Source organism: Moschus berezovskii, chromosome X, assembly GCF_049115385.1.
Source record: "Moschus berezovskii isolate FMDL1 chromosome X, NW_MosBer_1.0, whole genome shotgun sequence".
NCBI classification, from domain to species: Eukaryota; Metazoa; Chordata; class Mammalia; order Artiodactyla; family Moschidae; genus Moschus; species Moschus berezovskii.
Window position 1 is genome coordinate 128,559,331 of NC_142488.1, and position 1,153,433 is coordinate 129,712,763.

The window sequence follows — 1,153,433 nt, forward strand, 5'->3', positions numbered from 1 at the left end:
GATAGAGTGCCTGATGAACTCTTGACGGAGGTTCGTGACATTGTACAGGAGACAGGGACCAAGACCATCCCCATGGAAAAGAAATGCAAAAAAGAAAATGGCTGTCTGAGGAGGCCTTACAAATAGCTGTGGAAAGAAGAGAAGTAAAAAGCAAAGGAGAAAAGGAAAGATACAAGCATCTGAATGCAGAGTTTCCAAGAATAGCTAGGAGAGATAAGAAAGGATTCCTCAGCTTTCAATGCAAAGAAACAGAGGAAAACAACAGAATAGGAAAAACAAGAGATATTTTCAAGAAAATTAGAGATATAAGGGAACATTTCATGCAAAGATGGGCTCAATAAAGGATAGAAATGGTATGGACCTAACAGAAGCAGAAGATATTAAGAAGAGGTGGCAAGAATACACAGAAGAACTGTACAAAAAAGATCTTCACGAACAAGATAATCACGATGGCGTGATCACTCACCTGGAACCAGACATCTTGGAATGTGAAGTCAAGTGGGCCTTAGAGAGCATCACGACGAACAAAGTTAGTGGAGGTAATGGAATTCCAATTGAGCTATTTCAGATCGTGAAAGATGATGCTGTGAAAGTGCTGCACTCAATATGCCAGCAAATTTGGAAAACTCAGCAGTGGCCACAGGACTGGAAAAGGTCAGTCTTCATTCCAATCCCAAAGAAAGGCAATGCCAAAGAATGCTCAAACTACCGCACAATTGCACTCATCTCACACGCTAGGAAAGTCATGCTCAAAATTCTCCAAGCCAGGCTTCAGCAATATGTGAACCGTGAACTTCCAGAACTTTTATAAAAGGCAGAGGAACCAGAGATCAAATTGCCAACATCCGTTGGATCATGGAGAAAGCAAGAGAGTTCCAGAAAAACATCTATTTCTGCTTCATTGACTATGCCAAAGCCTTTGACTGTGTGGATCACAATAAACTGTGGAACATTCTGAAAGAGATGGGAATACAGGACCACCTGACCTGCTTGTTGAGAAACCTGTATGCAGGTCAGGAATCAACAGTTAGAACTGGACATGGAACAACAGACTGGTTCTAAATAGGAAAAGGAGTTCTTCAAGGTTGTATATTGTCACCCTGCTCATTTAATTTATATGCAGAATACATCATGAAGAACGCTGGGCTGGAGGAAGCACAAGTTGGAATCAAGATTGCCGGGAGAAATATCAATAACCTCAGATATGCAGATGACACCACCCTTATGGCAGAAAGTGAAGAGGAACTCAAAGGCCTCTTGATGAAAGTGAAAGAGGAGAGTGAAAAGGTTGGCTTGAAGCTCAGCATTCAGAAAACAAAGATCATGGCATCTGGTCCCGTCACTACATGGGAAATAGATGGGGAAACAGTGGAAACAGTATCAGACTTTATTTTTGGGGGCTCCAAAATCATTGAGAATGCTGATTGCAGCCAGGAAATTAAAAGACGCTTACTCCTTGGAAGGAAAGTTATGAGCAACTTAGATAGCATATTAAAAAGCAGAGACATTACTTTGCCAACCAAGGTCCGTCTAGTCAAGGCAATGGTTTTTCCCGTGGTCATGTATGGATGTGAGAGTTGGACTGTGAAGGAAGCTGATCACCGAAGTATTGATGCTTTTGAACTGTGGTGCTGGAGAAGACTCTTGAGAGTCCCTTGGACTGCAAGGAGATCCAACCAGTCCATTCTAAAGGAGATCAATCCTGGGTGTTCATTTGAAGGACTGATGCTAAAGCTGAAACTCCAATACTTTGGCCACCTCATGCGACGACTTGACTCACTGGAAAAGTGTCTGATGCTGGGAGGGATTGGGGGCAGGAGGAGAAGGGGACGACAGAGAATGAGATGGCTAGATGGCATCACCGAGTCGATGGACATGAGTTTGAGTGAACTCTGGGAGTTGGTGATGGACAGGGAGGCCTGGTGTGCTGTGATTCATGGGGTCGCAAAGAGTCGGACACGACTGAGCGACTGATCTGAACTGAAGATCAAGCTATTCTTAGCACTTTCACCCTGCATTATTCAACTAACAGAATTCAAGTTCTCTCTCAGCATGGAGTTATAGGACCAGAGAACAACTTTAGTTATTCTGGGCTAGATATGCTCTGTACACCAGTAAGGATAACAAGAACAAAGTGAAAAAATGCATCCCATCACATCCATATCACTCCCTGCCACAAACTGATTTTTATAATTTGGTGAGTCTAATGAACTCTAGATATATGATAGTTAAATTACAGACAAGTACCATATAGGTATAATCATCTCACATCTAGATGCCAGTTTAAAGTTAAAAGACCTGCTTTTACACATTACTTCATTTGATTTTCCTTGGACTCTTATGATGGTACCTGGACATGGTAGTCATTAGCCCTGATCACAGATGTTTAGGTTTCCTCTCCTTGGCACATAGAAAGATTGCACTGCCCTGACCCCTTGAAGGTGTGTGTCATGATATAACTTGTTTTGGTCAATGAAATGTGAGCAGAGATGTGTCATTTCCAGGTGGAATTTTTTACAGCTGGTCTATGCTTTGACACACCCTCTTTTCCCGCCATCAGTGCAACCAATCTCTATCTCCATTTTTATCTCTGTTTCTATCTCTGTCTCCATCTCTATCTCATTCATTCTCTTGCTCTTACTGTCTCTCTCTTAGTCACGCACATACACACATCACATGTGCTTCTCTCTACACCCCTGCTTCATTCTTTATTGCTTACTGATCCATTTGCATATGGCCCAGCACGCCTGCCTCCAGCAAGTGGCAGCCCTGGACCCCAAGTCGACATGATCAAATTTCTAGAAAAGAGAATCTGATTGCCCGAGCTTGAGATAGGTTTTCATCCCTGGATCATGTAACTAGGGGTACAGGGTCATATAGGAAGTAGCTGCTCACTTTATGCTAAAGGCAAGGCAGATTCTCTAAGAAAAGGGAATAGGCATGGTGAAATGCTGGGCATTTAAAGCACATGAGTAAAAGCTTGTAGGCGTCAGACCAAGAAAGAGACCTCAGGTGTTCTGACTTATAGTTGAAGAACATTTTCTATCACACCCTCTGTGGCAACCTCAAGCTATTGTACAATATTTGGGAGAAATGATTGGGCCTAAACTTTATCTAAACCCATGCAATAATATTTTTATAACAGGACATTACTATACTTTTTAAAAAATAGGCATAATAGCAACACAAAAATAAACTGGTATCTGAGAGAAGACATTTATTTTTCACTGAACAAAAATCATAACTTCCTTGCATTTTCAGCTGTAGAATATTTAAAGACTTTTCCCCCTTTTCTTTTCCCAGATTCTTTTCCCAGGATCTTTTTGTCCTAAATTCATCTAAAAAAACTTGTCTTTGATTCGCTTCTCCAACTTTCATAGTTCTATATATTTTACATCCAGATAGTTTTGGCTCAACTTATATCCTCCTAAGTTTACAAGGTGTTACCTAATGAATTTATAACAGCTTGAAGATGAGCTTAGTAGCTTTTGTTTCCCTCAAATGAATAAATGTTATCTTTATGACGCCTCTGATGTTACTGTGACCATACTCATAGTGTTTACAGGTTCAACATGCAAAATTCAATTTCCTCTGAAGGACTTTTGTGTAATTTGGGTAAGCTACCATACAAGTGATCCACACAGTCAAAGGCTTTGGCATAGTCAATGAAACAGAAATAGATGTTTTTCTGGAACTCTCTTGCTTTCCCCATGATCCAGCGGATGTTGGCAATTTGATCTCTGGTTCCTCTGCCTTTTCTGAAACCAGCTTGAACATCTGGAAGTTCATGGTTCACGTATTGTTGAAGCCTGCTTGGAGAATTTTGAGCATGACTTTACTAGCGTGTGAGATGAGTGCAGTTGTGCAGTAGTTAGAGCATTCTTTGGCATTGTCTTTCTTTGGGATTAGAATGAAAACTGACCTTTTCCAGTCCTGTGGACACTGCTGAGTTTTCCAAATTTGCTGGCATATTGAGCGCAGCACTTTCACAGCATCATCATTCAGGGTTTGAAATAGCTCAGCTGGAATTCCATCACCTCCACTAGTTTTGTTCATAGTGATGCTTTCTAAGGCCCACTTGACTATGTATATGGGAAAGATGAAAGTGAGTGATGCCCATGATCACATTTATATGAGGCAACTAAAGAAAATAACTCTGCTTTTCCATTTAAGATCCTATTTTTATTGAGGGCAAATTAGATTCTTTATTTCTAATTACAAGCAAAAAATTAATCGCTACAATAAACATCTTTTGAGCACCTGCTGTTTGCCAGCAACTGTGTTAAATAATATGGTACAAGTAGAGAAGAATAAGCCACTATTAATAACTTTCGGAAGCTTGCTGTCTAATGAGAGAGAGGATATCAAATTATAATACAAAATAAAAAATATTGTGTTGAGGAATAAGTAGGCTACTTTGTATATTTTTTATTTTTATTATTTAATTTATTTATTTTAATTGGAGGCTAATTACTTTACATTATTGTATTGGTTTTGCCATACACTGACATGAATCCGCCCCGGGTGTACATTTGTTCCCCATCCTGAACCCACCTCCCTCCCCATATCATCCCTCTGGGTCATCCCAGTGCACCAGCCCCGAGCATCCTGTATCATGCATCGAACCTGGCCTGGCGATACGTTTCACACATGATAATATATATGTTTCAATGCCATTCTCCCAAATCATCCCACCCTCGACGTCTCCCGCAGAGTCCATAAGACTATTCTATACATCTCTGTCTCTTTTGCTGTCTCACATACAAGATTATAGTTACCATCTTTCTAAATTCCAAATATATGCATTAGTATACTGTATGAGTGTTTTATTTTCTCGCTTACTTTACTCTGTTTAATAGACTCCAGTTTCATCCACCTCATTAGAACTGACTCAAATGTATTCTTTTTAATGGCTGAGTAATACTCCACTGTATATGTATCACAGCTTGCTTATCCATTAGTCTGCAGATGGACATCTAGGTTGCTTCCATGTCCTGGCTATTATAAACAGTGCTGCAATGAACATTGGAGTACATGTGTCTCTTTCAATTCTGGTTTCCTTGGTGTGTATGCCCAGCAGTGGGATTGCTGGGTAGTACGGCAATTCTATTTCCAGTTTTTTAAGGAATCTCCACACTGTTCTCCATAGTGGCTGTACGAGTTTGCATTCCCACCAACAGTGTAAGAGGGTTCCCTTTTCTCCACACCCTCTCCAGCATTTATTGCTTGTAGACGTTTGGATAGAAGCCATTCTGACTGGCATGAAATGGTACCTCATTGTGGTTTTGATTTGCATTTCTCTGATTTTGAGTGATGTTGAGCATCATCTCATGAATTTGTTGGCCATCTGTATGTCTTCTTTGGAGAAATGTCTGTTTAGTTCTTTGGCCCATTTTTTGATTGGGTCATTTATTTTTCTGGAATTGAGCTACAGGTGTTGCTTGTATATTTTTGAGATTAATTCTTTGTCAGTTGCTTCATTTGTTATTATTTTCTCCCATTCTGAGGGTGTCTTTTCACCTTGCTTATAATTTCCTTTGTTGTGCAGAAGCTTTTAATTTTAATTAGGTCCCATTTGTTTATTTTTGCGTTTATTTCCAATATTCTTGGAGGTGGGTCATGGAGGATCCTGCTGTGATTTATGTCGGAGAGTGTTTTGCCTATGTTCTCCTCTAGGAGTTTTATAGTTTCTGGTCTTACATTTAGATCTTTAGTCCATTTTGAGTTTATTTTTGTGTATGGTGTTAGAAAGTGTTCTAGTTTCATTCTTTTACAAGTGGCTGACCAGTTTTCCCAGCACCACTTGTTAAAGAGATTGTCTCTTCTCTATTGAATATTCTTGCCTCCTTTGTCAAAGATAAGGTGTCCATAGGTGCGTGGATTTATCACTGGGCATTCTATTTTGCTCCATTGATCCATATTTCTGTCTTTGTGCCAGTACCATGCTGTCTTGATGACTGTGGCTTTGTAGTAGAGCCTCCAGTCAGGCAGGTTGGTTCCTCCAGTTCCATTCTTCTTTCTCAAGATTGCTTTGGCTATTCGAGTTTTTTGTATTTCCATACAAATTGTGAAATTATTTGGTCTAGTTCTGTGAAAAATACTGTTGGTAGCTTGATAGGGATTGCATTGAATCTATAGATTACTTTGGGTAGTATACTCATTTTCACTATATTGATTCTTACGATCCATAAACATGGTATATTTTTCCATCTATTAGTGTCCTCTTTGACTTCTTTCACCAGTGTTTTATAATTTTCTATATATAGGTCTTTTATTTTTAGGTAGATATATTCCTAAGTATTTTATTCTTTTCGTTGCAATGGTGAATGGAATTGTTTCCATAATTTCTCTTTCTATTTTCTCATTATTAGTGTATAGGAATGCAAGGGATTTCTGTGTGTTGACTTTATATCCTGCAACTTTACTGTATTCATTGATTAGCTCTAGTAGTTTTCTGGTAGAGTCTTTAGGGTTTTCTGTGTAGAGGATCATGTCATCAGGGAACAGTGAAAGTTTTACTTCTTCTTTTCCAATTTTTATTCCTTTTATGTCTTTTCCTGCTCTGATTGCTGTAGCCAAAACTTCCAGAACAATACTGAATAGTAATGGTGAGAGTGGGCACCCTTGTCTTATTCCTGACTTTAGGAGAAATGCTTTCAGTTTTTCACCGTTGAGGATAATGTTTTCTGTGGGTTTGTCATATATAGCTTTTATTATGTTGAGATATGTCCCTTCTATTTCCACTTTCTGGAGGGTTTTTATATAAATGGATGTTGAATTTTGTCGAAGGCTTTCTCTTCATCTCTTGAGATAATCATATGATTTTTATTTTTCACTTTGTTAATGTGGTGTATTACATTGATTGATTTGCGGATATTGAAGAATCCTTGCATTCCTGGGATAAAGCCCACTTGGTCATGATGTATGATCTTTTTAATGTGTTGTTGGATTCCGATTGCTAGAATTTTGTTAAGGATTTTTACATCTATGTTCATCAGTGATATTGGCCTGCAGTTTTCTTTTTTTGTGGGATCTTTACCAGGTTTTGGGATTAGGGTGATTTTGGCCTCATAGAATGAGTTTGGAAGTTTTCCTTCCTCAGCAATTTTCTGGAAGAGTTTGAGTAGAATAAGTGTTAGCTCTTCTCTAAATTTTTGGTAGAATTCAGCTGTGAAGCCGTCTGGACCTGGGCTTTTTTTGCTAGAAGATTTCTGATTACAGCCTCTAGTTCCATGCTTGTGATGGGTCTGTTCAGATTTTCTATTACTTCCTGGTTCAGTTTTGGGAAGGTGTACTTTTCTAGGAATTTTTCCATTTCTTCCAGGTTATCACTACTAACAAAGCTAGTGGAGGTGATGGAATTCCAGTTGAGCTATTTCAAGTCTTGAAAGATGATGCTGTGAAAGTGCTGCGCTCAATATGCCAGCAGATTTGGAAAACTCAGTGCTGGCCACAGGACTGGAAGAGGTCAGTCTTCATTCCAATCCCAAAGAAAGGCAATGCCAAAGAATGCTCAAACTACCGCACAATCGCACTCATCTCCCACTCAAGTAAAGTCATGCTCAAAATTCTCTAAGCCAGGCTTCAGCAGTATGTAAACCGTGAACTCCCAGATGTTCAAGCAGGTTTTAGAAAAGGCAGAGGCACCAGAGATCAAATTGCCAACATCCGCTGGATCATGGAGAAAGCAAGAGAGTTCCAGAAAAACATCTATTTCTGCTTCATTGACTATGCCAAAGCCTTTGACTGTGTCGATAACAATAAACTGTGGAACATTCTAAAAGAGATGGGAATCCCAGACCACCTGACCTGCCTCTTGAGAAACCTGTATGCAGGTCAGGAAGCAACAGTTAGAACTGGACATGGAACAACAGACTGGTTCCAAATAGGAAAAGGTGTACGTCAAGGTTGTATATTGTCACCCTGCTTATTTAACTTATATGCAGAGTACCTCATGAGGAACGCTGGGCTGGAAGAAGTACAAGCTGGAATCAAGATTGCAGGGAGAAATATCAATAACCTCAGATATGCAGATGACATTACCCTTATGGCAGAAATTGAAGAGGAACTCAAAGGCCTCTTGATGAAAGTGAAAGAGGAGAGTGAAAAGGTTGGCTTGAAGCTCAACATTCAGAAAACAAAGATCATGGCATCTGGTCCCATCACTTCATGGGAAATAGATGGAAAAACAGTGGAAACAGTGTCAGACTTTATTTTTTTGGGCTCCAAAATCACTGCAGATGCTGATTGCAGCCATGAAATTAAAAGACGCTTGCTCCTTGGAAGGAAAGTTATGACCAACCTTGATAGTATATTAAAAAGCAGAGACATTACTTTGCCAACCAAGGTCCGTCTCGTCAAGGCAATGGTTTTTCCCGTGGTCATGTATGGATGTGAGAGTTGGACTGTGAAGAAAGCTGATCGCCGAAGAATCAATGCTTTTGAACTGTGGTGTTGGAGAAGACTCTTGAGAGTCCCTTATACTGCAAGGAGATCCAACCAGTCCATTCTAAAGGAGATCAATCCTGGGTGTTCATTGGAAGGACTGATGCTAAAGCTGAAACTGCAATACTTTGGCCACCTCATGCGACGAGTTGACTCACTGGAAAAGACTCTGATGCTGGGAAAGTTTGGGGGCGGGAGGAGAAGGGGACGACGGAGAATGAGATGGCTGGATGGCATCACCGACTCTGTGGACATGAGTTTGAGTACTCCGGGAGTTGGTGATGGACAGGGAGGCCTGGCGTGCTGTGATTCATGGGGTCGCAGAGAGTCGGACACGACTGAACGACTGAACTGAACTGACTGATTCATTTTATTGCCATATAATTGCTGATAGTATTCTCTAATAATCCTTTGTATTTCTGTGTTGTCGGTTGTGATCTCTCCATTTTCATTTCTAATTTTATTGATTTGGTTCTTCTCCCTTTGTTTCTTGATGAGTCTGGCTAGTGGTTTGTCAATTTTATTTACCTTCTCAAAGAACCAGCTGTTGGCTTTGTTGATTTTTGCTATGGTCTCTTTTGTTTCTTTTGCATTTATCTCTGCCCTAATTTTTACGATTTCTTACCTTCTCCTGACCCTGGGGTTCTTCATTTCTTCCTTTTCTAGTTGCTTTAGATGTAGGGTTAGGTTATTTAGTTGACTTTTTTCTTGTTTCTTGAGGTGTGCCTGTATTGCCATGAACTTCCCCATTAGCACTGCTTTTACAGTGTCCCAGAGGTTTTGGGTTGTCGTGTTTTCATTATTATTCATTTCTATGCATATTTTGATTTCTCTTTGATTTCTGCTATGATTTGTTCGTTATCTAGCAGCGTGTTGTTCAGCCTCCATATGTCGGCATTTTTAATGGTTTTTCTCCCGTAACTGAGATCTAATCTTACTGCATTGTGGTCAGAAAAGATGCTTGGAATGATTTCAATTTTTTTTGAATGTACCAAGGCTAGATTTATGGCCCAGGATGTGATCTCTCCTGGAAAAGGTCCCGTGTGCACTTGAGAAAAAGGTGGAATTCATTGTTTTGGGGTGAAATGTCCTATAGCTATCTATTAGGTCTAACTGGTCTATTGCATCATTTAAAGTTTGTGTTTCCTTGTTAATTTTCTGTTTAGTTGATCTATCCATAGATGTAAGTGGGGTATTAAAATCTCCCACTATTATTGCATTTTTGTTAATTTCCCCTTTCATACTTGTTAGTAATTAGTAATTGTCTTACATATTGCGGTGCTCCTATGTTGGGTGCATAAATATTTATAATTGTTATATCTTCTTCTTGGATTGATCCTTTGATCATTATGTAGTTTCCTTCTTTGTCTCTTTTCACTGCCTTTATTTTAAAGTCTATTTTATCTGATATGAGTATTGCTATTCCTGCTTTCTTTTGGTCTCTATTTGCATGGAATATCTTTTTCCAGCCCTTCACTTTCAGTCTGTATGTGTCCCTCGTTTTGAGGTGGGTCTCTTGTAGACAACGTATATGGGGTTCTTGTTTTTGTATCCATTCAGTCAGCCTTTGTCTTTTGTTTGGGGCATTCAACCCATTTATATTTAAGGTAATTATTGATAAGTATGAACCCATTGCCATTTGCTTTATTGTTTTGGGTTCGAGTTTATGCACCCTTTCTGTGTTTCATGTCTAGACAAGGTCCTTTAGCATTTGTTGGAGAGCTGGTTTGTTTATGCTGAATTCTCTCAGCTTTTGATTTTCTGTAAAGCTTTTGATTTCTCCTTCATATTTGAATGAGATCTTAGCTGGGTACAGTAATCTGGGCTGTAGGTTATTTTCTTTCATCACTTTAAATATGCCCTGCCATTCCCTCCTGGCCTGAAGAGTTTCTATTGAAAGATCAGCTGTTATCCTTATTGGAACCCACTTGTGTTTTGTTAGTTTTTTTCCCTTGCTGCTTTTAATATTTGTTCTTTGTGTTTGATCTTTGTTAATTTGAGTAATATGTGTCTGTGATGTTTCACCTTGGGTTTATCCTGTTTGGGACTCTCTGGGTGTCTTGGACTTGAGTGGTTATTTCCCTCCCAATTTTAGGGAAGTTTTCAACTATTATCTCCTCAAGTATTTCCTCATGGTCTTTCTTTTTGTCTTCTTCTTCTGGGACTCCTATGATTCGCATGTTGGGGTGTTTATCATTGTCCCAGAGGTCTGTGAGATTTTCCTCATTTCTTTTAGTTCGTTTTTCTTTTTTCCTCTCTGTTTCATTTATTTCTACCATTCTATCTTCTACCTCACTTATCCTATCTTCTGCCTCCATTATTCTACTGTTGGTTCCTTCCAGAGTGTTTTTGATCTCATTTACTGCATTAATTATTTATTGACTCTTTTTTATTTCCTCTAGGTCTTTTTTAAACCATTTTTGCATCTTCTCAGTCCTTGTCTCCTGGCTATTTATCTGTAATTCCATTTTGTTTTTAAGATTTTGGATCATTTTCACTATAAATATTAGGAATTCTTTATCAGATAGGTTCCCTGTCTCTTCCTCTTTTATTTGGTTTGGTGGACATTTTTCCTATTCCTTAACTTTCTGGTTATTTCTCTGCCATTTCTTCTTGTTTAGATTGCTGTGTTTGGGGTGGTCTTTCCGTATTCTAGCATTTTGTGGAGTTCTCTTTATTGTGGAGTTTCCTCTCTATGGGTGGGGTTGGATGGGTAGCTTGTGAAGGTTTCTTGATTAGGGAAGCTTGGTGTTCTGGTGGGTGGAGCTGAATTTCTTCTCTCTGGAATTCAATGAAGTGTCCAGTAATGAATTATGAGAGGTCAATAGGTTTGGCGTGACTTTGGGCTGCCAGCATATTGAAGCTCAGGGCTATGTCCCTTAGATGCTGGAGAATTTGTGTGGTATGTCTTGCCCTGGAACTTGTTGGCCCTTGGATGGTGCTTGGTTTCAGCGTAGGTATGGAGGTGTTTGATGAGCTCCTATCCATTAATGTTCCCTGGAGTCAAAAGTTCTCTGGTGGTCTCAGGATTTGGACTTAAGCCTCCTGCCTCTGGTTTTTAGTCTTATTTTTACAGTAGCGTCAAGAGTTCTACATCTATACAGTTCAATGATAAAACATCTGGGTTAATGATGAAAAGTTTCTGCATAGTGATGGTCACCCAGAGAGGTTCACAGAGTTACATGGAGAAGAGAAGAGGGAGGAGGGAGACAGAGGTGACGAGGAAGAGAAGAGGAGGTGAGAGCAAGCTAGCCAGTAATCACTTCCTTATGTGCTCTCCACAGTCTGCATGCCTCAGAGATGTTCATGGAGTTTTACAGAGAAGTGAAGAGGGAGGAAGGAGACTGAGGGGGCCAAAAGGATAAAAAGGGGGAACCGAAAGGAGAGAGACAGATCCAGCCAGTAATCAGTTCCCTAAGTGTTCTCCACAGTCCAGAACACACAAAGTGATTCACAGAGTTGGGTCGAGAAGAGAAGGGGGAGGGAGGAGATAGAGGCGACCTGGTGGAGAAAAAGCAGAGTCAAAAGGGGAAGAGAGAAATCAAGTAGTAATCTCACTCCCAAATAAAAATGGGTAGTGAAGATTGGGTTCTTAAAGGTACAAAGTTGATAACAAATACCAAAAAGCATATATTAAAAATCTAGAGTAGAGTTTGGATTCTCAAAAACACAATATTAAAGAAAAAACAAAGTCACAGATATTATAAAATATATATATATGAAATTTGCTTTAAAAAATAAGGTCTGTTTTTTTTTTTTCAAAATAATAGTAGGTTATAAAAATGGAAATAAAGGAGTAATAGAGGACTTAATTTTTTTTTAATTTTAAAAATTATAATAGTAAAAATATATCTAGGACTTTCTCTGGTGCTGTTGTGGACAGTGTTGGGTAAGTTTATTTTCAGATAGTTCCTTGATCCGGCTTATACTTCTCAAGATGTATAGGCCCCTTCCTATGTAGTTGATGCTAAATACAGGGTTTTAATTTATTGCACCTTCATTTCCAAGGCATTTCCCTCTGTTTGTTTTAGCTTCTGTTTGCTGGTCTCTTCAGTGTCTAATTTCCGCCCTGACACAAGGGGGCAGTGGTGGACACATTTTTAGGCTCACTTGTTCAGTCCTGCTGTGGGGAGGGAGGAACACTGCAAACAAATAACACTGGCATGTGCTCGCAGTGTCTCGGCCACACTGGGTTTGCCCCCACTCACTGCTTGTGTGCTTTCCTTGTCTATACTGCTTAGGCTCCAGGTTGCTCTGCCGGGAACTGTCTGAGGCCCGCCCTAGGTTATATGCACTTCCTAGGTCTAAGCCACTCAGGTTCAGGTACTCGGGTACTCCACAAAGGCACAGACTCGGTTGGGCCTGCGTTTTGTGCCCTTCCCAGGTCCAAGCAGCTCAGGTAACCAGGTGCTTGGCGAGTGCATTCGCTGCAACTTATCGTCTTCCCCGTCCCTGCTGCTCGGTGTTCTGAGTGTACAATGGACGTGCCTTCTCAGGTGTGCCGTGTGTCTCTTCTGGGGAGCTGATCTCTGGCTGCAACCCTCCCAGTGGATGTCAACCTTCCAGAATCCCAAGAAGTCTTGGTTAGCAACTAAGCCTGCTTGCAGTTTGGTAGATGATGCCTCTCTGGGGCCGCGATTGCCCCCTTCAGGCTCTGGCTGCCATCGCCTGCCTGTGTCTGGCAGAGTATGGTCCTTCTGCAGCTGCCTAGCTCTGCTCAGTCCTTTGTTCTGTGAGTGGGCCTGGCAGTGTCTTAGGTTAGGGCTTTTCGCGGGATAGCTATCCCACAGTCTGGTTTGCTGTCTCAAGTTAGTTCCCTCAGATTGCCCGCGCGGTATACAGGCCCGTCCTTACTCTAAGCAATGCAGCCTGTACCTCCCTGCCCAGGCCTTGTTTGCTAGTGGCGGATGTAGGTGTCTGCCACTGCTTCTCCTCTGGGAGTTACTGTTGGGCACGTAATCTGTGGGTTTAAATTATTTATTTATTTTTCCTCCCGGTTATGTTGTCCTCTGAGGTTCCAAGGCTCGCCACAGACTTGCCAGTGAGAGGGTTTCCTTTTGTTTGGAAACTTCTTTTTTAAGACTCCTTTCCCTGGAAGGATCTCCATCCCTACCTCTTTTGTCTCTCTTTTTATCTTTTATAATTTTTCCTACCTCCTTTCAAAGACAATGGGCTGCTTTTCTGGGTGCCTGCTGTCCTCTGCCAGCATTCAGAAGTTGTTTTGTGGAATTTACTCAGGGTTCAAATGTTCTTTTGATGAATTTGTGGGGGAGAAAGTGGTCTCTCTGTCCTATTCCTAAGCCGTCTTAGCATAAACAGGCTTCTATGAGATATCAGGAAAGACTTTCTGGACAACGAGTTTTCAGAGAGGTGGGGACAAAGTTGGAAGAGCGATCCTAAGAGAGGAAACGGAGTATGCAAAGTTTACCAGTGAGATTAGGCATCATGTATTTGAAGAAGTGCAAATAGTTCAGTGTGGCTAGAAGATAGAGTTAACTGAGAAAGTGAGAAGATTTGCTTAGCAAGAGACCAGGCTGTCTTTTTAAAAAATGAAATAATGCTATTTGCAGCAATATGGATGGAACTAAAGATGGTCATATTGAGAGAAGTAAGGCAAACAAAGCAAAATATCATATGATATCACTTATAGGCAGAATCTAAAAAGAAATGATATAAATGAACTTATTTATAAAACAGAAATAAGCTCACAGATTTAGAGAACAAATGAACTTATGATTATCAGGTGGAAAGGGTGAGGAGAAAGGATGGTTAGGGCGTGTGAGATGGACATGTATGCACTGCTATAGTTAAAATGGATAATCAACAAGGACCTGCTGTTGGTCACTATTTTCTAACACCTAAATGGGGAAGGAACTTGAAAAAAAATAGATTTATGTATTCAGTTCAGTCGCTCAGTCGTGTCCGACTCTTTGCGACCCCATGAATCACGGCACCCCAGGCCTCCCTGTCCATCACCAACTCCCGGAGTTCACTCAAACTCAGGTCCATCGAGTCGGTGATGCCATCCAGCCATCTCATTCTCTGTCGTCCCCTTCTCCTCCAGCCCCCAATCCTTCCCAGCATCAGAGTCTTTTCCAGTGAGTCAACTCGATGCATGAGGTGGCCAAAGTATTGCAGTTTCAGCTTTAGCATCAGTCCTTCCAATGAACACCCAGGATTGATCTCCTCTAGAATGGACTGGTTGGATCTCCTTGCAGTCCAAGGGACTCTCAAGAGTCTTCTCCAGCACCACAGTTCAAAAACATCAATTCTTCAGCGATCAGCTTTCTTCACAGTCCAACTCTCACATCCATACATGACCACGGGAAAAACCATAGCCTTGACTAGACGGACCTTGGTTGGCAAAGTAATGTCTGTTTTTTAATATACTATCTAGGCTGGTCATAACTTTCCTTCCAAGGAGTAATCGTCTTTTAATTTCATGGCTGCAATCAGCATCTGCAGTGATTTTGGAGCCCAAAAAAACAAAGTCTGACACTGTTTCCACTGTTTCCCCATCTATTTCCCATGAAGTGATGGGACCAGATGCCATGATCTTCGTTTTCTGAATGTTGAGCTTCAAGCCAACTTTTTCTCTCTCCTCCTTCACTTTCATCAAGATGCTTTTTAGTTCCTCTTTACTTTCTGCCATAAGGGTGGTGTCATCTTCATATCTGAGGTTATTGATATTTCTCCCAGCAATCTTGATTCTAGCTTGTGCTTCTTCCAGCCCAGCGTTCCTCATGATGTACTCTACATATAAGTTAAATAAGCAAGGTGACAATATGCAGCCTTGATGTACTCCTTTTCCTATTTGGAACCAGTCTGTTGTTCCATGTACAGTTCTGACTGTTGCTTCCTGACCTGCATACAGGTTTCTCAAGAGGCAGGTCAGGTGGTCTGGTATTCCCATCTCTTTCAGAATTTTCCACAGCTAATTGTGATCCACACGGTCAAAGGCTTTGACATAGTCAATGAAGCAGAAATAGACATTTTTCTGGAACTCCGGCGGCGCAGACGTGAGAGACGCCGGCTCCGGCGGCGCAGACGCGAGAGACACCGGCTCGGCACAACCGACCACACACAGAAGAGCGGCCGAGAGGAGCTACCCCATGCCTGAGGCCAGGGCGGTGGCCGAGAGGAGCTGTCCCACATCCAAGAGGCGGTGGCTGCACAGGCACAGGAGGGCCGAGAGGAGCTACTCCACATTCAAGGCCAGGAGGGGCGGCCTTGAGGAGATACCCCTCGTCCAAGGTAAGGTACAGCGGCTGCACTTTGGTGGAGCAGCTGTGAAGAGATACTCCACGACCAAGGTAAGTGAAACCCAAATAAGACGGTAGGTATTGGGAGGGGCATTAGAGGGCAGACACACGGAAATCGAAAAGAATTCTAGAATGTAGATTATTTTCTCTTAGGATGTTGAAGGTGTCACATCATTGCATCTTCTAGCATCTAGTTGTTGCTCTCTCTAACTTTCCAATGTCTTTTTGAAACTCCAGGTAATCAAACAGTGAAACTCAGTGGAATTAATTCTCAAAGTCTCTCATTTCTCTAACAGATTTGTTTCTTTGTCTACTTGTTATACATTGTGTGAAATCTTTACAATTCTTTTATTATTTTCTAAGAGCTCTTTTTAGGTTTTTGATTGGTTTTGCTTCTCCTCACTCTTCTTTTCATGTTGCTGACTGTCCTCAACTAGTTATTCTTTGCCCTGCATAGTTTAAGATGTAGCAATATAAAAGGTGACTAGAGACTTTGCACAAGCAAGACGCTTGTTCACTCACACATTTTGCTTTAAAGAGAGAAGACTATTGCACAAAGTGACTCACTGAATCCACAGCATTTTGGAGGTGCTCATTACTACACTAACTGCTCTAGTGCCCTCAATTCAGTTCAGTCATGTCCGACTCTTTGCGACCCCATGGACTGCAACACGCCAGGCTTCCCTGTCCATCACCAACTCCTGGAGCTTGCTCAGATTCATGCTCATTGAGTTAGTGATGCTATCTAACCATCTCATCCTTTGTCACCCCCTTCTCCTCCCACCTTCAATCTTTCCCAGCATCAGGGTGTTTTCAATTGAGTCAGTTCTTAGCATCAGGTGGCCAAAGTATTGGAGTTTCAGCTTCAGCATAAGTCCTTCCAATGAACACCCAGGACTGATTTCCTTTAGGATGGACTGGTTGGATCTCCTTGCAGTCCAAGAGACTTTCAAGAGTCTTCTCCAGCACCACAGGTCAAAACACAGCATTTCCTTAAGAAAGACCCTCCTCACTTTGTTTCCTTGTTTGCTCCCATGGGTGAGAAATTTCTGGCAATTTTTGGTGGAGATTTCATAAGCTTCAGTTTTTTGAGGTCACATTTCTCTTTACTCACTTGTTAGTATTAAAAAGGTCATTCAATGATTCTGAAATTTCCTCCACAGCTGTGGACTACAACTTTCTCTGTCTCATTCATCAGTCACTCTTTTCCCAGTCACTCTAGAATATCTTCTAGACAGTTGTTGAAATCTCTCTTTGCTAGTGGTCTTCTTTTGTGGTCTTTATGGTTCTGGATTAAATGGGACCTCAGGAGAAAGGGATTAAAAAGTGTGTGTTCTTCACAAAGCTTAATAGCAAAGAACCCAAACAGATACAGAAATGAAAAAACCTAAGCAATCTGATTAAAAATTATGCAAACTTGAATAGGTTGTTAAGAGATACATGTATGTGTGTGTGTGTGTGTGTGTGTCTGTCTGTTAACTGCTCAATAATATTCAACTATTTGCAATCCCATGGACTGTAGCCCACCAGGCTCCTCTGTCCATGGAATTCTCCAGGCAAGAATACTGGAGTGGATTGGAAGATAATTTCTTTACAATATTGTGGTGGTTATTGCTGTACACAGACTTGAATCACCCATGGGTACGCATGTGTCTCCCTGTCCTGGACCCCTGCTCCCACCTCCCTCTCACCCCATCCTTCTGAGTCATCCCAGAGCACCGGGCTTTGAGTGCCCTGCTTCATGTGTCAAACTTGCACTGGTCATCTGTTTTACATATGGTAATATACATGCAGCTATTGACTTTTAGATTGCATTCTTAAAGGCTGTATCTTTAAAAGAGCTTAAGAAATTCTCATGAGAGTCTGTAACATTGAATTATAGGAAAAAAATGTTGATCTAGTAAATTCTGTTCTGAAATACGTGCTAAATAAAATGTGATTTCTTGCGGAAAAAAAAAAAAAAGAATACTGGAGTGGGTTGCCATTCCCTTTTCCAGGGGATCTTTTCCACCCAGGCATGGAACTCAGGCCTTCTGCTTTGCAGGCAGATTCTTTACCACTGAGCCACCAAGGAAGCCCCAAGAGATATATACATAAGTGATAAACCCTAAGAAACACAAGAGACTGTTTTTTTTTTAATTCATAAAGGCAAATCTGAGAAGATAAAGGTGGACACCAGGGAGAAGGAGTACACTGTTGACATCTAAAGTGTTGGTAATTTTCTTAGTAATCTTTCAACTGTTTCTACCAGTATATCAGCTCTGTGTGTAAATGATGTAGTTCATAGTTTTAAAATGTAAAGGAATAAATTTTTACTTTGGCAGATATTTAGTAAGTGCCAGTCATGTGCTAAGTGCTAGGAATATGGTAGTGAACAAAAGGACAAAAATCCCTGTTCTTATCGTAATGACAGTCTAGCGGAGGAAAGCAAACAATGCATAAGATTACAGAAATCAGTAACATCATTTGTATTTTAGAGAGTGATGGGTGCTAAGGATAAAACATAAATCAGGGAAGGAGTTATGAAATGTTGTGGAGGACGAGTGACAAGGAAACCCTCACCCAAGAGTGAGGGGATAGAAGAGGTCTGAGAAGTGGTGGGGAGTCAAATGAGATAAGGCCTGATGGTGAGGACTTTACCCTTGACTCTACATAAGAAGGGAAGCCATTGGAGGGTGTTGAGCAGAAGAGTCAATATGATCTGACTTATATTTCAACAGAATCATGGTTAAATAATGCCACATAAATAGCATAACATAAAACAGGTCTCATAATTGTTCCCCTGCAGTGTTACCATGAGGATTAGAAATAAACTACTAAATACAACAAGGCCAAAAACCCTAAAACGTGGTAAATATGGTTACTTTTTAAAGGTTTCAAGCACAATGGTTAAAAAAAAATGAGCAAAAATATTTAAGACATATTGGTATGGAGGTTAAAGTCAAGGGAACCAGTTTGGTAGCTGTTATAACAGTCCCGGTACAAGACGGGGCTGACCCTGTGATCAGTGGCACAGCACGGCTTTGGGGCATTTGCTGTTCGAGTCCATCTTCATGTTTGCATCAGATTTCTCACTCAGCCTTTCCTGGAAAACTTTCCTTTTCACCTCCAAATACTTCCAAAAAGAAACGACTGTCAAGATCCCAGGTAGGAGCTACATATTGTCATGTACAGATCATAGTTTCTGAAGTGACATTACCTGACAAACCACACAACTACTCATTCCTCAGACCCTGAGAATTCTTTCTGTAGCTGAAACACTAAAAAAAGAACATACCTGAAATGTATGAACCAAACAAAGATGTCCTTGCAGAGAAGTTTGAAGAATAACTGCAAGAAAAATGGTACCATTGTCCGCTCATATTTCAGTCATCCTGTCTGAGCACTTTCCCAGGCCCATGGAAGGAAAAAAACCCACAAAAAGATGCTGAGATTTATAGACTAAACTACTTGTTTACTTCCACTTTAGAGAATATGAATATGTGAAATTTTATATGTGAGAAATTTGGGAAAAATAAAAATGAAAATATTTACAGTATGAATTCACAAAACACAATAATTCATATTAACAAGCCTATGTTTCGCTATACATAGCTGTCCTAACAATCGACTCTGTTTATTTTTCTTTAGAAAGTTTTATGAATTATATCAGGACTTCTCTGGTGGCTCAGACAGTAAAGAGTCTGTCTGCAGTACAGGAAACCCAGGTTTGATCCCTGGGTCAGGAAGATCCCTTGGAGAAGGAAATGGCAACCCACTGCAGTATCCTTGCCTGGAGAATCCCATGGACAGAGAGGAACCTAGTGGGCTACAGTCCATCGGATCACAAATATCAATAGACATAAACAAGACAAGGATTTAGCATTTTCAAAATCAAGTATGATTCTGATAAATGATAAGATTCGATTAAATGACACATGGAAAATATCAAATATGTGGAGGGAAATTCAAGGAGCAATTTTCATTGATTTGTTTTCTGCATATCTAAACTCAGATACCAGATTCAGAAAGCAGGGGAATTGACACACTGAGACTTTAGGGCTGCACAAGGATGACACGCAAATTTGTGAAGCATTCCATATTTTTCTGGATGGCATCACCGATTCTATGGACGTGAGTTTGAGTGAACTCCGGGAGTTGGTGATGGATGGGGAGGCCTGGCGAGCTGTGATTCATGGGGTCGCAAAGAGTCGGACACGACTGAGCGATTGAACTGAACTGACTGAACTGAAAGATAAATTATTAGAAGTCAATGGCAAGACACTCCAGTACTCTTGCCTAGAAAATCCCATGGACGGAGGAGCCTGGTAGGCTGCAGTCCGTGGGGTCGCTACAAGTCAGATGACTGAGCAACTTCACTTTCACTTCTCACTTTCACATTGGAGAAGGAAATGGCAACCCACTCCAGTGTTCTTGCCTGGAGAATCCCAGGGAAGGGGGAGCCTGGTGGGCTGCCGTCTATGGGGTCGCACAGAGTCGGACATGACTGAAGAGACCTAGCAGCGACAGCAAAGATAAATTAGACATCTGTTCATTCCCTAGGAAATTGCTGCCTACATAAAGGGGCTTTTGTCTCTGGATCTTGGTTAAAATCAAGCTGGTGCTTGTCACTGCTGCTCCTAGGACTCTGGCCACACTTCCTCTTTGTACAAGAATTTGAATGCACTTAATATCATTTAGAATACGTGAGCCAGAATCTGGGCTGTGTTGTCTTGTTACACAGAAGTTTATATTGTGTGTGTGTGTCTGGAGGGGGTGGCGTATGAAAAAATAAAATCTGAGTGTTCTATTTTTTAACTTGTGGTATGGATTAATTAGGTTGAATATGTTTCAATATAGACTCACTCTAAAAAAAAAAAAAAAAGAATAATTCACTCACCAGTGAGTCAGTCAGAAGCACTGTATGACAGACAGCCCTTCAGTACACAGAAGTTGCAGGAGAGCAAGGAAAAACCAATATCAGATCTATACAAGGGCCAGTCCTCCTCCTTAAGGGAGGCTTCTCCCAGAGGCCAGAAGCCATGGGTCTTGCAGTGTTAAGAAAGAGTCAGGGGAAAGCCAGTAAAAGGAGGTTCTGAGTAACGGAGTGAGCGATGAAATAAAGTAAGCTGGACACTGAATGCTACAGAGACTTAAGCATGCTAAAATTGACCAAGAATTGGTTGAAGGAGGAGGTCAAGACCACCTACATCAAATAAGTTTAAAAAGAAATTACTATTCCTTTTTTGTGTTTATTTTTGTTCTTTAGTTGGCTACTTTATTACATTAAAGTAGCACATATAGCACTGTGTTTAGCATTTTGTTTGTCCATTCTATAAATATTTGTTGAATAACTATTAGGTGGTGGATACTTTACTCTGTGCAGGTATAAAGTGATGGACAAAATAGATACGGCCCTGTCTTCACCAACTTAACAATCTAGTAAAACAGGCAAATATTTTACTAAGCCAATAGGCTAATTAATCCAGAAATACATGAATAACTGTATACATACAAACTGAGATAAGTGCTCTAAAGGAAAATAATGCCACAAGTGATGCCATTTACAGTCAAATAACTGTAAGTGAAAGGTGTTAGTTATTACCTCTATTTTACAAACAAGAAAAGAGATTTGTAGTGAATAAGGTAACTCAGCTGATAATTGGAAGAAATGGATTCAAGCCAGGTCTGCCTGATACTACCTTTCATGCTCAAAACTCCTAGTCTAGATTGAGCACCAGGTTGAGAAACAGGTATCTCTGAGTTTCTCTGAGCTGCTTGTTCAGGTTCACATATGTTGTCAGCAACAGTGCTGTCCATGCCACCTACTTAACCACTAGCACCGCTTTCCCTTCTGATGGTGAGCAGGTCACATAGTGTGGTCCCAAGTAACAAAGAGACAGCAGACCTAACCATAAAATTGCTCAAGGATTTGCAGTAGGATGCCCTGTAATAGCATTTGATTGCTGTGAGATAGTCACTCTATATTTGAGGTTAAACTTTTTTTTCCCTACATAAATGTGTTTTCAAAGCTGTAGAGCTATGAAACTCTCTCCACTTTTTCCAGAAAGTTGGTTAAAAATAGTGTCAAGCTAGGGGCTTCCCAGGTGGCAGTAGTGGTAAAGAACCTGACTGCCAATGCAAGAGACATAAGAGACATGGGTTCAATCCCTGAGTTGGGAAGATCCCCTGGAGAAGGAAATTGCAACTAAGGAAATGTAAACCCACTCCAGTATTCTTGGCTGGAGAATCCCAAGGACAGAGGAGCCTGGTGGGCTACAGTCCATAGGGTCACAGAGTCAGACACAACTGAAACAACTTAGCACGCATGGATGTAGGCAACTTATAGAACTGTTTTTGTTAATAAGGCACCTAGCTGTATACCGATCAAGCATTTGATCCAAATAGTAAAGAGAACGTCTGAGGAAAATCGAATAGCAGAGAAGAAATTAATAGAAGGACCAGAGAATAAATGAATAAACTAATGCCAAAATCATAGAGAATATTAGCAAAAACTGATTCCTTGTAGGGGAAAAAAATAGACAAACAGGTAGCAAGAGCCAGTATCATGCCCAGGAAAGTTTTCTTTATACTCTTCATTGTCAAATATACCATCTTAACTAATTTCATTTCTCTCACCATAAGCAAAAGGTAGCTGCACCGTTAATTCACACAATGGCTTTTCTGTTTGTATTGAAACAATATATGTTTTCTTTCCTCTGCAGTTTCCTAACACAAGGTATATAGCACTGGTTACATTTTCTTTCCTCTGCAGTTTCCTAACACAAGGTATATAGCACTGGTTACATCACTACTCTGGACCCCAAGTCTGTGGCTGAGAACCCAATTTGGCCAGGTGAAATGGTGGGACCATACACGAGCTGAGACTCCACTGTGCCATCTGAATTCACTTACAAGACACAATGTCAAAGGCAAAATTATTAAGAATTTCAAAAAGAGTAGATATATGTGTATGTATGGCTGATTCATTTTGCTGTGCAGCAGAAACTAAGACTATATTATAAATCAATTATATGCCAATAAAAGTTAATTAAAAGAATAATTTCTAGACTGCAACCAAAGAACTTCAATCCCCAAGTGCAAGGTCCCTTTGAGCACAGGGTCATGTATGACAGGCTGATAACATGCTCACGAAGCCAGCTCTGGTGGATCACATGATTGTTCATTATATTGAGACTTTTGCAGTTAAGCTCTTATTGCTTTAATAAGTAGACAGACAGAGCTAATTCCACCAGATGGTACATTCTCAAGACTGTACCAGTAAATAACTTTTTCAACTAAAGGTTACTAACTTCATTTTTTTTTAAATGGAGCCATTGAGCAATCCAATCACCAAATACTTGAGCTCCCACTGTGCTATGGAGGAAATCAGTGAAGGTAGAGACAAGTTTCTTGTATTCCAAGAGCTCACAATCTAACTGGAAAGGCAGAAACAAAAGATGACTAACAGATGCATCTCTAACTTATTTTTCTTAATAGCTACATATTTTTTCATAATATGCCACAGCTTATTCAAGTGTTCCCCTACTGGTTGGTTCATCCTGTTGCCAGTTACACATTAGCTTTAAAAAAAATAAGCATCCATTAGCTCTTGCTGTGTTACTAACCACTCTCTCAAGTTTAGTGGCTTAAAGAGCAATCATTTACTAATTTCTATGATTCCATCGATTGATTGGCAAGTTTTTCTCATCTGAGTCCAGCTCATCTCATCTCTGCTGGACTCATTGTCATCTCTATGAAGTACTGGCATGTTACAGAAGGTTGGATGTTCAGGCTGGCCTCAGTCATATCACTGACAATTGGCAAGTTGTTGGCCACAGTGACAGGACTGACAAGTGCACATGTCTTTTGTCACCAGCGTTCTGGCTAGGTTAATTCACATGGCAATCTTAAGCTTCCAAGAAAGCAATTAAGTTTCAATGCACAGGCACTTTTGAAGCTTATTTTATCACACTGGCTAATGATTCATGGGGTCGCAAAGAGTCGGACACAACTGAGCAACTGGACTGAACTGAACTGAGTGTCTTATTGGCCAAACAAGTTGTATGGTCAATCCAAATTAAAGAAATACAGAAATAGAATCTATCTCTTAATGGAAGAAGGATTTGATCACTTTTACAATAAATCACGTCAGCTTTTTGACCCTAAATAATATGCTACTATAAATATATCTATATAATTATGGCGGCTTTATTTCTATGAGATAGAGTTCCTGAAATGGAATCATCCAGCCACCATTGGCATGTGAATTTTTAACTTCAATAGCTATTACAAAACTGTTTCTAGGAAGACTAGTAATTTATAGTTGAACAGCAATCAGTGTTCTTTATCCTGTCTCCTCACCAGGAAAAGATGCTTTCACTATATTTTTTGACAATCAAATGAGTGAAAAACAGTATCTCCCTGTTGTTTAATTTATGTTATCCTGACTGCTAATGTGTAGTAACCTTCAGAGCACAGTTATATCTGCTGAAAGGTGATATGTTAAGGTGACTGAAGACAAAGAAGGAGGAATGCTCAGGTGATTTACACACCATGCTTGTTGGTAGTTTAGTTGTTGAGGTAAGTCATGCATAGAAGTCCAACAGTTGGACTTCCTATGAAACACCATAACAGAAGTACAGACAGAGTACATGTAATAGAAGCATTGAGGGAGTGTTTTCTGACTGGGGAGATCAGGGAGGTTCTTGAATGAGGTGATAGACGAAGTGTCATTTCTCGAATCATGGGCACATTTTATCACATGTTTTGCATATCCATCTTATCTCCATCGTTCTATTTTGGTCTAGCTATAAGAGTCAGGAATGAGAGAATATAATAAATACCAAAGGTGGTTGAAGTGAAAGTCACTCAGTCGTGTCCTACTCTTTGCGATCCCATGGACTGTAGCCCACCAGCCTCCTCTGTCCATGGAATTCTCCAGACAAGAATACTGGAGTGAGTTGCCATTTCCTTCTCCAGGGGATCTTCTGAACCCAGGGATTGAACCCATATCTCCTGTGTCTCCTGCATTGCAGGGAGATTCTTTGCCTGCTGAGCTACCAGGGGGTAGTTTGACAAAGCTAAACATAATGAAAATTTTACCAGAATAAAAGTACACATAGATGACCAAGATGATTAAGTGTTTCAGTAGTATGGGAATTAGTATTTAGATAATTGATCCTAGAATAATTAATTCTGTCATTTATTTTTTACACAAAATACAGGTTCTTTCTGGCATAGGTGATGGGGTAGCCATTTGTTGATGAGTTTCCTCTCATCTTCAACCTTGTGGTTGAGTTGTTGATGCTGTTTTAAAGGCAGGTATCAGAGAATTCAGAGCACACATGATCAGTCATATCCCCCACGGACTGTAGCCTGCCAGGCTCTCTCTGTGCATGGAATTTTCCAGACAAGAATGCTGAAGTGGGTTGCCATGTCCTCCTCCAGGGGATCTTCCCAACCCAGGGATGGAACCAGGGTCTCCCACACTGCAGACAGATTCTTTACCATCTGAACCACATTATATATTTAGCAGTTTGGGGCTCATCCCTGGAGGATTCTGAGAGCTGGCCAGAAGAGAAAAACACAAGCCAGCTTCAGGAAGTATGGAAGGAGAGAGAGAGAATACTCCTAGGCCTGGAGAGAGCTGAAGTAGTACTCCTAGGCTCTGGGATACCAGCAAGGGGAGTGTGTACCCTCACAGGTGCCCAGAGGCGTTGCTCCAGGGCATGGGGTGACATGGTATTGCTCACACACTGACTCAGACCTGACTGCTGCCAGATGGCCCCTCCCACCAGTCACTGGACCTATGTACTACATCCTGGAGGTGGAAGCATTCTGGAGAAGTCCACTTAGGCATCTTACCAACCCACGGCAGACAAGTGACTTTCAAAGATCTTTAAACCTCTACATTGGGCTGTATGTGGTACTTGGGTTGGAGGTAAGTAGGTGAGTGGCTTCCTCCACCCAAGATGCAGCCCTAGGCTGTCCACCCAGTAGACAGGCCCTTGTGCTGTCAGCCTGGGATGGAGATAGCTACATCCCGAGATGTCTTGAGGCATGCACAGCCAACTCCCACTCTCCCCGCCCCTGCACACAGGTTCCTGCTCAGAGAAGAGGGAAGTAGGGCCCAGGCAGAGAAGACATAACTAGCAGGGCCTAGGGTGCCAGAGGGTGGGAGAGCAGGTTGCCAAGAACCAGTCCTAGGGACATGGCAGGATGTGAGATGTCATGCAAGTCAAGACTCCAAGCCTTGGGTGCAGGCTCCAATGTCCCAACTGACTTGCAAAATACGTTTTTAAAGACAAAATTACTTTTTAAATTTAAGACAGCAACTGCAGAGCACTTCTTAACATGGAGCCCCTCTGCCACTGCACTGATCACATGATTCTGAAGCTGGTCCTTGTGTCAGGAATATAAAAAGTTGATGCAAAGGATGGGTGGATTTTAAAAATGGGTACAGTTGGGGACTTCCCTGATGTCCAGTGCTGAAGCTGAAGCTCCAATACTTTAGCCACCTGATGCAAAGAACAGACTCAATGGAAAAGACCCTGATGCTGGGAAAGATTGAAGGTGGGAGGAGAAGGAGACGACAGAGGATGAGATGGTTGGATGGCATCACCGACTCGATGGACATGAGTTTAAGCAAGCTCCGGGAGATAGTGAAGGACAGGGAAGCCTGGAGTGCTGCTGTCCATGGGGTCGCAAAGAGTCGGACATGACTGAGCAACTGAACAACAACAACAACAAAGATAAATCTAGAGTCAGCCACAGCATAGTTCTTAGTCTTAAGGCACAGACTTTCTGGTGTCTCACCTCAGGATGTTATTGAATTTTTTTTTTTTTTTGGACCATGCTGTGTGGTTTGTGGGATCTTAGTTCCTCAACCAGGGATCAAACCCAGGCCCTTGACAGTGAAAGCACCAAGTCTTAACCACTGGACTCCCAGGGAATTTCTTTTTCTTTTTTTTAAAGGATATTATTGAATTTTTAATGAGGACTTTATACAAGCATGCCTCATTCTGTTGCACTTCACAGATACCGTTTGTTTGTTTGATTTTTAACAAATTGAAGATTTGTGGTAACTGCACTGTCAGATGATGGTTAGCACTTTTACCAATAAAGTATCTTTAAGGTATGTACATTATCTTATAGACATAATACTATTGCACACTTAATAGCCTGTAGTATAAGCATAACTTTTATGTGAACTGTGAAACCCAAATATTCATCTAACTTGCTTTACTGTGATATCCATTTTATCGTGGTGGTCTGGAACTGAATATGTAGTGTCTCCTAGGTCTGCCTCTACTCTGGCTAGATCAGACTTCCAGTGTTCCCCAGTGCCAACCAACCTCTAATATCTCTGTTCTCTTCTCAACTTCATAGCAGCTGCTCTCTGGTAAGCACTCTGTACACTCAATCAGTACTTGCTCAGGTCAGTCTAGAACTCATGGACTACTGTTGACTTAGACTCCTGGGCACCTTCTCTCTCTGCAAAAGTCTGAAAACTGTTGCTTTTTGTATTTTATCCTGTTTTATTGTTGCTTATGGTGGGGAGGCTTATCTGGCACCTGTTACTCCCTCCTGTTTGGAAGCCATATTGAACTGACTTCCTAACTAGTGTTTGTTTGCAATCACCATGCCTTTGGGCAGAGACATGAGGTGTAATTCTGGGGTCTGCTTCTAATATACTTCTAATCTCTTTATATAATTACAAGGACTGAATTAGTGGAGTGATGGTAAGGAATCAGTGTTATACTAAATACAGCATCATGAAAGGGCCATCATTTGTGCTGCTATTTAATACTTCATCAACTAGCAGGTATTTGCAAGATTGGCTACTTGTTTTTCATTATGTCTCCCATTTCCCTTCACATTAATGAGCTTTCTAGTTTTTAATACAAGTAATATTTATTGAACCTTTATTATGTGATACACACACACACTATACTGTGTACTATGGATATAGAGATTAAAATGCACTCCTTAGAGAAAATTACTGTCTAGTGAGGAAGACAGACAAGTAAACAGATTATTAACATAGTGCCTAAGTTGTTGCAACATGTAGTGTAATATCTGGAAAATGACAAATAGGGAAATGTTGATATCTTTCTCACTGTTCTGCTTTAAATGATCCATTCATTTCATTATTCCTTTAATTTAGCATCTACAAAATTAGTCCCCTTGCTTTTTACTATATTGAGTAACACAGTAGAAATGTTTTCAGATATCTTATTTTAGAGACAATTATAAATTGAGTTTTAAATATGAAATTACATTAGTAGGAAAAATGAAATACAATTTTATTGCTCCTTTTTCTATGTTGGAAAAATGATAAAACCAAAATCAATATATTGTACATTTCATGATTAACCCACAATAGAGGATACTATACTTGGCTTCTTCAAATGTATGGTGACACAGAAGGAATTGAGAGGAAGCACTTGAAATACCTATCCCCTCTTTATTAAAAGGCAAAGGGCTGGAATAGTTCTTTTTGATGGGTTAAGTACTGACCTACAAAAGTGGAGAAAATAGGCCAGAGAAGAAGGGGTAAGCCTGGTGGAAAGAAGTTGAAGTGTGGTTGCTATAGAGTTATAAAACTCCTAGACCTGATCAAAGAGAGGAAAGCCAAAGGGGTTCTTTCATGTGCTAGAATAGGCCGTCTCAGAACATTCTTATGAAAAATAACCAATGATCTTGCTTAACTGCTAACTGGGCTTCCTGGAGACTTTTCCTGTCCTTTTATTCCAACATCAGCAGTCTAATCAGGTTTATGAAGAGAGAGAAGAGCTCGTTAAAACTCCTTATTTGACTTTTCTTTTTTCCCCTCTCCCCTGAACACTGTTCAAAATCAACCAATAAGTGAAAAACCTACATAGTAATATCTCAGTTCGTTAATGTGAAGGAAAATGTGAGGCATATTGAATAACAAATAAGCAACCAATCTTAAAAATAACTGATAATTGACGAAGTGCAAATGGTGGCCCTTTCATAATGCTATATTTAGTATAAATGAGATTCATCCATAAAAACTTCATTTTAGAGGAGACAGGAAATTTAAGTTTTAGAAGAGCAAACCGTTGGTTTTCAAAAATGAAAAGGAAATGAATGCAAAATATCCAGATGTTTAGGAAGATGGTAAGACTATATTTTCAGCAATAATCTACTAGTTTCTCATTTCCCTGAATTTTTATATTAGAGTGTCCAGGTTCTTAATATTTTGAACATAAAAGCTGCATTATATCAGTAGCAAACATTCAGCATCAAGGAAAATAAAAATTACTGATCACTTCTTGGTTCCTATCACTCCGGATCCTCTCTGGAGAAGAAAGAAGAAAATGACTGTCTTCTCTATTTTGATTGCTAAATTTCAATACAAACAACAAGATTAGTACATATGTTTATGGACAGAAATATGCAAACATTTTTAGACATACCATAAGTGACTGCTTAATCACAAGGTTAAAGTAGACTTTTTAGATACAGGTTTCTATATGGTCTTACAAGATTGTGTGAAAATTTATCTGTGGAGACAAACTATTTGGGTTCACCTCACTTCTCTCCTATTTATTAATTTAATCTCTCCATGCTTAAGTTTACTTGTTTTTTAGCGGGCAGGGAATGCTATCTACTCTTTAATGTTGTAAAGACTTAATGAAGTTATGTATATAAAGTGTCTAAGATAAATTTTGGCATACAAATGGATTGTAAATAAGGGGAAGTTACGTTATTCACCAAAATTGAAACTCCATGATGGTATAAACTGTGCATTATTTATGATTGTATCTCCAATGCTTTTATATGTGCCAAGCACACAATAAACACAATAAGTAAATTTTTAAATGAATGAACCCCAGCCCCCCAGTGCATAAAATCAAATATAAATTGGGTCATATCAATGAGAGCATTGGCTGCTATTAGTGATTTCTCATTGACCACAATCGGTGTAGTCAACAACAGAGTACCCTATAGGGAAAGATTATTCTCGCTCTGCTCCTATGTAGTGCAGGTGCTTGAATTGAAATACAGGACCACCAGAGGGCAGAGAGGTGGCTCTCTGACAGAGTGTGAGTAAAGTAAGGACATATAGTTTGGGTCTTAATCTTTGGGCATTTCTTCTTTAAATTATTTCATCTTGTTGATACTTAATAATGTCTCCAATAGGTAGTATGTTTCTGGAAATACTCTTCCTGGATACCACAATTTAGACTATGTTGATTTAAGACTACTGGATATAACAGAAATATTCATTAAAGGCATTCAATTTATTCTTTTTCTTTCATTGAAGTGTTAAGCATGTTCATTTGATCATTGATTTTATTAGTATATCCTCATATATTTTATTAATATACTCATACATATATTGATACTGTTCTATGTCCTTGCACATTCTAATCCTTTTTTTAGTTGAAACAATTTCTCTTAAAGAGTACAAACATGAATGAATATTTCATAACTTATCAATAGTCAAAGAAACAACAAGTGAAAGGAGAAAAGACAAGTATAAGCTGATAATGTAAATCCTAATTGCACAAGACTATAGTGAAGACCAGGCTTCCCAGGTGATGCTAGTGGTAAAGAACCCACCTGCAAATTCAAGAAACATAAGAGACAAATTCAGGAGACATAAGAGACCTGAGTTCAATCCCTGGGTCTGTAAGATCACCTGGAGGAGGGCATGGCAACCCACTCCACTGTTCTTGCCTGGAAAAATCCCATGGACAGAGGAGCCTGGCAGGCTACAGTCCACAGGGTCACAAAGAGTCAGACACGACTGAAGCGACTTAGCATTCACGCACGCATAGTAAAGCTCTCATTTGAACAGAAGCAGAGATAATCAGCAACCCTCCAACATGTACACATCATACAGGTAAGTGAACTCTGGTTTATATGATAAGAAAAGTAAACCAATTCAGAGCCTTTGAAGATTACCATAGTGATAACATTTGGATTTTATCTCAAATTCATGACATTCTTGCTAGAGTTAGGAAACTATTTCAATTTTCAGTATGCGTTCAAATCCAGTGACAAATAAATGTTTTAGTCTTTCCATTAAATAGAGATATCTACAACTTATTAATAAAAATATGTAGTTAGTTTTCTGATTATGAAATTAACTTCACTTAGTTGGGAAGCTATTTACTACAATAGATTAAAAGACAGCTGTTGGAGTCAGGAAGACCTAGAATCAGAACCCATAGTTGTCATATATGACCCTCAACAAATCCCTTTGTGTTTATGTGCTTCAATTTCTTCATCTGTAAAATAGGAAGAAATAATACCCAGATAATACAAGTTTAAAGTGTTATCTTTAGGATTTTCCATGTATAGTGTCATGTCATCTGCAAACAGTGACAGTTTTACTTCTTCTTTTCCAATTTGGATTCCTTTTATTTCTTTTTCTTCTCTGACTGCTGTGGCTAGGACTTCTAAAACTATGTTGAATAAAAGTGGTGAGAGTGGGTATCTGTCCTGTTCCTCATCTTAGAGGAAATGCTTTCAACTTTTCACTAAGTTGAGTATGATGTTAGCTGTAGGTTTGTCATATATGGCTTTTATTATGTTGAGGTATGTTCCTCTATGCCCAATTTCTGGAAAGTTTTTATCATAAATTAATTTTATCAAAAGCTTTTTTTACATCTATTGACATGATCATATGGCTTTTACTCATCAATTTGTTGATATGTTTGTAGCACATTGATTGCTTTGTGAATATTGAAAAATACTTGCATCCCTGGGAAAAATTCCACTTGATCATGGTGCATGATTGTTTTAATGTATTGTTGGATTTTGTTTCCTAGTGTTTTTTGAGGATTTCTGCATTTATGTTCATCAGTGATATTTGCCTGTAATTTATTTGTGTGATATCTTTTTCTGGTTTTGGTATTAGGGTGATGCTGGCCTCATATAATGAGATATCACCTCACACCTGTCAGAATGACCATCATCATAAAGAACACAAATAACAAATGTTGGCAAGGTTATAGAGAAACAGGAGTCCATGTACACTGTTGGCTGGAATGTAAATTGGTACAGCCACTGTGGAAAACAGTATGGAGATTCCTCAAAAAAACAAAAATAGATCATATGACCCAGGAATTCCACTCCTAGGTATATATAAAAAACAAAACACCAAATGAAAAGACAAAAACAATACTTTGAAAAGATGCATGTACCTCAATGTTTCATAACAATGTATTTACAATAGCCAAGATACGGAAGCAACCTAAGTGTTTGTTAACAAATGTAATAGATATTCACAATGAAATACTACTCAGCCATAAAAAGAATGCAATTTTGCTATTTATCACAATATGGATAGACTTAGCAGTTCAGTTCAGTTCAGTCGCTCAGTCGTGTCCGACTCTTTGTGACCCCATGAATCAGAGCACACCAGGCTACCCTGTTCATCACCAACTCCCGGAGTTCACTCAAACTCATGTCCATCGAGTTGGTAATGCCATCCAGCCATCTCATACTCTGTCGTCCCTGTCTCCTCCCACCCCCAATCCCTCCTAGCATCAGACTCTTTTCCAGTGAGTCAACTCGTCGCATGAGGTGGCCAAAGTATTGGAGTTTCACCTTTAGCATCGTCCTTCCAATGAACACCCAGGATTGATCTCCTTTAGAATGGACTGGTTGGATCTCCTTGCAGTCCAAGGGACTGTCAAGAGTCTTCTCCAGCACCAAAGTTCAAAACATCAATTCTTCGGCGATCAGCTTTCTTCACAACTCTCACATCCATACATGACCACGGGAAAAACCATAGCCTTGACTAGACGGACCTTGGTTGGCAAAGTAATGTCTCTGCTTTTTAATATGCTATCTAGGTTGGTCATAACTTTCCTTCCAAGGAGTAAGCGTCTTTAAATTTCCTGGCTGCAATCAGCATCTGCAGTGATTTTTGAGCCCCCCAAAATAAAGTCTGACACTGTTTCCACTGTTTCCCCATCTATTTCCCATGAAGTGATGGGACCAGATGCCATGATCTTCGTTTTCTGAATGTTGAGCTTCAAGCCAAATTTTTCACTCTCCTCTTTCACTTTCATCAAGAGGCCTTTGAGTTCCTCTTCACTTTCTGCCATAAGGGTGGTGTCATCTGCATATCTGAGGTTATTGATATTTCTCCCGGCAATCTTTGGTAAGTGAAATAAGTCAGACAGAGAAAGGCAAATGCTATATGATATCATTTATAAGTGAAATCTAAAAAATACAACAAAATAGTAAATATAGCACAAAGAAAAAGCTGACTCACAGATATAGGGAACAAACTGGTGGTTACCAGTTGAGGGGGAGATAGGGGCAATATATAGGTGGGGGAGTGGGAGGTACAAACAACTGGGAGTAAGATAGGCTACAAGGATGTATTGTACAGCATGGAGAGAATAGCCAAAACTTCATAAAACTGTAAATAGAGTGTAACTTTCAAAATTATGTAAAAAACTTAAAAATTGTGTTAAGTCAAATCTTTTCTTTTATCCATTTTAAACCTATTATATAAAGGTAAGAGACAAAGAGGTGCAGCTTACACATATTTTTGTGTTTTACATATGCAAATTTTTACATTCCTTTGATGGTTGCTAGTCAGTATAATTACAACCTTGATGTACTTCTTTTCCTATTTGGAACCAGTCTGTTGTTCCATGACTAGTTCTAACTGTTGCTTCCTGACCTGCATACAGGTTTCTCAAGAGGCAGGTCAGGTGGTCTGGTATTCCCATGTCTTTCAGAATTTTCCACAGTTTATTGTGATCCACACAGTCAAAAGCTTTGGCATAGTCAATGAAGCAGAAATAGATGTTTTTCTGGAACTCTCTTGCTTTCTCCATGATCCAGCGGATGTTGGCAACTTGATCTCTGGTGCCTCTGCCTTTTCTAAAACCTCCTTGAACATCTGGGAGTTCACGGTTCACATACTGCTGAAGCCTGGCTTGGAGAATTTTGAGCATGACTTTACTAGCGTGTGAGATGAGTGCAATTGTGTGGTAGTTTGAGCATTCTTTGGCATTGCCTTTCTTTGGGATTGGAATGAAGACTGACCTTTTCCAGTCCTGTGGCCACTGCTGAGTTTTCCAAATTTCCTGGCATATTTAGTGCAAGACTTTCACAGCATCATCTTTCAGGATTTGAAATAGCTCAATTGGAATTCCATCACCTCCACTAGCTTTGTTCGTAGTGATGCTCTCTAAGGCCCACTTGACTTCACATTCCAGGATGTCTGGCTCCAGGTGAGTGTTCACGCCATCGTGATTATCTTGGTCGTGAAGATCTTTTTTGTACAGTTCTTCTGTGTATTCTTGCCGCCTCTTCTTAATATCTTCTGCTTCTGTTAGGTCCATACCACTTCTGTCCTTTATCGAGCCCATCTTTGCATGAAATGTTCCCTTGGTATCTCTAATTTTCTTGAAGAGATCTGTAGTCTTTCCTATTCTGTTGTTTTCCTCTATTACTTTGCATTGATCACTAAGGAAGTCTTTCTTATCTCTCCTTGCTATTCTTTGGAACTTTGCCTTCAGATGCTTATATCTTTCCTTTTCTCCTTTGCTTTTCGCTTCTCTTCTTTTCACAGCTATTTGTAAGGCCTCCTCAGACAGCCATTTTGCTTTTTTGCATTTCTTTACCATGGGGATTGTCTTGGTCCCTGTCACCTGTACAATGTCACGAACTTCCGTCCAGAGTTCATCAGGCACTCTATCTATCAGATCTAGTCCCTTAAATCTATTTCTCACTTCCACTGTATAATCATAAGGGATTTAATTTAGGTCATATCTGAATGGTCTAGTGGTTTTCCCTACTTTCTTCAATTTAAGTCTGAATTTAGCAATAAGGAGTTCATGATCTGAGCCCCAGTCAACTCCTGGTCTTGTTTTTGCTAACTGTATAGATCTTCTCCATCTTTGGCTGCAAAGAGTATAATCAATCTGATTTCAGTGTTGACCATCTGGTGATATCAATGTGTAGAGTCTTTTCTTGTGTTATTGGAAGAGAGTGTTTGCTATGACCAGTGCGTTCTCTTGGCAAAAGTCTATTAGCCTTTGCCCTGCTTCATTCCGTGCTCCAAGGCCAAATTTGCCTGTTACTCCAGGTGTTTCTTGACTTCCTAGTTTTACATTCCAGTCCCCTATAATGAAAAGGACAAATAGGTTCCAAATAGGAAAAGGAGTACGTCAGGGTTGTATATTGTCACCCTGCTTATTTAACTTATATGCAGAGTACATCATGAGGAACGCTGGACTGGAAGAAGAACTAGCTGGAATCAAGATTGCCGGGAGAAATATCAATAATCTCAGATATGCAGATGACACCACCCTTATGGCAGAAAGTGAAGAGGAACTAAAAAGCCTCTTGATGAAAGTGAAAGAGGAGAGTGAAAAGGTTGGCTTGAAGCTCAACATTCAGAAAACGAAGATCATGGCATCTGGTCCCATCACTTCATAGGAAATAGATGGGGAAACAGTGTCAGACTTTATTTTGGGGGGCTCAAAAATCACTGCGGATGCTGATTGCAGCCATGAAATTAAAAGACGCTTACTCCTTGGAAGGAAAGTTATGACCAACCTAGATAGCATATTAAAAAGCAGAGACATTGCTTTGCCAACAAAGGTCCATCTAGTCAAGGCTATGGTTTTTCCCGTGGTCATGTATGGATGTTTGAATTGCACTGTGAAGAAAGCTGATCACCGAAGAACTAATGCTTTTGAACTGTGGTTTTGGAGAAGACTCTTGAGAGTCCCTTGGACTGCAAGGTGATCTAACCAGTCCATTCTAAAGGAGATCAATCCTGGGTGTTCATTGGAAGGACTGATGCTAAAGCTGAAACTCCAATACTTTGGCCACCTCATGCGACGAGTTGACTCACTGGAAAAAGAGTCTGATGCTAGGAGGGATTGGGGGTGGGAGGAGACAGGGATGACAGAGTATGAGATGGCTGGATGGCATCACCAACTCGATGGACATGAGTTTGAGTGAACTCTGGGAGTTAGTGATGGACAGGGAGGCCTGGAATGCTGTGATTCATGGGGTTGCAAAGAGTCGGACACGACTGAGCTACTGAACTGAACTGAACTGAACTGATGTCAGTATAATTAATACATCTCGCTGGAGAAGGAAATGGCAACCCACTCCAGTGTTCTTGCCTGGAGAATCCCAGGGACGGGGGAGCCTGGTGGGCTTCCGTCTATGGGGTCATGCAGAGTTGGACACGACTGAAGTGACTTAGCAGCAGCAGCATACATGGGACTTTTCCAAAATAGTAGAGAAGCTACTGAGCATTGTCATTGAATTTCAGGAGAAAAATAACACATTAACTACAAAAAATTTTTTGCCAAAATGATGAAATGTTCTTTCTGATTGAAATATAAGTAATATACTCAAGTAACTTTCAGTGAGTAGAAAAATATAGCTGTGTCACTTGGTTTAAAGAATTCTAGCTATTCTTTTTGAAATTAGAAGTGTGTTAGCTAGGACTTTATCCTGCCTTTCAAAACTATGCCATCTATGTATAAGGGAAGTGGGAATGACTAAGCTTATTTAGATAGGCACACAGATGTCGTTGATCTGTGACCCAAGTCTTCCCTCAGAACCAGTGAAAATGGAGAAATTGACTTCTTTTCGTTTTAGGCTACATTAAGAACCATAAACAGATATAAAACTATAAAATGTACAAATGAGATTGGGCCAAATTGGGGGTAGGGCAAAAACTGAAAGGTTAAAAAAACTAGAAAATTGCTATCCCCTTATAGAAGACCAATGCAAATAACTTAATTTTTAACAGTCTTATTGGAGTATGATTCATGTTATAAGATTCAGTAGTATAACACAGAGAATTCAGTGGGTTTTAGTATATTCATAGTGCTGTGCAAACATCAGCATCATCCAGTTTTAGAACTTTTTATCACCCCTAAAGCTGTCAGTCCCTGTTCTCCTCTTCTACTCTCAGACCCTGGAAACCACTAATCTGTTTCTATACATTTGCTTTTTCTAAACATCTCATAAAAGTGGCACCATACAATATATGGCCTTCTGTATCTGCTTATTTAATTTAGCATAATGGTTTTAAAGTTTATCTATGTTGAAGCATGTATCAGTACATATTCCATTTTATTGGTTCATAATTTTTAATTGTATAGATATATCAAGTTGTATTTAATATTAATGTTGTGAACATTTAGATTATTCCCACGTTTAGGCTTTTATGAATTATGCTGCTATAAGTACTCAAATACAAATTTTTGCATGGATGTATATTTTCATTACACTTGGATATGTATGTGCTTACTCGCTCAGTCATGTCTGACTCTTTGCAACCCTGTGAACTATAGCTTGTCAGGCTCCTCTCTGTCCATGGGATTTTTCAGGGGAGACTACTGGAGTGGGCTGCCATTTCCTCCTCCAGGGGATCTTTCTGACCCAAGGATCGAATCCAGGGATCTCCTGTGTCTCCTGCATTGCAGGTGGATTCTTTAGCTGCTGAGCCACTTATGAGTAAAATCCCTGGGTCACATAATTCCCATATGTTTAACCTTTTGAAGAATTGCCAGGCTGTTTTCCAAAGCAGCTATACCATTTTACATCCCCCTGATTCATGGGGTCGCGGAGAGTCGGACACGACTGAGCGACTGAACTGAACTGAACTGAACTGAGCAGTGTTTGAGGTTTTCAATTTCTCCACAGCCTTGCCAACACTTACTATTATTTGTCTTTTTGATTATAGATATCCCCATGGGTATGATGGAGAAGGAAATGGCAACCCACTCCAGTATTTTTGCCTGGAGAATCCCATGGACAGAGGAACCTTGCGGGCTACAGTCCATGGGGTTGCAAGAGTCGGACATGACTGAGTGACTTTCACTTCACATTGGTATGAAGTGGTATCTCATTATGGCTTTGATTTGCATTTCCTGGTTGAATAATGATATTTATCATCTTTCTGTGTGATTATTGGGCATATGTGTATTTTTTAAAACGAAAAATGTTTAAGACTCAATTTTTTAAATTTGTCATTTTATGAGTTCTTATATTCTGAAAATAAGTCTTTTATGGGACATAATTTGCAAACATTTTATCCCATTCTATGGGTTACTTTTCACTTTCTTGAAGATATCTATTGACACACAAGTTTAAAATTTTTTGGTCAAATCCAGCTTATCTGTTTTTTTCCTTTAGTTGCCTGTGCTCATGTTGTATCTAAGATATGCTTATGTTGTATCTAAGAAACTGTTGTTGTTGCCTTATCCAAGATCATATGATTTATTCCTATGTTTTCTTCTAAAGGTTATATGGTTTTAGCTGTTACATTTAGGTCATTGATCCGTTTTGAGTTCATTTTTTTATATAGTGCAAGGTATATGTCCAATTACAGTCTCTTGTATGTGGATATCCAGTTGTCCCAACACCATCTGTCGAAAAGACTATTATTTTCCCATTAGATGATCTTGGCACCATTGTCAAAAATCAATTGCTCATAATCAGCTTTCTTTATTACCCAATAACCTTTAAAATTTATTTTTTTACTAGAATCTTGATTTGTTTAGGCAGTTATGTCCATTACAAATAGATATTATTTTTCCCGAATATTTATAATAATTATTTTATTATTATTATTTTAATAGACCATAATTTCCAGAACAAGATTTAGGATTAGTGATGATAACAAGCATCTAGTTATTTTCCCCAACTTAATGGAAATCACTTAGTGAAATGTTTGCTCCATGTTTGAAATAAACACACATTGTATGGTTCACTTGTTTCCTTCAGTCCCTGTTTAGTTTTTCTTTTATTAAAAATGCCTACTGGATATTGTCAGATCCCTCTTGTCACATTGATATATTTTTCTTCCTGAATTTATTAATGTGATAAGGTGAATTTTTGTCATTAAGACAGACTGATACCGATGCAAAACAAACAGGCAGACCAGTAGAACAAAATAAAGAGCTCTGAAATAGAAAAAGTCAATTGCTCATAGATGTATGGGTTTATTTATAGATTCTTAATTCTATTACATTGATTTATATGTCTACCTTTAGTCCAGTAGTACAGTATATTTATTGCTGGAGCAGTGTAGTAAGTCTTTCACAGATTGTTTTGCCTATTCTGGGTCCCTTTCTGTATGAAATTGAAGATCAACTTGTTAATCTTTGGGAAAAAAATGCAAGCTGAATTTTGATAGGCATTGCATTGAACCTGTAGATCAATTTGAGGATTGTTGGCATCTTAACAATATTAAGTCTTCCAATGAACATGAGACATCATTCCATTTACTTAGCTTTTCTTTAATTTATTTCAATCTAATAATTTTGTAGAAGGAACTTTTCTTGGGGTGGTCTTTGGCAATCATCCATCTCCTATCACACTGTGATGCCTCTTTATGGCATTCATGGTATTTTTCTTGCAAAATATAATAGAGCTGATATTCAAATGGACGTGGGTTTAATGCAATCTCTGTCACTTAAGAACTGTGGGATCATAGGAAAATTAAATCACTTTCTGTTCCCCAATATCATCTTCTTTAAAATGGAGAAATTGCCTGCTTCAGGATTCCTGTAGGGAATCAATAAGTATTGGAAAGTGTCTACATCCTTCTGGCACATGGTGTTTATTTAATAAATGCTATTCTCATTCAGACTTCTGGCTGATAAACAGAAGAAATCTTTCCTTAAGATGAGTGCTAATGGATAATGGGAAAAGGAATCGTTGATACTGTGTTACCCTTGGAGACAGTAGATACAACTTTCTTAAAATTATAGTCACATCAAGAATAATTTGGGGGAGATTTTAGGACATATGCTTTTCCAATCACACACTATAGACTACATCCACACAATTGTATGAATCGTTTACTACACACATAATTTAGTTAAGAATTACAGACATGTGAAATCTCTTTACCTAAAGATTGTGCCATCTGACGTGAGGAGGCAAGAAATAAAAAGTAAGTAATTTATAGCTATCATGAAGGTCATACCTGTTAGTATCTTTTCAAGGCAATTACCCCCAAATAGATGACATGAGACTTTAGAGGAAGAGATGATCGAATATGGACTGGGCTGACCTACAAGGCTTCAAGTAAGTAAGACGAACTTCGCCTTGGCGTTGGGTAGCCTTAGATAGGAAGAGTAACTGGGGAGGAAAGAAAGGCACTGAGGAAAAGAGTTTGTGTGAGTTTTCAGGTCCAACCATAGGCAGTTACAAAGCTTTCCCTGGCTTCATGAGGTAAAGCTTCCCTCCCCACGCTAGACTCAGGGCTTGGTCACAACACCACAGCCTCTGAGGGGAGCAGCACTGAATGACAGATCCCTCTGGCCAGTCACCCACTTCACGTATTTGCATTTCTAACCCTGTGCCTTCATTCCTAGGTCCCTTTATCTCAAGCCTTGGACAGAAGTCCTTTTTAGGAGCTCTTGCCCAGGCCTCCTTATCAGGAGAGGAGGGGAAAATATTAAAGACACTTACCCACTCTGACTTAGTACCCAAGACTTCTCCACTCTGAGCTCTTCTCCATACTTCTCCCCTGCATCACCTCAGGGTCTGTAAAAATGTCAGAGCCCTTTTGTTCCAGACTCCCTCCACAGTAAGATGACCCTCGTATGCGCACTGATCACCTGACCCTCTGTGGGTGAATAGTTCCATGGGGAAAAATGGAATGGGGGCATCAGCACTTGCTTCGATTTATAGCCTCTTGCTCATACTATCACAGAGAGTGATGAAAGGCTGAACGCTTTCATCTGGGGGCTCATGGCTTTAATGGGCTACTCCAGCATCTAGCAGCTCAGCCGTCTCTCCAAGCTCAGCTGAACTCTTGATAATAAGAGCAACTTGTCTTGACAAAATGTTTAAAAGAGAACATTTCTTAGAAGGATGTGAGATAGCCTAGAAAATTTAAGGAAACACTGTGGAACCAAACTTCCAAAAGGGAATAAGGGAATAAGATCTAATTAACAGTATCTCAGGGATCACTTTCTGGATGAATCAGGCCCACTCTTTGTGTTTAGTACTTATAGAACTTTATTTTGAGTGAAAATTCCAGACAAAAAGGGTTTGGGCCAAGTAGAGCCACATTCCCACTTTGAGTACCTTGTCTGATGGTCTACCAAGCTTCTATTCAATAGGGGTTGGATTGTTCCCCAGAAAAACATTGGCTACTGGAAGAGGAATGGGCTTCCCAGGTAGCATTAGTGGTAAAGAACTAGCCTGCCAATACAGGAGATATAAGAGACTCTGACTCAATCCCTGGGTCAGGAAGATCCCCTGGAGGAGGACATGGCAACCCATTCCAGCATTCTTGCCTGGAGAATCCCATGGACAGAGGAGCCTGACTGGCTACAGTCCGTGGGGTGACAAAGAGTCAGACAAAACTGAAATGACTTAGCACACACACACCAGAAGAGGATGACTGGATCCTAGTAGCAAAAAAGACCTGTGTATTGTAGGGAGGCATTTGGAGGAATAGTAAAGGATTCCAGTTTTCCAGGGCCAATGGGATTCGTGTAGAACAGTAGGGAAAATACTAGGAGTATCAAAGACATATTGTGGGGTATCTTACAAGTTAGACTAAGGACTTTAATGTGTATCGCACAGCCCCAGGGAGCCCATTTAAAATACTTTGTCAGTGAAGCAACATGATAAAAGTAATGATTTGGGAACATTTCCCTGGTAACATGAGGATAAACTGGGGAGGAAAGGGAAGCAAACAAGGAGGTTACTAGACGAGAACAGGCACGAAGTATTGTTAGTTCCTGAAAGAGGATGAATGGAAAGAAATAGCTAGCCATTGTGAAGGTAGGTTTTGGCAATTAACTGGTTGGAAGAGAGAGTCAAAATGAAACCTGACCAAGAGATATATTGGGAAGTGAGAAAGAAAACCTTGTTTTAGTTGAGAAGAAAACCTCAGCTTCTCCATCCATCAAATAGAGTGAGGACTAGATCTTTCAGGTGACTTCTCACTCTCAATTTTTCTGATTGTTTTAGACACATCTGTAGATATATTAGGCTTGTGCATGCAGTATTTAAACACATAGGCTTGTTCTCTGAGGGTTAGGACTGACTCTATGATGCAGTCATTCATTTTGCTTTCTGTCCCTTGACAGTTCTTGGTCAGGAAATGGTTATGCTGTTCCCTGCTATCCCAAAGCAAGAGGGGCATGGTTCCTTACATTTGTGTATCTCTTTGCAGATGGAATACTCTTCATATTCATAATGTATGATGCATTTCACTGTGTGATAAGCAGGATGGTAATATAACCATTTTATTGATGGCGAAACTGAGACCTTATTAGATGAAATGACTTGTGCAAAGTCACACAGTCAGCAGGTGGAGTTAGGACTAAGATTCAGTTATTCTGCTTTAGCCCAGGACTGTTGCACTATACCAACTATGAAAGAGTCATGGCCTTTGAAGAAATTAAGACTTTTTGAAGAATTTTAATTTGAAGAATTTAAATTTGAAGAAATAAAGGATGAGCTGGCAGAATGCTATAGCAAATGAAACTATTATAAGCATTTGTGCCCTTGAAAATCAGATCTGCCTGCTTTCTTTTCAAAAGTCAGAATGTGTATTAAACAGAAGAGGGAGGTATGTGCATTATAGAATAATTTCTGTGAGCTAGCTTCAATAATTTACGTTCTATTTCACTTCTCCCTAACACAACTGTGTAGTTCAATGAAATTAAGCACCCTTCAAAATTGGGCATTTAAAAAGAAGCTTATGTTGAAAGGACTGGTGAAGATGGAAAGATATAAGAAATGAGACAAACTAGTCAATATTTCCATCTCTCATTCATTATCCTTTGGCTGAAGTATGGAACACTCTTATAGTTTGGGCACATGCCCCCACACAGGTGAATTTTGCTCCTGGTGGACAATGTCAATGGCTCATATTAAACCATGGCTCAACTGCGTTAGTACCTGGTAGCCCCCGTTCCTCATTTTTTTGTCTATTCCAGGGAGCACTAGTGTGTAGTAAAGTTGATGCTCAGGGCATTGATGTTTGTAATACCTTTTACAATTTCTGCCTATCGCAGTAGAGCCAGCTTCCCACTGGTCTTTCTCCCCCAAGCCTGGAACTCTCTAGAAGTGGAGAAAAGCACTTATGACTCATTGATGTATTGCCTCCTAAAATACAGACAAAGGAGAGTGAGGGTTCAGCTACATTGTCTTCTTTAAGGAGAAAGTCTGTTAAAAAACTCAAAACGTTCCTCACTGGGTCATGCTGACCTGTACAAAGTTATCGTTTGAACCCTAAGGTATTTTGAAAGGACATTTCAAAAAACATACTAATAAAAATCTAAGCATCAGTTTTTCCTTTATTTGTTACAAAAGAGGGAAACTCATGTACAGAATCTCAAATATGTTTCCCATTCTTTATAATAAACCCTTAAAATCAAATAATCACAAACAGAACTTTCAGAATCATCCGCTACTGTCCATCATTCCATCAGTCCATCTGTCTCATAAAGGCAGAGGCAGAGCAATCGTCCTCTTGAGCCACTGCTTTTATCTTCAAATCTCACAAATTCTGGCTAAGAAAAAGGCCAACAGAACAAACTAAGTGTCACAGAATGCTGATTATACGTGTGTTTACCCTTAAGTTGTCTGTCTTTGTGTATGGTAGTGGTGGAGGCAGGGAGTGAGTCAATAGATATAATATTTTCTATTCTAATTATTTCTTCCCATAAATTTTTTTTTAAAAACCTCTGGTACTTGTTACAATATGTCTGCTAGTGAGTACTCATAGATAACAAAAAAGCAAAAGTGGAAAACAGGTACTAACTGAAAAAACGCTAACAAAACCTTATCCACAACAACTCAAATGACTGCAGCTTTGAAGAATTTGGTAAAATTTTCCAAGTTCCTTTTTCAGGCAAGTTTTTCCTCAACATATGCATTTTATGATTACTCTTAGCTTGAGACACTTTTGAGAACTTTCATCAAAGTCAGTGTTTTATCTTCTACTAAAGCTCTAGCCTAAAAGAAAAGAGTGAGTATTTTGTCCCAAATATTAGCAGTCTGAGTCTGATGAACTAATTTGAGGAGTAGAAATGATACTTCACTTAAACTAGGCTTCTGCATTTCTTTATTAATTTATTTAAACCTATCCCCAGAACTTGAGTTCCAATGAACTGAGCCCACATGAAGTGCCAGGCTGGTTGTTGGAAATATAATAGAACCCCAGATAGGGCATGGCCCCTATGTTCAAGACCCTCAGTCTACTGGGAAATACAGAAACAAAAGCAAGTAATTCTAATGCAGTGAAAATGATACCTCTGAGAACATAGATATGTTCCAAGCACTATATATACCAAACAGAAAAGGTACAAATCTACTTAGATGGGAGTAAGGAAGAGCTTTCCTGAAGAGGGGATATTTACTTAGGGTGTTGAAATATGATTAGGAGCTTTTCAAACAAAGTAAATTGAGTAAAGACAATGTGAAAAGAGTAAAAACTGATACGAAGTTAAGAGCCAAATATATGGGGCAAAATTAAAAATTCAAAAATGCCCACTGATTTACAGCTTAATCATATGAGCACAATGAATATTTAGAGACTGTATGATATAAAAAGAACAATCAGAATAAGCTATTATGTCTTCCTGAATCTCATTTAAAACCTAATTAGATCTGGTGGGAAGCTGGCAGAGTCCTGTCTGAGTGGAAGGAGATAGATCTGTCAGTATTAAAAAATAATAATAACGAAAAGTCAGCTTCTTTCTTTACATGCCTAGCGTTTATCTTTAAACTCCATTTTGCAATGCTAGGAGAGTGGTTAAAGCGTCTGCCTCCAATGCGGGAGACCCGGGTTCGATCCCTGGGTCGGGAAGATCCCCTGGAGAAGGAGATGGTAACCCACTCCAGTATTCTTGCTTGGAGAATCCCATGAATGGAGAAGCCTGGTAGGCTACAGTCCACGGGGTCGCAAAGAGTCGGACATGACTGAGCGACGGAACAGAACAGAATAGAACAGGAGAGTAGAAACTTGTGTTAGAAGAGACATTCTGGCTCATACATTTTTTTGTGTTTTTTCATCTGATCCATACAACTACTCTTTGGGGTATGGGCAAATAGAACAAGTATTCTTATCCATTTTACTCATATATTGAGTTGGTTCTTCTGTAAGATATTATGGAAAAACCTGAATGAACTTTTTTGGATAACCCAATATAAACTAAGCTCAGAGAAGCAAAATCCTTATCAGACATCACAGAGCATGTCAGTTTGCAGAGTCAGAACCAAAGCTCATATCTACTGATACTATGCCACATACTTTATTTATCAAAATCTGCAACTAATGCACAGAGCAAATTATGCCATAAAATTGTTCAGTTCAGTTCAGTTCAGTCTCTCAGTCGTGTCCGACTCTTCGCGACCCCATGAATCACAGCACGCCAGGCCTCCCTGTCCATCACCAACCCCCGGAGTACACTCAAATTCATGTCCACAGAGTCGGTGATGCCATCCAGCCATCTCCTTCTCCGTCGTCCCCTTCTCCTCCTGCCCCCAACCTTTCCCAGCATCAGAGTCTTTTCCAGTGAGTCAACTCGTCGCATGAGGTGGCCAAAGTATTGCAGTTTCAGCTTTAGCATCAGTCCCTCCAATGAACATCCAGGGTTGATCTCCTTTAGAATGGACTGGTTGGATCTCCTTGCAGTATAAGGGACTCTCAAGAGTCTTCTCCAACACCACAGTTCAAAAGCATCGATTCTTCGGCGATCAGCCTTCTTCACAGTCCAACTCTCACATCCATACATGACCACGGGAAAAACCATTGCCTTGACTAGACGGACCTTGGTTGGCAAAGTAATGTCTCTGCTTTTTAATATACTATCAAGGTTGGTCATAAGCCATAAAATTGTAATTGTACTTATATTGTTCTTCAACTACATCAATTAATTAAAAATAAGTTAGTTCATTTCTTCACAGTAAACCTATTTATAATCATATCCACCTTGAGAGACATGCAGGTATGAAGTAACTTTTTTCCCACGAAACCATATAGTGGAAAATTTAGTATTCTTTTTCTGTCTTCCTTATTACCCTGGGGGACTGACTTGTGTAGACTTACATCAATAAACTCCCTTGCCTTCAAATTCTTGTTGGGTTTGGCCAATGGGAGACAATGACGGGTAGGAGAAAAGATGAAAGTGAGATTGGAGTGTATTCCCCTGCTTTCCTCACTACTGGCCAACAGTGGGATGACAATGTCCCTCTATGAAAGGCCACAGCTCCTGCCCCATGACCCTCTCCATATTACTACAGGCACACCTCATTTTATCATGCTTCACTTTATTGTGCTTTGCAGATACTTCATTTTTTACAAAGTGAAGGTGTAAGGCAACCCTGCATCCAGCAAGTCACCATTTTTCCAACAGCATTTACTCACTTTGTGTCTCAGGTTCACATTTTGGTAATTGTCACAATTTATCAAACTTTTTATTATTATTATATTTGTTATGGTGATCTGTGATCAGTGATCTTTGATGTTGCTTTTGTCATTGTTTTGAATACACTAACTATGCTCATATAAACTTGTGAACTTGAGTTACATGTCTCTCACTTTAGATCAAAAACCTAGAAATGATTAAGCTTAGCGAGAAGGGCACATCAAAAGCCAAGAGGCTGAAAGTTTGGTGTCTGTGCCAAATAGTTAGCCCCGTTGTGAATGCAAAGAAGTTCTTGAAGGAAATTAAAAGTGCTACTGCAGTAAACACACAAAGGATAAGAATATGAAGCAGCCTTATTGCTGATGTGGAGAAGGTTTTACTGATCTAGATAGAAGATCAAAGCAGCCACAATATTCCCTTAAGCCAAAGCCTGATTCAAAACAAGGTCTTAACTCTCTCCAATTCTATGAAGGCTGAGAGAGGTGAGGAAGCTATAGAAGAAAAGTTCAAATCCAACTGAGGTTGGTTTATGAGGTTTAAGGAAAGACGCTTTCTCCATAACATAAAAGTACAAGGTGAAGCAGCAAGTGCTGATGTAGAAGCTGCAGCAAGCTATCCAGAAAATCTAGTTAAGATAACTAATGAAGGTGGCTACAATAAACAACACATTTTCAATGAAACGAAACAGACTTCTATTGGAAGAAGATGTCATGTAAGACTTTCATAGCTAGAGTTGCTGTTGTTCAGTTGATAAGTCATGTTCGACTCTTTGTGGTCCCATAGACTGCAGCACACCAGGCTTCCCCATCCTTTGCTATCTCCCGGAGTTTGCTCAAACTCATGTCCATCAATTTGATGACATCATCCAACCATCTCATCCTATGTTTCCCCCTTCTCCTCCTGCCCACATGAGTTTGAAGTTGATTCCAACCCACATGGATGACTCTGTGGAGTTCAAGACTTCAGTGGAGGCAGTCATGCAGATGTGGTGGAAATAGCAAGAGAACTATCAGAAGTAGAACCTGAAGTTGTGACTGAATTGCTGCAATCTCATGATAAAACTTTAAAGGATGAGAGGTTGCTTCTTAAGAATGAGCAAAGAAAGGGGTTTCTTAAGGTCATAACTACTCCTGATAAAGTTTGTTGAAATGACAACAAAGGATTTCAAATATTACATAAACTTAGTTGATAAAGCAGCAGCAGGTTTTGAGAGGATTGACTCTGATTTTCAAAGACGTTCTACTGTGGGTAAAATGCCATCAAACAGTGTTGCACACTACAGAGAAATCTTTTGTGAAAGGAATAATCAATACAGGAAACCTCACTGTTGTCCTATTTTAAGAAATTGCCACAGCCACCCCAAACTTCTGCAATCACCACTCTGATTGGTCAGCAGCCATCAATATCAAAGCAAGAACCTCTTCCAGTAAAAAGATTACAACCTTCTGAAGACTCAGATGATGGTTAGCATTTTTTTTAAGCAAGAAAGTATTTTTAATTCAGGTGTTAGCAGATACAGAGAGGGTCGAAGGGGACCCTCCCATGTGGGCCTTGGCTCTTGGTAAGGCCTTACCTGAGGCAAAACAAGCTTATTAAGGAAAGAACAGAAAGAACACCTCAAAGGAAAGTGGGCCAGACCAAAAGAGACACTGGTACCAGAATGATGAGGTACAGGGGTTTTCAAGACAAGGCTTTTACATATTCATCTAGGTGGGCGTGGACTGGCAGTTTTTATCGACAGTTGCAAGTTACATAACAACAGGCCCTATTGCACATGTCTTTCCCAGAATTCAGTCTGTTATGATCAGACATATATACGTCTAGAGTATTTATGAACCCTTTGAGGACAAGCTGTGCATCAAGAGCACATGTGAGAGAGTTGAAGAAGCCCCTATGGTTAGTTTGTATCCACTGTGTGCCTAGGGCGCATGCGCTGGAGTTGGAAACGTGGAACAGTCTCTGTGGTTATTTTGTAGCATATCTGTGAGCTTTCCTGGGCCACACTGGGGCGTGTCTGAAGTGGGTTTTAGAAACCAGCTTGAATCTTTTTCAGCTAAGCTACCTCTTATTGCTCACACCTGACTTCCTACCTAACACAGGTATGTACTTTTTATTTTTTTAGACGTAAAGACGTAATGCTATCGCTACAATATGGCATTAACCAAACTTTTACATGCACTGGGAAACCAAAAAAATTCACGACTCACATTATGGCGGTATTTGCTTTATTGCAATGGTCTCGATTCAAACCCACAATATGTCTGAGCTATTTCTGTATGCTTTCTTGGTACCAATAATCATTCTCTCTTTTACCCCTTCAAACCTAAGGTTGGTAACAGCTCCTGTTGTTATCCCTGGGGTATTTCACAATTCTATGTTGCTCTTCCTAAACCCTCCCACATTTTTGTAAATAGTCCCTATGCTAATTCTTTCTCACATTATCCAAGAAGAGTGTGCTATCTGCTTCCTGCTTGGACCCTGGCTGATAAAGCCCCTAACTTTTCTTGTTTCTTCATATCCGTGTTTTCATACAAGCTCCTGGTTTTCTAATAATCATCCTGTATTCACTGAGGCATTCGCCTCCTCACTGTCGCCCCGGATCCCCATGTTCCAGTCAGTTCTAGCTCTTAGTTATGGAAGAATTCATATGAATATTTCTGTCAGATGTGTTTAGTGTTTAAGGGAGTAACCCTTGAGTCCATAAAGAGCTATGGAGTTGTTGGTGCTTAAAATGTAATTGCACTAGAGTCGTGGCAAGGCTCACGACACATTTCACAAATATGACATATTTGTGATAGACATATCTATCTCAGCTGGACGTAGGTTTGTTAACAATTTTCAGCTCTAAGTGGTTGATAGTGCACTAGTAAGTCCAAGCTGTACTATTTAATTATGATGACCATGCATCTTAGAAACTGATTTTGTCACTTGGACACAGTGCCTTTCTCAACACAGGTTATTTTCTTGAAAGAAAGAGAAAACCAACAGTGGATTCTTATGCAAAAAATATTCACAGATGAGAAGAGAGCTGTTATTATAAGTGTTAATATTGCCAGGGACCGCAGCATAAACTGATTTCTCTGTGGCTACATTTCCCCCCTACATTTAAAACTAGAACCCTTTGAGTATGGGTTACTGTGTTGCAAGTTAGCACCTGCTGCTCCAGCAAAAGAATCTCTACAACAATCAGAGAGCTAGTGGGAACAATTATCTATATAGTAGAGTAAAGCCTGTATATGCACTTGCCCATAGAAGAGCTCAAATGAGCATGAACTTTTGAACAATGAGATTTTGCTGTCTTAACCCTGAATGGTATTTTTTTAAATTGAAGTATAGTTGATTTGCAATGTTGTGTTAGCTTCTGATGTACCTTAAAGTGATTCAATTACACATATATATTCATTTTCATATTCTTTTCCATTATAGGTTATTATATTAAATATAGTTCCCTGGGCTATAGAGTAGGACCTCGTTGTTTATCTATTTTCTATATAGTAGTGTGTATATGTTAATCCCAAATTCCTAATTTATTCTTCCCCCTCCCTTTCCCTTCTGGTTACTATAAATTTGTTTTCTATGTCTGTGGGTCTATTTCTGTTTTGTACATAAGTTCACTTGTATCGTATTTTACATTCCACATGTAAGTGATATCATACGGTATTTGTCTGACCTATTTCATTTAGTATGAAAATCTCTAGGTCCATCTGCGTAGCTACAAATGGCATTATTTCATTTTTTTAAGGCTAAGTAGTGTATATATATATTGGAGAAGGAAATGGCAAGCCACTCCAGTGTTCTTGCCTGGAGAATCCCAGGGACAGGGGAGCCTGGTGGGCTTCCGTCTATGGGGTCACACGGAGTCAGACACGACTGAAGTGACTTAGCAGTAGCAGTGTATATATACCACATATTGTGTATCCGTTTATCCCTCAGTGAACACTTAAGTTGCTACCATGTCTTAGCTAATGTAAATAGTGCTTCTATGAATTTTGGGATGTGTTTATTTTTTCGAACTAGAGTTTTCTCCAGATATATGCCCAGAAGTGGAATCATTGGATCATATGGTAACTCTGTTTATAGTTTTGAAAGGAACCTCCATACTGTTTTCAACAGTGGCTGCAGCAACTTACATTCCCACCAACAGTGTAAGAGAGTTCCCTTTTCTCTACATCCTCTCCAGCATTTATTATTTGTAGGCTTTTTTAGTGATGGATATTTTTTTAAATTTTATTAATTTTAATTGGAGGCTAATTACTTTACAATATTGTATTGATTTTGCCATACATTGACATGAATACGCCCCAGGTGTACATGTGTTCCCCATCTTGAACCTCCCTCCCACATTCCTCCCCATATCATCCCTCTGGGTCATCCCAGGGCACCAGCCCTGAGCATCCTGTATCATGCATTGAACCTGGACTGGCGATTCATTTCACATATGATAATATACATGTTTCAATGCCATTCTCCCAAATCATCCCACCCTCGACCTCTCCCACAGAGTCCAAAAGACTGTTCTTTTTTTTTTAGTCAACTTTTTATTTTATGTTTTTAAACAATTTTAGGAGTCTTTACTTAAAAACAACCTTATCTTAAAATGGAGTAACTTTGGTTTTACGAGCAGCAAGCAAAGTACAGAAGCAAAATGCATTACAGGAGCGTTAAGTTCTACATTAGGTCACAGTGTCTAATCTGAAATCACACCCATAATATCATTTTTCAGGATATCTGGGAAATAGTTATTTCCCAGGATGTCTGAACCATAGCTACTCTATTTTGACTTTTAATTGTAAAAAAAAAAAAAAATTTTAATAGCCAAAGCAGATTTCACCATTAATGACGTCAGTGTTTTTCTAGGTATGAGAAGATGCAAGAATTGGAACTCATAAAACCTTTTTCTGAAAAGATCTAACTATCTGAAGGTCTGTCCTCCCAGTTTTTTTTTTTTTTTCCAGAGCACAGAGTGCCTCATTCCTGATTTTCACCCTGAACTTCTTTCAGGGGGTGTTGAAGGTCTGAAGCTTGCAATGGTCATGCTGTAATCAAAAGACTGTTCTATACACCTGTGTCTCTTTTGCTGTCTCGCATACGGGGTTATCATTACCATCTTTCTAAATTCCATATATATGCGTTAGGATACTGTATTGGTGTTTTTATTTCAGGCTTACTTCACTCTGTATAATAGGCTCCAGTTTCATCCACCTCATTAGAACTGATTCAAATGTATTCTTTTTAGTGGCTGAGTAATACTCCATTGTGTATATGTACCAAAGCTTGCTTATCCATTCATCTGCAGATGGACATCTAGGTTGCTTCCATGTCCTGGCTGTTACAAACAGTGCTGTGATGAACACTGAGGTACACGTGTCTCTTTCAATTCTGGTTTCCTCAGTGTGTATGCCCAGCAGTGGGATTGCTGGATCATATGGCAGTTCTATTTCCAGTTTTTTAAGGAATCTCCACACTGTTCTCCATAGTGGCTGTACTAGTTTGCATTCCCACCAACAGTGTAAGAGGGTTCCCTTTTCTCCACACCCTCTCCAGCATTTATTGCTTGGAGACTTTTGGAGAGCAGCCATTCTGACTGGCATGAAATGGTACCTCATTGTGGTTTTGATTTGCATTTCTCTGATTATGAGTGATATTGAGCATCTTTTCATGCGTTTGTTAGCCATCTGTATGTCTTCTTTGGAGAAATGTCTGTTTAGTTCTTTGGCCCATTTTTTGATTGGGTCGTTTATTTTTCTGGAATTGAGCTGAAAGAGCTGCTTGTATATTTTTGAGATTAATTCTTTGTCAGTTGCTTCATTTGCTAGTATTTTCTCCCATTCTGAAGGCTGTCTTTTCACCTTTTTTATAGTTTCCTTTGCTGTGCAGAAGCTTTTAATTTTAATTAGTTCCCATTTGTTTATTTTTGCTTTTATTTCCAATATTCTTGGAGGTGGATCCTGATGTGATTTATGTCAGAGAGTGTTTTGCCTATGTTCTCCTCTAGGAGTTTCATAGTTTCTGGTCTTATGTTTAGATCTTTAATCCATTTTGAGTTTATTTTTGTGTATGATGTTAGAAAGTGTTCCAGTTTCATTCTTTTACAAGTGGTTCACCAGTTTTCCCAGCACCACTTGTTAAAGAGATTGTCTTTTCTCCATCGAATATTCTTGCCTCCTTTGTCAAAGATAAGGTGTCCATAGGTGCATGGATCTATCTCTGGGCTTTCTATTTTGTTCCATTGATCTATATTTCTGTCTTTGTGCCAGTACCATACTGTCTTGATGACTGTGGCAGGTTGTAGTCAGGAAGGTTGATTCCCCCAGTTCCATTCTTCTTTCTCAAGATTGCTTTGGCTATTCGAGGTTTCTTTTATTTCCATACAAATTGTGAAATTATTTGTTCTAGCTCTGTGAAAAATACAGTTGGTAGCTTGATAGGGATTGCATTGAACCTATAAATTACTTTGGGTAGTATACTCATTTTCACTCTATTGATTCTTCCAATCCATGAACATGGTATATTTCTCCATCTATTAGTGTCCTCTTTGATTTCTTTCACCAGTGTTTTATAGTTTTCTATATATAGGGCTTTTGTTTTTTTAGGTAGATATATTCCTAAGTATTTTATTCTTTACGTTGCAATCATGAATGGAATTGTTCCCTTAATTTCTCTTTCTATTTTATCATTATTAGTGTATAGGAATGCAAGGGATTTCTGTGTGTTGATTTTATATCCTGCAACATTACTATATTCATTGAGTAGCTCTAGTTATTTTCTGGTGGAGTCTTTAGGGTTTTCTGTGTAGAGGATCATATCATCTGCAAACAGTGAGAGTGTTACTTCTTCTTTTCCAGTTTGTATTCTTTTTATGTCCTTTTCTACACTGATTGCTGTGGCCAAAACTTCCAAAACTTTGTTGAATAGTTGTGGTGAGAGTGGGCACCCTTGTCTTGTTCCTGACTTTAGGGGAAATGCTTTCAATTTTTCACCATTAAGGATAATGTTTGCTGTGGGTTTGTCATATATAGCTTTTATTATGTTGAGGTATGATCCTTCTATTCCCACCTTCTGGAGGGTTTTTAATCATAAATGGATGTTGAATTTTGTCAAAGGCTTTCTCTGCATCTATTGAGATAATCATATGGTTTTTATTTTTCATTTTGTTAATGTGGTGTGTTACATTGATTGATTTGCAGATATTGAAGAATCCTTGCATTCCTGGGATAAAGCCCACTTGGTCATGATGTATGATCTTTTTAATGTGTTGTTGGATTCTGATTGCTAGAATTTTGTTACGGATTTTTGCATAATGATGGACATTCTGACTGGTGTGAGATGATGCCTCATTGTAGTTTTGATTTGCATCTCCGATAGCTAGCAGTGTTGAGCATATTTTTGTGTGCCTATTGGCCATCTATGGAGAAGGGAATAGCAACTCATTCCAGTATTCCTGCCTGAAGAATCCCATGGACAGAGGAGCCTAGTGGGCTACAGTCCATGGGGTCGCACAGAGTTGGACACAACTTAGTGACTGTCACTGGCAATCTATATGTCTTACGGAGTAGTGTTTCTGAAATCTTACCTCAGAATACAGAGAAAGTTAGAGCAAGTATGTCAAAACCAAACATACTTGTTTAGTATTAAAAAACATCAGTTCTTTTTTTAAATTAATTTTTTATTGGCCTCTGCTTGATTCACAATGTAGTATTAGTTTCTGCTGTACAGAAAAGTGAATCAAATATATATATATCTATGTATACATATATATCAATATATTTAATATATATTATATATGATAGATGTATCTCCCCTCTTTTTTAGAGTTTTTTCCCATATAGGTCATTACAGAATATTGAGTAGAGTTCCTTGTGCTATACAGCAGGTTCTTATTAGTTGCATCAGTTTTTTTTGTTGGATTTACCAATCAGCTCTGTGAAACAACTTCTCAGCTGATTCAAATAACTCTTAGGTTTTGCTGTTATTGCCTACTACATTGACCATTTATCCAAATTACTAGTTGTGGAGGTTTTCTGTAGAAGAGGTTCAGTTCTGTCAATCTTTAGTGGGTGGAGGAAAGCAATGTCATTAGCTTTGTAATGAACACTGACAAACGATCACCAGAAACATAGTGTCAAGTATGGGATGGTAAAGAAATTCTTAAACCATTGTCACAAACTGTCTCTTGAAAAATAGCATAACATGCAAACAATTTGGTCATAACTTCTAAAACTGTTCTTGAAATAGGGCAACTTTCACGCACAGAAATAAGAAAATTTGTTTTCGGGATGTTTCTAGTGTCTGTGGATTTAAAAAATAAGTCTCAGTTTTAGTCTCAATCAAGAACATCTCATTATCATCATCAAAAGGAATATTTGGTTCTGATGTCTTACATATTTACTGTCTTTAAAATATAGCCAGGGGATTAAAGTTCCTGACGTTTACATTTATCTAATTTATTGTCCACAGGCTTTGAATTGCTTATTTAATTTAAATTAATGGGCCATGTTCAAATCAAAGACAGCTAAACTAATTAAGGCAAAATAGTCTAATCTGGCACTTTAAACTCTAAGATTTACTACAGACGTTCAAGATTTGAACTTGATTGCATTTATTGAATCAAGCCAGGAAGGTATTTGACTGTAATGTTTGCACTAGGTTAATCTATAATGAAGTCAAACCTAGGATTAGAGGTGGGAGTTCAATTCAGTTCAACGTCTGAGCATATAGGTAGTGGGTACAGGGGAGAGAGGGAGGTCAGGGCTTTATACCCTACTATCAAAGAGCCCATGTATATTGAGAAGAATCAAAGGGGAGGGATAATATCACAAAGGATGAATTCTTCCATCTTCTCTCAATTTGAAGCCCACCATTTTGAAGACTTCCAGAGATCCATTCAGTTCAAAAATGTTTTCCTAAGCATCTACTACTCTGTGTCATAAACTGGTACCAGTGCTAGCAACTGCGAGCGTATAGATGATTTTTATAAATTTGTATTTGAGATGTACATGGAAAAAACAGAGAAAAGAGATAAATATTTACAATAGAGTAGGACTAGGAAGATACATTGGAGAAGGCAATGGCAAGCCACTCCAGTACTCTTGCCTAGAAAACCCCATGGATGGAGGAGTCTGGTAGGCTGCAGTCTGTGAGGTCGCTAAGCGTTGGACACGACTGAGCAACTTCACTTTCACTTTTCACTTTCACACATTTGGGAAGGAAATGGCAGCCCAGTCCAGTGTTCTTGCCTGAAGAATCCCAGGGACGGGGGAGCCTGGTGGGCTTGCGTCTATGGGGTCACACAGAGTCGGACACGACTGAAGTGACTTAGCAGCAGCAGCAACAGGAAGATACATGGACCCTGTGAGTAGTAGTAGTAGTAGTAAAGTCGCTCAGTGGTGTCCGACTCTTTGTGACCCCGTGGACAGTAGCCTACCAGGCTTCTCCATCCATGGGATTCTCCAGGCAAGAATACTGGAGTGAGTTACCATTTCCTTCTCCAGGGGATCTTCCCGACCCAGGGATCGAACCCGGGTCTCCCGCATTGGAGGCAGACACTTTAACCTCTGAGCCACCAGGGACCCTGTGAAGAGAACCACAATTTGTTCTGAAAGAATTAAGGGTTATGAGATGTTGCCAGCTGATACATTCAATACATTTAATAAGTGCCCACTATGTGTCAGATTATGAGGGTAAAAAGATGAATAAGAAATATTTCTTTCCCTGGAGGAGCTCACCATATTGTGAAGTTCTAAAAATGTCAGCATCAGATGGATTATTATACCAACAACAAACAATATAGAATCCTTAACCTTCTGAAAGATATATAACTGACTTAACATAAAAAATAGAAGAATACTGTGGACAAAATAATGAACAATGTACATTAAAAGACTCATAAATATCTATTAGGTGAAGGTTAACAGTTTATTTTACTGAGTTTTATTGTGTATAAAAAAGTATAAAGCTGAAGTTCCAGAATGATTCACAATGAAATTATGATTTCCGTAAGTTAAATTACATTAAGTTGCCTCAAATATTTCCCTTGGATTAAATTCCAATTTATGACACTAGCCTGTTTATAAAAGCTTAAAATCACTGGTCAAAAAATGTAAGACTTGGTTAACTAGCTTTTATCTACTTTATACTAAATGATTTAAATGTAACAACAATAATTTTCAATAAATAAACAATGTTCAAACACTGATTCACAAAATTTTGCCTTAGTATATTTCTGTACAAGCAAAAATTGTTGAATCAATTGGGTACAGAACTTTTTGCAGTTACATAAAGCAGTTTGTTTGCATTTATAAAGGACATATACTTTTTAAGTTTTCAAAATTCACAAATATTTAGATCACAGACAATTTGCCCCCTAAAACGCCTGTTTTATGTCTAAGAATAATAAATTTTGGAGAAATTTTCTACATGTGTCACCAACAGTTGACTTTCTTGTGGGGGCTATTTTTACCCACACAAGTTTTTATCACTTAGAATTATGTGAGGTTGACTAGGGAACAATCATGCCACTTGCAGAGGAAGTGGTTGCCAACCCACCAGCTCTACCTGCCAGCTAAGTGACTCCTGATGGTTGCTAACAGGGTGGGAGAGAGACAAATCATTATATCAGCCTAAAGGGTCACTTGAAATTATTTTGAACTTTCAATATGAAGTCTATGAATGCTGTATTGTATATAAAAAGTCTTATCCTTATATTTTTAACATACATGCCTGGCATTATTCCTCTTTCCAAGCAATACAAAGATGATAGAATAACTCCAATATCACCTCTCCTATCTTCCATGTTTTTGTTTTCTAGTATTATAGTCCAATCCTCTTTTTAATCACATCACCCTAAAATTCATCATTAATATAACTGTTTGTACCAAAATCAGTCATTAACAATTAGTCATTGATTTGATGTTAGCAAGCGTGTCCTGTAAAGATGAGATAGTAAATATTTTCAGTCCTTGTCACAACAACTTAGTTCTGCTATAGTATGAAAGTGGCCATAGAGAGTAGGTAGAAATATGAGAGTAGCTGTGGTTCTATGCATTGAAACATGTATATTATCATATGTGAAACGAATTGCCAGTCCAGGTTCGATGCATGATACAGGATGCTTGGGGCTGGTGCACTGGGATGAACCAGAGGGATGGTATGGGGAAGGAGATGGGAGGGGAGTTCAAGATGGGGAACACATGTACACCTGGGGCGGATTCATGTCAATGTATGGCAAAACCAATACAATATTGTAAAGTAATTAGCCTCCAATTAAAATAAATAAATTTAAAAAGAAAAAAAAAAACTATAGGTACAAAAGTAGGCAGTGGGCTGCTTTTGGCCGAAGGCCATAGTTTCCCAAGTTCTGGTTTGTACAATCTGAGCTTTGTTGAATTTTAATTTCCCAGTCCCTCCTTCCTTTTTTTACCTTTCACATCCCACTGTTTGTAGGTTCAATTTCTTTCTTTCTGAAATGAATCCTCTCCTAGGTCTCTAAAGCATAACCACTCTTTGACAGTGAGAAATTTTTGAAGCCCTTCAGTCTAGAGCTCTTAATCGAATTTGACTTTCAAGGATTTTAGGCTTTGTGTAAAAAAAATTTCCTAGTTCTGTTAATTTTCTTTGAAAAATCCTGCTCTAATACAAAATTCAATCTACCTTATATTTAAAACTATTTAATCATGATATGAAAAAGGAAATGGCAACCCACTCCAGTGTTCTTGCCTGGAGAATCACAGGGATGGGGGAGCCTGGTGGGCTTCCGTCTATGGGGTCGCACAGAGTCGGACACGACTGAAGTGACTTAGCAGCTTAGCAATCATGATATGAATATGGATAAAGACTGAAATGGAACATGAGAAAATAAAAACAGTGGATTTGATAGAAGGGGAGGGTTGATAGATGATTCTTTTTATTTCTAGTTATATGTGTGAGGTGGAGGATGTGTTAGTCGCTCAGTTGTGTCTGACTCTTTGCGACCCCCAGGGACTGTAGCCCACCAGGCAAGAATACTGGAGCAGGTTGCCATTTCTTCCTCCAGGGGATCTTCGCAACCCAGGGACTGACCGGAGTCTCCTGCATTGGCAGGCAGATTCTTTACCCACTGTGCCACCTGGGGTGGAATGGAAGTCTTGGTTTCACTATTATCAAGCATTTTAAGCATTCTCATTTTGTTTGCCACCTTCCTTGTCCTCTTCATTGTTCTTGAATTTCTATCATCTACTTTCTTGGTTTTTGGTTTGGATGCCATTCTTATCCAAACTTACACAAATTTATAGTTACTGAAAGTTTTCTCTCACTGAGCAAGGCATGCATGCATGCTAAGTCGATTCTGTTGTGTCCAAGTCTTGTGACCCCATGGACTGTAGCCTGCCAGGATCCTCTGTCCATGGAATTCTCCAGGCAAGAATACTGGAGTGAGTTGCCTTTCCCTTCTCCAGGGGATTTCTAGTTATGTTTGTTCAATAAATAATATAATATATATATATATCAATTATATATATAATATCAATTTCTAAATAGAATGGCATTGATTCCCCTTTGTAAGTTCCCAGTTTCTCAAATGATACCTTAGGGAAAACTTTTGACAACTCCCTGTAGTTGTATTGTCCCGATGACAGAAATGCTTTGAACACTGATTCCCGGAAGTGTTTGCTGGTTCCTTCCCAAGAGGCCTATGTGCCAACCTCATGTGCTGGCAGTTGGCATCCACTGGGCATGGGAGTTGTACTGCATAGTGACAGCCCAGCTTCTACCAGTAGCATCTGAGTTGCTGCTTTAATCTCAAATGTATGTTGCTTTTAATGCCTTTGGCAAAGACTATGTGAAACCTGTTATTAACATTACAACTAGAACCACTTTAATCTTATGTGTCTGTTAGTCACTCAGAGTTGTGTCCAACTCTTTGTGACCCCATGCACTGTAGCTTGCCAGGCTCCTCTGTCCATTGAATTCTCCAGGCAAGAACACTGGAGTGGGTTGCCATTTCCTTCTCCAGGGATCCTCCCATCCCAGGGATTTAACTTGAGTCTCGTGTATTGCAGGCAGATTCTTTACTGTCTGAGCCACCAGGGAAGCCCTTTTAATCTTATACTCACAGCCTCTAATGGTTACTGTTATAGTGTAATATAATGTAATATTCTGTATCAGTTATCAATCACTACATAATAAACTACCTCAAAACTTAATGGTTTAAATACATAACTATTTCTCATCTTTCAAGATTCTGTTAGTCTTCAAGGATATTTTTCTGATCTTGGCTGGTTTGCTTTATCTCTGCTGGGCTCATTGATGTGTCTGTGGTCAGGTAGTGGGTTGAGTGTAACCTGGATGACCTAGGATGGCATCCTAGGCATCCTCTGTAGTGAATACTATGTCATGCAACCCAGATCCCCCTCTGTAAGGCCAAGACATTTTTCCCACAGTGACTAGAAGTGTTGTCTGCTGACAACTTGCTGGTGAACCTCTACCTCCATAATGTCAAAAGCAGCTCCCTAGCCCTAGATCACACTCCCTCCTTGAGGGCAGCCCTCATCGATGACTGGTTGATGCAGACATCAAAGTGCCCAGCCCCTTTGCCTTAACGTGAATCAACTTTGAAGAGCCATCTTGGCTTCAGAGCTCCCTAAGGTATCAGCTGAGACCTCTGTTCCACCTGCGCTGCAGCCCAACTTTCCCCATGATCAGTCCTACATGTATTCCTACCTCACAGTTGTTGCTAATAGCACTCCCCAGTAAACTTTCTGTTCAAAATCTCCATCCCAGAATCTGTCTTCTGGGAAACATGGCTGAAGACATCCTCCATGTGACCTCTCATGGTCCAGCAAGCAAACTTGTGCTCACTCATGAAGGTTGTTACAGGATTCCCAAGACCATAAAAGTAAATTGCAAATTCTTTGAAGAAAATGGGTTCAGAACTTGCACAATTTATTTTCTGTCATGTGATTTTGGTCAAGCAAATCAGTTATTAAAATAAGTGTGAATGGGCTGTGTGTGTCTGTGTGCTCAGTTGTGTCCAACTCTTTGTGACCCCATAGACTGTAGCCCACCAGGCTCCTCTGTCCATGGGATTATCCAGGCAAGAATACTGGGGTGAGTTGCTATTCCCTTCTCCAGGGGATCTTCCTGATTCAGGGATCAAACCTCGGTCTTCTGCATCTCCTGTATTGGCAGGCAGATTCTTTACCACTGAGCAACCCAGGAAGCCTTATTAAATAATATTAATAGCAATGGTGATGATAATGCCTTTTCAATGCTTACTTCATGCTAGGCACTGTTTTAAGCATTACGTGTATAATAACTTCTTTAATACCATAACTTTGTGAGGTAAGTGCTGTTGTTATCCTTTTTTTTTTTTTTACAGCTGAACAAAGAGCAGTTTAATCAACTATTTCCCCAAACAAGCTAATCTGCTACATTAAACCTGTGAAAGACCTCTGATCCTAAAATGAGGATGGGTGACACATTGTGTGATGTACAGAAATCATTCCAATTAGCTGATTTCACTCTGGGGCTTTAATCATTGAGCAATACTGATGCTAGTGAGAAGTTTCATAAATTTCAGAATTTTATCAAATGAACAAGACTTGGGTGAAGCAGGGACACTCTGAACATTTTTGGACTCTTCATATGTTGTGACCTTCAGTTCAGTTGTGCTCATGGACCTTTACTGTATTTTATTCACTAAGGGATTCCTGTGCCAAAAGAAGTTCAGTTGAAGGTTTAGTCTGGTGTAGTCAAACCCCCTGCCGTGCATCAGAGTAGACATTTTAAGCATCAGTCCAGCGCATATTTGAGAAGAGGTAGATTTAGTGACTGATCCCATGTATTTATGCTGTCTGCCTTTTATTTTAATGACTGCTTTTCTCCAACATCCCTTGATAATCAGAAGCTCTTTCTTTATGGCTCCCCAAAAGCTACAGAGGCAGAAGGATTTAGCCTAGAACTTTTTACAGCTAAGAGCTAACTAACCATCCCCTCATTCCTCTAACTTAACCATTTCTAAGGGAATGTGAGAGCACTGTTGTTACACCATTGTAACCCCACGGATGACTGGATGGATGTTTGGTCTACCTGGCTGGATGTAGATTCACTTTCTCCCTTACTACTTGGCACAGACATAATAAAGAGGCTGATCTGGTCATAGGAATGCAAGTTGCTACCCTCCCATACTAGAATTTCCAAACAAGCACCTATGTCCATGGGATTTCCCAGGCAAGAATACTGGAGTAGTTAGCCATTTCCTTCTCCAGGGGATCTTCCCGACCCAGGGATCAAACTCAAGTCTGCTACATTGACAGGCAGATTTTTTACCACTGAACCACCTGGGAAACACCTAAAGTGTAGACATTGACTTTAAAAAATCATAACCATGCCCCTGGGGTACTTAGTAAAATCATTAATGAAAGGTGACAGCACCAATCAAGTTTGAAAGGTTCTCCAATGAATAGCTGCTAACTGAATCAGAATATTAATTTTTGTTTTATTATAATATATCACTTGTTAAGTATATTAAATAAGCAGCTCAGTGTTAGGCTTCTTGACCTCAGTATTATTGATATTACTTGAAGAAGTAAGATTTTTACCCAGGGAAATTATTTTGACTAACTTTTCTGTGTTCTAAGGAAAGGTTCTATCTCATTTCTGACTCATAAAGTTACTATTTTGTTTACTTCAACTGGTGACGGAAAAGAGAATTCTCTGAAATTACCAGGCCACTCATGTCCTATTTTGTATCATACTTGGAGTTATCTACTTCCAGAAGTAGGAGAGGACTATAACCTTGACCACAGAGTTCCCAGAGTTCCAGACTACTCTCCACAGGCCGTAGGGCATTGTGTGCAGCTGACTCAGGGCAAGTCCCACCTCACTAAGTATTAGGGCCAAAATTCTCAAAATGAGAGAACACTAGCATTTTCATTCATACACTAATGTGCTAAAAAACACTTTTAGCAAATGATTTGGTAACTGAGTTTAAAATGTCTACAACTTCGTGTTTTTTTCAGCTGAGTCTCTTTGTTTTTGCCTAATATGACAGAGATGTCAAATAAGAGGTATGGAAGTGATATTTTTATTTGCCTCAAATAAGAACAACTAAGGTCTTATCGAAGTTTGTTTTCTTAGGTCTTCCCAACTCCACCAAGACATCCTGTTTCAAGAGAATTAAAATCTAATCAACGGTTAATTGTATCTGCTGCTACTGCTGCTGCTAAGTCACTTCAGTCATGTCCAACTCTGTGTGACCCCATAGACGAAAGCCCACCAGGCTCCCCCGTCCCTGGGATTCTCCAGGCAAGAACACTGGAGTGGGTTGCCATTTCCTTCTCCATACACAGATATTTTCTTCAATGTGCAAATCCCTTTGAAATTGTCTTCCCTTTAGCTCTTAATTTCTTATTAAGTGTGTTTCCAGTACAAGCCTGAAATCATCATTAAATTGCTACAGATGGCTCTGCCTTGATCGTATTTTTCCTCAGTCATTCCCTTGATGTAGCTAAGGAGCTAGTTTTCTGCTTTGATTTTCCTGAGATCTTGAAAACTAGAAATGCAAATGTCATTTTACACCATAAACTGGACTAAGTTTCTTTTCCTCCTCATAATTCCTTGGAGGATCCTTCTAATATTGGTTTAAGTTGTGTTGCCATTTCTAACCATGTAGCATGTGGGTTATTTCCCTGAAATTGGTTTGATCTGATTTTGTCTTCATGATCAACTGAAAACATTTATCAAAATCATTCAAATAAACCCACTTTTCATTCATTAATCTATATAGATGTCATAGACAGATGTATTTAAGATCAACATTTCAAACCACTTTGCCTAGCTTTTCACTTTCCTATCCCACTGTAAACCCAAGTGCCAATAGTCCTTAGCAGTAGTCAAATGTCAAAAACAAAAAGAGGATTTGCAGATGCCAATGCTGGTGTCTGTAACCAGTTTTCCCATGTCCATGTGCAAAATTATGTTTTATGTGCTGGTTAGATAGTAGAATTCTCCTCCAAATATTTGTAGACAAAGAGCCACCTTTTAATTCAAACTGTGAGTTCTTTAAGGATGGAGACCTCATTAACCTTGATTATGGACTTTCAAGAGCCAGTCCAGTGCTGTGGGCTCTGTGAAGATTCTTGGTGAATTACAGACTGATTACCTGAAAATCACAGGCTGTGAAGAGACTGTTAATTAGGAATTAAATTGTAGGATTGATTAAATAGTATTTTATACATTCTATGAAATTTAATTGAATCTAAAGGATATACTAGAATGCCATAAAAAGGATCAACACTATAGAAACCATAATTGAAGGTAAACATGAATGCAAACAGTTCAGAAAAATCAGTTCAAGCAGCATCAAGCATTGTTACTTAAACTGCCCCTATACACACACATACCTAACATATATCCCTCCTTTCTTTGCCCTTTCAAATTCTGGAGAAGAGTTAAACAAAGGGCAATCACGTGGAGGTGATATTGTGCTTATCTTCCTTGTTCCCTTCAGTTCAGTTCAGTTCAGTTCATTTCAGTCGCTCAGTCGTGTCCAACTCTCCGCGACCCCATGAATCACAGCACACCAGGCCTCCCTGTCCATCACCAACTCCCGGAGTTCACTCAAACTCATGTCCACAGAGTCAGTGATGCCATCCAGCCATCTCATTCTCTGTCGTCCCCTTCTCCTCCCTCCCCCAACCTTTCCCAGCATCAGAGTCTTTTCCAGTGAGTCAACTCGTCGCATGAGGTGGCCAAAGTATTGGAGTTTCAGCTTCAGCATCAGTCCTTCCAATGAACACCCAGGATTGATCTCCTTTAGAATGGACTGGTTGGATCTCCTTGGAGTCCAAGGGACTCTCAAGAGTCTTCTCCAGCACCAAAGTTCAAAAGCATCAATTCTTCAGCAATCAGCTTTCTTCACAGTCCAACTCTCACATCCATACATGACCACGGGAAAAACCATAGCCTTGACTAGACGGACCTTGGTTGGCAAAGTAATGTCTCTGCTTTTTAATATGTTATCTAGACTGGTCATAACTTTCCTTCCAAGGAGTAAGCGTCTTTTAATTTCATGGCTGCAATCAGCATCTGCAGTGATTTTGGAGCCCAAAAAAATAAAGTCTGACACTGTTTCCACTGTTTCCCCATCTATTTCCCATGAAGTGATGGGACCAGATGCCATGATCTTCATTTTCTGAATGTTGAGCTTCAAGCCAACCTTTTCACTCTCCTCTTTCACTTTCATCAAGAGGCCTTTGAGTTCCTCTTCACTTTCTGCCATAAGGGTGGTGTCATCTGCATATCTGAGGTTATTGATATTTCTCCCAGCAATCTTAATTCCAGCTTGTGCTTCTTCCAGCCCAGCGTTCCTCATGATGTACTCTTGTTCCCTTAATGTGCTTATTATTCTTATTCACTTCTGGTTTACCTTATTCCTTTTAAGTATTTGTGTGTGTGGGAAGTAAATAGTAGAAACAACATAGAACTCAATTATAGCTTAAAATAACTAAATCTCCATCACTGTGACCCTCAAACCGTTGCAGAAAATGGGTGGGTCTGGTTAATGTTCAACTTGAATCTCCTCCTGAATATCCAAGTGTTGATGATGTTAAAATAAAGGAGATAGTTTATAGTAGTTAACTTGAATTTCCTCATCTCTTTATCAACCCATGTGAAACAAGAAGTGGTGTCCAAGGACAATGTCATGTTTTGTCCCCTCTTTCTCTACAAGTCACCTCCAAGTCAGGGTTGGCAAAAACTGCCTTTAGTGGCTTCCCACAGTCTAGTGCCCCAAATGTATGTGTTCCTTTGTGCCCTTCTGTTAAATCCCTAGTCAAATATTTAGTGTATTTTGTAGAAATACTATAGAATATTAGCAATCAACCCTTTTCATTTTACAAGTGAGGAAACCAAGGCTTAGGGAGTTAAAGTAACATGTCTGATATAACCCAACTAGTTGGTTACACTCAACACAAATACAATTATGCCATAACCCAGGACCTGGAAAGACTGTTATGCATCACTTTTAAATACAGTTATATTCCTCCACAAAAAAACATTTGTAACGGAAGTATTGATGAAATGAGAATTTTGTTAAGATGAAGGATGGAAGCAAACCCATGAAATATGGAGTTGATAGCTTTCTTCAGTGTTTGTGTGTGTGTGTGTGATAGGCCTGTATGGAATGACACAGTAAGTATCATAAAGACAAAGGATACTTAGGTTATAACTTCAGCACTGTGTGAAAGTAAAAATAATCATGCTTCCAACTATCACAATTTCCCTTATTTACCTTTGTCCTTTTCTGTTATTGTAAAATTTACATATAGTAAATGCACATATTTTAAGTATATCGTTGGATTAAATTAGATAGTTACAAATACCTGTGTAATTATTACATAATGAAGAACATAGACTATACCCATCACCTCAGAAAGTACCCATGTTCCCCTTTCCAGTCAATTCCTGTGCTGTGTTTAGTTGCTCAGTGGTGTCTGGCTGTTTGCAACCCCATGGACTGTAACCCGCCAGGCTCCTCTGTCCACGGGGATTCTCCAGGCAAGAATACTGGAGTGGGTTACCATGCCCTCCTCCAGGGGATCTTTCCAGCCCAGGGATCAAACCCAGGTCTCCTGTATTGCAGGCGGATTCTTTACTGTCTGAGCCACCAATACAACCATGTTTGGATTTTTATTACCATGGATATATTTTTCCTATTTTTGTACATAATATAGATGGAATCATATAAATGGTTTACTTTTTTATTTTTCTGACTTCTTTAACTCAGTGAAAATCAACTAAATTGTTGCATATAACTGTTCATTTTTAAAAATCCCTATCTAGCATTCCACTGTATGACTCCCACTTTATCAACACACCCCACCAGAGTGGTACATTTGTTACAACTGATGAACCTACTTTGACACATCAGTATCATCTGGAGTCTAAAGTTTACATTTAGTTTCACTCTTGATGTTGTATATTATATGAGCTTGGACAAATTTATAATGACATACATCTACCATTTTGGGCTTCCCAGGTGTCATTAGTCATAAAGAACCCACCTGCAAGAGGTATGAGTTTGATCCCTGGGTCTGGAAGATCCCCGGGAGGAGGACATGGCAGCCCATTCCAGTATTCTTGCCTGGGAAACCCCATGGAAAGAGGAGCCTAGTGAGCTACAGCCCATGGAGTCGCAAAGTCACACATGACTGAAGCTACTTAGCACATGCACACACACACACACACATCCACCATTTTAACATTATACAGAATAGTTTCACTGCCTTAAAATCCTTAATGCTCTGCCTGTTCATCCTCCTTCCCCGCTCCAACCCTTGATAACTGTTGTCTCAGTTTTGCCTTTTCCAGAATGTCATATAGTTGGAGTCAAACAGTAGGTACCTTTCCAGTTTGGCTTCTTTCACTTACTAATATGCATCTTCCCTCATAGCTCAGTCGGTAAAGATTCTGCCTGCAATACAGGAGACCTGGGTTCAATTCCTGGGTTGGGAAGGTTCCCTGGAGAAGGAAATGACAACCCATTCCAGTATTCTTGCTTGGAGAATCCCATGGACAGAGGAGCCTAGCAGGCTACAGTCCATGGGGTCACAAGAAACAGATATGACTTAGTAACTATACTACCTCAAGGTTCCTTGATGTTTTTTGTGACATAATAGTTCATTTCTTTTTTAGCACTAAGTACAGGGAGGCCTGGCGTGCTGTGATTCATGGGGTCGCGGAGAGTCGGACACGACTGAGCGACTGAACTGAACTGAATATTCTATTGTCCAGACATACCATAGTTTATTTATCCATTGTTTATTTAACTATTTATTTAAAGAGCAGAATATTTAATTTTTAATGCATCACATTATTTTTTCTGTGTTTAGTTAGTGATTTTTGTGTCTGGTTTAATAAACTTTCACTTACCCCAAAGGTTGCAAATATATTCTCTTAAGTGTTTTTCTAGAAAATGTATAAATTTTACATTTAGATCTACGATCACTGTCACTAGAACTGGTGAGAATCAATATGCTTGCCTTGGTCTTAGGAGAAAAGAATTCTATATTTCACTAGTCCAGTGTTCTTGCCTGGAGATTCCCAGGGATGGGGGAGCCTGGTGGGCTGCCGACTATGGGGTCGCACAGAGTCAGACACAACTGAAGCGACTTAGCAGCAGCAGCAGTGTGATGTTATCTATTACTGTTTAGCAATCTAACACAAAACTTAGTGGCTAAAAACCATACTGATTTATTGTTACTCACAAATCTGTGTTCAGCTGGGGGCTTCCTTTGCTAGTTTTTCCTGGGATAACTCATGTGGATGCTTTCACCATAACATACAGTTCAAGATTTGGCTCAGCTGGGGTGCTAGAGCAGTCAGGCCTTTCTTCATTAAACCTCAGGGCCTTTCTCTGCACATTTTCTCCTTCCTTTCAGTAAGTCGGCAAGACTTTCTTACAGGTCAATAAGAGCATTTCAAGCAAGCCAAAACAGAAGCTGTAAGGCCTCTTAAAGTCTGGCCCAGAAGACATACAGGAACACTTATAATACCAAATGTATTGGTCAACAGAAGCCACAGTGCCGGCTTAAATTTAAGGAGAGAAAATAGGCCCCACCCCTTTTGTGAGGAGTAATATGCGTTTAAATAAATGTGAGAATTGTAGCTGGTCAACTTTGCAGAAAAAAATACCACATTACCTGTAGATTTTTAGATAGATATCATTTCTCTTACAGGGAAATTCCCTTGGATTCCTAGTTGGCTGAAAATTTTTTATGATGAGAGAGGATTGAGTTTAATCAAATGATTTTGTTATATCTATTGAAATAATCATATAGCTTCCCTCATTTATTCTGTTAATGTCCTGATTTATATTTATTGATTTTCAATGCTAAAGTGGCTTTAATAGCTGCTATTTGTTAGGGACCTACTAGGTGTCAAGAATTTTATATGGATTATTAACTCATATTTATCCTGAAAAGTAGGCATTATCTTCCCAATCATATAGATAAAAAAACTGAGTTTCAGTGTTGAAGTTACTTGCCCAGGGTTACTGAGCCGGTGAGTGGAAAATCCAGGACTCAAATATAGGTCAGCTGACTCTAAAATCAATGTCTTTTCTTCTATATTCTGGTAGTAGAGTACTTAAAAAGAAGGTGGAAAATTTCTGGAGGCCAATTCCTCTAGGTTCAATACATATTTGTATGTATGTCTAATCTTTGAACTTCTTTTGTTTCTCTTTCTTTTTCATGTTTTAAATTATGAAAGCATAATAAGGTATTTAGGGCTTCCCTGGTAGCTCGGAGGTTAAAGCTATTCTTATTTCCTGAATAAACTCTGTCATGAAATCTTACACAGGGCAGCTGTTTTCCTCTTGTTTATTCTGAAAGAGATGGGAATACCAGACCACCTGACCTGCCTCTTGAGAAACCTATATGCAGGTCAGGAAGCAACAGTTAGAACTGGACATGGAACAACAGACTGGTTCCAAATAGGAAAAGGAGTCCATCAAGGTTGTATATTGTCACCCTGCTTATTTAACTTATATGCAGAATACATCATGAGGAACGCTGGGCTGGAAGAAGCACAAGCTGGAATCAAGATTGCCGGGAGAAATATCAATAACCTCAGATATGCAGATGACACCACCCTTGTGGCAGAAAGTGAAGAGGAACTCAAAAGCCTCTTGATGAAAGTGAAAGAGGAGAGTGAAAATGTTGGCTTGAAGCTCAACATTCAGAAAACGAAGATCATGGCATCTGGTCCCATCACTTCATGGGAAATAGATGGGGAAACAGTGGAAACAGTGTCAGATTTTATTTTTTTGGGCTCCAAAATCTCTGCAGATGCTGACTGCAGCCATGAAATTAAAAGACGCTTACTCCTTGGAAGGAAAGTTATGACCAACCTAGATAGCAGATTAAAAAGCAGAGACATTACTTTGCCAGCTAAGGTCCATCTAGTCAAGGCTATGATTTTTCCAGTAGTCATGTATGGATGTGACAGTTGTTCTATAAAGAAAGCTGAGCACTGAAGAATTGATGTTTTTAAACTGTGGTGTTGGATAAGACTCTTGAGAGTCCCTTGGACAGCAAGGAGATCAAACCAGTCCATCCTAAAGGAAATCAGTCCTGAATATTCATTGGAAGAACTGATGTTGAAGCTGAAACTCCAATACTTTGGCCACCTGATGCGAAGAACCTCCTCATTAGAAAAGACTCTGATGCTGGAAAAGATTGAAGGTGGGAAGAGAAGGGGATGACAGAGGATGAGATGGTTGGATGGCATCACCAACTCGATGGACGTGAGTTTGAGCAAGCTCCGGAAGTTGGTGATGGACAGGGAAGCCTGGTGTGCTGCAGTGCATGGGGTCACAAAGAGTCGGACATGACTGAGCGACTGAACCGAACTAATCAAGATCTGATTTAAATTTAAAAAGGTTTTAGCTGGCTGCTTTGTGGAGAAAGAATTTCATAGAATTAAAAGCAGAGACCAAAAGGCCAGTTAGAGTATTTCAGTGGTTCACAGGAGAGATGAGGGTGAGGTGCAGAGTGGTGGCAAGAGAGATGGTGAGAGGTAAATGGATTGGGGGTCATGTTGTGAGCTCACAGACAGTGAGGAGAAAACCTCGATGAAAATTTAAATTGTCCTGACTCTAAATTTATGCACATATTATCTTCCCCTATAAAGCAAATTTCAATTCTAGTAGCAGGAAGGAAAGATGTTCATTGTGGGAACCAGGGAAGATGAGGGAAACGTGAAGGGTGAGTGAGGTGGGCTGCCACAGTTACGGGCTTTAGGCAGTCAAAGGTCTCTCTCTAGATTTGGGAGAGCAAATATTTCAGACTATATCATAGTAGAAGATCCCATTTAGCCTGCTCATTACAGAATGAGGCCAGAGAGACTTTTTCCTCTCAAGGGACATACATCCCTCAAATTGACAAGCTTCATAGAATTCAATCAGCTGAATTAAAATTTTCATTTGCTTCTTTAATAGTGATTTAGCAGAGTTCTGCCATTTTCCTTTCAAATAAGGCTGTGTATAAGCAAAGTGTTTGTCTCCTGAGCGTCCCAGCCAGTCTAGTGTGTTGTGAAAGCCTGATAAATGTTCCATCACTCTAATGGCCTAAGACTTCTTCCTGGATGTCCTTAGGCTTTTCTCTGGGGTGTAAAGACTACATTATTCTGGGAAGCAGTAACTGTAATGGTTTGGTCAATTAGTATAAGTATTGGTTGTGACTAGGTCCAAATGATGAAATTGTAGTTTTAAGCATTTTGGATGTAAAGCACAATATATCTAAAACCTCTTTCATAGATTAAATCAGGTTACAGCCAATATTTTATCCAACTCCATTTAACAAAGCATGCCAAGACTTGGAGGATCACTCTTTGTCAACCTTGTTTCTCCTTCGCTTCCCTTCTCTTGTCAAAACTTGTTCTAAAGAATTATAGATTTGAGAGTCATTTGCAGAAATATAAATGCCTAGTAAGACTTCAGGTATTTGTTCCTCCAGGGAAGTTCTCATTTTCACAGGAAAACAAGAAATCTTGAGCCAAAAGAGTGAATTTGGCCAGCAATGAAATGAGTGGAGCAAATAAATTAAATGCCTAATGTATTCCCTAGGGTACTCCAGAGAACCAGTAAGATGTTTGTGTGTGTGTATATACACACAAAAAGAGATTGATTTTAAAGGATTGCTTGCATGGTTATAGAGGCATGCAAGTCTAAATCTGCAGTGTGGGCCAGCAGTCTTGAGACCTAGGAGAGCTGATGTTGCAGTTCCAGTCCAAAGGCACTCTGTGGGAATATTCCCTCCTGCTCAAGAAGGCTGGTCTTTTTGTACTACTCACACCTTGAAATGACTGGATGAGGCCCACCGACATTATGAAGGCCAATTGGCTTTACCCAAAATTCACTGATTTAAATGTTAATCTCATCCAAAATCATCCTCCAAGATGACACATAAATTTAGCCATCACACACCGGCCTTTAATAGAACTGTTAAATATATAGGTCTACAGACAGTCCCTGGTTTACAATGGTTCAACATTATGATGATTCATGGGGTCACGGAGAGTCGGACACGACTGAGCGACTGAACTGAACTGAACTGAATGATGGTGAGAAAGTAAAACACGTTTAGAAGAAATTGTACTTTGAATTTTGATCTTTTCCCAGGCTAGCACTGTATGGTCCCATACTCTTTCATGATGCTGGGCAGAGGCCCCCACTGCTGCTCCTGGTCAGCCACGTGATCTCAACTCATATACTTGTAGTCATTCTGTACCCACACCACTCTGTTGTTCACTTTCAGTACAGTATTCAATAAATTGCATGAGATATATAATACTTCATTATAAAATAGACTTTGTGTTAGATGGTTTGCCCAAATGCAGGCCAATGTAAGTGTTCTGAGCATGTTTAAAGTAGGCTATGCTAAGTTATAGTGTTCAGTAGCTTCAGTTCAGTTCAGTCGCTCAGTCGTGTCTGACTCTTTGCGACCCCATGACTCACAGCACGCCAGGCCTCCCTGTCCATCACCAACTCCCGGAGTTCACTCAAACTCATGGTTAGGTGTATTAAATACATTTTCAATTTATGATATTTTCAATTTACAATGGGTTATCAGGACATAATTCCATCATGAGATAAGGAAGATCTGTATTTGTTTACTTCTTTTATGATTTATATCCCCTATTATATTTGATACTCTTTGGTTTGCTGTTCTGTTCAAACCACAGATAGTCACATACATACCTTCATATTTGAAATGCTGGTTTATCTCCTATTCGTATATAGGTATGATAAAGAACTTATCAAGAGTTGTTGACCACGTCCAATTTGGCATATATTGACACTGTATTAGATGGTACAAATCATAGGAGAAATCAAAAGTAAGTAAGGCATAGTTATTATTGTCATATGGAAGGCAGGATATTAATGCTCTTATCTTAAAAAATGATAAGCACAATGCAGCGGGACTCAGAGAAGGGGAACATGACATCCCAATGAGAGAACATATCCATTTTTCCCTTCTTTCCTTCAGCAAAAATTTATGAAGCTCTACTACAGGTCAACCACTATTTTACATTCTGAGATAGAGTAGTAAAAAATAAATGAATTCCCTAGCTTATTGGAATTTACTTTCTAATGAGGGAGACAGACACCAAACATGAAAACAAGTAAGTAGGGTGGTTTTAGGTCCTGATAGTAGTTTAGATAACAGCAAGTAAGATTTAAAAATTGAATGGAGTAGCAGGAGAGACTACCACTGCTGTTGCCGCACATGTGCTTAGTTGTGTCTGACTCTTGTGACCCCATGAACTGTAACCCACCAGGATTTTCTTTCCATGGGATTTCCCAGGCAAGAATACTGGAGTGGGTTTCCATTTCCTCCTCCAGGGGATCTTCCCAACCCAGAGATAGAACCTGCATCTGCCTGCGTCTCCTGCATTGCAGGTGGATTCTTCATCCATTAGGGTTGCTATTTAAGTCAGAGTGGAGAGGCCTTTCTTGCTACAGAATGGCACTGAGCTGACACCTGAATGAAGAGGAGTTATCCAGACTGTGTCTTATGGGAAAGCATTCCAGTCAGACGGAACAGGAAATATAAAGATTTTGAGGATGAAATGAGTTTGCAGTGTTTAAAAATATCATGAGATATGGCATTTATGAAAGCCCAAAGAGGAGGTGAGATTTTTACAAATAACGACTGGAGAGAGGTAAAGAAACACAAAGGACCGGAAGGAGGCAAAGGACCACAGCCTTGACTAACTCAATGAAACTAAGCCATGCCATGTGGGGCCACCCAAGATGGATGGGTCATGGTGGAAAGGTCTGACAGAATGTGGTCCACTGGAGAAGGGAATGGCAAACCATTCAGTATTCTAACCTTGAGAACCCCATGAACAGTATGAAAAGGCAAAAAGATAGGACACTAAAAGATGAACTCCGCAGGTCAGTAGGTACCCAATATGCTACTGGAGCTCAGTGGAGAAATAACTCCAGAAAGAATGAAGGGATGGAGCCAAAGCAAAAACAATACCAAGTTGTGGATGTGACTGGTGATAGAAGCAAGGTCCAGTGCTGTAAAGAGCAATACTGCATAGGAATCTGGAATGTTAGGTCCATGAATCAAGGCAAACTGGAAGTGGTCAAACAGGAAATGGCAAGAGTGAATGTCGACACTTTATGAATCAGTGAACTAAAATGGACTGGAATGAGTGAATTTAACTCAGATGACCATTATATCTACTACTGTGGGCAGGAATCCCTTAGAATAAATGGAGTAGCCATCATGGTCAACAAAAGAGTCCGAAATGCAGTACTTGGATGAAGTCTCAAAAACAACAGAATGATCTCTGCTCATTTCCAAGGTAAACCATTCAGTATCATGGTAATCCATGTCTATGCCCCAACCAGTAACGCTGAGGAAGCTGAAGTTTAATGGTTCTATGAAGACCTACAAGACCTTTCAGAACTAACACCCAAAAGAGATGTCCTTTTCTTTATAGGGGAGGGAATGCAAATGTAAGAAGTCAAGAACACCTGGAGTGACAGGCAAATATAGCCTTGGGGTACAGAATGAAGCAGGGCAAAGGCTAATAGAGTTTTGCCAAGAGAATGCATTGGTCTTAGCAAACACCTTCTTCCAACAACACAAGAGAAGACTCTACACATGGACATCACCAGATGGTCAACACTGAAATCAGATTGATTATATTCTTTGCAGCCAAAGATGGAGAAGCTTTATACAGTCAGCAAAAACAAGACCAGGAGCTGACTGTGATTAGATCATGAACTCCTTATTGCCAAATTCAGACCTAAGTTGAAGAAAACGGGGAAAACCACTAAGCCATTCAGGTGTAACCTAAATCAAATCCCTTAAAGTTATACAATGGAAGTGAGAAATAGATTTAAAGGACTAGATCTGATACACAGAGTGCTTGGTGAACTATGGATGGAGGTTCATGACATTGTATAGGACACAGGGATCAAGACCATCCCCAACAAAAAGAAATGCAAAAAAGCAAAATGGCTGAGGAGGCCTTACAAATAGCTGTGAAAAGAAGAGAAGTGAAAAGCAAAGGAGAAAAGGAAAGATTAAGCATCTGAATGCAGAGTTCCAAAGAATAGCAAGGAGAGATAAGAAAGCCTTCCTCAGAGATCAATGCAAAGAAATAGAAGAAAACAACAGAATAGGAAAGAATAGAGATCTCTTCAAGAAAATTAGATATAACAAGAGAACATTTCATACAAAGATGGGCTCAATAAAGGACAGAAATGGTATGGACCTAAAAGAAGCAGAAGATAAGAAGAAATGTACAAAAAAGATCTTCACGACCCAGATAATCATGATGGTGTGATCACTCACCTAGAGCCAGACATCCTGGAATGTGAGGTCAAGTGAGCCTTAGGAAGCATCACTATGAACAAAGCTAGTGGAGGTGATGGAATTCCAGCTGAGCTATTTCAAATCCTAAAAGATGATGCTATGAAAGTGCTGCACTCATTATGTCACAAATTTGGAAAACTCAGCAGTGGCCACAGGACTCAAAAAGGTCAGTTTTCATTCAACTCCCAAAGAAAGGCAATGCCAAAGAATGTTCAAACTGCTGCACAATTGCACTCATCTCACATGCTAGTAAAGTCATGCTCAAAATTCTCCAAGCCAGGCTTCAACAATATGTGAGCCGTGAAGTTCCAGATGTTCAAGCTGGTTTTAGAAAAGGCAGAGGAATCAGAGATCAAATTGCCAACATCCACTGGATCATGGAACAAACAAGAGAGTTCCAGAAAAATATCTCTTTCTGCTTTATTGACTATGCCAAAGCCTTTGACTGTGTGGATCACAATACACTGTGGAACATTCTGAAAGAGATGGGAATACCAGACCACCTGACCTGCCCCTTGAGAAACCTACATGCAAGTCAGGAAGCAACAGTTAGAACTGGACATGGAACAACAGACTGGTTCCAAGTAGGGAATGGAGTACGTCAAGGCTGTATATTGTCACCCTGCTTATTTAACTTATACGCAGAGTATATCATGAGAAACGCTGGGCTGAAGGAAGCACAAGCTGGAACCAAGACTGCCGGAAGAAATATCAATAACCTCAGATATGCAGATGACACCACCCTTATGGCAGAAAGTGAAGAGCTAAAGAGCCTCTTGATGAAAGTGAAAGAGGAGAGTGAAAAAGTTGACTTAAAGCTCAACATACAGAAAACTAAGATCATGGCATCTGGTCCCATCACTTCATGGGAAATAGATGGGGAAACAGTGGAAACAGTGGCTGACTTTATATTTTGGGGCTCCAAAATCACTGCAGATGGTGATTGCAGCCATGAAATTAAAAGACATTTACTCCTTGGAAGAAAAACTATGACCAACCTAGACAGCATATTAAAAAGCAGAGACATTACTTTGTCAGCAAAGGTCTGTCTAGTCAAGGCTATGGTTTTTCCAGTAGTCATGTATGGATGTGAGAGTTGGACTACAAAGAAAGCTGATCACTGAAGAATTGATGCTTTTGAACTGTGGTTTTGGAGAAGACTCTTGAGAGTCCGTTGGACTGCAGGGAGATCCAACCAGTCCATTCTAAAGGAGATCAGTCCTGGGTGTTCATTGGAAGGACTGATGTTGAAGCTGAAACTCCAATACTTTGGCCACCTGATGTGAAGGGCTGACTCATTTGAAATGACCCTGATGCTGGGAAAGATTGAGGGCAGGAAGAGAAAGAGACAACAGAGGATAAGATGGTTGGATGGCATCACTGATTCAATGGACATGAGTTTGGGTGTACTCCAGGAGTTGGTGATGGACAGGGACGCCTGGCATGCTGCGGTTCATGGAGTTGCAAAGATTTGGACATGACTGAGCGACTGAACGGAATTGAAAGAAACGCACAATCGATTTCAATGGAGAGCATCAGTTATTTATTAATATGGCCTTGAATGATTGATTCAAGTCAGATGAGTCCCAATATATAGTAATATTTTATGCCCTAAGTGCTTTTATTTCCTTTCTATTTGGCACAAGTATTGAGTAATTAAATATTGGGTTGGCCAAAAAATTTGTTAGGTTTTTCCCTAAGAAAGTACAGAAAAACCTGAATGAATTTTTTGACAAGCTAATACATTATGAATATCTGTCTGAGTGTTAGACTCATGTACTTGAAACCATGAAGAAATGAAGTAAGGTGGTCAGGGGACTGTCCAGAGTTTATACAAAGTAATGGAAAGTACTCTTCCTCAAACATTTTTGCTGTCTAATTTCACAATGGGATTAACATGAATTAAATAGCCCTTTTATATAACTCAGCAGAGGTTAAAGTCTGTGTGCCATTCACATCAAAGTGAGAATACTTTTGATCAGATAATTGAATACTTTCTTTGTATGCCAATACAATCTCAGGTCATCAGGAGACTTCCAAGTTGTCTCCTCTAAGCAAATCTTGATGCTTTTGTCCCCACCAAGTGACTGCTCCATCATAATTGAGCACAACTAATGACCTTTCTGAAGCATCTTCATTCCATCTTGGTCAGGTTTGATGAAATCATTATTCTCAAAGCACCGATCCATTGGTCTGATATGCCTCTATCAGTCAGAGTTCTTACTCTCATAGATAATAGAATCCACTCTAGCTAGCTTAAGCAAGAAAGGCTTTTTGTTACAGTTTGCTAGATAACTTACAGAATGTCTTAGAAGTGCAAGAAACTCAACCTTGGATACTGCACAGCCAAGTTGAAGGCCCAACCCCACCGTGGGGCTGTTCCAGCAAAAGTTCTATGAATACCGCAACCTATCACTCAACACCTATGATTTTGGACAACAAAGAGTAGAACCTCTGCCATAGTTTCCCTTGAAGAGTCTACTTCTTTATTCACAGTCAGCACCTCTCTCTCAAATTTAAGAGGCAAGTACGTCTGATTGGTGAAGCAAAGATCACACACAGAAACTTTGATTCAGGAGAATCTAGGAAATGTGATTTTGTGATTACAAGACTCTTAGTATGGGAAACTATGGTAGAGGGGGATTAGAAGAGGTATTGAGTGAGCCAATTTGCAGTATTTTTCATATTTCCTCTCTGAACTTTCCTGAAACTAAAGATCTCTTGATGCTTTAAATGCTGGAGGACATTGAGGTTTTGACGGTTCACCATCCTGGTACTTCCTCTCTGAACACATCCCAGCATAGGGTCTTTAAAGTGTCAAAGCAAGAACAGGGTCAATTTTTCAGGTCCTTTTGACCTGTGCAAAATGGAGCAAGCCTATTGCCTAGTCTATATTGAACATCTATTAATGCAGCCTCATAATACTATTGATTCATGGAACCTACTGATGAAGTCAATAAGTCTTTTTGACTTGTTCCTCACTTTTTAAAGATTTCACCCCAAAATGCTCTACTGTACTTCTCAGTTCAGTTCAGTTCAGTTGCTCATTCGTGTCTGACTCTTTGCAACCCCATGAATCACAGCACGCCAGGCCTCCCTGTCCATCACCAACTCCCGGAGTTCACTCAAACTCATGTCCATCGAGCTGGTGATGCCGTCCAGCCATCTCATTCTCTGTCGTCCTCGTCTCCTCCCACCTCCAATCCCTCCCAGCATCAGAGTCTTTTCCAGTGAGTCAACTCGTCGCTATTAGAGATGTGTTAATATTGATCTATTAATTAGGACTGCTGCTGCTGCTAAGTCACTTCAGTCGTGTCCGACTCTGTGTGACCCCATAGACCGAAGCCCACCAGGCTCCCCCCTCCCTGGGATTCTCCAGGCAAAGGGCACAAATAACTTAATCCAATATGTATCAATACAATTGTCTGGTCCCTTTTTATCCCTCTTATGCATAGGATAAGAATAAAGGCTTTGTCAAATGCCACATAGAAGTCCATCTGCACCGTTTTTATAGAATACCTTTGATATGTCAGTTGACAAAATTCAGCATAACCTATCTTATCACATTACTCCATGACAAATCTACTTCTTCATTTTCCTCTTTCTGACCAAGAGGCTCTTTCTCCTTTAGGTCACCCAGGCTTAAAAGTTGAATCATTTCTGATAACCTCCACTTTCTTCTCCTCAGGATCAATTAATCACTAAACCGGTTGTTTGCTCTTCGTTATAGTGTTCTGGAACTCTTATGTCTCCATTTCCCACTTTTCCCACCCTAATCCAGGCCTTTATCATGTCAGACATGGGCCACTGCAAAAGCTGAACTGACTTCCCTCATTCTATGTAGTGACAGTGAGTGTGAAGAATGGCTCCTTTTTATTCCTGTCACTCCCATTTAAATTCATTCACCCATTTCTTGTATACACATTTATTAGACTTTGGGGCAGAGAGGAGTGTTTCTTGTCTCTTCCAACCTCTTTGTGAGCAACTTGAAGGCAAAGATTATAATATCAACTTCCCCATCATGGTCCACACAAATATCACACAAATACCGTTTAATTGCTTTATAGTATACAAATACGTAAATAGCTGTTAAAAGTGAAAGTAAGTCACTCAGTCATTTCCGACTCTTTGTGATCCCATGGACTGTAGCCCGCCAGGCTCCTCTGTCCATGGAATTCTCCAGACTAGAATACTGCAGTGGGGTACCATTCCCTTCGCCAGGGGATCTTCCAAACCCAGGGATAGAACCTAGGGCTCCCACATTGCAGGCAGATTCTTTACCATCTGAGCCACCAGGGAAACCCAGGAATACTGGAGTGGGTAGCCTATCCCTTCCCCAGGGGATCCTCCCAACCCAGGAATTGAACTGGGGTCTCCTGCATGGCAGGCAGATTCTTTACAGGCTGAGCTACGAGGGAAGCCCTTAAATAGCTGTTAACTAGAGATCAAAATCATTGAGTCAATTCACTTATTTCACTTATTCTCTTATTTCATTCTCATTAAATGTAGGTATGGAATATTTTTGTAGCACCATAGTTATGTGAAGATAATTATATGCAACTTATTTGAACCAAGACCAGCACATTGAATTTATCTGGGTGGTCTTGTGGTAAAGTATTAGAAATTTGTCATTTGAGAATCTTCCAAATGTATAGGATGCTACTCGAAGCAGAAATCTATTGGCAGACAAAATACCCTGAGTTCAATGCTTCACTTGCAGTGTTAGGCTGAATGGTATTTGGCAGCAAAAATCCATCCAGAGACCTCCAGAGACTCATTAAAACTAGATTAACGCTGAAGCATAGCAAAATGGTTTCCATTTGGACCATAGTGCCAACTTAATAGATGCATGAAAAATAAAATGATTAAGTAGTTCCTTGTAAAGACATTCATCTAACTAGGCAGTTCCTAAAAACAGTCAATGTGTATACACTTATTAGGTCAATGTAGTTAACATAATTTCTTTGAAACATAGGACCTAAACTCAAGTGACAGGAGAGATGACCTAAAACCAGGCCACATATGTGCAAGAAGAGTAAAAATAAATTATATAACTTTAAAGTTGAAGTACTAGTACATAAATATGCCTCATTTGTATGACATCATGGAGAAGGAAATGGCAACCCACTCCAGTATTCTTACCTGGAGAATCCTGTGGACAGCAGAGTCTGGTGGGCTGCTGTCCATAGGTTTGCACAGAGTCAGACACAACTAAAGCAACTTAGCATGCATGTGTCATTGGAGAAGGAAATTGCAACCCACTCCAGTATTCTTGCCTGGAGAATCCCAGGGATGGAGGAGCCTAGTGGGCTGCAGTCTATGTGGTTGCACAGAGTCGGACACAACTGAAGCGCCTTAGCAGCAGCAGCAGCAGTATGACATAAAAAATGAGAATAGTCACTCTATGGAAGAACCACTTACTGACGGACACATAGCTCAGTGGCTCCCAATCCTGTATATGATATGCATTTATGTCAAAACTCAAAGCAAGTACTAATCTTTTTCTAATCACTAGAGTAACTCATTGTCATTGTAGAGCATTTGGAAAATATATAAGCACAAAAGGAAGATGAAATTTACCTGGAATCCTACTACTCAGTTATGACTCCTATTAACATTTGGTAAAACTATGTAATTGTAATATATTTTATAAATAGGGATCTTATTGTGCATATGGGCAAAAGACATATTTTCTACAATCAAAAACACATTTCATTTTCTTATGTCACTGATGCTGCCTAATTATTATCCATACATCTGCTCTTATAAATTTTAATTATTTTGTTGATTTTTATTAGTACTTTAACAGGGAAAGTCAAGAGCATATGTGTTGTCAAGATAATGGTCTGATGTTTGTTTTGGCAATTTACCAGCTATTATGAAGCCTCTCTTTAAAAGACCTCACTGAAGCCATAGTGACATCTTATGAAATAGGAAGCATGTTGGTAGTTGCCAACAGGAGTCAAGTAGGCCCCTTGCAGGGAAGATTACAGGTCTTCTTGGAGCCTGTTTGGCAAGGAACATTGGAACATGAAGAATTGCTTGCCTGGGAATTAGGAGATCTGAGTTCTAATTTTGACTCTGCCACTAAATCACCACTAACCTCATTTTCTTACCTAGATATAGGATTAAGGGGTTGGGTATTAGGAGAGAAAAGATATTTGAAATGATCTGAAAATTCATCAAAAGCCTATTGTGATCTAGACAGAAAGTACAGGTGCTCAATGTATTGCATATTGGATATTGAATGATTGAATGGCATATTCAGGTCAAAAAGTTGATGATGAAGCATTTATAGCTACTGCATTAAATTAACTGGAAATGTGGGAAAAGAAAAAAATTGTGTCAACCCTTTTAAAAATACCCTTCAGTGAAAAACATAACATAAAGGTCTCTTTTGCAACTGTAAATATTTGTGAATAGTTTTCAGATAACTCCAGGTCACTGATTTGCTGAGGCTGGAGTCTTGACCTCCTATTGGCCCCTTCATGTCATAGCATTCCTTTTACTTTGATTATTTTTTATTCTTTCTAATCTCATAGCAATAGATCAACATGGGCCAAGGGGAGTCTCAATTAGGGTGTTTCATTATATTAAGGCTTTAAATGATAATATCTTGTGTCCAGTTCATATTATTAAAGTTATGGTTAATCTTTCTGAACTACATCTGCTGTACTTCCATTCCTTTCAGAAGGGACTAGGAAAACAATTGTTTTGTGCGTGAATATAGTTTACTAGTGAGACCTTTTGGTTTTGGGGACTCAATTTTATTGACTCAAAGTTGGAGAATGACATTAGCTATTTAATTTTTCAAGGCTCCTCAGCTGACAGTTATTGTTGTTGTTTAGTCACTAAGTCATGTCCAACTCTTTACAACCCGGTGGACTGTAGCCCACCAGGCTACTCTGTCCATGGGATTTCCCAGGCAAGAATACTGGAGTGGATTGCCATTTCCTTCTCCAGGGGATCTTCCTGACCCAGGGATTGAACCCACATCTCCTGCATTGGCAGGCAAGTTCTTTTGCCACTGAGCCATCAGGGAGGCCCACAGTTGACAGATTAGATTGCAAATGATACAAGGGACAGAGCTCTGACAAGGCCTCACAGTGATAAAGTGTTGGGACCAGAGACAGGCAAAAAAGAAATAGGAATCTCAAATCCCTGTCACAGGGATCTCTCAGTTTTCAACACTAATCACATCCATACTCCCAGAATAAGAGAGAAAGTCTCCATTTTCCTACCCATCTACTCTTTCCCCTGCACTGCTCCTGTGTTCAGCTTCTTTAGACCTGGTTTCTCTTCCTTTGATTCATATTATTTCTTGGTTTGCTTTGACCACTTAGAACACAGAGTCAGCAAGAAGTCTTTGGGGGTGAGGAGAGACTATACCAGTCTGGGAGAATCAGAGCTTTTGCCTGTGAAGTGCATTGCCCTGCTGTTCCCTGTTACTAGCCATAGGAAATTAAGAAAACAGAATCTGGTGTCAGATGAAGAAAAGAGTGAAAGAGAGGAAGCATCAAATGTCTTTTTTATCTCTCAGGGATCTATGGAGCTCTCTCTCTCTCTCTGAAAGACATGGCAAAGTATGAGGGCAAATGACAAAGCCCTGTCACATGTAATTTCAAGTTTGGCAGCAGGAGAACAGATTGAATGAAATGTAAACCTTCCTCACTGAGACTTGGAGTCACATATCACTTGTTCCAAGAAACACAATCATAAACACCAGCTCAGGACTTTATAGAAAAGAATAACAATTTACATGGAAGTTGTGGCCAGTGAATAGCATTTCCAGGGGATAATGCAGTGTGATAAGGGCAAGAGACACATAGAGAATCAGCCAAAAGCTCCATCTTCTTTCCTTAAGTGTTCTGCCCACACCCATGAAAGTTTCCCCAAGACAGCTTTTGGCAGAGCCTTGAAAGAAATGAAAATTCAAGTTCCTGCCTAATGATGGAAAACAAAGAGTTAACTAGATGTCTGCTAAAGCCTGTCTTCAGTCTCTCCTGGTCATACATCTCACTTGGTCATTCATCCTAGGAGTAATATAATAACAGCTTCCAACAGGGCTGACATCCCACTATTACATTCCTGTATGGTCCTACCTATTGTTTGCATCTGTTCTAATTGTCCAGTGCCCATTTAGGTTATCATACATCAGCAGGCAATTTTTGAAACAGAGTTCCTTCTCATGATTTTGCTTGAGATATGCTGCTCATAGACAGGACAGCCTCTTCCAGAGACTCACTGGAGAGGTCTAGGGAACACACATAAAGGAAACTGCCCTATTTCACATTTGACAGCCCAATGCTGCCAGCTTCTCAAGGGCTGACAAAGTTAATAAGCCACAGAAGACTTGGGGAATGTGTACTTGTAAGTGAAAAGGACTAATAGATCCCAGCAGGTTTAGGACCATCAGGAGGCATGTATGCAGCCTCCCTCATCACCTCTGTCTTCTCCTCTGGCTGAGTGGCATTCTCATGACTGCTCATCTCCACCCAAAGTAGGAGACCCCCAGATGAGACCCACATACTACTTGGTTCCTTGAGATTTGGAAGCATTTCGTGTCTCTGGCCACGTGACTATGACTAGTCTGCTGCTGCCTTTGCAGTCCAGCTCATGGTTGTGTTAGGAGAGTAGCAGCAGAGAATGAAGCCAACCCCAATCATTCACTTGTTCAATCTGAGGAGTGAGTATGAGAAAAGTAGCATGACAATGTAAGCATTCTCATTCTAAAATAGAAGATTATATCCATTCCTATAAGCGAATATAGGAGGGTCTTGGAGGTTCATGATTCTTGCATGTCCCCTCATTGTATAGGTGCAGCCCTTCCAAGAGGCAGAGAGCTGGGCTGTAATAACCAAACATCTTTTTAGTTTGATATACTGTTGTCTAGCCACAAAGACCTGGTTCAAAATGTTCCTGAAACTCAGAGAGATGGGTGCTTTACAAAGTGGGCTATCTCACAGTTTGATGAAAATTTCAGATTTTAGAGCCCAGTTCAGATCCCAGATCTGCCACTGAATGTGTATTGTGTGACTTCAATAAATGTGGTCTCAGTTTTCTCGTTTGTCAAATGGGACCAGTAATAGCACCTATTTACTAAGACCGAATGGGGCTTAACTAGAATACTATATATAAAGTCCCTTACACAAGGATCTAGCACATAATAGGTGCTCAGTAAATGGTATTCACTCCCCCTCCACTTTGCCCTCATTTTTTCTTGGCTTCTTGGAGTACAAGGGTTTAAAGCATAGATACACACATGAGCCTGAGAAGGCCAGAAAATGAAGGGTAATTAAGCATGACACGTCTTTTCTCCAGACTATAGGTAAAGATAAACCACTGCTGCCTTGTGGGCTCTGAAAGGTTCTTCTATATTAATTGGGGCACATAGAAGGGAGGTTAAAATAAATAATTTTTAAACCAGAACATTTAATATGCCAGAACAAGAAACAGGAGGGAAAGCATCATGACTTCCCAAGTTTCCTTGGTCTTCTCTGTGCATCTTTGCTCTGAAGACTTCAGCCAGGTGGGCTGGAGAGCGTATTCCCTTGTCAGGGTTAGGATATGCTGTGGGAAGCTCAGTGGTCCCCCAGCTTCACCCCCAAATGCCTAATAAAGATCTCCATTCATGAAGATCTCATAAAGACTGATCAGAAAAGTCTAAGCATTGAAGAGCTTAACTAAAAGTCTACAGGCAGACATTTTGGGAATAAAGAAGAAGAAAACCAAGAAAGAAAGATACTAGCAGCAGTGTTGCCAAGTAGGCTGCCCTACTTACCTTGCTTAGGATCAGTACTAAGTTGTCAGAAAAACCTAATGAAACAGTGATGTAAAGCCCAGTCATGACAAAGAATTTAGTTCACAGATTAGCTGAAAGTTAAAATGCTTGTCAAAGAGTTAAGTTGCTTCCCTAGCTCAACTCCACAAGTGCTTTCAGGAATGCCTAGAGAAAGCAAACATGTTACAACCATGCTATATTTTAGATGTAAAATTGGAGTTTTTCTTGAAGATAAATTAGAAATGATTTATTTATAAAAATATTCACATCAGGATTTCTTTCAATGGTGTGTTTTAGAAGGGCTTTTCTCCATGTACAACTCCCCATGAACATAACTATTGGGGAAAGTTAGGAAGTCCTGTACAAAGAGAGAAAGACATGGTGTTTTATGAAGAGCCAAGGAGAGCAAGCATGAACTGGACACAATTCTTTCCATTTGTTCCAGTGCCTTCTGGGTGGTTTTCCAAAGCTACCAACCAATCACAAAGAGAAAGAGTTATCCAATGGGCTGAAAATAAAAGTATGTCTCCTGAACTGTCTGTTTAGAATCAAGCATTGCCATAACATTGCTATGTGCACCAGGATCTCTGGTACATTCTGTAGCTATATATTATTATTAAACTTATTAAATAATGATTCTAGGGATCCAAGCTGTTCACATATAGCAGCTATAGCTTTTTGCTGATAGAGGAGAGATTAGAAAGGCAAGAAGGAAATAAAATTAATTTAAATTAAAATTAAAGGAAAGCATTAGCTGACTTCATTAAGACAAGTCAGAGTCATTAGGAAATCAAATTGCATGTCTAAGATCACAAAGCAATAGAGCAATAAGTACGAAATCTATTTCTCTTCTAAATTTATCCAATATTACCTCAAAACCCTGCCAGAAACATAATTCATATCCTCATGCCTCTTTCCTAGTTAGAGTTTTAAAACTTTATATAAAAGACTTAAAACTCAACATTAAAAAAAACTAAAATCATGACATCCGGTCCCAAAACTTCAAGGCAGATCGAAGGGGAAAGCGGAAACAGTGACAGATTTTCTTTTCTTGGGCTCCAAAATCACTGCAGATAGTGTGACTGAAATTAAAAGACTCTTGTTCCTTGGAAAGAAAGCGATGACAAACCTAGTCAGTATGTTCAGTCACTCAGTCATGTCCAACTCTTTGCGATCCCTTGGACTGCAGTACGCAGGCTTCCCTGTCGAAGACCAACTCTCATAGCATGCTTAAATTCATGTCCAAAGAGCCAGTGATGCCAACCAACCATCTCATCCTCTGTCATCCCCTTCTCCTCCTGCCTTCAATCTTTCTCAGCTTCAGGGTCTTTCCGAATGATTCAGTTCTTTGCATCGGGTGGCCAAAGTATTGGAGCTTCAGCATCAGTCCTTCCAATGAATATTCAGGATTGATTTCTTTTAGGATTGACTGGTTTGATCTCCTTGCTGTCCAAGCGACTCTCAAGAGTCTACAACACTACATTTCAAAAGCATCAATTCTTTGGCATTCAGCCTTCTTTACAGTCCTACTCTTACATCTATACATGATGCCAAAGCCTTTGACTGTATGGATCACAATAAACTGTGGAACATTCTGAAAGAGATGGGAATACCAGACCACCTGACCTGCCTCTTGAGAAACCTATATGCAGGTCAGGAAGCAACAGTTAGAACTGGACATGGAACAACAGACTGGTTTCAAATAGGAAAAGGAGTACATCAAGGCTGTATATTGTCACTCTGCTTATTTAACTTACATGCAGAGTACATCATGAGGAGCGCTGGGCTGGAAGAAGCACAAGCTGGAATCCAGATTGCCGGGAGAAATGTCAATAACCTCAGATATGCAGATGACACCACCCTTATGGCAGAAAGTGAAGAGGAACTCAAAAGCCTCTTGATGAAAGTGAAAGAGGAGAGTGAAAAAGTTGGCTTAAAGCTCACATTCAGAAAACTAAGATCATGGCATCTGGTCCCATCACTTCATGGGAAATAAATGGAGAAACAGTGAAAACAGTGTCAGACTTTATTTTTGGGGGCTCCAAAATCACTGCAGATGGTGACTGCATCCATGAAATTAAAAGACGCTTACTCCTTGGAAGGAAAGTTATGACCAACCTAGATAGCAGATTAAAAAGCAGAGACATTACTTTGCCAACCAAGGTCTGTCTAGTCAAGGTCATGGTTTTTCCAGTGGTCATGTATGGATGTGAGAGTTGGGCTGTGAAGAAAGCTGATCGCCAAAGAATTGATGCTTTTGAACTGTGGTGCTGGAGAAGACTCTTGAGAGTCCCTTGGACTGCAAGAAGATCCAACCAGTCCATTCTAAAGGAGATCAATCCTGGGTGTTCATTGGAAGGACTGATGCTGAAGCTGAAACTGCAATACTTTGGCCACCTCATGCGAAGAGTTGACTCACTGAAAAAGACTCTGATGCTGGGAGGGATTGGGGGCAGGAGGAGAAGGGGACGACAGAGAATGAGATGGCTGGATGGCTTCACCGACTCTATGGACAGGAGTTTGAGTGACCTCTGGGAGTTGGTGATGGACAGCAAGGCCTGGCGTGCTGTGATTCATGGGGTCTCCAAGAGTTGGACACGACTGAGCTACTGAACTGAACTGAAAGCAGGGTAAGAGAGACCAGCAAAAATGGTAAAGTGCCCGGATACTGAGAACAGAGGGAATCCATTACTACTCAGGATTGAAGGAGCCACAGGAGGGAAGTAGTGTTACTAGAACTGAGCGAGAGCTGTAGTGATGGGAGAAGGGCACCTCAGTGGGAACTGTGGCTCTTGTAAAAGACTCTGTGCATGCGTGCTAAGTCGCTCAGTCATGTCCAGCTCTTTGAAACCCCATAGACTCTACCCCCCCAGGCTCCTCTATCCATGGGATTTCCTAGGCATGAATACTGGAGAGGGTTGCCATGCCCTCCTCCAGGGGATCTTCCCAACTCAGGGATCGAACCACCATCTCCTGCATTTATAGGGAAGCCTGTAAAGGACTGCAGCCACTGCCAAAAACCTAGCCAGTCTGTATATGGGGTGAGGAATCAAAACCCTACCCAACTTCTTTCTCTTTGCACCCTTTGACCTTATGCTAGTGCCTCTCTCTGACTGAATCTGACTCTAGCCCCAGCCACAGACCCAGGAGATGTACCAGGAGCCTCCAGGAGTACAAAGCAGAGCAGAAAAAGGTTAAGAATGACCCTGCAAGAACAAACAGAAAATAACCAGCAAAAATGTGTACAGGAATTTATAAACCACATCAACACATCCTTGAAGTGTCATTAAGGTGTTCCACTTCTTTTTCATCCATTTCCTTCATAAATCACAGCTCTTCTTTCCAGAAACCCTAAAAAGCCCTCCGTCTCTCTGCTCTACGTGATTCTTGTTAATGTCTTATGCTCCTGCTCTTTACCCTTGATTTATTCTATGTTGCAAAACTCCAAGAGTAAATTTGATCAGGCAGAACCATCTTTCCAAGATGCAGGAAAAGAAGAAACTGATACATACCACACTAGAAGTCTCTTTAGCAAACAGGAGAGAAACACTAGAGGACTTAATATATTAATCACTTTTGTCCTTTTATAATAAGATTTTCTACAATTCTAACCTCACCACCTATTCCTTACCATTATAATTAGCACACCTGCAAAGTGTCCTTATTCTTTTATCTTTTTGTCTTTAAAACACATGCATACACTCAAAACATATAAAATGCTGTACAACTCCATTGAGATCTCAAGTTCATTGATGACAATGATACCTCTGATGGAAGCCAAGATTGCTTTCCACTAAGACTTTCACACTGAGTGTTACCATCTCTATCTTCAGCCCAAATGGCTTTTCAAGTTGCTGATGGGAGTTTCTCCTGGTCATTGAAGAGAAATGCCAGGCTTATGATAAACACTGCCTGGAGACAAGAGCTAACAATATATTAAACCAAATTCTGAGAATCAATTAAAATATTTTATTGAATCAATGAGTCAAACTTTCATCAAGCATTCTAAGTCCCTGAAGCACAGCCATCCTTTCCTTGGGTACCCATTTATCTCAGTGTTTTCTCTCTTTTTGAATTATCCCATATTTCTGCCCATTTCCTATTTTTACAAAAAGTGCCTGGTATGTTTATTTAATAGGCCAGGCAAGTGGTTGTTAGCATAAGACCACGAAATAAAATTTATCGTGATGAAAAGAACCATATGGTGAAGTTGGGAGAAGGAAGAAATAAAATACCTAAGGACTTCATTATTCTAAGAATAAATTATCAAGAAATATTTAATATATGCTAAAACAAGACAAAACTTGTTTAAGGAAACAAAATTGCACAAAAACAAAAGAAGTTATGTTACTGAATATGAAGACTAAATATTACACAAATGTTCATTTTTTCCAAAATTCCTGTCTACATTGAATACAATTTTAAAAGCAGTGAAACTTACTCTGGAACTTAAAATTAATCTTTAAGGAAAAATAAACTCATCAGGAAAAATAAACAAGTGTGATCCATCAACAAAATTGTGAAAAAAATTAGAGTGTAATAATTGTTGCTGTTCAGTCACTCAGTCATGTCCAACTCTTTGCAACCCCATGGACTACAGCATGCCAGCCTTCCCTGTCCCTCACTATTTCCTGGAGTTTGCTCAAACTCATGCCCATTGAGTCAGTGATGCCATCCAACCATCTCATCCACTGTCATCCCCTTCTCCTCCTGCCTTCAGTCTTTCCCAGCATCAGGGTCTTTTCTAATGCATCTGCTCTTTACATCAGAAGGCCAAAGTATTGGAGCTTCAGCTTCAGCACCAGTCCTTCCAATGAATATTCAGGATTGATTTCCTTTAGGATTTACTGGTTTGATCTCCTTATAGTCCAAGGAACTCTCAAGAGTCTTCTCCAACACCACAGTTCAAAAAAATCAGTTCTTTGGCACTCAGTCTTCTTTATGGTCCAACACTCACATCCACATATGACTACTGGAAAAACCGTAGCTTTGACTAGATGGACCATTGTTTGCAAAGTAATGTCTCTGCTTTTTAATATGCTGTCTAGGTTTGTCATAGCTTTTCTTCCAAGAAACAAGTGTCTTTTAATTTCATGGCTGCAGTCACTATCCACAGTGATTTTGGAGCAAAAGGAAAAAAAAAATCTGTCACTGTTTCCATTGTTTCCCCATCTATTGGCCGTGAAGTGGTGGAACCAGATGCCATGATCTTTGTTTTTTGAATGTTGAGTTTTAAGCCAGCTTTCACTCTCCTTTTTCACTTTGGGGCAGATTCATGTCAATGTACTGCAAAACCAATACAATAATGTAAAGTAATTAGCCTCCAATTAAAATAAATAAATTTTTAAAAAATAAAAAAATAATAATAATAAAATAAAAAGTCACTTAAATTTTTAAGCACACAAAAAAGAGGCTCTTTAGTTCCTTCTTTGCTTTCTGCCATAAGGGTGATATCATCTGCATATCTGAGGTTATTGATATTTCTCCCTGAAAACTTGATTCCAACCTGTGCTTCATCCAGCCCAACTTTTCACATGATGTACTCTACATGTAAGTTAAATAAGCAGGATGATAATATACATCCTTGATGTACTCCTTTCCCAATTTGGAACCAATCCATTGTTCCATGTCTGGTTCTGTTGCTTCCTGACCTGTATACAGGTCTCCCAAGAGGCAGGTAAGGTGGTCTGTTTTTCTCATCTCTTGAAGAATTTTCCAGTTTGTTGTGATCCACACAGTCAAAGGTTTTAGCATAGTCAATGAAGCATAAGTAGATGCTTTTCTGGAATTCTCTTGCTTTTTCTATGATCCAGCAGATGTTGGCAATTTGATCTCTGGTTCCTCTGCCTTTTTGAAAACCAGCTTGAACATCTGAAAGTTCATGGTTCATGTACCACTGAAGCCTACCTTGGAGAATTTTCTGCATTACTTTTCTAGCATGTGAGCTGAGTGCAATTGTGCGGTAGTTTGAACATTCTTTGGCATTGCCTTTCTTAGGGATTGGAATGAAAACTGACATTTTCCAGTCCTGTGGCCACTGCTGAATTTTTCAAATTTGCTGGCATATTGAGTGTAGCACTTTCACAGCATTATTTTTTAGGATTTGAAATAGCTCAGCTGGAATTCCATCACCTCCACTAGCATTGTTTGCAGTGATGCTTCCTAAGGCCCACTTGGTTTCACACTCCAGGATGCCTGACTCTAGGTGAGTGATCACACCTTCATAGTAATCTAGGTCATTAAGAGGGTATTCATATTGCAAAATAATTTTAAAAGCATAATATTACTATAGAAAGAGTCAGCTGAATGAAACATTACTTTTGAGAGTTATTGAATACATCAGATACAAATATATGATTGAAATGTCATGTCAATAAGAAAAGGAAAAGTATCACATATGATGCTTCAAAAAATCAATAAAACCTTACGTAAGGAATATCTGTGAAGAAAACTGAAGTCAAATGACAAATAAAAAAAAAAGGCTTACTTTGTAAACCATTATTACAAATCAAAAAGAAGGGGTTAAACTTTTCCCCCAAATTGGTAATTATATGAATTCAGAAAAGAAATACAGAAGGCAAAAAAACATGAAGACACGATAAAACATGAAAAAGTTCAGTCTCACAAATAATAAAATGATGTAAATAGAGACACAATTTTCAGTTAAACTCATGGAACTTTGAAAAATTATAATGACTAATGTTGGCAATGGAATGGGGAATGGGAATATTGACAGGCTGAAATTGGTAGAGTAATCTGGTAAGTCTCTGGAGAATGTACCCAAACAACCTTAAAAATATATATCACCCTGGACCCAACAATTCTCCTTCTTGGAATTTGTCTGAAGAAAATAATCAGGTTAACTCATGTTATACCAAAAATGATTCCTTTTGTTTTCTTTCTGATCTCCTCTTTCCTTACATTTCTGTAATGAACAGTTACTTTTGTTATAGGAGAAAAATAACTTATTTATGAGCAGAGCTAAATAAACAAGGGAGTCATAATGATTTAATGGAAAGAACACTGAGCTAGTCACCAGAGATTATGGATCTCAAAACTAGATGTGCCTCAGAATCACCTGAATAACTCTTTAGAAGATCATCTTTATTGGAGAATGTCTCAGTTATGGCTTCTAGCCTCTATTACTTGATTACTCGTCATTCCCATGACTGTTAACAAATCAAGCTTGGAGACAACATCTTCTACCATTATCCCTGGCCTGCAGAACAGAGCCACCTTTCAACTCCTTCGTGATACTAGGGCCCGTCTAGCCATCACATTTCTGAGATCCTTGGTGAATGGTGAGTGCTTTGGGTTCCCCTGGGGATAATTCTCTGATGGGTTTTATGGCCCCATATAATATATCTCTTATAGTATGCCCACATTCCTGAGCTTTTAAAATTCTTTCCTCTACCATCTGCCAGGGCAACTCTGGCATTTCCACTTCCTGTGACATGAGATGTATCTTTCTCCAGGTTTCTGCGACATACTAAGTGAATTTTTACTGCTGATAGGAGTCCTTACAGGTGTTAAATCCTGTGCCCTAAATCAATTAATTCTTCGTAACTCAATCTTAGATTCCAGCTGTTTTGTAGAAACATCTTCATAATCCAATCCCAGGGAATACTATGGCTTTTATAGGACATGCTACCATATTCTTACAGGCATCCAGGTGTAATCTCTTTCCTCCTATCAGACCCACCACATCCTGAGCTAGATTGCTGCTGCTGCTGCTAAGTCACTTCAGTTGTGTCCGACTCTATGCGACCCCATAGACGGCAGCCCACCAGGCTCCGCCATCCATGGAATTCTCCAGGCAAGAACACTGGAGTGGGTTTCCATTTCCTTTTCCAATGCAAGAAAGTGAAAAGTGAAAGTGAAGTCATTCAATTGTGTTCGGCTCTTCGCGACCCCACGGACTGCAGCCTACCAGGCTCCTCCACCCATGAGATTTTCCAGGCAAGAGTACTGGAGTGGGGTGCCATTTCCTTCTCCTGAGCTAGATTACCCTGGGATTTAACCCTGGTTATTGTCTTGGCATCCAGGAGAGGAAGTAAGGCACCTCTGAGGGCTGAGGAGTACCTGTTGCCTTGCATCAGAGAAAACTGCAGTTTCTTCCCTCATGGACCAGGTGCCAGCTCTTATTCCAGAATGGTGGGTCATCTTTTGCAAGCTGTCTGGGGTTTCAGGGAATCTACAGAGCCAAAATCCTGAAGAGCGTTTTCTCAGATGTCCGCATCTCATGTTTCAGGGACCCTCCCAACAATAGACTTGACTTTGGCTGACAATTCAAAAGTCTATGGAGCTCTAGGATCCTAACTGTAAAACCCTGAATTTATTCCTCAGCTTCACCTCTTCTCCCACAGGAGATACAGGCCCCCTTGTAAGCTACCAAGGTGACTCTCTGGCTCTCACACTTGGCCTTTATTTGTTAACCACTCTTAGTTGCTTATTATCCCTCAGGGCATCAGTACACTTAGTAGCAATCAACAACTCTTACTGGACTACATCAAAATTTGAAACTCTAGCTCTTCAAAAGGCATTGTTAAGAAAAGTACACAAGTGCCATTCACAAAGATAAAACATATTCTGGGATATAAAGCAAAGCTTAACAAATTTAAAATAGTCCATACTATACAAAACATATTCTCTGACTGTAACAGTTAAAGTAGATATCTGGAAAAATAAATATTCTGTAAAATCTCCCGAGGTCAAAGTGGGAATCATAAGAGAAATGAGAAAGTATTCTCAGCTGAAGTATAACAAAATCACAACACACCAGAATTCACAAGACAGCTAAAGCAGTGCTGAGAGGAAATTTTTAAACATTTAAGGTTTATGCTATAAAAGAACAAAAATTTATCAATGACCTAAGATTTCACCAAAAAACAAACAAACAAAAAACCTAGGTAAAGAAAAATGAATTTAAGAAAAAGAAAGGAGAATGAAAAATATAAATGTGAAAGCAGCCAAAATGAGAAACAAACAAACAATAGTAGAGAGACTCAGTGAGATGAAAAGTAGTTCCTTGAAAAAGTCAATAAATTTGATAAACTAGCTGAACTGACCCAAAAATGACGCTAATTACAAATATAAGAAATGAGAGAGAGGAAATCACAGTGCAAGTATTAAGATGATAATAAAGGATACCACAAACAACATATGCCAATAAATACATTTTACGACTAAGATGAAATGTAATCCTCAAAAGATACAAGCTTCTATAGGTCACTGAAGTTAACAGTGATAACTTGAATAATGCTGTTATTCAAATAAATTGAATTTGTAATTTTATTACTTTTAACAAAGAAAAATCCTAGTCTAGATGGCTTCTCACACAAATCTTAAAACATATTTGAGGAAAGAATAATATTTCCACACAAATTCCTCCAAAATCTGTAACAAAAGTAAACCCTTTCTAACTCAGTTTATGAGGCCAGAATTACACTGATAAGGAAACCAGACAAAACATTCCAACAGAAGAAAACTACACAATAATAACCCTCACATAAAAACAAAAATACTCAACAGAACACAAATTAGACACAAAACACAGAAAATATAATCCAACAGTATATAAAAAGGCTAATAATGCATTATGACATAGTGGGGTTTATCTCAGGCATACAAGGCTAGTTCAATATTCAAATCCTAATCAGAAGAATTTACCATATTAACTGGCAAAGGAAGAAAGCCATATCAGCATCTCAATAAAGAAAATTCATTTAGCAAAATTTTATATCTATTCATGATAAAAAAAAAAGAAAACCCCAGAAATCTGACAGCATAAAGGAACTTCCTCAGTCTCATAAAGGTTATATAAATTTACATTTCTCCAATTGATGTTCTAATTTCATTATTTCTTTAGTCATAGAAAAAATTTGTTTTTCAGTTTATACTGAATTGTGACTTTTATTCACATCCTAAAAATCCACCATAAGCTTTTTGAGATACTGGATTAATGGGAAATATTCTAAACTGACTAATGATTAAACATCACACCAGACAGTCTAGAACCTCTTTGAAAGTGAAGTGAAAGTGTTAGTGGCTTAGTCATGTCTGAATCTTTGAGACACCATGGACTGTAGCCTGCCAGGCTTCTCTGTCCATGGAATTCTTCAGGCAAGAATACCGGAGTGGATTGCCATTCCCTTCTCCAGGGGATCTTCCCAACCCAGGGTTCAAACCTGGGTCTCTTGCATTACAGGGAGATTCTTACTTCAGCATGTATAATTTCTCCAGAAATTAAATATCATGTCAATGTTTGGGACAGACATAGGGCTACACAAATTAGTATAGGAGACTAGGAAGTCTAACAGCATTTTTTTTTTTTTAGATTTTTAACCTGTCTTTTCATATCACCTCAACTTTACCCATGCTTAAATTTGACAAAGAAAGATTTGTTCAGGTCTCGTTGTTATTCCCCTCTGTAGCTACTTAGGCTTCAGTTCTTTTATGTTCTAAACCCTTTACCAATCTTCTATCTACTGTAGATCTTTCAGATTTTTGTTTATTTCTCCTGCTGAGTCTTCCCTCCTGTTCTTTGTGGCTATGATTTATATGTGTCTTATTTCTTCATTGTTGTTTTAATGGGATTCGGGGTAGCAGCATAGATGTTTTCATCTGCCACTTTTTATAGCCTTAGTGTGGTATAATTTATATAACATAAACTTTACCCACTCTAAGTATAGATTTCAATGATTTTAGTAAAATCAGAGTTGTTCAACTCTGATTTAACAAAATTGTTCAGTCAGAACAATTGTTCAAAATTATAGTTGTTCAAGTCTCCCTGTAGTGTAGTTTTACAACACTCCAAAAAGTTCCTTCATGTTCATGTGTAGTCTAAACCCACTCCCAGACCCATCCCTAGACAACCAGTGAACTGTTCTGGCTCTGAAGATTTATATTCTCTGGAAATTACATTTAAAATGAATCATTCAATATATAATCTTTTGTGTTTGTCTGTTCTCACTTAGCATTATGTTTTTGAGATTAGTGCTTGTTGCAGAACATATCAGTAGCTTATTTCTTTTTATTGATGAATAATTTTGCAGTAAAACCACATTTTGTTTATCCTTTCACTAATTGATAAATATTTGGGATGCTTCCAGTCTGTAGATTCTGTGAAAAATTCAAGTCTTTGTGGAAACACATTTTTGAATCTCTCATAGATATCTAGGCATAGAATTGCTTTGTTGTGTGGTATGTTTATCACTAACTATCTAAGAGACTGTCAAATTGTTTTTGAAAGTGTCTGCAACATTTTATTTTTATTCTCACCAGTGAGGTATGACCATTCTAGGGGTTGCATTTTAGTGGTATACCAATCTGATTTTAATTTGCATTTTTTTAATGAGTAACAATGTTGAGGCTTTTATTTCCATGTATTTATTCACCCATCTCTGTATCATTTTTGTTGAAATATCTGAATCTTTGGACTATTTCTTAATTGGATTGCCTTCTTATTATTTAGTTATAAGAGTATTCTTCATACCAGTTCTTTAGCAAATATAGAAGTTGCAAATATTTTTTGCGTGCTATCTAATTGTCCCAGGACCACCTGTTGAAAAAAATTCCCTATCAAATTAACTTCTCAATTCTGTCAAACATTAATACCATAAATGTGAAGGTAATTTGAGAATTTCAGTCCTGGGCCATTAATTGATATGCCTATCTGTGCCCCACTCCCATATTGTCTTTACCAATGTAGTAACTTTTGATTTGGGAAGTATGAGCCCTCCAACTTTGTTCTTTTTTAATATCGTTTTGGTTATTCTGGGTCCCTTGCATTTCCGTGTGGTTTTGGGGATACCTTGCCAATTTCTGCAAAAATGCCAGTTGAGAATTTGATTGCAATGAATCCATAAATCAGTTTGCCACATAATGTTAAAACTTAACAATCTATGAACATGGAAGTTCTCTCCTTTATTTAAATCTTTAATTTCTCTCAGCAATGTTTTATAGTTTTCACTTAAAAGAGCTGAACTTCTTCTGTCAAATTTTTCCTAAGCATTTGTTTTCTTTTTGATGAGGTTATGAGTGAAATTTTCTTAATTCTATCATTGGTTTATCCATTGCCTTACATGAAACACTCTTTGATGGTCATTCCCAGCCCCTTTATGTAAAAATATTTACTGCATGTTAGTGTGTGAGCATATATATAAATACAGTTTCCAGGATCATTTCCAGTAACTCCATACACCCTTTCCCTGAAATATCCAAGGCCCAATAGTTAAGAATTACTTTCATATAAACAATTAGGGCTTCCCTGGTGGCTCAGTGGTAAAGAACCTGCTTGCCAATGCAGCAGACGTGGCTTCGATCCCTGGGTTGGGAAAATCCCCTGGAGAAGGAAATGGCAACCCGCTCCAGTAATCTTGCCTGGGAAATCCCATGGACAGAGGAGCCTGGTGGGCTACAGTGCATAGGGTCGCAAAAGAGTTGAACACGACTTAGCAACTAAACAACAACAAACTACTAGGTACATTAAAATGTGATTTAAAAAAAGAGCAAATATTGCTCTCTGCATTTAGATGCATGTTTTCTGGATTATCTTAGTTGATTTTATTTCTGATCATCAAGTTTTGGTAAAGAATATACTTATAGTTGAAATTATAATAAGTAGACAGGCTGAGAGGTGGAAATAAAATCATTCTGAATGGATACATTTGTGGCTTCCCAGGTGACTCAGTGGTAGAGATTCCGCCTGCCAATACAGGAGAGACAAGAGATGCAGGTTCAACTGCTGCATTGGGAAGATCCCTTGGAAGAGGAACTGGCAACCCACTCCAGTATTCTTGCCTGGATGATCCCAGGGACAGAGGAGCCTGGCACGCTATAGTACATGGGGTCTCAAAAGAGTCAGACACGACTGAGTGACTAACATACACACACATGTAATAACATATAAGTGTGTTTGGTCTTTACTCATGATAAGAGTTCTTCTTATGAAACCTTTTGTTAACAAAAACTTTTACATGTTGGTATACAACCTATCAGCTAAGGATGGCCACAGGAACACACAAACAACTACAGTATCTCAGTGGTATAAATCGTATTTTTTAAGCTCACAACACTGGGTCAACTAATCTAGGCTGGACTATGCTGGACAAATCTGCTAATCTCAAGTTTTGCTTGCTTATATGTCTAGGGGTTGGTTTATCTGTGTTGAGCTCAGCTGAGCAGCCCTTTTGATCTCAGATATGTTTGCTCACATATCCAGTGGTTGTTTGATCTAGTCTGGGATACAGTAGGCAGCTCTGGTAACCTCAGATATGCTTGTTCACACAAGTTGGCTGGGAGTTGGCTGATGCAGGCCAGGCTTTGCTGTGGTAGAAACTCTGCTTCACTTTTCTCTCATCCTTCTTTGCGGTCCAGTGGGCTATCCTGAGCTCACCACATTCTTCCAGAAACAGCAGAAGCACAAGAACAAGTGGAAAAATGCAAACCTTTTGAGGGCTAGCTTTGGAACTGGCTCCCTGTTACTTCCAGCTTATTCTAAAGTCCAAGGCAAATCATACAGTCCTACTGAAATTTGAGTGTGGGACGATGCTACTGCAACACAGACATGGAAGGATGAGGAATTTGAAGCAAATAACACAATCTACAACGAAACTTTAGAAATAACTGACTATTGAAATTCCAAAATCAATATGACATGATCATGATTATGCAAACTCATACTTGGGAATCTCACCCTTAGGCCCTCTCAAAATGACCTCCAAAAATGCTAACTCATGAGAATCAGATACTACTGAAGGTCTTAGTATTTGTGCCTTTGTTCTGCTTTCTGAAATTTAAGTAAATACATACATTTCTAATATAGGGCTATACAAGTGTGTTGATCTATACAATATGCCTGAAACAGCGGATAGTTATCTAAATGATGCTTTGAAATATAAAAACTAATATATTTAATTTGATTAAAAAAATCAAATGGCTTTATGCTTTCAAAATTGTGCTCGAAGCATTCTGATTACTATCTGCCTCTAATGGATGTATGTTTCAATGCTACCTAAGCCTTTGGTGTTAAGGAGACTATTAGTAGGATGTTCCTAGTTGGCAAGATTTAAAATAATCAACTAAATGGTAGAAAAATTTCTCAGTGTGTCACAGAAAGAGAAAAAAATATTTGACATGTAATTAGATTGTACTCACTGAGTAAATTATATTGGGAGCAAAGGGAAATTGCATTTTGAATAAATATATCAAGAAGCTAGTATTTTACTCTAATTTGTCATTTGACTGTGGGTTTCTAATCAACTGTGACTAGGAAATTATTTCACTTAGTGAACTCTAAATAAAGGAACAAATGAAAAACAAGAGTGAGTTTATGTAAATTTGAAATTTCTTACAAATATTCTTCTGTTATTTAAAAAACCTAGCAGTATTTCATAATCTGAAATGTTATAAGAAGTCATGTGATACTCAATACCATGTCTATAGAATGCTGTGAAACCTAAGAGAATAAGTTTACTTATATTCAGATATATGTTTGGATAAGAACAAACAGTTCACTCAGTACAAATCCTAATCTATTCACAAATCTGTTGATTCACTAAGGAACTGGCCATAGCTCCTTTTGAATAATTCATTTTAACAGCTGGTTACGTATATCATTAAGTATATCACCTATGATAAGTGTTGTGTTCATCATCCAGACATGGCTTTGGAAGACTCAAGTCCAAAAAGGGAGGGAGACATTTAGAAAAATACTAACGAAAGAACCAACATATATTGAGTGCTTACTTTGTGCCAGGCACTGTGTTATGATAATTATATCATATAATCCTCATCACCCTCCTATGACAAAGGTATTATCATTATTTCCATTTTACAAATAAGAGAACAGAGGCTTAAAATGGTTAATTAATTGGTGCATGGTTTCACAGCTAGGATAAAAGGCAGAGCTTCAATTTGAACACAATTCTTTTGGACTCAGTATTAATCATCATTGTCCAATAGGTGATAAGTGCTCCTCAAAGAAAAGTGATGCATTAAATGGTAAGGAAAGGGGTCAGAAAGGGGTGGGGTGTAGTAAGGAAGGGAATTCTAGGCAGAGGGATATACGAGCAAAGCTAAAGTTCTACAGAAGATATTCAGACAATGCAAGGAATTCTGGCATTGCTGCTACCTTCAGGGTGTGAAGGGGAGGACAAATGCATGGAAAGGAGCCTGGGAATAGAAGTTTGGGGGGTGAATTTGTCCCAGATTTTGAATGTTTTTCATAGGAAATTGGACTTTGTTTTTAAAAGCAATGGACTGCCTTAGAAAGTGATTTAGAAAGAGGATGATGAGTTTTAAATTATGAGATCTCTGCACTTACATAAGGGGTGCCGCCATGTGGTATTATTCAGAAAGCCGCAAGTTCCCATTACTAAGGCATGGTGGCAAGGGGATCCCCATGGTGGATAGGGAAGAGAGTCAGCTTGAAAAGCCCAGGCTTGGGCCAATTTCAGTAATAAATATTAATATATAGTGAAAATATTGAATCAGTGCTATATTGATTTCCATATATAGATATTTATAAAAGCTGGGCCATTTGAAAGTTGTTTCTCAAATGGATAAAATTGATAGTAAATATTCACTTTTGGGAATTAGGTTTCCCAGGTGTTGTTGTTCAGTTGCTCAGTTGTATCCAACTTTTGGTGACCCCAGGACTGCAACACACCAGGCTTCCCTTGTTCACCAACTCCCAGAGTTTGCTCAAACTCATGTCCATTGATGCAACCAACCATCTCATCCTCTGCTGTCCCCTTCTCCTCCTGCCTTCAATCTTGCCCAGCATCAGGGTCTTTTCTAATGAGTCTGCTCTTCGCATCAGGTAGTCAAAGTATTGGAGCTTCAGATTCAGCATCAGTCCTTCCAATGAATATTCAGGATTGATTTCCTTTAGGATGGACTGGTTTGATTTCCTTGCAGTCCAACACCACAATTCAAAAGCATCAATCCTTCTGTGCTCAGCCTTCTTTATGGTCCAACTCTTACATCCACACATGACTACTGGAAAAACCATAGCTTTGACTATATGGACCTCTGTTGGCAAAGTAATGTCTCTGCTTTTTAATATGCTGTCTAGGTTGGCCACAGCTTTTCTTCCAAGGAGCAGGTGTCTTTTAATTTCATGGCTGCAATCACCATATGCAGTGATTTTTGGAGCACAAGAAAATAGTCTGTCATGGTTTCCATCATTTCCCCATCTGTTTGACATGAAGTGATGGGACCAAATGCCATGATCTTTGTTTTGTGAATTTGAGTTTTAAGGCACCTTTTTCAGTCTCCTCTTTTACCTTCTTCAAGAGGCTCTTTAGTTTGTCTTTGCTTTTTGCCATAAGGGTGGTGTCATCTCCATATCTGAGGTTATTAATATTCCTTCCAGCAATCTTGATCCCAGCTTGTGCTTCATCCAGTCCGGCATTTTGCATGATGTATTCTGTATATAAGTTAAATAAGCAGGGTGAGAATATACAGCCTTGATGTACTCCTTTCCCAATTTGGAACCAGTCTGTTGTTCCATGTCTGGTTCTAACTGTTGCTTCTTGACCTGCATACAGGTTTCACAGGAGGTAGGTAAGGTAGAGTAGTATTCCCATCTCTTTAAGAATTTTCCACAGTTCGTTGTGATCCACACAGTAAAAGGCTTTAGCGTTGTCAGTGAGGCAGAAGTAGAAGTCCTTCTGGAATTCTCTTGCTTTTTCTGTGATCCAATGGATGTTTCATTTCCCAGGTGGCTCAGTGGTAAAAAATCTGTCTGCAGTTCAGGAGACTTAGGAGACATAGGTTCAATCCCTGGAGTCAGGAAGTTCCCCTGGAGGAGGAAATGGCAACCCACTCCAGTACTCTTGCCTGGAACATTCCATGGACACAGAATCCTGGTGGGCTGTAGTCTATGGGGTCGTAAAGAGTCAGACACAACTGGGCACCCATACACATGAGTTACAAAGTGAAAGACATATACCATCTATATAGAAGTGACTTCCAACATGAATTGTTTAATGAGATGATGAGATATCACATTAGGAATAAAAATAAACTTTTCTATTCCACTGACCAGAGGATGTGATGGTTGGATGGCATCACTGATTCAGTGGACATGAACTTGGGCAAACTCCGGGAGATGATGAGGGATAGGGAAGCCTGGCATGCTGCAGTCCACAGGGTCATGACGAGTCAGACACAACTTGGAACTGAACAACAACAATTCCACTGAAGTTCTTTTATAAAAAAATAATTTTTAATGGAGTATGGTTACTTCACAGTGTTATGTTAGTTTTTACTGTACAGCAAGGTGAATCAGCTCTACATATACATATGTCCACTCTTTTTTGGATTTCCTCCCCATTTAGGTCACCACAGAGCACTGAGTAGAGTTCCCTGTGCTCTATAGTAGGTTTTTGTTAGTTATCTATTTTATATATAGTACTGTATATATGTCAATCCCAGTTGAAGTTCTTGTTTGTTTTGTTACTTCCACAATTCTCATCACGACTCTGTCTTAGTCTTTGCTCAGTGTTTTGTATGTACTGATTCCTCTGCCTGAAAAGTATTTTCCCTCTCTTTTCTTGATTTCAACGTTAATGGTCATGCAACACTTGGGTTGGTCATCATCACCTCCACCAGGAAGCTACCCTAGCATATTTTCCCTACTCCATTCTTAATTTGGTGTTCATTTTGTGGGCAACCAAAGCCTCTTGTTCTCACTTCCAGCTTCTTTCATAATCCCTCTTATACTGGGTTGCAGTATTCTCTTTACTTTTCCATGTCCCAATGACTGTGAGCTCCAAGAACGAAAAGACAGGTCTCCAATTTTTGTATTATTTTCCAATGTAACTACATATGCAATAAAAGTATGTTGAAAGTGACTTCAAATTTTATTACAAAGTGATCATAATAAAAACGGTATGGTACCAGCATAAAAACAGATATATAGACCAATGGAACAGAATAAAGAACCCAGAAATAAACCCATGTATTTATAGTGAATTGATAATCACCACAGAAGATTAGAATTGAGTTATTTATATATATATATATGCTTTAAATATATATATAAGCCTTGTTATATGCAACATGATGAATAAAGAAATGAAAAGCCCTTTCCTACCAACAAAACAAGAGGAAATGAGAGATTATATTTTCATATGCTGTATTGAGTTGATTTACTTTAGTAATATTTTTAAAGTTTTTTGCATTAGCTATCTCTTTAAAAAGACATTATCAACATAGCTTTCTCTCATATTGTATTAGTGCTCTCTTAAAATCCAAGCATTTCTTTTTAAGGCATCCTCAAGGATGAACATGGTTTAATTACAAGGAGAGAAACCAACAGAAATGCTTTTGGCACAGAAAGTTTGTACTCTGCCAGAATATAATTTATTCCTGGAGTCACATACTTGAGTATATATATATATATATATTTTCTCCTGTCAGATCACATTGTTTACTATATCCCCATAAAGATGAAGAGAAGAAAGGTTAAATAACACACAAAGCCCATGATTTTCACATTTTGCAGAAAATTTAAGATGAGCGTTCATCCATTCATTCGTTTGACTAACCTTTTGACTACAAATGCCACAATGGTAGGTTGGATTCCCTAGGAAGCCAGTTCTGAGATAGATATCATTGTACAAGCTATTTACTAAGGAGTGCCTTTGAGATAAACACCTATTGAAGGGAGAAGAAAGGAAGTAGGAGTGGGCTGTGGAAGAGGTCAAGTTATGATGTAGCCCAATGACAGCCTTGTCTAACCCCACAGGGATATCTGAAGCTATTGCTCTCCTTCAGAGTTGCCATCCTGCTAGGCCTATATACTTCTAAATTAATTAATCATTGTATCTCAGCTACCTTGGAAAAGGATGTGACCTTGAGCAAGGCAGTTCTATGTAGCTGAGGTGATTCCTGAAGGAGCTGACAACTGAAGGCTGTTTGTCAACAGTCCTCCCAATAAAAGGGGAATAAATCCTTCACTGAAGGGGGATGTGGGTGGCACGTCATCTTGTCCACCATAACTATGCACTATACCAGGGCTTGGAAACGTGAAAATAGGCACAACTCTTACCCTTGGAAAAATCAAAGTCTAAAGGATAGATTGTCTTGGAAGCACACAAACAAAAATGTTTTGTTTTGTGGTTATGGTATTTAATACGTTGTTACAAGCATTTCATATGTATTATCTCTTTTATTGCCTACCAGGGCCCAATGTGGGTGGTACTGTTAATATCCCCATTTAACAGAACAGGGAAAAGAATCAGTGGTAAAATGACTTGCCCAAGGTCTAATAATAACTGGCGATGGACCCAGGATTCAAACTTTTTCAGTTTGACTCAAGTCTGATAAGTGGGAAAACATTAGGGACTGTAGAAACACACACAGAAAAACAGGATCAACTTTGTCCACAGAGCTCTGTTTCAAAGAGTAGAATCAGGGCTTCCTTGGTGGTCCAGTGACCAAGAATCTGCCTGCCAATGCAGGGGACACAAGTTCGATCCCTGGTCCAGGAAGACCCTACATGCCACAGAGCAACTAAACCCATGTGCCATAACTACTGAACCCAAGCTCTAGAGCCTGCAAGCTGCAACTACTGAACCCACGCAGCCTAGATTCCATGCTCTGCAACAAGAGAAGCCCCCACAATCAGAAGCCCACACATCGCAACTACAGAGTAGCTCCCAATTGCCACAACTAGAGAAAGTCCACGCTCAGCAACCAAGACCCAGCACAGGCAAAAATAAATAAATAAATGAAATTTTATATTTATGTTAAAAGAGCAGAATCATTTCTAAAATGATATGAAGTTGGGATTAATATACACACTACTATATATATTTATATTGAGTTGGCCAAAAAGTTCATTCATATTTTTCTGTAACATCTTGTTGGTCAATCATATATATATACAACAGAATCACTCTGCTGTACAGTTGAAATTAACACAACACTGTAAATTAATTATACTTCAGTTCAAACTTTAAAAAATAGAATGAGATGCAGATGATGTTAGTTCTTCATCTGACAAGGCCACGCTCCTCAGCGTGGGCTTTTCCAGTGCACTTTATGACCTAATCGTTCTAGCTCTTCACCCTTATCTCTTATTCATTGCTTATGGCCTCTCTCATCTCTCGCCCCCTCATTCACCCACACTGTCAGGTTGAAAAATTTGAAGTTTCAGTACCCAAATACGGTCATGCTCTCTTAAACTTATGAGCCTTTGCACACACAGCTCCTTCCAGGAATGATTTTACCAGGATGATCTGTGATCATCCAACCAACTCCTATATATTCTTGAAGACTGGGTTCAAGTGCTACTGCCTCTCTGAAGCCTTCCTCAAGTTTTCCAGGTAGAGTAAGCCACTTCCTCCTATTCCTGCCCCACTGTAGCTTGTACATAATTTTACAATAGCCCATCATATTCTTTTATAATTATTTGTATTCATTTCTACTTCTTTCACCTTAAAACAAGGATTATGTTTAATTATCTTCAGATTTCTAGGTTCTAAGCCATTTCTGGAACAAAGTAGAACATTAATGGGCTTCCCAGGTGGCATTAATAGTAAAGAACCCACCTACCAATGCAGGAGACAGAAGAGACACGGGTTCAATCCCTGGGTTGGGAAGATCTCTGGAGAAGGGCACAGCAACCCACTCCAGTATTCTTGCCTAGAGAATCCCATGGACAGGGGAGCCTGGTGGGATGCAGTCCATAGGGTCACAGAGAGTCAGACACAACTGAAACACTCTAGCAGAGCATAGCACAGAACATTAATATATTTTTGGAATGAATGGATGAATAAGTCTTTCTGGACTCATAACTCCACTTTGTCCCCCACACCCAACTGGCCACCAAGTCTTGTGGCATCTGCCTCTTAAAAAAAAATTCTGAATCTCTAATATTCCCTTCATTTCCGCAGGTAGTGCCTAGTTCAGTGCTTCATCATTTCAGACCTAGACTATGTCAGCAGCATCCTAAGTAGTTTCCTTGCATTTAATCATGCTCCCTCCTCTCTCTGCTCAGGCTATCTTCTGCATGACTAGCAGAGTGATTTGTCTGAAACATAAATGGGATTACACCAATCTTTTAACTAAATCCTTTCTGTGGATCCCAATGACACATAAGATAAATTTTATATTTTATGTTGCTTATATGGTCTACTAGTTATTGTCCCCTGCTGATCTCTGAAGCCTCATCTCTTATTATTTCCCTATATTCAGAGCCAGAATGATAACAAGTGGTACTCCCTGGATGGCTACTAATTTGGCACCCCATCAAGTTGATATTCTTTAAATACATACTTCCTCAGCCATATTTTAAAATGAGGGTGGAAAGATATGAATTTTCTAATAATAAAATTTTTATGCTTCTTTACATTTAAGCTAAAGGATTTATGACATTAATTTATTCCATACAATTTCCAAATTCTGACAACCTCTTGGGAGGCATAGTGAGCCATTTAACATGTAGCTACTAGATGAAATTTCTTATTCCAAATAAATAGTCCTATTCTTAGCTGCTGAATTTAGGTGACTGTCCTCTGACTGGTCTTGGGTTTAGTTGTGCCATCTGCTTGTAGTTGGAACCTGTAACTTGCATGTGTGTGTTGCAAAAACTGTTCAACCATGACAAGTTAGCACCACCAGGAATATTTTTATATCTACTTGAGGTACTGAATATTTCAGTCAAGGGGATCTGATTTCCATTTTGCAGTTATGTAAAGAACTGTAGATAGAAGCATGAATGAACTGGTGTCATTTGCTATTTAATATTTAACACTTTAGTGTTTTAGCACCCAGAATAGACACCCTGTGCAGCCTGTCTGCCCTCCTCCTAAATCTGATTCTGCCCCTCACCAGCTTGCTTAAGCATACCATATATGAGCAAGGACCCGTGACTGCCTAGAAAACTCCTATTCATCTTTTTATTCTCAATCTGAGGACCATCATCTCTATGAAACCTACCCAAATTCCCCAGAAGACTTAAGTTTCCATTGTCTGTTATATATATTGCTATTTGGTTTAGTCAATCACTTATCACACAGTATTCTTACTGCTGGTTTACATTTGTCTTTTCTCTTAGGGAAAAAATATCTTTATAAAATATGGGTACAAACAACACACTCATTCTTCTTAAGGTATATTTATTGTAAGTAGGTTTGATGAAAAAGGACATGAATATCTGAAATTTGGCTGATACAAGGTGACTGTACCTACATTCCAAATAATCTCACATGGGAGAGAAGTATGATCAAGTTGTAGGGTAGGTTAGACAGGCTAAATTAATTTGGTAATTAAATTCTTTTTAAAAAAAACACCCATTGCCATCACTCATGACACTAGTATCAGATCAGTTTGGGAAGTGCTACACTTCACTATGATAGCAAATGTCACCTATGTATTTAGAAATCATAACTGTGTTTACAGAGGAAATGTATGCAAACAAAACTTGCAAGACTTTTACCCACTCATTGTCACTCATCAGTTTTACAAATAAATGGATAGTATGGCTCAGAGCTCCTATAAGCCAGTTCACATTGTTAGTTGTTGACTTACTATTTCATTACAGAGGTATCTGCTACTGCTAAGTCACTTCAGTCGTGTCTGACTCTGTGTGACCCCATAGACAGAAGCCCACCAGGCTCCCCCATCCCTGGGATTCTCCAGGCAAGAACACTGGAGTGGGTTGCCACAGATGGCCCTATATCATACCAAGGGCACTGGCATTTCACTTCTGACTGGCTCTGACTGGGAAAGTGTTTCTATCTGGCTTAGAAATACTACTCAAATATAATTATACATGAACAAAAAGACCTGCCAGTGATCTCACACCAGTTTTGGAAACATCAGTGTGAGTCTTCTTACTTAAACTAATCAGACTTTGTATGTAAAAGTCCTGATTACAAACTCTTTGGGGAAAAACACTACTCACTATTACATATGGCTAAGCCATCATTCCTTGATCATTGTTCTACTTTAAATGACCATTTGGTATTTCACTGCTCATCTTATTGGAGAATCCAGCCCACGTTGTCTGCATGTGATTATAAAGGCAGAGAAGATGGAGACATTAACTCGTTAGTGTAGACCTCTTTTTATATTTCCATATAGGTATAATTTAAGATGGTTTGCATTTCTCTCACAACCTCAAAATAAATGTAACCCACACTAGCTGTTATTTTATTATAGGCAAGTGACATTACAGTTCCATCTGCTATTTAATGTATTAATGTATTAGAATAGAATTTTAATTCAGTCTGGTGTAATAGTTATAAGGATGGGCTATAGAACCTCATCATGTGGACCCTATCCCTTACTAGCCACGTGACATGGAACAAGTCACATATTCTCCCTGTGCCTTAGGTTCCTCAACAACAGAATAAAGGTAATACCAGTCCCTGCCTCACAGAATTTTAGGTGGATTTAATTAACTAACACATATAAAGAACTTAGAATAGTAACTTAAACATAGTAATATTATATAACTGGTAGCAGATGTATTAGCTGCAAGCCTTCACCATACTTTTTTTTTTTTTGCTACACCACACCACATGCAGGAATTCCCTGATCAGAGTTCCACCTCCTGCCCCCTGAAGTGTCTTAACCACTGAACCACCAGGAAGTCTGCCTTTAACATGGCTATGTTCCTTGTGAATCTATAGGCATCTAACTATTAAAAAATGGACTGGAATCCTATCTATTCAACATTGCACTAGAGTTCCTAGCACTGTAAAAAAACAACAACAAAGAAACAAGTTATTAGATTTGGAAAGGAAGAAAACAGGACTAATATTAATCAAGACAAGTTTACCTACATAGAAAACCAAGACAACAGAGTCAAAAAATTTTGGAATTAATAAGGGGGTTCAGATACACTGCTGAAAGTGGTGTTGATGTAAAAAAAAATTATTGATATTTCTACACACCAGCAACAAAGATTTATAAATGCAGTCAAAATGTTTAAGTATCATTTATACTAGCAATAAAAATCTTAGATACCTAGAAATAGTCCAATGAGAGTTGTGCAAGACCATTACATATAAAATTATAAAAATTTTAATTGAAAGTTACCTTAAAAATCTAAATAAATGGAGAACATGAATAAGTGGTCATGGGAAGACTGAAAAGAGTAAGGATATTGGCGTCCCCTGGTGGTGCAGTGGATAAGAATCCAGCTGCCAATGCAGGGGACACAGGTTCGATCCCTGGTCCGGGAAGATTCCACATACCATGGGGTAACTAAGACGCTGCACCACAACTACTGAAGCCAGCGCACCCTAGAACCTGTGTTCCACAAAAGAAGCTGTTGCAATGAGAAGCACCACAACTAAAGAGTAGTCCCCACTCACCACAACTAGAGAAAGGCCACGCACAGCAACAGAGACCCAGGAAAGCCACAAATAAACAGAGTAAGGATACCAATTCTTGCCAAATTAACCTACAAATTCAATGTAATTCTAATTATGAGAGTAAGTTGTGGGTCAAACTCCCAGGGCTCAAATTCTAATGCAGCCACTTACTATATGACCTTGGGCAGGTTACTTCACCATTCTGTATTTTAGTTATGTTGTCAGATGAATAGAGATAATGTATGGCCTTCCCTTTTGGGTTTTTGTGAAGAATAAATAAAATAATAAATATATAAAGTGCTTAAAGTATTCCTGGCACCTAGTCAGGTGCTCTAAAGATGTTACCTATCATTGTTGATGTTATATTAAGAATTACAGGTCCACAAAGATAAGAAACAAACACTTTAAAGAATAAGAAATAAAACTGTCCAGTGTGCATTTAAAACAATCTTTACTAATAATTGTAAAGGGCAAATTAAAACTCTAAGTTATTTCTCCAGTCATATTGGTAAAAATTAAAATGTGTTGGTAAGAATGTAAGGGAAATTGTTTTTGAACACTGTGAGAATATAAATTGACAGCATTTTATAGGAAAATATGAAAGTAACTAACAAATTGTAAAGTGTATATACATTTCAAAATTTATTGTGTACATACTTTTTTGGTTTTTTAATTAATTAATTTATAAATTCGTTTTCGTGGCTGCAAGCAGGCTTTCTCTAGTTGCAGAGAATGGGGGCTATTCTTCATCATGGTGCACAGGCTTCTTATTGCGGTGGCTTCTCTTGTTGCAGAGCACAGGCTCCACAGCAAGCAGGCTCAGTAGTTGTGGCACAGAGGCTTAGTTGCCCCATGGCAGGTGGAATCTTCCAGGACCAGGACTCAAACCTGTGTCCCCTGAACTGGCAGGCAGATTCTTAACCACTGGGCCACCAGGGAAGTCGGTGCATAAGTTTTTGATTGAGCAATTCCATTTATGGCAACTTATCCTACAAAAACCATTATGTAAGTGCACTAAGATGGAAGGGTATTTATTGTCATATTATCTGTAATATAAGAAACTGAAAAAATCATAAAGATCCATATTATTCAGTCAATGAAAATAAAGTGATGGTGCAAATTAAAACATGGAAAAATGTTCAAGCTAAATTCTCTGGATGAATATACAGAAATCGTTCACAGTGGTAAACTTGGAGGGTGTGAATAGAAAGATTTTGCATGTTTATGTATGTTTAGAGTTTTATTTTCTATTTGAAGCATGTCTGAATTTCATAAAAACATCACAAGGTGAGAGCATCATTTTTATGGTAAATTATTTTAAGCTTTATTTAATTAACATGGTTCCCACTGTTAAGCATGTTTTTCAACTTGATATAACTATGTTAAGCTATCTTATTTGAAGAAGTACTAGAGACTTTCCCAATTCAGTAAGATAGAATGTTTAGATTTTAAACTTATGAAAACTTTGGAATGGTGATTCGTGAAAGTTTCAGTTCTGCCTTTTCAGGTGCATGCTAAAACTGATTATATATTTCACCAGAGCCAAATGGCAAAGGTTTCAGTTCTCTGAATGCTTGAACACTTTTTGTTATTTCCCTATATATCCCTCCCCAAGACAATGAAGAACCATACTCTTAGGCTTTCTTTAGTCAGCAAGGAATTTCCCCAGCAGTGATAACTCTGAGTTGGCTTCAACATTAAAAAGCACCACTCTTAATACCTCAGTGTGGGAGTGTAAGGGGACCCTGTAAGACAAAACGCTCTAAGTGCAGAAAGGGAACATTTATTTTTAGCACTTCTAAAGAGCCTTCCCAAAATGAACTTTCACTTTTCCTCATCTTCCCACGATCAGTTCTGACAGTCGACATGCCTGAAAGAGTGTCTCCTCCAAGCCTTTCATCACAGCCACTCCACTCAGTGGCTCATTCTGTTCTTTCTCTCCCACCCTTCACCATGCATGACCTATTATTTTGGATGTCTTATCTAAAATCCCTCCAATGTAATGTGACTACATTTAACATATAAGTCTCAGCAGATATGTTAATTGTCTCACTTTCTCCCTACAAATTTCCCTTACATGCAACTTTTCCATTCTTCCTCATTTTCACATGTCCATGCAGTTTTTCTCAGTCCTCTCTTTCTAGCCTGAAATCACTGCCTTCATTCTCTCAAGGCTTTTGTGAATTAAATTTGCCTTACTAAGTATCCTACTCTTGTTTTAAATCTAGGGGGTTATGTTCAATTCAAAACATGTTACCTCAGTTCAGTTCAGTTCAGTTTAGTCGCTCAGTAATGTCCGACTCTCTGCAACCCCATGAATCACAGCACGCCAGGCCTCCCTGTCCATCACCAACTCCCGGAGTTCACTCAAACTCATGTCCACAGAGTCGGTGATGCCATCCAGCCATCTCATTCTCTGTCGTCCCCTTCTCCTCCCGCCCCCAACCTTTCCTAGCATCAGAGTCTTTTCCAGTGAGTCAACTCTTCGCATGAGGTGGCCAAAGTATTGCAGTTTCAGCTTTAGCATCAGTCCTTCCAATGAACACCCAGGATTGATCTCCTTTAAAATGGACTGGTTGGATCTCCTTGCGGTACATGGGACTCTCAAGAGTCTTCTCCAACACCACAGTTCAAAAGCATCAATTCTTCAGCAATCAGCTTTCTTCACAGTCCAACTCTCACATCCATACATGACCACCTAGGCTTAGGTTTTTTCAGTGCAGGTGGTGAGGTGGCAAATATTCACATGCTGAAATTTGTTCTTGGCTGTTTGCATTCGGGAACTACTATCTAAAACTGATGTGCTCACCCAGAGCAGGGAAGCACTGTTCAACTTCATACTGAAGGTTCAATCCAGCACAACACGAGGGTGGGGGGGAAAGGCCTCCAGATCAGAAAGAGAGATGTAAAAATTATTCAGACTCCAAGACAGTGTATATAGAACACTTTATCAATCTTTTTTTTTTAAAAAGTCTTCAAAAACCAGTATTTGAATTTAGTATGTTGCAGTATACAAAGTCTATATACAAAAATAAATTTTGTTTTCACATACTAGTGATGAATAATTACAAACTTAAATGAAAAATAGTGATTTTAAAATAGTTATCAGAAAATATGAAATACATAGGGATAAATCTGACAAAAGGTGTAGAAAAACTATATACCAAAAACTAAATATCATTGTGGATATAAACTAATGAAGATCTAAATAACTGATAATGAGGGGTAAAACAACTTATCTATAGAGAAAGAGGTTTTGGTAGATTGAACTGTGGTTCCACAAAAGATGTCACTCCTAACCCCTAGTAACTGTGAATGTGAATTTATTTGGATAAAACATTCTTTGCAAATGTAATTAAGTGAAGAATCTCAAGATGAGATCATCCTGGGTTATCTGGATGGACCCTAAACCAAATGACAAATGTCTTTGTAAAAATAAGAAAAGATACAGAATACACAAAGGAGATAACTAAAAGAAAAGGTCAGGAGAAAATAGAGGCAGAGATTGGAGTCATGCAGCCCCAAGACAAAGGTTAGAGTCACCAGAAGACAAAAAAAGCAAGGAGGCATTCTGCCCCAGAGCCTTGGGGAAAAGAGCAGTCCTGCCAATACCTTGGTTTCAGACTTCTGGCCTCCAGGACAGTGGAAAAATAAATTTGTTCTAAGGCACCCAGTTTGTGGTAATTTGGCAACTCTAGGAAACTAATACACAGATACAAGAATTACAGTGAACATCTCATCAGAACCTATGTAGAAAAGAATGTGAAGTGAAATATTTAATGTATCGAAAAAAAAAAATTCACCAAGCTAGAATTCTATATCCAGCAAAACTGTTCTTCAACAGTGAAGAGAAGGTAAACTTTCTCACACAAACAAAAAACTGAGGGAATTCATTGCCCATACATGCATTTTGCAAAAAAAAAAAAAATAATGTTAAAAGTTCCTTGGATAGAAGGGAAAATATACAGATCAAAACCTTAGATCTACATAAAGGAAGAGCATGAGAAAAGGCAAAAGAAATAAAATGATTTATTTTTCCTCTTCTTAAATGCCCTGATAACTGCCTAGTAACAATGTACTGGGTGATTATAGCATAGACATAAAATATGAATATAATAGCAATGTCAGAAGGAATGAGTGGAAGGAATGGGAATGCTCTTTAATAAAATACATACACTATATGTAAAGCAGTTTCGTGTTATTTGAAGGTAAATGTAAATGAATGAAAAATATTTAATATTATAAACTAGGGAAACTGTTAATTAAAAAAAAAACATTTGATAAGTTTCATAGAGAAAAAGAAATAATATATGATCTCACTTACATGTAGAATCTGAAAAAAAATGAACTCAAAGAAACAGAGTACAGATTGATGGTTGCTGAGGTAGGGTGGGGAAGAGGGATGTGGAAATGGGTGAAGGTGGACTGAACTGAACTGAACAGAATATAGCTCACAAACTGCTCTATCATGGTCAAAGAATACAAACTTTCAATTATAAGAGGAACAAGTTCTGGTACATAGTATAATACACAGTATGGTAACTAGGTTAACAGTACTGTATTATGTATTTGAAAGTTGCTAAGAGTACATTTTAAAAGTTCCTACCACCACCAAAAAAAAAAATTATAACCATATGAGGTGACAGATGTGTTAAAATAACTTTATTGTGGTAATCACTTTGCAACATATACATACACCATGGGCTTCCCTGGTGGCTCAGATGGTTAAAAATCTGCCTGCAATATAAGAAATGTGGATTCAGTCCCTAGGCTGGGAAGATTCCCTGGAGAAGGGAATGTGTACTCACTCCAGTATTCTTTCCTGGAGAATTCTATGAACAGAGTCTGGTGGGCTATAGTTCATGGGGTCACAAAAAGTTGGACACGACTGAGTGACTAACACACACACAATATATATATATATATATATATATATATATATATATGTATATAACAGCACTTCCTAGGTGGTGCAGGGTGCAGCAGTAAAGAATCCATCTGCCAATGCAGAAAATGCGAGTTCAGAGACCCCATGGAGAAGGGCATGGCAATCCAATCCAGTATTCTTGCCTGGAGAATCTCATGGACAGAGGAGCCTGGTGGGCTACAGTCCATAGGTTGCAGAGTCAGACATGACTGAAGTAACTTAGCATGCACACATAACAAATTATTATATTGTATACTTAACCTTACATGATATTATATGTCTTATACATCTCAATAAACCTAAGGTGAAGTATATTTGATATATATAAGATTGTTGTTGTTCAGTTGCTCAGTCATATCCGACTCCTGGCGACCCCATTGATGGCAGCATGCCAGGCTTCCTTGTCCTTCACCATCTTACAGAGCTTGCTCAAACTCATGTCCGTTGAGTCAGTGATGCCATCCAACCATTTTGTTCTCTGTCGTCCCCTTCTCCTCCTGGCTTCAGTCTTACCCAGAACTAGGGTCTTTTCTAAAGAGTCTGCTCTTCAGATCCAGTGGAAAAAGTACTGGAGCTTCAACTTCAGCATCAGTCCTTCTAATGAATATTCAGGATTGATTTCCTTTAGGATGGACTGGTTTGATCTCCTTGCAGTCCAAGGGACTCTCAAGAGTATTCTCCAACACCACAGTTCAAAAGCACCAATTCTTTGGGATTCAGCCTTCTTTATGGTCCAACACTCACATCCGTGCATGACTACTGGAAAAAAACAATGCTTTGATTAGATGGACCTTTTGTCGGCAATGTCTCTTCTTTTTAAAATGCTGTCTAGGTTTGGCATAGCTTTTCTTCCAAGGAGCAGGTGTCTTTTAATTTAATGGCTGCAGTCACCAATGCAATGATTTTAGACCCAAGGAAATAAAGTCTGTCACTGTTTACATTGTTTCCCCTTCTATTTGCCATGAAGTGATGGGACTGGATGCCATGATCTTTATTTATTGAATATTGAATTATTTAAATTAATTATTTTATTTTAATTGGAAGCTAATTACTTTACAATTTTGTAGTGGTTTTTGCCATACATTGACATGAAAAAGCCATGGGTGTACATGTGTTCCCCATCATGAACCCCCCTCTCACCTCCCTCCCCATCCCATCCCTCATGGTCATCCCAGCACACCAGTCCTAAACATTCTGTCTCATACATCGAACCTGGACGGGTGATCGATTTCATGTATGATAATATACATGTTTCAATGCTATTCCTTCAAATCATCCCACCTTCACCTTCTCCCACAGAGTCCAAAAGTCTGTTCTTTACATCTTTGTCTCGTTTGCTGTCTCTCCTATAGGGTCATCATTACCATCTTTCTAAATTTCATATATATGCATTAATATATTATATTGGTGTTTTTCTTTCTGACTTACTTCACTCTATATAGTAGACTACAGTTTCATCCACCTCATTAGAAATGATTAAAATGTATTCTTTTTAATAGCTGATAACATTCGGAAAACTAAGGTCATGGCATCTACATCGATCACTTTATGGGAAATAGATGGGGAAACAGTGGAAACAGTGTCAAACTTTATTTTTGGGGGTTCCAAAATCACTGCAGATGCTGATTGCAGCCATGAAATTAAAAGATGCTTACTCCTTGGAAGGAAAATTATGACAAACCTAGACAGCATATTAAAAAGCAGAGACATTACTTTGCTAAGAAAGGTCAGTCTAGTCAAGGCTATGGTTTTTCCAGTGGTCATGTATGGATGTGAGAGTTGGACTGTGAAGAAAGCTGATCGCCAAAGTATTGGTGCTTTTGAACTGTGGTGTTGGAGAAGACTCTTGAGAGTCCCTTGGACTGCAAGGAGCTCCAACCAGTCCATCCTAAAGATCAGTCCAGAGTGTTCATTGGAAGGACTGATGCTAAAGCTGAAACTCCAATACTTTGGTCACCTCATGCGAAGATTTGACTCATTGGAAAAGACTCTGATGCTGGGAGGGATTGGGGGCAGGAGGAGAAGGGGACGACAGAGGATGAGATGGCTGGATGGCATCACCAACTCGATGCATATGAGTTTGGGTGAACTCCGGGAGTTGGTGATGGACAGGAAGGCCTGGCGTGTTGCGATTCATGGGGTTGCAAAGAGTTGGACATGACTGAGCGGCTGAACTGAACTGAACTGAATATTCCATTGTGTATATGTACCACAACTTTCAAATTTATTCATCTGCTTATGGAAATCTAGGTTGCTTCCATGTCCTGGCTATTGTAAATAGTGTTGCGATGAACATTGGGGTACACCTGTCTCTTTCAATTCTCGTTTCCTTGATGTGTATGCCCAGCACTGGGATTGCTGGGTCATATGGCAGTTCTATTTCCAGTTTTTAAAGGAATCTCCACACTGTTCTCCATAGTGGCTGTACTAGTTTGCATTCCCAACACTCTGACTAGAATGAAATGGTACCTCATTGTGGTTTTGATTTGTATTTCTCTGATAATGAGTGATGTTGAACATCTTTTCATGTGTTTGTTAGTCATTTCTATGTCTTCTTTGGAGAAATGTCTGTTTAGTTCTTTGGCCCATTTTTTGATTGGGTCGTTTATTTTTCTGGAATTGAGCTACAAGAGTTGCTTGTATATTTTTGAGATTAATTTTTTGTCAATTGCTTAGTTTGCTATTATTTTCTCCCATTCTGAAGGCTGTCTTTTCACCTTGCTTATAGTTTCCTTCATTGTGCAAACACTTTTAAGTTTAATTAGGTCCCATTTGTTTATTTTTGCTTTTACTTTCATTACTCTGAGAGGTGGGTCATAGAGGATACTGCTTTGATTTATGTCAGAGAGTGTTTTGCCTATGTTTTCCTCTAGGAGTTTTATAGTTTCTGGTCTTACATTTAGATCGTTAATCCATTTTGAGTTTATTTTTGTGAGTGGTGTTAAAAAGTGTTCTAGTTTCATTCTTTTACAGGTGTTGACCAGTTTTCCCAGCACCACTTGTTAAAGAGACCGTCTTTCTTCCATTGTATAATCTTCCCTCCTTTGTCAAAGATATGGTGTCCATAGGTGCGTGGATTTATCTCTGGGCTTTCTATTTTGTTCCATTGATCTATATTTCTGTCTTTGTGCCGCTACCATACTGTTTTAATGACTGTAGCTTTGTAGTATAGTCTGAAGTCAGGCAGGTTGATCCCGCCAGTTCCATTTTTCTTTCTCAAGATTGCTTTGGCTATTCGAGGTTTTTTGTATTTCCATCCAAACTGTGAAATTATTTGTTCTAGTTCTCTGAAAAATACCATTGGTAGCTTGATAGGGATTGCATTGAATCTATAGATTGCTTTGGGTAATATACTCATTTTTACTACGTTGATTCTTCCAATCCTTGAACACGGTGTATTTCTCCATCTATTTGTGTCATCTTTGATTTCTTTCATCAATGTTTTACAGTTTTCTACATATAGATCTTTTGTTTCTTTAGGTAGATTTATTCCTAAGTACTTTGTTCTTTCTGTTGTAATGGTGAATGGAATTGTTTCCTTAATTTCTCTTTCTGTTTTTTCATTGTTATTGTATAGGAATGCAAGGGATTTCTGTGTGTTAATTTTATATCCTGCAACTTTACATTGATTATCTCTAGTAATTTTCTGGTGGTTTCTTTATGGTTTTCTATGTAGAAGATCATGTCAGCTGCAAACAGTGAGAGTTTTACTTCTTCTTTGCCAATCTGGATCCCTTTTATGTCTTTTTCTTTTCTGATTGCTGTGGCTAAAACTTCCAAAACTCTGTTGAATAGTAGTGGTGAGAGTGGGCACCGTTGTGTTTTTCCTGACTTTAGGGGAAATGCTTTCAATGTTTCACCACTGAGGATAATATTTGCTGTGGGTTTATCATATATGGCTTTTATTATGTTGAGGCATGTTCCTTCTATGCCTACTGTCTGGAGGGTTTTTATCATAAATGAATGTTGAATTTTGTCAAAGGCTTTCTCTGCATGTATTGAGATAATCATATGATTTTCATTTTTCAATTTGTTAATGTGGTGTATTACATTGATTGATTTGTGGATATTGAAGAATCCTTGCATCCTTGGGATAAAGCCCATTTGGTCATGATGTATGATCTTCTTAATGTGTTGTTGGATTCTGATTGCTAGAATTTTGTTAAGGATTTTTGCATCTATGTTCATCAGTGATATTGGCCTGTAGTTTTCTTTTTTTGTGGCATCTTTGTCTGGTTTTGCTGTTAGGGTGATGGTGGCCTTATAGAATGAGTTTGGAAGTTTACCTTCCTCTGGAATTTTCTGGAAGAATTTGAGTAAGATAGATGTTAGCTTTTCCGTAAATTTTTGGTAGAATTCAGCTGTGAAGCTATCTGGGCCTTGGCTTTTGTTTGTTGGAAGATTTCTGATTACATTTTTTATTTCTGTGTTCATGATGGTTCTGTAAAGATTTTCTATTTCTTCCTGGTTCAGTTTTGGAAAGTTATAATTTTCTAAAAATTTGTCCATTTCTTCCAAGTTGTCCATTTTATTGGCATATAGTTGCTGATAGTAGTCTCTTATAATGCTTTGTATTTCTGTGTTGTCAGTTGTGATCTCTCCATTTTCATTTCTAATTTTGTTGATTTGATTCTTCTCCCTTTGATTCCTGATGAATCTGGCTAATGGTTTGTCTGTTTTATTTATCTTCTCGAAGAACCAGCTGTTAGTTTTGTTGATTTTTGCTATGGTCTCCTTTGTTTCTTTTTCGATTATTTCTGCCCTAAATTTTATGATTTCTTTTCTTCTACTACTAACCCTGGGGTTCTTCATTTCTTCTTTTTCTAGTTGCTTTAGGTATAGTGTTAGGTAATTTGTTTGATTTTTCTCTTGTTTCTTGAGGTAAGTTCTTATTGCTGTGAATGAACCTTCCCATTAGCACTGATTTTACTGAATCCCGTGGGTTTTAGGTTGGTATGTTTTCATTTTCATTTGTTTCTATGCATATTTTGATTATTTTTTATTTCTTCTATGGTTTGTTGGTTATTCAGAAGCATGTTATTTAGCCTCCATATGTTTGTATTTTTAATATTTTTTCCTGTAGTTGACATCTAGTCTTACCTCATTGTGATCAGAAAAGATGCTTGGAATGATTTCAGTTTTTTTTTAATTTACCAAGCTAGATTTATGGCCCAGGATGTGATGTATCCTGGAGAAGGTTCCGTGTGCACTTGAGAAAAAGGTGAAATTCATTGTTTTGTGGTGAAATGTCCTGCAGATATCAGCTCGGTCTAACTGGTCCGTTGTATCAAAAAAAAAAAGAATAAAAAAAAAATAAAGTTTGTGTTTCCTTGCTAATCTTCTGTTTAGTTGATCTATCCATAGGTGTGAGTGGGGTATTAAAGTCTCCCACTATTATTGTGTTACTGTTAATTTCCCCTTTGTTAGCATTTGCCTTACATATTGTGGTGCTCCTATGTTGGGTGCATATATATTTATAATTGTTATATCTTCTTCTTGGATTGATTCTTTGATCATGGTGTAGTGTCCTTCTTTGTCTCTTTTCACGGCCTTTATTTCAAAGTCTATTTTATCTGATATGAGTATTTCTACTACTCCTTTCTTTTGGTCCCCATCTGTGTGAAATATCATTTTCCAGCCCTTCACTTTCGCTCTTTATGTGTCCCTTGTTTTGAGATGAGTCTCTTGTAGACAGCATATATAGGGGTCCTATTTTTTTATCCATTCAGCTAGTATTTGTCTTTTGGTTGGGGCATTCAACCCATTTACATTTAAGGTAATTATTGATAAGTATGATCACGTTGCCATTTACTTTGTTGTTTTGGGTTCGAGTTTATAAACCTTTTCTGTGTTTCCTCTCTAGAGAAGATCCTTTAGCATTTGTTGAAGAGCTGGTTTGGTGGTGCTGAATTCTCTGAACTTTTGCTTGTCTGTAAAGCTTTTGATTTCTCCTTCATATTTGAATGGGATCCTTGATGGGTACAGAAATCTGGGTTGTAGGTTTTTCTCTTTCATTGCGTTAAGTATGTCCTGCCATTCCCTTTGACCTGAAGAGTTTGTATTGAAAGATCAGCTGTTATCCTTGTGGGATTCCCCTTGTGTATTATTTGTTGCCTTTCCCTTGCCGTTTTTAATATTTGTTCTTTGTGTTTGATCTTCGTTAATTTGATTAATATGTGTCTTTGGGTGTTTTGCCTTGAACTTGTCCTGTTTGGGACTCCCTGGGTTTCTTGGAGTTGGGTGGCTATTTCCTTCCCCATTTTAGGGGAATTTTCAACTATTATCTCCTCAAGTATTTATTCATGGCCTTTCTTTTTGTCTTTTTCTTCTGGGACTCCTATGATTCGAATGTTGGGACATTTAACATTGTCCCAGAGGTCTCTGAGGTTGTCCTCATTTCTTTTAATTCTTTTTTCTTTTTTCCTCTCTGCTTCATTTATTTCCACCATTCTATCTTCCACCTCACTTATCCTATCTTCTGCCTTCATTATCCAAATGCTGGTTCCCTCCAGAGTGCTTTTGATCTCAGTTATTGTATTATTCATTATTGATTGATTCCTTTTTATTTCTTCTAGGTCCTTGTTAAACATTTCTTCCATCTCAATCTTGTCTCCACACTATTTATCTGTAACTCCATTTTGTTTTCAACATTTTGGATCATTTTTACTATCATTATTCTGAATTCTTTTTCAGATAGACTCACTATCTCCTCCTCTTTTGTTTGGCTTGTTGGGCATTTATCATGTTCCTTTACCTGCTGAATATTTCTCTGCCTTTTCTTCTTGTTTAGGTTGCTGTGTTTGGGGTGGCCTTTCTTTATGCTGGAAGTTTGTGGTTCCTCTTTATTGTGGAGGTTCCTCCTTGTGGGTGGGGTTGAATGAGTGGCTTGTCAAGGTTTCCTGGTTAGGAAAGCTTGTGTCTGTGTTTTGGTGGGAGGAGCTGTATCTCGTCTCTCTGGAGTTCAGTGAAGTGTCTAGTAGTGAGTTTTGATGTATCTTTGGGCTTGGTGTGACTTTTGGCTGCCTCTATTTTAATTGTGGTGTTGGAGAAGACTCTTGAGAGTCCTTTGTACTGCAAAGAGATCCAACCAGTCCATTCTAAAGGAGATCAATCCTGGGTGTTCATTGGAAGGACTGATGCTAAAGCTGAAACTGCAATACTTTGGCCACCTCATGCGACGAGTTGACTCACTGGAAAAGACTCTGATGCTGGGAAAGGTTGGGGGCGGGAGGAGAAGGGGACGACAGAGAATGAGATGGCTGGATGGCATCACCGACTCTGTGGACATGAGTTTGAGTGAACTCCGGGAGTTGGTGATGGACAGGGAGGCCTGGCGTGCTGTGATTCATGGGGTCATGGAGAGTCAGACACGACTGAGCGACTGAACTGAACTGAACTGAATTTTAATGCTCAAAGTTATGTTCCTGTGTTGTTGGAGAATTAGCTTGGTATATCTTGCTCTGAAACTTGTTGGTTCTTGGGTGGATTTTGGTTTTTGTGTATGTATGAAGGCTTTTGGATGAGCTCTTGTCAATTAATGTTCCCTGAAGTCAGGAGTTTTCTGGTGTTCTCAAGTTTTGGGTTTAAGCCTCCTGCCTCTGGCTTTCAGTCTTATGCTTACAGTAGCCTCTAGACTTCTCCATCCATACAGCACTGATGACAAAACATCTAGGTTAATTTTGAAAAGATTCTCCACAGTGAGGGACACCCAGAGAGGTTCACAGAGTTACATGGAGAAGAGAAGAGGGAGGAGGGAGATAGAAGTGACCAGGAAGAGAAGAGGGGGAATCAAAAGGGGAGAGAGCAATCTAGCCATTAATCAATTTCCTATGTGCCCTCCACAGTCTGGAACACTCAGAGAGCTTCATGGAGTTACATAGAGAAGAGAAAAGGGAGGAAGGAGATAGAGGTGACCAGGAGGAGAAGAAGGGGAGTCATAAGGAGAGAGACAGATCTAGCCAGTAGTCAGTTCCCTAAATGTTCTCCACAGCCCGGAACACACAAAGAGATTCATAGGGTTGGGTAGAGAAGAGAAGGGGGAGGGAGGAGATAGAGGTGACATGGGGGAGAAAAAAGAGACATAAGAGGAATGAGAGCAATCAAGCCAGTAATCACACTCCTAAGTGAAAAGGGGTAACAAAGATTGGATTCTTAAATGTATAGAATTGATAACAAATACCAAAAAGCATTGAGATGGCTGGATGGTATCACTGACTCTGTGGACATGAGTTTGAGTGAACTCCGGGAGTTGGTGATGGACAGGGAGGCCTGGCATGCTATGATTCATGGGGTTGCAGAGAGTCGGACACGACTGAGCGACTGAACTGAACTGAACTGAACCAAAAAGCAAAGATTAAAAATCTAGAGTAGAAGTTAGACTATCAAAAATACAATATTAAAAAACAAAACAAAATCACAAAAATTATAAAATATGTATATATGAAATATGCTTTAAAAATATTGTCTTTTTTGCAAGGTCATAGTAGGTTATAAAAATGAAAATTAAAGGAGTAATAAAGAACTTTAAAATTTAAAAAAATTAAAAATTAAGAAATGATAATAGTAAAATATATCTAGGAATTTCTCTGGAGCTGTTGAGGACAGTGTGGTGTCACTTTAGTTTCAGATGGTTCCCTGTTCCAGCTTATACTTCTTCTCAAGGTCTATAAGCCCCTTCCAATGTAGTCAGTGCCAACTACAGGATTTTAATCTGCTGCACCTGTCACTTCCAAAGTGGTTCCCTCTTCTTTGTTTAATTTAGCTTCTTCTGTTTGCAAGTCTCTTCAGTGTCTAATTTCCACCCTGACACAAGGGGGCAAAGGTGGTCACTTATTTAGGCTCACTTGTCCAGTTGTGCTGTGGGGAGGGAGGAACACTGTGTGTGTGGAGAGCTCGTAGTGTATGGACCACACTCGGTTTGCCCCAGCTCATGGCATGTGAGCTTTCCCGGACTACACTGCTCAGGCTCCAGGTTGCTCTGCAGGGGAACTGTCTAAAGTGGGCCCTGTGTTGAGTGCACTTCCCAGGTCTAAGCCACTCAGGTTCAGGTTTTCAGGTACTCCACAAAGGCACAGACTTGGTTGAGCCTGTTTTGTGCCCTTCCCAGGTCTGAGCAGCTCAGGGGACCAGGTGCTTGGTGAGTGCACTCTCCCAGGTGGGCTGTGCATCTTATCACCTCCCCAGTCCCAACCCCTCGGTTTCCTGGGTGCACAGTGAGAGCGCTGTCCCAGGTGTGCCATGGGGAGCTGATCTCTGACTGTGACCCTCCTGGCAGATGTCAACCATCTAGGATCCCAGGAAGACTTGGTTAGCAACTGGGAGCCTGCTCACAGTTTGGTGGAGGATGATGTCTCTGGGGCCGAGATTGCCCCTCACCTTCTGGCTCTGGCTGTCGCCCACCTGCCTCCTCATCTCCAGTGGGGGAGGGACTGGTCTGCAGTTGGCTAACTCTCCTCTGGTGTTCGCTCAATCCTTTGTTCTGTGAGCGGGCCAGGCTGTGTCTTAGAGCTATTCGCAGGAAAGTTCTCTCTCTCTCTCTTTATCTCTCTCTCTGGCTATCCGACAGTTTGGGTTGCTATCTCACATTAGCTCCCTCAGATTGTCCTCAGGGCAATCAGGTCTGGTCCTTACCCTAAGCATGCAGCCAGGCCTCCCTGTTCAGCCCCTGCTCGCTGCTGGCAGACACGAGCATCTGGGCTACTTCTTCTCTGGGAGGTGCAGTTAGGCACCTAATCTGTGGGGTATTTTTCTTTTTTTCCTCCCGGTTATGTTGTCCTCTGGGATTCCAAAACTCCCCCACAGGCCCGCCGGTGAGAGGGTTTCCTGGTGTTTGGAAACTTCTTCTCCTTCATTACTCCCTCCCCAGGATGGGTCTCCATCCCTAACTCTTTTGTCTCTCTTTTTATCTTTTATATTCTGTCCTACCTCTTTTCAATGAGAATGGGCTGCCTTTCTGGGTGCCTGGTGTCCTCTGCCAGTTCAGAAGTTGTTTTGTGGAATTTGCTCAGTGTTCAAATGATCTTCTGATGAATTTGTGGGGGAGAAAATGGTCTCCTGGTCCTATCCTCCACCATCTTAGGACCATCCTGAATGTTGAATTTTAAGCCAGCTTTTTCACTCTTCTATTTCACCTTCATCAAGAGGCTCTTTAGTTCTTCTTCACTTTCTGCCATAAAGATGGTGTCATCTGCATATCTGAGGTTATTAATATTTTTCCCAGCAATCTTGATTCCAGCTTGTGCTTCATCCAGCCCGGCTTTTCACATGATGTACTCTGCATATAAGCTAAATAAGCAGGGTGCCAATATACAGCCTTGATGTACTCCTTCCCAATTAGAAACCAGTCCATTGTTCCATGCCCAGTTCTGTCTGTTGCTCCTTGACCTGCAAACAGGTTTCACAGGAGGCAAGTAAGGTGGTCTGGTATTCCCATCTCTTTAAGAATTTTCCAGTTTGTTGTGATCCACACAGTCAAAGGCTTTACCATAGTCACTGAAGCAGAAGTAAGATATAGATCAATTAAAAGAGGGGATGAAGTGGAATCATATTAAGTTCTCAAATAAAAGCAAAGAAGCAGAAAAATTGGATAAAAATGTAGAATAATTGAAACAAATAGAAAACAGTTACAAATATGTTGATAGTAAATATTAATCCAACTATATCAACAATCACTTTAAATGTGAATGATCTATATATACAAGTTAAAAGACACAGATAGTAAAAGTGATATAAAACAATATCCAATCTCATTTCGTCTACAAGAAATTCATTTTAAAGATAAAGATTCAGGTAGGATAAAAGTAAAAATATGGAATAATTTTTTGTTTGTTTTTTGTTTTTGACTCTAGGACAAGGAAATCATTAGGGATACAGAGAGGCATAACATAGTGAAAAATAAGTCAATTATCCAAGAAAATATAGAAATGTTAAATGCACATGCAACTAAAAAGAAAGTGTCAGAATATGTGAAGCAAAATCTGATAGAGATGAAAGGGGAAATAGGCAAATCTACTATTATATTTGGAGACTTCACTACCACTCTGGAAGTAATTGATAGATCAAAAAGGCAGAAAATCAGTACAAAAACAGGTGACCTGAAGAGCACTATCAATCAACTTGATCTACTTGACATTTATAAAATACTCCATCCAACAACAACAGAATACATATTACTCTCAAGTGACATAAAACATTTATCAAGATAGAACAAATTCAGAACCATTAAACATACCTAAAAGAATAGAAATTATGCTAAGTTTGTTCACAAACCACAATGGAATTAAAGTGAAAATCAGTAACAAGAAGGTAGAGTAGCTCTGAAATATTTAGAAATGAAATAACATACTTCTAAATAATTCATATGTTAAACAAAAAAGCCCAAAGAGATTTAAAATATATATTTTAACCTAAATAAAAATGGAAGTACAACTTAACAAAACTGTAAAGAAAGCAGAGAAAAAAATAGAATAAAAAAATCAATGAAATTGAAAACAGGAAAACAATAGAGAACATCAAGGAAACACAAAATTGGTTTTTTGGAAAGATCAATAAAATTAATAAACTTCTAGTTGGGCTAGCCAAGAGAAAAGAAGACAGAATTACAAATATCAGAAATGAAATAGGAAGCATCACTTCTGATTCCATGGACATTAAAAGGAAGATAATGAAATACATTCACATGTATTCTACACCTGGCAAAGCTCTCTTTCAGAAATGAAGAAGCAATATAGACTTTCTCAGACCAAAAAAGGTGAGGGAGCTCATCACCACTAGACCTGCCTTACAAGAAATAGTAAAGGCAGTTCTTCAAGTTGAAATGATATAAACATATACACAGAAAACTGTAAAACCTCAGCAGCAACAACAACAAAACTGTTAGAAATAATGAACAAATTCAGTAAAGTTGTTCCAGGATGAGGGGCTTGGGCGGCTGTCTTCCACAGTTGATTTGATGTGGACAAACTCTGGCCCACAGAGAGAGAAGGCTAACTTAGTGCCAGGAGTCAAGGTAATGATCCTGAGAGAGGACTAAAAACTCCCACCACAGAAGAAACTGGTCCCCAGGCCCATCCTACCCCAGCTGTTAGCCTTGGGAGACCTTGGGAGATAGTCAGATGTGGCAGACTCTCGACTTCCACCAGCAAAAGAGATACATTTACACGGAGGTGAGGGCTTTGATCTGAGGAAAGCACTCAGGTCAACCAAGGAAGGACTCCCAGACCCTGCCAGGCATGAAAGTGAGGACCCTTATGGAGGGCTGAATTATCTGCCCATCCCAAATAAAGGGTTACCACAGAAACATACCCAAGACCCCAAGCAGGAATGTCAGGAACAGGTGCCACCACCCTACCCATTTCATTTCTGCAGTGGGCATCTCAGATGAGAAGGGCCTTCTGAAGGCAGGGAATGCAGGCCTAGGGGAAGATGAGGGTGACCCCAACCCAGAACACACAGGGAGCCATGCAGAGCCCCCTGACCCTGCAATCAGCTCTGATGGACCCTACACAAGCCTGTCAGGTGGAGGCTCCCCTTTCCTCCCTTCTTGGGGAAGGAAGGCTCCTTATCTGAAGGGTGAGGCATCAGGTGGACCCAGGTAGGGCGCTCAGAGTGCCGCGGTCAAGGTGAAACCTGTGGGGTTTTCCCATCAAGGTGCCTCTGAGGGGAAGCAGAGGAAGGAGTCCAGACCCTGCCAGTGGTTGGTTGGTTTCAAAGTGAGTATTCAGAGGAAGGAGAGCAGACCCACTCAGCCCCTGGCTCTGGCATGCTCTGCCCCTGCCTTCGTCCCTGGGAGACCTCAGGCAAGGGTTCTGGATGTGTCTCAACTTCTACCCCAGGGAACTGAAGCACAGTGGCATTGTCGGTGGGGGACTCAGGGTGGGAGACGTGGAGTTGAGGATGCGGACTGTGAGGCCGAGGGGAACTCCCTGGGGACTCAGGGGCCCATGATGCCCGCCCCTCCTGTTGTCAGCCCTGAGGTGACCTGATCGGGGCTAGGGGGCTCTGTGCCCCTCTTTGTCTTCTGACTTCTGTCTCTGGCACCTCAGGGCGATGGTGGTTGCAAGATGAGGGAACGGTGGGCTCCAGGTGAGCTGAGAGGTCGAGGAGACCCGCAGAGGCCTGCTCTTTACCATCAGAGGCCCAGGGAGGAGCTTCCATCCTCCCGACACCCCACCCCCTCCACCGCCGGTGGCTCAGACAGGGTAGCCTTCGCCCCGCAGAAGCCCTCTCTACTCCAAGGAAAGGAGTGTTTCTACCCGACAGGAACCCCGACACAGACAGAGTTGTGCAGACATCGCCCTGCCCCTGCCGCTGGCCCCAGAGACCCCGCAGGCTTGTCTGGCAGATTCCTGGCCTCTGCCCTTCTCAGTAGTCCCTGTGAGGTGGCCGCCGTGGTCTGAGGGGTTCACCCTCGGGTCAGCAGAAGGAGGAGCCCCAGTCCTAGCAGGAGTGGAGATGAGGACTCCGAAGGTAGGAGAGGGAAGCCCTTCAGCTGTGGAGAGATGGATCTCCGGCCTCGTCCCACTCCTGCCGTCAGCTACAATAGACTCCCAAGTAGGGTTGCTCCAGTGCCCTGTGCTGCCCGTCCCCCTACCCCAGCCCCGTTCCCTTGTCTGGTCTCTGAGAGGCAGACCCTGGGCCTCAAAGGTGCAGCTTTAGGTCAGCTGAAGGGGAAGAATGCACCCCCCCATCTGCTGGTCTCGTGAGGCTCAATGCAGCAGAGGGATGAGTCTCTGGCTCTGCCAGGGGTTTACTGGAAGATAGAGCACGGAGTGGACCCACTACTGAAGAACAGATGGGGCCCACGCCTTCCTGCCCCTTCTCTCAGCCATCAGGGATCCAGGGTGTGTGGTTGGGTGTGGTGCCCCTTCAATTTCTCCTCTGCTATCTCAGGAAGGTGAGACCTTAGTTTCAGGAGGGTTACCTCAGGTCAGCAGAGGGAGGAGTTACAAGCCTCAACATATGAACTCCCGTGAACCCCCCATTCCAGGACAGTTGGCTCCCCAGAGTTAATCCAGCTCTTATGTCACCCCAGGGAGGCCCTGGGCAGGTGTGGCCAAATGTGGTGCCCCCTCACTTCCTCCTCGTGGTCTGAGGAATGTGAACTCTTGTTCTAAGAGTTTTGTCTCAGAGCAGCAGAGGGGTGGGTGCAGGCCTGCCTGGACAGGAGAAAGATGAGGCCCCACAGTGGGCATCCACCTTGGACCAGTAAGGACATCACAAAGTCTGGCCTTCCCCCTCCTGTCGGCGCTCTGAGTTGGGGGCAGGACTGTGATTGCAGCTGCAGTCTGAGGTGCCCCTTAGTTCCTCTTATAGGGATTCACGTCATCCTGGGGGTGAGGGCCATGGTCTGAGATATGTGTCCTAAGGTAAGCTGAGCCTAAGAAGCCCAGGCAGGGCCAGGAGTCAGTCAACATGATGTCCCTGAATGTCTGCCACACCAGAACAGAGGAGACACCACAGTGGCCCAACATTGCACACTCTGCTGTCTTACCTGGAATCTGCAGGCTAAGCCGGCTGGTTACACCCTGAGGAGCTTTCTTGGGAATCTTAGGGCACAGATCAGTCAGGAAGACAGGAGACCACATCCCCACCTCAAGCACTATCTAAGGGAAAATCTGTTAAGATAGCCTTGCTGTGGAGAAGCTTTTAATTTTAACTAGGTCCCATTTATTTATTTTTGCTTTTATTTCCAATATTCTGGGAGGTGGGTCGTGGAGGATCCTGCTGTGATTTATGTCGGAGAGTGTTTTGCCTATGTTCTCCTCTAGGAGTTTTATAGTTTCTGGTCTTACATTTAGATCTTTAATCCATTTTGAGTTTATTTTTGTGTATGGTGTTAGAAAGTGTTCTAGTTTCATTCTTTTACAAGTGGCTGGCTAGTTTTCCCAGCACCACTTGTTAAAGAGACTGTCTTTTCTCCATTTTATATTCTTGCCTCCTTTGTCAAAGATAAGGTGTCCATAGGTGCGTGGATTTCTCTCTGGGCTTTCTATTTTGTTCCATTGATCTATATTTCTGTCTTTGTGCCAGTACCATACTGTCTTGATGACTGTGGCTTTGTAGTAGAACCTGAAATCCAGCAGGTTGATTCCCCCAGTTCCATTCTTCTTCCTCAAGATTGCTTTGGCTATTCGAGGTTTTTGTATTCTCATACAAATTGTGAGTTTATCTGTTCTAGCTCTGTGAAAAATATCTTTGGTAGCTTGATTGGGATTGCATTGAATGTATAAATCAATGGGACCTTATTAAAATTAAAAGCTTCTGCACAGCAAAGGAAAGTATAAGCAAGGTGAAAAGACAGCCTTCAGAATGGGAGAAAATAATAGAAAATGAAACAACTGATAAAGGATTAATCTCCAAAATATACAAGCAACTCCTTCAGCTCAATTCCAGAAAAATAAACGACCCAATCAAAAAATGGGCCAAAGAACTAAACAGACATTTCTCCAAAGAAGACATACAGATGGCTAACAAACGCATGAAAAGATGCTCAACATCACTCATAATCAGAGAAATGCAAATCAAAACCACAATGAGATACCATTTCACACCAGTCAGAATGGCTGCTATCCAAAAGTCTACATGCAATAAATGCTGGAGAGGGTGTGGAGAAAAGGGAACCCTCTTACACTGTTGGTGGGAATGCAAACTAGTACAGCCACTATGGAGAACCGTGTGGAGATTCCTTTAAAAACTGGAAATAGAACTGCCATATGATCCAGCAATCGCACTGCTGGGCATACACACTGAGGAAACCAGAATTGAAAGAGACACATGTACCCCAGTGTTCATCACAGCACTGTTTATAATAGCCAGGACATGGGAGCAACCTAGATGTCCATCTGCAGGTGAATGGATAAGAAAGCTTTGGTACATAGACACAATGGAGTATTACTCAGCCATTAAAAATAATACATTTGAATCAGTTCTAAGGAGGTGGATGAAATTGGAGCCTATTATACAGAGTGAAGTAAGCCAGAAGGAAAAACACCAATACAGTATACTAACGCATATATATGAAATTTAGAAAGATGGTAATGATAACCCTGTATATAAGACAGCAAAAGAGACACAGGTGTATACAACAGTCTTTTGGACTCTGTGGGAGAGGGTGAGGGTGGGATGATTTGGGAAAATGGCATTGAAACATGTATATTATCATATGTGAAATGAATCACCAGTCCAGTTTTGACGCATGATACAGGATGCTCAGGGCTGGTGCACGGGGATGACCCAGAGGGAGGATAAGGGGAGGAGGGAGTTTGGAGGGGGGTTCAAGAAGGGGAACACATGTACACCTTGGGTGGATTCATGTCAATATATGGCAAAACCAACCAATATAATATTGCAAAGTAATTAGCATCCAATAAAAAAAAAATTGCCTTGGTCAGAGCTGACAAGGTTGAGTTTTTCACACTCTTCCTCTCTTCCTCAGATCAATTAGCTCTAATCACCACCTCCTGCCTACGCCTCTGCCTGCCACCCTCAACAGCATCACCATGCCTCACAGTCAAAAGAGTCAGAGCCACAAGCTTGAGGTAGGGCTTCAGGCTGAAAAAGAGGCTCAGGGCCTGGTGTGTTCACAGGTTCCTGTAGCTGAGGAGAAGAAAACCACTGGCTCCTTGCTGTCTTCTTTGATCCAAGGCACCCCAGAGGTTATGTCTACTGCTGGGGCACAGAGTGTTCCCCAGAGTTCTCAGGGGGCCTGCTCTTCCTCTACTACCACTGAAGCCATTCCACTGAGCAAATCAAATGAGGGCAGCAGCCAAGAAGAGAGTCCAAGCAGCTTCCAGGCTCCCACGTTCTTGCTCGGTAATGTGCTAAACAAGAAGGTGGCTGAATTGGTACAGTTGATGAGTGTCAAATATGTAACAAAGGAGCCCATCACAAAGGCAGAAATACTGGAGAATGTCATCAAAGAGCACGAGGATCACTTCCCTGTGATCTTCAGTAAAGCCTGTGAATGCATGGAGATTGTCTTTGGCATTGAAGCAAAGGAAGTGGACCCAACCAGCAAGTCCTATGTGCTCCAGAAGACACTAGGTCTCACCTACGATGGGATGCTGAATGATGGCCCGAGCATGCCCAAGACCGGCCTCCTGATATATATCCTGGGTGTGATCTTCATGGAGGGTAACCGTGCTACTGAGGAGAGAATCTGGAAAGTGCTAAATATGATTGGGGTGTGTGCTGGGCAGAAGGATTTCATCTACGGGGAGCCCAGGAAGCTCATCACCAAAGATTTGGTGGAGGAAAGGTATCTGGAGTACCAGCAGGTGCCCAACAGTGATCCTCCATGCTATGAATTCTTGTGGGGTCCAAGGGCCCATGCTGAAACCAGCAAGATGAAAATCCTGAAGTTTTTTTCCAAGGTCAATGGGGTTGACCCCGCTTCCTTCCCATCCTGGTATGAGGAAGCTTTGAGAGATGAGAAAGAGAAAGCCCAGGTGAGAGCTGCCGCTGGGGATGCTACTTCTGCCATGGCCAGCATCTAGGTTCATAAATGATGTTGGTCACATACTTATTGCTGTCTGTCAGATTTTAGAATAAGTATTTTTTTATTCTGCTAAACCTGGCATTGGAATAGGAATTTCCTTAGAAACCTGCAAGAGCCTAACAATAAAATAGATGGGATCAAGAAACAGAAGAAAAAAATGTACACTTGATCTTAGCCAAAAGGCTGAGAAGCGATAAGAAACAGAATAAAAAAATGTAAAAGGTGGTTATCCTAAGAATCCTATATCTCTTTTCATCTGCTGTTTTGTAAAGTTAAAGATATACACTTAGATTTGCTTGGCTAATTAAACAATGTATGAGAAGTTAAATTCTAATAAATGAGAGTCCTTGCTCACTGGCTTATTTATGCTTATAGGAGGGTCTTAGAGATGAGGGAAAAGCCTAGAATGGAAAACTGCCCCTGGCAGTTCCTCTGGGATCACGGTGAAACAGAGCCCACTCTCCAACTGGAGCAGGTATGGAAAATGTCCTGTCCTCTGTTGCCACACCACTAAATACAGTGTACAAACTTGGTGTTCTGTACACATCTCCTAAAAGGATTTCCTGAGAAAAGGCTGATATTTCTTTGAAGCAGTGCCCATAGGCTGGCACTTTTTCCCTTCTGGGAGAACCAGAGCCCATGGCACTGAAAGGTCATTTAATCATTAATAAGTTATCATCAGTGTAATTTGGCCAACCCTAAGCAAGGGCTAGATCTTTGGTAGGGGTGAAACGAATGAAAATAGTCATTTAGATGGAAAACCAGTTGGGAGGAAGGAAAGGGTTAGTCTTTGACTCAAATTCTGGGAGTTTTGAGTTGCATTCATCTGGGGAAGACCTCCCAATATCCAAATTAAAGATTGTACCTACTAGCAAGGAAAATTTACTGAGTTTTGTTTACAAAGCAACATTTGAGGCTCACTTGTTTTACGTCGTAGAGTGCTGTATATTCTCTGAGATGCCATGGAGCACACGTGCACACACACACACATACACACACACACAATCCCAGGAGAATGATAGAGTCTAGGGTCAAAATCATATTAGAATTACTGTTATTATTAAAGGTCCATTAAATGCTTGACAGTCCCACAAGTCAGGGCTTGTTAAACCCACTTCACAAATGAAGACCCTAAGGCTCATATCGGCCTCTTGGCCATGGACCCAGTATCACATAACCAGTAAGTGACAAAGCTGGGACTGGATCCCCTGGTCTGAATTCACTGAGATCCAGGCTGTCCCCACTCCTCCTAGCCTGAGGCAGACCTTTTGTCTCTTAGTTCATTTCTCTTCCCAGTACTGCATCATGGCAACAGAAAGAAGGGCCCTGTGGCCAAGGTACTGAAAGCAGGACTAAAGAAAAAAGGTGACAATGAGAATTAAACTGGATTTCTGGATTGTGTGTGGCCTTAATTTACCTCTGACCTTTGTGCCTGAGCCCCAAGGCTCCTTGAAAGCTGACTGTGCCCAGGTGCTGACACTTTTGCCTGGGGTATGGCACTTTCTTGAATTACACACCCTTCCAGTGGTCTTCCTTCATGTGTGCTTCTGTCCAACTCTGGAATGTGGCCTGCTAATCAGCTTATCACTTCCTCTTCTCTGAAGACTGTGCCCTGCTCCCAGTGGAACAGCCCCAAATACATCAACATTATTTTAATTTGTGTCTCCCCCTTTCTCATTAGGGTAAGCAGAAAATTAATTTAATTCCTCACCCATATAAAGACGGATTTAAACAATGAAGTCCTGAGTAAAGGGATTCCTCAGGGCAGGATTTAATGTCAGCAGGACCTTTCCCCTTTGTTTCAAGAAGCAAGCACTGAGCCAGAATGACCAGGAGCCAGGGATAAAGATCAGACAGGACACAATCAGTCAGTGAGGATCGTTGAGAGCATCCTGGCAAAAGCAATTGCCAGAGTCCAGAAAAGAGACCACCTACAAAACCAAGTCAGAAGAGGCCCAGGCAGGCTGGTGGGGTTCTCTGAGTCCAGAGTTCAGGGGCCAGAAGAAGAGATGGTGGGGAACCTGGGTGGGTGGTACTGAATGCCTTATAAGAATAGGCTGGGCACTGTTTACAATAGCCAGGAAATGGAAGCAACCTAGATGTCCATCGACAGATGAATGGATAAGAAAGCTGTGCTACATATATGCAATGGAATATTACTCAGCTATTAAAAAGAATGCATTTGAATCAGTTCTCATGAGGTAGATGACACTGGAGCCTATTACACATAGTGAAGTAAGTCAGAAAGGAAAACACCAATACAGTATATTAATGCATATATATGGAATTTAGAAAGATGGTTATGATGACCCTATATGCAAGACAGCAAAAGAGACACAGATGTAAAGAACAGACTTTTGGACTCTGTGGGAGAAGGCGAGGGTGGGATGATTTGAGAGAATAGCATTGAAACATGCATATTATCATATGTGAAATAGATCACCAGTTCAGGTTTGATGCATGAGACAGGGTGCTCAGGGCTGGTGCACAGGGATGACCCTGAGGGATGGTATGGGGAGGGAAGTGGGAGGGAGATCAGGATGTTGTATACATGTACACCCATGGCTGATTCATGTCAATGTATGGCAAAACCCACTACAATATTGTAAAATAATTAGCCTCCAATTAAAATAATTTTAAAAAAAGAAAAGGCTGGGGAATCGGCATTTGTGACCAGCTGGAAGTCTCAGTGTGGTCTGAGTGGGTAAGTCAATTGGAGGAGTGGGCCAGCCATGTACCATACACCACCTGTTCACTTCCCCACCACCCACTGTGTCCTGTTGGAAAGAGCACAGCTGCTACCCTCCATCATTTGGATGAGCTACGTTTCTTGACACCTCAAGGGGTGCAGGGCACCCTTGACAGTGTCCCTGGGCTGGAAGCTGTCTTGATGCCTGCTGGAGGCTGGGTTGTTGCCCTGTGTAGAGTGAACCCCTCCATAGAAGCTAGGGCTATGTGAGTGAGTGGGGTTGGGGACCGATGTCTACCAGTTGAGACAGGCCAGGGGCACCTGTGAAGAGTGGAAGGTAATGCACAGCCACAAGGAGAGGGCAACTAGAGGCAATCCTTGGGACTAATCACCTCAGAGACTCTATGGCTAAAGGGCTAGGCATGGGCAGGCACTGAAAAATGATCCAGGTGTTGTCCCTGGCTCAGGCTGCCTCCCTTGGTTTCTGAGATGTTGGGACACTAGAAGGTGGGTGTCCTGTGGCTTTAACTGCTGGTCTTCATTGCCACCAGGTTGTCCAGGACAGAGGATTGGCCTGCATTATCTACCCAGGTGTAAACTGGGGCACTGTAAGACTTAATTCATTTGCTTTCCATCTCTTAGAGATCAGTGTCCTTCATGACCTGATGTCCAATCGGTTGAAAGCTTTTTCATAGCTGGATTTTTAGGTATATCAGGTATGAGTTCCATTCCTCTCACTCCACTGTGGCCAGAAGCAGAAGTTCTATAATCCAAATTTAAAATCTAAATTATCAGGGCATGACAAATGTCCTCAAATTTCAATCTCATTCACATTATAACTAGTATTAAAAGGCTATGGGACACATTTATGTTAATATAGACATACGTACAACTAGGAGAATATACAGCAAAATGTCAACATTATATTTCTCTACTGTTGTTGTTCAGTTGCTCAGTCGTGTCTGGCTCTTTGAAACCCCATGGACTGCAGCACACCAGGCTTCCCTGTCCTTCAGTATCTCCCAGAGTTTCCTCAAACTCATGTCCATTGAGTCAGTGATGCCATCCAACCATCTTAACTTCCTTCATCCCCTTCTCTTCCTGCCCTCAATCTTTCCCAGCATCAGAGAGTTTTCTAATGAGTCGGCTGTTTGCATCAAGTGGCCAAAGTATTGGAGCTTCAGCTTTAGCATCAGTCCTTCCAATGAATATTCAGGGTTGATTTCCTTTAGGATTGACTGGTTTGATCTCCTTGTAGACCAAGGGACTCTCAAGCCTTCTCCAACTCCACAGTTCAAAAGCATCAATTCTTTGGTGCTCAGCCTTCTTTGTGGTGCAACTCTCACATCCACACATGACTACTGGAAAGACCGCAGCTTTGACTATGTGGACATTTGTCAGCCAAGTTGATGTCTCTGCTTTTGAATACCCTGTCTAGTTTTGTCATAGCTTTCCTTCCAGGAGCAAGTGTCTTTTAATTTCATGGCTTCAGTCACTGTCTGCAGTGATTTTGGAGCCCAAGAAAATAAAATCTGTCACTGCTTCCACTTTTCCCCTTCTATTTGCCATGAAGTGATGGGACCGAATGCCATTATCTTAGTGTTTTGAATATTGAGTTTTAAACCGGCTTTTTCACTCTCCTCTTTAACCCTCAGCAAGAGGCTCTTTAGTTTCTCTACTAGTGGAAATTTAAATGATTTCTTTATTTTCTTATTCATGGTTTTAAAATTTTCCAACATTTTGGAAATATATGTGAATTACCTTTATAACTATAAATATTTTAAATGTGATTATGACTGCCAAAAATAAATACATATCCTCTAGATGGTTTGTTTGCAAAAAATTTGATCAACCTCTTGTTGAATTCTACCCAGCCTCTGGCTTGCCTACTGCTTGTTTGACTAGAAAGAAAAAGAAATGCAATCCAATTAGTAAGCTGTGTGTAGCCATCCAACTTCCCTCACATTTTCAAAGACAGTGCTGCACAGATAAGAATCCATCTCCTTTTTAAAGCCTTCTCTCCAGAAAAAGTATTAACTTGTATTTCAAAAAGTGAAATTACATTTACATCTAAATCATATTCTCCATGATATGATTGGATCCAATATTTATACAAAGGAGAGTATATGGGCAATTTGAGGAGAAGGAATTATAATTATCACATTTATTACTATGTGTTTATGTGTCTCTTGTCAGAACTCATAATAAATAAATCATGCTATTTTAAAATTATATTCAGTCATTACTGCATTAATTCCAATTTGTGCCTGAAAATATACTTTTATTTTCTTATGACTGATGCAACATTTTCATTAGAACACTTATCATTTTCTTTCATTGACTATTATCAACACACAGTTTCCCAACTCATGATTATCTTTCACAAAGTAAATGTCATGTAAAAAGTGTTGTAATTGATAATTTTGATAATTTTCTCTACTGCAGGTTTTTCTTAATTCATTTATTTTAATTGGAGGCTAATTACTTTTCATTATTGTATTGGTTTTGCCATACATTGACATGAATCTGCCCCGGGTGTACATGTGTTCCCCATCTTGAAACCCCCTCCCACCTCCCTCCCCATCCCTTTATGCTCTGTTGTTGGCTACATTTCACATACTCATTTTCTGCACTCAACTATTTCACTATTTTCATGGTTTCATTCACACACTGACCTAACAAAGCCATTAATGATTATTGATATGATTCAAAATTATTTGTGTGCCTTGTGCTGTGCTGTGCTTAGTCGCTCAGTCATGTCCAACTCTTTGCAACCCCATGGACTCTAGCCCACCAGGTTCCTTAGTCCGTGGGGATTCTCCAGCTAAGAATATTGGAGTGGCTTGCCATGCTGTCCTCCAGGGCTCTTCCTGATCCAGGGATCGAACCCGGGTCTCCCACATTGTGGGTGGATTCTTTACCTTCTGAGCCACCTGGGAAGCCCAAGAATACTGGAGTGGGTGGCCTATCCTTTCCCCCGTGGATCTTCCCGACCCAGGAATCAAACCTGGATCTCCTGCATTGCAAGCAGATTCTTTACCACTTGAGCTACCAGGGAAGCCCATTTGTGTGGCTTAGGATTTTCTAACCATTGTGTTGCTTGTTCCTTGTTCTTTACTCTTCTTTCTCTCTTCCCTTTGTTCCTTCCTTTTGTTCCTTTTTTTTTTTTTTAAGTACAACTATATAGCCTCTTTCCTTATGTGAACATTTTCTCTTTATTGGACCATAGCCTACTTTCTGAAATTAATCAGCCCCTGAATTTTACCAAATCATTTTGATCCAAATGTGTTTCTATGCTTTTTTTAGCTGTAAAATATATACATATAATTTATTTCTTTGCAATGGGATATTTTGTAATACTTTCATTTTTTATTTTTAAAATGTGGGTTTCACATTCTCCAAAAAAAAGGAAGCATGTGAAAATATACTTGAATTTAAAGAAAAATAAAGGTGCAAGTGAATTAATAAGCACCAGTGACTTTTCCAATACCATTTTCTTTACCAATGTCATTTAATAAGTTAGCTAGCATTTTCCTCTTGGAAAATTAAAACTGTTCCTAATTTTCCCACGTCATCACCTTGTTTCCTTTATGTACATTTGCTCTAGATCTAAATCATTTAATCACTATTCTACACTTTTAAACATAACAAATTACTACTGTAAGACATTCTTCTTACAGTAGTAAGAAGAATATGATTTCATATAACCTGTATATAATTTTAAGTAACCTGTAATTTTTGCCCTTTCTGCAAACTCCTGTATTCTATGTCATTTCCTCTATATGTACAGTTTCATATAATTTAAACTATGTCTGCCATGGACTGAATATTTATGTCTTCTCCAAATGCTTATATGTTTGGAGGTGAAGTCTCTGGGAGGTAATTAGGTCATGAAGGTGGAGCCCTAATGAATGGGTGCCTTTAGAAGAGGCCAGAGAGTTAGCTAGTTCTCTTTCTTTCATGTAAGGATCAGTTTATTCACTCAGTCAAGTCTGACTCTTTGTGACTCCATGGACTGCACCACACCAGGCCTCCCTGTCCATCACCAATTCCCAGAGCCTACTCAAACTCATGTCCTTCGCGTCGGTGATGCCATCCAACCATCTCATCCTCTGTCGTCCCCATCTCCTCCTGCCTTCAATCTTTCCCAGCATCAGGGTCTTTTCCAGTGAGTCGGTTCTTTGCATCAGGTGGCCAAAGTATTGGAGTTTCAGCTTCAGCATCCGTCCTTCCAATGAATATTCAGGACTGATTTCCTTTAAGATGGACTGGTTGGATCTCCTTGCAGCCGAAGGGACTCTCAAGAGTCTTCTCCAACACCACAGTTCAAATAAGGATACTGAGAAGCTAACAGTCTGAAACCTGGAAGAGGGCTTTCATCAGAACCCAAATGCTGACACCATGATCTCATCCTTCTAGCCTTCAGAACTAATAGACATAAAGTTCTGTTGTTGATAAGTCACTCAGTTTATGGTATCTTATTATAGGGCCTAAGGACGGAGAAGCCTGATAGGCTACAGTCCATGGGGTCGCAAAGAGTCGGACACGACTGAGCTACGGAACGGAATGGGAGCTGATGAAGACAGTGTTCAAAGCCTTTGTTTTATAACAGTCTTTTTAAAAATGTTCTTAGATATTTCAGCTCCCTTGTTTTGTTCCATTGACACTACTTATTGCTTTTCTAATTTCAATTTCATTGATTTCTGCTTGTATCTATATTATTAGTGATACTATCATTCTTCTTGCTTTGGTTTTAATTTACTTTTATAATTTCTCATGTTAGGAGCAGATATTATCAAATTGAGTCTTTTCTTCCTTTCCAATACAAGCATTTAATGACATAAACTTCCCACTTAGCACTTCTTTAGCTAAGTCCCCAAAATTGTGATATGGTGTATTTACATTTTCATTCAGTTCAAAATATTTTCCAGTTACCTTCAAAAATTTCTTTTGCTCCATGGTTTACTAATTGTATTGTTTAATTTCCAAATATCTGGGGATCTTGATGATATAAAAGAAAATAAATGTTGAGGTCTTAAATGCTACAGTGAGGAGTTTCTACCTAAAGTGTTGACCAGTGGGAAGCCACTAATGATTTTTGAGAAGTGTGCTGACATGATCAGAGTTATGCTTGAGGAAAGACAATCTTGAAGGATAGAATGGATTCGAAGCAGGAAGTTAGGAGGAAGCTAAGGGTCTGCTACTCATTCTCACTAACTATGCCATATCATGCTGTTACATGTATTGAATTTCTCTCTGCTCCTGAAAGATCATTTCTCTAAGTATTCAAGTCACTTGGAATTTAAATGCCAATTTAAATGCACTAACAAATTCACTAGTTAGTCATCTAATTAGCACATACTTTAACTATCTACATTAATGACTGATTTAACCATTACCATGGCCAAGTCAGTTAAATTGCTCAGTTTGGGCTAAAATTGTTGTTAGTGGAGTAGATATTTGCATTTAATATATGCATTTCAAACCATAAGTAATTGCTACTTGAACCTAAAATGTAATTATCGTGAGACATAATTAGTATTAAATCAGAATCTTATAAATCTCTGCCTAATTATCCTGAATCATATATCTAGATGTCTGGTTGCTATATATTTTTATAAGGTCTCATGTTCTTTTAAACCAAAGCATTTATTTTAACAAATCTCTTGGAACTTATCAATTCTGTAAAAGTGGAACAATTGTCACCCAGCATGTGTGACTTACAAGGTAAACAAGATGAAGTTGGGATGAGCTCATAAAACAGCATGTGTATCCCTGACCTGGGGAGAGTGGCACCTGGTTGGTGGTGCCTGTCTCATACTAACCAGGAACAAAACAACTCCTTGTTTATCCCAACTTGGCTTTTTGCTTGTGCCCATGCTTGGCTCATGCCCTGAACACATGGAAAAAGAAAGGATTTCATTCTATTCAGTGAAAGTGAAGCCGTTCAGTCGTGTCTGACTCTTTGCGACCTCGTGGACTGTAGCCTGCCAGGCTCCTCTGTCCATGGGATTCTCCAGGCAAGAATACTGGAGTGGGTTGTCATTTCCTTCTCCAGGGGATCTTCCCAACCCAGGGATCAAACCCTGGTCTCTTGCATTGCAGGCACACGCTTTATCCTCTGAGCCACCAGGGAATGCAGATTTTTATTTTTTCAATACAGTAAAATGCTACAATATCCATATTATGAAGTCAGGAAATTGGAATAATTTCTTGAAGATATATAAGGAAATAGGAATAATTGCTTGCCATGAATGGGAGAAGGACAAAGCACTTGAAGTCATGCCTTGAACTTAAGAGTCACTTTCTCCTACTTGGCTCTTCACAGTCAGTGGTAGAGAGGCTGTTGAGTCATGAATCAGAAACATAACATTCGTCCTGAAGTCATAGTCACTTTCAAAGAACGCTACAGAATTTTTGTGACCAAGACCCTTTGTGTCCTTCCCTTCAACATGGTTTTCATTGTCACTGTGGCTCTTAATGTTTCGGGGTATGGATCCTTTTCAGAATCTGATGAAAGTAAGGGAAGTGGGAAATTTTGCCAAGAAAATTCTCTCCTAAGTGCACAAAATTTTGTCTATAATTTTTGTCTAAAATTATAAACAAAATCATAATTTTATCTATAATTTCAGAACATTGATAGATTCCTCCCTGTATGGGGTTTGTGTCCCACAGAGGATATGTGATGTCCTAACCGCCAGAAACTGTGACCTTATTTGGAGAAAGTGTCTTTCCATATGTAACCAAGTCATTAGGGTGGACCCTAAACCAATATGCTTGGTGTCCTCACAAGAGAGGGAAAACAATGTGAAGACATAGACACACGAAGAGAATGCCATGTAAAGACAAAAAGAGATTCAAGTGATGTACCTATGACCCATGGAACACTGAAGTTTGCAAGTGTCACCAGAAGCTAGAGCAGAGCATGAAACAGATTCTCCCTAGAACACTCCGAAGCAGCCCAACAGTGCTGACATCTTGATTTCAGACTTCTGACCTCCAGAATTATGACACAATACATTTCTGTTGTTTTTAGCTATGCAGTTTGTAGTACTTTGTTTCGGCAGCCCTAGGAAACTAATACAGATTTTGGTTGCTACTGTAACAAATATCTAAAATATAGAAGCAGATTTGGAATTGGATAGTGGGTAGAGACTAGAAGAATTCTTAAGTGTTGATCAAAAAATGCTTGGATTACCATTAAGAGAAGATGGTAAAAATATGAATATTACAGGCATATTAATATTATCGGGGGCTTCCCTGGTGGTCCAGTAGTTAAGAACCCACCTTGCAATGCAGGAGACACTGGTTCGATCCCTGGTCCAAGAAGATCCCACTTGCCATGGAGCAGCTGGGCCCAAGTACGACAATTGCTCAGCCCATGTGCCTAGAGCCTGTGCTCCACAATAAGAGAAGCCATCACAAAGAGAAACCTGTGCACCACAGATAGAGGGTAGACCCCGATCACTACAACTAGAGAAGGCCCACGTGCAGCAATGAAGACTTTGCACAGCCACAAATATATAAATAAAAATATATTAAAAAATTAAAAGCACTTCTGGTGAGGCCTTAGAAAGAAATAAATGCATTATTGAGCATTGAAGGAAAAGCAATCCACATTATAGAGTGGCAGAAAATTTGTTTGAATTGTGTTTTGCTGTTGGGCGAAATGTAAAACTTGAAAGCCATAAACTTGGATATTTAGCTGAGAAGTTTTACAAAGTGTGGAAGATACAACTTGTTTTCTTTGTACTGCTTTTATTAAAAGGTGAGAGTAAAGATATAAATTAAGAAATAAATTATTAAGCAAAAAGCAACCAACACTTAATGATTTGGAAAATTCTCAGTCTATGTAGATAGACTGGAAATAAGGTCAAAGGTGTGGCTGAACAACTATTGGCTGCATCGCTTAGGTGTGTGCCTTATGGATCATCTCAGCAAAACTCAGCAACAGGAATGTGGTGATCTCAGAAGATTCTGGGGGAAACCCCATGTCAAAGGGTGTGCATTCCCTTGACATTCATGGAAGACAGGTTTTTGAGAAGTATACCAATGTGGCATCGTTAGCCTAGATTGGAAGAGACAGAGGTGGGACAAACTGAAGGAAGCATGACTCTAAGGGCAGAGCCATGGATGCAAAGGCTAGAGAGAGCACAGGCCAAGGGGGCAGAATTGCCTCTTTGTTTTCAGAAGGTAAGGCTGCTGCCAAGGGCTAAGAGGGAAGAGCATCAAGTCACAGAGATTTATTCCTAGGCCCTGGAACCTAGTGAAATCTGTCCTATTGTGAACTTACTTTAGACTGACACCTTTATTTTCTTCCAATTTCTCCCTTTTAAAATAGGATGTCTAACTTTTATTTATTTATTTTTTTTTTTTTTTACTTTTTTCTCTTTTATTTTTTTTTCAGTTTATTTTTTTTTTATTTCTAAAAAAGAATTTTATTAAAAAAGCACAAATGCAAAGAAATGAACAGAGGAAAATTTATGCGTCGAACCTGGACTGGTCACTTATGATAATATACATGCTACAATTCCATTCTCTCCAATAAATTATTTATTTATTTGGCATGCATGATCCTAGTTCCCCAACCAGGAGCAGAACTCATGCCCCCTGTGATGGAAGTGTAGTGTCCCAACCACTGGACTGCCAAGAAGTCCCTAGCATATCTATCTGAAGCCTGTTCTATAATTACACATTTGAAGCAAATTTCTTTTCCAGGTTTCACAGGTATATAGATGAAGAATAATTTTGCCCCAAGATGGACCATATTCACCTATAACTTATTTAAATGATGTATTGGATAAGATTTAGGACTTCCGTTGACTATACTTAGATGATATTTTGGACTTAAAGTTGCTGCTGGAATGGGTTAAGACTTTAGGGGATGTTGAGATGGGGTTAGTGTATTTTGTACATGAGAAGTACATGAACTGGGGGGTGTGCAAAAGAAGATTGTCGTGGGTTGAACTGTGTCCCCCCTCAAAAAAATAAAAAACACATGTTGAGGGCTTCCCAAGTGGCATTAGAGGTAAAGAATTTGCCTGCCAATGGAGGAGATGTAGGAGACGCAAGTTCGATCCCTGGGTCAGGAAGATACCCTAAAGAAGGGAGTGGCTAGTCACTCGAATATTCTTGCCTGGGAAATCCTATGAGCAGAGGAGCCTGGTGGGCAATAGTCCATGGGATCGCAAAGAGTAGGGCATGACTAAGCATGCATGCACAAGCATGCACAATGTGTTAAGTTCAAATTCTCAGTATCTGTGAAATTGACTTTATTTGAAAATAAGTTTTTTGAAGATGTAATCAAGTCATTATTGTGGGCTCGAATCCAATATACTTGGTGTCCTTACAGAAAAAGGAAATGATGTGCAGACACAGACACAGGACAAACACCGCATAGAGGTGGAGGCAGACATTGCAATAAGGTATCTACAAGCCAGGGTGTGCAAAGGATTGCTGGCCGCCACCAGAAGCTAGGAAAGGAGCACGGAACAGAAACTCCCTGAGAACCCTTCGAAGGAACCAACCCTGCTGATGCCATGATTTCAGATTTCTAGCCTCCAGAACTGAGAGACAACCAATATCTATGGTTTCAAAAAACCCAGTTTAACCAGTTTGTGGTACTTTGTTTCACCATCCCCAGCACACTAACCCTCCCACCCTAAAGTCTCATCCATATGTTTGTAAGCAACCCGTGAAACCCAAGATCCTTCCATTTTCAGGTATTTGTTCAGCAGCCAGCCTTAGCAGCAAGATGTCTTGGGTACAGTAAAAAGCAAATTTTGATGTAATTTCTATGACTAAACCCAGAGAATATTATACCACTTAAGAATCGTTGTAGAATTTAATGAACTACATAAGGGGAGGAGGGAGGTGGGAGGGGGATTCAGGAAGGGGAACTTATGTACACCCGGGGCGGATTCATGTCAATGTATGGCAAAACCAACCAATATAATATTGTAAAATAATTAGCCTCCAATTAAAAAATAATAAAAAAGAAAAAAAAAAGATAAAAAAAAGAATTTAATGAACTACAAAAGAGTATGCTTTGAAAACAAGGTAGACTGGGAGAAGAAATTTCATCCTAGAGTTCAGAATCTCGCTATGACTAACCTTTGCTTACTCATTGATTAATGTGTTTACCTGTCTTCTCCACAAGCATAGAGTTGAACATCAAATTTGCAGCTGACTCACTTTTTGATGGATACTCAAGCACACTCTTTTTCAAGTGCTAAGTAAAAGCTTATCCTTTGTGAAGTAAAATGCAGGCAATAGGCAAATGAACTTGTCCTGAATACCTTACTAAAGTGTTAGTGTGAGTCCCTTCTTGGGTTTTTAGCTGGGATTACGTCTATCAGCTTCCAGTAACCGTAGATCTTGGAAATATGGAAAAATACATGCATGTTAAAAGGTATATGGGAACATAAGTAAAAAATCAAATGATATGAGCCACTATATCATATAATTTTGAGGTCAAAAAAGCTGCTGAAAATTCATGAAATAGAATAGGTTTCAAAATGTTTTTTTTTTTTTTAAAGAAAAATTTGTCTCTATTATATTTAACTTTTCAATCTCTAAGGGAAAATATATTGTTCTATCAACTTTGAATTTGGGGCTCTAATTTAGAAAGGGTTTTCTTTTTTAATTTAAATGTATTTATTTTTAATTGTAGGATAATTGTTTTACATTATTGTATTGATTTCTGCCCTATATCAACATCAATCAGCCATAGGCATATATATGTCCCCTCCTTCTTTAACCTCCCTCCAACCTCCCACCTCCCATCCCATTCCACTCTGGGTTTTCTTCTTATTTTCTTTTGTGCAGTGGTAAAAATATTCTTTCCATTGGGTGTAAAGAGAAAATCCAACCATTAGTATCAGGAGAATCATTTATTCGTCAAATATTTACTAAGTATCTGCTGCTGCTGCTAAGTCACTTCAGTCGTGTCCGACTCTGTGTGACCCCATAGACAGAAGCCCACCAGGCTCCCCTGTCCCTGGGATTCTCTAGGCAAGAACACTGGAGTGGGTTGCCATTTCCTTCTCTAGTGTGTGAAAGTGAAAAGTGAAAGTGAAGTCGCTCAGTCGTGTCCGACCCTTAGCGACCCCATGGACTGCAGCCCACCAGACTCCTCCATCCATGGGATTTTCTAGGCAAGAGTACTGGAGTGGCTGTATTTATCATCAAACTGGGCAATGACAATACAGAGACACATAAGATATTGTCCCTGTCCTCAAGGATTCACACTGATAGAGGAAGACTCAGAAAATTACAATTATAGTATGTGCTGATAAAAGAGATATCTGATTCATTCAGGATTGGTGGAAGGGAGTGTGGAGGACAGATGCACTCCAAAAGGTAGTAATTGAGTTGAACCTTAAAATTGGCAAGTGCATTAAAGGGAGATGTGATAGCATGGACTAAGGAAAAGATAAGCAACAGCACATTACATGGGATACACTCATACTAAAAAAGCACTCATTGTGTTTATATGAAACTCAAATTTAATTAAGTGTCCTATGTTTTTATTTTCTAAACTTGGCAACTCTACATGAATTGAATGCATTTCTGTGTCACTGGAAGGTCAAGTGCAAGTCAGAGGTTGTGAAAGACAGAGCTGGAAAGATAGATGTCAGATCATCAAAAACCAGGTTTGCCAAGTCAGACAACTTCTACTTAGTTTTGAGAACAGTAGTGAGCTATTGAAAAGTTTTTAGCAGAAGAGTCATATAGTCAAGCTCCTCTTTTAGACGGGTTCTTCTGGCAACATATGGAGCATTCATTGAAGCACATAAGGGTAGGGACAGGGAAATTATTAAATAGACTAATGTAAGATTGATCCCATAGAGATGATGAGCTTAAACTAGTGCAGTGGTTGGGGGAGATAGAGATTAGGTGCTGGAAGAAACTTCTAGGAGTAAAGTCCAGAAGTTTGGGTAGTTGACCAAAGTGGGTGAGAAAAGAGAAGGGGAGTCTAGACTGACTTCACAGATCCTGTTCTAGTGACAGGATGTATGATATGGAAAATGTAGGAGAAAGGGCAGGACTTTTAAGGAAGATGACAAGTTATATTTTGGGCATGTTTATTTAGCTGGTTGGACTTCTCTGGTGGCTCAGATGGTAAAGCATCTGCCTATAATGCAGGAGACCCAGGTTCAATCCCTGGGTCAGGAAGAGCTCCTGGAGAAGGAAATGGCAACCCACTACAGTACTCTTGCCTGGAAAATCCCATGGACAGAAGAACCTGGTAGGCTACAGTCCATGGGGTCGCAAAGAGTCAGACACAACTGAACGACTTCACTTTCTTTCTTTCTTTTTCTGTTTAGCTGGTTGGCTAAATTCCAACCAAATGGAAATGAGCAGCAGGTATCAGAGGAGTGTTCTGTTTTGGCAACATAGACTTGGGAATTGTTAGCATAGAGCTAAAACTATAAAAAACAAAACAGAGAACCAATTAAGAGCATCATTCTTGCAGTTGGTAGAATTGAAAATCTTCTTGAAGGACAATTGCCACTCTGTATAGTTCTTTCTAAACCTGGCTCACCCATGTGCCATAAAAAGATTCAGCACAATGAATATACAATCATGGCAGGACACTGTATTAATACTGCAAACCATGTGGTGGAGTTCCTGTTTATCTTGTTTGTGGAATTATCTCATATTTAATATACCTCAGTGTAACATGAGCTAGAAATAAGCCAACTAGTAGAAAAAGATAACAGTCAATATTTTTGTGGAATACATATATTATTCCCATCACAAGATATGACCAAACATCAACAGCAAGATGACTTATCTGAGCCAATGTCAGCATTTATAAAAAGGAATTTCTGGCCTTTCATCCAGTTTAAAACTTCTGCTCTGTAACAACATTGGTTGTAGCTTTAGGTAGCAAAAGAGCTTGTTCAATTAAATGGCAGTGTATAGAATAAGGAGAGGGTGAAAAATTAAGTTCATATGAAGAACACTTTAACTTGGAAAGAACATTTATATGCTAAATAGTCTTTCATTGCCTAACAAGGCTCTAAGATATATATACCAATAATAAGCATATAGGTGGATTATTGAGACCCTAATATATCAGACACAGAATTAAACAATTTACATGTTATTTCATATAATTTTCACATAAATCCTATAAACTAGATATATGGTCATTCTCATTTTATCATTGAGGAAACTGAAACTCAGAGAAGTTGCTTAACATTTTACAGAGAGACAATTTTCAAAGTCTGTATTTAAGAATTTATATATATATATATATATAAACCCACCTGCCAAGCACAAGACACAGGAGACAAGTTCAGTCACTAGGTTGGGAAAATCCCCTAGTGAAGAGAATGGCAACCCACTCCAGTATTCTTGCCTGAGAAATCCCATGGACAGAGGAGCCTAGTGGGCTTACAGTCCATGGGGTCACAAAGAGTCAGACATGACTTAACAACTAAACAATAACAACAATATATATATTTCAGATACACACATATATACATACATACATACACATACACACAAACATATCTGTATATATGTACATTAAAACACATTTATTTATGAAAATATATAGCCTAGTTACTTTTTATCACTGTCTAATTAACCATCTATAATTTCACTGCCTGGTTCACAGTTCACATCATAAAATCTTCTTTAAAGGGAATGGTGTAACATGAATTCCTCCCTCTCTGAGCAGTTATGAAATTAAATAATCAACATATTGCTTTGCCTCATGTCAATTTACCTTCCTAGATTTAAGCCATAGAATCTTTGTTGAATACTATTTTTAAAGTTTATTAAGTCCTACATCCTTTTCTGTGTAGGAATCCCTCTTTGAGATTCTTAACATATGTTTTTTTCATTTTCATTCAAATGTTTGCAGTGACTAGGAGGGAAAAAAAGTGTGTTAGTTGCTCAGTCATGTCCGACTCTTTGTGACAAAATTCATGGACTGTAGCCCACCACACTCCTCTGTCCATGGGAATTTCCAGGCAAGAATACTGGGGTAGGTTGCCATTCCCTTCTCCAGGGGATCTTCCCAACCCAGGGATCGAGCCCAGGTCTCCCATACTGCAGGCAGATTCTTTACTATCTGAACCAACAGGGAAGCCCAGAGAGAAAGTCTGTTTCCACCTGGTTTCAAACTGGGAACCTTTTGCATGTGAGGTGAACGTGATAATCGCTACACTACAGAAATGAGGAAAGGTCACCAATTCTAATGTTGGGGAGCTGTGGTAGGTCCTAAATCTATCCTCTAAAGATTATAGGTCTATCCTTGCTGTCATAAATAATGGCAAGATTTCATTCTTTTAATGGCTGAATAATATTTCATTGTATATGTACCACAACTTCATTATTCATTCATCCATTGCTAGACACTTAGGTTATTTACATATCTTGGCATTTGTAAATAACCTGCAATCAACATTGGGTGGCATATATGTTTTCAGATTAGTATTTTCATTTTCTTCATATTTAATACTTTCAGATGACAGTTCTATTTTTAGCATTTTGAGGAACCGCCAGAGTTTTCCGCAGTAGCTGCACTAATTTACATTCCCACGAATAGTTCATTATTTTCTTTTCCCCACATCCTTACTAACACTTTTTATTTCTTGTTTTTGTTTTCTTTTTTAAAATAATAGCCACTCTAACCAATGTGAGGCGATCAGTTCATTTCAGTTCAGTCGCTCAGTAGTGTCCGACTCTCCGCGACCCCATGAATCACAGCACCCCAGGCCTCCCTGTCTATTACCAACTCCTGGAGTTCACTCAAACCCACCTCCATCGAGTCGATGATGCCATCCAGCCATGTCATTCTCTGTCATCCCCTTCTCCTCCTGACCCCAATCCCTTCAAGTCTTTTCCAGTGAGTCAACTCTTCACATGAGGTGGCCAAAGTATTGGAGTTTCAGCTTTAGCATCAGTGCTTCCAATGAACACCCAGGACTGATCTCCTTTAGAATGGACTGGTTGGATCTCCTTGCAGTCCAAGGGACTCTCAGGAGTCTTTTCCATAACCATAATTCAAAAGCATCAATTCTTCAGTGCTCAGCTTTCTTTATGGTCCAACTCTTACATCCATACATGACTACTGGAAAAGCCATAGCTTTGACTAGATGGACCTTTGTTGGCAAAGTAATGTCTCTGCTTTTTAATATGCTGTCTAGGTTTGCCATAGCTTTTCTTCCAAGGAGCACGCGTCCTTTAATTTCATGGCTGCAGTCACCATTTGCAGTGATTTTGGAGCCCAAGAAAATAAAGTCTGCCACTGTTTCCATTGTTTCCCCACCCATTTGCCATGAAGTGATGGGACCAGATGCCATGATCTTAGTTTTCTGAATGTTGAGTTTTAAGCCAGCTTTTTCACTCTCCTCTTTCACTTTCATCAAGAGGCTCTTTAGTTCTTCTTCACTTTCTGCCATAAGGGTGGTGTCATCTGCATATCTGAAGTTATTGATATTTCTCCCAGCAATCTTGATTCCAGCTTGTGCTTCATCCAGCACGGCATTTCTCATGATGTACTCTGCATATAAGTTAAATAAGCAGGGTGACAATATACAGCCTTGATGTACTCCTTTCCCAATTTGGAACTAGTCCATTGTTCCATGTCCAGTTCTAACTTTTGCTTCTTGACCTGCATACAGATTTCTCAGAAGGCAGGTAAAGTGGCCTGGTATTCCCATCTCTTTTAGAATTTCTCAGATTGTTGTGATCCACCCAATCAAAGGCTTTGGTGTAGTCAGTAAAACATAAGTAGATGTTTTCCTGGAACTCTCTTGATTTTTCTATGATCCAATGGATGTTGGCCATTTGATCTCTGGTTCCTCTGCCTTTTCTAAAACCAGCTTGAACATCTGGAGGTTCTTGATTCACATACTGTTGAAGCCTAGCTTGGAGAATTTTCTGCATTATTTTCCTAGCATGTGAGATGAGTGCAATTGTAGGGTAGTGTGAACATTCTTTGGCATTGCCTTTCTTTGGGATTGGAGTGAAAACTGACCTTTTCCAGTCCCGTGGCCACTGCCAAGCTTTCCAAATTTGCTGGCATATTGAGTGTAGCACTTTCACAGTATCATCTTTTAGGATTTGAAATAGCTCAGCTGGAATTCTATCACCTCCACTAGCTTTGTTCATAGTAATACTTCTTGGGCCCACTTGACTTCTCACTCCAGGATGTCTGGCTCTAGATGGGTGATCACACCATCATGATTACCTGGGTCCTGAAGATCTTTTTTGTATAGTTCTTCTGTGTATTCTTGCCATCGCTTCTTAATATCTTCTGCTTCTGTTAGGTTCGTATCATTTCTGTCCTTTATTGTGCTCATCTTCACATGAAATATTCCCTTGGTATCTAGTTTTCTTGAAGAGATCTCTAGTCCTTCCCATTCTATTGTCTTCCACTATTTCTTTGCCTTGATCACTGAGGAAGGCTTTCTTATCTCTCCTTGCTATTCTTTGGAACTCTGAATTCAAATGGGTATATCTTTCCTTTTCTCCTTTGCCTTTTGCTTCTCTTCTTTTCTCAGCTATTTGAAAGGCCTCCTCAGACAACCTTTTTTCCTTTTTGCATTTCTTTTTCTTCAAAATGGTTTTGATTACCACCTCCTGTACAATGTCACGAACCTCTGTGCATAGTTCTTCAGGCACTCTATCAGATCTAATTCCTTGAATTTATTTGTCACTTTCACTGTATAATCATAAAGGATTTGATTTAGGTCATACCTGAATGGTCTAGTGATTTTCCCTACTTTCTTCAATTTAAGTCAGAATTTTGCAATAAAGAGTTCATGATTTGAACAACAGTCAGTTCCTGGTCTTGCCTTTGTTGACTGTATTGAGTTTCTCCATCTTTGGCTGCAAAGAATATAATCAATCTGACCTAGTTTATAGAAGGTCTTGTAGGTCTATGACAAGACCTTCTAGAACTAACACCAAAAAAGATGTTATTTTCATCATAAGGGACTGGAATGCAAAAGTAGGACGTCAAGAGATATCTGGAGTAACAAGCAAGTTTGGCCTTGGAGTACAAAATGAAGCAGGGCAAAGGCTAACAGAGTTTTGCCAAGAGAATGCACTGGTGATAGTAAACACCCTCTTCCAACAACACAAGAGAAGACTCTACACATGGATATCACCAAATGGTCAGTGTCTTCAGAGAAACTGATGAAAGACCCAAGACCAAGCACAAACCATGTGAAGGCATTCTCTAGCCACATAAACAGTGCTCCATTCATATTTGTGTACATTTTCACCAAGTATGATGCCTCTTACCTATCTTATCATCTAGTCCATGTTTTTCCCTCTTGTTTCTAAATTTATAGTTAAACTCTTTGCCTAATTTAATGAGTATCAGTATTAGTTACTATGGCTGCTGTAACAAATTGCTATAAACTTAGAGGCTTAAAGCATCAAGAATTTATTATCTTAAAATTCTGAAAAGCAGAAGTCTGAAGTGGGCGTGACTCAGCTAAAAAGGTATTGGCAGGGCTCTGTTCCTTTTAGAGACTCCAGGGGAGACAAAAACTCCTTGCCTTCTCCAGGTTTCAGAGAAGATTGGCATCCCTTGCCTCAAAGTCCCTTCTTCAACCTTCAGAGCATCATTGCAACCTCTGCCTCCACCATCATGGCCTCCCTTTCTCTGTCCCTAATTGTACCTTCCTTTTATAAGACTGATTACCTTGAGCCCACCTAGATATTTCACCTTAATCTCTCCATTGCATTTCTTTAATTTAATCAAACCTGAAAAGTCCCTTTTGCTATGTAAATTAACATCTTCCCAGATTCTAGAGTTTAGAATGTGAACATATTCGATTCCACCTATCACAGTATTTTTTTTTCTCCTGAATTTCAGACATACTTGTTCAACAGCATTCCCTTGATTTACCAGCCTAGTTAGGCTTTCAAGGCTCATCAACTGAATCTATTAATTTAACTGCAATGCATTGAATGAATTGAGTAGAAAGTACCACAATAAACTGGACATGCCAATTATCCTGCATGTGTCTGGAAACACACAAAATGATTTCTCAAGAGTCATAACTTTTATTAAACACAAGCTTTGCTTTACTGCTTTCCACACTCTGCCTGTTTGGGAGCAATGCTTGAGATATTTTTCAGACTCAATATGCATTAACGGTTCTTTCCACATCTTTCCACCAAGATACTATTTTAATGACATGTGTTATTGATTTGCTTTTTCCCACATTAGAATCACAGTAATAATTTGTAGTGGTAAATAAAACAAAGAGATGCTTAAATATTCACTTGAGCTATATTCTGATCAGTTCTTTCAGACACACAAGATAATAGAGATAATATCAATAATATCATAGAAACTAAGCAATTCTCCCCACACTAAAATGTGAAGGCATGCACAAATGGTAACATTTTCCCCTAATCCATACCATACTGGGTCTTCAAAGGTTGGTTTCTCACTACCAAACTAAAATTCATTTTCAACTTACAAAATCACTTGGGGACTAAACCACTTTTGGGACTTCTCTGGAGGTCCAGTGGTTAAGACTCCGCTCTTCCACTGCAGGGGATGTGGGTTCGATCCCTGGTCAGAGGGTTAAGATCCCACATGCTGCAAGGTAGGGCCAAAAACTAGAAAACAAAACACAAAAACTAAATCGCTTTTAAATCATTCAGACTGCTTAGAAAGTTCCATTATTATCTGTGACAATTACTAGCTGTAAATGCAAAAAATATACAAAATCCCAGCATACATTCTGGGCCAGTTGGCACCAATGAGCGTGTTCAGACATTTATTTCCTCAGTCTGAAATTCCAAAGAAATGTTATGCAGTCCTCTGGACTAAAATCCAACTCCTAGATTTGTGGCATTGCCGCTTTAATAAACATGGCTCCTTGAATAAGTTGGCTTAATAGAACCAAAGACAGAGACCAAGGCAGGAAGTTTCCTTTAGGACATTCTTAAGCTTTGTTTGCTTTTTTATTTTTTTTGCATTTGTTTTCCATGGGGATGGTCTTGATCCCTGTATCCTGTACAATGTCACAACCCTCCCACCATAGTTCATCAGACACTGTACCTATCAGATCTAGTCCCTTAAACCCACTTCTCACTTCCACTGTGTAATCATAAGGGATTTGATTTAGGTCATATCTGAATGGTCTAGTGGTTTTCCCTACTTTCTTCAATTTAAGTCTGAATTTGGCAATAAGGAGTTCATGATCTGAGCCACAGTCAGCTCCTTGGCTTGTTTTGGCTAACTGTATAGAGCTTCTCCATCTTTGGCTGCAAAGAATATAATCAATCTGATTTTGGTGTTGACCATGTGGTGATGTCCATGTGTAGAGTCTTCTCTTGTGTTGTTGGAAGAGGGTGTTTGCTATGACCAGTGCGTTCTCTTGGCAAAATTCTATTAGCCTTTGCCCTGCTTCATTCCGTACTCCAAGGACAGATTTGCCTGTTACTCCAGGTTTTTCTTGACTTCCTACTTTTGCATTCCAGTCCCCTATAATGAAAAGGACATCTTTTGGGGGTGTTAGTTCTAAAAGGTCTTGTAGGTCTTCATAGAACTGTTCAACTTCGGCTTCTTCAGCGTTACTGGTTGGGGCATGGGCTTGGATTACTGTGATATTGAATGGTTTGCCTTGGAAACGAACAGAGATCATTCTGTCGTTTTTGAGATTGCATCCAAGTACTGCATTTTGGACTCTTGTTGACCATGATGGCTATTCCATTTCTTCTAAGGGATTCCTGCCCACAGTAGTAGATATAATGGTCATCTGAGCTAAATTCACCCATTCCAGTCCATTTTAGTTCACTGATTCCTAGAATGTCTACGTTCACTCTTGCCATCTCCTGTTTGACCACTTCCAATTTGCCTTGATTCATGGACCTAACTTTCCAGGTTCCTATGCAATATTGCTCTTTATAGCATTGGACATTGCTTCTATCACTAGTCACATCCACAACTGTTTTATGCATTTCTTTTCCCCATGGGAAATAAATGCAAGAAAGCAAAATGGCTGTCTGAGGAGGCCTTACAAATAGCTGTGAAAAGAAGGGAAGCGAAAAGCAAAGGCGAAAGGGAAAGATATAAGCATCTGAATGCAGAGTTCCAAAGAATAGCAAGGAGAGATAAGAAAGCCTTCCTCAGTGATCAATGCAAAGAAATAGAGGAAAACAACAGAATAGGAAAGACTAGAGATCTCTTCAAGAAAATTAGAGATACCACGGGAACATTTCATGCAAAGATGGGCTCGATAAAGGACAGAAATGGTATGGACTTACCAGAAGCAGAAGATATTAAGAAGAGGTGGCAAGAATACACAGAAGAACTGTACAAAAAAGATCTTCACGACCCAGATAATCACGATGGTGTGAACACTCACCTAGAGCCAGACATCTTGGAATGTGAAGTCAAGTGGGCCTTAGAAAGCATCACTATGAACAAAGCTAGTGGAGGTGATGGAATTCCAGTTGAGCTATTTCAAATCCTGAAAGATGATGCGGTGAAAGTGCTGCACTCAATATGCCAGCAAATTTGGAAAACTCAGCAGTGGCCACAGGACTGGAAGAGGTCAGTCTTCATTCCAATCCCAAAGAAAGGCAATGCCAAAGAATGCTCAAACTACTGCACAATTGCACTCATCTCACACGCTAGTAAAGTCATGCTCAAAATTCTCTAAGCCAGGCTTCAGCAATATGTGAACTGTGAACTTCCAGATGTTCAAGGTGGTTTTGGAAAAGGCAGAGGAAGCAGATTCAAATTGCCAACATCTGCTGGATCATCACAAAAGCAAGAGAGTTCCAGAAAAACATCTATTTCTTCCTTATTGACTATGCCAAACCTTGGACTGTGTGGATCACAATAAACTGTGGAAAATTCTGAAAGAGATGGGAATCCCAGACCACCTGACCTGCCTCTTAAGAAATCTATTTGCAGGTCAAGAAGCAACAGTTAGAACTGGACATGGAACAACAGACTGGTTCCAAATAGTAAAAGGAGTACGTCAAGGCTGTATATTGTCACCCTGCTTATTTAACTTATATGCAGAGTACATCATGAAGAACGCTGGGCTGGAAGAAGCACAAGCTGGAATCCAGATTGTCGGGAGAAATATCAATAACTTCAAAGGTGTACATCAAGGTTGTATATTGTCACCTTGCTTATTTAACTTATATGCAGAGTACATCATGAGGAACGCTGGGCTGGAAGAAGCACAAGCTGGAATCCAGATTGTCGGGAGAAATATCAATAACTTCAAAGGTGTACATCAAGGTTGTATATTGTCACCTTGCTTATTTAACTTATATGCAGAGTACATCATGAGGAACGCTGGGCTGGAAGAAGCACAAGCTGGAATCAAGATTGCCAGGAGAAATATCAATCACCTCAGATATGCAGATGACACTACCCTTATGGCAGAAAGTGAAGAGGAACTCAAAAGCCTCTTGATGAAAGTGAAAGAGGAGAGTGAAAAGGTTGGCTTAAAGCTCAACATTCAGAAAACAAAGATCATGGCATCTGGTCCCATCAATTTATGGGAAATAGATGGAAAAACAGTGGAAACAGTGTCAGACTTTATTTTTTTGGGCTCCAAAATGCTGATTGCAGCCATGAAATTAAAGACGCTTGCTCCTTGGAAGGAAAGTTATGACCAACCTTGATAGTATATTAAAAAGCAGAGACATTACTTTGCCAACCAAGGTCCGTCTCGTCAAGGCAATGGTTTTTCCCGTGGTCATGTATGGATGTGAGAGTTGGACTGTGAAGAAAGCTGATCGCTGAAGAATTGATGCTTTTGAACTGTGGTGTTGGAGAAGACTCTTGAGAGTCCCTTGGACTGCAAGGAGATCCAACCAGTCCATTCTAAAGGAGATCAGTCCTGGGTGTTCTTTGGAAGGACTGATGCTAAAGCTGAAACTCCAATTATTTGGACACCTCATCTGAAGAGTTGACTCATTGGAAAAGACCCTGATGCTGGGAGGGATTGGGGGCAGGAGGAGAAGGGGACGACAGAGAATGAGATGGCTGGATGGCATCACCGACTCGATGGACATGAGTTTGAGTGAACTCCGGGAGTTGGCGATGGACAGGGAGGCCTGGCGGGCTGCGATTCATAGGGTCGCAGAGTCGGACGCGACTGAGCAACTGAACTGAACTAAACTGAAGCTTTGTTTGGCCACTTCCTAAGACTACTTTGCGGTTTTCTACTCTGGTTTTCTACTCTGCGGTTTTCTAATCTGGTTTTCTACTCTGGTTTTCTACTCTGCCCTCCCCCTTCTCTCTCTGCCTTCCCCCTCCATGCTAACTGCTTTGCTGATCATGCTGTTTGCTTGTGTTTTCCTGTGTATCTAGTTGGACTCTTTTGGTATAAGGGAGTCACTGAGGATCTCTCTTTCAGCTTCAATTTTACTCTTTGTCACTTAGTCCAAAGGGTAGAAAGCCCCTTTTACAGGCCATGGACAGTGAATGCTTCTGGGATATCTTTTCTTGTCCGTAGCAACTGGGGATTAGCATTACTTTTTCTTTTGCCTATATGTTAAGACACATAATTTACTTACTTTTAAAATGAAATAGTATATATTGATGTTTCTTTGTTTTTCTTTGTTTCCATTTGTCTCTCTAAGCTGTGAGCTGAGAGGTTTGAGAGCCAGACTTTGAAATGAGTCAGCTGTTTAGAGCTCAGACACTGAAAGAGGTTTCCGTAGCAACGGGAGATGTGTGGGAAAGCCTTATGCACACTATAGCTTAGGAAGCAGGATTTACTGGCTGAATCGCAAAGCTTCCCCTCCGTCCAGGAGGTATTTTCTTAGTACGGGGATACTTGATCTGTGTTAGTTTTAGCTAACATTCAGTTTCTTCCCAGGGTGAACTTTGCATTTTGTGGAAATAAATACTGATATTAAACACATACTGTTTCAAAAAAATAATCACAGAATCAATAAAGCAGTATTAACTAAAGGAACTAAGCTTTAGTCAATGGTAAATAGCAAAAGTATCTTATTGGTCTCATCACATATTCACTACTATAATGAATTCAATGTGGCAGATGTCGTGCCTGCATTCCTGTCTATAAAGTGGTCATTAAATAAATATATAGAAAACATCTGACACCTAGCAGGTTTCCTAGAAGAGATTTCATGTTTCAGACAGCCAATCCTTATTTGACCTATGGTCAGCTAACTTGATTGATTAGAAACTGACTAAGCAAACCAAGTCTCTGGTCTGATTCAATAGCCACTTAATCCTAGGTCATTGCATTGTGAGGCAGGCATCGGGCAGAAGTGAAGCAATCAGTGTATTTCCATGTCCACCATTAGAGAAACAACTCCAAGGGCATTTCCTAGGAAATTCATTCCACATATACTGCCTGGAGTTTTGAAAATGAATTACAAAAGGACTTGCGATCTAAGAACGTTGCAGTTGGACTATGAGGATAACTGTAAACAAAGTCGGCCCTATGAAAAATTTTACAAAATACTATATCTCAACCTAGAGCTAAACATGGTAATTTGCTAGGCCAGGGTTCTCTTCCCATAATCTTTAGGGCTATTGTGGCTTATTAATAATCAGCTTTTCTCTTTATTTCTGTTGATGGCCTCCACACTCTTGTTACCATTCTGCTGGAAGTAAGCCTTATCTCTCTGATAGAATCATTTTGATTTCTAAAATGACCTCAGAATTTTAGCTAAAAGCTACCTCAAATTAGTGATCATGATAATTCAAATATTAATGGTCTTTTAAAAGTGGCTATTACCAAAAGCTATGTGGGAATCCATACAAACTAGCAGCAATGCTTTGTAATTTTGAAATATTCTATGATTGTAGATTTGGATCCATATTTATAGAAAGTCAGAACAAGAATTGCTTTTGTGATCAAGTCTGCAAGGAGATCCAACCAGTCCATTCTGGGGGAGATCAATCCTGGGTGTTCATTGGAAGGACTGATGCTAAAGCTGAAACTCCAATACTTTGGCCACCTCATGCAACGAGTTGACTCAATGGAAAAGAGTCTGATGCTAGGAGGGATTGGGGGTGGGAGGAGACGGGGACAACAGAGAATGAGATGGCTGGATGGCATCACCGACTCGATGGATATGAGTTTGAGTGAACTCCGGGAGTTGGTGATGGACAGGGAGGCCTGGCATGCTGTGTTTCATGGGGTCGCAAAGAGTCGGACATGACTGAGCAACTGAACTGAACTGAGTCCAACTTAATTTTATGGATAACAAGGCTTTTGTTGACAGAAGAGCCTTTGTCCTTCAATTACATTAAATTAAGTGAGATTTGGGGCTTCCCAGGTGGCACTAAGTGGTAAAGAACCTACATGCCAATGCAGGAGATACTTGGTTCAGGAAGATCCTCTGAAGGAGGAAATGGCAACCCACTCCAGTATACTTGCCTGGGAAATCCCATGGACAGAGGAACCTAGCAGGCTATGGTCCATAGTGTCAAAAAGAGCTGGACACGAGTGAAGTGACTATGCATGCACACAAGTGAGATTTGGAGATGGTTTCATTTGAAATATATTTTCAATTCCTTGCTAATATATATTTGAATGTCAAATTATATTTGGTTTACATATCTGTAGTTCTTTAAAAGAACTTGCATATCTGTAACATATTTAATGGAATTGGAAATAAAACTTAACCATCTGTGTCTAGGTTCTGTGACTTTTCATTGACAAGTGATGGTTTCCCCTCTTCTTTAGGATAAATGTTGAAAATGCTAGTATCAGTCAGACTTCTCTGTAATGGTAAACACTGAATATGTAAGTGGCACACTAACTCTTATTTCTGCATGAATATAACAGTATTAAACCTATAGATATAGACTCAACAAGCTACGTCATTCAAGACAAAGAGTATCTTATGGTTCAAATGAAAAAATTTTCGTATTAGTTGCCTTTTATCAGGTAGGCTATAAATAGAAAGCATGCCTATAAAACAACTTTTCAAATATGTACTCATTTGACTATTGGACCTGCTTTCCATATTGGAAGCACTGAAATAGTTAAATTAACCCAAATCTTAATTACCTGTCTGTTGAGTAATTAATGTTTTAACAAATATATGTGACACATGGTTTGAGGTTAGTAACGCTTATTAAGTGAGCGAATGAGGGAATGAACATCCTCAGATGGTTTTGACCAGTCTCTCTAATGAACCCCTCATCCTCTATCCCATCCTCCCGAGTTGGGAGTACTAAAGAATGCATCACACACCATATACATTTCCAATGTGATTTTTTTCTTTGAATCTCAAGGCTAAGAGCTCTGCCCAGATACTAGACATGTCTTCCTGAACTGTGAGCTCTTCCCTCCCAAACCAAGTGAACACTAGTCCCCTCTTCCAATCACAGTCAATTTTATTCCAAATAACTTTGACCTTGGTAGTAACACTTTTATTCTCTCAACCTACTCAGGCTTAAAACCTTGTATCATCTTTGGCAGTTTCTACTCTCAGAACTCTCATTTCAGTTAGTCATAGACCCTATCCATTTTCTTTCCAAATGACTGTCATTTTCTTCCAAATGCATGCATTTCATCCAAACGCATCCTTCTCTATGCGTGCCTGCATGCTAAGCTGTTTCAGTTGTATCTGACTCTTTGTGACCTTATGGACCATAGCCCACCAGGCTCATCTGTCCATGGGATTCCCCTGGCAAGAATACTGGAGTGTGTTGCCATGCTCTCCTCCAGGGGATCTTCTTGACCCAGGGATCAAACCTGTGTCTCTTAAGTCTCCTGCATTGCTAGGCATGCTTTTTACTACTAATGCCACCTGGGAAGGCCCTTCTCTTCCCTTTGCCGATTTTCAAAGATTAATCTGCTCACTCTTGGATTATGGCAACAGCCTCCTATCCCAGCCCTCACTTTCTGAGTTCTCTCTCACCCCAAGTGACCTCCATTGTTCTCCCTCTCTGCTATCTGCTACAGCGTTTCCAATTTGTGTCTCTCAGTTTAGCACTGAATTCCATAATTTTGCACTGCTTTTCATTGCTGTGTGGAAAGCTCATTTCCCCAATGTGTTATAAACCCCTTAAAGGCAAGCATATCTTAAACTGCTTTGTATGTCTTACAGCCCTGAGCACATAGTGGGCATTCCCTCCCTCTTAAAATAAGAAAAGCTCATGAGTAAAAAATAAATAGAGGGCAGAATAATAGGAAGCAGACAAGGAGAAAATAATCAGAGGAAATGAAAGGGGGTTTTCCTGTGCAAAAATACCCTTACAAAGTGAGATCTCCCTATCCTATCCCACTTTACCTATGTTGGACTCGCCCTAGTGGAGCAGTTACCAGGCTTCTATTCTCTTTACCTAGTTGTCATTCTTTTGGTTGGTCTGAATAATCTAAAAGGAAGGAAGAAATGGCAGGGGTGAGCTCTCAGCCTTAGCATCAAAATAGGACCCATGGCAGCACTGGTATCTTGGCTACAATACTGAATTTTGAGATGGTTTGGAAAGACAATGGGAAATGAAGGGTCATTGCTAAAGAAACAATAAAGCCTCTCATTTCTCTTGCAGGAACTACCATCAAAAGCTGTTGAGAGTTGCACATCTCTAGTTTCCCACAGACTTCCACAGAAAATCTCACATCATCATGCCTTAGGTTTGTGACACTGTTCACCAAAAGAGGCTTAGATAATGTTTCAACCACACATAGCCCCCAAATCACAGAGACTAAAGACACAAACATTTCTCACTAATGCAACATCAATTGGGGAGCATTTGGGAGGTGGGGTTTTCCACCATTTAGTGACTCGGAGACTGAGGCTCCTCCTGTCCTCAGAACATATAATCTCCATGGTTACTAAAGAAGGGGAATAGAGAGCTTGGAGATGGCCTATGAACTCTTAATGCTTTGACTTAGCAGTTACATGTCATACCCACTCAGTCCATTAGCAGAGTTTTCACATTGTTCCAACATAACTAAAAGGATACTGGGTTGTTTATGGGATCACATGGAAAACTGGGAAAGGACTGGTGTCTTCCACAAGCACCATTATGTTATCCAAGGAGTTTTGCATCGACTTATCACTTGATTCCCACAACAGTTCTGTGAGGTGTCTGGGACAGATAGCAACTCCTTTGTCAAAAAGTAGCAACCAAGACCCAGAGTGCAAAAGCAACTTTTCTAGGTTACACATTTAACTAGTGGCAGAGGTAGAATTAGAAACCAGGGGGCCTCTTTTCACTACTGAGTTCTTTGTGCTTTAAATTATTTCCTGCTGGAAAGAAAAAAAATCAATGGCTAAGTGCAAGCCAAGAAGATAAAGATGGTTGACTCACTTCATACTCAGTCACTTTAAGCCACATCCAAATTCAATGAAAATATCTCTCTTCAGATTGTAATCATACTAAATGAAATTATCTAGAAAGTTTTTAAAGAAATTATCAGATATTTGACTATTTTTAACTGGACCCATGGACTTTCTTCAGTAGCAAAAAAAAGAAAAAAAAAATCTCTATTGACCTATAAGTAGTTACCACCACAACGTGGATTGAAAGAAATAGTAGAGAAATCTTGTTTAGCAGATGAAAGAGATGCTGAAAGGAAATTCAATCAAAGGAAGCTTAATATTAAACATGTAGTCTGTCAGTCATGTGACTGGCATGAATATACCCATGAATATATTATGCCATACAGATAATTGGTCAACTACACTTCAAAATAATGTATGTGTCCCATTCATTACCAGTCTTCTCCTTATACTCACCTCTTCTGCACTAATATACCTCTGATTTAATACCTGTCACATTGTGTTGCAAACGCTGATGTGCTTGTTCTTCCCTTTCCTGCAACCTTTGAAGACAAAGATCATATGTTATTGGTTGTTACGGACACAACTCATAGTGGAGTGGTCCTTCCTCTCTTGTTCCCCCTTCGATGGCTCCCTCGGCTTTAGTTGATCACTTTCATATTCCTCAGTCCTCTGTCCTAGGTCCAATACTCTTCCCAATCTATACTAACCTCTTGGGAGGTTTCATTTATTCCCATGGATTTAAGTACCATCAATATTGTGGTGATGCCTAATCTCTGACTCTGATTGACCTTTAGACCCACCAGTCATTCTCTGCAGAACCTGTCCATTGGTCCTGAAACTCAATACATTGCCAGCTGACCCAATTCTCTTCCCTTACCACCCCCAAACTACTTCTGTTCCTATGTTCCTTGACTCTTTGAATGGCACCATTATCCAACTGATGACACAAGCCAGATATTTGGTAGTCATTCTCCTGCTCCCTATTCATTCCCCACCACAATCAACCAATCATCAAATCCTGACATATTTCCTAAAACATTGCTCAAATCCATAAAATTTCTCCCCATCTCCACATCTACCACATTAATCACAACAGTATTACCTCCCAACTAGAATACTCCAATCTTTCCTCTTCTATCCCATTTTCTATACATCAAAGAGAATGATCTTTCTAAAATACCAGTATGATCTTGTCAGTGTCATATGTAGAAGTAATCAATTATCTATTGTTACCAGGTGTTTTGAGTACACAAAGATAAAAATCTAGATGAGGGTGGTGTTATGAATTGAATGCTTGTGCCCCCCAAGTTCATGTGTTGAAACACCAATCCCAATGTGATGTTTATTAGATGGAGTCTTTGGAAAGTAATTGGAGTTGCACTAGGTTTAGATGCAGTCATGAGGGTGGAGCTCTCATGAAGGGGATTAGTGCCCATATAGGAAGAGGCCATAGATCTAGCTAGCTTCCTTTCCAACACTGTGAATATACAAGGAGAAGTCAGCAATCTATAGCCTGGAAGAGAGTCCTTCTCAGAACCTGACCATACTGACACCATGACATGGGATTTTCAGTATCCAGAAAAGTGAAGTGAAAGTGTTAGTTGCTCAGTCATATCCAACTCTGTGACCCCACGGACTATAGCCCACCAGGTTCCTCTGCCCATGGAATTCTCCAAGCTAGAATACTGGATTGAGTTGCCATTTCCTCCTCCAGGGGATCTTGACTCAGGGATAGAACCTGGATCTCCTGCATTGCCCGCAGATTATACACTGTATGAGGCACCAGGAAAGTCACTCTCCAGAAATGTGAGAAATAAATTTCTGTTGTGTTTGTAAACTACCCAGTCTATGGTACTTTGTTTATAGAAGCCGGAACTAACTAAGATTAAGGTTGAAAGAAAAGATAGTCTAAAATTGGTTAGGATTTTTAGAAACAAATAACAAAAACTAACTGGCTAACTTAAGGGGAGAAGTTTATTGAAAGGATATTGCGTAGTTCACAGAATCAACAGGATATCTGTCAAAGTAGGATTTAAAAAATACAAATATATGGAGGCTAAACATCACACTTCTGAATAACCAACAAATCACAGAAGAAATCAAAAAAGAAATCAAAATATGCATAGAAACAAATGAAAATGAAAACACAACAACCCAAAACCTATGGGATTCAGTAAAAGCTGTGCCAAGGGGAAGGGTCCTAGCAATACAAGCTTACCTCAAGAAACAAGAGAACAATCAAATAAATTACCTAACTCTACACCTGAAGCAACTGAAAAAGAAGAAATGAAGAACCTCAGGGTTAGTAGAAGAAAATAAATCATAAAAATTAAGGCAGAAATAAAAAGAAACAAAGGACACTATAGCAAAAATCAACAAAACTAACAGCTGGTTCTTTGAGAATATAAATAAAACAGACAAACCATTAGCCAGACTCATGAAGAAAAAAAGGGAGAAGAATCAAATCAACAAAATTAGAAATGAAAATGGAGAAATCACAACAGACAACACAGAAATACAAAGGTTTATAAGAGACTAATATCAGCAACTATATGCCAATAAAATGGACAGCTTGGAAGAAATGGATGAATTCTTAGAAAAGTATAACTTTCTAAAACTGAACCTGAAGAAATAGAAATCTTAACAGACCCATCACAAGCATGGAAATAGAAACTGTAATCAAAAACCTTCCAACAAACAAAAGCCCAGGCCCAGACGGCTTCACAGCTGAATTCTATCAAAAATTTAGGGAAGAGCTAACACCTATCCTACTCAAACTCTTCCAGAAAATTGCAGAGGAAGGTACACTTCCAAACTCATTCAATGAAGTCACCATCACCCTAACACCAAAACCAGACAAAGATGCCACAAAAAAAGAAACTTACAGGCCAATATCACTGATGAACATAGATGCAAAAATCCTTAACAGAATTATAACAAACAGAATCCAACAACATATTAAAAAGATCATACATCACGACCAAGTAGGCTTTATCCCAGGGATGCAAGGATTCTTCAATATTCGCAAATCAATCAATGTCATACACCAAATAAACAAATTGAAAGATAAAAACCATATGATTATCTCAATAGATGCAGAGAGAGCCTTTGACAAAATACAACATCCATTTATCATAAAAATCCTCCAGAAAGCAGGCATAGAAGGAACATACCTCAAAATAATAAAAACCATATATGATAAATCCACAGCAAACATTATCCTCAATGATAAAAAATTGAAAGCATCTCCCCTAAGGTCAGGAACAAGAGAGGGGTGCCCACTCTCACCACTACTATTCAACAGCTTTGGAAGTTTTAGCCACAGCAATCAGAAAAGAAAAAGAAATAAAAGGAATCCAGATTGGAAAAGAAGACGTAAAACTCTCACTGTTTGCAACTGACATGATCTTCTACATAGAAAACCGTAAAGACACCACCAGAAAATTACTAGAGGTAATCAGTGTAAAGTTGCAGGATATAATATTAACACAGAGAAATCTCTTGCATTCTTATACACTAACAATGAGAAAACAGAAAGAGAAATTAAGGAAACAATTTCATTCACCATTGCAACAAAAAGAATAAAGTACTTAGGAATAAATCTACCTAAAGAAACAAAAGATCTATACATAGAAAACTATAAAACACTGATGAAAGAAATCAAAGATGACACAAATAGATGGAGAAATATACCACGTTCATGGATTGGAAGAATCAACATAGTGAAAATGAGTATACTACCCAAAGCAATCTGTAGATTCAATGCAATCCCTATCAAGCTACCAATGGTATTTTTCAGACAACTAGAACAAATAATTTCACAATTTGTATAGAATTACAGAAAACCTCGAATAGACCAATCAATATTGAGAAAGAAGAATGGAACTGGAGGAATCAGCCTGTCTGACTTCAAACTATACTATAAAGCTACAGTCACTAAGACAGTATGGTACTGGCACAAAGACCAATATATAGATAAGTGGAACAAAATAGCCCAGAGATAAATCCACACACCTATGGGCACCTTATATTTGACAAAGGAGGCAAGAATATAAAATGGAGAAAAGACAATCTCTTTAACAAGTGGTGCTGGGAAAACTGGTCAACCACCTGTAAAAGAATGAAACTAGAACACTTTTTAACACCATACACAAAAATAAACACAAAATGGATTAGCGATCTAAATGTAAGACCAGAAACTATAAAACTCCTAGAGGAGAACATAAATCACAGCAGGATCCTCTATGACCCACCTCCCAGAGTAATGAAAGTAAAATCAAAAATAAACAAATGGGACCTAATTAAACTTAAAAGTTTTTACACAACGAAGGAAACTATAAGCAAAGTGAAAAGACAGCCTTCAGAATGGGGGAAAATAATAGCAAACTAAGAAACTGACAAAGAATTAATCTCAAAAATATACAAGCAGATCATGCAGCTTAATTCCAGAAAAATAAATGACCCAATCAAAAAATGGACCAAATAACTAAAAAGACATTTCTCCAAAGAAGACATACAGATGGCTAACAATCACATGAAAAGATGCTCAACATCACTCATAATCAGAGAAATGCAAATCAAAACCACAATGACGTACCATCTCATGCCGGTCAGAATGGCTGCTATCAAAAATTCTCCAAGCAATAAATGCTGGAGAGGGTGTGGAGAAAAGGGAACCCTCTTACACTGTTGGTGGGAATGCAAACTAGTATAGTCTCTATGGAGAACAGTGTAGAGATTCCTTGAAAAACTGGAAATAGAATCCCCATACGATCCAGCAATCCCACTGCTGGCATACACACTGAGGAAACTGGAATTGAAAGATACACAAGTATCCCAGTGTTCATCGCAGCACTGTTTACAATAGCCAGGACATGGAGGCAATCTAGATGTCCATTGGCAGACAAATGGATAAGAAAGCTGTGGTACATATACACAATGGAATATTACTCAGCTATTAAAAATAATGCATTTGAATCAGTTCTAATGAGGTGGATGAAACTAGAACCTATTACACAGAGTGAAGTAAGTCAGAAAGAAAAACACCAATATAGTATATTAATGTGTATATATGGAATAGAAAGATTTCTGACCAACTGACTATAAAGTGGGGCTTCCCAACAACCTCCACCTTGGGTTTCAGACACCAGCCTCAAGTCAAGGTATTTACCTGTACTTCTGACCGACTGGCTATAAATCAGAGGTTCCACAACCTCCTCCTTGGGTTTGATTAATTTGATAGAGCAGCTCCAGAAACATTTTACTATCTAGACCACCTGTTTATTATAGAAAGGTATAACTCAGGTACAGCCAGATGGAGGAGATGCATAGGGCATGATATGAGGAAAGGGTGCAGAACTTCCATGCCCTCTCCAGGAGCACCACTCTACCCAAAACTCCACGAATTCACCAAACTGTTGAAATCACCCATATTCACCCAAACCCTATCTTTTGGGCTTTTTATGGAGGCTTCTTTTACATAGGCATGATTGACTAACCCTGTGGTCACAGGTGATTGAACTCAACCTCCTTCCCCTCTCCCATCCTTGGAGCTGTAGGGGTGGGACTGAAATTTCCAACCCTCCATTCAGGAGGTTGACTCCTCTGGCAACCAGCCCCCATCCTTACGAAGTTTACAAAAGTCATCTCATTAATATAACAAAAGTGAAAGTGAAAGTCGCTCAGTCGTGTCTGACTCTTTGTGGCCCCATGGACTATACAGTTCATGGAATTCTCCAGGCCAGAATACTGGAGTGGGTATCCTTCCCCTTGTCCAGGGGATCTTCCCAACCCAGGGATTGAACCCAGGTCTCCCACATTGCTGGTGTATTCTTTACCAACTGAGTTATGAGGAAATATAACAAAAGACACTTTTAAAGTCTTATCACTTAGGAAATTTCTAGGGTTTGTGGAGCTGTAAGCCAGGAAATATGGGCAATGACCAAATATGTATGATAAATATATTTTGGTCATCAGTTCAGTTCAGTTCAATCGCTCAGTCATGTCCAACTCTTTGCGACCCCATGAATCACAGCACGCCAGGCCTCCCTGTCCATCACCAACTCCCAGAGTTCACTCAAACTCATGTCCATCGAGTCAGTGATGCCATCCACCCATCTCATTCTCTGTCGTCCCCGTCTCCTCCCACCCCCATTCCCTCCGAGCATCAGACTCTTTTCCATTGAGTCAACTCGTCGCATGAGGTGGCCAAAGTATTGGAGTTTCAGCTTTAGCATCAGTCCTTCCAATGAACACCTAGGATTGATCTCCTTTAGAATTTTGGTAATATGAATGACCAAATATAGATTTTCAATAAATTGCAATATTGCAAATACATTAAAAGTTTATAGAAACAATGTCAGTAAACTATTAACACTTTTCTGACACCAAAGGGTTAATCTTCACCTATCTAGAAAAAGTGTTTATTCAAACAACTACTTCTTCAAAGATTTCAAATTTATAAAGCTTAATCAACCACTGTAAAGTTGTAGGGATATTACACAACCATTGTGGCATATTCAAAATGCACATACCTAACTGCTTCAGATTTAATTTTGTGTATTTCTACATCTGGTTTTATGCAAAGTAAACAAATATCTTCCCTGTCCTCACTGATCTAATATACCATGGCATTCTAATATCTGAGTGTTTCCACTATATCAGTGATTAATTCAACAAATATTTATTGAGAATCTACCTATTATGCGTCAGGCACTATTCTCAGCACAGGAAGAAAGTGCAATGAAAGAAAGATCAGAAGGAAAAAATAAAGAAAGATCAGAGTCCTGCTTGTGTGGAGTTTGCATTCTCATTTCCATAGTGTTAACTCCAGTGAAGAAAATAAAAGAGAATGACAAGAGAATGATTTAGGATGGTGGCAGGGCATCTTTCTCTTGAGGGACCTGGAAAAGCCCCTGGAACAAAAGTAAGCTAGATATGGATTCGTGGAAAGCCACATCCAAGGGAAGGAACAGCAAGCAAATAGGACTTGTTCTTAAATATTCATGTTGGTGAAAATCTCTAAGAGGACTGATTTAAATGACAGTTTCCGAGCTCCATTTCCACTCTTCGAGTTTGGTAGATCTGAGCTGAGCTCCCAGATCTGTGACTGAACAAGCTTCATGCCCACCCTAAGGCCTTGCTGATTCTGGTGGTCTATGAAGCACATTTGGAGAAACACAAATCTCAGACCTGCTTCTTGGTGTAGGGGGATAAATTTTCATACTGAAGCCCAAGATAGGTTGGGGAATCCGGAGCTTTGGGCTAAGAGGAAGAATCCCTAGGGTCTTGGGACCCTAGAGGCACAAACAATGAAATAGGCAGGCCAGGTGAAAGCTGGTAGGTTTGTTATTCAAGACTGGAGAGGCCATGGGGGTAAGGAGATGAACTAAGGTGGGGAGATCAACACTGATGGGTTTAGTCCATGTTCCAACTATCAGAAATCAGTATATCATTGAGACCTACAAGAGTGGAAGCCTCTTCCTAAGACAGGCTGCTCTCTGCCTTGTTTCATACTTCCTGCTGTGTGGGGGTGGCCCTGAGCTCATAGGTACTAATGGAAGACAGAAGGACCTTAGAAACCTGCAGATGTACTCCATCTCTCAGGGCGAAAAGGGTTGAGATGCTCCGTTTTACCTCTCTCCTGGTTTTATCTCACCAGCGGAAATATTGCAATGTTGACTGAAAGCAACTTGAGTAGGGAGGAGATGCAATCTACTTTTTATTTCCAACCCAGATGATGATAATGAGCTTCACCACATTCTAATTACTGATTTCTGCCTGGAGGAACATCTTGGCTTTTCCAATTAACAATAATTTAATATGTTATTGCTTATCCTTTGTTCTTTTTCTTTGAGCTCATCCAATTACTGCATACTGCTTTGGTTTTCTTAGTCCTAAACACTAGCTTTATTATTTTTTCTTATGAGACTTTTTTTAGATCTTGTCCTAATTATAAAATATTTCCAGTTGTATTTAAAATCATGGTTAAATGCTTCATGGGGGGGTACATGTATGGGGGGTACATGTAATAAACGAGTAGATGAGTAGATGAAGTCTCATCTGTTTGTTACTTGGGAAATAATACAAGTTACAAAATACTGTTTTGAAATTTTTAAACAAACCATTTTTATCAATTTAAATTTTCTCAGCTCAAGGTATATGCAGTTTAGTTTAAACTGCATTTTCTTTGCAAATCAGTGGCTTCAGAAGCAACCCCCTTGGTTTATTGACTAATCAGTCCAGGAGTCATTCTGCACTTTGCCACCTTTCACATAGTGTAGGGCTCAAACCATCTCAGGAACACAGTGGTTTCACAATATGCCTAAAATATTTTAGGAAAAAAGCAACCACGAGGAAAAAATTTCTCCAGATGCTATTCTATCAAGTTTTGTTGAGTACTAACTATCTGCTAGGTATTGCAATGACTGTCTTCCAAACAGTGCTTGCAGTCTATATCTCATAACTGTGTCAAAATGTTTTACTGTTTCCAAATGCAACTGTAAATTTCTTGAAGGAAGAAGATACGTCATACCTTCGATTGTCCCCATAATATCAAGAGGAAAAAAAAGTCAGGTCAGAAGGGGTTTCCAAAAGTAAACATTGATATGTTTCAGTGCCAGTTCTAATTCAATGCACTAACTGTATTTGGGCTATATGAATCTCTCCGAGTATAAAATCCAATAAGTTAATCTTTTTAACCCAATTGATCATCTGCAACTGCACTGAGATCGCCTTTTGTCCCTTCTGTGGACTCTTACATAGGCTTACTGACTTGCTGCTGGGAGAAAAATAGAAGTGTAAATTAGACACATTTCTAACTGTTTTTCCAGTCTCTGTTAAAAAACTCTATAGCCTAGTGGCCAAAGGACAATTTTCATGACCACTTTATTAACAGAACACTTCAGCTTTATTTCACTGATTTCATTTATAGAATTTCTAGTCTCATAGAAGAAATGTAACATTGGAACCATTTATTACTAGAAGAATACACTTTTAATCAGATTGTGTACTTTGAAAAACATTATACATAGGAAGCCCTATTGGAATATCCCAATTACTTACTGTTCCCAAGGGATTGGGCAGTTTGCTCCACTGCAATAAATCATTGCCTTGTACAAATAAATTATTAGCAATGTGTCTGTGAGCACACTCATCCCATTCAAATTTGCTGAAAAGCTCTTCGATAGATTTGTGTTTATGTAAGAGAAGGTGTTCCAAATGTTGATCTAACTACAGCTGTGAGAATGTGAAACAGGCAGAGGGTAGTTGAATAAATTTTGAACTTAAAATTTTGAAAGAATAAGTTCTAGGCCTGTCCCCATCACTCATTGGTAACCATGGGCAAGTCATTGTACCTCTCTCAGGCTTTGACTTGTCCCAGTAAAATGGGGGTAAAGCTGCCTGCCCTTCCACCTCTCAAGACTGTGAGGATTTATAGGCTTTGTAAGCAGCAGAGCACAATACAAATTTAAGGGAAGACAGCCATAGCATAACAAATTCCTTTACCTTGAGCAGTTCTTTGTGAACTGAGCATAAATTTTCCTGGGAGAAATTGTAGTTTCTAAATGAATAAAACTTACAGTCCTACTGACTAAAATGCATTCTTTTTTTTTCTTTTCTTTTTTTAAGTATAGTTGATTTGCAGTGTTGTGTTAGTTTCAGGGGTTGAACTTTATGCATGACAGCCAAGAGTTCCCTTGTCTTTGAATTCTATTTGTTTTTCACATGGAGAGCATTAGAAGGAAATTGAGTGGATGGTAGGATTTTCATTCCTTCAGTCCCCTCTCTGGAGTTATCACATCATGAGCTAGACTAATGTCTTCATAATTTCTCTTGAAGTGACATTTTCCTTACTGATTTGTAGGATTTCTTTACATATTCTGGGTGCTAATCTTGTTTTCAGTTATGTACATTGCAAATATTTTCTCCTAATGTATGGTATATCTTTTCACTTAAAAAAATAATTTTGTGCCAATTTTTTCACAGGGGTTCTATGTGTCAGGTTATTCCTTGTGCATGTTTTCTTTGTCTTCTTATAAAAACTATTTCTCTACTCTAAAGTCATTAAGATCTTTTCCTGAATTTTCTTGTAGAAGACCAGTAAAATTTTGGCTCTTCACATTAGACTTTTAAGCCACATAGAATTGATTTTTGTATGAAATAGAAACCTACATTTGCTCAGTTTTCATGTGAGTAGCCAATTTTTCTGAACAAAGGATTGAATGGTTATTCTTTCCCTACTGTGAAATATTTCATGTTTTTGTTTCATGCTACCGTTCCCTTTATAACCCAGGCTTAATATATGTGCTGACAAAGTGAGCATTCCCATTTCACTTTATTCTCTGGTTATGTGACTATCTCCTTGTAATAATTTTCTATTTCTGCTCTAACAAATTATCACAAACTTAAAGGCTTAAAAAAACATGGATGTATTCTCTGAACTGGACTTTCTGGAGGCCGGAAGTCTAAAATCAATTTCAGTAGGCTGAAACCTCTGGAGGCTCTAGGGGACAATATGTTTCCTCTCCTTTTTCAGTTTCTAGAGACATTCTGAATTTCTCAAATTCATTGGCTCATGACCCCTTCCTTCATGTTTCAATGCCCAACAACTTCAAATATTTCTCTCTCTGCTGAGGTTGTCACATCGTCTTTTCTCTTCTGCAGTAGAATCTGCCTCTGCCTCCTCCCTCTTGTAAGGACATTTGTAATTATATTCAGGGTCCATCTGGATAAACCAGGATAATCTCCCCATCTCAAGATTCTTAACTTAATCACATCTGCAAAGCCCTTGTTACTATATAAGGTAACATTTGCAGGTTTCAGGGATTAAGACCTGGATGTCTTTGGGGGCCATTATTCAGCCAATCGCTTTCTCCATTAATTAATTCTATGAGCTTCTTGAGAGCCTGTGCTCTTACTAACCTTTAAACTCCTAGTGCATCAAAAGTAGCAAATGTTCAGCAGACATTTTCCAAATAAATTTAATTTTGTTTCATCTTTACTATGATTGTAAATTCCTTCGAGGAAAACTTTGCATCTTTAGCTTCTTTCATGCCTTCCAATGAGTCTATGATAGCCTAGATCCCAAGTAAATTCAATATTCTTGAGGCAATATGGTAGAGTAAAAAATAGATCTACGATCCAATTCTGGTTGTATCACTTATTAACAATTAATTTTAGGGCAAATTCATTTTTACTTATCTGGAATTATCTTTCTTCATTGATAAAATAAGAGGAGGAAAGAGTAAGCCTAGCTGGTGAGGGCCCAACCCGCGTATTCTAGACTCATTAAGAGCATTTCTGCTCTTATCTGTTTTATATGATTACTGAACTGTTTTATACAAAATTTTGTTTGAAAAAATAAAAGGTTCTCCTCCTTAAAAACTTTTGAAAATTACTGTTCTCATCTAAGACTACCATGGGAAGTACTGTACTCTTTGCCTTCTAAATTCCTTTTCCAATGACCATTGCCTTGAAATTATTTTGTTGAAACCACTGCCTTGAACAGAGGAGGAGATGGCTGGATGCCATCACCAGCTCAATGGACACGAGTTTGAGCAACCTCTGGGAGTTGGTGATGGACAGGGAAGCCTGGCACGCTGCAGTCCATGGGGTCACAAAGAGTTGGACATGACTGAATGACTGAACTGAACTGACTGCCTTGAAACCAGTGTGTTAGAAGAGTCCACAAGGACCTCTTGTGCCCTCTTCTTGGCAGTTGCTTGTGTCCTCTCTTGTCTTAACACACAAAAGTCAAATGCATAAGCTCTAAGATACCAAATGAATATGTGATTTGAGGCATACTTCCTATAGGCAAACCAGGATCCAAACCTGCCACAAAGACAAGTCCTATTGCAAACCACAGCAGTCATTTGGGGAGAAGGGATAGAGGAGCACCATGTCAATTAATAAGCCAGGAAATTCACTGTATTCAGTATGGAGGGGAATACAAAATGCTCCTTGAGAACAAGAATGGTGTCTTCTTCAGATTCATATGTACACATTTATACTGAATAGATGACACAGCATCTCCCCCAAAGGACTTATATCTTAGTATATTACATTCATAAGTACAGCTTTAATGTATCTCCATCAGTAAGATAGCCATCCTGATTAGATGGACTGTAGGCCAATATTTGCAGCTCCTCAGATATGACTTACATTATGTCTCCCTGAATTTCATCACAGAACTCCTAGAGTTCACTGCTATATATCCCAGCGATGATCAATAAAATCACTGATAAGGAAGATCTGAGCTTTTTTTCATGTATTTCCATAGCTTTTCTGAAAAATAAAATCCCAGCCTCATTTTGCTATATGAGAAAGAATCGTGTTTATATATTCTGATCATTTACTGTCTGTGTGACCTTAAGCAGTCCCTTTCTACACCTGTGCATCATTTATTCCCATCTGTGAAATGAGAAGATTCAGACTAAATGATCTCTGAATTCCTCTTCAGACTCAAGCCTTTACAATCTATTATTACTGGAGTAAATGTATCATTTTAATCCACTGAATTGGTTTTCTTAGCTGTCTGCTCCATTCAATAACTATTTATTTAATACTTACTGGATGCAAAAATTTCACTCAGAAAGAAAAAAGAGCAGCAGGAAGCTATTGATTCTGTCAGTGACTGATAAAATTATTCATTGGCACAAATTGTGATTTCTGTATTTTTTTAAATTGACCAAGAGTAACCATGGCAACATGAGTAGACTTGCCCTATGGCGAAGTGTTAAAGTCTTAACAAATTCCTCCTCTGTAGCAATGATAGGGAAGTAAGAAACATGCCACTCTTTCCTAAAGCTCAATTAGTTCAAATTAATGCAGGAAGTTGGGTAGCTTCAATGGACTCTTCGGAAATTCTGTGACAGATCATTTAAGGGTGGAGGAGCAATCCAACTACCAACAAAATTTGGTTACTATTTTTAATGCTCCATTACAGCCATACAACTTAAAAGCAATAGTCTGGGTTCTCGAGGCATGTGGTAATCAAGAACAGAGTAATATTGTAAGTTTTTGTTATAAAAGTGTAATATGGTCAGTTTTTTAAATGATTAAAATCTGGAAAGAATTTATTTTTTAATTGTATAAGAAAAGATGGATGGAAAAAAATCACATGATGTGTGAAAACATGAAAAATCAACCAGGCAAAAGATGGATGGAAAAAAATCACATGATGTGTGAAAACATGAAAAATCAACCAGGCATCAAGAAAAAGAATGTTTTTAAAGGTATAAAAGTTTAGAAATACCACTCAAAAATCACTTGACATATAAATTAAATTAGTTACATATGAACAGGCTATTTATTTTCCTTCGTTCTGTCATGCTGTAGTGACTTTTTTCATTAGAAGATATATATTGGCAGTGTTTGTTAACAAGTTTAACTGCTTCCCAGATAAAGCTATTTGAATATTTCTTATCAGTTTCTTAGTATGACATGTTAGGAGTGATGATACTCCGCATGCCTTTCATGCAAAAAATTTTCTGAACATTTCCTACACATATTGAGTCCCTAATTCTTCCTTAGCTCTTCTTACTCTCCATTCAAACTTTACAGAGAAGACTCAAGACAATCAAAGCCATCTTTGCTGGTTCACTCGAGATCTTTCTCTTCCACTTCTGAAGTCATCTCTCTGTTCACTTACTTTCTCATTTTCTTTCTGTTTCAGAGAAAGAAACATCTCCCCACCACTTTAAGTCAAATTCATCCCTACAGGTTCTTTGATTCCATTACTCTTCTCTGGTTCTTTCCTCCAAGCCTGCTCATCTCTCCTTTTCTCTATTCCATGTCTAGCACTCATCTTTCATCCAGGTGTCAGATCTAACCTTACCAACTACTGGGTGGATATTTCCAGGTAAATGTTCCTTCACTTCAGTTCAGTTCAGTCGCTCAGTCGTGTCCGACTCTCCGCGACCCCATGAATCACAGCACGCCAGGCCTCCCTGTCCATCACCAACTCCCGGAGCTCACTCAAACTCATGTCCACAGAGTCGGTGATGCCATCCAGCCATCTCATTCTTGGTCATCCCCCTCTCCTCCCGCCCCCAACCCTTCCCAGCATCAGAGTCTTTTCCAGTGAGTCAACTCGTCGCATGAGGTGGCCAAGGTACTGCAGTTTCAGCTTTAGCATCAGTCCTTCCAATGAACACCCAGGATTGATCTCCTTTAGAATGGACTGGTTGGATCTCCTTGCAGTACAAGGGAAAATGTTCCTTAGACTCCCTAAACTAAAAATTTTTTTAAATTAAACTCATCACTTGACGCTCCCTGGTGGTCTAGTGGTTAGGATTCGGCACTCTCACCGCTGCGGTCTGGGTTTGATTCCTGGTCAAGGAAGCCTTTTGTCTGGAGAAGGAGATGGCAAACCCACTCCAGTATTCTTGCCTGGAAAATCCCATGGACAAAGGAGCCTGGTGGGCTAGAGTCCACAGGGTAGCAAAGAGTCAGATACAGAGTGACTAACAAACTCCTGTCCAATAAGCTGCTTCTCCTGATTTCCTCATTTTGTTTAATGGTACTACAAGGTGAGGGTTTCCCTGGTGGATCAGATGGTAGAGAATCTGCCTATAATGCAAGAGACCTGGGTTTGATCCCTGGATCAGGAAGATACCCTGGAGAAGGAAATGCAACGCACTCCTGTATTCTTGCCTGGAGAGTTCTATGAACACAGGAGCCTGGTGGGCTACAGTCCATGGGGTCGCAAAGAGTTGGATACGACTGAGCAACTTTCACACAGTTAATCTCTGTTATCTTAAACCACATCTTATGTAGGTAATCACAAAATCCTATTAATTGTAAAACCATAATATGGATGGCGTCTGAGCTCTACTCCGTGGTCAAGTTAACTTAATTCAAGCCCTCATTCTTTCCTAACATTATGACAGAAGTCCCTTAAGTCATCTTTCTGTTTCTATTCTCATTTCCCTCCATTCCATCCTTCATGTTATCACCAGGGTGTGACCTTTGGGTTTTTTTCAATTGAAGTATAGTGGATTTACAGTATTTTGTTAGCTTCAGGTATATACTAAAGTGATTCAGTTTTATATTTTATTCAGATTATTTCCATTATAGGTTATTACAAAACATTGAATATAGTTCCCTGTGTTATACAGTAAATTCTTGTTGTTTATCTATTTTATATATAGCAGTTTGTATTTTGTATCTGCTAATCCCAAACTCATGTGACGAGTTGACTCACTGGAAAAGACTCTGATGCTGGGAAGGATTGGGGGCTGGAGGAGACGGGGACGACAGAGAATGAGATGGCTGGATGGCATCACCAACTCGATGGACATGAGTTTGAGTGAACTCCGGGAGTTGGTGATGGACAGGGAGGCCTGGCGTGCTGTGATTCATGGGGTTGCAAAGAGTCGGACACAACTGAGCAACTGAACTGAACTTAATCCCAAACTCTTTATTTATCCCTCCCCTAACCCCTCTCCCCTTTGGTAACCAAACGTTTATTTTCTATGTCTCTTGAGTCTGTTTCTGTTTCATAAATAAGTTCATTTGTATCTATTTTTTTTTTTTTAGATTCCATATCATATGAGTCATCTCTGTCTGACTTACTTCACTTAGTATGATAATCTCTAGGTCCATCCATGGTGATGCAAATGGCATTATTTCATTCTTTTTATGGCTGAGTAATATTCCATCCTATACATGTATCAGTTCAGTTCAGTCGCTCAGTCGTGTCCGACTCTTTGTGACCCCATGAATCACAGCACACCAGGCCTCCCTGTCCATCACCAACTCCCAGAGTTCACTCAAACTCATGTCCATCGAGTCGGTGATGCCATCCAGCCATCTCATTCTCTGTTGTCCCCGTCTCCTCCCACCCCCAATCCTTCCCAGCATCAGAGTCTTTTCCAGTGAGTCATAGGATGGAATATATATATATATATATATATATCTCACATCTTCTTTATCCATTCCTCTGTCAATGACCATTTAGGTTGCTTCCATGTCTTGACTACTATAAATAGTGTTGCTATGAACACTGAGATGTATGTATCTTTCCAAATTAGAGTTTTCATCTTTTCCAGATAAATGCCCAGGAGTGGGATTGCTGGATTATATGGTATTTCAATTTTTAGGTTTTTAAGGAACCTCCATACTATTCTCCATATTGGGCTGTACTAGTTTATATTCCTACCAACAGTGTAGGAGGGTTCCCTTTTCTCCATATCATCAGGATGATTTTTCAATATACGGCTCTGATCATGTCATTCACCTACTAAACACCTTTACTAGATCCATAGAATAAAATCTAAACTAGTTACCATGTTATTCCATATCCTCAGCCACATGGCCTGAGCTTCCTATGGACCTTGGAAATAGGATCGACTACTTAATATCTCTCTGTTCTAGAGATGATCCCAGTGCATTACTCTTTGCAAACGTTGCCCCCCTGTATCTGCAGTCTTGTTCTCATCTTTGATCAAAATTCAAGGTCAGTTCAACTCCTCCATGAAGACTTTGTTTATTCCCTCTGTTTGAAATCACTCTTCCTTGCTTCGTGTTCCCGTCAATCTCCATTTGCTCTTATGAGGTTTTTGTTCTAGTTGCTATGTTCCTACAAATCCTGGCAGAGTGTCAGCCCTTGTTTAAGGTGAATTGGATCAATACATACTTGATTCAATACACTGAGCTATGATTATGGTAATATCATGGCATACCATAAGAAATCAGTTTCTCTAGGTAAACAATGATTATCAATGGTTATTCTATACTTAGTTCTCTAACTGAATTACTTTCATTACTACCATTACTTCTTTTTTTTTCTGGAAATGAACTTTTACATTATAGATGGGTCATGATTTGAGTCCCTGGTTCTCATAGTTAGAACAGAAAATGTCATTTAGATCTTATTTGTATTCCTCCCTTTTCAGCAGACTCATTTTATTCCCTCAATCATGTCACTTAAATCACAACACTGAGGTCATGTATGTTCAGGGCTAACAGCTAAACACAGTGCATCTTGGAAAAAGCTTGGCACAGGCACATAATGGAAAACAGTCATTCTGGCCAAAAATAGTATGGCCAAACATCCTGAGTCTTTGGGAAAGTTTAATTTTGGTTTAGTTGATATGGTTCCACTAAGAAGATCCTACCACTTTCTTACTGAACTTTATAAATGAACTGGATTCAAATTCCCTTCTTTAAATTCATTATGATCTGTTCATTGGAATTACTAAAATGTTTTCACACATCAAACTGAGTACACTTGTAACCTCTCTGTAATTCCCTCTACTCTGCAGAGTCCACAGAGTCAAATGACTTCCTAGAAATAGGTATCAGAATGCCAGTCAGTATATTTGAATTACAGTTTGTATTTTGTCAATTATCAAGTATGTTCTTTAGAAGTCCACAGTCACTGGACTCTATACAATGGACATCACTGGATCGTCAATACCAAAATCAGATTGATTATATTCTTCGCAAATTAAGATGGAAAAGCTCTATACAGTCAGCAGAAACAAGACTTAGATCTGACTGTGGCTCAGATCATAAGCCCCTTATTGCAAAATACAGGCTTAAGTTGAAGGAAGTAGAAAACCACTAAGCAATTCAGGTATGACCTAAATCAAATCCCTTATATAGTGAAAGTGATGAATAGATTCAAAGGATTAGATCTAGTAGACAGAGTGCCTGAAGATCTATGGATGGAAGTTCGTGACATTGTACAGTAGGTGATGATCAAAACCATCCCCAAGAGAAAGAAATGTAAGAAGGCAAAGTGGTTGTCTGAGGAGGCCTTACAAATAACTGAGAAAAGAAGAGAAGCAAAAGGCAAGGGAGAAAAAGAAAGATATACCCAACTGAATGCAGTTTCAGAGAATAATAAGAAAAGATAAGACAGCCTTCTTATGTGAACAATGCAAAGAAAAAGAGGAAAACAATAGAATGGGAAAGACTAGCGATCTCTTCAACACAATTAGGGATACCAAGGGAACATTTCCCACAATAAAGGGCACAATAAAGGACAGAAATGTCAAGAACCTAAATAGAAGAGATTAAGAAGAGGTGGCGAGAATACACAGAAGAACTATATTAAAAAGGTCTTAATGACCCAGATAACCAGAATGGTGTGGTCACTCCCCTAGAGCCAGACATCCTGAAATGTGAAGTTAAGTGGGCCTTAGGGAGCATTTCTATGAACAAAGCTAGTTGACGTGATGGAATTCCAGCTGAGCGATTTCAAATCCTAAAAGATGATGCTATTACAGTTCTGCACTCAATGCGTAAGCAAATTTGGAAAACTCAGCAGTGGACACAGGACTGGAAAAGGTCAGTTTTCATTCCAATCCCAAGAATATTCAGACTACTGTACAATTGTGCTCATTTCACATACTAATAAGGTTATGCTCAAAATCCTTTAAGCTAGGCTTCAGCAGTACGTGAACTGAGAAATTTCAGATGTACAAGCAGGGTTTAGAAAAGGAAGAGGAACCAGATATTGAATTGCCATTGGATCAAGGAAAAAGCAAAGGAATTCCAGAAAAACATCTGCTTCATTGACTATGCTAAAGCCTTTGCCTGTGTGGATCACAACAAACTGTGGAAAATTCTTAGTGAAAGTGAAGTCGCTCAGTCATGTCCGACTCTTCGCAATCCCATGGACTGTAGTCTACCAGGCTTCTTTGTCCATGGGATTTTCCAGGCAAGAGTACTGGAGTGGGTTGCCATTTCCTTCTCCAGGGGATCTTCCTGACCCAGGGATCGAACCCAGGTCTCACGCATTGCAGGCAGACGCTTTACCCTCTGAGCCACGGGAATACCAGATCACCTTATCTGCCTCCTGAGAAACCTGTATGCAGGTCAAGAAGCAACAGTTAGAACCAGACATGGGAAATGGACTGCTTCAACATTGGGAAAGGAGTAGGTCAAGGCTGTATATTGTCATCCTGCTTATTTAACTTCTATGCAGAGTACATCATGTAAAATGCTAGGCTGGATGATTCACAAGCTGGAATCGAGATTGCCAGGTGAAATATCAATAACCTCAGATATACAGATGACATTGCTTTGGCTTCAAAGGTCAGTATAGTCAAAGCTATGATTTTTCCAGTAGTCATGTACAGATATGAGTGTTGGACCATAAAGAAAGCTGAGAACTGAAGAATTGATGCCTTCGAACTGCAGTGCTGGAGAAGACTCTTGAGAGTCACTTGGGCTACAAGGAGATCAAACCAGTCAATCCTAAAAGGAAATTAAAGGGTTGATTTCTCTGAGTATTCATTGGAAGGACTGATGCTGAAGCTGAAGCTCCAGTACTTTGAACACCTGATGTGAAGAGCCAACTCATTGGAAAAGGCCTTGATGCTGGGAAAGATTGAGGGCAGGAGGGGAAAGAGGCAACAGAGGATGAGATGGTCAGATAGCATCACCAACTCAATGGACATGAATCTGAGCAAACTCCAGGAGATAGTGAAGGACAGGGAAGCCTAGCATACTGTAGTCCATAGGGTCACAAAGAGTTGGACAATGACTTAGAGACTGAATGACAGCAACAACAGCAATCACTGGAAAGGATATGGTTTTATTCTCCTATATTTAAAGTGTTCTTTTTTATTATCTTGGTCAATTAATCTCTTTGATGGTTGTAATCAATTTTCAACTGTGTCTCAGATGTTGCATTGTTGTGGTAGTTTTACATAATATCAAATTACGGGAAAGATAGAATGATTCTTTAAAGGACTGGCTGATGTACACTTAATCTATCAGTATCAGTTCAGTAGCTCAGTCATGTCGGATTCTTTAGACCCCATGGACTGCAGCACATCAGACTGCCCTGTCCTTCACTATCGCCTGGATACAAATGTTTAATAAATAATAATTTGGAAATATACTGAGTTTTTAAAGTCATACATTCTTAAATAAAATCAAGCATCTAATCATTGACCTTTTGGATTCCATAAGGAAAGAAATAGGTGTCTTGCCAGCTCTCATTCTGAGATCATTTATAGGTTTAATCTGTGTATCTGAGCCATCATGACGCCCTTAAAAACTCTTTTCTCACTCATTGCCAGAGTTACTTGTGCCCTGGAAAGAGGCTTAGTAAATTCCCGTAAACCCTGCCTTCCACTCCCCATCATCCAGTATGCTCTGGAGCTATATTGCAGGTCCCACTTCTTCATTCCTGGATTCTCCCCATCTTCTTTACTCTCTTACTTAGAATCCTTGTTTGAATTGTATGTTTCAGTTCAGTTCAGTCACTCAGTCGTGTCCAACTCTTTGCGACCCCATGAACTGCAGCATACCAGGCCTCCCTGTCCATCACCAACTCCTGGAGTCCACCCAAACTCATGTCCATTGGGTCGGTGATGCCATCCAACCATCTCATCCTCTGTCATGCCTTTCTCCTCCTGCCTGAAATCTTTCCCAGCATCAGGGTCTTTTCAAATCAGTCAGCTCTTCGCATCAGGTGTCCAAAGTATTGGAGCTTCAGCTTCAACATCAGTCCTTCCAATGAACACCCAGGACTGATCTCCTTTAGGATGGACCGGTTGGATCTCCTTGCAGTCAAAGGGACTTTCAAGCGTTTTCTCCAACACCACAGTTCAAAAGCATCAATTCTTCGGCACTCAACTTTCTTTATAGACCAACTCTCACATCTATACATGACTACTGGAAAAACCATAGCCTTGACTAGATGGCCCTTTGTTGACAAAGTAATGTTTCTGCTTTTTAACATGCCGTCTAGGTTGGTCATAACTTTCCTTCCAAGGAGTAAGCGTCTTTTAATTTCATGGCTGCAATCACCATCTGCAGTGATTTCGGAACCCCCCAAAATAAAGTCAGCCACTATTTCCACTGTTTCCCCCTCTATTTGCCATGAAGTAATGGGACTGGATGCCATGATCTTAGTTTTCTGAATGTTGAGATTTAAGCCAACTTTTTCACTCTCCTCTTTCATTTATCTGGCTTCAATTTTGATTCCCCCCCTCCCCCGGATACTGTCTTTCAACATTCTGTACACCAACAGCCAGATCCCTATGCCTTTGGGATTACAACCCAGGTACAACACCCCAGGCTTCAGTTGTCCAAAAACAGAGTACAGACCCTCTGCCTGGTTTAATATTGACCATGCTGCAGCTACAAAACCAAATCCATGTACCAAATGCTTTTGAAAGTTTTCAAAATCCAGGAATCAAGGCCAATGCATTTTGATAACTATATTAAAGATTTTTTTTTTAAAAGGAGCAACGGATAAAGGAGCCAATCAACAAAGTGATTTGGAGTCAGTAGATGTGAATCTGAGTCCCTGCTCAGCCATATACTAGCTAATGACACTGGACAAGTTTGCAATTTCTCTTCTTCATCTATAAAGTAGCACCTTGCCTGCCAGTTTCTTAGGGCTGTTATAAGGACTAAACAAGATCACAGAAGATGAGATACTTTGCAAGCAAAGAAAATTATACTTATTGAAACAATAAGGACAAATAAGTAATATTTTGAAAGGAATAAAGCTTTTGACATTTTACAAAGTAGCTAAGAAAATAATTATTTAAAACATAAAGGTATTCCAGCAAATTCTAGTTTCCTATGGCTCCTGGAGTGTCCTAGAAAAGTTAATTATTCATGCTAACTGGCTGTTGCCATTTTTTTACTTACAATTTCTCCCATTACACCATCACTCCGGTTTCTTACATACAGAAAGGGCTGCTTTTATATTTCATGTCTTCTTTTCAATATCGAGACTAATACAGCACGGTGACATGAATAATAGCCAATCTGTCACAGCCTACACTATACCTCATAACATGATTCATCGATGCAGTTTTGGTGGTGCAATGCTCCTTGATTTGAAGTTCTGGAGGTCTATGGTTTCCCTCTATATTAACTTTGAACATGTTCTGTCAGTATTCTAAGGCACAGTGGCTTTAAAGTGAAGGGATGCTCTATTTTAAGGGACAAAGATTCCTAATATTTAGTATAGAACTATGTTCCATACACTAATTCAATCCCTTTCTTAGTTTTCATGCTCTTGCTTACATCAGAAATAACCATCCCCCACAGTTTACATAAATATTATGCTTCACAAAATATTCCATCGTTTTTCCTTAATTTTCTTTTTGTAAAGAACAATGCTTTGTTAGTAGAGCTACCACCAAAAGCCTTTTAATTGAATGAGTCATCTATAAAATAATCAATGGTGGTGCTGAGGGCAATTCCATTTATAACTTGCCTGCTTGCTTGTAGCTTTGGGGGGAGAAAAAAGCAGCACTTTCTGGGAGATTCTTTCTTCAAGTTTCTGAGATGTTCTCTTTGTTCTAGCACATCAACCATTTTCATATCCCTATACCGAAGGCAATGGCAAGCCACTCCAGTACTCTTGCCTAGAAAATCCCATGGATGGAGGAGCCTGGTAGGCTGCAGTCCGTGGGGTCGCTAAAGGTCGGACACGACTGAGCGACTTCACTTTCACTTTTCACTTTCACACATTGGAGAAGGAAATGGCAACCCACTCCAGTGTTCTTGCCTGGAGAATCCCAGGGATGGGGGAGCCTGGTGGGCTTCCGTCTATGGGGTCACACAGAGTCGGACACGACTGAGGTGACTTAGCAGTAGCATACCTCTAAAGTATCTGTGGAAGAGTAAATTCTCTATTTTTAGCCATGCTAATGGCCAATTTTCACACAATAGAGCCACCTGACCAAATAGTGACCTGAAACAGCATGTTGAGACAGATGACATGCAGACTAGCCGTTACAGTCCAAAATACTGGCTGTTAAAGGCTATATGTGGTAACAGTTAAAACTGGGCTGTTTAAAGATGGCACCCACAGCACAACTTTGGGAGAGTTATTTTCAGCTCAGTTTCAGATAGATGCTGAATTTGTGCTCTGGGACAACAGAGTGAGCCCTTTTATGAGCTGAGGTTGACATTTCAACTGATTGATACATATTTCTTGAGCCCTTGCCATGGCTGTCAAAGTGACTGAATCATTTGATTGAGTTAGAAGGCAGAAGCTGGGTTTTAAAGCACAAATTAAATTTATGAAGTGAAAAACTAAAGTGAAAATGCCTGGGCAAACAAGGCTGAGATACCTTAAAATTTCCCCCAAACAGAGTGTCTGAAGAGCAGACTAGGGAACAGCCAGCCAGAGCAGGGGGCAGCAAGAGCCATGGGGCATATGGCCTCCAAAAGGGATGAAGAGATGAGGGCAGATTGCCAAGCATTCAGTCTGTTTTCTCTCTTGGCCACTCGCTCTCTTAGGAGGGACACTGGATACGTCTATTCTCTTTGGCATGCAGGCAAATTAGTCAACTGGTAAATATGAAATGCCTACCATGTATCCTACTCTCCAGGTGCTATAAGAAGGGGATACAAAGAAATTTGTAATGTGACTCCCACACTCAACTTGATTAGTTAGGTAGTAAATATATCTCTTCATTACAAAACTAAAAATTTGGCCGTATGCCAAATGAGAGATCAGGCTTATGAAGTTCATGGAAGTTTGTGATTCTCCATCTGTTTGGACCTTTTTCACCTTTCTTCCTTGACTTCACAAGCTAAGGCAGTTCTTTGAGTATAGGCTCTCCTAGAACCTCCACTTTCCTTCATAGTCCTTTTCTGGAGTAACTCTTTGATTATTTTGCAGGTTATACACCTGCCTGTATAACCTGAAATCAACTTGAAAGACCAGGGCATTTTCCTGTTCAGCACTGTATCTTCAGTTTTTAGCACATTGCTTAGTTTTCCTCTCATGCAATTTAGTATGTTTTTTGATATTTATTTTTAGTTAACTTTAATTGGATATGATTTACATACAATAAACTAAATTCATTCAATGGACAAACTTTTTTTCCAACTTTTTATTTTGTTTTGGGATACAGCTGATCAACAATGTTATAATAGCTTCAGGTGAACAAGGAAGGGACTCAGCCATACATATACATATATCCATTCTCCCTCAACCCCCCCTCCCATCCTCAATGTACAAATTTAGATATTAATAGATGCATACAGCCAGGGAACCACCACCACAACCAAGATACAGACCGTTTCTATCAGCTCCAAGAGATCTCTTGCCTCTGATCCTGGCCACAGGCCACCACCAAAGGTTTTGTCTGCATTTTCTAGAATTTCTACAAAATTTCATTTTCTAGAATTTCTAGTTTCATATCCATGGAATTATACAAGGTGTACCCTTGTATGTAGATTCTTTCTTTTTTTCCATGCCCATACATAATAAATATTTTGACAGATATAGATTTTCACATATGGCTGGAACAGGTGTTATACAACCAATTCTTTGCTGATAAGCATTAAGGTTTTTTCCTATATTTTTCTACCATGTAGTTAATTTTTATGCTTCTATAGTAGCTTAAACATTGTCAGTTCCTGTTCCATTTTATCTTCTGGATTAAAAATAATTTCAGTGTGGCCTTGGCCTCTGGTTTACTATTTGGATCTGTCAAATTTGGATATTGGTAGATAGTATATTAAGACTCAGTTTCAAGTAATAGAAAGGCAACTCAAAGTAAACTTAAGCAAGCAAGGGTATTTATTCAGCATAATGATTTTGAGAATCCTTCATGTTACTATGCTGCCACAATAATTTTTATGCATCCTCCAACAGTATTTTCTGACAAAGAATGCATTTATGTTTTATTATCATGTTTCCTTCATATGTTATTTCAGTCATTTTGTCATGGCAAATGAACAAGTGTTTCAAGTGGTATGGGAATAAGTGAGAATCCTCAGCAGGAGCTGCAAACTTTCATCACTGTTAAATGAACTTGGGTAATGTATTGAACTGAGTATCACATGATTTTATACATTTGAAACTCTGGAGTTCACCTTTTTTTTGCTAACTCTGTCACATCTGTGAGATGATCACTGTTTTTAACTTGTAATATAGCCAAGCACTTGTACCAGGAATCGGAAGTAGGTCAGATCAGCCAATTATTTGTCATTAATTTCTGCTTACGTTATTCATAAGAGCCCCAAAGCTGAATTTCTTTGAAGGGATATTTTTAAGTGACATCAATTTTTCAAAGGTTTCTTTTCTTCCAGCTAGATTTTTGAAAATCCATAAGTTGGCTTTCTGGGTTCACAGAAACTGTAACTAGTTGATATCAGGGGAAACTGAAAGGGTGAGCTATGGCACCACCGTAAACCCCTTTGTGGGGTGGAACTCCCCACATTCCTTGGGACCACTTGTCTCCCTCATACAATCGATGGTCACATAAATACCAAGGGAGTGTGCCAGTGTATTTGCAGATATTCAAAAGTAATAGAGTTGTTTTTCTTTCTGACTATATGAGCTTAAATATATAAATAGAACATCCCTCACTTTGAAGAACATTGCTAAGCAGTGGAGAGTTATTGAGACTCAGTAAACAGAGGAGTGACATCATAAAAAGGGTATTGCAATTATACTAACGTGGTGATACTACACAGAATGTGTTGCAAAGAGTAGTGACCATTGAAGTCAAAGTCACTCAGTCGTGTCCAACTCTTTGCAACCCCATGGACTGCAGCATGCCAGGCTGTCCATCACCAACTCCTGGAGTTTGTTCAAACTCATGTCTAGCAAGTCGATGATGCCATCCAACCATCTCATCCTCTGTTGTCCCCTTCTCCTACTGTCTTCAATCATTCCCAGCATCAGGGTCTTTTCCAATGAGTCAGTTCTTCACATCAGGTGGCCACAGTATTGGAGCTTCAGCTTTAGCATCAGTCCTTCCAATGAATATTCAGGACTGTTTTTCCTTAGGATTGACTGGTTGGATCTCCTTGCAGGCCAAGGGACTTTCAAGAGTCTTCTCCAACATCTCAGTTCAAAAGCATCAATTCTTCAGCATTCCGTTTTCTTTATAGTCCAACTCTCACATCCATACATGACTACTGGAAAAACCACAGCTTTGACTAGACTGACCTTTTGTCAGCAAAGTAATGTCTCTTTTAGTAACGTTTTTTAATATGCTGTCTAGGTTGGTCGTAGCTTCTCTTCCACAAAGCAAACATCTTTTAATTTCATGGCTGCAGTCACCATCTGCAGTGAATTTGGAGCCCGAGAAAATAAAGTTTGCCACTGTTTTCATTGTTTCCCCTTCTACTTGCCATGAAATGATGGGACCAGATGCCATGATCTTTGTTTTTTACATGTTGTTTTAAACCACCTTTTTTATTCTCCTTTTTTACTTTCATCAAGAGGCTCTTTAGTTCCTCTTCACTTTCTGCCATAAGGGTGGTGTCATCTGCATATCTGAAGTTATTGATATTTCTCCCAGCAATCTTGATTCCAGCTTGTGCTTCATCCAGCCCAGCATTTCCCATGATGTACTCTGCATAGAAGTTAAAAAAGCAGAGTGATATTATACAGCCTTGACGTACTCCTTTCCCAATTTGGAACCAGTCTGTTGTTCCATGTCCGGTTCTAATTCTGGCTTCTTGACCCGCATATGGATTTCTCAGGAATCAGGTAAGGTGGTCTGGAATTCCCATCTCTTTAAGAATTTTCCAGTTTGCTGTGATCCACATAGTCAAAAGCTTTAGCATAGTCAATGAAGTAGATGTTCTTCTGGAACTCTCTTGCTTTTTCTATATCCAACAGATGTTGGCAATTTGATTTTAACTAACTTGTTTAAGTAATATACACTCAAAAGACAGTATATAAAGGAATAGAGAGTATAAAGTCCTCTATTTCCAGCCCAGCTCCTTAGCCAACTACTTGGCGAAACTATCGTGTGCATCCTTCTGGATGGTTACTGTGTGTCTACAACATGTACACGTATGCCTGTTGTTGTTTAGTCACTAAGTCATGTTTGATTCTTTGCAATCCCTTGGACTGAAGGAGCCAGGTTCCTCTGTCCTCCACTACTTCCTGGAGTTTGCTCAGATTCGTGTCCTTCGAGTCAGTGATGCTATCTAACCATCTCGTCCTCTGCCACTCTCTTCTACTTTTGCCTTCAATCTTTCCCAGCATGAGGGTCTTTTCCCATGATGCCTATGCCTAGACTTGTCTATTTGGATAAATGAGGTTAACTGTTCACACTGTCGTAAACATCGCTTTTTCATTTAACAATATACCTTAGACACCTTTCCGCCCATATAAATAGAGAACCACTTGACTCCTTTTCAGTGCTATTGAGTATTCCATTACATGGATATGCTATGCTTTGTAAACCAGTTCTTTCTCCTTTTTTTTTTTCTGTTTTGTTCCTTATTAGAAACACTCTAGCGGCCATGTGTGTACATATGTCACGCATAGGGTTATTCTTAGAAACAAAATTAGCAGAGTAAAAGCACATATTGGTTTCTATTGTTGCATAACACACTGCTCTGTCAAACACCAGTCATTAATTTTTTCATGATTTCCTGGGTTTGCACCTTGGGCAGAGCTCAGGGGCAATGGCTCACCTCTCTTCCCCATGATACCAAATGGACCCACTCAGGCATGTGCAGTCTCTTGGTGGGTTGACTGGTCCTAGATGCCCCTCTCTCCTATTGGGGGCTCCAGCACTAAGGGCTGTGATGGCTGGGCCCCTCTTTCTCACCACATAATCTCAGTCTCATGCGGTATGTCATCCTCAAAATTAACCCAGGAGCGATAGAAGCAAGTGAAAACAGACACTGAAAAGCTTCTTAATGCCTAGACTTGGAAGCCACATGATAATAATTCTGCCACATTCTGTTGGTCAGAGTAAACCCACAGCACCCCAGATAAAAGGAGTAGGAAGGTTAAGTCACCTCTTTGTTTAATATTTATTTAATACAATAAACATTTTGTATTGGAATATAGCCAATTAACAGTGTTGTGGTAGTTTCAGGTGAACAGCAAAGGGACTCAGCCATATGTATACATGTTGATGGAACTTATGACAAATTTATACAGCAAAGACACCACCGTACAGAGATGGAAGATGTTTAACCATTGTTGTAAGCAAATTTGTAAACCATCCTCCCCAAAGAATGTGCACATATTAATTTTTATGTATCTTTTCAATTAGGAGAATCTTGTAATGTTCAGATCACTATAAAATAATACAAGAATGATGCAAGACACATTGTAAAGGAACTTATTAACTGATTAAGAAAGAGGTGCTAGGCAAGAACAGAAGATTCTTTCAGTGTTGTTCAAAACTAGTGCAGAATATTAGGAATGGTGGAGACCACAGGCCTAGTTTGCTCCGACCCCATCTAATGTTGAGATTCCCTCTTCAAAGACATCCCACTGGTAGGGACATCTTTGTCTCTATGGATAGTCCTTTCCATTTTTAATGAGTTCTGCTACATGGATCTCTCCCAAATTGAGCCAAACATTGCCTTCTTCCTCAGTCCTGCTTTAAATCTGTAGAGGCCAGAGAATGATTCCATTCATCCTTGGCCATAAGGCCTCCCACAACTGAAGTTCACTACTGTGTCCTCCCTTAGTCGTTTCTTCTCTTGATTAAACTTCCCAGGTCCTTCTTCCACTCCCCATATCACGTAGCTTCCAGAATTGCCATCCTCTCTAAGGACAGCAGTGTTTGGATATACTTCTGTCTGTCAATCTCTCTCAAACTACAGTGTCAGAACAGAATACAGGGACTTGCCTGGGTGGTCCAGTGGTTAAGACTCTGCACTTCCAATACAGGGGGCCTGGGTTCGATCCCTGGTCAGGGAACTAGATCCCACATGCTACAACTAAGAGTTTGCATGCTGTAACTGAAGATACTGCGTGCTGCAACTAAAGATCCCAGGCGCCACAGCTAAGACCCTGCACAGCCAAATAAATAAATAATTAAAAAGAAAAAAGAACAAAACACATACAAGGATGGTCTGACTAGTATATAACAAAGCTGAGCTGTTAACTCTTTTTCTTGGACATTTTACTTTGTTTAATAAAACCAAGACTACACTAGTTTTGGGGAAGTTATGTTTTATACTTCACTCATTTCTACTTTCAGTAAATGAAAAACCTCTGAGATTTTTTTTTCCCCTGACTATGCTCCTTTCAGTACCGTGCCAAGAATCACTTGAAAAGTCCTGTCCTTCCAAGCCAGGAGCTTTTTGCAATTCTCCATGTGACAATCCTTTTTTTTTTTTTTTTTAAGTGGGTTTAATAAACTCTCATTTGTATTCCTACAGAGTGGTATCAGTACTTGGCCCTTCTTTTCCCAAATAATTGATGTATTGCATGCTTTACAAGGGAAGGGAACAAATCATGAGGTGCTCTTCAAAAAATTCTACATCTTGCTTTCTGTCCTAAGACAATATGTATGTTGGCTCTTTTGTAATTTTTAAGTATAGAAAGTGAAAGTCGCTCAGTCATGTCCAACTCTTTGTGATCCCATTGACTATGGAATTCTGCAGGCCAGAATACTGGAGTGGGTAGTGTTTCCCTTCTCCAGGGGATCTTTCCAACCCAGGAATCGAACCAGGTCTCCCACACTGAAGGCAGATTCTTTACCAGCTGAGCCACAAGGGAAGCCCTTAGGTATAAAAGAAGCCCACTTCTTGCTGTCCCAAATGAGAAAGGAAAACTCAGGATTAGACTTTACGATTATCAATCATCTTGGTTGTAGGAGTCAGACGTACACACCCCTAAGATGCACTAAACAGGTGATGACAAAAGAGCTTGGTTCTCCTGAGAAAGTGAAGAAGGATGGTGTTTATACTCTTCAGACTTTTTTAGAGGAAGAAACATTGCAACTAGGATTGAAAAACCATTACAGGTAAAAACTGTAATGGTTTTTAATATTATCCCCATCATATTTTGTTGAAAAATTCTTTTTTATTTTTTGAGTTCAAAATCTTTCACTGGTTGCCTTATGAACATAATCAGTTAATTTAGAACCTGGAAATGAGTATTCCCTGATTTTTGACTAAAAATTCCCTTAAAATAAAAAAGCCTTTTATCAACATAAATATAAAATTTTATATTTATTTATATCAATCAAGGTTCAGCTTTTAGATTCAGAGGAAGTATCTAGCTGGGATAGATTTTAAGATTCCTGATTATGTCTTAAAAATACATTTACTGTCCCTACCAAATTCTTGAGATAAGCAGATTTTATACCTATGTTATGGATGTCCTCCTCCAAGTCATTGAAAAACTGTTGAACAGGTCAAGACCAAATTTCCATCTCTTCTGTATGACACTAGAAAGTTCCCTTCAGGATTGCAATGAGCTATAATCAGCACCTTTTGGCTACAGTAAATCGACCACGGCTGAATCCACCAAGCTCTACTGGGCATGCAGCCCACACTTCTGTAACTCATCCAAAAGGACATCATGAAACACACTAATATCTGCTTTCCCAATGCAATGCCCTCTTCTTTCTTTCTCCCTGAATTCCTAGTTTTAAACTCGGCAAGTTTAAAGTTATTCCACAGATTTGGGTTTATTTAACCATCATAAGGAAAGACACTCCTAATGCAGAGATTTTTTAAGTGTCTGTATTTTAAAAATGCCAAATTCATCCATACACCAAATAAAGTGAACTAGCCCAATGCACACACTATTCTTAGCTCAGTCTGCCAGGGCACGTTTGCATAGTATCACAATGTACTGATTTCAGCTGTTTGTAATATCAGGGCCAGACTGAGCAAGGCCAGGAAACAGAATAGAATTGGCGATAGATGCTACACTACTGCTTTTCATTAATGAAAGGCTTAAAGAATGGCCTGTAAAAAAATAACACTTGTCAGAGCCTTAAATGGGTACTGTCTAAGGAGTATTGATTGATTCTTGACTAACCAGGAAATTGGAAAGAGGAGAGTCATAGTGGAACAATTCATCTTTTGTCAATAAAAGGAATCTTTGTTTCTTTTGGAAACCATCTCTCTCATTGTTCATAGCATGCAGTCTTTAAGAATAGTATATTCTGTAACAATTTTCATGCGTTATCTTGGAAAGTCCAATTGCAATAATTTTGTGTGCTTATATGTGTCACCTTTAACCACTCTTAATCACATTCACCTACCAACATGAAGTGTCCTAGAAGTGAAATGTTGGCCCAATGCACCCAGGAGTTGTTCAGTATGGTAACATTGAAAATGGAGAGAAGTTGTCATTTCTGTCAATGAAGACTAAAAATCACATTCTGTTATGTTGTCTAGATAGTCATTTTTTCATTAGAATGTAAGTGCTGTGGGAGCAGGAATGTTATTTTGCTCAATGTCCTGTCCTTAGTACCTTGAAGAGTGCCTGTCACATAGCAGGCACTCAATAATATTCATGGGGTGAATAAATGGATTAATGGATAACTACTTCAATACACATATCTACTCAATGTCTACTATGGACAAGGCACCATATAACACGTTACTGGGAGTAGTCGTTCATTTATTCAACAAGTATTGAATGCCTAGCATGTCTCAGGCACTGAGCTAGGTAAGAGTATAACTATGAAGAAGATGGAGTGTGCCCTCTTAGAGCGTATAGCCCAATGACAAATAACCAAAAGTAAAAGATAGATTCTCCACTCTTGGGGGCTATCGATGTTAAAATTAAGTTGGGAGGAACTCTGTTCAATGTTATGTGGCTGCCTGGTTAGGAGGAGAGTTTGGGGAAGAATGGATCCACAGTTATGTATGACTGAGTCCCTTTGCTGCTCTAACTACCTGAAACGAATACAACATTGTTAATTGGTTATACGCCAATACAAAATTAAAGGCTTGAAAATAAATAAGATCAAGTTGGAGAGGCAAGATATAAACAGAAAGCTAAATAATGAGACTTCAACATATACAATACAAAGTCTATCATCCCTTTTTTTGTGTAAGGCTCTAAGGCTTTTACAGACTCCACCTGCAATTAAGTTCATGTCCAGTTTTTTGTTTTGCTCTATGAAGGTTTCACTCTTTTTATTTTCACTTATTTTCCCATACACTATAAACCCCCAACCAAACAGAAAACAAAATAAAGTGTGATACAGCTTGTTTACTTGAAAACATCTCAACCTTTCTGCCTACACCACCAAAAGCAATCATACTTCAAAGTCTGTTGGCTGTATCATCTCGACACTTTTAATTTAGATGTAGTTACATTTGCATAACAGTTTAGCTGTGAGTTTGGCAGGAAATTTCTGAAGAGTTATTTTGGTTCTACAGAAAGCATGCCCAATGTCTAATAAGCAGATCTCCTGTTCAGTATTGCATTTTTATCTTCTCAAAAAAAGTACTCTGGAGGCTCATACCTTGGCAAAAGCTTTTTTTGCTAACAAATAATACGATTAGCAGCATTGCTTTTCCTGAGAGTGATAATGTGGTAAAGCCTGTTGAATTTTTGAAACCATAGTAACAATACAGGAGAAACTCAATGAAAATTATATTTTCAAATTTTCATATAGTTTACTTTTCTGATTATAAAAGAAATGCATATTCATAATTATATATTTGGAAGGTACAGAAAAATAGAAAGAAGTTAAAAATCTCTCAAATCCTACCACCTGAAGTTAAACACTTTAATATATAAGAGTAAGTTGTTCTGGTTACCTGTGTGTGTGTGTGTGTGTGTGTAACAGACTAAAAAAGATTCTAAGATGAGGATACCATGACGGATTAATAATGACTACCTTCTTTCTTTCATTCTTTCATCCTTTGTTTCTTTAATTTAATTACAGAAAATTTCAAATAAAAAACAAAATAAGCAAAATAAAATCATGAAACCTCATGTACCCATCATCTAGCTTCCACAACTGTCAACATTCTACCATTTTTGTTTCATCTATATCTCCTATCCAATTCCCAAGAGACTTGATTGCAACATTTGTATACTTCTTTTATCGTTAAGAATGGCATACATTAAAATACACATGTTTCAACTGCACAATTTTGGAAAAATTGATATATCCATGTAATCTACACCCATATCTAGAGAGTTCCCTTCACAATCAATTTTGCCCCTCCTCCACCTTAAAGGCAACCAGAATTTGACTCACCTAGAACTTCATATACATATACAAATACATGTACATAAACTGTATGCAGGTCAGGAAGCAACAGTTAGAACTGGACATGGAAAAACAGACTGGTTCCAAACAGGAAAAGGAATACGTCAAGGCTGTATGTTGTCACCCTGCACATCATGAGAAACACTGATTGGATGAAACACAAGCTGGAATCAAGATTGCCAGGAGAGATATCAATAACCTCAGATATACAGATGACACCACCCTTATGGCAGAAGGTGAAGAAGAACTGAAGAGCCTCTTGATGAAAGTGAAAGAGGAGAGTGAAAAAGTTGGCTTAAAGCTCAATATTCAGGAAACTAAGATCATGGCATCTAGTCCCATCACTTATGGCAAATAGATGGGGAAACAGTGGCTGACTTTATTTCTTTGTCCTCCAAAATCACTGAAGATGCTGATTGTAGCCATGAAATTAAAAGACGTTTACTCCTTGGAAGGAAAGTTATGACCAACCTAGACAGCATATTAAAAAGCAGAGACATAACTTTGTCAGCAAATGTCCGTTTAGTCAAGGCTATGGTTTTTCCAGTGGTCATGTATGGATGTGAGAGTTGGACTATAAAGAAAGATGAGCACCAAAGAATTGATGCTTTTGAACTGTGGTGTTGGAGAAGACTCTTGAGAGTCCCTTGGACTGCAAGGAGATCCAACCAGTCCATCCTAAAGGAGATCAGTCCTGGGTGTTCATTGGAAGGACTGATGTTGAAGCTGAAACTCCAATACTTTGACCACCTGATGCGAAGAGCTGACTGATTTGAAAAGACCCTGATGCTGGGAAAGATTGCAGGCAGGAGGAGAAGGGGACGACAGAGGTTGAGATGGTTGGATGGCATCACCGACTCAATGGACATGAGTTTGGGTAAACTCCGGGAGTTGGTGATGGACAGGGAGGCCTGGCGTGCTGCAGTTCATGGGATCTCAAAGAGCCGGACATGACTGAGCAACTGAACTGAACTGAAACATATACACATAATAAATATTTCATGTACATAAACATATATATATATATATATAGTATGTACTCTTTTGTGTCTGGGTTCTACATTCAACACAGTATCTATGAAATCCATCCATGTGATTATGTGTTTCAGTAGTTTGAATTTTTGTTTTTGTTTTGCTGAATGCATGAAGATATCATGGTTTGTTTATCCATTTTTCTGTTAGTGAATACCTGAGCTATTTCCAGTTTGGAATTTTATGAATAAAAGGGATGTAACCACTCTAGTGCACATTGTGTGTGTGTGTGTGTGTAAATATAATTTTATTTTTCTTGAATAAATATCCAGAAGAATGGCTGGATCATCAAGTAGGTGTATATTAGTTAGTTTCATAAGAAACTGTTGGACTTTTTCCCATAGTGGTTGTAACTATTTCCCACATCACCAGCTATGTAGGAGAGTTCTAGTTGCTCTACATCCTCACCCACATTAAGTATTATCAACCATTCTGGATGGCATGTCAGTGTTATATTCTGATCCAGTCATTACGATAACCTAACATGTACATTTCTAGGTTGAGGACGGATCAGGGCCCAGTGGATACCAATGACACCCAATGTCTATGGTGTCACAAAGGCTACTCCCTGACCAGTAAGCGGCTGGAGTACTGGGGACAGAGTTGGCAGGAACGAGCACTGGTGACTGGTGTCTTGAAAAGCTCAGGCCAGCTAAACAATTAAGCTAGGTCAATAGAGCAAAACATCATGTCTGGAAATAGAAGCTATCACAGCTCCGATGGGCTTAGGAAGCATACACTCCCCTGTACCATGAGAACCAAGCTGCAGTTCTCCAAGAGCCATGTGGATCACCTCCTCCAGGAAAACCAGGCTGCCCAGAACCAGAACTCGGCCACCCAGATTTTCCTCTCTGCCATTCTCAAGTACGTGTCTTCCAACGTTCTGAAGCTGGTGAGCAATGAGACCCAGAGCAACTGCAGGATTCACAGGGCAATGGACAACCACCCGCAGACCCATCACATCTTTGACAATGATGCCAAATCTCAGGTTCATGAAATGTTCTGATGCGGGAAAGACTGCTGATACCTGAGTCCCAGAATCTGGAGAGAGTCTACACTGGCTTATTCATTGCCAAAATCGCCCATGGCCCAAGAAGCCCTGTGCTGTTAACACTTGCACGTGTTTTATATTAAAGGACTTAAATATATGGGTGTGCTTCTGGCTCCTCTCAGTTGTAATCTGTTGAGTTGAAGGTGTCTGTGAGGCATCCAAGAGAAGATGAGTCCACAGAGAGCTGGAGGGATAGAGGAAGTGGTCAGTGTCGGGGGGCTTGAAACGGATTACAGAGGAGTGGTTTCTCATGATAACTTTGTGGGGATTGCCCTGGTGGGGTAGGGTAAGTACCAGGGGTTGAGTTGGGGGAGGGGGGAAAGAGGAATTCCTCATTGGCTCTGAAGAAGTAAGGGTTTGAGACCAGAAAGTTGGCTGGGGGCATTCTAGGCATGTTGACTTCCCAGAGTGATGGTGGTAGCTGAGGTGGAGCTGAACATGATGACTGGGCAGGGGTACAGAAAATGTTGGTCGCTCAGTCATGTGTGACTCTGTGACCCTATAGACTGTAGCCCTCGAGGTTCTTCTGTCCGTGGAATTCTCCAGGCAAGAATACTGGAGTGGGTAGCCATGTTCTTCTCCAGGGGATCTTCCTGACCCAGGGTTGGAACCCAGGTCTCCTGCCTTGCAGGCAGATTCTTTGCCATCTGAGCCACCAGGGAAGCTTCATTCAGAAAGGGGAATGTCTACAGATCAGAAGGAGATATCAGTGGGGATGGGAAGGAGAGGGCTGCACAGCAATTGGCATGAACTTAATGGAGCAGAGAGTTTTACAGGAAGAGTGAGGTGGGATAGAAGAAAGATTAAACAGGTATACAGTGGAAATTATGGTCATGTTGATTTCATTTATTATCTATACCCGGCCTCATTTCCCAAAGTAGACTTGAAGCAGGGATTATTAGTTACATAGTGCCATGATGCTTCCTATAGAATGTGTCCTTTTATCCTCTCTTACGAAAACATAAATAGGAATATTACATATAAGCCACTCTCTCTGGCCTTAAGGCAGACAATTTAAGCAGCTCCTAATGATTATTAAATATTAATGAAATAATTTATTTCTTTTTTCAAACTTCTTGTGTGCTGCGCTACTTATGGGATCTTAGTTCCCCAACCATAGATTGAACTCGAGCCCTGACAGTTAAAGTGCCGAGTCCTAACCACTAGATTGCCAGGGAATTCCCCATGAATTGATTTGTTAATGTGTTTCATTTTAAATACAATTATCAATCTCATTTTCAATGAAACACCAATGAATCTAATGATCATATGTTTTATAGGGCACTGTAAAATTTTAAGTAGTTGAATAAAGCTTTTAAAAGTATAAATATATTCCATGCATAAATTCTGTTCCAAGTGATGAACTAAAAAAAAAAAATGCATAGGGAGATGGAGGGTGGAAGGATTGTGAGTTTGAGGTAAGCAGATACAAATTATTAAATAGTGAATGGATAAGCAACAAGGTCCTATTCTATAGCACAGGGAACTGTGTTCAATATCCTGTGATAAACCATAATGGAAAAGAAAATGAAAAATAATTTATATATATATATATATATATATATATATGATCCAAGTCATGCTTATGGAGAAATTTTGCAACCACTTCTGTACCAAATGTGAAGGACACTCCTCTGTCATTTTCACCCCAGCTTAAGACAACTTTATCGGTGTCAGACCACAAAAGATCACAAAGAAAACCTTGATCTGGTATATCAGTTGTTTGCATAATTTGCCGAATCCACTCTGTAGATTGATGATCTGGTGATATACCTCCATGACAGCAGAATATTTTCTCATCCACGATGGCTGCTATCGGTAAACAGTTAAAGCAGTCTGCAAAAGTTTTCCATAGTTTAATGTTATATCTTTTTTTATAATCATCATAAAATCCATAAATTCTATTGATGCTGGCACATTCATGGTTTCCTCTAAGAAGAAAAAGTTCTCGGGATATTTGATTTTGTAAGCCAACAAGAGGCAGATAGTCTCCAGTGATTGTTTTCCATATATATATGTAAAACTGAACATATATATACAACTGAATCGCTTTGCTGTGCAGCAGAAATTAACACATTATAAATCAACTATACTGAAATTTAAAAAAGAAAAGAAAACACAGTTCTTATAGATACATTCACGCACTGTATTAAGTTCAAAACAGTTGTCATGGTGTCACATTACATATAGTGGAAATCTGAGATTAATTTTTATGAACTATAATTATTCACCCTCCTTTGTGAGCGTCAACACTTGAGATTTTTGCTTGTCCATTGGATGCTCAAAGACCACCCTCTGCTGTCTCTTTTCATAGAGGACTGGTAAGAGGCCATCCAGATAATCATAACAACAGAATTAGATGGACTGAGTTCAAGACAGCAGTTCACCACTGACAGGCTGTGTGATCTTAGACATTCATTTATTTCCTCTGAACATCAGTTTCTCATCTGTAAAATGGGAATAATGAGTTCTTCTATCTGCGGGCTTTCACAAGACTTAAGACAATTTTTGCCTGGAAACTGCAGTTTAGCACAGTGCCCAGCACAGAGTACTCTTCATGAGTACATTCAGCTTGTTCCATAAATACCACCTGCTTAGGCATGCTTCCCTAAGAAGCAGCTAGATCTGGTTCTTACATGATACCTGCCTGGATGCTACGGCCACTGGCTCTGAAAACCATACCATGCTAAACCTTTTAGAGAGATGAAAGAGTGCCTTGAAGATGTCAGAGTTACAACAGAGAACTAGACAGTCTAGACACAGATTTCCTCTTGGTTGCCCACTGCCTGGTGACCTACTTCCTCTCTGCTTTCCACCATTTGTACAGCAGAAGGCCCCACCTTGGCTTTTGCCTGTTACACGTACCCTGAGAATAAGAGTATTGGGGCTGATTTTACAGCTCTTTGCAGTATGTCCTTGTTATAGATCCAAGAAATCTTTCTTGCCACATGATTTCATTGTCCAAACGTTCACACTACAAACTTGTGATTTGTTACAGAGACCCATGAAGCTTTCCTAGCATCAGCCAAGCCCAACTCTTCCTCTGCTCTTCGTTGCAATTGACAAACAGCCCTGTCCCCAATAACTGCCTATGGAGATTCACCTTTAAGATTACTACCACCACCCCACCCAAAAATTAAGTATCTGTTTGTCCAGGGCATTGGTTTCTCATATTACATTGTCCTTCAGCCTACAGAGAATGCCTCTATGGTGGGTTATGCCAGGGAATTAATTACTATACTAAGCAAGAGAGTTTCAGAAAAACATCTATTTCTGCTTTATTGACTATGCCAAAGCCTTTGACTGTGTCGATCACAATAAACTATGGAAAATTCTGAAAGAGGTGGGAATCCCAGACCACCTGACCTGCCTCTTGAGAAACCTGTATGCAGGTCAGGAAGCAACAGTTAGAACTGGACATGGAACAACAGACTGGTTCCAAATAGGAAAAGGTGTACGTCAAGGTTGTATATTGTCACCTTGCTTATTTAACTTATATGCAGAGTACATCATGAGGAACGCTGGGCTAGAAGAAGCACAAGCTGGAATCAAGATTGCCGGGAGAAATATCAATAAGCTCAGATATGCAGATGACACCACCCTTATGGCAGAAAGTGAAGAGGAACTCAAAAACCTCTTGATGAAAGTGAAAGAGGAGAGTGAAAAGGTTAGCTTGAAGCTCAACATTCAGAAAACAAAGATCATGGCATCTGGTCCCATCACTTCATGGGAAATAGATGGAAAAACAGTGGAAACGGTGTCAGATTTTATTTTTGGGGGCTCCAAAATCACTGCAGATGCTGATTGCAGCCATGAAATTAAAAGACGCTTGCTCCTTGGAAGGAAAGTTATGACCAACCTTGATAGTATATTAAAAAGCAGAGACATTACTTTGCCAACCAAGGTCCGTCTAGTCAAGGCAATGGTTTTTCCCATGGTCATGTATGGATGTGAGAGTTGGACTGTGAAGAAAGCTGATTGCCGAAGAATCGATGCTTTTGAACTGTGGTGTTGGAGAAGACTCTTGAGAATCCCTTATACTGCAAGGAGATCCAACCAGTCCATTCTAAAGGAGATCGATCCTGGGTGTTCATTGGAGGGACTGATGCTAAAGCTGAAACTGCAATACTTTGGCCACCTCATGCGGCGAGTTGACTCACTGGAAAAGACTCTGATGCTGGGAAAGGTTGGGGGCGGGAGGAGAAGGGGATGACAGAGAATGAGATGGCTGGATGGCATCACCGACTCTGTGGACATGAGTTTGAGTGTACTCCGGGAGTTGGTGAGGGACAGGGAGGCCTGGCGTGCTGTGATTCATGGGGTCGCGGAGAGTCGGACACGACTGAGCGACTGAACTGAACTGAACTGAAGATCCAATACTTTGGCCACCTCATGTGAAAAGTTGACTCACTGGAAAAGACTCTGATGCTGGGAGGGATTGGGGGCAGGAGGAGAAGGGGACGACAGAGAATGAGATGGCTGGATGGCATCACCGACTCGATGGATATGAGTTTGTGTGAACTCCGGGAGTTGGTTATGGACAGGGAGGCCTGGCGTGCTATGATTCATGGGGTCGCAAAGAGTCGGACACGACTGAGCAACTGAACTGAACTGAAGATCATAGCATATTGGCTAAATAGTTGTTCTGTGCTGTGCTGTGCTTAGTCACTCAGTCGTGTCCAAAGTTTTAAAAACTGCTTTTTGAACCTATAGTTTTTGTTTGTAGCACAAAACATAATCTCCTGGATACTTCACTGAGCAGCACAACAAAGGATATTAATAGTCTCAAGAAGCCATAGCAGGTGAGTAAACCATGCCAGGGTTAGCAACTCCCTGTGCCCGGGTCATCAGGCCTTCTAGTCCATGCAGTGGCACAGAAGTAGGGGTCGGTTATGACTCTTGGGAGGAGGCAGGCTTCTGAGGTCTTTCGAACATGCTTTGATTTCTGCAGTGAAGTTTGGAGGCTGAGCATGTAAGAGCTCAGGTTAGAAAGCCCTTTCGGGAGTCACATAGGTGAGAGAGAATCAGAGAAATACTCCCATGCCTTTAAGGAATTATACCTCAGGTATGCTTGCAGTTTTTACAGGAAACCTGGGGACTATGATAAACATAGTACCCAGCTTATCTCTTGCCTCTTCATTTTCTTAATGGTATCTTGTGAAGAGGAGAAATTTTTAATTTTTATGAAATATAATTTTTCAACATTTAATCTTTATTTTCTGTTATTACATATGAATTACATGGACTATTTTTACCTTCTGCTGCTGCTGCTAAGTCACTTCTGTCATGTCCGACTCTGTGTGACCCCGTAGACGGAAGCCCACCAGGCTCCCCCATCCCTGGGATTCTCCAGGCAAGAACACTGGAGTGGGTTGCCATTACCCTCTCCAATGTGTAAAAGTGAAAAGTGAAAGTGAAGTCGCTCAGTCGTGTCCGACCCATAGCAACCCCACGGACTGCAGCCCACCAGGCTCCTCCATCCATGGGATTTTCCAGGCAAGAGTACTGGAATGGCTTGCCATTGCCTTCTCCGATTTTTACCTTCTAGGCTAGGATAATTCCACTCAGTCAAAATGTATTTTCTATTTTACATATTAGATACAGTTGCTAATGTTTGATACAAATTTTTGAATTTGTCCTCCTGGTAGAATACCTTTAACAAGTTTTGGTATCAGGGTTATTCTATTTTCTGAAAGACTTTGTATAAAATTGTTCTTATTTCTTTTTGATATGTTCAATAGAATTTACCAGTGAGATAATCTGAGACAGGGATTTTGTTTGTGTAGATGTTTCTAATAAGTTCAATTATTTTGACAGGTATAAGGCATTCAGATTTTCTATTTCATCTTGTATCAGTTTTGATTGTTTTGTTTTTCAAGTGCATTTTTTCTCACTTGTCTAATGTACTGGCATAACATTTCCCTGTTGACATCTGCAGAACCTATAGGGATAACTGCCCCTTCATTCCTAGTACTGGTTATTTGATTTAATTCTGTTTTTTTAAAGTCAGTTTTGCTAGGGTTTCATCAATTTTATTAACTTCTTCAAAAACTAGCATTTGACTTAGTAAGCTTTTTGTGTTGTTTTTAAATTTTTTTATTTCATGATGTCTGCTCTTTATAATTTCTTTTCATTCTACTAACTGGATTCAGTTTGGTATTGTTTTTCTAAGATCATAAGATATAAATGTAACAATTATTTTTTCTCATTCTTTCTCTGTAATATGAACATTTATTATAAATTTCCTTCCAAGCATGCTTTAGTTGCCAATCACAAACTTTGTTGTTTTGTATTTTCATTTTCTTTCCATTTGAAATATTATCTACCTTTTGATTTCTTATTTGTACTATGAATTATTTACAAATATGTTGCTTTATTTCCAAATAATTAGGGCTCTTCTAGTTTTAGTATTTCAATGTATATCTAATTTCACTGTAATCAGAAAAATAAACTTACAAAACAAACTTCTGAAATTTATTGAAATTTGATTGATGTCCTTGTATATGTCTATCTTAGTACACATTTCATATGTATTTAAAAAGAATGTATACTCTGCAATTGTTTGATGTTACATTTTATAAATGCCAATTAGGTTGATGTGGTTGATAGCATTTTACAAATCTTCTATATGTTTAGTTATTTTTCATCTAGTTCTATCAATTATTGAGACAGGGTATTTATCTCTGATTATGTTAGGGGGTTTATCTTCTTCTCTAATATAGTCAAATTTGTTTTAATGACATTTTGGCTGTATTTTAGGCATATGCAGAGTTAGAATTATTATTTCCTCCTGAGGTATTGTCTATTATCATTAAGAAATGCCCACCTTTCTCACTAATAAAACTGTTTGTCTTGAACTGTATTGATATAATCAATCCCAATTTCTTATAGCATTATTTATATATTGTTTTCCATCTTTTAACTTTCAGTCTACTTGTGAATATCCATTTAAAATTCATCTTTTGTAGACAGCATATGTTGTTTTGTTTGTCTGTTTAACTATATTTTTTACATTCCCCCCACAGCTTTATTGAGATATTATTTTTTACATTCCCCCCACAGCTTTTTTGAGATATTACTGACACATAACATATGTGAGTTCAAGGTTTACAATGTGATGACTTGATACACATATATATTGCAAGATGCTACAATAAGGTTAACACCTCCATCCCCTCATATAATTGCACACTTATTTTCTGTGGAGAGAATACTTACAATCTACTCTCAGCAATTCTCAAGTATATAATAATACAGTATTTCTAATTATAGTCACCATTCTGTATATCAGATCACCAGAACTATTCATATTTTATTTAGTTGAGGGTTTGTACCCTTTGACCAACATCTGCCCATTTGCCCTACCCTCCAGCTCCTGCAACCACCACTCTATTCTCTATAAGTTCAGCATTTTAGATTCTGCATATAAGTAAGACTATACAGTATTTTTCTTTCTTTGTCTTATTTCACTTAGCATAATGCCCTCAAGGTCCATCGTGTTGTCACAAATAGCAGGATTTCCTTCTTTTTCATGGTTGAATAATATCCTTGTGTGTATGTGTATGTGTGTCTCACATTTTGTATATCTCACACTCTACTTATCCATTCATCCATCAAGGGACATTTAGGTTGTGTGTAAGTTTTGGCTATTGTGAATAATATTGCAATGAACGTAGGGGTATGGATATCTTTTTCAGATAGTGTTTTAATTTCCTTAAGATGTACACCTAGAAGTGGGATTGCTGGATCATATGGTGTTTTTATTTTTAGTTTTTTTGAGGAATCTCCATACTGTTTCCCATAGTGGCTGTGAAAATTTACATTTCCACCAACAGTGTTGAAGGAACCCTTCACATCCACAGCTTCATCAGCACTTACATTTTGCCTTTTGTCAATAGCCACTTGAATGGGTATGAGGTCATACCTCATTATTGTGTTGATTTTCATTTCCCTGAAGATTAGTGATGTTGAACAACTTTTCACATACTCATCAGTCATTTGTACATTTTCTGAGTCCTTTGCCCATTTAAAATCTGATTCATTGGGGGTTTTTTGTTTCTGTTATTGAGTTGTATGAGCTCCTTCCATATTTTGGATATTAACCCCTTATCAAATAGATGGTTTGCAAATGTTTTTCTCCCATTCCATAGGTTGCCTTTTCATTTTGCTAATTGCTTCTTTTTTTTTTCCCAGAAGCTCTTTAGTTTGATGTCATCCCACTTGTTCATTTTTGCATTTGTTGCTTGCACTTTTGGTGTCATATAAAAAATGTCATTGCCAAGACCAATGTCAAGGAGCCTTTAAACCTTCTTGGAGTGTCCTTGACTCAAGATCTAATATATCTTCTCTACCATGGTGCTATCTTCCTGTCAACTCTAACCAATGTCTTTTGTGTGATAAAGTTTTTCACTCTGGCTGGTGAGAACACAGAATATTCCCATCCCTATGGGAGCTTTGAAAATTGTCCAGTCTAGTGCTTTACGCGATTCTATTTCCTGTGCCTGGTAGTTTCCTCTCATGCATGCACAGGAATAATAAGCTGATAGCTCAAGGGAACACCTTTACAGATCTCTGGAGTTCTCTCTCTGCAGCTTTCTCCTCTCTGCTACTCTATCCCGTGATTACCAGCTGCACTGACCTCCCTGAATCTTGTTCTTTAGCTTTTCAATTCAGCAACACCACAAGGCTGTGTTTGGCTCCCCCTTCCCTCTGCATTGTAGCTTAGAAACACCTCCCAGCCATACGTTGGAGCAATTTGAGGGATCGCCTCATTTATTTCTTTTCTCCTTATGATAATAGTCATATGCTTCCTGTTGTCCAGCCTGAAAAGCTGATTCGTTTATTTTATCCAGTTTTCTAGTTGCTTAAGCCAGGAAAGTAAATCTCATCCTGATCACTCTACCATGGATGACTGTAGAACTCTGTGACAAATTTCATGGCTTCATGTTTCATGTTGATCTTTTAAAGCTTTTCTTTTATTTCTTTAAATATAGCAAGCATAGCTCTTTTATAGTTGATTACAGATTGTTCCAATTTCTCAGGTCTTTGTTGATTATGATTTTCCTACTGTTGCATAACAAATTGCTACAAATTTAGTCATTTAATTCCACAACCAATTACTAGCCCACAGTTCTGCCTGTCAGAAATTCAGGCAGAATTCTTTGCTTGGGGTTTCACAAAGCTAAAATCAAGGGTTTGGGCAAGCTGCATTCTCATCTGCAGCTGAGAGTCTTCTTCCAACTTGACATTGTTGTGGCAGAATTACATTTCTTGCCATTGTATAGGACTGAGTTGGCTCTTTCAGTGTTTACTATTAGCTAGGGGGCACACTTGTTCCCAGATACTGTGCATTCCTGGCCATGTGGCTTTCTTCACCTTCAAAGCCAGCAACAGAGATTTTCCCTGTGCCAAATCCCGCTCATGCATGCTTCAAATCCTTTCAATAGAAACAGTCCAATAAATTGTCCTCTGTGGGTCTGATTAAGTCAGGCCCACAGAGGATAATCTCCTTATCTTAAAGTCAACTGATTTAAGACCTTAATTATATCTGCAAAATCCCTCTACAGCAGCACCTAGATTAATGTTTGATTGAATAGCTGGGGACAGAATTTGGGGGACCTCTAAGGAGCTATGTTCTTAGAATTTTGCCTATCACATTTGATATGTTTCTATTGCCTATGGTTTCTGTTGATTCTTGTTCTTGGTGTCCTGTTTCCTTATGTATCTAGTTACAGTTGCCTGTTTTCTCAATATTTGATAAGAAACTTTATTAGCAGGAATTACATGAAGCCTAGAATGATAGCTTTTTTTTACGGAAGAATTTTTGTTTGCTTACAGCAGGAGCCTGTGGGCACTGCTATTGCAGGAACATCTTAATAGATACTTAAGGTTTGTCCAGACCACCCAGGACCGTTTATGGTCTAATTTACTTCTAATTCACCTTCACCCCAAGAATTAGAGTGGGTGGTAATTTATTCAATCTTTCCCCCTAGGAGGATCCTGAGATTTGATCATCCTCCTCCTCATCCCATAGGCCTGGGGTGGCTCAGATGGTAAATAATCTGCCTGCAATGTAGGAGACCTGAGTTAAATCCCTGGGTCAGGAAGATCCCTTGGAGAAGGAAATGGCAGCCTGCTCCAGCACTCTTGCCTGGAGAATCCCATGTACAGAGGAGCCTGGTGGACTACTGTCAACAGGGTTGCAAAGAGTCGGACATGACTCTTTGACTTTCTTTCTCTTCATCCCAGGATGATACCCAAAATGTAGATCAATTTCGAGGCTGTTTCTTTCAGAGTGGAAAATATGCTAGAGCCAAAGTCACTTTGAATGTCGGGATTCCCTCTTCATTCTCCTCTTCTCTTAGAATTAGGATTTTTCTCTAGTTCTTTTGTGCTTTATTAATATGACTTCTATATTGCATCTGACTTTTTAGATGTACTCTATAGATTATTCTGATTGTCTATCTGCCAATTTTAGAAGTGGATGCCATCTCCATTTTTTCCTAGTTCTACTGTTATTTTTAAGAAGGTCGATGCCATTTTGATTCCTGTTCTCTAATATGTGACCAGTTTTTTTTTTTTTCTCCATGGAACATTTAGCATCCAATCTTTAGCTATGATTTTGCATAATTTCATGATGATGTACCTAGTATGGATAATTTTTCCAATTTATTGTGCTGAACACTTAATGGGTTCTTTGATCTAGAAACGCATATCCTTCAGTTCCAGGAAGTTGTGTCATACACTTTATAATTTCCTTGTCTATGGCTTCACTATTCTTTCTTTCTAAAGCTTTAGTTAGTTGGATGTTTGACTTCTTGTAATGATTGTCTATTTTTTTTGCTTTTATTCCCTTGTATTCCCTTTTCCCCTTTTTCTTCTATTTCACTGAGATTTGCTCAAATTTATCTTCCAATCTTTCATTAAATTTTCACATCAGCAATTACATATTTAATTTCCAGGAGCTCTACCTTGTTTTCAGAATATTCCTTTAAAATAGCATCCTGTTCATGTTCAGTGATGGGATTTTCTCTGATTGTCAGAGGATATAAATTACAGTGTCATTTAAAGGTTTTTTTTTAATTAATTTAATTAATTTATTTTACTTTATAATATTGTATCAGTTTTGCCATACATTGACTTAAATCCGGCATGAGTGTACATGTGTTCCCCATCCTGAATTCCCCTTCCACCTCCCTCCCCATCCCATCCCTCTGGGTCATCTCTATTTTCTCCAAGTTCTTTACTTTTGTTCATTTTGAACTCTACTGTTAATATTAGTGCTTAGTCATTCAGTCGTGTCCAACTTTTTGCAACCCCATGGACTCCTCACCAGAGCTCGCCAGGCTCCTCTGTCCATGGGGATTCTCCAGGCAAGAATACTGGAATGACTTGCCATACCCTCCTCCAGCGGATCTTCCCGACCCAGGGATCAAACTCAGTTCTCCCACACTGCAGGTGGATTCTTTACCATCTGAGCCACCAGGTGGCCAAAGAATATTGAAGTGGGTAGCCTATCCCTTCTCCAGGGTAACTTCCCAACCCAGGAATCGGTTAATATTACAGTCTTTGCTTAAATATGTGTGGTTATTTGCTATCCATTCACATTTATTAGTGAGTTACTAAAAGTCTCACTGGAATTTCTATATTTGGGAAATAAGATTTTCTGTATGTGAAATACATCATAAATCAGGAACCTCTTTCAGTGGGAGACAGCTAAATGTACACGTGTGCATGTGTGTGTGTGTGTGTGTGTGTGTTTTGTTTAGGACCAGTTTTCACAGAGAAGATTTCTCTCATCTCTTATCTTTAGGGCCCCTGTTTTGGGAGCGAACAGAGAAAATAGGGTTGTGGGCTGTCAGTGTTCAATATGAAAACTTGCAACCAATTCCCTTATTTTCAGTATAGAACTTTACTTGAGACCTCAGTTCAGTCTGGTATCCTCCAGTCCAAAATTGCTCCTGTCCTTTCACTCTTTCGTCTTTTCTCTATACATATGTTTCATTCTTATAGTGACAAAGTGACTTTCTCTGAAATCCTTTAGATTTCCCTCTTCCATATCAGTTATTTTCGTGAGGCTGTGGCAATATCATGCCAGCATTCTAAGTGCCTTCTTCAATCATGTAAGCGATCCAGTGTCTCAGTGTTTCAAATTCAAGTTCTTAGGGAAAAAAATCAAACTAACCCAACTTAGATCAAGGATTCCATTTTGGTCATATCAGGTTGAAGGGAGGAAAGCAAGTCATACACAGCTTATAGGAGCATTTTAAAACTTCTATATAGCAGAAAAACATCAAAAACAAAATTAAAAAGCGAACTACAAAATGAAAAAAAATTTGCAATCCATATAACAGACAAAGGGTTAATAGACACACAGAAGAAGAGACAATACATACTAAGAGAACTAAAATAAACACCTGGTAGCAGAAAAACGGGCAAAAGGTATGCAATTACCGTTCACACTAGTGACTAATAAATATACAGGGAAACATTCAACACCAAATAGTAATGAAACAAAAAATATTTAAACAGAAAAGTTTTCACCTAGGAGATAAAAAGAGATAATGATATTCAGGATTAGTGGTAACGCATGAAACCAGGCACCCTCAGACACTGCTGATAAATGGTATCATCTTTCTTGCAGCTGTTAGGCATTATACCTCAAAGGGTTTAAAAATAAGCATTCCTGGGGGAATTGAGAACTTGGTGTCCTAGGCTCTTAGTCAGAGCCTGGGGGTTGGCCACGGGGTGTTGGGGGGCGTGGGATGCTAACAATATGCAGCTGAGGGTCAATGTGGGATGAGGTCCCCAATCAACCAAGATGGAGCACCATTGCCAAGACTCTCAGTGGGCCTTAGATCACCTTTTCTTTGGCTGAGAGTACTCCTGGGGGAGTCTGAGGACCCCACAACCAAGGCCTTGCCCTTAGGATCTGCAAAGCCAAAGGTCCCTTTGACTGCGTTTATCATCAAGATGGGCACTTCACCTGGATTATCACATTTAATCTTCACAGATTCATGGAGTGAGTGCTACTAGTTCACTGGACCTTACAAAAGATATCACTATTACTTTTGAAAATCAACAAGAGATAATAAATTTGCGCAGATTAACTAGAAGCCCAGAACTAAAGGAAGAAAAAGAAGGGATAAAGAAACAATTCCAAAATGTAGAAGATGCTTGTGATGACATCAGGCTGGTGGATGACGGCCTAATGACACCTTATCCCATTGGCAATGCTTTCACCACTTTCAAGAAGAAACACCATAAATGTTAGAAGAAGCAAAGAAAAATTTGCAAGAGGAAAATGACATCTTAGAATACATAGTGGAATCAATTCAGCAAGTGTGAGCAGATTGGAAAGTTCAATTACATGCCAAAATTAGGAGCAACATAAACCTTAAAGCTGATGATTAAATGTTCTATACTTTTTTTTTTTGCCCATACCCATGGCTTGCAGGATCTTAGTTCCCCTACCAGGGATGGAACTCCAGCCCCCTGTAGTAGAAGCATGGAGTCCTAACCACTGAACTGCCAGAGAAGTCCCAGTATACTTTTAAAATTTTGTTTAATACAACTGAATATTGTTTAAAATGAAAAACTAAACATTTCTTTTGACCCAGAAATTCCACATCTAAAAACCACATCCTAAGAAATATGCTAAAGCTGAAACTCCAATACTTTGGCCACCTCATGCGACGAGTTGACTCATTGGAAAAGACTCTGATGCTGGGAAAGGTTGGGGGCGGGAGGAGAAGGGGACGACGGAGAATGAGATGGCTGGATGGCATCACCGACTCTGTGGACATGAGTTTGAGTGTACTCCGGGAGTTGGTGATGGACAGGGAGGCCTGGCGTGCTGTGATTCATGGGGTCGCGGAGAGTCGGACACGACTGAGCGACTGAACTGAACTGAACTGAACTGAAGAAATATATACATGGATATATATTAAAATCTACACATGTTCAACAGAATATTATTAACAACAGAGAAAAACAGCAAACATACTTAATGTCCAACAATGGAAGACTGGTTAAAAATATGTGGGGCACATGCATGGAAGGGAATAATGGAATATAATATATACATTATTATATATAATAATGGGGTATATCTTTTCCATATGTATATACATATTTATTAACATTCAGGTTCTAAACATATCTAACCACATAAATTATGTCATTTTAAATTTAAAAACAAATTACAAAATCTTATTTATCTACTATCTTCTTATTTTTGTAAGAATAAATAGAATAATACATAAAAATGAAAGGCTATCCATGGTTGGCGGAGAAGGCAATGGCAAGCCACTCCAGTACTATTGCCTAGAAAATCCCATGGATGGAGGAGTCTGGTGGGCTGCAGTCCGTGGGCTCGCTAAGGGTCGGACACGACTGAGCAACTTCACTTTCACTTTTCACTTTCACACATTGGAGAAGGAAATGGCAACCCACTCCAGTGTTCTTGCCTGGAGAATCCCAGGGAAGGGGGAGCCTGGTGGGCTTCCGTCTATGGGGTCACACAGAGTCGGACACGACTGAAGTGACTTAGCAGCAGCAGCAGCAGCAGCATCCATGGTTGGATGGCACACTGACTCGATGGACATGAGTTTGAGCAAGCTCCATGAGCTGATGGTGGACAGGGAAGCCTGGCGTGCTGAAGTCCATGGGGTTGCAAAGAGTTGGACACAACTGAGTGACTGAACTGATCTGATCCATTCTCAGTGGAGAAGGAAATGGTAACCCACTCCAGTATTCTTGCCTGGAAAACCCCATGGACAGAGGAGCCTAGCAAGCTACAGTCCATGGGGTCACAAGGAGTCAGACACGACTTAGCCACTGAACCATCCAGTCTCAAGCAAATAATAGATATCTCTGGATAGTGACATTAAGTTCAGTTCAGTCACTCAGTCATGTCCGACTCTTTGTGACCCCGTGAACCACAGCATGCCAGGCCTCGCTGTCCATCACCAACTCCTGGAGTCCACCCAAACTCATGTCCATTGAGTCGGTGATGCCATCCAGCCATATTATCCTGTCGTCCCCTTCTCCTTCTGCCTTCAATATTTCCCAACATCGGGGTCTTTTCAAATGAGTCAGCTCTCTGCATCAGGTGGCCAAAATATTCCCAACATCGGTCCTTCCAATGAACACCCAGGACTGATCTCCTTTAGAGTGGACTGATGGGATCTCCTTGCAGTCCAAGGGACTGTCAAGAGTCTTCTCCAACACCACAGTTCAAAAGCGTCAATTCTTGGGGCTCAGCTTTCTTCACAGTCCAGCTCTCACATGCATACATGACCACTGGAAAAACCATAGCCTTGACTAGACGGACCTTTGTTGACAAAGTAATGTCTTTGCTTTTTAATATGCTATCTAGGTTGGTCATAACTTTCCTTCCAAGAAGTAAGCGTCTTTTAATTTATTGCTTCATAGAGATCAGTAATTCCTCCCACTTCATCATCACTCTAGAGAGGTGGGCATGGATTCCTGACATATAAGGAAAATGGTCTCATTTTTGTATGTTTATCCCAGATCTCTGAAACAGAGGATCGGCAACTCGCCCCCAGAAAAAGAAGGAAGGAATGTGACAGGCAGGGAATGGGCTCTGTGTTGAGTCCTGCCCTCAAGGCCAGAGGTGCGAGCTTTGAGCCAAGGCCACAGAAGTGGAGTTCAAAACCAAGGTCACCTCCAAAGCTGACTAAGCCTCTTTGTACCCATTGCCAAAATCCCCCTGATCATTACTAACAAGCTTCCTGATTCCCAATTAGGCAAAGACATGCACTCTAATAAACACTTTATAGCACCCCAACCAATCACCTAACGCAAACATTCCAGCAGGAATTTTCCTTGTCTTGAAGCTATAAAGATTGGTTACTGACCCATGAAAGCTGTCAGCTTTCCCTGGTCTGTCAGGAGGTCGGCCCACTGCCTTCTCAGAGCCCATTTTATCTCTGCTCTTTGTTCTTAATAAACTCACACCTTTCTGAAATGCCCTTGTCTGGAAATTCTTTTCCAACCTGTGCTCAACATTTTCCAACCTGCCTCAACATTCTGGGAGCAACAGAGTCTGGTCATTTCTGAAGATCATCTCTGGAAGCTAAGGCTGCTTTGGCTCTGGATTTTTGAATCGTGACTCTGAGGTTTTTTCTGAAACATTGTTAGGAGTCCAAATGTTATAGAATATATAAGGCTGTAGAGTCAGTTCTGAGGCTTCCAATGCAGGAGACAGGAGACATGGGTTCAATCCCTGGGTCAGAAAGATCCCCTGGTAAAAGGAATGGCAACCTACTCCTGGATTCTTGCCTGGAGAATCCCATGGACCGAGGAGCTTGGCAGGCTACAGTCCATGGGGTCACACAGGGTCGGACACAACTGAAGTGACTTAGCAAGCACACACAGAATCAGTTCTGCCCTCTTGGTCTGCAGGAATCACCTTGTAGTTGTTACTATATTTTGGGTAAAATCACCCTTTAAGTTAGACTACACCTATATGGAAATTAAGGCAACTGTGTGAAAAAAATAACTGTACAGAGATCCCAGATTTGACATAGCATGTGTTGATAAAATCACTCTGACCATTGTTCCTTCATAATGAAATTACAAAGTCTTTTCACTATGAAATGAAAATATTTTCTTTCAAGCTTTATAATGTATGAAAAAATGTATCCCCACTGTATATTTTATATTGTGTTTATCTTGATGCTAGTGTGTTTTGTTTCTTGTTTTTGAAATTATATGAATACTTCTTTTTGCAGGGTTGTATAAAGACTGAAGATTCAAATAAGTTGTAAAATAAAATTTGAAAAGTTTTTCACAGAATATTATTTTTAAAATCCTGAATGAATGCTAAAATGTTTTGGCTATATAAAATTACTTATAATAAATTAAAACACCACTCCTTGTAAAGAACAAACAAGTGGACACTAAGGAGGGAAGGAGGGGGTGGGATGAATTAGAAGATTGAGATTGACATATGTACACTATCGATACTGTGTATAAAATAGATAACTAATGAGAACCTATTGTATAGCACAGGGAACTCTACTCAGTACTCTTTGGTGACCTAAATGGAAAGGAAATCTGAAAAACAGGGGATATATGTATATATACAGCTGATTCACTTTGCTGTACAGAAGAAATCAACACATTGTAAAGCAACTACACTCCAATAAAATTAATTTAAAAATAAAATTTAAGAAAACACCATTCTAAAAATGTTTGGCTAAAGTGGTAGTAAAATGGATAGATAGGATGTCTGGTTACATGTGGCTCTTATAGAGATTGGGAAGTGAATCATTCTTAGAAGGTCACTGAAATTTTCTCCCAATATAATTTTCTTGAACATGTCAAAATTTGGGGTTGACCAAAAAGTTAGCTCGGGTTTTTCCAAAAGATGCTATGGGAAAACCCTAATCATTTTTGGGGCCAACCCAAATAAACTTCTTTTGATTTACATATTTGCTTTTACTTTCAATACCTTATGTGTGTTATCCTTCAAATGTGACATTAAGTTATGCAGTTTTATGCTTGAAATGGAGCAAATAGAAAAATGTAAAAACCATCATTCAAAAATAATGATGTCACTCTAGAGAGGAGTTGTGATTCAGTTTTCTGTGTGTCTCTGAATTATTCTCACCCAAATTCACAAACCTGAAAAATCCTGAAAGGCAGTATCACATTCTTTTTTTTAGCTTGAAGAATGTCTGGATATTATCTAAACCTAATTCCAAATTTTACAGAAGAGAAAACTAAGATTTTCTAAGACTAAATATGTAACCTAGGATCATACACCAGAATCTTAAAATCACTCTTTCCAGTATTTTTATAAGACAATGAAATGTACAATACACAGCCTACAGAGGACACCACTGCAAAATCTCATGATGGCAAAATCCTGAGCTCATTTGTGGAGCAACTATTTTCTCTCTGTGAAGAAAGAAGAATCAGAGCATCTACTGCTTCTGCTATCCCTTAGCTCTAAATTGGGCTCAGAAATTTTCTCAAATGTCTATTTGGTAATTGCATAAAATCACAACCATTAGGAGTGAGTCACTATGCAGTTAAGCTAATTTTTATTGAGATTACTTTATGCTAATCAAGGCTAATGGGCTGACCATGAGCAAAGGTATCAGCTAATGTAAATACATGATTAAGTTATAAGAGTGGTGGTGCTTTTACTAATAAGCCAGTTTTTTTTAATGAAACAGACTCCCTGAACCCCTGCACTGCCGCTATAGACCTGTCAATCCTTCACACTCCCTAAGGCCTATTCTGCCTAAGCTTTGACGTTAGCTAGCAGAAACCAAAAATGATTTCGTAATTCTTTCACAAAAATCTTTCTGGCATTTAGTGTCTTGTTAGGCACCTAAGCAGCAGATAAACCTCAGCTTCATGGAATCCGACTGGCTCTGTCTCTAATGGAGATGAAACTAAAGAAAAAGATCATCTCTTTCTGACACCATCATGATTTTCTGCAAAATTATGTGAATACATTATTGTCATTCTGATATACACCCTTCTAGCGGTTTCCTTGTGGGCTTTTAGAGAATAATTACTAATAGACTTCCCTGGGAATGCACTGATTGTCTAATGATGACTCATTTTTCCATATAGTCTCTCCTATTCAGAAGGTGTTTATTGCCTCCAATTCTATAAGCACTGCCACCCCCATTTCCTTCCCCATCTCTCAGCCTAAAAATGGAGCTGAAAGAAAGCTAAAAGTGAAAGTCATTCACTGTAAAATTCTCCAGGCCAGAATACTGGAGTGGGTAGCCTTTCCCTTCTCCAGGGCATCTTCCCAACCCAGGGATCGAACCCTGGTCTCCCTCATTGCAGCAGATTCTTTACCAGCTGAGTCACAAGGGAAGCCCAGGAATACTGGAGTGGGTAGCCTCTTCTTCCTGGATCTTCCTGATCCTGGAATGGAACCAGGGTCTCCTGCATTGCAGGCAGGCAGATTCTTTACCAACTGAGCTATCAGTGAAGCCCCCTCCCCCCGCCAAAAAAAATGCAGCTGTGACTTCAAAGCAATACACAGTTCCATTTGATTTCATCTTGAATACACGCATACCTGAAATATTTAAGAGGCCAGTTTGGATTAATGAAAATTTGATATTTCTGAATGTTTAGATGAATAGCAATAAAAAAAATATTGTGTATAGAATGCCTTTATGCTTTCAAAAGAATTTCAAATCTATGGCTTCTCGTGATCTTAGAACAGCACTGAGAAGTTCATAGCACATGTATTAGCACCCTCATTTTCCATGTGAGGATCCAGAGGCTCAGAGAGGCTGCGTGATTTTCACCAGCTTATTCACTGACTTAAGTTTGGTAGCAGAGACTAGTATGGCCTTCCCCATATCCTCTGCTTTAGCTCCTATCTGAAATACCTAGATAGTAGAATTTGATGCACCTTTCCTGAGTTGCTTTGAAGATGTAAAATCCTCCCCATCTCCAACAAATGGAAGATGTTTAACTACTCAATGGCAATGAGCACACAGCCACAAGCCTCCTGGATCCTAAGGACTGATAATGTTAACTCCTGTGACCTCACCATCGGCCATTCAGAGACTGGCACACAAGCTAATAGCAGAGCCTGCAATCCCATCCCCTCACCTGGCTTTTAAAAGTGCTTTGCCAAAACCCTTCAGTGAGTTGGGGCTTTTTAGGGCATGAGCCACCTGTCTCCTTGCATGGGCCTGCAGTAAAACTTTCTCTGCTCCAAACTCTGATTTTTCAGTTTGTTTGGCCTCACTGTCCATCAGGCACATGAAAATGCGTTAACCCTAGCACCCACACACCTTCACTCCTACCTAAAGCCTACCTAAATGGCTTTTCTTCCATATGCAGCTAAAATGTTTCACTTTCTAGGCAATATCATTGATATTGGTATGAGGCAATTCGCACCAAGGAACTGAACGATACTCTTTAAATGAACTTTACGATAACCGATAACTAAATGAGTATTTCTAAAATGTTCAAAAAGAGTTAGCAAAAAGTTGTTATTGCAAAACTATTCCTGAGATATTTGGAATTCTAAATAGAAAATGCAAGAAGTCAGAGGATTCTAGGGAGAAGGAGAAAAAATAGTCCATCATTTTCTGATCAAAATTTGGCTTTTTTAAAATGACAGAGTGAGAGGAACCAGGTTATTATTCCAATTTAGCACACTGAAACAATTGTTTCTAGTGATCAGTAGAAATCCATGAAAGTTGAAGAAAAAGGCATTTTCGCTCTTTCATAAGACATTGTGTGTCCTGGTTATCAAGTCCAAGCTCACTCTGCTCACCACGCGATAGGACAATGAATCCGAGACAAGGTGTTGAGGCAAGGAAGAAACTTTAATCAGGGAGCCGGCAGACTGAGAAAATGGCAAGCTAGTGCCTCAAAATAACCATCTTATTGGGGTCTGGATGCCAGGTTGTTATCTCTGATCTGAGAGAGAGAAGCAATGAGGAACTAAAGTCAAAAGGCAGAACAGAGAGGGAGATGTAGTGGGGAAGTAAAGTGAAAGAGTCTTCAGTTTTGCAAAACATCTCCAAGGGAATGGCCAGCCTTCAGAAGGGGTGTGTGTGTTAATCTCTTCTTCTCACAGGTGGGCAAGGACAAACTATCTCTCCAGGAGCTGAACAAAGGCACTTTACAGTCAAGCAAGGGAGCAGGTCTGTCTAGTCATAGCAAGGACAAAGGTCTCTCTAGTCAAGGCTATGGTTTCTCCAGTAGTCATGCATGAATGTGAGAGTTGGACTATAAAGAAACTGAGTGCCAAAGAATTGATGCTTTTGGAGAAGACTCTTGAGAGTCCCTTGGACTGCAAGGAGATCCAGCGAGTCCATCCAAATGGAAATCAGTCCTGAATATTCATTGGAAGGACTGATGCTGAAACTCCAATACTTTGGCCACCTGATGTGCAGAGCTGACTCATTTGAAAAGACCCTGATGCTGGAAAAGATTGAAGGCAGGAGGAGAAGGGGACGGCAGAGGATAAGATGGCTGGATGGCATCACCGACTCGATGGACATGAGTTTGAGTGAACTCCGGGAGTTGGTGATGGACAGGGAGGCCTGGCGTGCTGCAATTCATGGGGTCACAAAGAGTCAGACACGACTGAGCGACTGAACTGAACTGAGGGGAGCAGGGTCCTCCAGACCATCCATTAAGTATGATTATAATAATAAAAGCAAGTCATAGAAACAGTTTCCAACATAGAGTCAGAATTGACTTTCTCCCTGCAACATCCTCTTTACTGTTCTCTCACTTAATTCCAAGTGTTGGACCTAGTGTGTTGGCTCTATTTAGAAGCTTTGCTTTTCTGATACTTGGAAGTCCAGGGAAACCCATTTTAATCACTGCCACTGGTTCTACCAAGCTTAGAACATCCTCCTTGTCTCATATTTATTGATCATATCTCTCATTCCTTACATTTATCATGCTACCTTTCAGTATGGGGGATAGTATGGTGTTCTTATTAGAAACAAGGATTTAGGGATCAGATCCCATGAGGTTTGATCTTATCCCTTACTGCCCTCACCAGTTTCTAGCCACACGACCTTGGATTTCTTACTCAAGGTCAGTGATTCCTCCTCTTGTAACATAGTGTTCATGTACTGGGTTGGCCAAACTGTTTGTTCAGGTTTTTCTGTAACTACTATTGGCCAATGTGATTTTAATCCGCAGGTGATTGGATGAAGATCACACAGAAGGTTTATGGCTGAGACAATCAGAGATGAGTGCTAAAAATGACTCAAATTGATCATTAAGCCAGACTGTTTACACTGAGAAAGGCTGTTTCACTTAACTTGGTTGCTATAGCTACCAAATTATAGATAGGTAGGTAGATGGAAAAATAGATAAATAGACATAGATATTGACAGACAAAATCTGCATTCCACTATGGCTAATTAATTATGCTACCATCCAAGTATAGAAGTTTCTCCCATATATATATATGTGTGTGTTTGTCACATAGTTTCTGCAGTTCATTCAACTTGAATTCTTCTGGGACCCTAACTAGGATATGTAGGTTGCAAGTAACCTGACTAAAAATGACTTAAAACAATAGGGATTTATTGTCTCACTTGATAGAACTCCATAGTTAGCCTTCTGCTGGGGTCTATAGTGCATGCAGGACTCTCAGTTGATTTCTCTGCAATTATTTTGGTTTCCCCCTCATGGTTGCAAGATAGCTACCACAGCTCAAACAATCACATTGTCAGAGGACCCGTCAAAAAGTGGGAAGAAGATACTTTCTCTTTTTGCACCCTCTGCTCTTCTTCAGAGAGGAAACCTTTCACAGAAGCACAGCATTCTCCCCTTGGAAGAATTCCTCTTACTTTTTTTAAAGACAAAATTGGATCACATGTTCACTGGAAACCAATCACTGGCAAAAGAGCAATGGGGTTACCATGCTTGGTTTAGATTGGAGCAGCTTTGGCATGTTGCTACTATCCTGAACAAAGTCAGAGTTCTGTTAGCAAGGTGGCAGGGGAGCACGGCTGTTGGATAGGTATTAACCAGCAGTGCCATGGAGATGCAGAGACTGGTATCTGGCAACAGATTTCTGCCTGATGTAACCTTACACAAAGATAAACCTTCCCTGTGACTTAATACTGAAAAGGAAAGCCCAAGAGATTTACTAAAAAGTGATGTTAGTTATGGACCACTACTTCGTGTTTTTTCTTTTCGATATAGAAGTGAAATTTGATATACAAAACCACATAGGCTGAAGCTAAATTTGGGAAGGAGGGTAATTTGGAGTATTAACAATTCATAGAACTTTTCATATTTGAAAGGAACATGAGAAAATATTTATATTTACATTTCAGAATCCTCTGTATAGTGTGTGTTTGCAATAGAACATCCATGTGGAATCATTGTTTCCCTCTTCTTGAAAGTGAAAGTGTTAGCCACTCAATTGTCTCTGATCCTTTGTGACCCCATGGACTGAAGCCCACTAGGCTCCTCTGTCCATGGGATTTTCCAGGAAAGAATGCTGGAGTGAGTTGCCATTCCCTTCTCCAGGGCATCACCATGATCCAGGGATCGAACCCAGGTCTCCAGCATTGCAGGCGGATTCTTTATGGTCTGAGCTACTGGGGCATCTTCACCCCTCTTCTTGAATCCTTTCAACGATGAGTGTCTCACAGCTTCCTGATGCACTCCAGTGCTCTTTTAAACAAGCTTATTAAACAGTTCAAGTCTATGCTGAGCCCCAAATCTATCTTCAACTATTCATCCTAGTATTTGAATGTAGGACCATACGGAACTGATCTAATCTCTCTTCTAAGTTCTAGACATCCTGACATTGCTCAGTCTGTCTTCCATGTAACAACCCTGCAAATATTTGAAGAAAGCTATTAGGTACTTTTTTATTGTGTACTTTTATGTCTTTTCTTCTTGAAGTTATTCATCCCCAGATCTCGCATAGTTTCATAGTCCATCACAATCCTGGTCCTTTGCTTATAGCTTTTGCTCATCTTTTTTTAATTTTTAATATGTATTTATTTATTTTAATTTTTGCTTCATTGGGTCTTAGTTGTGGGAGGCAGGACTCTCTAGTTGAGGTGCTCAGGCTCAGCACTTGCAGTACTCAGGCTTAGTTGCTCCACAGAATGTGGGATCTTAATTCCCCAACCAGGGATTGAATCCACCTGCATTGGAAAGTGTATGCTTAACCACTCAACCACCAGGAAGTCCCAGGCTTTGGTCATTTAAAGAGGGCAGCCAAAGAAGAATGGCAAATGCAGATACTAAATATCTATTAAGGGAGTCCAAGCAGGCACTACTTCTATATTTAAACTGTGGACTTAAATAGGTTTTTAGTATGTGTACATGCTCAGTCATTTCAGAAGTGTCTGACTCTTTGAGACCCGGGGGACTATAGCTAGCCAGGTTCCTCTGTCCATGGGATTCTCCAAGCAAGAATACTGGAGTGGGTTGCCATGCCCTCCTACAGGGGATCTTCCCAATCCAGGGATCGAACACTTGTCTCTTATGTCTCTCGCATTGGCAGGTGGATTCTGTACCACTGAGTCACTGGGGAAGCCCAGGTTTTTAGTATACCTAAGTCTTTTTTCTTTATGTGCAAATATTCAGTCTATCACCTATATCCTGTAAAGTGAAAGTCACTCAGTCGTGTCCAACTCTTTGTGACCCCATGGATTTTACAGTCCATGGAATTCTCCAGGCCAGAAAACTGGAGTGGGTAGCTTTTCCCTTCTCCAGGGGATCTTCCTAACCCAGGGATCGAACCCAGGTCTCCTGCATTGCAGGCAAATTCTTTTACCAGCTGAGCCACAAGGGAAGCCCATATCCTGTAAAGGCACTGTTTTTATTATTTATGAGAGTTTTAAGGGAGGAGTGTAATTTGAAGAAAGGATGTTAAATTGGTTCACTTAAATTCACATCAGATTGAGATTTTTCTTCTTAAAAATCTTAATACCTTTGGGACTTCCCTGGTGGCACAGTGGATAAAAATCCACCTGCCAATGAAGGGGACATGAGTTCGATGCCTGGTCCAGGAAGATGCTACAGGCTGCTGAGCAAATAAAGCCTGTGTGTCACAATTACCGAGCAGGCACACTAAAACCTGTGAGCCGCAACTACTGAAGCCCACACGCCTAGACTCCATACTCCACAACAAGAGAAGCCACTGAAATGAGAAGCCCATGCACTGTGACAAAGAGTAGCCCCTACTCTCTGTAACTAGAGAAAGTCCGGGAGCAGCAAGGAAGAGCTAGCATAGCCAAAATTAATTAATTAATTAAAAGAAAAAAACTTATGCCTTTTTAAGTGCAGCTGAGATGGGATAACTGTCGAAATTCTGTAAGAAAAGGGGCTTTCAGAATTTGCTGAGACTGGGGTTCTTAATCCCAACTGTATAGTATGATCTGGAAAGTGGAAAACAAAACAAATATCACAGACAAAAACCTCGATATTCAGGTCCACTCTAGATCAATTTAATCAGAACCTCTGGAGGTGGGCCTGGGCATCAGCATTTGGGGGAAAATTCCCCACATCATTCTTATGAATAGCCAGGATTGAAAATAATTGCCCTGTAATGACACAAGCCCAGAAGTTCTAGATGCATTAAGAAATGGTCCTCTAATTTTAAAATTATAGCCTAGTATCTTAGAAACAAGATAGTCTTCTCAGATTCAAATGTCTTTCCAAATATTTTATATATTTTGGACCAAGGTTAGAAACTCCTTGATTTTATTCATGTACAGTCGTTCTCCCTTATCCATGAGGGATACGTTCCAAGACCCCCAGTGCGGATGCCTGAAACCGCACATTGTGCTGAACTCTCTATATATTAATACTATGATTTTCCTATACTAATGGGGGGAGGGTAGCCAGACAAAGGGATGAATCACCGGCCAGGAGTGAGTGGACCACAGGAAGTTTCATCACACTGCTATATAGCACTCAATTTAAAAGTTATGAATTGTTTATTTCTTGGATTTTCCATTTAATATTTTTGGACCATGGTTGACTGTGAGTAACTGAAACCATGAAAAGAGAAGCCAAAGGTAGTGGGAAGGGTGGGATTTTGTAAATACGTAATCCCCTTTCCCCTCTAATATAACTACTAACATGTTTGTATTTTTTCTTACAGTTTTCCATGAATCTCTTTTTTATAGCTTGAATCATATTGATTTTAAGCCAAAATATTTTCAAGTACTATTATCTATTCTTTATACTTATGATTTTAATGAATGCATAATATCCTAATAAAAGGATGCATCATACTTTCTTTACCCATTTCCCTGTTGCCAGACATTTAGGATGGCTGTTTTAGGTATTGCTATATGGAGTACTTTCATCCATATAACATTTACTACATTTTGAAAAATTTCCTAAGCACAACTCCCAGAAGTGGAATTAATTAGTCAAAAGGTATAAATATTTTATTGCATATTTTATAATTGCTTTCCAAGAGAGCTCTAAAATTTTCAGTAAAATTTTCTACATATGATAATACTGGTTCTGCCACACTGAAGCCAACATTAGGACTCGCTGAATTTTTTACAACTTCTTTCTCAAATTGCCTTTCCTTGATCATTCACATGATTAAATGTGTACTTATAAATATTTTCCCAGTCTATTTTCTTTTTTATATTGGAGTAAAGGGATAGGATTGAGGGGGAAATAATAATAATAATAAAAATGTTTTGAAAGTGAAAGTCGCTCAGGTGTGTCCGACTCTTTGTGACCCCATAGACTGTATAGTCCAGAATTCTTCAGGCCAGAATACTGGAGTGGGTAACCTTTCCATTCTCCAGGGGATCTTCCCAATCCAGGGATTGAGCCCAGGTCTCCAATTGCAGGCAGATTCTTTACCAACTGAGCCACCAGGGAAGCTCAAGTACACTGGAGTGGGTAACCATTCCCTTCTCCAAGGGATCTTTCCAACCCAGGAATCGAACCCAGGTCTCCTGTATTGAAGGCTGAATCTTTACCAGCTGAGCTACTGTGGAAGCCCAAGTGCCCATGAATAGCCCAATAGTAATGATCTGAAGTTATTACCACTACAGTTCTGTGCTCCTAAAGATGTATATTAGTATAAATATATGTGTGTGTGTCTGCGTGTGTGTGTTAGTCAGTTGTGTCTAATTCTGCAACTCCATGGACTATACCCCAACAGGTTGCTTTGTCCATGGACTTCTCCAGGCAAGAATACTGGAATGGGTTGCCATTCTCTTCTCCAGGGGATCTTCCCAACCCAGGAATCAAACCCATGTCTCCTGCATAACAGGCAGATTCTTTACCGTCTGAGCCACCAGGGAAGCCCTTATATTAGTATACACAAAACTAACTAACTAAATAAAGACTTACCTGGGCCAAGGGAAACCAGATTTGCAGGACAAAAAGCCCTCACTACCCTGGGGTAAGGGTGGGGAGGGGGATGGAAGGGGAGTAGGGAATTACCTTTCATTCTCTATTTTGAAAATATCAGCAAAATTAAAAAATATGACATGACGAATTTTGCAGATTATATACACTATCCCACACAGGAAAAAAAAAAACCTGGAAATAATATAAATTTTAAGAACACACTATTGTCTATTTTATGTGGATCTTTTCAATCTATCTTGCAGACCTTTATGTACATAAGTATTCACAATATTTTTTAAAAATATTTATTTATTTGGCCACACCTGGTGTTAGTTGTGACACACAAGATCTTTGATCTTCGTTGTGGCAAGCAGGGACTTTTACTTATGGCAGGCAAACTTTTAGCTGTTGCATGTGGGATCTAGTTACAGACTAGATGACTAGGTAATCAGGTACTCCTTTTACTTCCACTTTGGGGGACCAAAATCATATTTATGGGAATCATGTCCACTATTTAGATGTGGACTTCAGATACCCCACACTATATATAAGCACAAAGACTTCCCAAAGCACCATGTAGAAAACGGTAAAAATAAATGTCAAATGGAGTCAGAAGATACTTCCATCATTGGGCTTGATCCATGATTTAGCTTAGGAGAGAAAATAAATGTTTGGTTATGTATGCAACTCAGCTCAAGTATGAAACTGCTGTTATTATGATTATCCACTTCAAACTTTCTTCCAAATATGCAGACATATCTGAAATGTTTCCCATCAACACCTGCACAGTGAAAGTGAATCTCACAGTCAACTTCTCAGGGATGGTAGTTAGACCTTGGGTATTGAAACTGATTATACTTGGAAGCTTTCTATTTGCAGTACAGGTTCACTGTATTACTGTTCAATTCTTTTTAATCGTGCTCTGAACACTTCTCAGTGGATTTGAATGGAGGCATGTTTTATTTATTTATTTAGCAGTGATGGGACTATCAGAATGTCAATTCCAAGCCTCACTATATATGTACCTTCTTAGATGGTTTTGTTTTGGTATCTGTGGATTTCTAATTCTTTCATTATTTTGCAACCCCTGACGATTCTTAGCTGACTACCCAGCCAATCCCTGTTCTCTAGTTTTGATTGATGCCAGATTACTTAGCTCAAATTACCCTGACCAGACATGAGTGGACCTAGATTTCATAGCTCATGGGATCCTAGTCCCAGTCCCAGAGTTTGCCTCAATAGTGTGATCTCTGAATGACAAAGTTCCTCTCTGACACCCTCAAATGCGTCTTCTTCTCCTTATTGTCTGTGTATATAGTCCTCACTGATAGATGCTGCAAAGAAAACTTCCTGGGAATTTTTGTGTCCATTCTATTTGACTGTGGTAAAATTTATATTTATTAGATCTTTATGCAATTTAGGGAAAGGGATGCACAGTCTAAAAGCTTGAAGGAGCATATTGACAACAGCTGAAAGAAATCATAGTTACTCTGTACTGGCAACGGTTTTATTGTTCACAAATTCTATGAACTGCCTTTCCACCATAGGTTAATGGTTATAAAAAACTGCATATCATTAATTTAGTTTCACTGTCTCTCTTCATTATGAGGTGGTGACCTTCCTTCTTTTACCGAGAAAAGAGAAGCAATCAGAAGAGAATTTACACATCCTCCCACTGCCAAATCCACCAACCCCACTACATTATACACAATGTAACAGCAACCTTTCTGCCTTAGTCGGGGATCCCTACCCAAGGATTTTATTTAGCATCCCTCTTTACTGCATCATTGTATGTGGATGAGAATGATCTGTGACAAACAGAAAAAAGAAACATGCTGTAAAAAGTCTCCATTAAAAAGGAAACCCTTCTTACACTGGGAAACCATCCTCCCCACTCCTCCACCCCCGAAGTTGTTATCTGTTGCCATGTAACAAAGTCCCCCAAACGTGGCAGCTGAAAACAATAGGGATTATCTCACAGTTCCTGTGGATCAGGAAATTGGGAGCGAATGAGCTGGTGGCTTTAGCTCAGGTTCTCTCAGGAGGCTGTCATCAAGCTGTCCGCCAAGGCTATAGTCCCAAGTCTCCTGGAGCTGAAAGGTTCTCCTTCATGCTTAGTCACCAAATTGCTGGTCAGCTTCAGTTTCTCGTGGGCGCTTGGACTGAGGTCCTCAGTTCCTGACCACACCACCTGGCCCTCTCCATCGAGTTGGAATGGCAGCCTGTCTCCCCAGGCATCAGTATTCAGAGAAAAAGAGAGAGAAGCTACAGACTTGATGTAAATTAATCTCCCAGAAGTGACACCCCATAACTTCTGCCGCATTCTATTCTTAGAAGTGAGTCACTAAATTCAGCCAGAACTCCAGGGGAGAGGATTACACTGGGGTGTGAGTACCAGGAGTCAGGGAATCATGGGAGAGCAGTTTAGATCCAATTACCATACTCCCCTAGATAGTCCCATAGTCCTCTGCTTCCCTTTCTAGCTCAACTCTTCATAAAAGTAGCCTATTCTTACTATCTTCATTTTCTCATCTCTCATACCAGTTCTGTTTTTATCCCCATCCACCCCACTGAAACAACTTTCACCTTGTCAAATTTAGTGATCCATTTTCAATTATTTTATTAAGGATTCATCAACAATATTTGACCCGTTCATCACTGTCTTCTTCTTGAAACAGTCTCCTCACTTAACTTTTAGGATTCTCTAGTCCCTTGGTTCTCCTGGTACCCTACTGGCTTTTCCATGTCAACCTCCTCCCTCATCTTTTATCCAATCTCTAAATCCTATCTCATCTTGGGAAGGAAATCCAAAAAAAGAGGGTATAAATGTATATGTATAGCTGATGCACTTTGCTATATGGTAAAAACTAACACAACATTGCAAAGCAACTATACTCCAATAAAAGTTAATTTTAAAAATTCTCTCTCATCTTAGAGTTTCCCAGGTGGTGCTAATGGTAAAGAACCCACCTGCCAATGCGAAAGACAAAAGACACAGGTTTGATCCCTGGGTCAGAAAGATCCCCTGGAGGAAGACATGTCAACCCACTCCAGTATTCCTGCCTAGAGAATCTCATGGACAGAGAAGCCTGGTGGGCTACAGCCCATAGGGTCACAAAGAGTTGGACACGACTGAAGCAACTTAGCCCACACACACGCATCACATCTAGAATTCATCCAGATTTACATCTCATAAGCATATAAATCTTAAAATGTCCCAAACAAGACCTTGATTTCTACCCACAAAATTAATATCCCTATGTTTCCCATCTTACTGAAGAGCACGTCCATCAGCCAGACTGCATAAGTAAAGATCTTAAGAGCTTTCACGGTTTATCTCCTTCTCTTCAGACCCAGAATCAATGTTTCAGCAAGTTCAGTGTACTCCACCTTCAAATACATCCCAAACTCAACCCCTACTCTTACCATTAGCATTTTGGTGCAACTCACCAAAACCAGAGATGAACCTAAAGAGGTGTTTAAAGGGACGTTTATTGCTGTACATTTCGAATGCCTATCTCTTTATGGATTTTTTCTATCTGGTGATACAAAGGTCTGCTGGTGTCCTTTGTTCTTTGTCCACACTTTCCTTTAACTCTTGAGCATACTGAAGACAACTGATTTTAACTCTGCTGGAGAAGACTCTTGAGAGTCCCTTGGACTGCAAGGAGATCCAACCAGTCCATTCTAGGGGAGATCAGTCCTGGGTGTTCATTGGAAGGACTGATGCTAAAGCTGAGACTCCAATATTTTGACCACCTCATGCAAAGAGTTGACTCACTGGAAAAGACTCTGGTGCTGGGAAGGATTGGGGGCAGGAGGAGAAGGGGACGACAGAGGATGAGATGGCTGGATGGCATCACCGACTTGATGGACATGAGTTTGAGTGAACTCCAGGAGTTGGTGATGGACAGGAAGGCCTGGCGTGCTGTGATTCATGGGGTCGCAAAGAGTCAGACACGACTGAGCGGCTGAACTGGACTGAACTGAAGTGCAACAACTATGGTTCTTCAGGAAGTTTCTGTTGATGGCTTCTTTTGCCCTTTGTGGGCTATACTTTTTGCTTTTTTGCATGACTCACATTTCTTTTGTTCAAAATTGGGCATTTTACATAATATAACGTGTCAAAGCTGGAAATCAAAGTCCTCCTTTTCCTTAGGGGTTGCTCTTTCTGCTACTGTTGTTTGCTGGTTTAGTCACCTTCCGAAACTAATTCTCTAAAGTCTGTTCTTATTGTAAGGAAATCATTTATTGTGTGTGATCACTCTGCTCAGTTAGAGAGTCTGATGGTTGGACTAATGGTTAGATAAAGAGTTCCTAAATGCTTGGAACAAAAAGTTTCCCAGTGTTTGCTGAAGGGCTCTGTTCTCATGTTTGGGCATGCCATCCACACTTCAATACATACTGGGTTGGCCCAAAAGTTCATTTGGGTTTTTCCTTAAGATGCGACAGAAAAATCTGAACCAACTTTCTGGCCAACTCTATTGTTTCCAATTCTAGTCTTTATTTTCTTCTTGCAAAGACATTAAGTTCAGCTCAAGGTGAGAGCTTAGGACCTTCTCAGGTCTTCCTTGAACATTCACAAAGCCCTGCGGATGCACACACCCATATACATGTGCTTAGTCTTCCAGATTTCCAGAAATCAGAGCTTTCTGAAGCACTATATGTACAACACATGTCCAAGACTTCCTTTAAAGCATTTTTATTAGCCTCTGTTTTGCCCCAACTATTTATCTACCCCCTCAAACATCTATAATTTTTAACAACTGCTGCAATTGTTTTTGTCAAAGACCTTCAAGAAAAAGGTAGTTAGCACTGGGTTCATTCTGAGTCAGGTTGGATAAAGATAAGCTTTGGGAATGTTATCTACTAGGGAGCCACCAGGTAAAGCATTGTGAATGGCCTTTCACAGAGGCCATTCTGTCCCCTCTAATGGCTGCCAGGCTTGTTCAGCTTCTGTAAAGCAGGGAAAAGGAGCGTGGGAAAAGGGGCAATTGGAATGCTGTAAAGCTCCCTGTCCTTACCAAGACTCAACTATTTTTCTTGAATAGATGCTCCCAGAGTGTTCTGAGCCTTTGGTTAATTTTCAGAGTTCCGAAACAGTTGATTCTGTCAACGACAATCTTTTCATTGATTTTATGGAGGAGAGGGTTTACAAAGTTTCTTATTCCATCATTCCCACTGGTATCACTTAATTGCTATTATTTTGACTAGAACGTTCCTTCTCTGAAACTTTGCATTGTTGGCTACCTCAGTTTCAGTTCAGTTCAGTTGCTCAGTCGTGTCCGACTCTTTGCGACCTCATGAACCACAGTAAGCCAGGCCTCCCTGTCTATCACCAGTTTAGTCAGGTCTTATTCTAGATTGTGTTATTCATGACGTCTATGTAAGGAAATCTAAGAAAATGTAAAAGTACTTACTCATATGGAAAAGTAAGTAGCAAAACCTAGCCCATTATTCATCGAGGTTTGGTTATGCTAGGTCTTTGTTGCTGCCCACAAGCTTTCTCTAGTTGCAATGAGCAGGAGCTACTTCCTAGTTGCGGTGTGCAGGCCTCTCTTGTTGGAGCACCGGCTCTAGGGTGTGTGGGCTTCAGTAGTTGCAGCACACAGGCTTAGTTGCTCCATGGTGTTATAGCCAAATGCTCTAGGAAAAACAAACTCACTCAGAAAGACAACGTGGATAGTGGAGTGCAGCTTATTTCACCGGCAGGTCTGAGGCAGAGTTTCCTCTTTAGCCAGGGACCCCAACCAGCTTTTGTGAAAACCTTATATACCTTAAGTGTACTGCTCAAGCCCACATCCTCAAATTCCTTAAACCTAGCCTGGAAAGTGTTAAAGGGAGATACAATCAGGTTACAGCCATGTTTCATAATCAGAAGGGTCAGCTGGTTATATATTGTAGCCTACACCAATGGGCGCCATAAAGATTACAAAGGTGATTGACTACATATGGGATTATTACATTTTTTTTGGTGATGGGAAATCTTGGTATGGAATCTGGTGTTTATCAGTCCAGGAGGCCAGTTCGGCCGTAGGTATGTTATCCCTATGGCTACCAGGCACATGGTCCAAAGTTCACTGAAAGTGCAAGATGGAGTTTCCTTCTTTTTCAAGATGGAGTCAGCTCAGCCTGTTCCTTTCCTCCCTTAATGGTACATGGAATCTTCCCAGACCAGGGATCCAACCTGTGTCCCCTGCATTGGCAGGTGGATTCTGAACTACTAGGCCATCATGGAAGCCCCTAGCCCATTATTTATGGCTCAATTTCCTAGGAAAATTTTTCAAGCTATAATACTTAGGGTGAAAACAAGCATGTGGTTAAAATGTAATACAGAGAGTATTTATCCAACTGTCCATGTGCTTTCTGAAGATTGCAAGTTCTTCTTGCTCTAAAATTTAACAGAACCAACTGCAATAACCCTGGATTGAAAATACACACCTGTAAAGTCTGTAGCTCCCCAGTCACTGGCCAAAACAATAAAGCTGACATTCTTATCTTGCAAAAATACAATCACTATAGCCTCTCACTAATGATTTGCCCATTGCAGTTCTCCTTTCTAATATTTTATTCCTATTCATTTTTCTGCCTCATTCCTTTCTATTTTTCATTAACTTTCATTTCTTTCAAGTCCTTCCTCATTTTCCTGTTGCTCAAAACAGATCAGCTTTTATTTTTCTTAACAATTTATCAGTTTTTTTTCTCTCTTTTATTTTCATGTTAATTATAATGTCACTTGAAAATAATGATTTACTCATCCCTTCTTTCAACACATATTTATTCAGTACCTACTCTGAGCCAGACATTGTTCCTGACACTGGGGATATGTCCCCAGCTACAAAACAAGACAGACATTAACTCTACCCTCATAGCAGAAAAAAAGATAATGATCAAACCAAACCTTCTATAATATATCAGGTGGCGATAAGTGTTATGAAGAAAAATCAGCAGGGAAAGAGGATATTGAGTGGTGACGGTAGAGAGGTTGCAATTTTAAGCAGGGTGGTTCAGAAAGGATGCCCTGATAAAGTGACTTTGAAAAGAGACTTGACAGAAGGTAGAGAGTCGGCCATGCAAAGATCTTGATCTGGGTAAACAATGGTCCAGATAGGACAGCATGTGAAAAGTGCAGCTCTAAATCAGAAATTAGTCTGAAAAGTAAGGAGGCAACTGTACCTGGAGCAGAGTGAGCGAGAGGGCCAGGATTAGGAGACGAGGTAAGAGAAGTAGAAAGGATGACAGAATGTGTAGAACCTTGTAGACCTTTGGCTTTTACCAAAGTAACAGATTTCAGAAGTCATACATTCCATTCTGGGGGCTATTCATTTACTTTTAAGTATTTATTTGTTTGGAAAAGACCCTGATGCTGGGAAAGATTGAGGGCAGGAGGAGAAGGGGGTGACAGAGGATGAGATGGTTGGATGGCATCACTGACTCAATGGACATGAGTTTGACCAAGCTCCTGGAGATGGAGAAGGACCAGGAAGCCTGGTGTCCATGGGGTCACAAAGTGTCAGACATGACTGAGCAACTGAACAACAGCAACAATTTATTTATTTGACTGTGCTGTGCCATAGTTGTAGCACACAGGATATTTTAGGTGCAGCACTAGGGCTTCCCTGGTTGCTCAGATGGTAAAGTGTCTGCTTGCAATACAGGAGACCTGGGTCTGATTCCTGGGTCGAGAGATTCCCCTGGAGAAAGAAATGGCAACCCACTCCAGTATTCTTGCATGAAAAATCCCATGGATGGAGGAGCCTGGTAGGCTACAGTCCATGGGGTTGCAAAGACTCAGACACAACTGAGTGACTTCACTTTCTATCTTTCTTTCCATGGGGTCTAGTTTCCTTACCAGGGATGGGACTCTGGCCCCCTACTTTGGGAGTCGGGAGTCTTAGCAACTGGACTACCAGGGAAGCCCAGGGGCTATTCATTTTGATGTATATTACTTTGGCTGATGAACAGAAAGGATATTTTTGTCATTTTTAAAATTTATGCCAAAGCTGAGAAATTTTATCTGTAATATGCTCAGTCATGTCTGACTCTTTGCGACACTATGGACTGTAGCCTGCCAGGCTCCTCTATCCATGAGATTCTCCAGGCAAGAACACTGTAGTGGATTGCCATTCCTTTCTCCAGAGGATCTTCCCGGCCCACATCTCCTGCTCTGCAGGCAGATTCTTTACCATTTGAGCTACAGGAAAGATGACAATAATAACTTACCTGATTTGATAATATTTGACTTAAAATATTACCTTCAAAACAAGGTCTGACATTTCCCAAAATCCATTCTATAAATGTGGAATACCAATCATTATTACATGAAAAAAGGGAGTGCTACAGTCAAATAAATTGGGGGAGGTATGGATTTAAAATTTTGCCACACAAATTCTCAAAATTTAAAAATATATCAAATGTGCTTTACTGAACCACCAAAACAGACACATACCTGCAGCATTTTGTAAAATTCTTTGATCAAACAAACATGAACCCAAAACAAAACCTTTTCTTGGAACTTGGAGAATTTCTTGGAACTTGCTGAAGCAAAAAATATTTTGGAAACTTTTCTTCCAACCATGCTCTGTTATCTTCCATTAACCTCAGATATCTGAAGCCAATCTAATTTTTCTTCCTCTGAAAATTCACCTTTTTTTCCTACATTTGTTTTCTTGATCATAAAAATAAAAAGTTTTGCCCAATTTTTCTCCATATCTTTATTAATTTTTCTTAGAAAATTTTCTCGGTGTGCAGATACAGATCTTTCCTTCTTCAGAAATATTTTCCCTCTTATATCTTGCTTATTTTGGTTTCTCATCTTGTTCTGTTTCCTTGTACAAGCACATGAATGGTCTGCATTTGCCTGATCCCTCATACCCACCCTTCCTTTCCTTTTTATAATCATCTTTTTAACTGGCAGAACCTCAATATCATTGTAGTGTTCTGATCTTTGTCACTTCTTCTAAAGATTTTAATTTATTTTGGTGAATTATAATTTTCCTTATATGTTTCCATTATTCCAAATGCTTTTGATTTTTTCATTCTCTTAGCCAAAGATTTTCTGTAACTTTCCTTTTTCATACTCTCAGATTTAATTTCTTATTTTACACTCTCCATTTCTAATAATACCCATTAAAAATGTTACCTAAAATTTATTTTTCTTTCCTCCCATAAGTTATTTTTAAAAGTATGTCCTTTCTCTTGAAAGAGGAGAGGTTGTCCATGATCACTATTTCCCCATTTCCAAAGCGTGACCAACACAGTGACATGACATTCCAAAGAAATTTATAATACCCTTTACCTTCCTTTCCTTCCCAGAATTCCTTGCAACTGAGTATGGTCATGTGACACAGTCTCTAGCCAATGAAATACAAGCAAATGTGGGGAGGGAGAGGAATAAGGCCTGCTGAAAACTTTATATGGAGCATACTAAGTTGGCATGACCCACTGACACTTTGTATCTTCCTGCCTGAAATTTGGATGCTAGGTTTGGAGATCAAATAGCCACCTTGCAGCCAGGAGGGGGAAAGTCACACACTAAGTCCCACAGTAAGAAGGTAGAAAAAGCTCAGATTTTGATGACATCCCTGAGTACATGACTGAAATAAACTCATCTTTTTAGACACTGCTTGTCTGTTTTCTCATACACAGACAAATGTGAGTGGATTTTACTTTAGCACATTTACTTTTTACCAGTTTGCTATTCAATAGGACAGGCTGATATATGTTTAAAAACTGAGTTGTGGAGGAGTGTGGAGGAGTTGGTGCTTTGGCAAGACCGAGAAAAGAGATTTTCATCTCTCTGTGATATCTCCCTTCTCTTTGGTAAAGCCATTGAGCAATGGGACAGCTTTGTATACTTAGATATCTTTTAACCTAGCCTCCATTTCAGTTCTTTGATGGCTTTGTCTGGCCTTCTTCCCAGGGCTGTTGTCAGAAATGCAGCCATCTGTACAGCTGGCTATCTATCTGTTCCTGGTAACTCTGTGCCTCCCGGAGCTTTCCCGGGTATTTGTCTGTTGATATTCTAGCTCTTTGTTGGCAAAGCGAGCTCATGGAGGCTTGTTTCTTTCCTGCCTGCAATCCTTGCCTTTCCAAATGAGGTGGTGGTTGTGATACCGAGCAGGACCCTCTGGGGCTCCTGGGCCTGAAAGCCTTTCTGTCCAACCCATGCACACTTCTCCCCTCCCATTTCTTGATTACAGGAAGTAGGTTTCATTCAGCTTCTATAACCTTCCCTGAGAGTTCCCATGCGCAGGTTCAAATAGTTGCTAATTAGGGAAAATCCACTCACATTTGTCTGTGTGTATGAGAAAACAGACTAGCAGTGTCTAAAAAAGCAAGTTTATTTCAGTGATGTACTCAGGGATATCATCAAAATCTGAGCTTTTTCTATCTTCTTATTGTGACTTTCCCTCTCCTGGTTGCAAGGTGGCTATTTGATCTCCAAGACTCATATTCATATTTCAGGTAGGAAGATACAAAGTATCAATGGGTCATGACAAAATGTGGTCAACTGGAAAAGGGATGGCAAACCACTTCAGTATTCTTACCTTGAGAACCCCATGAACAGTATGAAAAGGCAAAAAGATAGAACACTGAAAGAGGAACTCCCGAGGTTGGTAGGTGCCCAATATGCTACTGGAGATCAGTGGAGAAATAACTCCAGAAAGAATGCAGAGACAGAGCCAAAGCAAAAACAACACCCAGTTGTGGATGTGACTGGTGATGGAAGCAAGGTCCTATGCTGTAAAGAGCAATATTGCATAAGAACCTGGAATGTTAGGTCCACGAATCAAGGCAAATTGGAAGTCATCAAACAGGAGATGGCATGAGTGAACGCTGACATTTTAGGAATCAGCGAACTAAAATGGACGGGAATGTGTGATTTTAACTCAAATGACCATTATATTTACTACTGTGGGCAGGAATCCCTTAGAAGAAATGGAGTAGCCATGATAGTAAACAAAAGAGTCCAAATTGCAGTACTTGGATGCGGTCTCAAAAATGACAGAATGATCTCTGTTTGTTTCCAAGGCAAAGCACTCAATGTCCCAGTAATCCAAGTCTATGCCCCGACCAGTGATGCTGAAGAAGCTGAAGTTGAACGGTGCTATGAAGACCTACAAGACCTTCTAGAATTAACACCCCAAAAAGATTTCATTTTCATTATAGGTGACTGGACTGCACAAGTAGGGAGTCAAGAAAAACCTGGAGTAACAGGCAAATTTGGCCTTGGAGTACAGAACAAAGCAGGGCAAAGGCTAATTTTTGCTATGAGAGTTTTGCCAAGACAATGCACTGGTCATAGCGAACAACCTCTTCCAACAACACAAGAGAAGACTACACATGGACATCATCAGATGGACAACACCAAAATCAGACTGATTATATTCTTTGCAGCCAAAAGTGGAGAAGCTCTATAGAGTCAGCAAAAACAAGACTGGGAGCTGACTGTGGCTCAGATCACGAACTCATTATTGCCAAATTCAGACGTAAATAGAAGAAAGTAGGGAAAACCAATAGACCATTCAGGTATGACCTAAATCATATCCCTTAAAATTACACAGTGGAAGTGAGAAATAAATTTAAGGGACTAGATCTGATAGATAGAGTGCCTGATGAACTATGGACGGAGGTTCGTGACATTGTATAGGAGACAGGGATCAAGACCATTCCCATGGAAAAAAAATACAAAAAGGCAAAATGGCTTTCTGAGGAGGCCTTACAAATAGCTGTGAAAAGAAAAGAAACAAAAGCAAAGATGAAAAGGAAAGATATACCCATTTGAATGCAGAGTTCCAAAGAATAGCAAGGAGAGATAAGAAAGCCTTCCTCAGTGATCAGTGCAAAGAAATAGAGTAAAACAATAGAATGGGAAAGACTAGAGATCTCTTCAAGAAAATTAGAGATACCAAGGGAACATTTCATGCAAAGATGGGCTCAATAAAAGACAGAAATGGAACAGAAATAGAAGATATTAAGAAGAGGTGGCAAGAATACACAGAACTATACAAAAAAGATCTTCATGACCCAGATATTCACGATGGTGTGATCACTCACCTAGAACCAGACATCCTGGAATGTGAAGTCAAGTGGGCCTTAGGAAGCATCACTACAAACAAAGCTAGTGGAGGTGATGGAATTCCAGTTGAGCTATTTCAAATCTTGAAAGATGATGCTGTGAAAGTGCTGCACTCAGTATGCCAGCAAATTTGGAAAACAGCAGTGGCCACAGGACTCAAAAAGATCAGTTTTCATTCCACTGTCAAAGAAAGGCAATGCCAAAAATGTTCAAACTACTGCACAATTGCACTCATCTCATATGCTAGTGAAGCAATGCTCAAAATTCTCCAAACCAGGCTTCAACAATACGTGAACTGTGAACTTCCAGATGTTCAAGCTGGTTTTAGAAAAGGCAGAGGAACCAGAGATCAAATTGCCAACATCCGCTGGATCATCAGAAAAGCAAGAGAGTTCCAGAAAAACATCTATTTCTGCTTTATTGACTATGCCAAAGCCTTTGACTGTGTGCATTACCACAAACTGCGGAAAATTTTTAAAGAGATGGGAATAGCAGATGACCTGACCTGCCTCTTGAGAAATCTGTATGCAGGTCAGGAAGCAACAATTAGAACTGGACATGGAACAACAGACTGGTTCCAAATAGGGAAAGGAATATGTCAAGGCTATATATTGTCACCCTGTTTATTTAGCTTCTATGCAGAGTACATCATGAGAAACACTGAACTGGATGAAGCACAGACTGGAATCAAGATCGCTGGAAGAAATATCAATAAGCTCAGATATGCAGATGACACCACCCTTATGGCAGAAAGCAAAGAAGAACTAAAGAGCCTCTTGATGAAAGTGAAAGGGGAGAGTGAAAAAGTTGGCTTAAAACTCAACATTCAGAAAACTAAGATCATGGCATCTGGTCCCATCACTTCATGGCAAATAGATGGAGAAACAGTGGAAACAGTGGCAGAATTTATTTTTTTGTACTCCAAAATCACTGCAGATGGTCAGTGACTGGAGCCATGAAATTAAAAGATGGTTACTCCTTGGAAGAAAAGTTATGACCAACCTAGACAGCATATTAAAAAGCAGAGACTTTACTTTGCCAACAAAGGTCCATCTTGTCAAGGCTATGATTTTTCCAGTGGTCATGTATGGATGTGAGAGTTGGACTATAAAGAAAGCTGAGTGCCTAAATATTGATGCTTTTGAACTGTGGTGTTGGAGAAGACTCTTGAGAGTCCCTTGGCCTGCAGGGAGATCCAACCAGTCCATCCTAAAGGAAATCAGTCCTGAATATTCATTGGAAGGACTGATGTTGAAGCAGAAACTCCCAATACTTTGGCCACCTGATGCAAAGAACCGACTTATTGGAAAAGACCATGGTGTTGGGAAAGATTAAAGGCAGGGATGAAGGGGACAACAGAGGATGAGATGGTTGGATGGCATCACTGACTCAATGGACATGAGTTTGAGTAAACTCTGCGAGTTGTTGATGGACAGGGAAGCCTGTCATGCTGCAGTCCATGGGGTTGTAAATAGTCAGACAGGACTGGGCAACTGAACTGAACTGAACTGAGGTAAGGGAGGGGATGCAGAGATAAGGGAGGAATAGTCAAGGAACAATAGTGCAGCCTCAGGGCAGTGTCCTGATTCCCCTTCAAGGGAAACACACAATAATATCTTTGAGCTGTTGTGCAGATACTGAAATCCCCACCAGATGGGAAAAATTAATGATATGATGCCCAGGAGCATGGTTGGAACTAGATGTTGATGATGCTAATATTCACTTATCTTACCACCAACAAATCAGAATAATGTCCATGAGCTGACCATGTGCTCTTTGAATGATTACTATAAAACTACCCCCTCCAGGTCGGGACACACAATTTCGAGGGCATTAGCCTGCTGTGGTCCCCTTTGCCTGGCAAAACAATAAAGCTATTGTTTCCTACCTCATCCAAAACTCTTGTCTCAGGGATTTAATTTGGTGCCAGGGTACAGAGGCCATGTTACCTTCAGTTGTTGCCTTTTTCTGTGATGGCCTCTCCATGTGACCATAATTCGCTGATGCCTTTTCCAAAAAGAGGTAAGACTGGCATTGGCACTTTTCTTCAATATTTAGAAGAAAATTTGTTCTTAATATTTAGAAAAAATTTCTTAAAAGTTCAGATAGGTAAATAACACCCTTACCTGGTTTCCAAAGAGGAAATAGATCCCCTGCCATCCTTTTAACTCTTTTGCTTATTCCATAGGTGGATATTGGGTTTTATTCAAGTCCCATCTTACACAGGGTTTCCCAGGTGGTGCCAGTGGTAAAGAATCCACCTACCAATGCAGCAGATGCAAGAGACGTGGGTTTGATCCCTGGGTCAGGGGAAGATCCCCTGAAAAAGGAAACAACAACCCACTCCAGTATTCTTACCTGGGAAATTCCATGGACAGAGGAGCCTGGCAGGCTATGGTTCACGATGTCACAAAGAGTCAGATACAACTGAGCATGCATGCGCACATCTTACACAGAGTTCCTGAAGTTCACTTGGTACTTATGAACACACATAAACATTCAGAAGGGAAATTAAATTTCTCAGTTCCAAATACAGATGTACTGAAACATGACTTTTGCCACTGAATCTAACGTGCCCAAGTCCAATCAGTGAGGTACAGTCTGAAGTGCACTAGTCTGGGACCAAGAGGGTCACTTACGAAGTCTATGACCAAGGTTGAGGGATTTAAATTTTCAATTTCTCCATTTCCTCATCAGTAAAAATAAATGTTTGGATTAGAGTGAAGTGCTCAACCAAATTATATATTAGAATAGTAAACTATCCAATATCTGTACTGTGAACCTCAGGAATAAGCAAATAGGAGACAGGACAGAAGAGGGCATGTTTTCGAAATATGAAATAGCAGATACTAAACTGAGGTTCCTGCTGTCTCTGACATTCTGTTTTATATATATACACACACAAGTACATGTCTTTTTACACACACAGGTACATAGTGGTTATTTGTTTTTAATTTGGTGATTTTTATAGTTTCGGAAAGTTTATGCCTTTCTATAGGTCTCAAATTTTCTACCATATATTACATATTTTATAATTAAAGAAAGAAAATGATAATTCTTTTCCCATAATGACATACTCATTTGGGTAGGGAGTTGTCTAATGGAGACCAATAGACAACATAATATGCCCCTGTCAGTGTCCAAAAGAGGTGATATAGCAGCATCAGCAATAATAATGACAAAAAACATTAAGCTATTATTTGAGCCCTGCTTTTTGTTTTATATCTTTATTTTCATGTTATATAATATAGTGAACATTTCTTATTTACCATGTACCAGGCCCTGTTCTACACTCTTTAACTTAAATTTCATAAGAAATCTATAAGAAAGGTGCTATTATGATCCCTATTTAATATATATAAAGAAATCCAGGGATAAGGAGTTCTACATCATCAGAATGACACCCTAGCACATGAAATAGCAGAGAGGAACCAAAGAACTCTGCAAAGGTGAAGTCCATTTTTCTGGCAGAGCATTTAGGAAGTGCTGTCTTTCTTTGTTCTCTAGAGGTGTGGGTCTCAATTGCATTGACCTGACATATGCTTTGACACATATGAAACTTTTTTTGTTACTAGTTCAATGACCAACATTTGCCAATTACGTTCTTTTTATTTTTACTTTTTGCCACTCCATGTGGCTTGTGGGATCTTAGTTCCCTGACCACGGATTGAACCCGGGTGCTTGGCAGTGAAAGCACAGAGTCCTAGCCACTGGACCACCAGGAAATTCCCAATTGTGTTCTTTTTAAAGTTAAAAAAGGTGTACAATTTAGTGGTTTTCATTATGTTCACAAATTATAGGAGCAGCACCATGGATTCCAGAATATTTCAACACTTCAGAAGGAAACCCCATACTCATTATGATTCTTTCCTTAATCTTCCTTTTTCCCAGCACATGGTAACTACTAACTGACTTTCTGTCTCTATCAGTTTGCCTACTCTGGACATTTCATATAAATGAACTCGTACAAATATGTGTCCTTTTGTGTCTTCCTTCTTTCACTTAGCATAATGTTTCAAGGTTCGTTCATGTTGTAGATATGTCTGTACTTAGCTCCTTTTATGACTGGATAATATTCCATTGTATAGATAAATCACATTTTGTTTATCCAATCATTGGTCGCTGGAACTTTTGGGTTATTTCCATTTTTTAGTTATTGTGAATAATACTACTGTGAGTATTCATGTATAAGTTTTTGTAATCTACTATATATAAAGTAGATAAACAATAAGAACCTACTGCATAGCACAAGGAACTATATTCAATATCTTATAATAACCTATAATGGAAAAAAATCTGAAAAAGAATATATATATATATATGTATAAAACTGAATCACTCTACTGTACACCTGAAACATAAATCCACTATACTTCAATAAAAAAGCTCTTATATCTATACCTAGGAATGGAATTGCTGTGTCATATGGTAACTCTATGTTTAGTTTTCTGAGGAATTGTCAGATTTTTTCCAAAGTGGCTGTACCATTTTACATTTCCACCACTGGTGTATGAAGATTCCAGTTTCATGATATTCTCACTAATATGCTTTTTTAAAAAATTCCCATTTTACTGGGTGTGTTTCCAGCAATTTCACTGTGGTTGTGATTTGAATTATCTAAATGACTAACAATGTTGAGCATCATTTTATGTACTTATTGGCCATTTTTATGTAGTCTCCAGAGAAATGACTATTCAAATCACAAAACCATTTTCAAGTGTGTTATTGTCAAGTTGTAAGAGTTATTTATGTGGTCTGCTTAATTTCCAGAGTTCTCAAAAGGCTGAATCAAATTTTTTGCCAGTGTTCTCATGGCTTTTATGAAGGAAAATATTTTCATAGGTACTGACTACCATTCCCAAAGGTCTTCCCTAATTATATACTTTTAATAATCAATCACTGGAAGATAATTTGGAAACTGTATTTCTGCCAAGGGATTCATATTTATAGTACATAACAAGCTCATAAAACTGTGTGGCAAAATTTAAAAAATCTAAGAGAAAATAGATAAAAGTTATGAACAGAAATTTCACAAAAGAGGAAAATTAAAACATGAAAAAAATGTTCAATATTATTAGCCACTTAGAAAATGCAATTAAAATCATGGTGATATATGACATGCATCTATCAGGTTGACTAAAATAAAACAGAATATTGACAATTGCTGGTGAAGATGTAGAGAGTTTGGATCACTATATGTTCATGGTGGAATCTCTAATGAAACAGCCATGTGGAAAGCAATTTGTCAGTTTCTTACAAAACCAATTATTATGTGATCCAGCAATTATACTCTTGTGCATTTATCCCAGAGAACTAAAAACTAATTTCCATAAAAAGTCTTATATATGAATGTTCTTAACAACTTTATTTGTAATAGCTGAAAACTGGAAGCAACACAAATGTAGTTCAACAAGTTGATAATTAGATCAACTGTGGCACATCCATACCAAGGAATACTATGCAACAATAAAAGGGATACACTATTGATACATGTAACAACATGGATGAATCTCAGGGGAATTTGCTTGAGTGGGAAAAACAAATCTCAAAATGTTGTATTATGTATGATGGCATTTATATAACATTCTTGAAAGAACAAAATTGCAGACATGGAGAACAGATTGGTGGTTACTAGCTTTTATGGATGGGAAAGATGAGAGGGAAATGGATGTGACTAAAAAGAACAATATGTGGGATCTTAGCAGTGATGAAACAGCTCCATATCATGATCATTGCGGTAGTTACATAAATCCATACATGTGATAAAATTACAGGAACTCTCACACACATTGTAAAACTGATGAAATCTGAATAAGCTCCATAGATTGTTCCAGTGTCAATTTCCTTGTTTGGATATCCTAGGATAGTTCCCTTTAGGGGAGGTGGGTAAAGAGAACACAAAGTTCTCTGTACTCTTTGCATCTTCCATGAATCTATCATAATTTCAAGACAAAAATATAAAGAAGTCAGTCAGAGAAGACTTGTGCTTAGTCCTACAGTTGTTATGTTGCACACACCTACATTCTGATAGCTTTCCTCAAATGAAGAGAAGATGTGAGGAGTCAAAGCTAGTAATCTGGAAATTGAAACGAATCACAATAGATCCATTTGAGTGACTGTCATGGCAGAAAAGAAAGGCTCAGAAACACCACCTTCTGGGATCAGAGAATGAAGTACAAGGATAATGCAATAATGGAGGAGAGTTATGAGGGTATAGGTTTGCTTATTTATGTGTGTTTGTTGTTAAAATTTTACCCTGTAAATCTTTTAATAGCAGATTTCAAAATGACAGTCTCTCAACCTCTCTAAGGTTAGTTTTAGGTCTAGGGCATTTTCTCACTATACTTATATTTTATACTGTAAGAACAACCCTTAGAAAATGTAAAATCCTTGATATGTTCTCACAATAGCAATGCCAGGGAAGAAAAGGCAATGAGTTTTCCTTAAAAAACCCTACAGCCCAAGGGACTAAACTGACTTTAGTTTCCTAATTGGTGGCAGAAACTCTATTTGCTATGATGTTGCTAACTTAGAAGAATGTGGTCCTTGGACATTTTGTAAAGATTATACCTAGCATTCCAGTCAATAGGGTAGTTTATTTGTAGATGTCCTATCTTCCTCTTTAGACTATATTCTTTCCCAGGACAAGGATCAAATTTAGTTCATCCTCATATTCTAAGTGCATACACAAGGCCTGGACCTTAGTAAGAACCCAATACATTTTGATAAATGAATAAGTGTGATAGATGAGGTCATCACACTTGAAAAATGTGTATTTTGGGGTCCCCAGACTTGATAGTAAGGGTAGCATATTTCATTCTCTTGACCATTTCTGTAAGTTTTACTTTCAAGTTTGGGGGTCCAAATATGGTCCAGTGATACAATAGTTCTAGATCCAGGGCCAACTTAATATTTGAATAGACGAAGTTTCCTACGTTCTATATTTTGAGGGAAGGACTTCACACCCAGACACCCAGAAGGCCTTTATCTTAGTCCATTCTGGCTGCTATAACAAAAATACCACAGACTGGGTGGTTTATAAACACAGGAATTTATTTCTGGGGGCTGAAAATCCAAGAATCAGGGTGCCAGCACTGACGGGTGGAGGGCCCTCTTCCAGGGTGCAGACTTCTTGTTGTGTCCTCCCATGGAGGAAGGGGTGATGGATCCCTGTCACTTCTATAAAACACCAATCTTACTCAGTAAGCATCCACTTTCATGACCTAAGCCCCTTCCAAAGGCCTCACCTCCTAATACCATTACATTGAGAATTAAGATTTCAATGTATGAAATTTGGGAGGGACACATTCAGACCAAAGTGGCCTTCAATATGATCTTAGACGGGAGTAACTGGAGTAACCTTCAACACTGATTCTGAACCCCACGTTTTCCAAATAAAAAACTGGAGAGAGGAGAAGTGACTCATCCTACCTCATCAAGCAGGTGAGTGAGATGGCTAGAATTGGAGTGCCTATCTCCCAAATTCTAATAAAATGAAAACCACACTCAGCTTCTTTCTACAATGATAGGCATTTCTTTAGGAAACAATGAGTTGGAATGATCTGGAGCCTAGACTGAGGGATGTAGTGGGAGATTAGTCATGTATAAAATATGAAAAGTAAATGTCAGTATTTCTTAATGTACATTTTGAAAATACCTTGTCATTAGAGCAAAAGAACAAATGCCTAAATTGTGCTCCCTACAGAAGTGTCTAGGAACACAATCCAAGAACATTCCTGTTTAGCATCGTTGGTCAGGTTGAGGAGGACCTGAGGTTTTGATGAACTACGTGGCCAATGCTGAGTAGCAAATGATAGAACAATGAAGCAATCTAAGGTGGCTCTCAGAACGTTATTCATCAATAGATGCAAGAATATTTTAAAAGGTGAGATAGTTAAATAAATGAAGTTTATGCCAAAATGGTTATTGAAAAGTGAAAACATTTAATGTGGCATGGTGACTAAATAATGTTTTTTTCCTTCTGACCTGAGAAAAATTTTCACAGCTACACTGGAAAGGCTGGATTTTATGTAGTTAGAAAAATATTGTTGAAAGGCTCAGATAGGCTGATTCATGTCAATGTATGGCAAAAAAAACCACTACAATATTGTAAAGTAATTAGCTTTCAATTAAAATAAATAAATTTTAAAAAAAGAAAGGTTCAATAACTACCAGATAACACATTTATTTATAAAGAGTGCTAGGAGAGGAAGTGAGAGAGTTGGAAGAAGGCCCCTGGAGGAGGGAATGGCAACCCACTCCAGTATTCTTGCCTGGAGAATCCCATGGACACAGGAGCCTGGGTGGGGTGGGGTGGGGGACTACAGTCCATGAGGTCACAAAAAGTCAGACACAACTGAGGTGACTGAGCATGCATGCACGTGTGGAAGAGCCTCCAAGGACCAAATGCAGAGGTTTGAAATTGATTAGACATTATCAAATAAGGAAACAATATGGCCCAAAGGATTTTTAGGAAGTTTATCTAACTGGGATATGAAGTGGAGGTAGTGGGAGACAATAGCATTAATTCAGGTGGAATGTTCCAGAGAAGGTGGCTCTGAGAATGGTTTAAAAAAATAGAAAAGAAAATCAAATAAATATTTGCAACCCTCAGTGATTAGCCATGGGAGATGAAGAGACAATTCAAAGACCTTGTATTTCTGAGCTTGAAGCTGGTAAGAGTGATCTTACTTCTCATTTGGGCCAGCTTGGGGGAAAGCCTAGTGAGTTCAATTTGTTGCTGATGTGGAGAAATAGCTAAGCATTAGGGGAATGTCTACATAGGCTTGGATCATGACTTGGACTTAGCCAGAGATTATGATTCAATTTGGAGATTCATTAGTTAGCAATGATGAATGAAAACATGTGATCAGGTGAGCACTCGGAGGGGATAGAAAAGTAGAAGGGCAGATTAAAGAGCAAGCCTTGTGGGACATCTCCAGCTCCCCAGAGAAGGACCTAGAATGTTCAAAAGCTATCCAGAGAAGAACAAAGTGGAAGGAATTATTACCAGACTTCAAGACCTATTACAGAGTTACAGTAATTTAGACTATGTAGTAATGGCATAGGAATCAATAAATATACCAGTAGGACAGAATAGAGAGTCTGGAAATAGACTCACACATATACGTGTTTATTTGATTTCTTGTCAAAGAAACCAAAGCAACCTAATGTAGAAAGAAAAGTCTTTTCAACCAGCAGGGCTGGATATTCACATTTTAAAATTAACCTCAACTAGGACCTTATCACGGAGAAGGCAATGGCAAGCCACTCCAGTACTATTGCCTAGAAAATCCCATGGATGGAGGAGCTTGGTAGGCTGCAGTCCGTGGGGTCGCTAAGGGTCGGACACGACTGAGCGACTTCACTTTCACTTTTCACTTTCACACATTGGAGAAGGAAATGGCAACCCACTCCAGTGTTCTTGCCTGGAGAATCCCAGGGACGGGGGAGCCTGGTGGGCTTCCGTCTGTGGGGTCGCACAGAGTCGGACACGACTGAAGTGACTTAGCAGTAGCAGGACCTTATCGGAGAAGGCAATGGCACCCCACTCCAGTACTCTTGCCTGGAAAATCCCATGGACAGAGGAGCCTGGTAGGCTGCAGTCCATGGGGTTGCGAAGAGTCAGACATGACTGAGCAACTTCACTTTCACTTTTCACTTTCATGCACTGGAGAAGGAAATGGCAACCCACTCCAGTGTTCTTGCCTGGAGAATCCCAGGGATGGGGGAGCCTGGTGGGCTGCCATCTATGGGATCGCACAGAGTTGGACACGACTGAAGTGACTTAGCAGCAGCAGCAGCAGGACCTTATACTGTACACAAAAGTTAGTTTGAGCTGGATTGTAGATTTAAAACATAAAAGCTAAGGATAAGACATAAAAATCAATAATAATGAAAGAAAATAATTTCCAAATTAGATTTTATCAAAATTAAAATGTCTGCTCACTAAAAGACATCATTAAAACAATCAATGAAAAGGCCATAAACTGGAAGAGAATATTCACAAATCATATATCTGACAAAGAACTAGTATCTGGGTTATATAAAGAACTTCTACAGATCAATAATAAAAACAATGTGATATAAATGGGCAAATCATGGGAGCAGACATGTCTCAAAGGAAGATACATGAATGGCCAATAAGCACATTAAAATGTGGTAGACATCACTAATCATCAGGGAAATGCAGATTTAAAAAAATGGGATAACCACTACACACATACCAGAATGGTTAAAATGAAAAAGAATGAAGACAGAAATGCTGACAAGGATTTGGAGCAACTGGAACTTTTATACTCTGATTGTAGGTAGGAGTGTTTAAAAAGCACTACTTTGGAGAAAGTTCTGACAGACGCATAAAATGAACCTACATACACCTACTCTAGGAGAACAGAAAATCTACACCTTGATATTTACTTATGTGCCTGTTTCCACAAAAACCTGCATATTAAGCTGTTTATAGCAGCTCTCTTCCAAACAGCCCAAATTTGGAAACAGCCCAGGTGTTGCCAACTGGAAATGGGTAAGCCAACTGTGGGTATAGCCAAATTATGTTCCCTGGGGGTTCAGTAGTAAAGAATCTGCCTGCCAATACAGGAGACATGGGTTCAATCCCTGGGTCGGGAAGATCCCTTGGAGAAGGAAATGGCAACCCCCTCCAGTATTCTTGCCTGAAGAATGCCACGCACAGAGGTGCCCGGCGGGCTACAGTTCATGGGGTCACAAAGCGACTTAGTGACTAAACAACAACACTCTGCAATAAACAGGATGAAATACAGATAACACACAACATGCATGGATCTCAGAAACATTATCCTGAGCAAAAGAAATCTTACACAAAGACCACATATGTATGATAATATTTATAATAAGTTCTAAAACAGGAACAAGTGATCTAAGGTGAAAAAAATCAGACTGCTGGTTGCCTTTGGGTGGTGGGTGGGAATTGACTGGGAAGGGGCATAAGAAAACTGGTTGTGGTGCTGGAAACACTATATTACAAGGGTTTGGGTTCCATGGTGATTGTGTTTTTCAACCCAAATTAATTTTATACTTAAGAACTTTGTATGTTACATTATATGAAAACTTTAGCTCTCCTTCACGAAGTATACAAATATTGTGTGTGTGTTTGTGTGTGCATGCTCACCCATGGCATGCGTGGGGGCCCATATGTGATGGAGTATAGAGAGGGAGGCAGAGATGTTATTTTAACTTTGGAAACCTGAAAACTCCAAATAAACTTTATTCAAAGGAAAAAAACTATTTAAAATGCACGTTTAGATGGAAGAAATTTGCTGGAAGAAAGTTTTCTTTCTTGCTGCTGCTTTTCTTTCTCTGTGTGATTATACTGGTCAAACAACCCATATTGCTTGACAAATTCTTTTTTAGAGCTGGCAAAGAACAGATTGTTCAATAAATGTGAAGGGGGAATTAGTAAGACCCATCCACTACAGTCTAATAGGCAAGATTGTGATTCATACTTTGCTCATAGACAATTCTTTGATTTTTGTCTACTGAAGAGAGCAATTTACTCACTGGGTTTTTACAAAACATATAGAGCAACCAAGTTTCAAAATTTATATTATACATGCCAATAATCCAGACCTAGGTGGCTCGCAGTCTCTTTCCGGCAATGAGACACAATGGAATGAAGCATGGTGGGGAGGTTATTCTCCTCCCAAGCATCTCTTGCATGCATAACAGGGGCTCTGCCTCCTATCGTCCAGCTACACTAGTCTGATTAATGTTTTCTGGACGCTCAAGGCTTTTTAATGACTCTGTGTTTTGCTTATATTGGTTGTTGGTCCTAGAGTCATCTATATTAACTTTCTAACTGTTAAAGTCCTATTTGGCTTTTAAGACTCTACTCAGATGAACTCTTTGAAAGTTTTTCAATTTCTCTAATCAATTTTCTTCCACCACTGTGTTCTCCCGACACCTTGATTATATGTATTACAGTGTTTGTCCTAATCTGACTAAAGTTGATAGTTGCAAGTCTGTCGACTATTCTAGACTGAAAGTTTCTGGAAAGTAGAACCTGTGTATTTGGTTTCTAGTGCAGTTTAGTCACATGGTATTCTACTTGATATGGATGACTTCAAGGATATTTTAATATCTCCTCACTGAAACTTCCCTAAGAGTAGGTAACAGGACTCTATTTAGTGCCCTACCCATTACTTACACACACCATAGAGAAGGGTTTTGTGTGGATTTGGCATACAGCACACTGGTGAATGTAATGATGATGTACTTTGAAATGTCCCTAAGACCCAGGAAACTAAAATGTTGTGCAAGCTGTTTTGTTCAGCTGTTTTATATTAAAGGGAAAACTGTAGTACAGCCAGTTTTTGAGAACTAACTGATCCTAGTTTTGCAACTTTTAAAGAAGAAAAGAACACTTGGTTTGGAACCATCCAGTTTGTATTATACAAGGGTATTAGTGATGGAGAGGTTTACATATATGAGGAATGTAGAACTGAATAGTTATTTCCAGTTGGAGTTCTACTTTACTAATCCCAATAAGGAAGGAAAACGTCCCCATTGCTCAAACCCCAAAGTATCTCTTTTTTTCCTGCAAGATTCACTCAGTGTCAATCTATTTGTCCTTGCCAGAATGCTTTCTCCAGACCTCAGTCATGGGCTGCAGTGCACTGAAGGCTTCAGTTCAGTTCAGTCGCTCATTCGTGTCCGACTCTTTGCAACCCAATGAATCACAGCACACCAGGCCTCCCTGTCCATCACCAACTCCCGGAGTTCACTCAAACTCATGTCCATCGAGTCGGTGATGCCATCCAGCCATCTCACTCTCTGTTGTCCCCTTCTCCTCCTGCCCCCAATCCTTCCCAGCATCAGTCTTTTCTAGTGAGTCAACTCGTCGCATGAGGTGGCCAAAGTGTTGGAGTTTCAGCTTTAGCATCAGTCCTTCCAATGAACACCCAGGATTGATCTCCTTTAGGATGGACTGGTTGGATCTCCTTGCAGTCCAAGGTACTCTCAAGAGTCTTCTCCAACACCACAGTTCAAAAGCATCAATTCTTCGGCGATCAGCTTTCTTCACTGAAGGCTTACAAGGTAATAAATATCCACTGAGCCAACAAGCTGAGAAATTCACTCCAAGGAGCTGAGATTTTACTCAGTCATCACCCTTGTACGTTTCTCTTACTCTAAGTGTTAACTTTGCAGAATTAAAAACAAATTGAGTGCACACAATTATTTAGAGTATAGAGTGTACAGACGTGCTAACATGTTGTGGGGACAAATCTGAACAATTCTCCTTAGTGAAAAGAAGTGTCATAGCTGGCAGGACAGCTTCAGAAGCCAGGGGGCACTATTTTTTAAAATCTGATTTTATTCTTCCCAGTATTTTTTGAAGTATAGTTGACATTATATTATCTTCAGATGTACAATATAGTGACTTGAAATTTTTATAATTATAGAATGATCACTATGATCATAATAAATTTAGTTACTATCTGTCCCCACATGCAATTATTAAAGTATTATTAGCTCTTTTTTTGTGCTGTACATTACATCCCCATGACTTGTTAATTTTACAACTGAAAATTTGTACCTCTTAATCGGCCTGGCGTGCTGTGATTGATGGGGTTGCGGAGAGTCGGACACGACTGAGCGACTGAACTGAACTGAACTGAATCCCCTTCATCTATTTTGCACAACCCCCACCTCCTTCCCCTCTGGTAATCACCAGTGTGCTGTCTGTACCTATGAGTCTATTTTTGTTTTGTTTTCTTTTTCCATGTTGTCACAAATGGCAAGATTTCATTTTTTTCATGGCTGAGTACTTTTGCACTGTATATCTATATGCCACATCCTCTCTACCCATTCAGCTACCAATGGGCACTTAGGTTGCTTCCATATTTTGGCTACTGTAAATAATGCTACAATAAACTTAAGGGTGCACATATCTTTTCTTAGGTTATCTTATTTACATTCTTTTTTCAATTGAACTGTAGTTGATTTACAATGTTGTATTGGTTTCTTATTATAGCCAAGTGATTCAGTTATATATATATATATGTGTGTGCATATATATATTCCTTTTCAGATTCTTTAAAATTAGTGTTTTTGTTTCCTTTAAGCAAATATGGAGAAATGGAATTGTTGGATCATATGGTAGTTCTATATCTTGCTGCTGCTGTTAAGTCACTTCAGTCGTGTCCGACTCTGTGTGACCCCATAGACGGAAGCCCCTATATTTTGAGGAACCTCCATATTGTTTTCCATAGTGGCTGCACCAATTTACATTGCCACCAACAGTGTAGGAGGGCTCCTGCTTCTCCACAGTCACCAATGCTTATTATTTCATGTCCTTTTTGTAACAACTGTTCTAACAGGTGTACGGTTAGGTATCTCACTGTGATTTTGATTTGTGTTTCCCTCATGGCTAGTGATGTGGAGCATCTTTTCAGGTACCTGTTGGCCATCTCTGTCTTGAGTCCTGGTTTTTAAAACTTGGCTGTCCCAGTCTCCCTACGTAATAGACATATGTTATCCTCACAGAGAAATAGAGCATCTCTGAAAATCTTCAGGGTCACATCTATGTGTGTGTGTGTGTGAGTGTGTGAAGTGACTGATGAGAGACAGAGAGGCAGAGTGTGTGAAAGAAAATTAATAGAAAAGATTGCATTGATATTTGGTAAATTCGTTTGGAATTCTAATACTGAAAACCAGCCATATTGGGTGTTCTAGAAAGACTGCCTGAATAATGACAGAATTGCAGCTGTTACAAACGTCTTCAAGAATGCCCACGTAGAAGTGGAAACATTCCCGGAAGATGCCCTGTACTTTCCTTTATTTTTTTTGTTAGAGTAAGTGTGATGAAGAAAATACCAGACATTTGTATTCATGTGTATTAACAAAAGGGCTGACTTATTTGGCATAGAATATTGCTCTCTGTTTAGCAAATTCAAACTAACCTCTAAAAAGCAGCACAATGTTTAGACATTAAAAAGGTCCAGGATGTGATGATTCATGAAAGAGCACTCAAATGCTATTTCTTTAAGTGTGGATTTTCCCCTTTTTTTTCTCATTTAGCGCTAAATAGCAACCCAGAATTTAAGGCACATTCTGTTGTGTGTACCTGCTTGTAGCATTCCCATTCATTAGGGGTAAAGTGCACACCCAAGGTGTCAGACAAAGCTAGCATGGTGGCCAGGTGGCTTCTTCCAGGAGAGCTAAATGCATCAAGCCAAACCCTGGGACCACGTGTTTTGGCATATAGCATGATGAAAGTATGATAAGTTGTCATTGTCAATAAACTTATTAATTTGGGACACAAATGCCTACCCTAGCTACAGCTCTCCACTTGATTTTGAAATGGTCATCCATTTTGCCACTACCACATTCTTGTACAGATTTTGGTACTATAATAGGGTGCTGCTATAATCAAGATCTAAAATGTGGAAATGCTTTTAACTAGAGGTTGGAAGAAGTTTGAGAAGCGAGATAGTAGAAGTATAGGTTGCCTTGGAAAGACTGTTGGTAGGAATACGATGTGCCAGTGAGGGCACATTTCAGTTTACCTCATGAATAACACACCTCAACTAAATGAGGTTTCTAAGGCACCTGGATGACATTTATTCAAAATGGTCATCAGCCCTGGATTCCGCCATGCCTTCTCCACAGATTGGTTATTAATATAATCAGTGTAGATGAAGAGATGATCCTATTGGATATTCATTTCCTCCACTGTGTTCACTTGGATTATTCAGTTCGGTTCAGTCGCTCAGTCGTGTCCGACTCTCCGCGACCCCATGAATCACAGCACTCCAGGCCTCCCTGTCCATCACCAACTCCCGGAGTTCACTCAAACTCATGTCCACAGAGTCGGTGATGCCATCCAGCCATCTCATTCTCTGTCGTCCCCGTCTCCTCCCGCCCCCAACCTTTCCCAGCATCAGAGTCTTTTCCAGTGAGTCAACTCGTAGCATGAGGTGGCCGAAGTATTGGAGTTTCACTTGGATTATAGCTGTTTGGAAAATTCGGATACATGTTGCTGGCTCCTTTGACAAGTTCTTCAGTGAACTTGAAGAAGGGAATGGCAACCCACTCCAGTATTCTTGCCTGGAGAATTCCATGGACAGAGGAACCTGGCGAGCTACAGTCCATGGGGTTGCAAAGAGTCTGACAAGACAGAGTGACTATCACTCCCTCACTCAGTGAACTTGATTGGTTTAGGACCAGGCCAGTGAGGAAGGTGAGGATAAGGGCTACAGATCACTTCCCTGCTCAGTCCTTTAAGGATTCGTGTTCCCTCCAGGTACAAGTGCAACTCCTGGAGGAAAACTTTGGCATTCGTTTTTCTTTTAAATAACTGCAAGAAGCTTGAAGAAAGGGGTATTGGTTGTTTTCCATGTTGTTTCCTAGACTCAATTTGACAAGAAGATACACACTTCTTTGTATATACTCTGTGGATATATACTAACAAAGAGTGTGACTACCTGAGATTGAGTGCAAGTCACAGAGCAGTAGTCTCAGACTGTGGTGGGTACCCAATTTAGCACATTCCTAGGAACACTGGGCTGGAAGAAGCACAAGATGGAATCAAGATTGCCGGGAGAAATATCAATAATCTCAGATATGCAGATGACACTACCCTTATGGCAGAAAGTGAAGAGGAACTCAAAAGCCTCTTGATGAAAGTGAAAGAGGAGAGTGAAAAAGTTGGCTTGAAGTTCAACATTCAGAAAACTAAGATCATGGCATTTGGTCCCATCACTTCATGGGAAATAGATGGGGAAACAGTGGAAACAGTGTCAGACTTTAATTTTTTGGGCTCCAAAATCACTGCAGATGCTGATTGCAGCCAGGAAATTAAAAGACGCTTACTCCTTGGAAGGAAAGTTATGACCAACCTAGATAGCATATTAAAAAGCAGAGACATTACTTTGCCAACCAAGGTCTGTCTAGTCAAGGCTATGGTTTTTCCCGTGGTCATGTATGGATGTGAGAGTTGGACTGTGAAGAAAGCTGATCGCCGAAGAATTGATGCTTTTGAACTGTGGTGTTGGAGAATACTCTTGAGAGTCCCTTGGGTTGCAAGGAGATCCAACCAGTCCATTCTAAAGGAGATCAATCCTGGGTGTTCATTGGAAGGACTGATGCTAAAGCTGAAACTCCAATACTTTGGCCACCTCATGCGACGAGTTGACTCACTGGAAATGACTCTGACACTGGGAGGGATTGGGGGCAGGAGGAGAAGGGGACGACAGAGAATGAGATGGATGGATGGCATCACCGACTTGATGGACATGAGTTTGTGTGAACTCCGGGAGTTGGTGATGGACAGGGAGGCCTGGTGTGCTGTGATTCATGGGGTCGCAAAGAGTTGGACACTACTGAGCGACTGAACTGAACTGAACTGAGGCCTGGCCTAAAACTGTGGGAGTAGGCCAAACACCATGGGTGGTTCTGGTATCCCCAAAGTCCTGAGGACCATTACTCTACTGCAGGGTTAATATGGGCTCTGTGAAACTGTGCCTTCATGGTCAAAGAAGCAGCAGTTCATCCCAGCAGTTCTCAGTTAAGCAGACTTCCTTAACACAGAACTTTCTAGAATTCAATGTTCTAATACACAGTTTCAATCCTGAAGGATAGTGTATGTGCCAGTGTTTCTCAACGTATGGTTCCCCGGGACCAGCAGCGTTACCTGGAAACTTAAACATCCGAAGGCTCGAGCCCACTCCAGACCTACTCAATCAGAAACACTGGAGGTGGGGTCCAGCCATCTGTCTTATAAGCCCTCTAGGTGTCTACAATGTGGACACATATCTGTGAGCCAATAGTCTTTGTGGTGTTTTTCTAAAACTGTTAATTCATCAAACATTTGGCACAGCTAAAGTTTCCGACCATGAGAAATGTTACTGGAGTTTGTGTGTGTGTGTGTGTGTGTGTGTGTAATGAAAGTATGTGAATGTATCGCTACTTGTGGTGAGGTTTTTTTGGAGGTCAGTTTAATTATTGACTTATTTAAATATCACATTCGGTTAAAAACAACGTGAGTCAGCTCATAGAGAATGCTGGGACTAAAGGATTATTCCTGGGCATTTTGGCCACTTCTAATTTATGCCAGGCTTCCCTAAGACTCCAAAGTACTGACTTGTTTATTACCAGCCGACTTACACTATTCTTCAGCAATGAAAAAGGAAAAGCTGCAAGGAAACTCGCCAATAATCAAATCTGAAAGTCTTTGGAGTAAGACTGAGACAATGCAGTACTTTTCTCTATGGGTTGAAAATTAGGAAGACTGAATAGGGGGGCAAGGTTGAGTGAGTCTGGTTATGGCATAGGATACACAGGCTCTTGTCTAAGCTGGGCAGGCAGCATCTTTCATGCAGCTGGACCTATGAGCTCTGGCATGATGAGGGCTTAAGACAGGATCACAAGGTGACTGAACTGGGCTGGGCTGGGCTAGGCTAGGAGCTCCTGCTGAATCTGGCCCAGATGTCTTAGGAATCAGCAGCCTTCCTTTGTGCAAAAGCATGCTGCTTGGGGCCCCAGGAACTTTATTTGACGGATGCCAATTATGTTTCACCTATTCCTCCACTCTCACCTTCCTACATGGTCAACTCCTGAAGCATCATGACCAGGCAATGGCAGCTTTGGGGAGATAGTGAAAAGTCATCAACACTGACAATGTTTATGGTGACTCAAATGTATGAATCTGTCAACTCAACAAAGACACTCTATGTGCACTTTATTGTAAGTTGTATATGACAAAAAAAAAAAAAAAACAAAAATTGCAAATGGACACCGAACTCTAGTTACTGAGATACATACCAAATTAGGAGGAAGTGTACAGATATCTGTAGTTGATTTTGAAACGTGTCACAAATAAGATGGAGTGATGGATGGATAGATGTACATACAGTATAGCAGTACATGAATATTAGAACACAGGTTTACCAGCATTCACTGTAAAATTCTATTTTTAATTTATGGTTTGAAATTTTAATAAAAAAGAAAATAGCTATGTTCAGTTCTCAGAGATGGAAAGGACTTGAGATATTTAGTCCCGTGCCTTTCCTCTATGGAAAGAAATAAGCATCAGAGAGGGGTAAATGACAGTGTGAACAGCAGGGTACTAGAATACAGTTCCTTTTGTACAGTTCATCACTGAATGGGAATGAGAATTCTTCTGTTCCAGCCTGCAGTTCAAGTACAACAATTACACTTTTAAGAGTATTCATGTGAATATAAACCTCTAGACTGTAGATTATCTGAAGGCAGTGATCAGATGTACATAATTCAACGTGTAACTCCAGTTTCTACCACAATTCACGGCACATAATGGACACAGTAAATACACGTTAAAGGATTTTTCTTTGAATGAATATAAAGAGTTTATTCGGTGCGTATCTGGGTATACAACAACAAATATTAAACAACTTTTTTTTTAAACATTTTTGTGCACAGGACAGAAAACTGCCTGTACATGCTATGTCCACTTTGGGAACACAGATTTTAATAATTATTAATGCACAAAATCTTACATATCATGCAACTCTATGCCAAGATTCCAACTTTCTTCCATGCAACAGATATGAAGATCTAAATGGAAACCTAGCTAAGTCTTAAACACTTTTCCAGAAGCAGGTATAAGTATATGTTGTTTAGGGGTAACCAGTCTTAACATTTCCTTGTACACAATATTCACGTGCCAAATACAATGGCAGGAGGACTCATACGTACACAGATAAGACATTTCTTATTTTAACAACACAAAAGACAACATTACAGTTCCACAGTTACTGTCTTTACACAAGAAGCCATAATAATACTTTAACATGATAACACAAATGGAATTAAGAGAAAACTACACTTGAGGGTGATCTTTATTTTTAAGTAATCTTTACTGACTAGGGTTGACAGCACAACACAATTTCTACGCACAAAGTACAGCACAAGAACTTGACCAGAATACTACGAATCTAAAGGGGAAAAAAATGGTAAAATCACAAGAACCTTGAGCCTGAGATGCCAATTCAGCTTCAACCCTGAATTTGGTTGAGTTGGATTAAGTGACAGTCAATAGAACCATTGAATTTCAGAAATCATAAAATTGCAAAGTAAAGAATACATATGAATCAAGCATAGATAGAAAACATTAAGCCAAGAAAACAACACGGTTCACAGAATTTTGTTTGCCCCTACAAAACACGGAAGCAGTTAATTTTGTTCTGTTTTCTTTTTGTTTGTTTTTAAAGAACAATGGTGGTCTTTTCAATTGTCTTGGTTGGAGAGCAAATTTTTCTTAATCAGCATTAGTGCTGTGAAATGCTTTTGGTTTGTCTTCCCCTAAGCAGAGGTGAGATCATGAGAAAATTGGGCAGTCCTTCTCCCAGATTTAGTTCACTGATCAGGCTCGGCACTGTTTTTTTGCACAAGCTTGATCTAAATTATGGGGCTTTTGGATGGATGAGAAGGTTTGATGGCAGATTAGAATAGTGAACTCTGCCTTGTTTGGTAAACGTCATTGACAAATCTCAACTTTCGGGTGAAGGACTGCTAGAATTCAACAGCACCTGGAGGTAAGGTTCTGTTACAGAGCCCTTGTTTTGCCCTCACTGGCTACGTTGATTCATTGTGGCTCATAGACTTGCCTCCGTTCAGCACGCCGGAGACACTTCTGCTCTTGGTCGGGGTCCCGCTTCCAGATCGGGAGAACTCCGTGAGGTCATGCAGAGACGGCTCCTTGTACATGGCCACTACAAAGCACAGAGACATGGTGTCAGAGGCAGTCGCACTGGCCCTCAGCTTTCCTTCTACCCTCTGGGCTTCTCTGCTGGAGGCCAAACCTGAGAAATGTTGCTTTCAAAGACTCAGTAGAGAGTGAACTGGACCAGATGAAGCAAAAGCCTTCTAATGCCTTATTTCCATCACTGATGGTTTTATATGAAAAATGAAAATCACTCAGTTGTGTCCGGCCCTTTGCAACCCCATGGACTATACAGTCCATGGAATTATATAGGCCAGAATATTGGAGCAGGTAGCCTTTCCCTTCTCCAGGGGATCTACCCAACCCAGGGATTGAACCCAGGTCTCCTGCATTGCAGGTGGATTCAAGTAATCTGGCTCCAGAAAATGTGCTGTCAAAGGGCACTGTGCTGACTTGACTGGGCAGACTGCCCCTCTGCTCATCTAACCTCAGGCTAGTAACCTCTTGAAGGTTAGTTTCTCATTTGTGTGCAACTCTGTGACCCCATGGACTGCAGCCCACCAGGCTCCTCTGTCCATGGAATTCTCCAGGCAAAAATACTGGAGTGGGTGGCCATGAACTCCTCCAGGGGAATCTCCCCAATCCAGGGATCAATCCCACATCTCCTGCATTGGAGGCAGATTCTTTACCAACTGAGCCACCATGGAAACCCTCTCATTTGCCACCAAGCTGCTAAAAATGACCGAAAAACAAAACTGTGAATGAAAACTGTTGGGACAATACTGTTGGGCCCAAAGAGGTTTCCAATAAGTGTTAAGTGTGCACGCATTTAAGCATCTGTATTTCTACCTATTTTGGCATACCTTGAAGTTCTTGGCTGTCCTGAGTTAGCAATTAAGCTATTTCCACATAAGTAAGGTGTTACCACATGTATTGGGTTGGCCAAAAGTTCATTTGGATTTGGCCAAAACAAACTTTTTGGTCAACTCCAATCAGGAAATTAGATGTTCCCATCAATGCTTTAATGTTCTTTTTAAGTGTAAAATTTTACTGAATTTTTGTATAAATGCCTCTGGATGGAAGGATTATGTTCCACTTTCAAAATAAAGGATTGATTTCAATACCGATACTCATTTCATCCATAGCTGGTATACTCTCAAGTTTACCTTTCAGTGGTTTGGGCAGAAAGTGAGCTGCAGGCTTGTTCTTCTTCACATGGTTTCCTTTCATGATCTCTCCTTCTTTGTTTAGACCCAGATACCACCCTCGGCCTGACTGTTGCTGACGATATATCATTGATGAATATGTCACATAATAATTTTCAAACACCGATTCTTTGAATTTGCACTCAGGTGTGAAATGTTCCTACAAGAAAAGTAAATAAACAAAAGCTCAATATTTACAGCTATGAATTTCATGGAGAACCATATGTTATTGCCCTTCAGGAGTTGAGGACATACTTTGTTAAAGTTTGTTATGACTGGCATTCTATTTTAACAGCAGAAACTATTATCATTGGAAACCGAGACTATATATAACATTTCACGTGATGCTTTATAAAAAGCCCTAAGTGCAAGGGCTACTGATCAATAATTAGCTCTCTTTGTAATAAGGTAATGGGAAAATGAGAACCAGTCATGTAAGCGTAATGTATTGGTTAAATAGAAGAGCCAAAGATTGAAGAGACAAGCATAACACTGTCACATGGAGCTTTGTTCCTTTCAAGATTAAATATGAGAATTAAACATCTCATCCTTGTACTTAATTTTCATAGATTGTCCAGCTACTATATGTTATAATTTTCAATTTCCCCAGGCTGAAATCTGTGTTACAGTGTTACACTGCTGAATGCTTAGATTTTTAAAGAGATGCTACTAAGAGAGACTAACCTTCACTTTTAGATAAACTAAACTGATTTTTTTTTTTCAGATCATTGGACCTTGACTTAAAAACAGAAAAAAATAAGTCCCTTATCACCCCATCCTTGCCTTACAGTAACATTTCACACAAATCAATATAGAAGCAAGGAATTTACAGTAATTCTACAAGCAGACATGAGAGAGCAGCCCAGGGAATTTTGAACCTGACAATGTGATTTTCTGCCATGTACTTGACCATGTTTTTTTTGGACTTCCCCATACAAATGAAGGGTTCCTGACCCAACAGACTGTTTCTGAAAACAAACAAAACCAAAAAACCTTCTTTTAAGCTTTGCAATATGTGCATTTTACAATACACAGCTATGTAAAATATCCATTTGTAGACGACATGAAATGAACAGCAGATTTTAATCTCTAAGTAATCTGCAGGGTAGCAGTGGGTCCACTTGGAGTCCAAGATAATGAGGAAAATGCTAAGCGAGTTTCCTATGACAGTGACACCAGGGATGCCCTTTGATTCTTGCTATTTTGCTGGGATCTTATCAGGAATAAGTTTTGATAAAACCTAAAAAAAAAAACCAACACACCTTGCAATAAAATATTGCAATCTTTCCAGACACCTGTCTTTTCTGAACGATGCCTCCATGGTCCTACCTTTCTTCATTTTCATGTTAGGTAGCATTCCAAGCAAAGTATACTATCTGAGCAATAGTATCAGAGAATCACTTCAGCAAAGAGAGACAGATTCCTCAAATGAGGCGGCTTTTTTTCTTAATGTTAAGTAATTGAACACTTTTCTTTTTTCTGGAAATCCACAAAATCTGTTTCACTCAGTAATTTCTCTGGTTCTTCCATCTGGCTTCCAGAGTGCCTGGAACAGAGTCATCTTTTGGGATAATTTCAGCCTAGGGGCATACTTGATAAAGACTCAGAAGACTCACACAAATTCAACCTACTCAAGAGGCAATGTACTTTGAAGGCAACTATCACAGGGTAGGAACCAAAGTGTTCTATTTATGGGCTGTGAACACTCCTCTTTGTAGAATTCTCAACATAGGGAAAGCCAAGGTATGCCTACAAAGAAATATGACTAAAATAGTCTCCACGTGTTCTCTGGGGATGAGCACGATTGCATAGAATGTTGGTTTAGCCTTGCCTAGAGTAAAATGGCAACTTCATGTGGCATTTAAAATTCTCCACAATGTAGTCGTTACCATGCCTTCAGTCTGTGCCTTTGTGCCTTTATAGACCCCATTCATGTCATTTCTTGGATCTCTCTACCAACTGGCTTTCCTCTCATTCCTCAAGGTTGAGCTCAAATATGACTGCCCCTGAAATCATATATGACCTCTCCTAAATCAGAACCGATGACACTTGTATTTGTGTTCCCAGGAACTCTTATCTCCATCTTTGGCATGGCCCCGTGACTCGGACATATGCTTGCTTTGCTCTGGAAGACAAGGAACCTGTCTTTTATTTATGAATCTGCCTTTTAGCCACAGTGACTGGTCATATTGCCTAGCACGCAGCAGACTATTCAGTTATTGTTTACAGTAGGGGTCCCCAACACCTGGTCCACAGACCAGTACCACTCCGTGGTCTGTTAGGAATTGGACTGCAGAGAAGGTGAGCGAGCAAAGCTTCACCTGTATTTACGGCCTCTCCCCATCACTCACATTACTGCCTGAGTTCTGCCTCCTGTCAGATTAGCAGCAGCATTAGATTGTCATGGGGGGGGGGGCGGCGAACACTACTGTGAACTACGCATGCAAAGGACCGAGGTTGTGCACTTCTTAGGAGAATCATCCCGAAACCATGCCCTGCCCCCTACCCACTCCTGTCCTTGGAAAAAACTGTCTTCCATGAAACCAGTCCCTGGAGCCAAAAAGGCTGGGGACCGCTGGTTTACAGGATTTGCATTGCAGAGGTTCAGATTGACGTATTGGAAACACCGGGATTTAGAAGTATCAACCCAGTAAGAAGTCTGCAGGGAATTTCCTGAATACCACAGAATGAAACCAGCTATACGTAGACGGAGGCTGTCATTGCAGGGACAAATCCTGTTTGTGTGACTTCAAATCTGTTCAGAATAACAGATACTACACAGATACTGGCACCTCCAACATGCAGAGGAGAAAAAAAAAAAAAACTTGGCAATTGTTACAACTATTGGAAAATGGCAAGGAAGGACTCAATGAACTGAATGCTCTGTCACATCCTGGAAATTTCTTAGTCATCACCACTAAATTTGGACGCAAGAACTCAGTAGAGAGGGAGGAAAACGAGGCCAAAAAAAGAATGTTGAAGTAACCAAAGCAGTGTTCTGTTCTCAGTGTGTGACACTGTCATTTTATCCAGTGCTGAAATGAGTAGGCAGAAGAGGCTTGATTTTTATCAAATGTGGAAAGATGTGAACATCCCACCCAACACAGGAAAGGCTACCAAAGGGAAGAGGGGTATTAGCTACATCTCTGTGTCTCAGCAGTGGTTCATAGAAATAACAGAAATGGGACTGAACCCTAACCAGAGAAGCCTTATTCATAGAATACCAAGTAGAGCTCTGGCAAGCAATCAATATTTGATTGATCTGGAGATGATTATTAGTGCTCTGGGCAAAAAGGTACCAGAGTGGCCTTGACACTTAGTAGGCACGAAATAAAGAGGCAGCACTCATTGTACTCTGTATTGAATAGGCATTGGGATAAATACCGGCTATCATAATAAATGAATTAAAAAGATGTCAAGCATTCCCTGCACAGCCATGAAGAAATTACTTGGCGTGAGTACGAAATAAAAGGTGCTTTATGTCTTCTAACCTTTCATGCACTGATTTCTCCTAAAAGTTGTTTACCTCTCTTGCATATCTATACTTATTTCAGAGGAATAATGTTAGTAAGGTTGAGAGGAGTAACTCAGAAAAAAAAATATTCGATCTCTCTAAACTCTCTTTTCTGTAATCATCCTCCCTATTCCCCTCAAAGTTCAAGGTTACTTTTTTCCTTAGTGATTACCTAACTCTTTTATCCACAGAATCCATACCAGTTAATGACGGTGATTATATTTTGAGTAAAGAATGAAAAATCTACATTTTCAGAATGAAGAGATCCAGGAGCAAAATTTAACAGTACAATTTTTTTTAAACCAATTTATTCACTATTAAGGGCAAAATAGTTCTTTGAAGGTTTACCACTGACAAGATGAAAACATCTGAAACCCTCAACATCAGGTCAATACAGCATATTAGAGAATAATGCTTAGAGCTACAAATAGTGATGGTCAGCTGCCCTCAGTGGGGCATATTAGACTTCCACACAGACTTTGAGAATCAAGTGAATAAGGCATTCATGCAATCAATAACACAGTATATATGCAAAGAGCCCCCCAGATCCAATGGTGTGCTAGAAAGCAACTTTGTCCCAGAAGAAAGGCTCTGGACCTGGGATAGCAATTTACCCTGGTGCCTTGAGTTGCCCCTGGCACCAAGGGCACAGGATAGAGGGGATGAAATAGCTCTCTGGCCTCTTGGAGCTGGAGCCAGGTCAGAAGAAGCATGGGCTCTGATGGTAGCTTCCCAGAAGGGAGCCTACTAAGGGCCTCGTCACTCTGCAGGGGATGTGAAGCCGAATCCTCAAGAAAGTGAAAGTGTTAGTCACTCAGTCGTGTCCGACTCTTAGCAATCCCATGCACTGTAGCCCGCCAGGCTCCTCTGTCCATGGAATTCTCCAGGCAAGAATACTGGAGTGGGTTGCCATGCCCTTCTCCAGTAGAGCCACAACCCAAATGGCAACAGCTCAAAACCATCTGTCTATCATGTACATCATCTCCACGTGCTAAACACGTCTACAATCCCACAGTGCACACACCACGGCTAAGTGTCTTCTTGATTAAAAGAAGTCATTGTGGGGGCCGGGGGGTGGACTTCTCTGGTGGTCCAGTGGTTAAGGCTTCACTTTCCAATGCGACGGGTGTGCATTCGATCCCTGGTCGGGGAGCTAAGATCCCACAGCCCAAAAAATCAAAACATAAAACAGAAGCAATATTCTAACAAATTCAATAAAGACTAAAAATGGTCCACATTAAAAAAAAAAAGTCATTTGGCAAACACACACTGTAATAACAGCTTTTTCCTACTTTTGCCCCCAGCTTTTGTACTTGCAGCTATGCTACCAACCAACAGGGTGGCAGTGTTCTACTTGAGTTTGTACCTCACTAGGCTTTGAGGATTGCCAGGAATATCGTGAATGCTTTGAACACATTTCTCTCAAAAGAAATCTTTTTTAAAAGGGCAGTGCTTATTTCCTTGGATTTCAAAAGACTAGCAGAGTCTTAGGTTGTCCATACATAAAATGGCATCACGAAGGTCCTAGGCTGTTGAACAAAGCCTGAACACTGAATATAAGTTTTCGCATATGTAGACACTATGTGAACTGCACAAATCCTGGTAGAGATGAATGTGTCTCCATACATTTTGTTCTATTCACATGTCACATTTCTATTGGCATCATAGAACACAGAAAAACAGCTTATAGGTCTATGAGTGGGTATTTAAAGAAACTTTTAAAAATCAACTCAATAAAACATAATTTCTTCTTTTCAGCAAGTTCTAGAAACATAACTAATCTATCTCACCCTTTACTTCTCTCACTTCCTTCCCTTTTCCTCCTCTCTTCTGGCCACATTTTCAGGAGCCTGACGATTCAATTAATTTAACAATTACTGCCAAGAGCAAGGGTCACTCTTCTGATTCTCAGCCATGTTCTGATAACAATTAATTTTCTAGATTTAAAGTTAGCAGGTTATACAAGCAGATCTGACTTGTGTGTGTCAATTATTCCCTAGCCTAATGAAAATAATATGCAGATTAACATTAGATTTTCAACTCTGTTTAAAAAAATAAGACAAAATAGAATCTAAAATATAAATCATACCCATAGGGGGTGACCCCATAACTACCTATATTCTCTATATAAGCTTCTCTTCTATCAGTGATTTCAAAATCCAGGATTCATTATTATATTCAGGACTTTGATGTTCTCTCCCAGGGTATATTTGATGTGAATGAACTTCATTATTACTAAGATCAAAGCACGGCAAGGGAGAGGTTGGGGAAGAGGGAATCAATACTTAGCCAGTGAACTGTAGCTAAACAAAATTATTAATTCATGATAAACAGAGTTTGGTTTGTTCACTCAAATATTCCCTGGACTGTGGGATACTTGAGGGCAGCTCCGAGCATGGGGCCTGGCTTAGAGGCAATGATCAATATATAATCTAGTGAAATAAACAAAGAAAAGAATGGAATTTCATAGGAAGAGGACTTGGGAGATAGCTTATACAGGTCCAAAAAAGGGTTAAACGTGGTGGGATATGAATAGAGGGCTGCTTGAGAGGAGAGACTGACAAGTCAGAACTTGCCTGCCAGGGCAGAAAGAGTAGGTGATAAAAGGAGGAAAGCAGCCTACAGATAAATTCAATTAAAAAAACCGGAGAGGGAGGAGAGAAAGGGAAGGACGGAGGGAGGAAGACAGAGAGGGAGGAAGAGAAGGGGGACTAATAAAGACAAAACTGAAGCTGAAGCTGCAAGAATAAAGAGATTTTCTGGTAACCAAGATATAGGCATTAAACTCATACTCTTTGTCTCTGCAAACAGCTAAACACTGCAACTAAATTCTGTTTGCTTGATTTCTGTAAAAAGGTGAGGAGGTGGGGTGGGGATCAGTCCTGCTGACCTTACTGGATGGCTGGACGAGGAGACAATGAGATGATGTATGTGAAAGAAGCTCTGAGAGTTGTAAAGCCCCATAAACATGAAATGTGTGATTACTTCTGATAATACATGCCCAGAAAACCAAGGCAAAATACATACATTCTCTCTTCTTTTCAAGGTTCTTCTGTACTCTAGAATCAATTTCTAAAGAAAGGATCTGCCTATATTTGCTTTATTGCCATGGAAGGAGATCAATTCTGCCCAAAATGAAGACTGCACGTGAATGACACTCTGTGTTTAGCGTTCTCCTCCAAGCTTGGCTCCCCAAAAACTGTTTTGCTTCCTTCCATTTGTCATTTTGGTCTGCAGTTGGCTGAAAAGGCTGCAGTGCTTCAAGCCACAGCACTAAAGAGATGAAGTACTAAAAAATGGGCTTCTTGAAATACCACGTCACAAAATGACTTCAAAGTGCACGTGCTAACTGGCAACCGTTGGCAATGAAACAAATCGTAATTAAGAATATGCACATGGGACTATTTCTCCTCATATGGTTATAGTGAATCTTCTCAGTAGCATTTTTGTATTCCAAGGTATCTAATAGACATTTTCATTGACCTTATGTGGAGTCCACAAAATAGGGTACCCCAGTATTGCCTTTCTTCAACTCTTAACAAACAAAAAGTTTTTTAAAAAAGGAAATTTTAATGAGATTGTCAAGCAATGGCTTGTATAAACAGAATTAGAATGCAGATATGACCACCTTTTAGCCCTGGGGTTCACTGAGTCCTTTTATTGGCTTGTTCTAGATTTTCATCTATTTCTGTAGCGCAGTCTCATGAAATACTGAATTCTACAATTCGTTTTATAAAATACACAGAAATAAGCTAGAATAAAGCAGGAATCAAAACAAAAACATTGTATCCCTTACACAGCCATGGGGTTGCGGAGAGTCGGACACAACTGAGCGACTGAACTGAACTGAACTGAACTGAAAAACAAATGATTCTTTTTAAAAAAAGGAAAAAAAAAGAGCCTAAAGCCTCACTCAGTTCCAAACCTGGTCAGCAGATACATTCTGAAATGGAAGTAACTTGCTGAGATTTGTGATGAAGAAGTGGGATAGGCCACACATCTCCAGGGCCATGTGATTGGTCCAAGGCAGTGTCAGTCTGGTCCAAGCCTTGCAGAAGAATCCAGATTGGCTAGGAATCCAATTAGGTAGCAGAAGAGAGATTTCATTTTACGTAAGATATTACAGAGACTATGTGGCCATTATACTTTCTTTAAAAAATCTTACTAGATTAAATCTTACTGCTGAACAAAAATCTGTGCATGGAAAAGCATTTTTTTCAAGTGAAGAACACTTCTCTAAAGTGAGCAATTTTCTCCAACTTTTTTTGTCTATGATGTGTATTAACTCGCAGTGTTGGTTTTTCTTTAAGCAGGGCTGACCTATGTGCTTTGAAAGGGGGATCAAATATCAGATATGATCTCTAAGAATAAACTCTTGTCTTTTGGCTGGTTACTGGAATTAATCTATGACTATTAGCTAGCTATTCTCCATTACTTTGATGCTTTCTAATTTGTGGCAGGATTCTTCTGTAGAAGAACTTCAGAAAGAAAAGTGAAAGTGCTAGTCACTCAGTCATGTCTGACTCTTTGTGACCCCTATGGACTGTAGCCCACCAGGCTCCTCTGTCCATGGCGTTCTCCCTCCAGGCAAGAATCCTGGAGTGGCTTGTCATTCCCTTCTCCTGGGGATCTTCCTGACCCAGGGATCGAACCCAGGTCTCCAGCATTGCAGGCAGATTCTTTACCGTTTGAGCCACTGGGGCATCTTCAGAGCAGGATCTAAACCCATCAGCAAGAGGATGACTTTGGAAGTATTTGTAGTCACCAAGAGAATAAACTTATAGGTTGCATTTTAGATAGCTCTTCCAAGCTTCTGCCCAAATGTTTAAAGCCTGGGAACTGTGAAAACTTTCCCGAGACATCCAAGAAACTGTCATGCAAAGGAGAAAGGTTCTTTCTGCGTAGATCAACTGAAAATACTCCAGCAAGGTAGGTGGACTATTAAAACTAAACTTGTACCTAGGTAGGTGCATCAGGCACCTGTTCTAGTGCTGCAGGCCACTGTGAGGGTGGTAATTCCGATTTGTGTTGGATAGTGGTTGAGTTAGATTTGATAGGGTCTGTCTCTGCAGAACAGAGTCATTTACAATAGCCAGGAGTCTACATCCTTAAAGACTTTCAAAGAAGACTTCATATCTTTTCTCTTGCACAGGTAGCAAAGCAATGCCTCTCCTCAGAAGGGAGTCACTAATATGTGCTTTCCACTGCAAACCAGAAAACCTGGAGTCACAGGGCAGGGTGCAAAGGCATCATCTATAAACCAAAGATGAGAAAGATGTCGTAGAGGGCTATGGGACAACCACATCGCATAACACCTGCAAACGACTTCTAGGGATAGGAAATTGTACAGAGTCCTGTTTCCATGTAAACAACGCATTTCCACTAACATTTTGCCCCTTAAAAAGAGATAATGAAAGGATGCTTGTGACAGTCACTTACCACGAGTCTGAGTGGTATGATTATTCACTAGCTGAAGACTCAGATGGAAGAATTCATTCTCAACTATTCCTTACTGAGAGCCTATGGTGCACCGAGCACTGTGGGAAGTCCCTTTGCCTATATAATGATCTAATTTAATCTCAACAGCAGGTCTCTGTATGAGCTTCAGAATGGAATGAACTCCCTGTGGCCTGAGAGAGGAGTTCTCCCACCTCACAAGAGAGAAAAACCACAGGAAAGAAGCCCTTACCAAGCCACTCCCTTATGAACTCCACTGCAAGTTCACCCTTTTACCCCAACAGTCACTGTGTAGACAAGCGCTATGATGTCAGTCCTCCTCTAAATGGATAGTTCCAACGTTGGCTGAAGTGTCAGTCCTTCCTCCGATTCGTGTGTCCTGGCTCTCTGAACACCACAGAGCTCTCTTTGAACCTGCCACATCAACTTTCCAGATTTCTGACTTCGGGCAGTTGACCTGGGCTCTGATCCTGAATCTCTAAGAGGAGAATAGCAACACATGCCTCCCAGGGAGGACTGTAGAAAGCATGGAAAGCAGCCAGCACACATGGGGGTGCTCACAGACTATGGGGTCCTTGGCCTTGCCTTACTTTCCTGTTTGTGTGATAGACAGGTGAATGCAGTCTCTTCCCCACAACCATCCCAACTTCAAATTGATCTGGGAGTAGAGAAGTGCCTTCCCAGTTCACAGAGCTTCAAGTTACACATGAACTATATGGGTGAGAACTCCTTTTGTTAGTGATTCCTTTGCAAGGGTGACAATGCAGGAATCTTTCATTTGGGGCTTAAAATATCCTAAGATTCTAAAATTTGAATTACTGTAATGTTTATCAGTGAACCTGCATGATATTAAAGAGATCTGTGAAATAATCCAGTATTAATGGGCCAAGTGACATTTACACATCCCATTTTAATTACTGTGCCACAAAGTAAAACATGATTATTCCATTTCTTTTGTTCTAAACCACTGTTTTGCTAGTTCTACTTTCATCATGTAGGTTACTAATAACAACAATCCTGAAAACTCTAATAGCTCCTTATGTTTAAGCAGCACCTACTTTAACAGTTTTCTACAAATGCTTCAATAGTTAATGACATTCGAGTGACAGATAATGGACAGTTTTATAATGATGACAATAAGAAAGGTAATGATTACAATGGATTTGGTAGACTATTTTTTTTTACAGTTGAAGAAATGAAACCAGAGATATTAATGCACTGGAATCTGGCTTTCACACTTTCATTTACAGAATGAATCCAGAGCAGGGAGGCAACTCCTTCTAGAGGAAGCTGGAGTCTGTTTAAGGTAGCTGGTGTTGACATGCGTGTGTGTATGTGTGTGTTCAGTCACTCAGTCATGTCTCTCTGCAACTGTAGCCCACCAGGCTCCTCTGTCCATGGAATTCTTCAGGCAAGAATACTGGAGCCATTTCCTTCTCCAGGGGATCTTCCCGAACCAGGGATTGAACCCACATCTCTTGCATTGACAGATGGATTCCTTACCACTGAGCCACCTGGGAAGCCATGCTGATGTACGAGAGACCCTTATTTTCAGGCAACTTGATCTCTAAGATGTTTCCAGAGCTGAAAAACACCAAGGACCCAGCAGTGCTAACTGGCCCTGGGCTGCAGAGGAAAGGAAGAGCTTTAACTCGGAGCACAAGTCAATCCCATGGATCTTAAGTAATGTGTCCATGGAACATTCTCTTAGTTTATGCCATGAAAACTTGATTCTTCTATGGCAAAATATTCATGTCTGAATTTCAGTACATTTGGGTGCTGCTTTTCATTTCAAGGACCTCTCTACACTCAGAGTTTTCAGGAGATGACTCCAGAGAACTTTTACTGACACTAGCCTTCTGCCTCTTTAGGTACAGAGGTGGGTAACTGGTAGAGCAAAATAGAAATCAGCCTGATCGGAGTTCTGTGTCTGTATGTATGTTCTCAAGAGACAGACGGACATAAAGAGAGAAGCGGGAGTGGGGCAAAGAGACAGAGAAAGATAACAAGAAGTGAGAAGAGAGAAAGTCAAGGCGGTGAGTTCTTTCTTTTTCCCAGTTCTATGATCCTGAGGCCTTTGAGAAATGCCTGCCGTTCCCCATCCTGACTCCACCTCACCCCCACCATACAGGGGGAGAAAATCTCTTGTTGGAGAAAATCTGTCTCCTGTCCAAATTCCAGGTTGTGCTCAGATCTCGGGGTAAAATCTGAGAAGCCACCCAGGGCAGGGTGTTCTGTAAAGTTAGCATCTATAGAGGAGCCTGATAAAGAAATAAACCTATTTCTTCCTAGAGATTTTCCTCTGTGGAAAGCACATCCATCTCTGAAGGAAAACAAAAAGGAAGTCCAGGCCTTTGGAGAAACTCAGGATTAGTATAAAGTTCATTAAAATAAGACACTTTGATATATGAATGTTGTTATCATAAAGTGAATTTATACTTTCATAAGAGGGACATAATGTTCAGATGTGTAACTATGGCGCAGTAAACAAGACAACGGTTCCCTATTTATGACCAAACTCTTGTCACCTATGATGCTGTTTATGCTCCTCATCACCTGATACTATGGTTTGAGAGAAACCACGGCGAAAAACGCAATGCTTTACAGCAGTGTTTAGACCGAGTATCCAGCTAGAATTCATAAATGAGCTTTCAGTAGCTTAGATTAAATTAAATTTGGTCTGTTCTGGATTTCCTGAAATACCGCAGCATTTTTAGATTAATTTTTTGAAAAGGTTTTGATGTCATTCAATTTTGAAATGTGAAAATTACAGTTCTTTATCAAAATATGCAATTTCAATTTTCAAATATTTGTTACCTAAGTATTACCGGAGTTGAAAACACAAGGCAAGGATACAATATAAACTATGAGAATATATCAAGATAATTAATACTGCATAAGCTTTGCACAACCATGATCTATTTGGAATAATTTTCAGCTTTCATTTTCAACAGTGTAGATTGTTAAAGCATTTGCATGATAATGCAAAATACATAAATTATCCCTGCAGGGAACACTTAAAACTTAAGGTAATTATATAGCATAGAAGTGATTTCAAAGAACTCCAACAAAATAACAAATAATTCTACAGTCACCCTTTACAATGCTTATTATTCTGTTACCAGTGATCTTGACCACTAAAATCCCTTTCTTTACAATTGTATTCACATTATCAATTCTTACTTTGTTCTTTTACCATCAAGCTCTTACCGCTGGCCCTGAAAATTTGCATGCTGTAAAAGCTGAACTAGACAGCTAGTAGAGATGAATTCCCCAGTTATATTCATGCTGTGAACAGAACTATAACACTCCCTTAATATATCTTATCATTGCACTTTTATACTAAACACGAATCCAAATCAAGTCCCATTTTTTACATTCCTCCTGTTTAAAATCTTTTAATGGCTCCCTACTGCCTATAGGATAAAATCCAAACTCCCTGGCCTGGCGTTCAAGGCCCTCCATAATCTCGCACATGTGTACCTACAACTCTAGCATAAGATTCCTCAACTCCAGCCAGATTGGAGAAATAAGGCCAGGACCAAAAGGAGCAGAGATTTTTCTTATGAATGGAAAAATATCTCTTCCAAACCAATTAGTATGCTTTGGAGGCTGGGATATTCACTGTGATTAGAGAGAATTACTGCGTCACAGGGAATATATAACTAATCTCTCCTGAGTTTCTCAGGCTCTGCATTATTCTTATTTTTTTTAATTCAAAGAAAATGTCTTGCACTTCTGGAACATCCCAGCCACCTTGTGTCTTGGTTCTGCACCTTGTGACTTAGCAGGGGCTGCCCCCAGGTATGGAATTTTTTGGAGTCCACTTGGTAATAACCAGTACCTCTTCCTTTCATGGCACAAAGAGAAAAGAGAGTCAAATGTCAGCATGTCAGGAACCTCCAGGCTCAGCTTCAGCCAGAATGCAAAAGCACTTTACAACTGACTATTTTTGAAGACTTTTCACAGTATCGAGGAAAAGGGTAATGAAATTGTATCTGAACAGAAGGAAGCTAAATTATTTATCTCATATTAATTTTTACCAGATGGCTGGTGATGAAAAATCTATACTGGCAAATCTGCTATATATATTAAAGATAATCAAGGGGGCTAAAACTTTAAATGGTCACAATATATTTGGATTTAGTTTTATGGTTCCTATTGATTCCATACATAGGTTCTTCTAAGTGCACATGAATGGAACACAATAAATCATATCATCAAATCATTAGGAGCTGCATCTTCTATTCATGAATCACATCAGCACTAGGATTGTGTCTCTTTTTTTTTCTTAAACCTGCAGAGAGAATACATTTGGGATGTTGCCACACAATGTTACCTATCACATCCCTCTGCATCAGGAGGTTGCAAATGACACTCCTTCCCCAAGAGAAAGAGATCACAGTCCTCAGAAGGAAATTCCCTCACTGAGCTTCCAGCAGAACCAGTTAAATGCTGACTTCTGATGACAATAAACCATTGAGGACTGGAAAGGAGATACGGTGTACCAGATGTACACCCTTTTCTGCTCAAGTGATGTCTCCAGGGAGCGGGTTGTGTGGGTTCAACATCCAATTTGGGCCTGTCATGGATCCATTTCCTCTCTGTTCTGAAGCCCGCTACTCGAAAAAAAAAACACCCTTGTTCTTTGGTTGACTCTCAAATGCCAATTGTTCAGGAAAGGCTAGAATACGTTCGGTAACACGTGCTGGTTCATATCAAACAAAGCACATTCACATGTCCCAAGCCACTAGATACTGTTCTCCAGGTAAAGCAGGTAAAAGTGCTGGCCCTGGCAAGGAATTGATGTGTATACCAAATCCCAATGTATGATTCACCTACTGAGTCAGAGCTTCTCTGAACAACATCTTTATACAATGTATGAAGACCAACTGTCTTCCATATAATTTTATGGGAGTTATATGCCTTCAAGTCAACGAAGACTGCTTCAGTGCCTGCCATGTGCACTGTTTTTCCTAAACTAGACGCTGATACTCATGGTGCTTCAGCACTTTTGGCAGAGCAGCTGCTGTTCCCCAACAGTTGTCCCAAGAGGACTTTTGGAGCTGCAGTCAGAACTCATACAGTGCCCCAAGGTGTGTTCTTATGGTGAGACACAACAGGTCAAAATCGAGTTCTGTAGTCTACAGTGGCCAAGCAAGATACAGATCTACTGTGCATTCTTCTCACTATGACAACTTGATTGAGCATTTACTTCATTTGCAAAAGATTCATTTGGTCATTTAATCTGTTATAGTTAAATGTTCTACTGTCAGCAGCAGCAGCAGCTGCTAAGGAGTTACCAGTTGCTCAAAAATTGTGGCAATCCTGGGTCAAGGTACAGATTAGAATGGCAATAGCTTATATTGACATGTAAAAACAAATCCTTCAGAATCACACCAGAATGATCAAAGTTGCCACTGTGATATTACCTCAAGGAACATAGAACCCCTACATTCTATGACTAGCCAAACTCGAGTCAATTTAACCTAGTAACTAACCCCAAGTGATCCTGTACACCATATGCCAATATAAGATAACAAGGCTCCATCGTTAAACCACCTTCCTGCAGGGCGAGGTTACCAGTACTCTAACTGCCAGCAACAATATGCTGTAAACACAGTTTGGTGTCACTGAAGTTATACTTTCTGCAATTCTGATCTATTGAAAGAATGGTTTCAGAAGGAAGGTATTTGTGGAAAAATCATAAGGAAAAGGCACATACAGGTAGGCTGTAAGCTAAGTGACCAGAATAAAGGACAGTACAGGGACTTCCCTGGAGGTAAGAGTAGCTAGGACTCTGAGTTCCCAATGCAGGGGTACTAGGTTCGATCCCTGGTTAGGCAACTAGATCCCACATGCCACAACTAAGACTCAGCAGAGCAAAAAAAAAAAAAAAGAGCACAGATACGCCTTTGAGTAAACACTAGCAGAGCTTCAAGTCTCAGAGCTTTGGGGTGACTCCATAGGCCTTGCCCAGTTGTCACAATCTTTGCGATTGTTCTAGCATTAGAAAGAAACAGGAGGGGACAGATCAAACAGATGTGAAGCAATCAGAACTTTGGTGCTCACTTTTGCACCAACACGTCAAATCACGCAAGTGGCTCCAATGAGAAAGCAGAGATGGGGTGCACACAGCAACCCGTCAAGGAAGGACAGACGTACACAACAAGTCTGTGTGAGAACTGCAGATTACATTTTGTCTTTTTAGCAACATTAACTCTCTGTTCTTCTAAATAGTCTTCAATGTGTATCCACAGTTGCTTACTGTATTTTTAATGAGCAATAATAGGATCGATTTTCCCTGAGCCTGAGTCACAGCCTGGTAGTAAATTAGGTGCTCAAGAAGGTGTGTTACTTCCTTGAGGCCACTGAGCCATCATTTAAGGCATAATACACTTGCTTTCGTTTGTGAAGATGCAATGACTCACTTCAGTAGGAATTGTTTTTCCTGCACTGCTGATGGCTGAGTTAAAGGAAAGTACTCTTTTTTTTTTCCTTCCCTCCTCACAGTATGCATGAGATGGCATGGGCTAATAACACATTCTTGCTACCTGTATTGTGACCCTTGGAGCAAATGCCCATGATGTTTGGTTAAAGTTTGAGGTTCAATCTGCAGCTGCGAAACGGAGTCTGTGAGTACTGGGGGTAGATCATAGATTCCTCCAGAGCATCCTTTAATTGTGTTAGCTGGTCACCAATGCCATAAAAGCCATCCTTGTAGGAAAACATTAATTTACAGCATAAGGCAAATCGTGTCACTCCACTATTCAATACGCTCCAATGACTTCCCTTCTCACTTAGAGTCAAAAGCAAAGTCCTCACCTTGCACAATAAAATCATCTGTTATCTGATGCTGGCTACTTCTCCGTTCTCATCTCTCACTTGCCCATTTTTTGTTTATTTGTTTTCACTTTATGTCAGTAACATTGGCTTCCTTGCTTGTCCCATGAATATGCCAACGATATTCTCACCTACTTTGCGACGCCATAGACTACAGCCCTCCAGACTTCTCTGTCCATGGGGATTCTCCAGGCAAGAATACTGGAATGGGTCGTCATGCCCTTCTCCAGGGAATCTTCCTGACCAGGGGATGGAACCCAGGTCTCCTGCATTGCAGGCTGATTCCTTACCATCTGAGCCACCAGGGAAGCCCTATTTTCACCTAAGGGTCTTTGAATTTGCTGATACCTCTATCAAGAATTTTTTTTCCTTTAGACACCCACCTGAACCCTTCCTTCCTATCCATCAAATGCCACTTTAACAGAAAGGCTTTCCCTGATGACCCTGAATGAAAGTTGTCCCTATCTCTCAGCACACCCTTGTCCCTCAAACCCTGCTTGTTCATTCTCCAAAGCAAATTGTATATGAATTTACTTATATCTGCTGTCTGTCTAACCCCTGGAGAACATAAGCTCCATGAGGACAGGGACTATGTTTTGTACATTGTTGTATTCTAGAACCTGGAACACTGCATCAAGCTCTGTATTCATGCTATAGAAATGTGCTTAGTGAATAAATGGACGAATTCTGGTGGCCTGATAAGTTGAAAGGACAAATCAGCCTAGATTAGTAAGGTCTCTGCATAAGTATTAAGGAATTAGATTTGTCATAAAATGATGTTTCAGCTCCTTTGAGGTACAGATATCAGGGCTTTCATTTTCACTGTGTTTACGAACTGCATTATAATTATAAACCAGCATCTCTACGCAGAGAAACAGAATAAACCTTTACTAACACTCTTTTGAGCTATACATGAAAGGCTATTCATAAAAAAAGGGTAGGTCAAGATGAAAGGAAATAGCTAAAAAGAATAATACCTTTGAAAAGTATGCCAATAGGTAATTAATCATTAAAAGCAGCAAATCCTGATGGCTAGTAAATTTCAAGGGCTTATCTCACTAATATACGAAAGTGCAATCTCCTCAACATATTAGAAATGTCAGTTCATTGTACTGAACAAAAGAATAAATGAAGAGTACATCTTTCCCAAGAAGATGCTATTATTTTTGATGATTTCATTAAAATACATTAAATAAAGATTAAAACAGTAAAATATCAAGAGGAGTTTAGTCAGGGACCCAGTGCTTCACTCTGATGTGTTTTTCATGGTGGTTTAACACCTGGTGTGACTTGTGCTTCCATCGCTCTGCACAGAGCACAGGCGTCTTGGGCTGAACAGGTGCAGTGTAGAAGGGACCACATGTCATGTCCTTGCCGTGAACCACATTTTGTCTGCCACTGACCAAAACAAAGATAAGGATTTCTGAAGAAAGAGGAATGTTGAAGAAGAAAGAAATGCCACAACTTGCTAATTAAGTACAAGGGAACAGGAAAACCACTTTGGCGTGCCTTACTTTAGATGTTTAGAGACAGGAAGAATTTGAAAGGAAGCCTTAAGTGAAGGAGAAGGAAAAAAGAATGGTTTCTCTTTGGACCCACTTTGCATAAATAAACATCAAAATCTGTCAACAGCAATAAATGCAAACCGTACCACTGTTTCACTCACTGGACGATTGTGACTATGTGAACCAAGTTTGAACATCAGGACGCTGCTGCAATGTGCCTGGTTTAACATGGACTCAGCAGGAACTTTATCTAACCAAATGCCTGGGATGGTTCTGCCAGTAGCAGAAGTGCAAGGCCGGGATCCAGGTGTAATGAAGAAGTTTGGCTGTTTTCCCTGGGAGATGGTCTCTTTTGGATATAAACTAATGGACTAGATACTGGAACCTTATAAAATAAAGCAACATACATATTAAGCCTCTAGCAGTTCTTTTTACGGAAACTGGTTTTTAAGATATGTTGACTTCAGTCAAACGTCTTGGCTTGTTGATTTTGACACACTGGGAAAAGGAAAAGTGTATAAACAATCCTAACTAAAGGCTGATGGCAAAGAGCAGCCCAGAACTGTTGTCCTTTCCAGTCTTTTCTTCTTCATTGAATGTTCTATATTAAGGCAACTTTGCGCCCGGGTTGAGAAAATAGGTTTTCAAGTCAAACAGTGGCAGAGCACAAATTAGAACCCAGCTCTGTCTAACTGGGTAACTCTGGGTAACTACTATGACCTCTGGCCTTAGTCTCTTCATCTTTAAACTGGGGGAAATAACTTTCTTCATAGGATTGTTGAGAGGATTAAATAGGTTAAGATTTGCACAAGGCTCCCTTAATAAGGAAGAGAATTATCTAAAGCGAATGTTTTAAATTCAGGAATGAAAGGCACTATTGTGGGACACTGGCATTCCCATAAAGCACAATTACTTTGTGCTTGAATAAAACATTGGAGCAGTGAAAGCTGCTAACCAGGTCGTGTCACTTCTCTGTACAATTCACAGTGGGGCTGACAATCAACTGGCATCTGCAGTCTGCATCAGTTCTGCTTCCGGGGTCGGGGGGAGGGGTGGTTTAGGTATTTGGTTCAGAAAATAGGGTGGTGGCAGGTACTAAAATTCAGTGAAGTCATTTCTGGGGTAAAGTCTGTTTTTCTTTCTATCCTTAATCAGTCATCCTTCGAGCAGAGGTTAGGATTGTCTTCCTCCGAGAACTGAAACGATGAGTTGTTAAACATCTGGCTAAGAAATCCCTGGGGGGTTTCTCTGGCATGCTCTGCCACTCCTCTGCTCTTTCTCAGCTTTTCAGGAGTGAAGCCACTTCTCCTGTTGCCAGGCAATGAATTCCAAGAGCTTAATTTGGATGGTGACTACTAAAAATGCATCTAAGTGCACCTTCTTGCCTACATCCTAGTTCCTAGGCCTTTCTTGTTCTGTTAAGGTCCACATTAAAAATACCGTTCAATGCTGCACTGCAATGGTGATCTATCATGATAGTCTTCATCTGCTAGTGCTCAGGTATTAGTGAAAAAGGGACCTTGAGTGGGTGCTTGATTGTAAATAACAGTTTAAAGTCTGTTTCTTCCAATTAACTCTAAGCTCAGAGAAAGCAAGGACTGTGTTTGCCAAGTATCAGGAAATCACTGGATTACTGCTTGGATGGATGGATAATGGATCGATGGAAATATGTATACTACAGGAAGCTATTATGAGAGAAGCAGAAGGACTAAAGATCTAAAAAGAGCAAGAAATATATCCTTACTAATCAGCTAAAGGAAAACAAAAAGGAGCTCAGATTAGGTGTATAATTTGGTGAGACAATCAATAGCAGGTGGAAAAAGTGAAAAAAAGAGAGGGTTAAGATGGCCTAAGAAGGGGCTGCTGCTGCTGCTGCTAAGTCACTTCAGTCGTGTCCGACTCTGTGTGAACCAATAGATGGAAGCCCACCAGGCTCCCCCATCCCTGGGATTCTTCAGGCAAAAACACTGGAGTGGGTTGCCATTTCCTTCTCCAATGCGTGAAAGTGAAAAGTGAAAGTGAAGTCGCTCAGTCGTGTCTGACCCTTAGCGACCCCATGGACTGCAGCCTACCAGGTGCCTCCATCCATGGGATTTTCTAGGCAAGAGTACTGGAGTGGCTTGCCATTGCCTTCTCCGAAGAAGGGGCTACCAGAGTTGATCTGCGAGTGTGAGGGATACCTGAGAGGGAAACTGCCTTTTAGAGGCTGCTTCTCTAACCAGATTGTAGCCAATAAGTATCAGTATTACATAATGATGGTGAAAGGATAATTACTTAGTTCAGTTCAGTTGCTCAGTCATGTCTGACTCTTTGCGAACCCATGAACTGCAGCACGCCAGGCCTCCCTGTCCATCACCATTACTTAGTATCCAATGAGAATAACTATAATTAATATGCATTCATTCAGCAAACATTTACTGAACATGTACTATGTGCTTGAAAAGTTGAGACACTAAGCTAAGCACTAGGGCTACAGCAGTGGACGAGACATAGTTGTCTATGGAGTTTACAGTCCGGTTAAAGAAACAAGAGACAGCAATGCTCAAGTATTGCTGGCAAGGTGAGTACTGAAGTAGGAATAACCATAGTACCCTATGGGATCTTGGAGGACACACTGTTAGCTATCCAGTCAGGGAAGGAGCTGTGGTTCGGCAAAAGTATCTTAGACCCAGGTTCAACAGCCATTTTATCCTGAGAGCCACTAGAGAGGCTCAGTCACAACCCTGAATATTTGATTACATGTATAGGGCTTATCCAACTGAACAGGAGGGTATTTCATATGGAAATCCCATAGATGTTGGGAGGGAAAAGAGCTGAGTTGCCTTGGGAAGTTTTCTAAGAAGGCTTTCTCTAGCCTGTAGTGGCTTCTCACAGCTAACAGCAACAGAGAATAAGAACCGTCCTGCGGCACGATTTCCTGGTTACCAAGGAGTTCACCCGAGCTTGTCGGAGGGATTGAGCATCGTACGTTGGGATTCTCACGACAGCCGGTGAATGACCACACTTGGAATAGTGATTCCACATTGCCAGTCACCAGAAGCATGTGGGTCTAACACTAGTACATCTTCTGGCAGATGCCAGCAGGTCACTAGCTGAATGTTGGAGGGTAAAATGGTTTTTAGAAATGATGGGGGTATAGGAAACACAACCTTCTCTGCCATCCTCCATGGAGGCACTACTAAAGTATAAGAAAAATGACAGGTGGAGAAAAAATAGATACAATGTCCAAGAAAAGAGAGATGGCTGGGCAAGCTTAATTTGGGAACATGGCAGGGCATCTTAACCATGGACATGCCACACATAGAAAGAAAGAAAGTGCCAGCTACAGGCATTGCTAAGGCCTAACCTGACTGACCCGGAGAAGGCAATGGCAAGCCACTCCAGTACTCTTGCCTAGAAAATCCCATGGATGGAGGAGCCTGGTAGGCTGTAGTCCGTGGGGTCGCTAAGGGTCAGACACGACTGAGCGACTTCACTTTCACTTTTCACTTTCACACATTGGAGAAGGAAATGGCAACCCACTCCAGTGTTCTTGCCTGGAGAGTCCCAGGGACGGGGGAGCCTGGTGGGCTTCCGTCTATGGGGTCACACGGAGTCGGACACGACTGAAGTGACTTAGCAGCAGCAACCTGACTGACAGTGGAGAATTTAATGATCCCTACTGAAGCTTTTCAGAAACGATGGCATTTATAGATCACCCGTGTGCACTGTGAGCTCCATTCCCAATTATTGGTAAAATGCCTTCTTTATATTGTTCCCCCTGAAGGAAGCCTTGTTCTTAAGGAATTATAGGAAACCAGTCTTAGCAAAAACAAAGCTAATTAATTGGTATAGGTTAATGGCAACCCACTCCAGTGTTCTTGCCTGGAGAATCCCAGGGACAGGGGAGCCTGGTGGGCTTCCATCTATGGGGTCACACAGAGTCGGACACGACTGAAGTGACTTAGCAGTAGCAGCAATGGATGGCCGATGGGCAGGGTACTGTACTAGATTCTTAGGAACGAATGAAAAGACTTAGTTGAATCTTTGATTTTAACTTTGACCCCCCTGCTGCTGCTGCTAAGTCACTTCAGTCGTGTCCGACTCTGTGTGACCCCATAGATGGAAGCCCAACAGGCTCCCCCGTCTCTGGGATTCTCCAGGCAAGAACACTGGACCCCCCTAGGGTCACATTTATTATGAATAAACACAACACATTAAAAATCACTAACTGACAGATTAGGCATCTATATGACTCCATCTACTATTACAATATTATTACCACTCCATATTCTTCAATGATCTTACTGGAACCTATCACCGATTTATCTCTAGCAGGCACCAGAAAGAGCTGATTTAAAGATGGACATTTGCCTTAACCCCTAAAAAGCCGGTAGTAGGCTTTCACTCAAACCACATGTGTATGCAGCACAATCTATTTGAAAACATTTAAAAACTTGGACCCAGTGTTCCATTGATACAATGGTATTACATGTAATGCTAGAGTGACATGAGCTACTTTTTATTATCTGAAGTTTTCACTTTATGGCTGTGGCTATATGCTTAAAGAATTCAAATCTTTAATGACTGGGCTTTATGAAGGTTTACTCTGGGAATTCACAACAGAAATTCAGTTTATTTTCTAGTATTTCACCTGCTGAAAGAAATCACCAACCCCCACTACGATTACCACTCTGATGCCACCAATCACCTTATTGATTTGCTTCAGGTTTTTAAAAGGAGCTGAGAGTAAAATATTTATTATGCCTAACTGGTTGGTTTATTTTCTTGAGGATCAGCATGAAAGTGCAGACTGTGTAATAAGTTCTACTTGTGACTGCAAAACCTCACTGAGACAAAGCCACCTAGGGAAGCTGAAGAGTTAGATTTCACCAGGCTACAGTATTTGTGTTCAGAAGGGAGGGATTTTTTTTCTAAGAAGGAAAAATAAATCTTCTGCACTCAAGTAATTTTCCCAAGTCATTTTCAGAATGAGCAAAAAATGGGAGCCTGCCAAAACAGACAAGTTTCCTTTAAAGAAAGGTGTGAGCAAATACAACCAGCAATTATGAACAGAAATTGCCTTCACTACAATAGCTATCAGCTAGGATACACAGCACATGCGGGAAACTAATCCTTAAAACGCTTATTTCCTTTTGTATGGCTACTTAGATGAAAGCACCGAGCTAATCCAATTATTCTAACTGTGCTTTTAAAATTAAATTTTTGATTTATTTTGGCTAGGTCGATGATTCAAAAGTTACAATTACTACAGATTTGAAATTCAATTGACATACTATAGAAGAATCATCATTCTTAGAAAGTATTACAGAAAAGAACTTTCCAGTTTGTCTGAAAAATGTCTGTGCATTCAAGTGTCTGGAATAGCTTATGCAACTCCAGTTACATTCTTTTAGATCAAGGAGTTCTGTTGGGAAGAGACCTTGGGTTCTGTCACTTGATTTCACTTACTTAAGTCTGGCAAGTATTTCGAACCTTGGGTTTCCTAGTTTATACAATGGAAAGAATGATACTGATCTTTGTAATTTACACGTTAAAGGGATGATGTATAGTATTTCTACAATGCCACATAATTAAACAGCTTGGTGTTTTTTGCATAACTGTCTTTAAAGAGGAAGTTAGGTTTAAAAGTGGAAGCCCCCATCTCCTGCGTATTCTGACAAATACCTCACATTGAAAGTAGTTTCAACGACATCACACTTCAATGATAAGTAAAAATATAGGATCTTAATTCAGACTGTGATGAAATGCCAGCTTGCTTTTTCCATCCATCTTAAATAATCCAGAAAATTGGTCTTATCTCTCTAATCCTTCTGACACGTGAAGGACATGAGTACTGACTTGAAAAGAAAAGATGAAAGATTGATCTTCACCATTGCAATAATACCTTCTAAATCAATGACCTAAAAATGTTTCATAGGGTGATTTTTAAAGAAATAAATGTAAAACGAACATTATAAACTTAACAATTCTTCTTGTTTCCATTAGTCATGTACTTTTGTTAATTTGATGCATGCTTGGAGTAGTCATGTCTAAACAAATGCATCACATAGGTTATTAACTAAACATTGGTCAGGGGAAACAAATTTAAATGGATTTCCAATTTAATTTGTTAAAGGAGATCACTGTTTAAACCCACTCCTTTAAAAGTGAAATCAGTAGCCTTCCCTGAAAATCCTGTGGGTTGCAAACATATGATGGCAGCTTCATAATCTTTTTTTAATACACTTGGATATTTTGTTTAAATAATTTATACCTTGTCTAGCAAGGCAAGCCAATGATTTGAAGCACCCTTCCTAGAAGTACTCTATGGAATACATTTGATTTGAATACTGCTCTATCTATGTAAGATAGTCTTCATTTTTAGAACATTGTGATTTGAAACTTATTATATTTGGGGGAGCTACATAGGGAATACATGCTCACTTTAGTATTTGCCCAATAAAAATGTAACTGAGAAGAACAATTTCTGCAACAAATGCCATCATCACGTACAGTCCAAGGATCCAACAGAAACACATCTGAGGAGTTCTGTTCATTTAGAAAATCTGCATTGTGCTGTCTTTCCAGAAGCCTATTTCCACTACTGCCCATTCTTTGGAGGAGGTGGAGATGGATAACAAATCACTCAAACTACAAGGCTGCTTGGCTAGTATAAGTCATTGTTCTTCCTTGTCCCAGTCTCCATCACAGCTGTCTTACTCAGCCTTCTCTTTCTATTGCACACTGACTAAATAAGAGCTTGGGAAAGTTTGTTAGAAGCAGTATAACCCTCAAATCTCACCTTTTCAGATGCTTGGTGCTCCTCTACAACTGGCATTTGTGGATATGGAGTAACAATTTTGCTTTGTACCTCTTCCCTAAATCTAAACTATGAGTCTCTTTCTTGACTGAGAAATCTACAACAGAGACTCTAGCCTTCTAAGCTCTAATGCTGAGTCCACTTGACACTCTGGAGTTCCACTGGGGAATGAATGAAAATATTTCATTGTGAACTCTGGTGATGTTACTGCTGCAGCATTACTGAGCTGTATTTGACGCTTTCCATAACCAGGACTCCAGGAGGCAGCACGATCAAGTCAGAAGGTTTTCCTTCTTCCTCATATATAGTCTTCTGTTTTCAGCAATAATATTAGATAGTAATTTAATTTATTAGCCTAAGATTACTTCAGTTAAAAAATGAGATGGAAAGAATTGCTAGATTAGGTGAGATAAAAATATAGGAACAGTTGAAGATGGCTATTTCTTTATTCATATTCATGGGTAGTTTGCCATTTTCATGTGTTTCATTCTATAGGAATGGCTTCATTTTATTTGATTTGATAATAGAGATATAATGAGAAATAGAATCAAGCTGTGAAAATGTTCATGACAAAATTTCTCTCGCTAAACACTCTTTCTTTAAATGTGATGCAATTTCATCAGGCAGTTTGAACTTTCTTTATCACCCTAGTCTTTGGAAAAAAGAAAACACAATCCTCAATAAAAATTCTAACTTTCATATTAACCAAGTTTTCCTTCTCTTTGGAGGAGGTAGGAAAAAAATGCAAATAAAGTCTTCAATATAAGAAATCAGGGAATTTGCATTTATAACAGCCTCATCCATGTCCAAGTAAGAAATACCAAAAAAATTCCATATTAGCAAATTTGAAATTCATGAAGCTCTAATGATGTTGAGGAGCCTGGTGGGCTGCAGTCCATGGAGTTGCTACTAGTCGGACACGACTGAGCGACTTCACTTTCACTTTTCACTTTCACACATTGGAGAAGGAAATGGCAACCCACTCCAGTGTTCTTGCCTGGAGAATCCCAGGGACGGCGGAGCCTGGTCGGCTGCCGTCTATGAGGTCACACAGAGTCGGACACGACTGAAGCGACTTAGCAGCAGCAGCAGCAGCAGCAATGATGTTGCCTGATTTCTATAGGCATGGCATTGAATGATTCACTTCCTGAGCACTGACAAAAATCAGACTCATTGTTCCTTTAATTTTATTATTTTTCCCTATAAAACAGTTCCTTTTTATACAAGAGTACCGTGATAGGCAATGACAAGTACGATAAAATTGAAAATGTTCCCAGTTAACAATGAATGATTAAACTGTCTTCAGTTCAGTTCAGTCGCTCAGTTGTGTCTGAATCTTTGCGACCCCATGAATCACAGCACGCGAGGCGTCCCTGTCCATCACCAACTCCCGGAGTTCACTCAAACTCATGTCCATCGAGTCGGTGATGCCATCCATCCATCTCATTCTCTGTCGTCCCCTTCTCCTCCTGCCCCCAATCCTTCCCAGCATCAGAGTCTTTTCCAGTGAGTCAACTCATCACATGAGGTGGCCAAAGTATTGCAGTTTCAGCTTTAGCATCAGTCCCTCCAATGAACACCCAGGACTGATCTCCTTTAGAATGGACTGGTTGGATCTCCTTGCAGTCCAAGGGACTCTCAAGAGTCTTCTCCAGCACCAAAGTTCAAAAGCATCAATTCTTCAGCGATCAGCTTTCTTCACAGTCCAACTCTCACATCCATACATGACCACGGGAAAAACCATAGCCTTGACTAGACGGACCTTGGTTGGCAAAGTAATGTCTCTGCTTTTTAATATGCTATCTAGGTTGGTCATAACTTTCCTTCCAAGGAGTAAGCGTCTTTTAATTTCCTGGCTGCAATCAGCATCTGCAGTGATTTTGGAGCCCAAAAAATTAAAGTCTGACACTGTTTCCACTGTTTCCCCATCTATTTCCCATGAAGTAATGGGACCAGATGCCATGATCTTCGTTTTCTGAATGTTGAGCTTCAAGCCAAACTTTTCACTCTCCTCTTTCACTTTCATCAAGAGGCTTTTGAGTTCCTCTTCAATTTCTGCCATAAGGGTGGTGTCATCTGCATATCTGAGGTTATTGATATTTCTCCCAGCAATCTTGATTCCAGCTTGTGCTTCTTCCAGCCCAGCGTTCCTCATGATGTACTCTGCATATAAGTTAAATAAGCAAGGTGACAATATACAGCCTTGACGTACTCCTTTTCCTATTTGGAACCAGTCTGTTGTTTCATGTCCAGTTCTGACTGTTGCTTCCTGACCTGCATACAGGTTTCTTAAGAGGCAGGTCAGGTGGTCTGGTATTCCCATCTCTTTCAGAATTTTCCACAGTTTATTGTGATCCACACAGTCAAAGGCTTTGGCATAGTCAATGAAGCAGAAATAGATGTTTTTCTGGAACTCTCTTGCTTTCTCCATGATCCAGTGGATGTTGGCAATTTGATCTCTGGTGCTTCTGCCTTTTCTAAAACGTGCTTGAACATCTGAGAGTTCACAGTTCACATATTGCTGAAGCCTGGCTTGGAGAATTTTGAGCATGTCTTTACTAGCGCGTCTGGCTTCCCTGCTGGCTCAGACGGTAAAGCATCTGCTTGCAATATGGGAGACCTGGGTTTGATCCCTGGGTTAGGAAGATCCTCTGGAGAAGGAAATGGCAACCCACTCCAGTACCCTTGCCTGGAAAATCCCATGGACAGAGGAGACTGGTGGGCTACAGTCCATGGGATTGCAAAGAGTCAGACATGACTGAGCGACTTCGCTTTCCTTTCCTTTCGCTTTACTAGCGTGTGAGATAAGTGCAATTGTGCGGTAGTTTGAGCATTCTTTGGCATTGCCTTTCTTTGGGATTGGAATGAAGACTGACCTTTTCCAGTCCTGTGGCCACTGCTGAGTTTTCCAAATTTGCTGGCATATTGAGTGTAGCACTTTCACAGCATCATCTTTCAAGATTTGAAATAGCTCAACTGGAATTCCATCACCTCCACTAGCTTTGTTTGTAGTGATGCTCTCTAAGGCCCACTTGACTTCACATTCCAAGATGTCTGGCTCTAGTTCAGTGATCACGTTATCGTGATTATCTTGGTTGTGAAGATCTTTTTTGTACAGTTCTACTATGTATTCTTGCCACCTCTCCTGCTTCTGTTAGGTCCATACCATTTCTGTCCTTTATTGAGCCCATCTTTGCATGAAATGTTCCCTTGGAATCTCTAATTTTCTTGAAGAGATCTCTTGTTTTTCCTATTTTGTTGTTTTCCTCTATTTCTTTGCATTGATCGCTTAGGAAGGCTTTCTTATCTCTCCTTGCTATTCTTTGGAACTCTGCATTCAGATGCTTATATGTTTCCTTTTCGCCTTTGCTTTTCACTTCTCTTCTTTTCACAGCTATTTGTAAGGCCTCCTCAGACAGTTATTTTGCTTTTTTGCATTTCTTTTCCATGGGGATGGTCTTGGTCCCTGTCTCCTGTACAATGTCACGAACCTCCGTCCAGAGTCCTTCAGGCACTCTATCTATCAGATCTAGTCCCTTAAATCTATTTCTCACTTCCACTGTATAATCATAAGGGATTTGATTTAGGTCACACCTGAATGGTCTAGTGGTTTTCCCTACTTTCTTCAATTTCAGTCTGAATTTGGCAATAAGGAGTTCATGATCTGAGCCACAGTCAGTTCCTGGTCTTGTTTTTGCTAACTGTATACAGCTTCTCCATCTTTGGCTGCAAAGAATATAATCAATCTGATTTCAGAAAGCAGTTATCAATACGTTCCACATTCTTGCTGAATGAAAAGAGACCTTTGGAATATGCTGTAACTATGATTTTAATATATACATTGTTCAGCATGAAAAAAATTAGCTTACTAAATAATGCTTTCTGAAAAGCATTATCCAAAAATAAATTGCAGCAATCAGCAATACACAGACTGAATCCACATCCAGGAAAATTCCATTTTTAGATAGAAAAAAGCATGTATCCATGACAGAGGAATAAAATGTAATCCAGGTAAAATGACACATCTGACTCTGAAAAGAACATTTTGATTCCATTCAAAAGTTGTTTCTGAAGGCTAAAAGCAGCAAAGGCCTCTTCAGTTTTTCATTTGGTAATTGTTTCTAATGTAATCTACAATTAAAAAACATGGTGTATTAATGGATAATCATTAAGAAGGAAGGAATGGCTTTCAGCTAACTTCCATCCTCTCGAAGTCCAGAGAATGTGTGGGCTGTGGGGCAGAGATACTGATGGCCACTGAGTAGTTACTGGGTGGTTGTCACCTGACAGACATGGCAGTTGGGTGGTTCCTTTGCTCCGGAAGGCTCTTGGTATTCACATTTTCTGTTTTCATTGCCTGTTCCAAAAGTCTTATTTAGGGTTTTTACACTACCTGTGATTTTAAGGAGCTTCAGTTTGGAGAGGACCAACTCCTCTACCATTTCCCAAAGCTAGATACTCAACTAATGGAAAGGAAAAAAAATCAGCATAAGTTATCCAAGAGAACAGATTGACCTCAAACGTGTTCTTCCTGGAATTCTGCATTGGGCAACGCAATGTTCGGGGCAGAAGTTTGTCTTCCTGATTATATTTTGCTTGTGCTGTGCTTAGTCATTTAGTCATGTCCAACTCTTTGCGACCCCATGAACTGTAGCCTGCCAGGTTCATCTGTCCACGGGGATTCTCCAGGCAAGAATACTGGAGTGGGTTGCCATGCCCTCCTCCAGGGGATCTTCCCAACCCATGGATCGAACCCAGGTCTCCCGCATTGCAGGTGGATTCTTTACGGTCTCAGCCACCAGGGAAGCCCAAGAATACTAGAGTGGGTAGCCTACCCCTTCTCCAAGGTATCTTTCCAACCCAGAAATCAAACTGGGGTCTCCTGCATTATAGATGGATTCTTTACCAGCTGAGCTACCAGGGAAGCTTATGTGAATATTAAAATGGTTGTGTATTCTCTGAGCCTCCTAAGATATGCAGGAAGAACTGGGAAGTTGAAGGCTGAGATGGCCTGGAATTTAAAATCTTCTACATGTACAAACCACAATTTTCCACATCCTACCTGGTTCTAATCAATTCTGAGCCGAACTGCTCTACAAAATCCATAAAGCAGTTAACATTACCTGGATTTTTTCTACCCAGATAGTTGAAAGTTCACTAATGAATCTTAAGGAACAAAATCTACAGAGCACTGATGTCCTTTATGAACGACTCTTTTACAACCCAAGGACTGTATCCCGCCAGTTTCCTCTGTCCACGGGATTTTCCAGGCAAGAATACAGGGAGTGGGTTGCCATGCCCTCCTTCAAGGGATCTTCTTGACCGAGGGATCAAACCCTAGTCTCCTACATTGCAGGCAGATTCTTTACCGCTGAGCCACCAGGGAAGCTCCTTTATGAACAAGTACACAGTATATCCACACCAGAAACCAGCAGAGCCATTTTCTAGCTCAAGCCTTGGGTAGAGACATCCATTAAAATCTTGAGAATGGCAATATTTGAGTTACGTCTGCATTCTGTATCTAGTCCCAAATGAGTCATTCTCAACTACTCTCCCTTACTCTCCAATATGTAAGCATATAGTAAACGAATGGACATATGGTCGTGGATAACCTTAGCCACAGACATGCAAATAAACCAGCACATGTTTCACTTATTAGAAAGCAAACTGGCAAACTATCTAAAATCCAAATTTATATCAGAAATAAGATAGAGCTGGTGTGTGTGTAGTGGGGTGGTGGGGTGGGGGGAGGCACGCACGCATTCCGTTTCTATATTTTCAGTGCTTTGTACTTCACTAAATCGTCGCTGCTGAAACTTCAGTTATTTCAGAGTCACTGTGGGGAAGCCCTACAGAGAGTCCCACAGTTATCTTCTGTGAGTCACCTGTCTCTTTGGTATTCTTTGTCATTTGATGTCTACTAGTCCCATTTAGGTCTCTTAAATTTAGCACCACTCCCCGCTCCCCCCAAGGCTGCTCTTACAAACGAGCAGCTGCAGCAAGAGTGTCGTCTTAAATGGCTCCATAAATGAATAAGTAAAGACTATGGCCCATTCCAGTGGCCTGTTTTGGCTCAATGGTAGAAACTCCCAGCTGGTGAATTCCCCAGGAAGTACCACTACAAGAACAATCTGTTTGATTGATGCAGTGAAGTCTGAAAATTGTTATGACATGAAGCTCCTTACACAGATTGCGTGGAAACTTTGGTTAGCACACTCTTTTGAGGACAATAATGTGAAACCCTACCTTACATACTTTATTTTTTTGGCCAGGGCTGTTATGAAGCTCAGTTATTCCAAATTACAAGTCAGTTTTGAAATGTTATACTCAATACCTGCCCAGGTTATGAAAAGACACATCATTCCTTTGTTTCTGTGAAATGACCTCATTTAAGATATTTTAGGAGAAATTATTCAGAAAAGTCAAGCAAAAAAGTTCAGTTGTATAAAGGAAGTTGTTCCAAGAGATTAGTTGCTCATAATCCTCAACAATAGTCTGAGTATGTGCGTAAAGTGAGAGAGAAAAGGAAAAGAAACTAATTAAAAAATTAAGAAAAATAATTTCCACAGATGGCTAGGTCTAGAACACTAGGCAGTTTAGAAAATGCCAGAGGGGTTCCCACATAAGGCCAAGAAAAATTCTCTTTTTAAAAGAAGCAGGGGTAGGAGGACCAAGAAACAGGGAAAGAAAGAGATGAAAACCCTGAACCTCTCCCTACAAATATCCAACAATGGTCTGGCTCCAGGAAGTCCGGCAATATACAGCAACTAGTTTGCTAGTGAGAAGTTCAAAGAAATTTAAGTATATGAAAGAGGTTCTCTTCTCACCCTTTTCTACCTTCCTCACTACTGCCCTATCGGTTTACTTCCTTGTTATTCTTAAATTTAGCATTTCATTGACCACCACACTCAAGGACATGCTGGGTCCACTGAGCTCCCTGAAAATGAGGGGGTACAACCAAGATCTCTGTTTGTATGAAAGGGGGTCTCAGTGCCCTGGAGTGTGCTCTTTTAGTCCCTTCCCTCCTGGAGAATATTCTTTAGGTCAGAGTTGTCAGAGGTCACCCTGAGTCAAGATCCAGGCTTTAACTAAGTCTAAAATTCCTTCGTTGATAGCTAATTCCTTCTTTCAAAGCCAGGCTGTCTGCTTCTCCTTGGTCTGATGAGGCCTGGGAACGTGTGTTAATTCTCCTTCAAGCATCGTATTGATTCTGGGGTTCAGTTCAAGCCAAGGCTCCTGTGGTTTCAAGTTATTTTTGATCCGACTGTGCAATTAAGATTGTTTCATCCCTGTGCGCCGAACAGCCATTATACTTACTGCAATTGTTCCTGCTTGGTTTGAGAGCATAGTGAGTGAGTGATACCCGTGCATTTTAAGGAGACACAGGGAACATAATTGGCAGATTTCATAAGCATCTATATATCTACAATGCGTCCTTCTGGCTGGGCCTTTGGGAAATGTATCTTAAGCACCTAGCATACTATAACTAATCAGACATTGATTATGAGCAAAGGGACACTGTGAAAAGCATCTCATTCCTGTTTATGAAGAATATGCAGATTATTTTGCGGTGGATTGTTTTCAGTGTTCTGTAAGTACTCATTACGTGCAGGAAGTTTGGCTGATATGTAAATGACAATTCTTGAAAGAAAAGCAAGTCTTTACCTTCATATAAAACAGATGGCCAAAGTGTGTGCCTGACCACTTTCTTAATAGGCACCAGGATAAAGCAGAGCATCAAAAGGTGCTACTTTTAAATTAAAAAAAAAAAAAAAGCAATCTGCTGAAAAGAAAAAAGAAAAGAAAGAAAGAAAAAAGCAAGGAACAGTAATGTCATCAACTAAATTAGGGTTGACAATGGACTGGAGGTACTTTGTCATCAGTTTCCCAGGTAATCAGGTGAGGAGGGACCCCATCCCGGGTATAAGCACATGGAACCTCGCTTTCATTCTCTGTCTCTGAGAAAGAACCTCACTCTCATTCTCTCCGTCTCTGAGAGACACACACACACACACACACACACACACACACACACACACTTCTTACTCCTGCTCCACTGCGTCCTGGTGTGCGCACACACACACACACACACACACTTCTCACTCCTGCTCCACTGCGTCCTGGCACACACACACACACACACACACACACACACACACACACACTTCTCACTCCTGCTCCACTGCGTCCTGGCACACACACACACACACACACACACACACACACACTTCTTACTCCTGCTCCACTGCGTCCTGGGAGCCTAAATGAGAACAGGACTAGATGAAACATATCAACTTCAAGGCTGGCTACAGGGTGGGCTATTCTCACTCACATTCCTTAGCCAATGTCTTTATTTTAACATGTTTCCTATCTCATGTCATGATAGGGAGTTTTTATCCTATGCTTTAATTCCCCAGCATTTACACTGTATTTCTTAACCTGACCATCTGCATTTTCAAATCAAGATGTTCCAACTTTGAATGACTGCAGGACAGCCTGCCTAAACTACTAAGGGAAAAGGATTTTCCTCTTTCTGAGAAGAGCCCAAGTTGCTATATAAGGTACCTCATAAACATCATCAATACAAGTCCAACATCTAAGAGTTTTTTCACCAAGTATAATACACAGCACATTGGCATGTCTGAAAGGAAAAAAATGTGTTTTTATTGTTAGGATCTAGCCATATTCATTTTTTGCTAATGAGGAAATTGGTGGAAAAACTACATGTGCCTAAGTCATAATCAAAAAAATGTGTAAGAAGAGAACATTTGAATAAGAAATGTAAGAAGCCCTGAACTTAAGTGGAGAAGTTGGAACAGGGCAAAATGGACTGGAAAGAGACTGGTTTGTAATGAAAAGACTTGAGTTCAACTTCAGTTCTGCCACTTATTTATGAACTGTATGTCCTTTGTCAAATCAGTTCATCTCTCTGAACATGAGTGTCCTCATCTGTGAAGACATAATAATAACCCTTGGGATCGCACAAGGTGGTTGCAGGGATCAAACAAAGAAACGAACACAAAACACTATATACTTGAAAATGTTAGACATAGGTCAATTACCTGTATTATACATGACCAGGATACACAACAATACACAATTTGTAAGTCAGAGACCATTATTAACTATTCTGTTTCCTCCCACTTTTTCAAGGATTCAAATGTCCTGATCTAGACACAGAGGTTGCACACATTTAGGCATTTCAAAAAACAAAACTGAAGAAATAGAAAACAATCTAAGTACACTATTAGTATTCAGCCATTCAAATAATGATGTGGAATATCTTAATACAGGAGGGAATATTTATGATAATAATAAAAGGTTTCAAAGGTATCATGTATGTTGTCATTTAGTCGCTAAGTTGTGTTGACTCTTTTGTGACCCCACGGACTATAGCCCACTAGGCTCCTCTGTCCATGGGATTTCCCAGGCAAGAATGCTAGAGTGGGTTGCCATTTCTTTCTCCAGGGGATCTTCACGACCCTCATCTCCTGCATTGGCAGGCAGGTTTTTCACCACTGAGCTACCTGGGAAGCCCATGTTATATATGTGTGTGTGTGTGTGTGTATAAAACACAATTTTATATATATATATGTGTGTGTGTGTGTGTGTGTGTATAACATATATTAGAGAGAGAGACAGTCAGTCACTGGCCACTGTAACGATCTGTAACAGAATATTGGTTGTCTCGGCTTAGGGGGGGTCTTAAAATGGATAGTTCTTTGCATTTTCCAATTTTTCTACAAGCACAAATTACACTGTTAAACAGGAAATTAATATCCTCAAAATCAGTATTCCTTTAGAAAGAGGGAGGAGGAGAAAGGGAGAGAGAGAGATGAACAGAGAGAGGGAAAGGGAGGGCTCAATGAGAAAGTTAAAATTCTTGTTCCATGTAAGACTATAAGAGACTGACAAGGGCATTTCAACAATTACGAAAGAGACTTATCAGGTGGCACTTCTTACGAGCAGACCAGCTGGATTTTCATGAAGCATTGGACCGGTGGGGGTAGATTCCAGTGAATTGGCTTTGAAATCGAGTTCCGATCCACCTTTGCCATGCGGTGGTTGCCTGTGCCCTCTGTATGGGTAACCCTGCCCTGCGCTCCCTTCAGTAAGCATACAGACAGAGTGCAGACCAGGGTCTCCCAACAGCAGCTGCGTCAACGTTCCACTTCAGATTTTCTCTCTTCAGTTGTGATTTTAGGTGGGAATGGATGGCTCGTTGAGTTACCTTTTCCTTTGGAACCGTCCCGCTGCAGTGATGACCACTGGCTGAGGAGGGTAGCATGACCTCGTGGAACAGTTTGTTCCCTGGGAATAACCATACTTTTGGATTTTTCATGAATCTTATTAATTCAGTCTTAGAAAAAAGGCACAATCTGACAATATAATAGATAAGATCCTCAGAGTCTTCCAAGAATTATAGGCTGAAGTCAGCATGTCACTGTATAGACCATAACAGCAAATAATAAGATCAAACAGTTATGAACTCTTTGTGCCTTTAACACTGTAAAACACTGTACGTGTGTCATTGCATTTAATCCTCTTAAGGACTCCATGAAGTCTATACTACTATTACCCCCATTTGAGAAATGGGGTGTAGAGGGACAGAAAGATTAAACTCCTTTATCCCAAATCACAAACCTTATAAGCAGCTGAGCTAGGTTTCCAATCCACGTCTGACAGAGCCCTCCCTCTTAACCTCTGTAAGCATCCTGAAGGCAAATATTAAGTGTCATTTATTAATGATGCTGCAGTCTCCTTAAACCTAGGACATCAAAAAGCTGTTGCCAGAGATTGAGAAGTAGGATTCTTCTATTTTGGAGATAGAGAACCATGATACCACTATTTGCTATCTTGAGTTTGAAGACTCATTAGTAGTAGACAGATGTTGAGATGCAGTAGCCAGTCCCTTGTCAAGAGGGAAGCTATTTCTGCATAGGAATGGTAACTGTAGCCTGCAAGGAGATTTAATAATCTGAGAATATGTGTAGATGTGTAGAAAAGAAGACAGCACTGAGGCGGAAACCTGGGGGTTAGGAAAGGCATCAACATTTAAGAACAGACAGAAGAAAGGGGAGAATCAAAAGAAAAATAGAGAGCAGTATTGGGAAAGACAAAGAGAAGAGTTTGTGCCAATGAGGAGGAGGTCCTAGTCCACTGCTGCAGGAAGAAGAAGTCAGGTGAGGTCTGAAGAGGAATTTAAGGACAGTAATAAGCACAGAAGAGAAAGTAAAAAAGATTGAGGAATTAAGGAGTAGATGAGAAAACAGACGAATCAAAGATAGATTAGGTTGGCTCTTGGCTATCAAGGAAAAGAAGCAGTTTGAGAGGGGAAGAGTCCCAGGAGAGACTTTTGAGGATGGGAGTCCTGACAATTATCTGTATGCTAATGGAAAAAAGCTGATAGTCCAGTTAAAGTACAGTATGGGAAACAAAATACCGACCTAGGTCTCCATGGCTTTGGGAAATGATACAATCAAGGGAAAGATAGAGGGCTTAGCCCTAAAATGGAAGAAAAGGCCTTCTTTTGGGAGAGGGAGGTTGAACGGAAGGACCTGTAAGATCCTTCACAGTATTAAGACTTTTTGATGAAGGACAAAAAAAAAAATCCTGTCACTACTGCAGTGTGTTTGGATGGTGAGGAAGGAAAGGTACACCTATGGACTCAGTTTTGTTCTATGCTGCTGCTGCTAAGTCACTCCAGTCGTGTCCGACTCTGTGTGACCCCACAGACAGAAGCCCACCAGGCTCCCCCGTCCCTGGGATTCTCTAGGCAAGAACACTGGAGTGGGTTGCCATTTCCTTCTCCAATGTGTGAAAGTGAAAAGTGAAAGAAGTCGCTCAGTCGTGTCCGACCCTTAGCGACCCCACAGACTGCAGCCTACCAGGCTCCTCCATCCATGGGATTTTCTAGGCAAGAGTACTGGAGTGGCTTGCCATTGCCTTCTCCAGTTTTGTTCTATATGGCACAGAAAAAAGTAAGGATCCTTTTAAGGATCTAGTCTATAGTCTACTTCAGAAAACCACCAATAACCCCTTCACCTGATGCTAAACCTAGACATTTTTTCAACAGAGGTCTCTCTCTCTTTTCTTGTCTTTATCAGGCTTCTAAACGCTGAGAATGATACCTTTGCGTGAAAGTGCCATGCAACATGCATCTGCCTGCACACTGACAAGAATATACGGAAACCATGTCACTTTAATAATGCGGCTGGGGCTCCCTCCCCCACCTTGGGCCCCGTGCTGTCCTTACTATCTCTGGACTCAGCCTCCTACTTCTGCCTAAAGTACCTTTAGGATTTCTCCTGTGTGCATAACAAATAACAGCATGATGTACACTTCAGGACTTGTATTCAAAGAGGTTTCCAGGTGCTGGATACAAGCGGTGGAAGATCTTGTGTTTTTTCCTTTAGATCTAAATAGTCTGAATCTCAGTATTGCTCATGGGAACTGTTTCAAAGGCTGAAGTGTCAGAATCAGAAAGGAAAGAAATGTGTGGGTGGCAAGTTGCTACATGCAAACCTGTCATATTCTTCTTTCATTTTCAGACCTGAATATGCATGGATGCAGAAATTATAGCTTCTCCCAAAGTTTTTATTGTCGGCATCAAATATAACAAAAAATGTCAAGAAGATAAGATTGGTATATTTAAATGAAAATGTTCAACAAATGTGATCTTTAACTCAAAGAGCTCTGTTAATGAGCCCTTTCACACCATTTGAATATACTCTGAGAGGTTGTGGGGCAAAGTACAGAGTAAAATCTCATTTATTCAAATTTCACTACTTTGAAGTTCACAATAATTTAAAAACAGAATGGAGAGAAACGTATTTTTGTTTAGCGATCCATTTAGACATGGGTACAAAATAATGGCACTGAGGAGGAAACTTAAAAATATTTATTAAAAATGTAAGCATAAAAATGTCCACCACAGCATTGTTTCGTAACAACAATAAAAAAGAAAACACTCTAAACATTCATCAACAGAGAACTGGATAAGCAAATTATGGTACATATATACAATAGAATATTACCAGCCTTTTAAAATGATGATGTGGATGCACATTTATTGACAAACTGTGTGCACAAGATGTAAGTGAAAAAAATGCAAGTTACAGAACAGCACATACAGAATTATCACATTTATGTACAACAAAGTACATATATGTGTATATACATATACGGAGAGAGGCATGTGGGTGACAGACACTGAAATCTCTGGTTGGTGAATTTGTGGTAATGTTTAACTACTCTTTGCTTTCATATAAAATAAAAAATAGAAGAAACAAAGTATTTGTGAACAAACTTTTCTGGAGTCCTCAAATGACTTTAATTCACATGTCAACAACTGAGACATTAATTATACATAATTTCATTAAATCAGGTCATCTCAGGACCTTTACCAAAAAAGGAATAAGCATAGTTTGAATTAATCTAGGGAACAGGTGTTATTGCATCTCTTTAAAAAATACTTTATAAGACTGACCCACTTCGTAATTCTTTTTTAGTAGTGAGTGGGTTTTATGTGTGTGTGTGTGTGTGAACTGAACAGCAAGTCTCAAAGTTGTTCCTTAGCTGTGGCGTGCACACACACACATACCACCATCACCATCATTTCCATTATTAATCTACATCATCATAAAGGATACTAAATGATATTAAAACTGATTACATAATTCTTAGTGGAAATAAATATATACTTAAAACACCCATAGTGCTTCCTAGCAACAAATCTATAACAAATGAGAAAGGAGTCAATGGTTGGACTATAGGAGTTCAGTTTAAATTAGGCTGAATGACATCTCTGCTTCATATGGTAGGATACTCTTAGCCAGAAAAACCTATGGTTTTCAAATTTATACTTAAGAGTTTTAAAAATAAATCATCATTTCCATATAATGGAGTAGGATAAAATTATGAATCTCACAAACACAGGTAATGTTTATTAATATGTTTTCCTCATACAGTACTTGGATATGTATCAACTACACCGATATGAGTTTAAGCATTACTCCCGGAACTTATTTTAAGCCTGACCTAATGAATGAACTAAATATTATAACAGCTATTTACTGAGCACCCACTGCACTGTTCCAGGCACCAAAAAGAGGTTACTGAGCAAAATAAAGACCCTGCCCTCAAGGAGCTGACATTCTAGTAGAGAGACAAAATAAATAAACATGTACATATCCATTCATTCAACAGAAACAGTGAACAAAACAAAATTCTTGCCTGAAAATAATTTATGTTCTAGGATACAGATACAAACAACATACAAATAAACATTTTATTCAACAAACATACATTCAACATATTTGTTCTGATTGGATCGATTTATATCTGTATATATTATAGACAGTGGGAGATGGAGAGTCAGGAGGACAAAGCACTAGTTTAAATTAGGGAAGCTTCTTTGGTAAGGTGATTTATGAACAGGGACCTGAAAGCACTGAGAGATGAGCAGTGGGGCTATCTGGGGAAGAGGAGTCCAGTCAGAAGGAACGGCCTTTGAGAAGGCGCTAAAGCAGAGGAGGCTTGTCATGATGTGAGAAAGGAACAGCATGAAAGCCAACGTCACTTGAGCTAGCGAGTGGTGAGTGAGAAACCAGTGAAAATGCAGAGGGTGCAGTCAGACAGAGAGCTGGGGGGCCATGTCACAGAGAATCTTACATTCCATACTAAGGACTTTGAAGTATGCTCTGAGGAAGCCGCTGGAAGAATCTGGGCAGAGGAGCTAGTACACAATCTGACTTACATGTAAAAAGGATGACGGTAAAATAGAGCAGGGAGGCATGGAATGTAAGAAGGAAGATTACCTAGGATGTTGTTGCCAAAATCCAGGTATGAGAGGGGGAACCAAGAAGGCAGAGCAGAAGTGATGAGAACTGGTTTGGTTCTCAAGTTGCATATATTTTGAAGGAAAAGTCAAGCTTTGCTGCTGCACTGGGTGTGTAATGTTAGAGAAGAAAAGATGCAAGACAACCCCAAGGACATTGACCCAAGCAACTGTAAGGATGAGGTTGCCATTTTTTGAGATGGATAAGCTTATGGGGTAAAGCAAATCTAGGGAAGGGGTATGAATATTTCTATTTGGACAAGATAACTGAAGGATGCTGATTAGGCACCGAAATGGAGATGTCAAAGAAGCAATTGAAAATACAGTTCTGGATTTTCGATAAGAGGTCCAGGCTGGAGGATTTGGGGAGTCACCCATATACAGATGGGCTTCCCTGGTGGCTCTGATGGTAAACACTCTGCCTACAATGTGGGAGATCCGCGTTCGATCCCTGGGTTGGGCAGATTCCCTGGAGGAGGGCATGGAAACCCACTCCAGTATTCTTGTCTGGAGAATCCCCATGGACAGAGAAGCCTGGTGGGCTATAGTCTGTGGGGTTGCAAAGAGTTGGACGTGACTGAACGATTAACACATCCATATACAGATAGTATTTGCAGGTCATGAGTGTGGTTCTCAAGAGAATAAATATAGATAAAGAACACATCCAAAAGCTAGGTCCCTGGGCCCACCAAAATCTAAACGTGAACAAGTTAAGAAAGAACCAGCAAAGGAAACAGAAGGATTGGCCAGTGAGAGAGGAGAAAAACCAAGAGAGCGTGGTGTTCTGGAGGCCAAGTGAGATGTGGAGGTAACTGGTGATTTTGAAAAGAGCAATTGGGTGGAATACTGTGATGGGTGGGGTGGGCGGGGTGTAGGGGGCAAAATTCAGACTGGTTAGGTTTAAGGAAGAATGAGAGAAGATGAGGGGAGATGAGCATACAATTCTTTGAGGGGTTGTGCTGTAAGAGGAAACTAATAAATGGATTGGTAACTAGTGAGGGATACATAATCAAGGGAGAGTTTTCTTATTTAAATGGGAAAAATAGGAGCATTTTGTATGCTGATGGGGATTATATGTTACGAGGAAAATATGATGACATAGGAGGGAGGGGTGATCATTTCTGAACTGATCATCTTGAAAGATGTGGGGTTGAATCCAGTGGAAAACTGTTAGGGGTGGCTTTCTATAGGAGCAAGGAAAAGTGACATAATAATAGGGGGGAAAGGGAGAGTAGGTAGGCATAGATACAAGTGGGTAAAAGATAAACTGGTGGAAGTACAAGGGAAATTTTATTTTCTATTTTCTCTGTGAAACAAGAATCTTTGCCTGAAGAGCGGGAGGAGACATTCAGGATTTCAGGAGAAAGAAGTATGAAACAATCATGTACATTGGTATAAAAGTAACTCAACTAGGAAAATTCTAATAATACTAATACTAATAAGGAGAATGAGTTAGAGGAAGATGGCTTTATGTATGCCAACATATTTAAATCCCTCCACCCTATGGCTTAGTTTCCTACTACTATCCCCATATTACAGATGAGAAAACAAAGTCAAGTCAGCAATTCATCTGTGTAGCAGGCTTACCGGGCAGCATTTATGGTCCACACTGTGTTTTCCTCCAGCCACACTTGTACAGATGTGGAACTGACAAAGATGTGAATTTAACTAGGGTGGGGATGTTGCCAGTTGATGAACAATGAATGGGTGGGGGGAATTGAATTCAACCAATAGTGTAACCAAGAGTGATTAGCATGATGGATTGTTGTCACCTAAGTGGGGGAAGAAGCTAAGTGAGGAAACGGACACTCTGAGTTTGGGGACTAGAAGGAATGAACTGTACAAGCAGAAACTGATAGTCAAAGAACAGGATGCTTGAAATTATGATGGGGATAAGGTTACTTTCAATGACCATCTACTGTTTTCCATCAGAGTGGATGGCTGAGGTAGGATGGATAAGATCACTGGAGAAGAAAAATTCAAAGAACTGAGAGGTCAGAGCACCTGAAAGTCATCTACATGGATACTGAAATCATCAAGATTTACAACAAGAATATGTTGGAGGGTGTCTGTCAAGGGGCAATGGACAGTAGTGTTGAAAAGAATGATAATGAAACACAAGAAAGATGCCTCTTGTCTCCTCTTCCATTAAGGGAAAACTAAAAAGTGGTGCACAGTCCAAGATAAACTAACAATAGAGAACAAACATTTGGGAGTTCTCATGGTTATAGTTCCGAAGACTGCCCCAAGCCCTTGTCATTTTTACAAATAATCAGTTTCATATCAATTTGCTACCTGCTGATTTCTGATCATCTAATAGGCACCTTAGTGACAATGTCACATATTAAATCAACACACAGACAAAAGGGACTGAAAAATGGAGGTAGGTTAGACACTGTCCAAAGAACACTCTGTTTTACTTTTTTATCTTTTATACAGGTAATATAATTAATTTTAGAAGCTTTGGTAAAAGTAAAAAATAAGAATCATGTATGATTCTACCATGCAGTAATAACTAGTTTTGAATCTTTGGGTGTATGTGCCTCTTTTATAGGGAATGAGAGCCAAGAGTTGGGGTCTGAGTCCTCAAAGAGATTTTATTTTTGTTCTTGAACCTTTTTAATCTTAGCAGTTTGCAATAATTCAGGTTTCTTTTAAGTTATGGAGAAAATGCATGCTAGTTGCTAAAGCATCATTACTATTAATTAAAGGTTTTGCTCTAAATGAGAAATACTTGTTTTGAATGAATAGAAACATCTTCAATCTGTAGCAGAATGGTTTAGTAGAGAGGGACTGGGGTGTGATCAAAGATTACAGACAGCAGAAAAAAAGAAAGAGAAAGCTGAAAAACTCATACTTCAGGGAACCTGTAGCTATTTAATGGTCCTTATAATATTTGTTAGCCCAGCAGCCTAAGAAGACAGGGTGAGCTGAAATTGCCAAAGGTGAGGTTAATGGGGCTATTCCAGTTCCAAAAGCATGTTAAAACATGGATGGGATTAATGCACTTAGAAAACCCAACTGAATGTCTAGTAATGATTTATTTTTATGAATACAAGTTTTCTTCCCCAGTACGTATCAATGAATTCAGAAAGCCTAACTGGACCCTCAGTCTCCCTGTCTATAAAAAAAAGTAGGCTGCAAAGGGAAAACGGTATATTATCTGAATTTGAGTAGATCACCTTTGTAGAGACGGTCGTGATTTCCTTACACGGAATTCAGAAAATTATGAACTCCTATTCATACATCAGCCAATCAGAAATTTAAAAGGTTGGGGAATATGATTAACATTTCAAATAGCTCTTCCTTCAGATTCAGTTGATTCTTTCCCAGAGAGCTTCTCATATGTCACTACACCATGCACGGTCTGTTAGAGAAATGCACTGATAGAACATCTCTGCAAAACAAGAGCAGAGCTGCTGATGAACTATGGGATGATATCTTAGGAAATAAAGCAGTGTTCCAAATACATTATCCTGTGAAATGGGTAAGGAAGCTGTGAGATTCCGACATGTCAATTTTTCTCTTAGTATCTTTCATGTGCTCTTTGCTCCTTTTGATAAATGGCATATACCTTTCACATCTATACTGGCTCCAAATCAAACCTAGAAAGAGGAAAGCTCTGACTGCGAGCTATCACCATGCCCCATTCATGCACATTTATGACTGGACCGTATGTTTTTCTTGATAGACAGGTGAGCCACAGAAATTCTGAGCTCAGAAATGATCCCAGACTTACCAACATGAACTTGCATGAGTGTAGTGTTTCACCCCCACCCCCGGCGCACTGATATTCTTCAGTTCATTTAACTTAGAACAGCTTTCAGCCCATAATGAGCAAAGAAATACACTCAACTAAGTAAAACAGGACAACAATGCACCCATAAAAATGTTTCAGAAAATACTCAAAAAATGGATTGCTTCTTCATAAGCTGCACTTGTAAGCTAAAATTTAATTTTAGATTCTACAGTTGCATGAGCCTCATGAAAAGTCTCTGAAACTTTTGTTACATAGAAGGATGCCTTAAAGTCCAATGTTCATTCAACTACACTGATGGGGATGCAAAGATTCATTGAGCACCTATATATGTCAGACAACTGACAGAAGTAATCTTCATGAAGCCCAGAAATATGTAATACCGCATGTTTTAGATGAGGAATCTGCAATAGATCACGAAGTGGGCAAGTGACAGTGAAGGGTGGACATGCTTATGATGTATGTATTGTGTCTCAGTTGAGGGTTCTATTTTCTGTGACCCTACAAACATGGGGAATAAGGATAATTCTTTCCCCTATATTTCAACGAATGTATTATGAGATGGAGAACCTGAAGAATTGCCATGCCTAAGGAATATTTACACTACCCTTTAAGATCGTACCACCCTGGTGGCTGTCTCTCTAAGGGAGAAAAAAGCTCACAAGAGTAGAAAGCTATTGAGTTGGCCAAAAAGTTCATTTAGGGTTTTCCATAAGTTGTTTTGGGAAAACTCAAACAAACTTTTGGGCCAACCCAATACATCATGAACTTCTCAGCATAGTTCTACAAATTAAATGTGCTCAGAATCCTCCTAGTTCCTAACAGAATCCTATACATCTCAATCCTCAAATCTATTTACAAAGAAGCAATGTGGGAAAATTAATCTTACTGTGTTTCTCTATAATGAAACGATTTGTGCAGAAACAGGAATTTTATGACAGATTCTGTGTCCTCTAAAAGTTATCTTTAATTTCACTGCCATGTAGAGATTGATGAAAGAAAGGAGACTATAAACTATGCAACAGCTTTTCCTGGCTCACTGATGAGGGAATACAACAGAACTCCTTGGGTTTAATTTTCAGAAATACCAAAGGCCAGCATTTTTGATTCTCTATGAAATTCAATATAAAGGAATAGATAAGCAAAACTTAAGTAAAATCTGGTACATTAGACCTTCCTCTCCCTTCAGATCAACAAAGCTTGAATGGGTTATCTGCTATCGATTCCTCCAAAGAAATCTCAAACATGTTTTCTTGCCAGAAAAAGCAATATATATTCTAGGGAATCACGGTTTGATAAATTCATAGAAAAGAGAAAATTCCCATTAATATATCAGATGCTGCTGATATTCCGGAGTAATACTAACAAAATCTGTTAACATAGTATGTAAGCAACTTGGGTAATTCTGTGGGTAAATTTGGTTTAATTCGACCTCTGATTATATATTTGTTAAACTGTGCATATGTTATGCACAGACATCCCTTTTGATAAATATCAAGTTTTCAAATACTGTTCTACTGGGTTTGGAATGAAACTATAGAATGGATAATTACCATCTGAGAGAGGAAAGCCTCTAACTACCACAATTACTCACATTAATTCCAATTGCATGAAAAGAGAAAATAACAAATGTTTGGAAGACTGCACTATGGGGGAAACTAAGCAAACTAACACAAAGAAAACCTGATATTAACAGAAGGAAATCATGTATTTTCCCCCGTTGTATGGGGTAATAAGAGTCAAGCTTGGAGTCCACTTGATTTGTTTCCTGGGTCAGGAAACAAACAAGTTTACCAGTGGGCAGGAATACAGACAAGGCAAGTGAGCCCTTCATTAGGTGATGTAACAACTGAGTGCAGCATAAAATCCTATTTCTAAGCCCAAATGAGTAATGTTCTCAGTTGAGAATTATCTAGTTATGTACCTTACCATTTTCAAAAGCTGTCTTCCTCCCTTTACATACAGCAAACTGCCATATTTTGACACCATTCACACGTTCATTTATTGTATGAGTCACAAACCATGGAAATGTGACATTTTCCACAGATGAGCAGGGTGAAGAGCAGGACCATTAAGCAGAGGCAATTAGAAGACACAAACAGTCATCCTTTATTGGTCAAGTCCAATTATATCCCTAGTGGAATCCTAATGGTACTTTTATATAAATAAACCAGATCATCAAAGGCAGAGACAAAGAAGATAATGTTATCATGAAAGATTCATTAGAAACCAGTAACAATTTTTTGATCATGAGTAGAAAGTTAATTGTTCTTTTCCCCAGATACAACCCAGCTATTTCAAAGATGGTCCCTGGTCAACCAATACCAAGGAGCTCTCATTAGATCTGCATGCTACTCAACTCTATTACTGGGGATTTTATGAAAAAACTTCATGACGGATATACAGTTTAGGTATTTAGGGCTTGCAAAATATATTCTAGGGGTCAGAGGGATCAGATGTAATTATCTCATTCAGTATAAGGAAGGGAGCTGCGTGCATGTATGCTAAGTCACTTCAGTCATATCCAACTCTTTGCAGCCCCATGGACTGTAGCCCGCCAGGCTCCTCTGTCCATGGCATTCTCCAGGCAAGAATACTGGAGTGAGTTGCCATTTCCTTCTCTAGGAGATCTTCCCGATCCAAGGATCGAACCCGAGTCCCTTACTTCATCTGCATTGGCAAGTGGGTTCTTTACCACTAGAGCCATCTGGGAAGCCCAAGGAAGGGAGCTACCTGAGTTCATACTTTCATCTAAACTGGACTTAGAAGCTGCATTCTCAGCTTTCTAGCTCAGTGTGCCTACCTTGGGATTCCCTGGACAATTGTGACATTACTACCTATTCAGCAGTGTTTCTCATGTATAAGAGAGGACGTGATTTATCAAGTGGCATTTTATTCATCACTATCTTGCAATGGTGACAGAGACTTGGTAAACAGTCAAGCCTCCATGAGGAAGCGGGTAAGCCCACGTGTAGTCTGGCTCTCCAAATGGTTCCTTTTTAAACTGTGGTGTTCTTGATTCAGCCATCTCTTATTATGGAAATGAAAGAAATAATTTCTTTTCTCTCATTCATTGGCCTCTAACACAGCAAAATATTCTTCTATCATCTTCTCAGTTCAGCCTTCAGTTCAGTTCAATCGCTCAGTCATGTCTGACTCTTTGCAACCCCGTGAATCACACATGCTAGGCCTCCCTGTCCTATCATTTATTAAATATTAGTAGAGTATCTATGAGATATTTAATAATTAATTTGGTATGGAGGGGGGATATAAAAGGAGGGCATGCCATTCTTATCCACTAATAGCTTAAAATATGGTTTGATGATGCTCGATTTACACACAAGAAACACCTGGGGAATAAAAGAGGGACATGAAAATATGACATAGAGTCTGCTCTGAAAACACAAAGTGAGGCCCTGTGATGTTCATGCAGGCATTTCTAAGGTTGTAATGCTGCAAGGAAATTGTCTGATACTATCACATACTTCTTTAATCTCTGTATTTATAATTGGCTTAATGAAGCCAAACAGAGCAAGGCCTTAAGGACACGTAATCCAGCTTCTATCAAGGGACTTCTGCTAAATAAAAATTTGAAGACTGGAAGTTCTTCCATGAGTAATTCAGGAGAGGAGGGAATGACTGTAGACAAAGCAAACGATAAAGCAAAAACAAACAAGAGTGTCTCTCTCATTTGAATTCAGAATGTCATACCTGAAGAGAAAATGAACTACTGGGTATCCTTATAAAAGAAATTTTCAGTTAAAAGCAGGAATTAAAATTGAGTTGGTAAGGAAGCTTCTTTGAGCAACCACAGAGACAATAAAACTGTCTGGAGGAACAATTTGCCATTGAATTAAGTGGGATGGCCACAGAAGGTACATGATTGCTTTGGGGACTACAGTTAGTATCATAACAGCAAGAAAAACGTTCTAAGACCTCTGGAGGATATGTGAATCTGTCATGAGATCACATCAGAGGTGGTGATGCTGAAATTCCACAGAAGATCAAGATGCATGAAACGACTAGAGAAAAGTTCATGTGTGTTGCAAGAAATCCACTTAATATTTCTTGGCCAACACTGCCTCACATATAAACATTATGTACATACCTGCAACTTCTGGAATAATGAAGAATTCTTTCAGTGTGACTCTAGGCCATATGATCAAACAAATTTTACTGGACAAAAGGATGAATTTCACGTTACTAATTTTGGGTTTATTGTCACAAAATATACTTATTTTGACTTTGCATTTAATTCAGCAGTACAACATGGTGATCCAAAAGCAGCACTTTTTTTTTTGGATCATTTGTTATACACACATACTATAGTCTAAGCAACAGGGCTAGGAAAGAGGAAATCACCATATTTGATATGTGTTTTTGATACTATTACTACATTGGGTTGTCTCTATAAATCTACCCTTAGAATCCTAGAGATAGGAAAAACAGAATAAAAACTTTTATAGCAAACTTTCTTTCGCATGACACAAGCTAAACTCTCTCAACAGGATCATCCTTTATAGAAAGAGTACATTTATATCAAGGGTCTCCCATGAACTTTGACTCATCATGGATTCTGATAAAGTGGCTCTGTATATGGCTTCCTGAATGATTAATTTCCTCAATATATCAAATGAAACACTGGCCCATGACAAAATGGAAATGGATTTGGTGGCAACAATAACAACAAATAAAGGTTTAATAAAATCTCATAAAAAAGACAAATTTCCTCTATTACTGCTATATTTAGATAAACACCCCATGAAAAAAGTTATTGTTTTTAATGTCTTGCTATGAACTTTTAAGAACAAAGTTCTCCCTTAAATTCTAAGAGAAAATACATTATTTATGCAAAAGTGACCCTGGTTGGCTTAGATTTCCCCCTAATGCTCCAACAAATGTTTGAAAATGCAGTGTAGCCGCTCGACTGGGTGACACCATATGCTAATAAATAGCCTATGAAATAGTCATTGATTCCAAAAAATTAAAAGTTGGTAACACTCAGAAAAAGAAAGTGCTATTGTGCTTAGAAACGTGAAATGGGAACACGATGAACAATTTGTGAAGTAATTAACTAAAGTGCCAGAAATGAGCAACTTGCTGATGAGACTTTCCAGGTTTTTTCACAGTGGGTCCTACTTTCATTTCCCTGAGCTGGGAACCAGATGAAGTTTGACATCCCTCAGGTTAAGGGAGTACCGAGCCATTTAAAAATCAGGATTTAACTATTAATAGACGCTAGAAGTGAAAGTTGCTCAGCCGTGTCCGACTCTTTGTGACCCCATGGACTGCAGCCTGTCAGGCTCTTCTGTCCATGGGATTCTCCAGGCAAAAATACTGGAATGGGTTGCCATTTCCTTCTCCAGGGGATCATCCCAATGCAGGGATCGAACCCAGGTCTCCTGAATTGCAGGCAGATTCTTTACCGTTTGAGCTACCAGGGAAGCCCAATAGACGCTATGTACTCAATAAATCAGTGGGTCTCTATCTCATACTCTTATGACGCATTTCATATAGAGGGATCTCTATACAAATGACAGTGAGATCTTGGTAGAATTCCTCAAATTACTGAATTCTAGATTTGATGAACTCTATGTACTGCTAGCTAAGAAAATTATATCATATTAAAGGAATGATTTAAGGAAATTATGCAAATGATACCTAGACTTGAGTATTAGGCAGGTATGCATAGAAAAAAGCTAGAATTGTATGTTTGTAAGGCCTCTCAAAGGATGACTTAAGTCACCATTCAATGACACATAACAATACTCCAAGAAATAACAATAATAATAAACACTCAATTAGGCACAGGCGGCTAACGCAAAGCAAAACTCCAAACCAACTAATTGTCCATCTTCTTTCAGCAGACTTTTTTATATCAGCATTTAGTCAGTTACAATAACCACCCTATCACAGAACCAATCAACTCTCATTATGGTTCTAATTTTTAAACTCAGGCAGCTCACAATTATCCTGACAAAAATGCCAAGTATTTCCCTCTTCTAAAAAGAAGATCGACCATATAAAAAGACTATTGTATAAATGCTTCTATATTTGCCATAAAAAACACTGTGTCAAATACTCTGACAGAAAATTCTAAGCAAAATAACAGGAGAGTCTGAGCTTTAGGTGAGTGATAGAACCATTTAAAACCTGTTTGCAGAGCTACCTGTATGAATTATTAGCACAAACTGGGAAAAAGAGCAATGATGGCAAACGTATTTGAAAAGATCTGCCATCATATAATCTCCTCTACTGACTCACTGAATTCCTGCCATTTCATGGCATATCTTTACCACTATGATGGCAACAGGGATTATGGGGCCTGGGCCAGGTCACCTAGAATGTTGAACCCAGAAGGTGAATCGTCACCCTTATAGCCTAGTTGGAATTTCAGAGCACTTAGAACCTTGCGGAAGAAAAAGAGTGTTTCCTTTTTCATTTTAGGTCCCTAAAACTGACAAGACTGAGGTGTCTCCACTGACAGAAAGTTCTGAAACAAATCTAGTCCAGAATTGTTTCAAAACCATCTGGAATTCTTCTACTTCTTTAATACTATCACTCCTCACCAGTTTGCTTGCATCTTTTGATGTTATGATGGTACACAACTACAAAAACACTACCATCCTGCCGGCTGGTTGTCAAACTGCCTCTCTGCATCCACACGAAGGTGACAGCTAGGAGACCAGAGCCCTTACCTCTTCAACAGCAAGAACCATGCAAATAGATGAACATCTCCACAGACAGTAAAAGACAAACAAAACACACCCCACCCCTCAACCTTGAGGTCAAAATCCACTAGTCTCACCAAGGCTTGAGAGGTTCAAGAAAGCTACTGTTTGAGGGATGGTGAAAGATGAATTATGGAGATAAAAAAGCACCCACTCCCCACCCCGACTCTGGAGAGAAGGCATACCAAAAGAGCTTCCAAACCAAGGAAAATAAAACACTGCTCTGCAAGCCCCAAGTGTGAACAGAAATCAGGCCACAGTCCACATCAAAGAAAAGCACTGAGCAAAACCAGCCATCACGATTCCCTTGACCTCTTTTCTCCAGGTTAATTATTGGTTTGAATAAAGACTCATGCCTAGATCAAAGACACTGGCACTTAAAGTGTTTCCTGAGCTTATTAGCTTATGTGAAATTTAAGAATTGTTAGACTCAAATACCCTTGTGACATGCAAATTCTTTGTTTCATGGACTGCCCTACTGGAAGCAGAACTTTTCTGCTCTGAGCAAATGACTCTCTCTGGGAACAGAAGAGAACTAAGAAACAAAGTCAGTTGGGCTAGGTGACTTCCCTTGCTGGTGAGGATATTACGAATGTAAATATAATAAACAGCTTCAATAAATGTGCTTTTTATCCATTTGCTGTCTCTAGTGTTAAATACCTATCTAACCACCCACCTAGTCAGAAAGAAGTGGTCATTTCCTACCAGTGATCTTCATGGCAGATGATGAAATGGAGCCAGATTTTGACCCTACCATTTCCTCTTGCTCTGAGACCCCTCTTACTCAGTGACCACATCAATATATATTTAATGCAACTGGTAAATTTCCACAATGATGCACCCTCCCCCACCCCCAAGGACATTCAAATTGTTTCCCTATATGGAATTTTCTTACAGTGAGTTCTAGATTAAAAATATCATTGCCAGGAAATGGCAACCCACTCCAGTATTCTTGTCTGGAGAATCCCATGGACAAAGGAGCCTGGTGGGTTACAGTCTATGGGGTCGCAAAGAGTTGGACACGACTGAGCGACTAACACACACACACACACACACTGCCTAACTACGGGAGAAACATACACACACACACACACTGCGCAACTGGGGGAGAAACACACATACACACACACACACACACTGCGCAACTGGGGGAGAAACACACACACACACTGCCTAACTAAGGGAGAAACACACACACACACACACACACACACACACCCCAGGCTGCCACACACACACCCCAGGCTGCCCAACTGGGGGAGAAACACACACACACACACCCACCCAGGCTGCCCAACTTGGGGAGAAACACACACACACACACACACACACACACACACACACACACACCAGGCTGCCCAACTTGGGGAGAAAAACAGTTTATGTTGATCCCTCCAGCAGTAGATCAACAATTAACGATTAGGGCTCGGAATTTAGGACAAATCTCCTTATGTGCACTGTAAACTCCAGCCATTGTCAGTAGAGATCAACGTGACCATGGGGCTGCCTAGTATCTGTGGATGTTGCACAGATATCTGGTCACTGATTGGTTGTTAAAGCTCTTGGACTATTTCAGGCCCAGATGTGTGACTGGGCTTTCTGAGATTGGAGGAATGGAGGGAGGTTTCAGGACACTTGTACATTAAAGGTTATGAATTAACTATTAATAATAGTTAATTTAGAAAGTATATAAATTAACTATACTCTAATATAAAATAAAATTTAAAAAATTAAATAAGAGATTATGACACAGTATAGAAATACTCAGCTTCAGATCTCTCCTAGGCTCTGCCTATAACTTCTTCAGTGGAAAGAGTCTGCAAAATGTTAACACTTGTATTACAGTAAATCGTCCTTATGATGATGTGGGCAGGGACAGGGGAATACTGTATATGATACTTTCGAGAATTTTTAAATCAAACCAAAAAGCAAGCACTTTTGTTGTTGTAGCCTTGCTGATTTGGGGGCCAGATTATAGCAATGGGTTTGTTATGCACAGGATTTTTTGTTACACTGTTTGCTCAAATATACACAAAGGAGTATACCTGTTGACATCTCATTTCTGAAAGCTATCACTGTCATTTTCTAGTGTCTCTTTGTCAATTATGACAGTGTTATGGGATGATTCATACCCTCCCTCTGTTAGGCATTTTTTCATCCTTTGCATTTTTACAATCTATGTCCTAACACCTTGGGGTTGTTACTTACATTTGACTTTTCCAAACCTTTACAACAATTTTTTTTCTCATGTAAAAATGGGTATCACCTCTCATTCTAGCTACTTGTTTTATGATGAGCCAGAATTCCTATACACATCCGAGGCCCTTATGGAAGGAGATGTAACATAGCTACTGGCTATATGTTAAATCTTTTCAAGAAATCAATTGAGGCTTTTCCAGTACTTTCACTTCCAAGACTGTCAAAAGCAGTTAGCATCAGAGAATCTGATGAATAACTTAATCAGAATTTTAGCACAGACGTGTTATCTATTCACACATTCAGCCTGGGCAAAACATATTAAATGTATTAGTCAGGCGCTTGCCAGTTATTAACCTTGGTTACAGCTATTATAATGATCAGAGAAACGCTTTCATTTAAAGTTTCCCTGTTCAGAAGTCACAATTCCCTTTAAGCAGTGTAACCACTGAAACCAGTGCTGTTGCCTTCAATTTTTTTTTTCTCATGTCTCAGTAATTCACTTTCTTACGTAATCTTGAAATGTTAACACTTGCAAGGAAGGATGGAAGGTTAAAATTGGCCCTTTTAACTTATTTTAAATATTCAAAAGGCTTGACAGAGATAATGTGCTTTGTCTTTATTCTTTATTACACACATCTTTATTAATTTAATAAAAATTTATTTAAAAGGTAATTTTTGCTGGGCATTGCTCTCTGACTAAGAGGGAGGTAGAGAAAAATAAAACCAGTTATTCCTTAATGAGCATAGGATTTAGTAGGCAAACTATTCTCAAATACAGCTTTCATGGAAAAAATGATAAGAAAAAGGGTCTTGATAGGCTCTGTGTTTTTCTATCACACTGTAGATTAACATTATACTAAGAAAACTATACAAACAAGAAAACAGGGACTAAAAACAATGTCTATACCAAGCCATGAGATTCACTGAATGATTACATAAAATATAGCTAAGAAGTCTTATTCGCTCTGTTTTACAAAGCTATTAAGCATTATCAAATATGTTGCTAGAGCAATCTCTAAAGGTATCACACGTTTGGTGCAGGGTATGTATTTAAAACTGAATTATTTCAGGAATTCCAAAATAATTCATCCCGTAATAGCAATAGAGCAATGAACATAAGACTGGTTTCTTCCATTATCTTTCCTGTATGTGTGTTGTGTGCGTATGCATATGTGTACATGTGTGTGTATTACCTCCTTACATCTAGTTTTACTTGCTAAAATTCTTGTTATTCTTGCCAGTTATTTTATTTATTAGCTCCAACAGACTGGCTTTTTTTTCCTAAAAATACGAATTTAATTTTCTGAGTTAAAGCCATGAGACACTCTTTCAAATATGTATACCAATGACCTTTCATTTGGATTATTTTTCAACTTGGCCTCAAAAACAGAATTGAGAGCCAATCTTATTCTATTTAGCTACAACTACTACTGTTTCCTTGATTTCTGAGAAAGTACCATCCTCAGTCATTTTTTCCACCTAAGAAATGAAGAGCTTCACCCTGAATAATTTCCCAGTTTGATTATTTCTTTTTTACAGAGACTATGAAGAGAAGGCCCTTGTCTTTGAAGGCACAACCAACCAGAATCATCTAATTTCACATTCAAATAATGCCAAACTAGATTTTCTTTCACATTTGAATGAAATTTCCATTAACTGCAAAGAGAACTAAACATGTGAAATAATCTGTGACTTAGGCAATGTGTTTGGGGTGTGAAAATTATGCTGATTCACCGGTATTCTGAAGGAATACCTAAGATGAATACAGATACTTTGGTATATTTTTCACTACAGTAATTGTAATGACCTCTAGTTCAATAGTACCGATATAATAACTGCAAGCCTCTTTAAAACATAAAATTTGTCTCCTTGAGCTAGCAGAGTCATTCATTAACAAATAAAATGTGCTTGTTTTCTTTGCTTTTCTTCCTGTAAAATAATCCTGTTAACATTTCCCATTTTAGTGATACCACTCAGAAATAGGGATGTATGTGTATAATTACCCTTACAACCATTAGTCTGAACTGAGAGTGTCAATCAAAAATGTTTACTACCAAAGCCCGTGGAAACAAAAAAGATTTCTAGATGTGAGTGAGTGAGTGAGTGAAAGTCGCTCAGTTGTGTCCGACTCTTTGCAACCCCATGAACTATACAGTTCATGGAATTCTCCAGGCCAGAATACTGGAGTGGGTAGCCCTTTCCTTCTCCAGGGGATCTTCCCAACCCAGGGATTGAACCCAGGTCTCCCACATTGCAGAAGGATTCTTTACTACCTGAACCACCAGAGTAGCCCTTTCTAGATGTAGGTACCAAAATTTGGAATCTAAGTTTTCAGAGTCATAAACACTAAACATAAACTAATGTTTTAATTAGAGGGTAAAATTTGTGTCTACTTGTTTTTTAGGGAGCACTATACATGATGGCTACTGGCTATATGCAAAATCCATAATGATCATTTTCTTTTGTATTGGATATGATAGTGCTCATGTTCATTTGAAATGTATTTTCTTTTATAATTGAGTCAATCCCACTTTCCTAAAGAGCAGTAATGTTTAAACCAGTGCCCTTTCATTTAATTCTATTAAATTTAAAAGCCTCTGTCATAATAACCCCAGAAATTAAATTACACAAACTTGCTGATATACAGATTTGACATAACTCAAACATTTTACATGCTACAAATGTTTGCTGGGAGTACATTCATCACTGTGAATTGATCGATGAATTCATCTAAACTTTAACATCCTTTCTGCATTAGAATGTGGGCTTGAGCTGTGAAGCCATATCACTGAAAATTAGATCTTAAATTGTCACATACTAAAATCAGAGAAACTAAACAAATCTGTAAATGAGTAAGTTCTCAGCTGACAGCTAAATGTCCTGAACATCTGAGGCCTCTTAATATAAACAATCCCCCCACATATAGAACGAAATCAAAACATGTATCAGAACACATTTTAATTTACCTGGACAATTTAAATTTCCATTAAATAATGGAATTTAAGCTTAGTGACTGGAATGCTGAATCCAGGAAATCTTTGCTGTTGAATCACATTTTTTATGACACTTGTTCATTTTGGGGAAAGTGTATTAAATTTCCTCAACCTCAAATTAGCTTATAGTAAACTTGTATGGTCTATCTAAAAAAAAAAAAAAACAATGGTCATTTCTCAGTTTATTGACTATCTTATTTTTCTAAAGAGATTTGGGGTACCTGAAAATATCTTGTTAAAAACTGCATTCTCAAGAGCAGGTATTTACTCCAAGTGTCTCCCAATGGATGGTTTGCTATTTGCCACAAAATATTTAAAAAGCAAGAACTATACAGTGGAAAGTCAGTCAACATCTTGAATGGATCATCAAAATTAACATCTGTGATGGGAGAAGAAACTTGCTAAGTTTAAGCTAGGTAAAATAATTCTATAGAGAAGGAAAATGTCCCCTTAGTTCATATCCCAAGTCTGCCTGGGCCTACAGGGTCAGTAACACACGCTGCTTCATTCCCATTGCATCAAGCTAACACTCAGGGAGACCTGCTTTCTGGTCGTGCATCTAGTTTGTCCAGGACCATAAAACAGCAGTTAAAATAACTCTTAAAAGTCCTCTCTAGAAATATATGAATAGAAAAATTTTGCTTGTCAAAGGATTTCTACTTATCTACACATTTTAGCTACCCCTACAGTAATCCAAACAATACTGTGCACTCTGGAAATGGAAAACAAGTGTTGATGAATGGTAAATACTCAGGCAGGGAAAAATGCTGTTACTAAGTTCTGGAACATTTCAAAATCAAAAGATAATGCTTTGGGCTCGGCTTTGAATCTTTACTATCTTGTTTCTAATATCTGTTATTATTCCTCTATTAAAATAGATACTAGGACATTAATAACACTTACATTTAAGACTCGATTTCCTTTAGTTAATGTTTATTTCAAGCAGCTCTGAAATAGGTATAACAAATAACTATATGATTAAGTTTTGAAGAACTCTCAAAAGCTTCTGTACAACTCATTATTCTTGGTAAAGAAAAATCAAAGGTATGAACAAAGTTCTTTATACACAATGAGTAATAATTTCCTTACAGTTCTAGAAAGGCTTAGTTATATCATGGACAAAAGTAAATATGTTATGAAATAATGGCTAATTATGATTCTCTGTGCCACAGATGGTTTCTCACTGCCACTTGAGCCTACATCAAGTCTGCCCCCATGGCAACAAGGAAAAAAGAGGCGGGGGGAAGGTGAAAAAATCCTGAGATTAATCATGGAAAGCAAATTGCTCTCTGTAGCAATAACAACATGGAGGTATTGTTTCTTTGTTTAATGGCCAAAGCGGGGTAAGAAAGGGCAAAAGCATAAAATTGAATTTGAAAGAAATCAAGGGATGTAGAAGCAGAAATGCAAAAGAAGATAGGAAACAGAAAAGGAAATAAAATAAGAAAGCTCTTCCAAGGATCAGCATTTTCTTTCATCTCAAGAAACAGTCCTTCAGAAATGTAAAAGCAATTTGTTTGCAAGAACAGAAAAAGATCAGCTTTAGAAATTTCAGATATGGGACAGAGTGTCTATAAATGCATGGTTTCTGACTTCATTGGGGGTGGAGGTGGTTCTCAGTGCTACTCAGCAATCATTTTTCTTACTTGTCTTATTAGTGGTTTTCAACCCAGGCTACACATTAGAATCAGCTGGGGAGCCTTAGAAACTATTCCTACACAGACTCCACCCTCAGATATTTGGATATCATTGGTTCCTGTTTAGCACACAGAATGGAATTTTCTTAAAGGTCCTCAGTTCAGTTCAGTTCAGTCGCTCAGTCGTGTCCGACTCTTTGCGACCCCATGAATCACAGCACGCCAGGCCTCCCTGTCCATCACCAACTCCCAGAGTTCACTCAAAGTCCCGTCCATTGAGTCGGTGATGCCATCTAGTCATCTCATTCTCTGTCAGGTGATCCTAATAGGTAACTAAGATTGTGAACTATCATCTGACTAGGGGTCAAAACACATTTTTTTTTTTAATAAAGGACAAGGTAATAAATAATTTAGGCTTTCTCTGGCAACTATTCAACTCTGCCATTGTATTGCAAAACTTTTGAATGGGTGTGACTGTGTCCCAATAAAACTTTATTTACAAAAACAGGTGGTAGGCCTGATTTGGCCTATGGGCCACAGTTTATCCACCCCTGGTCATTATACTGTCTCTTTCCTCTCCCTCTTTCTAAAACCACTGTTGCAAACCTTCACCCTATGTCACCCCTATGCCTGATTTTTAGCTGATGACTCTTCATCTTGCTTCAATCATCCAGCTGGAAATTCTTCAACTTCCTTGTCCATCACCGGCAGATTCAGTGCACCTGTGTTCACATCTGTCCTCATCGATTTACTGTAGAAGCAGCATCTTTTCAAGGTGAATCTGATCTTCTCACATATTCAATTCCATCAATCTCCCTCTGACTCCTTTGAGACCCTTACTCCACAAAGGATCCCATCTCCTATGTCTTCAACATCTACACCTCAACTGGCTCTTGCCCTTCAGCTAACAAATATATTTAAGAATCTTAGGCAAAGAACCCTCAAAGCCTTCTTCAATTCCGTGTCCTCCTCTAAATACTCACCCATGTCTCCCTTTCCCTTAGAAATTCTACAACTACTGCCTGTCCCCTGTCTCTTCCCATTCACTCTTCAAGTCACTGCAGTCTAGCTTCTGTCTTTACTACTCCACTCAAGGTGCTCTTATCAAGAATGCTCAAGACCTTCATATGGTAAATTTCTAGTTCTTGTTTTACTTGTTTTCTTTGAAGCATCTGACATTGTTGACTCTTCCAAAAACCCTCTCCACACTTGGTTTTTACAACTCTATGGCATCTGTCACAATTTGTTCTTCTGTTGCAGAGCTTCCATGCTATTATTGCCTAATATTATTTGACAAACTCTTTTTTGCTCCTCATGCTATGTATTCCTCAGCTATTTTCATGGCAACAGCCACCACCTACACGTGATAACTCTCACAATTTATCCCTAGCTCACACCTCAAGCCCTAGGGTCATATTTTCAAATACCTATGCCAACCTGTACTTGGGTATCTTTTTTTTTTTCCTACTATTGTTTTTCTTTTATTCTCCGTCTTGGTTAATAGCTCACCATCAACTCAACTGCCAAAGCTAAAATTCTCACTGTCCTTCAGGGACCCTAATAATACTGGGCACATTTTAAACAACGTCTACCTGAAGATATTTCACGTCTATCTGTGCAGTGGATGATAACCATATATGTTCAACTGTACATGGTGCTCCTGTTTTCACTCCAAATCCAAACAGCCACCAAATCCTCATGATTCTATCTCTGAAATACCTCCCGAATCCATCTCCTTTTAGCCCTTGCCACTGCAAATGTTTTTAAGGCAGACTTTACTCAGCCCTCACCAAGATAATTTTCGATAACTTCCTAATATTTTTCCTTGCCATAGCAGTAGCCTCTGCTTCCTGTTCCTCTTTTTGCTTCCTCCTCAGGTCACTCTCCAATCCTATTTTCTCTTTGCTAACAAAACTGCTTACCATATTTCAGGAGTAGAAGTGCCATGGTTTTATGTAAGGGAATAGTGATCCTTTCTCTTTGGTTACCCATTCTTCTTGATGAAATAAAATATGTCATTTAGCTTTTTGGTCTTGTGTTGCTAAAATCACTAAGACAGGCAATATCCTAAGAGAGTCGGAGTGCTACACTTTAAATAAGATGATAATAAATGAATCACCCACTAAGGATGGTGATCAACGTGGTGATGGGACTCCAAGTCACAATCAGTAAGAGGTAATGGGAAGAATCAGAAAACTTATCCCGGAGAAGATTTCAGTTCTTTCCTGGAGCAGATGAATTTGGATATCTTTATCCTCTGAACTCCAGGATTATCAATCAGACATCTCTCCTCCTTAGCCAAGACACAGCTTCTTTTCTTTAATAGGAAATATTTAATATTTCTTTTCCTTAATGGGATATATATACAAAGAGACCCACATTTGCTATAGATTGGCCTGCCTACCAAAGAAAGGAAGCCCATCCATCTACAACGCTGAGTCCCCTGAAGGCCTTCCTTAGAAATGAGCTCACATTGACATTTACCATTAGCTAGAATAATGGTCAACTTGAATGGTAGGGTATGAGTTTTGACATCAATTCCCTCCATATAATACTCTTGCCCTAATTTTCTTAAGTGGGAGCATGTGTCATACTAACTAACTTACATGACATTTTCTCATTCTAACTTAAGTATTATTTCCAAACTGTTTAAAAACATTTACTATTGCCAGATTAAAAAAAAAAAAAAACACAAAACAAAACAATCCTCTCATCAGGGCACCTCAATGGTGACCACAACTCAGGGAAATTCTGGATGCGTTACCAGTAATGACTTTCTGTGTCATCTGCTATTTACCTTCGCAAAAGTATGCCCCACATATTCCATTTAGTTCCCATGCCTGCACAGTAGTTGCAGAAAGCAATCATTTCTTTTATGAAAAACCTACCTTTGTATCTGGTCCTGGTGAGGTAGTCTGTTGATCTAAATGAGGTTAATTAAAATCCTTCATTGTTAAATTACCTTACCTCAATGCACAAATCTGAAAGACAAATCCCTTTTCCTATTGTTTCTAATAACGTGTGTATGTGAGGGTTAGTCACTCAGTCATGTCTGACTCTTTGCTACTCCATTGACTGTAGCCTGCCAGGCTCCTCTGTCCATGGAATTCTCCAGGCAAGAATACTGGAGTGGGTTGCCATTCCCTTCTCTAGGGGATCTTCCCGACCCAAGGATAGAACCTGGGTCTTTTGTACTGCAGGCAGATTCTTTACCATCTGCGCCACCAGGGAAGCCCTACTTAGCCATGTATTTAATAAACTGAAAGATCTCATGCAGTTTGAGGCACATTCAAATCTTGCATTTGTAAAAAGGATAAAACCCCTGCATTTATTTGACAATAAGACAGTAGAAATGGCCTGATGGGAATGCTGATAGGGACTGGGATTTGAAGATTATGCTGCTAATCTTTTACTGTGGAATTTGAAATGTTCTACCCCAGTTTACCAAATGAATGAGCCCTTCGGTTCCACTCTTCTCCCTCCCCTCTTTCTCATCCTAGCCTCTGAAAAACAGTTATGATATGCTTTCACCATTTCTAAGAATCTTTCTACATACCTGGCTTTGAAATAAATTTAAGGAACAGGCCAGAGCAAGAGTGTTTAAAGGTAACTACTTTTGCACTTTGAGGAATAGATATCTTTAATCATGGTAATAGACTGCTTCAAGGCTATCTAGAAGAAAGTCTGACAAGCAATTTTCTCCATTTTTAACATCTTATCCTTTTCTTAGACTATATGAAATTGAAAACAAAGATTAAAAAATATCCATATATTAAGCGGTTTCCTGTAATCTGTAACTAGATCTACTGCTAACGGTAAAATCCTAACCCTGGCACTGTACCATTTCTGCCGATATTTAAATATAAAATTTTAAAAAGCTTAATGTGACCCCAAGTTCCTAGCTGAACTGTTGTCTACATTGTTTATAAATTTCTTGAGAAAAGTTTCACTTTTTACTCCATTCATCACAAACTTCTAAGAAAAAGCCAAGCTGGAATTTGTATATAAGAAGAGTGTACTTGATGGAAAAATAGTACTTAGAGCAAACACGACCTAATTGAACTGAAAGGTAAGATAACGAAACACTTCTAAAACTGTTCTTTGTGTCCTAGAGTTGATTTGAGGAAGTGGTCTCATTAATTTCCTTAGGAGTAAACATGGATAGATATATGTTGAACTGAGTTGTAGAAATGGCTTTGCTTCCCACAGTTGCAAAGCAAGTCAGCAAGACAGACATTTGGGTTGAAAACAACAATCCAAATGCCAATGTATGGAAAAATATTTAGTGAGTCTTTGAATTTTATACCAAAAATGCTAGCTCCAAATGATTAATTAGTAATATATATACTTTCATTGGAAATTAATTTGTCTTTTTGAATATTTCCATCCAGAACACGCCTCCTTGAATCACACAAACCTGCAGTGATAACACATATGTAGCAATTTTCCTTCATATCAGATGAAAACTAGAATAATCAAAACATGAGCACAGTGAAAGGCTTACCGAGGTGTACAGGTATCCCTCACTGTTCATTGCCAAATACAGCTTGGTTTGAACTCCTTGAATAGCCACCACTCGAAGACCCACAGGGATGAGGTTAAACAGAGCTGCAACCAAAAAGAATGTGAAAACAAGGTTACAATATCGAATTCCATAGCTTTTCAATGTTTCCAGCAGGGCTATCTGGTCTTCCAAAAGTAAAGTCTGCTTGGTAAGAATATTCATATGTGTATATATGGATAGATAGATATAGATGATAAAGCCTCTTCTACCTTTCAGTACCCTCAGTTCATGGTTATAGTCACATAATGGGGATGTAATTTTCAAACACCCTGGAGAAAATGGAGGGCAATTCCATGGTTTGTACAGTGTTGGAGGTGGGGAATCTTGATGCTTCTGAAGCAATCCAGTTCCAAGAATTAGTCTACATATTAAATAACTTTATCTTCAACAAACCAAGGTTTTAAACTGCTCTCTTAGACAACTGCTGAGATTCACAGACACAGATATGATCTACCAGCTGGGGAGAGATTCCTAGAATCTTAGAAAAGACACTAGTCCAACTCCTTCACTTAAATTATCTGTATTATTTCTGACACAACCAGTAAAAAAAAGAAATCCAGGACTTGAAAAAAAGTTATTTAGGAATCTTATGTTCCCAGAGTAGTATTTCTTAAAGAACATTTTTTTTAAGATGAGGTTCAGAGGAGATTTAGCTTTTAGTCTCTGGGAGCAAAGGTTATAGAAATAAAAACAAGGAACTTGAGAGTTTTATTTAATATTTTTTTCCTAAATAGTTGTAAGTGGGCAGCTGGCTGCTGCCAAAGAGGACTTCATTTCTCCATTTGAAGGTCTGATTGCGTGAAACTTATATCCCGGCTGTCCTCACAATCACACACCACTCACTGGAGAAAACCAGTGGGTGTCTTCCCCCTACCAGCTGTCTACTCCCTCCTACACCAGGAATAAAAATAAAACAGTACATTTTTAAAACATAGTGCTTGCCACACACATCTTTTGAAAATAGCCTGTGCACCTTTCTCTGAAGAGTCCTAGACCAATGTTGATGATTTTTGCTTTGGTGTGTAAGTTTATGGAGGATGATAAATCGGTCTGCTATCATTTCTGTGAGCAAGAACGTAGTTACCCCGTGGGCAAGAATATTTTTTCTCAGATCTCTTATCTTGTTGTTGTTGAAATGTTGTTGTTGTTGAAAGTCGCTTAGTCGTGTCCGACTCTTTGCGACCCCATGGACTGTAGCCCACCAGGCTCCTCCGTCCATGGGATTTTCCAGGCAAGAATACTGAAGTGGGTTGCCATTTCCTTCTCCAGAGGATCTTTCCGACCCAGGGATCGAACCCGGGTCTCCCGCATTGTAGGCAGACGCTTTACCATCTGAGCTACGTATATTCTACTGCAGTAAGTGGAGTTATAGAGATGAGAAATATTAATGAAGAACTCAATATTCCTTGGTGAGCCTACAATGTACCTTTCCCTTAAAATCAGGGTGTTACCACAGAGGAGCTAAGACAGATTGTATGGTGCAAAATGCAAGTGTTCCTACCACATGCTGCTGATGGCACTTCATTCAATACTCATCATATTAAAAGCTGTGCCCTTCTGTTATATGAGGTGAGGGAAAGGAATTGTACAGATTGCAAACTAGGATCTCATGCTATATTTGACCATGCAGTGCCCAGGAATGAAGTCTGATCTTGTTCAGCATGTCATGTATATGTTCCATCTCTTTCTGTGATGGCACCTTGCTCACGGCAGGTGCTCAACACACATTTGTGGACTGCTAGCAATCTGTATGGTGAAATCATGATAATATTATATTTTTGAAATGTAATAGATCATGGTCCCATTACATAACAGCTCAGAGTTTTAAAATTCTCATATCTAAGAAATCAAACAAAAACCTCCTTATGGGTTTGGCTTAAAAGGCATAGCACTAGACAACTAGAACACCAGCATATGCTGGAGTCCTAGTTTAATCAAACTAATAGATGATGATAGATGACAGGTAAAAAAGGATATTTAGAATTGTTTCCAGAACTACATTTTTTACAATATTCTGAACCTTCTTAGTTCCCTGAATGAAGGTGGTAACAAGCAAAAAGAAGAGAAAGAAAGAGAGAAATATTTGATTTTCACCACGTGTCCCAGCTACTCTGACGTGTGTTTTAATGGGCAATAAAATGTTTAATTCTCAAACATCAGATAGCAGTAGAAGGAAGAGAAGCAAAGAATATGAGTAACCCATGCCCAGGATTATCTATCCCTGAATAATGGTATGAACTATACAGTGGCACATGGATTTTTCACTATGTACCATAGGTATCTGTGATGCCCGATTCAAAAATAAAAAATACCACGTTAAAATAAAAAACTGAAGAAAACAGCAAAAGTGGAGAGTGACTGGTGATACCAGTCCAATTGTTTTCCTTTAGACATTTAATATCATAAACATTTAAGGTCGTTTAGATGAATTTATGATCAATTAAGATCATAAACAGGTTTGTTTAAAGTCTGTCTAAAGGGACAGTCTTTCCAGATAAAAATGCAAAGAAATTATTACATCAAGGGTGAGATTGCACAGATTAAGTATTCTCCAATATGCCTCTGTTTCTCTAAATCTGGAGTACTTCTTCATGGACTTAGGATATTATTTTGATTAGGATGAAAATATGCTAAGCATGAGAAGAAAACAATGGATTTTATGTATGTATCTAAAACACATTCATTAAACATCTGATATCTCTTCTTCCATTTCTGTCAAAATTTTGAGGAAGAAATAAAAGGGCCCCATTTCTTGTTTTCTATTGTATCTACATAAAAAAATTAAACTCCTTGTACATTGAAAGACCCGTTTTTTCTTAGAGATGTGCAGAGTTGGCACTCAGTGTTTGCTTAATACAAAAAGGAGGTCATCTTTTTTTTATCAATTGGGTTAAGATCAACTTCTCAAAGGGAGCAATTTAAAAAGTATATATTAATGTTGATCAGAAATACTTGACCCATTAAATTGGTAACACTACTAGAGGTTTGAAAGGAAAATTGCCTATTCTAACATCGCCCTCACGAATCCAAGGCAGATATAATAAAACTGCTCTCATGAAATGTCTATCATCTTTTCCTTTTCAGGGGGCAATACATAATTTACAATGGCTGATTTGCTCACGGTGAGATTTTACTGGACTGATATTTACCATTGTAATAAAGCTACCTAAGGTCAGCTTAAATGCATAATACCAAATAAATGTTTTCAGAAATAGATGTATCTTGGTAAATGTGAACTGATTTGTTTTATCATGATCTGGCTTATCATGTCAGAATTAAAATATCATAAAATCAACCAAGGTGAACAAAGTGAGAAAAAAATATGATGAAAACCCCTAAAAATTAAGAAAAATATAAATATAAATAACAAGAATGTATATTAAGGAAATAGTATCTAAACAAAATAAACAATGAATGCCAAGAAAATTGCTTGGCTTTAGGGGAAAAAAATACATCTGCATAGTTAGACTTCCATTTTAATGATGATCATTTTAATGATCACTTTAACCATTAAATATTCTTGTTTCATGATGACTTACACCCTACAATATACTCAAGTGGGAAGAAAAGCTAGCCCGCTGGCCTCTGATCATACTTGGCAGCTGGGGCAGAGTCAAGCCCCACAGACTTGTTTTTTCTTTTGAGACATTTTTCATTTGTGTGTTTCATCTTATTGTAATACTCACCATTGGCTGACTCACCTTGCATTATTTCATTCTGCCTAAACACAGATTCTCACTCTTTTAAGGCCCATGCATATCAGTCAGTTATAAGACAACCAAAAGCAGGAGCTACGCATATGCAGGAACTGGAAAGTAAAACTGACTACCTGAGTCCACAGTTAAGAAATGGAGCCTTATTTACACACACACGTGTCTATGTGTAGATATATGTGTGTGTGTGTGTTGTACTCCACAATGACTACATACAGTGTGATCTTGAGGTGTGTGCCGTATCACTGCTTATACAACAAATGAATCGTCCAGGTTTTTTTTCCTTTTCAGGAAAGGCATGTGAACATTGGACCCAAAATAAACTTTTTCACTGATTTCTGCACTAATCTGCAGAAAATGTTAAAAACAGGTGAGGGAAAACCTGACCGGGTGGGGGTCATTAGCAGCTGATCATGAACTTCCTTTCAGTAATGCCCAAAGAATCTGTTTTGCTAAGGCACTTTGGAAAGAGGAGCAGCTTTATGGTTGTTCAGTCGCGAAGTCAGGTCCAACTCTGTGACCTCATGGACTGCAGCAATTTATGGGAACGTTTTATGATGGACTCACGTCTGTTATAGGGGAACAGTAAAACCCTCTAATTAGCCTTGACTCATTTTTTCAAATAGAAGAGTATACCTGGAAGAACATCTAGTATACTCATTGTAGAACTACAACAGTAACAGCATTTTGCAAAACAGTGAAGAACTATGAAATCGTTTATGTATGGAACTTTTTCATCCTAGGTACCCACAGAGCTTTCTTTAAGGGTAATTAAAGGTAACTTCCTCTTGAGGTCTTGCCTTGGCCATCAATCAGCCCAGGAAGCTTTCTTAAAAGATGTGAAACTCTTTTAACACTCAACATTGGAACCCTTGTCTATGGCTTTGTTCTCTCTAGCCCCGTACCTCTGAAAATGCTTCAGAGGACTTGTTAGCTTTCAGATGGGTTTTTCTTGGCAATGGCACAATTTCTGGGAGATTAATGAAGTCTGAGGGAAATGCAATATAAATTACAGAAAACTGGGAAGGAATTGTGAGAACTGGGTGATTTAGCCTCATGAAACATTGAATATGTCTACAGCAATCTTCTAATTGCAAAAAAAAAAAACAATTCTTATTATTGAAGAGGGTGTCACTATTAAGGAATTCATGCATTTATGACTCCAAATAAATAAAGCCTATCACAAAAGGTTATATAACATCTTGGAATCACTATCCTTCACTAATTGTAAATAAAACTAACTTTCTTTTTGATGTGTTTCTCTTTTAGGTTCACCATGATGGTTTCCAATTTGGTCTTGACTTAAACCACGATTAAAAATAAAGTGCTCAAAGAAATCTCTTTACCCACCTGTGGAAGTATCTCAATGTTAAAATCCCAATTAGTCTGAGAATTATCAGTGTGTGTAGGGCAAGGGGAACAGAAGTGAAAGCTTGTAATGATGAATTCTCCTGACATGAAACCACTCTTCTCTCTTGGGATGAGACCGGTGCTTAAGAGTAGAGATAACTGTGCTATTTCAGGATCAGTGTGGGGGTGAGTAAATTTTCTGTGGGAAAAAAGTAATAAAATCCAAAGGACAGCCATAAATCTATCCAGATTACCATGGAGATGACATTTGGATTGTTCTTCATATGGTGTCAACATTATTTGCTACAGTTCACTATTTTAGATATTTTTATGTTCCCCTTCCTCTAGGCTGACCTGCTGAAACGGGATTATATAGTGCTGACTTTATTTTGGATTAATTTTGGGATTAAGCAGGGTTGTTTACTTAAAAAAAAAGAAAGAAAATGTCAACAATATGCTGGGATATACTATTTATTTTGCAGTCACTTACTGTAAGTGCTGTCCTCATCTTTGGTGCCATCAATAGTTCCATCTGCCTGCAGCTGCAAGTGGTAACCTTGTCGACTGTATAGTTTGGTAACTATACCCTTAAGCTGAGGCTCTGCAAAGAGAAAGATGGTTGGGATCAATTGATAAGTTGTGCACATATTGTTGAAAAGGCTTAGAATTCTAATTCCATTTACAAATTTTAGTGGAAAAGGTCAAAGGTCACTTTTTATAAAGAGTCCTCTGAAAGAAGGAAAACAAGTAAACAAACTGCAAGTTTCAGAACCAACCTTCAGACTGAAGAAACATTTGACTGCCACCTGGTAACACTGGTAAAGCCCTAAAGCTACTGACAGCAGAGACAGTTTCTGATGGCGTGTCCTTTGGCTTACAGAGTGGCACTTCATCTCATTGAGCATTCAAAATGGCTTGGCAAGTGGCATATTCTGCCTTTTAACAATGTGCCACTTCTCATGCGGAAGGAAAAGGAGAAACACTAAGATGAGATTTAGAGTGGTTTTCCAAGCAGGGACCAAAAACACACCAGCAAAAGTTTCCCTCAGAATTACCACAATTGGAATAAAGCATCCCCTCCATTCTAAGAAGGTTAAAAATGCATAAACAACCTGGAACCCCATCAGAGGATTTCTATTTAGAAAATTGAGCCACCATACAAAAAAGGAGGGGGGAGAGGGAGAATAAAACAAACATATTAATTATCCTTAGAGGAAAATTCGTGCAAAGAGCAGGGGTTTTGTTGGTGGGGAGGAAGAAAATTAGTTCATACTTATTTTCAAATTTAGTATCAGAAATGTAATTATCCAAAATATGTGTTATCAAGATAATTTTCAATTACGAATCACCATAGATTAATGAAGCACCTCATTTATCAATAACAGCCATGCTATCCAAAATTTGCTTTTATTGAATACAGATACCTGCACTGAAATTATATTTATGTCATTATTCAGACCACCGCTTTGACACCGCTTAAACCTGTTTCAAAGCAAGCCTAATTTACAGATAATTCCTTAAAAACTTCGAGCAAGCAGAAAATGTATGTCTACATGTTCATTCCAGGATGTGTAGAACACAGAAATAGCGAAATAACAGACTGATACATCAGAAATTCTGTAATATGTACCTAGTACAAGTAAGAAAATTGAGTAAAGGATCCATTTGGTTAAGAAGAGCCAAAGAAGCTGCCTCTTCGGCTGAAGGTCTACCTTGACGCAACCCGACACCTCGAGCTGTGTGAATTTCCCCTGGCGCCAGAACACCGCTCTGCTCTTCTCACTGAATTGGTTCAAAAGGACCCACGATCTGGTTAAATTCTCTCTTCAATCCTGTATTTTAGGAGCAAGTAACCAACCAATTCGACTAGTCAAGCCAGATCACTAAGCTCTCGATCACAGGTTCTAGGAATCCAGCCCCTCCTCTCCAGCAAATATTTCAAAGCTACACCACAAGTCTGTCCCGGTAAGCTTAAAAGTGACCAAAGAAACAGAATGCCTAGACAGCGGAAGCCCAGGGTCCTTGGGGGTAGAAGCTGGGAGGGGAAGGGTCAGCGCTGCGGGGATGAAGGCAAGGGAGGGATTCCCTGGGTTCTCCCTGGGGGGAGGGGTGGGCAGGGGTCTGCCCAGCTCCGCTTCTGCAAAACACGCCATACACACGGCTGCCCAGAGCTCCCGGGCTTGCACACATGTGGCCTCTCTGAAGCTGATGGCGCGCCCGCTGGGCAGGGTATGCCCCCCAGTTCTGCGCCTGTCCCACGGCAGTTGCAATGCAGCAAGTCTGTTACTGTTATGAAGGAGGCGAGAGAGCGATCGCTTCCCACGCACGCACACCGGCTAAGGGGCCACATCCGCACTAGATGGGCCACCGACAAACTCACCTCCGCTTCCATCCACGCCCCCCAGTCCCCTCCACACTCGTAAAGTACGGAAAGGGGGGGGGGAAAAAGCCAGCCAAGAGCCCCCTTCCAACCTGGTCTCCTTCTGCGCCTCTTCTTGGAGCCGAAGAGTTTGACCCGGGAAAAGACGTTTAACTTGTTTTTGTCGCAGCTGGTCTTGCCTTTGCTGGGGCTGCTGACACACTTGCAGGCGTTCGATTTCTCGCGCTCGCGGGCTTGTCGCTTCTGCCGGATGAGCGAGCTGGCGATAGCCGCCGCCATGGCCACGACGCCCACCACCACCACTTCTTTCGCGGCCCCTCTCCGGGTTCGCCTCCTCCTGCCGCGCCTCCGCCGCTCGCCCGGTCGGTCTCGCGCCTCCGCCGCCTTAGTCTCCGGAGCCGGCGCTTGCCCGGGCTTCTCGGCGCTCGGGCTTCAGCCGAGGAGGGGGCTCAGCATCCCGGCCGAGCTCCTCCGGCGGTGGGGGTCCGGCTCCCGCGCGGGCGGCCGGCTTGCCTGGGTCCGAGCCGACGCCACAGCCCCGGGCCGGGATCGCGGGCGAGACTGGCTGGCAGGCGGTGGCGGCAGAGCGGCGCGAGTGCGTGCGCTCGGCCCCTGCGCCCGGAGGACACTGTGCGAGTCCCAGCGGCTCGGGTCGGAGTTTGGCGGCACCCCCAGCCCGGTGCCGCGCGGAGGGGGCCGGAGGAGGGAGGCGGGCGGAGGGAGGGAGCGCGGGCGGGAGAGAGGCCGGGAGCGCGGGCGGCGGCAGCGGGGCGGGGGGGTGAAGGAACCGGGCGGGGTGGGGGGGTGGGGTTGCGGGGGGCGCGCCCTCGCCCTGGCCCCTCCGAGCCTCCCACTAGTCGTTGCAACTTCTTGGCCCGCCGATCGGGAAAAGTTGGCCCGTGCCAGCTTTCCGGCGCGGCTCAAACAGGTAATGGCCTCGCATCTTCGCTGCCGCCGCTCCCGCCGCTGCTGCTCTGGGCGCGGCACCGACTCAGTAGAGGAATCCTGTCGCCGCAGGCACCCTCCGCAAGAGCACGCCGGCCTCCCGCGGCCCCCTCCCCCGGCGGCCCCTCCTTCCCGGAGCCCGGCCCGCTGGCGCCCCGCCGCCGGTCGCCTCCGCCCGCCCCATCCCCCCGAGTCCTCGGCCGGCCGCTCGGGCTAACACCTGTCGGGGCTCCGGCACTGCCCCATCTCCCAAACCCTCCTCCCCTCCTCTTCCCCAGAGGAGCCCTGGGCGGAAACAGTGATGGAGGAGACAACGGGATGAGGCAGTTGGGCTGGAGGAGCGGTGAGGGGGTGGGGGTTGCTTGGAGATGGGGGATGGCGGAGTGGGGTGTTCAGTTACTGGGTGATTCTGAGTTGACCCCATGACGCCTGGGCTGGAGCCCAACGGAAGTTCGCCAGCCCCTTGCCCCAGGCTGGGACTCACAACACGCACTCCCCTCCTAACACACACTCGCTGAGGTTTTTCGCATGGCGACACTTGTAGCCACTCAGGAGCGAGGCCGAGGCTCTCAGACTGGTTCAGCCTCCCCCCGCGGCAGCAGCAGCAGTAGCAGCAGGCACTGCAGAGCTGCGCCCGCACACCACGCTGCCACCCAGTGGTTTTTGCTGACTTTTCATTTCAGGCCAGTTTGTGCTTTCCGAACCCCGTTTTCCCTCTACGCCCCCTCACCGTTCAGCTCGGCTTTGGGATCCACGCAAAGAAGTCGTGTACATAAGCAGTATCTGGGAAATGCAGATCTGAGCCTTTCTTTAAGCTCTGGCGCGTCTCCAATATCCTAACTTCTTTATTTCCCCTGCTCCTCAAGTTCAGGCAGCCTGCCTCCCTCCAATTCAGGAATGAAGTGTGGCTTTTTGCTCGCCTCACTCAGTTCACAAGTTCTGCCCCATCTCTTTCTTGATTTCTATGTCAAAAAGGAAGCCCCTCAACAGTAGGTCGGCTCTGACATGGAGCTATAACTACTGCTCTGTCAACTAGACCTCGAGCTCTTTTCAGAACTGCTTTAGATGAAATACCAAATGCCCAGGCTCTGGTCCTTTCCTGAGCTCCTGGGCCTGAGCCTCAACTAAGAAACTGAAATCTTTCAGGCTCGTCAGAGTTAAAGCTCTTGAACCTTCTGTAAATTTCACTGCTTCACCGGGTAAGCTGCTGCCACCTCCCTTCCACCTTTCCCCCATCTTGAAATGTCTCTTGCCCTATGGGAAGCACAACTGTGTCTGCTGAAGTGCACTGGGCTGAAGGTTGCAGTGAATAAAATGGATGGACATGGGACAATGATGCCAAACAGTCTGAAATTTCCTGCGGGTTAGTCTACTGCTCTTTTGTGCTTTGCATTTTCCCAAGAGAAAAGGGAGGACAAGGTAGAAAAGTTTTAGCATCTCAAGTCCACTGAAGTATCTTTAGACTTTAATTCATGGGGGAAAAACCCTGGGCTGCTCCCTCGGGACTCTGAACGCCTTAAAAATTGGGACTGGTTCTTGGTCACCACTATATTCCCGTCCCCTGGCACGTTTTCTGTCACATAGTTTAAGCTCAAGAAAAATGTATTAAAAAGAATTGACAAGTGACTGATTGATATTAATTCTGAAGGGTACAAAGATGTTTCCTGGCTCAGAAGGTATTTGATTTAAATTCCAACTACAATGAAGGGAAATAATCTCCCCAAAAGAGGGGTTGAAAGCAGCTCTGACCAGGACCAAATATCTGGGGTGTGGGATGGACAGTTAAGAGATTACTACTCATTGTGCATGCTTTTACCTTCTGCTGTGTACTGCCTTCAAGACTCCCTGTTCCCCCTCAACACAAACCCACCTTATTTCCTCTTGTTTCTTTCTTGGGACCTTGCGCCAAAGCAGGCATGACAAAGCTAAAGAAAAACAGAGTCCTGATTCAGACAAGGGACAGAACTTGGGAAGAATAAGGGAATGGTACTGAGAAAATAATGAAGGCTTTCCCAGGCTTTTAGCACTGCTTCTCCACCAGGTCAGCACTCACCGTTTGCTTGTCTGAACGTCACTCACAAGATATTTGCTGATGGGATTTGAGGTAAACAGATGCAGAGAAGACTTCAGGGATATATAATGAAGAGAAGTGGCGCACCATAACAGAGACTCAAACACAAACATATAAATCCATCAACTCTTTTCCTGACTCCTGTCAGTCTTCATTCCAATCCCAAAGAAAGGCAATGCCAAAGAATGCTCAAACCACCGCACAATTGCACTCATCTCACACGCTAGTAAAGTCATGCTCAAAATTCTCCAAGCCAGGCTTCAGCAATATGTGAACCGTGAACTTCCAGATGTTCAAGAAGGTTTTAGAAAAGGCAGAGGCACCAGAGATCAAATTGCCAATATCTGCTGGATCATGGAGAAAGGAAGAGAGTTCCAAAAAACATCTATTTCTGCTTCATTGACTATGCCAAAGCCTTTGACTGTGTGGATCACAATAAACTGTGGAACATTCTGAAAGAGATGGGAATACCAGACCACCTGACCTGCCTCTTGAGAAACCTGTATGCAGGTCAGGAAGCAACAGTTAGAACTGGACATGGAACAACAGACTGGTCCCAAATAGGAAAAGGAGTACATCAAGGTTGTATATTGTCACCCCGCTTATTTAACTTATATGCAGAGTACATCATGAGGAACGCTGGGCTGGAAGAAGCACAAGCTGGAATCAAGATCACCAGGAGAAATATCCATAAGCTCAGATATGCAGATGACACCACCTTTATGGCATAAAGTGAAGAGGAACTAAAAAGCCTCTTGATGAAAGTGAAAGAGGAGAGTGAAAAGGTTGGCTTGAAGCACAAACATTCAGAAAACAAAGATCATGGCATCTGGTCCCATCAGTTCATGGGAAATAGATGGGGAAACAGTGGAAAAAGTGTCAGACTTTATTTTTTTGGGCTCCAAAATCACTGCGGATGCTGATTGCAGCCAGGAAATTAAAAGACGCCAGGAGGGAATGGCAAGACATACTTAAAGTGATGAAAGAAAATAACCTACAGCCCAGATTACTGTACCCAGCAAGGATCTCATTCAAATATGAAGGAGAAATCAAAAGCTTTACACACGAGCAAAAGCTAAGAGAATTCAGCATCACCAAACCAGCTCTCCAACAAATGCTAAAGGATCTTCTCTAGACAGGAATAACAGAAAGGGCGTATAAACTCGAACCCAAAACAATAAAGAAAATGGCAACGGGATCATCAGTTCACTTCAGTTCAGTCGCTCAGTCGTGTCCAACTCTTAGCGACCCTATGAACCACAGCACGCCAGGCCTCCCTGTCCATCACCAACTCCCGGAGTTCACTCAAACTCATGTCCATCGAGTTGGTGATGCCATCCAGCCACCTCATTCTCTGTTGTCCCCATCTCCTCCTACCCCCAATCGCTCCCAGCATCAGAGTCTTTTCCAGTAAGTCAACTCGTCGCATGATGTGGCCAAAGTATTGGAGTTTCAGCTTTAGCATAAGTCCTTCCAATGAACACCCAGGATTGATCTCTTCTAGTGCTAAGAGTCGGACACGACTGAGCGACTTCACTTTCACTTTTCACTTTCACACATTGGAGAAGGAAATGGCAACCCACTCCAGTGTTCTTGCTTGGAGAATCCCAGGGACAGGGGAGCCTGGTAGGCTTCCATCTATGGGGTCACACAGAGTCGGACACGACTGAAGTGACTTAGCAGCAGCAGCAGCAGTGCCCGATTACAACGGGATCATACTTATCAATAATTACCTTAAATGTAAATGGGTTGAATGCCCCAACCAAAAGACAAAGGCCAGTTGAATGGATACAAAAAGAAGAACCCCATATATGTTGTCTACAAGAGACCCACCTCAAAACGAGGGACACATACAGACTGAAAGTGAAGGGCTGGAAAAAGATATTCCATGCAAATAGAGATCAAAAGAAAGCAGGGGTAGCAATACTCATATCAGATAAAATAGACTTTAAAACAAAGGCTGTGAAAAGAGACAAAGAAAGAAACTACATAATGATCAAAGGATCAATCCAAGAAGAAGATATAACAATTATAAATATTTATGCACCCATCATAGAAGCACTGTCATATGTAAGACAATTACTAACAAGTATGAAAGGGGAAATTAACAACAATGCAATAATAGTGGGAGATTTTAATACCCCACTTACATCTATGGATAGATCAACTAAACAGAAAATTAACAAGGAAACACAAACTTTAAATGACACAATAGACCAGTTAGACCTAATAGATATCTATAGGACATTTCACCCCAAAACAATGAATTTCACCTTTTTCTCAAGCGCACACGGAACCTTTTCCAGGATAGATCACATCCTGGGCCATAAATCTAGCCTTGGTAAATTCAAAAAAATTGAAATCATTCCAAGCATCTTTTCTGACCACAATGCAGTAAGATTAGATCTCAATTATGGGAGAAAAACCATAAAAAAGGCCAACATATGGAGGCTGAACAACACGCTGCTAAATAATGAATAAATCATAACAGAAATCAAAAGAGAAATAAAAATATGCATAGAAATGAATGAAAATGAAAACACAACAACCCAAAACCTCTGGGAAACTGTAAAAGCAGTGCTAAGGGGGAAGTTCATAGCAATACAGGCACACCTCAAGAAACAAGAAAAAAGTCAACTAAATAACCTAACTCTACATCTAAAGCAAGTGGAAAAGGAAGAAATGAAGAACCCCAGGGTCAGGAGAAGGAAAGAAATCATAAAAATTAGGGCAGAGATAAATGCAAAAGAAACAAAAGAGACCATAGCAAAAATCAACAAAGCCAAAAGCTTGTTCTTTGAGAAGGTAAATAAAATTGACAAACCACTAGCCAGACTCATCAAGAAACAAAGGGAGAAGAACCAAATCAATAAAATTAGAAATGAAAATGGAGAGATCACAACCGACAACACAGAAATACAAAGGATTATTAGAGAATACTATCAGCAATTATATGGCAATAAAATGAATAACCTGGAAGAAATGGACAAATTCCTAGAAAAGTACACCTTCCCAAAACTGAACCAGGAAGAAATAGAAAATCTGAACAGACTCATCACAAGCACAGAACTAGAGGCTGTAATCAGAAATCTTCCAGCAAACAAAAGCCCAGGTCCAGACGACTCCACAGCTGAATTCTACCAAAAATTTAGAGAAGAGCTAACACCTATTCTACTCAAACTCTTCCAGAAAATTGCTGAGGAAGGGAAACTTCCAAACTCTATGAAGCTACCAACACCCTAATCCCCAAACTTGGTAAAGATCCCACAAAAAAATAAAAATACAGGCCAATATCACTGATGAACATAGATGCAAAAATCCTTAACAAAATTCTAGAAATCAGAATCCAACAACACATTAAGAAGATATTACATCATGAACAAGTGGGTATTATCCCAGGAATGCAAGGATTCTTCAATATCCGCAAATCAATCAAAGTAATACACCACATTAACTAACTGAAAAATAAAAATCATATGATTATCTCAATAGATGCAGAGAAAGCCTTCGACAAAATTCAACATCCATATATGATAAAAACCCTCCAGAAAGTGGGAATAGAAGGGACATATCGCAACATAATAAAAGCTATATATGACAAACCCACAGCAAACATTATCCTCAATGATGAAAAACTGAAAGCATTTCCCCTAAAGTCAGGAACAAGACAAGGGTGCCGACTCTCACCACTGCTATTCAACATAGTTCTGGAAGTTTTGGCTACAGCAATCAGAGCAGAAAAAGACATAAAAGGAATACAAATTGGAAGAGAAGAAGTAAAACTTTCACTGTTCGCTGATGACATGATCCTCTACACAGAAAACCCTAAAGACTCTACCAGAAAACTACTAGAGCTAATCAATGAATGCAGTAAAGTTGCAGGATATAAAATCAACACACAGAAATCCCTTGCATTCCTATACACTAATAATGAGAAAATAGGAAGAGAAATTAAGGAAACTATTCCATTCACTGTTGCAACGAAAAGAATTAAATACTTAGGAATATATCTACCTAAGGAAACAAAAGACTTTTACATAGAAAACTATAGAACACTAGTGAAAGTAATCAAAGAGGACACTAATAGATGGAGAAATATACCGTGTTCACGGATTGGAAGAATAAGTATTGTAAAAATGAGTATACTACCCAAAGTAATTTATACATTCAATGCAATCTCTATCAAGCTACCAACGATATTTTTCACAGAACTAGAACAAATAATCTCACAATTTGTATGGAAATACAAAAAAACCTGGAAAAGACAAAGTAATCTTGAGGAAGAAGAATGGAACTGGGGGAATCAGCCTGCCGGACTTCAGGCTCTACTACAAAGCCACAGTCATCAAGACAGTATGGTACTGGCATAAAGTCAGAAATATAGATCAATGGAACAAAATAGAAAGCCCAGAGATAAACCTACGCACCTATGGACACCTTATCTTTGACAAAGGAGGCAAGAATATAAAATGGAGAAAAGACAGTCTCTTTAACAAGTGGTGCTGGGAAAACTGGTCAGCCACTTGTAAAAGAATGAAACTAGAACACTTCCTAACAGCATACACCAAAATAAACTCAAAATGGATTAGAGAGCTAAATGTAAGACCAGACACTATAAAACTCCTAGAGGAGAACATAGGCAAAACACTCTCCAACATAAATCACAGCAGGGTCCTCCAAGTCCCACCTCCCAGAATATTGGAAATAAAAGCAAAAATAAACAAATGGGACCTAATTAAAATCAAAAGCTTCTGCACAGCAAAGGAAACTATAAGCAAGGTGAAAAGACAACCTTCAGAATGGGAGAAAATAATAGCAAATGAAGCAACTGATAAAGGATTAATCTCCAAAATATACAAGCAGCTCCTGCAGCTCAATTCCAGAAAAATAAATGACCCAATCAAAAAATGGACCAAAGAACTAAATAGACATTTCTCCAAAGAAGACCTAAAGATGGCTAACAAACATGAAAAAATGCTCAACATCCCTCATAATCAGAGAAATGCAAATCAAATCCACAATGAGATATCATTTCACACCATTCAGAATGGCTGCTATCCAAAAGTCTACATGCAATAAATGCTGGAGAGGGTGTGGAGAGAAGGGAACCCTCTTACACTGTTGGCGGGAATGCAAACTAGTACAGCCACTATGGAAAACAGTGTGGAGATTCCTCAAAAAACTGGAAATAGAACTGCCATATGATCCAGCAATCGCACACCTGGGCATATACACCGAGGAAACCAGAATTGAAAGAGACACATGTACTACAATATTCATTGCAGCACTGTTTATAATTGGGAGGACATGGTCGCAACCTAGATGTCCATCTGCAGATGAATGGATAAGAAAGCTTTGGTACATAGACACAATGGAGTATTACTCGGCCATTAGAAAGAATGCGTTTGAACCAGTTCTAATGAGGTGGATGAAACTAGAGCCTATTATACAGAGTGAAGTAAGCCAGAAAGAAAAACACCAATACAGTATACTAACGCATATATATGGAATTTAGAAACATGAAAATGATAACCCTGTATACGAGACAGCAAAAGAGACACAGATGTATAAAACAGTCTTTGAGACTCTGTGGGAGAGGGTGAGGGTGGGATGGTTTGGGAGAATGCATTGAAACGTGTATATTATCATATGTGAAATGAATTGCCAGTTCAGGGTCAATGCATGTTACAGGATGCTCGGGGCTGGTATGGGGGGATGACCCAGAGGGAGCATAAGGGGAGGAGGGAGGTGGGAGGGGGGTTTGGGAGGGGGAACTCATGTACACCCGGGGCGGATTCATGTCAATGTATGGCAAAACCAACCAATATAATATTGTAAAATATTTAGCCTCCACTAAAAATAAAATAAATAAATAAATAAACTTAAAAAAAATCACTGCGGATTCTGATTGCAGCTATGAAATTAAAGGACACTTACTCCTTGGAAGGAAAGTTATGACCAACCTAGATAGCATATTAAAAAGCAGAGACATCACTTTGCCAACAAAGGTCCGTCTAGTCAAGGCTATAGTTTTTCCAGTGGTCATGTATGGATGTGAGAGTTGGACTGTGAAAAAACTGATCGTCGAAGAACTGATGCTTTTGAACTGCGGTGCTGGAGAAGACTCTTGAGAGTCCCTTGGACTCCAAGGAGATCCAACCAGTCCATTCTAAAGGAGATCAGTCCTGAGTGATCATTGGAAGGACTGATGCTAAAGCTGAAACTCCAATACTTTGGCTACCTCATGCGAAGAGTTGACTCACTTGAAAAGACTCTGATGCTGGGAGGGATTGGGGGCGGGAGGAGAAGGGGACGACAGAGGATGAGATGGCTGGATGGCATCACCGACTCGATGGACATGAGTTTGAGTGTACTCCGGGAGTTGTTGATGGATAGGGAGGCCTGGCGTGCTGTGATTCATGGGTCGCAAGGAGTCGGACACGACTGAACGACTGAACTGACTGACCCACCACCCCAGGCTTTTTTTAAATATATAAATTAGAGAATTAAACTCTATGCTATGAACACATGAAACCACTGGGTCAAAGCTGACAAGCAGATGATTCTCTGGGTATTTATATATGTCTTTCTTGCTCTAACCTCTCTTGAAAAATGAGAGGTATAAGGGGAACCAGAGTCGCTCCCTGTCCCATGTCCCTGTCAGCCCATAAAATGTACTTCTGCTGATTTTTATCCTCCATTTATCCTTTCAACTCCTTGGACAGGAAAACAAATGACATGTGATGGGTAAGACCAGGCATTGGGGTCTCTAACTCTTTGTGATCTGTCTACAGACCACATGCGTGCTCTCTCTTCCAGTAAGAAAATCTGAGGGCTGTCAGAAGGATCATGGCAAGGGAGGAGGGTGTTGGGGGAAGTGGGGTTGGGGAGGGACTGAAGGAAACCTATGTTCACTTTGGGTCCAAATTGTGTTGTACAATTACTTTAATCATTAATGGAGCAGAGGTTTTCATCCTTTCCTAACTCTCCTGTGTCTTTCTCAGGTGGTCTCAGAGAACCGTGTTAATACAACAATGAAACCCTCAGAGGAGACCTGTGCTAAAAACTCATTCATCTTGAGAAGGCAATAATGAAGGAAAGACTTGCAGGTCACCCTAGAGAAGCATATTTTGCCTTTCCTTTCTATCTCACTGCCACCCTAGACCAGCAGTGTGGCATTTCAGTGGAAGGATGAATCAAGAACTTTCCTTTGATGTACATGCATGCTCAGTCATGTTTGACTCTCTGTGACCCTTTGGACTGTAGCCCGCCAGGCTCCTCTGTTTGTGGGGTTCTCCAGGCAAGAATACTGGAGTCAGTTGCCATTTCCTCTTCCAGGGGATCTTCCCGACCCAGGGATCAAACCCACATCTCTTGAATCTCCTGCATTAGTAGGCAGATTCTTTACCACTGAGCCACCTGGGAAGCCCTTTCCTTTGACACTCACTTCCAATGTGTCCTTTTCTCCTGTCTTGCTCTGTTCCTACCAGTTCACCCTGCACCCTTGTTGGGGAACTTCCCAGGTCTCCTACAGATCCAGAGTTTCAATTCTTCCTGCTTTACTCCAAGGCTCACAACACCTCTGTGCTAGGTGGCCCTACTCACTGCAACTCCTCCCAGACCTTTGATACTCACTGTACTTTCCACCAGGCTCTCTCCTTCATCTGATTCAGGAAGAAAGAATTCTTGGCTCCTTTCTCCAAGTCAACTCACAAAGAGTTCTAGCCTGAGTGACAGGAGGTACAGGTCTGAATCTCTACCACTGTGTGACCTTTATCATGTCATTTATCCTGTTGGGGCTTCAGTTTTCCCATCTTTAAAGTCATCCTTGAAACATGATAGATGGCTTTCCAGTTGTATCCTGCAGAACCCAAAGAGTAGAAGGATGTAAGCTCCCTCACCTGTGTTTCAATCATAGCACTTCCGCTTTCCTCACTTTTATATACTGGGACTCATACGTATGATTTCTTACAAAAAGATAAAAATAAAAAAGATGACACTGCTAAAACAAGACATTTGAAAACCTTGGGATGAGATGTTCTAGAAAGTCTTGACTCTGGGAGCCTATGATTTTTGCACCTGTCCCCCTATCCCTCCTACCTTTTCATCGTGCTCTCCTCATATTTGCCCTCTGCCCTTTCTCTTCCCATCCCATTAGAATATAAACTCTACATGGGAATCCCAAAGAAAAATCTGAAAGTTTGGCTCCATTCCTCCTGGGTTCACTTGAGAAGCAGGCTTTGGTATTCTTTTCAGGGAGAGGTTTGTGAGCTATTGGAGCAGAGAAGGATGATCGTGGCCTGCCAGTCTCTTTTGGCAGGACTCAGGGGAGCTGGAAAGAAGCTGAGGGGATCTGATCTCAAGAGGCATCTCCAGAAGAGAGAAAGAAACCCAAACAGATGTTACTGTGATGAGTAAAAACGAGAGAATTGAGACAGCCTAATCAGGAGCAGCCTCAGTACTTTCTGAGCAGGAAGGAATTGGCTGTCTTTCTGAAACTCAGAAAAGATTTCAAACACCCTTCCTCCATGAAGATAAACATAATCAGAGCCTCTTGCTAGTTGGCTTTGCACCTTCACTAACAGTCCATCAAAACATCTGAGTGACAAGTTACTAGGTCAAGGACTGATGAACTCAAAGGGAGGGCGCTGGGAGTGGGAGGTGGATTCAAGTGTACCAGGGCCAAGCAACACTGGGATCCTGCCAGTAACTGGCTAGGGCAGCAGAGGGGATGTTGAAGAGACTGGGTAGTAAGTACCACCTTTTGTGGTCTATTTAATTATATCCAAAAGCCCAGAGAAATGACTGGATAGAAATACAAATGAGGAGATTAGAGAAAAGCCATTAGCAAAAGCTCTTGCCACATAACTCCAAGCAGAAAGAAAAATATGATTTAAGGAAATCTCGTCAATATCACACTGGAATTCTAGAGACAGAAAGAGTGACTACTGTATTTTGTAACATATCCTGACACATTTACTAGCTGGCATAGAGTCTCTCCTAGTCAGATCATTTGGGGGAATTCTGTTTTGCAAATAAAAGGTCTACAGAATCAATTTTTTGGCAACTGATTGGCTCTCCTGATCCCCATTCAGAATGAAAAGCCAGGGAAACCTAGGCTTATGCTGCTCTAGACTAGTAGGATTGGTCTTCATTGTGTCCTATTTCTGAGATCATTCTCTAAATACTTAAGCTGTAGAACATACTGAACCTACCTCTGGTTTATATTTAAATCAAAGAAATAGATAAATAAAATCAGTGGGGAACACACTAATTGATTCTGATCCTTATGAAGAAAAATCCTATAACCCATATAAAAGTTTCATTGTTTCATAATTTATGAACTTTAAAACCATAAAGTATCCTGATGGAATTAATCATACCTATGAATTTCACTCTTTCCCATTTAATTAGCCATAGCGGCAGCAACATTAAGGGTTCAAGGCCTCTGAATATCTGCTTAGTCATTTTAATTAAGAAAACCTGGAGAAAAATACTGGATGACTGAGTTGGACCTTTCTCCCTTGAGGATTAGGAGAGAGGAAGGATCACAAGAAAATGAGCTTAAGCTTCAATATGTGGGGATTGAAGTTTTGTACAAGGAAAACACTCTTTTCAGCAAGGGTGTCCAATACCATAGTTCAGCAGATTTTTTGATAGAAGATTTTGTGACTCCAATAGAAACATTTTCTACCTTAGTGGATATGTGGGCTCAAGGCTCTCATTCTGTGATTTAAAACTATGCTCTATTCATATGGTCTTCCCAGTTGGCACAGTGGTAAAGAGTACATCTGCCAAGCAGTAGATGCGGGTTCCTTCTCTGAGTCAGGATAATCCCCTGGAGAAGGAAATGGCAACCCATTCCAGTATTCCTGCCTGGGAAATCCCATGGACAGAGAAGCCTGGTGTGTTACAATCAATGAGACAGCAAGTAGCGACTGACCATGAACACACACACTATTCACATACTCATGACCTGCAACCAAGAAGGAGGGAAAAGGTAGCAACACCATGAAGAAAAGGGTAGCAACACCATTACTGAGAAAGAGTATGGTCCTGTTTGATGGAGCTTGGAGACTCTTAGTAGCTTTGCCTTTGGAAGACCATATTGAGTGAACCTGGAGCACTCGGGTCAAGGCAGTCACATCCATTTTCTAAAGGTTCTCTCATGCAATGTGTGGTTAATACTTTGAAGATACATCTGTTCTCAACCAAATGGTTTGCCCCATTGGTGACACAGTGTCCCAAGCCAGCAACAACACCAGCTTCTCTGAAATCAGTTTAGTTTTGTTCAATCATATTTGAAGATCTTGAAGGAATAGTTACTATTTTATGAACTGACTAACAAATATAAATGAGATGTTTCTGTGATGAAACACTTAGGGCAGACAAGAAATGTGCAAAATATCTGTAGCATGGGGTTCATTTCTTGCCCAGTGAACTAAGTAATCCAAATGAAAAGCTAGGGGAAAATATAATGGGAGGATTTGAGCCAGAAGCCGACCATCAGTCATTTTTCTGGATCTAAGCTGTTTCAGGAAATAGGATTTCTGGAGCAAAGTGATCTAAACTCCAGATGCGAGGAAGGGAACACAGTGCTTGCAAATGATCTAACCTTCCCTGTTACCTAGCCTGCGACGGAGGTGGGGTGGGAGGGTGGGGCAGGATTCAAAACCAACATAAGAAACTCTCCTCTAGTTAAAGCTATGGTTTTGTCCAGTCTAGTCAAAGCTATGGTTTTTCCAGTAGTCATGTATGGATGTGAGAGTTGGACTATAAAGAAAGCTGAGCGCTGAAGAATTGATGCTTTTGAACTGTGTTGTTGGAGAAGACTCTTGAGAGTCCCTTGGACTGCAGGGAGATCAAACCAGTTAATCCTAAAGGAAATCAGTCCCGAATATTCATTGGGAGGACAGATGCTGAAGCTGAAGCTCCAATAATTTGACCACCTGATGAGAAGAACTGACTTATTGCAAAAGACCCTGATGCTAGGAAAGATTGAAGGCGGGAGGAGAAGGGGGTGACAGAGAATGAGATGTTTGGATGGCATCACTGAATCGATGGACATGAGTTGGAGTAAGCTCTGGGAGTTGGTGATGGACAGGGAAGCCTGGTGTGCTGCAGTCCTGTTGAGGTCTTTTAATGGACTGGAACCTGGTGGTCCAGAATTGATGATGAGAAAGTGAAAGAAGGAGAGAGGCTAATATTTCCTGAGTTATGCAGCTGGCTTTCATGTTCCAGGAAATCAGTCAGAAATAGAGAGAGAGAGAGAAAGAAAGAAAGACACGGGGACCCAAGGTCTGATGGAGCAAAGGTGTTTTAATCAACATGGTGTGGGCTATATAGTGTCTTACAAGGTAGTTATTCTAAGCAAAGATAAAGATTAAAATTCCAGAGTTACAAAACATAGGCAATCCATATTAAAGAGAGAGCTGTAAGCAATCACTTTTATGCTATGGTTCATAAGAAGGAAGGGGGTTCTTATCACCGTATTGAAAAACTAATGAAGGAAATGCCTGGATTCCTCAGCCCCCAGGAGAGGCTTGCCTCTCCTCTTAATTCCTGAATATTCAGGAATTAATAAGGAACCGAGGATTCCTGAAAGATCCAAAACAGCACAGAGGAAGCCTCCTGTTAAATGTTTCCTGACAATTCTCCCTATTTTATTATATTTGTAAAAAAGGTCCTGACCAAATGAGGTACCCTCTTGGGGTCACAAAGAGTCAGACACACTGAGGGACTGAACGGAACTGATAAGGAACTCTGGATGAATTTCCTATTTGCCAATGATATTGTTTCCATCAACTTCCTATCAAGAGTTGCCATCTTTAACAGGAGCAGAGAGGTAATGAGAAACTACTTCAGTGCTCTCTCAGGATGAAGTCTTAACACATTTCTTTACAGACAGCAGCCAGAATGTGGGCAGGAGAACCGACTGAATTTAGGGGAGAGGGTATCCATCAGATTCTAAGAAGGGGACAAAAGCAGGTCAATGATCCACCTGAGAACCATTCAGATGCCTTAGAGGATTTTTAAATCCTCCCCACTGCTTTAGTTGTTGTTCATTCATTTTTTGGTTTTGGGGTTTTTTTCCCCCTAAATCGGGGTTTCAAATGGTGATAACAATAAATACTGTTGTTATAATTGGATAAACAACTTGTTAAGTGGATGACAAACAGATGGGCAAAAAGTGGAAACAGTGTCAGATTTCATTTTCTTGGGCTCCAAAATCACTGCAGATGGTAACTGCAGCCACAAAATTAAAAGACACTTGCTCCTTGGAAGAAAAGCTATGACAAATCTAGACAGTGTATTAAAAAGCAGAGACATCACTTTGCTTACAAAGGTCCATATAGTCAAAGCTATGGTCTTTTCAGTAGTCATGTATGAGTGTGAGAGTTGGATCATAAAGAAGGCTGAGTGCCGAAGAATTGACGCTTTCAAAGTGTGGTGCTAGAGAAGACTCTTGAGAGTCCCTTGGACAACAAGGAAATGAAACCAGTCAATCCTAAAGGAAATCAACCCTGAATTAGAAGGGCTGATGATGAAGCTGAAGCTCCAATACTGTGGCCACTTGATGTGAAGAGCTGACTCACTGGAAAAGACCCTGATGCTAGAACAGATTGAAGGCAAGAGGAGAAGGGGACGACAGTGGATGAGGTGGTTGGATGGCATTACTGACTCAATGGACATGAGACTGAGCAAACTCAGGGAGATAGTGAAGGACAGGGAAGCCTGGTGTGCTGCAGTTCATGTGGTCTCCGAGAGTTGAACACGACTCTCACAATAACAAGTGATGTGACATCAGTACTTTTCTTAATCCCTACAAGAACTTGTAAAGTGTTATCAAAACTGCCACTTACAGATGAGAAAGGGAAGTCTAGTGAGACTTGCATCTATGGTTTCCCAGCCTGTGCATAGGTGGCAGAGCTCATATTTAAACTAAGGATTCTCAGACAATACAATGTTATGTTTACAAGGCCAGACCTTTTCTTCTTGGCATTGGGTTTGAAATTTAGGTTGCTGATCAGTGGTGTTTGATATGACTATCTTCTGGCTTGGGTAAAAGGAAAAGATGAAATATGGCATGATTTTCAACTCACATGTTTTTTTCTTTTTTTAAAAAAAAATGAATTATGAAACAAACAAGAATAGATATGACCTATGCATAATTATTAGCATACTTCATACACTTTGAATAATAGCTTCTTAGAGTGATATTTAAAGAAAACTTCACTACCTTTCTCACTAAAATTCAATGATTAGGACTTCCCTGGTGGTCCAGTGGTTAAAGAATCCACCTGCAAATGCAGGGGACATAGGTTCAATCCCTGTTCTCGCTCATGAGCCCACAAGCTGCAACTACTGAGCATGCGCTCTACAACAAGAGAAGCCACCACAACTAGGAGCCCATGCACCACAGTGACAAAGTAGCCCCCTCTCTCCACAACTAGAGAAAGCCCACGCACAGCAACAAAGACCCAGCTCAGCCAAAAGTAAATAAATAAATTCAATGATTATAAATCACTGCTTGATGTTATTCTGCGTTTCTCAGCCAAGGGAGTACTTTGAGCACAGGACCTGGTCTGACTCACATCATCTGAGGTTTGGAATGCTATGATACATAGCATTTCCTGAACTTGATCTTCACCCCTTAGTAGCAGAGATGAGAAGTTAAAGTGACTCCCAATTCGCTCAGTTCTTTTTTTACAGGGGAAACTGGAACTGGCTTTGCACACTGTAAGCTTTTTTGTGCCATCTGCTTTCAGCTACAGGAAGCTTGAGTTCAGCCAAAAGAGAGAAAAATATTACACAAATGTATTCACTTCCATGCTCTGACACCCATGATTATTCTTTTGCAATTGGGTTCCTCCAGATCCATTCTAACTAATTTGCTCTAATGTTTCCCTTCTAAAAAACAATCAAGAGATTGAAATTATTTACTAACTTCTCTTGTAACCACTGAAGACCTCAAGAAATTTTAGAACCTGATTTCATAACAGGGGCCTTGATGCTCAATTAACAATCTCATTTTAGAGAAGCAATCTGAGTTAAGTGAAATGAATTTGTCCTGGACCAAACTGTTCATCCTTGATTTAAAGTTTACTGAGAACCATTTGCCATGTACTGTGCTACACCCTGAAGGGATGCAAAGGTACCTGAAAGATACAAAGATAAAATCAGCTACATCCCTGGGTCAGGAAGATCCCCTGGAGGAGGAAATGGTAACCTACTCCAGTATTCTTGTCTAGGAAATCCCCTGGACAGAGAAGCTTGGTAGGCTACTGTTCATGGGATTGCAAAAGAGTCAGACATGACTTAGCCACTAAACGACAACAACAATTTACAGAGCACCAACTATATCAAACCAGACCATCGTAAAGGAAATCAATCCTGAATATTCATTGGAAGGACTGATGATGAAGCTGAAGCTCCAATACTTTGGCCACCTGATGGGAAGAGCTGACTCATTAGAGAAGACCCTGATGCTGGGAAAGTTTGAAGGCAGGAAAAGGGGACGACAGAGGATGAGATGGTTGGATGGCATCACCGACTTGATGGGCATGAGTTTGAGCAAACTCCAAGAGATAGCAAAGGACAGGGAAGCCTGACATGCTGCAGTCCATGGGGTCACAAAACACTGGACAAAGGGAGCGAGGAAGATGGCGGAGGAATAGGATGGGGAGACCACTTTCTCCCCCACAAATTCATCAAAAGAATATTTGAACGCTGAGTAAATTCCACAAAACAACTTTTGAATGCGGGCAGAGGACATCAGGCACCCAGAAAAGCAGCCCATTGTCTTCAAAAGGAAGTAGGAAATAATTAAAAGATAAAAAGAGAGACAAAAGAGGTAGGGACGGAGAGCCGTCCTGGGAAGGGAGGATTAAAAAAGAGAGAAATTTCCAAACACCAGGAAACACTCTCACTGGTGAGTCTGTGGCGAGCCTTGGAACCTCAGAGGGCAAAATAACCGGGAGGAAAAATAAATAAATACGTTAAACCCACAGATTATGTGCCCAACGGTAACTCCCAGAGGAGAAGCAGCGAAAATGCCCGCATCCGCCACTAGCAAGCAGGGGCTGGGCAGGGAGGTGCGGGTTGCATTGCTTAGAGTAAGGACAGGCCTGTATACCCGACAGGAAATCTGAGGTAACTAACTTGAGATAGCAAACCAGACGGTGGGATAGCTATCCCGCAAAAAGCCCTAAACTAAGACACCACCAGGAACATTCACAGAACAAAGGACTTAGCAGAGCTAGCCAACTGCAGACAGATCATCCCCTGCCAGACACAGGCAGGCGACAGCAGTCAGAGCCTGAAGCGGGCAATCGCGGCCCCAGAGAGGCATCATCTACCAAACTGCAAGCAGACTTAGTTGCTAACCAAGACTTCTTGGGATTCTGGACAGTCGACATCAGCCTGAGAAGGTGCGCCGGTTGTACACCCAGAAAACTGAGCGGCAGGGACTGGGGAGGCAATAAGTCGCAGCGACCGTGCTAGCCAAACACCTGGTCACCTGAGCAGCTCGGACCTGGGAAAGGCACAAAATGCAGGACCAAACAAGTCTGAGCCTTTGCAGAGTACCCGAGTACCTGAACCTGAGTGGCTTAGACCTGGGAAGTGCGTGCAACCCAGGGCCTGCCTCCGACAGTTCCTGGCAGAGCTACTGCCTGAGCAGTATAGAAAGGGAAAGCACACATGCACTGAGCGGGGGCAAACCCAGTGTGGCCGAGACATTGCGAGCACTCCCCACAGACGCCAGTGATGTTTGTTTGCAACATTCCTAGCTCCCCACAGCACGAATGAACAAGGGAGCCTAAAAAAGCGTCCACCGCCGCCCCCTTTTGTCAGGGTGGAAATTAGACACTGAAGAGACCAGCAAACAGAAGAAGCTAAAACGGAGGGAACCGCCTTGGAAATGGCAGATGGAGAAGGCTTGAGGCTACTGCAAGAATAAGACTGAAAACCAGAGGCAGAGGCTTAAGTCAAAATCCTGAGAACACAGGAGAACTCCTGACTCCAAGGAACATTAATCGATAGGAGCTCATCAAAGGCCTCCATACCTACACTGAAACCAAGCACGACCCAAGGGTCAACAAGTTCCAGAGCAAGACATACGACGCAAATTCTCCAGCAACACAGGAACATAGCCCTGAGCTTCAATATACAGGCTGCCCAAAGTCACTCCAAACCCACAGACTTCTCATAACTCATTACTGGACATTTCATTGCACTCTAGAAAGAAGAAATCCAGATCCACCCACCAGAACACAGACACAAGCTTACCTAATCAGGAAACCTTGCAAGCCACCCATCCAAGCCTACCCACAGCGAAGAAACTCCACAATAAAGAGAACTACACAAACTGCCAGAAGACGGAAAAGCCACCCCAAACACAGTAATATAAGCAAGATGAAGAGGCAGAGAAATACCCAGCAAGTAAAGGAACAGGATAAATGCCCACCAACCCAAACAAAAGAGGAAGAGATAGGGAATCCACCTGATAAAGAATTCCAAATAATGATAGTCAAATGACCCAAAATCTTTAAAACAAATTGGAGTTACAGATAAGTAACCTGGAGACAAGGATTGAGAAGATGCAAGAAAGGTTTAACAAGGATCTAGAAGAAATGAAAAAGAGTCAATATACAATGAATAATGCAATAGATGAGATCAAAAACACTCTGGAGGGAACCAACAGTAGAATAATGGAGGCAGAAGATAGAATAAGTGAGTTAGAAGAATGGCAGAAATAAATGAAACAGAGAGGAAAAAAGAAAAACGAATTAAAAGAAATGAGGACAATATTAGAGACCTCTGGGACAATGTTATACTCCCCAACATTCGAATCATAGGAGTCCCAGGAGAAGAAAACAAAAAGAGAGACCATGAGAAAATACTTGAGGAGATAACATTTGAAAACTTCCCTAAAATGGGGAAGGAAATAATCACCCAAGTCCAAGAAACCCAGAGAGTCCCCAACAGGATAAACCCAAGGCGAAACACCCCAAGACACATATTAATCAAATTAACAAAGATCAAACACAAAGAACAAATATTAAAAGCAGCAAGGGAAAAAAACCAAATAACACACAAGGGGATTCCCATAAGGATAACAGCTGATCTTTCAATAGAAACTCTTCAGGCCAGGAGGGAATGGCAGGACATACTTAAAGTGATGAAAGAAAATAACATACAGCCCAGATTACTGTACCCAGCAAGGATCTCATTCAAATATGAAGGAGAAATCAAAAGTTTTACAGACAAGCAAAAGCTGAGAGAATTCAGCATCACTAAACCAGCTCTCCAACAATGCTAGAGGACCTTCTCTAGACAGGAAACACTGAAAGGGTATATAAACTCGAACCCAAAATAATAAATAAATGGCAACGGGATCATACTTATCAATAATTACCTTAAACGTAAATGGGTTGAATGCCCCAACCAAAAGACAAAGACTGGTTGAATGGATACAAAAACAAGACCCCTATATATGTTGTCTACAAGAGATCCACCTCATAACAAGGGACACATACAGACTGAAAGTGAAGGGCTGGAAAAAGATATTCCACGCAAATAGAGACCAAAAGAAAGCCGGAGAAGCAATACTCATATCAGATAAAATAGACTTTAAAACAAAGGCTGTGAAAAGAGACAAAGAAGGACACTACATAATGATCAAAGGGTCAATCCAAGAAGAAGATATAACAATTATAAATATATATGAACCCAACATAGAAGCACCGCAATACGTAAGACAAATGCTAAGAAGTATGAAAGGGGAAATTAACAATAACACAATAAGAGTGGGAGACTTTAATACCCCACTCACACCTATGGAGAGATCAACTAAACAGAAAATTAACAAAGAAACACAAACGTTAAATGATACAATAGACCAGTTAGACCTAATTGATATTTATAGGACATTTCACCCCGAAACAATGAATTTAACCTTTTTCTCAAGCGCACACGGATCCTTCTATAGGATAGATCACATCCTGGGCCATAAATCTAGCCTTGGTAAATTCAAAAAAATTGAAATCATTCCAAGAATCTTTTCTGACCACAATGCAGTAAGATTAGATCTCAATTACAGGAGAAAAACTATTAAAAATCCCAACATATGGAGGCTAAACAACACACTGCTGAATAACCAACAAATCACAGAAGAAATCAAAATATGCATAGAAATGAATGAAAATGAAAACACAACAACCCAAATCCTATGGGACACTGTAAAAGCAGTACTAAGGGGAAGGTTCTTAGCAATACAGGCTTACCTCAAGAAACAAGAAAAAAGTCAATTAAACAACCTAACTCTACACCTAAAGCAAGTAGAAAAGGAAGAAATGAAGAACCCCAGGGTGAGTAGAAGGAAAGAAATCTTAAAAATTAGGGCAGACATAAATGCAAAAGAAACAAAAGAGGCCATAGCAAAAATCAACAAAGCCAAAAGCTGGTTCTTTGAGAAGATAAATAAAATTGAAAAACCATTAGCCAGACTCATTGAGAAACAAAGGGAGAAGAATCAAATCAACAAAATTAGAAATGAAAATGGAGAGATCAGAACAGACAACAGAGAAATACAAAGGATCATAAGACACTGCTGCTGCTGCTGCTAAGTCATTTCAGTCGTGTCCAACTCTGTGTGACACCATAGATGGCAGCCCACCAGGCTCTTCCGTCCCTGGGATTCTCCAGGCAAGAACACTGGAGTGGGTTGCCATTTCCTTCTCCAATGCGTGAAAGTGAAAAGTGAAAGTGAAGTTGCTCAGTCGTGTCCGACTCTTAGCAACCCCATGGACTTCAGCCTACCAGGCTCCTCCGTCCTTGGGATTTTCCAAGCAAGTGTACTGGAATGGGGTGCCATTGCCTTCTCCATAAGACACTACTATCAGCAGTTATATGCCAATAAAATGGACAACTTGGAAGAAATGGACAAATTCTTAGAAAAGTACAACTTTTCAAAACTGAACCAGAAAGAAATAGAAAATCTTAACAGACTCATCACAAGCACGGAAATTGAAACTGTAATCAGAAATCTTCTGGCAAACAAAAACCCAGGACCAGACGGCTTCACAGCTGAATTCTACCAAAAACTTAGAGAAGTGCTAACACCTATCCTACTCAAACTCTTTCAGAAAACTGCAGAAGAATGTAAACTTCCAAACTCATTCTATGAGGCCACCATCACCCTAATAGCAAAACCTGACAAAGATGCCACAAAAAAAAGGAAACTACAGACCAATATCACCGATGAACACAGATGCAAAAATTCTTAACAAAATTCTAGCAATCAGAATCCAACAACATATTAAAAAGACCAAGTGGGCTTTATCCCAGGGATGCAAGGATTCTTCAGTATCTGCAAATCAATCAATGTGGTACATCACATTAACAAAATGAAAAATAAAAACCATATGATTATCTCAATAGATTCAGAGAAAACCTTTGACAAAATTCAACATCCATTTATGATAAAACCCTCCACAAGGCGGGAATAGAAGGAACATACCTCAACATAATAAAAGCTATATATGACAAACCCACAGCAAATATTATCCTCAATGGTGAAAAATTGAAAGCATTTCACCTAAAGTTAGGGACAAGACAAGGGTGTCCACTCTTACCACTTCTATTCAACGTAGTTTTGGAAGTTTTGGCCAAAGCCATCAGAGCAGAAAAAGAAATAAAAGGAATCAAAACTGGAAAAGAAGAAGTAACACTCTCACTGTTTGCAGATGACATGATCCTCTACACAGAAAACCCTAAAGACTCCACTAGAAAATTACTAGAGCTAATCAATGAATACAGTAAAGTTTCAGGATATAAAATCAACACACAGAAATCCCTTGCATTCCTATACACTAATAAAGAGAAAATACAAAGAGAAATTAAGGAAACAATTCGATTCACCATTGTAACTAAAAGAAAAAAAAATACTTAGGAGTATATCTACCTAATGAAACAAAAGACCTATATATAGAAAACTATAAAACTCTTGTGAAAGAAATCAAAGAGGACACTAATAGATGGAGAAATATACCGTGTTCCTGGATTGGAAGAATCAATATTGTGAAAATGAGTATAGTACCCAAAGTAACCTATAGATTCAATGCAATCCCTATCCAGCTATCAACGGTATTTTTCAGAGAACTAGAACAAATAATTTCACAATTTGTATGGAAATACAAAACACCTCGAATAGCCAAAGCAATCTTGAGAAAGAAGAATGGAACTGGAGGAATCACCCTGCCTGACTTCAGGCTCTACTACAAAGCCACAGTAATCAAGACAGTATGGTGCTGGCATAAAGACAGATATATAGATCAATGGAACAAAATAGAAAGCCCACAGATAAATCCATGCACCTATGGACACCTTACTTTGACAAAGGAGGCAAGAATATTCAATGGAGAAAAGACAATCTCTTTAACAAGTGGTGCTGGGAAAACTGGTCAACCACTTGTAAAAGAATGAAACTAGAACACTCCCTAACACCACACACACACACACACACACAAAAAAAAAAAAAAAAAACTCAAACTGGATTAAAGATCTAAACATAAGACCAGAAACTATAAAACTCCTAGAGGAAAACATAGGCAAAACACTCTTCGACATAAATCACAGCAGGATCCTCCATGACCCACCTCCCAGAATATTGGAAATAAAAGAAAAAATAGAAAAATGGGACCTAATGAAAATTAAAACTTCTTCACAGCAAAGAAAACTCTAAGCAAGGTGAAAAGACAGCCTTCAGAATGGGAGAAAATAATATCAGATGAAACAACTGACAAAGAATTAATCTCAAAAATATACAAGCAACTCCTGCAATTCCAGAAAAATAAGTGATCCAATCAAAAAATGGGCCAAAGAACTAAACAGACATTTCTCTAAAGAAGACATACAGATGGCTAACAAACACATGAAAAGATTCTCAACATCACTCATAAACAGAGAATTGGAAATCAAAACCACAATGAGGTACCATCTCACGCTGGTCAGAATGGCTGCTATCCAAAAGTCTACAACCAATAAATGCTGGAGACAGTGCGGAGAAAAAGGAGCACTCTTACACTGTTGGTGGGAATGCAAGTTAATACAGCCACTATTGAGAACAGTGTGGAGATTCCTTAAAAATCTGGAAATAGAACTGCCATACCACCCAGCAATTGCACTCCTGGGCATACACACCAAGGAAACCAGAAATGAAAGAGACACATGTACCCCAATGTTCATCGCAGCACTGTTTATAATAACCAGGACATGTAACCAACCTAGATTTCCATCTGCAGACAAATGGATAAGAAAGCTGTGGTACATATACACAATGGAGTATTACTCAGCAGTTAAAAAGAATGCATTTAAACCAGTTCTAATGAGGAGGACTATGAAGAAGGCTGATCGCCAAAGAATTGATGCTTTTGAACTGTGGTGCTGGAGAAGACTCTTGAGAGTCCCTTGGACTGCAAGGAGATCCAACCAGTCCATTCTAGAGGAGATCAATCCTGGGTGTTCATTGGAAGGACTGATGATAAAGCTGAAACTCCAATTCTTTGGCCACCTCATGCGACGAGTTGACTCACTGGAAAAGACTCTGATGCTGGGAAAGGTTGGGGGCAGGAGGAGAAGGGGACGACAGAGAATGAGATGGCTGGATGGCATCACCGACTCTATGGACATGAGTTTGGGTGAACTCCGAGAGTTGGTGACGGACAGGGAGGCCTGGCGTGCTGTGATTCATGGGGTCACAGAGAGTTGGACACGACTGAGTGACTGAACTGAACTGAACTGAATGAGGTAGATGAAACTGGAGCCTCTTACACAGCGTGAAGTAAGTCAGAAAGGAAAACACCAATACAGTATACTAACGCACATATATGGAATTTTTTTTTTCAGTCTCTCAGTTGTGTCCGACTCTTTGCTACCCCATGAATCACAGCACGCCAGGCCTCCCTGTCCATCACCAACTCCTGGAGTTCCCTCAAACTCATGTCCATCGAGTCGGTGATGCCATCCAGCCACCTCATTCTCTGTCGTCCCCGTCTCCTCCCACCCACAATCCCTCCCAGCATCAGACTCTTTTCCAGGGAGTCAATTCGTCGCATGAAGTGGCCAAAGTATTGGAGTTTTAGCTTTAGCATCAGTCCTTCCAATGAATTTAGAAAGATGATAACAATAACCCTGTATGCGAGACAGCAAAAGAGACACAGATGTATAGAACAGTCTTTTGGACTCTGTGGGAGAGGGCGAGGGTGGGATGATTTGGGAGAATGTCATTGAAACCTGTATATTATCATATGTGAAACGAATCGCCAGTCTAGGTTCGATGCCTGATACAGGATGCTCGGGGCTGGTGCACTGGGATGACCCAGAGGGATGATATGGGGATTGAGGTGGGAGGGGGGTTCAAAATGGGGAACACATGTACACCTGGGGCGGATTCATGTCATTGTATGGCAAAACCAATACAATATTGCAAAGTAATTAGCCTCCAATTAAAATTAAAAAAAAAACCACTTCAGCCAAGAAAAAAAAAAAAAAGTCGGACACCACTGAGCAACTGAACTGAACTATATCCCTGGCATCAACCGTGTACCTTGTCCTTATTTACTCATTTAATACTTACTACAACCTTCTGAGCTTATTCTCATTCTACAGATGAAAAAGCTGAGGAAAAGAGAGGTTACTGAGTTCATTCAGGTAGGAAGTGATGGATTCATGTCCATGCATTCTGACTTATAGCCCATCATCTTAAAAGGACTCTATTGTCTCTCCAGAGACTGGCCTTAGCCTCAAGTGGAGGAGAAAGAGAAATAAATAGACTAAAACCAAATGTGATTAAGCACAGTAAGAGTGGGACCAAATGTCCAAAGTGTTGGGAGCACACAAAAGAAGGCACAGCTAACTCTGGGCAGGAGAGGTCAGCTTCAGGAGGAAAAAAAAAAAAAAACATCTTGGAGGATGAATTCTGGAGGATGAGAAAGATCTAGGGAGTTGTGGAACGAAAATGGGTAAAGCCAGACTTCAAACCTGGGTTAAACTGACTCTTGGTGCTGAATTCTTACCAGGATATATTACTTACCCTGAGGTGAGAGGATTTACACAATCTTGAATTTTTTAAAAAAATTTATTTATTTATTTTAATTGGAGGCTAGTTACTTTACAATATTGTAGTGTTTTTTGCCATATATTCACATGAATCAGCCATGGATGTACATGTGTTTCCCATCCTGAACCTCCCTCCCCATCCCATCCCTCTGGGTCATCCCAGTGCACCAGACCTGAGCACCCTGTCTCATGTATGGAACCTGGACTGGCGATCGATTTCACATAATATACATGTTTCAATGTTATCCTCTCAAATCATCCCACCCTCGCCTTCTCCCACAGAGTCCAAAAGTCTGTTCTCTACATCCGTGTCTCTTTTGCTGTCTTGCATATAGGGTCATCGTTACCATCTTTCTAAATTCCACACATATGCATTAATATACTGTATTGGTGTTCTTCTTTCTGATTTACTTCACTCTGTATAATAGGCTCTAGTTTCATTCACCTCATTAGAACTGATTCAAATGCATTATTTTCAATAGCTGAGTAATATTCTACTGTGTATATGTACCACAGCTTTCTTATCCATTCGTCTGCCAATGGACATCTAGGTTGCTTCCTTGTCCTGGCTATTGTAAACAGTGTTGCAATGTACACTGGGGTACATGTGTCTTCTTCAATTCTGGTTTCCTCAGTGTGTATGTATGCCCAGCAGTGGGATTGCTGGGTTGTATGGCAGTTCTATTTCCAGTTTTTTAAGGAATCTCCACACTGTTCTCCACAGTGGCTGTACTAGTTTGCATTCCCACCAACAGTGTAAGAGTGCGCCTTTTTCTCCGCACTGTCTCCAGCATTTATTGGTTATAGACTTTTGGATAGCAGCCATTCTGACTGGCGTGAAATGGTACCTCATTGTGGTTTTAATTTGCATTTCTCTGATTATGAGTGATGTTGAGAATCTTTTCATGTGTTTGTTAGCCATCTGTATGTCTTCTTTGGAGAAATGTCTGTTTAGTTCTTTGGCCCATTTTTTGATTGGGTCGCTTATTTTTCTGGAATTGCAGGAGTTGCTTTTATATTTTTGGGATTAATTCTTTGTCAGTTGTTTCATTTGGTATTATTTTCTCCCATTCTGAAGGCTATCTTTTCACCTTGCTTATAGTTTCCTTCGTTGTGCAAAAGCTTTTAATTTTAGTTAGGTCCCATTTTTTTAATTTTTGCTTTTATTTCTATTACCATGGGAGGTAGGTCATAGAGGATCCTGCTGTGATTTATGTCGAAGAGTGTTTTGCCTATGTTTTCCTATAGTAGTTTTATTGTTTCTGGTCTTACATTTAGGTCTTTAATCCATTTTGAGTTTTTTGTTGTTCATGGTGTTAGAAAGTGTTCTAGTTTCATTCTTTTACAAGTGGTTCACCAGTTTTCCCAGCACCAATTGTTAAAGAGCGCAGTCTTGAATTTTTATACCCCTACACTTTGAATCACTTGGCAACAAGTTGATCCCTTATTGTAAGCATTCTTCAGCGGTGTACTTTTCTGTGAAATATTGATTACAGGTATGGTTATTAGGCATTCTGGGGATCAGGAAAAATAAAATGTTATGTGAAGGTGGTGATAGACGTTTGTGTGTTGTTTATTTCTTGCTTGTAAGCAACTGTCTTCCCTTTTCCACTGATTGTGTTCCACACAATATTGTCAACGGTGATGTTCAAGTGTAGAGTAGTTTATCGATTTACAACTTCCATCAGTGGAAGGTTTAATAGAAGTAATCCCCTTGGAAAGATGCCAGTCAAAATGAAAATTAAATTGGCATGTATACCACAGTGAGTCACACATTCTCCTCCTGTAATAACAGGTTAGCTTAATGACCAGAGATTTGTGTGTGGGCAGTTATTAAATAATTTTATGATGATGATGCTAAAACTGAAAGCTAATGAACTAAAGATTATAGGGAAATGACTGTCCCAACCAGATAATCCTAGTAATTCCTCTTGTAGATGTCAATATTCCTATTGGAGAGGGACAACTATTATTTGGTTACTATTTGAATATATTGTAAACATATTAGAAAAAAAAAATCTTCCTACTTAGTCATTCCTCTTCCTGCTGCCTCCTTTCTCTATCATAATCTTGGTATACTTTGGTCTGAAAAAAATAGAATTGTCAAGGGAAACAACAGTGCCCCATTTCACTGTAGGAACCAAGACAACATACTGTATGTATGTACGTGTGTGTGTGTGTGTATGCACTCCAGACAGGCTGTAGACCATGCAGTAAAGCCAACATCTCAGCCCACATGCCCGCCGTCCTTTAGAGGTTCCACAGGAGCCAGCTCTTACAGATAAGACTTTAGGATCCGGGTTGTCCTAATTCTATTCCTTCATTAATATTGTCCTTTCCCATATTGCATCCCTGGGTCACCGCTTTCCAATAAGACAGTTCCTCTCATAAGCGCTGGATTAATGATTACTAGTAATGTTCTCATGACACCCCTCCTCGGCAAGTGGCTCATTCTAATCAGGATTTTATGGAGGCAGTATTATACTATCAATACAAAAGAGCACCTCTAGTGGTGACATTTTAAATGACAGAACAGGCTGCCTGAATGGCTTCAAGAGAACTAAGAGCTTTGGAGAATCCCTCAATTTAAAAGTCCCCAATGCATGAGGTCATGACTAAAGTCAAGTTTTAATGGTGCTTCAGTGTTTTCTTAATTTATAAAATTATCTTCTGTGATGTTACTATCTAAAGTGATAATACTTTTACACGCCCTTAAAGGCAGCATCTAAAGCAGTAGTTTCTAAACACTGATTTATGTATGGTCTCACATTCCACGATGAAAACTTCACCTACTTGAGATGAATGACGAAAAACATGAAAATGTAAGGAATTCTTCATAATGCTGATGTATTCTCTTTAAAACTGTCCTTTCAGTCCTTCTCACCATTTTTTCTTTTGCTTTTCAAAAGTTGTAGGAAAGATGATGTTAAATAAATCTTTTACAGTTAAAAATAATTAATGATATAGCAAATATACATCAGTAGCAAATCAACACACACACATACACACACACACACACACATTCATACATGCATACTGGCTGACAGAATACAATCTAAATTAGTAAATATAAATTAAAAATAAACAAATTGGTAAAAAATCAATATAAAATAAAATAAAAGTCCCCTGCGATTGGTGGTTCAGACGGTAAAGAATCTGCTTGCAATGCAGGAGACCCGGATTTGATCCCTGGGTCAGGAAAAGCTCCCGGAGAGGGTAACAGCAAGCCACTCTAGTATTCTTGCCTCGAGAATTCCATGGACAGAGGAGCCTGGCGGGCTACGGTCCATGGAGTTGGACAAGTTGGACCCAACTGAGTGACTAAACAGTTTCACTTTTCACTGTGATTTTAAGTTTGGGACTAGCTAATGCAAACTATTACTTATGGAATGGATAAACAAGGTCTTACTACATAGCACAGGGCACTATATTCATATTGCCTTATTAAACAACTTTTCTGAAATATAGATTACCCTGTTTATTGTCACTTCTAACCACCCCTGCAATGACTTATTTCCCTTCTTTGGAAATCTGAGGGGCTCACCTTCAGCAGGAGAGTTCCTTTCTATAGAAGTCCTATGTGAACCCTGGAAAGCAGAGTTATCTATCTCTACAATTGTGTGTTCTTTCTCTGCCAGCATTCTCTGGGTTTCACTGGATCAAAGTCAGTTTTTAAATTTCCCAGCTAGTTAATAAAAATTAAGATGTGGGGTTTTGATTTTTTACACTCTAGGCCCAGAGAGGACATTCCACTTACATTCTGCATCCCAGGCCTTGAGTCCTGATTCATCATAAGCCAGATGGACTTTTGGCTCCTAGGTTTATGAAGGAAGCGCAAGGCTCTGTGTCAGGGCTGTAGCTTCATCTGAGTGTGTTAGTCTCTCAGTCGTGTCTGACTCATTGTGACCCCATGGACTATAGCCCACCAGGCTTCTCTGGAATTCTCAGGAATTATCCAGGCAAGAATACTGGAGTGGGTTGCCATTCCCTTCTCCAGGGGGATTTTCCTGATCCAGGGACTGAACTCTGCATTGCAGGCAGATTCTTTACCATGGCTTCACCTTAAGCTCCAAGATATATATCCAGGTCTAATACTCTTGATGGCCATTTAGCTTCAACTGTTGCAGTTTTCTTTGGCTTTGAATGACTGCTTTGTTTCTATCACCTAGAAATTTTCTTTTGGATTTAGAACTTTCATATTGTCAAAGACATGCTTAGATTTTATCTGCTCTTTGTACATTTTTCAGGAAGTACAGGGGTTTCTCTAATAGTTCAATATATTGACCTGAAATCTCGATTCAAACTTTATTTCCATCATAACACTAAAATTGTTTTTACTAAGATCATCAATATCCTTCTTATTGTTACATCCAATGACTGCTTCTCAGTCATTACTTTGCACAACTCTTTAGCAGCATTGGATGCCAGTGATCATTCTCTTCTTAACATTCTTCCATAGGCTTCTCTGAGACCCTGTTCTCCTGGTTTTCCTCCTATCTATATTTGATTGCTCATTCTCAGTCTCCTTTTTCTCTTACTGACCATTTGAGTTCCACAGGATTCTGCCTGAGGTCCTCCAATTTTCTCCCTTATTGTCTTCTTTAAGGTATTTACTCTTCATTCATCCATTTGATGAATGATCTTGGAGCACTTACTATGTGCCGTGCTGAGTTGCAGGTATTCAAGAGTAAACAAGGCAGATATGATTGGGCTCACATGGATAGCCAGAGACTGGACTCTCAAACATAAATAACTAGCTAGAAATTGTGATTCCTGCTATAAAGCAAAACAACAGAACACTCTTCGAGAGTAATACCGAAGAAGCTAGTTGAGACTGGAAGGTCAGGGAAGGCTTCTAAAAGGAGAAGTGGTTTAGCTGATGCTTGGTATACGGTAGGAATTCAGCCTCATGAAGAGTGTAACAACTCTAGAAATTTCTACTGCTTTTGATGGAGTTGAGGACATGCTGCCCCTAAATAGGACACTTGGGCACATTGAAAATGTTAAGCTGAGGGACTTAGAGAAAACAGCAAAAGCAGGTAAGTTACTGACCTTCCATCCTCCCTTGTTAGAAGTAGGTCATAAAATCCTCATGTAAGAGGCTTCCCTGATAGCTCAGTTGGTAAAGAACCCACCTGCAATGCAGGAGACCCCAGTTCAATTTCTGGGTTGGGAAGATCCGCTGGAGAAGGGATAGGCTACCCACTCCAGTATTCTTGGGCTTCCCTGGTGGTTCAGCTGGTAAAGAATCTGCTTGCAATGAGGGAGACCTGGGTTCGATCCCTGGGTAGGAAAGATCCCCTGGAGAAGGGAAAGGCTACCCACTCCAGTATTCTGGCCTGGAGAATTCCATAAACTGTATAGTCCAAGGGGTCACAAAGAGTCAGACATGACTGAGTGGCTTTCACTTTCACAAAGTGCCCTTATTGTACCCAAAGTAAAGAAACATCATTGTCTCCAAAGGCCTCACTCAGTTTCCTCAAGTTTATGCACTTACCTCACACACCTTGGTCTATTACATTTCTACATGACTGCCCATTCTGCAGGAAAACTAGCATAAAAATACTCATGTCTAATTGTTTCTTCTAGTCTGCATTACCTTATGAAGACTCTTATGATGCATAAATAAAAGACACTTGCTCCTTGGAAGAAAAGCTATGACAAACCTAGACAGCATACTGAAAAGCAGAGATCATTTTGCCAACAAAGTCAAAGGTGTGGTTTTTCCAGTAGTTATGTACGGATGTGAGAGTTGGACAATGAAGAAGGCTGAGCATTGAAGAACTGACGCTTTTGAATTTGTGGTGCTGGAGAAGACTCTTGAGAGTCCCTTAGACTGCAGGCAGATAAAACCAGTCAATCCTAAAGGAAATCAACTGTGAATATTCATTGGACGGACAGATGCTGAAACTGAAGCTCCAATCCTTTGGCCACCTGTCACAAAGAGTTGACTCATTGGAAAAGACCCTGATGCTGGGATAGGTTGAGCGCAGGAGAAGAAGGGGGTGACAGAGGATGAGATGGTTGGATGGCACCGTCGACTCAATGGACATGAGTTTGAGCAAACTCTGGGAGATAGTGAAGGACAGGGAAGCCTGGCATGCTGCAGTCCATGGGATTGCAAATAGTCTGACACGACTGAGCGACAGAATAACAACAACGCCATGTAAAACTGATGCTAAGTAATTCTGTATGCTTTTCTCTGAATTTGTCTTTGTTGTTCAGACCTAGCCAGGTTTGAGGCTGGGTCTGAAATCTACGAGATTTGGGGAAAACTTTCTTGTCCCCTATAATTTCATCAGCTCAGATAACTCCTCTGAACTTAATACATGGATAGTTCTCCCCAAATACCACTCAGGACCTCGAACTAAACAAATCTCAAATTGAACTCATCTCCCCTGGACTGGTTCCTCTTCTCTTATTCCATGTGGCTACTGAGTTTGTTTCTTGTAGCCTACTTCTTTCTGGATTCATTCACCATCTCAACTGAACCAGAAACTTGGATATTATCCTGAGTCCTTCCCTCTCCCACATCACGTCCAATGAATAATCAAGTACTGCAGGTTCTTACTATTTTTCTAAACTCCTCTTGTTAAGATTTTACCTATTCCAGTGTTATTTCTTCCTTGAATTTCACCATAGTCTCCTCTCTGGACTGTGACCAAAATACTCGGCTCACTGCTCTAATGTTAACAGAAAAATCTGATCATGCATGCCCTGTTAACAACTCTCAGTGGCTCACCACTCACAAGCCTGCCATTATCGGGCCCCAGACTTCCTTGGCACCCTTACATCCTTCCTCAGACACATTGTATTTCAGTCATACCAAAAGACTTCCTTTCCCCAAGGCACCCTTTCCATCCCTTTAGCCACTCCAACTGCTTTAGCTTTGACAATTCTATCTACCTCACTAGCAAACCTCCAGATTTATTTTACGCATGATCTCCTCTGACAAACCTTCCTCCACGATCCCCCTGTAAAGACAGTTTCTTCTCTGCTCCATAGCACCCTACACAGATGGCTATTATGGAATTTACACTGTTCATTTGCTGTCTACTTGTCCGTCATGCCCACCAAGCAGGGAGCTCCCACAGCAGGGGCTGGGACTTCATCTCTGGATGCCTACAGCTAGACAGAGGAGGGACTCCATAAATGACAGTTTCCTGGCTCCATGAGTTAGCTAACTCTCTGCTTCTCTGTTTAGAAAGTAGGCATTTGGAGCACTGAAATGCAGAGAGGTCTATTTTAATGAGTAGGTTCATGTACGAATGCATGTTAGGAAGTAGCCATGTTTTAACCTAGAAGAACCATGCAGTTCACACATCAAACTATAAGCTGGGAACAACTGGATCCTTTAAAAGGGGAAGTTAAATCGTGTTGGTAATTTGATTGACCCATATATTGTCATATTTGATATTAAAATAATTCTTCAGAAGTATACAACCTGTTAAGGTCTGACAGAGCCCTCTTACATCCATTGTCTTATTTGATATGCTTGAGAACAGCTGAGCCAGAGGAGATTTCAGTTGGCTCCACTTTACAGACAAGAAAACTGTTTTCTCACCAAGGGGTCACGGTTTGCCTACCATCACACACCTCATTTACTGACTGATAGTTTTAAGCCCTGCTGCTGCTAAGTCACTTCAGTCGTGTCCGACTCTGTGTGACCCCATAGACGGAAGCCCACCAGGCTCCCCCGTCCCTGGGATTCTCCAGGCAAGAACACTGGAGTGGGTTGCCATTTCCTTCTCCAATGTGTGAAAGTGAAGTCAGTCAGTCGTGTCCGACCCTTAGCGACCCCACAGACTGCAGCCTACCAGGCTCCTCCATCCATGGGATTTTCCAGGCAAGAGTATTGGAGTGGCTTGCCATTGCCTTCTCCGGTTTTAAGCCCTACCTCATTCCAAAGAAGCAGTGTAGTTACTTACAGAAGGTATCCAGGAAAACTAAGGGCAGCAGAGTGAAGGAAGAAGAGTCAGATGATGTAGCAGAGGCCAGCAGGATTTCAAACCTCAGGTTTCAGACTCCTAGGCTCTTCTCTTTTAGTTCCATTAGGGACTTCCCTGGTGGCTCAGACGGTAAAGCATCTGCCTACAATGTGGGTAGACCCGGGTTCAATCCCTGGGTCAGAAAGATCCCCTGGAGAAGGAAATGGCTACCCACTCCAGTATTCTTGCCTGGAAAAGCCCATGGATGGAGGTACCTGGTAGGCTACATTCAGTTCATGGGGTCGCAAAGAGTGGGACACGACTGAGTGACTTCACTTTCACTTTCAGGCTGCCTCCAAAAGCTTTTGAATCACTGGGTGGTGATCAGCAGGAGCTATGTTTGCATTAAAAAAAATTTTTTTAACCTCACAAAGCAAGTAGCCCAGTATCTATTAGAATAATCTCACATCAAATGTAAGCACTGAAAGCTAAATCCAAACTTGAATTCCTGAAATTATCCTGCTTGGATTAGAAATCTAAGCAACCAACACACAGACACAAGGTGAAATGAGCTGAGACCACAAAGAAAAATTGGCCCATGAGGGTACCAGGGCCTGCATTTGTTTTAAATACACACACACACACACACACACATTTAGATCAAAAGGTGACTTGGTTTCTGAAGTAAATGAATTCAATTTTGATCACATCCCATTTTAAGGACATCCACCTGCTCCTAGATTTTGATGAAAGTTTAAACATTGATGTGGCCTTACTTGGATCCCACGCCTCAACCAGACTCACAGTTACTATTTTCCTAAGTGTTTTATTGAAATTGAAAACGATAATACCTATAAAATCTCTTAAGTGCTGACATTTCAAGTCTCTTTTTCAGTACAAACAAAATTAGAAAATGGAAAATATAACCTTTCTCGCCCTGTATTTTCTTCACAGGATATAAAATTGAAAGGTAGTCCCTATTCCAGAATCATGACCAACTAGCAGAAATAGTCTTAATAGAGGAAGACTGCGCTTTCTCACTGGAGAAGGCAATGGCACCCCACTCCAGTACTCTTGCCTGGAAAATCCCAGTGACGGGGGAGCCTGGTGGGCTGCCGTCTATGGGGTCGCACAGAGTCGGACACGACTGAAGTGATTTAGCAGCAGCAGCAGCAGGAATAATGATGAGGCGTGATAATAATAATAATAATAGCAGTTAGCATTTTTTAGAGCACTTAAGTCTGGACCAGGCCCTGTTCTACTACTTTACATGTTTTGACTTACTCAATGATCACAGCAACCCTACCTGGTAGGAACTATTATTATCTCCACATTACAGATGAGAATAATGAGGTACGAAGAGGTTAAGATTTTGCCTAAAGGTATACATAGCTGATAACTGCTGGAACTAGGTTCAAAACCCAGATAATTCTGCTACACAGAGACATGCAAATAATTTTAATTTATAGTTGTTTGGTCAAAAAGATGGATCATAGATTTTGTGGGTCCCTTTTGACCTTTTTTTACTCCCGGTTGTTGTTGTTGTTTTCTGTTTATATCATTATCAATTAACATTCCAGTAGTAGAGGCTCAGGCTTCCCAGGTGGTGTTAGTGGGAAAGAACCCACCTGCCAATGCAGGAGCCACAGGTTCAGTCCCTGGGTCAGGAAGATCCCCTGGAGGAGGAAATGACAACCCACTCCAGTATTATTGCCTGGAGAATTCCATGGACAGAGGAGCCTGGTGGGCTATGGTCCACAGGCTCGCACAGAGTCAGACATGACTGAAGCGACTTAGCATGCATGCACATGCAGTAGAGGCTCAGGGAAAATAAAAACTTACAGAAAGTTGTATGAATTTCTTCAAGAAGTGGGAATAATTTTCAGCCATCTTTTTCCCCTTTGATGCTCATCGCAGTGCTTTCTATCATACTTTGAAATTACTTCTTCCCAAGTACACAGCTAACCCTGGTGTTGCCAAGGAGACTGAGATCAATGCCACAAGAAGGGGCTGCTTTTTCATATTTTGTTGATTAGCAGGGGTATTTGCTAATCCTTTCCAAATTCTCCCATCCACTACCATGACTAATCTCTTACGATGGCAATATACGGTATTCATGAATGTTAGGAACTGATCCTCTCAGGTTATTTAACACTTCACTTCTGTTCAGTAATAGCTTAATTAAACCTTGAGGAAAAAAAGTCACAGGAAAATAAAAGTTAGTCTTTGAAATCAGTTAATAAGAAGAAAAAGTTAGAATTCACTGCTGTGAGGAAAAGGAAATAATGTAATAACATAATACTGGGTTGGCCCAAAAGTTCGTTTGGGTTTTTCCATAAGATGTTGCCAAAAAAACTTGAACAAACTTTTGGGTCAACCCAATGCAACATAAACGGTACATTTCATTCATTCAGCAGTTGACCATCTTGACCAACTTTCATGTATGAAGAGTCTTCTCTGTGTCTGGCAGTGTGCCAGGTGCTATCATATGTGTTACTTCATTCATTTTCATAATAATCCTATGAGGCCCAGAGCAGAGTTGTTGAGTCACACATCCAAATTCAGACAGCTACCGAGTGACAGTATTGGAACAAAGCTGGACCAACCAAGTGTGTCTGACTCCTGCCATTCCCCTGGAGTGGGACTTGCCATCCCATACTTAAGATGGAGCTTCTTGCTATCTCATAACTTAACTCTGTAGTAGACAGCAATAGTGTCAGTGAAGAATAACTGAAAGGCAATAGATCAGGGCTCACTTTGATGAAGCCATTTCTAACAAATAGGGACTGTCCAAAAATGGAGAGAATGGATTCTTTGGGGAGGTAATTAGTGTCCTGTTATTGCAGTGTTTATATATGGGTGGTGGGGTTCACACAGGCCTGAAAGAGACTTTTCAGATGCTGTAGAAAGAATTCTTGCATTTTACTGGATGATTGAATGAAATCGTTATGAATCCCTTTGTCAAGTCAAACGCAAAGACCACCAGTGAAGGTCATTGGTCTTAAAAACACGTGGTATCCTCTTGACAGAGACTCAGTAGTGGCTTAAAAGTGAGAGTTACAAGCGTTTCAGAGACTGGGATTGGTCATAAGGCAGTTTTGAAGCAGAATTTTGTTAAGTTTGGTCCTTATAAATCTAGATCAGAATTTGTAAACTAGGTGAGTTTCTGGGATACTCAGTGGTCTTGTCTTTGAGATACAGGAGCCACGTGCAGTTATTGTTAAAACATCCAAGGTTTAAAAAAAAAATAGAGAGAGAGACACACACAAAAAAAACTGTCACAGACCAGAAGAGATGAAGCTCTCTTCATCTTTTAGGGTTTCCCTGGTGGCTCAGATGTTAAAGAATCTTCCTGTGCAATGCAGGAGACCTAGATTTGATCCCTGAGTTGGGAAGATCCCCTGGAGAAGGGAATGGCTATCTGCTCCAGTATTCTTGCCTGGAAAATCCCATGTAGCCTGGTGGGCTACAGCGCATGGGGTCGCAAGGAGTTGGACACAACTGAGATGACACCCACAAGAGATTAAATGAGGTATGATATCCTGGATGACAATTAAATGAGGCATGATATCCTGAATGGGATCCTGGAAAGGAATAAGGGCATTAGTGGAGGAACTGGTGAAATCCACATAAAATCTGGAATTTATTTATAGTAATGTACCAGTGTTAGTTTCTTAGTTTTCACATATGTATCACAGTAAATTAAGATGCTAACATTAGGGAAAATTGTGGAAATACCCCAACTGTCCAGTGGTTAGGACCCAGTGTTTTCACTGCCAGGACCGGAGTTCAATCCCTGGTAGGGGAGCTAAGATCCTGCAAGAGGTAGTCTAAAAAAAAAAATAGGGAAAATTGGATGCAGGGTAAGTGGGAACTCATTGTATCATCTTTGCAATTTTTCTGCAAATATAAAATTCAAAAAACAATTAAGTTTATAAAGAAACAGTTTGAGTTTCCCCTGTACCTCATGGCTTGCTTCAGTTGATCTACTTCTGAATCATAGTTCAATATGTTTTACAAATTGTGGTTTGTTTTCTCACTTTGATTTGGGAAACATTTTACGGGCCTTCTAGTCTGAATAGAATTTCTCTGTAATCTGAACTATGAGAAAATAAGTAGTAGGATTTGATGGGGATGGAAAAGATGTGTCTAAAATAAGACCTATTTTTTCACTCCTTTTGTTCACCAATTTTATACTTTCTTGAGTTAAGGGGACCATCTTGAGTACACGAATGACGCTGCACCCACAGGGCGGAGAGAAGAAAGCTGCTAAGTCTGTTTGGAAAGGCAGGCATACCCTCTGTCACCGATAGAAAAGCGTCAAGTAAAGACCAGTGAAGCCATGACACGGTGATGTACCAGAGGATACAGTGACCGACATCTGATCCCCAGAGCATGAGAGGTTGACACAAGCCAAGGAGAGTGCTCCTTTTTCTCTTACTGAGTCAGAAACTGCACCCTTGTTCTTCCCAAGTTGTACCGGGAGATTTCTCAGCTAGCAAACACCAGACATTATGCATTTCAAGTTTCCCCCTCTTCAGAGGAGCGGGCTGCAGATGGTGTTTGTGATTGCAGTGAGGAAATGCCATTGAAGGCAAAGAGTACAGATAATATAATAGCTTCTTTCCTAAGGATATTTGTTTTGGCATGCCTTTCCACTGATATTTCCTTTTATGTGCCTGGGAGACTTGAAACTTGTTTTCTCCTCCCCGCAAAATATTGACATTATTGGTAATGGACAAAGCATGACTTGGCATTTGCAGAAATAAGAAGGAGCCCTGATAGCTCAGTTGGTAAAGAATCAGCCTGCAATGCAGGAGACCCTCGTTCGATTCCTGGGTTGGAAGATCTGCTGGAGAAAGGACAGGCTACCCACTCCAATATTCTTGGGCTTCCCTTGCGTCTCAGGTGGCAAAGAATCTGCCCGCAATGCGGGAGACCTGGGTTGTAATAAGGCACCGTTTGTTGTGGGTTTGCATATGATAATTAGAACTAGTATTTAATTGTGTGCAAGGTCAACTATCATTTCTGCTTTTTCAACTACAGGCTTGATGGAATGATGAAAATAAGAATCCTGAGTTCTCATAACTTGTCTTGAGATTTCTGGAAAACTGTCTACACTCAGGGCTTCTATTTCCTCATCTAGAAAATAAGTGACCTATATACAAAAAAAAACCTCTTTAAATGTAATTAACCCACCACTAATTGGGAAAACAATGATCATGGGATTTTATCTCATTTGCCATACAATTATTTGTCCATCATATACAGTTGCTTCATCAAATTGAAAAAGTCATGAAGCACAAGAAGTCTGAAGCCCCAGGACAGGCTCTCCACTTAATATAGAATATGGCAGGCCCAATGGCAGAGTGGTTAAGAGCACAAACTCTGCCACTAGAAAACTTAGGTGTGAATCTTGAGTCCATATCAGGTGAGCTGTATGACCTTAGAACACTGATGAACCTCTCTGTTCCTCAGTTTTCTCAACTATAAGATAAATATTACTATTAGTACCTATCTCCTAGGGGAATTGTGAGAGCTAAAAGGATTAATATTGGTAAAGAGCTTAGCATGTTCTTGGTATACAACATACACAGAATAAACTGTAGTTGCTGTTTCTATCATTCTTCTCATTGAGACATGTTATTAAACTCAACTTTACACACATACCTTGACAAAAACAGCCAGAATTTCCCATCTACCACAGACCAACAGAAATGACTAGTGTGGGTACTATCTTTCTCCCTAATTTGAGGGATGATTAAAACTGAGGTATGAGGAGTTAAAACAACTTGCCTAAGTGGCAGCTAGTATACATCAGACACAGGGTTTGGACCCTAACAGTCTGGTTCCAGAGTCTCTGCTTTTAACCCTACGTGTTGCTGCCATAATAACAACTCATATTTATTAAGTGGCTTCGAAGCACTACACTCATTATAAACCTTATCCCTCATCCTTATGATAACCCTGCAAGGAAGGTATTATATTTACTTCAGTTTTTCACAGTTGTGGAAAGTGATGCTCAGAAAGACTGGGTAACTTTGCACAATATCACAGAGTGAGGGAGGGCTAGAGGCTGTCTCTATAATCCGTGTTTTGCCCACTCTCTACTGTACCGTTTCTTAGCAAGAATGAGATTCCTGGTTTTTAGTTTATTTATTTTTTTCTTTTTTTAGACTCAGTCTTTCTAGTGGGAGATGAAGGCAAATTTTGCTCAGTGTCAAATTTCTGGAAGGGTTGGATAACTGCAACACCAACGTTCTCCCTGGGAAATCTGCAGAGCATGCCCATTAATGAGGCTCAGGAAGCAGTAGCCTTGGATGGAGGCCCCCTGCTGCTAGTCCAGGCCCCACAGGCATAGATCTGTAGATCCCTCCAACAAGAAGATTTTCTCTTCCATAAAGGGAAAGAGTTACTGAAGCACACAAAGAAAGCTTTCATATGAAATTCAAATTTGCTCAACCTTCCTGAGAATGAATCTTAAGTGAGCAAAACAACATTCTGACTAAAGCCCATAATCACATCACTTGTTACATGATGAAATACAATGAGATGCTTGGAAGAAATCCCCGTGGAACAAATTCACGCGATTTAATTCTCTGGTCAAATAGTTCTTCTTGATGTACCCTAGAAATACACAGGCTATCAAGGAAGCCAATGCATTTTTTGTGATCTAGTAAGAAAACATACCTAGTAAAAGGAGAAACAAAGCCAATGGTTAATATTTCCTTGTCCTTAGATGCTTGAAACCATGGTCCACAAAGAATGCTCCAAGAGGAATTACAGTGAACAACAAAGGAAGGGCTGGAAAAATATCTAAGTTCTGCAGTATTTACTCTTTTCCCATTGGATATTACTTTTATATAACTCCTTATTTCAATTTTGTGTAAAAAAAATGTCTCCCAAGTTCAGGAAGGTTATAAAACTAAATATGAAAAAGAAGACAGACAGGAAAACTTTATCCTTCCTAAAGCCACACTTAGCAAAAACTGAAGAAAAATGTGTGAATTCATACTGTTGAGGAACCTTATAAGCAGTAAAATATGAACACGTTTATATTAAATAAAAGCCTTTTATGAATCATAATCCATCATGCGGTGGCTTAGTTGCTTATACTTTAAGCTGATACAATTTTTGTAGTTTTCCTGTTTTGGCTCTGTGGATTATAACTCCAGGTTACACATAGTTTCAGAGGGAAGACAATCTCTTATTCAGCATTTAAATTTGGGGAGACAAGAGGTAACATTTTGCCCTTCTCCCATTCCCAATGAGCCATAGTCCCTTGACTCTACAAAAACCTCTCATGAAAAATTTACCATGAACAAACTCTGACCTCCAAATTGGAGAATAGGTTTATTCACGCCATATGCTAATTATCGTGTAGTCAAGCATGCACAGAATTTTGGAATATTATGTGGCTGGTGGATATTTAATGAGCATTATATTGGTGCTATTGCTTCTTCAATAATGGTACTTACACACAGATCTAAGATATCATGGCACACAAAACTCAGAAAGTAGGAATTACAATTCTTCCCATACTCTAGCCTTTATTTACAATGAGTAGGAGACAGCAGTCATCTGCCATTGGAGGAGGAGCAGGAAAGCAGAGGGAGCTATCCCTTGCTCCCCAATCCAAGCTACTCACTGCAGGAAGGGCAGGGATAATAACCGACAGAGGTTATTCCCTGGTGGCCCAGTGTTTAAGACTCTATGCTTACACTGCGGGAGGCATGGGTTCGATCCCTGATCAGTGTCCACATGCCACACACCATGACCAAAAAAGAAGAAAAAAATAACTGAGAGAAACCTCACAGGCACTGAGGACCTGGAGAACACTGAGTACCAGCCAGTGGCACCCTATTGCTGGGATGGGCAAGAGAATAAAGAGAGAACACCCCCATCTGCCAGAGTTCCAGTTTACAGAGCCCGCTGAAACATGGGGATAAGAAAGGAGAACAGAAACAAAGGATCCAGGTACTCAGACCAAAAGCCCTGCTGAAGAAAAAGCTGTAATCCTGCTCTTAAATAAAGTGAATCCTATTTTGAATTGAATAAAACTAAAGCAACAACAAAGCTCAGCTCCCGATCAATCTAACAATAGACTGAACCCAAAGCAATACTAATGGCCTACTAAAAGAAAAGGCATTCCCATTTTTGGACACCGATATAATTTAACTCAGTTTCTGTCCTTTTACATATAGTGACTTGTAATCAAAAGGAAATTACAGAAACAAACAAAGACTTACAAAAAAGGAAGAAAATAGGAAACATTCTCAAGAGACAAAGCGTCTATAGAACCAATCCCAGAGATGATCTAGGATGAAGGAATTATCAAACAAGATGCTAAAATAACTATGATACACATTTTCAAAAGATATAGTGGAAAGGTGAGGAACATGCATGAATAGATATAAAATGTCAGCATTGAGATGGAAACTATGAATAGAGAAAGATGGAAAAGCTGAAAATAAAATGCAAATTATCAGAGATGATGAATTTGTTTTGAGGGGTGATCAGTTAACTGGCTACAGCAGAGAATAAAATTTGTGACTTGGATACATGTAAATATGAAGTATCTAAAAAGAAACAAAAAGAAATAAAGCAGCAAAAAAAAAAAAAAAAAAGGAACAGATCATCTGATATCTGTGGCACAATAGCAAACCATCTGACATACAAGTAATTAGAGTCCCTGGAGGAGAAGAGAGAAATAAGCAGAAAAAATATAGAAGGGGATAATGGCCAACAATTTTTCAAAATTTATGGAAAGACATCTTTACTATCCAAGGAGCTCAGAGAATAACAATCAGGAGTAATACAACAAACAAAAACCAGCTAGGCATATTAGAATCAAACTACTAAACATACTAAGATAAAAAGACAATCTTGAAAGCATCAAGAAAAATCAGAAATACTACATACAGGGGAACAATGATAAGAGTAATATGTAACGTCTCATCAGAAACTATGAAACTGAAGACAATGGAATAGCATTTCGTCTCCTCGCTGGGAGAAAAATAAAACCTATCAAACCTGAATTACATATCCAGCAAAGATATTTTTCAAAGATGAAGACAAAATAAAGAAATTTTCAGGAAAAAAGGAAGCTGAAAAGAAGAATTTTTATTCAGCAGAAATATGAAGTACTCAAAATAAGCTCTTTATACCAAAGCAAAATTATACCACCTATAAATCTAATTCTGTTGGAAGAAATGAAAAATGCCTGAAGAAGTAAATGTACTGGTAAATATAAAGAATCATTATTTAAAAAAGCAGTTTGTGTGTGTGTGTGTAGAAATCATATCAAAGACTACTGTTTATGGTAAAAATAATAGCAGTGTAACAAGGGCGGGTAGAACACATAGAATTAAACATGAGAAAATGATCATAAAGGCTGAGAGTGGGATAACTGGAAGAATAATTCTGCAAAATTCTTATAGTTATGTGAAGTAATAGAACATATATTGAAAATAGCAGAGATAAAGATGCATACTGTATGGTTTCCCTGGTAGCTCAGTTGGTAAAGAATGCAGGAGACCCAGGTTCGATCCCTGGGTGGTGAAAATCCCCTGGAGAAGGAAATGGCAACCTACTCCAGTATTCTTGCCTGGAAAAGCCCATGGACAGAGAAGCCTGGCAGTCTACAGTCCATGGGGTCGCAAAGAGTTAGACACGACTTAGCGACTAAACCACCGCAAAGATGCATACTGTAATCTTGTGAAAATGCTGAAAATTATACAAAGGATGTAATATAAAAAATATCTGAGGGAATTCCCTGATGGCCTAGTAGTTAAGATTCTGTGCTTCCAATGATGGAGATGGGGGTTTGATCCCTGCTCAAGGAACTAAGATCCCAACATGATGCACGGTGCAACCAAAAACAGATTTTGTTTTGATTAACCCCAAAAAGTCTGGAATAAAGGAACAGGGAAGCACCCAAATGGAAACTTTAAATCTAAACATACATAATTATAATATGAAAAGTGAAAGTGTTAGTTGCTCAGTCGTATCCAACTCTTTGCAACCCCTGTCAGGTTTCTCTGTTCATAGGATTCTCCAAGTCAGAATACTGGAATGGGTATTCTGGAAGAGTACTGGAGTACATTGCAGGTGGATTCTTTACAGTCTGAGCCACCAGGGAAGCCCAATTATGATATAAACAGTCTGCTGCTGCTGCTGCTGCTGAGTCACTTCAGTCTTGTCCGACTCTGTGTGACCCCATAGACGGAAGCCCACCAGGCTCCCCCGTCCCTGGGATTCTCCAGGCAAGAACACTGGAGTGGGTTGCCATTTCCTTCTCCAATGTGTGAAAGGGAAAAGTGAAAGTAAAGTCGCTCAGTCGTGTCCGACCCCTAACGACCCCACGGACTGCAGCCTACCAGGCTCCTCCATCCATGGGATTTTCTAGGCAAGAGTACTGGAGTGGCTTGCCATTGCCTTCTCCGATAAACAGTCTAAAAACCCTAAATAAAAGGCAGAATTTGGGAACGGGAAGAAAAATAATGACTCAGTTATATACTGCTTTACAAAATACACTCTAAACATAAAGACACAAAGAGGATGAATGTCAAAGGATGGAAAATATACACACTGCAATACTGAGCCTAACAGTTATGGTGTTGCTGTACTAGATAAGGTAGGCTTGGTGGAGGTGAATATCCTCAGAGATGAAGAAGGAAATTTCATTATTTATACAATGGTTAGCTTATCAAGAATATAAATTCTTATGTGTTTGCACCTAACAAAGGTATTATTACATACATGAAGCAAAAATTGATAGGAATAAAAGAAAAATATAGATAAACCCACAATCATGGTCAGAGGTTTCAATACTCATCTCTAATGCACCAATAAAATATCTAGACCAAAAAAATCATAGTATAGAATTGAACAACACTATCAATCAATTTGACCTTATATAAACTTATAGAACACTACTGTAACCAATAGCAGGAAGCACATTCTCCTCAAGGGCACCAAGTACACTATGAGCTCAGCCCTCTAAATAGTTTAAATAAATGTCTGAAATAAAACAGATATATCTGACTGCAACCATATCAAGTTTAAAATCCACACCAAGAATATACAGTAGACTCTGCCCTCAAATTTGGAAATCCAATATTACATATTTATTAATAACTAAGCCATAGGTAAAGGAAAAATTTGGGCTTCCCAGCTGACACTGGTGGTAAAGAACCCACCTGCCAATGCAGGAGACCCAGGTTCAATCCCTGGGTCAGGAAGATCCCCTGGAGAAGGAAATGGCAACCCACTCCAGTATTCTTGCTTGGGGAATCCCATGGACAGAGGAGCCTGGTGGGCTGCAGTCCATTGGGTCACACAGAGTCAGACATGACTGAAGTGAAGTAGCATGCATACACAAAAGAAAAATTTAAAGTGGAAGTTAGAAAATACTGAAGGAGGGGATATACATATAATTATGGCAGATTTGCATCGATGAACGGCAGAAACCAACACAACTTTGTAAAGAAAATTTCCTCAAATTAAAAAATAAAGTAAAAAAATAGAGCAACTATATTTCAATAAAAATTAACAAAAGAAAATACTTTGAAGTAAATGATAATGAAATACAATAGATCAAAAAACAAAACGAGTCAAAGCAGTCCTTGGAGGGAAAGGTATAGCTGCTTTAAATGACTTCACTCGAAAAGAAGAAAGTTGTACAATAAATGATTTATATTTCCACCTTAAGAAGCCAGAAAAAACCCTACTGTATAGCACAGGAAACTCTATTCAATACTCTGTAATGAACTATAAGAGAATAGGATCTAAAAAAGGGTGGCTATGTGTATATGTGTAACTGATTCACTTTGCTGTACACCTGAAACTAACACAACATTGTAAATCAAGTATGCATGCATGCTAAGTTGCTGCAGTCCTGTCTGACTCTTAGCAAGCCTATGGACTGTAGCTCGCCAGGCTCCTCTGTCTATGGGATTCTCCAGACACGAATACTGGAGTGGTTAGTCATTCCCTTCTCCAGGGGATCTTCCCGATGCAAGGATTGAACCCACGTCTCTTATGTCTCCTGCAGTGACAGGTGAGTTCTTTACCAATAGCGCCACCTGGGAATCCCAAATCAAGTATACACCAATAAAAATAAATTTAAAAAAAGATGTCAGAAAGAGAAGAACAAACTAAATCTAAAATGTATAAGGAGGAAGGACATGATAAAAATGGGGTTATCAATGACACATAGAACAGATAATCACCAAAGCCAAAAGATGATTCTTTGAAAGAGTAATAAAATTTTAAACCACTATCAATACAGATCAAAGGACTTCCCTTGTAGCTCAAGTCGGTAAAGAATCTGCCTGAAATGCAGGAGACCTGGGTTTGATTCCTGGGATGAAAGATCCCCTGAGAAGGAAATGGCTACACACTCCATTATTCTTGCCTGGAGAATCTCATGAACAGAGGAGCCTGGCAGGCTACAGTCCAAGGAGTCGCAAGAATTTGACATGACTTAGCAACTGAACCAACACCACCACCAATACAGATCAAGAAAAATAAACAAACAAACAAACAAACTGTGACTATAACAAATGGAAATGAGGACATCATTAGAGACACTACAGCCATTAAAAGGATAGTGAGAGACTGTTGTGGACAACTCAATAAAAAAGACCAAAAACTCAGTGAAAAACAGGCAAAACACTTGAACAGATACTTCAGTAAAGAAGACTTACAAAGTGCTACCAAGCACACAAAGAAGTACTCAACATCCTTCCTTATCAGCAGATGTAAATTAAAACCAAAATGTGATCCCACAATATACACACAAGACTATGACGAATAAAAACAACCGTCAACCCCAAATGTTGGTGATGATGGGAAACAATCAGAGTTCTCCTTGGCAGGAATATAAAAATGATGGAAAACTTTTTAGAGGTAGCTTAAAAATTAAACTTATATCAACCTTAATAGGTGTTTCTCCAAAAAAAAAAAAAAGAAAACGTACTGCTTTACTCATTGTAGGCAAAATCTGGCAACAGTCTAGATGTCCCTCAGTGACAGATTAGGTAAACAAACTGATTTATTTGGGCAATGGAATACTTCTCAGCAAGAAGTGTCACGACTTACTGATACACACAGACACATGGGTGAATTTCACAAACCTTATATTGGGTGAAAGGAGCCCAGACACCAAAAAAGAACCTACTATAATGTTTCCAATGATATGAAGCTATAAAGTAGCAGAAATCTAACCCATGATGATAGAAATAAGTTCAGGGATTGCTTCTGGGGTGTTGACTAGGAAGGGGAATAAGGGGACTTTCTGGGGTGATAGATATGTTCTCTATCTTGAGTAGAGATTACATGAGTGAAAGCATTTTTTCAAAACTGATGACACTATCTATTTCTACTTAAAATCTGAGAACGTCACTGTATGTAAATTATATCTAAATAGCAAAAAAAATAAAAGACTTTAAAAAGTAAAATACACTCAACTTCTTGTGTGTGGATATGGGAGGCTGGTGAGGGAAGGACAACAATGAAGACTGGGAAGAGAATAGTGAGTGGAGAAGAAGAGTTCCAGAAGGATTTCTCTGAGTGTGGTATGTGTCATCTTCCTGTTCCAGAATGAGATGGAATCCTTGTTCCAAGGTAGATTCTTGTTCAGTTCAGTTCAATCATGTCTGATTTTTGAGACCCCATGGGCTGCAGCACACCAGGCCTCACTGTCCATCACCAATTCCTGGAGTTTACTCAAACTCATGTCCATTTAGTTGGTGATGCCATCCAATCATCTCATCCTCTGTCGTCCCCTTCTTCTCGCACCTTCAATCTTTCCCAGCATCAGGGTCTTTTAAAATGAGTCAGTTCTTTGTATCAGGTGGCCAAAGTTTTGAAGCTTCAGCATCAGTCCTTCCAATGAACACCCAGGACTGATCTCCTTTAGGATGGACTGGTTGGATCTCCTTGCAGTCCAAGGGACTCTCAAGAGTCTTCTCCAACACCACAGTTCAAAAGCATCAATTCTTCAGTAGATTCCTGGGTTCCAACCAAATCAGCTGGGAATCACCAACTTGAACCACTTTCACAGAGGATACTGATGGCACACACTGACATTGCGAAACAGCTGGGTTCCAAAATTTTCAGCCCAGAATCCCGAAGTTTATCACAGAGAAATAGTGTAGTTAGACAACACTGAAGCTTGAAATGTGATCTTGGATCTTTTCATAAGTGATGAGTGTTATGAGTCAGCTTTCATATGTCTATGAAACTATGAATCAGATTATTTTATTTTATTGAGATGAATTGATGTTGTAATTTTTAGTTGGAGGCTTGAAACTTTGAGTATTTGACAGAAACTATAACATTAACTGAGATTCTACATCTTCCTGTTATTGAGATGACCTGTCAATAGATATTCATGTAAAGAATGTTTCAGGAGAATGAGTTCTATTGTATCAAAACAATAATTTTGCTTCTATGATGCATAAAGCAGTCATAGAATTGTTACAGGAACAGAAAGACACAGGCTGGGGATTGCTAGCAACCCAAGACTATCAACCTCTTACATTGGTATTTCAAATATATAAAGATCTTGCAATCAGAATCAGCCAATCATTCAGCCAATCAACAAACCAATATTTGTTCCAAATTCATTATACCTGGGACAGTGTGGTATTTGCTGTTGTTGTTTAGTTGCTAAATTGTGTCCAACTCTTTTGTGACCCCACGGCCTGTAATCCACCAGGCTCCTCTATCCATGGGATTTTCCAGGTAAGAATACTGGAGTGGGTTGCCATTTCCTTCTCCAGGAGATCGTCCCATCTCAGGGATCGAACCCAGGTCTCCTGCATTGCAGGCAGATTCTTTAGCACTGAGCCACCAGGGAAGCCCAGTATGGCATGACATGGACTTATATTAAAGACTGGTTCCAACGTTCATGAACTGGGAGCTCAGTCTGATTATTTAATCTCTCTGAGCCTCAGTTCCCCCAGCAGTAAAGAAAATATTCACCTGCCTGGCAGGGTAGTTGTAAGAATGAGAGTTATCCATGTACAATATTTAAGCTGGAGGCTGGCCCATAGTTGATATGTAACAAATAGTAGCTGTTTTCTCTTGGTCACACAGTCTAACCATTAGGGTGATAACTTCAGCCTCTTTTTCTTAATGAGGAGGAAGAAAGAAACTGCTGACCAAAAACAAGGACATAGTGGATCACATATTTAAGAGAATGAAATGATATGGAACAGAAAATACTGCCTGATATAGTTGTTTTTGTAGTGTTAATATCTATACAGCAGGATCATGATGTGATGTAGGGGGAAGGGACCAAAAAGGCTTCTTGAGCTGCTTCTAGCCTATATATCCCATGGTTTGCACTGTCCATCCAGAAGCCAGCACAGTGCCTGTAACACAGCAGGCTCTCAGTGCATAGCTGTTGAGTGAATGAAAGAGGTTAAAAGGACTCATCACAGTTTGTCTGCAGTCCAGGCTGGCTCAGCTATAGTGAAGTTGACTAGTTGTGTTATAGCTTGATATTTTACTATGTAGCCCGTTTGTTAACCAACTAAGAAGTCAGGGAGTTCTCAGGATGCAAACAAAAGTTTGTGGTTTTTTATTTCATATAAATGATATTTTTAAGTTACCATTGTGTTTAGTCCTGTGCTATCAACTGGTGAGGGGCAGGGAGCAGGGGGCGGCCTCCCAGGTGGCGCTAGTGGTAAAGAACCCTCCTGCCAATGCAGGTAGACATGAGACGCAGGTTCGATCCCTGGGTCATAAGATTCCCTGGAGGAGGGCATGGCAACCCACTCCAGTATTCTTGCCTGGAGAATCCCATGGACAGAGGAGCCTGGCGGGCTACAGTCCATAGTGTCACATAGAGTCAGACATGATTGAAGTGAATTAGCACACACGCAAATATAGATTAGAGGAATAATAATAAAAAAAGGATTCAATAGGAGCCCTGACTCCAAGGAGTTTAAAATCCAGTGGGGAAATGAGCACAAAGTTCAATACAAATGAAGGAGTTTAGAACGAGTGTCATATGATTGGTTTAGCCAGTAAGTCCTATGAGAGCTCTAAGGGCGAAGAAATCTTTTGTCTGAGGAGAGCTTTGGAAGGGCATCTCAGAGGACACAAACCAAAGTCTCACACATGTTTAAGTGCCTAGTTAAATAACACCTCCTCAGTGAGGCGATCCCAAATCCAACCAGCAGAAGGCCGGCTCTCCTAGTCCTGACCTGCTGTGGCTTTTTGTATTTCCATTACAGCACTTGTTACGGGTCTGGTGTTAGCTGGGCAACCAGACTGTGCCTTCCTGGAAGGCAGGCCCTAAGGCTTTTTCATTTTGGCACCTTCTTCAGCAAGTAGAACATCACAGAGAGGCTGCTGCAGAGAGAACACGTTAATGAACTGGACAAATTCCTCTTGGTGTAATGGAGACAATAGGACTGACTGAAGCCGTTCTTTTGGGGAAGAAAAGAGATAGGACTAGAAAGGTATGTTAAGCCAGCCTGTTGTGGGCTCTGCTTACAGAATAAGCCAACCACCCCCTGCTTCCAACTGGTTGGCATACAGAAGGAAGCCAGTGCACATTTTTCTGAGAGAAGCAACATGATGAATGTGGAATTTGAAAACCTTGTCATGATACCTTATACTAGCTAGTATTGGAGCTGGAAAAATATCTTCTTACTCAAGCATGCAGTTAAGCCCTCTAGTGAACAGTAAATAGTTCAAAGAATGCCAGCAATGCATGCACATAACCAACCAAAGAAAGAGTCCCAGTGCGTGTGTGCATGCTAAGTTGCTTCAGTCATGTCTGACTCTTTGTGACCCTGTCGACCGTAGCCCAACTGGCTCCTTGGTCCATGAGATTCTCTTGGCAATAATACTGTGGTGGGCTGCCATTTCCTTCTCCAGAGGATCTTCCAGATCCAGGGATCAAACCTGTGTCTCTTATGTCTCCTGCATTGGAAGGCGGGTTCTTTACCACTAGCACCACCTGGGAAGTCCAAGAGTCCCAGTAGATATCCCAAATCTGACTCCGCTGGAGCCCTAGTATATGCCTAGATAGCACTGATTTTATCATGCAAGGAAAGGATCCTGAATCAGAAGTCTTAGTCCACTAAGAACAGAGTACAGGATGGAGTATGTTGGGAAAAAGTTAATATTTGGACACCAAAGTTACGTGTTGAACTAGACATGGGAAATTGGCACAGGTAACAGATTAAAGCTTTACATCCAGGAGAGAGGCACATACTGTTTTTAAAAATACAAATGATCATACCTGTTATTTATAACTCCCTTTGAATTAAACTTTTTCAAAATTCTATTTTAGAAGGCAGCAGTATCATGTCATGTCAGATAATAGCTGCTAAATCCAAAGAAAATAATAAATTATATAAGAAATTGCAAAACAAAGTAACCAGACTTAAATGCAACCATTTTTAACATTCTCCCAAAGGAGGCCCTATTAAAACAGTTTAGCAAGCCCTGGTCAAAGAATTCCTTCTTAACAGAATGTTGCTATGTTTTAATTCTTGTAGGCAAAACTCAGACTTTTCAATGGATAGCTTAAAGGGTATCTTTTAAACATATCTATTTTAAAAGAAGTCTTCACTTTACAAAAACATTCACAAGGCTCGTTTCCTTACTACACACTCCATTTGGATTTCAAATGGTACTTGATGTACACATAATTTTCTGGAAGCAGTTTAATTGTATAAAGCAAGAAACACTTGTTCTGTAAATTGAGATATCCTTAAAGTTATGGGCCACATCCAGTGGCACTGCAGGAATTAAAAGAAATATTATGGCATATTCATCTTTCTCCCACATCACTGGTCTTCCAAGAAGAACTTATGGAACTTTTACTACCCCAAAGACACTTGCTTCCTGTGGATACTCTCCTTTTCTTCTCAAGATCTCTTCACTTCTAACAGTATTCACAACCCCAAGCTTCCAGTTTCTAAAGCGAAAGGCAAAGGCAAATACACACTTCCAAAATACATTCTAAAGACATGATTTGAAGATATTCTTTCTGGCCAGTTTTATAATATCAGTTTAGATTGTTTACTCATTTGTCCAAAGCAACTAGATTGAAATATTCTGGAGTGCTCTCTATGCAACCATTGTCAAGATATTCATTCACTCAAAAAACCCCGAGTATCATCTAAGCCCCAGATCCATGGCCAGGTCAGAGCTGTGTATCATAAGAAGGCACTTTGAAGCACTGCCCAAGTAACAGTGGACTCCATGTTTGAAATGACTGATCTATGGAACAGCTGAAAGTACACATTTGCATCCCCTGAAAAATAGACTTAAGTCATCATCGATTAAAAAACAATGAATACATAGACCATTTCCTAAGTGCCTATCAGTAAGAAAACAAAACAAATACACTGTCTCCTGAAGCTCCTAAAGACACAACAAATACACTGTCTCCTGTAGTTCCTAAAGAAGGGGGAATCTGTCCTCATGTGTTCTAAATTCTGAAAACTCTCAGTCAACATGATATGTGGACGATTAGGCAGATGTAGGCATAGCCATTGGCAACCCACTCCAGTACTCTTGCCTGGAAAATCCCATGGACAAAGGAGCCTGGTAGGCTGCAGTCCATGAGGTCGCTAAGAGTCAGACACGACTGAGCAACTTCACTTTCACTTTTCACTTTCAAGCATTGGAGAAGGAAATGGCAACCCACTCCAGTGTTCTTGCCTGGAGAATCCCAGAGACGGGGGAGCCTGGTGGGCTGTCGTCTCTGGGGTTGCACAGAGTCGGACACGACTGAAGTGACTTAGCAGCAGTAGCAGCAGCAGGCATAGCCATGAATAGAAGGTCCACAACAGCCAGAAAAAGAAATGGACACGAAAGGACTTTGAAAAACTGAAAAAATAGTCACAGGGAAAAGCAGAAAGCAGTACAACAAGGATATAAGGCCTTAGAGAAATAAATGGGTGAGATAAGGCAGGACTGGTTAGACATAAGACTTTCAGGATGCTAAAGATGCTTAGCATCCTTAACTTCAATTAGCATGATCAGGAGGGCTTCTGTGTTGTGAAAGGAAAGGAAAGGAAAGATTAGTCACTCAGTCGTGTCTGGCTCTTTGCAACCCCATGGACTGTAGCCTGTCAGGCTCCTCTGTCCATGGTAATTCTCCAGGCAAGAATACTGGAGTGGGTTGCCATTTCCTCCTCCAGGGGATCTTCCCGACCCAGGCATCGAACCCGGGTCTCCTGCATTGCAGGCAGATTCCTTACTACCTGAGCCACCAGGGAAGCCCATCTGTGTTGTGAAGGGTTACACACAACAAAGCTACAGTCTGTTTTCTGGGTTCCCTGAGGACCAAATAAGAGGCACCAGACTCAACTAGAGGAGGGAGAATTTAGGGTGAATGTTTTTGCCTTAAGAGCCATTGAAATGAATTCTTTAAAGAGCTCAAGAGCTTGTGGGTGTGGTGGCTGAAGACAAGTCTCATCTGTACAAGAGAAGTATTTTCCTAGCTAAACACAAAGAGATAAACTACCTGACCTTTCTTGAGACTTGTCATTCTTTGGTTGCAAAATCCTTTCTCCTGGTCTCCTTTGCACTGTGTTACCATGGACTCAGAGCTTACCCTATATCACATCAGGTACCTTCCTTTCCTTTCAAAGAGACACTGCAGCATCCTCGGTGACTGCCAATCTGTCCCCAAGTTTGCACTCATTTCTGCAAAGGGCTTTGCTCTGCCATGAACATACATCTATTTAAAACAGACACATCTATTTATAGCATTTCATCAATCAATCTAGAAGTCTTTTGTAAGCATAAAGTTAGTTTGTGCTTGAATCTAACCAAACAGCTTAGATGGCAATCTGATTGCTTCCAATTAATCTATGCACTTGTCAACGAAATAATTGTCTGGTAAGAATTACTTATGGCACAGACCTTACTCAGCAAAGAATTAATAATGCATGCTTTCTACTCAAATATTTTACAAGCAGAGCAACGAGTTTAAAGATTTCTGCCACATGTATTCTAAGGGGCATGGAGTCCGTAGTCCCTTTAAGGATGATTACAAGCCATTTCCCATCTGAAAGGTAGAAACTTTGCTGGGTTTATTAGAAGCATGAGTTGTGAAAATAATCAGAAAATGAAATGCTGAACTGACCTCACAAAGTCTATAATGATCTCCATCACTAATATTGCCCAGGATGCCCTAATACTCAGATGAGCTTTTTTTCTCCTTTTCATGAGGAGATCAGTTGAAAATAACCAAATAAGCAACGCCCATGCAACATGACAGATCAATCCTAACCTTCATCTCGGGATGCTCCAGGACCACTCCAAGTAGTTCGGGAGATCTTATGAAGTTCTCAGAAGGGAAAAATCTATCAATCCCAGTTAATTCTGTTGAGTAAACACATGCTATTCAGTAGTTTTTGAACAGGGGGGAAAAGATTTTGAAGAAACAAAAATTGCAAAGAGTAATCACTCATTTGGACTAAACATCCTAGCAAAATGAAATATTTAGAGGGGAGAGAAATCTCCCTGGTCCTCGCAAGTTCAATGATCAAGAAAGTGCAAAGGGCTGCAATGGAAGTGTTTGCTTGATGAGGTTACTTCTTTCAAATAATATGAAGCCTGGCCAAAGTTTCCAAAGTAAAGATGTCATTTTCCATTTAGTTATGTGTTCATATTTCTCATCAAAAAGTAGCCAGCAGAGTGACTGAAACCCTCCCCAAGAATCCCTGTCATGTTATTTTCAGAGGCTGGAAAGTGGCCACTTAGGCAACCTTGTCTCATCTTGTTTTCCTCCGTCAGCCGGAGGCTCTTGGGCGTTGGTTCCATTAGCTATCTGCCGCATCTCCCTGGCCGCCATGGAGGAACGGATCTTCTCTTAGTTTCACTTAGACATGGAGTGCCTATCTTCTGTGATTTCCCTGAAGATACACCTAATAAGATTCTCAGAATTAATATGTGATTGTGTCGACCCCCTCCCCCTTAGCTCTATGTTGCCTTCTCTTTCCTTCCCTTCCTAAGCTAAAAGCAAAATACATTTCAAGCTGATGATAATTATTTATTCCCCTTTCTTCCTTTAGAAATTCAAATGAATGTCTTGTGCTACCTACACAGAATAAAGGCAAATCCAGAGTTAGGAAATCTCTCTTGAACCAGCTTGTGTCACAGTTTTCTAAATACAGACAAGGCTTTCAGGACACAAACATTCCTCTTCTCTAACAATTAAGATCTAAAATTCCTTAGGAAAAAACACAACAAAACAAAGGAAGCATTTCTCAAAGAGTCTATGTTCAACAGCTACCCATCTTGGAGAATGGGGAAACTGAAGAGCCGCTATCCCATCTGGACAGAAGAGATCTCAACAGAAAGATCTCCGGCATAATTCTGCTAATTTCCACAAAGGCATTAATGTCCAGGATAAGTTCTCAAATCTGTCCTTCAAAAACATTGCTTAAATAAATCTTACCTGAATACGACTTCCTTAACAAAGCCATGCTTCTTTATAAGCTGGTCCTACCCCAGACAATTGCTGTCTACATTTGGAGCAGACAGAGAGAGAGGAGATCAGAGAAAGTTTAGGGCACATCTAAAGTATTCTCCAAGGTACTGGCCAGAAGCATCAAACCCATACTCGCGGTATAGAGAGATCATTAACGGGCATTAGTGACAGACCATTATGACTCTCACAGATCATTAATGATTCATCATGCAGCAGTATTGTTCTGGCAATAATCAGACCATTGCTTGGACTCAGATATAAGCTTTGCCCATACTATTTGCTTAAATTTATTATTTCCAAGCATAAAATTTTATTTTGCCTTCTAGAATTACAAAAAATGGTCTGTAACAGGATCCCTCAGCACATTAGATGAGTTTTTGGAGCAAGCTGCTTTCTTTGGTAGACGTTTCTCCCACAGTCAGAAATCTTGTTGTCTGAAAGGCTCCCTGATACCTTTTGGGATGTGGAAAATGTGTCTTTTATTTTGAAATTGAATTACTGATGAGTCAAAAAGGCTACAAGCAAAATAAGCATGGATAAGAATTACAGTTGTTCAATTCCCTGTCACAATTCCTTGTCAAATGTTGACACTTTACCTGAATTTTGAGTTTCTTGCCAAAAAATGCATTTTCATATCGAAGTCCTTTGTTAAAAAATTCAGACTCTACTAGCAGCCAATGACGAGGCTTTTAGCTAATTATAACAAAAAGCAAGAAACACAGTCTATTTTAACATTATGCCACACACATTACTGAAGCACTCAACAGTGTTAATATAGGAATCAAAATTTTAAGGAAAAGTGAAACCCCAAACCAAATTGTCATTCTTTTTATTTCTGCCTTATGGAAGATCCACTATTTTGGTTAAAAATTCAAATGGAAATGGAAATTAAGTTATTCCGGGAGCAAATGAGTCTTTCCTATTGAACAGATTGGATTCTCCTTCTGTGTGGCTCTGGGAAAATTTCCCTTGAGTCAGAAAGAAAGGAAATCTGTCTCAAGGTCTGAATATCGTCACTATCAATGAATATTGAAGAATTACTGACACCCACAAGGAGCTATATTTATTGAACCCATCACCCATCCTCAGTGCTATACGGAAAGGAAGATTAGGTATACCCAAAAGCATTCCATAAACTTACATAATTTTTTTTTCCCTTAAGCGTCTCTGCATACTCAAAATTGCCTTGTGCTCTCTCCCTCCACTTTTCCATCCAACATGAAGAGTGTAACAGACAACAGCTGCAGACGGGAGCCCCTCCCAAAGGGATCCAGCCTCCAGCGAAATTGGTTTAGCTGTAAGGACAGGATTTCAGCAGTAGGCAGAGGATGGAGAAAATTTGTTCTGCCCTCAAATCAAGCATCCTCTCCCCACCCCCATTCACTGCCCACAGCCGGGGGCCTGAACACCAGGAGCCCTTAGAACCCACAGGAGCCAAGGAGCTGTTCCTCAGCAGGGGAGAGTGTCCTGGTTTCATAAGCTTTGTTGTCACCGTTTTTTGTTTTTTAAAAATTTTCAATAATTTTGGAACAAAGAGCAGATTTCTTTTAACATTTTCATTTTGCACCAGGCCCTGAAAATTAGGTAGCCAGTCCTGAACCTTGCCAGACATTCGTCAGTCCTGCTTAGAGGGGCAGATAGTCAGCTTCAGAGTGTGGCCATGGGGTCTTCCCCATGGCCCTGGCACCAGACACAGCTGCACGGCCTGGATCCCCGTTTGCAACCCCAAATGGCTAATGGAAGAATTGAGGCTTCAGTGAACTCCTTACACAGGACAGATGCCAGCTTCCTTCAAACAAAAATAGAAAACCCTAATACAGAAGCAGTCTCTCTTGGCCAATGGAAGAACTCTTATTAAAAAGGCATTTCTCAAGGGAGGAAATTAAGTCATCTCCCATCTGAGTGGTCTTACTGGGTCTCATCAAGAGACTCGGATCTTCCCTGTAGCTGTGCTATAGTTTCCTCTGGCTGGACAGGGGCTGCAACAACAGGGGCTGAGAGCAACTCAGTCTTTGCCTGTCTAGACGGTACAGAAATAAACAAAGTGAGGGCTGACTTGGAGCCAAACTGCAAGGCAGGTGAAACTTATTTCTGCACTCCTTTCTCCCAAACTAGTTGTCAGCTACTCCAAGCCTTCGTGCTGCCATCCAGCTGCTAGAAGTGCACTGAAGGAGGAGTCCCCTACTAGGTGTGGCAGCCCCCTCCGTACCCCAGGCCCTTCCTTCTCCTGCATTCCAGGTCTCCCCAGCCTCTGAGTCCTCAATGTGGCTGGTCTTGGTCAGGCATTACGGAGGAAAGCAATCCGATTAAACGGATTCACACAAATTTGTGAATAAATGACAAATCTCACAAAGGTGTTTTCACTTTGGAAGAAAGAGCCTTGTTATTTCATTGGCATACTCTTGGGTACTGGGAACAATGGAAGGATTTCAAGCGACAGAAAAGTATAAGGGATGTTGGTCTATTTTGCCTTAGGTGGGATGGACTTCAACATTTTCATCACTTCTTGGTTGATTACAGTTTCTGAACCTTAGTGCTAAGGTCCTCCCACCCTTTCAAAAGTAGTAAGGAGGACAGGTTTGGGCTGAGCCAGCCTATTGGTACCACGCCCAACCCCACATGCCAGACTAATTGAGTTCTCAGAACTAGTACCAGGCTCTTTCACACCTTAGCAGGTCTGTTCAAGATCTCCCAGCCTGGGGTGCCTTCTGTCTGCCTGTTAACCTTTCAAATGGACATCTCCTAGGAAGGTTTTTCTTCCAGTCTCTCGACACTTCTCAGCTGACCGTGGCCTCCTCGGTCCCTTCACTGTACCCAACACAAACATCTATCATTGGACTATTCGACTTGATTGCATTCAGCTGTTTACATTTTTTGGCCTGTAAGTGGGCCTGAGGGCAAGGGTCCCCATGTGAGCTGACAAGTGCCTGTGAACAAATGAAATCAACAGAAAATAGGGTATCCTAAATGGTGAACACACTAGGAGCCTAAGCCTGGGCAGCTGTCATCACTGGGACAAACATTCACCAGCTGTAGGACTCAGTTTTGCGTTTGTCAGCTTACACAGGGGTTGCCAGTGTGCCTTCACTTCCTTTACAAGGATTTTATCCAGGTGGGATTGATACTGGGGTCAGCATGCAGTGCTGTGTCCATCACCCTCTTCAGAAACTCTCTTTCTGCCCACTGACCAACAGTACCCCTCCAAAGTCACAATCTACTGTCTGCCTTACAGGCAGAGTCCCACTAGACAGAAGCTGACAAATCTAGTCAGCTCCAGTGAGTGGCCTTTCACCCCAGCCCTAGAAGTTCAGATTTTCAAGCTTTCATCAGCCTGTGGCCCAGTAGCCCGAGTAAGCATCCTGCCTTCCTGGAGGCCCTGATCAATACTCTGCCCTCCTCTTAGAGCCCAGACACATCCACATCCAAAGCAATAATGCCTGATATTTAATCATTTCCCATTAAAATGCAAGGCTGTCTCCAGGCCCTCTTGACAGTTTAATTGTTTTAAAATGTCTGCAGAAGTCGATGTAAACAGATTTGTAGTACATTGTTCACTTGCTGTACCTTTGCCGCTTCCTGGCTAATTAACAAGACAGTTTTGCTGCAAATTGGGCATCTAGGCTGCCTAGATCCCTCATGTTGGGAAAAAGTTATGGGAGAGAGGAATTTATAGGAGTAAGGGCAGACACATTTTCCATTGAAAAGTACCAGTGACTTGAAATTATATGCCTACACCAAAACCTGCATGCAAATGTTTACAGTGGCTTTACTCCTCATCGCCCAAAACTTGGAAGCAACCAGGATGTCCTTCAATAGGTAAACAGATAAATAAACTGTGGTACAACACTAAGGGGCTTCCCAGGTGACGCTAGTGGTAAAGAACCTGCCTCCCAATGCAGGTTATGTAAGAGATCCTGGGTTCGATCCCAGGATTGGGAAGATCCCTTGGAGGAGGGCATGGCAACCCTCTCCAGTATTCCTGCCTGGAGAATCTCATGGAAAGAGGAGCCTGGCAGGCCATAGTCCATGGGGATCACAGAGAGTTGGACATGAATGAAGCAATTTAGCACGTAGCAACAAATGGAGAGAAATGAGCTATCCAGCCACGAAGGGACATGGAAGAACCTCCAATGCATACAACTGAGGGAAAGCAGCCAATGAGCAAAGAGCACATACTGTGTGATTCCAACCAGATGACATACGGAGAAAGGCAAAATATGGTAACAGTAAAGTCATTGCAAGGGATCATGAGGAGGAAGGGATGAATAGGCAGAGCACAGAGGATTTTTAGGGCAGTGAAAATACTCTATATGATACCATGATGGATGCATGCCATTATATATTTGTCCAGACACACTGAATGCACAAGACCAAGAGTGAACCCTGGGGTCTGCTGTGGACTTTGGATGATTAGGATGTCACTCTCAGTTCATCACCTGCAACAGAAGCACCACCGTGGTAGGGCATGTGGATAATGGGGGAGAGTGTATGTAGGAAGGGACGGGGTATAGTGGACATCAGTTTACCTTCCCCTCAATTTTGCTGTGAATCTAAAACTGCTCTAAAAAATAAAAATGAAAAGTACTGAGTACCTAGTATGTTTCAGGAGTGCATGTTATCTCACTGAATCCTCATGACAACCCCATAAGGTTTTCTTTGTTCTGCTCTTTGTTTTTGTAGATAAGAAAATTCAGGCTAAGATAGGTGAAGTTCCTTGCCCAAGATCACACAGCGGGCAAGTGGCTGGAATCCTATCAAGGGTTTCGAAAGCTTGTTTGGTGGTTAAACTGGATACCCTTTATGGTTTCTCCTGAGGCAGAGTTATCATGATGGCGAATCCCTCCTCCTTTATAAAGCATTCTCCAGTGAATCCAACTGCTCGACATCCATCAGCACTGCCCACGTCTTTCATTTCTGATGATACTAAAGAGTCCAAGGGAGGAAAGGAAATGCCCAACAGGCACCCCCCCCCCCAACTCCAGTCAAAAGATAGGAACAGCTTCACTTCTGTCCACTCCTGAGGGCTGCATCTCCCTGTCAATTTCTCTGAGTGCAGCAGGGGCAAAGAAGCAGCCAGGGAGATCCACATCGCCCCTACCCCTGGGAATACAGGAGTCAGCTTCAGTAACAGCTCACCATTTATTCTGCCCACAGCTCAAATCCAAAGATACAAAAGGCACACATGAAACCTTGGCCACTCCCAGGAATGCTGTTTAATTGAGTATTTTAGTGTAACAGTCACAACTGTGCAAAAAGCTAAGTGATGGGATCAGAGTGGTAATGATTTCTTCCTTGGGCTTCTGTAAGAATTAGACGAGAAATTCACAGAAAGTGGGTAGGGCGGTGCCCAGCACACTGAGCAGTCGATGAAATGAGTCTTTTTCTCTTCCCCTCAGTCCCTTCTGGCCCATTTACTCGTATCCCCTGTAATCTCATCGCTATCCTTCCTGACACTTTTGGCAGCATTTTCACAGAAACTGATCAATAAACAAGCAATCCATGAACACTAACTGAGTCCTTACAGTGCACCTTTGTACAGTGTACCTTTGGCGTGTGCAGGAGACACAGATGGAAGACACACACATACACATGGAGCTCGGGGAACCTAAAAGGATGCTAAACATGAATACAGTTTAAAAATATCATTCAGCATCCAAGGCCAACAGGGATATGCTGAAGGCAGAAACTGGAGCAATGATGTTGAAAACAAGGTTTGATTGGCCTAAGTCACTGATTATACAAACTACAGCTTCCCAAACATTGATTGTGTTGTGTCTGTTCCCCTGTTACAGTCTTGTAAGAATCAAAACTGAACTAGTGCACACAAGCTAGTACTGCTTTTTCTTTGTGTTCTTAGTAAGAAGAGCTGGATGATACCCCATCTCTGATACTTGGACTGGTCTTCTAGAATATTCTATGTCAGGGTTAAAAGCAACATAGCACATGCTTTCTTCTGCTTGATTCTGCTTCTGATGTTATAGTAAATAACACCTGAATGTGTCAATGAACAAGTTCAAGATATACAACAATTCATACATTTGTAAACTTGATGCTTGATCTTTTAAAGGTTCTAGGGGTGTGTGTGCGCACGCATGTGTGCCAGCAGGCAGGCACACATGCACATCTTATTAGCAGGAAGACGTGATTTTCAAGCATCATGGGAGAGTTATTCATTTCTCCCCAAATTGTACGCAATGCAGGGAAAACAGAAAAGTTATTTGGTTTCTGCAGTTTGTCTCTGAGGGAGAACAAACTAATGAAGAACAGCGTCTCTTTGTGTTCATAGCACCCTCTGGTGGAGAGCTAGCTTATTTCAGTTGCGTGCTAATCCTGCTTCAATGATTTTTATTTTCCTCAAGATTTTATGGAGGTAGAAATTTAAAATTTTGACTTTTTTAGATTCATATCTCAATACCATAGGAATAAATTATAGTCTGTTTAGTTCTCTTATTCTGAAAATTATCTTGACCGAATTTTAAATGAATGTCAATTTCTTATTTTAGGGAAACTACCTTTCATTCAGCAAACATTTCCTGAGCGCTTATTATGTGGTAAGCCTTTTCTGGCTACTTGAAACGCTTGAATAAAGAAGCCCGGGTCCCTGCTGGGGAAGAGCTTGTCCAGAGCTGAGAGGTACCTTGGAAAACCATCTTCAAAAGTGAACCAGGCCAGGTTAAGACTCAAAGACAGTGAGCAAAAACCAAAAAGGCTTCATAGAGAAGGAGACAGTTTACCTGTGCATTGAAAGTTGAATAGTTATTCGCAAGGCAGATGGGGTAGGTAAGAGAAATAGGTATTCCAGGCCAAAAAGTAGATAGAGCAAGCTGAACCCACATGGGACACTCCTGAAGGTGAAGTCATTTAGCATGACCACAGGCTAAGGATGGGCAGCGAAGAACAGAGGATTTTGGAGGCATAAACTAAGAAGTAGGCAGGTGACCGTTTAGAAAGCCAGTTTTAGGAATTTGGACTTCACCCCAAGGGCAATTGGGTTTTATACTAGAAAGGTTTAAAAGTGCTCTCACACAGGTAATATGGGCTGCAGCCTTGGGGGTGGGAGAGGAATGAAACAGAGAGCTCTGGTTAAGTGACACAGTGAGAGATAATGAGGATGGAAAAGGGAGTCATAGGTTCCTTCTGAAGACCCCACCATCACTACGCCGCCCCACCTCCCCCACAGAAAACTCTAGTTCTCTTCACTACACAACTGATTCTTGGGTTTGGGGAGGGGCAGGCACTGATGACTTCAAATAGTCACCTAAGCTGCTCTTTGATTTGGACGACACCAGGCAAATGGGCTCCATCCCATCTGGAGATTCACAAGGAAGTAAAACTGAGTCCCCTCAAAACCAACTCTTCTGCTGAGATTAACCTCTCTACCCAAAACGTTATTCCCTTTCTTGTCTCACTCCTTTTCCCCTCAAGATGGAGCAGAATTTAAAAAAAAAGGGGGGAGGGTATTGAAACTGAACAGGACCCTGTGGGGGTCCTCCTGGGTACAAAAGCTTCTCTTGTTTGTAGGAAAAACGGTTCAGCCTTCCAGTTCTTCCCTGAGTTCCACAGGGCAGATTCAAACACTTAAGGGAGTGAGGGAATGCAGGAACAAGCAACAGTGCAGGCATGGAGCAGGGTCCTGGCTCCTTCTGAGGGTGTGCATAACAATCTGATATCTATTTTTGAGTTCTTCTATGGAACCAGGGTCCCCTCCCCCCCAGATGGAGGTTGGTAACTTCAGGCTGAGCACACGCACGTGGACCCCAGACAGGTTGGAATCAGGGTTGATGATTGAGATTCTGAAAACAGCATCCTCTTACCTCACTACTAACCAATCAGAGGAAGACCCTGACATGCTTTCCACTACCTCCTCCAAATTTTGCCTATAAAAACTCTTCCCCAGCAAAACCATAAAGGAGATTGGGCTTTGTGAGCATGAGTCCCTCCTTTCTCCTTGTTCAGACCTGCAATAAATCTTTCTCTGCTCCAAACTCCAATGTTTCCGTTTGGCCTGAGTCTCAGGCACACGGGTGACTAGAGAAGCAACAGAGCAAAGTGGTGAAAAGCATGGGCTCCAGGGCCACACAGATGGAAGCTTGAGTCCTGTCTCTGAGATTCCTTGGGCCTATTTCCTCACCTCTCTGACTTCCAATTTCCCCCTCTGAAAAATGGATGGAATAATTGTAGCTATCTGTTAGGGTGGTTGTGAGAACTCAATTAGGTGATGTATATAAAGTACTCACTACAGTGGTTGGCACATAATATGTGTGTGAGTGTGTCTGTGTGGGTGTTCAGTAGTTCAGTTGTGTCCGACACTTGAGACCCCACGGACTATAGTCTGTCAGGCTCCTCTGTCCATGGAATTCTCCAGGCAAGAGTACTGGAGTGGGTGGCCCTTCCCTCTCCAGGGGATCTTCCATCCAGGGACTGAACCTGCATCTCTTGTATCTCCTATATTGCAGGAGGATTCTTCACCACTAGCACCACATTGGAAGCCCTGATAATAAGCAGTTGATATATCCTTCAATTAGAAATAAGTAAATCTAAAGAGACTTAAATTTACAGATATATTTTTGTGTTTTTCTTAGCATTATGTAACAGGAAAACTAAGCAAAATTCTGATCCATTTTGGCTTTATTAAAATTTTTTAAAATGTAAAGAAAAACTTACTGTATCTCCCCTTCCCTGTTCAGTGTGCCCAGGCAAACGAGTCTTTTGTAAGATGCCTATTATGCGAATCCTATAGTATTAAATAGCTGCCTTGGATCTCAGGAAAGCCTCTGATGATGATGATGAAAGGTATCTGATGATTTCAGCAGTCTGTATCCCTCCTGACCAAGACAGAGTCTAAACGGCACAGGGAGAATTGAGAACAAGCCAGACTCTCTTGGTCCAGAGGACCTGGTCTGTGTACCTGCCAATTCTTACTGGAAAGCACAGAGCCAGGGAAGAAGGCTGGCAGCAGAATCCTATGGGATTTCTAAGTCAGCCAAGAAAGAGGCAGGTGAACAGGCAAAGGCCAAGTCAGGACAGGAGGACAAGAGGACTTGGCACTGCTGGGAGCCCAAGCAGAGAGAGAGACAGCACGGTTAGCCTGGAGGAACTGCTTGGGTCAAGGTGCACTTCCCACATGGCTTTTTTCCTAACTGTCCCAGAGTAAACATTCCTAAGAGTGAGTCCTTGGAAACACTAATCTGGCCAAGATTTTCTGACTGAAAAGGCCCCGTGAGCAGTTAGTTTCGGAAAGGCTGTTCACTACTCCCTGCTCTTGGAGATTTGTATTATACATTTTAATGGCTGAAGGTTCTCATAAAGGCTACAATAAAGAAACTCTGGGTTAAACATACTAATTTGTCCCCAGAATCCTTTATTTCCCACAATAACTACTAATGTTCCTTAATACTAGTATTTAGTGAAAACCACTGAGGACATGCCGAGCTAAGGTCTCCTTGGGCATGAGCCTCTTTAGCCAGGGCAGAATCACTCAGGGGGCCCGTGGAGTGGCTCCAAGGTCCTGATCCTAGGTGGGTGTTGTGTTCTCCACCTTTGAATCAGATGACCCCAGAGTCAAGAGGCCAGAAAACTGCCCTGGATGGCGCTGCCTCCACTACTTCTGGAATTTCTGGTTTCAAGGTGAGGGCTCCCTGAAGGAAGTTTCGAAAACCTGGTATCCAGAAAACTGAAGCCCTTGAAGAAGACAGTCCACTTGACCTAGAAGGAGGGCACTTGTGGGCCAGCCACGGTTACTCTAGGCTTCTGAGGTAATGAAGCACCAGAAAAGGGAAAGAACTCAAGTATCATTTCTCCAGCGTGAGGGTTTCCTGTGGGCTCACCTGCCCCCACACTGCTTCCACAGCGGAAGTCCCCTCCTTTGACACACGAGGGAACAGAGACTCAGGAAGTCTCATCGTAAGTTGGGGTTACAACCAACCCTGCTGCTTTTGTTCTAAGACAATATAAATATAGTGTTTAATGGAGTGGCACAAAATGTTGATAACCTTGGGATATATTCTCTTATGCACTGAATTGTGTGTCACCCCCCAGATTCAGAGGTTGAAGCCCTAGCCCCCAATTTGGCTATAGGGCCTTTAGAGGGGTGCATGTGTGCATGCTAAGTCGCTTCAGTCGTGTCTGACTCTTTGCGACCCTATGGACTGTAGCCCACCAGGGCACCTCTGTCCATGGGGATTCTCTAATCAAGAATACTGGAGTAGGGAGCCATTCCCTTCTCCAGGGGAATCTTCTTGAACCAGGAATCTAACCCATGTCTCCTGCAGGTCCTGCATTACAGGCGGATTCTTTATCCATGAGCCACCAAGGAAGCCCCCTTAGGGGGTTAATTAGGCTAAATGACATCATAATGGTAGGGTCCTAATCTGAAGGGACTGGAGTCCCTTCTTCTTATAAAGAAGAGGAAGAGACACTAGAGCACTCAGAAAATCTCTCTTTCCCACTCCCCAACCCCCAGGACTATGTAATGGCACCATGAGAAGTTAGCCATCTACAAGCCGGGAAAGAGGCTTTGAGAAAAGAAATGTCCAGTGTTTAAGTCATGCTGTTTCTAGTATTTTGCTATGTCAGCCCTAGCTGACCAATATAGTCCCTCCTTCTTCTGAAGTATACATAACTTTGCATTTCTTTTCCAAACAACCCCACCTAGAGGACAAAAGAGTCCAAATCTGTAAAACTGTATAATGCTTGGAAAAGATGCAACCAGGAGCGGTATACAAACAGGAATGTCATTTAAATGAAATAGAAATGAGGCAAAATCACAATGTCCAAATGCAAAGTGAAATCAGCAAACGTTTAATGAATGAGTAATCTGTACCTGGCTCTGTGCTTGACTGTAACAGGAGACTGGGGTCGGAAACACCATGTTGAATAAAATCTCAAGGGATTCTGCATATAGTGGACAAGACAGAGAAGTAAACATTTAAAGAGGAGAGAGGTTCAGGGTTACAGAGCAGGGACATCGAAGACACTGGTTGGAGTTTGGGAGGTTGTAATCAGGGAAGGCATCCAGAAAAGGGGATATTAATCTGAAACAAGATGCAATCAGGTGAAAACAGGAACTACTCTAGAAAGGGGCAGAACCCAGAAGAATCATACAAAGTCTCTATGCTAAATGAGCTCTTAGCTCCCAGGAGAGAGCAACTAACACACATATAATTAATTACCTTACAAGGGAGTCAGCATAACAACAGGGATGTGGCACAAGGCATTATGAAAGCACAAAGTGGGGCATCTATCAAACCCAGCCGTGGGGTGGGGGGTGGTCAGGGAAGCACCTTCTCAGAGCATGTGGTGGTGGCAGAATTTTGAAGGCCAGCAGTCATTAGTCAAGTGAGTTGGGAGGGGCTAAGAATTCCTGGCAGAGGGAACAAGTACAAAGACAGACAGGCTTGAGACAATCAGACCAGTTGAGAGACGCATCCAGTTTGGAATGTGTCGTGAAAGTTGCTAGGAGGCTGGATTGTGTGGCACCTCATGGACCACGGAAAGGCTTGCCACCATCCTATGTGCCAGGGGGGAAATATGCATTTTCAGTGAGGGACCCGACCCAGTTGGCATTTTAGAAAGAGCTCAGTGGCTGCAGTGTGAAGACTGTGTGGTGGCTGCAAGTACAAGACTAGAGGAGAAGGATGACGTCTGAGATGTCAGCTATCCCAGAAGTAATGTCGAGAGCCTAAATTGAGGCAATGACATGGTGAACAGAGAAAAAGCAGACTTCAAAGCCACTGTGGATGTAGAATTCATAGAACATGATTATGGACTGGAGATGGAAGGTAAGGAAGAGGCAGGTGTCAAAGAGTACTCTAGGGATTTTTGACTTGGGCAACTGGATGGTTGGGGTGTTGTTGTTCATCAAGACAGGGAACCATGAGGGGAATTCCCTGGTGGTCCAGTGATTATGACTCTGCACTTTCACTGCTCAGGGCCTGGGTTCAATCCCTGGTCAGGGAACTAAGGTCCCATCAGCAATGAGGCACGGAAAAAAGAAAAGATAGGGAACCTCGGAGTTCTTTTTCCCAATATTCTATTTTTACAGGTGAGGAAAGTAAACTCACCCAACATCATTCCAAAAGTGAGTGACAACTGGCACTACAAGCCAAATATTTTCTGATTCTTTGCTAACTAATCATTTCACACTTGTGCCCATGCATATGTGCACAAATTCAGTCTTGAATATGCCTGAGGGGTGGTGGAGATGATCTAGAATTAGTAGGTTTGGGATATGGAAGAGGGACCTGATATGGAGTCAGAGATTCTGGAGTGAAGAGCAAAGAGACGGTAACTGCAGTCTTGGGGAGTAGAGTAGATAAGATGTGATGCCCTGGGAAGGAGACATAGAAGGAGATGAGGAGGAGGCTGAGGACAAAATCTTGAGAAATGCTAACATTTATAACAGAGGAAGAGGAGGGAGTGAAGGAGAGGAAATAGTATCTTTCTGCTAGCATCTTTTATTCTGTTTCAGTAACTTTTATTGTTGAAAGGCATCACCTTTCAAGATGAGCTTAAAGAGAGTAACCACCTCTTCCCTTTTCACTTTTTTTTTTTTGTAAATCCATTAGCAGGAAATTACATCCATAAGCAGCAACAGAATTTTCCAGTAGGCACAGACCCTACATCACACCCTATTAAATAACACATCCTATCAAGTGGAATATGTGAAGGGTATCCATGGTCAAAAGTAATGGTGTAGTAAGGGTGAAGCCGAATTACCTTCATCTGAGAAGGAAGCAGTTAACAGTGTTTGCCACTGTTACCATTATCGTCATCATCATCAACATAGCAATGATTATTTACATTTACTCTTCATGATTATCTCAAAATGCAGCTATTATTAACTTATTCTATTTTATAGATGACAAAAGTCCAGTATATGGAAAGTAGAACCTGCTCAGGTTCACACAGGTAGTAGAAGAACTTACATTTGAACACATTTAATAATTCAACAAATATTATTAAAAAAGAATTGAAGGACTTCCCTGGTGGTCCCGTGGCTAAGACTCTTGAGCTCCCAATGCAAGAGGCCTGGGTTCAATCAGGGAATTGGCCAGGGAACTAGATTCTGCATGCCACAACTAAGACCTGGCACAGACAAATAAATACATAATTAAATAAAGAAAAGAGTTGAGCACCTCCTATGATGGACCACACTCTAGAAAAGTGTTCTCTGAAGTCAGATACATGAGTCTCAGGGATGGGCAAAGCAATCAGATGTGGGAAGAACAGATTTGAACTCCAATTACACTTATTTCTTTCATCCTTTTTTATTTGTATGCTTATGTTTATTTTAGAATATAATTTAAATATGTTAGTTAACATTTATCGTGTTCGACTTTTTGCGACCCCATGGACTGTAGCCTACCAGGTTCCTCCGTCCGTGGGATTTTCCAGGCAAGAATACTGGAGTGGGTTGCCATTTCCTTCTCCAGATCTTCCCGACCCAGGGATTGAACCCAGGTATCCCACATTGTAGGCAGACGCTTTACCATCTGAACCACCAGGGAAGGCTTTACATATACATAATTGCACACAAATAAATATGTACACTCAGGTAGAGGTGTGTGATCAAGAGGTTTGTAGATGACCGGGTGTACAGACTGTGATAAACAAACCTCACTAGCCCTGACCTCGTATAAATTACACGTAATGCTGTCTGTCTCCTGAACCCATGTTCCTGAGTCTATTTTATACCTCCTTGAAGTACACAAATCCTTTGTACTGTTTGGACCAAAGCACAGACCATGGATTTAATTTAAAATATAGTTTTGTGAACAATTTATTTTCCAGACATTTATCCTCAGAGGCTATTTCTCATTGTCAGAAAAATATCAGAGGTATCTGTATTTGAATCAGCACCTTCCATTACTCATTTTTAGTGATGATGATTTTTTATAGTTGAAACGTGAAAAGAATTTTAAAATTAGAAATACGTACCCAGATAACTGACCACATTACAGGTTAGCTTCATTTTCCCACATTCCCTAAGCACTACTTTGCTTTAATATGTTGAATCCTCCATTTTCTCAGACATTCATCAAATATTTGAGAGCATTCTGCATTCTAAGCATTGTTCTAGGCACTAAGGAATTCAACCTGTATGTTAGCATATCTCCAGTTTTTGTCTTTTCCAAAAGTTAAATGCTAGGTAAAGCTTTACTTATCTGGGTATTATTTTTTCCCTTTCTCTGAGTCACGTGGCCACCACCACCAACAACAAAAAAGAAGGCCCTGTCAGGGGCTCAAGTTTTAATTGTCAGATATGAACAGAGCAAATACACAGGAAGTAATTTTACTGATAGACATGAAGTCACAGGTGCAGAAGTGGTTTCCCTTTTGACGCTATGAGCTACGCTTTGAATTTTTAGAGTGCAAAGATCAGAATGTGTCTGAATTACCAAGCATCTGTCCTGCCAGTATGATAGAGTTTCAAGAGAGCCCAATTCAACTAAGGATCAACAATGCCAAACTATAAGACTCCTGGAACCTGTGAGATGAGACAATGAATCCTATAACCATCCTGATCTTTCTAGTTGTGTGGCCAAATTTGGGCAATGTTTGAGTCTAAGACTTAACTCAATGAAAGCAAATTATTATTTCATAAAATGTCTCCAGTTGAGCTGAGAGCCACTCTCAGTGGTACAATAGGGTGACAGGATTGAGATGGCTGACTGGTTGGCTGGACTAGACAATGAATAAGAATACTTCAGCCTATCAAGTAGCAGGATTCTTGTGAACTTAATCAAAATTGATCTGACACTAGACTTCTAACTGTGCTCTTTTGTTTGACTAAAGCTGATAAACGTTTTCTGGCCTGGTTGTGTCTTGCTGCTCTCAATAGCTAACAGGTTATTCCTTCCTCTTGTTATCACCACCATTACCATCACCATCAACAAAATCATGCAGCCAACACATAAATGGATTCCGATTCTGAGACTCAAAACTGAAATAATGCCAAAGTCTTTGATCATAGTGTAATAACTGGCTCCCACTTAAAAATCCATTTTATGAGCATTTACTATGTACATGTTACTTACACACAGGACTAGCTCGAATTTTGGATAGAAATTACCTTCTTGTGTTTTTTCTAATGAAGGAGCATGCCAAATAGATCTACATGTTCATGGTCTATTTAAAACTAGAGAGAGAATTTCCAGTAAAATGGATGTGGTATAATTCAGCATATGTGGATAAGAGGCACTAAAACGGAGGCTCTCTGAGGACAGGAACATTGGTTTGGTTCCCTGTGTGTACTCTGCTTTATATAATAGCTGGCACATGGTAAGCAGTCAATAAATATTGTTTTGAATGAATGAATGGATACAAGACTGTCCATTAGATTAATCTGACTCCCTCTCCTCTGCCTTCAATCAGTCAGAATTCTCATTTCTAGAAAATTAACTCTGGTAGGCTGCAGTCCGTGGGGTCGCTAAGGGTCGGACACGACTGAGCGACTTCACTTTCACTTTTCACTTTCACACATTGGAGAAGGAAACGGCAACCAACTCCAGTGTTCTTGCCTGGAGAATCCCAGGGACGGGGGAGCCTGGTGGGCTTCCGTCTCTGGGGTCGCACAGAGTCGGACACGACTGAAGTGATTTAGCAGCAGCAGCAGCAGCAGTTTCCACCACACACACGCAATACTTCACCAACTTAACTGCCCTGACACTACTGTCCTTAAAAAGGCCTGCTTGCACAGTTGGCCCCTTGTCTGGTGTCTGGAACTAGGCTGGCAAACAGTTCCCTAAAACGATATGAAACTTGCATGAAATGATAAATGTGACTTGGTGCATTTAAACAATTCTGTACAAACAAGGTGGTTCATGCTGAATACCTATCTGTTTTCCTTCTGGGTATCTGGAATTTTGGCATATATCAGGCAGAGAGATGGTGCCTATATGACTAGCTCTCAGTAGAAATCCAGGGTTCTGGGTCTCTAATGAGATTCCTGAATAGACAGCTTTCCACATGTGCTGTTATGCTTCTTGCTGGTGAAACAAGCATGTCCTCTTAGAAAGGCCCCTTGGAGACTTGTGCCTGGTTTCCTCCAGATTTCTTCCCATGTACCTTATCCTCAAGCTGGCTTTGCTGTATTTGTTGTAATAAATCACAAACAAGAGCAAGACTGTATGCTAAACCCTGTGAGTCCTTCTAGTGAATCACCGAGCTTGGGAGTAGTCTGGGCAATTCCTGACACATCTTATACTATATACTCATCACATTTCATGAAATAAATAAAATAGCCTCAGATCCACCTGAGACTGTCAGCTCCATGGGGCAGTAACCTTGCTGGTTTCATTTACCACATTATTGTCAGCACCTAGCACAGTGCCTGGCACACTGACTGTGAATATTTAAAATATTGGGTTGGCCAAAAGGTTTGTTCTGGGTTTTTAGTAAGATGTTATGAAAAACCTGAATGAACTTTTTGTCCAACCTAATATGGCAGAAAGCGAAGAACTAAAGAAACTCTTGATGAAAATGAAAGAGGAGAGTGAAAAAACTGGCTTGAAATTCAGCATTCAAAAAACAAAGATCATGGCATCCGGTCCCATCACTTCATGGCAAACAGATGGGGAAAAAATGGAAACAGTGACAGACTTTCTTTTCTTGGGCTCCAAAATCACTGCAGATGATGACTGCAGCCATGAAATTAAAAGGCACTTGCTCCTTGGAAGAAAAGCTATGACCAACCTAGACAGCAGATTATAAAGCAGAGACATTACTTTGCCAACAAAGGTCCGTCTAGTCAAAGCTATGGTTTTTCCACTAGTCATGTATAGATGTGAGAGTTGGACCATAAAGAAAGCTGAGCACTGAAGAACTGATGCTTTTGAACTGTGGTGTTGGAGAAGACTCTTGAGAGTCCCTTGGACTGCAAGGAGATCCAACCAGTCAATCCTAAATGAAATCAGTCCTGAATATTCATTGGAAGGGCTGATGCTGAAGCTGAAACTCCGATACTTTGGCCACCTGATGTGAAGAACTGACTCCTTGGAAAAGACCCTGATGTTGGAAAAGGAGGAGAAGGGGATGACAGAGGATGAGATGGTTGGATGGTATCACCGACTTGATGGACATGAGTCTGAGCAAGCTCCGGGATTTGGTGATGGACAGGGAAGCCTGGCATGCTGCAGTCCATGGGATCTCAAAGAGTTGGACACAACAAAGTGACTGAACTGAACTGAATATGTGTAGAACACACGAGTTAGTGAAAGAATACATAAATTAGAGAACTATGTATGGAAAATTAATACCTTAAGACTACATGTACAAACTCGTTGTTAAAAGCAGAAAGATGGTTAAACCCAATATTAGTTCTGTTTTTTTCACCTCAGTGTCCAACAATTTCTTATGGAATATTTATCTAAAATTACAACAGAGCTAATTAGAAAATATGATCTAATAGATTCAGGATTTTTCTCTTGCCTTTAGCATAGCACCTGATATATATAAGACATTCAGATGTAGTTATTTAATAAACAAATTAATGAACATATAGATCAAGTTCAAGCTCTATAATGAAATTGCTACATTAGTTTGCTGTCAGAATAAGAAATCAGTCTGGACTATGAAAATCCATTTGTTAGCGAATCATCACAAATTTGCATTTCTTTTCTAAAAAATTTACCCATACTTCATAGAATCAGTTATTTGTGGAGAAGATTTCTAAGCTGGTAGCTCTAACTCATTTATCATAAAGGTCAAGAGAGGGAAAGAGCTTACCCAAAGTCTTCACTGTATGAGGAATATATGGGGGGTTGAACTTATACCCCAGATTCATATGTTGAAGTCCTAATTGCCTCAGCACCTCAAAATGTGACTATTTGGAGATACAGCCTTTACAGAGATAATTATATTAAAGGAAAGCAGTAGGGGCTTCCCAGGTGGCTCAGTGGTAAAGAATCTACCTACCAATGCAGGAGCTGCAGGAAACGCAGGTTCAATCCATGGGTTGGGAAGATTACCCTGGAGAAGGGAACAGAAACCCACTCCAGTATTCTTGCCTGGAGAATTCCATGGACAGAGGAGCCTGGTGGGCTACAGTCCAGGGGGTGGCAAAAGAGTCAGACATGACTTAGCGACCAAACAACAGTCAAAGTCCAAACAGAAGGGTGTCCACAGAAGTGGAGATTTGGACACACAAAGAGAACCAGAGATGTACACACACAGAGGCAAGTCCACTTGCAGACATTTAGAAGGTGGCCATCTGCAAGTCAAGGACAGAGGTCTTTGAAGAAACCATCTCTGCTGACCCCTTGATCTTAGACTCGAGAACTGTGAGAAAATAAATTTTGATGGTTCAAGTCACGCATTCAGTGGTGCTTTGTTATGTCAGCCCTGGCAAACGAATACAAATGTCATCCTTCAGATGACAACCTTTGCTACGCACCCCTGTCAGACCAGAGAAAACAGAAGGCAGCTGGCAGTCAGAGATTCTGGGAGCTCTGGGCAGCTCATCCCTCCCTTCCGCTTCCCGGTCAAATTTCAGGCTGGAGAAGCCAAGCCAGCCTGTGGAGGCTGGAGTAGGATTTGGGGAGGAGACTGTTATGGCAGAAAAGTCTGATGCAGGCTACTGGGTGCTCGTCATTAGCAAGCAGATTCCTGGAGATGGCAGCATTAGCTAATGATTGAGCCTTCAGGCAGGCCAGCTGCCTTTTTCCTTTTTCCCTAACAATTGACAGCCAGAGTAGGATAAGGAATGGGTCCAAATCAAGCAAGGACCCTTGCCAGGGCCTTATGTTCCTAACTGGGGTGGGGAGCCCTAGCAAAGCTTATAGGATTTCTTCCTCTTGGCTAATTTCCACACCCCATCTGCTCACCTCCCATCCCAGCACTTTAGTGGAGCACAGTATCCATGAATGCTAGGCTGCCTGGGGGACAATTAGACCATCGCAGCACACATTTCCCATTCCAGTCATCCTGGTGATTTGATAGTCCTGCCCATTCCCGCCTCTCCCCACATCTCTCCTCCCCACCACAATGTACCATGCAGATTTCTGGCTCCAGGCTTGTGTTACCACCGTAGACTCCATCTGGAATGTCCTCCTTCCCTTTGTCTAATGCCAATCCTTTATCTACTTCTAGGCTGAATGAAGCCCCTGTCATCCATGAAGCCTTCCTTGGACACCATAACCTTTCCCTTCCCCTCAATCACAATAAGGTGGTATGATGAGCATCCTATAACAGAGCTGCATATGAGAAGCTGTGAGATGAGAGCTGGGGGTGAATAGGGTAGGACAGAGATGGGAGAAATAACCCTGTGTGTTTTCCGAGCGTGGCACTTACTGGCTTGGCACCTAATCACGTGCTATCTTAGGAACAAGTGTGACATCATGGTTTGACTGGCAGGTCATGTTACATTTTCTGTATGCTGATCACCACTACCTCAGGGCTCTCCCTGCCGACACAACCCCACTCCTCACCCCCTCCCCCAGTCTTTGTGCCTCACCTACCCTGTGTGTCACTGGATATTCTCCCAAGCTGCTTCCCAACTCTTTTAACTTAGTAGATGCTGAATATACACATAGAGGTGAATTTTAATCCAGTGTGGCACCTCACTGAGTTTCTGAGAAAATCTAAAAATAACTGTCTTGTGATTGTTTTCAGTCATCATGAAAATGTCAGGCAAGCATGAGGAGAAGCCAGTCGCTCTCTGTGAAATCTTCTGTGCCTAGAAATGAGTGTGAGTCAAAAGTGAGTTGTCAAAGGAATGGAGGCTGGAGGCCACCAAAAAGGGCCAAACGGGTAATCCCTTACCTTGAAATGCTCAGACTGCTGAGGAAGACAGGTACTGAGCGCTGCAGGGACAGATGGGCAAGGAGATGTGGAAGGCTGAGACGGAAAGGGGGTGGGGAGTGGATAAAGCAGATTTGAGGACCCGCCCTCCACCAGGTTCTGGGCGAGGTACTTTACCCAGAAGAGCTCATTCAATATCTTTGGCAAAGTTGTGAAGTTGGTCCTGTTACCCAACCCATTTCTGACATCATAAAAAGCCAGGTTAATGGACTTGCCCAGCACCACGCATCTAAAAAGTAGTCGGGCGAGATTCGAACCAGGTCAGTTAGACTCCAGTGGGCTATACTGCTCTTGTGCTGTCCCTGCAAATGCAGCTCCGAAGGCTGATACCATGTAACACTTCGGCTCTGATTTCTTGGCTCTCAAACCCTCCCTTCTCAGTTATCACCAGGGAAAGGTTGAGATGAACAGGACTTACCCTCCTCTCACGCAGGAAATGTAAATCCCTTGGCATATCACATGCTCCCTCCTTAAACTGCAGCTGGCCTTGAAGCATTGTGGTCCTGCAGCTCTTGCAGCAAGTTTTTATTACAAAAACTCTCTGAAGTAAAATCATTTATCCTTGTTAAAGGACGCAGCCAAAATCAATAAATGCATTCTATCTTCTATAACAGTCATTTCATTTATGCTAAGTAAATAATAGATCCACAATCAATGATTTGGCTATATACTAATGGAAAATAATGAAAGCAGCTCATGTGAATAAATTGAGCCCCCCCCCTTCCTTTTGAATCATCTTGGGATGGTCTGCACCTACTTTACTTTAATACAACTGTGCTGGCAGGCCAGCGGGAACAGCAGGCAGGTCTCCTGGCTGCACATTAACTCTTGAAGGCCAACCCATAGCCAAGAGCAAATCATAACCCTTTCGTAATGAGAGGGTAGAAAGGTTTACTGCATGCTGCCTGCACTCAGTTTTCACTGCAGTTTGGTCAAAGTTATTGTTGGCTTTCGATTCATAGGTAAAGATGCAAATGTCTGATTAACCATAGATACCCAGACCAACGACTGGGGATGACATCATGAAACTGATGAACTCACATTTGCTTCAGGATCTCAACAAGCCTAAGTTTTTGCAATAGATGGGGAACCCTGCAAATACCAAGTGAATATTGGTGCCCTGACAGCTCCTTAGGGCTTATTTCAAACTGGTCATCTTCCCTGTAAAATGCCATTTATGGCAACTGGCTGAGAGGGAACTATTAATAGTAAGCAAAGCAGCACATGGCTCCCGCAGACACCTCAAGTATACTGTTCTCATCACCTGGTTCTCTGGATTAGCGAACAAAGGGAGAATGAAGTTCGCATATGGGCTGAGGAGAAAAAAAGCGTGTGGAGTGGTTACAATGGCCTAGCTCACTGATCTCAAGCCCGAGGTCACCAGGGGAACAGGATGACCTTTAACCCTGCTCTCTGCAGCCCTGCTGGCCTCACTCTGGGGCCTGATCCTGGCCTCCTCATTATCTTCTCTGTCTTGCTTCTTGAGTGCGATGTGTATAAGAGAAAAGGGTACAACCTCCAGAATCTGAGACCTGGACCAACTCCACCAGTTAGGAGCGATGTGACTTGGAGCAATTATGTCACCTCTCTAAACTTCAGTTCTTCCTCTGTAAACTGGAGCTCTTCAAGGTTATCAGGAGGCTAAGGGGAGATGATTCTAATAAAGCAGCTGAAATCTAACAGGACTTCAATAAATGGCAATTGTTCTGGTTAATTCTGAAGGTTAGGATCCTGTATTCCCCTTCTTCTCTACTCATAACAACGATCAGCACAGTTACTTCATGAATAAACCTGGCCTTTGATGAGTCCTTAATGTGTGCTAGGAACTGGGCTAGGTACTCTGTGTGCCTTGTTGGGGCATGTGAAGGTGGGTGGGGAGAAGTGGGAAGATGATGGTTATAATTAAAGGAATGGTCTGGTCCCTGAAACTCTGCCTACCTCAGCAACCATTATTAATCTTAGAGATGCTTGTGTCAGAGATCATATACAATGCACATTTAATCCAGATCAAAGTTACTGACATCATAGTTTTCCTCACACATCTGCCCTCCTTCAGCAATTCCTTATGTCCATCCTGGGCTGAAGAGGCAGCAAGGCACTGCTCTGTGGTTTGAGCAGCTGTATGCATGTGCATGTGTATGCACACTTGTGCCGAAAGAGAAAGGCAAGGACTAGAAAACCCTTTGCAAGTGTCTGACAGTGGTTTCTTTACGTTAACCATCCCATTCCAGTGTTGATTCTTATAAAGAGGGAGCAGGCAGCCGTCTCAAGCCTACCCTAGTGTTAGCTTGGCGTGTCAAGTTTGCAGCCCCCTTAGAGAACCAAGATTCCAGAACACTCCTCCTGTCCCCAATGTGGGTGGGGGAGGGTCTTGGGAAGTGTGGCCAAAGGAAAAGAAATTAACACACAACTCATTGCAGATGAGAAGACTGAGGGCTACCATGCCACCCCACCACATCCCAGTCTCCAGTTCAATTACTGTCAAGGCCTCCAGTGGGACTTCAGCACTGAGGTCACTAAGTCAACAGCAAGCCTGGATTAGAACCCATATCTAAACTGTGTGAACCACAGCCCTCTCACACTCTACCGTAGAAGGTGCCTGCTGCTGCTGCTGCTGCTAAGTTACTTCAGTAGTGCCTGACTCTGTGTGACCCCATAGATGGCAACCTACCAGGCTTCCCCGTCCCTGGGATTCTCCAGGCAAGAACACTGGAGTGGGTTGCCATTTCCTTCTCCAATGCATGAAAGTAAAAAGTGAAAGTAAAGTCGCTCAGTCGGGTCGGACTCTTAGCGACCCCGTGGACTGCAGCCTCCAGGCTCCTACGCCCACAGGATTTTCCAGGCAAGAGTACTGGAGTGGGGTGTCATTGCCTTCCCCGAGAAGGTGTCTAGAAAGCTACAAGAAAAGAAGAACCTGGGACGATGGAACAAAGACAGGTCAACATGAAAGCTCAGCTTTCTTTCTGCTTCTAAGAACACATGTCTGGACATACACCACTATCAGACTGTGGGTCAAAATCCTGAACATGCAGATTTATGTTCCTCTCTAGCTCTGATCTCAGCAGAATCACCATGTTAAGTGTGACGGAAAGAACCCCAGAGGGTTCATTTAAGTCCACTTGAAGGGCCCTTGCTCACGCTTTTTATGGCCCTTGAGGTTTAATATTCTCCGCCATGCTGCCTGGTCCTCCCTCACCTGCCATTCAGTTCTTATTAACGATGACTTATGCCTGTGACAAAGGTCACAGACATGATTTTTTACTCTCATTTTCAAACTCGGTCATAACTTTTGAATGAAATAGGACTGCTCCCCTAGAGCTGTGAGCACTTCACCACTCCTGGAACAGTTTTGGAGATGTTCAAGGCTGAAAGCTTAGAAAGGGCCACTGAGGCAGCAGGCTAGTCAGGAGGCACACTGCCCTCTATGCTGTTAAAGCTGGTGGTAAGTCAGGTTCTCAAAATGAATAGTGTGATGTCTGCCTCACAGGACTTGAGAGCAGTGGTGGATCGTTCCACTGTCCAACACGATGTTTGTGATAAAGCTGCCCCACCATCAGTGTTCACCACGGTGCACCAAGTTTCCTCCTATTTATCAAATCCAGACGGTATTTTTCAACCCTTAAGTTCAAAAGATCTGTTTGCCAACACCTGACATTAAGAACCACACTTGGTTCTTGGATATTCCCCCACTCTTGGCTTTCCTGACCCCACATTATCCAGTTTATCTTTCCATCTTCTCCATCTCCTCTCCTGTCTCCTTAATGGCTCCATTTTCTATTTCAAACACCTCACTGTTGGTGGTACTCAAGATTCTGTGAACACTACTCTTCTCCTTCCTTCTTTTCTCTTTAGATCAGTGCTGTCCATTGGAACTTTCTGCAGTGATGGAAATATTCTATATCTTTGCTGTCCAATATGGTAGCCACAAGTTAGATATGGCCATTGAGCAATTAAGCGTGGCAAGTGGGATTGAAGAACTGAATTTTTAACTTCATTTAATTACAAATAACTTAAACTTAACTAGCCACATGTGCCTACATGCCTATCTTTTTGGATAGCCCAGCTCTAGACACTCATGTATGGCAGTCTCATTTGGTCACATGTCTACAGGTAACACTTGCATGTTTATGACTTTTCATGTTTAACTTTGCACGTTGATAACCAAGTGTACATGGAAGAGTTTCATCAATGTTAGTTCCAGTAAAATCTCTACTTACAGGCCGAGCACATACAACAAATACTTGTGAAATGAAAGTCTGAACAAGGGATAAATATAAATAAGGGTCAGGGGAGTGGGTGTGTTAGTCACCCAGTTGTGTCTGACTCTTTACGACCCTATGGACTGTAGCCCACCAGGCTCCTCTGTCCATGGGATTTTCCAGGTAAAAATACTGGAGTGGGTTGCCATTTCCTCCTCCAGGGGATCTACCTCACCCAGGGATTAAACCCAGGTCTCCTGCATTGCAGGCAGATTTTTTTTTAACCATCTGGGTCACCAGAGAAGCCCGAACAAAGGATATTGAGTTACTTTGACTTTCATTCATTCTTGTGAGAACTTGGATTTTGGAATTCAGGTGAAGAGCAAATGACTTAGCTGGCTGATGAAAGCCAGAACCTACATTCTTCTCCAAATGTATCCCATTCCTTCACCACCTGAAGGACAGGAAGAGCTCAGATTTTGTCCTCTGAGGAGGCAGTGTGGGGACTGGGTTAAGATCTTGGTAATATCTGAAGTCACACTGTTTGGGTATGAATCTTGACTCTACTTCTTATTAGATGTGAATGGGGGTAAGTTACTTAACTTCTCAGTGCCTGTTTCTTCATTGTAAAATAGGGATAATAATCATAGCACTTATTTCCTGTACTTATTGTGAGGATTAGTGAAATACTTTGGCAAAGGACTGACTCACTGGAAAAGACCCTGATGCTGGGAAAGATTGAAGGTGGAAGGAGAAGGGGACGACAGAGGATGAGCTGTTTGGATGGCATCACTGATGCGATGGACATGAGTTTGAGTAAGCTCCGGGAGTTGGTGATGGACAGAGAGGCTTGGCGTGCTGCAGTCCATGGGGTCGCAAAGAATCGGACACAAATGAGCGAATGAACTGAACTGAAGTGAAGTGATGCATAAAACTGTACCTAATGCAATTGTCTGGCATAGAATAATGGTAATAATGATAGCTAATATGGACCTGGATCATATGCTAACTGAGTTCCCTAATCTGGCTTAAACATGACCTCCATAAGAAGGTCCAGAAACTCTGGATCCCAGGTCCAAAATGAGGGCCACTTACTGAGGTCCCCCAAATCAATACACCTGTAGTAGCAGAACTGGCTACTAGGCCTTGTCCTATACACTCAGTTCTAGAGTACTCTCAGACTTTGGGTTTCTAAGCCTTGTACGGCTACTCACAAAATTATTTTCATAGCCAACTGCTGCTGCTGCTGCTAAGGTGCGTCAGTCCTGTCCGACTCTGTGCAACCCCATAGATGGCAGCCCAACAGGTTCCTCTGTCCCTGGGATTCTCCAGGCAAGAATACTGGAGTGGGTTGCCATTTCCTTCTCCAATGCATGAAAGTGAAAAGTAAAAGTGAAGTCGCTCAGTGGTGTCCGACTCTTAGCGACCCCATGGACTGCAGCCCACTAGGCTCCTCCGTCCATGGGATTCTCCAGGCAAGAGTACTGGAGTGGGTTGCCATTGCCTTCTCTGTCATAGCCAACTACAGAGTCCTAAAAGATATTCTGGATTTATAGAGAAATATTTCCAAAAATGACTGAGTTTTTAATTCTATCTCATCATAATTAGAGACAATGGAATCCCTGCTTGGCTTACAGTCTGGGAAAAATATGTACATGTATATATAATATAAAATATAGATGTATATATGTTACATTGTATATATATTTTAGGGTTTCCCTGGTGGCCCAAATGGTAAAGAATCCATCTGCAATTCAGGTGACTTAGGTTTGATCCCTGGGTTGGGAAGATCCCCTGGAGAAGGGCATGGCAACCCACTCCAGTATTCTTGCCTGGAGAATCCCCATGGACAGAGGAGCCTGGTGGGCTACAGTCCATTGGGTTGCAAAGAGACATGGCTGAGTGATTAAGCACACATATATATTTTATATAATGAATATACATTAACATATATGTATATATACATAAACCTATTATTTTCCCAAATTTGCTTTGAGTCAAGCAGAGGGCTCCACTCTCTCTAGTTATAGTCTGTCTACCTAACTATATAATATAAATATACATTACACATATCATATATGCAATATATGTTATATCTTATTCATACTTACATACATCTTACAAGTCTGAAGGGCTTCCCCTATTTGACATTGTCCTTAATACCTAGACCTCTGGCTGGGAACCTATCTTTGCTGGTTTGGGGACAGATACATGGCTCACTCTATGAGTATCTAAAATCCTTCCATGTCACATTCACTACATTTGCTTGTGCAAAAAGCATGTCTGTTTTATCTGTAAAGATGGTGTCTCCTGTACAGCAAGAATGATAATTGAATGCTAAGACCTTAAAGTTAACATTAATTTGGGAACGGAATGTGGTAACAGTTAGATAGCCTCCTTAATTGTAGTATTATCCTCGATCCTAAATCATGAACCTTAACATGAGGAGCGACTTTGGAGGACACTGAAGAGTTGGCATTCTTCCCTGGATGGACCACACTCTCCCTGCTGTGAATTCACAAGCTGGCAAACAAGGCCTTGCATGCTTTGCCCACATGGTAAGTTGCAGTTCTGAGCTCCATGCAGTGCTAAGAATACATCCTTAACCATGGGACATGTCACGCTTGCATTTATGTACTGGGCAGAGAAAAAACAGAGCTGGGGAAGTGGCTGAATTGGGGAAGCAGAAGCATAGTAAGTGCTCACACTGTCAGCTGGCGGCTCTTTAGAAAGAAGCAAGTGGTTACCAGTCAGCTACCTTGCTTCCCACACCGTGCCCAAGGCACAGAGGAAAGGAAGACACCATCACTTCTTTGGATCTAGTTGTCCCAAATGAGACTCTTTCCCCCTGCTTGAGTAGCATTTGCTGTGTCTGTAGCATGTACCGCGAGCTGAGAAACCCCTTCCTCTGCCCAGGAAGCCTCAGATCCAGGCCCCACCTGGACAGCCTAGCAGCACAGGAACGAACTACGATTAGAAAGCATGTCAACCCTGAACCTGGGTCACTGGAATCGTGGCAGCTTTCCCAGATAAAAGCAGGTGTAATTAACCCTTTGATATGATGGCGAAATAAAATCAAACTCTGTTGTTTCACCTGAAATAAAATTCAAATATAGGGAAAACCTCTATACCTTGCTGAGGGAAACACCCAACTTTTAAAAAGTGGTACAACAGTTCCTAGGTGGGTGCCCTTAGGCCTGCTGCTGATCCTCTTAGTGTTGAAGTTGGCCAACTATGGCCCAAAGGTCACACACAGCCCACTGTCATCTGTTTTGACCCAACCACAAGCTAAGACTGTTTTATCGATTTTTATAGTTTTGAAAAAAATCAAAAGAAGAATAATGTTGCATGATACATGAAAATTATATGACACAAACTTAAAGGTCCTTAAGCAAAGCTTTCTTGAAACAAGGCCATGGCCATCTGTTTTGTCTGTGGCTGCTTTCTAACTACAGTGGCAAAGTTGAATCATTGGAGCAGAGGCTGCAAAGCTTAAAATATCTACTGCCTAGCCCTTTATGGAAAAAGATTTTCAACCTCTTTCTTAGTGTTCCAATAATCTCTTTTATAAAATGCTATTAACTGTACCTTTATCTTAAGACTTTTGTAGGGATCAAATCAGTGGCACAGACGCGAGAGACGCCGGCCCCGGCGGCGCAGACGCGAGAGACGCCGGCCCCGGTGCAACCGACCAGGCAAAGAGGCGCGGCTGTGAGGAGCTACCGCACACCTGAGGCCAGGGCCGGCGGCCGAGAGGAGCTACCCCACGTCCAATAGGCAGTGGCTGTGCAGGTGCAGGAGGGCTGAGAGGAGCTACTCCACATTCAAGGACAGGGGGGCGGCATTGAGGAGATAACCCTCCTCCAAGGTAAGGTACAGCGGCTGCACATTGCTGGAGCGGCTGTGAAGAGATACTCCATGACCAAGGTAAGTGAAACCGAAATAAGATGGTAGGTATTGGGAGGGAGCATTAGAGGGCAGACACACTGAAATCATAATCACAAAAAACTGGTTGATCTGATCATATGGACTACAGCCCTGTCTAACTCAATGAAACTAAGCCATGCCGTGTGGGGCCACCCAAGACGGACGGGTCATGGTGGAGAGGTCTGACAGAATGTGGTCCACTGGAGAAGGGAATGGCAAACCACTTCAGTATACTTGCCTTGAGAACCCCATGAACAGTATCAAAAGGCAAAACGATAGGATACTGAATGAGGAATTCCCTAGGTCGGAAGTTGCCCAGTATGCTACTGGAGATCAGTGGAGAAATAACTCCAGAAAGAATGAAGGGATGGAGCCAAGGCAAAACAAATACCCAGTTGTGAATGTGACTGGTGATAGAAGCAAGGTCCAATGCTGTAAAGAGCAATATTGCATAGGAACCTGTAATGTTAGGTCCATGAATCAAGGCAAATTGGAAGTGGTCAAACAGGAGATGACAAGGGTGAACGTAGACATTCTAGGAATCAGTGAACTAAAATGGACTGAAATGGGTGAATTTAACTCAGATGATGACCATTATATCTACTACTGTGGGCAGGAATCCCTTAGAAGAAATGGAGTAGCCATCATGGTCAACAAAAGAGTCCGAAATGCAGTACTTGGGTGCAATCTTAAAAACGACAGAATGATTTCTGTTTGTTTCCAAGGCAAACCACTCAATATTACAGTAAACCAAGTCTATGTATGCCCCAACCAGTAATGCTGAAGAAGCCAAAATTGAACGGTTCTATGAAGACCTACAAGACCTTTTAGAACTAACATCCAAAAAAGATGTCCTTTTCTTCATAGGGGACTGGAATGCAAAAGTAGGAAGTCAAGAAACACCTGGAGTAACAGGCAAATTTGGCCTTGGAGCACGAAATGAAGCAGGGCAAAGGCTAATATAGTTTTGCCAAGAGAACGCACTGGTCATAGCAAACACCCTCTTCCAACAACACAAGAGAAGACTCTACACATGGACATCACCAGATGGTCAACACCGAAATCAGATTGATTATATTCTTTGCAGCCAAAGATGGAGAAGCTGTATACAGTTAGCAAAAACAAGACCAGGAGCTGACTGTGGCTCCGATCATGAACTCCTTATTGCCAAATTCAGACTTAAATTGAAGAAAGTAGGGGAAACCATTAGACCATTCAGATATGACCTAAATCAAATCCCTTATGATTATACAGTGGAACTAAGAAATAGATTTAAGGGTCTAGATCTGATAGATAGAGTGCCTGATGAACTCTGGACGGAGGTTCATGACATTGTAGAGGAAACAGGACCAATACCATCGCCATGGAAAAGAAATGCAAAAAAGCAAAATGGCTGTCAGAGGAGGCCTTACAAATAGCTGTGAAAAGAAGAGAAGTGAAAAGCAAAGGAGAAAAGGAAAGATATAAGCATCTGAATGCAGAGTTCCAAAGAATAGCAAGGAGAGATAAGAAAGCCTTCCTCAGCGATCAATGCAAAGAAATAGAGGAAAACAACAGAATTGGAAAAACAAGAGATCTTTTCAAGAAAATCAGAGATATCAAGGGAACATTTCATTCAAAGATGGGCTCGATAAAGGACAGAAATGGTATGGACCTAACAGCAGCAGAAGATATTAAGAAGAGGTGGCAAGAATACACAGAAGAACTGTACAAAAATGATCTTCACGAGGAAGTTAATCACGATGGTGTGATCACTCACCTGGAACCAGACATCTTGGAATGTGAAGTCAAGTGGGCCTTAGAGAGCATCACAACGAACAAAGCTAGTGGAAGTGATGGAATTCCAATTGAGCTATTTCAAATCCTGAAAGATGATGCTGTGAAAGTGTTGCACTCAATATGCCAGCAAATTTGGAAAACTCAGCAATGGCCACAGGACTGGAAAAGGTCAGTCTTCATTCCAGTCCCAAAGAAAGGCAATGCCAAAGAATGCTCAAACTACCGTACAATTGCACTCATCCCACACGCTAGTAAAGTCATGCTCAAAATTCTCCAAGCCATGCTTCAGCAGTGTGTGAACCATGAACTTCCAGATGTACAAGCAGGTTTTAGAAAAGGCAGAGGCACCAAAGATCCAATTGCCAACATCCGCTGGATCATGGAGAAAGCAATAGAGTTCCAGAAAAACATCTATTTCTGCTTCATTGACTGTGCCAAAGCCTTTATTGTGGGTCACAATAAACTGTGGAACATTCTGAAAGAGATGGGAATACCAGACCACCTGACCTGCCTCTTAAGAAAGCTGTATGCAGGTCAGGAAGCAACAGTTAGAACTGGACATGGAAAAACAGACTGGTTGCAAATAGGAAAAGGAGTACGTCAAGGTTGTATATTGTCACCCTGCTTATTTAACTTATATGCAGAGTACCTCATGAGGAACGCTGGGCTGGAAGAAGCACAAGCTGGAATCAAGATTGCCGGGAGAAATATCAATAACCTCAGATATGCAGATGACACCACCCTTATGGCAGAAAGTGAAGAGGAACTCAAAGGCCTCTTGATGAAAGTGAAAGAGGGGAGTGAAAAGGTTGGCTTGAAGCTCAACATTCAGAAAAGAAAGATTATGGCATCTGGTCCCATCACTTCATGGGAAATAGATGGGGAAACAGGGGAAACAGTGTCCGACTTTATTTTGGGGGGCTCCAAAATCACTGCAGATGCTGATTGCAGCCATGAAATTAAAAGATGCTTACTCCTTGGAAGGAAAGTTATGACCAGCCTAGATAGCATATTAAAAAGTAGAGACATTACTTTGCCAACCAACGTCCGTCTAGTCAAGGCTATGGTTTTTCCCGTGGTCATGTATGGATGTGAGAGTTGGACTGTGAAGAAAGCTGATCGCTGAAGAATTGATGCTTTTGAACTGTGGTGTTGGAGAAGACTCTTGAGAGTCCCTTGGACTGCAAGGAAATCCAACCAGTCCATTCTAAAGGAGATCGATCCTGGGTGTTCATTGGAAGGACTTATGCTAAAGCTGAAACTCCAATACTTTGGCCACCTCGTGTGACGAATTGACTCACTGGAAAAGAGTCTGATGCTCGGAGGGATTGGGGGTAGGAGGAGACGGGGATGACACAGAATGAGATGGCTGGATGGCATCACCGACTCGATGGACATGAGTTTGAGTGAACTCCAGGAGTTGGTGATAGACAGGGAGGCATGGCGTGCTGTGGTTCATGGGGTCGCAAAGAGTCGAACACGACTAAGCGACTGAACTGAACTGAACTGAATTAGATGATGGGTTTAAATGCACCCTCTTGGGAATTCAAATGGCAACATAGAGTTTGGAAGGAAATAGATGGCTATTTCTCCCCTTTTCAATCAGTTCCTTCACAATAATGGCAATGGTCTACTGAATACAATAAACAGGTACTAATCCCTTGGACTGCAAGGAGATCCAACCAGTCCATTCTAAAGGAGATCAATCCTGGGTGTTCATTGGAAGGACTGATGCTGAAGCTGAAACTCCAATACTTTGGCCACCTCATGTGACGAGTTGACTCACTGGAGAAGTGTCTGATGCTGGGATGGATTGAGCGTGGGAGGAGACGGGAACGACAGAGAATGAGATGGCTGGATTGCATCACCGACTTGATGGACATGAGTTTGAGTGAACTCCGGGAGTTGGTGATGGACAGGGAGGCCTGGCGTACTGTGATTCATGGGGTCACAGAGTCGGACACGACTGAGCGACTGAACTGAACTGAAGCCACTGAATGGCAAAAAAAATGTAGTTATAAATGCAAGAGGTAGTGGGGACCTCCCTTTGGATATTAGTTCCACCACTTGCTTAATATGTAAACTGGAGAAGTCCTGGGACCTTGCTGAGCCTCTTTCCTTATTGGCAAAATGAATTAATAATATATCACCCGATTTAGTATACGTAGCATTCCAGTGTGAGAATTAACTATGTTTTATGTGCCTGCCTATGTGCTCACTCACTCAGTCATGTCTGACTCTGTGACTTCATGGACTGCAATCCACCAGGTTCCGGAGCAGACTGCCATTTCCTTCTCCAGGGGATTATCCTGACCCAGGGATCAAAGCCATGTCTTCTGCATTGGCAGGCAGATTCCTTATCACTGAACCACCTGGAAAGCCCCAATTATGTAATAGGGAAGAACAAGTCTGACTCCGTATTGGATCTATTTCTTTCATTTGAACCTTTGTACCCTATTACTTTTGCTACAAGTTAATCACTAAAGGGATGCTGCCCGTTGATTAACGGAGGCATGATGGTCAATCTCTTAGGATCCTGACTCCTATGCCTGGAACATTAAGCTAAAATATCTTTATTTAGCTCACAGGAAACATTCTGAATAGGCCTATGAATGGCTATAGGAAAGAAGAAATTAAAATATCTCTTCTGGAGTCTGGCGGGAACTAAGATATATTTTGGTGGGAACTAGGAACTGGATATGGAACAACAGACTGGTTCCAAATAGGAAAAGGAGTAAATCAAGGTTGTATATTGTCACCCTGTTTATTTAACTTCTATGCAGAGTACATCATGAGGAACGCTGGGCTGGAAGAAGCACAAGCTGGAATCAAGATTGCCGGGAGAAATATCAATAACCTCAGAGATGCAGGTGACACCACCCTTATGGCAGAAAGTAAAGAAGAACGAAAAAGCCTCTTGATGAAAGTGAAAGAGGAGTGAAAAGGTTGGCTTGAAGCTCAACATTCAGAAAAGAAAGATCATGGCATCTGGTCCCATCACTTCATGGGAAATAGATGGGGAAACAGGGGAAACAGTGTCCGACTTTATTTTGGGGGGCTCCAAAATCACTGCAGATGCTGATTGCAGCCATGAAATTAAAAGATGCTTACTCCTTGGAAGGAAAGTTATGACCAACCTAGATAGCATGTTAAAGAGCAGAGACATTACTTTGCCAACCAACGTCCGTCTAGTCAAGGCTATGGTTTTTCCTGTGGTCATGTATGGATGTGAGAGTTGGATTGTGAAGAAAGCTGATCGCCGAAGAATTGATGCTTTTGAACTGTGGTGTTGGAGAAGACTCTTGAGAGTCCCTTGGACTACAAGGAAATCCAACCAGTCCATTCTAAAGGAGATCAATCCTGGGTGTTCACTGGAAGGACCGATGCTGAAGCTGAAACTCCAATACTTTGGCCACCTCATGCGACGAGTTGACTCACTGGAAAAGACTCTGATGCTGGGAGGGATTGGGGGCGGGAGGAGACGGGGACGACAGAGAATGAGACGGCTGGATGGCATCACCGATTCGATGGACATGAGTTTGAGTGAACTCCGGGAGTTGGTGATGGACAGGGAGGCCTGGCGTGCTGTGATTCATGGGGTCACAAAGAGTCGGACACGACTGCGTGACTGAACTGAACTGAACTGAGGAAATATTTGCAACAACTTAGCGACTTTTTAAACTTTATCTTCTCACCTCCCCTTCTTTGTACAATAAAGATACTAGCGTCCAAACTCAGGCAGGATGATTCTTTAGGACATTAGTCCACCACCTTCTCAGCCTGCTGGCTTTCCTAATAAAGCCACCATTCCTTGCCCCAACAGTTTTTCTCTCAATTGAGTGGCCAAGCTATATGAGTTTGGACTCTGAAACAATTAGCTAACCCAAAGTGCATTTTAAATGCAAAAGTAAAAGTGCCTCACATGCCAGTGTGATGATTATTATATGTACTGTCTCTCCTCTGTTCACTTGCTTAGTTACCCTTTCAAAACTGTCAGATCTATTAAGTATGACTTTCCCTTACAGAAACTAATTACATGTGCTGCCTTTGTCCAGGTGGGATTATACGATCCTCTCCTCTAGTATACACTCCACCAGCTTATTTGACATGGAAAATCAGACTCCCTAGTCTCAATGTTACCATGCCAGGTACCCTTATCCCATGCCCAGTTTCATATGGCAGAAAGAACCCAAGAGACAAAACAAGGAATAGAATGTGAGTTAGAGATGGCTTGAAGGCAATTCCAGAAAAAAAAAAAATAGCTGCATGAAAATAGACAAATGCTATGGTGTCATGGTTAAGAGAGCTGGTTCAGGAGTTTGATGGGCTTGGATTTGAATCCCCACTCTGCCTCTAGCATCTGTGAGACCTGGAATGAGTTATAATCTTTTTGAGTCTACTAAAAACCCTTCCAAGTCTCTCCATTGCCCCAGAGATAGCATCACCTTTCCCAAGATGGCTGTCAAGACTCTGCATGATCTGGCTTATATGAAACTCTTCTCTCTCTCTCTACTCTTAAACCTTCATGGACCTGTTTCAGATCCTTGAATGTTCCATGTTCTTCCCTACCTAAGGGACTCTGCATGTGCTATTTCCCCAGGTGGAATGAAATGCCCTCCCCAACTCTACTCTTGCCTCCTTGACCTATCTTTCATCTGTTTTGTCCTTTAAGGTATTTGAGGACTTCTGCTGGGTTTTGGTAGGTGTTCTATGAGAGCTGCTCCATTCGTTGATGTATTATTGATGTATTTGTTGAAGGAAATGAGATCCATGATCAACGACTCTGCAATCTTGATTCTCCTTCTGTAATTCATTCTTCAGACCTTAGTTTGAATGTCATGTCTCCAGAAAGTTCTTCCTAACCCTACCCCTGTATCCACACAACTGGTTTATAAAACACCACCCCCCAACTGCATCCTGTGCCTCTATGGACTAGCATTTGACACCAGTACATACATTTTAAAAAGTGTAAAGTGGATATTAATTGTTAAATGTCTGTCTCATCCATGAGAACAAGGATCTGGTCACCATTTTGTCTAGTACCTAGATTTGTGCCCACTACCTAGTGGGTGATGAAGAATAAACACTTATTGGATAAATGAATGAATGACTCTGGGATGTATTTCATTTTAGAGGATATCAACTTTATCATCTCACAAAGTGAAAAGATCCTGAAGGCTAACATCTGCAAGAACTTGGATAGCAGGTCCAAGTAGCAGGTCCTTTCAGAGTAACAGTTCCACCCTCTCTGCTGACATAATTTCAAGGCAAACCTCTTTTTCCTGTTGCTGGCCAGAATGCTATTCAAAATCAAATAATACAGGCCTGTTAAAGGAATTTAAATAGCTTTCTGACATTGCATGTGATTTATAATGTCTGCAAAGGCAGAGCTGAGATGGCTGATGTTTCCTTACACTGCAACAAATTAAGGTGTCTATTTTTCCCAGCAGGTGTGTGAATACTCTAAATCCAATTAATGCTAATGATAGCACGTTCCTGCAAAGTGAATGAGGGAGGTTGTTTCTGTTATAATTTCTTGCAACTTCCCACTGCCTCAGCGAGAAGGTAGCTTCTTTTTCTACCTCTTGAAATGACAGTAAAATCTCACTCCTATTTTCCATGTCTTTTACCCAAGACAGGTATAAGCTCCCTATAAATCCACTTTGAGCACAGTACACAGAATGTGGTGTGTGGTCATTCAACTATGCTTCTCAACCTTTCATGTGGGTACAAATCCCCGGGGTATCTCGGTAAAATGCAAATTCTCACACAGAAGGCCAGGGATCCTTTCAGGCTGTGGGTTCACGAACCAGACTTTGAGAAGTGAAGTCCTAACAGATACTTTCATCTTTCTTTGGTATCATCTGTAGTAAATGATGTGATCAATGATAATTCTAATGCCCTGAAAATTCTTTCTGAACCATCCCCCAAAGAGCAGAAATCCAAGGCATCAACTTGAAATTTGGGGATCACAGTCAACAATTCCCCAAGAAAACAACTCTTTGGAAAGCTAAGGGGTGTTTCAAGCTTGGAGTAGGAAGGCTACAAGCAGAAGTTATAGTCAAAACAGACACAGACATCCTGGCCAGTTATTTAGAAGTTGTATGACCTTGGCCAGGACATTTAACTGTACTGACCATCAATTTCCTCATTTGTGAAAAGGTATAATAATTGCTGAGGGAGGAGAAGGAACAAGATGGCGGAGGAATAGGACAGCGAGACCACTCTCTCCCCCACAAATTCATCAAAAGAACATTTGAACACGGAGTAAAGTCCACAAAACAACTTCTGAATGCTGGCAGAGGACATGAGGCACCCAGAAAAGCAGCCCATTGTCTTTGAAAGGAGGTAGGAAAAAACATTAAAGATAAAAAGAGAGACAAAAGAGGTAAGGACGGAGCTGTCCCGGGAAGGGAGGCTTTAAAAAGAGAAAAGTTTCCAAACACCAGGAAACACTCTCACTGGTTAGTTTGTGGCGAGCCTTGGAACCTCAGAAGGCCACATAAGTGGGAGGAAAAAGAAATAACTAAAACCCACAGATTACCCGCCAAACAGTAACTCCCAGCAGAGAAGCAGCGCAGACGCCTGCATCCGCCATTAGCAAGCGGGGGCTGGGCAGGGAGGAGCTGGCTGAACTACTTAGAGAGAGGACTGGGCTTGAATGCCACAAGAACAATCTGAGAGAACTAACTGGAGATAGCAAAGCAGACTGGGATAGGTTCCCAATGAAAAGGCGGAAAGCTCTAACCTAAGACTCTGCCAGCCCCACTCACAGAAAAAAGAGCTGAGCAGAGCAAGCCGGCTGCGGTCGGCCCATCCCCATCCCCTGCCGAGACAGGCAAGGGAGGGCAGCAAGAGCCAGAGCGGGGCAAGCGCGGCCCCAGAAAGGCATCCGATACAAACTGCAGGCAGGCTTGTTGCTAATCAAGACAGCTTGGGCTTGGGCCGGTCGATATCCACCTGAGAAGGTGCGCCATTTGTACACCCAGATAACCGAGTGGCAGGGACTTGGGAGGTGATAAGTCACAGCGACCACGCTCGCCAAACACCTGGTCACATGAACTGCTCGGACAGGGGAAGGCACAAAACGCAGACCCAGCCAAGTCTGAGCCTTTGTGGAGTACCCGAGAAACTGAACTTGAGACACTCAGACCTGGGAAGTGCATACAACCCAGCGCCGGCCTCGGACAGTTCCCAGCAGAGCAACCTAAAGCCTGTGCAATGTAGACTGGGACAACACATGCACTGTGAGCGGGGACAAACCCAGTGTGGCTGAGATGCTGCGAGCACTCCCCACAGATGCCAGAGATATTTGTCTGCAGCGTTCCTCCCTTCCCAGAACAGGACTGAACAAGTGAGCCTTAAAAAGTGTCCACCCACCCCCTAGTATCAGGATGGAAATTAGACACTGAAGAGACCAGCAAACAGAAGCTAAAACAGAGGGAACCACCTTGGAAATGACAGATGGAGAAGTCTAGAGACTACTCCAAGAATAAGACCAAAAACTAGAGGCAAGAGGCTTAAGCCCGAATCCTGAGAACACCAGAGAACTCCTGACTCCAGGGAACATTAATCGATAGGAGCTCATCAAACGCCTCCATACCTACACTAAAACCAAGCACCACCCAAGGGTCATCAAGTTCCAGAGCAAGACATACCACACAAATTATCCAGCAACACAGGAAAATAGCCCTGAGTTTCAATATACAGGCTGCCCAAAGTCTCTCCAAACCCACTGACATCTCATAACTCATTACCGGACACTACATTGCACTCCAGAGAGAAGAAATCCAGCTCCACCCACCAGAACACCGACACAAGCTTCCCTAAACAGGGAACCTTGACAAGTCACATGTCCAACCCCACACACAGTGAGGAAACTACATAATAAAGAGAACTCCACAAACGGCCAGAAGAGGGAAAGACCACCCCAAGCAAAGCAATATAAGCAAGATGAAGAGGCAGAGAAATACCCAGCAAGTAAACGAACAAGATATATGCCCACCAACACAAACAAAAGAGGAAATTATAGGGAAACTACCTGATAAAGAATTTCGAATTTTGATGGTGAAATGATGCAAAATCTTGAAAGCAAAATGGAGTTACAGATAAATAACCTGGAGAAAAGGATTGAGAAGGTGGAAGAAAGGTTTAATAAGGACTTAGAGGAAATAAAAAAAGAGTAAATATACAATGAATAATGCAATAGATGAGATCAGAAACACTCTGGAGGGAACAAACAGTAGAATAACAGAGGCAGAAGACAGGATAAGCGAGCTAGAAGATAGAATTGTAGAAACAAATGAAACAGAGAGGAAAAAAGAAAAAAGAATTAAAAGAAATGAGGACGATATTAGAGACCTCTGGGACAATGTTAAACGCTCCAACATTTGAATCATAGGAGTCCCAGAAGAAGAAGACAAAAAGAAAGACCATGAGAGAATACTTGAGGAGATAATAGTTGAAAACTTCCCTAAAATGGGGAAAGAAATAATCACCCAAGTCCAAGAAACCCAGAGAGTCCCAAACAGGATAAACCTAAGACGAAATACTACAAGACACATATTAATCCAATTAACAAAGATCAAACACAAAGAACAAATATTAAAAGCAGCAAGGGAAAAGCAGCAAATAACACATAAGGGGATTCCCATAAGGATAACAGCTGATCTTTCAACAGAAACTCTTCAGGCCAGGAGGGAATGGCAAGACATACTTAAAGTGATGAAAGAAAATAACCTACAGCCCAGATTACTGTACCCAGCAAGGATCTCATTCAAATATGAAGGAGAGATCAAAAGCTTTACACACAAGCAAAACCTGAGAGAATTCAGCATCACCAAACCAGCTCTCCAACAAATGCTAAAGGATCTTCTCTAGACAGGAATAACAGAAAGGGTGTATAAACTTGAACCCAAAGCAATAAAGAAAATGGCAACAGGATCATACTTATCAATAATCACCTTAAATGTAAATGGGTTGAATGCCCCAACCAAAAGACAAAAGCTGGCTGAATGGATACAGAAACAAGAAACCCATATATGTTGTCTACAAGAGACCCACCTCAAAATGAGGGACACATACAGACTGAAAGTGAAGGGCTGGAAAAGGATATTCCATGCAAATAGAGACCAAAAGAAAGCAGGGGTAGCAATATTCATATCAGATAAAATAGACTTTAAAACAAAGGCTGTGAAAAGAGACAAAGAAGGAGACTACATAATTATCAAAGGATCAATCCAAGAAGAAGATATAACAATTATAAATATTTATGCACCCAAGATAGGAGCACCGCCATATGTAAGACAATTACTAACAAGTATGAAAGGGGAAATTAACAACAATGCAATAATAGTAGGAGATTTTAATACCCCACTTACATCTATGGATAGATCAACTAAACAGAAAATTAACAAGGAAACACAAACTTTAAATGATACAATAGACCAGTTAGACCTCATAGATATCTATAGGACATTTCACCCCAAAACAATGAATTTCACCTTTTTCTCAAGCGCACACGGAACCTTTTCCAGGATAGATCACATCCTGGGCCATAAATCTAGCCTTGGTAAATTCAAAAAAATTAAAATCATTCCAAGCATCTTTTCTGACCACAATGCACTAAGATTAGATCTCAATTATGGGAGAAAAACCATAAAAAAGGCCAACATATGGAGGCTGAACCACACGCTGCTAAATAATGAACAAATCATAGAAGAAATCAAAAGAGAAATCAAAATATGCATAGAAATGAATGAAAATGAAAACACAACAACCCAAAACCTCTGGGAAACTGTAAAAGCAGTGCTAAGGGGGAAGTTCATAGCAATACAGGCACACCTCAAGAAACAAGAAAAAAGTCAACTAAATAACCTAACTCTACATCTAAAGCAACGAGAAAGGGAAGAAATGAAGAAACCCAGGGTCAGGAGAAGGAAAGAAATCGTAAAAATTAGGGCAGAGATAAATGCAAAAGAAACAATGAGACCATAGCAAAAATCAACAAAGCCAAAAGCTGGTACTTTGAGAAGGTAAATAAAATTGACAAACCGCTAGCCAGACTCATCAAGAAACAAAGGGAGAAGAACCAAATCAATAAAATTAGAAATGAAAATGGAGAGATCACAACCAACAACACAGAAATACAAAGGATTATTAGAGAATACTATCAGCAATTATATGGCAATAAAATGAATAACCTGGAAGAAATGGACAAATTCCTAGAAAAGTACACCTTGCCAAAACTGAACCAGGAAGAAATAGAATATCTGAACAGACCCATCACAAGCATGGAACCAGAGGCTGTAATCAGAAATCTTCCGGCAAACAAATGCCCAGATCCAGACGGCTTCACAGCTGAATTCTACCAAAAATTTAGAGAAGAGCTAACACCTATTCTACTCAAACACTTCCAGAAAATTGCTGAGGAAGGGAAACTTCCAAACTCATTCTCTGAGGCCACCATCACCCTAATCCCAAAACCTGGTAAAGATCCCACAAAAAAAGAAAACTACAGGCCAATATCACTGATGAACATAGATGCAAAAATCCTTAACAAAATTCTAGCAATCAGAATCCAACAACACATTAAGAAGATCATACATCATGACCAAGTGGGCTTTATCCCAGGAATGCAAGGATTCTTCAATATCCACAAATCAATCAATGTAATACACCCCATTAACAAACTGAAAAATAAAAATCATATGATTATCTCAATGGATGCAGAGAAAGCCTTCGACAAAATTCAACATCCATATATGATAAAAACCCTCCAGAAAGTGGGAATAGAAGGGACATATCTCAACATAATAAAAGCTATATATGACAAACCCACAGCAAACATTATCCTCAATGGTGAAAAACTGAAAGCATTTCCCCTAAAGTCAGGAACAAGACAAGGGTGCCCACTCTCACCACTACTATTCAACATAGTTCAGGAAGTTTTGGCTACAGCAATCAGAGCAGAAAAAGACATAAAAGGAAACAAAATTGGAAAGGAAGAAGTAAAACTTTCACTGTTCGCTGATTACATGATCCTCTACACAGAAAACCCTAAAGACTCTACCAGAAAACTACTAGAGCTAATCAATGAATACAGTAAAGTTGCAGAATATAAAATCAACACACAGAAATCCCTTGCATTCCTATACACTAATCATGAGAAAATAGAAAGAGAAATTAAGGAAACTATTCCATTCACTGTTGCAACGAAAAGAATTAAATACTTAGGAATATATCTACCTAAGGAAACAAAAGACTTGTACATAGAAAACTATAAAACACTAGTGAAAGCAATCAAAGAGGACACTAATAGATGGAGAAATATACCGTGTTCATGGATTGGAAGAATAAATATTGTAAAACTGAGTATACTAACCAAAGTAATTTATACATTCAATGCAATCCCTATCAAGCTACCAAAGATATTTTTCACAGAACTAGAACAAATAATCTCACAATTTGTATGGAAATACAAAAATCCTCGAATAGCCAAAGCAATCTTGAGGAATAAGAATGGAACTGGGGGAATGAACCTGCCAGACTTCAGGCTCTACTACAAGGCCACAGTCATCAAGACAGTATGGTACTGGCATAAAGACAGAAATATAGATCAGTGGAACAAAATAGAAAGCCCAGAGATAAATCCACACACCTATGGACACCTTATCTTTGACAAAGGAGGCAAGAATATAAAATGGAGAAAAGACAGTCTCTTTAACAATTGGTGCTTAGAAAACTGGTCAGCCACTTGTAAAAGAATGAAACTAGAACACTCCCTAACACCATACACCAAAATAAACTCAAAATGGATTAGAGAGCTAAATGTAAGACCAGATACTATAAAACTCCTAGAGGAGAATGTAGGCAAAACAATCTCTGACATAAATCACAGCAGGATCCTCCAAGACCCACCTCCCAGAATATTGGAAATCAAAAATAAACAAATGGGACCTAATTAAAATCAAAAGCTTCTGCACAGCAAAGGAAACTGTAAGCAAGGTGAAAAGACAGCCTTCAGAATGGGAGAAAATATTAGCAAATGAAGCAACCGATAAAGGATTAATCTCCAAAATATACAAGCACCTCCTGCAGCTCAATTCCAGAAAAATAAATGGCCCAATCAAAAAATGGGCCAAAGAACTAAACAGACATTTCTCCAAAGAAGACATAAAGATGGCTAACAAACACATGAAAAAATGCTCAACATCCCTTATAATCTGAGAAATGCAAATCAAAACCACAATGAGATACCATTTCACACCAGTCAGAATGGCTGCTATCCAAAAGTCTACATGCAATAAATGCTGGAGAGGGTGTGGAGAAAAGGGAACCCTCTTACACTGTTGGTGGGAATGCAAACTAGTACAGCCACTATGGAGAACAGTGTGGAGATTCCTCAAAAAACTGGAAATAGAACTGCCATATGATACAGCAATCTCACTCCTGGGCATACACACCGAGGAAACCAGAATTGAAAGAGACACATGTACTCCAATGTTCATTGCAGCACTGTTTATAATAGCCAGGACATGGAAGCAACCTAGATGTCCATCTGCAGACGAATGGATAAGAAAGCTTTGGTACATAGACACAATGGAGTATTACTCAGCCATTAAAAAATGCATTTGAACCAGTTTTAATGAGGTGGATGAAACTAGAGCCTATTATACAGAGTGAAGTAAGCCAGGAAGGAAAACACCAATAGAAGATACTAAGGCATATATATGGAATTTAGAAAGATGCAAATGATAACCCTGTTACGAGACAGCAAAAGAGACACAAATGTATAGAACAGTCTTTGGGACTCTGTGGGAGAGGGTGAGGGTGGGATGATTTGGGAGAATGGCATTGAAACATGTATATTATCATAAGTGAAACGAATCGCCAGTTCAGGGTCGATGCATGTTATAGGATGCTCTGGGCTGGTATGCGGGGATGACCCAGAGGGAGGATAAGGGGAGGAGGGAGGTGGGAGCAGGGTTCGGGAGGGGGAACTCATGTACACCCGGGGCGGATTCATGTCAATGTATGGCAAAATCAACCAATATAATATTGTAAAATAATTAGCCTCCAATAAAAATAAAAATATAAAATTCTAAAAAAATATAAATAATTGCTGAGGGAATTTGGAGGATTAGAAACTTGAGATATAGTGCAGAGCCTGGCAGTGATTGTATTAGCACAGCCAAGGGACATCTTGGTCCCATAATACCTGGCTGCATTAAGACCCACACTAGCTAACCAACTAAGCTTCCTCATTGGCAGCCTCCTCTGTGGAAATACCTGCCAGAGAAAGGGCCTATGGGGGAACTGCTAAGCCACAGATGTTTGGGACTTTGTCCTTAGCCATTTAAGTTCACAACTGCCGTCAGCCCCATGAGGAATACTGTCACTGAAACCTGGCATCACCCACCGCCCCTCTCCACCACCATGGCCACACTTTCAGCCCTGGCTATTTAGGTATCTAAGGGCTTCCCTGGTGGCTCAGTGATAAAGAATCCACCTGCCAATGCAGGAGATGCAGATTTGATCCATGGGTCAGGAAGGTCCCCTGGAGAAGAGAATGTCATCCCACTCTAGTATTCTTGTCTGGGAAATCCCATGGACAGAGGAGCCTGGAGGGCTATAGTCCATGGGGTTGCAAAGAGTTGGACACAACTGAGCATGCATGCACATTTAGGTATCTATCATTTTATCTTCAGACACCATCAAACAGTTCTTTAAAACTAGAAACTTTCTTCTCTGTATGGAATTTGGAAAGTTCTATAGCTTTTAGGCATGCATCACCTGATGTATATAAAACAAAATAAAAGGTCTGGAATCAGATGGTCCACATTTCATGTCTGACATTTAGCTTCTTTTAACATCTATGCTGTTCACAAACAGGATAGAGGTTTCCCTTAGAAGTTAGGGATGAGAGTGGTACTTCTTGGAGTGCTGGTAATGCTTTCATCAAGGTGGTCATTACTTAAGTGTGCTCAGTGTATTAACCTCAATCATTAATTTTATGTGCAAACTTCTGTATATGCATATACTTTACTACAAATTGTTGAAACATGCCATTCATACTAACTCACCTACAAGACTAGGCAATGTTGGGAATAAGTGCCTTTATGTTCAGAAAGCAAGAGTAGGTAGGATAGTTTAAAAAAAAAAATCTTGCCAGGGGCCAGTCTCCCTGCCAACAGCCTAGAGGGTGACATCTTATTAATTCTCCCCGACAGCCCACTTCCTTTTATTTTGGTCTATGTGAAAAAGACATGAAACAGATCCGTGGAAACCTCGAACTCCTGTGGGAAGTGTAGGAAGGACCGCGCAGTTTGGGGTCCAGCACGGTGGTGCCCTGACTTGCTTGGTTTGGTTCTGTCCCAGGTGGTGTCTAATTGTGTGACACCGCGGGAGCCAACATCTTGCATCAGCTGATAGGTATGACTCAGCAAGAAGCACATCTCAGCTGACTGTTCTCATCCAATAGCACTGTCAGCAAGCTTCTCCCTCACAGAGAGCAATGAGACATATTCAAGCCATGGCTACTTGGCACGCAGTCATCAGTTCAGTTCAGTCACTCAGTCGTATCCGACTCTCTGTGACCCCATGAATCGCAGCACGCCAGGCTTCCCTGTCTATCACCAACTCCCAGAGTTCACCCAAACTCATGTGCATCGAGTCTGTGATGCCATCCAGCCATCTCATTCTCTGTCGTCCCCTTCTCCTCCTGCCCCCAATCCCTCCCAGCATCAGGGTCTTTTCCAATGAGTCAACTCGCCGCATGAGGTGGCCAAAGTATTGGAGTTTCAGCTTTAGCATCAGTCCTAATGAACACACAGGACTGGTCTTCTTATGGATGGATTGGTTGGATCTCCTTGCAGTCCAAGGGACTCTCAGGAGTCTTCTGCAGCACCACAGTTCAAAAGCATAAATTCCTCAGTGCTCGGCTTTCTTCACAGTCCAAATCTCACATCCATACATGACTGCTGGAAGAACCATAGCCTTGACTAGATGGGCCTTTGTTGGCAAAGTAATATCTCTGCTTTTTGATATGCTATCTAGGTTGGTCATAACTTTCCTTCCAAGGAGTAAGCGTCTTTTAATTTCATGGCTGCAATCAGCATCCGCAGTGATTTTGGAGCCCTCCAAAACAAAGTCTGACACTGTTTCCACTGTTTTTCCATCTATTTCCTATGAAGTGATGGGCCCAGATGCCATGATCTTTGTTTTCTGAATGTTGAGCTTCAAGCCAACCTTTTCACTCTCCTCTTTCACTTTTATCAAGAGACTCTTTAGTTCTTCTTCACTTTCTGCCATAAGGGTGGTGTCATCTGCATATCTGAGGTTATTGATATTTCTTCTGGCAATCTTGATTCCAGCTTGTGCTTCTTCCAGCCCGGCGTTCCTCATGATGTATTCTGCATAGAAGTTAAATAAGCAGGGTGACAATATACAGCCTTGATGTATTCCTTTTCCTATTTGGAACCAGTCTATTGTCCCATGTCCAGTTCTAACTGTTGCTTCCTGACCTGCATATAGGTTTCTCAAGAGGCAGGTCAGGTGGTCTGGTATTCCCATCTCTTTCAGAATGTTCCACAGTTTATTGTGATCCACACAGTCAAAGGCTTTGGAATAGTCAATAAAGCAGAAATAGGTGTTTTTCTGGAACTCTCTTGCTTTTTCGATGATCCAACTGATGTTGGCGATTTGATCTCTGGTGCCTCTGCCTTTCTAAAACCCGCTTGAACATCTGGAAGTTCACCGTTCTCATATTGCTGAAGCCTGGCTTAGAGAATTTTGAGCATGACTTTACTAGCGTGTGAGATGAGTGCAATTGTGCGGTAGTTTGAGCATTCTTTGGCATTGCCTTTCTTTGGGATTGGAATGAAGACTGACCTTTTCCAGTCCTGTGGCCACTGCTGAGTTTTCCAAATTTGCTGGCATATTGAGTGCAGCACTTTCACAGCATCATCTTTCAGGATTTGAAATAGCTCAATTGGAATTCCATCACCTCCACTAGCTTTGTTCGTAGTAATGCTTCCTAAGGCCCACTTGACTTCACATTCCAGGATGTCTGCCTCTTGGTGAGTGATCACACCATCATGATTATCTGGGTCCTAACATCTTTTTTGTACAGTTCTTCTGTGTATTCTTGTCACCTCTTCTTAATATCTTCTGCTTCTGTTAGGTCCATACTATTTCTGTCCTTTATCGAGCCCATCTTTGCATGAAATATTCCCTTGGTATCTCTAATTTTCTCTAGTCTTCCCATTCTGTTGTTTTCCTCTATTTCCTTGCATTGATCACTGAGGAAGGCTTTCTTTTATCTCCTTGCTATTCTTTGGAACTCTGAAGTCAGATGCTTATATCTTTCCTTTTCTCTTTTGCTTTTCACTTCTCTTCCTTTCACAGCTCTTTGTAAGGCCTCCTCATTCAGCCATTTTGCTTTTATGGATTTCTTTTCCATGGGGATGGTCTTGGTCCCTGTCTCCTGTACAGTGTCACAAACCTTCGTCCATAGTTCATCAGGCACTCTATCAGATCTAGTTCCTTAAATCTATTCCTCACTTCCACTGTATAAGCATAAGGGATTTGATTTAGGTCATACCTGAATGGTCTAGTGGTTTTCCCATTCTTTCTTCAATTTTAGTCTGAATTTGGCAATAAGGAGTTCATGATCTGAGCCACAGTCAGCTCCTGGTCTTGTTTTTGCTGACTATATAGGGCTTCTCCATCTTTGGCTCCAAAGAATATAATCAATCTGATTTCGGTAGTGACCATCTGGTGATGTCCATGTGTAGAGTCTTCTCTTGTGTTGTTGGAAGAGGGTATTTGCTATGACCAGTGTGTTCTCTTGGCAAAACTCTATTAGCCTTTGACCTGCTTCATTCTGGATTCCAAGGCCAAATTTGCCTGTTACTCCAGGTGTTTCTTGACTTCCTACTTTAGCATTCCAGTCCCCTATAATGAAAAGGACATCTTTTTTGGGTGTTAGTTCTAAAAGGTCTTGTAGGTCTTCATAGAACTGTTCAACTTAGCTTCTTCAGTGTAGTCATAAATGGATCGTATTTCATGGTAGTTACTGAGGTTAGATTTTCTTCTTCAAGATAATCTTCTCCTGTGTCTTTGTGGACACAGGAGTTGCATTCAACTCCTCTTTGGTTTTACACTGAAAGGAACCATATACAGTAGCTCTGACAACAGTGTGGTGGGCAGTCAAGCATGTGGGCTTTAGTGTAAGATAGATTCAGGTTCAAGTCCTTGCTCTGCCACTTACTAGCTGTGTGACCTGGCACAAGTTACCAAACATCTCTGTGCCTCAGTTTTATTCAAAATGGATCAAGTTGTTATGAAGCATGAATGAGATAATGTTTGTAACACGTGCTTAGACCAGTGCCTGACACAGATTTAAACACTCAGTAAGTAATCATTATTGTAGCATCATCATGCCTGTGACTGCAATGGAAAATCAATGAGACAAAATGTAGAAAATGTGTGATGCAAAATTAGTGCTTGACAAATGTTAACTGTGATCATCTTGAGACAACTGTTTCAGAGATTAGCATTGCTGTGGGAACATTTGCTCCTTAGGGAAGCTGGGTATTATCCTAATTAATTGGAATATAATCTGACTTGTAAATAAAAGGAAAAAGTATGAGTTATTGTCCGTGAAAAGGTCTTGCAAAACCCCCTGGGACTAGGGTTAGCTCTCTTTACACCTGGTCACCCATGCTGCCCACCTGCAATCAACCATCCAGTTACTGAGAAAGTTGAACATCATTGTCCCTAAATGTAATCCCTGAAATCTTATACTGGATTTCTCTCACTCTATATTCATTCATGTAGCTATTCATTTGAAGGTCTTCTTTAAAACATGATTTTGTCAAACGTACTGCAAAATACAACAGACTCTGAAAATGTAATATTCAGTGAAAAAAAAGTTATGTGGTCAAAGGTGGAAACTCTGCATACTATACCTGTCTTTTGACATCTGTAATATGCATTGGCCTACTAAAGGTTCTGACAAGTCCTGCCAATCGCTTGTTGGTTCATTCCTTTAATAAAACACGTATTAAGTGCTTAGTATTTGCCAGTCACTATTATAGGCACTGAGAGGAATAGAGCAAGAACCAAACCACCCTCCAGGGCACAGTTCAATCCAGTGTTCCCCAAATCCACTCTCCGTAGAGACCATGATTTGGCACGTCATAATGCCCCACTCTCACTACAGCTGAAATTAGTATCTAAAATTTCCAAAGCCTGGCCTTCGATCTCACACCTCTGCATCTGCTTTACACTCCTCCGCGTGGAACACTGGAGAAGGCAATGGCAAGCCACTCCAGTACTCTTGCCTAGAAAATCCCATGAACGGAGGAGCCTGGTAGGCTGCAGTCCATGGGGTCGCTACGAGTCAGACATGACTGAGCGAATTCACTTTCCCTTTTCACTTTCACACATTGGAGAAGGAAATGGCAACCCACTCCAGTGTTCTTGCCTGGAGAATCCCAGGGACGGGGGAGCCTGATGGGCTGCCATCTATGGGGTCACACAGAGTCGGACACGACTGAAGTGACTTAGCAGCAGCAGCCTGGAACACCTTTTCTCTTTCCTCAACCCGTGTCTGCCTCACTAACTCTTTTCTTCCATGTGGATTCTGCTCCAGCCGCAACTTCTCTGAGAAGGGCCGCTTAGCTCATGCCAGCAGGCTGAAAGTGTCCACCCTCCTCGGCATGCTCACCATGCACAGGGCACACCCTGTTTCATGGCACAGATCGTCATGATCTCTTGACTTCTTGGTCCTCAACCAGATGCCGCCGTCTTAGAAGGAAGTGACCATGCACCATCCATCTCTGTATTCCCAGAACTTAACTTGGGCTTGGCTCTCAGCAGGGACTGTGCAAACAAATGTTAAGTGTCTGTGAGAATCTAGGCCACCTGTCTTGTGTTATGCAAATGATTTTCTAAAAGATCTTATGCAAAGAACTTCCAATGAGTTCTTAGGAGGCTCAACATGGGAGGGCATGGTTTGGCAAGTGCAAGGCACATATATATGTCTGGGTAGGGTGGTGCTCTTTCCTCTAGGGGCAAGGCTTGGGAAGCAGAATACAGGTTGGACTTCAGCCAGTATTGGCCTGGACTTCGCCTGGCACCTTTTCACCAGCAACCTTGGAATGGAAGAATGGGGTTCCGGGTTGGGATAGGGGATCTTGGAGGGACCATTAGGCTGATTACCCTGCATAGCCTTTTCAGACCTGAGACACTATGTAAGTAAACTAAGTAAAATAAGTCAACTACAGAGACCTTTTACACAAACATGAATATACTTAGCATGTTTCCTTTCTTTTGCCTAAATAATTATATAAGTTGGCTGTACTCAGCTGATGGCTTATTAACCAAATCAAACATTTGCTGCTCATTTGACTCTAAGGAAGTGGAACTCAGTCTGGAGGATTCCCACTGCAATGAAACAAGTTAAAATTGGCCTTACTGCTGCATTTCATTTATATAATTTGGAAATGATAAACAGCACTGAGAAATGCCAGATAAAATATAGGATGACCAATGAAATTTGAATTTCAGATAACAGTAAATTTGTTTTTTGTATAAGTATGACCCATGCAATGTTTCAGATAAAAGATTTGTTGTTGTTCATCTGAAATTCAAATTTCCCTCAGCATCATTTATTTTTATTAGCAATTGCACATGTGACACCTCTGTATGAACAGCTATGGGATAGTCAAACTGTCCTATGACTACACCTTCAAAAAAAAAAAGGTGCAGGGCATTGGAGGCAGTAACTAGTGGATAAGCTTGGGAATAATTTCTCATTCTTTCATGGTGGAGAAGACAGGGAGAACGGAGACTGTCATGATTCTAGAAGAGAAAGAAGTTTATCTCTCTGAAAGAAAGTGAGCAAACTCAGTTTGAAAGGGTTTAGAACAACGAGGTTCAGTTCAGTTCAGTCGCTCAGTCATGTCCGACTCTTTGCGACTTCAGGGACTGCAGCATGCCAGGCCTCCCTGTCCATCACCAACTCCCAGAGGTTACTCAAACTCATGTCCATTGAGTCGGTGATGCCATCCAACCATCTCATCCTCTGTCTTCCCCTTCTTCTCTTGCCTTCGATTTTTCCCAGCATGAGGGTCTTTTCAAATGAGTCAGTTCTTCACAACAGCTGGCCTAGCAACATTGAGGTTGGGTTGCTAAAATCTGTGGAGGCTGTGGTAACAGATCCATTTAAAGTGAAAAGTGGAGAGAGCCTCCATTTTTGCTATTGATTAGGTTTTGTCTCTGTGCTTTCAGAGAATACATAAATTGATGATTTTTTAATAGGGAAGTTTATCAAATATTACAATGAGAAGAATAAAAGTACCTATGTCTCAGGGATTTAGAAGAACTAAACCTAACACATTTTAAGCACACAACCAGAGTAGATGTTCCAAATATTGGAGCTGCTAACATTACAATCATGTCTATTGTTCGGCATTATTTCTAAATCTGGAGCAATCTTCTATAGGCTTCCCTTCTTTCAAACTGTAACAGGATGGTCTAGAACAAAGGACTAACTTTTAGGGGAAAGGCAAGCATAGGGAACTCGAAAACTTACATCTCACCATCAGTGCTGAATTTGTACTCTCAAATTATAGCACCCCTGGCTCAGATGGTAAAGAATTCGCTTGCAGTGCAGGAGACCTGGGTTCGATCCCTGGGTCAGGAAGACTCTTGGAGAAGGTCATGGCAACCCACTCCAGTCTTCTTGCCTGGAGAATTTCATGGACAGAGGAGCCTGACGGGCTATAGTCCATGGGATTGCAAAGAGTTGGACATGACTTAGCAACTAACACTCACAAAGAGCAAAGATTTTATCCTGACAGAATTTTGACACTGTTTATTTTTAGTTATTATTTATTCTCTGTGTCAGGCCATTAACTCTGTGCCTTTTTCAGCCATGCTTAACATTGGCATTTGAGCAAACTTTCCTAGTTTCGTGAGTGAGCTGCAAAAATGGAAAGATGGCCAGAGGTTAGGACTCATTTTGTCCTCAAAGGCATGCTCTGATAGCTGGATCACAAATGAGAATCTCCAGTTCTATCACAAATTGATCCACTATGGTTTTGTCCACTTTTCCTTTTACCTGTGTGACCTATTTAACAACTTTGAAAAATTTTAAATCCATGAAGTACTCTAACTGCAATTAGATCTTGTGTTAAGTCAGTGTTACCTCTCATACTATTTGTCCCTAACAGGAATCTACACAAAATGTCATTCATTGAGTCTTTCTGGCAAAGCTAGTTATGAACATATATATAGTGGGCTCAAACCACAGCAGTATAGAAGACTGTTTCTGCACTGAGCTAACTGCTGTGTCATTGTAAGTTCACGGTGATGGCTGGTCTATATTTAGCTCAAAAAAAATGGACTCACTAAAAAACGAAACAGATGATCAGTTGATACTCAGTAAAAGCAAATGATAGTAGTCTCATAAAATTTAAAGGGGGATCAGGGTTCCAGGAAGCAAGTTACTACAAACAGAACCATGAAACTAGTTAGTCTATCCTTATGGCCTGTGCTTCCCACAGTCTGTACCAGTGCCTGGGAATTAGTCCCAATGCACAGTGCTGTTCCTTCCAGTGAGGTCACATGAGGGCCTTCCAGAGAAATCCTGATCTCATTGGGCCACGACAGGACAGAGGAGTAAGGCTGGACTTATTAATGATAAAAGCAGAAGGGTTCCCCAAGTCTCAGAGACCAAGTAGGTGGCAATGGACGGGGGATCAAACATGCCATTGTTCCCACAGGCATACTTTATGAAATATTAAATGCCAATAACAACTGCCCAGTAACCCAACAACTTTGAAATACTGAACAATCAAATGATGAACAATATCCACTTTTCGTAAAGTCAATTTATAAGATACTGTGTATTGACTAAGGCATTACAAGGAAAATAAAATTTGGATTGTTCATATTAAGGAACAGTTAATGTTTATAATCTTACCTCTTAGCTGTCAATACTTTTGCTATGTTCAGTTCAGCTCAGTCACTCAGTCGAGTCCGTCTCTTTGCAATCCCATGGACTGCAGCATGCCAGGCTTCCCTGTCCATCACCAACTCTCAAAGCTTACTCAAACTCATGTCCATTCAGTCGGTGATGCCATCCAACCATCTCATCCTCTGTCATCCCCTTCGCCTCCTGCCTTTAATCTTTCTCAACATCAGGGTCTTTTCCAAGGAGTTAGTTCTTCACATCAGGTGGCCAAAGTATTGGAGTTTCAGCTTCAGCATCAGTCCTTCCAATGAATATTCAGGGCTGATTTCCTTTAGGGTTGACTGGTTGGATCGCCTTGCAGTCCAAGGGACTCTCAAGACTCTTCTCCAACACCACAGTTCAAAAGCATCAATCCTTCAGTGCTCAGCTTTCTTTATGGTGCAACTCTCACATTTGTATATGACTACCGGAAAATCCACAGCTTTGACTAGATGAACCTTTGTCGGCAAAATAATGAATCTGCTTTTTAATATGCTGTCGAGGTTGGTCATAGCTTTTCTTCCAAGGAGCAAGCATCTTTTGATTTCAGGGCTGCAGTCACCATCTGCAGTGATTTTGGAGCCCAAGAAAAGAAAGTCTGTCACTGTTTCCATTGTTTCTCCATCTATTTGCCATGAAGTGGTGAGACTGGATGCCATGATCTTAGTTTTTTGTATGTTGAGTTTTAAGCCAGTGCTTTCACTGTCCTCTTCCACTTTCGTCAAGGCTCTTAATTCCTCTTTGCTTTCTGCCATAAGGGTGGTGTCATCTGCATATCTGAGGTTATTGATAATTCTCCCAGAAATCTTGATTCCAGCTTGTACTTCATTCAGCCCAGCATTTCACATGATGTACTCTGCATATAAGTTAAATAAGCAGGGTGACAATATACAGCCTTGACATACTCCTTTCCCTATTTGGAACCAGTCCTTTGTTCCATGTCCAGTTCTAAATGTTGCTTCCTGACCTGCATACAGGTTTCTCAAGAGGCAGGTCAGGTGGTCTGGGATTCCCATCTCTTTCAGAATTTTCCACAGTTTGTTGTGATTCACACAGTCAAAGGTTTTGGCATCATCAATGAAGCAGATGTTTTTTCTGGAACTCTCTTTCTTTTTCTATGATCCAGTAGATGTTCGCAATTTGATCTCTTGCGCCTCTGCCTTTTCTAAACCCAGCTTGAACATCTGGAAGTTCACAGTTCACGTACTGTTGGAGCCTAGCTTGGAGAATTTTCAGCATTACTTTGCTAGCGTGTGAGATGAGTGCAATTGTGCAGTAGTTTGAACATTCTTTGGCTTTGCCTTTCTTTTGGATTGGAATGAAAACTGACCTTTTCCAGTCCTGTGGCCACTGCTGAGTTTTCCAAATTTGCTAGAATATTGAGTGCAGCACTTTCACAGCATCATCTTTTAGGATTCAAATAACTCATCTGGAATTCTATCATCTCCACTAGCATTGTTCATAGTGATGCTACCTAAGGCCCACTAGATTTGAATTCCAGGATGTCTGGCTCTAGGCGAGTGATCTTGGCTTACTCTTCTACCAGCCCCCATGTATCATACAGTCCAGTGACACCAGTGCTACTGTCTTCTGTCCTTTCATTGTCTTCCTCCTTTGCTCTAGCTTTTTTTTGCCTCAGGCCCTGACTTGAAGGAGATGATCTCATAGAAAGGAGGAGATAATGGTTTCTACTTATTCTTTGCAGGAACTAAGAAAAGTAGTACCTCAATACGTAACTTATTTTTAAATTTAAAAACTGAAAGAACTAATTGTGAAGTTTAGGTCACCTTAGAAAATACACTTCAAATATTTCCTCTGTAGCATTAGAGATGATGTGGAGAGCTAAAACTTACACAGCACTTACTAAAAGCAAGGCTAAGTGTTTTGTAAATATTAACTAATTTAATCCTGACTTCATTCATATGAAGGAAGCACTGTATTCTCCCAATTTATAGATAAGGAAACTGAGGTATTAAGAAGTTTAGGACCTTGCCCAAAGTCATTCAATTGGTAAGTGGGATTCAAAACTAGGATTAAAAAACAACTAGGATTCAAACTCAGACAGGTTGGAGCCAGAGTCTGTGCTCTTATCCACCACACCAAATTGTTAGGTGTTCCTAGAGCTCTCGTAGCAGCTGCATAGATTTTGGCTTGCCCTAACACTGTTATGTACGGATGTGAGAGTTGGACCATAAAGAAGGCTGAGCACCAAAGAACTGATGCTTTCGAACTGTGGTGCTGGAGAAGACTCTTGAAAGTCCCTTGGACTGCAAGGAGATCCAACCAGTCCATCCTAAAGGAGATCAGTCCCGAATATTCATTGGAAGGACTGATATTGAAGCTGAAGCTCCAATACTTTGGCCACCTGATGCGAAGAGTGACTCACTGGAAAAGACCCTGATGCTGGGAAAGATTGAGGGCAGGAGGAGAAGGGGATGACAGAGGATGAGATGGTTGGATGGCATCACTGACTCAATGGACATGGGTTTAGGTTGACTCCAGGAGTTGGTGATGGACAGGGAGGCCTGGCGTGCTGCGTTTCATGGGGTCTCAAAGAGTCGGACACAACTGAGCAACTGAACTGAACTGAATCTAAGTGTCAGTTTCCCCCACTGAATGATGAAATGCTTGAAGTCAAGACCCATGTCTCATCTGTCTCTGTATGCTCCAGGGCCTTGCACAATATCTAGGCCTATTATATGTCCAAAGGGCTTCCCTGTTGGCTCAGCTGGTAAAGAATCTGCCTGCAATGCGAGAGACCTGGGTTCGATCCCTGGGTTGGGAAGATCCCCTGGAGAAGGGACAGGCTACGCACTCCAGTATTCTAGCCTGGAGAATTCCATGGACTACAGTTCATGGAGTTGCAAAGAGTCGAACATGACTGAGCGACTTTCACTTTCACATGTCCAAGAGAAATTTGTTAAGTGAACTAATTTGAAATATTATCCAATCCATATGAAGTTCACATTGTTACAGGTCAAAACAGTTCATTGTCAATTTCATTTAGTTCAACCTTCTGGAACACAGACAACACCTACCAGCTCTGAAGCTAACCTATTCTTCATGCTCTTTCAAAGCTTTATTAATTTTTAGCATATTGATACCTACAGAAAGAGAATAATACTATCAGATAGTTCTACTCATCTACCACAGACAAGGCCAGATTATGGAAAGAAAAGTTGGTAGTCCTTGATTTATTCATGAAAATATCTTATTCCTCATTTTCTGTATTGCAGGTACATAATAATGCCTCAAGGGGCTTCCCAGGTGGCGCTAGTGGTAAAGAACCCACCTGCCAATGCAGGAGACTTTAAGAGACTTGGGTTCAATCCCTTGGTCAGGTAGATACCCTGGAGGAAGGTATGACACCCACTCCATTATTCTTGTCTGGAGAATCCTATGGACAGAGGAGCCTGGTGGGTTGCGAAGAGTTGGAAATGACTGAAGTGACTTAGCATGCACGCATGCAACAATGTCTCCAACAACACCATTTTTAAAGGTCTCCAAGCCAACAATAGACAGGACATCAGATGTTTTATCAAAGTGACATCCAGCTTAACTTTCCAAAGCAAATTTCCACTTCATCCTTAACCCCTTCTCGCATTTATTTATTCAGGAAATAATTTCCCAGCATTTCTTTCAGGCTGGTTCTTAAGGACATAAAACACAGCTCCCATCAGAGGCTTCTTATAGCTAAGTGGTAATAACAGCTCAGGCCACAAGATGGCACTCCTAATTCTTCTTCTTTGTATTCCCTTTCTACTGTGATGAAAGACCTTATAATTTTTCCACTGTTGCAAAACAAATAGAACCACCATGAGGGTTTTTTTTTTCCCTCATTGATTGATGTAGCTGACTGTTCCTATGAACATATTTCAGATACTTCAAAACGATAGTTTTCTCAGGGACTTTACATGTTACTTTGGGAGAGGGTGTATGTTGTAACACGGAGGCCATGCTATGACGTGAGGAGGTTGGAACCTTCTCTTACTGCTGACCATGACCCCGAGAGCACGAAGGTTTAAGGAAAAGAAGGGCAGAAAGTTGCAGAGAGCACTGCAGGCAAACAGCTCTGCATCAGAATGGCAGGGAGATTGGGGTGGGGGTGGGGAGCTCAGTTGGCCCCAGGCACTCACCTAAAGCTTCCCAGGGAAGAAGATGCTTGAACTGCATCTTGGAGTTCTCATACTCAGTTGCTAAATCCCCACTACTCCTACCTACTTTGGTTCCAGATGCTTATGGCCTGGACCCTCTCTACCAAAGACACAGGACTGAGTTGAGTTTGGCAAAATTTGATCAATGATTTTTACTTCAAGGAAAGAGCCAAAGGCTGAAAAGAACACGTTTGAAAATGATACTGATATTTATTAAATTTTGAATACCGAGCAACTTGATAAGCAAAGGGCTTAGCAAATTTATTTCATTTAATACAAGAACCCTATGAGAAAGTTTTATGTACCAAAGATTTAAGTAACACCTGATTCTAAGCACTTCACAAATATTAATTCATTTCAATGTATCATCATAACATCCCTATGAGGATATTCGCTATTGTTTTTTCCCTCCCACGGGAAACTGAGGCATATAAGGATTATGTGATTTGCCAAAGGTCAAATAGCAGGTAAGAAGCACAGCTGGAGTTCATAGCCAAGAATGCCAAACTCCAGTGTCTGGGCTCTTATGCTGTCTCTCTGTTTCACATAAAAATTACTATGTCCATCAGATAAGAATGCCCTCAAATTTCTGCTATGAAACCGATAAGTTTACCTAATTTGCACCTCCTCTATTTGCCTAACATATTTGCCAAAATGTCCAGGACACAATTAACAATCACCTGTCATAAATCGCAACCTGAATTTTTAAAAATGTAATCAACTAATCTCAACAGATGACTTTCATGTTAGAATTATCTGACAAAGGTTTTAAAGCAGCCATCATAAAAATGCTTAAACAGCAATTAGAAATTCTCTCGAAACAAAAAAATATAGAATCTCAGAAAGAAATAGAAATTACTAAAAAGAACAAAATGGATATTATAAAAATGAAAAATACAATAATATAAATTTAAAAATCACTAGATATAATGGATAGTGCAGTGATGACCAGAGGACAGAATCATTGAAGTTGAAAATGGGTCAACTGAATTCACACAATATGAACAGCAATTAAACAAACTGTAAAAAAAACATGAACAGAACCTCAGAGATCTGTGAAACAACAAAAGATCCAATATTCACATCATGGACCTCCAAGAGGAAGAGAAAGAAAACTGAACTCAAAAAAAAAAAAAATACATAGAAAACAAGAGCTAAACTTCTGAAGTTTGGTGAAAGGTGTATACCTATAGATTCAACAAGGTGAGCAAACTCCAAATAGTATAAACCCAAAGAAATGCATGCCAACACAGGTTGTAATTTAACTTCTGATGAATAAAGACAAAAAAAAATTCCTGAAAGCAGCCATACAAAAACAACACATTACCCAGAGAGAATACCAATTCAAATGCCGTTTGAAACCAAGAAGAACAGGAAGAAGTGGCACAATCTTTCAAGTACTGAAAGAAAATTCTTTTCTCTGAGAAAGGCCATGTGAAGAGAATGAAAACACAAGCTACAGTCTGGGAAAAAGTTATTTGCAAACCACATACCTGATTGAAAGTATCTAGATTATCTAGAATTAAAGAACTGTCAGAACAACAGTAAAAATAAAAAAACCCAATTAAAAAAATCAACAAAAGTACAAACAGATATTTCACTAAAGTGTATATATAGATGGCCAATAAGCACATTAAAAACCATTCAAAATAATTGGCTATCAGGGAAACACAAGTTAAATGCACTATAAGATACCACTGTGCACTTAGCAGTGTGGCTAAAACAAAAAATAATAACAGAAAATTCTGGTGATGATGCCAAAAAATTGGATCATTCATCTATTGCAGGTAAGAATGTAAGCTGATACAGCTACTCTGAAAAATGGTTTGAAAGTCCCTTAAAAAATTAAACATACAACTAACTATCATATGACCTAGTAATTGCACTCCTGAGTATTTATCACAGAGAAATGAAGACCTATCTTTACACAAAAACCTGTACACATATGTTTACAGCAGCTTTACATGTAAGTTCCAAAAAGCAAAAGCTCAGACGTTCTTTAATGGGTGAATGGTTAAGCTAAGTGTGGTATGTCTATATCATGGAACTCAAGAATAAAAAGGAATAAACTACTGATACTCACAATACTTAGGTGAATCTCTAGGGAATTACACTGAATGAGAAAAGCCAATTCCAAAAATTTACATACTGGGTGATTCCGTGTATATAGCATTCAAGAAATGACAAAATTATAGGAATGGAAAACAGATTAGTGATGGTAAGCAGATGGAGGGAGAGGTGGTGAGAGGGATATAGGAGAGTAGAGGATAGGTTATAAAAGAGCAACATGAGGGATCCCTGTGGTGTTGGAACCACGTGTAGTCCTATGAGCGCTGACGCACATACAACTGCACAGGTGATCAAATTGTATAGAATTTAATATGTATACACTCACGCAAGCGCAGGTGGTGCTAGGGGAAACCTAGGGAAGATTGGCATCTTATATCAGTGTCAATGTCCAGAGTGGGATATTGTACTGTCTTATGGCTGGATACTACCATTACCATAGGGTTTCCCTGGTGGATTAGATGGTAAAGAGTCTGCCTACAGTGTGGGAGACCTGAGTTCGATCCCTGGGTCTGGAAGCTCCCCTAGAGAAGGGAATGGCACCCCACTCCAGTATCCTTGCCTGGAAAATTCCATGGACAGAGGAACCTGGCAGGCTATAGTCCATGGGGTTGCCAAGAGTTGGACACGACTTAGCATCTTCGATTTCTTTCTTTCACCATTTGGGGAAACCAATCAGGTCCCTCAAAAAATCTGTTTATTTCTTGTGACTGTATGTCAATTTATAATTATATCAATAGTAATTTCCATTTTTAAAAAGTAAGCATGTTGCTCAATCACTTAAGGCTCCATATTTGTCCCTGCTGCTGCTGCTGCTGCTAAGTCACTTCAGTCGTGTCCGACTCTGTGCGACCCCAGAGACGGCAGCCCACCAGGCTCCCCCGTCCCTGGGATTCTCCAGGCAAGAACACTGGAGTGCGTTGCCATTTCCTTCTCCAATGCAGGAAAGTGAAAAGTGAAAGTGAAGTTGCTCAATCATGTCTGACTCTCCGGGACCCCATGGACTGCAGCCTATCAGGCTCCTCCATCCATGGGATTCTCCAGGCAAGAGTACTGGAGTAGGGACCACCTATTTTTTTAGTTTCCCTTCACAATCAGTTCTCAGTCCACCACAATGAATCCCATCATTCCATTGAAATGGCTCTTGTCATTCTATCCCTATCTCACTTGATGTCTCACCCTCCTGACTGCTCCTTCCTTCTGGAATCATTCTTTCCATTCCTTACATCAGGGATCACTCCTTAATCTCCTCTTTGGGATCCTCTTTCTCTATCTGCCTATTCTCTTCCTACCAGATCACCTGCCATACTATCGCATTCAGTAATTAACTTCATCAAGACCTGCAAGGTACTCAACAACTTCTCACATTTAATCATCAATCCTATTTCCTCAATCCACTCTATCCAGACCTTCGATTTAACAATCCAGCATTATATTCGCTCTCTTAGAAACAAACTTGCCTCACTAATTTCTCTTTCTCTGTCACATCTGCCTTGCAAAGTCCCAATTCAGTGAGCTCTCCTCTCTGCCTACTACATCCCTGTATTTTAGCAGCTGAACACTGTCTGAATAATCACAGTCGTGTTGGCAGGATTCATTTTAAAATCAAGGTCATAAATTTCAAATGAGCCCTCTATGTTGCCTGAACATCCCACCTCTTACTTTAATATTCACATTCCTGCTATCCAAAACAACTATTTCACAGCTTTCTCTCCCTCTTCAAAGCTACAAACAAACCCAACTTCTAAACTTTCACTCACAAATGTTTTTGCCTCACTCACTTGACAAAGCAGGCGCCCTATAGGGAAATGTCCCTGCTTCTCTCCGTGGGTAACTACTCCACTTGTGTTCAGTGTCCATCCCATCCCCTCCATCCTTCACAGGGGTCCCCTTCCTCCTATTATTCCTTTTCTTTCTCATATCTCAAATTTCTCCCCATCTCTCTGATCATCTTCATCAGCAAACAGCTATGCCCTAGCTATTATCCATTTTTTAAAAAATCCTTATACCTCAAATCTTCATTCTACCCACCACCTCACTTCTGATCCACTTCACAACCATATCTCTTGTATAAATGGTCTATAGTCACCATTTTCACTTTTCATTTTTTCCCTCAATTCACTCTAATCTAGTTTCCGTCTCCACCACTCATGCTACAGAAACTTTTGATAAGATTAGTTTTTGCAAAAGATATCAATGACCTTCGTGTCATCAAAGTCAGTGGTCTCTTCTCTGCTCTTAATTTGACTTGATACATCTGACTATTCCATCCATTTTATTTTATTTTTTTGAGTTATTTATTTATTTATTTTAATTGGAGGCTAATTATTTTACAATATTGTATTGGTTTTGCCATACATTGACATGAATCTGCCCCAGGTGTATATGTGTTCCCCATCTTGAAGCACCCTCCCACCTCCCTCCCCATCCCATCCCTCTGGGTCATCCTAGTGCACCAGCCCCGAGCATCCTGTATCATGCATTGAACCTGGACTGGCAATTCATTTCACATATGATAATACACATGTTTCAATGCCATTCTCCCACATCGTCCTACCCTCGCCCTCTCCCACAGAGTCCAAAAGACTGTTCTATACATCTGTGTCTCTTTTGCTGTCTCATATACAGGGTTATCGTTACCATCTTTCTAAATTCCATATATATGCGTTAGTATACTGTATTGGTGTTTTTCTTTCTGGCTTACTTCACTCTGTGTAATAGGCTCCAGTTTCATCCACCTCATTAGAACTGATTCAAATGTATTCTTTTTAATTGCTGAGTAATATTCCATTGTGTATATGTACCACAGCTTTCTTATCCATTCATCTGCAGATGGACATCTAGGTTGCTTCCATGTCCTGGCTATGATGAACAGTGCTGTGATGAACATTGGAGTACATGTGTCTCTTTCAATTCTGGTTTCCTCAGTGTGTATGCCCAGGAGTGAGATTGCTGGGTCGTATGGCAGTTCTATTTCCAGTTTTTTAAGGAATCTCCACATTGTTCTCCGATCTGTTCTTCCCTGGGCTTCGAGAACATTGCACTCTCCTGGTTCTATCTCACTGGCCTCTCCTCAATCTGTTTTGTAGCCTCCTTTTCTTTTCATCCTAAGTGACCTCATTCAGTCCTATAGCTTTAAATACTGTCTATGTGCTGATGACTCCCAAGCTTACATTTCCACTAATATCCAGTTGCCTACCTGACATCACCATTTGGATGTCCAATAGGTACCTCAAAATCAACATGGTTAGATGCAAACTCATGATTCTTCCTGCAAAAGTCCACTCTCCCAACTCTCCCAGTTGCTTACATAAAAAAGTCTAAGATTAATTCCATTCTTTTTCTCACCACATGTCCAAATCATCCAAAAATCCTTCATATTCTACCTTCAAAAATGTATCCTGAATCTGTCTACTTTCATCCATCACTAATAGTACCATTCTGATCTGATCCAGCATTCCCATTTGGCCTAAAGCAATTGCTTCTGATGTATTTTACTTAGGTTTTATAACTCCCTGCCATCCATTCTCCAGTCACACCAGAGTAATCATTTTTTTAAAAAAATAAATCAAGTTTCCAAAATGGTCCCTTTACCTTTTATGATGCCCAAGGGGATTTTTCTTTGGAATATGATTGAGCTCTTTGAGGTAAATCTTGCATTTTACAGAGTGGCCCCTCAGATGGGATCCTCCCAGATTTTATAATGCTCAGACTTGTCTGCACAGAGTCTCCAGCAATTCATCAGCCAGCACTAGATCTCACAGCAGATTCTAATCATCAGTCTCTGCCCTATAATAAACTTAAAATCCTTGAAACAGAGAGAGTGGCAAAGATGACAGAGTAGAAGAACTCTAAGCTTACCTCCTCTCACAAACACACCAAAAGAATAACAATCTGCAGAATAGCCACTGTTGAAAAAGTCTGAAATCTACAAGAAAAGCCATAAAGAAGGAACCAAACCACATTGAGGAAGGTAGGAGGGGCAGACTTGCAATAGAATCAAATCCCACACTCTGGGTGGGTGACCCACAACCTGGAGAATAATTATATCACAGAGGTTCTCCCATGGGAGAGTGAGTTCAGAGCCCCACATGAGCACCTCCACCCCCCACCCCCCACCCCCGGCAGCCTGGGGATCAGGCACCATGAAGAGGAGCCACCAGAGCATTTGGCTTTGAAGACCAGTGGGGCCTAACTGCAGGACTTCAACAGAATTGGGAGAAATAGATACTTCACTCTTGAAGAGTGCACACAAAATTTCACGTGCACCAGGACTAAGGCAAAAGCGGCAATTTCATAGGTGCCAGAACCAGATCTACTTGCTGGTCTTGGAGGGTATCCTAGGGAGACAGGGCCAGGGGAGTGGCCTGTGGCTCACCCTGGAGACATACACACTGGGGGCAGACATCCCTGGGATTGTTCATCAGCATGACCTCTCCTAGAGGCTGGCATCTTGCACTGAGACCTGACCTAATCCAATAGCCTATAGGATCCACCTCTGGGATGTCTCAGGCAAAACAGCTAACTGGTTGGTGAACACATACCCACCCATCAGCAGAGAGGTTGCCTAAAGACTTCCTGAGCCCACAGCTGTCTCTAGACATGCCCCTAAACATGGCTTTACTCACCAGAGGGTCAAGAAGCAGTTCCAACCACCAGTGGGCAGGAACCAGCTCCTTCCACCAGGAAGCCTGCACTAGCCTCTAGACCAGTCTCACCCACCAGGTAGCAGACACCATGAGCAAGAAAACTACGGTCCTGCAGCCTGCAGACTAAATCTGCAATTGCAGACCAGACATTACCATGGGAACCAGTTGACCCCTAGCCCTTGGGTGATGAGAGGGGAGTGCACTGAGTTTGATCAGATTCATGTTCATTGCATTGGTAATGTCATTTAACCATCTCATGCTCTGCCACCTTCTTCTCTATTTGCCTCAATCTTTCCCAGCATCAGGGTCTTTTCCAATAAGTCAGCTCTGTACATCACACGGCCAAAGTATCGGAGCTTCAGCTTTAGCATCAGTCCTTCCAATGAATACTCAGGGTTGATTTCCTTTAGGATTGACTGGTTTGATCTCCTTGCAGTCCAAGGGACTCTCAAGAGTCTTCTCCAGCACCAAAGTTTGAAAGCATCAGCTCATAAAGATGTTCAAATAATGTGGCATGAAAATGGATGCAAAGAGCAAGAAATTAGTACTTTTTAACAAAGAATTAGAAAATACAAAGAATAACCAAAGGAATTAAAGAATACAGTAACTGAAATGAAAAATACATAAGAAGGAATCATCAGTAGACTAAATGAGACAGTGAGATGGAAGAAAGAGTAGTAGGAATCACTATAACTGAACAGAAAGAGGAAAAAAAGAAAAGAAATGAATTTCCAAACTATATAAACAGCTCACACAACTTAATAACAACAAAAACAAAAATCAACCCAGTCAAATAATGGGCAGAAGACCTAAATATACTCTTATCCAAAGAAGACATATAGATGGCCAATAGGCACATGAAAAGATGTTCAATATTGCTAAGGATTCGAGAAATGCAAACCAAAACTACTCCTCACACTGGTCAGAATGGTCATTATTAAAAAGCTGACAATAAATTCTGGAGTTGGTGTGGAGAAATGGGAACCCTCCTACACTATTGGTGGGAATGTAAAATGATGTGACCACTATGGAAAATACTATGCGGGTTTCTTGAAAAACAACAGAGAAATACCATATGAACCAGCAATCCCACTTCTGGGTATATATCTGGAGAAAACTCCAATTCAAAAAGATACATGCACCCCAATGTTCATAGCAGTATTATTTATAATAGTGAATACATGGAAGCAAACTAAGTGTTAATAAAGAAGATGTGGTGTCTGTGTGTGTGTGTGTATATATATATATATATATATATATATATATATAAAGGGATATAACTCAGCCATAAAATAGAATGAAAGAATGTAATTTTAAACAACATGGATGGACCTAGAGCCTAGAGATTATCATACTAAATGAAGTAAGTCAGAAAGAGAAAGACAAATATCCTACCACTTATATGTGAAATCTAAAAATATAAACATTTTTACAAAACAGAAATAGACTCACAGACATAGAAAACAAAGTCATGGTTTCCAAAGTGTATAGTGGGATAGGGAGGGATGAGGAGCTTGGGATGGACATGTACACACTACTATATATAAAATAGATAGCACAAGGAATTATATTCAATATCTTGTAATAATCTATTAATATAATGGAAAGAATCTAAAAAAGAATATATATATGTATAACTTTGCTGCTTATCAGAACTAACACAACACTGTAAATTAACTATACTTCAATTTTTAAAACATGGTTAAAAATCAAATCATTAATTTCCCTACTTAAAATCAACCAGGAACTACCTGAGAGATTTAGAATAAATTCTAAACTCCTTTTCCTACCTACTTTCCCAAGCAGTCCTGTGTGAAAAGTCACGGAGGGATTTCAGTATCCACTTTTCAGAAAAAAAATTGGGGGAGAAGGCAAGGGAACTAGCATATAAACACCCACTCCATACCTGCATTGGAGAAGACTGTTTTATTTACAGGAAATTAAAAGCCTTTGGCAGTTCTTTACCAAGCATGGGTCAATTAGTCTGGCACCTCCAGGGTCTTCCCAGGGGAACTGATTTCCATATTTCCCTGATCTGAAGACCCTCAAGTGGGCTGGTTTCAGTGGGCCAGAGAAGGTGTTACAGTGAGCCAGAAAACTTCCTGCATCCAAGAGTTTGTTCTAATTCCACCATCTATCTCTTTACCTCATCCACTACTGTCTTTCTCACCACCCAGTGAACAATCATTCATTACAGTGGTCAGAGGGCAGCACCGACTGAAAGAAACATAATGGAAACCTTGGCCTTCTGGTCCAGCTAGTTATGCCACTAACTAGCTGTGTGACTCTGGGCAAGCCACATACCCTCTCGGAGCCTCAGTGCACCTGCAGTGGTCCATGTTAACACTAAGATTCCACAATCAACTGCTAGCTTTCAAGCTGCAATTCTACTAGCACCAGATCAAAGAGAGGAAATGTAATAGTTATATAAGAAATAATAAAAAAATCATTGGGACTTTCCTCTTTTTCCTTGGAAAAAGTTCATGGTTTATTTAGTCTTTCTTTTGTGAGACAGGGCTTCCATTGTGGCTCAACTGGTAAAGAATTTGCCTGCAATGCAGGAGACCTGGGTTCGATCCCTGGGTATGGAAGATCCCCTGGAGAAGGGAAAGGCTACCCACTCCAGTACTCCGGCCTGGAGAATTCCATGGACTGTATAGTCCATGGGGTTGCAAAGGGTCGACATGACTGAGCGACTTTCACTTTCACTTTCTTTTGTGAGACAGAAATCTTAAGCTCCTGAACCAAACTGCCAATATCTGTCCACTTACTAGCTTCCAATTTGCAACAGTTTGAAACTAATTTCTTTAAAGTGGTGGGTCCTGCTTGACTTTTCAAAGCAGAAGATTTTTCCTCATTATTTGCACTGTGAAAATGTTTTAAAAGAAATTAAATGAGGAACCATTAATTGATATTTGAATAAGTCCTTAATCAGCCAGATGGGAGCTCCAGGGATGTGTGGTCTCTAGTGGCTCAGATTTTGCTGCTCAGAGAAAGTACACTGTGCAAACCTGAACTGCCCTCCCAGTGCTTAAGTAAGGCTTCACAGCTTTTCTGCCTCCATACCCCCTTTCCTCTCCTGTCTCCTGTCCATTCTCTGTTCCTGGTGAATCTATGCTGAAACGCTTCCTGGATAGGTTCAGACCCAGAGAGCTAGACCCTTTTCCAATTTACCCACCTTAATGCTTTTTTGTTTGCTTGTTTTCAAATCTCTATGCCTTTGTCCTTTGCCTCTGATATCCAGGCTTAGTTCTCATTCCATCCTCTTAAGTGTGGCTGGTATGGCTTCTCCTCTGGGGCCATAAGTCTTCCTCAGCCCTCTTCCCTGACCCTTTCAAAAACGAGCAGCAGTGTTACAATAACTTTTTAATTCCCCATTAAGGCTGAGTCCTCCTTATCTCTGTATTGCGCAAGGTTGGTGAATTTGCAAAGTACAGTTGACCCTTGAACAACACGAGTGTGAATGGTGCGGGCCCACTTACACATGAATTTTTCTTTTCACTAAACACATAGTACAGCACATGCTACACGACTGGTTGAACCTGCAGATGCAGAACCATGGATGCAGCTGGCCAAGTGTCAACTGCTGGGCAGCATTTCGACTCTAGCAGGGTCAGCATTCCTAAGCCCCGAGTTGTTCAAGGATCATCAGAACTTAATCACTTGTCTATTGAATAAACAAAGCACAAGAATGGATCCTCAAAGCCTGGATTTGCACATTCAGTAAAGTTGTACTTCCTAGACTCTATGGCTAGAATGATGTCAAGGCCTTCCTTCTGTTTGTCACTGTTCATTGGCTGCTTTCTACAGGGAAGTCATTTGCCTCTACCATAGATTGTGGTTATGCATTTGAACTGATGTTGAAAGACTTAGCAGATGTTTTCTACTTAACTGCAATCAAAGGAGGCAGGAACCAGGCTAATGTGGACTGTTGTCCTGGAAGGCTCCCTCGGTGGTCTGAATTGTATTATCTTGATGTCAGCAGCAACACTTTAACTTCTGTACAAAGCAAGATATTTATGAATAGTCAAGCTGGTTTTGTCACTCTAATGACCCTAATTGGAATTCGCCAGTAAAACAAGAAAATATCTCCGTGAGCATTCAGTTTGAAAAGTGAAATGCAATTAAAAAGGGTTCATTTGTTAGCTGTCTACATTTCTCAACTTATCCCCAGGACATATTTAAAATCTATGAATTTTGACAGGAAAGACATTAGCTTTGATCTGTGGTCTTGATATCAAAATGTTCACCATAGTTAAAATGTTGGCTCATTAAGACTTCATTCACCCTCAGCTCTTCCATTCCTTTCTAAACTCTTCAAATTTATGCAATTTCACCCAAGAGTGACGATGATTTAAGAAATATCCCATGGAATTAATCTTCAGGGACATAACCTAGATAGTGTATTAAAAAGCAGAGTCATTACTTTGCCAACAAAGGTCCGTCTAGTCAAAGCTATGGTTTTTCCAGTAGTCATGTATGGATGTGAGAGTTGGACTGTGAAGAAAGCTGAGTGCTGAAGAATTGATGCTTTTGAACTATGGTTTTGGAGAAGACTCTTGAGAGTCCCTTGGACTGCAAGGAGATCCAACCAGTCCATCCTAAAGGAAATCAGTCCCAAATATTCATTGGAAGGACTGGTGTTGAAGCTGAAACTCCAATACTTTGGCCACCTGATGTGAAAAGCTGACTCATTTGAAAAGACCCTGATGCTGGGAAAGATTGAAGGCAGGAGTAGAATGGGACGACAAAGGATGAGATGGTTGGATGGCATCACCGACTCAATGGACATGAGTTTGAGCAGGCTCTGGGAAATGGTGAAGGAAACGGAAGCCTGGTATGTTGCAGTCCATGGGGTCGTAAAGAGTCGGACACGACTGAGCAACTGAACAAAATAACAAGTTGAGTGAAGTTTCTAGTTTCTTACAATTGCACCATCTTTCTCCTTCTAAAAGTTCAACCTTCTCTATAAGAGCATGTCTGCATTACTCCACTGTGCACAGTAGGACATCTGGTGTAGATTCTGCCTTCTCATTAGTTGTAGCTAATGACAACAACAATAATCAATAGTAATATAATTAACATGCATTGACATGAACAGTATTTCCTATAACTTTTACAATTAAATTTTAACATCTCTGTAGGATAAGGGATATTAAACCCTACTGTGTGGATGAAGAAACTAAACATTAAGAGATTTTCAGTGTCTTGCCCAAACTGTGGTTAGTGGGCGTGACAGAGACAGGAAACAGACCCATGTCTTTCTTTCCTCAAAACCAAGGCATTTGTTTCTCTCTGACAGGAGCCTCTGACCAAAATGGACTTATTTATCTCATTTCTGTTTTACAGGTGAGTAAACTGAGTCCTCGAGAAGGTCAATTAACTTGAACAAGTTCAACTCATTGCAAGAAAGTACTGGAGTAACTTCAAACTCAGTTCTGTCAGCTTCCCAAGTTCATGCTCTCTCTTATACCTCCCTACTTCCATGCTGCACCTCAGCTGACCTGAGATGCATCACATGGGGTGTCAGGACAGCCTGGGGCCTGGAGGACATTATGAGTGAGTGGTCATATTTAAAAAGGTCAGGAGGGAGGGAGAGATTTCCCTATTCCTCATGGCTCATTTTGGCCCTGGGCAACCTGATTCCCTGTGGTTCAGAGCACTGTGGGGGGATGTTGAGATTCCTGTGGTAAGTTGAATGTTGATTCCCCCAAAAGATAAGTACACATCCTAATTCCTGAATCGGTGAATAATATCATATTTAAAAAAAGAAGGTCCTTACATCTGTGATTAAATTAAGGACCTTGAGATCATCTTCAATTATCTGGGGTGGGACCCTAAATCCAATTACAAATGTCCTTATAAAAGAAAGACAAGGGTAGAAAAGGAGATGATAAGAAGATGGAGGCAGGGACTTCCCCAGTGGTCCAGTGGCCAAGACTCCACGCCACCAATGCAAGGGGTTCAATCCCTGGTCAGGGAGCTAGATCCCACGTGCCACAACTAAAGATCCTGCTTGTCTCAATGGAGATCAAAGATCCCATGTGACGCAGCTAAGATCCAGCTCAGACAAATAAATAAATAAATAACAAATATTAAAAAAATACGGAGGCAGACATTAAAGTGATGAAGTTACAAACCAAGGAACATCAATGGATGCCCAAAGCCATGCCAAACTAGAACAGGCAAGGAGCAGATTCTTCCCTAATGCCTCTGGGCATAGTGTGGCCCTGCCAAAACTTGACTTGGGACTTCCAGTCTCCATAAATGTGACAGAAGAAAATTCTGTGAAGTCACCAAGTTTGCAGTCATGTGTGATGGCTGCCACAGGAAAGTAATGCACTTCCTGAGTGTGGTTTGAGGTGCTTCCATCTGGAGACACATATGAAGACAGCTCTATCTACCTCTTGGACTGAGTATTTTGATCATGAGAAACCCACAACCAGGAAATTCAGGATGCTTAGAATGTAGTGTACAGGGCAAACTTCTTGGACAGAAAGATGCATGGTGGATGGTGGATGGTGGATGGTGATCAAAGTGGATGGTTATTGGGCCCTAGCAAAGGCACTGTGATTGGAAACACCTGTGTTATTACGAGCACCATGAAAATCTTGATAGGCATGTAAGCTAAGGATTCTTACAAACAAGAAATCAATACTGTACAAGATGTACTAACCAGAAACACGAGGGCATCAGTGAGGCTTCAATTAGGACAACTGGTCCTGCCTTTAAACTTCATCTGAAGCAGCTCGATGTGGAGAAATGAGTATAGACTGTGTCTAAAAACATTGGATTTGAGTTCTGGTCCTGTTCAAGGTAACTGAGTCATTGAGCTTACAGTGACTAGAAAGTTTCTCACTGAGATGTTGTCAGGATTGAATTAAATAGCACAAGTTTCTATGAAATACCAAACAAGGGCACACTGAGTGGTGGTTTGTGTTCTCTTCAGTCATGAGACCTCAGCCTGTAGTGCTGTCTCTGCCATCCTTTCCTTGAGCTGCTTCAAGAGTAAGAGGCAAGGGAGAGGAGGATGAATTGAGAGAGGAGCATTAGCATATATACACTATCATGTGTGAAATATAGAGCTATGGGGAAGCTGCTGTATAACACAGGGAGCCCAGCCTGGCACTCTGGGATGACCTAGAGGGGTGCGGTGGTGCAAGGGGAGGAAGGCCCAAGAGGGCATGGATATATGTATAATTTTGACTGATTCAATATATGGCAGAAACCAGCATATGGTAAAGCAATTATCCTCCAATTAAATAAACAATTAATTGATTTTTAAAAAACAAGAGTAAGAAGCAAGATGTATCCTCATGTCCACTTCTCTAACCTAAATGTAAGATGATGGCTCAGAGCAAGAGCCTCCCTTCCATACTGAACCGAAGTCTCAAACAGTGAAATGCAATGGACTTTTCCCTTGGACTGCAAGGAGATCAAATCAGTCAATCCTAAAGGAAATCAGTCCTGAATATTCATTGGAAGGACTGATGCTGAAGCTGAAGCTCCAATACTCTGGCCACATGATGCGAAGAATCGACTCACTGGAAAAGACCCTGATGCTGGGAAAGAGTGAAGGTGGGAGAAGGATACAACAGAGGATGAGATGGTTGGATGGCATCATTGACTCAATGGACATGAGCAAACTCTGGGAGATAGTGAAGGACAGGGAACCCTGGCATTCTGCAGTCCATGGGGTTGCAAAGAGATGGACATGACTTAGCAACTGAACAACAACAACAAATGGATGGACATCACAGCTCTGAAAGAGCAGATGGTTCCTCACTTTATCTGCTTTTTGTTTCTCAGATCTTGTAGCTGAATTTCCTGGGTGAGCTAGGTGACTGTTCCCAACCATTATGTATTGGTAACATAGATTAAAATTTTGGTCACATTTATTAAGTGAACAATTCACAGAGTTTACATTTTTAAAAATGAAATCAACAATACAATACAAACTACCACCACAGCTACCGGGCTAGATTCTGTCATGACATTTTGTGCTGGCAGTCACTTGAGTGGCTGGGAAGAATGGATGATGCAAGGGACATGGCATTAGGAATAATTACTTCTATGAAGTCAAACTATTTTCATTGTGACATCAAATGACTGAATTCATTTTCGTCCATTATGCTCAGCTCTCGGGCCTTACCTGGAGTCTCGTGTGTCAGATTCTTTTAGCGATGTTAGCAGTGAGATCTGTCAGCATGACAAGTGGTCTCTTTTATTCCTACTGTTCAGTGTTCCTCGTTCTGGGATTCTGACAACTGAGAAAACTCCTGTAACTTCTTAATTAATCATGGAAAACCTCAGAGGTGAAGAAACTGACCTGTTGTTCAAAAGGCAATAATTTTGTTTTAAAATATTCACCAGGGAAAGAAGAGCACAGCCTGAAGTAAGCAAAATTTGGAGTAATTTGAATGGTCTCCATTCTACGAAGTCACAACTTAACTTTGGGGTAGTGGATCAGTCATTTAAAGGAGAAAAAACCAGAAAGGTAAGTAACTCCAGCCAGGAATAATACCATGCATGTGTTTGTCCTCAACTGAAGAAGTATTCTGACATTTTCTGCTGGACCTGACATCTTAGAGTTTCTTTGCACGGGAAATCAAACTCAGACAATCCAAGTGCGGTTTTCTTCATTCTATCGGGAATTCTCTTTACAATTACAAACACAGGGTATAGGAAGGGTCAAGTTATTCCCTTAAGAAGTTAAAATGTAGGTGGAATGGAGCCAAATTAATTAACTCCTACATAGGTTTAAGTTATTTATAAATGTGAGAAATAAGCACAGCTTCGATTTCCAAGTGCCTGTAGCTAGCACCCTTTATGAACCACTAAAAACACCCTAATCGTCATTTTTACACTGGAGGAATTTTGGTTTAGCCAAGTCAGGTCTGCCTTCCCCACTTATTTTTCACACAATAGGATCTGGCAAAGATGCCGGAGTCCTAAAATAAATACAATGAATCTAGGCTGGTTTGTACCATGAGTTATTTCTGTCAGTAACTGACAGACCCACTCTGAATCATCAAGATCCATCCAAACTGAATGGCTGTCAAGGGGTCTTCGCAGATAACACATGAATGGCAGGTTTTGAACAGGTAAAGTCTCAGGAACACATATACTCTATGTTTTAAGACATGTTACACATATTTTAAGACTTATGTTTGGGAATATACAACCTGCATTGTAAAGACACACAGGGAATGATTCTTTTCATAGACATGGCACACATAAGGGTCCTTTTCCAATCGAATTCAGAAGAGGCAAAAAGACTTACAGAACCAGACTAGACCAGACGAGTTGGAGAAGTGGACCATAAGTAATAAATGTAATTTATTGTCCAAATCAGAACATTTTTGAAGATGAAATGAGGAGCTATTACCGCATGAAGACCTCGCTCTAAGGCATGGGAAGGGCACTGCTAATATAGCTGATACTGGCAACAGAGACAGAACATCTTGCAAGATGCCTGGCACCTAGAAAAGTTCAATAAAGGTTTGCTGAATGAATAAATTAAGAAAGTAAAATCAGATCACTTGACTTTTCCAAAGTCTTTTAGTTACAGATCCACTGAGGTTCTTATATCATTATTAAGGGCATGGTTGTAGCCATGGTTTTGATTCACTTTTGTTACAATAAAACAAGAGAATGGGAGATGCGAGCACCAAACCCAGTGGCTTTGTCTCAGCTTACACCCTCTTGGATCTTTTGAAGAATACAACATTGTTGGCCACCACTCTCTTCCCTTGGTTTCTGTGACATTGTGCTGTCCTGGTGCTCATCTTACTTTTCTGACAATTGCTCCCTGTACTCCTTTACTAGCTTCTCTTTTGTCTTTCTTTTCCTCTGCTCTACAATCAGGTATTCACAGGGAAGCCATCTCTGACTCCTTGCCCTCTTTTTTTACCTATGTTCCCTCGTAGTCTCTTCTACTCTGTGTTCACCTCACACAATTCTGCAATTTTGGCCTGTATCCAAAGCATCAATTCTACAATGCAAGGTTGCACCTGCACCTAAGGGTCGTCTTTTTGAAACAGAACTCAACATCTTAAATCAACTCTTCCTTCTGCTGTCTTTCTGTGGAAGGTCCCATTTGTCAAGGGACCAAGGCTTGAAGCCTTAAATCATCACTTTTTCTTCCCTCTCTCTGAGTCATACAACCAGGACAGCACCAGTTTCTCCTGGACCTGTTTACCAAATTACTCCTACATTTGCTCAACTCTAAATGCAATTGCCTTCCTTCAGGTCTACCCTCTATTTCTTACTACAGTGTATCTACCTCCTAACTAGCATTTCTGCCTTCATTGCAAGCTTCCCAATCCAAATCACTAGGGTTTGAAGTTTCCTGTATTTGGATGTTAGCTGCATAACTGCGACCACTGAGAGCAAGAGGGGTGGTTCAGAGGCAATCCAAGCACTAGAGAAAGTGCATAAACTCATTAAATAGTTGAAAGGGCAGGTAGGAAACAGAGGACTGGAAGAAATATTGAAATAGAAACTTAATATTAGAGTGTGTGCTAAGTTAATTCAGTCATGTCAGACTCTTTCAACCCTATGGACCAGAGCCTGGCTTCCATGTTCCTCTGTCCATGGGATTCTCCAGGCAAGAATACTGGAGTGGGTTGCTATTCCCTCCTCCTGGAGATCTGCCCTACCTAGGGATTTAACCCTCTTCTCTTACATCTCCTGCATTGGCAAGCGGGCTTTTTGATACTAGTGCCACCTGGGAAAGGTTAACAAACATTTCATACTACCTAAAGTTATCATGAATCATTTTAGAGTAAAAAGAAAGACTCATAATAATTACTTGTTGATACCAATGAAATGGAAAGGCAGATATTTCAAGTATGAGAAAAATTAATTTTAGATGTCAAGCTGATGTGGGTTTCTGTATGTTATATAAAAACAAATTAGTATATGTATAGTTTCCTATACATTCAAGTTTAAATAAACACACTTGGATGTGGATAACAAAAACCATATATGGTGACTCTGGGGAAATAAATATACAAAGTAATATCAGATACCAAGTTATTTTCAGATCTTGCTGTCTCAGGAAACCTCTTTGCTTCCTGTCCTTAAAATCTTTTGAAATTCTTCACTATATTTTCAGATACTTGATACATTCCACGTGAAATAAAGTGAACTGATATAACAGCATAAAATATGTGATAAACATAAGCACACACATATACTGAGGAAGAAATGTAAATATTAAAATGTCTGATGCTTTTTGGTTAATTGAATGGCTGGATGCACTTTTTTAAATGCAATATTTGATTGGACTTGTGATCCAGCAATCTAAAGTAGGGGCATAGGGGTGGAGGAATCTGTTAGGGGCAACAATCTAATTAGTCTTATGCTCAACGGTTGGAATGAAAACAAATTAAAATTTCATGATTCAAAAATGTGTGGAGCAAATTTAATTCTGCAAGTATTAGGGCCTAAGCACTGCTAATCCTCCAGGGCAAGGGGAACGTGGGGGCACTATTACAAATCTGGGCTGGTTGATGATCAGAATAAAAAAGTCTGTGAACTTTACCCATTTCTGTGACTCCCAGATGAAGCACAGTGCTTGGCACATAGTGGGTACTCAATAAACAGCTATTAATGAGTGAATAGAAAAGAGATAATGAAAAAAGATCCTGAAATAACAATATTTTCCCCCCAATACTCTATTAACTATTTCATTCCATGGTGAATATTGGATCTTTACTTCTCCTTCCCATCTTACTATAGTCATTGTTGTGACTATTGAAGGTTTATTCTCCCCTTAACACTCACATTTTTCTTGCTAGATGACCTACCCAATCATTAAAATTAACATGTTCTTCGGTTGACCAGAAGTAAGAAAACAATTCTGAAAAAGATCGCCCAATTGAACAAAGGAATATAGTTAGATTAGGAGTGGAAAATCCAATGGACAGAGAAGCCTGGCAGGCTACAGTCCATGGGGTCACAAAGAGTTGGATACGACTGAAGCGACTTGGCACATACTTTTAGAATAGCAAACTTCAAACTTTATGTGAGTGATACATACATAGATAAACCTCTTAGAAATGTAATCACAGAGCTGGCAGCTGGTATGGGGAGGGGGCCTTTAGTCCCATCCTGAATACATCTGACTGCTAACTTCATCTTCTCTCTCCTAATTTTCCGGAGTTCAGAATCCTACGATTCTGAAAGGCAGAGTTTGAAAACTAGTGCCCTAGGACATGTCTGCAGCAAGGGTAGAAAAGGGAAGCTGAGTTCAATCTCAGGAGGAGGATATGTGGGGGGAATTTGGAGCTGGACAACAATAGATTGACTTGAAAGAATGTATCACACGATGAAACGAGCATGAGCAATGATCAGATTATGGTGGCTTCCTAGAAGAGCACAACTATTGGTGGCAGCTGCCTTAGCAGAAACACACCACCTTCTGCCTATATTCAGAGTGCACAAGGCTGGCCCTGTCAACATGTCCAAGTGTAGAAAGTGCTTTCCTCCCCATGTGCTGTCCCATTAGCACGCCTGTATTTCCTTCCACAGCTTTTCTACCTGGGAAACCGAGTTGATACTACTCTGTGGAAATTACTCTGTGTCCTGGTCCAAGCAGAGAGTGTAATCCCAGGGGGAGGTGGTTATCTCTGATGCTTATCTCTTGTGCTCAAGACAGGCCACGAAGGGAACAGATAACTGAGAGTCTCTGAAAGTCATGTGCCCTGCTGCACTCCACTGTCCACATCCCTTAACCAGGAGCAAAGATTTTAGCAAAACTGCGGCATTTCCACCCCAAAGCCAAATGGAGCACAGCACCCAGGGCACTCTGAGGAAACGTCAAAGTCATCAAATCAAGCCACGTCAAAGCATACCCTCACAAAGAATGAAGGCCACACTATATTTTAGAAGACCTTTGAATGTTCACAACCTTCCTCTCTCCCTGGGCATAGCATTTAGGGCCCAGAGCAAATGCCACCTCCTGCGGGAAGCCTTCACCCACTGCAGTCTTCAATGATACAATCTCTCGTTTCTCAGGCCTTCTTTTGCACTGACCATTTCTACCACATTTCATTCCAATTGTGTATTTTTGCTTCCTGAGTTATTCTAAGATGATTTTCTGCCTCCCAAACCAGACTAGAGGGTCCCTTAGGACAGACACTATATAATATATAATAATCACTTAGCTCTAGGCCCAACTTCTAGAAATCAACCACCTAGCCAAGAACTGTGACCAATCAATAGCTTTGGTACTGACTTGTTTCTTTATTACACATTTATAAAGCCATTGGCACACTGACTTACTTCACTTCCATGTTTGGTGGACATCTCAAAACTGACATGATCATAGAAGGACACGAGATTTCCAACCCCACCACCACTCCATCCTGATTTTTCCTCAATATTCCCTATCTTGATAAATAGCAGCACCACTCAGTTGTTGAGCTCCCAAACTTAAAATTAATCATTTATTCTTGTCTCTCCATCATCTTCTACATTCAATCCATCAGTAAATCTCACTCATTCTACCTATAAAATCTATTTCAAATTCAATCACTTTCATCATCTCCAGGATAAATCTAGAGTCTACACCAAACCACCATCATCTCCTGGCTATATTGTGCTCACATCCTCCTAACTGAGCACTCACCTTCTGCTGTTGTGCCATTCAGAGTTGAAGAAATGAACAGACATTCCTTGTTTTTTGATAGGATGACTTGATAGTATAAAGATGTCACTTAATTTATAAGTCTAACTTATAGAGCTAAATTATAAATTTAACATAATCCCACTTAAAATGTCAAGTTTTTAAATACAGTTAGATGAACTGTTACTGAACCTCACATGGAAAAATTAACAAGTCATGGAAATACAAAACTGAAAACCTATGAGCAGGTACCAGTCCTACCAGAAATTAAAACTTACTACAAAGCCTCTATAACTGAACAGGTGTGGTGAAAGTGAAAGTGAAGTTGCTCATTCGTGTCTGACTTTTTGTGACCCCATGGACTGTAGCCTACCAGGCTACTCAGACCATGGAATTTTCCAGGCAAGAATACTGGAGTGGGTTGCCATTTCCTTCTCCAGGGGTACTAGCACATTATTTAGAGATCTGGGGAAAAAATGGAAAGTTTGGAAATAAGTTCAAGTAAATATGGAACTTTAGTGTATGAGAAAGATCATATCTTGAATAAGTAGAGAAAGATAAACTTTTTTGATAGATGGCACAGGGAAAAAGGTTAACCAATTGAAAAAAGAAAATTAGATCCACACATCACACAATACATAAGAACAAATTCTAAATGGATCAGGGATCTAATGTAAAGTGAAATCATACAAGCACTAGAAGAAAAAATGGGTGAATTCCTCTTTAATCTGGATGTAGTAATAGATCTTTTAGCAATAGATCTTTAGTAATAGATCTTTTAGTAATAGAACTCCAAATCCAGATACAGTAAAACAAATAATTTTCAAATCTTACTGTATAATAACTTTTTAAATGAATGCACATCAATAAATACCATAAACAGAACAAAAAGGTAACTGACAAACCAGGAGAAATATCTGCAACATGTATGACACATAAAAATCTAATATCTCTAATGCATAAATACTTCTTAAAATTTGAAGGAAAATAAAACATAAATCCCAGATAGAGAAATGGCCAAAAATATGAATAACTCACACCAAACTAGACATAAAAATAGTCTTTAAGCTTATCAAAAAATTCACCCTCACTCATAATAAATGATATGTTAGTTAAAATTACATAAACAATCCATTTCTCACCTATCAGATTGGCAAAAATGAAAAACTATAGCACTCTTTGAAGGTGCAGCTGTGGAGAAACAGGCACTCTCATATACTATCGTTGCGAATGTAAACTGGTTCAGTTCTTGGGAAGGGAATTTGGCACTATTTAACCAAATTATATATGTACTTACCTTTTGACTCAGCAATCTCACTTACCATGATTACTCTGAACATCTATCTTTAATAATATGAAAATATATATGTACAAGATTGTTCATCACAGCATTACAACGGCAAAAATAGGAAAACTGTGATATACTATCGACTTCCATTCTTGTGATTTCTCTTTAAGTCCAAAATCATGTCAGAAGTAAGAGAAAAGATTCTTTTTCCTCTAAAGAAGCCTTCACAAGTTTATCAGAAGAATTTTCAGACCTCCTTTTTCATAGTATTCATCTCACATTGCATTTTCAAAATAGACAATCAAGGCTTTAAATGTGTAAGTGAACAGAATATTTAACAAATCATTAATCACACTGTTGTAGTTCTCCCCAGACTGACAATAAATTTTGTAAAAAGTCAGTCAATCAGTCAACACCATTCATCTTGAAAATTCCTACTGCGTGAAGAATACTCCAGGAGATCCTGTGTCACATTACTGTAGAAGTGATGGAGGTCATTCTGCTTATTCTTCCATGTCTCCCTAAAGCTGGTCATTGAGTATATTTCAATCTGGCTTACCAGGACACAGGTATAAGGCCAGGGTGGTTAGAGAATGACTGCAAATGCTGGATTTTCATTCTTACCTATGGAAAGGAAGACAGTCCGCTGGCCCTTATTCCTTCAATTTACCTACAGTTCAATGTCCTCAGCAAGGGTCCGTAGAGATTCTGAACTTGCTTCATTTGAAATTCAAAGAGCAACCTGAAGAGAAGTGGTTCTTAATCCCCTTTAGAATCCATAGGCCACCTATGGATTTCTCTCTTCTGCATACATTGGCAGGCTGAATTTTTATAAGATTTTGCCACTTCTCTGTAGGGAGCAGGTATGTTTTCCTCCCTAAAGAAATGTCCGGGTATAAGAGATACTGTAGAGGAAATATGTAGAGGAATGGATGGGAAATTAGGACAGTTAGAACCACAAAGGTTTCTTCACACTAAAAGATGGCATGATTATATGGTTTAATTCCTTTGAAAATTTTCTGATCCTTCAAGAAGATGTAATTATATGTGCTGCCTTTGTATCTCCTCCCGTTTTGTACTTAGGCCACTGGATTAAAATTAAAGATGTACATGTTTGTCTATAAGGAGCTTTGGCAAACTTCTGCTGGAAAGAATCAAATAGGTTTTATGGGCTACACGGCCTCGGTGGCAACTATTAGTAGTGCAAAAGTAGTCAGAGACAACATGAAAATAAGGGGCATTGGCTCTATTCCAATAAAATTTTATTTACAAAAAGAGATGATGGATGGGATTTGATCTGAGGGCCATAATTTGCTGACAGTGGTGTATGACATTTAAGACAGAAGCCGTGTCCTAAATCCTGACATCCCCAGTTCTAGCACAATACCTGGAAACCTCAAAGGTAACCAATAACCAGTTGCTGAATGAGTTCATGGTTGACCACAGGGTGAGGTTATCTGGTTATGCTTAGAAATTTCAAAGTACCTTGTTTCTCATAGAGTGTGAGGTAGAGAGATAACCTCAATTATAATTGTAATCCAATCATTACTATAATGTTCGAATAACATCTACAACATTCCTAACAAGTCGTTGTCCATTTCTACTTGAATATGGAAATTATCAATCTGTGACAACCTAGAAGGGTGGGATGTGATTGGCAGTGGAAGGGAGGTTCAAGACAGAGGGGACAGCAGGGCTTACCTGGTGGCTCAGATGGCAAAAAATCCACCTGCAATGCAGAAGACCAGGGTTCAATGGCTGGGTCAGGAAGATCCCCTGCAGAAGGGAATAACTACCCACTCCAGTATTCTTGCCTGGAGAATCTCATGGACAGAGGAGCCTGGTGGGCTACAGTCCATTGGGTCACAAAGAGCTGGACATGACTGAGTGACTAAGACTTTTACTTTCATGTTAGATTCACACTGTTGTGTGGCAGAAACAAACACAACATTGTAAAGCAATGATCCTCCAACTAAAAGTTTAAAAAAATGGAAATTCCCCATGTCTTTAGTTCAATTCAGTTCAGTCCCTCAGTTGTGTCCGACTCTTTGTGACCCCATGAATCACAGCATGCCAGGCCTCCCTTTCCATCACCAACTCCCAGAGTTCACTCAAACTCATGTCCACTGAGTCGGTGATGCCATCCAGCCATCTCCTTCTCCATCGTCCCCTTCTCCTGCCCCCAATCCCTCCCAGCACCAGAGTCTTTTCCAGTGAGTCAACTCGTCGCATGAGGTGGCCAAAGTATTGCAGTTTCAGCTTCAGCATCAGTCCTTCCAATGAACATCCAGGACTGATCTCCTTTAGAATGAACTGGTTGGATCTCCTTGCAGTCCAAGGGACTCTCAAAAGTCTTCTCCAACACCACAGTTCAAAAGCATCAATTCTTCGGCGATCAGCTTTCTTCACAGTCCAACACCTCATAATCACTCAAAATCATAAACTATGGGCCAGAAAGGACCTTAGATTTCACCTAGCCCAAGTTCTTCAGGTTACAGATAAGAAATTCAGGCTAAGGGAGATCTAGAGAGTTCCTCACAGTAGCCTAGACTGTTAGCAGCAGAACTCTGAAAGAGCCAATTTAATGCGTGCTGGTATCCCTGGCTAGATTTACCACAGATTTGGTAAAAAAAAAAAAAAAAATCATCTTTGGGGTACTTTTAGAGTGCCTGCTCAGTCGTTCAGTTGTGATGGACTCTTTGTGACCCCTTGGACAGTAGCTGGCCAGGCTCCTCTGTCCAAGGGATTCTTCAGGCTAGGACATCAGAGAGGGTTGCTATCTTCTTCTCCAGGGGATCTTCCCGACCCAGGAATGGAACCTGCATCTCCTGAATATTAAAATTGACCAGGAATATAGATGAGGTTATGTGGGCAAGTTGTTTAACCTCTCCAGGTTAAATTAGGTGACTTCTTGAGTCCCTTTATGCTCTAGGATTCATCCTCTCGATAAAAAGGCAGAATATTTCAAAGCACTATATAGGGATGTTGTTCCAAAAATCCTAATATTGTTCACGCCAGAAAATTTTACAGCTTCTATAAGTGGTTCAGACCATGGGCACCTGAGACTTGGGTTCAACTCCCAGATCTGCCATTTACTTGTTATGTGACCTGAGTGCAGGGCATTTAGTCTTTTCGAGGTGCAGTATTCTTATGTGTAAGTTGAGAATAAAAGCACCTACCTCACGGGGTTATCATGAGGATAAGAAATGAGTTATGTAAACAAGAGATACAGATGATATTGTAAAACAAAATTCATATTCTATGGCAAGGCAAGAAAGAAATTAAACATAAAAATTCTTCCCTGAACTTTGGTCTCCCTGCTACTCCAACTGTGCATTGTGTATCTGAATTATGCATCAAGCAAACCTCCCCCATTGGGAGATACACCTGTTCAACCATAAAGAGCAACAGTCTCCTAGCAGCAACAAGACAACTCCTTATAGATAACATTCCTTCTTGATCTTGTAAGGGGCCACATGACTCACCACAATGGTGCTTAGACATGGAGTATGTAAACTGTTAATAATACATCATTTATTGTATAACCTTCTGTCTCAAAAAAACTTCTGTGACTGTGCCTTGACTTCTAACCTGCGGGACAGTTCTCAGAGCTTTCTGAGATGCTCTTCCCAGGTTATAATCCTCAAATTTAGCTCCAATAAAATTTTCCATTCCTTTCCTAGGTCAACTGATTAATTTTTCATTGACAGTATACAGTTGGGCTAAATAAGTGAAATCTCTCATTAATGTAAGAATTCTGAAAAAAAGCAAGCTAGAAAATGCAACTATAAGACTGTGTGTGGGGGTTGGTGTGGATCATGAATGCCTCTAGTCATTCTCAAGTGGAAAGTCATCCTAGAAATGGAATGATGGCCCCTCTATCTTTGTCCTCATGTCATAAAGCCTCCAGAACTTCCAACAAGATGTCTAGTTCTTCATTCATAGAGCTCGAATGGGAAACTGTCTCCAACGTTTGCTTTCAGAATTCTAGTTTTACAATGCAACGTGAGAAGTGATGAACATGTGGGTTTTTTTTTGGTGTTACTACAGAATTATGAAAGTGTTATTGATGATCAACAATTTCATCCCCCAAACGGGAAACTTTTAATAATGGAGGCTGACTCTAAGTAATGTGTAAACTTGGTGCATATTCTGCTCAGTTCTTGATTGTCTACAGAGGAAAAATAGCTTCTTTCATTAAAAAAAAAAATCTATCTAATGTTAAGAATATTCATTACAAAACTGCATATTGTATTCACACACATTTCAAGTAATAACTTGGAGGTAGAATAATGTAGTTTACACTAAAGACTCAGAAAAGAACACTAACAAGTCTAGTGTCTTATCCAAAGTAGTCAATTAAGCCAAAGATCAAGCCAAGACTTGAATTCAGAGCTTCTGCCACTTCTCTGTGTTGGAGGCACTCAACTTATAAGGATTTAATCACTTTGTGTCCTTGGGAAACAAGTTAAATCAAATAGAAATAGAAGTACAAATGGTAGGTGGTACATCATATTTTTAAAAAAAGAATAAAGGAGGTAAAAGAAAAATTGCTTTATTCAAGCAAACAGTTATAAAGTGACAATTGGGTAGATACTGTAAAGAATTCTAAACAGGTAGCAGAAAGGGTTTTCTATCCTCAAAAATCTTCTCAATTTCAGACAAAAACATCAACTTTCATTCAACTCATTAATTCAATTTCATTCAATTCATTTACTGTTCAATCCCAGAAACATTTACAGAGGACTTGCCACATTTCTGGTGCTGTCCTAGGACAAGGAAGATGACAAACACAGAACCCCCAAGCTATAGGACAGAGGTAGGGAAAGTTTTCCTGCAAAACACCAGATAATAAATATTTTAGCCTTTGTGGGTCATTCAGTCTTTTACTGCAACAAACAGTTGCAATAAACTAAATAAAGTCAAGAGCTGAAGAAACACTATCACTGGAGGAAGAAGGCAGCAATAGACAATGCATAAATGAATGAGCACAGTTGTGTTCAAAACTGAAAATTGTTTTAAATCAGTGGGTCTTAACAGGGAGTGTTTCCCTTGCAATGTCACCTCTTGCATCAGGGGCACATTGGGCCTATTAATTAATGTCAAGGGCAAGAGATGAAGGACTCTGCTAAACATTGTTCGTTATTCAACTGCGAAGTTGCATCCAACTCTTTGGAACCCCCATGGACTGCAGCACGCCAAGCTTCCCTGTCCTTCACCATCTCCTAGAGTTGCTCAAACTCAGTCCGGAATATTCATCGGAAGGACTGATGCTGAAGCTGAAACTCCAATAATTTGGCCACCTGATGTGAAGAACTGACTCATTTGAAAAGACCCTGATGCTGGGAAAGATTGAAGGTGGGTGGAGAAGGGGACGACAGAGGATGAGATGGTTGGATGGCATCACCGACTTGATGGACATGAGTTTGAGTAAGCTCTGGGAATTGGTGATGGACAGGGAAACCTGGCGTGCTACAGTCCATGGGGTCGCAAAGAGTCAGACATGACTGAGTGACTCAACTGAACTCAAGGTAAAAAAGTAAAAAATGGCAAGAAAAAACTGGTCAATGGCTAACCTAGAGATCCTAATCACTTTGTTCAAGACAGACATGTAGACAATATTGAAATGATTCAAACAGAGATCAAAGAAGACAGACATATTTGGATAAACTGACCTTTTAGGTCACTTCTAAACCTGAGGTTGCCAAGAAGAAAAGAATAAAGAAAACTCACTTGTGGAAGAGTCTGATATCCTTATAGGAAAAGCAAAGGTCTTTAGCATATATGTAGCCAATGCCCAAGATACAAACAAACTACTAGCTGTCACAAGATTGTGAATCTCAAAAGTAAGTAACAATCCAGTCCCTGGCCAAGGGAGCTCTGACTGCTTCCTCCTTCCTCAATCAATTTCTTGCCTACCAGCATCCAAGGCCTGACCCTCCCAATGGGATTGACCCTGAGCCAATCAGATTCTCTTCTTGTCTGAAACACTTGCTAAGTGCTGAAGGCAAACTTTGCATCTTAGAAGGAGGAAGTTGATGATAATTACTGACTTTGCTAAGTGGCCTCATACACATTGAACAGGGAAGATGGCAGCTTTGTCTTTCAAATGGATGAGAAATCACTAACATCATTCATGCCCTCAGGGAGATGAGAGAAAAATAGCTGAGAAGGGATTCTGCTTACAAGAGCCAATTATTTTTTAAGAGCCTACCTCCCCCTTTTAATCAAGAATTTAAAAGGTTTGATTTTCTATCATCAATGGGAACAGAAAGGATGGAAATGAATATTGTATTAATTTTCTATCTTTAGAATGCTTATGAAAGGAGCATTGCTATTTATACCTTTGAAAGTACGAAAAGAACAATCTCCAATAATGTGATAAAAATAAATTGGTTGAAAAAATAAATAAATAAATTGGTTGAAGTGACCAACTGGTGGGCAGTGTCACAAGGCCATAGTAGCTTGTACTAAGGACCCAGGCATTGGATATACCAAGCTTAACTTACCCTAGTCCATGAGGATTCCAAGTGGGGCAGGATGGAAAAGCAGGTCAATAATAAACATACCATGTGGGACAGTACATGTAAAACTATGGGATGACCAACTCTGCCCATACTATGAGGATGATGAAAACATTACTGATCAAAGTGCACCATTCTAGGACTTGGGGAGAAAAGGGAAAGGCAGAGAAAGTATAAAGAACAACATGAACAGAATCATGAGGAATTAAAGTTCACAACATGACTGAGGAATGGGAAGTGGGCCAGCAGGCCTAGAACAAGGGTGGGGGATGTTGAAAGGAAATGAAACTGGGAAAGAGTTTGGATACATTTGAAATATATTAAACACTGTGACAAAGGATGGGACAGGAGATTACAGAATCCAAACTTATATTTAGAGAAATAAAGGGCACCTTGAAGACATTTCAGTTCAGTTCCCCATATGATTATTCCTACTAATACTATAAGTACAATAAACAATATCATGACTATAAAGGTCACCATTTTCAAGCACCGGATTCTAGATTTGCTTACAAGTTTGAAGGTGCAGAGGAGGGAAGCTAAGGGGATTCACCTGGAGTTTCGTTGTAGTGTTCAGAGTTCCTCTGCCAAGTAGGTGAGATGGTTAACTTTATGTGTCAATTTGACTGGGCTAAGGGATTCTCAGATTGCTGGTAAAACCTGATTCCTAAGGGCATCTTTAAGAGTGTTTCTGGAAGACATTAGCTTGTGAATCAACAAAGTGAGTAAAGAAGACTGCCCTCCCCAACGTCCATGGGCATCATCCAATCCATCAAGGGCCCAAATAGAGCAAACAGGCCAAGGAAGGGCAAGTTTGCTCTCAGGGGCTGGGACATGAGTCTTCTCCAGCCTTCCTACGCTGGTGCATGGTTCTCGAGCCTTCGAGTCCTAACAGGGACCGACAGCACCCCCCATGCACACTGAGTTTGGGCCTTTGCACCCAGATTGTGACTTCTACCATTGGTTCCCCTGGTTCTTAGGCATTCAAGTGTGGCCTGAATTAAACCATGAGCTTGCCTGGTTCTGCAGCCTGTAAATAGATGGCAGATTATGGGTCCTGGCTTTCATATCACACAAGCCAATTCATATTATCTGTGTGTGTGTGTGTGTGTGTGTGTGTGTGTGTGTGTGCTTCTCTGGAGGGTGATACAGTAGACTTCAGATGGTGCAGTGGCCTGAGACCTGTGGCATGTTCAGGACATCCGCTGTGGGAGATGAAAATGGGAGACAATATGATGCATAACTGACCCAATGATGTCACTGCCAAGGCTGTGTATCCTGGATGCTCTTTTTCTACTCACTTGCCAGTGTAAAGAATCAATAGGTGAAATTCTTTTCTTACTATGTCCCAGAGTATAAATAATTCAAACAATTTAAAAAGTGATCAATGATGCTACTTTTTTGTAAAAACTGACTTTATGAAGGTCAAAATTTAAGAGATAATAGAGGACACATAATAAAAACATTCTTAGTGATAAAAAGTACCTCTAAAAAGTGGATCTGTGTCAAAGATCTTCGCCATAAATACAAGGTATTGTGCATACTCTGTCTAAGCATATTCAAAGAGTCTATAATATGGTAACATGTGACTTTGAAAGAGACTGAATCAGAAGTGATTAGGATTTTCCATGTTAAAAAACCTCTAACTCACATCCTTCCCTTCTCTTATCATGGAGCTTTACAATCCCTTAGGAAAAGAAATGTCATTCTGCTTCGGTAAGCAGACTATTACCTCTTGCTGTAAGGGAATTATACACCCTACTCAATTTGGGCTCAAACATTTTCTCCTTTTGTGCATTTCCTCCAACATTCAGGCAGCTCCCAATCTATTTCTTATGCAGATAGCACATTAGCAGAAGTAGTTGAGGAAAGCCTTCCTTTAAAGAGGATGTTTTTTGGTCCACTGGAAAAAACCATGGGAGACTGGGCCTATCAATTCACTCATCTCCCCTTTTACCCATCACCTCAGGATCTCAGTTAAGAGTGATAAATGTGGTCGTGAAAATGATTGTTTTGGTGGTCTTATGGTTTGCTCATTATATATATACACAGAAGTTAAGGGTAATATTCTTTGGAGTCAGATCAGGGTTCAAATCCCAGCTCCACAATTTACTAGCTAGTTGACCTTGGGCACATAAATTCAAATTCATGCACCAAGTCTCCTTTTTTGCATCTCAAAATTAGGGGTAAATAATAATATCAAACACATGATACTGCTGGGAGGATTACAAAAATAATGCATGTAAAGCTTTAGCATGGCATCTGGCACAGAGTGGTGCTCTGTATTGTGCAGCTACATAAAAATTATTTGGCGTTTCTGCTTGCTTTTGTTTCAAAGGCAAAAGGAACTTGTCTTTTGTCCTTCCAGGCCCCATCATAAACATGAAACCCACTTCAAAATGGACTGCTGTGGTTAAGAACTTGACCTCTGGACTCTGCCCAAGTTTGAGTCCCTGTCCTTTATAACTTTTCCAGGCCTCTGTTTCCTCATCTGTAAAGTGAGAATTAAAGGAAATCATGGATGTAAAGTGCAGTGATTGATATATGGTATATAGTAAAAATGTAGGCAATAGATATTACTGTTGGGGAGGCTTATTCTGAGCAAATGAAGGTAAGATGACATTTTTCAGAGGCAGTCTGGCAAAAGTTGAATTCAAGGGTTCCCACCAATAGTGTCCATAGCTCTGTAGTGTACTTGATTCTGTGATGGCAGTCAAATTCACATAAGGATTGTCCATTGCTTGGCTTCTTAAACAGGAAGTTTCTAACTCCTTGGGGAATGAAGAAAAGTTTGGCTACACTGGGCCAACCTGAGTGGGCGTCTAGAAAATCTGACCCACAATGGAGGTTTCTCATTGTGTGGATAAGGGCATTTATGGCAGTAGCATTTAATGAAAGCTTTTTGCTGATTGAAGAGCAATATATTCTTTCATACTAAGTCACTTCATTTGTGCCTGACTCTTTGTGACCCCATGGACTGTAGCCCACCAGGCTCGTCTTTCCATGAGATTCTCCAGGCAAGAATACTGGAGCGGGTTGCCATTTGCATCTCTAGGGGATCTTGCCCACCCAAGGATTGAACCCGTGTCTCTTACATCTCTTGCACTGGCAAGTGGATTATTTACCACTAGACTTCACTTTCACTTTTCACTTTCGCACATTGGAGAAGGAAATGGCAGCCCACTCCAGTGTTCTTGCCTAGAGAATCCCAGGGACGGGGGAGCCTGGTGGGCTTCCATCTATGGGGTCACACAGAGTCGGACACGACTGAAGTGACTTAGCAGCAGCAGCAGCAGTGCCACCTGGGAAGTCCTTTCAGTCTCTGTTAGTTCAGCTTTCTGATTTATCAAGTTCCTTTCTAGACACCTGTCCTTGCTTAAGTGTTTTGCTATGCCATTTCCCACAGGACCTTGCTATTATAAGTCTTCAGGGTTTCAGGATGATTTGCCCAAAGCATTAGGTGCCCTTGGGAATGAGTTCTCTATTTCTGAAAATCTCTTATCTCTATTAGGCTAAATGAATACCATTAGACAATGTATGTCTACATTATACTAATGGTACCCGGGTGATCTACAAGTCAGCACATCCTTTAAATGCCTAACCATTTCCCTACAAGTCATTTATAGCATTCAAACAAAGTCCATCCAGAATAAAACCGAAGCACAGTGCTTTTCCAAAGAATATGAACATAAAAACACAAGTCTAAAGTACAAATTTCTCAAGTGGTAAAAAGAAAGACCTGAATGGTAATATTTCACAAAATATTTTAGTCATGAAAGTCCTTCATGATCTGCCAACTATACAGAAACAAAAAAATTAGATCCAAAGTATTCTGTGACAGGAAAGAATCAAACCACATAGCCCAAGGCATCTACCCCTCAGTTTGTCTAATAAAATGGTTTGATCTTGGAAAGTTGTGGATAAATCAATGCTCATTTAAAAATACTTTCAAAAAAATAAAAATACTTTCAAAAAGCTTTACAAAGCAATCTTGCAGTGGATCCATTAATAAAATGAATAACTGGTCCCATTTTACCTCTTTTATAAATTTAAATGCTCAAACAGTAATACTTAAAGTGGGATTTACTTATGACCCAAGAGACCCTATCTCCACAGCTATATAGCTTAAGCAACTTTTATTTCAAGATGGATATTATGGCCCTAAACTGGTACACTGGTGTATTAATACATAGTAAAGTCAATTGCAAGCCATAAAGCTTCAGACACATGGAATTGTACCATGGGGATGTATATATGGCACATAATCTCCTCTATATGAGATTATATTCAGCTGATATCAAAGGAAAAATCTGGCAACTCCTAGACCATAACATGATATTGTAAGAACGTGTATACGAGCTAGAAAATGGCATTGGAAACTTCTAAAGAACAGATTGACAATATCCTATGATCCTGGTGGTCTGATCACAGTGACAGAAACTTCATAGCCTTTGTCTATTCAGGGACTTCCCTGAAGTGGAAAGAGAGTGGGAGAGTGATAAGATATAAAAATGAAGACAGCAAGAACAGAAGAGATTTTACTATGGGGAGGTGCTTTGTAACTGAAGAAAACAATCTCATAAGGATAAAAGAAGAATGATATAGGACTCTTCAGAGTCTTTAATATTCTAATGTGCAGTGCAAATCTCCAGAGCAGGAAGATGGCAAGCAGCTGTTTCTCAAACAATTTGTACTCTTGGGACCCATCCTAGGTGAGCATTTCATTTGGGAAACATATTAAGAAATGCTGCCTTAAAGACAATTTTAACCACAATAAGAATAACTAATATTTATTAAGTGCCAGGGACAGAATAAGTGATACATAGGTACCAGTCTGAATGCATCACACAAGATGGGTCACAGCAAGTAGCGTGGGACCGTGGCTATAAACTGATGAGGACTCCAAAGACTTGTTTATATATAACAATGACTGGATAGGCTTAAGGGTGGCCTGATGAGTTAAAATCCTCACCCAGAGCTACATCTTCATCATCAAGAGTGATAAAAATACCTAATGATCAAAGGATCAATCCAAGAAGAAGATATAACAACTATAAATATATATGCACCCAACATTGGAACACCGCAAAATGTAAGACAAATGCTAACAAGTATGAAAGGGGAAATTAACAATAACACAGTAAGAGTGGGAGACTTTAATACCCCACTCACACCTATGGAGAGAACAACTAAACAGAAAATTAACAAGGAAACACAAACTTTAAATGATACAATAGACCAGTTAGACCTAATAGATATCTATAGGACATTTCACCCCAAAACAATGAATTTCACCCTCTTCTCAAGCGCACACGGAAACTTCTCCAGGATAGATCACATCCTGGGCCATAAATCTAGCCTTGGTAAATTCAAAAAAATTGAAATCATTCCAAGCATCTTTTCTGACCACAATGCAGTAAGTCTAGATCTCAATTACAGGAGCAAAACTATTAAAAATTCCAACATATGGAGGCTAAACAACACGTTGCTGAATAACCATAATAATAACCAAATCATAGAAGAAATCAAAAAAGAAATAAAAATATGCATAGAATAGAATGAAAATGAAAACACAACAACCCAAAACCTCTGGGACACTGTAAAAGCAGTGCTAAGGGGAAGGTTCATAGCAATACAGGCATACCTCAAGAAACAAGAAAAAGGTCAACTAAATAACCTAACACTACACCTAAAGCAATTAGAAAAGGAAGAAATGAAGAGCCCCAGGGTTAGTAGAAGGAAAGAAATCTTTAAAATTAGGGCAGAAATAAATGCAAAAGAAACAAAAGAGACCGTAGCAAAAATCAACAAAGCCAGAAGCTGGTTCTTTGAGAAGGTAAATAAAATTGAAAAACCACTAGCCAGACTCATCAAGAAACAAAGGGAGAAGAACCAAATCAAAAAAATTAGAAATGAAAAGGGAGAGATCACAACAGACAACACAGAAATACAAAGGATCATGAGACTACTATCAGCAATTATATGCCAATAAAATGGACAACTTGGAAGAAATGGACAAATTCTTAGAAAAGTACAACTTTCCAAAGCTGAACCAGGAAGAAATAGAAAATCTTAATAGATGCATCACAGGCACGGAAATTGAAACTGTAATAAGAAATCTTCCAGCAAACAAAAGCCCAGGTCCAAATGGCTTCACAGTTGAATTCTACCAAAAAATTAGAGAAGAGCTAACACCTATCCTGCTCAAACTCTTCCAGAAAATTGCAGAGGAAGGGAAACTTCCAAACTCATTCTATGAAGCCACCATCACCCTAATACCAAAACCTGACAAAGATGCCACAATAAAAGAAAACTACAGGCCAATATCACTGATGAACATAGATGCAAAAATCCTTAACAAAATTCTAGCAATCAGAATCCAACAACACATTAAAAAGATCATACATCATGACAAAGTGGGCTTTATCCCAGGGATGCAAGGATTCTTCAATATCTGCAAATCAATCAATGTAATACACCACATTAACAAAATGAAAAGTAAAAACCATATGATTATCTCAAGTGATGCAGAGAAAGCCTTTGACAAAATTCAACATCCATTTATGATCAAAACCCTCCAGAAGGCGGGAATAGAAGGAACATTCCTCAATATAATAAAAGCTATATATGACAAACCCACAGCAAACATTATCCTCAATGGTGAAACATTGAAAGCATTTCACCTAGAGTCAGGAACAAGACAAGGGTGCCCACCCTCACCACTACTATTCAACATAGTTTTGGAAGTTTTGGCCAGAGCAATCAGAGCAGAAAAATACACAAAAGGAATCCAAATTGGAAAAGAAGAAGTCAAACTCTCACTGTTTGCAGATGACATGATCCTCTTCACAGAAAACCCTAAAGACTCTACCAGAAAATTACAAGAGCTAATCAATGAATATAGTAAAGTTGCAGGATATAAAATCAACACATAGAAATCCCTTGCATTCCTATACACTAATAATGAGAAAATAGAAAGAGAAATTAAGGAAACTATTCCATTCACCATTGCTACAAAAAGAATAAAATACTTAGGAATATATCTACCTAAAGAAACAAAAGACCTATATATAGAAAACTATAAAACACTGGTGAAAGAAATCAGAGAGGACACTAATTGATGGAGAAATATACCGTGTTCATGGATTGGAAGAATAAATATTGTGAAAATGAATATATTACCCAAAGTAATTTATAAGTTCAATGCAATGCCTATCAAGCTACCAACGGTGTTCTTCACAGAGCTAGAACAAATAAGTTCACAATTTGTATGGAAATACAAAGAACCTCGAATAGCCAAAGCAATCTTGAGAAAGAAGAATGGAACGGGAGGAATCAGCCTGCCTGACTTCAGGCTCTACTACAAAGCCACAGTCATCAAGACAGTATGGTACTGGCATAAAGACAGAAATATAGATCAGTGGAACAAAATAGAAAGCCCAGAGACAAATCCATGCACCTATGGACACCTTATCTTTGACAAGGGAGGCAAGAATATTCAATGGAGAAAAGACAATCTCTTTAACAAGTGGTGCTGGGAAAACAGGTCAGCCACTTGTAAAAGAATGAAACTAGAACACTCACTAACACCATACACAAAAATAAACTCAAAATGGATTAAAGATCTAAATGTAAGACCAGAAACTATAAAACTCCTAGAGGAGAACATAGGCAAAACACTCTCCGACATAAATCACAGCAGGATCCTCCATGACCTACCTCCCAGAATATTGGAAATAAAAGCAAAAATAAACAAATGGGACCTAATTAAAATTAAAAGCTTCTGCACAGCAAAGGAAACTGTAAGCAAGGTGAAAAGACAGCCTTCAGAATGGGAGAAAATAATAGCAAATGACAAAGGATTAATCTCAAAAATATACAAGCACCTCCTGCAGCTCAATTCCAGAAAAATAAGCGACCCAATCAAAAAATGGGCCAAAGAACTAAACATCCATTTCTCCAAAGAAGACATACAGATGGATAACACACACATGAAAAGATGCTCAACATCACTCATAATCAGAGAAATGAAAACCGAAACCACAATGAGGTACCATTTCATGCCAGTCAGAATGGCTTCTATCCAAACGTCTACAAGCAATAAATTATGTAGAGGGTGTGGAGAAAAGGGAACCCTCTTACACTGTTGGTGGGAATGCAAACTAGTATAGCCACTATGGAGAACAGTGTGGAGATTCCTTAAAAAACTGGAAATAGAACTGCCATATGACCCAGCAATCGCACTCCTGGGCATACACACCGAGGAAACCAGAATTGAAAGAGACACATGTACTCCAATGTTCATCGCAGCACTGTTTATAATAGCCAGGACATGGAAGCAACCTAGATATCCATCTGCAGACGAATGGATAAGCAAGCTGTGGTACATTTACACAATGGAGTATTACTCAGCAATTAAAAAGAATACATTTGAATCAGTTCTAATGAGGTGGATGAAACTGGAGCCTATTATACAGAGTGAAGTAAGCCAGAAAGAAAAACACAAATACAGTATATTAATGCATATATATGGAATTTAGAAAGATGATAACGATAACCCTGTATACGAGACAGCAAAAGAGACACAGATGTATAGAACAGTCTTTTGGACTCTGTGGGAGAGGACGAGGGTGGGATGATTTGGGAGAATGGCATTGAAACCTATATATTATCATATGTGAAACGAATCACCAGTCCAAGTTCAATGCATGATACTAGATGCTTGGGGCTGGTGTACTGGGATGAACCAGAGGGATGGGATGGGGTGGGAGGTGGGTTTAAGATGGGGAACATATGTACAGCCAGGGCAGATTCATGTCAATGTATGGCAAAACCAATACAATAACGTAAAGTAATTAGCCTCCAATTAAAATAAATTAAAAAAAAGAGTGATAAAAATAGTTCACCTTTATTGATCAGTTTTTATGATCAGGCACCATGGCAATCAGTCCTCAAGACAGCCCTATAAATTTCAACCATGTTATTGTCACCAATTTTACCCTTGTTTGACCTAATGACCTGGTGAGTGTCAGGGGTAGGATTGAAACCTGGGTTTCGCTGTTCCTTCCATTCACTAGCTGTCTCTCATGAACACACTGACGAAGACAGTTTCTGAAGGACTGGCAGCATATCGAGTAGCAGTTTATGCTTCAGTTAATTGCACCCTGCAGAAGGCAGCGAGAGAAAATGATATATATGAATGGATTCTCACAGCTCAGGATTAAAAATACAATCAGCAACACAAATGTTTTTAACCTGAAATAACCTGCCAGCAAATTCTATGTGGAGACTAATTGCCTTGATCAAGTAATGAATCTATTTTTCACTCTGCATTTGAAAATTTTCATTAAGGTAAAACAACATTTAAGAGATAGAGCTTACTGTGCAACACGATCTGTGAAAGCCTCTTACTAGTAAGACACACATGCCCTTAACAGTGATGTGTAACACTCAGTATTTTCCAGTTCTGAGAAGTATTCTTTTGTGCATTAAGAGGTAACGGAGGTTCCTCTTCCCTTGATATGCCACGCAGCCTCATTTCTAAAATGGAATAGTTGCGTCTTCAACTAAGGCACTTGTATTGGGCACCTATGGTGTGCTCGGAAGATGTGGGTCCTGCACTCTATGGGAAGATGAAACACTCTATGGGAAGATGAAGTTTAACATCAGGCAGGCAGTGACAATGGACAAGCTGTGATTCCAGTATCTCAGGGTGAGAGTGTCTAAAGAGGCAAGAGGAGGGACAGGATTTGAGCAAGATTTTGAAGATTTTTGAATTTGATCAACTTCAAATTTACAGCCTTGGGCTGTGTTGTACATATTAAAAGAAAAGTGAAAGTTAAAGAATAAAGTTCAGAAATAAAGATATTCGATAAGCCAGGTTTTCTCTTTAAGAACAAATACAGTTGAATATACATTTATGCAGCTACCATTTTTATGGCTAACAAGAGATTTACCAAAGCAGTGCTTTATGTTTCTAGGGGAGCTATTATTCTAGAATAAATCATTTTGTACACAAAGAAGATAAACTGAAATTTAGTCAGATCTTAAGCAAAAGTTCAAGTCACCAACCTAGGGAATACCCTAGATGGAGGAGTCAATCTATCCAAAGGCTGGTTTGCATAACTTAAGAGTTCAAAATTCAAACCAAACTATGTTTTTAACACCTCCTAGGTTCCAAGTCCTGTGCAAACTCTCTGAGCCTCAGTTACTTCATGTATGAAACGGGGATAAAATAATTACATTACAAGATTTATATAGAGATTAGAGAAACTCGCTATGTACTTGGCTTAGACTGGGTCTTCAAATAAATGGAGTCTACAGTAATTGCTGCCTCTTGCCCAAGGTCAGGTGCGGTGGACAGGAGGCAAGGATACATGAGCTAGAAGCCTTGCTTGAGGTGATATTCCACAAGGTTCCCCCACTTTTCTTCAAACTGGCACATCACTCCATTTTCCTAACTATTTGTTAAGCTCCTCTATCATCCAAAGCATCAGCATCCAAAATAGGTGGAGGACTCTTAGAGCAGCTGCATTGCTCATAGGAGAAAGGAGCTGATTCTGTGAACAACAGGCTACCACCTAAAAGAAAATTGGGTAATTTGGAAAACTATACTCTTTTAGGGCTTTCCCAGTGGCTCAGCTGGTAAAGAATCTGCCTGCAATGTGGGAGACCTGGGTTCAATCCCTGGATTGGGAAGATCCCCTGGAGAAGGGAAAGGCTACCCACTCCAGTATTCTGGCCTGGAGAATTCCATGGACTGTATAGTTCATGGGGTCGCAAAGAGTCAAACACGACTGAGTGACTTTCACGTTCACACTCTTTTAGTTAGTTGAGTAAATATCCCACACCCTTCTACCTAACACTCGTCCAGAAATAGTTTAGATTCCAGGACGATGTGGGTTGTTAATTCAACTTCCCACAGAAGGAAGTGAACAAGGGATTAGTGGTAAAGTCCCAAGATGAGGGACAGTAAGCAGAGGAGGGATGTGAAGATTGACACCTAGGATCCTGAGTCAGGAAATAAGAGGAGTGAAGTGCAGTGGCTGGGGTGCGAGTTTAACCAAGCAGCCGGTCTCTCTCACTCATAGCTCTGACTTTCTGTGCTAAGGGACCGCCTAGCTCCAAAGAACTTCTCCACCAATGAGTGCTAAATGGGAGGTTCTGCACATCACAATCACGACAGCATTAGATCCCTGAATTCAAGTTTAGAAGCACGAAGAGTTAAGGTCATCAAGGGAAAGCATGCTTAACTCTTAATCCTCCTCAAAGCAGTCCCGAGAGCCTCTGCTGCAGAGAAAGTAGAGTACAGCTCAGGCAAGGCAATCTGAGTCTGAAACTCAATTCCCCCATTTTCTAATAGTGTGATATTGGGCACGTTACTTAGCTCATTGGCTCATACTAACACATGTTTGAAATACAGACAGTGAAGTACTCAGAAAAGGTTACTTTTCTTCTCTCCACCCCAACACCAGCCCATGCCTGGGCCTTTCCTCTTCTTAAAGCTGCCCAGAATCAAGATTGCCAGTTTCAGCAAGAATCTGGAATAGGAGATGCCCATGGCCGACATCATTTGGCTATGAAGCTCTGGAGTTTTTGAACATTGAACTATCCAGCTGAATGAAGAAAACATGTGACACTTACATGAAGTCAGACTTCAACCACATCTATCAGTCCAATTTCCTTCCATTTGGACTGTGCATAACGTTGTTAGGAAACCTAGCACCAGATAGAGTCTTAGTTGAACCACTGAGAAATTTAAAACAAGAAGTCAATCAGTCCCCCATCAATCCATTTTCCTCCCCCCATTTAAACACAAGCATATGGAGACCCAAAGATGGAATGGACCTTTTTCAAGTTATATAACTCTCTGAGAGCCCTTTACTCTGATAAGGGAATAAAAGCAAAGCTAAAAAACAGGAACCAGATAAATTGCAACTGTTTTTTGAAAAAAAACTAAATAAAAATCTATTAAATTAGCTGAGGTAAATTTAATTTTGTTCTTCGTCTTTTAGAGGACTTGTTTCTCTGAAGTTAGATGAGTTGAATTCCTGTTTGTCCCTTAAACTATTACTTCAGTTCAGTTCAGTTCAGTTCAGTCGCTCAGTTGTGTCCGACTCTTCATGACCCCATGAATCACAGCACGCCAGGCCTCCCTGTCCATCACCAACTCCCGGAGTACACTCAAACTCATGTCCACAGAGTCGGTGATGCCATCCAGCCATCTGATCTCACGTGCTTGTTAGTGGTATAAAGCAACTAAGAACGTAGGGAAAAGTGATAGTTCATTTTTAGGGGTGTTTTCGGAACTAAACACTCTGAAGGAAGCAACTAGCCCAGTGCCTGGCGTAATGGTAAGTACCAAGGCAGTTTGAGTTCATTCTCACTGGTTAGATTTAATTCTCTATGCTTTTGAATTTTGAACTAGATATGGAGACAAGCAAAAGAAAACACTGAAGAATACATTCCCCTCTGGTCATCATCAGCTCTGCTAGAGAAAAAGAGTGAACTAAGAGAAGCTTTCTCAAAGGACTGCAATGAAAAGAGCTTCCTGAACAAGATTATACTTGAGCCTGGGCCCTGGCCCCAAACAGATTGATGTTATTTAAAACTTTTCATGGGTGAGAGTTTGCTACTAAGGTCCTAGAAGGAAGGAACTCTGTCCTACTTCTCCAGATCTCCTACAGTAGACACAAGGGGAAAACAAGGACTAGGAAAAGACTCACTGAATCACAGCCCTCAGCTTTCTTCTACCCAATCATTGCACTGAGCTCTATTGGAAAGTCTTATAAATAGTTTCAGTTCAGTTCAGTTTAGTCATGTCCGACTCTTTGTGACCCCGTGGATTGCAGCACAACAGGCTTCCCTGTCCATCACCAATTTCCGGAGTTTACTCAAACTCACGTCCATTGAGTCGGTGATGCCATCCAACCATCTCATCCTCAGTCATCCCCTTCTCCTCCCATCTTCAATCCTTCCCAGAATCAGGGTCTTTTCCAAGGAGTCAGTTCTTTGCATCCATTGGGTGGCCAAAGTATTGGAGTTTCAGCTTCAGCATCAGTCCTCCCAATGAATATTTAAGACTGATTTCCTTTAGGATGGACTGCTTGGATCTCCTTGTAGTCCAAGGGACTCTCAAGAATCTTTTCCAACAGTTCAAAAGTATAACTTAAAAAGCTTTTGGCAGGGAGGGATCAATTAGATGGTCAGAATTAACACATATAAACTACTATGGTGGCTGAGATGATAAAGAATCCACCTGCAATGTGGGAGACCTGGGTTCTATCCCTGGGTTGTAATGATGGCCTAGAGGAGGGCATGGGAACCCACCCCAGTATTCTTGCCTGGAAAATTCCCATGGACAAAGAAGCCTGGTGGGCTATAGACCATGGGGTCACAAAGAGTAGGACACAACTAAACGACAAAGCAGAGCACAGCACAGCATATATGAAATAGATAACCAACAAGGGCATAATATATAGCTCAGGGAACTATATTGAATATTGAGTAACAACCTATAATGGAAAAGAATCTAAAAAAGGATAGGTTTATACAAATATGTATAACTGAATCACTTTTCTGTACATCTAAAACTAATACAACATCATGTATCAACTATACTTTTGGGAGAGAGTTGATATAGGTACATATATGGCTGAGTCCCTTCGCTATTCACCTGAAACTATCACAACATTGTTTGTTAATTGGCTATACCCAATACAAAAGAAGTTTTTTTAAAAAAATAATAAAGAAAAAAAACCTTGTACTTATAAGCTGGCAAGTCAACCATGGGAAAAACCCCAAATATATAATTAATGGGAAAAAAAGCTTTTGGAAGGATGAGGGAAGAATTAGGAGGCAGAATTTGGATTAAATTGAAATTATGACTTTAATGATCCAAGGAAACAGGACACTGGTGGTGATTAAACAGAAGCATTATGAATGTCTCAAAGAAACAGTAAATTTCAGACCATAGCTTTCTTATTGGCATAGTTATTATATAGCCAAGAGGTGTGTTACTGGGTGATGACTTTCATGAGACATGAAGATGTCTGTTTGTTATCACTACTCAGTGGGGCCGGGGGCCAGCTGAGGGGTTGCTACTATTATCTTGTGCATAGAGTCCAGGCATCTGCTCATCCCACCAGGTTCAGGACAGCCTCTGACAACAAACAATCTAGACCCAATGGTCAGTAGTGCTGAGGTTGAGAAACCTTACTCTAGTCCAACATGGGGCCTTGAACTGACCAACTGAAGGGAGAAAAAAAGATATATAAACAGCAGGAAAGAAGCACAAATAAATATGCTCCCTGGGTTTTAGTTCTCACTTAAATTTCCCATGTTAATTTGGTGTCATTTTTAACCCCATGTTATTCATTATCAAGTATCTGATTGTGTTGGTTGATGTGATAAACTCCTCTATGTACAAACAAATCAGGAACCATTACATAAAGACAATGCCTCACACCCCCTGGGGACACTCTAGGGACACCGGTCCATTTCTGATTTTCCCCATGTCCACTCCTCTACCCCCAGCAGCAACGAAATGCAACAGGAGAGAAGACAAAGGTCCAATTTTGTGTTCAATCTAACCTCTTCCCCCTACCTGCAGACATACTATTTCTTCCTTTTCAAAGCTCTTTCTTGAGGCCAGTAGACAGCTGAGAAAATATGACAGGATATCAAAAAGCTTCTCAAGCCAAAGGAATATACAGTCTCCTTGGTTAGTTTTCATGTTCCACTATGGAGATCCCAACCTACATTTTAAGGTACAGGATACTGTTTCAGCAAAGATTTAATTGAGACACAGGAGAGTAGTACTGGCTAGGCAAAGGGGGAAAATGTCATTAGAGGTGGGTGAATGAATACATTCTCATCTACCATGACATTTTGCTGTCTTGGGAAGAAGGGTACTGAGCCAAGAGTTTAGCAACTGTAGCTTCTGGTCTTAGTTTAAAAATGAGTAAAGCATAATGTAGTTTTATTTAAGGGGTAATCCAAGTACAAGAATTTCTTTAAAAATAAGTTTCCCACAAAATCTTTGAACAACTTTACACTATGAAAAATAACTAATTTTTAATTTTCTAATCCTGAAAAAAAAACAAAGTGTTTTTACTTTTTTGAGGCCACTAAGAGGGATTTGACCTTGGACAAGGGGACAGAAAATTTTCATCCAGTTTTGCACAGTAAGTTAACATTTCCTTGCAATGTAAATTTGTAAATCCTAGATGAAAACTCAGCTCAATTGTATGGACTCTATATCATATTGTCAACTCAACAGTTCTTCACTGCAAAAACTGTGTACCTGTGCTTTTTATATCCGAGCTCTGATATAAGAAGAGATTTTCACTGTTAGACAAGGAATCAATTTCCATAGTCTAGCAAGAGTGTACATGTTTGTAAAGTTGGCAGAAAACTTGCCTTATTGGAAACTCACGTAACATCATCCTTGATAACAGCACATTAATACAACTTCAAAGTATGTCAGATTGAAAACACTGAACTCAAGAGGTAATTTACTTTTAATTTGAATTCCCAGTGGTCCAATATTTTTTTGCTATTAAAAATTATTGAGAAAGCTTAACTATATTTAAAAGGACAAACAACAAAAGAATAAATCAGTCCTGGCAAAGACTTAAACTTGAGATACGCTGAGAAGAAAAATCAATGACGTCTTTACAAAGATCTACTCTTTCTTCAGCACTTAGACAGCCTGTGATTCCTCATCACTCCCTCTATCAAGGGTCATTCAAACCAAAGTTTACCAATCTCAATAATTTATGCTAGTTATTTCCAGGATGTATAATGAGATATGCAAAGTGAGGAGACACATTTTGACATTTGAAATCAATTGGGCTACAAAGTCCAGATGTTATGAGGGACATATGAGAAGCTTGCATTAAATTAGTATCTCCTTCCTGCAATTAGCTCTACTAATTATATCCTGAAGCTCAGTCCCGCCTTGGCTTCCTTAGTACCTTCTTTACCTGCTTCTCCTTCTCTCACTCCTGAGGAGTCCTTTCTCTTCCAGATCACCTTCTCTGCCTCTCCTCCATCCAAAGATGATCTCCTCTGGTCTGATGCTTTTCACACCACCCACAGGCTGGTAATGTATGTCACCAACCTATAACTCATTCCTGAGCAATTTAAATGCAGGTCCACTAGTGTTTTAAACCCAGAAATGTTGCTCAATAAGGGTTGAAAGTGATAGTTGACTCTTTTGGAGCCCATGGACTGTAATCTGCTGGGCTTCTCTGTCCATGGGTGAGAATACTGGAGTGGGTTGCCATGCCCTCCTCCAGGGGATCTTCTTGACCCAGAGAATGAACCTAGGTCTCCTGCATTGCAGGCAGATTCTCGACTGTTGGAGCCACCAGGGTAAGATAAAGGCTACACGAATGAAATATAAAAATGGATTCATGGGACTTCAGTGAAAGACAGGTAGAAGAAAGCTGAGTTGTCTTAGACAAATCCATCCTAGAACCTGGCTCACCAGCTACAGACTATGAGAAAGAATAAATTTGTTTCTGTTTCAAGCCAAAAATTTTTAGGGTGACTTAAAAAACAACAAGAGCTAACTGATGGTTCAAGATCTGCCATTCATGTCAGTCTTTCCTCCTCAAGGGCAGAGATTGTACCTCTTGTTGGTGGTATGCCTAATACCCAGCACAGTACTTGGTTTGTACAAGACAATAAATACCTATTGATAAATACATCAGATTCTGTTAACAGTGAGTAAAAAGATCATCAGTCATTTGCTGCCTAGAATTATGGTAAATGGCAGGTTGAACTCAGAGTACCAAAATTCGTTATTGGAATAATTATAAATATTTATTATTTCTTGATGGACACTGTGCTAGGCCTGTGGTCTCTATGTAATAAAGCTCTATTTATTAGGTATGAAATAAAGGGTGCATGTTTAAATGGAATCTAATGGGTAAGGGAGACATCTCTTTTAAGACACCAGTAACTGCTCCTAAAGAAAATGCTACCCTAGAATAAAAGGCTCCTGAACTATTTTGATTTGCTTTGAGGATTTTCTTCCCTCCCACTAAATATTCAGGGTATATTAAACCAATTATCCACTAAGTGAACAGCTAACCATGCATGCCAATTAGAAATTGACTGAATCGGTTCATGAATCTGCTAACATAAATCCAAAATGCTACCTTCTGAGAGAGAAAAATCAAGGGATTACAGAGGGGAAATGGCTGAGGAGGGAACCAAACAGAAAATTTATTGGCTGGCAGCTTCTATAACCCTAATTTTTGAAATGCCCTTTATTCCTTCCTTATTGCATGAAAAGAAGTAGATTTAGTTCACAACCTGAGGCAGCCTGCGAGATAAATATGCTCCCTGTGTGAATCGACTGCTTGAGTCCACATTATCCCATAGAAGGCTGTGACTAGGCTGAGCTTCGCGGGCTGGAAGTATTCTAGAAAGGGCCCCAAGAGAGGGACTACGGGACCTCTACTACCTCCTTGCTTGTAAGTATTTTTCCTCAAAAAAGTATTTTCACTAGCAGTATGTGTGCATGTATGTGTGTGTGTGTGTCTCTGTGTGTTTACCTCTTCTCTGAATGCCAATTTGTGACAAGGGGCATGATTCACTTGTCTCAGGGTTCTGTGTTTTTGGAAGGGGCAGAGTCCACAGAGCTGGGCGGGTAATGTTGGGTCTCTGGGAGAATTAAACTGAGAAAGTTCCTGCTCCATTGAAGTCCCCAGTGGAGGACCACACATAAGACATGGGGAAATGTGCTCACACCAAGATGAAGGAGAAAGAGCAAATAATCTCAATATGAATATGTGTCGCTAAAACCAACTCACATTAAAGACAGGCCATGACAAAAAGGGGTCCACCCTTAGTGCACAAGATCATTGCATTCCGAAGTGAACAAAAAATCCAGAGCATGCGTGGAACCTCGGAACTCTCACTGGGAGTGCCCAAAGCTGGGAGTTTGGGAGTTTTGTACTGGTACGGACCCTGCCTCAGAATCTTGGCACCCCCAGAACTCTGCATCATGGTTTTCTTTTTCTTAGAGAGCATCTCATAGCACAATCAGTTAAGGTGGATTCAAGGTGTAGTGGTTCCACGAAGAAAACTATGAATTAGAAGCATTATTCCACTTAAGAAAGCAATGCAGGAAGAATGATCTGCACTTTGTTCATCTAGGGAACAAGGGAGAAGAACATGTGACAAATCTCAGGGATGACTGTTTAACCCCTTGCCTACTGCTTATACCGATGTTCCTACCAGGATGTGGGTAAGCTCACAAGGGAAGTCTCCCAGTGGATGCACTGGGTATGTACACTGTGCTGAGACGTGAGAGAGATTAATATAGCCTTTTTCTAAACCGTATCTCTCACCAGCAATAAGATGGTGCTGAGCTCTTCAACATGGATGGACCTTAGAGATAATTATACTAAGCAATTCAGATAAAGACAAGTACCACATGACATCACTTACATGTGAAATATAAAATAAGATACGAATAACCTTATCTATGAAACAGAATGAATCACAAACATAGAAAACACATAGTAACCAAAGGGGGAGGGGTAAGTAAGGAGTTTGGGACTAACCTATACACAGTACTATATATAAAACACATAAAGCACAGGAAACTACATTCAATAACCCGACATAAGCCATAATAAAACAATCAGAAAAATATATTGAATATATGTATATAACTGGATCACTTTGCTGTACACATGAAATTAACACAATATTTTAAATCAACCATATGCCAATTAAAAAAAGAAAAACAAGAAAAATATGGTGCTGAGCTCTTACACCTAAAATGGAGAGTCAGGTATCAGAGTAGAGGATGAGCTGAGGCAGCACAGTGTGGTAAAGGAGATCAGGCTTCAGGGATGAAAAGACTTGGCTTCAAATCCCAATTAAGGCATTATCTGAATGATGCTTAAAAAGTTTTTTCCCATCTCTACACACCAGTATCCCCATCGTGTCCAACAAGACCTACTTCATGTTTTGGAAAGATTAGTAAAAATAAATCTGAAGTGCCTGGCACAGAAAAGATGCCAAAAAATTTGAGAGCTGAGCATCTAACCAAAGCAAAGTATGGAATGTCATGTACAGAGCAGTCAACACAAATTCCAGAGACCTCCTTCTCCATGCTTCCAGAGAGAAGTGGACCACTTTATACAATTTCATTCACTGTGAAATTCACATAGAACAATCTCTTGACAGCGGCCCAACCCAGTTGGGTGAGACTTTCTCTTCATGTGCCTTTAAGTCAGTCGTCACTATGTCATGATGGAGAAGGCAATGGCGCCCCACTCCAGTACTCTTGCCTGGAAAATCCATGGACGGAAGAGCCTGGTAGGCTGCAGTCCATGATGTTGCTAAGAGTCGGATGCGACTGAGCGACTTCACTTTCACTTTCATGCATTGGAGAAGGAAATGGCAACCCACTCCAGTGTTCTTGCCTGGAGAATCCCAGGGATGGGGGAGCCTGGTGGGCTGCCGTCTATGGGGTCGCACAGAGTCGGACACGAGTGAAGCGACTTAGCAGCAGTAGCAGCAGCAGCACTATGTCATGAAGGTTTTGTCATTCAGGGATTTAAGGTCAGCAGGTGTTTTGTGAGCAAAGGTTTTAAGGTATGAGGTCAACTGGCCTGAGATGATTAAGAACTGGCCTGTAGCTGAATACTGCACACCAGCACAGTGAGTCAATCGCAGTCTTACACTGTAGATCGTACAGCATTTCGGCAGTCATATATGATGAGAATCTGCCCTGTAAACATGCTGAAGTTCACCCTCACCGTTTATCTTTTCTCTGAAGAACAGCTACCTTTTGATTCCATCATTTTTCTCACAGCAGACCAATGGTCCGCCCACACCTACGGATCTTAGTGTACCTGGCAACGTGTCTCCATAAGATGATACTGGAGGGACTGGAGAACAGAAGGGGAGCTTTTTCTAGGGCCGGTCTCATTACGAGACACACTCTCCTGTGCTGGAGAGACCTCAGTCTTTGGAGTGAGACAGGCTGCAGTGGAGCATTGGTTCTACCATGTCCCAGTCAGGTGACCTTTAAACAGGTTATTTCACGTCTCTCCATCTCTGTTTCTTCATCCATAAAGAGGAGAGGAGAAAAAAAATCTCTTACACACTTCTAAGAACCTTTGAAACACATAAAGTTAGGTAAAGCACTTGGCACATAGTAAATTCTGGATAATTGTCAGTTATTGCTTTCATTATTATTTACCATAAACTATAGAGTAGGATTCCAACAGGTAACGAGAGAGAACTCATGGCTAATTTCTAAACCTCTAGGTAAAACCTAATCCAATAGAAAAGGGGAAATACTCAGAGCAGGTCTTAATAACATTCCTATTCAGGGTGGAATTTAAATGACTCAGAAAAAAATTAAGCAATAGAATCTGCTTTTTAATTATTAGAAATGACCTTTCCTCATTTATACTATTATAGGTGATGAGCATCCTCTGGCATAATGAAAGAAAATGAGGCAAGTGACCAGTTTCTGTTATTTATCAAAGGAACCTTCTATTGCACTCAGATGGAATGTAGTTTTCATAATCACTCCACTCTGCCTTTGCGTGTCCTGGACAGGTCATCACCTCCTTGACGGTGAGAGTCATTTCACTTCTTCTTCTGAGTGCCCCATTCCACCTAACTCTAGGCCCCAGAATTAACCAGTACCTCCCAAGTCCCTTCTGCCTGTGACAATGTCCTGCAATAGCAAAGCTGAGAATAGAGTGCAGACAACATTTTTCCCTTTAAAACTAATATGTTTCAGCAATTAAACTGCTTTTAGACAGCAAACTCACGTATAGGGTAAAGCTGAGCATAAGGAGAAGTCATGGAAAACAAAGGACATGGACTTTGGAGGCCAGAAAAACCACACTCAAATTAAGTCCAGTCATTCGTTGGAGAAGTTGATTAGCATTCCCATATTTTAGTGTGCTTATCTGTGAAAGGTTGGGAGCAGCCCCTACCTTACAAAGTTTTTGTGATCCTATTTCCCAGGGCCTTTGCACAGTGCTCGCTGCATGTACATGTGAACTCAGTGAAACTGGGCTCTCTTTGCCTTCCTCCGTGGAGATCCGGTTTTCCAGACAATGTATACTAGTTGCTTCCAAAGCTGGATATGCTTGAAGGTTGACCTGGAGCTGTTCTGAAAATATACATCTTAAAATAGCCAGGGCTCCTAAGTAGCAATAGGCTAGCACATGAGTGAAAGTGAACATGTGATTTTGATGTGTTGGAGTGAGTGTGGATATTGGCTGCGAAGCAAGACAAGGGTAAGTGTTTGATAAAATGCAGGATGTAATATCTCTTGTTCCACACTTTCCCATGGGCATTATCTAAGCTGCATATCAAGCACACGGAGAAATACTGTAGCGTATAACAAATGAATACCTGAATGAATGTAACTTAGAGTGCTAGGAATGATTGATAAACACAGATAACACTGAAAGTCTCCCAATCATGGCAAAGTCAGTCTTCACATACATGCTGCTATATAATAACGTTATGCTGAGGGAGCTGGCGATGATGTTCAGATGATAAAAGGGTAATGCCCCAGTGATGGCAGCCTCAGGGAGAGATACCCAGATCAGGAGCAGCTGGTATCCACTTCTGCAATCTTACCCTAGAGCAGCAGGAAGCAAGTCAAGAAGCACGTAAATGACCTTTTCTGGCATGGTGATATGCTCTGCTAATTCTCCATTTTCTTCTTTAAGTGCAATCACAGGAGGCCCCAAGAAACTCTTCCTCCCACATTTGCAAGCTGCATCACAGAGAGCAGAACAAGTATTTCCACCACTACTTGCAAAAAAGGATGTTGGTCACAAGGTGGCAGGTTACCACGCTCCTATGGAAAAGCTGGATTATATTTCTAAAAGCTCAGAGAGGCAGAGGCAAGAGAACTTCAAAAAGGTAAGAGTGTGTGTGTGTGTGTGTGTGTGTGTGTGAGAGAGAGAGAGAGAGTGAGTGTGTGTGTGTAGTGGGAAAGACGGATACCTTACATGGCCACAAACTCTAAAGGTCATATAAGTGCTGCCTGTCCAGCGTGCCCTCTAATCACAGGGCACCTCCTCAACAGGCTCATGCAACCAGCATGATAAGAATTGTGAATTGACAGCTGACATCATACAAATGACCTATGCCAAGGTAATTCTGTTCTGAGGCAGCGAGTCCAACCTTTCTAGTACATTAGAATCACCTAGGAACATTTGAAATTAAAAAAAAAAATAACACACATCAAGAATCAGCCACAAGATACTTTGCAGGATTTTCATTTGAACAAGTTATTGTTTAGTTACTTGATTTTGGTCTGATGTTGGGTTCAGGCATCACTATTATTTAAAAGTCCTCAGATAATTCAAGGGTGGAGTCAAGGTTGAGAATCACTGAAATAATCTAAGCAATATTACTGAAAGTAGGGTCCACAGCCTTAGCGCTCAGCCATGAACTTGTCACAAGGCACATTTTTTGTTTAGTTCAGCTGACACTATTTTTCACAGCAAGATAACAATACTTTCTTTAGTTGATGTATAGTTGATTTACAATGTTGTGTTAGTTTCTAATGTACAGGAAAGTGATTCAGTTTTATAAATATATATGTATGTATATATATTCATATGTATGTATGTATATACATGGGCTTCCCAGGTAACTCAGTGATAAAGAGTCTGCCTGCCAATGCAGGAGATGCAGATGCGATCCATGGGTCAGGAAGATCCCCTGGACGAGGGAATGGCAACCTACTCTAGTATTCTTCCTTGGAAAATTCCATGGACAGAGGAGTCTGGCAGGCTACAGTCCATGGGGTAGCAAAGAAGCGGACACGACTGAGTGATTGAGCATGCATGCATGCAAGTATATATACAGACACCTATATACACGTATACTTTTTCATATTATTTTCCATTATGGCTTATTGCAAGATATTGAATATAGTTCCTTGTGCTATACAGTAGGATCTTGATTTGTATCCATTCTATATATAATAGTTTGCAGCTACAAATCCCAAAGTCCTAATATATCCCACCCCATCCTTTCCCTTTGGTAACCTTAAGTTTGTTTTCTATGTCTATGGATCTGTTTCTGTTTTGTACATATGTCCACTTGCATCACAATTTCGATTCCACATACAAGTGATAGCATACGATATTTGTCTTTTCCTGACTTCCTTCACTTAGGATGATAATCTCTAGGTGCATCTATGCTGCTGCAAATGGCACGTTTTCATTCCTTTTTATGGCTGAGTAGTATTTTATTGTATATATATACACTGTATACATCTTCTTTATCCAGCCCTTGTAAAGTGCATTGTTTGTGAATAATTTCTCCCAGCCTTTAGGTTACGTTTTTACTTTGTTTATGGTTTCCTTTCCTAAGCAAAGGCTTCTATGTTTGATTAGGTTCCGTTCATTTTTGCTTTTATATCTACTGCCTTGGCAGACTGACCTAAGAAAACATTACTACAATTTATTTCGGAATGTTTTGCCTATGTTCCATACTGGGAGCTTTATGGTGTCATGTCTTATATTTAAGTCTTTAAGCTATTTTGAATTTATTTTTGTGCAGGGTGTGAAGGAGTGCTTTAACTTCATTGATTTACACACAGAAAGACAGCAATACTTTCTTGATAAAACAAACAGTGCGTTGACTTACATTCTGGCACAAGCTCCTCATCTTATCACTGACTGGTAACAAACAATTTCAGACCTAGCCCTGAACCATGGACCACACTTGGAGTAGCACTTTCCTAAAGATAGCAGGTGGGGGTCAGAGAAAAAGGGAACGGCATTCATCTTTAAAAGTATGTTACTTGTCAAAGCTGAGCTTTGATGGGAACACACTGCTTAGTTGGGCCAGCAAGGCATTTCCCAAAACATACTTTTAGGATGTTACTACGTATTATGAACAAACATGGTCTGGTACCTGGAAGATGCTGTTTACCACTTAACTGCCCAAAGAGAGACAAATTACTCTCTTATGCAGGATGACTCTCTAAGAGTGGTATGGAATTCAAGAAACACGTACGGGATCACAGAATCTTTCTTTTCACGAAGCCATATGATTCAGTTCAGTTCAGTTCAGTTGCTCAGTCGTGTCTGACTCTTTTCGACCCCATGAATCACAGCATGCCAGGCCTCCCTGTCCATCACCAACTCCCGGAGTTCACTCAAACTCATGTCCATCGAGTCAGTGATGCCATCCAGCCATCTCATTCTCTGTCGTCCCCTTCTCCTCCCGCCCCCAATCCCTCCCAGCATCAGAGTCTTTTCCAGTGAGTCAACTTGTCGCATGAGGTGGCCAAAGTATTGGAGTTTCAGCTTTAGCATCAGTCCTTCCAATGAACACCCAGGATTGATGTCCTTTAGAATGGACTGGTTGGATCTCCTTGCAGTCCAAGGGACTCTCAAGAGTCTTCTCCAGCACCACAGTTCAAAAGCATCAATTCTTCGGCGTATGATTAGCCATATGATTAGTAGTTCATAAACATAATTTGGAAAATAGTGATGCAGCTATTATTTAAGAACCTGCATAAAAGAGTATAGTTAATTCTGCATTCTCTTCAACCAGGCAAGCAAGTTATCATTTAAAACAAAAGAGTGAAAATTGGAGCTGACACAGCAGCCCATGTGGTGCATCTCTGCAAAGGCAGACCCCTAGACCTTAGGGTTGGGCTTGACATGGTGAAACAGCTCAAAGTCATCCAGGCTATGCCTTTCTGGAGGTAGACCACAGTCTACATATAGTCATACCATGCCAGGTCAGAAAGGCAGATTTGCTTCAGTGGTTTGTTAACTGACTGTGAAAAGGAAAAACCCAAAAGGTGTTGCTGAGACATCAGAGCACCAGAAGCATGCTGGCAACACAAACCTTGATGGAACAGCTTTGAAGGGGGCAGTGCTGCATGGATGGAGACCTTCCAGATTATTTTCAAGGATCAGCATCTAGATTTTGACTTTGTTTTAAAATCAAAATCACCACCATTGTTCATTCAGTAGACCTTTCTTGGCACGTTCCCAGGGCAGCGTTCCTTTAATTATAAATACTTAAAGTGGACCATCTGTGTTGGCTTCACAAAGGAGAAATATCTGCCTCCAGTATTAAGTGAGGAAAACCTCAGTCAAGAGAGTCCTAAAGGAGAGATTACTTCTTAGGAACACTTACCACTGCCTTGATTGGAACACCAAGATTCGAGGGAGAAGGGAGGCCTGTTGTTTTAAAAAGTGAATCATCAAAGAATGAGTGGTTGTTCATTTCTACCGGAAAAGCCAGCCTGGAGACTGAGTTGAGATGCATGCATCTAATAAGAGAATAATAAATGCCCGTCCTGACCTGAAATTGAATTATTGGCTGTTATGTATACTTCCTTGATCAAATTATGAGTTTTCCAGAGAGTAGAAACTATCCCCCAAATAGCAAGCTGAGCTTGCTGCCATAAGCTGGGGAAATAGGAGAGAAGAGAGACTGTGTTTCAGTGCCATTACTAGCTTCCCAATCTTGTTAGGAGATAACAAGTTGTCTTCTAAGAAGTAGCTGACAAGCAACCAAGAGAAGTACACTTGATGAGTATATGGGGAGAGGATAGTGTTTATTCATTATTAAACAACAAGGCTTTCAAATTTGGGGCTTTTAATTTGATTTTGATATGGACCAATATTTTAACTTTTCTTGTGACTCTGCAATTAAGCTGCCATTGGCTTCAATGAGCAAAGAAACCTCTCTGAGTTGTTTTGTCATCCTTCACATCATAAATCCAAGGAAAAGTGACCCCATATCAGTTATTTTGAAATTTAAAGATTCAGAATAAAATCTTTTATTGCTTCAGAGTCACACAAACATATGGCCCCATGTTTTTCTAATCAAGTCGGAATAGCCCTAAATTCTTACATTCAAGAGGACAGATATTGAACCCAATTATACCGTTTTTGCAAGTCAAGACATTTTCCAATATCAAGCATCAGAGGTGATTCAGTTTTATTGAACTACGAATTCAAATAATATAAGACCCCTTCTTCTCAAAAGGCAAATTAGTAGGAATATGAAGAAGACACACAACAGGAGACATCAGAGTTGAAGAAAAGGTGAGGATGAAAATAAAAACAATTCTCTTGACACGTTCCGAAATATTCTTCTACCTCCTTTCTATCCTACCATTTAGTCAAGACTGATATTCATAGTGACATATTCTCTCTCTGGGATAAGGAAACCAAGGCATTATCAGAGTAACAGACATTGTATTTGTTACAAATATGCCCCCTTAACAATTGGCACAAAATTTTGCTTTCTTTTGTTTGGTGAAAGCTGCCATACTTCATCACCGGTCTAGAGCACAGACTCTTCTCCTCCAACCAAAGTCGCTGTGCTTGGATGTCTCTCTGAATAAAAAGGTTACAGATGTCCTAAGGGGAATAGAATATATAACTTTTTAAAAAACTCACATGAAAACAGGACTGTAGGAAGGAGGCCAGACATCTGATTAAGATGGTGACAAATCATTGAACTTTGTGATAGTTTCCTATGTTGCGTGAACTCTTTCAAATTTGTTACTGTAATCAGATTTTCAATCCCACAAGTACATGCAGGTAATCTGTGATTGATTTCTCTCTGCAGATGTTCAACATTATCTACTTGTAAGCCTTTATACCTTGATGTGATTCTTCTGAACAATCTTCAAACTTTAGTAACAGACCAGTGACTCGAATTTAGGAAGCAACAACTATACCGGTTAAAAATAGGCATTCAGAAGTTCCTCTAAACCAGTGATTTTATTGGGGCAGACATGACAATGAAAGAAAAAATGAGGGAAAGAATAAAGCTGTAATGATTATACTTTCTCTTGCCAAAAGGCTCCTGTGACAGAAAAAGATTTTGGTAAACATCTCAGCTCTCCAAGTGGCTTTCTTATAACAAAGACCATAGCTGGTCCTGGGCCAAAATTAGACTCTTAAAAACTTGTGTGTACTTCTTCAGCCAATTTCAGTACTCACAGAAAATTACATCATAAGTGGGTTTTATGGAAATAATCACATCACTGAAAATCACAAGTATTTGGAAACAGACTAAAGCATTTATTTTGGAATCGGCTGTTCAGAAATAGAAATCTGTTTCTGGCAAAGTGTAATCTGTCCTAAGGATATCCTGAAAAGCCAATGAGGTATTTCAGGCCTTCAGTGTATTATTTCACATGAATTCTGAAGGCCCTGGAAACAATGCAAAAATGTCTTTCAAAAGACAGATGGTGGTGAACAATTGCTATCTGTACCAAATCTCAGGTGATTATAAATTATGGAAATAACTTGGCCTTTACAAAAACATCACCAACCAAAAGAAACACCAAGACTTTGTCTATAATAATGCAAAAGTAGTTGGCAGATTTTATCAATTCAGTAAAGAAGCAGAAAACTAATTCCAGCTTTATCATAATATACATAAACCTCTTTGACCTAATTTAATCATTTGTAAGACTTTTCCAACTCTAATTTATATTCTGCCACCACCACCCCCCTGGCCAAATTTCAATGAATGTTTCATTCTTTACTTGAGGGCTACATGCACACACACAATCTTATTAGAAGAGGTCACACCAGCAGCTTGGCATTGCACAGATCAATCATCCTAACCATGCTGCCCACTGCCTTCACCTGCAGTGGAAATGGTGGGCATCCACAGTCAAGGTCAGTTAATGTTTCATGCTTTGGAAGAGAGGCCATGAAAGTACCTCTCTCTTCAAAATGCCTCACATGAGAATAAAATGTTTCAAGGTATGGACAGAGTTTAGAACTGAGATTCTATCCATTTTTAATAAAGAGATCTCTTATTTATACTCATTATAATAAAATGTTATAGCAACTGGAAAAGAGAACTGATGACAGGACCTTACAGCATTTAAAAATCAGTCTTGCAAAAATCTTCCAGGTGGCCAGAATGACCACTGAACCCTTCTAAACCCAGTTACTTCACCTCCCGGCAATGACGAGTTTCTGGCCTTCGAGATCCTACATGAAGTAAGCATGTTAATTTCATAACATTGTTTCCTTATTTATCCAAGGTCTCTTCCATGGCATGTTTTCTTTCACCCCCATCTAAGGTCTTCGGGATCCTGTTAATTTGTACAGAAATCAAGCATATTCATTGCAACGTTTGGGATCACCATTAGCTTCAGGGTCCTTGTTTAAAGGCGATGAAGTAAAATTGTAAATAGTATCACAATGTCATCCCAGAAAAACTCTCATGTGTCTAATACTATTTATAAATAATTCTTACAAAGCAAGAGGGAAGTATTAGCTTCACTATTCCAGAGGGCCTGGCAGGATGGCAAGACTAAGGAAAATCTTCAATCTGAAAGAAGACAATGCCCATAATCAAAGCACACAAGAGAAAGGATGAAAGCCACATTTAACACAAGGACAGCCAGAATAAAAAGTATCCAAATCTTGTATACAAGAGCTTAACTGCTACCCATTCTCTAAAGAATTCTTCATATTTGAAAACATTCATAACAGTATTCATGATACACTCCAGATATTTTGAAAACTAATAGATCCTGTCTAAACTATATGTAATAAGAGAATGGATGGGTCTTAAATTTAGTTATTCAACTATCTTTTTTTTGAATATGAGAATTGTTAAAACAATTTGAAGTAAGTTTCTAACGAAATTCTTGACTGAATTTAACCAACTGCTTCTTAAATTTAACTAAATGCTTCTTAAACCAACCTTTGTGTTTCAGGACAACGTACAAGTAGAAAAAAAAAAGTATAGTGTCTGTTAATACAGACATGCACACATCTGTAAGACTATAATTATATAAGAAATAGTGTATTTCTATCATACAGGTACTGTTTGTGCATGCAAATATATATACTGCACACAAACATCATTTGAGAGAAAAGAAAGAAAATATTGGAATGCATCAGATATAGTACAGTAACCATTACTGGCTGAAAATTTTTGTTTCAGTGAAGTGTAAAATCAAGTTAGTATCTTCTCTACAAAACCACCAAAATTTTGTCTTACTCACTGTAAAGGGCCACCATTTATATCTCCAGATGAATAACTGTTCACATCAGAACTCCTATGCAAAGTGGACAGCTTGCATACCAAAGTATGAAGTAGAAAACAAATACAAATGCTGTATTCTATACCTCAAATAGAGTTTAAGCATAGAAAATGTACACTTGTCATTTTCTGCCAAAGAACATCTGAAGCTGTACGTGGAAGGGCGGAAAAAGGGGAGACTTTGAGATGTGAAAATCTGTTTCCCAAACTATAGATTGGAGTCAATTGGGAATAATTTCCTCAAATACCAAACTTTGAACAGACCTGTGCAACAAAAAGACGGTTGTACTGGAGACCCCATAATGTTGCCAAAAGGGCAACTTGAAATAGGAACAAAGGCACTTCTAGAAATCGTACCAGAAACAGTTAGGCAAAAGTGTATACCAACTGCCAAAGGACTGGTTGAATTCTGTCACCTCTGACATCATTCATTGCTAAACTGCATGGATGGCATTTGATCTAGGAGGGAACTCAAGTTGTTATACAATAAGTACTTAATTAGCATACACAGTATACCTCTCCATTGTCATTTTGGAAATCAAAACATACACAGATGGCAAAAAGTTTACCACATTTGGTTATGTGAAAACTGATCCTATTTGATATATGCCAAAAAGTTGGGGGGAAAAATGAATGCATACGCTTTCTGGAGAGACGAGGAACTTTTGAGATACATTTGTAGTATGGATTGCGATGAATACCTTATTGACCTCAGTTTAAGTACCAGCAAGTAGAGTTTTCCACACCTGTACTTGAGCTGCAAAGAAAAACAAACTACTCATCGTTTCCTTGAGGCATGCATTTCACTATGGCAAAGCGCACCGGGCGTGCATGACAGGGGAATCTGGGCCTGCTTCAGCCAACTGAGTAGATCATGAGCATTCTTCGAACACAAGGCAGAAGGCTTTATGGAGTGGAGAAGAGGGAGAAAATTTGGAACCATCGTCTGTCTCATGATTTCATTTTGGAAGGGCCATTCCTCAGCTGACTGCTGCTTCAGGAAGGCGAGGTGATGGGACCAGACTTGGCCAGATGTTGGCTACGGGAGCAAGCAACTTTAGCAGCCAAAACGGGGCAGTGTCATGACACCAGCTGAACACGTTTCAGCTGCGAGAAGCAGGAAGATGCTGCGCGCTGGGCCAGAGCTGACTGTATTATACAGCGTCCCATCTGAGGCTGCATAAGACACTCACTGGCGAGCTTACGGGGCCTCGGAACGATGTCAGGAGCCGCACAACACACAGCACACTAGAGGGCAATGCACAGTCAGAAAGAAAGAGAAAGAAAGAAGAATGAGAGGAAACAAGCAAGACACGCGTCCGTCGTGCACAAACCTTCGGGCTCTGTGTGTTCTTTGTGATGGACTTGCTTCAGCGGGCAGCAGAAGATTTCGTGACACTTAGCACGAAAGGGGGACTCTTTTTTCTTTAATTCCGCAGATTGGATGGAATCTTGCCGTAACATAATGTATTCCTGTGTGCCAGGGGGGGCGTCATCCAGAACTGTGGTCACCACATAACAAAATGAACTCAAGTTAGAGCTTCAGGAAAGCAGGGAAAAGTCTTACATCAACTCTACTCCCGGGGAAGACTACAGAAACAACAGTCCCAAGAAAAGCATTGCATTGCTTGGGGGTTTTCTTTTGAGGGGCTTAATTTGCTAATATTAATAGTTTACTCAGTTATACATACCTTGATAGCTAGTACTGAGTTGGCCAAAAAGTTCGCTCGGATTTTTTCCAGCCAAAGGTGAGAAAAACCCAGATGAACTTTTTGGTCATCACAATATACTGAGCATTTAAGGGTTAGATTGTCCCGGATGAGCAATAAAACATGTTAATACCAATAACAATATTGTATCTAAATAAACACTGTGGAAAGCGACATGTTTCAACTTGAGGTACAATATAGGCGGAAACAGCTAATTTCCATAAAATTTTCAGTGTATTCATTTACATTTTCTTCCTGGGTCTGCTCCTGGTGAGGGCCTGGCTTTCATGCACTATGTACAGAGTTGGACAAAAGAATTCACTTTGTGTTTCCCAAAGAGAAATGGGGCCGTGACAAGTAACGTTCACATATTCAAAATCCCCTAATGAAGTGACCACATTCCAGTCAAGAGCCTAATAATCAACACTGGATCAAAGACCTACCTTGAATGAGGCAGGGCCTCATTCACTTTTGGCCTCAGATATGAGGACCCTCTCAGATTTCTAGGCCCTTTGTGCGTTTTCCTAAGAAATACTGTGAATTTCTAGTGTTTGTTTCCTGCTAAAACAAGGTGTCTGCTTTCACCTGGTCCACTGAAACATTGTTTTTCCTGATAACTACCCACCAAAGAGTGTGCAAATTTGATCTGGGTCTGTAGAAACAAGGCATTGACCTCAGAATGGATTTTTTCTTTCACACCTTCCCAGTGAGGCCATCCCATTTTACCAGGAGTGAGTCAGTACCCTTAAAGTTACGATTAACAATGGACTGACTCATCCTACTGCCTCAAATGCATACTCTTAACACGCCTTGAGAAAGACTGGGTACCAGCTGCAAACTTCCTATGGGGAGAATAATGCTACAATGCTTGTAAAATATTACCAGCTTATGGCTGAGATTGGATGGGATCTCATGCTTCCACATTTGGCACAACATTCTCAGCTCACAGGCTAGGATCTTAACAGACTTTTAAGAAATTTCTTTCACATTGGAATGAAAATGGCATGAAAACCAACATAACCTGGAAATTAGTATTATGAGTTGAGAACAAGTTTTTGATAGATTGGCTGCGTATGAAATTGTTGTCTTCCTTTATAAGTCATTAAATTATGCAAGAAGGTGATGAATATTTTAGTAACTTCTCTTTCTATTTTCCTCTAGTGCTCAGCAGTAGTAATCAAAAATATTATATAGACAAACCACCACAGCCTTTTCTGAAAGAGAGTTCTCTTCATCTACTAGGAATGTGACTGCAACTTCTTAGAATCTGGTTGCTGAATGCACATCTTTGGTAGCAGCAGCTGCTATTCAGACCATTGGCAACCGTTTCCTGCCATGAGCAGATAGTTATAATAATATATACATGTATCAAATTCTAGCATCACAGATGAAGGTTAAGTTCTAGTTTGACCATACAGAATATTTAAGGAAAACCTCCCAAACTTAGAACTCAAAAAAAACAAAAAAACAAAAAAAAAACCACCCATGATTATACAGAAGCTGAGAAGTCCCATTTTCATGCCCTGTATATAAGAAACACATTTTAAGATCAGAGGAGAATTGGAGGATTAAAAAGAAAAGGACAACTTTTGGATAATACATAGAGAGCTTATTATTCAGAAGTACATGATAAAACCAGTAAATTGTTTTCCGCTTTCATTTTTCAATACCAAAAATTACATCACAAATGGGCATCTCTGGAGATTAATGGCACAATAGCCTTTGGCTGACTCTCCAGCCATCAGCTTTACCCAGCTGGTCATTAATTCCCACAAAAAGCCTTGTACTTCCATCATTATTGTTTAATTAGATACAACTAGTATCTGTAGCATACAACAAAATTCTAATGAAAGAGCCCCACTGACTGATATAAGAACCAGACCCCAAATTCATCATCATGGGGAAAGCAGGAAAGTCACAAAAGTGCAACGTAATTGCTTTCCACAAAATTCTCTCTCTCCTATTCTTTCTTCAAATTGAATTTAGCAAGTGCAAAAGATGCCAAGATGAGAGCATTTAAGGAGCCATCTGAGTAATGACCGCAGGCACAGAACATTTCCTTGAAAATTGTGAACATCTGGGAGATAATGGCTTAGCTTTGCATCCAGGCTGTCTCTACTCAAATGCCCCAAACATAAATCAATTCAGGAAAAACAGAAAAAAATATTAAATCTATCAGCACACCTTGGTGTCATTTTGACACAAGACCTAAAAATATTTTTAACTTTTTAACCAGAAGCGGCAATCTACAGGAAACACCTTGTTTCAGTCTATAAAATCTTTGAATGTAAATTCATTTTGATGAAAGATTAAAATTATTGTATGAATTTATTCCTAGGGCTCCTTCAGGTAGAACAGTGACTGTATGTGCAATTGACAACAGTAGGAGTGACAGGGAACTTCCCACAAGACCCCAGCACTAAGGCAGGTGGGTACCTTAATTCTACTACCTTAAAAAAAGGATGAGGAGACGATGTGTCCAAAGGACACAAACTCTAGAAAAGGGAGAGGAGACTTGCAAGGAAGTCAGCTCATCAAAACAGGAAAAAAGAATGGAATCTACCTTCCCCTGGCTTAATCCTAGGATTTCTGCTATTTCCCCACTTCTAGTGCATTCCTTCTTGCACACCATTCCAGCCTCTGAAAACTACTCTTGCCCTTGTTCATTGAAACTATTTGCCCACATTTATTCAGTGACTCCTGCTCGTCTTCTCAATAATGTTTATCCAATCTTGAAGGTTGCACGGAAGACTCCAGTGATTAGGCAAACAATGCTGCTGCTGCTGCTAAGTCACGTCCGACTCTGTGCAACCCCAGAGATGGCAGCCCACCAGGCTCCCCCGTCCCTGGGATTCTCCAGGCAAGAACACTGGAGTGGGTTGCCATTTCCTTCTCCAATGCATGAAAGTCAAAAGTGAAAGGGAAGTCGCTCAGTCGTGTCCGACTCTTCGCGACCCCATGGACTGCAGCCTACCAGGCTCCTCCATCCATGGGATTTTCCAGGCAAGAGTACTGGATTGGGCTGCCATTGCCTTCTCCTAGGCAAACAATAGATTTACACCAAACCTCTTCCAGTTTCAGAGCTTCAGTTTGACTCCATCAGACAGGTAAGATGATAAAAGTAGCTCATGGTTGATTTCTGAACTGTGGGGCCCATGTTTTGAGAAAGGCCATGAGCCCCATGATAGTAGCAGCCAAGGAATAGGCCTCTGCTGGGAAATGGCATAGCCAGTGCCCTTGACCTTGATCACACAGGCCACCTATTCAGAATTCCAAAGTCCCACAAGAGTGGTAGAGAGTTGGATGAGAGATGTGTACACATGCAAATTCACACACCCACAGACATGCAGACACTGACAGGTGGGATACTCAGACACAAGGGCGACAATAAGTGACTCTACTGGTGGCGTGATAGTTAAGAGCACAATTTATGGAAGACCTTGTTCCCATTATACAAGGTGTTTATTGACTAACCATTAGGTGGGCAAGCCTACATCCAGGATTGGTTTCCCACTAACATTGATTGGCAGTAAACCACCCTCACTCTCCTCCCGGCTTCTCAGCAATTCTCAGGATCAAGGCCATGGTCACGAGTGGGGACAGTCATAGGAAGGGAAGAGAGTTTATGTCTAAAGCCAGTGACATGGTCTACGTTACTCATGTTCACAGAAATATAGTATTCCCATTTCAAACTGGACATAATACATCAATCCGTAGCAAACCATCTGTGATGAAATGAAAACGTTTGTCATGGTTGTTCAGTCACTCCAACATGTCTGACTCTTTGCAACCCCATGGACTGCAACATGCCAGGCCTCCCTGTCTCTCACCATCTCCCGAAGTTTGCCCAAGTTCATGTTCATTGCATCAGTGATGCCATCCAGCCATCTCATTCTCTGACACCCTCTTCTCCTTCTGCCCTCAATCATTTCCAGCAGCAGGGACTTTTCCAATGAGTCAACTATTAGCATCAGATGACCAAGATATTGGAGCTTCAGCTTCAGCAAAATTAATTCCAATGTAATCTATGTCTTAAATGCATTTTTAATTAAAGAAGTTAACAATCTTTATTCTTTCTATGTTTAGAAACTCAGCTTCTTATTTTACTCTGTACTTTAATGAATAAATATAATATTGGCTACATAAAATACCTACCCAAATATTTAGTATCACAAACACTACACTCTTCCAAATCATTGCAAACAGAATTCTTTAGACATAACTTAATGTAACCCCTTTATCTTAAAACATAAGGAAAATAAAGCTCAGGAAGGGGAATTGACAAGCTACAAAGTTATTGGAAAAGCCCAGCCTAGAAGCCAGGATTTTAGTGTGTTTACCAGAAAGTCTTAAGTAGTTGATGGTTGCTTTTCTTTGTTTGTACAAACTGATATATTTAAATAGGATCTTTGGTATACCTTAGCTTTAAAGATTATCTCTGTCTCCAACGAAGTTTACTGTGTTTATTTAAAGACAGAAAAGCAACCAGAAACAACCTGGGAAACTACTCAGACAATGCCACAAAGGCATCTGGCCCCTGGCCAGGCCACTATGACTTGCAAGGTGTGCTTGTTTCAAGCTGGAAGCAGTTAATAAGCCCTCAGCTATTTGATGATGCTGTTTTTTGCTTTTCAGTGAACTCTTTGGAAAGACGACTCAACATACTTAATCAATGATACATGATTTGAAATCAAAGCAAATCTGAGACCACCAGGGCAACAGAAATGAACACAGCCATGGGACTACCAGTCAAAGTTATTGGACATATATTAGTGACTCCAAAAAGCAAATGCTTGAAAGCATCTATGAAAGTAAAAATAAGGGAAAATATACAGATTATCAAATGTCCTCGAATAATGAAAAAGTCAGTAGAAAACAGAGTAATTAGAGTTATTACTCTTCCTTGTCACTGAGCACCTGTCAAGCAGAAAAGTAAATTCAGCCAAGATGAATGAACTCAAGTCCTCCATTCTGCTTTCCAGCTCACTATTTATTGTATGCGTGTGCCGGGAGCCAGCGAGGGAAATCCTACCCGTGGCAAAGGTCAACTGGGGAAGAGGCCTGACGGGCAAAGGCTAATCAGGACTCGAGGAGCCCCCTGGACTTACCTGAGCATCTACCCCAAAGAAAACCGGAATCTGACTGATTTACTATCTTACGCCTCTTACCAAGTCCTCTAATACTTACGGGGGTTTCCCCCCAACCACCTTTCTCTGAAAACATTAATTCAGAGCTGTAGTTTAAAAGTTCTCCTCAGCTTAATAGGAGTGTTCCAATCCAAGCCCCTCTGATAGCTTTCTAACTTGCATGACAAGTTTGTCCGGGCTCCTAAAATGCAGGAATCTGTTGAAGAAGTTAAAATCACTAGAATAGTACTAGAAAAGATTTCATTGTTGAATCAATGCTTGCTGCAGTTTCCTCTATCTATTGTATCCTTGGAAATATATTAATCCTTTGACTTAACCACATCAGATCTTAAGTTAATAAGTTCCTTTCTTGCAGCTCACTACACCGGTGCCTTATAGGAATGTAACTTTGTTATGTGTCTAGCACCTAACTTTAGGAAAGTCACCTTAAAGAAAAGTCCTTTACTTGCTAACTAACCTATTGTTAGGAGAGAGGGCCATAAACTGTTAGCAGGCCCCCTGGCCAGAAGATGATGTAAACCACCTAAAAACTTTTTATCATGAGATATACAAAAATGAGCCCTGATCCTGATAAGGGTCAAGACTGCTGACCCCACGTGATTTTGGTATGAATCTATACCTCCCTTTCTTTGTTTCTTATGCGCATAACTTAGGGTATAAAAGCAGCACTGGAAAATAAAGTTTTGGGCCTTGCTCACTGAAGCTTGGTCTCCCCGTGTCGTTCTTTCTCTTTTTCCATCCTTTTCTCTATTCTCCTTTTTCTGGTTGAGATCCTTGGAGCGCTGGGCCCTCTGAGTTTACTTATCTGCCTGGGCTTCTAAGACCCACTCGAGGGGGTGCCCTGGTGGGGTACCTCAAGTGATTCGAGAGGGCGCCTGCGGCCTACGTAAACAGAGCAAGCCCCGTGCTGGGGTTTTATTGGTTTCCAGCGTAAACCAAGGAATCATCAGCCCCTGTCTCTCTCTCTCTCTCTCTCTCTAACGCCGACGCCGTTCATCCCGAGGATACCCTGGGTCATATCGGGGCTGGACCCCGATATGCGTGTGTACATGCTAAGTCACTTCAGTCGTGTCCAAATCTGTGTGACCCTATGGACCATAGTCTGCCAGGCTCCTCTGTCCATGGGATTCTCCAGCAAGAATACTGGAGTGGCTTGCCATTCCCTTCTCCAGGAGATCTTCCTGACCCAGGGTTCAAACCCAAGTCTCTTAGGTCTCCTGCACTGGCAGGCAGGTTCTTTACCACTAGCACCACCTGGGAAGCTCGATCTATTGAATACTTAGACATAAGCTTTACTGCCACACTGGATACTATCAATGGCAAGTTTAAATGTCAATGAATTCTCTGTCTCCATCTGTGCTCCTGTGCAGTCATGTTCAACTCTTTGTGTTCCTTTGGACTGTGGCCCGCCAAGCTCTTCTGTTCATGGAATTTTCCAGGCAAGAGCACTGGAATGGGTTGCGATTTCCTCCTTCAGGGGATCTTCCCAACCGAGGAATTTAACCTGCATCTCCTGTATCTCCTGAACTGCAGGTGGATTCTTTGCCCACTAAGCCACTGGGGAAGTCAATGAGTTATTCAGATAATTCACTGAATTGCATTAATCAATACTAATGGTCATTTGGTTTGGCCAAAGTATAAACAACTGTAAAATATTTCTAGATGTTTCAATTACCTTCCCCTTTGCAATCTTGCCCAACTTCATGCAGCCTCCCAAGCACTATCCAGTTTTCCTTCAGTTTTGTTTCTTCAGGCTGTTTTGCTACTTTCATGGGCGGAAAAAATTCAAACTCACTATCATGATGGCCATCCATCTTCAAAATTCTATCACACGTCTATCATCTTCCAGACACTAGCTTTACATAGTATCTAAAATATGCCTGGAGACCTTGTATTGTACCTGCTGTTCAATATGACACACCCCATTGGCTCTTCTCAAATGACACCTCTTCTGAGATTTCTTTTTAGCCATGTTAAATAGGTTTGCACTCATCACAATCTGTAATTATGTAGATATTTATGTACATGTCTCTCCTCTGACTCTTCCCACATGAATATAGGATCTCTGAGGCAGAAACACTATTTGTCTCATTTGTCATTCTATAGGTGGAGTCAATTGTAAAACACACTCAAAGAATTCTTATGAATCAAATGAAGGATGCCCACCTTTACCCAGCCTTACTTCAAAGCAAAGGTAAATAGTTCATTCTAACCCTTCAAGAGATGGTTAGATAGCGTCTCTGACTCAGTGGATGTGAATTTGAGCAAACTCCAAGAGATAGTGGAGGACAGAGTAGCTTGGCATGCTACAAGTCCATCAGGACACAAAGAGTCGAATATGATTCAGTGACTGAACAACAATAACAACAACAACAACTCTTCATGTCCATATAACACTTCAAGAAATTTATTCTGTCATTTCTTGAGATAGCTTTCTAGACATCATCATAAGATTTTAGTGAAAAGTGAGATTGATAATTATTTTGATATATATGTCTTTCCTCCACAACTTGAGTGGGAGCTCCTAGAAGACCAGAACCGTGTCTCTTTTGGTATCATCTTTGTTTTCCTAATGGCCCACCTACAATGCTTTGTGCATGGTAACTTTGCATGCACAAACTGAGTGCCTTCTAGGGAGAGTCCTGCCTACCTTGAAGGTGTGTGCTAAGAAGAAGGGATCAGAAATGAAAAGAATTCAGCACATTGCATGGTACCTGGCAGGCACCATAGTGGCTGCAATGGAAGAAAGACCATACATGACAGAGATGGAGCCCATTGAGCACTGTACCAGGATCCCCACCCTTGAGACACAGATAAATTCCTGGGTGACCTTTGGAATGGCACATCACATCTCTGAGTCTCAGTTTTCTCATTTCAAAGGTAAGTGACGTGGGGACTTCCCTGGTAGTCCAGTGGTTGGGGTTCCAAATTTCCACTTCAGAGGATGTGGGTTCGATCCGTGCAGGATCCCACATGCCAAAGAGTGTGCAAAAATATTTTTAAAAAATAAAACAATAATAAGTGATGTGGACCAGGCCAGGCTTTCTCAACATTAGCACTTTGACATCTGGGGCTGGATAATTCCTTGTTCTAAGAGGCTGTTCTATGCACTGCAGGATGCATAATAGCATCCCTAACCTCTACCTTGTAGATGCCAGTAGCATTCCTGCCCAATTTGTGAACACCAGAAAAGGTCTCCGTTCCGTTCCGTTCAATTCAGTCGCTCAGTCGTGTCCGACTCTTTGCTACCCCATGGACTGTAGCCTACCAGGCTTCTCCATCCATGGGATTCTCCAGGCAAGAATACTGGAGTGGGTTACCATCTCCTTCTCCAGGGGATCTTCCCGACCCAGTGATTGAACCCGGGTCTCCCGCATTGGAGGCAGACGCTTTAACCTCTGAGCCACCAGGGAAGCCCCGAAAAGGTCTCCAGATACTGTCAAATCCCCCTTTACCAGTGGGATGAGGGCAAAATCATCTCAGTTGAGAATCACCGGCTTGATGATTCTCCCACCCCCATGCCCAGTTCTGTGAAGCTCTCTGTAAAGAAATCTTACCTGGAAGTCTCTTTTTGACCCTCAGAGATGCTTAGCATCCAGCAAGGACTCAGATGTTCTATTCAGGAGAGTTTGGTTCAGACCAAATAGTGAGGAAGATGCGCTAGTGAGCACACCAGTCATTCAGGTAAAGAAAGCCCCGGACAAGATGGAAACCACTATAGCTGCACACAAGTGAAGTCCTTACTCAGCTCATGGCAAAGGCCTTCTCTAGTGAGGGATGCCACTGGAAGCATCGATGGCATTGCACAACGTTAGGGGAGTATGTCCAGGCATGTACTCAGAATACATAATAGATGGGGCACAGCCTACCAAAGGCCCAGCTCAAATGGGGACAAGAAGCAAGAAGAGGCAGTGGGCAACTCTCTGAGGCCTTATCTAAGGAACTTTCCTGAAGGTCGGCCTTCTCATCATCAAAGGACCCACATCACCAGGGAATATGGGTTTCCAAGGTGGTACAGTGTAAAAGAATCAGCCTGCAATGCAGGAGACCTGGGTTTGATCCCTGGGTCGGGAAGATTCCCCTGGAGAAGGGAACAGCTACCCATTCCAGGATTCTTGCCTGGAAAATATCATTGGCAGAGGAGCCTGGCGGGCTACAGTTCATGGGATTGCAAAGAGTCAGACACGACTGAGCACACACACACGTGCACACAACATCAGGGAATATGCAGCCCTTCCCTCAAGACAGAAAAGAGTCCCTCATGCAGAAAAGTGGCAGCTCCCTCTAGCAGAACAGATTGTGTGCAGAGGTTCTGTGCACAGCTGGAATGGCATGGATTTTGTCCCCACCACCACTTAAAGCATGTGAGAAAGAAATGCCAAGACATACACTCGACCTGAGAACACTGGGTGTTGTTAATTCACTTCAATATACTGTCTGCAGTGCTGGCACCTGCCCATTACTTGCAAGTTTTCTAGCCTGATGTCATCGCATTCCTCTTCCCCATGCACCTGTTCAAGTCCAAGTCAAACTGAAGTATCCATCCTAGTCTCCTGGAAGATTTGTTAAGACACAGGTTGCTGGGCACCTTCGCCTAGAGTTTGTGATGGAGTTGGTCTGGGGTGGGCATGAACAAGTTCCCAAGGGCTGCTAATGCTGCTCAAGGATCACATGGGGGCAGGGGGTATGACTGCCTAGGTGTTTGTTTTGCCTGCTCCAGCTACCTCTGCTGTCTGCATCCTCCTCCACCTGTTACAGACATAGTCTACACCATTGGTTCTCAGCTAGGGTTGAGCACTAGTATCATGTGCGGAACTTTTAAAAACTAAAGTTCTCATGGTACCACCCCAGATCAATTATACTGGACTCTCCAGCCTGTGGCTGGAGTGCTGGTGGGTTTCCAAACTCCGTTAGTGATTCAACTGCACAACTGGAGTTAAGAATGACTGTTGTAAGCCTTTCTTTGCTTTCTCCAGTGAAAATATCTCTCTTTCCCTTGGAGCTTGTGGTGGGGTGGGCAACAGCTCTGGCCTCTGATTATCTTGCTACAGTTGACCCTTGAAAAAGGCACAGGGTTAGGGGCTGTCAAGCTTCCTTACAGTTGACAATCCATATATAACTTATACTGGTCACTCCCTATCTGCGGTTCCTACATTGGCAAGGTTCCACATCTGCGGATTCATTCAACTGCTGCTCATGCAGTCCTGTAGTAGGAACTACTGAAAACACTCTTGCGTGTAAGTGGACCCTGGCAGTTCAAACCCACGTTGTTCAAGAATCAACCGTATTTCCATTTCTTTGCACACCTCAGGTCAGAGTGGCCATGTCCTCTTGGGCACTGGTACTGTCCACTGTGTAAAACTACAGCAGTTCCTATCTCCCCACAGCCAATCTTGTTGTACTCTAAACAGCAATGGTGGTTGGTGCATAACTCTACCACAGCAATAGCCCACGGTACCCTAGGTTCTTCTTGTCTTTCAATATGACAATCTCCTCACTAGTCAGCTTTGTTGAAGGGAATCAAAGCAAGCTCTCTGCTTATTAGAACCCCTCAAGGCCAACATCTTGGGCTGGTGATAGCAGGTGTCTTGGCCCTGAAGCCAGTTGGTGACACTGCATGTCACAACTCTGGATTCATGCTGATCAGCTCTGCACATAGACTTCTCACCCTCAGGGTCCACACAGAGTCACTGTAAACTTTCCATGTGATGCAATGTGAACCACAGTGCAGCACTAGCTCATGGTCAGGAAACAAAATGGTACCAAGGATTCATCGGGAACCTTGTTGGTGACCAGTCCAGTAAATACACTAGTCCTTCTTTTATGACATCACAAAAGGAGGGTTGGAATACATTTTCCACAAATTTGCATCCTTAAGCCCTGTAATTTAGGGGCTCTCCACCTTAGCTACAAAATCAGAACCGCTTCAGGAATCTTTTATAACACACCCATGCCTGGGCCCCACCTCCAGAAAGTCTCTTTAATTAGTCCTGGAGCAGCGTATGGACCTTGGCAGTCAAGCTCCCCAGGGTAGTTCTCAGGTGCAGTTAGGATGGTGAACCAATATGCCTAACCAAAGGAGCAAGAGAAAAATTGAAGCTGCAAATGTGAGCACAATTAACTGAAAAGATGTTTTCCTGAACAAAAAAGGAAGAGCTCTAGAAGACACTGGGAATTTCGAGTTCTAAGTCCCTTAATGATTGGGTAAATAAATATAGAACACAATAAATTCCAATAAATATGGAATACAAATGGCTCACTCAAGGAGAAAGCCTTAGGGAATGAAGAAGAATGTACTGGCAAAGATCTCATAATCCACTGGTACTGGTTCAAATTCCAGTTCAAATCCCCAACTCCCAGTCCTCCCCTTTGCCAATTATCTCCCCCTTGGCAACTGCAAGTCTGTTTGGAATTCAGTTCAGTTCAGTTGCTCAGTCGTGTTCAACTCTTAGCAACCACATGGACGGCAGCAGGCCAGGCTTCCCTGTCCATCACCAACTACCAGTGCTTGCTCAAACTCATGTCCATCGAGTCAGTCATGCCATCCAACCATCTCATCCTCTGTTATCCCCTTCTCCTCCTGCCTTCAATATTTCCCAGCATCAAGGTCTTTTCCAGTGAGTCAGCAGATATAAACTGGGATTAACAGGTGTAAACTATTATATTGGGGTGGCCAAAAAACTCAGTCAGGTTTTTTGTAATATCCCAAATGAACGTTTTGGCTAATCCAATATAAAGGATGGAGAAACAAGATTCTACTGTATAGCACAGGGGACTATATTCAATATCCTGGAATAAACCATAATGGAAAATAATGCAAAAAAGAATATATATATTTGGATATATATATCTGAATTACTTTGTTGTACAGCAGAAATTAACACATTGTAAATCAACTAGACTTCAATTTTAAAAAATAAAAAAAATTTAAATTCCAGTTCTGAGATCAGAAGTGGTCTCAACAGTGTGTTCGGCAAGTTCTGTCTCCTCTGAATCCAAGAAAAAGGTTGATCGCTATTTGGAAGTGAGGATCCTGGACCAGCATCGTGGGTAATGCCTGGAAGCTTGTTAGACATGTAGTCTCTCATCCCTGCCAAGTCTAGTCCAACAGAGTCAGAATCTGTATTTTCATAAGATTCTAAGGGGACTGCAATGCATACTAAAGATTGAGATGCACCTAGAACAGGGGCTGGCAGATAGTCATGGAGTCTGCCCTCAGGATTAGTTCACTCCCTTGTCCCTTGAGTCCAAACAACTATTTGGGTGGCAATTTTATGTATATTCCTGGAAACCCAACCACAGGGTAGAAGAAAAAGCAGAGGACTTGCGAGACCTCTGCCTCCTACTGCATAACCAAGCATCAATTTCCTACCTTTTATACATGACCCAACAAAATCAACATAGAACTCCTAACAAGGTTGTTTTAAAAAGTAAAAGAGATGCTTAGGTAGAACTGTCCAGCACAATGCCTCGTCCTTGATAGGTACTCCATATATATTAAGTACTCCCTGAACATTAACTGAAGCTGAATCCAATTTAACGGGAAAGTGTCTTTCCCAAGGAAAAAAAAAAAACAACAACCATCTACTTTCTAGCTGGACAGACAAAGCTTTCACACTACCCTCATGTTAATTTTCTAACCAAAGTAGGGAGAAAAAGATGCTATACTGCTTACGGAGTAAGAAAATGAAAGACAAATGGTATCTCTTCCAGATTGTCAACTGGAATTTCTTGAAAATGTTTTGTTATGACTGGGTTCATTGAACAATTTTATTTACTTTCACTTATTTTGTTTTCTGACATGGCTCGCTTCTGGTCATGATGTCCTAGGGACTGAAACAACTAGGCAGTCCTTAAAGGTTACTTATAGATTGATTCTAGGTATGGCTTTTCTAACAAATTTTGCCTCTTCCTCCATGAATAATGATGGAAGTCACTGGCACCATTTAAAAAGAGTCTTTCTCTTTAGACGCAGTAAACTAAGGGGACTGCCCACAGCATGCTGTCCTAGCCAGCTCTGCCCAGTGTGTGTGAGTGTGTGTCTATGTATGTGTCTGAAGCTAGAGACATGCCTTTATTTTTAATAACTATTAGTACAAGAGCTCCGGGTAGGCTCACAAAATGATGTCATAGTTACTCACAGAAACTTTGTTGCCTGATATTTTCTCAGACTTTGCTCTTAAGACCTTTCTTTGGCAACATTATAGGCTACATTGCTAAAGAAAACCTATTTTTTTCTATCAATTTTTTTCTATTTTTAGAGCATTGAATCTCAGAGGAATGAGGTTTCCTCACCTACATACTAGAAAGTACACTCTCAAGCATTACATCCGTCTTACTAGCAAATGTGTTCATGGTCACCATACTCCTTCACATGGCATGCTAGAAGATGCCTGCACTATTCATGATTGCTATTTCGTTCATACTTTTCTTTCCTGTTTTGAAAGCTAAGCTCTGATTCAAATCTCATGGTTGCCCCAAGTCTTCTGAGATGTCTCAAGAGTGCCACCTCACAGGCTCTGCTAACAACCAGAAATTCCTCAGCCCTCATGATAGTGACTGGAAAATTATACTGTAAAAATTATATGATCAAGTGCTGTCAACTTCACCTCTACCTCTCTATATCCCCCCAAAAGCTATTTAAGCAGCAAATTAATTTTACTTAACTAGTTATAAAATATCAGGTTCTCCAAGAAGTTCATTTGCATTTTCCATAACAGTGTAAGAAAATCTGAACGATCTTTTTGGCCAACCCATTACAATCCTTTCAAGCAATCAGAGTTCTCTTACTTCCTTTTCCTGCCACTGTTCTATGGGCCATATGTGCTTCTGTCACTTACTGATGTCTCCTTCCAACCCCAGCAACACTGAAGAAAATTCACTCAAGTACATTAGCAGCTCATCTTGACTGACCCTTGGGCAGGAACCATGAAGCAAAAACCAGCATATGAGCTGATCTGTATAAAAAGCATTTCTCAAAAACTATAAACTAAGCCTATGTCATTGTGGCTTTGTGCTCCCTGGTATTCTGTGAAGTGTGGCTGTACCAGTTGATTGAGAAGTACTAAAGGGGGAAAGAAGGCCCCTGAAGACATCAGAAAAGGTTCTTTCAATTAATCAAGACATGAGCCATCTCAAGTCTTGTCTCATTTAAACTATGCACTGGTTAAATCCTTCTGTTTCGAGTTAGTCACAAACTGCACTCAAGCTCATCAAAAGACAGTTCAAAAAATGATACAAATGAACTTATTGACAAAACAGAACAGACTCACAGAATTAGAGGACAAAGTTATGGTTACTAGAGCAGAAGAGCTGCTATCTATGGGGTCTCACAGAGTCAGACATGACTGAAGTGACTTAGCAGCAGCAGCAGCAGCAGAGCAGAAGAGTGGGGAGGGGGATAGACTGGGAGTTTAGGATTGACATGTGCACACTGGTATAGTTAAAATAGATAATCATCAAGGATCTACTGTGTAGCACAAGGAACTCTGCTCAATACTTTGCAATAACCTAAAAGAAATTTAAAAAGAATGGATATATGTATATTTATACATATACATATGTATACATATATATACACACTACTACTACTACTACTACTAAGTCGCTTCAGTCTGTGCGACCCCATAGACGGCAACCCACCAGGCTCCCCGTCCCTGGGATTCTCCAGGCAAGAACACTGGAGTGAGTTGCCATTTCCTTCTCCAATGCATGAAAGTGAAAAGTGAAAGTGAAGTCGCTCAGTCGTGTCCGACTCTAAGCAACCCCATGGACTGCAGCCTACCAGGCTCCTCTGCCCATGGGATTCTCCAGGCAAGAGTACTGGAGTGGGGTGCCATTGCCACACACACGCATATATATGAGTCAGGCTTCCCTGGTAGATCAGATGGTAAAGAATCTGCCTGCAACACGGGAGACTCCAGTTCGATCCTTGGGTTGGGAAGATGTCCTGGAGAAGAGAATGGCTATCCACTCCAGTATTTTCACCTGGGAAATTCCATGGACAGAGGAGCCCAGTGGGTACAGTCCATGGGTCACAAAGAGTCGGACACGACTGAGTGACTAACACACAACAACACAACTGAATCACTGTGCTGTATACCTATAGCTAACACAACATTGTTAATCAACAAAATTCCATTATAAATTTTTTTAATGACAGCTCAATTTGGCTGCAACATCAAATTCATCAATTTACAAGCTTAAATGTTTTTTTAAAACCTCCAGGAAGTGCAGTCTTTACCTATATCCTGTGGAAGAGTTCCTTGCCCTTACATAATTAAAAGAGGGACATTTTTTAGCCAACGGAAAGCTTCAGAACAAAATTCCCAAATCCAGTGGCAGAAATCCAGAAGAGAATTCTCAAACAGAAATATTTCAGTAACGTGTGCTTTTTTCTGCACTCAAGTCCACCACAGTTTCTAACTCCCCATTAAACAAACCGAGCTGTTGTTTCTTTTCAGCTGGGCTGTCCCTGTGTGGATGACAGAAGGAAGAATATAATGTGCCAGGTTAGAATCCACTCTAAATTTGTTTATGAAAAATTGCAAAGCAAATGGTATTCGAGTTTGTTTACTCTTGGCAGCATTTCTGTTTAAGAAAGAGGCATTATGGCTGTTTGAAAAGTTTCGAGCCATCAAATGTCCTTAAAATAGCATTTAATGATTTAGGTGTAAATGAATCATAAACACTTAAACTTCCCCCTCATTCCCTACAAACCCAGCTGGTTAAGTGAGGTTTTAGCCAAAGAGCACTATTTAATCTTATTTTCTCTTAATCCTATTAAAGGTAAGGTCTTCTGAAGTGGGCTCAAGGCTAGATTTAGTGTTCCCATTTAAGACACTGGGAATACTCTTTTTTTTTCCAGTTCTTACAAAATTTCAAACTTGCACTTTTCTTTCTTTTGTTATTGAAGTATAGTTGATTTATAATGTTGTTTACTTTCTGCTGGACAACAAAAAGTCATTCTTTTGATATTTTTTTTCATTATGGTTTATCACAAGATGTTGAATATAGCTGCCTGTGCTATACAGTAGAACCTTCTTGTTTGTCCATTCAATACTCACACTATATATATTTTAAAAGGAGTAAAGTGGCGTGTCTTCTGTGTATAAATGCACTTTTATATATTTTCAATATCCGTAACAACCTCATAAGGCAGGTGACATTACCATCCCCAGTTGGCACAGAGGAACCTGAATGAATGTCAGAGAGATAACAAAGAGGAACCCAGAAGCAAGAAGAGAGCTGGGATTCAAACCCAGGACTTCATATCTCCAGGGCCTATACTCTTAATCACTATGTCATACTGTATATTCAATTATATATCTATGGTAGGCAGAACAATGGCCTCTGAAAGATGCCCACATCCTAGTCCCTGGAACCTGGGAATATGTTATGTCAAGATTGCAGATGTAGTTAAGGTTGCTCATAAACTGTCATTTAGAAGGATTATCCAGGTGGGTCCAATGTAATTTCTATGTGCTCTTGAAATCAAAAGAGATGATTTGGTCACAGAGATGAAAAGGAAGAAGACACAGGTCAGATTAAAAATGTGAAAAGACTCAACAGGCTGTTGCTGGCTTTCAAAAGTGGCCTGAAGGAGGCCTGGGCCAGGGAATATACATAGCTCTGGCAGCTGGGGACGGCCTTCATTCACAGCTAGCAAGAAGATGGGCATCTCCATCCTACCAGGAACTGCATCCTGAAAAGGGAATGGATCCTTTTCTAGAGCCTCCAGAAAGAAATACACCCAAAGCAAGCCAAGACTTGCTTCTGACTTTCAGGACAGCAAGATTAATAAATTTGCATTGATTAAACCACCCAGATTGTGGTATGTTGTTAGGCCAACAGAAAACTAATAAAATATTCAGTGTTTAAATGCTGAAAACCCTTTATGGGTTCTACATTCCATAAGCCTTCTAAAGGTATTTTAATAACAATAATCAAATATCAATATGTGGAACTGACATACCTTCATTATCTTCAGCCTAAGAAGAAAACATACGCACAAAGAGGTTTCCTTTGGCCTTTTGCTTTTCCATTGCCTCCCATAATACTACCTTTCAATATTCTTTCAACAACTATTTATTGCTGCTGCTAAGTCGCTTTAGTCGTGTCTGACCCTTAGCGACCCCATGGACAGCAGCCTACCAGGCTCCTCCGTCCATGGGATTTTCCAGACGAAAGTACTGGAGTGGGTTGCCATCGCCTTCTATTTATTGAAAACTTACCATATGCCAGGCACCATTCAATGTATACAGTACACAGCAGAAAGGGAAAAAAAAAGAGAAAAACCCTTGCCCTCATGGAGTTTACACCTCTGGAGTGGAGCTGAGGGGTAAACAGAGAGTAAAGAAATCAGGAAGACGAGACTTCCAAGGGTCTCTGAGTCACTCACAGGAAGGGATGTGCTTGAAATCCTCGGAAGACTCACATACTTGAGAAATAAACATTGACAAGCTAAGCTCCTGACACATCAGTGAGCTGTCCTTTACAGCAATCCAGGGTGAAAACTGAGCAGAGGGCTGAATGAAGTGCCATAGAGAGACCCAAAAGAGTGTGCCCAGTTAAGGGATCAAAATCACAGATCTTGAGGGAAGAAGTAGGACTTGCTGTTCTAGGTCTTTTTTTTTTTTTCCTTTTAAAGAAAATGAAGCTGGACAAAAAATGTGGTTGGAAGTGAGAGACTAAATGGGAGAGTGGGAGGAGATGAGTTCAAAAAAATAAATGCAAGCCCACTCACTAGGCCATTGTAGTATCTCTGGCTTCAATTCTGAGTGGCAGGGAGCCATTGGGTAGACTCAGGCAAATCAGACCTGGCTTATGTGAGCCAAAGCTCATTCTTGTCGCTATGTAGAGAACAGACTTCAGGAGTGAAGAAGAGAGACTGGTTAGGAGGCTACTGCTTTGATCCAGGCAAAGTTCGAGAGTAGTTAGGACTTAGTGGTATAGGCATGAAGAAGTGGTTGTATTCTGGGTACATATTCTAAGAATACAAACTTTTATGAACAGAAGTTATGTCTAACAGCTAACACTATGCAGCATCAAATGACGCTGCTTCATATAGATACCCTTTGAAAATGGTAATTCTGTGGAATATACACTTCCCAAAGGGAAAATATTTACTGTGGATGAGCTAACTCTATTCTCTCGGCATAGGAGAGACCTCTCCTCACACTGAACCCTCTTCTGCATGACTTCATTGTACTAAATGCATCTGTGCAGACTGGGATCTAATAGGTACCCAGCAAATATTCACACAGCAGGACAGTATTAACGGCAGTGATGGAGATGAGAATGGATAGTTTACAAAACAACATTCTTGAGAAATCGGTTCTCTTGAGCCTTGACATCATGCTTCTCTCTCTTCTCTCAAGGTATTTTCTCTGTCAGTATGTCAAAGATTCCACCAAACAAGACTAACACTTCAAGTACTAGTGAGAGAATAGAGGAACTTCAAAGCGAAGAAGAGGCACCAGGCATGCCAAGATGGGAACCTGTAGCCAGGGAAGACCTCCTTCCACTGCTCTTGGCTTCATCTTTGCCTCTCAGCCCTTAAGCAAGTCCAGTTTACATCTCTTCTTCCAGAAGCTCCCTAGAAGCATGCTGCCTAAAATGCTGTGAGCAGACTTGTAATCCGCTCCACCAATGGTTGTAGGAAACATTCGGAGGACTGCCCCTCACTTCTGGGGTAAAGCAGGAACTAGTTGAGTCCTGCTGCCATGATAATTCGATTTCCACTTATCAGGGAAAAGAATGTGCAATTATTGAAGAATACTGTAATGGTTCATTTTATGTAACACCTTGACAGAACTATAGTGTGCCTAGGTAGTTGGTCAAACATTATTGTGAGTGCTTACTAGGTCCCAGGCACTCTTGTTATATGATCATTTTTATCAATGTGTGTTGCCCTGTGTGTTGCCAGATTGCTAGATTTGGAAAATCCCATTCATGCTTTAACAACAACAAAAAAAAATAGAGGAAGATTGCAGGACTTGAGCTGCCCATCTTCATCTCCCAGTCCCTTTTCTTTCTTGCAATTGATAACTCACTTATTTCACTTCCTCTTTTTCTATATTGGAAACTGATCTAGCCCAACCATAAATCTAACAACTGTTTATTAGATGTTTCAGTGTTTTCTCCATCACTCTGCATGAGTTCCAAGTGCTCTGGGCAAGTACATTGGTCTGCAGTTACAATCGTTCCTCCAACTCCTTCAGTGTTATGACAGAATGAATTTTTGTTTGATGGGAAATTATTTTGTATTTCATTCCATATTTTATATCCCTGTGTCTATGCACACTGGAAAAGGTTGAAATCAACACTTCAACGTAATTCTGATCAGAGGTGATCACCTCTCCCTGATCAGAGTTGATAATCGTAAATGAAATTTGCCAATGATCAGCATCATTTCTCTTATGTGCTATCAAAATGTTTTAATGCAGTAAGTAAAAAACACTGATGGTTGTTATCATGATACAGAGGAGACACAAACTTAACACTGTGTGCGACCAGTAGGACAGTTACCAGCTCGATGTGTTTTCCCTTTAAAAATCACGTTGCCACATAGTCCCCAATTTGGTGTAATGTTCACCTTCCTAACAACTCTGATTGCTACAGTGAGGGAAGGTGAGGCTCCAAGAATTATTTGCTTAAGGTTACCCAGAGAATATATGCCTGAGTTAGGAACACAACTAAGTTGCTGATCCTAAAACTGACCTCAAACATACAGATAAATTTCATAAGTTCATTAGTATATCCATTTACTCAGCATCTACTATGTATCAGATCTGTGCTATACTCTGTCTGAAACACATAGCTATGACCAAACCAATGAACGTTTACATGAAGTTAAATAAATGAATCGCTCTCAGCTCCCCAGAGAGAAAAGGTGTATGTATGTGGGGTATGTTGATGTGATAATGGGGGTGTTGATCTGATAACAGAAACTTTCTTTCTGAGAAGCATGATGCTAGGCACCATACATGCACAACATGAACAAGCTGAGGACTTTCGAACCTAGGCCCATTGAGGACCAGTGGCAGACTTAGAAGCAACCCTGAGAAGGAAGGATTATTCAATTAAGGGCTGCCAGCATGGTCCCTTGGGAACAAATTACTCCAGACAACTTTTAAAATTTTCCTTCTTGAATTGAAATTCAGCAGCAGCAACAACAAAAAGAGTGCAATGGTGTCCCAAAACAATCTGAATAATTCTTCCAGAGATAAACACAAAGATGGAGTCGCATTTCCTCATACTCAGTTGCTGGAGAAGATCACAGTACTTTTCCTCATTGAATTAAAAGGCCACAGACTCCTAAACATTTCCATGTTTTGGTAAGAAAATTATAAGCAGCTGTGCCTGCTGAGTTTGGTATGAATCTAAATACAGGCAGGTGTATATAAACCAAATGTATCAATGCTATCACATAGAGATGCAAGCGTCACTTGGCATTTGGGGTGTGAGGAATGGAGGAGGCCTTCTCAGCCAGCCCTACAGGACTGCCCAAGCCCAGAGGGTTGGTTTAAAAAAGCTTTTTTGGCCAGGCCTGGCTTCCTTTCTCTTGTTGAATGGGGCCTAGTGCCAACCTAGCAGGTGCCCTGGAAACAATGGAGCGGTGGGTAGGGCTTCTCTCACACACTTCACCTCAGGGCCTGTAGTGACTCAGCTTGGCCACTTTGCACACAGCATGGGTAAATGTGAGGTGAGAGTTTTAGGCCCTGCCTGGTCAAGCATGTCACCCACAGATACCCGACGGGGCCTAAGGAGAATGGAGTGACAGAGGAGAGATGACTCCACAGAAGCCAGGACAACTACCAGAAATAGAGGCCATACAATGTCTCTGAAAGCCTAGCAGTTAAACTTCACTCTCTCCACTTCCGAGAATTCGCCCTACCTTGGGCTTTACCAGCCACAAAGACAGCCCATGAACATTCTACAGAACAATGTGGGCTCAGTCCACGGTGATAACTGAATTGCTTCCATTTGGCGAACTTTAGGAAAAAATGGCAAGCGAGGACCCTGACCCCACCTCCACCCGGGATGGTTTGAATCATTGAGAGAGTTCTATTTTCTGCTAGAAAACACATGGCCAACCATCTTCTCCACAGGACCCAGTTTCATCCTACCTCTCACTCACCTCAGCACTTGTCCTCTGCTGTCTAAAACTGTGACCTTCTGGTTGAACTGAAAGCAAGCTGATCCAAACATACTCAGGAGGGTTGGTAGATGGAGATCAGCTACATAGGCAATTCCTGAGAGCACAGGTGGTGAACCAAGTGATGAAAAGTGATGTCAAATGAGGCTCCAGAAACAATCTAGCCAATCCACAGTCCAAAAGCGGGAAGCTTACAAGAACCACTCTATGGGAATCACCAGCAGCCAAGAGGAGGCTTCCACGAAGAGACCACATTACTTGGAGGAAACAAAGATCTGGCTTTAAAATGTACAAGGCAATGCCATCCCCAGATCACCAGTAAGTAGAATGACCATATTAACAAGAAGAATGACAAAAAGTCACTGCCTTCTCATACCACCCAAAAGGCATAGAGGTAAGCAGTGTGCATGCGTGCTCAGTTGTATCTGATTCTTGACGACCCCATAGACTGTAGCCTACCAGGCTCCTCTGTCCATGGGATTCTCCAGGCAAAAATACTGGAGTGGGTTGCCATTTCCTCCTCCAGAGGATTGTCCCAACCTAGGGATCCAGTCTATGTCTCCTGCGTTGCAGGTGGATTCTTTACCACTGAGCCACTTGGGAAGCCCCTGCAATTAGAAGACATGGGGTCTGTCTCTGACTCTGGCACTCACTAGCTTTGTGATCTTGGGCAAGTCACTTAAGTCTCTGAATCTTTCCTGCTTCATGTGCAGAGTGGGAACAACTGCACAGGGTAGGATTAACTAAGGAGGGAGACAGGGCGGCTGACACCAGCTGGACTCCAGTTGGCTCTGCTGGGGTTAGAGAGAACTGAGCACAGGGGGCAGAATACACGGGGTCAGGTTGCAGCTACTCTCTGGCTGAGAGCACAGCCTTGCTTGGTAGGCACCCTCCCCTGCCCTTTTCCTTTCTCTCAAAGAATCCCAGGCCCTGGATTTGCTTCCAGGGAACCAAACTGAAAACAACCAACTTTCAACAACACAATGAAAGCAAACTAATATATGCAAGTTTTCTCCACAAAGGCCTACTTGGGGCTCTATATTATTGAACCACATACCCCGGACAGTGAGGCAGATTTCTCAAGCCAGTCTCCACTGCCTTCCACTGCCTTCAGGAGCCAGGAGAGAGGTCCCTGAGCAGGCTGGCAGGAGAGGTGCCACCCCTGACACCCGGGCCTGTCTCTCGAGCTCTGCTTCTCAGTGGAGGAGGGCATTTTCACTCGGGTCTTGATGTGCTTGTATTACAGTGACTGACCTATGATTACATCAGGCAGTGAATCCACAGGAGGGTCCCATGATGTGCCTTATTCTAGTTATTTGGAATCATAGTCAATACAGATTGACTTCCTTCCTGAAACCCAGCAATTGTGTGTGAGTGAATATAGGACATGTCTATTCCTGAGAAACACCCATGCTTTAGACACCTTTTGTCTAATGGTGTAGCCTTTTATTCCCTCTCTCTACTTTAGAAAGGGGAAAGAAGTTGTGGTTTTGAGGACAAAAATAGAGCAGAGTAACTTTCCAGAATTGTGTTCCTGAAGGCTGCTTGTCTTCAGTTCAGATCCCAGGACAGGGATTCTTTGGTGAGAAGGGTGCAGGCAGGAGACGGCAGGGGTGTGGGACGGGGGTGGGGAGTGGGGGTCGCAGGGCGCTCACCAAGGAAGGCTGTGGTCTCAGTTCGAGGCTAGCTCTCACCTGAACCCACAAGGAGCTCTGGACCACAAATGGCACCATAGCATTCGTCCCATCTTCAGGCAATAGTTACAGTTCAGTCACTCAGTCATGTCTGACTCTTTGCGACCCCATGGACCATAGCACACCAGGCTTCCCCGTCCTTCACCAGATCCCGGAGTTTACTCAAAACTCACGTCCATTGAGTGGGTGATGCCATCCAACTATCTCATCTTCTGTCATCCCCTTGTCCTCCCGCCTTCAATCTTTCCAAGCATCAGGGTCTTTTCAAATGAGTCAGTTCTTCACATCAGGGAGCCAAAGTATTGGAGTTTCAGCTTCAGGATCAGTCCATCCAATGAACACCCAGGATTGATCTCCTTTAGAATGGACTGGTTGGATCTCCATGCTGTCCAAGGATTCTCAAGAGTCTTCTCCAACACCACAGTTCAAAAGCATCAATTCTTCGGTGCTTGCCGGGAGCCAGCGAGGGAAATCCTACCCATGGCAAAGGTCAATTGGGGAAGAGGCCTGATGGGCAAGGGCTAATCAGGGCTCGAGGAACCCCCTGGACTTACCTGAGCATCTACCCCAAAGAAAACTGGAGTCTGACTGCTTTACTATCTTACGCCTCTTACCAAGTCCTCTAATACTTACAGGGGCTTCCCCCCAACCACCTTTCTCTGAAAACATTAATTCAGAGCTGTAGTTTAAAAGTTCTCCTCGGCTTAATCCAAGCCCCTCTGATAGCTTTCTAACTTGCATGACAAGTTTGTCCGGGCTCTTACAACTATGAGTGTGACTGTTTATAGCCTCCCAGCCATGCAAGGACAGAAAGCAACAGGAATCTGTTGAAGAAGTTAAAATCACTAGGGTAGTACTAAAAAAGATTTCATTGTTGAATCAATGCTTGCTGCAGTTTCCTCTATCTATTGTATCCTTGGAAATATATTAATCACATATAGAGAATATAAGTAGTAGCCTTTGATTTAACCACATCAGATCTTAAGTTAATAAATTCCTTTCTTGCAGCTCACTACACCTGTGCCTTATAGGAATGTAACTTTGTTATGTGTCTAGCACCTGACTCTAGGAAAGTCACCTTAAAAGAATATAAGCCTTTTACTTGCTAACTAACCTATTGTTAGGAGAGAGGGCCATAAACTGTTAGCAGGCCACCTGGCCAGAAGATGATGTAAACCACCCAAAACTTTTGTATATCACGAGACATACAAAAATGAGCCCTGATCCTGATAAGGGTCAAGACTGCTGACCCCGCGTGATTTTGGCGTGACTCTATACCTCCCTTTCTCTGTTTCTTATGCGCATAACTTAGGGTATAAAAGCAGCACTGGAAAATAAAGTTTTGGGCCTTGCTCACTGAAGCTTGGTCTCCCCGTGTCGTTCTTTCTCTTTTTCCATCCTTTTCTCTATTCTCCTTTTTCTGGTTGAGATCCTTGGAGCGCTGGGCCCTCTGAGTTTACTTATCTGCCTGGGCTTCTAAGACTCACTGGAGGGGGTGCCCTGGTGGGGTGCCTCCAGTGATTCGAGAGGGCGCCTGCGGCCTACGTAAACAGAGCAAGCCCCGTGCTGGGGTTTTATTGGTTTCCAGCGTAAACCAAGGAATCATCAGCCCCTGTCTCTCTCTTCTTTCTCTCTCTCTCTCTCTGACGCCGACGCCGTTCATCCCGAGGATACCCTGGGCCTTATCGAGGCTGGACCCCGATAAGTGGCGCCCGAACCAGGCTTCCGAGGGTAAGTCTCCCCCATTGTCCAGTTTTCGGGACGGCTAGGACCCCACTTAGGGTTTCCGGAACCCCCCTGCATAAGATAGGTAGGGTGAGTAAAAGTGGAAGGGTTTACACTTTCTTTAAGAGACTAAAACTTCAGACATGGGTAACAGTAAGTCAAAATGATGACAACTCTTTATAGGAGTCATTTTACAACTATTAAACAAAGAGGAATTAAGGTCAAAAAAGCTAAATTACTCTTGTTCAGGAGCAGTGTTCTTGGTTTCTGAAAGAGGGCACTGTTAATTTAGATACCTGGGAAAAGGTGGGAAAACAGCTAAAAATTTACTATACTCAGCAGGGTCCAGAAAAAGTGCCCACCAATACCTTTTATTTATGGAATATAATCAGAGATGCTCTAGATCCTGCCCATGAATCTAAACGACCACCCATTAAAGAAAGTAGTGGAAATAAAGAGACTATACCTAGTTATCAAGACTTAAAGATTATGGTAGCCACCAAGAACACCAATAGTCATTCAGAAAGCGGGGATGAAAAAGAACAGGTTTCACCCTCTGCTCCTCCTCAAGATGAGGAAGATTTAGATGAGATAATAGATCAATACCATTCTGATGAGGATGAATACCTTTTAGCTATTGATACTCCTAAAAGCTTGAAAAAAAACATCCTCAAATAAACTGTCCTCAAAATCTAAACCTCAGAAAGGCTCTCCCAAACTAGAGACCAAACATGTGGGACATTCTCGTCCCCCTTTGCCTCCCCCCCCTTATAGGGGCGAGAGACCATCGCTGGAAGTTCCCCAGAGAAGAGTTCTCTCTAGCCCCGGAGATGAGTTTGATCCGCGCCTTGAGAGGCTTTTACAAGATCTTAGGGCTATTAATGCCACTATGGAAGACATGGGGGCCTTACAGCCGGGGCTCCTCTCCCCAGTAGCTGTTCCAGAGGGATATAATACAATTGTAATTGATTTACAAGACTGCTTTTTCACTATTCCCTTAAACGCCATGGATAAAAAGCGATTTGCTTTTAGCCTGCCGTCAGAAAATTTTAAACAGCCCTATTTGAGGTTTCAATGGAAAGTGTTACCTCAGGGAATGAAAAATAGCCCCACCTTATGTCAAAAATTTGTTAATACCGCTATACAAGATATTAGGGCTAAATATGAGCAGGTATATATGATTCATTATATGGATGATATTTTAATAGCTCATCCAGATAGAGCTCATTTACAAACTGTCCTCCAAGAGTTAACTCAGGCGTTATCAGCTAGAGGCTTAAAAATTGCCCCGGAAAAAATTCAAACCAACCCACCCATAACTTATTTAGGAAGGATTATACATTCAGAAACAGTGACTCATGCCCCACTACAATTAAGAAAAGATCATCTTGTTACTCTTAATGACTTTCAAAGACTTTTAGGTGATATTAACTGGATTCGGCCTTACTTAAAATTAACCACTACTGAGCTAAAACCTCTCTTTAACATTTTGCGCGGGGATCCCGACCAAGCTTCAAAAAGGCAATTAACTACTGAGGCTCAAGAAGCCTTGCTTACAGTGAAAAACGCCCTATCTAATAGTTATGTAAAACAAATAGATTTAGCAGCCACTTGGCAATTCTTTTGCTTAGCTACCCCCATTGCACCTATGGGAGTCTTATGGCAAAACGGCCCCTTAGAATGGGTCCATCTTCCTGCTCAAGCAAAAAAGATAGTGGCTTCTAATCCGGGGCTGATAGCTACTTTGATATTAAAAGGAAGAAGGTGGAGCATTGAACTATTTGGTAAAGAGCCATCAGAGATTGCAATTCCATATAACAAAGAACAGATTGATGCTCTTTTAATGTTTGATAAAGATTGGCAAATTGCTATAGGAAATTATTTCGGTCAAATTTTACATCATTTACCCTCACATGTTTTGTTAAATTTTATATCTAGACACCCGGTTATCTTCCCTGTTAGGTGCAGACAACTCCCCATTCCAGGCGCTCAGCTAGCCTTTACTGACGGGTCAGCTAATGGCAGAGCCTCTATAGTTACAAAAAATCAACATAAGGTTCTGCAAACACAGGAGACTTCAGCTCCAAGAGCTGAACTCACAGCTGTTATAGAAGCCTTTGTCATGTTTGCAGAAAAAGATTTCAACCTTTTTTCTGACTCTCATTATGTAGTCAGATTATTCCCACATATTGAGACTGCAGTTCTGCCTAAAAATAAAACCACAATATTTCATTTACTAACTAAATTACAGCAACAAATTTGGAAGCGAAACTGACCATTTTTTATTGGCCACATTCGAGCTCATTCTGGGCTGCCTGGCCCTTTAAATGCTTTCAATGATTTGGCAGATGCATTGACCAAGATTACAGTGGCCTCTGCTTTTGAAGAGGCCCAAACTTCTCACTCACTGCACCATCAAAATGCTGTGGCTTTAAGATATCATTTTAAGATTCCTCGAGAATCTGCTTGGGAGATTCTTCGTTCTTGTTCACATTGTCCCACTACTACAAATAGTTTGCATGTGAGAGTTAACCCTCGCGGTCTCAAACCTAATATACTTTGGCAGACATGGCCCAGAACATATTACTCAGGGAATGTTGGCAGGAATTGATAAATTTGGGGCCGATGAAGACCAAATGCAGTTAAAATTGGGTTTTTTAAAAAAAAGTACTCGAGGTACTCAGGGGCCAGCTTGCCTGCCAGTGGACCAGACCCAGCGGCCGCAACTGGGACACTTTTGTCCCTGGTCTCCTCCTGATGCAGACAACTGGCCAGAGTGCCCCGACCTGTAAGAAACAAGAGACTTTAAAGTTTGTCTGTCTGGATTTATGTATGTCTCAGTGTGTGTCTTTTGTTTTTTGTTTCTTGTTTATTTTACAATATTGCTGAAGCTGTGAGCTCTAATTTAATTGGCCTAAAAAATAAATAAATAAGCGCTTACAAATCAGACAATTCTAAGTACAAAAAAATTAACCTGAGTTTCAGTCACGTGAACTGGTAAATAGTCAATATTAAATATCTAGTATTAATGTTTGTTTGCTAATCCAATATAGACATGTCTAAGAGTCATCAACATTAAGCACATTTTCCTTGTACCTAGGTTTATTATAAGTTAAATATTGTTATATTGTTATATCTGTCATAAGTTTGTTGGCAAAAAAGGTACCTCTAGTTAAAAAAAAAAAAGTAAATAAAATATGAGCTTTTAGATAAACTCTATTAAGATTAAAAATGTCTGTCTAAAACAGTTTCTCTAGATTTTGGTAACCTGAATTTCTAAGATTGTGCTAAATTAAGTAACAAAAGTTTATTGACTAGCTAGGTCATTTCCAAATAAAATAAGATTCTGAAACATTCACTACTGAATACTAACTTACAAAAAAAACTTAAGATTTTAGACTATTAATAAATAATGTTTGATGCCATCCTGAGATGTTAGCTAAATTTTTTAAGTTATCACTGGTATTTATGTTCACCAGTCTATAGAATGCTAATATAAAGGTCAATTCTTGGTTGCTTAAGGGAAGTAAGATGTGTGTGTTCAGTAAAAAAGGTATAAAGAATGAAGTTACATTTTATGAAGGAATAAGGTAGTAGGTCTGACTTACAGTTGGCTGTTCCAGGATGGGAGAACAAATGGGTACAGAAAGTGATGAAAAGATTTTGTGGAAAGTGGACCCCAAGGAAAGAGTTTTGTGTATAAATAAACGTTTTCTTGAGATTTTAAACTGCATTTGACAATAGATTTAAGTTTTATGGTCTGTTCCATATTTTCCTCTGAAATCCTATATTGTTACTATGGCTGAGTGAATAGCTATTATTTCACAGTGACCTATAATCCCATCTGACTGAATGCTCTAAACCTTTCTGATATTTGTTGACAAAACTTTCTAAATCAATCTGATAAAGCACTTTTGGCTTCTAGCTAACTTTGGGATGCTTCAGAGGGCCCCTGAAACATCCCAAAGCGAGATATTAGAGTAATTGGGTTCAACTTCCATGATTAAATTACATAGAAAGTATTGTCAAGTAAATAATAAATCTCGGCTATATTGTATGGTAGATGTTACTAATACAGATATCCTAGAAACAATTTATACATAAATTCTGATATATTCAGGTAAAATGTTGCCATAATTCTGATTACTATCTTAAAGTGTTATCACAGCACTAACAAAGTTTCTTGTAAAAATTCTTCCTCTTCCAGAAGATTTATGGAAAGGACTTTAGGATAAATATAAGTTTCTGAACTGGGTAAGAAATTAAAAGATTCTAGTGAGACACCTAATGACTGTAAAAAGGTTAACAAAAGGACCAAATAAACTGGCAAATATGCTTATAACTTTTATGGTTTCTAAAAAATTACTGGTTTAAATCTGTGTTTTCCAGATCTTAGGAAACCTTCCCCTCAAACTAATTATGATTTAACAGTAATTTGGTAAAATGGTATTTATTAAACAAATTAAAGCATTTAACATTTTTATCTGACCCCTTCAGAGACTGGAAACTCTTAGGCTTCCAGTAACTTTATCAGATAATTTAGAAAGGTTATCTCACTAAAAAATAAAGGGAGGAATTCACTTACATCTGTTAGGTGAAATCTGTGATAAGCCTTTGGGATGACTTTCCTAGCCCTGAAAGGTTTTATTTTAAAGTTAAGTTTAAGACTCCATAAAAGTTTCAGCAAAGCAAAAAAAAAAAAAAGTCTATGATTATATAAATAATCAGGTCAAGTTTATTGAGAACAGATCTATTTTGTAAACAAGTCTTAATTTGGTTATATTTGATAAAAATGAGAGTAAAAAAAAAAAAAAAACAAAAAATGTTTCAATGAATGTTGAATTCAAGTTTGTTAATGGAAGTCTGTATCTACTAAGACTCATCTCCTGAATGGATCTTTGCTGTTATGTGATATTAATATAAAATTTAATTGAATTCTTAAAGAACACCCTAAGTTTGTTTCTGAAGCTTATCTCAGTAGATTACTTCATCTTTGGATGAAGATCAGATGTCTCATGACCTGCAACCAGGACACACACACACAAAAAAAAGACATAATTTAAGGGACTGTCTCCAACCTGGATAGAAGGACTTTTTTCAGAAGAAACTACACTACACCAGGATGAGAAGACGATGACACCAGAGGTAGACAGCTTGCCCAAGACGCTGGACCTGATTCGTATGATCATTTATAATGTTTTCCTGACTTCTTAGACCTCTAATATTAAGTTTTGTAAATTGATAAATTAAGTTTCTAGTTTTGTTAATTAAAGTCTAGTGTTTACTAAGACTCACTGCTGAGACAGTTCGATAAAGGTCAGATGCTCCATAATGTGCAACCAGGAGATTAACACCAGGCTATAGTCATTTAACAAATGAAGTCAGGTGACTTGGGGTATACCAAGCTTTATCTAATAAAAGTTCTTGACTGATAATTCTTATTTTACTAATAACTGCTAGCTATGGCTATGTCACTTGTTTCACTGAGCCTTTGATATAATGCTGATATGCAGTTCCATATGAGATCAATAATTGTAATAGTGTGACTCTGGGTATGAGAAAAAGCAACAAGAGGGAATATTTTCCTGGATCAGGAGGCTAGTAAGACAGTGGTCCCCAGAGTATGACTTCCAATTCTTGCATCTTCTCATACCTAGAAAAACACTGATGTCATTAATGGTGACATCTGCTTTGGTTATTAAAAAATATATATATTTTACAATTAAAAGCCAAAATAAAGTAGCTATGGTTCAAACATCCTGGGAAATAACTATTTCCCAGATATCCTGAAAAATGATACTATGGTTGTGATTTCAGATTAGACGCTGTAACCTAATGTAGAACTTAATTCTCCTGTAATGCATTTTTGCTTCTGTACTTTGCTTGCTGCTACTGCCCCCGTTACTCTAATTCGACCAAAGAATATTTTTGCTTACTGTCTCCCTATGTTTTTCTCTTTACTAATCACTCTGAGAGAATTAATATATGTATGAATTATTCAGGCAGGCCTAATGTAGTGTCTTGTAAACAATGTATGCTCTCATCTTGTCTGACTCCCCAATACAATGTCTGCTCTTTTGTGACATTACAATGACCACCCTATCTAATGGTGCCTGTAACTTTAACTACTCATTGGTATGATAACTATGGTCTTGCTGTGCTACAAGATTTAATGTGACCGCGACGATTTGTGGGCTTGCTTATCCTAGGAATTTCAGCTTTAGTAGTAGCAATCACTTCTGTTACTGCAGCAGCAGAGTCATTGACTCAACAAGTACATACTGCTCAATATGTTGACAGTATGTCCAAAGATGTTTCTTTAATGTTAGCTACACAGGAAGTTATAGATAGGAAGCTAGAAATAAGGGTAAATGCCCTAGAAGAGGCGATGATGTATATTGGGACTGAATTACAGGCTTTAAAAGTAAAATTGGCATTGTCCTGTCATGCTGACTATCGGTGGATATGTGTTACACCCCTAAGAGTAAATGACACAGATTATGACTGGGAGAAAATTAAAAACCACATTTTGGGGGTTTGGAACAGTTCCAGCATTAGTTTAGATTTAGGAAAACTTCAAAATCAGATAAAGACCTTGGAACACTCCCGACTAGATTTTACTGCCGCAGGAGTAGCAAATGACTTTTTTCATACTTTCTCTAACTTCATTTCTGGAAAAAACATTCTATCTACTGTTTTCAGCTATATTGCTGTGGCTGCTGTAATTTTGCTTCTCATTATAATTCTTCCTTGTATTGTCAGAAGCTAGCAGCTGAACTACATCTGGCTATTTTAAGAAATAAAAAAGGGGGAGATGCCGGGAGCCAGCGAGGGAAATCCTACCCATGGCAAAGGTCAATTGGGGAAGAGGCCTGACGGGCAAGGGCTAATCAGGGCTCGAGGAACCCCCTGGACTTACCTGAGCATCTACCCCAAAGAAAACTGGAGTCTGACTGCTTTACTATCTTACGCCTCTTACCAAGTCCTCTAATACTTACAGGGGCTTCCCCCCAACCACCTTTCTCTGAAAACATTAATTCAGAGCTGTAGTTTAAAAGTTCTCCTCGGCTTAATCCAAGCCCCTCTGATAGCTTTCTAACTTGCATGACAAGTTTGTCCGGGCTCTTACAACTATGAGTGTGACTGTTTATAGCCTCCCAGCCATGCAAGGACAGAAAGCAACAGGAATCTGTTGAAGAAGTTAAAATCACTAGGGTAGTACTAAAAAAGATTTCATTGTTGAATCAATGCTTGCTGCAGTTTCCTCTATCTATTGTATCCTTGGAAATATATTAATCACATATAGAGAATATAAGTAGTAGCCTTTGATTTAACCACATCAGATCTTAAGTTAATAAATTCCTTTCTTGCAGCTCACTACACCTGTGCCTTATAGGAATGTAACTTTGTTATGTGTCTAGCACCTGACTCTAGGAAAGTCACCTTAAAAGAATATAAGCCTTTTACTTGCTAACTAACCTATTGTTAGGAGAGAGGGCCATAAACTGTTAGCAGGCCACCTGGCCAGAAGATGATGTAAACCACCCAAAACTTTTGTATATCACGAGACATACAAAAATGAGCCCTGATCCTGATAAGGGTCAAGACTGCTGACCCCGCGTGATTTTGGCGTGACTCTATACCTCCCTTTCTCTGTTTCTTATGCGCATAACTTAGGGTATAAAAGCAGCACTGGAAAATAAAGTTTTGGGCCTTGCTCACTGAAGCTTGGTCTCCCCGTGTCGTTCTTTCTCTTTTTCCATCCTTTTCTCTATTCTCCTTTTTCTGGTTGAGATCCTTGGAGCGCTGGGCCCTCTGAGTTTACTTATCTGCCTGGGCTTCTAAGACTCACTGGAGGGGGTGCCCTGGTGGGGTGCCTCCGGCGATTCGAGAGGGCGCCTGCGGCCTACGTAAACAGAGCAAACCCCATGCTGGGGTTTTATTGGTTTCCAGCGTAAACCAAGGAATCATCAGCCCCTGTCTCTCTCTTCTTTCTCTCTCTCTCTCTCTGACGCCGACGCCGTTCATCCCGAGGATACCCTGGGCCTTATCGAGGCTGGACCCCGATAGGTGCTCAGTTTTCTTTATAGTCCAACTCTCACATCCATACATGACTACTGGAAAAACCATAGCTTTGACTAGATGGACCTTTGCTACCAAAATAATGTCTTTGATTTTAATATGCTGTCTAGGTTGGTCATAACTTTTCTTCCAGTGTGCAAGCATCTTTTAATTTCATGGCTGAAGTCACCATCTGCAGTGATTTTGAAACCCAAAAAAGTAAAGTCTGTCACAGTTTCCATTGTTTCCCCATCTATTTGCCATGAAGTGATGGGACCAGAAGCCATGATGGTAGTTTCCTCATTGTTGAGTTTTAAGCCAACTTTTTCACTCTCCATCTTCAGGCAATGGGGTCAAACAAGTCACTGGCTGTGGGCTTCCCTCAGGTATGAGGAGGCCACCCTCATAGGCAAGAGGCCTTTTGCTATAGAGAAGGGGGCAATGAGGAACCTCAGCAACCAAAATCCCCAACAACTGGAAAAGGGAAGGTGAGCAGCTCACCAACACTGTCCATTACACTAGCCAAACAACAGCCAGACATCTTGTAAACAAAGCTTCTCACTCTGGGCCAATGAGCTCCCTGGGAACCTGTATATCCTGACCTCCCACCACTCTCTCCTTCCTCATTCCACACCAAACAGATTGGTCCTTGACCATGCCCTCATCTTTAGGGTCTCTGCACTGGCTCTCCCTCAGGCTGGAGCTCTCTGTGTCCAGGTAGCATCGTCTTGGTTGAGCCTTCTCTAGCCACCCCATCTCTGCACATACATGAGCAACCCCATCACTCTTCACTGCTTTATTTTTCTGTATACAATGTATCACCATCTGACATAAAATATGCTTTATTTATGTTTATTTATTTTCTTCCCCCCTTGAATGTCAACTCCAACGAGGCTGGAATTTTTTTGATTTTTTTTATTACTACTGTTTCTCCAGTGCCTACAACAATGCCTGGCTCATTAAATATTGGTTGAATAAGTAAACAAATAGCTCCTTCATTTTAAAGCCCTCTCCCCTCAGCTTGAGTTAATGAGACTCTATTTCCAATGTTCTCATCTTTCCCCTCTATTTCATCTACACCATTTCCAGCACATTAGGTTTGCTTTTTAAAAAACATTTGTAGGAATAGTCATGTTTATTTCCATTTAATATTTTTAAATGTTCACTAAATCAACCACAGTCATCACTTCTACACTGGTGATGAGCCATATTTGTTTTGAAATTGAAAATCCATAAAGTGCCCAATTCTGCCAATCATGAAGAACAAAACACCTCAAGAAAGAATCCAGTGACACTTACCAAGTAGACAAAATCCCAGTGGAGTAAAGGTGTGTCATATATCCTAAAAGGTTTCTAAGCTGTCACCCTCACACCAATAAGCTGTATTTGAACCGAAATCTAAATACCTTCTATCAAATAAAGCTTTCCATATAAGTAAATTGTTTTAAAAAACCTACAAAATAATATGTGCTACTTTTTGTACCCCTTATATAATATATAATATAGTGTTTGTGACTAAAAAATCAATATTTAATAAATGAGGTTTTGGGGGGGACATGGAATGAAAAAGAAATCTCACTATATCATAGTACACTTGCATACACAGTACCTATTTTTTTAACTGTACAATGGAAATCCTTTATTTTTTAGTGGTTGTCCATATTATATTTATTCAATGTAAAGGGTAATGTTTAGATTTCCCAGGTGGCGCTAGTGGTAAATAGCCCACCTGCCAATACACGAGACATAAGAGACACAGCTTCAATCTGTGGGTTAGGAAAATTGCCGGGAGCCAGCGAGGGAAATCCTACCCGTGGCAAAGGTCAATTGGGGAAGAGGCCTGACGGGCAAAGGCTAATCAGGGCTCGAGGAGCCCCCTGGACTTACCTGAGCATCTACCCCAAAGAAAACCGGAATCTGACTGATTTACTATCTTACGCCTCTTACCAAGTCCTCTAATACTTACAGGGGCTTCCCCCCAACCACCTTTCTCTGAAAACATTAATTCAGAGCTGTAGTTTAAAAGTTCTCCTCGGCTTAATAGGAGTGTTCCAATCCAAGCCCCTCTGATAGCTTTCTAACTTGCATGACAAGTTTGTCCGGGCTCCTACAACTATGAGTATGACTGTTTATAGCCTCCCAGCCATGCAAGGACAGAAAGTCTAATATTCTAAAATACAGGAATCTGTTGAAGAAGTTAAAATCATTAGAATAGTACTAGAAAAGATTTCATTGTTGAATCAATGCTTGCTGCAGTTTCCTCTATTGTATCCTTGGAAATATATTAATCCTTTGACTTAACCACATCAGATCTTAAGTTAATAAGTTCCTTTCTTGCAGCTCACTACAGTTCAGTTCAGTTCAGTCGCTCAGTCGTGTCCGACTCTCCGCGACCCCATGAATCACAGCACGCCAGGCCTCCCTGTCCATCACCAACTCCCGGAGTACACTCAAACTCATGTCCACAGAGTCGGTGATGCCATCCAGCCATCTCATTCTCCGTCGTCCCCTTCTCCTCCCGCCCCCAACCTTTCCCAGCATCAGAGTCTTTTCCAGTGAGTCAACTCGTCGCATGAGGTGGCCAAAGTATTGCAGTTTCAGCTTTAGCATCAGTCCCTCCAATGAACATCCAGGATTGATCTCCTTTAGAATGGACTGGTTGGATCTCCTTGCAGTATAAGGGACTCTCAAGAGTCTTCTCCAACACCACAGTTCAAAAGCATCGATTCTTCGGCGATCAGCCTTCTTCACAGTCCAACTCTCACAACCATAGATGACCACGGGAAAAACCATAGCCTTGACTAGACGGACCTTGGTTGGCAAAGTAATGTCTCTGCTTTTTAATATACTATCTAGGTTGGCCATAACTTTCCTTCCAAGGAGTAAGCATCTTTTAATTTCATGGCTGCAATCAGCATCTGCAGTGATTTTGAAGCCCCCAAAAATACAGTCTGACACTGTTTCCACTGTTTCCGCATCTATTTCCCATGAAGTGATGGGACCAGATGCCATGATCTTCGTTTTCTGAATGTTGAGCTTCAAGCCGACCTTTTCACTCTCCTCTTTCACTTTCATCAAGAGGCCTTTGAGTTCTTCTTCACTTTCTGCCATAAGGGTGGTGTCTGCATATCTGAGGTTATTGATATTTCTCCCGGCAATCTTGATTCCAGCTTGTGCTTCTTCCAGCCCAGTGTTCCTCATGATGTACTCTGTATATAAGTTAAATAAGCAGGGTGACAATATACAACCTTGACGTACTCCTTTTCCTATTTGGAACCAGTCTGTTGTTCCATGTCAAGTTCTAACTGTTGCTTCCTGACCTGCATACAGGTTTCTCAAGAGGCAGGTCAGGTGGTCTGGTATTCCCATCTCTTTCAGAATTTTCCACAGTTTACTGTGATCCACACAGTCAAAGGGTTTGGCAGAGTCAATGAAGCAGAAATAGACATTTTTCTGGATCTCTCTTGCTTTCTCTATGATCCAGCGGATGTTGGCAGTTTGATCTCTGGTGTCTCTGCCTTTTATAAAACCTGCTTGAACATCTGGAAGTTCACGGTTCACATACTGCTGAAGCCTGGCTTGGAGAATTTTGAGCATGACTTTACTAGCATGTGAGATGAGTACAATTGTGTGGTAGTTTGAGCATTCTTTGGCATTGCCTTTCTTTGGGATTGGAATGAAGACTGACCTTTTCCAGGCCTGTGGCCACTGCTGAGTTTTCCAAATTTGCTGGCATATTGAGTGCAGCACTTTCACAGCATCATCTTTCAGGATTTGAAATAGCTCAGTTGGAATTCCATCCCTTCCACTAGCTTTGTTCATAGTGATGCTCTCTAAGGCCCACTTGACTTCACATTCCAAGATGTCTGGCTCCAGGTGAGTGATCACACCATCGTGATAATCTTCGTCGTGAAGATCTTTTTTGTACAGTTCTTCTGTGTATTCTTGCCACCTCTTCTTAATATCTTCTGCTTCTGTTAGGTCCATACCATTTCTGTCCTTTATCGAGCCCATCTTTGCATGAAATATTTCCTTGATATCTCTAATTTTCTTGAAAAGATCTCTTGTTTTTCCTATTCTGTTGTTTTCGTCTATTTCTTCTCATTGATTGCTGAGGAAGGCTTTCTTATCTCTCCTTGCTATTCTTTGGAACTCTGCATTCAGATGCTTATATCTTTCCTTTTCTCCTTTGCTTTTCGCTTCTCTTCTTTTCACAGCTATTTGTAAGGCCTCCTCAGACAGCCATCTTGCTTTTTTGCATTGCTTTTCCATGGGGATGGTCTTGGTGCCTGTCTCCTGTACAATGTCACGAACCTCCGTCCAGAGTTCATCAGGCACTACCAACTATGACTGAGGTTAATTCACTCCATTTCTACACTAGAAAGTCAAGCACTTGGAGGGAAGTTACCACATCTAAATGTTCATCCAGCTCCAGCTCATTGACTTGAACCTAGTAGGGCTTCGATAATGATTTGTTAAATGAATTAAAGACATGAATATATCTGAGGTTTAATTTTCCTGTGTGTTCAAAGGGATAATACCAGTAACTCTGTCTCAAGTTTTTTTGGAAACTGGGCAGTGACTCTCTCAGTACAGTATCCTTTCCTTCCATTTCACCCATTGAACAATGCCTGCCTTTCCTTCCTTTCGTCTCTCATGATTCCCTTCCTCCCTCTTTTCCCTACTGGTTAGTACCTATTCATCCATCAATTCTCAGCTCAAAAGGTCCTTTCTCTGACTCTTCATAATGCTCCTGCTATTAGAGCCCTTCCCATATGTCCTTCACGGAACTGTAATTGTACTTTCCTGATGATTTCATTCTTCCCATTAGATTGTAAATACCACCAATGCAGGGCCCGATATTTCCCACGCACACCACTATATTTCCTCTTATTTGGTCAATTGTTAATCTACATGACCAGCTTATTAAATAGTTGTTGGATGAATGCATGAAGAGATGATTAAATGAACAAATGAGAAGCAGTAAGGAGATCCAACCAGTCTATTCTAAAGGAGATCAGTCCTGGGTGTTCATTGGAAGGACTGATGCTAAAGCTGAAACTCCAATACTTTGGCCACCTCATGCGAAGAGTTGACTCACTGGAAAAGACTCTGATGCTGGGAGGGATTGGGGGCAGGAGGAGAAGGGGACGACAGAGAATGAGATGAGTGGACGGCATCACCAACTCGATGTCATGAGTTTCAGTGAACTCCGGGAGTTGGTGATGGACAAGGAGGCCTGGCATGCTGTGATTCATGGGGTCCCAAAGAGTCGGACACGACTGAGAGACTGAACTGAACTGGACTGAATAATAATCCTTTCTGCCAGACCCTTTTCTAGAACCTTCGCATTGTTAGTTTAAGACCATTTCCATTGAGTGGATCGGTCCATTGCAATGCCCTTAGGAAGATCACTTTGCAAGCCCTGCTATTTAATTGGAAAATATACTATAACAAATTCTTAGATATGGAAACTGAGAAAGCCATCACACAACCTCTGCAGGCACCCATCTACCTACCCACAATCAGAATAAGCTTTCCTGTCCTTGGACCCGCACCATTTCTTCTGCTCTAGCATTCTTTCAAGACCCCTGACTCTCATTTCTCCAGAAATGGAACCTGGTTGAGCCCTCAGCTGTTCTGATTCTCTAAGGCCTGTGTTCAGCAGGTCTTCATCTCAGGCTGATGGCGGACTTTTAGCACGTTGTTTGGCTTGGCTAAAATGGTGAGAAGGGAAAGAGGAAGGGAAGGGGAAGGAGTCAGCTGTGCTTTCTTCCCAAGGCAGGGCCGTTTTTCCTTCTTCCCCATCCTTCTGCCTGCTCATAGTAATGGGGTGGGGAAAAAGCAAATTTCTCCTGCAACTACAGAACTCATGGCTGGCTCCCTGTAGAGTATATTCCCACTGAACTTCTACAACCTTCCAGGGATTTCACTATTATTATTATTCTTATGTTCCAAATGGAGAAAGTCTATGACCAATCTTTCTCGTGGCAGCAGTCCCATGAATGCCACCATTCTTCAGATGTCTTTGTCCACAAAAAATCCTCTGTGTTATATAAATGTGATGCATGGCACTGTCATTGTTTATCCTGTCCACCATGGGCATTAAAGTCATTAATCCAACTAATATTTTCTGAGCATGAGCTCAGCTTTATCCTCATCACTTGAGAATACAACACAAACACAAAACCACAGGAATGAGAGCAAGGGCAGAAAGCCAGAGACACATTACTGTATAGTAAGTACTTTAATAGGGAAAATTATGGATGTCTGGGGCTAGAGAACAGGGCTGAATAATCCAGGATGGGGGAACAGGTAGAAATAAAACACTTTCTTTGCTGGAGTACAGAAGAGAATGGACAAATCAAAATAGGCCAACATTAAGTTTTTACAGTCTTCCACTTGCAAAATATTCATTTGATCAGTAGACATCTATCACATACCTACTCTTTGCCAAGCATATTGCTATACACTGGGGATACAAACTGAAACAAGGCAAACACGGTCCCTGCCTTTAGATGGGAATTTCCACCAGATGGTCTCAAAGGTGCCTCCCAGCAAGAATGTTTGTTTTCTTCCCAACACTACAAAAGCCCTTTGATTTGATGCCACCATGACAAATCCCAAGGGTAACAACAGGCAGTCTATCCAAGATTAGAAGGGCATCTCCTTAGAACCATACAAAAGGAAAACCCATCGAATCTCCCTGGTGACAGAGAATATAATACCTGTGGCTTTCACAACATATTCAGCAGCCCAGCTCTCTTGAACAAGCCCGTTAAGGAAATGACAAAAGAATTCCAAGCAGCAGGCATGGAGAACTCCAAGAAAAATCATTCTCATCATTATTGCAGGGAACAGAGTTATCATGGTGGTATCCTTGTTTATAATTGTATATCAAGCCTAGAATAGAGAAAAGTCTGCTATGGTGTTAAGGCAAAAATTGGGCTTTGGGGGCTCAGAGTAGAGGAAGAGACTGAATATTCGTATGTACTGGCAATCCACTCATTTTTCACATGATGGAAACAGGTAATCCAACCTCTATCTTTGGAACTTATTTTATCAATACATAAATATTTCAGCACAGTGAGGGTCTGAAATCAGTCCACAACTTGTTCAATCTTCAAGTATTTTTGTAGTGCCTGTTATGTGTCAAGCACTGTGCCAAGTGACATATAAGATACTGATAGGCCTTACCTCCTAATACCATTAGGACACATGAATTTCCAGGGACCACAAACATTCAGTCCGTGAAAAAGAAGATATGTGATGTCAGACTCTTATTTTCCCATTTAGAGTGTCAGTTCTTTTAAGGCATAGATTAATATGCAATAATGTAGGAGTAAAGAATATAGACTGTGAATTCATATGAGAACTGAGTTTCAATCTTAGTTTTACCACTGATGAACTATGTAGCCTTGGACATGTTACTTAACCTCTCTGAACCTTATAAAATGAGCAAGACGACAATTTGGAGTAGTACAGATACACTGCCTATCCAAAAGCAAATAATGCATGCGAGTATTATATATATATATATATATTTACACACACATATATATGTATCACATGTAGCAGAGAATAAGTAGGGATCGATGGCACTGAGGACAAGACCTGCAGGAGGCCAGCAGAGGAAGGATCACTATAAATAGCAGGTATAAGAGAAGGCTTCATGGAAGAAGTAGAGCTGAAGAATGCTTAAGAATAAGTAAAGCAGAGGATGGAGAGCATTTTGGACCAGCGAACAACCTGAGCTAATAAAAAGGCCTAGGCATAGGAAACCCACAAGAAGTGACAAGTTTGGGTGTGGGGTCAGGATGCTAGGAATAGCTTCTGTTTCATAATATTAGTTATTACCTTTAATTTTCATATATATATATATATATATGTATGTATGTATGTATATATATATATAAAATATTGTTTTGGGCTTCCCTGGTAGCTCAGTTGGTAAAGAATCCACCTGCAATGTAGGAGACCCCAGGTTGATTCCTGGGTCTGGAAGATCCCCTGGAGAAGGGATAGGCTACCCACTCTAGTGTTCTTGGATTTCCCTGGTGGCTCAGTTGGTAAAGAATCCTCCTGGAATGTGGGAGACCTGGGTTTGATCCCTGGGTTGGGAAGATCCCCTGGAGAAGGGAAAGGTAACCCACTCCAATATTCTGGCCTGGAGAATTCCATGGACTGTATAGAACATGGGGTTGCAAAAAGTTGGACATGACTGAACGACTTTCACTTTTGTTTTCCAAAACAGTTCCATATTCTGAAATGCACTGGGACCCAAGGGGTATGGAGAGAAGACTCAGGTCCTATACTATATTCCCTGCATATTTACATAATTATTCTAAGGAGAAATTTTCAAATGGTGTGAATATTCCAGGAATATTTCATAAGATAAACGGGTCTGTGAAAATCAAAGTGAATATCATATAATTATAAATTGCAGCTATGTCCGAGACTATATTATAACAGTGACAATCTAAGTGGTGCCAATGACTGTCTTTTGATGTGACAATCAGTTCAATCCACCAGGAAGGCTGGTGAGCCACTGACTGTGACAATGATTTGGACAGTTTAGCCTGAATTGTGTCTTTCACTTCCTCAAGCCAAGGCAGCAATGCCTGTTGTTTAGTCTCCACCACAATCAGGGGGTGAATATGTGTTTGAAGTTTGCTCCCCTGCTGTCCTGTTACCCTCTAAATTCTATTTAGTGTAGCATAGAAACATCTTAGTAATTTTACATATTTGATTGGAAGAATCTTCTTCCAGGTCCTTCTGACTAATCCTCAGACTCAATATTTCACTAAAAAAAAGAGCAAGAAGAAAACCACATCTGGGCTTCCGTAGCCTATACTTATGACTCCCATGTTCACAGCAGAGAGTCAAAGAGGCATTTGATTATGAAGACCTGGTTATTATTATTAAGGATGTAGTGACAGTTTCACAAATAATTAGAATCTAACTCCCTTTAGCGAAAGAAATGAGTAAAGCACATGTTATGACACACTACCTACAGCCTGTTTACTTTGGTAACTCTCTAGTGTACCAAGTCCTGTTATTTGCAGAAACTCACTCCAATTTTCCTGGGAATTTGTAAAGCCATACTATATAAATGTGCAGTCAGTGTCTTCTATATGTACTCTCTATTGATGGTTCACATTTTAAAGCTCAGCTTCCAATTGGAATTACTGTGGTCTTGGTGGTTTTGAATTTACTGAATACTTTTAGTTGCTTTTTCTTTATTGGAAATCCGAGTTCTTCCTGCCAACATGACCCCATAAGTATTTTATTTCATCTGTACAGTATTCACAAATAGCACTGGAGAAATTTAATCTAGCAATTCTATGAGGGCTACAAAGAATAAATAACTCAAGGGAATAGAATGCAAATGGCATATTCAGAAAAAAAAAGTAAACAAAAGAGTGATATTCATTTGCAAAGTTCTTGATGCCTTACTGAAACGTTCTGGTCAATCCAATTTATTTTATATTCATGAAATGTAAATTAAAAATTTAAAAAGCCCTAACTACCACTACCACCAAAGTATACTCCATTCCAACCACCTTTCCATCAGGAATGACACGTGCTAAATCAATATGAAACCAGTAATGGAATGTACCCAGGAAGGGAAAGTGAGCACTAACAAATTTCCTTTTTAGATAATGCTGTATTGGTATAAGCTGGTGGTCAGAGCTGATCAGATTATGTTAAATGAAATCTACGATCCCCATCCCACCTCACACTACTGAAGGGTAATTGGAAAGGACTTTTCATTCTTTCCTGCCTATAGTTTCTACCACGTGCTGAGTCGCTTCTGTCTGACTCTTTGCAACCCTAAAGACAGTAGCCTGCCAGGCTCCCCTGTCCGTGAGATTCTCCAAGCAAGAATACTGGAGTGGGTTGCCATGCCCTTCTCCAGGGGATCTTTTACCACAGATATATTTAAATTAACTTACTTCTGCCATTTAAAGTTTCACATGCCCATTGTGGGAAATTGGGAAAAGCATAAAGAAGCAAACAACTACACAAAAACCAGTCAATTAGAGATTGGTAACATCTTGGCACTTTTTTCCTCCAGTTCTTTTTTCTACATATTGTTAATTTTCCCCATACGATTATAGTTAAAACTGATATCTCAATCTACAATGGGCACTATCCATGTTGCTAAAATTTATCATATGATTGAAATTTAAATGACCATGTTATATGCTATCGAACTATTTTCTAATGTTAAACATTTAGGTTTTTTTCCATTTCTGTTGTAATAAATAAGAAGACATGATTTGTAAACAAAATGCCACAATGACTTAGTCTTTGTTCTAGATGTAGAATTACAGCTTGAAAGGATATGTGCATTTTAAGGCTTTGGATACATCTGGTCAAAGTGATTTCTAGAAAGATCATTTGGATGTACATTTCTAACAGCAATGTACTTGAATGCCAGTCTTAACATAGTTTTCTTCAAAAATCTGTACTACCGGTAAAATACAGATAAATGAAGAAATCATCTTTGCCAATATGATAAATATAGATATTTTATTAATTTGAGTTTCCTTGATTACTAGAAAAGGAACTTCTCATAGGTTATTGACTCTTTGCAGACTGTATTTTATAAATTGACTTTTTAAGGCCTTTGAGACCAGACTCCTGTTTAAAAACAATGAGATTCTAAATATTTTCAAAGTAGAATAATTAAGGATTCTTTCTATCTCCCTGGAGGTAGGGGTTTAGTCACTAAGTATCTGACCCCGTGGACTGTAGCCTGGCTCCTCTGTCCATGGGATTTTCCAGGCAAGAATACTGGAGTGGGTTGCCATTTCCTTTGCCGGGGATATTCTCAACCCAGGAACTTGCCCATACCCCCTCATCAGTTTCTGCTTCAGCGTCTCCCGTTAGGGACAACTCTATCGCATTAGGGCTTGGATACTTCCCAGTGAAGCAGGATGTCCCACTCAATGCAGAGTGTTTCACAACACTGGCACCTACCCACAAAATGACAGACAGCCTCAAAACACTCCCACCACTTTGCCAAATGACTATGGCTCCTGGGCAGGAAACATGGCCAGAGTCACTTTGGCTCAGATTCTTAGGGTATGTCTGACCACTGCTGAGATTCCAGCAGCTGTGTGTGCATCTGTGTTTAGTCCAATATTATGTTTGTTTCTTTTTAACAACCCTGGATCTACTTGTCACCCCTCAGAGAAGATGAAGCCACCGAGCACACACATAAGATGGTAGAAGTAAAACAGAAAAGATCCAGGGAACAAAGAGCACAGGACTATCTCTCTTGGACTCTGTGGATCAGTATTCTTTTCAGTCACAATGGAAGAACAACTAGGTGCTGGAAAGCTAAACCGTGATGGCTCATATGCCTCTCAGATGATAATGCGGCCATATACTCTTTGCCAACGCCGACATCCCAAATCCAGGCAGACTCTGATTTTAGGCAACGAGGTGACTGATGGTCTTGTAGGCTAAGGTGAGTGTGGAGTATGTTCCCTTGGATTGCCCACCACTGAAGAGCAGAGATGGGCAGAGTGAGATGGTGGGTTCGCATTTGGAAGTGAAAGGGTCATTTGTGTGGAACTGCACTACTATTTTGGCCACTGTGAGTTTCAGTGAGCCCTGGGCTTTTTCTTCCTGGCAGTGGAACCACAGTGAGGAGAGCTCACTGTGAATATAGCTACATAAGCAGTTGGTAAGCTATTAGCAACTTGAAAGCATCTATGTCTGTCTCAGTCTACGGAATGTAATGGTCCAGCTAGCATGATCGTCAGCTTCTTGGATCCCTTCTATCATGTGTCCTAAGTGGCTTGCAGGAAACAGACTGAAGAAGTGATTCTTCTAGGGACACCCTCTAGTCAATTTCATCATGAAAATCCAAGCCCAGGAACCACTCAAAACATAAAGCAAAAAAAACTTAAGGGTGGAGCCAAGAGTGAGCATGCAGGGCCATACTGCCCAGGTGGATGGCGGGGCAGGCACCAGTTGCTGTGGAGATGGGCAATTCTATTCCCTGATGGAACAGGAAGACTGCAAGAGCACTTTTGTAAGTTCCAAAAGCAAACAGCACAGAGAAATCACGATTCAGTAATTCTCTCAGCAGCAATAGCATCAGAATGTTCATACATGCCTAATGGTAGCAAGGACAATGCGTGAGTCCCTCTCTCAGGACTTCTGCCAGGACACTCAATGGCCATGTGACCTCCAGGCAACATGAAACACAGATAAAAACCATTCCTTCTTCCAACTCCCACACTGAGCTCCCAAGGCTGCAATTCATCTTGCCCCTTCAAGGAGCCCAGTAAGTACACATTTCCACAGTCTGAAAGGAACACAGAAGTCCCCATTCAGCTCTGTATAGATGCTCCAGACTTCTCCTGGGTCCCCCAAACATGAAAACTTATTTTGGAAGTGTTAGTGGCTCTGTCACAGAAATTCCCTTTAGAAGATCTGTTAGGAGAAAAAGCTCCCAGGGTTTCTGCTTCAACCCCGGCAATCAAGACTGTGGGGCCTGCTCCCTACCCAGAAGCCCAGCCAGGGGAGGGATGAGCGTCTGCCTGCCAGGCTTTCCTTCAACTGCTCTGGGGTCTCCATGTAGGCTACTCTAGGCACCTGATCTTGGGGAAGACACACCCTTTGTCAGCTCCTTTTCATCGGCTAGTCTACTGAGTTCCGTTAACGACCCAGGCGGAGGCTTTGGGCCTGTGGGTTTAACATTCTACATTCTCTGTCTTGAAAAGGCTCTCTGGGTCTCACCTGTTGCCCCCATGCTGCTGGCTGCTGAATTTCTACCCCTAGCCTGAATTCTCATCTAAGCCCATTTCGGTATCATCCACCAGGAATCTCATCTGTACTGGGCTTACTGCTGGTACCTCAAAAGACATCTAAAACCAAACTCTTCCAAATCACAGACCAATAAGCCAAAAGGGAGAGAGCAGAGTCTTCCTTGTCTTACTTCCCAGCTTCAGTCTTCATGTTCTCCCAATTTCTCAACACAGTGCTCTTGAACCAATCAGACGTGGTTTCAATTCACATGCTTGCTCGGTTTTCTCTGGTGATGTGGCCAGCCATTCTATGCCTTCTTTTTCAGCTTCACTGAGATACCATTGATGAATAATATTGTGTAAGTTTAAGATGTCCAATGTGATGATTTCAAGCACATACATATTGTGAAATGACTGCCACAATAAGAATGGTTAACGTTTCTATGACTGCCAGTTACCCTTTTTTTGCATGACTGACAAGAACATTTGACATCTACTCTTTAACCAACATTCAAATATACCATCGGGTATTGTCAATTACAGTCACATGCTCCATTCTACACCTGCTTAAAGGTAATCTCCTTAGCTATAAACTAGGATTGATAACAGGAAATATTTTCCATAGTGGCTATAAAGTTGAATTGAGAAAATTTAGTTAAAATACTTGCTTAGCTCAAGAGCGCCTCCTGAAATGGTACCTGTTACCATCGTTCTGCTAATGTTTTCAATGTTTATCTACATTACCTCAGGCGAACTATTTCAAATCTGTTTCACTGTCCTTCATTCACATTCATTCATCCAAACAACGGGTATTTATTGTGTATTTATTACATGCCTGGAACTGTGTGGGCACTGAAGATAAAGCAGTGAATAAGAGAGACACAGTCCCCATCGTAGGCAAGCTTACAGATTAGCGGGCAAAGACCAATTTTGAAAAATACAACTCTGATCAAAATTATGATAGGGGAAGTAAACAGCAGTAGCTCAGTAAACAGTAAATGGGTCTTATATCGTTTATGACTAGGCTTTTACACTGTCCTGCAACTGGTCTATTTCTAGCCTCTCACATTGCTTATCCAGCTAGTGCATGGCCACTAAAGTAATCTTCCTAGAACACCACTTTCTTCACATAAGTCTTTTCCATAACCTTTGTAAGGTAGCCCACTTTTTACATGATAGGGCCAAACTCCTCAGGCTGGCCTTCAGGAGGAGCTTATGTGCAGATGCACAGGTTTTGGACCTAATTAGACACATGGAGTTAAATTTGGGCTCGGCTCTGCTACTCACTAGACATGTAAACTTCGGCATGACGCCTAATTCCTGTCAGCCTCAGTGACCTTAAGAATTTGCCCTGTCAGAATGGCTGCTATCCAAAAGTCTACATGCAATAAATGCTGGAGAGGGTGTGCAGAAAAGGGAACCCTCTTACACTGTTGGTAAGAATGCAAACTAGTACAACCACTATGGAGAACAATGTGGAGATTCCTTAAAAAACTGGAAATAGAACTGCCATATGACCCAGCAATCGCACTCCTGGGCATACACACCGAGGAAACCAGAAGTGAAAGAGACACATGTACTCCAATGTTCATCGCAGCACTGTTTATAATAGCCAGGACATGGAAGCAACCTAGATGTCCATCTGCAGACGAATGGATAAGAAAGCTTTGGTACATATACACAATGGAGTATTACTCAGCCATTAAAAAGAATACATTTGAATCAGTTCTAATGAGGTGGATGAAACTGGAGCCTGTTATACAGAGTGAAGTAAGCCAGAAAGAAAAATACCAATACAGTATACTAATGCATATATATGGAATTTAGAAATATGGCAATGATAACCCTGTATGTGGGACAGCAAAGGAGACACAGATGTATAGAACAGTCTTTTGGACTCTGTGGGAGAGGGCGAGGGTGGGATGATTTGGGAGAATGGCATTGAAACATGCATATTTTCATATGGGAAATGAATCGCCAGTCCAGCTTCGATGCATGATACAGGATGCTTGGGGCTGGTGCACTGGGATGAATCAGAGGGATGGGATGGGGAGGGAGGTGGGAGGGGGGTTCAAGATGGGGATCATATGTATACCCGGGTAGGATTCATGTCAATGTATGGCAAAACCAATACAATATTGTAAAGTAATTAGCCTCCAATTAAAATAAATAAATTAAAATTAAATTAAATTAAAAAAAGAATTTGCCCTGTCTGGAATGCCTTCCTCAACCCTTTCTCTGCCATCTCTGTATGAATGACTCCTACAATATGCCTCCAACAGCATTTAATTAGCAGATGGGATGGAAGAACAATGAGATAATATCAACAATAGTAGATGATGATAAGCATCTAAAAACATGATCTAATCTTGCTTGGCAAGTGAACATGGATCCCAGGCTTGGAATGGTTCCTTCTCTACTGATCACGAACTAGAATGAACAATTATGTGAGCAGGCACTAAGGCCACATGACATAAGGCACAGTTGTTAAGAAACCTAGAAGGGAAACTCAGGAGCGAAGCAGCAGAATAAGCCACAGTAGATGCCACATCTCTGTCTCTTGTTCAGTTACTAAGTCATGTCCGACTCTTTGAAACCCAGTGGAGTGCAGCACGCCAAGCTTCCCTGTCCTTCACCATCTCCCAGAGTTTGCTCAAACTCATATGTCGATTGAGTTGGTGATGCCATCCAAAAATCTCATCCTCTGTCTGTTGGGTTAGCACTATTTCCACTGTCCTGCTTCCAGAAGACTTTCAGGAGAACCACTGAGGCTGGGCACACTTGCTGATTAACCTGGATACGAGCCCAGAGAGCTCACCCCACCAGACCACTTGGGTGGATGGATTTCCACCCTCTGCTCACATCCAGGGCCCGTGAGGTCAGCCAGAGCAGCTTGCAACTTGAATGCACTTGAGGACCAGGGCACTGGTCCAAATTGAGATCTGAACCAGGATCCTTCCCTCTTTCATAAAGAAACCCAAGAGTCCCAGGTTCTCTTTTTTCTTGATGAGGCCAAACATGCACAGGACTCTTTCAAACATCTGCAGGATCAGGGAACACCGTGTCAGGCTTTCGATAGGCCTGCTGACAAATTGTTCCACATGTACAAACCTCAGCCACACCGTCAGCTGCCTCTGAAGTGAAATCCCACTTGCCTGAATAAATGCTACAGGACCTTTCTCCAGCTACAAGAGGCATATTTGTGCTGCTGTGCAAAAATGTTTCTGACGTTAACTGTAACAACACAAATGAAGATTTTCTAGTGGAGCTGGAGACAGAGGAGGCATAAGGGAGGGAGTCCGAGCCCTGGTTTATTCTATTGCACACCTTTTAACAACCTAAATTATGTCATTTGTTTAGGGGCATGGAGAAGGAAATGGCAATCCACTCCAGTGTTCTTGCCTGGAGAATCCCAGGGACGGCGGAGCCTGGTGGACTGCCATCTATGGGGTCGCACAGAGTCAGACATGACTAAAGCGACTTAGCAGAAGCAGCAGCAACAGCAGGACCTGATTAATTCACATCTCCATCATCAGCAACTCTCACAGGTCAAACCTTAGAGCACTTGGTCCATAAATATTTCTTGAAGATCCACTAGGGGTGCACACTGGCACTTTATTAAACACAAAGTATCTAGTGTGCGTGCTAAGTCACTCAGTCATGTCTGACTCTTTGTGACCCTATGAACTGTAGCCTGCCAGGCTCCTCTGTCCATGGGGATTCTCCAGGCAGGAATACTGAAGTGAGTTTCCATTCCCTTCTCCAGGGCATATTCCCAACCCAGGGATTAAATCAGAGTCTGTTATGTCTACTTCATGGGCAGGTGGCTTCTTTATCACTAGCACCACCTGGGAAGTATCTAGTAGTGCTCAGTACACATGGGGTGAACTACAGTCATGGTTTCATCACACTTCCTAACCTCGAAGCGTGCAGCACCCACCTCATACCTCACTTCTTTGAGGGAGAAACACAGGACTTAGGTCACCTTCAGTCAACACGTCAGATCACTCCCATTTCCTCTGTGTCCTACTCCTGTTTCAAAGCATTCACAGCTTTTTTTCGATAAAAGGTTGAAAATGTACTGAGAGATAATGATATGCCCCAAGTTCGTTGGGGAAGAGGAGACTCAGAATAAAAAAGAGAATCCTTTCCCATCTTCATAAAATATCAGAGCAATTTTATAGATAGAAAGGAGAGAAGCTGTCTTCCAGATGCAGAGAGCAGTCTGTGAGAGAAACAATTGAGCGAAATCTCTTTGGTGACTTCTCACTGGTGCTCTTCTCTTCATCCCTGCTTTCTCGCTCATGTCCACTTTGAGGGGTCAGGAGGAGACTGTGCCACTGAAAAGCCTGGAACATTTCCTCTCACTGAGCAAAGATCTTTCTGGCATTTGCCTTAATGCTGGTGTGTTCAGCCTCCCTCCCCATACCATCACAACTCCAAAAGTCAGGTCCACTGAATCAAGACTCAGATGTAACACTCTCTCTTATTCTAAGATTCTCCTGGATAAATGAGCAACTATTTCACTGCAAATGGTGACTGCAGCCAAGAAATTAAAATATGCTTGCTCTTTGCAAGAAAAGCTATGACAAACCTAGACAGCAGATTAAAAAGCAGAGATATTACTTTGCCAATAAAGGCCCATCTAGTCAAAGCTACAGTTTTTCCAGTAGTCATGTATGGATATGAGAGTTGGACCATAAAGAAAGATGAGCACTAAAGAATTGATGCTTTTGAACTGTGGTGTTGGAGAAGACTCTTGAGAGTCCCTTGGACTACAAGGAGATCCAACCAGTCCACCCTAAAGGAAATCAGTCTAATATTTCTAATATTCATTAAAAAGACTGATGCTGAAGCAGAAACTCCAATACTTTGGCCCCCTGATGCGAAGAACTGACTCATTGGAAAAGACCTTGATGCTAGGAAAGATTGAAGGCAGGAGGAGAAGGGGATGACAGAGGATGAGATGGTTGGATGGCATCAGCGATTCGATGGATATGAGTTTGAGCAAGCTCTGGAATTGGTGATGGACACGGAAGCCTGGCGTGCTGCAGTCCATGGGGTCGCAAAGAGTCAGACATAACTGAGCAACTGAACTGAACTGAGCTGTCAAAGCCCCAGGAAATTGCCTGCAATTAGAACCATGAAACAGAGAGTGAGGCCAGCTCCATTAAGTGAGGTCACTTAATGTCTGCAAGAATTTGGGAAATAACACAATTATGCATATGTAGGAATGTGTCAGTTTCCTTGTGTGTCGATCTATGTGCATGTGCTCTGGGTTTATCATCATGGAAGGGTTGAAATTTCAGAGAAAGAAAATGGGAGAAGAGAAAAAGAATAAGAACTTAGACTGTACACGGTCATAGGTCTCATGAGGCCTGGGAAGTCAGTAAGGTTCTTTTTGCTCATAGGAGTCAAAACCATTTTGACTATACATCTGTCAACATTTCAGGACCCCCAATGGATGCCCAGCTTCATTCAAAATTCCAAAAGCTAATTGTCTTATTTACTACTATCCAAAGCTCCACTCAGGGTTCCACAGGGGGACCATATCCTAACTCCTTCCTAACATGTCCTTATACAATATCGCCATTTTTAGCCACTCCCCTTAGCCATTTAAAAACTTGAACCCTAGATACTCATCCCTGCCCCTCTCTTCCTCCTGCCAATCTTCACCATCTAATAACTCAGTATAAAACCTGGGTTTCCTCTCTTTCCCACACCTTGAATTTTAAACCATCACCAGGTCCAATGGATTCTGCCTCAAAAATGGATCCTCAGTTCAATTACTCTTCACCATCCACACCCCACCATCTCAGGCCAAGCTACCATCGCACACCTCTACTCCTACAGCAGGGTCCTAATTTATCTCCAAATTTGCCCTTTTCCACTGAATTATTCATATAATCTCCAGAGAAATTTCTTAGAAACCAAAATCTGATAGTGCTGTTGCTCTGCTTAAAGCATTTCTTCTCATGTTGTTTACAAGAAAATGCAACTCCCTCAGGATGCCTTGCTAGGCCCTAGGTGATGTGGCTCATGCCCATCTTCCTGGCTTTATCTCCTCTGACTCTCCCCCGGCTTCAAGGTTCTTTTCTGCCCTTTGGACCTAATCCACTAGTTCCCACCTTGGCGGCTTTGCATCTCCTCTGCCTTCTGCCTGGAACACTCTTCAACCCTTTGCTTGTCCAGTCATTGCTCACTATTCAGGTCTCTCTTCAGTCAGTTCAGTTCAGTCGCTCAGTCGTGTCCGACTCTCCGCGACCCCATGAATCACAGCACACCAGGCCTCCCTGTCTATCACCAACTCCCGGAGTACACTCAAACTCATGTCCACAGAGTCGGTGATGCCATCCAGCCATCTCATTTTCGGTCGTCCCCTTCTCCTCCCGCCCCCAACCTTTCCCAGCATCAGAGTCTTTTCCAGTGAGTCAACTCGTCGCATGAGGTGGCCAAAGTATTGCAGTTTCAGCTTTAGCATCAGTCCCTCCAATGAACACCCAGGATTGATCTCCTTTAGAATGGACTGGTTGGATCTCCTTGCAGTACAAGGGACTCTCAAGAGTCTTCTCCAACACCACAGTTCAAAAGCATCGATTCTTCGGCGATCAGCTTTCTTCACAGTCCAACTCTCACATCCATACATGACCACGGGAAAAACCATTGCCTTGACTAGACGGACCTTGTTTGGCAAAGTAATGTCTCTGCTTTTTAATATACTATCAAGGTTGGTCATAACTTTTCTTCCAAGGAGCAAGCGTCCTTTAATTTCATGGCTACAATCAGCATCTGCAGTGATTTTGGAGCCCAAAAAAATAAAGTCTGACACTATTTGCACTGTTTTTCCATCTATTTCCCATGAAGTGATGGGACCAGATGCCATGATCTTTGTTTTCTGAATGTTGAGCTTCAAGCCAACCTTTTCACTCTCCTCTTTCACTTTCATCAAGAGGCTTTTGAGTTCCTCTTCACTTTCTGCCAGGTCTCTCTTACTTGACTTAAAAAAAAAAAAAACACCTAAAAAACTCTCATCCAACTTCCTCTCTCCCCATTCATTCTATGTCTTTTCCCCAGGGCATTTATGACTATATGATAGTAGCTCTATATCGGGTTACATGTTGATGGTGTGTCTCTTCACTTTGGCTTGTGCACTGCCAAACTCCCAGCACATCCTCTGGCACATAATCAGGGCGACTGTGTGGAAAGGCAGGCCAGATTTGCTTCTCATTTAACTTGCGAAGTTGGTAATTTCTCTTTCTTACTGAGTTTCAGGATTCAGCATCTGAACTGACATAGTTGATTAAATCATGACACAGAAGGCGGGACTGTTGGCTGGAATCTTAGTGGGGCCTGCTCATTCCACCACAGGCTTGAAGCCCACTGGCTATTCTGCCCGTCCCCTTGTTGTAAGTCACCAGGAAAGCTGCATGGGAGAGTGGCAAGCTTGGCGTACTGGAGGCAGAGCTGCCTGCAGAAGGGGCCAGGGCAGAGAGGACATGTTCCCTTTATGCCCAAGGCTTTTCCCTCATCAGAAGACATCAATATGCCCGCCTCCAAGAGTCCTAGGGGCTTGGTAATCTCTGAGCCTTTGACTACACAGTAATTCCTCTCTCCTTTCCGTGCCTTGTGCCCATGGCAAACTCTTAAAGATCCTGCAAAGCCCAATACAAGTATAGCTGCCTCTGAAATATTTCCCTGGCTGCCATTCCTTCCTCTGTCTCCAAGCATGTCTTGAACATGTAAACTGATGCCAGGGCAATGTGATTGATGACTTCTCTCTTAAAGTGTAAGCTCCAGGAGGTCACTGGCTGGGATTTTTGCATTTCCATAGGGAAAGGGGTTCATTGATTCATTCAATGACTTTCACAAGACATTTATTGAGGAAAAAAGAAAGTCAACGGTCAGTATTTGTCCTCTTAAAACACACACCACAAGCAAGGAAATTGACCTCCTGGCTGAATTCCTTACTCCTGATGAATTTCCTACTAGTTTGAGGGTGTCAGCAATCATGAAAATAAAATTTTGAATCCCTTGCAGATACACACAGATCTGAAAAACTGGTGAACGGGAAGCTTTCTGAGAAAATAAATCCATACTGCAGTACACACAGAGAGAAACAGATGAAACTTATGAAGACAAGGTTAACAGACATGAAAAGTGAAATGAGGAATACCAACCAAAGTTAGAAGGGGGAGAGGAAATATTTTAAGATATATGACAATCATATCCAAGAATTGCAGAAAAAGACATGAATGCTGAAGTTTAAAAAACATGCTTAGTTACAGGAAGGCTAAATAAAAACAAATCTTATCCTACATATGCTTAGTGAAACTGTAGGGGTGGAAGAAAAATAAAAAATATTTGAAGCGACTAAAGAAAAACAAAAGGTTACCTACAAAAGAAAGACAATCGGATTGGCAACACTTTTCCATGGCAATAAATAGAGAAGTGTTCTGAAAGTGCTATACCTGGCAGTGGGGACAAAGACACCTCTACCCAGCTAACCCATGATGAAAAGAATGAAACAAAAATTTCAACATCTTCAGAGAAAAATTGAGTTTTTTGCTTTAGTACAAGGATATTTTATAGTTTGAAAACAAGGCAACTAAATCTAAATGAAAGGAGTAGAATGTAAGAATGAAATGGCAAGCAAAAAAGTTGCTAATGAATCTAAATCAACACTAATGAAATAATAAAGGAAAATAATAGTTAATGGAGCGAGTGTGAAAACAAGGTGGTTCTAAATACAACTAGACAGTAATTTAGTACATGGTAATTGGGAGATCAAAGATAAAACACTTTAGGTTCTTTACAATTCTTGGGAGAAAGTGAATAGTTTAAGATTTGTAAAGATAACCCTGAGTTTCTTAACATTCAATGAAAAAGCAATAAAATATCAGAAACCGACACTAATGGAAGTTTGAGCTTGGTTCCAAATGTTCATTCTACCAAAGACTCTAAAATCTAGGGAGTTGGCCCGAAAGTTCATTTGGGTTTTTTGGCAAGATGGTACATAAAAACCGAAAGAACTTTTGGGCCAGTTCAGTACTTTCCCTGATGTCTGGACACCATCCAACTATCTCAGCCTGCCAAGCTGCAGATATAAGGATGTTAGATATTTGTCAGGCTGGTAGAGCAGGGCACTAGACAGTCATTATTTCGATAGCTTTCCCAAGGGGTAAATGGGGTACCTATTGTGTATTATACATATACAAATGTTCTTAAGGTGGCCACTCTGCTGGAAAGTCAATGCAGCGTTTTCCTTTATTGTGAGGAACCCCATCTCAGGTTTGGCTGGTCTCTCCTTGTTCTCTGAAGGAGACCATACCTCCTTTTCTAACAGAATTCCATCACTCTGGCAACTTTTCCTTTCCACAGATACTCTCACAATATCATTGTAACTAATCATTTCAACCTTCTATCCATTTACATCTTTTTCTCTTTTTAAAATTTTTATATTTATTTTAATTATAAGATAATTACTTTACAATATTGTGGTGGATTTTGCCATACATCAATATGAATTGGCCAGAGGCAACCACTAGGGGGAACAGTATGGAGACTCCTTAAAAAAAAAACACAAAAACTAGGAATAAAACTACTGTACAACACAGCAATCCCACTACTGGGCATAAACCCTGAGGAAACCAGGATTGAAAAAGACACATGTATCTCAGTGTTCACTGCAGCACTGTTTTAATACTAGGACAAGGAGGCAACCTAGATGTCCATCGTTAGATGAATGGATAAGGAAGTTGTGGTACATATACACAATGAAATATTACTCAGCCATGAAAAGGAATGCATCTGAGTCAGTTCTAATGAGGTGGATGAACATACAGCCTATTAACCATTTACTTTATATGTTTTTAAGAAAATGGAAAAAAAATTAAGTGAGAGCTCTGATTCAGCCCCATCTTTCTGTCAGTTCAAAAACAAGCAGGAAGGGGAAGACTAGGAAATCAAGGAGATGAAAACCCTGCCTAAGAAATAGCTTGGTAGAAATATTTAAATACCGTAAATACATTTATACAAGGAAATATTTTTGAAATCTATTAAGGAATCCTGCATGTATTTGATAATGGCCTCTGTATGTAAAGCAAAACACAAATTGCATGCAGCATAACCTAAAAGCTTAAGTAAAACCATAAAATCTTTGATAGTTGTCTCTGAGGGACCCATCACCACATTTGATTAAAAATTCGTGGTTTCAAAAAACACACTGAATTTCATATCAAATAAATCAATGGATAAAAATGTTGAACCTTACAGGGAAAAAAAAGTAGTTTTTGATGAGAAATACTCGAGTCTGGAGATCTGGGTTAGACAGAGTCAACATTTCATGCTCTGTTATACTAAGAAAAGGGTTTAAATGAAGTTTAATCTCAGAGATGGCTGGATGGCATCACTGACTCGATGGACATGAGTTTGAGTGAACTCCAGGAGTTCGTGATGGACAGGGAGGCCTGGCGTGCTGTGATTCATGGGGTCACAAGAGTTGGACACGACTGAGTGACTGAACTGAACTGAACTGAATCTCAGAGAAACTGAGATCCAGTATGGTTTCTAGGAATGGTGAAAAGAAAAAAGAGAAAAAAAAAAAAGATCTAGAAACCAGTGGAAGAGTTGCCATTCCCAACCAGTTTAAAAGCAGCTTAACAATGAAAAACAAAGGATTAAAAATACTGGTTACCAAGCACAGATGACTATCCCTTGCATACAAGCTTCTAGGACTGTATACAAGCTTCTAGGACATCAATAAACTGTCTTTCCAGATTCCATTACTGAATATGCCAACGGTCAAATTTGATATACTGCTGGAAAATGTTATTGTAGAACAGAAGACAAGAAAACTGACAAGTCTATAAAAAATTTAAATGACAAAATGAGTAGAGACCAATAAAAGTCGACTCTTTCAGCTGAAATGCAACCAATCTAGTCTAGAGAAGCCATTTCTACTGGTGAGGCTGTTTCAAGGGTTAGAACCCAGCCCCTGGGAGCCTTAGAGGAGCCGTTTGCAGGTCAGGCTGAGAATTTTCCTCAAGTAGTTAAAGTGCCTATTTTCACAGGGTTTGTAGCTTCGTTTCATAAAATGGAAATCTTTCCCAGCATCAGGGTAGTTTTGACTGAGTCGGCTCTTTGTATCAGGCAGCCAAATTATTGGAGTTTCCAGCATCTGTGCTTCCACAGGGTTGATTTCCTTGAGGATTGACTAGTTTGATCTCCTTGCTGTCCAAGGGGCTCTCAAGAGTCTTCTCCAGCACCACAGTTCAAAAGGACTAATTCTTTGGCGTTCAGCTTTCTTTATGGTCTCTCCACATACATGTGACTAGTACCTGGAAGGTTCTCTACCCAATGTCAGGCAGTGGGAAAACAGAGCCATTTAACATAAGCTATATGATTCAGTGGTTCTTGATCTTAGGTACATAAGAAATCCCTTCAGCCCTAAGCCTAGAAATTCGGATTTACATGACCCGCTGTAGAGCCTGAACATTTTTGACGTTAAGAAACCCTTCCAGGTGATTCTAATATACAGCCAGGGTGAGAACTCCTGAGCTAGTTGGGAGCAGAGACACACGTATCCCAAGAGAACAAATCACACTGGCAACTTTTCTCCCTTGACAATTGATGACTCGAGCTGATGGCATAAATTGAAAAGTGAAACTTGGGTGAAAAATAGATTGTTCTCTAATGTGTTAGAAATCCAAGTGCCAGGAGTCTGTACTCCTACTAGGGATTTATTCATTCACTACAAATCAATATGAAATATTGAAGAATATTAATATTTTGAAATCTCAGTGAATTCCTAATAGACCTAAGTACAAGTGTGACTCACCTAGAAGGAAAGAAATTAGAATGGCTCAGGAAATCTGTCAGTAGTTTGAACATTAAAAAGGAACATAGGTCCAGATGGGGTTGGGTGGCCCAGATTTTCCATAAATCTTGGGATTCTTGGGATAGGGGTGGTGACTGAACACAGAATCCACAAAGTCAATGGTGCTGAAGCTTGCCTTGGAAACAAGAGGGGATCCCTTGAATCTTCCATAGAAACACAAAGTCTCTCACTCACTCATATGGAGGCCTCCTCCAAGAGGAATTAATAGGACTCTTTAATTGGCTAATTATAATACAAATATGATAGAGACCTGAGTTTTCATAGACGCAAGATAATGATGTGACAATGGAATACACCAGGTGCTATGATGTGGATAAGCCATGTTCAGGAGGAAAATGATACTCTAGGCACACAATGAGTCAGAGCCTTGATGGTACCTGGGAGCTCCCAGGAGGAAATGAGCCTCTGCAGGGGCCTTGAGGACTGTGGGGTACACAAAGAAATATACCCTAGCCTTGGGAAGCCTAGTAGGCTGCTGGTCCTTGATGTAGTGTTTTGGTCTGACATTTTTGTTGCATTTTCTTTTGGGAGGGAGGGTACAAGAAAATTGCAATTTCATTTTAAAAAGCTGATGAAAAAAGTAACTAAGAGGCCCTAATATGCTCTGGCTTTGTAAAATACTTTGTCAGTAAATAGTGTTTTCCTAGCCACATGTTTTCAGCAAGTGAAACTCAACAAATTGGACATGTCAGAATGGCAGTTCATCTTTACTTCCAAATCGTCAAGGAAAGGAACTCCAACTACCTGTATGGTATGGCTTCACTACTGAGCCATCACTGTGAAAAAGAATGCTCTGCTTCTTTGGGTTTATGATGACAAATTCAAGGATCTCACAGGTTTCAGTTCAGTTCAGTCGCTCAGTCGTGTCCAACTCTTTGCAACCCCATGAATCACAGCACTCCAGGCCATTGAGTACATGCGACACATCCACCTCATGCAGTCATTTTTGTGAAGCAACTGCTTGATCTAGCTGGGTAAGAATCATGGAAAGAAGCTCCAACTAACTCAATTCAAAAGATTATCAAGTAAACGCTCAGTTTGGTATGTCTGAAAAGACGACCCCAGGCTGGAGACCAAATCCCGGTTCTGTCATTTATTAGCATGGTGACCTCTGGGTCACAGAAGCAAGTTACCTGTTAACCCCTAAAGTCTAGTTTTCCTTCACTGCAAAATGAGGTTAAGGACAGCATGGAGAATGCAGAACTGCTGAGAACATTCAGGGAGTTCATCACAGCCTTCAAGACATCAACTGCTGCTGTTGTCCTTGCAGGAATTGGTCTGGTCCTTGCCTGGATCATACTAGGTTCATAAATTCCTGCAATACACTGGTTTATTTCATATCTATTTCCTGGTGTTCTGCCATTGGCCAGGCCCTGTTCAAGGCCCTGGGGACACAGCAGTGAAAAAACCTGACTCCAAATTCTCTTAGACCTTACATTCTACCGAGTAAGACAGATGATGGACAAAGGAATAAATAGAGCATAATAAAGGAATAAACAGGGCATAATGTCAGGTATTTCCTTCTCTATTGGAGAAGGAAATGGCAACCCACTCCAGTGTTCTTGCCTGGAGAATCCCAGGGACGGGGGAGCCTGGTGGGCTGCCGTCTATGGGGTCGCACAGAGTTGGACACGACTGAAGCGACTTAGCAGCAACTTAGCAGCAGCAATGTCAGGTAGTGATGTGTGCAGGGAAGAACAGTAACACAGGCTAAAAGGGAGCGTCAGTGTCAGGGCCTGCTTGAGATAAGAGCTCCAGGGAGACCTCAGTGAGGGTGACACCAGAGCAGAGACCTGAGGTTTCAATCCTCCCAGTGACTGGGCACCTTCTTTTGTTTGTAAGTTCTATCACCCAGGTGCTCGGTGGAGCAAACTCCCTCCGCCCTCTGTTCCAGTCTCCTGTTTGAAGCATTCATGTATGGCCTACCAGGGACATGCGATGACACTGACAGCATTAGAAGGAGGCAGGGAAGAAAGGCTCTTTTGCAGCCCAGCTACTAAAACTTGAATGTTCAGGTTCGCCAGACTGTTATTCCTGTCCAACCCTAGAGGGTAAGCTGCTACCTTTACCCCTCTCCTTCTAAAAACAGCTGGCTACTTCAGTAAGGCGCTGTGTAACAAAGATGCTGCCCGGCTCTGATCCACATTATTCAAGTATGCCAGGACAGGAGTGAGCTCCTGTCTCCCCAAGGAATTGTGGGCAGATGGCCAGGTGCACAAGATTCGGATGCTGCTGTTAGGAAAAGCCTTGGGGGAGCTTCTCAGCTGAACTCAGGGGGCATGTGAGAAGTGGGGGGAGGGTGGATTCTCCTACACTCTCTCAGGGCACAGGATGGCTCCATGTCACTTTCATGACGGCAGATCAATTGGAAGGGCATTCTGACCTGTCTCAGGCCCCCTGAGTCACATCTCCTCCAGCTCCTCCTTCCCCTCCTCTGACAGCCTGGATAACAAGATTGTGGGTTGGGTAGGGAACAGAGCTTTAAAGTGCAGGCTGCAGCTGGAGTTCTAGTCATTCAGCCTTGGCACAGAGCACAGAAGCTGAGTCAAAATGCCCCATGGCTCAGGCACTGCATTCCTAAAGGGAACAGGACTGTGGGAAGCATCTCGTGTGACCTCTTCATTTTTAGCTTCAATTCCAGCTGGGGTGAACACAGGCTGAGTGGGCCTGGTTCTGACAAGGGCCACACCAGGGAAGGCACTCTGGGTAGGGTAGGGGTGGTTAATGAGGGGCTCAGGGGAGTCCCCTGAAAGTTTAGCACCAAGGTGGCTTCCTGGGAACTTCCCTGGTGGTCCAGTGGTCAAAGCTCTACGCTCCCCACCCAGGGGGCCCGATGTTCGATCCTTGGTCGGGGAACTAAATCATGCACATGGCAACAAAGATCCCAGTACAGTCAAATAAATTAAAAAACAAAACAAATCTTGGCTTCCTATTGTGGGCCATCCTGATGATCTGATATCATTCAGTTCAGTTCAGTTCAGCTCAGTCGCTCAGTTGTGTCCAACTCTTTGCAAACCCATGAATCACAGCACACCAGGCCTCCCTGTCCATCACCAACTCCCGGAGTACACTCAAACTTGTGTCCATCGAGTCGGTGATGCCATCCAGCCATCTCATTCTCTGTCGTCCCCATCTCCTCCCGCCCCCAATCCCTCCCAGCATCAGAGTCTTTTCCAGTGAGTCAACTCGTCGCATGAGGTGGCCAAAGTATTGGAGTTTCAGCTTCAGCATCAGTCCCTCCAATGAACACCCAGGACTGATCTCCTTTAGAATGGACTGGTTGGATCTCCTTGCAGTACAAGGGACTCTCAAGAGTCTTCTCCAGCACCACAGTTCAAAAGCATCAATTCTTCGGCACTCAACTTTCATCACAGTCCAACTCTCACAACCATACATGACCACAGGAAAAACCATAGCCTTGACTAGACGGACCTTTGTTGGCAAAGTAATGTCTCTGCTTTTTAACATGCTATCTAGGTTGGTCATAACTTTCCTTCCAAGGAGTAAGCGTCTTAATTTCATGGCTGCAATCAGCATCCGCAATGATTTTGGAGCCCCCAAAAATAACGTCTGACACTGTTTCCCCATCTATTTCCCATGAAGTGATGAGACCAGATGCCATGATCTTAGTTTTCTGAATGTTGAGCTTCAAGCCAACCTTTTCACTCTCCTCTTTCACTTTCATCAAGAGGCTTTTGAGTTCCTCTTCACTTTCTGCCATAAGGGTGGTGTCATCTGCATATCTGAGGTTATTGATATTTCTCCCGGCAATCTGGATTTCAGCTTGTGCTTCATCCAGCCCAGCGTTCCTCATGATGTATTGTGCATGTAAGTTAAATAAGCAAGGTGACAATATACAGCCTTGACGTACTCCTTTTCCTATTTGGAACCAGTCTGTTGTTTCATGTCCAGTTCTAACTGTTGCTTCCTGATTACACCTGTTTTCTAAATGAGCCACATACATCTGGGGGGTCATGGGCAGCTTTCCTTAGCTTTGAGAATTAAAAATGTAACTTTTATTAATCATATATCAAATAACAATAGTGATTAGAAAGGCGGCCTGCTATGCCAGCAACAGCATTGAGTGTGAGCTTAGAAGCCCTGGGTTTTACCGTGTCTCTAGGTAAATGGAAGAAAACGCGCTGAGAGAAGACAGAAAGGAAGGAAATACACCAAAATGGTCAGAGTGGACTTGTCTGCACAGGCGGTCTCTTCCTTCTTTATCATTTTCCCTACTTTTCAAATTTTATCTAATAAGCATGACAGATCAGAACACTGACATCATAGAAGATAAAAGATCAGCGTTAGAATCCCATTCTTATGATTTGTGTCACTTTGGAGCCAGGTACAGTCTCTTCTTTAGATCCTTTGCTTTCCCATCTGTGAAGAGAGGCAGGAGCAGGAGGAGGAGATGGTAGTTCTAACATTCAGCGCTGCAAACACATTTATTTTTAAATACTAGTACATTTAGGCACTGTAAAGAGCTGGGACATGACCACTATTTCAAGTCACCCTGACCAAAGTTGTCTTGTGCTGTGGAGCGAATCCTCTCTGCAGGGTAATGACACTCAGCCTGAGCGCGAGCAGGTGTGAGTATTTTTCTGCATTTGCTTGAGTCACAGTCATCCTGATCTTGATCATTAAGTGTGGGATTAATAACAAACTATTCATAATGTCTGCCTTTGGCTGAAGCCATTTCTTTATTTCAGATCCTGCTTTTGAGTGTTCCTCAGAAACATAGATAACAAAGCACATCAGTTATCTCACTGAATCCTGAAAACCACTCTGATAAATGGGAACAGTATTATTATTAATTATGCCCTGCTTATGGATGATGAAACAGGCTCCGAGAAACACATAGAGAGTACCAACACCTGAAACCCTGTCTGCTCAGCCATGTTAAATACCATTCTAGGAATTTTATCCCCCCAAAAAAGAGGGCAAGGGTTTTCTGGGGATTGGAGTTCATCACTGAGCTTCTAGTTGTCTCTACCTGGTTTTCTTTGTGACTTAGGACGATCGCATCCTCTAGCAAGAAGGATTCTGCTGTTGGTTTAGTTGTGCTGTTTCCCTGGTCCCCGGGCCATGAAGAGAACAACTGGCACTGCAAAAGCCTCTACTATCCCTCCCACCAGGAACTCGAAACTCAGGAGTGGGTGTGGAAGATGCTGTCAACGTCCTCAAGTAGAGCAGGTGGTAATTATGCCGTAATCAGTGCTCCTCCCATTTTGGAATTCCTCCAAGCCTGGGGAGAGGTGAAGATGACAGTAGGCCCTACGGAAAGCCCCCAGGGTTAACACTGAGCGACACGCTTCCCAACCTTGTTTTATGGTTCCCGTTCAACTCAGTCTACAAGTAGAGCCGATCCAATGTCTACAATGCAGGGCGTGAACATGGACTTGTGATGGACATGGGCAACCTCTGCAAGGGGATGGTTTCTCAGTGTTGTGCTAACATGATGTTTCTATCCCAAGAGCAGACAGCAGGGCTCTGTGTGCAATGGGAGCAATGGGTGTGAGCAGCTCTACAACTGGCTCACTAGTTGACACCAGACAAGTCTTTGGATCTCTTGTACTCCATTTTCTGCATCAATACAATGAACATAATAAATCGATCTTATAGTATGTTTATGAAGACTAAAGTAGGACATTTTCCTGAAGTGTAGAGAAACTATCAATATTTTCTAGGTATGTTCATAGGTGTTTGGTGGGTGTGTACATAACTCAGGGTGTACCTGGGCAGTGTACCATGATCTCACAATTTGGGTAAACATTAGGTTAAATAAAGCTAAGGCATTATATTTATAGCTCTTACACCACCAACTTCCCAACTTATCATGTAGTCTAGAAGCTGCTCAGAAGCCCCATGGACAGTTCATGGTAGGCCAACAGTGTCAGGCTGGCCCAAGGGAGCCACTCTGGACCACCAGCTTTTCCAGAGGACATAGCGCCAAGATTGAGCTATGACTCCTAGGTTCTCTGTCCGTTGCCTAAGGGGCATCATCTGTTAGGGAAGACCAGGGTTGAGGAGGCCAGTTCAAGCACTCAGGCTGGTCCCAAGCTTGTGCCCAAGGCTACCAGTCATGAAAAGGTTGGTAACCTTTGACCACCCACAGAAATCCATAAGACTGGCTAGCAATACATGCCCCAGACAAAGACTGGAGTCCATGTGAGAAGACATTAAGGAAGCGAAGTCTAGTGGTGACATTGCTACCTCAGTGGGATTGGGGTCACGGTCCAAGGCAGATAGGACAAAGCCAGCAAGATTAAAAAGTTCAAGTAGAGGCAGAATATCAGAGCAAAGCAAGATGGGAGAATTAGCTGAAAGAATCCTCAAATGAGGAAGCCATTGCCAATTCTATAGGAATGGTCTTTCTTTCTGCCAAATGGTGAACACTTCACAGAGCAAACCTAACCACGTCTAAAGCCAAGTGAACAGCTAAGATGTGAAGGAGACATAATAGGTTATAAAACAGAAGCAGGGACCGTATGGAAATGCAGATGAGCATCTACCATCCTTCTTTAAAACTTGGCCTCTGCACGCGGGACTCAGGCAGTTTATTTACTGACCATTTACAGTGTACCAGCTGCAACAGGGACACTGTGCCAGTTACATTTATTGATTGCCTAGGATAACACTGGCAAGGAAGTAGCAGGACGGGGATTGAAATTTGGGTCAATTTGATTCCTAAGCCCAGGTTTCTTCATTGATTCATAAAAGAGGCAGGTTGCTTGTCTTTCCTAAGCCTCTTGGCCTCTTTCAGTAACATGTTCCAGTGCTGGATCCTAAGCAGGATCCCACAGTTGGCCTCCAGGCCTAAAGGGATGCAGCTATTTGGTCCTGTGTTCCCCTAGCTAACAAGCCCTGGCATCCTAGGCCTATTATATATAAGAGGAGGGTTGCAATGTCTGGGTGTCTATAAAATCCTTGACAGATTAAACAGTAAAAAGAACCCCCAGGGACTTTCATGGGGGTCCACTGGTTAAGAATCTGCCTTCCACCACAGAGGACGCAGGTTTGATCCCTGGTCATGGGACTATAGGGCAACTAAGCTCACGCCACAACTAGACAGAAACTCGGGCACCACAATGAAGAGCCCATGTGCCACAACTAAAACCTGAGGCAGCCAAAAATAAGTGAATTGATTAAAAAAAAAAGAACCCCAGCTTTTGCCAAGAAAAGGTAAATTACTCTCTTTCCAGGACAATCTGAAAAATCTTTCAGTGAGTTTTTCACAACAATTTCAAACATATCTTGCCAGTGCAACCATCAGGTCATTGTTTTATCTCTTTCCTTTAGTGGGAATGTCTTTGTCTGGTTGAATCCTGCATGTTTTTCAAAGGCCATCTAAAATCTTATTTTCCCCTATGAAGTATTTGCTCATTTGTCTAGCACGCTTGGACCTCACATTGCTTTGAATCTCCATGGTAAATATTTTATCTGGTATCACAGTCAGTTAATAATTTACCTCTATCCTAAACTTCCCAATCATTACCACGAACTGGTCAAAGCAGGGACTCCATATTCCTCACATCCACAGGCCCTAAAACATTCCGAATAAGAAATAGCCAGAAAAAGACCCCTGTCCCTGCAAGGTACCCAGGAGCCATTCCACAACTTGAATGGATACATATGTGCCTAACACAGATCCTCACAGCTCCTCCCCTTCCTGGGAAAAGGAAGAAAAAAAAATGAACCTCCTAGGTCCCTGAGCAAACAGCTCCTTCCTCTCCTAGAGATTGATCTTCATGTATATCCCCAAAGTGACAGGACAATATTTTAAAACAATGTTTGGAGTCTACATAAAAAAATAGTAACCCAGGCAGGAGGCAGTGATCAAGTGACCAAGGCAGTGATCAAGACCATCCCCAAGAAAAAGAAAAGCACTAACGCAAAATGGTTGTCTAAGGAGGCCTTATAAATAGCTGAGAAAAGAGACGCAAAAGGCAAAGGAGAAAAGGAAAGATATACCCATTTGAATGCACAGTTCCAAAGAACAGCAAGGAGAGATAAGAAAACCTTCCTCAGTGATCAGTGCAAAGAAATAGGGGAAAACAATAGAATGGGAAAGACTAGAGATCTCTTCAAGAAAATTAGAGACACCAACGGAACATTTCATGCAAAGATGGGCACAATAAAGGACAGAAATGGTATGGACCTAACAGAAGCAGAAGATATTAAAAAGAGGTGGCAAGAATACACAGAAGAACTATACAAATAAGATCTTCATGACCTGGATAACCACGATGGTGTGATCACTCACCTAGAGTCAGACATCATGGAATGCGAAGTCAAGTGGGTTTCAGGAAGCATCATTACAAACAAAGCTAGTGGAGGTGTTGGAATTCCAGATGAGCTATATCAAATACTAAAAGATGATGCTGTTAAAGTGGTGCACTCAATAGGCCAACAAATCTGGAAAACTCAGCAGTGGCCACAGGACTGGAAAAGGTCACTTTTCATTCCAATCCCAAAGAAAGGGAATGCCAAAGAATGTTCAAACTACCTCACAATTGCACTCATCTCACATGCCAGCAAAGTAATGCTCAAAATTCTCCAAGTCAGGCTTCAAAAGTACGTGAACCATGAATTTCCAGATGTTCAAGATGGATTTAGAAAAGACAGAGGAACCAGAGATCAAATCGCCAACATCCATTGGATAGCAGAAAAAGCAACAGAGTTCCAGAAAAACATCTGCTGCTTCTGCTGCTGTTGCTGCTGCTAAGTCACTTCAGTCATGTCTGACTCTGTGCGACCCCATAGATTGAAGCCCACCAGGCTCCCCCGTCCCTGGGATTCTCCAGGCAAGAACACTGGAGTGGGTTGCCATTTCCTTCTCCAATGCATGAAAGTGAAGTCGCTCAGTCGTGTCCGACTCTCCGTGACCCCATGGACTGCAGCCTACCAGGCTCCTCCATCCATGGGATTTTCCAGGCAAGAGTACTGGAGTGGGGTGCCATTGCCTTCTCCGAGAAAAACATCTACTTCTGCTTTATTGATTATACCAAAGCCTTTGACTGTGTGGATCACAACAAACACTTGACCTGCCTCCTGAGAAATCTGTATGCAGGTCAAGAAGCAACAGTTAGAACTGGACATGGAACAATGGAGCCATTCCAAATGGGAAAGGATTACATCAAGGCTGTATATTGTCACCCTGCTTATTTAACTTATATGCAGAGTACATTATGCAAAATGCAGGGCTGGATGAAGCACAAGCTGGAATCAAGATTGCAGGCAGAAATATCAATAACCTCAGATATGCAGATGATACCACCCTTATAGCAGAAAGCAAAGAAGAACTAAAGAGCCTCTTGATGAAAGTTAAAGAGGAGAGTGAAAAAGTTGCCTTAAAACTCAGCATTCAGAAAACTTAGATCATGGCATCTGGTTCCATCACTTCATGGCAAATAGATGGAGAAACAATGGAAACAGTGACAGACTTAATTTTCTTGGACTCCAAAATCACTGCAGATGGTGATAGCAGCCATGAAATTAAAAGATGCTTGCTCCTTGGAAGAAAAACTATGGCCAACCTAGACATAATATTAAAAAGCAGAGACATTACTTTGCTGACAAAGCCATGGTTTTTCCAGTAGTCATATATGGATGTGAGAGATGGACTATAAAGAAAGCTGAGCACCGAAGAATTGATGCTTTTGAACTGTGTTGTTCTCCAACACAGAGTCTTCTCCAAGACTCTGAGAGTCCCTTGGACTACAAGGAGATCAAACCAGTCAATCGTAAAGGAAATCAGCCCTGAATATTCATTGGAAAGACTGATGCTGAAGCTGGAACTACAATACTTTGGTCCACTGATTCATTTGAAAAGACCCTGATGCTGGGAACAATTGAAGGCAGGAGGAGATGGGGACAACAGAGGATGAGATGACTGGATGGCATGACCGACTCAATGGACATGAGTTTGAGCAAGTCCGGGAGTTGGTGATGGACAGGGAAGCCTGGTGTGCTGCAGTCCATGGGATCGCAAAGAGTCAGACACGACTAAGCGACTAAACTGTACTGAACTGAATCCAGGCAAATTCAGTCCTGAAATCTGTAACTCCTTTGAAATCACTCTATTTAAAATGATAACAGAGATTGATTAATGCAAGGCTGACAAAAGGATAGTTTTATCCCAGATCTGTCTTTCCGTTCCTCTGCTGAGTATATGTGCTTTATTGACATTATTATGTTTCCATGGCAGTTTATATTTTGAGCTTTTCACAGTCCTTTTCCTTTTGTATCCAGTATGCTAAACAGGAGTAGTTAGTTCCACATAGAAGACAGGGAGAGACTCAAGCACCATGATGGTAAAGATCATCCTTCAAATCAGAGGCAGATTTGAGAAGAGAACTGACTTCAGAAACTTGGACTCTGTAGGCATGTTAATCAGCGATCTTCTATCAACATACTATTATTCAATCAATTTAGAGTAAGGGATTGACACAAACTGACCAAAAGGAACAGATTAAAGATCACAGACACCCAGACTCCATCCAACATGCACTGTCTCAAAATCTTGGCAATACTGCCCATGAATCTGCCTTTACAGGATTCCAGATGCTGCTGTTATACAGCTATGGTTACATCTCGTGGGTTTATGCCACTAGAAAGGTGTCAGATTTGAATCTCACAACCAGACTCCGTCCAGCCTTCCACTGAAGTCCCTATTTAAAATGGCAGTGGGGGTTGGGGGAGTGTGGGGCTAGTTGTCACACTCTATCCAGGGTAGAAGAGCTCTTCACATAGGCCTGTACAAGTCCCTGGAAGAGACAGTCCAGACTGTTTGGGTGAGCCCTACGTTTGGCCCTAACATTCCCTCAGAGTGTGCTTTTCACTCCTCTATTATTCTGGTATGAAGAAAAAGGAAGCCCCTGGCAAAGACAACTCATTGCAACCCAGGTTATGATTCTAAAGCAATAAAGAGCAAACACTGTTAAAGTAACCAAAAAACATCATTCCCTTTTAGGGACAGGTCCTTGTTAAGATTTCCTTCTTGTGTACCTGGGCAGGAAAAGCCTCTACCATTTAGAAACCCCAAAAATAGTTGGGGTACTGTTAGACCTGTGAAAATATGATGAATTGAATTATTCCAAATTACAGCCATAAACAGGGCAGGAAAGAAAAAAGAAAACAAACAACGAGAAAACAACCATCACATTGTGCAACTAGCATTTTAAATCATACTTAAAAAATATAATCTGACTTGACTGGTTTTGTCTATTAATGATTGGAAGAAATCAACAGCTTGTTTGGGGGTTTTGATGGAAAGATAAAACAGGAATAAAGCACTTAATGAAAACAACATGCCTCCACCACAGGATTCAATCCACACCAACCCCTGAGGGAAGGCTCTCCCTGCCCTCCTGTTAGCATGATTTGTACTGTGCTTGAACCAGGTGAGCTAATGCCTCATTAATGAGTGCAAGGAGCCCGCTGAGATAATTCCTCCTGTTCCGGGACTTAAAAATAAAGAAAATACAAAAAGCCTTGGAAAATTTACATATGCCTTTGACAAACTTCATTCACTGATTACAAGTCAATCATCAGTTCTCTCTGTGACCCTAATCTTAGGGCTCCTCAGGAGATACCTGCCCACCGGCACCTCCAATTGCTTCCCCTAGGCAGCAAGCAGCTGATGACCAAGAAACTACTCAGACCCAGGCAAAGGGGTCTTGAACCCGAGGGTTAGCCCCACTTCTGCCCTCTGAGCAGCCACTGTCTTTCACACAAATACACTTCCAGTCCTTTCAGCTCCACCTCATTTCCTTGAATCCTCCTCCTACCACGATTTTACAGCTAAACCACACTGCAATCTAGGCTGATTTCCTGGCCTCTGCCTCTTCCTTTTCCCATTCCCAGAGAATACAGCCTCACCCCTCAACCTGCCTTCCTTCTCAGTTCCCTAGAAGCAGGGCTGGAGAGCATCCATGGCTCAGAATACAATTTCTAATTTATCTCTGCCCTTTTTCTTGAAAACCTATCTGCCTGACAGCATGCTGACAGCTTCAAAACTCACTAATGGTTTCCAAAGCTTTTGTCAAGTCAAGACCTTGCTACTGTTTCTGTGCTTCTCTTGGACCTTTCTTGCCTTACAAACATAGAAATAAAAGAAAGAAGGAAAAATTATTTTTCTTATTTGGACCAAAAAGAAAAAAAGAAAACCCAACACAGTTCATGCTCAGCTGGAGAGACTGTGGGGGAAAACTCCTTGGGGAAAAAAGGGCAAACTGCTCGAAGTAAGGGTTTAGTTCATCTTCTTAAAAAAATGCTTTCAGGTGTCATAGCAGATGCCACACTCTCTGCACCCTACCCATGTTCCCTTGGCAATCCCAGTTCCTAGAGACATGGAGGGCTTTCTGCTGGGAGAATCTGCAATTCTGCCTGCCAGAGGCCAGAGGAACTTGCTCATCCTGGGTGTGAGGGAGGCTAGGGAGTTAGGAAGTTCCAGGGAGCTGACTCTATGGACATGAGTTTGAGCAAACTCTGGGAAATAATGAAGGACAGGGAAGCCTGGCGTGCTGCAGTCCATGGGGTCACAAAGAGTCGGACACAACTTAGTGACTGCCCAACAATAAGTGAGCTGACGTTTCTAGGAGTAGTCCCTTAACAGACATGGATCCATGAAAAAATGCTCCATTTTCTTGAAGTCTAAGGAATGTTCTGCCCAACTCTGTGACTAGACCCCAGTTGCCTGCACTGGAAACTTACTAAATCATGTACTGTGTATATATTGGCCTACAGTCCTTGCTTCCCCCTTCCACCAATCAAGGTGCTTCCTAGAAGCACCTCTGAAATAACTCACCCGAACTCAAGTCTTAACTCAGGGTCTACTTCCAGAAGAACTGAGTTAAGACCTCTATCACTCTCATCCCCAGTCCCATGACCACCTCTCCCCAAGCCCCACTGCCACGGATACACAGTAGACTCTGAGGGAAAGCCAACAGGTCTGGGCACAGCAGCCTTCCTGCCCTGAAGTGAAAACTAGCACTCTTTCCAAGGACTGTTTGGATGTGCAGTTTGCATCCACAAAAGGAGGAGTTAGGATGCTTACTGGTCCCGGCTCAGCCCTGGAGGAGGGGCCCAGGGCATTTCTAAGACATCTCGAGGATGTTGCTATCTATGATGAGGAGGGATGCTTGGGGAGCTGGTCAAGATGTTCACTGAAAGGTGTCATCTTCAGCTACTACTCAGAATCATGAATTAGGAGTTATAGGTAAGACTTCTTGCTTAATCCACCTGATGGGCCACTCTAGAAGATTCTCAAACCAGGGACTATACTTCTTGGCTCTGGTCTAGAGAACTAGGCTTCCCTGGGACTGATCCCAGTCATTCAACAGTGCACCCCTGTGTCTCTCAGGACAAATTTCTTTGGGCACCTTCCTGATTCCACGAGGAGAAGTCGCCTGTACTATAATGCAGTTATAACATGCCCTCTTGCCGCCAGCTCACTCACTCATCCCTGTGAAGCTGTGACCAGTCTATTTTACGAGTCTGGAGGAAGGAAGAACTGGGCATATTTAGCTCAGCTCCCTCTTTCCCCTTGCAATCTGCTAGCTTAAAGAAACAGATGTTCTGGTCTGCTTGGCCATGGACCTACAGTGAGATCTCTAAACAGCTTTATCACAAATCAAGGTGAATCATCTACCTCTCCATCTACCTCACTACTGTGCCTCATCTTTATTGATTATCTTCAACTGTTGGAGGGAATCTACAGATGAGGACTTCCAGATCTTCAAGGGTTTAAATTGATGAGTTTATGGCCATCTCTTCATCACTCTCATCAGTTTCTACCCATGCTTCAGGGAGGTATAGATATTCATTACTTCTCATGTGAATTTTGGAAAACTACTTAAACCTTCAATACCTCCATCATAAGATGGCACTAAGGATTAGATAGGAGGTGAAATACCTTTAAAAATAATTGGCAAGTAGTATACATAGAACAAATGAGAGATCAGGTAACATGCTGGCTGTCCTGGTTTCTCCAATTTCTTTCTGGTTCTAACACCATCACTAATTATACTTTGCCATTTCATAGCAAGTACTGCTATAGTAACATTTTTGTCCTGGGTCATAAGAAGCTGCAAAGTGAACAGCAAGTGGCTCTGTGATGTTTGGGTCATGTTTCCTCAATTGGTCCTGCTGGTGTTGCACAAAGGGTGCCTCCAGGGCTTTGAGAGGCCTAATGATCACAGAGCAACATCTGCTATATAATCCCCAGTGAGTCATTTGGAAGACAGCAGGAGATGACTTGAAAATCTCATGCTAGGACTGGGATGGCCAATTCCTAACAGATTGGCCAAACTGACAATTCTAAGTCTGTAGTGGCCAAACCGTTCATACAACGCGTCTGAACAGACTCCTGACATCTTTCACCAAATGACTGAAGCTGGCAAGGGAGATGAATGCATTTGAAATCTCTGATTTGGGGAAACTGGATGACAGAGGAAACACCCTTCATAACGAAGGTGGTGAAATTTGCAGGGAGGGGCATTTTGATTACGATGAAAAGGAAGGATCTACATTCTGATAGAGCACCATCAGAAGAGGGCAGCAGTAAGTCAGAAAAGGGCTGCATTCAGCTAATCACATTGATTATCAACTCCCACCTCTGATGTGCTCAGAGATATCATGTATAGAAATGTTAATATGAGGCAGGCAGAAGACATTCACTCCTATTTGACAAACTGATTGCTTTCAGAAAGTTGCTTTAGCTAGGAGAATGATCACATGACTGCTGGCAGTTCAGGTCTCACATCAGTATCCAACCAAGTGGTGGTCATATTTCAATGGGACCAATCTAAGTAGAAAAACAGGAGAAACTTGACAGCAAGTCTCTAAAGTCTCTCTTTGTGTAGATGGACTCACTGAACACTTCAAAGGAGAAGAAACGTGCTTAAGTTCAGTACCAAAGTCATGACCACAGCCAACATGACCTGGCTGATGGACCAAAACTCTTTTTACAAACCAGACTATCCCTTTATTAAAAAAAAAAAAATAAGGTGGGAGCAAAAGTGAAAGAGGGGACGAGGGGAAATGGAAACATGAAAGATTCTTTTTGAAGCTGATCCGAATTATGATGTTGTAGTGGCCACAAAGATCGCTATGAATTAGGTAAGATTAAAGAGAAAATTTAAAAGGAGCAGCATTATCCTGAATAACGAAGTGGCTGAGGACTGAGGTAAATGCATATTGACCTGTGTGCCTCTCCTACCCTTCATTTAACCTGGTGAGCAGCAAATCTAACCTAAGGGAATGTCCTTTCCTCTAACCTACCACACATTCGAAATGATAGTTCGCTTTTGGACAACTGCTTACAGTTCAGTACAGATGATGAAACTGTTCACCCTGTTTCATGCTTTCCCCAAGTTTGCTCTTTATTTTCCCTTTTCCTTTTCAGTTGCCTGGCCATGGCAGATTTTGTTCCAGGCAGCATCCGGGAGTGTCTATTTTGGCTGCAACAGGTTACCCTGACAGAAGATTAGGCTTTCAGCTCAAATTAAAAAGAGCCTTCTTGCTTCCTGAAGGCAGTTGGAGCTTGGGAGCAGCAGGGGCTGCCGGAAAAGAGGCCCTATTTTCTCTTCAGTTGCCCGTGGAACAATTTTCAGGAGCTACACTGAGTCCAAAAAGAAAGTACATAATGATTTCCTCTGAAAACAAGGAACAGCCAGGAATTGTTTCAGGGTTGGCTAGCCCATCTCCCTTGGAATGAACACATATCTGTGTTTCTATATCTGACGGGGGAGAGGAGCGAAACCACCAGAGAGTTTAATCACCTTGGAGCAAAAAGCTTTCCTGAACAGTTAACACACTTCTACTTCCTTAAATAGAGGAGGAAAAGCAATGTAAGACTCTCTATCTACTGTCCTCTCATGTAACTTCCTTGTAGCTCTTGGTTCTTGACTTTGAGGCTTGGTCACACATGCTCTTCAGGGAATTGGCCCTTGACTTTCCTTCACTCTGCTTGGCTGAACCTATCCCTTCCACTACCAAGCCCCTCCTCCCACAGCCTTGAGAATGAAACCCCACATTGTAGCCTGTGATCCCTGGACCGTATTCTCTACTCGAAGTGTCAGCCCACAGAGCCCTGGGCAGTCGACGTTCCCCATGAGGAAGAGAGCTCTGGATAACAAGAGAATTTCCTCTGCACCACGCACACTGGGTCACTGTGATTCAGGAGGTCTGATGTTGGCTTATTCTCCACGGATCTCCCACATCCCCACATTCCATCAAAGTCACTAGTTACTCACCACAGGTTCAAACACTGCAAGGAGAGATACAACCGTTACACAGACTGGTAACCCTCTCTTATCTCATGGAGCCAAAGCCATGTGGGGGACCTGGGGCATAAACATGTAGGTACACAGCAGTGTGAAAATCACTACAATGAGGGGAGAGCAAGGTAATGTGAGATTTGAGAAAACAGACTTGTAAATCATCAACAAAATCCTCCCGGAGGGGCAGATATGAAGTTGGGTCCTGAAAGATGAATAGGAGTGGGCAGAAAGTACAACGAACTGAGATGACCAGAAAATCACCATTATTTGCTACTATGAGATTAACAACTGTCTCTAGAATTTCCCTGACTCAATCCAACGTACTGGTGTGCAAAGTATTTCAAAATCAGATCAGCAGGAATGGTAGTACTGGGTATAAATTAAGAGCAAAGAGACTGTTTGAGTCTCTATGAAGTCTTAACTATGAATAAACTGTAAACCGATTTCTTATTCAAGACCACAAAACCCACAAACCATAAAGGGAAAGAATGATGAATGTGACTACATGAAAAATTTAAATGTAGCATAAAAAAAGACATCATAAGCAAATTAACCCAATAGGTCACAAGCTGGAAAACATGTGCAATATATTTCACCAACAAAAGGATTAAAATCAATAATAAATGAAGAACTGCAACAAATCAGTAGGGGCCAAAAAGATCATTAGGAAAAAATAAGCAAATGATAGGAGTTTCAAGGAAAAGATCTAATGGTCAAAGAACATATAAAAAGATGTTCTACATCAAATATCATCTTGAAAATGTAAATTAACGAGAAGGAAAAGGGACAGCTTCTCAGAAAATACTTTGGCAGTGTCTTCCCAAACTAAAAATGTACTATACCATGAGGCCCAGCAATGGCACCCTCAGGCATTTATCCCAGAGAAAAGATATATTTTCAAAAACTATAAATTATACAAATGTTCTTCAATGGGTAACTGGTTAAACCATGATCCACCCATACCACACAGCATGCTACATGCAACAATTTGCAATAATTAGGATAATGGAAAACAGGTAGTAGCCAGAGATTAGGAAGGGTGAGAGGAGATGGGTCTGGCTATAAAGGAGTAAATCAGGGACATCTTGTGTACAGTGGGGTATGTTAACTGTCGTGGTGGTTACACATGCTGTATACATGATTAAACTCCATAGAACAACACACACAAGTGTACATACAACAGGAAAAATCCGAATAAGCGCTAAGGACTGTCAGTGGTTTTGACATTGCACAACAGTTGGATAATATGTTAACACTGGAAGAAGCTGGGGCAGGGTGCTCTGGTGAATCTACCATTATTTCAAATTAAATTTTTTTTTTAAATTAAAAGTATGGGTAGACACGAGGCAAAATATTAACTTTTGTTTGATCTTTTTGGCAGGCATCGAAGAGGAGATAATATTATTTTCTATCCTAATAGTCTATGTTGGAATTCTTTTGTGATCATAATAATAATGAATAACAGTAACAGAAAAAACACAGGTTAAAGAGCAAACAGGTTAGTTACCAGAGATTCAGGAGAGGGGATGGATGTGGCCATAGAGTGACACTGGGAGGTCTTGTGGAAAGTGACAAAAGTGATTTTGTTTTTGCTTGCGTGCTCAGTCTTCTCTGACTCTTTGTGACCCCATGGACTGTAGCCCGCCAGGCTCCTCTGTCCGTGGAATTTCTCAGGCAAGCAAACTGGAACAAGTAGCCATTCCCAGCTCCAGGGGATCTTCCTGACCTAGAGGATCAGACCTTGGTCTCCTGTGTTGGCAGGCAGATTCTTTACCACTTGAATCACCTGGGGGGGCCCGGCTAAAGCATAACTCATTTCAAATCACATATCTATTGCATACTAGCTGTGCAATCATGAGAAAATTGCTTAGCACTCAGAATATCAGTTTCCTTTTATAAAGTCAGCACAATAATCACTGCCTTATACAGAATTCTTTTTGTAAAATTAATTAAAATAATGGTTATAATGTGCCTGGCATAGTACGAATGTGATTAATGGCTGGTATGAAATGATCATAATGATAATGATAAGGTTGTTCCTTTTTTCTGGAGCCTCAGCTGAAATTAATTAGACAAGTCACCACAAAGTAAGCCAAAGATGATTCGATTGAACCTAGGGAGGCTTTCTTACATGGATAAGTTTACTGTTCAAGGTCTTCTTGACTTGAGCAACATCAAATCATAGTGTCCTTTAGACAATTCCATAAAATGTTATAACAGAAAAGGTACATGAGGATACCTGATGTGCTACCAAGTCTGCCCAAGTTTTAGGACTATCGGTTAATGTTTTAACCACAGAGAAAGGTAGAACTTGAGGAGGTGGTGAGAAGAGCTGCTGCAAAAATGCTCAAGCTCTTTTTGGTCTTTTCTTGTCTCTATTTCATATCCATCGACAAAGGTTTCAACAGTACTTGGCAAGGTTCCATGAACTCAGTGCAACTCTACCCACCTATGTGTAAAATAACTGGCACTGATTTTAATGATAAAAAGATAAAACCCTACTTCACAGGGTTATTTTAAAGATTCAATGAAATAATCTCAGTTAAAACAATTAGTATGGTGCCAGATCTATATTCAATGCCACCCAACCCCATTAAGTATTACTTATATCAGAAAGAAACTACTGACGCAATTAAGAGGTCATAAAAAAGTGAAATGGATTAGAACATGCATCCACTCATCATTCCTACCAGGCACAATCTGTGCAATGTGAACTCCTAAAGTTCTCGTTTTTACTGTGAACCCAAGTGATAATGCTGTGGACATTTATCAAGTTCTTTACAAACTGATTACTTCATGTGGTATTAATTCTAACTCCAAAGTGGCCCTGCTTTTGAGTAAATGCTGATGGGATATGTATTATAAGAAATGCTATTACCAAGTTCCTTAGGGTGTCCTAACAGTGCTTCCTTTTGTCTCTATTACTACTAGTTCCCTTGGTATTTCTGACTTCCAGCCATAAAGAGCCCTTGAAGCAATGGTTTCTCCATACGACTTTGTGCCTAAGCCTAAGAAACACAGCTTGTGATTTATAAGAAGAAAGTCAGTATTTATGGGACAACTTGATTGCAGCAGTGCACACAGGCATGTAAACAGACTTGACCGTGTTTCAGGGCTTTTTCTATCTAGCCTGATAATTCTACTTGTTGTGATGTAATTTTTCCACAAAAAGTATTTGAATGAATGTTACACTAGGCCTACACTATTTTAGGAACTGTAGGGAGATCCAAAAATTATGAGGCTGAATCCATGTTTCAAAGGAACTAAAAATTGGGGAGATAAAATTTACATACATGAAACAGTCAGTGAAATCAGCCACCTAGGTTCTCCTCATGGAATTAAAAACAGATACAAAACCTCTGCACAACTATGCTTCATCTTGGTCTACAGGTCAGGGTGTCAATAGCTGATATTGCTACTGGCTATGCACCCACATAAACCTCAAGAAGAAATCATTTCCCATTTCTGAAAATGTTTATATGTTAAATTAGGGATTTGTAACTGAATCCTCAGTGGATGTCATGTTTATTCTCAATGTGTGAGGTCCACCATCCAACCATCAAACAGGCTCCCAGTGGTAGAAATTGAATGTTCCCATAAATCCCTCTTTTCTATAGTATAAGGCTTGAATCCCAAATCAAGATGGACTCAATGATTCTAATTACTGAATGGGGTAAGGCATTATGGGTGACTGCAGGGTGGTCTACATGGGACTCGGCAGGCCTCCATCTATGGTAATTCGCTTCTCCTGCTACATTTCCTTATTGGAGGCGGTCATCCATTTCCAAAGCTTTCACAATCACCTTCAGGGGGTGGGGGATAATCTCCAAAACTATCATAAATCTTCAGGATTTAACTTGACATGCAGCTCTAGACCTGCCTTCCAGATGTCTACTGGGCAGCATCACTCCAAACTAGATTTCTTCAAGAATTCCCAATTCTATCTGAAGCACCAACATTGTTCTAGTCAGTTAGCTCCTGTTTGTTGATTCCACAGACATAACATTTGATTGGTATATCACCCTATTTCCCCACATTGAATCTGTCCCCAAGTCCTGATAGTGTAGCCCCCAGATGTCTGTATCTGCCCACGTACCATCTCCTATGTCAATTTCATAGCTCATTCTCGTATCTTCTCTTCCCCAGAGTGCACCAGTAATGTTCTTAAAAGTACCCCCTGCTTCATCTCTTCCCCTTCATCCAATCATTGTTCACAATGGAAGCAAAATCTTCTTTCTAGACTGTAAATCCGTACAAGCTCGGCATCTATGTTTGTTGAATTGAGATGAATTCAAGTGCATTATCCAATCTCCTAAAATGGCAGTTTCCTTATTCAAAACATATGCACATTAATTACTTAAGGATGCTTTCAGAGCCAAAGAACAAACAGGATTTCATTGTATTTCACAAGCATACTGTCCCAAGATTTAGAAAGAAGGATACACCTCTATAATATTCACATACTATTACATCACCAGCATGTTGGAATCATGATGAGCTTCATAATATCCAATTTATTAATGTTATGAGTTCATATTTTATGGCGCTCTCCTGTGGAAACCAAGCAAAATTCTGAGAGTAAGGTGCTCACGCCAAGATAGGGTGTACTGCTGGGCCATCTAGAGCAACGAGGAAGCAATCACTAAATTAAGCCCTGGTGAATGTGAGAGGGTAATTTATATCTCAAACCTGAGCCATTTATTCCCAGTTCTCCTAACTTCCTTTCAAACAGAATACATTTAACTATATGATCAAAACAGAAGGCTGATTCACTTGGCTTTTCTAGGTCAGAAATGGTATGGACCTAACAGAAGCAGAAGATATTAAGAAGAGGTGGCAAGAATACACAGAAGAAGTGTACAAAAAAGATCTTCACGACCAGGATAGTCACGATAATGTGATCACTGACCTAGAGCCAGACATCTTGGAATGTGAAGTCAAGTGGGCCTTAGAAAGCATCACTACAAAGCTAGTGGTGGTGATGGAAATCCAGTTGAGCTATTTCAAATCTTGAAAGATGATGCTGTGAAAGTGCTGCACTCAATATGCCAGCAAATTTGGAAAACTCAGCAGTGGCCACAGGACTGGAAGAGGGCAGTCTTCATTCCAATCCCAAAGAAAGGCAATGCCAAAGAATGTTCAAACTACCGTACAATTGCACTCATCTCACACGCTAGTAAAGTCATGCTCAAAATTCTCCAAGCCAGGCTTCAGCAATATGTGAACCGTGAACTCCCAGATGTTCAAGCAGGTTTTAGAAAAGGCAGAGGCACCAGAGATCAAATTGCCAACAACCGCTGGATTATGGAGAAAGCAAGAGAGTTTCAGAAAAACATCTATTTCTGCTTCATTGACTATGCCAAAGCCTTTGACTGTGTGGATCACAATAAACTGTGGAACATTCTGAAAGAGATGGGAATACCAGACCACCTGACCTGCCTCTTGAGAAACCTGTATGCAGGTCAGGAAGCAACAGTCAGAACTGGACATGGAACAGCAGACTGGTTCCAAATAGGAAAAGGAGTATGTCAAGGCTGTATATTGTCACCCTGCTTATTTAACTTATATGCAGAGTACATCATGAGGAATGCTGGGCTGGAAGAAGTACAAGCTGGAATGAAGATTGCTGGGAGAAAAATCAATAACCTCAGATATGCAGATGACACTACCCTTATGGCAGAAAGTGAAGAGGAACTCAAAAGCCTCTTGATGAAAGTGAAAGAGGAGAGTGAAAAGGTTGGCTTGAAGCTCAACATTCAGAAAACAAAGATCATGGCATCTGGTCCCATCACTTCATGGGAAATAGATGGGGAAACAGTGGAAACAGTGTCAGACTTTATTTTTGGGGGCTCCAAAATCACTGCAGATGCTGATTGCAGCCATGAAATTAAAAGACGCTTACTCCTTGGAAGGAAAGTTATGACCAACCTAGATAACATATTAAAAAGCAGAGACATTACTTTGCCAACAAAGGTCCGGCTAGTCAAGGCTATGGTTTTTCCCGTGGTCATGTATGGATGTGAGAGTTGGACTGTGAAGAAAGCTGATCACTGAAGAATTGATGCTTTTGAACTGTGGTGCTGGAGAAGACTCTTGAGAGTCCCTTGTACTGCAAGGAGATCCAACCAGTCCATTCTAAAGGAGATCGATCCTGGGTGTTCATTGGAAGGACTGATGCTAAAGCTGAAACTGCAATACTTTGGCCACCTCATGCGACGAGTTGACTCACTGGAAAAGACTCTGATGCTGGGAGGGATTGGTGGTGGGAGGAGAAGGGGACGACCGAGAATGAGATGGCTGGATGGCATCACCGACTCTGTGGACATGAGTTTGTGTGAACTCCGGGAGTTGGTGATGGACAGGGAGGCCTGGCGTGCTGTGATTCATGGGGTCGCAGAGAATCGGACACGACTGAGCAACTGAACTGAACTGAACAGTAGAACATTGGATTTCCTCCTACAGCCTTGCAGGTACCATCTTGTATAGCCACACTGAACAACACAGTGCCAGCCAGGCAAGCCACCCTGAGAGATGACTGAATGACTGCAAACCTACACTGTCTTTGCTGTTGCCCGTTTTTTTTTCCTCTGACCTCGAGTCAGACAGAGCGAGATTCCAAGACTACTCCACTTGCCTACATCATGCCTTTTCCTAAAAGATACCAGTGACATTTGGCTACCTTTCACCTCCCATCTGTCTCCTGTGTTACAAAGCTCTAGCCACGTGGACCTTCTGGAGAGTTTTAAAACCAACAGTGAGCCCTTTCCTGTCTCTGGGACTATGCATTGGGTTGGCCAAAAAGTTTGTTCAGGTTTTTCCACACGCTCCAATAAATTTTTTGGCCAACCCAACACTCGTCTCTCCTCTACCTGGAATGTTCTTCCTCTAGATAAGCACATATCTGGCTATTTCTCATTCAGATGTCAACATAAGTGTCACCTCCTTTATGGAGAGTACCCACCCTCAACACCATTTTTGGTGTTCCTTAGGCCATTACAGAGGCCTTCTGTCTCGAGCAGAATCATTATTTCTGCACTGCTGAACTGATCAAGGCAGAAGAAGAAACTTTTAATACCAGAATTTATGACCTTTTGCTGATGAAAAGTTCCTTTTTATTTTCCTGAAGCTGTAGGAGGTATAGGAGAGAAAGGGTGTTAGTCAGTCCTCTTTTGATAGCCAATGGCAGACGCCTCAGTCAAATGAGCTTTAGTAACAATAGGGATTTAGCAACAATTGGCTCACAAATGGGAGGTCAAATGTTATGTGTTGGCTTTAGGCGTGACAAGATTTGAGGGTTTGGACAATGGGAGCAGTGCTTGGCCTTTCTTCTTCATCTCTTAGCTTTGCTTTTCTGTGTGTTGCCTTCATTTTCAGGCATGATTTGCTCACATTTGGAAAAGATGATCACAGAACACTAGGCTCTGGGCTTGGGACACAGTCGTGAATAGTAAGAAAGGCAAGGATCTTGCTGTCTGGAAGGCATGACTTGGTGAACGATGAACTGTCTGGGCATTGAGTCTTTCCCAACGTGTCACAGGAGTAACAAGGGCAACTGTGAAGGAGCAAGGACATATAGGTGTGCAAATAAAGAAATAAACAGAGTCATTTCAGATACTGACAATGGGACCACTCTGGCGGTCCAGGGCTAAGATGCTATACTCCCAGTGCAAAGGGCATGGGTTCCATCCCTGGCCAAGGAGCTAAAACTCACATACAAAAACCAAAAGTCTGCATGGCGCAACAAAGATAGACAATCCCGAGTGCCACAACTAAGACCCAGTTGCAGCCAAACAAATAAATCAATAATTTTTTTAAAAAGATAGTGAAAACGTCATTTAACCCACCTTCAGGATACCTTGTCACAGATCCCCAGAGATTTTAATTCTAGCCAGTCTTTACTGAGCACCTATTCTGTGACAGCCTGTGCCAACAAGCTGGGAGCAGACCAAGGACTGTTCCATCCTACTAGGTGAACTTCCAGGTGGTTGAGGTGGATGGGGGAAATCAAGAGAGAGTAGGGGTAAAACAGTCCCTGTACGAAGTGATGAGGGGCAGAACCAGAGTATCAGAAGTGATGGACAGGAAGAGATTGCTCATCAAGGAATCGGGACAAATGCTACTCCCGAGAGCAACAGGGATGTGGAAGAGCAGCAGTTCTCAATAAGAACAGTAGGGGAGGGAGTGATGAGTTTGATATGGGACATTTTTATTTGAAGGATATATGGAAAGCAGTTACCAGTATCATTTCTGCTCCTTTTTGTCCAGGGCCTATATACACCAAAAAGTATACTTCACATACATTATTCCACTTAATTACATATCTAGTGAAGTGAAGTCACTCAGTCGTGTCTGACTCTTTGCAATCCCATGGACTGTAGTCTACCAGGCTTCTCTGTCCATGGAATTTTCCAGGCAAGAGTACTGGAGTGGGTTGCCATTTCCTTTTCCAGGGGATCTTCCTGACCCAGGGATCGAACCCAGGTCTTCTGCATTGCAGGCAGACGCTTTACCCTCTGAGCCACCAGGGAAGTGACTCTTGGCAAAGGACATGTTGTTAGTCCCACCTTTTATATGTGGGACATAGGAACATCAGAGAGGTTATGGAACTCATGCAAGGTCACACAGCAAGTTTGTGACACAATGGGCCTTTGACTTTCTACCCCTATCTGACTCATTCTATCTTATGCCCCTGCCTTATTTCAACCTATATTTTCAAAAATGGCAGCCACAAAGATCTTATGGACTCATCTTCCCATTAAAATCATTTCCAGTTGAAGAAAGGAGCAAGGGGAATGACTAAACCCCATGTTGATTTATATTGGAAGACTTTTCACAAGACTCTTTAAGGAGCTCTCTGACAGTGCTAATTTTAGCCAAGTCATTGTAGAGCAACCTTGGATTCCTCCATGGAAGGCAAAGTACAAATACAAGTGGATGACTCAGCACAAAACAGCTGTGGTTCTCCCAGCAGCCCATTACTGGCATCATAAAATGGATGAGTAACAGCCCTGAGATTCAGTCGAGATTCTGAACTTGCTCAGAAATGCCCTCACATTTCCCAGGCCCACACCTCCACATACTGAGGCTGTGGCACTACTTCCCAAAGAGTCTACCCCCAGTGAATCTTCTTCCTATAATCCTCCTTGTCCATGCATTGGAAGCAGGCCTGAGTTGGGCCATGGGACATGTCTTGCAAATGATAAGTGGCAATGAGCATCTGTTTGCTGAGACCACAGATCACAGTGGTAGGCAGTCAAGGAGGGGCAGAAACTGCAGTAACAGTAGGAGCAGCAGCAATGGAAATCTGGTTTCAACATCTGGATGAGGTCCTTGACTTAAAGAGCTCTGAGATGCTGGCCAGCATTAGTGTTACCATGACAGAGCCACTTAAGGCACTCTAAACCCAAATATCCCCCATGATGTTTTGTCCTGTCTCTCCTGCTGATCTCACTACCCTCCACCCAAGGAATGGGGTAGGGTGTTTCTTCAGACTTCCATCTGGAGTCCAGAGCCCAGGTGATGCGGAATGTTCTCCCTTGCTTTTGTGAACATCTGCTTCAACGTCATGCTTCAACAACACATAATCAAGTTTTCATTCCAGAAATATATAATTATCTCCTACTGAGGGCAAGATACCGTTTAGGCTCCAGCAATATAGCAGGACCAAAACAGACAAAGATTCTTGCTTTTGCAAAAATGAGGGGGTGGGGCAGACAACAAACAACCAGAATAACAAATTAAGTTACTGTTACTGTTAGTTGCTAAATTGAGTCTGATGCTTTTACAGTATAATAAAAAATATAGTGCAATTTGATGAAAATGGGGGAATGTGAGCAGAGTAAGGGGAAATAAGAGTGCCAGAGTTGGGGTTTAAAATAAATAATAAATGTCATAAATTAAATAGGGTGCTCAATGTAGGCCTCATTGATGATGTAAGAGATGAGCAAAGACTTAAATGAGATGAAGGATTTGGTCCAGTGGGTATCTAAGAAAGACTCATGACACACTAAAGGAACAGCCAGTGCAAAGGCACTGAGGTGGGAGCATGACTTGTGTATTTGAAGAGCAGCAAGGAGGCCAGAGAAGAGTGAGCCTTGCTCAGTCAGCCTCTTAGAAAGCCAAGGTGATTGCTTTAGGCCCAGAGTGAAAACCTTTTACCAGCTTCCTCCCCCAATACATTTGAAGGAACTAGCATAATGGAAGATTCAATGCTATGTTCATAGGTCAGGCCTGTGGATCCTCAGACTTATTCCACAGGGTTCAGGGTTTAGCCTATTGATGCTTCCACTGAAATAATAGACAATCTCCTTTGCAGTCACCTTTGCTTTGCTGAATGGAGTAGATCATTTTTTAACAACTTGCTCTCCCTAACACGATATGCTTAAATTCCAAAGCATTTAACAGCATCCTTGCTCACTAGCCCTTCATTCTCAATCCTACCTCTCCACCACTTTCTCCTACAGAGGCTTAAATTAATTTCCTTTTGACATCCCCACAGACCTGGAGCAAATCACATATCATCCTAATGGATCTTACCACCTACCCTGTTGGAGGTGGCTCATTCAACAAACATGCATGTTGTGCCTGATATGTATTGAGAACCATTAAAGAAGTTAATGTCAAGGGTGAGGCCCTGGATGAGCTTTCCAGCTCTCCAATGTGGAATACAAGCCATACAATTGCTTAGTGCCAGAGAGGATAGGCTTGTCAACATCTCTTAACGGCCCATGCAAGTATATGTATCAGTACTCTTTCCAGCAAACCCTTTGGAACTCTGTAACAAGACCCTTCACATCCTTTCCCCTAGTAATTTCAATTTTTGAAAGCTGGAGTAAGAGAGATAATGAAGTGCTTACACACAAAGATATTTATTTGCATTGTTATTTGGGAAGGTGAGAGGCTGACAATTAAATTTGCCCAAATAAGTGAATATTTAAGTGTGTATCTATACAATTATATAACCACTAGGAATATTTAGTGATATGATGAAATGTTCATTATATAATGCTAAGGGAAAAAACAGACACAAAACTCTATGTACCAGTGTTCGGTTCGGTTCGGTTCGGTTCCGTCACTCAGTCGTGTCCGACTCTATGTGACCACGTGGACTGTAGCCTACCAGGCTTCTCCGTCCATGGGATTCTCCAGGCAAGAATACTGGAGTGGGTTACCATTTCCTTCTCCAGGGGATCTTCCCAACCCAGGGATCGAACCTGGGTCTCCCGCATTGGAGGCAAATGCTTTAACCTCTGAGCCACCAGGGAAGCCCATGTACCAATGTTACTGAGTCATAAAAAGAATGAAATAATGTCATTTGCAATGACATGGATGGACCTACAGATTGCATACTGAGTGAAGTAAGTCAGACAGAGAACAACAAATATATGATATCACTTATATGTGGAATCTAAAGAAATAGTACAAATGAACCCATTTGCAAAACAGGAGTTGAGTTATAGATGTAGAAAACAAACTTGTGGTTACCACGGGGAATAGGGGTGCATATAAACTAGGAGACTGCGATCGACATATACACACTACTATATATAAAATGAGTGCTGTGCTTAGTTGCTCAGTCATTTCCAACTCTTTACAACCCCACGGACTGTAGCCCACCAGGCTCCTCTGTCCATGAGGATTCTCCAGGCAAGAATACTGGAGCGGGTTGCCATGCCCTCCTCTAGGGGATCTTCCCAATTAGGGATGGTCTCCCAATTTGCAGGCAGATTCTTTACCAGCTGAGCCACCAGGAAGCCCATTTATATCTATATATAAAATAGATAACTAATAAGAACCTGCTCTATAGCACAGGGAACTCTATTCAATACTCTGTAATGACTGATATGGGAATAGAATCTAAAAATAAAGAGTGTATGTGGGTTGAATCCCTTCACTATTCACCTGAAACTATCACAACACTTTTTGTTAGTCGACTATTGCTGTTATTCAGTTGTGTAGTAATTCCTGACTCTTTGCGACCCCATAGAGTGCAGCACTCCAGGCGTCCCTATCCTTCACTGTCTCCCGGAGCTTACTCAAACTCATGTCCATCGAGTTGGTGATGCCATCCAACCATCTCATCCTCTGTTGTCCCCTTCTCCTCCCGCCTTCAGTCTTTCCCAGCATCAGGGTCTTTTCCGATGAGTCAGTTCTTAGCATCAAGTGGCCAAAGTATTGAAGCTTCAGCTTCAGCATCAGTCCTTTCAATGAATATTCAGGGTTGACTTTCTTTGGGATTGAATGGTTTGATCTCCTTGCTGTCCAAGGGACTCTCAACAGACTTTTCTAGCGCCACAGAAGTTTTTTTTTTTTTTGAAGAGTCTATGTGTATGTATAACTGACTCACTTTGCTGTATAGCAGAAACGAACACAACATTGTAAATCAACTCTACTCCAATAAAAACATTAAGGGAAAAAAAAAAAGAAATGCATGATAGCTGAGCTTACAAAATTTCTTACTTACAATCCCTTTGGGGTGAAGTGAAATAAAATTTTGATCAAATTTATTCTTCAAAAATAAAAAAATAACCTCTAGGTACCACATTTTTCTAATTTTATTTTAAATAATACACAACATGTACAAAATACTGGAAAGAATGTAACAAAATGCCAACTTGATCTTCTTCGGGTGACTGGTGTGACAGAGAGTTTTGTGTACTTTCCTGAATCTCCCAGAGGATGCAAAAATTCTGATTTCTATATTAAATTATAATAAATGGTTATTTTAGAACTGCTTAAAAGTAAATAAATAATTTAAATATTTAAAGTTGGGTAATAGGCATTATTTGGAGAAGGCAATGGCAAGCCACTCCAGTACTCTTGCCTAGAAAATCCCATGGATGGAGGAGCCTGGTAGGCTGCAGTCCATGGGGTCACTCAGTCGGACACAACTGAGCGACCTCACTTTCACTTTTCACTTTCATGCATTGGAGAAGGAAATGGCAACCCACTCCAGTGTTCTTGCCTGGAGAATCCCAGAGACGGGGGAGCCTGGTGGGCTGCCGTCTATGGGGTTGCACAGAGTCGGACTTAACTGAAGCGATGCAGCAGCAATAGGCATTATTAAAAAATGGACCCTATCTAGGTGGGGTCATGGGAACCTCCAAGAAAAGGGGCATGTGTATGACACATGTATATTGCATTCATCAAAGGTGGAGGAGATTTTTGAATCTCTCCCATTTCTGCCTTTGAGGGACATAGTCTTCTTTTGGGAAGGTGTTTAACACTGGACTCTCAGGAAGTCAGGCCAGACCCAAGGGTGTCCTCACCTCCCAGGATTCCCCTGACCCCCAGAGGGCAGCTCACTCCCCAGGAGAAACAGAAATCACCAAAGCTCCTCTTACAGAGGAATCTGAAGCAGCTTCAAAATAAAAAACCCAGAAAATCAATCTCAGAACATTTTTATTCCAGTCCCCCAAGGCCCCATCCAGGGCAAGACTTTTCTCACCTGTTTCTCCAGGAGTTGGGCAGTCAGATTATACCTCAATACCAATGATACCCCAAGACTTTCCTCTTCCTTACCTAAATGCTCTCCTAAAACACAGGCCCACCTACTGACCTTTCTGGTCTACATTCGCATCACTTCCTACCATGGTGCACCTGGTTCTCAGTGATACCCAGATCTCCACTGTTTATCAAATGCACCATATTTGGGTCAAATACTAATCCTCTGCACGTGCTCTTCTCCTTTCTCCCAACAACTGTCTGTACCTGGAATAACAAGTATTTCTCCTGCACTCTTCATAGCTGATTGGATTGGAATGTACACCATGGCAATGAAACACAGGAATTCTGGTCAGTCTCTGTTGGAACCTTGAACTTGGAATAGAAAGTAGATTTAAAGTTGAGGCTGATATAACCATAAGTGCATGAAAGTAGAAGAAGATAACAAAACTTATGTGTGTGTGTGTATGCGTGGTGTAGGGAAAAGGATAGACGAGATGAACTTGAAACAGTGTTAAAAGTCACAGTCAGTGTCTTTTTGACCCAAGATGATGAGACAAGTAATCTGAGTTCTTGACCTTCGTGTTCTTGAATCCTGCCCCATGACCCAGGTCAGATTGCACTCACAGACTCCTCCACTCTGATTGCCTCTTTTATTAAGGCAGTTCAAATGTATTCTCAACTTATTCACAGCACTTTGCACATTTGTAATAGCCCAGCCAGTAAAATACAACTAAAATAATCGTCTTCAGACTGCAGGTTAAGCTCCATGAAAGCCTAGATGATGCCTGGCTTATTCTTCACTTTGCCCCTGGTATCCACCAAGTAAGAGGCCCTCAACAACTACTTGCCTTACTTGGGCAATTTCATGACTCAGTGATCTCCCAGTTCTTCTTTAGTCAGGTTCAAGATCCATTTTGCCAGTGGCCCTTCCCTGGCTCCCTGAATTCACAGTGATGACCTACTTACTTTTCCTAAACTACTCTGCATCAACTGTGGTCCACATTATTCACCCTGATCCTCAGTCACACGCTGTCATGAACTCTTATTTCCCTACCATAGCTGTGTGTGCCTACATGTGTGCTGTGCACACGTGTGTGACAGTCCCTCCCACTGGTCAGAGCATAAACTAAATAAATATTTGCCCAACAAATGCAGCATGTATTCTAAATTTTCCTTTTTTCTGACTCTGAGCCAGTCTTTGGCAGGAAGCTAATAGTCTTCAAAGTCACAGCTTCAAGCCAGCAGGATACAGGGTGCTTAGTAGCAAGTGGCCTGAAAGAGTTAATGAGTCTGAGAGAATACAGTTTGGTTACTTTCAGGTCAACATATTTGTCATGGGCCCAGTGAAACATGTGTTGTGCTACAGTGTCTGATTTTTTTTTTCCTGCTGCTTTTGTGCTATAATAATGTTTCTATATGAAAGCTGCTTGAATTCAACTAAGAATGACTATGTTCATTTACACCGAGAAAGCAAAATTTAGATTGTAGGGTTTGGTTGATTTTAATGTTCACTGAAACAAGGTAGATGAATAGTAAAATGCATATAGAATGGAAAACATGATCTATTGCTTTCTGAATGGGGCAAATTTCCCCCTCAAAAGACTGCTCTAAATCCATAGAAAAGGCAGGAACAAAGATTAAAAAAAAAATCTGATGCTACTTAGAACAGATCTGAAAGTCTTTTCATCTTTTTATTCCCCCTTTAAAATCAAATATAGTCATGTGCCAAGCGTCATTTTTCTTCATGAACCTAAGAACCTACACTAAAACTTGACAGGCTTTCACTTGCTAAATCACCCTCCCCATGCATTTATCTCAGCAGCTTAGTAGAGATGATAACAAATAGGGCCAGGCTGCTTGTGTACTGCAGCTGTTTACTGAAAGCCTGTGGCATGGACTACACACAGCTGAAACCACAATTCGACCAAACGGATTTATAATTGAAGTTGAAAAGTCAAGGGCTGTGAAGATACCCCAAATCTCCCCCACTGCTCTGACCTGAGACACTTGATGTCTCCTAGCAACTTGGGTCACTGAGGTACACACATATCTTCCATGTAGTAATTGCTTGTCTGCAGGAGCTGCCAGAAATGAAAAGAAAGGACAGTTGAAATGAGGGGGAAGAACCATCTAAGATCGATTCTCTTCTGAAATAAATTTCTTAGGAATTATAAGTCAAAAAAGGAAGTTCTCCCTTAATCAGAATTCCAGTCATGTTCCCCTCCCTCCAAGGCCAATCTTTGGGACTATTTGCTCCCTGAGTACCCACAATGCTTAGCAATAGTGAGTATATGTTGGGGAAGATACTAGAAGAAATAGCTGAGCATTGGATACAGCCCATTTGCTCTGCTACACTTAGTTCCTGACTGATAGTAAAGGATTCTTTTTAAATGACTGAATTTCCCATAGCCAGGCTACAGACCTGTCTACAGCTGGGAGTAAAGACTGACAAGGCTGCTTCCAGTTACAGATATTCATAGGGTAACCTTCTAGTGAACACCGTCGAGGACAGCACAGATCTCTTTGCTATAGTACAGATGTTTCTGTGAAAACCTAACCCACCAGGGAGCTGAGAGTCGAAGCAGAATCCTTTGTCAAGAATCAAAATGATGAACCAACACCTCTAACCTGAACCAGGAAAATACACTCATTAAAAATAGAACATGTCACATTATCTACTTTCAGGGTTAACTTTTCCTCCAAACCTGAAAACATTCTCTGCGGCCAAACGGCTCCTGGTCTCCAACAGACCTAATGTCACAGCATCTGAATAGAGTCATGAGCTTCTGTAAATCGATATACAGAAACCTGCATGTTTCCGATTTTACCCAAGGATATAGAGAAGGGAGAAATTACTGTTTTCCAAAAACTCACATGTGCTCTCCTCATTCCCTTGTCTAGGGGATCTTCCCAACCCAGGGATCGAATCCGGGTCTCCTGCATTGCAGGTGGATTCTTTACCAGCTGAGCCACCAGGGAAGTCAAGAAGACCCTAAATGTATACAAGTGTAGTAAGAGTGTGACAAAGGGCAATTCGCAGCATACAGAAAGAGGTTTGTGGGTTCAAATAAAAACAGACAAGCATATGAATAGAAAAGAATGACTGGAGCTCAGTTGATAAAAAGTGTAGCTCATATTTTCCCATGTCCACTTCCTAAGAGTGTGGGTTAAAAGTAGAGTGTTAGTCAATAAGGTCATGTCCGACTCTTTGCGACCGTATGGACTACAGGTCGCCAGTCTACTCTGTCCAAGGAGTTTTCCAGGCAAAAATACTGGACTGGGTTGCCATTCCCTTCTTCAGGGGATCTTCCCAACCCAGGGATCGAACCCAGGGCTCCCACAGTGAAGGCAGATTCTTTACCACCTGAGCCACCAGGGAAGCCCTAAGGGTGTGGGTAGCCACAAAGAATGAAAAACCAGCAGCAAACTAACCCTATCATTTGAAATGTCACTCCTCCTTCAAACTTTGGGTAGCTCACCCCTCCTGAAGGCAGGCTCTAGCCACTTCCTGTTCCTGAGATTGGTTCTAACAGTAAACTTGTCACCCTCAATAGTGGCCTTTTAAACCTAAATATTGCTGCGAAGTGGTACCAGGTGCAAAGTCAGAAGAGCTTAGTACCTTTTACAGTAAAACAAGCCCACTAATCCCATCCTTCCATCCCAGATCACAGTTTATGGTGCCATTAAAACCAAAGCATATTCCTGAAATAATCTCAAAAATAACCCCAGCAGAAAATAGGGGGGTGTCTAAAAGGAGGGTAATGGGATTGATTGTTATAAGTTTTGAGTCTATTTGCTTCTTGATTGTTTTGAAATTGCAGCACTGTGTCCAACAATCAACCAGAGTCCTTGGAGTCTGGGTTCTGTTGCAGGTGTCCCAGCTATAAAGGCCTTGGTTTGCAGAGGCCGAGCCATCTTCTCTAACCTGGAAGCAACATGTATTTAGTGGCTGGGTCATGGTGGAAGGATTCAGGAGAGAAATCTGGGGCCACTTTTGCCACTTAAGTCAAAGTAGGCAAGTATGACACTTGGGCAAATATTACCTTTCCAGGTCTCCCTAACACATCTATAAAATGAAAGGTCTCCAAGGCTCTTCTAGCTTGAAATGTCTTGCGATCTACACCATTCTGACCAGGAGCATCCTAGTTCTTAAGAAAATCTAAATTTCTTATAGAGTCACAGGGGAAGACTTGGAGAAGATTCCCCAAGATATTTCTTAATACGATCCCCTAGTGGCAGCTTTGCGGGTTAAAGGTAAGTCCCCTAGGGCTCAGTTCTGCAGCATGGCCTGGGAGCTCAGCCAGTCAGGGGAGAGAGAGAGAAAACATGGCCTGCCACCCTTGCAATGAGGGGCTCCCCTCAGTCCCTTTGTGCTCGGTCACTGTGAAGAGGGCAATGTTCCCCTCCAAGTCTCACTCTTGGAAGTTCCCAGAGTGAGTAACTTGGGAGGGATGTCCCTCTAGTCAAGTGACATCGTGTTAATCTTCAGGCCAAATGGCAAAATGTGTGGCCTCTTAGCAATGGTTTCCTTATTGGCCTCCAGACTTGAGGTCACGCTTTCTTCACACCATCCTGCACATGGCTAATGGATAAATATCCATCCCTGAAATATTTTCACCTTCTCAAAGTCCTGCTCAAGACTAGTACTGGCTCCCAAATGGCTGTAGGACGAGGCTTCTGTACCTGTCTTCCCCATCACTCTGTGAGGTGGTTGAGGGCACTGTCAAATCTTGAGACTCACCACATAAACCATCAACCACCATTCACAGCAACTGAACACAGGAAGCTCGAATAAGTGATGAGCATGTTGACCTAAGGGGTGGATTACAGCTAATTTTCCTTTTTTCTGTTTTGCTAACCACTACTTCAGTAATCAACACATTTAATTTTGTTTTCCTAAATAAAAAAGCAAAACAAAACAGATTGTCTTCGTAGAATTCAAGGTAACATCTTTTGCTTTTCACTTTCAACTCAGGAGCTAAATCTAGATACCAGCCATGCACAAGGCAGTACACATACATCGTGCTAGCCCTGAAGGAACTTCTAGACCATTCAAGGATGTGGCAAATAAAGAAGCAATGATTGCTACAGGAAAAATGTGGCAATAGCTTTAAGAGTAGTCCCAGCAAAATGTCAGAGGGGTTCAGAGGAGAGGAGGGAGTGGGTCCATAGCCACAGAAGAAGATGCTTTATCCTCAAAAGCTGATAAGGATGAAGGACCTAGATCATTCTTCCCCCAAATTAACACACCTCAAAACATGCTTGGTTTGACTGTGGGCAAGTACGAATGAATTGCAGGCATGATAAAAACTGCTTTTCAATGCTGCCTAATTATTCTGCATCACAGTAACAATTTGGCATCCTGTCTAACATGTCAGAAAACCTTGATGGGAATTTGTATTTTATTTCAGAAGTGCTCTGCTCACTGATCATGGCTCTCCACACACGACTTTGAAAATAAGCTGGATGAAATGTACTCGAGGCTGCAAAAAATATATATTTGCAATTGGGTGGCTTAGTAAGTTGGAAATCACAACACACCATCCCATGAGAAGAAATGGTAGGTGTCCAAGCTAGTCCATCATAAATCCTATTCAATTCGCCCTTCAATTCAGTTCAGTTATGTGCCCAACTCTTTGACCTTTGATCCAAACGGTCATTCTGGCACGGTCATTCTGGAAGTTAAGCAAAACAGATGGTGCTATCCACGTGTCCCAGATGAGGAAAGAATCAAAGAAGGTTAAATGCCTTGCCAAAAGTCCACCAGTAAGTAAGGAGAGGAAATTTTGGGGGAAAAAATACTATGCCTTTTACTGAAGCTAGTCCAGTTACAGTATAACTGGTGACAAATCATTCCTTCTCTTTTCCTCTTGTCCTGGACTAGAACATACCCAAGACTTCAGGAAGAGATACAAGAGAGGGAGAGGGGAAAAGGGAAGCTCCCCAGTCTGGCAGAAACGAGGGGTCCTTCTGCCCTACAGCATCTGAACTGAAGGTTCCAGAGTCATTACTCTTTCCTGGAAGCTTGATGGGTGACCCCATACACACCACCACCACCAAGGGCTTGGAGCCTACAGAAGTCAAGGTCTGCCTAGTCTGGGCTTCAAGTACAAACAGGAACTGAAGTCACATCAAACACTCACAGAAAGCTGCAAAGTGGAGCATTTGAGGATTTTGAGCTGTAACTTGGGCATAAATTCTCTTTCACCCAGCTTCCCACTACTTCATATGAGCGTGCCCTAGTACTTTGCATCATCCCTCATTGCCCACGTGGCACTTTTCAACAGAGATGGTACATGGGAGGATAAATTAGCTTCTCATTACTTGAAAAGAATCAAGGGCCAAGTTTAAACTATGTTTCGCTTATTAGCCTTCTTCCAAACCTGCCAAGTCATCTAAGGCTAAGAGTGCCCGAGTTTGGGGGCAGGGAGGCTAATGGGTGAGAAATAAAAACGATGTAGGTGGCCTTAGTTCTTTTTGAAATTCTGCTGATACAATACAATTGCCTTTTGTTGGTTATAGTTTCGAGTTTAATCACATGTATACATTTGCAGACCTGTCAACACTGTCACTCCAAACACTCCAACCTCATGCTACCCCTTCTAAGTCACACCTGCCCGTCTACTGCTAACTCCTCACAGCTGCTTTTTTCTACATCACCATAGTTTTGGCTTTTTAATAATGTCACATAATTGAGATGAATGGAGTCAAGTGGTGTGTGCATCTTCTGGATCTGAAGCAGGTACATTTGCTGTCCCTGGCTGGGCTGAGGGTTTAAGAAATACTTGCAAAGACAGTCTTTCCACTGATTCAGCTGAGCACTGAAGAACTGATGCTTTCGAACTGTGGTGCTGGAGAAGAGTCTTGAGAGTCCCCCAACTGGACTGCAAGGAGATCAAACCAGTCCATCCTAAAGGAAATCAGTCCTGAATATTCATCAGAAGGACTGATGTTGAAGCTGCAGCTCCAATACTTTGGCCACCAAAGAACTGACTCATTGGAAAAGATCCTGACACTGGGAAAGATTGAAGGCAGGAGGAGAAGGGGACGAGAGAGGATGAGATGGTTGGATGGCATCACCGACTCGATGGACATGAGTTTGAGCAAAAGAAAATGACATTAAACCATCAGTGTGCTTCACAGTTAGCCCTAATTCAGTCTTCTGTTGTAGAGAGACTATTTAGCCCAACACACTTGGTAGAAAGCATGAAGAGTGGGGAAGGAAATATGGCAGTCAATGCACAAAACATTAAAGCACCAAGAGTAAATGAGATGGTGGGGCAGGGTATACAGAGATGGGCAAGAGGAGAAAGCACAGAAACAAGCTCTAAGGAACCCTACCATTTAAGGATCAGTTACAGGAGGACAAGCTTGTAAGGGAGGCTTAGAAAGAGTATCCACTGAGGAAGGAGAAAGGCAGAATCAAATAAACAAAAATAAAGAACAGTCGATGGTGGATGCGATTAAAAGATCAAATGAGATGGCAAAAGAAAAGACCATTTTATTGGGCAACACAGGAGGTCTCAATGGAGGGAGGACTAGAAGGGGATGAGGAGAGAATGGGGAAAGAGCAAGTGTGGGTGGCAGTACAGACACCTTCATGGAAATGTAATCTCCTTGCCAAATCTTTTTAGTAGTTTACTTCCTGCCCACTACTTAAAAAGGCCTTTCTCCTAGACAGATCACAGCAGTTTAAGGATGCAAATAACAGGCGTCCAGAAAAGGGAGGCTAGGTGGCAAGCTCTTAGCCTAAGCACTGCTGGTTTCCACAGCCCCAGAGAGGCAGGACTTCTCTGCCTGTGCTGCCCTCTGTCCACCGCTGAGAGCCTGGCACAATCTTGACTGCTCCATTCCATCCATTATTAATGAAATCACTGCAATCAAAGAAGAGTTAGGGAGAATTTGGAAGGCATTGAGTAGGAATTGCAACAAAATACTTTGGGATTCAATGAGGAATTTTTAAATGAAACATCCAAATACACATTTCTCCCCAAGAGATGCTCTGATTTGAGGCTGAGCTTGATGTACTTCGGGGCTTCCCTGATAGCTCAGTTGGTAAAAAATCCACCTGCAATGCAGGAGACTCCGGTTCAATTCCTGGGTTGCGAAGATCCCCTGGAGAAGAGATAGGTTACCCACTCCACTATTCTTGGGCTTCCCTTGTGGCTCAGCTGGTAAAGAATCCACATGCAATGTGGGAGACCTGGGTTCGATCCCTGGCTTGGGAAGATCTCCTGGAGAAAGGAAAGGCTACTGACTCCAATATTCTGGCCTAGAGAATTCCATGGACTGTATAGTCCATAGGGTCACAAAGAGTCAGACACGACTGAGCGACTTTCACATTGATGTACTTCCAAGAAACTGTCTAATTATAAATTAGGTCCTACTCCTAGATGTTTCTCATGCAGAACACAATGCAGTCTCTTCTGGCCTGCTCCTCCTCCTGTGGGCTGGGGTTCAGAGCAAGGGAAATGCCAGAGAGACTCCGATGAGAGGCCTGTCCACCAGGCATTGAGAGGCATTTGCTGAGGTTTCCCAAACCATGGGCAGGCAGGGGATGAAGTTGGGGTGGGGAGGGGAGTGGCTTAAGTATAATTCTCATTATACTTTGCTTTTAAAGGAGAAGAAAGAGGAGAAGAAAGGCTGGTATTTAAAGTGAAAGTTAAAGTCGCTCAGTTGAATCTGACTCTTTGCGACCCCATGAATTATACAGTCCATGGAATTCTCCAGGCCAAAATACTGGAGTGGGTAGCCTTTCCCTTCTCCAGGGTATCTTCCCAACCCAGAGATCAAACCCAGGTCTCCCGCATTGCAGGTGGATTCTTTACCAGCTGAGCCACAAGGGAAGCCCAATTTAGAGTATTTCCTAAAACAAAACCCAAAAGTCTGATGAAGATTTGCATGCTTGGTTGAGGAAGTGCCAGGAAATAATGAATCTGGACCTAGCTTGGCCTCCTGTTGAGATTGCCAAAGCTGGTAGGGATCGAACCTGCACTCCCTGCATTGAAAAGTGAAGTCTCAGCCACTGGACATATGTAAAAGTCCCTCAGGTCTTTAACCAGCACTTCCTTAATACCAATGCTTGAAACTAAAGAGCACCAGACAGAGCTTCAACCTGCATCCTGTAGCCATCTGTCAGGACTCCTCTGAGTAACTCACTGGCCCAAAGAATGTGGTCTCACCAATGGCACATCCAAAACAATAGTCTCCAAGCCCAGTCAGTCCTTTCCCTGCCAAACTTTGCGATTCTCATCTAGCTTTCATTGACCAGCTGCTTCCTTTTGTGCCTGGCATGGGGAGAAAGGGCTTTACAAACAATATCTTATTTCACCCATGAAACAAACCTTAGAAGTTAGTATTATTATTCTCTGCATTTCTTAGACGAGCCAATTGAGGCTGTGAAGATAAGCCATCTGCATCAGGCTATATATGTAGTAAATATTCAAGCTAAGACCCCAGCACGCCCCACACCTGCACCCCCCTCCTCAAGGGCAAAATGCCTGCCAGAGTCAATAAGTAGTTTCAGACTCAATAGACAATAAGCCAGAGTCAACAAGTAGTCAATAAGCCAGAGTCAATAAGTAGTCAAAAAGGAGGTAAATAAGTTTCTACCTCCACTGAGAAACGTGCCCCACAAAGGACACACACACACCCCTCCACATACCACTTTGGCAAAGAAAGGGAAATTTTGGAGGCAACCTAGGAGCCTTGACCCCGGGTCAGCTGTGACTCAGCCACAGCTTTGGGTCCAAAACACCTAATCATTTGAGCAATGAGATAATGTCCTCTTTGGTCTTTTCCCCTGGCTTCTTCAGAAAAGCCAGTATGAAGAAATAGTCCCCTTCATTTGCCTGTTTCAGAGCTAATTCTTCCAATCCGTAGAAAGAACCATCTCAGCATTGTACCTCACAAGACAAATGTCTGGACAGTTATCAATCCATTCTTAACTGGTCTCAATGGTATTTTCCATCTCCTTAGTTCACAATAGGGGGAACAGAAAAAGAAAAAAAACACACACTACTGCAAGAAAAACAAAACGGGGTAAAATTTCTCATTATACGCCTTCATTGTACATGGTGCTCTTCAAGTATTTTGTTTGCTTGTTCTGCCTTTCAAACATACAACTTTTCATCTTCAATATTACTCCAGGTCATTTACAAAATGAAAAATTTTTATTTGAGTCTGACAAACAGTTTCTGCAAACATGAGACCAGCCAAGATTCTACATAGCTCATGAAATTTATATCAACTTGACCTAAAAGTCCAGTGCAGGGGAGGTAAATCTTACCTATTCTCTCACATTGACTCTAAACCCTTTGTAATAATCACACTATGGGATTTTGTGGATTTGGATGGTTTTTTTTTTGCATCCCTGCTGTCATGAGAGGGGACAGTTGATCAAACGCTAGGCCACCTGGTCTTCTCTGGGGCATCAAAATGGGCTCCAGAGCTGTGCATGAAGGTGTTATTGGCTTACCTCCACATCCCGTGGCCAGTGAGTGATGAGGGACTACAAATGCCTCCTTTGACCCCAGGTGGAATGTGTAGTAGGGCTTGGCCAGCTCTTTTTGTGTAGGCTGTGCATAGCTCATTCTGGTCAACGTGACTGTCTCCCTACATGTGGGAACAAAAGCCCTACCATTAAGGCTCTGTCTCAACATTTCACTAAACTAAGAGAGTATGAACTTACCAAATACAGCTTCCAATGAAAATCACATAAAGTACACACTGCTGAAGCTTTATTATCTGACCTACTGGGCAGTAGGTATATGTCTGGTTAACTACAAGGTATACGAACAGTCACAGAGCCATCGGAGTAAAAGAAAGAAAAAGTCAAACACCTAAGTGGATCTTCATTATGGCTCAACTAGAAGTGCAAGTGTGTGCTAAGTTGCTTCAGTTGTGTCTGACTGTTTGCAACCCCATGGACTGTAGCTCACTAGGCTCCTCTGTCCATGGAATTCTCCAGGCAAGAATACTGGAATGGGTAGCCTTCCCTTCTCCAGGGGATCTTTCCAACCCAGGGATCGAACCCGCTTCTCTTATGTCTCCTGCATTGGCAGATGGGTTCTTTACCACTAGTGAGACCTCGGAAGCCCCATCATGGGGTATTCGTATTCAAATTCTAATCGTTTTAGCAAAGACCATCACTGAAAAGGGGAAGAAAACAGGAGAGAGAACTTCACTACTGAGAATAACTCTGATCCTTCTAAGCCCTCCAGGACAGTGTCCACAGGACTGACACATACTGACTGCCTAAATGAACCTTTCAAGAGCAACAGTGTCTGAGATAGTCTATAGGGAGATGCCTGAGGTCATTCACAGAAAGGAGGCTGGATTTTTAATTTTTCCCATCTCCTAGGTATTAGACACATTACAGGGTATACATTTACATCATTTCATTCAGTCCACACAGAGCCCCATGAGGTAAGCATCGCGGTGCCCATTCCACTGATTCAGCAAACAAACACTTGTGGAATGCCCACATGTGCCAGACACAGACGTTCAGAGTAATAAGGAACTGACCTATGGCCACACAGCCACTAAGTGGCAGAGCTAGGCATTGAACCCATGTAAATTTGACACCAAAGTCTACACATTTTCCATAAAGCTATACTCCCATTCCAGCCTCCGTGGTACCCTCTGTTATACAAAATCTCTGTACTCAACACTGCCATCCTCAAAATGAATCAAAGCTAATTTGTGGTTTTCTCCTCCCTATCTCCTCATTAAGAAGCCCCTTTCAACAAAGAATAGGAAGCAATGCTAACTAAGCTCTTAGACTGAAAGCACATGAAAACTGAGGCTGTGGAGAAAGAGGATGGAGACTGAGGGACAGGAGCTCTGGTCCTCCTTGCCATTAAGGCCTGTGTGACCTTGGGCCAATCACTCTTGTTATTAAATTTTAGTCTTCTCATCTGTCTCATCGGAGAAAAAGATGAATGGTTCTTCACAAGGATTATAAGGTCATGATGGGTGCCTATAAATCATGCTCAGCATTTCATCAAGCCTAAGGGAAATGCCTTAAACCTAAGCCCAGATAACCATCGATGGTGTGATCACTCACCTAGAAACAGACATCCTGAAGTGCGAACTCAAATGGGCCTTAGGAAGCATTACTACAAACAAAGATAGTGGAAGTGATGCTCTAAAAGAGCTGCACTCAATATGCCAGCAAATTTGGAAAGCTCAGCAGTGGCCACAGGACTGGAAAAAGTCAGTTTTCATTCCAACAGCAAAGAAAGGCAATGCCAGAGGATGTTCAAACTACCGTACAACTGCACTCATCTCACATGCTAGCAAAGCAATGCAGAAAATTCTCCAAGCCAGGCTTCAACAGTATGTGAATTGAGAACTTCCAGATGTGCAAGCTGGATTTAGAAAAGGCAGAGGAACTAGAGATCAAATTGCCAACATCCGCTGGATCATAGAAAAAGCAAGAGAATTCTAGAAAAACATCTACTTCTGCTTCATTGACTATGCTAAAGCCCTTGACTGTGTGGATCACAATAATCCGGACAATTCTTAAAGAGATGGGAATACCAGACCACGTCACCTGCCTCCCGAGAAAACTGAATGCAGGTCAAGAAGCAACAGTTAGAACTGGACATGGAACAAAGGGCTGGTTCCAAATAGGGAAGGGAGTACATCAAGGCTGTATATTGTCACCCTGCTTATTTAACTTATATGCAGAGTACATCATGTGAAATGCTGGACTGGATGAAGCACAAACTGGAATCAAGATTGCCGGGAGAATTATCAATAACCTCAGATATGCAGATGACACAACCCTTATGGAAGAAAGCGAAGAGGAACTAAAGAGCCTCTTGATGAAAGTGAAAGAGGAGAGTGAAAAAAGCTAGCTTGAAACTCAACAGAAAACTAAGATCATGGCATCTGGTCCCATCACTTCATGGCAAATAGATGGGGAAACAATGGAAATAGTGAAAGACTTTTTTTTCTTGGGCTTCAAAATCACTGCAGATGGTGACTGTAGCCATGAAATTAAAAGATGCTTGCTCTTTGGAAGAAAAGCTATGACCAACATAGACAGCATATTAAAAAGCAGAGATACTACTTTGCTGACAAAGTCTGTATTTAGTAGAATTTATTCAGTATTTATTTAGTAGGTCAGATATTTCAAAACATAGAAGGCACAGGGAAATTAATTAAAGATGCCCTGGTTGATGAAAACTTTTGGAATCACTAGACTAGATCATCTCCAAGGGCCCTTCCAGCCTGAACATCCTCTAAAGCACTCCTGAGTAGCCAATAGATCACAGGCTACATCTTAGAGCCAGGCAGGCTAATTTCAGGATGAAAGATTAAAAAGCAGCTTCTGTGTTGCTGTTTCTCAAATGTGCTTAGATACTAAATTTTTTAGTGACTGAAAAGCAGTGGCAATTTTCTCACTGGTATTATTCTATTTGGGAAAGGGGTAATCTAAAATCTGAAGAATAAACATTTCCCACCATCCCACTGCCACCATGGGATTAATAAAGCCATTTTAATTTTGAAAACCATCTGTCCCTTCTTTCCTTCCTTCTGGTCCTATGTACTGAATGTGTCTACTATTTATGCCATACACAGTCTTCCTTTTCCTAGTTTGGCCTCCCATGGCAGGTATTCGTCACTGATGCTCTAAGGATGCTGCTCCTGTTAGTGGCAGGAGGGCTGAGATGATTCAGTGCACAGAGGCTGCCCACTCTGAGAAGTCAAGATTGCACCTGCAAGGAATAGCTCAGGAAAAGGTAGCTACAGTATTCAGAAATGCAGACACCAAGGATGGATGGGGAGCATCAGGGAAGGCTTGGACTTTCAGTCCTTCCATCTTTACATCCAAAGTGGCATTCTTCACTACTGCAAGAGGAGACATCTCTGGGACATGCACTGAGCCATCTGAATCAAAGTCCTGTTAAGTCATGAAGATGATTTGTGTAAGGACCACTCCTCTGATCCCCCAGCAACTCGTTTGATGAGTAGCTCTCCCCTAGCCTCTGCCAGCTAGTGTGATGAGGGTAAATCACAGGCCACGACAAAAGAGATAGATGGCTACAGATCATTCAGACAGTGGAGTTCCAAGGAAGCCAGTTCAGTTCAGGGTTCTTGCCAGCTCTATGCACAGAGGGGATTGTTCCTAGTAGAAAGGATCAGTCTACCCAGGGCTCTTCATTAGGATGCTTCTTAACACCAGTTGCCAATAGAAGTGATTAACCCTTTATCCAGAAAGGATCTAGGAACTGAGATGTCTGTTGGTGAGTATGTTTCCAATTAAGTGATTACATAGGAACCAAACTAATATGTGGAATGCATTGAACAGATCTGGTGGAGTAGAGAGAGACAAGGTCAGAAATTGTTTTATATCAAGAATAAGCAAAGAGAACATCCCCTATGTGGGCAGAGTGAGTGCGGGTTACACCCAGAGAAGCTAGGTTGACATCATAAGATTCCCAGGCAACAATAGAAGACTATTACCTAACTGGATGATGCAGGTAAGATGACAATGCCACCTTCCAGGTGCATATTCCATTGCATTTATCTAAGATTACCATTCATTCTTTTCAATCGATTTACTTAGGAATGGACTTCCCCCCAGGTAAAGAGGTAGCGTCTTTAAAAGCAATGGTCAGGTGCCAGATTCAATGACTTCAAATTCTGGCTCTGCCACTTACTCTCTGTGTAACCTTGGGAAAGTTACTTAAGAGTGCCAAGCCTCGGTTTCCCCATCTGTCAGGTGGGTATAATACTTCTCTTGCACAGTTCTGGTGAAGATCAGATCCCAATGCAAAGGCAGCACCTGACAAATGGCTAATATTCCATACACAGTGACTATTTGTTATGAGTTATTAGCAGCCAGAGCAATGGAAGGAAGACTGAAATATGGCCTGAATTTAGTAAATGTTTGGCTTCATAAAGCCTGGAGAGAAAAGAATCCCTGCATCTTGATTGGCATCCACTAGGCAGTTGAGACTAATAAGCAATTATTTATGGCCCCAATTCTACTTATAAATTGTTCCAGGAGGATAAAGCATTCAATAGTTGGAAGTGAATGAACTCAGTTAGTAGGACTTCTACAGAGTAATTTAGCAAGAAAGTCAGGGGTGATCAAAAGACCTGGGAGTCTGTTCTGCTTCCATTTAACCTCTTTGAATGACAATTTTCACATCTGGAAAGAAGATATAACAGTGTCTGCCTAATTACTTCAATGTATTTTTGTGAAAATCAGATGAGGTATAGAAGATCCATATAAACCATAAAGAATTTCACAGTGGGAAGCATGGCTGTTATCACCCGCAGCTACTGCTAAGTCACTTCAGTCATGTCCGACTCTGTGTGACCCCATAGACGGAAGCCCACCAGGCTACCCCATCCCTGGGGTTCTCCAGGCAAGAACACTGGAGTGGGTTGCCATTTCCTTCTCCAATGTGTGAAAGTGAAAAGTGAAAGTGAAGTCGCTCAGTCGTGTCCGACCCTTAGCGACCCCACGGACTGAAGCCTACCAGGCTGCTCCATCCATGGGATTTTCTAGGCAAGAGTACTGGAGTGGCTTGCCATTGCCTTCTCCGCTGTTGTCACAGACATCATAATTTTTAACTGGTCCTCCAATCCTCTCAAACGTTTTTTATCTGTCACTTGAACAGCCAACACCCCTTTCCTCTGCAAAGAATTCATACATAAGAGCTGAACCATTTTCTAGATAGAAACAGTATCACAAACTATGTCATGATCACAGAAAATGTCTGGAGAACCAGGATGCTCCTGACTTTTCCTGTGTGATCTCTGACCACTTTCAGAGTGTGTGAACAAAATTGCATAGGGGACAATGCACACCAACAGAGCACTTTTTGGTACTGCAAGCCCATGTGCCGTAAAGTGGAGCTTGATTGCAGAGGCCATATGACAAATCTGAATCCCTTCATTATACCAGCATGACTGAAACAGCTCCCTGCAACATAACCTCTCCTCAGTTCTTTTTTCCAACTTATTTTTTAAATTGTATTTGTTTAGTTAGTTTTATTTTTGGCTGTGCTGGGTCATCCTTGCTATGCATATGGGCTTTCTCTACTTGCTGTGAGTGAGGGGCTACTCTTTGCTACAGTGTGAGGGTTTCTCACTGTGGTGGCTTCTCAATTCGGATCATGGGCTCAGGGGCACGCAGGCTCAGTGGTTGTGACACACAGGCTTAGCTGCCATGCGGCATGTGGAGTCTTCCCAGATTAGAGATGGAAGGGTCCTCTGCACCACCAGAGAAGTCCCTCCCCAACCCCACTTTATAAATAACCACTTTACTGAATTTCCTAATTCTTCAGTTGTGCAATTTGCATGGCAAGCTTTAAAAAAAAAAACAAGCAAACAGCAAGTGAGATAATAAGATAAAGAATGCACAGTCAAGTATGCATAGATGATCAATGGAAGGATGAATAAATGATGACTGGAAACTTCTAGAAACTCTAGTTTGGTTTTTTTTTTCCACTTTCGTGAAATGGGAAAGAGGAAACTTGTTTTCCAATTCTAGATAAGGGATGCATGTAGAAAGGACATGGCTCTAAAATCAGACGGGTTTACAGTTAAATCCCAAGTCTAGGACTTAGTAGTAGTGTGTCTTTGACCAAATCAGAATCTTAGCCTCTCGGAATCTTAATTTCCACATCTGAGTGACTGTCAGGAGTAAATTAAAAATACCATTACAGTGCTTGGCACATGTAAGATGTTCACAAGTGCTAACTTTTGTCAATTATTTGCCTTTCCTGGTGAGGAAGACCTATAAATTGTGCTGGAGTAATTTCTATATGTATAATGAACACCATGAATCTAAACATCTTGAATGCTTAAAGACATATTTGGAGAAGAAAGACTAAATAATAAATTAATCATAAAATGATTTCAAATCATTTTGATCATGATCATAAGACAACTACAGGTCTGTTTAAGCTTTCTGCTCATCCAAAATTCAGATGTTCATGTTCTAACCCTCTGTAAGAATGTGACTATATTTGGATATGAGGCGTTTAAAAAGGTAACTGAGATAAAATGAAATCATTAGAGTGAGGCCTTATGGCTTCCCCAGTGCCTCAGTGGTAAAGAATCCGCTTGCAATGCAGGAGACCCAGGTTTGATCCTTGGGTCAGTAAGATGCCGTGGAGAAGGAAATGGCAACCCACTACAGTATTCTCGCCTGGGAAATCCCATGGACAGGGAAGTCTGACAGGCTAGAGTCTATGGGGTCGTAAAGAGTTGGACATGGTTGAAGCGACTTAGCACACAAGCACATAGTGAGGCCTTAATCCAGTATGACTGGCATCCTTATAAGAGGACATTTGAACTCAGATATGTACTCACAAAGAGGAAAGATGACATGAGGACACAGCCATGGCCATCTACAAGGCAAGGACAGAGGCCTCACAATGAAATTAACCCTGCTGATGCCTTGATCTTAGGCATCTAGCCCCCAGAACTGTGAGGGTAAAAAGGTCTGTTGTTCAAACCACTCATGGTAATTTTTTTATCAGCCTAGCATACTAATACAAGGGCTTACCAGACAGAGAGGGCAGGCATTTGGGTTTATTAACTCTGTCATGCTAAGTGGAGTACCAGTCAATAACCATACACACTTCAGTGCAGTCTTATAGAAAAGCTTTCAAAAAGGAGATTCGGACTAAAAATAGGGGGATGATATTATTCTTGACATTTTCAAAAAGCTTGGTGAGGGTGGTGACTGAGGTGAGGGTGGTGACTGAGTCAAAAAGAATTGCTGACAAGGAGTACCTTTGAGTGCTCAACTTGGGCGTGGCAGTCAAGGCTCCAGGAGTGAAACAACAGAGAAATCCTCCAAGGATGAGGCCTTTGGGAGAATGTCCTGAAGGAAGAGAGACCAGCTTTGCAGGAGCTTGATAAACATTTGGTTTTGTCAAGTGTCACGGTGTTCCAGTGCCTTCTACAGGAACTGGACAATCAGTAGAGGGCTCTTACTTGCTCCACATTTAGACACTGAGACAAAATCCACCCTGGACCTTACAACTCTGGTGCATAATAGCTAAAAGCAGACTTCCCCATTTGTCTTTTATAACCAAATCAACAAACTTACAGCAAGAACTCCCACTGTCGAAAACTGGACTGCTAACATGGCTGGCTAGGAAAGGGAGACTCCTGGAAAACTGATTGTGTCTACCACTGGAGGGGACTGCATTTTGTCTGGTTTGAGATGAAGTTGACTACATGCCGACCCATGCTCCCTCCAGCACTGGAACGAGCAATAAGAGAACTACTGCTCTTACTACAAAGTTACTGCAACATGAGGCAGAATGGGTGAACTGGTTTGAAAAAAGAGAGAGAGAACCATATTTAAGGACACAATAATCCTATTAGATAGACATTATTAATTCCAGTGGACAGATGAAGAAACTCTGTCAGTAGCTGGACCATGATGAGAGCCAAGATTTTTCTGGCACTGAAGATTGTGATCTTTATACTACAGCCTAGGTACAGAGGTCAAGAGTGGGAAATTACATCTAGTTGAGGAGATCTGGGAAATGTTATATTTCAGCTTGACCTTGAAAAAGCCTAAGGGCTACCATGGCAAATTACCACAAACTAGGTAGGTTAAAGGACTTCCCTGGTGGCTCAGACAGTAAAGTGTCTGCCTACAATGCGGAAGACCCGGGTTCAATCCCTGGGTGGGGAAGATCCCCTGGAGAAGGAAATGGAAACCCACCCCAGTATTCTTGCCTGGAAAATCCCATAGACGGAGGAGACTGGTAGGCTACAGTCCATGGGGTCGCAAAGAGTCGGACACAACTGAGCGACATCACTTTCATCACCTTCAGGTAGGTTAAAACAACAGAAACTTATTCTTTCACAGTTCTGGAGGGTGAAGCCCAAAATCATGGTCCACTCTCCTTCTAAAGGCTCTAGGGAGTAATCTTTCCCTGCCTCTTCCTTTCCTCTGGTGGTTGCAACAATCCTTGGTTGGCCTTGGCTTTTATCTCCATCACTTCAACCTCTGCCTTCAACTTCACATGGCTTGGTCCACATGGGTCTGTGACTCTCTGTTTTCAACAACTTTTATTCTTGATTTATATATTGTTTTGCTTTTTTTTCCTTTTATTTACTTTTTTAAGATTTTGATTTTTCAGTGACTTCTTATAAGGATACCAGTCATTGGATTAGGGTCCACCCTATTCCAGTTTGACGTCATCTTCACTAATCACATCTGCAGAGAACCTGTTTTCAAATGAGATCACATTCTGAGGTTCCGGATGGATATTCATTTTAGGGGAACATTACTCAGAACGGATGATACACATTTAGCAGACAGGAGAGGAAATGCTTCTCAAGTCTGGGGGAAGAAACAGCACGAGCAAAAGTGCAGAAACAGTAAAACATGGAAGTTGTTTGGAGAATGGTAACTGGTTTGCTTTGGCAAGAAAAGGGATAGCGCTATAGTGATAGGTTGAGACCAGCCTAAGATGGACCTAGAGTGAGTCCCGTGGGGAGGACATGAGCAGATGTCGCTTCAAAGGCTTGATTAAAGTCTTTATTGCCTTCAAAACACAGAAAGAATGCTCAGCAAATAGCCTTCTGTGTTTGGTGGGTGTGTGTTTTCATTCTGAAAGCAGCAGCAGTAGCAATAGCAGAGAGCAATTTATATGCACAATCCTCTCCTGCCTCTCCCCACGACTACAGGAAGATGTTGAAAGTATTAAAGGGGTAAATGTATGGAGCAAAAGCCACATTCTTCTCCATTACACAGGATCATTGGAAAGTGTGTTTCCATCATTTCAACATGACAAATAGCCAGAGATGCTCCACTACGATTCAGGAATGCACCGTATCATTGAGTGTTCTGCAAATGGCCTCACATATCAAATGGGTGTATTTGGGAATATAATTCCAAAACACAGAGGAGAAATGCATTTAAAATATTGCTTTCCTCCTTTAGGACGTAATTAATTTGAGACTCAATAGTTCGCCTTTGATTGATATTACATATAAAAGTAATAATACAAGTCACAAAAGAATGAGGCTAACCAATAAGTACCATCTTCAAGGGTCTACTGTGTGCCATACTTTGTACTCACATTCTATGTAACACTCACAAAATATTTCTCAGTACTTAAACTCCGTTTTACAGATGATAGAAGTGAGGTTTCTAACAGTTCACAACAGTCAAGAGACAGGGCCAAGAATTCAAGTTCCATGTTTGTTTCATCTCCCTTCATCTCGCTTCTTTTTTCACTATACAACACTAACTTTAAAACCTTCTAAACATCTGTCTTTAACCACATTTAACCAGCACGTCGCATTTCTAGAAAAGCATTGCATCTGCTTTTTCATACAATTTCAGTTTTAAATAAAATTGTCCTCTCTGCCAGGGAGTTGTATAATCATATCTGTCATATCAGCCCTGGGAGATGCTGTTATTCACATTAATCAAAAGTATAAAAATGATTTTAGACTTATATATAAATAACTGTTCATAACTGTAGCTGGTTTCTTCTCGGTGGGTCATTTCTAACAGTTCAGTGATTCTGTTTGAAGTCTGGTGAGCGGGAAAAAAAGGCAAGTCTCTCTTTATTGGCTTCTAACATTTAGATCTAGTGGTGAGATAGATATAATATGAATGGAAATCATTCTATCTACAGCAAATACCATTGGTTGAGGACTTACCATGTGGTGTGCCTTATGTTAAGAAGTGATCGTACAATTATTCACTGTTATATTTAAAACTGATAACGCACAAGGACCTACTATATAGCACAGAGAACTCTGCTCAATGTCATGTGGCAGCCTGAATGGGAGGGGAGTTTGAGGGACAATGGATACATGTATATGTATGATTGAGTTGCTCAGCTGTCCACCTGAAACTATCACAACATTTTTAATCAGATATACTCCGATAAAAACTAAAAAGTTAGGAGAAAAAGAAGTAATCATACAGTTATTTATTTGATAACTATCACTTCCTTGTAGGATAAGCAAGAGGTATTATTCCCTTTATACAAATGAAAAAATAACACAGAGAAAGATCAAGTAACTTGCCCAAGGTAAGTATTACTGCTAATAAGTATTAGAAACAGGGTTTGAATTCACACCTGTCAAACGTCAAAGCAGTCAATACAGTGCCTCCCATCAGCTCCTTCTGATAAAAAATGATCTGATGAAGTAATGCATCCACTATAAAAATAAGGTCAAGGAGAAGGTGCACATTACAGTGACTGTAAAACAGAGGCTTTAGGAGATGTTACAGAAGATTATCTTCACAGACTTGGGGTTAACAAATATTTCTTAGGACAGAGGCAATATGAGCCATAAAAGAAAAAAATTTGGAAAATTAGACTTTATTTTATTAAAATATCTTATATATCAAAAGAGTAGAAAAAGAATAATTGAGCCACAATCTGGGAAAAAATATTCATAAAACACTTATCTGATAAAGAACTTGTATCCAGAATATATAAAGAACTCCCATAATTCAATGGTCAAAATATGAACAAGCCAATAAAATATAGGCCAGAGACTTCCCTGGTGGTCCAGTGGCTAAGATTCTATGCTCCCAGTGTAGTGGGCCCAGGGCATGATACTTAAGACCCAGTGAATGAAAATAAATGGATAAGAATAAAAAGAAATAAACAATAGAAATACATTTTTTTTTTTAAAAAAGCCAAGACTTTAACACATTTCACATGGAAAACACATGAATGGCCAAAGGGACATGAAGCAGTGCTCACCAGGCACACATCAGGGAAATACAAATTAAAACCATAATGATACCACAACACACCCACTAGAGTAGCTAAAATTAAAAGACTTCAAATATCAAAGTGCTGTCAAGGATATCGGAGAAGGCAATGGCAAGCCACTCCAGTATTCTTGCCTAGAAAATCCCATGGACAGAGAAGCCTGGTAGGCTGCAGTCCATGGGGTTGCTACTAGTCGGACACGACTGAGCAACTTCACTTTCACTTTTCACTTTCACGCATTGGAGAAGGAAATGGCAGCCCACTCCAGTGTTCTTGCCTGGAGAATCCCAGGGATGGCGGAGCCTTGTGGTCTGCTGTCTATGGGGTCGCACAGAGTCGGACACAACTGAAGCGACTTAGCAGCAGCAGCAGCAGCAGTCAAGGATATAAATTAACCACAATTCTCATACATTGCTGGTGGCAATCTATTTGAAATTATGCTTGGAGTTTTCTTAAAATATTAAATGAACTCTTCCCATATCACCTAGGAAATGCTTATCCAGATAAATGCTGAAGAGAAATGAAAACATATTTACAAAAGACCTGAACACAAATGTTCAGGTAAAAATCTGTAAAACTGAAAACAACCCAAATGTCCATCAACAAGAGAATAATAAACTGTGCTACATCCATACCTTGTGTGTGCATGCTAAGTCACTTCAGTCATGTCTGACACTTTCTGACCCTATGGACTATAGCCACCAGGTTTCTCTGGCCATGGGATTCTCCAGGCAGAATACTGAAGTGGGTTGCCGTGCCATCTTCCAGGGGATCTTCCTGACCCAGGGATGGAACCCACGTCTCTTATGTGTCCTGCATGGGCAGGCAGGTTCTTTAATACTAGTGCCACTTGGGAAACCCATTTATATATTGGTAGGCTACTTAATAATTAGCAACATAGATCTTAAAACCATCATGCTGAGTGAAAAAAAAAACAGATACAAGGGACTTCATAATGTACGATTACATTTATGCAAAATTCTAGAAAAGACAAAAGTAAACTATGATGAAAATAGAAACAGAATAGCCTTTGTCTCCAGAGTGGGTGAAGAAGTTACCTCGGAAGTGACAAAGGGAAGCTTCTAGGGTGATGTTTTATATCTTGATAGCATTGCAGATGGCACAATTGCAAACATTTGTTAAAGTTTATAAAATCGTACACTAAATGTTGGTACATTCCATGGTATGTAAATATAACCTAAGTTAAAGATGTGTGTGTATAAGAATTACTGAAATACACACTACTATATATAAAAGAGATAATAAGGAACTACTGTATGGAATAGCAAACTATACTCAATATCTTGTAATCACTTAGAATATGAAATATTACATACATGTGAATAAGTTTGCTGAAATATGGTAAATCAGCTATACTTCAATATAAAATAAATGCTTGTTAACCGAAAAAAAATTATTACTTAAAAGTGAGCATTGAAATCAGATAGTCTTGAGTTGAATCCAGGTCCCATTATGAAACTTATTCCATAAGTATTTACTTATTGAGCTCCTTTTATATGCCAGGCACTGTTCTCATTATTGGGGATACAGCAGTGACCAAAACTGACAGAATCACTACCCTCATAAAGTTGTTTTGGAAACTGTGCTAAGGGCAAAGAATAAATCACCGAAGGAATTTAAGAGAGGGAGGAAGATGATCCAGTTTGCAATTTTGAAATATTATGCTCATCCCTATTCACTAAATGAAGATCTGTTATCAGCTGTGTGGCCTTAGACAGGGGCTTCCCAGGTGGCGCTAGTGGTAAAGAATTCGTCTGCTAAGGCAGGAGATATAAGAGACATAGGTTAGATCCTTGGATTGGGAGGACCCCCTAGAGGAGGGCATTGGCAACCCACTCCAGTATTCTTGCCTAGAGAATCCCATGGACAGAGGAGCCTGGCAGGCTACAGTCCACGGGGTCGCAAAGAGTCGACATGACTGAAGTGACTCAGCATGCACGTATGCAGGTATCAAACTTTATCTTTGTTTTAAAATTGGGGAAAAGATTATTGCCTATATCAAGGATTAACATAAGGATTATGGAAACACAGGTAGCAACTGACATTTAAAAATTGTCTAGTAGCTCTTATTATGATGAAACCTGGAATACTTCCACTCCATTACATGAATTGGTAAACTTCATTACTGTAGCAGCAGTCATAAAATAGAAAAATGCATCTTCAAAATGATGTGAGTGATCATTGGGGAAGCCATAAGAAAGATTCCTTGTAGTTCATTGTCTTCTAGTATTCCATCCCCTAGAATCTGATCTCAAGTCAAAAAAGCAGGAACAAAAAAATTCACCATGGGGAAAAAAAAAATCTCATCTTTGAGGTCCTCTAGAGAAACTGTAAATACTCTTTGATGTTCTGTGTGAAAACCACCATGTGTGAGTGGTGGGCCCGATTAATGAGGAGAGAGTTTTGTGAAGGTAAAAAGTTCTGAGACCAAAGGAAGTTGGGGAAGGGAAATCCTGTAGAACTCTGACATTCTGTCAGGTCCCCACACCTGATGACTCATCAGAATCACTGGGGGGACCTGACATATTGTCTACATTCGTGCTGAGCATGCTCTGGATCTCCTCACTCAGACAGCTTGGGAGGACCACCTGAGCATCTGTACTTTAGAAACAAAACAAAACAAAAAACCCTCAAGATAATGATGATAGTTGCTCCTCACAATTGGGATACAGAGGATTGGTGGAGAATGCGACACTCAGAATACGAAGTCTGGGGACTTCCCTGGTGGTCCAGTGGCTGGGACTCTACTCTCCCAATGCAGGGGGCCTGCATTCCATCCTTGGTCAGGGAACTAAATCCCACATGCCACTGTGCTCAGTTTGTCTCTTATGCCTCAGAACTCTCTTCTAATTGTAGATATTATGTTCTGCATCTTGATAGATGAGGGAGTGGAAGCCCAACAAAGTGAACTTGGCCAAGGCCACACAGACAGTAAGTGGCAAGGTCATGATTCAAACTCTTATCTGACTGGATCCAAAGTCTGTGTTCTTAACCACTCCACCATGCCACTCTCCTGGCTGGGAACATCTTCCACTAGTCCTCAGTCCCCTAGATAGGCTGAAGTGAAGTGTAAATGGATCTCTGGCCTGGCAGATGGGCTATCTTTGCTTTCACTGTATGTAGTGCAGGAAATTCCACCCAAAGAAATATGGATCAGGAAGTCTGGAGACCAGCTTGTCCCTTACCCCAACAATGGTGTCTGTGAACTGCCTGCTTGCCTTCCTGAGTTTGCCGTTTCTCTCTCTCTCTCTCGACTTATGTACCCAGAAGCAGCTGTCTTCACCGTGGACCAATGCACAGCAGAGGAGACCCAGACAGACTCGGCATGGCTTGCCCATTGTCAGGTCCACAAGTCTACAGACTGCAGCTGGGGCTCAGTTGGCTTTCCTGACAGTGACAAAGTAGCTTGGAAGACTGGGGAGGAGACCAGCCCAAGAATAGCCTGGATTGTCCAGCTGGTGGCCTGAAGCCAAGTGGGCACTGTGCCAGGGCCACAGCTGGCTGCTGCTTCCTTACGAATTATGGCAGAGCATTTGTGGAAAGCCAACAGGATGGCACTTTGTGGATGGCAACCAGGATACTTTTGACTGTGCTGTGTATTCTAATAACATACGAGTTGTAAAATGGATGCAGGTCACAAAGGCAAGAGAACAAGCAGAAATGAGACAGAATGAAGACAGCTTTGATGGCCAACCGCATGCAAGTCGTTTGTGTATTTCCATTTCCTCTGACTTCAACAGTGATGATTATATGTGAGTTTAAACCATGGTATGTGGAGGTTCTCTGCAACACTAATGTGGTATGGATGGTGGGAGTTTTGCAATCACAAGAGAAATGAGGGAAGACCAAGGCTCTGTTCTGCAGGTCTCAGCTCTAACCCTGAGAGAATGTATCACTTTCTGTTAAATCATTTCTACTCTCTTTGAATCAATATTCCCATATGAAGGAATGAAGGGATTGGACCAGAACACTGGGTTTCAAACTGCGTTCCTCAGAACCCCCTTGGGAAGCACTTTGGGAGGAGACACAGGTGAGAATTACTCAGGCTCTACCTTCCCTTTACTGCCTTCCACCAGAGGGCTCCATGGTTAAAATAATTTTGAAAACCAGTGAACTCAATGATCTGTACGGCTGACCCTGCAGAAATTCTATGGTCTCCACGTGCTATGAGGCAGCATCCATGGACAGGCTATGCCCTTGAGACATCTCTTAACTGGATGCTGAATTATACACATTAATACATAAGTGCACACTTCTCTTGGGAAAAGGGTTAATAGTTTGCATCAGATTCTCAAAGGTACCCATGAGCCCTGAAAGCAGAATTGTAGAATGTTTAGAAGGCTCCACACCATAGAAATCCATTGCACTATAAATCTGGATTGGGTATAAATGAGGACATTAGGATACATCTAAAAAGAAAGAAGAAATCAAAAGGAAAAGAAAGCAAGAGATCAGGTCTCATCTAATCTAGACCATCAGAATTAGTGAAATCATCACAATAGAGTCTCTCCATAGACGAGACTGAGAGCATTGTCCAAGCTCATTAAAACCCATTACAGTGAGGAGAAACAATTCATACTTCCATAAGACACTCTCAAAATGCACAGCTGATTTCCTGGCATTCAGAGAGGCTTGGCACAATTGCTGGGAACTATGTAGCAGAAAGGTGGATAAAGAATGAGCAGGCACAGAAACAGATTTACTTTGTACTTCCACATCAGACTGATGTCCAACTCAAGACCGAGAACACAGATGGGAGTTAAAAGTCCAGCTGCCAGAAACACAATCTCCATTTGACTTCTTTGGCACATAGTAGTCACTAAATAAATACTTGCTGATGAGTTAAGAGACTCTCCCCAGCCAATCACTGGTAAGACTATTAAACACTTTTAGGCCCCCAAAGTTCTTTTTCATATGACATGAGATCCCTACTCTAACTTTGTGGGCATCTGCCAAGACTCCACTCCGGGCCAGGCCCTCAGACCACTCACTCCTTGCTAGACAACTCTCAGCATGGCTGTGGTTGCAGACTGGAGTGTGGCAGTTTGGAGAACAAATTACCTGGGGACGAGTTCATGAGTGTCCTGGGACATTTGCCATAGAGATTATGGTTCCTTTGGCACTGGTTAGACAACCCGCATGGAACTACCTTCGTGGGGTGATGGGCCTGGGTGACTCTCATGGCTTGGCCTAGCGCATGCCTGGGGCTTTCTCTGTGTCTCCACCTCGCCACAGCAGCCCTCAACTATACAAACTCTCTTGGTACTTGACTTACACTACCTTGGGTTGCTCGATTTACCTGCTTTGCTGTTATCTGACCTCCTTTGTTACACTGCATACCACATGAGAATAAAGAGAAAACAAATCAAAAAGAATCTTCATAGTTGGTGTTTTGCTTCTAGAAAATCCTTATTTAGTTGGTCTTATATGTCTCATTTCTAAACATGGCAACCCACTCCATTATTCTTGCCTGGGAAATCCCAGGGACGGAGGTGTCTGCAGGGCTATAGTCCCTGGGATCGCAAAGAGGAGGACACAACTTAGCGACTGAGCATGCGCACACCTCTACATGTCTAGAAAAGCAATATGGATAACTAGAAAGTTGTTTCTATTTCACCACCTAACACCTCTTTGACTTTGGTCAGGATCAACTAGCCATGCCTTTGTTTCATCATCTGTAAGATGGGGATAGAAATAATACCACATATTCATACAAATGGGTTCCAAAATCACTGCAGATGGTGCTTCAGCCATGAAATTAAAAGATGCTTGCTCCTTGGAAGAAAAGCTATGACCAACCTAGACAGCATATTAGGAAGCAGAGACAATTACTTTGCCAACAAAGGTCCAGAGTCAAAACCATAGTCAAAGCTATGGTTTTTCCAGTAGTCATACATGGATGTGAGAGGTGGACTATAAAGAAAGCTGAGCACTGAAGAACTGATGCTTTTGAACTGTGGTGTTGGAGAAGACTCTTAAGAATCTCTTGGACTGCAAGGAGATCCAACCAGTCAATCCCAAAGGAAATCAGTCCTGAATATTCATTGGAAGGACAGATGCTGAAGCTGAAACTCCCACACTTTGGCCCCCTGATGCGAAGAACTGACTCATTTGAAAAGACCCTGATACTGGGAAAGATTGAAGGCAAGAGGAAAAGAGGACGACAGAGGATGAGATGGTTGGATGGCATCACCGACTCGATGGACAGGAGTTTGAATAAGCTCCAGGAGTTCGTGATGGACAGGGAAGCCTGTCATGCTGCAGTGCATGGGGTCGCAAAGAGTTGGACACGACTGAGCAACTGAACTGAACTGATTCATACATATATTTGGCAAATATATACTTGTTGAGAAGCTACTCTCAGCCTTTATGCTTGGCACAAAGCATAGACACAGAATCGTTTTCATTAAATTAATGAAGGGACAAATGAATGAATACCAGGATTATATGGTACACAACCAAGGTATCAATGTGTAGGTGACCTTCTATATTTCCCTTGAGGTCCAATATTGCTGACAAGATATTGTCCTACATAATAAAAGTGGGCCTGATATAAAAATTGTCACTGGAAGCATGATGGTTCTGGAATGATTCAAGAAAATCAGTGCTAACTACATGATTTAGGGGGCTGAGTACAAGATAAGAGAGGATGGTGTATCGTGTTCTAAAATTAAGAATTTCAAGATGGCGGCAGCAGAGCATTAAAACAAGTAAAGAACACACACCCTGAAGAGAATGCTAAAGATCAGAAGTCTCGTTAATGTCTGTAGCCAATAAAAGTGAGTGTTAAAGAAGAGCTGTTTTTACTTTTGGTATTTGGATGAATAGAAGTTTTTTTTTTTTAATTAATTTTGATGTATCAACTCTTTCAATCATTTCTTTGTGATTCCTGTTTTTCTACCTCTTGTAAACTTTGACAATTATTACACAGCAAGAGGATATGAAGATAAAGATTAATTTACCTGTGTGTGAGGAATATTTCATTTGCTTTCTTAGTTTAATATAAAGTTGACAATGACTTACAAGCCAAATCACAGGGAGAATACTTGTTCCTATAGAAGGAAGTATAGAACTTTTTAGGAAATACCACCCATTATAAAATTCAGTGGCATTTTCTTGTCTAAGCAATCTCACTGGGTCATAATTTAAAACTAGTTAAAAGTTTTCCAAGCTAAGAAGAATTGGAAATAAATGAGTTTCCTTACTTCCTTTAATTCTTTTGTGGACCAAACACCTTTTCAGTGCCCTGATTAAGTGTTGGCGCAGCGTTGGGGACTCTGAAGACAGAGAGATAAAGATACTATCCAAGTAAACAGAGAGCATCAGAAGGGCTGGATATGACATGCAAACAACGAGAAATGAGAGAAAAACAAATGCTATCCTCAAACTATGCCAAAGCACAGAGAAAAAAGAAGAAAGCAGACTGATGTCTACATTAGACAAAATGTTTAAAAGCTAATTTCTGAAAGGGGAATGAAGTAGATGTAGAAGGCAAGGAAATTTCTTCAGGTAGAGAAATGGGCATATGGAGACAAAGTTGCACAAATAATGTACGTGCTTTTTATTTCCTCCTCTAGAATAGAAACTCTATGAACACAGGACCTTGGTTCTGTTTGTTCACAGTGGTATACCCAGTGTCTAGCTATAAATAGCCACTGAATGAATGAACGGTGCTCTATTCTAGAACTCTAAGTATTTTGGTATGACTGGGAAATAAACAGGGATGATGAGAGTAGAGACTAAATAAAGTGGAGACAAACTGGGCAGAGTTCTGCATATCATGCCAAGCAGTTCAGGCTTTATTCTGTATAAGCAACATGGAGCTATTGAAGACACTTAACAGGAAAGTGTCACAGTCACCTGTGAGCCAGTCAATGGCTTCTGAAGGAAAGGTTGGGGTGTGGGGGAAGGTGGAGGAGGACTGACTGGAGGTGAAGAGGACTTCTGAGTTATTGATGTCACTGACGTTTGAGATCAAGAGAACATGAATTAAGGTAGTGGTAGTGGGGATGGAGATGATGTCTATTGAAGGAATAAACTCAAGAACTTTGCAATGGAACAGATTTGAGGGAGGGTGGTGACACAGAAGAAAACATCTAGGCAGACTTCCAGCTTCCTAACTTCTTCAGTGGAATCACAAAGGCTTGACCTATATGGTGCAGGGCAGTGTGTGGAGGAAGATGATCAATTATGACCGATAATTGCAATATAGCAAGAGAACTTCTACAATGCCTGGAAAATAAAATGAGTTTGTGGGATGTCATAATTTTGAAACTTGTCACAAAATAGCACAGCACAGTTTTCAGTACTAGCGTCATTTTCTTACAAAAGCATTCACTTCTGAACCCCAAACACACTATATTAGGGATGTCTTTTAATCACCAAATCGTTACAACAAATTGGAAAGCTAATAGCTTGTCAGTGCCTCCAATACACAACTAACCACAGGAGCAGGAAACTCAATTTGAAATTCTAACACCAAAGGAAATCCTGAAAGCCACCTGATTCAGTGACTATACGTTCATCAGTCTTGCTTCGCTGGCAGTCAAGTTACTCAAGCAAAGTAATGAAGCCCATTTAAAAAATATATATTTATTTATTAGACTGCACTGGGTCTTAGTTGCAGCATGTGGTGATATAGTTCCCTGACCAAGGATCGAACCCGGGCCCCTGCACTGGGAATGTGGAGTCTTAAACACTGGACTACCAGGGAAGTCCCTCGAGTCCATTTTTGACTGGTTGATGCACCTGCCCTAAGGATTATGTATGCAAATGGCAACAATCTTGGACTAAAAGAAATGAAAGTCACAGAGATCTGAGTCCATATGTGTGCACACATCTGCACTAAGTATATACCAAGTGCCATAACAACAAAATGGAGAGAAGGACAGGACGGCCACGCTGTGCGAGCACTGCCTATGTTTTGACCACTGTTATTGTGTTGGCCAAGAAAGTACTGCGTTTTCATATGATCTTAGTGGAAAAACCCAAACGAACTTTTTGGCCAACTTAGTACATCCACCACTCTCCTTAAATTCTCACAACAGGCTGAACCAACAGGAAGGTAGGTGAGATCTGTTTATGAGTTTCCTGAGTGCAGGGTGAGTGTTTTATTCGCCATTATACTATACTCTTCAGCACAGTGCCTGACACATGGCTGAATTTTCTTAAAATAATTGAAACAAGAGAGGGAAAGAGGGCAGGCATCAGCCCCATTTTACACTGATTTCAGGCAGCTAGGAAGAGATGCCACTAGGGTTTATATGCTCTTCACCCCCATGGCCTAAACTGTGTCTACTCTGCCATACTGTTTCCTAAAGGTGTATTGGGTCTGAGTGGAAATGTTCTTAAACAAGAAGGGTCAAAGGCTTTCATGGAAGATTGTGGGAGCATCTAAATTGGCATTGCTTCTGTAGCCCACCCACCTTCAGACAGAGGGCACGTTTCTTCTTCTTCCCCTGCTATCAGTGAGACAGAGATAGACATTTCTGATTGCACAAAGCACCCAGTGGGCCTGTGATATCTACTAGCAACTAACAAGTCCACTTTGGGGTGGGCAGAAGAGAGCTTCTAAATGTACCTTTCTCTTTTGGATTATTTGTTCTAGTTCTGTGAAAAATGTCATGGGGAATTTGCTAGCCCCCATGAATCAAAACCCCATAAATAGGTTAGCTGAGTGGAGTAGGGGTCAAGAGGCCAAGAGTTGAGTGTGTGCAGTACTGAAGAAAATGGGATTGAGTAAAGACTGGAAGAATATGAAAAGCTGACTATGGCGCTTACAGAACGTGGGTGCTGTCTACAATCAATTGCTGCAAATCCTGTAACTCTCTACAATCAATTGCTGGGTACAGGATGAGTTGGTGAAAAGAATACGAGTAGCACAGATAGTGGACCTTAACCCTCTATAGGGAAAACAGGATTGGAGAGCTGGATTAGATTTTGCATCACTGTTCATTGGCTGCATCGCATTCTCTCTCAAAACAACAACAACAAAAATTTTTTTTCAAAGCCTGGACTTGTATTCATGGCATAGACAGTGGATCTCTCTGGGTGGTGCTACTAATACTTGGTTCATTTTATAATCTAGCCAGCAACGGATCCCCCAACCGTGAGAACAAGGGCTCAAGCAAGACTGCCACCGTGCATAAGCCCCATCTCTATAGTCCTGCCAAGTCACCATTCTGAGACCACATTCTTTTCAGTGAGTCACTATCTCCACTTCTAAGTCTTTATCTCTTAAATATTTAGTGCAAGTTAGAAGAACCCCTCAATACTGTAGGAAAAATCTAACAGAGCAGATCAGCATGACATGGGTTTGGGAAACTAATAGCGAGGATTTCATTTACACGTATTACACAGTACGTTTTTACCATTCATCACAGCTCACTAAAGGAGGGTGAGGATGCGCATACAGGCTCCATTGTGGCATCAGCGTGGTGGCAGGCTCTGCAGAAGACACGCAGCTGAATCAGATACATTGCTGTCCCGATGGACCTCAACGGTGCAAGCAAGTGCTGTGACCACAGCTGCTCTTGATTCTCAAACCCAGAAATCTGAACATGAAGAGTGACTAAAAGTTTCTTCCCCTCTTCTGGTGCCAGGGGCCATCTGAAGTAGAGTTTAGAGGCTGGAAGACTACAGTTTCTGGGCAAAGCTGATGGTCATGCCCAGGGATTGGGTGAAAAACATCTTCCCTCAGCACCTTTCAGATTGATTATTTCAAAGCTCCCTTTTTCATGGAAGATCAACTACGAAAAGACCAGTACTGCCATGTCTGTGGCATTTCACTGCATACAGAGAGCTTCGGGTGTGTTATCTCCTTTGAGGGTCACAGCCAGCCTGTGACATGTGCAGAGGAGGTGAGATACTGTCTCCATGTGCCAGAAGAAGGCACGGCCTCAGAAAGTGAAGTTCAATGTCTTGTCCAAGATGACACACCTTGAAAAAGGCAGAGCTGGGATTTGAACCCAGTGTTTCTGAATCTGAGCTCCTCTACTACACCAGTTTCAATATGCCAGAGGACTGCACAGAAAAGGACCTTCCGCATGTTTGGGGGTTCTGGGGAGGTTCCTTGGATAAGGAAGGATTTGAACTGGGATGACAGTAATGGATCATTCTTTGCCCGACAGATCCAGAGGAGCAAAAGGATGTTGAAGACAGAATGGTGTGGACAAAGGGAGGTGGCGAAAAATGATGGCAGGTGACAAGAGAGCCGAAAACAGTGACTGGGGCTGCAGGAGAGCGAACCCATGAGGAGAGCCTGGACTTGAGGGTAAGAGCAAAGTCATGAAGGACTTTTTGACGTTGGTACAGTAAAAGACTGCATCTGGCAGGCATCAGGTGGTGCAGAGGTCCAAGAACAGCAATGGGCAAGACCACTGTGCTCTACCTGAGTAAGTGTACACATGCAGCAGTGTGGAAGATATATTGGAAAGGCACAACTTTGCCCGCTATAGGAAAATGGGATTGGAGGGAGCTGTCCCAAAATGGGATCTGGGACCTGCCAGACTAGATTTTGTTTCACTGTTTATTGGATGCTTCTCAAAATTTATTTTTGAAATCTGAACTTGTATTCATGGCCATTCACTGGCAATTGATATTTGCAGCCTGGCCTTCAAAGAGTGTATTACTTGAGTTAGACTCAGGACCCCTAAAAGCTTCTGGGTCCTGGGGGCCACCCCAGAGGAAGGCCCACTTTTTTGCTTTCCAAATGAATTACACTTATATACGTTTTCTCTAAGTATCTGTGTAAGAATTTAACAACGGTTAGCTCTATTTTAAAGAAAAATGAAAAGCATTTGTGAGAACTTCCTGGGGTGGAAGATCACTGAAAATGCATTAAGGTGCGTTACTAGCAGACAGACCGGAATGACATTTTGGAGAAAGAAAATGGGCACAAGAACACTTTCGGGATTTGATTGTTGAAATTATGGTCCTCTTCTCCATGGTCAAATGGAATAAAAGGTCAGAGCTACCATTTTCTCCGCAGAAAGCTGCTGAAGTGATCATTTTAATATGGATGGGTTCCACAAATAAAAAGAGGTTTTCCGGTGCTCTGCAAAATAGCTGCTTTTACAAGAGCAAACACTCAAACTACTTAAGATCCTATGACCCAGTGCACTTTTAAAATATTCAAAATACTAACAATGGGACTTCCTTGGTGGTCCAGTGGTTAAAACGTCACCTTCCTGAAGGGGGTGCAGGTTAGATCCCTGTTAGTGGAGCTAAGATCCCACAAGCCTTACGGCCAAAAATTAAAACATAAAACAAGCAATATTCTTAAATTCAATAGACTTTAAAAACAGTCCACATAAAAACAAATCTTAAAGAAAATACTAACAATGAACTGTTTTAACAGAAAGGAGTTGTTCTAGAAGGTCTGGAAGTTTTTTCCCATGGAGAACACTGGACCCAAGCATCTCTTGGATAACAATGTGTGAGATTCTCGATTCACATGTCCTGGATAGGACCTCTTCTCCTTCCAAATATCATCACTGCAATTCGCTTTCTTGACATGTTAAGTGTTCCTCTTTCCCGTAAAGGACTAGTTAAGCTTTCAAAATAGAATGTGTTCTAAGACGAGTAAGTTTTTTTTTTTTTTACATTTTTATTGACGTATAATTGATTCACAATGTTGTGTTAATTTCTGCTGTACAGCTAAGCAATTTGGTTATCCATATATTCATATATTCTTTTCCATTATGGTTTATCACCAGATATTGACTACAGAGGAAGGACCTTTAAAGAGCTATACAGTAGGACCTTGTTTATCTATTTTATACATAAGAGTTTTCAGCTGCTAATCCCAAACTCCCAGTTCATCCTTTCTCTACCCCCTGATCAACAATAACAAGTCTTTTCTCTATGTCTATGAGTCTGTTTCTCTTTCATGGATAAGTTCATTTGTGCCATATTTTAGATTCCACATATAAGTGATGTCATATGGTATTTGTCTTTCTAAGATGAGGAAGGTATTGAAATATCATCTGTATCTAGCTCAGGGGAAAACAGTGGGAGGTTCCACTGACAACCCACAAAATCTTAAACGATCTTACCTATGACCTACTCATGTATGGATGTGAGAGTTGGACTGTGAAGAAAGCTGATCACCGAAGAATTGATGCTTTTGAACTGTGGTGTTGGAGAAGACTCTTGAGAGTCCCTTGGACTGCAAGGAGATCCAACCAGTCCATTCTAAGGGAGATCGATCCTGGGTGTTCATTGGAAGGACTGATGCTAAAGCTGAAACTCCAATAGTTTGGCCACCTCATGCGATGAGTTGACTCACTGGAAAAGACTCTGATGCTGGGAAAGGTTGGGGGCAGGAGGAGAAGGGGACGACGGAGAAGGAGATGGCTGGATGGCATCACCGTCTCTGTGGACATGAGTTTGAGTGAACTCCGGGAGTTGGTGATGGACAGGGAGGCCTGGCATGCTGTGATTCATGGGGTCTCAGAGAGTCGGACATGACTGAGCGACTGAACTGAACTACTTAAAAGATGAATGGAATCAATACTAAATCAATGGAGGGTGACACTTAACATGAAAATGGTGTGGGGAAAAGTTCTTTATTTGCCATAGCTTATGACTTCCTGCCAGTGGGCTGCCAGTCCGAGGAATTTGCCATTGACCCACAAATGTCTTAAAACACTTTCTTGTGGATATTTTATTGATCTTAATTGGTTGGGACTTACATACCTATGCACAGGTCTCATAATATATTTGGCTAAAGAGCACAGATATAGGGAATGAAGAAAGGATAATGGAAGGGGTACAGAAGAAAGGGGAGAAAAGAGAATGGAACTAGAGGGAGAAGGAAAGGTAATAATGGAGGAGGGACAGAACCAGATGAGGGCCATATGAATCCCACTTGGAAGCAATTCTAAGTCCTGCTCCCAACCACACAGCACTCACTCTCTCAGTTTCACTTTTGCTGTCCTCATAACCAGTTGAGGCTGGCTTCCTACTCAGAGATTTATGGTGACTGACAAAGACAAGGCTGATATCTTGAACCTATACTGGCCAAAATGATGGCAGTCATCAGCTACACGTGCCTACTGAAATTTAATTATAAACTAATTAATATTATGCAAAATGCAATTTCCTTACTAGGATTACCCACATCTGAAGTGTTCAAAAGCAGTATGTGACTAGTAAGCTACCATATCAAACACTGTTGATATAGGACACTTCTGTCACCATAGAAATTTCAATTAGACAGCATTTTCCTAAACTATGATTTTATCTGTGACTTGATGAACCTTCCATAACACTATCTAGATCCTCCCTTGCTGCAGACCTGCATTCTATCTGCTTTTTGCCTTTGGGTGAATTTAATATACTTTTCCAACCTGCTTCAAGTTCATAGGCTAGCTCTCCTAATTCTCCTAATGTAAGATTATTTGATGGTTTCAATCACCAAGAATGACAACAATAGCTAACATTTACTGAATAGTATTATAATTATACCAGGTATACTTTCAAGCACTTGACTTAGAGCATATACTCAATCTTTATAACCTATTTTACAGATGGGGAAACTGAGGTATTGAAAGGTTACTTTACCCAAAGTCATATTGTTGGCAGATAGCAGAACCAATATTTTAATCAAGGCAGTTTGACCCCGGAGACATATAGGTTATTGAGTGTTTTAAGGGACCTTGAGATAAAGAAATGAATGAAAGACAGACTTTATGTAATTGAAACCTTACAATTTAATCCAGGAGACTAACAAAATGAGGTAAATAATAAGCTATTCCAAAAAACTGATAGCTACCGTGAGGTTTTGGCCCCACAGTAAAGTGTACTTTCTACTTATCATGAAACAGGCTTGTTAAATTATAGGCTTTTGCATGAAGGCTTGTTAAGTGGTAACCCTATCTGCTTTACCTGCAAGAAATATCAGACCAGATACAAACAAAAAACTACCATCCTTGCATTCTCTCTGGAAACACATGCTAAGTCATTTCAGTTGCGTCTGACCCTTTGCAAACTCATGGACTGTAGCCCACCAGGCTCCTCTGTCCATGGAATTCTCCAGGCAAGAATACTGGAGTGGGTTGCCATTTCCTTCTCCAGGGGATCTTCCCAACTGAGGGATCGAACCTGCGGCTCATGCTTGGCAGGCGGATTCTTTACCACTAGCGCCACCTGGAAAGCTACTCTCTGAAGAAACATTAAGGTCAAAGCTCATCTTCTATGAGAAAACTCCACTGTGACTGCCTAGAGATTAGTCACATTCACTGTAGGACAGACTCATGAGACATGATGGGGCAGCAAGCACACTAGCTGGGAAATTGAGATACCTCTATTCCAATATTGGCCCTGCCACTGGTTAACAAGCATCACCAACTGGGAAAGACTCCATGATTCTTGCTAGATCTTATGTTGACCTATCAGTAAAATGAGAGAAGTACACAAGGTCAGAAATTTCCAAGTTTGGGTATCTGACTTTTCAGATGGTCAGTATGACAGGATATCTGCCCATTGTTTGTAGATTTTTCTTTCTCAATTCCATGTCCACGATGTCCCTTTTCGAAGTTGACAAAAAAGGGATGAGGGAATTCCCTGGGGGTCCAGTGGTTGAGACTCTGCACTTTCACTGCAGGAGACATGGGCTTAATCCCTGGTCAAGAAACTAAGATCCCACAGGCCACGAGGCAAGGAAAAGAAAAACATTTTTTAAAAAGAGAATGAGAGACAGTCCTCTGACCACCCTGAATTTACTATGGAGCTTTATCTCAGGGAATAAAATCCTCGAGAGTACAAAACAACAAAGATAAGATTCAAGAACATGGAATTCCTGAGGGAGAGTCCTTGTAGAGCAAACCCAAGAGTGTTAGAGTAAGAAATATTGATAAGGCAGGGCCTTTATTTCATCCGGTGACAAATCATGGCAGACTCCATGCCCTTATCGACCCATCTTCATGTTAGAATTTCAATAGTATTACTTGTCACAGGAGAATATAATCAAATCAGACTTAACCAGAAAGGCAATCTTGGCTGATTGGTTTGACAATGAGGACTGGTTTCACTACTGAGGTTATATGGTGGATGTTTTCCATAAACTGAATGACCTACATGAACATTTCCAAGGTTATGATGAAAATACACATAAAGGATATAATTAATATAGAGAAAAGTGAAAACTACATCCTTTAAAACCATTTAAAGTCATGCTTTATATATGTAAAAATAGTGACATGTGAACAGTTACACAGATTTTAAAATAATTTATCTTTTTAGGGGGACTACAAACACACAAAAAAGTTGACAAACTAGATGTCAGATATTAAAAACCTTTCCACCTCTATTAGTCTGGGTTTCTCTAATGTTCAGAAAGTACTTCTTATCCATTCCTTTTAATCCCTCAGCAAAGTCTTCCTTCACTTTAAGTCTTCAACATTTGAATCACTGGATTCTGCAAATTTCCTTGAGACATGGAACGTCTTACCTTTCAACTTCTTAACAAGGAATCAAAGAGAATTTACTACTTCATCTCTCCTGGCTCATGAAAGCTGATCAGTAATAATTTGATGTTGCCTTTCCCATGTGGACTTGATTAGGAAGAGAATGCATTCTTTTAAAAAATAAATTTTGCATGGGTAGCCACTTTGTTCCTACAATTAGCTACAAAATGCAAAACAATTGCTAAAGCTCTTCCCATGAAACAGCTGGTTGATAAATGTTACTAATCTCTAGAGATTAGTAGTGGTAGTCAGCACCAGGGATATGCTTCCTGAAGTATTTTTTGTGTCTTTAATGGAGGGAAAGCATGGAAGAAATTCATGGTTAGGAGAGATATGGGTATCTTTTGTTTCCTAGATGATAAGAATGAATAGGGTTTGTTTGTCAATGATGATTAATTTTGGGGACTTCATGATCTGTGTATTCAGCTTACAGGCAAAAAGAATGGAAGAGGTGAATGAAAGTGTTGAAAGGAGCAGACAAGATAAGAGGGAAGACACTTTCCATTCACATATTCAGGAAACATACTGAAAACCTAGTATGTGCCAGGCCTTGGGTTAAGGACCAGGGATAGAAAGAGCTGAGTAAGATGCAGTCTCTGCCCCTTGCAAGCTCCTGGTTCAATATGGGATGAGATCACAAACTGTCAATTTTTGTTTATTTCACTTCTATGACAATGACGCCATAAGAGTGGAATGCTATAACAACATAGAGAAGGGACATCTGGAAGGGCGGTAGCGGGGAGGGGGTTTTGTGGGTCAGCAAAACAAACATTGTGGACAAAATAATGCCCATGCTAAGACTGGAAGACTGAAAAGATGCAGAGGGAAAGGACATGCTAGAAAGAGAAACAGAAGGTGCAAAGGCAAAAGCATCTCAAAGCATATGGCCCATTCACAGTTGGAATGGAGGTGTACATGCTCGTGTGTGTGTGTGTGTGTGTGTGTACAGGAACAGCAGAGAGGGGGCTTATGGTGGTGAGAAATGAGGCAGGTAAGAATTAGGAATTAGAGAATTATCCTGAAAAAATATTTCTACTTTGACCAAAAACTATATCCTACATACGTGCCAGGACGCTAGGAGTGAAGGGAAGACTGTGAGGACAGGTAGGACACATTCCTTTGAAGAGCTCACAGACCAAATCTTCACATTACCAGTATTCACCCACACAGTGTTCCAGAGATTTTTCAATCAGCCCTTCCTTTAAGGGTCAAACAACATAGTCCAATAATCTACCTGCTCCCCAGCATACAGAGCGAAAGGAATCAGGAATAGCCTACATGCTTCACTCAATTTATCCCCAGTCTTCATCCAAAACCACAGGGCATTCATGTGAGGCTCAGGAGCTACATCAGGAAGCCCCCCATGTTATCAGCATGCTTCATCCCCTCCTCACCCTTTACTTCTCTCTCCCTCCCATTCAACTACTCCATTCATTTAACTCTTTTGCTCCCAACCCTTGCCTTAGATCTGGCTTCCAGAATCAGTCACCAATAGATAGTAAGGATCTAGGATCAATGATCAGAGCTGAGCACTTTGATAAGGCTTGGAAGAGCACTCAGTGTTCAGTACTATTGGCTGTGAACACTTTGGGGAGTGTGAGGGTGGGAGTGTAGTCAGCAGGGGAGGCAATGACTTATGGGGGTAGAAATGTCTGAAGGATGTAATCAAGGTTGGGGGAAGATACTCTAAGGTCGAGAATGTGAGTAGGACCAGAGATGGTAGATGAGCAGGTCAGCGGAAAATCATCTGAGTTGGGTGTTATCAGCATCCATGAATCTGATTTGAGCAAAGAGGAATAGTTGTCCTAATAATTACACTTCTTTTTTCCCCTTAAATTTCAAGCCCATTTTCTCTGCTTTAACAACACCATTAACATTTCCCTTAAGTAATATTACAATCCTTGTCTAGCCTGTCCATATAGTCAGGACACACATACACCAGAGGAAAACCAAAGAGGATAAAATTCAAACTCAGAAAGTGTATTTTTAATAGAAAACAAATTATTGATAGCAGAGGGAAATGGATTCTGCATTTCATTTACATATTTGTGCATAGAACCCAGGAAGACACTGAAATGCAGCCGCCAAAGAAACTGTTCAAGAAAGGTTGAGGAAATCATGATTTCAACCACACAGAATCAATTACATACCTTCATAGACTTATACTAATACAAGAAAAAGTTTCATCTATATGATGCAGGGGCCTAGCAGAGATCAGCACAGGCTGGAGTGGGGAAAGTAAGACCCAGGGACCAGAAGGCCATGGTCTTCACCTCAGCTCTGCCGCCAGCTGGCTCAGAGTCTTTGGGAAAATTCTATTGTGCTTCTCTCAGACCCACAGTTTCACTGTTGGAAAAATGAGGACATTTGACTGGTAGGTGGCCAGAAAGACCAGAGTCAGAAGGGACCTCAGCATTTCTTTGTGGTTTTTTGCTTTGTTTCAGAATCAATTTAAAAGTGTCATGTCCTAAGCTTCTGTGTCAGCTTGCTGTAGGTTTTTTCTTTTTTAAATTTTTGTAACTTTTTTCATTAACAGCAATCGAAGCAATGCCATCATCAGTTCTCATCAAAATGAAAGCACGAATGGAGACATTCCCCAGCCACAACAATTACCTACAGGCACTAATAGGATAAAGGCAGTTTGGGGAAATATTAATGGCATTGGACCTAATCATATGAGTGCTTTTTAGTTAGACAGCAGCTTCTTCCCAGAGAGCTCAAACAGTGCACCTGGACTTTAGCATGCTTCTCTTCACCATACCCCTGGTAAGTAAGGAAGAAAAAGACACATCTTCTAGCAGAACTGCATGGAGGAGAAGGTTGAGGCCAGGTCTAGCTGACAGCAGACTTCAGAAGGAATGGCATGTTTCACAGCCTCACAGACAAGAACTCATGTACCCGGTTTGGGTGGTAGTTGGGGGAGGCTGTGTGTGTGTGTGTGTGTGTGTGTATGAGTGCATGTGCACCAAGCCAAACTGACAAGGTTCCCAGAATCACAGACTTGTCCTGAGACATGGAAAGGGGACAGGACAGTGAATAGTGGCAGGGATGGAGCAGAGCTCAGGTCAGCTGTCTCTCAGCCCATGGCCTTTCCACCCAGTATTTCTGGTAAACTGGATGGGGTTTCCTGCAACAATACCTCCCCAGCCATGGTGTTCTCATACAGAGAGGGAAAAATAAAAGTGACTTAGTTAACAGCTGCTGTTCTCTTTTCTGGCTATAGTTTAGAAGATAGGAAATGCTAGTAAGATAAGAGGCTGAAAGAAAGTGAAGTGAAAGTGTTAGTCACTCAGTCACGTCCAACTCTTTGCGATCCCATGGACTGTAGCCCACCAGGCTCCTCTGTCCATGGGATTCTCCAGGCAAAAATACTGGAGTGGGTTGCCAGGCCCTCTTCCAGGGGATCTTCTTGGCCCACGAATCAAACCTAGGTCCCCTGCATTGTAGGCAGATTCTTTACCATCTGAGCCACCAGGGAAGTCAGAGAGGCTGAAAGAGCCAGGAAGTGGCTCTAGGCTTTGGCCAAGGTTACTCTGGACAAGTGGGGACTGAGCAAAACAGGCAGGATATTTTGCAAGGATCCAAGAGTGCCTGCTTTCAGCTGAGAGGAAATGCCTGCGGCCAAAAGCAATCAAAAGGACCTTGACCCTTCCCAAGTCGTAGGAAAATAGTTATCTACAGATCTGAGTGATTACCAAGTATGGGTGCCAATTTACCAAACACTAGTCTTAAGGCATCACTACGAACAAAGCTAGTGGAGGTAATGGAATTCCAGTTGAGCTATTTCAAATCCTGAAAGATGATGCTGTGAAAGTGCTGCACTCAATATGCCAGCAAATTTGGAAAACTCAACAGTGGCCACAGGACTGGAAAAGGTCAGTCTTCATTCCAATCCCAAAGAAAGGCAATGCTAAAGAATGCTCAAATTACCGCACAGTTGCACTCATCTCACACGCTAGTAAAGTCATGTTCAATATTCTTCAAGCCAGGCTTCAGCAATATGTGAACTGTGAAATTCCAGATGTTCAAGCTGGTTTTAGAAAAGGCAGAGGAACCAGAGATCAAATTGCCAACATCCGCTGGATCATGGAGAAAGCAAGACAGTTCGAGAAAAACATCTATTTCTGCTTCATTGACTATGCCAAAGCCTTTGACTATGTGGATCACAATAAACTCTGGAAAATTCTGAAAGAGATGGGAATACCAGACCACCTGACCTGCTTCTTGAGAAAGCTGTATGCAGGTCAGGAAGCAACAGTTAGAACTGGACATGGAACAACAGACTGGTTCCAAATAGGAAAAGGAGTACGTCAAGGTTATATATTGTCACCCTGCTTATTTAACTTACATGCAGTGTACATTATGAGGAACTCTGGGCTGGATGAAGCACAAGCTGGAATCATGACTGCTGGGAGAAATATCAATAACCTCAGATATGCAGATGACACCACCCTTATGGCAGAAAGTGAATAGGAACTAAAAAGCCTCTTGATGAAAGTGAAAGAGGAGAGTGAAAAAGGTGGCTTAAAGCTCAACATTTGGAAAACTAAGATCATGGCATCTGGTCCCATCACTTCATGGGAAATAGATGGAGAAACAGTGGAAACAGTGTCAGACTTTATTTTTTGGGACTCCAAAATCACTGTGGATGCTGATTGCAGCCATGAAATTAAAAGACGCTTACTCCTTGGAAGGAAAGTTATGACCAACCTAGATAGCATATTAAAAAGCAGAGACATTACTTTGCCAACAAAGGTCCATGTAGTCAAGGCTATGTTTTTTCCAGTGGTCATGTATGGATGTGAGAGTTGGATTGTGAAGAAAGCTGATCGCCGAAGAATTGATGCTTTTGAACTGTGGTGTTGGAGAAGACTCTTGAGAGTCTCTTGGACTGCAAGGAGATGCAACCAGTACATTCCAAAGGAGATCAATCCTGGGTGTTCATTGGAAGGACTGATGTTGAAGCTGAAACTCCAATACTTTGGCCACCTAATGTGAAGAGCTGACTCATTTGAAAAGACGCTGATGCTGGGAAAGATTGAAGGCTGGAGGAGAAGGGGACGACAGAGGATGAGATGGTTGAATGGCATCACTGACTCAATGGACATGGGTTTGGGTGGACTCTGGGAGTTGGTGATGGACAGGGAGGCCTGGTGTGCTGCAGTTCATGGGGTCACAATGAGTCAGACACAACTGAGTGACTGCACTGAAGTCTCAAAGAGTAGTCTTAAATTTAAAGACTAGTCTTAAACTTATATGCAGAGTACATCATGAGAAATGCTGGACTGACCCTTCATGGCACCACCCTGAAGTTCTTCCTCTCCACCACGCCCTTGAAACTGAACTTGTCCTCAATTGGGTTAGCAAATCCAGTTGATCGATGCATCATCAAGAATATGTGTTGCCCACACAAAGAGGGACAAGGACACATTTTCCCACATAAATAAAATATTTTTTAAAGAAAAGGCTGACATACCAGGTAAACAGGTGCTAGAAGTTAATTTCTATAATACAGTCCTATTTTCCCACTGCATACATTTAAAAAATAGGAATGTGTAACATTTGATTTTCTTGTCACATGATATTATGAAAAGTGTATCAAAATAGTCACAGGAAGGAAGCACAGAAAATTAACAAAATTAAAGAACATTAAAAGAAAAATCACCTATTATCTTCCACCTCTTCAAGTCAAAACTTAAACACTATTACAATGTTGGCTGTGTGACAAATATCTTACATGAACAAAACTTCAAAAATCTCTCAAGGAAAAAAAAAGTGAGCAGCACAGTTTTTTCTGATGTCTGTGTCCCTCTGGAGGCAGGTACTGAATGAAGTGGCCCAGCCACACTCCAGGAGAGATGACCCCTACATTCCAAGGAATCAGAGATAACTTGCAAGAGGCTGAAAAGTTTTCCCAAGAAGATGATGTCTCTAGGGTAGAGCCTGAATGCTATGAGACATCCACAAAGGGAGCAGTAGTTTCAGTAGCACTCAGAATACGAATTCTCTGTTTTTCTTGGGTTTGAATTATTTCAATATTCCCATCTTCACAGTGTCACTGACCGCTCTGCCCCATCCTGCCTCCTGCCCTAGTGGTTTAGCTGCTGGACTCTACTCTTCATCTACTGGTAAGCCCGTGGATTCTTCTGAATACCCTGCCAGGAATGCCAAAACCAGCCTCAGCAGCAAAATGCAAGATGCAAACGTTGCATGTAGCTCCAGATGTGCAGCATAGCAGACGGAGCTCAGGGCCTAAATTTATTTAACCAAATTTTGAAATTCAACATTGGATAATTTTCTGCTAAAGCAAAGATTTGGCTGGTGTCCACTTAGTTCAGTAATCTCGACAATGACCAAAATGACTTCTGATTGGCTTTCATGGTCCAAATGATGTATAAAATAATTGTTCCTATTAGCATATTAGCTGATGGCAATAGTAGTCAGATATATTGGGGGTAAGGGGTGAACTCTTGGACTTATATTGGAAGTTTCTCAGGGAGGGTGGGTAGGTTAATGTTTCTTTTCTTAATAACTATTAATCGGATTTTGGATATAAAATAAACATACCACGTTTTGGGGATAAACTAAGGATGCATGACTGCATATTTGCTGGTCGTGTCTAACTCTTTGCAACCCCGTGGACTGTAGCCCACCAGGCTCCTCTGTCCATGGGGTTCTCCAGGCACAAATACTGGATTGGATAACCATTCCCTTCTTCAGGGGATCTTCCCAACCCAGGGATCGAACCCGGGTCTCCAGTATTGCAAATGGATTATTCATCATCTGAGCCACCATGGAAGCCCTAAGCTAAGTACATACAAAACATATTCTATTTATTTGCAACTTCACTTTTGAAACAGATCAGGACTCTGTGGGGGTTCCTGAACATGGAAGCCTTTCTGTCTCTCCCATCACTTGTTTGTAGGGAATAGACTCCAGCCTCTATGACCTTCCTTGAGTTCCAAAGGCCAGATTAAAGGAACAGAGAAGCTCATCAGGGGACCACCTGAGGCCAGATTAAACAAGTGCAGACATTGCACCCACCTTGATCCTTACCAGCAACCCCACCCCTGAACCATGGCTATAAAACTTCTCACCAAATGACTTCAGAATGGGACAGAGAATTTTTGAGGGACGAGCCCACTGTGTCCCTCTTTGCCTGGCAAAGCGAGAAAGCTATTCTTTTCGACTTCATCCAAAGCTCCGTCTCTGTCATTTGATTTCTACGGACACTGAATTTGCTGCATCACTTTCAGTGTTGTTGCTGCTGCTAAGTTGCTTCAGTCGTGTCTGACTCTGCACGACCCCATAGACAGCAGCCCACCAGCCACCGCCCCCCGGCCCCGTCCCTGGGATTCTCCAGGCAAGAACACTGGAGTGGGTTGCCATTCCCTTCTCCAATGTGTGAAAGTGAAGTCGCTCAGTCGTGCCCAACTCTTAGCGACCCCATGAACTGTAACCCACCAAGCTCCTCCATCCATTGGATTTTCCAGGAAAGAGTACTGGAGTGGGGTGCCATTGCCTTCTCCATCAGTGTTGTTGAGGGGACACAAATGTAATCTTTATGATTTTATGAGTAACCTGTAAGACCTTTTTAATTTCAGGATAAATCTTCTCATTATAACAATGAAAACAGCGCAGTTTTATTGCTATAGATAAAAAAATAAAATTACCTTGACTTACAAAACTCAATCTCTCTCTCTCTCCCGCTATGGTTTTCACCTGTTCCCTAGTTAGGAACAAGAAGCAGAAACATTTTCCACCTAATGCACTGTGTGTCCTTACAGTAGCTCTTTTACTTACACACCCCAAACCTCCTTCATTAACCCTTTTCCTTCTCCCTTCATACCCTCCTCAGCTGTGAATGTCGTCTGCTCTTGGCATAAACTAGTCCTATGCTAATGACCCAAAAGGGCCTTAAATTCTGTGGCAGACTAACTTGTCAGCTAAGTCAGCAAATCAGATTTCTAATTCACATTAAGGTGAATAGGCACAGACCAGATGCTTCATAATATGTGTTGAATGAATAATTGAATGGACACCCAAAATAGATGTCCTTTTTATTATAAGGGACTGGAATGCAAAAGTAGGAAGTCAAGAAACAATTGGAGTAACAGGGAAATTTGGCCTTGGAGTACAGAATGAAGCAGGGCAAAGACTAATAGAGTTCTGCCAAGAAACTGCACTGGTCACAGCAAACACCCTCTTCCAACAACACAAGAGAAGACTCTACAGGTGGACATCACCAGATGGTCAACACCGAAATCAGATTGATTATATTCTTTGCAGCCTAAGATGGAGAAGCTGTATACAGTGAGCAAAAACAAGACTGGGAGCTGACTGTGGCTCAGATCATGAACTCCTTATTGCCAAATTCAGATTAAATTGAAGAAAGTGGGGAAAACCACTAGACCATTCAGGTATGACCTAAATCAAATCCCTTATTCTTATACAGTGGAAGTGAGAAATAGATTTAAGGGACTAGATCTGATAGACAGAGTGCCTGATGAACTATGGACGGAGGTTTGTGACATTGTACAGGAGACAGGGATCAAGAACATTCCCATAGAAAAGAAATGCAAAAAAGAAAAATGGCTGTCTGAGGAGGCCTTACAAATAGCTACAAAAAGAAGAGAAGCGAAAGGCAAAGGAGAAAAGGAAAGATATATCCATTTGAATGCAGCGTTCCAAAGAATAGCAAGGAGAGATAAGAAAGTCTTCTTCAGTGATCCATGCAAAGAAATAGAGGAAAACAATAGAATGGGAAAGACTAGAGATCTCTTCAAGAAAATTAGAGGTACCAAGGGAATATTTCATGCAAAGATGGGCTCAATAAAGGACAGAAATGGTATGGACCCAACAGAAGCAGAAGATATTAAGAAGAGGTGGTAAGAATACACAGAAGAACTGTACAACAAAGATCTTCATGACCCAGATAATCACGATGGTGTGTTCACTAACCTAGAGCCAGACATCTTGGAATGCAAAGTCAAACGGGCCTTAGGAAGCATCACTACGAACAAAGCTAGTGGAGGTGATGGAATTCCAGTTGAGTTATTTCAAATCCTAAAAGATGATGTTGTGAAAGTGCTGCACTCAATATGCCAAAATATTTGGAAAACTCAGCAGTGGCCACAGGACTGGAAAAGGTCAGTCTTCATTCCAATCCCTAAGAAAGGCAATGCCAAAGAATGCTCAAACTACCACACAATTGCACTCATCTCACATGCTAGTAAAGTCATGCTCAAAATTCTCCAAGCCAGGCTTCACCAATACGTGAACCGTGAACTTCCAGATGTTCAAGATGGTTTCAGAAAAGGCAGAGGAACCAGAGATCAAATTGCCAACATCTGTTGAATCATGGAAAAAGCAAGAGAGTTCCAGAAAAACATCTATTTCTGCTTTATTGATGATGCCAAAGCCTTTGACTGTGTGGATCACAATAAACTGTGGAACATTCTGAAAGAGATGGGAATACCAGACCACCTGCCCTGCCTCTTGAGAAACTTGTATGCAGGTCAGGAAGCAACAGTTAGAACTGGACATGGAACAACAGACTGGTTCCAAATTGGGAAAGGAGTACATCAAGGCTGTATATTGTCACCCTGCTTATTTAACTTATATGCAGAGTACATCATGAGAAACTCTGGGCTGGATGAAGCACAAGCTGGAATCATGATTGCCGGGAGAAATATCAATAACCTCAGCTATGCAGATGACACCACCCTTACGGCAGAAAGTGAAGAGGAATTAAAGAGCCTCTTGATGAAAGTGGAAGAGGAGAGTAAAAAAGGTGGCTTAAAGCTCAACATTCAGAAAACTAAGATCATGGCATCTGGTCCCATCACTTCATGGGAAATAGATGGGGAAACAGTATCAGACTTTATTTTTTTGGGCTCCAAAATCACTGCAGATGGTGATTGCAGCCATGAAATTAAAAGACGCTTATTCCTTGGAAGGAACGTTATGACCAACCTAGATAGCATATTAAAAAGTAGAGACATTACTTTGCCAACAAAGTTCCATCTAGGGAAGGCTATGGTTTTTCTAGTAGTCATGTATGGATGTGAGAGTTGGATTATAAAGAAAGCTGAGTGCTGAAGAATTGATGTTTTTGAACTGTGGTGTTGGAGTAGACTCTTGAGAGGCTCTTGGACTTCAAGGAGATCCATCCAGTCAATCCTAAAGGAAATTAGTCCTGAATATTCATTGGAAGGACTGATGTTGAAGCTGAAACTCCAATACATTGTCCACCTGATGCAATGAACCAACTCATTGGAAAAGACCTTGATTCTGAGAAAGATTGAAGGCTAGAGGAGAGGGGGATGACAGAGGATGAGATGGTTGGATGGCATCACTGACTCAATGGACATGAGTTGGGTAAACTCCAGGAGTTGGTGATGGACAGGGAGGCCTGGCGTACTATATAGTCCATGGCGTCACAAAGAGTTGGATACAACTGAGTGACTGAACCGAACTGAACTGATGCTCTATAATGATGAGATGTAACAAAAGGCTCCTCACCTAGAGTCTCCAAATGATGTTGCATAAATGTGGAGAGAAGCACATGGATTGGAAATGTACCAACATTTATTAGGATTTTCCTAAAAAGTTCCCAGTAAATACTGTCATTCAACAGAGTTCTGCTCTGTTAACAGCAGTCAGAAGAAGTATGCTTTAAGGAGTATGCAAACATTAATATATATGATTGCAACATACCCGTCACACATGGTGCCCAAACCTCTAGTCTGGAACGAAAAACTTCATTTTATTTAAAATGAGTAAGTTCGAACAATCTATCTACAGTATAGTGCCTGGAGGAGGAAATGGCAACCCACTCCAGCATTCTTCCCTGGAAAATCTCATGGACATAGGAGCCTGGTGGGCTACAGTCCATGGGGTCGCAAAGAGTCACAAAGAACTTGCTTTGGACTGACGGCATAAGTTTGATTGCTCTGTGAGTGACAGGAAAGGATACGACTTATAGGAAAGAGTGTAAAAGCCTTTATTCGCTTCCTCTTAAACTATTAGTTCGTCATTATTACTTTGTGTTTTCTTCAGCCATTTCCAGGATATATGCATATACTACCTTCGTTGTTGTTGTTGTTGAATTGGTAAGTCATGTCCGACTCTTTGTGACCCTATGGACTGTAGCCCACCCGGCTCCTCTGCCCATAAGATTTTCCAGGCAAGCATACTGGAGTGGGTTTCCATTTCCTCCCTGATGCTAGTGATATGTTTTTAATAAATCCAACCTTGAATGAGGACAAGAGGAACTAAGAGAGAAATGGTACTTGTGTTTCACAGTCAGGAAGGACTCGTTACAAAATATATCAAAGTGAAAACTGTACCTCCTAGATGTCACTGTCAGTATGGAAGAAACCCATTTACTGAGTCAACTGACTTGGTATTCCAGGAGTTTATTTTACTGTTGAGTTGTCCTATCCAGAATATCAAGAGGCTATGCTGATCATAACCACACTTTACACAAGTATCTCCTTGAGTCTTTCTTGAGCTGGAGCGGACAGCTGCTGACACCTACCTTGAAAACATCCTAACCCAAAGTATTTCCTTAGAAAAGACCTGTCACATGGTAACTCTTCTTCGTGATTTTTCGTATTTAGCTGAAGCTAAGACTCTTGAGAGTCCCTTGGACTGCAAGGAGATCCAACCAGTCCATTCTAGAGGAGATCAATCCTGGGTGTTCATTGGAAGGACTTATGCTAAAGCTGAAACTCCAATACTTTGGCCACCTCATGCGACGAGTTGACTCACTGGAAAAGACTCTGATGCTGGGAGGGATTGGGGGTAGGAGGAGACGGGGACGACAGAGAATGAGGTGGCTGGATGGCATCACCGACTCGATGGACATGAGTTTGAGTGAACTCCGGGAGTTGGTGATGGACAGGGAGGCCTGGCGTGCTGTGATTCATGGGGTCGCGGAGAGTCGGACACGACTGAGCGACTGAACTGAACTGAACTGAACTGAAAGAAATCTCCTGGTATTGTTAAAGATATCTGGCATAGGGAAATGCCATCTGAAAATAGCATTCAAAATTAGGGGGTCCTGAAGTGGCAGAACTAGAAGAAGCATTATCACCATTAAGAGAAACAGAAGAGATATCTAACCATATTTGATATTTAAATTTTATAGTTGAGTCACAAAATGAATAATATGCAGATGTACTAATAATGACGTAAAAGAATAATGACATGGGAAAATACTCACCATTTACTATTTTGTGGGGAAAAAGCAGGATATCCATCTAGGTGGGGTTAAATGTCCCACCTAGAGTAATATAACTACCATGGGAAATACCAGGAAAAGAACCAGGACTCGCCCATCCCAAAAGCATGCTCATGCCCTAAGTCACATTAAATCCCCAAATTCAAGGTAAAGAAAGTCAAAGTGTTAGTCACTTAGTTGTGTCAGACTCTTTGCGACCCCATGGACAGTAGCCCACCAAGTTCTTCTTTCCATGGGATTCTCCAGACAAAAATACTGGAGTGAGTTGCCATTTCATTCCCCAGGGATCTTCTCAACCCAGGGCTCCTGCATTGTAGGCAGAATCTTTACCTTCTGAGCTACTGGGAAAGCCCAAAATCCCCAAATAAGCTACAATTTCCACAGCCTTGAATTAAATGAAGCCTTGGCACAGATTTCTAAGCAGAACTTGTGAAAGACTTTGTAAAATCAACTAATGCTGGGAGTAAGTTTTTGGCATCTAAAAGGAATCTAGACAAATGGGGGGGATATATGTATGCATATAGCTGATTCACTTTATGTACAGCAGAAACTAAAACAACATTGTAAAGAAACTATCCTCCAATAAAATTTAAAAAAAGAAAAAATAAACCTCTCTGGAAAGTATGTGTCCAAGCCAAGAGACTTCCTCATTTGAGAACTTACAGATTTCCCTTTCTTCTCTAGAAATGCACTGTATGGTACGTTTAGAGTGAGCCTTTTTTGATGTTACAAAGAGTCCTGGATTGATGATCAGTCCTGCATTCTACGCTGGGATCTGTGAGTACAGTGTGACCACATGTTTATCTCTAAATTCTTCTCTATCTGTGAAGGGTATGGTCTGGATTGCATAGTCTCTCAACTCTTTCAGCTGTCTAGGTAAGTATTGAAAAACACAGTCGTTAGCTTCAGAAGGACTTGGCTTTGAATCTCACCAGCATCTCCACTAGATCTCATCAGCCTCTGTGACTGAGTAAAGCTCAAGGCTGACTGGGCCTCTGGGAGAACAGTATCCCTGCCTGGGAAGGAGGTGGTCACCAGCCAGGGCTCAAGGTTTCCCATTAGCTCCTTCCCTAAGGGTCTTTTTGTGCTGCTCAAACTGCAAGCCTTTGAAATGGAAGACTCGAGGCCCAATGCAGGCCAACTGGTACTCAGGCAGGGACTCAACCATCTGGAGCTGACTCATAATTTAGAAATCAACACAAACTCACCACTAGGTGCCTTTCCTTGATGTGACAGTTGTCATTGCTAATGAACTGTTGCTGCCTAAGGATCCTGGGAGGATCAAAAATATGATATATATACTTTCCCTCAAATCTGGTATACTTAGAAGGCAAGTTCCACTCAGGGAATGAAACTGAATCAGTTATTTTTGCTCTCACAGCCTGCTTGCCTACTGTGTGTCTGGTAATCTACATGCGCCTTGCAAGACAAAATGGAATATTCTGGTCAGTTCAGTTCACTCAGGCATGTCCGACTTTTTGGGACCCTATGGACTGCAGCACACCGGGCCTCCCTGTCCATCACTAACTCCTGGAGTTTACTTAAACTCATGTCCATCAAGTAGGTGATGCCATACAATCATTCCATCCTCTGTCGTCCCCTTCTCCTCCTTCCTGCAATCTTCCACAGCATCAGGGTCTTTTCCAATGAGTCGGTTCATCACATCAGGTGGCCAAAGTATTGGAGTTTCAGCTTCAGCATCTGTCCTTCCAATGAATATTCAGGACTGATTTCCTTTAGGATTGACTGGTTGTATTTCCTTGCAGTCTAAGTGACTCTCAAGAGTCTTCTCCAACACCACAGTTCAAAAGTATCAATCCATTCTGGTCAGGATCCTTTAATTCCAGGTTTGGCTCACTTTGTGACCCTGGGCAAGTCACTGACCCTCTCTGGGCCTCATTCCTTCTTGTAAATCATTCAGGGATGGGTTCGAACATGTCTAAGGGTCTTAGCAGTTCTGGCCTTTTTGATTCTAGCTGCATCAGCTGCCAGAGTCTAGTGGGGAGTAGAAGCAGAAGCAGCAAAATCAACAACCATGGAGATGGCTTCCCAGTCACAGCTTGTTTCATGATACTGATAAGAGCGGGGTGAGGAGGGAAGCAGGTGGGAAACAATTACAAATACCTATAAATTGTTGAACAGTCTTTCACAACTTATACTACCAGCGACCTTCAGGAACACTGTAAACCAGCCTACTCCTAAATGTCACCAGAAAATAAATACATTTCTGGTTTGAACTACTCTATCATCTCTGGACCAGATAGCTCTAAACGTCCCTTTCTGTACTGGTTTCCATGCCCAGCAGCAATGAATGAGAGTACCTATTGGCCCATATTGGCCTACTTTAAAATTTTCACCATTCTGACCAGTGGGAAATGGCGTTTGGTGTGGCTTTGATTCACATTTCTCTCAATATGAGTGAGCCGGAACATTTTTCTGATGATTAAGGGTCATCTTTATATCAATTTTTTGGTAAGTTGTAAGTTTTTTCCCCATATTTCCGTAAGGCTTTTAGTCACTTAATTATCATGTTACCAATTCTTTATATATTAAGTATATTCACTTTTTGTGGTACAGTACAAATATTTTCATGTTGTGTCAGTTTTCTGTTGACTATGCTTATAGTGTTTTATAGTGCAATTGGTTTTGATTTCATATAGTCATCCATCTTTCATGTATTTGATTATGTTTCCATCTGGAATTTGAGTGATGGTTAGGAAGCATTTTGATACAACAAAGTTTAAAAGGTATTCACCCACATTTTTTTCTAATGTTTATATCCTTTCATTTTTTACGTTTATTTGCCTGTTTGATTTGGAGTTTATTCTTTCATATGTGTGAGATATAAGCTAAATTAAATGGTGATAGTAATGGAATTCAATGCATACAATAACATAAATATCCTAGAGTACATGTGTGCATGCTAAGTCTCTTTGGTCATGTCAGACTCTGCAACCCTATGGACTGCAGCCCACCAGGCTCCTCATCCATGGGATCCTCCAGGCAAGAATTCTGGAGTGGAATGTCATGACGTCCTCCAGGGGATCTTCCCCACCCAGGGATCCAACGCAGGTCTCTTATGTCTCCTGCATTGGCAGGCAGATTCTTTACCACTAGTGTCACCTGGGAAGGAAATAACTATCATTGAGTACATACCAATATGAATAAATAAGTAAATAGATAAAGAAACAATGGAAAATGGCAGATTCTCTTTACAGAAGAATTAATAAACAGAAGGAATGTTATAATGAGAAGAACATGATCACTGGAGAACATGATCACAAAAATTATTGTTGCCGCCAAGAAATATTGACGGGTGGTAAAATTATGGTTAAAAACCACATATTTACATAAGCTCAAGGCATTTCGCCATAAAATACTAATTAATACAAAGATAAAATTAGCATCTTTACAATGGAATGACCTGGTGACCTTTATCAACCAAATGATTAGAGTTAATATCACCAGTGAGGAGACAGGGTGATATCACATGCCTCCTGATGTGACCCACTGGGAAGGGCATGATTGCTCCTGTGCTATTTCTCCCCAAAATTCAGATTTTGAATTTAATCAGGGGAGACTTAAACCAATGTTGAGGAACATTCTGCAAAAAGAATAAAAAAAGACAGAAAACTAAGCAGTACTCTTCAAAAGTGTCAAGGACACAAAAGACAAGAAACACACAAAAGACTGAGGACTATCACAGACCAGAAGGGACTAAGGACACAGGGTCACTAAATGCTATATGACATCCTGGGTGGGATCCTTGACCAGCAAAGGGACAACAGTAGAATAACTGGAGAAATCCAAATAAAGTCTATATAGTATAGGTAACAGTATTATATCAAAGTTTGTCTCCTCATTTCAATAATTATAGTAACACAAGAAGTTAAAATCAGAGGAACTTCAATCAAAAGTGTATGGGAACTGTCTGCTAATTTTGTCACTTTTCAGAAAGGCTAAAATTATTTCAAAATAAAAGTTGTTAAAAGTCCCTCCTTGCCTTCTGATCTATTTCATCCAACGTGAACAACTGAAGAAATGAAGCAGCTTTTCTCATCTCTGCTTAAAGAAAATGTGCTGCTAGAACATTAGAACACTCAGGTTTAACTCTAGCTACTGGTTAACCATCAGAGCTGAATACCATCCCTGCTAGAAACTCTTTCCTGGCATGGTGATCAGCAAACAAGGAGACCTGGGAACAAAAATCTCCTTCTTTTGCACATCATAGCTACATGATCAGTCTGACTGTCAATCTCTCAGAGGTTTACTGTCTGCATCTGCTAAATTAACTCCCACCTTGCCATACAGTGCAATAAAGATAGAACTGAGAAGATGTGCAGCCTCAGTGCTAAAGTGGAGGAAATGGGCACCAAACTGAAGTAGGGTTCCCAGGTAGGGAGCACAGATTGGATCAGACACAATAAATAAGTAAAATTCTCTCTCCCTTATTAAACGCCAAACCAAGCCTACTCTTGTTTCTTTAGTTAGAGCATATCTATGTTTTTAAAATGTGAACCTAAACCTATGTGTTTTTTTGGTTTGGGTTATTTTTTTTTAATTATTTATTTAATTAAATAAACAAGGCCATGCCAGGTCTTAAAAAAAAAAAAAATAATTGAACACGTAGAAGCTCCTAGAACAGTTGGTGGTACAGTGTAATTGCTATTTAAGTGTTGGCTGCTGTTAAAATCACACCTATCACTTTTTAGCATCAACTTGAATTATAAATGTATCAGGCAAGATCCTAACAGGGCAGACATTTTCTATAAGTATCATCATCCACTGAAGTCACAAAATATTCTTATGTAGGATACATAAATTTGTTTGGTTGTTAAAATAAAGATAGACTCTGCCAAAAAAAAAAAAAAAAGATTAAATGGGATATTGAGTTAAAGTTGTAAAAATGTCACTCACAATGTCATACACTGAGTAGGTACTTAATAAGAAATAACTATAATTTTCATTATTTTTATTATCATGCCAGTTGACCCAATCTTTCCTCTCAGGATCAATACATTTTAAATCACTGAAACAATTTCTAGTGATCAGAGACATCATGATTTTCCTACTATATCAGTCTATTGGATCCCCAAACTGGAGGAAGCAGCTCCTCCAGTTCTGTTATTATCTGTCTTAGGCTGCTCAGGCTGCTATAACAAAATATCACAGACTGGTGCCTTAAGCAAAAGACATTCCATGTCCTGGAGGCTAAGTCCTGAGCCCAGGTGCTAGCATGGTCGTATTCCTGTGAGACCTCTTTTCCTAGCGTGCCAACGGCTGCCTTCTCACTGTCCTCACCTGGCAGACAGAGAAAGCTCTAGTCTCTTCCTCTTCTTATAAGGACACTAATTTCATTAGAGGGGCTCCACCCTCACGACCTCACCTAATTCTAATTACCTTCCTCCCCTCCACCTCCAAATGCCATCATTTCAGGGATTAAGGCTTCAATGTATAATTTTGGGGGAACATAAACATTCAATACATAGAACTCTTATACCTTTTAAAATTCCAAATACCAGTTTACTTTGTAGATTTCATTTCAAATTTAGAAAATAAAAACATTTTAAACACTTCTTCTACTGGAAAGGCTGACATCATTTCAAGATATTTTTCTCTTGTGTTTTCCTATACATATAATATGTATATACAGACGTATGCATTATACTGAATATGCAGTGTTTTCTTTCACTTAGCATTTGCATTAATATACTTAGAGACTAGACTTTTTTTAGGAAATAGAGGAAATTTAGGGGTTTTAATCATGCATACATCACAGCATGTATTATAGTACTCACTGCCTCTCTATTGTTGGATATTCTATGGTTTGCTCTGCTATCATTCCTATAAACAATGTTATAATGTGCTGAAAGATGTATAAATAAGGATCCTCACCTTTGAGAATATTTCCCTATATCAGTAAATAATCTTTCACAGTACACATTTTAACAACTGCATTATACTTAATTATGTCTTCCATTTCCTCAAATGTCTGTTAACTGGACAAGAGATTATATCTACCATTTTGCTCTGAGAAATAACCTTGAGCAAACTTCCTTGAAAAAATTGGCCTATGCACATCTCTGACCTGTTATTTCAAATAAACCCCCAGAAGTGGAACTGCTGGATCAAAGGCTTCATAACTGTGTAAGATTTTGATACATACTGCCAAGTTGTATGCTCAGGAAAAGCATATTATCTCAACACTTGCTAGAAGGCTATGAAAGTACCCATTTCTTCTCTGTCCCCTTACCAATGACATCATGGTTTTGGGGAAAAAAATCTCTATTTTATTTTATTTTATTTTTTATTTATTTTTTTTTACAGTTAAAAGTATTTTTATTAAAAAAGCACAAATGCAAAGAAATGAACAGAGGAAAAATTATGCGTCGAACCTGGACTGGTCACTTATGATAATATACATGCTACAATTCCATTCTCCCCAATCATTCCACCTTCACCCTCTCCCACAGAGTCCCAAAGACTGTTCTAAATGCCTATGTCTCTATTTTAATATGCAGAAAATATTTCATTTTTGTTAACTTTTCTGTTTTACAACAGCTGAAAATTTTAGTCTCATTTTAAACATCAATTGGTTGAACTTATGAAGAAGTTTAGAAAATATCATCTTGGTGGTGAAAAGTAACTTTGGTGCTTTATATTTTGATAACAAGCAATATGTGGAAAGGGCCAGAAAAGTATTATTATCCCTAGCTCTATTTTGGTAAACGTGGAAGTTGATGTTCAGAAGTCTGAAGCGACTTTCCCAAGGTCAATAAAAGATCACGACTCCTAGGATTCATCACAGGCCCTGAAGTTGTTAAGTAAACATGGAGTGGGAAAGGAATCTAAACTTTTACAGATGCAAATAAAAAGGTAACATATGATATAACTCAGTGATGGAGTTGGCCCAGCCCTCTCCTCTCCTTTTGCCTTTCCCCTCTAAGCATCATCTTGGCAATAAAAAAATAAAAGCAAAGGGAGGAGGCAAGTGAGACAGCTGGGCTTCGGAGGTCTCCCAAGCATAACTAGAACATATTTTATTCGCTTCAGCATTTGGCTCCACAACAGTACTTGGGATGACAGTCTGTGAGGTGCCTCGGGGCCAGTCACATGGCTTCCCGACCGATGTCCTATCTAGGTTGCTCAAGCCTCCCTGGTCCCAGCATGTCTCCGCTTGGCCTTTTGCATGGAGATCCAAAAAGAAATGGGCCACTCAAGGGACAGTAGCTTTCTCCCACATCACACAGGTCTGCTCATGACTTAATGTTCATTTCTGTGTTTTTAAGGAAGATGCAAATGCACTAATTCTTTTCAGGCAGTCACATTTTATGTCTTTTCCAAAATAATTCATTTACTTCCCTCACATCAAAAATTCAAAGCTGACCTCTGTGGTAAGTAATTCAGCATTCTTTTAAGTGACTTAATCTTAAATAACTACTTATTTAATTCCAGAAGATAGATGAGAGAGGGATTTTTACATATGTAGCATATATATCATCTATAATATGTATGTGTGTATATATAATGATGTATTTAATATACACACACACATATATGTGCTATACCTACACACATAGACACATGACACATACTTTGGAATTTGATAGGAAAGACTTATAGGATCTCAGAGATGCAGAGCTTGAGGAACAGGGTGGATGAAGGTTCCATTTGCTAAAATGGGTAAAAAGTGGAGGGAAAGGTAGGTCAAGAGAGACACATTAAGTAAAGAGTCAAACTAATACTACAGAAAAAACAAACATTCACATTTTGGAGAATTCCCTAGTGGTCCAGTGGTTGGCATTCCAAGTTATCACTGCTGAGGCCTCAGGTTCAATCCCTGGTTGGGGAACTAACATCCCACAAGCTGAGAATCACTTTCCTGAGCTGAAGATAAAGCTGAGCATATTCCAAGCAAAACCAGTGAAAAAAGATCCATACTTGGATAAATATGGTGTGTATCTATATAAGTAAAATTCCACAGGAATTCAGTCTACAAAAGTGAAAGTGAAGTCGTTCAGTTGTGTCCAACTCTTTGTGACCCCATAGACTGTAGCCCACCAGGCTCCTCCATCCATGGGATTCTCCAGGCAAGAATACTGGAGTGGGTTGCCATTTCCTTCTCCGGGGGATCTTCCCAACCCAGGGATCGAACCCAGGTCTCCTGCATTGCAGGCAGATGCTTTAACCACAAGGCTTCCCTGGTGGCTCAGCTAGTAAAGTCTACAAAAGAAGAGGTCAATTATTATACAACCATCAGGTTGGTCTTCCCTGGCGACATATGGGTTTTTTCCTTCTGATATTTAGTACTACAGAATTTTTCTAGGAAAAACTATCACCATAAGGGTCCAAAAGTTGAGGAATAAAAGGAATAGCAACCATTGTTACCATCCTTGAAAACTATGTTGTTTAGCCTAGAGAAGCAATATAGAGTAATGGAAAAACTGTCAAACTAGATGCCGTAAGATCTATAGTATTATGGACATAAGAAATCTCTTAGCTTCCTTAAGCCTTGGCTCCTTCCTAGATAATATCAATATAATTTTTAATATTTTCTCATAACTTTGTATGAAGGATAAAACTTGATGGTATACACTTCCTTAGAATTACAAATTCATGGGCAAAATCAGTCTAATGGTTTTCACTTCCCTTCTCAGGAGAGTTTTGTCGTTGAGATAGCATGACCCATGGAGACATAATAATTCCCTTTCTTCTTCCTTTTCTCAGTGTGGCGAAAACACAAGTATAAGCATCTCTCTTTGGCAAGGGGAGTAACAACTCTCTTGACAATCTAGGTGCCCCAATTTGGTCCCATCTTCTTTAATGAATCACCCCTTCTCTGCAGAGTAAAGCTGATCGATCTTCATTTACATTCTGATAACCCGCTTTACCCTCCATCATCTATTCTGTATTAAGGTCCCGGTTCATGCCTGCTCTAATACCTTCATTAAATGGAGATGACTTAGCACTGAGGAAAAGGGCAATGTTAAATTCCATCTTTTAAACTTAAATGCCACTTCCTTGATGGCTTAGCTAGTTACGAATCTGCCTGCAATGCAGGAGACGCAGGATATGTGGGTCAGGAAGATCCCCTGGAGGAGATGGCAACCCACTCCAGTGTTCTTGCCTGGAGAATCTCATGGACAGAGGAACCTGGTGGGCTACAGTCCATAGGGTTGCAAAGAGTCGGACACATCTGAGCATGCATGCACATACATACCACCTTTGCTATTTTTCCCTCAAGGGAAAAATTGATGCCACCATCAATGAAATTCTATAATTCAAATTTTCTAAACTGTTATAAATAAGACAATTGATGTTCAAATCATATTCTTTAATTTCTGTACTTCACAATTTGGTTCTGTTCTATTTTCTATTTTAGGTATGTTTGATTGTATCCTGAAATCCATTTTAATTCCCTTGGTGGTTAGGGATATAGCAGTATGATATCTAAAAGGAGCTTATAATAATATAAGAATATGTTTATGGCAAACTGAAATTTAAAAAAAATCAAGATATAATAATGCTTTTTATATAAGATCTCAACTAGAAAAAATATACACAGAGATGAATGGAAAACTATGTTCAAAAGTTGGCAGTGATTATGACTTGGTGATGGATTATAGTTTAAATGTATACAAAGATGAAAGAAATCAATACTAATTGTAATTCCCACAATAATCAGTAAGGAGATCAAACAAGTCAATCCTAAAGGAAGTCAGTCCTGAATATACATTGGAAGGACTGATGCTGAAACTGAAGCTCCAATACTTTGGCTGCCTGATGTGAAGAGCCAACTCATTGGAAAAGACCTTGATGCTGAGAAAGAGTGAGGCAGAAGGAAAAGGGGGCAACAGAGGATAAGATGGTTGGAAGGCATCACTGACTCAATGGACATGAGTCTAAGCAAACTCTGGGAAATAGTGAAGGACAGGGAAGCTTGGCGTGCTGCAGTCCACTGGGTCACAAAGAGTTGGACATGACTGAGGGACTGAACAACAACAACCAGATATTATTTTCATAAGTTAAAAAAATTAAGATGTACTTCAGTAAGTAAATATTTAGGCATCCATTTCATAAAAAGTAGAGTTGTTCTAAAAGTTAAGAACTTATTTAAGGTTTTATTTTATTAATTTTATTAGAATTAAAGAAGTTTATTATATAATCATTACATATGAAATATATCAAATAATCAATATAACTGCAAAAATAAGTGACACAAAAATGTATACTTACAAGGAAAAGTCACTGAATCCACAATTATAGCAGAAGAGTTTTAACAAACATCTCTCAGAAAGTGACAGATCCATCAGACAAAAAATTAATACAGTCATAGAAGATTTTAACCACATAATTAGCAAGCTTGATCTAATTGAACTAAGCTTGATCTAATTGAACTGAATACAGCCCTACACTCAATGATTAGAGAATACACATTCCTCTCAAGCACATGCAGGACATTAAGGAAATCTGATCACAAACTCCAAAGAAATGCTTTAAAAAAGAAAACAAGCTCCTTTCAAAATCCCAAGATCCAACAAAAAAATGGTAAGAAAAGGAAGAGAGAGGGAGAGAGACTTGTGCATTTGGAAATTGAAATAGCAATTTAAATAATTCACAGATCCAAAAAAACTTAGCAGTATTTAAAATATGTTGTACAGAGTAAGCATGATATGTACTTAAAAGGTGAATACTTTAAAAAATAGTCACCATATTAACTTTGCATTTCATTGATCTGGATAATCGAAAATTCTGTTAGCAGACAGCAGTGAGTGGTCTCTTTCACCCATGTTAGAATTCCTACCATGTGTTCCTCCAAATACCAAAGAAGACCCTGTGATAAGGATTCTGTAGAAAATATGTGGAATGTCTGAAGATGAAGAGACATAGTGGAGATAATTGATGGAGAAAGTGAAAGATTTCCAATGCAGGGATAAGACAGGAGCAAGAGGAAGAATGGGAAGCAGACCAATGAATTAGTCTTAGTAGGAAAAACTCTAAGATGGGAGAGAAGTTAAAACATATAGATAGATAGATAGATATGGAAAGAGGGCAGAATGGACCTAACAAGTTATATAAAAAGGATAATAACCAAATTTCAGTTAAATGACAACCCTGGGTTCTGAAGTCATTTCTCACCACAATGTACTTATAAAGTCTCATGCTCAGTCGCTTCAGTCTTGTCCAACTCTTTGTGACTCCACAGACTGTAGCTCACCAGGCTCCTCTGCCCATGGGATTTTACAGGCAACAATATTGGAGTGGGTTGCCATTTCCTTCTCCAGGGGATATTCCCCATCCAAGGATCTAATCTGTGTCTCTTAAGTCTCTTGCATTGCAGGCGGATTTTTTACCACTAGCACCACCAGGGAAGCCCACTTAGTCTAGTTTCCATATATTTTTTGCTACATTCTTTTGTGAAGCTCACAACACACAACCATTTTAAAAACGATTGTCCTAAACTAAGCTAAAGTTTAAACTCAGCACATTCCAATAATCCCCCTTTTGTCTGCCTCCACTGTCAAGCACCTCTTCTCTTTCTTGATATACTCTTTATCCAAATCAGTTCTTATCATTTCCTTCACTGTTCTCATTTTCTATAAATCGCTGATTGTATGCACATTTGTAATTCCCACATTGCCAATGGTGACTTTCTAGCAGTAGTGAAGCATATCCAACCCCATTCAACCACCTAAATTATCTCTACCAAGGCCAGCAACCCGAAGATGCTTGTTCAGGGAGAACAATTCCCACCCCAGCCACATGAGGGAGCATCAGCAATGATCTGAGAAGGCTCAAAAGTGTGGAACAGACATGAAATTTACCAAAAGCCATCTTGGACTTCTTTCCTTCAAAATAAATGGCACACCCTCCAATGGAACACTTTGCAAGCTCTCCAGTGACAGTGCTTATCAGTTCTAAGTCCCGCATTATTCCAAGCATTTCAAATGTATTAAATCATTCTCTACAAAACCTGCCTGAAACTGTCATTATTATTATCCTCATTCTACAGATAAAGAAACAGGGCACAGATTTACAATATAAATAGAGCATATAAACAAATTATTCTGGAGATAAAATGAAGGATTGATTACCTACAATTGTTTTATAAAATCCTTTGACCTGAATCAGGGATCATGAACCTTTCCCTACAAAAGACCAGATCGTAAATATTTCTAGCATGGGGGGTCATATAGTCTTGGTTGCAACCACCCAACTCATCCATAGTACATGCATGAAAGGAGCCACATCAGTTCAGTTCAGTCGCTCAGTCGTGTCCGACTCTTTGCGACCCCATGAATCACAGCACACCAGGCCTCCCTGTCCATCACCAACTCCCAGAGTTCACTCAAACTCATGTCCATCGAGTTGGTGATGCCATCCAGCCATCTCATTCTCTGCCGTCCCCATCTCCTCCCACCCCCAATCCCTCCCAGCATCAGAGTCTTTTCCAGTGAGTCAACTCGTCGCATGAGGTGGCCAAAATATTGGAGTTTCAGCTTTAGCATCAGTCCTTCCAATGAACACCCAGGGTTGATCTCCTCTAGAACGGACTGGTTGGATCTCCTTGCAGTCCAAGGGACTCTCAAGAGTCTTCTCTAGCACCACAGCTCAAAAGCATCAATTCTTCGGCGATCAGCTTTCTTCACAATCCAACTCTCACATCCATACATGACCACGGGAAAAACTATAGCCTTGACTAGACGGACCTTGGTTGGCAAAGTAATGTCTCTACTTTTTAAGATGCTATCTAGGTTGGTTATAACTTTCCTTCCAAGGAGTAAGCGTCTTTTAATTTCATGGCTGCAATCAGCATCTGCAGTGACATACAATGTATAAACAAATAGGCATTGTTGGCTATACTCCAAACTTTCTTAATGGACAATGAAATCTAAATTTCATATAATTTTCATATATCAAAGGACATCATTCTTCTTTATAAATTTTTAATCATTTAAAAATAATAAAAGTATTCTTAGATTATGGGAATCATTCTCTCTAATCAAAAAGCATCTTTAAGTTATATAAAAACAGGAAGCAAGCTGGATTTGACCCGTTGGATGGAATTTGTTAACTTCTGGTCTAAATCAGTAACATATATCTGATAACAAATCCACCGCACCAAAATCACAAGGATAAATTAGTTCTCAAGTGCAAACTGTAACATTAAAAAAAAGGATGAAAGGAAGGCCAACAGGAATACAGGAAGAAAAAGAAAGAAGATAGGAGGAGGGAGACAGAAGAAGGAAGGAGGGAGGAGGGATTCACTTTAATCTAGCCATTATATTTCTAAGAATGTATTTAAGTAATCATGAATGTGTGCAAGAATTATTTCTTCCCTAAGACATTCATACGTACATGATTTATAACTAAAAATAGACAAACAAAGCCCAGGTAAATAGTATGATGCAACAAGTTAAATAAATAAAGTAAACCAATGTAATAGTACATTGAATGTCATTTTGTCAAAAAGTTTCCATGGCATCTGATCATGATCATAAGACAATAAAGGAAAAACAATGTAAAATATATAACAGTGATCTGATTTTTACTAAAAAGGATACAGAAATAAAAATGACTGAATAATATGCATGAAAATGTTAAGGAGTACGTCAAGGTTGTATATTGTCACCCTGCTTATTTAACTTATATGTAGAGTACATCATGAGGAACGCTGGGCTGGAAGAAGCACAAGCTGGAATCAAGATTGCTGGGAGAAATATCAATAACCTCAGATATGTAGATGACACCACCCTTATGGCAGAAAGTGAAGAGGAACTCAAAGGCCTCTTGATGAAAGTGAAAGAGGAGAGTGAAAAGTTTGGCTTGAAGCTCAACATTCAGAAAACGAAGATCATGGCATCTGGTCCCATCACTTCATGGGAAATAGATGGAGAAACAGTGGAAACAGTGTCAGACTTTATTTCTTTGGGTTCCAAAATCACTTTGGATGCTGATTGCAGCCATGAAATTAAAAGATGCTTACTCCTTGGAAGGAAAGTTATGACCAGCCTAGATAGCATATTAAAAAGCAGAGACATTACTTTGCCAACCAAGGTCCGTCTAGTCAAGGCAATGGTTTTTCCCGTGGTCATGTATGGATGTGAGAGTTGGATTGTGAAGAAAGCCAAGAGCCGAAGAATTGATGCTTTTGAACTGTGGTGTTGGAGAAGACTCTTGAGAGTCCCTTGGACTGCAAGGAGTTCCAACCAGTCCATGCTAAAGGAGATCGATCCTGGGTGTTCATTGGAAGGACTGATGCTAAAGCTGAAACTGCAATACTTTGGCCACCTCATGCGACGAGTTGACTCACTGGAAGAGTCTGATGCTAGGAGGGATTGGGGGTGGGAGGAGATGGGGATGCCAGAGAATGAGATGGCTGGATGGCATCACCAACTCGATGGACATGAGTTTGAGTGAACTCTGGGAGTTGGTGATGGACAGGGAGGCCTGGCGTGCTGTGATTCACGGGGTCGCAAAGAGTCGGACACGACTAAGTGACTGAACTGAACTGAACTGATCTCTAGCTGGTGATTTACATACAAGATTTTTTCTTTGTTTTTCAGTATTCTTTGTTTTTAATATTTTTTTTAATGAATATGTGCTACTTTCATAATCAAGAAAAAGAACTTAATCTTTTACCTGCATATATCCCAGTGAGGCAGTTCTATAAGACTTCTGAAGAGTTTCTAAATGTTTCTACTGGTTTTAAACATGTTGGGCTTAGTATCACGAAGAAACAACATTTTGTCTTCCCTGATGGGCTGGCTCTTCTGTCCATGATGATATCAGTGAACCCACAGAAAACCATCATACACCCATACCACTAAGAAGTACGAAAGCAGTACTCAGTGAAATTCACACCTACTGCCCCAAACATCATTTGAACCACAAATTTCTCTGGAAGCCATCTTATAAGCACTATCGCAAAGTTAATAATTTGAATGTTATATTCACTTCCTATGTTTATGGCGATATTTTCAGGCCACAGAATATCCAAAAATTGGATGGGAAAAGGGTAGACTGACCCCCTCAAAACTTTTCCCAAATTAACTAAAGATACATTCCCAGTCAACTTCATTGATGCTCCTCACAAGGAAACCAACAATACTGAATTACCTCCCTTATAGCCTCCCTGAAATAAGGCAGGGGCACAAATGAACAAAATGTATTAAAAGAAAGCAGAAGGTAACAATATTAAGGAATGAACAGTGTCCTCAAGATATCACTGATCAAAGATGAATCTGTATTGAAGCAAACTGTTAGACTGGTAAGACATATTGACAAAGTACTAAGCTCTGAAGTTTGGGGTCCTTATCTAACCTCGAACTTTGGACCCCGAAACTTCTCACTCATGACTCACTTCTCTACAACTCAAAGGGCTGAAAAAAGTGCCATAAAGCCTCTCATTGGCTTCAGGCACCAACCTGAGGCCAGCGCCAATCTCAGTGGCTCTTCCATTCCATACACATCATTTGCAGTCTCATTCTCACCCCACTGTGGTGCTTCTCTCTGCTTCAAGCTTCCACTGCTGCCCTTGTCCATCATTGTGTATTCTGATTCCATGAAAAGAGAATTCGGGTTATCTGCTGAACCCTGACAGAATGCTCCTCCAGCTCCTACTTTTATTGAACCCTAACTATCTTCTGATGACACTGCCTTACCAGCAGACTTTCGAGTGAAGACTGATTACTCTTCGTATTTCACAAAGTGGGAATAATGGAGATCTGAACCTGCTATTTACTAACCCCAAACCGTGCTCATTATTCTCAAATTCTCATATAAAAACCTCTGGTCTCTTAAATGCTTGCCTCTTAGCTATCTACCTCTTTATGCCTCCTAATAACTTTCCCCGTTCATGATCTATTCAAGATGATTTTAGTTCATGGTTTACTGCCTCCTCCACTACCGTAAGTCCTGACATCATCCTTTAGAGATCTTCATTGCCTTTGCATCTACAGACTTATCTCTTCACTTCCATCCCTACCCGGCCTGGATCTGATGGCTAAAAATTGAAGCTACTTGCCCTCCAGCTCCCTCAGATTCTTTCCCTCATGGTCCTTCTGCCACCACTAGAAATTCCAAACCCTAACCCAATACTACAATCTACCCTTGCTGATTCACTAAGCAAGAGAAAGTCATGCAAACTGGGCAGTTTTGCAACATTACAAACTCATGATCTCCAACCTTTGCTGGAGTTTCAGCAACAACTCTTTTATACTTTTATTCAGTTCATACTCTCTCTTCCCCAACGACCATGTTAAACCTTCATTACCTTGCTCAAAAGCCTGTGCTACCTTCCAGTTTCAATCTCTGGCTTGCCCCCTGCTTCACTAACACAGCTGAGGTTTTTGGCTATAATCTTCTTCACTTTTTCCAGCTCCAACATAAACATTCACAAATCACATCCTTCCTCATTTTTTTCCTTCAAAAATGAGAACTGGTGGGAATTCCCTGCCGGTTCAGTGGTTAGGACTAGGTGCTTTCATTGCCAACGGCCTGGGTTTGATCCCCAGTCAGGGAACTAAAACCTCATATGCCACATGACTCATCCAAAAAAAAAACCACGAACACTGTAAGCACCATCATCCAGTTTAACGGCAATGCTTCCCCTGGGCCTTGCTCCACACCCTCTCCTGTCATCTCTCAGACACTGGTACTCAAGTTTCATCCTATATCTAAATGATCCTCTCCATGTAGACCTTTTCCTTTCATACTCCAGTTATGCTGGAGTCTTTTCATACTTACAATTTTCAAAAGTACCCTTCTGTTAGGATGTGTCCCCAAGAAACTAGTCCCTTCTCCCCTTCCTGCCCTAACAAAACCACTAGAAGTCCCAAACTATTCAAAATATTCTTTTCCTTCATTTTCTACTGATCCCTCATTCATCTGCATCTTGCTCTTCCCACTTCATAGAAGGGGCCCTTGGGAAGGTCAGCACTAACCTCCAAATGCAAAATCCTTGGGCTCTTTACAAGCTTTCTCTTTATAGATCTCTTGTACATAACACAGTGTTGAAACATTTGCTCCATCTTGGTACAAGATTTTAATACTGGATTAGGGTTTGGAATTTGGAGTGGTGGCAGAAAAACCGTGGTATAAACACTTCCTCCTACTTTGGTGTCCATGATAATGCATTCTAGCTCTGCCAGCACCTATCTGACTCATGGCCTTCTTGTAATGTCTGCCACGGGATTCAGGACTGGACCCAACACGTGTAGACTAGGTGGGACTCATTGGATTTCAATGACCACCACAACGTCCCAGCCCTCACACCACTTCACCACTGGTATGTCCTTGTTGTAACTGTCAATGCCAAATGTAAATTTTTTTAATGTAAATTTTTTTAATTTTAATTTTTCTTTTTGGAGGTTAATTATTTTACAATATTATATTGGTTGGTTTTGCCATACATTGACATGAATCCGCCCTGGGTGTACATGAGTTCCTCCTCCTGATCCCCCCTCCCACCTCCCTCCTCTCTTTATCCTCCCTCTGGGTCATCCCCGCACACCAGCCCTGAGCATTAGGTAACATGCATCGACCCTGAACTGGTGATTCGTTTCACATATGATAATATACATGTTTCAATGCCATTCTCCCACACCATCCCACCCTCACCCTCGCCCACAGAGTCCCAAAGACTGTTTTATACATCTGTGTCTCTTTTTCTGTCTCGTATACAGGGTTATCATTTGCATCTTTCTAAATTCCATATATATGCACTAGTATACTGTATTGGTGTTTTACTTTCTGGCTTACTTCACTCTGTATAATAGGCTCCAGTTTCATCCACCTCATTAGAACTGATTCAAATGCATTCTTTTTAATGGCTGAGTAATACTCCATTGTGTATATGTACCAAAGCTTTCTTATCCATTCGTCTGCAGATGGACATCTAGGTTGCTTCCATGTCCTGGCTATTATAAACAGTGCTGCAATGAACATTGGAGTACATGTGTCTCTTTCAATTCTGGTTTCCTCGGTGTGTATGCCCAGGAGTGCAATTGCTGGATCATATGGCAGTTCTATTTCCAGTTTTTTGAGGAATCTCCACACTGTTCTCCATAGTGGCTGTACTAGTTTGCATTCCCACCAACAGTAAGAGGGTTCCCTTCTCTCCACACCCTCTCCAGCATTTATTGCATGCAGACTTTTGGATAGCAGCCATTCTGAGTGGTGTGAAATGGTATCTCATTGTGGTTTTGATTTGCATTTCTCTGATTATGAGGGATGTTGAGCATTTTTTCATGTGTTTGTTAGCCATCTTTATGTCTTCTTTGGAGAAATGTCTGTTTAGTTCTTTGGCCCATTTTTTGATTGGGTCATTTATTTTTCTGGAATTGAGCTGCAGGAGCTGCTTGTATATTTTGGAGATTAATCCTTTATCAGTTGCTTCATTTGCTATTATTTTCTCCCATTCTGAAGGCTGTCTTTTCACCTTACTTATAGTTTCCTTGAAATGACAGATAGAGTAGTCTATAGGCTACTCCAAGAATAAGACCAATAACCAGAGGCAAGAGGCTTAAGCCCGAATCCTGAGAACACCAGAGAACTCCTGACTCCAGGGAACATTAATCGATAGGAGCTCATCAAACGTCTCCATACCTACACTAAAACCAAGCACCACCCAAGGGTCAACAAACTCCAGAGCAAGACATACCATGCAAATTCTCCAACAACACAGGAAAATAGCCCTGAGCTTCAATATACAGGCTGCCCAAAGCCACTCCAAACCCACTGACATCTCATAACTCATTACTGGACATTTCATTGCACTCCAGAGAGAAGAAATCCAGCTCCACCCATCAGAACACCGACACAAGCTTCCCTAACCAGGGAACCTTGACAATCATCCATCCAACCCCACACACAGCGAGGAAACTACTTAATAAAGAGAACGCCACAAACTGCCAGAAGAGGGAAAGGCCACCCCAAGCAAAGCAATATAAGCAAGATGAAGAGGCAGAGAAATACCCAGCAAGTAAAGGAACAAGATAAATGCCCACCAACACAAACAAAAGAGGAAGATAGAGGGAATCTACCTGATAAAGAATTCCGAATTTTGGTGGTGAAAATGATTCAAAATCTTGAAAGCAAAATGGAGTTACAGATAAATAACCTGGAGAAAAGGATTGAGAAGATGGAAGAAAGGTTTAATAAGGACTTAGAGGAAATAAAAGAGTCAATATACAATGAATAATGCAATAGATGAGATCAGAAACACTCTCGAGGGAACAAACAGTAGAATAACAGAGGCAGAAGACAGGATAAGCGAGCTAGAAGACAGAATTGTAGAAATAAATGAAACAGAGAGGAAAAATGAATAAAAAGAAATGAGGACAATATTAGAGACCTCTGGGACAATGCTAAATGCTCCAACATTCGAATCATAGGAGTCCCAGAAGAAGAAGACAAAAAGAAAGACCATGAGAGAATACTTGAGGAGATAATATTTGAAAACTTCCCTAAAATGGAGAAAGAAATAATCACCCAAGTCCAAGAAACCCAGACAGTCCCCAACAGGATAAACCCAAGGCGAAATACTCCATGACACATATTAATCAAATTAACAAAAATCAAACACAAAGAACAAATATTAAAAGCAGCAAGGGAAAAGCAGCAAATAACACATAAGGGGATTCCCATAAGGATAACAGCTGATCTTTCAACAGAAACTCTACAGGCCAGGAGGGAATGGCAAGACATACTTAAAGTGATGAAAGAAAATAACCTACAGCCCAGATTACTATACCCAGCAAGGATCTCATTCAAATATGAAGGAGAAATCAAAAGCTTTACAGACAAGCAAAAGCTGAGAGAATTCAGCATCACCAAACCAGCTCTTCAACAAATGCTAAAGGACCTTCTCTAGACAGGAAACACAGAAAGGGTGTATAAACTCGAACCCAAAGCAATACAGAAAATGGCTATGGGATCATACTTATCAATAATCACCTTAAACGTAAATGGGTTGAATGCCCCAACCAAAAGACAAAGGCTGGCTGAATGTATACAAAACAAGAACCCCATACATGTTGTCTACAAGAGACCCATCTCAAAACGAGGGACACATACAAGCTGCAGTAAAGGGCTGGAAAAAGATATTCCATGCAAATAGAGACCAAAAGAAAGCAGGAGTAGCAACACTCATATCAGATAAAATAGACTTTAAAACAAATGTAAATTTTTAGCAATGAGATATATCTTTTAAAAGAGGATGGCTTTATCATCTTTATCTCACATTACATGATATAATATTATATATAAAAACATGAGTATATTTCCCCCTAAAGTAAGGAGAGCCATAGCATAGGTTAGCACAAAAGGCCCTGGTTTAATCATTTAAAAATGGGAATACTAACATTACCCTCAAAATGTCATGAGGATTAAATGAGATAAAGGAGAAGAAGAGACCAGAACCATATCCAGTACACAGCAAGTGGCATGATACATGTTTGCTGAATCCACATCTAGAGTCAGTGAGTGACCTTGGGCAGTAAACAATTGGTTGGTTGCAAAAACACAAAGTTAGTAAAGGCAAGTAAAGCATCAGTCCAACAAATTGTCTGGGGTACTCAGATCCAGTCCAGGGATTACGATCCCCTAGGCTATATAACCAAGTACGCACGTGCTGACACGGCAGGCCACCATCTCTAGTGGGAAGCCCAGTGGGCTTCCAGTCTTCTCTCCATGATTCCTGTCAGCACCATGATGAGAACCAGTAGCAACAGAAAGCTGGGAGAGCTGGAGTCTGAGCTGCCCTGGATGGCAGGCAAGGCAGACACAGAACACATTTGCTGCTGCTCCAACCAGTATGCTGTCAACATTCTCCTGCCCCAGCTATGACCCAGCATACCTCGGCCCACCCATTTCAAAAGCTGCCAAACACCAGCATCAAGAAAACCAGTGGCAGATGGACTGGAATTTGATTTTTGCAAGCAGTCATTCTGGCATTATGCAGTCAGTCTTTGAGTGTTCTGCCTCCCTCCCCCCAGATTAATGAGGTCACCATGGGAGTTTGTGAATAGACACAGGAGGTGAAACTGCCACATTTCTTTAGCTCCTCTTTTTTGGCTGTCAAGTGAAATTACCCAGTGTGGCTTTAGCAGTGCCCAAGGCAATCACGAATTTAGCACACATTACACATATCCATTGCATCTCTTCTACCATGCCCCTTATTCAAAGTGACATTTGATTGTATTGGGAAAATATTTGTTCTTATGTAAGTTTCCTTAGACCTTATAAAATGTACTGACACTATAACCTAACCAATAGAGAAATTTTTACATGACACTGATCTTTCTTAACTCGAGAGTGGCATTAATATATAACACTTCCCCATAATAGGATACAGCTTTTTCTTTTACATTTTCCTAAAAATATGTTTAAAAACTTCCCTACATACTAAACACACAGTGTGATGTAGGAAACTTCTAGTCCAAAGGAATATAGTGTGCCACACATATTATCTTTCGTGAGTCCTAAAGACTCATTTGTAAGTGTCTCAAGTTCTTCATCTGCCTAAATATAATTTCAGTCACACTTTGTGGTTGCTGCATGGATTCAGTTTACATCCAAAGGAACACACTGATGATGACATTTAAAACACAGGATGCCAATTAACATCTGTGCTTCTTTTGTTCAAAATAAGAACAGGTTTATTTCAAGTCAAGTTTTCACTCAATACTGACAGCCATAAAGAAAGATACATCTTTAAACATACTAAACAAAAGGCCAAGGGCCTTTTGTACACTTTCTTTAATGTCACTGTAAATAAAGAGGCGCAAGAATGCAGACAGACAAGGAGTGAAAGGACAATGCAGGACACAGAGAGGAAAAACTCGGAAATCAACATGGAAATCTATTCTTCCAGGCCAGTTATTTCTTCTTCAGTTTTTGAAACAACATCAGAAACTGTCATAACACACTACATGCAGATACATTTATTTGGCAAATTGACTTGTTTCTACATGCTTTCGAAAGAATGGATGAAAGGCAGACGATAACCATCACAGAGAACCCCTCCCTCAGAGGTCATGGGTCCTGCCAATTTTATTTGACTAGGGTGAGTGAGTTAATAGACATTTTGCCAATCAAAGACATCATGCAGAGCTGAGATCACAATATATACAGAGCTATTTTGACCTGCATTATCCTATAGATTCCACATCACTCAACAGTTTTATAAATGTAGTTCTAATATTATATATAAAACTCCATCATATGGATATACCAAGATAAAAATAGGATTAAAAAAATAATCGCACTCAATTTCCTTTTTTTTAATTTTTAAAAAATTTTTATTGGAGGCTAATTATTTTACAATATTATATTGGTTGGTTTTGCCATACATTGACATGAATCTGCCCCGGGTATACATGAGTTCCCCCTCCCGAACCCCCCTCCCACCTCCCTCCTCCCCTCATCCTCCCTCTGGGTCATCCCCACATGAGATTGGAAGCCTGGCCATGGTTAAAGCAGTCATATAACCAAATATAGCAATCCTTGAATTTTTTTGTTTGCAATTCTACAGAATGCCTTGGGAATCCCTGACATTGAGGCAAAAGAGCAATCAGACATCTGTGCTATGAGAAAGACAAAGATAAAATGATGATAGCCCAAATCTCATGCCATTCCATCTCTTGCTACAGGTCCAAACAAGTATTGGAGCCTGTGGACTTGGTTCATATCCTAGTTCAATCATGTTAGCAGTTCAGTTCAGTTCAGCTGCTCAATCGTGTCCAACTCTTTGTGACCCCATGAACCGCAGCATGCCAGGCCTCCCTGTCCATCACCAACCCCGTAGTTTACTCAAACTCCTGTCCATTGAGTTGGTGATGCCATCCAGCCAGCTCATCCTCTGTCATCCCCTTCTCCTCCTGCCCTCAATCTTTCCCAGCATCAGGGTCTTTTCTAATGAGTCAGCTCTCCGCATCAGGTGGCCAAAGTATTGGAGTTTCAGCTTCAACATCAGTCCTTCCAATGAACAACCAGGACTGATCTCCTTTAGAATGGACTGGTTGGATCTCCTTGCAGTCCAAGGGACTCTCAAGAGTCTTCTCCAGCACCACAGTTCAAAAGCATCAATTCTTCAGCGATCAGCTTTCTTCACAGTCCAACTCTCACATCCATACATGACTACTGGAAAAACCATAGCTTTGACTAGACGGACCTTTGTTGACAAAGTAATATCTCTGCTTTTTAATATGCTATCTAGGTTGGTCATAACTTTCCTTCCAAGGAGTAAGCGTCTTTTCATTTCATGGCTGCAATCACCATCTGCAGTGATTTTGGAGCCCACAAAAATAAAGTCTGCCACTGTTTCCACTGTTTCTCCGTCTATTTGCCATGAAGTGATGGGACCAGATGCCATGATGTTAGTTTTCTGAATGTTGAGCTTTAAGCCAACTTTTTCATTATCCTCTTTCATCAAGAGACTCTTTACTTATTCTTCACTTTCTGTCATAAGGGTGGTGTAATCAGCATATCTGAGGTTATTGATATTTTTCTTGGCAATCTTGATTCCAGCTTGTTCTTCCAGCCCAGCATTTCTCATGATGTACTCTGCATATAAGTTAAACAAGCACAGTGACAATATACAGCCTTGATGTACTCCTTTCCATATTTGGAACTAGTCTGTTATTCCATGTCCAGTTCTAACTGTTGTTTTCCGACCTGCATACAGATTTCTCAAGAGGCAGGTCAGGTGCTCTGGTATTCCCATTCTTTCAGAATTTTCCACAGTTTGTTGTGATCCACACAGTCAACGGAACGGATTTGGCATCATCAATAAAGCAGAAATAGATGTTTTTCTGGAACTCTCTTGCTTTTTCGATGATCCATCAGATGTTAGCAATTTGATCTCTGGTTCCTCTTCCTTTTCTAAAACAAGCTTGAACATCTGGAAGTTCACAGTTCACGTACTGTTGAAGCCTGCCTTGGAGAATTTTGAGCATGACTTTACTAGTGTGTGAGATGAGTGTAATTGTGCGGTAGTTTGAGCATTCTTTGCCACTGCCTTTCTTAGGGACTGGAATGAAAACTGACCTTTTCCAGTCCTGTGGCCACTGCTGAGTTTTCCAAATTTTTTGACATATTGAGTGCAGCACTTTCACAGCATCAATTTTTAGGATTTTAAATAGCTTAACTGGAATTCCATCACCTCCACTAGCTTTGTTCGTAGTGTTAGCAGTTACATGACTTTAATTAAATTATCCTTTCTTTCCAAATTAGAAATTTCCTGATCTGTCAAGTGGAGACAAAGTATCCACCTCATAGGATAATACACATTAGCTGAGGCAGAATTTACCTGCTTAGTGGTCCACAGAAAAGATGGCATTAGATGGAAATCATCATGAAGTCAGGTTGTCAGATTCAATCCACATATAATACTGCACATAATCTTAAATACCATCAACCAATTAGCTCAATTAGATAAAGGTTGGCAAAGGATTGGCAAAGGGTTATGGAAACTTTTTCTGTAAAGGTCAGATAGTAAATATTTCTGGCTTTGCACACCATACCATCTGTCACAACTATTCAACTCTTCCATCCTAGTGAAAAACCAGCGAAAGACTATATATAAATAAATGGGCAAGTTTCAATACAACTTTACTTACAGAAACAGTTAGTGGTATCCCTGCAGGCTCTACTCTGCCAACTATAGTTTTGAAAAGTGCATAAGGTCATCCTGGCAAAAAATTGGGGAAACAATCGCACAAAATCCTCTATAGAATTTGTCTTACAAATAAGAAAGAAGGGATGAACTTGAATACCAAGGAGTCCTGTGAGAGAGATATAAGTTGTATTCTTGCTCCAGTGGTCTTAACCCAATGACAAGTGACTTTCTAGATGAAGGTTAAGGCTCATCAACTTGAGTCAATGGCAACCAACATGGACCCTCTTACTAGGAAGCCACAGGTCCTGCAATAATGGTACTAGGTTCTCCCACTACTAGACAATCTGATTAGATACCCTGCTGTCAGCTGCACATATTCAACGTAAATGTCCATCAATAGAAGAATGAATGAAGATGTGGTACATATGTACAATGGAGTATTACTCAGCCATCAATAGTAATGAAATAGTGCCATTTGCAGAGATGAGGATGGGCCCAGAGACTGTCATACAGAGTGAAGTAAGTCAGAAAGAGAAAAACAAATATTGTATAACATTGCTAATATGTGGAATACAGAAAAACGGTACAAATGAACTTATTGGCAAAACAAAAATAGAGTTACAAATGTAGAGAAAAAGCTTATGGTTACCAAGCAGGGGAGGGGGTGGGATGAATTGGGAAATTGAGATTGACTTATATGCACTACTGTGTATAGAATAGATAACTAATGAGGACCTACTGTAGACTTCAGGGAACTCTATTCAATGCTCTGTAGTAACCTAAATGGGAAAGAAATCCAAAAAAGAGGAGACATATATACACATATAACTGATTCACTTTGCTGTGCAGCAGAAACTAACCCAACATTATAAAGCAACTATACTCCAATAAAAGTTAAAAAATAAAAACACAAACTAGTGTCTCTGGAAAAACAGTGGAAACAGTGTCAGACTTTGTTTTTTTGGGCTCCAAAATCACTGCAGATGCTGATTGCAGCCATGAAATTAAAAGACGCTTGCTCCTTGGAAGGAAAGTTATGACCAACCTTGATAGTATATTAAAAAGCAGAGACATTACTTTGCCAACCAAGGTCCGTCTAGTCAAGGCAATGGTTTCTCCCGTGGTCATGTATGGTTGTGAGAGTTGGACTGTGAAGAAGGCTGATCGCCGAAGAATCGATGCTTTTGAACTGTGGTGTTGGAGAAGACTCTTGAGAGTCCCTTATACTGCAAGGAGATCCAACCAGTCCATTCTAAAGGAGATCAATCCTGGATGTTCATTGGAGGGACTGATGCTAAAGCTGAAACTGCAATACTTTGGCCACCTCATGCGACGAGTTGACTCACTGGAAAAGACTCTGATGCTGGGAAAGGTTGGGGGCGGGAGGAGAAGGGGACGACGGAGAATGAGATGGCTGGATGGCATCACCGACTCTGTGGACATGAGTTTGAGTGTACTCCGGGAGTTGGTGATGGACAGGGAGGCCTGGCGTGCTGTGATTCATGGGGTCGCGGAGAGTCGGACACGACTGAGCGACTGAACTGAACTGAACTGACTGAGTGTCTCCAATCAATTTATTAATCTCATAGTTGTGTAGATTGATTTGGCTAAGTGAACTGTTCTTACTTGGGGGTCGCTCTGGCAGCTACAGTCAAATGGAGGTTGATGTCCTCCAAAGTTTCACCTGGGCTGGATGTCCAAGAAGGTTTTTTCACTAACAGGCCGGGCACTCTCAGCTGGGATGGTCAGAGCAACTGGTGGCTAGTCAGACATTTCTCTCTTCATGTGGACTCTGAACATCTAAGCTTTCTCTAGCATGAAGAACTAGTTCGGATGGATTTCTTACCTGGAATGTGGCTTCTAGTAGGATGAGCATTCCAAGAGATTCAGACCAATGTTGCTGCAAAGGTTCTTATGATCTAGTCTACAGGGTCATCAGTGTCATTCCCACCACATTCTAATGGGCAAAAGCCAGCCCTGGTTCAAACAGAGGGCCTACATACAAGGAAGTATTGTTCATTTGGATGCCATCTTTGGAAACCAGCTGATAGAAGCATGTCAAAAGGTATCCATTTGGAAGAGCAAGTTTTTGGAACAGTGCTCGGCTGACTTCTTTAAAGGTCTAAAGCCAAACTAGATCACAAACTCTAAGCTTTCACTATATCCTTATAAATGTGTGTTTCTCAAGATCATCTAGCTACAGCGTACGTGTCAGAAGTCTTGGTTAAAGCCTCCTCACCTCACTAAGGGACACAGAGAGCCACTTTATAATAAAGATGTAAAAATCTCTTCAAAGAAACTGAAGATAGTTTAAAGACATTTTGTAAAGTTGCTGACCTTTGAGGTGAAAAGCAATCCTTGCTCAAGATTCTAGTCACAAAGCCTGCTTGAGGGTAAATCCAAAGCAAGAAGATAACAGGTACTGGATTATTCAACAAAAATAGTGGAAAAGATAAACTAGAATCACAAGGGACCTGACAGAATACCCAACCCAACACACAAGGCAGGTGTCCTTTCCCCAGTAAGTTTTAGGGAGCTGACCTTCTGACCAACCACTCTATACCATGAAAAATAATCTGCATGCATTATTTCTCACAACTGCTCACTACAACCCCATGAGGTCATTATAAACTAGGCAGTAGCATTATTCCTATTTTACAGATAAGTAAATTGAGGCACAGATCAATTGAGTGATTTGTCCAAGGAAATACATAGGAACTGGCAACAAAAGGATCTGAAGCCAAATCTGCTGCTTTCTTCCACTATGCCACTCCACCCCTCTGGCCAGCCAGCATCTCTACTTGTGAAATAATGAGGCAACCATTCTCTCCAGAAATGGCTCTTTCCAATATGGGGCATTTCTAATGATCAGGGGACAGAGCCATGCTTCCTTAGTGTACATTTACCCCAACAGTTTGTGCGGTCCATCAAGAGAAGTCTTTCCTGCAGGGATTCTTAGTCTCAGAAGGCATAGCTAGGTTTTAGAAGCACCATAATTCCTTGGAACAATATGTAAATTGTCCTGTTTACAACCAATTTTCATGGCAGTGGATCTACAACTTTGATCAGATTCTCAAAAAAAGATGACTGAAAACAATTTAGGAGCAACCAATCTATAAAGAAAGCAGAGCTGTGTCCAGTGGGAGATAATGAGCTGTCTAATCATTAAAAGAGCAAATAGGGACCCTGGTCTTCACAAGCCCACATTCCACTTGGAGAGATACAAAATGCATCTGTGCAAGCAGAGCAGGTACAAAATGATACCATCCACAATCAACAGGTCCCTACAGGGCTGAGACAATGCTTCCCCCACAAATTATTTTGCCCATTCATTTCTTTAAGTGAAATATCATGCTAATGTCAAACACAGGATAGAGATTAAACAAACAAACAAGCAAATCTATCATTTCATTTTCTCTGACCATTTTCTGGTCAGAGCAATGATAGGTTCCCCACAGTTTTGTCAGTTCACTGTCTTTCTCCCACCCATCTCCCACCAACTTCCTCACTCTAAAGCCTTGGATACTTCTCCAGAGTTTACCTCAAGGGTCTTGGAAGCAGAATTGGAAACCAAGTATAGTTTTGAACTGGCTTCTCAGGTGGCGCTAGTGGTAAAGAACCTGTATGACAATTCAGGAGACATAAGAGATGCGGGTTCAATTCCTGGGTTGGGAAGATCCCCTGGAAGAGGAAATGGCAACTCACTACAGCATTCTTGCCTGGAGAATCCCATGGACAGAGGAGCCTGGAGGTCTATGGTCCGGCTCGCAAAGAGTCGGACACAACTAAAGCAACTTAGCACACATGCACATGTAGTCCTGAACATGGTCTCTGAGAGCCCACTTCTTTCTACACTTCCCTGTAACCTTAGGTCTCTGGGTTGTATCTAATTACCAAATGAACTTCTCATGTGTTCCCAGCTAGGAGACACCAGAAGTTGTTAGGAACTGTCAGTGAATGCATAAAAGACAGTCCAAGAAGGAAAGAGAAGAACCCTCAGAGCCACAAAGGAGGACTTGGCTTGGTCGCCAGGAAGCACAGGTAGGAAGGAAGGCACCAGTCAAGCTAGCAAGAAGCCTAAGGAGTTTGGATACATGGGAGGCAGCAGGTGGGAGCTTCTGTCTGCACTTTGTGGCTCACTGCTGCCTACTCTGCTGGGGTCTGAATGACGGAGGAGTCATGATAATGGGGATGGATGGATGTTTCTTTACTAGTTTCTCTGCCACCTTCCTGCCTTCACTCAATAACCTTGCAGTCTCAGAAGGCAGATCGCACACATTTCAAAAGAACAGAGGAGAACTTCAATGGGCTTTTTGTTCTTTTTTTGAATTTTGTGGTGTCAAGGAAGTATTGGCCTTATTTGTCAGCTCTCCTTTCCCCGCCTGGTGAAATAATTAGAAGGCCAGAGTCAGAGTATCTGATTATGCTCAAAAAGAAATGTGGTTGATATTCAAGAGCTAATTTGGAGAGATTTGTGGGTCTCCGTTTTCCCCTCAGCTCTGTAGGAAAACTTCCAGTATGCATATGGATTACATCAAAGCAGAGCAAAATGGGAGTTTCTGACAGCTACTGCTTTATTAAACAAATCAATTTTATTTGGAAACGTAAGTCACATGATATACTTTTTTCTGTATCTTTTTTGAGGCAGGGTACTGTGTAAATAGATATTAATAGTAACAATAAAAATGCTTAAATTCATGCACAAACTTTGAGAAAGAAAAGCCAGAACATTCAAACTTATTCATCCCAATGGGGGCATATCTTTCTTGGACACTTGGATTTAACAAGCCTTTAGTAATTGCCTTCTAGGTGATTTTATCCGGAGGGCATGAGGCTTACATTACCTCATGAGGTCCCATTTTAGAGGCGAGGAAATCAAGGGTAAGAGTGATCAACCAACTTGTCCAAAGTAACCACGTTAGGAAATAGAAAGGCGAGAAATTTTGGTTCCAAGTTCAAAGCACTTTCCAATACACACACCTGCTTTCTCATAGGAGAATAGATAAAATCTTATTGGCAAAAAAAAAAAAAAAAGCCAGGTAGGAAACTTCCTGGCAGGCCAGGGGTTAAGACTCCATGCTTCCACTACAGAGGGCGTGGGTTCGATCCCTGGTGGGGGAACAAAGATTTCATATGCCATGAGGCACAGTCAAAAAAAAAAAAAGCAATATAAATGCACAAGGCATTTCATGTCACCCACTCCTGCGCTTCTACAACTGTCATATTTCAGGCACGCTCCACTTCAGGACAAAATGACTGCAGCCTAGGCAAAGCTCCAGAAGCCCCTTCGAGTTGCTGAAATAGGCAGTCATCTCGGAAACAGTTAAGCTCCTAACTGATATGACCTTTCCTTGCATAGAGCAAGTGCTAACTAAAAGTGAAAATTAGTTTCGGGAGAGCTGATTTCTCTCCCTTGCTGCAAGTCTTATTACCCCTCACAACTGTCTACAGAGCAGGGGCCAGGAATGTCCAGCTATATAGTCCACACACTGCACGAGCATCGGCTTCTCTCCCTGAACGATTATGGCTGTCTTGTTCCAAACAAGATGCGTAGAATCACCATCAACATTTACCAAGTGCCTTTCAAATATGGAAATACACACTTTATAATCACCATAGCAAATTCCACGTACTGAGTACTTACTCTAAGCTAGCCACTGTGGTAAGTGCTAGAAATGCAGTGACAGACAGTGTCCTGGAGCTTATATTCTAGAAGGGGAGAAGGAAGTTAATGCCATGATCATCCTTCAAGGGGAGAAATTGTCCAACAGAAAAAGTAATTACAACAAGAAACAGGTCTGGACCTCAGGGAGAATTTCTAGTAGGAAGAAACATCTAAGTTGAAACATGCAAAGAATGAAGGGGAGTTAGCTAGGTGAATGGGGGAAGGAGGAAGAGAATATGATCCTGACAGTGGAATAGAAAGTGTGAAGGACCAGAGGCAAGAGAATGTTGTAGAAACTGAAAGAAGTACATTATGACTAAAGTTGGCAGGGCGGGTTAATGGTTTGAGAGCTAAAGAGGTAAACAGGGGCCCATTCTTAGAAGGCCTTGTAGGTCATGGTTTCTGGAGTGCACTGAGAAGACACGAAAGCCAATGGCTTATTGTTTACTCGCCATAATGCCTGGGTGGCAATTGTGGAATTTCAAGCGCCACTGAAGACTGGACTTATTCTTCATAAATATTTGTTTTGTTGATTTTTCTACTCCCTATATTTACTTTGCTTAAAGAAAAGCCCTCTGAGGAGAGATTGGGCTTCTGAAAAAAATAAATGTTTTTGTCATATTGTGCATGTGTGGGAGATGGAATTAAAAATATGTCTTAAATTTATTTCTTTCAATGTTTTAAAAGATTGCTAATGTTCCTCTTTTCAGTTAAAAAGTAAAAGATGTATGGGCATGATTTATAATAATATTACTAAGTACCATGCACGAAGAATGGCAAGTGCAGTGGCATTTGTGGTGTCTAATGTGTGAAAATATCCCACAGCAATGAACATACCCATTATAAACACAGTATGGCACCTGTCTGTCTTTCCATCTTCTCTTCACCTACCAATACCCCTTCTGCCTCATTTCGAAGGTCACTCAAAACAGCCCCCCAAAAATCATAATGGCAATGTGATTTATAAAAATAGGTAAAGAAAGAGACATGTGTACCCCAATGTTCATTACAGCACTGTTTACAATAGCTAGGACATGGAAGCAACCTAGACGTCCATCGGCAGATGAATGGATAAGAAAGCTGTGCTACATATACACAATGGAATATTACTCAGCTATTAAAAAGAATGCATTTGAATCAGTTCTAATGAGGTGGATGAAACTGGAGCCTATTATACAGAGTGAAGTAAGTTAGAAAGAAAAACAGTATTACAGTATACTAACACATATATATGGAATTTAGAAAGATGGTAACGATGACCCTATATGCGAGACAGCAAAAAAGACACAGATGTAAAGAACAGACTTTTGGACTCTGTGGGAGAAGGTGAGGGTGGGATGATTTGAGAGGATAGCATTGAAACATGTATATTACCATATGTGAAATAGATCACCAGTCCAGGTTCGATGCATGAGACAGGGTGCTCAGGGCCGGTGCACTGGGATGACCCTGAGTGATGGGATGGGGAGGGAGGTGAGAGGGGGGTTCAGGATGGGGAACACATGTACACCCAGGGCAGATTCATGTCAATGTATGGCAAAACCACTACGATATTGTAAAGTAATTAGCCCCCAAATAAAATAAATAAATTAATTTTAAAAACAGGTAAAGAAGTTAGGAGGAAGGGTAAATCAATACATCACTAAGGTCAAGTCTAGACCGGAAGTGCACTCACCACTGCATATCATGAAGTCCTATAGAGTTGATAGAAAATGACCCAAACTGGATCTTGAGTTTTCCAATTACCAAAAGCAGAGAAGCAATTAGTTGTAATTGTGATCCTCAATCTTGGCTGCTCATAGGAATCACTAGGAGGGAAGGGGGCTTTTGAAAAATTATCCTCGCCTGAGTGGATATGCCTCACCAGGCATGAATATTTCTAATATGCAGCTATGGTTGTATTATTCAGTGAATCTGACCATTCAAATAACAAAATTCCAAATACTCATAAGTTAGAAAACATGTCAGCTGCTCATGAGAAACAGAGCCTTTCTTGGTAGTGAGGACAGAGAACATCTTCCCTTGGATGGGTTCTTCTAAAGGGTAGAGAATGGGAAACTGCAGACAGTGCTTTCAATACCATCCCTTCCATCAACACAATGACAGGCTTCTGACAAGTTCCAGTAGAACCCTCCATGGGCGGTCCAGAGCCTAATGCTGAAGTACGATTCAAAGAAGGTAAGCTGGGCTTCCTTAGTGGCTCAGTGATAAAGAATCCACCTGCCAACATAGGTGATACAGATTCAATCTCTAGTCTTGGAAGATCCCACATGCCACGGGGCAACTAAGCCGGCGTGCCACAACTACTGAGCCTGTGCTCTAGAGCCCAGGAGCCCCAACTACTGAGCCTTAGAGCCACAACTACTGAAGCCTGCACACCCCACATCCTGTGTTCTGCAACAAGAGAAGCCACCACAATGAGAAACCTGTGCACCACAACTAGAGAGTAGTCACCACTCGCCACAACTAGAGAAAAGTATGCATAGCAATGAAGTCCCAACACAAAAATAAATAATTTTTTTTGAAAAAGGTGTGTTTTGGAAGCTTGAGGTGTATTTCATGGACACCGTTCTCTGATGTACTCACTTCATTCAGGAAGAGCATTTCCAGAGGAGCAGACAGAAAAATTAGTTTCTTCACCCACTACCCACCAAAAAGAAACCCTTCTGAAACTCAGCAACATTTCTCAGCAGCCAGGCAAGGCAACAGCTCAATGTGAAATAATTCCAGATGATATAGTTAAAGTACTAGAGATATAAATGTCCTTCATTTGCCAAGGGACTGGTGAGTAAACCTTAAAAGTCATTTTTATGTCAAGCAAATACTTAAGGATCACAGAGAAATTCACTAGTGACCTGTGGAATAACAGCACACCAGACCTGCAAAATAGGGGAAGATTTGAGAATTGTATTGATTTTGACCTTTACCAATGCAACAGAAACATCCTGGCTTCACAAATTTGATTAAGCCTCCTGGGTGATGGAGCTCCAATTCTTATAATCCACTTTAAAAATCAAATACCACTCCAGATGCTGTCATATGCATGTCATTCTGCCAAATCTCAAGGCAACCCTCTGCTTGGAATCTGGAAGGCCAGGCCTCAAGGGTCTCCCAAAAGTCTGTTCTTCCTCCCTTTGTCAGAGTTCCATGCTGCTTGATCACCCCACAGTCTCTGCTTCTTCTTATCGTCTACTGTGGCTGAAGGTACTTCAGCACTAGGCTCTGGCCCACCCATGGAGAACTCTGTGCAGTAGAAAATACTGTCCACCAGTATTTTGAAACATCTTTTTTCGCCCCAGGATTGTGTGTGTGTGTAAAATCTGACCCAGAAGTTAAATATTTACAAAATAGATAAAGGTAGAACTTCTCTGGTTGAAGAAAACCTATCATCTCCTGTAAAAAAATAAAATTAAAAAAACCCCACAAACCTTTGGTCTCTGGAGGCTCAGCTTGAAACCACTGCCTTGCAAACAATCATGGGTTTAGATAAGGGTTGATGCCCTGACCAAAGTTTCATATTAATAAATAGTCCCTTCATTAAATTATCTTCTAATTACTCCCTTGGATGTACAACTTGTTCCCTGCAGGAACCTTAACTGATAAAAATACCAAAATGACGTTTATAGAAAGCTTACCAGGATCACCTTCTATAAACCTTCTTGCCTGCCCTTACTTCCTTAACCTTTCTAGAATATCTGATGATGTCTACAGCCCTCGATTACTGTTCTAAATAGAGAATAGGTATATTCTTTCAAAATATTCAGGACATTAGGCTTCTTTTAGTTGTATGAACAGGCCAACCTCTTCCCACACCATTCTACATCCTGTTCCCTCTGGCCGGAATGTTTTTCCATTTCTAGTTCCTTCTAAGCATTGAGATCTCCACACTGAGATTTCAGTTTGGATGTCATCTCTTAAAAGAAGTTGTCCTTGATCCTTCTATTTAAAAGTAAGCAACTATTAGTCACTATAATAGCACTGTTTGTTTCCTTCATAACATTCTCACCATTTGTGTTTCATTAATTAAATAATTATTCTCCAGGAAAGCATGGGGTATCTATCTTTCTCTCCACTGTACCCCCAGGGCTGAGCACAAGACCTTGCAAAATATCCATTAGTGAACGAAACAAGAAGAACAGAAGAATATGTTCTACATACTGTTGTTGAAATTTTTATCTCGCTTAATCCATAGAACAATCATGTGGATAAGTAGATATTAAATTCCATTTTGCAGAAAAGGAAGCCAATCTTCCGTGAAAGTAAATAATTTGCTGAAATAAATGAATCAGCTAGTAAGCTGGGAATGGACATTTGAAACCAGGCATCCTTTACTCTGTGGCTCTTTCTAGTAATAGCTAATGTTTATTGGACAATAAAGGACAAAAATGGTAGGAACCTAACAGAAGCAGAAGATATTAAGAAGAGGTGGCAAGAATACACAGAAGAACTGTACAACAAAGATCTTTATGACCCAGATAATCACGATGGTGTGATCACTCACGTAGAGCCAGACATCCTGGAATGTGAAGTCAAGTGGCCCTTAGGAATCATCACTATGAACAAAGCTAGTGGAGGTGATGGAATTCCAGTTGAACTATTTCAAATCTGGAAAGATGATGCTGTGAAAGTGTTGCACTCAATAAGCCAGCAGATTTGGAAAACTCAGCAGTGGTCAAAGGACTGGAAAAGGTCAGTTTTCATTTCAATTCCAAGAAAGGCAATGCCAAAGAATGCTCAAAATACTGAACAATTGCACTCATCTCACACACTAGTAAAGTCATGCTCAAAATTCTCCAAACCAGGCTTCAGCAATACGTGAACTGTGAACTTCCAGATGTTCAAGCTGGTTTTAGAAAAGGCAGAGGCACCAGAGATCACATTGCCAACATCCACTGGATCATGGAAAAAGAAAGAGAGTTCCAGAAAAACCTCTATTTCTGCTTTATTGATGATGCCAAAGCCTTTGACTGTGTGGATCACAATAAACTGTGGAAAATTCTGAAAGGGATGGGAATACCAGAGCACCTGACCTGCCTCTTGAGAAACCTGTATGCAGGTCAGGAAGCAACAGTTAGAACTGGATATGGAACAACAGACTCCTTTTCCAAATAGGAAAAGGAGTACAACAAGGCTGTATACTGTCACCCTGCTTATTTAACTTATATGCAGAGTACATCATGAGGAACGCTGGGCTGGAGGAAGCACAAGCTAGAATCAAGATTGCCGGGAGAAATATCAATAACCTCATATATGTAGATGACACCACCCTTATGGCAGAAAGTGAAGAACTAAAGAGCCTCTTGATGAATGTGAAAGAGGAGAGTGAAAAAGTTGGCTTAAAGCTTAACATTCAGAAAACTAAGATCATGGCATCCGGTCCCATCAGTTCATGGCAAATAGTTGGGGAAACAGTGAGAACAGTGGCTGACTTTATATTTTGGGCTCCAAAAGCACTGCAGATGGTGACTGCAGCCATGAAATTAAACGACACTTACTCCATTGAAGGAAAGTTATGACCAACGTAGACAGCATGTCAAAAAGCAGAGACATTACTTTGTCAACAAAGGTCCGTCTAGTCAAGGCTATGGTTTTTCCAGTGGTCATGTATGGATGTGAGAGTTGGACTATAAAGAAAGCTGAGCGCCGAAGAATTGATGCTTTTGAACTCTGGTGTTGGAGAGTCCCTTGTACTGCAAGGAGATCCAACCAGTCCATCCTAAAGTAGATCAGTCCTAGGTGTTCACTGGAAGGACCGATGTTGAAGCTGAAACTCCAATACTTTGGCTGCCTGATGTGAATGACTGATTCATTGGAAAAGACCCTGATGTTGGGAAAGATTGAAGGCTAGAGGAGAAGGGGATGACAGAGGATGAGCTGGCTGGATGACATCACCGACTCAGTGGACATTTGTGTGGGTTTGGGTGGACTCCGGGAGTTGGTGATGGATAGGGAGGCCTGGTGTGCTGCGGTTCATAGGGTTGCAAAGAGTCAGACACGACTGAGTGACTGAACTGAATGTTTATTGAGCACTTACTGTGTGCCAGGCCTGTACAAAGTGCTTTATGGACATTCTCTCATTTTAATGCTCACAACAACCCAAGAAAGTGGTAATCATTAGCCTTCATTAATGAGGAAACTAAGGCTCAGAGAGGTGAAATGACTTATGGAAGATCACACAGCTGGGAAACAGTGGAGGTGAGATGAGTCCATTTGGGTCTGACTTCAAAAGCCATGTCCTTTGCACCAAGAAGTGATAGTGCCTTTAGAACAGTTAGAAAGCCTAACACCTAGAATAAGGATAGGCTACCTAGAAGTGACTTACCCATTATTTCCCAGACAGGATGAAGAGGAAATGCTAGGCTTATTCTTGGGAACAACAGCATGCTGTAACCAGAGGTGGGAAAAGGCAAAGATTTTCAGCTCTCACTTCACTCCTATCATCTCCATCAAAGGTAAGGAGTCGAACATTGGAAAGGCAATATGAAGGTAGTTTGAAAGAAAATGGAAGAGGGCTGAGCTAAGCAAGGAGCCTGGTAAAGCAGCTCTGGCTATCCTAAGGGATTTCAACTGAACAGGGATAGAAGCTTCATCACTCTGTATCCCTGCAACAGCAATGGTCACATCACAGGTACTACATCCATGTTTTAGGAATGAATTAAACAAGTCTCCTGACCCTCCTAGATGACATCACAGGCACAGAGATCACGTGGGGATTCAATTTCCAAGTGATCCTTCGTAATCGGAGGGAAAGAGAAGAATGTGCGCCATGTCCGAAGACTAGGGACGTGCCAACAATTTTCCAAAAGGTTGACTATTTACATTTTCAAACAAATTAAATGAGATCAGTGGGATACTTTTCCAGAGTAGTTTGTTTAACAGGGTGACTTGGGGGAACTTTTCTGTGAGGAACCCCAGTGTTCATCATCATCTTTTGTTACATTAATTAAGCCTTTACTGTGTGCAGTGGAAGCACTAGATGTTTCAAGTGTTTATCCCATTTCCTTCTCATTAGAGCCCTAAAAGGTAGGTATTTCATTGTTATCTTTTCATTGGTGAGAAATGGAGGCACAGAGTAGTTGAATGCCCTGTCATCCTACTCCAAAGCCTGGCCACATAATAGCCCCATCTGAACACTGTAATAAATCAACCTGCCAAGGCAGTTGCAGACACTCTCCAGTCATATGGGTTAACTAAGAGACACAAAATAAGGAATTCAGGTCACTGAAGCATTTCTCATGTGAGGGGCTAGAAATTTAGAAATGGAGGGCAACAGAGGTGTTCAACAGCAGGGAAGAGAACGTAGATTAGACCGGCAATATCAAAGGACACTTAAGAATCAAACCCTTGGTGGGGTTGGGGGACTGGGAGGGGAGATCAAGACTTGACTAACAAAACAGAGCTCAGACAACCTTCAGTAGACCGATACAATGTGTATGCTGACACAACAAAGGTTTCTTTTAAATCTCCTATTATGTGGAATAGAATAAGCAGATCTGTTTTCTATTATAACACATTTAAATGAATAAGATTGCACTCTTGAGAGGATTAGCTAGGATTAGAACGTGCATAGAAAAGCATTGATAATCATATACGGTGAGCTGGGTGGAACAGAATTAACATCTGAGTCTCTTCAGTAGGACAGACTTCTCCCACTTACATCTCAAATTATATCCTGGATGACCTTCCTTTTTAATTAATTACATGTATTCATCCATTTAACTCACACTGAGTAAGCACTTAGTGTATTTTCAGCACTGTTAGCTTTGCTCTTTCAAGTAAACCCCAATATGTTAATAGAACTCAGTTGCTTGGGTAACTTTGATTCTGTATTCTAGTTGCAATTGTTCCTAACTTCTTCAACTAACCCTAATGTATATTTTTTAACCACACCAATTTGGATTTTTTATTTAATGTGAAAGCAGGCATTTGAACAAAATGTTACTAACCTAAGTCAGGTTCACCCCCTGACATGCAGCAAAGCCAATCTACTAAAACTGACTTTTGGTAAAGGAAAGTACAGTTTTTATTTGCAGGGCACCAAGTGAAGACAATGGGCGGCTAATGTTCAAGAGACCCAAACTCTCTGATGGGTTTCAGGCAAGGGTTTTTAAAGGCAACATTATGAGGGTCAGGGGTGTGTGATCAGCTTGTCAACATTCTCCTCATTGACTGGTGGTGAGGTAACAGGGTGATATTTTGAGAATCTCAACTTTCTGCTTCTAACCAGTCTGGGGTCTATGAGCTTGTGGTCAACATGTAGTCATGTCCTCCACGTTGGTGGAGGTTTTAGTTAATGCAGAAAGACTCAGAGATAATACATCAGATTATCACCTATATTCATTAAGGAGGAACTAGAGTCCTATTACTGTATTCTCATCATTACTGCTTGTGTCTGCTATATGCAAAGCTGGGAGGGCCAAACAAGAAGGAGGAAACACAGAGGGGTTTCTCTGAGAAGGTCCCACAAGGTCCGGCTTGGTTTCCATCCCACTCTTTTTTTTTTTTTTTCAATATTTCTCAGTCCTAAGAGGAAAAGGAGTGGGACAAGAAAAGGAATAAAGTTTTGGATAGAGAGGTTAATCATAAACTCACCCAGGAACTTGGTTTTAGATGGATTCGGTTTAAAATAAAAACCAAATCATAATACTCAATGATTGTGGAAGAACAACATAAAAAATACACTAGTATGATTTTTTTAAATCTTAGATAGCAAAGCACAAAAGCAGCTTTTCTCCAGAGAAGAAAATGATGCCCATTCTTCTGTCAAAAGCAATCAAAAACTGTTTATGTGTTTAGTAGCCTGTCATGGAGAGGAAACGGTCTGAATGATTCGAGCACATGAGTAAAACTGCTGATCTATCAGAATATTGCATCATAGTATTTGATGATACTGGGCATTTAGCCATTAGCTAGAAGAATGGGCACGTCTATAGTACCTGAGTTTAAATGAAATTTACCCACAGAGATAATGTAAACACTCTTACCTGTGTCTGTTTCCATTTGAAAAACCTGAGTTATGCTCTATCTATATAAAAGTGCTGTTATTCTTAGCAAGAGATGGATACTCTATGTGGCAACCAATCATGCAAAACACAGGTTTGCGTATGTGGAGGCAGATCCGTAATAAATGAGTCATTTGGGCCACAAGTCATTCCAAGAATGGAGAGCTATGGTCCTATAATATCCCAGGCAGTGGTTTAGTGCAGTCAGTGAAGATATAATCAGTTCATTGTTGGTACCTGAACTTGAGTGTTTAGGGACGGAACCATGCATGTATTACACAATGATGGTGAATTCTCAACTGTAAACTGAAACTGTCAAATATAATTACTGCAGTGTATGTCACCTACCTAGTAACATCTACATATGTAAAAATATTTGATTTTAATAATAAAGTACAGCTAATGATTCCTTTTGATTTCTTAACTTAAACATTATTTTTAATAGATAGATGATCCACTGTAATTTATTCAATTTTGTGCAGTGCTCATCTCAACTGAATTATGTGTAATTTTTTAGGCATGGTCCTTTAAATATTTTATGAACTGATGTAATGAAAGAGTGAGTTCACTTATCATTGAAAGACATCACCATTATAATGTTAAATCTGAATTTCAGACAATTAGATTTTTTTAATGTATTACGGATTCTGATTGGTGTATTATTTCATTTCTAAAAATCTACATATAGCTTTTACAATCCGAGCCTACAGAGGACTGAAAATTTTCCTTGTTTCTGTATCTTTACAACTCTTGTCACTGCCTGGCACATTACTCCCTGGTCCTCAATTAGCTTGTGTCAGTTATTCCTCTCAGCTGTGTGTCATCTTTGGGGATGTGTGCTCCATTCCCCCATCTGATGTGTATACGTGAAGGGACTTCAGCTGGAGTAATAGCCCTGGCTGTTACCCACCTGTGACTTACCCTACTCTAAGAAGAAGAGTAAGTTACCTAACTGATAGTGCACATGCATTGGGCTACACTGCGTAGTCAGGAAGAGCTCATTAATATTGAAAAGCCACAAATATAGAAAACAGTTTGGGGGATTCTCAACAAGTTAAACATAAAATTGCCATAACATAAGAGATTCTAATCTCTGGTAACCTACCCCCAAAGAATCAAGAGCAGGTATTCAAACAAATTCTTGAAAATAAAAGATCATAGCAGCACTATTCACAATAGACAAAAGGTGGAAATAACCCAAATCTCCATCAATGAATAAATGAGTAACTAAATGTAGTATCTCTGTGTTGTGCTGTCCTTAGTTGCTCAGTCATGTCCGACTCTTCGTGACCCCATGGACTGTAGCCTGCCAGGCTCCTCTGTCCATGGGGATTCTCCAGGCAAGAATACTGGAGTGGTATTCTTGGAAACATAAATAGAAAGTGCCATTTTCTTCTCCAGGGTATCTTTCTGACCCAGGAATCAAAACCGGGTCTCCTCCATTGCAGGTGGATTCTTTACCAGCTGAGCTATCCAGGAAGGACGTAATATGTCTATACACTGGCAAATTTTTCAGCCATAGAAAGCAATGAAATAGCAATACATGCTACAACACAAGTGAATCCTTGAAAACATTATGCTAAGGGAAAGAAGCCAGACACACAGATCACCATTTTGTGAGTCCTCAAATTGCCAGAACAGGCAAATTCATAGAAAGAAAATAGATTAGTGGATGACAGGTGTTGGAAGGAAGGAATGAAGGGGTACTGTTTTAATGGGTATGAGGTTTCCTTTTGGGGTGATGAAAATATTTTGGAACTGACAGAGATGGATAGTTGCATGACACTGTGAATTGTACACTTTAAAATATTTTAAAAGATAAATTTTATGTCATGTATATTTTACCAAAATTCTTTCAAAGTGCATAAGTACTGGAGATTCAGTCTTTTCTGTACCTTTCTGCTCAGAATCAGCATCCTGGGTAAATGTAGGGTTAGGGTTATCCTATGGGCAAGGTCCGTCTAGTCAAGGCAATGGTTTTTCCCGTGGTCATGTATGGATGTGAGAGTTGGACTGTGAAGAAAGCTGATCGCCGAAGAATCGATGCTTTTGAACTGTGGTGCTGGAGAAGACTCTTGAGAGTCCCTTTTACTGCAAGGAGATCCAACCAGTCCATTCTAAAGGAGATCAATCCTGGGTGTACATTGGAAGGACTGATGCTAAAGCTGAAACTGCAATACTTTGGCCACCTCATGTGACGAGTTGACTCACTGGAAAAGACTCTGATGCTGGGAAAGGTTGGGGGTGGGAGGAGACGGGGACGACAGAGAATAAGATGGCTGGATGGCATCACCGACTCTGTGGACATGAGTTTGAGTGTACTCCGGGAGTTGGTGATGGATAGGGAGGCCTGGCGTGCTGTGATTCATGGGGTTGCGGAGAGTCAGACAGGACTGAGCGACTGAACTGAACTGAACTGATGGGCCTAACCTTTCCTTCAGGTTTGCTGTCCCAGTGTCTGGACATGAGGACTGTAAGGGAGTGGGGTGGAGGTACAATTGCTAGCAAACACTTCTCAGTAATAGATCTAAAGCCAGTTTCTCCCATCAGCTTTATTGGCAATATTGCTAGCATTCTGCCTCCACCTGTCTGCCTTTTGAATTTTATTTCTCAACTAATTCTTATTTACTGGAATCCCCCACCTCCACCAACAGAACTGAAAAACCTGACAAGTGTGGTTCCTATGACCTCACCCAATTCAATATTGAACAGTAGAGGATTAAAGATAGAGACAGGGCTATAAGCACCCCTTCCACTACTGCTCATTCTTCCAGGTCTACAAAGAAAGGCTGAGCATCTGTTCAGAGAATACAGCAAGGAAGGAAACTCGTCTGCCACAAGACACCAGGCCAATGTGAACGCACTCTCTTACTTCAGTCATTCAACTTGCTCATGTATCCACTTCATGAGATCTGAAAGGCATGCCCATGGTTACTCTGCTAAATGTGTGTTCAAGATGGAATCAAGAGACTGGATTCCCTGGCTACTCAAATTCCTCTTTGAACTATAATGCACATACATCATCGTTATGCCAACAATGTCTGGGTATATTTTCTTAATGATCCAAGAACTCATCACTTTTAACACATCTTCCCAGGTTCTGGATAGTGCAGGGTTTAACACTAATTTTTGAGCCCATTAGAACTGGGTTTCAAATGTCAGTTCTGCCACTGATGGGCAGCATGACACCAAGTAAACTTAGTCAAACTCATGGAGCCTCAGTTTTCTCACCTGTAACATGGAGATACAGCATCCTCTTACTCTAAGATCAGTTAGAGGTTTGAATTAGAAAATGTATTCACAGATCTTTATACACTGCATGCTTTGTGCGTATTAGTTTGCACTCTCTTTAATGGAATTGCTTTTCAATGTCCTTGAACGGGTATTATTTACATTTCAACGTTTTTTAGCTTTAATGAAATAATTCATCTCTTTGGCTCACTGTGACTTCTCTGATAATACAAAAGAAACTAAGTCAGCATGATAACATTCCCTTGACTCACCTAATACCAGGCCCTAATGTGACCACAATCAACAGTTTTCTGTTTATTTTTCCATATAAACAAACAAAATTATACATGCACATATTTAGGCTTGCTTTTTAAACAAATGGGATCATACTATATATGCAAGTGTAAAATTAGCTTGTTTTATTTAATTATATACAGTGATAGTCTTTCAAGTTTATAGATAGCGAGACAGGTTTATAGAATTCTTTTTCTAGATGCATATTACTCCAAAGTAGAGAACTATCACAATTTATTCAACTATTCACCTATAGAAGGACAAGTAAATGTTTCTACAAATTTTCCTGTAAATATATATTTATGGAATGATGTTTCATCTATCAGATAAATTCTAGAAATGGGATTGCTGGATCAAAGAGTATCCACATTTATATGCTAATAAATACTGCCACATTCTTCTCTCAACAAGTTACAGTCAGTTGCACCCCCAGCAGGACAGCAGGGGAGTATTTTTGCCCCACACACTTGGCAAATGTCAGTTATTGATCTGTTTTATTTGGACTAGTGTCAAATAAAATGATATCAAGTTTTAATGTGGTATTACCTCATGATTAGCAAAATTGAGAACCTGTTCAGTTTTGTGTTTTCCATATGGATGCTCACTCAGATTCCTTTCAGTTCTTTAATATTCCAAATAAATGCTTCAACAAATCTGTACTTTCTCCTTTAAATTACTGCTTCAAATCCTTTGTTTATGTATCCATTAGGTAGTTCCTTTTTGTTATGAATGTGGGAATATTTTGTGTATTACCAATATCAAAGTTTTCTGCCAGATATATGCAAATATTTTCTCCCACGTGATCATTTTTATGTAATAAAGACTGTAGACTTGTTTTGTCTTCAAAGAGAAGGAGCATCACCTGAAAGTCATATACATGTTCTCTTATACTGCATTTTAATACTTCAGTAGTTTTCTCTTTACATTTCACCTTTAGTACATCTAGAATGTATCTTTGTAGCTGTGAAGAAGCTCTATTTTTATTTTCTTCTAACACCATATATTTAAAAGCTTGTATGTAAGTTAAATCATTATGCTACACACTTTAAACTCATATAGTACAGTACGTCAATTATATCTCAAAAAAACTGGATAAGTAAATAAATTTTTTCCTTCCTACAAATAGGAAGGAAATAAACTATTCTGAGATTCATAAAAGAAAAAAAGAAGTTAATGTCATTGAACATACAGGATTATTAACATAACCACAAAAATTAAAAGGCTATATCAAGGCAGTTCTTTGAAAGTTTACTCAGAGTTACAATATGACCTCACAATTTAGCACAATAAAGGACAGAAGTGGTATGGACCCAAAAGAAGCAGAAGATACTAAGAAGAGGTGGCAAGAATACACAGGAAAAACTATACAAAAAAATCTTTATGACCCAGATAATCACAATGGTGTGATCACTCACCTAGAGCCAGACATCCTAGAATGTGAAGTCAAGTGGGCCTCAGGAAGCATCACTATGAACAAAGCTAGTGGAGGTGATGGATTTCCAGTTGAGCTATTTCAAATCCTAAAAGATAATGCTGTGAAAGTGCTGCACTCAATATGCCAGCAAATTTGGAAAACTAGCAATGGCCACAGGACTGGAAAAGGTCAGTTTTCATTCCAATCCCAAAGAAAGGCAATGCAAAAGAATGCTTGAACTCCTGCACAACTGTACTCATCTCACAAGCTAGTAAAGTAATGCTTTAAATTCTCCAAGGCAGGCTTCAACACTACATGAGTTATGAAATTTCAGATGTTCAAGCTAGATTTAGAAAAGGCAGAGGAACCAGAGATCAAATTGCCAACATCCGTTGGATCATCCAAAAGGCAAGAGAGTTCCAGAAAAACATCTATTTCTGCTTTATTGACTATGCCAAAGCTTTTGACTGTATGGATTACAACAAACTGTGGAAAATTCTGAAAGAGATGGGAATGCTAGACCACCTGACCTGCCTCTTGAGAAACCTGTATGCAGGTCAGGAAGCAACAGTTAGAACTGGATATGGAACAACAGACTCCTTTTCCAAATAGGAAAAGGAGTACATCAAGGCTGTATACTGTCACCCTGCTTATTTAACTTATCTGCAGAGTATATCATGAGAAACGCTGGGCTGGATGAAGCACAAGCTGGAATCAAGATTGCTGGGAGAAATATCAATAACCTCAGATATGCAGATGACACCACCATTATGGCAGAAAGCAAAGAAGAAGTAAAGAGCCTCTTGATGAAAGTGAAAGAGGAGTGAAAAAGTTGGCTTAAAACTCAACATTCAGATAACTAAGATCATGGCATCCAGTCCCATCATTTCATGGCAAATAGATGGGGAAACAGTGGCAACAGTGACAGACTTTAATTTTGGGGGCTAGAAAACCACTGCAGATGGTGACTGCACCCACGAAATTAAAAGATGCTTGCTCCTTGGGAGAAAAGTGATGACAAACCTAAACAGCATATTAAAAAGCAGAGACGTTACTTTGCCAACAAAGATCTATCTAGTCAAAGCTATGGTTTCCCAGTAGTCATGTACAGATGTGAGCAGTTAGACTATAAAGAAAGCTGAGAGCCGAAGAATTGATGCTTTTGAACTGTGGTATTGGAGATACTCTTGAGTCCCTAGGACTGCAAGGAGATCCAACCAGTCCATCCTAAAGGAAATCAGTTCTGAATATTCATTGGAAGGACTGATGCTGAAGCTGAAACTCCAGTACTTTGGCCACCTGATGGGAAGAGCTGACTCATTTGAAAAGACCCTGATGCTGGGAAAGATTGAAGGCAGGAGGAGAAGGGGATGACAGAGGATGAGATCGCTGGATGGTATCACTGACTCAATGGACATGAGTTTGAGTAAACCCCGGGAGTTGGAGATGGACAGGAGGCCTGGTGTGCTGCAGTGCATGGTGTCGCAAAGAGTCAGCCACGATTGAGTGACTGAACAGAACTAGCCTACTCAAGTGGGATGAGAATGTATGTCCAAACAAAAAACTTCTACACCAACATACATAGCAGCATTATTCAGAGTTACACCAAAGTGGAAACAACCCAAATGTCCATCAGCTATTAAAGGGAAAAATTATATGATATATCCATAAAATAGAGTAATATTTAATCATAAAATGGAATGAAGTACTGATATATACTACCATGTGAATAAACCTTGAAAACATTATGTTAAGTGAAGGCAGTCACAAAAAATTATATTATTTCATTCATAAGAATGAAATATCTAGAAAAGGCAAATCAGTAGGAGACACAAAGTAGAATCAGTTCAGTTCAGTTCAGTTGCTCATTCGTGTCCGACTCTTTGCGACCCCATGAATCACAGCACGCCAGGCCTACATGTCCAACACCAACTCCCGGAGTTCACTCAAACTCATGTCCATCGAGTCGGTAATGCCATCCAGCCACCTCATTCTTTGTCGTCCCTGTCTCCTCCTGCCCCCAATCCCTCCCAGCATCAGAGTCTTTTCCAGTGAGTCAACTCGTTGCATGAGGTGGCCAAAGTATTGGAGTTTCAGCTTTAGCATCAGTCCTTCCAATGAACACCCAGGATTGATCTCCTTTAGAATGGACTGGTTGGATCTCCTTGAAGTCCAAGGGACTCTCAAGTGGTTATCTAAATCTGGGGTGGGGGTGGGGGTTGGGAAGAAATGAGGACTAATTGCTAAGGGGTATGGGGTTTCTTGTTCTAAACTTGACTGTGATGGTAGTAGCACAACTCTCTAAATAGACTTATTAACAAAACCACCAAACTGTATAGTTTTAATGGGTGAATTGTATGGTATGTAAACTTTATCTCCCTAAATTACAAAATAATTACACTTTTTTTTAATAAAAAATAAAACAAAAAGCCAGTCTTTCCTTTTGACTTCAGTAAGTCCTTTAGTATTAGCAGGCTCCCATATATAATTTGTGGTAAAGAACCCACCTGCCAATGCAGGAGACTTAAGAGACGTAGGTTTTATCTCTGGGTCAGGAAGATCCCCTGGAGAAGAAAATGGCAACTCACTCTAGTATTCTTGTCTGGAGAATCTCATGGACAGAGGAACCTGGCAGGCTAGAGTCAGGGACGACTGAAGCAACCTGGCACATGCACACACATATTAACTTGTATCTATAACTTCCACTCTGATCTGCTCATTTCTTTGTCCAATTTGGGTCTGTATCATACTGATTTGTTCTTTTCTGACAGGAAAACTTTCCCCTCACACTTTTTTTCCTCCAAGATTTCTTTATAAATGCTAGCATATTTATTCTTCCACATGAATTCCAGAATCATCACCTCAAGTTAAAAAAAAATCCTAAGTATTTAAGATAATAATTCTTTTCATACAGGGGCATAGTATATCTCTCACTTTGAATAGATACTGCATTCTGCCATTACATAAAATGTTATAGCTTTTCACATAGATTGAATCTTTCTAATTAATTTTGTTCCTAGATGATTTAGTTACATCTTACTGTAAATAGGATTTTGTCTTATTTCGACCTGGTTGGTGCTATTATAAGTAAAAATCAATTGATTTTTATAGTTATTCTGCATCAAGTCACCATATTAAATTCTTGTTCATTCTAGAGATTTTATCATCTAATCTTCTGGTTTTGATAGATATATACTGATATTATATTCAAATAATTGTCATTTTTCCTATCTATAAAGCTAATTTCTTTTCCTTGGTATATAAAACTCTAAAACAATGTTGAATAGTAGCAATGATGTGGGAATCCTTGTCTTGTTCCTATTTTTTATGGAAATGCCATTTGTATTTCTCCATTTATCATGATTTTTATTATTGGTTTATAATAAGTATACATCATGTTAAAGAAGTAGCTTTCTATTCTTGTTTTACTTAAACGTGAACATTCATTCATGATTTTTAAAACTCAAAAGTACTTTCATTTTTCTGTATCTATCAATGACATGGTTTTTCGGCTTCAAATCTGTCACACTGATAGATTTACAATTGTTGAACCAGCCTTGCATTCTTGGAATAAACTCAATTTTTTAAAGTGTCACTCATAATTCTCTCTCATTTCTCTACCCATCTGTCAACCTGAGTCCAAGAGACGAATGAATTAATAGGAATCTATTTGTTTAGGAGTGTCAAAAAAGTGGCTTAGGTGCAACCCCTGCCTTTTCTAGTCTCTGACTTGGGTAGAGTGCCTCTGCTCTGCAATTCTAGGATTTGGGGGGCTGGGAACTTGCCATCAGTCAGAATGGCAGCTGGATTTCAGAGGGAAGATGTCTGACTTTGCTGTTTTCCTATGCAGATGCTATTTCTATCTTGCTGACTAAACGACTTCTCATAATTCAGCCATTTGTGGCACAGATGGCAGTAAGTTTTGGAATCCCATGGCATTTCTTCTGGGATAAGTGCATTTGTGTATTGGGTAGTCGGGAGAACAATCTGGGATACCTTTGGAGTAAGACTGGAATGAATATTTGGGAGGGAGTCAAATCTTTACCTCTTGCAGTTCAAAGCTCAATCATTAAAATTTTCCTCATCCTTGAGATCAATGAAAATACCAAATAATACACAGCACTATATCTTCATCACATTTTGCTTTTCTAGGACAGTCCCTCCCAATTTATGGCTCTAATCTCCTTCTCTCAGGCACTGAATATAATGCACATAGCCAATTCTATAGGCAGTGTGCTAAACCCCAGAAATCCCACAAGAGTCCAAAACCTGCTCTCACAGCAATCATTTTAATAAGGAAGAGATACATGTGAACAAATCAACACGATATAGGAAGATTCGATGTGCCAAAGAAGGGCTTAAGAGGACCCATGCCCTTCAAGTCTTCTCTACAACCTCCATCTTGGATTCAATCATTGATTCTTTCACTAGTCTTAAACAAGTGCCTCACCCAGAGTGAAAATCCCTAAAAACATAATCCTACAAAATGCAGTAACATACTAACAAGAGCAGCTCATCATCCCTATATTACAACAGTGTCTACCACAGAACCTGGCTCTGTAGCAACAGGCACCCTGTCAGTTATTTCAGATTGCAAGAACCCATGGATGCAGTCAAATTTCAAAAGCACTGCAGCCTAGAGAGGAAGAAGGTGAAGCAAAAATGAAGGAATGAATAGATAAATGGATAAACACACTGAAAATGAACAGAGAAATGCACATAAAAGCATCGATAGTGCCAAAAAGTTCTCTCCCCAAAGTAAAAGGACATTAATAGCACCACTGTCACTCAGAGGGAGGCCACATTTTATTTTATTTATTTATTTTTTAATTTTTTTAATTCAATTTTTTAAAATTTCTTTTAATTGGAGGCTAATTACATTACAATATTGTATTGGTTTTGCCATACATTGACATGAATCTGCCCCGGGTGTACATGTGTTCCCCATCTTGAACCGCCCTCCCACCTCCCTCCCCATCCCATTCCTCTGGTTCATACCAGTGCACCATCCCCGAGCATCCTGTATCATGCATCGAACCTGGACTGGGGATCGTTTCACATATGATAATACACATGTTTCAATGCCATTCTCCCAAATCATCCCACCCTTGCCCTCTCCCACAGAGTCAGAAAGACTGTTCTATACATCTGTGTCTCTTTTACTGTCTCATATACAGGGTTATCATTACCATCTTTCTAAATTCCATATATATGCGTTCAGTTCAGTTCAGTTCAGTTGCTCAGTCATGTCTGACTCTTTGCGACCCCGTGAATCACAGAATGCCAGGCTCCCCTGTCCATCACCAACTCCTGGAGTTCGCTCAAACTCATGTCCATTGAGTCGGTGATGCCATCCAGCCATCTCATTCTCTGTCGTCCCCGTCTCCTCCCACCCCCAATCCTTCCCAGCATCAGAGTCTTTTCCAGTGAGTCAACTCGTCGCATGAGGTGGCCAAAGTATTGGAGTTTCAGCTTTAGCATCAGTCCTTCCAATGAACACCAAGGATTGACCTCCTTTAGAATGGACTGGTTGGATCTCCTTGCAGTCCAAGGGACTCTCAAGAGTCTTCTCCAGAACCACAGTTCAAAAGCATCAATTCTTCGGCGATCAGCTTTCTTCACAGTCCTACTCTCACATCCATACATGACCATGGGAAAAACCATAGCCTTGACTAGATGGACCTCGGTTGACAAAGTAATGTCTCTGCTTTTTAATATACTATCTAGATTGGTCAAAACTTTCCTTTCAAGGAGTAACCGTCTTTTCATTTCATGGCTGCAATCAGCGTCCACAGTCATTTTGGAGCCCCAAAAAATAAAGTCTGACACTGTTTCCACTGTTTTTCCATCTATTTCCCATGAAGTGATGGGACCAGATGCCATGATCTTAGTTTTCTGAAATGTTGAGCTTCAAGCCAACCTTTTCACTCTCCTCTTTCACATTCATCAAGAGGCTTTTTAGTTCTTCACTTTCTGCCATAAGGGTGGTGTCATCTGTATATCTGAGGTTATTGATATTTCTCCCGGCAATCTTGATTCCAGCTTATATATGCGTTAGTATACTGTATTGGTATTTTTGTTTCTGTCTTACTTCACTCTGTATAATAAGCTCCAGTTTTATCCACCTCATTAGAACTGATTCAAATGTATTCTTTTTAATTGCTGAGTAATACTCCATTGTGTATATGTACCAAAGCTTTCTTATCCATTCGTCTGCAGATGGACATCTAGGTTGCTTCCATGCCCTGGCTATTATAAACAGCACTGCGATGAACACTGGAGTACATGTGTCTCTTTCAATTCTGGTTTCCTCGGTGTGTATGCCCAGGAGTATGATTGCTGGGTCATATGTCAGTTCTATTTCCAGTTTTTTAAGGAATCTCCACACTGTTCTCCATAGTGGCTGTACTAGTTTGCATTCCCACCAACAGTGTAAAAGTGTTCCCTTCTCTCCACACCCTCTTCAGCATTTATTGCTTGTAGACGTTTGGATAGCAGCCATTCTGACTGGCGTGAAATGGTACCTCATTGTGGTTTTCATTTGCATTTCTCTGATTATGAGGGATATTGAGCATCTTTTAATGTGTTTGTTAGCCATCTGTATGTCTTCTTTGGAGAAATGTCTGTTTAGTTCTTTGGCCCATTTTTCGATTGGGTCGTTTATTTTTCTAGAATTGAGCTGCAGGAGTTGCTTGTATTTTTTTGAGATTAATTCTTTGTCAGTTGCTTCATTTGCTATTATTTTCTCCCATTTTGAAGGCTGTCTTTTCACCTTGCTTACAGTTTCCTTTGCTGTGCAGAAGCTTTTAATTTTAATTAGGTCTCATTTGTTTATTTTTGCTTTTATTTCCAACATTCTGGGGGGTGGGTCATGGAGGATCCTGCTGTGATTTATGTCGAAGAGTGTTTTGCCTATGTTCTCCTCTAGGAGTTTTATAGTTTCTGGTCTTACATTTAGATCTTTAATCCATTTTGAATTTATTTTTGTGTATGGTGTTAGGGAGTGTTCTAGTTTCATTCTTTTACAAGTGGTTGACCAGTTTTCCCAGCACCACTTGTTAAAGAGATTGTCTTTTCTCCATTGAATATTCTTGGTGAAGCCACATTTTAAACTGGAGTGTGCAATACACCTCCAGTTTATTTTCTTGGAGATGCTGGGTGTATCCTGACAGAAACTAGATTTCTGCTTTTATGCCTGTGTTTTTTAGTCACTTGGAAATAGTATTGCACCAAAGAACCATTTCAGTCACAGTGAATGCAGACTGCCTGAAATAACTCGATGCCTCAAATAACGCTGATGCCTTTACTATACATCTATAAAAAAAATTGACCAACACTCACACACACGTCTTGTTGCTGGCTTTTCCTCATGACATCGTCTATGTAAGTGTGAGAAACACTGTCCCAAATTCAAATTGTTCACTGTCTGCTTCAGTAAACTTACTGATGATCAGCATAGCTGAGGAATGGCACTGATGGATCAATTGAACATTCTAGTTATCAGAGCCCCATGAAGTATACTTAGAGCCCCATGAAATATACTACACAGAGACAAAAATGGGTGTGAGTACGATGACACTAATTCAACCTTCCTGTGATGATTCTGAATCATCACAAAATCAAACAATCTAGGTCTGGGATGTACCTAGGTAATATAGTAGGTAAATCTAATGCCACCCTCATTGTAGGGGCTAAGGGCTGGCTAACGTATCAGTAATTTTAAAATCAGATGCCCACGTTACTCAGAACCACGTTGGTTACTTAGAACCAAAGAACTCTGAGGATCACTTAGCCTAGTGGCCAGCAGCTTTACTCAGGACTTGGAATGGAACCCTTTATTCAAATGCAACCCTGAGAAGAGATCTTTTGTATACTTGGCTTGGGGATGAGGACTAAGGTCTCAGAATGCCTCCTTCGGTGATCCCTGAAGCACCTCTGTGGAACCCTATAAATCTACAGGATGTAGTTTATAATTAAGAGTTTTGCCCAAATAGAGAATTTCCACAACTTCAAGGTGAGCTTGTGAAGCTCACAACATCAAGGTGGCAAGTGCAGGGTCCCAGTCTAAAGCAGTGACTGATCTAGAGTGAGAGGCCAGATCTCCTGACTCCGGGTCAAAGGGCATATTCCAGCCCTTGCAGCCTTCCTGGCAGCTTCTCTTGATCTGCATTTGCTCCAGAAAACAGAAGTTAGCACTGGTTTCTGAGAGTTCCAGATTAAGCACATGACTGATTTCAGACCCATTCTGAAAGTGTTCCTGACTTAAAAAAAAAAAAAAACAACCTATATTTTGCCTGTTTTAGACCATTAATCAAGCAATGAATGAGGTCTTCCAGATCCAGAAGCTAGTATAAATCATAAGTCCCTGAAGCTTATTTCTAACATTTACTTAGACAGGAGGAGATACTTTAGCTCATTCATCAGTTCTTATCTTTTTATGATGTGTGATATACTGGTTTTTTGATTGAAATATTCTTTCCAACATTGTTAGCCTTTAGTATGTTAGAGCTTAGCACTGTTAATAACTGTTATTTACAGAAATCAATGAGCTAAAAACAATACAGAAAGTGACATGCTTAAACATGGGAATTTTATTTGCATGCCCCTCACCCCCACTACAGGAATAGAAAGCTGTCAATCTATTCTCAAAAAATGAATAAGTGAATGAATGAGTTTGGGATATTTTGGGATAGGGAATCCACAAAGCCCTCTTTTCCTAGTCCACAGCCTTCTCCAGCAGGGATCTAACAGTAGCTACCATACGAGGAAGATCTACTAAGAACAAGGTGCTTGCCATACATTATTTCTCTGAAATGGGTACAAGATCATCACATTTTACAGCCCAGGAACTGAGGGTCAGATAATTACTGAAGAACCAAGGTTCTTACATTTGAAGTAAATTCACAGTGAACCAAGGGGTCAAATCTTGAAACCTGGACAGCCAGGCATTGTTAAACTCTCCATCTAAGGAGCAGGTGTTAACAAGATTCGCCCAGTGCAGTCACTTCATGATGGGGATTAGGAAGTTCATGTTTACAGCATCTTCCGCTAACCTCCTTTGAAAAACTACAAACTCCATGAAATTACAGAGCATTGTTGTTATTACAAGGGATTCTGAAAACTGCTGAATGTACTTTCAACTCGAAAGATTGTGCTGGGAATCATTTTAATTCAGATTCTCATTTGGTATGAAAGCAATGAACATCTTTTAAAAAGATTTCTTTCTTTTCTCTAAGTGGTTATGAGTAATATGTGGGTGTAAATCTTCTTAATTCTTCCTGAGCTATTTGAAATTCTTAATCATGATCAGAGTATAAAACAAAACAAGATATTATATGTGTATGATTAAAAACTGTATTTGCTGAAAAGTCACTTTAAGTTTCCTTTCTCTGGTTTAACTGACAGTAGTTTTCAGTGCTGGATAATGCAGTTTCCATGATCATAAGAGGTTTGTTTCTTTGACTTTCAATTTAAGCCCTGGAAATGTACAGGGTTTTTTCCTGACAACGATTAATCTCTATTTCTGAGAATTAACGGCAGAGGGGAAGCAAAGATGCAGGAAGGAGCTTGTCTGGGTAGGTAGAAAGAACTCTGGAATAGGAGTCAAGAGATAGTTCCACTAGGCTCTGGTTGCCTGGCTATGCCCATTCATCATTCTGAGTTTCAAGTTTCTTACCAATAAAGTGATAAGATTGGGCAGATGACATCTAAGTCCCTTCTAGAGCTTTGGCACAAAGATTCTTTGAGATAATTGGGTGTGTTGGGTTGGCCAAGAAGTTAATTTGGCCAAGTTCAAAATTGATTTCTTGGCCAACCCAGTAGAATAGAGTCTACTAGTACAATAGGGTCACTCAAAAAAGGTGTATTTAGGCACCACCCTTATGGCAGAAAGTGAAGAAGAACTAAAAAGCCTCTTGATGAAAGCGAAAGAGGAAAGTGAAAAGGTTGGCTTGAGCTCAACATTCAGAAAACAAAGACCATGGCATCTGGTCCCATCACTTCATGGGAAATAGATGGGGAAACAGTGGAAACAGTGTCAGACTTTATTTTTTTGGGCTCCAAAATCACTGCAGATGCTGATTGCAGCCATGAAATTAAAAGACGCTTACTCCTTGGAAGGAAAGTTATGACCAACCTAGATAGTATATTAAAAAGCAGAGACATTACTTTGTCAACTGAGGTCCATCTAGTCAAGGCTATGGTTTTTCCCATGGTCATGTATGGATGTGAGAGTTGGACTGTGAAGAAAGCTGATCGCCGAAGAATTGATGCTTTTGAACTGTGGTGCTGGAGAAGATTCTTGACAGTCCCTTGGACTGCAAGGAGATCCACCCAGTCCATTCTAAAGGAGATCAATCCTGGGTGTTCATTGGAAGGACTGATGCTAAAGCTGAAACTCCAATACTCTGGCCACCTCATGCGAAGAGTTGACTCACTGGAAAAGACTCTGATGCTGGGAGGGATTGGGGCGGGAGGAGAAGGGGACGACAGAGAATGAGATGGCTGGATGGCATCACCGACTCGATGGACATGAGTTTGAGTGAACTCCAGGATTTGGTGATGGACAGGGGGGCCTGGCGTTGCAAAGAGTCGGACACGACTGAGCAACTGAACTGAACTGAACTGAACTTTGTGTTGGGGCTCTGCTGAAAGACACAAAAAGGAAATGAGCCTTTGGAGGGAACTCAACACATGTAGATTGGGTGAAGAGGACTCAGGATTGGCTTTCTGGTAGAAGAAGCAACTGAGCTAAATCTTGAAGGCTTTTTCCACATATTTCAGAAAAGAGAGGGAAAGGTTAGTTGTTCCAATTAATGCCTTTGACAGGAAATGACCTAAAGATTAGGCAATCTATAGAAGTCAGCTTTCAAATTATGTTCTGAGTATAACAAGACATCAAAACCTATGGAGAAGAAAACATAGATTTCCCATCAGAATGGCTAAAACTTAAGACTAACTATACCAAGGGTTCAGAAGGATCTGGAGCAGATAGAATTCTTACAAGCTACTGACAGGAACATAAAATGGAACAGCCACTTTGAAAAGTTTGGCAGTTGATCAAAAAGTTAAGCCTGCAGTTACCACGGGGCCCAGCAATGCAAGTACTAGGCATCTACCCAAGAGAACTGATAATATATATCCACACAAAAGCTTGTACCCAAACGTTCATAGTAACTTTGTTTACAATAGCCAAGAAGTAAAAATATACATCCAAATTGGTGTATACATACTGGGTTGGCCAAAAAGTTCATTCTTTTTTTTTTTTTCGTAATCTTACAGAAATACAACACAGTGGAATGTTACTCAGCAATAAGAATAAATGAGAACTGATATATGCGACAACATGAATGAACCTTGAAAACATCACAGTCAGTGAAATAAGCCATTCACACATATATCTGGAATAGGAAAATCCAACCTATGGTGTTTGAAATTATAGTGGTCACCCATGTAGTGAGGGGTAAACTCTGAAACAGGACAAAAGAATGACCTCTACAGTGCTTGTAATGTTGCCTTTCTTGATCTGAGTGCTAGTTACAACAGTTTGTTCAATTTGTAAACATTTACTGAGACGTTCATTTTGAATTTTTGCACTTTTCTGTATGAAGCCATTCTCCTAAATTAGTTTACTAAAAAATTTAAAGAAGCTATTTATACTTCAGCTGTTTCTACCTTCTGGGGGAATATTAACTCTACACAATCAAATACCTGTATCATCTTGAATGCTGTGTTTGAACTTAAAGCCAAAAAAGGAGCAGGGCAGCTTTGATGTGCTCTTCTTCCTTTACTCCCTGGAATGGGCTTCAAACATTTTAAAAATCATAAATAGCAAGTATCCTGTGGCTGCCACTCTGGGTGTTTGAAGAGGTCAGACATTTTAAATATAAAAGTCAATGTTCCGGCAAAGTGAACACCTTCCTCATGGAAGTCCTTCTCAAAACAGATTTCCGCCACCCTCTCTCCTTCCTTCCTTCCTTCTTTTCAACCATCCATTAATCTATCCATCCACCCATTCATTTAAAAAATACTGAAGTCCTACCATGTGCCTGGCATTGCACTGGGCCCTACCACAGTGAACAAGACAGACAAAGCCCATGCCCTCGTGGAATTTCCCAAAGATCACCATTAAGGTGACTGAGAATTCTAGAATTGCATCTAAGATCAAAAATCTTTCTGATGCTTATAGAGAGTTTTAAAACTCCAACCATGGAACTGTTCATATAAATGACAAAAATGACTTTTCTTAAATAGTGGACTGGGTCCAGTCTCCTTTATTACTTGCTGATTTGAGCATTTGTCTAGTGATATTAAAAGACTGTGCATACACACTCATATAATGTGCAAAGTATACCAAAATGAGATGAAAAAAGTCTATTAATCAATAATGATATCACAATAGTTTCTATGATTAGCACAATGCTGTATCTCAACAAATGCATGTAATTGCAGCTTCCCAGAATGGACAGAAAGATTCAAATAAATACACAATTCAGTCGAATCCTACCATACATGCAGAGAGGATTTTAGATCAAACACCAGGAGCCATGAATCCTACCACCTAAAATATGGCCACAGGAGCCTGGGTAACCACATGAGATGAGGTCCTGATTTGATCTATGCTGGTGGCCCTTTCTCCCTTTGAGAGCTATACTGAGTTCAAGAGGAATAATCAACTGAAAAGTTACTCTTCAGAACTGTCTTCATCTTTTATGTTCTTAGAAAAAAAAAATGGGAAATGAGGAGGGGAGAAAGTATTTTAAGCATCTAAGCATCACTTTCATTATTAATACAGCCAAGGTCTGAAAATTCGGCTGAATATTTAAGGAAAGACTTTTTAATCTTGCACAAAAACCAACCCAAAGTTAGGTGATTAAAAAAATAATCACTGAACCCTTTCGGTTTTCAGTGATGCATAAAGAGATGGAAGAAAAATACACAGTTTGTTTCAGTGAAAAACTCAGCCTCTTCATCTAAAATCCTTAGTCACCTGACCCTTCTACTCTCCCCAGAAGAAAGCCACCACACTGCATACCTGAGTCACTGCCAAAATAATGGATGGTATGATACCAGGCTTTTCTATAAGGTAAAGAAAGATTTCCTCAAGGGTAAGAACAATAACTTAGAGAATATTTGAAGTGAAACTGTCCAGGAGGGTCTGTCTGCTCCACTACTTCAGATTTGTCAGATTCCAGGAGATAGGACTTAACTTTTCCAACCATCTCCTCAGGGGAACCTTCTCAACTATGTGTGGCCCACTGCGCAAAGGCCCCAAGAAACCCCTTGGCATGGCAATGTCCATTTCCCTATTCTTTTGCACAAATGTAGCACACATCCTTTTCCAGATCACTTTGTACATGCAACACTATTTTCCAGATTCATCTTTATGGATGAATGGGTGGATACCATTCAATCATTCAAAGTGCCATTGAAAATACTAATTCATTCTCATATCTTTCCATTCACTTTTGATAGAGCAATACACATTCTGATTTATGTCTTCTCACACATGCAAGGATTTCTCCCTGGTAAACATCTAGAAGAGGGACGTTGGGACCATAACAAGGCATGCACATCTTCAACTTTGCTAGATATTGCTAGTGCTCTCCAAAGGATGTGTATAAATTTATATTCCCAACAGAACTTCAAGTTCCCAGCATCTTTCTGTGGTATGACCACTTGGCATGACCATGCTTTTTAATTTTTGCTAATTTGACCCTCCCTTGTGAAAGACAAGGGTCAATGTCTTTTTATGTTTGCTAATTTGACCAAGGTAAGAGAAACCCAAATAAGACGGTAGGTATTGCTAGGGGGCATCAGAGGGCAGACACACTGAAATCATAATCACAGGAAACTAGTCGATCTGATCACATGGACCACAGCCGAATGTGGTCCACTGGAGAAGGGAATGGCAAACCAATTAAGTATACTTGCCTTGAGAACCCCATGAACAGTAACAAAGGGCAAAATGATAGGATACTGAATGAGGAATTCCCCAGGTCGGTAGGTGCCCAGTATGCTACTGGAGCTCAGTGGAGAAATAACTCTAGAAGGAATAAAGGGATGGAGCAAAAGCAAAACCAATACCCAGCTGTGGATGTGACCAGTGATAGAAGCAAGGTCCGGTGCTGTAAAGAGCAATATTGCATAGGAACCTGGAATGTTAGGTCCATGAATCAAGGCAAATTGGAAGTGGTCAAACGGGAGATGGCAAGAGTGAACGTCGGCATTCTAGGAATCAGTGAACTAAAATGGACTGGAATGGGTGAATTTAACTCGGATGACCATTATATCTACTACTGTGGGCAGGAAACCCTTAGAAGAAATGGAGTAGCCATCATGGTCAACAAAAGAGTCCGAAATACAGTACTTGGATGCAATCTTAAAAATGACAGAATGATTTCTGTTCGTTTCCAAGGCAAACCATTCAATATTACAGTAATCCAGGCCTATGCCCCAACCAGTAATGCTGAAGAAGCCGAAGTTAATCGGTTCTATGAAGACCTACAAGACCTTTTAGAACTAACACCCAAAAAAGATGTCCTTTTCATTATAGGAGACTGGAATTCAAAAGTAGGAAGTCAAGAAACACCTGGAGTAACTGGCAAATTTGGCCTTGGAGCACGGAATGAAGCAGGGAAAAGGCTAATAGAGTTTTGTCAAGAGAATGCACTAGTCATAGCAAACACCCTCTTCCAACAACACAAGAGAAGACTCCACACATGGACATCACCAGATGGTCAACACCGAAATCAGATTGATTATATTCTTTGCAACCAAAGATGGAGAAGCTGTATACAGTTAGCGAAAACAAGACCAGGAGCTGACTGTAGCTCAGATCATGAACACCTTATTGCGAAATTCAGACTTAAATTGAAGAAAGTAGGGAAAACCACTAGACCATTCAGATATGACCTCAATCAAATCCCTTATGATTATACAGTAGAAGTAAGAAATAGATTTAAAGGACTAGATCTGATTGACAGAGTGCCTGATGAACTCTGGACGGAGGTTCGTGACATGGTGCAGGAGACAGGGACCAAGACCATCCCCATGGAAAAGAAATGCAGAAGAGCGAAATGGCTGTCTGAGGAGACCTTACAAATAGCTGTGAAAAGAAGAGAGGCGAAAAGCAAAGGAGAAAAGGAAAGATATAAGCATCTGAATGCAGAGTTCCAAAGAATAGCAAGGAGAGATAAGAAAGACTTCCTCAGTGATCAATGCAAAGAAATAGAGGAAAACAACAGAATAGGAAAAACAAGAGACCTTTTCAAGAAAATTAGAGATTCCAAGGGAACATTTCATGCAAAGATGGGCTCGATAAAGGACAGAAATGGTATGGACCTAACAGAAGCAGAAGATATGAAGAAGAGGTGGCAGGAATACACAGAAGAACTGTACAAAAAAGATCTTCATGACCAAGATAGTCACGATAACGTGATCACTGACCTAGAGCCAGACATCTTGGAAAGTGAAGTCAAGTGGGCCTTAGAAAGCATCACTAATAACAAAGCTAGTGGAGGTGATGGAATTCCAGTTGAGCTATTTCAGGTCTTGAAAGATGATGCTGTGAAAGTGCTGCACTCAATATGCCAGCAGATTTGGAAAACTCAGCAGTGGCCACAGGACTGGAAGAGGTCAGTCTTCATTTCAATCCCAAAGAAAGGCAATGCCAAAGAATGCTCAAACTACCACACAATTGCACTCATCTCACACGCTAGTAAAGTCATGCTCAAAATTCTCCAAGCCAGGCTTCAGCAGTATGTAAACCGTGAACTCCCAGATGTTCAAGCAGGTTTTAGAAAAGGCAGAGGCACCAGAGATCAAATTGCCAACATCCGCTGGATCATGGAGAAAGCAAGAGAGTTCCAGAAAAACATCTATTTCTGCTTCATTGACTATGCCAAAGCCGTTGACTGTGTCGATCACAGTAAACTGTGGAACATTCTGAAAGAGATGGGAATCCCAGAGCACCTGACCTGCCTCTTGAGAAACCTGTATGCAGGTCAGGAAGCAACAGTTAGAACTGGACATGGAACAACAGACTGGTTCCAAATAGGAAAAGGTGTACGTCAAGATTGTATATTGTCACCTTGCTTATTTAACTTATATGCAGAGTACATCATGAGGAAAGCTGGGCTGGAAGAAGCACAAGCTGGAATCAAGATTGCTGGGAGAAATATCAATAACCTCAGATATGCAGATGACACTACCCTTATGGCAGAAAGTGAAGAGGAACTCAAAAGCCTCTTGATGAAAGTGAAAGAGGAGAGTGAAAAGGTTGGCTTGAAGCTCAACATTCAGAAAACAAAGATCATGGCATCTGGTCCCATCACTTCATGGGAAATAGATGGAAAAACAGTGGAAACAGTGTCAGACTTTATTTTTTTGGGCACCAAAATCACTGCAGATGCTGATTGCAGCCATGAAATTAAAAGACGCTTGCTCCTTGGAAGGAAAGTTATGACCAACCTTGATAGTATATTAAAAAGCAGAGACATTACTTTGCCAACAAAGGTCCGTCTAGTCAAGGCAATGGTTTTTCCCGTGGTTATGTATGGATGTGAGAGTTGGACTGTGAAGAAAGCTGATCGCCGAAGAATCAATGCTTTTGAACTGTGGTGTTGGAGAAGACTCTTGAGAGTCCCTTATACTGCAAGGAGATCCAACCAGTCCATTCTAAAGGAGATCAATCCTGGATGTTCATTGGAAGGACTGATGCTAAAGCTGAAACTGCAATACTTTGGCCACCTCATGCGACGAGTTGACTCACTGGAAAAGACTCTGATGCTGGGATAGGTTGGGGGCGGGAGGAGAAGGGGACGACAGAGAATGAGATGGCTGGATGGCATCACCGACTCTGTGGACATGAGTTTGAGTGAACTCCGGGAGTTGGTGATGGACAGGGAGGCCTGGCATGCTGTAATTCATGGGGTCGCGGAGAGTCGGACACGACTGAGCGACTGAACTGAACTGAATTTGACCCTTGTGAAAGTTATTTTGAGTTTAACTTACCTTTTCCTCATTACTCGAGAGGTTGAGAACATTTTCTCATTTGTGGATCAGCTGGCAAGGAATCCACCTGCAATGTAGGAGATCCAGGCTCGATACCTGGGTCAAGAAGATCCCCTGGAGAAGAAAATGACAACCCACTCCAGTATTCCTTTTGTTAATATTATTACTAATGACCATCCTGGAGAAGGAAACGGTAACCCACTCCAGTATTCTTGCCTGGAGAATCCCATGGATGGAGAAGCCTGGTCGGACACGACTGAGCGACGGAACGGAATGACCATCCATATCTATTTATTGGCCAATGGCAGGATCCTTGTCAAAAGTAGATCCTGTTGCTTTATTCAGGAATTCATACATTCTAAGCAGTTAGGGAAGCCAGAAAAGGGACGCTCAGTGAGAGGCAGATGTCTTGGGGGAAATGTGCTATCAACCGTTTTCTCTTTTGAGGTTAAAGAAAAAAAAAAAAAACTACACTCAAGATTCTACTCATAAGGGAAAGTGGGATGGGAAAAATGTTTGTTTTGTGATCTGGCATTTCCGTATCTTCTCATTGCATACAGTACGATTTACTGGGTATTGCTAACGTCCAACAGCAGAATACCTGAAGGAAAAAACAAGTATTAGGAAGGAAAACGTACTACCAAAAGGAAACTCAAGAAAATGGCTTCAAGTGGGCGGTGAGCCAGACGTCAGGCTGGGCTCAGTAGAAGCAGACAGTTTGCAGGAAGCTCCGTCCGCTCTTTTCCTCGAACTCCTGCAGCAGATCATCGATTCCGTTCTCCATGTCCTCCATGAGCTGGACGCACTGGCACAGGTCGCAGATGAGGAACGCTCCCAGCGATGCCTCCTTGTGGGTGTCAAGGATGTCCACATTGATCACATGCACGGGCTGGCAGGTCTCCTGCTCCCTGGAATTCATATCTTCCACCACCTGGTCATACACTCGCTCTTCACAGGTGAGGATGAGGTCAAACAGATCTTTGCAGTCCTGGAACCTCTCTGGCCTGGGCTTGATACTCTTATTTCTTTCCAGCATCTGTAAAACGCCAATCTGCATATAGAGTTCCTTGTCTTTCCTAAGGAGGTCTTTGTACATCTCGTCATACGTGGTTCGGAAATGATAAACGTGTGGCCTGTCGCGTGCTGGTCCTGGAAGCTTCACGTTTGTTCCTGTTCCGAAGGACCGGACGCTGAATCCTCGTTTGTTGAGGATGTTGTGCGCCTCCATGCTCTGGTTCTGGTTGCTCAAGCACACCACCGCGAGGCGCAGTGGCAAAGACGGCATGACTGCGGCTGCACTCTCCGAGACTCGCAGCTCAGAACTTTCTCTTCTGGACTCCTGCCGCTTCCACAAAAGCAAGATGGTGGCCTCGACGCCTGGAAGTGGAAGCTGCGACGCCGGCGACATACAATATCAGGACTTCCGGCGTGGGCATGGGTAATATGTCCTGGCAGGCTCCTCGCGCAGGCCCAGAGTGCTGGGCGGCAAGCTGGGGGTCGCTGCAGTATTCTTGGTTCGGAAATCGCATAGACAGAGAAGCCAGGGGTGCTACAGTCCGTGGGGTCGCAAAAGTCAGACAAGACTGAGCAACTAAACCACCACCACCACCATAGTTGAATCAGGTTATCCCTCTGTAAAATGCCTGGTCATATCCTTTGTACGTTTTTCTAATGAATATCTGTCTTTCTCATAATGATTTTTAGAGTACCGGTTCTAGATATTCCATTCAGTTGCTCAGTCGTGTCCGACTCATTGTGACCCCATGGACTACAGCACGCCAGGCTTTCCTGTCCATCATCAACTGGGGAGCTTACTCAAACACATGTCCATCGAGTCGGTGATGCCATCCAACCATCTCATCATCTGGCGTCCCCTTCTCCTCTAGATATTAAGGTCCCCTCTCCTTCTAGATGTTAATCCTTCCTTATTTATAAGGGCTAAAAATAGCTCTCACCAACCTGTGGCTCATAATTTAAGATTTTCTTTGCGGTATATACTTCATCAACTAATCTTTACTTTTAATGAAGGCAAATGTATCTATCTTGTATAGTTTCCATTTTGTGTTTTTAAGAAACCTTTCCCTATTTTGAGATCATTAAGGTATTCTTCGTCTTTTTCAGGATCAAATAATTCTTTCTTTTAACATTTATATCTGTAATCCATCTTTAGTTTACATTTCTGTATAGTATAGGGTAGGAATTTTTTTTTACCATCAACATAGCCTATTTTCCCAGGACTATTCTACTGGTTTGTAATGTCTCCTCTGTCACAAACCAAGTCCTCATATATGTATGAGCTTGTATCTGGAATTTCAATTTTTGGTCTATTGGTACACTTCTCTGTCCTTGTATTAATATCACATTTTTGTTAATATGGGTGAATAACAATTCTTAATATCTTATAGAGCTAGCCTCATATTGTTTTTCTTCTGTAGAGAATCTTGACTAATCTTTACCCTCTTTTCACATAGATTTTAGGGCAAGTTTGCCAAGTTCTAGGAAAAAAACTGTTGGAGAGTTTGATTTGAACTGCAAGTTAATTTGTGGAGAATTGATTTATGTATGATATTGAATCTTCCAAACAATTTAAATGGTATATATCTTTTATAACTTAAATTTTGTTCATTGTTTATGGAATTCAATAAAAACTCATAATATTTCCTTAAAAGAAATACATTTTGTTAGGTACAGCTCCAAATTTATTATGGGTATTGCTACTATGTAAATGGAATTTTTTTCCATTTCAATTTTGCAATTTCTCTTGCAAATAAACTCTAATTCTAGTATTTATTCATAAATTACATAAATAACTAAGGATATAGATCTTGTGTGCTTGAAAGTAGCTGACATTCTGAGCTCACTAAAATAGAGTCAATTTTGTCCTTTCATTAAACAAAGTGGGATAATTCTTAATATGTTCAGAGACTGTGTTTTAGTTAGTGTGACAGTGTTTCCATGTTTCACAAATGATATTTTTTCCTAAGAAAGCTTCCACTTTTCCTATCGGGGAATCACTCCATTATAGTAGTTATAAATACAAAGCTTGTTCTTCTTATTCTTTAGAATATGTTTTGGTTCTTTATTTTAATTAAAGTATATACTTGTTTAAAGTCATGGTTTTTTTTTGTCCTTAGAGGATTATTAGTTTAGAGAGCATACACACACATACACATGCAAACATACTTTATCTGTGTTCTTTTATATATATGAAGTGTTTCTTCCATTTTAAAAATTGAAGTAGAATGATTTACAATGTTGACCCAATCTCTGCTGTACAGCAAGGTAACTCAGTTTTACATAAATATAGTTAGTTCACTCGCTCAGTCATGACCGACTCTTTGCAACCCCATGAAACACAGCACGCCAGGCCTCCCTGTCCATCACCAACTCCGGGAGTTCACTCAAACTCACGTCCATCGAGTCGGTGATGTCATCCAGCCATCTCATTCCCTGTCGTCCCTGTCTCCTCCCACCCCCAATCCCTCCCAGCATCAGAGTCTTTTCCAGTGAGTCAACTCGTCAAATGAGGTGGCCAAAGTATTGGAGTTTCAGCTTTAGAATCAGTCCTTCTAATGAACACCCAGGATTGATCTCCTTTAGAATGGATTCGTTGGATCTCCTTGCAGTCCAAGGGACTCTCAAGAGTCTTCTCCAGCACCACAGTTAAAAAGCATCAAATCTGCGGCGATCAGCTTTCTTCACAGTCGAACTCTCACATCCATAAATGACCATGGGAAAAACCATATCCTTGACTAGATGGACTTTGGTTGGCAAAGTAATGTCTCCGCTTTTTAATATGCTATCTAGGTTGGTCATAACTTTCCTTCCAAGGAGTAAGCGTCTTTTAATTTCATGGCTTTGAAGCCCAAAAAAATAAAGTCTGACACTGTTTCCACTGTTTCCCCATCTATTTCCTAAGAAGTGATGGGACCAGATGCCATGATCTTTGTTTTCTGAATGTTGAGCTTCAAGCCAACCTTTTCACTCTCCTCTTTCACTTTCATCAAGAGGCTTTTGAGTTCCTCTTCACTTTCTGCCATAAGGGTGGTGCCATCTGCATATCTGAGGTTATTGATATTTCTCCTGGCAATCTGGATTCCAGCTTGTACTTCTTCCAGCCCAGCATTTCTTATGATGTACTCTGCATATAAGGCAAATAAGCACGGTGACAATATACAACCTTGATGTACTCCTTTCCCGATTTGGAACCAGTCTGTTGTTCCATGTCCAGTTCTAACTGTTGCTTCCTGACCTGCATACAGGTTTCTCAAGAGGCAGGTCAGGTGCTCTGGGATTAACATCTCTTTCAGAATTTTCCACAGTTTATTGTGATCCACACAGTCAAAGGCTTTGGCATAGTCTATGAAGCAGAAATAGATGTTTTTCTGGAACGCTCTTGGTTTCTCCATGATCCAGAGGATGTTGGCAATTTGATCTCTGGTTCCTCTGCCTTTTCTAAAATGTTCTTGAACATCTGGGAGTTCACAGTTCACGTATTGCTGAAGCCTGGCTTGGAGAATTTTGAGCATGACTTTACTAGCGTGTGAGATGAGTGCAATTGTGCAGTAGTCTGAGCATTCTTTGGCATTGCCTTTCTTTGGGATTGGAATGAAGACTGACATTTTCCAGTCCTGTGGCCACTGCTGAGTTTTCCAAATTTGTTGGCATATTGAGTGTAGCACTTTCACAGCATCAGCTTTCAGGATTTGAAATAGCTCAATTACGATTCCATCACCTCCACTAGCTTTTTTTCTATTGATGCTCTCTAAGGCCCACTTGACTACACATTCCAAGATGTCTGGCTCCAGGTGAGTGATCACGCCATCGTGATTATCTTGGTCGTGAAGATCTTTTTTGTACAGTTCTTCTGTGTATACTTGCCACCTCTTCTTAATATCTTCTGCTTCTGTTAGGTCCATGCCATTTCTGTCCTTTATCGAGCCCATCTTGGCAAGAAATGTTCCCTTGGTATCTCTAATTTTCTTGAAAAGATCTCTTGTTTTTCTTATTTTGTTGTTTTCCTCTATTTATTTGCATTGATTGCTGAAGAAGGCTTTCTTATCTCTCCTTGGTATTCTTCGGAACTCTGCATTCAGATGCTTATATCTTTCCTTTTCTCCTTTGCTTTTCACTTCTCTTCTTTTCATAGCTATTTGTAAGGATCCTCAGACAGCCATTTTGCTTTTTTTATTTCTTTTCCATGGGGATGGTCTTGGTCCCTGTCTCCTGTACAATGTCATGAACCTCCATCCATAGTTCATCAGGCACTCTATGTATCAGATCTAGTCCCTTAAATCTATTTCTTACTTCCACTGTATAAATCATAAGCGATTTGATTTAGGTCATAGATGCTGGCTCCAGAAGCACAGACGCAAGAGACGCTGGCTCCAGCGGCACAGATATGAGAGAAGAGCAACTGACCACGTGCAGAAGCGTAGCCAAGAGGAGCTACCCCATGTCCAAGGTAAGGTACAGCAGCTGCGCTTTGCTGGAGCAGCTGTGAAGAGGTATTCCACGACCAAGGTAAGAGAAACCCAAATAAGATGGTAAGTATTGTGAGGAGGCATCAGAGGGCAGAGACACTGAAATCATAATCACAGAAAACTAGTTGATCTGACCACAGGGACCACAGCCCTGTCTAACTCAGTGAAACTAAGTCATGCGGTGTGGGCCACCCAAGACGGATGGATCATGGTGGAGAGGTCTGACAGAATGTGGTCCACTGGAGAAGGGAATGACAAACCACTTCAGTATACTTGCCTTGAGAACCCCATGAACAGTATCAAAAGGCAAAATAATAGGATACTGAATGAGGAATTCCCCAGGTCGGTAGGTGCCCAGTATGCTACTGGAGATCAGTGGAGAAATAACTCCAGAAAGAATGAAGGGATGGAGGCAAAGCAAAACAAATACCCAGTTGTGGACATGACTGGTGATAGAAGCAATGTCCAATGCTGTAAAGAGCAATATTGCATAGGAACCTGGAATGTTAGGTCCATGAATCAAGGCAAATTGGAAATGGTCAAACAGGAGATGGCAAGAGTGAACATAAACATTCTAGGAATCAGTGAACTAAAATGGACTGGAATGGGTGAATTTAACTCGGATGACCATTATATCTACTACTGTGGGCAGGAATCCCTTAGAAGAAATGGAGTAGCCATCATGGTCAACAAAAGAGTCCAAAATGCAGTACTTGGATGCAATCTTAAAAATGACAGAATGATTTCTGTTCGTTTCCAAGGCAAACCATTCAATATTACAGTAATCCAAGCCTATACTCCAACCAGTAATGCTGAAGAAGCCGAAGTTGAACGGTTCTATGAAGACCTACAAGACCTTTTAGAACTAACACCCAAAAAAGATGTCCTTTTCATTATAGGGGACTGGAATGCAAAAGTAGGAAGTCAAGAAACACCTGGAGTAGCAGGCAAATTTGGCCTTGGAGCACGGAATGAAGCAGGGCAAAGGCTAATAGAGTTTTGCCAAGAGAACGCACTGGTCATAGCAAACACCCTCTTCCAACAACACAAGAGAAGACTCTACACATGGACATCACCAGATGGTCAACACCGAAATCAGATTGATTATATTCTTTGCGGCCAAAGATGGAGAAGCTCTATACAGTTAGCAAAAACAAGACCAGGAGCTGACTGTGGCTCAGATCATGAACTCCTTATTGCCAAATTCAGACTTAAATTGAAGAAAATAGGGAAAACCACTAGGCCATTCAGATATGACCTAAATCAAATCCCTTACATAAATATATACATATTTAAAATATTCTTTTCCATTACGATTTATCTCAGGAGAATGGATGAAGTTCTCTGTATTATACAGCAGAACCTTCTTATTTACCAGTTCTACATGTAATACTGTATATTTACCAAGCACAAATTCCAAGTCCATCCATCTCCCCTCCTCCTCCTTGGCAACCTCAAGACTGATTTGTATGTCCTTGAGTCTGTTCCTGTTTTATAGATAGGTTCATCTGTGTCATACTCTATATTCCACATATAAGTGACATCACATGGTATGTCTTTCTCTTTCTGACTTATATCACTTCGTATGATAATCTCTAGTTGCATCCATGTTGTTACAAATGGCATTATTTTGGTTTATATGGTGAGTAGTAGTTCATTGTATTAATAAAAAGAAAGTAACTTGATAGATTTCTGGCTTCAATACACTCAAGTTGAGGGAGTACATTCTCTAATGAGCTGTCAAGTCCTTTACTTAGAGATAGGAACAAACTGAATTTTGAATAAGCTGGTACAGAAGCAGTAGCTACAGCAAAGTTACTATGGACCTGTAAGAGAAACCACTGGATAGGAATATTCTCTAAATTCTCCACAATGATCCCTCTTCACTTGTTCTTTGGTCTAAATTAGTTAATTTCTTTTTAGAGGGCCTAGAAGAAAGGAAGAACAAACTTCTTTATCCAAACATATTGTAGGCAGAGGGGCAAACCTTACAAAAACAACATAGGACCTGAAACAAGTGAAACATGGGAAAAGAGATACCAATATTGGATGCCATGTTGGTTGTCAATATTTGTCTTTATAACATTTTCTCCTTGATTCTTCCTGTTGAAGAGGATCACTATTGATTTTTATATATTGAGCCTATACCCAGAAACATTGTGGAACCTTGTATTAGTTATACTCATTTGTCTACATATTTTAGTATATTATCTGTGTAGACAATCATCCCATCTGTGAAAATAAGAATGTTTTCAACCCTTATATTTTTATTTTCCCAATGAGATGGTTAGGATCTCATTTATAAAGCTGAATAAAAACAGTGACTACAGATATCCTTGTCAGTCTTGTTCCTGACTTGAAAAACATATGGACATATTGAAGAAATCTCTAGTCTTTCCCCTTCTGTTGTTCTCTATTTCTTTGCACTGATCACTGAAGATGTCTTTCTTATCTTTCCTTGCTATTCTTTGGAAATCTGCATTCACATGGGTTTATCTTTCCTTTTCTCCTTTGCCTTTAGATTCTCTTCTTTTCTCAGCTATTTCTAAGGCCTCCTCAGTCATTTTGCCTTTATGCATTTCTTTTTGGGGGGATGGTCTTGATCACTGCTTGCTGTACAGTGTTTCCTGTACAATGGCGCTCTATCAGATCTAATCCCTTGAATCTATTTGTCACTTCCACTGTATAATCGTAAGGGATTTGATTTAGGTCATACTCGAATGGTCTAGTGGTTTTCCCTACTTTCTTCAATTTGAGTCTGAATTTTACAATAAGAAGTTCATGTTCTAAACCACAGTCAGCTCCTGGTCTTGTTTTTGCTAATTATATACAGCTTCTCCATCTTCGGCTGCAAAGAATATAATCAATCTAAATTCAGTATTGACCATCTAGTGATGTCCACGTGTAGAGTTGTCTCTTGTGTTGTTGGAAGAGGGTGTTTGCTATGACCAGTGCATTCTCTTGTCAAAACTCCGTTAGCCTTTGGCCTGCTTCATTTTGTACTCCAAGGCCAAACTTGCCTTTTACTCCAAGTATCTCTTAACTTCCTACTTTTGCATTCCAGTCCTCTGTGATGAAAAGGACATCTTTTGGGGGTATTAGTTCTAGAAAGTCTTATAGGTCTTCATAGAACCTTTCAACTTCAGCTTCTGCGGCATTAGTGGTTGGGGCATAGACTTGGATTACTGTGATATTGAATAAGTTTGCCTTGGAACAGAGCTCGTCTGTTGCTTTGAGATTGCACCCAAGTACTGCATTTTGGACTCTTGTTGACTATGAGGGCTACTCCATTTCTTCTAAGGGATTCTTGCCCACAGTAGTAGATACAATGGTCATCTGAAATAAATTCGACCATTCCAGTCCATGTTAGTTTACTGATTCCTAAAATGTCAATGGTCACTCTTGCCATCTCCTGTTCACTTGCTAGCTCCCCATCATTACCATCACCAAAGATGTCTAGGACAAAGTACTGTCCAGGGAACCTTAGCTACAACAAAGATCAATCACATGGAACCAAGCCATTTGAAACGTTTAGGCATCTAGTTTCGATGTTTTCCTACTCTCACCAGGAATGTTGCTGGAACACCTAGAATCAAAAACTTTACTCACAGAGCCATTTGTTCCTTACTGAATGAAGCTTGTGTAAGTTTTGTGTAAGTGTACAACAGAGCTTAGTGTGATGAGCTGGCAAGAAATGTTTGCCAAGTTTCAAAGGTTTGGAGGAAAGATATCATAACCCTGAAATGCATTTTCTTTTTAGTTTTGTTTGGAAGTGTTTTTAACTCTAAGAACAAAAGGTAGTCCTTGGACTGTCTCTTCTCAGATAGCTGACACTACATTTCTCTACTGTTATCAGTTTCCTAAATAAATGTAGTTGTATTTAATTACTGCTGAATACAGGGGAGATGTGTGTTAGTCCTTTTGTTCAGTACTGTAAAATCAGAGGAATAACAGGTGTGGCAGTGTTTCTTCATTCATTTTAAAGTCACCTGTATCACCAAACTATACAACTCATCCAGCCCACCAAACATAAGGAACTGCAATAAATACAATTCTAAAGAATTCAAAGCTAGCTCTGTCTTTCCCTCAGATATCAAGTGTGGACCAACTGTTTTGTTGAATAGTTCCCATCTCAAGAGAGGTTATAGCAGGCAGATGATGTGAGCGAGCAAAGCATGCTCTTAAATCACTAGATATGACAGGCCCAACCTGAAGGCAAATAAGCCTGTTTAGGTTCAGAGAGGTGAAGCAACCTGCCCAAGGTCACACAGTACATCCATTTTTCTCTTCCACTGCTTCCATCTAAGCCTAAGTCACAGCTGTGCCTGGTCTAGTCCACTGCAGCAGCCTCCTAAAGACTCCTACTACTTCCAGTGGGGCTCCTGATTTGATCCATTCCCCATCTCCTTATAGCTGGAGTCAACTAATTAAAAGGTTATCTTACTGAAAACCTGATAATGGCTCAATATTGTTATTACAAAAATGTTGAAGCACTTTTTTTTTTTTTACCATAAACAGGTAGGCCTGGAAGGGGCTGCCTCCTTCCTATCTCTTCAGCCTCAGCTTTACTCACTCCCTCCATCATGTGTTCTGCTTCAGACATGCTCAGTTCAGTTCAGTTCAGTCGCTCAGTCATGTCCGACTCTTTGCAACCCCATGAATCACAGCACGCCAGGCCTCCCCGTCCATCACCAACTCCCGGAGTTCACTCCAACTCATGTCCATCGAGTCGGTGATGCCATCCAGCCATCTCATTCTCTGTCATCCCCTTCTTCTCCTGCTCCCAATCCTTCCAACATCAGAGTGTTTTCCAATGAGTCAACTCTTCGCATGAGGTGGCCAAAGTATTGCAGTTTCAGCTTTAGCATCAGTCCTTCCAGTGAACATCCAGGATTGATCTCCTTTAGAATGGACTGGTTGGATCTCCTTGCAGTATAAGGGACTCTCAAGAGTCTTCTCCAACACCACAGTTCAAAAGCATCAATTCTTTGGCGATCAGCTTTCTTCACAGTCCAACTCTCACATCCATACATGACCACGGGAGAAACCATAGCCTTGACTAGATGGACCTTGGTTGGCAAAGTAATGTCTCTGATTTTTAATATGCTATCAAGGTTGGTCATAACTTTCCTTCCAAGGAGAAAGCGTCTTTTAATTTCCTGGCTGCAATCAGCATCTGCAGTGATTTTGGAGCCCAAAAAATAAAGTCTGACACTGTTTCCACTGTTTCCCCATCTATTTGCCATGAAGTGATGGGACCAGATGCCATGATCTTTGTTTTCTGAATGTTGAGCTTTAAGCCAACCTTTTCACTCTCCTCTTTCACTTTAATCAAGATGCTTTTTAGTTCTTCTTCACTTTCTGCCATAAGGGTGGTGTTATCTGCATACCTAGAGCCAGACATCTTGGAATGTAAAGTCAAGTGGGCCTTAGAAAGCATCACTAAGAACAAAGCTAGTGGAGGTGATGGAATTCCAGTTGAGCTATTTCAAATCCTGAAAGATGATGCTGTGAAAGTGTTGCACTCAATATGCCAGCAAATTTGGAAAACTCAGCAGTGGCCACAGGACTGGAAAGGTCCGTTTTCATTCCAATCCCAAAGAAAGGCAATGCCAAAGAATGCTCAAAATACTGCACAATTGCACTCATCTCACACGCTAGTAAAGTCATGCTCAAAATTCTCCAAGGCAGGCTTTAGCAATACGTGAACCATGAACTTCCAGATATTCAAGCTGGTTTTAGAAAAGGCAGAGGAGCCAGAGATCAAATTGCCAACATCCACTGGATCATCAAAAAAGCAAGAGAGTTGCAGAAAATCATCTATTTCTGCTTTATTGACTATCCCAAAGCTTTTGACTGTGTGGATCACAATTAACTGTGGAAAATTCTGAAAGAGATGGGAATACCAGACCACCTGATCTGCCTCTTGAGAAACTTATATGCAGGTCAGGAAGCAACAGTTAGAACTGGACATGGAACAACAGACTGGATCCAAATAGGAAAAGGAGTACATCAAGGCTATATGTTGTCACCCTGCTTATTTAATTTATATGAAGAGTACATCATGAGGAAAGCTGGGCTGGAGGAAGCACAAGCTGGAATCAAGATTGCTGGAAGAAATATGAATAACCTCAGACATGCTGGCCTTCAGGTAATATACTAGAACCTACTGGATTATCTCCTTACACCTGCTCATCCCTCTTTGGGGAAGGTTTCTTTTACACACCCTTGCCTAAATAGCTCTTCATTCTTCATATTCATTTCTGATATCTCACCTCAAGCCTCACTTCTTTGGATCATGAAATTCCATCAGTGAAGTTCACCAACCCTCTAGGTGAGGTCAGGTCTCTCATAACATGTACTTTTTCTTTCTAGCACCCACCATGTTTGTTACGTATTAAGTTCAATACCTCTTTGGTGAATGTGTGAAGTATCTGATTGAGGTCTGTCTTCTTGACTAGATGGGAAGCTCCAAGAGCATCACTAGTGCCATCTGTTAGATGGATGAAGTAGATACAGGACTTGAACCAGGGATTCAATCTCTCCTAAATCCCTACTGTTCCCCAGACTTTACCTTCCCACTCTACCTTACTCCTCTGGTTCCTCTGCCCCTACCTGTCAGAACAGTGGCCCTCTTCCAACAGACACTGCCTAATTCCACTGGTAGCTCAGGGGGCGCTATTCCCAGTTTCACCTAGTCCCTCACTGGCAATTACTCCTTGTCTAGGAACAGCCTTCATCAGGGGCAGAAGCAGCAGTTACCTGCTAGTACCTCAAAAGCCACCATCAGGACAATGTTACTTCCCATTAAGGATAGTACTCTCCATGCAGTCCTCTTTTTAAATGCCCACAGGTCCATTATGGGGAAGGTAACATTTGCCCAATCCATCCCTCAGTCAACATGTTTGACTGCACACTCTTCACCTGGCTCAGAGTTGATTGAGGTGCTCACACAATTAATTGGAAGAAAGAACTGAAATCAGAGAGAATGGATGAGAAAGAAAAGGCTCTCAATTTGGCCACAGCTGAATCTGACTTTCTTTTTTGGCAAATGTTCCCATGAATTTGGAATGGATAACTTCATGTTAAACCTGTACATACCTGAATATTAAATTACCCATTCCAAAACAATGGCAAATGGTATGTGTGTATCTCTCCAGTTACAAGGTTGGCCAGAAATCTCATTCACATTTTTCCATAAGATGTTATGGAAAAAACAAACAGTTTGGCCAACCCAATACCTTCACTTACACAGCTTGAATCTATAATGACAAGCAAACATTCTTCAGAAGAAAAAGTGCTCTCTGATGATTATTTCGTTATTCTTGTTGTTCAGTCACTAAGTCATGTCCAGCTCTTTGTGACCCTATGGACTACAGCCCACTATCCTTCATTATCACCTCCCCAGTAGAAAGAACATCACACTTTTCTGGTACCCTAACACCAAAGCACTCTATAGGCCATTAGTGCATTCTGGATTAGAAAACCCAAACTGTGTAGAATGGGGATTTGTGATCTGAAAGGGAAAGTCACTCAGTTGTGTCCGACTCCCTGTGACTCCATGGACTATATAGTCCATGGAATTCTCCAGGCCAGAATACTGGAGTGGGTACCCTTTCCCTTCTCCAGGGGATCTTCCCAACCCAGGGATCGAACCCAGGTCTCCCACATTGCAGGTGGATTCTTTACCAACTGTGCTATCAAGGAAGCCTTTTTGTGATCTGAATGTGGCCTAATTATCACATGGTCAAACACAATCAGTGCAATCACTGGAATAAATGCACTGGTATGAAGCATAATTTGCACTCATGTGGATACTGAACTATTTACCTGAAGCAGCATCTGTTTTTCAAGTTCACCAGAACCATAAAAGAAAAGGGAACGGAAGGGAAATTCCCACCATCTTCGGCAAGTACAGAGATTAATTTGCTTTAAAGTAACCAACATTAGTGAGTGGTATTTTGTTTATTTTAATGATAGGATGTGTTCTCCCTGTCATTTCTTAGACCAGTGAAATAAGAAGATTAAGTAGAAATGTTAATAAAATGCTACCATAGTGTTTCTAATGAGTTTGATTCCACACCAATCTGAATACTTCAGAGGTGAAAAACAATCTGGACTCTAATTCTCACCTGGGAACCCAGAAGGAGAAAAATTCTCATTTTTTTCCTCAGGGCCCTGACCTGATCTTTTGACAACTCTGAGAACCCAAAGCCTGGAAGGTGGTGATGTCACTTGGCCCAGGTAACAAATTGTGCCTGTGAAGTCTGCCCAGAAGTATCAGAGGAGGACTTCAGCTCATGGAGAAAACAGTGTCTGGCACAGGGGTGTTGATTTGACGACATGGAAGAGGAGAAAGAATGGTTTTCTGAAATGTGCAGATTTGAAGAGGTGGAGTTGTGTGGAATGGCAGGATTGTTTTTTCCTGTACCGCTCTACCTGAGTTGCTCTGGGGAATCGATTTCTTATGCTACAAAAGGATAGGACAGTGTGATGCTGACTGGCCCTGGGGACACAGCTTCAATTCAAGTGCATTGATTCAACAAGGATGGCATTGTTTTCTAGTAGGACCCAGCTGCCCACTCGCCAGACCCCTTGGTGATCCTTTCTTAAAAAGCAGGAGGCATCTCTGAAACTTTAATATGCACTTTTACAGAACAATACAGGACTAAAATGTAAAGCACATCATTTTGCCTGGGTTGTTTTTAGTATTTGATTCAAGTGGATGTAAACTGTGAATGATCTCAAATGTATGGTTCAAGCAGAGGTCACCAGGAGATGACTTAGTTGAGCTGAAGGATGTTTAAATAAATGAATGGTATTAAGGACCACACAGTTGATAACCACAAATGATTCATTCAATTAATCATTTCAATAATTAAGATCAACTGTGAAAAAAATTGGATCCATTCAGTGGAAAAAGAACCTGAGAGAACACACAGACTATTCTTGACATTATAAGTGATCTCTAAGTCCAACATCGCTAATGTTTCTTGAGAACTTACATGAATTGATCAGAATTAGCTATTTTGCCTTCTTTATAAACATCAGCCAAGATGGCCCTTCAACTGTGCTCAGCAATTAGCTCCCATCTTGAACTCCTACATGCATCAAGGAAGGATGGACAGAAAATGTAACTTAGAGTCAGACAGGTCTGGATTCAAATCCTGATTTCGCTGCTTATGGCTACATGACTGTGAGCAAAACATCATGAGGACGATTTCATAGACTGTCACAAGGATGGAAAGAAAGCATCACTAAAAATGCCTGGCATATGGTATTACTCAATAAATGCCAATGGTACCTCCACTTAAAAGCCACTGAAACAGAATTAAAATAAAGATTATCAATGGAACGTTTCTTACTGATTAGTTTAAAACAATAATGTTTGGAGAAGTTTAGGTTCCTTTAGAAATCAAACCCACCTTTGAATGTCACAGGGAATTTTTACTCCTGTATTTAGACATATTGGGCCACCTCATTGCAGAACAGAAAGCAGTATTAGGCAACTCAATTCTTAAGAGTAGGGACCATGTTTCATGGTCTTTGGGTCCCCAGTACCTAGGCACAGTGCCAGGAACAACATCAATACTCTATATATACACACATGCCTACATATATACATACATAGCTTTATGAAGTGGCATCATAGCATGGAATCTTAACCAGCCTCTAAAACAGATTTGAAGCAGATGCTTCACTTTTCATATTAAAAGCTATCTTTTAAGAACGTTTTAGGAGCAGAGATTCTCAGTGGGGATAGAACTCCAAATAACCTGTGAACTTCTTAAAATGGAGAAGCCTAATCGCTACCTATGAGTCAATAATAGTAAGCACTCAAATAGGAGATGTATTTTTTACCTACGTACTGTCCCCTGTACATCAACTCATTCAGCCCTCTCAACAACAATATGAAGGCACTGCTAACATTCTACCCATTTGACAATAAAGTGAGGGGACTTGGAGAGGGTAAGTGATTTGCCAAAGAGCACGTGACTAGCAAGAGATAGAATCAGTATTCACACCAAAGTCCATGTGACCCTCTCCATCTACCTGATCTACCTGAACAACACCCATAGGGCTGCAGCCTGTGCATTTCTCTTTCTTTTTCTTAAAGTTTCCACAATGGTTCTGATTAATATGCCTAGTTAAGAGTCAGGCAATCAAGGAATGACTAGATAAAAAACATGCAAGAGAGGGACTTCCCTGGCAGTGCAGTGATTAAGACTTCACCTTCCAGTGCGAGGGGTACAGATTTGATTCCTGGTCAGGGAGCTGAGATCCTACATGCCTGTCAGCCAAGAAATCAAAGCATAAAACAAGCAATACTGTAACAAATTCAATAAAGACTTTAAAAGTGGTCCACATCAAAAAAAAAATTTTAAAACATGCAAGAGCAAGAGAAGGAAACCAAATGGCCCAGGCCATTAGCATAGTTCTCCAAACCCAAATAACAGGATGTGAAATAACTCATCCCTGTGATTCAAGCAGAAATTAGACCTTCACATGGCTACGAATCACCTTTACAAGCTTTTGAACTCTTCTGCCACTATTGGCTCACCCTAAACAATCTGTCACCACATAGCGAGGCTGGCCCGGCTGTTTCCAGAGAGGGCACAATTGTATGGTGTCCACCAGGCCTGATAGATGGGATTGTTAAGGACAGTGACATGCTCTATGAGGTATCCTAACTTACTACCAAAGAGTAGATGTTATTAGCAGTTAATATTGTCTATTCTTTTCCCAGCTGAATTTTTAAAGACTGTGGAGAGTGATCTAAACCTCAATGTTATTGCAGAATCAAGAAGCAACTACTTCCCTAGTTCCATAACGAATGCTGATCAAATACATGTGTGTTGGAAAAGTATATTTAATTTGCAAGTTTCTGTCTACATGGCCTGCTTCTATTTTCTTTGATAAGATTAGTGAACAAAGTTTAGAGGACTTTTTTTAGTTCAAACGTTTTCCCATAATGGCAAATCAATCTGCTTGGGCAAACAGAACATCAAAACGTTAACCATCAGGAGCTATCAAGGGAAGTTGATTCGATTTACACATAAAAACACCTGCTAAAACTTAAATGAAACTTTATAGAGGAACAAAACTGGATAAAGGATTTTTTGAGTCTTTTCAAGCAGTGACTACAATAATTGCAAGAGTATGGACAAATGGTACCAAGTCTAATCAATCTTGTATATTTCTTCTGCACTGTTGCAAAATACATTTCATATCAGGGCAGAGTAAGACACAGCAGGCAAAATGTGGTAGCTGAAGTGAAGCATAGCTAATATACTTCTTAGAACAGGTGAGATCTACAGAATTCCCTGATCCATCCTGATTGGCTCTGATATAGAGGACCGATTCCTAGCATGCTTTTCTTCTATGACTTTTATGTCCATGATATATATAGACTGCTTGGATCTAAACAAATACAGGAGATGGTAGTAGTATGTGAGCAGAAAGCCTATTCTATTTTACATGGCAGTATTATGTATGATAGTAAGGCAATCTGTTATGCCAAGACTGGTAGGTGGGAGCCAGCAGCAGGTCTCAGACTCTCCCACCAGAGTTAACAACAGCTTAGAGAAACGGGCCAGGGCGTTAGAGAAGAACAAAATGGAAACCTAATACCCACTGAGCCAGCAACACCACAAGATGTAACAAAGTCTCAGAGATAAAGGAGGCCAGTCATCAGAATGGGCTTCTCAGGTGGCTCTGTGATAAATAATTCACCTGCGAATGCAGAAGATGCATGTGTGATCCCTTGGTCGGGAAGGTCCCCTGGAGAAGGGAATGGCAACCCACTCCAGGATTCTTGCCTGGGAAATCCCATGGACAGAGGAGCCTGGAAAGCTACAGTCCATGGGATAGTAAAAAGTCAGACATGACTTAGTGAATAAACAAACAAAAAATAAAGTCATCAGAATATATACTAGGAGCCCAGAACACAAGACTCCAGAACAGCTTCCCTGGACAAAGGCCATTCCTCCTCTAGCTCCTTTTAAAATCCATTTTTCAAGAAGAGCTGGGGGCTGAAGCCCTTCCCACCCGCACACATGCTCTCCCTACCCAGCAACTATTACATGCCTGGAGTGAGCTATGGGATAGTTCTACTGAATGGAGACGTATAAGTAATCCAACATGCAAATGCATTGAAGTACAGTGCAGAAGGGATTAAGAGTGTGGACAGGGACTTCCCTGACAGTCCAATGGATAGGACTTCGTGCTTCCACTGCAGGACGCACGGGCTGGATCCTTTGTCAGGGAACTAAGATCCTGCAAGTCATGGACCAAAAAAAAAAAAAAAAAATGTGGACAATTTAATCACAAAGTTCTGGGTTCAGAAGCCAGGTCTGAAGCTGCTAGCTGTGTCCTAGTGGATAGATCACCTAATGTCACCTAAAAATGAGGGTAGTAGTACTTCACCCTATGACTGTTGAGAGGATTAAATGACTCAGTGCATCTAAAGCACTTAGTGAAGTGTCTTCAGCATGGCAAGTACTCAATAAAAGTCAGTAATTGCTATTATCATTATTAACAAATGACCATAAGGCTTTTATGTTGCCCAAATGAATAGACTGCTACCTTAAAAGATCATAAAAAGCAGAATTTTTTCCTAACATACCTGTTATAAAGTTTCTTAAAATTAAATATTCAACAAGCCTAGTGCCAGTCTCTCTTGCTTGCATACCTGTGCTTCTTCTGGAGCTCTGCCATTCTCTGTCTCTCTCTGCCCCATATCTATTTGTAGCTAGGGAGGACAGATTTCATACCTGTGCAGAAGTGTTATCTGCCAAGTTATGAAATGAGGGAGGATGTGAAAAGGCAAAGAAAAACATTAAGGAAGCAGAGGGAGGCAAATCCAGGAGGAGGTTTGTATCCAGCCTCAATTCCATCTCCCCCCATCCAGGCTCATCTCTGTCTTGCACCCTTGACAACACCCAACTCAGATTAAATTCAGCTCTTTAATGACTCCACACCTGCTCGCAGGTGGATCACCATCCACCATGCTGTCCATTCCCCTTTAAACTGATACCCTCAAAGCTCAAGTGTGAGTCTTCAGTGCTGCCTGCCACCACACTCTACCCCTGTTACCGAAAGTGTGTGTAGGGTCTGGCTGCTTGCTGCTCAAAAGCCAATAAACAGGCCAGGTTGGCCAGGTTTGCTATATTTCAGATGCCAGCAACTGAGGCGGGGAGGGTGGCAGACATCTGTCCAAAGGCTGACTGCCCACCCCCTGCCCTGCCAGCCCCAACTCTGCACCAGCAACCAGTGGAACAAGAGTTTTTGTAGCCACAAGGAAGGGGTTAATGTAGAAACAGCACCATCAGCTCTGACAGTCATCTTCAAACTGGTCACTGGTGGTCTGATCAGCATCACCTTGGTTGTTTTAGGTACAGTTAATCATTAGTTCCAAAGTCTGTTTGTTTCCATTTCTTGAAGCCAGTTTTCAGAATTTTAGAAATTTATGTCATGGGTACAGTCTGGTTATCATGTAGTTAACTTCTACACCTGGGGTTTTAGTATCTATAAGACAGTTCACAGGATGTGGCTCAGAATATTATCTATAGCCCTTGAGAAAAAACTAAAGGTCCTTGACTATGCTTAATAACTACATTATTATTATTTGGTTTCTTTTAACTATTTTCCTTTTTTCCTGCATTTCTCATTTCTCTGATTAAATTTATTCTTTGACAAAGGTTTGCCATAGACAAAAAGCAGGCAGAGGACATGGAGGGGGGGGCAAGGACCATAAGGTCCTGCTCCATTGCACCCCTACCCCATTCATTTGTCTGCTTTCCCTAGATTATTTCATATGCCTCCTCTCTGCTCACACTGCTAACTCTCCTTTCTTCCTCCTCACTCTCAGCTGATGACCTAGCTTCTGATTTCAGTGAGAAAAAAGAAGCAATTAGGAGAAATTCCACATCCTCCCACCACCCTATCTACCCACCTACCGGCATCTGTACCCACCAGTTCTGGCTGTTCTCTGCTAACTGTGGACGAAGGGTCTCTGCTCTGAAGGACAACCTTACAACAACACTAGGAAGCTAATGCACCTGCTTTATTCTTGCCCATATTATGATATCAGAGTCACTACTTGATAATATACTATCGGTCTTTTTGTTTACTATCTGACCACTCCCATTAGAATATAAGCTCCTTAAGGAAAATGTTGTATCCTGCGGCCCAAAGGAGTGCCAGGCACATATTAAGCACTCAATGAATATGTCTGTGTGGAAGGAATGGGGAAAAAAGAATGAATGAAAGAATAACATGAATTTCTCACTGTGTTTGAAATTCTCTATTGAATGCTTAGGGTTCTCTCCCTCTCTCTCCCCCATGAACTCTTCCCCCACCAAAATCCCTGGGATAGGAATCTAATGTCCCAGGGGAACGTGTTATTAAAAGTTGATGCTCTTTGAGGTGGCATGTCATGGACATCCATGTGAATAAGGATGACTGCATTGAACCTGGTCATGGCTAAAGAGTGCCAGTGAGTGAGGCCCTACCCATGGAGCAGAGCCAGCCAAGCAATATGGGAAGTAGACTTGCCAAGCAAAGGTCTATTTAAGATCCAGATCCAATGACAGGAAGGCTTCTTAACTTCCTTCCTTCCTTGCCACTGAGCTTGAGGCTATGCCAAGGAAGTCCAACCCTCAAACATCTACAGAAAGTATCCCAGGGAGGAAGTCTATGACTTATATATGCCATCTGCACAATGCTCAGGAAGCCAGCCAGCTTGGACACAGAAGGGGTCTCTGGTTTGTACCTTCTATGCAGAAGATGCTTGGTTTCTGGGTACTGTGGCCAACATGGATGAAGGATCATAGAAGATAAGGGGTGTAAGGGGCTTGTTACTTACAGCACATGCATGATATGCATCAGGGAGGTTATTAAGAAGATGGAGGAGATGGAGATGAAAGAGAAGGTGGAAGAAGCAAAAGGGACACTGGAGGCAGAGAAGAGGAGTGGAGAAGCTAGAAGAGGTGGAGAAGGGAAGAAAGAGAAGGTAGAGAAACAATTTAGTTTTACATGTCAGTGATAAATATTAACCTGAAGACTGCAAATGTGCTACTAGACTCTGGCAGTCACCAGCTTAGGCAAGTTGGACAAGTCCCTTTGCTCATGGGAACTTTGTTTTTTCTCACCACTCAATGCTGGAAGTTGGCATCTCCAAGGACCCTCACAGTTCTGACCTCTGTAAAATCATCATCTTTCCAGTCACCAGCTCGGCTCCATGATATGGGTCTGTGGAGCCACCAAGCACCAAGGCCAACCAGTACAGAGTTTGAAACTTCAGCAGATGTCCCTGAAAACAGGCAGAAACTCCCTCAATGGAGCCTTAGCTGTCTTCCCATATACCCAAGGGCTTCCCTGGTAGCTCAGTTGGTAAAGAATCCACCTGCAATACAGGAGACCCCAGTTCAATTCTTGGGTCAGGAATATCCCCTGGAGAAGGGATAGGCTACCCACTCCAGTATTCTTGGGCTTCCCTGGTGGCTCAGCTAGTAAGGAATCCATCTGCAATGCGGGAGACCTGGGTTCGATCCCTGGGTTGGGAAGATAACCCTGAAGGGAAAGGCTACCCACTCCAATATTCTGGCCTGGAGAATTCCATGAACTGTATAGTCCATGGGGTCACAAAGAGTCGGACATGATGGAGTGACTTTCACCTTCACAGATTCCAGCTTTCTTCCCAGGAAAACATTCTCCCAGAGGACTGGGATGCTATGTCTCATTTCACAGCTCCATTTTCCTGAGAAATAAACAGCACAAACTAGCATTTGTTCCTCAGCACAGAATGAGCCAGTCCAATGAAGATCAGCCAATTTGTCCTTTCTTTAATACTGTTTATTGTCTCTTTAACGATGAATTCATTTGAGCAAGTGACCCCAGATCCTAATTCACAGTGACTGTTTTCGTTCATGAGACCTCTCCCAATCTCAGCTCCTGGTCCCTTTTGACCTTTCAGAAACCACACCTAGCTGCCTTGGGAACAGGCCACTCTAGTCTTACTTTGGGAAAGGATCCAGCATAGCAGGCAGCACACTTACAGTTCTTACAGACCACATGGAGAAATCAACCGGAGACAGGCAGCCCCAGAGGCAGGCAGCCCAGACAAGGAAGAGAGGAGACACAGTCTGTGAATATCACGTTGTTTCCTTACTGTTGAATCTTTCCAAGTTAACTAGTGTGGAATTTCAATCATTTGCCCATATATAGCCTTGTAATATCTTATAATTCAAAGAGACATCATGGTGTACTGGAGCTGGAATCCAAAAGACCAAAATAAAATTTTGGCTCCAACCACTTATCACACTTTGGGCAATCTACATAATTTCTCTGGGTCTCCTGACTCTCCCCATCTCTAAAATGGAGACAATAATAGTACATAAGAAATAAGATCAACTGAGATATCTCTGACTCAAGTACATAGTATAGTGTCCCATACAAACAGAAAGAATAAATATGAGCTACTAGCCATGGATAGTATTATGAAACCATGGATATGGGCATGCTGTGGAAAATAAAAAGAGTCCCTAAAGTGCGTTTGCCAAAGTGCTGAGTACAAAGTGAGCAACTAAACATTAGCCTTCGCTTCTGGATATGACATCCCCGTCATCATCAAACAGCATGGATTCACATTTGTCCAAAGGAACCAATCATCCATGGGGGCGCAAATTCAGGTAGAGATCCCAGCATCAGGTAGGTATCCCAGTAGCTGATACCTGGAAATGGCCCTAATGCCCAAAAGGACAAATGTCCAAAACAGGAGCCTAGTTGAGATTGGAATATACACATATAATCAATGACCAGGTCACAATGAAAATGATGCTCCAAAAGTATATATATGGACAGAAAAATACATCCAAAATATGCTGTCAAATGGGAAAAAAGGGGAGCTAAAAACAGATGTTGTAAATTATACATTATAAACCTATCTTGTGTGAATTTCAACAAATAGATTTTAACTTGGAAGTGAAAGAATGACAAGTATCCCACCTGATCTCACTTTGCAAATACGTGGTACATATGTTAAAATGCCTAGAAAAATTCTCAGAGACTTTACACGTCAAAAGAGTTCTTTCTGCATAATAGGAATTTAGGTGATTTTCACTTTCTCTTTGGACTTTTACTGGAACTTTCGGGGGTGGGGGATTGTTAGTTGTTTTTTTTTTTTTTTTTAAAAAAAAGAAACGTGTTTATTCAACACCATGACAAATACGGTCCCTAATCATAAAGCTCTAAGGCTCCCAAATTATCCATCATTTGGTTTCAGAGTCTGACACGCCTGTTTTTGGAAGGCCCTGGCCTCTGGGGAATCAGACACGCACCTACTTGTGGCCCCCATACTTCCTCTGTGAGAGAGATGAAGGCAGAGATATGTTTTGCTTTCCCTAGTGCATCTGCCCAAACATCAAGCCACCTTGAAAACTGCTTTGAAGGTACATTTTAATTAAAATTAAAATGCCACTCTGGGAAGAGAGGGGAAGAGAAAGTGCTTCCTTTTGGTGTGATGAACATGGTTTGGAACTAGATAGAGTTAATGGTTGCACAACACTGTGGGTACACTAAATGCTACTGGATTGTACATTTAAAAATGGCTACTTGTATGTTGGTGCTTCTCTGGTGGCTCAGTGGTAAAGAATCCGCCTGTCAACGCAGGAGACTCGGGTTTGATCCCTGGGTCGGGTAGACACCCTGGAGAAGGAAACTGCAACCCACTCCAGTATTCTTGCCTGGGAAATCCCATGGAGAGAGGAGCCTGGCAGGCTATAGTCGGATACGACTTAGCGATTAAACAACAATTGTATGTTCTGTGAATTTCACCTCAATAAAATAAAAAGAAAAGCTAATCCATGAATACTGAGGGTTGGTAATTTCAATATGGATGTGGAAAATTCACCTCTTAGAATTTTTGTGTGTTTAATACATAAATGGTTTGCACACCGAGATCAATTTAATAGAAACGTTTTTCCTTTGTTTCTGGGAGATGCATATTATGAACCAATATACCATTTTCATCATGTCGTTACCATAATCATAGGCTATTAGAACTGAAGGACAGTTAAGCCACTTCGTTTTACAGAATAAGTAACTGAGGCTAGAAAAGAGAGAACTGGAACAAACAAGTAATTTACAAAATCAGGTTTAGAATTCAAGTGTCCAGGGTTCTGCCCAGAATAAACCACTTCTAGTCTTTTCTTCATTCAATTTCCTGGTCCTCTTTATACTTTTTTAAAAATACATATTTACTCTTTAATCAAATTATCAGCCTCATGCCATTTTCCAGAATTTGTTTTCTGCACCCCAACACTGAAAGAGTTGTGATTTTTTTCCCCACAGTATGACACACATGCGAGGAACACACTCCAGTGGGGAGTACCCAGATTAAAATGCAACCCCAATAATAAACTCTATTTGTGTATGTGTGTGTTGTAGAGGAAGTCAGGCAGTGGAGCAGATGAGAACAGGTGGCTGAAGCACTCATGAAAGGGCTGACATCCAGGGCAGCTGGTAGCCCATGGACCCTGCTAGTGCACTCTAAAATTTACTGCAAAGAATAATTCAAAGCTGGAACTCCTGGACTACAAAAATACTAAGCTTCCTTCAAGCTCTGTAAAGTAAATATATTGAATCAAAACCAGTGTCATCATTACCAAATTTTTTATATATCTGAACTTCTTTGTGGCCACAACTATATGGTACCTAACTACACTCTTATGAAAGGACAAAAGCAATGCTTTAGATACCCTGTTCATGTCCATGTAGACCTCCATGTAATTACTGCTATTCAAGAGTTATGATCTGATGGAAATAATAGGGTTTGGAGACAAAACATGTGGATACAAATTTGAATTTTGCCACTAACTAATCTTGTATACCACAGTTTCTTCATCTGGATTCAAATCCTAGGATGATATTCTGTAAATTTCCCAAATTCTCTATGGCTTACGCTCCTCATCTGTAAAATAAGGATAATGGTAGTGCTTATCTCCTAAGCTTGTAGTTAAGGATTTAATGAAATGATACCTGTGGAGTCCTTCAAGTTGCCCACAGCAGAGACAGTGCTCAATGAATGTCAGTAACATCATCTTTGTCTCCATATCATTAAGGTGTTTTCACAGCTCTCTGAATATAGTTAAAGTCACTCAGTCGTGTCTGACTCTTGCAACCCCATGGACTATACAGTTCATGGAATTCTCCTGGCCAGAATAATGGAGTGGGTAGCCTTTCCCTTCTCCAGGGGATCTTCCCAACCCAGGGATCGAACCCAGGTCTCCCGCATTGCAGGTGGATTCTTTACCAGCTGAGCCACCAGGGAAGCCCAAGAATACTGGAGTGGGTAGCCTATCCCTTCTCCAGGGAATCTTCCAAACCCAGGAATTGAACCAGGGTCTCCTGCACTGCAGGCGGATTCTTACCAACTGAGCTATCAGGGAAAATTGGCTTTTGGATGAATTTATTAACCTTCTATACTATAATGCACACCATCATCTTCATCATCAACATCACAATAGATACACTTTTGAGCTATGATGTGTCACGTACCATTACTATGCTGGGCAGATGACCATGAGGTAACTTAGTTGATACTACCAATGCATCTGCAGAAGTCCCCAGTAGAGGTTCCTATAGATCAAGAAAGTGACATTGCTAGTCACATCATCAGTAAGTGACAAAACCAGGATGTGAGCTCAAGTCTCTCTTATTGGAAAGTGACTATGAATCACGATAATGAGGACAGCAGGGCTTCACTGCATTCTTACAATGCACCAAGCATCGCACACAATGTTAAACCTGCACTCGGCAGATTCTGCACAACCGTAAAACACTGACTTGGTATCCAGGTCACAAAACAGATAGGAAACAGAAATACTGGGAGAATTGGGGTCCCAGAAGGCAGAAGAAACAGAGGCTACCCTTGGTCTCTGTCCTTATCCAAGACAGCAAAATCTAACACAAGTCTGTGCTCCAAAGGGAACCATCTGAAACCATAAGAAAACCCATTTATACAAACCCTTCTTGGAAAGTTGAATCATAGAGTTTCTACTTAAGAAGAAAACCCAGTTGTACAAACTCTTCCTGGAAAGCAGGGTGATAGAATAGTGTGCTGTGCTTAGTTGCTCAGCCGTGTATGACTCTTTGGGACTCCATGGACTGTAGCCCGCCAGGCTCCTCTGTCCATGGGATTTCCTAGGCAAGAATACTGGAGTGGGTAGCCTATCCCTTCTCCAGGGGAACTTCCCCATCCAGGAATCAAACCAGGGTCTCCTGCATTACAGGTGGATTCTTTACCAGCTGAGCCATCTGGGAAGCCCATGATAGAATACTGCTGCTGCTGCTGCTAAGTCGCTTCAGTCATGTCCAACTCTGTGCGACACCATAGACGGAAGCCCACCAGGCTCCGCCGTCCCTGGGATCTCCAGGCAAGAATACTGGAGTGGGTTGCCATTTCCTTTTCCAATGCATGAAAGTGAAAATTGAAAGTGAAGTTGCTCAGTTGTGTCTGACTCTTAGCGACCCCATGGACTGTAGCCCACCAGGCTCCTCCATCCATGGGATTTTCCAGGCAAGATACTGGAGTGGGGTGCCATTGCCTTCTCCGATGATAGAATACTATAGCTAGTTAAAACCTTAAAAAAAAAAAATCAAATCTTACAACCTCCCTGATGGGTAGACCAGAAAGTTGAAGACACGATTAAGTGGAGGAATCCATTTTCACCGCTTCCCACAGAATAATCAGGAGCTTTCCAAGCTTTTCAGAGTGTGGGGGGGATGGGGGTGAGGGTTAAGTCCAACAGTTACCAAGGGCTCTGTAAGGGACCCAAGGCAGAATGTGAAAATAAATCCAGCACAGGGCTTGGCCTTCAAGGCACTGCCTGTACACAGAGGGAGACAGACAAGTCACAAGCAACATGAATTCAAGCCAAGACGAAGTTCAGTCGCCAGTCTATGAGAGTTCAAAACTGCTTTCCACCTGGGGGAAGGGTGTCAAGGAAAACTTAGTAAAGTAGATGACGTTGACAAATGACAGGTAAAATGATGAGATGCAGAAATGCAAACAGCTGTAGCAGAGGCAGAAAATGTCACAGTGGAATAAGGAAGCACTGAGGGCTCCAATTTGGCTGGAAATAAGTACACATGAAGGAAAACAGAGGAGCACACGGATGCTCAGTAGCTTGTGAAGCTTGGAGGTGAGGACAGGAGACAGTTCCTTAGCAGCTGGAGTCTGCATGATGGGTGAAGGTGATTCAAAGAGGGCCTTAGAAGGATGTACCTGGCACTGTTTTGGGATACAGGTTGGAGGGAGAAGAGGCCAGAGGGAAGAGATATGGGATGCTAGAGAACAATTAGAAGGATGTTTGTTGCCATAGCACAAAAGGTATTGCCTGCAATGGAGCAATGGCCTGGGACGTGCAGAAAGGCGGTTGCAAGTGATACTTTTCCTTTCCTTCCTCTAGGTCTGCACTAAATGGTTGAGGGGCACTGAAGAGATCTGAAGTAGAAAGCAGTCCCCACACCTTATTCCTTAGAGGCTCTCATCCCCTGAAGGGACAGGACTAACTAAAGAGTTTCTGAAGCACTGCCAAGTCCCTCTCCCTCTGCTCATCAGCCCATGTCCACTCACCCAAGTCATCTGGGACTAGAGACGGCAACTTAGTTCTGGGATAATGCTTTTCTTTGTTAAAAAGTTAATCAAAGAAATGTCTTAAAACTGTGCTTAGGAAGGAACAAGATGGCGGAGGAATAGGATGGCGAGACCACTCTATCCCCCACAAATTCATCAAAAGAACATTTGAACGCGGAGTAAAGTCCACAAAACAACTTCTGAATGCTGGCAGAGGACATCAGGCACCCAGAAAAGTAGCCCATTGTCTTTGAAAGGAGGTAGGAAAAAACATAAAAGATAAAAAGAGAGTCAAAAGAAGTAAGGATGGAGCTCCATCCTGGGAAGGGAGGCTTTAAAAAGAGAGAAGTTTCCAAACACCAGGAAACACTCTCACTGGTGAATCTGTGGCGAGCCTTGGAACCTCAGAGGGCCACATAACCCTCTTTTTTTTTTTAAGATTTTTTTTAAAACCCACAGATTACCCACCAAACGGTAACTCCCAGTGGAGAAGCAGCGCAGACGCCTGCATACGCCATTAGCAAGCGGGGGCTGGGAACGGAGGAGCCGGCTGAACTGCTTAGAGAGAGGACTGGGCTTGAATGCCGCGAGAACAATCTGAGAGAACTGGGGATAGCAAAGCAGACTGGGATAGCTTCCCGACAAAAAGGCGGAAAGCTCTAACCGAAGACTCCGCCAGCATCGCTCAGAGAACAAAGGACTGAGCAGAGCAAGCCGGCTGCGGTCGGCCCATCCCCCATCCCCCCACCGAGACAGGCAGGGAGGGCAGCCAGAGCCAGAGGGGGCAACCACGGCTGCAGAAAGGCATCCGATACAAACTGCAGGCAGGCTTGTTGCTAATCAAGACGTCTTGGGCTTGGGCCGGTCGATATCTGCCTGAGAAGGTGCGCCGGTTATACACCCAGAAAACCGAGTGGCAGGGACTGGGGAAGCGATAAGTCGCAGCAACCTCGCTCCAAACACCTGGTCACCTGAGCTGCTCAGATTGGGGAAGGCACAAAATGCAGGCTTAACCAAGTCCACGCCTTTGTAGAGTACCCGAGAACCTGAACTTGAGCCGCTCAGACCTGGGAAGTTCATACAACCCAGCGCTGGCCTCGGACAGTTCCCGGCAGAACAACCTAAAGCCTGTGCAGTGTAGACAGGGACAGCACACGCGCTGTGAGCGGGGGCAAACCCAGTGTGGCCGAGACGCTGTGAGTATTCCCACAGACGCCAGAGATATTTGTCTGCAGTGTTCCTCCCTTCCCAGAACAGGACTGAACAACTGAGCCTTTAAAAAGTGTGCACCCGCACCCTAGTGTCAAGGCGGAAATTAGACAATGAAGAGACCAGCAAACAGAAGCTAAAACAGAGGGAACCACCTTGGAAATGACAGATAGAGTAGTCTAGAGACTACTCCAAAATAAGAACAAAAACCAGAGGCAAGAGGCTTAAGCCCGAATCCTGAGAACACCAGAGAACTCCCGACTCCAGGGAACATTAATCGATAGGAGCTCATCAAACGTCTCCATACCTACACTAAAACCAAGCACCACCCAAGGGTCAACAAGTTCCAGAGCAAGACATACCACACAAATTCTCCAGCAACACAGGAAAATAGCCCTGAGCTTCAACATACACGCTGCCCAAAGTCACTCCAAACCCACTGACATCTCATAACTCATTACTGGACACTTCATTGCACTCCAGAGAGAGAAATTCAGCTCCACCCACCAGAACACCGACACAAGCTTCCCTAACCAGGGAACCTTGACAAGTCACCCGTCCAACCCCACACACAGTGAGGAAACTACATAATAAAGAGAACTCCACAAATGGCCAGAAGAGGGAAAGGCCACCCCAAGCAAAGCAATATAAGCAAGATGAAGAGGCAGAGAAATACCCAGCAAGTAAAGGAACAAGATAAATGCCCACCAACACAAACAAAAGAGGAACATAAAGGGAATCTACCTGATAAAGAATTTCGAAATTTGGTGGTGAAAATGATTCAAAATCTTGAAAGCAAAATGGAGTTACAGATAAATAACCTGGAGAAAAGGATTGAGAAGATGCAAGAAAGCTTTAATAAGGACTTAGAGGAAATAAAAAAGAGTCAATATACAATGAATAATGCAATAGATGAGATCAGAAACACTCTGGAGGGAACAAACAGTAGAATAACAGAGGCAGAAGACAGGATAAGCGAGCTAGAAGATAGAATTGTAGAAATAAATGAAACAGAGAGGAAAAACGAATAAAAAGAAATGAGGACAATATTAGAGACCTCTGGGACAATGCTAAATGCTCCAACATTCGAATCATAGGAGTCCGAGAAGAAGAAGACAAAAAGAAAGACCATAAGAGAATACTTGAGAAGATAATAGTTGAAAACTTCCCTAAAATGGGGAAAGAAATAGTCACCCAAGTCCAAGAAACCCAGAGAGTCCCCAACAGGATAAACCCAAGGCGAAATACTCCAAGACACATATTAATCAAATTAACAAAGATCAACACAAAGAACAAATATTAAAAGCAGCAAGAGAAAAGCAGCAAATAACACACAAAGGGATCCCCATAAGGATAACAGCTGATCTTTCAACAGAAACTCTTCAGGCCAGGAGGGAATGGCAAGACATACTTAAAGTGATGAAAGAAAATAACCTACAGCCCAGATTACTGTACCCAGCAAGGATCTCATTCAAATATGAAGAAGAAATCAAAAGCTTTGCAGACAAGCAAAAGCTTAGAGAATTCAGCATCACCAAACCAGCTCTCCAACAAATACTAAAGGATCTTCTCTAGACAGGAAACACAGAAAAGGTGTATAAATTCGAACCCAAAGCAATACAGAAAATGGCTATGGGATCATACTTATCAATAGTTACCTTAAACGTAAATGGGTTGAATGCTCAAAAGACAAAGTCTGGCTGAATGGATACAAAAACAAGACCTCCATATATGTTGTCTACAAGAGACCCACCTCAAAACGAGGGACACATACTGAAAGTGAAGGGCTGGAAAAAGATATTCCATGCAAATAGAGAACAAAAGAAAGCAGGAGTAGCAATACTCATATCAGATAAAATAGACTTTAAAACAAAGGCTGTGAAAAGAGACAAAGAAGGAGACTACATAATGATCAAAGGATCAATCTAAGAAGAAGATATAACAATTATAAATATTTATGCACCCAAGATAGGAGCACCACAATATGTAAGACAATTACTAACAAGTATGAAAGGGGAAATTAACAACAATGCAATAATAGAAGGAGATTTTAATACCCCACTTACATCTATGGATAGATCAACTAAACAGAAAATTAACAAGGAAACATAAACTTTAAATGATATAATAGACCAGTTAGACCTAATAGATATCTATAGGACATTTCACCCCAAAACAATGAATTTCACCTTTTTCTCAAGCACACACGGAACCTTTTCCAGGATAGATCACATCCTGGGACATAAACTAGCCTTGGTAAATTCAAAAATATTGAAATCATTCCAAGCATCTTTTCTGACCATAATGCAGTAAGATTAGATCTCAATTACAGGAGAAAAACTATTAAAAATGCCAAAATATGGAGGCTGAACAACACGCTGCTGAATAATGAACAAATCATAGGAGAAATCAAAAGAGAAATAAAAATATGCATAGAAATGAATGAAAATGAAAACACAACAACCCAAAACCTCTCGGAAACTGTAAAAGCAGTGCTAAGGGGGAAGTTCAAAGCAATACAGGCACACCTCAAGAAACAAGAAAAAAGTCAACTAAATAACCTAACTCTACATCTAAAGCAACGAGAAAAGGAAGAAATGAAGAACCCCAGGGTCAGGAGAAGGAAAGAAATCGTAAAAATTAGGGCAGAGATAAATGCAAAAGAAACAAAAGAGACCATAGCAAAAATCAACAAAGCCAAAAGCTGGTTCTTTGAGAAGGTAAATAAAATTGACAAAGCACTAGCCAGACTCATCAAGAAACAAAGGGAGAAGAACCAAATCAATAAAATTAGAAATGAAAATGGAGAGATCACAAGAGACAACACAGAAATACAAAGGATTATTAGAGAATACTATCAGTAATTATATGGAAATAAAATGAATAACCTGAAAGAGGTGGACAAATTCCTAGAAAAATACAACTTTCCAAAACCGAACCAGGAAGAAATAGAAAATCTGAACAGACTCATCACAAGTACAGAACTAGAGGCAGTAATCAAGAATTTTCCAGCAAACAAAAGCCCAGGTCCAGACGGCTTCACAGCTGAATTCTACCAAAAATTTAGAGAAGAGCTAACACCTATTCTACTCAAACTCTTCCAGAAAATTGCTGAGGAAGGGAAACTTCCAAACCCATTCTATGAGGGCACCATCACCCTAATCCCAAAACCTGGTAAAGACACCACAAAAAAAAAAACTACAGGCCAATATCACTGATGAACATAGATGCAAATATCCTTAACAAAATTCTAGCAATCAGAATCCAACAACACATTAAGAAGATCATACATCATGACCAAATGGGCTTTATCCCAGGAATGCAAGTATTCTTCAACATCCGCAAATCAACCAACGTAATACACCACATTAACAAACTGAAAAATAAAAATCATATGATTATCTCAATAGATGCAGAGAAAGCTTTCGACAAAATTCAACATCCATATATGATAAAAACCCTCCAGAAAGTGGGAATAAAAGGGACATATCTCAACATAATAAAAGCTATATATGACAAACCCACAGCAAACATTATCCTCAACGGTGAAAAACTGAAAGCATTTCCCCTAAAGTCAGGAACAAGACAAGGGTGCCCACTCTCACCACTACTATTCAACATAGTTCTGGAAGTTTTGGCTACAGCAATCAGAGCAGAAAAAGACATAAAAGGAATCCAAATTGGAAAAGAAGAAGTAAAACATTCACTGTTCGCTGATGACATGATCCTCTACACAGAAAACCCTAAAGACTCTACCAGAAAACTACTAGAGCTAATCAATGAACAGTAAAGTTGCAGGATATAAAATCAACACACAGAAATCCCTTGCATTCCTATACACTAATAATGAGAAAATAGAAAGAGAAATTAAGGAAACTATTCCATTCACTGTTGCAACGAGAAGAATTAAATATTTAGGAATATATCTACCTAAGGAAACAAAAGATTTGTACATAGAAAACTATAAAACATTAGTGAAAGTAATCAAGGAGGACACTAATAGATGGAGAAATATACCATGTTCATGGACTGGAAGAATAAATATTGTAAAAATGAGTATACTACCCAAAGTAATTTATACATTCAATGCAATCCCTAGCAAGCTACCAACGATATTTTTCACAGAACTAGAACAAATAATCTCACAATTTGTATGGAAATACAAAAAACCTTGAATAGCCAAAGCAATCTTGAGGAAGAAGAATGGAACTGGGGGAATTAACCTGCCGGACTTCAGGCTCTACTAAAAAGCCACAGTCATCAAGACAGTATGGTACTGGCATAAAGACAGAAATATAGATCAATGGAACAAAATAGAAAGCCCAGAGATAAATCCATGCACCTATGGACACCTTATCTTTGACAAAGGAGGCAAGAATGTAAAATGGAGAAAAGACAGTCTCTTTAACAAGTGGTGCTGGGAAAACTGGTCAGCCACTTGTAAAAGAATGAAATTAGAACACTTCCTAACACCATACACCAAAATAAACTCAAAATGGCTTAGAGAGCTAAATGTAAGACCAGAAACTATAAAACTCCTAGAAGAGAACGTAGGCAAAACACACTCCGACATAAATCACAGCAGGGTCCTCCAAGACCCACCTCCCAGAATATTGGAAATAAAAGCAAAAATAAACAAATGGAACCTAATTAAAATCAAAAGCTTCTGCACAGCAAAGGAAACTATAAGGTGAAAAGACAGGCTTAAGAATGGGAGAAAATAATAGCAAATGAAGCAACTGATAAAGGTTGATCTCCAAAATATACAAGCCGCTCCTGCAGTTCAATTCCAGAAAAATAAATGACCCAATCAAAAATGGGCCAAAGAACTAAACAGACATTTCTCCAAAGAAGACATAAAGATGGCTAACAAACACATGAAAAAAAGCTCAACATCCCTCATAATCAGAGAAATGCAAATCAAAACCACAATGAGATACCATTTCACACCAGTCAGAATGGCTGCTATCCAAAAGTCTACATGCAATAAATGCTGGAGAGGGTGTGGAGAGAAGGGAACCGTCTTACACTGTTGACGGGAATGCAAACTAGTACAGCCACTATGGAGAACAGTGTGGAGATTCCTCAAAAAACTGGAAATAGAACTGCCATATGATACAGCAATCTCACTCCTGGGCATACACACCGAGGAAACCAGAATTGAAAGAGACACATGTACTCCAATGTTCATCGCAGCACTGTTTATAATAGCCAGGACACGGAAGCAACCTAGATGTCCATCTGCAGACGAATGGATAAGAAAGCTTTGGTACATATACACAATGGAGTATTACTCAGCCATTAAAAACAATGCATTTGAATCAGTTTTAATGAGGTGGATGAAACTGGAGCCTATTATACAGAGTGAAGTAAGCCAGAAAGAAAAACACCAATACAGTATACTAACACATATATATGGAATTTAGAAAGATGCAAATGATAACCCTGTATACGAGACAGGAAAAGAGACACAAATGTATAGAACAGTCTTTGGGACTCTGTGGGAGAGGGTGAGGGTGGGATGATTTGGGAGAATGGCATTGAAACCTGTATGTTGTCATATGTGAAACGAATCACCAGTTCAGGGTTGATGCATGTTACGGGATTCTCGGGGCTGGTGTGCGGGGATGACCCAGAGGGAGGATAAAGGGAGGAGGGAGGTGGGAGGGGGGTTCAGGAGGGGGAACTCATGTACACCTGGGGCGGATTCATGTCAATGTATGGCAAAACCCACCAGTTGTAATACTGCAAAATAATTAGCCTCCAAAAAAAAATAAACAAATAAATAAAAAGAAAATATATTAAATAAATAAAAGATATTACAGAAAAAAATAAATAAAACTGTGCTTAACTCCAAAAAATAATTAAAAATAAATAAAGAGTTTCTGAATACCAAGTCACTCTCTTCTGGGAGGTGTCTGGCCAAACTCTGGCACAAGTGAGCACTTTTCTCCATCCTCAGAATCTAAACTTTTGCCTCTTTTCAGGGAGGCTTTGGCGGTGGGATATATAGACAGAATCCAGCCAGTTCCAGACAACAGCCCTTACTGTGACCACATCAACCACTGCACCCTGTAGTCTATGACCACAGTTTTTCTGGGTCCTGGCTCCTCTCTAGGGCTTTTCACAGCACCAATCCTCAAACTACACAGGCATCAACTCCCATCAGCCCCACTCACACTGAGATCAGAGGTAACAGAAGAAAAGCTACTTGGCAGTTAGATACATCCATTCAGAAGTCAATATTTACCAACTAAAACTCTGCCAAAGTAGCTGAGAGGCACAGAGCAGCTACATAGACGTTCCAAGAATTTCCAAAGCCCCACCAGAGAAACCAGTCCTCAGCACTGCATGTTTATGTTTGATCGACATGAAGCTATTTGCATCATCTTCCCACGGTTTCTGCTGAAAATTAACTAGGTGGATTCAGTCTTCTTCCCTAATATGAGTTACTGATCTTAGGATCAAGGCAACATAATACTCGATAAAGCCTTGTAGAACACATCTCAAATCTTCCTCTAACAAAATCTGTTTCACAGCTCTCCCCAAGACTAAAAATTGGATAACGTCAATCAAGCAAGAAATTGGAGTCATCAACAGGGCTAAGGACAATCAGGTCTTCCGAGGATGAGCACTGGGGTAGGCTACAAACACTGTGTAGTACTAGTTACCAAACTCACCACAAGCAAAGTCACTCCTATGAAATGAGATGTAAAATTAATAAGCTGGTCAGCCTTTTGTGACACAACTAGGTAGAATGCATGGTTCCAGTGGACTGGGAAGAGTTGTTGTCCCAATCATACCCTAGCTGACACATTCATGTGCTTTCTTGCCTTCAAAGTTGTCCCGTGCTAATTCCACATGTGTTACAAGTGTCAGACAGCTCCTCTTTTACAGAAAGATGAGATAACTTGACCAAGATCATTCTGCACAGGTTGCTAGAGAGAGCACATCAGTCTAACCTAGGAATATGAATGAAGGAAAAAGTAGCACCAACTGCTATCTTGTATCTTCACCAAGAGATCTGAAAACTTGTACAATAGGAAAGTGCACAGTAGCTCTTTCCAAATACAGGAAATAGAGAATTCTGATCACCCTGGAGATGTGCTGATGAGACAAATCCCTCTGTGAATGGACAAATAATTAAAATGTGAATATTCCACTTTGAGGTTTTGGTGATCTGATGCCTATTGGTAATTTAACATTCTTGGACTTTAAAGATAAACTGGTGGAGTCACAAAAAGAAAGAACAAAAAGAAAAAAGTAGCAAACCCGATACACTCTTCAGAAATAAGGTTGTCCCACCTAAATGTCCATTGACAGATGCATGAATAAAGAAGATATGGAACATACATATAATGGAATATCACTTGGTCACAAAAAGGATGAAATAATGCCATTTACACCAACATGGATGGATCTAGAGATTATCATACTGTGTGAAGTAAGTCAAAGACAAACACCATATGATATTACTTATATGTGCAATCTAAAAAGAGAGAGAGAGAGATACAAATGAACCTATTTCCAAAACAGAAAGAGACTCACAGACAAAGAAAATAAATTTAGGATTACCAAAGGGAAATGGGGTTGGGGAGGGATAAATTAGGAGTTTGGGGTTAACAGGTACATACTACTATATACAAAATAAACAACAAGGACCTATGCATAGCCAGAGAACTACACTCAATATTTTGTAAACACCTATAAGGGAAGAGAATCTGAAGAATATGTATATATAACTGAATCGCTGTGATGTACACCTGAAACTAACACAATATTGTAAATGAACTATACTTCAATACTTGAAATAGAGTAGATCCTAAATAAAGGACAATGACTATCAGTTTATCTAGCCATCCCTTTCAGCATCTTTGCTCCCCCAAGAGATGTTTCTTATTTATATCTCATCAATATATCTGCTCTCAGGAAGTATTAGTTGTTTAGTTGTGTCTGACTCTTTGTGACCCCATGGACTATAGCCCACCAGGCTCCTCTGTCCATGGGATTTTCCAAGACAAATCCACTCCCTTGGTAGGGACCAGGGAAAATTCTGAGGGGTCAGATGTCAATACTTAATAAAGTCTCTTATGCTTCCCCAGATAGGGTAGCATTTTATTTATTTATTTGGCTGCATAGCATGTGGGATCTTAGTTCCCCGACCAGGGATAGAACCCATGCTCCCTCCATTGGAAGCACAGAGTCTTAACCACTAGACCACCAGGGAAGTCTCATAGGTTAGCATTTTTAGCAGAGAGAACGCATTAAGATGAATGAAACTCAAATAATGGACTTTCAGACTTCAGCCAGTTCATGGAAGAGGTAAGGACATCTTCATATTACCACAGGGTCAGAACATCTTCACATTACCCCAAATTACAATGTGTGGCCTACAATTTTGTAATTCTAAATTTTGCTAGAGGAAGAGTGAATGCCTGTTCAATTCCACTCAGTTTTCATTCAGTTCAACTGAACTGAACAGAGTCTCAGTGGTCCGCTACGGGTGATTAGAATGCAGACAAGAATAAGACAGTCTTGCCTTCAAGAGGCTTGATAGCTACAGAACTTTGCAGACATGGAAGCAGCTCTTTAAATATGATCAGACCATGATACTTGCTATGGAGAATTTGGTGGGGGTGGGGAATAGGAGCCCAGGAGACAAAGACATCTATTCTCTTTGGAGGAAAATAGGGGAAAGTTTCATGGAACAGGTAGAATTTGAGATGAGCCTTAAGAAACAACATTTCTAAGGATGAAGATGGAGGTCAAAACGGTGTGAAGGTACTGGTTAATGGAAGTTCTTATAAGAACACAAACATCCTATATTAATACATATATGTGGAATCTAGAAAAATGGTACTGATGAACCTCTTTACAGGACAGGAATAGAGATGTAGATATAGAGAAAAGACTTGGAGACACAGTGGGGGAAGGAGATGGTGGGATGAACTGAGAGAGTAACACTGACATACATACACTACTCTGTGTAAAATAGATGGTTAGTGGGAAGCTGCTGTATAGTACAGGGAGTTCACCCTGGCATTCTGTGAGGGGTGGGATGGGAAGGGAGAGGGAGGTTCAAGAGCCAGAGGCTATATATATATATATATAAAATTATGGCTAACACAACATTATAATGCCATTACATTCCAATTAAAGATAAAGGAAAAATATTTTAAAAATTATTAATGCAAAAGCCAAAATTAAAAAAAAAAGAATGTACCAGAGGAAAGACAGTAGTCCAGTGTGGCTGGAAATCAGAGTAATGAATAAGAAAATTGTTTTTGTTAAAACTGGAAAGCTAGGCTGGGAATAGATCATAAAAGGCCTTGAAAGTCCTTCTGCAGTTGGTAAGTACAGACAAGAACTATACTACTAGTACTATTTTAGTGATCATGTGAACTTCGAAATAAAATGGAGTCATAATGGAAGAAGAAGCATAAATAAACAATATTAAGACTTAAAAGGGGCATAACTGCAGATGCAGCAAAGAAAAAAATTATTAGATAATGTTATGTGCAACTTTACACCCATAAATTTGAAAATTTCAGTGAAATACCTAAATTACTAGAAAAATAAATTTTAAAATTGACTCCAGAATGGTCCTATAACCATTAAAATTTTTTAAAGCATCCCATTAAACCAATGCCAGACCTGTGGTGGGGGGTGTTTATGGGTAGTTCTACTAAATTTGCAAGAAACGTATAATTCCAATCTCATACAAATACTTCAGAGAAAAGATGGGAATGTTTCCCAACTCATTTCATAAGGCAACTCTCATCTTGGCACCAAAAATAGACAAGAATAAAAGAGAAAGGAAAAATACATGCTAGCCTAACTTATGAACATAAAAGTAAAAATGCTAAACAAAATATTACCAAGTGAAATCTAGTAATGTACAAAAACAAAAATTATGATCAAGTTGGGTTAATTCCAATAATTTGAGTTTGTTTTAGCATTAAAAATTTTATGAGTGTAAAGCAATGCATTGCTTTAAAGGATTAAAGGAGAAAGAAAAAGAACTATGCTACATGATGACCTCAAAAGATACAGAAAATGTATTTGATAAAAGTCAAAATCCATTTGCCATAAATGGATAGCACCTATATTAGCTAACTATAGGTGGTGATTTCTCCAACCTGATAGATTTTGGTGCCAAGATGAGAGTTGCCTTATAAAATGAGTTGGGAAATATTCCCATCTTCTCTCTGAAGTGTTTGTATAAGATTGGAATTATGCGTTTCTTGCAAATTTAGTAGAACTATCCATAAAATATATTTTCCAAAATATTTTGGAAGTTTCATAACTCAATGGCAAAATATAATAAGCATTCTATTTAAGATCAGAAACAAAAGAAAAATGTCCACTGGACCATTTTGATTCAACACTGTACTACAGGTCCTAACCAGTGAGGTAAGACAAAACAATGGAAAAGACAGCCGAAGGATTAGGAACGAAGAAGTAATACTGTCAATATTCGCAGATATGATTGACTACACAGAATACAAGAATCTTAGGAATTATTAGAATATGATTAAGGGAATTTAGCAAGGCTATTAGATGCAGACTTCTAAAGTACAACTGTGTGCTAAGTTACTTCAGTCACTTTACAACCCCATGGACTGTAGCCCGCCAGACTCCTCTGCCCATGGGATTCTCCAGGCAAGAATGCTAGAGTGGGTTGCTGTGCCCTCCTCCAGGGAAAGTACAGGTAGTAGTATTCTGTTTCGCTGGCCATAGGATGGACACACGGGGGTTTGTTTGATTTTTCCATTATAATCCTTTTTATCTTCAGCCATCTATTATATGTACTCTTCAGCATGTGTATTTCACTGTAAACTTTTAAAAAAGAAAAAAAGAGTTTGGAGGTAAAAAGATCAGTGCTGTGCTCTCATGACAGTCCAGATGAGACAGAAGAGAGCTTAAAAGAAAGCAGTGACCATGAGAACCGAGCATGAGGGCTTAGAGGAAGCCTCGACATTGACCCAGAGCTCAGCGGAGGATGGTGAGAGTAAGAAGGCTCTGAAAAGGCACAGAGGCCCCCTCCCACCTCCCTGTCAAAGAGACCTCCCCTTTGTGAAAAACCTTTGTCCCAGAGCCCCTTTCCTGACAGTCCAACTCTGTGCCCCTAACAGCAGACAGTGGAGCTGCCCCCAGGGCTACAACGGGGGTGGGGAGCCTCACCTCAGCTCTTTGCCCCACTTCCTCTGCCATCTCCCTGCCTGGGAGCACAGCCCATCTTAACCCTGCCCTTCCAGTGATATGGCCACATGGATGGAGTCAGTCTGCATTTACTGGGTGGATCTGCGAGATCCAGCCTCTCTTCTTAGAATAAAAGTTGGAAACAACAACCTGATAATAAAGTAAGAACAAATCTTACTCACTTAACTGATTTCTGTCAAAGGCATGGTAACTTGCCAAATCTCTGTCTGTGTCTGGTTTTGTTTGGGGCTTTTGGCTGCGGGGAGCAGTGGTGGAGAGGATCCTTTCTGTCTCAAAAAGAACCACGATTTCACATCCTAAGCCCCAAGACCCACAGGACAGAGGTGAGAACACTTTAGGACAAAGAACTGGGCTCTAATCGCCCAACTGTTCAACTTCCTGTCCTTGAGCCTTTCTGGGCCATGCCCTCTCCCCTGTCCCTATCTCTGGATCTCACCTATGAATTGAAAGGGAAGGGGACCAACCCAGGAGTAAGTACATCGAACTCTGTCCCAAGGACCCACAGCCCTCTTCTGCCGAATCCCTTGGCTGTTCCTGAGGCCAGGCAGGAGGAAGGCAAGCACTGATCTCCGCACCACATTTCAGTCACAGGAGCTCCTATTTGACCTGTTGGAAATATTAGACTTTGCATAAGATTTCAGAGAAGATTTTTTAATACCTGTTAAAAGAATACAAAGGGCTTCTCAGGTGGTGCAGTGGTAAAGAATCCGCCTGCCAATGCAGGAGATGCAAGAGATGGGGGTTAGATCCCTGGGTTGGGAAGATCTCCTGGTGAAGGAAATGGCAACCCACTCCAGGATTCTTGCCTGGAGAATCCCATGGACAGAGAAGCCTGGTGTGCTATAGTCTAAAGGTTCACAAAGAATCAGACACAACTGAGCACTCATGAACACAAAGGAATATAAAGCAAAAAAAGTGTGAAAACTACTATATTAGAAGATGTCTGGATCATACAGATGACAAAATCCTAGACCAGTAAGTCCATGAAATCCAGAACCATCACCAGAAGTACTGGTGGCAACTGAGTGGCAGGTGTGAGTGTGAAAAGGGTCTCTCTGTATTCCCAAAATAATCTGTGGGTCCTCCTGCCCCTTACTGGCCAAACACACACACACACACTCAGCAGCCACCAGGGAAACAAAACAACTTCTTTGGGGCATCACGAGGCAGCAGAAGACTGCATATGAGCCGAGTTTGCAGAGCAGATGGCCTCAGCTCAGAACACAGCTTCACCAGGTTCAACAGACCATGTACAAAGGAAAAACAAGCGAAAGATGAAGGATGTGACGGAAAGCTACCCAATAGGTACCTCAGTGAGGACAGGTTTGCACCTAGAAGTGAAAGGGATGGAGAGATGGAAGAAGGGAGTGAGAGGGAGCAACAGACGAAAGGAAGGAAGAGAGGAAGGAAAGGAAAGAGGCAGGGAGGGCAAAGGAGGTGAAGAAGCAGAGAAGAGCAAGAGTGGGGGACCCTGAACAACACTAACAGCAAACAACACCAGGAATTAGATCAGAAGATCAAACACCAAAAGGCAGCCAAGACAGAGAAGGCAGACACTACCCCAAGACCCAGCACTCCAGGGACCAAGTCGAGGTGACTTCAGGGGAGCTGTAACACAAAGAAGAAGAAGGGAAGACTTTTTTTTTCCCCTTTGAAAAGTACAGGTATTTCCCTGGTAGCCTAGTAGTTAAGACTTTACCTTCCAGTGCAGGGGTATGGGTTGATCCCTGATCAGGGAACTAAAGATCTCACAGGCCTCATGGCCAAAAACCCAAAACATAAAACAGAACCAATACTGTAACACATTAAATAAAGATTTTTTAAATGGTCCATATCAAAAAAAGAAAGAAAAGTACCAGCACCTGCAAACAACAGGATTCCTCCACTAGCCAAAAAAGGTGAAAATCTTCAGAATAATTTCCACTTCCTTGAAAAGTAGAAACTCAGCAGTCAAGTCTCAGGGCAGGACAGAGGCATGGCTAACTTCATGTATGTGCCATCTTTCTTGGTCCAAGTGGAAGAAATGGATGCACTGCCACCCATCCTGTGCTCTTTCCCCACAATACCACAAGCCAAGAAAAGTAGTTGCCATGGTGAAGCATCTCAGGAAGACATAAACAAAAAGATGGAGCAAGAGGAGAAATCTTCTGTAAGGTTGAGATGCTCTGTGTCTGTCCTGTCTCCAGAACATGACTCATGCCCCCTCAAACTGAACAAGTCCCTCAGATTGGGGAACTTTGCTGCCAAACCATAAATGTACTGAACTCAGACACCCAACTCTGATCTCTGCTGAGAAGCTGGCATTAGAATCCAAGGCCATCTTCTCCTCAAAGCCATTCTGACAAGAAGCCAATAGTCCACTACGCCGCCAAACATTATTAATATTGTGGTTTGGTTAGAAATCAATAAATGTACTTTTTAATCATCCTTGAAGCCAAAAGCTATTGAATAGTCTGCTGTAAATACCTAAAAAATAGTTTGATTTATTTTACTGCTATTCCAATGGCAGCATTTGTTTGGAACATGTTCTGTTGTTTGTGGGTTTTAATCAGACATGATAACATATTTTTAAGTGAGAAACATGTTTTCGATTTTGAAAAAAAAAAGAATATTCAATGGATTGGGTAAGTTATTCTACTTGAGAAATTTTTTTAAAAAAAACAGAATTTGAGGAAGGATAAAATCTTCAGAATAAAGATAAAATACCTCTGCAATGAAAAAGAAATACTGTATGGCCTCCATCTAGTCCCTTTAAAACTGCAGTAAATGAAAGTAGATGCAAATTTTAAAAATTTGTTTAATATCTAAGTAGACCACCAGACAGAAACAACTGGGTGACACTGTAAGCACAGAACAGTTTCAGAAGATGATGAAGCAAAAGTGCTATGGAAACAGAAGTGAAGAATAAGAAAGGGATTGATTTTCAGGCTTACAACTCAGGTTTACAACTGAATTGTTCTGAGGTCAGAGAAAAGATTTTGAGAAAAATGCAAGACAGAGTCCAAAGTAACTGCAAACTCACACCCCAGTCCAGGCTGCCCCTGTTAGAGACTCAGGCATCTAACACGGTCTGTCTGTCTGCCTCCCTTGCTGTCTCCTGGGGGGCCACCTGGAAGAATGCAGCCAAGGCATTCCATAGCATGATGCTTTCTTATCACACTGGACTATTCAGAACTTGGATTGATTCAACAGATAAGGCTTGGGGAATTCCCTGGCAGTCCAGTAGTTAGGGCTCCATGCTTCTACTGCAGGGGGCTCGAGTTCAATCCCTGGTCAGGGAACAAAGAGTCCTTGTGGTATGGCTATCAAATAAATAAATAAAACAGGGTATCCATTTAAAAAATAGTTCAGGCCTATGCTGTCGGTTTCCATGTTTCACAACATGGAACTAAACCAAGGAAACTGGAGAACCTTGGCTTAGGGTGATGCCCTAGAAGGAGGACTGACTTGTAAGTCACAAGCATGCCCTTAAGATTCTCCAGGCAGGAATACTGGAGTGAGTTGCCATGCTCTTCTCCAGAGGATCTTCCTGACCCAGGGATGGCACCCAGGTCTCCTGCATTGCAGGCATATTCTTTACTGTCTGACCCACCAGGGAAGCCCTTGAGACATATAAGCATAGGAGAAAGCCACACGCCCATTTCCATATTATGAAGCTATTCATTCCTTTCTCACAGCTGACCCAGTGGTGGTAAGACCAGTGCCCAGACTGTTGGAGAATTTGGGTCAGTGTGGAGAATGGCCCCATAGGAAGATTTTCATCTCTTGCCCTCTCCCCTTCTCTCACCCCTCCTTCAAGGTCTAGTATCAGTATCCCTCATCTAGGATGCTGTGGTAATTTTTCTCTTCTCAAATTTCTATGGCATTTATAATACTCACCACGATATAGTATATTTCAGCTCCTCTAGTTGATTATGTAAGTCCATCTTCTCCTCCCAACTGTTTCACAACATGATAATTATCACCATCAAATAGCTTGCTGAGGCCCCAACATACACTAAAAATGCAATGGTACAGTAGGGGAAAATACAAATGGGCTTAGACAAAAGTTCTAATTTTAAAGTTCCTGCTTCATCATTTCCTAAGACTTGACACGGAAGAAGTCACTTATCTGTCTGAGCCTTAATGTCCTCATCTACAAAGTGGGAGTGATGATTTATGATGATAAAGGAGGAAGAGAAGCAGCAGGAAGAGAAAAAGAAGCCCTCGTCAGCAGGGCATTGTGAGATTTCAAACTCTAGAGTCCAATGGACCTGAGCTCTATCATTTACTTACTGAGTCACCAAATTCAAGTTCCTGAAACTCTCACAGTCTGTTTCCTCATCTATGAAATTGGAATAATAGCACCTCCCTGATAATTCGCCTGGTTAGTTAACAAAAGAAAGGATCCAGTAAAGGGCCTGGCACATACAATGCATCGAACAAAATGACAGCTCGGATGAGTCCACTCATGATCCTAATTATGTGTCAGCCTTACTCCCTGACCTCAAGGCGTTCCCGGTCCAGCAAAGGAAATGAGAAACATACAGAAGCATCTCCCTCCCAATGGTGCAGCAGGACATACTGAGGACCAAATGAGTGGAAGAGACATGATAGCTCTGGCTGGTGGAAAGGGAGAGCTGGCAGAAGGCTCCATACATGTGGGAGGGCTCCGTGCTCCGTAAAGCACAGTTCCCCACCATTCCTTCCCAGCATAAGTGCCCACTCCACACCAGGCACTTTCCCACTTTTGGGAAAACCCAAACGATGTCTTAGAGGCAGCGTGAAATCCATGATGACTTTCTATCAGAGGGGTGACATGACTGAGAGCTGCTCTTTAGGAAAATTAAACAGAGTGCTGTGAAGATTAAGACATTCAAGAGGCCAAATAGTTCATAACATCCGAAAGATGGAAACAACTCAAATGTCCATCTAATCAACTGATGAACGGATAAACAAACATGGTCTCTGCATGCAATGGAACATAACCTGTCCATTAAAAAGGAAATGGAGATCTGATATATGCAACAACTTGGATGTACCTTGGAAACATGGGGCTAAGTGAAAGGAATCAATCACCAAAGTCCACATACTATTAACACATGATTCCGTTTATATGAACGTCCAGAACAGGAAAATCTATAGATAGAAAGGAGATGAACGGATGCTTAGAGCTGAAGGTGGCGGGGGGAGTAGACAGGAGGATAGCGGCGGTGACAGCTAAAGGGTTGGGGGCTTCCTTGTGAGGTGACAAACATGTTCTAACAATGACTGGAAGTAACTTGTCTGGTGTGTGAATTACATCTCAATAGAGCTGTTTTCAAGAGAGGCCAGTCAGGAGCCACTGCAGCAGTCTAAGTGCAGGCCCAAGAAAGAGGCTGAAAGACAGGCAAGAACAGCATGGGAGATGAAGGAATTAGAGAACATTCCCTGATTCAGAGGCAGAGAGAGACTGTGGCTAAAGGCAGACTTCATTACTTCACTTTGCTTTATTGTGCTTCCCTGATAGGGCATTATTTCACAAACTGAAGGATTCTGGCAACCCTAGAAGCCCTACCTCAATCAAGTTTATCAGCACCATTTTTTCAACACCGTTTCTTCACTCTGTGTCTCTATGTCACTTTTGGTAGTATTCACAATATTTCAAGCTTTTTCATTATTATTATATTTGTTTTGGTGACCTGCAGTCAGCAATCTCTGATGTTGCCATTACAAAAAGAGGATTCACTGAAGGCTCAGAGGATGGTTACCATTTTTTGTTAGCAATTAAGTATTTTAAATTAAGGTATGTCCATAGACTATGAGCTTGTGCTAAGTTGCTTCAGTCGTGTCTGACTCTTTGTGACCCTATGACTATAGCCCGTCATGCTCCTCTGTCCATGGGATTCTCCAGGCAAGAATATGGAGTGGGTTGCTACTTAATTGACTACAGTATAGTGTAAACCTAACCTTCATATCTAACAGGAAACCCAGAAACTCACGTGACTTGCTTTACTGCAGTATTCGATTTCTTGCAGAGGTCAGGAACTGAACCTATGATATCTCTGAGGTCTGCCTGCACTTTAAAAAACAGGCTGGGGAATTCCCTGGAGGTCCAGGAGATAAGAGTACATACATCCAATGCAGGGGGTACAGGTTCAATCCTTCATTGGGGAACTAACATCCCACATGCCAGGTGGCATGGCCAAAAAATAAAGGAAAGAAAGGTAGGCTCCCTGTGCCTTTGAGAATCTGGGAAGGAGACAAAAGACAGAACAGACTTTATCATCACGTGGCCTGAGTTGGCAATCTGCTTCTGCCACTTGCTTGCTACTTGACCTTGACCAAATCACTGAACCTCTCTAAGCCTCAATTTTCTCATCGGCCAAATGGGGGAAATGAAAGTATCTGCCTCATCAAGTCATTGTGAGGACTCAGCAATAACAATGTACTAATGTCAAGTAAACTGCCTGACAAGTACAAGGATCTCAATAAATGTCAACCACCATGGTCATCATCTTTAAGACATTTGTGACTAAACAGAGATAACAATATGGGAGCAGGGAGGGTGGTTCAAGTTCAGAGGAGTTTGAACTGTTTAGGGTGAGGCTGAGCTTAGGGCTTCTTATCCTTACCACTGAGATGCACATTAGCTGATGAAACTTCATTTCTCAAAATACCTCTTAAGCTGGATTTCCAAAAAGAAAAGTGAAATTTAATAGCCATCAGACAGCAAGGAATACCCTCTGAGAAACGTGGCTATTGGCAAACCCAAGGGTAACCAGGGCCACTGGACAACACTGGATTGCTTTACCCTAACTTCAGTTCACTTCAATCGCTCAATCGTGTCCGAATCTTTGCAACCCCAAGGACTGCAGCACATCAGGATTCCCTGTCCATCACCAACTTCCGGAACCTACTCAAACTTGTGTCTATTGAGTCGGTGATGCCATCCAACCATCTAATCTTCTGTCATCCCCTTCTCCTCCTGCCTTCAATCTTTCCCAGCATCAGGATCTTTTCAAATGAGTCAGTTCTTCTACCCTAACTTGGGTTTGGCTCTTTCCCACCTGCCTGACAGAAGAATACATTTCCCAAAGCACTTATAAGCATACCAATCCACACTCCTTGCTATAGGGTCAGGAACGTTAATGTGAGTGGTCAGCCAACTATAGCTCAAAAACCAAATCCAGCTGGCCACCTGTTTTGTAACTACAACTATAACTATAAAATGGTGTTTCTATACAGTCTATGGCCTTTTTTGTACTAAACTAGAGTTGAGTAATTGCAACGGAGACAATTCAGTTCAGTTCACTTCAGTGGCTCAGTTGTGTCCAACTCTTTGCAACCCCATGGACTGCAGCACACCAGGCTTTCCTATGCAACACCAACTCCCCGAGCTTGCACAAACTCATGTCCATCAAGTCAGTGATGCCATCCAGCCAGCTCATTGTCTGTCATGCCCTTGTCTCCCTGCCTTCAATCTTTCCCAACATCAGGGTCTTTGCCAGTGATGCAGTTCTTCACATCAGGTGGCCAAAGTTTTGGAGCTTCAGCTTCAGCATCAACCCTTCCAATGAATATTCAGGACTGATTTCCTTTACAATTGACTGGATTGATCTCCTTGTTGTCCAAGGGACTCTCAAAAGTCTTCTCCAACACCACAGTTCAAAAGCATCAGTTCTTTGGCACTCAGTTTTCTTTATGGTCCAAATCTCACATCCATACATAACTACCGGAAAAACCATGGCTTTGACTAGACGGACCTTTGTTGACAAAGTAATGTCTCTGCTTTTAAATATGCTGTCTAGGTTGGTCATAACTTTTCTTCCAAGGAGTAAGCGTCTTTTAATTTCATGGCTGTGGTCACCATCTGCAGTGATTTTTGGAGCTCCCCACCCTGCAAAAAAAAATAAAGTATGTCACTGTTTCCACTGTTTCCCCATGAAGTGATGGGACCAGATGCCATGATCTTAGTTTTCTGAATGCTGAGTTTTAAGCCAACTTTTTCACTCTCCTCTTTCACTTTCATGAAGAGGCTCTTTAGCTCTTTTTCACATTCTGCCATAAGGGTTGTGGCATCTGCATATCCGAGGTTATTGATAATTCTGCTGGCAATCTTGATTCCAGCTTTTGCTTCATCCAGCGCAGCATTTTTCATGATGTACTCTGCATATAAGTTAAATAAGCAGGGTGACAATACACAGCCTTTCCCAGTTTGGAACCAGTCTGTTGTTCCATGTCCAGTTCTAACTGTTGTTTCCTGACCTGCATACAGATTTCTCAAGAGGCAGGTCAGATGGTCTGGTATTCCCATCTCTTGAAGAATTTTCCACAGTTTGTTGTGATCCACACAGTCAAAGGCTTTGGCATAGTCAATAAAGCAGAAGTAGATGTCTTTCTGGAACTCTCTTGCTTTTTCCATGATCCAATGGATGCTGGCAATTTGATCTCTGGTTCCTCTGCCTTTTCTAAATCCAGCTTAAACATCTGGAATTCACGGTTCACGTACTGTTGAAGCCTGGCTTGGAGAATTTTGAGAATTAGTTTACTAGCATGTGAGCCACTAGGAAAACTCCCAGTGTTTCTAGGAGCTGACTTAAACATTTAAATGAATTATTTTATCGGGCTCTGATAAATAAATGAAGGACTGATGCTGAAACTGAAACTCCAATACTTTGGACACCTGATGTAAATAACTGACTCATTGGAAAAGACTCTGATGCTGGGAAAGATTGAAGGCAGGAGGAGAAGGGGACGACAGAGGATGAGACGGTTGGATGGCATCACTGGCTCAGTGGACATGATTTTGAGTAAGATCCAGGAGTTGGTGATGGACAGGGAATACTGGTGTGCTGCAGTCCACAGGGTCACAAAGAGTTGGACAAGACTGAGCGACTGAACTAAACTGACTGGGCTCAGGCTCAAAGAATATATTAATATGAGCAAAGAGGACTAACTTCTAAGATGGAGTTAGCACTCCAAATTTACTAAGGAAAATATGTGAAAGCTGCTACATACAATTAAAAGGGGACTTTGACATTCTTAATAAAAAAGATTGTAAACTCTCTTGCCACGTGGGAAGGAATCTGGATTTGCTGATGCCAGCACTGCCCTGAGTGACAGGGAGGAGACCAAGTAGACTGTGAATAAGCTCAGGGCAGGGCGACTAGGGTCCCCGAGCAGTAACTGTCATATCACTATCATACCCGCTGAACAGAGGAGGGGCTCAGGCCTCAAGATATTTCCAGAAGGCTTCAGAAGCTGGTAAATTATCCTGTGTGCAGAGGCCATGTTACATTTTCATTATTATTCTACTTTTAATAAGACTCAGACCCTGGGGATATAAAAGTGATTAAGCTACAGTCCTACCCTTAAGGGATAGGCAGGAGAGTGAGGGGACAGGTGTGAACAAGGGAATTGACAAATATAACAAAGGGTGAAAATGGGGGCCCATGCCAGCCACTGTCATAAGGGGCACCTGGTCCCTTATAATAATGCTACTAGATGTTATTTTATAACATGTAAAATTAGTGTTGAAGGAGAAAAGCAAGGAAATCATAACTTGCTCCTCTAAGATGACTTTCCTTCAAACAAAAGCCACTGGTTATCTGTCACGAATATATTACATACCAGAAATCTCTTTAATAGCCAAGGCAACAAAATAAACTAGGCCTTGAAGATGTAAAGTCATCAGAAAACCTTAGGTCATCGATAAAATATGCTGATCGTGAAATATTTATCCTTTACTGCTAAAAGAAGAAGGATCAGGTTACGAAAGCTGGCCTCTGAGGCCATCTGCTACGGCTAAGGCTGAATCTCCTGTGACTCTTGGGAAAGAGAGTTTAAAATAAATATTTATAAAATGAACTAAAGAATCTGAGAAAGATGGAGGGAGAAAAGGATGGAGGGAGAGAGATAGGAAAGATGTAATAAGGATGATTTTGTGCCTTTTCTGGGGGTTTCAGTACATGAGAACCATGAAGAGTTCATTCATGAACAGATATTCATTATCTCAAATTATAAACTACCAAGTGCTATAAGGATCGGAGAAGGCAATGGCAAGCCACTCCAGTACTCTTGCCTAGAAAATCGCATGGACAGAGGAGCCTGGTGGGCTGCAGTCCATGGGGTCGCTACTAGTCGGACACGACTGAGTGACTTCACTTTCACTTTTCACTTTCACACATTGGAGAAGGAAATGGCAACCCACTCCAGTGTTCTTGCCTGGAGAATCCCAGGGACGGCGGAGCCTGGTGGGCTGCCGTCTATGGGGTCGCACAGAGTCGGACGCGACTTAGCAGCAGCAGCAGCAGCTATAAAGATATTAAGTCAAAGAAGAGGAGATGAGGGAGGGGAGTTGGCGGGGGAGTGGACAAGAGAGAGAAGAGGAAGGAGGGGAGGAGGAGGAGAAAGGAAGAAGTAAAAGGGCCATCATTTTACTGAATATATAATTTTATCACAATTAATGAAAACGCTGTGGTGAAATGGCAATAGGCAAGGAAATGTAGATTCTGGTCTTAGCTCTGCCACCTCCAAGCTGGCCACTCTGGGCCTCAGTTTTCTCATCTTTAAAATGAAACAACAATCTCTGTCATAACCATCTAGACAATTGTGGAAACTCCAATACTTTGGCCACCTCATGCGACGAGTTGACTCCCTGGAAAAGAGTCTGATGCTAGGAGGGATTGGGGGCGGGAGGAGACGGGGACGACAGAGAATGAGATGGCTGGATGGCATCACCGACTCATTGGACATGAGTTTGAGTGAACTCCGGGAGTTGGTGATGGACAGGGAGGCCTGGTGTGCTGTGGTTCATGGGGTCGCAAAGAGTCGGACACGACTGAGCAACTGAACTGAACTGAAATGAAATGACATTATGAAAGTGAAAAGGCCATGAAAACTTTAAAGTCCTATACACCCGATAATTATTCTTAATAATTTTATTTCCCATTATGGAACACTGGTGCACAGCTAAGAGAACTATAATGGCAGCTCTTTGTGCAGCCACCCTGGCAAATCAACCTAAAAAGCTCTCTCCCAAGCTGCAAGGAGCCTAGAGGTCCTGGTGCTTGATCCTGGGGTCGGGAAGATTTCCGAGAGAAGTGCATGGCAACCCACTCCATTATTCTTGCCTGGAGACTCCCATGGACAGAGGAGCCTGCTGGGCTACAGTCCATGGGATCACAAAGAGTCAGACATGACTGAAGTGACTTAGTACACACACTTGCGTACAAATATACATTAATTTATGCATTTGTTTGTATATACTCATGTATTTCAAAGATTCAGTGCAGTTCAGTCATGTCCAAATCTTTGCAACCCCATGAACTGCATCACGCCAGGCTTCCGTGTCCATCATCAACTCCTGGAATTTACTCAAACTCATGTCCATCGAGTTGGTGATGCCATCCAAACATCTCATCCTCCATCATCTCCTTCTCCTCCTGCCTTCAATCTTTCCCAGCATCAGGGTCTTTTCCAATGAGGCAGCACTTCACATCAGGTGGCCAAAGTATTGGAGCTTCAGCTTCAGCATCAGTCCTTCCAATGAATATTCAGGACTGATTCCCTTTAGGATGGACTGGTTGGATCTCCTTCCAGTTCAAGGGACTCTCAAGAATCTTCTCCAACACCACAGTTCAAAAGCATCAATTCTTCAGTGCTCTGCTTTCTTTATGGTCCAACTCTCACATCCATACATGACTACTGGCAAAACCACAGCTTTGACTGGACGGACCATTCTTAGCAAAGTAATGTCTCTGCTTTTAAATATGCTGCCTAGGTTGGTCATAACTTTTCTTCCAAGGAGCAAGTGTCTTAATTTCATGGCTGTGGTCACCATCTGCAGTGATTTTGGAGCCCAAGAAAATAAAGTCTGTCACTGTTTCCTTTGTTTCCCCATCGATTTGCCATGAAGTGATGGGATCAGATGCCATGATCTTCATTTTTTTAATGTTTTAAGCCAGTGTTTTCACTCTCTTTCACTTTCATCAAGAGGTTCTTCAGTTCCTCTTTGCTTTCTGCCATAAGGTTGGTGTCATCTGCATGTCTGAGGTTATTGATATTTCTCCCGGCAATCTTGATTCCAGCTTGTGCTTCATCTGGCCCAGCATTTCACATGATGTATTCTGCATAGAAGTTAAATAAGCCGGGTGACAATATACAGCCTTGACATACTCCTTTCCCAATTTGGAACCAGTCCCTTGTTCCATATCTGGTTCTAATTGTTGTTTCTTGACCTGCATACAGATTTGTCAGGAGGCAGGTAAGGTGGTCTGGTATTCCCATCTCTTGGAGAATTTTCCACAGCTTCTTGTGATCCACAGTCAAAGGCTTTGGCATAGTCAATAAAGCAGAAGTAGATGTTTTTCTGGAGCTCTCTTGCTTTTTCTATAATCCAACAGATGTTGGCAATTTGATCTCTGGTTCCTCTGCCTTTTCTAAATCCAGCTTGAACATCTGGAAGATCTTGGTTCATGTACTGTTGAAGCCTCGCTTGGAGAATTTCAAAGACTTAGAGGCAAATGCCATCTTCCTACATTTATGGCTGGGTTTTGCTTTCTGTTTTGTGGTTTATTTATACTCCTGGCGAGCAAAGTCACGGAGATGTGGATCGTGCCACAGCAACGGTCCAGCAGCCCTCATTTGCTGGCTCAGTAGACAGATGCAGTGACTGTGTGAGGGCCTCCTTGCCCTGGGCCACCCATTAGCCATGTACATGTCCTGCAGTCCAGTTCCCCAGCCTCCCACGTCCGTACCTCCCTGGGGTGGACCGGTTCTATGATGATGCGCTGGGTGTCACTCCTGGAGACCCAGCCTAGAGACCTCAGGACCACGTATCCCAGCGATTTTGTCAGTGCATGACTGATAGCAGAAAAATCCTTGTCTGCCTAAGACAGCAAGAGTAGCCTTGGTGGCTTTCAGATGAAGGCTGGCTGGTACAGAGAAGGATGATCTCAAAAGGCAGAGCTGGAGAGGAGAGAGAGTGAGCACGTCCCAGCTAACAGGAAGAGCCTGGGCACAGGTGCAGAGCAGGGATGCGTACAATGCAGTCCAGGGAGCCAAGGGAACAGGTGCCTCCCACCAGGGCGGACAACCGCAGCTAGGCTAACAAGGGCTGGCTTTAGTGACTGATGCCACGGGATGAGCCCCATCCATGATCATGGTGTCAGACATCAGACAGGCCTGGGAATAACTGTGCACCACCCCAGGGAGGCGAGGCTGGTGGATGCTCAGTGCTATTATGACCCAAGAGAGCCCTCTTTTTCTTTAGAAAGGCCAATTTCAGAGAAACAGAGAAGAGAATGCTGATTGCCAGGAACTGGGAGAAGCAGGAAAGAGGGTGAAGAATGTGAAGAATACACATTTCCAGGTATAAGAAGAGTAAGCTCTGAGGGTCTAATGCAGAACATGGTGGCTATGATTATAATATGGAATTGTATACTTAAGTTGCTGAAAGTAGGTCTTAAGCATTCTCAACATACACACACACATACACGCAGGAGTTATCTTGGTAGGGTGATAAATGCATTAATTATCTTAACCTTGGTAATTATTCTATAATATATATAAACTCATTACATTGGACCTTTTCAATGTACATCAATTATTCATTAATAAAATTTACTTTTTAAAAAAGAGTTCTCTTTTAGTAGCAGAGGAAAAATGTTGATGTATAGTTATGGAGTCATCCTCCAAAGATGAAGATGTTTTTAGCAGAAAGGCTAAGGATAGAACTGAGGCTGCCTTACAATGAGTGGCTTTATGGCTTCTAAACAGAAATTTTTGATTAAAGTATATCAATATTAACTCTATTTTATAGGATTCCAGTATTTCTGCCAAGACCATTCTGTCGCAGTACCACAGAAAATTTCCCCAATGAAACTGTTTCAGTTTATGAATGCTATTTCTAGAAAAAAAAAAAACACACACACACACTGCTACATGTTGTAAATGAGGGAAGTTTACATAAAAGAAACAAAACAGAACACCCCAAATGAAGAGTACATTTCAAATAAAAGGCTCAGGACTGCCAAGAGTGAGCATAGAGAACAGATAATATTAAACAATGGCCAACATGTAGATAACAATCAATTAACATTAATCACCAAGTTACCCTGCCTTTTTAAAATAACTGCTTTGAGACGTAATATACACATCACACAAATCACCCATTTAAAGTGTGTGATTCAATTATTATTTTTTTAAATTAATACACAGAATTGGGCAACTCTCACCACAGTCTAATTTTAAAATATTCTTGCCACCCCAACGAGTTTTTAGCCATTCGTAGTCACTATTCTTCCATTTTAATCCCCATAAAAGACCACCAAGAACTTGGACCCTGGAGCCAGGCACAACCGAGTTCAAGTTCCACTACTTGTTAGTAAATTCAAACTTCCTGGGCCACGGTTTCTTCACTACAAGAGGTAGATGATAATACTACCTACTTCGCAGACAGCTGTGAGCATCTGTTGGGAAAAGGCATTTATTTATATCAGGTTGGCCAGAAAGTTCCCCATGATTTTTCTGAAATATCATATGAAAAAACCCAAACGAACATTTTTGGGCAACCCAATATCACTTGCCAATGGCTGGTCCACCATGAGTGCCAGATATATGGCAACCATCGTCACCACAATCCTTCCTTTCATGCATTCTGCCTATTTTCCACTTTCCATTCTTCATCTATCTTTCATTGTCATTCTATTAAGATGCACCCCTAAGGCTGACAATTAGTACCTTGCACATAGTAAGCACAATATGCACGTCATGAATTAATTACTTAATCATGTAGTGGTAGTGTGTGTGCCCGTGTATAGATTTCATTTAGTCCAGATCCTCTTCCAGGAAAAAAAAATTAAAGTGGCTTTTCGAATAGCAGTAAAACATCATGAAAGCAAAAGGAAATGTTCACGTTTAATGCCAGCTAGAGGCAAGTTTATCTGAGGGCTGTGTCTTAAAACACTGCTCCAAATTATCATAATCATTGTCTACATTCAGCCACAGAGACCCGGTGGCATCTAGTCACATTCTAGAGCTCCAGACCATGCCATCACCTCTCTCCCGAGCAGCCCTTCTCACATCCTTTGAGGGTATGAACCTACAACTGCCAGATTCACCATCAGCTCCGAGAAAGTTCTTACCAAAGGCTCATAAAGTTAGTAGGTTGTGAAGCCATGATTCAAAGTCAGGCCACTGGACACCAACTTTACATTTTCTTGCTTGCATCACACTGTTATCTTATTAGAATCATCCATGTTTTTTCAGGAATCAAAAAAGAAAATTATATTTGCCTCTCTGTGCATTCTGTAATGGTAGCAGGAACATGGAAGTAGAAAAATACAACTAAAAAGTACAATGACTCAATAGCAGCAGACGTTGCTACTTTGAACCAAGTTAGGGGTTTACTATATTGGTCTTATTATTTGAAATACACGGTTAAATTTGAACAAATCATCTCTTCACTCTCGAGTCCATTCACAATTACTTGTTCTTGGTGAGAAATGTTTTTGAGCTGCTGCCTAAGTGGCAGGAGGAGAGAATAGAAAGAGCACTGGAGCAGGAGTCAGCTGGTACGGCCACTAATCACTCACTTTGGCCAAGAGCCTTTGCTCCTCTGAATCTCCATTTCCCCTTCCCGCGAAATGAGGGAGACTGAACCAGGGCTGCCTAAGGGCCCCTCTGGCTCTAATATTCTGGATTCTCTGATGTCTCTGGGCAAAGCAAAACTGACTTTGGATTCTCTTAACACCCACTTAATTTAAATAATTAACGTCTTACAGCCTTGTATAGCAAGTCACCAAGTGACTTAATCATGAACTCGTCAGAGAACAGCAGAGAGCTCAGAGCTGCATCCAAGGCCTCAGGGCCCAGATGACTGGAAGCTGACTTGCTGAAGGGAAGGAGAGGAAATTCACTGCCACCGAGAGAATGCCCTCTATGTAGAATGATTTGCCTTGGAGAGTCTGAAGTGTTTTACCTTGAAGTAAACCAACTCCATGAAGCAAGAAAGAGAACTTGGTCTGTTTTAGAAAACACAATTATCTAAAATGTTGATGTACAGTGATATTTTATTAACACTCCAAGGCAGTGTGGAGGAATAAACAAAATAAAATCTAGATGTACAAAATAGATGTATCAGAGGCAACTGTTCATAGTATAAAAGAACACGGGTTTGGAGTCCAACAGGCCTGGAAGGATTCAAATCCTGGCTCTGACAATTAAATGCTAGGTATATGAGCTCCAGTCAGTTCTGTTCAACAACTCGGACATTTACTGGATGCTGATTAAATGCTAGGTCATGGGTCAGGGGGTGCGGCTACTAACTCAGACCAATCGGCCCCTGCCCATGAAGATCACATCATCTCCCAGAAGAGTATGTTGTGTTCAGTGGCTCAGTAGTGCATGACTCTTTGCAACCCCCATGGACTGTAGCCCACCAGGCTCTGCTGTCTATGGGATTTCCCAAACAAAAATACTGGAGTGTGTTGCCATTTCCTCCTACAGACAGACACTTAAACAGGAAGCATGTCTAGATGAGGTGACACATAAGCAAGTGTTTGAACTTGCTTGCCCAAACTCTGATCCTCTGTCTCCTCACCTGTTCATGGGGGAAGATGAAGTCTACCTCACAGAACTGATGCAAGAGTTAAAGGAGGCAGCAGTGGAGAAACTGAGCACAATAAAAATCCATAACAATAGTGGATCCATAATATCATAGCCCATGATGTTTTCTCAGTCTCCAGTTAAGCATGACTTATATAATCTACTTATTTTTATGTTATTTGTTGTCTGTCTCACTAGAATGCCCTATATGAGGACAAGGATCTTCATTTTGTTCTTAACATATACCACCAGTACCTAGGGTGGTGCTTTTACTTATAGCATAAAGTGTTCATTAGATAGTTCTGGAAGGAAGGAAAGGAGTGACAATCTTTAGAAAATGCTGCCATTTTTAGCAAATTCCATAAAAACAACTTAAGTTAAAAGTAAGCACAAGCTGGAATCAAGATTGCCGGGAGAAATATCAATAAGCTCAGATATGCAGATGACACCACCCTTATGGCAGAAAGTGAAGAGGAACTCAAAGGCCTCTTGATGAAAGTGAAAGAGGAGAGTGAAAAGGTCGGCTTGAAGCTCAACATTCAGAAAACGAAGATCATGGCATCTGGTCCCATCACTTCATGGGAAATAGATGGGGAAACAGTGGAAACAGTATCAGACTTTATTTTTGGGGGCTCCAAAATCACTGCGGATGCTGATTGCAGCCAGGAAATTAAAAGACGCTTACTCCTTGGAAGGAAAGTTATGACCAACCTAGATAGCATATTAAAAAGCAGAGACATTACTTTGCCAACCAAGGTCCGTCTAGTCAAGGCTATGGTTTTTCCGTGGTCATGTATGGATGTGAGAGTTGGACTGTGAAGAAAGCTGATCGCCGAAGAATTGATGCTTTTGAACTGTGGTGCTAGAGAAGACTCTTGAGAGTCCCTTGGGTTGCAAGGAGATCCAACCAGTCCATTCTAAAGGAGATCGATCCTGGGTGTTCATTGGAAGGACTGATGCTAAAGCTGAAACTCCAATACTTTGGCCACCCCATGCGACAAGTTGACTCACTGGAAAAGACTCTGATACTGGGAAGGATTGGGGGTGGGAGGAGAAGGGGACAACAGAGAATGAGATGGCTGGATGGCATCACCAACTCGATGGACATGAGTTTGAGTGAACTCCGGGAGTTGGTGATGGACAGGGAGGCCTGGCATGCTGTGATTCATGGGGTCGCAAAGAGTCGGACACGACTGAGTGACTGAACTGAACTGAACTGAAGTTAAAAGTGTGTATATTATATAAATAGGTCTCGGAGTTAAGTCTCTGTACACCCCCTTTCAACCATAAGTCCTTCCTCTATGAATTCCTGGGGACTTCCACAAGAAGTAACATAGTTGCATATGGCAGCATGGAACTTGGTGCTGTGTCCACCTGACAACTCCATGGCAAACCTCATGTCATCTCAAACTTAATGTGGCTCAAACTGAATTCTTGCTTTTCTCCCAAACCTGTTCTTCCCAGCCTCTCCCATCTCAGTGAGTGTTCCTCTTCTTCATGTGGCAACCTTCTTTTCATCCTTCCAGTCTGTTGCACATCTTGCCAGTTGACTATCTAACATGCATTCTCTCTTGCTTCTTACTAACAAAACCCTCATTTTATTCAGTGTTGCCACATGGCCAGCTAAGAGACATCACATGGGTCTCATTTTCAATTGACATTAAAAAAAAAGAGAGAGAGAGAGTTGCTGGGTAGGGCTTCCAAGGACTGCTCTTCCAAAGGACTGATTCAGCAGGGAGGCAGGCCCTTTGGCCTTCTCTGCCTCCTTCCCACATCTTGAATCAAGAAGTAACCTTAAGAATGGGATACTAAATCCAGAGGGTTACTAAATTCATTCTAAATCCAGAGGAGCTGGAGAAGCAGAAAGCTGCAAGATGTTGGTGTTCTGATGACAACATGGAACCATTATATCTTCCCTGGAATGCTCACCTCCATATTTCTTTCATGTGAAAGAAACAAGTTTAAGCTGCTGTTCTGACAAGTTACTGTTATCTGGTGTTGAATGACTTTTCTAAGTTCTCAGCTCAAATATTTGTTTCCTTCATAGCGTTTCCTGACACTTTATTATTTATTATTATATATTATTTTTATATATTTATATCTAATTTATATATTTATTATAGCATATGTTATGAAAGTGAAAGTGTTAGTCACTCAGTCGTGTCTGACTCTTTGCAACTCCATGGACTATAGTGCACCAGGCTCAGTCCATGGGATTTTCCAGGCAAGAATACTGGAGTGGGTTGCCATGCCCTCCTCCAGGGGATATTACTGACCCAGGGATCAAATCCAAGTCTTCACATTGCAGGCAGATTCTTTACCATCTGAGCTACTACGGAAGCCCATATGTTATATATCTATTATATATTATTAAATATATATTTATTATTTATATATTTTATTATTTCTTTGTGGTTTTGTTATTGTTGCTTGTCTGTCTTCCCAACTAGAATGTCAACCGTATGACTATGTCTGTTTCATTAAACAACTCCTGGCATGTGCCTGGCACATAGCATGAGCCTGATAAATATTTTTCAAATACACGATTCAAAGAGCTTGAATATGGTATGATATGTAGTGGGCACACCAGGTCAGTCCCATTTTTAAAATTCACGAAGGGTCCTCTAACTCAATGAGGAAATGCAGAGATCCCCAAGATCACTTCTGTTAATACAATTCAACAAATGTTTATGGAACACCTACTGGATGGCAGGTTCTATGCAAAGGACAAAAGAGAAGTGTTCCCACCTCCTATGTTGTTAGTGGGCATGTAAGTTGGTACAGCCACTATGGAGAACAGTATGGAGGGCCCTATGACCCTACAATCCCACTCCTGGGCATATATCCAGAGAAAAACAAGATCTAAAAAGACATAATACACGCACCCCATGTTCACTGCAACACTGTTTACAATAGCCAAGACATGGAAGCAACCTAAATGCTCATCGACAGAGCAATGAATAAAGAAGAGTGGCACATATATACAAAGGAATATTACTTAGCCATTAAAAAGAATGAATTAATGCCATTTGCAGCAACATGGATGTACCTAGAGAGTGTCATACTGAGTGAAGGAAGTCAGACAGAGAAGGAGAAATACCATATGACATCCCTTATATGTGAAAACTAGAAAGAAATGATACAAATGAATGTACTTACAAAACAGAAGGAGACTCACAGACTTAGAAATCGAACTTATGGTTGTTGGGAGGGAAGGGATAGAGAGTTTTGGACAGTCATGTACACGCTGCTATATTTAAAATGGATAACCAACAAGTATAGCACATGGAACTCTGCTCAATGTTATGTGGCAACCTTGATGGGAGGCGGGTTTGAGGGAAAAGGGATACATGTATGTGCATGACTGAGTCCCTTCATTGTTCACCTGAAACTGTCACAACAACATTGCTAATTGGCTATACCCCAATACAAAATAAAAAGTTTAAAAAAATGAAGACAATGTTCATCCTGTAGTACTTCATTCAAAACTCTCAATTTCAACAGCAAACTAACAAAAGCAGAAAGATTCTGGTTGTGGGCTACTCTGAAATCTTAACAAGGAATATATGATAAGTGATCACTACTAATTTTCATTAAAAATGTACAAGCTCCAAAATAGTGGGATGCTCATATTGTGGCATTAAGATTAATAACCTCAATTTATTTTCTCATTTATAACATACTTTGTTTTTCCACTGGTATTTTTCCTCCTGGATCAAGAAAATATAGAAACAAATACTTCTCATTTATCCAAAAACACCAACTTGTTTGGGGTAATTAATATATGACAGACTATAATAATTCTATTGTAGATTTGTCTATTCTGGTAGTTAAATTCTTCCCATGAATATTATTCTGGCATTCTCTTGAATTTTAAAAAGAATATGAACACTAACATAAAAACGGCAAACGCCCCTTTCCATTGCAAACCAAAAAGCTGATTTTAATGGCCTTATAGTGAAAGTGGCCTAAAGCGACCTAAAGAAAAAGAAGTCATTCTGGAGGTTGGATCGTGTTGTTTCTAATGGGTAAAGAAAGAAAAAAGGGGAGTGGAAAAAAGTTCCACTTTACACTGTGTCTAGTTAACCAAGAAGAGAAAAGAACACTAGGGGGAATGTTAGTGAGGACAGGAAAGTCCAAATTGAAGAACATCCAGCAGGAGGGAAAATGGTACAGAGTGACCATGTTCCTGCCTCTGCCATGGCAACCACCTGATTACTGATGGCTGGACTTCCCCGGGTACTGCTAATGAGAAAGCAATGCCAACGATTTTGCTATGAGATATGCTACCAAATTGGACAATAAAAATATCAGTCAGCCACAGTATTAGACGAAGAATAACCAAACTATAAGGACTACTAAAGGGAAGCGAAGAATGATCGTAACAGGCACCATTAACAGAGAATTTAAAAGATGCACTAAGGACCTAGTAGGAGTAACCATTAATGTTTGAACAAAAGAAGGAGAACAAGGGCACCAGAGACCACAGAGCCCAGTGGTTGTTAATTGATGATGGTTTTGGCCCCTGGGGACATTTGGTAGAGTCTAAAGACATTTGTGTTTGTTGTAACAGGCTGAGGGGGAAGGGTGCTATTGGTATCCAGGGAGTAGGGGACAGTGATGCTGCTGAACATTCTATAATGCACAGGCCAGTCCCACACAGCAAAGAATCATCCAGTTCAAAATGTCAGTGGTCGAGAAATCTGGACTAAACTCCATCCCTCATAGTCCAGAGGAGACCAAGGTCCAGAGGAGTGTGTCTTGTCTAAAGGTCATTCTTATCTATCACCTATGCATCTTTCTATCCAACTATCTATCTGCCATCATTTACAATGTCATTTGGAATAATGAGTCCTACTAATGTGAAGTGTGAAAACCACTGCTTCAATCCCCCAGGTAGTCTCAGATTAACTGAAGTATGTGCTTATTCCCTTTCCCAAGAAGCCCATAACTATCCAGAAAGGTATATGACTCTGTGAATTAAGTCCTCTTACTCTCATTTTTCAGATGGAGATGCACAACCATAAGTAGGGGACTCCATCCCATCCCTCTCCCACCCCCACATACATGACATTGCACGGATGTCTGGGGTGATGCCTTCCTGCTGCTCAGGATGCGTACCAAGTGCTCCCTGCCCTCCTCCCTCAGTTACTGCCCACTCATTTGCTCAATGAAGCATCCTCCTTCCTGTTTCCTCATGCACCCCATCCATCCTCTTCATATCATCTCCTTTGTACAAACCATTAAGCTGGGGCTGGAAGGAGGGGACCAAGGTAGTCTAGAGAAAAACAAAGCACAGTCCAGTCTAGGTCCCCTAGGGGTTCTCCAGGCTGGTAGTGGGGTAGAGAAGGCAACGATTTCCACCAGATAAGCTGGGGTAAGAATCTCTGGAGGCTACAAGTGCTGTGGGAGGCTACAGCAGGAGAGGAATATATACGGCTGCTGGGAGAATCAGTGAAGGCATTTTGGAGGAGGTAGCAGGCATCCTGGAGAAGGCAATGGCAAGCCACTCCAGTACTATTGCCTAGAAAATCCCATGGATGGAGGAGCCTGGTAGGCTGCAGTCCGTGGGGTCGCTAAGGGTCGGACACGACTGAGCGACTTCACTTTCACTTTTCACTTTCCACTTTCACACATTGGAGAAGGAAATGGCAACCCACTCCAGTGTTCTTGCCTGGAGAATCCCAGGGACGGGGGAGCCTGGTGGGCTTCCGTCTATGGGGTCACACAGAGTCGGACACGACTGAAGTGACTTAGCAGCAGCAGCAGGCATCCTGCTTGGCCCGGGGTGAGCAGCTGTTGCCCATTTACAGAAGTGTATATACTAGGAAACAGGGAGAATCCACAAAGGAGGAGACAGACAGAAAAGGAGCCTCAGACTCACTCTAGTTTTAGAACTTTTGATATTTAGACAAAACAAGAGAATATTCCTGATCCCCTCCCTGGATGCCCCCTTTCTCAATGATCTTCACAGTCTCTCTTGTCAGTGAAATAAAAACCAGATTCCATACCTAGGCAACCAATGCCTTTCATTCCCTAGTTTAAACCACATCTCCCACTAGAGGAAGCTGCTAAGGCATCCGAATTGGTCTGCTCACCACCAGCAGCCCTCCCAGGAATCTTTTCACCACGTGGATTTCAAGAACCCAAGTCCTTGCTCATCTCTCACACTGGCAGCTTATACTTGTCTGACAATAAGAGGAGTTACTCCTTGAATTCATTGCAAATATGAGGAGTAATTAGTAAACAGCATCTTCATTTATTGAGTACTAACCACATGCCCAGCATTTTACATGTATGACTTTACTTAATCCTCCTTATTAGCATCCCCATTTTACAGTTGGAGAAACTGAGGCAAAGAGAAGTGATGTAAACTGCCCAAGGTCACCCAACTAACCAGTGGCTGAATCCGTACCTAGCTCTGGCAGCCTCTGTGGCCCAGTCACACCCCCCAGTCTCTGCGATGCTTCTGGAGCCCCCAGCTCTCTGAGCTCCCTTGTTCATCTGAACTCTGAAGCACATGGGGTCTGCCCTCTTGGACACCACAGTGCCTGTGGTTACTGATAGAAATGATCGATGGTAATAAACACAGACATTTAAGCAGTCCTTCAAGTGGCAGGTTAGCGCAAGTAATCCTATCAACTACCGTATGATCATTGTCATTCCTGATTTATGGATGCGGTAAGTGAAGCAAAAAGAGGTTAAGACACTTGCCAAATGCCCCGAAAACTAACAAGTGGTCAAGCTAGGATATGAAAATGCAGGCCGTCTGGCTCCCACTTCGGCTTCCTGAACTCTGTATTACAAAGACCACCTCTTGGGCACTAACTCATTTAATCTGTAGAGCAGTCCTCGGAGGTGGGTGCCATCATCTCTCATTTTAATGTCTTTTTTTTGGGGGGGGCTGCACTGTGAGGCTTGCAGGATCTTAGTTCAACAAGGGATTGAACACATGTCCCCTGTATTAAGTTTGGAGTCCTAACCACTGGACTACCAGGGGATTCCTCCAATTAGATATGGAAATTGAGGTTTGGAGATGTTAATTAACTTGCCTAAGGTTACACAGCCAGTAAGAAGAGGATCTGGATTGGAAAGCAAAATCTATGTTTGTAACCACCACAGGTCTGCCCCTCTGAACCTCTCTTGGGTCCCCCTGAGCTATATACCCTCTACTGAACACCATGAACTGAAAAACCAAAAACAACAAGTTCTAGCTAAAGAAAAAGCATTTCTAGTCTTCAAGCTACATTGCTACAGGTCCCCATGAGGTCTGAAAGTTAAAGTCGCTCAGTCTTGTCCAACTCTTTGGGACCCCATGGACTATACAGTCCATGGAATTCTCCTGGCCAGAATACTGGAGTGGGTAGCCATTCCCTTCTTCAGGGGATCTTCCCAACCCAGGGATTGAACCCAGGTCTCCCCCATTGCAGGTGGATTCTTTACCAGCTGAGCCACAAGGGAAACCCAAGCACACAGGAGTGGGTAGCCTATCCCTTCTCCAGGGGATCTTCCCGACCCAGGAATCCAACCAGGGTCTCCTGCATTGTAGGTAGATTCTTTACCAACTGAGCTATGAGGGAAGCCAGGAGGTCTACTTGCACCCTGACCTGAGTTGCTGCAGAACATGCCCTAAGGGTGGCTGCAGAGCCTGGGTCTCCCAGTCCTTCGGGCCCTGTGGGCTGTGGACCAGTGGGAGGACCTAAGCCCCCTGACTCCCTGGCCCCAGAATGAAGTCAGACCCAAACTGACAACCAAGCTCACTACTGAAATACAGATGACTAATGAAGGCAGAGGAGGCAGGAAAAAATGACAAGCGTATTACTCATTTTTAAACCACAAACATACAATTATAACCTTACTCACTAATAATTTCAGGTGGCACTCTCCTGACAAGTAAGGATGACTCTCTGCATGCAGTAGTACCATTTTATAGTAGTGAGTGGTACGGGGAGAAGCATATAATCATTTATTATTGTTTCTATATCCCCTAAGGGTCTCCAATGTTACAATTCTGACATCACTATAATTTATTACATTTCCTTCTATGCCGCATCCATGGAGCCTGTCACAGAATGAGTTACCAATTTTCATCCTCCACAAAAAAAAAAAAAAGATAAGACAGGATTTTAGATGTTTAGGGTGTTTTCTTGAGACCAACATCTCTGCATCATTTGTAAAGTAAGCAACTATATGAGATCAAAGAAAGAGCATAAGCCTATATTTTGGAAAATCTGGATTCCAGAAGTGGCTCCATCGAAATCCATGTAATTATCAGCAAGGCAGTCACCACTCTATGACTGTTTAATGGTTCCCAGGATTTGTTTTAATCAAGTGTAGTCAGACATGCAGGCACAAGTTCTGGTGTTCAATCAGAGCTCTGCCTCTTCCTCTCTGAGTCACCCAGGCCAGTTCCCCCTCACCTTCTGGGTCTCAGTTTCCTCATCTGGAAAATGGGAATAACAGCAAGATCTTCACAATGTTTCCATTAGGATTAACTGAGAGCATAGCATATCTGCATGGAGCCGAGTCCATAGTTGGTGTTCATGAAGCACTTGCTATTATTACCACAATCAAGTCAGAAAAGACAAGTGGTACCTGGGGAGTGAACCGGAGCTGGGAGGTGGCGGACAGGCTGACAGTGAGCTGGCAGTCGGCATAGCCAGCCTGAATTCCAAATGGAACTTCTTCCACGGATCCTCTTGGGGGTGGGGGAGTACTGCTGAGGTAGGCGAGAGATAGGTCCCAGCTGCATGCTGACCCTTTGGTATCTTCGAGATAAACGACTAATGGGAATGACGTGCCCTAACTGGATGAAAAACCAGGCAGTCCATCACAGCCTCCACTTTTGTGTTGGAGAACTTTTCCCAGTCCAGTACATGCGCAGGAGGGGTCTCAAGTCATCCTCTAGTAACTATGACCACATTGTAATATCATTACCATTGCGGTTTTTTACCTCTTGTGGGTTTCACTTATGACGCCTGGTGGAAACCCAAATAAGCAATTACAGATGACATGAACATAGGAGAGGGAAAAGGGAAGTCACCCTCATCCAAATCCCAGAAGATTAACCCCATACTAAAAACCTAAGCTACCCCATTAGGGCCCAACTCACTCTGCAAGTTTGCTCATATGCTCACCCACATGTACTGTGCTTCTAATAAGCTCTGTGCCTGCTTTGCAGTCATGGTCCCTTTGTTAAATTCTTCCTTCAAAGAAGACAAGGACCAAGATCCTTTCCCCCTATCAAAATCACTATTACCAAGTCCCAACCCTGCTGCATGGACAGGGAACACGTTCTCAGGTTCCAAAACAAGACTCCAAGTACTAAAATCACATAATATGTTTTATGCTACTGTCTATGATAAAGAGGGAAAGAAAACACCTTTTTTTCAAAATTATGAGGCCAAAATGGTCATAACATGGAACAAGGACTAAACCAACTGAAATCCACTACGGAAGTGAGGGGAGAAGTCACGGAAATAGAAATTGTCACACATCTGACTTCAGGGGTATTTTTAAGTCTCCTTAGAAACAGCCTTCCTATGGGAATATTCATAGTTAGGACTGATTATTTCACAAATGTCTTCAATCTAATTCAGAAAAAAAAAACTGCTGTTACTAACACTAGTAAAGAAAAAAAATATTTTGGCAAGAAAAAGATGTTCAGTTCTTTTTTCAGCTTCCAAAATTATGGATTTTGTAGTGTTCCACCTGACATTCATTTAAAAAATGAAAACTATTTTTTCCCTTCAAAGGAGCTCCAACATAATCTGGAAGACTTCCTATGTTTATGATGTGGTTCCACGGAGTTGAATGTCTACATTTTTATGAGCAGGAAGTTGTATCAATTAAAATTATGAAATGAACAAAAGAATTTGATGCTAGCTCTATCAGAAACATAACTTGGAACAACCCATAGGCCTTAAGTGAATCCTGCTGCTGCTGCTGCTTCTGCTAAGTCACTTCAGTCATGTCTGACTCTGTGCAACCCTATGGACAGCAGCCCTCCAGGCTCCTCTGTTCACAGGATTCTCCAGGCAGAATACTGGAGTGGGTTGCCATGTCCTTCTCCCTAACTGAATCCTAGGTAGATCAATTATGCAAACATGGACAGGCACCAGCTCACTGCCCAGTCCTGTGTTAGGGGAGATGGTTTGAATGAAGATGTATAGCCGAAGGGCCCACAACTGCCACAAAGCCAAGCCTTGCAAAGGGGTGGTCCAGTAGATAAAAGGTGAAGGGCAGAGAGTTAACAATAGGTCCAAGTGCTAGGACCAGCCTCTTATGCCCCAGTGGCCTTTAACAAGTCACTTCTCCCCCATGAGCCTCCAAACATCAAACACAGTAAGTGTACCTACACACTTTGGCAGTCAGCCTTAGTTGGAACAGCCAAGTTCACGCCTGTTTGCAGACCCCTGCCTTAGAACGCCCTCCCCTTTCTGTTCTACTTGGATAAATCCTACTCATCTTTTAAAATTCAGCTCTCGTCCTCTGAGTCAGGAAGCCTTCCCAGACTTTTTACCCTGCCAATGGTCCAAGGGAATTGGAACTTCCCTCTTGTATGTACCTCACCCCAACTCTGCACTCGATTTATTTTCCCTGTGAAGCACTCATCACACGGAGATGGAATTATCTGCCTGAAAACCAAGACATCGACCTCCCCAGGAGCAGGAACCATGGCTCCTGAACACCCAGCAGGTACTAAACACATCCTGCTGGAGTGAATGGACTGGGCACTCCTGTCACACAAAGCTATCCCACCTAGCACTCAACAATCACCTTGGCACTTGGAGTCACCAGCGCGACCCTTCAGAGAGAATGAAGACTGCTTGAGGGCACTATCCTCCCGCAGACATGTGTGGCTGAAGCATCCTCAGCAAGGAAGGGTCACTCACCAGGCAGGGCACAGCTTACTCAGGGGTCTGTGGGCTAAGCCACACCCCGGGCCACTCGGTCCGACCTCCTTCACTCCAGCTGCACACCCAGCTTTCACCAGTCCTCTACCTGTGGCACAACACTCACCACATCCTAAGTGCCACCTCCTACAGGCATCCCAGCAGGCCCATGGGCCTGATTTTTGAGCCTGCCACGATCCTCTTGAGTTCTAATCCTGGTATGAGGGATGGAGTACAATGCCACAGACCAAAGCACTGGAGTTGGAGTCAGAAAGTCCAGCTGTTACTACCAGCTCCCCTACTTTCTAACTCTGAGAACCTAGGGTAGTGCAGGCCCCATCTCCCTTATCAATAATTTGCACATGATAAAGTCACTAGATCAGAGGAAGTGATGAGATCATAGGGGTGAAAGTGCTCTTCTCACTGGAAAGAAGTGATGCTCAATGGACAGGAACGCAGCCCCCTGCCCCAGGAAGACATCACATTGTCATCTGTAGCACTTCCTTCAATTGTACCCAGCTGTGGGAGAAGAATATGGCCTCCCCACTGCAATCAGAGCTGGGGTGAGACACCTTAACCCATTGGAGGGATACCATCTCTCAAGGGCCCAGGGCAAGAAAGTTGAAGAGCTCCCCTCTGGGTCTGTGCAGATGGAGGTAGCCATGGCTTGCAGTTCAGAAGAAAAGACCAACAAGGAATGGGACTCCAGCAATGGTCCCCAAACTCTGTTGTGTCATGGCACTCACACAGGATGCCAGGCATACATGGCATGCTGAGGGGACAGCTGAGACAGCCAGTTACCCCTGGTGATCCAGGCCATCACCCTCAACACTCAAATATATCTTACCTTGTTTTTTTCAGCAAATCCTTAGGAAGCTGTGCAGGAGTTGGTAACTTCTAGATAAAGGTCCAACTTTCAGGAGCAAGTAAGCCAGTGGTATTCAACTCCCCCAGTATAAGGACTTACCTGGTGGCTCAGCGGTAAAAACTTGTCTGCCAATGCAGGAGACGCAGGAGATGCAGGTTCAATCCCTGGGTTGGGAAGATCCCTTGGAGTAGCAAATGGCAACCCACTTCAGTATTCTTGCCTGGAGAATTCTATGGACAGAGGAGCTGGGCAGGAGTTGCAAAGAGTCGGACACAACTGAAGTGACAGAGCACGCACGCGCCAAGTCTAAGAGCCTGACGGTAATGATCAATGCCCCACAAACCCCTAAGCAAGTCAGAAGGGGTCAAAATCATGTCTCACTACCTTAAAAAGTCTGCCAGTCCTACAATTCCTTTTCATTTTGGTTTGGGGATTGATTTCACCTTAGGACCACACCCTGCTTTGAAGGTGCTTCCTGGCTCTCTGGCCTGAGTCTACTCTTACTTCCAATCCCCAGGACCTTTGTGAGTCTCTGGACTATAAACCGGCTCCAAGGCCTTGCTGTTAATTGTTCTCCCCAGCACTTGTGCAATCCCACCTGGGGTGTCTGCCGTCTGTATCTCTGCCCTCCTGGCCTGACCCGCACCTAGTCCATGGGGTGGAAATGTTCTTTCTACTCTATGGCATAAATGCTTGGGGATTGGCCTTTGGAATGGCCACAATGCAAAGGAAAATTGCAGCTTTACTGCTCACTGGCTATACAACCTCAAATATGTCAGCCTACTTTAATTTCCTCATTTATGACAGAACAAAAAGAGTAGCCATCTTAGAGTATCATTGTGAAAAGTAATTTTAAAAAATATTGCATACATTCATGAAAATAGTTGAGTACCTACTATGTGTGAGACACTGAGGGATAAAACAGTGCCCCTGGTGAGAATCACATGGACAGAAGAGCCTGGTGGGCTACAGTCCATGGAGTCACAAAGAGTTAGACACGACGGAGTGACTGAGCACAAACACCTGGTGAGAACATTATAGTGGAAATTAGCAAATGTTCTATAACTGTTAGTTAAAATCATGAAAATACTGGTTGCAGATCATCTCATTTTAAGTGTTTACTGGATCCTGTGCAATATACTCAGACACCTGCATCACCCATATGGGAATAGGAAGAACTACATAATCATTCTGAACATTGTGCCTACTTTAATCATTTTTTATTCTTTAATCCCTTTTTTAAAATTGTGTGTGGGGAGCCTCCTCTGAGGAGATGCTCTGTCTGATGATAGGGAACCAGGCTTTCCAAACCTGGTTAAATAATCTGGAAAATTCATATACGTGTGTGTCTGTGTGTATACACACACACACATATACACATATAATGTAATATTTAATATAGTATAAGGTGAAAGTGTTAGTCGCTCAATTGTGTCCAATTGAGCAAAAGTGCAGGGCAGGGGCAAGCATTTTTGTTAGGGCCATTTGAGAAAGATTTCACACCAGAGATGGGGCTCAAAAAATGGAGACAATTTCTGGCATCTGAAAAGTAGTGTGGCCAGACTCCAAAGCTGCAGTGGAAAGCAATGAGATCCAGACTGGTGCTCCTGTTCAAACTTCTCAGGTTTCCTTATGAAGATGGTTGCTGATGAGTGAGGGCTCCCAAATGTCATGCTGACAAAGGGCCTGGGCAGAGAGCTAGCAGGCAGGCCCCTCTTCTGCTATGAAAATGGCAGCATGGTTACGACAAGATCCTGGAATTCTGACCACAACCACTCCTGCCTTGTTTGCTTTAAGACGAGGCCACATCCCCGGTGTTGCCATCTCTTCAGCTCTCTAACACCTTGGAGAAAGCCAGCAATCAGTCCCTAGTTTATATTCAAAGCCCTACAATAAGGATCCCACCCTTTCTTTTTTCTACTAGTATTACTAAAGAACCTTTTATGAGACTGGTTCGAAATAGGAAAAGGCGTACGTCAAGGGTGTATATTGTCACCCTACTTATGTAACTTCAATGCAGAGTACATCGTGAGAAACGGTGGGCTGGAGGAAGCACAAGATGGAATCAAGATTGCCGGGAGAAATATCAGTAACCTCAGATATGCAGATGACACCACCCTTATGGCAGAAAGTGAAGAGCAACTAAAGAGCCTCTCGATGAAAGTGAAAGAGGAGAGTGAAAAAGTTGGCTTAAAGCTCAACATTCAGAAAACAAAGATCATGGCATCCGGTCCCATCACTTCATGGCAAATAGATGGGGAAACAGTGGAAACAGTGGCTGACTTTATTTTTCTGGGCTCCAAAATCACTGCAGATGGTGACTGCAGCCATGACATTAAAAGACGCTTACTCCTTGGAAGGAAAGTTATGACCAATCTAGACAGCATATTAAAAAGCAGAGACATTACTTTGCCAACAGTCGGTCTAGTCAAGGCTATGGTTTTTCCAGTGGTCATGTATGGATGTGAGAGTTGGACTATAAAGAAAGCAGATCACTGAAAAATTGATGCTTTTGAACTGTGGTGCTGGAGAAGACTCTTGAGAGTCCCTTGGACTCCGAGGAGATCCAACCAGTCCATGCTAAAGGAGATCAGTCTTGGGTGTTCATTGGAAGGACTGATGTTGAAGCTAAAACTCCAATACTTCGGCCACCTCATGCGAAGAGCTGATTCGTTGGAAAAGACCCTGATGCTGGGAAAGATTGAGGGCAGGAGGAGAAGGGGACGACAGAGGATGAGATGGTTGGATGGCATCACCGACTCAATGGACATGAGTTTGGGTGGACTCTGGGAGTTGGTGATGGACAGGGAGGCCTGGCATGCTACGGTTCATGGGGTCACAAAGAGTTGGACACAACTGAGCAACTGAACTGAACTGAACTGATGAGTTAGGTGCAGGGCTGGAACTGGATGGATATGGAAAAAGAGATGCACAAATATTGAACATATGACAGAAAGTATAACTTCAAATGATTAATTTTAAAACTCTTTAGTATTTCTGCTTGCTTATTTTTCTAGATGAATTTTGCTAGCAATCTGTCACATTTCATAAAGTATCCCACCAGGTCTTTAATTGGCATGCACTGACACTCTATATTAACTCAGGGGATACTGTAATCTTTCCCATATGTTGTCTTTTCAACTGGAGCGAGGTATCTCTCCCTCCATTTATTTAATGCCTTTTATTCCTCCCTTTAGGATTGTATAATTTTATTTAAATAAATCTCATGTCCCCAATTAAATTAATGCCCTAGTATTTAATGTATTTGTCTCCAATGCAAATGATTCTCTCCCTCATTATATTCTTCAGTTGTTTGCAACTACAAACATGACTATTTGTGTTTATTTGCCTTGAATTTCAAGATGTAGTTAACCTCATTTATACCACCTGGGTGTAATGACCATATATGTTAAAGATATACACAGTCTTTCCAGGGTATATCCCTAGTAACTGTCACAATGCCTTGTATGCAGTGAGTGCTAGGCCTACTGAAGAAAGGTATATCTTCCTCTGCTGGTGTAACTCATCTAATTTTTTTTTCCTTACCAATGACTATGGCTCACATTTCTAGTACAATGTTAAAATATGGTAGAATTTTAGTCCTACATTCATCACCTGTAATTTTTTCTATTTTTATGGGAACTTTCTTCTTTATGAAAAGTCCTGTTACGTCTTTTATTTAAATATATAGAAATCATATTATTTTCCAGTCACCAAATAGATTGTTCAAGAATAGTTGATACCATTTCACCATCTATTGAGATATTATTTTACATTAATAAGTTGAATTGTCACAGTAATTTTCATTTTATCATCTTATCCTGTCCTCCTGGATTAAATCTCATTTGGTCAGAGATCAATTTTTAAGAATAATTACTTCTGTTTATGGGCTTCCCAGGTGGCACAGTGGTAAAGAATCCACCTGCCAATGTAGGAGATTCAAGAGATGCAGTTTCAGTCCCTATGTTGGGAAGATCCCTGGAGTAGGAAATGGTAACCCACTTCAGTATTTTTGCCTGGAAAATTCCATGGGCAGAAGAGCCTGGGGGGTTACAACCCATAGGGTCTCAATGAGTTGGACATGACTGAGCACACACACACACACACACATACACATTCGTTTATAATTATTGAAAAAATAATAAATATCCATAAATGTAATTTTCCTTCCTTGTACTTTTTCCTAGTTTGAAGACTGAAGTCATATTTTCTCAAAAAGTAAATTGGTAATTGAGTTAAGGCAGCATCAACTCAGCATTTTAAAACAATTTAAGGGAACAGAAATTTTTTATAGATGTAGAAAGTATAATATAGAGAAAGATTATAAACTTTCCCTATGTTGGGAGCCAAATGGATCTGAGTTCAAATCCGAGCTTTACCACTTACTTGCTGGGTGACTCAGACCCATTACCATTATAAGATCTGTAAACTAGTATTACTAGCTCCCATGTATAATCATTGTACATTGTATAGATTGGAACTTACAGATACTTGTGTGTGTGTATACAAATGATCTAGTCCATGGTAGGCATTCAAAAACAATTGTGGCTTTCAAAGTTTTGGTCTTTCTATCAATGTATTTGATCCAAATATCCCACAGTGTGTGTGGGTTTCATGGTAAGACTTGAATGACTTGTTTCTTCTTCTGCAACAGGTGCAATCATGCTTTCTGTTTGCAAGGAGTAATTCATTCCCTCTCATTTATCTGATTTATCAGCATACAGTGAAGTGTGCTGTTTCTCTGCAAAATTCTAAATCTTTTACATTTGTTGTCAGATCTCCTGTCTCATTTCTAATTTAATGAATCTATATTTTCTTTTTTTTAGATAGGCAAACCATGGCTCTTTTTTTTCCCAAAATAATCAGCTTAGTGTATATCAGCTTTATCTCCAGTTTATTTATTTCTGCTTTATGTTGATCACTTCCTTCTGCCCACTCTTTCTGGTTTCTGACATTGCTCCTGTTCAAAAACATTGAGGTGCAAGCTTAATTCATTATGTTTTGTGCTTCCTTTCTTAGTAACACAAACACCCAGGATAATGCATCTTCCTCTAAGCACCACTTTGGCAACATCCCACATTATTTGATATGTTCATATTTACGTTTCTCTTGCTCATTAAAAAGTCTGGGTTATTGGGTTCTGCACTTCTCTCAGAGTCAGGCTATTATTTAAGAGTATGTTGTTTATTTCCCTTGTTTGTTTTTCATTTCATTACAGCTTCATGAAGTGTTTTTTGTAGTACTTGTCTTTTTATATTTATAAAGTATGAATCTAAGTCCAGGCATATCATTACTTTTTATGAATGATCCACATGCATTTGCAAAGAAATTTTATCACTACTTTAAGAGTAAATAATGTGATTAGTTTGAAATTTATGCCGTCATTTTTAATTAAAATAAGAGCAAGAGGAGTCTGAAAATTGTGCATTTTCTTTCTTAGATTCTAATCTTAGTTATGGGAATTCTTCCAAAGGAAAATGAAATGCTGTTAGTTAATTCCCTAATGCTGCCACTTAACATAAGAATGACAGTTAGTCTAAACAAAATATTATAATGTGTTAGTTCTAACCAAATGTAGTAATTCATGATTTTTTTTATTAATTAATTTATATTTTATTGGAGGCTAATTATTTTACAATATTATATTGGTTGGTTTTGCCATACATTGACATGAATCCGCCCCGGGTGTACACGAGTTCCCCCTACTGAACCCCCCTCCCACCTCCCTCCTCCCTTTATCCTCCCTCTGGGTCATCCCCGCACACCAGGCCAGAGTATCCTGTAACATGCATCGACCCTGAACTGCTGATTCGTTTCACATATGACAACATACATGTTTCAATGCCATTCTCTCAAATCATCCCACCTCACCCTCTCCCACAAAGTCCCAAAGACTGTTCAATACATCTGTGCCTCTTTTGCTGTCTCCTATACAGAGTTATATTTCCATCTTTCTAAATTCCATATATATGCGCTAGTATACTGTATTGGTGTTTTTCTTTCTGGCTTACTTCACTCTGTATAATAGGCTCCAGTTTCATCCACCTCATCAGAACTGATTCAAATGCATTGTTTTTAATGGCTGAGTAATACTCCATTGTGTATCTGTACCAAAGCTTTCTTATCCATTCGTCTGCAGATGGACATCTAGGTTGCTTCCATGTCCAGGCTATTATAAACAGTGCTGCAATGAACATTGGAGTACATGTGTCTCTTTCAATTCTGGTTTCCTCGGTGTGTATGCCCAGGACTGAGATTGCTGGATCATATGGCAGTTCTATTTCCAGTTTTCTGAGGAATCTCCACACTGTTCTCCATAGTGGCTGTACTAGTTTGCATTCCCGTCAACAGTGTAAGACGGTTCCCTTCTCTCCACACCCTCTCCAGCATTTATTGCATGTAGACTTTTGGATAGCAGCCATTCTGACTGGTGTGAAATGGTATCTCATTGTGGTTTTGATTTGCATTTCTCTGATTATGAGGGATGTTGAGCATCTTTTCATGTATTTGTTAGCCATCTGTATGTCTTCTTTGGAGAAATGTCTGTTTAGTTCTTTGGCCCATTTTTTGATTGGGTCATTTATTTTTCTGGAATTGAGCTGCAGGAGCTGCTTGTATATTTTGGAGATTAATCCTTTATCAGTTGCTTCATTTGCTATTATTTTCTCCCATTTTGAAGGCTGTCTTTTCACCTTGCTTATAGTTTCCTTTGCTGTGCAGAAGCTTTTGATTTTAATTAGGTCCCATTTGTTTATTTTTGCTTTTATTTCCAATATTCTGGGAGGTGGGTCATGGAGGATCCTGCTGTGATTTATGTCGGAGAGTGTTTTGCCTACGTTCTCCTCTAGGAGTTTTATAGTTTCTGGTCTTACATTTAGCTCTCTAAGCCATTTTGAGTTTATTTTGGTCTATGGTGTTAGGAAGTGTTCTAGTTTCATTCTTTTACAAGTGGCTGACCAGTTTTCCCAGCACCACTTGTTAAAGAGACGGTCTTTTCTCCATTTTATATTCTTGCCTCCTTTGTCAAAGATAAGGTGTCCATAGGTGCATGGATTTATCTCTGGGCTTTCTATTTTGTTCCATTGATCTATATTTCTGTCTTTATGCCAGTACCATACTGTCTTGATGACTGTGGCTTTGTAGTATAGCCTGAAGTCCAGCAGGTTAATTCCCCCAGTTCCACTCTTCTTCCTCAAGATTGCTTTGGCTATTCGAGGTTTTTTGTATTTCCATACAAATTGTGAGATTATTTGTTCTAGTTGTGTGAAAAATATCGTTGGTAGCTTGATAGGGATTGCATTGAATGTATAAATTACTTTGGGTAGTATACTGTAATCATTTATTAGCTCTAGTAGTTTTCTGGTAGAGTCTTTAGGGTTTTCTGTGTAGAGGATCATATCATCAGCGAACAGTGAAAGTTTTACTTCTTAATTCATGATATTTAAACTTGGGAACACAATGAAATCTCATTTAAGTAGGATCAAAATACACCACTGTTGCAATATTCACTTCTTCAAGATAGATGGCTATTGGTCAGGAGGGAAAAATCTACATACTTCTTTTCTGATAATTGACCAGCACTTTCCAATGTATATTCATTACCTATTGATGGGGATTAAATGGGAAAAGGGCTTAGGGATTATATATGCTGGGAAATGCTCGCTCACACAGAGATTTCCCTTCTGCAAAATTTCTTAGGGTCTTCCCAGACCAGTGGAGCTTATGAATCTCTAGAAAAGGGATTTAGGTTCCCCAGTATCTCACCTGGAGAAGGCAATGGCAAGCCACTCCAGTACTCTTGCCTGGAAAATCCCATGGACGGAGGAGCCTGGTAGGCTGCAGTCCGTGGGGTCACTAAGGGTCGGACACGACTGAGTGACTTCACTTTCACTTTTCACTTTCACACATTGGAGAAGGAAATGGCAGCCCACTCCGGTGTTCTTGCCTGGAGAATCCCAGGGACGAGGGAGTCTGGTGGGCTTTTGTCTATGGGGTCACACAGAGTCGGACACGACTGAAGTGACTTAGCAGCAGCAGCAGCAGTATCTGACCATGCAATGCACTATTGCTAAGCATCTTGAAGCACTAGTATTTTCATGGAATATACCTTGGGAAACACTGTTGATAAATAACAATAGCAGCTATACAAAGACAGGGTTGCCTGGCCTTTGGAAACCAGTTCCCCAGGCAAGCACACAAATATATCCCAGCAGGAGGTTCAGTGAAGTCAAGCTGGGATAGTTCTTCCAGGACCATGAGAAAAATCTTCTCCCCAGGAAGCTGGGGCAAAGCAAATGTTGGAGCAAGTAGTGAGAAGAATACACTGTTAAATACTCTACCAATTTAAAGGATGTCTATCCCTTAGGATCAAAGCAGAAATTGCCCCCAGTTAAATTGAGCTTTTCGAGGCAAAGGAAGAAGAGCAAGTTCATTTTATAAGAAACATGTCCCTTCTCCCTTGAGGTTCACAACTAAACAATGATAGTATGCTCTCCCCATCACTCTCACCTCAGGCCCCCTGAGCAGCTTCTCACATTTACTGGGGGCTTTGGCACCTGGCTCCCAGGCTTCCTCTCCACCGCACATCCCACCTTCATCCTATATGACCTCAGAGTTCATGAGGATGACATATCCAACCACTGGCCTGTCAGTTTCTTCTCTCCCATCTCCAAAGATCACCTCCATGTACCCATGGTGACCCTTAGAATTTACAATAGACTGAAACAATTTCTGCTTCATTGACTATGCCAAAGCCTTTGACTGCGTGGATCACAATAAACTGTGGAACATTCTGAAAGAGATGGGAATCCCAGACCACCTGACCTGCCTCTTGAGAAACCTGTATGCAGGTCAGGAAGCAACAGTTAGAACCGGTCATGGAACAACAGACTGGTTCCAAATAGGAAAAGGTGTACGTCAAGGTTGTATATTGTCACCTTGCTTATTTAACTTATATGCAGAGTACATCATGAGGAACGCTGGGCTGGAAGAAGCACAAGCTGGAATCAAGATTGCTGGGAGAAATATCAATAACCTCAGATATGCAGATGACACTACCCTTATGGCAGAAAGTGAAGAGGAACTCAAAAGCCTCTTGATGAAAGTGAAAGAGGAGAGTGAAAAGGTTGGCTTGAAGCTCAACATTCAGAAAACGAAGATCATGGCATCTGGTCCCATCACTTCATGGGAAATAGATGGAAAAACAGTGGAAACAGTGTCAGACTTTGTTTTTTTGGGCTCCAAAATCACTGCAGATGCTGATTGCAGCCATGAAATTAAAAGACGCTTGCTCCTTGGAAGGAAAGTTATGACCAACCTTGATAGTATATTAAAAAGCAGAGACATTACTTTGCCGACCAAGGTCCGTCTAGTCCAGGCAATGGTTTTTCCCGTGGTCATGTAAGGATGTGAGAGTTGGACTGTGAAGAAAGCTGATCGCCGAAGAATCGATGCTTTTGAACTGTGGTGTTGGAGAAGACTCTTGAGAGTCCCTTATACTGCAAGGAGATCCAACCAGTCCATTCTAAAGGAGATCAATCCTGGGTGTTCATTGGAGGGACTGATGCTAAAGCTGAAACTCCAATACTTTGGCCACCTCATGAGACGAGCTGACTCACTGGAAAAGACTCTGATGCTGGGAAAGGTTGGGGGCGGGAGGAGAAGGGGACGACGGAGAATGAGATGGCTGGATGGCATCACCGACTCTGTGGACATGAGTTTGAGTGAACTCCGGGAGTTGGTGATGGACAGGGAGGCCTGGCGTGCTGTGATTCATGGGGTCGCGGAGAGTCGGACACGACTGAGCGACTGAACTGAACTGAACTGAAACAACTCGACTCTGATATCTTAAGTTCAAACTGCCTGTTTTCTGCTCACTGGTTTTCTCTGCCTGTGACACTCACTCTTTCAGCACTTACATAGAAGTGGAGATCAGATGGTTATTAAGGCTCCAGGATGTCTACTAGGCCACTCTTGCACCCATCATAGATACCATAATTCCCTGACTTCAATTACCCTTTTACCAATATCCTTAACTTCTGTGCCTCCTTTTCCGTAATCTCTCATACCTGATAACCCCACAATCCCAGAACAACATGATGGAACATCCATCATGGATCCACACGGATCAAAGATTCTTCATGACCTACTCCAATTTCTCTGCCATTCCTCACTTTTTCCTTCTGTTTCCTCAAGTTTATTTAACTTTACTACCTGTCAAAATATAGCTCCTGCCTACCTCCCCTTCATCTGCTACTCTCCAGACACACTAAACTACTATTATTTTAAGAAGATATCATGGTCTCTCTTGCCACAGGATGTTGTTTCTTCTTCTTGGAGTGCCTTTCTCTTGTTCCAGGTGAAACTTAACCTGTCCTTCCATCCACTGCCTCTCAGGGAAGCTTTACTTGAGTCCCCACCCCCAGGATAGCTTAGGTGGTTTCACGATTGTTCCCATCACCTTCTGAAAACCCAACCTCTCAACCCAGATACTGCCAGATCCTCCTTGAAAGCAGGGACCATTCCTGTTCATTCTTGGAGCTTCAATATATATCACAGTGTAGTTTAGGCCAGTCAGCCTTCAAACCATGTTTTCATGAATAAGCAGAGTAAAAAGCCAATAAACTTTTTAGAAAAGGAGTGATTCAGTGCTAAAATGATTTAGAAGAGCATGTTAAGCTTCAACATGGGGTCTTTTCCTCTTGCTTCACATAGCTAATTTCTAATTACCCTTCAAATTTCAACTCAAATTCTCCCAGCCACCCAGGGCTAGGGTGAAGTGTCCCTTCTCAGGGCTGCCCCAGCCACCCTGCACTAACCTCACTCACTATTTGTAATTACTTACATGTTAGACTTTAAAGCTAAAGTGTGAGCTTTCTGAGGGCAAAGAATGTGTCTTACATTTATACTTATATCTATGTGCTGCAGTCCTCAAGACCACGCTCAGGTTGAATAATTTGCTCAGGAACTCACTCGACTCAACAAATTACTGCTCTTGTAGCTGTGATTTATTATGATGAAAGGATACAAAACAAAATAATGGAAAGGAAGGAGCACGTGGGGCTAAGATGACAGAAGCCCACCAAAGGATGCCATCTGGGACCTGGCCCAGGGATGGGGGGCTGGAAATAGCCATCTTTCCTCCCCAAAATGTTCTGATGTGCCAACCCTAGCAGTACCCACTGATGGAGCTAATGGGAGCTGGCAACAGCGGGCCAGCTCTCTCATCTCATCTCATGAGCTGGTGTGCTGTATATGTGTTTAGGAAACATCTTTCAAATCACTATAGATCAAGTTTAACAGACCTAGTTCAAGTTCTTTGCCTTGTATTCAGTGCCTGCTCTGGCCAGTCACTAGCATGGGCCCTGAAAACAGAGAGACCAAAAAGGTCCAGTCACCATTCTTAAAGCCTGTGTCACAGAGGAAGGCTGCAAAGTCAATGGTCCCTTGCTCCCCTCTCCTCAGATTGACTAGGGACTGTCCTCTATCAATGTAAAGTTGAAAGGACCTACTAGAATCAGTATCAACAATAATGACAATAACAGCCAACATTTATGAAGCACTTACTGGGTGCACTGGACACTGGGCTAAGCAACATGCATTATTTTCAGTCATTCCTCTTATTGGCCACACATTGCTAAAAAGTCATTTCAGGGGCCCTGGATATGCAGTAAGCAATCTTTCCAAAAGTATAGAATACCACCCAGCCATATGAAAGGATGAAATAACACCATTTAAAGCAACATGGATGAACTTAGAGATTATCATACTAAGTGAAGTAAGTGTAAGTCAGACAGAAAAACCAATACATAGGATATCACTTATATGTGGAATCTAAAATATGATACAAATGAACTTATCTACAAAACAGAAAAAAGACTCAAAAAACAAAGAACAGAGTTTGTGGGCTTCCCTGGTAGCTCAGCTGGTAAAGAATCCACCTGCAAGGCAGGAGATCCTGGTTCGATTCCTGGGTTGGGAAGATCTGCTAAAGAAGGGAACGGCTATACACTCCAGAATTCTGGCCTGGAGAATTCCATGGACGGTATAATCCATGGGGTTGCAAAGAGTAAGACACAACTGAGCAACTTTCACTTCTGTTTGCCAAGAGGAAAAAGGGGTGGGAGAGGGTTGGATTGGGAGTTTGGGATTAGCAGATGTAAACTATTATATATAGAATGAATAAACAACAAGGTTCTACTGTAGAACCCAGGGAACTATATTCAGTGTCCAATGATAAACCATAATGGAAAAGAATTATTTTGTAAAAAAATACATATACATGTATAACTGAATCACTTTGCTGCACAACGGAAATACAACATTGTAAATCAACTATACTTCAATAAAAATAATAAAAGGTGTGCTAACATTTTGTTGTATTTTGGGTGATCTGACCATTTCAAGCAAGTGTTTTTGTATGCAAATGAGGACACATAGCTCATGCCTATTTTTGTGGACTCCTGGGTATTCTGAATCATTCTTTGTAAATAGTCAGATGCTCAGTAAATCTCTGCCTAACTAGCTTGATAGTATGCTGACGGGTTGATACCAGTTAGTGACAAATGTGGTTTGGAATGGTCAAGCTCAGGCTTTGGAATCAGATGCCGTGGGTCAGAGTCCACACTCTGTCACACACACAACAGGGTGATACTGGCAAGTTACTTGACATCCTTGAAACTTAGTTCCCTCTAATCAGAATGCTAGTTATTGAAATCCCAGCCAGAACATTCTGAGGCCTGGGGAGACACGATCCCTCTCCAGTATGGACTGTAGTTTCCCTGCAATGTTAGTCGCTCAGTTGTGTCCGACTCTGCAATCCCAAGGACTGTAGTCCACCAAGGCTCCTCTGTCCATGGGATTCTCCAGGTAAAAATACTGGAGTGGGTTTCCATTTCCTTCTTCAGGGGATCTTTCCAACCTGGAGCTCAAACCTGGGTCTCCTGCATTGCAAGCAGATTCTTTACCATCTGAGCCACCAGGGAAACCTGCAGTGTTTATCTCCAAGATGTGAGTATAGTGAGTTTGGGTAGCCATGCACTTGGGTCTCTGTGGAGGTAGCTGTCCTTGTGAAGACGCCTGGGGGACTGTCAGCCACCAGCCACCTCTCTTGGAGCCCCTGTGGCCTTGCTGTGGCCAGACTATTCTGTCCTTAGTGCAGAAAGAGTTGCTGGGGTGGGAGGTTGGGGCAGACTGGCTGAATCCTGCTGTCTTACTTCTTCAGGGGGCCTTCTCTACATCCATACCTGCTTCTCAAAGGCAGTGAGTGCTATGGTTAAGAACTTTGGTTTTGTAGTCAAGTAGAAGTGAATCTGAATCCCAGCTTTACCACTGACTTAGTGTTTGGCCTTGAGAAAGTTACTGACCCAACTAAGGCTCAGTTTACCCATCTGCATTCCAATCTTCCTCATGGTCAACCTCCCAAACTACATCTCCAGCCTGGGTCACACTTTTTTTTTTTGGCCTAAACTCACAGCTTGCAGGATCCTAAGTTCCTGACCAGGAATCGATCCCCAGGTCGCTGGCAGTGAGAGCGCCAAGTCCGAACCACGGGACCACTAGGAACTCTGTAGGTCAGACTTCTGAAAGCCAAATTTATATTTCCAATGGTCTATTCTTTTGCTTTCTTTGCAGGCTCCAGAGGTATCTGCAATTCAACCTCACTTCAATCAAACTGGAATCATTGACCCACCTCACTCAGTGCCCTGTGTCTAGTGTTCCCAGAATTGGAGTCACTCAGTGGCTCCAATCAGAAACCAGGGAGTCATCGTGGACTTGTACGTCATCCTTACGTCCCACATCACCCATCAGCATGTCCTGTGGGCAGGCTCTATGCTCGTTCTAGCTATCGTCCAGATCTTTCCACACCTCTCCCTCCCCAAGGCCCCTATTCAGCTTCCTCTCAGTCTCCCACCAAGTCTAGCACACAGCTTGCTAATGGGTCTCCCTGTTTCTCCTCTCGTCCTTCTTCAGACCCGGACTTAGTCATTCTGAGTTTCCCTCCTGTGTACACACCCCGGGTCTCAGTCATCATCTCCTTGTTTCCATCTTAGTCCCTTACAGTCTATTTCAACAGGGCAACTGGGGAATGTAGGGGTGGGCAGTCATCAGACTAAACCTGTCAAAACATATGCTCATGGTGTCATCTGTCCAGTGGCACCCCATTTCATTCAGCATGAAAGCAGGGCATCCTTACATTGGCCAAGATTGTCCACCATCTGCGTCCCGACCATCTCGCAAATTCTGGCACCCACCACTCTCCCTTGTCCACCGCAGACCAGCCATATCAGTCTTGTCACTGAACCTTAAACATACCAATTCTCCTCCCTCCTTAGGCCTGTGTACTCTGCTCTTCACTACCTGGAACACTCTTCTCCCTCACACATCCATCTGTCACCCACTTCAGGCCATTACCGAAATGCCTCTGTCAATGTCTTCCTTTCCCATGCCATATAAATTGACATCCTTCCCCCAGACCACAGCTGCTACCCCCACGGCACTCATCACCACCTGATACGCTTTATGTTTACCTGTTGGTTTCTTTACTAGTTCCCTCCACCCAACTAGAATGTAAGTTACACAAGGGTAGGGATTTTTTTTTTTTTTTTGGTCTGTCTTATTCCTTGTTGTTTAGTCACTCAGTTGTGTCTGATACTTGGCAACTCCATGGACTGTAGCCCACCAAGCTCCTCTGTCCACGGGATTTTCCAGGCAGGAATATTGGGGTGGGTTGCCATTTCCTGCTCCAGTGGATTTTCCCGACCCAGGGATCAAACCCATGTCTCTTGTATTGGCAGGCGGATTCTTTACTGCTGAGCCACCAAGGAAGCCCTTGAACCCAGAACAATGGCTGGAATGTAGTAAATGCTCAATAATTATTTGTGGGGACTTCCTGGTGGTCCAGTGGTTAAATTCTGTGCTTCCAATGCAAGGTGTGCAGGTTTGATCCCTGGTCAGGGAACTAAGATCCTGCATGCCAAACAGCACAGCCAGAATAAAACAAAAATAGTAATACTTATTTGTGGAATAAAGAACAACTGGACTGGCCTTTTCAAAATGGAATACAAACTGGATCATGTTAGCCCAGGCTTTGAATCCTTTAATGACTTCCCATTGGGGTAGAAAAGGTTCAAATCCAACATCTTCTCCCACCACTCTCCACTTACTCTCTCAGCTCCAGCCCTGGTTTTCCAGCATGCTCTCTGTTTCTCCCACTCATGGGCCTTCACCTCTACTGGTCTCTCCCCCTGCAATGCTCTCTTCATTTCTCATCCTATATTAACTTTTCCACACTCTTCCCTTTCCAGCTGAAATGTCACTTAACTTGGGGAAGCCTCCTTAGAATCCCTAGACAAGGACAAGTCTCTCAGTTTTCTGAGTCTCCTTCACAGCCCTCTCCCACTTCTCTTATTAACTCAATGGACGGAGTTTGAGCAAGCTCTGGGAGATAGTGAAGGACAGGGAAGCCTGGCGTGCTGCAGTCCATGGGGTCACAAAGGGTCAGACACGACTGAGCGACTGAACAACAACAAAATTTTTAGCTGTTCAATGTTTTATTTCCCTTAATAAACCATGAAGATGGAGACCATCTCTAGTGCATTCGTACTCTGGTGCCTAATAAGCACACAGTAGGTACAGGGTAACTATTTAACAAGCTACTAAAAGCTGATGCTGCTGCTACTGCTGCTGCTAAGTCGCTTCAGTCATGTCCGACTCTGTGCGACCCCATAGACGGCAGCCCACAAGGCTTCGCCATCCCTGGGATTCTCCAGGCAATAACACTGGAGTGGGTTGCCATTTCCTTCTCCAACGTGTGAAAGTGAAAAGTGAAAGTGAAGTCACTCAGTCGTGTCCGACTAGTAGCGACCCCATGGACTGCAGCCTACCAGGCTCCTCTGTCCCTGGGATTTTCTAGGCAAGAGTACTGGAGTGGCTTGCCATGATAACACAGCTCAAATCATGTTAACTTCTAAGATGTAAGGCCATGGGTTTAGTACCCCTGGGACTGACACACTGATAAGCCTGCAAACGGGAAGAAGAGGTCCCTGGAGCTCAAGGCCGAATTAAGACTTTGCAGGGCTCAAGCACTTAGGTACAGGCTCTGTCTGAGAAGCCCATAGGCTGAGCGAGACCACCTCTTTCCTTCTGCAAGATCTAAATTGCTGCCAGAAACAACAGTTCTTTACAAGTACAGCTGTCACCTGCATATGAAGACAGTTTCCACAACTGAGTTTTGATAAATGTGTTTCATCACGTGTTTTTTTTTCTAAGCTGCAAGCAATGACTGAGATGTTTATTGTCAATATTTTTGTTGTCAAGTGAGAAAATAGCACAGATAACCAGCTATAGGTCCTGTAGATAAAAATGACAGCCAACAGAAAGAGAAAGATAAAAATACCAACACATAAAAACATCATAAATGGCACCGCAGACAATAAAAATAGACAAGGTGTAAACTACTGGAGAATAACAAAGTACTCTCTCCAAGAAAACTTTAATTAAATACGTGATTCTTCAAAAATCTGCCACTGAACAGTCAATCCCTCTAATTCTTAACAGTCTGGGAGACGAAGTGGCTTTTGGTTTTTAGTTATAGTATAAAGGTTAAGAAAGGAGACTTGCGGGAATTCCCTGGTGGTCCAATGGTTAAGACTCCATGCTTTCACTGACGTGGGCTCAGGTTCAAACCCTAAACAAGGAACTAAGATCCCACAGGCTGCACAGTACAGCCATCCAAAAAAACAAAACAAGAGAGATAGAGACAGGAGGGAGGTAGGAGAGAGAGGGGGGACATATGTGTAGATCTACGGTTGATTCATGTTGATGGTTGGAAGAAACCAACAGAATTCTGTAAAGCAATTATCCTTCAATTAAAAATAAATATATTTTTAAAAAAAAAGACTTTAGCAGCAGTCTGCCTGGGTTCAACTCCTCACTTGGTCACTTTCAAACTATGTGAAGCTATTGGGCAAGTGGTATAACCTCTCTGAACCTTGGTTTCTCCCATCTGTAGAACAGAATAAAAACAGTACTTCCCTGATAGGTTTTATGAGGATGAAATGCACTAATATATGAAAAGAAGAGAACAGACACTCATCAAATGTTATTTTCTTTTTGGTGATAGCTGTTGTCATCATCCACAAACAACATGAGCTAAAGGCTAAAGAGATATTGGCAATGAGAGGTCCTAGTAGAAGGATGAAAAGAAGGATGTCTGGGCATTTGGACAATCATCTAATGCCATTCAAAATAAAAATATTGTAATAACACACTGTCAAAAACAGAGCAAAGCGATGCAAACATTGCATTCCCTCTAAATTTGACAAGCAGGATAAACAATACAAGGAACCCATGAGATTAACAAGCCAATGGAAACGTTTTTGCCTCTGAGAACCATGCTATGAAGATTTTGAAAAGAAAGCCAAGGGTCTCTAAGGACATTTATGTTTGGATACTTATTGGCAATCTGGGTTACTGACTCTGTTCAGTTCAGTTCAGTTCAGTTCAGTTGCTCCGTCGTGTCCTGTTACTCATGTCCAAATAATAGGCCCAGTAGTTTGGAACAGCTACATTCCAGGTAGCTCAGTGGTAAAGAATCCAACCATCAATGCAAGACCAGGGTTTGATCCCTGGGTCAAAAGATGCCTTGGAGAAGGGAATGGCAACCCACTCCAGTATTCTTGCCTGGAGAATTCTAGGACAGAGAAGCCCAATGGACTACAGTTCATGGGGTCACAAAGAGTTGGATATGACTGAGCTAATAACACTACACATATCATATTTTCATTAAAATATAGAAACTTTATAGAACATAACCATATTTTTCAAAACAACTAAAAATGTAGGTGAAAACAGCACGGTTTGTATTTTTTTTATTTTCATGTCTTCTTCTGCATTTGATTTGTTGCAATAGGTTGTTTAAGCTCAGATACAGGAAAAAAAAAACTCCAGTCTTACACAGATATGTAATTAGAAAAGGTAAGACTTTGCAGCCTCCCTCAAAGGCAGTTAGGGACACCCAGGGATCCTTGGGCCACACTTTAAGAAATTCTCATCCGTGGCTTCCAAGGGACAGATGTATGAGCATCAGTGTCAGAGAAAGATTATAAAAAGGCACGAGAAAACAGTGGGGAGTGATGGATAGGTTCATTATCTTGAAGGTAGTGATGCTTTCACAGTGTATACATACATCAAAACTTATCAAACTGTGCATTTGAAAGCTTTTCTGTTTCTTGTATGTCAATTATACTGCAATAAAGCATTTAAAAATAGGGAAAAGGGGGGAAAAAAAGAAATACTGCCCATAATGGCCTCAACCTTCCTCTCTTCTTCTCTCCCTCCACCCTCCACAAAGCCACACAAGTTACACTCCTGCTGTGTGTTACTAATGTGATCCCCAGCCCTCGCTAGATGCACCCCGTGTCCCATCCCCACAACTTTCTACCTTTGCTCTCACCCCTTCCTCACCCTGAAATGTCCTCCTCACTGATGCTTTTACTCTCCGCCTCCATCCCTCCACCCACTAGAAAGCTTACTCAAAATCCTCATCAGCTGTCACTAGCCCAAGAAGCATGCCTAGATCCTGACAATTTCTTACAGGAAAATTAAGCTACTGACTCCTCCACTTGTCTGGGTCCAGAAAGAATCAGTTGAGAGTAGCTGGGAGCACATCAAGATCTGGATTTCCTCACATTGACTTGTCACTTCTTAACCTTCTTTGAATCAAGAAGAGACACTTAAGGGGGATCAAAAAGGCCATAAGCAGATGAAGGCTACCCAGGACAAGCAGCCTTGTGTTACAGAGCCTGGGAGGAAGATCCATCTCCATTTCTAGGGGTCCCCCCACAATACAGAAGTGGTCCCCATTCCATGTCCATAACTCAGTGAGCTCCTGGGAGGCGAGGGCCACAGCTGGCCATCTATAATCCTCCAAGTGCCCAGCCTGACTCACAGAAGATTTGTGCTACAAGTGACAAAGGACTACCTCAGTAAGATTCGGCTTCTCAGTCTACAAAAGGAATCTAAGAGCACCCACCCGTTCAGGTTATCTAAAGTCCTTATGTACAATGTCTCAGTTTCCTAGGGTTCAGTTCAGTTTAGTCGCTCAGTCATGTCCAACTCTTTGCGACCCAACAGACAGCATCATGCCAGGCTTCCCTGTCCATCACCAACTCCCAGAGTTTGCTCAGACTCAGGTCCATCAAGTTGGTGATACCATCCAACCCTCTCATCCTCTGTTGTCCCCTTCATCTCTTGCCTTCAATCTTTCCCAGCATCAGGGTCCCTTCTCCACATTAGGTGGCCAAAGTATTGGAGCTTCACCTTCAGAATCAGCCCTTCCAATGAATATTCAGGACTGATTTCCTTTAGGATGGACAGGTTGGATCTCCTTGTGGTCCAAGGGAGTCTCAAGAGTTTTCTCCAATACCATAGTTCAAAAGCATCAATTCTTCAGTGCTTTGCTTTCCTATGGTCCAACTTTCACATCCATACATGACTACTGGAAAAATTAAAGTTTTTTTAAAAAATTTATTTATTTTAATTTGAGGCTAATTACTTAACATTATTGTATTGGTTTTGCCATACATTGACATGAATCTGCCCCAGGTGTACATGTGTTCCCTATCTTGAACCCCCCTCCCACCTCCCTCCCCATCCCATCCCTCTGGTTCATCCCAGTACACCAGCCCCGAGCATCCTGTATCATGCATCGAACCTGGACTGGCGATTATTTTGACATATGATAATACACATATTTCAATGCCAAAAGAGACACAGATGTATAGAACAGTCTTTTCGAAAAACTATAGCTTTGACTACACGGACCTTTGCCGGCAAAGTAATACCTTTGCTTTTTAATATGCTGTCTAGGTTGATCATAGCTTTTCTTCCAAGGAGCAAGCATCTTTTAATTTTGTGGTTGCAGTCACCATCTGCAGTGATTTTAGAACCCAAAAGATAAAGTCTGTCACTGTTTCCATTGCTTCCGCATCTATTTGCCATGAAATGATGGGACCAGAATCCATGATCTTCATTTTTTGAATGTTGAGTTTTAAGCCAGCTTTTTTACTCTCTTTCACTTTCATCAAGAGATTCTTTAGTTCCACTTTGCTTTCTGCCATAAGGTTGGTGTCATCTGCATATCTAAGGTTATTGATATTTCTCCCGGCAATCTTGATTCCAGCTTGTGCTTCATCTAGCCCAGCATTTCTCATGATGTACTCTGCATAGAAGTTAAGTAAGCAGGGTGACAATATACAGCCTTGACGTACTCCTTTCCCAATTTGGAACCAATCCCTTGTTCCATGTCTGATTCTAACTGTTGTTTCTTGACCTGCATACAGATTTTTCAGGAGGCAGGTAAGGTGGTCTGGTATTCCCATCTCTTGAAGAATTTTCCACAGTTTGTTGTGTTCTACAGTCAAAGGCTTTAGCGTATTCAGTGAAACAGAAGTAGATTTTTTTTTCTGGAATTCTCTTGCTTCTTCTATAATCCAACAGATAGTGGCAATTTGATCTCTGGTTCCTCTGTCTTTTCTAAATCCAGCTGGAAGTTCTCGGTTCACATACTGTTGAAGCCTCGCTTGGAGAATTTTGAGCATTACTTTGCTAGTGTGTGAGATGAGTGCAATTGTACAGTAGTTTGAACATTCTTTGGCACTGCCTTTCTTTGGGATTGGAATGAAAACTGACCTTCTCCAGTCCTGTGGCCGCTGCTGAGCTTTTCAAATTTGCTGCCATATTGAATGTAGTACTTTCACAGCATCATCTTTCAGGATTTGAAATAGCTCAACTGGAATTCCATCACCTCCACTAGTTTTGTTCATAGTGATGCTTTCTAAGGCCCACTTGGCTTCACATTCCAGGATGTCTGGCTCTAGGTGAGTGATCACACCATCGTGATTATCTTGGTCGTGAAGATCTTTTTTGTACAGTTCTTCTGTATATTCTTGCCACCTCTTCTTAATATCATCTGCTTCTGTTACGTCCATGCCATTTCTGTCCTTTATTTTGCCCAGCTTTGCATGAAATGTTCCCTTGGTATCTCTAATTCTCTTGAAGAAATCTCTAGTCTTTCCCATGCTATTGTTTTCTTTTATTTCTTTGCATTGATCACTTAGGAAGGTTTTCTTATCTCTCCTTGCTATTCTTGGGAACTCTGCATTCAGATGGATAGATCATTCCTTTTCTCCTTTGCCTTTTGCTTCTCTTTTCTCAGCTATTTCTAAGGCCTCCTCCAACAACTGTTTTGCCTTTTTGCATCTCCTTTTCTTCAGGGTGGTTTTGATCACAGCCTCCTGTACAATGTTAGGAACCTCCATCTATAGTTCTTCAGGCTATCTGTCTATCAGATATAATTCCTTGGATCTATTTGTCACTTCCACTGTATAATCGTAAGGGATTTGATTTAGGCCATAATGGCAACCCACTCCAGTACTCTTGCCTGGAAAAATCCCATGGATGGGGGAGCCTGGTAGGCTGCAATCCATGGGGTCACTAGGAGTCAGACATGACTGAATGACTTAACTTTCACTTTTCATTTTCATGCATTGGAGAAGGAAATGGCAACCCACTCTAGTGTTCTTGCCTGGAGAATCCCGGGGATGGGGGAACCTGGTGGGCTGCCGTCTACGGGGTCGCACAGAGTCGAACAAGACTAAAGTGACTTAGCAGCAGCAGCAAATGTTCTAGTGGTTTTTCCTACTTTCTTCAATTTAAGTCTGAATTTGGCAATAAGGACTTCATGATCTGAGCCACAGTCAGCTCCCGGCCTTGTTTTTTCTGACTGTATAGAGTTTCTCCATCTTCAAATATTATAATCAATCTGATTTCGGTACTGACCTTCTGGTGATATTCATGTGTAGAATCGGGTACCTAAGGTTTCAGTAACAAAATGCAACCAATCGGGTCACTTAAAACAATAGAAATCTATTCTCTTACAGTTCCGGAGACTAGAAGTCCGAAATCAAGGCAGCAGGAGGGCCATGCTTCCTCCAAAGGTTCTTCTGGCTGCTGGTGGTTGCCAGCAATCCCCAGTATTCCTTGTCTTGTACCTGCATCACTGCAATCTCTGCCTTCATCTTCACTTGGCCCTCTGTGTCTCTGTGTGTCTCCAAATCTTTCTCCTTATAAGGACATCCGTCATTGATGAAAGGGCTCACCCAAATTCTGTAGAAGCTCATCTCAACTTGCTTACATCTGCAAAGATTCTATTTCCAATTAAGGTCACATTCTGGGGTTCAGTGTAGACGTAAATTTTAGGGGGACTCAATTCCACTCAGTACACAGAGCGCATGTCAGTGCCACGGCTTGCAGGAAGGTTTTTCCTTCCACACTTACCAGATGTGAGAGGCCCACAGGGAAATGACAGTCGCAGGTAATGACTGTTTTCCTCCTCAGCTCCAGCTTTCCTCCCACAACTCCTGCACCTCCTTGTTTCCTTCTTCCCTGCAACCCCCACCCACGTGGTCAGTGCCACACAGTACACACACCTGCCGATTCAGAGGGAAACTTCAGATGCTATCCAGGAATCGCCTCCTTACATTTAGGGACTATAATTTCACGCTAAAATTTCTCAGTGAGGGGGATAGAATTTCCCAACGAGAGAATATGTTTGCTGCATGCAGCCTACACAGTAAATCCAAAGGCCAGCTTTTTTCAAATGAATAGAAGGGAAAGAATGACTCTGAATCTAATTACCCTAAAAATGCCTTCCCAAATCAGCTCTGATCCAGAATGTTGCAATGCAACTGGGCTTTCTAACGTCAGTGGCCACTGCTCAAATACAATGGGAAAAGGTCACAAACTGTTGAAAAACAGAAAACAAAATAATATGGTAGATATTGAGAGGGTAACAGGCAGGAAGGCCAGGGGTCTCCAAACGGAGGAAATAGGCTGCAAGTGTCAGACATGTTTATCTCTCTTATGTGGCAGGAGGAAACAAAGTACAAATTTTAAAGGAGGTTTCTCTTAAAATACTGTGTTGCCATAATGACACCTGGTTTCACCTGAAGTTAATTATTCTCAAACCTTGAGTTAACCAATGCATTTTTCTTATGGAAATGTTTGTCTTAAGCTATGTTAATAATGTACTATGCATTTACCCCAGACTCTGTCTTCAAGTTCGCCTAATGGCTCAGAACCTACTTGACAAACCAGTATGTTATACTCAGACACTGTTCCCCTAATCTATGCAAATGAAACTATTTGTATGGTAAACTGCCCTTCTACAAGATTCAAGTTAATGGTGTCAAGATTATCCCAAAATGCATCTTATGGGTGAGGGGACTGGTGCCATTCTGAGTTTTAAGACATTCCTTTCTTTCATTAACAGACTGCTAGTGACTATATAACATCCAACTGAAGACTAGCAGGGGGGTACTCTTTCTGCCCCCTTCTGATGCCTATGTCAGAAGCTTTCTCTATCTCCTTTATACTTTAATAAAACTTTATTATACAAAAGCTCTGAGCGATCAAGCCTAGTCTCTTGCCCCGGATTGAATTCTTCTCCTCCAGAGGCCAACAATCCTGGCGTCTTTTCATTCAGCAACAACCTTTCAGTATGTCCATCTTTAACACCGAGAGGACAGAAATGTTCAACAAAACCCACAGAAGCTGTGAGCTGGGAGGAGTGCGCCCCAATGGTAGTTTTCCATGTTAGCGCATAGCAGGCCCCCAAACACTTGGATTTCTAGGGAATGTCTGGGACATTCATGGGGATGTGTTCAGTAAAGCACTGAACACAAGTAAAGTCCTTGCCAGAACACAGGGATCTGCCCAACAAAGAGGTGGCGGGCCTCTAGTCCTGCTGTGGTTCCCTTTTGTCCCCAATTTCAAACCTTAAGTACAATTTCGAGTTACTCAAAACATCATTACTTCTCAAAGGCAACTGGACTTAGTCTCCCGCCAAGTTAAAAAGGCTTTGACCTTTTCTGCTGTCAGTCTCAGTGATTTGGTGATGTATTTACAAAACTCTATGATTTCCCTTGAGGATTCTTTCTCTCTCTGCCTTTCTTCTATTCTTTGTTCTTCCTCTATTCTTTCAGGATGTTTGCTTCTTCAAATGGTGGTACCTAATACATCATTACTTTGCAATATTTCAAAGATTTTCGGTGTCCAGACCTGCCTACATAATGCATACTCTTGTAATCCATAAAATTAAACACTTAAAAATTAAATTAGAAACGGAATTGACATCAAAAAGGGGACCACATGGTGTGTTACATTGAGAATACTTTTTAAATGGACACTGGGTCAATATACAAGGACTCTTTACAAACGCTGGAAACTTTATGTGCTCACACTTACAAGAGCTACTAATATTATATCTGGTTAGTATGTTTGGTGAAAGCAAAGTGTGCTTAAGTTTAAAATATCCTAAGAATAGCAGCTAAGTATCTGGGTCAAAATTCCTATTCAAATAATTACATTTCCAAACCAATGTTAATTACACATCTTAGAAACACTGTTAGATAGTGCTACTTGATAAGATTATTTGAGCAGGTACAGGTCATCATGTACAAAACTACCTGGATTTCCCATGGGTTACTTTCTCTATGAATTGGAAATCTGTAGCCCTGTTTCACACCTTGGAGAAGGAAATGGCAACCCACTCCAGTGTTCTTGCCTGGAGAATCCCAGGGATGGGGGAGCCTGGTTGGCTGCCGTCTATGGGGTCACACAGAGTCTGACACGACTGAAGTGACTTAGCAGCAGCAGCAGCAGCAGCAGCCCCTGATTCAAGTGTGAGTCCCCACAAAAGGAATCTGAGACAATCCACTGAGACAAAGAGAAACTTCTTCATATGAACACTTTCCCCAAACCCTTCTGAGAACACAACACCAACTCCTTGTTTATCCAGCGCAAAAGTGATCTGTGCATTTTTCATATCCAGAACTCAGGTGATAACAGGAAGAGGGGCAAAAGAGGTCTCTTAGAGCACCAAGGGCACGTTCACACATACATAGACCCAAAGTTCTAGAAATTCATCCACAGAACAGCTCCTCAACTCCACACAGAGAACTTCCTTTTCCCTACTTTCCGGAAAGTTATTAAAGGGTGGACAACCAACTCCCATCTGAACTCGTGTCTGACTCTTTGCGACCCCATGGACTGTAGCCCTTAAGGCTCCTCTGTCAGTGGGATTTCCCAGGCAAGAATACTGGAGTGGGATGCCGTTTCCTTCTCCAGGGGATCTTCCCGACCAAGGGATTGAACCCGCATCTCCTGCATTGGCAGACAGATTCTTTACCATCTGAATCACCACAGAAGCCCAAGAATGCTGAAGTGGGTAGCCATTTCCTCTTCCAGAGGATCTTCCTGACCCAGGGATGGAACCCGGGTCTCCTGTATCTTCTGCATTACATCTTTACCACTAAGCCACTGGTGAAATTCAAAATGCTCCTCACACCTGAAAATCTGATTCTCATTAGTAAGGTTTTGAGTCTTCCCAAAAGGGTAGTTTACATTCAGCAGTATTTCCTTCAAAAAAACAAAGCAGCAAGTAGGACACTTCAGAAAGATATCTACTCAAACATTTCACATTAAAATTCTTTTGCTACCACACTATTTACAATAGCCAAGACAGGGAAACAACCTAAATGTTCATCAACAGATGAATGGATAAAGAAGATGAAGCACATATATACAAATGGAATATTACTCAGTCATAAAGACATGAAATAATGCCATTTGTACCTACATGGATGGACCTAGAAATGATCATACTAAGTGAAGTAAGTCAGACAAAGACAAATATATGATATCCCTTATACATGTAATCTAAAATATGATACAAATGAACTTATTTATTTGAACTAGAAACAGAATCACGGACAGAGAGAACAGACCGGTGGTTGCCAGGGGGAGGGGGTTGAGGGAAGGATGGAATGGACGGTTCGGGTTACCAGATGCAAACTATTACATATAGAATGGAACAACAACAAGAAAATACTGTATAGCACAGGGAACTATATTCAACATCCTGTGATAAACCATGATGGAAAAGAATATTTTAAAATAATAATGTTTATATTTATATAACTAAATCACTTTGCTGTTCAGCAGTAAATAATATAATACTGTAAATCAACTATACTTCAATTAAAATTAAAAAAAAAAACTCTTTTGCTATCTAAATGGCAAACACTCAAACTCAGCTACCCACACTAACGCCTTCCCTGGGGTTCCCATAGAGAAGAAGACTTATTTTGGAGGTGGTGGCTTGGGATTTTTATTAAATAGCTCATGTTCTTTCTTCCTTTTGGATTTAGCCCTCATGTAGGCCACAATGTAGGCCAAGTCCATCTGCAGTTGTTGTTTTTCAGTCACGAAATCATGGCTGACTCCTTGTGACCCCATGGACCGTATCCTTCCAGGCTCCTCTGTCCATGGAGATTCTCCAGGCAAGAATACTGGAGTGGATTGCCATTTCCTCCTTCAGGGGATCTTCCCAACCCAGGGATCGAACCAGGGTCTCCTGTATTGCAGGCAGATTCTTTACCATCTGGGCCACCTAGGAAGCCCTTTTTATTTGTTATGCACTTTATTTCTACTATTATTACATAAACTCCACCTCAGATCATCAGGCATTAGATCCCAGAGTTTGGGGACCCTTGCTATAAAGGATTTTTAGGGGAGTAATAATGTAAAAGCAAAGGCTTGAAAAACACTGAGATAAACTAATCTCCATTGCCTTAACAGGAATTAAGTGCAACACCATCTACAAAGTTGGGAAACAAGAGAATGCTCTGGTACCTGAATTTGACCAGTTCCCTGAAGATGGAAAGCATGTGGGATCAGATCCACAAGAAAAGAAGAAACCAGAGCTCAAATCATATGTAGAAGGTAAAAGCATATCCACGGAAACTCTAAGCCCAGGTGAACTATTATAAAAAATGGAGGAGGCCCTGGAGCAATTACTGGGTCAATTCAGTTAAAAAAGTTGTAAGTGCTCCTGTGGGGGCCAGCGCACAGGTAACTATACACACACTCACAAGACAAGGCCTGGCGCCACAGGCTAAAACCTGCAAACTATAAGAGGAATGCTCTAGCTCCTAGGTCTGAGTCAGAGGCTGGAGCTAATTCCAAACTAAAACAGACAGAGGGGAAAGAATTGGAAAGGTAGCTGAACCCAGATGGAAACACCCTGAAGCCTTCTTTATCCAGAATAAAGCTCTGCTCATTCTCATTAATGCGTCAGAGCCCCTACCTTAAGCGCTTACTCCATGCCCAGACCGCCTTGGGAATGACTTTTCACTAGTCAGAGGGGAAAAATATTCAAGTCCCTGAAAGAAAGCTCCCAAAGCTATTCACGATGCCCCCTTGCCATTACCCTGTGCTTCCACCAAACTGGGTTTCTCTCCATTCTTGCTGCATAGTGCTGCCTTGCTCATGAAAGTTTCCCTTTGTCGGGCACACTCCAGTGCTCCCATCCCCCATCCACTCTTCCTTTTCTGGATCACTCTACTCATCTTTTGGGTCTCAGCTCCTCGAACTTTGCCCACTGTTGTGTCCTTTTCTCACAGCCCTCAGGTAAATCGACAGACAACTGCGACTAGCATTTGTTATTCTTTTGTTGTTATTGTTCACATCATGTGGCTTGAGGGATTTAGTTCCCTGACCAGGGATCAAACCTGTGCCCTCTGCAGTGAAAGTGCCGAGTTTTTAATCACTGGACCACCACAGAAGTCCATGTCTAACATTGTTTAGCCCTCAAGTAATCATGGGATGGTACCCACTCTTCTGGTCAATGACTCTCCACAGCCTAGTTCACGTTAATAGCTCAGAAAAATATTGATTAGCTTGACCTTCAATGGGTGGAAGAGACATTGGGAGCCTGTCAGGGCTCCTGGCAGTCAATTAGCAATCTCCCTCCCTCCCTCCCCCATCAGCCAAGAACCCCAACTGTTGGCAGGACCAAACTTGGCTTCCACTTTCCCAGCTCCCTCTGATTTTATAGGAATTTGTCTCCATGTACTGTTGCCACATGAGCTTTTTCAACCACAACTGCCAACATCTTTAACAAGTACTATGGCCACCTATAATGCACAAGGAAGGCCTTTATCAAGAACCTCACCATGATGCCACCCTGATCTCAGACTGCCAACCTCCAGAACCATGAGAAATGAATGCTTGTTGTTAAGCCACCAGTCTGTTATTCTGTTAGGGCAGCCTGAGCACACTAAGATACCTCAGGACCAGTGAACATGACCTTATTTGCAAAGAGTCTTTGCAGGTGTAATCAAGGTAAGAAGAGCTCATAGTGCATTAAGGTGGGCCCTAACCCAATAACTGGTATCCTTAAAACAAGAGAAAAATTTGGACACAGAGAAAGAGGGGACACACAGGCACACTGAGGAGGAAGCCTTGGCAAGACAGAAGCCTAGCTTGGAATGCCAAGGATTGCCAGCCACACCAGAGGCTAAATGACACAAGCAAGGATTCTTCCCAGAGTCTTCAAATGGAGCACAGCCTTACCAACATCTTGATTTTAGACTTTCGGCTTCCAGAACCATGCAACAATAAATTTCTGTTGTTTCAAGCCTCCGAATTTTGATACTCATTTGTTGTGGTAAGTTGCTAAGTCATGTCTGACTTTGCAACCCCATGGACTGCAGCCCTCCAGGCTCCTCTGTCCATGGGATTTCACAGGCAAGAATACTGGAGTGGGTTGCCATTTCCTATTCCAATACTAATGCACTAAAATAGTCCTAAAAAATGTGCACAGGAACCACCTTAAGGTAAGACCAACACAGAAAAGGTCTTCTCATTTTACCTAAGATCTGCTCCCCCTTGGCTATCTTTGGTTGGTATGACCTTGGTTCCTGGTAATAAGAGGACTTCTTAGGACAACTGCTATTGAAATGGGCTTCTGGCTATGCAGAAAAGAGCCCATGTGCAGGAGTAGACAAGGGGACCAAAAATAGTCCTGCTTAGAGTCACCATGAGATTTTTCTATTCAGAACATTTTGTGCTGCTCACAAAGGTTGCAATAACTCAACCACTCCAAAACCATCAATGAAGAAATGAATTTACCAACCCCAAATCAGCAGCAGAGAGGTATCAAGGACAACATATCCATTGTCTCAGGAAAGGGCTGGATGAAGCTACAACATGATCATGGAAACAAGAGATCATGAACAACAGCTCTTCTGCAAGAATGAGCTCTGGGAGAATGCCCAGACAATGACTACTTGTTAATTAGACAGTGCCCCAATATCACAGGATGGCTACTAAATGACAACAGGCCCTGAACAGAACAGCACAATTTCCAATTTATTTTCATTAACCAAGGCTTTAAGAGACAAAGAAATAGGATCCACAATAGCAAAAATGATGAGGCAACTGTAGTTAGGAGCCCCAGGCTCCATTCATTACCAGCTCGGTACTCATTTAAGGAGCATGACAGCAGTTGGACTTTCAATATCTTCTGACTGAGAAAACACTGAACCAGAAACAGCTAGACTGCATTCAGTAATTCTTTTAATTTGCATGTTATTAATAATAAAAGTTAATACATATGGCACTTACTTCGTACCAGGCAGTGTTCTAAGCCCTTTGGGGGAATATCTAACATAAGCCTGACAACAACCTTTGGCAGTATACACCGTTCTATGTCCATTTTCCAGATAACAAATCTGAGGATGGGAGAAATTAACCAATATGTCCAGCATCATCACACATCACATAGTTTGTGTGTTTTAGATGGAGGATCTCAAACCAAACAGATTTCAGAGCCTATGTTCTTAACTTGCCATCACAATAGTAAGCACAGTCATTGATAAGCACAAGCACAGATACGGACCATGTTAATTATTTAGTCTATAGCTAATACTAGCTGTGCACATTCCCAGTGCTGCAGATACTTTAGAGTCTAGTTCAGCTCTGAGTCTCTACGGAGGACCCTGGCAGATCAGTGATGGCCAAGAAGAACCTACTAGATGGAAAGCTCCTCAACTCCCCATCTTACTAGGGTAAGTAAGTAAACCCCACAAAACCATCAGAGGAAAACAAGGCCCTGTTAGGAAAATCTCAGAACAAAGTAGACTATTTCAAGCATCGTTTGAAGGACAGGAGTGCAAATATAAGAAGAGAATAGGGAGGTAAGTAGCATTTCCTGAGCATCTGCCACATGAGCAGCATGTGATATAGGTGGTATATGTCTGGTACTGAGTTCTCACAACAGCCCTGAAAGGTAAGAACAGTCAATCCTGTCTCACTGCTGAGCAGCTGAAGCCTAGAGAAGTTACATCCTTTGACCAATGTCACACAGCTACTAAGTAACAGAACAAGGACTCAAACCCAGGTCTTTCTGATATAGCCCCAAGCTCTCTGCATTAGATCAGATCATAATGAGGGTCTCCCTTCCACCACACACTCAGCTTGAGTTCCTCCAAAGAGCCACAGGAGAGCTCATCCTAAAAGCCAATCTGAACGTTCCACTTCCCTGGAGAAAATACTACCAATTTTCCGGTACCTAAGAGAAAATGGTCAAGCCCCCTGGATGGCACATGTGATCCTTTATAATATGACTCAGGCCTACATTTCCAGCCTCCCTCTTACCACTTCCCACACATGCTTCCCAAACTCCATCCTCTTTTCTGATTCTGCACCTTGGCAAGTGATACACCCGACCTTGCATTTCAATTTGAAAACGTACTCATTCACCAAGACTCCTATCTCCAATATCACCTCCTCGGAGAAGGTTCCTTTGAGCCATTATCCTTCATACATTAGCACTTCTTTCGTCTGGTGTTAGAGAAGACTCTTGAGAGTCCCTTGGACAGCAAAGAGATTAAACCAGTCAAGCCTAAAGTAAACCAACCCTGAACAATCATTGATGAGACTAATGCTAAAGCTGAAACTCCAATACTTTAGCCACCTGATGTGAAAAGCCGATTCATTGGAAAAGACCCTGATGCTGGGAAAGACTGAGGACACGAGGAGAAGGAGATGACAGAGGACGAGATGGTTGGACGGCATCACCAACTCAATGGACATGAGTTTGAGCAAGCTCCGGGAGATGGTGAAGGACAGGGAAGCGTGGTGTGCCGCAGTCCATGGGGCCAGAAAGAGTCAGACACGACTGAGCGACTGAACAACAAACACCTCTGGTGTTCCTCTAATACACTGGACATAACTCAATTAAAGAGCTTGCAAAGGGTACAGTCTATCTGCCTTACTGGACTGTGAGCTCTTTGAGGGTAAAATCATCTCTAAACACTCTGTACCTGGCAGAGTAACTGGCAGATGATAAAATGCTTATGGGAAAATGGCAGGTTTAATCTAAACATTAAGAGAAAATATATTCTAATTTCAGAGATGAAGAGAAGCAAAAGTCAAGTCAGCAGTTACACTCACATACGCACTCGCGTGCATACATGTCAAGCCAGTATGTCAACAGTGCATTAATTACAGCAGAATAGCAGCTCAGTCAATGTCAATCATCTCATCTCTCTCTGGGCAACTTTCTGTTATCAATATCTGAGATACGAATATTGGCAACACCTGAAGAATGAGGACATCTCACTCGGGGATGAGGTAATATCAGTGTCCCAGATAAGCCACATCCAACAAAGGGATTACACCAAATACATGGTGAGACATCCAAACCTCAATTGGCTGTGACCTCTCAGGCATGATATATAATGATAAACATTCTGACCACTTATGTTTCTGGTGTCTGACCACATACGTCTCTGCCATCTCAACTGGCCGTCTCAGAGCCCGTTAAGTGATATCTGCTCTGATCAGCCACACGTTTGATCCAGAAGATAAACAGGGCATCATTCATCAGACAAAACACAAAATCAGACAAATTCCACTTAGCAAGAATGAGGGACAAAGTTAGTATGTGCAAGTCATAAACTGCTTTTAAAAAAAACATAGTTGTTATCTCAAACAATAAAGTGTAAATGCTGTGGAGTAATCATTTGCAAATAATAACAATTCAGCTTTGGAGAAGGAAATGGCGACCCACTCCAGTGTTCTTGCCTGGAGAATCCCAGGGACAGGGGAGCCTGGTGGGCTTCCGTCTATGGGGTCACACAGAGTCGGACACGACTGAAGTGACGTAGCAGCAGCAACAATTCAGCTTTACCAGAATATAAACTACAAATATCTATCCTTTCAAAAACCATGCAATTACACTTCAAGAGAAGACATCACACTTCACACACATAAGACTCTAGAGTTCAAAATGAAAGCCATAATACTATTTCACGCTCTAACGAATAAATGTGAGAACACAGTTTACAGATATGGTGTTCCATTTAAGACCACATGTAAACAACTATTCTTCATGGAAGTTTCATACTTAATAGTCAAAATGCCAAGTCTCTAAGTCCAGGTGAGTGTTGGGTAAACAAAATTCTGGAAGTTTCATCTATCTCACTGTCCAATCAAGGTTCAGTAAGATGCATAAATTGGCACCCTATACTTATGATTGGTATGGAGGTCTATCAGCTCAAATTCCCCAAACACAGTCACTTGCTGCCTAGAGCCTTTAGAAAGTCAATTTCAAATATCCTTAGTATTTCTAAAATGTTAACTTTTTATTTTACGATGAAAAGGTAACAGTCTTCTCCATAATAAATAACAGTTTTACTTCCCTACCTCATGTACCACAACAAGCATATATTAACATAAATGTTAGGAGGAAAAACTGAGCTGCAGAAAAGTGAATATAGTAAGAGGATGTCTACATAAAGTAAAAATAATGAAAAAGAAATATCTTCTTTCTAGATAGTTCCAAATGTAATAGCAACATAAATGAATGCAAGTCTTCATGCCAAATTCGGCATCCTGATGACTTCAGGCAGGGGAGAGGGGAATATGACCAGTGAGGTACATACAAGGGGCTTTGACTGTATCATCAGTCATATTTGTTACCTTGAGTGGTGGATCCATCAGTGTTCACCTGAATATTTTTTTTTTTTAGTTTTTATTTATTTATTTATTTTTGGCTGTGCTGAGTCTTCGTTGTTGCATGGGCTTTTCTCTAGTTGTAATGCTCAGGCTTCTCATTGTGGTGGCTTATCTTGTTGTGAAGCACGGGCTCTAGAGCACACAGGCTTCAGTAGCTGTGGCATGGGGGATTAGTTGCCCCTCAGTATGTGGGATCTTCCTGGACCAGGGATCGAACCCGAGTTCCCTGCACTGGCAGGTGGATTCTTAACCACCGCACAACCACGGAAGTCCCTCCCTCGATCATTCTTCATACCATTTTTATATCTGAAATATTTCCTCCTAATTTTTTTTAAAACCAAGGCTGGTGTTAACTCTTTGAATTCCCTTAGTGAGACACAACTAAAAATAAACGACGTTCATGTCATTGAACTGAGAGGAGCTCTTTCTCAGTAAAGAGAAATTTATCCAGATCTGAAGTCTAAAGCCACTGCTGTCATTGAATAGACATTCTTCTGATTTCAAATAAGAACATTAATAGCCAAAATGCTTCCGTCACTTAATACGTGGCTGGCACTTGACATGAATTCTCTGTTTCCATCTTCATAAAATCCCTCTGAAGGAGATAGTAGTATTATTTTGTGTTTGGCAGATAATGAACTTGATGCTCCAAGAGATCAGGGAAGTTATGCAAGATCACACATCTGGTAAGGGTGGGGCAGGGACTTGAATCCAATTCCTACCCTTAAATTCTCTCTTGCTTCTCATCCCCTCCTTACACTGTGTTTCCAAATATGCAGCTTCCTGGTGTGAATTTAAAAAAGGCTCCCATGTGAAAGAACATTGTCTGGACTTCAGTCCCACTCACCCCCCAGACCCAGGCACCCCTAGAGCCAGGTCCTACCTCCTGTTTGCATTGTTCCCCTCTGACCTAGAGGCATCTTTTACCCCTGCTTTCTTCCTAGATCTCCAAGACACTTTTCACAAATTCAGCCTGATGGGGGTGGGAAAATTGTTGAGATTTATGGTGATCCTAGGTGTTCAAAAACACCCCAAACACCTGGCCAGAGAGCCAGCAGGAGCGCTAAGAACCTCTGAAAGAGACCTGGCTGCCTGTCCCCAGACCCACCTGCAGAAGGCCAGTTTCCCTTACCGGGTGGCAAGGAGGGGTTCCTATAAGATTTCCTTTGATACCAGAGTCCTATTGCTACAACAGCAGTGCTAGTTAAGTATAAAAGCCATTCCCCTAAATCCTTTCAGTCTACTCTTCAAGTCTATCCTGGACTCTAAGCCCCAAAACACTGTTTACGTGTTTGGAGCCCATGACCATTCCCTTCCAGAAGGCCAAGCTTTTGTCATCTGAGCCAAAGCACCCTCTTTACCATGGCGAGGGTGCAGTCTCTAAACCACAAGTCTGATCACACCTCCTTTCTGCACTTGGCCTTTCGGTGCAAGCAGCTCACCAAGGCCTACCGAGTCTTTTGCCATCTGCTCTCTGCCCTTTTCCCATATGGCTACCCCCAAGTCATCTCCAGTCCCCAGCATAGACTTTGCAGGTGCTGTTCCTTCTGCCTGGCATGCCATTCCCAACTCCTTACCCAGGGAACTCATATCCATCCCTCAAGGTTCAAGTTAAATGTCACCACCTAGATGATGCCTGGAGGACCATGCCTCAGCTTCCACTCCTCAGCAGCTTAGTGGTTCCCTCCTCTGTGCTCCCAACCATCTCACACTCATTTCTATGGTGTTTCTTGCCATAAGATGCTGTGGCATCTTATGTTTTGGGGCTTAAGCTGTCTGTGAGGCTGCCTAGCTAATCCTCTGGACATGTCTTAGCATTGCCTATAAATACAGTCCCAAAGACTTTGGCCTGACATTCAAGGCTGTCCTGACCAATCTGGCTTCAGGTGACATCACTAACCATACCTCCCATCATTTCCCTTCCTATACCTTTGCCTTTCCACACCCTCCAAGACAAATTGACCTCTCACTGTCAGCCACCACGTCACATGCTTTCTCAACCCTTTGACAGCTCCCTCTGCCTTCCCCCAGATCCCACCAAGCTGTCAGGACTAGCTCCCAGTGCCCCTCTGCCAGGACTCCCCCAGCAGGAGTCAGTTTCCTTCTGCCTGAAATCCCAACGGGCCCCAATAGTGTCTTTATTATGTGTCTCATCCAATGGGGCCTACTAGATTGGGAGCTCCTGGCACGCAGTGTGAGGCCCATTCATCTCTGTGTCCCTGGAGCTGACAGTGGGTGCCCAGTGCAAGCTTGATGAAAGAATAAGGATCCACTCTCGGGGCTATTTTTAAAAGAAGAATCCATATTAGAAATGTGTGAAAATGCAAATTCTAGACTGTGCTCCTTTCTCCTCCTTAAGAAAACTATTATTAGATGCCTAATTTCTCTTAGCTCGTACAACAGAGTCCCCAAAGGATGTGGAAAAAGCTTGTGAAAGCAATAAGTGCAAGAAACTGTGGGGAAGAGAAGGCCTAGGAAGGTTCTATACAAGGTTCTAACCTAGCCCCCAGATAGATGATAACGTGCCTTCGGCAGGAATGGGGTATCTACAGATCCCATGTCCCAATCCAAGCTGTCTTATCTACCTGCTGGTCTCCTTATGCTCTTCTTCTTTTTTTTTTTTTGTTTTTTTGCTTTTAAGGAACTGGTTTATTTAACTGTATCAGTGCCATGGAAATTTATGGACATGGGAATTGTACAGAGGATTGCCTATGCATTATTTCTTTACATCAAACCAGACAGGCTTCAAGAACTGACTGCTGAGTAATCAACAGTCCATCTAAATTTACATTAAATAATTGTTTATTTATAAATAAATTTATAAATAAATTGTTATTTAATGTAAACTTAATGTAAATCCTTATGCTCTTTCATAATGACTTTTACTTTGTAAACAGAAAAAATTCAACTTTATATCTAAATCCAAGCTTTTTTTTCTTCTTCTTCTTCAGTTTTTTTTTTTTTTTTTGGCATATAGCACGGCTTGTGGGAAGATTTTAGTTCCCTAATCAGGGATCGAACTTGGGCCCTGGACAGTGACAGTGCAGAGTCTTAACCACTGGACCATCAGGGACTTCCCTCAAAGCTTTTTTTCTAAAATATAAAGCCCGTTATTCAACAGCTTCCCAGGTAGGCCTAAGGCCTTGTCCCAGTCCTGTGAAATATCATGCTAAGTATTTCCTTGTCAATATGTGATTTCCAAATGAATGAATAAGTTACAATGCTAATGACTTTATTCAAGAAAGCAATACATTATCTTTCCTACATTGGGAGTATGATATTGCTTTGACATGCCGCTGATTCATAAACTTTTCAGAGTGACAAATATGCATTGTTCTATTATTTTCCTTTCTAAGTGTTCAATTTGACTGGTACTCTCCTGTCAAAGGTTGGGGGCGGGAGGAGAAGGGGACGACGGAGAATGAGATGGCTGGATGGCATCACTGACTCTGTGGACATGAGTTTGAGTGAACTCCGGGAGTTGGTGATGGACAGGGAGGCCTGGCGTGCTGTGATTCATGGGGTCGCGGAGAGTCGGACACGACTGAGCGACTGAACTGAACTGAACTGAACTCCTGTCAAAAAAAAAAAACAAAACTGAAACTTTAGGTATACCTAAGATGTGTTTTGCCCCCAGTGGGTCCTAAATTTATTTAGAGTTGTTTAAAACTAGCTTCAATCAAGATATGATCCCAACATTAAAACTCAGATATGACTCTGCACTTGTATTTCACTGGTATTAAATTCCCTACTGGTCCATAAATATCTTATACACTTTCACAAACAGTGGAAATGGTTTTGAAGTGGTTGTTTTACTTTGCTGTTCAGTTGCTAAGTTGTGTCCGACTGTTCGCGACCCCACGGACTTTAGCCTATCAGGCTCCTCTCTGTCCATGGGATTTCCCAGGCAAAAATACTGGAGTTGGCTGCCATTCTCTTCTCCAGGGGGGAATCTTCCCCACCCAGGGATCACACCTATGTCTACTACTTGGCAGGCAGATTCTAAACCACTGAGCCCCCTGGGAAGCCCTTTAATATCAGGACCCAAATTCAATTTGAGTAGAAAGTCCTCTGATTAATCTGATGGTTCTTGGGCTAGTTGTGCAGCAGGCTGAAGGGCAGTTTCAGCAAAGGAACTCAACTGTTTCTGTCCAGCAGGTCATGTGGGGGGCGAATAATCCGCCAGGCCCACAGCAGCCTTGCCCTGATTCCACATGGAGCCTGTGCCAGACTCCTGCTCACATAACTTACACTTGCCATGTCTTTCTTCCTCCTGCTCTCTCTCCATTTGTCACCCTTGCTTAATCTGGCTTCCGCTTTCTTGGCACTTAGCACAAACCAGGTATTTGATCCATTCTTGGTTTTCAAGGTTTTGGTTTTTGGAGTAGATTGTTATTCAGAGAGACTTCTGCACAAAGCCCATAAGACAGAAATCTTTGAAGGAGAAACAGGATCAACGTGTTCACTATTGGCAGACACCAGAAAGCTCTGTGAATAATGTAGATAGTGTTCCACCAGCCCTATTGCCAGAATGCCACAACCAAAAATTAGTCTGTATATTCACATTCCAGCAGTCAGAATCTGCTGGCAGACAGATTTTCTCAAATCAAGATAGATATTTTCAATAACTCCTGATTAGGCTAGGAGATTTGCAAATTTTATTACTCATTTTTTTTTATCCTGCACCAAGAACCAAAAGACATGTTAATTTCCAGATTTATGTTAGACATACACCAGTCCCTCGTTGAATTCTACTATCAGTCTATCAACAAATATTCATCAAGTGTGCACAGGTATAAGAGGGATGCAAAAGAGGTATAAAATCTTATCTATCCCCAGTCCTCAGATAATTATATAATTACTGCTATGGTCTGAAGACACTCATGCTGGGAAAGATTGAAGGCAGGAGGAGAAGGGGACAACAGAGGGTGAGATGGTTGGATGGCATCACTGACTCAATGGACATGAGTTTGAGCAAGCTCCGGGAGTTGGTGATGGACAGGGAAGCCTGGTGTGCTGCAGCCCATGGGGTCGCAAAGAGTTGGACATGACTGAGCGCTTGAATGACAACAATGGTCTGAATATTTGTGTCCCCCCAAAACTCATATGTTCACAACTTAATGGTGGGGCCAAAAAAACATTGCCTGCTTTTCCAGTTAACAAAGAATGCTGCCAGTCACCAACCCACCAGCCACTGACTAAAACCACCTCCCCTGTCCACCCACAGTACACATGGTATGCCCTGAGGAGAATTGCAGATGGAGAAAAAGCCAGGATACTGGCCCTAGAAGATTAAGATGCATATTATAAAGAATCATTTTAATGAGCCCACACTTGCAACTTCTCCTACATAGAAAAGCACTAAAGTCATTCACTTGAGATGTCTGTTTTTTGTGATTAGCCTAATGTTTTGAATTCCAACTGAAAGATTTCTTTTTCCCCAACAAAAACTCCTATATATCCTGGTTCCCTTACCTCCTCAGAGCAGTTCCTCAAGTTCTCTGAGAGGCAGTCTCCCTGGGTTTCATCCTCAATAAGGTTCCCAGATAAAACACACTTACAGGTTGTGTGTTTTTCTGCTGTCATCAAATACCCCCAAGGTGACAGTCATAGGTGAAGCATTTGTAAAGTGATTAGGTCATGAGGGCAGAGCCCTCATGAATGATGTCAGTGCCCTTACTTATAAAAGAGACACCAGAAAGCTCCCTTGCCCCTTCTGTCCTGTGAGTACAATGCAAAGCATCTGCAACCGGAAGAGGGCCCTCACCCAACTGTGCGGGCACCCTGATCTTCGGCTTCCGGTCTCCAAGACTGTAAGATATAAATGTCTATTGTTTATAAGCCACCAGTCTGTGGCACTGTGTTCACAGCAGCCCGAATGGACTAAGGCAGAGAAACAAAACACTTACCAACTTAAATAGATAAAAACCAATCTAAGGCAATTTGCAAGAGCCAGTGAATAGTAGTGTCAAAAAACAATGTAGGAAGTACCTTTGCCAAACTCAACACAATGGAAATGTCTACTCTGAAAGAAAAGGATTCGGAGGCATGATGGTGTCCTACTAGAAATCAGAAGATTTAGGCTTTAGTCCCAGCAATGCTCGTGACTATCTCTTGGACCACTAACAAACAGTGTAACTTCCCTGGCTCTCCAATATCTCCTGTGTACAACGGAACAAAACAACCTGCCCCACCTACCTCATCCAACTGTTTTAAAGAACAAACGATATGAGTGTTGGAAAGCAATTCCAGAAGCTCTATTCTGCTACACCACAAAACCTTGGGCGAGTTCTTCATCCTCTCCCAGCCTCAGTCCCTGTAGAGAGCTGGGCTGATCTCTGAGGTCACCGAGCTTAGGATGATGACAAGGAAAATAGAAAGAAAGGATGGGGTACACCACTGACACCAGACTGCCAGGGGAGACTTCCACACTCATCCACATTTCTAATTCTTTGGCTCTAACAGGCCCAGAGAGAATGTGGCCGAGTTCTATACAGGTATTTTCAAGAGAACACACCAATCATCCCATCAAAAATGGAGAGCCATAGGCCCACACTCCACACCATCTTGTCACACCAGGAATTTGCACACTATTGCAAAGTTTGACACTCTTCATGAAAACCTCAAGGTGGGCATGTCCAGAATGTCATTACCAGATATACAATTTTTCCAGTCAGCTTCAGATCTAAGTGCTTTAGAGAAAGATCAAGTGAACCATGCCTACAAAACATTATACCATGCGTTTCATATGGTCTCAATCTGCATAATTTGGTTGTCAGGTTTATAATCATAATTTTGGTGTGAGGTCTATAATCATGCCTTTCATTCTTGGCCACAAACCCATTCCAGTTATCTCCCTACTTTGTCCTCTGATTGCAGCAAAGAATGAGGAATTAAATAGCACACTGATGATCTAAATCCTATATGTGCTAAGTCACTTCAGTCATGTCCGACTCTTTGCAACCCCATGGACTGTAGCTCACCAGGCTCCTCTGTCCATGGACTTCTCCAGGCAAGAATACTGAAGTGGGTTGCCATTTCCTTCTCCTAAATTCTATATATATTTCCTTATATTAAAATTATTGACTTAGTGGAAGGAAGGAAGGAAAAAAGAATAGAAAGAAGGGAGGTAATGGAAGTAAAGGAGAAAAGAGAAAGAGAAATCTACCACACAAACCACCTAACAGAGTCTTTATATTTAAAATACATTTATAAATTGCAAGCCAACAAGATCTAGAATTGACACATGCAAGTGAAAGATACCACAAGCGACTTTTTCACAATAGTTTTACTTTCAGAACATTTAACTCTATAGTCAGTATTCCATGATGCTAGCTGGTTTGCCTGTTGGCAGCCTCGCATTGGTCATTTGGGAAAGAAATGGATCATAGCGACCCCGAGAGTAGTGTGAATGGGAAGAGTTTTGAATGGAAGGATGAGGGTTAGGGCCTGGTAAGTTCTCATTTTTATTCAAAGTCCTCTCCAAATATTAAGACTACCTTGGTCCTCAGGAGTCAGTCCTCTGCATCTGAGCTCCAAGGCAAGAAAGAACAGCAGGAAATGACAGCAGATCCAGGTGGAGCATCTCATTTCTCCATTCCCTGGCCTTTCCTCCCATTCACCCCACACCCCACACCTCACCCCCAAGCCCTTCAGCCTCTAGACAGGCAGCCTCCTCCACCATGGAGTCTGGAGACGATACTTTGTGTTCTCCTGATGCTCCTCCCCACCCTAAGTTATTGCTGTTCTCCCGCTGTGTGTGTGCTCATCCTCACCCTCATCGACTCAGGCCTGGGGCCAGGGGTGGCAATGGGTGGGAAAAGTCATGTTTTTTTTTTTCTCTCTTTGATTTTGTTTTTCTGTCTCCCTTCCAACCTGTCCCCTTTCCCCCACCAAAAAAAAAGAAAAAGACAAACACAAATAAAATATCTGAGCGGAACTGTACCTTTGGCCCAGGCTGCCTCTGTCTGCTTTGTCCTGCTGCCTAGCCTCCCCGGTATGCCCCCAGTCTGGACCCTTGGCCCCCAGTTCCATGACCTTTTCACCCCATCTACGTTATCTCAACCCCTTTCACTCCTCAGCCTCATCTTTTCTACCTTCATAGCTTCATTGCACCATGACCACTACCAGCTCGGCAGGGCTGGGCCCCTGTAGAGCTGCTTGGTCCCACGGTTCCCCTTTATGTGGATTCCTCCCAGAAAAAAAAAAAAACTTTTCATAACTTTATCTAAGTTGGCAGCAATTTTCCCATTCAGAGAAATCATTCTTTCATTTCTTTAGGAAAAGATGCACCTCTTTCCACAGATATCAGATTTCAAACTTTATTTCTGCTCATACAGTTCCGAATCAGGCAGTCCTGCGATTTCAGGACATAAAGAAAAACATCCAGAAGTGGGTTCGTGTTCCAGTTCAGCTGCCTCCTAGTAGCGTGAACACAGGCAAATCGATTAATGTCTCTGCACCTTAGTTTTCTAATCCAGGAGACGGGATAATGGGAACAACCTTGCAGGATTGCTCTGAGGTATGCAACCTGCCTCTTCTGTGAAAAAGCACTTGGCAAATGGTAAATGGCTGATTGTATGCTTTAATATGTGTCCATCTAGAAGACAGAAGGGTCCTGGACTTCTTTGGTTGGATTTATTTTTGTATGCCCAGCATCCAGCACAGGAGTGAGACGTAAATGAAACCTTTATGAGATGCCTGATGAAAGTATGAATGGCTGATGAGTAAAGGAACACACTCCCTGGGCGTCCCCATAGGTACCAAGAGCAGCGACAACATCCTGCATGTCTCTGTTCTTGTGCATGCATCACAGAGCTGAGCTCAAAGCAGCTGATCAAGTGAATTATACCTGAGGAATGAATGAAGCTCCCTTCAGCCTGGACCCATCAGCAACTCACAATCATTTTTACTTCCATCCCTGTCTCCCCCTTGCCCCTACCTGGACTGTACTTTCTGCTCCCCTGATTGCTCTCCTTCCAGTCTTTCCCCTTCAGAGAAGCTTCCCCAATTTACCACTCCTACCTCAGGGTACAAAATGGACAGGTGGGCTTTATGGTTTCTAGCCTTCCAAGCTGCTCACTGTTTTCGTTTCAGACATAACCTCCCAAGGTCAATGAGAATGCAACCTCTTTGGGGACAAAGACCAGGTCTTATCAACAGAAGAAATTCCTTACAAAGACTGGCACCAGTGCTGGGCACTTAGCTAAAAGATGATCTTCTAGAACTCACGTTCCCTAAGGGCATTCCATGCACAAATTGCTCCAAGCCTGGGTGGTCACTGTGAAAATTCTACTATCTAGAAATTGAGTTTTCTGAACTACTAGGGTTTAAATTTTTTCTTACTTCTGTTTCTCTTGGATGAGGAATCTCATTCTAGCAGATACCATATGCTTCCTTAATTTCTCAAGTAGAGGATCTCAAACAAGATATGGCCACCATATGCGCATCAGCCTTACAATGGGCTGGACACACAACTCAGATGCACTCGAAGATGGTGCACAATGAGGCCGCCTGATTTAGCCAATGACTGTGTGACCCTGTGTGGTCACCGCCCCGACCCCTTCTAAACTGCACAGCCTGGCACACTGACCCCTCCCCAAGATACTACTATGTAAAAGACTGCTGCTGTGTATTCCTGCCCCCAGGGTCACCCAGAAAATAGAACTCTTTGGCCGTGCTGCTTTCAAGTACCATTCAATTCACCAAGCGTTCACTGAAGCCCTCCTATGGATCAGATGCCCAATGAGAGAGAGAATGGTTCCACAGTTTTCTGCAAGTTAAAACAGCAAAGATGGCTGATAAATAATGGGATACGCTTTTCCACAGTATTCAGGCAGACTGCTCAAATAGCAGCAGAAAGATAAAGCGATTCTGTTTTTGACTTGCCTAACAACCACTGACCCCAGGCTGCTCCTTAGAACCAACAGAGTCCCTGCCATCTTGTGGCTCATGGTCTAGGGAGGAACAGACAGGCAAACACACCATGGCTGATATACTATTATTAGTTATTTATTATGCAATAGTGAAAGCTGCTCAGTCCTGTCCGACTCTTTGTGACCCCATGGACTATACAGTCCATGGGATTCTCCAGGCCAGAATACTGGAGCGGATAGCCTTTCCCTTCTCCAGGGGATATTCCCAATCCAGGGATCGAACCCAAGTCTCCCACATTGCAGGCAGATTCGTTACCATCTGAGCCACAAGAGAAGCCCTATTATGCAATAAAACTCCTTATGAACACATGGGAGAAGCAGCAGTCAGTCTGTCTGGGGGCTCCTGAGAAGGCCATAGGGAGACCAGCCCTCAGTGAACTCAGTCAAGCTGGGGAGCTCAGAGACAGCACCCCTACCCCCACCCCAGGAAGGTAGAGATGGACTGTCATTCCAGCTGCCTCTTCTCTGCCCTTCTGCCCCAGCAATGCCCCCGCTGCCCACCGTAGTCACGCCAATGACCTTCTTTAGGTCCAGCCGTCCACTGCAGAGATGCAGGGCTCTGGCCCCGCAGCAGATCACAGGCACTTGGCACTTGCTCTTGTCAAACCTTGAAGGTAGCAACCATAAAGAAGGGCAGTCCTGAAAGAGAAATGGCCTGCCCAGCTCCTGTCTGCGAATCCACAAGCTCAAACTGAGCATCTGCTGTGCACCAGGGCACTATGCTCTGATTATACCAGTCCTCCCTCTCCCAGAGCCCATGGCCTTTGAGGGAGACAGACCATTAACAGATAATAGAACGCAGTGTGACAAATGACATCATCTGTTGGATAAAGTGCTGCGATTGCAGTGGGAATTATCTGCTTGGTTTAGGGAGAAGGTAGGGAGGGTGGATGTTTGAAGTGGGCCTTGAAGGGACCTGAAGGGCTTTGCCCAGTGGGTGAGGTGGGAAGAATATTTGTGGCAGATGTTGTTGGTTACTTACTGAATGGAATTTCATTATCATCTCCTCTTCCCTCTCTAACACAACCCAGACTTTATTCAGACCTTTCCTTTAGACAGAAACCCTCTAAGCCAATCTAATCTCAGTGATGAGAGTTTATCATCAGTGACAATAATAATAGTAGCAAACATTTATATAGTGTTCACCTTATGTGTGTCACTATTAGTGTTATATAAATTAAATGATTTAATCCACACAACAACCCAATGAAGTAGGTATTATTGTTATTCCCATTTTATAGATGAGAAAACTAAGGCACAAGCTCTGCATGTTTCACCACTGTAACCAATTATCTCTTTATTATGAGATGTTAAAGGTCCACATTCCAAAAGTAAGTCTGGTGAGCAGTCTTAGGGGGGACCTTTGCCTAAATATCAAAGGGTCAGGCCTGAAAGGCCACACTGGAAGGCAAATGCTAAATATGCTAAACTGTTCTCAGTGAAAAACATGCCAACTCTGGACTTCAACAGGACCATCAATCTTTTCTGTAAAATAAATTGAAATGTCGTAAGGTTGCTTCTCCAAAATTGCATATTGTTCTAGTACATATAATATTAAACATTCTATAATATTTCTATCACTGAATGACAGTTCTCCTGCTGATCTGGACCTGTCGCTTTCACAGTACATTATCTTTTATTTGTCAACAGTAAATTGTCCACTGATTCCCTTGGGGTGCAGTGGAGAAGGTGTTAAAATGAAATTATCTGGGAGATGAACACTTAGGAAGCCAACAGATGACTTCAAATGTGAATAACGCTAATTTGGGGGCATTACCCAACATAAGGCCATGTGTCCTTTGTATGGCTGAACAATCTCCCACCAATAAAGGCCTTGTAGGGAAAAACCAGCTCTAAAGGCACAGTTAACAGCTGCAGTGCTACATCTGCATTCACGCACCACATCTCATTCACCTGCGTGCATGCACATCTCATTTTATTCTCCAATGAAGTTTGGTAGGTGCATCACATTATTATTCTCATTGTACAGGTTCAGGAAACTAAGACCCAGGGAGACAAACAGGCTCACCCAATGGCACTCATTTTGTCTTCTTTCCACAAACATACCACATTCCCACCTCCCTACTCCCATCCCATTTGAATCTTTATATAACTAATGAACACTTGGTTGATCTGCAGCCCGAACCCATTCACCCATTCCCTGCTCCGTCTTGTCACACACATCAGCAGGCAGGTCACACTCAACAAATATCATACGCCCGGATCTTGTTCAAGAAAGGCTGGAGCAACCGCTTCTCACTTTGGGTTGGTGGTCTCCCCATGGTCGGATCAGCTCCCCTCTCTAGACCTACTGGGTCCTCCCTCCTAATCTACTTGCCAGTGGCAAGGGCTAAGCACAGCACTGTGGAGAGAGGAAGAAAGAATCTGCACTGACTAGTTCCTACATTAACCCACAGTGAATACCGACCAAGAACCTCTGTTCCATTCACTACTCCAGGCAAGTGGCCCAACACTGCTCTCCCTGCCCCTTCCAGGTCCTCAGGAGCAGCTGGTCTCATGGCTGCCAGTCCCTCTGAACTTCAGAAGTCAAAGGGCCCAGCTGATCTCCAGACCCGGGAGACGCTCTTCTTCCAAGATATCAGAATGGTTCAGGCTTTCTTCTGCAGAAATGAACACTTGGCATGCTTGCATCTGCAAATCAGCAAGTGGTTTTCAATACCAAAGCAGATGTAGAAACCGGTACAGACCAATTTAATCCATGTGGCTATTATACGATGCACACACACACATTTTAGAGACTGCAATTTAAAATGCTCTTTGTGTACTTTAAAGACTCAAATTAACATTTGAAATTCTGCCTCCCAGAATGTATCCAGGAATGCAGAAAGGACCTCAGTAAAAAAAAAAAAGAAAACAAACTCTGACTGCCACCATTCTGTGTGTTGTGTGTCCCCCCAACATACACATACACATATACTCACATGCACACGCACACAGCAATATAAGCCCCAGAGGCGGGGATCTCAGTTCTAGTTGCTGCTCCATCACCTCTGCCTGGACACTGCCTGGCACACAGCGCATACTCAATATGGATTTGGTGGATGAACGTTATACAGAGAATCCTTGCTTTCCAAGTTAAACAAAAATTTCCACACCAACTTGAACCCTTACTTCAGAAAAAACACACATCTTTTATTTCTTCAACCAAGCATTTCTGACTTAGCAGGACCATCTTCTTCAAAGGAAGCACTCAAGACGCATGTTCCAGGACACTTTATTGGGACAACTCTCACCATTAGAGCCTCAACGTAAACCATTTAGCTCTGGCTCACGCACAGGTGAAACTGGCTCTGAGCAGTACCTCTACTAACTTTGCTTGGTACTGGAGGAAAACTCATTAAATGAGACTCAGTGATACAGAATTCATATCTCACAGGGGCCAAGCCTGGACCAGCCACAGGGCCAAGGTATGCTGAGCACATTGTGACACTTGTTCAACCGCTCTGGCAATACCTCTGTATGTGTGTGTCTGTGTGTGTGTGCGCGTGTATGTTTGTGTGAGTGTGTATGTGTGTGTGTGTGTGCTTAGTTGCTCAGTCATGTCCAACTCTGTATGACCCCATGGCTTGTAGCCTGCCAGGCTCTTCTGTCCATGGGATTCTCCAGGCAAGGATACTGGAGTAGGTTGCCATGCTCTCTTCCAGGGGATGGCAATACCTACTTTCTTTCTTAAAAAAAAAAAAAAAAAAAAAAACTTCTTCTTTAATGGATAGATTGTATTTATTTATTTTTAATATGTATTTTCTTTTAGTTTTTGACTGTACTTTGTAGCATGTGGGATCTTAATTCCAAGACCAGGGATCAAACCCACACCCCCTGCACTGGAAGCTCAGAGTCTTAACCAGCGGACCACCAGGTAAATCCCAATAGCTATTTTCTAAAAATAATAAGAAAATAGTAAAAGATTGTATCTATTCATTATGGCAAAAATCACAAAATCCATGAACTCTATAAAATTTTGTTTCACTAGAAATTCATCTCACTTTATATACCTGGACACTTGGGCATAAGGAAGTATTTCTTTCAATCCACTATCTGGTACCAACCTTTCTTTCTTCTCTTCAGAAGACACCAATCCCCTGATTCCACAGCAGAGTGACTTCACAGTATTGACCTTAAAATTTAGCCTTTGTCAATAGTATTACCAATGCCCATATATTTCCCTTGACCTGGGATGAGCTTCTTACCAGTTGTAGCTTTGGGTTTACATCTGGCATTTCTGAAACAATACCATGTTGTGTGAGACTGCAGAGCGAAGTCTCTCCCCTGGAATGAGCAGGGGGATTCCCAGCACAGCTGTAGCCCACCGGCCCGGTCCAGCCCACAACATCACTGCAGTAAGTATATATACCACAGCCAGGACACAGATTCTCTGAAACAGCTCTTCAGGGGCTTCTCTGCCTTAGCCCACCCGCAATAACAACCACCCTTAAGTTCTTAGGGGAATGGTCTATTATAAACACTAGATGCTCAAAAGCTATTTTCTTGTTAATTACAGCACCCTTAAATCTGAAGTCAGGATCTAGCATTATCCTCTACATGTTACAGACATGAATGTTGATATGAAGTTCTGAAGTGATTTTCTCTTTCATTAAGTAAAGAAAGGCAAGATAATAGCAAAGCAAGGAATTCCCTGGTGGTCCAGTGGTTAAGACTTCACACTTACACTGTAGGCAGTACAGGTTCAATCCCTGGTCAGGGAAGTTTGGCATGCCATGCAGTGAGGCCAAAAAAAAAGCTAACAGTAAAGCAGGTAATAAATGATACCAGCAAAGCAGTTCTCAGGTCGTAGTGCAATATGGGGAACATTATGACACACACCCTCTAAGGTTTGAGTTCCACTTTTGACTGGTCTAGTCCTCATCTTAAAATAATATTTACAACAGTACGCTGTAGATAAGAGAGACCAAACATGCTAACACGCACCTAAGCAGAAACTGAGCCTGCATAAGAAATGAGGGGTGACTGACCAATGTCAATTCATTTATTTGCCCAACGTTGGTTAAGGTCTGCTATATACCTTAGAAGTAAATGATATGATATTAAGGTCATTATCAGTCACCGTTGAAACTGGTTCTGCAGTCACATTGGGGAAACTTAAAGAGATGAAGAAAAGGAGATCCAGAGAGAAGTGATGCTGTCCAATCTCATACTTCCTAAGTGCTAGAGATGGAAGTGGATTCCAGAAATATTATCATTCTGGACTCCTCTCGCCCCCTTAATTAAATGAGATGTAAATAGACCACTCATTACTGTTAACGTCAAACCCAATCTCCTCCCCACCTTGAAGAGTGCCCTCAGATCTTTAGACATCGTCCATTTTCATTCCTACCTTACTGAGTCTAAGCTTGGACCACTACATCAGCTTCCCATTGCTTTCCCAGGCAGCCAGAGCTTTTCAAAATATGTATCAGGTCACAAGGCTCTCCACCATGCAATCCTCCTAAGGTTTCCTAATGCATTGAAAACACATTCAAACCCCTCTTCCTGATAAAGCCTTCAATGGCTTCTGTACTGGCCCCCGCCTACATTTCCAGGTGCACCCCATGCCTCTCTAGTGATAATGTTATTCAATTATTCACACTTACATTTGCAATCCCTTTTCTTTTCCTTCCCCTTCTCCCTTCCCTCCATCCCCTCCCTTTTTTGTTTTCAGATGTGCTGTTCTTGCTGCTTGAAATTCTCTTTCCCCTCTTCTCTGCCCAACCAACTTATCACACACTTTTCTGATCCCAGTTAAAGGTCTCCTTCCTCAGAAAGCCGTCCCTGCCCTTTCCAAGCTGAGTTAGCTGCCCTGTTCTGGGCTCGCACTGCTCCCTGGGCTTCTCCTATTACAGCACTGCTCATGCTGTGTTTATCTCGATCGACTCTGGCCTTGTGTATCTTCCCCACTAGACTGTGCACCCTATGAGGGCAAAAGATTATCTGCAGTTTGTTCACCTTTGTATCGCCAGCACCTAGAATCAAGCCTGACACAGAGATGGCACCCAACACGCATTCAATGAATGGATAAGTGAAATACATGGAACTCTCCTGAAATTTCTATGTGGCAACTTCTGGGTAAGATTTGTGAACGTATATTCACTTTTCTATTTTTTTAATTTATTTATTTTAATTGGAGGCTAATTACTTTACATTATTGTATTGGTTTTGCCATACATTGACATGAATCTGCCCTGGGTGTACATGTATTCCCCAGTACAAAGTTGAGAGTCACCATGGATGTAAGCTGGAGTCAGAAATGAGTTGCCTCTTGCCTGGCCATACCCCAAACTTTCAAGAATGATGTTATTTGTTAAATACCAAAGGTCTTTTTTGACTTAATAAAAAATCATGACCTATTAATACTAGCCATATTAGTTTGTACTTTGTATGAATAAAGTCAATTAAGCTGCTTTTTGGACTGGTAGTATCTGACTGCTAAACAATCCATATTCTGGAGAGCTTGGTGGTTCTAACTCCTGTTATCAATTTTTTAAATAACTGCAAACACATATATGAGTCTCTAATCACGGAGACAACGATTCAAAAAACTCCAAGGCCTCTGATCTTAGCAGCACAGAATAAATTAAATCAAAATGAGATATCACCTCACACCTCACAGAATGGCTACTATAAAAAAGACAAAACATAACAAGTGTTGGAGAAGATATGGAGAAAAGGGAACCCTTGTGCACTGCTGGTGGGAATGTAAATTGGTACAGCCACTATGGAAGAGAATATGGAGACTCCTCAAAATTTAAAAATAAAATTACCATAGGATCCATCAATTGGGTATCCAAAGAATACAAAACACTAATCCAAAAAGATATCTGCACCCCTATGTTGCTGCTGCTGCTGCTGCTGCTAAGTCACTTCATTCGTGTCCGACTCTGTGCGACCCCATGGACAGCAGCCCACTAGGCTCCGCCATCCCTGGGATTCTCCAGGCAAGAACGCTGCTGGAGTGGGCCACCCCTATGTTAATAGCAGCATTATTTACAATTGCCAAGATATGGAAGCAACCTAAGTGACTATCAACAGATAAATGAAGAAAAATGTGGTACATATACAATGGAATATGTAAAAGACATGAAAATGATAAAATCTTTCTATGGGTGACAACACGGAAAGACCTTGAGGGCATTATGCTAAGTGAAATAAGTCAGAGATATACCACATGCTTTCCACCATCTGTGGAGTCTAAAAAAATAATTAACAACAAAAAATAAAATAAAGAACAAACTAAACAGTAACACATAGATATAGAGAACAGAAGAGCAGTTACCAGAGAGAGGAGTGGCCGGCAAATGTATGCAAAAGGATCGACCATATGGTGACCCATGGAAACAAAATTTTGGTGGTGGAAAAAAAACCCAACATTAACAACAACAAACAAGCTTTGACTTTAAAATCCAGTAAGTTTAATTCATTTAAAAAGATTGTATCCCATAAGTTTGTTCACAATAGGCTTTTAAACATGTATATTGTTATCATGAGCCTGTTTGACTTCTGTGTGATTTGCCTTCTCATATATTTCTTACAATCAGGGGACCTGCTCGTGAACACAGAGAGAAATGATATTTTTGAAATTGCTTCTTAAGAGGTGGACATCAATAAGAATGTCCACTGCCACGTGAGCGATGTAACTCAGCACACACAAGGCCTGGCCTGACACTAGGTTGGACTGCTGATCCAGGAACCCTGAACTCCCGTCACTTCTCGATTCTCAAGGTAAGCCCTGTTCTCACTGTCTGCCAGCCTCTGCATGTGCTATTCCCACTTTCCAGGACATTCTTCTTCCTTCTCATCAACTCAGGAACCCTTGCTCACCTTCAGGTGTCAGGGTATTGTCCCCATCATTAATTACCACTCAACAAGGTCAGTACCCTATCTTCAAACTTCCCCAGGTCTCCATCCTTCCCACCGTCAGCTCCAAGGGAGTGACAACAGCGACTCTCTGCCTTCTCAGTGTTTCCCCAGTGCCTGGCACTGAGCCTGCCATATGGCTGGTGCTCTCTGAATGAATGGTGGCCAGATTCTCAGGCATGTGTTTCTAAAGCATTGTCTATCACCTGACAATAAGCGTATCTGCATGCTCTCTGCTCATCAATGGGCAACAGAATATATTAAACAAATGCAGGGCCTTCACAACAGAATATATTAAACAAAGCTAGGGCTTCCCTGGTAGCTCAGCTGGTAAAGAATCTACCTGCCATGCAGGAGACCCCAGTTCGATTCCTGGGTCAGGAAGATCTGCTGGCGAAGGGATAGGCTACCCACTCCAGTATTCTTGGGCTTCCCTGTGGCTCAGCTGGTAAAGACTCTGCCTGCAATATGGGAGACCTGGGTTTGATCCCTTGGTTGAGAAGATCCCCTGCAGAAGGGAATGGCTACACACTCTGGTATTCTGGCCTGGGGAGAAAGAGTCGGACTTGACTGAGTGACTTGCACTTTCACTTTCACGGCCTTTATTAGAAACCGGAGTCCACTTGGGGACATTTCTATTTCAGGAAACATATAAAGATGCTTGGGAGAGTTTTGAAGATGGCAGGAGGCATGAAAAACAAGGCTTAGGAGCCAATATATAGAGTGGGAAATCTGCGCCCTGGATGTAAACACAGCACACACAACACTGGCTGCCCAATCCAAAGCCACGTGCAAGACCTATACAAACCATCTTTGGAGGGGCTGGGAGGAGAGAGGATGTTCAAAGGGGCTACCGATGATGTGTTAGTTGCTCAGTTGTGTCCGACTCTTTGCGACCCCATGGACTGTAGCCCACCAGGCTCCTCTGTCCATGAAATTATCCAGTCCAGAATACTGGAGTTGGTAGCTATTCCCTTCTCCAGGGGATCTTCCTTACTCTGGGATTGAACCCAGGTCTCCTGCACTGCAGGCAGATTGTTTATCGTCTGAACCATGAGGGCCCTTAAAAGCCAGGGGAGAGCCCCAGAGGGGTGGCATGATGGTGAACACTTAAGTCCATGCCTGGATATTGCCTCTACTTCATGCCAAGTATTTAGCAACTGTCTCTCACACTCCCCACAAAGTATCGAGAGGAAAAGAAAAAAAACTTAATTACCACATAGTTAAACCTGACTTGGGCTCCTGAACAGAAGACATGCCTCACACATCAAAGAAGCAGAGAAAAACAAATAAAAATGTCAAATTGTTCCAAGACTAACTAGGAAGTTAAAATTTTTCCAAATGACAGAAAGAGTCAAATTTCTATTCAAATAAGCATTCACTGTATTTTCTTTGTGGGCCAGGCTCTGTCCTATGTACTGGGCATCCAGAGATGAATGACAGGGTCTCTGAGCTCAAGAAGTTTATGATATAGAGGAAGAGACAAAACAACAAAGCAAAAAGGAAATGGAGATAAAATGCAAAAGGTCACCGGAAGGCACAGTCCACTCCCAATGCAGGGATGAAGGGTCATGGAGGCCATCACAGAGAAACCCCATTATTTCTACCAAAACATCACTGTACAAAAAAAAAAACACAAAACACCATAAACAATAAATAGACAGAAGAGGACCAAGAAAAGCCCCAATCTCTCTTCTCATAGTTCTCAAACTTGCAAGCAGTTTGGATTAACACCTCCATCCTCAGGACCCCTGATGGTTTGGGCTCTTTCTTCACTTTATTCACCATGCTACTTTGATGACCTAGGACTAAGACTGAAGAAACAAATCAAGTATGTCAAAACAACTTTTCCTGGGAATTCCCTGGCAGTGCAGTGGTTAGGACTCGGTGCTTTCAGATTAATCCTCGGTTGGGGAACTAAGATCACCCAGGTCATGTGGTGGAGAATCCCTCCCCACCACAAAAAAAATAAAAGACTTCTCCCATCAGGTCAACAACAACAACAGAAGATGAACACCCATCTCACAGCAGCATTAGCCAAAAGGCAGAAGCAACCCAAATGTCCTTCAGCAGACAACATGGAGGAAGAAGATGCGGCACATACATATGTGATGGTGGATTTTATGTGTTAACTTGACTGGGTTGTGAGATGCCCAGTTAGCTGGTAAAGCATTATTTTGGGGTGTGTCTATGATGGTGCCTCTGAATGAGATTAGCTTTTGAATCAGACTGAGTTCATAAGATTCCCCTCACTAATGTGGGCAGGCATCATCGGATCCCTTGAGTGCCCCCAGTATGACAAAAGGGTGGGGGAAAGGCAAATTCTCTCTCTTTTGGAGCTCGGAGGCCTTTCCCCTCCTGTCCTTGGACATCCAAGCTCCTGGTTCTCAGACCTTCAAAGTTCAGGACCTAGACCACCGCCACGCTGCCTTCTATCTTGGACTAGGTGTTACATCATCAACTCCCTTGGTTCTCAAACCTTTGTACTCAGACTGAATTATACCATTGGTTTTCCTGGTTCTCCATCTTACAGATGGTAGATTGTGGGACTTATCAGCCACCATAACCACACGAACCTATTTCTATAATAAATGTCCTCCATCTCTGTCTAATGTATAGATATCCTATTGGTTCTGTTTCTCTGGAGAATCCTAATAAAATGCACAATGGACTATTATTCAGCCTTTTAAGAGGACATTCTGACACACCCCACAACATGGATGCTCCTTGAGGACATTATCTTAAGTGAAATAAGCCCATCACAAAAAGATACATACTATCTAAAATAGTCAAACTCATATAAACAGAAAGCAGAAAGGTGGTTCCCAGGGGCTGGGGAGAGTAAGGATGGGGAGGTTTTGTTTAATCAGTATAGTTTCAGTTTTGCAGGATAAAAACATTTTAGAGATTGTTTGCACAATAATGTGAATATACTTAACACTACTGAACTGTACACTTAAAAATGGCTAAGATTTTTTTTCTATTATGTGTATTGTACCACAATTTGAAATAAAATTTTTACAAAGATCATTCTATAATGCTACAGGGTACAGTCTTGAAACTTTACTCCAAGAAAAAGTGGTTATGGTATACAAAGGCCCCAAACAGTTTAACTTGTGTAGAAACACTATTCCATCTGACCCATCCACTCCATCTAAGTTTCATCAACTAATGTAATAAACAGGAAAAAAAAAACACAACTGTAATGCTTTGGTTCTGTTAGTCACAGGTAAGTACAATGGTATGAGAGATGAACACACTTTTAAAAACTGTTCTTGGCTTTGTTGGGGGAAAACAATACAAGCAATCTTATTTAGGTCACAGCAGTTACTGTAAACATCCCAAATAAAGCTTATAATAACAGCCACCCACAAAGGACCTGGTTTCAACCATGGAATGTCATGAAGTCAGTGGAAGGAAGGCTGGGGGAGAATTTGTCTGAATTTTGGGAATTAGAATGTTAGCACCTTTTTGTATTAAATAGTTAAATGTGGATCTAGAAATAGCAAATAGAGCCAATATTTTAAATTAGCAATTGGGACTAGATGGTCTTTTGATTTATGGCTCTAAATCATAGTGACTGATTGCTTACTTGATTAAAAAAAAAATCAGGGAAACATCCTAAATATTTATGCCGATCCTTGATTAGGTAGAGTCTGAGACCACCTTTACCTTCAGTGTGGTCACACACGAATGTACTGGGCTAGGCATAACCTGCTTTATGGCTTTAGGCAGATCACTGCCTCTCCGTGGGCCCGATTCCCTCTTCTTTGTAATGGGAACGTTGGACCAAATGGCTATTATGGTCCCTTCCAACCTTTATAAGGGCTTCCTAGGTGGCACTAGTGGTAAAGAACCTGCTTGACAATGCAGGTAGAGGTAAAGGATGTGAGGTCGATCCTTGGGCTGGGAAGATCCCCTGGAGAATGAAATGGCAACCCACTCCAGTATTCTTGCCTAGAGAATCCCATGGACAGAGGAGCTTGGCTGGCTACAATCCATAGGGTCACACAGAGTCGGACACAACTGAAGTGATCTAGCACACACGCGTTCACCAACCATTATAATCTCTCATTAAAAACCTTGGACGTACAGTGGTGATGGTCACAGAGCAATCTGAGTGCACATGATGCCACACAGAACTGTACACTTACAAAAAAATCACTGTCTATTTCCCCACAGTAAAAAAGTAAAAATCAATCAACAGTTTCGAAAAGAACCTGGGAAGCTGAAACAGCCACTGTGAGCAATAACTTATAATGAGAATTGCAGGAAACTCAAATTCTTCAACAAAAGACCTCTAACCTTGGCTTATTATTTCTTTATTTTTAATCAAGCAATACTTGAGCCCTAAAAAAACATTCAGATACACCACAGATGATGCTATGAAAAGAAAACCTTTTCATAAAACAATAACTCCTTCAAATTGCAATGACCTGCCCACTCACCATTTGAGTCCCATCTGTATGTATCAGGCTTTCAGAAACTGAGCTTCATCTCTATCGACAAGTTGCCCTGGTCAAAATTTCACTCTCAGTAGAGCAAGTGCTCTCATCTGCTCCAGCCATGTAAACGAAGCAAGTCAACTTCTGGCCCAAAGACAGGAGAACAAGTTAATTATCTTTTACCTGGATTTTCCAGATCCTGGGAAGATGCTTCTATACTAAAAATCAACACAAGATTTTTCAAGGTATTCAGTGTTGTCACTTGTTTGGAGACAATGGCCTCAGAAAAGAGGATGAACTGTCTTACTTCCCTTTCCTCCCTTTCTGTGCCTGCTGCCCTTTAAAGACATGTTCTTTGTTCCATAAATTCAAAGGTTGCTTTTATGTCCAGTGGGGTGGAGGCAAAAAGCTGTGTTTTTTAAAATGGTGAAATCTGTCAAAGTCCCAATGGCTCTTGTGATACAAATCAGGTCATTCTATACAGCCTGAACCCCCAATTCCACAGGGGGAATAAAAACCATTTCTAACTCAAAGTAAGTAGCAGTAATAGGGCAATGCACTTGATTGGTCATGAACCAATGACAGTGACACTGCTTGGTGCCTGGGGGAGAAGTGGGGTGCATCGAGGTCTCGCCTAACCCTCACCCTCCTACTCTACTCCACCTTCTGCCTGATACAGGCAGGAAAATGGTACCAAGAAGGGGAAATTCCTGTGCCCACCTGCTCCAGACTGGCAAAGGGGTATCTTAGAAGTCCCACTTCAGGCCCTTATCCCACCATATTAAGACCCAGTGAGGTGCAGTCATTAGAAGGGTCAAAGTATTTCAGCTTTGACCTCCACCATTCTCATGTCCCCAAAGCTCCCTCCAGGCCTTGCCCTCTCTGAAAGAGCCCAGTCTTTGAAATTCTAGAGGAGCAAGAGAAAGACTGGAGGCCAGCCTGACAAAAAGAGAAAAGAGGAGCAAGAATGGAGAAAGACTTCCAAACAGAACATTTGACTATGCAGAGTGAATAGGGCAGAGAAAACCAAGGCCCCAATCCACACAGTTCACGGAGGGGACAGAGCTGAGGACAGAGCTCAGGGCTGTTTTTGGAGAAACCCCTCTGAGAATCTGCTGAAAGCTATGGATGCTACCACCTGAAAAATGCACATTTACACATTATTTCCAGGGGTCCTTTGATGTCTCTAGGACAATGTCCCGCCAACTTGCCCAATGACAGGAAGCATCACCTAGATGCTTATTTACAATTCACATTACCAAACCCTCTTCCTAAAGTTGTGGTTCAGCAGGCCAGGGGCGAACAAACCCTACAGGTGACTGTTAACTTCCAGCAAACTTGAGAAACATTGCTCAGGTTCTTCTGCTGCTGCTGCTAAGTCGCTTCAGTCGTGTCCGACTCTGTGCGACCCTGGAGACGGCAGCCGACCAGGCTCCCCCATCCCTGGGATTCTCCAGGCAAGAACACTGGAGTGGGTTGCCCTTTCCTTCTCCAATGCATGAAAGTGAAAATGAAAGTGAAGTCGCTCAGTCGTGTCCGACTCTTAGCGATCCCACGGACTGCAGCCTACCAGGCTCCTCTGTCCATGGGATTTCCCAGGCAAGAGTACTGGAGTGGGGTGCCATTGCCTTCACCTGCTCAGGTGCAGTAACCCCTTAATTGGCTGTGCATTAGAATCACTTAAGTTTTATAAACCATATGGGTTCACAAGCCCCATACTTAGATCTACTGTCAAATTCTCACGGTGGGGATGTATGCAGTGGGAGGTGATGCTGACATTCAAGCAGTTCTAGTGGTCCCTGGACGAAAGATGAATGAATGACCTAGGTCCAACTCCATCCAAGCTTCTTCCTTGGTACTGTGGATTGGCCAGGGCCCAGATGGCTATGATGGGTACCAGGTCATTTGACATACCACCAACATTGGACAGTGTTTCGTGCATGGAAAATCCAGTTCCTTTAAATAAACTTGTAAAACATCAGCTCCACGAAGGCGTGTGTCCGTGTTGTCTTGGTCAATGCTTTGCGACCCCATGGACTGTAGCCTGCCAGGCTCCTCTGTCCATGGGATTTCCCAGGCAAGACAACTGGAATGCATTGCCATTTCCCTCTCCAAGGGATCTTCCTGACCCAGGAATCGAACCTACATCTCCTGAATTGCAGGCAGATTCTTTACCACTGTGCCACCTGTGAAGTCCTCCACGAAGGCAGGAGTAATTATCTGTTCTGCTCACTTCTGTCATAGGAGTTTCAACAATATCTACTGAGTAAAGTAATGAATTAATTAATACATGAATTAGCACAGTAGGCACTCTGTATATACAGATTCTGCATCTATGGGTTCAACAAACTGTGGATCCAAAAAAACATTTTTTTAATTCCAGAAAGTTTCAAAAAGCAAAACTTGAATTTGCCATAAGCCAGCAACTATTTACATGACATTCACACTGTATTTACAACTATTACAGGGCATTTACATTTGCATTAGGTATTAGAAGTAATCTAGAGATGAGCTAAAGTATGGGGGATATGCATAGGTTATATTCAAATAAGCTATTATGTAAGAGACTTGATCATCCACAGATTTTGGTATCTGGGAGGGTCCAGGAACCCATGGTTCAGGAGTCCAGTAACTATATAAATAAAATCCATTAAAAGTGTGACTGTCAGACAGATGTGTGACTGCAGATTTGTTCCTATGGCCAACAAGCTCTTTAACAAAAACCCTCTAACTTGAATAATCAATATGAAGATCACTACTATTTTAATAATATTATCAATATCACCACTGACCAAATTCCATGTATGTTTTTCATACATTATCTCATTCTATCTTTAAAATAAGCATATGAGATAAATATAACTATCTCCATGGTAGAGAGGCTTAGAAAGCTTCTTTGCCAAAGGTCACATAGCAACTAAGCAGAGGAACTTACATGTGAACACAAGTCTCTATAATCCATGCTTTTAACCATGCAGCCACTTTTACATAGAAGATGGCCCACTGGAAAGTGTAAGTTATACCCCTGATTAAATTAGCAGTATTAAATCCAGATGGATTGTTGCTGTCATTCTAAGGGCTTCTAATATGGTTTGGAGTTTCAAAGGTACAAGAGCATTTAAAGAAATCTAGGAAGGATGCTGAGCCTGATGGTTAAGTAATACATTTATTCAGTACCTCTTTTGTGACAAAGGCCCTTGAGGAGGTTAAAATCTAGCTGGGGAGATAAAACACCCAAGCAGATGAAAAGTTAATCATGACATTTATCCACGGACACTGCCCAATGGGTAACTGAGAAGCCCAGTGCAGTTCTTTGTAACAAGGGTGGAAGACATGCTTCCTGGATGATGTGGGTTAAGCTTGGACATAAAGAATCACAAAATGTTGAAATAATAGAGCATTCCAGGTCAAGAAACGGTGAGTAAAAAAAAAATGGTAAGAGCTGGAGCAGAAAAGTCAGTCTGAAGACAATCCATGAGTAATATATTATGTCCATTTTCATTATTTCATTATGATCATTATATACATCCATTGTAGAGAAAATAGAAGACACAAATATACACATACATCTTCTATAAGCCAATTACCCCAAGATTCCTTTTGATATATATTCTTTCAGGATTTATTCTAAGCATAATTGTGTGTGCATTTATTTAAATATATACATATTTGTCTACATGCCTTTAATTTTATATTTATAGATTTATACATGCATATGCGTGCATGCTAGATTACTTCAGTCATGACCTTCTCTTTGTGACCTTATGGACTGTAGCCTGCCAGGCTTCCTCTGTCCATGGGATTCTCCAGGCAAGAATACTGGAATGGGTTGGCATGCCCTTCTCCAGGGGATCTTCTAGACCCAGGGATTGAACCTGGGTCTCCTGAATTGCAGGTCGATTGCTTACCATCTGAGCCACCATGTATCTTTAAAGGTGCATATATTTGTATACGTTTATAAAACACGAATGATGTTTGTGGAGGAGCCCAGTGAGAAAGATCTTAAGACAGTAGAGAAAAACTTTTCATAACCACAGGGACAAAATCACCATCTCTCCTTTGTCACCCCCAAATCCACAACCAGTGCACACACCAAAAATGACAGTATGGAAGATTATTTAATGACATCGGAAAACACTCTAACAGAGTGTTAAAGTTAAAAAAAAAAAAAAAGCATGTGATAGTATTTACTGTGTGATCCCACACAAATACTTAAAGATGAAATCAGAGAAATAAAAGACTAGAAGGAAAAAAATCTCAAAAAGAACCTAGGAGTGCAACCTTTGAGGGGATATTTTCTTCTCTATGCTTTTATGATTTTCCGAATCGCATGCCTTATTCTGTAATCTGAAAAGAACCGACGCAACGGAAACATAAACCATATAAAAGCGGACAAACTCGACACGGTCCAGGGCATTCTGTTCAAGACGCAGCCTAGGTTTTTCTGAACAGCTGAAACCGAATTAGCATTGACCAGAAGGCAGAGGAAGCAAAGCCCTTGTGTTGGGCCAAGTCGAGACTTCCAGGCTTGGACGGGTGGGTATCCGCCTTTGCGGGGCACGGCGGGTAGGTCGGGTACAGGCAGAGCAAGGAACTCCCCCGATGGGAGGGGGCGGGGCGGGGCCCTCTTCCTCCTGCCCCGCCCGCCTCCCGACAGCTGCGCGGAGCCGGCGCTTTAGACCCCCGGGCCCGGGCCGCCCGCCCCCTTGGCCTGGCGCCCAGCCCCGGCGGCGCTCCCGGGGTGGTATCCCCACGCGAGCACCCGGGCCGGTGGGCGCAGCCCGCCGCCGCTGTCGGCCGCGGAGCAGCTTTGTCATGCCGTGCGCCGAGCACTGTTTCTTCGCCAAGTTTCACCTTCGGTGACACAACTTTTCCGTGTTTCTTTTTTCGGCTGCTGCCGCATCACGAGGCTCATGAGCACACAGGTCGGTAATAAACCCACCGGCCGGATCCGCGGCGACCGAGGGTCGCCGGTTCAGCGGGCCGCTCGCCGCTCGCCTCTAAGTCGGGTCCCAGCCAGTAGGAAAACCAGCGCGCCCGGCAGCGAGAGCCGCGAGGAGCGCCGGCCCCGTTTCCAGGAGAACGGTTCACACTGTTCCCCGGGCTCCGAAAACCACGCGCAAATCCGAGAGCTATTGTAAGTCTGAACGTTCAATAACCTCCCCCTCCTAGAGGAGAGACGAGCTCACGCACGGAGCATCAAAGTCAAAAGCAGCAGGTCAATTCACAATACTTTCAAAGTCGTGGTTGAAAGAAGATTCTGAAAATATCCATAGGCATATTCAAGAACTGCGCTCAGCCTGCCTTCTTCAGGTTGTTTACTTCTACTTTTAACAGCAGGATAAATATTTTAAGAACTCGATCTGTTTACTAACCCCCAGCGCAAGAGCAGAAGAAACGCTACCTCCATAATTTGGAGGGATTTTTTTCTTTTTTTTTGAAAACTGGGTGTCACGTTTGTTATTAAACTCACCTATGACCTTGCAATAGACTCATCACTGTTAATTACGGCTGTTAAAACATAGGTTCTGCAGCACAGAGAAACATTACGTGAGTCCTAACTTGGAGAACTATAATATACTCGTTCAAGGCGTGTGTGTCTGTTAACGAGATATATTTTTGGAAATATTATCTAACTAAAGGCAACATAAACAGTATAAGAAATAAAGCTCGCACTTTATTTTTGCATTTAAAATGAGTTACATAATAAGTAGTGAAAAGCTTCTTCCATGGAGCAACCCTTTGAGGGGGGTTAAGATTTCTTTAACTGAAGTTAATATAGCTATTACGGGAGAAAATCCAGACAGTTAATGAAAACCACTGACGTCTGTTCACAAGAAAAGGAGTGGGGGTGTGCAGAAAAGCAGGGGAAAGGAGGCAGAGAGGAAGGGAGGAGGGGTTGAGGTTGAGAGAGAAAGAGAAGGGAAATGAGACATGATTCTGATTGGAAAAATAAATAAATAATTAGGACTTTAACCCAGTCCTGAATTACGAGTAAGTGTAGCCTTTAGAACACAGGTGAAATAAGATCTCAGACACAGTTCTGGGGGGAAAAAAAAACACCATTATTTTCAAACTGACAGATGCTTAGATCTTGAAAGATAAGCGTCATGGCCAACTGAGGGGAGCTGCACTTCAGAAAGTACAAGTCAGAATGTCCAAAGCCAAGGAGGAAGGAAAAGGGCACAAGGGCACCCCTAAGGCTTACAGTAGGACTAGGTTTCTCTCATTATAGTGCCTGGGATGGATAAGTCTCAAGAAATCTGTTCAGAAATCTCTTTGGGTGCACAAAGATCACAGCCCTGTAGCAATCGTGCCAGTATAGGCAAACTCTTCCTAGTCATGTCTATGTTGGTAGTTGGCAAGTAATTTTGTCCCTGTGCAAACCTGGATTAGAAAAGAATCAACTGTGTTGCCTAGAAAGGCAGTGTTATGTATATCAATCCTGGATAGCTTGAACGATTTCATGTCAATCCCTGGCATATGGTTGCTAAGTCACTTTAGTCGTGTCCGACTCTGTGCGACCCCATAGACAGAAGCCCACCAGGCCCCCCCGTCCCTGGGATTCTCCCGGCAAGAACACTGGAGTGGGTTGCCATTTCCTTCTCCAATGTGTGAAAGTGAAAAGTGGAAGTGAACTCGCTCAGTCGTGTCCGACCCTTAGCAACTCCATGGACTGCAGCCTACCAGGCTCCTCCACCCATGGGATTTTCTAGGCAAGTGCTCAAATAAACTATTGTTACGGAATGCCAAGTTCGTGTGCCCAACGTTGGAGTCTGGAGCAGAGAACCCCAAACTCCCCAAAGGGTTTCAGCTAAGCATCCTTAAAGCCCAGGTGAGGGCAGGGTGGGGGAGGTGATCAGCTCCAGCACAATTCTGTTGGTGGTGAGGTAACAGGGTGATTAACTTTATCAGTCTTTAGGCGCCAAAGGTCTGGGGGGTACTTGCACCTGATCATCAAGTAGTTAACTTCTTCCATTTGGTGGCGGGTTTTAGCATCTGAAAAATTCAGGAAATATGCATGAGATACTATTATCTGGGTACTTCAGAGAGGAACTACCACAGAGGCTATGGGGAAGGGGTCTGTCAGGGGCAGATCCCACAGGGTCCTGTTCCTCTTACATTGTATTTTAAGACCCCAACCAAAATAACTTCTCCATCCTGTGTAGATGTCAAAAACTCACCCATTGACATTAATTCCTTGGTGTTAAGAGGCACTGCCTCTGGCAATCATTTGTTCATGGCCAGGTACTGTGCCAGTAATTTGGGTCCCACTAGCTGTGTCCCACTAGTTGTGTGAACTCACACAAGCTACATAATCTCCCTAAACTTCAATTTTCTCATCTCTAACATCCATAAATACTATTTGCCACTTCATTTGGCTGCCATGAGGATTTATATATATATATAAATCATGCATGCCTAGTAAATAGTAAGTGGTCCATAATTCAGAAGCTACTATAATGGTAATGATAATAACTATGATCATTATTATTATTATTAAATGATGAATAGACACCCAGGCTTAAATGAATTCCCTACCTTGCCTAGCTCATTCAACAATTACTCCTTATGGGCCAGGTAAGGACAAGACCCTGTTGAGTGCCCTAGGGTGGGAGTCTTCCAAGAAACCAGAGGACAAGACAGACAGGACAGGAAGCCCGCTGCCTGGAGAGGTTTCTAGGTCTCAGGAACCACAAGTGGCATTCTGTGAGATCAATAAAGCGAAAACTAAAATGTGATGACAAATCAAAATAGTAGTTGCCTTCTAAGGGGGAATGATTAGAAAGGAACACAAGAAAACTTTCTGGGGTGATGAAAATATTCTATTATGTGGGTGTAAACATTTGTCAAAATTCATTGAGATGTACACTTAAGATCTGTACATGTTATTGTATATAATCTTTAATTACACAAAAGAAAATTGGGTTCATACCATTTTTTTAAATAACTCTTTTATACTTTGGCCTCTGACCAGGCCTGCCTTTCACCAGATTTTTTTTCTTTCTTCTCAGACCCTACTGACAGGGTCCAGAAAGGACAAACATATATACCTGAGAATTCCTCTGGGCAATAGCGATGGTCTAGAACAAATCTTAAGTCTCTGCAGAAGGCTGAGAGCAGGCAGGTCAAGCAAATACCTCAGCTCAGTCCAGCCCAGATGCACCCACTAGACTGTCCACCTAAACCTTACGCCCACAGAAGCCAAGGGTGCTACCAGGGTTTTAAAGACTCAGCATGGACACCTACTACCCTCTGCCCACTGCCTGTGGGGATGGACATTAGCCAGTGACACTAATACTATTTCCATTTGAAAATCAATGCGAAAAGTAATTTACAAGGGCAGAGGCATGAGTAGGGTCTGAGAACTGCCTGACAGTAATCTCAACCTACAGTAATTGTTCCGTTCCGTTCCGTCGCTCAGTCATGTCCGACTCTTTGCAACCCCGTGAACTGTAGCCTATTAGGCTTCTCCGTCCATGGGATTCTCCAGGCAAGAATACTGGAGTGGGTTACCGTTTCCTTCTCCAGGGGATCTTCCCGACCCAGGAATCGAACCCGGGTCTCCCGCATTGGAGGCAGACGCTTTACCTCTGAGCCACCAGGGAAGCCCAATTTAGGCTTAATTTTTATTACAAACTCAGATCCCTAATAAAACAGCCCTTCACATTTCCGTCGTGTCCCAAGAATCAAGAACATCTCTCTTTTCTAATATAAAAGCCTCATCTTTAGGATTAACATCCTGGAAAACAGGGCTTTAGAGAAAAATGGCCATCCATTTAGAAATTAGAACTGCAGGCTGGAGTGGGGGTCAGAATGATTACTATATACTATTTCACTTTCTTTAGGAAATTAGTGCCATTTACCCAGAAATCCACACCCCTAAGAAATGTTTCATCAGGATGTGGCATTCAACAAAGTGATGAAGTGCCATGTTTAAAAATGTCAGAATTCTGATTCAAATAAGTTCATAGAACTGGTCTATCACAAACAGATAAGCTACCTGTTGAGCTGGTGAGGACCAACTAGACTAAACCACGCTACATAGGATGACGAGCCTAAAGTCCGCTCCTCAGCCTGGGCAACAAATCTATTGCGAACGTGTTTTCTGGATGCTTCTGGATAGGGAAATGTAAAACGGTGACTAGACACACTGATTTCTGCAGACATTTGTCTTCTCTACTAATGGTTAAGAGTATACTTATATGCCTAATCTTCACCTTCCAAAGATCATGTTAAGCATAGCAAGGTAATAAACATGGAGGATCCCCTTCATTCGCCACACTTTAATTCATAGGAGGTTTTTTTCCCCTCCTTGAATTGTTTAATCTTGGCAGTTATCTTCTATTCCTTTCAAATTCTCAACTCCAAAAATACAAGCCATAATGAAGCAGACACTAGAAAGCCCTTTTATTGGATATATTTGAGGAGCTGCAACACATTCCGGTTGTTCTGTGTTGATTATAATTCCCAGAATGAGTAGTTGGTTTGAACATAAAAGAGCACAGCTGCAAAAAGACCTGGAATGTTAACAGTTTTGTCTCCCTAGTGACTGCCTCACACACACATCAACCCTCCAGCTTACCACCCAGACCCTGATTCAGGTTCTCTCCCCAGCTCTGGTCCAATGCTAAGGGCCACCCTACATGGCCCAGCATTAGGCGTGGACCTCAACCTTATAGCTCACTTTCTGCTTCTCATTCCTTGGGCAACATCCTTTCCCACTCTAACCTCCCTCACATCGCCAGCCCGAGGATGCATCTGAACCCTCTGAAAGGACTTGAACTGTACTGGAAAGAGACTTAGAAGAAGCAGAACTAAGAGAGAAGATATAGCACCCCCAACCCATATCCCCCTCCTGCTCTAGCCTGTGGGTCAAGAAGAGGCACAGCACTGGAAATAAGAATGAAGAGGATCTGGGGGTATTGTTCACTCATCTCTTGCACCTATCCCCAGGAAAGTGAAGTCACTCAGTCGTGTCTAACTCTTTGCAACCCCGTGGACTGTAGCCCACCAGGCTCCTCCATCCATGGGATTCTGCAGGCAAGAATACTGGAGTGGGTTGCCATGTCCTTCTCCAGGGGATCTTCCTGACCCAGGGATCGAACCCAGGTCTCCTGCATTGCAGGCAGATGCTTTAGCCTCTGAGCCACCAGGGAACAGACTAACAATTCTGATCAGAGATCTCCCTGGTCACACCCCCTCACTGAAGCTGTCATCACCATCTTAGATACAGGAGACAACCTGGGGCTGATGACCTTCAAGCCACACTGGTCCACAGTGACTGATTCACCAGGTGAGAAAAGAAGTCCCTTCATGAGTAATAGGGAGGCTATGATTGCTAGTTTTTAATAAGAGGTCACCAGCGTCATGATTTCTTATGGGTGAAATACCTCTCAATAGCTGGTTGGCCTGACCCAAGTCCAAGAAAGACACTTGATGGAAGCAATCACAGTAATCCGCCAAGACCAAGATGAGCTTTAGGAATGGCCTTCAGGGTTCAAGAAGACTTGAGATGCTGGCTGCCTGACTGCAACGGCTTTTCTTAGGAAGGGTTGGAGGGGCTACTGGAAAAGGCCAGGAAGAGAGCTGAAAATGAGCTGTGCCCGTGAATGCACGTGGGCACCGTAATCTGTTAGAGCAACAGCTGTGCGAGTGGCTGGCCTCTCAGACTATGCGTGGAATTTTCCTGCACTGCCCCACAGCCAGCAAGAACCCAGCCTGATGTGAGTGCTGGCCGTCTCAGAGAACCCACAACCCACAGCCCACATGGCCTTGACACCTGTCTGGAAGTGATGGCTCTCTGGCTAAGCACAAGGGAAGGGGTTGCTGACAAAACACAGACAAAATCAACTAAACCCAAACTACAACTACAAACCAAATGACAGTTTCAGTGGTTTTGGCCACATCTTGCAGCACGTGGGATCTTAGCTCCCAGACTGGGGATCGAACTTATGCCCCCTACAGTGGAAGGGCGAAGTCTTAACCACTGGACCACCAGGGATCGCCCAAACCAAACAACAGTTTTGAAATCCACAACTGGCTAACACTTTCACTCAATCCACAAACGATCTGAGTTCATCTGTAACAGGTCACACATTTTCCAAAAGCCACAGGAACACGGTTGCCATAAACCAGACACAGCTTTCACTGAGTACTTTTCCAACAGAGAACTGCTGAAAAAATCTTATGTGACAAGGTAGAGAAGAGCGAATCAAAGCTAAGCGAGTATCTGCTTGAACAAACAAATGTTATGCTTTCTTCTTCCCTGAAACAGAACTAGGTCCTCCTGTTCAGGAGCTGAGTGCCCCAGACTATATATTCATCTGCCAATTTAAAAGTTTGTGCAAAGCCTAAATAAATACACAAAAGATGATTCGTTGCACAAGAGGCCATTTTAATACTTTCAAACGCAATCAAGATTCCCCTCCTACCTCCCAAAGAGTCGAGTCTATCTTGTCTGCCTACTTTACTGAAAAAGGTTACAGAAAAGATCATTGTCCATCACTGCTGTTAACCTCAACGAGTTGAAAAACATCATATAAAAAGACAAAGAGCAATTTAGATGTTCTGAAAGTCGCATTTCGTTAAGGAGCACAAAATAACTTACTAATTATCTGCTACCTATGTTTTAAAGTGTCTAGAAACTCTGTTCACAGTCATAAGAGTCCCATCTCCTTGGGGAAGTATACTCCCTTTAAAGTTGTCTTGTAAAATTACACTAATTTATTCTAATTACAACCGTAATTCCAAATGCTAATTACACAATTCCTACAGAGAGGTATTCCGTTTCAAGTGAATCAACATAAGAAAATGTTATGACACATGCCTAGTAAAAATTTTCATTATTGGGTTACAGAAACTTGGGTCAATAATGTTTCCAGACTTGTTACTCCCCTTCTGGACAGTTACAAATTATATTCCTAGAGCAGCATCTCATTTTCTGTGAATGAATTTGGTTTCAGGATCCCCCCAAAGGTAGCCTGAAATACGCCTTAGGTAATCACCTGATGGAAATCAGGGACCAAAGTTCCAGAAACAAACTTGAAATATTCCCAAATGCAGAAGAGGAATCCCTTGCCTAGGTCAATTTGGTGGCACCATCTTCAATTGTATTTACCTTTCCGGGCCCCTGCAGGGCAAACAAAATAGTGTAACGGCCCTGAAGTCACTTTCTCTTATCACACGAATACATATTTAAAACGCACAACAATGAGGAAAGCTCTGGAGAAGTGTAGCAGGAGTTCTACTTTCCGGGTGACCGGTTCAATTAATCTGTGAGCTTCAAACAGCCAGCGGGCGTCAGTAGGTCCGAAGGGGGTGACCTCGAGCCTCGAGGCAGGCCGATGGCAACAGACCCTTAGCACCACGGATCTAAACCACCCCCCCTCAAACTTCTAGAGCCTCTCGTCACGCTTCGCCTAGTTGGGAGAAGCGGCTCCATTTAGAAACAAGGGATAAAGGCCCTGAGCTGAAGACTTTGACAACTTTCCGCGGGGGAGGGCTGACGCTGCCCTAGAATCTCCCGGGAAAGAAAGCTCCGGAGAGATGGGGAGAGGCGAGAAGGAGGAGAGGAGAAAAAGGAAGAAGGGAAGGAGTGGGAGGGAAGGGAGCCCCAGGGCTCCAGGAGGAATCGGGGCCCGTGAACAAAGGCTGGGGCTCCCCCCACGGCAGCCCCAACTTCTGCAGCCGCGTGGACCCGGCGTGGGTCGCTGCGGCTCGGCGAGCCTGGGGCCCTCGGGCCGGTCCAGCCCACTCCGGCGTCCGCTCCGGGGCCCTTCCAGACACTTGCACCTCTGGCACCTGCCGTTCCCCACGGCTCTACCACACCCCACCCCGTGCCCCTCTCTGAACCGGGGCTTCCAGGATGCTGTCTCGGGTTTACAATGGGGAGCTAAGCCTGGCCCTTAGTAAGGCCACGGCTAGGACGAGTGGGGGTTCGGGGGGACGCCCCTTCCTGCTCCTGAGTTCGCCCCGGCCTGCGCCCTGTTCCGCTGCGCCTCCCCAGCCCGCCGATGGGAGGCCCCAGGCCAAGAAGCGCTCTTGTGGGGTGGGGGTGGGGGTCCGGCGGCCGAGCGCCGCGGCCAGGTGGTTGAGCACCCCCCAGAGTGGAGGGACGGGGCTCTCCCCTCCCGCGGAGGCCCGCTCCCGCCGGGCACTAGTGGCCGAGGGACCGGAGCCTTTGTTCTCCCGGGGCTCGGCGAGGCGGCGCTGCAGAAGCGCAGCGCGGGCGGCGCCGGGGCAACCGGATTGCTCACTTTTGCACGCGGCGTAGGGAAGGTGACAAGCTCCTGCCTTCTGGGGAGGGGACGGGGAGAGTTGGGGAGCAGGGGGCGTGAGGGGAAAAGGAGCGTGGGGGGAAGGGGGTGCGTGTCGCGGCCAGGCTCTTTGTTTGCATTGGGGGCGGGGAGACGGGGGGCGGAAAGGTGGATCGGAGGACGGGTTCTAAGAGTGGGGCAGATTCTTTCCTGAGTATGTCAACGTGTGGCACACAGATGCACACTCGCGCACACGCAACACACAGGCACTCGCCCCGAGAGGCGGCCGGCCGGTGGCAGGCAGCGCTGTTCCCGGCGCTCCGGGCTGCAGCAGCTCCGTCTGCCCGCAGCGCCACCCCGGTGCGTCCGGAGGGGGGAGTGAAGAGGCTGGTGGCACTCGCGGGGCGACAATCCCACGAAGAAGGAGAGAAAGTGGTGCAAATTCAGAGCCCCCCACCCCCACCCCAGCGTCCCCGGCCCCCTCCCGCCCCTTTCTCGCCCGGGGTCGCAGAGGTCACGGGCAGCTTAGGCTCCGGGAGGGAGGCCGGGAGCCGCCGGAGGGCGGCGCGCACGCGAGCGGGCGAGGGAAACCAAGGGAAGGGAAGCAGGCGAACTCGGCGGGCGGGCTTACCCTTAGAAGCATCTTTCTCCTCTTTGGGCTTGGTCACCTTTCCACTCATAGATCCCAGCTTGCTTGACAGGGTTCGGCCAGGAGACGGAAGTCCTCGCCGAGCGGGCCGGACTTGGGAGAGTGCTTAGGGCGGCAAGTCGCGACCGCGAGCTCCCCTCGGTGTGGCTCCGGGCGGAATCCGCTGTTCCCCAGCGCTGCCACCGCCGCCGCTGCCTACGAGAGAGTGGGGAGGAAAGGAGAGGGGTGAAGGAGGAGCCGCCGCCGCCACCGCGAGCCAGAGCGGCCGGCCGCGGGAGGAGCCGCGCGCCTGGCTCCAGAAGTGCAGAGACAAAGCGGCGCGGCGCTCCCCCCGCGCCCCGCGCCCGCCGCTCCTGCCTAGCCGCCCGCCCGCGGAGAGCCGCGCTCGCCACCCCCGGCGCCGTCGAGACGTGCGGCCGGGACTCCCAGGCTCTGCCGCCGCGGGCCTCCCTGGGCTCCGCGCCGGCCGCTCGCCGGGCCAGCGCGGGCCTCCCTGGGAGTTGCCTGGGGGTGGGCTACCCGCGCGCCGGCGGGCCGCTTCCCCTACTCTCCCCATATGCTGCGGGCCGCCAACTCCATCAAAATAAAACCCCGAGGAAGGTTTAAAAACAACAACAACAACAACATCAAAACAAAGACGAAAATATTCACTTAAAAATAACGAGGCTCCCCGAAAGGGAAATGTTTGAACATGTGATGAGCAACGTGTGAGCCTGTTACACCGCAGAGCCGCGCAGCTCCTCGCCCGCGGACAATCGAGAGGGTAGGGTCGTCGCCTCTCTCTTTTTGTTGAACCAACATTCCAGGTTCCTATGATTTTGCCAAAAGGGGGTCCCGAGTTGCTGGCGGGCAGAGGAGCGGGACGCGACGGCCCTTACCTGCTCTCTCTCTCCCTACACCCACACCCACTAGGAGCTCGCCCGCTCCCTCGCTCGCGCTCTGCTTCCAAAGAACTCTCGGGTCCCGGAGAGCCGCGAATCGGCGCGGCGGCGCCTTCTATATAGACCGCAAGGTACCGGCTCGCTGGGGGCGGGGGCCGGAGAGGGCGGGGCCGGCACAAAGCCGCCGGCGGGCTGTAGTAAAAGGATAGCTCGGCAGGGGCGCGCCGACGTCAGCCGCGGGGTGGCCAAAGCCCGGCGAGGCCAGCGGAGCGCCGGCGAGCGTGTCGGCCGGGCGTCCCCTGGCCCCTTCGGAGCGGGCAGGACCCGCGGGCGCCGCCAGGGCGGACTCGTGTTGTCGGCCGCCGAGATCGAAGCCCAGGGCCCCCCGTCCCCCCTGCCCCGGCCCCCGTTACCCTCCACCGTCTGATCCGGGCACCCGCCTTCCCCGCAGCGCTGCCGGGGCCCGCGCTGGTCGCCACCTACACTTTGGGGACTCCGCTGTTGGCAAGTGCCTGCACCGAGCGATGGAATCTCAGTCCGGGAGTCGGCGACTCCTCGCCTCTGGCCAGTTGCCCAAGTTGAGCCAGTCGGACTCTCGGTGAGGAGGGCGCGCTAGGATCTGGGTGTCAGTAGGGCAGAGAGTGAAACTGACAGCGGCCGCGGCCGCCTCCCACCCCCAACCCCCGCACACAGGCCCCTCCTCCTAGGGTCGGTGGCTCTGGTTGGCAACCTAGGCGCAGAGTGCCCACCACGCGGAATGGCCCACCCCAGACAAACCGAGTGAGGTGGGACTTGGGGCGGGTGCTGAGAGGGATTAGCGGATCGGCCTGTCGCCTGGAGCACGCTAGTGACCAAAGAGGGACGGTCCATGAAGATCTGAACTAAAGGGAAACAGCTCAGAAATTGTACAAGAGAGGGGTGATAGGAAAGATGAGAGAGCCAGGGATAGGGAAGGGGGACAGGGTAGCCCTGGGACATCCTGGGAAACCCTTTGCGCAAGATGGCCCTGTTCTCGGCACGTGGATACCCGGAAGGGCGTGGGACCCAGGTGGCCGCTGGCAGGACTTGGTCCTCAGAGTGGTCCATTAATCAGACCATAGGCTCCAGCCTGGCGGCAGAGACGCGGCAGAGACTACCATACAGAAAATCCGTTTCCCCTGGTCCCACCCAACTCCACCCGCTCCTTAATTCGGTTTCGTTAATGGCATTAAACCAGGCGAAGAAATTATATAGATGGATTAGTCTTACTGAATCCCAGGCGGTAACTCAATTAGGAGCGCCTGCTGTGTCTTTCAAGACCAGGAGAGTGGGTTGCCCCTGCCTCCAGCCCCGGGTCTAAAGGTCGGCAAGCCTCTAAATTTAATTTGCAGCCTCTGTCCTTGGTCTGGAAGGAACTCCAGGCCTAATTTTCTTGTAAATAATATCTAATAATCTGGAAGTTGATGACACAATGTGGTTATGCAACCCAAGTTTAGATCATTAATATCAGTACTCTGGGAAAGAAGAAATTTCTCTTCAGCTGACCAGAATTCAAAAGGGATGGAAACCTGGGTGAATGTAAAAGAAAAATGAAGGAAAGAGGGGTTGAGTCCTCAGTTTACACCCAATAATAGTCAGTTACTATGGATTTAGTAACTACCCTGTGCCAGGCAGCGGGCTAAATGCTTTACATCATTATCTTATTTCATCTTCACAACAAGCCTGCTGCTGCTGCTAAGTCACTTCAGTCGTGTCCGACTCTGTGTGACCCCATAGACGGAAGCCCATCAGGCTCCCCCGTCCTTGGGATTCTCCAGGCAAGAACACTGGAGTGGGTTGACATTTCCTTCTCCAATGTGTGAAAGTGAAAAGTGAAAGTGAAGTCGCTCAGTCGTGTCCGACCCTTAGCGACCCCACGGACTGCTGCCTACCAGGCTCCTCTGTCCATGGGATTTTCCAGGCAAGAGTACTGGAGTGGCTTGCCATTGCCTTCTCCGCACAACAAGCCTAGGAATTATTTCCATTTTACAAATGAGGAAACAGGCTCAGAGAGGTTAAGTAACTTGTCCAGAGGTCACACCTCCTAGTGGTGAGAGCAAATAAGAAGCCAGGTGGGTCTCTTTCTTTTCTATGCTCTTCTATTAGACAACATGGTCTCTCAACACTCCTATCAGCATCTTAAAAGGAGGGGGGGAAGCAGATTTTCACTGGAATCTGCCAAGCATGAAACCTTCAGTCTTTTCAAACTCCCTTAACTCATCATGTTCAACACACACACACACACATATATTCCTCTCTTGTGTACATGTAACATTTACTTTTTCTACATAACTCCAGTAAGCAACAAGACCCTCTTTGGGGAAAAGGGTTGGTCTCTGTCCTGGGGGTTATTAAGCATGGTGTGCATCCTGAGTATCCAAGCTTTCCTGACACACTAAAATTTCCAGAAGGTTCTCTGCACAGAGAAGACTCCCCCATCCTGCAAGCCCTATTACCAATGGCACTTCTGGCACAGGTAACTTCTAACTGGAAGCCAGATATCACCCTGTTCCTTGAAGGACAATAATAGTTAACATATGACTAAACCTAGGTGTGGAGAAGGAAATGGCAACCCACTCCAGTATTCTTGCCTAGAGAATCCTGTGGACAGAGGAGCCTGGTGCGCTCCCGTCTATGGAGTCGCAGAGTCTGACACGACTGAAGTGACTTAGTAGTAGTAGTAAACCTAGGTGAGTTTATATGGTTGTGGTGAGTTGAAGAGACATCTACTTGGGAACATGAGTGGAGTCTGCCTATCCATTCAAACAGACCAAAAAAAGTGTGCTTCTTCACCCCAAACCACTCTGCAAAAGAAATAATCAGAAGATAAAGAAACTAGACATTTCATGCAAGAACAATACAGTGATGTGTGTTCATTTGCGGGCAAATCAATGACATCATAAAGATATTCATGCCAGAGACCAAGGATCATGAATATTTAAGGACCAGGACAAGTTATCTCCTCTAAATAAAGCTTCTGAAGATTCTGCTAGGGAGGTCACAGCAGCCTCTTCTGTGAAAGGCATGGAGGCTTTCCCTTTTTCCAAGCCCAGTGAGATGTTTAATATGAACAAAATGGTAGTGGCTTAGAAAAATCCATACTGCTGTGTCCAGTCCCCAAGATCCTTGGTAATTTGGGACGATCTGCTGCAGGGAGATCTGACATCCACATGAGGGCATTCAGTTGTTGTTCAGTCACTCAGTCGTTTCCAACTCTTTGCGACCCAATGGACTGCAACACACCAGGCTTTCCTGTCCTTCACCATCTCCCGGAGTTTGCTCAAATTCATGTCCATTGAGTTGGTGATGCCATCAGAGGGCATTCAGAGGGTGGTCTTTTCCCCACCACCAAACAGACACTAGTGTTGAAGCATCTCAATGAAACCTGGGCTTAGTTTGTAGCACTTCTCTGCCCCTCCCAGATCCTTCTGTCCTGTCCTCCTGGGGTGAAAATTCTTTCACTTTCACTCTAGCAGTTGGCGCTATCTGATCCCTTCATTTCTCCTGACTTGTCACCACAGTAAAATGGTCCCTTCTGTCCTCTGCACCTCCTATGAGAGAGGACTTTATACATTTAATACAGCATGGGGCACTGGGGTTACCCTGTAGAGTCAAGTAATTCAGCCCTGGAAATAAAGCAATATTCCAAAACAAAAGCCTACATGGCCACACCCCTAAAGAGGGCCAGGTTGTTTTCTAGAGGGTGGGACTGAACGTGAGTCTTTGATAGGAAAATGGAAAAGTTACTGAGTGTCTCATCCTTTTGGCCCTATCATCACCTCCCTGGTGTCTGTTTCATGCCAGTTCCCAAATGCCTCAAGACACCAGCCTCTGGATTCCAGGTTTGCTCATCCTCCAGCAGCTCTGAGCAATGCTTCTGGGCAAGATGCCATGCAGTTCCATTGTCTGTGTGGAACGGTAAGCTTAGGGTGAGTGGGGCCACAGAGGACAGACACACTTAGGGCTTTTTCTTGACAGGTTTGGACTAGCTGAATATAGAGCCATTGTCATCAGAAACCACCAAATTAGAGTTTCAGTGACAAGACTGCTTCTCACTGGACCAAATGTGTTTTTCGTTTGTGAAAACACTTCACAACAGAAAGCCGGTTCAGAAGGAGGCAGCCTGGCAAAAGCTATACTTCCAACCAGAATACTTGAGATAAAGAAAGGCCCACTGGGCCAAGATCTGAGAGGTGGAAGTCCCTTTAGTTTTTAAGTTCACATCTCAGGAATTTTGTCTGAGAAACAAATGATGGAGCTCTGAAAGGATTCATTTCTGATGCAAACCCTACAGTGTTTGTCCATGTCATAACTTAAGGTTGCTTTCTAGCAGGATCATAGGTAAGTTGGTGGATTTCTATAACATAAGAATTGGGTAAAATATAGTAAGAATCTATTGTATAGCACAGGGAACTCTAACCAGTACTCTGTAATGGCTTATATGGGAAAAGAATCTTTAAAAAGAGTGGATATAGGTATATGTATAACTGATTCACTTTGCTGCACACATGAAACTAACACAACATTGTAAATCAACTATGCTAAGTGCTAAGTCACTTCAGTTGTGTTTGACTCTTTGCAACCCCATGGACTGTAGCCCACAAGGTTCCTATGTCCATGGGATTCTCCTGGCAAGAATACTGGAGTGGGTTGCCATTTCCTCTTCCAGGGGATCTTCCTGACCCAGAGATCAAAGCTACTTCTCCTGCATTGGCAGGCAGATTCTTTACCACTGAACCACCACGGAAGCCTCCAATAAATTATTTTTTTAAAAAAAGAGCTGGGTAAATAACCTCCAAGGGTTTCCCATGTGGTGCTAGTGGTAAAGAATCTTCCTGCCAATGCAGGAGACATGAGACACAGGTTCGATCCCTAGGTTGGGAAGATCCCCTGGAGGAGGGTATGGCAATCCGTTCCAGTATTCTCACCTGGAGAAACCCATGGACAGAGGAGCCTGGTGGGCTACAGTCCATAGGGGCACAAAGAATCAGACATGACTGAAGCACCTTAACACAGCACAGCACAAAATAACCTCCAAAGATGGTGGCTGTGGCATGGCCATTGTGAAGTGGACACCATGAGTACTCTCCTTGATTCTAGGGGCCTTGTAACTGCTTCAATGGTGGAAGCGATGCTGTATTCATTTTAGGCTAGGTTAGAAAAGGCCATGCAGCTCCTGCCTGGCCCTCTTAGGACGTTTGCTCTCAGAAAAGCCAGCCACCTAGCATGATGTCAGCTTACCCTCAGACTACCACAGTGGAGAGGTGACATCTAGGCTCTTCAGCTTACAGTGCTAGCTGAGCTCCCAGATGACAGCTGGTGTTGGCTGTTCATTGAGCAACCAAGCCATCTTGGATGTCCAGCCCAGTCAAACCACCAAATGACTGCAGCTCCTAGTGACATCTGACAACAACCTTGTGAAAGACCCCTAAGTGCCAAACTATTCAATGGCACCCTTCTCAGACTCTTGACCCATAATTTTATGAGCAAAATTAAATGGATCTTTTTAGCTGCTACATTTGAGGATACTAAGCTGTGCAGAAATAGTAACTGGAATATTAGCGACAAACAGTTTCTCCTAATCCTACACACATATGCTACGCCACCCTCTAGAGGTAATGTCCTGTTAAATCCAGGCTGGGCCTGTGACTTTTTTTTACCAACAGAACGTGGCCAAAGTGATGCTGTGTCAGTTCCTGGCCAAACTTTAGGAGACTTGGCAGCTCTACTTTCTTTCTGGGGGAAGCCAACCACCACATAAGAAGGCAGATGCTTTGACACCCATGTGGCAAGGAAGCCCAAACAGTTTATGCAGAGAGACTCCGTGAAGAAGAACCAAGGAATCCAGCTGATGATGGGCACGGGGCTCCAGACACATGACCCCAGTCAAGCCATCCAGCCAGCGCTCAGCCATTCAGCTGTGAGGCTCCAGAATTCATGGAACAGAAAAGAGCTATCTTTGCAGAGACTGGTCCAAATTTCTGACCTACAGAACTGTGAGTAGAATTGAGAGTAGGGAAAAGTTACAAGACAGAAAGATGTCAATGATTTATCCAAAAACAGTTTAATACTAAGACCTTTCCAGTCTATACTGAGTATGCATGATCTTCTGCCTCCCTTGAACTTGAACATTTAGAACATTGTACTGCGATGTTGGGATGCCTGTCAGGAATGAACATCTTAAAATGTTCGGTCACTTTCTTCTCCAGTGAAGGAAGAAACAATGAGGGAGAACTTGTTCAAGGATTTCACTCTTTCTCTCATACAAGGAACATCACTGGGCAGCATCGGGTCCCCAACCCGAATCCCTATCAGTCCACAGCCTTCAGAATCTCCCAAGTCAAGAGGAATGGGCCATCAAAGGTGGCCTTATCCCCACAGTATGCTCCTGACGTTTTCTCGATTCGAATCAGAGGACCTAGCCATCATCTCTCCCAGTAAATAACATACAAGAGACTTTGACCAAGGTCAGCTTCCAGAAGATTGCCAAATCTTGCTCTTGCCTCCATTCTACTTGTTACATGGCAATACTAACAGAAACATGTCAGGCAGAAAAAAGAAATTTCTTACAAAATTCTTGGATATGGTAGTAAGTTGTTAGCACAATACTACTGCTGCTGCTGCTGCTAAGTCACTTCAGTCGTGTCCGACTCTGTGTGACTCCATAGACGGAAGCCCACCAGGCTCCCCCGTCCCTGGGATTCTCCAGGCAAGAACACTGGAGGGGGTTGCCATTTCCTTCTCCAATGTGTGAAAGTGAAAAGTGAAAGTGAAGTCGCTCAGTCGTGTCTGACCCTTAGCGACCCCACGGACTGCAGCCTACCAGGCTCCTCCATCCATGGGATTTTCTAGGCAAGAGTACTGGAGTGGCTTGCCAGTGCCTTCTCTGACAATACTACTACTTACTCCCATTTGCCCATATCTTGAATCCTCAAGGAAACTGTAAACTCCTTGATGACAAGGACTGGGTTAAACTCTCCTAACTGCCCCCATGCCCACTCCATGGTTTACATAGTGCCTGGCACATCCAAGGCACAGTCAATAGCTTCATCATTGTATCGCCAGTGATTTAATTGACTGGGTTTCCAGCTCTGTACTAAATATTTATCCAGATTTTATACTCACAGCAACCCTCTGAATTAGTGACTATGATTATCTCCATTTTCGAGAGGAGAAAACAAGCTTGGAGAGGTAAAACAACTGACCCTAGATTGCAGTAAAAAGGTACGCCCAGAATTGAGACTCAAGTAGGACCTTCTGTCTCCAAAGGCCCAACTCTTTCTACTCTGTGACACTCCATATTTTATAAATGTTACAAAATCATTGGTGGCTCTAAAATGTCTCTTTATTAGAAAATAAAGCCAAGGGACTTCCCTGGTGGTCCAGTGGCTAAGACTTCTCATTCCCAATTCAGATGGTCTGGGTTCAATCCCCACTCAGGCAACTAGACCCCATGTCCCCAACTAAGAGTTCACATGCCACAGCTAAAGATCTCTCGAGCTGCAGCTTAGACCTAGTACAGCCAAATACATAAATAAATAAAAATAAATGTTAGAATTTTTAAGTAAATACAAGCATTAGAGCGAGAATAGAGATCTCAGGGAAGACTGGGCTTTCATGCATTTCCTGTCAATACCTGACTGCCCACATGGTTGACAGCGAAGTGTGTCCACGGGAGGGATTCCCCTTCCAGGAAGGGTTTCCTAGCCAGCTGTGAGGGGGTGGGTCAGGGGGCAGCCTCAGAGGTCAGTTCCTTCAGGGTCTGTCTCTGCTGCACAGCCCTTGACCCTCACCAGAAGTCCTGTCCTTCCGGGGTTGGCCCACATCTGAGTGGCAAGGCCTGGCTATCTGGACTCAATGCAGGTTCTCTGGTAGATGGCCTCTCACGCCATAGCTCCCCACCTGGTGGCTGAGGCTTTGAGGCACCTGCATCAAGATCAACTTCTCCCTTTGCCTCATCCCACCTCCTCCCTCTTCCTTTAACACTTGTTTAACCCTAGTAAGCATTTTCTGGCACACACCCTATCTGCCTTCAGAGATCACAGCCTGTGACTCCTCTCTCCTTTTGTCTCCAACACTGTCTGACTGCCCAGGCTTTTGGTAAAGAGAGATCCTGAGAATCTTTCTCTTCTTCTGGTGGTTTAAGTGACCGTCACTGTGTGGCTAGTGCATTTTGCCTCCAACCTCCATTTTCTTGGAAAGTTGCTTAAACCCTCTTTGGAGCACCAGAGTTTGGGGCTTGGATTTATACCTGCCAACAGAGTCCTGATAAGCCGCTGGTACTGTCTAGAACAGTTACATTTTAGGGATAGAGGGATAACTTGCAGATGATTCAGAAATACCAAGCTGAGTTTCTAATGGTGAGACAGTTGTACCTGCACTCTTCTTCCGTGAAACTATACCCAGTTGGTATGATTTTTACCTGCCATAAGATGGACTTGCACCTGGCACATAGCTGGGGTGTGCTGGTACCCATCACTCTGTGGGTATAACTACCTGCCAGTCTGTGGCTATGTTCTTTAAGGGACGCACTGGAATCAGTTTCCCAGTCCTGCAATTCTTTTTTTTTTTTAATGAATGTGTACATTCAATGTCTTTGGGCTTCCCAAGTGGCACTAGTGGTAAAGAGCACACCAAGGCAGGAGACTTAGAAGATGAGGGTTCTATCCCTGGGTCAGGAAGATCCCTTGGAGGAGGGCATGGCAACCCACTCCAGTAGTCTTGCCTGGAGAATCTCAGGGGCAGAAGAGCCTGGCAGGCTACAGTCCATAGAGTCACAAAGAGTCAGACATGACTGAAGCAAAGTAGCATGCGTGCACGTACATATCTTTATATGTAGGGGATTTTATTTGTTTTTTATTATTTATTTATCATTGGCCACACCACATGGCATGTGGGATCTTAGCTCCCTGACCAGACCAAGAATCAATCCCACATTCTCTGCACTGGAAATTTGCTGTCTTAACCATTGGACCATCAGGGAAGTCCTACCCATGAAATACTTTATTCTGCTCCATTCCACTTCTGCCAATGCAGCCTCCAGTGCTATTTTCCTTTCCATGTTCTCACCCTCTTCTCCTACTCCCGGGGTCTAGCTTGACTGCTCCCTATTACTTTCTTCTCTGTATTCATTCCACTCTATTACATAAAGCCTGCCTTCTGTGTACCTTACCCAGACTGAAAAGTCAAGATTTACTGTGTCTGCTTCTGGAGAGAGTCTCTCAGATCAACGACAGGAGATCCGCCTCCCTGCCACTCAGCCAGCAAAAGAGAAGCCCCTTTGTGGTCCCCATTTACTACAGAAGGAAAGAAGTAACAGCATCATTTTTCTTCTCTGTAGTCAAGCACTAGAAGCATTGTCAAGGCAGCAAGACTAATGATCAAAAAGAGGAGCGGTAAGTAATAGATGGTGCTTTACATAAGTTGTCATTTCATACTTGTAACTGTCTTAAAAGTTAGAGATTGTCACCCTTCATTTAGAAATAATGAAAAGGAATGAGAAAGAGTAATTTACCTGCCCAGGTAGTAGATAGCAGTAGAAGGATTTGAACACAGGTCTTTCTGTTGCAAAGGCCTAGATTTGGAAGGCTCACATACCAGTCTTTCCCTGGTTAGGATGGGCCACAGGATTCTGGAAGAATTCACGACCAGTAAGTGCATGGTGCTGTGGCTTTGGTGTTAGTGGAGATGACGTCTCTGAGAGACAGATCAAATCATGCAGTCAAGAGGGCTACGGCACTGGGGCCAAAGGCAGAGGAGTCTCTGCAGAGGCCACTTCTCCACAGCCACAGTCCTACCCTGCTCCTCTTTGCTTTTCTTGATGGAATACTGAGCTCAACTGTCTGTTATCAGCTCAGCGACCACTGTCACTCCTGACCAAGGCCAGGAACTAGGTTACCCAGAAGCCCCTTCACTGTGTGGTTCCAGGTTAGAATTTGCCAGTGAGAAAAACAGACTTAGAAGGTGGGAATGAAGCAAAGTCCCTGTTCTTGGGACGCTGTGACATTCAGTGTGACCTCACACATCTCTCTCTCTCTGAGCTTCCACTTCTGGGTCACCTTTTGCAGTGAGACCTGGTAATTTCTCAGAACTCCAGTGAATTCTGGCTTCCTCACCCCCTCCAATGCTTCGTGAAAGTGAAAGTCGCTCAGTCGTGTCCGACTCTTTGCAACTTCATGGACTATACAATCCATGGAATTCTCCAGGCCAGAATACTGGAGTAGGTAGCCTTTCCCTTCTCCAGGGGATCTTCCCAACCCAGGGATCGAACCCAGGTCTCCTGCATTGCAGGCGGATTCTTTACCAGCTGAGCCATCACAGAAGCCCAAGAAAACTGGAGTGGGTAGCCTATCCCTTCTCCAGTGGATCTTCCTGACCCAGGAATCCAACCAGGGTCTCCTGTATTGCAGGCGAGCTGCAGTTACTAGAAACATTTGATCCTCTGGCATGAACCTTCTAGACCTTCACTCTCCTAGCTACTCCCACTTTTATAAATATGTATATATAAATAGATAGATAGATCCCTTCTTATTGTGACATTTCAGTTCTATTTTCATGATTGCCCCAAACTGATATAGGTTCCACTCCGAGCCTCATCACCAGCCCTGTGTTATTAAAGAGCAGCTCTCTGGGATTCAGTGTAACTATAAGGTCCAATCATATAAAAGGCTTTCTTCTTTTTCTTTAGAAACCACAGAAGATCCTGAGAAGATAATGACCTAAGCATGAGTTGTTTCTATCCTTAACTCCAGGCTGCCTGGCTCTCCTTAACCAAAAAGCTACCATATATGAGTGAAGCCCTAGGCATTGTGAGAGTCTCAGCAAACTCCTTTGATTGCTGAGCAAAGCTGGATGAAGCTCCAGGAAAGCCTAGTGCAAGGAGACCAGGAAATAGTACCAGACCTATATTCCTGGTCTCCTAGGCCTCCTAGGGCTTCCCTAGTAGCTTAGCTGGTAAAGAATCCTACTGCAATGCAGGAGACCCCGGTTTGATTCCTGGGTCAGGAAGATCCACTGGAGAAGGGATAGCCTACCCACTCCAGTATTCTGGCCTGGAGAATTCCATGGACTGTATAGTCCATGAGGTTGCAAAAAGACAGACATGACTGAGCGACTTTCACTTTCACACCTAGGCCTCCTAGAGGCCAAAAAGGAATGAAGTAAGGAGCAGAGGGGGACTCTGCAAGGAGACCTGGGAAGAGGGCAGCTTTCTTCAGGTACTTAGTTTCTCACTACTTAAGGGCCTCCTAGCCTCTGTGGGACTCTCAGAGATCCCCTTCCACCATGAGCTGACTGCTATGGGTGAATAACTAAATCCTTTATAACCATGTCTGTCCAGCACCCAGTGGCAGGTTGATGAAACAATGCATGTCTAAAGAAATAAACTGATTGGGAGATAGACAGATGCCAACTTGAACAACCACAACAGCTATAACAACAAAAGAAGAACTCATACAGAGATTCAAGTGTAACTAAAAAGTAACTTTCTGGAACTACAAAATGCAATTCCCCAACTACAGTTCAGGGATGAATTGAAGGAGAGGATGATCACTGCTGCGATCCAACAGTCACCTGGAAGAGAAAGTGAAAGAAGAATCGTGGAGCACGAAGTCGAAAATACCAAGACATGGAATCATGAAGGAAAATGAGAGAGTTGTAGATCTTGATGAATAGTCTTCTAGAAGAAGAGGGAAGACACAGAGGAAAAGCAGTAATATTTTAAAAATATAATAGATTTTTCTAAGCATAACAGCTATAAAATTTACATAATGTAAAAGATGCAAAGAATAACTGTTTTGGAAATTAAGAAATACACTCCTGGAACACCACTGGATAAAAAGTGAAATTACAAACTATCTAGAAAGCAATTTAAAAGAACACTTTTTCTAAAATCTACTTGGCATAGTAAATACCTTATTCAGAAAAATAATTATCTTCTTCAATCTCAATATTAATGAACAAAGATGCAAACATAAAGGAACTTAGTATTCATCTCAAGATATGTGGGAAAGAACCAGAAATTAAACAAACAAAAACTAGGAAAAGTCTTTTTAGCAGCAAAAAAAAAAAAGTGGAATTAATGAGATAACCAAAACTTGTTCTTTGAAAAGACATGCAAAACAGGTAACCTTCTTGCAAGCCTCATTAAGGAAAAAGGGAGAATAAATATTGACAACACTGGAATTGGAAAAGTATACATAAAAGATTTAAATAATCATAAATGACACTACATTAAATCTATAGCAGCAAACCTGAAAATTTAGGAAAAAAAGCGTGATTCTTCAGAAGCCAAAATTAACCCAACAAGAAGTGTTAAATAGGTCAATTATCAAAAAGTAGATGGAAAAAGTGATTAAATATCTACCACTGAAAAAGTCATCATAACAGAGTGGTTCATTTATTTCAATTCAATAAAAAAAAAAAAACAAGTAATGTTAATATGATTGGATTTACTCCAGGCCATAAAATAGAAGGAAAGCTCTTTAATTCTTTTTCCCTCAGCTTTATTGAGATATAATTGACAAATAACATTGTGTAAATACTCTGTGTGTGTATATGTGTGTGTGTGAGAGTGAGAGATCACATAGTATTTGTCTTTCTCTATTGTTGTTCGTTATTGTTCAGTTGCTAAGTTGTGTCGTACTCTTTGCGACCCTGTGAACTGCAGCACACCAGACTTCCCTGTCCTACACTATCTCCTGGAGTTTGCTCAAACTTATGTCCATTGAATCAGTGATGCCATCCAACCATGTCATCCTCTGTTGCCCCCTTCTCCTCTTGCCCTCAATCTTTCCCAGCATCAGAGTCTTTTCCAATGAGTTAGCTCTTCCCATCAGGTGGCCAAAGTATTGGAACTTCAGCTTCCTTATCAGTCCTTCCAATGAATATTCAGGGTTGATTTCCTTTAAGATTGACTGGTTTGATGTCTTTGCTCAAGGGACTCTTAAGAATCTTCCAAGCACCACAATTCAAAAGTATCAGTTCTTCAGCACTCAGCCTTCTTTAAGGTCCAACTCTCATATCCGTACATGACTACTGGAAAAACCATAGCTTTAACTATACAGACTTTTGTCGGTAAAGTGATGTCTCTGCTTTTTAATACTCTAAGTTTGTCATAGCCTTTCTTCCAAGGAGTAATTGTCTTTTAATTTCGTGGCCACAGTCACCTTCCACAGTGATTTTGGAGCCCAAGAAAATAAACTCTGCCACCGTTTCCACTTTATCCCCATATATTTGCCATGAAGTGATGGGACCGGATGCCATATCTTTCTTCACCTGACTTATTTCACTTAGTATACTGCCATCAAGGTTCTTCCATCTTGTCACAACCGGGAGGGTTTCCTTCTTTTTATGGCCAAATTATATTCCGTTGTGTGTGTGTGTGTGTGTGTGTGTGTGTGTGTATACACCATATCTTTATCCATTCATCCATTAGTGAACATGTGAGTTATTTCCATATCCTCCCTATTGTGAATGATGCTGGAATGAACATGGGAATGCAGATATCACTTCAAGATAGTAATTTCATCTCCTTCAGGTATATACCCGGAAGTCAAATTGCTAGATCATATGGCAGTTTCTTTTCAATTTTTTTGTGGAACTTCCTTACTGTTTTCTATATTGGCTGTACCAATTTATATTCCTATAACAATGCACCAGAGTTCCCTTTTCTCTATATCCTTACCAACATTAGTAATCTATTGTTTTTTTGATGGTAGTCAATCACACAGATGTGAAGTGACATCTCATTTTGGTTTTGATTTTGATTTCCCTGATGGTTAGTGACTTTGAGCACCTCCTCCTAATACCTGTTGCCCACTTGTATGTCTTCTGTGAAAAAAATGTCCATTCAGGTGTTTTGCTTATTTTTTAATTGGATTGTTTGGTTGTTTTCACTATTGAGTTGTATGAGTTCTTTATAGATTCTGTATATTAATCCCTTATCAGATATATGATTTGGAAATACTTCCCCTCATTCCATAGGTTATCTTTTCATTTTGCTGATTATTTCTTTTGCTATGCAGAAGCTTTTTGGTTTAATATGATTCCACTGGTTAATTTTTGCATTTGTTGCCTACGTTTTTGGTGTCATACCCAAAAAATCATTGCCATAACCAAGGTCTAGGAGATTTCTTGAATATTACAGTTTTAGGTCTTACAATTAAGTCCTTAAACCATTGTGAGTTAATATTTGTGAGTGGTGTAAGATAGAGGTCCAATTTCATTCTTTTGCATATGGGTATCTAGTTTTCCCAATACTGTTTATTGAAGAGACTATCCATTCTCCATTGAATATTCTAGTCTTCTTAGTGGCTTCTCAAGTCTGTTTCCTTGATCATGCAAATGCCATACTGTTTTGATCATTATAGTTTTGTAATATAGTTTGAAATGAACAAGAGTGAGGCCTCCAGCTCTCTTCTAGCTCAAGATTCTCTGCCTATTTATGGCCTTTTGTGGTGCCATAGGAATTTCAGGATTGTTTTTTTTAAATTTCTGTTATAAGTGTCATTAAAATTTTGATAGAGGGTGCAATGAATGGCTTTGTGTACTAGGGACATTTTAGTAATATTCAGTTCAGTTCAGTCACTCAGTCATGTCCGACTCTTTGTTACCCCATGAATCACAGCACGCCAGGCCTCCCTGTCCATCACCAACTCCTGGAGTTCACTCAAACTCATGTCCATCGAGACGGTGATGCCATCCAGACATCTCATTCTCTGTCGTCCCCTTCTCCTCCTGCCCCCAATCCTTCCCAGCATCAGAGTCTTTTCCAGTGAGTCAACTCTTCGCATGAGGTGGCCAAAGTATTGGACTTTCAGCTTTAGCATCAGTCCTTCCAATGAACACCAAGGACTGATCTCCTTTAGAATAGACTGGTTGGATCTCCTTGCAGCCCAAGGGACTCTCAAGAGTCTTCTCCAGCACCACAGTTCAAAAGCATCAATTCTTCGGCACTCAGCTTTCTTCACAGTCCAACTCTCACATCCATACATGATATGGTAATATCTATTTTTTATATATTTAATTATAGTAATTACTATCCATAGTAATATTAACTCCTCTGATTCATGAATGTAGAATATCATTCTATTTATTTTTATCTTTTTGAGTTTCTTTCATCAATGTCTTTTAGCTTTGTAAATAGGTTTTTGGTTAAATTTATTACTAAGTATTTTATTATTTTTGATGCATGGCATTGGAAACCAGATTGGTGGTGTACAGGTGCATAAATGCTGGGCTCATAAGGTGAGCTTAGTGGTGAGTTTAGTGGTGAAGGTTAGTGATAGGAGAAAGGGCCAGATCCAGGCCCACAAGCAGCTGCAGGGGCCCTGGTTATCAGCATACACTTCCATGGCTGTAGGATGTCAACACAGATGTACACATGGCAGTGAAGGCTGCTGATGGGTGTCAGGCCAGCAGTGTGCAAGAGCACAGTTGAAGGGTCTAGCCCTGAGAGCACACACAGTGGCATGGGTCAGCTGTGGGGAGGTCTAGGTTTGTGCCTTGCACTCCTGCAGCTACTGGTTTCTTCAGTGGAGAAAGCTGCTGGGGTCATCTACAGAGTAGGTTAATGGGAACCCCCTTAATTCTTTTCTAGGAACCAAATCCATTCTAAAGGAGATCAATCCTGGGTGTTCATTGGAAGGACTGGTGCTAAAGCTGAAACTCCAATACTTTGGCCACCTCATGCGACGAGTTGACTCACTGGAAAAGACTCTGATGCTGGGAAGGATTGGGGGCAGGAGGAGAAGGGGACGACAGAGAATGAGATGTCTGGATGGCATCAATGACTCGATGGACATGAGTTTGAGTGAACTCCGGGAGTTGATGATGGACTGGTGTGCTGTGATTCATGGGGTCGCAAAGAGTCGGACACGACTGAGCGACTGAACTGAACTGAACTGAATTTAATTAAATACCCAAATCTACAAAGGAGGCTACAAAAGAAATTCATAAACACGTTTTTTAAAATGTAGATGCTGACATTTTGAATACAACACTTGCAAATATAATCCAACAATCTTTCAGTAAAGTTATGGCTACTGAGGGCCATAATTCTTCGCCCCTCCTTGTGTCCAAGAATTTTTTCATGTGATTTTGGAGTTTCTGCCATCAACATGGAATATATTTCCCCACCCTTTAACTTTGTTGTTGTTCAGTCACTCAGTCATGTCCGACTCTTTGCAACCCCATGGACTGTAGCCCACCAGGCTCCTCTGTCTGTGGTACTTCCCAGGCAAGAACACTGGAGTGAGTTGCCATTTCCTTCTCCAGGAGATCTTCCCGACCCAGGGATCAATTCTGCCTTTCCTGCATTAGCAGGTGGATTGTTTACCACTGAGCCACCAGGGAAGCTAAATGGCTTTGAGGGAATAAAATGAGGTCGAAGGGAACCAGTCCCTAGCCTACACTTCAAGAGGCCTTATGCACATCTGCCTCCCTTCTTGTGCTTCTGCAGTCACTTTGAAACAGCTTTGGCTGCCTTCTTGCCCCAGGAGGAGGATAAGAGTCACCTGGGGCAAAGCTGCTCCAGCCACCACTCCCTGAAGCAAAGCAGCCCCATCAGACCAACAGACCTGCAAGCGACAAGCAGAGCCACTTGGCTGAGCCCAGACTAGATTAATCAGACCCCAACTAACCTGAAGAAACCATGAACAGGAAGAAATGATTGTTGTTTTTGAAGCCACTGAAATTTTGGCTGGTTTGTTTCACAGAAATTACTGATATACAGTATTACATTTGGAAATGCAAAGGAGGTTCAGTATCAGAAAATCTATTGACATAATTCACTACATTAGTAAATTAAAAAAGAAAACTGGTTGAATAATGGTATCAAGAAAGGCTTCAAAGTCAACTGATAAAATTCAGCTGCACTCCTAATACATTTCTAAGTGAAACAGGATTAGAAGGAAATTTCTTAAAATAATGCAGATTGTTTACCAAAAATGGATACCAAATATTATCTCAAATGGCAAAACACTGACCTCTTCAAATAAAATTTAGAAGTCGACAAGAATGCTTCTTATCCTCATTACTATTCAACATTGCCTTGGGGATTCTAGCTTATAAAAAAGACCAAAAAAAGAGAGAAAGAACTAACAAATATCAGAAAAGACATCTATTTCTTTGTCTGCTAGTGGTATATTTGTACAGCTACCCAAACAAAACACTCTAATAAAATCTGTGAGACTTATTTAGAGAATATGGTATGGTAAAGAATACAAGGTTACTATACAAAACAGATAGCATTTCTCTATTCAAGCAATCAACACCAAGATATGAAAATGGGAAAAATTATATTTGTGATAATGAAAAAACCTATAAAACAAGAAAAACATCAGGCCAGTAGGAAGAAAATTACAATAGCTGACTGAAGGACATAAAAAAAATTTGGAAAAAGGGAATGAATTAAAGAATTATAAGATTTTGTATCATAAAATGTCAATTTTCACAAAACCAATGTTCTTTTTAAAATTCCAATTTAGATTCCCAACATGATTTTTCAAGGAAAAGAGAGGGAATTTATTTTTGCAGATGGTCCCCCATTTATGATGTTTCAACTTATGAGTTATTGATCATACAATGGTGCAAAAGTAATATATATTCACTGGAAATCATAATTTAAATTTTGAATTTTGCTCTTTTCCCGGGCTAGAACTATGTGGTCCCATACTCTCTAGTGATGCTGGGCACCAGCCCCCACTGCAGCTCCCAGTCAATCAGATGATCACAAGCATGAATAATCCATATGCTTACAGCCATTCTGTACTCATACAGCCATTCTGTTGTTCACTTTCCCTACAGTATTCAATAAATTACATTAGATATCAAACTTGTGTGTGTGCTCAGTCGCTCAGTCAACCCTTTGTGGCCCCCTGGACTGTAGCCCACCAGGTTCCTCTATTTCCCAGGCAAGAATACTGGAGTGGGTTGCCATTTCCTACTCCGGGGGATCTTCTGGACCCAGGGATCAAATCCCCATCTCCTGAAGCTCCTGCATTGGCAGGCAGATTATTTACCATTGAGCCATTTGGGAAGCCCTTAGATATTCCACAGTTTATTATAAAATAAGTTTTGTGTTAGAGGATTTTGTCCAACTATAAGCTAATGTAAGTATTCTGAACATGTTTAAGGTAGACTGGGTTATGATACTCTGCAGGGTTAGGCATATTAAATGCATTTTCAACAGGGTATTTTCAACTTACAATGGAGTTATCAGGATATAACCCCATTGTGCAGCTCCTTGCCCATGGACAATCAAGAGGGGAGGGTCGCCTCTTTCCTTTTGTTGAATCAACATTCCAGGTTCCTTTTTAATTTTTGAAATTTGCTCAGTCGTGTCTGACTCTTTGCGACCCCATGGACTATACAGTCCATGGAATTCTCCAGGCCAGAATATTGGAGTGGGTAGCCTTTTCCTTCTCAGGGGATCTTCCCAACCCAGGGATTGAACCCAGGTCTTCTGCATTGCAGGTGGATTCTTTACTAGCTGAGCCACAAAGGAATTTTGCCTACAAAGGTCCATCTAGTCAAAGCTATGGTTTTTCCAGTAGTCATGTATAAGTGTGAGAGTGGGACCATAAAGAAATCACCGAAGAATTGATGCTTTTGAACTGTGGTGTTGGAGAAGACTCTTGAGAGTCCCTTGGACTGGAAGGAGATCAAATCAGTCAATCCTAAAGGAGATCAGTCCTGAATATTCACTGGAAGGACTGATGCTGATGCTGAAGCTACAATACTTTGGCCACTTGATGCGAAGAACTGACTCATTGGAAAAGCCCCTGATGCTGGGAAAGATTGAAGGCAGGAAGAGAAGGGGTCGACAGCGGATGAGATAGTTGAATGGCATCACTGAATCGATGGACATGAGGTTGAGCAAGCTCCAGGAGTTGGTGATGGACAGGGAAGCCTGGCATGCTACAGTCCATGGGGTCACAAAGAGTCTGACACGACTGAGCTACTGAACTGAACTGAACTGAACTGAACCCCATCATAGAGTTTCCCAGGTGGCGCTAGTGGTAAATAACCCACCTGCAAATGCAAGTAGACATAAGAGACATAAGTTCAATCCTCAGATCGGGAAGATCCACTGGTAGGAAATGGCAACCCATTCCAGTACTCTTGCCTGGAGAATCCCATGGACAGAAGAGCCTGGTAGGTTGCAATCCATAGGCTCCCACAGTCGGACATGACTGAAGCAACTTAGCAACCCCATCATAAGTTGAGGAAGATGTGTATACATAGCCTCAATATTTATATGGAAAAATAAAAACCTTAGAATAGCCATGAGAAATAAGAATAATGAGAGAAAAATATTTTAACCACATATCAGATATACCTTAATGTCACCATAATGAAGTCAAAACATGGTAGTGGCATAGGAATAATAGGCAGTTAGAACAGAGGAACAAAGTAGAGAATAAAGAATTAAGTCCCATACATAAGCATTTAATACATGACAAAAGTATTATTTCATTTTAGTGGAAAAAGATGGATTGTTAATGAACAATAGAGATGGAACTAGCTATTAATTTGGAAGAATAAACCGTTAGATTTTGGGACTTCCCTGGTGGTCCAGTGGCTATGACTCCCTGCTCTCAATGCAGGGGACCTGTGTTCGATCCCTGGTTGGGGAACTACATCCCACATATCACAACTTAAAAAAAAGGATCCCACATGCTGCAACTAAGACCTGGCACAGCCAAATAAATGAAACTAAACATTTGAAAAAAAATTGAACTTCTATTTTATACCAAAAATCAATAGTTTCCAGGTAAGGACATATTTAAATATAAAAACAGTAAAAGTCTTGCAAGAAAATCTAGGAAAATATATGTGCAACCTAGGAGCAGGAAAACTCTCTTAACCAGTCCTTAAAACTCAGAAGTTATAAAAGAAATTTAACTATATATATATATATTTTTCAAAAATTTGGCACAAGGCCCAATAAGTAAAATCAATAAAACAAGAAGCTGGACACAAAGCTGCACACAGGTAATAGATGAGGGGCTTATAGCAATAACATAGGAGGAGCTTTTAGAAGCTGACAAGGAGAAACAATCCATTCAAAAATAAGCAAACGATATGAAGAGCCACTAAGAAGCAAATCCAAATGGCCAACAATTTTTTCAAAAGATACTCAGACTCATGAGTAGCCACAGAAACTCAAGTTAAAATAACAATGAGATGATCTTTTTCGTACAACTGTTAAAAAAAGCAGAAAGATCAACCATTGATGGGATTGCCTGAAAGGTACACTCATACCTTACTGATGGAATTGTGTACTTGGTACATGCTGTTTAGAAAGCAACATGGTGACTTTAATGAAATTTAAAACAATATGTATGCACTTTTTAACCTAGCTATTCCATTCCTGGGAATCTGTCCCAGAGTAAGAAAAAAAAGTGCAGGTTAAGGGTCTGGTCTGAGATCAAATCAGTCAATCCTAATTGAAATCAATGCTGAACGTTCTTTGGAAGAACTGATGCTAAAGCTGAAACTCCAATACTTTGGCCACCTGATGCGAAGAGCTGACTCATTAGAAAAGACCCTGATGCTGGGAAAGATTGAAAGCAGGAAGAGAAGGGGATGACAGAGGATGAGATGTTTGGATGGCATCACTGACTCAATGGACATGAGTTTGAATAAGCTCTGGGAGATGGTGAAGGACGGGGAAGCCTGGTGTGCTGTAGTCCATGGGGTCACAAGGAGTCAGACACAACTGAGTGACTGAATAACAAAGTAAAAGGGCATATATAGGAAGGCTGCAATGTTGCTTTCGTGTGACCAAAAGAAAAAAAAAAAAGGAAGCAAAGTGAATGTCAACTAAAAGTCGAATAGATACAGAAATTATTCTCCATCACAAAATTCTGTGCAACCATTAAAAAGGATGAAGTCTAAGAACTGCAGCTGACTTGTAGGTTTTGTTGAATGAGAATAATATTAATAATGCTAATAATAAGCACTCATATAAAGCTCTATTTTAAGTGCTTTATGTATTTTAACTCCATGAATACTCATAATAACCCTAAGAGGTAAGTACTATTATTATCCTCATTTTCCAGATGAGGAAACTGAAGACCAGAAAACCTAAAGTCACACGGCTAGTAAATGGCAAGAAGAATAAGATGCAGGAATGTTTAAGTAACATGATATAACTTTTGTAAAGTAATCTATAACAAAAATGTGTTTATGTGTACATATGCATGTTTTATATAATTACATGAGAATAGAAATATAGAAGGATACTTACAAGGCTAGTAATGTGGGTTATGTATTTTTACATTTTTTTACACAATTACATATTAATATGTGTTTAGGTAAACTCCAAATAATTAAAGAGCCACAGAATTTCAACAATGGCTGATTTTAGAGGAGCTGCAGTTGCTACACCAGGTGAAGGACAGAAGGGAAGTATACCCCCAGTGAAGTCCCCGCAGATCTCCATCACCCAATGTCTCCTGCCCCTCCTCTTCTCGTCCCTCCCTTATGGCAGAACTACTGTATTTAGAAATGCCAGGTGCTTTTTCATGCTACCTAAGCCAAGAGACTTCCTGGAACCCAGTCATCATTGTGCTCTGAGATTTTCCAACCCCAGAAGTCTTCTCAGATCCCCTTCTGGCGCATACATCTCAGATTTTGGGCATAGAGACAGAAAGGATCTGCCTCACACTCACATTTCTGAGGGAAAATAAAGCTTTATCCTTGGGTTGGTTTCTTGCCTTGCTTCATCTACTGCACAGTGATTTAACTTGACGATGTCCACTGACTCTGCACACTCAGGCTCAAGGTGTTCACATGGACAAACGGACACAGATCCTTTCTCCTAAGGAGTGTGGGTTCTTGAGGAAAGATATACGTTTGTATTAGGCACTCAGTAAACGTCTGTTGAATGAGAGAAATGATGATGTACAGGAATGATTCAAATAGAAGGTAAAGAGTGAAGTATTAAATTATGATCCATAAACAAAATGCTTTAGGATTTGGAGTGGAGAAGCATGAAAGCTTTGAGAAATGGTTTTATAAAGAGATGACATTTGAGCTAGATGTAATGTCTCTGGGAAAGCGTGCCTGCATCAGACCCTCTGAGGCTCCTGAGCACTCCAGGCCTGCTGAATCAGAATCCTCAGAAGTGAGTTTTAGGACTTGGTATTTTAAAGATGCCCTCGGAGTCCTTCTTACACACAGTGAAGCCCAGACCATGAGAAATAGGGCAGATTTGGGTGTGCAGAGATGTAAGGAAGGATGCATCAGTCCAAGGCACTAGTTAAATGCCTAGGCATGGAAGTAAAATGAAGGGTGGACAATTCAATTTGACTGGGGGTGGATGTGAAGAGGAAAAACGAGGAATCAGATGGGAAAGGTGGGTTAGGGCAAGAACATGGAGGGTCTGGGGAATGCCAAATGAAATATGAACTTTTTCCTGAAGGCAACAGAAAATCATTAAGAGATGTGAGACAAAGAAACAAAAGCAGGGCAACCTTGACTTTCAAAGAGCCTCCAAAATCTGGCTATGCATCAGAACAATCAGGATGGCTTGCTAAAAAGTCCAGGTTCTGGGACTCTTCTCCCAGACCTTTTGAATCCAAATTTCCAGAGATGCAGCCCAGAAACTATATTTTTAAGCAATCTTTCCAGGTGATTCCTGGGCAGCCAACCTGGCATTGGTTCATGAAATAGAGTATGAGAATCATCGCTTTACTGACAAATGCATTCCTGAAAAGTTGTTTGTTCATGGCGATTTTCTTAGCGGAGTCATTTGTTCAAAGTACTAGACAAGTGTGCTATTTAGAGGCAACATCCAGCAAATCGCCTTCTCTAGAGTGTTTCAATAAAACGAATACCCGATTTGAATGCAAAACCCCTGACGACTTTCGATGAAATGTGACAATACATTTGGGTGGTGAGACCAGCATCTGGCATCAATGATGCCATATGGTTATACAAATTCAACATGGGGAAAATACTTCAAAACATTCTAGTTTCATCTGGCTTTGAAGCAACATGAATAAACCTTAAAGTATTATTGAAAAGGAGAAAGTACTAGTAAGATGTGATGTCAATAGAACCGTGGCTTCAAAATGGAAATATCCACCATGTATCCATGTTGAGGTCACAGGGCAAGCTGAGGCAACAATCTAGGTACTGACTAGGTGGTCACTCAACCTAATTCATGCCCCTTTAAGGATCAGACAAGATGACTTCCAAGATGTTTCCTCTAGGTTTAAGGTGGGATTTTTGGCCGTGCCATGTGACTTGTGGGATCCTGGTTCCCTGACCAAGGATTGAACCTGGGCCTTTGGCAGTAAAAGCACAGAGTCCTAACCACTGGACTGCCAGGGAATTCCCTAGGTTTAAGATTTCAAGTTTATGATATTTAGACACTCATCTACCCAAAAATGGGTAAAAGGGGGAAAAAAAGTAGGGATATAATGTTCAAGTGTCCGTCCGTAATCCGTTCTTCTACAAAATGTACACAGATGATTCTGAGTCAAAAGATTTGTCTCCGCCAGTCATGTAATATTTTAAGATTGTAGTTTTCATTTAAAGTAAGCATATCTCTTACTAAAGTGTCTCTTCGTTTTCATGAAAACACCTTGGTTTGGCAAGCTGGAGTGTTGGCATAGTACTTTGCATAGTGAATGCTCAAAAGTTAACCTTGAGCAAGAAATTGTTAGTGCTTAACCTTCCAACCGCCAAGGCAACTTCTTTTTCTCTCAGAGGTCTCCTAAATTCATCCTCAGAATTTTCCAACTCCCCTCAACTCCAACTCCTTCCCCAAGGCCTGTAGCTATAAACAAGCTGGAAATCAGAGATGTGTCCTGACTGGGGTTTTGCAGGGAGGAAAGGGAATCCAAGCAAGTCTTTTGTGCACTTGGGGTGGATTCCCTCTGTCACAGGGCCTGCCTGAGCCACAGGAATCCCTGCTCTAGGCAGCTCTGTGTCACTCTCTGTCACTGTACCAGCAGAAAAGACAAACACAGATAACCAGTGCCCTGGGCCAAGTTCAAATTCTCAGCATTAGTAACAGGACAGAAAGCACAAGGCAACTTTTAAAAAAGGCAACTCTAAGTTGATAAGTCAAGAAAGGGTTAAATCTAACATTTGAGCTGCTTTCCTGCTGGCTAATATCTTGGCTTTTGGGCAGAAGGTGACAAAGAAAGGAAAGAATTGCCAAACATTACCGTGATTGGGAGCATGGACTCAGACTTTTATTCCTAAGGTACATCCTGCCCTGACATTTGCCTCCCTGGCCCAGGCGGAGGAAAACTGGGCCAAGGTTACCCAAGAGGACCACAATTCCAGTAGCATTTCCCCCAAAGACTTCGGTTTCACCTACCTTAGAAGTGGAGATGCAATGGGCCCAGTGGTGAGGAAGAAGCTGGATCCCACCATGGACCAAACTCTTAAAGGGACCTGCTGTTATGAGTGCCAACGGTCATGTGCTCCCACGGGGGAGGAAGCTTCTTGATCATATCATCACCATGCAGGTCTGAGATTTCCAAGAGTCTGCATCTGAGCCAAAGCACCCCCAGCTCCCTAAGCCCCTCGTGGGTTCAAGGGCTCCGGACAGAACAGGCAAATCATCCAAAGTGGTAGCAGGGGTCAGAGGACCCCGTGCGGTGCATAGCAGACTGTTGTGAGGAGTGGTAAGTCACAGGGTCTATACTGCAGCTATTTTTAGTGAAACCAAATTCCTTCCCCAAGTTCTCTTGCTTCCAACTTGTTCTAAGTGTAGGAGACCAGCTGTGGTCAGATCATCTTACTGGACCAAGGCTCTGTCAAGGCGAAGGAAACAGACCTGGGAGGTGGAGCCAAGAGCTGGCGACTGTGGGAGCTCTGGCTCCTTCTCACCGTCTCAGGCATCTCCGGAGGGAGTGGGCATTCCCCTCCAACCTGGAAGAAACATGAGCAGTAGATGACATCAGCGGGAAAAACTGAGAAGTTGGCAGTCCTTCCTCTCTCCTCCGATTCCTACAAACACTCTCTCACATACACACACATAAACACGCACTCGCATTCTCAAATGCATGGCAGTTCCTGCAGGCTAAACCCTGATCTTGGTCTGGACTTGTTAGAAGGGTCTAGAAAAGAATGCCATCATCCAAGAGCCAGGCCAGGGGTGAAAGTATGAGGGCTGGTGTCTAGTCACTTTGCAGCTGTCATTCATTGTTCTCAGAGGGAGTTCTAATGGGAAAGATTTATTTTGGATCCAAACCTTGGCCAAGGTGTTAATTCAGAGGAAGACAGATCCTGAGTGTGCTAACTGCATTTCCCAGATCCATCTAGGTGTTTTACAAACTGTGCGCTGTGACCCATTATACAGTAGTAAAAACTATTTACCAGGCTGTGATCAGTATTTAAGAATGAAAAGAAATAAACAGAGTAGAATAGGAATTTAGACTAGGATATCATAGAACACATTCCACATAGTAAAGGGGAATATTGTTCTGTGAAACTTGCTTCTTCTATGGATATATGTACTCAATCACTCCATAAAATTATTTCTTACTGCTGGTCATCATAAAATTTGTTTGAAGAACAGTGAGCTACATGATTTGGTAGAAAAGAGCATGAAGAAAAGCCCTTGGGCAACTCCAAATTTCATAAATATTACTATTAATACTACTATAACCACTATTCTGGGGGGAGTCATGTGTCAGGCACCATTCCACTTCATGTTCATCATCTTATCTTCCCTACCACAATCTTCTGACGTAAATTTATCCGATTTTCCAGAAACAGCAGCAAAGCTCTGTATCAAGCTCAAACAGCAAGTAAATGGAAGAGTCAGGGTATAAACCTAGGTCTACCTATCTCTGAAATTTGTGTTTTTAACCACTTTAGACCACTCCCTTCTTTAATTGGTCAATACATGATTAAATTCATTGTGTGTGTACTAATTCGCTTCAGTTGTGTCCAACTCTTTGCGACCCTATGAACCGTAGCTGGCCAGGCTCTTCTGTCCATGGGATTCTCCAGGCAAGAATACTGGAGTGGGTTGCCATTCCCTTCTCCAGGGGATCATCCCCACCCAGGGATCAAACCCAGGTCTCTTATGTCTCCTGCATTGGTAAGTGAGTTCTTTACCACTAGCGCCACCTGGGTTAAACACATATGAAAAGCTTAGATGTGCTGGTGGGTTAAATAAAATAAGATGAAAATATTTAGAAAAATTATTTCACATTCCCAAAAGCTTCTGGTAAACTCTTACTAGAAAAGAGGGCTTAATTTTGAATTAGAATTCATTGTCTATTAGACTCAGAACACTTCACCTCACACCCAGCTTCCAGACATCTGAAAAATCAGCTGGAACATTATGACTTCCAGGCACTAGATTTTCACGGTCTTACCCCTCTAGTTGCTTCCACTCTATTTCACAGAGAAATCTTGTAGCAGGCTGCATTTGGTGTTCATCTTTTTATAGTTTGAGCTAAATCAGTTCAACCACTTCTGAGCTGATGAGGGAGAAAAAAAACATACTTCTTCCACTTCCAAAATAAGCTCCTCTTTTGGGCACACGGAAAGCTCAGAAAAGGCTGAAACTTAAAACTTCCCACTTCACATATGGGTACTTTTAGGCCCTCATTACTTTTAAATATACTTTCAAAATTCCTAGTGATTTGCTCATTTTGCAGGCTCCGATGTTCTGTTGTCATTTTTGTAATTCCCACAGCCCACACCCTACATGCTGATTCCTTGTGTTATAGACCAGAGGTATTGGCCTCCACAAGTGCTGGTAAAAGTGGTGCGGCTGAATAGGGGCATAAGTACCAAATATAGCCTAGTGCAGGTTAAGTGAAAAATGCCCCAAAGGGCAAGCCTTCCTTTTGTTTCCTGTCTGCTTTCATGGGCCCAAACAATGCCACTTGGCTGCTGGCTTCAGAAGGGAATTCTCTCCCAAGCAGGGAAGCCTGAAACTTGACCTCACTGGCTATTCACTTCTCTGTAGTAGTTTTTGGCCACTCATCAGAGCTTCTCTGAACTTTTTGTTTGAAACGAAAACTAATTGACTAATAAACACGTGTAAAATTTCCAGGCAAGAAGCTCTCCATTGTCACCAATGATCTGATCAGACCCTGGGGCCACAGGCACTGGCAGGCATCCAGCCCAAACCTCAGCTTGGCACCATGGGGGCCTGGCCCCTTCCTGGCGGGACTTCACTGTCAGAGGCCGACATGTAGCCCCACCTGTAGCGATATCCTTCCGACACTCTTCAAAATAGGAACAGTTGTCTCAGTGCTGTCATTCTCCTGGCTATTCTATTTTTGCCAGTATGGAATAGGATATTGCAGGTCTGCCCCAGCCAGAGCAGGGCTGTCTTGTCGTAAGGGAGCCCTGGGGCTCCCCACCCCAGGACATGCCCCAGCCCTGCCTTCTCTAGTGGCCACACTCCCCAAAGCAGGGCAGGAAAGACAAAGTCAAGGGGTTCCACTTCTCAACCTTACCTCTCTGCCTGGAGCTTCTATGAACAAAGGACATTTAATAATAGAATTCCTCGTCTGGTATTTATAGCACCAATTGCTCAAAGCTGTTTTAGGCTTTATTTTTAAAATCCCAGCCTTTGTCACAACCTCCCCAGGAAATGGAGCAGAAGGCAGGTATTAGCAGCTCCACTTCGCAGACCAGGAGACTGAGGGATTGATCAAGAGGATGGACAATGAGCAAAGGCAGATAAGGAGTGGAAGCCCACCCAAGCCAGGTACCAGGCTGAGGAATTTGGTCCTTCACTCCTTCATCCATTCATTCTCGCGACATCAATTAAGTTTTGATACTTTTCTAGCTACTACACTAGACATCAGGGAAACAGAGAGGAGCAAGTTTCTGGTCTCTTGTTTCTTCAACAAATAAATTTCCAGGAAACAAGGAAGGAAGGGGGAACTTGTGATGAAAAGAGATGCGAGAGACACATAAACCAAATCCTTGTTTGGATCCCGAATCAAATATACCAACCAGAGGGACACATTTATGAAATGCCAGGGGGACTTTTGATATGAACTCAATGTTTGATAGTTAAGAAATTGTTAATATTTTTAATAATATAGAATTACATTAATAAAATTACCTTACCATTTAAAGACACACTTTGAAGCATTTACAAGTGGAATGATATATCTGAGATTGGCTTCAAACAATACGTGATTGATAGGAAATGAGCAAAGATACAGTTGAAACAAGAATGCCCTTGAGTTGATGATTGTTGGAGCTGGGTAATGAGAACAAGGTAGTTCACTGGACTTTTCAGTTTTGTGTATGCTTGAAAATTTCTGTAACAGAGTCGAAATCACCTGGAAACTTCAACTTATAGCCATTTATGATATGCCCAACTCAGAGGTTAAAGTGTCTACCTACAATGTGGGAGACCTGGGTTCGATCCCTGGGTTGGGAAGATCCTCTGGAGAAGGAAATGGCAACGCACTCCAGTATTCTTGCCTGGAGAATCCCATGGAGAGAGGAGCCTAGTAGGCTACAGTCCATGGGGTCGCAAAGAGTCGGACACGACTGAGAGACTTCACTTTCACTTTCAACCTCTTCTGAGTTACATCAGCTGAGATCAAGAAACACGAGGTCAACCCGAGATGAAGTAAGAGAGGAGGAGATTTAGACACAAGGCCTCATGGGCCATGGTTAGGAGTGGGGACTTTTCCCTGAAAGCAGTGGGAAGCCAGTAAAGTGCTCCAAACAAGAAGCTGATATGCTTTTATTTGCATTTTTAAAATATCCTACTTGCAACATGGTGGGAAATGTAATGGTGGAGATAGGAGTAGAAGCAGTGGGCCCACTGGCCGACTATTAGAGAGGACCATGAGAGACAATGGTGGCCTTTTCTGGAATAGGGTTAAGATGGGAGAGAAGTGAACGGATTTTATAAGAATTTAGGAAAAAGGACTTCCCTGGTGGTCCAGTGAGTGGTTAAGAATCCACCTGCCAATGCAAGAGACACAAGTTCAGTCCCTGATCTGGGAAGATATCACATGCCATGAAGCAACTAAGCCCATGGACCACAACTACTAAGCCTGTGCTCTAAAACCTGGGAACCACAACTACTGAAGCCTGCACATCTGAGAGCCTGTTCTCTGCAACAAGAGAAGGCACCACAATGAGAAGCCCGCACACTGTGACTCAAGAATAGCCCCTTCTCACCACAATTAGAGAAAAGCCTGCTCAGCAACAAAGATCCAGAGCAGCCTAAAATAAATACATTTTAAAAATAATTTAGGAAACATGATCAACAGAATGAGGTGCCGATGTGGAAGTGGGGATGAAGAAGTAGGAGGAGTCAGGGATGACTCCTAAATTTTTGTCCTAAGCAGCTAGATGCTAGGAGTGGGGATGAGGGCGGGGTGAGCATCCTTAAGAGAAAAGGAAGATCAAGAGATTAGTTTTGAACCTGGTGTCCAATGCTTTCTTGGCAGTTCAACAAGGGTGGAGTGGCTTCACCAGGCAGAGGGCTGAGTTGTGCTAACATCCTCAGGCAAGAGCTAATTGAGCTACCTGGGGTGTCATGGTGCCCCACTCCCTACTGCTCCTGGGACCATTTCCAAGATGACTATCGGGGTCCAGCCTCGATATGGCCCAAGGTATCCTCGGGATGAACGGCGTCGGCGTTAGAGAGAGAGAGAAACAGAGAGAGAGAGACAGGGGCTGATGATTCCTTGGTTTACACTGGAAACCAATAAAACCCCAGCATGGGGTTTGCTCTGTTTACGTAGGCCGCAGGCGCCCTCTCGAATCGCTGGAGGCACCCCACCAGGGCACCCCCTCGAGTGAGTCTTAGAAGCCCAGGCAGATAAGTAAACGCAGAGGGCCCAGCGCTCCAAGGATCTCAACCAGAAAAAGGAGAATAGAGAAAAGGATGGAAAAAGAGAAAGAACGACACGGGGAGAACAAGCTTCAGTGAGCAAGGCCCAAAACTTTATTTTCCAGTGTTGCTTTTATACCCTAAGTTATGCGCATAAGAAACAGAGAAAGGGAGGTATAGAGTCACGCCAAAATCGCGTGGGGTCAGCAGTCTTGACCCTTATCAGGATCAGGGCTTATTTTTGTGTGTCTCGTGATAAAAGTTTTTAGGTGGTTTACATTATCTTCTGGCCAGGGGGCCTGCTAACAGTTTTATGGCCCTCTTCTCCTGACAATAGGTTAGTTAGCAAGTAAAAGACTTTTCTTTTAAGGTGACTTTCCTAAAGTTAGGTGCATAACAAAGTTACATTCCTATAAGGCACCGGTGTAGTGAGCTGCAAGAAAGGAACTTATTAACTTAAGATCTGATGTGGTTAAATCAAAGGCTACTACTTATATTCTCTATATGTGATTAATATATTTCCAAGGATACAATAGATAGAGGAAACTTTGCAGCAAGCATTGATTCAACAATGAAATCTTTTTTAGTACTACTCTAATGATTTTAACTTCTTCAACAGATTCCTGTATTTTAGAATATTAGGCTTTCTGTCCTTGCATGGCTGGGAGGCTATAAACAGTCACATTCGTAGTTGTAAGAGCCGGGACAAACTTGTCATGCAAGTTAGAAAGCTATCAGAGGGGCTTGGATTGGAACACTCCTATTAAGCCGAGGAGAACTTTTAAACTACAGCTCTGAATTAATGTTTTCAGAGAAAGGTGGTTGGGGGGAAGCCCCTGTAAGTATTAGAGAACTTGGTAAGAGGCGTAAGATAGTAAAGCAGTCAGACTCCAGTTTTCTTTGGGGTAGATGCTCAGGTAAGTCCAGGGGGTTCCTCGAGCCCTGATTAGCCTTTGCCTGTCAGGCCTCTTCCCCAATTGACCTTTGCCATGGGTAGGATTTCCCTCGCTGGCTCCCGGCAGATGACCATGCTGGGTCTGTGTTCCCTGTGATCTCTGCTTTCTAGGAGCTTCTCTCCAGGTACCTTGCAGGGATGGGTCCAATGGCTTGGTAGGATGGACCAGGCAGAGTAAAAGACAAGGATGTTCCAGATCAGCCTGGAAATGCTAAGACAAACCACTGGACCACTGCCACCCACCCCTCCCAGGAGTGGAGAGACTCCTGAAGTACCTGCCCTACCATAAGCCCATCTGTTCTTCGCAACAACACTGTGAAAAAAGCAGGTAATGAAATCTTTGACTGATGTGGACAATGTGTATGCTCTGATGACAGGGAACGTGATGCCTTTGTCCACCTCTCTTTCTCACCCTTGGTACCCCAGCACTGAGCACACAGGTTGGCACAGAGAAGGGACACAGCAAGCATGTGGTGAAAGATATAAAATGCTATCATTCATTTTATTTTTATTTTTTTTAATTTATTTTTTTTAATTGGAGGCTAATTATTTTACAATATTATATTGTTTGGTTTTGCCATACATTGATATGAATCTGCCCCGGGTGTACTTGAGTTCCCCTTCCTGAGCCCCCCTCCCACCTCCCTCCTCACTTTATCCTCCCACTGGGTCATCCCCACACACCAGCCCCGAGCATCCTGTAATATGCATCGATCCTGGACTGGCGATTCGTTTCACATATGACAATATACATGTTTCAATGCCATTCTCCCAAATCATCCCACCCTCACCCTCTCCCACAGAGTCCCAAAGACTGTTCTATGCATCTGAGTCTCTTTTGCTGTCTCGTATACAGGGTTATCATTTGCATCTTTCTAAATTCCATATATATGCGTTAGTATACTGTATTGGTGTTTTTCTTTCTGGCTTACTTCACTCTGTATAAGAGGCTCTAGTTTCATCCGACATAAATCACAGCACTATCCTCCAAGACCCACCTCCCAGAATATTGGAAATAAAAGCAAAAATAAACAAATGAGACCTAATTAAAATCAAAAGCTTCTGCACAGCAAAGGAAACCATAAGCAAGGTGAAAAGACAGCCTTCAGAATGGGAGAAAATAATAGCAAATGAGGCAACTGATAAAGGATTAATCTCCAAAATATACAAGCACCTCCTGCAGATCAATTCCAGAAAAATAAATGACCCAGTCAAAAAATGGGCCAAAGAACTAAACAGACATTTCTCCAAAGAAGACCTAAAGATGGCTAACAAACACATGAAAAAATGCTCAACATCCCTCATAATCAGAGAAATGCAAATCAAATCTACAATGAGATACCATTTCACACCAGTCAGAATGGCTGCTCTCCAAAAGTCTACATGCAATAAATGCTGGAGAGGGTGTGGAGAGAAGGGAACCCTCTTACACTGTTGGTGGGAATGTAAACTGGTACAGCCACTATGGAGAACAGTGTGGAGATTCCTCAAAAAACTGGAAATAGAACTGCCATATGATCCAGCAATCGCACTCCTGGGCATACACACTGAGGAAACCAGAATTGAAAGAGACACATGTACTCCAATGTTCATCGCAGCACTGTTTATAATAGCCAGGACATGGAAGCAACCTAAATGTCCATCTGCAGACGAATGGATAAGAAAGCTTTGGTACATATACACAATGGAGTATTACTCAGCCATTAAAAAGAATGCATTTGAATCAGTTCTAATGAGGTGGATGAAACTATCATTCATTTTAATTAAACACAGGAAACAGCAACAGCTTCCCTGAGCTGTCCAGATACTATCTAACTATCTAAGGCTGTTTGGACATTCTATCCAGAGACACACAACTTACCCTACAAAACATCACTGCAGATGCTGATTGCAACCATGAAATTAAAAGACGCTTACTCTTTGGAAGGAAAATTATGACCAACCTAGACAGCATATTAAAAAGCAGAGACATTACTTTGCCAACAAAGGTCTGTCTAGCCAAGGCTATGGTTTTTCCAGTGGTCACGTATGGATGTGAGAGTTGGACTGTGAAGAAAGCTGAGTGCTGAAGAATTGATGCTTTTGAACTGTGGTGCTGGAGAAGACTCTTGAGAGTCCTTTGGACTGCAAGGAGATCCAACCAGTCCATTCTAAAGGAGATCAGTCCTGGGTGTTCATTGGAAGGAATGATGCTAAAGCTGAAACTGCAATACTTTGGCCACCTCATGCGAAAAGTTGACTCACTGGAAAAGACTCTGATGCTAGGAGGTATTGGGGGCGAGAGGAGACGGGGACGACAGAGAATGAGATGGCTGGATGGCATCACCGACTCGATGGACATGAGTTTGAGTGAACTCCGGGAGTTGGTGATGGACAGGGAGGCCTGGGGTTGCAAAGAGTCGGACATGACTGAGCGACTGAACTGAATTGAACCCTACAAAACAGGTAATTGTGTGTGGGGGGGGGACTGCTTTTATTTATTGTCATTTATTTTATATATATGTGTGTGTGCGTGTATGTGCTTAGTTGCTCAGTCGTGTCTGACTCTGCTACCCCAGGCTCCTCAGTCCATGGAATTCTCCAGACAAGAATACTGGATTGGCTAGCCATTTCTATCTCCAGGAGATCTTCCTGACCCAGGGATTGAACCCATGTCTCCTGCATCTCCTGCATTGCAGGTGGATTCTTTACCCACTGAGCCATTGGGGAAGCCTATTATATATATACATATGAAATTTCAAAAAGCCAAATGTAGTAAACACTTGGGCCTAGTCTTCCAGAAGCCATATGATCCACAGTTAAAAGGAATTTAATCAAGGAAATTGCTTCAGTAGGCACAGAGACTGTCATCTGCGGAAAATGAGATTTGCAAAGAAAGAAGCAAGCCTTCATCCCAGGAGCCTGGGGTCATAAAAATCCTATGAGGATGGCAATAGAACAGGCAGGGCTGGAGACAGGGAGGCCAGGTTAAAAGGATATGGTAAAGGAGGAAAACGGGCCCCTGTGAGGCAGTCCAGAGAAGCAGAGACCCAGATCCAAGGAACAGGCCCACTCTGGAGCTGTTCAGGTCCCTCAGGCTGGGATCTGCATGAGGACAGGGCAAACTTACCTAGGGGCCAATGGATTTCTGGTTTGAAAGGTAAGGCGGAAAGACAGAGGGGGCTTCCCTGAATGTATTAGTAAAGACTTGACCCTGAAAGTAATAGAAATCCAACTTGAACAGGCTTCTCCCATCAGGTGGGTCCCTCTCTGATAACCTCAGAGACACAAGTCTAATAGAAAGAGACCTACCTCTTTTCCAGTAATACCAACCAAATTCCAGATTGAGTCTCATTGGACTGAATTAACATTGTGCCCAAGAGCTTGGAATTAAACAATAGGCCAGGCCCAGGTCACATGAGTAGGCATGTGAGTTATAGATAGGGGTCAATCCCACCCAAACCAACTGGACTGAGAATAGAGGTCTGATGTTTCTCAGTGAAAAATTAGTGTCATCAGAAGATGGAGAGGGACTTCCCTGGTGGTCAAGTGGTTAAGACTTCACACTTCCACTGCAGGGGACCTGGGTTCAATCCCTGGTTAGGGAACTAAGAACCCACATGTCACGGGGCACAGCCAAAAGATTAAAAAAAAAAAGAGTACTGCTCTTTGCTCAGTGCTCTGTGGTGACCTAAATGGGAAGTAAATCCAAAAAAAGAGGACATATATGTATGCATATAACTGATTCACTTTGCTGTATGGTAGAAACTAGCACAACACTGTAAAGCAACTATGCTCCAACAACAAAAATACTTTTTTTAAAAGAAGATGGGGAAATGAAAGCTGAGGAGGCAGAAACAGCAGAAATTCAGTGCATGGGGGACAAGACTGTGGAAAAATAATCCGTATGAAACCCTTGAGGGGAGAGGGAGGGGACATAGTATACCTATGGCTAATTCATGTTGATATTTGGCAGAAAACAACAAAATTTGGTAAGCAATTACCTTTCAATTAAAATTTAAAAAATTAAATGACATAGAAGACTAAAAAAATAAAAACTCTTGAGGGGAATGAGCCCAGGCAGGAGATGTTACCAGGAGGTGAGGAAATATCATTGGATGGGGAGGACGAAGGAGACCTGTCAGTGGAGAGACAGAAGTGTGATGGTCTTCAGAGATTTTTGTCCTGTGCTTGGGGAAGCAACAGAATTCTTCATAGGATTAAAGAAAAATGTTCTGCTGGGCTAGTCCTAAAAGGAGGGCCTCAGCCTGGTCACATGTTAAGGAACAGCAAAACACCTATGCTTTGGGCCAAGCGAGTGTTGGTTGCTGTTTGTATCCTTAGTTCTCCTGTCAAATCATTCTAGTCCAGCCTCCTTCACGAACCTCAGCTATTGTAAAGGCTAAGATGATTAGTGCTGTACAATAGAAATCCTGGAGCCGTCATACCAGGAAAAGGGTTTCTGCACCACCAGCCAGAATCCGACTTCTCTGATTCCAAGGGGAGTAAGAGAGTAGGAATGAGAAACTGAAAAGCTGTCTATCAGCCTGTTGAAGTCACTCCATCTCTTTGAGCTTTAGTTTTATGATCTGTAAAGTAGAGATAATAATAGTGTATTTGGAAATGCCTAGCATCCTATCTCAGAGAAGGCAATGGCACCCCACTCCAGTACTTTTGCCTGGAAAATCCCATGGACAGAGGAGCATGGAAGGCTGCAGTCCATGGAGTCGCTGAGGGTAGGACACGACTGAGCAACTTCACTTTCACTTTTCACTTTCATGCATTGGAGAAAGAAATGGCAACCCACTCCAGTGTTCTTGCCTGGAGAATCCCAGGGACGGAGGAGCCTGGTGGGCTGCCATCTATGGGGTCACACAGAGTCAGACACGACTGAAGTGACTTAGCAGCAACAGCAGCAGCATCCTATCTGGCTCACAGTAGATTCTCAAAAATGACCATTTCTGCTCCTGTTCTACCCCAAGGTGACATGGAAGCACTTCCTGAAAAGTACTTCCAAAGTACTTCCTGAAAGCATCTGTTAACTCATCAGCTGAACCACAGCCTGAAATCCTGAAACCAGAGCTAAACCACCTTATCCCTCTGGCTCTCCTGACCTCTTGGTGTCACTGGAAATTGCCTCATGGCCTGTTCCCTCTTATTTTGTAGGACAGTGGAAAGAGTCATACCCTATCCTAGCCAGGAACCTGGGGATGTTACTTGTCTGCTCACTCTGATCATCCTACTCTACCAGGACTGACAGATTCACAGTTGCAGAGAAGTGCCAATTAGCCAAGATGGTGATGGTCAGGCTCTCTTGCCCCACGTCCTCTTGCTCTGACCCCACATTGTGTAAACAATAGCTTTGCATGGTTACATAACAACAGAGATCATTTATAGTAATGCACATGTACATCATGATATACTTGCTTGGCCACGTGCCACCTTTGCTCTGAATACCTATATAAGCACCACCTGAACAGCCCTTGTGTCTGTGTCAGTCACAAAACAATAAAGCATGGCTGCCTCGTTGCATCAGCCATTAGCAAATAAAGTATGTCTGTAGTTCCTACGGCTCCTCGCATTTTCTTCCAGCTTTCCTGCTTGTGCCTTGTCTACCCTGGATTCAGCGATCAGCAAGACAACAGTATTCTCCAAATTCAAGTGAACCTGAGAGGTCACCTGGCCTAATTCTATCTCCCATATTACTAAATAGGAGACTGAGGCCCAGAGGGGGAAATTAGTTGACTTGAGGTCACATAGCATCTTAGGGACAGAGTCAGGAGTAGACATTAGGGCTGAAAGACCAGTGCTTTTTCTGTTGCTACACAGCTGTTTATAAACATTTTTTATTTTCACAAAATGTAGTATACTTTACTAGCTAAATTAACTTATTTTCAACCTACATTTGCAATAAATGTTTTCAGAGATAAGACAAAAAGATGAAATGATAACTGTTCCTCAAAGAAAAAAATCATCCTACTAGTACTTATTCAACCAGGACTGATTATGTGGAGTAGGGGGCTGTGAGGGAAGGAAGCCACTAGGCCTAAGCCACATGTTCACAGAGAGACTCAAAGTTCAACTTTTTATATCATCTAACAACAACAACAGCAAACGTATTGTATTTGGTATGTATCAGACTCTACTCCAAGATCTTTATTGACAAAAACTCATATAATCCAAAGTTATACTACAATGATGTTCTAAGTGCCTGCTAAAATGTTAATATATGAATGATATTTTAAAAATAACACAAGTGTTGCTACCCTATTTTGGCATTTCTTCTTTTCTTAATATATCACAAGCTTCAAACAATGAAAGAGGCCTGGGTATTGACCTTGGAGAGGTCCTACTACTATCCACTCATCTATCCATTCATCCATCCACCTATCCATCTACCCATGTACTCATCCAGCCAGCCACCCATCTACTCACCTATGAATCCATCCATCCATCTACCCACCCACCCATTCACTCATCAATTCAACCATCCATCTACCCACCCATCCATCTGTCCATTCAGCCACCCACCCACCCACGCACCTGTCTATCCATCTGACATTTGCCACATTCCTCCCATATACCAAGCCTTGGTTTTGGTGCTAGTGATGCAGAGATGAAGAGAGTACACTACCGCACTTTAGTGGCTCACAATGTGGGGAGAGGAGGGATAAGTAGTAACTTAAATGAAAACCACTGTGGAACAGTTGCATGAAAGCATGGAGGAGGGGCACCTTGCCAAGTCTGTTGGCTTAATTATTTTCAGTGGGGAGTATTAAGGAAGACTTGCTTAAGGAGGTGACACCTCAGAAGAGACCAGGAAAATAATAGTAGGAGACCTCAGCAAGAGTTCTTCTGGGGTAAATACCCTTGGAAAATCTGATGAAAGTTATATCTCTCTAGATAAGGGCATGTGTCTACTTATATGCACATTTTACTCTTTCACAGGTGAGTTTAAAATCCAACTGCATCACTCACTAGCTGTGAGACTTAGAACCTCTGCTCTCTAATTGATAAAATGAGAATAACAATGGTACTAGTCTTCCTCTCAGGGTAGTTGCAATGATCAAACACAAAATTGTCTGTGAAGCACCTACAGGAATTTGGCAATCAATAAGTGGTCATTCTCCTTCCTTCTCCTAAGTGGAATTTAATTTTCAAAAGCAATGAGATGACAGTGTAGCCAAGAGATAAATTGATCTTTTGTTTTTTGTTTGTTTCCTACAGAGTCTATTGTTTTGTTTTTTTTTTTTTTTTTGCCTCTTCCATCATGCAGATTAGTCTGTCTGGTTTCATTTTCCCAAGTGGCTTCTTATGGCCAGCCTCTTAGATTATCCAGAGTCCCTCAGGGGACCCTTAGAGATGTGATCCCTGCTTAGGTCAGGAGGCCATTCTTTGCCTTTGTGAATCCTCTTCTCTACATGAAAGGACTTTATTTTATTATTATTTTCTAATCTCAGTTTTATTTATTTATTTACTTTATAATATTGTATTGGTTTTGCCACACATTGGCATGAATCCTTCATGGGTGTACATGTGTTCCCCATCCTGTACCTACCTCCAACCTCCCTCCCCATCCCATCCCTCTGGGTCATCCCAGTGCACCAGCCCCCAGCACCCTGTATCATGCATCGAACCTGGACTGGCGATTTGTTTCACATGTGATAATTTACATGTTTCAATGCTATTCTCCCATATCATCCCACCCTCGCCCTCTCCCACAGAGTCCAAAAGACTGTTCTATACATCTGTGTCTCTTTTGCTGTCTCACATACAGGGGTGAAAGGACTTTAATGTTTCTTTTCGGACTTCTAGAAATCTCCAGCTATCTATAGAGTAGCAGTTCTAACAGGGACATGGGCTGGAGGTGCTGTGTCAGGCCTGCAGGAAAATACACAACCCCAACTAATCTCTTAACTTATAGAGTCTATATTTGTTTCCTAGGGCTGCCGTAACAAAGTACCACCAGCTGGGTGGCACTAAACAACAGAAATGTATTCTCTCATAGTTCTGGAAGCTGGGGGTCTGAAATCAAAGCGTGGGCAGGGGCGATTTCTTCTGGAGGTGCTGAGGGAGAATCCATTCACTGCCTCTCTCCTCAATTCTGGGAGTTGCTGGCATTCCTTGGCATTCAGTGGCTCCTGTGGATATCACTCCAATCTCTGCTGCCATCTTCCCATTCCCTTGTCAAGCTTTTTGTTTGATTGTTTTTGGTTTTTTGGCCACACCGTGCAGCATGGGGGATCTTAGTTCCCCTACCAGGGATTGAACCTGCGTCCCTGCAGTGAAGGTGTGGAGTCTTAACCACTGGACCACCAGGGAAATCCCACATTTCCTTCTCTGTGTCATCCTGTGTCAAATCTCTCTCTCCTTTCTCTTAGCAGGACACTTGTTGCATTTAGGGACCATCCAGGCAACCCAGGATGATCTCATCTGGAGATCCTTAACTTCATTACATCTGCAAAGTCCATTTTCCCAAATCAGGTCGGTCACATTCCCTGGTTTTAGGAATTAGGACATGGATGTTCTCTTGTGGATCACCATTCAATACATTACAGGTCTTCATTGTATGACTGAAGTCTACCTTTTTCAAGCCTGGCGATTTTGGTTTTTCATGATGTCACTACATTTGAGTAAAGGGGAAAAATATATCAGATACTAACTGGTGCCAGACCCAGGGCTGGCGGCTGTATCTGCATTCCATCACTTAATCCTCACAGTGTCTGTAGAAGGCAGATGCTCAGGTCAACTTTATTTTGCAGATGAGTCTGAGAGTACTTCAGTCATTAGCCCCAGGTCATACAGTTAGTACACAGTGAAGGTTCATTCCAACTCATCTGAAATTTCATTTATTGAGGACTGAGCCTGGGCATGGCATTCTCCCATGTGCTTGACAAATCAAAACACATCTAACATCCATACCTGGGACTTCCCTGGTGGTCCAGTGGTTAAGAATCTGCCTTACAATGCAGGGGACACAGGTTCAATCCCTGGTCGGAGAACTAAGATCCCACGTGTTGCAGAGGAACAAAACCCATGTGCCACAACTGCTTGTAGTTTGTGCACTACAAGGAAAGATCCAGCCTGATGCAACTAAGACCCAAAGCAGCCAAATAAATAAATAACATTCATAATGATCATACCAGTTAAATACATTATTAATAGCCCCTTCCTTTCCTAGAGATGAGAAACCTCAGACATGGAAGGATTTAGTAACTTGTCCAAGGGTTTCCCTGGTGGTTCAGTGGCAAAGAATCTGTCTGCCAAGCAGGAGACATGGGATTGATCCCTGGGTTGGGAAGATCCCTTGGAGAAGGAAATGGCAACTCACTCCAGTATTCTTGCCTGGAAAATCCCATGGACAGAGGAGGCTGATGGGCTACAGTCCATGGGGTGGAAAAAGAGTCAGACATGACTGAGCAACTGAACAACTCCTTGTCTCCTGGAATTGTGAGGAGGATCTCGGGAGAGGACGTATGTGACTGGAACTCACTTTGAAAAGAAGACAGGTCCCATGGAAAATAAAGTAATTATCCATATCCTCATAGGCTTCCTCTTCTTCCTCCTCATCATAATAACCAGTGCTGTCAGCACCATCCAAGTACCTCTGCAGTTGCCCAACCTAAGAAGTCCAAGGCCAAGGTCAGCAATGACCAGGGGGTGCCACTGTCTCGCACCGCTCTGACCTGATCCTGACACTCTTGAGGAAAATATTATACAACCTGAGGGAAGAAGGATGAACTGGCATGAGGCACACAGCTCGGTCACATTGTCGTCATGCTTGGAGTGTCTCCTGACAATGGAGAGGGTCAGGACAGAACTAACACACCCCGACATACACAAGGAACTGAGCAAGTAGACTATGCAGGCTCCACAGAGTCACGTGTCACCAAGGGTTTCTCAAGTTAGCCCCAGCTGTTAACAACACTGAGGTAAGGCCGGGGATGGAGGGGAAGCTGGAGTTGATGTCACCAGAATGCTGGAGGTCAAGGGCGGCAGGGACTCCCCCTGACCGGGGCACATGCCCCAACACCCTAGCTCCAGCTCCTACCTTTCCAGTGCTCCATTTTGAAAGATACTATCAAGCCTGAACCTTTAGCCTGTCTCATTCTTTCCTCACCCTTAACTCCCATGGAGCCTGCATTGTGGTCACTGCCCAGGTTCTAGAAGTCTCCTCACCTGCTGTGCTTATGGCCCTATCTCCCTTCTGAGAAACAGTTCCTCTTGTGTTGTGATGTGTGATCCAGGAAGTACCCTACCTCCCATCCTATTGTGCCCATGGAAGTCAGTCCAAATAGTGCTCGTGTGTGTGCCCAGTCGCGTCCAACTCTTTGTGACCCCATGGCCTGCCAGCCTCCTCTGTCCACTAGATTCTACGGGCAAGAATACTGGAGTGGGTTGCATTTCTTCCTCCAGGGGACTTTCCCAACCCAGGGATCAAACCCACGTCTCCTGTGTCTCCTGCACTGGTAGGCAGATTTTTTACCACTAGCGTCACCTGGGAAGCCCCTAATAGCGCTCATAAGTCTGGCATTTGACGCCTTCTGCTGGGCTTTTTCAAAGGGGAGGACCGTCTTGTTTTCTTGGGTCGGTGCAGTCAGGTTTCTCACCTCATGGAGGATGCTGCCTCCAGCAGGAAAGAATGAAGCTGCCCCATGAAGAAAAGAGAGTGGAAAGGCAGAAACAGCATGTCCAAGCATTCTTCTTTCTGCTTTCCAGCTGTCCCCAGGGTAAGCTCCATTCTTGTCCTTCCCTAGCTTAATCACAGGAACCAACACATTCCTCCTTTTTGTGTTTTAAGCTGAATTGAATGGTGTTTCTGTCACTTTCAATTCAACAGTCCTTACCCCCTCCATATGCCAAGAAGAGTCATAACTATCCTATCTAATCCATAACACTGCTGCTGCTGCTGCTAAGTTGCTTCAGTCGTGTCCGACTCTGTGCGACCCCATAGATGGCAGCCCACCAGGTTCCCCTGTCCCTGGGATTCGCCAGGCAAGAGCACTGGAGTAGGTTGCCATTTCCTTCTCCAATGCATGAAAGTGAAAGTGAAGTCGCTCAGTCGCATCCAACTCTTAGCGACCCCATGGACTGCAACCCACCAGGCTCCTCCACCCATGGGACTCTCCAGGCAAGAGCACTGGAGTGGGGTGCCATTGCCCTCTCCAATCCATGGCACTAGGGGCCTCATAACATTTCTCTGGGGCAGCTAGCCCCATTTTACAGGTGAGGAAGCTGAGTCACAGAGAATTGCAGTGAATTGTCTGAAGGCCCCCAGCAAGTGAGTGGCAAAGCCTAGAATCTGTGTTCTTTCCCCACCCTTGCTCCTCAAAGTTACTCACCTAACCTCCACAGCATGCATCACAGTCCTGCTTTCCCTTGTGTCCACTATACCATCTGCCTAGGGCCTCTTTACCCTCTCCTGGTAGAGTGCGCTAGCATCCTAACCAGCTCCTCTGCCTCTCCCTATTGCCAATCCACTAATTCAGGCCAGGATTCCTAAACCATACTCACTGGTTGTATAATTTACTCAGTTAAAAAAGTGGTCCAGTCCTTCCCACTGCCTACTCAACTAACTTCTGAGCCTGGCATCCCAGGTTGTTCCCAACCTGGGCCTAATCAACCCTTGTAAGTTTCTCTTTCTTTCTCCTGCTACCCACTGTCAAGGTTCCAGCTGTACCAGATGTGCCCTTACACTCTTATCCTTAGCCCTTCACTCAAGAAAATCCTCCACTTGAACTGACCCCTGTCCCACTGTGGAAATCCACCTGGTTCATTAAAGCCCATCTCAGACACTGGTGCTTACAAAAAACCTTCCCAAGGCCACTAACTTTATGTTACAGTACCCTCTCAGAATCCTGAGGGACCCTTCATTCCCCTTTTGGGGCACTTTTCATACTCTTCTGAATATTATGGGCTTCCCAGGTGGTGCTAGCAGTAAAGAACCCGCCTGCCAATGCAGGAGATGTAAGAGACGTGGGTTTAATCCCTGGGTTTTGAAGATCCCCTGGAGGAGGGCATGACAACCCACTCCAGTGTTCTTGCCTGGAGAATCCCATGGATGGAGGAATCTGGCGGGCTACAGTCCATGGGGTCACAAAGAGTCAGACACAAGTGAAACAACTTAATTTGCACACGCACTGGATATTATAGCTATCTTGAGATTTTCCTCAAAATCTTTACCAAGAGTGTCAGGAAGACGAGGTCTGTGCCTTTCCTGAGCACCTTCTCCACAACTGGCCCTCAGTTTTGTGCTAGAGGTAGTAAGTTGTATTAGATAATGTACCAGGCACTATACTAAGAATTTCATGCAAGATGGCTCATATCATTCTCACAATAATTCTACAAAGTACGTATTGTCATGCTTATTGTAGAGTTGAAGAAACAGAGGCCCAGAGAAGTTAAGCAACTTGCCTGAGGTCACAAAGATAGTAAATGGCAGAGCTGAGATGCAAACCCTGGTAGTCTAGCCCTGGGCTAGGTGCTTTTAAGCACTCTGCCAGACTGCCTTCAAGTTCTCTTCTCTTTCAGCATTCTCTTCTGAGGTGATCCCACCTGTATCTTCATATCTTTTGTTGTTTTTTTGCATCCACTCATATACAGTTTTATTGATGCCAGCTGTAAGCCAGGCACTGATGGTGATTAAGCAGTGCAGTGAGTTGAATGACTGCCCCAAAGATATGTCCAATAAGCATGACAATACCTATTTTGTAGAATTATTGTAAGAATGATATGAGCTATCTGTTATGTTGGCATGGCACACATGGGTGCCAAGAACAATTATGGAATGTCACACACAGTTTAGAACAAACTACTTTCTCCAAAAGTTACCTTGGAACATTCATTGTTTTCTCTATTTAAAAAGCCTATCTTTTACTTGCATATTTGTATATTATGAAAGATGTGGGAATTCTTTTACTGTCCAGTGGTAAAGACTCTGCAGTCTCAATTCAATGCTGAGGGCCCAGGTTCAATCCCTGGTCAAGGAACTGAAGTCTCACAAACTGGGAAGCTCAGCCAAAAAAAAAAAAAAATTGCCATGATCCTTGTGGATGAGAATGGTTGGATACATCAGGGAAAAGCCTGGGATCACCTAGGGGAGTGCATGCAAAGCCCACACATCCTCTAAAGATAATTGACAAGCCCTGATCATACTTGTATGTTTCAGGAATTCCAGGCTTGGGTTTTTTTCCAACAAATTCATCAGCAAAGGGAGCGTGCAGAATTAGGGTTCTTCTTTGGGGGTTTTAGCTCTTTCTTGGGCTGCAGGGAAGAAAATATAAAACTAAACTCACACCAATACAGTATACTAACGCATATATATGGAATTTAGAAAGATGCAAATGATAACCCTGTATACGGGACAGCAAAAGAGACACAGATGTATAGAACAGTCTTTTGGACTCTGTGGGAGAGGGTGAGGGTGGGATGATTTGGGAGAATGGCATTGAAACACGTATGTTGTCATATGTGAAACGAATCACTAGTTCAGGGTCAATGCATGTTATAGGATGCTCGGGGCTGGCATGCGGGGATGATCCAGAGGGAGGATAAAGGGAGGAGGGAGGTGGGAGGGGGGTTCAGGAGGGGGAACTTATGTAAACCCGGGGCGAATTCATGTCAATGTATGGCAAAACCAACCAATATAATATTGTAAAATAATTTGCCTCCAATAAAAAATAAATCAATTATCAATAAATAAATAAATAAATAAACTCAAACCAAATAGTCATACTTAGAATCCTGATGCTTTAAAAACCCAAGGTAACATCATGGTCTGCAACTTGCCGAGAAACAGTAGAAAAACCTTTGGTCAGCTCTTAGATGGATGGCAGTGTGTGTCGAGAGAAAAGAAAACTCTCAGTTATGTGTTGTAGACATGAATTTCAGAAACAATGACATTTGTATAAATATGACACTTCATTTTTCTAAAGCTTAACTGACCCCTTAGGCCTCCTATTTATGCTGAAGACAAAAAATTTAACCTTACCAGTTCAAAGTAAACATTATTTCTGGATTTTTGGTCATTTTTAAATGCCTATTTCAAGTAAATAGTTAAACAATCCAGGATACTTTCTCCCCCATTTCTGATCTCCATCCTCATGTCAGGTGGGCAGCGGATGGTTTCATAGGGTTCAGACATCTGTGATCTGCTTCTTGTCTCTGATCAGTTTCAGTCCCAAATTGGCATTTACTGGCCATGTAACTCATCCTGTGTGTTCTTTGCAGTCATTTGGCAAAGGACATCCCACTTCTTCCCGTTAAGCTGAATTACAAAGATAACACAAAGGGTGAGGAAAGAGATAGCCAGCTCCATAAATGGAAGGGCAGGAGGAAACACGGTAGGGTGACATTTGCTCAGACATAAGTGGAGGTTGCTGCCACCCACCACTGAAATGCCCAAGTCCTCCTCTAATCTTTATTGCCATGGACCCTTCAGATTTTTCTGTATCAACCATTCTCTGTCTAACTGGGCAGCCTCCTCATGTCTATTTGCCTACAGTAGAGTCCCATCCCAAAGTAACAGGAGCTAGGAGAGTATGTCAGGCAGTATCTTCCTAACCATTCCATACCACCCTTGGTGTTGACAAGGTGGAGTGGGGTACAGGTATATTTCGCTACTGGCCCTAGAATATATCCTGATTAGAGGATGCCTCTGTCCTCAGATGGCAAGGAAAGAAGCAGAATGGCTCCAGAGAAAAAGAAGAAAAGGAGTGAGTCATTTACCCTGCATTTGGTCTGGGTAAAAAGAGTCTGTGTCATTCAGACCATCTCACCAGGGGAGGACTGATCACATAAGGATCTGGGGTCAGAGGCCCAGCTACTAATGTGTTTTTGGAAATGATTTCAACTTCAAGAACTTATAGCACTAAGAACCTGTTGAAAGTTGGTAGCCTTGGGGCTCTGGCCAAACCCTTTGTTACATCTAGGGACCAACTGAGCTTTCTTTTTCACTTGTTATCAATTAGTTATTTCCGTTATTTCTCCCTCTCTTTCTGTACTGTTTTTGACATTAGCTCATTCATTATATTGGCATTTCAAGGAAGCACTTTTTCCCATAAGCCAGGAGCTGATGTAAGTTGATTTTTACACATTCTGAGGAGACTTGATTATCAAAGACCTCAAAGAATCTCATTATCAAATGTTTTAATGATGACAATCCTAGCATGTGGTCCTTCCCAGAAGTTTAGAACTATAAAATTATTTTTTTTAAAGACATCTTTTCTTAGTTCCACAGATGAAACTTTTAAATCGAACATATACACACCTTAGTAAATGGATAGCTTTTTTGTGATATGGGAATTATAATGTGGAACTACTATAGCAACAGCTGAAGGAAGCACATGTTCAAAACTCTCCCAACAGCAATTTAGCCATATGTAGAAAGAAATCTTAAAAATGTGTTTATTCATATCCTTTGTTTCAACTGCACTTCTAGGAATTTATAGTAAGAAATAAAGATGTGTGCACAGAGACTGAACTTCCACTTAGAATGTAGAAAGGCACACGAGAATGTGATTTCCAACCTAACAATGAGAAAGATTGAGTAATTTATAAAAACATAACATTTCTTGATCCCAATAGAACTCTGAAGTCAGAGGGAAAGCAAGTAAGATGAGTTTTTGGATCACCAAACCTTCTGAGAAGAGATGAGACAGCTGATCTATTTCATCTTTGGCAGAGCAGAGGGAAACAGGAGTTGGCAACACAAGTGGTATCAACTAACATTTTTTTTTCTTTGCTGTGCAACATGTGAGATCTAGTCCCTTGACCAGTGATCAAACCCATACCCCCTGTTTTGGAAATATGAAGTCTTAACCACTGGATCAGCAGGGAAGTCCCCTCAGCTAACAATTTAATGAATTCTTAAAGGCCAAGTCTGGGTTAGCACCTCAGTTTAAAATAGCTAAGGAGTGCAGACATAAACAGATCTCACACTCACTTCCACAAACCTTCACTGGGGGTTCACTTGAAAGACTGAAGGGAAGGCAGGAGACTGGAAAGAACTCTGTGAAAGAGGCCTGCAGAAAGTGATGACTGATGCTGGGGGACCAGTACAAAGTCTCATCTATTTCCCTGAACCTTTTTTTTTTTTTTTTTTAATGAAGCAAAAGCTTTAAGTGACTGGGAGAATGGTGGCATATCTTTTTGCTCCCAGGTTCCAAGTCGAAATCTCTTGCCTCAGGAGGAAGGTAGAAGCAAAAACCTCCTAACCCTGAAGGAGGGGCAGGAATCCATCTTGAGCTCAGGGGTTTTCAAGGATCCCAAGCAAAGATCCACATCATCTGGGAGAGGGGAAGGGAACTCCTATACCAGATCAATGCTAAAAACAAGGCAGAATCTGGTGCCATAGGGAAGAAGGGCAAGAACACTGAGAAAGCCCTACCCTTGAAGACCAAGTACACAGAGCTTGCCTAAGAAAGGGGCTGGAACAAGACAACAGAAAGCGTGTCCACCCCCTACCACAAGCCGACTATTGAGTAACAAGCAATAGCAGTTTAGCAAGAGTGGAGAGACAGTCAACCTCTGTAGGGCAGGTGTATAAAAACTAGTAATTCCCCTATGGGTGGATAATGGAGGCACTGAGAAAAACCCATAAGCATCAAGTTCCATTCTAAGAACAGTGTAACAGCAGCCAAGATCTGGAGAAATTTGAAGCCTGTAGCACACTTAGGTAAAGATAGCAACAACAAAACAACACAAACCCTGTTAAACTCCCAACTAAGTTGACTCAAGCCCCAATGGCCTAGCAGAAGAAGAGGTGTACTCACTGGCAGGCTAATGTTCTTCTAACCGTGATGCCCAGGATTCAATAAAAAAAATTTTAAGAAACACAAAATAGCAAGTTAAAAAAAAAAACATTGTCAGGCAACTACATAGTTAACAGAACTAGACTCAGAGATAACCCACTTGTAGGAATTTTTAAACAGAGACTTTAAAATAAATATTAACAATATGTTAAAAGCAGAGACATTATTTTGCAAAAAAAGGTCCATCTAGTCAAAGCTATGGTTTTTCCAGTAGTCATGTATGGATGTGAGAGTTGGACTATAAAGGAAGCTGAGTACAGAAGAACTGATGCTTTTGAACTGTGGTGTTGGAGAAGACTCTTGAGAGACCCTTGGACTGCAAGGAGATCAAATCAGACCATCTTAAAGGAGATCAGTCCTGAGTGTTCATTGGAAGGACTGATGTTGAAGTTGAAACTACAATACTTTGGCCATCTGATGCAAAGAACTGACTCATTTGAAAAGACCCCAATGTTGGGAAAGATTGAAGGAAGGAGGAGAAGGGGACAACAGAGGATGAGATGGTTGGATGGCATCACTGACTCAATGGGCATGAGTTTGAGTAAACTCTGGGAGTTGGTGATGGACAGGGAGGCCTGGCGTGCTGCAGCCCATGGGATCACAAAGAGCTGGACACAACTGAGCGACTGAACTGAACTGAAAGGAAGAGGAGGGCTTCCCAGATGGTGCTAGTGTCGCCAATGCAAGAGATGTAAGAGACATGGGTTTGATCCCTGGGTTGGGAAGATACCCTGGAGGAGGACATGGTGACCCACTCCGGTATTCTTGCCTGGAGAATTCCATGGACAGAGAAGCCTGACAGGCTATGGTCCATAGGGATGCAAAGAGTCAGACATGACTGAACTTAGCATACACAGAGACTCAGAGGAATATGATATTAGATGGAAATCTGTATAAATGCAGATAAATTAAGTGGAAAATGGCAAAAATTAAGGTAAACAAAATATACTATTTTCACATTTAATTGCTTTATTTTAAAAATTTTTATTATTGTTGATTTACAATGTTGTACATGTTTCAGATGTACAGCAAAGTGTATTTTTAAAAATTTCCTTGAGATGTCCTTTTTGACCTATGGTTTATTTAGAAATGTGTTGTTTAGCTTTCAAATGTTGGGAGCATTTTCTGTTATTTTTCTATTATCAATCTCTAATTTGATTCCATTGTAGTAGGAGAACACATTCTGCATTATTTCAGTTCTTTCAAATATCTTGAGGTTCATTTTATGGCCCAAGATATTAACTATTTTGATAAATGTTTTGTGGAGCTTTGAAATAACAGGTATAATTCTGTTTTGAGGGGAAGTGTCCTATCAATCAGTTCAGTTGCTCGGTCATGTCCGACTCTTTGTGATCCCATGGACTGCAGCAGGACAGGCTTCCCTGTCCATCACCAACTCCCGAAGCTTGCTCAAACTCATGTCCATTGAGTCGGTGATACCATCCGACCATCTCATCCTATGTCGGTTCTATAAATGTCAATTAAATCCTGTTGGTTGACAATATTCTTGATTTCTTCTATACTCTTCCTGATTCTCTCTCTAGTTGTTGAGAGAGGGATGTTGAAGTAACCAAATATATCTGTGGATTTGACTATTTCTCCTTTTTTTAATCAAAAATTTTATAGCTCTGGTTTTTTTCATGCATTTCTGTTTTGGGTTTCTATGTCTTGTCTTTTATTCATTTATTTACTTTTGATTCTGCTGGGTCTTCGCCACTACATGCAGGCCTTCTCTAGTTTCAGTGAGCGGTGGCTGCTCTTCTTTCACTGAGGTGCACAGGCTTCCCACTGCGGTTGTTTCTCTTGATGTGGAGCACAGGCCCAGGAGTTGTGCCATGTGGGCTCAGTAGTTTTGCTCTTGGGCTCTAGAGGACAGGCTCAACAGTTGTGGTGCATGGGCTTAGTTGCTCCAAGACTCACGGAATCTTCTCAGACTAGGGATCGAAACCATGTCCCCTGCATTGGCAGGTAGCTTCTTATCCACTGCACTACCAGGGAAGTCTTCCCTAGATCTTCCTGGTAGATTGATCTTTTTGTCATTATACAATGTCTCTGTCATTCTCTGGCAAATTTTTTTTTTTTTTTTGGCTCTGAAGTCTGCTCTCTCTGATATTAACATAGCTACTCCTGATTTCTTTTTGTCTTCCTTTTACTTTCAACTTATTTCCAATTATAGAGTGAGTTTTTATAGACACTATATAACTGAGTCACATTCTTTAAATCTACAGTGAAAATCTATGTTTTTAATTGGTGGATTTAGACCATTTACATTTAACTTAATTATAGCTATCTAGCACTTAAGTCTGCCATTTTATTTTTCATTTTCTGTTTATCCTCTTTATTTTTATTTTCTCTGTTTTATTTTTCTTGCATTCCTGTGGGAATTCTATTTTGATTTATCTATAATGTTTTTGAATGTATCTCTTTGTATAGGCATTTTTAAGTATTTTCTCTAGATACATCATTGAAATGAAATGAAATGAAGTCGCTCAGGCATGTCTGACTCTTTGTGACCCCATGGACTGTTGCTTGACAGGCTCCATCGTCCATGGGATTTTCCAGGCAAGAGTACTGGAGTGGATTGCCATTTCCTTCTCCAGGGGATCTTCCCGACCCAGGGATCAAACCTGGGTCTCCCACATTGTAGGCAAATGCTTTACCGTCTGAGCCACCAGGGAAGTCTTTACAGTCTACTGGTGTCATCATTAAACTAGTTTGAATGAAGTATAGAAACCGTACCTCCGTTGACATCCCTTTACTCTCTCCGTTTATGATAGAGTTGCCTTAAATAGTTCTTCTACATACAGTTAGAAATACAAGAGACAGTGTTTTAATTTTTGCTCCAACTGTCAAACATAATTTGGAAACCTCAGGAACAGGAAAAAAGTCTATTTTATTTACTTGCATTTTTACTAAGTGTATTCCTTCTTCCTTCCTGATGCTCCAAGATTTATTACTTTATTTAAAAAAAATAATTTCTTTTTAGTTGAAGGAACTTCCTTTAGCCTTTTCTTTAGGGTAGGTCTGCTAGTAAAAAATTCTTATATTCCTTTATCTGAGAATATTTTTATTTCTCTTTTATTTCTGAAGTATATTTTCATTGGGTAGAGGATTCTGGGTTGACAGTTCTTTTGTTTCAGCACTTGAGAAACATTGTGCCACTTCCTTCTAGCTCTGTGGATTCTGATGAGAAATTCCTCATTCCAATTGTTTTCTCCCTACAAACAAAGTGTCATTTTTCTCTTACTGCTTTGAAGATTTTTCATTGTCTTTATTTTGCAGAAGTTTAACTGTAATGTGTCTTGGCATAGATTTTCTTTGGGTTTACCCCTTTGTAGTTTGTTTAGCTTCTTGAATCTGTGTGTCTTTGCCAACTCTGAGGAGTTTTCAGCCATTATTATTCAAGTATTTTTCAGCTCTTTTATTCTTCTCCTCCAAGACTCTTATTACATTAATGTTAGATATTCTGTTATAGTTTCATAGGGTTCTGAGGCCCCTTTCATTTTTGTACTAGATTTTTTGTTGTTGTTGTATAGATTGTATGCATGTGTGCTCAGTTGCCTCAGTCGTGTCCAACTCTTTGCAACCCTATGGACTGTAGTCCACCAGGCTCTTCTCTGCATGAGATTCTCCAGGCAAGAATACTGGAGTGGTTAAAATCTTGAGGGGCAGGGTGGGGAGGGAGGTGTGAGGGGGTCTCAGGATGGAGTGGACAGATGTATACCTATGGCAAATTCATACTTATGTATGGCAAAAACCATCACAATATTGTAAAGTAATTATCCTCCAATTCAAATAAATAAATTAAAGAAAAACACAGTACTGGAGTGGGTTGTCATTCCCTCCTCCAGGGGATCTTCCCAACCCAGGGATCAGGCCCACATCTCTTAAATCTACTGCACTAGCAGGCAGGTTCTTTACTGCTAGAGCCACCTGGGAAGCCCTGTACAGATTGAGATAGAATAAATATTATTCTATCTTCCAGTTCACTGATTCTTTCCTCTAACTCCTCCTTCTGTTATTCAACCCATCCACTAAACTTTCTATATCAGTTATTGTATTTTTCAATTGCAAAGTTTATGTTTCGCTCTTCTGCACATCTTCTATACCTTTGTTGAGACTGTCTGTATCTTTGCTGAGAGTTTTTTTTTTTCATTATTTTCAAGTGAAACTGCTCCTTGAAATGTTTTTTTTTATGGCTGGCTTTACATTTTCATCAGATACTTCTAACACCTATGTCATCTTGGAATTGGCACCTCTTTTTATTTTTATTTTTTGGCTTTACTTCTCAGCATGTGGGATCCTATGACCAGGGGTTGAACCCATGCCCCCTGAATTGTAAGCATGGAGTCTTAACCACTGGACCAACAGGTAATTCCCGGAATTGGCACCTCTTGAATACATTTTTTATTCAGTTTCAAATCTTCCTTTTTTACACATAAAAGGAAGATTTACATGTACAAAATAAAAATTTAGATCTGATAGACAGAGTGCCTGAAGAACTATGGACGGAGGTTCGTGACATTGTACAGAATGCAGTGATCAAGACCATCCCCAAGAAAAAGAAGTGCAAAAAGGCAAAATGGTTGTCTGAGGAGGCATTAGAGAAAGTTGAGAAAAGAAGAGAAGTTAAAGGCAAAGGAGAAAAGGAAAGATTTACCCATTTGAATGCAGAGTTCCAAAGAATAGCAAGGAGAGATAAGAAAGCTGTCCTCAGTGATCAGTGCAAAGAAATAGAGGAAAACAACAGAATGGGAAAGACTAGAGATCTCTTCAAGAACATTAGAGATACCAAATGAACATTTCATGCAAAATGGGCTCAATAAAGGACAGAAATGGTAGGGACCTAACAGAAGCAGAAGATATTAAGAAGAGGTGGCAAGAATACATAGAGGAACTATACAAAAAGATCTTCAGGACCCAGATAATCATGATGGTGTGATCACTCACCTAGACCCAGACATCCTGGAATGTGAAGTCAAGTGGGCCTTAGAAAGCATCACTACGAATAGAGCTAGTGGAGGTGATGGAATTCCAGTTGAGCTATTTCAAATCCTGAAAGATGATGCTATGAAAGTGCTACACTCAATATGCCAGCAAATTTGGAAAATTCAGCAGTGGCCACAGGACTGGAAATGGTCAGTTTTCATTCCAATCCCAAAGAAAGGCAATGCCAAAGAATGGTCAAATTACCACACAATTGCACTCATCTCATACACTAGCAAATTAATGCTCAAAATTCTCCAAGCCAGGCTTCAACAGTACGTGAGCTGCGAACTTCCAGATGTTTAAGCTGGATTTAGAAAAGGAACCAGAGATGAACTTGCCAACATCCACTGGATCATGGAAAAAGCAAGAGAGTTTCAGAAAAACATCTACTCCTGCTTTATTGACTATGGCAAAGCCTTTGACTGTGTGGATCACAATAAACTGTGGAAAATTTTTCAAGCGATGGGAATACCAGACCACCTTACCTGTCTCCTGAGAAATCTGTATGCAGGTCAAGAAGCAACAGTGAGAACTGGATATGGAACAACAGACTGTTTCCAAATTGGGAAAGGAGTACGTCAAGCCTGTATATTATCACCCTGCTTATTTAACTTATATGCAGAATACATCTTGTGAAATGCTGGACTGGATGAAGTATAAGCTGGAATCAAGATTGCTGGGAGAAATAGCAATAACCTCAGATACACAGAAGACACCACCCTTATGGCAGAAAGCGAAGAACTAAGGAACCTCTTGATGAAAATGAAAGAGGAGAGTGACAAATTGGCTTAAAACTCAACATTCAGAAAACAAAGATCATGGCATCTGGTCCCATCACTTGATGGCAAATAGATGGGGAAACAATGGAAACAGCAACAGACTTTATTTTGGGGGGTTCCAAAATCACTGCAGATGGTGACTGCAGCCATGAAATTAAAAGATGCTTGTTCCTTGGATGAGAAGCTATGATCAACTTAGACTGCAGATTAAAAAGCAGAGACATTACTTTGCTGACATAGGTCCATCTAGTCAAAGCTATAGTTTTTCCACTAGTCATGTATGGATGTGAGAGTTAGACTATAAAGAAAGCTGATCGCCAAAGAATTGAATCTTCTGAACTGTGGTGTTGGAGAAGACTCTTGAGAGTCCCTTGGACTGCAAAGAGATACAACCAGTCCATCCTAAAGGAAATCAGTCCTGAATATTCATTGGATTGAAGGTGGGAGGAGACAGGGACAATAGAGGATGAGATGGTTGGATGGCATCACTGACTCAATGGACATTAGTTTGAGTGAATTCTGTGAGTTGGTGATGGACAGGGAAGCCTGGTGTGCTGCAGTCCATGGGGTCACAAAGAGGCAGACACGACTGAGTGATTGAACAGAATTTTCTATTGAAACCTGGAGAATTTCATAATGTGTTATAATGCTTTGGATCTAATTTATTTAAACCTTAGCAGGCTTCCTCTGACACCACACTGGCAGAGGGAGGATTACTCAGCCTCATTGCTGATAACAGGGGTTAGAAATCCAGCTTTCCTACTTGACCTCTGCTGTCAGTCAAGAGGAGGTATCTCATTACTGTTGAGTGGTGAGTAGGATTTCTGGCTCCTCATGAGTCCTCCATTGATACCTTCCTGCCTTGGAGGGGTAGTTCTTTGTTCAGTTCAGTTCAGTCACTCAGTCGTGTCCGACTCTTTGCGACCCCATGAATCACAGCATGCCAGGCCTCCCTGTCCATCGCCAACTCCCGGAGTTCACTCAAACTCATGTCCACAGAGTCGGTGATGCCATCCAGAATTCTCATTCTCTGTCATCCCCTTCTCCTCCCATCCCCAGTTCCTCCCAGCATCAGAGTCGTTTCCAGTGAGTCAACTCATCGCATGAGGTGGCCATAGTATTGGAGTTTCAGCTTTAGCATCAGTCCTTCCAATCAACACCCCGGATTGATCTCCTTTAGAATGGGCTGGTTGGAGCTCCTTGCAGTCCAAGGGACTCTCAAGAGTCTTCTCCAGCACCACAGTTCAAAAGCATCAATTCTTCAGCAATCAGCTTTCTTCACAGTCCAACTCTCAGTTGGACATGACCAACTGAGAGTTGGACAGTCCACTCAGACAGTCCATACATGACCAGTGGAAAAACCATAGCCTTGACTAGACGGTCCTTTGTTGGCAAAGTAATGTCTCTGCTTTTTAATATACTATCTAGGTTGGTCATAACTTTCTTTCCGAGGAGTAAGCGTCTTTTAATTTCAGGGCTGCAATCAGCATCTGCAGTGATTTTGGAGCCCCCAAAAATAAAATCTGACACTACTTCCACTCTTTCCCCATCTATTTGCCATGAAGTGATGGGACCAGATGCCATGATCTTCGTTTTCTGAATGTTGAGCTTCAAGCCAACCTTTTCACTCTCCTCTTTCACTTTCATCAAGAGGCTTTTGAGTTCCTCTTCACTTTCTGCCATAAGGGTGGTGTCATCTGCATATCTGAGGTTATTGATATTTCTCCCAGCAATCTTGATTCCAGCTTGTGCTTCTTCTTCTAGCCCAGCGTTCCTCATGATGTACTCTGCATATAAGTTTAATAAGCAGGGGTCAAGGAGTTCTTTGTTACTACTCCCCAAGTAACCTTGACTGACACCAGGAGGTGGGGAGCTCACTATTAGCCATCAGGAATGAATATTGCTCCCTGTATGGCCTTCTCTAACATCATCTTGATGTGAGTTTTGGATCACCTTGTAACAGTCTGCAAGGATGGAGGTCTAGGCTACCCATTCTGATTTGTTGATATGAGTTGAAGGTGGTTTCATAGTTTTTTCTGTGATGTTTTGCTGGAGGAGAGCAGTATTGCCTAAAAGTTTCTGTCTTCCTAGTCTACTCCCTTCCTAGTCCTTTGGCTAGAGACAGCATGCTTCTATTGGGTCTTTTTTTCTCTTGGTATGTGCCCATTATTATGTCTCTGTTATTGACTTCTTCAGCTTCAAGTCTAGGATGTATGAGGAAAAACAAAACCCAGAGAACTCAGTACCATGTTGTATCTCAGGTCCTAAGGTCCATACATGGTTTGTATGTCTCTCCACATTTCAACATCTTCTTACATTTCTTTTATATATAATTTGTAGGGCTTTTAGTTGCACTTAGCAGGGCAAAGAGGATAAAGTATGTCCATCTTCTCGAAAATGAAAGTCCTCCAAAAATACTTAAAGAATTAAAATTATACAAACTATGTTCTCTGGTTCCACAAGGATTAAACTAGAAACTAATAGGAGAAAGATATCTAGACTATCTCCAAATATTTGGAAATTAAGAAATATACTTTTAAATAACTTATGAAACAATAGAGAAGTCACAAGGAGAATCAGAAAAAATTTGAGTTGAATAAAAATAAAACATTATATAGTCAGAATATGTGGGTACTGTTAAAGCAGTGCTGAAAGGGAAATTTATAGCACTAACTGTATAAACTAGAAAAGATGAAAAGTAAAATCAATCAGCTAAGTTCTACTTTGAAAAACTAGAAAGAGTAGAAGAAATTAAACATAAAAGAAACAAAATGAAGGAAATGATAAAGATGAGAATATAAATCAAATAGAAAACAAATAATAGAGAAAATCAATTAAATTGTTTCCTTGAAAAGAATAAAACTGATAAATCTCTAGCAAGACTGTTCAAAAAAGAAGAGACAAAACACAAACTTTTCAACATCAAAATATTTTGTGTAATAGCTATAGCTTCTAAAGATATTTAAAATATATTAAGGCTATAATATGAATAACTTCGAGGTTAAAGCGTCTGCCTCCAATGCGGGAGACCCGGGTTCGATCCCTGGGTCGGGAAGACCCCTTGGAGAAGGAAACGGTAACCCACTCCAGTATTCTTGCCTGGAGAATCCCATGGACGGAGAAGCCTGGTAGGCTATAGTCCACGGGGTAGCATAGAGTCGGACACGACTGAGCGACAGAACGGAACGGAACGGAGTACATTTAGTAAATTAGATGAAGTTTAGTAACTTAGATATTCTTTGAAGATCACAAGCCACCAAAGTTATTCAAGAAGAAACAGATTACCTGAATGTCCTTATGGCTATTAAAGAAATAAAATTTATAGTCAAAACCTTACCACAAACAAAACTCTAGCCCTAGTTTGAAAAACCTCCCCAAAGAAAACTATTGACTCAAGAGGAAGGAATAAGTAATTCAGCTTATAAGGCCAGCTTTATCCCAATGCCAAATCAAAGACATTAAAATAAAATTACAAAACAGTATCCCTCTTGAATACAGATGTAAAAATCCTTAACCGTATATTAGCATATTTAATCTGACAATATATAAAAGATAAACTATCATACCTAAGTAGAATTTGGTCCAAGAACGTAAGTTTAGTTCAAAATTCAAAGACCTATAGATAAAGAAGTGGTACATATATACAGTGGAATATTACTCAGTAATTAAAAAGAATGAAATGCCATTTTGCAGAAACATGAATGCAAGTAGAGATTATCTTACTAAATGAAGTAAGTCAGAAAGAGAAAGACAGATACCATATGATATCACTTATATGTGGAATCTAAAATACGACACAAATGGACATATCTACAAACCAGAAACAGACTGATGGACATTAGAAAAAGACTGCTGGTTATCAAGGGGGAAAGGGTTGATGAAGGGATGGGGTAGGGGATTGGGGTTAGCAGATGTAAGCTTTTATACATAGAATGGATAAACAATGAGGTCTTAGTATATAGCACAGAGAATTATATTTAATATCCTATGATAAACAATAATAGAAAATAATATTTTTAAAGAAGAATGTTTATATGTATAACTGAATCACTTTGCTGTACAGCAGAAATTAACACAACATTGTAAATCAACTATATGTCAATACAAAAATTCAAAGACCCATAAGGCAATTCACTATAACAAGTAAACTGTTTTTTATTATCTCACTCCATGCAGCAAAAATATTTGATAAAATTCACCATTTATTCAGTTAAAAACCCTCAAGAAATAAGAATAAAAGAGAAATTTCTAAAACTGATAGAGTATTTACTTTTAAAAAACCCTCAACCAGTAGACGTTCTCTAAAAAAATTGCTCTATCACACTCAAATGATGAAAGAGTTTATGTTTTTTTCCCCCTATGATCAGGAATAAGACAGGAATGTCCAGTCTCATCTCTCTTTCTCAGCATTGCACTGGAGGTCCTAACTACAAATACAATAGAAGAAGATATTTATTTACTCTCAAATCAAAAGAGATATGAAAGGAAGAAATAAATTTTCCTTCATAGAAGACATGCTGGAAACTGTAAAAAATTTCAAAGCTTCTAGAACTAATAAGTAAGTTTGTATCAAAGTCATAAGATATAAGATTCACTCACAAAAATCTATTTCTATATGTTGGCAATGAACAATTGGAATTGAAATTTTAAAAGAAGCATTAACTTTTACAATACCACCAAAATACATACAGATTTGTACCCTGAAAATAAATCTTTATTGTAGTATTGGTTTTAGTAGATGTGAACCTCAAACTACATAAATGCCAATATAGAGGTATGGGTAAATAATACATGGTTCTTTCAAATAAAGGGATGCTATTCAATCACTTCCCTTCACAGATCATAGCCTTGTTGTGGCAAAGGGGCTTGCATAACTCTATGAAGCCATAGCCATGCCGTGCAGGGCCACCCAAGATAGATGGGGCACAGTGAAGAGTTCTGACAAAGGGTGGTCCACTGGAGAAGGGAATAGCAGACCACTTCAGTATTCTTGCCCTGACAAGTGACAGACTTCATTTTCTTGGTCTTCAAAATCACTGCAGATGGTGACTGCAGCCATGAAATTAAAAGACACTTGCTCCTTGAAGAAAAGCTATGACCAACCTAGACAGCAGATTAAAAAGCAAAGATGTTACTTTGCTGACAAAGGTCCATCTAATCAAAGCTATAGTTTTTCCAGTAGTCATGTATGGATGTGAGAGCTGGACCATAAAGAAGGCTGAGCACCAAAGAATTGATGCTTTTGAACTGTGGTGTTGGAGAAGACTCTTGAGACTCCCTTGTTATGCAAGGAGATCAAGCCAGTCAATCCTAAAGGAAATCAGTCATGAATATTCATTGGAAGGACTGATGCTGAAGCTGAAGCTCCAATACTTTGGCCACCTGATGCAAAGAGCCGATTCATTAGAAACATCCCTGATGCTGGGAAAGACTGAAGGCAGGAGGAGAAAGAGATGACAGAAGATGAGATGGTTGGATGGCATCACCAACTCAATGGGCATGAGTTTGAGTAAGCTCCAGGAGTTGGTGATGGACAGGGAAGCCTGGTGTGCTGCAGTCCAAGGGGTCGCAAAGAGTCGGACACGACTGAATGACTAAGCAGCAACAACATTTCTTTCCCTGAGAACCCCATGAATAGTATGAAAAGGCAAAAAAATATGACACCAAAACATGAGCCCCCCGTGTTGGAAGGTGTACAACAGGCTACTGGGGAAGAGCAGAAGGCAATTATGAATAGCTCCAGAAAAAATGAAGCAGCTGGGCCAAAGCAGAAACAACACTTGGTTGTGGATGTGTCTGGTGGTGAAAGTAAAGTCCAATGCTGTAAAGAACAATATTGTATAGGAACCTGGAATGTTAGGCACATGAGTAAAGGTGAACTGGATGTGATCAAGCAGGAGATGGCAAGAGGGAACATCCACATCTTAGGAATCAGTCAACTAAAATGGATAGGAATGGGCAAATTTAATTCAGATGACCGTTATACCTACTGCTGTGGGGAAGAATCCATTAGAAGAAATGGAGAATCACTTATAGTCAACAAAAGAGTCTGAAATGCAGTATTTGGGTGCATTCTCAAAAACAACAGGATGATCTGGGTTCCTTTCCAAAGCAAACCATTCAACATAACAGTTGTTTTCGTTCAGTTGCTAAGTTGTGTTCAACCCTTTGCAACCCCATGGACTGCAGCACATCAGGCTTCCCTGTCCTTCACTATCTCCAAGAGTTTACTCAAACTCATGTCCATTGAGTTGGTGATGCCATCCAACCATCTCATCCTCTGTCACCCCCTTCTCCTCTTGCCCTCAGTCTTTCCCAGCATCAGTGTATTTTCCAATAAGTTTCAGCTCTTACAATCAGGTGGCCAAAGTATTGGAGTTTTAGCTTCAGCATCAGTCCTTCCAATGAATATTCAGGGTTGACTTTCTTTAGGATTGATGGGTTTGATCTCCTTGCTGTCCGAGGGACTCTTAAGAATCTTCTCCAACACCACAGTTCAAAAGAATCAATTCTTTGGTGCTCAGCCTTCTTTATGGTCCAGCTCTCACATCCATACATGACTACTGGAAAAACCACATCTTTGACAATTTGGACCTTTGTTGGCAAAGTGATGGTTCTCCTTTTTAATATGCTTCGTAGGTTTGTCAAAGCTTTCCTTCCAAGGAGCAAGCCTCTTTTAATTTCATGGCTGTAGTCACCATCCACAGTGATTCTGGAGTTCAAGAAAACAAAATCTGCCACTTTTTCTACGTTTTTTTTTCAATGAGCCTCTTGATGAGGGTGAAAGAGGAGAGTGAAAAAGTTGGCTTAAAATTCAACATTCAAAAAACTAAGATCATGGCGTCTAGTCTCACCACTTCATCACAAATATGGGAAAAGTGGAACCAAGTGTATGTCCCAACCACTGATGCCAAAGAAGCTGAAGTTGACTGGTTCTATGAAGATGTACAACACCTTCTAGAACTAACACCAAAAAAAAAAAAAAACAAATTTCCCTTTCCTCATAGAGGATTGGAATACAAAAGAAGGAAATCAAGAGATACCTGGAATAACAGGCAAGTTTGGCCTTGGAGTTCAAAATGAAACAGAGCAGAGGCTAACAGAGTTTTGTAAAAAGAACACTTTGGTCATAGCAAACACCATTTTCCAACAGCCCAAGAGATGACTCTAGACATCACCAGATGGTCAATACCGAAATCAGACGGATTATATTCTCTGCAGCCTAAGATGGAGAAACTCTAGACAGTGTACCTGAAAAATTATGGACGGAGATTCATATCATTGTACAGGAGGCAGTGACCAAAACCATCCCAAAGAAAAAAGAAATGCAAGAAGGCAAAGTGGTTGTCCGAGGAGGCTTTACAAATAGCTGAGGAAAGAAGAGAAGCAAAACGCAAAGGAGAAAGGGAAAGATATACCCAATTGAATGCAGAGTTCCAGAGAAAAGGAAAGAGAGATAAGAAGACCTTCTTTAATAAACAATGGGAAGAAATAGGGGAAAACAATAGAATGGCAAAGACAGAGATCTCTTCAAGAAAATTAGAGATGCCAAGGGAACATTTCATGCAAGGATGGGCATGATAAAGGGCAGAAATGATAAGGACCTAATAGAAGCAAAAGAGATTAAGAAGAGGTGGCAAGAATACACAGAACTATACAAAAGTCTTAATGACCCAGATAACTGCAATGGTGTAATTACTCACCTAGAGCTGGACATCCTGGATTGTGAAGTCAAGTGGGCCTTAGGAAGCATTACTAAAAGCAAAGCTAGTGGTGGTGATGGAATTCCAGCTGAGCTATTTCAAATCCTAAAAGATGATGCTGTTAAAGTGCTGCACTCAATATGTCAGCTAATTTTGAAAAGTCAGTAGTAGCAAAAGGACTGGACAAGGTCAGTTTTCATTCCAATCTCCAAAAAGGGCAATGTCCGAGAGTGTTGAAAGTACCATACAATTACACTTATTTCACATGCTAGCAAGGTAATGGTCAAAATTCTTCAAGATGGGCTTCAACATTATGTGAACTGAGAACTTCCAGATGTACAATCTGGGTTTAGAAAAGTCAGAGGAACCAGAAGTCGAATTGTCAACACGCATTGAATCATGGAGATAGCAGGAAAATTCCAGAAAAACATCTACTTCTGCTTCATTGACTATGCTAAAACTTTTGACTGGATCACAGAATACTGTGGAAAATTCTTCATGAGATGGGAATTCTTTGAATTCTTACCCATCTCTTGAGAAACCTGTATAGGGGTCAAGAACCAACAGTTAGAACTGTATATGGAACAACTGACTGATTCAAAATAGGGAAAGGAATACATCAAGGCAGTATATTGTCACCCCGCTTATTTAACGTCTATATAGAGTACATCATGTGAAAAATTGCAAGGCATCACTGACTCAGTGGATATGAATTTGAGCAAACTCTGTGAGATAGTGGAGGCCAGAGGAGTGGCGTGCTTCAGTTCATGGGGTCACAAAGAGTAGGACACAATTTAGAGACTGAACTGCAACAATAATTCAATCTCTAAAAAAGATAATGTAGATTATTATTTATCAAATGTAGATAAATATGCTTTTTAAAAGTTAAAAATAATATATGCTTTTTAAAAGTTAAAAATAATATATGCAGTAAACTTTATTTAAAACTATATTATACACAGCACATAATAATGAGCTGCAGTAGATAAACATCAAGGTTTACATGACAACTTGCTGTGAATTATAGGATTGTGAGTGTTTTAAACTTTTTCATCTATTTACTTATCTGCTTTTCCTCATTTTTGTACATGAGTCGTATAGCTAACAGCATAAAAATAAATAATGCTTTAATATATGAAATTTGGTCTTTATCAGCTTTCTTGCATGGTTGAGAAGTAATATTACAGAATAACATAAATGTATCATCTTTCTAAAGTTCTCTTCATCTTTTTCATCTTCATCTAAGTAAGCTCTCTAAATAAATGTGGTCCTCACCTTTTCATGGAAGTATAGTAAGATTTGGGTGGTTCAATTTGATCTACGTAATTTCAGAATTCTAGAATCTCAATTACATTTCCAATTTCCCCCAATACTTTGAGATACACTAGTATTTTAACATTCATATACAATTCTGCCTTTTGAAATTTCCTTTATTTTATCCCTAGTGCAGTTGGTATGACAATCTAAAACATCATTAATTCCAAGATTTGTTTTAATCAAACAATATTTTAAGTGATCACATTTCTACTTGCATTTTAAAATATCCTTTAAACATTCACATCATATATATATATTTAATTCAGATACTGTTGAGAAACATAATTTCTGTTTTATTTGTACTGTCTGCATTGGAAAAAATCACTAATTTACATCTTAGAATTACTATGTAAAAATGTTCCTGAGCAGAAATCAGATCCTGAACTGTCAACAAAGTCTTTTGCCTGATATTATTTCTAAAAGTCACTTATTCTACCCTCTCTGTTAAAAGATTATGGAAATCAATACATACTGGTCAGTCACTAGATTTGAAAGAGAAAACCAGCCCAGGACTCTAGCATATAATTATTAAATTGAGTGAAAAACATTGATAACTGAGTTATGACACATCTTCTGTTTATAGCATGGCATTTAGGAGAACAGGCCGTGGAGTGAGATTGCTTGGGTTCCAAATCCTGACTTCCTAGCCAGAGAATGTGGGGAACTTACCCTTTCTTGGCCTCTATTTCCTTCCTTTAAAATAAGGGTAGTGTAAATGAAAAGATGTCCCACAATGGAAAAAAAATAAAAATAAAATAAGGGTCAGTCAGTCAGTCAGTTCAGTCGCTCAGTCGTGTCCGACTCTCCGCGACCCCATGAATCACAGCACGCCAGGCCTCCCTGTCCATCACCAACTCCCGGAGTACACTCAAACTCATGTCCACAGAGTCGGTGATGCCATCCAGCCATCTCATTCTCTGTCGTCCCCTTCTCCTCCCGCCCCCAACCTTTCCCAGCATCAGAGTCTTTTCCAGTGAGTCAACTCGTCGCATGAGGTGGCCAAAGTATTGCAGTTTCAGCTTTAGCATCAGTCCCTCCAATGAACATCCAGGATTGATCTCCTTTAGAATGGACTGGTTGGATCTCCTTGCAGTGTAAGGGACTCTCAAGAGTCTTCTCCAACACCACAGATATGCAGATGACACTACCCTTATGGCAGAAAGTGAAGAGGAACTCAAAAGCCTCTTGATGAAAGTGAAAGAGGAGAGTGAAAAGGTTGGTTTGAAGCTCAACATTCAGAAAACAAAGATCATGGCATCTGGTCCCATCACTTCATGGGAAATAGATGGAAAAACAGTGGAAACAGTGTCAGACTTTGTATTTTTGGGCTCCAAAATCACTGCAGATGCTGATTGCAGCCATGAAATTAAAAGACGCTTGCTCCTTGGAAGGAAAGTTATGACCAACCTTGATAGTATATTAAAAAGCAGAGACATTACTCTGCCAACCAAGGTCCGTCTAGTCAAGGCAATGGTAAATAAGGGTAATGCCAATATATTCCTCAGAGGAATGATATAATGATTAAAGCACTACATTCAAAGCACTTAGAGTAGCGCCTGGCAAGTTATAAGGATTCAGTAAATATTATCTATTATTTGATAAACTGGTGGTTTGAGGTGAAGTCAGTTCAAGATACAGATGGAATGAACAGTGGATTAAGTTGTTGTTGTTCAGTCACTAAGTTGTGTCCTATCTTGTACAGAGAAGATTGGTCCTTGGAGCTCTGCTCAAGACTGAGTGTTTGTGTCCCCCTAAAATTCATATGTTGAAATAAAATCTCCAGTGTGACAGTATTTGGAAGTATGGCCTTTAGAAGGTAATTGCGTCATAAATACCATAAATGGGATTAGTGCCTTTGTAAGGGGTTGAAGAGACCAGAGCTCTCTCTCCCCACCATATGAGGATACATGGAGATAATGGCCTTCTATGAACCAAGAAGTGAGCACTCACCAAACATTGATCTGTCAGTGCCTCGAACTTAGACTTCCCACACTCCATAACTGTGAGAAATAAATGTTTGTTTTTAAGTCATCAAGTCTATGGTATTTCTGTTATGTATGGTATAACAGATCTAATGGGTGTAGACAAGCTCCTCAATCATCTTCATCAAAGATTTCCTCATGAGAGTGGATTTTGATGTTGCCTTTCTCTCTTTAGACATGACCCTTCCCATCCTTATACAGAGGAAGGCCAAGAACGAAATTTATCTTGTCTTTGGCTTGGACAGAAGAGCATTCCCAGTGCTTCTCAGTAATAAGCTTTGTGAGTGTATCAGATCACATATGCTGTATACTCTTATAACAACTAGAAAAACTAAAAAAAAAAAAAAATTCACAAATCATGCAGATAACTTGTACTTTAGGTCACAGTGACATATTTACTGGTATCCCACTTTCAGTCTTGTATCTGTGCTGTCATGCTAAGTGCTTCCAGGAAAAGAATACTCTTTGCTCAACTTTTGACTTAGATTATATAAATCTCTCCAGAAATCATTGCTTTTGTTTTTTAGAACAGAAAGACGGCTTTATAGTATAGCAAAAGATCACAGTGCTTACTTTAAAGATGAGGCTATTGGTACTTCCCTCAGTGGGCAAGACTCTGGGTTCCCCATGCAGGGGGCCTAGGTTCAATTCCTGGTCAAGGAACTATTAATAGACCCCACATACCACAACTAAGAGCTTGCATGTCGTAACTAAAGAGCCTGCATTCCACAACTAAGACCTGGTGAGCCAAATAAATAAATAAATATTTTTTTTAAAAAATGAGGACCTTCACTGAAACCAAAAAAGGAGAACTGACTTGCCATCACAAGCAGCACAGAAACAGGCAAACAATAGGAAATAGAGAATTAGACAACTTTGTGACCTGGGGCTAGATATTTATGATTATCTGTTCTAGTAGCAATAATAACATCTCAGCAGTCTTGATCACCTATGTGCCACACATTGTGCTAAGACCTTAATATTGCAGGCCAAGGGATTTTCAAGAGTCTTCTCCAGCACCACAGTTCAAAAGCATCGATTCTTCGGTGATCAGCTTTCTTCACAGTCCAACTCTCACATCCATACATGACCAAGGGGAAAAACCATAGCCTTGACTAGACGGACCTTGGTTGGCAAATTAATGTCCCTGTTTTTTAATATACTATCTAGTTTGGTCATAACTTTCCTTCCAAGGAGTAAGCGTCTTTTAATTTCATGGCTGCAATCAGCATCTGCAGTGATTTCGGAGCCCAAAAATTAAAGTCTGACATTGTTTCCACTGTTTCCCCATCTATTTCCCATGAAGTGAATGGACCATATGCCATGATCTTTGCTTTCTGAATGTTGAGTTTCAAGGGAGATCCAACCAGTCCATTCTAAAGGAGATCAATCCTGGGTGTTCATTGGAAGGACTGATGCTAAAGCCACCTCATGCGATGAGTTGACTCACTGGAAAAGACTCTGATGCTGGGAGGGATTGGGGGCGGGAGGAGAAGGGGACAACAGAGAATGAGATGGCTGATGGCATCACCGACTCGATGGACATGAGTTTGAGTGAACTCCGGGAGTTGGTGATGGACAGGGAGGCCTGGCATGCTGTGATTCATGGGGTCTCAAAGAGTCGGACACGACTGAGTGACTGAACTGAACTGAACTCATTTAAACCTCACAGTTACTCTATGATTTAGGCCTTTTGCTTAAAGTGTTTCCCACTTTAGATATGAAGACACTGAAACTTTGAATGTTTAGGTGATTTGCCCCAGATCATGTAGCTATTGAATACTAGAGCCATGATTAAAACCCTGGAAATCTGATTTTTTTTTTTTTTTAGTAAACCCATTTTTTAAAATTTATTTTATTGGAGGCAAATTACCTTACATTAATATATTGGTTGGTTTTGCCATACATTGACACGAATCCACCCCGGGTGTACATGTGTTCCCTTTCTTGAACACCCCTTGAAATCTGATTCTTAATCTGAACTCTTACCACTGTGTTATGAAATGATATGGAGATGCTAATACTTGTCTGATATATAGCACATGCTATAGTGCTATGAGGTAGCAATTAGCACAGGTATATGGAATTCAGTACTCAGTAGGTAAATGTTGGAACATTTTGCCTGTTACATAGTCATCATCAGATTAATTAGGGCCCCTTCATGGATCACACCCTTCTCATGGTGAAGGGGCTTGCATAATTCAATGAAGCTATGAGACATGCTGTGCAAGGCCACCCAAGATGGATGGGTCATAGTGGAAAGTTCTGACAAAACACGGTCCATTGGAGGAGGAAATTGCAACCATTCCAGTAGTCTCACTTCAAGAATCCCATGAACAGTTTAAAAAGGCAAAAAGATATGATACCAGAAGAAGAGCCACCCAGGTAAGAAAGTGTCCAATAGGCTACTGGGGAAGAGCAGAGGGCAATCACTAATAGCTTCAGAAAGAATGAAGTGGCTGGGCTAAAGCAGAAATGACACTCACTTGGGGATTTGTCCAGTGGTGAAAGTGAAGTCCAATGCTATAAAGAACAGTATCGCATAGGAATCTGGAATCTTGGGTCCATGAGTCAAAGTAAATTGGACATGATCAAGCAGGAGATGGCAAGAGTGGACATTATCAGTGAACTAGAATGGACGGGAATGGGTGAATTTAATTCAGATGACCATTATATCTACTACTGTGGGCAAGAATCCCCTAGGAGAAATGGAGTAGCCCTTTTGTTAACAAGTGTCTGAAATGCAGTACTTGGGTGCAATCTCAAAAATGACAGAATGATCTCGGTTTGTTTCCAAGGCAAACCATTCAATATCACAGTAATCCAACTTTATGCCATGACCACTGATGCCGAAGAAGCTGAAGTTGAATGGCTCTATAAAGACCTAAAACACCTTCCAGAGATAACACAAGAAAAGATGTCCTTTTCATCCTAGCAGACTGAAATGCAAAAGTAGGAAGTCAAGAGATACCTGGAATAACAGGCAAGTTTGTCCTTGGAGTACAAAATGAAGCAAGGTAAAAACTAACAGAGTTTTGCCAAGAGAACATGCTGGTCATTGAAAACACTCTTTCTCAACAACCCAAGAGACAACTCTACACATGGACATCACCAGATGGTCAACACTGAAATCAGATTGGATATGTTCTTTTCAATCTTTGTTATATTTGAACAATGTGATTAATTCTTTTTTGAAAACTTTGAAGAGCAAAATTCAGAAGTCAAAAAGGTCATGAGAGACATTTTAGCAAGAATACCAAATGTGGTGAGACAACCCAGGAAAACAAAGAGAGGAGGTGGCTAAGTCTAATGCCTCTTTACTTCATTTCCTTCCAGTTTTAATGAGAAATAATTGATAATTCTTTACTGTATAAGTTTAAAGTGTACAGGATGATGGTTTAATTTACATATATTGTGAAATGATGGCACAGACACGAGAGACGCCAGCTCCAGCGGCGCAACCGACCACGCACAGAAGCCTGGCTGAGAGGAGCTACCCCATGCCCGAGGTCAGGGGCAGCGGCCGAGAGGAACTACCCAACCCCTGAGGTCAGGGCGGTGGCCCAGAGGAGCTACCCCATGTCCAAGAGGTGGTGGCTGTGCGGGCGCAGGAGGGCCGAGAGGAGCTACTTCACGTTCAAGGGCAGGAGGGTCAGCCTTGAGGAGATACCCCTTGTCCAAGGTAAAGTATAGCGGCTGTGCTCTGCTGGAGCAGCCATGAAGAGATATCCCACGACCAAGGTAAGAGAAACCCAAATAAGACGGTAGGTATTGTGAGAGGGCATCAGAGGGCAGACACACTGAAATCATAGTCATAGAAAACTAGTCGATCAGATCACACGGAATCAGCCCTGTCTAACTCAATGAAAAAGCCATATCATGTGGGGCCACCCAAGACGGGTGGGTCATGATGGAGAGGTCTGACAGAATGTGGTCCACTGGAGAAGGGAATGGCAAACCACTTCAGTATAGTTGCCTTGAGAACCCCATGAACAGTATCAAAAGGCAAAATGATAGGTTACTGAATGAGGAATTCCCCAGGTCGGCAGGTGCCCAGTATGCTGCTGGAAATCAGTGGAGAAATAACTCCAGAAAGAATGAAGGGGTGGAGCCAAAGCAAAACCAATACCCAGTTGTGGATGTGACAAGTGATAGAAGCAAGGTCCAATGCCGTAAAGAGCAATATTGCATAGGAACCTGGAATCAAGACAAATTGGAAGTGGTCAAACAGGAGATGACAAGAGTGAACGTAGACACTCCAGGAATCAGATCACACGGAATCAGCCCTGTCTAACTCAATGAAACTAAGCCATACCATGTGGGGTCACCCAAGACGGGTGAACTAAAATGGACTGGAATGGGTGAATTTAACTCAGATGACCATTATATCTATTACTGTGGGTAGGAATCCCTTAGAAGAAATGGAGCAGCCATTATGGTCAACAAAAGAGTCCGAAATGCAGAACTTGGATGCAATCTGAAAAACGAAAGAATGATCTCTGTTTGTTTCCAAGACAAACCATTCAATATCACAGTAATCCAAGCCTATGCCCCAACCAGTAACGATGAAGAAGCAGAAGTTGAATGATTCTATGAAGACCTACAAGACTTTTTAGAACGAACACCCAAAAAAGATGTCCTTTTCATTATAGGGGACTGGAATGCAAAAATAGGAAGTCAAGAAACACCTGGAGTAACAGGCAAATTTGTCCTTGGAGCACGGAATGAAGCAGGGCAAAGGCTAATAGAGTTTTGCCAAGAGAACGCACTGGTCATAGCAAACACCCTCTTCCAACAACACAAGAGAAGACTCTACACATGGACATCACCAGATGGTCAACACCGAAATCAGATTGATTATATTCTTTGCAGCCAAAGATGGAGAAGATCTATACAGTTAGCAAAAACAAGACTGGGAGCTGACTGTGGCACAGATCATGAACTCCTTATTGCCAAATTCAGACTTAAATTGAAGAAAGTAGGGAAAAGCACTACACCATTCACATATGACCTAAATCAAATCCCTTATGATTATACAGTGGAAGTGAGAAATAGATTTAAGGGACTAGATCTGAGAGATAGAGTGCCTGATGAACTCTGGACGGAGGTTGGTGACATTGTACAGGAGACAGGGACCAAGACCAACCGTATGGAAAAGAAATGCAAAAAAAAAAAAAAGCTGTCTGAGGAGGCCTTACAAATAGCTGTGAAAAGAAGAGAAGCAAAAAGCAAAAGAGAAAAGGAAAGATATAAGCATCTGAATGCAGAGTTCCAAAGAATAACAATGAGAGTTAAGAAAGCCTTCCTCAGAGATCAATGCAAAGAAATAGAGGAAAACAACAGAATAGGAAGAACAAGAGATCTCTTCAAGAAAATTAGAGCAAGGCAACATTTCATGCAAAGATGGGCTTGATAAAGGACAGAAATGGTATGGACCTAACAGAAGCAGAAGATATTAAGAAGAGGTGGCAAGAATACACAGAAGAACTGTACAAAAAAGATCTTCACGACCAAGATAATCACGATGGAGTGATCACTGCCCTAGAGCCAGACATCTTGGAATGTGAAGTCAAGTGGGCCTTAGAAAACTAGTGGAGATAATGGAATTCCAGTTGAGCGATTTCAAATACTGAAAGATGATGCTGTGAACGTGCTGCATTCAATATGCCAGCAAATTTGGAAAACTCAGCAGTGGCCACAGGACTGGAAAAGATCAGTCTTCATTCCAATCCCAAAGAAAGGCAATGCCAAAGAATGCTCAAACTACCGCACAATTGCACTCATCTCACACGCTAGTAAAGTCATGCTCAAAATTCTCCAAGCCAGGCTTCAGCAATATGTGAACCGCGAACTTCCAGATGTTCAAGCAGGTTTTAGAAAAGGCAGAGGCACCAGAGATCAAATTGCCAACATCTGCTGGATCATGGAAAAAGCAAGAGAGTTCCAGAAAAATATCTATTTCTGCTTTATTGACTATTGACTATGCCAAAGCCTTTGACTGTGTGGATCACAATAAACCATGGAAAATTCTGAAAGAGATGGGAATACCAGACCACCTGACCTGCCTCTTGAAAAACGTGTATTCAGGTCAGGAAGCAACAGCTAGAACTGGACATGGAACAACAGACTGGTTCCAAATAGGAAAAGGATTACGTCAAGGTTGTATATTTGTCACCCTGCTTATTTAACTTATATGCAGAGTACATCATGAGAAACACTGGGCTGGAAGAAACACAAGCTGGAATCAAGGTTTCCGGGAGAAATATCGATAACCTCAGATATGCAGATGACACCACCCTTATGGCAGAAAGTGAAGAGGAACTCAAAAGCCTCTTGATGAAAGTGAAAGAGGAGAGTGAAAAGGTTGGCTTGAAGCTCAACATTCAGAAAAGAAAGATCATGGCATCTGGTCCCATCACTTCATGGGAAATAGATGGGGAAACAGTGGAAACAGTGTCAGACTTTGTTTTTTTGGGCTCCAAAATCACTGCGGATGCTGATTGCAGCCATGAAATTAAAAGACGCTTACTCCTTGGAAGGAAAGTTATGACCAACCTAGATAGTATATTAAAAAGCAGAAACAGTAATTTGCCAACCAAGGTCTGTCTAGTCAAGGCTATGGTTTTTCCAGTGGTCATGTATGGATGTGAGAGTTGGACTGTGAAGAAAGCTGATCGCTGAAGAATTGATGCTTTTGAACTGTGGTGTTGGAGAAGACTCTTGAGAGTCCCTTGGACTGCAAGGAGTTCCAACCAGTCCATTCTAAAAGAGATTGATCCTGGGTGTTCATTGGAAGGACTGATGCTAAAGCTGAAATTCCAGTACTTTGGCCTCCTCATGCGACAAGTTGAATCACTGGAAAAGACTCTGATGCTGGGAAGGATTGGGGGCTGGAGGAGAAGGAGACGACACAGAATGTGATGGCTGGATGGCATCACCGACTCGATGGACATGAGTTTGATTGAACTCCTGGAGTTGGTGATGAACAGGGAGGCCTGGCGTGCTGTGATTCATGGGGTCGCAAAGTATCGGTCATGACTGAGCAACTGAACTGAACTGGACTGTGAAATGATAACCATATTATGTTTAGCTAATATCTGTCATCTCATATAAATACCAAAAAAAATCCCTTCTTGTAAGGAGAATTTTTTTTTAATTTATTTATTTTAATTGGAGGCTAATTACTTTACATTGTTGTATTGGTTTTGCCATACATTGACATGAATCTGCCCCGTACTGGGATGAGAATTCTTAAGATCTACCTTCTTAACAACTTCATGTACATCATACAGCAGTGTTAACTATAGTCTTCATGTTGTACACTATATCCTTAGTACTTATTTTATAACTGAAAATTTGTACCTTTTGACTATGTTCCTTTAAACCACTCCCCTTCTTGCCTCTCGTAACTACAAACTGATCTCTTTTTCTATGAGTTTTGTGCTTTTGGTTTTCTTTTCAAATTAGATTCCACAGATAAGTGAGATCATATCCTATTTGCCTTTCTCTGTCTGACTTGTTTCACCTAGCATAATGTCTTCAAGGTCCATCCATGTTGTCACTTATGGTCGGACTTCCTTGGTTTTTTACGGCTGAATAATACTCCACTGTATCTACGTGTGTGTGTGTGTGCATGTGTATCACAAATTCTTTATCCATTCATCCATCGATGGGTACTTAGGTTGTTTCCATATCTTGACTATTATAAACAATGCATCTATGAATATGGCAGTGCAGATATCTTTTTGAGTTAGTGTTTTAATTTCCTTTTGACATATTCCCAGAAGTGGAATTGTTGATCATTTGGTAGTTCTATTTTTAATTTCTTGTGGGACCATCATACTGTTTTTCCAAAGTGGCTGGACCAACTTACAATCTCATGAATAGTATACAAAGTTGCCCTTTTCTACACATTCATGCCAGTATTTGTTATCTCTGGACTTTTTGATGATAGCCATTCTAACAGGTGTGCTTTGAGAGCTCACTGTTGTTTTAATTTGCATTTCTTTGTTAACTAGTGACTTTTCAGATACCTGTTGACCATTCATATATAAAATAAATTCTGAGAACAGAAGAACAAAGCAGGAGGCATCACACTGTTTAATTTCAAGGTATACTATAAAGCTATAGTAATTAAAATAGTATGGTATTGGCATAAAAAAGATAAATAGACCAATGGAAAAGAACTGAGATCCCAGAAATAAACCGAAGAATATACAATCAAGTAATATTTGACGAGTAAGCCAAGGATACTCAATGGAAAGAAGAGATTCTCTTCAATAAATGATACTGGAGAAACTTGATATGTACATGAATAAGAATCAAACTTAATCTCTACCTTACACTACTCAAAAAATTAACTCCCAATGCATTAAAGACTGAGCTATGAGACATGAAAGCATAAAACTCCTAAAAGAAAACAGAAGAAAGCTCTTTGGCTTGGGATATAGTAATGATTTTTTGAAAATCATACCTAAAGCACAAGCAAAAACAACAACAAAAAAACAAGTGGACTATATTTAACTAAAAAGGTTCTATATGGCAAAAGAATAAATCAAGAAATTGAAAAGACAGCCCACATAATGGGGTAAAGTATTTGCAATATATTTATCATATATATGATAAAGGGTTAATATACAAAGTATATAAATAATATATACAACACAACAGCAAAAAATAAAACCTCAAATAATCTTTACTTCATTCTGAACCTTGCACCATTTATACTTCATTTGAATTGTCCTCTGAGGAAGCTATATTAAATGTTAAAATCTAAGTAACAATGCAATGTAATTAGTCTATATTTATGTTTGGGGAAAATTCTCTGAAACAAATTATACACTAAGAGTTTAGCTTTAAATAAGTAGGACTAAGTACTGTAAAGTAAAAAGCAGATTAACAGGACTTTTATCTTTTAAGCTCTGATTTGGGATCAAGTGAACCATTAAGCCCCCTTACCAGCTTGCTGGTACCTGTACATATCAAACCAAAGGTACTCCTTGTCAAGATGGTGTACTGAGACAATAGTAAAGATGAAAACAAAAGCAACCCTCTGCCTCAAACACAAAATAGATGTTAGATAAAATATGACAAAATCATTTAAAAATGCTTGGTCAAGATTAAAAATAGGAAGAGGAAATACCTTTATAGAAACCAAGAAGGAACTCAAAAGTTAGAATGGCAGGCAGATATTGACATAGAACAGCTCTTAGAGGTGACAAGGTCAGCTCTTGGAGTATTTGTATTTTAACATCTATTCAAGGATAGCAAATAAGGGCTCAGGACCATGTAGAAAGCTAGAATTGAGCCTCCTACCTAAAGTTACATGCCCCTCCCCACTCCCACAAAAATAAAACACATGTCCTTTATGTGAAACAGAGAATCACAAAACTCTACCTAGGAGCCAAGGGAAGAAGCAAAATAGCTTGTCATACTCTTGTCAGTATGGGTAAAGAAAAGAGTTAGTTGCAAGAATGGGTTCCCAAATCTGCATTATCCATGGAAGTGAGACTCAAGTTCATGGTACTTGCATGGTTCAGGAAACTGAAGCAAGAAATAAAATATGCTTGAAGCAAGAAGATTCTATGGGGAATCTGAAAAAAGGGGCCAAATTGACCTATAGGATTTCATCTGCTACCAAAGGGTCTAGGATACCTACTGAAAGTAACTTCCTCTGAAGACTAGTTCACATTCAAGATTTACAAGAAAACAAAACACTGTGAAGAAGATTTTGGACTCAAGACTAGAAATAATTCAGCATTTAAAATGTATTAATTTAAGCTCTCTTTGAAATTACTTTTAAAAAAGAGAGAAAATGAATAAGAATAGGTGGATTTACAAATGATCCAAATAAAAACTTCCAAATTTGGAAAATGTAACCATTGAAATTTAAAAAACTCAATGTATGAAACAATATATTAGAAATCATTGAAAAGAGTTAAATGAATTGGAAAATAAAGCTGAGGACATCACTGAAAATGCAGCACGAAGAGAGAAAAAGAACATATGAAAGTGAGGTGAAGAGACATGAAAGATAGCATGAGAATAGCCAACACTTAGCCATCAGGAGTTCTAGAAACTACAGTGTAGATGCAATCTTCAAGATAATATTTGCCAACAATTTCAGAACTGAGAAAATTGAGTGTCCCCAGATTCAAGTAGCATATACAATGTAACTGAATCCCTAGAAGGTTATGTTACAAAAAATCACAACTAGATAGACTATAGTGAAATTGCAGCCACAGAGAAAAGATAGATTAATTGCAAAGGAAAGAAAGCCACAGTGCAGTGTATGTCAACTGTATCTCAATAAAAATGGAAGGGAAAAACAAAGAATGCCACAGTTGCTGTAGATATTGAATCACCAATAAGAGATGTCTGAAAAACTAATATATTCATAGTGCTGAAAGAAAATAACAATCTAATAAGCGCTACACAGCTAAGCTTTCATCTTAGAGGAACATAAAATACTTTTACAGGCACATAAATTCTGAGTTTATTACTCACAGACCATCACTAACAGAACTACTAAATGACACATTATCACAAAAAGGAAATAAAACTAGAGGAAAAGTTTTAGTTACAAAAATCACTGTAAACATATAAAGTACTAAACAATATGTCTAAATAATATTACATCTACTACTATTATATAATACTTACACAGCACTTGCTATGAGCCAAATATTATATTTAGCACTTTACAAGAATCTTTAGAGATAGATAGTGATATAATCCTATTTTATAAAGGAGAAAACTGAGACTCAGGGAGGATAAGTGACTTGTTCACTGTCTCGTATCTAATAAGTGGCAAAGTCTGGCTACAAAATCTGTGCCCATAACCTGTTTGCTGTATTGCCACTCTAATAAATTACTAATAAAAATGGTAAATATAAAATGAAACTAAAAGTCTAAACAATAGTAACATAGAAGATGGAACATATGAGCTCAGAATTAAAATATCCTAGGGGTCTGGTGGTCTCGTGGTTAAGAATCTGCTTGCAATGCAGCAGAGAGTTTCATTCCTTAGTCCAGGAGGATCCCACATGCCATGGAGCATCTAAGCCTGTGGGCCACAACTATTGAAGCTTGCATGCCTTAGAGCCCATGCTCCTCAAGAAGAGAAGTCACCACAATGAGAAGCCCATGCACTAAGCTAGAAAGTAGCCCCCGCTCGCCACAACTAGAGAAAGCCTGCATGCAGCAACTAAGGTCCAGCACAGCCAAAAATAAAGAAAGAAAGAAATCTTAAAAAAAAAAAAAAAGGAATTAAAGTACCCTAAAAGCATTTTATTTTTTTAGGAAGAGAGAAATACAGATTAAATTCAATCTGTATTAAGTATAAAGATAAAACCATCAAAAAATATAAACAAAATGTATATCAAACCAAGAGAGGAGAGAAAAGGAATAAGGAATCCTTGATTACTCAAGTGAGTAAGTAAATGAGAAAAAAATACAAATAATTCACCACAAAGGCCAATTCAATCAGTTCCAAGAATACAATGCCATATAGACTTCTTTCTTTAACCACAACTAATACAATTAGAAATCAATAATTATAGCAAAAATGTGGACTCTAAAGAACTTATAAATGAAATATGGATTAAAGAAGAGATCATGATGCATACAGTATTTGCAATAAACAGCACTGAAAGGAATACATATAGAAATTGTGGGATTCTGTTTAAGGGGAATATTCAGGGGAAATCTTACAGTTTTAAGTACATATTTAGAAAATAGGAAAAAATTGAAATTAATGAGGTAAAAGTTCAAATCAAGAGTAAAGAAAAATAACAGTAAGCAGTACTAAAGCAGAAAGAAGAGAAAGATAATAAAAATCAAAAAGAAACATTAATAAAAAACAACAGAAATGATCAACAACATGAGAAGTTGGTTCTCTACAGACAAATAAACATTGGAGGACATTATTACAGATTTTACAGGAATTTAAAGATAATAAAATAATACTATGAACAGTGAGTGTAGGCCAATACATTTGGAAATGTAGACAGAATGAATAATTTCCTTTAAAAATGTACTTAAATCAATCAAGAAGAATATCACACTAAAAGTACTAGAGAAATTGAATAGTAGCAAAAAAAATAAAAAATACTAACCACTAAGCCAAGGAATTTTCTGGACTATTTTGCAAAGCAAACTTTAAAGGAAAAAATAAAATAATATATATGTATTTATGATATTTTTAAACAACTTTCAGTTCAGTTCAGTCGCTCAATCATGTCCAACTCTTTGCGACCCCATGAATCACAGCACGCCAGGCCTCCCTGTCCATCACCAACTCCTGGAGTTCACTCAAACTCATGTCCATCGAGTCGGTGATGCCATCCAGCCATCTCATTCTCTGTCATCCCCTTCTCCTCCCACCCCAATCCTTCCCAGCATCAGACTCTTTTCCAGTGAGTCAACTTGTCACATGAGGTGGCCAAAGTATTGGAGTTTCAGCTTTAGCATCAGTCCTTCCAATGAACACCCAGGATTGATCTCTTTTAGAATGGACTGGTTGGATCTCCTTGCAGTCCAAGGGACTCTCAAGAGTCTTCTTTTACTAAGGCACAATTGAAATTCAGAAAACTGCATATATTTAATGTTTACAACTTGATGAGTTTGGACTTGTGAAACCATAACCACAAATGAGGTAATAAACATACATAACCTTCAAAAGTTTTCTCTCACCCCATTTTGTTTGCCTGTTTGTTTGGTAAGACTTAACATGAGATCTACGCCCTTAACAAAATTTTTAAGTGCACAAAACTACTAACTGTAGGCACAGTGCTATAGAAAGCTTTCTGGAACTTACTCATCATACAAAACTAAAACTTTAAGCCATTGAACAGCAACTCCCTACTTCTTCCTCTTTCTAGCTCTTGGCAACCACCATTTTACTATCTGCTTCTATGAGTTTGACTATTTTAGATATCTTATGTAAAGGGTATCACACAGTATTTGTTTTTATGTGTCGGTTTACTTGCATAATATCCTGAAGGTTGGTCCGTGTTGTTGTATGAGATAGATTTCTTTTTTTCCTTTTTAAAGGCCAAATAATATTCCATTATGTGTAATACCACACTTTCTTTGTCCTTTCACATGTCAATAGACATTTTTGTTGTTTCCGTATCTTGGCTATTTTAAATAATGCTGTGATGAACATGGGAGTGCAGCTATCTCTTCAAGATACAGCTTTCATTCCCTTTGGATATGTACCCAGAAGTTGGATTACTAGATCATTCATTCCCACCAACACTTTTCTTGACATCCTCACCAACATTTAACTTTCATCTTTTTTTAAACATCTGTCTTCCCTCCCTACCACATCACTCATTGTAAGCTCCACAGTATCTTTTGTCTTTTTGAAAATAGCTATTCTAACAGGTGCGAGGTGATAGCTCACTGTGGTTTTGATTTGGATTTTCCTCATGACTAGTGATGTTGAGCATCTTTTTATATACGTGTTGGCCATCTGTATGCCATTTTTTGGAAAAATGTCCATTCAGGACCTTTGTCCATTTTTAAATAAGGTTATTTGTTTTTTTGTTTTGATGTATTCCCATTTGTCAATTTTTGCTTTGGTTGCCTGTGCATCATACCCAAGAAGTCATTGCCAAGATCAATGTCAGGGGGGTTTTCCCCAATGTTTTCTTCTAGGAGTTTTGTAGTTTCAGGTCTCATGCTTAAGTCTTTAATACATTTTTAGTTGATTTTTATATATGGAATAAGGAAAGGGTCCAATTTCATCTTTTTGCATGAAATGCAGATATCCAGCTTTCCAAACTTTCCTGTTTGTTGAAGAGACTTTTATTTATTGTAGATTCTTGGCGCTCTTGTTGAAGATTAGTCGACCATGACCTTATTGGGTCAATTCAGGGCCCTCTATTCTGTTCCTGGAGAAGGAAATGGCAACCCACTCCAGTGTTCTTGTCTGGAGAATCCCAGGGACAGAGGAGCCTGGTGGGCTACCATCTATGGGGTCTCACAGAGTCGGACACAACTGAAGTGACTTAGCAGCAGCAGCAGCTATTCTGTTCCATTAGTCTATATGCCTGTCTTTATCCCCATTACTATACTGTTTTAATTACTGTAGCTTTGTAATGTATTTTGAAACCAGGAAGGTGTAATGTCTCCAGCTTTGTTCCTTTTCAATATTGCTTTGTTATTTAGGGTTTTTTGTGGTTCCATATGAATTTTGCAATTGTTTTCCTCTTTTTGTAAAAAAAAAAATGCCATTGGGATTTTGATGAGGATAACATTTAATTTGTAGGTCAATTTGGATACTATGGACATTTTAACAATATTGAGTCTTCCAGTTCATGAACATCAGATGTCTTTCCATTTATTTGTGTCTTCTTTAATTTCTTTCATCAATAATTTATAGCTTTCAGTGTATGGCTTTCACCTTCTTGCTGAAGGCTATTCCTAAGTATTTTATTCTTTTTGCTATTGTAAGTTATTTTATTTTCAAATAACTCATTGTATAGAAATGCAACTGATTTTTTATGTTGAATCTGTATTTTTCAGATTTACTGAATACATTTATTAGTTCTAACAGCTTCTTTGTGAATCTTTTCTACATATAAGTAATTTTCTATACATAAAATCATGCCATCTGCAAACAACTATTTAACTTCTTTTTTTTTCTGATTAGGATGCCTTTTATATCTTTTTCTTGCTTAATTTCTCTGGCTAGGACCTCAGTACTTGAATATAAGTGGTGAGAGTGGGCATGCTTGTCTTGTTTCTGGTCTTAGAGGAAAGAATTTCAGTTTTTCACCATTGAGTATGGCCTTTATTATGTTCAGGTAAATTCCTCCAATCTTCTAAAAACTATTTGAGATAATAGAAAAAGAAGCAATGTCCTCAATTCTTTTATGATCCTATTACAATCTAAATTTCAAAATAAATCAATAAAAAAGTTAAGAACCAAAGAACACAGTAAAATTATAGGCAAATTCAACATAAGGCTATAAATGAAAAACTCTTAAAATGTCTGCCAGATGAATCCAACCAATGAGGTAGTTTTTCTAAAAGCTGCATCAGAGGGACTTCCCTGGCAGTCCAGTGGTTAAGATTCTGTACCCTCAATGCAGAGGCTGGTGGTTCAGTCCCTGGCTGGGGAACTAAAATGTCATGTGGTGTGGCCAAAGTTTTTTTTTTTTTAAATTCCATCATGACTAAGTCAAGTTGAATTTTTCCAGGAATTATAGAAAAAGCAAAGAAAGGATCAAATCATCCCACTGAATGCAGAGAAGTTATTTCAATAAATTGTCCACAAATTCGTGATTTAAAAATTTTTAGCAAAATGGGAATAAAAGAAATTTTCTTAACCTTATAACAGATGTCTACAAAAAACTATAGTGAGCCTCATGCTATTTAGTAAAATGTTAGAAACACTGATATTGAATCAGGAACAAGGAAAAGAAGCTGATTATCTCAATGCATTCACTGCTCACTAGAGATCATGGCTGATGAAGTAAGATAAGAAACAATTAAAATAAGGGTTATAAAGGAAAAAATAAAATTTTCAGTATTTACAGGTGATGTGGTTATATTAGAAAATCCATGAAAATCTAAAGACAGATGACCAAAAATAATATGAGCAAGATTCAAGAATCAAGGTAAATTAAAAAATAAGTAAATGTAACTATAAATAAGGAAAAATAGGCAAAATATAAGATATTATAAAATATAAGGGATAAATTACATCAAAAGCAGTACATCACAGTTATATGTAATCTATTATTACATAAACTTTTACAGAAGCACTTAAAAGAAGATTTAAATGAAGAAGTAGACATGGATGGGAAGAAACAAAATGATTAAGATGTCAGTTTCTTTCAAAGTAATCTATGAATACATTGCAACCCCAATCAAAACTCCAATAGAATTTTCCATAGAATTTGACTTACTGATCTTTTTTTTAAAATCTTCTTTCAGTTTATTCAAAATAAAAATTGAAGATGAGATGTATGAAGCTGAGATGTATGGAAAAAGTAACATGGATATTTACATTACCATATGTAAAATAGATGGCCAATGGCAATTTGCTGTATGTCTCAGGAAACTCAAACAGGGAATCTGTGTCAACCTAGAGGGGTGGGATGGGGAGGGAGATGGGAGGGAAGTTCAAGAGGGAAGGGATATGTGTATACCGATGGCTGATTCATGTTGAGGTTTGATAGAAAACAACAAAATTCTGTAAAGCAATTATCCTTCAATTAAAAAATAAATTAACTAAAAAACCCAAATCTTTCAGTTTATTAAAAATAAAAACAAACATAGAATAATGAAAATATTATTTTTATAACTGAAAGGCTTGCAAGTTGTTTTTCTAAGTTTTTAAATCTCATCTCCATCCCTCAATAAAGTATGCTTATATTCACTGTGTGCTTTGGAAGGAGCTCTCAGGTGGATTGCTTACTACATCTTGGACTTCCTATCCTGAGTCTGTATCAGTTGGGTCAGGACCATGAAGGAATTCTCTGTGTAGTTTTCTAGAATGTAAGTCAAATACGAACTGCTTGAGTTTTTCAGGAATTACTACATCACTGAAGTCTGCAAACACACGCACATGCCTAAAGCTGTCAATAGGGGTCACAGGGCAATCTGCTGGAGTTTTCTGTATGTGCAGAAGACAATGTCTAAATGTGTCACCATCAGCATATAAAAATTTATTGTACCTTTTTCACTTATTAATTGTTGGCCTACTTCATTCTGGAACATTTCTAAACTTTCTGTATCTTCTTTCATACAGTGGAACCGTATGAGAAAAGGCAGTCCTTCTTCTGTCAATCCCTCTCTATTTTCAAATGCTATTTCTCAGACAAGAGGAACACATTTATCTTGAATCCAATTATAAGTCTCATCAAAATTTGTCATAGATTCCAAGTACAACATATTTGGAGCAGAAAGCCCTGATGGTTTGTAGATTATGTTGTCTCCATTTTATCTTTCTGGTTTTGAAGCAACCCCAAATGCAGCTAGCTAGGAAGGCACAATCATCATGCAAAATATTTGCTACTCTTTCAAAAACTCTTTAGCTTTCTGAATCTTTTTGCTCAAAATATCTAATGATATTTCTTTTGATGTGGACAAGAGTGGTGATTTCTGCTAAGTCATGAAGTTTCTTGAAGGGGTCACTTTTTTGTTGCCTGTTGTAATCTGCTGCTGCTGCTAAGTCACGTCAGTCGTGTCCGACTCTGTGTGACCCCACAGACGGAAGCCCACCAGGCTCCCCCTTCCCTGGGATTCTCCAGGCAAGAACACTAGAGTGGGTTGCCATTTCCTTCTCCAATGTGTGAAAGTGAAAAGTGAAAGTGAAGTTGCTCAGTCGTGTCCGACCCTTAGCAACCCCACGGACTGCAGCCTACCAGGCTCCTCCATCCATGGGATTTTCTAGGCAAGAGTACTGGAGTGGCTTGCCATTGTAATCTACAAGTTCTTTCATTTATCACTACCCCTGTATCCTACCCATCATCATCCCATTATGCAACAATTTGAAAGTTGTGTATTTGCTTATCCTGTATCTCTGGGCTATATCAGCATGCTGATCACAATCAACTTTGGCAAACACTACTTGATTTTCATTTGTATATTCTTCCATAATGACATTGGAAACTTCCTCAAAACAATATCTTTAACAATTGGTGCTGGGAAAACTGGTCAACCACTCGTAAAAGAATGAAACTAGAACATTCCCTAACACCATAGACAAAAATAAACTCAAAATGGATTAAAGATCTAAATGTAAGACCAGAAACTATAAAACTCCTAGAGAACATAGGCAAAACATTCTCCGACATAAATCACAGCAGGATCCTCCATGACCCACCTCCCAGAATATTGGAAATAAAAGCAAAAATAAACAAATGGGACCTAATTAAAATTAAAAGCTTCTGCACAGCAAAGAAAACTATAAGCAAGGTGAAAAAGACAGCCTACAGAATGGGAGAAAATAATAGCAAATGAAGCAACTGACAAAGAATTAAACTCAAAAATATACAAGCAACTCCTACAGCTCAATTCCAGAAAAATAAATGACCCAACCAAGAAATCAGCCAGAGAACTAAACAGACATTTCTCCAAAGAAGACATAAAGATGGCTAACAAACACATGAAAAGATGCTTAACATCCCTCATAATCAGAGAAATGCAAATCAAAACCACAATGAAGTACCATTTCACACCAATCAGAATGGCTGCTATCCAAATGTCTACAAACAATAAATGCTGGAGAGGGTGTGGAGAGAAGGGAACCCTCTTACACTGTTGGTGGGAATGCAAACTAGTACAGCCACTATGGAGAACAGTGTAGAGATTCCTTAAAAAACTGGAAATAGAACTGCCATATGACCCAACAATCACACTCCTGGACATACACACCAAGGAAACCAGAACTGAAAGAGACACATGTACTCCAATGTTCATTGCAGCACTGTTTATAATAGCGAGGACATGGAAGCAACCTAGATGTCCATCTGTAGACGAATGGATAAGCAAGCTGTGGTACATATACACAATGGAGTATTACTCAGCCATTAAAAAGAATACATTTGAATCAGTTCTAATGAGGTGGATTAAACTGGAGCCTATTATACAGAGTGAAGTAAGCCAGAAAGAAAAATACCAATACAGTATACTAATGCATATATATGGAATTTAGAAAGATGTAAATATAACCCTGTATACGAGACAGCAAAAGAGACACAGATGTATAGAACAGTCTTTTGGACTCTGTGGGAGAGAGCGAGGGTGGGATGATTTGGGAGAATGGCATTGAAACATGTACATTATCATATGTGAAATGAATCACCTGTCAAGGTTCGATGCATGATACAGGATGCTTGTGGCTGGTGCACTGGGATGAACCTGAGGGATGGTATGGGGAGGGGAGTTCAAGATGGGGAACACATGTACACCTGGGGCAGATTCATGTCAATGTATGGCAAAACCAATACAATATTGTAAAGTTAAAGTAGAAAAATTGTGTGCAACAATCTGCTTTTTTACCACTTTTTGTTCCACAGAACCATGGAAGCATGCAAGTAATACCTCGTTTGTCTTGGTTTCTGAGACGGACAAGAGCGAAGCTCTAGACTAGCAATATTCCATGGCACTTTCTGACAGTTTTCTTTAGCTCCAATACTTCAATATTTTTCTAAGATGATTTTTTCCTTCTTTTTCATTGTTTTCTTCTTTTTTGTATTACTTTAGTAATGTTCATGTCTACAAACTCAGGTGACTAAAAATTAGGTACATTAAAGTATAATGTTCAAGGTTTCACATAATGAGAAAATCCCAGAATTAGAGGAATCAGAGATCTTGATCACAATATCATCATGGGACTCAAAGCAGTTAGAATTGCATTGTAATATTTACGAAAACTGAACCAAGACCTGAGATCCACGGCATTACATAAGAAACTTCTCCAAAGTCCCATTTTTGTCCCTCTCATTTTGAGTGGAGTAATTGGAAGGCAACTGAGAATCGACTAAAGACCGTGATTTTTTTTTGGCTAAGATAATAAAGAGCCATCCTAATGGAAACTGACCAAGGGCTTTGCCAGTTTTTAGGGCCAGTTCTGACATCTGGCCATGTCAGCATGTCACACAATAAGACTCCTTAAAAATATAAAACTGAAAAAGAAGGTAACAAATTCATAGTGAAGATTTATTAAGTTATTGAAGGGTACAAGCTACCTTATTCATTCCACTTAAGACTGAAAATTTAATATCAGTTTAACATTTCAAGGCTCTATTCTCCTCTTCCTTCAAGAAGACTTCTCTGATTCTGCCAATGAGAAGAAATTTTCTTCTTTTCAGAAATCTACAGCTGTACTTCTCATATTTAATGGGCATATATGAATCAGCCAGGTACACTGCTAAAGTGCCAGTTCTCACTAAAGTGCCTAAGGTGAGGCCACTGGAAGAAGCCAGATCTACAACCCACTTTTACAAATACTTTAAGGGCACCGATCACTCTCACTTTGGAATTCTAATTATTTACACATACACCTTCTCTTCCTCACTGAATTATAAATTCTTTGGAAGTATGACTGTTGTTGCTTAGTTTCTAAGTTGTGTTGGATTCTTTTGCAATCCCATGGACTGTAGCCTGCCAAGCTCCTCTGTCCATGGAATTTCCCAGGCAAGAATACTAGGGTAGATTGCATTTCCTTCTCCATAACTTACTGATCTTATTTTTTTTATTTATTTATTTTAATTGGAGGCTAATTACTTTACATTATTGTATTGGTTTTGCCATACATTGACAAGAATCTGCCCCGGGTGTACATATGTTTCCCATCTTGAACCCCCTCCCTCCTCCCTCCCCATCCCACCCCTCTGGTTCATCCCATTACACCAGCCCCGAGCGTCCTGTATCATGCATCGAACTTGGACAGGCAATTCGTTTCACATATGATAATATACATGTTTCAATGCCATTCTCCCAAATCATCCCACCCTCGCCCTCTCCCACAGAGTCCAAAAGATTGTTCTATACATCTGTGTCTCTTTTGCTGTCTCGTATACAGGGTTATCGTTATCATCTTTCTAAATTCCATATATATGCGTTAGTATACTGTATTGGTGTTTTTCTTTCTGGCTGACTTCACTCTGTATAATAGGCTCCAGTTTCATCCACCTCATTAGAACAGATTCAAATGTATTCTTTTTAATGGCTGAGTAATACTCCATTGTGTATATGTCTTAAAATTCAATATAGTAGTCATAATTTTTCAAGTGATAGTGTTTTCTTGTTACTATCATCTAATTTTTCTACATATAGATAATTTTGATCGGAGAATGTTCAATGTATCATTTCTGCCAACTTGAACTGAATTTTACTGTCCCACCTAACAAACTCCAATACTTTGGCCACCTCATGCGACAAGTTGACTCACTGGAAAAGAGTCTGATGCTAGGAGGGATTGGGGTTGGGAGGAGACGGGGACGACAGAGAATGAGATGGCTGGATGGCATCACCGACTCGATGGACATGAGTTTGAGTGAACTCCGGGAGTTGGTGATGGACAGGGAGGCCTGGTGTGCTGTGATTCATGGGGTCGCAAAGAGTCGGACACGACTGAGCGACTGAACTGAACTGAACCGAACCTCATCTGGTATCTTTCATGCCTGCATACATACCTGCATGTGTTACACTTGGCACCCCTTCTTCATACATTTTTGTTGTAGGTTACAGAGTGTACACTGATTTCTTTTCGTACTGGTTAATTTGAGATGATTTCTGAAAGAGGAAATAAAATCTTTACTTCAGTGGTCTTCAAATCCTTGCACATTTTAATGTTGACTTTTTGTCATATGTGTAAAGAGGTACAAGGAATATAATTTTCCACAGATTGTGAATAAAATTAAAACTGCTGACGTATAATCTCCTTTAAATATATACAGTTCCTATTTTTCTTTGACCTCATATATCCATTCCATTCCCCCAGTATTTTTATCCTAATATATTTTTATACTTAAATGTCTGTAAGTAAGTCACATTGAAATACATATGTAAATTGAAATTAACTTTAAATATTTTCTATTGGCACAAAGTTCTATATGCCTTTCTTCTGAACTGCATCATAATTACAATTATCACTATTATACAATTTTAAAAAATATATAAAATGTTTATTTTATTAAATATTTTATTTAATAATTATTAATCATTTTCTTTATAATACTAAATAAAATATTTAATATTTATTAAGCCATTACATTTGTTCAACCTAAAAATAAAATTTTATTGCAAATTCATTTCTGAATGCATTGGATGAGGATCAGTTCAGTTCAGTTCAGTCGCTCAGTCGTGTCCGACTCTTTGCAACCCATGAATCACAGCACGCCAGGCCTCCCTGTCCATCGCCAACTCCTAGGTTCTCCATTAACTTAGGTATCTCTTAACTGATACTACTTTCTAATAGAATTAGACAAGGTTCAGCATCAATTATATCCCTCTTTTACATTTTTGTATGTGTGAGGGCTAGGAAACTTCGTTCACATAAACAAGTATTAAAAGGAGTCTGGTATAGCAAAGTCACTCAATTCCCTGAACTCTTTTCGAATCATATGCCTTAATCACTTAGTCATATTTCATAAAAAATTATGTTTCATGATCTATCAGTGGGAAAGTTTATTAAACTTTCTACTATCTTTACTCAGGCTGATCAATTTCAGGAGATAATTTATAAAGAGAGAATATGGAAATAGATAGATAGATATAGAATACCTCTGTATTTACCCCAACTCAAAAATTTTATTCAACCATTTGACAACTGGAAATTTCTGTAATATAATTTTTTATTTAAAAAATCAAAAAACTTGAAGCAAAAGGTTGACATTTGTTAATATTGGATATGGTATACGGGTGTGTCTCTTCTAGTACTCTGCATACTTTTATCTGAATTTAAACTGTCTCATGTAACATAACTCATTTCATCTTGACAATGGTTAAAAGAACTTAATGAGAACATTTTGCTCAAGTTTGAGTACAAGTTGACCCATTCTCTAGCACATCTGATTCCACTGCGGCATGTAGTTGCTTTGACTTCTCAGACTTCACTGTGAAGTTCAAGATGTACTTTTTGAAAACAACCATTTAAAATAACTATTCTCAAATCCACTGAGAAAGTGTGTAGAGAATGTGGAGGCTTATCAAGTTTGAAAGCCCCAAATATGGTTGACGGGTGTTTATGTTTAACCAGCCTCCACCACCACCCCATCACCACTCACCATAACCACAACCACACACACTTAAAATTTACTGTGTAGCAGGATCTTTGAGAACAGGATTATAGACAAAGTTTGATAACCAGGATATCTGGCCCTGGGAACTAATGAGGTTGGGATAGTGTAAAGAACCACTCTGAGCCTGGACTGGGACGGGGGAGGTGTTGGGAGAGCATGGATACATGTATATATATGGCTCAGTCCCTTTGCTCTTCAACTGAAATGATCGCATCATTAATTGGCTATAGCCTAATATAAAATTATTAATAGCAGCACTTACATTCCTTCTCCTTCACCTTATTTATTAAAATTTGAAGTCTTATAAAGTAAGATAAAAACTAAACAAAACAAAACTGAAAAGAACCACTCTCAAACTACCTGGCCTGAAGGAGGTAGCATAAACCTCTACTACACAGCTTAGAAGGTCAGGAAGCAACAGTCAGAACTGTACATGGGACAACCGACTGGTTCCAAATAGGAAAAGGAGTACGTCAAGGCTGTATATTGTCACCTTGCTTATTTAACTTATATGCAGAGTACATCATGAGGAACGCTGGGCTGGAAGAAGCACAAGCTGGAATCAAGATTGCTGGGAGAAATATCAATAACCTCAGATATGCAGATGACACTACCCTTATGGCAGAAAGTGAAGAGGAACTCAAAAGCCTCTTGATGAAAGTGAAAGAGGAGAGTGAAAAGGTTGGCTTGAAGCTCAACATTCAGAAAACAAAGATCATGGCATCTGGTCCCATCACTTCATGGGAAATAGATGGAAAAACAGTGGAAACAGTGTCAGACTTTATTTTTTTGGGCTCCAAAATCACTACAGATGCTGATTGCAGCCCTGAAATTAAAAGATGCTTACTCCTCGGAAAGAAAGTTATGACCAACCTAGATAGTATATTAAAAAGCAGAGACATCACTTTGCCAACAAATGTCCGTCTAGTCAAGGCTATGGTTTTTCCCGTGGTCATGTATGGATGTGAGAGTTGGACTGTGAAGAAAGCTGATCGCCGAAGAATTGATGCTTTTGAACTGTGGTGCTGGAGAAGACTCTTGAGAGTCCCTTGGACCGCAAGGAGATCCCACCAGTCCATTCTAAGGGAGATCGATCCTGGGTGTTCATTGGAAGGACTGATGCTAAAGCTGAAACTGCAATACTTTGACCATCTCATGCGACGAGTTGACTCACTAGAAAAGACTCTGATGCTAGGAGGGATTGGAGGTGGGAGGAGAAGGGGACGACCGAGAATGAGATGGCTGGATGGCATCACCGACTCTGTGGACATGAGTTTGAGTGAACTCCGGGAGTTGGTGATGGATAGGGAGGCCTGGCGTGCTGTGATTCATGGGGTCGCGGAGAGTCGGACACGACTGAGCGACTGAACTGAACTGAACTGAACTGAACACAGCTTAGATGGCCCAAAAACAAGAATTGTTCATTGATTAGTACAACACTAAGGTCTATGAAGATCATTGCAAAAGCAGTCTGTTAGATGAAAAGAAGTACAGACTGATAGGCCTGGTGACCTGGGTTTCCACCCTGGTTCTCCTACTGTGTGCTAGCTTAGTGATCTTGTACATGTTCCTTAAGCTATGCAAAGCCTAGTGTGATTGCATATAAACTGAGGGTTATAATAACTATCTGAAAAGACTGTTGTGAGAATTCAGTTAAATGAGATGATTTTGTGTTATAGGTCCTGGTCAGACCAGAACAGAATAAGCATTCACTCAGAGCATACTCTTCTATCATTTTCTAAAAGACATTTTTATATGATTTTAAGTAGAGATTTTTTTATGATTTTAGGAGGTAGAGAATAATAAAGAGATAAACACATCAATGATAGTTTGCCATTGGGAAGTGTATGAGTTCTAGGTAGACACTGATATGCAAGTTTGGAGTAGTGCCCTGGTTAATGGGCTCTGGGGTCCAATTCTCTATGTACAATTCCTGGCTCTGCCATGTTCTACATGCATAAACATAGACAAATCACTTCACCTTTCTGTGCGCAGTCCCTCAGCTATAATAGCACTGCTATAGACTGAATGTGTCCCCCTAAAATTCATATGTTGAAACTTAATTCCCAGTGTGATGATGTTAGGAGGTGGGGCCTTTGGGAGGTGATTAGGTCTTAAGAATGGAGCCTTCTTGATCGGGACTGGTGCTCTTACAAAAGAGACCCCAGAGAGCTCCCTAGTTCCTTCCACTATGTGAAGACACCACAAGAATTTGGCCATTTATGAACCAGAAAGTATGCCCTCACCAGACACTGAATCTGCCAGCAACTTGATCTTTGATTTCCTAGACTCAAGAACTGTGAGAAACAAATTTCTCTTGTTTATAAGCCACCCAGTCTAAAAGATAAGTGATTTCCTCATGGAATTGTTCAAAGGACTGAAAAGGGATAATCAATGAGATGCTTTAGCATTGTGTTTGGCACATACTAAATAGTATTTGCTATTTTACACAAAAACACACCCAACTTTATTCAAAGCCTTATTCCCAACAAACCATGCCTCTATGACTTTCTAATACAGTTGTTTCTTCAAAAAACTGCTAAATGAAGGCTTTAACTGACAACCAAGGTGAATAGTCATTCCTTTACAGCCTTCTTTCTCAAAGTATATTCTTCAGAGATCAGCAACATCAGTGTTACCTGGGAGCTTATTAAAAATGCACAATCTCAGGACTTGCCTGGTGGTCCAGTTGTTAAGATTTTGCCCCCTAGAACTGTGTCCCCCTAAGATGCAGGGGATGCAGGTTCAATCTCTGGTCCAGGAACTAAGATTCCACATGCTGTGTGGCATGGCTAATTTGTTTTTTTCTAATGCAGACTCTCAAGCCTCACCCCAAACCTACTACATCAGAATCTGCATTTTAACAGGATGCCTAGGTGTTTCCAAAGCACGTCATAGATTGAGAAGTGCTAATTTACATCTCCACCAAGTCACTTGGCTTCCCAGGTGGCACTAGTGGTAAAGAACCTGCCTGCCTGACAATGCAGGAGATGTAACGGTCTTGGGTTCGATTCTTGCCTGGAGAATCCCATGGACAGAAGAGCCTGGAGGGCTACAGTCCATAACGTCGCAAACAGTCAATATGACTGAACAGCTAACGCACACACACACACAACCTAACTGGTGTGAAGTAGGATCTCATTATGGTTTTGATTTACAGTTCCCTAATATAGCCCACCAGGCTCCTCTGTCCATGGAATGTTCCAGGCAAGAATACTGGAGTGGGTATTCATTCCTTTCTCCAGAATAATAGTGACAATGAAGTGTTAGTCACTCAGTCGTGTCTGACTCTTTGCGACCCCATGAACTGTAGCCTGCCTAGCTGCTTTTTCCATGGGATTCTTCAGGCAAGAATACTGGAGTGGGTAGCCATTCCCTTCTCCAGGGGATCTTCCTGACCCAGGGATTGAACCTGGGTAATGAGTATCTGTTATATATTTGTTACCCACTTTTATATCTTCTTTGGAGAAATGTACATTCAAGTCCTTGCCAATTTTTTAGTTCTTTTGTTGTTGTTATTGAGCTGTATGAGATTTTTTCCTGTTTATTAGGATATTGTTGTTGTTCAGTCGCTAAGTCGTGTCTGACTCTTCATGATCCCATGGACTGCAGCACGCCAGGCTTCCCTGTCCCTCACCATCTCTCAGAGTTAGCCCAAGTTCATGTCCATTGAATTGGTGACACCATCCAACCATCTCATCCTGTCACCTCTCCTGCCTTTGATCTTTCCCAGCATCAAGGTCTTTTCCAATGAGTCAGCTGTTTGCATCAGATAGTCAAAGTATTGGAGCTTCAGGATATTAGGATATTAATCCCTTATTAAATATTTGATTTGCAAGTATTTTCTCTGACATTGTGGGTTGCCTTTTTACTCTGTTCATAGTATTTCTTTGATGCACAGGAGACTTTAATTTTGATGAAGTTCAGTTTATCTATTTTTTCTTTTGTTGCCTGTGGTTTTGGTGTCATATATAAGAAGTCACTCCCAAATCCATTTTTATGAAGGCTTCCCCTATGCTCCATTCTAAGAGTCTCATAATTCTAGTTTTTATATTTAGGTCTTTGATCCTCTTTGTGCTAATCTTTGCATATGATATGAGGTAAGAATCCAACTTCATTCTTTTATTAATACATACACGAATCCAGTTTCCCCAGGATCACTTGTTAAAAGACTGTCATTTTCCCATTGAATGATCTTGGCATCATTGTGAAAAATCAATTGACCTTAGATATATGGATTTATTTCTAGACTCTCAGTTCTATTCCATTAATCTATGTATCTATCCTTATTCCTTTATCGACCTTTTTTTTTCTTTTAATAGTTTTGTCTGCACTGGGTCTTTATTGCTGTGCCCTGGCTTTCTCTAGTTGTGGCGAGGGGGTGGGGCTACTCTTCATTGTGGTGCACAGGCTTCTCATTGCAGTGCTCTCGCTTGTGGAGCACAGCTCTAGGTATGCAGGCTTCAGTAGTTGCAGTGTGTGGGCTCAGTAGTGGTGGCACATAGACTCAGTAGTTGCAGCTTGCGGGCTCTACAGTGTGGGTTCAGTAGTTGTGGCACATGGGCCTAGCTGCTCTGTGGCATGTGGACTCTTCCTGGACTGGGGATTGAACCTGTGTCCCCTGCATTGGCAGGTAGACTCTCAACCACTAGACCACCAGGGAAGCTCCTACCAACACTTTTAAAAGTTACTGTATCTTTTCAGTCAAGTTTCGAAACAGGAAGTGTGACTCCTTGCTATTGACTGAATACTTGTATCCTTCCAAAATCACATGATGACATCCTAACCTCTAGGGTGATGGTGCTTGGATGTGAAGTCTTTAGAAGGTGATCAGCTTATGAGAGCAGAGGTCTCATAAATGAGATTCAGTTCAGTCGCTCAGTCATGTCCGACTCTTTGCGACCCCATATAAAAGAAATCCTGAAGAGCTCCCTTGTCTCTTCTGCTATATGAGGACACACTGAGAAGATAGCCATATATATGAACCAGAAAGCAGATCCTCACCAGATGACAGATCTGTTGTGCTACATTCTTGGACTTCCTAGCCTTCAAAACTGTGAGAAATAAATTTCTGATGTTTATAAGCCATTCAGTCTATGGTATTTTGTTATAGCAGCCTGAATGGATAGAGACACTCCTTCAGATTTGTTTTGCTTCTTTAAAAGGGTTTTTGGCTACTCAGAGTCCCTTGAAATTTTATATGAATTTTAGGATCAACTTTTCCATTTATGTAAAAATAAGGGGGGTATTTCACGTCTGACTCAATGGACATGAGTTTGAGCAAGCTTCAGGAGTTGGTGATGGACAGGAAGTCTGGCATGAGGCAGTCCATGGGGTCACAAAGAGTTGGACACGACTGAGTGACTGAACCGAAGGGGGCTATGGTGATATTGACAGGAATTGCACTGAATCTTTAGATCAATTTAGGGAGTATTAGGTAGTGATAATATTAAATCTTCAAGTTCATGTACACAGGGTATTTTTCCATTTATTTAATTTCTTTCAGCAATGTTTGTAATTTTCAGTGTATAAGTTTTGTACCACCTTGGTTAAATTTTTTGCTATTGTGAATGAAACTGTTTACTTTAAATTCCTTTATGAATAATTTATTACTAGCATATAAAGTTACAATTGATCATTTTATGTTGAACTTATATCCTGAAAATTTTCTGAATTTAATAATAGTTTTTGTGGATGCTCTAGGAATTCTATATATAGTATCATGGAATTTCTATATATACGATCATGTCATCTGAAAATAGAGATAGTTCTACTTCATTTTAATTTGGATATCTTTTCTTTATTTTTCTTGCTTGATTGCTCTGACTAGAACTTCCTGTACAATGTTGAATAGAATTGGGGAAAGCAAGTTGCATGTCTTGTTCCTGATCTTACAGAGAGAGTTTTCAGTCTTTCACCATTAAATATGATGTTCACTGTGAGTTTTTCATAAATGCACTGTATCATGTTGAGGAAGTGCCCATTTATTTCTAATTTGTTGAATATTCTTATCATAAATAGGGAAATCTAATTTTATCAAATACTTTTTTTCTGCCTCAGTTGAGATAATCATGAGTTTTCTCCTCCTTCATTCTGTTAGTGTGGTGTATTACATTATGAACGGAATCGTGTCCCCTTCAAAAAAAAAAAAAAAGCATATGTTGAAGCCCAAACCCTCAATGTGACTGTATTTGAAGATAGGGTCTTTAAGGAGGTAATCAGATTAAATGAAATAATAAGGATAGGGTGTTAATCCAATAGGACTGTTGTGTCTACAAGAAGAGGAAGAGACACTAGGAGTGCATGAGCACAGAGGAAATGACATGTGAAGACACAGCAAGAAGGAAGCAAGGGAGAAGACTAACTAGAAACCAACCAACACCTTGATCTTGGACTTTCAGCCTCTATATCTGAGAAAATAAATTTGTTATTTAAGCCACCCAGGCTGTGGCGTTCTGTTAAGGCAGTCTTAGTAGACTAATATACATTGACTATTCTTTTCCATAATGTTGAACTTGCATTTTTTAGATAAATCTCAACAGCTCATGGTTTAGAGTCCTCTTAATATACTGCTGGATTTGGTTGCTAGCAATTTGTTGATGATTTTTACACCTATATTTGTAATGGATACTGATCTGTAGTTTTCTTTGCTTGTGAGGTCTTTGTCTGGCCTTGATAGGAGAATGCTGGTTTCAAAGAATAAATTAGGGAATAATCCCTCCAAAATTATATATTTTGGAAGAGTTTCAGAAGAATTTGTGCTAATGCCTTTTCAAATATTTTGTAGAATTCATCTGGTCCTAGGTTTTTCTTTGTGGAGAGGTTTTTGATTACTGATTCAATCTCAGTTTGTTATGAGTCTACATAGATTTTCTATTTCTTCTTGAGTCAGGTTTGGTAGTTTGTTTCTAGTTTGTTTATCCATTTCATCTAGAATATCTAATTTTTCGTCATGCAATTGTTCACAGTACTATCTTACAATATTTTTTATTTCTGTAGGTCTGTAGTAATGTCAACTTCATTTCTGATTTTAATACTTTGAGTCTTCTTTTTGTGTTTCTTGGCCAGTCTAGCTAGAGGTTTGCCAATTTTATTGATCTTCCTGAAGAACCAACTTTGGATTTTATTGATTCTATTGCTTTTCTCTTGTGTACTTTGAAAATTTTCCACTCTAAACTCAATCTTTCCTTCTGTTACAGTAGGGTTTAGTTTTCTCTTTTTTTCCTTTATGGTACAAAGATATAGGTTATTGATTTGAGTTTTTTCTTCCTTTGTAATGTAGGTGTTTATAGTCATAAATTTCCCTCTGAGCACTGCTTTCATTGCATCCCTTAAGTTTTGATATAATATCTTTCCACTTTCATTTACCTCCAAGTGCTTTATAATTTCCCTTGTGATTTCATTTGATCCATTGGTTGTTTAAGAGTGTGCTGTTTAATTTCCACATATTTGTGAACTTTTCAGATTTACTATTTTAATGATTTTTAGTTTCTGTTGAGTTAGAGAAATTACTTTACAAGGCCTCAATATTTTAAAATTTACTGAGACTTGTTTTGTGGCCTAATTTATGGCCTATGTCTCCTAGATAGTGTTCCAAGTGCACATCAGAAAAATGTATAGTCTGTTGCGGTTGGATACAGTGTCTGTTAGGTCTAGTTGGTGTATAACATTTCTTTATTGATCTTATCATTATTTTATTCATTTTTGACAGTGAGATATTTAAATCTTCAAATATTATGGAGAACTATCTATTCTATTTCATTTCTGTCAGTTTTTGGCTCCTATATTTTGGGGCTCTATTATTAGCTATGGATATATTTGTAATTATTGGATCTTCTTAATGGACTATTTCTTTTATCATCAAATAGTGTCATTCTTTGTCCCTTATAATGATTCTTTAATTAAAGTGAATCAAATAGTGTCATTCTTTGTCCCTTATAATGATTCTTTAATTAAAGTGACCCTCTTGTAAAGTGAATATAGCTGAATCATTTTCATTAAAAGTTTTTAATAAAATTTCAGAAAAAGTGAGAGGAAAGTACAGAGATTTCTCATATCCCCTGACCCACACATGCATATCTGCCCTCATTATCAACATTCCCACCAGAGTGGTATATATGTTACAATTAATGAACCTACATTCACACATCATGATCACCCGAAGTTCATAGTTTATATTAGGGTTCATTCTTGTTGCTGTATATTCTATGGGCTTGGACATAATGACTTTCACCCAACTTTATCAAGTTGAAGAAGTTCCACTCCAGGTTATTAAGAGTTCAGTGTGGATTTTTCAAATGCTTTTTCTGCATTTATTGATATGATCATGTGATACTTTTTCTTTTGTGTCTGTTAATCCAACCAGTCTATTCTAAAGGAGATCAGTCCTGGGTGTTCATTGGAAGGACTGATGCTAAAGCTGAAACTCCAATACCTTGGCCACCTCATGCGACGAGTTGACTCACTGGAAAAGACTCTGATGCTGGGAGGGATTGGGGGTGGGAGAAGAAGGGGACGACAGAGAATGAGATGGCTGGATGGCATCACCGACTTGATGGACATGAGTTTGGGTGAACTCCGGGAGTTGGTGATGGACAGGGAGGCCTGGCGTGCTGTGATTCATGGGGTCGCAAAGAGTCAGACACGACTGAGCAACTGAACTGAAGATAGATTACATTGATTTTCAAGTGTTGAATCAGCCTTGCACACCCGGGATAAATCCCATTAGGCATGGTATATAATCTTTTTTATACATTGTTGGATTCAATTTTCTAATATTTTGATGAGGATTTTTTTCCATGTTCATGAGTGATATTGGTCTGCAGTTTTCTTGTAATGTCTTGTCTGATTTTTATATTAGGGCAATGCTGCCCATGAATGAGTTAAGATGTATTCCCTCTGCTTCTATTCTCTGAGATTGTAAAGAATTGTTATAATTTCTTTTTTGGATGATTGGTAGAATTCACCAGTGAACCCAATCTGGGACCAATGCTTTCTATTTTGGAAGGATATTATTGATTCAGTTTCTTTACATACAGGCACATCTGTTGTCTGTTTCTTCCTGTGTGAGTTTTGGCAAATTGTGTCTTTCAAGGAATTGGTCTAGTTCATATAGGTTATCAAACCTGTTGTTCATAATCCTCCTTCATTATCATTTTCCATTGTTGTCTGAAAGCAGACATTGTATGACTTAGTCTTTTAAATTTGTTAACTTGTGTTTTATGGCCCAAATTGTAGCCTATCTCGGTGACTATTCCATGTTAGCTTGATAAGAAGGTGTATTCTGCTTTTGTTAGATGTAGTCTAGAGATATCAGTTATATTCAGTTGACTGATGGGTATTATAAAGTTCAACTCTGTTCTTACTGATTTTCTGTCTGTTGGATCTATCCTTTTCTGAGAGAGGGATGTTGAAGTTTTCAACTATAATAGTAGATTTATCTATTTCTCTTGGCAGTTCTATTAGTTTCTGTCTCACATAGTTTGATGCTCTGTTGTTTTCCTTCTAACACTGGCTCTCCTCCTAGGCTACTAGTTTTCAAGGCTGCCACTGAGCTGGGGAGAGGAGGATGTAAGTAGGGAAAGTTAAAACACAACAAAGTCTTCTATTCTTAACAAAGTCCAGCTATTTTACTTGAATAAAATTCTCCATGGATTTTTGAAGCCTTTAGTTAATTTCTAGAAAAATTTGTGAGCAAGTTGATTTTGATAAATTTGCCAGTGTTTTCCCTGCTTTCATGGAGGAATGATTTTTGGACATCCTTACTCCTCTATTCTGCAAGTGCTTCTTTCTATTGCTTTTTGGTTCTAGTCCCACACTCTCTCTGTGGTTTTGGGCTACTCATGTTACTTCTCCAGGCTTTCTTCCTCTGTACAACGTAGAGGGGTCTGTGAGTGTGAAGGCCAGATAATCTTAAGATTTGAGATTAGGATGTAAGTTATCAGTCAGACAATTCAGTCGCTCAGTTGTGTCCGACTCTTTGCGACCCCATGAATCACAGCACGCCAAGCCTCCCTGTCCATCACCAACTCCCGGAGTTCACTCAAACTCATGTCCATCGAGTCGGTGATGCCATCCAGCCATCTCATCCTCTGTCGTCCCCTTCTCCTCCTGCCCCCAATTCCTCCCAGCATCAGGGTCTTTTCAAATGAGTCAACTCTTTGCATGAGGTGGCCAAAGTATTGGAGTTTCAGTTTTAGCATCAGTCCTTCCAATGAACACCCAGGACTGATCTCCTTTAGGATGGACTGGTTGGATAACCTTGCAATCCAAGGGACTCTCAAGAGTCTTCTCCAGCAACACAGTTCAAAAGCATCAATTCTTCGGCGATCAGCTTTCTTCACAGTCCAACTCTCACATCCATACATGACCACGGGAAAAAACATAGCCTTGACTAGACGGACCTTTGTTGGCAAAGTAATGTCTCTGCTTTTTAATATGCTATCTAGGTTGGTCATAACTTCCCTTCCGAGGAGCAAGTGTCTTTTAATTTCCTGGCTGCAATCACCATCTGCAGTGATTTTGGAGCCCAGAAAAATAAAGTCAGCCACTGTTTCCACTTCTATTTCCCATGAAGTGATGGGGCCAGATGCCATGATCTTCGTTTTCTGAATGTTGAGCTTCAAGCCAACTTTTTCAAGCTCCTCTTTCACTTTCATCAAGAGCCTCTTTAGTTCCTCTTCACTTTCTGCCATAAGGGTGGTGTCATCTGCATATCTGAGGTTATTGATATTTCTCCCAGCAATCTTGATTCCAGCTTGTGCTTCCTCCAGCCCAGCGTTCCTCATGATGTACTCCGCATAGAATTTAAATAAGCAGGGTGACAATATACAACCTTGACGTACTCCTTTTCCTATTTAGAACCAGTCTGGTGTTCCATGTCCTGTCCTAACTGTTGCTTCCTGGCCTGCATATAAGTTTCTCAAGAGGCAGGTCAGGTGGTCTGGTATTCCCATCTCTTTCAGAATTTTCCATGGTTTATTGTGATCCACACAGTCAAAGGCTTTGGCATAGTCAATAAAGCAGAAATAGATGTTTTTCTGGAACTCTCTTGCTTTTTCCATGATCCAGCAGATGTTGGCAATTTGATCTCTGGTGCCTCTGCCTTTTCTAAAACCAGCTTGAACATCTGGAAGTTCACAGTTCACGTATTGCTGAAGCCTGGCTTGGAGAATTTTGAGCATGACTTTACTAGTGTGTGAGATGAGTGCAGTTGTGCAGTAGTTTGAGCATTCTTTGGCATTGCTTTTCTTTGGGATTGGAATGAAGACTGACCTTTTCCAGTCCTGTGGCCACTGCTGAGTTTTCCAAATTTGCTGGCATATTGAGTGCAGCACTTTCACAGCATCATCTTTTAGGATTTGAAATAACTCAACTGGAATTCCATTATCTCCACTAGCTTTGTTCATAGTGATGTTTTCTAAGGCCCACTTTACTTCACACTCCAGGATGTCTGGCTCTAGGTGAGTGACCACACCATCCTGATTATCTTGGTGGTGAAGATCTTTTTTGTACAGTTCTTCTGTGTATTCTTGCCACCTCTTCTTAATATCTTCTGCTTCTATTACATCCATGTCATTTCTGTCCTTTATCGAGCCCATCTTTGCATGAAATATTCCCTTGGTATCTCTAATTTTCTCGAAGAGATCTCTAGTCTTTCCCATTCTATTGTTTTCCTCTATTGATACATAAAACAGTATTGCTTCATAGTTTAATGGTAAGCATTAAAAAAAATTTCTTAGTGGTATATAAGAGAGCATCTTACTAGTATGGCATTTTAGATTCCATGAGATACATTAAGTTAGTCACGTTCAGGCTTTGAAAGTGAAGTGAAAGTGAAAAAGGCAGCTTTAAGGCTCATTAAATATATGGCCATTTGATTCAAGCTTTAAGCCCTGGGTCCAGGGTCTATTATTAGATTTCTCAAACACCCCTTTGTCTATAAACCTGGGAAATGGGGTAAACTTCAAACCTGTTGATTTTTAATCCTAGATCACTAAAACTGGCCGGAAGCCTAGAGAATCTATGTCCAACCTCCTCTGCAAAAGGATTTCTCAATGACCCAGAAACTTACTGGCAGAGTGAAACTTAGAACCATGGTTTCTTGCTCTTCTCTACTAGACCAGGCTACGTCTCTTGCATCCCTTTCCTCTCAGCTTCACATTTATCTGCATATCATTTTTCCCTATCATTCCATAGTCGTGCTCCTCACCTTAATGGGCGATTAGAATGGAGACAGCTGCACATTTTAAAACTCATTAAATCATATTTGTATTTTAAGTAATGTGATTTCCATTTGGACATGAGTAAAAATGCAAAGATAAGCCAGAGGCCTATTGCAAACCAGATTCTCCTTCCAGGCAGTAGCCAGATCACTGTTGGCAAGAAAGAGTGGGCTAGTGGTGGCCATTGTTAACCCTTTGTTGTTGTTTACTCGCTCAGTCGTGTCCAACTCTTTTGCAACCCCATGGAAACTGTACCCCACCAGACTCCTCTGACCATGAGATTTCCCAGGCAAGAATACAGGAGTGGGTTGCTATTTCCTTCTCCAGGGGATCGTCCCAACCAAGGGATTGAACCCACATCTCCTGCATTGGCAGAAAGATTCTTTAACACTGAGCCACCAGGGAAGTCCCTTAGTAGTAACCCAAATGTTTATAAGTCAATTGGGTCAGAAAATTAAGGTTTTAGCTTCTGCTCTGACAATATCTGACTGGCTGTATGACCTAAGGTCTTGGTTTGTGGGGCAATACTTGGTCTGAGGTTTCTGAAGTGCAAATGGAATAGTCTGGGAGGCAATATTTTTAGAAGATGGATCAAAAGCTAAAGACAAAAGATTGGGCAGGTTCAGGGTAGTATGGATATAGACTCAAAGGCTAAACAAATAAGGATTAAAGACCTCAAAAAAGTACATATCCCTTGATGCAGAAATTCAGTTTCTAGGAATTTATTCTTTGGAAATAATAAGATAAACATACAAATGTGTGTACATAGGACTTTCATGGTGACTCAGTGGTAAAGTATCCACCTGCCAACGTAGGGGACATGGGATCCTTGGGTAAGGAAGATCCCCTGGAGGAAATGGCAACCCACTCCAGGATTCTTGCCTGGGAAATCCCATGGACAAAGGACCTTGGTGGGCTACAATCCAGGGGGTCACAAAAGAGTTGGACACAACTTAGTGACTAAACAACAACGTGTGTGTATATAAGGATAAATACAGAAACACTATTCCTTACAGTGAAAAATTGGAAATAATTGAATATTCATTAACATGTGGTTAAGTACATGATAGTTCCTCTTTACCGTAAAATGTTATGCAGCCACTAAAAGTAAAAATGAAGTATTTGTGGTCATGGAAATCTTTTCTCAATTGATCAAAAGGCAAGTTATAGTGTCTGAAATATAATTTCATGTGTATAAATTTAAAACACATGTGACTCTATATGCATAGGAAAAAAGACTGAAAGCATGTTCACTAAATGTTTAGCGGTTTCTTATGGTTGGTGGAGTTAATCCATTTTTTTCTCAATTTTCTTATCTATGTTTTATATATCTTCTACAAAGAATATGGCATTTTTGAATAATTAAAAAGTTCAATGCTTAATAAAAAGCAAGAGAGACCGTTTAAAACAGAAGAAGCTAGAGAATTCCCTGGTGGTCCAGTGGTTAGGACTTGGTGCTTTCACTGCCAGGGCTCTGGGTTCAGTCCCTGGCACTAAAATACTGTAAGCTGCACAGCATGGTCAAAAAATAATAACAATAAATTAAAGTCATTTAAAAAAATAAAGCAAAAGGGGCTAAGAAGCAGGGGAGACTATGAAAATGAAGCTGAAAGGACGGATCCTGGATGAAGCAGTGCTGACAGGGGAAAGGCAGAACTTTTATTTGTGGTCAGAGCTGCTCTGACTTTCTGGAAGGCTCCTGTGGGGGGAATATAGGGGAGGGGTCCTGAGAATTGAAGGGCTTGTGTCCCAGAGCAAGGCATGTCTTTGGCCCACATATCCACACAACCCTCCAAACAACACCTAATCCAGCTCTCCAACAAGTGCTCTGTAAATGTTTAATGACTGAATAATGATTAACAGATACACAGCTATTAGTCACTCATCAAGGAACAATTTTTTTTTACATAACACAGCAGAGGCAAAAACTGCATGATTTCCGGCAAATCTCCAAGCTAATATTTCAGAAAAACACTTCATTTATAGTATTCTGATACTTTCAAATAAACATATACACACAAAGAGATGACTCACCCTGTTATATTTCCATAACTTACCCTGAGTTGGGGAGAAGATATGCCTCCAAGCCTCTATAAAAGATTTATTACATTAAAATTACTTCTCATTTTTATAAAATGATTAAACCCAAGCTTGCTTTGAAAGGATCTGGAGCAGTCAACCTTAATCTAGTTCTCCTGCTGGTACTGACCAGCCAGGAGGTGTTGAACAGGTCATGTCCACCCCACCCCCTGAGGCCTCCATGTCTCCATCTATGCAATCTACTAAAAACCTCCTCCATATCTAACAGAAAGGTCTCCACCATGGATAAAAGTTACAACGAGCCCCTGTGTCACCTGTTAAAAATATAGAAGATTCTTTACATTCCCACCCAAAGCCCTGGCTCCATGAGAGTTTCTGGTATTGAACATGCCTAACTCCCTTCCCTCAATGGGATGATTCTGCTTGTGCTGACTCTCATGGGTCAGAGTCACCACTGAAAGGATTGGGAAGACAAGCTGATCTCCAGAGACCCATGAGGACTGGTGGTGGGAAAGGAAGACCTCTCTCTGCTCAGCAGTGACCTCCGCACATTAGACTCCTCCTCAAACAATCTCCATCTAGTATATTCCACCAATTGTTGAGATGCTGAGGTTGATCAATGGGTTTGCACATACATAGAAGCCATTCATCCATTGATGTCTACTGTTTTTAATCCACTCCATATGGGGAGGAAATGATCTTATTCAAAGTTGTGCTGATTCCTTTGCAGGAGAGAGATGAGAGAAATAGAAGGATATATGGACATGGAGAAAGGAGGTAATTCATTCACTGTATATCAGATTCCTCCTCATCAGTGATTCTGCTTTACTTGGCTTATTATATGTCCTTCCTTCCCATCTGTATTTTGGATATCCAGAAATTATTGCTTTCCTCTATATTAGTTAAGGTCAGTAATGCTAGCCTCTGTAACTCAAAATACAGTAGTAAAACAAAAAAAGGGTTGTTTGCCATTTATGTCATAACCCAGTGCAAACATTCCTGGTCAGGCAGCTCTCTCATTGTCATCCTGGATCCAGGTTCCTCTCATACTCAGAGCTGTTGTTTGTTGTTTTAACCACGAAGTTGTGTCCGACTCTTTGTGACCTCACGGACTGTAGCCGACCAGCCATCCATGGGATTTTCCAGGCAAGAATAGTGGAGTAGGTTGTCATCTCCTTCTCCAGGGGATCTTCCCAACCGAGGGACAGAACTCCTGTCTCCCGTATTGCAGGTGGATTCTTTACCACTGAGCCACCTAGGAAGCCCAGTGCTTATAGTTCTCTCCATCAATCTGATCAAGACATGGGAAAGGGATTGAGGATTACCTGGAGCTGTTCTGGGCTAACTCTGGACAAAGTTCACATCATTTACATTTGTTTTATGTGGAATAGTCACATGGCCACACCTTATTGCAGGGGAGCCTAGGAATGATAGTTGAATTAAATGCCTAAGAAGAGTAGAGCATGAATGGGGTCTCTGAAACATCCTCCAAGGTCAAGTCCTCCATTCTTTGATTTTCAATTAGGAATGAAAATCCCTAAGTCATTACAAGAAACCTGGAGATAAGAAAAGACAAAAGGAAAATAAGTGGGTTTCCTGAAACTGACCACGACATGACTAATACCTTCTCCAAATAATCCAAAGGGAATAGCCGGCTCACAAATTAAAGGTTACTTGAATGAAGACAGAACTCTACTGAGAGAAAGGATCTTCTTTTGACAAGGAAGCACTCAACAGCTGAGTCACATAATTAGAGGTGAATGACAGGTGACACAAGCCAAGCACACTGCCTCTCAGACTATAAATTATGCTGCTATTAGGGGAAATTACAACGAATGTGACCAATGGGAGATGTGCAATGGGAAAAGGTGCAGAACTCCGTGTATGTTTGCAGACAGATTTCTAGACTTTGGGAGGCAGCGAGTTGAATGGAAATAGAGCAGCCTCTGGAGGCAGACAGTTAGGTTTGAAGGCCAGCACATGCCACTTACCAAGTCTATGGTCTTGGGAGAAGATCTCAGCTTCTGTTAAGTCTTGGTTTTCTCATCACTAAGATGAGTGTAATAATGATACCTTCCTCACAGAGCTCCTGGGAAGGGTAAATAGTTAATGTAAAATTGATTGGCATGAAATTTGGCACAGAGAAGACACCCAAGAGAGGGTCTCTTTTAAAAAAAATGTCAGCAAGCAATTTGTCAATGTGGGGCCTACTGCTCTAACCTGTGCTTGACTCTCAGATATCCCACCAGACAAAGGAGAAAGGGGAGGGAATGAGAACAGAAAGCTAAGAGAGACGTGCAGCGGGGACTGGCTGGCCACAGCAAGGCTGTTAGTGAGTGAAGTGGAGGAACCTTTGCGGATAATATTAGTACCTATGTCCCAGGATTGTTTTGAGTGTTATATGAAATAATACGTTCATGCTTAGCCCAGTGCCTGGCACATAACGTCAGCCTGAGTACTCATATTATTTATTTTTCTTCTGAACAAAAGGAGAGTGGTACCTACCAGCTGGGTAAGGAGAAGGAGAATAAATTGTCGTGTCCCTTTTGGTGGTCTCCATCTTCTCTGTAATGTACAGGGTGGGGTGGGGGTGCAATAGGGGTCTCGGGGGAGTCAGAAAGGCCTGGTAATGCTACCATCATGAACACTGTCTTCCTCAGTCCAGCCTCAGAGGGGAATGTCTGAAGACAGGATGAGATCATGCCTGGAAAGTTCTTTGTGCTCCAGAGGAGAAAGATGTCCTGTACATTTAAGTCGCTATTATTTGCAGAGCCAAATGCCAGGCTTTGAAATGCAGCCAGCCTCTCTTCAATATCTAGTTAAGTTTCCACAGCATAGGATGAAAAAATCCAACTGTTTATATGCAGTAGTATTTCTGGTAACTGAACTTACTAGTTTAAAAGGCAATATTTACCGAGCTCACAAAATAGCATGCTTTCTGTCCACAAAGACCTGTTTTAATTAAAGCTCTACCCTTAAAATTCATTAAAGTAATCAGTTCTAAGAGATTAGGAGCCCATGTATTAGATTTCAACCTGGGAGTGCCACATTCTGCAGGTGCAGGAGGCCATGATTTCAACAACTGTGAAGATCTCTCCTTTCACTGGATTTCGGTTTTATTTAAAGGCACTGGCTGTCTAGCCTCGGGAATTTGTCTTTTTTATTAGGCATGAGCAGCTCAGTTGCCTACTAGGTGGATCACCTCATTATTCTCGTCACCTGGGCAGAGTCATGACTCAAAAGCCAGCTCTGCCAGAGCAGACGGGATGGGTTGAGGAAGGGGACTGTGGAGAGATGAAAAGTCACCATGTTCCCTGGCCACAAAGCGGCTCGGCTCTTATACCCTAGCCTCCTGGCTGTTCAGAGGAACAGGGCTAGCTGGAAGAGCTCAGTGGGCGCAGCTTAGAGGGGTAAGGCTACATCACTAACTATAACCACCACACGTGTAATTGCTACAACACACGGAGCATTTTCTCTGTGCTAAGTCTACACAGCTTGTGTTTTGAGCCTCTTGGAAACCCTATGAGATGGGCGCTCACATCATCTTCCTTTCACACATGAGGACACTGAGGCACGGGGAGGATAGGTCCCTGGCCAAGACCACATGGAGAGGAAGTGACAGGAAAGCAGCATAGGCAGAAAATTACTGGACTTGGACCTCCACTGGGGCCACTTTCTTTTTTTAACTTATTTATTTTTAATTGAACGGTAATTGTTTTACAATATTACTTTGGTTTCTGCTATACATCAACATGAGTTAGTCACATGAGTCCCCTCCCTCTTGAACCTCCCTCCCACCTCCCATGCTTGGGGCGACTCTTTAGAGGTGAGCTCTGTGATGCCATTTCCCTGAGGTTTGGTTTGCTTATGTATGAAGGATGGCCTCTCTCTGACAGTGTGATGGCAAGGATTCCATGTGGAGACACGAGGACGGCATTCAGCACACGTCCTGGCATGGAGGACACACACAACACAGGGTAGCAATTCCTACAAGGAGACTGTAAAATGTGAAGCTGGCCATCCAGCTGTTGGAGAGAGTCAGCTCCCCTGCACCTTGACAACCTCCCAGCAACGCCGAGTGGGAGAATGGAGGCAGGACAAGAGGCTTGCCAAGGGAAGAGGGGATCACCATCAGCTTGTGTGTGTGTGGGCAGGAAGGAGGGGGGTGGGTGAGGCAGAACTGTGAGTGCAGGGCCAGGGAGGCAGATGACCATCAACCCCACTCCTCGCAGCGGGAGTGGAGCTGAGATTCATGCAAGGTACCATGGCAGGGATCTCGGGGACAGGCTGACCGCACAGAACAATGAGACCTGGGAGGTGACAGCTGGCTCTGAAAGGGACTCAGTTAAGCCACTTCTCCCTGGAAAACAAGCTGTTGCTGCCAGATGGAAACACTAAGAAAGGCCCTTGACGGCACTCTTGTCCAACCTCTTCACTGTCCACCTGGGGACACTAAGGCCCCATGAGAAGGAGTCTATTTTATGTCCAGAGAACAAGTGTCTACGCTGGAGTTCAAGATGACACTGCCACCCGTTTGGCTATATGACCCTGACAAAATTACCTAATCTCGTTATGCCTCAATTTTCTCACCTATAAAAGATCATGTATTGCACAGAGATTTTCAAGGATGAAATTAAAGAATGCCCGTAAAACTCTCAGCACAGTGCTTGCCACGCCCTCTAAGCTGGCTCAGGAATTCCCTGGCAGTCCAGTGGTTAAGACTGTGTGCTTCCAATACAGGAATCACAGGTTTGATCCCTGGTCAGAGAACTAAGATCCCACAAGCAGTGCAGCATGGTAGATAAATAAATAAATAAAAATAAGCTGGCTTGCACCAGGTCCTGTGACAGTGGATCCTCCCTACTAGTGCTCACTCAGTCATGTCAGACTCTTTGTGATCCCATGGGCCATGGCCCCCCAGGATCCTCTGTCCCTGGGATTTCCCAGGCAAGAACACTGGAGTGGGTAGCCATTCTCTTCACCAGATCTTCCTGACCCAGGCATTGAAGCTGCATCTCCTGCATTGCAGGCGATTCTTTACCTGCTGAGCCATCGGGGCCTAGGGGTACTAATGCTCTCACTAATGCTCTATTCTGCAGGACTCTGGAAAATGGCAGCCCTGTTTCACATTTCCTGTTCCAAAAGCCCCCAGGAGTCCTCTCCAGGGGGATCTTCCTAACCAGCTGTGGCTTCTCCTGCAGAGATGACTGAGCCGGGCCTGCCACAGGCTTGTCATTTGGCAGCAGGTCCAGGTGTCCCTGAGGTGAAGCCATTCCCACCCCTAAACCAGACTTGCTCCGTGGCCAGGCACAGAACAGGGAGCACAGACTACAGTGGTATGCAAGCTGGATGCTGGCTTGGCCCTCAGTGATCACAAACAATACTCAATTGGCAAGAAATAACAATATTCACGTATTTATTTAACCACTATGGATTGAGTAAAATTTTGTGCCAAGTCCTATGCTCAGTGTTAGAGAGGTGCTGGTGATATAAAAGCGGACAGCATCCCTGATGATCAGGTGCTTACAATCTAGTGAAGTGGATTGCCTAATTGAAACCATATAATTCCTGTTTCAATTACTAACTAGGTGTGTAGGTGATGGGAAGAAAAGAACCAGGTTGCTAGGAGAGTAGATAATGAAGGCTTGGCCGGGCTTGGACGATCATGAAGGTCTGAGCTCTAAAGGATGTGGCAACCCACTCCAGTATTCTTGCCTGGGAAATCCCATGGACAGAGGAGCCTGGTGGGCTACAGTCCATGAGGTCGCAGAAAGAGACACACAAGACTTAGTGACTAAACAACAACTAAAGGATGTGCAGTTTTCTAGGCAGACTCTTCAGGAGGCAGGGTGGTAGGTGGGAGAAAGGTTTACAGGCAGAGGAAACTTTAAGAAAGACCCCAAGAAAGGAAAGCCTGTGACAAGTTGAAGGAGTTGAGAGATTGTTAGTTAGCCTGGGGGTAATCAGTAAAAGGAAGAATGGTATAGGATGAGGTGATGAGGTCAGTGGGCCCACATCACTCAAGGTCTTTGGTGCAGGATCAGGAGACTAGATTTTTATTATTATTATTATTTTTTTTTAGTAAGAGTATCACTGTATTTATTCTCATTCAGGCAATTTTTCTGTAACTTCAACATTTTCCTCTCAAAACGTAAGAACAAAAGAATCCCAAAGCTTAGAACTGGATCACTTGGCCCTTTCTCTTCTTATCTCCTCCGAGTTCAAAATGCTTGCACCTCTTAATGGCCAGCATCCTCTTGGATCTGCAATTGGGCTCAACGCATTCAAGCCTCAGCACGATCTTCTTTGTGGTTTTAGCCTTCTTCCGGAAAATTGGCTTGGTTTGCCCACCATAGCCACTCTGCTTCCGATCATAGCGCCTCTTTCCCTGGGCATACAGCGAATCTTTGCCCTTCTTATACTGGGTCACTTTGTGAGGCTGATGCTTTCCACACTTCTTACAGAAAGTTCTTCGGGTTTTAGGTACATTGACCATCTTTGCAGTAGAGGTGTCTTCGCGGTGGAAACGAGAGACGCGACGGCCAAGTTCCTGCCTCGCTCGGCTCGCGCCTCACAGGAAGAGACTAGATTTTTAAAAGGCCAGTGGGGAAGAGTTGACAGATTTTAAGCCAGAGAGCGACATGACCTGACTTAGGTTTTTGGAAGATCTAGCTGCCGTGCGGAGAATGGATCATGGGGAGGCAGACCAGAGTGAGGGCACAGAGACCTGCGTGGGTGCTATTGTCCAGGAAGAGGTGATAGCCACTCAGAGGAGGAGAGCAGGTAGAGATGATGCGTGCAGTGGGTTGATCTGAGAGAGGTGTCAGAGTTCTAACTGAAAAGCCTTGCCAATGAATCAAATGCGGAGTGTGAGGGAGCAGAAGGAGACAGGAGTGACTCCTTCTCAGGCTGGCACCCTTGGTGGATGCTGGGAGTTATTCACGGGGATGGGAAACCCCGGGGGAAGTGATGGTGTGGAGTGGGCTGGAAGGATGGGGAGTTCTTTTTGAGATGAGTTGAACTGAGATGCCTCGGAAGCAGGGCAGTGGACAGCTGCATATATAGATCAGGAGCTTAGAGGAAAGGAGCTGGAAATCTAAATTCTGTCAGCTCAGTGTAGAGGCAGGAATTGAAGGTGAGGCATGAATGAGCTCCTCAGCGGGGCATTGGATGTGAGCACGGAGGACAGAAGACGTAACTCTGATCACCTCCATCAGATTAACGTCAGGGAGAGGACAGACTGAGAAGGCTAAGAAGGACAAGGCAGGGTGGGAGCTAGGAAAGCAAGGGTGTCAAGGAGGGAGTCATCATGGAACAAGATAGAAAGCCCAGAAATAAACCCGTGCACCTATGGGTACCTTATTTTTGACAAAGGAGGCAAGAATATACAATGGGGCAAAGACAGCCTCTTCAATAAGTGGCGCTGGGAAAACTAACACTACATGTAAAAGGATGAAATTAGAACACTCCCTAACACCATATACAAAGATAAACTCAAAATGGATTAAAGACCCAAATGTAAGACCAGAAACTATAAAACTCTTAGAGGAAAACACAGGCAGAACACTCGATGACATAAATCAAACTGAGATCCTCTATGACCCACCTCCTAGAGTAATGGAAATAAAAACAAAAGTAAACAAGTGGGACCTGATTAAACTTAAAAGCTTTTGCATAGCAAAGGAAACTACGAACAAGGTGAAAAGACAACCCTCAGAATGGGAGAAAATAATAGCAAATGAGACAACTGACAAAGGATTAATTTCCAAAATACACAAGCAGCTCAAAAAACTTAATGCCAGAAAAACAAACAACCCAATCAAAAAGTAGGAAAAAGACCTAAACAGACATTTCTCCAAAGAAGACATACAGGTGGCTAACAAACACATGAAAAGATGCTCAACATAGCTCATTATTAGAGAAATGCAAATCAAAACTACAATGAGATATCACCTCACACTAGTCAGAATGGCCATCATCAAAAAGTCTACCAACAATAAATGCTGGAGGGGGTGTGGAGAAGAGGGAATCCTCTTGTAATGTTGGTGGGAATGTAAATGATACAGCCACTATGGAAGATGGTGTGGAGATTCCTTATAAAACTAGGAATAAAACCATCATATGACCCAGTAATCCCACTCCTAGGCATATACCCTGAGGAAACCAAAATTGAAAAAGCCACATGTACCCCAATGTTCATTGCAGCACAATTTGCAATAGCTAGAACATGGAAGCAACCTAGATGTCCATCAACAGATGAATGGATAAAGAAGCTGTGGTACATATACACAATGGAATATTACTCAGCCATAAAAAGGAATGCATTTGAGTCAGTTCTAATGAGGTGGATGAACCTGGAGCCTATTATACAGAGTGAAGTAAGTCAGAAAGAGAAAGAGAAATATTGTATACTAATACATATGTATGAAATCTACAAAGATGGTACCAATTAATTTATTTGCAAGGCAGCAATGGAGAAACAGACATAAAGAATAGACTTATGGACACATGGAGAGGGGATGAGAGGGTGAGCTATCTGGATAGAGCAACATGGAAACTTACATTACCATATGTGAAACAGATAGCCAATGGCAATTTGCATTATGTCTCAGGGAGCTCAAACGCAGGCTCTGTAACAACCTAGAGCGGTGGGATGGGGAGGGAGATGGGAGGGAGGTTCAAGAGGAAGGGGACACATGTATACCTATGGCTAATTCATGTTGAAGTTTGACAGAAAACAACAGAATTCTGTAAAGCAATTATCCTTCAATAAAAAAATAAATAAAATTTTAAAAAGGGGGAGTCATCAACAGTAGCTCTGGGGCAGATGCCCTGTAAGTTGAGGATGGGAAAATGTCCATTAGATTTGGGAAACTAGAGGTGATTTGGCACAACGAAGAATCAGCTCTGCTCCCCCTTGAGCTGACTGTATTATATGACCATAGTTAAGTTGAAGAATCCAACCTCAAATTCTTCACACGTCCCCTTGCCCCTTTCCCAGACCCACCCACATGTTGAGAACTCCAGTGGCTGAGAGGAACCTTCCTGAGTACAGTTCATCTGGTCCTTCAGATCTCAGGGTAACTCCCAACTGCTTGCTGTTCCAGGCATCATTTTTCTAACTACCACTTATCGCTAATGTGGTCCTCATGCTGGCTTCATGTTGTTTGCCTTTTATTGAAGGCTAATAGTTAGGCATTAGCTACAATTTATTCCCACAATTACTTTTCAAGGGCTCAGAAATGATAGCCGTTTTCAATCCTACACTATCAAATGTGTTTCTGACGCCATTATAATCATAGAATTATATAAATAAATGAACAAGCAAATTATCCAAAGCAAAATGTGATTAGACTCCAGGCAGCCCATCTTATTCTTTAGTATTCCGGATACCCTCCTTTTTAGGTACCTCCCAATCACCTCCCTCACCCCCATAGGGATACACAAAAATGAAGCATCAGGCTGGATTACTAAAGTGGCAGACACAAATTGTCAGGTCCATCCTAGGTAGGAAATTTGATGATGCAGATGTCACTGAGAAATGAGCAGTTATTTCAAGCCACAGAGACTCATAATTAAGTAAACCAAATTCAGGATCACAATTCAATTTGTTTCCAAATTAGTTGTTATTTTCTTATATAGGAAAGCAAAGCATAAGTGAGGGTGGATTTATATTTCATAGTACACAAATTCATCCATTAATGTCTCCTTTGAGGATTCTCATCAAGTTTAATTTCAAAGATGTCATTAGTGACTACTTAACATCTTACTTTCTGTTGTGTTTGAATTTATTAGGAACGTAACTGAAAAATACCTACCCAGTTTGACATCTCAAAAATACCATACGGTTTACAGGTAAGGAAGATAAGACCAAACGTGATGAGTCTAGAGACTTCTTCAGGGAATTGTGCCTGATGTTCTGGCTCCAGGACCTACTCAGGAACTTGGGAAAAATACCCTCTAAGTCAGCAAGGCACTTCCTCTGAAGAACTCATTAGCTCACTTCACAGATAACTTTAAAGACCAATTATAATTCTATGCCACACCCTTAGAACAATCTACTCTGTCTCCATTACCTTTTCTAGGTCCTAATATGCCAGCAAATTTGGAAAACTCAGCAGTGACCACAGGACTGGAAAAGGTCAGTTTTCATTCCAATCCCAAAGAAGGGCAATGCCAAAGAATGTTCAAACTACCACACAGCTGCACTAATTTCACATGCTAGCAAGGTCATGCTCAAAATCCTTTAAGCTAGGCTTCAATAGTACATTAACTGAAAACTTCCAGATGTACAAAAATTTAGAAAAGGCAGAAGAACCAGAGATCAAATTGCCAACACCTGTTGAATCATAGAGAAAGCAAGGGAATTCCAGAAAAAAAATCTATTTCTGCTTCATTGACTACACTAAAGCCTTTGACTGTGTGGATCACAACAAACTGGAAAATTCTTAAAGATATGGGAATACCAGACCACCTTACCTGCCTCCTGAGAAACCTGTATGGAGGTCAAGAAGCAACAGTTAGAACTGGACATGAAACAACAGACTAGTTCAAAATTGGGAAAGAAGTACATCAAGGCTGTATATTGTCACCCTGCTTATTTAACTTGTATGCAGGGTGCTGTGCTGTGCTTAGTCGCTCAGTGGTGTCTGACTCTTTGCAACCCCATGGACTGTAGCCTGCCAGGTTCCACTGTCCATGGGATTTCCCAGGCAAGAATACTGGAGTGGGTTGCCATGCCCCCCACAAGGGATCTTCCCAACCCAGGAATGAAACCCAGGTCATGCAAAATGCCAGGCTGGATGAAGCTCAACCTGGAATCAAGATTGCCCAGAGAAATATCAATAACCTCAGATATGCAGATGATATCACCCTAAGGGCAGAAATTGAAGAGGAACTAAAGAGCCTCTTGATGAAGGTGAAAGAACAGAGTGAAAAAGTTGGCTTAAAACTCAACATTCAGAAAACTAAGATCATGGCATCTGGTCCCATCACTTATGGCAAATAGACAGGGAAACAATGGGAACAGTCACAGACTTTATTTTCTTGGGCTCCAAAACCACTGCGGATTATGACTGCGGCCGTGAAATTAAAAGACACTTGCTCCTTGGAAGAAAAGCTGTGTGTTTTTGCTGTTCTGCGCTGTATTTAGTTGCTCAGTCGTGTCTGACTCCTTGTGATCCCATGTACTGGAGCCTGCCAGGCTCCTCTTTCTATGGGGATTCTCCAGGCAAGAATACTCGAGTGGGTGGCCATGCTCTCCTCCAAGGGATCTTCCCAACCCAGGGATTGAACCCGGGTCTCCCACACTGCAGGTGGATTCTTTACCATCTGATCCACCAGGGAGGCCCAAGAATACTGAAAAGGGTAGCCTATCCCTTCTCCAGGGGATCTTCCCAATCCAGGAATTGAACCAGGGTCTCCTGCATTTCAGGCAGATTCTTTACCAGCTGAGCTACCAGGGACGCCTTGACAAACATAGACAGCATATTAAAAAGCACAGACATCACTTTGCTGACAAAGGTCTGTATAGTCAAAGCTACGGTTTTTCCAGTAGTCATGTATGGATGTCAGAGTTGGACCATGAAGAAGGCTGAGTGCCAAAGAATTGATGCTTTTGAACTGTGGTGCTGTAAAAGACACTTGAGAGTTCCTTGTACAGCAAGGAAATTAAACCAGTCAATCCCAAAGGAAATCAATCCTGAATATTCACTGGACAGAGTGATGCTGAGGCTGAGGCTCTAATAGTTTGGCCACCTGATGCAAAGAACTGACTCATTGGAAAAGACTCTGATGCTGGGCAAGATTGAAGGCAGGAGAAGAGGGCAACAGAGAACGAGATGGTTGAATGGCATCACCGACTCAACGGACATGAGTTTGAGCAAGCTCCAGGAAACGGTGAAGGACAGGGAAGCCTGGTGTGCTGTAGTCCATGGGGTCGCAAAGAGTCAGACACAACTGAGTGACTGAACGACAATAACTACCCAGCTAGAGTGGTCAGTGCTATAGCCCAAACATACTGTCCTTCCAATCTCATTTCAAAATTGCTCCTTTCAGAGGCCTTTACCCTCAATATCAGGAATCTGGACCAGACGCCTGGTTTCTGCCTCAGATATCCTGAGGGAACCACAGGATAAATTAGTTGGCAAGTGAGCCAGCTAAGAAACAAAGAGGCGTCAACAACCATCAGACATTTGAAGTTGAAAAAACAAAAAGCAAAGCTTTCGGATTTTGAAAGATTCCTTTTTACAAGATTTTGGTGCCCTAACTCCAGCCTGAGAAGTGGGAAAGAGAAAAGTCATTGTGCTACTACTTGCAATGCACAGACCACTTACTTCCTTTTTCAAAGGAAAAACAAAAACGAAAGTAAAACCAAAGATCTCAGTGTCATTGTCCTGTTCCTTGACATCTGCCTTCCTTTTATTTCATGATCTGCTTGTTTTTTGTCCTTGTTAGTTTTGAAAATCTTCTGAAAAGTCTCCAAAGCTTGATGTGACAAGGTGAAGTGGCTCTAAAATACAGTCAGTATCTGGCAAGACTCATTAACAATAAAGAGAAACAAGGGGATAGGAATTTCTAGATAGGCTGTGTTCTCAAATGAATAGCTGATAAATAAACACAATATTTGTGATTTGGGGCATTACTAATACATCCTTTTTAAGAAAATCCTAAACACAAAACTCAGAAACAATGAGGATAGATTGGAGGGAGCTTATTTGCATGACAAAAGATCTCTTTAGCTGACTAAAGGATTCACCATTCTCTTTTTTAATGAGAGAGCATTTGTACAAGATTCCTGTTTACAAAAATAAAAATATCAATTTGTACCAGAGTTACAGGAACTCTCCAATGGGTAATATGAGAGCCACCCTATAATAGATGATCTACCTCAGGTCATCTGGGCTGGAGGGCCACATTTGGGACTGTGATGGCTGACTCTGCCAGGACTCCAGAATCCACTGGGTAACTCTGGGCTCATTTTCCCCAGATGCTCCACTCTTCTGTTCTGCCTTCTTAATGCACATGTGTGGAAAACTGTCCTCAGAAAGCAATCTTTGGGGACATATGACCCACATATCAAGGAATCACAACCTTCTTGCTCTCCTATTTCCCTGACATCTGACCCCCACCCCCCAAATCAGGATGGGTGAGTTGGGTGGTCAGGACTCTCAGAACCACTGGACTTGACCTTAACTCTGATTTGTGGATATCCCTCTGGATCTGAGGCCTGGATGAAGCTGCTTGAAGTCTCCATTTATAACAAAAAACAACTTTGTTGATGATTAGATTAAAATGGCTCCAAAATTCTGTCATGGTACAAGCCTCAGTTTGTGTCTGGAAGCTCTGCCAAACAAGGCCGTTTGTTAGTTTCAGCAGTTATGGAAGGAAGCTTTAAAGTGTAGTTTAATGATATTCCATCTCTTCACACTTAGTAGTTTCCAGACAAAGAAGCAGATAACAAAAAGAGGATCCTGCTGTTCTTACCCAAAGAGGATATCAGTGAGCAAATTTTACCACTAAGGGGCCCAGTCCTACTGTGATGGGGACAGCTTCTATTTTAACTGGGAGAAGAAACAAAGTAAACATCACATAAAGCAGGACTCAGTCCCCCTAATCTGGAGATGAGCCAAAAGGTAGCTGAAAGCAGATGAGCATATGATTAGAAAGAGTTTGTGAGGCTTGGCAGCTCAGAAGACTTGGGTGTGAATCCTGCCATCTATTCTCTGTGGAACCTGGCCAAGTGATTCCATCTCTTTAATGAGATGATTCTTCATCTCAGAAATTGGGAGGATACCATCAACCTTACAGGGGTGTTGTGTTAAATGAGATAGTGTATGTAAAGGGCTTAAAGAGTATGGAGCCTGACACAAATTTGGCCCTTCATAAATGTGGAATTAATGCCCATTTAAGAATATAAAAACTAAGGCTGTCCCTTTAATTCACTCTAAAGCTTAAGCAGGATCAAGAGGATACTGATAGTTGTCAAGTAAAGAAAAAAAAAAAAAACTGAATCTATTGCTATCTAGCATGGAGTAAGAGAACCATCTCCTGAGAAGATATGTGGAGAGATGAAGACTCTGAATAATGCCCTGGAATTCAAGGTCTGAACTGGATAATGGCAGCCTCCAAATTAAAATTGACCATACTCTTTATCTACAGTCCAAAAGAATGATCAGAAAATATAATCAGAACTTTTCGTAGTACTTTGGTGAAAATTAAAGAAATGTCAGAGGAAAAAAAAGGAATACTGATGGCTGTGACAGAAAATTGCATACATCATTAGGCTTTTGATGCAAATCCTAGGGCCAGGAAGATTTGATTCTCAGATTTCATTTAGAGTTAACAAGGGTGGTCTCATCTAAGTCTGTGAGCAAAAACAGAACTTGAATAAATATAAGAGATGACCATGAAGGAATGTTAAGATTGTCAACTCTGCTTTGCCACAGTTAAGCCTGGAACTCTGGGTCATATACCAGGGCACAGGGTGATGGCATGACTTTTTTGCACACAACTTACCTGAAAGGAAACACAGGGCCAATGCAGAACCTGCTGGGCTTCTGACCTCAAAAATGTGGGCACACAATGACAATCCCTTCTAATCACTTTTTTTAAAATTTTTATTTAAATATTTCAAAAAATGTATATTTATTATATACTTGGCTGCATTGCGTCTTAGTTGCAGCATGTGGGATCTAGTTCCTTGACCAGGTATTGAACCTGGCCCCCTACATTGGAAGCATGGAGTCTTAACCACTGGACCACCAGGGAAGTCCTCTGCATCATTTTCAATGAATGAACTCAGTACTTTAGAAAAATGGAGAAGATTCAAAGGTTTTTCCTTTAAGCTTGTGGCTCCCAATCATAGAGGTCTTTAGGGACAAAGTAGCCTCCTTCTGAGGATCTCCTTCTAATAGCATGAGGCCTTTTGACACTTCTTTTTGTTGCCTTGGATTATTAGTTCAGTGAGAAACATGACTAAATAGAGAGTGACATCAACAGGTATCCTACCAATAACCCAAAGCAAAACAAACTTGAACGTTGCTTTGACTTAATGAATCTCTTTCTCTTCATCCACTTTAGTATGGGAGGAAAAAATTAGCAGTAACTCTTTGCCCTGACTGCCAGTTGAGTTTTCCCTGTCTCAGGGTAAGAGATGTTTTCCTATGACATCCTCTTGAGAAATCAATGCAGCCTTTATCTGCCCTTATTTGCATGTGAGAGGATCCCAAGCCTGGTACTCCAGAAACTGACTGTGAGCTCCAAAGCGGTCTTTACACCAATACCCCATTCTGGCTATCCCAGGGCTCTTGAGGCCAACATGAAGAGCAGTCTTTGGGCTATACCAATTATCATAGGGAGCTTCCCTGGTGACACAGTGGTAAAGAATGTACCTGCCAGTGTTAGAGACATAAGAGACTCAGGTTCGATCCTGGCTCGGGAAGTACCCCTAGAGGAGGAAATGGCAACCCATTCCAGTATTCTTGCCTGGAGAATCCCATGGACAGAGGAGCCCGTCAGGCTTCAGTCAATGGGGTCACAAAAGTCAGACACAACTGAGCGACTAAACAACAACAGCAAATTATCACAGGGGGTGTTTCTGACTTTTCATAATTCAAGTTCACATTCCACCTTCCACAGGCACCATGCATGTATGCCTTCATAGAGTATTTCTTGAGCACCACAAGTGATAAATACTTACTTGATGGGTACATTTGAGTAGATTACTGGACAAGCTCAACTCAACACAGTCCTCCTTTCTCTTGGGAGCAATCGTACTTCTGGGAGTAGGTGTTCTCTGCTCCTCTGTGTGGGCAGCCTGCCCTGATTCTGTGCTGCTTATAAATTGAAGTGGGCAAGTCTGTCTAATTTTTACAATTCATTTAACAGACACATTTCACTTGCTCATTAAACTCAGTCTTCTAGGATGGCCTCCATCAGCAAGGAAATGATCTCTTAAAGCCCATATTTACTGTTTTGTGTATTTCTCAACTTGCTCAGAATCTAGATGATGAAATTGAAATTGGGATCCCCTTTGCTCCACTGCATAAGCACCAACCATGTGCCACACAGACTGTCTAAGTCATAGGGTAGAACAGTATCATAAACATAGTTCTTGTCTCCATGGAGCTTATATGTCTAAGCCTCCCAGGGGCCATTTCTGGTGTGAACTGCCTTTCTGCCACCATCACTTATGTAGCATGCTATCTGTATGGAACAAGCGATTGGGACAATCCCCCATCAGAGGACATCAGGGGCATAGCCAGGATGACGTTCTGTCTTGCTTCCCTGCTCATGATTTGTCCTGAGATATCTTTGCTCAGAGTTGTGTTCCTAAGGAATACAGCTGTTGCTGAAACAGAGAAGGAATCCTACTTATTATCATGTAAAAACTTGGCACTTTTTCTTTTCATTTTTCAAATAAAGTTCTCTTCTTGTTTATAGATCATATCAATGCCCTGTAGCAGTCAAAGCTTTTGAAGGCACACTGTTTAGGATTCAACATTACTTCAAAGCCCAGGAAACTTTAAATCTGACCAAACAGCAGATATAATTTTCCAAATAACACCAGAGTTTCCAAGAATATGTGTGGCGCACCGTGCTGAAAGTTTTGAAGTTGTTTCAATGTTTTTAGGTGTGCAAGTCCAGAAACACAACTTGAAACCAAATTCTATTTCTACTGGGTAGATTGGAATTACCTCCAATAAATCCTCTCAATCAACATGCTTTGACTGGCTACCACCAATGTGCCCAGAAGGGTGATAACGGTCATCTCCTATTTGCCGAGCTCTGCCAGCTTTATGTATGAAAAGCCTATAAAGTCTATGCCAAGTAGGATACCAAAAGCCCAATCTCCACCACAGGTAGGCTTAGTCTTAGTCCTGCTAGCTGGCACCTGCTCTCTGGTGTATGGGAGAAGAGACTGTGGCTCTCTATGCCAACTAAAATATGGCTTCCATGCCAAATCTCATTGTCTGTGCCCAACAACAGTTTCTAATGACCATTCCAACTCCCCACTGGTACTAGAACACTGCTCCGCCCCCACTAGGAACAGTTATCTCATGCTCAAGAGTTCATGTGATAACAGGCTTTCTAATTATCTCTTTCACATGCTATAAGGTTAGCCTGCCAAAGTCACAGTCACATGTCAGCCAAAGCTAATCTCAACAAGAGTCAGACCTAAAGATTCCAAAGGGGTGGGTGGAGAGAGAGCCAGGTGGGGAGGTAGGGATCACTGGTTTGGAGGAAGGGAAGGAAACACGCTCTGCTTTAGCATCTTTCCCTTCTCATGCGTTGACTGATGTACAGGTTAACTGTGGTGATTATTTTCTAAACCATCAGTCTTCAAGACACATGGTCTGTCGGACTTTTGTGCCGCTTATGGTGTTAAAAACACTTAGAAGTTCTGACTCCAAAGATGAACAGGTCTTGTACATTTTGATTGTTTATGTCAGGGGTTAAAAACTCAAATGTCAGTATATAAATAAATTTGTAGATCCACATTTGCAGATTGAAAAAGAAACTTACATGTCTGCAAAGGTCACATATAAAACATAAATGAGTGAAATGGACTCAGTGTAAGATAACAGGAGTGCTGGGGACATTTGGGAAATTGGAGTGTGACTACTCTATTTAAACTCATACCAATTCAATGAAAACAAAACTATAGACAAATTAAGCAGGTCTGTGGCTTAGATTTGTCTTGGGATCCACCAGTTTGCTAAACTTAGCTTTACAGAGATCAAAGATAATTGTATCACCCTTGAAACATCAGGTTTTATAATCTCTATAACTAACTTTTTCTAGATAGAACTGTTCAGTATTGCACGACTGTGGAACCATGGAAGGAACACTGCTTTCACGAACAGAAGACCTGGGTTCTAGTTTAGATTCTACAAAATGTGCTTGTAAATAAAGTGATGTTGGATAATCCCTTGTCCTCTCTAGTCATCTGTAAAGTTGCCTGCCTTAAACAGCTTTATGGTACCAGAACAGCTTCATCTCTGAGATTGCTTCTTCCATTTCTAATCTTGCCCTCAGGGAATGAGGTTATGGGAGACAGGAAGAGGAATATATTAGACTACTACTGTTTATTTCTATGATGTGCAACTAAGATGTCCATGGTCAGGATTTGAAATAATACATTTTATTAAGGCTCATGACAAGCATTTAAATTCAGTGTGTATCCATGTGCCCAAATGGTTTGGGACAGGATATAGTGACGGACTATTTGTAGGCAAGGTGGCACCATTCCATTTTGATCTGTTTCCAATAACGCTGAGCTACAGGTCTGACTCATGAATAATTGTGATCAGGGAAACAGGAAACGGATGCTGCCTAAGCATTTTTCATTCACCATGAGTTGATTAAGGACTCGTTCACTCAACAAACATCGAACACCTCAGATTCTGGTGATGCTGAGCTAAATGAACAAGGTCTCTTGTCAAGTTCACAGACAAATATTAAGAGGCATCTGGTTTCACTGAAAAATATACTGAACAACAAGGATATTGGAGCTGAAGTATTTCCAAATAGTGTCCTCCTTTCAGGTATAAATCAGTTGCATTTAAACCAGTCCTAGAGCCATAAGGTTCCCCTTGGGTGCTTCTGGGACCATCATGGTTAGGAAGTACTAGAGGTTGAATGAGTAAGACTTAAAGTATAGCTGTTCTGCTTTGATGTAATTTATGTACTGGGGTTCCTCACATGACTTCACTTGAAAAAATGATCGTACTAGTTGTAATAAGCTAAATAAAGCCCATCCCCACACTTTGATGTCCACATCTCAGTCCCTGGAAGCTGTGAATGTTACTTGAATGACCAAAGGAATTGGCAAATGTGTTTTTTAAAAAATATATTTATTTATTTATTTGGCTGAGTTGAGTCTTAGTCACGGCATGCACGCATATGGGATCTTTTGTTGCAGCAAGTCGGCTTCTCTCTCACAGGCTTAGTTGCCCCTTGGCATGTGGGATCCTAGTTCCCCGAGCAGGGATTGAACTTGCATCTCACATAATGGAAAATGGATTCTTAACAAGGACTTGTTTTATTAATAAATAAGGGATCTTGAGATGAGCACTTAGGTAATCCTGGACTATCCTGGTAGGACTAATGTAATCACAAGGTCCTCAGAAGAAGGACTCAGGACTTCCCTGGTTGTCCAGTGGCTAAAACTCTATGCTCCCAATGCAGGAGGCCCAGGTTCAATCCCTGGTCAGGGAACTAGATCCCACATGTCGCAACTAAGATTTGGTGCAGCCAAATAAATAAATAAATCCTTCTTTCTTCCTTAAAGAAGGAAGCAGCAGGGTCAAATTGAGAAAGAGAGACAGTAATGTGACTATGGAAGTGGAAGTTCAAGTGATGCCACCACAGAACAAGGAATGTGGGCAGTCTCTGAAAGCTGGAACAAGCAAGAATGGATTCTCCCCTAGAGTCTGCAGAAGTCCTGCTGACACCTGGATTTGATTCCACTGAGACTCATTTTACTCTCGACATTCAGAATTGTAAGATAATGGGTTTGAGTAGTTTTAAACCCCTAAGTTTGTGGTGATTTGTTACAGCAAATATAAGTAATGAATATGCTAGTATAAAACATCATGAAGATTTTAAAGTCATGCTTCCTTTAACCCAGAGGCAGAGAGACATTTTTCCAGGGCAGTGCCTTGCCATGACTCATTCCAGGGTCCCTCGAATCCTGGCACCGCAGTTAGGATTCTTGGTGTGAGCTACGCAAGTGCCCTAATTTTGAACTGGTTCCCCCACCCACCCCCCATCAACTTCCTCAGGCCAGATACTGACTTGTTTGTCTCTTGCTTCTATACAGTTAGCAAAAACAAGACCAGGAGCTGACTGTGGCTCAGACCATGAACTCCTTATTGCCAAAATCAGACTTAAGTTGAAGAAAGTAGGGAAAACCACTAGACCATTCAGATATGACCTAAATCAAATCCCTTATGATTATACAGTGGAAGTAAGAAATAGATTTAAGGGACTAGATCTGTTAGACAGAGTGCCTGATGAACTCTGGACGGAGGTTCGTGACATTGTACAGGAGACAGGGACCAAGACCATCCCCATGGAAAAGAAATGCAAAAAAGCAAAATGGTTGTCTGAGGAGGCCTTACAGATAGCTGTGAAAAGAAGAGAAGCGAAAAGCAAAGGAGAAAAGGAACGATATAAGCATCTGAATGCAGAGTTCCAAAGAATAGCAAGGAGAGATAAAGCCCTCCTCAGCGATCAATGCAAAGAAATAGAGGAAAACAACAGAATAAGAAAAACAAAAGATCTTTTCAAGAAAATTAGAGATATTAAGGGAACATTTCATGCAAAGATGGGCTCAATAAAGGACAGAAATGGTATGGACCTAACAGAAGCAGAAGATATTAAGAAGAGGTGAAAAGAATACATAGAAGAACTGTACAAAAATAGATCTTCACGACAAAGATAATCACGATGGCGTGATCACTCACCTGGAGACAGACGTCTTGGAATGTGAAGTCAAGTGGGCCTTAGAGAGCATCACGACGAACAAAGCTAGTGGAGGTGATGGAATTCCAATTGAGCTATTTCAAATCCTGAAAGATGATGCTGTGAAAGTGCTGCACTCAATATGCCAGCAAATTTGGAAAACTCAGCAGTGGCCACAGGACTGGAAAAGTTCAGTCTTCATTCCAATCCCAAAGAAAGGCAATGCCAAAGAATGCTCAAACTACCACACAATTGTACTCATCTCACATGCTAGTAAAGTCATGCCCAAAATTCTCCAAGCCAGGCTTCAGCAATATGTGAACCGTGAACTCCCAGATGTTCAAGCAGGTCTTAGAAAAGGCAGAGGCACCAGAGATCAAATTGCCAACATCCGCTGGATCATGGAGAAAGCAAGAGAGTTCCAGAAAAACATCTATTTCTGCTTCATTGACTATGCCAAAGCCTTTGACTGTGTGGATCACAATAAACTGTGGAACATTCTGAAAGAGATGGGAATCCCAGACCACCTGACCTGCCTCTTGAGAAACCTGTATGCAGGTCAGGAAGCAACAGTTAGAACTGGTCATGGAACAACAGACTGGTTCCAAATAGGAAAAGGAGTACATCAAGGCTGTACATTGTCACCCTGCTTATTTAACTTCTATGCAGAGTACATCATGAGGAATGCTGGGCTGGAAGAAGCACAAGCTGGAATCAAGATTGCTGGGAGAAATATCAATAACCTCAGATATGCAGATGACACCACCCTTATGGCAGAAAGTGAAGAGGAACTCAAAAGCCTCTTGATGAAAGTGAAAGAGGAGAGTGAAAAGGTTGGCTTGAAGCTCAACATTCAGAAAACGAAGATCATGACATCTGGTCCCATCACTTCATGGGAAATAGATGGGGAAACAGTGGAAACAGTGTCAGACTTTATTTTTTTGGGCTCCAAAATCATTGCAGATGCTGATTGCAGCCATGAAATTAAAAGACGTTTACTCCTTGGAAGGAAAATTATAACCAACCTAGATAGCATATTAAAAAGCAGAGACATTACTTTGCCAACAAAGGTCTGTCTAGTCAAGGCTATGGTTTTTCCCGTGTTCATGTATGGATGTGAGAGTTGGACTGTGAAGAAAGCTGATGGCCGAAGAATTGATGCTTTTGAATTGTGCTGTTGGAGAAGACTCTTGAGAGTCCCTGGACTGCAAGGAGATCCAACCAGTCCATTCTAAAGGAGATCAATCCTGGGTGTTCATTGGATGGACTGATGCTGAAGCTGAAACTCCAATACTTTGGCCACCTCATGCGATGAGTTGACTCACTGGAAAAGACTGATGCTGGGAAGGATTGGGGCCCGGAGGAGACGGTGATGACAGAGAATGAGATGGCTGGATGGTATCACCGACTTTATGGACATTAGTTTGAGTGAACTCCGGGAGTTGGTGATGGACAGAGAGGCCTGGCGTGCTGTGATTCATGGGGTCGCAAAGAGTCAGACATGACTGAGCAACTGAACTGAACTGAACTGAACTTAGGGAGAGCAGAAGCCTCCAGTTTCCCCTCTGTAACAGCACTGACCCAGTTCTGCAAGCCGTTGCTAGTTAACGCTATGAAAAGTATATGGAAGGCTTATTGTTCACCATCTTATTTTCCAACCTGGCTGGATTAACAGCTAATCAGAAATAAACGCTCTGGGTAGGCACTTCTTCTGACTTAACAGTGAGCAAGTCAGCAAAATCCTTAATTGAGCACTTCATTGCCCGCCTCCACATCAACAGGGTTAATGATTATGAAGTAGAGAACTCAGTCATCATCATTTCCCATTGGGAATTTGGCTGTTCTTTTGGTTCCCGAATTTAAGATGAAACAGGAAATAAACAGTGCATGGTAAAAACTTGTTACATAGTTAGGTCAACAGTTTTTTTCTTCAATGCCTCTTCCCATTTGGAGCAGCAATCAGGGGACAGGAAGGCTTTCTGTGCTGGATATCAAGGGATGTGATCCTAATCTTGGTTCTGCTCCCAACTTGCTATGAGTTCAAGTCCCTCAGTTGACTTATCTGCAAAATTTGGATAGGGACCTTAATGTCAAATAATCTTTTCATCTTTGGCAGTCTGAATCAATGGTTCCCAGATTTTTGAATTGCATGGACCAATAACAATTTCCATGAACATTTTTGAGACATACATAGAATTTACAAAGTTTGACTGCCAAGTGAAGGCATTTTTAAAAGGTACCACAATACTTTCAAACAAGAAAAGACATTTTATCACCAAAAAAACTTGGAAGAGCATCATCTCAAAATAGAGAACAGGTCATTACTTTTAATCCTTCTAGCTTTATGAAAAACTCACTATCCTGTTTATTTTTTTCCTCTCGTTTAGATACAGATATAAGAACATTTGGCTTCCCAGGTGGCTCAGTGGTAATGAACCTGCCTGCCAATGCAGGAGAGGCAGGTTCAATCCCTGGGTGGGGAAGATCCCCTAGAAAAGGAAATGGCAACTCACCCCAGTAATCTTGCCTGGGAAATCCCATGGACAGAGGAGTCTGGCAGGCTACAGTTCATGGGACTGCAGAGAGTTGAACAGGACTGAGCAACACACACATAAGAATCATTGTCCAGACTTCCCAGGCAGTCCAGTTGTTAGGACTCTGCACTTCTACTGCAGCGGGCACAGGTTTGATCCCTGATTGGGGAGCTAAGATCTCACGTGTCACGTGGCCCAAGAAAGAAAAGAAAGATTGTTAAAGATTGGCAAAGCTCATCAGATCCACTTTTGGGATTCAGTGTTCTATGGCATCAAAACTTTCTTATTTGTCCCCTAAAGTCACCCTGGGTGGGTGATCTCTTCCGCCAGGCCTGCTTACTGCTGCTCCAGTCAGACACTCATCAAGGGGAATGCCACTGGCCTCTTCCTCCCCAGAAGGAAAAGAACATCTATGTCTAAAAGCTTCAGCAGAGAATGAGACAGAGAATAAAGTGGCAAAGGAAGCTAGGTTTGATGAGTTGGAAAAAAATCAAACAAATCAAAAAGACATGTGTGGTGCATTGTGCCTGTGCATGCCCATGCATGCATTCTGAAAGAAGAATCTAGGAAATTTGAAGTTTGGCCTCAGGCATCTGAAGCTGGGTCTCATTCATGTGACTCTGGTTCACAGAGAAAAATGCCAGACTCCAGATCTCTCTGCCCCTTAGGGAGGGTAGGCCTCTCTAAGCATTTCCGAAAATGCTACAGATAGTCCCAATTCAGTAACGTTGGGGCTGCTTACTGATTCAAAGCCTGGATCAATGACCAGTGTTGCCACACTGTGTTGACTTTTTCCCTCATGGACTCGAAGAAGTTGGGTGACCCAAAGTCACAGATTGGTCAGTGGGAAAGCTGAGGTCCCATTAAGGACTGTCAAAATACAATGGGTGCACACTTTATTAAAAAAATTAAGATATTATTACTTTATAATACTAAGTTTCATGTGTACAACGTTCTATTTCTACTTTTGTGTACACTACAGTATGCTCACCACCAAAAATTTAGTTTCCATCCGTCACCAGACAATGGATTTCTTTAATTCATTTATTCATTTTGTCCATCCCTCACTATCCCTTCCCCTCTGGTTACCACTACTCTGTTCTCTGTATCTGCATGTTTGGTTTTGTTTGGTTTGTTAATTTATTTTTGTTTGTTTCTATATTACACAAATGAATGAAATCATATGATATTTCTTTTTTTCTGTATGACTTATTTTACTTAGCATAATATCATTGAGGTCCATCCATATTGTCACACATAATGCCTACATTCTTAACCACGGTTATATACTGCCTTCCAAATAGTCCAGTTTTACCATAGAATAGGCTATATGATAGTTTGGTTTCCTATTCATCAAGGCTTTTTTGATCCTAATAATAGAATGATTATGGTAAAATTGAGGTGAAGGGTAAATGGGAGTTCTTTGTAACTATTTCTGTAAGTGTGAAATTATTTCAAAATGAAAAATTACCCCAAAAAACTGCCAAAACTGTCACTATTTATAGATGACATGATATTATATATGAAAAACCCTAAAGACTCCACCAAAAAAGTGTTAGAATAAATAAATTCAGCAAACTTGCAGGATACAAAAATCTACATACATCTGTTGTGTGTGTATACTCTGATAACAAATTATCAGAAAGGGAAATTAAGAAAACAATCCCATTTATAATTGCATCAAAAAGAATAAAATACCTAGGAATAAATTTAACCAAGGAGACAAAGGAACCTGTACATTGAGGTTGACTATAGTACATTGACTATAAGACATTAATGAAAGAAATTGAAGAAAACACAAATAAATGTGAAGATAATCCATGCTCATGAACTGATAAAATTAATACTGTAAAAATGTTCATACAACCCATAATACAGATGCAATGCAATTCCTATCAAAATTCCAATGGCATTTTTCACAGAAATAAAGCAACAATTTTAAAGTTTGTATGGAACCACAGAAGACCCTGAAAAGCCATGGCAAAGAAACAAAACCTATTTCAGATAGGGTTGAGAATCCCACTGTACTCTTCCCAATCTAGTCTCCACTTTTCTCTTCTTGTAGTTAGGAATACAGTATTAAAGTTCCATACACATTTTTAATCATTACCAGACATGTACATGCGTAAACAATGTATGCTATTAGTGTATGTATTTTTCAACACTTAACAAATGAGGTTATACTGTATCATGAGGCAATTTGGGTTTTCCACTCAGCATTATGTTTTCAAGATACTAAATGGATAGATAGCTAGTGGAAAGTTGCTATGTAACACAGGGATCTCAACTCGGTGCTCTGTGACAACCTAGAGGGGCAGGATAGGGTGAAGAATGGCAAGAAGGTTCAAGAGTGAAGGGACATATGTATACTTATGGCTGATTCATGTTGAGGTATAGGGGCTTTTCCGGTGGCTCGGGGTAAAGAATCTGCCCGCAATGCACGAGAGATGGCAGGAGCCACTGGGTAGATCCCTAGGTTGGGAAGATCCCCTGTAGAAGGGAATGGAACTCACTCCAGTATTCTTGCTTGGAGAATCGCATGGATACAGGAGCTTGGCAGGCTACAGTCCATGGGGTCACAAAGAGTCAAACACGACTTAGTCACAAAACAGCAGCAGAAGGATGTGGTTGTATGGCAGAAACCAGTACAACATTGAAAAGCAATTATCCTCCAATGAAAGTAAGTAATAACACATATATAAATTAAAGATACTAGATGGTGTCTGTGCAAATTTCTTTTTTTAATTACAAAATCAAATGTATCAGTTGTTTCCTTTATCATTTGTGCTTTTTTGTTTTGTCTGATTTTGTTTAAGAAAACTCCCTGTCCTATGGTCATGAAGATTTTCTCCTGGGTTTGATTTCACATTATATATAACGGACATTTACTTTTATTTCCCCCAAATTATCCCCACTTCTACCAGAAGCATATACTGAGGGATGCTTCCATCCCCTTGCTGATTGGACACCCCACCTCTGACATATATCCAGGGTCCATGCTCATCTGAATATACTTCTGGGCTCTCTGTTCTGTTCCAGTGTTTTTGTCCCTCCCTGCACCAAGCATACTGTCTTAATAACTGTAGCTTTCAAGAAAGTTTTGTTTTATTTGTTTGTTTTTTGGCTGTGCTGAATGGATTGTGAGATCTTAGTTCCCTGACCGGGGACTGAACTCGGTCCTGGCAGCGAGGGGGCTTCCCTGGTAGCTCAGACAGTAAAGATTCTGTCTGCAATGCAGGAGACTAGGGTTCAATCCCTGGGTTGGGAAGATCCTCTGGAGAAGGGAATGCCTACTCACTCCAGTTTTCTTGCCTGGAGAATCCCATGGACAGAGGAGCCCCAGCACGCTACAGTCCATAGGGTCACAAAGAGTCAGACACAACTGAACGAATAAGCCTGTATGCATGCCGGCAGTGAGAGCGTGGAGGCCCAACCACTGGACCAGCAGAGAATACCCACGCAGCTTTATCAGTTCAGTTCAGTCACTCAGTCGTGTCCAACTCTTTGCGACCCCATGAATCACAGCACGCCAGGCCTCCCTGTCCATCACCAACTCCTGGAGTTCACTCAAACTCATGTCCATTGAGTCGGTGATGCATTCCAGCCATCTCATTCTCTGTCGTCCCCGTCTCCTCCCGCCCCCAATCCCTCCCAGCATCAGACTTTTTTCCAGTGAGTCAACTCGTCGCATGAGGTGGCCAAAGTATTGCAGTTTCAGCTTTAGCATCAGTCCTTCCAATGAACACCCAGGATTGATCTCCTTTAGAATGGACTGGTTGGATCTCCTTGCAGTCCAAGGGACTCTCAAGAGTCTTCTCCAGCACCACAGTTCAAAAGCATCAATTCTTCGGTGTTCAGCTTTCTTCACAGTCCAACTGTCACATCCATACATGACCACGGGAAAAACCATAGCCTTGACTAGATGGACCTTTGTTGGCAAAGTAATGTCTCTGCTTTTTAATATGCTGTCTAGGTTGGTCATAACTTTCTTTTCAAGGAGTAAGCGTCTTTTAATTTCATGGCTGCAATCAGCATCCACAGTGATTTTGGAGCCCCAAAAAATAAAGTCTGACACTGTTTCCACTGTTTTTCCATCTATTTCCCATGAAGTGATGGGACCAGATGCCATGATCTTTGTTTTCTGAATGTTGAGCTTCAAGCCAACCTTTTCACTCTCCTCTTTCACTTTCATCAAGAGGCTTTTGAGTTCCTCTTCACTTTCTGCCATAAGGGTGGTGTCATCTGCAAATCTGAGGTTCTTGATATTTCTCCCGGCAATCTGGATTCCAGCTTGTGCTTCTTCCAGCCCAGCGTTTCCTCATGATGTACTCTGCATAGAAGTTAAATAAGCAGGGTGACAATATACAAACTTGACGTACTCCTTTTCCTATTTGGAACAAGTCTGTTGTTCCATGTCCAGTTCTAACTGTTGCTTCCTGACCTGCATACAGGTTTCTCAAGAGGCAGGTCAGGTGGTCTGGGATTCCCATCTCTTTCAGAATGTTCCACTGTTTATTGTGATCCACACAGTCAAAGGCTTTGGCATAGTCAATAAAGCAGAAATAGATGTTTTTCTGGAACTCTCTTGCTTTCTCCATGATCCAGCGGATGTTGGCAATTTGATCTCTGGTAACTTTATAAGAAGCTTTTATATCAGGTAGAGCAAGATACTGTACTTAGTTCTTCCAAAATCTTGTAGATATTTCTCTGATATTTTCCTATTCTCTGTAGCAGTTTGTAAAAGAGGGATTGGAAGATTTGGTAATTTTTTTTTCTATAAAACTACTTGAGCCTAGTGCTTTATAAGGTAGAGAAAATTCACTTCCATTAATTTTTATTGCATTATGGAGGCATATTTTCTTTGAGTCACTTTTGATACATTTTCTAGAAAAATATTAATTTCTTTCAAGCTTTCAAGTTTATAGGCATAAAGTTGATTGCAGTTTTATCTTATGATCACTGAAATCTCTAATTCACCAGTACAACTGTCATAGTCCAGTTTTTGTTCCTAAAATTATTTGTCTTTTCTTGATCATTGTTATTTTCTCACAATATTAATCCCTATTTTCCTCAAAGAACCAATTTTTAAAATTTGTTGATCCTCTGATTTGTTTTCTACTGAATTCATTAATTTCTGCTCCTTACAGTTTTCTTCTTTTTAAAATACTTCCTTTTTCTTTTTTTTTCTGGTTTCTTGAGTTAAACATTTAATTCATTTATTTTCAATTTGCTTTAATTTTTATATTAAATATAGTTAAGATTGTAAAATTACCTTTATCACTTCAGCAAGATATCACTAGATCTTTTATTTTTAAATAATTTAAAACTGACAGAAAAGTTGCAAAAATAATAAAAGAATTCTCATGTACCACAACACAAATTCTACAAAGTTTATCATGTATATTTAAATGAGTACACACATGCTAAGTTGTTTCAGTCGTGTCTGACTCTGTGCAACCCTATAGACTATAGCTCACCAGTCTCCTCCATCCATGGGATTCTCCTGGCAAGAATACTGGAGTGGGTTGCCATGCCCTCCTGCAGGGCATCTTCCCAACCCAGGGATCGTGTTGCCCTAAAGGTCCAGGAGCCAGCGACGAGAATGAAAACAGAACACGAAATCTGGTGCAATGGATCAGGGAATCTGCAGCCTCTCTCTATTGGACTGAGATGTAGAGTCCATTCTGAGTCCAGCTTTTATTTCTAATTGCAGACCACAAAACTGTCTTTGATCTATCTTCCCCAAGACACTACATTGACATAGTCCAGATCTCCTTGTTTTTACCCCAGGCCATTCCCTTCTAGGACAGTCTTGGGAACAATCAGCAAGTGCGTAGGCAGTGTTCATACCTCACACTGACCTGGTGTTCCAAGGTCCATGTTTTCATGATCCCAGTCATACTCCCTTCTGGGTCTGGCCTTGGGGTCTGTAACAAGGCTATTATTCTAAGAAGAACATGAAAAATAATCATCAACACAGTTTCTTGATATATGTTGTTTTTCCAGGTACTATTTCTATGAAATTTCTCAAGGCTGTGAAAGTACATTATGAGAAATTCCCACTACAGGATCAAACCCAGGTCTCCTGCATTTCCTGCATTGCAGGGTGGTTCTTTACCACTAATGCCAGCTGGGAAGCCCATCATACGCACACACACACACACACAATCGTATATGATGGGTTGGCCAAAAAGTTTGGAAAACTCAAATGAACTTTTGGCCAACCCAATATTATATATTTTTCCAAACAGCTTTGTTTGAAAGAAAGTTGCTGACATAAAGTCTCTTTTTCCCTCATATTTTAGTGTGTATTTTCTAAAAACAAGGTCATTCTTTTACACAATTACAACACAATTATCAAGTATCAGGAAATTCACATCGATACAATATTATAATCTACAGATCTTATTTATGTGTTACCAGTTGTCTAACTAATGTTTCTTATAGCAAAAGGATCTAATTTGGGATTAGGTATTGCATTTAGTTGTCACATTTCTTTGGTATCTAATCTAGAAGAGTAGCTGAGCATTTCTTTGTCTTTCATGATCATGACAATTTTGAAGAGTACAGGCCATTTAATTTGGAGAATGTTTATCAATTTGGATTTGTTTGATCTTTCCTCATGAAAAAAATTCAGGTTATTTCTATAACTATGGCAGCGATGTCACACAAATGATATCTATGTCCCATTACTGGTGATATAAAGTCTGTTCACTTGGTTACAGTGGTGTCTTCCAGGTTTCTCCTTACTATGTTTTTCTTTGTTATTAAGTGTCTTATAAAAGAAACTCTTTGAAAATATGTAAATATGACATTTCTCATCAAAATTGTAACCCACTACTTTTAGCATCTATTAACAGTTATTGCCAAATGGTGATTTTCTGATTCCACCTGTATTTATTAAAATGTCCTGTAAAGAAGGACTTTCACAGGTTCTCCATTTATTTATTTATATTGATATTTGTATGAACTTGTGGATACACAGCAGGGCCTTGGTGAGGAGAATAAGGCAGCTGGGGCACAAAATTTAAGGAGGCAATTATCCTCAGTGCTGTGCAAACATCATCTTAAAAGCAACAGCCTAGAACCTTTCCCCTCCTCCAACTCTGTGTCTATTCTCATCCCTTCCCATCTAGCAGTTTTACAGTTGTCTCCACCCAGTCCCATGTCCCTATTCTAGAACTTGGTCTTACAGTCAGTCTGAAGTTTCTGTCCAGTGATAATATTAGGGACTTGGCAGATGCTTTCACTGAACAAATGGGCCACTTGACTTATACCTAGGTCCTGAGGCTGTATCTGTGTCCTCCTAGTTCCCAAGGCCTGCATCTTGCAAGGGATGTGGTCTCAGGTAACATTTCATAGCTTCCTTTTATGAGACAAGTTGTTCTGTTCTCTATTTCCAGTTCTTGCTTTTAAACACTCAGTTAGTCCTGATCCCCCTTTATATATGAAGCACATTAGATGCCTCACCAAGCAACTAACCACTTGGTCATCATTGCCCATTACTAGAGCAGGAGCCCAGGAACACTCAGCCATGCTCACACCTGTACTTTTTGCTTTTCTGCATCTGATTCATGGAGATACTTGTCTTCTATCCAAGGCCATGTGTCTTTTTCTTTATCTTTTCTGTATATTATCCATAAATTCTACTGTCTACAGCAGAGGAATTACCAAAGTATGTGCTATTTCAAAGTATGTGTCATCTCTCTTATTTTTCATTGAGAGATATTTAACCTATGACTGTATAGACACTTTATAAATGATCGATTATATTAATTATGTTTTTCAAACGTCCTGATGAAATTTGTATGGTCTCTCTTTATTTTATCTAGGTATTTGAAATCTAACTAATAATATATTCTGGTGTTAAACACAAGCTTTAGATTTCAAATAAGGGAAGCTGGAGAATTAAATGCAAAGATAGGATGGCTTCATAAGAAGATTTTATTATCACTGTAAGATAAAGAATGAAATGAAGAAATTATTCCTGTTAAATATTACAGACTGAGCTTTTTGCTGCTGTGTGATATCAGAGAGAAGGGTTATTTTTGTCTTATGTATGCATGTGAATTTTGTTTCATTAACAATTATGATAACGGATCTGCTCACAGAGGAGAGGGTAATTGTCCATTTACTCAGGTTCTAACCAACTTTACTATAAAATTAATTATGTGGCAAATACCATATGTTTAGTGATCTACCAATAAACCTATTTTAAGAAAGAGCTGGAGGTTGGCATTCTAGGACTTTTTATCGTGGGCTGAATATTAAAACCAAAGGCAGGTTCGACGCTTTGAATTCCTAAGTTCATTTTCTCCAGGGCTTGATTTATGTATCAAATAACTGACACAGGTTTATGGTGGTCACATTCTGTTCTAGCTACCTAAGACAAATGACTAATTACCCTAGACAGCAATTACATGAATAGACAAGCTCCCTTTAATTGAACATCAGACGTAATATCTATAACATTCATGCCATTTCAGGAAACAGAATGGAAATGATGAAATTGCAAGTCTTTTGGAAACAGACTAAAAGGTTATAAATATGAAACTCAATCTTCCATTTTAGGACTCATTTTCATATATACTCAAATCCCTTGCTTTATCTCAAAACCTTTCATTTCAGTAGTTACAAAATGGAAAGGCTTTGAGAGAGATGAAATCAACATGCTGAATGCTTAAAGAATGATAGATATAGATATTACAAAATTGGAGTCAATGTCTTGAAGTCTAACAAAAGCCCGACAGATACTAAACTGTACATGATAGATAATTTTCATTTTCAAATCTGTTTTGCATTTGACAACAAAATATTCTGGCTTAGGAAAGATTTGCTTTCCCCTCAACAATCTAGTCACTGTCTTACACTTAACATAATTATTTTCCCCTTCTGAATCTCTCTTGTCATCATCTCAGGCTGGTCCCTTACCATCCCATGCATGGATTAAAACAGCCTCCAAGCTGGTCTCACTCTCTTTTCATGAAAAAAAAAAAAAGATAGAGGCTTCCATTTACAGCATGATTACTACGGGTCAGGCACTGAGCAGAGTATTTCACATATTTTGTCCTGTTGACACCTTACAGCCTCTCTATGAGATACATACATTTCCATTATCATCTTCATCCACAGCTGAGACAGCTGAGGGTCAGGAGAGATGGAACACCTTACCTAAGATCACACAGATAGATAATTAATGGCTACGCTCAGCTTCAGACTCAGGCCTCTGGGGCCTGTGCTGATTGCCCTGAGCTTGGAGTAGAGAAAGAGTATCTTTACTCACTCGATTTCCTATCACTCAATTCATCCTTGCATACCAATGCCTGAGAATCTTCCCAACAAGCAGCTTTCATTATCTCCTTTCTGCCTCCTCAGGAAATGACCGACTTTCCATTGTCAGTTCAACAGAGTCCCAGAACTCCCATAATCTGAGTCAGGTAGACCTCTCCAGTATTACTGTGCATTCTCTGTAAAAAGAGCATCTCTCTTCATGGTCCCTGGGCCAGGCCCTTGTTCATGCGATTCACCACATCTGGCTATATCATCTCTTGCCAGCCTCTGTTTCCTCATCTACAAGTTGGGACTCACAGCATTGTTCTTCTGAGACCAAGTCTTAATGGAGGAAAAGTCCCTAATGCAAGGTCTAGCATACATATCAGTTCAGTTCAGTCACTCAGTCGTGACCGACACTTTGCGACCCCATGAATCACAGCACGCCAGGCCTCCCTGCTCATCACCAACTCCCGGAGTTCACTCAAACTCAAGTCCATCGAGTCGGTGATGCCATCCAGCCATCTCAGTCTCTGTCGTCCCCTTCTCCTGCTGCCCCCAATCCTTCCCAGCATCAGAGTCTTTTCCAGTGAGTCAACTCGTCTCATGAGGTGGCCAAAGTTTCAGCTTTAGCATCAGTCCTTCCAATGAACACCCAGGATCGATCTCCTCTAGAATGGACTGGTTGGATCTCCTTGCAGTACAAGGGACTCTCAAGAGTCTTCTCCAGCACCACAATTCAAAAGCATCAATTCTTCGGCGATCAGCTTTCTTCACAGTCCAACTCTCACATCCATACACGACCACTAGAAAAACCATAGCCTTGACTAGACGGACCTTGGTTGACAAAGTAATGTCTCTGCTTTTTAATATACTATCTAGGTTGGTCATAACTTTCCTTCCAAGGAGTAAGCGTCTTTTAATTTCATGGCTGCAATCAGCATCTGCAGTGATTTTGGAGCCCAAAAAAACAAAGTCTGACACTGTTTCCACTGTTTCCCCATCTATTTCCCATGAAGTGATGGGACCAGATGCCATGATCTTTGTTTTCTGAATGTTGAGCTTCAAGCCAACCTTTTCACTCTCCTCTTTCACTTTCATCAAGAGGCTTTTTAGTTCCTCTTCACTTTCTGCCATAAGGGTGGTGTCATCTGCATATGTGAGTTTATTGATATTTCTCCCAGCCATCTTGATTCCAGCTTGTGCTTCTTCCAGCCCAGCATTCCTCATGATGTACTCTGCATATAAGTTAAATAAGCAGAGTGACAATATACAACCTTGACATACTCCTTTTCCTATTTGGAACCAATCTGTTGCTCCATGTCCAGTTCTAACTGTTGCTTCCTGACCTGCATACAGGTTTCTCAAGAGGCAGGTCAGATGGTCTGGTATTCCCATCTCTTTCAGAATTTTCCACCATCCACACAGTCAAAGGCTTTGGCATAGTCATTGAAGCAGAAATAGATGTTTTTCTGGAACTCTCTTGCTTTCTCCGTGATCCAGCGGATGTTGGCAATTTGATTTCTGGTGCCTCTGCCTTTTCTAAAACCTGCTTGAACATCTGGAAGTTCATGGTTCACATACTGCTGGAGGCTGGCTTGGAGAATTTTGAACATGACTTTACTAGCGTGTGAGATGAGTGCAATTGTGCGGTAGTTTGAGCATTCTTCGGCATTGCCTTTCCTTGGGATTGGAATGAAGACTGAACTTTTCCAGTCCTGTGGCCACTGCTGAGTTTTCCAAATTTGCTGGCATATTGAAAGCAGCACTTTCACAGCATCATCTTTCAAGATTTGAAATAGCTCAACTGGAATTCCATCACCTCCACTAGCTTTGTTTGTAGTGAAGCTTTCTAAGGCCCACTTGACTTCACATTCCAAGATGTCTGGCTCTAGGTCAGTGATCATGCCATCGTGATTATCTTGGTCGTAAAGATCTTTTTGTACAGTTCTTCTGTGTATTTTTGCCACCTCTTCTTAATATCTTTTGCTTCTGTTAGGTCCACACCATTTCTGTCCTTTATCGAGCCCATCTTTGCATGAAATGTTCCCTTGGTATCTCTAATTTTCTTAAAGAGATCTCTTGTTTTTCCTATTCTGTTGTTTTCCTCTATTTCTTTGCATTGATCTTTGAGGAAGGCTTTCTTATCTCTCCTTGCTATTCTTTGGAACTCTGCAGTCAGATGCTTATATCTTTCCTTTTCTCCTTTGCTTTTCGCTTCTCTTCTTTTCACGGCTATTTGTAAAGCCTCTTCAGACAGCCATTTTGCTTTTTTGCATTTCTTTTCCATGGGGATAGTCTTGGTCCCTGTCTCCTGTACAATGTCATGAACCTCCGTCCATAGCTCATCAGGCACTCTGTCTATCAGACTAGTCCCTTAAATCTATTTCTCACTTCTTCTGTATAATCATAAGGGATATGATTTAGATCATATCTGAAAGGTCTAGTGGTTTTCCCTACTTTCTTCAATTTAAGTCTGAATTTGGCAATAAGGAGTTCATGATCTGAGCCACAGTCAGCTCCTGATCTTGTTTTTGCTGACTGTATAGAGCTTCTCCATCTTTGGCTGCAAAGAATGTAATCAATCTGATTTCAATGTTGACCATCTGGTGATGTCCATGTGTAGAGTCTTCTCTTGTATTTTTGAAAGAGGGTGTTTGCTATGACCAGTGCATTCTCTTGGCAAAACTTTTTTAGCCTTTGCCCTGCTTCATTCCGTGCTCCAAGGCCAAATTTGCCTGTTACTCCAGGTGTTTCTTGACTTCCTAATTTTGCATTCCAGTCCCCTATAATGAAAAGGACATCTTTTTTGTGTGTTAGTTCTAAAAGGTCTAGTAGGTCTTCATAAAACCATTCAACTTTGGCTTCTTCAGCGTTACTGGTTGGGGCATAGGCTTGGGTTACTGTAATATTGAATGGTTTGCCTTGGAAACGAAGAGAAATCATTCTGTCTTTTTTAAGATTGCATCCATGTATTGCATTTCGGACTCTTTTGTTGACCATGATGGCTACTCCATTTCTTCTAAGGGATTCCTGCCCACAGTAGTAGATATAATGGTCATCTGAGTTAAATTCACCCATTCCAGTCCATTTTAGTTCACTGATTCTTAGAATGTCTACGTTCACTCTTGCCATCTGGTTTGACCACTTCCAATTTGCCTTGATTCATGGACCTAACATTCCAGGTTCCTATGCAATATTGCTCTTTACAGCATTGGACCTTGCTTCTATCACTGGTCACATCCACAACTGGGTATTGGTTTTGCTTTGGCTCCACCCCTTCAATCTTTCTGGAGTTATTTCTCCACTGATTTCCAGCAGCATACTGGGTACCTACCGACCTGGGGAGTTCCTCATTCAGTAACCTATCATTTTGCCTTTTGATACTGTTCATGGGGTTCTCAAGGCAATTATACTGAAGTGGTTTGCCATTCCCTTCTCCAGTAGACCACATTCTGTCAGACCTCTCCACCATGACCTGCCCGTCTTGGGTGGCCGCACATGGCATGGCTTAGTTTCATTGAGTTAGCCAGGGCTGTGGTCCATGTGATCAGATCGACTAGTTTTCTGTGATTATGATTTCAGTGTGTCTGCCCTCTGATGCCCCCTCGCAATACCTACTGTCTTATTTGGGTTTCTCTTACCTTGGTCGTGGGGTATCTCTTCACGGCTGCTCCAGCAGAGCGCAGCCGCTGCACCTTACCTTTGACGAGGTGTATCTCCTCAAGGCCGCCCCTCCTGCCCTTGAACGTGGAGTAGGTTCTCTTGGCCCTCCTGCGTCCATGCAGCCCCCGCCTCTTGGACGTGGGGCAGCTCCTCTTGGCCACGCTTCTCGCGTCTGCACCGCAGGAGCCGGCATCTCTCACATACATATAGCAGGCTCTAAAGACAAGGAGGCACTGTCTAGTCAAGTTTCATCCATCCCTGAAGGATGCACTTTCTGCCTCCTCTTCCACGGAGCCATTCATGAAGAGAAACGGTATCCTGCTCTTCCCCAGGATTCCCTCTTTCTTCCCTTCCTCCTTCCTTTTGTTCCTTTCTCCTCTTCCACTCCCTCTCATTCTCCTTCTGCTTTTGCATTACCCATATGAAACTTATTACATTGGACTTGGTATTACAGTGATTCATGTCCAGGTTCCGTTCCCCACTTATGAGAACACACATTCATAATGAGGAAAAGCCTTGTTTGATTCACCTGTAGAGCCACTTTATAGGTTGATATTTTAAAATCAGAAAAACTGGAGTTTGCATCTCAGCTCTGTACCCTAAAGTTATTGTGTTCCCAGTTTCCCTATTTTTATGATGGACATGATAATAGTACTTAATTTTTAAGGCTGCTGTGATGTTTTTTTCCTTAATGGAGTGTTCCATACAGAACTCGACACAGGTATTCTAATGAGTACACTGTAAAACTTCTGCATTGATCTGATGTTCACAGTAATACACCTATTGTTTTGGTAACCGGGCTTAGTGATTAAGAACACAGGCTCTTAAATTAATTACTAGGGTTCCATCTCAGTTTTGTTCCTTACAGTCTGTTCTTGGAAAATTATTCCTCTGAGCCTCAGTTTCCCTTTCTTAAAAATGGGTACAATAATAATACTACCTAGCCCATATTATTTTTTTCAGGTTTGGTGATATGGTTACTAAAGCATCCGCTATAATATTCAAACACACCTGAGGTGCTTGATTCTTTCTTTCACATAATTGATGCCCAACAAAAATTAAGTCTCTATTAATTATTCTATCTTATGTTTTATTTTGGAAGTGGGAATGGATTTATTGTATCTGCCATACTCTGCCTGCTCTCATGGCAATGACTGGCCCTGGCCTGGCAGTACACTGCCCTCAGTGGTCTGGGGCTGATGACACAAATCTACTTTCTTTCTTTTTTAAAAAACTTAAACTACATACAGCACATTTTATTTATTTTTCAAAAACTTTTAATTTTTATGTTTTTGGCTACATTTCACAACATGTGGGATCTTAGTTTCCCAACCAGGGATCGAACCCATACCCCCTGTACTGGAAGCACAAAGTCTTAACATCTAGACTGTCAGGGAAGTCCCAAACCTACTTTTTCCACTAGGCCTCTCGGAGGGGGTATGGCTTGCTCTGTTTTCCCATTTCCTGATGAGCAGACTAATGCACACGGTAGTGATGTGTTCCCCAGTACAATTATAGCCAGGACTTCAACAAAGAGCCATGTCTGGGTCTAGCCTTGCTAGAATATATGACTTTGATAACGCAGGACTAAAGAGTCTCACTCTTTGGCATTCACTGTTCCTAGGAAAATTCCAGCTGGAATCTCCACACTCTGTACTTTAATAGTAAAGGGAATATCACACCAGGAAACTAATAATTTCTCCCAGCCAAAATGATCTCTTCTTTCTAAACAGGGGCCCAGTAATTCTCCTTGGAAAATTATAGTTCTGTTACTAGAGTGTCTCTTCATCTGGAAGGAAAATTGCCCATTCATGCGGCCAGGCAAGGATGAATAAAACATGCTGGTAGAGAAATACACTAGGCGTGAGGTTCCATTCATTCCATTCTACTGTGTCAGCACATTCTGCAGAGGTAAGTTTCCTAGACTGCCAAGACATTTTGCTGTTTCTTACTTAAAATAGAGGAAGAGGGTAGCATGTGGTTTCCTATCATTTTAAAGCAGACTTGTATCCAAGAATAGTGTGTAAAAGTAGAAGTGTCCCTGTTTATCAAATATATGTGAGAGGTTGACACTTCGAAAATAATACCTCTGCTTAGAAGTCTCTGAAGCATCGGTACAAATCTGAAGATCTCAAAGTTAGCCAGCTTTTTCTAACCAATCAGTGACATCCCACAGAGACAGTCTTCATATAAAGTGGGATCAGTATTTGTAAATCTTGAAGGTAGTGTTTGGTCCAGTAAGACAATGAATGACTACAATGGTCCTTGAGGACATAAGGATTAAGAAAGCAGAAGAACTCATTACCCTATCATAGTAACTGGATAATTATCATCAACAGTGCTATGCATATTTACTATTATTTACTGAATGCCTACCTTATGATAGGCACTTTTGAACATGCATATAATGCTTTCAACAATTCCGGGAGATAAAGTATTATGATTTCTACATATATTACCAGCTTTGTGACCTTGACTACATCATTTTATCTCTAAATTCCTCTACCTACTCATTGGGAAAATGGCACTTATGAGAAATGTCAGGTCCTCACAGGTACAAACACACGCAGGGGAATACACCAATAGCAGGGAAAAAACCCCAATGATTTGTCACCATGTGTCTGTGACCAAACTGGTCTGTGTTTTAGAGACTCTTAACAGCTCATTGGAAGGACTGATGCTAAAGCTGAAACTCCAATACTTTGGCCACCTCATGCGACGAGTTGACTCACTGGAAAAGATTCTGATGTTGGGGGCGGGAGGAGAAGGGGATGACAGAGAATGAGATGGATGGATGGCATCACCCACTCTGTGGACATGAGTTTGGGTGAACTCCGGGAGTTGGTGATGGACAGGGAGGCCTGGCATGCTGTGATTCGTGGGGTCCCGGAGAGTCGGTCACGACTGAGCGACTGAACTGAACTGAACAGCATTGGGCATTTCAAATGAGGGTTGACATTGTCAACGGTATCCAAATAGCCACAGTGAAGACTTCATGTAGAGGAAAGATCACTGAATACTGAGGCCTGGATGTGGGCTCCAGTTCCACTGCTTAAGTCTCTCGGAGGCTTTATTTTTTCATAGATTTTTCCCTTTCAAAATAAAGTATCTATAGCCAATTTAAAATATTGTGTTAGTTTCAGGTGTATGGCTTTAGATTCTTTTCCATTATAGTTTATTACAAGATAATGAGTATAGTTCCCTGTGCTATACAGTAAATCCTTATTGTCTACCTATTTTATATATGGGAGTGTGTCTATATTCATCTCAAATTCCTAATTTATCCCTCCTCCTCCTTTCCCCTTTGGTAACATAAGTTTGTTTTCTATGTCTATGATTCTATTTCTGTCTTCTAAATAAGTTGATTTGTATTATATGTTTAGATTTCACATGTAAGTGATATCATATAATATTTGTTTTTCTCTATCTGAATTACTTCACTTAGTATAATAATCTCTGGGTCCATCCAAGTTGCTGCAAGTGGCATCTTCTTTTTATGGCTGAGTAGTATTTCATTGTATACACCACATCTTCTGTATCCATTCCTCAGTCAATGGACATTTAGGTTGCTTCCATGCCTTGGCATATAGTACTACTATGAGCAACAAATTAGACTTTTTGTCTTTTCTGAATATATGCCCAGGAGTGGGATGGCTGGATCACATGGTAACTCTATTTTTAGTTTTTTAAGGAACCTTCATACTGTATCCATAGTGGCTACACCAATTTATATTCCCACCAACAGTGTAGGAGGGTTCCCTTTTCTCCACACCTTTTCCAGCATTTATTATTTGTAGACTTTTTGATGATGGCCATTCTAATCAGTGTAAGGTGATGACTCTGGGAGACATTAAACAAGCACTTAATCTCTCTGAGATTTCTCTGGAGACAAATTAAGTGGGTTTGAATCTCAGTTCTGCCACTTGATAAATTTGTAACTTTAAATAAATTGTTTCAAATTATTGAGTCTCAATGTCCTTATCCATTAAAGATAGTACCTATCTCACAGGGTTCTTCTGTGCATTAAGGCGAATAATACATGTGAAGTATTAGCACAATGCCTGCCCCCTAGTACATGCTTGATAACTCTCCATTGTTACTGTTCTTATCTTCTGTAAAGTGAGGATGATAGTAGTTAATCTGTGTACCATAAAGGGCTGTCACAAGGGTATTACACAGGGAAGCTCATGACATCTTCAAATGTGCCGTACTTTAAATTCAGTTTCTAAGCTGGAAGAAGCTGGAAGTGCCCGAAGTTATTTTTACCTCTCTTTCTTACTCAACAATGCCAATCTCATACACGGATTGTAGCTGCAAATGTTGTATCCATGTAAAATCATTATAGTAGACAGAATTCCCTCAGCCTCTGTCAGGTCCTCCCTCATGATGGCCATGTACTACTGGATATACCATCCACCCTATGTCTGGTCTCCTGAGATCATCGAGTCCTTTCTGAACTGGTAGTGTTGAAGTCCAATCTTTCTTTTATTCTCCAAACATAGATCTTTAGATAAGAAAGAAGACAGGACACTTAAAAAAATCTAAATCTATTTTATATTCAATTACTATATAAAAAAGATGCCTCTAGAAATGGTTAAAATAAATTTTGAAGTATATTAAAATCAATTATGGCTGAGGATAGAGATACTATCAATAATCCATTATATTCAACAATGTGTGTCAAGGTCCTTAAATATATGCACTTATTTATTTATTTATATGCATATATTTAAAACGGTAATTCTACTAGGAATTTATAACAAGAAAATAATCAGTCAAAATATAAGCAAATTGATTCATGGTAGAATTATTTATTTGGTTTTGTAATAGCAAAAACTGAAAGCAGAAAAATGTCCAGTAATAAAAGATTGGCTAAATGAATTATGGTAGAGTTGTGTGGAAAGCAACCACAAAAATGCTTTAAACCAAGTTTAATGACTTGAAAATACAATCATAATAAGAAGTTAATTGTTGAGAACAGCATAAAAAAACATGAATACAACCTATTCATTAAAAAATTTTATCTATATTCTTATCCAGGGTAAAGACTTGGAGAAAATGTACCAAATATAATATGTATCTCCAAGTTAAAGTACTACAGATACTTTTTATTCTTATTGCTGCTTTCTTCATTATATTTTATCTTTTTAAATTTGCCAAAATGGTTATATATACAGGTAGGATTTGGTGGCAGTTAAGTGTGAAGTTTCCAGTGTCAGAAGACCCAGGTTCTAATTGTAGCATTACCACTTCCCAGCTCTGTGAACCTGAACAAGATGCTGGATTACTTGGGACTTCAATTTCCTTCTAAGTTAAATGGAAATCACAGTATTTACCATAGAAATTTGTTGTGGAGATCAGTCAATGCATGCAAAGCACAGAATCCAGTACTGAGCTCTTAGAATGTACTCAAAAGCATAAGTCATTGTTACATATTACTTTTAGAATCAGAAAGAAAATGTTATTTTAAAAATAACTCTGGATTTCAATACCTAAGGCAGGTCATAGGCTCTAGGCATTTTGTTTCCCTAGCAGCTTGTTGGATGAGCAGAGCACAGAAACTACACAAATAAAAAAGTTAGTCGCTCAGTTGTGTCCAGCTCTTTGTGACCCCATGGATTGTAGCCCACTGAACTCCTCTGTCCATGGAATTTTCCAGGCAAGAATACTGGAGTGGGTAGCCATTCCCTTTTCCAGGGGATCTTCCCCACCCTGGGACTGAACCCAAGTCTCCTGCATTGCAAGTAGAAAAACAACATGAAAAACTGATCCTGGGTGAAAAAGGAATTATACTCCAAAGGTCCTATGAGAAAGAAACAAAGAGTTTCTTTCAGGGTGAGTACAGAGCTAGCAAAATCAGACCTCAGCTTCCCAGGATATTTATTTAAGGGTTGTCCTTTATGACCACACTGAATGCTTTCACCATATTGCATTTTTTATATTCTGTGGGAAAGTGATGGTGCTAGGTGTAATCCTTTCCAGATAAGCCATGTCGGGCTGTACTGCATACATCCATCAGTTTCTTTACACAAACTCAGGGTAGCAAAGGACACTGGACAAGGAGCAGCATGCACTGAACAGTAAGTAGTTCATCAATCACTCTCCAGAAACCAGACCTGGGAAAATGATTCCCTCCTTCTCCAAGAAGTAATCAACCATAGATAGGTAAGATGATACAGAGTCCTTTAGAGATGTCAGTCTCACAACCCTGTGTCAGGTCAGGAAGCAGGAAATGAAGTGAGTTCAGACCCAGAAAGAAATGTGTCTGAGAGCTCACCAAACCACTGTACATAGAGATTGCAGCAACCAGTGTAGATGATGGTCAGATACTGAGTTAAATGACTGAAGATACCACACCAGAGCAGATGTAAGGTGGGGAATCAGAGTCTGAGGATTCAACTTCAGATTGGAGGTGGTTCAGTGCACAAAGAGGTTGAACATGGGTAATAAGATACCAAGAGATTTGCATGGGAGGGAGGCACACCTCTGATTGTTCGGTTATTCAAGGACAATCTGGGTAGTCTCAATAACTTTAAGAAAGCTCCCTGGGAAGAACACTCAAACACAAATAATTACCCTGGAAAATGATGCAAAAACACTAGTGCAACTGTAAATGGTCACTAGACTCACTAGAGTCTGGGAGTGCTCACCAGACTGCACGCTCTCTCCTTCCTAGGTGCACAGCAAGGTGACATTGCCCAGCCATGCTTGCAGTTGGATATAGTCATATGACTGAATGTAGGCCAATGGAATGTGAGAGGAAGTGACCCTAAAACCAACTATATGCAATAGTTCACCTCTTCCTGCCCCAGTTTCTGTGGACCTGTGTTAGATGGTAAGAAAGAAACTTTTACTTTTTCTAGACACTGAGTCTTTGAGGGTAGTTTACTACAGCAGTTAATCTACCCTGAGCAGTTAGTTAATTATGTTGTTCCCTTTCTCCCTATCAAGTATACTCCAAAGTTATATTTCTTAATTATGCCATCAACTTAAAAATATTTTCTTCTTGATATAACAATAATACATGCTTACTGTAAGAAATATGGGAAACATTGAAAACATAAAGAAGACAACAAAAGACATTCAGAGTTATCATCCATTCTGAGATAATCAAGATTGAGATTTTGGCTCATGTCTTGTCAATATGTTTCCTAGGAGTCTTTATATTTGTCTACATTTCAAAACTGGAATCAGAGTGTTCATTATGTAGACTCAGTACACATGGTTTCCCATCACAATTTTTATAGCTGCATAGGAGATTCTTTAATAAAAATAACACCCACTTTCCTTTATATATAAATAATCAGTTAAAAAATAAAATCACAGAAAACAGTCCATTTAAAGTAACAACAGAAAAGCTTCTTACTGAAACTATTCTTTCAAGAATATTTAAAAATTTCAACAATCCAAAATAACATTCAAATATGATTATATTTTGAAGCAGCCCAATTTCTTCTTAAAGTTCAAATGGAAACATGACTTGTAAGAAACTCAAGGAAAATTTGGAAAAAGAAGAGTTTTGTGAGGGTGGCAGCAATAACACCTATTAAGATATTATAAGACTTGTGTAATTAACACAGTTTGATGCCATTAAATGAATGGACAAATCAATGGAACAGAACAGAGGATCTAGAAATAGACCAAAATATAGCTTTTAAAAACCTGCTTTATTATTAAAGAGGCATTTAAAATCAACAGGGGGAAATGAATTATTCAATAAATGGTATTGGAACAACTGGTTACACATTTGAAAAAAGAATTAGGTTGGATATCTGCCCCATTTCTTATACTAAAATACATACTAGATGGATAAAAATGTTAAATGTTTTCTTAAAAAATAATACCACTAAAGTAACAAAAGAAAACAGGAAAAATTTATTACATTCTTAGACATGTTTTGTGAGTATGACACATACACCAAGAACCATTAAACAAGAGACAAAGACATTAAAACTTAAAACATTCCATGTACCAAAATACTATGGATACTACGAATAAAACTGAAACACAAGTGGCATATAAAATACTTTCAATGTCTATAGTAAAGAGTCTAAAACTTTAGAGAGGTTTTATATACCAGTAAAGTAAATTTAATAATCCATAAGAAAATGGGTAAGGAACATGTATATAGAAAAAAAAATGACTCAAATATATGAAAAGATGATCAATCAACTCATGGCAACAGAAAAACAAAATTAAACTAAAACAAATGGTCCTCTTCCAACTAGAACTGAAAAGGATAAGCTATAGTGTATGACACCACCCTTATGGCAGAAAGTGAAGAGGAACTCAAAAGCCTCTTGATGAAAGTGAAAGAGGAGAGTGAAAAGGTTGGGTTGAAGCTCAACATTCAGAAAACGAAGATCATGGCATCTGGTCCCATCACTTCATGGGAAATAGATAGGGAAACAGTGGAAACAGTGTCAGACTTTATTTTGGGGGGGTCCAAAATCACTGCAGATGCTGATTGCAGCCAGGAAATTAAAAGACACTTACTCCTTGGAAGGAAAGTTATGACCAACCTATACAGCATATTAAAAAGCAGAGACATTACTTTGCCAACCAAGGTCCGTTTAGTCAAGGCTATGGTTTTTCCAGTGGTCATGTATGGATGTGAGAGTTGGACTGTGAAGAAAGCTGATCGCCGAAGAATTGATGCTTTTGAACTGTGGTGTTGGAGAAGACTCTTGAGAGTCCCTTGTACTGCAAGGAGATCCAACCAGTCCATTCTAAAGGAGATCAATCCTGGGTGTTCATTGGAAGGACTGATGCTAAAGCTGAAACTCCAATACTTTGGCCACCTCATGTGATGAGTTGACTCACTGGAAAAGACTCTGATGCTAGGAGGGATTGGAGGTGGGAGGAGATGGGGACGACAGAGAATGAGATGGCTGCATGACATCACTGACTCGATGGACATGAGTTTGAGTGAACTCCGGGAGTTGGTGATGGACAGGGAGGCCTGGCGTGCTGTGATTCATGGGGTCGCAAAGAGTCGGACACGACTGAGCGATTGAACTGAACTGAACTGAACTGATACTGTATTCTGGGATGCAAAGAAACACCCTCGTTCATTGTTAGTGGTAATTAAACCGGGGTGCCCTCTTTGAAGGACAATTTGATAATATTTATCAATATTGTAAACGTGTATACACTTTGATTCAGTGATTCTAGTAATAGACATTTATCTTAGGATTCTACGTGCACGTTCACAATGATGTGTGAGTGAAGATAATGCCTTCAAAATTATTTGTAACAGCAAAAGACCATAAACAACTTTGGGGCTGTTTACATAAATTATAGGGTATCTATATGTTTGATACCACACAGCCATTAAAAATAATGAGGGAGATCTATTCATACTGAAATGGAAAGATTGCCAAGACTCATTGTTAAATAACAAAAACATGGCTCAAACAGTGTATAGACTATGCTATCTTGTTTGTGAAAAAAAAATCAGGGAGATAAAAATATATAGATATGCCTATACATGAACAGAGTACCTCTCTTGAAAGGAACACAAAATAAGTACAGTGGTTACTTCTAAGAATAGTGACTAGGCGATTGTGGGTGGTGAGAAAGAATAATTTATTCTTCAATGTATAACCATTTTACTCTTCCCCCAAGTGTATGTATTATTAAAAATATAAAGTAAGAGAAACGGTAAAATTTTGGAATCCTCTGTCATATACATTCTTTGGGAAGCTAGCATTTCCATATAAGCACCCAGAGAACAGAATTCTTTAATTTTGGGGGGTGGGGAAAAATCAGACAAAAAATTCTTCTAGCTTAATTTCCCCAATGTATCCAAATTCTAATGTAGAAAGAGCACACATTCCTAATGTGAAAAGCAGTTGAATTAAATTTCAGCCATGATTACTGCAAAGGTGAAACAGATACTTGTGAATCATCCACAAAAAGACAAGATCAATAATTGTTGGAAACAGAAGGGTCATGAACAGAGGGATGCTTGGCTAGATAGTCTGCAAGCATCTTCTCATTTAGTCTTGCTGGCAAACTTGTGATGTAGGAGTTATCTCCACTGTACAGATGAAGAAACCAGCTCCTAGGGAGGAATGAAATTGCCCAGGGTGACAAGGCTATGACTCTGAGGAAGCAAAGAAGTAGCACTCTGCGTTATTTCTCAGAGGTCTGCTGATTAAAAAGAACAGGGGATTTTGCCTTTCTTACCAGCTCAGGAGGTGTGTAATGAAATTCATCAGTGCATATCCTTCATGCTACCCAAAGGCATTCTTACATTTACCATCCCTCCCCATCATGAAGGACATGAAATATTCCTCATCCATAGAATGAGAAGTATCTATTTAGCAGGGTAGTTACAAGGATTCAAAATTAATTATATGCAATGCCTGGCACATCAGGGATGTGCATGGTGGTCCCTAGCACTGTTCTCACAACCCACTGAAACTGACAGTCACATGGGCAACAGTGGAATTCTGATCCCAGGTTATAGAACTATCTGGAAGTAGGATCACAGCCTTGTGCAACATAATGAAACTATAAACCATACCACACAGGGCCACCCAAGATGGATGGGTCATAGTGAAGAGTTCTGACAAAACATGGTCCACTGGAGAAGGAATGGCAAACCACTCCACTATTCTTGTCTTGAGAACCCCATGAACAGTATGGAAGTAGGATAGTATAGGTTTTAAGAATGTGAGCTCTGTCTGACTTATCTCATTTAGCACAATGCCATCAAGTTCCATCCCTCCAGTCCCCAATGGCAGGATTTCATTCTTTCTCATGGCCAAGTAATATCCAAAGATAGAATATATATATATAAAGATATATATATAAAGATATATATATAGATAGATATATATGTGTGTCACACCTCATCTTCTTTATCCATTCATCTGTTCGTGGACACTTAGGTTGTTTTCATATCTTGGCTACTGCGAATAATTCTGCAATAAATTCTGCAATATATGACATCATTTGTATGTGGAATCTAAAAAAGCCAAAATCACAGGAATAGAGGGTAGAGTATTAGTTCCCAGAGGCTGGACGGTAAGGGAATTAAGGAGGTGCTGGCCAAAGGGTACGAACTTGCAGTTAGAAAATGAGTGAATTCTGGAGATCTAATGCACAGCTTGTAGTCAACAATACTGCATTATATGCTTCCAAGCTGCTAAGACACTAGATAATAATTGTTCTCACCACAAAAAAAAAAAGATGAAAATGTGACATTGAGAGAGGTGTGGGCTAATGCTATGGTGGTAATCATACTGCAATACATAAATGTATCAAGTCAACACATTCAACACCATAAACGTATACAATGTTAAATGTCAATTATATTTCAATTAAAAAAACAGTAATGGGAACTCTGAAGTTAGAAATACCTGTGTCTGTATCTTGATTCCAGAACTTCCTAGTGGTGTGACCCTGAATAAGTCATTTAGCCCCTCTTAACCTTCATTTCCTTTCCTTAGAAAGGAGATTAGCATTCACAGGCACCATCTCACAGGTTTGTGAAGTGAAATGAAGTGAAAGTCGCTCAGTCATGCCTGACTCTTTGCGACCCAATGGACTATACAGCCCATGGAATTCTCCAGGCCAGAATATTGGAGTGGGTAGCCTTTCCCTTCTCCAGGGGATCTTCCCAACCCAGGAATTGAACCTAGGTCTCCCGCATTGCAGGAGGATTCTTTATCTACTGAGCCACTAGGGCAGTTCCCACAAGTTTGTCAGGATTCAATGAGATGGTGAACATGACTGACTTAGCACAATATCTGGTGCCTAATAAGTGATCAATAAACATTATGTCCTATTTTTTCACTCATATGCTTTTCTGTGCTTAGATGGAAATCCCTATGTTTTGTACCAGAACTCATTGATCCTGGCTTTGAACATCCAAGTACATAGACACTTATACAAAGAAAAGGAAAAACTCCATGACCCTCTTCCCACATCACTTCTAAGGAGATGCAACTGGTTCTTCTTCAGGAGTCCCACGGTACTCTGATTAGACTTCTGAGTCAGCATATGCAAGGGCCCATGTGGCTTAGTTCGAATGACCATATAATTTATTGTTCAAATCAAGACAATTTTGAGAGTGAAGAGGGTGCCATTAATCATTTTACTGGAATAACAAGAATAAATCAGGACTGTCCCAACAAAACCAAGACGAAAATAACTCTAGGTTTAATGGAGTGAGAAAGAGTTTTGGTTCAGACACAACCCTTGCACATAGTAGGTATTTAGTACATGATAACTGTAATTTTTGTGTACCGGTATCCCTAAGAAATCATGAGCCTCTTAGGATGGAGAGCTAGGCATGCATGCTCAATTGCTAAGTCATGTCCAATCTGTGACCCCACGGACTCTAGCCCACCAGGCTCCTCTGTCCCCGGGATTTCCCAGGCAAGAATATTGGAGTAGGTTGTCATTTCCTTCTCCAGGGGATCTTTCCCAACCCAGGAACCAAACATGAATCTTCTGTGTCTTCTGCATTGGCAGGCAGATTGTTAACCACTGTGCCACCTGGGAAGCCCTTGGGGGTGGAGAAACTAGGTTTTAATTACTTTTCCACCTCCCCAGAACCTCTGTTACATGAGACCTGGAAAACATGAAGGGCTTGTTGAATTGGCCAGCAAGTGACACCTGTTACCACTTCCAGGGCTGTTATCCCACTGTATGGAGGACAGCAAAGATTGAAACAACACCTGCCACCAGGAACCACAGTCCCAAGAGATCAACCATGGCTTGAGGCTGCCAAGATGACTCACATAGGCATAGGATGGAGCCACACTTCACTGGCATGGAGAAGCGACAGATCAGCTTCCATGGTGGGCATCAGTCCCTCCTGGCCAGCAGGTTCTGGCCCACAGGGAGATGATCTGCATCCACCACTCTCTTGCTGCAAGCTAAGGACCCCGTTCCTGCCCGTTAGGAACAGGCAGTGCAGTAGAGTTGACCAGGCACTGTACGTACAATACCTGTGCTAAGCAGAACAAAGGAATGCACGTGAAGTCTGAAACAGGAAGATTTCTCCTATGAGGTGTGGGGACCACATCTGTGGTAAGGAAGTGTTCCAGGCCCAAGGGCCATTCTTATGTGGCCAAATTGGGAGGGGGAGTCAAAAGACTGCAAGCACACACAAGACTGCTTTTCTCAACGATTCTTAATGAACACATATTGACTGAGTACGGATGTGAGAGCTGGACAATAAAAAAGGCTGAGTGTCGAAGAATTAGTGCCTTTGAACTATGGTGCTGGAGAAGACTCTTGAGAGTCCCGTGGACTGCAAGGACATCAAACTAGTCAATCCTAAAGGAAATCAGTCCTGAATATTCATTGGAAGGACTGATGCTGAAGCTCCAATACTTTGACTACCTGAGAACTGACTTGTTGGAAAAGACCCTGCCTGATGCTGGGAAAGATTGAAGGCAGGAGAGAAGGGGACAACAGAGGATGAAATGGTTGGATGGCATCACTGACTCAATGGACACGAGTTTGAGCGAACTCTGGGAGATAGTGAAGGACAGGGGAGCCTGGCGTGCTGCAGTCCATGAGGTCGCAAAGAGTCATAGACACGACTGAGTAACTAAACAAAAACAAAAATTGACCAGGTGAACTAGAGTCAATATCACATTCTCTTGTCTGAAGCCTATATCCTTAACTAGGACTTCCAGGGCTGTCTGAGAGGGAGGAACAGATGTCAGCAAGTAGGTACTGGGGATGGGGATGTCAGGTAGCCCTAGGGGCTCATGGTCATCTACTGATTGATATTTCAATTTAAATATTCAAACATTCAATGGGTGCTAACTACATGCTGTGCACCAGACACATGGTAACTTAGATTCAGTTCTTGTCCTCACAGAGTTCACGCACGTGGAGGGTACAGGCAAGTTTACTGGTGATCATGGCAGTGCTCTGATACCCTCTCCACTGACTCTTCAGGAGAAGCCTCAACTGACCCCTGAGGATGGGTTCTGCTTTCACTGGGCTTCCTTCCTGCAGCACAAAAAGCCAGAGTCACAGATAGTCTGGATGCCCTGAAGGCCAGAAGCAGATGGAGTCCACTCAGAGAAGCATGGGCTGACCATCCTTTCATTTCTGAAGCTTTTCCTTCCCAGGCTGGGAGTCGGAGGCTTGGAAATTCTTGGGCAAGCTGGAGTGCATGTAAGGAGAACTCAAGGATCACCCTGTATGGCTCCCTGAGAAATCAGTAGGCGGGGGCAATTCTCAGAGAAAGTCCTTACCTTCAGTGTGTGTGTCTGCTAAGTCACCTCAGACATGTCTGACTCTTTGCAACCCTATGGACTGTAGCCCGCTAAGCCCCTCTGTCCATGGGATTCTCCAGGCAAGAATACTGGAGTGGGTTGCCATTCCCTTCTCCAGGGGATCTTCCTGACCCAGGGATTGAACCTGCATCTCTTGTGTCTCCTGCATTGACAGGCGGGTTCTTCACCACGAGCGCCACCTGGGAATCACCTACCTTCAATAATGGTTCCTGAAATGTACCTTGCTACTCTTGTCTCCAACCATTCACCTCATTCTGTCACATCTTTAGTTAATGTTATTGTATCCATATCAGGAAGAAAAAACAAGGCAAGCTTCTGGACTGACACACAGAAGAATTAGACTCTGATTCTTCCACCCATTGGCAATATGGAATCATTGGCTCCCCTCTCTGGACCTCCATTTCCTCATCTGTTGCCAATTAGCATCAGTCATGTCCAACTCTTTGTGACCCCATGGACTGTACACCGCCAGGCCCCTCTGTCCCTGGGATTCTCCAGGCATGAATACTGGAGTGGGTTGCCATTTCATTCTCCATTCCTCATCTGTTAAATAAGGGCTAATGACACTTGCTTTGATGGGCCGCTATGGGCACCACATGAGGAAATGTACTTAAAATAGTTTGGAAAATGTAAAAAATGTACCTGACATACAGAAAGCATTCCAAAAATGTATAGTTGTGATGAAATGTGAGTTAGGAAGCTCTCCAGTGATTGGGTAACTGGGCTGTTGAACAGTCAAGTAAGAGCCCAGATGAATCCCCTCTTCAAAGGCAGCCAGTGGCTTTCTCTCAACACCCCACAGTATGCTATTTGTTATCCTTTCCAACTTTTTGAAACCATAGTTGAGGTTGGCTAATCTCTAACAACCCTCTGTAATGGTAATCTTCAATTTGTTTAATCCAGCATTTTATTATTAAGTATATAATAGACTAAAATAGAACTTCTCAAATTTATTCAAAGTAAACACAGCTTTGAAAATTACCCACTTTGCCCCTTCCAGATGGTGGTTAGAAAGGCTGGCCAAATGCAAGCATTTATCAGGGGCATTTATTTAGGTGCCAGTTTGACTTCAAAACCATGTTCCCTTTACTTGTGTGAAAATAAATGGAAATAGACTTTGACAATATGAAAGCAAAATTTTAACACTGGCTGGCATATAAACAACCAATAGACAAAGTATTCTCAGTGTTAGCCATCTTCACTAGCATTTTAGAATGTTAAATGAGGTTGATAAATCCTACCTGTGATGAGCACCAAATTCAATTCTTTCTGCACCACGATGATGTGCAGTTCACTTAAGTGCTTCATCTGGAGCCTGAAATATTTTGATACCCTCATCAACATGTGAAAGCAACTTTAAACCCATGATAAAGTGCTGGACTCTGCCATACTCCAATCCAAAAGACTTACCAAGAAATTTAGGACCATTCCAATGGGGACCATTCTAACTAGCTAAACATAGCTGAATTACTCAAAGAATAATACAAGCCTAAAAGATTGGATCCATTTCCTGATGACTAACAAGAATCAAAGTTCACTTTCTAAGGCAGAGGTATGGAAGAGAGATCTCTCAAGTTACCAATAACTGGAAATATCAAAGCAGATCCAGCCTGAGGTGTGCAAAGTACACATTTAGAGTGTCCCCCACACAGCTAAGTTGTCTCTTTGAATGATGCCAACCTCCATCTAGTGAATGAAAGGACAGCCCCAGTCCCTCTAATAGTCTTTATTTATTCAATAAATGTTCTTAAGAACCTACTGTATACACTGAGACAGAAACTGGTAGAAGATCCTTCTCTCAGAGGGATTACATTTTTGTGCACAAGACACCAAACAAACAAATGGATGTTTACATATTCTGATAAATGGCAAAACAGAAAAACTGGGGAACTATCATAAAGAATAATGGATTTGGGGGAAAACACAGTCTTTTTCCACCTTTTTATTATGCTTAATATGGTTTGTGAATATTTCATCCAGGCATTTGACTTGCCTATACATTTTCTATATAGTATCTTTTAATAAACAGAAGTTTTTATTTTCAATAAGTCTAGTTGATCTAGTATGTGCTTATATATTTATTTCTGTATCATGTCTATCAAAAACATTGGCTATCCCTAGATTACAAAGATATTCATTTGTGCTTCCTTTTAGAAGCTTTGTAATTTAAGCATTATATTTGTATCTAGGAACCCTCTTGAATTACATTTTCTGCATGGTGTGAGGGAGAGGTAAAGTGTATTTTTTATATGGTTATTCAGTTGTTTTAGTACCATTCATTGAAAAGTCTTCATTTTTGCAAGTGAACTACTTTGGCACATTGTCAAAACTCAATCGAATTTATAAATTTAGGTTTAAATTCTAGAATTCCTATTCTGTTGCACTGATTTATTTTTCTATCTGTAGGTTAGTATCACCCTTAAAAAATTTTTTTTCTTATTTTTTGGTCATGTTGAGTGGCATGTGGGATCTTAGCTCCCAGACTAGGGATTGAACATGCTCCCCCTGCGGTAGAAACTCGGAATCTTAACCACCGGGCCATCAGGGAAGTCCCACTATTTAGTCTTTATCCAGCAATTTTTACACTTTTCAAAGTAGAAATCACATATGTCTGTTGTTTTTTTCTTAAATTATGTTGTGTTTTTGATGCTATTGTAAACAAAATTATTTGCTTAAATTTTTTCCAAATGTTTTGGGCCACTGTAAATATGTACTACCCTTGCTGTAAATTGACTCATGTCAATTTGGTCGATTCACTTGTTAGTCTGAAGCATGATTTTGTAGATCCCTTAGAATTTTCTAGGTAAACAATCACATTGTATGAAAATACAGATGCTTTAAAATTTTCCTTTTTAACATTTATTTTCCCTTATTGCACTGGTTAAGATGTTCAGAACAATGCTCAATGGAAGCAGTGAGACTGGGCATCCTTGCCTAATTCTAAATTTGTAGGAAAGTGTTTGTATCTCATCAATAAATATCATGAGACTGTAGCTTTTTCATGTAGAGGAAGCTTCTTTCTGTAACCAGTCTGCCGAGGTTTTGTTGTTCTTTATCATGAACAGGTATTGGATTTTGTCAAAATCTCCTTACTCTAGTGATATGATCATATCCCCCCCCCCTTTTCCTTTATTCTTTTAATATATTGTTGGTTTCAGCTGAATATTTCATTAAGGATGTTTGCAACTATGTACCCAAAATATATTGGTTTGTAGTTCTCTTCAAACCAATCATTTTGCAAGATTCTGGCAACAAGGTTTTGCTGCTTCATAGAAAAAAATGTATAAAGTGTACCTTTTCTTCCGTTTCCTAAACAGGTTTGTGTATAATTAGTGGAATTCCTCCTTTTAAGCATTCACCAATGAAAATTCACCACTGTCATCATCAAACTCATTGCTCAAATGCAAAAGTTATTTGAGGTCCTTCACTGTCAGTGCAAAGTGATGCCTTCCAGCCCTTGAGGTATGTGAAAAGGGAGCCAAAGGCCCAGGATATTTGTTTTAAAAGTTGTCCCAGCTGTTTGAAACAGCTGCTTGTCAACACCTTCCTAAGATATAGAGCAGGATGTAAAAGTAAAAATAAGGGTCTAAACCAAATCGGTTTTATGATGAAAATGTTGCTGTGGAATAGTGATTTGTTCATCAGTGTCAAAAAGCAAACATTTTTAAAATCACACTGGCCCAAGGTAACCTAAGTGTGACCACCCCCCACCAACAATTCCTTTGCTATTTACACAGATTCCATAGTTTGTGCGGTCTTGCCTCTGTTTATGGCTGAGGATTACATTTACCTCAAAAGGTGTCAGAGACTTTACACATCAATTAACTGTATGGCAGACTTCTTCCCTAGTTGTTCCTCATTTCCGTTGCGTTCCGTTGCTCAGTCGTGTCCGACTCTTTGCGACCCCGTGGACTGTAGCCTACCAGGCTTCTCCATCCATGGGATTCTCCAGGCAAGAATACTGGAGTGGGTTACCATTTCCTTCTCCAGGGGATCCCGACCCAGGGATCGAACCTGGGTCTCTCGCATTGGAGGCAGACGCTTTAACCTCTGAGCCACCAGGGAAGTCCTCATTTAGTCCGAATAGATCAGACTTTTCAGGAGTTCTGATGCGCCCAGAATTAGGCCCAACTGATTTATTATATTCTGCCTGTCAGTTTCTCTCTTCCCTGTTGGTGGGCTGTAGGAAATCTCACGGAGAAGGCAATGGCAAGCCACTCCAGTACTCTTGCCTAGAAAACCCCATGCATGGAGGAGCCTGGTAGGCTGCAGTCCGTGGGGTCGCTAAGGGTCGGACACGACTGAGCGACTTCACTTTCACTTTTCACTTTTACACATTGGAGAAGGAAATGGCAACCCACTCCAGTGTTCTTGCCTGGAGAATCCCAGGGATGGCAGAGCCTGGTGGGCTGCTGTCTATGGGGTCACACAGAGTCGGACATGACTGAAGTGACTTAGCAGCAGCAGCAGGAAATCTCAGACACCAACTACTGCCAACTTTGAGGATATTTACAAGGAAGCATTAGGAGGATATAAACTTTTAAATTATACATGCTAGTTTTCATGAACAGATTTAAAATGTGTTCAGTGATCAGACTGATCCGTATAAATAGCAAAACACTAGCACAAAGGATTCATTGCTTCTGTACAGTTTGACACCAAACTAACAGCTCCTTCAGGAACCTTTTTTTTAAAAAACTACCATCAACCTCATATCACAACTCACCTCACTCCCCTGTGATAGCTCCCTCTGCAACTGGCTCTGGTCTGGAGTCTAGGGCTTTAGGAGTATCAGAGCAATGGCAATCGTTTCTTCATGACAGCTTCCTTCTCCAGCAAAACTAGCAAATTTGTTTGCCCCCCATGAGATTTTTCCCCACAGAGTCTCTGTGATAATTATGACAGCATTGAATATAAAAATTCATATCGTAAAACACTGAAGATTATATTCTATGTAAGATATTCTAGTTTATATGTATTTTTAGCATAAATTATCATAAACAATACAGGCACACAGTTAAAAGAAAAATAAAGTACCACAAAAGGGTCTATTTTGAAAAATAACTCTCCTCCCATGCTAGACTTTCCAGTGGCCACTATTTCAATAATTTCCTATATCTCCTTACAGTAATTTTCAGTGTTCATATACAAAAATGTACAGATGCATCTTTTTAACAAAACCATTTATTTGACTGCACCAAGTCTTAGTTGCAGCATGAAGGCTCTTCAGTTGCAGTATGTGAATTCTTACTTGTGGCATGTAGTATCCTAGTTCCCCGACCAGGGATCAAACCCGGGTCCCCTGCACTGGAGCACAGAGTCTTAGCCACTGAAGCACCAGGGAAGTCCCAGATGCATCCTTTTAAGTCATAAGCGGGAACATACTGCACAATCTACCCTGGACCTTGTTTCTTTTCACTGAATAACACCCTGGTATGATCTCCATCTCCTTGTACAAGGTAAGGAGGAGCGGCTGCACTTTGCTGGAGCAGCCATGAAGAGATACCCAACAACCAGGGGAAGAGAAACCCAAATAAGACGGTAGGTATTGTGAGAGGGCATCAGAGGACAGACACACTGAAATCATAATCACAGAAAACTAGTCGATCTGATCACATGGACCACAGCCTTGTCTAACTCAAAAAAACTAAGCCATGCCATGTGGGGCCACCCAAGACGGTCAGGTCATGGTGGAGAGGTCTGACAGAATGTGGTCCACTGGAGAAGGGAATGGGAAACCACTTTAGTATACTTGCTTTGAGAACCCCATGAACAGTATGAAAAGGCAAAATGATAGGATACCGAATGAGGAACTCCCCAGGTCGGTAGGTGCCCAATATGCTACTGGAGATCAGTGGAGAAATAACTCCAGAAAGAACGAAGGGGTGGAGCCAAAGCACAAACAGCATCCAGTTGTGGATGTGACCAGTGATAGAAGTAAGGTCCGATGCTGTAAAGAGCAATATTGCATAGGAACCTGGAATGTTAGGTCCATGAATTGGACCTAGTCATTGGAAGTAGTCAAACAGGAGATGGCAAGAGTGAACATAGACATTCTAAGGAATCAGTGAACTAAAATGGACTGGAATGGGTGAATTTAACTCAGATGACCATTATATCTACTACTGTGGACAGGAATCCCTTAGAAGAAATGGAGTAACCATCATGGTCAACAAAAGAGTCCGAAATGCAGTACTTGGATGCAATCTCAAAAACGACAGAATGATCTCTGTTCGTTTCCAAGGCAAACCATTCAATATTACAGTAATCCAAGCCTACGCCCAACCAGTAATGCTGACGAAGCCGAAGTTGAACGGTTCTGTGAAGACCTAAAAGACCTTTTAGAACAAACACCCAAAAAAGATGTCCTTTTCATTATAGGGGACTGGAATGCAAAAGTAGGAAGTCAAGAAACACCTGGAGTAACAGGCAGATTTGGCCTTGGAGCATGGAATGAAGCAGGGCAAAGGCTAATAGAGTTTTGCCAAGAGAACGCACTGGTCATAGCAAACACCCTCTTTCAACAACAAGAGAAGACATGGTATCTGGTCCCATCATTTCATGGGAAATAGATAGAAAAACAGTGGAAACAGTGTCAGACTTTATTTTTTTGGGCTCCAAAATCACTGCAGATGCTGATTGCAGCCATGAAATTAAAAGATGCTTACTACTTGGAAGGAAAGTTATGACCAACCTAGATAGCATATTAAAAAGCAGAGACATTACTTTGCCAACCGAGGTCTGTCTAATTCGAGGCTATGGTTTTTCCCGTGGTCATGTATGGATGTGAGAGTTGGACTATGAAGAAGGCTGATTGCCGAAGAATTGATGCTTTTGAACTGTGGTGCTGGAGAAGACTCTTGAGAGTCCCTTGGACTGCAAGAAGATCCAACCAGTCCATTCTAGAGGAGATCGATCCTGGGTGTTCATTAAAAGGACTGATGCTAAAGCTGAAACTCCAATACTTTGACCACCTCATGCGACGAGTTGACTCACTGGAAAAGACTCTGATGCTGGGAAAGGTTGGGAGCAGGAGGAGAAGGGGACGAAACAGAATGAGATGGCTGGATGGCATCACCGACTCTATGGACATGAGTTTGAGTGAACTCCGGGAGTTGGTGATGGACAGGGAGGCCTGGCGTGCTGTGATTCATGGGGTCGCAGAGAGTCGGACACAACTGAGTGACTGAACTGAACTGAACTGACTGACTAGACCATTCAGATATGACCTAAATCAACTCCCTTATGATTATACAGTGGAAGTGAGAAACAGACTTAAGGGAATAGATCTGATAGATAGAGTGCCTGATGAACTATGGACAGAGGGTCGTGACATTGTAAGGGAGACAGGGACCAAGACCATCCCCATGGAAAAGAAATGCAAAAAAGCAAAATGGCTGTCTGAGGAGGCCTTACAAATAGCTGTGAAAAGAAGAGAGGCGAAAAGCAAAGGAGAAAAGGAAAGATATAAGCATCTGAATGCAGAGTTCCAAAGAATAGCAAGGCGAGATAAGAAAGCCTCCTCAGCAATCTATGAAAAGAAATAGAGGAAAACAACAAAACAAAAAAGACTAGAGATCTCTTCAAGAACATTAGAGATACCAAGGGAACATTTCAAGGAAAGATGAGCTCCATAAAGGACAGAAATGGTATGGACCTAACAGAAGCAGAAGATATTAAGAACAGGTGGCAAGAATACACAGAAGATCTGTACAAAAAAGATCTTCACCACCAAGATAATCACGATGGTGTGGTCACTCACCTAGAGCCAGACATCTTGGAATGTGAAGTCAAGTGGGCCTTAGAAAGCATCGCTATGAACAAACCTAGTGGAGGTGATGGAATTCCAGTTGAGCTATTTCAAATCTTGAAAGATGATGCTGTGAAAGTGCTGCACTCAATATGCCAGCAAATTTGGAAAACTCAGCAATGGCTACAGGACTGGAAAATGTGAGTTTTCATTCCAATCCCAAAGAAAGGGAATGCCAAAGAATGCTCAAACTACCACACAATTGCACTCACCTCACACTCTAGTAAAGTCATGCTCAAAATTCTCCAAGTCAGGCTTCAGCAATAAGTGAACCGTGAACTTCCAGATGTTCAAGCTGCTTTTAGAAAAGGCAGAGGAACCAGAAATCAAATTGCCAATATCCGCAGGATCATAGAAAAGGCAAGAAAGTTCCAGAAAAACATCTATTTCTGCTTCATTGACTATGCCAAAGCCTTTGACTGTGTAGATCACAATAAACTCTGGAAAATTCTGAAAGAGATGGGAATACCAGACCACCTGACCTGCCTCTTGAGAAACCTGTATGCAGGTCAGGAAGCAACAGTTAGAACTGGACATGGAACAACAGATTGGTTCCAAATAGGAAAAGGAGTATGTCAAGGCTGTATATTGTCACCCTGCTTATTTAATTTATATTCAGAGTACATCATGAGGAACGCTGGGATGGAGGAAGCACAAGCTGGAATCAAGATTGTCAGGAGAAATACCAATAACCTCAGATATGCAGATGAGACCACCCTTATGGCAGAAAGTGAAGAGGAACTCAAAAGCCTCTTGATGAAAGAGGAGAGTGAAAAGGTTGGCTTGAAGCTCAACATTTAGAAAACAATGTTCATGGCATCTGTTCCCATCACTTCATGGGAAATAGATGAGGAAACAGTGGAAACAGTGTCAGACTTTATATTTTTGGGCTCCAAAATCACTGAGGATGCTGATTGCAGCCATGAAATTAAAAGATGCTTACACTTTGGAAGGAAAGTTATGACCAGCCTAGATAGTTTATTAAAAAGCAGAGACATTACTTTGTCAACCAAGGTCCATCTAGTCAAGGCTATGGTTTTTCCAGTGGTCATGTATGGATGTGAGAGTTGGACTGTGAAGAAAGCTGATCGCCGAAGAATTGATGCTTTTGAACTGTGGTGTTGGAGAAGATTCTTGAGAGTCCCTTGGACTGCAAGGAGATCCAACCAGTCCATTCTAAAGGAGATCAATCCTGGGTGTTCATTGGAAGGACTGATACTAAAGGTGAAACTCCAATACTTTGGCCACCTCATGCGACGAGTTGTCTCACTGGAAAAGACCCTGATGCTGGGAGGAATTGTGGGCAGGAGGAGCAGGGGATGACAGAGGATGAAATGGCTGGATGGCATCACCGACTCGATGGACATGAGTTTGAGTGAACTCTGGGAGTTGGTGATGGACAGGGAGGCCTGGTGTGCTGTGATTCATGGGGTTGCAAAAGTGGGAGACGACTGAGCGACTGAACTGAACTGAACTGAAAATCTCCATTATTACCTAAGTCCAATTTCCTCCTCTGTTCTCTCAACTGCTGCAGTAGTATGTTTAACTGAAATTCTTATTGAGATGTCTGAAGATTCCAGGCAATTTTAAGAATTACAGAGATTGCTTGTTCACTTTGCCCAGTTTATACAAATGACATTTTACAAAATTATAAACCAGGATATTGACATTAATAGAATCCACCAAGCTTATTCTGATTTCTCCAGTTATAATGGTTCCCGTGTGGTGTTTGTGTGTGTGTGTGTGTAGTATTTAATGCTATACTTTTTTTTCTCCTGTGTAGGTTTGTCTATCACAAAAGTTAAAATACTGAATAGTCCCAACTGTTGCTATTTTATAATCACACCCACTTTCCTCCTTCTGCCTCCTCTCCTGTCTGTAACTCCTGACAACCATTATTTTGTCCTTCATTTCTAAAATTTTGTCATTTCAAAAATGCTATAGAAATGGAATCATTCTTTTTTAACTTTTTTGGAATTGGCTTCTTTTTTCCCGCTCAGCATAATTTACTAGGGATTCATTCAAGCTGTGTGTTTCAATAGTTTAGTTCTTTTTGCTGCTGAGCAGTAGTCTGTGGCGTGGATATGCCACAGTTTCCTTAACCAGCACTTTTTCAAGGACACCTGAACTGTTTCCAGTTTTTGCCTATTAAGAATAAAGATGCTATGAACATGTGTGTACAGGTTTTATGAACATATGTGTACACGTTTTGGTGTGAACATAAATGTCCATTTCTCTGGGATAAATTACCAAGGGTGCCATTGGTGGATTGTATAACTGCATGTATAGTCTTTTTGGGGGGGAAGGGACACACCACATAACATGTTGGATCTTAATTCCCTGTCCAGGGATTGAACCCATGCATCCTGCAATGGAATCTCAGAGTCTTAACCACTGGGCTTCCAGGGAAGTCCCATATTTTTAGTTTTGAAAGAACTAGTTTCTAAAGTAGCTACCATTTATTTTCGTATACACAGCAATACAGGAGTGATCTTCACCATCATTTGGTGTTGTTGCTGGTTTTTATTTTAGCCATTCTGACAGATGTGTTGTGATGTTTCATTTTGATTTTAATTTATATTTCCTTGATGGCTAATGACGTGGGACATGTGCTTCTCTGCTATTTGTATATCCACTTTTGTGAAATGTTTCTTGGTCATTTTACAATGACCAAGGATTTTTTTAACTGCTGAGTCTTGAGAGCTCTTTATATATTGATACTAGTCCTTTGTTAGATATGTTGTTTACACATATTTTCTCCCAATTTATAGTTTATCTTTCATTTTCTTCACACAGACTTTCACAGAACAAGTTTTTAATTTTTTTTTCTATTTTTCCTTTTATGGATCATGTTTTGGTTTCAAGTCTACAAAGTCTTTGTTTAGCCCAAGTTCCTAAATACTGTCTCCTATGTACTTTCTCCCCTTAAAGGATCACAGCAAAAGGCAAGGGAGGAAGAGAAGATGTACCCAACTGAAATCAGAGTTCCAGAGAATAGCAAGGAGAGATAAGAACAATGAACAATGCAAAGAAATAGAGAAAAACAATAGAATGGGAAAGACTAGAGATCTCTTCAAGATAATTGGCGATATCAAGGGAACATTTCATGCAAGCATGGGCACCATAAAGGACAGGAATGGTAAGGACCTAACAGAAGCAGATTAAGAAGAGGTGGCAAGAATACACAGAGGAACTATACAAAAAAGGACTTAATGACCCAGATAACCACTGTAGTGTGGTCACTCACCTAGAACCAGATGTCCTGGAGTGTGAAGTCAAGTGGGCCTTAGGGAGTATTACTATAAACAAAGCTAGTGGAGGTGATCAAATTCCAACTGAGCCATTTAAACTCCTAAAAGATGATACTGTTAAAGTGCTGCACTCGACATGTCAGAAAATTTGGAAAACTCAGAAGTGGCCACAGGACTGGAAAAGGTCAGTTTTCATTCCAATCCCAAAGAAAGACAATGCCAAAGAATATTCACCCTACTGTACAATTGTGCTCAATTCACATGCTAGCAAGACAATGCTCAAAATTCTCCAAGGGAGGCTTCAACAGTATGTGAACCAAGGAATTCCAGATGTACAAGCTGGGTTTAGAAAAGGTAGAGGAATCAGAGATCAAATTGCCAACATCAGTTGTATCATGGAGAAAGCAAGAGAAGTCCAGAAAAACATCTACTTCTGCTTTGTGGACTACACAAAAGTCTTTGACTGTGTAGATTACACCAAACTGGAAAATTCTTCAAGAGATGGGAATAACAGACCACCTTACCTGTCTCCTGTTTTTCTGTGTAAAACAAGAAGCAACAGTTAGAACCAGACATGGAACAATGGACTGATTCAAACTGGAAAAGGAGTACATCAAGGCTGTATATCGTCACCCTGATTATTTCCAGAAATTTAGAATCCCTTGGATAGCAAGAAGATCAAACTAGTCGATCGTAAAGGAAATCAACCTTAACTATTCATTGGAAGGACTGATGTTGAAGCCAAAGCTCCAGTAGTTTGACTGACTCATTGGAAAGTACTTTGATGCTGGGAAAGACTGAAGGCAAAAGGAGAAGCAGGTAGCAGAGGATGAGATGATTAGATAGCATCACCGGCTCAATGGACATGAATCTGACCAAATTTCAGGAAATAGTGAAAAACAGGTGAGACTGGAGTGCCAGTCCATGGGGTTGCAAAGAGTCAGACAAGACTTAGTGGCTGAACAACAACAACAATGTACTTTCTCAAGTTTTTATAGTTCTGTTTTACATTTATTTCTGTGATCAATTTTGTGGTATTTTTGTATAAATTATGAGATTTAGGTGAAAGTTTTTGCTGTTGGATTTTGCCTGAAGATTAATTGTTCCAGCACTGTGTGCCTCCACTAAGTTACTCTTGAACATTTGTTAAAAGCAACGGAGCAGATTTGTGTTGGTCTCTTTCTGGATTGTTTGTTCTATCTCATTGACCAATGTGTTTATCTATCCACTCACCAATATTACACTATCATGATTATTGTAGCTATGTTTGTTAAGTTGCTCAGTCATGTCCAACTGTTTGCAACCCCATAGACTGTAACCCATCAGGCTCCTCTGTCCATGGAATTCTCCAGGCAAGAATACTGGAGTGGGTTGCCATTCCCTTCTCCAGGGGATCTTCCAGAACCAGGGATCAAACCCAGGTCTCTTGCACTGCAGGTGGATTCTTTACTATCTGAGCCACCAGGAAAGCAGGGACTATAGAGTAAGTCTTATTATCAGGTACAGCTATTCCTCCCACTTTATTCTTTATCAATATTATTTTATCTATCCTAGGGTCTTTCCCTTTCCATATGCTTGAAAAAAATGTACATTCTGTTGTTATTGGATGGAATCTTCTGTATATGTCAATTGGATTCTGATTGGTTGATAGCATTGTTTAAAATTTTAATATCTTTGTTGATTTTCTGTGGGGAAGTTCTATACATTGCTGAGAGGGAAGGTTTTAAAGTTCCCAACTGTAGTGGGTGGTCCTAAGATGGTGGAGGAATAGGACGGGGAGACCAATTTCTCCCCCACAAATTCATCAGAAGATCATTTGAATGATGAACAAATGCCACAAAACAACTTCTGAACACTGGCAGAGGACACCAGGCACCCAGAAAGGCAGCCCGTTGTCTTCAAAAGGAGGTAGGACAAAATATAAAAGATAAAAAGAGAGACAAAAGAGTTAGGGGTGGATACCCGTCCTGGGGAGGGAGTCTTAAAAGAAGGGAAGTTTCCAAACACCAGGAAACCCTCTCACCGGTGGGTCTGTGGGGAGTTTTGGAATCTCAGAGGGTAACATAACTGGGAGGAAAAAATAAATAAATAAAACCCACAGATTACACACCTAATGGCAACTCCCAGTGGAAAAGTAGCCCAGATGCTCGCATCCACCACCACCAAGCGGCAGCTGAACAAGGAGGAATGGGCTGCGTTGCTGAGGGTAAGGACTGGGCCTGAATGGCCTGAGGGCAATCTGAGGGAGCTAACATAAGATAGCAACCCAAACCTCTCTGGATAGCCAGAGAGGAAAAAATAAAAAAGAGGAAAGAGAGAGAGAGAGAGAGAGAACTTTCCCTCAAAAAGCTCTAACCTAAAGCACTACTGGGCCGCTCACAGAACAAAGGACTGAGTGAATACCAGAGAAGAGTTAGCTGGAAGTGAACCGGCCCATCCCCTGCCGGAGGCAGGGAGGCAGGCGGGTAGCAGCCAGAGCCGGAAAGGGGCTAACTCGGCCCCAGAGATGGCATCCCCTACTAAACTGCGAGCAGGCTTCCAGTTGCTAACCAAGTCTTCCTGGGATCCTGGATGGTTGACATCTGCCGGGAGGGTCACAGCCAGATATCAGCTCTCCAGAGGAGACACACAGCACACCTGAGATGGCACTCCTGCTGCTCATCCAGGAAACGGAGCGGCTGGGACTGGGGAGGTGATAATATGCACTTTACCTGGGAAGAGTGCCCTTGTCAAGCACCTGGTCACCTGAGCTGCTAGGACCTAAGAAGGGCACAAAACACAGGCCCAACCGAGTCTGTGCCTTTGTGAAGTACCTGGGAACCTGAACCTGAGTGGTGTAGATCTGGGAAGTGCACGCAAACCAGGGTCCGCCTTAGTTTCCCAGCAGAGCAACCTGGAGCCTGAGCAGTGTAGACCGGGAAAACACAGACGCCATGAGCGGAGGCAAACCCAGTGTGGCCCAGACACTGCAAGCACTCCCCACACACGCCAGTGATATTTGTTTGCAGTGTTCATCCCTCCCTGAAGCACAGTTTAACAAGTGAGGCTAAATACATGACCAAGGCGGAAATGTGTCAGGGCAGAAGTTAGATACTGAAGAGACTTGCAAACAGAGGAAGCCAAAATAAACAAAGAGGGAATGGCTTTAGAACTGAGAGGTGCAACATATTAAAACTCTGTAATTAGCACTGGCTACATTTTAAGGGACCTATAGACCTTGAGAAGAAGTATAAGGTGGAACAAGGAAATATCTGAAACTGAACTGACCACACACTGCCCTCAACAGCTCCAGAGAAATTCCTAGATATATTTTACTATTATCATTTTTTAATTTAAAAAATGTTTTTATTTTTAAGTTCTTTATTACTCCTTTAATTTTCATTGTTAAAACCTATTATTACCTAGAAAAAAAAGACCTATTTTTAAAGCAAATTTCATATTTTTTATATAACTTATGCGATTTTGGTTTGTTTTTGTAATATTGTATTTTTGAGAGTCTAACCTCTACTCTAGATTTTTAATCTCTGCGTTTTGTTATTTGTTATCAATTCTGTACCTTTAAGAGTCCAATTTTCAATACCCACTTTTACTTAGGAGTGTGATTATTGGCTTGATTTATCTCTCTCCTTTTGACTCACCTTTTTCTCCCTCAGGTCACCTCTATCTCCTCCCTGCCCCTTCTCTTCCCTACTCAACTCTGTGAATCTCTTTGGGTGTTCCAGGCTGTGGAGAAAACTTAAGGAACTGATCACAGGCTAGACTTGTTTCTCTTCTTTTGACTCCCCCTCCTCTCCTCCTGGTCACCTCTATCTCCTTCCTCCCTCTTCTCTTCTCTATGGAACTCCATGAACCTCTCTGAGTATTCCAGACTGTGGAGAGCAAATAGGGAATTGATTACTGGCTAGACTGATCTCTCCCCTTTTGATTTTCCCTCTTCTCTTCCTGGTCACCTCTATCTCCCTCATCCCTCTTCTCTTCTTCATGTAACTCTGTGAACCTCTCTGGGTGTCCCTCACTGTGGAGAATCTTTTCACCATTAACCTAGATGTTTTATCATCAGTGCTATATGGATGGAGAAGTCTTGAGGATACTATTAGAATAAGACTGAAAGCCAGAGGCAGGAGGCCTAAATCCAAAACTTCAGAACACCAGAAAACTCCTGACTCCAGGGACCATTAATCAACAAAAGCTCATGCAAAAGCCTCCATACCTACACTGAAACCAAGCTTCATCCAAGAGCCAACAACTTTAAGGGCAAGACATACCAAGCTAATTCTCCAACAAAGCAGGAACATAACCCTGAGCACAAAAATACAGGTGGCCAAAAGTCTCACCAAAGCTATAGACACCTCAAAACTCACTACTAGATACTTCATTGCACTCCAGAGAGAAGAGATCCAGCTCCACCCACTAGAACACCGACCCAAGCTTCCCTCACCAGGAAACCTTGACAAGCCACTCATTCAACCCAACCCACAAGGAGGAACCTCCACGATAAAGAGGAACCACAAACTTCCAGCATACAGAAAGGCCACCCCAAACACAGCAACCTAAACAAGATGAAAAGGCAGAGAAATATACAGTAGGTAAAGGATCATGATAAAAGGCCACCAAACCAAAAGAAAGAGGAGGAGATAGGGAGTCTAACTGCAAAATAATTCAGAATAATGATAGTAAAAATGATCCAAAATTTTGAAAACAAAATGGAGTTACAGATAAATAGTTTGGAGACAAGGATTGAGAAGATGCAAGAAAAGTTTAACAAGGACCTAAAAGAAATAAAAAAGAGTCAGTCAATAAAGAATAATGCAATAGCTGAGATCAGAAGCATTATGTAGGGAACCAAGAGTAGAGTAACTGAGGCAGGAGATAGGATAAGTGAGGTGGAAGATATAATGGTGGAAATAAATGAAACAGAGAGGAAAAAAGAAAAAAGAATTAAAAGAAATGAGGACAATCTTAGAGACCTCTGGGACAATGTTAAATGCCCCAACATTCGAATCATAGGAGTCCCAGAAGAAGACAAAAAGAAAGGCCACGAGAAAATACTTGAGGAGATAATAGTTGAAAACTTCCCTAAAATGAGGAAGGAAATAATCACCCAAGTCCAAGAAACCCAGAGAGTCCCCAACAGGATAAACCCAAGGTGAAATACCCCAAGACACATATTAATCAAATTAATGAAGATAACAAATATTAAAAGCAGCAAGGGAAAAATAACCCACAAGGGGATTCCCATAAGGATAACAGCTGATCTTTCAATAGAAACTCTTCAGGCCAGAAGGGAATGGCAAGACATACTTAAAGTGATGAAAGAGAAAAACCTACAACCCAGATTACTGTACCCAGCAAGGATCTCATTCAAATATGAAGGAGAAATCAAAAGCTTTCCACACAAGCAAAAGCTGAGAGAATTCAGCACCACCAAACCAGCTCTTCAACAAATGCAAAAAGATCTTCTCTAGACAGGAAACACAGAAAAGGTTTATAAACTCAAACCCAAAATAAGAAAGTAAATGGCAATGGGGTCATACGTATCAATAATTACCTTAAATGTAAATGGGTTGAATGCCCCAACCAAAAGACAAAGACTGGCTGAATGCATACAAAAATAAGACCCCTATATATGCTGTCTACAAGACACCAACCTCAAACCTAGGGACACACAGACTGAAAGTGAAAGGCTGGAAAAAGATATTTCACACAAATGGAGACCAAAATAAAACAGGAGTAGCAAACTCATATCAGATAAAATAGACTTTGAAATACAGGCTGTGAAAAGAGACAAAGAAGGACACTACATAATGATCAAAGGATCAATCCAAGAAGAAGATATAAAAATTATAAATATGTATGCACCCAACATGCTGCTGCTGCTGCTAAGTCACTTCAGTCATGTCCGACCCTTAGTGACCCCATGGACTGCAGCCTACCAGGCTCCTCCATCCATGGGATTTTCTAGGCAAGAGTACTGGAGTGGCTTGCCATTGCCTTCTCCAGCACCCAACATAGGAGAACCGAAATATGTAGGACAAATGCTAACAAATATGAAAGGGGGAATTCATAGTAACACAATAATAATGGGAGACTTTAATACCCCACTCACACCTATGGATAGATCAACTAAACAAAATTAACAAGGAAACACAAACTTTAAATGATACAATGGACTGGTTAGACCTAATTGATATCTGTAGGAAAGTTCACCCTAAAACAATGAATTCCACCTTCTTCTCAAGTGCACATGGAACCTTCTCCAGGATAGATCATATCCTAGGCCATAAATCTAGCCTTGGTAAATTCAAAAAAAATGAAATCATCTCAAGCATCTTTTCTGATCACAATGCAGTAAGATTAGATGTCAACTACAGGAAAAAAAATATGAAAAATACAAACATTAGGAGGCTAAACAACACACTTCTGAATAACCAAAAAATCACAGAAGAAATCAAAATATGCATAGAAAGAAATGAAAATGAAAACACAACAACCCAAAACTTATAGGATGCAGTAAAAGCAGTCCTAACAGGAAGGTTCATCGCAATACAAGCTTACCTCAGGAAACAGGAGAGAAATCAAATAAATAACCTAACTCTACACCTAAAGCAACTAGAAAAGGAAGAAATGAAGAACCCCCGGGTTTGTAGATGGAAAGAAATCACAAAAATTAAGGCAGAAATAAATGCAAAAGAAACAAAAGAGACCATAGCAAAAATCAACAAAGGTAAAAGTTGGTTCTTTGAGAAGATAAATAAAATAGACAAACCATTAGTCAGACTCATCAAGAAACAAAGGGAGAAGAATCAAATCAATAAAATTAGAAATGAAAATGGAGAGATCACAACAGACAACACAGAAATACAAAGGATCATAAGAGACTACTATCAGCAACTATATGCCAATAAAATGGACAACTTGGAAGAAATATATAACTTCTAACTTTGTTAGAAACGTATAACTTTCCAAAACTGAACCAGGAAGAAATAGAAAATCTGAACAGACCCATCACAAGCACAGAAATTGAAACGGTAAACACAAATGATCCAACAAACAAAAGCCCAGGACCAGACGGCTTCACAGCTGAATTCTACCAAAAATTTAGAGAAGAGCTAACACCTATCCTACTCAAACTCTTCCAGAAAATTGCAGAGGAAGGGAAACTTCCAAGCTCATTCTATGAGGCCACCATCACCCTAATACCAAAACCTGACAAAGATGCCACAAAAAAGAAAACTACAGGCTAATATCACTAATGAACATAGATGCAAAAATCCTCAACAAAATTCTAGCAAACAATCCAACAGCATATTAAAAAGATCATACATCATGACCAAGTGGCCTTTATCCCAGGGATGCAAGGATTCTTCAATATTCACAAATCAATCAATGTGATACACCACATTAACAAATTAAAAGTTAAAAACCACATGATTATCTCAACAGATGCAGAGAAAGCCTTTGACAAAATTCAACATCCATTTATGAGAAAAACCCTTCAGAAAGCAGGAATAGAAGGAACATGCCTCAACATAATAAAAGCTATGTATGACAAACCCACAGCAAGCATTATCCTCAATGGTGAAAAATTAAAAGCGTTTCCCCTAAAGTCAGGAACAAGACAAGGCTGCCCACTCTCACCACTACTATTCAACACAGTTTTGAAAGTTTTGGCCACAGCAATGAGAGCAGAAAAAGAAATAAAAGGAATCCAGATTGGAAAAGAAGAAGTAAAACTCACAGTTTGCAGATGACATGATCCTCTACATAGAAAACCCTAAAGACTCCACCAAAAAATTACTAGAGCTAATCAATGAATACAGTAATGTTTCAGGATATAAAGTCATCACACAGAGATCCTTTGCATTCCTATACACGAATAGTGAGAAAACAGGAAGGGAAATTAAGGAAACAATTCCATTCACCATTGCAAAAAAAAGAATAAAATACTTAGGAATAAATCTACCTAAAGAAACAAACGACATATATATAGAAAACTATAAAACACTGGTGAAGGAAATCAAAGATGACACAAATAGGTGGAGAAATATACCATGTTCAGGGATCAGGAGAATCAATATAGTGAAAATGAGTATACTACCCAAAGCAATCTATAGATTCAATGCAATCCCTTTCACGCTACCAACGGAATTTTTCAGAGAATTAGAACAAATAATTTCACAATTTGTAGGGAATTACAAAAAAACTCGAATAGCCAAAGCAATCTTGAGAAAGAAGAATGGAACTGGAGGAATTAACCTGCCTGACTTCAGGCTCTATTACAAAGCCACAGTCATCAAGACAGTACGGTACTGGCACAAAGACAGAAATATCGATCAATGGAACAAAATAGAAAGCCCAGAGATAAATCCATGCACCTATGGACACCTTATCATTGACAAAGGAGGCAAGAATATAAAATGGAGAAAAGACAATCTCTTTAACAAGTGGTGCTGGGAAAACTGGGCAACCACTTGTAAAAGAATGAAACTAGAACACTTTCTAACACCATACACAACAATAAACTCAAAATGGATTAAAGATCTAAATGTAAGGCCAGAAACTATAAAACTCCTAGAGTAAAGCATAGGCAAAACACTCTCTGACATAAGTCATAGCAGGATTCTCTATGACCCACCTGCCAGAGTATTGGAAATAAAAGAAAAAATAAACAATTGGGACCTAGTTAAACTGAAAAGCTTTTGCACAATGAAGGAAACTATAAGCAAGGTGAAAAGACTGATTTCAGAATGGGAGAAAATAATAGCAAATGAAGCAACTGACAAAGAATTAATCTCAAACATATACAAGCAACTCCTGCAGCTCAATTCCAGAAAAATAAACGACCCAATCAAAAAATGAGCCAAAGAACTAAACAGACATTTCTCCAAAGAAGACATACAAATGGCTAACAAATACATGAAAAAATGCTCAACATCACTCATTATCAGAGAAACACAAATCAAAACCACAATGAGGTACCATCTCACGCCAGTCAGAATGGCTGCTATCCAAAAGTCTATAAACAATAAATGCTGGAGAGGGTGTGGAGAAAAAGGAGCCCTCTTACACTGTTGGTGAGAATGCAAACTAGTAGAGCATATGGAGAACAGTGTGGAGATTCCTTAAAAAACTGGAAATAGAACTGCCATACGGCCCAGCAATCCCACTGCTGCGCATACACACCAAGGAAACCAGAATTGAAAGAGACACGTGTACCCTCAATGTTCATCACAGCACTGTTTACAATAGCCAGGACATAGAAACAACCTAGATGTCCATAGGCAGATGAATGGATAAGCAAGCTGTGGTACATATACACAATGGAATATTACTCAGCTATTAAAAAGAATGTATTTGAATCCATTCTAATGAGGTGGATGAAACTGGAGCCTATTATACGGAGCAAAGTAAGTCAGAAAAAAATACCAATACAGTATATTAACACATATATATGAAATTTAGAATGATGCTAATTTTGACCCTATATTCAAGACAACAAAAGAGACACAGATGTAAAGAACAGACTGTTAGACTCCATGGGAGAAGGTGAGCATCGGATGATTTGAGAGATTAGCATTGAAGCATGCGTATTATCATATGTGAAATAGATTGCCAGTCCAGGTTTGATGCATGAGACAGGGTGCTCTGGGCTGGTGCACTGGGATGACCCAGAGGGATAGGATGGGGAGGGAGGTGGGAGGGAGGGTCAGGATGGGGAACACATGTACACCCATGGCTGATTCATGTGAATGTATCACAAAAACCACCACAATATTGTAAAGTAATTAGCCTCCAATTAATATTTAAAAATATATAAATAAAGCTCCCAAATGTAATACTGGACTTGCTTATTTCTATTTTCAACTTCCTCAATTTTGCTCCATGTATTTTGAGACTCTGATTTTGGGTATGCATACTTTTAGGACTGTAATATCTTCCTGACTGATTGATCCTATTAAACAATGTCCCTCTTTGTAGTAACTTTTTATATTAGAAGTCTATTTTATCAAATATTACTATAGCCACTGGTTTTTCAATATTTGCACTTGCATCTTTCCCCATTCTTTTACTTTCAACTTATTTATGCCAATGAATTTCCTTATGACATTGAAAAATAGTGCTGAGAAGGAAATTTAAGCCATTAAATGCTTACATTAGAAATAAACACAGGTCTCAAATCAATAACCTAAGTTCCAAACTCAAGAAACTATAAAAAGCATAAAAGTTTTTCTAAGGAGTTTATATTTGTGTCATGTTTTTTTACTTGTCTAATCTTTTTTCTTTTAATTGTTTTATTTACACCTTTTATATTTCATGTAATTATGGATGTATTAGCACTTGAATTTATTATTATTTGTTTTCTTTATTTAATTCCTCTGATTCTCATTCCTTTGTTCTTCTTTTCTGCTCTTCCTGTGGACAGTGTAGACATTTTTTTACTATCTATTTTGATGCATTCACAGTGTTTTTAAGTCTCTTTTTGTGTAGTTTTCACTACACAAGTGTAGTGGATGCTTGGTGTATCACAATATAAATATGTGCCTTAGGGACTTCCCTGGTGGTTCAGTGGCTAAGATTTCACACTCCCAATGCAGGGGGCCCACGTTCAACTCTTAGTCAGGGAACTAGATCCCACACACTGCAACTAAAGATCCTGTGTGCCACAAATAAGACCTGATGCAGACAAATAAATAAATTTAAAAGAATAAATAAATATGTGCCTTATAACAGTTTACTGGTATCAACATTTTACCATTTAAGATTGGAAACTTCACTTCCATTTAGGTCTTTCTACCCTCCTCACTTTTAAATATTACTGATTTGAGTATTAGATAATGTTATGTTTGACTTAACCACTAATAATAATTATAAAACTCCTGAGGAAATGGATAGTATATGTGCCCACACTTTTGTTCTTTCCATTGTTCTTTCTTCATTCCTGATGTTTCAAATTTCATTCTTTTATCATTATCTTTATGTTTGAAGAATTTCCTTTAACCAATATTTAATGGTATGCCTGATAGTGATAAATTCTTTTTTGTTTTCCTTTGCCTGAAAACATTTTTATTTTCTCTTCATTCCTGAAAGATACCTGAAACAGTATTTGCTGTTGACAATTCTTTTCTTTCAGCATTTGAAAAATGTTGTGTCACTTCTGGCCTCTATGTTTTCAGATGAGAAACACATTTTTGAATTGGTGTGCCCCTATAGGTAATATGCCATGTCTCTCAGGCTGCTTTTGGGATATTTTTTTGTCTTTATTTTTCAGAAGTTTAATTATGACGTATCTTCTTATCTTTCTTTGGTTTTCCTATTTATGATGCACTTAGCTTCTTGTGTCTGTAGCTTTGTGTCTTTTGCCAAATTGGAACTTTTCAGCCATTGTTTCTTGAAATACTCTTTTAGCCTCCTTATATCCTATCCTTCTGAGGCACTGATTATACAAACATTGGAATATTTTATAATCCCACAAGTCCCTCGGGCTTTGTTTCCTTTCAGTCTATTTTCTCCCTGTTGTTCAAAATGGGTGACTTGTATAGTTTGTCCTCAAGTTTATGTCCTCTGTCATCTTCAGTCTACCATTAAACCCATTCAGCAAGTTATTTATTTCAGTTATTGTAATTTTCAGTTCTGCAGTTTCCATTTGGTTGTTTCTTATGACTTTACTTTTTGTTGAGATTTTCTATTTTTCCATTTGTATCAAGAGAATTTGTAATTGATTGCAGAAGCATTTTTATGAGAGCTGCTTTGAAATCCTTGTCAGATAATTCCAACATCTGATTCATCTCAGTGTTGGCATCAGTTGATTGTTATTCCTCACTCAAGTTGTGATTTTCTATTTCTTGTGATGATGGGTGGTTTTCAAGCGCATCCTGGATATTTTGTTCATTATGTTAGGATTCTGAGAACTATTACTTCTTTGATTTCAGCAGGCATTCACTCTGTTTTAGTTTAGCATGAAGGTCTCGACCTAATTTTGTGGGCTGTGGTTCCAATGGCAGTTTGATTTCAGAGGCTCTGTGGTGTTATTTTGGTCTGCTTCATTCATCTTGTGCCCCTAGGGCTTCCTGAGTTTTCTGCTAGTGATGACTGAGGGTTTCATAAGGTCAGGCTGCAAGGTGTTCCCAGTGGGGGAAGGGAAGGGTATGTTGAGATCCACATTGATGCCCCCAAACTCTTTGGTGTCTCTGGGTAGGGGTAAAGACATTTTTAACTATGAAGATAAAGAGGTTTCCACGATCTGACTGTTTGCGATTGTCTGGATTGTTTTCCAGTGCCTCCCACCTGCTCTGGTGTTTCTCAGCAGGGGAGAGGAGTCTCTGGTGCATTAGGGCAAAGTTGTTTCCCAGACTGGGCCTCTGTCAGCCTTTAAAAAATTGTTAATTTTAGTTTTAACACTTCTATTGTGGTATAATTTACAAATATAAAATTCATCTATTGTAAGCATTAAAAATGACTTTTTGTAAAGTTACAGAAATTTGCAACCAGAACCACAATCCAGTTTTAGAATATTTCCATTACCCCAAACAGTTTGCTCCTATATGTTTACAATTAATCCATACTCCCACCCCTAGCCCTAGACAACCACTGATTTGCTTCAGGTCTCTGTAAATATGCCTTTTAATAGCATTTTAATAAAGGGAATCATACAATATGTAGAGTTTTTTGGTACCTGGCTTCTTCCACTTATCACAATGTTTTTCAGGTTCAGCTATGTTGTTGCATATACCAATTATTCTTTCCTTTTATTAATAATTTCAAAAAATATTCCATTGACTAGGTAAGCCACATTTTATGTACTATGTACATATTGGTGGTCATTTGGATTACATTTAGTTTGGGACATTATGAATAATGATGGTATGAGCATTTGAACTCATATGTTTGTGTGGGCACATGTATTCATTTATCTTTGGCAGATTTCTAGGAGTGAAATTGCTGCATCATATGTTAAGAAATTGATGAGCTGATTCTAAAATGACTGAAACACTTTTACATCTTCACCACAACTGTATGAGGATTCTCATTTCTCTGTTTGATGAGTTATTTTTGTTATACCATATTTTAATCATTTAGACATCATTCGTTTTAGTTCTTTGAACATATTTATAACAGTGGCTTTGAAGTCTTTGGTGCTAAATCTAACATCTTAAGCTAACTCAGAGTCAGCCTCTTTGACTGTTTTTTTTTCTTTTCCTAAATATGGGTCACACTTTGCTGTTTCTTTGAAAGTCTCACCATTTTTGTTCAAAACTGGGTTTTTTTTTTTTCATTTTTAAAAATTAAAATTTTATTGGAGTATAGTTGATTTACAATGTTGTATTAGTTTCCAGTGTGCAGCAAAGTGATTCAGTTATACATATGCATATATTCATTCTTTTTCACATTATTTTCTCATATAGGCTATCATAGAATATTGAATGGAGTTCACTGTGCAATATAGGAGATCTTTGTTGGTTATCTAAAAAATGGATATTTTTCAACAAAAGTGTAGGACCTCTAGATTGATTCCCCAGAGGCTGTTGTTGGCCATGTTTTGTTAGTTACTTAGTTAATGGATTTTCTAGACTCATTGTGTAAAGTCTGTTGTCCCTAAAGCATGTAGCTACTAATGTCTTTGCTCAGGTTTTAGAAAATTCTGTTTTTAATTTTTAAGCCTGTCTCTTAGGGGTCAGCCCTATGTCACCATATCTTTGTGAGCAGGCAAGGACTGGGTAGACATATGCTTAAAAATCCTGAGAAGGTAAGTATTCCACCTTTTCAGATGGATTTCTGTGGGTTGGATGTTACATTCAAAGTTCAGGCAGTTTACAAGTATTTCTCAGCTTCTATTTTCTATCAGGCCCTCTCATGTCTCTTCTGTTGCATTTCACCAGGAACTTAAGGGGAGCAAGGACTCTGTCTGCTGTCTCAGCATTCAGGCAGCTTTGAGCATGAGCACGGCCTTCTAGACTGCCAGGGACACGTGGGAGTTGGGCAAGGCCCACCACAGTTGTTTCATTTCCTAGATTTTCCAGTTGAGTTTAAGGCTAGTCTGTCAGTCTAGCTAGGCAGGTTGGGCTGTCATCCTCCCATTCATTTGTCACCAAGATCAGCTCTGTTTCCTACAAGTCCTAGGAGCACAGGGTTTTTTTCTGCTGCACTCCAAACCAATTCAGCCACCTCTGACCACAAAGTTGTTGCTTGTATGGCTGGTCCTACCCTAATATAATTGCTGTGCTAATAGATGGAGAGGAGAGAGAAGCAGCCCCACACTAAAAACGTTGAATTCCTACTGTTCTGACCTGAGTTTCAGTCGTTTTCTTCAATAAACAATAAATAATTCTAAATTTATTATATGCCCTTTCTCGATTTCCATGGTCCAGAGATGGGTGTCTTATCAGTTTGGGCCTGAGCTATAATTGCTTCTGTGCATGCATGCTCAGTTGCTCAGTCATGCTCAACTCTTTTGCAGCCCCATGAACTGCAGCCCACCAGGCTCCTATGTCCATGGGATTCTCCAGGCAAGAATACTGGAGTGGGTTGCCATGCCCTCCTCCAAGGGATCTTCCTGACCTAGGACTCGAACCCAGGGCTCCTGTACCGCAAGCAGATTCTTTACTGTCTGAGCCACCAGGGAAGCCCATAATTGCTTTTAGGAAAGAATATTTGCTGACCTCCTTTGGCCATCACTCACAATAGCCTTTATTTTTTTTTATTGGAGGCTAATTATTTTACAATATTTTATTGGTTTGTTTTGCCATACATTGACATGAATCCGCCCTGGGTGTATATGAGTTCCCCTTTCTGAACCCCCCTCCCATTTCCCTCCTCTCATTATCCTCCCTCTGGGTCATCCCCGCACACCAGCACCGAGCATCCTGTATCATTCATTGACCCTGAACAATTAATCTCCAAAATATACAAGCAGCTCCTGCAGTTCAATTCCAGAAAAATAAATGACCCAATCAAAAAATGGGCCAAAGAACTAAACAGACATTTCTCCAAAGAAGACATACAAATGGCTAACAAACACGTGAAAAAATGCTCAACATCACTCACAATCAGGGAAATGCAAATCAAAACCAAAATGAGATACCATTACACACCAGTCAGAATGGCTGCTATCACCATAGCCTTTAATGCTGCATTCTTGCCCTATCACATTTCAGTCCTTACAAAGCAACCAGATCATATTCCTTCCCTACTTACAACACAGCACTGGTTTTCCATAACACTAAAAATAAAATCTAAACTCCTTAATGTGGCCTACAGGGTCCTGTATGATCTGGCCTCTGCTAGCCCCTCAAATCTCCTACCTCTCCCCCCACTGCTGTCCCCAGTCCCCACTTTACACCTGAGCCCCCATTCCCTTCTTTCCATCCCAGCTGACATACATGTTTTCTACTTCTCTCTGCACTTGTACTTGCTGTACTCCCCGACCCCGAAATGCACAATGACTGCCTTCTTCTCATCACTTAGATCTCATCTCCTCGGAGATGTCCTTCTACTCCACTCAAGCTGAAACATCCCCTTCAGTCACAGAGCTCCAATTTATTGTGTTCCCTGCACTTACTGTGGGCAGGAATAACAGTGTTGGTGCAAGGTTACTGCTTGAGCCAAATCTTGCTGCAACAGGCCCTGGGAGGACCGGGTATTTGTATTCTCTAGCACCTAGAACTGTGACTGCCACGTAGTAGGTGAATGTTGGGCATTTTTAATATATAAATAAAAAAATGTATACTGGATATCTTTCCATATTTTTATCATTTTTGTAATGGCTGCATATTTTCCCATTGTAAAATGCACCATTGTTCGCTCTCTTGAACATCTTATTACTATAACAACTCAGTGTTGTGTGAGTTGTGGGAATGGACTTTGGAATTAGACAAACTTGGGTTTGAACCCTGGATTAACTACTTACAACCTATGGAATTTCATACCAGTTCTTACCCTCTCTGTGTCTAACCCAGTTTCTTATCTATAATAATAGTATCTGTCTCACAGAGTTGTAGGGAGGAATAAATGACAGGAACTAAGGGGCTTGGGATTGTGCCATGCTCCTAGGAAATAGAAGTGAAATTGCTTTATTTTGCTTTTGTGTGAAGTGGAAAAGTCACTCCCTAAAGCTTTCCCCTCCTTGGCAATCCTTCATAAGAAACACATATCCCAACCCAAACAGACTTAACTGAACCTCTCCCTTCTTTTTCATGTGACTTTCCCATTACACAGACTGATGGAATATGGGACCCCTGCACTACGTCAGCAGCCGCAGGTGCCCAGTGAAGAGGAATAAAGATGTGCCCAAGCACATTAGGTGAATAAATGCAAAATGGAGGCTGAAAAATACCTTCTGCTCCTCCTGCCAGGACTAGCAGACTGTGGAATTCCTAGAACCCCAGGAAATTGTGAAATAAAGTGACAGGTTGTGGTTTTATTGAAAATTGTCCATGTAAATGGTCAACCACACTCCAGCCACCACTGTGGCTGTATCTCTGGTGTCTGGAACCTTGGTCTTAAATCAAGAAAATGGTAAAGCAGCAGTGGACTAGCTCACTTGCCAAGAAGAAAAGAAGCATGTTCTCCGGACTCTGAAAATCAATGTTCTTGGCTTTTGCCCATAATCAACACTTTATTGAAAAGTTAACACCAAAACAGGAGGCTTCTACTGTATCCCTTACCAAAATTAAATATAATTACCTTATCTTGATAGATTAAGTAGAATTATGGAACTGATAAGGAACTAATACGGAACTGATTTCTGTTGTATCACTCAAATTCAGGAAATTGTGTGGGTCATTAGCGTTGCTTTCTTCTAAATGAACACCCTTCTGTGAGCCTGACCTTCCCTCCCGTAGGTTGGTACAACTCTGTTGAACAAGCTGCACAAAGGACCACTATCTGAGAATGGCTGCAGACCATGGAAATCCTGTAGCAACATGGACATTTTACATCTATAAAATAAGTATATGGACATGGAACAAGTCATTTATTTTTATCCTTTTCCCCTTCTTTTCCAAGGATGAATGTAGTAACTCTCTAGCCAAAGGCATGTTGATTCTTTCACAGCCCCGCCTACCCATCTCTCATGTTTATATTCTAAATACATGTTTTACGTCCAGATGGGAGAAGGATGAAAGGGAGGAGGACAAAGAAATATTTATTTGATTTATGTCTTATCTTGCAGAAAATTGATGCTGCTGGAAAATGAAATTTTATAGCTCAGATTTTTCTTAAGCAGAATCTTTTAAAATCAGAAAAAAAAGAGGTCAATTTTATATGTGGTAATACTACTAACAGAAGGTTAACGTCAGATAACAAAATCTGGATAAATCTGGCTTCCTGTCATGTAACTCAGATGGGTAGGCTCTCCCCTTTCTGACATACAAGGCATCCTGACCCAACGTAGTGCATCACCTGGGAATTTGGTTTGATCGTATCTTGCACCTGAGCACTCGTTTGTGATGTCTTGTCCTGCAGGTAACCAGGCGAGGCTCCCTCCAGTCCAAGTGTCAGGGGGATCCCTTTCTGGTGTCATCTTATTCTGCACAATATCAACCAAACTAGACCATTAGACCTATGACATCCCTTCCCTCCAACCTCAGCACAGCACACACTAGATTATAAAGGGAGAATACGAAATTATTCACAGAAGAAGGAGAGAAAGTGAGCGTAAATAGACGTCATGGTCTTTGGTAACCTAATCACAGAAGGGACTCCAGTCACTTTTGCCATATCTGTTCATTAGAAGTGTTACAGGAATTCCTTGGTGTTCCAGTGGTTAGGACTCTGTGATTTCACTGCCCAGGGCACAGGTTCATGGTGGGTGAACTAAGATCCCATAAGCTTTATGTTAAGGCGAAAAAAAAAAAAAAGAATGTGGGGATCCATGAAGCCATTTTAGAGACTATCTGCTATATCTAATACTCAATGAAGGGGCTACTGAAACCCAGTGAGAGAGGGATGGTCTTTTCAATATGTGATGCTGGGTTCATTGCATATCCATATGGAAAATTAACCATGATCCTCAAAAATTAACTTGATATACATATTAGTTAGACCAAAATGTAAAAGGCAAAACAATAAAATTTCTAAAACAGAGTATCAGAAAATGCCTCCATAACCTTGAGTTAGACAAAAATTTAAAACAAAGCATGAAGAATACTAACTACAGATGAAAAGACTGATAAAGTGGACTTCATTACAATTATGAATTTATTAATGATTTTAACTAAAATATTAAAAAGTAGAGTATTAGCTTAATTAGCACTATCTACTAAAACAATGTAACAACAGTTTATTTCTCACTCACATTATAGTCTAATGTGGATTGATTCTCTTCTAAGGAATGACTCAAGGACTCAAAGCACTTCCATATGGTGGCTTTAAGGTCACCTAGACCCACTCCAGTACTCTTGCCTGGCAAATCCCATGGATGGAGGAGCCTGGTAGGCTGAAGTCCATGGGGTGGCTAGGAGTCGGACACGACTGAAGCGACTTAGCAGCAGTAGCAGCAGTATTACCCAAACAGCAAACAGGGAAAAAAGTTTGGAAGAGACAAACCGGATACTCACCCATCTCAGTGCAGAAGTAACACATATCATTTCTGCTCAAACTCCATAGAGTAGAACTAGTCCATGGCAATCCAGCTGCAAAGAAGAAGCTGGGAAGTGCAGAGCAGCTCAAGACTGTGGGCACTAACAGACTCCCCCAAGATGAGGAAACAGAAAGCAAACTATGGATCACTTTGGACAGTTATTATTGTGTTTGTGTGTGTGTGTGTATGTGGGGGCTCACTTGTGTCTGACTCTTTGTTACTCCATGGACTATAGCCCGCCAGGCTCCTCTGTCCATGGAATTCTCAAGGTAAGAAAAACGGAGTGGATAGCCATTCCTTTCTCCAGGGGATCTTCCAGGCCCAGGGATCAAACCCACATCTCCTGTGTCTCCTGCATTGCAGGCAGATTCTTTACCACTTGAAGTTGAAAGAATTTTGAAGTGGATACAGAAAAATAAATGTAAAGGAAAAAAAATGAACTACTATCTAAATTAAACCATTTGGACATTCAGGTCATCTCCTGCTCCTCCTGATTTGTAAAGATCCTTTTTCAGCTATCCTGATCACTGACACCACACAAAGTATTAACACTGGACAGAGGAGAAAGGTACCGGTAAGAAAGAGATGAATAAATCCTGAAGATGAGAGTTAAGAGTAAGAAAGACCAGAGTCAGCAACACAGACTAGGTTTGGGGAAAGTTTTGGAAAGATTGGGAATGAAAAATGAGAAAGTTTGGGACATCTGAGCTGCAGGTAAGTAACTGAGAGAAAGACATGGAGGAAGAAGTTTTAGAAAGAATTTCATGAAGGTGTGACACACTGAGATTGGAACAGGGACCTTTGGCTCCTTCTGAGACAACATTTATAATGCTAATTACATTGTTTTTCACATTTTTTTCTTGATGTTCAGAATACTCTTTCTTTGAATGTATCCTTGCAAGCAAGTCAATGTATGAGAAAGAGGAGAACTTTGGAGTCAGGCAAACCTGAATTTTCATCTGGGCTTATTAGTTAAGCTATCTGACACTGGACCAATGACTCAGGATTACTGAGAGCCAATTTCTCCCATGGTAAGATGGTAGAAAGGGCACTAGCTCACAGTGTTAGGATAGGGATGTTAAAGATCATATGTATAAAGGACTCAGCTTGGTGAATGGCAAGTGTTGAATATACATGAGAGCCCTTTGCCTTCACATCCACTTTCTGGATGCCAAAGTTCAGAGAACAAGATGAGTAAGGCTTTGTGTAAGAGATGAATGACCAGGAGAATGTTCCAAGGACAAGAACAGAACAAGGAAAGAACTGAAGGTGATCAATGCTCATGGCATTTGGTAGAGATAGAGGTAGAGACGACCTCTCCACTCTTATATCATAAGACCTCTTCACCTTATGTCATATCCTCATCTCTGAATTTCACCAACAGCAACCCTCTCTCAGTTCCTTGAATATTCTGTGTTTCTTCTTATACCTCTCTACCATAGGGCCTCTGCCTGCAATGCTTTCCCCATCTCTGTATCCTTTACTATTCATTCCTTTTCACCCTTTATATATTAACTCAAATGTCAGGCAAGACTTCCCTGAAATTCTCAAGTAAGTGAGACCTGTTATATGTTTTAAAGGCGTCCCTGGTGGCTCAGTGGGTAAAGAGTCTGCCTGCAATGCAGGAGAGCAATGTTCGATCCCTGGGTTGGGAAGATCCCCTGGAGAAGGATATATGTTCTGAGTATAATCACTTTTCTTTATATCACTAATCATGGTCTGTAATAATCTATTACTTTGGGTGATTCTTTATTTGACATATATACCCCCCAGCTGGTCATCATCATATCCCTAACATCTAGGGCATAGAAAGTCCTAAATAAGTGCCTTTTGAAAGGATGAATGGATGAGTACATGTCTGCTGATGGGACTAAAAGTCAATCAAATGTCTTTCCAAAAGGCCCTCAATGACAGATTTGTCTGAACTACTCATAAATATCAAAATCTTCAGCCCGGAGGCAGTGCCCCATTGCAAGTTTTTTTGACTGCTGAGGGCTGATGGATAGCTCTCCAGTGATCCTTTCGGTATCACCCATCTGTGTGTGCTACATATGAAACTGCCCTCAAAAACAGAAAGGGAATTTAAACTCACTTCCTAAATGAGTTCCTTATATAAAAGAATCAAAAGTTCTGCTTAAATGCTTGCTTCTCTGACAAGGCTCTCTCTGCTGACAAAGCCAATAAGAATGGCCATGTGAAGGGACAACCATAAGCCCTAAGTTCAATTCTTTTGCTATTTTCCAACTTGTAAAGGATTGGTTTGGAGTCTTATTCCTTTGATCTCACAGGGAGGGCCTCAGACCAGTTTACAGAATGACAGAAGGCTGTAATTCACATAAGAAAGAATTCATCAGAACTGCTTCAAGATTAAATGGTTGGCTACTGTATAGCACAGGGAATGATATTCAATATCTTGTGATAAATCATAATGGAAAAGAATATATATCTATTTAACTGAATCACTTTGCTGTACAGCAGAAATTAACACATTGTAAATAGATTATACTTCAATAAAATAAATTTTAAAAAAAAGATAGAATGGTTGGCTGTTAAGTCACTTCAGTCGTGTCCAACTCTGTGTGACCCCATAGACGGCAGCCTACCAGGCTCCCCCGTCCCTGGGATTCTCCAGGCAAGAACACTGGAGTGGGTTGCCATTTCCTTCTCCAATGTGTGAAAGTGAAAAGTGGAAGTGAAGTCGCTCAGTCATGTCTGACTCTTGGCGAGCCCATGGACTGTAGCCTACCAGGCTCCTCCGTCCATGGGATTTTCTAGGCAAGAATACTGGAGTGGCTTGCCATTGCCTTCTCCGAGAATGGCTGGCACAGGAAGGCAATGAGTTCTCTGTCACTGGAGGTATCAAAAGAAGACTGACTAATCCTTTTAAAAAATTGCTGCACGTCAGATGGGGAGGAAAGGAGAAGAGGCCTGAGATTCTTTCCAACATGGACATTGGAAGATCCTGAAATGGGTGTTCTTTGAGCTGTCTCTTTGGTCATGGGGGATGGGTTTACACTGACTCATCTCCTTCCTGGATTCCCTTGACCCCAAGAGTCCTCTGGCTAGGATTGGGGTACAGTCTGTGGCCAGGAAACACAACGAATTTAATACTCTTACAGAGACTGACTCCATGACCTTGGTTCTCATTAGCTCTATCCTCTAATCGCCCCCAACTTCACAGGCAAATTTCTGATAGGCAGCAGTGAAATTAACGAGAGAGACAGAGAGAGAGAGTTTCCACACCAGACAAAGTGGTGTAATCCAATGACATCTATTTTAGCATGATAACTTGGTTCTCTGGTTAAGAATGAAATTTTCAGGGGTGATAAAAATTAAAATGCTGGTTTTGAAGCATTTTGAGTGAGAAATTTTCTATCAAAGTAAGAGGAAATGTTATGCAAAAGGATTTGCAGCTTCAACGATGCAGAGACATAAATATCACATATTAATAGATTTGACCTAGTTGCAATTATAGTCAACTACATTCTCATCTCGTCTCCCTCACATGTTTATTCTGTATTTGGGTAGCTTACTCTGAAAGTCCACGGGATATCAGTGGAAATGCAAAAAGAATGAGAAGTAGGCAGTTAGTATGATAATAAACAGCACTGAAAATAAAATGGACTTGAAGATCTTTCAGTGTTCCAAACGACTTAAAATTATTTGGGCATGCAAATTACTAGTCTTTATTACTTTTGCTGTCTCCAATTTAAATTCACACAATAGATTATCTCATTACATAGTTAGACCTTCAATTATGCTTGACGATGGCAAATATGATACAGCCTTCGCCAGGCTACCTGTTGAATTTCCTATTACCTTCCACTCAACTAAGGACAAGCTGTAATGAATCTGCTTAGCAAATCTCTTTGAACTTTAGAGCCACACAGGAACTCAGAAAGCATCTAACTCAGAAATTCTCAATTTTCTGGGGTTATGTGAGTATCAGAGATTCTGAGGAAAGCCATAGGCACTTCCTCAGAACACTGCACATGTGTATTTACACACACATACAATCTTACATACAGTTGCCTGGGGTTTAGAGACAGCCGTGAAGCCCATGCATGGAGCCCAGATGTACCCATGCAGACTTCTCCTTTGAAAGATAAGGAAGCTAAGGGGAAAGATCTATCTAGATTGATCTTCCCAAAGATGCTGCTCCAATTGCAATCTGATTAAAAATAAGACAATTTTAAGAAGAAACTAAAGACAGGAAGTTTAACAGACGGTGTCACCTGATTTAAAAAAAAACTATAAAAAAACTTTGAGAGTCGGGAGTGATTACAAAATATGGTACTTGCTTATGTATTTTCTAAATGGAATATTATTTTTACATGATATGCCCAAAGAAGGACTAAGGCCATTCCATCTGCTAACCTTGCTACACAGTCTTTCATTTCCCACTGTCATGTATATTTTAACATAGAAGTCTACACTTTCCTTCTTGCTAGTTTCTTTGGAAATTTTCACTTATCAGTTTAATAATATTTTCTTACCATTCTAAGGAAGGCCTACAAAAGGTACTGTTTGTATGGTTACCTGTTTGTATGTCTATTTTTTTCAGGAAATAGATTTAGTGTGGACCCTCGGACATGTGAAAGATTTTTCCCTTGCAGTTATGTTTCTTGTAGGGCAAAATGAAGATTTACACATTGTCCAAACCCTAGTTGCTTCCATACTCTGCATTGAAATTAGTTCCCTGGGGTATCTGCTTATTAGGATCAGCCTGGGAATATGACCTGCAGAAGCTGCTTTAGATCATTGTAGCCGGAGACCAAGAACTCACTGAAAATTTGTCATCTATGATTCTATCAAGTCCTGGTTACCCACAGAGTCATGTGAAGACCAAACACTGACGCCCGGAATCAAATACAGCACCACCAATGAGTTTCTATAAATCCTCTGTTTCCAAGAGTGTAATGGAATCCACTGAATGATGCTAGTCCAAACACTGCCATTCCAAAGCCTAAGCACAGATCCAGGTGAGAATACTGATTCTAACAGATCAGATGCCATGGAAACTGAGACAGAACTAATTTAAGCAGAAGCTATTGTTATTTTTTTATTTATTTAGATCAGCCTTCTAAACCTAAAGTTTGGGGGCCTCTAAAAATAACAGCTTGTAATATTTAAAACCACTAGTTTTTCTGAATGTAGGGACTGCTGCTGCTAAGTCACTTCAGTCGTGTCCATCTCTGTGTGACCCCAGAGATGGCAGCCCACCAGGCTCTGCCATCCCTGGGATTCTCCAGGCAAGAACACTGGAGTGGGTTGCCATTTCCTTCTCCAATGTGTGAAAGTGAAAAGTGAAAGTGAAGTTGCTTAGTCGTGTCTGACTCTTATTGACCCCATGGACTGCAGCCTACCAGGCTCCTCTGTCCATGGGATTTTCCAGGCAAGAGTACTGGAGTGGGTTACCATTGCCTTCTCTGGAATGTAAGGACAACAAATACCAAATTCTACTTGCCACTGGCTTCTCCTTTGTGGTGAAACATTGGGGTTCCAGACACTGAACTCGTTGAGGCTGAGCTTCAAATACTTTTTGGCAATTGGTGGAAACTGTAAAAATGCTGAGGGTTCCTGATCTTCACCCGCAGAATCATATATTTTTGCTAGCTGAAAGTTCTGAGGACCACTCCAATTTGGAGATGATTTGACTACCTACACAACTGATGAATGGGTCTGCTCACTTTTCTCCAGAGAGAACACATAACAAGGTGAGTGTTGGTTTTACCTGCATTTCATGTGAATTGGTTGATTTGGTCTACAAAAGAATCAGCCAGAGTAGAACCCACTAACTATGAAAAAGGGATCAATTTCCAGTTTTGCAGGAAAAGGGGGATAAGCCCAGAGTGTTAATTTCCTGGATGTTGACCGACTTGTTCTTGGTAGTCCTGAATGAGTTGCAGGATAGAGAGGGCAGACGAGCAAACAACCATACACCGAGCATCAGGGTCACTGCACCACACTCTGGTCTCTGTCAGTGACCTGCCAAGGCCAAGTCAGAGTCACAGCACAGGTGGCCTGTCCTCAAAAGCTGTGCAGGTTCACACTTAGGCCACATTTTCTGTCCCTGAGGTACGCCAGTGTGATGATCATGGGTGCATACTCCAGAGTCACACTGCCTAGGTTTACAAGGCTCACTTCACCACTCCCTAGCTGTGTGAACTTGAGCAAGTTACCTTACCTCTCTGTGCCTCAGTTTCTAAAAGTGGAGTGGGTAGCCTTTCCCTTCTCCAGGGGATCTTCCCAACCAGGGATCGAACCCAGGTCTCCTGCTTTGCAAGTGGATTCTTTACCAGTCGAGCCATAAGGTAAGCTGAAGAACACTGGAGTGTGTAGCCTATCCCTTCTCCAGTGGATCTTTCCAACCCAGGAATCAAACTGGGGTCTCCTTTGTATTGCAGGTGAATTCTTTACTAACTGAGCTACCAGGGAAGCCCTCTAAATCTGTAAAATGGTGATGATGATAATAATAAAAGCATATTGACCTCTTAAAGGCTGTCTAGTCAAGGTTATGGTTTTTCCAGTGGTCATGTATGGATGTGAGAGTTGGACTACAAATAAAGCTGAGTGCCAAAGAATTGATGCTTTTGAACTGTGGTGTTGGAGAAGACTCTTGAGAATCCCTCGGACTGCGAGGAGATCCAACCAGTCCATCCTAAAGGAGATCAGTCCTGGGTGTTCATTGGAAGGACTGATGTTGAAGCTGAAACTCCAATACTTTGGCCACCTGATGCGAAGAGCTGACTCATTTGAAAAGACCCTGATGCTGGAAAAGATTGAGGGCAGGAGGAGGAGGATGAGATGGTTGGATGGCATCACTGACCCGATGGACATGGGTTTGGGTAGACTCCGGTAGTTGGTGATGGACAAGGAGGCCTGGTGAGTTGCAGTTCATGGGGTTGCAAAGAGTTGGACATGACTGAGCGACTGAGTCATGAACTGACCTCTTAAAGTCCTTGTGAGGATTAAGTGAATTAATGGCTATATAATGCACTGAAATTAGCAACTGAATATACTATGTGTTGTATTAATATTAGCTATTATCACCAGACTTTGCCCAGTCCTCAAGTATCAGGAGACATAGCTTCACTCAAGAACAAATTCAGGAGAGAAAAACTTAATTCTCATTTTTCTTCTTCATTATGTGGTTGAAGGAGTGAAAAGGATGAGACCTAGCTAGTATGGACAAGCATTGCAGCCTCACACACTCCTTAGTGTGAAGGGGTTTATGGCGCACATCATTTGTGGAGTAACTGCAGAAGGCCATATGCCAGTGGGTCACTTGGGGAAATGATCAGTTACTTGGGGACAATAGGCTATGAAAACCACTCTCTTCCTGTCACTTCCTAGGGTCCATAGTAAGGCCTGGGTGCCAGCCAAGGCATGGTTCTAAGATGTTACTACTGATTCTCCCAAATAAAATGGGCAAAGTGCTATCAGATTAGTGAAGGGGGACATCAAGGTACACTTCCAGGTGCATCTGAAAGTCTCATACTGTGGCCAAGCAGTAACGTGGCTCAGTGTTTAACACACGGACTGTGACATCAACTCAGTATGAGTCCTTAGTCTGCAACAACTTGCTCTGTGACCCTTGGAAATATATTTAATATATCTCTGCTTCTGTTTATCATCTGTAAAATAAAGATAACAGAACCAACCTTGGAAGATTACAGTGGGGCTCACTATGAGGTAATACAGCTGAGATAGTTAACTCTTTGAGCACATAAGTATACAGCACAACAGCTGACCTAGAGAAGGGGGCTTGATGTTTGCTATCTATTATTATTTCTTCTCTTTAGCATGGGTTACATCTTTTTCATACCTGCTCAGAACCCTCACTAAATCATGTGGTCCTTTGAACAGTAGTCTGGACTCTGCTGTCAAGCATACTGTTTAGCAGGCTAACACCAAAGTACACCAATATCTTGTCCACATAAATGTGGCTCATTAGTGTCACAGCCTTGACTTAGGGTCATAGGTCAACCCTCAAAAGCCATTGTATTCACTGCCACTTCTGGGAACACACCTTCCCCTAGGCCGCAGGTTCCTTCTTTATAGAATGAAGGAGTTTGGGGAGAAGATCATCTCTAAGGGCCCTGCCAGCTCTGATAATCTAAGTCGTCATGGTTTTATACCCAGAGATGTAAACATGTAGAAACATCATGTTCTTGAAATTTTAAAATAAGTGATACAGACACAGACAAGGATGAGGTTAGTAGAGGTAGTGATGAGTTCAACCTTTAAGAATAAAAAGTGATAGAGAAAAGAATTAAAAACTCCCATAGGAGCATCTAAGTAGGGAGTAAAGAAAGGGGTATATATGAATTAATAACCCAACTTTGATCAGTTTCAGTGAAGACAAGAGATGCCTCCTACTGGTGGGGTACTGACCTGTCTCTACTCATCTCACCCAAAGACACAGCAGACCCCAGACATCTCAGAGCCATGGGCCATGTCTGCTCTGAATGTTCCCTGACTGGGATCTTGGACTAGGGAGATCTGACCAAGGCCAAGGGTTTGTTATAGAAGAAACAACATTCCATGCATCAAGGCCAATTTTAATGCAAGTTTACCCACTGTAGTTCTTGGCATGAAGCAAGAAACAGATTTGTTTGAACAGAGCGGTATTTCTATTTGCAATCATACCACTGTGTGCTGTGATCCTACTATTAATTCTCACAAGCAAAGAAGCTCAGTGGGGCTGGCTGCCTCTCTGTGTGCATGCATGCACAACCTCCAAGGAATGCTCAAAATGGGATCGCGGAGGCAGTAGGTGGCAGTCAGCTACTTTCTAATTCAGGAAAAGTCCACGGCCGGAAGGCCATCTTCTGCCCAAAGCAAAACCACGGTCTTGAACACTCCTTGAAAAACCACTACCTATTTTACAGTTGAGGGAAGGAAACCAGACCTGCTTCCCACCAAGAGGAGGGTGGAAGAAAATAATTCATCCACGAATGAGAGGCAATATGCTATAGTGGATAAAAGTAAGAGCTCTGGAGCCAAATTGCCTGGGTTTTCCTCCCTCAGTTCAGTTCAGTCACTCAGTCGTGTCCTACTCTCCACGACCCCATGAATCACAGCAAGCCAGGCCTCCCTGTCCATCACCAACTCCCGGAGTTCACTCAAACTCATGTCCATCGAGTTGGTGATGCCATCCAGCCATCTCATTCTCTGTTGTCCCCTTCTCCTCCCGCCCCCAATCCTTCCCAGCATCAGAGTCTTTTCCAGTGAGTCAACTCGTCGCATGAGGTGGCCAAAGTATTGGAGTTTCAGCTTTAGCATCAGTCCTTCCAATGAACACCCAGGATTGATCTCCTTTAGAATGGATTCGTTGCATCTCCTTGAGGTCCAAGGGACTCTGAAGAGTCTTCTCCAGCACCACAGTTCAAAAGCATCAATTCTTTGGCGATCAGCCTTCTTCATAGTCCAACTCTCACATCCATACATGACCACGGGAAAAACCATAGCCTTGACTAGACGGACCTTTGTTGGCAAAGTAATGTCTCTGCTTTTTAATAGACTATCTAGTCTGCTGCTTATTAGCGCGTGACCTTGGGCACATTATTGAATCTCACTGTGCCTCAGTTTCTTCATATGTAAAGTGGAGGAAATAATTGAGCCTAGATCATAGAATTTTGGAGAAAATTTAATGTTAATAAGTATAAAGTATTTATAACAGTGCCTGCTGCTGCTACTGCTGCTAAGTCACTTCAGTCGTGTCCGACTCTGTGCGACCCCAGAGACGGCAGCCCACCAGGCTCCCCCGTCCCTGGGATTCTCCAAGCAAGAACACTGGAGTGGGTTGCCATTTCCTTCTCCAATGCATGAAAGTGGAAAGTGAAAGTGAAGTCGTTCAGTCATGTCCGACTCTTAGCGACCCCATGGACTGCAGCCCACCAGGTTCCTCGGTCCATGGGATTTTCCGGGCAACAGTACTGGAGTGGGGTACCATTGCCTTCTCCATAACAGTGCCTAGTGTTTCTTAATTGTTTACTAAACAAAATAATCTCTATATGCTTGGCACCAACTAAAGTATCTGAAGATCAATAATAATGTGCTGGGAGCCAGTGAGGGAAATCCTACCCGTGGCAAAGGTCAATTGGGGAAGAGGCCTGACGGGCAAAGGCTAATCAGGACTCGAGGAACCCCCTGGACTTACCCGAGCATCTACCCCAAAGAAAACCGGAGTCTGACTGCCTTACTATCTTATGCCTCTTACCAAGTCCTCTAATACTTACGGGGGCTTCCCCCCAACCACCTTTCTCCTCAGCTTAATAAGAATGTTCCAATCCAAGCCCCTCTGATAGCTTTCTAACTTGCATGACAAGTTTGTCCGGGCTCTTACAACTACGAATGTGACTGTTTACAGCCTCCCAGCCATGCAAGGACAGAAAGCCTAATATTCTAAAATACAGGAATCTGTTGAAGAAGTTAAAATCATTAGAATAGTACTAAAAAATATTTCATTGTTGAATCAATGCTTGCTGCAAAGTTTCCTCTATCTATTGTATCCTTGGAAATATATTAATCACATATAGAGAATATAAGTAGTAGCCTTTGATTTAACCACATCAGATCTTAAGTTAATAAATTCCTTTCTTGTAGCTCACTACACCTGTGCCTTATAGGAATGTAACTTTGTCATGTGTCTAGCACCTGACTTTAGGAAAATCATCTTAAAAGAATATAAGACTTTTTCTAGCTAACTAACCTTTGTTAGGAGAGAGGGCCATAAACTGTTAGCAGGCCACCTGGCCAGAAGATGATGTAAACCACCCAAAACTTTTGTATATCACGAGACATACAAAAATGAGCCCTGATCCTGATAAGGGTCAAGACTGCTGACCCCACGTGATTTTGGCGTGACACTATACCTCTCTTTCTCTATTTTTTATGTGCACAACTTAGGGTATAAAAGCAGCACTGGAAAATAAAGTTTTGGGCCTTGCTCACTGAAGCTTGGTCTCCCCATGTCATTCTTTCTCTTTTTCCGTCCTTTTCTCTATTCTCCTTTTTCTGGTTGAGATCCTTGGAGCGCTGGGCCCTCTGCGTTTACTTATCTGCCTGGGCTTCTAAGACCCACTCGAGGGGGTGCCCTGGTGGGGTGCCTCCAGTGATTCGAGAGGGCGCCTGCGGCCTACGTAAACAGAGCAAACCCCGTGCTGGGGTTTTATTGGTTTCCTGTGTAAACCAAGGAATCATCAGCCCCTGTCTCTCTCTCTCTCTCTTTCTCTCTCTCTCTCTCTCTGACGCCGACGCTGTTCATCCTGAGGATAACCTGGGCCATATCGAGGCTGGTCCCCGATAATAATGTAAGTGCTTTTCTCCTTTATTAAAATCTTCCCCTCCTTGCAGGTGGTGACTGCAGCCATGAAATTTAAAAATGCTTGCTTCTTGGAAGAAAAGCTATGACAAACCTAGACAGCATATTAAAAAGCAGAGACATCACTTTGCCAACAAAGTCCATCTAGTCAAAGCTGTGGTTTTTCCAGTAGTCATGTAAGGATGTGAGGTCGGACCATAAAGAAAGCCAAGTGCTGAAGAATTGATGCTTTTGAACTGTGGTGTTGAAGAAAACACTTCAGAGTCCTTTGGACAGCAAAGAGATCAAACCAGTTAATTCTAAAGGAAATCAATCCTGAATATTCATCGGAAGGACGAATGCTGAAGCTGAAGCTCCAATACTTTGGCCCCCTGATGCAAAGACCTTATAATAAACCGTGATTCTGGGAAAGACTAAAGGCAGAAAGAGAAGGGGATGAAAGAGGATGAGATGGTTGGATGGCATCACCGACTCATTGGATATGAATTTGAACAAGCTCTGGGAAATGGTGATGAACAGGGAAGCCTGGTGTGCTACAGTCTATGGGGTTGCAAAGAGTCGGACACAACTGAGCAACTGAACAACAAAAACTTGCAGAGCACAAGTACCAATGGCCAAAATCAGTAGAGAGGGTTGTAGATAACCTCACATTACTGTGAATTCATGAGTGCCAGATAGAATATTTTTGTCTTTAAAATTCATATGTTGAAATCTCCCTCAGGGTGATGGAATTAGAATGTGGGGGTCTTTGGGAAACAAGTCATGAGGATGGAGGCCCCCTGAATGGAATTAGTTCACTCTTTCCACTTCCAACACATAAGGACACACTGAGAAGGCCATCTATGAACCAGAGAGGTGGCCCTCATCAGACATCATATCTTCCAGCACGTTGATCTTGGACTTGCCAGTTTCCAGAGCTGTGAGAAATAAATTTCTGTTTCCTATAAGCCTCTAGTCCATGGTAACTCTGCTACAGCAGCCTGGATTGACTAATAGAACCACCAGACTTAGGGAATGTCCTAATCTAAATGAGAAATCAATAAAGATGCATCTCATCTAAGGTAATTGTATTAGAGTAAGGTGTGCGTGTTTGCTCAGTCATGTCCAACTCTGTGCAACCCCATGGACTGTAGCCCACCAGGCTCCTCTGTCCATGGGAGTCTCCAGACAAGAATACTGGATTGGGTTGCCATTTCCTTCTCCAGGGGAAGAAAAGGGGACTTCCTGACCTGGGGATCAAACCTGCATCTCTTGTGTCTCCTGCACTGGCAGGCGGATTCTTTACCACTGGTGCCACCTAGGAAGCCCCAGAATAAGGTAACTGATAAAGCAAGCAGACCCAGATATGTGATTGGCTCAAACACAATAGAACGTTACTTCTCATGCTTTTAAAAATCCAAACAGGTGTTTGTGTTAGACAGGCAGCTTTCTTTTAAGCAGTGACTCAGGGACCCAGACTCCTTATACATTGTGACTCCTTTATCTTCAATATGCAGCTTCCTCGATCACTATACTCCTTTGTATCAGGACAGTGAAAAGAGAAAGTTAGGTGGAGAAAATGCACGATTGCCTAGAGATGACACACACTCTTTACTCACGTGCTATTTGTGAGAACTAGCCAGATGACTTCATCAAACTCTAATGAAGACTAGGAATGTAGTTCCCAACAGGACAGCCACTTTCTTCTGACCACTCCACACAGTGGAAGGGGAACATGAATTTGGTTGGACGGTTAGCCATCTCTACCATTGGCTCTAGGGTAACAAGTTCAAAATTGGCAGAGTAAAGGTGGGGTAAAATTCTGTGCTCCTAGGGGTCAGAGCCTGTCTTTTATTCTTCTCTATGTCCTCAGAATTCAACACAGGGATGATATCTTTGTAGGGGACAAAAGAGTCAAGTTGGCTATATGCCAATAGAGTGCCCAATTCTTCTTTCTTTTTTTAAAAATTATTTTATTCTTGGCTGCACTGAGTCTTCATTGCTTTGTGCAGGCTTTCTCCAATTGCAGCAAGTGGGAGCTACTCTTCATTGTAGTCCATGGGCTTCTTATTGCAGTGGCTTCTCGTTGCAGAGCATGGGCTCTAGGGCATGCAAGCTTCAGTAGTTGCAGCACACAGACTCAGTAATTGTGGCTCACAGCCTTAGTTTCTTTGCAGCATGTGGAACCTTCCCAACCCAAGGATCAAAACCATGTCCCTTGCATTGGCAGGTGAATTCTTGCCCACTACGCCATCAGGGAAATCCCCATTCTTCTTTCTTGTCAGCTATCTCTAATGGGTCTACCTGGTACCTTCAATCCTCAACCTTCACATGTGGGCTGAAATCTGAAGTTTTCCAAACATTTTCCATCACCACATAAGAGAGATCCAGGATTCCTGGCTTTCAAATACATCTAGTACCTACTCCCCCTCCCCCATTTAATGAAGACAGTAGGCTGCTCATTTGCACATTTTTTTTGAAAGAGGTTGAAAGTACAATTTATCTTCTCTAGTTACACATTTAAAAATTCCTTTATGTTGCCTAAATCTTAAAGGTCTCCTCTCTAATTTGGGGCTTCTCTGTCCGTTTTTGTTATCAGTTTTATTCACACAAATTCCCCTTCTCTTTGAATTCTAGTAAGGGATCAACTGTTCCAAAATTAGACAGTGGAAACAATTCCCAGAAACACTGGTCTGTCCATGGAATCAGGCTTTGGTGTTATAACCCAAGTCCAAACACCTCCCAGAAGTTAAGGATCTGAACATGAATGACTGATGTCACAGTCTTTTCTGAGTAGGTAATATGGTGTTGGAGAAGACTCTTGAGAGTCCCTTGTACTGCAAGGAGATCCAACCAGTCCATTCTAGAGGAGATCAATCCTTGGTGTTCATTGGAAGGACTGATGCTAAAGCTGAAACTGCAACACTTTGGCCACCTCATGCGACGAGTTGACTCACTGGAAAAGGCTCTGATGCTAGGAAAGGTTGGGGGCGGGAGGAGAAGGGGACGACAGAGAATGAGATGGCTGGATGGCATCACCGACTCTGTGGACATGAGTTTGAGTGATCTCCGGGAGTTGGTGATGGACGGGGAGGCCTGGTGTGCTGTGATTCATGGGGTCGTGGAGAGTTGGACACGACTGAGCAACTGAACTGAACTGAATATGGATAAATGGTTTCAAAGCAGTATTGAAATCTGCCAGTAATGATTATAAAATGCTTCTAGTGTGATCAGATGTTTTTCTCCAGTGACATCAAGTGTGCTAGGGTCTGAGGACTGATCTAGTCTAAACATGGTCTGCAAAGGCAGACCTGAAATCTAGAATCTGATTTTCATGCCAACAGAAGAGTACTGTATGTATTATATAGGTATATGTGGGTGTATGTTTGTATTCGAGCAGGTGGTTTAAATGTATGTGTGTGTGAATGTATATCTATATATATGTGTATATCATCACATGAGTGAACAAGTATCTCTGTATGTATGTTTGTGCATGTCTAGATATGTGTGTATTCATTTGCATTTTTGTGTATATATATATATACATCAATGTGTGTATATATGGCTTTATATGTGTTATGAGAGTGTTTACATTTATAGTACATTATGTGTTTGTATATGCATGTGTATATACATGAATATATATCTGTATATATGTAGGTGTGCATGTGTGTGCATGTCTGCACATGCATGTTTTTGTATCTGTGAATGCATATGCCAGTGTTTATGTGCATGTATGTACGCATGTGAATAAGTGTTTTTATGGGTTTGTATAAGTACATCTATATATTTACACACATAATTATATACATATTTTGACATATGCCCTATATGTGTATAAGTATTTATGTGTATACAGTTATGTTATACATGCACATAAACCCCTTAAAAAAGTTTCATGAAACATTTACAACACTCAAGGCACTCATTTTTCATGCAATGTTATTTTATTAAAGAAATACCCAAGTCATGACTACTTAAATGATCTTTCTCATCTATTAATGGGTTGAAACCACAGTGTAAAAAATATGGCAAGAGATAACAATCATAGCAAACATTTGTTAAGCACTAGCTCAATGTCAAAGACTTTACATACACTATTTCATGTAACAATCATGACAATCCAGTGAGGTAGGCACTGTTAACAATTCCATTTTATGGACAAAAGAACAGAGTCATATAGGGGTTAATCAACATGCCACATGCCAGTGCCAGAATGAATAAGTTACTTGTAGTCACTAAGCCTTGCCTAGAAAATCCCGTGGATGGAGGAGCCTAGTAGGCTGCAGTCCATGGGGTCGCTACGAGTCAGACATGACCGAGTGACTTCACTTTCACTTTTCACTTTCACACATTGGAGAAGGAAATGGCAACCCACTTCAGTGTTCTTGCCTGGAGAATCCCAGGGACGGGGGAGCCTGGTGGGCTGCCGTCTGTGGGGTCACACAGAGTCAGACACGACTGAAGTGACTTAGCAGCAGCAGCAGCAGCAGTCACTAAGCAGAGCTGGAATCTGGAGCCAGACAGTATGGCTCCCAGGCCCTCACTCATAAACAACAGTCTGCACAAATCTGCTCCCTATTTGTAAAGAGGCCTCTCTAATCCCCTTGCCCAATGTTCTGGTTGAAAGTTCATCCCTCTCCACCTCTTCACTCCATTTTCTCAGATCCAGTGCCTGCTGCCAGGCCCATCGCTTGCAGCCTCCCTAACTTGGGCTCAATTACTCAAGTGACTCTGAGTCGACGGGAACAAATGCAGTGGAATCGGATGCAGCTATAAGACACAGTCACGATTCTCCAGCAAGTTTCATTATCATGATTTTTCCTGCAATAATGATCCCATGTTTTTGAGCCCCAGTCACTCATAAGAACTGGGAGACAGGCCCCAGCAAATCAAAGTGACTGATCTTTCTGGCGTGTCCAATTGTACAATGGGCATAAATCCATGCCCTTCATCATCTTTCTGTATCTTGTTTTGGCATCTACTAAATGAAGGTAGTCCCACTCCAGTACTCTTGCCTGAGAATCCCATGGATGGAGGAGCCTGGTGGGCTGCAGTCCATGGGGTCACTAAGAATCAGACACGACTGAGCGACTTCACTTTCACTTTTCATTTTCACACATTGGAGAAGGAAATGGCAACCCACTCCAGTATTCTTGCCTGGAGAATCCCAGGGACAGAGGAACCTGTTGGGCTGCCATCTATGGGGTCTCACAGAGTTGGACACAGCTGACATGACTTAGCAGCAGCAGCAGCAGCAAATGAAGGTAGTAATAACTGCAACCTTTATGAAGCCCTCCTTCTAGATGGCCTTCAGTTTTCATACTTGGCAACTGGAATTTTCTCTTTGTCTTCTTGTGCTGGTCTCTTGTTTCTCTTCTTCTTTTCCCAGTTGCTCTCTGCTCTCTATCTCCCTGTCTAGATCATAAGAATCTCAAAGCCCAACCCTTTCATCTCCTTTCTGGGTGTTCCTCAGCCAGTGGAAGCATACAAAGAAAGGTTCCTGCATAGCTAGGAGTCCCTCACTGGTGCACAGAACTCTCACCCTGTGGCTAGCACCGTTCTAGGAACTGCAGATCCAGAGACCCCCAAAGACACAGTCCTTGCCAGTAAAGAGCTTGGTTCAACTGTTCCTGTATGACATATCAGCAGTCCTATTTCATTTAGCTTGAAGGAGTCCTTTGATCCCCATGAAGAGGGAAGGAAAAGGTCCTCAAGTTGGCCTGATGACTCTCGACTAATGCAAATTCCCTCTTCCAAGACAACCCTACCTTCAAAAAGCCTCCATCCGCTGCTTTTGTAGGTTGGATGGAGTGGGGGTAAGGGTCTAAAGGGGCAGCTTAGCCACCTTTGAGAAGTATTAGAAAGGTGTCTTTGGTAGCTCCTTAGCTGATCCCGTGAAACTGTGTGGTTGGCCCCAGCATTCACCACTGTGTTGTGAATTGGGCTTCCCTGGTGGTTCAGGCAGTAAAGAATCTGCCTGTAAAGTAGGAGACCCGGGTTGGATCCCTGAGTTGGAAAGATCCCCTGGAGAAGGGAATGGCAAGCCACTCCAGTATTCTTGTCTAGAGAATCCCATGGACAGAGGACCCTGGCAGACTACAGCCTAAGGGGTCTCAAAGAGTCAGATACAACTGAGAGACTAACACAACACAACCTGTCATCTCTGTACATCGGTCTCCTCTTCTGTACAATAAGAATGATAATAGTACCTTCTTCAAGGGGGTGTGTTTAAATGAGTTCATCCATGCCAAAGTGCTTAGATGCATGCCTGGCACATAGTCAGTGATGAAGGATTGTAAGTCTCCATTATTATAAAATTACTTAATACCCATAGCCCCCAGTTTTGTGCTTCAGCCAAATATCCAGGACTCCAGGAAAAGTCCCTCATGTACCTCATAACATTCTGCTTTATCTGATTTCATCTGTGTGGATGGAGCAGAATGAGAAAAGAAGAGAGGGGAGATGAGGCTTAAGAGGTCAGTAGAGCCCAGACCATGCAGGGCCTTGAGGGGTGTGGCAGGAGGTATGGATGTAATCAGAAGTGGTTAGAAGCTTCTGAACCAGAGAGGGACGTGATCTGATTTAGATTAATAAGGGATTATTCAGGCTGCTATTAGAGAAGGAATGGATTGCAGAGGACAAGAGTGATCACTTAGCGTGACCAGAGACTAGTTAGGAGGCTATGGCTATGGGGGAGGCTAGAGATTATACACACACACACACACACACACACACACACACACACACACATACTGAATAAATGCAATCACATTCTGGAATATTTTTGAAGGTGAAAGTAACTGGAATTGCTAGTGAATGTTTTATCGCTTTAGGCGTGTCCAACTCTGTGCGACCCCAGAGACGGCAGTCCACCAGGCTCCGCTGTCCCTGGGATTCTCCAGGCAAGAACACTGGAGTGGGTTGCCATTTCCTTCTCCAATGCGTGAAAGTGAAAAGTGAAAGTGAAATCGCTCAGTCATGTCTGACTCTTTGCGACCCCATGGACTGCAGCCTACCAGGCTCCTCCGTCCAAGTGAAATCGCTCAGTCATGTCTGACTCTTTGCGACCCCATGGACTGCAGCCTACCAGGCTCCTCCGTCCATGGGATTTTCCAGGCAAGAGTACTGGAGTGGGATGCTGTTGCTTTCTCACACACACACACACACACATATATATACATATATGTTTGCTTGGTGGACTTTCCAGGTGGCACTAGTGATAAATTCTGCAATGCAGGAGACGTAAGAGACTCAGGTTTAATCCCTAGGTCGGGAAGATCCCCTGGAGGAGGGCATGGTAGCCCACTCCAGTATTCTTGTCTGGAGAATCCCATGGACAGAGGAGAATGGTGGGCTATAGTCCATAGGATCACAAAAAGTCAGACACAATTGAAGCGACTTAGTGCACACAGACATATTTATTTGTACATTTATTATATATACATATATTTCTTCTCTGTCATGAGAGTCAAAATAGAAGAGGCATACACTAGTCCAAAAAAACATACTATCACTCAATTTTGAATGAATGATGCAAAAAACTGTCACAGTGAAAAATTCTGAAGTGGTTTAGTTAAAGGTCCTGAAGAAGGCAGGCTTAGGGGAGAATATTCGGTTGAGAGTATGAGCGTTTTCTATGATGATAATGATGATGATGACGACGATATGGCCTGCAGGCAGGGAGCTAATGATGCGACAGTGGCTGACTGACAAAAATGTTAGCACTTCTGTGCAGAAATGAAGAATATGGTGCACATTCACACCCCTGCCCAAGCTTCAGTCGCCAGGAGTAAGAGTGGAGTTGTTCTCATTATCTCTGAAGTATGGAGCCACAGAGCTGGTGAGTCTTCTTACAGCACAGGAAAGCTAAAATTAGCAGAAAATGCTTGTTTTTAAAGCTCCTTACACTTTCCTAGCATGTGCGCTATCGTATTGCTGCCATTTCAAGGTTTTTAATACTCGGCTATCGTCTTTAGCTATGAAAGGTTCATTCATCAATCAAGGTTTAATCTCAGTTGTGAGTCCAGATGAAAATGAGCATTATATAACATGACATCAAGATATCAAAAGCACATGACATCGTGGTCCTGAGATTAAAGATGAAGATCCAGAGCCGGCTGTGCATTTGAGAGCCCTGGGCCAGGCTAATCATGACCTAGTTCCACCTGGCAAGAGGGAGTGCCATTTTGCCAGATTCAGGATTTGATGGCCATAGGAGACGAAGGAAAACAAAGAGATCCAAACTGACTATTTGAGTGTCTTGAAATCAGTGTTTCACAGGAAGGTATTTAGTAGACTTGAGCTTGGTGAATGGAGCATGATGGTAGGGTTGGGGTCATGGCCTTTGGAGGGGCCACTTTGCCTAGATTTCCCCCAGCCCATTCCATTCCTCAAGCTACCAGTAAGCATCAGGAGAAATCTGAGGATGAGTGGAAGCAAAACTTGGGGCAGTAGCAAGATGTGCATTTTAAAGTGTGTAAAGCCTCTGATATAATACGCACTCATTTTAGTGTTGGCTCACAGCTACAATTAAACCTTGACTGATGAACAAACCTTCTACCTACACCTTTGACTGATTTCTTGCTCTATTATCAAAAGTCTATATTTTGGGAGACTGCTCTTTGAAAAGGCAGAGGAGTGGATTGATCCTTCAGGGTAAGTCATGTATTTTCACAATAGCCTGAAAAACTATCAAATTTCCAGCAGCCTCAGCCTTTGAAAATGAGAGTTCTCTGCTCTGAAAAGGTCGACCATGGCTTTTCTTCTGACAGAAAATTATTCCCTGATCAGTACCTCAGTGAGCTGACACACATGGCTGAAAACCACAAGTTGAATGTGGAAAAGAGCACAGGTTTCTGATGCACAAAGATCTGGGCTCCCATTCTGGTTCACCAACTTACTGGCAACATGACCTTCCCCTTTCCGAGCCTCAGTTACCACATCTGTAAAATGGAAGATACTCATAGGATTGTTGCAAAGATTACATGAGTTAATGCATGTAAAGTGTTTAGTCCATAATAATCACAAAAGCCAGCGTTCATTCTGCACCAGTTTTTGATTCATTCATCAACACTCATGCACACATCTGAATGCTACCTCAGAACCAGATGTTCTTGGTGCTGGGGACATAGCAGTGAACAACTGTTCATAATTATCTTATTTGCTTTAAATCTCTGAACAAGTGTGTGGTAGGTGTTTATGACTCCCATTTTCTAGAGAACAAAAGAGGCTTAGAGAACTTATATTACTTAAAAGCTTCTCTCACTGATGTTTCTGCACAAGCAAATATGTGCTGGCCAGCCAATGAGCAGCAGGGCAGAGATTTTCACTCATTTCCTTCCAACCCGATACCACACTCCTCCCACTGTGCTCTGCTTTCATTCCTATGGCTTGAACTCCTCTGCTCCACAGCAGCTTTGTATATTTGGATAATGTGAGATGACTTTTTTTTTTTAAAAAAAGGAAAGAACATGCCACCTTGAGGGGCAAGGACCAGTGCGTTGGATCTTGCTGAAAATGAGGTACTAGTCTCAGAATCGTTGGGGTAATAAGACTGCTCTCTGCTCGGGAGCTTTTGATTCATGAGACAGTTCACAACCTGTAAGCAGTACTGATGCAGACGATCAGAATGGTGGAGAAGGTGGGAGACAGGGACACACACTGGTCAGACTCTGCTTCCAGGAAGGCCCCGCTGCCCCTGGAGGGTGCATGATTACATGAAGCCACCAGCTCCCTCAGGGTCTGCCACCAGCGCTGAGAGCTGCCTCTGCCAAGGTCAGGTCTGCAAAACAGAGGGACCCGAAGTACTGCCTTTCCTGAGGCTGCCCTCAGCAGGTGGTTGGCCAAGAGGGCAAAGAGTGATGGGTTAAAAGGCCTGGACACTTTAGCCTACCCTGGGGCAACTGTGAAGGGCAGCACTTGCTCCAGAGCTCCTGGCGAGGTGGGCCGAGGTGCAGTCAGGTCTGCCTTGCACTTGGACTCCTTCCTCTCCTCAGTCATGCTTCCTTTCACAGGTGTTAGTCCCTAAAAATATCATGCCCTCTAAATTCCATGTTAGTGTCTGCTTCCAGAAAACCCAGAATGAGGAAGTTGGTGTGAGGAGTAATCAGGTCTCCAGAGTGGAATCACTGGCTGCCAGGCTGGCACTGAGAATCCACTCACTACTGACAGGCAGAGCGCACAAAGTGGTGGTCCAATCGTTAGAATAGTCACCAGAATTTGAAGACTGGGTCCTGTGGAGAGGAAGTTGCTAGCGAGCAGGAGGTCTGAGGCTGTTATGGACTACAGCCTGAGCCTACACTTCTGAGCCTACAGAAGTGCTTTGCATCAGGTTCAGGCTTTAGTGTAAGCAATACCGCTTCTTGGTTCAGCAGATGCTATGATGCTAGAGGGGTCCGTGGTGAGAACAATGGCCACTGACAGATTTTGGCAAGCCCAGGGGAAGAGCCACAAGACAGTCTGCTGGGGTTCTAGTGCAAGACCATGGTGGGAGACCTGTAAAACTTAAAAACTCCTCATGGTTGCTAGTGGTACAGACAGAATGCCCAACTGTTAGACACCAGAAGTCCATGGGTCCAAAATCTCCCCAATAGTCTGTATGCTGTCAGGGGCCCCAAGTCACAAGATGAGATGAGCCACTCAATAATCCGTAAGAAGCTGGAAGGAGTACATCTTGGATTAAGTAAGAACAAGGCCACAGGGTAGAAGCATGATGCATGAATAAGTAGCCCAGATCCTTGTGGCATCCACCAGTGTTGCTCCCAAGCCCTCCATGAGCTGACATTTGAGACCATATGTGGGATCCCACACCACCAGCTGGTAGGGGAGGAAAAAGCCTGAAGCATAGGCATCTAAATGTGGGTGGGTGTGGTGCCAGGGAAACATGGACAGTACCTTAGTGCAGCCTCTCTCAATGATGGCTTTGACAGACAGTGGGCAGGGAAGAGATTGTAATGGGCTAGTTTTGGACAGTGTACCTGGGCAACCACTGTCTTTGGAAGAAGAAGAGGTGAATGGTCTGGCCAGCTGGATAGGGTCCATATAGGATAAAGACAGGAGTACAGAGAGCAAGGAGCTCAGCAGTAGAGGCACGTGGATGGGCACCTGGGAGTGGGGCCCAAATATGAAGACCTTTGCAGCCCATTTTAATCTCCACCAGCAAGCATCTGTTGTGAGAGAGGCACTGAAGAAACAAGTTGACAGAATGACCCAGCCAGGTAACCTCAGTCAACCTTTACCTTCTGGGGTCCCTAAAGTGGCCTGATGGGGACATGAGTGGAGTGGCTATGGTGGCAGATATGAAGCCTGCACGTGGCCCAACAGCATGAACTCCCACTTCAGAAACCATGGATCTAATTACTGTGGCCTCTCAATATTCAACTTGTCAACAGTGGAGACCAACACTGAGCCCCAACCATGGCACTAGGCCTTAAGGAGTCTTCCTGGCCACCTGGAAGGCATGTTGACCACACTGAGCTTTCCTTACTTGGAAAGACCAGTAGTTTCTCCTCATGGAGAGAAGCCTGGAACAGATCCTTCCCTCATGGCCTTCAGAAGGAAACAACCCTGCCAACACTTCGATCTCATATTTTTAGGCCCCATAACCATGAAAAAATACATTTTTTGCTAAGCCCCTCAGTCTGTGGTACTTTCTTTTAACAGAAAAAAATTATTTATTTGGCTGCACTCGGTACTAGTTGTGGGGATCTTTGGTTGTGCCATGTGGGATCTAGTTTCCTGACCTGGGATGGAACATGGGCCCCTGCACTAAGAGTGCAAAGCCTCAGCCACTGGACCACCAGGGAAATCCCTGTGGTGCTTTCTTATAGCAGCCCTATCCAACTAACACACCACTTACTTATCATCACTCACAAAACCCATTGGGAGAATCTATGCTTTCCATCCATGAACCTCAGGGCTTTGTTAGCTTAAAGGCTGTGATTCCCAAAGGGGAACACCTCTTCCAGAGGATACAACAAGAATCACATTGAATTATATAAGGCACAGCTGCAACCTGGGCACTTTGGACTTCTACTAGAGCCACTGTCTTGACAGGACAACTGACATGGTCACCAGGAAGCGGTCAGGATGCTGTCACACAAAGGGTATAGAATCAAGTACCAGTCACAGTCCTGAGACCAACTGTAGTAGCAGGGACTGTAGTTCATCCGGTTAACCTCCCTCATCTGCCTCCTCTGTTTTCCCTCAGGAAGAGAGGCCCACTGACTCCCATGGTTCCCAGAAGACCTGTCCTTTGAATTTGTGTGAAATGAATCCAGATGGCACAATGGATAGACTGACAGACGTGGGAATGTGCTAATTCAGATCCCTCTTCAAGGAAGGACTTGTTGCCCAGTTGTGAGGAGCGCAGTCAGCAGACAGATTCAACTGAAGAAAGCTGTCACCCGAGGTGACATGTCCCACAATGAGGACTGAGGGAGGCAGAACATATTGCCCGCTGCTGGGCAACTGTGACAGATAACTCCCTCTCTAGAGCTTGTGTGCCTGGTTAGCTGACACTTTGCTGAGCCTGAATTGGAGTTCAACTTCCTCCTCTCCCACGTCTGATTTTTCCCCAATCCCTTCATAAGCACTAACCCATAATAAACACCTTGCACCCTCCAGTCTGTTCGATGTCTCCTTTCACAGAACTCAATCTGTGACTGTGTGGGGAAATGACATCTTCTGAGGAATAGCCAAAATATTTGGGGATTTTTCTGAAAAGACCAAATTTCAAAATGACAGAACTCTTTTTAAATATATCAAGGCTTGTCATGAAGTATTAGGTACAGGAGATTCTATTTAGCTTACTCTGAGTGGTTCCATAAGGTGAAACTAGGCAGGCCTAACAGAAGGACATCCCAGGAAGACAGATTTGGGCTCAATATAAAAAGAGATAACTTTCCAGCATTTTGAGCTATATGAAAAATGAAATGGCCTGGACATGAAATCCTGCCCTGGAGAATGTGTGGTGGAAATTGAACGAGCCCTCAGAGGGTGATGGTAGCGGAGATTCTTGCACTCATGAGGGCCACAGTCTGGATGACCTCTGAGCCTCCTTGGAGACTCTCTGGGGTCATGATAGGGGGTCAGCTTCTTTTGTCTTTTCTTGGCACTTTCAAAACTTACAAAGGTAAATTACGTCATCTATAAACTTAAAACAATACAGAAGGGTAAAAAGTAAAACGTGAAAGTCTTCCATTTCCTCCACCCTCCCAATCCCATGGCCCTGAGGTGACCACTGAAGGTACCTGATGTGACACCCCATCTCCAGACATTTAGGTGATCTAGGCACTGGGCTATACTTTACAGATATTTGCTGATTTTGCCTTCACCCTCGACAATAATCCTGTTTGTAGAGATGAGGATGGACCTAGAGACTGCTGTACAGAGTGAAAGAGAACACTTACAGAGTAAGTCAGAAAGAGAACAACAAATATTGTGTATTAATATACATGTGGAATCTAGAAAAAATGGTACAGATGTCCAAAACAAATGTATTGACACCAAGGGGGGTGAAAGGGGCGTGGGATGAATCAGGAGATTGGGATTGACATATATACACTACTATAATACCCACTCCAGTGTTCTTGCCTGGAGAATCCCAGGGACGGGGGAGCCTGGTGGGCTTCCGTCTATGGGGTCACACAGAGTCGGACACGACTGAAGTGACTTAGCAGCAGCAGCATGTATAAAATAGATAACTAATGAGAATTTACTGTATAGCACAGGGAACACTACTGTGCTTTGTGGTGACCTAAATGGGAAGGAAATCCAAAAAAGAGGGAATATATGTATACATATAGCTGATTCACTTTGCTCTACAGCAGAATCTAAGACAACATTGTGAAGCTACTATACTCCAATAATTTTTTTTTTAAATCCCATGAGGTAGGTACTTACATCCTTGTTTTATAGGTAAGGAAACTGAGGTTCAGAGAATGTCACAAAGTTAGGACACATGACAGTGACAGAGCCAGGGGTCAAAACCAGCTCTTCTCTAACCATAGACTCTTAATCATGACATTATACTCCAGAGACAAAATGTGGATAGGGGACCAGTGATGAGCAAATATAACCAACACAGTTACATTTTAGTGAAGAACCATAATTTCCAAAACTTTTCAAGTTGTCGATGGCTATGCACAACACACTGCAAATCAAAAGATTTATTATATTCCAGTGGCTCATCAGATTCTAGGCAGTCACCTGGAATTTCTGCCACCCTGACCCTTGAGGATCCATTTCTAGCAACAGAAGGCTCTGGTGATCTATGATGGTCACAAGTGCTTATGTTCAGCTCTTGAGGATTCAGATTATTCAACAGCAAGAGGCTCTCAACCCTGGTTATACATTAGAATCATCTGGGGAATTTCTCCAAATATCTAGGCTGCATCCTTCCCTATAAATTCTGAATTAATTGACCGAGGAGACAGCTTAGACACTGAGATTTTTACAAAGGCTCCTCCAACACCCTCAAACATGGAGGCCACACTGAAGAGAAACCAATAACATTTGCATCTGGACAAGCTTATGAAAACAGCATTCATATAAAAAGTACTACGGGGCTGCCTTCCTCTGCTAGAGTTCCAAAATAGTTTGTGGTGGTGGTTGCTTAGTCACTCAGTCATGTCCGACTCTTTGCGACCCTATGGACTGTAGCCCTCCAGGCTCTTCTGTCCATGAATCTGGATTTCCCAGACAAGAATACTGGAGTGAGTTGCCATTTCCTTCTCGAGGGGATGTTCCCGACCCAGGGATCGAACCTGCCTCTCCTGCATTGACAGGAGGGTTCTTCACCACTTAGCCACCAGGGGAGCACCATAGTCTGTGGTACTTCTCCCCTAAAATGGTACTAGGACTCCTTGCTGTCTCTCACAAGAGTTGAATGTCTTGTGACTGCAACCAGGAGAATCAAAATCCTAGATTAATCCTGACCTGAGGGAGGCAGAATTTTAGAATACCAAGGTCTACCACTTTGATGACTCAGGGATAAAGTGAATTTGCATAGAAACTCATCCTGAATCCTATCTTAACAGTCCTTTGTTTACTATCGTGTCTCCAACACTAAAACAATGCCAAGTACATGTGTGTGCATGCGCTTAGGTTGCTCAGTCGTGACCAACTCTTTGCGACCCCATGGACAGTAGTCCACCAGGCTCACATACATAATTGGTGTTTATTAAATACTTATTGAATGAATGAGTGAATGAATGGACTTCTGTGACCAGCCCCCAGTTCACAGTACTTTTCTTCAAGGTCTGAATCAGTTTCCTTACAGCCCCAAGACCACAGCTTAGAGCAGGTTTCTGAGATTTTGATCCCAGGCCAACAGTATCAACATCATTTGAGAACCCGTTAGAAAAAAAATTTGCGAGCTCCAACCCAGACTAGAAAGTCAAGGAATGGGGCCCACTCATCTGTGTTTTATCAAGCCCTCCAGACAATTACTGTGCACCTTGAAGTTTAAGAACCACTGCTAGAGATAAGATTCCAGCTCTTCAGGAGGTGGCACAGGCTCTTAACTCTCTGATTCCAACTTCCCCTTTCAGTCTCCACTACCCTGATTTTCCTGCATGCATTCAGGGAACCAGATACAATAAACATCTCCCTCTCTCCAAAATGTGGCATGTTATTCCTATCAAACACAGACTCATTTTTCTAGAACCCACCCATATCTCTTCCTTGGCATTTTCTTCCCTGTTTCTTCATTCTTCTGTTCATTTGATCACTGATTCAGTTAGCCAACAAGCATGCATTAAGCCTATATTTTCTGGGTGCTAGAGAATTAAACATAAAGAAGCTTGCTGTCTAGTGGATGTCAACTGAAAGAAAAACTCACAGAATAAGAGCTGTGAGTTTAAGTTTTATTCAGCATCTTATTGAGGACTATAGCCAGGGAGACTACAGCTCTGAGAGAAATGCTCCAAAGAATAAGGGAGAAGCCAGTTTATATATGATTTTTGGCTAAGGAATAGGTGCAGTCAAGCATACATTTTTGATTAAAGATGATATCTTTTACCAAGATATCTCAAATTAATCATTTTATTCCTTTTCTATGCATGGGAAGATGTAAGAATCTGGGATCATTAAAAATTTTTTTATTGAGACAAATACATCTATCTATGAGGCCTAGTTATCCAGAGCTTAGAGTACCCTGTTTTTCATCCTGAATTTGCCTCTCTCAGGGTGCAATGTCAGTTGGTGACTATAGGGGCTGGAACTAATCCTTTTTTGTTTTTGTTTTTTTAAGATATCATCAGAATTTTTATTATCCTTTTTTAAATATAAATGTATTTATTTCAATTGGAGGCTTATTACTTTACAATATTGTAGTGGTTTTGCATACATCGACATGAATCCACCAGGGGTGTACACGTGTTCCCCATTCTGAACCACCCTCCCACCTCCCTCCCCATCCCATCCCTCTGAGTCATCCCAGTACACCAGCCCCGAGCATCCTGTATCATGCATCGAACCTGGACTGGTGATTCATTTCACATATGATAATACACATGTTTCAATGCCATTCTCCCAAATCATCCCACCCTTGCCCTCTCCCACAGAGTCCAAAAGACTGTTATATACATCTGTGTCTCTTTTGCTGTCTCGCATACAGGGTTATTGCTACCATCTTTCTAAATTCCATACATATGCTGCTGATGGACATCTAGGTTGTTTCCATGTCCTTGCTATTATAAACAGTGCTGGGATGAACATTGGGGTACACGTGTCTCTTCTAAATCTGGTTTCCTCGGTGTATATGCCCAGGAGTGGGATTGCTGGGTTGTATGGCAGTTCTATTTTCAGTTTTTAAGGAATCTCCACACTGTTCTCCATAGTCGCTGTACTAATTTGCATTCCCACCAACAGTGTAAGAGGGTTCCCTTTTCTCCACACCCTCTCCAGCATTTATTGCTTGGAGACTTTTGGATAGCAGCCATTCTGACTGGCATGAAATGGTACCTCACTGTGGTATTGATTTGCATTTCTCTGATAATGAGTCATGTTGAGCACATTTTCATGTGTTTGTTAGCCATCTGTATGTCTTCTTTGGAGAAATGTCTGTTTAGTTCTTTGGCCCATTTTGTGATTGGGTCATTTATTTTTCTGGAATTGAGCTGCAGCAGTTGCTTGTATATTTTTGAGATTAATTCTTTGTCAGTTGCTTCATTTGGTATTATTTTCTCCCATTTTGAAGGCTGTTTTTTCACCTTTCTTATAGTTTTCTTTGCTGTGCCTAAGCTTTTAATTTTAATTAGGTCCCATTTGTTTATTTTTGTTTTTATTTCCAATATTCTGGGAGGTGGGTCATAGAGGATCCTGCTGTAATTTATGTCGGAGAGTGTTTTGCGTATGTTCTCCTCTAGGATTTTTATAGTTTCTGGTCTTATGTTTAGATCTTTAATCCATTTTGAGTTTATTTTTGTGTGTGGTGTTAGAAAGTGTTCTGCTGCTGCTGCTGCTAAGTCTCTTCAGTCGTGTCCGACTCTGTGCGACCCCATAGACGGCAGCCCACCAGGCTCCCCCATCCCTGGGATTCTCCAGGCAAGAACACTGGAGTTGGTTGCCATTTCCTTCTACAATGCATGAAAGTGAAAAGTGAAAGTCGTGTCCAAATCTTTGCAACCCATGGACGGCAGCCTACCAGGCTCCTCCATCCATGGGACTTTCCAGGCAAGAGTACTGGAGCGGGGTGCCATTGTCTTCTCCGAGAAAGTGTTCTAGTTTCATTCTTTGACAAGTGGTTGACCAGTTTTCCAAGCACCACTTGATAAATAGATTGTCTTTTCTCCATTTTATAGTCTTGCCTCCTTTGTCAAAGATAAGGTGTCCATAGGTGCATGGATTTATCTCTGGGCTTTCTATTTTGTTCCATTGATCTATATTTCTGTCTTTGTGCCAGTACCATACTCTCTTGATGACTGTGGGTTTGTAGTAGAGCCTGATTGATTCCTCCAGCTCCATTCTTCTTTCTCAAGATTGCTTTGGCTATTCGAGGTTTTTTGTATTTCCATACAAATTGTGAGATTATTTGTTTTAGCTCTGTGAAAAATACCATTGGTAGCTTGATAGGGGTTGGATTGAATCTATTGATTGCTTTAGGTAGTATACTCATTTTCACTATATTGATTCTTCCAACCCAGGAACATGGTATAGTTCTTCATCTATTAGGGTCCTCTTTGATTGCTTTCACCAGTGTTTTATAGTTTTCCATATATACGTCTTTTGTTTCTTTAGGTAGATATATTCCTAAGTATTTTATTCTTTTCCTTGCAATGGTGAATGGAATTGTGTCCTTAATTTCCCTGTTTTCTCATTATTAGTGTATAAGAATGCAAGGGATTTCTGTGTGCTGACTTTATATCCTGCAATAATATTCATTGATTATCTCTAGTAATTTTCTGGTGGAGTCTTTAGGGTTTTCTATGTAGAGGATCATGTCATCTGCAAAGAGTGAGAGTTTTACTTCTTTTCCAATTTGGATTATTTATTTTTCTGCTCTGATTGCTATGGCCAAAACCTCCAAAACTATGTTGAATAGCATTGGTGAGAGTGGGCACACTTGTTTTGTTCCTGACTTTAGGGGAAATACTTTCAATGTTTCACCATTGAGGATAAAGTTTGCTGTGGGTTTGTCATATATAGCTTTTATTATGTTGAAGTATGTTTCTTCTATTCCCGCCTTCTGGAGGGTTTTTATCATAAATGGATGTTGAAGGTTGTCAAAGGCTTTCTCTGCATCTTTTGAGATAATCATATGGCTTTTATTTTTTCAATTTGTTAATGTGGTGTACTACATTGATAGATTTGCAGATATTGAAGAATCCTTGCATCCCTGGGATAAAGCCCACTTGATCATGATGTATGATCTTTTTAATATGTTGTTGGATTCTGTTTGCTAGAATTTTATTAAGGATTTTTGCATCTATGTTCATCAGTGATATTGGCCTCTGGTTTTCTCTTTTTTGTGGCATCTTTGTCAGGTTTTGGAATTAGGGTGATGGTGGCCTCATAGAATGAGTTTGGAAGTTTACCTTCCTCTGCAATTTTCTGGAAGAGTTTGAGTAGGATAGGTGTTAGCTTTTCTCTAAATTTTTGGTAGAATTGAGCTGTGAAGCCGTCTGGTCCTGGGTTTTTGTTTGTTGGAAGATTTCTGATTATGGTTTCAATTTCCATGCTTGTGATGGGTCTGTTAAGGTTTTCTATTTCTTCCTGGTTCAGTTTTGGAAAGATGTACGTTTCTAAGAAATTGTCAATTTCTTCCAAGTTGTCCATTTTATTGGCATAGAATTGCTGATAGTAGTCTCTTGTGATCCTTTGTATGTCTGTGTTGTTTGCTGAGATCTCTCCATTTTCATTTCTACTTTTATTGATTTGATTTTTCTCCCTTTTTTTCTTGATGAGTTTGGCTAATGGTTTGTCAATTATATATATCCTCTCAAAGAACCACCTGTTGGCTTTGTTGATTTTTGCTATTGTCTCTTTTGTTTCTTTTGCATTTATTTCTGCCCTAATTTTAAGATTTCTTTCCTTCTACTAACCCTGAGGTTCTATATTTCTTCCTTTTCTAGTTGCTTTAGGTGTAGAGTTAGGTTACATATTTGACTTTTTTCTTGTTTATTCAGGTATGCCTGTGTTGCTATGAACTTTCCCCTTAGCACTGCTTTTACAGTGTCCCAGAGGTTTTGGGTTGTTGTGTTTTCATTTTCATTCGTTTCTATGCATATTTTCGTTTCTTTTTTGATTTCTTCTGTGATTTGTTGGTTATTCAGCAGCATGTTGTTCAGTCTCCATATGTTGGAATCTTTAATAGTTTTCTCCTGTAATTGAGATCGAATCTTACTGAATTGTGGTCAGAAAAGATGCTTGGAATGATTTCAATTTTTTTGAATTTACCAAGGCTAGATTTATGGGCCAGGATGTGATAGATATCCTGGAGGAGGTTCCGAGTACGCTTGAGAAAAAGGTGAAATTCATTGATTTGGGGTGAAATGTCCTATAGATATCAATTAGGTCTAACTGGTCTATTGTATCATTTAAAGTTTGTGTTTCCTTGTTAATTTTCTGTTTAGTTGATCTATCCATAGGTGTGAGTGGGGTATTAAAGTCTCCCACTATTAGTGTGTTATTGTTAATTTCCCCTTTCATACTTGTTAGCATTTGTCTTACATATTATGGTGCTCCTATTTTGGGTTCATATATATTTATAATTGTTATATCTTCTTCTCGGATTGACCCTTTGATCATTATGTAGTGTCCTTCTTTGTCTCTTTTCACAGCCTTTGTTTATTTTTTTTAAATTTTTTATTGCAGGCAAATTACATTAATATATTGGGTGGTTTTGCCATACATTGACACAAAACCGCCCTGGGTGTACATGTGTTCCCCTTCTTGAATCCCCCTCCCACGTCCCTCTTCCCCATATCCTCCCTCCAGGTCATCCCCGTGCACCAGCCCCAAGCATCCTGTATCATGAATCGAACCTGGACTGGTGATTCATTTCACATATGATAATATACATGTTACAATGCCATCCTCCCAAATCATCCCACCTTCACCCTCTCCCACAAAGTCCCAAAGACTGTTCTATACACCTATGTCTCTTTTGCTGTCTCGTATACAGGGTTAAGGTTACAATCTTAATAAATTCCATATATATGCATTAGTATACTGCACTGATGTTTTTCTTTCTGGCTTACTTCACTCTGCATAATAGGCTCCAATTTCATCCACCTCATTAGAACTGATTCAAATACATTCTTTTTGATGGCTTAAAAATACTCCATTGTGTATATGTACCAAAGCTTTCTTATCCATTCATCTGCAGATGGACATCTAGGTTGCTTCCATGTCCTTGCTATTATAAACAGTGCTGCAATGAACATTGGAGTACATGTGTCTCTTTCAATTCTGGTTTCCTCGGTGTGTACGCCCAGGAGTGCGATTGCTGGATCATATGGCACTTCTATTTCCAGTTTTTTTAGGAATCTCCACACTGTTCTCCATAGTGGCTGTACTAGTTTGCATTCCCACCAACAGTGTAAGAGGGTTCCCTTTTCTCCACACCCTCTCTAGCATTTACTGCATGTAGACTTTTGGATAGCAGCCATTCTGACTGGTGTGAAATGGTATCTCATTGTGGTTTTGATTTGCATTTATCTGATTATGAGGGATGTTGAGCATGTGTTTGTTTTTCATGTGTTTGTTAGCCATCTGTATGTCTTCTTTGGAGAAATGTCTGTTTAGTTCTTTGGCCCATTTTTTGAGTGGGTCGTTTATTTTTCTGGAATTGAGCTGCAGAAGCGGCTTATATATTTTGAAGATTAATTCTTTGTCAGTTGTTTCATTTGCTATTAATTTCTCCCATTCTGAAGGCTGTCTTTTCACCTTGCTTAGAGTTTCGTTTTCTGTACAGAAGCTCTTGATTTTAATTAGGTCCCATTTGTTTACTTTTGCTTTTATTTCCAATATTCTGGGAGGTGGGTCTTGGAGGATCCTGCTGTGATTTATGTCAGAGAGTGTTTTGCCTATGTTCTCCTCTAGGAGTTTTATAGTTTCTGGTCTTACATTTAGCTCTCTAAGCCATTTTGAGTTTATTTTGGTGTATGGTGTTAGGAAGTGTTCTAGTTTCATTCTTTTACAAGTGGCTGACCAGTTTTCCCAGCACCACTTGTTAAAGAGACTATCTTGTCTCCATTCTACATTCTTGCCTCCTTTGTCAAAGATAATGTGTCCACAGGTGCGTGGATTTATCTCTGGGCTTTCTATTTTGTTCCATTGATCTATATTTCTGTCTTTATGCGAGTACCATACTGTCTTGATGACTGTGGCTTTGTAGTAGAGCCTGAAGTCCGGCAGGTTAATCCCCCCAGTTCCATTCTTCTTCCTCAAATGCTTTGGGTATTCGAGGTTTTTTGTATTTCCATACAAATTGTGAGATTATTTGTTCTAGTTGTGTGAAAAATATCGTTGGTAGCTTGATAGGGATTGCATTGAATGTATAAATTACTTTGGTTAGTATACTCATTTTTACAATATTTATTCTTCCAATCCATGAACACAGTATATTTCTCCATCTATTAGTGTCCTCTTTGATTACTTTCACTAGTGTTTTATAGTTTTCTATGTACAAGTCTTTTGTTTCCTTAGGTAGATATATTCCTAAGTATTTACTTCTTTTCGTTGCAACAGTGAATGGAATACTTTCCTTAATTTCTCTTTCTATTTTCTCATTATTAGTGTATAGGAATGCAAGGGATTTCTGTGTGTTGATTTTATATCCTGCAACTTTACTATAATCATTGATTAGCTCTAGTAGTTTTCTGGTAGAGTCTTTAGGGTTTTCTGTGTAGAGGATCATGTCATCAGGGAACAGTGAAAGTTTTACTTCTTCTTTTCCAATTTGTATTCCTTTTATGTCTTTTACTGCTCTGATTGCTGTAGCCAAAACTTCCAGAACTATATTGAATAGTAGTGGTGAGAGTGGGCACCCTTGTCTTGTTCCTGACTTTAGGAGAAATGCCTTCAGTTTTTCACCATTGAGGATAATGTTTGCTGTGGGTTTGTCATATATAGCTTTTATTATGTTGAGATATGTCCCTTCTATTCCCACTTTCTGGAGGGTTTTTATCATAAATGGATGTTGAATTTTGTCGAAGGCTTTCTCTGCATCCATTGAGATAATCATATGGTTTTTATTTTTCAGTTTGTTAATGTGGTGTATTACGTTGATTGATTTGCGGATATTGAAGAATCCTTGCATTCCTGGGATAAAGCCCACTTGGTCATGATGTATGATCTTCTTAATGTGTTGTTGGATTCTGATTGCTAGAATTTTGTTAAGGATTTTTGCATCTATGTTCATCAGTGATATTGGCCTGTAGTTTTCTTTTTTTGTGGGGTCTTTACCAGATTTTGGGATTAGGGTGATGGTGGCCTCATAGAATGAGTTTGGAAGTTTCCCTTCCTCAGCAATTTTCTGGAAGAGTTTGAGTAGAATAGGTGTTAGCTCTTCTCTAAATTTTTGGTAAAATTCAGCTGTGAAGCTGTCTGGTCCTGGGCTTTTGTTTGCTGGAAGATTTCTGATTACAGCCTCTAATTCTGTGCTTGTGATGGGTCTGTTCAGATTTTCTATTTCTTCCTGGTTCAGTTTTGGAAAGTTGTATTTTTCTAGGAATTTGTCCATTTCTTTCAGGTTATTCATTTTATTGCCATATAATTGCTGATACTATTCTCTAATAATCCTTTGTATTTCTGTGTTGTCTGTTGTGATCTCTCCATTTTCACTTCTACTTTTATTGATTTGGTTCTTCTCCCTTTGTTTCTTGATGAGTCTGGCTAGTGGTTTGTCAATTTTATTTACCTTCTCAAAGAACCAGCTTTTGGCTTTGTTGATTTTTGCTATGGTCTCTTTTGTTTCTTTTGCATTTATCTCTGCCCTAATTTTTACGATTTCTTTCCTTCTACTAACCCTGGGGTTCTTCACTCCTCCCTTTTCTAGTTTCTTTAGATGTAGAGTTAGGTTATTTAGTTGACTTTTTTCTTGTTTCTTGAGGTGTGCCTGTATTGCTATGAACTTCTCCCTTAGCACTGCTTTTATAGTGTCCCAGAGGTTTTGGGTTGTTGTGTTTCCATTTTCATTCATTTCTATGCATATTTTGATTTCTCTTTTGATTTCTTCTATGATTTGTTCATTATTCAGTAGCGTGTTGTTCAGCCTCCATATGTTGGCATTTTTAATAGTTTTTCTCCTGTAATTGAGATCTAATCTTACTGCATTGTGGTCAGAAAAGATGCTTGGAATGATTTCAATATTTTTTAATTTACCAAGGCTAGATTTATGGCCCAGGATGTGATCTGTCCTGGAAAAGGTTCCGTGTGCACTTGAGAAAAAGGTGAAATTCATTGTTTTGGGGTGAAATGTCCTATAGAGATCTATTAGGTCTAACTAGCCTATGGTATCATTTAAAATTTGTGTTTCCTTGTTAATTTTCTGTTTAGTTGATCTATCCATAGGTGTGAGTGGGGTATTAAAGTCTCCCACTATTAGTGTGTTATTGTTAATTTCCTCTTTCATACGTGTTAGTAATTGTCTTACATATTGTGGTGCTCCTATGTTGGGTGCATAAATATTTATAATTTTTATATCTTTTTCTTGGATTGAGCCTTTGATCAGTATGTAGTTTCCTTCTTTGTCTCTTTTCACAGCCTTTGTTTTAAAATCCATTTTATCTGATATGACTATTGCTACTCCTGCTTTCTTTTGGTCTCTATTTGTGTGGAATATCTTTTTCCAGCCCTTCACTTTCAGTCTGTATGTGTCCCTCATTTTGAGGTGGGTCTCTTGTAGACAACATATATGGGGGTCTTGTTTTTGTATCCATTCAGGCAGCCTTTGTCTTTTGGTTGGGGCATTCAACCCATTTACGTTTAAGGTGATTATTGATAAGTATGATCCCGTTGCCATTTTCTTTATTGTTTTGGGTTCGAGTTTATATACCCTTTCTGTGTTTCCTGTCTAGAGAAGATCCTTTAGCATTTGTTGCAGCTGGTTTGGTGATGCTGAATTCTCTCAGCTTTTACTTGTGTGGAAAGCTTTTGATTTCTCCTTCATATTTGAAAGAGATCCTTGCTGGGTACAGTAATCTGGGCTGTAAGTTATTTTTTTCATCACTTTAAGTATGTCCTGCCATTCCCTCCTGACCTGAAAAGTTTCTATTGAAAGATCAGCTGTTATCCTTATGTGGATCCCCTTGTGTGCCATTTGTTGTTTTCCCCTTGCTACTTTTAATATTTGTTCTTTGTGTTTGATCTTTGTTAATTTGACTAATATGTGTCTTGGTGTGTTTCGCCTTGTGTTTATCCTGTTTGGGACCCTCTAGGTTTCTTGGACTTGGGTGATTATTTCCTTCCCCATTTTAGGGAAGTTTTCAACTATTATCTCATTACATATTTTCTCATGGTCTTTCTTTTTGGCTTCTTCTTCTGGGATTCCTATGATTCGAATGTTAGGGCATTTAACATTGTCCCAGCAGTCTCAGAGATTGTCCTCATTTAATTCGTTTTTTTCCCTCTCTGTTTCATTTATTTCTACCATTCTATCTTCTACCTCACTTATCCTATCTTCTGCCTCAATTATTCTACTGTTGGTTCCCTCCAGAGTGTTTTTTATCTCATTTATTGCATTATTCATTATATATTGACTCTTTTTTAATTTCTTCTAGGCCCTTGTTAAACCTTTCTTGCATCATCTCAATCCTTGTCTCCAGGCTATTTATCTGTAACTCCATTTTGTTTTCAAGATTTTGGATCATTTTCACTATCATTATTCAGAATTCTTTATCAGGTAGATTCCCCATCTCTTCCCCTTTTGTTTAGTTTGGTGGGCATTTATCCTGTTCCGTTACCTGCTGGGTATTCCTCTGCCTCTTCATCTTGTTTATGTTGCTGTGTTTGGGGTGGCCTTTCTGTATTCTGTCAGTTTGTGGATTTCTCTTTATTGTGGAGATTCCTCGCTGTGGGTGGGGTTGGACGGGTGTCTTGTCAAGGTTTCCTGGTTTGGGAAGCTTGTGTCGGTGTTCTGGTGGCTAGAGCTGGATGTCTTCTCTCTGGAGTGCAATGAATTGTCCAGTAATGAGTTATGAGATGTCTGTGTGTTTGGAGTGACTTTGGGAAGCCTGTATATTGAGGCTCAGGGCTATGTTCCTGTGTTGCTGGAAAATTTGCGTGGTGCGTCTTGCTCTGGAGTTTTTTGACCCTTGGGTGGTGCTTGGTTTTAGTGTAGGTATGGAGGCGTTTGATGAGCTCCTGTCAGTTAATGTTCCCTGTAGCCAGGAGTTCTCTGGTGTTCTCAGGATTTGGACTTAAGCCTCCTGCCTCTGGTTTTCAGTCTTATTTTTGCAGTAGCCTCAAGACTTCTCCATCTATACAGCACCAATGATAAAACATCTAGGTTAAAGATGAAATGTTTCTCCACAGTGAGGGAAACCCAGAGAGGTTCACAGAGTTACATGGAGAAGAGAAGAGGGAGGAGGGAGATAGAGGTGAACAGGATGAGACGAGGGGGAATCAAAAGAGGAGAGAGTAAGCTGGCCAGTAATCACTTCCTTTTGTGTGCTCCACAATCTGGACCGCTCAGAGATGTTCATGGAGTTACACAGAGTAAAGAAGAGGGACGAAGGAGACAGAGGTGGCCAGGAGGATAAAGGAGGGAATCAAAAGGAGAGAGACAGATCCAGTCAGTAATCAGTTCCCTAAGTGTTCTCCACATTCTGGAACACACAAAGAGATTCACAACGTTGGGTAGAGAAGAGAAGGTGGCAGGGAGGAGATAGAGGCGACCTGGTGGAGAAAAAGGAGAGTCGAAATGGGGAGAGAGCAATCAGGCCAGTGATCTCACTCCCAAGGAAAAATGGGTACTGAAGATTGGGTTCTTAAAGGTACAAAATCGATAGCAAATACTAAAAAGCAAAGATTAAAAATCTAGAGTAGAGGTTGGATTTTGAAAAATACAATATTAAGGGGAAAAAATACAAAGTCACAAAAATTATAAAATATATATATGTAGTTTGCTTTAAAAAATCGGGTCTTTTTTGCAAATAATATTAGGTTATAAAAATGAAAATTAAAGGAGTAATAGAGGAATTAAAAATAAAAAAATTTAAATTAAAAAATTATAATAGTAAAAATATATCTCGGACTTTCTCTGGTGTTGTTGCGGACAGTGTAGGGTTCATTTTCAGATAGTTCCTTGATCCGGCTTATACTTCTCAAGATCTATAGGCCCCTTTCTATGTAGTTGATGCTAACTACAGGGTTTTAATCTATTGCACCTGTCACTTCCAAGGTGGTTCCCTCTGTTTGTTTTAGCTTCTCCTGTTTGGTGGTCTCTTCAGTATCTAATTTCTGCCCTAACACAAGGGCATGGTGGTGGACACATTTTTAGGCTCACTTGTTCAGTCGTGCTGTGGGGAGGGAGGAACACTGCAAACAAATAACACTGGCATGTGTTCCACAATGTCTCGGCCATGCTGGGTTTGCCCCCGCTCATGGCGTGTGTGCTGTCCCAGTCTACACTGCTCAGACTCTAGGTTGCTCTGCCGGGAACTGTCTGAGGCTGCCCCTGTGTTGTATGCACTTCCCAGGTCTAAGCCACTCGGGTTCAGGTTCTCAGGTACTCCTCAAAGGTGCAGGCTAGGTTTGGGCCCGCGTTTTGTGCCCTTCCCAGGTCTGAGCAGCTCAGGTGAACAGGTGTTTGGCCAGCACAGTCGCTGTGACTTATCGCCTCCCCCGTCCCTGCCACTCAGTTTTGTGGGTGTACAACCGGTGCACATTCTTAGGCTGATGTTGAACATCCAAAATCCCAAGAAGTCTTGGTTAGCAATGAAGCCTGCTTGCAGTTTGGTATCGGATGCCTCTCTGGGACCGCAATTGCCCCCTTCTGGCTCTGGCTGCCTTCGCCTGTCTGTCTCTGCAGGGGGACGGGCCGGTCCACAGTTGGCTAGCTCTGCTCAGTCCTTTGTTCTGTGAGCGGGCCTGGTGGTGTCTTCGGTTAGGATTTTTCACCTTTTCGCGGGGTAGCTATCCCACAGTCTGCTTTGCTATCTCAAGTTAGTTCTCTCAGATTGCCCTTGGGGCATTCAGGCCCAGTCCTTAATCTAAGCAATGCAGTCCATGCCTCCCTGCCCAGCCCCTGCTTGCTAGTGGCAGACATAGACATCTGTGCTGCTTCTCCACTGGGAGTTACCGTTGGGCATGTAATCTGTGGGTTTTAATTATCTATTTATTTTTCCTCCTGGTGATGTTGCCCTCTGTGATAGATAGAGTGCCTGACGAACTATGGACAGAAGTTGGAGACATTGTACAGGAGACAGGGACCAAGACCATCCCCATGGAAAAGAAATGCAAAAAGGTAAAATGGCTGTCTGAGGAGGCCTTACAACTAGCTGTGAAAAGAAGAGAAACGAAAAGCAAAGGAGAAAAGGAAAGATATAAGCATCTGAATGCAGAGTTCCAAAGAATAGCAAGGAGAGATAAGAAAGCCTTCCTCAGTGATCAGTGCAAAGAAATAGAGGAAAACAACAGAATAGGAAAAACAAGAGATCTTTTCAAGAAAATTAGAGATACCAAGGGAATATTTCATGCAAAGATGGGCTCGATAAAGGACAGAAATGGTATGGACCTAAGAGAAGCAGAAGATATTAAGAAGAGGTGGCAAGAATACACAGAAGAATTGTACAGAAAAGATCTTCACGACCAAGATAATCACGATGGTGAGACCACTCACCTAGAGCCAAACATCTTGGAATGTGAAGTCAAGTGGGTCTTAGAAAGCATCACTACGAACAAAGCTAGTGGAGGTGATGGAATTCCAATTGAGCTATTTCAAATCCTGAAAGAGGCACTCAATATGCCAGCAAATTTGGAACTCAGCAGTGGCCACAGGACTGGAAAAGGGCAGTCTTCATTTCAATCCCAAAGAAAGGCAATGCCAAAGAATGCTCAAACTACCGCACAACTGCACTCATCTCACACGCTAGTAAAGTCATGCTCAAAATTCTCCAAGCCAGGCTTCAGCAATATGTGAACCGTTAACTTCCAGATGTTCAAACTGGTTTTAGAAAAGGCAGAGGAACCAGAGATCAAATTGCCAACATCCGCTGGATCATGGAGAAAGCAAGAGAGTTCCAGAAAAACATCTATTTCTGCTTCATTGACTATGCCAAAGCCTTTGACTGTGTGGATCACAATAAACTGTGAAACATTCTGAAAGAGATGGGAATCCCAGACCACCTGACCTGCCTCTTGAGAAACCTGTATGCAGGTCAGGAAGCAACAGTTTGAACTGGATATGGAACAACAGACTGGTTCCAAATAGGAAAAGGAGTACATCAAGGTTATATATTGTAACCCGCTTATTTAACTTCTATGCAGAGTACATCATGAGGAACGCTGGGCTGGAAGAAGCACAAGCTGGAATCAAGATGCCGAGAGAAATATCAATAACCTCAGATATGTAGATGACACAACCCTTATGGCAGAAAGTGAAGAGGAACTCAAAAGCCTCTTGATGAAAGTGAAAGAGGAGAGTAAAAAGGTTGGCTTGAAGCTCAGCATTCAGAAAACAAAGATCATGGCATCTGGTCCCATCACTTCATGGGAAATAGTTGGGGAAACAGTGGAAACAGTGTCCCACTTTATTTTGGGGGGGCTCCAAAATCACTGTGGATGCTGATTGCAGCTATGAAATTAAAAGACGCTTACTCCTTAGAAGGAAAGTTATGACCAACCTAGATAGCGTATTAAAAAGCAGAGACATTACTTTGCCAACAAAGGTCCGTCTAGTCAAGGCTATGGTTTTTCCCGTGGTCACGTATGGATGTGAGAGTTGGACTGTGAAGAAAGCTGATCGCCAAAGAATTGATGCTTTTGAACTGTGTTGCTGGAGAAGACTCTTGAGAGTCCCTTGGACTGCAAGGAGATCCAACCAGTCCATTCTAAAGGAGATCAGTCCTGGGTGTTCATTGGAAGGACTGATGCTAAAGCTGAAACTCCAATTCTTTGGCCACCTCATGAGACGAGTTGACTCACTGGAAAAGACTTTGATGCTGGGAGGGATTTGGGGCAGGAGGAGAAGGGGACGACAGAGAATGAGATAGCTGAATGGCTTCACCCATTTGATGGACATGAGTTTGAGTGAACTCCGGGAGTTGGTGATGGACAGGGAGGCCTGGCGTGCTGTGATTCATGGGGTCGCAAAGAGTAGGACACGACTGAGTGACTGAACTGAACTGAACTGAAATGTGGTTCCAAGGCTTGCCACAGACTCGCCAGTAAGAGTGTTTCCTGGTATGTTTGGAAACTTCTCTCTTTTTTTTAAAGCCTCCCTTCCCGGGATGGGTCTCCATCCCTACCTCTTTTGTCTCTCTTTTTATGTTTTATATTTTTCCTACCTCCTTTCGAAGACAATGGGCTGCTTTTCTGGGTGCCTGATGTCCTCTGCAAGCATTCAGAAGTTGTTTTGTGGAATTTACTCAGCTTCCAAATGTTCTTTTGATGAATTTGTGGGGGAGAAAGTGGTCTCCCCATCCTACTCCTCTGCCATCTTAGGACCACCTGGAACTAATCCTTATAGAACTGGATGATGAGTAACACTTTTTTTTTCTTTTATATGGAAGAGGCTGAAATACAAATGAAAGGTTAAAACACAATATTGTAAGTGATATAACAGAGATAATCACAGGGTTTTATGCCAGTTGAAATTGAGTTGAAAATCCCAAACTCTGACTGGATGCAAGGGGAGTGGTGGTCTGGAAGTCTCACAAGTTAGGTGACACCAGCAGAGTCCTGAAGTACCAAAATAACTATTCCAGGATCTAATTTATAGTATGGTGACTATGGTTAACAATACTGTATTAAATATTTGAAAACTGCTAGGAGAGTAGATCTTAAGTTCTCAACATCCCCCTCCCCCACCCTGAAAAAATGGCAACTTATGTGAGCAATGGATGTGTTAACTGACTTGACTGTGGTAATCATTTTTCAGTACATATATATACACCAAAAAATCCCATTATATGATGTTATATAATTCTAACAACAGCAAATCTCAATAAAATTGGAAAATAAAGGATAAAGAAACATTCCAAAGACACAGCAAGTTTTTCCAGACTTTCCTTACATAACCTTGGTGATTCCCTCACATAAACTCACTATTCCTTGACCTGCTGCTCTCTAGATACCATACCTACTTCAGACCCTGGCTCTGTCCCTCTGAACTGCGCTTGGGTTCATGTCTGGTCTCTAACTCCACCATCTTCTTAATGTGGTCTTCTGTTGTGGCCTAGAGTTCTAAATATTCATGCCCTGCTTTCCTACTGGAAAAAGCTCTGACAGATCCTCTAACAGTTCAGATACCAAGCTACAGTCTTATTCATTATCACCCTGAATTGCAACTAGGAAGGCAATGAGAGAGCTGCAATTTGGAAACACACACACAAAGATTAACTTTCATCTTTTGTTTAAAGCTAAGTGCCCCATTTGGGATTGAATCTATGATCATGGCCTCTTAGATTCTGGGTTCTAGCCAATTGAGAGCTGACTTGCCCAGTGTGGATTTGCTACAAATAATATCCTCAATATTAGAGGATATAGAAGGAAATAATATCCTTCTATATTAGAGCTAAGACAGCCTTTTGTATAATGGATGGTGTCAAGAACTCATTGGTAGCCATGTTGTGTATAATAAACAAGGAATACATGCATTCGCTTTTCTCAAGCCACTTGAAATCTGCCAGAAGGAAATATTTTAGAAACTGCTCCATGGGCACTCGTTAAAGTGCAGTACGATCAAGCTGAGTAGAGGCATTGCACATCTCAGGACTCCAGAGGGTCTATTTCCTGCTCACTTAATCTCTGGCCGTTTAATAGAAAGAATATCTTATAATCATCAATGCAATGATTTGCAACTTGAAAGCATATTATTTTTCCAATTTCAGAGAACTAAACCTATTTGAGGAAGGAGTGATATTTAAGTATTCCTAGACTTGAACCCGGAGAAGGCAATGGCAAGCCACTCCAGTACTATTGCCTAGAAAATCCATGGATGGAGGAGCCTGGTAGGCTGCAGTCCATGGGGTCGCTAAGGGTCGGACATGACTGAGCGACTTCACTTTCACTTTTCACTTTCACACATTGGAGAAGGAAATGGCAACCCATTCCAGTGTTCTTGCCTGGAGAATCCCAGGGACGGGGGAGCCTGGTGGGCTTCCGTCTATGGGGTCACACAGAGTCGGATACGACTGAAGTGACTTAGCAGCAGCAGCAGCAGCAGACTTGAACCAACTAAAAATAACCAGTGAAAATAAAAATCAGAAGTCAAAATGTGGTTTACCTTCTGTTGCTACACAACAAGGACCAGAATACAGTAGCTCACCTCCTCTCTGCTTCACTGAAGAAGACATTAGTCCCTAGAAACTCAGTCAGCAACCAAGTGGAGTGCAACATATTTGCTTGGGTGTGGGTGGAGAGCCCTGGAAAGATTCCATTTGCCCCCTGCCGCTGAGTACTCCCCACTTACAGTACCATTTCTTCTTTCTAGTTTTATTCCTCTGAATCCCATAAAGCTTTTCAGCCTTCTAGACCGCTCTATGAAATAAACATGAGAAATCCTGGAGGGCATCATAGTATGAACCCTTACATTTATCATGTACCAGGAAGAGGGTGGGCTCACAAGAGATTTGCTGGCATGGTTTTCTGGTGAGGAGCTGCTGAGAAGAGAGTCAGGATACTGCCAAAGGTGTGACCATTGGGCCGGCTTGAATGTGGCAAAGTCAGAAATAAGACTGTATAAAACACTTCACTGATCCTACTGGTGCCTGCCATTTCCAGAGGGAACCCCTTACCTTAAGCAGCTTTGGAGTCCAAATTTGCAGGCTAGGTCATGACAACTCTATTAAACCGAAAGTTCTGGCCCCAGGCTAACCCTGTGGGCAGCCCAGATCTGTTGCCTTTTTTCAGACCCTCTGGGTGGCTCCACCGTGTTGACCTCAAACAGCCCCTCTTCTGGGCTGGGTTGTAAGGTCACAACTTGGAGTCCACATGCGTGCGTGCTAAGTCACTTCAGTCGTGTCTGACTCTTTGTGACCTTGTGGACTGTAGCCTGCTAGGCTCCTCTGTCCATATGGATTCTGCTAAATTCTACCCAGATTCCATGAAGGATATGCATATCCAGAACAGGCTAAAAGAGAACAGCAAGATTTTGCTCACAAAATCAGGATTTATTTCTTCATGCTTGAAATCCCAAGCTTTTCTCTCCTTATTCGACAAAAATAGTAACTGGGTCAAATATAGAAAATTCACCACCTCTCCCTTTTATTTACTTCTCCATCTGTGTACAGGCTTCATCAATGATGACAGCAGGAATTGGCTTGGTTTTGGAGCTCTGGTTGGTTAGCTATTTGATGTGGGAAAGCAGCTGGGAGAACACACACACAAACAGTTCCTGGGCCCTACTCCAGCACACAACCCCCCCACCTACATCTATCAGCCTCTTCCCCATTCACCAAAACGAGAGGCTGCTCTGGGAGTAATGGTTACAGGACCCTTAGAAGAGATGCCTTCTCTAACTTGCTGTTCAAAAATCATACAGGAGAGATATTTTACTAATGTTATTTATTTTTTCTAAATAACAAAAAGTAATAAACACCCATTCTGTATCACTTGGGAAAAACAAAGTAAAAATAAAAACTAAAAAGAAGTCATTTATTAGCTAACTACTAGAAATTAACCTAAACATTAATTTCATTTACATATTTCTAGGTTTTTCTGTACATACCTATGAAAATAAAGAAAATACTAGTTATTTTCCATCTCCCCATCCTTTCCAGTTTTTCCTAAGCAAGGCAGATGCTTAGGAAGTCACTGAGTCATGCCTCACATCTCCTGTACTTAACAAAGCAAAGTTAAAGACCCAGACGTGGCCTACCTTTTTCTGCCTAAGAAGGAACTAGAGTTTTGCTGCCCAATATGGTGGCCCATGGCCACATATGGGTGATTGAGTTTAAATACTTTAGAATAAAAATTAAAATATATTTCCTCAGTTACACCAGCCATATTTCAGAAGCTTCTTAGCCACATGTGGTTAACTTAAATCAATTACAATTAAAGAAACCGATAAACTTATTTTCTCAATCATACCAGTTCCACTTCAAGTGCTCACAAGCCATGTGTGGCTAGTGACCACCATCTTGGACAGAGAAGTTTACAGAACCTTTTGGTCATTACAGAACATTCTGTTGGTTAATGCTTGACTAGGGCATCACAGAAGGCTGCACGGTGGTGGCAGTGGTCACGTTGGTGGTAGATGAGTAAGAAGAGGAGGAGGAGACATTGGCAATAGGAAAGGGAAGAGTCTCTGAAGGGGTTTGAGAGGAAGGGAAGGGAGAAAAGTGGCTAAAGAAGGACATTAAACTTTGACAAGGGAGAAATGTTTGAAGGGAAAATAAATGAGAAGGTTTTACTATTTCCTATGTGAAATAACTCTTCCTCTACTCCATCTTGTCATGAAGTTGTCGATAAAACTCACAGCATTTGTCTATTTTTAGACTTGGATTTCTGGACATTTGTATTTTAATGTGATATATGTCACTGACCTCAAAGTGGACACGTGGTAGAAACAAGACAGGCCGACATTTGGGTTATGTATGATATATATGAGTCTATAAAATACACAAAAGAAGATTTTAATAGAAGATATATTGTCTTGCCCCTTGACATTTTTTTCCCTTGCACTATAACAAGCATTTCTTGTGTTCATTCTTTACACAGACACAAAATATATACATAATTAAATGCACACAAACACTCATTCATTCCTTCAGGCTGTTATTTCTATAAGTCAGATATACTGGATCAGAAAATACGTGCATTTTTAAGCTCCCAACACATACTGATATATTTATCATAATTGTCAGTAGTAATGTATGAACATTCCTTTCATTATTTTTATTTTTGATGTTTTCAAAGCAAAAACATAGTATTTATTTTAATTGGAAATACTTCCGAAGTTTCTCCAAACAAGGGCAGAAAGAGCAATGCCAATGCCAATAGTTTAATATAATCTTTAGCTTCTCAAAGCACAGTGAAAACCCTCTCCATGGAACTCAGAAGGGGCACCTGGAACCAATAATTCAATTTGAACAAATCTCTTCTGACTTTCATCTCCAAATTACTTGATGCCTCTATGGGAACACTTAGCAATCTGCTTGCCCTTGACGTATTTACATGCATCTTCATTGGCCCTCACTGGACCAGGATAATAGCTCATTCCCCTATAAAACACATCTGGAACTCAGCACAATGTTTCATATACAAAGAGAGTAAATGGCAGATATACAGAGTTGAATCAAGGTGCTTTTGCACTTCCTTGAAACCCTGAGCTCCTGGTGGGAAACATGGGGCTGATGGTGTTAGAAGAACCGGATCTGAGTCCTGGCTCTGCTGTGTACCACCTGTCTTTGAACATCAGCTTCTCCATTTTTATAAAATGAGAAAGCGGGCCTAGATGTTATTTCTGGTTCATTCCAGATCGAACACAATTCTATTCCTGAGTGGTCCTGAGTGTCTGCAGGGATTGGAGTTGGAGGGGATGAAAGGTGTTCTGTGTGGGTCTTCATGTGAACACGGGCACGTGAGAGTGTGTGTAGGGAGAGAGAAGGTGTAATTAATGGATGTGTTCTCCTCTCTGCTGGGAGTCCTTAGAGATAAGAGAAAAGAAGAGGCAGCAACAGGTTTGAACATCAATTAGATAAGGCTTCAAGATACACAAGCCCATTCTAATTATTTTGGGATGCATGCTCTGGGTCATTGGGGAAAAAGTTCCCATGATGCTTTGTGAAGCTGAAGGTCATCTTAAAGTGCCAACGTTTACACGGTTCTTTCCCTAGTGAAGTAGCAACTGGGAAAAGTCTGGGTACCTTGAAGTGAAGTGAAGTCGCTCAGTCGTGTCTGACTCTGCGACCCCATGGACTGTAGTCTACCAGACCTCTCTGTCCATGGGATTTTCCAGGCAAGAGTACTGGAGTGGGTTGCCATTTCCTTCTCCAGGGGATCTTCCTGACCCAGGGATCGAACCCAGGTCTCCTGCATTGCAGGCAGACGCTTTACCCTCTGAGCCACCAGGGAAGCTGATGCAGCTTAGTTCTTGATTAAAAGCAGAAACAGAATTTTCAACATGAATTAGGAGTCCCCTGCAGCTGACACTGAATGGGTCTATTATTAAGAGCCTCTATTCTAATTACCAGTTCAGAAAAAAGCTTTATGCCACTGACAGAATACTACTACATCAGTGGAATGTCTTGAAGCCATGGCCTCAAGAATAAATGACTGCTTGGCTTGTAGTTGGAGATTTTGTGTGGTAGTAAGGCTTTGCAGAAGGCCATGTCTCTATCCTGATAAGGAGACAGTCATTTAATATGGTATCACAACCATCCAACATTCTGGTCACAGAGAAGCTGGCATTTTTAGGCACAGACATGAAGCCAGAATCGTACTATGTAACTGTCAGCCTGAGGGAGCCTTCTCCTCCGCCTTCTTTTGTCACATTTGAGGTCATTTGAATCATGGAGCTTTTTTGTAGATTTACTGTGAAGAATCACCAGCTGCAGAATTTAAGAATACAAAGAACACTGGAAATCAAGTTCACATTGATGGGTTAGCCGATGTCCCCAGAGCAAAAGAGATTTTTCCCAAGGTCACAGAGCTGTCTTCCTGGAAGCTTCCTAGGATGGCTACTTCCTGACTATAAACCACTTGCCACAGATCCAAACCATATTTGAGGTCCATTTGCACTAGCACCAAAACCATCAATATTCTAGTACTGTCAAGAGTCCAAAGGACCTCATTTCAGTCACTGAGCACTTCCAGATTTCCCTTTATTTGTAGATCATCCAATGTGTAAAGGATTAGGAGCCATTTTACTCCTCTCTGTTGAGAAATTTTTTAAAAAATATTCCCTCTTCTCTATTGGCTATATTGTGGAAACACAAAAGCAGAAGTAGCACTCTGTCAAGGGCATCGGTGCCAATCATGGATTTTACCAATTCACAGTGCTTTTGAGGCCACATTTTCATTAGTTTAGAAATGTTTAATATTCATATCAAGAAAAAAAGATCAATCAAAACAATATTCTATCAAGTCAGGCAGCTGTAAGTGACTGAGCCAGGACCAGAAACCCAGGCCTATTTGACTCCACAGAGACCAGATGAGAAATAATTTTCATTATTTCTGGAAGTTGGACAATGGCTGTAGGAAGAAGAGAAACAGACATCTCTAAGATAGAATCATCAGGACTAATGGATCTACATTAATTCAATAATCATGCATCCCACAGATATTTATTGAGCCCTTGTTATGTACCAAGCTTGTGCTGGGGGATGCAAATGGAATGATGAACCAGATAGACACAGTTTGGATAGACACAGATAGACACAGATTGAAAAACAGCAATAGGTACTCTTAGGCACTTAAGAAGGCTGATGTTCTATACCTCTGCCTTCCTGCTTTATAGCATCTACTTCACTATTTGTCTTAAGTGGGATGATTGCAATTAATCATGGTCCAGGGGAAATAAATCACTATTTCATTTTAGTCCTTTGAGCTGATTCTTAAAGTAGCCCACATGCCCTCAATTACAGATTTTCTTATTTCTGCCTACATTATTGAATCTTGTGAGAAAGCAAAGAAAAAAGGAAGACAATAGCTTCCTTCCACCATGAGAGTAAAACCTCATTCTGTGTATAGCCCCCAAATTTACTCCTAGCCCCAACCACCTTCCTGACTCCTAGTTCTAAATTTCCAGGTTTCTGCTGGCCATCTTCACCTGTCTCTGATGTTGTGCTTCTCAGTTCTGTGAATGACAAATTGTCATTCTCCCAGACTTGCATGCTTTGTGTGTGCATTCTCAGTTTTCTTTGACTCTTTGCCATCCCATGGACTATACCGGCCAGGCTCCTCTGTCCATGGGATTTTCCAGGCAAGAACACTGAAGTGGGTTGCCATTTCCTCCTCCAGTGGATCTTCCAGACCCGGAGATTGAACCCACCTCTCCTGCATTGGCAGGCAGGTTCTTTACAATGGAACCATCAGGGAAGCCCTATTCTCCCAGTCATCCAGGCCCAAAGACTCATTGTTGATTCCTCCCTTCTCCATGCTTTGTTGTTGTTGTTTAGTCGCTAAGTCATGTCTGACCCTTTGTGACCCCATGGACTGTAGCACGCCAGGCTTTCCTGTTCTTTACTATCTCCTGGAGTTTGCTCAAACTCAAGTTCATTGAGTTGGTGATGCCATCCAACCACCTCATCCTCTGTTGCCCCCTTCTCTTCCTGCCCTCAGTCTTTCCCAGTGTCAGGGTCTTTTCCAATGAGTCAACTTTTCACATCAGGTAGTCAAAGTATTGGAGCTTCAGCTTCAGCATCTGTCCCTCCAACGAATATTCAGGGGTGATTTCCTTTAGAGTTGACTGGTTTGATCTCCTTGCTATCCAAGAGACTCTCAAGAGTCTTTTCTAGCACCATAGTTTGAAAGCATCAATACTTTGGCATTCAGCCTTCTTTATGGTCCAAACCTCACATCCATACATGACTACCAGAAGAACACTATCTTTGACTATACAGACATTTTTGGCAAAACACTGTCTCTGCTTTTTAATATGCTGTCTAAGTTTGTCATAGCTTTCCTTCCAAAGAGCAAGCCTCTTTTAATTTCAGGGTTGCTATCACCATCTGCAGTGATTTTGGAGCCCAAGAAAATAAAATCTGTCACTGTTTCTACTTTTTCCCCTTGTATTTGCCCTGAAGTGATGGGACCAGATGCCATGATCTTAGTTTTTTTGAATAATGAATTTCAAGCCAGCTTTTTCACTCTCATCTTTCACCCTCAAGAGGCTCTTCAGTTCCTCTTCACCTTCTGCCATTAGAGTGGTATCATCTGCATATCTGAGGTTATTGATATTTCTCCCTGCAATCGTGATTCCAGCTTGTGATTCATCTAGCCTGGCATTTCATGTGATGTACTTCACATATAAGTTAAATAAACAGGAGGACAATATATAGTCTTGTCATATTCCTTTCCCAATTTTGAAACAGTCACTTGTTCCATGAAAGGTTCAAACTGCTGCTTTTTGACCTGCAAACAGGATTCTCAAGAGACAGGTGAAGTGGTCTGGTAGTCTCATCTCTTTAAGAATTTTCCACAGTTTGTTGGAATCCACACAGTCAAAAGCGTTCACGAAGTCAATGAAGCAGAAGTAGATTTTTTTTAGAATTCGCTTGCATTCTATATGATCCAGCAGATGTTGGCAACTTGATCTCTAGTTCCTCTGCCTTTTCTAAACCCAGCTTTTACATCCAGAAGTTCTCAGTTCACATTCTGCTGAAGTCTAGCTTGAAGGATTTTGAGCATTACTTTCAGTTCAGTTCAGTTCAGTTCATTTCAGTCGCTCAGTCGTGTCCGACTCTCCGCGACCCCATGAATCACAGCACGCCAGGCCTCCCTATCCATCACCAACTCCCGGAGTACACTCAAACTCATGTCCACAGAGTCGGTGATGCCATCCAGCCATCTCATTCTCTGTCGTCCCCTTCTCCTCCCGCCCCCAACCTTTCCCAGCATCAGAGTCTTTTCCAGTGAGTCAACTCATCGCATGAGGTGGCCAAAGTATTGCAGTTTCAGCTTTAGCATCAGTCCCTCCAATGAACATCCAGGATTGATCTCCTCTAGAATGGACTGGTTGGATCTCCTTGCAGTATAAGGGACTCTCAAGAGTCTTCTCCAGCACCACAGTTCAAAAGCATTGATTCTTCGGCGATCAGCCTTCTTCACAGCATTACTTTACTAGCATGTAAAATGTGTGCAATTGTATGGTAGTTTGAACATTCTTTGACTGTAGCCATGAAATTAAAAGACACTCCTTGGAAGGAAAGTTATGACCAACCTAGATGGCATATTAAAAAGCAGAGACATTACTTTGTCAACAAAGGTCCACCTAGTCAAGGCTATGGTTTTTCCAGTAGTCATGTGTGGATGTGAGAGTTGGACTATAAAGAAAGGTGAGTGCCGAAGAATTGATGCTTTTGAACTGTGGTGTTGGAGAAGACTCTTGAGAGTCCCTTGGACTACAAGGAGAACCAACCAGCCCATCCTAAAGGAAATTAGTCCTGAATATTCATTGGAAGGACAGATGTTGAAGCTGAAACTCCAATACTTTGGCCACTTGATGCGAAGAACTGACTCATTTGAAAAGACCCTGATGATGGGAAAGATTGAAGGTGGGAGGAGAAGGGGACAACAGAGGATGAGATGGTTGGATGGCATCACCAACTCAATGGACATGAGCTTAAGTAAACTCCAGAAACTGGTGATGGGCAGAGAGGCCTGGCGTGCTGCAATCCATGGGGTCACAAAGAGTTGGACACAACTGAGCGATTGAACTGAACTGAACTTGAACATTCTTTGGCATTGCCTTTCTTTGGGATTAGAATGAATATTCACCTTTTCCAGTCCCGTGGCCACTGCTGATGTTTCCAAATTTGCTAGCATACTGAATGCAGCACTTTCACAAAATCATCTTTTAGGATTTTAAATAGCTCAGCTGGAATCTCATTACCTTCACTAGCTTTGTTCGTAGTAATGTTTCCTAAGGCACACTTGACTTCACATCCCAAGATGTCTGGCTTTAGGTGAGTGACCACTCCAACGTGGTTATCTGGATCATTAAGACCATTTTTGTATAGTTCTTCTGTGTATTCTTGCCACCTCTTCCTAATCTCTTCAGCCTCTATTTGGTCCTTATTGTTTCTGTCCTTTATCATGCCCATTCTTGCATGAAAATTCCCTTGATATCTCCAATTTTCTTGACGATATCTCTAGTCTTTCCCATTCTGTTGCTTTCCTCTACTTCTCTGCATTATTCATTGAAGAAGGGCTTGTTATGTCTCCTTGCTCTTCTCTGGATCTCTGCATTCAGTTGGACATATCTTTCCCTTTCTCCCTTGCCTTTTGCTTCTTTTCTTTCCTCGGCTATTTGTAAGGCCTCCTCAGATAACCACTTTGCCATTTCATATTTTTTTTTTCCTTTGGGATGATTTTGGTCACCACCTCCTGTACAATGGTACAAACCTTTGTCCATAGTTCTTCAGGCACTTTGTCAACCAGATCTAATGCCTTGAATCTATTTGTCGCCTCCACTGTATAATCATAAGGTATTTGATTTAGGTCATATCTGAATGGCCTAGTAGTTTTCCCTACTTTCTTCAATTTAAGTCTGAATTTGGCAATAAGGAGCTGATGATCTGAGCCACAGTCAGCTCCAACTCTTGTTTTTGTTGACTATATAGAGCTCTCCATCTTAGGCTACAAAGAACATAATCAATCTGATTTCAGTATTGACCATCTGGTAATGTTCATGCATAAAGTCATCTCTTGTGTTGTTGGAAAAGGGTTTTTCTATGACCAATGTGTTCTCTTGACAAAACTGTGTTAGCCTTTACCCTGCTTCATTTTGTACTCCGAGGCCAAACTTGCCTGTTACTCTAGGTATCTCTTGACTTCCTACTTTTGCACCCTGATCCCCTATGATGAAAAGGACATCTTTTTTGGTGTTAGTTATAGAAAGTATTGTAGGTCTTCATAGACCCGGTCAACTTCAGCTGCTTTGGCATTGGTGGTAAGGGCATAGATTTGGATTACTGTGATGTTGAATGGTTTGCCTTGGAAACAAATCAAGATCATCCTGTCATTTTTGAGATCGCACCCAAGTGCTGCATCTCAGACTCTTTTGTTGACTATGAGTGGTTACTCCATTTCTTCCAAGTGATTCTTGCCCACAGTAGTATATATAATGGTCTTCTGAATTAAATTTGCCCATTCCCGTCCATTTTAGTTCACTGATTCCTAAAATGTCAATGTTCACTCTTGCCACCTCCTGCTTGATCATGTCCAATTTACCTTGATTCATGGATGTAACATTCCAGGTTCCTACGCAATATTGTTCTTTACAGCATCAAACTTTACTTTCACCACCAGACACATCCACAACTGAGCATCATTTCTGCTTTGGCACAAGCCACTTCATTCTTTCTGGAGCTATTTCTATGCTCTTCCCCATTAGAATATTGGAAACCCACTGACCTAGGGGCCTCAATGTCATATCTTTTTGCCTTTTCATATTGTTTATGGGGTTCTCATGGCAAGAATACTGGAGTGGTTTGGCATTCCCTTCTCCAGTGGACCACATTTTGTCAGAACTCTACACCATGACCTGTCTGTCTTGGATGGGCCTGCATGGCATGGCTCATAGCTTCACTGAGTTACTCAAGTTCTTTTGCCACGATATGGCTGTGATCCATGAAGGGACTTCTCCTTGCTCCCCACCTCTATTTAACTGCCACATCTTCGCCAGTATACCTTCAGAGTATCTGGCCCATTTGTTCCATCTTCTCCATCTCTAACATCTGAATGGACTTTTGTGGCTAATATCTGTCAGTTGACTGGGTTAAGGTATGCTCAGAGAGCTGGTAAACATGATTTCTTGGCACATCTGTGTTTCTGGAAGAGATTAGCATTTTAACCAGGAGACTAAAGAAAATCACTCTCCTTAATACAGGTGAGCATCATCCAATCTATTGAGGGTCTGAATAGAACAAAAAGGTAGAGGAAGGAAGAATTGGCTCACTCTAATCTGGGACATCTATCTTTTATTGCCTTTGAACATTTGATTCTTGAACTCCTAATTCTTAGACCTTCGAACTTGGACTTCAACTTACAACATCAGCTCTCCTGGTTCTTAGGCCTTCAGATCAGAGCTGAATCACACCACTGGCTTTCCTGGTTCTTCAACTTGCAGACAGCAGATTGTGGGACATCTTGATCTCTAAAATCACATGAGTCAATTCCTATAATCAATCCATTTATCTATCTATCGAATCCTGAATAATACTAGGACTGAGATTCAAGACAAGACTAGTGACCTGCCCAGGATCACACTGTTCATGGACAGAAGAGCTGGTGTTATACACAGTCCATTTATATCTGATATCAAAGCACATATTCAGGCACTATGGCAGCTAAAGACCCTTCTTAACTCTCACTTGTCCAACTTCAATGCCTTACTGAAGTTTCTCTTCAGCCTTTACTACAAAAAGAATTCAGATTAATCTTGTTAAAGTATGGCTTTTACTAAAAGCTTCTTCACTGCTCTCTAAATCTTAGCAGTTTTTCATTGCTTGACATATCCCAGGAATAAAAACCAGATCAAAATGGCTTACTCATAGTAAGTGGAAGAATATGTTTTTATCATCTTCGTATCTTCTTGCACCTGGAATAGTGTTCAACTCATAAAAGGTATGGAGAAGGCAATGGCAACCCACTCCAGTACTCTTGTCTGGAAAATCCCATGGACAGAGGAGCCTGGAAGGTTGCAGTCCATAGGGTCGCCAAGAGTCAAACACGACTGAGCGATTTCATTTCACTTTTCACTTTCATGCATTGGAGAGGGAAATGGCAACACACTCCAGTGTTCTTGCCTGGAGAATCACAGGGATGGGGACCCTGGTGGGCTGCCAACTATAGTCACACAGAGTCGGACACAACTGAAGCAACTTAACAGCAGCAGCATAAAAGGTATGCCAATAGTTTTACTGATGTAGCACCCCTGCAGTCAGGATGTCTCGAGGTCCACAGGTGTGCCTCATCTTCCCAGCTGGCATGTAAGCTCTTTGAGGTCAGGTACCATGGTTTATATGTCTTTGTAGCTACCTCTCAGTGTCTGTGGAGAAAAAGAAATATTTAACACTGAGGAGAGAGGGGTTAAATAATGCACAGAAAAGCTGCTTCTTTCTTCCAGCTGTCCTGAAGCATTCTTGTGTATAGAATAGACCAATGCTGCCCCAAACATTCCAGTTGTAAAATCTGCAAGTGCTTACTTGCCCACATTCAGCATTCTGTTTATTCTCACCGACCCGCAACATTTACCCCACCCTTACTTTTATCTATTGCCTTGTACATTACTTAAAATAAGTTCAGTGTTACTTTCTTGAAGGCAAACACTACATCTCACTTATCTTGGTGCTTGCTGTCCCTCAAAGTACCCAGTGTATTACTTTTGGCACATACTAAAGGACAGAAATTGTATGGACCTAACAGAAGCAGAAGATATTAAGAAGAGGTGGCAAGAATACACAGAAGAACTATACAAAAAAGATCTTCTCGACCAAGATAATCACGATGGTGTGATCACTCACCTAGAGCCAGACATCTTGGAATGTGAAGTCAAGTGGGCCTTAGAAAGCATCACTATGAACAAAGCTAGTGGAGGTGATAGAATTCCAGTTGAGCTATTTCAAATCTTGAAAGATTATGCTGTGAACATGCTGCACTCAATATGCCAGCAAATTTGGAAAACTCAGCAGTGGCCACAGGACTGGAAAAGGGCAGTCTTCATTCCAATCCCAAAGAAAGGCAATGCCAAAGAATGCTCAAACTACCGCACAACTGCACTCATCTCACACGCTACTAAAGTCATGCTCAAAATTCTCCAAACCAGGCTTCAGCAATATGTGAACCGTGAACTCCCGCATGTTCAAGCAGGTTTTAGAAAAGGCAGAGGCACCAGAGATCAAATTGTCAACATCCGCTGGATCATGGAGAAAGCAAAAGAGTTCCAGAAAAACATCTATTTCTGCTTTATTGACTATGCCAAAGCCTTTGACTGTGTGGATCACAGTAAACCATGGAACATTCTGAAAGAGATGGGAATACCAGACCACCTGACCTGCCTCTTGAGAAACCTATATGCAGGTCAGGAAGCAACAGCTAGAACTGGACATGGAACAACAGACTGGCTCCAAATAGGAAAAGGAGTACGTCAAGGCTGTATATTATCACCCTGCTTATTTAACTTCAATGCAGAGTACATCATGAGGAACACTGGGCTGGAAGAAGCACAAGCTGGAATCAAGATTGCTGGGAGAAATATCAATAACCTCAGATATGCAGATGACACCACCCTTATGGCAGAAAGTGAAGAGGAACTCAAAAGCCTCTTGATGAAAGTGAAAGAGGAGAGTGAAAAGGTTGGCTTGAAGCTCACCATTCAGAAAAGAAAGATCATGGCATCTGGTCCCATCACTTCATGGGAAATAGATGGGGAAACAGTGGAAACAGTGTCCCACTTTATTTTGGGGGGCTCCAAAATCACTGTGGATGCTGATTGCAGCCATGAAATTAAAAGATGCTTACTCCTTGGAAGGAAAGTTATGACCAGCCTAGATAGCATATTAAAAAGCAGAGACATTACTTTGCCAACCAAGGTCCGTCTAGTCAAGGCTATGGTTTTTCCCGTGGTCATGTATGGATATGAGAGTTGGACTGTGAACAAAGCTGATCGCCAAAGAATTGATGCTTTTGAACTGTGGTGCTGGAGAAGACTCTTGAGAGTCCCTTGGACTGCAAGGAGATCCAACCAGTCCATTCTAAAGGAGATCAGTCCTGGGTGTTCATTGGAAGGACTGATGCTAAAGCTGAAACTCCAATACTTTGGCCACCTCATGCGTCGAGTTGACTCACTGGAAAAGACTCTGATACTGGGAAGGATTGGGGGCGGGAGGAGAAGGGGACGATGGAGAATGAGATGGCTGGATGGCATCACCGACTCAATGGACATGAGTTTGAGTGAACTCCGGGAGTTGGTGATGGACAGGGAGGCCTGGCGTGCTATGATTCATGGGGTCGCAAATAGTCAGACACGACTGAGCAACTGAACTGAACTGAACTGATAAAGATGAACAAAATAGTGCCATTTGCAGAGACGTGGATGGAGACTGTCATACAGGGTGAAGAAAGTCAGAAAGAGAAAAACAAATATTGTATAATATTGCTTATATGTGGAATCTAGAAAAATGATACAGATGAACTTATTTGGAAAGCAGAAATAGAGACATAGATGTAGAGGACAGACTTATAGATACCAAGGTGGGGAGGGGATGGATGGAATGAATTGGGATATTGGGATTGACATATATACACTGCTGCTGCTGCTAAGTCACTTTAGTCGTGTCCGATTCTGTGCTAAAATTGATAACTAACAAGAACTTACTGTATAGCACAGGGAACTCTACTCAGTGCTCTGTGCTGACCAAAATGGGAAGGAAATCCAAAAAATAGTGGACATATGTATATTTAGAGCTGATTCATTTTGTTGTACAGCAGAAACTAAGAAAATACTGTAAAGCAACTATACTCAAAAAATTAAAAATATGCATAAAGGACAGAAACAGTATGGACCTAACAGAAGCAGAAGATATTAAGAAGAGGTGGTAAGAAGACACAGAAGAACTATTTTAAAAAGGTCTTAATGACCCAGATAACCATGATGGTATGATCGCTCACCTAGAGCCAGACATCCTGGAGTGTGAAGTCAAGTGGACCTTAGGAAGCACTAATACAAACAAAGCTAGTGGAGGTGATAGAATTCCAGCTGAGCTATTTCAAATCCTAAAAGATGATGCTGTGAAAGTGTTGCACTCAATATGCCAGCAAATTTGGAAAACTCAGCAGTGGCCATAGGACTAGAAAACGTCAGTTTTCATTCCAATCCCAAAGAAATACAATGCAAAGAATGTTGAAAGTACTGCACATTGCACTCATCTCACACGCAAGCAAGTAATGCTGAAAATTCTCCAAGCTAGGCTTCAACAGTACACGAATTGAGAACTTTCAGATGTGCAAGCTGGATTTAGAAAAAGCAGAGGAACCAGAGATCAAATTGCCAACATCCTTTGGATCATAGGAAAAGCAAGAGAGCTCCAGAAAAATATCTGCTTCATTGACTATGCTAAAGCCTTTGACTGTGTGTATCACAACAAACTGTGGAAAATTCTTCAAGAGATGGGAATACCAGACCACCTTACCTGCCTCCTGAGAAATCTGTATGCAGGTCAAGAAGCAACAGTTAGAACCAGACATGGAACAATGGACTGGTTCCAAATTGGGAAAGAAGTATGTCAAGGCTGTATCTTGTTACCCTGCTTATTTAACTTATGTGCAGTGTACATCAAGAGAAATGCCAGGCTGGATGAAGCACAAGCTGGAATCAAGTTTGCTAGGAGAAATATAAATAACCTAAGATATGCAGATGACACAACCCTTAAAGCAGAAAGCAAAGAAGAACTAAAGAGCCTCTTGATGAGGGTGAAAGAGGACAGTGAAAAAGCTGGCTTAAAACTCACCATTCAAAAAAAGAAGATATGGCATCCAGTCCCATCACTTCATGGCAAATAGATGGGGAAAAAATGCAAACAGTGAGATTTATTTTCTTGGGCTCCAAAATTACTGAAGATGATGACTGAAGCTGTGAAATTAAAATACTCTTGCCCCTTGGAAGAAAAGCTATGACAAACCTAGACAGCATATTAAAAAGCAGAGATATCAATTTGACTATAAAGGTCCATCTAGTCAAAGCTATGGTTTTTCCAGTAGTCATGTATGGATGGAGAGTCAGACTGTCAAGAAAGCTGAGAGCACCGAAGGACTGATGCTTTTGAACTGTGGTGTTAGAGAAGACTCTTGAGAGAGTCCCTTGTACTGCAAGGAGATACAATCAGTCAATCCTAAAATAAATAAGTCCTGACTATTCGTTGGAGGTACTGATGCTGAAACTCCAATACTTTGGCCACCTGATGCAAAGAACTCATTGGAAAAGACCCTGATGCTGGGAAAGATCGAAAGCAGGGGGAGAAGGGGACAACAGAGCATGTGATGGCTGAATGGCATCGCTGACTTTACAGACATGAGCTTGAGTAAGCTCCAGGAGTTGGTGATGGACAGGGAAGCCTGGTGTGCTGCAGTCCATGGGGTCACAAAGAGTCGGACACGACTGAGTGACTGAGCTGAACTGTTAGAGGCAGCAATGAATTGAGGTGGGGAAAAGAGGATATCCAAGGGACTTAGTCTTAGCAAAGTAGGAGAGGTCATTTGCTAAGAATGTATTGGGTGGGTGGAGTTTGAGGAGAGGAGATCTGCAATAACTGGTGTCAGGAACTCCCCTGGGTGTTGACAAGATTAAACTCTGCATCAAGGATCCTGAATCAACATGACATCCTTAAATAAAAGTCCCATTGTTTGTAGTTTTTGAAAAATGACTATAGAGGCTGACTAAATTAAAAATTCATCCTGCATGATTCATGGCTATAAAGATGGATGTTCTTTGAGTAGAGTGGCCCACTTATACAGATGCCACTTATAGCAGAGTTAGGACACATTTCCTCTTCAAAAAAATCATAATTCTAGATACAGTATGAGGTGATTCTCCTTTGCAGTTCTTCCACTACAATATCCTGTAGGATGGGATAGAATGTTAATTTGTAATCTTTAGTTTTTATCATTATTATTAACCTTCCTTGAAGAAATAGGCCCACAACCCATATTTTTGTTCTTCTAATCTCTTTCAACCTATAGGTTTGCGTAGGTCATTTTTTAACCTTATTTTAAAATGAAGACATATAAAACCACAGAAAACAAATGTAGAGCTTAGGGAATTATTATACAAATAATATCTTCGTAAGCACCATCCAGGCTAGAAAACTAGCCATACCAGAAGCTCCTCCAAATGCCCAATTGCTACACTGGGGGTGTAGCAATTCCTCCTGGAGCCTCGAGCTCCTGGTTCTTGCACTGATCCAGCAACTTTCTGAAACTAAAGGAACTTTCCGCCATCACCGCCACTGGCATTTTCCTGGCCGGTGCATTTTCCCGGGCTGCCCAGCAGCCCCTCTCTCTCCAAATATAACCTCTATCCTCAATTTTACAGTAATTTCCTTAGATTCATATGGTTTACCACCCACCTTCACTCCCTCCTCCAGGCAGTAACTCTTTTTGTCTGTTCACTTGATGTCAGCCTCTGTATGCCAGATGTTATATGCACTACTGTACTTTTCAAGGTACTGTGCAGTAGGATTAAAATATTTTATTTTTGTGCTTGTTTTTAATGTGTTATATAAGTGAAAAGCATTATAAACCCATTACAGTACAATACTATATAGCTGATTCTATTAGTTAGGTACCTAGGTTGACTTTGTTGGACTTACAAAATTGGGCTTATGAACCCACTGTAAGAACAGAACTCGTTTGGATGTAGAGGACTTATTGTATCTGTTTCCCTCTCCAACTTTTATTTGGACCTTCTCTTTCCCTCATCTCTGTTATTCCTACATGTTTAAATTTTATTCAGCTACCAGGAGTTTCTCTTCAATATCACATTCCATCATGGAAGGAGATTCCTAGTGCGTCAACTTAAGGAGGCATAGGGAATATAGAGCTCTAGCCCTTTCAGACCTTATTAACACAGGCTCTTATAACTTAATTTATTTCATTTTTTAAATTTTACATATACTTTTCCATGTATCTCAATAATCTTCATATCCATCATTTTCTTTGGTTTCAAGCAATTCCATTAAGTTGAAATACTATGATTTTATAACCATCCCTCTATTAATGGTTGTTTGGGATGTATCCAGTTTTCCATGATAATAAATAACACATAATGCATTTCTTATTCTGAATTATAATTATTTATTCTGAAAATAAATACCCTGGAGTGAGATTATTCAGTAAAAACATAGGAACGTTTTATGACTCTTGATAAAATCTGCCAGATTATTCATCAAATTGACTGAGATAATTTACAATGTTGCTAGAAATGTAAAAATGTTTCAGTTTCCCCAGTAGTTCTATCACTACTTTTACTAATATTCCTTTATTGCTGCTAATTTTAGAGTTATAAAGTGACATTTCATCATTTTAATTTGCACCTCTTATAGCTGGCAAGACTTAATACTGTTTCCTATATTAGTTTACTAATGGTGTTTCATCTTATGTAATGATTCTTAGACCACCGTCCATAGTGGAAAGTGAAAGTGAAGTAGCTCAGTCATGTCCGACTCTTTGCAACCCCGTTGACTGTAGCCTACCAGGCTCCTCCCTCCATGGGATTCTCCAGGCAAGAATGCTGGAGTGGGTTGCCATTTCCTTCTCCAGGGGATGGATCTTCCCAGCCCAGGGATCGAACCCGGGTCTCCCACACTGCAGGCAGACGCTTTAACCTCTGAGCCACCAGGGAAGCCCGTCCATAGTGAACTTAACATAAATTTATAAAACTCAATATATTTTGGAAATGTCTTCATATGTATTAAAAGCAATTTTCTATCTTGTCACTTCTATCTTGGTTTTGTTGTGGTTTAGTTTTATTAATTTTCATTGTATAATCACACTGCTTATTTTTTCCTTTGAAATTCACTTTTCACCTTTAATCAAAGATTATCTTCCTCCACGACTGAATAAGTGCTCCATTTTCTCTGTTTCCACCATAATTAAATTTTTCTAAATAGTTTACATGAATTATTGTGTTGACTGTGATATATTGCATGAGGCATAGGTTTAAGTTAATGTTTCCCCATGGTAATGTCACGTTATTTTAACAGCATTTATGCAAATGAACCCCTCGTTGTTTGGTTAAATTTATCTGGACTTGTATTGAACATACTTTCACGTATGTTGATTTAAGTCTATATTCTTTTTTGATTTTTCATTTTTTTTTTTAGAAAGCCAACAAAGGCATGAGATACAGACGATTTACTTACGAATGTGTAAGACTCAAGAAAGTCCACATTATTCCTACAACAAGTTGAAAGTGCTTCAGAATTCACACAATACTAATTTTCTTTTGGTTCTGGTTAAATTATATATACCAGTTTATCACAAATGGTAAAATCTGTAACTCTGTTCAAAGTTTTAAAAGATTACTTAAGAATGGTTTCTTGTATTTCTATGCCACCTTTATAATTCTGGTTTCTCATTTCTTAATTAGTAAATTCAGCATGCATGTTCTATCCCAGGCTAATTTATACACTTCCAGAAGGAACGGCCTCTTGAATCCACAGAGTGTTGAGGTGGGGAGCTCCCAACCACGTCAGATTCGTTTCACATATGATAATATACATGTTTCAATGGCATTCTCCCAAATCATCCCACCCTGGCCCTCTCCCACAGAGTCCAAAAGACTGTTCTATACATCTGTGTCTCTTTTGCTGTCTCGCATATAGGGTTATCGTTATCCTCTTGCCATATTCCATATATATGTGTTAATATACTGTATTGGTGTTTTTCTTTCTGGCTTACTTCACTCTGTATAATAGGCTCCAGTTTCATCCACCTCATTAGACTAACTCAAATGTATTCTTTTTAATTGCTGAGTAGTACTCCATTGTGTAAATGTACCACAGTTTGCTTATCCATTCATCTGCAGATGGACATCTAGGTTGCTTCCATGTCCTGGCTATAATAAACAGTGCTGCAATGAACATTGGAGTACATGTGTCTCTTTCAATTCTGGTTTCCTCGGTGTGTATGCCCAGGAGTGCGATTGCTGGGTCATATGGCAGTTCTATTTCCAGTTTTTTTAAGGAATCTCCACACTGTTCTCCATAGTGGTTGTACTAGTTTGCATTCCCACCAACAGTGTAAGAGGGTTCCCTTTTCTCCACACCCTCTCCAGCATTTATAGCATGTAGACTTTTGGATAGCAGCCATTCTGACTGGCGTGAAATGGTACCTCATTGTGGTTTTGATTTGCATTTCTCTGATTATGAGTGATGCTGAGCATCTTTTAATGTGTTTGTTAGCCATCTGTATGTCTTCTTTGGAGAACTGTCTGTTTAGTTCTGTGGCCCATTTTTTGATTGGGTTGTTTATTTTTCTGGAATTGAGCTGCAGGAGTTGCTTGTATATTTTTGAGATTAATCCTTTATCAGTTGCTTCATTTGCTATTATTTTCTCCCATTCTGAAGGCTGTCTTTTCACCTTGCTTATAGTTTCCTTTGCTGTGCAGAAGCTTTTAATTTTAATTAGGTCCCATTTGTTTATTTTTGCTTTTATTTCCAATATTCTGGGAGGTGGGTCATGGAGGATCCTGCTGTGGTTTATGTCAGAGAGTGTTTTGCCTATGTTCTCCTCTAGGAGTTTTATAGTTTCTGGTCTTATCTTTAGATCTTTAATCTATTTTGAGTTTATTTATGTGTATGGTGTTAGGGAGTGTTCTAGTCTCATTCTTTTACAAGTGGCTGACCAGTTTTCCCAGCACCACTTGTTAAAGAGATTGTTTCTTCTCCATTGAATATTCTTGCCTCCCTCATCAAAGATAAGGTGTCCATAGGTGCATGGATTTATCTCTGGGCTTTCTATTTTGTTCCATTGATCTATATTTCTGTCTTTATGCCACTACCATACTGTCTTGATGACTGTGGCTTTGTAGTAGAGCCTGAAGTCTGGCAGGTTGATTCCCCCAGTTCCATTCTTCTTTCTCAAGATTGCTTTGGCTATTCGAGGTTTTATGCATTTCCATACAAAATGTGAAAATATTTGTTCTCAGTTCAGTTCAGTCGCTCAGTCGTGTCCGACTCTCCGTGACCCCATGAATCACAGCACGCCAGGCCTCCCTGTCCATCACCAACTCCCGGAGTTCACTCAAACTCAGGTCCATCGAGTTTGTGATGCCATCCAGCCATCTCATTCTCTGTCGTCCCCGTCTCCTCCCACACCCAATCCCTCCCAGCATCAGAGTCTTTTCCAGTGAGTCAACTCGTCTCATGAGGTGGCCAAAGTATTGCAGTTTCAGCTTTAGCATCAGTCCTTCCAATGAATACCCAGGATCAATCTCCTTTAGCATGGACTGGTTGGATCTCCTTGCAGTCCAAGGGACTCTCAAGAGTCTTCTCCAGCACCACAGTTCAACAGCATCAATTCTTCGGAGATCAGCTTTCTTCACAGACCAACTCTCACATCCATACATGACCACGGGAAAAACCATAGCCTTGACTAGACGGACCTTGGATGGCAAAGTAATGTCTCTGCTTTTTAATATGCTATCTAGGTTGGTCATAACTTTCCTTCCAAGGAGTAAGCGTCTTTTAATTTCATGGCTGCAATCAGCGTCTGCAGTGATTTTGGAGCCCAAAAAAACAAAGTCTGACACTACTTCCACTGCTTCCCCATCTATTTCCCATGAAGTGATGGGACCAGAAGCCATGATCTTTCTTTTCTGAATGGTGAGCTTCAAGCCAACCTTTTCACTCTCCTCTTTCAGTTTCATCAAGAGGCTTTTGAGTTCCTCTTCACTTTCTGCCATAAGGGTGCTGTCATCTGCATATCTGAGGTTATTGATATTTCTCCCAACAATCTTGATTCCAGCTTGTGCTTCTTCCAGCCCAGCATTCCTCATGATGTACTCTGCATTGAAGTTAAATAAGCAGGGTGACAATATACAACCTTGACGTACTCCTTTTCCTATTTGGAACCAGTCTGTTGTTCCATGTCCAGTTCTAACTATTGCTTCCTGACCTGCATACAGGTTTCTCAAGAGGCTGGTCAGGTGGTCTGGTATTCCCATCTCTTTCAGAATGTTCCACAGTTTATTGTGATCCACACAGTCAAAAGTTTTGGCATGGTCAATAAAGCAGAAATAGATGTTTTTCTGGAACTCTCTTGCTTTCTCCATGATGCAGTGGATGTTGGCAATTTGATCTCTGGTGCCTCTGCCTTTTCTAAAACCTGCTTGAACATCTGGGAGTTCACGGTTCACATATTGCTGAAGCCTGGCTTGGAGAATTTTGAGCATGACTTTACTAGCGTGTGAGATGAGTGCAATTGTGTGGTAGTTTGAGCATTCTTTGGCATTGCCTTTCTTTGGGATTGGAATGAAAACTGCCCTTTTCCAGTCCTGTGGCCACAGCTGAGTTTTCCAAATTTGCTGGCATATTGAGTGCCTCATTTTCACAGCATCATCTTTCAGGATTTGAAATAGGTCAATTGCAATTCCATCACCTCCACTAGCTTTGTTCATACTGATGCTCTCTAAAGCCCATTTGACTTCACATTCCAAGATGTCTGTCTCCAGGTGAGTGATCACGCCATTGTGATTATCTTGGTCTTGAAGTCCTTTTTTTGTACAGTTCTTCCGTGTATTCTTGCCACCTCTTCTTAATATCTTCTGCTTCTCTTAGGTCCATACCATTTCTGTCCTTTATCGAGCCCATCTTTGCATGAAATGTTCCCTTATATCTCTAATTTTCTTGAAGAGATCTCTTGTTTTTCCTATTCTGTTATTTTCCTCTATTTCTTTCCATTGATCGCTGAGGAAGGCGTTCTTATCTCTCCTTGCTATTCTTTGGAACTCTGCATTCAGATGCTTATATCTTTCCTTTTCTCCTTTGCTTTTCACTTCTCTTCTTTTCACAGCTATTTGTAAGGCCTCCTCAGACAGCCATTTTGCTTTTTTGCATTTCTTTTCCATGGAGATGGTCTTGTTCCCTGTCTCCTGTACAATGTCACAAATCTCTGTCCATAGTTTATCAGGCACTCTATCTATCAAATCTAGCCCCATAAATCTATTTCTTACTTCCACTGTATAATCATAAGGGATTTGATTTAGGTCATATCTGAATGGTCTAGTGGTTTTCCCTACTTTCTTCAACTTCAGTCTGAATTTGGCAATAAGGAGTTCATGATCTGAGCCACAGTCAGCTCCTGGTCTTGTTTTTGCTAATTGTATAGAGCTTCTCCATCTTTGGCTGCAAAGAATATAATCAATCTGATTTCGGTGTTGACCATCTGGTGATGTCCATGTGTAGAGTCTTCTCTTGTGTTGTTGGAAGAGGGTGTTTGCTATGACCAGTGCGTTCTCTTGGCAAAACTCTATAAGTCTTTGCCCTGCTTCATTTCGTGCTCCAAGGCCAAATTTGCCTGCTACTCCAGGTGTGTCTTGACTTCCTACTTTTGCATTCCCGTCCCCTATAATGAAAAGGACATCTTTTTTGGGTGTTAGTTCTAAAAGGTCTTGTAGGTCTTCACAGAACCATTCAACTTCTGCTTCTTTAGCATTACTGGTTGGGCTACAGGCCTGGATTACTGTAATATTGAGTGGTTTGCCTTGGAAATGAGCAGAAATCCTTCTGTCTTTTTTAAGATTGCATCCAAGTACTGCATTTCGGACTCTTTTGTTGACCATGATGGCTACTCCATTTCTTCTAAGGGATTCCTGCCCACAGTAGTAGACATAATGCTCATCTGAGTTAAACATTCCAGTCCATTTTAATTTGCTGATTCCTAGAATGTCTACATTCATTCTTGTCATCTCCTGTTTGACCACTTCCAATTTGCCTTGATTCATGGACCTAACATTCCAGGTTCCTATGCAATGTTGCTCTTTACAGCATCGGACCTTACTTCTATCACCTGTCACATCCACAACTGGGTATTTGTTTTGCTTTGGCTCCACCCCTCTATTCTTTCTGGAGTTATTTCTCCACTGATCTCCAGTAGCATATTGGGCACCTACCGACCTGGGGGGTTCCCCATTCAGTATCCTATCATTTTGCCTTTTCATACTGTTCATGGGGTTCTCAAGGCAAGTATACTGAAGTGGTTTGCCGTTCCCTTCTCCAGTGGACCACATGTTGTCAGACCTCTCCACCATGACCCGTCCGTCTTGGGTGGCCCCACACAGCATGGCTTAGTTTCACTGAGTTAGACAGGGCTGTGGTCCATGTGATCAGATCAACTAGTTTTCTGTGATTATGATTTTGTGAAAAACACCGTTGGTAGCTTGATAGGGATTGCATTGAACTTATAAATTACTTTGGGTAATATATTCATTTTCACAATATTTATTCTTCCAATCCATGAACATTGTATATTTCTCCATCTATTAGTGTCCTCTCTGATTTCTTTCACCAATGTTTTATAGTTTTCTATATATAGGTCTTTTGTTTCTTTAGGTAGATATATTCCCAAGTATTTTATTCTTTTCGTTGCAATGGTGAATGGAATTGTTTCCTTAGTTTCTCTTTCTATTTTCTCATTATTAGTGTATAGGAATGCAAGGGATTTCTGTGTGTTGATTTTATATCCTGCAACTTTACTATTTCACTCCCTTTCTCAAAGGATGGAATATTTTGTATTTGTCCTGATTTTATGTCTTGACTTCATGTACAATTGTTTGTATACTGATATTCGTAGTTGAATTACAATAGGACTGAAAATATTGATATAACACTGATAAATCATGTTGGTATGTGTGGTTGTCACATAGGATTCACAGGAGATTTAAATTCACAGTTGTCAACATAAAGGATTAATGTTATTTAGCTTTTTCATGAATCTATACCATGAATGAGAAGCTTTTCTCAACATATTTCACTGAGGGAACTACAAGGATGATAGGCATAATACTATGCTTCAACTCCTGGATTTCTAAGCATTGCTCACAATACAGATGTGATGTTCAACATTAGGGTTCTTTCAGTGTCCTTGAACAGCATTTGTTTTTCTGTTCAGTTCAGTCTCTCAGTTGTGTCCAGCTCTTCGCGACCACATTGAACTGCAGCATGCCAGGCCTCCCTGTCCATCACCAACTCTCAGAGTTTACCCAAACTCGTGTCCTTTGAGTCGGTCATGACATCCAACCATCTCATCCTCTGTCATCCCCTTCTCCTACTGCCTTCAATCTTTCCCAGCATCAGGGTCTTTTCAAATGAGTCAGCTCTTCACATCACGTGGCCAAAATATTGGGAGTTTCAGCCTCAACATCATTCCTTCCAATGAACACCCAGAACTGATTTCCTTTAGGATGAACTGGTTGGATTTCCTTGCAGTCCAAGGGACTCTCAAGAGTCTTCTCCAACACCACAGTTCAAAAGCATCCATTCTTCTGCGCTCAGCTTTCTTGATAGTCCACCTATATATTCCAGACAAAGTTCAAGGGAAGCTGTGATGCTCACTGCCCTTGAAGGAGTCCACATGGAATGAAGAAATACTGTGGGAAGTCTATTAGGAACCACCATGTCTTGGGTCCTCTGGATGACCATTTTGCACATGGAACTTTTTCCCCACCGAGTCCTCTGAGATGGACCTCCAGTAAGCGCTTGGCTGGACACAGGAAACATCTGCTTCATCCTCATTTTTCCCTCTTGCAGCGCCTCCCTTTTGGCGGGCACTGAGGCAACCCCGGGCCATAAAATGATTTACATGAATCTGTGGTCCGCACCCCTCCGCTCCGCTCACTGGATGCCGATGGATGGGGACGTAGGAGTGCACGAAATGCTAAGTCTATATTCTTGTTTGGCAGAGGGTACCTGGATTTAAACAGGCTATATTAATGATACTGCTGTTTTAGAAACAAGGGCCATGCTGCAGTGTCATATGATCAAACCTTACAGTGGCAAGTGCTCAAAAGTAGTTCTTTCTCTAAACTTTATTTCACTCCCTTCTTTTCCTATTTTCTATAGTCTGTCTTGGAGAAGGAAATGGCAGTCCACTCCAGTATTCTTGCTTAGAAAATTCCATGGACGGGTGCCTGGTGACTTCAGTCCATGAGGTTGCAAAGAGTCGGACATGACTGAGCACACAGCACATAGTCGGTCTGTCTCTCTTTAGAGAGAGAGAGTTTATAGGTGTGTAGATATCCACAGTGGCAATGGCAAGCCACTCCAGTACTATTGCCTGGAAAATCCCATGGATGGAGGAGCCTGGTAGGCTGCAGTCCGTGGGGTCGCTGGGGGTCAGACACGACTGAGCGACTTCACTTGCACTTTTCACTTTCACACATTGGAGAAGGAAACGGCAACCCATTCCAGTGTTCTTGCCTGGAGAATCCCGGGGACGGGGGAGCCTGGTGGGCTTCCATCTATGGGGTCACACAGAGTCGGACACGACTGAAGTGACTTAACAGCAGCAGTAGCAGCAGATATCCATAGCTATATAGCTATACATCTCCTACTGCTTCTGTTTCTCTGGAGAACAGCTGACAAGGTGGGAATGTGTTCCTGATGGAGCTACCAGTCCCACTCTGCTGGTTGTCCTTTGTCCCCAACATGCTTTTCCTTTGAGCCTTAGCTTAAATGTTACATCCTCAGTGAACACCCAGAACTGATTTCCTTTAGGATGAACTGGTTGGATTTCCTTGCAGTCCAAGGGACTCTCAAGAGTCTTCTTTTTCTATGCTTGATGGATGGAAAATAGGTGGAGGGTGGGTAGAAACAGTATATTCACCCAAAAGCCCTTTCCAGATATCTCCTTTTGCTGTGCTTACCTTGTTCTCCAGCATCCAACCCCTCTCTGACAGGAGTAAGGAAATGGCGCTGACTGAAAGAACGCTTTGGAGAGCTTGGCCTGACAGCACACTTACACATGTCCCTTACACTAGGCAGTTGATCTGTTTCCAAAGTGTGAATTGAGTCATCATAAATTTAGCTGTGTTTTCCCAGTGAGTGCAGTCATTATATATACCTTCCCTGTGGCATCGCTGACAAATAATTTTGTAAACCAAAATGTTGGTAAAGCAAATACATTACACATGTTTCAGAGTCATCTGTGACTTTTTGGAATTTTTAAGCTACTCATGCCTCTCCATGAGCATCTAGATGCCTTATTGCAAGGATATTTAAAGAAACTGTAAAAGCAGAAAGGAGGAATGTGGGAATGTGTGTAGTTTCACAAAGCCCCACAGGATAATCTTAAACCTGCCCCTTACACACACACATCACACATCACACATCCACATACATACTCACTCACTCACTGAAAACCCCTGAAGCAACCAAGGTACAATGATTACGTTCTATAAGTTCACAGTTTTTTCCTTTATTAGGTTTTCTTAAAGCAGAGCCCACCTGTGAAGAATACAGCCAGCCAGCCAGCCAGCCCCTCTGATATGCCAAAGAATGTAGACAAATATATAGAGGGTCATCAATAATTTTTAAATTAAATTGAGTCTTCAAGAAATATATTACCAAACAGAAGGCTTTGTCTATTTGTCAGTCTTTGCAGTTGAACTAAACTAGCACACTTTTGAGTTTAGGTGGCAATAAAATAAATGATAGAAAAACTGCTTCAGAGGCGACTTAAGTTTGAGATATTCAGGCTAGGACTCGTGAGACATAATTTCCTACCAGGCAATGGGCCTGCAATTAAGATAAATAGTAGCTATGTGAACACAGTGTCATCTCTTAAGGACCAAGTATCCAGAGATACATCAGACAGGGGAATCTATATTTACTGAGCTCCTACTATGACTCAGATACTATTCTAGATGTTTTTAAACATTCTAGTTTTCACAGAAACCTTGGCAAGTGGGGAATATGTTGGCAGATTAGGAAACTAAGGCATGGAGTTCAGAAACTGTCCAGTTCAGTTCAGTTCAGTCGCTCAGTCATGTCCAACTCTTTGCGACCCATGGACTGCAGCTTGCCAGGCCTCCCTATCCATCACCAACTCCTGGAGTTTACTCAAATTCATGTCCATTGAGTCAGTGATGCCATCCGACCATCTCATCCTCTGTCATCCCCTTCTCCTCCTGCCTTCAATCTTTCCCAGCATCAGGGTCTTTTCCAATGAGTCAGTTCTTCACATCAGGTGGCCAAGGTATTGGAGTTTCAGCTTGAGCATCAGTCATTTCAATGAATATTCAGGACTGATTTCCTTTAAGTTCATATAAATAGTAGGCGGTAAAGACCTGGGGTCCAGGTCTTTCTGACTCAAGGTCCCTGCTTTTAACCATTAAACTGCTAGGTAACCAAAGCCATTTAGCCCCATTGTCAACTAGAGAGAGAGCAGAGGGCTGGCAGCAAATGACACCAGGGTTGGTTGTGGGGGTGGTGATGATCAAATTTCGTATTGCCTTCTTATCAGTGGCAGAAGCATGGCAGTGGTGGTGGTGGTGGTGGGCCAAGAATGCAGCCAGTAGACCAGAGAGCAATCACGGCCCATGGTGTGGTTATTCTCAAGTCTATGATGATATTAAGAAGAAAGGAGTATTCAAGCACTGTTGTTGAATTTGTTCAAGCAGTGTTGAATATGTTGATGGCCATTTCTCTTGAGAGAAAGGAGAGGAGTAACATAAAAAGTAAGTAAATCAGCCTTCTCAGCACCATCTCTTATCATCTGCCATTTGTCTTAAGAATTAAATCCAGGGAATTCTGTGGGGGTCCAGTGGTTGGGACGCCATGATCCCTGGTAGGTTAAGTAATAAGTAAGATCTCACAAGCCATGTGGTGCAGCCAAAGAAAAAAGGAAATTAAATCCATCTCTTACATTCTCCCTTTCAGCACTTCAAACATCCTCTTTTTTTTTTTTTTTTGGCATTCTCAACTAAATCTGAGCTTTAATCTTCCTGATTCCTGATTTTATCTTCCTTTCTAGAGTTGTGGGCCATGGATTCATACTTGATCTCATATTGAACTTTTTGGAATTATACTCTGTAATAGGCTTTTGTGCACAGCCTCCCCTTTCTTTGCTTTTTATCAACACTATGGTAGTCTTTGTCTTTTATGCTTATCATTGCTTCTCTTAATTCTAGTATGGTATATCAAAGCTGAGACTCCTTGAATCACTGATTTTGTCCCATTGTCTGTTGCTACCATAAAAGGACAGAACATTAACAGTAAACACCCAAAGTAATACAAAGTTGGAACACTAGTCTCCAATCTGCGTGTGGGCTCTCTTACAGTTGAAATGTGCCATCACTGCTCTATCTTGCTTTTCTTAGTTTTTATTGGTCTTATGAAACATCATCCAAAACAGTCATGTATCAATTCAAGAATTTCATAGTATTCTGCCAAAAACATCATCCCCAGTTGTATTTCATCACATTTCTCCTTTGGTCTACAGATTCAGATTGTAAGGAACTTGCGACATTTAACCCTTACAAAGATGAGTTTTTTAGATAAAACATCTATTACAGCATTCTAATCATGAATTCAACTCTATATACCTCACCAGAACCTACGAAATAATATTAACTTCATATATAACATCTTTAAGATCACTTTGATCATGACTCCAGACATTGGAAATTAACATCTGAAATAATGAGAAACTGCCTTCATGCTTTTACTTTTAGGATTACTGGGAAACTTCTATTTTTTTCCTTCTGCAGTACATAAGCTCAAATGACAAATGGATAAAAATCACATTTGGTCCAGTTAAGTAAGAGGAGGGGATCTGAAGCTTCACCTATACCATTCCCCTCCCATTCCTTCTCCGCTATCTGTCTTAGTCCCAAAGGTATTTCCTCAGACTCAGAAAGCTCCACATAGCACAATTTGACATTATCTTATTCTTCCTCCAAAGAATCTAACTGATGACATTTGTCTCCCATGTCATCAACTTCAGTCCAAAACCTTCCCAATCTAATCAATGTGACTGTCTCCAACATCTTGGTGACTTAAGTATCCAGAAGAATTGGCAAATGTAAATATCCCTACAGTGCAAAAGAGTAATTTACCAGGTCAAAACAGCTGGTGGAATATGCACTTTAAGATTATTCAGATCCATTTGCCATGACTCTGTTTTAATCATGCATCCTTCTGCTCTTACAAAATTTCCTAAGTAAAGTACAATCTCCCTTAAAACAATCTCCATTTCAATTACTTGGAAAATCAATCAAGCACTTCAATCCCTCTGTAAGATGTTCTGTCCAACGGCCATGGTACACTGAATCCCCAAGGATAATAAACTGTATTCTAGCACATCCACTCACTCTGCTTCCACCATTAGGCTGTGTGCATACTAAGTATAAGTTCCATTTATTCCCAAACTTGTTTATTCAAATTATACTTGTTAATTATAACTAACAGATTTAATTAAAATATTAATTGAATCAAATGGAAGTTGTGAGTTGTTCTTTGGATAAAAGCTAAGCTGAATAGTTCTGGGAAAGACAATGTCAAGAAAATGAGAAGCCAAGTCATAGACTGGGAGAAAATATTTCTAAAGCACACATCTGATAAAGGACTGTTAGCCAAAAAATACAAAAAATCTTAAAACTCAACAATTAGAAAATAAACAACCTGATTAAAAAATGGGCCAAAGACCTTAACAGACACTTCACCAAAGAAGATATACAGGTGGCAAATAAGCATATGAAAAGATGCTCCACACCACATGTCATCAGGAAAATTCAAATTAAAACAGCAATGAGATACCACTACACACATATTAGAATGGCCAAAATCTAGAACACTGACAACACTGAATACTGGCCAGACGGGGAGCAACAGGAACTCTTATTCACTGTTGGTAGGAATGCAAAATACTACAGCCACTTCGCAAGACTGTTGGGCAGTTTCTTACAAAACTAAACATACTCTCATCATATGATCCAGGAATCATGCTTCAGGGTATTTACCAAAAAGAGTAAAAACTTATATCCACACAAAAACCTGTGCAGGGATGTTTACATCAACTTTATTCATGATTGCCAAAATCTGGAAGCAACCAAGATGTCCTTCAACACACAAACCAATTGTTATATCAAGACAATGGAATATTATTCAGCACTAAAAAGAAATGAGCCATCAAGCCATGAAAAGACATAGAGGAACTTTAAAAGCATATTGCTAAGTGAAAGATGATCTGAAAAGTCTATATACTATATGATTCCAAATATCTAACATTTTGGAAAAGACAAAACTATGGAGACTGTAAAAATCTCAGTGGTGCCGGGGGGCAAAATCTCAGGGGTTGGGGAGGGAGGGATAGTTAATAGGCAACACACAAAGAATTTTTTGGGCAGTGAAAACTCTATAAAATACCATAATGATGGACACAGACCATTATATATTTGTCTAAGTGGATAGAACGTACAACACCAAGAGTGAACTATAATGTAAACTATGGCCTTTGGGTGACTGTGATTTTCCAATGGAGGTTAATTTATTAAACAACAAACGTACCACTCTGGTGCAGGATGCTGATAATGAAGAAGCATGCATGTGTGGGGGCAGGAGTATATGGGAAATTTCTGTACATTTCCCTTAACTTTGTTCTGAATCTAAAATGGCTCTAAAAATAAAGTCTTAATTTTTTAAAAAGTTAACATGAATACTTCAGAAAACATTATAAATGCTGTAAAATTATATATGGACAGGCAGAAAGTGAAGAAGAACTAAAGAACCTCTTGATGAAAGTGAAAGAGGAGAGTGAAAAAGTTGGCTTAAAGCTCAACATTCAGAAAACTAAGATCATGGCATCCCATCACTTCATGGCAAATAGATGGGGAAACTGCGGAAACTGACTGACTTTATTTTGGGGGGATCCAAAATCACTGCAGATGGTGACTGCAGCCATGAAATTAAAAGACACTTACTTGTTGGAAGGAAAGTGATGACCAACCTAGACAGCATATTAAAAAGCAGAGACTTTACTTTGTCAACAAAGGTCCATCTAGTCAAGGCTATGATTTTTCCAGTGGTCATGTATGGATGTGAGAGCTGGACTATAAAGAAAGCTGAGCACTGAAGAATTGATACTTTTGAACTGCGGTGTTGGAGAAGACTCTTGAGAGTCCCTTGGACTGCAAGGAGATCCAACCAGTACATCCTAAAGGAGATAAGTCCTGAGTGTTCATTGGAAGGACTGATTTTGAAGCTGAAACTCCAATACTTTGGCCACCTGATGTGAAGAGCTGACTCATTTGAAAAGGCCCTGATGCTTGGAAAGACTGAAGGCAGGAAGAGAAGGGGACGGCAGAGGATGAGACGGTTGGATGGCATGACTGACTCAATGGACATGAGTTTGGGTAAACTCTGGGATTTGGTGATGGACAGGGAGGCCTGGCATGCTGCGGTCCATTGGGTTGCAAAGAGGTGGACATGACTGAGCGACTGAACTGAACTGAAGACATCTGTGAAATAATAGAGAGAAGAGCAAAAGTATAGATGGATTCTGTACTCAGTTGCATTATAGTGTTACTATCAAATACATTATCCAGTTTAAAAAATAAAACTGTAAATATTAGAGGGATAATCATTAATATAAGGGAAAAAACTCAGCCTAATGTTAAATACTGATCAATAATGTACATGAATTGAAAGAGACACGTGTATCCCAATGTTCATCGCATCTCTGTTTACAATAGCTAGGACATGGAAGCAACCTAGATGTCCATCGGCAGATGAATGGATAAGAAAGCTGTGCTACATATACACAATGGAATATTACTCAGCCATTAAAAGAATGCATTTGAATCAGTTCTAATGAGGTGGATGAAACTGGAGCCTATTATACAGAGCAAGTAAGCTAGAAAGAAAAATACCAATACACTATACTAACGCATATATATGGAATTGAGAAACATGGTAACGATGACCCTATATGCGAGACAGCAAAAGAGACACAGATGTATAGAACAGTCTTTCGGACTCTGTGGGAGAAGGCAAGGGTGGGATGATTTGGGAGAATGGCATTGAAACATGTATATCATCTTATGTGAAACAGATAGCCAGTCCAGGTTTGATGAATGAGACAGGGTGCTCAGGGTTGGTGCACTAGGATGACCCTGAGGGATGGGATGGGGAGGGAGGTGGGAGGGGGGTTCAGGATGGGGAACACATATACATCCATGGCTGATTCATGTCAATGTATGGCAAAAACCACTACAATACTGTAAAGTAATTAGACTCCAATTAAAATAAATAAATCAAAAAAATAAAGGAAATAAAATGCTAAAATTTGGAAGTATACGTTTTAATTAATCCTTATAACTGTCATTGAAAAATTAAGAAGTTGAACCACACTTGAGCATATCATAGTTAAACTGATGAAAACCAAAAATGAAGAGAGTCTTGAAAGCAGAAAGAAGTAAAGGACACATGACATATAAAAGAACAATAATGCAAATGACACCTGGATTCTCAAAAGAAACAATGAAGACCAGGAAACAAAGGAATAAAATGTTCAAGGTACTGAAGGAAAATTTAAAATTTTTTCACTCAAAATTCTACATCCAGAAAAGTTTCTTTCAAAAGTGAAGACAACATTTTCATATTAAAAGAAAGAAGGGGCAGTTCTAAGATTGCGGAGGAATAGGACGGGGAGACCATTTTCTCCCCCACAAATTCATCTAAAGAACATTTGAATGCCGAGCAAATTCCACAAAACAACTTCTGAATGCTGGCAGAGGACATCAGGCACCCAGAAAGGCTGCCCACTGTCTTCGAAAGGAGATTACGTGCCTAACAGCAACTCCCAGCAGAGCAGCAGCCCAGATGTTCGCATCCCCCACTAGCAAGAGGGGGCTGGACAGGAAGGTGCGGGCTGCATTGCTTAGGGTAAGGACTGGGCCTGAATGCCCCGAGGGCAATCTGAGGGAACTAGCTTGAGATAGCAACCAAGACTGTGGGATAGCTATCCCGCGAAAAGCAGGCGCTGATTGCAGCCATGAAATTAAAAGATGCTTACTCCTTGGAAGGAAAGTTATGACCAACCTATATAGCATATTAAAAAGCAGAGACATTACTTTGCAAACAAAGGTCCAGCTAGTCAAGGCTATTGTTTTTCCAGTGGTCATGTATGGATGTGAGAGTCGGACTGTGAAGAAAGCTGATCGCTGAAGAATTGATGCTTTTGAACTGTGGTGCTGGAGAAGACCCTTGAGAGTCCCTTGGACTGCAAGGAGATCCAACCATTCCATTCTAAAGGAGATCAATCCTGGGTGTTCAATGGAAGGACTGATGCTAAAGCTGAAGCTCCAATACTTTGACCACCTCATGAGAAGAGTTGACTCACTAGAAAAGGTTCTGATGCTGGGAGGGATTGGGGGCAGGAGGAGAAGGAGACGACAGAGAATGAGATGGCTGGATGGCATCACCGACTCGATGGACATGAGTTTGAGTGAACTCCGGGAGTTGGTGATGTACAGGGAGGCCTGGCGTGCTGTGATTCACGGGGTTGCAAAGAGTTGGACGTGACTGAGCGACTGAACTAAACTGAACTGAAGACACCGCCATGCCCGCTGACAGAACAAAGGACTGACCCGAGCTAGCCAGCTGCAGACTGGCCCATATCCCGCCAGAGACAGCAGGCGGGGACAGTTAGAACTGAAAGGGGACAATCGTGGCCCTAGAGAGGCATGCTCTACCAAACTGCAAGCAAGCTTCATTGCTAACCAAGACTTCTTGGGATTTTGGACAGTTGACATCTGCTGGGAGGGTCGCAGCCAGAGATCAGCTCCCCAGAAGAGACACATGGCACACCTGAGAAGGCACACCCATTGTACACCCAGAAAACTGAGCTGCTGGGATGGGGGAGGCGATAAGTTGCAGCCTTCAACTGGGGGTGACAGCGCTCGCCAAGCACCTGGTAACCTGAGCTGCTCAGAACCTGGGACAGGCACAAAACTCAGGCCCAAGCAAGTCTGCACCTTTGTGGAGTACCCAAGAACCTGAACCTGAGTGGCTTAGACCTGGGGAGTGCATGCAACCCAGGGCCAGCATCAGAAATTTCCCGGTAGAGCAACCTAGAGCCTGAGCAGTGTAGATTGGGAAAGCACACACGCCGTGAGTGGGGGCAAACCCAGTGTGGCTGAATCACTGTGAGCACACACCAGTGATATTTGTTTGCATGTTCCTCCCTCCCCACAGCACGACTGAACAAGTGAGCCTAAAAAAAGTGGCCACCACCACCCCCCTTCTGTCAGGGCAGAAATTAGACACTGAAGAGACCAGCAAACAGAAGAAGCTAAAATAAACGGAACCGCTTTGGAAGTGACAGGTGCAATAGATTAAAACCCTATAGATAGCACAACTATATAGGAAGGGGCCTATAGACCTAGAGAAGTACAAGCTGGACCAAGGAACTATCTGAAAATGAAGTGACCACACACTGTCCTCAACAGCTCCAGAGAAAGTCCTAGATATATTTTTACTATTATCAATTTTTAAATAATTTTTTTATTTTTAAGTCCTCTATTACTCCTTTAATTTTCATTTTTATTACCTACTATTACCTTGCCAAAAAAAGACCCTATTTTTAAAGCAAACTTCATATATATACAATATGTTATAATTTTTGTGACTTTTTTTTAATATTGAATTTTTGAGAATCTAACTTCTACTCTAGATTTTTAATCTTTGCTTCTTGATATTTGTTATCAACTTTGAACCTTTAAGAACCCAATATTCACTACCCATTTTTACTTGGGAGCGAGATCACTGGCCTGACTGCTCTCTCCCACTTTTGACTCTCCTTTTTCTTCACCAGGACACCTCTAACACCCCCCTACCTCTTTTCTCTCTACCTAACTCTGTGAATCTCTTTTTGTGTTCTGGGCTGTGGAGAACACTTAGGAAGCTGATTACTGACTGGATCTGTCTCTCTCCTTTTGATTCGCCCTTTTATCCTCCTGGCCACCTCTGTCTCCTTCCTCTCTCATCTCTTCTCTGGGTAATTCTGTGAACATCTCTGAAGGATTCAGACTGTGGAGAGAACATAGGGAAGTGATTACTGGCTAGTTTGCTCTCTCCCCTTTTGATTTCCCCTCTTCTCCTCCTGGTCACTTGTATCTCCCTCCTCCCTCTTCTCTTCTCCATGTAACTCTGTGTACCTCTCCACGTGTCCCTCACTGTGGAGAAACTTTTCATTTTTAACCTAGATGTATTATCATTGGTGCTGGATAGATGGAGAAGTCTTGAGGCTACTTTAAGAATAAGACTGAAATCCAGAGGCAGGAGGTGTAAGTCCAAATCCTGAGAACACCTGAGAACTCCTGACTCCAGGGAACATTAATCGACAGAAGCTCATCAAACGCCTCCATACCTACACTGAAACCAAGCACCACCCAAGGGCCAACAAGTTCCAGAGAAAGACATATCATGCAAATTCTCCAGCAACACAGGAATATAGCCCTGAACTTCAATATACAGGCTGCCCAAAGTCACACCAAACCCACTGACATCTCATTACTGGACACTTCATTGCACTCCAGAGAGAAGACATCCAGCTCCACCCACCAGAACACTGACACAAGCTTCCTTAACCAGGAAACCTTGACAAGACACCCATCCAATCCCGCCCACAGCAAGGAACCTCCACAATAAAGAGGAACCACCAACTGCCAGAATACAGAAAGGCCACCCCAAACACAGCAATATCAACAAGATGAAAAGACACAGAAATACCCAGCAGGTAAAGACAGGATAAATGCCCACCAAACCAAACAAAAGAGGAAGAGATGGGGAATCTACCTGATAAAGAATTCCAAAAAATGATAGTGAAAATGATCCAAAACCTTAAAAACAAAATGGAGTTACAGATAAATAGCCTGAAGATAAGGATCAAGAAGATGCAAGAAATGTTTATCAAGGACCTAGAAGAAATAAAAAAGAGCCAATATATAATGAATAATGCAATAAATGAGATCAAAAACACTCTGGAGGGAACCAAGAGTAGAAAAATGGAGGCAGACGATAGGATAACTGAAGTAGAAGACAGAATAGTAGAAATAAATGAAACAGAGAGGGAAAAAGAAAAACGAATTAAAAGAAATGAGGACAACCTCACAGACCTCTGGGACAATGTTAAATGCCCCAACATTCGAATCATAAGAGTCCCAGAAGAAGAAGACAAAAAGAAAGACCATGAGAAAATATGTAATGAGATAATAGTTGAAAACTTCCCTAAAATGGGGAAGGAAACAGTCACCCAAGTCCAAGAAACCCACAGAGTGCCAAACAAGATAAACCCAAGGCGAAACACCCCAAGACACATATTAGTCAAATTAACAAAGATCAAACACAAAGAACAAATATTAAAGGCAGCAAGGGGAAAACAAATAACACACAAGGGGATTCCCATAAGGATAACAGCTGATCTTTCAATAGAAACTCTTCAGGCCAGGAGGGAATGGCAAGACATACTTAAAGTGATGAAAGAAAATAACCTACAGCCCAGATTACTGTACCCAGCAAGGATCTCATTCAAATATGAAGGAGAAATCAAAAGCTTTACAGACAAGCAAAAGCTGAGAGAATTCAGCACCACCAAACCAGCTCTTCAACAAATGCTAAAGGATCTGTTCTAGATAGGAAACACAGAAAGGGTATATAAACTCGAACCCAAAACAATAAAGTAAATGGCAACGGGATCATACTTACCAATAATTACCTTAAATGTAAATGGGCTGAATGCCCCAACCAAAAGACAAAGCCTGGCTGAATGGATACAAAAACAAGACCCCTATATATGTTGTCTACAAGAGACCAACCTCGAAACAAGGGACACATACAGACTGAAAGTGAAGGGCTGGAAAAAGATATTCCATGCAAATAGAGATCAAAAGAAAGCAGGAGTAGCAATACTCATATCAGATAAAAAAGACTTTAAAACAAAGGCTGTGAAAGAGACAAAGACAGACACTACATAATGATCAAAGGATCAATCCAAGAAGAAGATATAACAATTATAAATATATATGCACCTAACATAGGAGCACTGCAATATGTAAGACAAATGCTAAAAGTATGAAAGGGGAAATTAGCAGTAAAACAACAATAGTGGGAGACTTTAATACCTCACTCACACCTATGGTTAGATCAACTAAACAGAAAATTAACAAGAAACCACAAACTTTAAATGATACAATGGACCAGTTAGACTTATTTGATATCTATAGGACATTTCACCCCAAAACAATGAATTTCACCTTTTTCTCAAGCGCACATGGAAATTTTAAAAAGTTAAAATATGCATAGAAACGAATGAATATGAAAACACAACAACCCAAAACATATGGGACACTGTAAAAGCAGTGTTAAGGGGAAGGCTTACAGAAATACAAGCTTACCTCAAGAAATAAGGAAAAGTCAAACAAATAACCTAACTCTATACCTAAAGCAGCTAGAAAGGGAACATATGAAGAAGCCCAGGGTGAGTAGAGGGAAAGAAACCTTAAAAATCAGGGAAGAAATAAATGCAAAAGAAACAAAAGAGACCATAGCAAAAATCAACAAAGCCAAAAGCTGGTTCTTTGAGAAGATAAATAAAATTGACAAACCATTAGCCAGACTCATCAAGAAACAAAGGGAGAAAAATCAAATCAACAAAATTAGAAATGAAAATGGAGAGATCACAACAGACAACACAGAAATACAAAGGACATAAAAGACTATTATCAGCAACTATATGCCAATAAAATGAACAACTTGGAAGGAATGGACAATTTCTTAGAAAAGTACAACTTTTCAAAACTGAACCAGGAAGAAATAGAAAATCTTAACAGACCCATCACAAGCACAGAAATTGAAATTGTAATCAGAAATCTTCCAACAAACAAAAGCCCAGGACCAGATGGCTTCACAGCTGTATTCTACCAAAAATTTAGAGAAGAGCTAACACATATCCTACTCAAACTCTTCCAGTAAATTGCAGAGGAAGGTAAACTGCCAAACTCATTCTATGAGGCCACCATCGCCCTAATATCAAAACCTGACAAAGATGCCACAAAAAAAGAAAACCAGAGGCCAATATCACTGATGAACATAGATGCAAAAATCCTCAACAAAATTCTATCAAACAGAATCCAACAACATATTAAAAAGATCATATATCATGATCAAGTGGGCTTTATCCCAGGGATGCAAGGATTCTTCAATATTCACCAATCAATCAACGTAATACACCATATTAACAAAATGAAAAATAAAAACCATATGGTTATCTCAATGGATGCAGAGAAAGCCTTTGACAACCTTAAACATCCATTTATGATAAAAACCCTCCAGAAGGTGGGAATAGAAGGGACATACCTCAACATAATAAAAGCTATATATGACAAACCCACAGCAAACATTATCCTCAATGGTGAAACATTGAAAGCATTTCCCCTAAAGTCAGGAACAAGACAAGGGTGCCCACTCTCACCAATACTATTCAACATAGTTTTGGAGGTTTTGGCCATAGCAATCAGAGCAGAAAAATAAATAAAAGAATCCAAATTGGAAAAGAAGTAAAACGCTCACTCTTTGCAGATGACATGATCCTCTACATAGAAAACCCTAAAGACTCCATCAGAAAATTACTAGAGCTAATCAATGAATACAGTAAAGTTGCAGGATATAAAGTCAGCACACAGAAATCCCTTGCATTCCCATACACTAACAATGAGAAAATAGAGAAATTAAGGAAACAATTCCATTCACCATTGCAACGAAAAATATAAAATACTTAGGAATATATCTACCTAAAGAAACAAAAGACCTATATATAGGAAACTACAAAACACTGGTGAAAGAAATCAAAGAGGACACTAACAGATGGAGATATATACTGTGTTCATGGGTCGGAAGAATCAATGTAGTGAAAATGAGTATACTACCCAAAGCAATCTATAGATTCAATGCAATCCCTATCAAGCTGCTGCTGCTGCTAAGTTGCTTCAGTCGTGTCCGACTCTGTGATCCCATAGACGGCAGCCCACCAGGCTCTGCCGTCCCTAGGATTCTCCAGGCAAGAACACTGGAGTGGGTTGCCATTTCCTTCTCCAACGCATGAAAGTGAAAAGTGAAAGTGAATTTGCTCAGCCTTTGTCCGACTCCCAGCAATGCCATGGACTGCAGCCCACCAGGCTCCTCTATCCATGGGATTTTCCAGGCAAGAGTACTGGAGTGGACTGTCATTGCCTTCTCCCCCTATCAAGCTACCAATGGTATTTTTCAGAGAACTAGAACAAATAATTTCACAATTTGTATGGAAATACAAAAAACCTCAAATAGCCAAAGCAATCTTGAGAAAGAAGAATGGAACTGGAGGAATCAACTTCCCTGACTTCAGTCTCTACTACAAATCCACAGTCATCAAGACAGTATGGTACTGGAACAAAGACATAAATATAGATCAATGGAACAAAATAGAAAGCCCAGAGATAAATCCATGCACCTATGGACACCTTCTCTTCAACAAAGGAGGCAAGAATATACAGTGGAGAAAAGACAATCTCTCTAATAAGTGGTGTTGGGAAAACTGGGCAACCACTTGTAAAAGAATGAAAGCAGAACACTTTCTAATAACATACACAAAAATAAACTCAAAATGGATTAAAGACCTAAACATAAGACCAGAAACTATATAAATCCTAGAGGAAAACAGGCAAAAACTCTCCGACATAAACCACAGCAGGATCCTCTATGACCCATCTCCCAAAATATTGGAAATAAAAGTAAAAATAAACAAACGGGACCTAATTAAAATTAAAAGCGTCTGCACAGCAAAGGAACTATAAGCAAGGTGAAAAGACAGCCTTCAGAAAGGGAGTTTTCACGAATAGTTTTACACATCAAAATTCAACATCTCAGAATTAACAAATTTCTTGAAATACAAAGCTTACCTAAGAAGAAATATAGCATCTGAATATCACAGTATCTATTAACATATTGAACTTTTTCACAAAGAAAACTCTAGGCCCTGATAGCTTCACTGGTGAATTCTAAAAATTAAGGAAGAAAAAAGTACCATTTCTTTTTATAAAAAAATATTTATTTATTTGACTGCACTGGGTCTTAGTTGTAGCATGTGGGACCTTTTCAGTTGAGGCATGTGGGATCTAGCTCCCTGACCAAGGATCAAACCTGGACCCTTTGCATTAGAAGCTCAGAGTTTTATTGGATTACGAGGGAAGTCCCAAAAAACACCACTTCTAGTCAAATACTTCTCAAAAATAGGAGGGACAATAACCTTTTCAAATTTTTCTGTGAAGTCAGCATTATCCTGATATGAAAGCCAGGTAAAACATTCTAAAAAAAAGAAAGCTATGCTTTTGTGACCCCATGGACTGTAGCCAGCCAGGCTCCTCTGTCCATGGAGATTCTCCAGACAAGAATACTGGGTTGCCATTTCCTTCTCCAGGTGCTCTTCCCAACCCAGGGATCGAACCCAGGTCTCCCGCATTGCAGGCAGACTCTTTACCATCTGAGCCACCAGGGACGCCAACAAAATATAACCAAAGATAATTCAGTCAAGACATAAAAGGGATAATACATCAAGGCCATGAGGGGCTTATCCCATGAATGCAGAGCTGGATTAACACTTCAAAATTAACCAACGTTAACCAACATATTAATTGACTAAAATAAGAAACACATTTACTTCAATAGATGCAGAATACATCTTGACAAAATTAAATACCCTTTCATAATATCAACTCCCAGAAAGCCAGGAATAGAAGAATAGAAGGATGTTTCCTTGATCTTATAAAGTACAGTTGATTTTCGAACATTTGAGCTTGAACTGCATAAGTCCTGGATTTTTTTTTTCAATAGTAAATACTACAGTACTGTACCCATCACAGTTGGTTGAATCTGCAAATACAAAACCACAGATATGGAGGAACTGTGTTTACAGAGGGCTGGCTGCCTTTTATAAGCAGATTTTCAGCTGTGCAGAGGGCTGGTCTCTCTAACCCTCGCATTGTTCAATGGTCAATTATGTACCTTTAAGAAACTCTCCAGTGGAAACAGTGTCAGACTTTATTTTTTGGGGCTCCAAAATCACTGCAGATGCTGATTGCAGCCATGAAATTAAAAGACGTTTACTCCTTGGAAGGAAAGTTATGACCAGCCTTGATAGTATATTAAAAAGCAGAGACATTACTTTGTCAACAAAGGTCCGTCTAGTCAAGGCTATGGTTTTTCCCGTGGTCATGTATGGATGTGAGAGTTGGACTATGAAGAAGGCTGATCGCCGAAGAGTTGATGCTTTTGAACTGTGGTGTTGGAGAAGACTCTTGAGAGTCCCTTGTACTGCAAGGAGATCCAACCAGTCCATTCTAGAGGAAATCAATCCTGGGGGTTCATTGGAAGGACTGATGCTAAAGCTGAAACTGCAACACTTTGGCCACCTCATGCGACGAGTTGACTCACTGGAAAAGACTCTGATGCTGGGAAATGTTGGGGGCAGGAGGAGAAGGGGACGACAGAGAACGAGATGGCTGGATGGCATCACCGACTCTGTGGACATGAGTTTGAGTGAACTCCGGGAGTTGGTGATGGACAGGGAGGCCTGGTGTGCTGTGATTCATGGGGTTGCGGAGAGTTGGACACGACTGAGCGACTGAAATGAACTGAACTGAACTGAAGAAACTCTCCAGCTAATATTGCACCCTGTTTTCAGTAATAAGGCAAATTTTTCCATTCTTGCCATTTTTATTCAACATTGTATTAGAAGATCTAATATAGTAAGAAAAAAATTAAAGATTGGAATAGAAGAAATTAATCTCTATTTGCAGTTGCCATCATTGTTTACACAGATATTTTAAAAGAATTTCCAAATCAATTACTAGAACTCATAAGTGAATTCAGTAAAGTGTCAGGATATGAAATCAATACACAAAGATCAATTGTATCTTTATATACTAAAAGGAAAAAGTTGTAAAATGAAATTTTAAAAGAAACAATTCCATTTACATTAGCATCAAAATTATATGATGCACTGAGAAAGCCGTAATATCACTCTTGTGGTATTTCTACCAAAAATACATAACCTTGCATCTAATCACAAAGAAACATCAGACGAACTCGTATTGAGGGACAATCTACAAAATAACTGGCATATATTCTTCAATAATCTCAAGATCAAGGTAGCAAAGAAAGTCTGAAGAACTATTCCAGATTAAAGAAGATAAAATTCCATTGGGGAAATATAAGTCAAACCACATGAAACGTCACCTGTTAGAATCAAAAAGACCAGATAACAAGTAAGTGCTGGTAAGGACGTGGAAAAAAGGTAACCCTCCTACACTGTTGGTGGGAATGTAAACTGGTGCAACCACTGTGGAAAACAGTACAGAGGTTTCTCAAAAAATTAAAAATATAGTTAAAAGAGAGTTACCATAGGATAAGCATTTTCACTCCTGAGTATATATCCAAAGAAATTAAAACACTAATTCAAAAAGAAGACATGGAAACAACCTAAGTGTTCACCGAAAGATGAATGAATAAAGAAGCTGTTGTATGTATATATACAATGAAATATTATTTAGCCATTAAAAAGGAATGAAACCTTGCCATTTGTGACATCCTGGATGGACCTAGAGGGCATTATGCTAAGTGAAATAAATCAGTGAAAAACAAATATCTCATGATCTCACTTATGTGTGGAATCTTTAAAAAACAAACAAAAAAACAAATTTGTAGATACAGAGAACAGATTAGTGATTGCCAGAGTCAAGGGGTGGAGGGTGGGCAAAATGGGTGAAAGGAGTCAAAAGGTACAAACTCATGTAATAAAATAAGTCATAGGGGTGCACAGAATGTACAGCATGATGACTATGGTTAATAATACTGTACTGTATATTTGAAGTTTGATAAGGGATTAGATCTCAAGCTCCCATCACAAGAAAAAAAAATTCTGTAACTATGTGTGGTGACAGCTGTTAACTGGACTTGTTGACCATTTCACAATATATACAAATATTGAATCGTTATGTTGTATGCCTGAAACTAATACAATGTCATCTGCCCACTGTATCTCAATTAAAAAAAATAAAAGAGATTAAATTCACATGACAGCAAGTGCAATGCATGACACTGAATTATAATCTAGATCAGGCAAAACATTAGCTATACAGGACATTATTAGGATAACTGGCTAAATGTGAAAACAGACTACAAATTAGAAAACAGAATTGGTTTGTATCAACGTTAAATTTTCTGATTTTAATAATGGTACTGTGTTTATCCTTGTTTTCAGGAAATATACACTGAAGCATTTACAGGGCACAACATCTCTTAATTATTGCCATATGATTTAGGAAAATATATGTGCATGTGTCTGTGTACAGGCAGAGAGAGAAACAGAAAGAAAGACAGAGATAAGTACATACAAATGGGGCAAAATGTAAATGGTTGATGGATCGGGGTAGAGGGGATAAAGGATACATGGCACAGGGTAGTTCATTAACTATTCTTGCAATATCTTTCTATTTTTTAAATTATGTCAAAGTAGAAATGAAATAACTGACCAAGTGCACACCCCCAATGCACTAGAGAAGGCTGCCCTTCCTGGGGATGGAGTGCTAATATGAACATGAGTCATCATTTGACTTATATTTTCCCTGTTACTTAATAGGTTGATTTTCTAATTCACGGTCTGAGCTTTACTGGCATAAGCCAGCTTTCCCAGAGCTAAATCATTAAAGAATGAGCTGCTTGAGGAGATTCTGGACCTCACTTCTTCCTCAGACATGTCCTGAGGGCATTCTCTATGCAAGGCTCCATACTACTTGGGCTCTGAAGCCAAGTAATCCTCCCAGGAGGCTGGGCCTATGTGGTCTGGTTTGTATAATACATCCCACCAGTCTCAACCATCTTCACTAAAGGGAATCCACCTCCTCACTCCATTTGTTTGGCAAAAGACAAAGTGATATCTTGTCATTTGGATTTCTCACTTCTTCAACTAGTTGCAAAAACAGACTCTCCCAATTGGCAATTCTACAGTATCAATTGCCAAAATGTTTTTTGCCACATGGTCTGTTTTGTAATATGCTGCTACAACTTTGTTTACTCACTAAGTGATTTCTCCCGTCACCACTTAGAAATCCCAGCATTCTTCTTGAGATCAAAAAACCCTCAAAGGAATATCACTCTATAAACTCTGAATTTCCTCCTTGTGTACTTATTAACCCTGAAACCAGTCCTTGTGTTTGGGAAGGCAGGCACCAAATCACCAAGTAAACTAAACACTTTTTTTTGTTTGTTTGTTTTTACAAGAAACTCATTTTAACGAGAAAGGGGTGTGTGTGTATATTTGTGCGTGAACATGCAATGACCTTTTCTCACATAGTACGAAAATGATTGTGCTGTGGGAGGCAATTTGCTATTCCTTTGTCTTTGATCTTCCCTATGCTTTCCTCATTTTTCCATTAATTGCTCAGTTGGTATTATGTGGGTGCCTTAATACACACATCAGTTCAATTCAGTTCAGTCGCTCAGTCATGTCCGACTCTGCGACCCCATGAATTAAAGCACACCAGGCCTCCCTGTCCATCACCAACTCCCGGAGTTCACCCAAACTCATGTCCATAGATTCGGTGATGCCATCCAGCCATCTCATTCTCTGTGGTCACCTTCTACTCCCGCCCCCAACCTTTCGCAGCAACAGAGTCTTTTCCAGTGAGTCAACTCGTTGCATGAGGTGGCCAAAGTATTGGAGTTTCAGCTTTAGCATCAGTCCCTCCAATGAACCCCCAGGATTGATCTCCTCTAGAATGGACTGGTTGGATCTCCTTGCAGTCCAAGGGACTCTCAAAAGTCTTCTCCAGCACCACAGTTCAAAAGCATCAATTCTTCGGCGATCAGTTGTTCATAGTCCAACTCTCACATCCATACATGACCACGGGAAAAAACATAGCCTTGAATTAGACAGACCTCGGTTGGCAAAGTAATGTCTCTGCTTTTTAATATACTATCTAGGTTGGTCATAACTTTCCTTCCAAGGAGTAAGCATCTTTTAATTTCATGGCTACAATCAGCATCTGCAGTGATTTTGGAGCCCAAAAAAATAAAGTCTGACACTGTCTCCACTGTTTTTCCATCTATTTCCCATGAAGTGATGGGACCAGATGCCATGATCTTTGTTTCTGAATGTTGAGCTTCAAGCCAACTTTTTCACTCTCCTCTTTCACGTTCATCAAGAGGCTTTTGAGTTCCTCTTCACTTTCTGCCATAAGGGTGGTGTCATCTGCATATCTGAGGTTATTGATATTTCTCCCGGCAATCTGGATTCCAGGTTGTGCTTCTTCCAGCCCAGCGTTCCTCATGATGTACTCTGCATAGAAGTTAAATAAGCAGGGTGACAATATACAGCCTTGACGTACTCCTTTTCCTATTTGGAACCAGTCTGTTGTTCCATGTACAGTTCTGACTGTTGCTTCCTGACATGCACACAGGTTTCTCAAGAGGCAGGTCAGGTGGCCTGGAATTCCCATCTCTTTCAGAATTTTCCACAGTTTATTGTGATCCACACAGTCAAAGGCTTTGGCATAGTCAATGAAGCAGAATAGATGTTTTTCTGGAACTCTCTTGCTTTCTCCATGATCCAGCGGATGTTGGCAATTTGATCTCTGGTGCCTCTGCCATTTCTAAAACCTGCTTGAACATCTGGGAGTTCACGGTTCACATATTGCTGAAGCCTGGCTTGGAGAATTTTGAGAATGACTGACTGGTGATAGAAGCAAGGTCCGGTGCTATAAAGAGCAATATTGCACAGGAACCTAGAATGTTAGGTCCATGAATCAAGGCAAATTGGAGGTGGTCAAACAGGAGATGGAAAGAGTGAACATAGACATTCTAGGAATCAGTGAACTAAAATGGACTGGAATGGGTGAATTTAACTCAGATGAACATTACATTTACTACTGTGGGCAGGAATCCCTTCGAAGAAATAGAGTAGACATCATGGTCAACAAAAGAGTCCGAAATGCAGTACTTGGATGCAATCTTAAAAACGACAGAATGATTTCTGTTCGTTTCCAAGGTAAACCATTCAGTATTACAGTAATCCAGGCCTATGCCACAACCAGTAACGCTGAAGAAGCTGAACGGTTCTATGAAGACCTACAAGACCTTTTAGAATTAACACCCAAAAAAGATGTTCTTTTCATTATAGGGGACTGGAATGCAAAAGTAGGAAGTCAAGAAACACCTGGAGTAACAGGCAAATTGGGCCTTGGAGCACGAAATGAAGCAGGGCAAAGGCTAATAGAGTTTTGTCAAGAGAACGCACTGGTCATAGCAAACACCCTCTTCCAACAACACAAGAGAAGACTCTACACATGGACATCACCTGATGGTTAACACCGAAATCAAATTGATTATATTCTTTGCAGCCAAAGATGGAGAAGCTGTATACAGTTAACAAAAACAAGACCAGGAGCTGACTGTGGCTCAGATCATGAACTCCTTATTGCCAAATTCAGACTTAAATTGAAGAAAGTAGGGAAAACCACTAGACCATTCAGATATGACCTAAATCCACACATACTCTATCTAAAATAGTGCCATGGCTTATCTCCCATTTTTACCTATATTCTTCACCTGCTTTATTCTTATCACTACCTGATAATATCATAAATACGGTTTATTCTCTTTCTCCTACCCAGTAGAATAAAAGTCCAATTCAGTTCAGTTCAGTTCAGTCGTTCAGTCATGTCCGACTGTTTGAGACCCCAAAATCACAGCACGCCAGGCCTCCCTGTCCATCACCAACTCCCGGAGTTCACTAAAACTCAGGTCCATCGAGTTGGTGATGCCATCCAGCCATCTCATTCTCTGTCGCCCCCTTCTCCTCCTGCCCCCAAACCCTCCCAGCATCAGAGTCTTTTCCAGTGAGTCAACTCTTCGCATGGGGTGGCCAAAGTATTGGAGTTTCAGCTTTAGCATCAGTCCTTCCAATGAACACCCAGGACTGATCTCCTTTAGAATGGACTGGTTGGATCTCCTTGCAGTCTGAGGGACTCTCAAGAGTCTTCTCCAGCACCACAGTTCAAAAGCATCAATTCTTCAGCGATCAGCTTTCTTCACAGTCCAACTCTCACATCCATACATGACCACTGGAAAAACCATAGCCTTGACTAGACGGACCTTTGTTGGCAAAGTAATGTCTCTGCTTTTTATTTTTTTTTTCTTTCTTTTTCTTAAATTTATTTATTTTTTATTGGAGGCAAATTATTTTACAATATTATATTGGTTGGTTTTGCCATATATTGACATGAATTCGCCCCGGGTGTACATGAGTTCTCCTTCTTGAACCTCCCTCCCACCTCCCTCCTCTCTTTATGCTCCCTCTGGGTCATCCCCGCACGCCAGCCCCGAGCATCCTGTAACATGCATCGACCCTGAACTGGTGATTCGTTTCACATATGACAACATGTTTCAATGCCATTCTCCCAAATCATCCCACCCTCACCCTCTCCCACAGAGTCCCAAAGACTGTTCTATACATCTGTGTCTCTTTTGCTGTTGTATACAGGGTTATCATTTGCATCTTTCTAAATTCCATATATATGTGTTAGTATACTGTATTGGTGTTTTTCTTTCTGGCTCTGCTTTTTAATATGCTATCTAGATTGGTCATAACTTTCCTTCCAAGGAGTAAGCGTCTTTTAATTTCCTGGCTGCAATCAGCACCCACAGTGATTTTGGAGCCCAAAAAAATAAAGTCTGACACTGTTTCCACTGTTTCCCCATCTATTTGCCATGAAGTGATGGGACCAGATGCCATGATCTTTGTTTACTGAATGTTGAGCTTCAAGCCAACCTTTTCACTCTCCTCTTTCACTTTCATCAAGAGGCCTTTGAGTTCCTCTTCACTTTCTGCCATAAGGGTTGTGTCATCTGCATAGCTGAGATTATCGATATCTCTCCCAGCAATCTGGATTGCAGCTTGTGCTTCTTCCAGCCCAGCATTCCTCATGATGTACTCTGCATATAAGTTAAATAAGCAGGGTGACAATATACAACCTTGGCATACTCCTTTTCCTATTTGGAACCAGTCTGTTGTTCCATGTCCAGTTCTAACTGTTGCTTCCTGACCTGCATACAGTTTTCTCAAGAGGCAGGTCAGGTGGTCTGGTATTCCCATCTCTTTCAGAATTTTCCACAGTTTATTGTGATCCATACAGTCAAAGGCTTTGGCATAATCAATGAAGCAGAAATAGATGTTTTTCTGGAACTCTCTTGCTTTCTCCATGATCCAGCGGATGTTGACAATTTGATCTCTGGTGCCTCTGCCTTTTCTAAAACCTGCTTGAACATCTGGATTTTCACGGTTCACATATTGCTGAATACAGAAAGCATATTGTCTTCAGTGCTTTATCTCAGGACCTAGAAGACTGTCCACTATAGTCAGTCCTCAATAAACATTTGTTAAATGAATGCATGATTAGGCAGTGGTGGGGCTTATGTTATCAATGCATATTACAGGTCAAAGCACATCCCTGTCTAACACTTTATTTGATCCTTATGATAGCCCTGGGAGGTCTACAGAAAAAGTGATACTATCCTCATTTTATGAATTAGGAAGCTGAATTCATATACCACAAGATAACAGAGAGACTAAGTGATATGCCCAAGTTCATACAGCAAGTCCTAAGCAGAGTTGAAAAACATATATCATGGTTTTCCCAAGCTTTGAGGCCAAATAATTTCCACTCATCTACTGTGCTTTGCGGAGAAGGCAATGGCAAGCCACTCCAGTACTCTTGCCTGGAAAATCCCATGGATGGAGGAGCCTGGTGGGGTCACTAAGGGTCGGACACGATTGAGCGACTTCACTTTCACTTTTCACTTTCACACATTGGAGAAGGAAATGGCAACCCACTCCAGTGTTCTTGCCTGGAGAATCCCAGGGACAGGGGAGCCTGGTGGGCTTCCGTCTATGGGGTCGCACAGATTTGGACACGACTGAAGTGACTTAGCAGTAGTAGCAACTGTGCTTTGACAGACCTCTGTGGTTTCGGGGTAAACCTGGTGGGTGGGTGGGGATGAAGCACACTAGCAGCCCTAGTGTAATTCTTCCTTTAAGTTACTAGTTTATGGCATCCTCTTCTACCTGGGACCAAATTTCCCCGTCCAATCAAAATGAAATGATGAAGTGACAGATGAGAGGGCCATGGTTTTTGCCTCAAATCTAAGCCATGGTGTTTTCTCTGATTGTGGCCTCATGCTGACTCTTTCACTTCTTGAGCTACCAGATGTCATGGTCACTGCCATGATCTGACCTCATGGAAAACCCTAAAACAGTGCACACTGTACCTCTGGCTACCCCCTTCCTCTCTGCCCCTGCCCCAAGTTCCCTCAGTGCCAGCTCTCAGTCATTCACTGAATGTCCAAGAGGCCCTCTAGCTGAGCTCATCCAAGTTCAAGCCCTAAGCATCTTAGGAACACATCTGAGCACAGTTTGGAGTCACCAAGGGCTTCCCTGGTGGTTCAGCTGGTAAAGAATCCATCTGCAGTGTGGGATACCTGGGTTCGATCCCTGGGTTGGGAAGATCCCCTGGAGAAGGGAAAAGCTACCTACTCCAGTATTCTGGCCTGGAGAATTCCCTGGGCAGGGAAGCCTGATGGGCTATGGTTCATGGGGTTGCAAATAGTCGGATAAGACTGAGTGACTTTCACTTTGGAGTCACAAAAGGGCAACACCGTGAAAGGAGAAAGTTTTGTTCAGGCACAAGATGACTAACTGAAGAAGCAAAGGAAGCGAAATACTGCAAGGTTTCTTAGACTTTTTGGCAAGTTGCTACTTATATTAGTCAGGGTCCTTCCAAGAAACAGAACTAATATATATTGGTTACATATATGAGTTATATATTATGAATAACACAAATATATTCACAAAAAAATTCAAAAATATTTATATGAGTGATTAACTCACATGATTATGGAGGCTGAGACGTACCAAGAGCTATAGTTGGCGAGCTGGAAACCCAGGAGCACCAACAGTGGGAGTTCCAGTCCGAGTCTGAAGACCCAGGAACCAGTAGACTCAATGGTATAAATTCCAGTCCAAGTCCAAATACACAGGCAAGAAAAGATCAATGTCCAAGCTGGAAGACAGTTCAGAAGAGAGAGTGATTTCCCCTTATTCAGCCTTTTAGTTCTATTCAGACCTTCAAAGGATTGGATGAGGCCCATCTATATTGGAGAGGGCCATCTGCTTTACTCAGTCTACTGACTCGAATGTTAATTTCATCCAGGTACCCCCTCACAGACATACTCGAAATAGAATTTAACCAAATTTTGGACAACTTGTGGCCTAGTCAAGTTGACACATAAAATTAACCATCACAAGCCTACAAATTCTACAACATGGCACCATAGTCAACTCCTTAAACCACATTTACTCTCCAATAAAGGCAATACCAGGGTCATAACTCCATCTAACTGATGCAACTATTTGCATATAATGGAAAATGTACTAATCTCCTCCCCAGAAGAGCCAAAGTCCTTGAAGGATGTTTACTTTTATCATTCATATCCTGAAACTTAAATATCATGCTATAAAACTGACAATAAGAAATACTATGACAAAGTCAATATATATTACATGATAAAGGAAGAAGAAAAGATTATTTGCTTAGTGTATATATATGTGTAGTATATAAATACATATACAAATGTATGTATAAAACACCAATATATTCACAACAAAATAAGGAAATATTCATATAATTACAGTTCTCTTTTCTGAAACTGGTCACATGGTCATAACTGGTATCCATAACTACCTTCTCCCACTACTCAATAACAGTATTCATTATTGTCAGTGCAGCCAGCTCTTTTCTCAAGAGGAACTGGCCCCTCCTTCATTGAAGATGTTTTGCATCTATAAAGTGACTCAAGTCTAGGAATTGACTAAAGGACCATGACTCTCTGTTTTTATGATTAAGGTTAAGATTTTTTCTCATTTGACCTAAAACTTTTCTGCTTATGCAGACCAAGTAAGAACTTAGTTCAGTTCAGTTCAGTTCAGTTCAGTTCAGTCACTCAGTCACATCTGACTCTTTGCGACCCCATGAATCACAGCACGCCAGGCCTCCCTGTCCATCACCAACTCCCGGAGTTCACTCAAACTCATGTCCATCGAGTCGGTGATGCCATCCAGCCATCTCATTCTCTGTCATTCCCTTCTCCTCCTGCCCCCAATCCCTCCCAGCATCAGAGTCTTTTCCAGTGAGTCAACTCTTCACATGAGGTGGCCAAAGTATTGGAGTTTCAGCTTTAGCATCAGTCCTTCCAATGAACACCCAGGACTGATCTCCTTTAGAATGGACTGGTTGGATCTCCTTGCAGTCCAAGGGACTCTCAAGAGTCTTCTCCAACACCACAGTTCAAAAGTATCAATTCTTTGGCAATCAGCTTTCTTCACAGTCCAACTCTCACATCCATACATGGCCACTGGAAAAACCATAGCCTTGACTAGACGGACCTTTGTTGGCAAAGTAATGTCTCTGCTTTTTAATATGCTATCTAGGTGTTCACAAAATCTTAATGGCATGTAACAAAAAGTCTTTATTTCTTACTTATAAGTGTTTTCAGTCAGATGGAGTGATTCTGTTTCAAACTACAGGCAAAGAACCAGCTTGCTCCATGTTTCATGAAGGGAGCCCAAGTCAGAGAGGCAGAAACTACGTGGCTCATGTTCTTCTCACAGCAGAAGCTAAAAATTACCAAAAGGGCAAGAAGACACAGGTCCTGCCTCTAAGATCTAGACTTGGAGCTTCCACACTGTCCATTTCACCCATATTCCATTGCCCAAAGCACGAGGTATGGAGGATATTTGCGAATGTTAGTGTAACTACTTCACACTGCTTGGATTTCCACATCCATCCAAGATGGAATAACAGGAATGGGATTTGCCACCCCACTTGAAACAACTAAAAAAATGCCCAAAATATATTTTTTAAAAATGTTTCTAAGACATTGAAAGTAATGCAATAAAAGACAGTTATCCTTGAAATATGGAAAACAAATGAGATGAGACCTACAATTTCCCATGTTTGTTGCCTGGAGTGTTTCCAGGCTGCTGAGTAGAGAAGATGTGAAGAACTGACTCATTTGAAAAGACTCCGATGCTGGGAAAGATTGAAGGTCAAAGGAGAAGGGGACGACAGAGGATGAAATGGTTGGATGGCATCCCCGACTTAATGGACATGAGTTTGAGCAACTCTGGGAAATAGTGAAGGACAAGGAATCCTGGCGTGCTGCAGTCTATGGCATAGCAAAGAATCGGACACAACTGAGTGACTGAACTGAACTGAACAGATAGGGGACACCCAATAAGAGCCCTATGGCCCCCCTGAGTGGAAGAGACAGGGATAAAAACCTGGAAAAGCCAAAGGAGCAAGAGTTCATAGGACAGAGTAACAGAGAGAAATGAGGTGCACAGAGAGAACTCTGGAGATCTGCACATCTGCTGAATCTGCGGTTGGAGTTCTGAGCAGCACATGTGTGTAAGGAAACTACCAGAGAAAGAGCCACACAAAATGTTTAGGCAAACAATCCTCAGTTCTCGCACAGAGATGGGAAAAGCTCCTGTTCCCACAAGGCAGAGTGGACAACTCATAATTCATGAGGCACTGAGTACTCAGAGAGGTTTTCTTCAGTAGTAAGGCAAAATAAATAGTAAGTCTTCCCTCGTGGCTCAGCTGGTAAAGAATCCATCTGCAATGTGGGAGACCTGGGTTCGATCTCTGGGTTGGGAAGGTCCCCTGGAGAAGGGAAAAGCAACCGACTCCAGTATTCTAGCCTAGAGCATTCCATGGACTCTATAGTCCATGGGGTCGCAAAGAGTCAGACACGACTGAGCGACTTTCACTTACACTTTTCACAGCAAAATAAGCCTTTGAACTAAATGCTACTCTGATGTTGCCTACAAAAGCAAGGCCAAAAGGATCAAACTGTTTCTGATTAACATAACTGTGGCCCAGTGTAAAGCTTAAAAATATTTTTTAAAATCCAACACTGTAAAGATAAAATTCAAAATATATGCCATGCTATAAAAAATGATCAGGCATGCAAGAAAGCAGGAAATTAAGATCCAAAATTACAAGAAAAATCAACTTAAAACCAGTGACACAGATGATAGAATTAGTACACAAGTACATCAAAACAGGTGTTAGTTATACATGTGTTTCCTATATTTTAAGAAGTTAGAGAAAATATTGAACATAATAGTGGAGACACACAAGATATTTTAAAGGACCTAAATGAAATTCTTAGAAATGGAAACAATGAAAAATACACTAAAGTTGATTAACACCAGGCTAGCCATCACAAACTGCAATACTTTGGCCACCTCATGCGACGAGTTGACTCACTGGAAAAGACTCTGATGCTGGGAAAGGTTGGGGGCGGGAGGAGAAGGGGACGACGGAGAATGAGATGGCTGGATGGCATCACCGACTCTGTGGACATGAGTTTGAGTGTACTCCGGGAGTTGGTGATGGACAGGGAGGCCTGGCGTGCTGTGATTCATGGGGTCGCGGAGAGTCGGACACGACTGAGCGACTGAACTGAACTGAACTGAGCCATCACAAAAAGAAAGATCAGATAATTTGGAGAAATAGCAATAAAAACTATCAAAAATGAAACATGCTGATATATGGCAGAAGCCAACACAATATTGTAAAGCAATTATCCTCCAATTTAAAATAATTTTTTTAAAATAAAGATAAAAAAATTGAAAAAAATTTGAATAGAGTATCATTGGCCTTTGGGACAACTCCAGGCAACTGAATATTTATGTAACTGTAATCTCTGAAGCAGGGAAAAGGGAGCAGAAGAAATATATGAAGAAACAGTGACTGAATATTTTTCATATTGGATGGAAAATATAAACCAACAGATCTAAGAAGGTCAACAAATCCCAAATTCCAGAAACATGGCAAAAGCACAGTAAAACACACCACAGTCAAATTCTTTAAAAGCAAAAGTAAACTGCTTAAAAGCAGCCAGAGGAAAAAATACATATTAAATACACAAGAGAAAATATAAAGATTACTACAAATTTATTATTAGAACAATGTCCACCTGCAATGCAGGACACCTGGGTTCGATCCCTGGGTTGGAAAGATCCCTGGAGGAGGGAATGGCAACCCACTCCAATATTCTTGCCTGGAGAATCCCATGGACAGAGGAGCCTGGTGGGCTACAGTCCATGGGGTCACAAAGAGTCAGACACAAGGTAAAGCACAGTGAAGTAACAAAATTATCTTTCATAAATGAAAGCCATACATAGAGTTTGCCAGATGTAGAAAAGATTAAAGAATTCATCACCAGCAGGCCCACACTGTACAAAATATTGAAGAAAGTCCTTCACACAGAAGGGAAATGATACTGGATGAAAATCTGGACCTATACAAATAAATGGAGAGCACTGGTAATGGTAAATAGACAGATAAATAGAAAATTATTTTTTCTTATTTCCTAAATCTCTTTAAAAGATAATTGACTACCTAGAGAAAAGCAATAATATGTATTATAACATTTATAACATAAATAAATGAAAAATTATGGCAACATACTGGCAACAAAGTCCAGGAGATGAAAAATTGAAGTATATTGTGGTTAGGCTTTTACACTATGTAAAAAGTGATATGGGCTTCCCAGATGGCTCAGTGGTAAAGAATCTGACTGCCAAGCAGGAGACAAGGGTTTGATCCCTGGGTCAGGAAGATCCCTGGAGAAGGAAATGGCAACCCACTCCAGTATTCTTGCAGGGAAATCCATGGACAGAGGAGCCTGGTGAGCTACAGTCCCTGGGGTCGCAAAGAGCTGGAAATGACTTAGTGACTAAACCACCACCACATGAAGTGATATCTGTTCAGTTCAGTTCAGTTCAGTCGCTCAGCCAGGTCCGACTCTTTGCAATCCCATGAACCATAGCATGCCAGACCTCCCTGTCCATCAACAACTCCCGGAGTTCACTCAAACTCATGTCCATTGAGTCGGTGATGCCATCCAGCCATCTCATTCTCTGAAGTCCCCGTCTACTCCTACCCCCAGTCCCTCCTAGCATCAGACTCTTCTCCAGTGAGTCAACTCGTTGCATGAGGTGGCCAAAGTATTGGAGTTTCAGTTTTAGCAAAAGTCCTTCCAATGAACACCCAGGATTGATCTCCTCTAGAATGGACTGGTTGGATCTCCTTGCAGTCCAAGGGACTCTCAAGAGTCTTCTCCAGCACCACAGTTCAAAAGTATCAATTCTTCAGTGATCAGTTTTCTTCACAATCCAACTCTCACATCCATACATGACCACGGGAAAAACCATAGCCTTGACTAGACAGACCTTTGTTGGCAAAGTAATGTCTCTGTAGGTCTTCGTAGAACTGTTCAACTTCGGCTTCTTCAGCACTACTGGTTGGGGCATAGGCTTGGATTACTGTAATATTGAATGGTTTGCCTTGAAAACGAACAGAAATCATTCTGTCGTTTTTAAGATTGCATCCAAGTACTGCATTTCGGACTCTTTTGTTGACCATGATGGCTACTCCATTTCTTCTAAGGGATTCCTGCCCACAGTAGTAGATATAATGTTCATCAGAGTTAAATTCACCCATTCCAGTCCATTTTAGTTCACTGATTCCTAGAATGTCTACGTTCACTCTTGCCATCTCCTGTTTGACCACTTCCAATTTGCCTTGATTCATGGACCTAACATTCCAGGTTCCTATGCAATATTGCTCTTTACAGCATCAGACCTTGCTTCTATCATCAGTCACATCCACAACTGGGTATTTGTTTCACTTTGGCTCCATCTCTTCATTCTTTCTGGAGTTATTTCTCCACTGATCTCCAGTAGCATACTGGGCAACTACCGACCTAGGGAATTCCTCATTCAGTATGCTATCATTTTGCCTTTTGATACTGTTCATGGGGTTCTCAAGGCAAGTATACTGAAGTGGTTTGCCATTCCCTTCTCCAGTGGACCACATTCTGTCAGACCTCTCCACCATGACCATGAAGTGATATACCACCACTTAAAAGTAGAATGTGAAAAATCAAAGATGTACACTACAAGCCAACTTAGCCACTTAAATAGCAAAACCAAAAATCATAGCTAATAAATTGACGAAGGTAAGAAAATGGAATCATAAAAAAAATATTCAGTTAATCCAAAAGAATGCAGACAAAAGAATCAAAGGAACAAAGAACAGGTAAGAAAAGAGAAATCAAATAGCAAGATAGTAGATTTAAATCCTATCATATTGTTAATCACATTAAATGCAAATGGTTGAAATCCATCCCCTCAATAAGGAAACAGAGGGTATGAAATTAGATAATAAAGAAAGACTCAATCATACCCTTTTAAAATAAGTCATGGTAAATATAAAAACACACATCAATTAAAATTAAGATAATGAAAATGAATATCTCATCCTAGTAATCATCAAAAGAAATGTGAGGTCACTATCTTATTATCTGACAAAGTAGCCTTCACAGCAAATAATATTACCTAAGACAAAATACCAAAAGAGAACCTAAGACAAAGATATCAAGAGAATTAGAGATACCAAGGGAAATTTTCATGCAAAGATGGGCACAATAAAGGACAGAAATGGTGTGGACCTAACAGAAGCAGAAGATATTAAGAAGGGGTGGCAAGAATATATAGAAGAACTATACAAAAAAGATCTTCACGACCAAGATAATCATGAGGGTGTGATCACTCACCTAGAGCCAGACATCCTGGAATAGGAAGTCAAGTGAGCCTTAGGAAGCATCACTACAAACAAAGGTGATGGAATTCCAGTTGAGCTACTTCAAATCCTAAAAGGATGCTGTGAAAGTGCTACACTCAATATGCTATCAAATTTGGAAAACTCAGCAGTGGCCACAGGACTGGAAAAGGTCAGTTTTCATTCCAATCCCTAAGAAAGGCAATGCCAAAGAAAGCTCAAACTACCACTCAATTGCTCTCATCTCACATGCCAGCAAAGTAATGATCAAAATCCTCCAGGCTAGGCTTCAACAGTATGTGAACTGTGAACCTCCAGATGTTCAAGCTGGATTTAGAAAAGGCAGAGGAATCAGAGACCAAATTGCCAACATCCACTGGATCATGGAAAAAGCAAGAGAGTTCCAGAAAAACATCTACTCCTGCTTTATTGACTATGCCAAAGCCTTTGACTGTGTGGATCACAATAAACTGTGGAAAATTCTGAAAGAGATGGGAATACCAGACCACCTGACTTGCCTCCTGAGAAATCTGTATGCAGGTAAAGAAGCAACAGCTAGAACTGGACATGGGACAACAGACTGGTTCCAAATTGGGAAAGGAGTATGTCAAGGCTGCATATTTTCACCCTGCTTATTTAACTTATATGCAGAGCACATCATGAGAAATGCTGGCCTGGATGAAGCACAAGCTGGAATCAAGATTGCCAGGAGAAATATCAATAACCTCAGATATGCAGATAACACCACCCATATGGCATAAAGCGAAGAAGAACTAAAGAGCCTCTTGATGAAAGTGAAAGAGGAGAGTGAAAAAGTTGGCTTAAAGCTCAACATTCAGAAAACTAAGATCACGGCATCTGGTCCTATCACTTCATAGCAAATAGATGGGGAAGCAATGGAAACAGTGACAGACTTTCTTTTCTTGGGCTCTAAAATCACTGCAGATGGTGACTGCAGCCATGAAATTAAAAGACACTTGCTCCTTGGAAGAAAAGATATAACCAACCTAGACAGCTTATTAAAAAGCAGAGACACTACTTTGCCAACAAAGGTCTGTCTAGTCAGAGCAATGGTTTTTCAGTAGTCTAGTATGGATGTGAGATTTGGACCATAAAGAAAGCTGAGAGCACCAAAGAATTGATGCTTTGGAACTGTGGTGTTAGAGAAGACTCTAAGAGTCCCTTTGACAGCAAGGAGATTCAACCAGTCCATCCTAAAGAAAATCAGTTCTGAATATTCATTGGAAGGACTGATGCTGAGGCTAAACTCCAATACTTTGGCCACCTGATGGGAAGAACTGACTCATTTGAAAAGACCCTGATGCTGGGAAAGATTGAAGGCAGGAGGAGAAGGGGAAGACAGAAGATGAGATGGTTGGATGGCATCACTGACTCAATGGACATGAGTTTGAGTAAACTCCGGGAGTTGGTAATGGACAGGGAAGCCTGGCATGCTGCAGTCCATGGGGTTGCAAAGAGTCAGACACAACTGAGCAGCTGAACTGAATTGAAGACAAAGAAGATCATTTCCTAATGAAAACGGGGATCATTCATCAAAGACATAACAATTCCATCTGTTTATGCACCTAATAATAGAGTTTCAAAATCTATGAAGCAAAAATTGATAGAACTGCCAGGAGAAATGCACAAACCCACAATTTTAGTCAGAGATTTCAACACATTTCTCCCCAGAACTTATAGAAAAAGTAGAGAGAAAAATGTACCATAGTCTACATCTTCAAAGTGTCATGTAACTTTTCTACTTCTTACCCTTCGGCACATCTCTGAAAATACTTCTTTGCAAATATTGTTCTCATGTTCAGTAGTTTCCTACAGTAAACTCCAAAGACCCAAGTCAGGCATTCAAGATCTTTCATAATTTAGCCTCTATTGGCTCCCCTTGAGGAACTTTTCAGTCTAATCAAATGAATCTAGTCATGGTCTCCTTAACACGCTGCTTGCATTCTCTGATCCAGGTTTTTGTTCACTACTTTCCCCAGGTGGAAGGAGATGGACTCTCCTATCATCTCCCCTTAAAAAAGCTCTAATTACAATTCAACTCAAGTCCCATCTCCACAGGAAGTGTTTGCTACCTCTACAACTCAGTGCAAATCTCTGTGTCCCACGAACTCCTCATATACTTATTGAAGGTTTCATCTATTTGAATATTAACATGCCAAACTATAATGCATCGGTCACCTCATTTCTATTTGTTCTACTTTTCCAACCAGACTCTCAGTTGTTGAGAGCCAGGATACCATGTCTTACACTTCCTTGTATTCCCAAGAAGTTAGCTGTTGCCTTTTACACAGTAGATCCTAAATAAATGATTATTGATGATGACTGTGAACATGATGATGTTGATGCTTACAATGCTTTCTTCCTTATGCCTGCCAACCTTGACAACAAAAAAGCTAGATTTTAACTTTTATGTAACTTAGGAAAACCATTCATATAATTCCTCTCGCAAAGAAGACCTAATGTTAAACAGAAAGGGAACATCAATGACAAAAAGATTAACTACATTCTTTAGAATGAACAGAGACTGTGGATGAATATGTTATATACAGGCCGGGAGGGACTTAGAAACATGGCTTTATTTCTTCTTGTACTTTGGCCACCTGATTCGAACAGCCAACTCACTGGAAAAGACCCTGATGCTGGGAAAGATAGAAAGCAGAAGAAGAGGGTGGCGGAGGAAAAGATGGTTGGATGGCATCACCAATTCAATGCACATGAACCAAGATATGGTGAGGGACAGGGAGACCTGGCGTGCTGCAATCCATGGGGTTGCAAAGAGTTGGACACAACTTGCCAACTGAATGACAACAATCTTGTTTAGACAGGGCGTTAGACAAGGGCCCTAATGTCTGCTTTACTGTAAAGTTCTTGTTGGTTAGTTGTTCAGTTGTGTCCAACTCTATGTGACCCCATGGACTGCAGCCCGCCAGGCTCCTCTGTCCATGGGATTTTCCAGGCAAGAGTACTGGAGTGGGTTACCATTTCCTCCTCCAGGGGATCTTCCCAACCCAGGTATCAAACCCAAGTCTCCTGCTTGGCATTCAGATTCTTTACCACTGAAGGAAATCACTCCTGAAATTTCATTGGAAGGACTGATGTTGGAGCTGAAACTCCAATACTTTGGCCACCTGATGGAAAGAACTGACTCATTTGAAAAGACCCTGATGCTGGGAATGATTGAAGGCAGAAGGAGAAGGGTACAACAGAGGATGAGATGGTTGAATGGCATCACCAACTCAATGGACATGAGCTTGAGTAAGCTCTGGGAGTTGGTGATGGACAGGGAAGCCTGGCGTACTGCAGTCCATGGGGTCACAAAGAGTTGGACTTGACTGAGCTGAACTGAACTGAACTGAGCCACCTGGGAAGTCCCTATCAGGCACAACAGTGTAAAACCAGTCAGTCTACAAAAGAGGCTGGATTATAATTGGGTTTCTGGCTGACAGAATAAATCAAGCTCACTTGTCTAGATGGCTAAACCCTTTTCTACTAATGTTTATGGAAAACAAGTCAAGTTCTAAATTATGTTACCCTCTTTTCCAAAATTTGGATTTTAAAAAGACAGTGGAGACAAGGGTTCCTGAGAAGTCCAGGTAGGATATTTGCTTCTCAAAGAGCTCTCATAAAATTGGCACAACCTTTCTGCCTGCTCCACTTTAGCAAGCGACCCTGCAGTACAAGAGAGACCAAGAGCTGACTAAACTGTCTGATTTTTCTCCTCCTGTAAGTAAAGGTTATATTTTTCATGATAGGAAATCCTGGAACTTTGGTATCTCTAACTTTAATTATGTTGCCTTTTCTGCAACACAGTGATTTGTGTCAACTGCACTGCATTGTCTCATTCAGACAGATGCTGCCATCATTGCTATGGTACCAATGTGGTTAGGGGACTTGGGGACTAAAAGCAAGATGCCCAATATTATAAGATGGCATTGCTACGGGAAACTAGGTCCTATCTTTGAACATCAAATTCACTGATGTCCCTTTTATATTTGCACAACAATTTTTTGCTTGTTGTCTAAGCAAGGTGGGAAGCATCAAAACAGAAACAGTTGTCTTCTACTTCTGGAACATATGCAGAGTTCCATAATTAGAGATTTATCTGGCAATACACATTGTTGCTCAATGAATTATGCCTCCAGGTAGGCAGTTTTAGATGAGCTATGCCTTGTTTTTCATTAAATGTATCCATTTCCTACGGCTGTTGTAACCAAGTACCATAAATTGGGTGGCTTAAGTTTATTAGATATGTTATGGAGGCCAAAAGTAAAAAATCAAGATGTTGGCAGGGCCATGCTCCCTTCAACCTTTCCAATGAATGATGCTTCCTTGACTTTCCCAGCTTTGGGGAGCCCCAGATAGCCCTTGTTCGTGGCAGCATACCTCCAACCCCTGCCTCTGTCTTCACATAGCCATCTTCTCTCTATATGCGTCAGCATCCCTTCTCTTTTTATAACAAAGCCAGTCATACTGAACTTTAAGAGTCCATCATTCTCCAGCATGACTTCCTTTTAACTTGGTTACATCTGAAAACACCCTATTTCCAAATAAGGTCACATTCACAGATACTGGGGGTTAGGATTCAAACATATCCATTTGGGGGGACACAATTTAACCCATAACAGTAATAAGATAGATAGATAGATACCCACCATATATCTTTGCTGATATATACTACATCACAATTCTTTACCCTGACTGCTATTTGATATGACCAGAGCATTCCCTTGAAACCTCCAAGATGAATATTTTTTGTGTAGGCGAAATGTTTTGGAGTCTCTAACAGTGCTTTACAACTATAATGAAGTGCCATATAACCATGTAGAAATAGGGTCCCAGAACCTTTTCAGCTTACTAAGGAACTGTTTCTGAGATAGAGGTTAAGACATAGCAAGAGAGAAAACAAATTAACTGAGAAATTAACAGCTTTTCATCAGTTTTTCAGTTTTAAAAGTCCCAGTGCTTGTTGCCAAATAAACTCTCTAAGTACTTTCTTCAGAATAAATGGATTTCTCCCTAGCTGAACACTTTTACAGGTTAGTCAAATAAGACAAAAAAATCAAAAGGTAAAAAGAAAAAGTGATGATTGTACCAATAAAAGTGTTTGCAGAATGAATTTTTATATGTCCTAATGGCCACAGCTATATCTTTGGTTCCCAAGTAATATCAATAGCTATTTGACATGAAGTTACTTTCTCTTAGACCTAATGAATATGAGCAGTGTCCTTAAAAATCCATTTTTATAAGCTCAAAGGACAAGAAATCCTAGCAAATTTACCCTCCTCATTTATCACTTGTCTCTCCACTTACACCCACAATATATACCTGAAAAAGATTCTAAAGGATGGAAGTACACTGCAATCAGACCAACTGCCATTCCAAATCTTCCTTACGAACGAACACAACTTCTCCATCAAGTTAATGCCATTTTAGGCTTAAAACTAAATACCCATTGCACTTCATTGCAGTGTTAAAGGGTAACCAACGGTCAGAAAGGTATGTGCTGGTGCTGCTGCTGCTAAGTCGCATCAGTCGTGTCCGACTCTGTGCGACCCCATAGACGGCAGCCCACCAGGCTCCTCTGTCCCTGGGATACTCCAGGCAAGAACACTGGAGTGGGTTGCCATTTCCTTCTGCAATGCATGAAAGTGAAAAGTGAAAGTGAAGTCGCTCAGTCGTGTCCAGAAAGGTATGTAGTCTTCAGATTTGGCATCGGCAATTTAAGGCGATTTTTTAGCAGAGTAAACCTGCAGGCACAAACATATTAAATGAGGAAAAGTCAATTGCAAAAAAATGTTAAGAATGAGTTTAATTAGTTGGAGGCAATGCTGTTAACACCCAAGTGTGCCTCCCCAGGAGTTAAGTCAGGGTTTGTTCAATGAAACATAGTGGAAATACATGTGTGCTAGACCAAAGGCAATGGCTTAACCCAGCAGGATGAGGGAGACTGCAATCTGAACATTGCTTCTCCAAACTAAAGCAGGGTTTTTGTTGAGTAATGTTCACAATGGCTGATTATGAGTTCCACAAAGGATATCCAGACAGAATACTGATTGAATATGCCCTCTGAGCAGTCATTTGTTGCTCTAACTGGGAAGCAAGAAGATACTCATATTTCCCAGATTCCCAAGAATGCTCAAGTCAGCCAGAGAAACCCTTGGCTTTTGTGCTGAACAGGCAGAGAGGGTCAGATCTTATACAGGAGGAAAGGAGTTATGGTCTCAATCTCAAAGAGCTAGTTTCTGACTTCCTCTCCTTGCTGAAAACATGAAAGAAGAGTTGTAGGAAAGAATGAAGCCAAAATTAAGTACAATGAATTAAGAGATACTTCGGATCCATTGAGTGCTCTTATAACTTCTACATTTGGAAAATCTATTGCTTAATTTGTGAACTCAGTGCATTCAATTCAACACATTTGAGTGCTTATTAATACCAGGTACTGCTAACCTGTATCAGCATTGTCTAGAAAAAGTGAAGGTGAAAGTGTTAGTCACTCAGTTGCGCCTGACTCTTGTGACACTTTGGACTGCAGCCCACCAGGATCCTCTGTCCATGGGATTTTCCAGGCAAGGATATTGGAGTAGGTTGCTATTTCCTTCTCTAGGGGATCTTCCCGACCCAAGGATCAAACCCGGGTCTCCTGCATTGCAGGCAGATTCTTTACTGACTGAACTAGGAGGAAATCCCTGGCACAGTCAAGTAGAGGGCAACTCCAAGTGCAAAGGCCATGGGGAAGAGTGTATCTGGCATGTTTGAGAAATAGTGAGGAGGCTAAGGAGGCTGACATGGAGGGATGGAGGGAAAGAAAAGCCAATGATGAGTTAAGAGAGGCAACAAGGGACCTGTTCATGTAGGGCCATTGCAGTTTTGAGTAAAGGAGTGTACCAGTAAAGCAACTGCTTAGAAAATAGACTGTTGGGCCAGGGCAGAAGAAGTGAGAACAGTAAGGAACTGAATGCAATAATATAGATAAAATATGATGGTGGCTTGAACTAGGATGATGGCATTGGAAGTGATAAAAAGTTGTCAGATTCTAGAATGAAAGAAAAAAGAAAATATGGGAGGGAGAAAAGAGTCAATCAGGGTAGAATAAACAGCATTTTCTGATGGATTGGATATAGAGTATAAGAGAACATGAGGCAGAGGATAACCAAGATGAATTCCAAGGTTTGTGGCCTTATCTGACTTAAAACTCAACATTCAAAAAACTAAGATCAAGGCATCTGGTCCTATCACTTCATGGGAAATAGATGGGGAAACAATCAAAACAGTGACAGACTTTCTTTTCTTAGGCTCTAAAATCACTGCAGATGGTGACTGCAGCCATGAAATTAAAAGACGTTTGCTCCTTGAAAGAAAAGTTATGACCAACCTAGACAGCTTATCAAAAAGCAGAGATGTTACTTTGCCAACAAAGGTCTGTGTAGTCAAAGCTATGGTTTTTCCAGTAGTCATGTATGGATGTGAGAGTTGGACCATAAAGAAAGCTGAGTGCCAAAGAATTGATGCTTTTGAACTGTGGTGTTGGAGAAGACTCTTGAGAATCCCTTGGACTGCAAGGAGATCAAACCAGTCAATCCTAAAGGAAATCAGTTCTGATTATTCACTGGAAGGACAGATGCTGAAGTTGAAGCTCCAATAGTCTGGCCACCTGATATGAAGAACTGACTCATTGGAAAAGACCATAATGCTGGGAAAGATTGAAGGCAGGAAGAGAAGGTGATGACAGAGGATGAGATGGTTCAGTGGCATCACTAACTCAATAGACATGAGTCTGAGCGAGCTCCAGGAGATGGTGATAGACAGGGAAGCCTGGCATGCTTCAGTCCATGGGGTCATAAAGAGTCAGACAAGACTAAGCAATTAAACTGAACTGATTAATAATAAAAAGGAAGGATGGAATTGGTGTTGAATTATTTATGGAAGACTGTTAGTAGAGAAGGTATGAGGGTGGGTGAAGATTAGGAGTCCTGTTTTCAACATTTTAGTTTTGAGATGGCTATTAAATAACCAAATAGGTATGCCAAGTTGGATATACAAGGATGGTGTTTAATGGAGAGATTCAGGCAAGATATATATGTCTTGAAAGCCTATGTAAGTTATTTAAATTCATGAGACTGGATAAACTACCAAGGGAATGAGTATAAATAAAGAAAAAAGGTCCAAGGTCTAAGCCTGAGTCAAGCCAAAGTCAAGAAGTCAGAAGATGAAGTGGAACAAGCAAAGGAGACTGAGAAAGAGAGACAGTAAAGTAGGAGAAAAACTGAGAGAGTAGACTATGTTGTTCTAGAAGCTAAGTGAAGAAAGCTTTTCCAAAAGGAGGAGGTGATCAACTGTGGCAAAGCCAGCTAACAGATCAAGTGAAATGAAGACTGAGAATTGATCACTGAATTTGAAACAAGGCTGTCACAATGACCTTGAAATGGGCAGTTTAGTAGAGCAGTGGGAGTGAAAGCTCATCTAGAGTGGGTTCAAGACAGAATGGGAAGAGATGAAGTGAAGACAGCTAGTGTAGACAACTCTATGAATTCTCATGTAAACTGAAGGAAGGAAATGGGACAGTGAGTGGGGTGAACAGAAGACTATCATAAACTGAGACGAGTAATAGCAGTCTTTATGCTGATGAAACTGATCAAAGAGAAAAGGAAAAATTCATGAAGGAGAGGGTAGAATTGCTGGAGAATGGGGAGGTAGGATCTAATGCAGAGTTGGAAGGGGTGTCTTTTGAAGCAATGGAAGTTCATCTGTAGTCACTGTATAGAGGCTGAGAATATAAGTAGACATGAATGTGTGTGGGTAGATGTTTTGGTAGGAGTCTGCAGTTTTCTTCAGACTGCTTCAATTTTCTCAATAGAGAACGAAACAAGCACACTATTTGAGAGAGCAGTTGAGGGAGGAGGTGTTAGGTGTTGGAGAGAGAAGAATGTGTGAAACAGTCATCTGGAAGAGTGGGCGCAAACACGGACCAGGAAAGAGCAGATGGACCTAGGTAAGATCATCATCACTTAGGACTGAAGGTTTGGACAAAGCGGTCAACAATAAGCAGGGGTGACAAAGCAGCTACGCAAACATACTACTGCAGACAAAGAAGAAGGGAGGGGGAAGAGAGAGAGGTGAATGAAGGGAAGACCCAGCAAGTCTGAAGGAAAACAAAACAAGAAAACAAAGTCATGTTCAAATGCCTTATGGAAGGACTTCATGCAAAAAAAAAAAAAAGGAATAAAACAGGAGTTAAAATATAAGATAAAATCAGAGGACAGGGATGGAGGGGCTAAAAAATAAAATGTTAATACACATTATAATACATAAATTAAAAATAACAAGGAAGTAGAATGGACTAATGGAGGAAAAATTGGAGAGAACAAAGATAGATATTTTGGTTAAGTTATTAAACCTGAAGTATCCCTGGAGGTTCAGATGGTAAAGAATCTGCCTACAAAGCAGGAGACCCAGATTAGATCCCTGGGTTGGGAAGATCCCCTGGAGAATTAAATGGCTACCCACTCCAATGGAATAGAGAATTCCATGGATAGAGGAGCCTGGTGGGCTACAGTCCATGAGGTCACTAAGAGTTGGACATGACTGAGCAACTAACACTTTTACTTTTCATGAGGAAAATCTATTTAGCTATCCAAGCAGAAAAAGCAAGTCATCCACAAAGGGGGGACATTCTAGCCTCAGATTCTTCCCTGGAAAACTTTCAGTGCTGGAAGAAAGACCAAAATTGTGACTCCAAAATGCTTTACCAAGACAAGTTATTCAAGTATGAAAATAATAGGTGGATACTCTCAAACATGAATAAATTAAACACTCAGGAAATGTAGCCCTAATGAGCTCCTCAAAAAAGAAATACTACTTGATAATGAAACTCAGCCAACCAAGAGGAGAGTCTAATGAAGAACTCAGGACAGGATAACATAAGGTAATGGGACTGTAAGCATCAAATCCAATTAAACTAGAATTTAACTGAGAGAAGTGTGATTGCAGAATAGTAATGTAAATATTATAAGCTCTGATGACATGAAACCCAGACAAGCAAAGGAAACCTAGAGGTAGAGGGGAAGGAAGTGAGAAAAGTGGTAAGAGAACTAAGTAGCTGGTCTTTTAAGTTCATTTATACAGTTAAAAATTGGAATATGGAGTTCTACAACAAATATTACTTCAGTCTCGTAATGATCTTTAGAATCTGTTCCTCTGAAAGAAATCTTTTAGGAACCAGCATCTCATGGCAAAGAAACTTTTACCTAACGTTCAGTGAGTTCTTCAGTTCTATTTTATTTTTTATTAAATTCAAGAAAAAATGTAAATATAATACCTTTACTATTAAAATAATAACATGCTTCCATATGATCCAATTCTTTCACATTTTTTTAATCTGTGCATTCACACATACATCCATCCTTCTGTTTTTATAGAGAGCGCTATCCATAATAATGGCCGCAAAGTGTGATAACATCAGTCATTTCTGAGCCTTGAGATTTGAGATTTTTTAAAACATATGTTTTTGTCCTTTGTTATATTGCTTGAATTTTTATAGCTTGCCTGATTCATTTTTATAAAAAATATTCATTCCTATTAAAGGATTACTCTGTGATAAACAGGAAAGAGAGAAAGAGTTGGCCAAATATTTAGTTTTGACCCTAAAATGAGGTTTTCACTGTAAGTCTTCCATGTCAGAACTACTTTACAGGGTCATCACTTAGGGCAATTTCAAATTGATTTAGGTTATTGAACATGCATGCGCTGCCTGTACTGTTCCAGCATGTGATTCTTTCTCCTCTTGCTTATGGTGAAACAAACCCTAGCCAAGAGAACACTGACAGAAGACATCAATTATCCTGTGAGTTAAAAAGGGCAACCAAGGCTTTTACTGTCTGCAACAGTGGTTTAGGAACTGTGCAGAGAAAAGCATCGTGGTAGCAAAAGCTTTGTGATACACTACTGGAGGCTGCTGGAGACCATGGTAAGAGTCTAGGGCTTCTATCAGTATAAGACGACCTCACATGTCATACATAATCCAAAGCAGAGCCTGAGAGAGACAACACCGATTTAGAAGCATGCAGAAAGAGCATAATTCTGAGGTTATAAGTCAAGTGATACAGGATCAATTTTATTTATAGACTTACATATCTGTAGATTAACTCCCAACCCACTGAACATATAACTAATAAAGGTATGTGTCCTATAGAAACATTCATTAGACTGGGAATCCAGTCCCTCCCCTTGAAAGCCAGGCAAGTTTTGACCTCCAGGGACAGGAACAGAGATCTTCAAAAAGGAATTTTCCTAGCACAAAAGTGGCGAAAATAATAGAGTTCACATCTACCCTTTATCCAGCTTCCCCTAATTAACATCTTAAACAACCACAATACAATCATCAAAACCAGGAAATTAACATTAATGAAATACTATTAACTACATGTCTCATTCAAGTTTCACCAGGTTTTCCACTAATGTCCTTAATCTGTTCCACGATCCCACCTTGCATTCAATTGTTAGTTCTCTGTATTCCTCTCCAATCTGCAACAGTTCCTCAGAATTCATTTTTCTTTCATAACCTGGACACTTCAAGCATATTGAGCAGTTAATTTTCAGAATGGGTCTCAATTTGAGTTTGGCTGGTATTTCTTTATGGCAAGACTGAGGTTATATAGTGTTGGTATGAATGTCATAGAAGTTACGTTGTGCCCCACCTACCTGAGTGCATTGTATCAGGAGGTCCATCAGGCCCATGTGTCTTATTACACTTGATGTTAATCCTGATTAGATAGTTTAGGTGGTATTTCATTGATTTCTCCACAGAAACATTAATATTATTTTCTCTTTGCAATTGGTAAACATCTTTGAGATATTTTGAGACTATGCCAATATCTTGTTTCTCCTCAAATTCCCACCTACTGTTTTCCTTTTATCCATTGGTGGCTCTTCCTGTAAATAATTATCCCTGTGCTGTTTGCCTAATGGTGATTCTGCATTTTGCTCATTCCTTCTACACATATTAATTGGAATTCTTCTGTAAGAAAGAGCTGCCGATTATCTTCTATCATGGACTGAATGTTTGTGTCCCTCTAAAATTCATATGCTGTAAACGTACCCTCCAATGTAATGATATTAGAAGGTTGGGCCTTTGGGAGGTAATGAGGGCTAGATGAGGTCCTTACAAGAGTCAGGAGGCAGCTTACTGCTTTCTGCGACAAGAGGAAACAAGAAGTCAGCAGTGTGCAACCCAGAAGAGGGTCCTCACCAGAACTTGACCATGCTGGCACCCTGACCTTGGATTTCCAGTCTCCAGAACAGTGAGAAATAAATTTCTGTTGTTTATAAGTCACCCAATTTACGGTACTTTGTTATAGCAGTCCACATGGAGTAAGATATCTTCCAGGTACTTATTCATTCATTCATTTATATCAGTATGGACAAATGGATATTAATTGCATTCTACAGGTTATAATATTACTATACTATCATCATTTATTTTGTTGCTCAACTTGTCCCAAACTTGGCCATTGGGAGCCTCATCAGATTGGATCCTATCTCCTTTTGACATGCTTTTTTTGTGTGAACATTTTCTAAGTGTCTTACCACAAGACGCTCCAGGTTCATCTTATATTTTCTATGTTTCAACTCTGAAATCAGTCACTTCTCTGAGAAGCCTTGGTTCCTTTTATTGGAAAACTTATTTCAAAATCAAGTCTGGGCACTAAGTGCACTTTTTGCTAATGGGTTGTCCTGAGTCCTAGGTCTTTTCAGAGGAAAAAGCTAGAGATATAGGTGTGTATATTAACTCACATATTAAAAAATCAATATATTTTTATATCTATCTCTCTGTAGCTATACTAAAAGTCATGAGTTCACACTGATAATGCTGAGTCCAATCCAACACGTCCATCATTCTAGCCTTCCCTCTTTCCTTATTTGTAACTTCTTTCTCCACTTATGAGAAATCTATCTACAATAGATTCATTTGATTTGTTCAATCTTGACCACATAAAGTTGTTAAAAATTGCTAAGCAATACCTTGCAAATAACAAGAGTTACCAAAAGGAATGCAGTATTTGGGTACAGTTTTTTGTCTTTAATCTTACTGTAACTAGTCAGAATGCTGTTTTCCAAAGTCACTATAGTAAACTATTGCTACATAACAAATTTTCCCCAAAATTTGGCAACTGAAAACCACAGACATTTTTCTCACTAGTTCTGTGGGGTTGGGAGTCTGGGCATAGCTTAGGTAGATGCCTTTGGCTCCTGGTCTCTCACAAAGCTGAAGTCAAGGTGTCAACCAGTGTTGCATGCAACTCAAGTTCACTAGTGTGGCTGCTGGCAGGCCTCAGTTCCTCCACAGCTGTCAACTGGAAACATCAATTCCTTGCCACAAGGATCTCTCTACAGACAGCTCACAGCCAGCTTCTATCAGGATGAGAAAGGAAGGGTGCCCAAGACAGAAGTTAGGAATACTATCTGGAAATACAGTTGGAATACTGTTTGTATTCCAATTGAGTTCCTTCTCCCCCCATCTTGGTTGATTTAAATTATTGATTCATTTTTGGCAGGGTATTGGGACCATTACCACCGTTCGAAGAACCCAAGGTATACCAAAGGAGCAGCCCTGAGAAATGTCACTGCCTCCTCATCCCTACTACTTCATGGCCATCCTTCTCTTCATTCCATCCCAGTTAACCAGTCTGTTCAGTTTCCGGTTTATCCCTCCCTTCTGCTTATATTGTACACACGAGCAGATATGTCTATATTTTCTTAAATCCCTTTCTTCCTTACATGAAGGGTATAGTCTTTTGCACTTTGCTTTTTCCATTTAAGAGTATATTCTTGAAATGATTCCAAATCAGTTCATTAGATTCTCCCTCACTTTTTTAAACTGCTGCCTAAGACTACATTGTCTTTATCCAACCACTCAGGGAGAGGAATTTTTGACTATCCCCTTTTGACCAAGAAATGTTCCCCAAATATTTAAGGATAATTTTAAAGTAATAACTGGGGAAGAAGATTGTATTTCCTCTAGGCTACTCTGCAGATTAGAAGAGCAGTGTTTCAATTCTCATTGCCTGATAAGACTGAAATGGAACTAGAATCTCCACACTCTGCTAGTAGCCTTCTGAACAGAAATATCATCTTAAAAGTGGCATAGCAATATGTAAGAGCCACTTCCTTTGACTCACTAATTCAACTCATAGAAATTTAAGAAAGTTATTTAACAGAGGGATAGATCTTGAAGCAGAAGGAAGTTCATATTAATAGAAAGAAAATGTATAATCTTCAAAACCAGAAAAAGAATTAAACATCCAATAAGGGATGGCCTGATAAATTATGATTCATCCACACAACAGAATACTATATTGCAACTAAAAATAATTATGCAAACTCTGCAGACAGGAATGGTTTGACTATATTGGGTTGGCCAAAATGTTTGTTCAGATTTTCCCATAACATCTTATGGAAAAACATGAATGAGGTTTTTAGTCAACCAAATATGGGAAGTGAAAAAGCAGGATACAAAATGATTATGATTACAATGCTGCCAAAGTGAAAACCGTGTGTAGCTGCTCTAAAGTGGGCTGATGCTGAGAAGTGGCTTCTCTATCTTAGTAAATTTCCCGGTTCCTCCGGCATCCTGGCAGCGCCATGTGCCTGAGTTCTGGCTAATAGAATTGTGTAGAATTTATGTGAGCAACCTTTCTGCCTGGGTCACACCCATCTCCCACGTGATTTCTTTCCTTGTTTGCCAGCTGATGTCAATACAACGAAATCATGTGTTGAAGAGAACAGACTCTCTATTAGTCTGAGTCCCTGATTGTGGGATACCGTCTCACCCCTACCATTGCCAACTGGATTTTAATAAGCAAGGAACAAGTATCTAACATGATAAGCCACTGAGGTATCAGGGTCTATCTGATTTGAGAACTTCTTTAATGCTAACATTTTACTCTCTGTTACACTCCAATCTGTAGGGAAAAAAAACAAAAGCGAGTTGAGTCATTAGTATTCCTTCCTACGGTACTTCATCAGAAAGACAGCCAGCAAAAGCCAAACACCTATCCTACTGCTGATTATTCTCAGCAGAGTCTCAGAACACTCCTGGAGAGGGAAGGAGAGTGGATTTATGTGCCTTTGACTCTCAACACGCTGTACTCACAGGGCTGCCACAGCCAGCAGGAACACAATCATCTAGGAAGCCAAGAGTGTCAGAGATTTGGGGCTATAAAAGATGACTAGCCATATATCAAAACATCACCTTAATCCAATTGTTCAAGCAAAGATGTATTAGACAGAACAGCTGCCTTGGGCCTGTCGGAGATGGGCTGACCCAGCCCTCCAAATCCTGACAGTGGCAGCCATGGGGCTGTATATCATCAGCCTTAATATCTGTGACCACATCGAAGTACAGCATTGCTTCTCGTGTTAGAACTCCTGCTACCCGTTGGCGTCCTGTGTTTTCCTGCCAAGAGTGCTAGTGGTTTCAACACATTCCAAGTCAAAACGTGGACAAGCCAAAGGAACAGCTAAAGAAGTCTATTATAAATATTTAAAATTTCTTGTATATTATGATGTTTTGACGTCTTGAAATCTTTCTGACTGGAAAAAGCCTGCCCCTCAGGGACTAGCGAATTCTCAGAGATAAAGTATCCAGGCAGAAGTATGCCTTTGATATGTAAACCAACTAATCCAGAGCCTATCTCCTTCTGTCTGGAGCCTACACCCCTGGAGACATATTCCTCTGACTTAATCACTCAGCCCCAGGCGACAGACAAGTAAGAACTGACCCCTCTAGCCCAGAGCCCAAGGAAACTCTTTCAACTAGCCCATCCCAAACTGTTCACCTTACCTCAACCTTCCCCTCCCTCCTGTTTTCTGCACCTCCCAACCACCCCCTGTCTTTCGAATGTGGAGCCTGCGGGGCAGGGTGGCCCTTCACCCCACACCCTTCTCCAGCACCTGAGAGTATCATCACCTTTGTTCCCTGAGCCTGTCCTCTGTTTCCTCTTGTGGCTGTGCCTGACTAACCATCTCATAAAAGAATACAATCAAGGAGCTTCCACCTTAAAAAAGAATCCAGATGAAAGCCCACTCCTTCCAGAAAGCCATCCCCAACCCACCTCTCTCCCTCAACTACAGAAGGGGAAAAAAAAAAACAAACTCTGACTCCTATGAGCTCTTCAAATGTAACCAGAGTGTATTATGCTTATTATAATGATTTAAGTATCTATCTCACCGCCCTTCCTGCAAGTTCCTGCAGAGCCAGATTGTGTATTTTTTATTTACCACCTACCCCCTCCACCTTCTCATTTCAGGGTCTAGAAAAGGGCCACACGAATCCTCTAATCTCACTGAATTTGAAATAGACTTCCAAACACCAAAATAGTCAACACATTTCAAGTAGAGTGCTTTCACTTTCAATTCAGTTCAGTTCAGTCACTCAGTCATGACCGACTCCTTGCGAACCACAGCACACCAGGCCACCCTGTCTATCAACAACTCCCGGAGTTCACTCAAACTCACCCTCATCGAATCGGTGATGCCATCCAGCCATCTCATTCTGTCATCCCCTTCTCCTCCTGCCCCCAATCCCTCCCAGCATCAGAGTCTTTTCCAGTGAGTCAACTCGGCGCATGAGGTGGCCAAAGTATTGGAGTTTCACCTTCAGCATCAGTCCTTCCAATGAACACCCAGGATCGATCTCCCTTAGAATGGACTGGTTGGATCTCCTTGCAGTCCAAGGGACTCTCAAGAGTCTTCTCCATCACCACAGTTCAAAAGCATCAATTCTTCAGCGATCAGCTTTCTTCACAGTCCAACTCTCACATCCATACATGACCACTGGAAAAACCATAACCTTGACTAGATGGACCTTTGTTGGCAAAGTAATGTCTCTGCTTTTTAATATGCTATCTAGGTTGGTCATAACTTTCCTTCCAAGGAGTAAGCATCTTTTTATTACATGGCTGCAATCAGCATCTGCAGTGATTTTGGAGCCCAAAAAATAAAGTCTGACACTGTTTCCACTGTTTCCCCATCTATTTCCCATGAAGTGATGGGACGAGATGCCATGATCTTAGTTTTCTGAATGTTGAGCTTTAAGCCAAACTTTTCACTCTCCTCTTTCACTTTCATCAAGAGGCTTTTGAGTTCCTCTTCACTTTCTGCCATAAGGCTGGTGTATCTGCATATCTGAGGTTATTGATATTTCTCCTGGCAATCTGGATTCCAGCTTGTGCTTCTTCCAGCCCAGCGTTCCTCATGATGTACTCTGCATAGAAGTTAAATAAGCAGGGTGACAATATATAACCTTGACGTACTCCTTCTCCTATTTGCAACCAGTCTGTTGTTCCATGTCCAGTTCTAGCTGTTGCTTCCTGACCTGCATACAGGTTTCTCAAGAGGCAGGTCAGGTGGTCTGGGATTCCCATCTCTTTCAGAATGTTCCACAGTTTATTGTGATCCACACAGTCAAAGGCTTTGGCATAGTCAATGAAGCAGAAATAGATGTTTTTCTGGAACTCTCTTGCTTTCTCCATGATCCAGCGGATGTTGGCAATTTGATCTCTGGTGCCTCTGCCTTTTCTAAAACCAGCTTGATTGAACATCTGGAATTTCATGGTTCACGTATTGCTGAAGCCTGGCTTGGAGAATTTTGTGCATGACTTTACTAGCATGTGAGATGAGTGAAGTTATGCAATAGTTTGAGCATTCTTTGGCCTTGACTTTCTTTGGGATTGGAATGAAGACTGACTTTTTCCAGTCCTGTGGCCACTGCTGAGTTTTCCAAATTTGCTGGCATATTGAGTGCAGCACTTTCACAGCATCATCTTTCGGGATTTGAAATAGCTCAACTGGAATTCCATCACCTCCACTAGCTTTCTTCGTAATGATGTTTTCTAAGGCCCACTTGACTTCACATTCCATGATGTCTGGCTCTAGGTGAGTGATCACACCTTCGTGATTATCTTAGTCGTGAAGATCTTTTTTGTACAGTTCTTCTGTGTATTCTTGCCACCTCTTCTTAATATCTTCTGCTTCTGTTAGGTCCACACCATTTCTGTCCTTTATCGAACCCATCTTTGCATGAAATGTTCCCTAAACAATACGCATTTGTGGATGTGACTGGTGATAGAAGCAAGGTCTGATGCTGTAAAGAGCAATATTGCATAGGAACCTGGAATGTTAGGTCCATGAATCAAGGCAAATTGGAAGTGGTCAAACAGAAGATGGCTTTCACTTTAATAAGCCACTAATCTAAAGATGCTGATGTGTTAGTAAACCCAATAAATTATTCATTTGTTTTAATTTAGGGAAAATTTCCACACAAATGTCTCTTTTGATTAAACTGACTAGTCAGTTCGGCCTTTCTAGCAATTCAGATATTCTTTTAAAATAGTCCAGGTTTGATGCATGATACAGGATGCTCAGGGCTGGTGTACTGGGATGAAACAGAGGTATGGGATGGGGAAGGAGGTGGGAGGGGGGTTCAAGATGGGGAACACATGTACACCCAGGGCAGATTCTTGTCAATGTATGGCAAAACCAATACAATAATGTAAAGTAATTAGCCTCCAATTAAAATAAATAAATTAAAAAAATAATAAAATAAAATGAAAGGACAGCCTACAAAAAAACTTATTCAGTATCAAATAGCTGATTTGACTGGTTTTCTGTCCTGTTGAGGTAACCAATAGCTGTTCAGCCTCAACTCCTGCCTACGACGAATATAAGACCTCTCCTTCTTTGAATGTATTATAGCTTATTTAACTTGTTAAATGTGGCTAAAACTTCACTCATCTTGTCTTCAGAAAACTCTGAGATACAGATACTAGGCTCATTTTACAGAGAGAAAAACTCAGGATCAGGGAAGTTAACTGATTTTTCCTATGCTGTGTGGTAAGTTAATGACAGTACCATGATCTGAACTTAGTTCTATCTGATTCCAAAATCCATTCGACCAAGACTTGTCCAAGGAGTGGGGAGACAGCAGACCCATGTCTGAATGGTTTCTCTGTGTGGAGCAGGTCCTCTCTTTCAGTTGTAGCAGCTGCAGCATCAGGGAACACAGGCCAGCAGGCTAGAATGAGCATGGGCGGAAATCTGATGGAGGAGTAGTTGAGTGGATGGGGAAGGAGCCGGTCACTTCCCAGGAGCAGCTGAAAATGTTGTACGCTGAAAGATGTCCGGTTGTAGTGAATCAAATCTCACATTGTTGTATCCATTTCCTTCCCAAACAGCACAAAGTGAGGGTAAAGGAGTAAAAAGAGGAAACATGTACGAGAACACAATGCTATAATAATATAAGAAGAGTCAGAAAACAAGATACACTCTTGTGATTAAGAATTTAGAGCAGACTTTGTTTTGAATACCACATAAGTGTTGGAAACTAAAGTTGAGATGCTCCTTAATTGCAGACTGGCTGGCTGGTTAGGCTGAAGAGGCTTGAAATAGTTCACCTTTAAGGCCAGCAGAAGCACTTAAGCAGCTATCAGGATAAACAGCTATGGATATGGGCCTCTTCTGGCTGCTAGTACTCTAGAGAGTCCACAGTGCCTAATGCTGTTCTATGGCCTAGATGCTCAAAAAGATGGGTGTCTCCACTCCCAGCTCTAGTACCTGCTTTTATCGTGACCAGCTTAGTCTACCCACTGTCCAAATGCACTGATCTTACTGAAGAACTTCTCAGAGCACAGACCTGCCATGTCTGGCATCACTAACTGTATATATAGCAAGGTAAAATACAAATTCATTCTCCTACAAGAAACATATCCCTCCAAAATGGACACCTACAATCCTAATGCTAGTCTTGAAGGAGAGTACTGCTATCAACATCCATAAAGAGCTGCTATATCTGGGTGCATACTTTGGCCTGCAATATAACTGAATCCATGTTACAGAAAGGTTGGGTGTCGTGGAATTTGTCTTCGTGTGCTCAGACTGCTAAAACAGAATACTGTAGACTGGGGGCTTAAACAACAGACATTATTTCTCAGTTCTGGAGGCTGGGAAGTGCAAGATCAAGGTGCCACAAGATGTGGTTCTTGAAAAGGGCTCCCTTCTTAACTTGCAGACAGTCACCTTCTCGCCATGTCCTCACATGGCCGGGAGAGGAAGCGCCAGTGTCTCTTCTTCTTCGAAGGGAACTAATCTTACCATGGGGGCTCTACCCTCACAACCTCATCTAATCCTAATTACTTCCCAAAGGCCTCACCTCCTAATATCATCACATAGGGGGTTAGGGCTTAAACATACAAATTTCGAGCAGATGCAAACATTCCATCCAAAAGAGAGTTCTACTTCATTCAGTCTTGGCAGAGACAAGGCAATCTCATCCTTTACTGTCCTTCTAGGTTTGAGAACAGAAGATAAATTTATATAATCAAGATATTTTAACTCAAAGGGCTTGGGCTAGGCTAAAATTATTTTTGGCAAATATTCCATACAGATCATCTAATTCAAGTAAGATTTATATCTCTCCCTTCTTGATGCAATTATACCAGAGCTCTCAAATTAAAATGCATAGAAATATGGGTGACAGTTCAAGAACTGAATGCTTGCGTTAGACTGTCTTCATTGATCTTGCTTTGCAAAACAACAGGGCCAGATCACACACAGAAGTGACCACACAGAACGTTCATGTCAAGTCAGGGTTGATCAGTCTCTGGCTTCTCTCCTAAATTTCCTGCCACAGAAGAGGCAGATAAGAAGGCTATGGAAGTTATGTTTCTGTTTGTTTGTTTTTCAGGGTTTTGGTTTTGTTTGTTTTTGATGAAGTTCATTTTACATCTCTTAGAAAATGAAATTGGAAATGAAAGATTCCCCTATTGGTGTCAGTCATGTCCTCCTTCTCCATAAAGATCCTTCCCAAGGACCAAGGCAGCTGTACTCACCAATAGTTCCTGATCTCAGAGCCATCTGAGCAAGCAATTCACAAAGTGAAAAGAGGAATAATATTTTATCATCAATTTACATGTACTGGAAATCTCCTTGCGCTTTTCAGGCCTTCAATATTCAAACATGGTTGGCCATTATGGTATTCTATTCTTCAGAAAGAGAGGAAATAAATGACTCCCCTTAGAACCAGTATCAGTTCAGTCGCTCAGTTGGGTCTGACTGTTTGTGACCCCATGGACTGTAGCACGCCAAGTTTCCCTGTCCATCACTGACTCCCGGAGTTTGTAGAACCAGTATAATATTCAAAATATTTAACAACCAGAACACCACAGGCACTAAACAATCTAAAATGATACAGACCTCAGGGCTCAGCTAGTTACTGAAAGTTCCCTGATTCACTAGAACCTAACCCATTAGTTGGCGGATTGGGGGGTGGGGGAGAACAGGTAGGTTGAGAAAGCTTGTCTTGCCTTTGTCAAACTAACCTGGCCAACAACTTCAACACAGCTACACGGTACAGTGTTACCACTCCCACTGGTGGAGGGGAAGGTCATGGCCACAGCTCGTAGTAATAACTAGTAGTGGCAAATGCAGCAACAGCAGCAATTAAGCTAGTTAAGCAATTGAGGGATTAAATACGTGAGTTAGGCTTACTTATATCATCTCTAATAATCAAAAGTGACTTGCAAGACAGGTATTATTGACAGTCTGGAGATACGGACACAACGTTTCAGAAACTTAAAGTAACTTGCTACAAGTCACACAGCTAGTGCATTAACAGAACCAGGACGGGAGCTCAAGACTCCCAAGTTTATGCAATACTGGCTCCTCCTATGAAGGCAGGAAATCAAAGGCTAATGCCCTCCACTCTGAGGTTCGCATTTCATGACTTAATTTTATCTGCGAGGACCAGTAACTTTCCCCAGTAAAAATTTTGGAATGGGAAAATGTGATACAACCATTGTTTTGGATAGTAGGTCACTCTACATTTTTTTTTCATTTAAAGATAGAGAATTTGAGAATTTCCTGGCTCTCCAGAGGTTAGGACTCCACTCTTTCTTACTGCTAAGGCCCCAGGTTTTATCCCCGGTTGGGAACCTAAGATTCCACTAGCCATGCAGTGTGTTCAAAAAATTTTTTTAAAGATAGAGGATTAAACTACTTTAAGTCAGCCAAAGTTTCTCTTTCTGCTGCTGCTGCTGCTGCTAAGTCACTTCAGTCGTGTCCGACTCTGTGTGACCCCATAGACGGAAGCCCACCAGGCTCCCCCGTCCCTGGGATTCTCCAGACAAGAACACTGGAGTGGGTTGCCATTTCCTTCTCCAATGTGTGAAAGTGAAAAGTGAAAGTAAAGTCGCTCAGTCGTGTCCGACCCTTAGCGACCCCACGGACTGCAGCCTACCAGGCTCCTCCATCCATGGGATTTTCCAGGCAAGAGTACTGGAGTGGCTTGCCATTGCCTTCTCTGCCTCTTTCTGCTAGCCTCCAGTAATTTTCACAAGAATGGTTAATACTGAAATTGATTGACAGGTGTTGTGACTAACATTCTTCTCATGAGTAATTCATGCTCATTTTTAAACTTTGGAAAACACAAAGAAATACAAAGATTATGAAAATCATCCATAATCCCATTGCCCAGAGACAATCCTAGTTAAAATCATGACATATTTTCTTCCAATCTTTTTGCTATACATATATTTACACACAAATTGAGATCACTTATACATGTTTAAAAACTAAGTATTATGAGCATTTCCAGTGGTCATTAAAAATTCCAAGAAACAAAATTTAAATCTTTTTTAATGCTGCAACATACAGAGGAAACATTATTTATTTAACCATTCCTCTATCTTTGGAGAACAGCAAGCCTTGGTCAGGAAATAAATAGTTATGTAAATAACAGGACCTGAATTAAGTGCAGAAGATTAAGAGCCGTAGGTTATTCCTTGGTCTCTGCAACTTAATAGAATCAAGAGAGGTAGGACCAACACAATATTTTTAGCCTTTAGGATTCATCCATATACTTACTTAGCCTTTTTGCTGATGTGTTATGCTGAAAGGTGCCCCTAGATTAGAGCACTTAAGACAGGGGTTCCTTACCAGAATGGTGAAAGTGGCTCTCATATCTGTACTGGTCAGAAACTAGTACCAGAGAATACAACTCAGGGAATTCAACTGGACCAATCAAAACCCAGCTTCTAAGAAAATTAAATCAAGGTGTTCATTCCCCATATTCACGATATTTAACAAAAACTTGAGTAGAAATTATTATCAGTTATTGCATCTGTTTTTTTAAATTTTTAAAATGATGATCCAATTTTATTTGGGGGATTCCTGGCTCTAGAAATCATAAATGGTAAGCTGTTGTAGTGCCGCCCACAAAGAGATACCCACTCTTCTCCAGATATATTAATTTTTTAAAAAAAACTGCATTTCTAACTGGTGACTCAGACTTGAAGATTTCATGATTATACACAGTTCAGTTGGAATGGGGAACCGAGCAGGTCACTTAGGAGTCAGAAGACAGCTCAGATTCTCGTGGAACAATGTTCTCAAAGCACAGTGAAACAGAAACAGGCAGCAGAACACCAAAGTGTACTGTTGTCACTGGGAAGTGACTGCCCAGCCTCGGGCTACTTTTTCAGTCCTTCCTTCATCTATGTGGGGCCATGTGAAGTTTTGGCCAATGGAATGAAACAAATAGAGAATGTACCACTTCTGGACCAAGAGTCACTTGGTTCCTTGTACTTTCTTTTCTTCTACAGTGACCATGGAGGCTCACCTTGAAGATGACAGCATCACAAGATGGAATGGGGCTGCATGCTTGAGTCACCATTTAGAGGAGAGCTACCTAGGACAACTAATTAACTGGGAGCATCAACATTGGATCTTGTGTGACCAAGAAAGAAATATCTCTTGTGTTAAGCCATTGACATCTGAGGTTTGTTTGTTAAATTCATCAGACTGTTTCAACAGGGACTCATGAAAAAGGCCTCTCTCCTATCTGACAACCTGATCTAGCAGAGACACAGCATGGGGGAAAAGATGAGTGTGGAGTACTTCTTCAAGATGGAAAACATCATTCTTATAATAAAACTGGGAAGAAAAAAATAGAGAATACAAAGAGGGGAAAGACAAAGCAAGAAGAAGACAAAGCACTAAGGTGTATATGGTCACAGAGAATCTAAATGAAAGCTCTAGAAAATCAAGGTGGCAGAGGGAAGTCTAAAATCAAATTTCTTTTTGATCTGACTTGGACTTTTGATGTGTTCCATGGCCTACATGACCAATGAAACATTAGTTACAAATGTATATTTCTGTCGACAAGCAGTATTTCTTTGGTATTCAAATCATTTCTGTTTCCTAAATAATCTCACCTATTGATTGATGACTCTTCACTCTTGATTTTTAGGTCACATTCTAATTCACTGAGTTCTCTTGAGACTTTGGTTACTGGCTGAAGCAACAATAAAGGCATGAAAAATAGTTCAAGATTTCATTACACAGATTAAAGATGTTAATGAAAGCTTTTTGATCCAAAGCAAAATCAGTCAGGGTTTTTCAGTCAGCTATAGATTTTTCAGAGCTCTGGAAACATTCACAGTGACATGAAGCTGCACCCATCTGTTTACTGATATCTTGAATGCTAAATGTGCCTTGTGTTATTCCCAAGGACAGAGCGCTGAATTGGTATTGCTGGTCCTCACCTTCTGAAGCCCTGCTCTTCTGGAATTGCTGAGCTTCATTCCCATTTATCTCTCAATCTATATATGTATATATTATCTATTAATTTTAAGCCCTAGTAAGGAGCTACACAGGGAATATGTGTGTGTGTGTGTCTTGGTTTCTCAGTCATGTCCGACTCTCTGCAACCAAATGGACTGCAGTCCACCAGGCTCCCCGTCCATGAAATTCTCCAGGCAAGAATACTGGAGTGGGCTGTCATTTCCTTCTCCAAGGGATCTTCTCCACCCAGAGATTGAACCTGGGTCTCGTGCATTGCAGGCAGATGCGTTACCATCTGAGCTACTATACTAAACGTTAAAACCAATCTTGACTAGGACAGAGAGTCTTATGAGAGCCCCAGCCACAACCAAAGATGGAAGCCAGACTGTGCTGCTGCCCTAGAATGATCCTAGGTCAGTCTATTAGTACTATATCCACTGGCCTCTCAGTTCCTTAGTCTATTGGAATTATATCCTCAATGCCTGGCTCAGACACTGGCACAGAGTAAGTACTTGACAAATGTACACTGAGTAGAACTAAGCTGTGGAATACTCCAAGTCATGATTTTCTTGGAATGCTTTCTCAGTTGGTAAAGTTTGTTTGTGTGGGCTTCTGCCTCAGTTTCTTACTGGGGCTGACTATCAGGCTTGGTCGCTCAGGTGGTAAAGAATCTGCTTAAAATGTAGAGAGCTGGGTTCAATCCTGACACTAAGCAACTAACTAATCAGGCTTGCAAACAAGCCACACTCCAACCCAGCATGGTCAACCCTTCCTACAGAATTTTGAACCCTGTTCTCAGTGGATCCATCTCTTGCTTGAGAACAGTCTCCAAGAGAAACAAGGCATTTTTCAGTTGATTTCATCACCCACTCCTGACATGACCCCTCCTACCCTTACACACATATAAATTAGAATTTTAAAGATTCTCATGTAAGTCTTGGTTAAGGAAGAGTGCATTCACTCCACTAGGTGCTGCATTTTTCACTGTTGGATAGCCATGCCTTAGGAACAGAGCCTGTAACCCTGCCTTGTCTCACAACATGTCCCACTATTTCTCCTGCTTTTCCCTCAGCACCTGCTCACTGCAGAGGCTTTAGTAAGTCCCTCCAAGAGTCCCCTCACTCTTCTAACCAGAAGGTATGAGCTAAAGAGAGTTAGAAGTTCCATTCAAATGCTTTCTGCAGTGGCCACAGGACTGGAAAAGGTCAGTCTTCAACCTAAATCCAAAGAAAGGCAATGCCAAAGAATGCTCAAACTACCACACAATTGCACTCATCTCACACGCTAGTAAAGTCATGCTCAAAATTCTCCAAGACAGGCTTCAGCAATATGTGAACTGTGAACTTCCAGATGTTCAAGCAGGTTTTAGAAAAGGCAGAGGCACCAGAGATCAAATTGCCAACATCCATTGCATCATGGAGAAAGCAAGAGAGTTCCAGAAAAACATCTATTTCTGCTTCATCAATTATGCCAAAGCCTTTGACTGTGTAGATCACAATAAACTGTGGAACATTCTGAAAGAGATGGGAATACCAGACCACCTGACCTGCCTCTTGAGAAACCTGTATGCAGGTCAGGAAGCTACAGTTTGAACTGGACATGGAAAAACAGACTGGTTGCAAATAGGAGAAGGAGTACATCAAGGTTGTATATTGTCACCCTGCTTATTTAACTTCTATGCAGAGTACATCAGGAGGAACACTCGGCTGGAAGAAGCACAAGCTGGAGTCAAGATTGCCGGGAGAAATATCAATAACCTCAGATATGCAGATACACCACCCTTATGGCAGAAAGTGAAGAGGAACTCAAAAGCCTCTTGATGAGAGTGAAAGAGGAGAGTGAAAAGGTTGGCTTGAAGCTCAACATTCAGTGAACAAAGATCATATCATCTGGTCCCATCACTTCATGGGAAATAGATGGGGAAACAGTGGAAACAGTGTCAGACTTTATTTTGGGGGGATCCAAAATCACTTCAGATGCTGATTGCAGCCATGAAATTAAAAGATGCTTACTCCTTGGAAGGAAAGTTATGACCAACCTAGATATTATATTAAAAAGCAGAGACATTACTTTGCCAACCAAGGTCCGTCTAGTCAAGGCTATGGTTTTTCCCGTGGTCATGTATGGATGTGAGAGTTGGACTGTGAAGAAAGCTAATTGCCGAAGAATTGATCTTTTGAACTGTGGTGCTGGAGAAGACTCTTGAGAGTCCCTTGGACTGCAAGGAGATCCAACCAGTCCATTCTAAAGGAGATCGATCCTGGGTGTTCATTGGAAGGACTGATGCTAAAGCTGAAACTGCAATACTTTGGCCACCTCATGCGATGAGTTGACTCACTGGAAAAGACTCTGATGCTGGGAAGGATTAGGGGCGGGAGGAGAAGGGGATGACAGAGAATGAGATGGCTGGATGGCATCACTGACTCGATGGACATGAGTTTGAGTGAACTCCGGGAGTTGGTGATGGACAGGGAGGCCTGGCGTGCTGTGATTCATGGGGTCGCAAAGAGTCGGACACGACTGAGCGACTGAACTGAACTTCAGACCTGAGGTTTGATACATGCAATTCACTACACACATAATTAGAAACTTACAGAATATATCTTATACCAATACCTCATTCAATCCAGGATTTATGGATGGTGGAAGAACTCGACCTACTTACAAAAAGACCTGAGGTAATATACATCTTATGACCAACCTAGATAGCATATTAAAAAGCATAGACATTACTTTCCCAACAAAGGTCCATCTAGTCAAGACTATGGTTTTTCCAGTGATCATGTATGGATGTGAGAGTTGGACTGTGAAGAAAGCTGAGCGCGGAAGACTTGATGCTTTTGAACTGTTGGAGAATGAGATGGCTGGATGGCATCACCGACTCGATGGATATGAGTTTGAGTGAACTCCAGGAGTTGGTGATGGACAGGGAGGCCTGGCGTGCTGTGATTCATGGGGTCGCAAAAAGTCAGACACGACTGAGTGACTGAACTGAACTCAACTGAGTACCTGTGAATAATTCTAGATATAATAAATGGGGTAGGGAGGTAGGCACGCTTATGAAAAAGTAACAAGAGGGATCCCTGTGGGTTTGTAACTCTTCTATATGTTGACTCTATCAATGTAAATATCCTGCATATGGCACCATATGATAGTTTTTGCAAGATGTTACCTTTGGGGAAAGTGGGTAGCCTGTATTATTTCTTGCAACTGCATGTGAATCTGCAATTATGTCAAAATAAAAAGCTTAATTATAATTAACAAACAGGAATAAAAGAAGTTAGGCTCTTTTGAAATTTGTTCTTAAAAGTCTTATGTACACAGGCAGAAAAGCAAATAAACTTTAGCTAAAACTGACTGAATTTATCTATTGATAATGAAAATCCAAACAGGACACAGGTTAGGCAAGTCTCAGTAAGGAAATTGAAGAGCAAATAGAAACATAATATCAGAACCTTCTAGAACTCAAAGGGTATAAACCATTCAACTTCTGACAATAATACAAATTCCTCAAAGCAAAATATTTAATTATTTCAGTTTCCATATTGTGCATGCCATAGTAATAACTATAGGTCCAAAAACTAATCTCTTTCTACCACATTCCATTTAGAAGTCCAGCATATAAAATAGCCAAATGAATCTCTCATTCAGAGTTATAAGTCATATGAGATAAATTGTGATTTAAAAATGAGATGCCTGATGACTAGATAAAGAAGTATTACATTGCGACCCAAAAGTCAACTAAATAAATCCATAGCATTAACTTGGAACTCTTCTCAATAACTGTAGCATAAAGCAAATTATTAATGACATGCCTGCTGATATGCTGCAGCCCTCTGGGCAGCAATGCTTAGTTATACTCCTCACATGTACTTTCACCAGGAAATAATCATAATTACTTTTAGTACAGCCCTGAGCTACCATTACTGAAAAATAACGATGAGGAGTGCATTCAACGTTATTGACTACATGAATGATAATACTATTAACAAATTAGATTGAAGGTCTTATCTAAAACAAATGTTCTAATGGGGAGAAGTAAAATGGTTTCAATAAGAGGCCCAGAGCAACTTCCAGACAGCCAGTACTACCTCCTATGTATTCTGATGGAATAAGATCGATGACGTAAATGTGGTAAGTCTCAATTCAACAGACACTCAGGCGCATGTTCTGAGTGAGTATGAAGGATATTCTTGTACTTCCCATTTATGTTAATTAGCCAAGACTTCCAGCTTCCTGGAGAGAGACCCAGGGATCTTGGCACTGGAAGCAGCCAATAAACTGGAAAAGATCCAGGGCTTCAAGTCAGTGTTAGTAGAATAGAGATCTCACTGCTGCTGCTGCTACTGCTAAGTCACTTCAGTCGTGTCCGACTCTGTGTGACCCCATAGATGGCAGCCCAACAGGCTCCCCCGTCCCTGGGATTCTCCAGGCAAGAACACTGGAATGGGTTGCCATTTCCTTCTCCAATGTGTGAAAGTGAAAAGTGAAAGTGAAGTTGCTCAGTCGTGTCCGACCCCTAGCGACCCCATGGACTGCAGCCTACCAGGCTCCTCCATCCATGGGATTTTCCAGGCAAGAGTACTGGAATGGCTTGCCATTGCCTTCTCCGAAATGCCAAATCACAAGGTAAGTCAGAATAGGAAGACCTTGTGCCCACCCACCCAAAACCTGCCAGGAGAGCTAGAGAGGGGCCAGGTTGATGGTGTATGCTCAGGCTCACAGGACCCAGCCAAGGACAGGCACATGCCCATTTTTTCTCCATCTCTAGCTCCAAAGCCTTCACTTATTTTTTATGTTGTACTGTTTCATGGTTCAGTTCAGTTCAGTTCAGTTCAGTCGCTCAGTCATGTCCAACTCTCCGCGACCCCATGAATCACAGCACGCCAGGCCTCCCTGTCCATCAACAACTCCCGGAGTTCACTCAAACTCATGTCCACACAGTTGGTGATGCCATCCAGCCATCTCCTTCTCTGTTGTCCCCTTCTCCTCCCACCCTCAACCTTTCCCAGCATCAGAGTCTTTTCCAGTGAGTCAACTCGTCGCATGAGGTGGCCAAAGTGTTGCAGTTTCAGCTTTAGCATCAGTCCTTCCAATGAACACCCAGGATTGATCTTCTTTAGAACGGACTGGTTGGATCTCCTTGCAGTACAAGGGACTCTCAAGAGTCTTCATGGTAATTTATCTCAAACCCTGTTTTTGGATAAAGTACAAATGAAACGACAAAAATAATGGCCGATCATATACTAGCCTTATTCACTGGACTTCCTTGTTGCTCTTAAAGGTTTATAGCACCCTTCCTTCATGGTGGCACCATGGCTGTCCAAAAGCAGCTGAAGTTGTGAGGTTGTGAGTCACCATTAATCAAGCGTTGATTTGGACATGGGCGTTTCTGGAGAACTGTCCTGATCAGAACACAAGCCATCTGGTCTCAGCTACCAGTGGTCTCTGAAGAGGCAGAGATCTTGCTTAGAGAACTACCCTTTACACTGCTGGGTCCCAGAGACAGTCTCAGATTAAAAAGAGTTGATCTGGACCAAGCAAATTTGGACCCCATCACCAAATGCCTACTGGGCACTTTTGTTCTATTTTTTAAAGTAATTTGAACTAGAATCATTGAATATCTGAACTCTACCTATTTCCAAAAGGACTAAACATGTTTAACACCTGTGACTAATTATGGATAAAAATAGATGGAGGTGGGATTCATTGTTTTTTAAATTTTCTCTTGGAGCCTTGTCAACACATGCAGAAAGGTTAAGAAACTTCAGCTGAAAATGACTGAACTGACAGAATGAGAAGGAAAAATCATCCCCAGCAGAGGCTGCTCGGTCAATTTTCTACAGAGTCAATGGGAGTGGAGAGCAGGCACAGGAAACCCTAAGTGCGGTGTGAAAGCACAGCTCATGTCTGCCTCTTTAGGGGCTGTGTGTGTCATTCATACTTCCCAGAAAGCCCTCCCCTCAATTCTCACACCACTCATGGGTATGTCTCTAGACCATACATTGCTCAGTCACGTCTGAGTCTTTACGACCCCATGAACTGTAGCCCACCAGGCTCCTCCATCCATGGAATTCTCCAGGCAAGAATACTGGAGTGGGAAGCCACTTCCTTCTCCAGGGGATCGTCCTGATCCAGGGGTCGAAGTCAGGTTTCCTGCATTGCAGGCAGATTCTTTATTGTCTGAGTCACGACAGAAGCCCTCTATCACTCATTACCTCTTACCTATTTCCATTCCTCTTTCTCCTAGTGGCAATCTACTTCTTGAAAGCAGCTCTTTTGGGCCTTTCTGCGTTGCCCATTTCTCTTCCTCTCCAACCTCCAGTTCAGTTCAGTTGCTCAGTCGTGTCCGACTCTTTGTGACCCCATGAATCACAGCATGCCAGGCCTCCCTGTCCATCACCAACTCCCGGAGTTCACTCAAACTCATGTCCATTGAGTCGGTGATGCCATCCAGCCATCTCATTCTCTGTCGTCCCCTTCTCCTCCTGTCCCCAATCCCTCCTAGCATCAGAGTCTTTTCCAGTGAGTCAACTTGTCACATGAGGTGGCCAAAGTATTGGAGTTTCAGCTTTAGCATCAGTCCTTCCAATGAACACCCAGGATTGATCTCCTTTAGAATGGGCTGGTTGGATCTCCCTGCAGTCCAAGGGACTCTCAAGAGTCTTCTCCAACACCACAGTTCAAAAGCGTAATTTCTTCAGTGATCAGCTTTCTTCACAGTCCAACTCTCACATCCATACATGACCACGGGAAAAACCATAGCCTTGACTAGACGGACCTTTGTTGGCAAAGTAATGTCTCTGCTTTTTAATATACTATCTGCTGCTGCTGCTGCTAACTCACTTCAGTCGTGTCCGACTCTGTGTGACCCCATAGACAGAAGCCCACCAGGCTCCCACTTCCCTGGGATTCTCCAGGCAAGAACACTGGAGTGGGTTGCCATTTCCTTCTCCAATGTGTAAAAGTGAAAAGTGAAAGTGAAGTCGCTCAGTCGTGTCCGACCCTTAGCGACCCCACGGACTGCAGCCTACCAGGCTCCTCCATCCATGGGATTTTCTAGGCAGGAGTACTGGAGTGGCTTGCCATTGCCTTCTCCGAATATACTATCTAGGTTGGTCATAATTTTCCTTCCAAGGAGTAAGCGTCTTTTAATTTCATGGCTGCAATCAGCATCTGCAGTGATTTTGGAGCCCCAAAAAACAAAGTCTGACAGTGTTTCCAGTTTCCCCATCAATTTCCCATGAAGTGATGGGACCAGATGCCATGATCTTTGTTTTCTGAATGTTGAGCTTCAAGCCAACTTTTTCACTCTCCAATTTCACTTTCTTCAAGAGGCTTTTGAGTTCCTCTTCACTTTCTGCTATAAGGGTGGTATCATCTGCATATCTGAGGTTCTTGATATTTCTCCCGGCAATCTTGATTCCAGCTTGTGCTTCTTCCAGCCCAGTGTTCCTCATGATGTACTCTGCATAGAAGTTAAATAGGCAGGGTGACAATATACAACCTTGACGTACTCCTTTTCCTATTTGGAACCAGTCTGTTGTTCCATGACCAGTTCTAACTGTTGCTTCCTGATCTGCATATAGGTTTCTCAAGAGGCAGGTCAGGTGGTCTGGGATTCCCATCTCTTTCAGAATTTTCCACAGTTTATTGTGATCCACACTGTCAAAGGCTTTGGCATTGTCAATGAAGCAGAAATAGATGTTTTTCTGGAACACTCTTGCTTTCTCCATGATCCAGCGGATGTTGGCAATTTGATCTCTGGTTCCTCTGCCTTTTCTAAAACCTGCTTGAACATCTGGAAGTTCACAGTTCACATATTGCTGAAGCCTGGCTTGGAGAATTTTGAGCATGACTTTACCAGCGTGAGAGATGAGTGAAATTATGCGGCAGTTTGAGCATTCTTTGGCTTCACCTTTCTTTGGGATTGGAATGAAGACTGCCTTTTCCAGTCCTGTGGCCACTGCTGAGTTTTCCAAATTTGCTGGCATATTGAGTGCAGCACTTTCACAGCATCATCTTTCAGTATTTGAAATAGCTCAACTGGAATTCCATCACCTCCACTAGCTTTGTTCATAGTGATGCTTTCTAAAGCCCACTTGACTTCACATTCCAAGTTGTCTGGCTCTAGGTGAGTGATCACGCCATCGTGATTATCTTGGTCGTGAAGCTCTTTTTTGTACAGTTCTTCTGTGTATTCTTGCCACCTCTTCTTAAAATCTTCTGCTTCTGTTAGGTCCATATCATTTCTGTCCTTTATCAAGCCCATCTTTGCATGAAATATTCCCTTCGTATCTCTAATTTTCTTGAAGAGATCTCTTGTTTTTCCTATTCTGTTGTTTTCCTCCAACCTTAAAAGAACCTAATTACAGGAATAAGATCACAATGCAACCCTCCCGAAGATACACCATGCCTTGCCTAACCTGTTGATTCTTTTCCTAGACAAAAAGAAGAATAAAGAATCAACCAGTTAAATACCACCTCCCCCCAACAGCCCCCTTAGCAATCCTGCAGGCAGATCACGTGGGCAAGATAACATGTGAAGAGAGTCAGCCAGTCTGCACTCCATGGAGAAGGATGCAGAATCCAACCTTGAAGATTCACTGAGATTCTGTCCCCTTTTTCAGTTTAAAAACTGTCACAGCTTAGCAGAATGTTTGGAGATGGTCTCTGGACATAAATCCACCTTCTCCCCAGATAGACGGCTTTTCTGATTAAAGCACTTATTTTTTGTACTAACACTTTCCTCTCAAATTATTGGCTTTTGAAAAGCAAGCAGCCAAATCTTGGTTCTGTAACATCCTTTCTTGATTAAAAGGAAATCGCAGGACATTCCTCGTGGTCCAGTGGCTAAGAAGACTCTGTGCTCCCAATGCAGGGGGCCCAGGTTCAATCCCTGGTTGGCAAACTAGATCCCACATGCTGCAACAAACAGTTTGCATGCCTCAACTTAAAAAACAAATCCTGCATCCTGCAACAAAGATTGAAGATTCCACGTGCCAGAACTAAGACCTGGTACAGCCAAATAAATTAAAAAAAATAAATATATTTAAAAGGAATTAGAGGCAAAGAGAGTCTCTTCAAGAAAATTAGAGATACCAAGGGAACATTTAATGCAAAGATGAGCACAATACAGAAACTAGAGATCTCAGAAGATCTAGTTTCTTGGACCAGAGATCTCTTCAAGAAAATTAGAGATATAAATGAAGTGCTGCAGTCCATGGGGTCGCAAAGAGTCAGAAACATCTGAGCAACTAAACTGAACTGAACTGAGAGGCAAAGAAGAAACAGTGTTTGTAATAAGAGAATGGAAGTCAAGCCTCAACATGGTTTTCCCTGGCTGATGATGGGATATGTTGAGATGTGTAAGAGGGTCTGCAGTCTAGTCTGCTCCCTACTGTGGAGGAGCAGGAGGAGGAGTGGCAGAACTGAATAAGGCAGAATTCGCTTGCCTGGCTGCAGAAACATATGGCTTTTCACTTTCATACATTGGAGAAGGAAACGGCAACCCACTCCAGTGTTCTTGCCCTGAGAATCCCAGGGAAGCGGGAGCCTGGTGGGCTGCCATCTATGGGGTCACACAGAGTCGGACACAACTGAAGCAACTTAGCAGCTGCAGCAGCAGCAGCAAGGGCCCAAGCACAATATCATTATGGAAGAAGAGAGCCAGGGAATAAGGAGTAGACCAAAAGAGAGTTAAGTCTGTGTGTGAAAGAGGAAAGACACAGGGATAGCACCCAGGGGTTAATATTCTCATTATAACCCTGGAAGCAGGATTGTAGATTTAGCAAATAAAAATATAGATTCCCAATTAAAGCTGACTTTTAGATAAACAACAATTTTTAGAATAAGTGTATCCCAAATGGGAAGGGCTTCCAGGTGGCTCAGTAGTAAACAATCTGCCTGCAATGCAGGAGACATGGGTTCAGTCTATGGGTTGGGAAGATCCCTTGGAGAAAGGAATGGCAACCCACTCCAGTATTCTTGCCTGGAGAATCCCATGGACAGAGAAGCCTAGTGGGCTACAGTTCATAGGGTTGCAGGGTCGGACATGACTTAGCGACTAAAACAACAACAATCCCAAACGGAACACACATATTTTTAAAAAGCTGCTGTTTATGTGAAATTCCAATTTAAGTGAGCAACCTTATCCAGACCTTAAGCTCTAGAGTCAGATAGACAGAACTGGACAAGTCACTCAATTGTGTGTGTGTTTACCTCAGTTTCCTAAACTGTAAAAGGGGAATAATAATAGTGCCTATTGCCTAGGCCTATTGTAAGGATTAAATGAGATAATTCATGTAAAGTGCATAGAATAATGCCTATCACACTGCTCACAGAATGTTAGTTTATTATTTGGAAGCACAACTGAATCAGAAAGTAACAGTAAACCACTCACTCTGTTGTTACCTTTATGCAAATAAGCCCCCAAAGCAATATGTGTAACAAACTCCTGCCCTGGCTGCTGATACACCAACTTCTGCAACATCTCACACCTTCTAAGGCAAGCACATATCTCCAGAAGTTACAGCTGTTTAAGACAACCTTGTTTCTGTTCATAGCACCATCCTTCTCCCAGCACAAAACTTAGCAGTCATCTCTACCACTCCCTCTCCCAATCCCACTCTTGATATCTTTGGTAAACTATTGCATGTTAATTGCATGTTAATTTCGTCTCAATACCTACAGTTCAGTTCAGTTCAGTCGCTCAGTCGTGACTGACTCTTTGCGACTCCATGAATCACAGCACGCCAGGCCTCCCTGTCCATCACCAACTCCCGGAGTTGACACAAACTCATGTCCATCGAGTCGGTGATGCCATCCAGCCATCTCATTCTCTGTCGTCCCCTTCTCCTCCCGCCCCCAATCCCTCCCAGCATCAGAGTCTTTTCCAGTGAGTCAACTCTTCGCATGAGGTGGCCAAAGTATTTGGAGTTTCAGCATCAGTCCTTCCAATGAACATCCAGGATCTATCTCCTTCAGAATGGACTGGTTGGATCTCCTTGCAGTCCAAGGGACTCTCAAGAGTCTTCTCCAGCACCACAGTTCAAAAGCATCAATTCTTCAGCGATCAGCTTTCTTCACAGTCCAACTCTCACACCCATACATGACCACTGGAAAAACCTAGATGGACCTTGGTTGGCAAAGTAATGTCTCTGCTTTTTAATATGCTATCTAGGTTGGTCATAACTTTCCTTTCAAGGAGTAAGCGTCTTTTAATTTCATGGCTGCAATCAGCATCCGCAGTGATTTTGGAGCCCCAAAAAATAAAGTCTGACACTGTTTCCACAGTTTCCCCATCTATTTCCCATGAAGTGATGGGACCAGATGCCATGATCTTTGTTTTCTGAATGTTGAGCTTCAAGCCAACCTTTTCACTCTCCTCTTTCACTTTCATCAAGAGGCTTTTGAGTTCCTCTTCACTTTCTGCCATAAGGGTGGTGTCATCTGCATATCTGAGGTTACTGATATTTCTCCTGGCAATCTTGATTCCAGCTTGTGATTCTTCCAGCCCAGCGTTCCTCATGATGTACTCTGCATATAAGTTAAATAAGCAGGGTGACAATATACAAACTTGACGTACTCCTTTTCCTGTTTGGAACCAGTCTGTTGTTCCATGTCCAGTTCTAACTGTTGCTTCCTGACCTGCATACAGTTTTCTCAAGAGGCAGGTCAGGTGGTCTGGTAGTCCCATCTCTTTCAGAATGTTCCACAGTTCATTGTGATCCACACAGTCAAAGGCTTTGTCATAATCAATGAAGCAGAAATAGATGTTTTTCTGGAACACTCTTGCTTTCTCCATGATCCAGCGGATGTTGGCAATTTGATCTCTGGTGCCTCTGCCTTTTCTAAAACCTGCTTGAACATCTGGAAGTTCATGGTTCACATACTGCTGAAACCTGGCTTGGAGGATTTTGAGCATGACTTTACTAGTGCGTGCTGCTGCTGCTGCTGCTAAGTCGCTTCAGTCGTGTCCGACTCTGTGCGACCCCATAGATGGCAGTCGACCAGGCTCCGCCGTCCCTGGGATTCTCCAGGCACGAACACTGGAGTGGGTTGCCATTTCCTTCTCCAGTGTATGAAAGTGAAAAGTGAAAGTGAAGTCGTTCAGTCGTGTCCGACTAGTAGCGATCCCATGGACTGCAGCCCACCAGGCTCCTCTGTCCATACGATTTTCTAGGCAAGAGTACTGGAGTGGCTTGCCATTGCCTTCTCCGTACTAGTGTGTGAGATGAGTGCAATTGTGCGGTAGTTTGAGCATTCTTTGGCTTCACCTTTCTTTGGGATTGGGATGAAGACTGCCCTTTTCCAGTCCTGTGGCCACTGCTGAGTTTTCCAAATTTGCTGGCATATTGAGTGCAGCACTTTCAGAGCATCATCTTTCAGGATTTGAAATAGCTCAACTGGAATTCCATCACCTCCACTAGCTTTGTTCATAGTGATGCTTTCTAAGGCCCACTTGACTTCACATTCCAAGTTGTCTGGCTCTAGGTGAGTGATCACACCATCGTGATTATCTTGGTCATGAAGGTCTTTTTTGTACAGTTCTTCTGTGTATTCTTACCGCCTCTTCTTAATATCTTCTGCTTCTGTTAGTCCCACACCATTTCTGTCCTTTATCGAGCCCATCTTTGCATGAAATGTTTCCTTGGTATCTCTAATTTTCTTGATGAGATCTCTTGTTTTTCTTATTTTGTTGTTTTCCTTTATTTCTTTGCATTGATCGCTGAGGAGGGCTTTCTTATCTCTCCTTGCTATTCTTGGGAACTCTGCATTCAGATGCTTATATCTTCCCTTTTCTCCTTTGCTTTTTGCTTCTCTTCTTTTCACGGCTATTTGTAAAGCCTCCTCAGACAACCATTTTGCTTTTTTGCATTTCTTTTCCATGGAGATGGTCTTGGTCCCTGTCTCCTGTACAATGTCACGAACCTCCATCCAGAGTTCATCAGGCACTCTATCTATCAGATCTAGTCCCTTAAATCTATTTCTCACTCCCACTGTATAATCATAAGGGATTTTATTTAGGTCATATCTGAATGGTCTAGTGGTTTTCCCTACTTTCTTCAATTTCAGTCTGAATTTGGCAATAAGGAGTTCATGATCTGAGCCATAGTCAGCTCCTGGTCTTGTTTTTGCTAATTGTATAGAGCTTCTCCATCTCTGGCTGCAAAGAATATAATCAATCTGATTTCGGTGTTGACCATCTGGTGATGTCCATGTGTAGAGTCTTCTCTTGTGTTGTTGGAAGAGGGTATTTGCTATGACCAGTGCGTTGTCTTGGCAAAACTCTATATATATCAAGTAGAGTGTGGTTATAATGCCAAGTCAGAATTTCGTAGTCTTAAGGTATTGAGGGTGGTCATAGCAAACACCCTCAATACCTTTAGAGTACGAAATTCTGACTTGGCATTATAACCACACTCTTCTTGCTACATTTGCACATTATTCATATGATCAACATTCCTTTCAGAAGCAGGAAATATTTTATTGATTTTGCTGTAAATCCCATAGGCAGTGCTTCCTTCATATAAGAAAATAATGTGAAATTTGGCTGTCTGGAAGGTCACAGATTTTGGAGCTAAGCCAAAGGCCTGAGTTTTATCTGGTTGTTCATCTTTAAGAAAAATCAATATTTATAAAAGAGACTTAAAGATTCTTCCACACTTTTAACCACATCACGCATGTTTCTGTGTAGTTGACTCAGTTCTAATGAGGTGGATGAAACTGGAGCCTATTATACAGAGTGAAGTAAGCCAGAAAGAAAAACACCAATACAGTATACTAGCGCATATATATGGAATTTAGAAAGATGATAACGATAACCCTGTATACCAGACAGCAAAAGAGACACAGATGTATAGAACAGTCTTTTGGACTCTGTGGGAGAGGGCGAGGGTGGGATGATTTGGGAGAATGGCATTGAAACATGTATATTATCATATGTGAATCCAAATTCTTTTGCAACTATACCTCATGCCAACATAGAATATCCACCAGTTCATAGACATACCCTTCATTTCCTACCTCCATGCTCCTTTGATTTTTGTTACATTTCCAGATTCAGAATTTTTGGGTGCTGTGTCAGATGATGAAACAAACCTTGTACCATTTCACCTCCACCACCCCACCCCTCTGCCAGCCCCTGCCTTGGCCACAACGTGCAGCTTGTAGGATCTTAGTTTCCCAACTCCTAAACACCGAACTGCCAGGGAATTCCCTGTACCATTTCATCTAATCCTGATAACAAATGCGTCAAGTGATTGGTACCATCATCCCCACTTTACATATGAGGAAACTGAGGCTTTGAGGCATTTAGTGACTTGCCCTAGGACATGGGCTAGTGAGTGGTAGAGCTTGTACTGGAATTCAAATCTTCAGGCACAAAGCCTCACGTTTCATCCCACTATACCACACAACTTTCCTGGGATACAAAGTGGCTTTGACTGCACCCCATTCCAAGTTTCCACCTATGAAAATGTCTTTTTTTTTTTGGTCTGTTTCAAATATAAGATCCTCCATAAAGTTCTTAATCACTCACTCCAAAACTGAGCTCTCCTTATTCGGATTTCTTTAACATGTTCTCTATTCAGTCATTCAAGAAACAACTGAGTACCTACTGTGTGCTAGCTTCTATGGTAGGTGCTGCAGATACAGCAGTGAATGACACAGGAAGGACACTGATTCCATGGATTGTGTATCTTTGCAGTACACACGTGTGCTCACTCGTGTCTGACTCTTTGCGACCCCATGGACTGCAGCCCGCCAGGCTCCTCTGTCCATGGAATTCTCCAGGCAAGAACTACTGGAATGGGTTGCCATTTCCTCCTCTAGAGGATCTTCCCGACCCAGGAATCCAACCAACATCTCTTGTGTCTCCTGCATCAGCAGGCAGATTCTTTGCCACTTGCGCCACATGGGAACAGTATGTATCATAAAATCAGTATGTATCATAAAATCAGATACATACTGCAAACCACATGTTTGCAAATCAGAATGATAGTTTTACATTTCATGTTATCGAAAGCCCTTATTTTACAGATGAGTAAACTCACACACATGAAGTTAAGTGTCATGCCTTCCTAAGCCTGCATCCACACTGCTTATCAGTTTTATCTGTGCCCATGGCATCTTTTCCCTCAGAGGCTCTCAGCAACTTGAGGGCAGAAACTGTGCCTTAGTCATCTCTGTTCATCCTTCAGCATGAGCACAGGCATTCCAAAAAAGGGACATGGCAAACAGGAAAGATCTATTACGGACAAAAGAACAAGATCTTTAACATATATAAAGCACGTTACCATTAGACAAAAGAACTTAGATCCCAAATGGAAAAAGAACTAGATCTTTAACATTTATAAAGCATGTCACCATTCAAAGTATTCTCCCACACCATTCATTCCTTAGCAAAGGAGCTTTCATAAATTATGGATGGACACTGCAGAGCCAAGCTTGTGGGGAAGAGCACATATTTTAAAAACAGAAAATGTTGTTTTCTATAATAACCTGCAATATTTCATTGTTATCCCCTCTTAATTCAATCCCCAGAATTACAAATAGCATATTAATACCTA

The 1,153,433-nt window shown here is 41.0% G+C and overlaps 3 protein-coding genes, 2 non-coding genes and 4 pseudogenes across 8 annotated transcripts; 4 read left to right on the plus strand and 5 right to left on the minus strand.

Annotated features, from left to right (window-relative positions):
• The first annotated feature begins 129,987 nt into the window (after positions 1-129,987).
• On the plus strand, positions 129,988-130,983 carry LOC129535029 (putative MAGE domain-containing protein MAGEA13P). The gene has a single exon (XM_055393590.2). The coding sequence runs from the start codon at positions 129,988-129,990 to the stop codon at positions 130,981-130,983; it is 996 nt and encodes a 331-aa protein (XP_055249565.2).
• An 8,461-nt stretch (positions 130,984-139,444) lies between these two features.
• Positions 139,445-139,579, plus strand: LOC129535337 (small nucleolar RNA SNORA48). Its single transcript, XR_008681612.1, has one exon. It is a non-coding gene; the product is annotated as a small nucleolar RNA SNORA48 (small nucleolar RNA).
• A 6,199-nt stretch (positions 139,580-145,778) lies between these two features.
• On the plus strand, positions 145,779-145,852 carry TRNAY-AUA (transfer RNA tyrosine (anticodon AUA)). The gene has a single exon. It is a non-coding gene; the product is annotated as a tRNA-Tyr (tRNA).
• A 49,745-nt stretch (positions 145,853-195,597) lies between these two features.
• On the plus strand, positions 195,598-209,310 carry LOC148773457 (prefoldin subunit 4 pseudogene; annotated as a pseudogene).
• Positions 209,311-254,172: 44,862 nt separating this feature from the next.
• FGF13 (fibroblast growth factor 13) lies at positions 254,173-856,778 on the minus strand. 4 transcript variants are annotated; one of them, XM_055437998.2, is made up of 7 exons: positions 856,454-856,778; positions 831,197-831,409; positions 494,978-495,145; positions 323,097-323,207; positions 317,484-317,587; positions 256,664-256,862; positions 254,173-255,546 (listed from the first exon to the last, which is right to left on the minus strand). In XM_055437998.2, the coding sequence occupies exons 2-7, from the start codon at positions 831,243-831,245 to the stop codon at positions 255,410-255,412; spliced, it is 768 nt and encodes a 255-aa protein (XP_055293973.1). In that variant the 5' UTR covers positions 831,246-831,409; positions 856,454-856,778; the 3' UTR covers positions 254,173-255,409. The 4 variants fall into 4 exon arrangements, with proteins under 4 accessions (XP_055293973.1, XP_055293975.1, XP_055293977.1 ...); XM_055438000.2 differs by lacking the exon at positions 856,454-856,778 and adding an exon at positions 832,093-832,200; XM_055438002.2 differs by lacking the exons at positions 831,197-831,409; positions 856,454-856,778 and adding an exon at positions 762,232-767,819.
• LOC148773458 (RNA polymerase II subunit A C-terminal domain phosphatase SSU72 pseudogene) lies at positions 693,627-700,516 on the minus strand (annotated as a pseudogene).
• A 56,003-nt stretch (positions 856,779-912,781) lies between the features above and the next one.
• Positions 912,782-938,734, minus strand: LOC129564041 (endoplasmic reticulum resident protein 44-like; annotated as a pseudogene).
• Positions 938,735-939,563: 829 nt separating this feature from the next.
• Positions 939,564-940,038, minus strand: LOC129564432 (large ribosomal subunit protein eL42). Its single transcript, XM_055438427.2, has one exon. The coding sequence runs from the start codon at positions 939,955-939,957 to the stop codon at positions 939,637-939,639; it is 321 nt and encodes a 106-aa protein (XP_055294402.1). The 5' UTR covers positions 939,958-940,038; the 3' UTR covers positions 939,564-939,636.
• Positions 940,039-1,011,513: 71,475 nt separating this feature from the next.
• On the minus strand, positions 1,011,514-1,011,767 carry LOC148773459 (small ribosomal subunit protein eS27-like pseudogene; annotated as a pseudogene).
• Between the last annotated feature and the right edge of the window lie 141,666 nt (positions 1,011,768-1,153,433).

Bases quoted from the DNA above. Each gene is read 5' to 3' on its own strand.
- LOC129564432 (XM_055438427.2), bottom strand. From the start codon at position 939,957: ATGGTCAATGTACCTAAAACCCGAAGAACTTTCTGTAAGAAGTGTGGA.
- LOC129535029 (XM_055393590.2), top strand. From the start codon at position 129,988: ATGCCTCACAGTCAAAAGAGTCAGAGCCACAAGCTTGAGGTAGGGCTT.
- FGF13 (XM_055437998.2), bottom strand. From the start codon at position 831,245: ATGAGTGGAAAGGTGACCAAGCCCAAAGAGGAGAAAGATGCTTCTAAG. The intron at 317,588-323,096 runs GTAAGTGACTGC...TTTTGGTTGCAG, and splicing joins AGATGAGGACAGCACTTACA to CTCTGTTTAACCTCATCCCT. The intron at 256,863-317,483 runs GTAAGCCTTTCA...CTTTTCTTGTAG, and splicing joins AGGGATACCTGTACACCTCG to GAACATTTCACACCTGAGTG.